The following is a 1,153,433-nucleotide window of genomic DNA, read 5'->3' on the forward strand; positions in this document are numbered from 1 at the left end:
CCTACAGTTTTAAATACTAAAGACTTTGAAGCAGCTTGTTAAACCCATAGACCATGGATTTAGATGGCTTTGATGCACACCCCATTCCTACTACTGACTGGAAAGGAACCATTAGGCCACCATCTTTTTCAGTTTTCTTATTTGGTAAATTGGGAGAGGGAAGTAGTATGTGGACTCTTCATTGACAGAGTTGTGAGAATTTTATCATACAAATCTTCCTTGACTCAATGGAATAGGGGTTATGCTCCTATAAACCCATCAAAAGCAGAAAATATCTTAAGCGGAAAATGCATTGAATATACCTTATCTACCAAACATCAGAGTTTACCCTAGCCTACCTTAAACATGCCCAGAACACTTATATTAGCCTATAGTTAGTCAAAATCATCTAACAGAAAGCCTATTTCATAAGAACGTGCTACTAACTCATGTAATTTCTTGAATAATATACTGGAAGTAAAAAAGAAAATGGATGTATGGGTACAGAAAGATTATGAGTGCATTGGTGATTCACCTTCCTGATGGCATGGCTGACTGGGAGCTCTGGCTTGCTCCCACTGTCTGGCATCACAAGAAAGTATTGTTGGACACATTCCTAGTCTGAGAAATATATAAAAATTCAAATTTCAAAGTATAGTTTCTATCAAATGAGTATAGCTTTCGCACCATCATAAAGTCAAAAGATCCTAAGCTGAACCACCATAAACTGGGACTGTCTGTACTCCAGGTGTCAAGCTCATAGTAAGCAATAAAGGTCAACTATTATAATTATTATATAATTAGTATATAAAACTAATTTCTCTTCTCTCAGTCACTTGATCCTTATCATAAAATGCAAGTGGATATTTTGGACTGATGTCAGTGAGATGGCAGGATAGGAACTGTCAGACCTTGTTCCAACTGATTTACCAACAATATATAGTCCAGAAAGCCTTTATGAGAAATCCAGAGACCAGTGAAGATGACTGAGTACCCCAGGAAAGGGTAAAGCCAAGAATAGTCACATTGAAATGGGTAAGAAAAACTATTGCATTTCACCCACGATAGCCATTCTCCAAAGCCAGCATGGCTTGGGGTGACTGGAAGAAAACACTGAATTCAATGCTTCTTTGGAGGGTAAGAGAAGAGTGGAACGTATGGCCAGTGTTCCAGCCATTCAAGGGGCTGCCCGAGGGACTGGCTTCTGTCTCCCTTGACTAGGAGTGCTGATGGGGAGTTAGCTTACTTTTGAAGCCTGGGCACTGGTGAGAAGAAAGTAGAGCTTATTGCAGGACCAAAACACCCAGGGATCCACAACAGACAATGGAGAGAATGTGACATTACAAGACCCTAAAAAACAAACCGGAAAATGTGTATAGTTGGGAAATTGCATGAACAAGCAGAAGAGAAGACACAATGTCAGAAAATGCTGAGGAGGGCCCTAGAATCGATAGCCAAGTTGACTGGTGAAGGTTTTCTATACAAAGCCAGTTCATAAAGACTAGAAAAGTTGATGTTTTTTTGTTTCCAAAACCCAAATTCCAGAAAAAAACAACCAGGCATTTGAAGACACAGGGAAACATGGCTCAACTAAAATAAATAAATAAAATAAGTAAATCAATCTCCAGAAACTGACCCCAAGGAAACAGACATATATGAATTAATCAACAAATAATTCAAAATAATTGTATTTTGGAAGCGCAATGAACTTCTGTCAGAAACAAAAACACAGAAAATAACATGTTGGTGAGGATGTGGAGAAATCAGAGCCCTTGTATACTGTTGGTTGGAATGTAAAAAGGTGCAGCGGGTATGGAAAACAACATGGAGGTTCCTGAAAAAACTAGCAACAGAATTCTCATGTGATCCAGGAATCCCACTTCTAGGTATGCAGGCAAAATAATTAGAAACTAGGTCTTAAATAGATATCTGCACACTTATATTCATTATAGCATATTCTCAATAGCCAAGAGGTGGATATCCATGAGAGACAGAAAAATGTGTCATATATACACAATGAAACATTATTCTCCCTTAAAAATGTGAAGATTGGTCTTCTCAGGTGGCTCAGTAGTAAAGAATCTGCCCACTGATGCAGGGGACACGGGTTCATTCCTGATTCTGGAAGATCCCACATGCTGTGGAGCAACTAAGCCCATGTGCCACAACTACTGAGCCCAGGCTCTAGAGCCCGGGAGCCGCAACTACTGATGCCCATGCACTTTAGAGCCTGTGCTCCACAACAAGAGAAGCCAACGCAATGAGAAGTCTGCACACCACAACTAGAGAATAACCCCCACCCTCCAAAACTAGAGAAAGCCCACGTGTAGCAATGAAGATCCAGCAGTCAAACAAAAATAAGTACTTTTTTTTTTTTAAGTGAAAATCCCATTCTACGCCACAATATTGATGAACCTTGTAGATACTATGCTAAGATAAATAAGCCAGTCACAAGAGGACAATTACTGCATGATTCTACTTACATGTGATATCCAAATTAGTTAAATTCTTAAAAAATAGAATCACAGTTGCCAGGAGCTAAGGGTATGGGGAAAAACGGAGTTGTCTTTCATTAAAATCAAGACAATGTGCCCCAAATGGAGTTGTTAATCATAAGCCCCATGTTACCAAACCAAGACTTAACTGAATTGCTGTTTCAGTTCTCCCAAAAAAGGAATCTTAAACCAGTCACTCATGAATCACCTAATTAGTACTTGTTAGATAATGTGCCTAATAGACCCCTGCTACTGTCTAAAGGAAAGTGACCTTGGAATAATTAGCCCACTTTTTTTTTCCTGGTCTAGTATAACTTCCTTGATCCCACTCTTTTCTGCCTAAAAAGTCTTCCATTCTCAGAGCTCCTTCCTATCTGCTAGACTGAAGGCTGCCTGATTTGCAAATCATTGAATGAAACCAGTAAGATCTTTAAATTTTACTCTATTGAACTTCACTTTTTAATACTTTCGATGGGTGGTTTCAGTTTTACAAAATGAAAATTTTCTACAGATCTGTTGCACAACGTGCTTAGAGTTAACACTGCTGTACCTGTACTATACACTTAAAAATGACTAATATTTTAAATTTAGTTATGTGTCTTAATAAAAAATTTTCATATTAGAGTGAGCTCTAAAACATTTATACTTCATCTATTCCCTTTTATTCCTATGCCAGTAGAGTGTCACAATTTCTCTTATTGTCTCTTCTCCTTGAACTTACCACTACTTCTATTTCCTTTGTCATTTGAATTTTTCATTCACTGCCAAATGTTTGAGAATAATGGATTTCAAATTTCTTTAAGAAATATTTATAAGAAAAGTACACAACTCTGAAGATTCAATCAACAGATGCTGGTCTAAACCACAACTGTTTCTTCATGCTACACTAACCCAGAGTGATACTTAGCTCTGAGTAATCTATTGTTTGGAAGGAAAAAGAATTTTCTTTCTTCTTTTCTAGTTTCTTTTCTATAATAAAAGATTAATAGGAGAAAAACAAACAGAAATTTAAAAACACATATACCTGCTGTATACATGGGAAAGTGGCTTCCCTGATGGCTCAGCAGTAAAGAATCCGCCAGCAGTGCAGGAGACCAAGAGATGCAGGTTCAATCCCTGGGTCAAGAAGATCCCCTGGAGAAGGAAATGGCAACCCACTCCAGTATTCTTGCCTGAAAAATCCCATGGACTTACAGTACAAATCATTGTAAAGAGTCACACATGACTGAGTACACACATGGGAAAGATCCAAAAAACCTGAGTAACTTCCTGAAATGGCCCAAGCCACCACCTTAAATATCACTTTCAGCTAAAGGCAAAACATGGTGGGGGTGGGGGAACCAGTTATACGAGGTTATCAGGCAAAGTACATTAACCAGAGTATGTTTGTTTTGCAGATTCAAGTCACCACCTTCTGCATCAATAAGGGTGTCTAGAGGTTCTTTTCTTTTTTTGTCATTCTCCTCTTACTGGTACAGACAGGGAGAAAGACACTCTTGCAAATGGAGATTCGCTTTATAAATTTATCTTGCAAGAGGTTAATATCTACTCAGATGTCAGAGCTTCTCTTGTGTCTACTTCTCAAAAATAAGCAGCTCAAAATAATCCTCATGCCAAAGAGGCATATTTTGGGGTGGCATACTCTGCCAATAACCTCAGATTTGCAGATGACACTGCCCTTATGGCAGAAAGTGAAGAACTAAAGAGCCTCTTGATGAACGTGAAAGAGGAGAGTGAAGAAGTTAGCCTAAAGCTCAACATTCAGAAAACTAAGATCATGGCATCTGGTCCCATCACTTCATGGCAAATAGATGGGGAAATAATGGAAACAGTGACAGACTTTATTTCTTTGGACTTCAAAATCACTGCAGATGGTGACTCCAGCCATAAAATTAAAAGATGCTTACTCCTTGGAAGAAAAATTATGACCAACCTAGACAGCATATTAAAAAGCAGAGATATTACTTTGCCAACAAAGGTCCATCTAGTCAAAGCTACGGTTTTTCCAGTGCTCATGTATGGATGTGAAAGTTGGACTATAAAGAAAGCTGAATATCAAAGAATTGATGTTTTTGAACTGTGGCGTTGGAGAAAACTCTTGAGAGTCCCTTGAACTACAAGGAGATCCACCCAGTCCATCCTAAAGGCAATCAGTCCTGAATATTCATTGGAAGGACTGATGCCGAAGCTGAAACTCCAATACTTTGGCCACCTGATGTGAAGAACTGACTCATTTGAAAAGATCCTGATGCAGGCAAAGATTGAAAGCAGGAGGAGAAGGGGATGACAATGAATGAGATGGTTGGATGGCATCACCGACTAAATGGACATGAGTTTGGGTAGACTGTGGGAGTTGGTGATGGACAGGGAGGCCTGGTGTGCTGCAGTCCATGGGGTCACAAAGAGATGGACATGATCGGGCGACTAAAGTGACTGATACTCTGCTACCTTTCAGTATAAACCAATTCTAAAACTAGGGAGGGTATACTAAAATGTACCTCCACAGTTAGTAAATGTAGGGGAAAAAAGTAAAGAAAACCACTAGACTATTAAGGTATGACCTAAATAAAATTCCTTATGATTATGTAGTGGAGGTGATGGATAGATTCATGGAATTAGGTCTGGTAGACAGAGTGCCTGAAGAACTATGGACGGAGGTTTGTTAACACTGTATAGGAGGCAATTATCAAAACCATCTCCAAGAAAAGGAAATGCAAGAAGGCAAAGTAATTGTCTGAGGAGGCCTTACAAATGGCTGAGAAAAGAAAAGTAAAAGGCAAAGGAGAAAGGGAAGATACACCCATGTGAATGCAGAGTTACAGAGAACAGCAAGGAGAGGTAAGAAAGCCTTCTTAAGTGAACACCGCAAAGAAATAGAGAAAAACAAAAGAATGGAAAAAACTAGCAATCTCTTCAAGAAAACTGGGAGATACCAAGGGAATATAGCAATCTCTTCAAGAAAACTGGGAGATACCAAGGGAATATTTCATTCAAAGATGGGCACAATAAAGGACAGAAATGGAAAGGACCTAACAAAAGCAGAAGGGATTAAGAAGAGGTGGCAAGAATACACAGAAGAACTATAGAATAAAGGTCTTAATGACCCAGATAACCATGATGATGTGGTCACTTACTTAGAGCCAGACATCCTGGAATGTTAAGTTAAGTGGGCCTTAGGATGCATTACTACGAACAAAACTAGTGGGGTGTTGAAATTTCAGCTGAGCTATTTAAAATACTAAAAGATGATGCTGTTAAAGTGCTGCACTCAATATGCCAGCAAATTTGGAAAACTCAGCAGTGGCCACAGGACTGGAAAATGTCAGTTTTCATTCCAATGCCAAAGAATGTTTAAACTACCATACAATTGTGCTCATTGCACATGCTAGCAAGGTAACGCTCAAAATCCTTCAAGCTATGCTCCAACAGTATCTGAATTGAGAACTTCAAGACGTACAACCTGGGTTTAGAAAAGGCAGGCAAACCAGAGATCAAATTGCCAATATCTACTGGATCATAGAAAAAAATAAGGGAATGTAAAAAACAAAAAAACAAAACTACTCCTGATTCATTGACTATGCTAAAGCCTTTGACTGTATGGATCACAGCAAACTGTGGAAAATTCTTCAAGAGACAGGAATATCAGATCACCTTACCCATCTCCTAAGAAACCTGTATGCAGGATAAGAAGGAACAGTTAGAACCAGACATGGAACAATGGACTGGTTCCAAATTGGGAAAGGAGTATGTCAAGGCTGTATACTGTTACCTGGCTTATTTAATTTCCACACAGAGTATATTATGTGAAATGTTGGGCTGGAAAAAGCACAAGCTGAAATCAAGATTGCCAGGAGAAATACCAATAACCTCAGATATGCAGATGATACCACCCTAATGGCAGAAAGTGAAGAGGAACTAAAGAGCCTCTTGATGAAGATGAAAGAGGAGAGTGAAAAGGCTGGCTTAAAATGCAACATTCAAAAAACTAAGATCTTGGCATCTGGTCCCATCACTTCATGGGAAATAGATGGGGACAGTGACAGATTTTATTTTCTTGGGCTCCCAAATCACTGTGGATGGTGACTGCAGCCATGAAATTAAAAGATGCTTGCTCCTTGGAAGAAAAGCTATGACCAACCTAGACAGCATATTAAAAAGCAGAGACATTACTTTGCTGGCAAAGGTCCATATAGTCAAAGCTATGTTTTTTTCCATTTGTCATGTATGGATGCGAGAGTTGGACCTTATGGTCCAACCAACTCTTTCTTTATAGAAAGCTGAGCACCAAAGAATTGATGCTTTTGAACTGTGGTGTTGGAGAAGACTCTTGAGAGTCCCTTGTACTGCAAAGAGATCAAACCAGTCCATCCTAAAGGCAATCAGTCCTGATATTCATGGGAAGGACTGATGCTGAAGCTGAAACTCCAATAGTTTGGCCACCTGATGCAAAGAGTCAACTTATGGGAAAAGACCCTAATGCTGGGAAAAACTGAGGTCAAGAGGAGAAGGGGGTGACAGAGGATGAGATGGTTAGATAGCACCACAGACTCAATGGACGTGAGTTTGAACAAACTATGGGAAATAGCGAAGGACAGGGAATGCTGTCCTACTGCGGGTCATGGGGTTGCAAAGAGTCAGACCTGACTTAGCGACTGATCAACAACATAGTAAAGGCAAAGCTGTATCACACAAAACAAAAACCAAACCAAACCATGAACTGAATGTCCACACCATAACATGATTTTCTCATCTGGATGGTTTACCTTTTTGCCAATTGTCTTGTTGAAACCTGTCTTATAGATTTTCCTTATCCTCTGTGAAAAGTGGCTAAAATAACAAAGAATGTAAATCTGACCTTTTTTTTGTAAAGTGGAATTTCCCATTTCCATTTATAAGTTATTGCTTTGCTGGGATTATCAGTGTATTTAGCATATCACTTTACAATGACTTGTTAAAGAAAGAGCAGGCACAGGTCAATATCTGAGGTCGCTTTGCAATTGATTTCATTTTTTATGTTTTTATTCTTGAGTTTCCTCTCCACACCAAACACTATATTAGAAGCATAAGATTAAAACAAGACAAAACAAAAAAAAATATAGTCCACAGCTTTATCTTAAAGTTCCTTGTCAGGGATTATCTTTAAAACTCCACTTGAATAAATGTAGGCACAAAGGGACTTGATCCACTTTGGTAACCAATGTTCCTCTAGTAGCCAGTGGTGAAGCCAGGTCTCTGAGACAAGGGGCACCATGGTGTTCTCTCTGCCAGGCTCTGTTCTCCGTGGTGGTCTCCTTCATCTTCTGTAATCCATCTTCCACAAGTTCTTCAGCCCAGCTCTCACAGCTCTTGTCTTCACAGCTTCACCATTAGAGAGGGGCCGAGCAGAGCCCACATCCCAGAGAAGGCCCTGACTCCCTGGCACATAGCCCGCCCCTGTCACTGTGTCTAGGAAGATGCTCACTTGTGACTGGCAGCCTCCACCAGGTTCCTTTGTTGCAGTGAGAGCACAAATGACTAAGCTGTGTGTCTGCTCTGAACGTTATTAAGTATTTTGTGAGATCAAATATAAATTTGGAAGAGAATCGCCTCCCCCTGGCCTAGGTTAGTTGAGTAAGACAAAAAGGTATGGATGGATTCAAATAATATCCTGTGAGGCTATTTCTCACAATTATTATTCACCCACCTATTATTACCTTTCAAAGATAAAGTTTAAAGCAGCCCTGTTTGGAGTAAATAACTGCTTTTCCATCTGGACATAATCATCTGTATATTCTTGATTTAAAATTACTACTGGCATCCCGCAGTTTTCCCAAATCCACGGCTACATTTTGCTTGTGATGTTTTATGTCTGGGCATCTCTTTGGGTCAATTCTGTTAACTGACTTCTCCACAGGAAGAAAACCATGTCCCACCCTGGCATGTGGGAGGGTTTTATCTCATGTTATAGAATGTTTTATATGGTATTCATTTAAATTTTCCTTCATGTGATGGACTGCGGATCTCTCTCTTCTTGTATAATGCCAGTTTGGTGCTAAAGGGAAATGTGAAGCTTTACAAGTATCTTTTCTTTTTTTTAATATAAATTTATTTATTTTAATTGGAGGCTAATAACTTTACAATATTGTTATAGGCATCTTTTCAAAAGAAATATTATCCATGAACTCTAAAGCAATAAAAAAAAATTCCATGGAAGATGTAGTAGAATGAGGAAAAAATCTAGATGGTGGGAAGAAAAAAACCCTAGAAATACCATTTTGGTTTGCTTGACCAAAGGGGGATAATCTGAAAGGGTAAGCAGCAGTGTGCTGAGGCATTTGGATGACGATACCACACATGGAAAGAGTGACTCTCCACATGGCAGGTGTCTGAACAGATCATAAAGGGCTGAGTTGGAGGTGAGAGATTGACTTTTGCATCATAGGAACATCCTCAAGGAGCTTGTGCTGAGGAAACGAGGGCATATAGGCTGAATCTGCAAATGCCTCACAGTTTTCATGTCTCGCTCTCTAAGTATAATCTCCTGTGGCTAGTGAATCCCCATTTTCTCCCTGGAAATCACAAGTGGTTTTAGCAGTGAGGTTCTGGTATTTTATTCTTGATTTGTTACAAATGGTTGTTAAAAGATGAATCATTTGTGAGTGCAGTGAGGAGAATAAAACTCAAGACTTCAGTGCCTGGTTTACTGATCACTGCACACCAAGCACAGCAGCCCCCGATGGCAGCAAGTGTCTGTGGGTCTTTACAGGGAAGCAGAGAAAACCCATTGCCTTCTCGGTCTAGTAGATGTGATGCTATCCAGCTGCCAACTACCAGGCTGCTGGTGCCTGGCTAGGGTGGAAACTGCTTGTTCCTAAGAAGCAGTTGATGAATAATAAGTCATAAGAACATCCCTGCAAATAACCTATCAATAAGTATGACCAGCAGATAAGGCCTCCTGTTGCTTTACTTACAATGAAATTTAATACTCTGTTTCTGGGGAATAAAATTGAACCAGGGCCCATCAGTTCTGGCAACTAATGCTTTTACTTGTGTCATCAAGCCTTTTTTTTTTCCTGAAAAGGGTGTAGAACTTTAGTGGAGTATCCCAAGCACCCCTGTGTTGTTAGATGATGGTTAACATTTTTCAACAATAAAGCATTTGTACATTAAGGTATGTACTTAAAAAAAAAAAGATATAATGCTATCGCACACTTAATGGACTACAGTATAGTATAAGCATAACTTTTATATGCACTAGGAAATAAAAAGAAGTTAATTTGTGCAACTCACTTTGTGATGTTTGCATTACTGCAGTGATCTGGAAGCAAACCTGTGATATCTCCAAGGTATGCCTATACTCTTGGATTAGTCAGTAGTGATGACCACTCTTCCTTTTCTTATATTGCCAATGTGTGGCTGCTGCTGCTGCTTTTTTAAAATCAGCTTCTCCAAGTAAACAAATCTTGGCTCTCTTTCTCTAGATGTGCTTGTCTCTTCAGATTAGGGGGTAGCAAGATGGCCTGTGACCTTAGTTCTTTGATGGGTCCAAGAAAAGGCATTCCAGTCTGTCCAGCTTCTTCTGATTATAAGTACAGGGATGATGACTTTCAAGCTCTTCATGTGTTTGTGCTAAAACTAGAAATGCAAACATTTTTATGTATAGATTAGGCTATTTGCATCCACAAAGTCAGATATATAAAATATAATGTATTCTAGTTTATTCACAAAATTAAAATTCAAAGTTAAAATATTTTTAGGAAGAACATTTTATATCCAAAGAGAACATACATGGCAGAGCTGAGATAAAACTAAGCTTGCACTAAATTTATGCTAGTATAATTGCATCTGAGTGAATTTGGTTCCCAGCAAACATTTATATACCCCAGACTGTGTGTGAAATGATGCTGGGCTCCACCAGTACAGGAAGCACAAGGATAAAACTATCAAACTCAGGGAGCTGACATTCAGCCGGAGATAGACCAGTGAATAAAGAATGTGACATGTTATAAAAAAAAAATGAGCATGGTGTTATGGGAAGAATGAGGTAATCCTCAACATCAAAGTACAATTTTAGAATTAGTTTTCATATAGTCATTTAGATTTCTGTCTTCCGCACTCCAAAATGCACTGAGTAATGGGGCTTGCCCCCTAGAGACCACGAGACTTTGCAGGGTGCCAGGAACATATGTTAAAAGGAGTTCTGCACACAAATTGCATTAGCATCAGTGTTAATCCCCATTTCCCTAATCGGCTTATGGAAAGACATCTCCAATATTGACATTTCTCTACTTTATCTTCTTTTCTAAAAACCATATGATCTGGTTTTGACAGGAATACACATATTTAATTCTCAAGAAAACTATATATATTTGAGGTTTCAGAGTGTTAAATGATTTTTTAAAAAGCAGTATTTTTGCATTCTTGAAGAACAAAATGTGATACACAGTCTCAGAAAACAGAGAGACTTCTACAAAGAATAAGAGAATCACCTGACTGCCATCGGGACAGGCATTGCCTAGCAACCGTCTGTGATTTGCATTGATTAAGTCAGCAGGTTCCATGGTCCCAAGGAAAAAGACCTCTGTATTATTCTTTAAAATACTTTTAATTTGCGGTCAAAGTTTATACTCAATTATCTCCTTTTGCTTTTATACTGTCCTCCAGATCTAAGCGTGGGATGGTACGTGTGTCTTTGCATTTTGACAACACATATAGTCCACTTGTTTATAAAAAATGCTACAACTCTGAGATAGCTCTCAGGCCACTTAATAAAACTGTCATTTTCACCTATTATTATTTTTATTTTCCTTTTCTCACACCCTCACCTCACAGACAACATGTGCCTCATTTACAAACCACACCAGAAATACTGATTTTTCTTGGTAACTTAACAGCAGTGCCTCTCGATTTTTATACTCTCTATAAGGCTAAGGAAGACTAGAGCTTTAAAGACCATACTGAAGTGCTTTCCTAATGGAAACTGGAGTCACAACATCTTAGTTTTCATCTTTCAGGGACCATCCTTTGTTTTGTTGTGTTTTGTTTTTGCTAGATCATAGATATGGACCAGAGATATGCACCCAAGTGGATGACTGACAAGAGTTCTTTTCAGAGACTAGCCGTGGGGTTCCGGACTCAGTGTTCATGCCAAAGCCTAGTGAGCAGTGTTCCTTTCCTGCCCTCCTTTCTTATGGCCCTCTCATGAAAGCTGTGGAGAATTTGAGAGGACCAAAACTTATACTTCTCAGCACACTGTATTTCCCTCTGTACGTTCACAATCTGAAGTGGCCTTTAAAATGTCTATGTACCTCTGGCTTTTCCCTTTCTAAACACTCCAACATGAAACCTGAATGGCTCCCAAGGTGAGCCCTTGGCTTTGCCTTACAAGCGCTGGCCAGCCAGCCAGTGTAGTTAAAACAGGGCCTGATGATGGCCTCTGTGAGAGGCTATGTTCAAGGCTGTCAGCTCTGAGTTCAGTCTCTCCATCCATTAGCACACCAGACACAGTTAAAGAACAGAAAACAAATCTTAACCTGTCAAGTTTCAGAGACGTATCTCTCTCTTCCTTTATTAAAGGGACTGGCTTAGTAACTCTGAAAATAAAAACCCTGTAGTTCTAGTGCTTTATGCCTTGTCACATCACCATGTATAAAATGCATTAACCATATGATCTGTTCTTCCACTAAGGAATGAGGGCCAGTTTCCAGGCAGGGTGGCAGAAACCCTTCATTTTCCCTGGTGGAGTTCAGAATGGACCAAACTCTGCAGTGAACTCACTCCTTTTCCATGGAGATCAGAGTTGCCAATATCTGCATCTACATATGCTCTCTCGATCTTCCAGGACATACCTGAAGTTGATTTGAAGGAAGCTTAGGAATCAACATTAGCTTAAAGCCTTAGAATGTGTGGTCTCTACCTGAGCAATTTTGTTATGAAACAGTTTTTGGAAGAGAGAACACATGAAAAAAACCAGAAGCTGAATCTATCAAATGTTCACTGGGTTGTTCAAATATTTTCCTGTGAGAATAAACTAATGAATTCACGGATCATTGGTATATAAACTGCTCAAAAATCCCTTTGGTCTTCTGGAGGCTACAAAAATGAGACCACAATGATCCACTTATTTTTTTCATTTAGCATCCACTGATTATCCAAAACATAATACCCAATGCCCTAGATATCAGAAATACAAATACTATAAACACCTTCTTTTATATATATAAAAAGGATATGCATGCCTATGTATATGCATAAGAAATGCATAGTCAATCAAAAACTGGCATATATTTGTCACATCAAGTTGTAGATGTCAGCTTTCTATGCAAATTAATTCCCCAGGATGATTTAATTTCAAGTGCTTTTATTCATAAAATTATGTGTTTGGCTTTTCCCCACCCCATTCCACATTCTTAAGCTTATGTTATTTAAATCTGAAGAAGAAAAATAAGTAAAGACACCACGTTCAGTAAGAAACACACATCAGGGAAACTTAAGGGCTTGATATATTACCACAAGTGAGCTATAAAATGGAGCGTTTAAGCAATTCCACACCTATCAAGCTCTGAAACATGCAACAAAAAGAGGCTATGGTGTTTTCTTGGTTTAATTTTTTTTTTCTAATTTTATTTTATTTTTATTTTTATGTATTGCTTTTATTTTTTTATTTTTTTAATTTTTAATTAATTTTATTTTATTTTTAAACTTTACATAATTGTATTAGTTTTGCCAAATATCAAAATGAATCCGCCACAGATATACATGTGTTATATTAAAGGATTTCTTTCACTCTCCACCTGATTTTGCATCAACAGACCCAACCAAAAATGCAAGAGAAACCTCTTTGTTCCAAAGCATATCCTCCATGGCCACTGTTTCTACTGTGACTGTTGGAACTTGTTAGTGAGGTAGGAGATGGACGAGCCCCAGGCTAAGCAGCTGGAGTTTGTCTCCTATGGATAGATATTCCAAGATAAAGATAATGGCAGGACCTAGGAGGAGCTGAGTCCAGTTTGGATAAAAGATAAAGAGACCATGTATTTCTTATCCTTGAGGTCAGAGAGACCTCCCTGACTACATATGCACAGAAAGGCTCCTTGGGGATCAAAAAGGGAGGGACACCACCCTGTAATAGGTGGTGTCAACCTCCCTATAGGCCTCTGCGCTGGACTCCATCTTGGCATGTTGGAAAGGGACCTTGCACAGGTCAGGTGTGGAAAAAGAAGTGAGATCATTGGCCAAAGGTAAAGAAAGACCTGGAAGAACTGCCCTAAATAAGTGCTTTGAATTCCTTCTCTGGTGTGCACCTCCTCATAGGGAGGACACCTACACTCTTTCTCTCCCGGTATGTGTCGCTCTGTCTTAAAAAAAAACAAACTGTTTCTCTGTGTGCTCTCCCACTTTTTGTGTTGTGTCTTTAATAATAAACTCTGTACTTGTTTTGACAGTTTTTGCTTCTTTGAGAAATTCACTTTACAATGGGAGCAAGAGCCAGGGCCACTTTGCTTCTAGCCTCTAGCCCCTGGTGGACTGGTGGCTAGGATTCCTGGTTTTCACCCAGGCTACTCAGGCTTATTTCCTGGGCAGGGAACCAAGATCCCACTTGAAGCCACCACTCCCTGCTGTCTACTTGTGATAGCTAGGATTGTTGATTGGGGCCCTACTGTTTAAGGCAGATTGGCAAAGAGAGATGTAAAGGGTGGAACAGTCAGTGAGAAGGATGCTGTTCTCCTGTAGGTGGTTTGAATTCAGAAATAATTGAGAGCTTCAGAAAGGAGGGATGAGCCTCAGAGAACATTAAAGAGAACTGACCAGTCTATCAATGAGATAAGAGGCATAAAAAATCATGTTTTTAAAAATGGCACCATACTTATGTTTCCAGTCAAGATATATTATTAAGGACTAGATTTACCCTTTCACATAAAACAAACGTAGGGAAAAAATGGCCAAAATATATGAAGAATGAGTTCTCAATGGATCATTCAATCAAAGACAGTGATTGCTGAGATTTGGAAAACAAACTGGTCAACCTAATTATCAAAGATTTATGGGATAAATATGATTAAAAAGTGGCAACACATATCAAACATTGGGAGGTGGGACAGGTTATGTGCCAGAAAAGTAAGGAAGCATTCAGAGACATTAAGACAGTAAAAACAGATGCAGGGTAATGTTTTAGTTTGCGGTTTTATGTTACTTTGATTTTTTGCTTGTTTTATTTATTTTTTTTCTAGACATATGCTCTGGTCTTCCCAGGTGATGCAGTGGTAAAGAATCTGCCTGCCAATGCATGAGACATAAGAGACATGAGTTCAATCCCTGGAGTAGGTAATGGCAACCCTCTACAATATTTTTGCCTGGAAAATTCCATGTGCAGAGGAGCCTGGTAGGCTATAGTCCATGGAGCTGCAAAGAGTCAGACATGACTGAACACAAAACACAACACAAGACACACGTTCCAAGTTTAAAGGTGAGATGGCGAGGCCCCAAACACTGCAATCTGTGGCCAAAGTTCCATAAATCAGGACCAAGATAAATGAATTAAAAATCATATTGACTGGTGGCAGCTGTACTTTAAAGGGGATAGTTCTCCTCCAAGGGATCAAATCAAACGAGTTCCACAACAGACCAATTTTCCCTACAGAGTTGTTGAGATGTATTTCATTTTTATCTTATACTAGATCTTTAAAACCTAAACAGTTTTGAAGGAGTAGCAATTTTCTACCAAGTTGAGGTAGTGAATAACTCAGCTTGAATCCTCACGTCTTCAATTTTTACATAATAGGTGTAAAAAGCAGATTTCTAAGAAATAATTATCATTTTTCTGTGTTTGGAACATTCTCTTATTATTAGTGACCTAAGTAAAAATAAATTCACAAGCTATTAACATTATTTCAATATTCACAAAATAAAAAAGAAAACTCCTTTAGTTTTAGCATAAACACACACACACACATCTTCCCACTAAATGTTCTCTCGTTTTTATGACATTCATTTGCTCATACATAGCTGTGATTTCTGCCAAGCTTCTAGTGAAACAAGACATATTTATGACTAAGACTTTCACAGTTTCAAAAAATTTCAACTAGATAGTTGAGAAACTTAATATCTTCCTCCTCTAAATTCACTATAATTCATGGATATATCAATGTTGAGCAAATGTGAATTTCTTGTTGTTGCCAAATTTACAATCAGTACTTTATAGTTAGTGGATTAAGAACATCTTTAATTCTCTCTTGAGTTTGATAGAAGAGTAACTTGATTTCTTTGACCTGCTTTTGTAACTTTCCCTTTATGGTATTAGCTCATGGGGTTTTATATTATTTCTCCCAATGGAAAATATAAGACTTCCATAAATGAGGCCTTGATATTTAAAATGTTTATTGCTTATTAGGTATACAATTTGCAAATATTTTCTCCCATTCTGCAGGTTGATTTTTCATTTCATTGACTGTTCCTTTTGCTGTGCAGAAGCTTTTGAGTTTAACAGAGTCTCACTTGTTTATTTTTGCTCCTGCTGTCTGCTTTTGGTGTCATATTCAAAAATTCATTGCTAAGACCAATGTCAAAGAGCTTTTCCCATACATTTTCTTCTAGGAGTTTTATGATTTTGAGTCTTAAAGTCTTTTATCCACTTTCAGTTGATTTTTGTGTATCGTGTATGCATGTGTGCTAAGTTGCTTCAGTTGTGCCCAACACTTTGCGACCCCATAGACTGTAGCCTACCAGCCTCCTCTGTCCATGGGATTCTCTAGGCAAGAGTACTGGAGCAGGTTGCCATGTCCTCCTCCAGAGGATCTTTTCAACCCAGGGATGGATCCCGCGTCTCCTGTGTTTCTGGCATTAGCAGGTGGATTCTTTACCATTAGCACCACCTGGGAAGCCTCGATGGTGTATGGTAAGGGTACAGTTTCATTCTTTCTCATTTTGGGCTGTCTGATGAGACCTTACAAATAGCTGAGAAAAGAAGAGAAGCAAAAGGCAAAGGAGAAAAGGAAAGATATATCCATCTGAATGCAGAGTTACAAAGAATAGCAAGGAGAGGTAAGAAAGTTTTCCTCAGTGATCAACGCAAACAAATAGAGGAGAACAATAGAATGGGAAAGACTACAGATCTCTTCAAGAAAATTAGAGATACCAAGGGAATATCTCATGAAAAGATGGGCACAATAAAGAACAGATATGGTATGGACCTAACAGAAGCAGAAAATATTAAGAAGAGGTGGCAAGAATGCAAAAAAGACCTTAATGACCCAGATAACCACACTGGTGTGATCATTCATCTAGAGCCAGACATCTTGGAGTGTGAAGTCAAGTGGGCCTGAGGGAAGCATCACTATGAACAAAGCTAGTGGAGTTGATGAAATTCCAGCTGAGCTATTTCAAATGCTAAAAGATGCTGCTGCTAAAGTGCGGCACTCAATATGCCAGCAAATTTGGAAAACTCAGCATTGGCCACAGGACTGGAAAAGGTCAGTTTTCCAGTTTTCCAATTCCAAAGAAAGATAATGCCAAAGAAGGTCCAAACTACCACACAATTGTACTCATCTCACATGCTAGCAAAGGAATGCTGAAAATTCTTCAAGCTAGGCTTCAACAGTACATGAACCGACAACTTCCAGATGTTCAAGTTGGATTTTGGAAAGGCAGAGGAACCAGAGATCAAATTGCCAACGTCTGTTGGATCATAGAAAAAGCAAGAGAATTCCAGAAAAACTTCTACTTCTGCTTCATTGACTATGCTAAAACCTTTGACTGTGTGGATCACAACAAACTGTGGAAAATTCTTAGAGATGGGAATACCAGACCACCTGACCTGCCTCCTGAGAAATCTGTATGCAGGTCAAGAAGCAACAGTTAGAACCCAACATGGAACTATGGACTGGTTCCAAATTGGGAAAGGACCAAGTCAAGCCTGCATATCATCACCCTGGTTATTTAACTTATGTGCAGAGCATATCATGCTAAATGCTTGACTGGATGAAGCACAAGTTGGAATCAAGATTGCCAGGAGAAATATCAATAACCTCAGATATGTAGATGACACCACCCTTATGGAAGAAAGCAAAGAGGAACTGAAGAGCCTCTTGATGAAATTTAAAGAGGAGACTGAAAAGCTGGTTTAAAAGTCAACATTCAGAAAATGAAGATCCTGGCATCCAGTCCCATCACTGCATGGCAAATAGATGGGGAAACAATGAAAACAGTGACAGACTTTATTTTCTAGGACTCCAAGATCTCTGCAGATGTTGACTGCAGCCGTGAAATTAAAAGACACTTACTCCTTGGAAGAAAAGCTATGACAAACTTAGCATATTAAAAAGCAGAGACATTATTTTGCCAACAAAGGTCCATCTAGTCAAAGCTATGGTTTTTCCAGGAGTCATGTATGGATGTGAGAGTTGGACCATAAAGAAAGCTGAGTGCTGAAGAATTGATGCTGTTGAACTGTGGTGTTGGAGAAGACTCTTGAGGAGTCCCTTGGGCTGAAAGGAGATCAAACCAGTCAATCCTAAAGGAAATCAGTCCCGAATATTCATTGGAAGGACTGATGCTGAAGCTGAAACTCCAATACTTTGGCCACCTGATGCAAAGAACTGATTCATTGGAAAAGACCCTGATGCTGGGAAAAGTTCAAGGCAGGAGAAGAAGGGGACAACAGAGGATGAAATGGTTGGATGGAATCACTGACTTCATGGACATGAGTTTGAGCAAGTTCCAGGAGTTGGTCATGGACAGGAAAGCCTGGCGTGCTGCAGTCCATGGGGTCACAAATAGTCGGACATGACTAAGTGACTGAACTGAACTGAAACCATCTTCCATACAACATTTATTAGAGAGACTATCCTTTCCCCATTGTGTGTTCTTTCTTAAAATTGAGATATAACTGACATAATACATCATATTTATTTTAGGTGTACATCAGAATGATTCAATATTTGTACATATTGTGAAATGACCACTACAATAAGTCTACTTAGCATCTGTCACTATACATAGCTACAAAATTATTTTTCTTGCAATGAGAACTTTAAAAATTTATTCTCTTAGCAACTTTCAAGCATATTATACAGTATTATTAACTACAGTCACTGTGCTATAATTACTTCTCCAGGGTTTATTTATTATAACTGGGTAAAATGGGTGAAGGCAGAAACAGATAAAGGTGGTCAAATGTATAAACTTCAGTTATAAACTTCCCATTGTATATTCTTGGTGCATACGACAAAGCAAATACTATAATAATCTCACTTATATATGGAATCTGAAAAAAAAGTCAAACTCATAGAAAGAGAGGGTAGAAAAGTGAGTTGCCGAAAAGTGAGTTGCTAGAGGCTAGAGGGTGACAGAAATGGAGAGATGTCAGTCAAAGGGTATGAACTTTCAGTTGGGAGATAAATGAGTTCTGGGCATCTAACCTACAGCATGGGCTTCCCTTGTAGCTCAGTCAGTAAAGAATCTGCCTGCAGTGCAGGAGACCCAGTTTCAATCCCTGGGTTGGGGAGATCCCCTGGAGAAGGAGATGGCCACCCACTCCAGTATCCTTGCCTGGAAAATCTCATGGACAGAGGAGCCTGGTGGACTGCAGTCCATGAGGTCGCAAAAAGTCGGGCACGACTAAGTGACTAACACTAACCTACAGCATAGTGACTATAGTTAATAACACTATACTGCATATTTGAAATTCTCTAAAAGAGTGGATCTTAAATATTTTCACCACACACAAAAAGTGATAACTATGTGAGGTGATAGATGTGTTAATTACCTTTACTTTGGTAATCATTTCACATGTATATATCTATCAAATTGCAACACTGTATACCTTAGATATATACCATTTTAATTTGTCAATTATATCACAATAAAACTGGAATAAAATAAAACAAAACACAGGTTCATTGCTTCCTAACATTCCCATTTGGCAATGAGATCCAGGATTGCACGGTCATTAGATATGCAATGTATTTGAATATAAAATTTTTCTTGAACATGCGTTGTCAATATACATAGATAATTTGGTTTTATTTTTGAACATGTGACAAACAGGATACTAATTCTTAGATGGTTTAGCTTATAGGTAATTCCAGAAGAGACTCTGGCAACACCCATACACTCCTATAACAGTTTCTATTAAGAAACACAAACATATCACTCCTATAAGCCCAAGCTTCAATCACTCCTTTGGACCCAGAAGGAAGGATGGTAGTAAAATCAATACTACTGTACTTCCACACAGCTTTTCTACCAGGCCTATAAACTCATCTGACAGCACTAAGATCCGCCAGTATGTCCTACTTCCTGATATTTATCATGTATTTAACAATTATTTTTATTATAAAATTAATGATCAGTGTAGAAAATTTGGAGCACCTGAAATTGGAAAGAAGTAAATAAAATAACTACAGTTCTATATTCTAAAGATAACTTTTATCATTTTGGTGTGTTTTCTAGAAATATTTTTTATCTTTTTGTTTTCATTATAATATCATGAGCTCTTTTCACATCCTTAAACATTCTGTAAAAGGAATTTTAATGGTTGAATTTTTTTTTTTACTGTATGCAGGTAATACAGAGTTTATTTAACCACATCACTATAGTGAATCTATTTTAAACATTTTTTAATATAGTAATGTGGTACATGTGCTGGAATATAATTGTCTAACTCACAGTAGATATATGCTTTATCCATTTTCTTTTTAAAATCACCTAGCCTCCTTGCCTTGACTCACTATTCTATCACACTATCTTGAAAACAGTACTTAGTCATGGGGTGTTTTCATGACCTAAGCAGGTCAATCCAAGACGTTTTCTGGTTTGATAGAGAGATGCTAGGAGGATAGGGAAGAAATGCTCTTTTATCTCTGGAGTTCCTAAAGCAGACAAGGTGGAAATCTGCAGCTGCTGGGGTCTGTATTTTCCTCTCTGAGAGGAAATCTATTTGAAGAGTGGTCAAGTAAAACGAGCAGAGAGAAACCATAGATGAAGTGCAGGAATGTCCTGGCATATACTGGTTCTTGCTCTCTGAAATTGGGTCCTGGGGATTTCAACTCCTCCTTCAATTTTGTGACCTTCCTTACTAGTCTTCATAGCTTTAGAAGCAGCTGGTAGGAATGTTAATTGTTACAGACACTATGGAATACAGTATGGAGATTCCTCAGAAAGCTAAAAATAGACTTTCCATTTGAATCAAAAATCTGGGCATACACCTGAAAAACTGAAATCACTACTAGAAGAGATAGCTGCACTCCCATGTTTACTGCAGCATTACTCACAATATTCCAGATGTGATAATAACCTAAATGACCACTAACTGTCCACTGATGGATAAATGAATAAAGAAAACAATACATTTATATATTACATGCAATATTATGCAGCCAAGAAAATGAAGGAAACCCTGGCATTTGTGCTGACATGTATGGGCCTGGAGAGCATTATGCTAAATAAAATAAGTCAGAACAAAAAAAAAAAACAAATACTTTATGATCTCGCTTATATGTAGGAATCTAAAATAGCTGAACTCTTAGAAACAGAGTAAAATATAGTTGCCAGGGGGCTGATGGATATAGGAAATGAGAATATGTTGGTCAAAGGTACAAACAACAGTTGTAAGATGAATAAGTTCTGGAGGCCTAATGTACAGTAAGGTTACTACATTATACACTTAAAATGCTGAGCAAATGCATCGTAAACATTCTTACCACAAAATTGTGGTAATTATGTGAGGTGATGGAGGTATTAAACAACCTTATTGTGGTAATCATTTCACAATATATACGTTTATCAAAGCATCACATTGTACATCTTATACTTACACAATGTTGTATGTCATTGTATCTCAATAAAGATGGTTTAAAAAAATTCTAAAAAAGAAGATGCATGACCTCTGATGTTTTTCCTTGATATGTTCTGCTGGAAAAAAACAAGTGTCAGTAAATTTGTTGGCAAGTTCATTTTGAATCACATCTCTTGATATCAGAAATGAATTTAAAAAAATAAAAAATAAAAATAATAAAAAAAAGAAATGAATAGCTTGTATACTGTTACGAATCTAAAACTTATCTAGTGAAAAAATTAACAAGACTGTGCTCAGGGTTTAAAAAAGACAATTTTCTGGGAAATTTTCCCTGGCTGAAAATGTCTTTACTGATTTCACAGACCTGGTTATTTCTTTTTTCTTTACTTTATTTACTCCTATATTGCATACCTCACTATTACATTTTATTTAATAGTCATTCTGTGAGTAGTAGGCCTCAGTCTTGAATTTCATTCATCTGTAACATCTTTCTTTATATTTAATTTTACTAAAGTTCATTGAATTTCTAAATGGATCTCCTTTGTAATATTTCTATCTTTATCTAGTTACATATAGTCATTTTCCATAATGGCAGCATGAAGTATCATTTACATACAATATTCAATAATTTTGAGATGCTAAACATTTCATCAACCTCCATAAACAGTGTATGACTTTTAAAAGTTAAAAAGAGGATGTCATCAGTAAAATACAAACATTGACCTCTATCAACCAAGTTTCCTGGGCAAGAATCCAAAAAGTCTAGGGACATTATATCTGATAGTGAAAGTGAAAGGTGCTCAGTTGTGTCCAACTCGTTGCAACCCCATGAAGTATATAGTTCATGGAATTCTCCAGGCCAGAATACTTGAGTGGGTAGACTTTCCCTTCTCCAGGGGATCTTTCCAACCCAGGGATCGAATCCAGGTTTCCTGCATTGCAGGAGGATTCTTTATCAGCTGAGCCACAAAGGAAGCCCAAGAATAATGGAGTGGGTAGCCAATCCTTTCTCCAGAGGATCTTCCCAACCCAGGAATCGAACCATGGTCTCCTGCACTGCAGGCGGACTCTTTACCAACTGAGCTATCAGTAACACTAGCCTAATCAAAGATACCTGCCTAAGAAAAGGAAATTCTATTTAGTGTCTGGTTAACAGCTAGTCCATTAATGATATTACTTCTGTTTGTGAGAACAAAGAAGAATTTGGCAGGAGAGGAGGTAAGTTAGAGAGGCACACTGGGGCTCTGGAGGGGTCACCTTTCAACAAGGCTGTCACTCCATCTTCCCTCTTATCTGTCTACACTCAAGAGAAAGATAGGAAAGTAGTGAAGAATCTGATACAGAACAGTCACTATAAAGCTGCTGATGGATAAAGGAGTCTGTGAAATATTCAGCACCAAAAACACAAGCTGAGAGAGAGAATGGGCTATTACTTCCTTATACTTCTACTCAGAGATTTTCAGACAAGAAACTATTTAAGGCAAGTTGACTATAAAATATTTTACCAGATGAAGAAAAAAATACATACATATTATCATCTTGTTTTTATACAGTTTTCAAAGATGGAGGCATAGCTCCCCAAATGTAGCCCTCAACAAACAGGGACTCAACTACATGTGTTGTTCGAGAGAGTTCCTAATGTTCTGAGCTCTGTGAGCTTGCTTTATTCAGAGCTCATGTCATTCATCTCTGTTACTGCCTTTTCTTGCATTTGAACAGGAGATTAAAACTGAACACTGCAGGCACAGTGAGTAACCAAGCAAAAAAACAACTTGAGTTACTTCAGTTCTGTCATTTTAAGCCACTAGTTGGAATTTTCATGAGTATTTCATTATTTTAAACAGTGAAAAAATAGTGCGAACTGCAAAGTATAATGGTTTTCTTCTGTTAAGTAAATGTTTTGGCCTGCACAGGAACTGTTTTGATGAACTTGAATCTTTATTATTCAAATTTAGGCTCCTAAAATGGCTTGTTCTTTAGATTTGAAACAACAAAAAATCAATTCCCTAAATGAACTGATTTCATGTTTCTGGATATGATCTGATATATAAAAATTTCAATAATAAACATGTCATTCTCTGTTTTTCTGTTACATATTTTTTTTTGGTTTTATAATTATTACTGACAATGTTTTCTGTTTTGATTACTGGGGTGTTAAAAATATCTTTTCCATGTATGTATGGAAAAACCAATACAATGCTGTAAAGTAAAATACATTAGACATGCCACCATCTCATCCATATCATAGCTGCTTTACTCCCTTTTACCTTTGTGGATTTTTGCACATTTCTTCCACTTTCACTCCTACCAGTTAATGTCTGCCATCTTGTCTAAATACTGATGAAATCCAATGCTTTATATTATATTGACACTGACTGACACCAGTTGTCTATGATGCCTTTTTCTTTCTTTTAAGTCACAGAATTTATGTTTTAAGTCTTGTGGTTACACGTGATAAATACAAACACTCTGACATGTTACAAACAAGTGAATTAAACAATTCCTGGGTGTGCTCATTCATTTAAACAAGTATTTACCCAACTGTACTTTCAATATTCCTCATCTGCCACTCTATCACACACGCCACCCCAAGACGCACTGATTATGTGCTATCTCCTCTGCTTATCACCTAGATGACAGCATAGCTTGTTTCTTGTTTTACTCAGATTCTCAAGTGACAGTTTATCATAAAGACTTTGTCTTCACCACCTATAAAAATAACTCCCATCTCTTTTATTCTTTTACCCTTTTACTCCCTTTTCTCTATGGAAGTTTCTACTATTTGTTCACTCATTTATTATAATCTCCTAATATTCTGTGAGCTGCAAAGCATGAACATTGCCTGTTGTATTACCACCATATTTGGTAACATTGCCTAAAAGAGTGCCTGGCATTAGGAAGTACTCAATAGTTCTTGAACAAGAAATGCTCTGATCTCCAAGAGGTTCTAGAAAGGAAGAAAACATGTAAAACACATTGTATGAAACCCACCTTCTCTCCATTTTTGAGTTTGATGAGTGAGAAACTGGAACAAATGTTTTTAATTAGGAATTACAAAGATAGACAGAGTATAGGCCTCTGTATATGTCTGCCAGGGCTACTGTAATTAAGTACCATAAACGGAGTAGCTTAAACAACTGAGCTGTATTGTCTCATAGTTCTAGAGACTACAAGTCCAAGATCAAGGTATCAGCAGGGTTAGTTCCTTCTAGGGGCTGTGTGTGTGTGTCAGTCATTCAGTTGTGTCCAACTCTGCAACCCCATGGACTGCAGCCCGCCAGGCTCCTTTGTGCATGGGATTCTCCAGGCAAGAATACTGGTGCGGGTTGCCATTCCCTTCTCCAGGGGATCCTTCTGAGTCAGAGTTTGAATGTGGGTCTCCCTGCACAGCAGGCAGATTCTTTACCATCTGAGTCACCAGGGAAGGGGATCATCTATTCTCAGCCTCTCCTCTAGCTTCAGGTAGTATGGGGGCAATCTGGCAATTATAGCTTATAAAAAAGCATCACCCTGATCTCTGCCTTCATCCTCACATGGCATTCTTACTGTATAGGTGTATGTCTCCAAAACCCCCTTTTTATAAGGATGCCAGTCATATTGGATTACAGCCCATCTTAATGTCTCCATCTTCACTAATCATATCTACAAAGGCCCTATTTCCAAATAAAATCCCTGAGGATTAGGACTTCAGCATATGAATTTTGGGGGAACACAATTCAATGTGTAATAGCCTCCTTGACAAATCAAAGAGAGATGGGAAGTCTACAGGGTCTCCTGGAGGACCATGGAGATACAGCACAAGATTAGAAAAGGGGGGCGGCATATTCTAGGCGGAAGGGATGATGGCCTACAACCTTCCATTTACCCTCCTAAGGGTCCTATGATTTCAAACAAATAGCAGACCACCCAAAAGCTCAAGTGATACCTCAAGAGAATACTAGTTTAGAGAGAAACTGCTGGCAGATCCATAAATGTCTTAAAGCTAGTTTAAGGGAACGCTGCACCGGCTTTGGGGCTCAGCCAATTTTGTGAATTTCTGCTGATGGCAGGGTGAGCAGAGACAAATCCAAAGGCTGGACTGCATGAGTTATATCACTTTAGATTCCAGCATGGGACGAATATAGAGCAAGATGGAGAAAAATGCTGTCTTCTCACTGGTGACACTGGTGTCTGTGTAAACGAGTAGGATTTAACATCAATTCCAAAAGGAAAAAAAAAAAGAAGAATCCAAGTACAGAATTTTTCTGAGTCAAAGCTGAAATGACTGAGAAAAAACACCAAAGTAACTAGGCTTATCTGGAACTGAGAAGATCGTAATAGCAATAATAATACTAATAGTAGTAATAAAAATAACAGTGTCATTGTTACTGCATCAGAGAGAACCAGATCCTGATATAGAATATGCTGTGACAGAAATTAATTTGTGGAAAGAAATAAAAGCTATGTTTGGTTACATAAGGTCTAAATTTATGGTCTATTAAGTCTGCACCCAGCAAGTTTTCTTTAACCAAGGAGACTCTAAATGATAGAATATTGGATGGATAACTTGCTATTGATGTACTATTATGAATAACTGGACAGCTGTGCAGATTTTACTGGAAAGATAAATATTATGGCTAAAATTCTTAATTTTTTGTGTGTGTGTCAATATGATCAACATTCCTTACTAATCTCTATGTGTGCTCAGTTGCTCAGTCGTGTCCAACTCTTTGTGACCCCATGGACTGTAGACTGTAAAGCTCCTCTGTCCATGGGACTCTCTACGCAAGAAGACTGGAGTGGGTAGCCATTCCTTTCTCCAGGGGACCTTCCCAATCCAGGGATCGAACCCATGCCTCTTATGTCTCCTGCATTGGCAGGCAGGTTCTTTATCACTGTGCCACCTGGGAAGCCCTGCTAATCTTTATTAAATATCAAATATAAATGGGTTACCTGGAGTAACATAAGAATAGGACTTTTTTTTTCCTGTAGCTTAAATTTCCTCTACAATACATCCTTCTAATGGCTACTTATGACTACTTGGTCACTCTTTAAAGCAGATAAAGTTGCTCTAGGAGACGTGACCACAGCCACCCCCATTTCCCACCTGCTGGTCCTTGGCCTTGGCCACCATGAGCTGACTCAGGACAGTGTCAACTCGGCCTTCCTCTCCCTTGATGCCCTTTCAGGTTATGTATGGCCATTGTACCTCTTCCCCACTTAGTACTCACTTTTCCCCTTTACTGAAGTGAAAAGTAGGTTTTATTCTAGAAAGACTATGAAGGCCCTGGTTTTATAAGTTTAATGGCTCTTACAGTAACTCTTCATTCAAAGGAAAAAAAAAAAGGCTTCCTAAATATGTTTTGTACTATATGTATACATATATATAAACACACACATATATCTATAATATACACATACGTATGTCTGTATATATATGTGTGTGTATATATATATATATATATTTAGGACTATCATTCTCTTATTCTCTTTCATTCTCACTCCTTGCATCCGTTCCCTTCTGTAACGATACCGTCTTTTCCTTCGGGAAGCCTAATCTGCCACCTGTGAGGATAAGGCACACGAGGGCTGCAGCAATCTCTCCTGTGGCTCCATGTCGCCTTCCCTGAGTCAATGTACCGCAGATCAGGGTCCTGAATCGTGAGCAAGTTGTGCCTCCTCTGACTGCCGAGTTGGATGCACAATCTCAGGGCCACCTGAGTAAGAACCCTCTCTGTGATTTGGTCCCTCCCTGACGGCCCCTTCCTTCTAAGCCCTGGGTTCCAGTCATTTGGCTTCTTGGCTTTTCCTAGGCTGTCATGACTACAGTGAAGAATGTTTCCTCTCTTTCCTTATTCTCACTACCTTCTTATAGGGATCTGTGGGAATCAACACACTACATCATCCCACAAAGATGTAAGACCCTCTCTTTTTAGGGTCTTTCATATCTCCAGTGTTCTTGCCTGGAGAATCCCAGGGACAGGGGAGCCTGGTGGGCTGCCGTCTCCGGGGTCACACAGAGTTGGACACGACTGAAGCGACTTGGCAGCAGCATATGTTCTGACATTTCAAAATGAAGATTGGAACTTATGACAGTAGTTAGGATCGCTCTAAAGGAGCATATTGTCTGTGCTTACTGGAATGATGGGCTTACTGAGGAGGTTTTATACCAATTGGTAAGGGACAGAAGATGACTATTTTGATTTTATTTTTTGTTCTTACTAAATAGAGTGAGAATTAACTTGCAAAATATTCACCTTAAGAAGAGGGTAGTCTATTGGCAATATTTCAATGTATACGTGAATAAGCAAGTAAAGGTGATTTATAAAGAAAAATGTGTACTATTCTAATCAACAGTTATTGTTATCATTCACACTGCCCTGTCACATAATTCTCTACTTAGGTATCTTCATACACCCAGACAAAATTTGGATAACATATATAATATGTACATACATATTATACATCTCTTTAATATTTGCATATATTACCCACATATAGTAAATCTATCATATGTATCTACTATATACTTACTCTATATCATGCTTACATACTTAATATATCATATTTATGTATTTTGTAATATACACCTTACATATATCATCTTATGTACCATGTAAAAAAGTATACATATATTATAGTTCAAATATCTTAATTATTTTCATACATGATGTGATTCTTTTTTTAACAGACAATTTTTGCCCTAGGAAATGAAAGCCAAATGAAAACATTTGGAATCTTGAAAAGACCTGTGTTAGACTCTTAAATGTTAATGACGCTATGAATTTCTAAGCTGTGTGCAAACTAAACACATTATTAGAAGTGCTAATATTCAAATGTTGTGAAAATCATGGGTGGGAGCACAAGAGAGGCCTGCGGTGTGCAGCGGAGCCCTCCTGGGGACACAGATGAAATGAGGACGTCAGAGCGGATGGTGACGTGTGTGGGAAGTTCTCCCTGGGGCAGGATACAGATTTCTCCTCTCACTTGTCTGATGCTGCAAACAGGGCTCATTTCACCCTAACTGGAGCTTTCCTCATTATTATTTCTCACTTGGCAGACACATGCAGTTTTCTGCGGCGCTCGCCAGTCTAGACAGGTGTGATGTGCTGGGATGTTGAAAGGTGAAGGGGCAGAGCCCCTGAGGCTCCCTCATGAGTGTTGCAGGCAGGTGTCTTTAACTTGGTGGCTGGTTGGACCTGCCAACTGAGAGGGGTGTGTGAGAGGTAACGTCAGCTGTCCAGCAAGAGGCTTGATGCTGGCCTCATCTTGGCCTTTATCAAGTGCAATGTTTTTTTTTGTTTGTTTTTTTTTAAAGTGTGGTGGCAGGAATTCCAGAGGGAAAGATGGAGCTGTGGCAAGTTGTTAGGATCTAAGATGACGCTACAGGACAAGCCTGGAGAAGCTCGTGCTGGGACCGGCCTCAAGAGTCTCTGGCCACAGCTTGTGGAGGTGCTGTGCTAGCTGCTATCTGTGCCTTTGCACATTCTCAGTTGTGCTTGTCAACTTGTCATCCTGGGCTGCAATTACCTATTTGCTAGTTTATTCTCTAATCTGCATCACCTGCAGTGCAAATCCACTTCCCACTGCACATCGTCCAGCGGCCTCTTGGTGACTCCAGCTCCCGGGGCATCACTTTCAACACTGGGAAAGTGGCTTTTCCTCATTGCCTTGCCCTTCCCCTCTTCCTTTTCATTTCGATGGCCTTGTCCATACAAATATGATCTACTTAAGGTAAAAACTGCATTCCACAGCACACCTTCTGGCCCCTTCAGTATCAAAAGTGAATTATCTTTGCCTTAATCTTCCCCCATTGGTAAGGGCTAGGAGGACTAGTACAGGGAAGCCAGGCAGGACAATAAACCCAATTCTGCCACATTCCACATTTTCCTAAATGGATTACTAAATGCATATTGCTAATCACATCATTTTGTTTATGGAAAAGAGAGAGAAAGAAAATCAAACTGCTGTTATCTACTACTAATTACAGATGAGAGAGGATTAAATTGGAAAGAATCTCACTGCAGGAAAATGGCAAAGGAGAAAAATAAAGACGCCTAGTATTGTTCATTTTCAACAGAGAGAACACACAAAGGAAACAGTTTAAGCCTTTCTTCAAAGGAATTTTAGAGGTAATTTGAAGGATTTTTACAATGCAATTTATTTTTTTTTTTTTTTGGTTTGTTTTTTTCTGTAAGAATCGAAAGTACATTTTGAGACAAAAATACTCATGGAATGGCAAAACTTCCCCACCATGGACAGGAGAGAAAAGGGTCTTCATAATTTCATAGCAGTGGTTTCTTTACTGTGAAATCCCTGATTTTTGTCCCATTGTGGCTACCTTCTGCCTAGGATCCTCTATTCCCTTCTATTATCATAAGCTTTACACCCAAGCCATCTAAACAGGCATACTTCCCAGTGAAACTTTATCGGTCAGGCTAAATGAATCTTAGCCTACAATGTAGAATACATGTTCTCATGCCTCAGAAATGCACTGTTCATTTTCAGGTATGTCAAGGAATAAATTACTTTCCTGCTTGATGCAACGTAACAGTTTCGTGCCTCACTGTGATCTTTATGCTGATTGAACTTGTCTGCTAAGAGAGGTTTTGAAAGCTAACAGCCTTAGACCTTCCAATGCAGTGAATTCATATTATCCATCCTGGCACCCCACTCCAGTACTCTTGCCTGGAAAATCCCATGGATGGAGGAGCCTGGTGGGCTGCAGTCCATGGGGTTGCTAAGGGTCGGACATGACTGAACGACTTCACTTTCACTTTTCACTTTCCTGCATTGGAGAAGGAAATGGCACCCCACACCAGTGTTCCTGCCTGGAGAATCCCAGGGATGGGGAAGCCTGGTGGGCTGCCGTCTATGGGGTCGCACAGAGTCGGACATGACAGAAGCGACTTAGCAGCAGTAGCATCTCACAAACACGGTGTGACCTGCAAAACTGACCTTGGGCCAGTTGCCAAATTTTCAGTAGCATTTCAATTTCTGTAAGTATCCATTATTAAGGAATAAAATGAGTCCTCTTAATTTAAACTATTTTAAAATGGGATAGTATAAATTTTTTTTTACAATTTTTTAAATTATTCTGGTACACATACCTAATGCTTGACTTGACTTGTGTCCTATAATGTGCAATGCAGCTAGACTAAGACTTCAGTGATCCCATAATAAATAGGGAAATATAATTATGAATATTTATAGAAATGGAAGTGTCATTTCTTTAGAGAAGTTATGGTGATCAACACTAAGGATTTTACATGGAACAACTGACTGGTTCAAAATTGAGAAAGGAGTACTTCAAGGCTGTATATTGCCACCCTGTTTATTCAAATTTATATGCAGAGCAAGAACATCATGAAAAATGCTGGGCTAGATGAGTTACAAGCTGGAATCAAGATTGCTGGGAGAAATATCAACAGCCTCATATATGCAGATGGTACCACTCTAAAAGGAGAAAATGAAGAAGAACTAAGGGCTTCTTGATAAGGGTGAAAGAGGAGAATGAAAAAGGCAGCTTAAAACGCAACATTAAAAAACTAAGATCATGGCATCCAGTCCCATCACTTCATGCCAAACAGAAGGGGAAAAGGTGGAAGCACTCACATATTTCCTCTTCTTGGGCTCTAAAATCACCGTGGATGGTGACTGCAGCCAGGAAATTAGAAGATGATTGTTTTTTGGAAAGAAAGCTATGACAAAACTAGGCAGTGTATTAAAAAGCAGACATCACTATGCTGACAAAGGTCCATATAGTCAAGGTTATGGTCTTTCCAGTAGTCATGTATGAATGTGAGAATTGGAATATTAAGAAAGCTGAGCGCTGAAGAATTGATGCTTTTGAACTGTGGTGTTGGAGGAGACTCTTGAGAGTGCCTTGGACAGCAAGGAGATCCAACCAGTCAATCCTAAAGGAAATCAGTCCTGAATATTCATTGGAAGGACTGATGCTGAAGCTGAAGCGCCAATACTCTGGCTACTTGATGAGAATGAAAGGTTGTTGCTGAATGAAAAAAGACGGCCGGGATTCTTGGCCTCCAGAGGAGAAGAGTTTAATCCGGGGCCAGAGATGAGGCCTGATCACTCAGAGCTTTGTGCAATAAAGTTTTATTAAAGTATAAAGGAGATAGAGAAAGCTTCTGACATAGGCATCAGAAGGGGGCAGAAAGAGTACTCTCTTGCTAGTCTTCAGCTGGATGTTATATAGTCACTACTAAGTCACTTCATTTGTGTTCGACTCTGTGCGACCCCATAGACGGCAGCCCACAAGGCTCCCCCATCCCTGGGATTCTCCAGGCAAGAACACTGGAATGGGTTGCCATTTCCTTCTCCAATGCATGAAAGTGAAAAGTGAAAGTGAAGTCGCTCAGTCGTGTCCGACTCTTAGCGACCCCATGGACTGCACCCTACCAGGCTCTTCTATCCACGGGATTTTCCAGGCAAGAGTACTGGAGTGGGGTGCCATTGCCTTCTCCGATTATATAGTCACTAGCAGTCTGTTAATGAAAGAAAGGAATGTCTTAAAACTGAGAATGGCACCAGGCCCTCACCCATAAGATGCATTTTGGGATAATCTTGGCACCAAATGGTTCATCCTGGGCCATAAAATGATTAACTTGAATCTTGTAGAAGGACAGATTACCATACAAATAGTTTCATTTACATAGATTAGGGGAACAATATCTGAGTATAACATACTGGTTTGTCAAGTAGGTTCTGAGCTATTAGATGAACCGACTTGAAGACAGAATTTGGGGTAAATGCATAGTACATTAGCATAGCTTAAGACAAACATTTCCATAAGAAAAATGCATTGGTTATCTCAAGGTTTGAGAATAGTTAACTTCAGGTGAAACCAGGGGTCATTATGGCAACACAGTATTTTAAGAGAAACCTCCCTTTACATTTGTATAGAGAAGGAAAAAAATATCGCTAGTTTGTTTCCTCCTGCCGCTTAAGAGAGAGATAAAAATGTCTGACACTTCCAGGTTATTTCCTCTGTTTGGAGACCCCTGGCCTTCCTGCCTGTTACCCTCTCAAGAACAACTGATTTATTGGAAAAGACCTTGATGCTGGGAAAGATTGAAGGCAGAAGAAGAAGAGCATGACAGAGAATGAGATGGCTGGACAGCATCACCGATTCAAATGGACATGAACTTGGGCAAACTCTGGGAGATGATGGCAGAGACGGAGGCCTATTCTGCAGTCCATGGGGTCACAAAGAGTTGGACATGACCTGGCCACTGAACAATAATAACATCAAATGGTGAGCTGAATTTTGTAGGAAAACAAGCAGAACAAGCTGAACACTAATGTGATGTTATTTTGTCTGTTAATACAGATCAGCCTGTTCCTAGTGAAACCCAGAGGTTAACTGAAAAAAAGCAGTTGCAGGAAAAAAAAGTTCATTATAATGTAAATGGTATGATTTCAGCTCAGAGGTGAAGCATAGGTAACAGAAATCTTTAGATCATTTTCATACCTTATTTTAGATATTCATCTCTACTTTTCCCAAAATAAAAATGGTACTGTATCTACAGTGTTGTAACTTTTGCACATAAATCTAATGGCAAAATAGCCACTAGGATTTAATTTTTTTGAGTTGGAGATCCATTGGGTCATTTATTTCAAATTAATTATTGAGCATTTACCACCCTCCACACGTGACAGGGGTTACAACTGTGATGGGATATTTACATCCTGAGCCCTGAAGGAGATCACCACTCAACAGTTTTGAGATCACACAATTTCTCCCTCTTCCAAGGCCGACAGTCATCCCAGTCTCCTTGGACTCACAGCTGCCTCCATACTAGACCTGTGATCTGTGGCTGTGGTGGAGAATCTTCTCTTTGAGAAGAGATCTTCCCGGGGGTAAATGGGCCAGGGCTGCCAACATCTCTACTCCAGAAACAAGTGACACTGCAGATCTACCTGGCAACCGGAAATCCAAACAGCACAGTTTGGGCTTCATTTTCTCCTGAAGTTGTTTTACACGTCTGGAGGAGGTCCTAATATCCTCTTCTTCAGTCACTCAGTCATGTCCGGGTCTTTGCCACCTCATGGACTGCAGCATGCCAGGCTTCCCTGTCCATCACCAACTCCCAGAGTTTGCTCAAATTCATGTTCATTGAGTCAGTGATGCCATCCAACCATCTCATCCTCTGTCATCCCCTTCTTCTCCTGACTTCAACCTTTCCCAGCATCAGGGTCTTTTCTAATGAGTCAGTTATTCGCATCAGGTGGCCAAAGTATTGGAGTTTCAGCTTCAACATCAGTCCTTCCGATGAATATTCAGGATTGATTTACTTTAGGATGGACTGGTTGGATCTCCTTGCACTCCAAGGGACTCTCAAGAGTCTTCTCCAACACCACACTTCAAAAGCATCAATTCTTCGGTGCTCAGCTTTCTTTATAGTCCAACTCTCACATCCATACATGACTACTGGAAAAACCATAGCTTTGACTAGACAGACATTTGTTGGCCAAGTAATGTCTCTGCTTTTTAATATGCTGTCTAGGTTGGTCATAACTTTTCTTCCAAGGAGTAAGCGTCTTTTAATTTCATGGCTGTTAGATCCTTACCCCCACTTTGATTTAGGGAATATTCATGAATTGTCAAGTTCTGACTGATTCTACACTTTTTGGCTTCCCATTCTTTTCCCTCATTAAGTCAAATCTTTTCTCATGCTTATAACCAGAAATAGAGATTCCCAAGTGAGCTCTATAAGAGGTCTGCTGAGCTACTTGGGGAGAGCAGAGAGCTGGGCATTTTGAACTATCCAGGTAGTGGGTGGTAACTACAGACACAAGCCCTAGTGCTGGCTGACAGCTGAGCACATGTGAGAGGCTGGAAGGGAGGTGGCGCATCAAGGGCATTGATGTCTCTACCTGAAAAGAGTCTGATCTTAACATCAATAGCTGGCACCAGGGACGGGGATTCACAAAACTCTGTCACCAAGGAAAGTCCTATTGGGTTGAACAAGATGGAGTTGAGAGAGAGCTCCCAGGAGGGAGCTGTGCTTACCTGAGTCCATATGGAATCAGTTCTCATTTATTTCCACAGACATTCAAAGTGGCACTCATATGAGGATAGATTGCTTTCCTGTACCTGTGTAGGAAAAAAAAAAGGAAGAAATTATCTTACGGAATCCACTTGTATGTTAGAAAATGTATAGATGAGAACTATGTCGTATTTTATAGAGGTATACAAAATCCATGTCTAACCACTGCCTAGTTTGAAAACTCCCCTTTAGTTAAGTTGTTCTGAATTGATTCTCACTCCTTTTCTAACTTTAAAAATGTAGATAATGTTTGAGCACCGCATGACTCAAAGCAATATAACATTGACCAAGTAGCATTTGGAAAATTTATTTAAAAAGTATCCTGTGTTACTAAATGATCCACAGCCCCAACACACACATGCCTACAAAATGCTTTAATTCATTTGTTTCCAACCTGGGATCTCACATTTCCTGCATAGTCCATTTTGATAGTTTTTAAAACAGTAAGAATTCTGAAGAATCTTGAAGACAGTAGAGTTGGAAATATTTTAAAAGTTTTTCAGACATATTAAATGCTGTTCGATTCATCCATAAGAAAATTTCATTTGCCAAGTCAAAATCATTCGAACATATGTGCTCTTATATAGCTCATCCTAAATAATTTGGATTCTCTAAGAGAATCTTCAGATAAAGTCTACTTCTAGAAAGGCACAGTTTATACATTTTAGGTTTTTCTGTTAAGTATCTATAAATTATCAAGAAAAAGCACATTAGCAAGTCCAGTGGTATTCACACTAATTCAGAGCTTTGTGTTAGAACTCTTATGTATTTTTAAGCTGCTGAAATAATATCTGCTCATGTTTGTTTTTTCTATGATTAAAAAAATTATCATTGTTATTTATGTTTATCTACACTGAGTAACGTGCTAATTGTTTTTAAGACTAAAGTTTCCCAGGAATCATGTCCCAGACATACCAAGGGTCGGGGTGTTTTAGTCAGCTGCAGCTGCTGTAACAACTTAGCCAAGGCCAGTTGGGTTAAACAATAGTTTATTTTTCATAGTTCTAGATGCTGTGAAGTCCAGGGGATCAAGTTCTTGGCCAAGTTGGTGTTTGGTGAAAACCTACTTTCTAGCTTTTAAACAAATGCCTTCTCTAACTGTGTGCTCACATGGCCTTTCCCTGGCATGTAGAATAACTTTGAATCTCTCTTGCCCTTTTCTTATAAGGGCACTATTTCCATGATGAGGATCCCACTCTCATGATGTAATCTAACCCTAATTATCTTTCAAAGACCCCCATCTTTGTGAACTTGTGCAGACACAAACATTCAACCCATAACAGGGTAAGGACAAGGAACTGCAATTTTTAACAGATTTCCTAAGTGAATATTAACACATTATTGACCAGAAACATATCAATACATCTTTTCTTCCATGAATATTATTGACCAGAGTTTTAAAATATTCACTTACTTAACAAATCTCAGGCTATCGGTGCTAGTCTCTGCAAAAATCCCCTAGTCCATAATGTGTTAAACAAGTACTTTTTACTTATTTTAATTTAAAATTTATGGCAATTGTATGTGGTGCATTCTACAACTGGAATTTTTAAAAAAGAGTACTGAAAATTCAGCAAGACAAGAATTTGCCAAGGTCTGACAAAGTCATGATTGATTTCAAATATGTGATTTTCCCTACTTGTTTCAAGCCCTTTGTGTGCTTGTTAGTTTTCATCCTTCTAGAATCTTTTGCACATCAGTCTAAGTCAAATAACAGTAACTTGACTGTATTAAGGCTGAGAAATATATTGGCTACCTGAAAAGAACAGTTGTGTTCTTGGAAAAATAGACGTGGTTGGTCATTCTAAGTATAAGTCAAAAGTACAACACTAAGAAGTCACTGGAAAGAGCATAAAGAGAGCCATCTGAACAATCTATTCTTCATCATGATACTTTGTCAGCTAGGCATTGACTCTTGATAGGAATACCACAGTTCCTTTGTTTACAAAGGCTAAAGTAACCTGAACCTGAATTTGTTGCGATTCATAGGGTCGCAAAGAGTCGGACACAACTGAGCGACTGAACTAAACTGAACTTAGTGGACTCATTTATAATATGAAGTATGAATCATATTTACTTCTCTAAGTCAGAGGGTCACGATATGGCCTTTTGTCATTGAATTCTCCCTTTCCTCAAATGCCAGGGCACTGTTAACCACATCAGTGATGCTCCTTGAAAACATCATACCATGGTTCACCTAGTGATGCCAGCTCCTGATCTGGGAACATCAAGCTTCCCACTCGAGCTACTGAGCTGAAAAATCCTCAAATTGAGGCTCATTCTTCCCCCAAGATCTTACACACCATCACAGGAGAGAGAATTCTCATTTCTAGCTTCTCTAAAGCTTATGTTATCAATGATATGCTCAGATGCTGCAGGTTAAAATCTTTAGGATCTGGCTGCTAAGTAATAAGTAGCATATCAGACACAAATTGACTCAGCCCTGATGAAAATTCTCAGTGAAAATGTATGTCTGCTGTGAAGTGGTCCCACAAGATATCATGGAATTGTACAGCACAAATATCATGTTATTAGTTTGGCAATAGCAAATATGCTCTAGTATTGAATTAAAATATTTCCTAAATGTTTAATATAGCTCAGAATAACCATGAAGTAATAATTTAGCATAAAGAGGCAGCAGAGGACAGTCCTCAAGAGAAAAATAGAGTTAAAATTTTGAAGTTTGAATGTTTAAAATACTATTTTTGACATATACAGACCACCCAACAGCAGCAAAATATATATTTTTATCAAGTACACATGAGACATTCTCTAGTACACACAATATGTTTGGCCACAAAACTAACATCTTAAAAGGTTGAAATCATACAAAACATCTTTTCTGATCACAGTTAAGTTAAACAAGAAACTAGTAACAGAAGGAAAATTGCAAAATTCACTCATAAGTGGAAATTAAACAACACACTCTTAAAAATCAATTAGACAAAAAGAAATAACATGAGAGGCAGGAAAGTATTTGAATACACAAAAACTTATGGAATACAGTGAAAGCAGTGCTAAAAGTGAAATTTCTAGCTGTGAAAAGAAGAAAGGTCTCAAATCCATAATTAAACTTACATTTTAAATAACTAGAAAAAGTAGAGCAAAATAAACCCAAAAGTAGCAACAGAAAAGAAACAATAAATATTAGCAGGATGATAAATAGAATGAATTAAAAAAAAAAACAGAGGAAATCAATGAAAGTAAAAACTAATTCTTTGAAAAAATCAACAAAATTAATAAAATTTTAGCTACGAAAAAGGGAGAGAAGACACAAATTACTAAAATAAAAATTGAGACTGCAGATACATTGATTTTACAGAATAAAGTGCAAGTGAAAGTCACTCAGTCCTGTCCGACTCTTTGCGACCCCATGGACTATACAGTCCATGGAATTCTCTAGGCCAGAACACTGGAGTGGGTAGCTGTACCCTTCTCCGGGAGATCTTCCCAACCCAGGGATCGAAGTCAGGTCTGCTGCATTGCAGGCAGATTCTTCACTAGCTGAGCCAAAAGGGAAACCCTTACAGGATAAAAATAATTATAAAACAATACTATAAGACTTTTTTACACAGATTGATAATTTAGATTAAATGGACAAATTCTGAGGAACACACTTAACCATGGTTGAAGTATAAAGAATAGAAAAACCTGAAGAGACCAATAGCTAGTAACAAAGGATGAATCAGTAATGAAAACCTTACAATAAATAAAAGTCATGGAACAGAAGGCTTCAATATGAGTTCTATCAAATATTTAAAGAATCAACACCAATTCTTTTCAAACTCTCCTAAAAACTGGAGAAGAGGGAATACTTCCTAACTCATTCTATTAAGATAACATTACCCTGATAATAAAGCCAATCAAAGATATGATAAGAAAATAAAGCAACAGGATTTCCCTGGTGGTACGGTGGACAAGAATATGCCTGCCAGTGCAAGGGACATAGGTTTGATCCCTGGTCCAAGAAGATTCCACACACCACAGAACAACTGAAACCTGTGAACCACAACTACTGAGCCCATATGCCACAACTACCGGAGCCTGTGTACCTAGAGCCTGTGCTCTTCAACAAGGGAAGCCACCACAATGAGAAAACCATGTACCACGATGAAGGGTAGCTCCCTGCTCATCACAACTAGAGAAAGCCCACGCACAACAACAAAGACAACCAAATAAATAAATTAATTAATAAAAAAAATAAACTACAGACCTATATCCCTTTAAGAATAATGATGCAAAAATAGTTAATCAAGTACTATCAAAAAGATTATAAGCATGAACAATTAGTATTTGTTCTGAGAATGCAAGGATGGCTCACCATACAAAATTCAATCAATGTAATACAGGTTAAAAAAAAATCACATGGTAATCTCAATAGTTTGAGGGAAAAAAACAATTGATGCAATTCAACACCATTTCATGACTAAAAAAGAAAAATCACTCAAACAAGCAATAGAAGAAAAACTTCTTAAGTATGATAAAGGTTATATATGAAACAAAAAAATGATAGATAACATTATACTTAATGGTGAGACACTGAAAAACTTTCACTTAAGATTAGGAACAAGACAAATATGGCAACTTTTGCCACTGGTATTCAATACAGAGTTGGAAGTTCTATCAACAATAGTAGGGCAAGAAATGATAAAAGGCATGTAAGTTGTGAAGAAAGAACCAAAATTATAGCTTTTCAAGTGACATAATCTTACATGTAGAAAATCTTAAATATGTCATAAAAAGGCATGAAAGCTAATAAATAAGTTCAGTAAAGTTTTAAAATACAAAATCAAGAAACAAAAATGAGTAGTGTTTCTATATACTAACAACAAATAATTTGAAAAAAATTAGAAAAATAATTCCATTTACAGTAGCATCAAAAATAATGAAATACTTGGGAATAAACAATCTAGTAAACTGAAGACTTATTTGCTGAAAACTATAGAATATTTCTGAAAGAAACTGAGGAAGACACAAATGTATAGAAAGACACTCTGTGGTTAAGATTGGAAGACTAAATATTGTTAAGATGATGATATGACCCAAAGAGATCTACAGATTTAACATAATTATCAAAATACTAATGATTTTTGGTAGAAACAGGAAAACTCATACTAAAATTCATATGAAATCTTAAGAGAAGAGACTGTAGCTAAAATAATGTTGGGAAAGAACAAACTTGGATAACTCAATAATTCCTAATTTCAAAACTTACAAAAAGTCTATATATTCAAAATAGCATGGTACTGCCATAAAGACAGATATATGTATTAATGGAATATAAAAGAAATTTGAGAAATAAATCCTCTCACATATCATTAAATGATTTTTGATAAGGCTGTTAAGACCATTAAGTAGGGAAAAGACAGTCTTTTAACCAAATGATGCTGGGAAAATGGGATATTCACATGCAAAAAAAAAAAAAAAAACCAAGAAAACGAAGTGGGACTCATATGACATGCATAAATCAACTCAAAATGGATCAAAGTAGTAAATATAAGAATGAAAGTCATAAAACTCCTAGGAGAAAACAAGAGGAAATCTTTATGACATTCAGTTCAGTTCAGTTCAGTTCAGTTGCTCAGTTGTGTCTGACTCTTTGTGACCCCATGAATCGCAGGACGCCAGGCCTCCCTGTCTATCACCAACTCCCGGACTTCACTCAGACTCAAGTCCATCGCGTCAGTGATGCCATCCAGCTATCTCATCCTCTGGCATCCCCTTCTCCTCCTGCCCCCAATCCCTCCCAGCATCAGAGTCTTTTCCAATGAGTCAACTCTTCGCATGAGGTGGCCAAAGTACTGGAGTTTCAGCTTTAGCATCATTCCCTCCAAAGAAATCCCAGGGCTGATCTCCTTCAGAATGGACTGGTTAGATATCCTTGCAGTCCAAGGGACTCTCAAGAGTCTTCTCCAACACCACAGTTCAAAAGCATCAATTCTTCGGCGCTTAGCCTTCTTCACAGTCCACCTGGGTTTGGTAAAGATTAACTTGAATATGACACTCAAAGCAAGCTAAAAATAAAAGTAAATTGGACTAAGTCATGGTTAACAACTATTGTGAAGCAAAGGATAGTATCAAGAGAGTGAAAAGATAACTCACAGAATGGGATAAAATGTTTGCAAATCATATATACCTGATAAGAAACTAATATCCAGAAGATATAAAGAATACCTACAACTCGCCAACAGCAACAAAAAAGGACCAACGAACAACTGGACAAAGGATTTCTACAGTCATTTCTCCAAAGAATATATACAAAGGTTTATTAAGCACATGAAAAGATGTTAAACATCAATAGTCATTAAGGAAATGCAAATCAAAACTACAATGAAATACCACCTCACACCCATTGTGATGCCTATTATCAAAAAATGAAAATTGCAAGTAGTGGTAAGGTTGTAGAGAAACTGGAACTCTTAGTGTTGATGGTAGAAATGTAAAATGATGCAACCACTATAGAAAACAGTTTGGAAGTTCCCCAAGATAATTTAATTTTTAAAGTTTTTATTTATCTAAGAGAAAATAATTTGTTAAAAATAGTAATAGCAACAATATATATGATGTGATTATATATGCATATATACATCACTAAATATATGTATATATAGTTATATATGCTTATGTGTAAGTAAAATTGATTGACTGCAATTATACAAGTGACTGGAGGGAACAGGAATCATCCAAAGGAATAGAAATCAAATAAAGTTTATTCTCAGACCACAAAGGAGTAAAACTAGAAACCAAACAGAAAGAAAACAAGAAAATTTCCAAACACTTGGAGGTTAACCAACACATTTTTAAATAGCACATGGGTCGAACAAGAAATCTCAATAGAAATCAAAGATATTTTGAACTAAAAGAAAAAACAACTTATCAAAATATGTGGGATGCCAGGAAGGAAATTTATAGCATTGACTTCATATGTTAGAAAGAAGATAGATAACAAGTCAATCATTATATTTCCATTTTAAGACACTAGGAAAAGAATAGCAAATTAAACCCAAAGTAAGAAGAAAAAAGATAATAAAACCCAGAGCAGAAATCAATGGTAATTAAAGAAGAAATCAAGAGAATAAAAAATTCACTAAACCAAAATCTGATCATTTAAAGGATTGATAAAATTGATAGTTACTCTGCCAAGAGAGGATACAAATTACTGTAGCAAAGATCAAAGAAAGGACATTACCACAGAACTTATGGCTCTTAAAAGAGCAATGAAAGAATGCAATGAACCACACTATGCTCATGAATTTGATAACATAGATGAACTGCACCAATCCACTGAAAGACATGCGTGTGATGCTAAGTCATTTTGTGTTCTATTCTTTGCAACCCCATGGATTGTAGCCCACTAGGCTCCTCTGTCCATGGGATTCTCCAGGCAAGAATACTGGAGTGGGCTGCCATACCCTCCTCCAGGGGATCCTCCTGACCCAGGGATCGAACCCATGTCTCTTCAGTCTCCTGCACTGGCAGGCAGATTCATTACCACTAATGCCACCTGGGAAACCCCTACAATCTGCCAAAACCTACATAAGATGAAACCAACAGTTTGAATAGGCCCACATCAAATTTAAAATTGAATCAATAGTTAATAATATGAACCACTGTTCTTTATCTCCAGGAAGAGATTCCAAAGCACTATTTTTAAATGTCTGTGATACAAACACCACAGTGAAGATGAGTGTTTATGTGAGGCCAGTCAGGAACCCAGGGATTCTTCTTTAGCTTTAACAGGATTTGAGTTTGATAACTGTGTACCAACATTCCAGGCTTGATTCTCTTATGGAACTAGACAGAAAATAATAGAGGTTAAATGGCAAAACAAACAACCAAAAAACGTTTTGAATGTCAAATAGTTAGAGCGTCACACACAAGTTGAAAGCAACACTTATTATAGTCTCACCATATAAAAGAAGTTGGTAGCTCTTGAGCATCAATTATAAGAGAGTACAATTACTTTTATTTATTGAGAGAGATTTTATCCTATTAACATTGGAAATTAACGGAGTGAACACTCAATTTATGTACTGTTCTCTATTAGCAAAACTCCTGGCTCATCAACTCTTGTATGAGGATGGAAGCTGGGATAGAATTCTTAACGTATGGTAAATTTTAGAACCTCAAATGGAAAGAGAATTAGCCTGCAGAGTTATATGCCACCAATTTCAACACAGGGGAGACATTTTCAAGATGGATACTTGATTGGTAACAGTATGATTCTACAAGTTAATATCTCAAGCAAGCAGGATTAATAATCCCAATGGCAACAACTGTCTGTTTTGTATACTGGGCAAGCATTACAGTTTAAACAAATGCCATTTGAATGTTTTGGATCTCCTGTTTGTTTTGGAGGTCTTTCTCTCTCTCTCTCTCTTTTTTTTTTTTTGGCTGCAATGAGCAACATGCAGGATCTTAGTTCTCTGACCAGGACCCACACTCCCTGCAGTGGAAATAAGGAGTCTTAAGTCTTAATCAATGGACTGCCAGGTAAGTCCTTGAATCTCCTATTTGTTTTGGAAGGACATGATTGTGACTTTAGAAATGATCATCCCATTTTCTGTTACTGATCACAGCAATTATGTCTCCCAGTTCAAAAAGATATGGCATCAGGGCCTCTCAAAGCCTTGTGAAACAGAGTAATGCCAAATAATGAGGCATAAAAAAAATTTAAGAAGCTTGTCCTCCTCAACAAGGAGATGAAACCAGTCAATCCTAAAGGAAATCAACCCTGAATATTCATTGCAAAGACTGATGCTGAAGCTGAAGCTTTAATAGTTTGGCCACCTGATGCAAAGAGCTGACTCATTGGAAAAGCCCCTGATGCTTGGAAAGATGGAAGGCAAAAGGAGCAGGGGACAGCAGAGGATGAGATGGTTAGATAGCACCACTGACTCAATGGTCATGATTTTCAACAAACTCTGGGAGATAATGAATGACAGGGAAGCCTGGCATGCTGCAGTCCACAGGGTTGCAAAGAGTTGGACATGACTGAGTGACTGAACAACAACAATCCTCCTCTACCCATCTCTTTGCCTGATTTGAATACTTCTTTTACTAGCCTGCCTTAATTATTCAACTGATAATAATTTGAATTTAAAGGACTAAATTTTCTTGATGGCCATATGAAAATGAATATTTAGTACATAGAGGGGATAATATAGAAACTGCCATACAATAGGAGTCCAATAAATATTTGCTGAATGGAGTGTTGAAATGGTAATACTCTTAAGCTTACTAGTTTGGATTACGTGTTGACCTCAAAATTCTAAAAAAATATCCTGTGAGGATAGGACCCAAAGAAGAGGGATGTCATAAAGCAGGGCAGGATGTGGACGAGAAAGTAAAGCATCTACCAGAATTAAGTTTCGAAAAGGGAGGAAACTTGGCTGACTGTCTCACAGATAACTAGTGCCAAGAACACTACATGGCAACCAACAAAGCATTTAGTATTTTTAGTGTAAGAGAGTAAAGGCCAAATTCACTCAGAAAACATTGCTTGAAATCGAAGTTATCTTGCTTTGTGTTGTTAACAAGTATTTTCTTTTCAGATCTAGAATTGTTGACCAACTAGTGCTTTACACATGCTCCACTCTGTCTTGAAAAGAGCTTATTGACAATCCCTAGAAAGAAAACAGCCAATCAGTTTCCAGATTATTCTTTGATGCTTCTAGAAAAGTCAGAATGATATCCTACAAAGAGTTCAGTATTCAGTTTCTTTAATATCCACTAGAGAAAAAAAAAAAAGAAAATGTCCAAGTTGAAAAGTAAAATTCAAAATACATAGGCAATTCCTGACAGAATCAATACAAAAGAAGTTCAATCAGCATATAAAGTTACATTACCTATTAATTATAAAGCATGACAAAATAATATAATGATTAGATTATTTTGCCTATAAAATTAGCAAATATTTTATTGCTCCTGTGGTAGATGATGAATGAGAAAGATGATGAAATGTCTCATTTGCTGATCATTGATACAAACTCTCTGAAAGGCAATTCAACAATATGTCATCAAAAGACTTAAAAAATGTATGTTCCCTTTGAAAAAAATAATATATGTACCCTTTGATTAAGAAATTTAAAATCTGGCTATTTAGTCTTAGAGGATAATAATTAACATGCACAAACTTTAGCTATAAGTTTGTTCATCATAATAACATTAAATTAAAATAATAATAAATTAAATATTAAAAATAGCAGGCTATGTAAGAGTACATAGGAATAGATTTTCTTAATGCAAAAATCTAGCTTGTATTACAGAAAAAATATCAAGAAGCATCAAATACAATGCAAATAGTGTGTGTGTGCAGTGTTAGTGATGGGCAATATGGAAAATTATTACAGAGATTTAAAATTGGAGAGTAGTCCAAAGGCTTGGCAGGAAATTATTTCCTTTCTGTTAAGAAAAATAATAGATATGGCATCAACAACATAGAAAGACAACCCACAGAATGAGAGAAAATATCTGCAAATGATATGACCAATAAAAGATTAATATCCAAAAGATACAAAGAGCTCACACAATTCAATACTGAAAAAAAAAAAAAAAAACAATCAAAAAATGAGCAGAAGACCTAAACAAACATTTATCCAAAGACATAAAGATGGCCAAGAGGCACATGGAAAAATGCTCAACATCAGTAATTATTACAGAAATGCAAATCAAAACCACAATCAGATACACCTCACACAAGTCAGAATGTCTACCATAAAAAGTCTACAAATAATAAATGCTGGAGATGATGTGCAGAAAAGGGTATACCGCTGTTGATAGGAATGTAAATTGGTACAGCCACTGTGGTGAACAGTAGGAGGTTCCCAAAAAAACTAAAAACTAGATGAGCCATCATATGATCCTGCCATCCCACCCCAGGCATATATCCAGAAAAGATGAAAATTCTAATTTGAAAAGATAGATGCAATCCAATGTTTGTAGCAGCACTATTTATAATAGCCAAGACATGGAAATAAGCCAAGTGCCCACCAACAGATCATTGGCTTAAGAAGATATAATGTGTATATGTGTGTGTGTGTCTGTGTGTACACACACAATGGAACAGTACTCAGACATAAAAAAAAATGAAATAATGCTATGTGCAGCAACATGGATGGACCTAGAGAAGTAAGACAGAGAAAGACAAATGTCGTATGATGTCACTTATATGTGTAATCTAAAAAAATGATATAACTGAATTTATATACAAAGCAGAAACAGACTCACAGACACAAAAAATAAATTAATAGTTAAAAAAGGGGAAAGGTGGGGGAGGAATAAGTCAGGAGTATGTGGTTAATAGATGCAAACTACTGTACATAGCATAGATAAGCAACAAGGACCTTATTATAGCACAGGGAACTATTTTTAATAGCTTGTAATAACCTATCACTTCACTTCAATAACCTATAATGGAATATAATCAGAAAAAAAAACTGAAGAATTACTATGGTGTACACCTAAAACTATCACAATATCATAAATTAAACTATACTTTAATTAAAAAAGAAAAAAGAACTGGTCAAATATTTCTGTTTTCTCCTAAGGCCTGAGGAGCTCATTCCTGGAATAGTCAGTCTGCTGGCTGTGTTGTGGAGTGCTTCAGGTATTAGCTCAATTAATCCTAACAATTATGAATGTATATCTGCTATCATCTGTATTTTACAGCTAAGGAAACAAAGACATCAAAGTTCACACAGCTAAGAAGGGACAGAACTGTCCCTTTTGAGGAAGCTGAACACAGAGTAGAGGACATACATGTATATATAAGTTCTGGGAATGGTGATTCCTGAGTGTAGGGTAGGTGGGGGAGACTGGCTCATGAATTCAGATGGTGTTTTGGTACTGAGACGTAGACTCTGTGTGTCAACCTTAACAATGCAGAGAGGCAGAGAGTTTATAATAGATTGTCATTTGGGTTAGTAACCAGTGTTATCTTTCTACTGGTTATGTATTATTTTCTGAAAAGTAAAATTTTAAATGTACCCCTGTGCTCAAGTCATGTCTGACTGACTCTTTGTGTCCCCATGGAATGTAGCCTGCCAGGCTCCTTTGTCCATTGGATTCTCCAGGCAAGAATACTCCAGGGGATCTTCCTGACCCAGGGATGGAACCTACATCTCTTGAGTCTCCTGCATTGGCAGGTGGATTCTTTACCACTGGCACCACCTGGGAAGCCCCAAATGACCCTCTCAGAGTGCCTTACTGGGATTAGTGCTACCTTGTGGGAGAGCAGGGCAAGGAACAACATACTTAAACCAACGCAATTTATGGGAAAATACAAATATTCCTAGGAGGCCCCTATGTGCCAGATTATATGCATACTTTATTTCATTTAATCCTCAAAAATAAAAACAAAAAAGAGAAAGTTAAAAAGAAAACCTTATGAAATAAGGATAATTAGCATCACTGGACACTTAAAAGGTTCATTTTATCCCATAAATATTATGACATTTTTCCAATGCTAAAGTGCTAACAGATGGTGGAGTTAGAATTGCTCTCTGAAAAACAAACATCAGAATGAACGACAGAACCAAAATTTCCACCAACTGATGAATGGATAAACAATATGTGGTATATCCACATAATGGAATATTATTTGACAATTAAAAGGAATGAAGTACTGACTTATGCTAAAATATGAATGAACCTTTAAAATATTATACTAAGTGAAAGAAGCCAGTGCATTCAATCAAATGTCCAGAACAGACAAATCTGTAGATACAGAAAGTAGACTCATGGCTGTCAGGGGCTATGAGAAGTGGAGAATGTGGAGGGGCTGCTAATGACCACAGTTTCTCATTGAGGTGGTAAAGATGTTCTGGAATCAGATAATTTTGATGACTGCAGAACCTTGCAGATATATATTGAATATACAAAAAAAAATGCTCAATTGTCTACTTTAAAATGATGAATTTTGATACCTTATGAATTGTATCTCAATAATAAAAATGACAATGAGGTTGTGTTGGGTTGCTGATTCGAAATTTTATATTTTCCAAATTTTCTCTAATGTGGTTAACTATCTTTCAAAATGAAAAAGAAAAAAAAATAATCAGACATAGGTCTAAAAAGAATCAGCAGCATTAATAACAGTCATATCATAAATTACCAGATTTGTTTCCAACAAACTAAAGAAGGGATCATTATTAGACAGGAAATAAGTTTGTGAGCAGCTGTTCTCATTATTATGGCAACCTGCAGCTGTTTTCATTATTACAGCAACCCGCAGGTCCTGACCTTCCTGAGATGCAGCACCCAATAAAACTTCCCAAATCCATCCTGAGAAAATGTCTTCAGTCCCTCAAATGCCCTCGTAATAGAATCACAGTTGATAGGCCTGCTCTCCCTGAAGACACGTGCCTCAACTTCTGATTAAGCTGAGGGCAATGAGAAGAGTAAGTTGGGATATGCTTTTGACTTAGTGAGTTGAGCAACAGTGGGGCTGCAGACCCTTGAATATCATATGGCCCAGCACTGACTAGCACGGGGAACTTGGACAACTTACCTGACTTCTCTGAACTTCTATTTGCTCACCTGTTGCCTGGGGCTCAGTTGTCACAAGGACTCAGGAATACATTAGCATGCAAAGTGCTTAGCACTGTGCCAGGCCCCAAACCAGTGCTTAATGAATATGACTGGTTCCATTATGGACCTTTTTTTAAGTACGGTTGACTTACCTACTTTGTATATAGGAGTGTGTATCTGTTAAGCTCAAATTGATCCCTCCCATCTTTTTCCCTTTGGTAACCATAAGTTTGTTTTCTATGTCTGTGAGTTTGTTTCTCTTTTATAAACAAACTCATCTGTATCATTTTTGATTCTACATATAAATCATATCATATGATATTTGTCTTTCTTAGTATGACTTACTTTACTTACTATGATAATCTCTAGGTCCATCCATGCTGCTGCAAATGTCATTATTTCATTTTTTGTGGCTGAGTAATATTCCACTGTGTAATATACATCCCACATCTTCTTTATCCATTCCTCTGTCAATGGACATTTAGGTTGCTTCCATGTCTTGGTTATTGTAAAGAGTGCTTCAGTGAACACCAGGGTGCATATACCCTTTTGAGCCATGTTTTCCCGCTGAATATATGCCTAGGAGTGGGATTGCTGGATCACGTGGTAGCTCTATTTTTAACTTTTTTAAGGAACCTCCAAACTGTTTTCCACAGTGGTGGCACCGATTTACATTCTTATCAATGTAGGAGGGCTCCCTTTTCTCCACACCCTTTCCAGTATTTACTATTTGTAGACTTCTTGATGATGGCCATTAAGGTCTTTTATCATTTCTTCCATTCCTTTGACAATCGTGTATTGATTACCAACTCTGTGCAGGGCACTGGGAATACAGTAGAAAACAGAACATAAGAACCACAGCACTTCTTAGTAGGGATACACACAAAAACAAGATTTTAAAATAATATAGGTAGTATGAAAGTAAAAGTGAAAGTCGCTCAGTCGTGTCTGACTCTTTGCAACCCCATAGACTATACAGTCCATGGAATTCTCCAGGCCAGAATACTGGAGTGGGTAGCCTTTCCCTTCTCCAGGGGATCTTCTTAACCCAGGGATTGAACCCAGGTCTCCCTCATTGCAGGTGGATTCTTTACCAACTGAGCTGTCAGGGAAGCCCTAATGGGTAGTAATTAGCACTAAAAAGAAAAAAAAAAAAAGCAGAGAGGGAGCCATGACATGTTAGTGTGGAGTTGACTTTGTAGTTAGGGTGGCCAGGGAAGGTCTCATGAGATGGGGCTTTGGAATAGAGACGGGATGAAAGGGATCAAGAAGCCAGGCAGGCATTGGGCAGAAGAGCATTTCAGGTAAAGCAAAAGCCAAGGTCCTGAGTTTAGGAGCTTGCCTGGAACGTCTGAGGAAAAATGAGGAAGCTGCCTTGTTGACGTCAGACTGAAGGGGGTAGGGAAGAGGTGGGGGGTCTTTTCAGGGACAAGAACTCAGGAGTTCAGACCAGAAATGAGCTTAGACCAGGTTGGTGACAGTGGAGATGCTGATGAGTGGTCAGGTGCTGGGTGCCTGGTGAAGGCAGAGCTGAAAGGGCATCCTGATGGAACAGACTGAGAGAGAGATGGTTAAAAGCCAAGGCTCTATGCTCATCTGAATCCACTACAGGCTTGGAAATAATGACCCACTCATGGCAGGCACTTCAAAAATATTGAACACTCTCAGAGTTGGAAGATTCCTTAAAGCCCTCTAGTTAAGCTGTGTTGTTAGCCCTTGATTTTTCTCATTATCAACCACTACTAGCTGGCTTTAGCCTAATTATACTCCATCAAATGTGAGAAGAAAGCACTGCTTCTCAAAGCAATCGATTCTACCCTTAAACAGTTCTTAGCATGTGTGTAACCTCTCTGAGGCGTTACAAATAAATAAATACAAATAGGACTATATGTAGGTCCATTTCACCTTTCCAGCTTTAAAAGTTTTTTTTTTTTTTGGTTTCTGTGCTGCATAGAATCGGACACAACTGAAGCCACTTAGCACACATGCATGCTGCCATGGAATAAAAGCCTGCTTCACATTAAATACTGTCACGTGTACACGAAAATAACAAACCTTTTAAGATTTCATCCAAAGCACTGACATAAATGAAGAGGAAAGTACTGAACACAGCGGTGGCCTGTGGAAATGCCTCCAGGGTGTTTTTCTGCTTCAGCTGGGCCAAATCGTTTTTTAGCAATGTTTTAGCCACAATAAACCAGCCAGTTATAGAGTCACCTACATATATGATAATTTAGCTATAGTTTTCCTATCTTTTTTCCCCTAGGAGGAGAAAATATTCTAATACTTTCTTGAAATCCAAATATAGTATATATTCTGCATTTTATTGGCTACTTAGTCTTTCAAAAACTTTTGACTTTTCATAATTTATTCTTAGTAAACCAATGCAAGATACTTGTGATTAGGGTTCACTTTTAAAAGCCCAGTAATTTAAAATCCTATTATTTATCCACAATAATGCCTGTCTGTCTACTGGCATTACTCTAACAAGTCTATAGAAATTTTTAATTTCTTCTCTTTCCCAAAATGAAAACTGGAAATGTATGTATACATATCCAGTCTTTCAGCAAATTTCCACATCTTTCTAATACTCCAGAGAACTTTAAAACTTTTTTCATAATGTCATTACATATTACTCTATGAAGCAACATTTTTTATAGACAAATTTGATTTTTGGAGTAATTCTCACACTTAGTTCTTAGGGGCATTTTTAATCTGATAGGTTGGTGGCAGAACACTGGGAGAGGAAACGCAGGCTGACCACCCAGGCTTTACCATCAGTGGCTCAGTGGTAAAGGATCTGCCTGCCAAAGCAGGAGATTCAGGTTTGATCCCTGATCGGGAAGATCCCACATGCTGTGCAGCAACTAAGTCCCGTGCACCGCAACTACGGAGCCAGAGCTCTTCTAGAGCCCGAGAGCCGCAACTCCCGAAGTCCATGTGCTCTACAGCCTGTGCTCCACAAGAGAAGCCACTGCAATGAGAAGCCTGCGTACTGCAACAAAGAGGAGCCCTGGCTCACCACACCTAGAGAAAAGCTTGCCCGACAACGAAGAACCAGCACAGCCCCAAATAATAAAACAACGAAAAAGAAAAAGGAAACTGTATCTGGAAAGAACCAGCGAGTCCTCTAAAAACATAATCCTCCTTCAGTTCAGTTCAGTTCAGTCACTCAGTTGTGTCCGAATCTGCAACCCCATGAATCGCAGCACACCAGGCCTCCCTGTCCATCACTAACTCCCGGAGTTCACTCAAACTCACGTCCATCAAGTCGGTGATGCCATCCAGCCATCTCATCCTCTGTCGTCCCCTTCTCCTCCTGCCCCCAATCCCTCCCAGCATCAGAGTCTTTTCCAATGAGTCAACTCTTCGCATGAGGTGGCCAAAGTACTGGAGTTTCAGCTTTAGCATCATTCCTTCCAAAGAAATCCCAGGGCTGATCTCCTTCAGAATGGATTGGTTGGATCTCCTTGCAGTCCAAGGGACTCTCAAGAGTCTTCTCCAACACCACAGCTCAAAAGCATCAATTCTTTGGCGCTCAGCCTTCTTCACAGTCCAACTCTCCTGAACCGGGAACTATTCTCCTTGAAACACTTTACCAACTCATGGTCTGGAATTTTTCTTTAATTCATATGTTTGTTCATCAATTTTTGTTTAAAAAAATCATTCTACATGGTGGGCAAAAATAAAACCTCAAGTAACCTGAGATGAGGTATTTATTTTTTTAATTCTGTGATATATTATCATAACTTCAGCCATCTCTTTTCTTATTCTACTTACTGCAAATATAATTCAGAAGTGATTTATTCTTAGCCTTCAGATTTCTTTCTCAAGCCTCTATTTCCTATAGATTTAAATTGACGTGATGCTCTTCTTATGGTTTCACTCCTTTTTATTTGCTCTATTATACTTTCTACATATAATCTTGAGGCTATGAATCTTCTTTATATACAACAATAATGTTTCTTTAAAAAAAATCAACAGATACAACTTCCTAAGTGATGTAGTAAGAAGCATTTGGGAAATGCTTTCTTTCCTCTTAAAATTCATTTATAATGCATTTGGCAGCTAGAATTGCTTTAAAACAGATGAAGCTTTCCTTCTATAATTTTAGGACAGGCATGGAAATGCATATAATCTTTAGAGAGCCAACATTTTGAGATGAAACACCCACTGAGTACAGTAAGCACATACAAACCTTTGAAAGTTGTGAACTTTCTAGGATGCGAAGATGAATGAAAAATAAAAGAGCTACTACCTAGACATCACTGGATCATTTTTGAAAGAGGGTAGATAGAATTGAATCCAGCAAGGAACCAGAACCTGTGCCATCAATGTCAGGCCTGTGTAACATTGCAGCTTGCATTCTGTCTCCTATTGCCAATAATCCTTCCAGCTCTACCATCTCCCACCCCTCTCCCTCCTCCACTCAGTAACTCTTCTTTTCTGTTTACTTGATATCAACCCCTGTATGTCAGCTGTTGTACTGTACTACTCTACTTTTCAAGGTACTATACTGTAAGATTAAAAATGTCTTATCTTTTGTTTTCATTTTTTATGTATTATATTTGTGTGATAGAATGCTCAAACTACCCCGCAATTGCACTCATCTCACATGCTAGTAAAGTAATGCTCAAAATTCTCCAAGCCAGGCTTCAACAGTACATGAACCATGAACTTCCAGATGTTCAAGCTGGATTTAGAAAAGACAGAGGAACCAGATATCAAATTGCCAACATCTGTTGGATCATCAAAAAAGCAAGAGAGTTACAGAAAAACATCTACTTCTGCTTTATTGACTATGCCAAAGCCTTTGTGTGGAACATAACAAACCCTGGAAAATTCTTAAAGAGATGGGAATACCAGACCACCTGACCTGCCTCTTGAGAAATCTGTGTGCAGGTCAAGAAGCAACAGTTAGACCTGGACATGAAACAACAGACTGCTTCCAAATAGGAAAAGGAGTACATCAAGGCTGTATATTGTCACCCTGTTTATTTAACTTATATGCAGAGTACATTAAGAGAAACCCTGAGCTGGAAGAAGCACAAGCTGGAATCAAGATTGCTGGGAGAAATATCAATAACCTCAGATATGCAGATGACACCACCCTTATGGCAGAAAGTGAAGAGGAACTCAAAAGCTTCTTGATGAAAGTGAGAGTGGAGAGTGAAAAAGTTGGCTTTAAAGCTCAACATTCAGAAAACGAAGATCATGGCATCTGGTCCCATCATTTCATGGCAAATAGATGTGGAAACAGTGGAAACAGTGAGACTATTTTCGGGGGCTCCAAAATCACTGCAGATGGTGACTGTAGGCATGGAATTAAAAGAGGCTTGCTCCTTGAAAGAAAAGTTATGACCATTCTAGACAGCATATTAAAAAGCAGAGACATTCCTTTGCCAACAAAGTTCCGTCTAGTCAAGGCTATGGTTTTTCGAGTAGTCATGTATGGACGTGAGAGTTGGACTATAAAGAAAGCTGAGTGCCGAAGAACTGATGCTTTTCAAGTGTGGTGTTGGAGAAGACTCTTGAGCGTCCCTTGAACTTCAAGGAGATCTAACCAGTCCATCCTAAAGGAAATCAGTCCTGAATATTCATTGGAAGGACTGATGCTGAAGCTGAAGCTCCAATACTTGGGCCACCTGGTGGGAAGAACTGACTCATTGGAAAAGACCCTGATGCTGGGTAAGATTTGAAGGCAGGAGGAGAAGGGGACAACAGAGGATAAGAAGTTTGGATGGCATCACCGACTCAATGGACATGAGTTTGAGTAAACTCTGGGAGTTGGCGATGGACAGGGAGGCCTGGCATGTTGCAGTCCATGGGGTCACCAAGAGTCGGACACGACTGAGTGATTGAACTGAACTGAACTGTGTGAGAAGTATTATAAACCTATTAAGTACTGTACTTTATAGATGATTGGTTTAGCTGGGTACATAGGCTAACTTTGTTGGACTTAACGAAAAAATTGGACTTACAAATGCACTTGTGGAACAGGAACTCATTTGTATGTAGGGGACTACTGTAATAATGACTGAAGAAGTCCTTTATCATACCAGGTTCTACTATGAAGAAAAAGATGGGAGAGCTCAACATTGCCTCAAAAGGTAGGATACCCAGGATACAGTGTCTTTTATACCTGTAGACATCTTTCTTCTGATACAATATTCCTTTTTGGAAGCCAACCACATCACATCAACCAACCCTAGGGCCACACAGTTCCTCTAGGCAGCCTCACTAGTCACACAGCCTCTAGCTATGTCCATACCCTGGATCTCCCAGCACTAGTTTTCCTGTTCCCCTTCCATTTTGGGGGCATTACTTTTGGAGTCTAATTTCTGGCTTAAATTAAGATCCTTGATTTTCTATCCTTTCACTCAGGAACTCTCCCCTATGTCGTCAACCACTTAAGTCCATACTTTCTTCTTTGGAAGGCAAAGGGGTGACAAAGGGAAAATGAGAAAGACTGTGCTTTGATTTTGCCTGATTTCATGATTCTCATGCTGCCCTCATCACAGATGGCTCGAAATATAGGTGTGGGGCTCTCTCGTCATCATTACAAGCCCTCAGTTAAGTCAAAGACCTGTTTTCCCTTTCTAGGAAATAGAATCTGAAGTTTTTGATGGGAGCATCCATAGCAAGGATTTTAGATGTGAACCACAAGAAAGCTAAAGGCATGAAGATGCATTACTGTTGTTTGGAGGTTTTTAGATAAAACGAAAGCTGCTCTGATGAGTCCTTCTCAGAGGTTGTTGGTGGGCCCCAGAGCCCAGGCAACATAAGGTGACTTGAAATTAGGGGCTTGACAGTGGGTGCTGTAGGGGCTTGACAGTGGGTGCTGATGAATCAATTTCAACAGGGTTCCTGTGCAATGTCCTGGCCATTTGCTGTACTATGATTCACTCCAACTAGACAGTTTGTTTAAGGGCCTATCTCTTCCTCCAAAGCTCCTCTTATTTCTCATGGATTTTCTTCCATTACTTCTTGTATCCCTCAATTCCTAGGAACTCCTAAAACCTGAAGCAGGAAGCCTCACCATTTCCCAGTCCTAATCCCTCAAATAGATCATTTTATTAACTATGGGTCATTATGAAAACGAAAATACACTCTTGGCATTTATCAAGTGTCTCAATGAATTTAATGAAGTTCTTCTTTAATTTAAGAAGATACAAATTGTCTTTTCAGAAAGAGTCAGAGATTGTTTTGCTTCATGCAATGTGGCACTCTGGTGCTGCTAGGGACAGACTGTATAACATTTTCCATGAGAATAACAACCTGTTTTCTTTTTTAGACAACTGGTTCTCAACCTGTCTGCTCATAGGAATCACCTGGGAATCTTAGAAAACACTGATGTCTGAGTCTCTTCTCCAGACTGATATAATTGATCTGGAATAAGGCCAGGGTTTTGGCTTTTAAAAGCTTGAGTATGCAGTCAAGATACACACCATTGGTCTACTCCATTTTTATCTGACTCCTTTGAATCATGGAAAAACCCTCTGTCTCATAACCTATTTAGCCTGTATTGTAAGACAAATTTTACCCTATGATACAGCTGTTATTGCTTTGATTTGATAATTCCAAACAGCAATTTTTCAATGCCTTTTTGATTTCTTACAACAGATATTCAGAGAAATGCTTGAGGGCATCAGATTTGCCTTAAGAAAAAAAAAAAAAAGGCTTCAGCATTTTTTCACCTCCATGGAACAGAAGGAAGTCCAAAGATAGATATGTCTATTACCTTGTGGTGATGATTTCACAGTATAACCTGTCTCCAAACTAAAATAGTATATATTAAATATCTGCAGCTTTGTATACCAATTATACTCAAAGCTGTTTTTAAAAAATGTATCTCAGCCTATGCACCAAGAGAGTTCTCCAGAATGATTTACTTTATGCCTATTAGCAAGAAAAAATGGCTGTAGGATGGACATTTTATATACATAATTACAATGCTACTATTTATGAAACACCTATTTAAAATTTTTTCAAATGTTCAAAGAAGCTAAGTGGGAAATACTTTTAATATTTTAATGTCAATCTCTCCACCAAGTCTTGATTCTAAACTTCACAGGTGATCTTCTGATAGTCTCTCACAGATATTAAGGAAGAGAATGCCTTACATTTTTCCTTGAAGTCATACATCATAAAAATGTCTTAGATCATATTCAAGACTAATATATAATATCACTCCTCTAATATTTGGTCCCCAGTTTGGAAATATCTGTATCTCCTAGAACCTTAGAACTACTGAGTTAGAAACTTGGCATGTGGCACCCAGCCAATTATGTTTTAATAAACCCATGATTTACATACATACTAAAGTTGAAATCTCACTGATACACGCGCTAAAGTTTGAAAATCACTGATATATTTGCACTCCTACTCCAGAGAACTTTTCAACTTGATTCGGCCAAAGAAAACTTTGGGAATTAGTTTCTGGCTGTCCCAAACCAGGATCCTACAGACTTATTAAACAAACAAACACATAAACAAGAAACACCCTAAAGGAGCCAAGATCACAAGACCATTGTATGGTAAATATTTTTGACTTCCTTTATACTGTTTACTTCTTACTCACTTTACAAATAAATAACCAAGACCTCACCCTTGTTTTTGTTTTAGTATCTGCATGGAATTCTTTTTAAAAGCCAAAAGCAAGAAGGAAGACAGTCCTGACAGCCTGGTCTCTTCTGGGAGCACATATTTGTTCTCTGTCAACATCATGCTTCATTTCATATTCCAGATTCATTATCCTTCCTTGCCCATTAAGAAAAACATCAAGGGACGCTTAATGCTTAAATCTGGTGAGTAATTGTCCTTCTTCCTGATGTTCATATTCCTGTTTTCTTCTATTTCATGCAATTCCCATCACCCTGATTTCTCTTTGTGATTTTTAAAAAAATATTTTACCTCCTATTATTGGTCACAAGAATAATCTTTCATCTTTCCAGGATTCGCTCTTATATATGATCCTCCGCATGCATACACAGATTCATTAAGTATCCATATTAGATTATGGAGCTTTTTATAAAACTCAAAGACTAACGTTTCATTAAGGATGGGGTGAGAGGAGAATAAAATCCCGTGGAAGCAAAAGATGAGACGGGGAAGCTCTGAGGCAAAAAAAAAAAAGAAAACACATACAAAGAAAGGAAAATGAAAGTAAAAGGCTGTATCACCAAGCTGGCCACCGCTTCAAAAGAAAATGTAGTTGTTTTCTTGATCTCATGGACCATCCTCTAAGAGGCTACATGAAGAATATGTGTGACGAAAAAAATGAGTAGAAATTACCTAAAAAAATCTTGTTTACTGTATCACACTGGTTCAAGTTTAACATAATATTATTTTTCCAAGCCTCCAAGTATGTTACTGAGCTCCTCCTGGTAACCACTAGAAAAGTGAGATTTGCTCATCCATGATGCAAGACAGTATATAAACCAAGAAGGGGTAGGAAGCACAATAGCTTTTCTGGGTTGTAGCCTTGGGGTGTTTTAGCTGTGGTGGCTCCTGCTCTGAGACCATGGAGAAGCCTAGTATCACCCTGAAAGGCTGACACAGCTGGCAGTGTTAGGAGATGTATCCATGAAAGTGATAGATGAGGCTATCCAGTAAGAAGGTGGGAAAAATCTTTAAGTAGTGGTTGTGGGGTCATATAGGTCCAGGAGAATCTGGCAAAGTACAAAAACTGGTTGCCCAATTGTACTCCTCTAATCTACTGGCACTCTGAGAGTGAAGGTGAAAAGCCAATCCTTATCAGCTATAATTTCCTGAAAATGTAAATACTTTTATGACTGCTGCTCCGCCTGGCTTTGAAGCTGCAATAGATATTCATCATCTTCTATCCTTACTCCAGATTTCCATCATCAACTGCCAGTTCTCAGTCTCATCTGGGTTGCTTGCCTGGTAGTGTTAGGGGAAGCACACTGAGTGAAACCACCCACTCTGGCCAGGCACCATAGTAACCATTTGTATGAGTTCTTTTATGACAGGAGGTCCTGGTAAGGAACACAGAACTAATAAGCCACCACCAACCAGAAGAGTTCAGGAAAGGCCAAAATGAGACACCACATGTCTGACCACCTCCAGAATCCTTCTCTCTGGCATCCATCTTGGCTGAACAAGGCGTGCACCACCAGGAAGGACTCTGAGTCAGAATGACTGGCTAAAGACAACCTGGAAACTAATCCCATCACCATAAAACCCAAGACTGAGCCATGTGGCAGAGCAGTTCTCCTGGGTTCCCTTACCCTATTGCTCTCTGCCTGGACAGCTCTTCCCATTAAAATCTCTTGCTTTGTCAGCACGTGTCTCCTCAGACAATTCATTTCCAAGTGTTAGACAAGAGCCCACTTTCAGGCCCTGAAAGGGGTCCCCTTTCCTGCAACAGTAGGGTGAACCAGAGCTTCATTTCCAAGTGGTATGTGCCATTATTGGCTTTTCACTTATTGAGCTGGTGTTGCTAAAATTGCCCCTTTATACAAATTTATTGGGATGGATCAAGAGATGCCCCTGGATTCAATGTATACTTGCCTGTGCCCCTATAATGCAGTACTATCTTTGCTCCTTACAGTAATCAAGGTATATTCCATCACCCAGTTAAGGAATCCCTAGTTTGCTTTCCCTCTGATATCTGGAGATCTGAAGTGAAAGGTGGTAATTGCACCTTCCAATTCAGTGGAATTCTTCATGTGTCCCCATCAGTTTATTCTCCTCTGGGAACTATGCATTCTTACCTGGCAGACCTCAAGACTGCAGAGTAGGTCCATGAGAGTGATGATGAAATGGACCAATACTACATTCTGTATATTAAGCTATTAGGGACAAAGCACCATACATAGTTTGTTGTTTCAGTGTACATATTGCACGTAGGGATGTTGCTGCTATCCATGCATCTGGTAACTCATAACTGTTCTGAGTGGGGAGTATTTTGAGATAGAGTTCTTCAGCAAGTCCAGTGTGAGGTACAACTTGCAGTAACACTTGGGTCACATGACTTAGACCTGATGATACTAGAGGTATTCAGTGTGGTTAATGATACTTCTGAAATCTATGGCCAGTTCAAGAGATGAGTTGCAGAACAGACCCCTGGAGCTCTGACAATAAGCCATATTCTACACCACAAAGAACTGTTCATCTTTAAAAAAAAAAAAAATCAGCTCCTGGTATGCTACCAGACCTATGTAAAGACTGAGCACTTTGATAGCAAGTGGCTAAGAGATCAGAGCTGCTCATCATAAACTGGGTGTTACAAATCCATTGAGTTATAAATTGAAGCAGAGTAAGAAAATGAGGCAGCTTAGGAACTGGATCCAGAATAAATCACGTGAGAAACTGTGATGGACAGAAACTTTATATCCACTCAAAAACTCACATGTTGAAGACCTAATTCAAAATGTAGTGGTAGTTTGAAATGGGGCCTTTGGGAGATAATTAAGGTAAGATTATGGGGCTCCCATGACCTGATTAGTGCCCTTTTAAGAAGAAACACCAGAGACCTTGCTCTTTCAGTGTCTGAACATAAAATATATCATGTGAGCACACAGGGAGATAGTGGCCACCTATAAGCCAAGAGAAGGCTTAAATTGAAAGCTACCTTGCTAGTACCCTGACCTTGGAATTTCCAGCCTCCAGGACCATGAGAAATAAATATCTGCTGTTTAAGCCACTCAGTCTGTGATACCGTTATGGCAACCCAAGATGACTAATACACCGAAACAAAATACAAAAGCTTACATGTACAAAAACATAAAATGGTAGAAGCAGAAGTGATCTTTGTGAATTTATCATTTCATTTTATAGGAAACTTGCAGATTTACCCAAGATCACTAAGAGAAAGAGAGAATTCCTAATTTCCTATACCCAACTAATGACTGAATGGGACTCAACCAAGGTCATATTTTAGTTTTCTTTCCATTAAAGTGCAATTTAAAGACAGACTGTGTGTATGTGTGTGAGGAAATCAGCACACAAAACTGGAGGATGAGGTAGCACATGCACATGAAAACGTGTCTATATGTGGAACAATTATTATGGAAAACTGGAAACTGGCAAACTTATAAAACCAAAGGTGCAACAAAGATGGTAGGATGAGGTGGGTGCAAAAAGGCATCAGGTCAGGACCTACACTCTTGAGTGGAATGTATAAGAAAGAGAAGGTCCACAGGGGAGGACCCCGGCCCTGGGGAGTAAGCATGTCGAACCATAGTCTGGGCATCCCAATCCTGGGATCCTGCATGGAGGAGTCTACTACCTCTGCCTGCTGGGAAATCTGCTGAGACAGACTGAAGGCCTGAAGAAGCCTAGACTCAACTTACAAGGAGTGCACGTGTGCTGGCTTGCTTACAATCAGAGTGTATAGAGCCTTGCATTGGCCACTGTGCCTCACTGCACTTCCCAATGCAAGGGAGTGACTATCCCAGGCTTGCTCACGGTACTCCATAGTCTGATGTGAGATCAGGGCAAAGATTTGTTCTAGCTATGGAGAAACAGATCAGGGCACTTCAGATGTGACCTGAGGCCATTGTAAGCATGTGCACTGGGCAGGACCACAAGAACACGCAGTGGCTAAGCACTGAATCTCAGGCAGACACGCCATGGGCAAGAGTATACAGCTTTCACAGCAATATGCTCTGGCTCTGCCCACTCTACATTGCAGCTTAGCACTAGCATTGGGGCAGAAAGGTCCTGGGAAAAGTCTGCTACACAACAAGCCCAGATTTCAGACAGCAGGATTTCCATCTCAGTTCCTGCAGGCACAATGCCTTAACTACCAGCCTACTCCATTTTCCCAGCCTTGCGCTATATGTGGACTGAAGAGATCAGAGAATAGGATATGACCCTGGGCTGCTTCTGAGAGGAACTGCAAATGCCTGTACAGGTGGCACATACTTCCTCTCTGAGTGCTTAAGCCTCACTATCTTCAGCAATCAACTCTGCTGGGGCAGGACACACACTCAAGGGCAATGGAGCCTGATAAAACCTAGTCCTGGGGTTTCTACTCCAACAACTGGGCAACACACTCTGTTCCTGACAGGGTGGTGATGGTCACTGAGCAAAGAGGAAGTCCTGCCTAACATCCAGCACAGGCTCTGGATACTACACATCAACCATACCCCTTATAAAAGGGATAACTGCCAGCACATTCTGAGGAAAGACATGGCTGGCATCCATATGAAAACTGCCCTTGCACCAAAAATACTGGACATGCAGTCTGCACAGGGATGCCTCTACATAAAAACACCCCTTCAAGACCATGGTAGATAATTGTTTCTCCTAAAGTCATAGAGACAGAGCAAGTTAAGTAAAATGAAAATGAACTACTCCCATTTAAAAGAACAAGAGAAGGAACAGATAATGAAACAGACCTCACCAGCCTAGACAATGGGTTCAAAAAGGAAGTAAAAAAATGTTAAAAGTATTAGGAAAGATTATCAATAGAAATGTAGATCACTGTAACAAGGAACTCAAAATGATAAAGATGAACCAATCAAAAATAGACAATTTAACTGTCAAGATAAAAACCAATCTAGAAGCAATGAACATCAGACTAAATGACACAGAAGAATGAATAAGTGATCTGGAAGATAGAGTAACAGAAATCACCCAATCAGAAAAGCATACAGACAGACAAATTTAAAAATATGAAAGCAACATATGAAACCTATGAGATAATATAAAACATGTCAACCTATGCACTATAGGGGTTCCAGAAGGAGAAGAGACAGAGAGGGGACTGAAAATGTATTTGTGGCTGAAGAAATTGTGGCTGAAAACTTTCTAAACTAAAGAAGAAAATGAATCCAGGAACAGGAAGCAGAGAGGGTCCCAAACAAAGTGAAGTGAAAGAGACCCACACCAGGACATATAATTAAAATGACAAAAGTGAAAGAGATAATTCTAAAGGCAGCAAGAAAAGGAAAACCAAGAATCAGTTACAAGGGAAACTCCACTAAGGTTATCAAATGATTTCTCTGTAGAATCCTTGCAATCTAGAAGGGAGTGGTAAGATATATTCAAAGTGTTGAAAAGGAAAACTTTGCAACCTAGGATATTCCACTCAGCCAGTTTATAATTTAGAATAGAAGAGAGATAAATAATTTCTTAGACAAGCAAAAATTAAAAGAATTCATCAATATTAAACCTACTCTAAAAGAAATATTGAAGAATCTTCTAGAAAAGAAGCAAGAGTCTAGAGAAAATGGAAAAAATCACAATAAGAAAGGTAAATATATAAAAGCACTGAAGATCACTTTAATAAGTCACTACATAGATTAATGTAATTCTAGACATCCTGGAATGTGAAGTCAAGTGGGCCTTAGGAAGCAGCACTTTGAACAAAGCTAGTGGAGGTGATGGAATTCTAGTGGAGCTATTTCAAATCCTGAAAGATGATGCTGTGAAAGTGCTGCACGCAATATACCAGCAAATTTGGAAACCTCAGCAGTGGCCACAGGACTGGAAAAGGTCACTTTTTATCCCAATCCCAAAGAAAGGCAATGCCAAAGAATGTTCAAACTACCGTACAATTGCATTCATCTCACATGCTAGTAAAGTGATGCTTAAAATTCTCCAAGTCAGGCTTCAGCAATACGTGAACCGTGAACTTCCAGATGTTCCAGCTGGTTTTAGAAAAGGTGGAGGAACCAGAGATCAAATTGCCAATTCTGCTGGATCACCAAAAAGCAAGAGAGTTCCAAAAAAAAACATCTATCTTTGCTTTATTGACTATGCCAAAGCCTTTGACTGTGTGGATTACAATAAACTGTGGAAAATTCTGAAAGAGATGGGAATACGAGACCACCTGACCTGCCTCTTGAGAAATGTGTATGCAGGTCAGGAAGCAACAGTTAGAACTGGACATGGAACAATAGACTGGTTCCAAATAGGAAAAGGAGTACATCAAGGCTGTATATTGTCACCCTGCTTATTTAACTTATATGCAGAGTGCATCATGAGAAATGCTGGGCTGGAAGAAGCACAAGCTGGAATCAAGGTTGCTGGGAGAAATATCAATAACCTCAGATATGCAGATGACACCACTCTTATGGCAGAAAGTGAAGAAGAATTAAACAGCCTCTTGGTGAAAGTGAAAGAGGAGAGTGAAAAAGTTGTCTTAAAGCTCAACATTCAGAAAACTAAGATCATGGGATCCGGTCCCATCACTTCATGAAAAATGGATGGGGAAACAGTGTCAGGCTTTTATTTTTGGGGGGCTCCAAAATCACTGTAGATGGTGACTGTAGCCCAGAAATTAAAAGATGCTTACTCCTAAGAAGGAAAGTTATAACCAACCTAGATAGCGTATTAAAAAGCAGCGACATCACTTTGTCAACAAAGGTCCACCTAGTCAAGGCTATGGTTTTACCTGTGGTCATGTATGGATGTGAGAGTTGGACTGTAAAGAAAGCTGAGCGCTGAAGAATTGATGCTTTTGAACTGTGGTTTTGGAGAAGACTCTTGAGAGTTCCTTGGAGTGCAAGGAGATCCAACCAGTCCATCCTAAAGGAGATCAGTCCTGGGTGTTCATTGGAAGGACTGATGTTGAAGCTGAAACTCCAATACTTGGGCCACCTGATGTGAAGAACTGACTCATTGGAAAAGACCCTGATGCTGGGAAAGATTGAGGGAAGAAGAAGGGGATGACAGAGGATAAGATGGTTGGATGGCATCACCGACTCAATGGACATGGGTTTGGGTGGACTCTGGGTGTTGGTAATGGACAGGGAGGCCTGGCGTGCTGCGGTTCATGGGGTCGCAAAGAGTTGGACATGACTGAGCGACTGAACTGAACTGAACATAGATTAAAAAACTTAAGACATTGTAAAAGCAATTTTGACTACAATTAACAGCAAAAGGATAAGTGTGAAGACGTAAAATAGGATATAAAAACTACAAAATGTGGGGGAGGGGAGTATTCAAATGTAGATCTTTTAGAATGTGTTTAAACTTGCATGACTATCAGTTTAAAGCAAGTAGATATTGTCATGGGTCAACATACTTGAACTCCATGATAATGACAAATCTAAACATACAACACATTCACAAAAAACAAAAAAGAAAGGAACTCATGCACACAACAAAAGAAAATCAAATTACGAAAAACAAAAAGAAATGTACAAGAACTACAAAACCAACTGGAAAACAAAGTTTACATGGCAGTAAGTACATGCCTATCCATAATTCCTTTAACTGTCAATGGACTAAATGCTCTGACCAAAGATACAGTGTGGCAGACTGGATTAAAAAATAAAAAGAACCTACAAGATACTGCCTACAAGACACTCACTTCAGGGCAAAAAATATACTCAGACTGAACATGAGGAGATAGAAAGATATTTCATACAAATGGAAATTACAAAAGAAAGTGGGGATAGCAATACTTATATTAGACAAAACAGACTTTAAAACAAAAACAAAGTCATAAAAAAAGACAAAAAAGTGCATTATATAATGATAAGGGGATCAATACAGTAAGAGGATATTATGCTCATTAGCATATATACATCCAATATAGAAGTACCTAAATACATAAAATAAATACTAACAGACATAAAGAAAGAACTTGACAATAATACAATAATAGAAGATTAACACCTCACTTATATCAGAGGGCAAATCATCCAGACAATGCATAAGGCACAGAGGTTCTAAATGACACAATAAGCCAGATGGATTTAATTGATACCTATAGTACACTACCTCCAAAAAATTAAATAAACAACAAACAAACAAACAAAAAAACAGAGCATACGTTCTTTTCAAGCATGCATGTAATGCTCTCCAGAACAGGCCATTCACTGGGTCACAAAACAAACCTTAGCAAGTTTAAGAGGACAGAAATGATTTCAACCATCTTTTTCTGACCACAACAGAATGAAACTAGAAATCAACCACAGAAAGAAAAACAGGAAAAGAACCAACACATGGAGAATAAACAACACGGTACTAAAAGAACAAAACAAAATGACAAGTCAATGATGAAATCAAAGAATAAACCATAGATTAGCATGAGATGCATGAAAATGAAAGCACAACCTGACAAAATCTATGGGATGCAGCAAAATCAGTCCTAAGAGGAAAGGTTATAGTGATACACGCCTTTCTCAAGAGACAAGAAAAATCTCAAACAAACAACTTAACATACCACTTAAGAGTATTAGAAAAAGAATAAACAAAACCCAAAATCAACAGAAGGAGGGAAAGAAAGATCAGACAGGAAGTAGAGATAGAAAAAAGAAAAGATCAATAAAACCAAGAGCTGGTTCTTGGGAAAAAAAAAAAAATTAAAAACCTCTAGTCACGGTCACAGATAAGAGGGAGGACCCAAAAAAACAAAGTAAGAAATGAAAGGCAAAATACTGACACCACAAAAATACAAAAGAATCATGAGAAACTATAAACAGTTACATATTAACAAACTGTATAACCTAGAAGAAACAGTCAAGTTCCTAGAAACATACAGGCTTCCAAAACCGAGTCAAGAGGTAGCAGATAATTTAAAAAGACCAGTTACTATAAGTGACACAAAGTCTGTAATATAAAACTCCCTGCAAACCAAAGTATAGCACCAGATGGCTTCACTGGGGAATTCTACCAAACATACAAAGAAGGACTTTGTGACCATCTCAAACTATTCCAAAAATTGGAGGAGTGAACACTCCAAAAATCACTCTATGAAACCACTATCACCCTGACACCAAAAGCAGACAAGGATACTGTAGAAAAAGCAAATTACAGGCCAAAATCCTTGATATATGTACTTTCCAGGTGGCACTAGTGGTAAAGAATCTGCTTGCTAGTGCAGGAGACATGAGAGATGCAGGTTTGATCCCTGGGTCAGGAAGATCTCCTGCAGGAGGGTATGGCAACTCATTCCAGTACTCTTACATGGAGAATCCCATAGACAGAGGAGCCTGGTGGGCTACAGTCCATAGGATTAAAAAGTCAGATGCTACTGAAGCAACTGAGCATGCATACATGCACATCCTTTGATGTATATACATCCAAGTTCAGTTCAATTCAGTCATTCATTCATGTCCGACTCTTTGCGGCCCCATGAACCGCAGCACGCCAGGCCTCCCTGTCCATCATCAACTCCCAGAGTTTACTCAAACTCATGTCCATTGAGTCGGTGATGCCATCCAACTATCTCATCCTCTGTTGTCCACTTCAGCATCAGTACTTCCAATGAATATTCAGGACTGATCTCCTTTAGGATGGACTGGTTGGATCTCCTTGCACTCCAAGGGATGCTCAAGAGTCTTCTCCAACACCACAGTTCAAAAGCATCAATTCTTCGGCACTCAGCTTTCTTTATAGTCCAACTCTCACATCCATACATGACTACTGGAAAAACCATAGCCTTGACTAGATGGACCTTTGTTGGCAAAGTAATGTCTCTGCTTTTGAATATGCTATCTAGGTTGGTCATAACTTTCCTTCCAAGGAGTAAGCATCTTTTAATTTCATGGATTCAGTCATCATCTGCAGTGATTTTGGAGCCCAAGAAATTAAAGTCTGTCACTGTTTTCATTGTTTCCCCATCTATTTGCCATGAAGTAATGGGACCGTTGGAACCAGTGTGTTCTTCCATGTCCAGTTCTAACTGTTGCTTCCTGGCCTACATCCAAAAACCTTGGTAAATGAAAGTGAACAATACATGAAAAGGATTGTACACCATGATCAAGTTGGATTCATTTCAGGGTCACAAGAATGGCTCAACACAAGCAAAATCAATGTGATATACCAACCACAGTAACAAAGGAAAAAACAAAACCACATGATCATTTCAACATATTCAGAAAAACATTTGAAAATATTCAATGTCCATTAATGATAAAAAACTCTCACCACAGTGGGTATAGAGGGAACATATCTCAACACAGTAAAAACAATTTACAACAAACCCACAGTCCACATAACACTTGATGGTGAAAAGCTGAAAGACTTCTCCCTAAATTCAGAAGGAAAACAAGGATGCACACTCACCACACAATTTCTATTTGGTATAGGAGTTGAAGTCCTAGCTGTATCAACAAAATAGGAAAAAGTAAATTGTAAGCAAATTGGAAGGGAACAAGAAAAAAATTTCACTATTTGCAGATGACAAGGTATATAGAGAACCCTAAAGTCTCCATACAAAGCCTATTAGAATAAATCAATTCTGCAGGGTAGCAGGATACAAGATTAATATACAGAAATCTGTTGTATTTCTTTACACTAATAATAAAATACTGGAGAAAGCAAAAAAAAATCCCATTTAAAATTGCATCAAGAAATAAAATACTTAAAGAATAAACTTAACCAATGAAGTTAGAGACCTATATGTTGAAAATGATCAATATAAAACATTGATAAAGGAAACTGAAGATAAATCAAAGAACTTGAAAGATATATCATGCTTTTTGATTGGAAGAATTAATATTGTTAAAATTCTCATACAACCCAAGCAATCTATGGATTCAATGCAACCCCTATCAAAATACCCATGACATTTTTCACAGAAGTAGTAGAACAATCTTAAAATTTACATGGAACCACAAAAAGACCCAGAATTGCCAAAATAAGCCTAAGGAAAGGAACAAAAAGCTGGAGACATACTTTCCCAAACCTAAGACTACACTGCAAAACTACAGTAATCAAAACAGCATGATACTGGCACAAAAATAGACCTATAGTTCAATGGAACTTAATAGACAGCCCAGAAATAAATCCACACAGCTATGGTCAATTAATCTATGACAAAGGAGGCAAGAATATACAAGGGAGAAAAGACAGTCTCTTCAAGAAGTGTTGAGAAAGACAGACAGCTACACATAAATCAATGAAATTAGAACACTCCCTGACATGATGCACAAAAATAAGCTCAAAATGACATAAAGACTTAAATATAAGACATGACATCATAAAACCCCTAGAAGAGAACATAAGCAAAGTATTCTTTGATATAAATTATAGCAATATTTTCTTAGATCATTCTCCCAAGGCAAGAGAAGCAAGAGCAAAAAATAACCAAATGGAACCAAATCAAACTTAAAAGCTTTTGCACAGCAAAGGAAACCATCAAAAATAAAACAAAAACACAACCTATAGAACAGGAGAAAATAGTTGCAAATGATGAGACTGATGGAAGTTTAATATCCAAAAACATATAATGGCTCATAAAACTCAATTAAAAACAAACTCAATCAAAAAATGGGCAGAAGATCTAAAAATACACTTATCCAATGAAGACAAACAGATGGACACAAGCATATGAAAAGATATTCAATATCACCGATTATTAGAGAAATGCAAATTGAAACCACAGTAAGATATCTCCTCACATAGTTCAGAAGGTCTATCATAAAAAGTTTACAAATTATAAATTCTGGAAAGGGTGTGCAGGAAAGAGAACCCTCCAACACTGTGGGTGGGAACGTCAATTGGTGCAGTCACTATGGAGAACAGGATGGAGGCGCCTTAAAAAACTAAAAAGAGACCTACCATATGATCGTACAATCCCACTCTTAAGCTTATACTGGAAAAAAACAAAAACGCCAAGATAGATGCATCCTAATTTTCATAGTAGCACTATTTATAGTAGTCAAGACATGGAAACCAGTCAAGTACTGATCAACAGAAGACTGGATTAATAAGATACGGTATATGTATATTTTTGTTGTTTTTCAGTCAAGAAGTTGTGCCTACTCTTTGTGACCCCATGGACCACAGCAAGCCAGGCTTTCATAATGGAATATTACTCTGCCAAGCAGAACGAAATATCAGCATTTGCAGTAACATGGATGGACTGAGAAAATATCATACTCTGTTAAGTCAAAGATGAATACTATATGATATCACTTATATGTGCAATCTAAACAAATAATACAAATGAATCTATATACCAAACAGAAACAGACTCACAGACATAGAAAATAAACTTAGGTATCCCAAAGGGAAAGCTCTGGAAGGGACAAATGAGGATGGTATTAACAGATACAAACCACTATATATAATAGATATGCAACAAGGATGTACTGTATAACACAGGAAATTAGTAGCTTGTAATAACCTAAAATGGAATATATAATCTGAGAAAATATACTGCCAAATCTCTTCACTGTATATACATGAAACACATGTAAATCAACTATAATTCAATGTTAAAAAAGAAAAAAAAAACAAAGATGGATAATGTGAATCACAATCTGGAACACTCCACAAACCCAGCTATTGAGGTAAGGGCAGTATTCATAAGTCAATTTTAAATACCATCTAGTGCCTCAGGATTGGTTCTAACAATGTTGTTAACTGTACAATTTATGTAAAAATAAATGTTGTTTAATTCATACATACATCAAAGGTCCTTTCTGCATTTAATATTAATGGGAAGTAAACATAAAAATTGGAGAAGACAATGGCACCCCATTCCAGTACTCTTGCCTGAAAAATCCCATGGGCAGAGGAGCCTGGTAGGCTGCAGTCCATGGGGTCACTAAGAGTCGGACACTACTGAGCGACTTCCCTTTCACTTTTCACTTTCATGCATTGGAGAAGGAAATGGCAACCCACTCCAGTGTTCTTGCTTGGAAAATCCCAGGGACGGGGAGCCTGGTGGGCTGCTGTCTATGGGGTCACAGAGAGTTGGACACAACTGAAGTGACTTAGCAGCAGCAAACATAAAAATGAGAAGGAAAAAAAGAAAAAGAAAACTTATTTATTTATTTATAGTTCTATTCATTTTTTTAAGGTTTTGCTTTATATCATTTTTAAAATTTTTAATTGGAGGATAATTACCTTACAATATTGTGTTTGCTCCTGCCGTACATCAACATGAATCAGCCATAGGTGTATATATATTTCCCCTCCCCTCTTGAACCTCCCTCCTACTTCCCACCCCTCTAGGTTGTCACAGAGCACTGGATTTGAGCTGCCTGTGTCATACAGCAAATTCCCACTGGCTCTCTATTTTAACATATGGTAATATATATGTTTCCACTCTACTTTCTCAGATTGTCCCACTCTCTCCTTCCCTCACTGTGTCCACAAGTCTGTGTCAGTTTTCCTGCCCTGCAAAGAGGTTCATCTGGAGAAGGCAATGGCACCGCACTCCAGGACTCTTGCCTGGAAAATCCCATGGACGGAGGAGCCTGGTAGGCTGCAGTCCATGAGGTTGCTAAGAGTCGGACACGACTGAGCGACTTACTTTTCACTTTCATGCATTGGAGAAGGAAATGGCCACCCACTCCAGTGTTCTTGCCTGGAGAATCCCAGGGACAGAGGAGCCTGGTAGGAGGCCATCTATGGGGTCGCACAGAGTTGGACACAACAGAAGTGACTTAGCAGCAGCAGCAGCAAAGAGGTTCATCAGTACCATCTTTCTAGATTCCATATATATTACTATATGATATTTGTTAGAAAACTGATTTATATATGTTAATTGCAGCGCTGTTTACAAAAACTAAGACATGGAAGTAACCTAAAAGTCCATCAATAAATGAATGGATAAAGAAGATGTGGTACATATATATCATGGAATATTACTCAGTCATTAAAAAGAATGAAATAATACCATTCGCAGCAACATAGATGGAACATAGTATTGCAATTACCATACTATGCAAAGTCAGTCAGACACACAGAGAAATACATGATATTGCTAATTTTCAGGATCTAAAAAAGTGATACAAATGAACTCACTTACAAAACAGAAACAGACTTAAAAGACTTACAGAATAAACTTAGAGTTACCTGGGGGGAAGGATGGGGAGGAGGGATAGAATGGGAGTTTGAGATGGACATGTAGTACACACTGCTATATTTAAAACAGATAACCAACAAGGGCCTACTGTATAGCACAGGGAACTCTGCTCAATATTCTGTAATAACCTAAATGGGAAAATAACTTGAAAAATAGATATATGTATATGTATAACTGAATCACTCTGCTGCACACTGAAAGTAGCACAGCACTATTAATCAACTACTTGTTGTTGTTCAGTAAATAAGTCACGTCTGACTCTATGACCCCGTGGACTGCAGCACGCCAGGCTTCCCTGTCTTTTACTATCTCGTGGTGGTTGGTCAAATTCATGCCCACTGAGTTGGTGATGTTACCTAACCATCTTATCCTCTGCCACCCCCTGCTCCTTTTGCCTTCAGTATGTCCCAGTATCAGTCTTTTCCAATGAGTCGGCTCTTCATATCAGCTGGCCAAAGTATTGGAGCTTAAGCATCAGTCCTTCCAATGAATGTTCAGGACTGATTTTCTTTAGGACTGACTGGTTTGATCTTCTTGTTTGTCCAAGGGGCTCTTGAGAGTCTTCTCCAACACAATTCAAAACAATCAACTCTTCAGTGCTCAGCCTTCTTTATGGTCCAACTCACACATCTGTACGTGACTACTGGAAAAACCATAGCTTTGACTATATGGACCTCTGTTGGCAAAGTGATGTCTCTGATTTTGAATATGCTATCTAGGTTTGCCATGGGCTTCTCAGATGTTGCAGTGGTAAAGAATCCGCCTACCAATGCAGGAGATGCAGGTTTGATCCATGGGTCAGGAAGATGCCCTGGAGTAGGAAATGGCAAACCACTCTAGTATCCTTGTCCAGAAAATTACACAGGCAGAGGAGCCTAGCAGGGTACAATGTATGGAGTCACAAAGAGTCGGACATGATTGAGCACACACACACTTAAAGGTCTGTCGTATCTTTCAAAAAGAAAGTGTCTTTTAATTTCACGACTGCAGTCACCATTCACAGCAATTTTGGAGCCCAAGAAAATAAAACCTCTCACTGTTTCCACTTTTTCCCCTTCTATTTGGCATGAAGTTATGTGACAGGATGCCATGATCCTAGTTGTTTGAATGTTGAGTTTTAAGCCAGCTTTTTCACTCTCCTCTTTCATCCGCATCAAAAGGTTCTTGAGTTCCTCTTCACTTTCTGCCATTAAAGTGGTATCATCTGCATATCTGAGATTGTTGATATTTCTCCCAGCAATGTTGATTCCAGCTTATGACTCATCAAGGATGGCATTTTGCATGATGTACTCTGCATAGAAGTTAAATAAGCAGGGTGACAGTATATAGCCTTGTCATACTCCTTCCCGAATTTTGAACCAGTCCACTATTCCTTGTCTGGTTCTAACTGTTGCTTCTTGATCTGCATACAGGTTTCACAGGAGGCAGATAAGGTGGTCTGGTATTTCTACCTCCTGAAGAATTTTCCAGTTTGTTGTGATCCATACAGTCAAAGGCTTTAGTGTAGTCAACAACCCCTTCGTGGACTATAGGCTTGTCAAGGTGAAGGGGCTTATGTAACTCAATGAAGCTATCAGTCATGCCATGCAGGGCCACCCAATACAGATGGGTCATAGAGAGTTCTGACAAAACATGGCCCACTGCAAGAGGGAATGGCACACCACTCCAGTATTCTTGCCATGAGAACCCCATGAACAGTATTAATCAACTATATTCAAATATAAAATAAAAATTAAAAAATAAAGATTATATAGATCTTACTCTATCAGTTCTTCATAAACATTACCCAACTTAAATTCATAACAAGCTTATAGAGTTCCATTATCCTCTTTTTATAGACTAAACTTTGTGACCTTGAAAAAAAATTGTATGTCTTGGCGTTCTTGTATAAAGTTGCTAACTGCTTTATAGTTATAGAATAAAATGTCGTTATTCTTAAGAAATTTAGGCAGGAAGTCAACAATGGAGATTTTGTTTTCATGAGCCATATCAGATCAGATCAGATCAGTCGCTCAGTCGTGTCCGACTCTTTGCGACCCCATGAATCACAGTACGCCAGGCCTCCCTGTCCAACACCAACTCCCGGAGTTCACTCAGACTCACGTCCATCGAGTCAGTGATGCCATCCAGCCATCTCATCCTCTGTCGTCCCCGTCTCCTCCTGCCCCTAATCCCTCCCAGCATCAGAGTCTTTTCCAATGAGTCAACTCTTTGCATGAGGTGGCCAAAGTACTGGAGTTTCAGCTTCAGCATCATTCCTTCAAAGAAATCCCAGGGCTGATCTCCTTCAGAATGACTGGTTGGATCTCCTTGCAGTCCAAGGGACTCTCAAGAGTCTTCTCCAACACTACAGTTCAAAAGCATCAATTCCTCAGTGCTCAGCCTTCTTCACAGTCCAACTCTCACATCCATACATGACCACAGGAAAAACCATAGCCTTGACTAGATGGACCTTTGTTGGCAAAGTAATGTCTCTGCTTTTGAATATGCTATCTAGGTTGGTCATAACTTTCCTTCCAAGGAGTAAGCATCTTTTAATTTCATGGCTGCAGTCACCATCTGCAGTGATTTTGGAGCCCATAAAAATAAAGTCTGACACTGTTTCCACTGTTTCCCCATCTATTCCCCATGAAGTGATGGCATATAGAGCGTTACAATTCAAAAGTTAAATGAAATTATCACAAATCCACAAAATCATAAAAGTTTAGCCTTTCATAAGATTCATGAATAAAGGAAAACCCATGCCACTCCTGTGGTGAAATAAATTAACTCTTCTGCCTTCATATAACAATACTGACAGAAAACTCACTTTTTTTGCAACTGGAATACTACCAAACCTGTTGTTAATATTCCAAAAAGAATATTTATGCTGCAGAGAAAATAAGTCTGTCGATATTGCAAATGGCTCATATTTGCAGCAATAAGATCAAAGTGTTTTTTTATCTGAGTGGAATGTGTTGATATCACCAGTGAGATTTATTTCAGGGGGAAAAGCTAGAACCTATTTTCCCCCACTGTTTTCATTCTGAGGGAAAATCAACTTACAGAGACAATCACAACAATGTTGGGCAAGTTTTATGTCTGAGAGATTCACTGGGGGAGAAAATCATCCTTCTGGCTGTCGACAGATAGTGTTAAGCAGTGGACCATGATACAGAACAATAACCTTCCACGGTGCACTAAGTGTGCTGCGAAGAACTGTCACGCACTGACAATTCCCAGTGAGCCCCCAAGATGTCAATGGGATACTTATTGAGCAGCGGATTTCCTACATGGGTGTGTCTGTGTCAAAGAGTGTTGAACTGCCAACACTCTCTGCATGAGATTGTATCTGGCCTCCGTCTTATGTGATACTTGTCACAGGGAAACACGACTGGCACACTGACTGGCCTTGCAGAAGAGACACTTTCAGTGATTTCTGTCATGGCAGTCTGGATTGTTTGGGGTGGTAAATGAAAGTTTTATGTTCTCAGTTGGGCCCCTCAATGGATGCTGTTATGTTCCTAATCCTCTACCCTTGGTATTCACCCCAGAGTGCAAAAGGCTGCTTACTGCAAACACTTGCTCCTGGGTGCATGAGGACTCTGTCTAGAGCTGGCCCAGCCTTCATAGTGGGCAGACCAAAATGCCCAGCAGTGTTGGTACCCTCCAGGAAGCAGCTTGCAGGAGTGATGGGCAAGCCAGAGGTCTAAGCTCCGACTGTTTGCAACACTGAGTATCTTAACAATATAGCATTCATGGCTTCCTCTCTTGTCTCATTTCACTATCGCTTAAAGAGTTTCCAAGGAACACTTTTCAAATAAAAAATGTGTCTCAGGTTCTGCTTTGAGGAAACCTCATGAAAATAGTCTTGCACTGGGAAATTTTTAAAGCCTGCTAGATGGGAAGATACTTCTAGGACATTAGGCCAGAGTAAATCATAATGGTTAGATACTATCACCAAATCAATGGACATGAATCTGAGCAAACTCTGGAAGACAGTGAAAGACTTGGAAGCCTGGTGTGCTACAGTTCATGGAGTCACAAAGAACTGGACACAACTTAGTGACTGAAGAACAAAATCATAATAATTTTTTTGAGTAAATGTGAATTTTGTCACTTAAGAATAAAAGATCTCACATGATGTATTGCAGATTAAAAGATATTTGAAAGGAAGACGTTCCATCTGCTTTGGCCTACTGGCAGTGTGAACTTCACATCATATTAGATGTAATATATATTTCTATAGTTGAACCTAGGTATTTTAAGTGTCATTTGTAGGAGCAATTTCCCCCCCATTTTCTCGGCCTTTGCCTCTGCATTCCCTGAGTCATGTCTTCACCTGATTCATCAATATAGACTCAGATAAGCAAGATATTTACAAATCAACATTTCTTAAATCTTGAGATAACTTTTGGGTTTCCCTTGACAAGTTGGGAGTAGCATACTCAAGAAAAAAGAATAAATGAGCTAAGAGGAAAGGAATGAATACAGATATGTGTTACAGAGGGCAGCATACCCAATGTTTGAATTCCTCAGGCCTTGCTGTCATTTCTCTTCCACTCCACTCAATATCATTGCCATTGGTGAGTCTCAAGTCTTGTGAATTTAGATTGGTGCTTATTTCACAATGATGCCTTTATAACCCTGAGAAAAATGTCTTCAGTACTTCTTGGTGGCCAGGCAGTTCCAGGTAAAATTGTGAAACAAGAAGTACGTGCTGGAGTTCATGACCTCTCTTCGACAATTCATTATCCTTTCATTCAACTACAGTCTGTCCTACTTTACCCTTACTTAGACCCAGTGTCAGGAGGTAGCCTGACTTCAATTATTAATAAATCAGTTGCATAAGCTCTCCTGAGAGTATCTGAATTCTCCTTAATCATTTAATAGAAAGTTTTATATCTCATTCATGATATTTTGGACATAAGGAAGTGACTAATGGATATAGGAATGGGGAATCTTAGAAAGGATGAACTCATAATTGCTGCTTTACCAATCATTCCTATAATTTCCCACAGCAATTTCTCCATAGAATTTATCTTTTTCATAAACCTTAAGTAAAGCCATTCAACCTGCAATTTTAGTTCAAACAATTGCTATTATCTGACTACATGAACCACTGGGAATGCAGGGATAACAATTTCTTTAATTTTTTCCATCTGTTTCTTCATTGTCTTTTAAAACTCATTTTTATTTGAGGGTCCAAATGTTGCTTTTCTGAACAGTAAAAAGCATCACAAGTGTAAAGGCATCCTTGCCCCTTGGGGAGAAGACAGAATGGGACCAGTAGGTTTTCAGAGAAAGCATGTGGGAAAACCTGGTAACACATGCCTACCTCACACCATTCTACTGAAAATAGAGAAAGCTGCATTGACTCTGTTTCTACCTTATGAGGCCTGATGCTAACTTAATTTCAACTCAATTGAAAATAAAAATTTAGAGGCTGAAGTAGAAGGTAGAAATAAGAAAGATTTTTTTTTTTTAAATTCTGTAGCTTGTATGGTTGTTACTTGAAATTCTTTCTTACATATGAGATTATGAGAACACACTATTTTTCAAATAATGCTAATCATGGGAGTATTATTTACTGCACCTAGCTGCTGTCTTAATAAAAGCTCTTAAAAATGAGAAATAGTGTCAGTGTGTCCAGGATTTATTCCTGTTGGAAAAAAATAGATGTAAATCATATTTTTTAAAAGAGTGTTCCTTTCTGTTTCTGTGAAAAATGCCATTGGGATTTTGACAAGGATTGCATTGACTCTAGTTCATTTTTCAAAGTATGGTCATTTTAACAACATTAATTCTTCTAATCCAAGAACATAGACTAGCTTTCCATTTGTTTGTGCTTTTCATTTTTTTTATCAGTGTCTTATAGTTTATAGCATACAGATCTTAAACAACAACTAGGTTAAATTTATTCCTAAATATTTTATTATATTTGATGTTCTTATAAATGGAATTGCTTCCTTAATTTCCCTTTCAGATAGTTTGTTGTTAGAGTATAGAAATACAACTGATTTTTGTTTTCAATCTTTTAAAAACATTTCTGGCCATTCCATGGGCTTCCCTGGTGGCTCAAATGGTAAAGAATCTGCCTGCAATACAGGAGACCTGGGTTCTACTCCTTGGTTATGAATATCCACTGGAGAAGGAAATGGTTACCCACTCCAGTATTCTTATCTGGAAAATTCCATGGGCAGAGGAGCCTGGTGGGTTACAGTCCATGGGGTTGCAAAGAGTCAGACACAACTAAGCGAATAATCCTTTCTCCTTTCACGTATGGGGAGTATGGCATCTTAGTTCCCTGACCAGGGATCTAACCTGCGCCCCCTGCATTGGAAGTGTGGAGTCTTAACCACTGCACCACCAGGGAAATCCCTGCAACTGCTTTTTGTATGTATGTTGATTTGGTACCCTTTAAGTTTACTCAATTTCTTATCAGTTCTAATAATATTTTTGGTGGAGTCTTTAGGGTTTGTTGTATGTAATAGATTATATCATCTGCCAGAGACAATTTTACTTCATTTTTTATTTGGCTGACATTTATTTTATTTGCTTGACTAATTGCTCTGGCTAGGACTTCTGGTACTATGTTGAACATAAGTGAGAATGGGCATTCTTGTCTTGTTCCTGACCTTAGAGAAAAAGCTTTTATTTTTTTATTCTTGAGAATGTTGTTATCTGAGAACTTGTTACACGTGGCCTTTATTTTGTTTAGGTACATTCCTTCTAGACCTAACTTGTTGAATGTTTTTAATCATGAAAGAATGTTGTGTTTTGCCAAATCCCTTTTTTGCATCTATTGTGGTGATACAATTTTATCCTGTATTCTGTTACTGTAGTGTATCACATTTATTGATTTTCATTTGTTGAAACAACCTTATATCTTAGTGATAAATCCCACTTGATCATGGTGTATGAACCTCTTAACATATTGTTGAATTACATTTGCCAGTGTATTCTGTTGAGGATTTTGACATCTATGTTTGTCAGGGATTTTGGTCTATAATTTTCTTTTCTTGTAGTGTCTTTGTCTGGTTTTGGTATCAAGGAAATGCTGGCCTTTTAAAATGAGGTTTGAAGAGTTCTTTTTTTTCAGATTCTTGGACAAGTTTTAGAAGACTGTTCCTAATTCTTCAAATGTTTGGCATAATTCACCTGTGAAATGAATTTTGAATTTCACATTTTGAATTAGTAATCAGAAATCTTCCAACAAAGCGATCTCCTTATTAGTTATCAGACTACTCCAATTATCTCTTTCTTCAAGATTCACTGTTAGTAGGTTGTATGTTTCCAGGAATTTCTTCTAGGTTATGTAATTTGTTAGTGTAAAATTGTCCATAGTGCTCTTATGATTCTTTGTACTTTACAGGTACAAAGAATCTCCTATGACTGTGACTTAAAAAGGCTCAGTCAAGGTTCTCAGTAAAGGTTCATCAATTTTATTTACCCTTTTCAAAAAACAGCCATTAGTTGCATTGATCTTTTCTATTATCTTTCTATTCTTTGTTTCTGCTCTAATTTTTTTAATTTCTTTCTTTCTAATAAATTATAGCATTTTTTTTTTCTTCTAGTTCTTTGGGTTGTAGATTTAGGTTATTTGAAATCTTTATTTTTTCTTCATATAGGCATTTATCACTATAAACTTCCCTCAAGAACTGCTTTTGCAACATCCCTTAAGTTTTGGTATGCTGTTATTTTCATTTTTGTTTTTCCTCAAGGTATTTTTTTTAATTTCCCTTTTAATTTCTTCTTTGATCCACTGGTCATTCAGGTGTATATTATTTAATTTCCACATATCTGCAGAATTTTCCAGTTTTCCTCCTATTATTGACATCTAGTTTAGTATACTGTGGTTGGAAAAGATAAGTGGTATTATTTTCAAGCTTCTTAAATTTGTGAAGACACCACCTTATGGCAGAAAGTGAAGAGGAACTCAAAAGCCTCTTGATGAAAGTGAAAGTAGAGAGTGAAAAAGTTGGCTTAAAGCTCAACATTCAGAAAACGAATATCATGGCATCTGGTCCCATCACTTCATGGGAAATAGATGGGGAAACAGTGGGAACAGTGTCAGACTTTATTTTTATGGGCTCCAAAATCACTACAGATGGTGACTGCAGCCATGAAATTAAAAGACGCTTACTCCTTGGAAGGAAAGTTATGACCAACCTAGATAGCATATTGAAAAGCAGAGACATTACTTTGCCAACAAAGGTCCATCTAGTCAAGGCTATGGTTTTTCCAGTGGTCATGTATGGATGTGAGAGTTGGACCGTGAAGAAGGCTGAGTATCGAAGAATTGATGCTTTTGAACTGTGGTGTTGGAGAAGACTCTTGGGAGTCCCTTGGACTGCAAGGAGATCCAACCAGTCCATTCTGAAGGAGATCGGCCCTGGGATTTCTTTGGAAGGAATGATGCTAAAGCTGAAACTCCAGTACTTTGGCCACCTCATGGGAAGAGTTTACTCATTGGAAAGGACTCTGATGCTGGGAGGGATTGGGGGCAGGAGGAGACGGGGACGACAGAGGATGAGATGGCTGGATGGCATCACTGACTCGATAGACGTGGGTCTGGGTGAACTCCGGGAATTGGTGATGGACAGGGAGGCCTGGCGTGCTGTGATTCATGGGGTCACAAAGAGTCGGACACGACTGAGCGACTGAACTGAACTGAACTGAAAGTATGTTGTATCCTGGAGAATATTCTATGTGTGTTTAATAAGACTGGGTATTCTGTTGCTATTGAGTGGAATGTTCTCTAATATTTGGCTCCTGGAGGCTGTTTATATTTCCCTCCACAACAAATCTTCAGTTTTAAAGAAAACCTGTTGTGTGTTAATAACCATTTCTCCATAATGCGATCAAAGTAATTTTCAGACCCCTGTGAAAAAAAGGTGAAAAGACAACCCCTCAGAATGGGAGAAAATAATAGCAAATGAAACAACTGATAAAGGATTAGTCTCTAAAATATACAAGCAGCTCATACAGCTTAATACCAGAAAAATGAACAACCCAATCAAAGAGTGGGTATAAGACCTAAACAGACATTTCTCCAAAGAAGACACACATACGGCTAATAAACACGTGAAAAGATGCTTGACATTGCTCATTATGAGAGAAATGCAAAGCAAAACTACAATGAGATATCACTTCACACCAGTCAGAATGGCCATCATCAAAAAATTTACAAACAGTAAATGCTCAAGAAGGTGTGGAGAAAAGGGAATACTCTTGCACTGTTGGTGGAAATGTAAATTGATACAGCCACTGTGGAGAACATTATGGAGATTCCTTAAAACACTAGGCATAAAACTCCCAAATGCCCCAATAATCTCACTATTGGTCGTATACCCTGAGGAAACCGTAATTGAAACAGCAGCAGTATTTACAATAGATAGTACCTGGAAGCAATCTAGATGTTCATTGATAGATGAATGGATAAAGAAGTTGTGGAATATTACTCAGCCATAAAAAGGAAGGCATTTAAGTCAGTTCTGATAAGGTGGATGAACCTAGAGCCTATTATACAGAGGGAAGTAAGTAAAAAAGAGAAAAACAAATATCGTATGTTAACACATATATATGGAATCTAGAAAGATGGTGCTGATGAACCTATTTGTAGGGCAGCAGTGGAGATGCAGACATAGAGAACCAACTTGTGGACACAGTGGGGGAGGAGCAGGAGGGATGGATTGGAAGAGTAATACTGAAACATATACATTACAATATGTAAAACAGACAGCCAGTGGGAATTTGGTGTATGACACAGGGAACCCAAAGCCAGTGCTCTGTGACAACCTAAAGGGATGGGATGGGGTGGGAGGTGGGAGGGAGGTTTAAGAGGAAGGGGACATGCATATACCTATGGCTGATTCATGTTGATATATGGCTGAAACCAACGCTATATTGTAAAGCAATTATCCTTCAATTAAAAAAATAATAAAAAAATAAAGCTAAAAACCAAAAAACCCTGCAATGGTAACTTCAGCAAGTGCCCTAGTAACACATAGACTCTGATTTAGTGGTTCCAGGGGGAGGCTAAGATTCTGGGTTTCTAAGAAGCTCCTAGGTCATGCTGGACCATGTCCCATACTTTGAGCAGCAACCATCTAGCCATGCTGAAGGGACACCTGTTTTGCCCGAAGCCCTAGTAGGACTCAGCTACCTTCACTTTTATTCCACTTAATTTTCTGTTTTAGCTTGGCATGAGCATGGCATGAGCAAGAGCGATCCACTTGGGGATAAAATTGTGAAGCATAACTGTAGTTTTAGATATTCTGAGGCAGACTCAAGTATAATCCTTTTTTGCGAACTTTGCACAAAATTTGGGCTTTCTTCCTGCAGTCTGAATTGCCACATTTAGTTTTCTGCATTTAGCTTACTTTGGATTAGTCAACACCAACACACTCTGCCTCCTTCCTTTCGTGTTCCCTCCCAGACCTGCAGAAACTCAAATATGTGCATGCAGCACTGCACCTATACATTCTTTTGAAAATCCCACAGAGTACACTCACAAGGAGAAGCAAGTTGTGACATGTGTTTGAGGCCTGTTATCTCCTATCTCTCACTATTGTCTAATTTCTCTGGACATCCAAACGGGATGCCCAGGTTTTTCTGATCGCTGTAGTCCTAAAGATATTCCACTGGAGAAGTTGGTTAATTGCTTCTACAAACGATCCTTCACTCTGACCCGAGTCTTTCTCCAGCTCACTGCAGTTGGCAGTAATTTGCAATGGTGACCATGGCAGTGTTTTGATCAGCTGTGGCAAAGAGGACAAAAAAAAAAGAGAGAGAGAGAGAGAGATAATAGCTTTCTGCTATAGAAACAGCTCTACAATTTTCCCCACCCACACAAGAAGAGAAGCCATTTCCTTAAAATCGAGCTCATTTGCCTTATAAAGCTTTCTCATTAGACGCTAAGCTGGTAGCTAACAGATTCTGTGCCTCTAATATGGTGTGTTTCCTTAAGGGACTGGCAGTACATGCGATTTTAGGAAGAGATGAGGAAGGAGAAGAGAAGAGAGGGATGTTGTTTACAAAGGCGCCTAACTACAAAGGCCATAATTAAGCAATGCTATCTGACGGGCCTCCTCTGTGCAATGTGCAAGGGGTGCCGTGAGCAACGGTGCTTTGAGGTGACATAATCAGCAGGACATACACTGCCCATAGCACTCAATTGTTATTAGAAAATGGCATTCTTAATAAACTTGTGTTTAAATGCCAGAGCCTTTTCATTTCCTGGTCATTATTAGTGTGTGCCTGACAATTACTGACAGTTAGTCAGAACACTGTTTGTGTTCTTTGCTCCCTGGGCATTTCCTAGTTATGAATAATAATCCCATTAATCATGCACTTGAAATAAGCAAATTCTCCCGCAGAACATCATAATCAGTTGTATCAAAGAGCCTTCCAGTAAGCCCCATGTGGCTCAGTTTCAGCTTCCCTGTTTGCAGCTCTCTCTGGGTCCTTTCAGGAAGTCAGGACTCGAGGGCTGTCTCCTAGTGTAGAAAGGCATCCATCATAGACACCTTTGCAGATGAAACCACATCCTCTGAAACTACTGGTTCTCAGTCACTTATTTAGGTTTAATGACAGCCTCATGACTCATCAGATTTACCCTGCAGATGACCACCAGGGTTTGCTGTAGGCTAACGGTGACGATTTGCTCCTTTTTCCAAAGCCTGTAAAGGACAGGTCCTTTCTTGGCAGCTACTAAGGATTCCTGGCATTTACATTGCATCCCAGCTATCACTTGGCCCTCCCTGTTTTATTTAGATGTCCTGATCTTGTCTATAAGCATCCCACAGTCGTAAAATTATCCTCGGTCTGCTGACAAAGTGAAAGCTGTCATTAAATTTACTCCGAGGAGCCTCCCAAGCTTCAAATTTCAGTAAACAATTCTTTTCTCTAACCTCCCTCCTTTCCATTCTTCCCTCCCTAAATTTGTGTTCACAGTTTTGAGTGTCTGACTCCCTCAATCTGTAGCATGTCTTGCTCCCAGCCATTTCTATGTGGTGCTGAAAATAACATTACCTTTCTGGTGATGTCACTGGAGTGGCAGGTCCAGAAAATACCACTTCAATTTTTTGTACTAATACATTTCTTCTCCTCAGTATTTATTACCCAGTGCTATTGGCAGTTTTATTCCCTCTTTCATAAATAAGAAAACAGAAAAAGCGAATTGATTTAAAAATCAGAGTCAGAAGCACCAGCAGCAGCAAGTGACACAGAGGTGGTTTGCACTCACAATGAAGTGTAAGGGAAGGGAAGAAGACAAAGCATTCTCAAAGTGATCATTCTATTAAATACAACATTTACCATGACCCTGCAGGTACCCTGCCAGGCTCTGTAATTTTTTTGTGTGGGGTGAGAAGGGAATGGGAACGTATGAAGATGAAAAAGATACTGTTTTGTTAGGGAATTCACCCTTTATTTGCTCAAATAGAAGCTGAAATTAAACACAGAAGTGACTCAAGTCACACAAAGCCTCCAGTTGCATGTTTACCAGATTTACTCTTAACATTTGCACATGCTGGGTGTCCAAATGGTACCTGACTGTATAGAAGTGACTGATGAATATTTAATAAGGACTCACAAAGAACTTATTACACTTCTGAAATTAATACAAAAGCTGGGGATGCAGAAATTTAACGTGGTGATGAGGTGTGGGAGCCAGGGATATGCACCCCTTAGATCTCCTTTCAACAAAGAACTTGCTATTCAGGTACAAGGGACACACTTGACTGACAGCATCCAGTGGCAAATTAAGGTGTTAGGGAACAGGAATAGTGCCCTCATATACCATGTTGTACATAATATATAGAGATGATTTCCTCTCTTTCTGTTCTCCATCACGTAAGAACACAGTGAGGAAGAGGGCCCTCAACACACAACAGATCTGCCAGAACCTTGATCTTAGACTTCAACAGTCTCCAGAGTTGTGAGAAATTAATATCCGTTGTTTAAGCCACTCAGTCTGCGTTATATTTTTTCATAGCAGCCTGAACTGACTATGACATCTTTCCAGCTGATGCCATGCTCTTCCTGAGCAGCCCCCAGTCAAGGGCTGTACAGAGTGGGATTACTAAAGCCTGGTCATTCCCTCCCATTACAAGGGTCTTCTAACAAGTCCAGCTCGCCACTGGGTTGGCTGAGATGCTGTCAGATCTCTATGGTGGACTAAGACTCTCTCTATGCAATCCTGCTCCCTCTCTTTTAAATAGATCTCTTCAGCATTATTCCACAATTGTCTTCTTGTGCTCACAGATGTCTCTCTCCATGTCTGCTTCCCAAAGGGCCCCAATGATCCACTGTATCTGCCTAAATCTGTAACTAATTTAAAGAAAAACATAAAGGACTTAAAAATCAAAGCCAGGGATTCTATTAATAAAATGTCTACAAAATTATCTACCCCTAAATAAATTATCTTCCCTAGGAAAAGAAGGCGTGTTTCTCTGGGCAAATCACCAAGGCCACATAATGTATTTTGGAGGAGTCTCAATTGGCAACTGTGTAACAACAGGGAGGTTTGGTAGAGACTGTTCCAAGGGCAGGGAGTGCATTGTCACTGGAGTCACTATTACAAAAGTTATAAAATGTAAAAGTTTGTTGTTTTCATCATCAGCATATGCCAGGATTTTTTTTTTTTTTAACAATATAAGTGATAAAATAGTTTTCCCTGTCATGGTGGAAGGCATCCATGCCTCCCACCACCCACCATGGTATATCACTGTGAACTCTTTAAAAAGTGAAATAGTCTTTCTTTTAATTACCTTCAACTTTGAAATCTCGAATTCTCCCTCTTTCAGTCTCTTATTGTAAAACAGGCAAATGCCATGCTCTTCCTGAGCAGCCCCCAGTCAAGGGCTGTACAGAGTGGGATTACTAAAGCCTGATCATTCCCTCCCATTACAAGGGTCTTCTAACAAGTCCAGCTCGCCACTGGGTTGGCTGAGATGCTGTTCAGTTCAGTTCAGTCCAGTCGCTCAGTCATGTCTGACTCTTTGCGACCCTATGGACTGCAGCACGCCAGGCTTCCCTGTCCATCACCAACTCACTGAGCCTGCTCAAACTCATGTCCATCGAATTGGTGATGCCATCCAACCATCTCATCCTCTGTTGTTCCCTTTTCCTCTTGTTTTCAATCTTGCCCAGCATCAGGGTCTTTTCACATGAGTCACTTGTTCGTATTAGGTGGCCAAAGTACTGGAGTTTCAGCTTCAACATCAGTCCTTCCAACGAACAACATTCAGGACTGATTTCCTTTAGGATTGATTGCTTTGGTCTCCTTGCAGTCCAAGGATTCTCAAGAGTCTTCTCCAACACCACACTTTAAAGCATCAATTCTTTGGAGCTCAATTTTCTTTATAGTCTAACTCTTACACCCATACATGACTACTGGAAAAACCATAGCTTTGACTAGACAGGCTTTTGTTGGCAAAGTGATGTCTCTGCTTTTTAATATTCTATCTAGGTTGGTCATAACTTTCCTTCCAAGGAGTAAGCATCTTTTAATTTCATGGCTGCAGTCACCATCTGCAGTGATTTTGGAACCCCCAAAAATAAAGTCTGACACTGTTTCCCCATCTATTTCCCATGAAGTGATGGGACCAGATGCCATGATCTTCGTTTTCTGAATGTTGAGCTTTAAGCCAACTTTTTCACTCTCCTCTTTCACTTTCATCAAGAGGGTCTTTAGTTCTTCACTTTCTGCCATAAGGGTGGTGTCATCTGCATATCTGAGGTTTTTTATATTTCTCTCGGCAATCTTGATTCCAGCTTGTGCTTCTTCCAGCCCAGGGTTTCTCATGATGTTCTCTGCATATAAGTTAAATAAGCAGGGTGACAATATACAGCCTTGACGTACTCCTTTTCCTATGTGGAACCAGTCTGTTGTTCCATGTCCAGTTCTAACTGTTGCTTCCTGACCTGTATACAGATTTCTCAAGAGGCAGGTCAGGTGGTCTGGTATTCCCATCTCTTTCAGAATTTTCCACAGTTTATCTTGTCTTAAGGAATGCGAATTACAGGTAACTATAAAAGTAGCAGTGAATAAACCAATGTTTGTTATTCCTTTGTTATGAGCCTAGCCCATGCCATGATTCTGGAACATTGATAGGAAATGGAAGACATGGTTCCTGACCTCATGAAACACAAAGCAACTAGGAAAAATGAAACTAAGGAAGACAGGGCTGTGACTTGGCACACAAGCTAGAGTTTTCTTAGAAAACATATTAGCAAGAAAACTGTAAGACACTGATGAAAGAAACTGAAGAGTACACAAGCAGAAAGATATACCATGTTCTTGAATTGGAAGAATCAATATTGTCAAAACGACTATACTACCCAAGGCAATCTACAGATTTAATGCAATCCCTATCAAATTACTAATGCCATTTTTCACAGAACTAGAACAAAACAATTTTAAAATGTGTATGGAGACACAAAAGACCCCAAGTAGCCAAAGCAATCTTGAAAATAAAACTCAAGCTGGAGGAATCAGGTCCCCTGATTTCAGACTATACTACAAAGCTACAATCATCAAAACAGTATGGTACTGGCACAAAGACAGAAATAAAGATCAGTGGAACACAACAGAAAGTCCAGAGATAAACTCATGCACCTATGGTCAACTAATCTACAACAAAGGAGGCAAGACTATATGATGGAAAAGACACATTTTCTTCAAAAAATGATGCTGGAAAAACTGGACAGTTAAATGCAAAAAAATAAAATTAGAACATTCTCTAACATCATACTCACATAAAACTCAAAATGGACTAAATACCTAAGTGTAAGGCTGGATGCTAAAAAACTCTTACAGGAAAGGATAAGCAGAGCACTTTGATATAAATCATAGCAATATCTCAATCTTTCCTAGAGAAATGTAAATAAAAACAAAAATAATCAAATGGGACCCATTTAAACTCAAAAGCTTTTGCACAGCAAAGGAAACCATAAATAAGACAAAAAGACAACCTATAGAATGGGAGAAAGTATTTGCAAATGATGGGACCTACAAGGCATTAATCTCCAAAATTTACAAGCTGCTTACACAACTCACGGAGAAGGCAATGGCAACTCACACATGTGTTCTTGCCTGGAGAATCCCAGGGACGGTGGAGCCTAGTGGGCTGCTGTCTATGGGGTCGTACAGAGTCACATGACTGAAGCGACTTAGCAGCAGCAGCACACAACTCAATAACAACCACCATCCAATCAAAAAATGGGGTGAGGGATCTAAATAAACACTTCTCCAAAGAAAACACACAGATGGCCAACATGCACATGAAAAGGTGCTCAACATGGCTAATTATTCAGTTCAGTTCAGTCGCTCAGTCGTGTCCGACTCTTTGCGACCCCATGAATCGCAGCACGCCAGGCCTCCCTCTCCATCACCAGCTCCTGGAGTTCACCCAAACTCACGCCCATTGAGTCGGTGATGCCATCCAGCCATCTCATCCTCTGTCGTCCCCTTCTCCTCCTGCGATAAATGTAATTGAAAACTATAGTGAGATATCACCTCACAGCAGTCAGAATGGCAATCAACCAAAAGTCTACAAACAATAAATGCTGGAGAGGGTGTGGAGAAAAGGGAACCCTCCTCTACTATTGGTGGGAATGTAAGTTGGTACAGCCACTATGGAGAACACTATGGAGGTTCCTTAAAAAACTACACATAGAGCTACCATATGATCCAGCAATCCCACTCCTGGGCATATATCTGGAGGAAAACATGGTTCAAAAGGATAGATGTACTCCAATATTCATTGCAGCACTATTTATAATAGCCAAGACAAGGGAGCAACCTAAATATCAAACAGATGGATGGATAAAGAATATGTGCATACAACAGATGGATATATGTTATGTGTATGTATATATATTTATATATCTATATATCTATACACACACACACACACACACAATGCAATACTCCTCAGCCATTAAAAAGAATGAAATAATGCCATTTGTAGCAACATGGATGGACCTGGAGATGATCATACTAAGTGAAATAAGTCAGACAGAGAAAGATAAACACCATATGATATCACTCATATGCAGACTCTAAAGAAGGATTGCTACAAATGAACTTATTTATAATATAGAAATAGACTCAGACTTAGAGAATGAACTTATGGTTAACCAGGGAGAAGGGTGGGGGTGGGTGGATTCAGAGTTTGGGATGGACATACACACACTGCTATATTTAAAATAGATAACCAACAAGGTCCTACTGTATAGCACAGAGAACTCTGCTTATTATTCTGTAATAACCTAAATGGGAAAAGAATTTGAAGAATAATATATATATGTATAACTCAATCACTCAGCTGTACACCTGAAACTAACACAACATTGTTAATCAACTATACTGCAATACAAAAAAAAAATTAAAAACAAGCAAGAGATCAAAATGCAAATATACTTCCAGCCACATTCTCTTACAACTACTGCGATTAAATGCGACATAAATGGTCTTCCACAGCGGGTAAAAAAACAACCATTTACAGCTGAGGACTCCCATGTCACAAACACCACATACCCATTAATATATGATACAATCTGGTGAGGTGGTAGAATGTTGAAATTAAGCCCACAGTATTCAGAGCTCCACCCCCCATCTTATTAGCTCTGTGATATTCATAAAGTTAATAAAGCTCTCTGTGCCTGTGTAAAATGGGGGTAGAATTGTCCTTATTAGGTTCTTGTAAGCATCACATAAGTAAATACAAACAAAGAACTTGGCTTGGCACCTAATTATGACAATATCAATGTTTGTCCTCCTTATTACTGAGTATCTCATTCTCCTGAAGTTGTAAAAGCACTAATGTAGGATTTGTGTTAAACAACTAAAACAAAACAAAAAAATCACTCCTTGGTAGGAGTTATACACACAGCACACATACACAGGCATGCACACACTAGGTTCACACATTGGCATTGGTCTCCTGACTTCAGGGAGCATCTTTATGTTACTCTGAATTCTCAGTCAGGTGTTTTACATGTGTCTGTTTCATTAGGATTGGTTTCTGGAGATCTACCTTTTTCTTTTTTTTTAATTAAATTTTAGTTGCACTGGCTCTTCATTGTTTCACACCAGCTTTATAGCTGCAGGGAGCCGGGGCTACTCTCTAGCTGCGTGTGCAGGGCTTCTCATTGTGGCGGTTTCTCTTGTTGTGGAGCATGGGCTCTAGGGCATGTGGATGCAGTAGTTGTGGCACATGGGCTTAGTTGCTCTATGGCATGTGGGATCCTCCCAGACCAGGGATCAAATCTGTGCCACCTGCATTGGCAGGTGGACTCTTTCATCCACTGTACCACCAGGGAAGTCCTAACTTTTACTTTTATTTGTAATGTATTTCCCTGTTTCTTTGCCTTCACTGTGCTGAGTTCTGCACATTAGACAAGAGTCACCTCTCCCAGTCTTCACAGATGGGTCTTGTGCAGGAGAAGACACTCAATCCTCTCAGCCAGAGATGTGGGCTATTTCTCAAACCTTTGTGCTACTCCAAAGCAGTGTCTTCTTAGCAGCCGCTGGCCTCTCGAGTCTGAGAGGTCCCATTAGTGCTCTAGGACAGGCAAAACTGAAATTGGTCCCTTGAACAGCAGCAGCGAACGCTAGGGTTCTGGTAGTGCAGTCCAACTCCTTTGATCCTCAGGGGAAAAGCCTGGATCTGGAGTTTGTCACTGTTTGCTCTGCCCTGCACTGGGCAAGGAGTGTGTGCCCCCAAGGTCCTTCTAACTGCTGCTTTGCTCCCAGTGGCCTCCAGAGCCTGGCATCTGTCAGGCCTTCTTGTTCTCAGGGACAGGCAAGCTAGAAGTCAGTTTCTGGGGTAGCAGAAAGAAATGTTTGGGTGCTAAATGTGCAGGCAGAGTCCTTTCAGGGAGAACTTGGTAGCTGGGCTGTATTGGCTGCTCTCTGTGCTTAGTCAGGGGAGGAGCTGTGGGAGGAGCCTGCCTGGTCTTTTGAAACTATTTCTTTGTTCTCCCAGGGAGTAGCCTATGCCAGTGCTGTCATCACCTAGAGACAGATGAGTTGGGAGCTGGATCCTTGGGTACAGATCCCTGAGGGAAAGCACTGGGGTCAGGGGGAGGGGCGTGCAGCAAATATATAATCAGACATAAGATATATTACTGATGAGAGGTAGATTCCCCAGGAAGCAAATGAGGCTTCAGTATCATCAGGGCCTCTCAACTGCACCGACTCTTGGGAATGCTGGGCATTTTGGGAAAGTTGTAGAATGTTCTAGATGGGGAGAGGAAGCCAGCTTTCCAACAGGAAACCAGTCTATTGAAGCATTGCTGGCAAATTTCCTATTTTTTCTCAGAGACAGAAATCTGAATTTCCAAGAAAACCAACATGTGCTGTTATTTTTTTTCTCATTATAAATAATGATTCAACATCCTGCCTAATTTTGTATTCACAGTCCTGTATCATTATCCTTATAGAAGCACCCCCAAATTGCATTATCTTCAGATTCCACAAAATCTAGACCCAAACTTGCAACTGACCTCTTGGCTTTTGCATTAATTTGTATCATTTGTTCTAAAACTCCTTCTCCATCCTGCCCATCCCATTTAATTTTTATTAGTCTTCCCAATTCTAATTTATGGAAGAAAGGTAAATATTCCCCAACAATTTATCTTTCATCAATCAGTGAAAGTTTATATAAATTAGGACTACAGATTTGATTTGGAACATCGGTGAAAGAGCTACTGTTTTATGTTTAAAACCATATTATATTCAAACTGGTATTTAAGTGAACATATATATTCATTACAAGTAAAATCTATATCTCCAAAGCCATATCATGTGTGGATCAATGATAGCCTTTCATGCTTGTTTCATTCTTTCTTGGTAGGGACTAGCACATGGCCACAGAGTATTTCTCTACTCTTTTTGATTGCATAGCTATTGACCCTGATTGATTTCTTATGGTGGTCAGCTTACAGTGCTTCCCATTCTAGGCACTGAGGCAGGAGCATGGAAAATTCAGCTGCTACAAAACAAGACTGTTTTCTTTTATCATCATCATCGTACACTAAAAACTAGCATGTATAACATATATAATGCATTTACGGAATAATGAAGTGATCAATGCCAATTGCTAGCCAACACTGTGATTAAAGAAAGAAGCTCTGCTTCACGCTGTGCAAATTTTGGTGGTTCCAGGATTTCAAGGGAAAAAATGGCAGCATGGGAGAACCCAGCTTTCTCCACCTCCCCTCCTGTATCAATGGCTAAACAGCTAAGCACCAACCAAAACAACTCTCAGAGACTTCTAGAGTCCACTTAGGAAGTCTGAGCAACAAAGTAGAACCAAAAAACAGACGAATTACACAAGAAGGAAAAGAGGACAATTTCACCTTGCCTGTATCATCCCATACCCCAAGCCGGCACTGTTCAGAGTCAGGAAGGAACTTCGCAGCCAGAAAAAGTTCCTCCGGCCAGGACAGGAAGAACAGGGTGACTGCCCAGCTTCTCAGGACACTGTGAACGTCCTTTGGCTTCATTCAACCCAGGCTGGCAAAGGTGAGACGGTGCTGAGCCTGTGAAAAACAAGCAGGGAAAGTAGAGGCCAGCCACCATTAGCTGACATGCAGTGGGCGTAATCCTGACTTGCAGATACATGTTCTTCAGACAAACTCAGATATCACCACTTATTATTATTTTTTAAGAAAAGTAGATCATTTTAAAAATAAAGTTTTTATTGAATTTGTTACAATACTACATCTATTTTATGTGTTTTTTGTTGTTGTTGTTTGACTGCGAAGCATGTGCGATCTTAGCTCCCCGACCAGGGATCAAACTCACACCCCCACCTTGGAAGGTGAAATCTTAACCCTGGACCTCCAGGGATGTCTCAGATTTCACCACTTATGAAGCTGAAGGCCAGCACAACCACCAGAGATGCCGAAAATCTCTCCAGTTCGTGTTCCACAGGCTTCCACGTTTGTGGATGCCAGGTGCCCAAGTCCCTCCTGGCTCCTTTCCCACACCACCCCCTCCAAGTGGAGACTAGAAACTGCTGGCAGAAATCCAGAGTCTCTGCGGCCATGTCAGTGTAAGATGTTAACTGCCTGAATTCCTCCCCACATCCATTGGAGCTCGGGAGCCACACTGGCAGCCAGATCTGGCTTCAGCAGCTATGATAGTGAAGGCAGCAGCCTTGGGGTCCTTGACTGAACCCTACCATTGGGCCTGCCCCCAGTGCTAACACTGTCAGCCATGCATTTGCACACGACTGGCCTGACACTAGTCACCAGCTTCCACTTCTGGGTGTATGCCTGGAGGGAGAGTGTACAAGCATATGAGAACACATTGACAACGAGGGCTCTGGCAGCTACTTTTCAGTTCAGATCAGCCCCTGTCTTCTTTCATTGACTGGCAGCAATATGCCCACCTGTAGCTAGCCCCTCCAGTGGTACACTTGCATGCCACTGAGCCAAACTTCTACCATGGAACTGTACTGCCACGCACACAGCAAAAGATCAGTTGCTCAGTTGTGTCTGACCCTTTGCAACCCCGTGGACTATAGCCCACCAGGCTGTTATGTCCATGGGATTTCCCAGGCAAGAACACTGGAGTGGGTTGCCATTTCCTTCTCCAGAGGATCTTCCCAACCCAGGTATTGAGCCTGGGTCTCCTGCATCACAGGTAGATTCTTTATCATCTGAGCTACCAGAGAAGCCCCAGGGTGATGGTGTGCATTTGTAGGAGAGCACAGCAACAGCCAGTGAGCTGATAGTGGACCCAGGCCCTTGCTACCTGTCCTGGCCCCCAAACCATCACTATTAATGTGTCTGCAACTGGCCCCTGTCACAACGTTAAGTACCTACAGATGACCTCCACAGCTGTGTGTATGAAAACCACTGACTCAAGTCACCACTGCTCTTTGCCCTGGTCCCTAACTACCAGACCTGGAGGCACATATTAAGACCCTAATGGCACTTGTAGCAACAGCAATCCACCCACAGTGCTCACCTAGATCCATGTAGTTGTTGATGATGTGGACTGAGCTGCAGAGACTTCATGCCCTCTTCAGACCACTGTCACCACACACCTCTGCACTTGGTGCCCTGCATCACTAGACCTCAGGTGACAGCATGAGCCAGGGTGCTCTCACCCACAGGTGAAAGTCTTCTCTTACTGAATTCAATCTATAAAGTCTAGAGGAAGTGACTGCTGCTTCAAATGTGCAGACATCTGTACAGACTACAGAGATTACAAAGAATCAGGGAAATGTGTTAAAAATGTGTTCCAAAAGAATACAGTAAACCTCCAGTAATTGGTCCCAAAGAAATGGAGATTTGGGAATAATCCAGCAGAGATTTCAAGGTAATCATTCTACAGATGCCCAGAGAGAGACAAGAGAATATGGATAAACAATTTAATGATATCAGAAAATCATACAATAAAAAATAAGACATTCCACAAGAGATAGAAAACATAAGAAGAATGAAATAGGAAATTTGGAGCTTAATACAATGACTGAACTGAAAAGGTCAAAGCTTCAACTGTAGAACTGGACAAGCAAAACATAGTATTAGTGAGAAATAAGACAGAAATTAAAATTACCCAATCAGAGGTACAAAAAGGAAAAACAATGAGAGGGAATGATGAAAGCCTACACAGCTTATGCTGCTGCTGCAGCTGCTGCTAAGTTGCTTCAGTCATGTCCTACTCTGTGTGACCCCATAGATGGCAGCCCACCAGGCTCCCCCGTCCCTGGGATTCTCCAGGCAAGAATACTGGAGTGGGTTGCCATTTCCTTCTCCAATGCATGAAAGTGAAAAGTGAAAGTGAAGTTGCTCAGTCGTGTCTGACTCTTCACGACCCCATGGACTGCAGCCCATCAGGCTCCTCCGCCCATGGGATTTTCCAGGCAAGACTACTGGAGTGGGGTGCCATCGCCTTCTCTGACACAACTTATGAGATACCATCAAAAGAAACTGCAAGGACTATTGCAGTCCCAAAAGGAGAAGGAGGAGAAAAGGGAGTAGAAAGTTTCCTTTAAAAAAGTAACAGCTAGGAAATTCCCAAACCCACAGAGAGATGTGAACAACCAACTTCATGAACCTGTGACCTCAAATTTTTGATCTGAAATGATCTTTTCCAAGACACAATAATAAAACTATTGAAAGACAAAGAGTTTAAAAAGTAGCCAGAGGGGAAAAAAATCTCATAGAAGGGAACCCCAAATAGGCCATCAAAGGATTTCCCTAACAGAGACCTTGAAGGCAAAAAGAAATGGGATGATATATTCAAACTTCTGAAAGAAAAAAAAATGCCAACCAACAATACTTTATTCAGCAAAGTTGTCCTTCAGGACTTAAGTCCAAATAAAGACTCTTCCAAATAAACAGAAGCTGAGAATTCCTCAACACTAAATCTGCCTTATAAGAAATGCTAAAGTAGTTTGAGTTGCAGCAAAAGGATGCTATTTAGTAACATGAAAACATATGAAAATGTACCATACACTGGTAAAATTAAGAAGATACTCAGATAATGAATACCATAATACTGTAATATGGTGAAGTATTAATTAATTGTAGTATAAAGGTCATTTACAATTTATCCTTTACCTATAGCTACAATAATGTTATCAGAGCTGTAGCATAAAATAATGTAAACAGTGACAGTAAAATTTAAAAGGGGCAGCAAAAGGATAAGAGTTTTGTCTGCATTTGAAGTCAAATTGTTATCAGCATAAAACAGATTATTCTATATAAGTTTTATGTAAGCCTCATAGGAACTATTGACAAATAGCAAAAAGCTAAAATAGATCCCCAAAATGTACAGAGAAGGGAATCAAAGCATACCACTACAGAATAATCATCAATTTACAAAGGAAGGCAACAGGAAAGGAAGAAAAGAAAACCAGAACTATAAAAACATTCAGGAAACAATAAGATGCATTAGCATGACTTATTAACCAATACTCTAAATTTTAATTGACTGAATTTTCCAATCAAAAGGCACAGAGTGGCTGGATGGACAAACAAACAATTTAAGACTCATCTCTATGTTGCCTTCATTATACTCACTTCAGCTTTAAGGACACACAGAGGCTCAAACTGAAGGGATGGCAAAAGGTATTCCATCAAAACAGACACCACAACAGAGCAGAGGTAGCTCTACTTATATCATTCTATCGTGATGGGGGGGGTCAATTCAATAAGAAGATACAATAATCACAAAAAATGTGTACCAACGCTGAAAACAGCTAAATACATTAAGCAAGTAGTAACAGATTCATGGGGTTGCAAAGAGACAGACACACCTGAGCAGCAGTGTGTGCATGTGTGCTTGCACACGCGCGCGCATGTGCGCACACACACAGACACACACACACAGACACACACACACACCATATCCAAAGGGAGAAATAGACAACAATCTACCTTTTATATTTATAGGAGAGACAGTGATAGTGATAAAGATTGAGAAAGAGGAGAAGGAGACTAGAAGTTCAAACAATGTGGGCAATTCAGTCTACCATTCCAATAAACACACATCCTAGAGGAATAAGGTGAGAAGCATGAATATGCTAATACACTGGCTGGTCCTAGTTCAGACCTTCCTTTCATAAAGTTTTGAGTGTGATTTTAGTATTTAAAGATGTATAGTTTTCAGGGCTTCCCTGGTGGTCCAGAGGTAAGAATCTGCCCACCAATGCAGGGTACACGTGTTCGATCCCTGATCCAGGAAGAACCCACATACTGCAGAGCAACCAAGCCCGTGCACCACAATTACTGAGCCCGCTCTCTAGAGCTCACGAGCCACAACTACTGAGCCCACACACTGCAACTACTGAAGCCCATGTGCCCTAGGGCCCGTGCTCTACAACAACACAAGGCACCACAATGAGAAACCCACACAGCAATAAAGAGTAACCCCCACTCACTGAAACTAGGGAAAGCCTGTGGGTAGCAACACAGACCCAGAACAACCAAACACAAATAAATATTTTAAAAGATGTGTATTTTCATACAGTATACCATCTAAAAGCCAGTCAGCACTTCATTTGGTGCTCAAGAAACAGAAACCTACTGCCATGCTTAGAAACAAATCATGGGTTGGATTTTTTAGGTAGTTTTTAGCCCCTAATGTGTCGCCTTCCTAAAGAATGAATGTTCAAGTGTCATTTTGACTTAATATAATGACTTTTGTTCCTCACTCTTATACACAGAGAATATCACCTGCTACTTCACTAAACAAAGGATATCACAGCCATAACATCACCAGCCACTGCACCTGCCCCAATGTCGCACTCTGAAGGGCATTCAGGACAGAGGAAAATTGGATACTGGCTTTAGACAGTTAGAATGCACATCAAAGTAATAATTTTAATGAGTCTAGACTCATGCCTTTTCTCACACATACAAAAGTACCACAGTAATTAACTTGAAATGTTTATTTGTGATTAGCAGTAATCTTTGAATGTTCAACTACATGATGCATTTATCCCCAACAAAAACTCCTCTATATCCTGGGTCCTCCCTTATCTCTTTGGAGCAGTTTCTCAGAGCTGTCTGAGAGGCTGAATCCCAGGCTACAGTCCTCAGTAAGATCATCAAATAGAACATAACTCTCAACTTTTAGGCTGTGCTTTTTTTTTTTTTCTTTTTCAGTCAACACTATCCAAATTATTTGTTTCTCAACATAAGATATGAATTCATGATTATGTCCATCAGCATCTCAAGTAGAAAGAAATATAGGGAATCTGAGTATTAAGCAACCATTAAAAGTGCTAGAGAAGTGACAGCCAGTAAAGTAAGAATGTCAGAAGTAACAGTCAGAGAAGTAAAAATAGCATGTGATGAGAAGGTAGGGGACATAAGTTGGTTCATGTATATGAATATATGATAAGCAAGCAGAAAAATTGCTTACAACATAATGCCTTGATTTCTACACTTGGTCACAGTATAGGTGTTTATAACATCTTTCACTACTCAACTTTTATGATGCTCACAGCTGATCATGGTTGTTTACCTTTATTCCTAAAAGATGTGAGTCCCTAAAGATCCTGTCTACATTAGATTGCTATGTATTACCAATTTTGAACACCTTAAATGGAAGTACAAAGAAGTTCTTCAGAGAATTGCTTGAATTCCATGCTCAACACATAGCTATCTTGAACCCACTGTGAAGTAGCAACTTTACTTTCTCCTAATAATCAGGGTCAATTAGCACAGGAAATAGAGTAATATTTTGCCTGTTAATTACCTGGTATGCTGAATCCTGAATGGGTCATTTGGCAATTTCAGTTTTCACATTACCAGGAGAATCGTGGCTCTGGGGGAACTAATACTCTAAGCCAGCAGAACTCTCAATTATGTAAGGGATTAACTGTAATCAAACTACTGCCTTGTAGGTCATTCCCCTCTCCCTCACAATGGCACCATGTTGAGAGCTCAGCATTTGTCTTTGCATTGGTAAACTGGTTATTCAGCAATGGAAGTGGAGAACCAATCGTAAAACTAAGAAACAGTGATATACCTAAGGAAAAGGAAAATCAGGGCAAGCCCTTTTTCTCATACTCAGGTATTCTCAAAAGTAGATTATTGTTCATATCATTCATATACAGATCTATCCCCATTGGATTTTTTTAAAAGCTTAATAAGTGTGTGCATTTTCTTTCCTATTCTATACTTTACTGGTGCCCATGGAATTTGAAGACAAAAATCCTCTTTAAGGTTGTATCGCCAGATTATTCTATACCATCTCAAGTGTCCAGATCACATACTTTCTTCATAAAGAAAACTTAAAACTTGCCTTAAGGTTAAAAAAAATAGAAACTTGTTTCAAAATATTTGCAATTTAATGGGTACAATATTATTATTGCCACAATAACTTAATAATAGTAAGCAATTCCAAGGCACTTAAATCACCATCAACTCTTTACATGTAATGACTCATTTAATCCTTGTAACACCTTCAGAACGTGGGGCATAAGTTACACCCATTTTACAGATGTGAAAACTAAGGCAAGATGTTTAAGGTACTTGTCAAAAGTCACAAAGCTGTAATCTGGAGAAGTGGGGGTTCAGAAGCAAGCATTTTGGTGTCCAAGTACATTGTTCTATCCTCTTAGTTATGTGTCTCATACTCAGCCCACATTGGCACTTTACGGTAACCCCATTTTGTATTATCTTCATCATTAACCCCAGAGAAGGCAATGGCACCCCACTCCAGTACACTTTCCTGGAAAACCCCATGGATGGAGGAGCCTGGTAGGCTGCAGTCCATGGGGTCGTGAAGAGTCGGACATGACTGAGCGACTTCACTTTGACTTTTCACTTCCATGCATTGGAGAAGGAAATGGCAACCCACTCCAGTGTTCTTGCTTGGAGAATCCCAGGGACAGGGGAGCCTGGTGGGCTGCCGTCTGTGGGGTCACCCAGAGTCAGACACAACTGAAGCTACTTAGCAGCAGCAGCATCATTAACCCACCTTGTAGTTTGCTATTGGATTTCTCTAGGAGAAAAAAATATCAGCACATAGTCTAAAAACTCATGTTTAAAAGATGCTGAAATAAATCATATTTTCTATCTTTATCCTAATTTAAATCTTAACAAAAATTTTGAATTTAGGCATTGATAAGCTTAGTGTTTTGATTATTATTAGAGTATTAAAAAAATATTTTTTGACTCATATCTGAGCCTGTGTATCTAATCAGGTTTGAGAAAACTGGTGAAGATGGAATAAAAGCTTTGCAACCATACCCATCACATGAGCATAGCCTGGTTAATATGTCACTTGATACCAAGTGTTAGGTCAACCTGATATATTAAATTGGAGGGAAAATTAGTAGAAGCCAAACAATGTTTGCCAAATACAAGGGGTAGCTACTGGCCTCCTGACTGCTACTCTGGAGTTACTTAGTCTTTCAATGGAATACACAGGACATTGAGCCAGGGAAAACAGACATGAGAAATACATCCCCATTTTTATCAGTATTTTCCACCCCTGCCTACAGATACTTACAACATAAAGACAACACTAACAATATTAAGTGAGACCATTAGTCAAAAATTGCTTATAGTATCCTTCATCCATAGATAGTCTGAAGGAAACAGTACTGGGAATGTAGTTGGATCCATATTTTAAGGGCAAAATCTAAACGATACTTTAATATAGGCATGGAACTGAAGTCTCCTGGGGTGACTTTGTTTTAATCCATAACCACAGACCAAGCCCTTCTCTTCTTCTGTTAGTCAAGCAAGGAGTTGTACCTCTCTGGTGAACACAGCTGCACTAGCTCTTTAAGTATCCATGCAATTAGCACAAAGAACTATAATGGAACTAAATGGCCACAGCCAAGAAGCCACCTACACACACTTAATATTCAAAGGAAGAACACTGGCATTTAATCATGGGGATAGTCACACTTAACAATGACATTTTAAAAGTTATTACTAAGAAATAAGGAAATGTGACCAACGTATAGAAGGAAAAAGTATCATCACTGCAGTCAGAAAACATTCACAAGGACAGACAATACAAGCTGGAAAGCTGGTATGCAAGCCATCCTCATCATGAGAAATGAAATGTTCACGTGGGATACTTACTTGATCTGGGTTGTTCCCTTTATCTACAGAAAACACAACTACTTCTTCTCTCGTTTGCCTATTTCTTTCTTCATCTTTGTTTTCTGCTCTATGGTCTAGGAGCAGAAACTTAATTTCCCACTTTCCTTGCACCTACTCTGGATTGAATCATGTCTTCTAAAAAGATATATTCAAATCCTAACTTCCACTACCTGAGAGCTTGATCCTTTTTGGGGAATAAGATCTTCCCAATTGTAATCCAGGGAAGAAGAGTTTATACTCGGTGAGCTGTTATTGTTTAGTTGTGCATTCATATCTGACTTTGTGATCCTATGGACTGTAGCCCACCAGGCTCCTTCATCCATGGGATTTCCCAGGCAAGAATACTAGAGTGGGTTGCCATCTCCTTTTCCAGGGGATCTTCCTGATCAAGGGATCAAACACATGTCTCCTGCTTAGCAGATGGATTCTTTACCACTAAGCCAACAGGGATACTGGATGAGGGTGGGCCTTAAATCCTTATTTCCTTATCCTGGTGGCCTTTTAAGAGTCAGAGACACAGGGAGGAGGAAGACCATCTGCTGATAGAGGCTGAGATTATAGTCATGCACCCACAAGCCAAGGAACACCAAGGATTGCCAACTAATGCCAGAAGGTAGGAAAAGTCAAGAGAGGATTCTTTCCTAGAGCATAGCTGTGCCAATGTCTTGGTTTTGGAATTCTAGGCCCCACAACTATGAGAATACAAATTTCTATTGCTTTAAGTCATCCAACTTGTGGTATTTCATTACAGCAACTCTAAGAAAACTAACACAGCATCTCTTAAATTATTCTCCTTCCTTTCTTTGTTCACCAAACCTAGTGGTGGTTTAGTCACTAAGTCGTGTCCAACTCTTGTGACCCATGGACTGTAGCCCGCCAGGTTCCTCTGTCTATGGCATTTTCCAGGCAAGTGTAATGGAGTGGACTGTCATTTCCTTCTCCAGGGAATATTCCTGACCCAGGAATTGAACCCAGGTCTTCTGCATTGCAGGCAGATTCTTTACCGGCTGAGCTATGAGGGAAGCCCAAATCTTGGTAAATTACCACAAAAACAAACTTAGACACTGAGTTCATCCATCTCAGTGTGGCTATGACCCAGGAATTCCTCACTCACTAGAATTTCTGCTGACAAACCTCTAAATTTATCTCACCTCCATAACATATTTCCTCTACTACTGCCTTCATATCACTCATTGATGAATAAAGTCACAGAAGTGAACTGGCTCCAAATCAAAGCAAGGCCACAAACATAATCAGGCCCTCATTACTACTCTTTATATTTTTTAAAACATATTTACCATTTTCTAATTATTGATATTGTGTTCCTTTCATAAGTTATATCAGATTTCTAACTTCAATTCGCAAGCATTCAATTCTATCTCTACCAAACGCTGCTAATTGCCTATGATAAACATGTTTCTAAAACTATTTTTCTCCTGCAGTCTCCCTCATTTTCTTATCACACTAAACATATTTTATTACTGTATATTTTGTCTGGAAATGCATATGGTCTCCTTTATTTTTTCCCATTCCAAAGAAAAAAGACTTTCTCTTTTGTAAAGGTTTCTTTTTCCTTTTCAATGAGAATGGACATCGTTATTATTTCAGTCACTCATCATAATAATTAATTTTAGAACAGTTTTTTCATCCCAGAAAGAAATCTTGCAGCAATCATACACTATTACCCTTTCCACCCATCATATAGTAATCTCCTATCCCTATGGGTTTGTCTATTCTGGACAGTTCATATAAATGGGATTATTCAATGTGTGGTTCCTGCGACTGACTTGTGAATTATTCAAAATGTGGTTCCTGATAATGTTCTTCATAAATGGTACCATGTTAGATACATAGAAGGGGAAAATACATTTTCATTCATTATTCATACTAATGAAATAAAAGATCAATAAAAGATCAGACCTAAAAATAACTACAACATTAAAAAAAAGCAAAAACAAAATCGGAAAAACCAATCTCTGACAGCTTTGTGACTTTAAGATATCTTACTTACATAGGATACAAAAAGCATAAAATGTAACTGCCTCAAAATTGCAAACTTCTGCTCATTCATGAAAAGTGTTGAGAAAATTAATAGACAAAGCTGCAACCTAGAGGAAATTATTCCCTAACCACTCTCTTGACAAAGGACTAGTATCCTGAAGAGAAATATGCTTATCATTTATATTACTCAATAATATAAACATAACAAACATCTGTGTATTTTACAGTTAAACAATTAGACAAATGAAAAACCAAAATTGGAGAAAAATTTGAAGAGACTTCAGAAAAGGACATATAGGAATGACCAGAAAGCCATGTGAAAATACTCAATATCATTAGTCACTGCTGCTGCTGCTGCTGCTAAGTCACTTCAGTAGTGTCCAATGCTGAATTCCCTGGGATTCTCCAGGCAAGAACACTGGAGTGGGTTGCCATTTCCTTCTCCAATACATGAACGTGAAAAGTGAAAGGGAAGTTGCTCAGTCATGTCTGACCCTCAGCAACCCCACGGACTGCAGCCTTCTAGGCTCCTCCGTCCATGGGACTTTCCAGGCAAGAGTACTGGAGTGGGGTGCCACTGCCTTCTCTGCATTACTACTTCTACTACTACTACTACTAAGTCACTTCGGTCGTGTCCGACTCTGTGCGACCCCATAGACGGCAGCCCACCAGGCCCTGCCAATCCCTGGGATTCTCCAGGCAAGAACACTGGAGTGGGTTGCCATTTCCTTCTCCAATGCATGAAAGTGAAAAGTGAATGGGAAGTCATTCAGTCGTGTCCGACTCTTAGCAACCCCATGGACTGCAGCCCACCAGGCTCCTCCATCCATGGGATTTGCCAGGCAAGAGTACTGGAGTGGGGTGCCATTGCCTTCTCTCCGCATGTGTTACCATTACAGTCTCCCAGAAGATCAAGCATTGGTGTGGGTATGGAGCAACTGGAACTTTCATACTTTGCTAGAGACAATCACTTTTCAGTAACAATTTGGTAGTTTCTCATAACATTAAAAATACACTATTATATAACCCAGCCATTCCACTCCTAGTTATTCAAAAATGAAAGCATGTTTCTACATAAAGTCTTTAACATAAATATTCTTAGCATCCCTATTCTTAATATCCCAAATCTGGAAACAACCCATATGTCAATCAACAGATATATACACTATGATATATCCACATAATGAAAAATTACACAACAATAAAAAGGAATGAACTACTGATACACACAGCAACAAAGATTTCTAAAACAGGTTTACTGAAGGAAGGTAGGCATATGTGCACATGCACACACATACACTCCTCAAACAAAAGTGCAGACTATCTAGTTTCTCTTATGCCTTTAGAAAGGGCAAAAATAATCTACAGGTAAAGAAATCAGAGTAGGTATTAACTGAGTCAGGAGATAGGAAGGGTTGAGTATGGAAGATAGGTAAACTTTCTAGCGGAGAAGGCGATGGCACCCCACTCCAGTACTTTTGCCTGGAGAATCCCATGGACGGAGGAGCCTAGTGGGCTGCAGTCCATGGGGTCACTAAGAGTTAGACACGACTGAGTGACTTCACTTTCACTTTTCACTTTTGTGCATTGGAGAAGGAAATGGCAACCCACTCCAGTGTTCTTGCCTGGAGAATCCCAGGGACGGAGGAGCCTGGTGGGCTGCTGTCTATGGGGTCACACAGAGTCGGACATGACTGATATGACTTAGCAGCAGCAGCAGCAAACTTTCTAGGGGAATGGAAAAGTTCTATATTTTGATTAAAGTGCTGGTCAAAATGGTATATAAGTTTTTTGAAATTTCTTAAATTGTACCCTTAAAACAGGTGCATATACTGTATGTGAACTTTAGTAAGTTTTGTATAATAGTTGGAAGAAAATATCCGTTTAGGCACAATATTATTCATTTCAACATCCCTTTCGAAAGCAAAGAAAGTGGGAAAATAGAGATGAGTTGGATTACTTTGCTAGGGCTGCTGTAACAAAGTGTCAAGAATGCAGTCACTTAAATAATAGAAATATCTTGCCTCGTGGTTCTGGAAGCTGTAAGTCTGAGATCAAGGTACCAGCAGGGCTATGCTCCCTCTAACCCCGCCCTGGCTTCTAGCACTTCTCAGCTTGTGGCAGGTTAACTCCAATCTTCCCACGACGCACCCTCTCTGTGCATGCATGTCTGTGTTCACATGGTTTTCCTTTGATAAAGACACCCAGGCTTCCCAGGTGGCTCAGTGGTAAAGAATCCGCCTGCCAATGCAGGAGACGTGGATTTGATCCCTGGCTTTGGAAGATCCTCTGGAGGAGGAAATGGCAACCCACTCCAGTATTCTTGTCTGGGAAATCCCCTGGACAGAGGAGCCTGGTGGGCTACAGTCTAAATGGTCGCAAAGAGTCAGACACGGCTGAGCATGCTCACTACATTAAATTAGGGACCCATCCTACTTTAATAACAGTCCTCCTTCCAAATAAGGTCACAGTCTGAGGAACTGAGAGTTAGGACTTAAAGGGGACACACTACAACCCAAAATGCGTTTAAAATGATGCTATATCTATAAATCAGAGCAGTGTTGCTCTTTTATAAACCATATTCAGCTTTCATAAATCATATTCTGAATTATAACTCAGAATATTATCAAATACTAAGTTCTGTAATTAAAAGAATAAACCCAGGTTAATATTTACACACATATCTATATATAGGCATAAATATTCATGCATATGATGTATGTAAGATTGTTTCTAGAAGTATAATTCTGTGAATAAACAGGTACCACAACACTATTATTTTGTTATTTTTGTGCTGGCACAATCATAAATTTCTTGAATGGTAAACTAACTGTACCATAGGGATGGATTCAGTTTTCTAAGTCCTTTTCTTCATTCACCATGACTTCACACGGAACAATAGATAACTGCTTCAGAGGACAGCTGGAAGTTCTTTTATCATACAGAGATAGTCTGTATCAATAGGCTTACTGCATGAAAGAAGTTTATCCAAATGTCTCTAGGTGTGAGGAGCACGAAAGAAACATTTGATTTCAGACAGAGCACATCAACTGATAATTTGTTCACTCAGTCTAAAACTTCAGATCCTATAAATGAGGTATCAAATTTCCTTAAAAAATCAATTTAAATTAGCTGTCTTTTATTCATAATATTATTTCCACACAGACCAAAGAGTAGCCAAGTTTGACAGGAAAGTAGCAACTGAGACAGAAAACATCAAATAGTAAGGCTCTCTGGGCATAACTGCCATGATTTGATCCTAAAAGTACTTGAGACATCTTACATTCATATTCTGAGATATGGAGAGAAACTAATAAAAAGAAACTAAGATAATCAAACCAATACTGTAAACCAATCATCAACCAATTAAAAATCAATATTAAAGTAAAACAAAAAAAAAGAAAAAAAAAGGTAAATTTATATGTGATATAGAGAAGATATTTTTTCATGTTTTGAGAGCTCTGGGTTTATTCATAGTGGAGAATAGGCAGTAAGCTGCTTGAGTTCCCCCACCCTCTGCTAACAAAACTGAGAACAGGCCAGGATAAGATTTCTGCCAGTTCAAGATTTAGATAGCCGCCTTCTGAACTGGGAGAATGTAGATAGCATGGACACCATATTCCACAACGAGTGAGCATACAGCCCCAGCCCCTATACCAGTACCACTAAGTATCACTATTCAATCACCCCAATAGCAAAGACTTGACAATTCATATCAAAATTGTAACTATATTTCTCTGTAACAATATAACTGTATAGTCTTGAGTTTGACTGGACCTAGACCAAGAGAGTAACTGGGAGCCCCTAGCTGTTACTGTATCAAAGACAAGATTTTCTTGCAGAACTTACTGGGTTATCAGTTTAATTTCATTATCAGTTATGCACCCATAAGAGAGCCCTGTGGATATGCATGTTGTCTTAAGCAAAGTCAGATATCTAATCATTTTACTGAGAGTATTCGCCAACTCTTTCCACCAGGCCAAATCTCAGGTACGGAAAATTGATTAGCTCATTAGACGTCTCATCATAAAATGCACTTACTTTCCCCATCTGTGAAAGGAATCTCTCCTGTGTACTTAATTTTTACCTTTTCCCCATTTGCGCTCCCATTCTGTTCTCCTCTGTAGCTTGCCCCCTCTAATACATGTGACCTATTACAAAACACATGGACTCTGTTAAACCATATATATGCACGTATGTATTTTTTAAGTATTAGTTTGTGTGTGTACCCATGAACAACTATCTTTTTAATTTTGAACATGAGGAATTTCAGGTTTCTGTGTAGACATCTGGGTGGAGGTAAAACTAAAGAACTGGATACATGAGTTTCAAAATCAGAAAAGAGATATTAGCTACAGGTAACACTGAGGATTCATCAACTTTTAAGTGATAGGTGGACATCAGGGGCAAGTGCAGGATGAGAAAAGATACATATGCATGAAACAGTGCAGTGAGTTTAAGATAGTGCTACACAGGCTCTGTGGCGAGGTACACATACATAGTAAAATATGAAATTGATGAATTCTGCATACTTAAGACCAAAGCAGATATTACAATCTAAGATGATGGCTTATATTAGGTTTAAATCATTTATTTTCTAAGATTTCAACTGCATATTCGAAGGACATAGCATCAACAAATTTGACATGCTACAGCCTAATCAAGCAAATAATTGCTTACAAAATCTATTTTGGAGAACTATTTTTCTGATGGAGAAGCTGTAAATGGATGATCAAGTGCCGGGAGCCAGCACGGGAGTTCCCACCCATGACAAAGGTCATGCGGAGAGGATCTGACATGCAAAGGCAAATCAGAACTCAAGAGGCCCCCTGGACCTGCCCAGCATCTACCCCAAAACCAAAATCTGTCTGTTTTACTATTTCACAACTTTCACCAACTCTTCTGACATTAACGGGGGCTATCCCCGACCACCTTTCTCTGTAAAAAAGTCAACTTAAAACTCTAGTTAAAAAGTCTCCTGGGCATAATAGGAGTGTTTCAATTCAAACCCCTCTGATGACTTTCTAGCTTGCCTGACAGGTTTGTTCAGATTCACAGCCTCCCAACCACGAAGCTTAAGATATTCTAACAATGCAGAGCTTCTCAGAGAGTTAAAATTGTTAGAATAGAACTAGTAGAGGATTTCTTTGTTGAGCTAATGCTTGCTGCCAAGTTTCCATATCCCTTACCTACTGTGTCCCTGGGAGTGTATTGATTAATATAGTTGGTGTATAGAAGTGTAAGTAGTAGCTTTAATGTTTGTAACCTTGGACCCTTGAGTTAATTCTTTTCTTGTTATAGCCCACCACACTTTTGCCCTATAGGAATGCAACTTTATCTAATGCTTTCAGAGGGTGGTGCCTGACTTTAGAATAATCACCTTTAGAGAAAAATAAGTTTTATGAAGAAAGGGTCATAAAATGTTAACAGGCCTCCTGGCCAGAAGATGATGTAAATCACCTAAAGCTTTTGCATATGATAAGTTTGCAGAAAGTAAGCCTGGCTTCGATAAGGATCAAGGGCTGCTGACCTTGCATGACTCTACCGCCCCCCCCTCCCCATTATCCTCTATGCACAACTTAAGGTATAAAAACTACTTTGGAAAATAAAGTGCGGGCCTTGCTCACCAAAGCTTGGTCTCCCCATGTCGTTCTTTCTCTTTCCTTTTCCTTTTCAGGCTGATTCCCTGGAGTGCAGGGGCCTTCTGTGTTCACTTTCCTGCCTGGGCTTCTAAGACCCACTCGAGAAGGTGCCTAAGGTGGGGCACTTTCAGCTATTCGAGAGGGCGCCTGCGGCCTACGTGAACAGAGCAAGTCCCGTGCTGGGCTTTATTGGCTTTCTGAGTAAACCAAGGAATATCAGCCTCTTTTCTCTCCTCTATTTTCTTAACTGCAAAATTCTTTCCTTATCTCTTTCTCTATTTCTCTCGGTCACCAACGCCATCCTCCCGAGGGAATCCCTGGATCCAACTGGGGCTGGACCCTGGTAATCAAGTGATTTTCCTAAGATTTGCGATAAATATCAATTAAGTTAGCCCTCTGTCTTGCTTATTCTTGGGTGATCAAAACCATCCCCAAGAAGAAGAAATGCAAAAAGGAAAAATGGCTGTCTGAGGAGGCCTTACAAACAGCTGAGAAAAGACAAGAAGTGAAAGGCAAAGGAGAAAAGGAAAGATATATTCATCTGAATGCTGAGTTCCAGAGAATATCAAGGAAGGTTTTCTTATCTCTCCTAAGTGATCAATGCAAAGAAATAGAGGCAAACAATAGAATGGGAAAGACTAGAGATCTCTTCAAGAAAATTAGAGAGACCAAGGGAACATATCACAAAAAGATGTCAACAATAAAGGACAGAAATGGTATGGACCTAACAGAAGCAGAAGATATTAAGAAGAGGTGGCAAGAATATACAGAAGAACTACACAAAAAATATCTTTATGACCCAGATAATCACGATGGTGTGACCACTCACCTAGAGCCAGACATCGTGAAATGCAAAGTCAAGTGGGCCTTAGGAAGCAGCACTACGAACAAAGCTAGTGGAGGTGATGGAATTTCAGGTGAGCTATTTCAAATCCTAAAAGATGCTGCTGCTAAAGTGTTGCACTCAATATGCCAACAAATTTGGAAAACTCAGTGGCCACAGGACTGGAAAAGGTCAGTTTTCATTCCAATCCCAAAGAAAGGCAATGCCAAAGAATGTTCAAACTACCACACAATTGCACTCATCTCACACGCTAGTAAAGTAATGCTCAAAATTCTCCAAGCCAGGCTTCAACTGTACATGAACCAAGAACTTCCAGATGTTCAAGCTGGTTTTAGAAAAGGCAGAGGAACCAGAGATCAAATTGCCAACATCAATAATCATCATTGAAAAAGCAAGAGAACTTCAAAAATATCTACTTCTGCTTCACTGACTATGCTAAAGCCTTTGACTGTGTGGATCACAACAAACTGTGGAAAATTCTTAAAGAGAGGGGAATACCAGACCACCTCACCTGCCTCCTGAGAAATCTGTATGCAGGTCAAGAAGCAACAGTTAGAACCAGACATGCAACAACAGACTGGTTCCAAACTGGCAAAGGAGTACGTCAAGGCCGTATATTGTCACCTTGCTTATTTAACTTATATGCAGAGTACATCATGCAAAATGCCAGGCTGGATGAAACACAAACTGAAATCAAGTTTGCAGGGAGAAATATCAATAACCTTAGATATGCAGATGACACCACCCTTATGGCAGAGAGTGAAGAGGAATTAAAAAGCCTCTTGATGAAAGTGAAAGAGGAGAGTGAAAAAGTTGACTTAAAACTCAACATTCAATAAACTAAGATCATGGCATCTGGTCCCATCACTTCATGGCAAATGGTTGGGGAAACAATGGAAACAGTGATAGACGTTATTTCTTGGGCTCCAAGATCACTGCAGATGGTGATTGCATCCATGAAATTAAGAGATGCTTGCTCCTTGCTAGAAACGCTATGACAAAATTACCATATTAAAAAGTAGAGATGTTACTTTGCCAACTTAGGTCCATCTAGTCAAAGCTATGGTTTTTCCAGTAGTCATGTATGGATGTGAGAGTTCGACCATAAAGAAGGCTGAGCACCGAAGAATTGATGCTTGTGAACTGTGGTGTTGGAGAAGACTCTTGAGAGTTCCTTGGACAGCAAGGAGATCAAACCAGTCAATCATTAAGGAAATCAGCCCTGAATATTCATTGGAAGGACTGATGCTGAAGCTCCAATGCTTTGGCCACCTGATGTGAAGAACTAACTCACTGGAAAAGACCCTGATGCTGAGAAAGATCGAAGGTAGCAGGAAAAGTGGACAACAGAGGATGAGATGGTTGGATGGCCTCACTGACTTGATAGACATGAGTCTGAGCAAGCTCCAGGTATTGGTGATGGACAGGGAAGCCTGGCATGCTGCAGTCCATGTGGTTGCAAAGAATAAGACAGGACTTTGTGACTGAACTGAACTCTGTCCTGCTTGTGTCTTTCCCAGGACTTGTAACGTGATCTAACTCCCTTAGTTGATTATATCATTGCTTTAAGAGTTTGCAAGACTACCATTCATTCTCTTTAATGTTAGCTTAGATACCAAATTTCATAGAAAACCACTTAATATATCAAAACAAAAGTGACCCACTCTTACTGCCAAATGATAAGGGTAGGGCTGAATACCATAGGGTTATGCCACTGCCACACTGACTTATTTCCTTCACTAATACACAGTCCTATCTGTAAAGGAAGACTCTAATTCTATACCATGCATTCCTAGTATGGGAATGAGTGATGTTCCCTGTCTGTTATAGGCTCTTTGGCTAAGAGAACAGCACACACGCACACTTACACCACAATAAAACAAGACAAAAACAAACAAACAAAAACAGTGATATCAAATCCACATGGCAAATGGGCATTAAGAGCTTGTTAGCAATTTCCATGCAATGAGTGGGGTTCACTTAATGCTTTTCATTAACACACTAGCTGCTGAGGTTCCCAAAACCCTGTGGAGAACATTCCATAAAGATGACACCCTGAAAAGTGTGACTTCAAGTAGATGGAATTAACACTGGTGTCATATATTGGTTATGTTTCCTGCTTTTCATCATAATATTAAACATAAAGCCAATATTAAACAGGTGAGTGGCTTAAAGTTGTACAGAGATTACTCGTTTCATTGACCTTTGCTTTACTGCACTTCACAGACACTGTTTTCTACATACTGAAGGTTTGTTACAACCCTGCATTATCAGACTGATGGTTAGCATTGGTTAACAATAAAGTACTTGGTGCACTGGGATGACCCAGAGGCATGGTACGTGGAGGGAGGTGGGAGGGGGGGTTCAGGATGGGGAGCACGTGTACACCCGTGGTGGATTCATGTTGATGTACGGCAAAACCAATACTATATTGTAAAGTAATTAACTTCCAATTAAAATAAATAAAAACAAAAATAAAAATTCAGGTATGTACATTTTTAAGACATGGCTCTTTTGCAACTGAATAGACTACTGTGTAGGGTAAACATAACTTTTATATACACTGGGAAACCACTTCCCCCGACTCCCCCAAAAAAGGGGTGTTAGTTGCTTTACTGTTGTGGTCAAACCTGCAATATCACCAAGGCCTGCCTGTACCAAGGGCCTAGAGAAACAAAACAACTTTAGCAAGTTCCTGGCAACATAGTTAAGTAGGGATTGGGATTTCAATTGGATCCTCAAGGCAGTTTCTATTTTCAGGTTGGCAAGTTTGGAGAACAGGTGTTACGTATATCATTGCGGACAGGAGTGAGACTCCCTCATCATGCCTGGCCTCACTGCACTGTGACAGAGTATATGGAGGCCTGAGAAGGACACTGACCAGAGAGAGGGCAGACCCCTGGAGTTCTCAGTTCAGTCAAGGTCCTGACACTGAAAACTGTGCCCAGAAGAACACCCAGAACTCAACAGTTTTTATGGATAGGTTACACTTGTTTCAGCAAAACTGAATGACAGAAGTGAGGAAATTATCAATGATTCATACTGTTACCATTAGATTTTATCCCCAAGAAGAATCAGGTTTTTAGCTAAGTGAGCAATTAGAATAACTTTCAATTTATCAAAGATTTTTCTGACCAAACTTAGCTTCTTTGCTTGTTTTATGTAAAGTTGCTTTAATATTTTTGAGAACACTTTTTTTCAGGAGTTAGCATGTGCTGTGGAGAGAATATGTATCCCCACAAAATCTACCATGTGAAGACAACACGAAAAAAATGGTTGTTTATGAACCAGGAAGAGGACATTACCAGATACCCAATTTGTCAGTGACCTAATTGTGGACTTCCCAGTCTTCAGAACTGTGAGAAATAATTGTTGCTTAAGCCATGTAGTCCATGGTAGTTTTGTTTCAGAAGTCCAAATGGACAAAACAGTGTATTATTTTAGCATGTTATTCCAGAGTCAGAGAGATCTTCATTAAAATCTTGGTTCTATCATATTCCAGCAGTGTAGCTTTGGGCCTCATCTTCCTTTATCTAAAAGGAGATAAATGGTATCTCCCTATATGCTTCTCCTGACAATTAAAAGGTGGCTATGATTGGGTGTTATTTTAACTCTAATTGATATATTCACCTCTCCCACCTCTCTTTGAACTGTGTCATATATAGAATCACTCAGATTATTTTACTTCTTTTGAGGTAAAACAGAAGTAAAATTTCACTAGTACCTAGCCATTGAGGTACCAGTGAAATTAATGAATTTTTCATACAATGTATATGTTTTCTATCATAAATATCTGTATCACAATTCTTCCAGCCACCCAGACATAGCTGACTTTTAATGAATCAGATTAATATAGTCAATGTAAAGTTTTTAAATATATCTGCTGAGTATGGAGGATGATCAGTGACACAGGAGATAAGAGATAAGGACAGACGAGTGATGTTACATTTTTGCCCAGCGATCTTACTATGCACAGAGGGAGACAAGGATGGTTGAGGTAAATAGGGGCACAGAGTAAGACAGTCCTTTGGAGAAGGACAATCAGAAAATTTTTCATTGAGAAGGTAAAGTTTGAGTTGACTCTAGAATTGCAACTCATTAGCAGGACAAGGATGAAAGACATTTCCGGCACTGGTAATTGGATTTGCAAAATCATGGTGGTATATGATGGCATGGTGGTTTGAAAGAACGAAGAGTAGCCTGATACTTAGCAAAAGGGACATGAAGATGGATGGGGGAGTTGAAACAAGAGAAATAGGGCTAAATGACATTCTATCTTGAGAACACCCTAAAGGCATTTGCTTTTATCAGTCATCGTCTGTGTGAACAATAATTATCCACAGCCTCAGGCTGAGTATTCAATGACAAAATCTGAACATACATGACAGAGAAGAAAAACATACTGAGCACCCATTATGTGTCAATCTCAAGACTAAGGACTAACACATGGTCATATTTAACTGACATAAAATGTATGAAGAGTTCCATCCCCTTTCACACTGCCACAGATCAACTCACATGCAAAGATTCTGGGTTAAACAATACAAGGAGACTTGACTGTTATCCTCTGCTGATGATATCACAGCTGTTTTAAAAATATCAATTTTGGTGGCTTAAAGACTTAAACACAAGACAAGCACCACAAAACTCCTAGAAGAGAACATAGGCACAACATTCTGTGACATAAATTATACCAATGTTTTCTTAAGTCTCCCAAGGCAATAGAAATAAAAACAAATGAATGGGACCTAATCAAACTTAAAAGCTTTTGCTCAGCAAAGGAAATCATAAACAAAATGAAAATACAACAGAATGGAAGAAAGTATTAGTAAGTGACGCAATAGGCAAGGGCTTCATCTACAAAGTACATGAACAACTCAGAAACAAAAAACCAAACAACCCAATTGAAAAATGGACAAAAGACCTTAACAGACATTTTTCCAAAGAAAACATACAGACAGCCAGTAGGCACATGAAAAGATGCTTGACATCACTAATTACCAGAGAAGTGCAAATCAAAAGTACAATGAGGTACCACTTCAGTCAGAATGGCCACCATATGGATGTGGAGGAAGGGAACCCTCCCACACTGTTGGTGGGAATCTAAGTTGGTAAAGCCACCATGGAAAACAGTATGGAGGTTCCTCAGGAAACTAGAAATAGAATTATCATGTGATCTAGCAACCATATACCTGGGCACATACCTGGACAAAACTATAATTCAACAAGATTGAACATGAACCCCTATGTTCACAGCAGCACTGTTCACAATAGCCAAAACATGGAAATGATCTAAATGTCCACTGATGGATGAATGGATAAAGAAGATGTGGTATAATGGAATACTACTTGGTCATAAAAAAGAAGGAAATAATGCCATTTGCCACAACATGAATGACACTAGAGATTATCATACTAAGTGAAGTCAGAAATAGACAAATGCCATATGATATCATTTATATGTGGAATATAAAATATGGCACAAATGAACCTATCTAAAAAACAGAAATAGACTCACACATAGAGGATAGACTTGTGGTTGCCAAGGCGGCGGGGGGATGGACTGGGAGTTTGGGTTGGCAGATGCAAACTATCATATTTAGAATGGATAAACAACATGGTCCTAATGTATTGCACAGGGAACTATATTAAATATCCTGTGAGAAACCATAATGGAGGAAAATATTAAAAATGTATATATGTGTATAACTGAGTCACTTTGTTGTACAGCAGAGATTAGCACAACATTGTAAATCAATTATACTTCAATTTAAAAAATAAAGAATTTGTTGTAGTAGAGCCAGCACCACGTAAAGATATTTAAGTTTATGCCCTGCTCTGTTTGGCATCCAATAAGTCAACCTCCCCTGACATATTTCCACTGTAAAACATGAAGGGATGGACCAAGTGATGTCTGCCATCATTTCCTGAAAAAAAAAAAAACAAAACTTTTTAGCTAGATTAAGAAAGAAGACTCAAATTAATGAAATTAAAAATTAAAAATGTCCCAACCAAAAAAACCCAGGACCAGATTGGTTACATTGGCAAAACTTGCTTAACATTTAAATAGGTATTAATGACTACAGTTAATAAAACTGTATTGTATACTTGAAATTTGCTACAAAAGTAGGTCTTAAGTGTTCTAACTAAACCAAAAAAAGAAAAATAATAAGAAAAATAATAACTGTGTGAGTCTATGCATGTGTTAATTAACTTGATTGTGGTAAGTTTCACAACGTACATACATACAAAATTATTCTGTTGTACACCTTAAATATATACAATTTATATGATTTTCCAATTATACTTCAATAAAGCTGGAAAAAGAATTAATGCTTATCCTTCTCAAACTTTCCCAAAAACTGAAGAGGGAACATTTCCAAACTCATTTTATGAAGCCAGAATTACCCTGACACCAAAACCAGACAAATAAACAGTAAGAAAATAATGATAAGCCAATATCCCTGATGAATACTTATGCAAAATTTATCAACAAAATGCCAGCAAACTGAATTCAACAGCACATTAAAAGGATTACACACCGTAACCAAGGGGGATTTATCCCTGGCATGAAAATATGATTCAACATATCAAAATCAGTAAATGTGATACACCACATTAACAAAATGAAGGATGAAATTCACATGAAAATCTCAATAGATACAGAAAAAGCGTATAATAAAATTCAACATTTTTATGATAAAAAATAACAAATTAGGTACAGAAAGATACTACCTCAATATAACAAAGGCCTTAAGTGTAAAGCCCACAGCCAACATTATTCTCAGTGGTGAAAAACTGAAAGCTTTTCCTCTAAGATGTGAAACAAGGCAAGGATGCCCACTCCAGTCATTTCTATTCAACACAGTGATTCAAGTCCTAGCCAGAGAAACTAGGTAAGGAGAGAAATAAATGGCATTCAAATTACAAAGAAGTAAGATTATTCCTGTTTGCAGATGATATGATAAAGAAAACCCCAAAGACCATACAAAAGATGTTAGAACTGAAAAATGTATTCAGAAAAGTTTCAGAATATAAAAATCAAAACACAAAAGCCAATTTTGTTTCAACACACTAATAAACTATCTGAAAAGGTAGATAGAAAAACAGTCTTATTTATAAAAATATCACAATACTTCATAATAAAATTAAGGAAGTGAAGGGCTTATACACTTAAAACAGAAAACACTGATGAAAGAAATTTAAAATGACAAAAATGAATACATCCTGTGTTCATGGATTTAAAGACTTAATATTGTTAAAATATCTGTACTACCCAATGTGATTTAGAGATTTAATGCAACTCCTAGCAATATCCTTAATGGCATTTTCTCCCAGAAAATGAGGGGAAAAAAAATCATATGGAACCACAAAAGATCTCGAATAGCCAAAACAATTCTTGAAAAATATGACTCAACCTGAAGGGATTACATTACTGATTTCTATATATGTTATAATGCTCTAGGCTTCCCAGGTGGTGCGAGTGGTAAAGAACCCACCTGCCAGTGCAGGAGACAGAAGAGATACAGGTTCGATCCCTGGGTCGGGAAGGACATGGCAACCCACTCCAGTATTTTTGCCTGGAAAATCTCATGCAGAGAGGACCCTGTGGGCTACTGTCCATAGCGTCGCACAGAGTCAGACACCATGGAAGCAACTTAGCCTGCATGCAATCATAACAGTACACTACTGGCATAAGTCATACCAATGAATGGAACAGTATAGACAGCCCAGAAATAAATCCACGCATATATGCTCAACAGATCTTTTGACATCTGTGTCAAAAATACACAGCAGGGAAAGACTAGTCTCTTTAACTAACGGTGATGGTAAAAGTGGTTATCTGCATGCAAATGAGGAAAATTGAGACCTTCATTTACACCATATGCAAAAATCAACTCAAAATGGATTAAAGATTTAAATATAATATGTGAAGCTATGAAACTCTTAAAGGAAAACATAGGGGAAAAGATTCATGACATCAATCTAATGATATCATAAATCTAACACTAGAAGCACAGTGAGCAAAAGCAGAAATAGACAAGACTACATCAAACTAAAAGCTTTTGTAAAACAAATGAAACAATCAAGAGAATGAATCAAGAAAATGAAAAGCCAACTTAAGGGATGGGAAAAATTTTTTTTTGTAAACCGTGTATCTGATAAAGGGTTAATTTCCAAAACATATGAAGAACTCCTTTAACTCAGTAGCCAAAAAAAAAAAAAAAAAACAAACAAAAAAACAACCATTAATCTACTTTTATAATGGAGCAAGAACCTGAATAGACATTTCTCCATAGAAACATACAAATGGGCAACATGTATATGAAAAGATGCTTGACCTCACTAATCAGGAAAATGCAAATCAAAACCACAGTGGATATCACGCCACACCTCTTAGTATGGATGTTATCAAAAGAACAAAACACAATTGTTGGTGAAGTTATGATCAATTGGAACACTTTTACACTGATAATGAGAATGCAAAATGGTGCAGTGAGTTTTGAAAACAATATGGAGGTTCCTCAGAAAGTTCAAATTTGAAAAATCATATTAACTAGTCATCCTACTTTTGGGTATTTATCCATAGTAAATTGAAATCAGGGTCTTAAAGAGGCATTAGCACACCCATATTTAGCCTATTTACAATAGCCAATATGTAATAATAACCTAAATGTCCATAGAGAGATTAATGAATAAAGCAAGTGTGGTATATACATATAATAGACTACCATTTAGCCTTTAAAAAGGAGGAAATTCTGTAATATGTGACAACATGGATGAACCCAGAAGGTAATTATGCTAAGTAAAATAAGCCAGTCACAGAAGGACAAATACTACATGATTTCACTTATATGAGATATGGAAAATAGCCAAACCCAAAACAGTAAACCATAGAATTGTGGTTTCCAGGGGTTGAGTAGAGGGGTAAATGGAGTGTTGATAATCAATAGTTATAAAATATCAGTTTTGCAAGATGGATAATTTGTAGAGATCTGCTGAACAATATTGTACCTATGGATGATGATACTATATTTCACACTTACATTTTTAAGTGTTCTTGAATTCTTATGTTAAATGTTAAGTCTTCTAACCACAATAAAACTAGCAATAAAAAGAAACCATCTTGTGGCACCTTAATCTTGGATGGCTAGCCTTCAAAATTCTGTGAAAATGAATTTGTTGGTTAAGCCACCCGGTCTGGTCCTTTGTTAGGGCAGCCTGAATAGACTAATACACCAGGGGAATCATTGCCATGTTGTTCCTCCTGTCCCAAGGTTCCTAGTCAGCTCATCGCCTTTCTGCCTTTCAGAGTGTTCTTTCACTATTTTACTGTGTCAGGTTTAGGACTTTTCATTTTAAGAGTGAAGACCTAGAACGGGATCACCTCCTTCTTGGCTGAAAGCGGAAGTCATCAGGCAGAATTACAGGATGATTGTAAACTGTTTCCAATTTGTAAGGGAGCCAATGAAATAGGCCTATGTCAGCTATGTGTCAGGACTAGCTGTTTCTCTTGTGACTCTCCTGTTCATAATGCTATATGCTCAGCATGAATGGGAATAAAATATATATCAGATTCAGTCCCTACATCACTGTCCTCTCTTACTTTATTCTCCAAGGATACCCACCTACAGACCCCGACCAGTTCAAACACCTAGACTTGATTCTTTGCTAGTTCCATGAGGATTTAAGCAGCTTTATGGCACATCACGGAGAAGGCAATGGCACCCCACTCCAGTACTCTTGCCTGGAAAATCCTATGCACAGAGGAGCCTGGTGGGCTGCAGTCCATGGGGTCACTAGAGTCGAACATGACTGAGCGACTTCACTTTCACTTTTCACTTTCATGCACTGGAGAAGGAAATGGCAACCCACTCCAGTGTTCTTGCCTGGAGAATCCCAGGGACGGGGAAGCCTGGTGGGCTGCCGTCTCTGGGGTCACACAGAGTCAGACACGACTGAAGCGACTTAGCATGGCACATCAATACTCACCTGTGCCTTTGTTATAAACCTCCATAGTGGATGCACTGCAAGCCTTACATTCGCCCCCTTCGAAGTTTAATTTCAGCCTATAGATATCAGTATCTGCAAGGAGTAATATAAAATATATATATATATACACACACACACACACACACACTTTTTTTTAAGTTAAGTATCTCCTTCATCCACAAGACACTTTAAATCTATAAAGAATTGACCACGATGGGATGGAAGTTGCTTCCTGTGGATTTTTAAGAAGGAAGATGGATCTTTTTGTCAGACCTGGATACTGTATTCTCTAAACTGGGAGGTTCCAGCACCTTGATGCTTTCCTGGTCTCCCATTAAATTGTTCTTTAATATTGACTGAAAGGAGTAGGCAGTAACACTAAGAGCTGCCCTGGTGCCTCAAGGACCCCAGACATGTTACCATCTTCTGTTGGGTTGCAGGATGGGATAACAAAGGAAGATTTGGCTTTCTTTCTCTTAGCTCAACGGTATCTGAGAAAATGGACTTCTGGCTTCTCCTGCTTCCCAAGGTGGCCCTCGGTTAGTTATGTAATTTCAAGTCTAATATGCCTTATTCCCCTCATTACTTTGCTATTTTTAAATGCTCAGCTTCAAGAATATACTGGCAATTAACTGTGGCGCTTCATAGACATTATTCTTAACCTCTGACCCCACAATTCATGTAATCTCTGCCCTTCCCAAAGATAATTCAGAGTGGCTAAAAGTTTCATGACTTGGAATTTTTAACATCTTTTTTTTTTTTTTTTTGTGAACCAGAGGAGGGTAGTTACATTGGATGAACAGGTGAAAAGGTTTGGTGCTTAAAAGTCCTTTAACAAAACACTTTTTAGATTCACAATGAGTTCTTATCTATAAATAGTTATAATTAAGAGCATACATGTTAGTTTCTTAAATCTGTTCTAGGAAGTCTAAACCCCTCCTCTGCAAACAGAATGAAAAGCTATAAAGGCACAAGTAAATTACCCCAAAGTGACTTTTCACTTTCATGCATTGGAGAAGGAAATGGCAACCCACTCCAGTGTTCTTGCCTGGAGAATCCCAGGGACGCGGGAGCCTGGTGGGCTACCGTCTATGGGGTCGCACAGAGTCAGACACGACTGAAGCAACTTAGCAGCATTAAATTACCCCAAGTCATCTATACTTAATAATATCTAAATACCAGTGAATACTGCAATGAAAAACATGAAATATTTTCTATTTGCAAAACAATATTTACAGTTTCAAACTGTATTTGGAGATGAAAACGAATTCTCCCAGCTACATACAAAGAACCCGTTAATTAAAGACGACCGTTTAATTATTAGCAGTTTGCATAGTTAACCAAGGTTCATAATGTTCCAGGCTCCCCAGAAACCGCATTTTCTCACCTAAGTTGTGTGTTCCAGTCATCCTCAAAAGCCAAACTAGAAAGGACTCAGGATACCATAAAACTCAGACCTCATTGGGAGATAAGGAAACTGATGCTCTAAGTGGCTTGTCCGCAGTTATAAAACCAGTTGATCCTAGACTCAAACGCCCATTTCTTAACTTCTGGACTGTCAGTTTCAAAGCTTGGGCGTTCCCTGGGTAAAATTTGAAACTGGTCCAGATACAGGGAGGGCAAGGAGAAACCAAAGACAGAAAAAGACCACTCCAGATAGGTAGGTGGCAGGTTTAAAAAACAAAAAAGAAGGGAACTTACATGTAAAGTTTCTCTCCTGCAGCTGCAAGATGATCTCCTCATCCGCCCGCCATCTCAAGAGGCTTTAACTAGGGGCCTTCGTGTATCTGCGCAGGTGGTTTCAATAACACATTAGGCTCTGAGGCTGTGTCCCTGAGGTAGCTCCTGGGAGTGGGGGTGGGGTGTAAAGAGGCTCTGATTGACCACATCCAGCCTCCATCAGGGACCCGCCGTCAACACTGACCAACAAGACATGGATGATTTTCACCTTTTAGTGGTGTATCAGAACATCTGTGGGGCATGCTAAACCACAGGCAGCCAGGTTCCCCCCCTAGGAGTTGCTGATTCAGATTATCAGAGGTGGGACCGGAGACTATGCATTTCAAATAAGATCCCAGACAGCTGCTGATGCTGATGGTCCCAGGGGCCATTCTGAGACCACAGCTCTACAGTGGTCTCCTTTTCTATTTACAAAGTATTTTAATTTCGAAGGACTTTTAAAAACTTCTTATTTTGGAGAATTCTAAAAAGACACCAAAACGGACACAAAATGTATAAGGAATTCTCACAAATTTATTGTGTATGGATAATCATCTGATAACGGGCCATCTAAAGGAGTTCTTGGGGGCTTCCCGGGTGGCACTAGTGGTAAAGAACTCCCCTGCCAATGCAGGAGACACAAGAGACATGGTTTCGATCCCTGGGTGGGGAAGATCCCTAGAGAAGGGCATGGCAACCCACTCCAGTATTCTTACCCGGAGAATTCCGTGGACAGAGGAGCCTGGTGGGCTACAGTCCATAGGGTTGCAAAGAGTCAGACATGACTAAAGCAACTGAGCATGCAAAAGATTTTTTTTTTTTTTTTTAGCAAAGGACTTCTTAACACACCACTTTATTTTTTTCTGCACTTTCTCCTGGGGACAGACATTCTCATAATTACCAAAATGTAACAAAATTGTTTTGTATTATTATTCTCCAGACAAGAATACAGGAGTGGGTTGCCATGCCCTCCTCTAGGGGATCTTCCCAACCCAGGGATTGAACCCAGGTCTCCCTCATTGCAGGGGAATTCTTTACCATCTGAGTCACCAGGAAAGCACCAAAATCAGACTGATGAATCTGCAGCCAAAGACCAGGAGCTGACTGTGGCTCAGATCATGAACTCCTTATCAACAAATTCAGACAAATTGAAGAAAGTAGGGAAACCCAACCAGGCCATTCAGGTATGACCTAAATCAAATCCCTTGCAATTATACAGTGGAAGTGACAAATAGATTCAAGGGATTAGATCTGATAGAGTGCCTGAAGAACTATGGACAGAGGTTTGTAATGCTGTACAGGGGGCTGTGATCAAATCCTTCCCCAAGAAGAAGAAATGCAAAAAGGCAAAATAGTTGTCTGAGGAGGCCTTACAGATAGCTGCAAAAAGACAAGAAGTGAAAGGCAAAGGAGAAAAGGAAAGATACATTCGTCTGAATGCCAAGTTCCAAAGAATAGAAAGGAGAGATAAGAAAGCCATCCTTTGTGATCAATGCAAAGAAATAGAGGAAAACAACAGAATGGGAAAGACTAGAGATCTCTTCAAGAAAATTAGAGGTACTAAGGGAACATTTCACAAAAAGATGGGCACAATAAAGGACAGAAATGGTATGGACCTAATAGAAGCAGAAGATATTAAGAAGAGGTGGCAAGAATACACAGAGGAACTATACGAAAAAGAACTTAATGATCCAGATAACCACAATGGTGTGATCACTCACCTAGAGCCACACATCCTGGAATGCAAAGACAAGTGGGCCTTAGGAAGCATCAATACCAGCAAAGCTAGTGGAGGTGATGGAATTCCAGCTGAGCTATTTCAAATCCTGAAAGATGGTGCTGCTAAAGTGCTGCACTCAATATGCCAGCAAATTTGGAAAACTCAGCAGTGGCCACAGGACTGGAAAAGGTCAGTTTTCATTCCAATCCCAAAGAAAGGCAATGCCAAAGAATGCTTAAACTACCGCACAATTGCACTCATTACACATGCTAGTGAAGTAATGCTCAAAATTCTCCAAGCCAGGCTTCAGCAGTACATGAACCATGAACTTCCAGATGTTCAAGCTGGCTTTAGAAAAGGCAGAGGAACCAGAGATCAAATTGCTAACATCCTCTTCGGTTCAGTTCAGTTCAGTCGCTCAGTCGTGTCCGACTCTTTGTGACCCCATGAATTGCAGCACGCCAGGCCTCCCTGTCCATCACCAACTCCTGGAGTTCACTCAGACTCAGGTCCATCGAGTCAGTGATGCCATCCAGCCATCTCATCCTCTGTCGTCCCCTTCTCCTCCTGCCCCCAATCCCTCCCAGCATCAGAGTCTTTTCCAATGAGTCAACTCTTCGCATGAGGTGGCCAAAGTACTGGAGTTTCAGCTTCAGCATCATTCCCTCCAAAGAAATCCCAGGGCTGATCTTCAGAATGCACTGGTTGGATCTCCTTGCAGTCCAAGGGACTCTCAAGAGTCTTCTCCAACACCACAGTTCAAAAGCATCAATTCTTCAGCGCTCAGCCTTCTTCACAGTCCAACTCTCATATCCATACATGACCACAGGAAAAACCATAGCCTTGACTAGACGGACCTTTGTTGGCAAAGTAATGTCTCTGCTTTTGAATATGCTATCTAGGTTGGTCATAACTTTCCTTCCAAGGAGTAACTGTCTTTTAATTTCATGGCTGCAGTCACCATCTGCAGTGATTTTGGAGCCCAGGAAAATAAAGTCTGACACTGTTTCCACTGTTTCCCCATCTATTTCCCATGAAGTGATGGGACCAGATGCCATGATCTTCGTTTTCTGAATGTTGAGCTTTAAGCCAACTTTTTCACTCTCCACTTTCACTTTCATCAAGAGGCTTTTCAGTTCCTCTTCACTTTCTGCCATAAGGGTGGTGTCATCTGCATATCTGAGGTTATTGATATTTCTCCCCACAATCTTAATTCCAGCTTGTGTTTCTTCCAGTCCAGCATTTCTCACGATGTACTCTGCATATAAGTTAAATAAACAGGGTGACAATATACAGCCTTGACGTACTCCTTTTCCTATTTGGAACCAGTCTGTTCTTCCATGTAAAGCTCTAACTGTTGCTTCCTGACCTGCATACAGATTTCTCAAGAGGCAGGTAAGGTGGTCTGGTATTCCCATCTCTTTCAGAATTTTCTACAGTTTATTGTGATCCACACAGTCAAAGGCTTTGGCATAGTCAATAAAGCAGAAGTAGATGTTTTTCTGGAACTCTCTTGCTTTTTCCATGATCCAGAGGATGTTGAAAATTTGATCTCTGGTTCCTTTGCCTTTTCTAAAACCAGCTTGAACATCAGGAAGTTCATGGTTCACATATTGCCAAAGCCTGGCTTGGAGAACTTTGAGCATTACTTTACTAGCGTGTGAGATGAGTGCAATTGTGCGGTAGTTTGAGCATTCTTTGGCATTGCCTTTCTTTGGGATTGGAATGAAAACTGACCTTTTCCAGTCCTGTGGCCACTGCTGAGTTTTCCAAATTTGCTGGCATATTGAGTGCAGCACTTTCACAGCGTCATCTTTCAGGATTTGAAATAGCTCAACTGGAATTCCATCACCTCCACTAGCTTTGTTCGTAGTGATGCTTTCTAAGGCCCACTTGACTTCTCATTCCAGGATGTCTGGCTCTAGGTGAGTGATCACACCATCGTGATTATCTGGGTCATGAAGATCTTTTTCTACAGTTCTTCTGTGTATTCTTGCCACCTCTTCTTAATATCTTCTGCTTCTGTTAGGTCCATACCATTTTTGTCCTTTATTGAGCCCATCTTTGCATGAAATGTTCCCTTGGTATCTCTAATTTTCTTGAAGAGATCGCTAGTCTTTCCCATTCTGTTATTTTCCTCTATTTCTTTGCATTGATCACTGAAGAAGGCTTTCTTATCTCTTCTTGCTATTCTTTGGAACTCTGCATTCAGATGCTTATATCTTTCCTTTTCTCCTTTGCTTTTTGCTTCTCTTCTTTTCACAGCTATTTGTAAGGCCTCCCCAGACAGCCATTTTGCTTTTTTGCATTTCTTTTCCATGGGGATGGTCTTGATCCCTGTCTCCTGTACAATGTCACGAACCTCATTCCATAGTTCATCAGGCACTCTGTCTATCAGATCTAGGCCCTTAAATCTATTTCTCACTTCCACTGTATAATCATAAGGGATTTGATTTAGGTCATACCTGAATCGTCTACTGGTTTTTCCTACTTTCTTCAATTTAAGTCTGAATGTGTTAATAAGGAGTTCATGATCTGAGCCACAGTCAGCTCCTGGTCTTGTTTTTGTTGACTGTATAGAGCTTCTCCATCTTTGGCTGCAAAGAATATAATCTGATTTTGGTGTTGACCATCTGGTGATGTCCATGTGTAGAGTCTTCTCTTGTGTTGTTGGAAGAGGGTGTTTGCTATGACCAGTGCATTTTCTTGGCAAAACTCTATTAGTCTTTGCCCTGCTTCATTCCGTATTCCAAGGCCAAATTTGCCTGTTACTCCAGGTGTTTCTTGACTTCCTACTTTTGTATTCCAGTTCCCTATAATGAAAAGGACATCTTTTTTGGGTGTTAGTAGATGATTAAGGATTAACATCCTTGTTAAGGATTAACATCCGCTTAATCATCTAAAAAGAAAGAGAATTCCAGAAATAATCTATTTCTGCTTCACTGACTATGCCAAAGCCTGTGTAGATCATAAAAAAATGTGGAAAATTCTTCAAGAGATGGGAATACCAGACCACCTTACCTGCCTCCTGAGAAATCTGTATGCAGGTCAAGACGCAACAGTTAGAACCAGAGATGCAACAATTGACTGGTTCCAAATTGGGAAAGGAATATGTCAAGGCTGTATATTGTCACCCTGTGTATATTGTCATATAAAAAAAGGAACTTTTTATATGAATGCTTATTTATTATATTAGTAACATGTGTCTTGTGATAATTGTCTGTATGTTAACTTATATGTACCCTGTATATTTAACTTATATGCAGAGTACATCATGGGGAATGCTGGACTGGATGAAGCACAAGCTGGAATCAAGATTGCCAGGAGAAATATCAATAACCTCAGATATGCAGATGACACCACCCTTATGGCAGAAAGTAAAGAGGAACTAAAGAGCCTCTTGATGAAAGTGAAAAAGGAGAGTGACAAAGCTGGCTTGAAACTCAACATTCAGAAAACTAAGATCATGGCGTGTGGTCCCATCACTTCATGGCAAATAGATGATGAAACAATGGAAACAGTGAGAGACTTATTTTCTTGGTCTCTAAAATCACTGCAGATGGTGACTCTAGCCATGAAATTAAGACACTTGGTCCTTGGAAGAAAAGCTATGACCAACCTAGACTAAGAAGCAGAGACATTACCTTGCCAACAAATGTCTATCTAGTCAAAGCTATGGTCTTTCCAGTAGTCATGTATGGATGTGAGAGCTGGACCACAAAGAGTGCTGAGTGTCAGACTGTGGTGTTGAGAAGACTCTTGAGAGTCCCTTGGACAACAAGGAGATCCAACCAGTGAATTCTAAATGAAATCAGTCCTGAATATTCATTGGAGGACTGATGCTGAAGCTGGAACTCCAATACTTTGAACAAAAATGTGAACTACTGACTCATTGGAAAAGACCCCAGTGCTGGGAAAGACTGAAGGCAGGAGGAGAAGGGGACAACAGAGAATGAGATGGTTGGATGGCATCATCGACTCGATGGAGATGAGTTTCAGCAAGTTCCAGGAGTTGGTGATGAACAGGGAAGCCTGGTGTGCTGCAGTCCATCGGGTTGGAAAGAGCTGGACACGACTGAGCGACTGAACGGAAATGAGGGAACTTTTTATATGAATGTTTATTTATAGGATTAGTAACAGGTGTCTTGAGATAATTCTCTGTATGTTAAGATGTATATACATTATGTGTTATTATACATATGCATTTATGACTCATTGCTCAGAAAAAATTATAAAAACATCTTATGTGTATTATACAACATGCCCCTGATCATGGCTTATGAATTCTTACCCTAAACTGCTAACCTTTGCAATGTTCTAACACTTATCACCTTTGAGATATAACTGATTTAGGCAGTGTCGTCATATGTATCTCTGACTATATGTGATAGACATGGTGCTCTGGACATTTAGTGATTAGCACAGAACAAAGAGAAAATGTAGAAAAAGCTGTCTGAGATAAAGCTTGGAGTTATACTTTCTTAACACTGATTTGTGATTTTTAAAAACGTGATTCTTGTTTCTTCAAGTTTACTACATTGCAATAGTAAAGAATAGTTTTAGAGAATTTGTGAAATGACAACTATTTTTATCTAAGATCTATGAAAATATTGAATTTATGATACATTTTATTGAGATATAATTTACATATAACATTGTGTAAGTTTGAGGTGTATGTGTTGATTTGCTACATTTATATATTGCAATCTGACTACTACAGTTGTGTTAGCTGACAGCTTTATCATGTCACATAATTATAATTTTTTGTTGTTGTTGAGAACAATTAAGATCTATTCTCTTAGCTCCTTTGAAGTTTATAATACTGTATTGTTGACTATAGTCACTATGCTGCACGTTCAATCTCCAGGACTTATGCATCTAGTACTTGCAAGCTTGTGCCCTTATACATCTCCCCAATTTTCTCCCTCCCTCCAGCACTTGGTAACTATTATTCTACTTTCTGTTTTTTTAAGTTGAGTTTTTTTAGATTATTATTTTATAATAAACCAGTAATTCAGTAAGTAAAATGTTTCTCTGAGTTCTTTGAGCTGTTTTAGCAAGTTAATTGAACTTAAGGAGGGGGTCATAGGAACCTCTGATTTATAGCCAGGTAGTCAGAAGTACAGATGACAACCTGGACTTCCGATTGGCATTCTCAGTTGGAGGGTTGCTGAGTCCTCCAGTTTTTAGTTGATCTGTCAGAAGTACAGGTAACAAACTTGAGCTTGTGTGTGTGTCTGGAAGGTGGTCTTGTAGGACTGAGTCCTTTACGTATGGAATCTCTTTCTTTTGCTCGGTAAGTAGTGTCAGAATTGAGTTGAATTCTTGGACACCCTGCTAGATAATGAGAATTGCTTGTTGGTGTGGGGAAGCATACACACACACACACACACACACACACACACACACTGAAATTGGGTCTGGGTAGCTTATTTAGCTGGAGAAGGCAATGGCACCCCACTCCAGTACTCTTGCCTGGAAAATCCCATGGACAGAAGAGCCTGGTAGGCTGCAGTCCATGGGGTCGCTAAGATTCGGACACAACTGAAATGACTTAGCAGCAGCAGCAGCTTATTTAGCTCAATACACAATAGAAATTTCACTTTCATGTACTGGAGAAGGAAATGGCAACCCACTCCAGTGTTCTTGCCTGGAGAATCCCAGGGACGGGGGAGCCTGATAGGCTGCCGTCTATGGGATCGCACAGAGTCGGACACAACTGAAATGACTTAGCAGCAGCAGCAGCTTATTTAGCTCAATACACAATAGAAATGTTTACACCTGTGCATCAAATAACATGGACAGGAATGTTCCTGGCAGTTTTGTACATAAAGACCAAAACTTGGGAGCAACACAAAAGTCCTATTACAAGTGAAAGGAAAATGATATATTCATATAATGTGATATATATATGAGTCATATAATGGGATACAACTCACAAAGAAACAAATAAACTACTGATAGATGCAAAACTGTGGATGAATCTCAGAGACAAAATATTATGTGAAAGAAAGCCAAACAGAAAAGTGGACAAACTATATGATTCTATTTATATGAGGTATAAAAGAGCCACAATTCTTCCATAAGGACAGCATTTGAACTCATAGTGGCCTAGAACAAGTAATGCTGAAATGTAGATTTAGTATCATCTCTTTTTATTGTGAAATGTCACTCAGTCATAGAACTCATTCAGAGAAAGCAATGGCACCCCACTCCGGTACTCTTGCCTGGAAAATCCCATGGACAGAGGAGCCTGGTAGACTGCAGTCTGTGGGGTCTCGAAGAGTCGGACACGGCTGAAGCGACTTAGCAGCAGCAGCAGCATAGAACTCATTATCTTTTTTCTTAAACTCAGAGGTAACAACTTGAAAACAATTTATAGCCTATATTCATCTATGTAGGCTTCCCTGGTGGCTCAGATGGTAAAGAATCTGCCTGTAGTGCACACGGCCCGGGTTCGATCCCTGGGTAAGGAAGATCCCTTGGAGTAGGGAATGCTACCCACTCCAGTGTTCTTGCCTGGAGAAGCCCACAGACAGAGGAACCTGGAGGGCTACAGTCCATGAGGTTGCCGAGAGTCAGACACGACTTCATACATATGTGTAGTTAACACAATTTATACAACTCCTTGTAAGCTACTGTTTAAGTAACTGCAAAGATGTAACTATTCTTGGAAGATCGTAGTATAACTCTAAGAGAGAGCTTTGCTTAATGAAAGATTTTTTTTTTAATTTACAAAAATGTCTAATAAATATCTAATTTCATAATTTTTAAAAATATATGCCTTATGTTTAGACACATGATTGTTCAAAGAATGATAAATAATATGCAGACCTGGAAGAAAGGTACAGCCCTGATTTCAAAACCATACTCTGGATGGGACTATTTTCTACCCAAGCTGGACTGTTCTACAAAGGCACACAAGGCTGGAAGGTGCTCTGGACAGTGAAAAAAATTCAGGCCACAAAGACATCTGCTGAGATGTTACATTTTGCTTTTGCTGAAGTTTTGCATCATCCTCTGTTGTCCCAGATACAAAATCAAATGCAATTAAATCCCAGGAATGAAGCTGAAGTCACAGGTTTTGTTTGTCTTTGGAAATCTCAGAATTCTCTTTCAGTACTGCATTTCTGATCTCTGGAATGGAGCAAACCTTCATACTCTGGAGACAATTTTTACACCAGAGGACACGCTTAAAGATCATTTTTCTTTTGGGGAGTGACTGTTTCTTAAACGGTAACCTTGACATATTATTAAATGTGTCACCTCTCCCAATTAAAATATCCTTTTATAAGCCAGGTGCTGCCCTCAGCATTGCAATGGCTGAAATAAAGTGGAATATGGAAGAGGATTTTTCACATCAGTGAAAGTGGTAGAGCCAGAAAATGAATTGAATTCCTTTTAGATGAATCTTTTATGGATCAGCAGATTTATTCAGAGTTACTTAAAAAGCAGTTAACATTCCATTAGCAACAAACTGTGATGTGTGTCAGAAATAAGACACTCTTCAGTCATTTATTTTAGCATAAGAAGTCACTTCAGGAAAAAAAAAAGTGCAATTATTGAATCTCTAAAAGGCAAATAAATACTGAGGCAAAACTAGGTCATTTTTCTTATAGAATTATGAATATTATGCTTGATTCTTTGCTTCATTTAATCAAAGCATTTGTTCTATTTTTGTAAGTTTGTGATCGGGAAAGATAAAATGATTTTTTTCTTAAAGAACAGTGAAGTAGACATATTTTCACACAGTTCATAGCAATGGTTGCAACTACTGCTTGAAGGGGTGAGAGCTGCTATTTGGGGTTTCCCAAGCCTGGGTTGTAGGACAGGGGCATTTCCAAACAGGAAAAGATTCCTGGCCTCAAGTGCTGGGGAACTGTGGAGAGGCCAGCATTTAGAGGCTTATTCACGCCTCCTTGACAGCACAGGGTCTAAGCTCAAGCCTCTACACTTTAGAATCTCTTTTGGTATTAACCAGATGGAAGCAGATAGTTGAAAAATCCTAAAGGGGTATATGAATCATGCTGAAAGTTGGCTTCTCATAGAAAGCACCGAATCCCTTTTGAAATAAATGGATGACAACGATGCTGGAGAAAACAAAGTATTCATGTTATGTTTTTCTTTGAGTTATTTACATGAATATGAAGTTAGATCTCTTCTGGGAAGATAGTGTAAATGTATTTACCCCTTTTCCTCCAAGTAAGTGCAACTAAAACATATCCATATGTATATATGTATAAATATGTATACTACTCTGAAAAATGGAGAGAAGGCAGATGGGCTAAGAATAACCTTGGAACTCAAAGCACAACATGGCTGTGAATTCCCAAAGAAAGTTTGTTCTCTTTAGAGAAAGGACTCAGAAAAGTTCAGCTAAGTAGACAGAAAACGTAATAGCTTCTCTACTCCAGCCAAATACTACGGAAAAAATCTGTCGCCTCAAACTCACCCTCACCAGTAAAGTCCTGTTGACTAAAACAGATGTACAACTTGAGAGTTGCGAGTTAAGTTTTATCTGGGGCAAAATGAGGACTGCAGCCCAGAAGGCAGCACCCAGATAGCTCTGAGAGACTGCTCCAAAGAGGTAGTGGGGGAAGGTCGATATATATAGGCTTTGGTGAAGGGGGAGTTCAGTGCAAACAAAGGTTTACTTTACAAGAGGTTTTCTCCTAATCACAAGGATCTGATGTTACCGTGAAGGAAGGGATTTAGTGCTTTCCTAGATATGAGGAGATGCAGGAATTGGGATCATAAAATCTATTCCTAAAATTATGCAACTATCTACAGACCTGTCCCATCAGATTCCCTGGAACACAGAGTGCCTCATTCCACCCTGAACTCCCTCAGGTGTTATTGAAGGTCAACAGCTATAGCAGCATGGGGTTCAATCTTCACAGAAGCAGACAGCAAATGCCCGTGTTGTTAGGTTGTTGGCAATGCTCTTGGAAAGCACCAATTTGTAGTTAACAGCCCAAATGGGAGCCTAGACATTCAGACTCACATTTGTCAGGCTGCAAGAAAGTGCCACAAACCCCCACTGGACTGGTATCAGAGAAGGCTGAGTAGGGGGCAGGACTTTCATGCTCATCTCTGCTTGGTGGTAATCAGGCTCTGCCTTCAACACTGTCAGGGGAGGCCAATGGAAAGTCTGGACATCTAACCACACACTGCAGCAACAAGGGTAGTAGAGAGATAGGACCTTCACCACCTCTGGCTCATCAGGACACCAGCAGCACAATGGAAGGGTTAGTGAACTGAAAGAGCAATTCTAATTCTAATCTGCATAACAGAGAAATGGAGAATTAAAAAAAAAATGAAGAGAGCCTTAGGGATCTATGAGATTATAACAAAAATCTAATATTCATGTCATCAGTGACTCAGAAAGAGAAGTGAAAAAGGATACATCTGAAAAAGTACCTGAAGAAATAATGGAGGAAAACTTACAAAATTTGGCAAAAGACATACATCAACAGTTTTTAAAAGCTGATAAAATTCTCAATAGGATAAATCCAAAGAAATGCATAACAACACACTTGAGACTCGAACTTCTAAAAAGTGAACACAGAGTAAAAAATCATGAAAGCAGCCCAGAGAAACGACAAATAAAATATCAACAAATTTCTTATTACAAAGTATGGAGGCAAAAAGGAAGTGACACTTTTTTTTTTTAGTGCTGAGAGAAAAGAAATGTCAACCTAGAATCCTATGTCCAGTGGAAATATTGTTCAGAAAGGAAGCACAGATATTCTTAGACAAAGGAAAATTATTGGAATTTGTCCCCTAGAGACCAATTCTAAAGATGAGAGACATTTCTCTAAACAGAAAGAATACTATAAAAACAGGAATATTGGAACATAAGAAAGGAAGAAAGAATACAGTGAACAAACATATGGGTAAATGCCACAGACTTTCCTTCTTGTTTTGGTGTCTTCTAAATTATGATTGATGTTGGAAGAAAAAAAAATTATAACACTCTTTGATGTGGTTTTAAACACATATAGAGGAAATTTTTAAAAAAACTATATAATAAACAAGTGAGGGTAAAGGGAAGTATGGATGCTACACTACATTTAAACTGATAAAATGATACCAGTAGACTAACAATTTTTGAGTATATAGTAAGAAAGCTACCATAAAAATGTTATGTGAAGAGGTACTCTTAAAAACCCTTTAGATGAATCAGAATGGCACCTTAAAAATGTACAAGTAACTCATAGCAAGATGAGATTATAAACAGAGGAACATAAAATGAATTGAACAAAGATGAATTGAAAAAAAATAAAATTGAAAAATAGGAAGATTAGCATTTCTCTTTTGAGAAACATGTATCATTACAGACCGTGTAGGCATCAGAAGGTTCAGTTCAGTTCAGTCGCTCAGTTGTGTCCGATTCTGCAACCCCATGAATTGCAGCACACCAGGCCTCCCTGTCCATCACCAACTCCCAGAGTTCACTCAAACTCACGTCCATTGAGTCAGTGATGCCATCTAGCCATCTCATCCTCTGTTGTCCCCTCTTCCTCCTGCTCCCAATTCTTCCCAGTATCAGAGTCTTCCAATGAGTCAAGTCTTCACATGAGGTGGCCAAAGTATTGGAGTTTCAGCTTCAGCATCAGTCCTTCCAAAGAACACCCAAGACTGATCTCCTTTAGAATGGACTGGTTGGATCTCCTTGCAGTCCAAGGGACTTTCAAGAGTCTTCTCCAACACCACAGTTCAAAAGCATCAATTCTTCGGCGCTCAGCCTTCTTCATAGTCCAAATTGCACATCCATACATGACCACTGGAAAAAGCATAGCCTTGACTAGATGGACCTTTGTTGGCAAAGTAATGTCTCTGCTTTTGAATATGCTATCTAGGTTGGTCATAACTTTCCTTCCAAGGAGTAAGCGTCTTTTAATTGCAAGGGAATAAAACAAAGATATCTACATATATACGTTTGTCAACTCAATTGGCAAGGATGTGCAGAAACTGCAACCTTTGTGAATTCTGTTGCAATTGTAAAATGGTACAGACACTGAGGAAAATAGTGTAGCGGTTTCTCAAAAAATTAAAAATAGGATTACCATATGTGTCAGCTATTCCACTTCCAGGTATGCACCCATTAACTGAAATCAAGGCCTCAAACACATCTCTGTACACCCATTTTCTTTTTTTTTTTTTTAATTGAAGTATAGCTGATTTACCATGTTGTATTACTTTCTTGTATATAGCAAAGTGATTCATTTACACGTGAATTTTTTCCATTGAGGTTTATTACAAGATGTTGAATATGGTTTTTTTGCGTTACACAGTAGTACCTTGTTGTTAATCTATTTTTATATATAGTAGTGTGTATTTGTTAATCCCAAACTCCTAATTTATCCTTACCTCACCCCTTTTCTCTTGGGTAACCATAGGTATATTCTCTGTGTATGAGTCTGTTTCTCTTTCATAGGTATGTTCATTTGTGTCGTATTTTAGATTCCACATATGTGATGTCATATGATATTTGTCTCTCTCTGTCAGACTTATTTCACTTAGTATGATAATATCTAGGTCCATCTGTGTTGCTGCAAATGGCATCATTCATTCTTTTTATGCTTGAGTAGCATTCCAACCAGTCCATTCTGAAGGAGATCAGCCCTGGGATTTGTTTGGAAGGAATGATGCTAAAGCTGAAACTCCAGTACTTTGGCCACCTCATGCGAAGAGTTGAGTCATTGGAAAAGACTTTGAGGCTGGGAGGGATTGGGGGCAGGAGGAGAAGGGGACGACAGAGGATGAGATGGCTGGATGGCATCACCGACTCGATGGACGTGAGTCTGAGTGAACTCCGGGAGTTGGTGATGGACAGGGAGGCCTGGCCTGCTGCGATTCATGCGGTCGCAAAGAGTCGGACATGACTGAGCGACTGAACTGAACTGAGCATTCCATTGTATACACCACATATTCTTTATCCATTCCTCTGTTGATGGACAAAGTAAGGTTGCTTTGAATTATAGTTTTATCTGGATATATGCCCAGGAGTGGGATTGCTGGATTATATGGCAACTCTATTTTTAACTTTTTAAGGATCCTCCACACTGTTTCCCATATTGGCTATGTGTTGATTATGTATGTGTGCTGATATATGTCTGACTCTTTGCAACCCCATGGACTGTAGCCAACTAGGCTCCTCTGTCCATAGGATTTCCGTGGTGAGAATACTGGAGTGGGTTGCCATTTCCTTATCCAGGTGATCTTCCTGACCCAGGGATTGAACCCACGTCTCCTGCATCTCAGGCAGTTTCTTTACCAGCTGAGCCACCCAGGAAGCCCAATTTACACTTATATTGGCTGCCAATTTACATTCCCACCAACAGTGTAGGAGGGTTCCTTTTTCTCCACACCCTCTCCAACATTTGTTATTTGTAGACATTTTAACGATGGCCATTCTGACTGTGTATACCCATTTTCACAGCAGCATTATTCACAACAGTCAAAAGGTGGAAGCAACCCAAGTGTTCATTAGTGAGTAAAGGGATAAATGAGATGCGGCATATGTATACACACATACACACACAGTGGAATATTATTCAGCTATAAAAAGAAGGAAATTCTGTCATATGCTACAATAAGGATGAACATTGAGGATACTAGGCTAAGTGAACTAAGCTAGCCATAAAAGGACAAATATTGTATGACTCCGCTTATCTGAGGTCTCTAAAGTAGTCAGATTCATAGAGATAGAAAGTATAATGGTGGTTGCCAGGGGCTGAAGGGAGGGGAGAATAGGGAGTTATTGTTTAAGGGGTATGTACTGGGAATCTGATTGAACTTTTTGGCCAATTCAATAGTTTCAGTTTGAAAAGATGAAAAGTGTTCTAGGCTAGATGTAGTTAATAGTTGAACATTGTCAATGTAGTTAATGCCACTAAACTGTAAACTTAATGGTTAAAATAGTAAACCCTGTGTATTTTACCAAACAAAAATGTTAAAATGAAAGAAACGTACTTGACTCTGATAAACAAATAAGTTATGGTTCAGTTGGTAAAGAATCTGCCTGCAATGCAGGAGACCCAGGTTCGATCCCCGGGTTGGGAAGAGCCCCTGGAGGAGGGAATGGCTGCCCACTCCAGTGTTCTTGCCTGGAGAATTCCATGGACAGAGGAGCCTGGCGGGCTATAGTCCATGGGATTGCAAAGAGTCGGATACAATGGAACAACTAACACACTTTCACATAGATTTATTTAATCTCTATATCTGGTTATATACCTCATCTCCCTTATCCCACCTTAGTCTGACCTTGGTAAATTGTGGAGGCCATCAACCTTGTATATCCCTTATTCCATATGTCACTGTTCTTGTGCTTTCTCTTTTAATAGATCCAGAAGGAAATCCATCTGGATTTTACCCTCAGAGTAAAGAATTAGCACCTGAAGTTTAAGTATAAAGGAGAAATCTATCATGATTTAGGTATGCTGCTAAGTCGCTTCAGTCGTGTCCAACCCTGTGCAACCCTGTAGATGGCAGCCCACCAGGCTCCCCCGTCCCTTGGATTCTCCAGGCAAGAACACTGGAGTGGGTTGCCATTTCCTTCTCCAATGCAGGAAAGTGAAAAGTGAAAGTGAAGTCGCTCAGTCGTGTCCGACTCCTAGCGACCCCATGGACTGAGGCCTACCAGGCTCCTCCGTCTATGGGGCTCTCCAGGCAAGAGAGTACTGGAGTGGGGTGCCATTGCCTTCTCCCATCAGGATTTAGGTATAACCCAAAGATAATCCTTATAGATGGATTTCCCCAGTGGTATGAACAAGCCAGTGAATGGTATTAGTAAGCAAGATACATCATAGCAGCTCCAGTTTGTTTCTTTTTGCACATTTATTATATTTTTCTACCTGAAGTTGGGCCTTACTGATGTTTTGTCTGCTGTAGACATTGTTATACTTGGCTCCCAAATTTACTTAACTGAAAGATCAAGATCAAAAGAGCTTCTCCCGTCCCAATGCCAAATTCCTAGGGAAAGAATCTGATGGCTTTTCCCAGGTGAGTTCCATGCTCTTTTTGCAATAGATTGTGGGGTGATATGGGAGGATGAATATGGATACTGAGGACTTAAATCTAGAGACCAGTGATATTTGTCTTTTGAAAGAGATGAAGCTATTGGTAAGAGAGAACCAAAGGCATGAGTGAAGCAGATAACTTTGGATGAGCCCCTTCTTGGGGGCGTCTCACAAATACCACTGACTGGACAGCATATGCCTGTAGTGGGGATGCCCTCACTTCTCTGTGATACATATGTCAACAGTTACTACATAAGTATTAGAGGATGGGAGTGATTCATCAGTTCCTATAGTACCTCTCCTGTATTCTTCCAGCACTCACTGGCTAGTACAACAGCCCTGACCCACTGCAAATTTCTGCCTAAGGGCTTTCTTTCATACACATGTGAATTAATGCCCTTAGTAAAGTTCCTATGGAGCAGCCCTTGTGTGTGCATACTCAGTTGCTCAGTCGTGTCTGACTCTTTGCAACCCCATGGACTGCAGCCCACCAGGTTCATCTATCCATGGGATTTCCCAGGTAAGAATACTGGAGTGGGTTGCCATTTTCTTCTCTAGGAGATCTTCCCAACCCAGGGATTGAATCAACTGTCCTGTGTTTCTTGAGTTGGCAGGTGGATTTTTTTTTTTTTTTTTAACCACTGAGCCACCTGGGAAGCCCACAGAGTAGCCCTTAGCAATGACAAATGAGAACTGGGGAGAAAACCATGGACCAAACTACCCTCTGAGAAACAAGGAGGATAACTCTGAGGCATATTCTTCTGGACTGCAGAAGTCCAGGCATATCCTGGACTGCAGAGAACCCCATTTGAACACAGAACAAACCTGCTAGTATTTCATCTTTTATTTTATGTTTTTGGCTTCCTCTACTTTCATATTTGGTCTCACTCACTTTCTCACTCCTCTAATGGTGCTAACTCCCAAACAGACTGCCTGTCCTAAAATACCATATAATTTTTTTTTCCTTGTGGGAATGCAACATAAGACAGAAGCAGAGGACACAAATTGTCAAACGCCTGTCTTCAGGGCTGGCATGATGGCAGGGAACAGGAGAGCTCAGTAGTTGGCAAAGGTTGGCAAAAGTAAGAGAGAGAGAGACAAGGAACCATGAGAAAGCTTCAGGTCTGATGTAGACCTGGCTGAGTCAGGGTGTAGAGTGTGAATATGGCTGGAACACTGAGGAAGATCTGATTTATGCAGAGAAAAGAAAAAGCAGCATTGGAAAAGACGGTACAATGTCCTCAGCCAGATCATGGAGGAAGGCCAGTAACAGACAAACTGATTCAGACTCACCCGCTTGGAATCCAAGCAGATGAAAACACAAAGGGAGCAGGACCCTGCTGGCTGCCTGGAGACTTGGGGTTCATGTGGTCAGTGACCTGGGGTGTATTAGGGAAACTTCTCAGCTGCGATCCAGAAGAGTGAATTAACAATTCATTAATATAGTCTTGTGTGTATGCGTGCTCAGTAGCTTTAGTCATGTCTGACCCTTTGCGACCCCATGTACTGTAGCCTGCGAGGCTCCCCTGTCTGTGGGGTTCTCCAGGCGAGAACACTGTTGTGGGTTTGCCAAGCCCCCCTCCAGGGGATCTTCCTGAACTAGGGATTGAACCCATGGTTCCTGCAACTCCTGCATTGCAGGCATATTCTTTACCCACTGAGCCACCTGGGAAGCCCCTAATATAATCTTAGTTCACTTGAATAATTAATTGTTAACCTGTCAATATAGAGAATGCTGCCTGACAAATGAAACCACTGGCTAATGTTTCACTTTAGTAAAGTATTTCTTGTAAGAAGAAAGAATTATTTCCTTGCAGATATAATTTTAAAAAGATAAGGCCTTCAATTTAAAACTGGGTAAAACACAGTGTGTTAAAGCTTAACAACAGAGAGTACTTCAGAATTTTACTCAGGAACATGTTAATTAATAAGTAAAGATATAAAGATCCAACAATCTGATATGTATTCACTGAGAATATGCTAAATCTGACAGAGAAAAATATAAAAATTACTTATCTAATCCTAAAATGTAGAGACCAAAGCTCTTTTCAATTGATAGCTGATGAGAAAGAACCAGTTCCAATATCCTTCATTAGTTGATTGAATTGCAAAGTTTTACATAACTCTTTATAAAGCTAAGTATTTCCTGAAAAAAAGAAAAAAAAAAACATAAAACTTTAGTAACTGATTATAATCTATATAATTAAGTCTCTAGAAATTCCACAGCTATTTCTACTTGAAAGTGATTGGATTTCCTTTATTAATTCTATTTCCAACAGTCTAATAAAATGTGTAGTTAAAAATAACCCAGAGACACTGGGAAAAAGGTACTCTATGTTCTTTTTTGATGTATATGCTTTGGCTCTAAAAATTTCACAATCATGGATAGAAAATACAAATAAGAATCAAAGAGACTTCCCCTGGAGAAGGGAATGGGTACCCACTCTAGTATTATTGCCTGGAAATTCTATGGACCGAGGAGCCTGTGTGGTTACAGTCCACAGGGTTGCAAAGAGTTGGAAACAGCCACTAAACAAAAAGACAAGATAGACATTTTAATATACAGAAGACAATATAGAAAGGTGGAGTAATTAATGGAGTTGATGGTCTATATTCCAAATCAGGCAGTTTCCCTCTTTGGGATAAGAAGGGCTAGAGATATTTCATGTGAAATGGAGAAAAGGAGTTGGCTTCACTGCTTAAATCCAGGGACTATGATTTCTAAAGCTAAAGCTAAGTTGCTTCAGTCGTGTCCGACTCTGTGCGACCCCAGAGACCGCAGCCCACCAGGCTCCCCCGTCCCTGGGATTCTCCAGGCAAGAACACTGGAGTGGGTTGCCATTTCCTTCTCCAATGCAGGAAAGTGAAAAGTGAAAGTGAAGTTGCTCAGTCGCGTCCGACTCTTAGTGACCCCATGGACTGTAGCTTACCAGGCTCCTCCATCCATGGGATTTGCCAGGTAAGAGTACTGGAGTGGGGTGCCGTCACCTTCTCCGTGATTTCTAAAGGTAGGGTGAAAAAATACTGGAAACTGCTGCCTGAGGCTGCAATTTATACAGAGCAGCAGCTGGCCGTGTAACCAGAGCTGCCTGAGGCTCACTAATCAGTTTGGTATTTCTTTCATATCCCACCAGGGAGGAGGCCCAAGCCTTCATTATGAGAGCTACTTGTCAACTGAGAGCCCTAGGACATTCCTGGAAGTAGCCTCATAAGGTCTTGTCAGGGAGGAAAGAGCTGAGAGAGTGAAAGAAAGAGAAAACAATGCAAAGTAAGTAAAAAATTATATATTCCCTTTAGATAAGTCTGTGATCTACCATTCTAAAATGCATGAAAAGGGACTTCCCTGGTGGTCCAGTGATTTAGAATCTGCACTTCCAATGTAGGGAGCACAGGTTTGATCCCTGGTCAGGGAACTAAGATCCCACATGCCATGAGGCATGGCCTAAAACTTTTTAAAAAATAAAAATTCATGAAGAGACCTAATGCTGAGAAAGACAACTAACAAGATAAACATCAGAACAGGAATTACATACTCATGATGTTAATTTTATTGACTATGTTGACAAATGCTATATAGTATGCATGGCTAGGATACTCAGAGATAAAGTCTTATTAAAGAATGAACAAGAAAACATTAAATCAGAAGTTACATACATTTAAAAGGTGAATAAAAGAAAAACTGAAGTATGGGAAATACAAAATATCATCAAAATAAACAATAAAATCAAAAAACAGGATAAACTCTAAATTGAACATCATTGAAAAGCCTATTACTGACTTGGAAAATAGCACTGAACATTTCATCTACCACACAGTAAAGAGATAAAAAAAGGTAAAATCAATGCACAAGATGTAAATATCCCCACAAGATCTACTGAGATTCCTTATGCTCATGCTTTAGGCCCTACGCTCTTGGGATCTCTTTCCAAAATAGAGAATGCAGGCAAGGAAGAGAAGGAATATTTGATATTAGTTGAGAATTTTCTAACATTGAAGAGAGATATAAGTATTCAAAATGATAGCACACTTTGAATACCAAGCAGAATAACAAGAATGAAATAATATAATAGACCCATTGCTAGATATATAATAAAGAAATTTTCAGGAAATAAAGAATGAAAGGAAAAAAAAAACTTAGAAGCTAAGTGTCAGTTTATCTTTTAGGTAAAGTTGACATACAACAGATTTCTCATCAACAAGAAAGGCCCATAAAAGATGGGGTAATAGCTTCAAAGTGCCGAGGGGAAAATAATTTTGAACTTAGAATTCTATGCCCAGAGAAAGCGTAATTCCAAAGTAAGGGCAAAACGTAGATATTTCTAGAAATAAAAAGACTAAAAGAAGTTGCCAAAAACTAAACAAACTAACCCTTACAGAGGGGGTTCCCTGGTGGCTCAGAGCGTAAAGTGTCTGCTTGCAATGCAGGAGACCTGGGTTCAATCCCTGGGTCGGGAAGATCCCCTGGAGAAGGAAATGGCAATCCACTCCAGTATGCTTGCCTGGAAAATCCCATGGACAGAGGAGCCTGGTAGGCTACAGTCCATGGGGTCCCAAAGAGTTGGACATGAATGAACAACTTCACTTTAACCCTTATAGTCCTTGATTTTGATCAGAAGAAAGACCCTAAGTGAACGATTTTTTTTTTTCCTCCTTGCTTGTATCTTTCAATGATGTGTTTTGTTTACAAGATGGTTGGATAGGACTCAAAAGTTCCCTAGATTCCTCACAATGCCTACTTAAGCCTTTCCTTCCCAGGGTAAATACCCTATATTGCCCAGTCTGTTCTCCAGGAACTATTCTTTGCTGTATGATTGGTTGGGTCAGTGGGGATAAGATCCATGGATTGTATACCCCAAAGTCAGAAGTAAGATCTAGACATTTTTCTCTTTAACCAAATTCTCAGTTTATATCACTGCCTCTTCTCTTTGCTTGCTACTCTTGAAATGTTTGTTTTTAGAGTCATATCCATGGCACTCTTCTCTTACTGAACATTTTGTCTTAACGTGTGAACATTAGAAACACCTAAGCACACTTAAAATGTAGAATCTTGCATTTAGCCTCAAATAATGACCCAGAAAATGAAGGAGAGTGAACCCTGCAACTGCATTTTTAGCAATCAACTGAGACAATTAACTAAGAACCACTGCTTTTATAAGCATAATCATGCTTTGCTTTTTACTTATACCAATAAGTCACAAAATTTATATCAGAATCAAACTCATGTTAAAAGTTCCATACAAATATATTTACCTGCTAACTGGCCATTTCAAAATAAATGTCCTTTATTTACCTAAACTAGTTCATTCAGATTTGAACCCATCTTCCTATCACTTGACTCCATGTAGTCCCTGAGCTGCAAATGTGCTCCCACTCACATTTGTTCACACATTTTCTATCAATCCCCAACCCACTAATCCTGAGTTCCAACCAGTTCTTACTCCTGGACATGTTATGTACTGTCACATTTTTTATACTTTGGCACCCGTCCCTCCTCCTAGTCTGAGAGGTCACACTCCTCTTCTATATCTGGAGATTCCAACTCTATTAATACCATGGTCAAATGCAGTGTCTTCTGTGAAGTCTTTCCTTACTTCCCAGCCAGGTCCCCACCTCTGTTTCTATACCAAGGTCTCAATCACAGCATTTTCCATGTGGTCTGGAAACTACCTGCTTACACCTGTCTTCCTCACCAGTCAGGGAGAACATGCAGAAAGTTCTGATCAGCTCTCATTTGTTTTTATATCTCAGAATTCAGTACAGGACCTGCTGCTGCTAAGTCACTTCAGTCATGTCTGACTCTGTGTGACCCCATAAACAGCAGCCCACTAGGCTCCTCTGTCCCTGGGATTCTCCAGGCAAGAACACTGGAGTGGGTTGCCATTTCCTTCTCCAATGCATGAAAGTGAAAAGGGAAAGTGAAGTCGTCCAGTCGTGTCCGACTCTGCGACCCCATGGACTGCAGCCCACCAGGCTCCTCCATCCCTGGGATTTTCCAGGCAAGAGTACTGGAATGGGGTGTCATCACCTTCTCCAGAGTTCAGGACCTAGCTTGGAGCAATTATTCAGCATGTGTTTCTTAAGTAGGGCATAAACACACAAGGGAATTGGTAGATACTTGGGCTTCCCTGGTGGCTCAGAGGGTAAGGAGTCTGCCTGCAATGCAGGAGACCTGGGTTCAACTGGGAAGATCCCCTGGAGAAGGAAACAGCAACCCACTCCAGTACTCTTGCCTGAAAAATCTCATGGATGGAGGAGCCTGCTAGGCTACAGTCCATGGGGTCACAAAGAGTTAGACATGACTGAGTGACTGAGCGACTTGGACAATGTTCACAGAAGCCAGATATTTCAAATCTGCATATGTATATTTTAAAACGTACACTGTCAACTTCATATGGAACTTTCAGAATCTCAGAAAGCTCTTACATTCTATTCCTCAGGAAATTCACGTACTAATGAGCAAATTGTGATCAAGAGGCTCCAAGTAAAACCTTTTAATTTTTTTTAAGATTTATTTCTAAATATGAAGCTACAAATATCAACAGCATGTTCTGTGTCCTCTGGAGATAAGAAAGAATTGTGTGGACATTGTTAGCTCTATATCTGGTTACTCCCCCTAAACCTCATGTAACTGTTCTAGTCTCTGAATTGATTTGGTGCCCTTTCATTTTTTTAAAATTGAAGTATAGTTGATTTATAATACTGTGATGGTTTTAGGTGTACAGCATAGTGATTCAATTATTTTTTTCTGATTATATTCCATCATAGGTAATTATAAGTATTGAATATAGTTCCCTGAGCTATAAGGAAGGTCCTTGTTGCTTATCTATTTTATGTAAAGTAGTTTGTTTTCTTTAATTCCATACTCCTCATTTTTCCACCCTCCCTCTCCCCTTTGGTGAGCATAAGTTTGTGTTCTATGTCTATGAGTCTGTTTCTGCTTTGTATGTACTATTTTTTTAGATTCCACATATAAGTGATATCATATAGTATGTCTTTCTCTGACTTACTTCACAAAGTAAAATATTATCTAGGAATATCTGTGTTGCTGCAAATAGCAATATTTAATTCATTCTTATGGCTGGGTAATATTTCATTGTGTGTGTATATTTATATACATATGTGTATGTGTGTATATATATATATATAGTTGCTGTTGTTCAGTCTTTGCAACCCCACGGACTGCAGCATTCCAGGCCTCCCTGTCCCTCACCATCTCCCAGAGTTTGCCCAAGTTCATGTCCATTGCATCGGTGATGCCATCCAGTCATCTCATCCTCTGATGTCCACTTCTCCTTTTGTTGATGGTTTGTCTTTTCCTTTTGTTGATGGTTTCCTTTGCTGCATCAAAGCTTTTAAATTTGAATACTTCTCATTTGTTTATTTTTGCTTTTACTGCATTTGCCTTGGGAGAGTGATCTAAGAAAATACTGCTATAATTTATTTCAGAGAAAATTTTGCTTCTGTTTGACCTATGTTCTTCTCTAGGAGTTCTATGGTGTCAAGTCTTACATTTGGGGTTCCCAGGTGGCTCTGTGGTAAAGAATCTGCCTACCAATGCAGGATATGCAGGAGACATGGGTTTGATTCCTGGGTTGGGAAGATCCCCAGGAGAAGAAAATGGCACTCCACTCCAGTATTCCTGCCTGGAAAATTCCATGGACAGAGGAGCCTGGCAGGCTATAGTACATGGGAATTGCAAAAGGTTAGACACCACTGAGAATGCACACATGTCTTGTATGTAGGACTGTAAACCATTTTGAGTTTTTGTATATGGTGTGAGAAAGTGTTCTAATTTCAATGATTTACAAGTAGCTGTCCAGCTTTTCCAACATCACTTGCTGAAGAGACTGTCTTTTCTCCATTGTATATTCTTGTCTCCATTGTCACAGGTTAACTGACCATAGGTGTGTGGGTTTGTTTCTGGGCTCTCTGGCATATTCCATTGACCTATATATTTGTGCCAATACCATGCTGTTTTGATTACTTTTGCTTTGTAGTCTTACCTGAAGTCTGGAAGGGTTTTACCTCTAGCTTTTTGTTCTTTTTCTTCAGGTTTGCTTTGGCAACACTGTCTTTTTTCATTCCATCTAAGTTTTAGGATTACTTTTTCTACTACTTCTGTGAAAAATATCATGGGTATTTTGATGGGGATTGCATTATATTGTAGTTTGCTTTGGGTAGTATGACCATTTTAACAATATTAATTTTTCCAGTCCCAGAGCATGGGATATCTTACCATTTCTTTGAATTATCTTCAAGTTCTTTTATCAATGTTTTACAGTTTTTAGCATATAGGTCTTTAAACTTGTTGGTTATGTTTATTCTTAGATATTTTATTTTGATGTAATTTTAAACAGGATTTTTTTTTTCAATTTCTTTTTGTGGTACTTCATTATTACTTTAAAGAAATTCAACAGATCTCTGTATATCAATCTTGTATTCTACTGTAGAAATACAAAAAACCATAAGGGAATACTATGAACAATTATATGCCAACAAATTTGACAACCTAGAAGAAACAGACAAGTTTCTAGAAACATACCACCCACCAAAATTAAATCAAGAAGAAACAGATTTTAAAAAAGAAGAAATAGATAATTTAAATAGATTGATCACTAGATGTGAAGTAGAATCTGTAATTTAAAAACTCCCTACAAACAAAAGTCCAGGACCAGATGGTCTCACAGGCAAAATTCTATCAAACATACAAAGAAGAACTTATACTGATCCTTCTCAAAATCTTCCAAAACAACTGAAGAGGAGGGGGCACTCCTAAAGACATTCCACAAAGCTGCCATCACCCTGATACCAAAATCAGACAAAGACACGACCAAAAAAGGCAATTACAGTCCAACATCTTTCATTAATATATAGATGTGAAAATTCCCCACAAAATATTAGCAAACCGAATGTAACAAGACCAAAAAAATCATACACCACAACCAAGTGGGATTCGTCCCAAATTCACAAGGATGGGTCATAATATGCAAATCAATCAATCACCACATCAACCAAAGAAAAGACAAAAACCACCTGATCAAAAAACTAAGAGGAAAGGACACTCCTAAAGACATTCTATAAAGCCACCATCAACTAAGGTCCTACTGTATAGCACAGAGAACTATTAATATATTCAATATCATGTGATAAACCATAATGGAGAAGAATATATAAAAGAAAGAATATATATATATATATATATATATATATATATATAACTGAATCACTTTGCTATACATCAGAAATTAACACAACATTGTAAATCAAGTATACTTCATTAAAAAAATATTGACTACGAAATGAAGAAAAAACAACTAGAGAAGTAGATGGCAAATCTTGTATCCTGCTACCTTCTTGAATTCATTTATTAGTAGTAATAGTTTTTGTGTGGAGATTTTAGGATTCTCTATAATCATGCCATTTGCAAACAGTGACAACTTGACCTCTTCTCTTTCGATTTGAATACCTATTTTTTCGTTTCTTTTGCATGGCAAGGACTTCCAACACTATGTTGAATAGAAGTGAGAGTGGGTGATGCCCTTTGAATTTTAAAAGCCACTGGTATTTACAACTGATGGACTAAGAAATGATCTAAAGTATACAAAGCAACAGTTTCCTCTCCATAAATCCCCTAACACCTTTGGATTCTTAGAATTTCATTCACTATTCCATTTTGTCTACTTGAGTTGCTTCTGTCACATTTTCATTTGGACAAATAATAGTCAGCACTAACATTTCTAGCTACAGATACCTTTTTTGAAGAAGGTAACATCCAGGATTAAATCTGAAGCATCTAATGTAGCATCACCATTTTAAGCATTTTTGAAATATTCACAACATGAAATAATAACATGTCCTCCAGGTTCTTATTCACATGCCCTTCTCTGCATTTAAGTATGTAAATAATCCAACAGTACAGCAGAGGTAAGGACAGACAAATAATCTATGACTCTATACTCAAAGAGACATCTTCCAAGGGCTAGAGAACAAGAAGGACTTTTAGAAATTTGTAGAATTTTAGTTTTTGTCCTTTCCAGGATGGCAAATCTGGGTATGTGAGCCTCCACTCTCCTCTACTTCAATAACTGCAGACAAGATTAACTGATCTCATAGATGTGTCTCGAGAATTCTACTTAACACCATCCAAAGAAATTATGATCAAGCCACTGACAGTGGTTCCTAGAGGTCATTCCTGGCCCAGTACAGAGATTGCCAAAATTTTTATTTACAGTATCAGAGAGTAAATATTTTATTGGAGAATAATTGCTTTACAGAATTTTGTTGTCTTCTGTCACACCTCAACATGCAGACAGTAAATATTTCAAACTTTGCAGCATATGGCTTCTTTCCCCTTAACTTCACTGTTGTATTACAAAAGCAGTTACAGACAATTTATAAAAAAACGAGGGACTTTACTAGTTGTCCAATGGCTAAGACTCCAAGTTCCCAATGCAGGGGGCCCAGGCTCAATCCCTGGTCAGGAACTAGATCTCACATGCCACAACTAAAGATCTTGCATGCTACAAAGAAGATCCCATGTGTGCAATTCAGACCTAGGGCAGCCAAGAAAAAAAAAAAAAGGATGTGGCTCCCCCCAAATTTTATTTATAGACAATGAAATTTAAATTTGATGTAATCTTCTTGTGTTATTCAATATTCCTCTATTGATTTTTTTCAGCCAATCAAAATTGTAAAAAGAATTATTTGCATAAAACAGGTGGCAGACTAGATTTAGCTATACTACCATTCTGAAGGAGATCAGCCCTGGGATTTGTTTGGAAGGAATGATGCTAAAGCTGAAACTCCAGTACTTTGGCCACCTCATGCGAAGAGTTGATTCATTGGAAAAGACTCTGATGCTGGGAGGGATTGGGGGCAGGAGGAGAAGGGGACGCCAGAGGATGAGATGGCTGGATGGCATCACTGACTCGATGGACGTGAGTCTCAGTGAATTCCAGGAGTTGGTGATGGACAGGGAGGCCTGGCGTGCTGCAATTCATGGGGTCACAAAGAGTGGGACACGACTGAGCGACTGATCTGATCTGATGCCAACTTTTATTCCTAGTACAATTATTTTATTTTGCACAAAAGGAAATAGGACACACAAAGGTGACTTGTTTAAAATCACATGAATCACGTGTGGTAGAGGCAGTCATTTTGTCTCAAGTTGTCTTAAAGATAGTCCATGCAAGCATGTGTGTGTGCTAACTTGCTTCAGTCGTGTCCGACTCCTTGTGACCCTATGAACTGTAGCCTGCCAGACTCCTCTGTCCATGGGATGCTCCAAGCAAGAATACTGGAATGGGCTGCCATGCCCTCCTCCAGGCAATCTTCCTAACTCAGGGATGGAAACCATGTCTCTTATGTCTCCTGCATTGGCAGGCAGGTGTTTTTTTTTTTTTTTACCACTAGAACCACCTGGGAAGCCCAACAATGGTCCATATTGGCTCTTCAGTATTCTATTTCCCCTCAGTGATACGAATCAAACAACATATTCTCCTTTAAGAACATAACATTTTTCTGGATCATTTTGAAATATATCTTTACTACTTTAAGACTCAATATAGGATCATATGGAGTATATATGCTTATGTGCATGGATTTATAAGTTGAAATCATTTTTCAGTTTTACTACCAATGTACTCCTGTACTTTAAACTAATTCCAATATTTGCAACCAGTTCATTTTATAACACATATATAACTTAGAAATTAAGTATAAAATATTCAGAGAATAGATTTCAGTTCAGTTCAGTCACTCAGTCGTGTCTGACTCTGCAACCCTATAGACTGCAGCATGCCAGGCTTCCCTGTCCATCACCAACTCCCAGAGCTTGCTAAAACTCATGTATATCGAGTTGGTGAGGCGATCCAACCATCTCATCTTCTGTTGTCTTCTTCTCCTTCTGCCTTCAATCTTGCCCAGCATCAGGGTCTTTTCAAATGAGTCCATTCTTCGCATCAGGTGGCCAAAGTATTGCAGTTTCAGCTTCAGCATCAGTCCTTCCAATGAATATTCAGGACTGATTTCTTTTAGGATTGACTGGTTTTATCTCCTTGCAGTCCAAGGGACTCTCAAGAGTCTCCTCGAACATCACAGTTCAAAAGTGTCAATTCTTCGGTGCTCAGCTTTCTATATATTCCAACTCTCACATCCATACATGACAACTGGAAAAACCATAGCTTTTTAGAAACTGGAGCCTATTATACAGAGTGAAGTAAGCCAGAAGGAAAAACATAAATACAGTATACTAACGCATATATATGGAATTTAGAAAGATGGTAACAATAACCCGGTGTACGAGACAGCAAAAGAGACACTGATGTATAGAACAGTCTTATGGACTCTGTGGGAGAGGGAGAGGGTGGGAAGATTTGGGAGAATGGCAATGAAACATGTAAAATATCATGTAGGAAACGAGTTGCCAGTCCAGGTTCGATGCACGATGCTGGATGCTTGGGGCTGGTGCACTGGGACGGCCCAGAGGGATGGTATGGGGAGGGAGGAGGGAGGAGGGTTCGGGATGGGGAACACATGTATACCTGTGGCGGATTCATTTTGATATTTGGCAAAACTAATACAATTATGTAAAGTTTAAAAATAAAATTAGAAAAAAAAAAAAAGAATCCACCAAAGAGGCCATGGGAAAAAAAAAAAAAAAGAAAAACCATAGCTTTGACTAGACGGACCTTTGTTGGCAAAGTAATGGCTCTGCTTTTTAATATGCTGTCTAGGTTGGTCATAGCTTTTCTTCCAAGGAGCAAGCATCTTTTAATTTCATGGCTGCAGTCACAATCTGCAGTGATTTTGGAGCCCCCAAAATAAAATCTGTCACTATTTCCATTGTTTCCCCATCTATTTGCATGAAGTGATGGGACCAGATGCCATGATCTTAGTTTTCTGAATGTTGAGTTTTAAGTCAACTTTTTCAATGTCCTCTTTCACTTTCATCAAGAGGCTCTTTAGTTCTTCTTCTCTTTCTGCCATAAGGGTGGTGTCATCTGCATATCTGAGGTTATTGATATTTCTCCCAGCAATCTTGATTCCAGCTTGTGCTTCGTCCAGCCTAGCATTTCTCATGATGTACTCTGCATATAAGTTAAATAAGCAGGGTGACAATATACAGCCTTGACATATTCCTTTCTCAATTAAAACCAGTCTGTTGTTCCATGTCCAGTTGTAACTGTTGCTTCTTGACCTGCATACAGTTTTCTCAAGGGGCAGGTCAGGTGGTCTGGTATTCCCATCTCTTTAAGAATTTTCCACAGTTTGTTGTGATCCACACAGTCAAAGGCTTTGGTATATTCAATTAAGCAGATGTTTTTCCGGAACTCTCTTGCTTTTTTGATGATCCAGCGGATGTTGGCAATTTGATCTCTGGTTCCTCTGGCTTTTCTAAATTCAGCTTGAACATCTGGGAGTTCACAGTTCACTACTGTTGCAGCCTGGCTTGGAGAATTTTAAATATTACTTTACTAGTGTGTGAGATGAGTGCAATCATGTGATAGTTTGAACATTCTTTGTTCAACAGAATAGAACATTTAGAATAGATTTAGTCAGTTTTAAAATAAAATGCTCTATTATATTGATACTTGAAATAGTAGTTCTCAGAAATATCTGAAAAATGAAATAACCATCATTAAAATATATTTAACTCTACTTAAGACCAAGAATGGCAACCCACTCCAGTGTTCTTGCCTGGAGAATCCCAGGGACGGGGGAGCCTGGTGGGCTGCCATCTATGGGGTCGCACAGAGTCAGACACGACTGAAGCGATTTAGCAGCAGTAGCAAGACCAAGAAATATTTTGGGAAAAACAATTTTTTTTATTTATTGTTTAACATCAAACGAGCCCCCTTGATCGTAGAGGAAACCCCTGTTCTTGTGAGTTGAGCATTTTCATAGAGAAAATTACGCCGACGAGCTGGCTTTTTGTCAAACATCTCGTTATGAGCATCAACTTTGGCTTTTACTTTCAACGGCAGTATGGAAATTTGAGGTAACCCATTGATCTCATACAACCAGTACATATCTTCTGTCTAGAAACAAGGAGAGGAAGAGACTTTATACACAATATCCAGGGACTCAGAAAAATGTGAGAAAATACTTACCAAATTAACAACTTCTCTCTTCTCCATGTAAGGTATGGGAAGGGCACAAAACTGAAACTGCATTTGTGCATTAAGGGCACAAATCTGATAAATAAATGATTAGTGTGGAAAATAAATTCAGGAATGCATTTGGCTTTATGAATTAAAAAACATTCAATAAAAAGTCACACTTAGAGGTCTGCCCTGTGGGTGAAGCCATCTATTTGGTTTGCATGAGACTATCACCTAGCATGAACTATATGTAATGGAAATAATACCTTGCAGGATTTATCTAAGGGAATTCCAATATGGCTATAGAACCAACTGGTATGATGTCAAGCTTCTGTTTTTAAGATTATGAAAGTACATCATTAATATAACTACCTGTAATTATTGAGCATGGTGCAAACTCATTAATGAAAATCAAAATTTAAATCCAAGTCAGTACAGCTTACATAGGAATTTACTTAAAAACCCTTCATTTCTTCTGCATTTTTGTGCAGAATGACAATACTGAATTAGGTTGTCTAGCATTTTCTGCACATGTATGTTCATACTTAAATCACATTGCTCTTACAGAGTTTCCTGATGCTACCTGTGTTTATCCAGGACTTCTGCCTCACATAAGAATTGTATCATGTATGTTCAGAAAACTCACTCAAGAGAAGTTCAGGTCAAGAAAATACTGTAGTCATTATCAGGATTTAATATGTAATGTGATATCTGTCAATGAATGTTAAATTCAGGAATTTCTTGCACATCTGGAATGGTCATGTTTTACTTGAAACTGGCCCTTCTATCCCAGGAGGACCAACCCCATGTCCAAGGAGCCGTGGCTGCGCGGGCGCAGGAGGGCCTAGAGGAGCTATCCCACGTTGAAGGTCAGGAAGGGTGGTGGTAAGGAGATACCCCTCATCCAAGGTAAGGAGCAGCAGCTGTGCTTTGCTGGAGCAGCCACGAAGAGATATCCCACGTCCAAGGTAAGAGAAACCCAAGTAAGATGGTTGGTGTTGCAAGAGGGCATCAGAGAGCAGACACACTGAAACCATACTCACAGAAAACTAGTCAATCTAATCACACTAAGACCACAGCCTTGTCTAACTCAATGAAACTAAGCCATGCCCGTGGGGCAACCCAGGACAGGCGGGTCACGGTGGAGAGATCTGACAGAATGTGGTCCACTGGAGAAGGGAATGGCAAATCACTTCAGTATTCTTGCCTTGAGAACCCCATGAACAGTATGAAAAGGCAAAATGATAGGATACTGAAAGAGGAACTCCCCAGATTGGTAGGTGCCCAATACGCTACTGGAGATCAGTGGAGAAATAACTCCAGAAAGAATAAAGGGATGGAGTCAAAGCAAAAAGAATACCCATCTGTGGATGTGACTGGTGATAGAAGCAAAGTCCAATGCTGTAAAGAGCAATATTGCATAGGAACCTGGAATGTAAGGTCCATGAATCAAGGCAAACCAGAAGTGGTCAAACAAGAGATGGCAAAAGTGAATGTCAACATTCTAGGAATCAGCAAACTAAAATGGACTGGAATGGGTGAATTTAACTCAGATGACCATTATATCTACTACTGGGGACAGGAATCCCTCAGAAGAAATGGAGTAGCCATCATGGTCAACAAAAGAGTATGAAATGCAGTACTTGGATGCAACCTCAAAAATGACAGAATGATCTCTGTTCGTTTCCAAGGCAAACCATTCAATATCACAGTAATCCAAGTCTATGCACCAACCAGTAACTCTGAAGAAGCTGAAGTTGAATGGTTCTATGAAGACCTACAAGGCCTTTTAGAACTAACACCCAAAAAAGATGTCCTTTTCATTATAGGGGACTGGAATGCAAAAGTACGAAGTCAAGAAACACCTGGAGTAACAGGCAAATTTGGCCTTGGAATACAGAATGAAGCAGGGCAAAGACTAATAGAGTTTTGCCAAGAAAATGCACTGGTCATAACAAACACCCTCTTCCAACAACACAAGAGAAGACTCTATACATGGACATCACCAGATGGTCAACACTGAAATCAGATTGATTATAGTCTTTGCAGCCAACGATGGAGAAGCTCTATACAGTCAGCAAAAACAAGACCAGGAGCTGACTGTGACTCAGATCATGAACTCCTTATCGCCAAATTCAGACTTAAATTGAAGAAAGTAGGGAAAACCACTAGACCATTCAGGTATGACCTAAATCAAATCCCTTATGATTATACAGTGGAAGTGAGAAATAGATTTAAGGGCCTAGATCTGATAGATAGAGTGCCTGATGAACTATGGACTGAGGTTCGTGACATTATACAGGAGACAGGGATCAAGACCATCCCCATGGAAAAGAAATGCAAAAAAGCAAAATGGCTGTCTGGGGAGGCCTTACAAATAGCTGTGAAAAGAAGAGAAGCAAAAAGCAAAGGATAAAAGCAAAGATATAAGCATCTGAATGCAGAGTTCCAAAGAATAGCAAGGAGAGATAAGAAAGCTTTCTTCAGCGATCAATGCAAAGAAATAGAGGAAAGCAACAGAATGGGAAAGACTAGAGATCTCTTCAAGAAAATTAGAGATACCAAGGGAACATTTCATGCAAAGATAGGCTCGATAAAGGACAAAAATGGTATGGACCTAACAGAAGCAGAAGATATTAAAAGAGATGGCAAGAATACACAGAAGAACTGTACAAAAAAGATCTTCATGACCCAGATAATCACGATGGTGTGATCACTCACCTAGAGCCAGACATCCTAGAATGTGAAGTCAAGTGGGCCTTAGAAAGCATCACTACGAACATAGCTAGTGGAGGTGATGGAATTCCAGTTGAGCTATTTCAAATCCTGAAAGATGATGCTGTGAAAGTGCTGCACTCAATATGCCAGGAAATTTGGAAAACTCAGCAGTGGCCACAGGACTGGAAAAGGTCAGTTTTCATTCCAATCCCAAAGAAAGGCAATGCCAAAGAATGCTCAAACTACTGCACAATTGCACTCATCTCACACGCTAGTAAAGTAATGCTCAAAATTCTGCAAGCCAGGCTTCAGCAATATGTGAACGGTGAACTTCCAGATGTTAAAGCTGGTTTTAGAAAAGGCAGAGGAACCAGAGATCAAATTGCCAACATCCGTTTGATCATGGAAAAAGCAAGAGAGTTCCAGAAAAACTTCTATTTCTGCTTTATTGACTATGCCAAAGCCTTTGACTGTGTGGATCACAATAAACTGTGGAAAATTCTGAAAGAGATGGGAATACCAGACCACCTGATCTGCCTCTTGAGAAATTTGTATGCAGGTCAGGAAGCAACAGTTAGAACTGGACATGGAACAACAGACTGGTTCCAAATAGGAAAAGGAGTACGTCAAGGCTGTATATTATCACCCTGCTTAATTAACTTATATGCAGAGTACATCATGAGAAATGCTGGACTGGAAGAAGCACAAGCTGGAATCAAGATTGCCGGGAGAAATATCAATAACCTGAGATATGCAGATGACACCACCCTTATGGCAGAAAGTGAAGAGGAACTCAAAAGCCTCTTGATGAAAGTGAAAGTGGAGACTGAAAAAGTTGGCTTAAAGCTCAACATTCAGAAAACGAAGATCATGGCATCTGGTCCCATCACTTCATGGGAAATAGATGGGGAAACAGTGGAAACAGTGTCAGACTTTATTTTGGCGGCTCCAAAATCACTACAGATGGTGATTGCAGCCATGAAATTAAAAGTCGCTTACTCCTTGGAAGGAAAGTTATGACCAACCTAGATAGCATATTCAAAAGCAGAGACATTCCTTTGCCAACAAAGGTCCGTCTAGTCAAGGCTATGGTTTTTCCTGTGGTCATGTATGGATGTGAGAGTTGGACTGTGAAGAAGGCTGAGCGCCGAAGAATTGACGTTTTAAAGTGTGGTGTTGGAGAAGACTCTTGAGAGTCCCTTGGACTGCAAGGAGATCCAACCAGTCCATTCTGAAGGAGATCAGCCCTGGGATTTGTTTGGAAGGAATGATGCTCAAGCTGAAACTCCAATACTTTGGCCACCTCATGCGAAGAGTTGACTCATTGGAAAAGACTCTGATGCTGGGAGGGATTGGGGGCAGGAGGAGAAGGGGACGACAGAGGATGAGATGGCTGGATGGCATCATTGACTCGATGGACGTGAGTCTCAGTGAACTCTGGGAGTTGGTGATGGACAGGGAGGCCTGGCGTGCTGCGATTCATGGGGTCGCAAAGAGTTGGACACGACTGAGCGGCTGAACTGTACTGAACTGGCCCTTCTATCCAGTTCATAGTAATTAAGTATTCAGAATCAATGAGTCTGGCTTTGTTGTTGAGCAGACAAACCAAGAACCATACTACAACTGGGTTAAATAACATTTTACTTCATATAAGGATGTTCAATTTGAAAAACACAGCTACATTTTGGTGATTGTGCATAAGTGGTTGTAAATGTTTATAAGTGACTCACTTATGGGTACAAATGTATGAGCTACATGAAGGAACCTGCATCCATGCCCGAGCTTAGTGGGTACACAGTAGTGAGCTATGTGAAGGGATGTACTCTCCCATTCAGAACCTAGTGATACACATGGTAACTACATGTAAGTATCTGTTCTTTTGCCCAACATATCTACAAGACCATCTGAAAATAATAACCGATAAATACACTTTTAAATCCTAAATGTTACTGTATACATTTCAATTAAGATTCAAGTAATTTTGCAGTAAGTGATACACAGAAATCTCTTGCATTCCTATACACTGACATCCAAAGATCAGAAAGATAAATTAAGGAAAAAATCCCATCTACCATCACATCAAAAAAAAATAAACTACCTAGGAATAAACCTATCTAAGGAGGCAAAAGACCTATACTCAGAAAACTATATGATACTGATGAAAGAAATCAAAGATGATACAAACAGATGGAGAGATATACCATGTTCTTGGATTGGAAGACTCGATATTGTGAAAATGATTATACTGTCCAAAGCAATCTACAGATTCAATGCAATCCCTATCAAACTACCAAGGGCATTTTTCACAGAATTAGAACAAAAATTTTTATAATTTGTATAGACACACAGAAGACTCCAAATAGCAAAAGTAATCCTGAGAAAGAAAAATGGAACTGGAGGAATCATGCTCTCTGAATTCAGACTCTACAACAAAGCTACAGTCATCAAAACAGTATAGCAGTAGCACAAAAACCAGAAATATAGATCAATGGAACAGAATAGGAAGTCCAGAAATAAATCCACACACCTGTGGTCAAGTAATCTATGACAAAGGAGGCAAGAGTATACATTGGAGAAAAGACAGTCTCTTCAATAAGTGGTGCTGGGAAAACTGGATAGCTTGATGTAAAAGAAAAGAAATAGAACATTTTAACATGATACACAAAAATACACTCAAAATGAATTACAGACCTAGATGTAAGGTCAGATACTATAAACCTCTTAGAGCAAAACACAGGCAGAACACTTTTACATTAATCAAAACAAGATCTTTTTTGATCTACCTCCTAGAATAATGAAAATAAAACCAAAAATAAACAAATGGGGCCTAATCAAATCTACAAGCTTTTGCTCAGCAAAGGAAACTATAAACAAAATGAAAAGACAACCCATAGAATGGGAGAAAATATTTGCAAACAAAACAATCTACAAGGGATTAATCTCCAAAATATAAAAACAGCTCATGCAGCTCATTATCAAAAACCAAACAACCCAATCAAAAATTATGCAGAAGATCTAAACAGTCATTTCTCCAAAGAAGAAAAAAACACATGAAAAGATGCTCAACATCGCTAATAATTAGAGAAAGGCAAATCAAAGCTACAGTGAGGTATCACATTACACTGATCAGAATGCTAAGTCTTCAGTTGTGTCTGACACTTGGTGGCCCCATGGACTATAGCCTGCCAGGTTCCTCTGTCCACTGAATTTCCCAGGCAGGAACACTGGAGTGGGTTGCCATCTCCTCCTCCAGGGGATCTTTCTGAGACCAGGGATTGAACCCTGGTCTCTTACATCTCCTGCATTGGCAGGCAGGTTCTTTACCATGAGCACGACCTGGGAAGCCTATAACTGGTCAGGATGGCCATTGTCAAAATATCTGAAAACATAAATACTGGAGAGGGTGTGGAGGCAAGGGAACCCTTCTATACTGCTGGTGGAAATGTAAACTGGTACATCCACTGTGGAGAACAGTGTGGAGGTTTCTTAAAAAACTAAAAGAAGAGCTACCATGTGATCCAGCAATCTCATTCCTGGGCATATGCACTAAGAACACCAAAATTTGAAAAGATACATGCATTCCAATGTTCATTGCAGCACTATTTACAATAGCCAGAACATGGAAGCAACCTAAATGTCCATCAACAGATGAATAGATAAAGAAGACATGGTACACATATACAATGGTAGATTAGCATTAAAGGGAATGAAATAATGCCTCCTGCAGCAACCTGGATGCAGCTATAAGACTATCATACTTAGTGAATTGAGTCAGAAAGAGAAAGACAAATATATGATATCGCTTATATGTGGAAATCTTCTCGGAGAAGGCAATGGCACCCCACTCCAGTACTCTTGCCTGGAAAATCCCATGGATGGAGGAGCCTGGAAGGCTGCAGTCCATGGGGTCGCTGAGGGTCGGACACAACTGAGCGACTTCACTTTCACTTCACTTTCACTTATATGTGGAAATGTAAAAAATGGTACAACTGAACTTTAGAAAACAGAAATAGAGTGACAAATGTACAGAATGAATTTATGGTTAATGGGTAAGGCAGGAAGGAGGGATAAATTGGGAGACTGGGATTGACATATACACACTACTATATATAAAATAGATAAGGTATTCCTCTACCTAGGTTTCCCCAAGGGTCATAGTTGGTAAAGAATCTGCCTGTCAATGCAGGTGACCCAGATTTGATCCCAGGGTTGGGAAGATCCCCTGGAGAAGGAAACGGCAACACACTCGAGTATTCTTACCTGGATAATTCCATGGACTGAGGAGCCTGGAGGGCTACAGTCCCTGGGGTCACAAAGAGTTGGACACAACTGAGCACAAGGACAGTGAAAATGATATGAAAGTAAATGAATACCTTCATGTCACTAATATGTCAAAGAATCACTGTGCTCTTACATAAGAATGCCAAATTGACTATTATACGCAATTATGTTTAAATGAATTTTAAAAAACAAGTATTTTTTAAACAGATGAAATTTCCACATTTAAGTAATGGTTATCTAGTTTGAAACGGAATCAACCAAAGCCAATGACCTCATGGAATAAATTCTCAAAGCTATGTTTTAAAGGGTACATTCTCATGAATGGAAACAATGTTAGCAGATGTGCTCTGTACCCACCTACATCCCTCAGAGGTTTCCATTTCATTGCTGCACAACTTTCAATTGCCAGTATCTTCACCTCTTTGAAGTTTTTTAGAAACTTCAGAAGGCTTCTCTGCTGTCAGGGAGTTAACAATCCTTGGGAACAGTCCTCAATCAATGATTGAACAGTGGCAGGTGGTGTATAAACATTCCAAACTTCCTGGCCCCCTCAAGTGTGAATATTCTAAGGTATGGGTTCCACATGATTTCCCAGAGAACGCCCACGGTGTTAAATCACAGGGGCCCTCTCTGCTAATTGCCTTGGTAAATGCACCCTTTATTGATTTCTATTCCTTCTGTGTCTCATATCCTGGCTTCTCTACATCTGTTTCCTGTGATCACATGGTAAATATGCTACATGTACTTGAATCCTTATTTTAGGATCTACTTATGAGAAAATACAAACCAAGATACATGTATATAATACCATTTCCCACAATTTCATGACAATGGCCAATTCCCTTAAAACTAATATATGTAATTTATGCCTATGCCTAGGCCTCTCTACATATAAATATTTCTTTTGTACAATCCTTATATATTTTATCTTGGGTAATTCTAGAGTTCTCACAAGTTTGTATAAACTAAGATTCATCATGTCCACCACGGAAGCTGAATGGACTGTCCACTCTGAGTTACAGTGCTTTTTGTAACACTCTGATTAAGTTAACTTAAGTCTCTCAAAGCTAGTGCTATATGCTCTGTATAATAGTGGAGAAAAGACACTTTTTACTCACTCTAAATATGGTTTAGTTGAAAGGGAACTTATGAAGCTTGCTAACATGGTTGTTGAAGTTTGTAAAGGGTAATATTTAACTAAACTGTTCTTAAAAACACTTTTAATTTCCAATTAAACACAATGAAAATTATATGTTTCATATGTTACAAGTATTAATTGACTTAATGTTTCAAACAGTTTTAAAAAGATGATAATAATGTAAACAATAATTTTCATTTAGACAGTGAATTAACTTCTAAAATTCTTCACATTTATTATGTGAGACATCATGTTGTTATCATTAAGAGCAGGGTTTTGGAGTCAGACATTATTTGAACCATGATTTCAAAATCATTGATTTGATATATGTAATAAAATTTATGAACACCAAGGGCATTATACTGGGCATAAAAAGCCAGTCTCAAAAGCTTGCACATGATTCTATTTATATAATATTTTAGAAATCACAAAATCATAGGAATGGAGAAAAGATTACTAGTTGCCATGGGTAGACAGGGAATTACAGTGTTGGACTTGACTAGAAAGAGTTAGTAAGACATACTTCCTCTGCTGTGAAGGAAGAGTTTTCCACCTCACTTGTGATTATAGGTATATACATCTATGCTGCCACTAAGTCGCTTCAGTCATGTCCGACTCTGTGCGACCCCATAGACGGCAGCCCACCAGGCTCCCCCATCCCTGGGATTCTCCAGGCAAGAACACTGGAGTGGGTTGCCATTTCCTTCTTCAATGCAGGAAAGTGCAAAGTGAAAGTGAAGTCGCTCAGTCATGTCCAACTCTTTGCGACCCCATGGACTGCAGCCCACCAGGCTCCTTGGTCCATGGGATTTTTCAGGCAAGAGGACTGTAGTGGGGTGCTATTGCCTTCTCCGTATACATCTACAAATGGATTCAAATTGCCTAGAACCAGACATATACAAACATACACACAGACACACAAATGGATGTGAAAAGCACAAAACATGGAATAGGGTCTCTTCTAGTTAACACTATCTTGTTAATATATTTGTTTTGATATTTTACTACAGCTGTATAAGATGTTACCACTGGGAGAGCTGGGAGAAGGATTCATAGGACTACTATTTTTATGTCTTTACATATTTATTTAAATGAAAAAATATGAGATGTATGAGTCAAGTGAAAATTTGAACACTAAATGGATACTTAGGGGCTTCCCTGATAGCTCAGTTGGTAAAGAATCCACCTGCAATGCAAGAGACCCTGGTTCGATTCCTGGGTTGGGCAGATCTGCTGGAAAAGGGATAGGCTACCCACTCCAGTATTCTTGGGCTTCCCTTGTGGCTCAGCTGGTAAAGAATCCGCTTGCAATGTGGGAGACCCTGGTTTGATCCCTGGGTTGGGAGATCCCCTGGAGAAGGGAAAGGCTACCCACTCCAGTATTCTAGCCTGGAGAATTCCATAGATTGCATAGTCCATGGGGTCGCAAAGAGCCAGACATGACTGAGTGACTTTTACTTTCAAATGGATATTTAGTATGCACTGGTATTAAGGAATTATTATTAATTTTTAGATATGATAATGGTATCATGGTTAAGATTTTTATCTTTTAGAGATCAACAGAGAATATTTGTAGGTAATAGGAAGTCTTGGATTTTCTTCAAAATAATATGGGAAGTGAGGAAGGGGGTGGAAACATACTTGAAACAGGACTGGCCTTGGGTTGATAAGAGTTCATGTAGGATGATGAGTGCACAGAGAGTAAGTATTCTCTCCATTTTGGGGCATATTTTAAATTCTCCATAATAGAAATAGGATCAACAGTGATTTCTTAAATCAAAATAGTGATGTCTCAATTTTCCCCATATACACTTTATCAAACTATACTACTTCACACTAATCAAAATGTTATATTCTCAGTTGATCCCATATAAACTTATTCTTTCACAGAAACCCTTCAGTTCTGCTGCTAGTGATTTAATTGTCAAGTCTTCACAGGGAAATCAGAAACAGAATTTTGTTGGTAAAACTTCCTAAATATTAATAGTTAATTTTAGAAATATCCACCATATGTTATAAACTGAATATAATTTTATTCACAAATCTCTCTTTAAAATATCATTTTAAGAAGTAAGCACATTAACATAATAATTGTAATCAAATATTAACTCAGGAAATAGTTATGTGCAGCAAGGCTCCAGATGCTTTATATTTTTATTACCTGGATTGTAAGGGGTCTCAAAAAGATGAAAAATAAATGCTCTTCTCAAGCAATATTCAAAATTTTTCTCTATTCATTAAAACAGTAACAACACATTTTTCTGCGGTGGGGCTGCCTAATTAGTGTCTGACTCAGAAGTCTAGTAGTCACTTTGGCATCAGTAGTTGTGTCTCGAAATATGACTACAATTCCCTTGTGCCTGGGCTACTGAAAAAAGACAGTGGGAATAGACATCTTTTCCAAAATAACTTGAAGGTTACCTTTAGCCAAACGTTCATAGTAGGACAGATGTGGGAAATTTTATGGAGAAATTCTACTTACTGAATAAATTTTCAGAGTTGTATTTACCTTACATTTTAACAAAATGATCACTTTAACATTATTTTATATTAATGGCCCATTTCACACTATTTTGTTTCAATTCAAAATAAATTTTATTTTCTGTTTAATTTTCTTCATTTTAGACCTTAACATTTTCCTAACACCTTATCATTTATCCTTTGAAATCAAAGGTTTCAAAATCCCTATTGGAAATCACCTAAAGTCTTTGAATAAAGGGGTGTGGTGTTCAGTTGTGTCCTACTCTTTGCAACTCAATGGACTGTAGCCTGCCAGGCTTCTTTGTCCAGGGAATTTTCCAGGCAAGAATACTGGAGCAGGTTGCCATTTCCTATGCTGGAGATCTTCCCAACCCAGGGATGTAACCTGCAACTTTTGCATCTCCTGCACTGCAGGCAGATTCTTTATCTCTGAGCTACTTGGGAAACCCAAAGCCTTTGGATAGTCTATTATAGGAAATCATATGTCTATACAAATAACTTTTCAGTCATTATTTATCTCTTCCACAATTCCTCAGTGTGGAAAAGAAGCAATTTCCTATTTCCATTGATGATAACAACATTTGGGTTATATTTCACATTTAAAATTTCTTTTTTGACCAAAAGGAAATTAAAACAAGCAAAACAGTTGAAATATGTTGACTTTTGCAAGATAATGTTGCTGTTCTTTACCATTGATCATTGAGTGAAAGTTTTTTTCCCGAAGTCATTCAATGAATTTTGTGACATCAAATATCCTCGACTATTACCTTTCTAGAACTCACCTGTATTGCTAATGTTGCTTTGTATTTCCTGCTGTACATTGTGGGTATAAAACCCACAGTGATGAGAGTTCCTTTAGGAAGAAGTTCTCCAATCTGAGGTTTTACAAAAAATTCAGGATCACTGCCAGGTAGGAAGAATGCCATGTATGACTCAGGATTTCTGGAACAAAAATATATTATCAATGTTTAAAACTTTATCATTACCTTGTTCTCTGTATGAAAACTGGGGATAGGGCTTGGCTTATATCCCATTGCATAGGACTACAATTAAACATTAATGGTGCTTTACAGCCATGAGTCTGATACTTTTTACTTTATGGAATGCTTACAGAATAACAGTGATTGGGCATTTAAAAAATTACTGGAGTGTCATTCTCTCCAGGGTGACAAAAATGGAATCTTAAAGATTTTTAAAATCATATCTTATTTCTATAGTGTACAAAGAATACAATGCCATTACTATAAAAACTGGAAGAATCCAAGGTCCCAAATGAAAATTCAATTATTTGTAAATAGTTCAGTCGCTCAGTCATGTCCGACTCTTTGCGACCCCATGAATTGCAGCATGTCAGGCCTCCCTGTCCATCATCAACTCCTGGAGTTTACTCAAACTCTTGTCCATCGAGTCGGTGATGCCATCCAGCCATCTCATCCTCCGTCGTCCCCTTCTCCGCCTGCCCCCAATCCCTCCCAGCATCAGAGTCTTTTCCAATGAGTCAACTCTTTGCATGAGGTGGCTAAAGTATTGGAGTTTCAGCTTTAGTATCAGTCCTTCCAATGAACACCCAGGACTGATGTCCTTTAGAATATACTGGTTGGATCTCCTTGCAGTCCAAGGGACTCTCAAGAGTCTTCTCCAACACCACAGTTCAAAAGCATCAGTTCTTCGGCGCTCAGCTTTCTTCCCAGTCCAACTCACATCCATACATGACCACTGGAAAAACCATGGCCTTGACTAGACACACCTTTGTTGACAAAGTAATGTCTCTGCTTTTGAATATGCTATCTAGGTTGGTCATAACTTTCCTTCCAAGGAGTAAGCGTCCTTTAATTTCATGGCTGCAATCACCATCTGCAGTGATTTTGGAGCCCCAAAAATAAAGTCTGACACTGTTTCCACTGTTTCCCCTGTTTCCCCATCTATTTCCCATGAAGTGATGGGACCAGATGCCATGATCTTCGTTTTCTGAATGTTGAGCTTTAAGCCAACTTTTTCACTCTCCACTTTCACTTTCATCAAGAGGCTTTTGAGTTCCTCTTCACTTTCTGCCATAAGGGTGGTGTCATCTGCATATCTGAGGTTATTGATATTTCTCCCGGCAATCTTGATTCCAGCTTGTGCTTCTTCTAGCCCAGCGTTTCTCATGATGTACTCTGCATATAAGTTAAATAAGCAGGGTGACAATATACAGCCTTGACCTACTCCTTTTCCTATTTGGAACCAGTCTGTTGTTCCATGTCCAGTTCTAACTGTTGCTTCCTGACCTGCATATAGGTTTCTCGAGAGGCAGGTCAGATGGTCTGGTATTCCCATCTCTTGAAGAATTTTCCACAGTTTATTGTGATCCACACAGTCAAAGGCTTTGGCATAGTCAATAAAGCAGAAATAGATGTTTCTCTGGAACTCTCTTGCTTTTTCAATGATCCAGCAGATGTTGGCAATTTGATCTCTAATAACTCAATATCTAAAATGCCTGACCAAAACAGTTATCATAAAGTCTTGTTTTTACTATTATTCTAATGTGATATTTGCTTACTTCTTTTCAGTTTTATACTTGCTAAGTGAGATGTAAGTAATTTATAGGTTCATTAAAAATTCTTGGGCCTGGAGATGAGCTGCTACGATCTGAAATGAACTGAGTGACATTTAAGATTCAAGTTACCATCTTGAAGTCAATGTAGATTACATTTGAGATGAAGACTGTGAAAGAAGTTGAGGAACTTCTTGGTAGAGGAAAGCAGGAGGGAGACCGAGTACATGGGAGGCTGTGAGAAATTGAAAATCCAATTGACAGTGGAGATGCAGGCAGAAGGTAAAGAACAATTTCTTAGAATTAAGATCCAACAGTGAAACATCAAAGAGGACATGGGAGATTCAGGTTGGGACTCAGGGATCCTTTCAGTAAATGTGTATTGAGTTTCACAGCAGGTGGTATGAGAGAGTGGATTATGGACAGAGATGACCTAGATTGAAATCCTAGCTGTATGTGGGAGCATGACTTCAGGCAATTTAGTTTTTTGGAACCTCTGTTTTCATTCCATTAATCTGATAATCCCCATTAAGATTATTATCTTTCCTGGCATATGGAAAGTACCTGATAAGGACTAATAATATTAACATATTGATCAATATGATTGTTACTGTTTTAAACCATTTTATTACCAATGCTAGGCAATGATGCATGATCCAACAAATAAACGTATAAAACAGACTATGCTGAGGGGTGATGTCAGCAAGATGGCAGAATAGAAAGCCCCAGATCAGTTCCATGGAGACAATGATTCAAAAAGACGCAGACCAAATTCCACTGTGAGAAATTCTGAAACCAGTTAAGAGCGTCTGCCCTCCAGATAAGTGTAAAGTCAGCTACTCTGAAGCTATTAGGAAAATTCGTGGCAGGCTCTCACCACAGTCTCTCCCTCCTGAGCACAGTAGCACAAGATTAGGAGGAGATTCTCAGGTCCCACTTCTCCCAGGTAAGGAAAAGAGAAGAGTAGACTAGACACCCAACATTTGGACATTGGGGGTATGGAGCTGCTGGGGGACTGACTTCTGTCTTGCCTATCTTGAAGTACTGATGAGACCTCACACACACTAGATGCATGGTAGTTTCTGAGAACACAAAAGTACTGGGCAGGGTACTGATGCTGCAGAAGTCCTATGGTAGGGCAGATAGAAGCTGATATAACCCAGAAGGCTCTCCCTAAGTGCAGAAAAAGGAGAGTGGAACACGTACTCAAATTTCTAGCTTTTAGTAGGCTGCTTAAGGTTCTGCTTTTTGTCTTGCTTGTCTCATGGAACTGAAAGAACCTGACAAACTACATGACTAGAGGCTGCCGAAAAAAAAAAAAAATCTGGGTAATGTGCTGCTGCTTCAGAGTGCTCATAGTACAGAAGACAGACACCAGAGGGAGGAAGAGATTACAAACTACTGAAAAAAGAAACTGGCAAGCCCCTCTAATTAGTAATCTTCACACACAAGTTCAGAAAGACATGTGAAAGTGAAAGTCACTCAGTCGGGGCCAACTCTGCAAGTCCATGGACTACACAATCCATTGAATTCTTCAGGCCAGAATACTAGAATGGGTAACCGTTCCCTTCTCCAGGGGATCTTCCCAACCCAGGGATTGAACCCAGGTCTCCCACACTGACAGCAGATTGTTTACTAGCTGAGCCACAGGGGAAGCCCAAGAATACTGGAGTGGGTGTCCTATCCCTGTTTTAGCAGATCTTCCTGACCCAAGAATCGAACCAGGGTCTCCTACATTGCAGGTGGATTCTTTACCAACTGAGCAAAGAAAGACATATTCAACAGAAAAGATTTGAAAGGCTCCCAAAGTCTCTAGTTGCACTGATTGGTGAAGATCTTTCCCTGCATTAAGCCAGTTTGTAAAGAATGGGAGAGGCAGCTATTTTTCCAAATGTGTTGATACCAACACAGTGTTAAAAAGGAAATGAAGAAACAAACAAAAAATATGCTGTTAAAGAAAGAAAATAGATCTCCAGAAATGTACCATAAAGAAGTGGAAGTATAGAAATTACTTTGCAAATTATTCAAAATAATTGTCATGAAGACGTTCAACAACATCAGGAAAACAATGCATGAACAAATAGAGAATTTCAACAAAAAGACAGAAAATATTCAAAAGACCAAACAAATTTTGGAGCTGAAGAATGCAGAAACTGAACTGAAAAATTTACTAAGGGTTGAGGTCAATTTGATCCAGCAGAAATAATGAGAGAACTGAAAGAAAAGTCATGTGAAGAGAGGCAAAAAGAAAAGTAAATGAAGTAGAGTGAAGAAAATCTAAGGGACTTACACAACAATATCAAGAGGACTAATATACACATTATGAGTCTCAGAAGGAACAGAGAGAAATAGAAGCAGAAAGCTTATTTTTAGAAATAATGGACACAAACTTCCCAAATCTGGAGAAGAAAATGAACAACAGATTAATGAAGTACAAAAGGCTCTAAATAGGATGAAATCAAAGAACTCCACAATGAGACACATAATTAAAATGTCAACAGTTACAGACAAAAATAGAATTGGAAAACAGCAAGAGAAAACGAACTTATTACGTACAAGGGAATTCTTGTAAGACTTCCAACAGATTTCTCAGCAGAAACCATGCAAGCCTGAATTGAGAGGAATGATATATTCAAAGTGGTGAAAAACAAACTGCCAACCAAAAACACTATATCTAGCAAAAAAAAAAAAAAGTCCTTCAAAAAGGAAATAGATACTTTCCCTGACAAATAAAAGCTGAGGGAGTTAAGTGCCACTAGATCTGCTTTACAAGACATGCTAAAAGGAGTCCTTTAAGTTGAAATGAAGAGAGTAAATAGCAACACAAAAGCATTTGAAAGTATAAAGTTCACTGGCAAAAATAAATATAAATAAAATACACAAAACTAAATATTGTAACAGTGGAACATAAATCACTTAGTTGTGCCATAAAAGTTAAAAAACAGTTTATAAAAAAATATTAAAAGAAACACAATAAAAAAACATGTAACTTGTACATCACTAAAGAAGTGTAGAGATTTTGTATGCAACTGAAGTTGTTATCAGCTTAAAATGGATTGTTAAACTTATAAGATGTTTTATGTAAGTCCCATGGTAACCACAAAGATAACACCTACAGAAGATACCTGAAAGAAAATGAGAAAAGAACCAAAGCATATTACTATAAAAAAAAAAAAAGACAATACAACATAGAGGAAGATAGCAAGATAAGAAAAGATGCACAAAAGAGCTGTAAGACATACTGAAAAAAACAAAATGGTAAGTTCCTCTGTATCACTAACTACTTTAAATATTAATAAATTAAACTCTCTTCAAAAGAGACAGTGGCTGATAGGATAAAAATACAAGATCCAAGTATGTGCCATCTGCAAGAGACTAAATTTGGGTTTAAAGATACACATAGGCTGAAAGTTAAAGGGAAAAAAGAATATTCCATGAAAATGGTAAACAAAAGAGCATGCCTAGCCTTACTTCTATGAGGCAAAGTAGACTTAATAAAAAACTGTCAAGAAGACAAAAAAGGATTTTATATCAAATCAGCTTGCCAGAACAAAAAAACAATTATACAGTTATAGCTATATATGCTCAACAATAGAGTATCTAAATATATAGACCAAAGATTGACAGAACTTAAGGGAGGAATAGACAGCAATAGAATAATAATAGGAGATTTCAATACCCCATTTTCAATAATGGAATATTGAATGGAACGAAAACTTAGACAGAAGACCAGTAAGAGAAAAGAGAGCAAGGAGCAACACTACAGACAAATAATTCTAACAAATATATATAGAACATTTCACTCAATAGCAACAGCATTCATATTCCTCTCAGGTACACGTGGAATATTCTCAAGGACAGACTTCATGTTAGGTCACAAATCAAGTCTGAACACATTTAAGAAGACTGAAGTTTTACCAGTTGTCTTTTTCCTCCATAGTGGAATGAAACTAGATATCAATAGCAGATGGAAAACTGGAAAATACACAAATACATGAAAGTTAAACAATTAAATTTTCATTAAAAAAACAAATCTTGAACCAATGAACCAAGAAGATGTTATAAAATATCTTGAGACAAAATGAAAACACAACATTGCTTATGGAATGCAGCAAAAGTACTACTAAGATGGAAATTTAGACTGATAAACGCCTACATAAAGAAGAAAGAAGTCAAACAATCTAATTCTATTTCTCAAGAAACAAGAAAATGAAGAAAAACCCAACCCAAAGTTAGCAGAAAGAAAGAAATAAAGAGTACAGCAGAAATTAAAGAGACAAAAGAAAAAAAAATAGAAAAAAATCAACTGAGTCAGAGTTATTTGAAAATAACAAAATCAATAAAATTAGCTAGATTAAGAAAAAACATAAGACTTAAATGTATAAAATCATATATGAACAAGGACACATTACAATTGATGCCCCAGAAATAAAAATGACCAGAAGAGACTGCTATAAACAATTATACATAAAATTCATATAACCGAGAAGAAACGGATAAATCCCCAGAAAAAAAGGATTTACCAAGACAAAATCATGAATGAACAGAAAATCTGAACATGTGAATATTAAGAACATTGAATCAGTAATCAAAATCCTCCCAACAAAGAAACGCCCAGGAACAGATGGTGAATTCTACCAAATATGTAAAGAAGAATTAATGTCAATCCATCTCAAACTCTTCCAAAATATTAAAGACAAGGGAATTCTTCCAAATACTTCCAAATTTAATTTATCCTGATGTCAAAGCCCGAAAAAGACACTACAAGAAAAGAATTCACATGCCCTTCGTGCCTCTGAATCCTTTCTGCCACAAGCCTCAGGTGTCCGGTGGTGTGTGGTCCATGGCAGACCACTCTTGACAGACACAGAAGGCTGGGTTCGTCTGCAGTTCCAAGCAGGTCAGACCTGGGTGCCTGACACCCCCAGGAAGATGACCTCCCTCTTCATGTTACCTGCCTGCACTTTTGCACCCCCAGACCTGGAAGACAACCTGTTATGCCCTGAATGCGCTAAGAGGAATAAGAAGATTATGAAAAGATTAATCACAATGGGGAGGAGGAAGAACCTGGTTTGGATACGTCAACATCATTGTTTTCAAATGGACCACGTTTTAAAAAAGAATAAGTGATTATCAGAAGGGAAGGAATGGGAGGTGGAGAAATGGGTGAAGAGGGTAATTTTATGGTAATCATGGTAACTAGATTTTTGTAGTATCAAATATCGAATTACTATGTTGTATATCTGTAATGGTTGTGTGCATGGGTGTGCTCAATTACTCAGTCGTTCAGTTGTGCTCAATTTTTTGGGAACTCACGGACTTCAGTCTGCCAGGCTTTGCTGTCCATGGAATTTTCCAGGCAAGAATACTGGTGGAGGACTTGCCATTTCCTTCTCCAGGGGAAACTTCCTGACCCAGGGATCAAACCTGCATCTCCTGCATTGGCAGGAGGATTCTTTACCACTGTGCCATCTGGGAAGCCCTGTACATTTGTAACATAATGTTTTATATGGTTTTACCTCAACTTTTAAAAAGTTAGAATTCACCACTGGAGTCACCTGGTCTTGGACTTTTGCTTGATGAGAAGTTTTTGATTATTGATTCAATCTCCTTACTAGTAATCAGGGGAAAAAGGATAAATGGTGGAGAGCCCACAGTTAAAGTGATTCACATCCCAATGACTGCTATACTCTGTTCTCACCATCCTCAGTGTGGCCTGATGCCTTAAGTACAGATGGGAATATCTGTATTCTGTACTTAAGGTTTACCTGAAAGTGACTGTTACTAGCTATGTATTGATAGAATGTAATTTGGTTTTGTTTTAGTTAATACATTTTTTTAGCAGTTTTTGACTTAATGCTGGATACTCCTTTGTCTGGATGTACCGTAATATATCCATTCATATTTTGAAGGCCACCTTGGTTACTTCCAAGTTTTGGCAATTATGAATAAACCTGCTATAAGCAAAAAAAAAAAAAAAAAAAAAAGAAAAGAAAACTCTGGCAAATATCCCTGATGAATATAGATGCAAAAATCCTCAACAAATGCTATCAAATGGAATTCAATGGCGTGTTAATAGGATTATACACCATGTATAAATAGGATTTAACTATAGGATATGAAGAAAGTTCCACATAAGAAAATTAATTAATATTATAAACCACTTTAACAGAATGAAGGATAAAAAACACATGATCATCTCAAGATATGCAAGGAAAAAACTGACAAAATTTAACACCACTTTATTATAAAAACACTCAACAATCTAGGAACAAAAGAAAATTACTTCAACATAAAAAAGGCCACATATGAAAAGTCCACAGCTAATATATTCAGCATTGAAAGACTAAAAGCTTTTCCTCTAAGATCATTATCTTTGATTTTATTTGCACAATGATTCCAGAAAAAAACTTTACATAATAAGTGAATTCAGGAAAGTTGCATGATATAAAATCAACATACAAAAATGAGTTGCGTTACTACACACTAATAATGAACTATTTGAAAAAGAGATTAAGAAAACAATCTTATTTAAAAAACTGGAAATAGAACTGCCTTATGATCCAGCAACCCCACTGCTGGGCATACACACTGAGGAAACCAGAAGGGAAAGAGACACGTGTACCCCAATGTTCATCGCAGCACTGTTTATAATAGCCAAGACGTGGAAGCAACCTAGATGTCCATCAGCAGATGAATGGATAAGAAAGCTGTGGTACATATACACAATGGAGTATTACTCAGCCATTAAAAAGAATACATTTGAATCAGTTCTAATGAGGTGGATGAAACTGGAGCCTATTATACAGAGTGAAGTAAGCCAGAAGGAAAAACATAAATACAGTATACTAACGCATATATATGGAATTTAGAAAGATGGTAACAATAACCCGGTGTACGAGACAGCAAAAGAGACACTGATGTATAGAACAGTCTTATGGACTCTGTGGGAGAGGGAGAGGGTGGGAAGATGTGGGAGAATGGCAATGAAACATGTAAAGTATCATGTAGGAAACGAGTTGCCAGTCCAGGTTCAATGCATGATGCTGGATGCTTGGGGCTGGTGCACTGGGACGGCCCAGAGGGATGGTATGGGGAGGGAGGAGGGAGGAGGGTTCGGGATGGGGAACACATGTATACCTGTGGCGGATTCATTTTGATATTTGGCAAAACTAATACAATTATGTAAAGTTTAAAAATAAAATAAAATTGGAAGAAAAAAAAAAAAAAAACATGTTTATAAAATCAAAAAAAAAAAAAAAAAAAATAGCATGAAGACCTTTCGAATATGACAGCAAAAGCAGTGGAATCAAGAGCAAAAATAAGCAACAGGACTATATCACACTAAAAACTTTCTGCACAGCAAAGGAAAAGAAATCAACCAAATGAAAAGGTGACCTTTGGACAGGGAGAAAATATTTGCAAATCATGTATCTAATGGGGGATATTATCTAAAATATATAAGGAACTCACAGAACTCAATAGCAAGAAACCCCACAAATAATCCTAGTAAAAATGGGCAGAGAACCTCAAGAGATATTTTTCCCAAAGAAGACATACAAATGGCCAACAAGCAGTGCTCAATATCACTATTCATCAGGGAAATGAACATCAAAATCACAATGGGACATAACCTCATATCTGTTAGGATTGTTACTATTCCAGAGTCAAAAAATAAGTGTTAGCATGAATGTGGAATAAAGAAAACCACTTAACACTGCTGGTGGGATTTAAAATTTGGTATAGACATTATGGAAAATTTGATGAAGTTTCCTCAAAAAACTAAAATTGAATTACCATATGATCCAGCAATCCTAGTTATAGGCACATATCTAAAGGAAATGAAATTAGTATCTCAAAGATGTATCTGCACCCCCATGTTATTATAGCATGAGTCACTATAGCCAAGATATGGAAATAGCCCAAGTGTCCGCCTACAGATGAATAAAGAAAATGTGGTATATGTACAAAATGGAGTAATATTTAGCCATAAAAAAGATGGAACTCTTGCCATTTGAGACAAAACAGATGAAGCCTGAGGAGATCACACTAAGTAAAATAAGCCAGATACAGAAAAATAAATTTTGCACGATGTCACTTAAATACAGAATCTAAAAAGGTTGAACTCACAGAAGCAGAGAGTAGAACAATGGTTTTCAGGGGCTAGGGGTTAGAGGAAATAGGGAATATTGGTTAAAGGGTACAAATTTTCAGTTATATTAATAAGATAGATTCTAGAGATCAAATGTATAGCATGAAGCCTATAGTTGCTAATAATAAATTGTACAGTTGAAATCTGTTAAGATAGATCTTTAGCGTTCTTACCACACACACCAAAAGATAATTATGTGATGTGCTGAAGACTGATTGATTGATTGGAAGAATCATTTCACAGTATATATTGTATTTAATCCTCACATTGTTTCTGATCAGAAAATTTCACATCACGTTGATGACAGATAATTATAGAAATTATTCCTTTCTGTATGTGGAATTTCTTACGTTATACTATCCAGTAGGGCACCTATTCTGCTTACACGTGCCAAAGTTAACGCTGGGTTTAACCTTCTAAAAGAACAGAGATTTGTGGGGACTTCCTGGTGGTCCAATAGTTAAGACTCTGTGCTTCCAATGCAGGAAGCAAGGGTTTGATCCCTGGTTGGGGAACTAAGATCCCACATGCCATGCAGTGTCACAAAGTAAATACATAATAAATAAAGTAATAGAAAATTTTAATCAGCTTTCCCAGGGCTATTGATATTGAAAATATAGCTCAGGGGTCTGACATATTCTTTAGCCTACTACCATTCAGAATGGCATGAATCTGAGGTTTACAGGACTCCAAGCTGGGACAGGTAGGTGACCAAAGATTTTCTGTTGAGTTGGGATTGGAGAAGGGGAGACAGGAGCTGGGGTATCTTATCTAAATGGACACTGTGCCCACTACATACTACCCATTCTTTGATGTGATTGTGTAAAGATGTGTGTGTGTGTGTCTTTGGTAAATTGGAGACAGTGATATCTAAGTAGTTGTATGAAAATTAAATAATGTTACTCTGCTAAATATTTAGTAGGAAGGAAGCAAATATTTACTATTGTGTATTTACTGTTGTGTTTACTGTGTTGTTCTTTGGCAAGGCAAACAAAGGAATAAGAAAATTATGATGATCATGAATAATCACCAAAGTGGGCTCATTACTGTCCCAGACTAAATACAGCGTTTTACTAGAAACACTTTATTTTTAGTTTTTAAGATAACAATATCATTAAGAATAATAGATAAGCTGTTCTGATACTTTGAACTCTATCATGTGTCTATCCTAACTCTTCAGAGGATGCAAAGTATTTAAAATGCAAATTTTAGGTATGAATCATCATACTTAAATTATCCCCCAGACAAACTCTGGTCCTTTAAATAAGGAAAACACAAAGTGACATGTACTCCTTAAAATAGTCTTCCTTGAGCCTTTTTCTCTTTCCTCCTCTCCTGTGGGCCTTACATTTTAGAGATCATTTAATTTAGAAGATAGAATAGCCTCAATCTCATTGTTTGTCACGCTTTTTGTTCTTCTCTTTTCCCTTCTCCCCATGCCCAGCAAATAAGAAAAATGTGTATTCACCAGGGCACAGAGTCATTTCTCTTCAGAACTTAGTTTACACTTGATGAGAGAGAAAAAGGAGATGTTGAGCATTGAGTTGGTTTGTGGGGAAGCTGGTCAAGTACTAAAATATCATTAGGTCAGTCTATCTCACATCACTCCCCCAAGTTTCAAGGGTCATCTGGATGACCTGAGATTTCTAATACCTACTTAGGTATAGCCCCCCAGGGATGGAACATAGAGTGGATATATTCAGGAGTATAGTACAGCATTGGGACAACTAAAATGAATTTAAAGACAGAACGGGCATGGGCTAGTTTTCAATTGTCCCCCTAAATGCTGGGAAAGATTGAAGGCAGGAGGAGAAGGGGACGACAAAGGATGAGATGGTTGGATGGCATCACTGACTTGATGGTCATGAGTTTGAGCAAGCTCCAGGAGCTGGTGATGGACAAGGAAGCCTGGTGTGCTGCAGTCCATGGGGTCACAAAGAGTTGGATATGACTGAACTGACTGACTGGTAGTCCCTTTCACATATCCAAATCAACACAGTGATTCTCCTGTAGCCAATAGAAAGTAGCTAAATAAAGCTGCATAAATTCTAGTTCTATATCAGAAAATGCTCTGTACTTCTTTTGGACTACACACTGTGGGAAACCAGTCACTGTATATAAAATTTAACTACTTGAGACACACATTACAGAGACACTGCATGTAGGCACCATTAGCCAATAACAGCTGCACTATTAGATAATAACTAGCATTAACTTCTAGTTTTGTTAACCATTTTGATGAGCTAGCTCAATCAAACCTTAAGATGGCTTTGGATATTGCCAACATGTGACTGCAGCCTCCTAAGGGAACCTTAATTATTAAGCTATAACAGAAATGTAACCCAAATCTGTAGAATTTTCTGTTAAATGTCAAAAAAAGAAAACCTCCCGTGTTCATAGTATAAGGTGTTCATTATTATATCCTCAAAACCAAAATTGAACAAAATCAAAAGCTATACATTAAAAAATATTATTTTGACATTTTTAGGTTTCTTAGTAACTTTAAGTCATTTACTCAATATAAGACGGTTGTCAGACCTCAGGACATAAGAATCAAAATTTATTTCATATTGTGAGTGCACTTGACAAATACAATTACTTATGATAAATGCATTTATCTACCAGGAAAATATACTGAAACCTAAAGAAGTAGGTATATTTCACATTTTTGTTGAGACTCTCTTACAACTTAATGCTTGCAGAAATATATCAGGATGAAAGATACTGGATACTTCTAATTTTAAAGAAAGTATCTAAGAGAACATTTGTAATGTTAATTAAAAATGAATGCAGATAACTGTAATGAAGCAGAATGGTTGTTTCTCTTTTGCTTCCTCTACACAAATACACTGCCATACTTGCCTTTCTTTTTCTTATAGAAAAATACAAGGGCATTAGGGAACAAATATTATTGTGTTAGGGAGTGAAACATATGTAATATGTTTTATGGTCATATTCATAAAAAAATTATGTCAAAGACCTTTAGAAATCAAGATACCCTGTAAAGACACAAAAATAAACTGAAAAGTAGTCTGAAGAAATTGACTTTGCAATTATCTTATATTTTTCCAAAGGTCAGGTCAAGGTATAAGGAAATGATCTAAATCTATTGCAAATGGATGGAGAAGAATTAACTAAATGTAGGGGAACCAAGAAAGTAAGAACTAAGCTCATATTTTTTTAAAGGCTAAGTGAGACATAGATATAATCCTGACCTTTTATCATGGAAAAATATCAGGCTGAGCACATGTGTAAAATATTAACATTATTATGGTTATAGTATACACAACCTAAGATGACATTACCCAAGAGAGTGGAAGAATGAATCATACTGGTTTCTGAATTAAAGTGGATATTCAATAGGATATAACATGTTCCTGTTCATCCTTCCTTCTGATGGTAAACAAGGGCCTTGGCCTATGTCTCCAACTATCTCAATGAAGGCAGAGCTTCCAATTAGATTTAGAGACAAAGTACATTCATGAAAATGATTTACCTTTCAATTTAGATAGTAATAATCATGATGAAATTCTTCTAGAAAACTCACACATTTCATTTTATATCTTTATTGAGTGTTTTCCTATATGAGTATCATCCAAAATTTTCTGATTTTTAAATTATAATATCTTATAACTAATGACTAAGTTATATAATTTATCTGTCCAGAGCAATCACATGAGGCAATGAAGGATGGAATTTATGTTATCTTGAATTCAAATGCTATAGTTCCTACATTTTCATTAAATTAAATGCAGGATAATATAAAAAATCAACAAGGACAGAATATAATGGTTCAGATACCAAGAACTCTATGGATTATATATTTTCCACAAACAAGAAAGAAGAAACAAAATTTTACTTATTAAAGGCCCCCCAAAAGATGTTCTTTTCATCATAGGGGACTGGAACGCAAAAGTAAGAAGTCAAGAGATAGCTGGAGTAACAGGCAAGTTTGGCCTTGGGGTACAAAATGAAGGATAGAAAAGGCTAACAGAGTTTTGCCAAGAGAACACACTGGTCATAGCAAACAGCCTCTTCCAATAACACGACAAGACTCTACACATGGACATCACCAGATGGTCCATACCAAAATATGATTATATTCTTTGCAGCTGATGATAGAGAAATTCTATATAGTCAGCAAAAACAAGACTGGGAACTGACTGTGGCTCAGATCATGAATTCCTTATTACCAAAATCAGACTTAAGTTGAAGAAAGTAGGAAGAACCACTAGACCATTCAGGTATGACTTAAATCAGATCTGATATGATATATAGTGGAAGTGACAAATAGAGTCAAGGGATTAGATCTGACAGACAAAATGCCTGAAGAACTATGGACAGAGTTTAATAACATTGTATAGGAAGTGGTGACCAAAACCTTGCCCAAGAAAAAGAAATGCAACAAGGAAAAATGGTTGTCTGAGGAGGCCTTACAAATGGCTGGGAAAAGAAGAGAAGCAAAACACAAAGGAGAAAAGGAAAGATATACCCATCTGAATGCAGAGTTTTAAAGAATAGCAGGGAGAGATAAGAAAGCCTTCTTAAGTGAACAATGCAAAGAAATAGAGGAAAACAACAGAATGGGAAAGACTAGAGATCTCAAGTAGCAAGGACCTAACAGAAGCAGAAGAGATTAAGAAGAGGTGGCAAGAATACACAAAAGAACTGTACAAAAAAGTCTTAATGACCCAGATAACCATGATGGTGTGATCAACTCACCTAGAATCAGATATCCAGGAGTGTGAAGTCAACTGAGCCTTAGGAAGTATTACTATACATACAGCTAGTGGAGGTGATGGAATTCCAGCTGAGCTATTTCAAAGATGACGCTGTTAAAGTGTTGCAATCAATATGCCAGCACTGGAAAAGGTCAGTTTTCATTCCAATCCAAAGAAGGGCAATGCCAAAGAATGTTCAAACTACTACACAATTGAACTCATTTCACATGCTAGCAAGGTAATGTTCAAAATCCTTCAAGCTAGGCTTTAACAGTATGTGAACTGAGAAGTTCCAGATGTACAAGCTGGATTTAGAAAAGGCAGAGGAACCAGAGATCAAATTACCAACATCCACTGGATCATAGAAAAAGCAAGGGAATTCCAGAAAAACATCTACTTCTGCTTCATTGACTACACCAAAGCCTTTGACTGTGTGGATCACAACAAACTTGGAAAATTCTGAAAGAGATGGGAATACCAGACCATCTTACTTGTCTCTTGAGAAACTTGTATTCAGATCAACAGTTAGAACCAGACATGGAAAAATGGACTGGTTCAAAATTAGGAAAGGAGTATATCAAGTTGTATACTGTTACCCTGCTTATTTAACTTATATGCAGAGTAAATCATGCAAATTGCCAGGATGGATGAAGCGCAAGCTAGAATCAAGACTGCCGGGAGAAACATCAATAACCTCAGACATGCAGAAGACAACACCCTGATGGCAGAAAGAGAAGAGAAACTAAAGAGCCTCTTGATGAAGGGGAAAGAGAAGAGTGAAAAAGCTGGCTTAAAACTCAATATTCTAAAAAACAAAGATCATGGCATCTGGTCCCATCACTTCAAGGCAAATAGATGGGGAAAAAATGAAAACACTGATAGACTGTTTTTTCTAGGGCTCTGAAATCACTGCAGATGGTGACTGCAGCAATAAAATTAAAAGAAGCTTGCTCCTTGGAAGAAAAGCTATGACAAACCTGCTGCTGCTGCTGCTGCTAAGTCGCTTCAGTCGTGTCTGACTCGGTGCGACCCTATAGACGGCAGCCCACCAGGCTCTGCCGTCCCTGGGATTCTCCAGGCAAGAACACTGGAGGGGGTTGCCATTTCCTTCTCCAGTGCATGAAAGTGAAAAGTGAAAGTGAAGTCGCTCAGTCGTGTCTGACTCTTTGCGACCCCATGGACTGCAGCCTACCAGGCTCCTCTGTCCATGGGATTTTCCAAGCAAGAGTACTGGAGTGGGGTGCCATCGCCTTCTCTGATGACAAACCTAGACTGTCTTTAAAAAGCAGAGACATTACTTTGCCTACAAAGGTCTGTATAGTCAAAGCTATGGTTTTTCTAGTAGTCATGTGTGGATATGAGAGTTGGATCAGAAAGAACTCTGAGTGTTAAAGAGCTGATGCTTTTGAACTGTGGTGCTGGAGAAGATTCTTGAGAGTCCCTTGGACAGCAAGGAGATTAAACCCATCAGTCCTAAAGGAAATCAATCGTGAATGTTCATTGGAAGGACTGATGCTGAAGGTGAAGCTCCAACACTTTGGCCACCTGATATGAAGAGCTGACTCCATTGGAAAAGACCCCGATGCTGGGAAAGATTGAAGGCAGGAGGAGAAGGGGACCACAGAGGATGAGATGGTTGGATGGCATCATTGACTCAAGGGGCGTGAATGTGAGCAAACTCCAGGAGATAGTGAAGGACAGGGAGGTCTGAGGTGCCTCCGTCCATTGAAGTCACAAAGAGATGGACACATCTGAGCAACTGAACAACAGTAACAACAACAAACAAGAAAGAAGAAAGATAATTTCACTCACTAAAGGCTCATACAGGTTATGAAATCTGTTCACTTTCTCATATTTTTGGTAGCATCTACGTTGCATCCCTTTAGTTAATTTTCACCTATTTGGGAAATGTGTTTCAGATTATGTCAAACAGATTTGTACTAGCAAAGACCATGGACAAAGCCCAAATGTGTAGGCAAATACACATACAAAACTGAATAAAGGAATTCTGACTTTAAACTTAAAACTTTATCAGAGTCACAGGTACCAAAGACAAATGCCAAGCAAATATCAAAACAAAAAAAAAAAAAAAAAAAAAAAAAAAAACACGGATGAATTAATATTGATTTCCTGCTCAAGAGCAGCTTTCTCAAAGTAAACAGGTATTATATTAAAATTTCCTGCCTGCCAATAAACAGATATTAATTTTTGCACTTCTGATTGCACAGGGAATATTTTAAAATTGACCAACTCAGAAAATTTTATAACCAATTATTTAAGGATGATTAATAAGTTATTAAAAGAGCAGAGCTCCAATGATACCCATAACTGTGTTTATTTGGAGCTGATCAACTCATTAAAATTTTTTGTTACAATGAACAACTTACTATGAAAAGATGTCAAATATATTGATATGAGAGTTATATGTAGTACATAAGGGTACAAATAACTTTAAATAACTCTGAATGAATTTTTAAAAATGCTTTTAAAGAGTTTTAAAAGGTAACCCAAAAGAAACAGGATATAACCTATGTGCCATTAAATTCCAGAAACCTAAGAAATACACCAAGCTTCTGTTTCATCTCCAAGTGTACTTCAAAGCAAATTTACATTCAATGATAACCAAAGTGCCTGGGGGTTTTCATTCTTTCAGGGCATTTTATCAAGCATCCCTTATATATCTGGGACTGACCACGGTAGTCTGAGTCCCTGTCTTCATTGAACTCAGACTAATAATGACAGTAGATATTACATGACAAAACTCATCATAATTAAACTTCTCAAGACAAAAATTAAGTAAAACATCCTGGAAGAAACTAGGAAGAAATAAAATGTTACCTATAGGGGAGCAACAGTTCAAACGACAGCACATTTCTCCTTGGAAACCAAGCAAGCCATAAGGAAGTGGTATATTTTTTCAAGAGATGAAGGAAAAGAACTCTGAATCATGAATTCTATATCAGGTAAAAGTATTCTTCCATAATAAAGGAATAACCTTAGATTATTGGAGAAGGAAATGGCAACCCACTCCAATGTTCTTGCCTGGACAATCCCAGGGATGGGGGCGCCTGGTGGGCTGCTGTCTATGGGGTCGCACAGAGTCAGACACGACTGAAGCAACTTAGCAGCAGTACCAGTAGCAGCAATCACTAGCAACTTAGCAGCAGCAGCAGAGCTAATCTTTAAAAAGAGCTCAAGGAAAAAAAGAAAGAAGAAATTAGAACAAGAAGAGGCTGAGACTTCAGGAGGAAAGAAAAAGGAATAGATAAAAAATAGGGCTAGGTATGGGCTTCCCTAATGGCTCAGACACTAAAGAATCTGCCTGCAGTGCAGGAGACCTGGGTTTGATCCCTGGGTTGGGAATATCCCTTGGAGGAGAGCATGCAAACCACTCCAATATTCTTGTCTGGAGAATCCCCATGGACAGAGGAGCCTATGCTATGCTATGCTATGCTAAGTCACTTCAGTCGTGTCCGACTCTGTGCGGCCCCATAGACGGCAGCCCACCAGGCTCCCCGGTCCCTGGGATTCTCCAAGCAAGAACACTGGAGTGGGTTGCCATTTCCTTCTCCAGTGCATGAACCTGGGGGACTACAATTCCATGGGGTTGAAAGAGTCGGACACAACTGAGTTACTAAGCACAGCACAGCACATAATGGACTATCCTTCTTTTGATGAGTTTTTATAATATCTTACAACTGAAGCAAAGATTATAACATCATCATTCATGGTACTCAATTTATGTCATGACTTTACATTTAAAAATTGAGAGGAATAAAGGAACCTATGGAAATGAAGTTTCTACCCTTATTGTAGCAAAATGTCTATAGCAGTAGACTGTGATATGTTGCATATGAATATTATAATAAAGTAATTATTAAACACAAACTATACAGTGATATGTATTTAAAAATACTATAGATAAATTGGAGAAGGCAATGGCACCCCATTCCAGTACTCTTGCCTGGAAAATCCCATGGACGGAGGAGCCTGGTAGGCTGCAGTCCGTGGGGTTGCTAGGAGTCAGACATGACTGAGCGACTTCACTTTCACTTTTCACTTTCATGCATTGGAGAAGGAAATGGCAACCCACTCCAGTGTTCTTGCCTAGAGAATCCCAGGGATGGGGGAGCCTGGTGGGCTGCCGTCTCTGGGGTCGCACAGAGCCGGACACAACTGAAGCGACTTAGCAGCAGCAGCAGCAGCATAGATAAATAATAATGGATTTTAAAATCAGTTCAGTTTACTAATACAAAGGCAAGAAAAGGAAAACAGATGAAAGAAACAAAATGAACAAACAAAATGAACAATGAAATTATAGAAATAAACCTAATATATCAATCATTATTTTAGATGTTAGTGATGTAAATGTACACCAATGGAAGTCAAGTTAATTTAAAAGGATGATCAAATTACATGCTGTCTGTAAAAAATACACTTCACCTTTAGTGTTATAGGTAGACTGAAAATAAAAGTATGAAAAGCATTATACCATGAAAATATTCATTTTTTTAAAAAGCAAGAGTAAAGCAGGAGTGCCTATATAAATATCAGATTAAGTAGACTTCAAAGCTAATATATGTACCAGACAAAAAGAGATGTTATATAATAACAAAGAGTAAATATGACAAAATGACATAAGAATCCTACTTTTTCATATACTAAATATCAGAACTTCATAAGTATATGTAGCAAAAACATAATTTAAAAGAGAAATAAATAAATGCACAATTATGTCCTGGGATTTGAATACTCCTCTCATCAATTTAGAGAACAATGGGACAGAAAATCAGCGAGGAAACAAAGGAATTAAAAAATATGATCAACCAACAGGCTCTAACAGATATATGTAGAACACTTCAGCCAACAAAAGAATAATATCCATTCTTTTCAATAAATATAAAATGAATTTATGGAGTATGCTCTGTGACCAGAATAGAATCAGACTAGAAGTCAATAATGGAAAGACAACAGAAATCCTCTAAAACAGCTGTAAATAAAACAGTACTCTATCAAATAACCCAGATGTCAAATGAGAACTCTCAAAGGAAATAAAAATATACATTTAGAACCAAATGAATATGAACATACAACCGATCAAAGTTTGTGAAATGCAGCTAAAGCAGTACCCACAGGGAAATTTATCACAAAAAATATTTACAATAAGAATAAAGAAAAGATCTCCAATTAGTAATCTAAACTCCCACTTCAAGAAACTAGAAAATAAAGATCAAAACAGGAGTGAAATCAGCAAGATGACTGAATAAGATGTTCCTCACCCACATCCTCCACAACAAGAATAATTTCACATCCATCCATGGACAAAAGTACCTAGGTAGGAGATTGTGAAACTCTGGTGCAGTCTAAGAATGAGGGGAGCCATTTTGATAATGCAGGCCCACAACCAGGTGGCTGACTTGCTAACTGTGGCTATGGCAAACAGCTCCATACCCTGAAGGACTTAGTCACAGCTCAATTTGCCTTTGGTTATGTCATCAGTGCCAAATGCTCAAGGACCTGGGAGGAGTCACACATCCCTGTGTAGGGTGACAGGCATATGGAACTCAATTCTGGCTATAGACCCTAAAGTAGCCTGTGAACCAATTCCAGCCCTTCTTGGCCATGGTCCTGGAACTGTCCCTGGAGAGCACTGGTTTAGACAATTACCAGTGGACAGACAGAGAGTCTTTGTAGAAGTCCAAGAGTCCAGGGGAGAGGTCCCAGCACACCACTGGAACAAAACAAACAAACAAAAATTCAAACTGGACACATTGCATAGCATTAGCAAAACAATTTCACTTTAGGAGTGTGAGCCTTCCCCCAGAGTGCCACAGCTCAGTGCCCAGAGAGAACTTCTCAGCTTGTGATTTCTCCCATGGAGGAAAGTGAGACTCTGTAAATGAGTACCTTGCTGGAGAGTGGCTGGAAGAGCAAAGAATAGGGCTCTTAGAGGTCACTAAATGGACATGGCACCTACTAACTATATCACATACTCTATCAAGAAGGCCCACCCATGAGACAATGGAAACTTCTTTACTGCACTTCCCCCAGCTTGTCTATAAGTATCCCCAACACTCTGGGTGCCTTACTCCCACACACCCTCATCCTGTGGCTGGTCTGAGTTCCCAAGAGCAGCAATACTGAGCCTTTGCAGATGGCTACTGAACATCTGTAGAAATCAGGCCCAACTCTGAGGGGTTGTAAGAAACCACAAAGTTGAACATTTAGTATTGCTTTAGGAAAAGCAAAAGGGAGGCTTGTCAGCATTAGAACTGGCTTGACAAGATCAAGAGAAGGCATACAAGCTTTAGTATTCTGCCATGAGACACAGGTAGAGGTGTGGAACAGGAATACACAGAGAAAAGATCTCAGAAATCCTTGGAATCTCAAGTAGGACGGAAAGAAGATATTTATCTCCTGAAGACAGTCAGTAGAAACTGGAGGAGGTGACTACTACTTCAAATGAGAAGATAGCAACACAATAAGTAAGGAGATTGGATCAGTAATCTACTGCTGCTGCTGCTGCTAAGTCACTTCAGTTGTGTCCGACTCTGTGCGACCCCATAGATGGCAGCCCACCAGGCTTCCCCATCCCTGGGATTCTCCAGGCAAGAACACTGGAGTGGGTTGCCATTTCCTTCTCCAGTGCATGAAAGTGAAAAGTGAAAGTGAAGTCGTTCAGTCATGTCTGACTCCTAGCAACCCCATGGACTGCAGCCTACCAGGCTCCTCCATCCATGGGATTTTCTAGTAATCTACTAGCTCCTAACAAAAAAAGCCCAGGACAAGATGGTTTCATCAGGAACTGTACCAAGTATTTTTAAAAGAATGAATGCTAATCTTAAACTTTTCAAAAAAATTGGAGAGGAGAGGACACTTCTAAGCTCATTTTATGAGGTCAGCAATACCCACATGCCAAAGGCAGATGAAGACATTTCAAGAAAAGAAACATGCAAGCCAATATACCTGATGAATGTGTGTGTGTGTGTGCATGCTAAGTTGCTTCAGTCGTGTCCAACTCTTTGTGACCCTATGGACTGTAGCCCATCAGGCTCCTCTGTCCATGGGATTCTCCAGGCAAGAATACTGGAGAGGGCTGCCATTTCCTCCTCCAGGGACCTAATGAATATAGGTATGAAAATTCTCAATAAAATACTAGGAAGCTCAATTCAGTAGTACATTAGATGTCTCATACACCAAAATGAAGTGGGATTTATCCCTGGGATGTAAAGATAGTTCAACATACACAAATCAGTAAATGTGATACACCACATTAACAGAGTGAAAGATAAAAATCATATGATACTTTCAACAGCTACAGAAAAACCATTTGACAAAATTTAAAATCCTTTCATGATAAAAACTCAATAAAACTGACTTAGAAGGAATGTGACTCAACATAATAAAGGCCATATATGACAAGCCCACAACTAACATTATACTTAATGTTGAAAGGCTGAAAACTTTTCCTCTAAGATAGGAACAAGACAAGGGTGACCATTAGTACTGAAAGTCTGAGCCAGAGTAATTAAGCAAGAAAAATAAATAAAAGATATCCAAATCAGAAAGGAAGAAGTAAAACTGTTTGCTAATGACATAATTCCAGGTAGCTCTAACAGTAGAGAAACTGCCTGCAACACAGGAGACCTGGGTTTGACCCCTGGGTTGGGAAGATCCCCTGGAGAAGGAAATGGCAACCCACTCCAGTATTCTTGCCTGGAGATTCCCATGGACAGAGGAGCCTGATGGGCTACATACAGTCCATGGGGTAACAAAGAATTGGACATGACTGAGCGACTAACACTATACATAGAAAATCTGGAAGACTCCACCAAAAAACTGTTAGAATAACTGAATTAAATAAAATTGAAGGACACAAAATCCACGTACAAAAATCAGTTGGCTTTCTATACAATAAGAAAACAGTGAACTATCTGAAAAAAGAAATAAAACAATTTCATTATAATAGCATCAAAAAAGTATAAAAAGTGGGTTTCCATGATCAAATATGATTTATCCCAGATATGCAGGGTTGGTTCAACATTTGAAAATCAATTAATGAAATTCATCATGTCAATAGACTTAAAAAGAAAAAAAAAAGTACATGATTATATCTATAGATACAGAAAAAGCATTTGATAAAATCTAACACACATTAATGATAAAAATTATCAGTTAATTAGGAATAGAGGTGTACTTCCTCAACTTGCTAAAATCTGTCTACAAAAATCCTACTGTCAACCTCATATTTAATGGTAAGAAACTTCTAACTTGGCCACTAAGATCACATAAAAGCAAACATGTCTCCTCCCGTCACTTCTTTTCAATCTCATATGCAAATCCTTGTTTATGCAGTAAAACCAGAAAAGGAAATAAAAGATATTTAGGTTGGGAAGAAAGACATAAATTTGTCTTTATTTGCAGTTGATAGATCATCTATGTAGAAATCACCAAAGACTCTACAATAAAATCCCTTAAACTGATAGGCAATTATAGCAAGGTTGAAGGATGTAAGATTAATGTACAAAATACAATTGCTTTCTCTACATTAACAATGAACAAGTGAAATTTGGAATGGAATACCAAGATCATTTATATTAGCATCTCTCAAAATGAAATACTTAGGTATAAATTTGCTAATATGTACATGATGTATATGAGAAAAACTACAAAACTCTGATGAATGAAAGTAAGTAACAACTAAATAAATGGGGAAATATGTTATATTCATGAATAATAAGATTCATGAATATATTCAATAAGAATATTGTCAAGATGGCAGTCCTTCTCAATTTGACTTGTAGATTCTATGCAATCCCAAACAAAATCCCAGGAAGTTAACTTATGAATATCAACAAATGGATTATATAGGGATGCAAAAGACTCAGAATAGCCAGCTCAGTATTGAAAAACAAGAACCAAGGTGGAGTACTCATACTACCTGACTTGAAGACTTACAATAAAGCTACCATAATTAACATAATATGGTATTTATTAAAGAATAGACACACAGATCAATAGATCAAAATAGAGAGCCCAGAAAGAAACTCTTATAAATTTAGTCAACTGATCTTTGATGAAGGATCAAAGGCAATACAATGGAACAAAGATAGTATTTTCAAGAAACGGTGCTGGAATAACGACATCCACATGCAAAAAATATAATAATCGAGACACATACTTTAAAAATCTCACAAATATTAACTTAAAATGGACCATAAACCCAAATGTAAAACAAACAAAAAAAACCCTATAAAACTCCAAGAAGATAACGTAAGAGAAAACTTACATGACCTGGGTATGGTGGTGTCTTATTGGATACAATAGCAGACACAGTCTCCATGAAATAAATAATAAGCTAGACTTCATTAAAAGAAGAACAATATCAAGAGAATTAGAAGACAAGCACAGACTGGGGGAACATACTTGCAAAAGATATAACTCATAAAGAATTATTATACAAAATATACAAAGAACTGTAAAAACTCAGAAGAAGAAAACAAATAACCCAATTAAGAATGGGCAAAATATCTTATTGGACACCTTAGCAAAGAAGATATACATATGGCAACTAAGCATTTGAAAAGATGCATCACACCATATGTCATCAGGGAAATGCAAACTAAAACTACCTACAGTGAGGTACCACTATACTTTCATTAGAATGGCTGAAATCAAGAACACTAGTACTACTGAATGCCAGGAAGAATGTGGAGCAACAGTAACTCTCACTTATTACTGGTGGGGATGCAAAATGGTACAGCGACTTTGGAAAGCAGTTTGGTCATTTCTGATAAAACCAAATACACTCTTTGTGACCCCTATACAGTCCACGGAATTCTCCAGGCCAGAATAATAAAGTGGGTAGCCTTTCCCTTCTCCAGGGGATCTTCCCAAACCCAGGGATCGAACCCAGGTCTCTCACATTGAAGGCAGATTCCTTAACAACTGAGCTATCAGGGAAGCCCACCCTTACCATAGGATCCAGCAATCATGCTCCTTGGTATTTACTTGAAAGAACTGAAAAGTCACATCTACGATAAAATCTTCACTCAGATGTTTATACCCGCTTTATTAATAATTGCCAAAACTCAGGAGCAATCAAGATGTCCTTCAGTAGATGAATGGATAAATGTACTGATATATCCAGATAGTGGAATATTATTCAGTGCTAAAAAGAAATGAGCTATTCAAAGCATTGAAAGACATGGATGAAACTCAAATGCATATTGCTAAGTAAAAGAAGTCAATTTGAAAAGGCTATGTACTATATACTAGTCTGAGACTCGCTGACTGCAAGTCCCTTGGAGTCTCAGTCCAGGGACTAGGAGATCAAACCAGTCAATCCTAAAGGCAATCAGTCCTGAAAATTCATTGGAAGGACTGATGCTGAAGCTGAAACTCCAATACTTCAACAGAGGAAAAGATGGTTGGATGGCATCACCGACTCAATAGACATGAGATTAAGTGCCGGGAGCCACCACGGGAGATCCCACCCATGACAAGATCATGTGGAAGAGCCATGACAAGCAAGGCAGATCATTGCTCAAGGGACCACCTGAATCTGCTCGAGCATGTACCCCAAAACAAGAATCTGTCTGTCTTACTACTTTGTGCCTTTCACCAACTCTTCTGACATTAACAGGGGGCTATGCCCAACCACCTTTCTCTGGAAAAAGTCCACTTAGGGCTTTAGTTAATAAGTCTCCTGGGCATGAAAGGAATATTTCTATTTTAACCCCTCTGTTGGCATTCTAGCTTGCCTGACAGGTTTATCCATACTCTTGCAATTAACACACATGATTGTTCACAACTCCCCAACCTTGAAAGGCACAGGAAGCCAAAACATTCTAAAAGTCCTAATGAGCATAGAGCCCTTTAAGAGATGCAAAATTATCAGAATAGATAGTACTGGTAAAGGGCTTCATTACTGGGCCAATGCTTGCTGCCAAGTGCCCATATCCCTTATCCACTGTGCACCTGGGAGTGCATTGGTTAACATAGTTGGAATGTAAGAAAAACAAGTAGCAGCCTTGGAATTAACCACATCAGACCTTTGAGCTAATTGGTTCTTTCTTTGTTGTAACTCACTGCACCTTTGCTCCATGAGAATGTAACTCTGTTTAGTACTTTCTGAGGCTGGGAGAAATAAAGAAGAAACACTTAAAGGGAAAACAAGTTTTATGGCTGATCAGCCTTTATAAAAAAAGGGTCATAAAATGTCCACAGGCCTCCAAGGCCAGAAGATAATGTACACAACATTGTTTATGGGAAAGGTATGCAGAAAAAATCCTGGTTTTGATAAAGACAAAATAGACGTAACGTTTGGGCTGACTGTATGACTTTGCATCTTTCATTTTCCTCTACGTACAAGTCAAGGTATAAAAGTTCCTTTTGAAAATAAAGTTATGGGCCTTGCTCACCGAAGCTTGGTCTCCCCATGTCATTCTTTTTTCCTTTTCCCTCCTTTTCACTCTGTTCTTCTTTCAGGATGACTCCTTGGAACACAGGAGCTTTATTGGCTTTCTGTGTTAATCAAGGAAGATAAAGCCCTGTTCTCTGCTTTGCTATCCTTTCGCCTAGGCCGTCATCCTGAGGGTACCCCTGGATCCTGCTGGGGCTGGACCCTGGCAATTAAGCAAGCTCTGGGAGTTGGTGATGGACAGGGAAGCTTGGTGTGCTGTGGTCCATGGGGTTGCAAAGAGTCGGACACGACCCAGTGACTGAACTGAACTGAACTGGCATACTATATGATTCCAACAACACAACATTTTGTAAAAGACTATGTAAAAAAGCTACTGAGACAATAGAAAGATCCGTGGTTTCCAAGAGTGGGGTAAGAGAGATAAATAGGGAGAGCAAAGAGGATTTTTAGGGCAGTGAAAATTCTCTGCATGATACTATAATGACATACATATATATCATCATGTGTGTGCTCCATCACTCAGTCGTGTCTGACTCATTGCAACCCCATGAATTGTACCCGTCAGGCTCCTATGCCCATGAAATTATCCAGGAAAGAATACTAGAATGGGGTGCCATGCCCTCCACCAGGGGATCTTCCTGACCCAGGGATTGAACCTGAGTCTCCTGCATTGGCAGGTGGATTCCTTACCACTGTGCCATCAGAGAAGCCCATATATCATCATACTTTTGACCAAACTCATAGGATGTACAACACCAAAAGTGAGTCTTATTGGAAACTATAAACTTTGGATGGTTATGATGTGTCAATGTAGGTCTAACTTTATTAAAAAATGTACCATTTATGTGAGTGATGTTGATAATGGGGAAGGTTACACATGTGTGGGAGCAGGGGGTGACAGAAATCTCTGTGCCTTCCTCTCACTTTTCTTGGAAACCTAAAACTGCATAAAAACCATTTAAAAAATCCAGTACATAGTGAATGATTCTATTTATATAAAATATCCAGAAAAGGCAAGGTTACAGAGACAGAAAGCATATCAGTGGTTGCCAGAGATGAGGGGTGGGAATAGGGGTTGACCGAAAAGGGGTTTGAGGGAAATTTGGGGGGAGATGGAAGTACTAGTGGTAAAGAATCCATCTGCCAATGCAGCAGACATAAGAGATATGGGTTCAGTCCTTGGGTCAGGAAGATCCTCTGGAGGAGGGCATAGAAACCCACTCCAGTATTCTTGCCTGGAGAATGCCATGGACAGAGGAGACTGGTGGGCTACAATCCATAGGGTCACAAACAGTTGGACAGTACTGAAGCAACGAAGTACTAAGTTGCTTCAGTACTGTCCAACTCTTTGATCATGAACTCCTTATTGGCAGATTCAGACCTAAACTGAAGAAAGTAGGGGAAACCACTAGACCATTCAGGTATGACCTAAATCAAATCCCTTACGATTATACAGTGGATGTGAGAAATAGATTCAAGGGATTAGATCTGACAGACAGAGTGCCTGATGAACTATGGACAGAGGTTCGTGACATTTACAGGAGACAGGGAGCAAGACCGTCCCCAAGAAAAAGAAATGCAAAAAAAGCAAAATGGCTGTCCGAGGAGACCTTACAAATAGCCGTGAAAAGAAGAGAAGCAAAAAGCAAGGCAGAAAAGGAAAGATATATCTGTGTGAATGCAGAGTTTCAAAGAATAGCAGAGAGAGATAAGAAATCCTTCTTCAGTGATCAATGCATAGAAATAGAGGGAAACAACAGAATGGGAAAGACTAGAGATCTCTTCAAGAAAATTAGAGATACCAAGGGAATATTTCATGCAAAGATGGGCTCAATAAAGGACAGAAATGGTACCTAACAGAAAGAGAAAATATTAAGAAGAGGTGGCAAGAATACACAGAAGAACTGTACAAAAAAGATCTTCACAACCCAGATAATCATGATGGTGTGATCACTGACCTAGAGCCAGACATCCTGGAATGTGAAGTCAAGAGGGCCTTAGAAAGCATCACCGTGAACAAAGCTAGTGGAGGTGATGGAATTCCAGTTGAGCTATTTCAAATCCTGAAAGATGATGCTGTGAAAGTGCTACACTCAATCTGCCAGGAAATTTGGAAAACTCAGCAGTGGCCACAGGACTGGAAAAGGTCAGTTTTCATTCCAATCTCAAAGAAAGGCAATGCCAAAGAATGCTCAAACTACCACACAATTGCACTCATCTCACACGCTAGTAAAGTCATGCTCAAAATTCTCCAAGCCAGACTTCAGCAATATGTGAACCGTGAACTTCCAGTTGTTCAAGCTGGTTTTAGAAAAGGCAGAGGAACCAGAGACCAAATTGTCAACATCTTCTGGATCATCAAAAAAGCAAGAGAGTTCCAGAGAAACATCTATTTCTGCTTTATTGACTATGCCAAAGCCTTTGACTGTGTGGATCACAATAAACTGTGGAAAATTCTTCAAGAGATGGGAATACGAGACCACCTGACCTGCCTCTGGAGAAATGTGTATGCAGGTCAGGAAGCAACAGTTAGAAGTGGACATGGAACAACAGACTGGTTCCAAATACGAAAAGGAGTACATCAAGGCTGTATGTTGTCACCCTGCTTATTTAACTTATATGCAGAGTACATCATGAGAAATGTGAGAAATGCTGGGCTGGAAGAAGCACAAGCTGGAATCAAGATTGCCTGGAGAAATATCAATAACCTCAGATATGCAGATGACACCACCCTTATGGCAGAAAGTAAAGAGGAACTAAAAAGCCTCTTGATGAAAGTGAAAGAGGAGAGCGAACAAGTTGGCTTAAAGCTCAACATTCAGAAAATGAAGATCATGGCATCTGGTCCCATCACTTCATGGGAAATAGATGGGGAAACAGAGGAAATAATGTCAGAATTTATTTTGGGGGGCTCCAAAATCACTGCAGATGTTGATTGCAGCCATGAAATTAAAAGACGCTTACTCCTTGGAAGGAAAGTTATGACCAACCTACATATCATATTAAAAAGCAGAGATATTACTTTGTCAACAAAGGTCCATCTAGTCAAGGCTATGGTTTTTCCAGTGGGCATGTAAGAATATGAGAGTTGGACTGTGAAGATAGCTGAGCACCAAAGAATTGATGCTTTTGAACTGTGGTGTTTGAGAAGACTCTTGAGAGTCCCTTGGACTGCAAGGATATCCAACCAGTCCATCCTAAAGGAGAGCAGTCCTGGGTGTTCATTGGAAGGACTGATGCTGAGGCTGAAACTTTGGCCTCCTCATGTGAAGAGCTGACTCATTGGAAAAGACCCTGATGCTGGGAGGGATTGTGGGCAGGAGGAGAAGGGGACGACAGAGAATGAGATGGCTGGATGGCATCACCGACTCGATGGACATGAGTTTGGGTGAACTCTGGGAGTTGGTGATGGACAGGGAGGCCTGGCATGCTGTGATTTATGGGGTTGCAAAGAGTTGGACACGACTGAGCGACTTAACTGAACTGATGGTTTTTCCAGTAGTCCTGTAAGGATGTGAGAGTTGGACTATAAAGAAAGCTCAGTGCCAAAGAATTGATACTTTTGAACCTTGGTGTTGGAGAACACTCTTGAGAATCCCTTGGACTGCAAGGAGATCCAACCAGTCAATCCTAAAGGAAATCAGTCCTGAATATTCATTGGAAGGACTGATGTTGAAGCTGAAACTCCAATACTTTGGCGACGTGATGCAAAGAACTGACTCATTTGAAAAGACCCTGATGCTGGGAAAGACTGAAGACGGGAGAAGAAGGGGACAACAGAGGATGAGCTGGTTGGGTGGCATCACGGATTTAATAAACATGAGTTTGAGTAAACTCTGGGAGTTGGTAATGGACAAGGAGGCCTGGCGTGGTGCAGTCCATGGGGTCGTAAAGAGTCGGACATGACTGAGTGACTGAAGTGAAAACTGAAGGATGAGTTCGAAACCTAGAATGTGGCTATGATTGCAAATTCTGCACATTTAAAAAAAATATTGAAATGTACACTGACAATGGGTGAATTTTATGGTAAGTATGTTATACCTCAAAAAAAGCTGTAAAAACATTTTTTACATCTGAGAAAGGTAAAAGTATTACTGTCATGCTGCTTATGTTATCACAAGTATAACAAAGATAGCTGTGACTAAGCAGAATAATACAGAAAATGGAATCTCAATGTAGGTTACCTAATCACCTCTACCTAGTTAAATCACTTAATAGCCCCAAACCATTAAAATTTACTGAGAAACCTCCCATCTATCTTTGAAAAAATACATTAAAACACCTTTTGAAAAACAAATAGAAATATTCTAAATTTCAATATCTATTTACTTGTTCTTATTGTTCTTTGGTATTCATTTTGTGGATTCTATTTTCCAAGTTTTAAATAACAAATATGAAATATATAAAGCTTTGATTCCTAGAGGCAATACTTCTCTGACTTAACCAGAAAAAGATGATATAATAGAATTTTCCATCTTAAATTCTGTTTCCCAGTTCAGCATAAATTACATTCACAAAACCAGTTACACACATATGCTTGATGTATTACCTTGACTGACTTGTCAGCCTGAAGTCAACAGTAGCTTCCTTAAATAAACCAATCCCTTCAATATCAAAGACCTCATCCACATCAGGTTCAGTAGCAATCAGCATCATGGGAAACGTCCAGATCCCATCTGTCATGCACTCTACTTTCAGTGTAACTTGAGACCTTGAATAGAAAAAGAGATTTATAAAGGATATTGCAGGAAAACAAGCAAAGGGGATATAGTATAGCAGGTTAACATCTAAGGTGAAAATGTAAGTAAACTGTGGTTTCAGTAAAAAAAAAAAAAAAAAAAAAAAACTGAAACTTTTAATTCTTTTAAAAAATGTAGATGGAAAAGATGTGGATGGGCTGTTTACATCTAAGGAATAATTCTGTAGGTCAGAGTCCCTATTATTACCCTCCCTTTGAGGTAATTATTTCACAGGGTATCTCATTTACTGTCTAGTTACTTACTAAGAATTAGTAACATTTGTAGAATTCACTCTACAAATTTTCTGTACCCACCATAGAATATCATATTACTTAAGAATCTGAGGAGAGGTTGGCAAATGGACCCAAGTGTTACACTAAAAGGTATTCCATAAGGGGATTTTCTGTTCAAACTAAAACATCATGAAAAAGTTCTTTGAACTCTTGCTTCACATAGAAAAATTATATTTTCTGTGAAAACTTACAATGCCCCCAAAGCTGACTTAAACTGAAGCTTTAAAAAATTAAATTACAACTGATAAATATCATGAATACTTTACAATAACATGTAATTGAATGGCAATTGAATTGATGAAGACAGTAAATATAGCCTTCTAAGCAGTTGGCTCTGAAGAAGAGTGGAGACATAGTAGCTGACGGTGAAGAATAGTTACTCATGTGTTTGCTTGCTTCGGGTGGAAATAACTCAAACACATAGCTCTATAGTTGTAAGCCATATCATATGTCAGAATGGACCAAGAAATCACAGTCTTCTTACATAAATCTTTTAGAACAGTTCTGGGAACTCTTAGCCTCTTTAAATTGGACTGTGAAATTATTCAACAATTTGGGGAACAGTTAGATAATATATTATCAAATTTGAAAGGTGCAGACACTAAACCAGTTAATTCACTATTAGTAATTTCCCTCAGATATACTTCAAAGATTTCAAGAAGCAATGTGTATAAGGATGTTCAATGCTGCATTCCTTATACTATAAAAAAAAAAAAAAAAAAAAACTGGTACCAAAAATTTAAAAATATCCCTTCAATACAGTGCTAGTAACATTAAAATGGAGTAGCCCTCATAAACAACAAAAGAGTCCAAAATGCAGTACTTGGGTGCAATCTCATAAACGACAGGATGATCTTGGTTTGTTTCCAAGGCAAGTCATTCAGCACCACAGTAATTCAAGTCTATGCCCCTACCACTAATGCCAAAGAAGCTAAAGCTGATCAGTTCTAGGAAGACCTAGAAGCCCTCCTAGAACTAACACCAACAAAAGATGTTCTATTCATCATTGGGGACTGAAATACAGAAGTAGCAAGTCAAGAGATACCTGGAGTAACAGGCAAATTTGGCCTTGGAGAAGAGATACCTGGAGTAACAGGCAAATTTGGCCTTGGAGTTCAAAATGAAGCAGTTCAAAATGAATTCTGCCAAGAGAATCCACTGGTCAGAGCAAATACCTTTTTTCAGCAACACAAGAGACAGCTTTACACATAGACATCACCAAATGGTCAATACTGAAATCAAACTGATTATATTCTTTATAGCCAAAGATGGAGAAGCTGTATATAGTCAGCAAAACGAAAACCTGGAGCTGACTGTGGCACAGATAATCAGCTTCTCATAGCAAAATTCAGGCTTAAACTAATGAAAGCAGGGAAAACCACTAGGCCAGCCAGGTAAAACTTAAATCAAATCCCCTATGAATATGCAGTAGAGTGACAAATAGATTCAAGGCATTAGATTTATTAACAGTGTGCCTGAAGAACTATGCATGGAGGTCCGTAATACTATATAGGAGGAAGCAAAACCATCACAAAGAAAAAGAAAAGAGCAAGAAGGCAAAGTGGTTATCTGAGGAGGCTGAAGAAAGAAGAGAAGTAAAAAGCAAGGGAGAAAGGGAAAGGTTACAGCCAGCTAAATGCAGAGTTCCAAAGCACAGCAAGGAGAGATAAGAAGGACTTCTTTGATTAACAGTGCATAAAAATAGAGGAAAACAGAAGGGGAAAGACTAGAGATCTCTTCAGGAAAATTGGAAATATCAAGGGAACATTTCATCCAAAGATGTGCACAGTAACAGACAAAAACAGTAGAGACCTAGTAGAAGTGGAAGAGATCAAGAATAAATGGAAAGAAAACATGGAAGAACTGCACGAAAAAGATCTCAATGAACTAGATAACTGCAAAGGTGTGGTAAGTCAGCCAGAGCCAGACATTCTGGAGTGTGAAGTCAAGTGGGTCTTAGGAAGCACTGCTGTCAGTAAAGCTAGTGGATGCAATGCAATTTCAGTAGAGCTATTCAAAACTCTAAAAAGTGATGCTGTCAAAGTGGTGCATTCAGTATGTGAGCAATTCTGAAAGACTCAGTAGTGGCCGCAGGACTGGAAAAGGTCAATCCTCATCCCAGTTCCCAAGAAGGGTAGTACTAAAGAATGCTCAAACCGTTGGACAATTGTACTCATCTCCCATGCTAGTAAGGTCATACTTAAAATCTTGCATGCTAGGCTTCAGCATTATGTGAACAAAGAACTTCCAGACATCCAAGCAGGGTTTAGAAAAGGTACAGGAACCAAAGATCAAATTGCCAACATTCACTGGATCATAGAGAAAGCAAGGGAATTCCAGAAAACCATCTACCTCTGTTTCATCAACTACGCTAAAGCCTTTGACTGTGTGGATCATTAACAAATTGGAAAGCACTTAAAGAGATGAGAATACCAGACCATCTTACCTGTCTCCTGAGAAACCTGTATGGAGGTCAAGAAGCAACAATTAGAACCCTGTATGGAATAATTGATTGGTTCAGGATTGATAAAGGAGTACGAGAGGGCTGTCTGTTGTCATCCTGTTTATTTAACTTATACACTGAGCACATTATGAGAAATGCTAGGCTGGAAACAAGATAGGTAGGAGAAACATGAATAACCTCAGATATGCGAGTGATACCACTCTAATGGCAGAAGTGAAGAGGAACTAAAGAAACTCTTGATGAGGTGAATGAGAAGAGTGAAAAAGCTGATTTAAAACTAAATATTAAACAAACAAACAAACAAACAAAGATCGTGGCATCCGGCCCCATTCAGTTCAGTTCAGTCGCTCAGTTGTGTCCGACTCTTTGAGACCCCATGAACTGCAGCACGCCAGGCCTCCCTTTCCATCACCAACTCCCGGAGTCCACCCACACCTATGTCCATTGACTCGGTGATGCCATCCAACCATCTCATCCTTTGTCATCCCCTTCTCCTCCCGCCCTCAATCTTTCCCAGCATCAGAGTCTTTTCCAATGAAAAAACTAAAGAAAAAAAAAGGTCAAGGTCTTAAGGAATAATATTTTTGTTTTTACTATATTTTATTTTTTGTAAAAACACATTTAAGGCTCTGACCATTACTCTTATTATGTCAGCAGTATTCTATGAAAGGATAAACATGAAAAATTACCTTGTTTTTACTGTTGTGCAACAGTGTTAATATTTTCTTTAACAAACCCATGAAAATTTTGTTGTACTTTTTACCATGTCAATCAGGAAGAGAAGATTTAAATTTGATACTTACTTAAATTATGTAGGAACAGTGTGATTTGGGTATAATTATTTTCTTGTTCTTTTTTCAAAATTTAAAGCTATTGGTTTTATTTATTTATTTATTTATTTTAATCATTTAATGGTATGTCTTGCAGTGAACCATCCCAAATACATATGGAAGAAGAAATGACAAAAACAAATGAGTATGTGTGCATAAAATAGAATTATTAAACTACATCAGAACACCACAAGACACTCACAAAAATTTATAAATCATGAATATAAGTTGTCCTAAATCAGCTTCTCAAATATTCACCAAGAAGCTCTAAACTCACCAAATGTGGAACAAATATAAATTCACATTGGTTCTGTTCATACTCACTAATGATAACATTTTCCCCTTCTGGTTTTTGCTGGTAATTTCCCTGTCACTGAATCAACATAATACTAAGCTAAATGTGAAAAAATACTAACATATAAATGTTGAGTCACTAAGTTGTACCCGACTCTTTGTGATTCCATGGACTACAGTCCACCAGCTCCTCTGTCCATGGAATTCTCCAGGCAAGAATACTAGAGTAGGTTGCCATTTCTTTCTCCAGGGGATCTTCCTGGTCCAGGGATCTAACTTGTGTCTCCTGCTTTGCAGGCAGATTCTTTACCACTGAGCCACCAAGGAATCCCATAGAAAAGTAAGAAAATTAAAAAAAAAAGCCCATAGAAAATTATGAAAATAATGTTTAATATGTACTTTCTTTTTACAATCTGATTTTATTACTGCTTCCTGAAGGGGACCCTGCTATCTTTTAGTTATTAGACTACATTCTCAAAGCCACTTTAAATACACACATGGGTACATTGAATGCATAGTTAAATTATAGAAATGGTTAAAAGCACAAGTAATATTGTCAATTGTTTTTTCATGGCCAGGCTGTATTTTGCACTTATTTGCAGTTCTAATCAGTGTCTCTGTATCAAGACATAAAATCCTGTCTCAGATGTGACCTATCATACAGTATGAGTAGATGCTAAGTATCAGTTGCCTAAAAACTAAATACAAAGACACTGGACGAGGTTTTCCAAAGGACAGGTATTCAAAGCTTACTATTCGCACAGACTCCAGTATGACCCTCTTATACTTTACCTTTAGTACAATGCTATGGTTTTGAATGGTAAAATGGTAATGACAGCAATCGCAAAGGAGGGCACTCAGCAGTTTCGTCATTTGAACTGGTTCTGAGAAGTAGTATGGAGAAATTCCATGTTGCCAATGTATAGCACCAAGTCTGCAATTAAAAATTGTTTTTCAAAGTAGACAGCCCTGTTTTGCTAATAGCATATCCTAATGACCTTGGGGAGGTCACAATTCCTGAAGGATATCTCAGATTTCTAATAATTTGGACTATTCTTTTTCATTAGAATACTTTTCACATCTGGATAGCTAGAAATAATCTATTTACCTCAATAGCATCAAAGAAGTAATGCAACTGACAAATAGAAAGATGGAAAGAAAAAGACCACATTATTTAGTTTAAAAGAGTAATAATATTGTTTAAAGAAATTAGGGTTTGTAAAAGCAGGTTTACCTCACTGGTTTGTTTGGTGTAAATATCAGACTGAAGACCAATGTTATCTGCTCATTATTGGCATTATAAGATTTTTTGATCAAACATAGAGCCACGCAGGATTCCAAACTAGCCTCTTCATCTTCAGATTCAAATTCAATGCCATATTCAAATTCACGTTTCATAGGTTTGTCTAAGAAAATCAAGATTTAAATGCATTTTAATTCAACTAAATACATATAGATTCAAAATCAATTATACGTCAGCACTAATCATGCATAGGTATTTAGAGTGAAGGAGAGGGTATATGTTATTTAGCTTTGTGTTTGTAATACCTAGTGCGTTACCAGGTATATAATAGTATTCAGTATGCTTTTAAAAGTTAAATAAATGAATGGATATAGAAAAAAAATTCACCCACTATCCTTAATCCCACCATTCTTAAATTTCAGACTAATAAAATAAGAAATAGACAAATGGAAACTAAAAATTAACATTTACTATAACATTTACTATTAACATTTACTATAAACACAATATGATATGCTGTATATATTAAAAGCTTATAAACATAATTTATAAAGAAAGTCACATTTAATAATTACTCAGTAAATCCCAAGTCACATTTAATAAGTACTCAGTAAACCTTATTAATGTAAAATAACAGACTGATCCATAATCTTATAAGATCTTTTTTCTTTTTTTATGTACAAAAATAAATCTCAGACCTTCTGAATTACTAGCTTTCATCCTGTTGACCAAATTGGCAATTGTTCCTATTGATAACCATTCTTTGTTGTAGCAAAATCAATATGTCTACATTTAATATATTGATTTGTTCTGGGGATGGGATATGGAAATGTTCCATTGGAAGCCATACTCCATACTGAGAAGCAGCATTTAAGAGTTTTAGAGTTTTTAATGGGAGATGAAATTTCCACTGCATTCAAATAACATATTTTTCAAAGCAAATACTATTGAGATCTGCATCTGTTTCTGCTTAATTATTGAAGTCTTTATGGGAATGGCTGTGTCAGAATCAAGATAGGAAATGAGAAGCTAAATTTAGTTTCAGAAGCATTGAAATCCCTGTAGGGAATCTGTTACTATAGATACCATAATTCTAATCCTAAGAAGATCCACTGGTACAAAACACAGACCTGATTATCTGCAAGGGGAGGACAGGGGTCACGCAAGTAGGAACCATATTAGTACTTTTTACACTTTACATATTTCCCTTGTTTTAACTAAAATATAGTGATATGAACACATAAGGAAGAAAAATAGAGTCAGGTGGTACAAAATCCTAACAAACTGACATTCTGCATTGTGTCTTCAAGCTAACAAAGTAGAGTCTCTGCATTTTATTTGAAAAGTCGTATTATCAAGTTAAAAGCATACTTTTTGCAATGTTCCCAACTTGGAGAGAATCTGTATAGTACTTTTATGTGTACTGGGTTGATCAGAGCTAAGTCAGTGAGACCAGTGTAAATTAGTTATCATCTGATTGTTGTATAAAATTAATTAAAAATAATTGATTAAAATTAAGCAGAAGAGGCTATGAGAGCTCAGGTCCTGGGAACTTGACTGCTAAGGTCCTGAGGAGGAGACCATAAATACTAAAGTTAAAAAGAAAGTTGATAAGGGCATCCTGCATGTAGACAAAGAAAATACCTCTTAGGCATCAGAGCAGCATGAGGGAATTTTCCACCGTGCGAATTACCTCAGCCTCTTTGGGAAAGAACTCAAGTATGACAAATATAGCTCGTGACTTTGAAAGAACAAATGCATACTTCTAAAAAACATTTAAATACATGTCAGTCAGTCAGTCAGTTCAGTTGCTCAGTCATGTCCTACTCCTTGCGACCCCATGAATCACAGCACGCCAGGCCTCCCTGTCCATCAACAACTCCCGGAGTTCACTCAGACTCACGTCCATTGAGTCAGTGATGTCACCCAGCCATCTCATTCTCTGTCGACCCCTTCTCCTCCTGCCCCCAATCCCTCCCAGCATCAGAGTCTTTTCCAATGAGTCAACTCTTCGCATGAGGTGGCCAAAGTAGGAGTTTCAGCTTCAGCATCATTCCTTCCAAAGAAATCCCAGGGCTGATCTCCTTCAGAATGGACTGGTTGGATCTCCCTGCAGTCCAAGCGACTCTCAAGAGTCTTCTCCAACACCACAGTTCAAAAGCATCAATTCTTCGGCACTCAGCCTTCTTCACAGTCCAACTCTCACATCCATACATGACCACAGGATAAACAATAGCCTTGACTAGACGGACCTTTGTTGGCAAAGTAATGTCTCTGCTTTTCAATATACTATCTACGTTGGTCATAACTTTCCTTCCAAGGAGTAAGCATCTTTTAATTTCATGCTTGCAGTCACCATCTGCAGTGATTTTGGAGCCCAGAAAAATAAAGTCTGCCACTGTTTCCACTGTTTCCCCATCTATTTCCCATGAAATGATGGGACTGGATGCCATGATCTTCATTTTCTGAATGTTGAGCTTTAAGCCAACTTTTTCACTCTCCACTTTTACTTTCACTGCTACTGCTAAGTCGCTTCAGTTGTGTCCGACTCTGTGTGACCCCATAGACGGCAGCCCACCAGGCTCCCCCGCCCCTGGGATTCTCCAGGTAAGAACACTGCAGTGGGTTGCCATTTCCTCACTTTCACTAAAAGAGGCTTTTTAGTTCCTCTTCACTTTCTGCCATAATGGTGGTGTCATCTGCATATCTGAGGTTATTGATATTTCTCCCGGCAATCTTGATTCCAGCTTGTGTTTCTTCCAGTCCAGCATTTCTCATGATATACTCTGCATATTAGTTAAATAAGCAGGGTGATAATATACAGCCTTGATGTACTCCTTTTCCTATTTGGAACCAGTCTGTTTTTCCATGTCCAGTTCTAACTGTTGCTTCCTGACCTGCATACAGATTTCTCAAGAGGCAGGTCAGGTGGTCTGGTATTCCCATCTCTTTCAGAAGAATTTTCCACAGTTTATTGTGATCCACACAGTCAAAGGCTTTGGCATAGTCAATAAAGCAGAAGTAGATGTTTTTCTGGAACTCTCTTGCTTTTTCGATGATCCAGCAGATGTTGGCAATTTGATCTCTGGTTCCTCTGCCTTTTCTAAAACCAGCTTGAACATCTTATCATTTATATTTATATTTCTTTTTTCATTTGGTCAGTAATAACTGAACACATTCCTTGAAATTAGAAATAAGGTTCTTGTCCCCATGGAACTTATAACTGGGAGGAAAGAATTGTCAATAAACTACCAGTGATACCGCAACGTTTTCAGTGATGACTATGACAACAGCTGCTATGGAGAAGCAGAAGAGGCTATGAGAGCTCAGGTCCTGGGAACTTGACTGCCAAGGTCCTGAGGAGGAGACCAATACACCAAAGTTAAAAAGAAAGTTGATAAGGGCCTCCTGCATATAGACAAAGAAAATGCCTCTTAGGCATCAGAGCAGCATGAGGGAATTTTCCACAGTGGGAATTACCTCAGCCTCTTTGGGAAATAACTTAAGCAGGTGGAGCAAAAGGGAGTGGGATGAAATTTCCAAGAGATGAAATGGGCATAATGGGCAAGACCATGCAGGGTATGGTGACGATTTGGGACTTCTTAAGAAGAGCAAGAACCTATGGAATGTTTTAAATATGGAAATGATGTGCTTGTTTAATGGTAAAGTGAGCAAAAGGGGGTTAGTAGAGAAGGTAATGATGTCTGCAGTAGTTCAGGCCAGGTGGTGACTTGCACAAGGGTGAGAGGAAGATGGAGATTAAGCTCAAGCAATGCCCTGTGAAGAATGAAGTGGGGACCATGGGAGCAGTCCTGACTGGTAACCAAAATCATGAGCTTATCATTTCAGTAATGTATTCATACCCTTAACATACATACAAAATATTTAATCAAACATATTTCAGAGAATTATAGAGTATGATATATCTATATTTATCTATCTACTTATCATCTACCGTCTTACATGCCACACACCTGTGGCGGATTAATTTTGATATTTGGCAAAACTAATACAATTATGTAAAGTTTAAAAATAAAATAAAATTAAAAAAAACAATAATGGTAATAATCACTTGGGTATGGCAAGTGCTCATTACATTGAATAAGAAGGGTATGCTTCCATCCTTGTGTAATTATGCAACCTAATGCCTGTATCATCATGCCAATAAATCATGCAATGGGCACTATCATGGTCAAGGGTGCCAGATATGTGGGTGAATTTTCTCAGGACAATGATTGATTTTTATTCAATGTGTAAGAATATTAGTAATTTTTAAAAACCCTTGACAAAACATGATAAATGGTCAAAAAGTATTGAATTGTAACCGATTTATTTGGAAAATATATTGTGAAACTGTGTGTTTTATACCATTTTAATCTGTAAGAAATACACTTCATAGCAAACCCAACCAAAATGTCTCAATGAGAAGTGAACATCAAAGTATAATGAACACTGTTATTCATGTTCTTTCATAAATTTCTATAGTTGTCTCTTCATTAATAATAGGCATCTACATTTGCTTGACAGGATGTAATAATCATAGAAGGAAGGAATGGAGTACTGAACACAAATTTGAAAGAGGATAATGACAACAAGGTATTCAAAGAAAATAGAGGATATTGGATAAACCACCTAAAGCTATTTTCTTTGAACAGATAATGAAGAATGTGCCATCTGCACACTTTTATTATTTTTACAAAATTGTGTATCTTTTTGAAGGGTTATTTAATTTACATGTTCTACTTCACTTTCATAAGGTCATTTAATAGACCAAACATTTTGATTAACTTAAAATAACTGCATACTCTTTTGCTACAACTGCAAGTAGAGTAAACTACAGAACGAAAATTAAAGGGAGAAAGTGGCAACATAGCTAATGCTCGTCTTACACATTTCATTTGAAACAAGAATCCAGAGATAAAAGATAAAGGAACTTCTTGTAACATAAACATTTTATCCAGCCATTTAGCAATGTAGCACCAAATTTCAGAATCTATTTAAGATTAGGTACCATATTTTTGTACTTTCTGATACAATATTATTTCATGTATTAATGAGAAAACCCACCAAATGGCATTGAAAGAATCATGTTTCCATCTCGAACTGTCATTTGTCAGTGACCGAAGATGGGTCCTCTAATACATCACTGTCACAAAATGCCCAGCCAGAGCTTTAAATGATAATACTGGTAATATCTAACACTTATGACACACTGAGAACCAGGCACTTTAAAGAATTCTATGCATTTACACTTAATCTTAAAAAAAATCCTATGAAATAGATACTATCTCCATACTACAGTTGAAGAAACAGAGTTTATAGAGAAGTAAAATAATTTTGTCAAGGCCGTATAGAAATTAAATAGAAGAACCCAAGTTGTCTGAGTACAGATGTCACAGCTGAGGATACCAGGCCTGGCAAGTGGCACAACTGCTGAGAAGATGCCATCAGCAGCAGCTTCTGGAAGTATGCAGGCCATTATCTGTGCAAGGGAGTGTTCTGGCCCTCAGGGTAGAGGCCTGGGTTACTCAAACATTGAGATTCCGGTCAGAGGAAGAGGAGCCATCAATAGAGATGGAAAAGGGATAACCAGCGAGATGTAAGCTCAGAGCACAAATTTGACCACTGGATTAGGCATACTGGATAGGGCTGACAATCTTGTCAATGGTACTCTTATTAGAGTAGTTAGGACAGAAGACTTAATGGAGTGAGTTGAGCAGAGAAAGCAAGATGAAAAGAAGCAGAGGGAAGGATCAAGTCTAGAGGCCAATGTGGGGTCATGGGAGGGCCAATGACAGGCTTCTCTAGAGCTGGTTGTGATTACAGACCAAATCCAACATGAGCATTGTCACGTATACAACATGCAACAAGATGACTGGCCTTTGCGTAAAATGAGACCAGTGTGACAAACAAATCAGCAAATCAGGCACGAAAAAGACAGTAGATTAATCAAAGAAAGACAGCCTCAAGCTATAGTACACCTGGGATATAAAAGGAAGTGGCATGAATTTGTTATGCAGTTAAATGGCAAAACTACTCTCACAGAAAAAGTCCCACAGAGAGAAAATCACTGAACTAATCTCCAGAGAGGCATAGAGAAGGCAGAGACCAGAGTTACTTAGGAAGAATAAATACAATCATAGGGGAAATACTGCCCACAGGGTATAATTTGTAGTCTTATAGAAGTCACATTTCAAAATACTGTCTAAAAATAAAAGCAGTATAATATCCCAGTAGGGCAACACCAATTGATTTAAGTAGTACAGGTGCATAAATCTAACATGTTGGATAGACAATTTCTTGAATTCCTTTACAACAGTCTGTGCCTTGTTAATTTTGGCATCTCTGGGACTCAGCATAATACCTGGCAACAAAGATGTTCCCAAGATTGTTGTTGAATAAAAAAGATATGAAAGTGATCAATCCTCATTAACTCAATGGTGTTTTTGAGGAGTCAGGGTAGAAAGAGAATAGAGAGGTCCTAGTGTTTTCATTTAAATGAGGTTTGATGGTTTTATTGGACCCTCGGAAAGAAGATGGTGAAAAGTAAGAGAAAATAATGGGAAGGCAGTGGTGGGGATCCTTATTTCCTATTGATCATGTTTACATAGAGAGGCTTTTTCATTTGCTAGAAGGGAAAGGTATAGGAGGGAAAAATATCTCAGCATCAGTCTCCTTCATCATGTTCTGCCCTCTGAGAGAAAACAACATATCTGATCAGTGAATCTGGGTGAAGAAGTGAAGCCTGAGCAGATGAGCAGACCCTTCTCTTTCTTTTCTGATATCGTCAATCAGCATGCACACTTTCTCTTCCTTCTTTGTGTGTTGATCGTTTATTCCTCGTACACTGGCTAGTTTAGGGTAAATGCACTCAATTGTGGTGGAAGGTATTGACAAGCCCAAATGAATCCATAGTACCAAGTCATTTTCCAGTTCACCTTTATAATAAAGGTAGCTTTTGATCTCCATCTGCCTTATTTCTACATCTACTTTTCAGATGACTAGAAATTTGGATGAAGGAACACAGGTTGTTAATTAATGATCACACCTAAAATCCCATCACAGCTTAAGCCACAGAGTAAAATGCTTTAATTTCCACCATAAGGGATTTAAGAGACTATAGGAAGTACAAAATGGCATGAACAACATGACTTTTGGATTCTATTTAATGTGTTGAGTAAACTATAATCAAATGACACACATAGGTGAAAACAGCTGGTTTGCCTTTATATAAAGACTAAAATTGTATTCAGGCTTGTGACCAGCCCCATCCCTTCATAAAGAAATAGGTGAGAAGGGAACAGCAAGCAGGGGGACTTTCAGAGACTGCATGCAATTTGGTTACATCTTTGCAATTGGGCAGTAAAAGGAATCCAGCAATTACCAGATGCTTTTAAGGAACTCAGACCAGAGAGAGGTCAACTGATTTATCAAATATTCAGAGAAAAGACATTAAGACATTAATATTTTTAATGTTTAAAAACATTAAAATTGAGTGTCTGTGCTTAGTTGCTCAGTCGTGTCTGATTCTTTGCGACCCCAGGCACTGTAGCCCACCAGGCTCCTTTATCCATGGGATTCTCCAGGCAAGAATACTGGAGTAGGTTGCCATTTCCTCCAGGGGATCTTCCCAACCCAGGGATTGAACCCAGGTCTCCCACATTGCAGGAAAACTCTTTACCGTCTGAGCCATCAGGGAAGTCACTGAAGAAACCTACTTCTGTATAGCAAGACATGCTTCAGAACAGAAACAGATGTTTACAAATTAAAATGTCTTTTGCAAAAAAAAAAAAAAAGATGATCTCCTTGAGTTTGGTGGTATTGAGCAGAGAAAAAGCTACTAGAGAATGATGGGAAGAGATAAGACTGCAAACCTTCCAAATAGTTATTTTCAACAGTAAGCATTATTTTTCATCATGAAAAGTAATGAAGTAGTAAAATATGAGCCATATAAAAAGGTGTATATTCAAGAGCTATTTAAAAGAGAGACTCTTTTTCCTTATATGCCTTTCGAATCTCTCAGAATGATGTTGGCAGCCTCCTTATAGACCATTCTTATCTAGGAGAGAGTGGATTTTTTTTTTTCAGGTAATAAGATCTAATCAACTTCTATTATCAGAAATATGTGTGTATATATATATATATATATATATATATATATATATTTAACTTGCAACCTGACAAGGGTACGATTTAAACAATTTAAGTAGCAAGAACATATTAAAATGAGTCCTGAATGTAAGCATTTCTTTACCTTCCTTACTTCATGTCATAGAAGCATCAACATTTTGCCTTCAACAGGATAGATTTCAAATAAAAATCAAGCTTGAAGACTAAACTATTAAAATTCATTGAAGCATAACAGGATGTCACACAAAACAATGTTTTCACTTCAGAAACTGAACATTCACTGGGGAACACTTGTTATAGGTTGCCTGCATATTAAAATTGTTTTATATTTTAGTAAGAAAGTACTCACATTTATTTATCACTGGAAATTGGAAACTGTATTACACATTTGGATTCTGTGGTTAATCTACACTAATATTCTTATCCCTGATATGCATAAACAATCAGAATTTTTTTTTTTATATTGGTTACTGGTTGAAGAAAAAAAAAGCCAATAGAATTTCATTTACTTAACAATTACTTTTTCTACATTTGTCCAATGCTACTACATGATTCACTAAAGCAAAATCTGTACCCAACTCATAATAATTTTTGGAGATAAATGGAAATGGTTCGCATCAGTCTGATTTCATTATTAATACATAATTCTTTGAAATAGAGAGTAACTGTACAGGTGTTCCAGTGGAAAATTCCCCTGTTCTCATACAAATTTATTTTACTTTTTATAAATTTAAGCAGGCTGTGATTATGTTAGCATTTTTCAATTAAAAAATGAAAATTCAACCAAGGAGAAAAAAGTAGTAAATTAATATAATTAAAAATTAAATATCTCATTGTGCAACCTAGTGACAGTATTACTATCTCTTACTCTCATATACTTCGTACTATCCATAACTTTCCAGTAAACCAAAAAGAAGTTAATCTGAACTAATTTTTTTGAATCTTTTGAACTACACTGGGTACATATAACATAGATACTCATTTCATAATTCCATCTCCAGCTTTTAAAATAGTGCCTGAAAAATTTTATAATGAGAGTGTGTGGGGAAGATGATTCTGATATTTTTACAATCCGTTTAAGAAATAGTTATTATTTCTAGAGACTCTTCTACATTTACTCTTAGAATGCCTATTTGCAAATAACAGAACCCCCATTTGAATAATCTTTTTTGGAAGACACCAAGTGTTTCATGAAGTAAAGGAAGAGTTAAGCATGACAGAGCCATGTGTATATCGATGAGCAGACAGAGAAAGGAGACCTACAAAGAGAAGACAAAGCAGGCCTGCAGAGAAAAGTAGAGAAATAAATACTCCCTAGCACTACATATTACAGCTTCAGCAAATGAAGATAAACAAACTTCCTGCATTTGACTACAGAAGATTTGGGGGAGCCCAACCTCCTAACGGCGGAGGTTGGAGCCCAACTTGCCCACTTTGGCCAGGAGGACAGCATATGACTGAACTATGATAAGAATCTTGTGGCAAGACTGGGAGGTAGTTTCCATAAAAAGGGAGTGGAAGTTGGCAGGCCGGGCAGAGCAGACTGTCTCATAGATGCTGACCATGCTGGGAAAGTAGATGGTAAATGTAGACAAGTGGCACGTGATCCCACCCAGGTTAATAACAAGTTAATGTCCTAGAGAAATGACTGGAATGACAGTAGGGGACAAATGGTGAATGTAATTCTGGATTATTTTACATAGATTAAATAACATTTTAGTAGATAAAAAATGAGGAAAACAATAGAATGGAAAAGACTAGAGATCTCTTCAAGAAAATTAGAGATACCAAGGGAACATTTCATGCAAAGATGGGCTCAATAAAGGACAGAAATGGTATGGACCTAACAAAAGCAGAAGATATTAAGAAGAGGTGGCAAGAATACACAGAAGAACTGTAGAAAAAGGAGCTTCACAACCCAGATAATCACGATGGTGTGATCAGGCACCTAGAGCCAGACATCCTGGAATGTGAAGTCAAGTGGGCCTTAGGAAGCATCACTATGAACAAAGCTAGTGGAGGTGATGGAATTCCAGTTGAGCTGTTTCAAATCCTGAAAGATGATGCTGTGAAAGTGCTGCACTCAATATGCCAGCAAATTTGGAAAACTCAGCAGTGGCCACAGGACTGGAAAAGGTCAGTTTTCATCCCAATCCCAAAGAAAGGCAATACCAAAGAATGTTCAAACTACCACACAATCACACTCTTCTCACATGCTAATAAAGTAATGCTCAAAATTCTGCAAGCCAGGCTTCAGCAATACGTGAACCATGAACTTCCAGATGTTCAAGCTGGGTTTAGAAAAGGCAGAGGAACCAGAGATCAAATTGCCAACATCTGCTGGATTATGGAAAAACCAAGAGAGTTCCAGAAAAACATCTATTTCTGCTTTATTGACTATGCCAAAGCCTTTGACTGTGTGGATCACAATAAACTGTGGAAAACTCTGAAAGAGATGGGAATACCAGACTATCTGACCTGCCTCTTGAGAAACCTATATGCAGGTCAGGAAGCAACAGTTAGAACTGGACATGGAACAACAGACTGGTTCCAAATAGGAAAAGCAGTATGTCAAGGCTGTATATTATCACCCTGTTTATTTAACTTCTATGCAGAGTACATCATGAGAAACGCTGGGCTGGAAGAAGCACAAGCTGGAATCAAGATTGCTAGAGAATATCAATAACCTCAGATATGCTGATGACACCACCCTTATGGGAGAAAGTGAAGAGGAACTAAAAAGCCTCTTGATGAAAGTGAAAGAGGAGAGTGAAAAAGTTGGCTTAAAGCTCAACATTCAGAAAACGAAGATCATGGCATCTGGTCCCATCACCTCATGGGAAACAGATGGGGAAACAGTGGAAACAGTGTCAGACTTTATTTTTGGGGCTCCAAAATCACTGCAGATGGTGACTGCAGCCATGAAATTAAAAGATGCTTACTCCTTGGAAGGAAAGTTATGACCAACCTAGACAGCATATTCAAAAGCAGAGATATTACTTTGCCAACAAAGGTCCATCTAGTCAAGGCTATTGTTCATCCTGTGGTCATGTATGGATGTGAGAGTTGGACTGTGAAGAACCCTGAGTGCCAAAGAATTGATACTTTTGAACTGTGGTGTTGGAGAAGACTCTTGAGAGTCCCTTGGACTGCAAGGAGATCCAACCAGTCCATTCTGAAGGAGATCAGCCCTGGGATTTCTTTGGAGGGAATGATGCTGAAGCTGAAACTCCAGTACTTTGGCCACCTGATGTGAAGAGTTGACTCATTGGAAAAGACTCTGATGCTGGGAGGGATTGGGGGCAGGAGGAGAAGGGGACGACAGAGGATGAGATGGCTGGATGGCATCACTGACTCGATGGACGTGAGTCTGGGTGAACTCTGGGAGTTGGTGATGGACAGAGAGGCCTGGCATGCTGTGATTCATGGGGTCGCAAAGAGTCAGACATGACTGAGTGACTGAACTGAACTGAACTGAACACCATCTGAGTGGGACTAAGTTGAGCTGAGGGACTGCTATTCATATTCATCAGAAATATCTTTAATCATTTAAAATGCGAATTTATTACTTAATAATATAGAAATCGTTACTATAAAAAGTAAAGATTATTTTACTATCTACTGTATATCCTCTCTATACTCTTGTATACTCTCCCTTCTGTTATACCTCATTTACATTCTCTCATCACTGAAATAATTAGACACAGAGATGATAGTAGTGAGATCAAAGTAAAAAACTATAGACCAAAATAAGAAAACTAGAGAAGATATTTTGATTCTGCAAGACATTTCATACTTAATTTTGTGGTTTCTTTCCTTTACAAATAATACATAAAGATTTCTCCCATTGATACTAATAAAACAATTGTTAAGGGAATTTCCCTTTCAATGGGAATAGGAGCTTTCTACTTTATTTCATGCGGAAGATGGCTGAAAACTAAAGTTTGTATCATTGAGAGTTGATTTTGCCAGACCATTAACTTTTTGAAATGTCTTGTTTAAGATGCCAAATGTCAGAGGGATTATTATACAAAATATATTTGGGTATTGAATCTAATTTATGTACATTTTTCTATCTCTTTAAATAAATATTTTATTCAAGGTCATTCTTTCAAATTTAAAGCTACAAGCCATGGCTTTAATCACATTCCATAATCAGAAAAAGAGAATAAAGAAATTAAAGTTGGCAGAAATGAAAATTACAGTTACTACAATTTTTCTTTCCTCACTGATGACATAACCTGAATCTATTCTTATAAATCCATTAATGACCATAACTACTGTCATTTGCAGAAAACTACTATGTAAAGAGGACAAAAATAACACTCGTTGGGCACTAACTGTAAATGAGAAACAAATGGGCATCAGTTTTCATGTAACTGAGTAATCAGCAACCTGAAATTTAGGAAATTGAGTTTTTATTTATTATAATTTTTTATCCCCATGACTGTGTTCTCTTACCTTCTATATCTTCATAATATGCATATGATTTTCTTTTTGGAATCACTGTAAAGTCTGACAGCTCTAAGATAGGATTTTCTCCCAAAAAATCTCCATCCAGTAAGACTTCCACCTCCTCTTCTAGCCTCTTCCTGGCCTGACATGTTATGACAACTACAGGAGAGAAATATTTTCAGTTAATTTGACTAATGGGTTATTCGATTGTTACTGAGATAGAAAAAAATGAATTATGCTATGAAAAATAGAAGTCCCTTTGGCAGACTTTGGCATGTCATTGCATCTGGTATTAACACACATACACTCATTCAGTATCTATATACACTGACATTTTGGAAGCAACATGAATATTAAATAATATGTAAAAACAGCATGACAAGAGATAAATCTAGAAGATACACAGCAAAGTATAGAAGATTACATTAAGGTGCAGAAATGTGATTCAGGGACTAGATTTTTCAGCTATTTGTGAGCTTATTATGGTAAACACCAAGCTTTACTTAAATAAAAATACTACAGCAAATACTTTCAAATAATTTTTTAAAAAGTCCTATAATATTTATTTTACAATACTTTTGGAATATGTCTTATTATCTCCTAAACTAAAAATATTAATTTAATTAATATTTAACTAAAAATAATATTACATGCACCTTGAAATGTACTTAAATTATTTAAGTAAAATATTTTAATTTCCATGTGTGAATTGCTCTTAAATTTATAAAATACACTATTTAGCAGTTAAAAATAAAACTGTAATTATTTATTTAAATAATATTAAGCAGTATTATATATTAATTTACAGCATTCAACATTAAATTAATGTAACTTTATATATTTCTTTCTATATATTAAACTCCAACATTTTCTTATATAAATTTTAGACGTGTTAGTGATCTTGTGAGTAACCAAAATATTATATCTATATATAGCTAATAATTTTATAAAGGAATGTTACTATCCTGGCACTATCTCTATAATATTATGAGGCCATGTATACTAGAGTCCATATTTCTCTAAAATATATCAAGTGTTATATTTTATCAGTTCAGATGCACACAGGACATAAACTGAATATGAGATAAAAAAGTGAATTGTAATATTAAAAAAACTTTTGAAATATATTACTCTATGCTTTTATGGCATCACTAATAACATATTTTAAAATAATTTTATTAGAATATAGAATATAGAATATAGTGCTTTACAGCAGGAGCTCCTGCTGTACGGAAAAAAAAGATAATAATAATATGTTCATCAGAACTGCAAAACTGGATAATGTCAGCAGATTTATATGTTTTTGCAATATGTACCACATCTACAGTAAATAAATAATTAAAATAAATTTTAATTCTTAAATTTACAGGTTGATACTGAACATTTTGGACTTAGAATTAATTATGTGAAATGTACAATGGGGTACAAAGTTAGATGTAAATTAAGTGGGTTGAAATGGCTGAAGAAAATGTACAAGCTTTTCTGGTTATAATTAGCTTCAGTCTTAGAGCATTAAATCGGAAATTAGTGTGATCAAAGTTACAATTAGTATCATGTCACTGGTCTTGTCCTATAAGTCCTTAGGAAATTAGTGCCCTAGCAAGACCAGCATTGCTAAATCACAATGGATTCACATTCCATTGTCTTTACACTGTGATAGGGAGTGCAGCCCTTTTCCAATTATCTACCTCAATGGACAGGAGCAGATTAGAATGCACAAAGGGAAAAGGTGGCTCACAGTGCAACAAAAGTACCCTGGGCTTGAGAACAACCTGGGTTATAGATACACATAGAAAAAAAGAAAACGAAACAACAAACATTGATGGTGATGCAGTTGAGCAGGGAAAGCAATGGGTTATTTCCGATGTGTTCTTAGGAATGAAGAATGGACTGTACAGAGAGTAAATAATATTTATTTATAAAATCTTACCCATTTGTTTCTCAAGGGCATTTGTAGAGAAAAAGAATTACTAGAATAGGTTTTAGACTTTTGATAAAATGATTTAATAACTACTACACAATCTGCTCAGAACACAGATGTTCACTTGGTTGTGCTAATATAACACAGGCTATTTACAGAACTCACATTTACTTTAAAAAAAATATTAATTACTAAGAGAAGTGACTTGATAGAAAATGTCTATATTTTGGAAGCATATTTAACCTTTATTGAAGACAATGGTACAAGAAATTTATGTTTTTATTTTCTCATAGGCTTTATTTTAGACTTCTAAAAATCTGCTTTAAATCTTTAATCTGGGGGGAAAAAAAAAAAACAGTATCTGGAGTAGACACGAGCAATACTGCTGTTAGAATTCCAACAGAGTAATGTCTAGGCTGTATTACATCACTTTGATTGGAACACTATTATAAATTTTAAACTGCTCAGCTCTATGGAAAGTATACAAACAACTATGTCCTAGATGGAAATAAAAAAAATATTTTGACATGTTTGTGAAGCATTCTGAAGATAATTTAGTGTATGTGAAATATTTATGTGTTGATAGTTTTTTTTAACACAAGAATAAAAATACTTCAAGTAAAACAAACGACATTTATTGTCAAAGGAATTGTTAGGTATGTGGATTTTCACTCCACTTAAAATTAAACTCCATAAGGAAATATACAATCTTGTTCTTCCTTTATAACCAGTGTATCTGGGGAAATGCTGTTATTCACAAGCAAAACTTGCTATTTTCTCTTCTAAGTGCGGTGACATAATTTATTCCAGTAAAGACAAGCCCTTTTTCACTAGCAAACACTGGTATTGGAGGGAGAAGGAAAATCCAAAATTTCAAGACTTCTTATAGCTTATTTATGTTGTTCAAGGTGGAGATTGAAAACAGATATCCCTTTGCTGTGCAATTCAGTGATTCTTACTTATGAAGAACTATGCCTAGAGCCTGGTAAGAGGCTGGGATACTAAATTTCACCCTATGGTTATCTAAGAGGAATTGTGCTGGTTATCTAAGAGGAATTCTTACACTGACCCTGGGAAGAAAATGGGAACATCAAAGTATGCAGAAGTAGTGAAGAGTGTTAAGGAAAGAGAACATACAGAAACTTGAGATAAGTCTGGAGTATGTGGAGGAAAAAAGGGGTCATTGAGAAAAAGGCATTTTAAGAGTAGAGATTTGATGTTGCATGTGTGGTGGCAAAGCAAACCTCCCTGAAACCTCCATAGTACATTCTGACTAGTTTTTGGAGAACAGAATCAAAGATTTCTGTTAGGAAAACTAACAGAGGAATCATCATCCCCATGAGTTACACAGAAGCCAGAATATGGTGATTAAATGTAATCCAAGAAGCCAAGTACCTAGGAACCTTACAAATCTAGTGCAGGGCTCAGAGCGCATCAAAGACTGTTAAATAAAGGGGTCTGAAGTTGATGTTATTTCAATCTTAGCTGATTGGTAGGTTTCATCAACAGCAAGAACAATAGGAAATGGTATAGTTTTGTGAAAAGATCATTGAACTTACTGTTAAGAGACCAGATTCAGTCCTAGTGTTCCCACCAACAGAGCTGAGTGACTTTAAACCTACTTTCTCTGAACCTGGATTTTCTTGCTTGTACAAAGAAGAGATGTGATTAGAGGGTCTCTAAGATCCCTTAAAATCCTAGTGTTCTCTGACTGTAAGATATACTTACTCTGTGGGCTTTCAGGAGGTGATGTCTGTGGGACTCCAATAATAGGGTATATCCAGCGTATTTCTAGGATTTCTTCACTGTCTAGTCCCAAACCCCTGATTAGAAATTAAATTATTAAGAGTGAATAAAAGCATAAACACTTTCAGTATTAGTATAAAATAACACATTTTTAGTGACCTAATGATACTTTAAACAAAGCTTATAAATTTAAACTTTGGTGGAGAGAAACTAAGTATGAAATAAAAAACATTTTCTGCAGATGCTGATTTTTACAAACATTTCAAACCAAACCCTGGGAAATCATCACTAAGAAAACTGTGGTACAATCATTGCCAGAGCCAAGTTACAACTGAAGACCTCTTTTCCCTACATTCAAAGGTTGGTACAGCAGCTGGCCCTCCACATCTATGGTTTCTGAATCCACAGATTCAACCAACCATGAACTGAAAGTATTATATAAAAAAAAAAAAAGAAAGAAATTCTGGAAAGTTTAAAAAAAACCCAAAACTTCTATTTACATAGCATTTACATTGTATTAGGCATTATAATAACACAGAGGTGATTTAAGGGCTTCCCAAGTGGTGTTAGTGGTAAAGAATCCGCCTGCCCATTTAGGAGATGCAGGAGACACGAGTTCGATCCCTGGGTATGGAAAATCTCCTGGAGGAGGAAATGGCAACCCACTCCAGTATCCTGGCCTGAAAATCCCATGGACAGAGTAGCCTGGCAGGCTACAGCCCATAGGGTCACAAAAGAGACACGACTGAGCACAACACAGCAGCAGAGTTGTATACCTGTGGTGGATTCATTTTGATATTTGGCAAAACTAATACAATTAGGTAAAGGTTAAAAATAAAATAAAATTAAAAAAAAATAGAGTATATGGAAGGATGTGTATGGGTTATATGCAAATTCTATGCCGTTTTATGTAATGGACTTGAGCAGCAATGGATTTTGGTATCCATGGGGGTCTTGGAATCCATCCCCCAAAGATACTGAGGGACGACTGTATTGGTATTAATATTTACTGATGTGACTAAACTGTGATTAATAAGAGGTAATACAGTTTCCATCGGTTATACTCTAAACTGGATAGGAAAAGCACAAAAGAAAAAATGCCGATAAGTATGGGACTTCAGAAAGTAATGGGGAAGGTACTTTTGGAGGCTACCAGTTAAAAAAAAAGGGGGCATTTGTAAAATTATTCAAAGTCCATCAGACACCACCAGGAGGACAGCAATACTAGGAAATGGTTTTGATTGTTGTTGAAAATAGATTTTTCTTATTAAAGATGGAGCATAAGACACAACAGGCAGGACCAGCTTCACCAGCATAGGACTTGTTCAACAGCACAACTCCACACTTGGAATCGCTCATGTTTGTTTAATGTCTTGAAATTCTTAATACTTTTTGAACAACGGCCTCCTCACTTTCATTTTACCCAGATCACGTCTGCAGTCTTGACTGCAGGAGTGGTGAAATCCTGGCAGAATGGACATTAATGAGCCTACAGGAAAGAAGGTTTTGAATGTGAAGAAGAAATATGTACACATAAGACAAAGTAAGAATTTCCTTTGAATTAAGGCTTCTAGACCATTATTTAATTAAATTATAAAAGAAGAGAAAACATTTAAATTTTGCATCAGTACTGGAGTCTGCTTACATTTCAGCTAAGCAGAGAGGGGGCAAGTAACATGCACTCTGGCAATGACACAGCACACCCTAGTCGTGGCAGTATTTCATCAGGATGTCATATGCCTGGCACGGTGCCATCACTTGGTGTACATCAGCATAAATCCTATACTTTGCCCAGACAGGCTGATCCAGGTTGTTCTGTAGATATAGACTCAAAAAGGAGGCTTTGTATTTGACTGTATCTGACTGTGATTAATTGATACGATACTTAAGATTGACTTGTTCCTCACTCAGAACTTCAAATCAGCAATGATACATACAATCCCCCTATAACAAATATATTTTCCTCCTCTAACCATATACATATCAATACTTCAGAGAACATAACCTCATGAACTTTACATTGCATAACATATAAAAGAAACTGGATCAATCAATGCCAGTCAAAATGAAATCATATTCCTTCAATGTCCTATTTAAATGTTACCTTTTCACCTCTGGGTGCAATTCCATAAAATTGTCAATAAACCATCTTTTTCCACTGGCCTTCCTCATTTGAATAAGGACCATAGTTTTTTGTAATTTCATAACCTGGGGCATAAATAACACCTGGATATCCAGAGTCCCTTTAGGAGGCAATGCAATTCCTGTTAAAAAAAAAAAAAAGTTCTAATGTGGTAAACATTTTAGAAAATAATTTTAACAATGAAAGTAACCTCTCCTTACTGATTATCTAAAATTTTCAAAATCACTCCTGAACAAAAAAATATGATAAATTATAAGTATACTTTACTGGCTTCACTAAATTTCCTCAAATGTCATCAATTTTTTAAAAAACACATTTTATCCTGAGGCAAGAAGCTTCTCCTGAAGAGGACAGAAGAACTGAAGAACTGTTGATAGTTTTAGCTTAAGTTTCCCAGAGTGACAAAAAACCATAAAACCTATGAGCCTTTATAAGTCTTACTGTATTTTACATAAGATACAGTACAGCAATTCTGACCTTTAAGTTTTTTGTGTATTTTTTTTATAGACCATAAGAGTTCCACATTTCTGCCTGGAGCCCCAAAATGGCTACCACTAAGCTGTTTATTTCTCTAACTGATCCATGAAGGAAGCTAAAGCTTATTCATGAAAGAAAGGGGCATCCACCTCAGGTTGTAAAAATCAGAAGACAGAAAAACTGACATTTTCTTACATTATAATGAATTAAAAAAATTTAGCCTTTGCTTTGCATAAGTACTACCTGCAAAAAAAATTGTTAGACATGGAGTTTGCTAAGCCCCAACTAGAGAGATGCTGATTTGTTCAGTCTGAGCTGAGGTCTCAAAGCTGCATATTTAAGTAGCAGCTCAAGAGATCTAGAAACAGATGGTCATGAAACTTAGAAAAAACCCCTTTACCAATGGACAAGTATTGAGCGGTTAGAAGACTAGTGAGCTTCTGGCCATTTATAACACTGAAGGTTTCCAAGTGATTGGTGTCTTCTTTTATTGTGAAGAGTAACACTCTTTACAAGAAAATGAAGGATTACTGACTATATATTTTTTAATTCTTTGTTATTAGATTGAAGATATTCAAGGCCATTTTGCGAATACTGTACTCAACTGTAAAGAATATCAAAAAAGAAAATAGAAAATGCCCCCTCTACAAAATATTTCAACTCAAAATTCTTATAAATTAAAATTTTTTATTTTTATTCCTTCAGGAAATAAAAATTTTCTAAGGTGTATAATCACACTTAACAATAACCAATAATCAATATGATTACCAATTAGTATTTATTCACTGTTGACTGTATGTCAGGCTCTGTGCTAAGTATTTTTCACATGACATCTCATTTCATTCTCCAAAATCACCACAAATAAGTATATTATGTTTCTCATTTAAGATGGAGATATTGAGACAATTTGGTTAAACAACTTGCCCAAAGTTCCAATGAAAGACCATGGTGTTTACTAAGATACATGAAAATTTTCTATCTTCAACTTTGTCTTTATAAGTTCTATATTTTCAATGAATCATTGCATTCAAATAAATAAAAACAGCAAGAGCCAGAATAGGCTAAGATAAAAAGCTGGAATATGATAAAAACAGCAGGGCTGAGTCAAATAAACCATACATGAATCTCCAAGGAAAAGTTTCAAAATGATCATTCACTCTTACAAAAGTATATTACCCATTAGAAATAAACCAGAAATAAATAAAAATAAACTCAGACATTCAGATAGTGTAAGGAGTCAAGACAAAGATACAAAGGATACTTGGTTGCTAACATCATGCTTTCTTATAATATTTGAAATTAAAGATAATCCTATAATAAGCCCATTTAATTAAAAATCTAGTAGGCTATTTGTGGCTACAACTTTCCACCAGTCTACAAGTAGAACATCAGTCTACAAGAAGAACTAATACCAGTCTATAAGTAAAACCAATACCAGTCTACAAGTAGAATCACAGTTTCTTATTGAATTAACCATACATTTCTTTATTATTACATGTTTGAATAGTAAGAATTACTATCATGTTAATAAACTTCCAAGAAATGACTGAAACTCAGCATTGATAAGAACTTTGGGAATTTATCTGATTCATTCCGTGTCTCATAAATAATTTTTATTTCCTTTGGTTTTCCCATTGCAATACTTTGAGCAGAGACAGGAAAGCCATCCACATTTCTATCTTATAAAGAATCTGACTCATGTTTCCTTCTAAGATCTATATGTTTTCATCCTTATAGTTAAATATTCAATCCATTTGTAATTTATCCATGTATAAGGGATGAAGAATGCATTCAAGGTTGTTGATTTTCTGTATGAGACTAGTTATCCAAATATTGCATACTATTGCTTATACATGGAATCCAGAAAAATGATATGGATGAACTTACTTGCAAAGCAGAAATAAAAACACAAATGTAGAGGACAAACTTATGAATATCAAGGAGAACAGGGTTGGGGTAAATTGGGAAATTGGGAGTGACTTATATACAATAATATGTATAAGATAGATAACTAAGGAGAACTGACTGTATAGCACAGGGAATTCTATTCAGTGTTCTCTGGTGACCTAAATAGAAAAGAAATCTAAAAAAGAGGGGGTATATGTATATGTAAAGTTGATTCACTTTGCTGTACACCCAAAACTAAGACAACATTGTAAAGCCACTATATTCCAATAAAAACTAAAACAAAAAGTTCAGTGATTGGAAATGCCACCTTCATGGCCTTTTCGTATATATTTAGGTCTTTTTCTGCAGTCCCTAGATTTCTCATCATGTGTAAGTACCATGTTGTTTTAACTATAGATGCTTTATTTTCTGCTAGGACTAACTGTCTCCTCCTTCAGCTCATTAAAACAATTTTTTTTTTTTTCAAATTTCAAAGGAATAGTTAACTCCAAGAAGGGGATGGCCTGGCAAGCAGTACTTTTAATGGGATCATCTTACATTTACACTTTAGGGATAATAGCATTTTTGTCCATTCATGATGGATTCAAGATCAACGATAGGGCCTTTATTTTTTCATTTGAGCATTATATTAGGTGCTTCTAGGTTCTTGGAACAGGTTTTCAGCCAGTCTTAGTTTTTGGTGTTGCTAGAGGCTCATTTCAATATCTACATATGTGTTTAGCAGGAAGCTGGGAGAAACCACATCAGTTGTTTCTATCATCTGACTGGGAAATCTAATTGTATGATGATTACTACATTCAGTAGATTACACAATCTAATAAAATGTATTTTGCACTCAAAACATTTTATAAGCTGATCTTTTGGTGTTTTACTTTATTTCCATACAGTAACTATACAAACTAACTACAGATGATTTACCTTTTTCTATTACAGTTACCATTTTAGGGGTTCAAAACCCTAATAATCATTTTGGGGAAAATATGCATATTTTATTACATATAAGTGATTTTATGTACTTTATGAGAGAGGTATACATTATTTACAGAATTTTTGAAACCCTGATAAAATATTATGCTTAGCATCTGAGAAATATTGAAAAGAATGGCATTCATTGTATTATCACTATTACTGTTTTGCTTTTGAAATCTGCTATGGCCTACTTGCAATTAGCTTTCAAATTTTATTCAGTGTATTTTAATTCCGCTATTTTGACTGCTCTTTAGATTAAAGGTAATAGAAATATTTATGCACTGATCTCTAATTTGAAATATAGGAGCTGTATAATGCTTTAATGGCTATGAGGTTTCCTGCCTTCTTAGAAGAAAATCTTCTCAAGAGTGTAAAGTGAACATAATCCTCATTTTAGTAATGAAAGTATTTCATCTTGGGAGATTAATTTTTAATCACTTTAGTGGTATTACACTATTACTCTCTACAACATAATTTCTAACATTTAGCATGGAATTAGAAATAGCCCATGTCAGGAAATCAGAGACACTTAAACATGTTGTTGTTTAGTTGCTAAAGTCGTGTCTGACCCCATGGACTGTAGCCCGCCAGGCTCCTCTGTCCAGGGGATTTCCCAGGCAAGAATACTGAGTGGGTTGACATTTCCTTCTCCACAGGATCTTCGTGACCCAGGGATTGAACCTGGGTCTCCTACACTGGCAGGTGGGTTCCTGACCCCTGAGCTACCAAAGAAGTCTGTATTTAAACATACTAGCATCCTAAATGATAACTATTGCTTTTGTTATAGTGGTTTATTTAATTTATTTATTTATACTTTTGTCAAATGTCTATTTTTTTAAACTGAAGTACAGTTGATTTACAATATCATGTTAATTTCAAGTATACAGCAAAGCGATTCAGTTATACGTATAAATGTATATCTATCTATCTATCTATCTATCTATGGGGCTTCCCAGGTAGAGCTAGTGGTAAAGAACCTGCCTGCCAATGCAAGTGATGTAAGAGATGCAGGTTCCATCCCCAGGTTGTAAAGATCCCCTGGAAGAGGGCATGGCAATCCACTCCGGTATTCTTGCCTAGAGAATCCTATGGACAGAGGAGCCTGGCGGGCTATAGTCACAGAGTCACAAAGAGTCAGATATGACTGAGGTGACTTAGCACACACATATATATTTATTTTTTTTTTCAATTCTGTTCCATTAGTTTATTATAAGATATTGAATAGAGCTCCCTGTGCTATACAGAAGGATCTTGTTTATTTTATATATGGCAGTGTATGTTTGTTAAGTCTATAGTCCTAATTTATCCCTTCTGGAGAAGGGAATGGCAAACCACTGCAGTATTCTTGCCTTGAGAACACCATGAACAGTATGAAAAGACAAAAAGATAGGATGGACAGGGAGGTCTGGCGTGCTACAGTCCCTGGGGTTGCAGAGAGTCGGACATGACTGAGCAACTTAACTAAACTTAATTTATCACTTCCCCATCTTCCACTTTCATCTTCCACATCAAGGAAGATGTCACCTTGCTTATTTAACTTGTTTGCAGAGTATATCATGTGAAATGCCAAGCTGGATGAAGCATAAGCTGGAATCAAGATTGCCCAGAGAAATATCAATAACCTCAGATATGCAGATGACACCATCCTTATTGCAGAAAGTGAAGAGTAACTGAAGAGCTTCTTGATGAAAGTGAAAGAGAAGAGTGAAAAAGCTGGCTTAAAACTCAACATTCAAAAAACTAAGATCATGGCATCTGGTCCCATCACTTCATTGCAAATAGATGGAGAAACAATGGAAACAGTGACAGACTTTATCTTCTTGGGCTCCAAAATCACTGCAGATGGTGACTGTAGCCATGAAATTAAAAGATTCTTGTCCCTTGGAAGAAAAGCTATAACCAACCTAGATAGCATATTAAAAAGCAGAGACATTTGGCGACAAAGATCCATCTAGTCAAGGCTATGGTTTTTCCAGTAGTCATGTATAGATGTGAGAGCTGGATCATAAAGAAGGCTGAGTGTTGAAGAAAATTGATGCTTTTGAACTGTGGTGTTGGAGAAGACTCTTGAGACTCCCTTGGACTGCAAGGAGATCTAAGCAGTCAATCCTAAAGGAAATCAATCCTGAATATTCATTGGAAGGACTGATGCTGAAGCTCCAATACTTTGGCCACCTGATGCAAAGGGTCAACTCATTAGAAAAGACCCTGATACTGGGTAAGACTGAAGGCAGGAGGAGAAGGGGATGACAGAGGATGAGATGGTGAGATAGTATCACTGACTCAATGGACATAAGTTTGAGCAAGCTCTGGGAGATGGTGAAGGACAGGGAACCCTGGCACACTGCAGTCCATGGGGTTGCAAAGAGATGGACACAACTTAGGGACTGAAGAACAACAAGAACATCATCTTCCACTTTGGAAACCGTAAGTCTGTGTTCTATGTCTGTGAGTTTGTTTTTGTTTTGTAAATAAGTTCATCTGTACTATGTTTTTTTAGATTCCACATGTAAGTGATATCATATGATACTTATCTTTGCCTAATTTACTTTACTCAGTATGAGAATCTCTAGGTCCATTCATGTTGCTACTATTAGTGATGTATTTTAAAGAAGAATGTAATTTTTCATTTTTAAAATATCAAGTCATCAAGAACATGGCTTTTCATTAACTACTTTCACACATGAAATCTGTGTACTTTTTACTTGAATATATTTTCAATAACTGACTTATTAATAATCTTAAAATTATCACTAAAAAACAGAAGAGAATGATAAATGTGGAGAAGAGTTCTTTCATTGATTCTTCAACTAGTATAGGCTGAGTTATGTCCTCCTCCTCAACTCATATCTTGAATGCCCAATTGCCAGTATCTCAAATGTAATTGTATTCAAAGATGAGGCCTTTAAAAAGATGGTTAAGTTAAAATAAGACTGTTAAGGTAGGCTCTAATGAAATCTGACTGGTGTCCTTTAAAAAAAAGAGAATTTTGACAAACAGACGCACAACATGGATGCTCAACACACACAGGAAAGACCACGTAAGGACACCATGAGAAGGCAACCATCTACAAGCCAAGTAGAGATACCATGTGTGTGCTTAGTCACTCGGTCATGTCTGACTCTTTGCGACCTCATGGACTGTAGCCATACCTTAGAAGGAATAAAATATCCTGGGTCCCTTGATTTTGAACTCCCAGCCTCCAGAAATGTGAAAAAATGATTTTATTTTGTTTAATCCTCCCAGAATGGGATTTTGTTGTTACAGCCCTAGCAAACTAATACCTGAAATTATATTTCCTTCTATGTTATCTCAGAGGCTGAGGCATAGGATGCCACTGAACTTGCTTAGAGAATTTCTAATTCCAGGGTCACAAAGAGTCAGACATGACTGAGAACGCATGCATGCATATTCTCCCACAAACTTCCCTCGCATTCAGGCTACCATATAGTATCGAGCAGGGTCCAGTGGCATGTGAACTATGCTGATAGGCACAATCCCACAAGCATTGTTACAGAGAAGAAAAAGGAAAGAGCTGGAGAGCTCTGCATAGTTGACCAGATGTGGGAGTCAGTGAACAAGTAGAAGCTTAGCCGTAAGAACAGAAAGAGTTTTTCTAATGTAATGGTGAGAGAGGCAAGGCACATAGATAAAAATAACCAGGTTCGATGCACGATACTGGATGCTTGGGGCTAGTGCACTGGGACGACCCAGAGGGATGGTATGGGGAGGGAGGAGGGAGGAGGGTTCAGGATGGGGAACACATGTATACCTGTGGTGGATTTAAAAATAAAATAAAATAAAATAAAAAAAAAATAACATCAGGCTGGCCAATGTAATGGAAAAAACAGACAATTAGATTCTGATTTGACTCTATATTCTTTTTGAAATAGAAAGAATATCAGATGAAAGAAGGAAAGGAAATGTTGAATGTCAGTAGTAGTCACCAGGTTTCAATTCACTGTAGGAAATTTTACTAAAGGAAAAGAATATCTCATCAAAAGTTCATCATTCACTCACAATTTACTGATTTCTCTGTCTCTATCTATCCATCTCTATATCATCAAATTCTATAAATCCTAAGAAGAACTTAGTTCTCTCTCTGTTAGAATATTTATCTTTATTTCTGAAGCAAGAAAATTACATAAAATGACAGAAAGGAATGGTATTGTGTACCTCGGGCTCCATTTTACAAGACCAGACCTTACAAAGTATTTTAATAAGTTCAGTTTTCATTTCTTTCATAGAAATATTTTACTGGTAGAAGGTCTAAATGTCAGGTTATAGAGATTTTTTTTTCTGAAGGGCAGGTATCTTTGCATAATAAAATCTATAGCTTTGTGTTTTACAATCAAATCAGTAGCTTAATTAACTAGCTTACAGATCCACCTGCTTTATGCTAAAAATCACAACGACAATTCTCTGTGATTGGAACCTGAGTTCATCTGTGTGGAAATTGGTCATGTGACATAATAGGAAGGAAAATTTTACAAAAAAATGTAAAATTATTCTCAGCTGCTAACATAATTTAATAAAAATTCATGACAGTTATCCAGAGACCTGGTCATGCTTTATGTCAGGCAGTAGCACACATTAAATGCTGTTAAACACTGAGTTCTTAAAGACATTTTCCAACTCACAAACAGCAACATTAATTTCAAATACACATTATTTCTGCAAATAACATTTTTAGTATTGACTGCCAAACTGAGAGAGTTGACTTAGGCAGGTTGATAAGGAGTCCAAGCCTAAGGCCCCTTTAAGGAGGAGGTAAACATTCTTTCTTTTAAACATTTTTTTTGCCTTAGACAAGTAGGCCTCGTTGGCAGCAGTATCTCTTGTTCAACAACATGCATTTTTTTTTTTTTAGCTTTGGGTGTATATTATGGGAGAAGGTCTGGGTAAGAACTTCCACAGCCTTGAGCTCTGGGTTAACCTGTTCTCTCTGGCTAGTCTTGTGCTGATGTCATCCCAGGATGTATGTTATGGGAAAGGGTCTGGGCAAAATTCTCACAGCCTTGAGGTATTTTTGTATCTATTCTCAGCAGCTAGTTGAGAAGTATATAAGGCCCCACTTAAACTAGTGAGGTGGGTACTCTCCTGCCCCCTTCTGATGTTTATGTCAGAGCTTTTTCTGTCACTTTCACTTTAAATAAAATCTGCACAAAGCTCTTGAGTAACTGAGACTGTCTTTGGTCCCAGAGTTTAATCTCCTTTGGAGACCACGAATCTAGTGGCACTGCTTACTGTTAGCTATCATCTTGGGGATTTGTCCGGGATTCCAAGACAAGGTGTAAGTTTTCATCTATCAAAACTACATGATATATGTTAACTAAAATCAACATGAGGCATAGCAATTGTCTCTTGTAAGGAAACAAACATACATGTATTTGTTTCTAAATGCTTACTTAGCTCTGATTATTAGCAATCACATAAACATAAATGATCCATATTTTATCTTTTAAAAAGTAGATATTATAGGTATCAAGCACAGTATATATATATATATATATCATTATCTTTCTGATTATTCTCTCATATTATGATATAATCCTTATTCATTACAAAAATATTTGAGATAATTATAAACATGAGGTTGTAAGAAAGGAAAGTATCCTTTACTCAGTTATTACCATGGTAACATTTTGTAAAACTGTAAAACAACACAAAATCTAAAATATTAACATTGAAACAGTTAAGATACAGAAGTTTCATTACCACAAGTATCCTTCCGGTTGGCCTTTTGTACACACCCCCACCTCATCTCCTACTCTAACCCTGAATCATTATAGCACTATTCTCCATTTTTAAAGTTTTGTGACATTGGGAATATTTTATAAATGAAATCACATAGTATATACATTTAGAGGTTGGCTTTTTCACCCAGAATAATTTCCTGGATATTCAATCAAGTTGTTGCATTTATCAATGCTTCGTCCATTCTGGTGCTGAATACTACTTGGTGGTCTCAGGTGGCACAAGTGGTAAAGAACTCACTCATCCATGCAGGAGACATAAGAGACACGGGTTCGATCTCTGAGTTGGGAAGATCCCTGGAGGAGGGCATAGCAAACCACTCCAGTATTCTTGTCTGGAGAAACCCATGGACAGAGGAGCCTGGCGGGCCAGAATCCATAGGGTCACAAAGGGTCAGACATGACAGCAACTGAGCACATAGATAAACCACCACTTGTTTAACTATTTACCTGTAGAAGGGCATCTAAGTTATTTTCAGATTTGGGGTACTACAAAGAGATCTGCTATAAACATTCATGCCCATATTTTCGTGTGACATAAATTTAGACTTTTCTGGGATAAATACTCATGAGTGTAACTGTTGGATGGTAGGGTAGTTGCATGTTTACTTTGATAAGAAACACCCAAACAATGTTCCAGAGTGGGTTACCCTTTCACATTCCCCTCAGCAATGTATGAGTGATCCAGTCTCTTGATATCCTTCCTAGCATTTGATGCTGCCCTTATTTTTTATTTTAGCCATTCTGATAAGTCTGTAGTGAAATCTCTTTGTGTTTTGATTTGGCATTTCTCTAAAGACTAATGATGTTGAACACCTTTTCATGTGCTTGCAACCATTAATATATTTTCTCTGGTGTAATGCTTATTCATATTCTCTGCTCATTTTCTAAAAATTGTGTTTTTATTAGTGACTTTTCAGTATGCTTTATACATTCTAGATATTAACCTTTTGTCACATATGAAGTTTGCAAACATTTTCTCCCAGTTTATAGCTTTCCACTTTATCATCTTCTCATGGTCTTTTATGAGCAAGATATATTAGTTTGATGTTCAACTTATTAATTTTTCCTCTTATGCAATTTGTTATTGGTTAAAAGTAAGAGCTATTTACTTAGCACTGTGTAAATTTTTGCCAAAAGTGTGAGCATTTTGATAGAAATTGCATGGAACCTATAAATCACATAGGATAGAACTGACATCTTTACCATACTGAGTCTTCCAATTCCTGAACAGAGCGTATCTCTCCGTTTATTTAAATGTCATTTGATTTTGTCATTTCAAGCATACAAATCCTATATGTGCTTTGTTAGATTTACTTCTAAGTAGTGTTCTTGCCTGGAGAATCCCAGGGATGGGGGAGCCTGGTGGGCTGCCATCTATGGGGTCACACAGAGTCGGACACGACTGAAGTGACTTAGCAGCAGCAGCAGCAGCAGTTTACTTATTTGGAGAGATTATAAATAATATTAGATTTAAATTTCAGTTTCCATATATTCAGTGATTGATTTTTTGTGTTTTTCTTATTTATCATGACCTTGCTGAATTTACTTAATACTTCTAACAAGCTTTTTCTTAAAAAAAGATTCCTAGGGATTTTCTGGTAATAACGTGATATGAAAATAAGGACAGTTCAATTTCTTTCTTTCATTCTTTTTGTCTTTCATTTTCTTTGCTTGTCTTATTGCACTGGCTTGGACTTCCAACAGCACAATAAATAAGTGCTGCGAGTAACATCTTTGTGTTGCTGCTTGTTCTAGAGAGAAACTATTCAGTGTTTCACAACTGAAGGTGACATTAGCTGTAGTTTTACCATGTAAGCTCTTTGTCAGGTAGAGGAAGTTCCCTTTTAATCCTAGGTTGTAAAGAGTTTTATAAGACATTGATAATATTTTTACTCTAAAGCTTTTTCTGTATTGGTAGACTGGAGATTTCTTTTTTCCTTTAGTCTTTTTAGCAGGGAAATTTCAAATGCTGAACCATCCTTTCAGTTCAGTTCAGTTCAGTTCAGTCGCTCAGTCGTGTCTGACTCTTTGCAACCCCATAAAAGGCAGCACATCAGGCCTCTCTGTCCATCACCAACTTCTGGAGTTTACCCAAACTCATGTCCATTGAGTCAGAGATGGCATCCAACCATCTCATCCTCTGTCATCCCCTTCTCCTCATGCCCTCAATTTTTCCCAGCATCAGGGTCTTTTCAAAAGAGTCAGCTCTTCCCATCAGGTGGCCAAAGTATTGGAGTTTAAGCCTCAACATCAGTCCTTCCAATGAACACCCAGGACTGGTCTCCTTTAGGATGGACTGGTTGGATTTCCTTGCAGTCCAAGGGACTTGCAAGAGTCTTCTCCAACACCACAGTTCAAAAGCATCAATTCTTCTGTGCTCAGCTTTCTTTATAGTCCAACTCTCACATCCATACATGACTACTGGAAAAACCAGAGCCTTGACTAGATGGACCTTTGTTGACAAAGTAATGTCTCTGCTTTTTAATATGCTGTCTAGGTTGGTCATAACTTTCCTTCCAAGAAGTAAGCATCTTTTAATTTCATGGCACAATAGACATCTGCAGTGATTTTGGAGCCCAGAAAAATAAAGTCAGCCACTGTTTCCACTGTTTCCCCATCTATTTGCCATGAAGTGATAGGACTGGATGCCATGATCTTAGTTTTCTGAATGTTGAGTTTTAAGCCAACTTTTTCACTCTCCTCTTTCACTTTCACTTTCATCAAGAAGCTCTTTGTCTTTATGTTTGGAATAAATGACATCTGCCCATGGATATATTTTTGTTATATAATGATGGGTTCAATTTATTAATATTTTGTAGAAGATCTTTGTGTTTAATTTCATGAATACTATTAGTCTGTAGCTTTATTTAACTGTGACGTGTTTCTGGTTTTTGTATCAGAGTAATGCTGTCCTCATAGAGTAAGTTGGAAAGTGTTTTTTTCCTCTTCTCTATCTTAGAAGAATTTGAGGAAGATTGGTGTTAATTCCTCGTTAAATGTTTGGTAGAATTTGCCAGTGAGGTCACTGGCCTAAAGATTTCACCTTGGAAGCCTCTCAATTATTAATTAAATTTCTTTAATAGAGTACTACTCATACTATCTATTTCATTTTTGGTGTGTGTCCGTGCTAAATCACTTCAGTCGTGTCCGACTCTTGTGACCCTATGGGCTGTAGCCCTCCAGGCTCTTCTCTCCATGGGATTCTCTAGGCAAGAATACTGGAGTGGGTTATCATTTCCTTCTCCAGGTGATCTTCCTGACCCAGGGATTGAACCTGCGTCTCTTATGTCTCCTGCATTGGCAGGTGGGCTCTTTACTACTAGCACCAGCTTGGAAACCGCATTTCATCTTTGGTAGGTTTGGTAGTTTGGAATTTACTAGAAATGGATCAATTTCTCCTAAGTTGATGAATTTATGTGTTTATAGTTTACAATGCTGCCTTATTTTTCTAATACCTTAAGTTATCAGTAGTGATGTTGCCATGGGTTACTTGAACATATTTTAGATTGTAATTAATTTATAGTGTTTTTGAGTCTATCACTTCATATAATTTTCTTAGGTATTTAAAATGACAATTCAATATACATATGCAACTTCTTAGTTTCCACAGGTATCAATGTTTAATTCGAATGAAATGTATATAACTAATATTTAAAATGTACCCAGGATTTGTTTTATTCAGGTATGGTGAAACACACAAGCTTCCAACGTGGTGTAATGGTAAAGAATCCACCTGCTAATGCAGGAGATGCAGGTTTGATCCCTGTGTTGAGAAGATCCCCTGGAGGAGGAAATGGCAATCCACTCTAGTATTCTTGCCTGGGAAATCCCCTGGACAGAGGACCCTGGTGGGCTACAGTCCATGGGGTTGCAAAGAGTTGGACATGACGGCGACTGAACAGCAGCAGCGGCGTGATGGGACATGCAGACACTGAAATGACTGTCATGAAGGAAGAAGTTTTAAAGTCACCTATCCCTAGGAACAGGAAGCATGGCATGCCATGCAGGGCCACATGGGGAATCATCAGAATAAGTCATGGGTGAGGGAATGACCAAGAGTCTTTATTGTGTTTATCATAGGGAGTAAACAGCAAGGAAGATAAACAGGCCAAGCAGGTTTAGGATAGAGGATATTTTCCTTACAATAGACCACAGATTCTAGAAGATGATGTGGCCAAGTTTTAGGATTTGGAAAGGAGTCACAGTTGTGTTTAAAAAAAAAAAAGGTGGGGGATATACACTGCCATTGGAGATATGAATGTTGAGAATGAGGGATGACCTGGAAGAACAGGTGTTCACAGGGTAACGGATATTAAGAAGGATAAATATATACTTATATACTTCCTAATGAAGGAAAGATAGTTGGTGGTGGTAAGATCTCATACTCATACTATGGGGATGAGACTTCAGAGGTAGAAAAGAATGGATAACTTAGTAAATATGCATTACATGTAAGGATTTCATAATGGCTTGAAAATAATCCACTAACTATTCGACATCCTCTAAATACCTAGACTGAAGTATATAAACATATACTTTACTATATACATGCTTATTATTCTCAAAATTCAGCTCTCACAAATAAACTAATGCCCAGTGCTGAGTTTGTTAACGTACTCAGGAATTAAGCATTTGTCTGGAAGACAAATGTCTTAGCATCTGTATTTTCCTCCTATCAGTTTCTTCCTGATAAGAAGTTGTGATAAAGATCCCAGAAACATTTATATTTGATAATAAGATAAATGCCGAAGATGGCATCCTTTGTTGTTATTGAGGGGTTAGGGATTTTAGAACATGCCACTTGCTACAGGAAAGGCAATCCATTAGAGCTATAAGAATTCAGGAAGAATACAAGTGGCAAAAGGTAATGAATAGCTGTGCCTGGTCAAAATGGGGAAATCCTAGAAGGGATGTTTTCGTAAAATGTATTCATCATATCCCTTTTATGAGATAACTGAAAAAACAGAAATCTAATCCTTTTGTAAAATTAAATTTTGACTTGCCCACAGAGCTGGTGACAGTAGAGATTTGATTGTGTACTTCTTTCCTACTTATGGAGACCATCACAACTTACATCTATTTGATTTTACTTTTAGACTTAAAGATAAATAGGGGTGTCAGCTAAAAGAAGAAGAAGAATAAATGATAACAATTTCAATTCATGTGTAATTGGATTTTTGACATATCAAGATAGAGCCCTGATTACATTTGACAGATGCATATTGATTTTCATTTTAAACTCTTCTTAACCAAGGTTATTTCTGGAATTTTTTGCTTTAAATTAAACAAAGGTTTGGAGTGATAGAAGATTTTAATTAACTTCACTGACAATGTAACGCCTACCCTGCAACTGGAGTCTGATATTATCTTTCATATATTTTATATTTCATATAAAACAAACAAACATAATATGTGATTTCATATTTATGGAGCATAAAGCAGGAATTTTATTCTTTATAATGGCTTCCCCATTGGCTCTAGTGATAAAGAATCCACCTGCCAATGCAAGAGACTCAAGAGATGTGGGTTCAATCCCTGGGTTGGGAAGATCCCCTGGAGAAGGGCATGGCAACCCACTCCAGTACTCTTGTCTGGAAAATCCCATGGACAGAGGAGCCTGGTGGGCTATAGCCCATGGGGTTGCAAAGAGTTGGGCATGTCTGAGCACACATAAACAGGTCATATGACTTAAGACATGTTTTCACATATCAGAGTCTAAGAATTAAAAATGCAAAGTCTAAAAAACTGCATAGTTTCTCAAAAGTGACTCAAGTGTGCTGAAGTTGTCACCACTGTGACGTCTCTTCACACTTTATAGTTTCCATCTCTTGAGGCTCTTGCATAGAAGCTAACATATCTATGTTTTTCCATACCCATGGATTTTGTGCCAGTGACCTTTAATAGTCTTAGCTTGATTTCTTCTTTATCTCATGCATGTGAATAAATGTCCAATTTTAAGCATGTTTTATTATGTTTCCCCTAAGACAGGCACTTGATACTTGATTCCAACATCATAAAAACATTATAAGATTACTAAAATGTGAAAGAGTATATTTCATTTACAAAACAAAATTTCACTAACTTATATACTGTTGTCTTTCAAAAGTAGTAGAAAAGTATATAATTGACCTTTCATTTTACTTTTGAGCACTTTTATTCTAAAATTTTATTTTTATGCCTTTTCTTGTTTAGTTGCTAAGTCGTGTCCTACTCTTTCAACCCCTTGGACTGTAGACTACCAGGCTCTCTGTCTATGGGATTCTTCAGGCAAAAATATTGGAGTGGGTTGTCATTTCCTTCTCCAGGGTATCTTTCCAACTCAGGGATCGAACCTGGGTCTCCTGCATTGCAGGCCGATTCTTTACCAACTGAGCTATGAGGGAAGCCCTTATGCCTTTTCTAGCATATAAGATAAAAAGGGTTCCTTTTTTTTAAGAGAAAGTTTTAAACTTAGCATCGAAATTAGCATAATTGTTCCAAAAGCAAACTTATATAGATCATTTTTTATTAATGTCACCAACACAGAGTGATAGAATCTTTGAGTTCTAATTTAATGGTTCTCATCTATAATCTCCTAGTGAATGTAGCAACATTATGTGAGAAGTCTATGGGAGATGGCCTCTCAGCAATCATTTGAACCCATCATCTGATGCCAGTGAAGTGCCAGTGAAGTTGCTCAGTCATGTCTGACTCTTTGTGATACCATGGACTGTAGCCTACCAGGCTCCTTCATCCATGGAATTTTTCAGGCAAGAGTACTGGAGTGGGTTGCCATTTCCTTCTCCAGGGCATCTTCCCAACTTGGGGATTAAACCCAGATCTCCCACATTGCAGGCAGACGCTTTACCATCTGAGCTACCAGGGAAGCCCATCATCTGATAAGGAGTCCCTATTTGATGAGGAGTTTCCATTTCTTATGGTACTCAGTTCCTTTGTGAAACAAAATTAGATCGTTTTTCCTTGTTTGAGCCCCTAGTTCCACTGCTTAGAACTATCAGTCTCTGGATGAAGCTCTGCTCTAGAGTTGTCTAATTATTTATCAGATACTTGTTACCTATTTCCTGAGCTATGACAAAAGATCCTTCATCAAGAAATATTCATATAAAGAAGTAATCTATATTCTAACATCTTACTAGACAGCATGTTTAATACACCCAAATTATCCAGGTATAATTTAATTATTGCATAATATTTCACAGCAATTACCTATATTCTTATACTTGAGAAAAGCACTTTATTATTATGGCTGAAAATTATTTTGCATTTGTAGATATCTTGCTACAAAAGATGTTATCAAGAATGAAGTAGGCCAAACCCAAAAGTGTGCTTCCAAGCCACACAGCATGTTATTCAATTTATGCTGATGCTTTGAACCCCATGTGAGACATTCTAATTTCCTCAATATTGTGTCTTGAAGACCACAGTCAAACATTGTAGAATACTGAGATTAATTATACAGTTGGCATTCTAGCATGCTGGCTTTCTCTTCCTGTTTATCATAATACACAAATTTGTTAAATATTCTATGGTTTTACATAAGACACAGATGATATGGACTTGACTAATACTCTATCAGTAATTTATTATAGCCATCAATGCAGGTTAATTTGTGCATTCACTTTATCCCTTCAGTAAGGACTTTTCCAGTTACTCTATTCAAAATTGGACCTCCAACACTATTACTGTCCTTATTGCCTTCTTCTGCCTATTTTCTCCCCCAGTCCTATTTTATCACTATCTGTCTCTCTCCATGAGCATGTAAATTCCAGGAACACAGAGATTTTTGTCAGTTTGGCTCCCTGCAATAGCCACAGAACTTAGAACAGGATCTTAGCATATGGTAGTTCTTAATAAATATTAGTTACTAAGTGGCCTGAGCAAGGAACCATTCTGGTTGCTGGGGTTACTGTAGGAAATGAGACAGAAAATATCCTGCACATCAGGGTACTTCACTTCTAGTGGAGAAAAAGAAGAGTAATAAATAGGTAACTGTTACATAATGCATTTCAAGTTAATTATTTAGGGAGAGAGAATTAGCAGAGAGTGCTTTCAGAGAAAATGTCTCCAAAGAAGTGACATTTAATGGAGGCTTCAAGGATTTACAGAAAGTTAAATAAGAATTTGGGTGAGAGTGTTCCAAGCAGAAGGGTAAGAAATGTAAAAGCTTAAATAGGAATTGGTTCAGAACGTTGATGTAGTCATTAGCTCATTGAAGGGTGGGGGAGAGTAGAGATGGTGAGATCAGAAGGAAAAGCATGGATTGCCTAATGGTGGGGGGTGGGGGGGCGGTTTCTGACCTCACTTCCTAATGGGGAACTGGAAAACATGGGAAGGATTAAATAGCATAGTGATACAATCTAATTTATATTTTATAAGAAATCATTCTGACTTCTCTTTGGAGGTCAGAAAATAGGTATAAGACTGAAATACAGGAAGCAGTTGCAATAGTCCAGGTAGTGTAGTCTAGGGTGAAAGTGGTGGAGGTGGTAAAACATGATCGGAAATGGGATATATTTTTATGGCTTTGCTATCAGTATTTACTCATGGGCTGGAAATTTGCAATGAGAAAATAAAAGGAATAAAGTATGATACCTAGCTAGTGAAGCACAAGCTGGAATCAAGATCGCTGGGGGAAGTATTAGTAACCTCAGATACATAGAAGACACCATCCTTATGGCACAGAGTGAAGAATTAAAGAGCCTCTTGATGCAAGTGAAAGAGGAGAGTGACAAAGTTAGCTTAAAACTCAACATTCAGAAAACTAAGATCATGGTAGTTGGCCCCATCACTTCATGGAAAATAGATGGGGAAACAGTGAGAGACTTTATTTTTTTTGGGGTTCCAAAATCACTGCAGATGGTGACTGCAGCCATGAAATTAAAAGACACTTGCTCCTTGGAAGAAAAACTATAACAAACCTAGACAGCATATTAAAAAGCAGAGACATTACTTTGCTCACAAAGGTCCATCCAGTCAAAGCTATGGTTTTTCCAGTGGTCATGTATGGATGTGAGAGTTGGACTATAAAGAAAGCTGAGCACCAAAGAATTGATGTTTTGAACTGTGGTGTTGGAGAAGACTCTCGAGAGTCCCTTGGAATGCAAGTAGATCCAATCAGTCAATCCTAAAGGAAATCAGTCCTGAATATTCATTGGAAGGACTGATGTTGAAGCTGAAGCTCTAACACTTTGGTCACCTGATGCGAAGAACTGACTCACTGGAAAAGACTCTGATGCTAGGAATGATTGAAGGCAGGAGGAGAAGGGGACAAGAGAGGATGAGATGGTTGGATGCCATCACCAACTCGATAGGCATGAGTTTGAGCAAGCTCCAGGAGTTGGTGATGGACAGGGAAGCCTGGCATGCTGCAGTCCATGGGGTCACAGAGTCGGACACGACTGAGTGACTGAACTGAACTGATGATACCTAGATTTTTGGAAAGATAAACCGGATAAATGATGGTGCCATTGACTAAACCAAAAAAAAAAAAAAAAATATTGGGGGAATAAATTAACATAGGTGATGAGACAAGTATTCAAGAATAATATTTCATAAGAGATACTTAAAAGATATCCATATGAAGATGAAAACAGGCAGCTGAAACTCAGAAGGAAGTTTAGAGATATAGATTAAGAGGTCATGTATAGATGGTATACACAAGCCTGAAAAAAAAAAATGTCCAGGAAGATACTATAACTGGGGAAGAGACTGGACAAAGCCCTAAATGAAGCCAACATCTAGAATTCTAGGAGGAGACAAGAGACAAAAAAGAAGATTCAGAAAGACTGAGCAATGACATGGAAGGAAAACTAAAGCCAAGTGAATGCAATATTTCAAGGAGAAAAAAGTCAACTATGCCAAATGCTACTGAGAGATAAACTGACATAGCACTGACCTACAGATAAAGAAACATGTGAGTTGTGATTTCTGAGATAAAAGCAATTTCAGTCAAATTGTCAAGATTAAATCCTCACTGAAATGAATTTGAGAACTGGAGGAAAAAACAAGTTGAGATATTCTGTACAGGAAGGGAAACCATCAACAAAAAGAAATGGCAACCTAAGGAATAGGAGAAAATATTTGAAAATCATATATCTGATAAGGGATTAATATTCAAAATACATAAAGAATCCATACACTCAATGGAAAAAAAAATCCCCAAAACAATCTGCTCACAAAATGGACAGAATATCTGAATAGGTATTTTTGCAAAGAATACATACAGAAGCCAAGTACATAGAAAGATGTTCAACATCATTAATCATCAAGGAAATGCAAATCAAAAACACAATGAAATATAACCTCACGCCTGTTAGAATGGTTATTACAAAAATGACAAGAGATAAGAAGTGCTAGTGAGAATGCAGACAAAAGGGAACCCTGCAAAATGCCCTAAGTGCCCATTGATGAGTGGATAAAGAAAATGTGGGATATGTAGAGTAGCCTTAATAAGGACTGAATTCTTGCCATTTGAAACAATATGGAGTAATCTCAAGTGCATTACACTAGGTAAAATAAGTTAGACAGAGGAAGATAATATCATATGATCTCATGCTGCTGCAGCTAAGTTGCTTTAGTCGTGTCCGACTCTGTGTGACCCCATAGATGGCAGCCCACCAGGCTCCTCTGTCCCTGGGATTCTCCAGGCAAGAACACTGGAGTGGGTTGCCATTTCCTTCTCCAATGCATGAAAGAAAAAAGTAAAAGTGAAGTCGCTCAGTTGTGTCCAACTCTTAGAGACCCCATGGACTGCAGCCTACCAGGCTCCTCCATCCATGGGATTTTCCAGGCAGGAGTACTGGAGTGGGGTGCCATTGCCTTCTCTGGATACATCCATTAAAATGAGCCTACCGGGCTCCTCTGTCCCTGGGATTCTCCAGGCAAGACACTGGAGTGGGTTGCCATTTCCTTCTCCAATGCACGCATGCACGCTAAGTCACTTCAGTAGTGTCCAACTCTGTGCGACCCTATGGACAGCAGCCCACCAGGCTCCGCTGTCCACAGGATTCTCTAGGCAAGAATACTGGGGTGGGTTGCCATTTCCTTCTCCATATGACTTTGTATGTGAGGTCAAAAACAAAAACAAGCTCATAGATACAGAGAAGACTGGTGGTTGTTGGAGACACATGGGGGAGCAAATTGAGGATGGTGGTCAAAAGGCACAAACTTCCAGCTAAATATTAATAATAAATAAGTTATGGGGATGTAATGTACATCATGTTGACTATAGTTAAAAATAACTTACAGTATATTTCAAAGTTTTTAAGCCTTTGGCAACCTGATGCAAAGAGCCAACTCATTGGAAAACACCCCAATGCTGGGAAAGATTGAAGGCAGGAGGAGAAGGGGACAACGGAGGATGAGATGGTTGGATGGCATCACCGACTCAACTGACATGAGTTTGAGCAAGCTCTGGGAGCTAGTGAAGGACAGGGAAGCATGGCGTGCTGCAGTTCATGGAGTTGCAAAGGGTCGAACACAACTGAGCGTCTGAACAACAACAAACAGAGTATATCTTAGAGGCTCTCATCACAAGAAAAATATTTATTTGTAACATTATACTGTGTGATGATAGATGTTAACTAGACTTATTGTGGTGATTTTTTTGCAATGTGGGCTGCAGTCCATGGGGTCGCTAGGAGTCGGACGCGACTGAGCGACTTCACTTTCACTTTTCACTTTCATGCATTGGAGAAGGAAATGGCAACCCACTCCAGTGTTCTTGCCTGGAGAATCCCAGGGACGGGGGAGCCTGGTGGGCTGCCGTCTATGGGGTCGCACAGAGTTGGACATGACTGAAGCGACTCAACAGCAGTATGTTGTTACACCTGAAACTTATATAATGTTATATGTCAGTTATACCTCAACTTAAACAAGGAAGTACAGGCAATGAGTATAAATAGCTCTTCCTAGGAATTCTTCTTCAAATATGAAAAGAACAATGGGTTGGTAGCCACAGAGGTCAACAGATCAAAGATCACTTTTCCTGATACTTCGCTCCTTTTCATTATAATTATATAATCATGGTCATACTTTATATTTCCTGTATTAACGTAGGGAAAATATATCTCCCACCTCCACTGATATTAAATATAAGTTAATTTGAACAATGGGGTGTGGGTGAAGGTGAAATATGCAAATACATTACATTTAGATCTTGTGTTCCTTGAGTCTCCTTCAGTTACTGACTCAGCCTTTCCTTGTCTTTTATGGCCTTGACATTTTGAAGAGTATTGATAAGCTATTTTATAAAATACTCCTCAGCTTGAGTTTATCTGATATTTTCTAGTGATAAGACTAAGGAAATATATTTTGGGGAATAATATCAGAGAAATTATTTTTCCCTCTCAGTGTCCAATTATCATGGGATACATGATATTGATATATTTTATTACTGGCCATATTAATCTTTATTAATCAGTTAAAGTGATATCCTCCAGGTTTTCCAATGTAGAGTTAGTATCTCCCTTTTGTATTTAATAAATACTTTGTGGAATTACTTTGAGAAGGTACAAATACTCCCTTTCTCTTTGAATTTTCACCTTCTGTTCATCCATCAGTGGACCTAGCTTATACCATTTATGTATTCAGTAATTCTTCAGACCAGACCCCAAAACATTCACTTGATTATATTTGCTTGAATCTAAATATGAGCTTTGTCTTCTGTTCATTTGATTTCTATGCCTATGTTTAGCCACTATAAATTAATTTAGTTTTTAGGTATATCTTAAAATCTGTCAGTTTGTATATAATTTTGTTCCTCCTTCTAAATGATTTTGGAAATTCTAGTTCTTTTATCTTTTCATATACATTTTATAATGAGCTCGTCAATACCTACAAAAAAGTCTGATGAGGAATAGACTGGAAATATACTGGATCTATATATCAAATTGGAGATCAGTGACATTTTAACAATATCTGGTCTTCAATCAGTGAACATGCCTATTTATTTAGCTTTATTAGATTTCTTTTGTCAATTTTTCCCACTATTCAGTATACAGTTCTTATACATAATTTTTTATATCTTTACCTAATACTTGCAGGGCTTTTTGTTATTATAAATGACATTTTTAATGTCAAATTCCAATTGTCCATTGTTAGTATATAAAAATATAACTGGCTTTTGTATATTGACTTGAAGAAGCCATAATTCTACATTTTAAATAAGTATTTTCCTGGATATGAAATTATAGATCGACAGTATTTTTTTTCTTTAATCACTAAAGATGTCATACCATTATCATCTAGATTGCATGGTTTAAGAACAGAAGTCCTTATTCTACTTTACATAATATGTCTTTTTTTAAAAAAGAAATTCTGGGGTTTCTATCATAGCTCAGTGGTAAAGGATTTGCCATTCAATGCAGGAGACATGGGTATGATTCCTCCCTGGTCTGGGAAGATGTCACACGCCATGAAGCAACTAAGCCCGTGAACCACAACTACTGAGTCTGTGCTCTAGGGCCCGGGAACCACAACTACTGAGCCCATGTACTGCAACTATTGAAGCCCACATGCTTAGAGCCCATGCTCTACAACAAGAAAAGCCTCTCCAATGAGAAGCCGGCACATGGCAACTAGAGTAGCCTCCGCTCACCGCAACTAGAGAAAAGCCTGTGCAGCAACGAAGATCCAGCACAGCCAAAAATAAATAAATAAAGAAATTTATAAAAAAGAAAATCTGGCTACCTTCAAGGTTTTCTTTTTGTTGTTTGTTTTTTAGCAGTTTAAATATCATTTGCCAAGGTTGGAAAAAATGTTATTCTCTTTTCAAGTATTTCTTCATTTGTGGTATTCTTACAATCTCTCTGCTTTCTTGAATTGCAATTATAAGCATGTTAGGCTGTCAGTTATTGTTCTACAACTTTTCATGTTTCTTTTTTCCTGTCTTGTTAATATTTTCCCTTTGTCTCTAAGTTACTGTAATTTCTGTTAACCTAACTTGAAAATCATAGATTCTCTCTTTTGATGTGTCAAATCTGCTGATGAATCCATCAAGGCATTGTTTATGTATTTTCATTCTTCTGTATTTTCATTTCTAGCATTTTTGTTATTTTTTAAAATAACTTCCATTCTGCTGCTGAAATTAATTCAATCTGTCATCCTGTCCATCTTTTCCATTCAAAGCTTAAAGCCATAGTAATTTGAATGTCTTCTTAGGTAGTTTGAACATCCGTATGATGTCACAGTTTGGGTCTAATAATTGATTTGTTTCTTGAGATGTGTTATTTTCCCCTTGTCATTTGACAAGGGGATATACATCTGTCTCATATATTTTTTAACTGAGAGTGATACACTTTTGTTCATGTGGGGATAGCTTGCCAAAGAGTTTTTCTTAATGTCTGCTCCACCCTCAGCTTTTGGTCTTCCCTTTGCACTGTACCTCACATAGGGTCTTCCTCCTGCAACTGTTCAGTGTTATTGTGTTACAGTTGCTTGTTAACCTTGCAGTAGATGTGGTGAGGTCAGTGTTCTCTGTGGTTCTAATTAAACTTGATTGTCATGCATTCACCATATCCTCTGTTTTGAGGGATGTGATTTTCTTACTTTTATTGTTCTTCTGCTAGCTGTTGCCCTATGTCTTACATAAATCCCTGCTCTCCCCCAAGAGTAGAAGTTTTTTCTTTTTCTGTTTTCCCCTCTGACCTTACTCTAGCTGAAATGGGTTTTTACCTATGCTCTAAGGACTTACCTATGCTCCAAGAACAATATTTGTTGTTCTTCACCATGAAGGGTAAGGCTTTTGTTCCATAGCAATATAAGAAAGAGGGTCCAGGAATATTTTCATGCCTCCTCTAAGTCTGTTCCACAAAGGATAATTTTTCAAAGTTTCTCCAGTTTTGTCTGGAGTGCCAGTGGAATTTTAGGGGGTTAAGCTACTAAGAGGATGTCACTGTCAATTTATCTTAAGCCCTTGGGATAAAAATTATGACCTTTCAGTTTTCCCATCTTTTCATTGTTTTTGACTGTGAACAGTGCTTTTTTTCCAAAGCTAAACATTTAAACATCACCGAGCAGAACATGGAAATGCCAAATGACAGATTTTTAAAATTAGAAAACTTAAAAGGTCGAGAAGTTTCTTGCCTAAGGTTATATTAATTAGTGGCAGAGTTGAGTTCATTGTAACCGTACCAGCTAAACACTATTTCTATGAACCATTTACTGGGTCATTAAAATATTTTAGTACAAAGAAACTTTCTCTGAAACATATTTCTCTTAATGGTATTTATGATAATGGAATTTTGTTTATACAGTGATACTTAAAGAAGTGCTCATTTTTAATCCATTTTGGTCTATTTCTCTTCTGTAGATCTTTATTTTCTAAAGTCACATTAGTAAAAATCTGTTTTAAATGTAGCAGTTTTATTTCTAGGTGAAATGGACTTTAACTGGAAAGAAATTATTTATATATTCTTTTAAGATACTAGTGCTTTATACTTCACTAAATATCCAGGGAGTGATAATTGAGAGAACATGGTTGTTATCTTTACAACTATTATATTCTAAAATACAAATTCTTTGAGTATGTAACTTCTATTGATCATAGCAAGGACTTCCAAATTAGAATAACATCAATATTAATAATGAAAGTAGTAGCAACAATAATAAGAGCAAAATTATTATCCTATAAATCTGTATATCCCTCTACATGTATAAAATGCTTTGAGACAGAGTTTTGGCTTTACATTTATTGTCTAGATTAATGCTGAATTAGAATACTATCTTGTCAAATCATCACTGGTATATAATTCACATTGCTTAAAGATAAACTTTCTCATTTTGAGGATTATGCATAATGCTTTATATAAACCTATAATAATTTAAAAACAAGGAAAACCATATATTTTTATTCTGGAGAAGGATTTTGGCTTTCATTCACTGGCAATAATATAATTGAGTTGGAACTACAAAATTCTCTTGAGAATTTTGTTAAACCATTTTGTGAAAATAAGCATTTAAAGTAAATGATGTGTCAGTATTTAAAGACTATAGACAGGTAATATAAGAAGAAAAAATAAAGTACTTATCCATAAGCACATAAAAAACTATAAGAATTACTGTTTAAAGATGGTTTAATAAAGTCAATGATAGAATTTTGTTCTTACTTCCCAAATACACTGATGATGGGCTATTTTTAAGCAACATCTAAATTTCTGGTTTCTTCTATATCATATCGAGAATAGAGAAAGTGACTAGTCATATTAGATATAAATACACACCATAAATATCACAAATTTTAAAAAAAGTACTGGCTAGTTATAACCAAAGTAATGAAACAACATACAGATTGACCATAAAGAAATCTTGAAGTATGTATTTATGAATATGTTATCTTATTAACATATGCATCAATTAACTAAAATACTATATAATATTAAATATATTAAGGAGTTAATATCTAAAATATGCATCAATATATTATAATCATGGTAATATTTCTTCATATAAATTAACTTATACATAACTATTGATTTAAATAATTAGTATATAATATACAATTTATATATTAATGTTGTTCCCATTCATTGGGAAAGCACTGGATTATTTTGTAAGTGATCACAACAGCTATCTAGCTAAAGGAAAAACAAATAGGAAAACCTGTACACTAAATATAAAGATAAGTTCTAGATGAATTACATATTTAAATATATTTTTTAAAACTCTACAAGAGGTTAGAAAAAAAAATTAGTAGTCTATTTTCACAATGTTTGAAGGAGAAAATCTTTCTAACCAAGACAGGTGACTCAGAGAATAGAAAAGAAAGGGCTATTCAATGATAAAATTGCAAAAAAAAGAAAAAATCCTATGGGAAAATTCTATAATCAAACACAATAAACAAATAATAGATTGAAAGAAGTTATCTCCCAGGGATGTATCAAAAATGTTTTCTAAATTGAATAGCAGGCAACACTTCCAAATCCATTCTATGAAGCCACCAGTACCCTAATACCAAAACCAGATATAGATAAAGAAAAAAAAATTATAGGCCAATATCTTTCAAGAATAGAGATGTAAAAATACTCAATAAAACATTAGCAAAATCAATTCAACAATACATATAAAAGGATCATACACCATGATCTAGTTGGATTCATTCAGGTTTGCAAGGATGGTCTGACATATACAAATCAATCAATGTTACACATTATATCAGCAAAAGAAACAACAAAACTACATGATTATCTCAACAGGTGAAGAAAAACTGTTTGACAATGTTCATACTTTTATATTATTAAAATGCCCATACTACCCAAAGCAATCTATAGATTTAATGTAATCCCTATCAAAACACCCATGACATTGTTCACAGAACTAGTAGAACAAATCCTGAAATTCGTATGGAACAACAAAAGATCCAGAATTGCCAAAACAATCCTGAGGAAAAGGCACAAAGTTGGCAGCATAGTCCTTCAGACTATACTACAAAGCTACAGTAGTCAACACAATGTGGTTTCAACACGAAACAGACATGTAGATCAGTGTAATAGAGCAGAGAGCCCCAAAGAATTCCAATCCACACATCTGTGATCAATTAATCCACAACAAAGGAGACAAGAAAACACAACGGAGGAAAGACAGTCTCTTCAACAGGTGGTGTTGGGAAAGCTACACATAAATCAATGAAATTAGAATACTTCCTTACATTATATGGGCTTCCCAAGTGGCTCAATGGTAAAGAATCTGTCTGCTATTGCAGGAGACACAAGAGATGCAGGTTCAATCCCTGGGTTGAGAAGATCCACTGGAGGAGGTCATAGTGACCCACTTTAGTATTCCTGCCTGGAAAACTCCATTGTCAGAGGAGCCTGGTAGTCCATAGGGTCACAAAGAGTCGGACATGACTGAGCAACTGTGAATGAGCACACACAGTTGCATCACACACACAAATAAACCTCAAATGGTTTAAAAACTTAAATATAAGACTTGGCATCATAAAATTCCTAGAAGAGAACATAGGCAAAACATTCTGACATAAATTACAGCAATATTTTCTTAAGTCAGTCTCCCAAGGCAAAAGAAATAAAAGCAAAATAAACTAATGAGACATAATCGAACTTAAAAGCACTTGTACTTTTGGGTCGCAGCCATTCTGACTGGTGTGAAATGGTACCTCATAGTGGTTTTGATTTGCATTTCTCTGATAATGAGTGATGTTGAGCATCTTTTCATGTGTTTGTTAGCCATCTGTATGTCTTCTTTGGAGAAATGTCTATTTAGTTCTTTGGCCCATTTTTTGATTGGGTCATTTATTTTTCTGGAGTTGAGCTGTAGGAGTTGCTTGTATATTTTTGAGATTAGTTGTTTGTCAGTTGCTTCATTTGCTATTATTTTCTCCCATTCTGAAGGCTTTCTTTTCACCTTGCTAATAGTTTCCTTTGATGTGCAGAAGCTTTTAAGGTTAATTAGGTCCCATTTGTTTATTTTTGCTTTTATTTCCAATATTCTGGGAGGTGGGTCATAGAGGATCCTGCTGTGATGTATGTCAGAGAGTGTTTTGCCTATGTTCTCCTCTAGGAGTTTTATAGTTTCTGGTCTTACGTTTAGATCTTTAATCCATTTTGAGTTTATTTTTGTGTATAGTGTTAGAAAGTGTTCTAGTTTCATTCTTTTACAAGTGGTTGACCAGATTTCCCAGCACCACTTGTTAAAGAGATTGTCTTTAATCCATTGTATATTCTTGCCTCCTTTGTCAAAGATAAGTTGTCCATATGTGCGTGGATTTATCTCTGGGCTTTCTATTTTGTTCCATTGATCTATATTTCTGTCTTTGTGCCAGTACCATACTGTCTTGATAACTGTGGCTTTGTAGTAGAGCCTGAAGTCAGGTAGGTTGATTCCTTCAGTTCCATTCTTCTTTCTCAAGATCGCTTTGGCTATTCGAGGTTTTTTGTATTTCCATACAAATTGTGAAATTATTTGTTCTAGCTCTGTGAAGAATACTGTTGGTAGCTTGATAGGGATTGCATTGAATCTATAAATTGCTTTGGGTAGTACACTCATTTTCACTATATTGATTCTTCCAATCCATGAACATGGTATATTTCTCCATCTATTAGTGTCCTCTTTGATTTCTTTCACCAGTGTTTTATAGTTTTCTATATATAGGTCTTTAGTTTCTTTAGGTAGATATATTCCTAAGTATTTTATTCTTTCCATTGCAATGGTGAATGGAATTGTTTCCTTAATTTCTCTTTCTGTTTTCTCATTATTAGTGTATAGGAATGCAAGGGATTTCTGTGTGTTGATTTTATATCCTGCAACTTTACTATAGTCATTGAGTCTACAAATAATAAATGCTGGAGAGGGTGTGGAGAAAAGGGAACCCTCTTACACTGTTGGTGGGAATGCAAACTAGTACAGCCACTATGGAGAACAGTATGGAGATTCCTTAAAAAACTGGAAATAGAACTGCCTTATGATCCAGCAATCCCACTGCTGGGCATACACACTGAGAAAACCAGAAGGGAAAGAGACACGTGTACCCCAGTGTTCATCGCAGCACTGTTTAGAATAGCCAGGACATGGAAGCAACCTAGATGTCCATCAGCAGATGAATGGATAAGAAAGCTGTGGTACATATACACAATGGAGTATTACTCAGCCATTAAAAAGAATACATTTGAATCAGTTCTAATGAGGTGGATGAAACTGGAGCCTATTATACAGAGTGAAGTAAGCCAGAAGGAAAAATACCAATACAGTATACTAACGCATATATATGGAATTTAGAAAGATGGTAACAATAACCCTGTATACAAGACAGCAAAAGAGACGCTGATGTATAAAACAGTCTTATGGACTCTGTGGGAGAGGGAGAGGGTGGGAAAATTTGGGAGAATGACATTGAAACATGTAAAATATCATGTAAGAAAAGAGCTGCCAGTCCAGGTTCGATGCATGATACTGGATGCTTGGGGCTAGTGCACTGGGACGACCCAGAGGGATGGTATGGGGAGGGAGGAGGAAGGAGGGTTCAGAATAGGGAACACATGTATACCTGTGGCAGATTCATTTTGATATTTGGTAAAACTAATACAATTATGTAAAGTTTAAAAATAAAATAAAATTTAAAAAAATAAAATAAAATAAAAAAAGCACTTGTACTGCAAGGGAAACTATTAACAAAATGAAAAGACAACCTATGAAATGGGAGAAAAGATATGAAAATGATGTGACTGACAAGGGATTAATCCCTAAAATATACAAACAGCTCAATACTGAAGAAATAAACAACCCAACCAAAAATGAGGCAGAAGATCTAAATAGACGTTTCTCCAAAGAAGACATGCAGATGGCCAACAAGCACATGAAAAGATGTTCAGATCACTAATTATTAGAGAAATACAAATCAAAACCACAATGAGATATCACTTCACACTGGTCAGAATAGCCATCATCAAAAAGCCTACAAATAATAAATGCTGAAGAGAATGTGAAGAAAAGAGAACTCTCCTACACTGCTGGTGGGAATGTAAACTGGTATGGCCACTATAGAAAACAGTATAGAATTTCCTTAGAACAAACTAAAAATAGAGTTTCCATATGATCTAGTAATCCCACTGTTGGGCATATATCCAGAAAAGATAGAAACTCTAATTTGAAAAGATACATGCACCCCAGTGTTCATAGAACACTATTTACAATAACCAGGACATGGAAACAACCCAAGTGTCCAACAACAGATGATTGGCTTAAGAAGATGTGACATATACACACACGCATGCATACACACACACACACACACAATGGAATGCTGCTCAGCCATAAAAAGAAATATTGTCATTTGCAGCAATATAGATAAACATAGAGAATATTATACTTAGTGAAGTCAGACAGAAAAAAAATATTAAGGACATCACATGTGGAATCTAAAAATAATACAAATGAATCTATATATAGAACAGAAATAAATGCATAGACATAGAAAACAAATTTTGGGTTACCAAGGAAGAAAGGGAGGAGAGGAGGTATAAATTAGAAGTAAGTGATTAATGGATACAAACTATTATACATAAAATAGATAAGCAACAAGGATTTATTTGTACATACAAATACATATTTGTATTTATAGTACATAGGGAACTATATTCAATATCTTATGATAAACTATCACTTTGCTGGTACAACTGAAACAATATTGTAAATCAACTGTACTTCAATTAAAAAAAGGTTTTCAACTGATGACATGAAAAAGTTTTGCAAATTAATGGCAGATGTAAAACAACCTAATATCATTTAAAATGGGCAAAAGTTATGAAAATACAATTTACATGAAGCCAAATGTAAACACTAATGTTAGGTCTGAAAGTTCTGCTTCCTGGAACCCAATGGGTTTCTTACAATGGTCAACTGAATGGCATCATGTTGACAACAGAGATAATAATTTTCAAAGAAAGGGGATGCTACCTAACATTTATCTGTCTACCTACACATCTATATTTAAATAAAGCTAAATTAGAATTTTTTAAGTTACATGAAAATGACTAAAAATATATTTGATTAGTTTCAGTTAGATATAGACAATTATGTGGAAAAAGAAAGGCCTGATGTTTTAAAGAAAAATATAAATAGAGCAACATGGTTAAATGTATCTTCTCTATGTGCTTTTCTGCTAGCAATCTTTAACCAAAAGTAGGATTCCCTAACATTGAGATTGCTCTGCAGACAACAATCTAAATTGAGGCTCTAAATCTTTTCTTTTAAATCGAAGATAAAATTTAATTAGCCCTTACAGAAATTATTTACATTGTGTAAAATGTTTTGAATAGTGTGCTAATCCTTTTATCACTGCATCATGGAATATCATGAGTAATAAAGTAATGTGATAGTCACTATATGAGCACTTTTAATTATATTCATCTTTCTCATTAAAATGATTCAAGGTTTTTTATTCTTGAGCAGAGAAAAGTGTTACTTTCAGTAAAGCCTTTTTGTTATCTAGGAAGCAATAAGATAAAATATAATAGTGAGCTTTTATACTTAAAATAAGGAAGAAATTATTAAGTATAAATAATCATAAAGGTATTTCATATTATGTGACAACAAACTGTATATTTTCTATTGCGCTTGTCAAAAAGAATGAGATACATTGCCAATACTATCACTATTTTTAAAAGGTGATCAAAATTAGTTTTAAGCATGATTTGCCCATTAGAACACTTGTAAAAATATTTTAAAAATAAAATTTAAATGTTTTTGAAGGCACAAAGCTGATGAACTAGTGAAAATACATAAAATGACACTGATACAAAGATTTAATATCACAGAAATGTCATTTCGTTCTACATATATAAAGTTGCAATTTAAATTATAACTTAAAAATAATCCCAGTAAATATTTTCTCAGGTTTTCTCTAGAGGTAGTCAAGTTTATTATAAGGTTCATACAGATAAATAAACAGGGAATAATGGCCAATAAAATCTCAGAAAGGAAGAGCAATATGACAGAGCTATCTTCAATACATACTAAAGCACATTATAAAGCCTCTCTAATTGAAACAGTGTAATTTGGGCTCTAAAAGACAGATCAGTGGAATAGTAGAGATAATTCAGAAAGAACTGAAGTACATATGGCAGTTTAGTATATGATAATGTTGGCATGTGAAATCAGTAGGGATAAGATGGGCTTTTAAATAAATCTTGAAAAAATATAGTAGACAGCCATTTGGATAAATTAGACGAAGAGAAACACCATATTCTTGGATTCAAAAACTCAATAACTTAGTATTTCTAAGATGCCAGTTGCTCACAAATTAACATATAGTTTCAATACATTTAAATTAAAGTCCTCACAAGGGAACATGTGTATATCTGTGCTCCTGTGTGTGTTTGGTAATTACTAGCTGATTCTGAAATTATTATGAAAGTCCAAAGCATCTAGAATAACTAAGACAAATTTGAAGAAGAGGAAAAATTAGAAGGGTTTATGTTACTACATATTAAGACTTGCCATATGGTAGTTGAGATACATGATATTGGTACAAAAACGTATGAACAGACAACTAGAAAGGAACAGAATCCAGAAAAAAACTCATACGCGTTCTGTCAATGGATTTAAGAAAAAAGTGTAACTGCAATTTAAGTAAGGAAAGGATGACTTTTTCTATAAGTGGTGATAGGACAATTATGTATACATAATGAATACAAATTGCTTTCAAATTGTAGTGCTGGAAAAGACTCTTGAGAATCCCTTGGACTGTAAAGAGATCAAACCAGTCAATCCTAAAGGAAATCAACACTGAATACTCATTGAAAGGACTGATGCTGAAGCTGAAGCTCTAATACTTTGGCCACCTGGTGTGAAGAGCTGACTCAATGAAAAAGACACCGATGCTGGGAAAGATTGAGGACAGGAAGAGAAGCGGGTAACAGAGGATGAGATGGCTGGACAGCGTCACTGATTAATGGACATGAATTTGAGCAAACTCCAGGAGATAGTGAAGGACAGAGGAGCCTGGAGTGCTGCAGTTCATGGGGTCACAAAGAGTCAGGACACGACTCAGCGACTGAATAATAACAAAAAAATGAATAAAATGAACCTTGATTCTGACATCTTATCATATTTAAAATTATTGAGATAAGTATCAGGAAAAGTGAACAATAATGCTTCTACTAAAAAGAAGATATATCTTTATGACTTTATGCCCCAAGCTATCAAGATTACTGCCAATATACAGTACCTAGATATCAACTTTTTGGGAGAATTGCCTTCAGCAGAAGAGAGTCACCTGACCCAGTTAAACTCCTTTCCAGGATTAGACTACATTTCATGATGAATTGATGGGGTTGGGGTGGGAGGGATGGGTGTGAGGAAATGAGATGTAAAATCCTGGCCTCCTCATCTCCAACTGGGGAGACTCTGAAGAGCTATCCTTGTTTCAATGCTTGCCAAGGTGTGAGCTGACACTTTTGTCCTCACCTCACTCTGTTCAGCTTTGTTTCATCCTCTCTCTCCCAGTGCTGCAGATCCTCATATATTGCCCACTAGTACACTTCCTGCACACCAACCTCCTTCTCAGAGACTGCTTTCCAGGAAGACTTTTTTTTTTTGCAAGACTGGCATTTATGAAACTTCTGAGTGAAACTTGGACAGATATTTAAAGTTTTCATTTAATTTTTACTGACATTTTATAGCCATCTTCTGTTTAAAACAGAATTGCATAATTGGGTAAGAGTCCAAGCCCTACATTCAAACCCAAGTTCCAGCACATACTGTGAGTGTGATCTTGGATATAACTTATCAGCATAAGTTACACATCTCAGTATATTCATCTCTAACACAGTGCTAGTAATGGTATCTATCTCCTAGGGTTGTTGTGAAGACTAAATGAATTGATATTTATATAAAGTGTTTAGTTCCTGGAAAAGAGTACATTGTACAGCTCATGACAAGTGACACTGCTTTCTACTAAAATACTATTAGGTAAATTTTTATATAGGTGATACTAGGAAATGCCAAAATTTGTGAAAGTGGTATATGAATAATAGAAATTTGCTGAGTTTTTAAATTAAAATGTTGAATGAACAGAATATATAAAGGATTAGGGATAGCAAAAGGAGGAACAAGAGTGAGTTATTTTTTAATATAGTTAGATATAAATATAAAAGTGAAAGTGAAAGTGAAGTCGCTCAGTCATGTCTGACTCTTTGCGACCCCGTGGACTGTAGCCCACCAGGCTCCTCCATCCTTGGGATTCTCCAGGCAAGAATACTGGAGTGGGTTGCCATTTCCTTCTCCAGGGGATCTTCCCAACCCAGGGATCGAACCCAGGTCTCCTGCATTGCAGGCAGACGCTTTAACCTCTGAGCCACCAGGGAAGCCCAAAATATTGAAGTGGGTTGCCATTTCCTCCTCCAGGGGATCTTCCCAATCCAGGGATCGAACCCAGGTCTCCTGCATTGCAAGTGGATTCTTTACCACTGAGCCACTGGGAAGCCTGATATACTCTATAAAGTTGGATACTCTTAAAACATAAATATGAATATAAAAACAGATACCTACTATTCTGTAATATATCCTCTTCTAGAAAAGGTATTGATCAAGGCAACAAGACTTTCATCAATGAGTAGTTGATGAAACTTAAAATCATTTCTCTCCTAACTGTTTAACCTAAAAAGCTGTTTTCAGAAGAAAAATAACTGCTATTTATTGCTTTATTCATTTTTTAGAAATATATTTCCTGGCATGTACTGGCAGTGTGCTAGATCCTATTTCATCTAAAACTGAGAAAATCAGGAATTCATCTTGGCATTTACCTATTTTCACCTATGCAATAATACTAATAACCAATACTTGTACATAATTTTAATGTCTAGATATTTCATCACATGCACAACTGCATTTGTTCAAAAATTATCTTATCAGGAAAAAAATATCTTATTAGGTAAAATTGATTTCTACTTTTTCTGATTTCCAAAACAGGGTCTGGAGAGAACAGAAACCAGCTCAAGCTAACACAGCTTTTCCACATCACAGTAAAAAAAAATAAAAATAAAAATAATCAAGGGGGAGAAAACAAACAAACAAACAAACAAACAGAACACAGATTCTCGCACTGCAAGTCTAATGTCCTATTCCTGCAGTGTGGCTCCCTTCCTAAAGCCCTAGGTCTAACTTTACACATATATAGATTTGTAAAGTAGTACCTACTCCCTAGTGCTATACTATGATATATAATAATGCTAATCTATGCCCCCCTCCCTTTTTCTTAACTAACACAGTCAGAGGATCCATGAAAATGTTCCAGCTAAGATTTTTTTTTTTTCCCTCAAGAGTTTAATCTTGATTTTCCTTAAGTGACATTTGAATACTTACTAGTAAAAGAGAAAAAAAAAAATACTGCAACTCTTATACATGTCTCAGCGTTATAGAAGGATGTCTTCTGAGATCACAATTCACCTATACTCTTGTTTCATTCTTGGTTACTTGACCTAAGTAGATGTGTAGACAAGAATGAGTTTCAAAGTGAAAACCTGGCAGGTTAAGATTCTCCACTGACAGGAAGACCTTTTTTTCTCCTCCTGTCTACTTCCTGTTACCAGTTTTGACAGAAAGATAACAAAAGAACAGTGAAACTACTAAAAACAAAATGAAGTATTTAGCTATTAGTATCTATAGCTTCCCTTGTGGCTCAGCTGGTAAAGAATCCACCTGTAATGTAGGAAACCTGGGTTTGATCCCTGGGTTGGGAAGATCCCCTGGAGAAGGGAAAGGCTACCCACTCCAGTATTCTAGCCTAGAGAATTCCATGGACCGTATAGTCCATGGTGTTGCAAAGAGCTGGACATGACTGAGTGACTTTCCCGTTCCCTTTCCCTTTCATCTATAGCTTAGTATAGAACTCAGTCTAAGGAAGAAAAATTCTAGAAAAAAAAATGTTTTCTTTGAGGAATGAAATGGATGTGAACATCTTTATCTAATGCAAAAAAACAGTTTCAATGGCTAGGGTTGTTGCCTTGGTTTCTATCTATCGATCTATCTATCCATCCATCCATCCATCTATCCATCTATCAATCCATTCACCCACCCATTCAATTTTACTAAGGGATTTCATAAATGCAAAGGAACTTAAAATTTTAGAAAGAACTAAAATGATTTAATATGAGGAGTATTTGCAAAAATTATTTTTATCCATGTCCTTCTGTCATTATACAGACCAAAATGTTGGTAAAATCAGGTTGTGACTGGGATGATGCATAGACAAGCTTACCATGGACTGAAGCAGCAACATTCACAACTGAGGAATATATATTAGTCTTACCAGCTGTTACTTGGTTTCCCTTTAATGTCTAGCATTTAACTGAACTGAACTGAATGTACTGTCACATTACATGGCAGACTGGACAATGCAAGTTCAGAACCTCGCCACTCAGTCAGTTCATCTGAAGCATGCAGATGTAGAAAGACTTATTTTTAAGGCTACAAATGCTTTATATGGTATATGAGGCAATTTTTGCAATACAGTCAAAGAATTCCAAAGTCTTTAAAAAGCCAATAGCACTGTAAGAAACAGAGATCCCATTTCTGTTGTACTCTTAGTTTTTATGTTCTCCAACTCATCAGGGACATCCTTAACACTAATATTATATCATACAAGAATATCAGAACAAACAGAAAGTTTCTTGAAAATAAACAATCCTCTTTGGAAATTTTATTATATAGAGAAGCAGGGAATATATTTTGAAATTTCAACCCATTGCACAGACAGGGTGTCCACTGTTAGATGAAAAATCCAGCAGAAGACTGCATTAAATTTAAAAACCATTTGAAGATAGCATTAACAATATAAATTATATATAATTCCTAGTGGATTATTTAGGTTTTAATTTGAAAATATCTTAAAAATAACTTGCTGCAGAATAATGACCCAGGAATAAAAAAAAAAAAAAGAAGCATTAAAAAAAATAAGCAAAGTCATTTCCATATAAAATAGTTCAAAATTAGGAAAAAGATGGAAATTTTATAAACTAATTCAATAAGATTGCTGACTCTGGTAAGAGAAACAATAATTTCCATAATCTCCATATTCAACTCTATGTTTACAGTGAATGATTCCCTGACATTTTATTAATTTTTTTACCTTTTGACCACCTTTACACAATATTTGTATTATTTAAATAAAAGTACTGCCAATGGAAACTTGGTTTTTTTCAAGCAAAAATAGACTTCATTAATATTTATAAATACTATACTCAAAAATATTAAGGAAATGATTGGTCCTGGATAAGAAGATTAAATATTATAAAGATGCAGTTCCCCTCAAATTTGTCTATAGGTTTAATGTAATTTAAATCCAGGTGTTTATTGGGACTTTTCAGAACTCGTTTATAAGTTGTTCTAATTTTTTTTCTAGAAGGATAAAGAGATGATAAAAGGAAAGGAATGATTGAATTGACCATGAGAAAATTGAAATAAAATAAGAAAACATAAACCTGTAGGGTTTAAACTGTATGGCATTGGGCAAAGACCTGAAATACAGATCTGTGTAGCAGAGTATACATGATCTGAATATAGAATATCACATTGCAAAAATAAATAACAACAAAATAATAACTATCATTTAATTAAAAGATAGAAATCTTGCCTCTTAAGGGGGGATCAAATTAGACTGTAATTTCATAGTATAAAAACCAAAATCTGGATAAATTAAAGGAGAAAATGAAAAAGATGCCTACCTACCTGTAACTCCTTCCACATTATAAACAAAGGAGAAGAAAAAAGAAAATAGAGGTAAATTTTCAACCTATTTACAATGTACAAAGGCTTTGAAAGTGTAAAATCAATTGAAATGTAAAAGGAAGAAAATGTCTCATATTAATGAGTTGGTAAAATTGAAATATAAGCAGACATATAAATAGTTACTACAAAAACAAAGTTGTTATTTGGCATTAAGGTGGTTTCTAATTTTTTTTGTTGTTATAAATAACTCAATATCAAACATCTCTGTGAGTAAATAATCCATCTTCTGGTTATTTCTTGAAAATATCTCATCAGAAATGGAATTACTGTGTCAAAAAAGTGCTAATTTCTAAGCTTCTTTATATACATTACACAAAGTGATTTTCAGCAACTGAGAGAGTTAATTGTCAGGTAGGCTGATAAGAAGTCTGGGTCTGATAAGAAGTCCTCCTCCTCTAAGGAGGAGTGGCGGGGGGAAGAGGGGGAGGAGGAGGAGAAAAGGACAAACTTTTTTCTTTTTAACATCCCTTCATCTTAATCACGTAAATTTTTTCTCTTTTTCTTTAAGGCCAGAGCTAATGATTACACAACAAAACAACCCATCTTGCTCAAGGATATGTTTTGCCTTAAACTCTGTACCAATGATTATATAACAACAACATATCCTGTTCAAGGACATGTTTCTTGTCATCTTAAACTGTATGTTGTGAGAGTGGGTCTGATAAGACCTTTACAACCTTGAGACATTCTTTTGATTTACTGTAATAACCAACTGAAAAAGTATATAGCTCCCTTGCTGAGACTAGAGAGGGGGGCACTCTCCGACCCCCTTCTGATGTCTATGTTAGAAGCTTTCTCTGTCTTTTTTCACCGTAATAAAACTTCTATCACACAAGAACTCTGAGTGATCAAGCCTGTCCCTGATCCTGAAGCTAAACTCTCTTCTTCAGAGATCATGAATCCGACATCAATCACTGTAAGCTATAACAATTATGTAATGATTTAGTGATCCATGCTCAGTTGCATCCAACTCTTTGTGACCCGATGGACTGTAGCCTGCCAGGCTCCTCTGCCCATGGGATTTCCCAGGCAAGAAAAACTGGAGTGGGTTGCCATTTCCTGCTCCAGGAAATGGCTCTCCTCAAGCCAAGGATCAAAAACGCATCTCTTGTGTCTCTATACTTCCCTAATCAGTATTTGTGGAGAAGGAAATGGTAACCCATTCCAGCATTCTTGCCAGGGGAAATCTCATGGATAGAGGAACCTGGCAGGCTATAGTCCATGGGGTTGCAAAGAGTCAGACATGACTGAGTAACTAAACACACACACACACACACACACACACACACACACACACAATCCGTATTTGTTCCTATTTCATTGAAACAGAAAAATTTTTTTATAAAAGAAAGGAAAAAGAAAACTTAGATAGCTACAATTTAATTAACATCTATTTGACTATTAGTGACCCCGAACTTATTTTTAGTCATTGTTTGGCCATCTGTACTTTCTCTTTTGTGAACTGCAGTTCATACTTCTTTCAATATATTGCAAAGAAACAGAAAACAAAGATGCTGATATCAGACATACAGTAGTCTGGCTTTGTTAGCAAATAACTGTTTTGATGTGTAAGTTAATTTTTCTGAACTGCAATCTCCTTGATTCAATAAGAATAACACCTAAAACATGGAGTTGTTGTATCAAATGAAATAAATTAATAAGATTCAGAATGCTGATATAAATGACTAGAGTAAAAATAAGGTCATGAACCTACTTATATTTAAATGTCAGTAGTAGTTACTGATTGTAGCCATTATTTTTAAATTAATTAAGATAATCTGTATTTTATCATATTTACAATAATTATGAAGATTATTTTTTTTCAATTAAAAATATTTTAAGCAAAGTCATAGCTTGTGAGCTTTAGATTTTTAAGCAACTTCATTATTTCTTATGCCTTATAATTTTTTCCTATTCATCAATATTCAAATGGGATGACTAATATATACGCACTCTATAATACATTTTCACAGAATTGTCAGCTTTGCAAAGACGGAATTATTTTTCATAAGTGTAAGCAAATTTAGCACACTAGGTGATTTTAATTTTCCAAAATCTTTGACTTACACACTTATGTATTAAGTGATGTGACATTCAATATTCAAAATCTCAGAGATAACATTTTTTTACAAGTTGTATTCATGCATTATGGAATGAAAAAGTGAAGATGTGATGACTATACATAAAGGTTATATTATCTGTATTTTTCTGTCAATGTACTAAAACAACTTGTGAAAATTTTTAACTTGTATATTTCATTTTCATTAAATATGTATTAAGACAATAAGACATATAGTTATCATCTCTGAAATGTGACAGCATATAGAATGACAGAATATAAAGGCAGAAATCCCATACCTTTTGTGTGAGTCACACCACTAATCTTGAAGGCAGAAGTCTCCTCCATGAAGCTGTCCCAGATTTGAGCCATGACAAGACGCTTGGGCTTTTCCTCACCTAATCAAAATATAAAGAGATGACAGACTTCAATGTCACATTCAAGAGGACAAAAACCAGTGGAGACTGAAATAGAATCAAAATTTCCTTTTAATGGGAAATTTTCAGATCATTTTTCAAGGTATGTTTAAGATTAGATTTAAATGACATTTCTGAAGCAGATATTCATCACTATTAATGGTTTTCTCTATAGTATTCAAAAATCAACTTATAAACCCAACTCATAAATTCTTAGAATTTTCATTTAAACTATTCAAATTAAAAGATACTAAAGAGATCATGTTTGAGTCCACCATCTAAAAATAGATTATAGTAGTTAATAATTACACATGCATAAATACACACTTTTGCAATGTTAATAATTTAAACTAACCACTACAAAAATCAATTAATTATTCAAAATGTGCTTATGGGTTATATAATAAGTACTTGCTTTTAGTGCTACCATGTATAAAAAGTACAAGTCTTTGTCGGCACTTACATTTATAATCATAAACATATTGAACTAGATGTCAGCTGGTAAGAAGGGGATTTTTGTAACATACAGTAAAATTGTATACATATTTACCATTTTGCCCATCAATACTACTTGTAGAAATACATCTTAAATATACAAAGATGTTATTTGTATAGCAAAATGCATGGGGCATATTTGTATAGCAAATTATTTGAAATAATGAAAATATTTATGTACTAGAGACTAGTTGTATATAATCAATAATGTAGAAAAAAAAAAAAACTGAGTACTAAAAGTCATAAAAATCTATGGGAAAGATGTCCATTAACCATTTTATTAGGATTTCAGACATGGGCAAAGTTAGCAAGGTGTAAAAGAAATCATACAGTATTCTACCTTTGTGTAAGAGGATGAAACAGAACCATGTGTGTATATATGCATTTATCCAAATATCTCATTTTTACAGACATAAACACAGTATGGATAAATCAGAATCAAATGATGATGGCCATCTATACAGTTGATTCAGAAATTGGTAGATGGTTGAATTACAGGAATGGTATTTCTTTAGGTAGAACATTTTATATAGATGACTTTTGAATAATATATGTTTCACAAATTCAAAAATAAATTTAGAAAGTTTGAAAAAGCAAACCTAAATTGAATTAAAATTAGAATTTAAGAAATCCTAATTAGAAATTAAGAAACTCATCTTTACATAAATTTACAACAAAACTATACAGAGTAAAAAATTAAATACTGTGGCCATTTCTTTGGCATATAGTTGCTTGTAGTAAATCTCTTATGATCTTTGTCATATAAGTTAGCTATTTTTATTCTTTTTGTCAGTCATGTTTCTATATGGCCCTTCAATAATTCAGGCCAAATTATGATGCCAAGTCACCAAGGAATATGAGTACAAGAAGATATGCGTATGGCAGCTAGAAAAAAAAAGAGTCCACAGAAGAAAGGGTGAGGGAGTTAGGACAGAGAGATTCCATCATTAAGAAAAGGAAAGGAAGAATCTTTTCATAAAGTAATGAAGAAAGTGGAAGAGAGGAAGATATTAGAGGTCAGCATCTTCCTTGGTCTCCAGTCTCTTCAGGTTGAAGGAAGAAGGGGGAGAACTTTTAAGTCTAAACATTCTCCCAGGACATGGTGAGTTTACATTAAAGACTTTTAAATTAATTTTTAAAAAGAGAATACATTTTTAATTATCAAGCTTACTATTTTTTCTTGTCATATAGGAGAAAAAAAATTTAGAACAATGAAATAAAATTAAGAAATTAATTTTATTATAATGCTAAAATTTTGATCCAATATGTTTTTATAACACTCATAGTGATACAACTGCCCTCAAAATTCCATACCCTGGAAAGTTCCATTAATCAGCCTTGTGTATTCCCACACCAGGAATTGTAAGCCTGACAACTGGTACAAAGTTCACAAACACATATTTTCTTGGTGCCTACCTTAATTTATGGTTCCCAATCCAAGCCAAATATAATATCTTTTTTTATTTGAATTTTGTCAGCTGTATCTTCTTTTCCCTCCAGATATTTATTTCAACCCACTGTGCCACTCTTCAAATCTCTTACTATATCTCTTTTCCTCAGCAGATAAAAATCGTGTCCGAATCTTCGCGACCCCATGGACTGCAGCCTACCAGGCTCCTCCGCCCATGGGATTTTCCAGGCAAGAGTACTGGAGTGGGGTGCCATTGCCTTCTCCCAAATATAAAGCTAATTGCTCTTAATCCCAAAGTGCCTCTACCACCTACATTTTTATCTACATTCACATTTGTTTTAACATACCATCATCTGTTCAAAGGTAGAAACATACTTCCTGTTCAAGGCTCTTCCTTCTACCTCAACCCTGATCCCAGTTATCTCTGAGCTTTGGCCCATCAGTTAAACCCTACCAGCTTTACATCTTTTTAACTTTTGCTCAACCCTGGCTTCTTGCTTCTGCTTATACATATGCTTAAGTCTCTTCCGTATTAAAATGCTGACTTCCTTGAGCCTGCAATCAAGTTTTATTAAACAGCATGTCTCTTCTCATTATAGTTGAAGTATCAATAAGGGCATTTTACATGAAATGACATTATGTTCTTAATTTTTCTTAATTACTTCATACCAAGAGCAGGAAGAGATGATCAGGAAAGATGAGAATTCTAACAGGTAAATGACAGTGTTCAGCTTCAGCATGAATTGAAAAAAAAAAAAATAGTAAACATACAATGAAGATAAGATACAATTTTCCCACAATCAGATTGACAGAAGTTAAGGAGAATGCTGATACTCAGGGCTTCCAAGGCTCAAGAAAATATACTGTAATATACTCATGATGACAGCATGAATTCCAACAGTGTAACCATTCTGTAGAGTAAACTGGTTATTTATATCATAAGCCCTAACATTTGTGTTCCTATTAGCCGTGAAATTGAACTTTATAAAAATGGATCATTGTAGTAGTAGTAGCTTTAGCAGACATGGCAATAATAGTTGAAAAGTTAAAATTATTAAAGTCCATTATTAGATTTAAAATGTGTTTCATAAAACACACAGTATAATAGTTAATCTTTATTTCAGACTCATATTATTTGGTCATTTAACAAAGTGATCAAGCACTTCACAAAACTGAATTAAAAAAATACATCTTCAAAATGATATAAAAAGAGGAACAAGCTTGGTTGGAGCCAAAATTTAATCTGATTATGCTATTTATATGGAAAAAAGGCAAAGGAAACAAAATTATAACACTAGAATTTTTATAAAGTTTTGAAGAAGCATTGATATATTTGAGTAATATCATAAAAATCATAAAAATTTACTATTAATAATTTACATATTTGGGTTTCCAGATAAAATTAGGAGAATTTGACTTGGTATACAGATTCCTAATTTCTGATTCTTGCTCCATCATTTTAGAGCTGTGATTTTGGCCATGATATTGCATTTCTTACACCTTATGTTTTCTTTTTAAAAAATGATGCTGTTGAGCTAATGTATCTCTACAACGCGTCTACTATCTCTAAAATGCTTAGATTCAATGATAGAATAAGTGTGATAGAATAATAATTACAAAATAACATATGAAAGGTAAAAGGAAAACAACTTACCAGTTAGTAAGATATCGATGAAAACATCTTCTTTGGTGGGATTTTGGAAAGGTATAGGAATACATGTCTGAAGATGAAGGTATGCAGTTACTTTTTGTATTTCGTGAGGCTGGGGGAACAGTCCTATTCCAGAGATGAGGAATATCCATTCACTAAACTGTTTAAAGATAGACATACATAACATATATGTCGTAATTACCTATTTTTTATTTGTAACACTTAATAAATAAAGAACACATAAAAATTTTGGCAGAAAAAAAGTATTTTGTTAATATTTAACAAGCATCATTTTATCTTTCCTTACTTTTCCAAATTCCTTTTGATTTTGCTGAAAAATCAATGTTTTTATACTGAAAAAAAGGCCAAAGACCAGTATTCAAGTATTAAACATATTTCAATACATATAGGTTATTGATAACAATATATAAAAGAAATCTTAATGAAAACCATGCATTTCTGTTCAAGGTTTTTAAAAAAATCAATTTGTCTAACAAAATGTGTACTAAACATTGTATGAAGCTTCCAAAACATTAGAATTTCAAATGAATTTTAGATAGTTATCACATTAAAGAAAAGAAGGTGAGGCATAGACTGAAGTCTCATTAAAAAGAAGTGAGAACAACTTGTGTGCGTGCTTGTGTTCTCAGTTGGTCAGTCGTGTCCAACTCTTTGTAAGCCTGCCAGACTTGTCTGTTCATAGCACTTTCCAGGCAAGAATACTGGAGTGGGTTGCCATTTCTTCCTCCAGGGGATCTTCTTGACCCAGGGACTGAACCTGCATCTCCTGCACTGGCAGCTGGATTCTTTATGACTGCGATTGTCATATTACTTATTCCCATTATCTAGTACAGCCTATGTTTTCTTATCACATGAAATGAAAGAATGGCTCAAAAGTATGCGAAGGAGACTGAAAGTGGCCACTGTTTTCATTGGCATTTCATAAACCTCTGTTTGAAAATGTTACCCTTGTATTCATTTAGAATAAAAGTCCTTTAAGACTCTGTTTTGCACTAAACACTTTACTAATGTTACTGACGAGTGAAGAGGTCATTAAATAAAAACTGACTAACAAGAAGAACTAAAGAGCCTCTTGATGAAAGTGAAAGAGGAGAATGAAAAAGTTGGCTTAACGCTCAACATTCAGAAAACTAAGATCATGGCATCCGGTCCCATCACTTCATGGCAAATAGATGGGGAAACAGTGGCTGATTTTATTTTTGGGGCTCCAAAATCACTGCAGATGGTGATTGCAGCCATGAAATTAAAAGACGTTTACTCCCTGGAAGGAAAGTTATGACCAACCTAGACAGCATATTAAAAAGCAGAGACATTATTTTGCTAACAAAGGTCCATCTAGTCAAGGCTATGGTTTTTCCAGTGGTCATGTATGGATCTGAGAGTTGGACTGTGAAGAAAGCTGAGCACTGAAGAATTGATGCTTTTGAACCATGGTGTTGGAGAAGACTCTTCAGAGTCTTGTGGACTGCAAGGAGATCCAACCAGTCCATCCTGAAGGAGATCAGTCCTGGGTGTTCATTGGAAGGACTGATGCTGAAGCTGAAACTCCAGTACTTTGGCTACCTGATGCAAAGAGCTGATTCATTGGAAAAGACCCTGATACTGGGAAAGATTGAGGGCAGGAGGAGAAGGGGATGACAGAGGATGAGATGGTTGGAAGGCATCACCAACTCCATGGACATGGGTTTGGGTGGATTCCGGGAGTTGGTGATGGACAGGGAGGCCTGGCGTGCTGTGGTTCATGGGGTCACAAAGAGTCAGACATGACTGAACGACTGAACTGAAACTGACTAACAATGTCCTAGTTTATCACCTCTAAAACCACAGAGATGTTTTCAAGCTTAAGTTCCAATAAAAAGAGGGAAACTTACTTTATGATTCTTTCCAAGTAGGATGGGTGGTGACAGCAAATCCATAAAATGCTGTCTTAGTTCAGTTCAGTTCAGTTCAGTCGCTCAGTCGTGTCCGACTCTTCGCGACCCCATGAATCGCAGCACGCCAGGCCTCCCTGTCCATCACCAACTCCCGGAGTTCACTCAGACTCACATCCATCGAGTCAGTGATGCCATCCTGCTATCTCATCCTCTGTTGTCCCCTTCTCCTCCTGCCCCCAATCCCTCCCAGCATTAGAGTCTTTTCCAATGAGTCAACTCTTCACATGAGGTGGCCAAAGTACTGGAGTTTCAGCTTCAGCATCAGTCCTTCCAAAGAAATCCCAGGGCTGATATCCTTCAGAATGGACTGGTTGGATCTCCTTGCAGTCCAAGGGACTCTCAAGAATCTTCTCCAACACCACAGTTCAAAAGCATCAATTCTTCGGCACTCAGCCTTCTTCACAGTCCAACTCTCACATCCATACATGACCACAGGAAAAACCATAGCCTTGACTAGACGGACCTTTGTTGGCAAAGTAATATCTCTGCTTTTGAATATGCTATCTGGTTGGTCATAACTTTCCTTCCAAGGAGTAAGCGTCTTTTAATTTCATGGCTGCAGTCACCATCTGCAGTGATTTTGGAGCCCAGAAAAATAGTCTGACACTGTTTCCACTGTTTCCCCATCTATTTCCCATGAAGTGATGGGGCCGGATGCCATGATCTTTGTTTTCTGAATGTTGAGCTTTAAGCCAACTTTTTCACTCTCCACGTTCACTTTCATCAAGCGGTCTTAGTAGTGAGGATTAAAAGCAAGTTTTATCTGCATATGTCTTCAAATGCCTGTATTACTTTTATTTAGAAATTCTATGAGCATAGGTTCACTGTATTTTCACTTATGATGCCTGAGCTTGATCATACACAATTGATTGACTAGAATCAAGTATCAGGGTTCAGTTACATTAACAACTGTTTTATGTAAATTATTTCTTGGCTGTTTTATAAAACAAATCATGGATGACAGAAATTGGCTTACTTTAAACAATTGGAAATGCACTAAACTACAAAAACAGAAGATCATGTTTTCATGTTTCACCAAGTAGTCTGGAATACTGAGCTTTTAAGTTAAACCACGCCCCACCATTCTTGGACATTAATCACTAACAATCACCCTGCTAAGTCGCTTCAGTGGTATCCGACTCTGTGTGACCCCATAGATGGCAGCCCACCAGGCTCCCCCATTCCTGGGATTCTCCAGGCAAGAACTCTGGAGTGGGTTGCCATTTCCTTCTCCAATGCATGAAAGTGAAAAGTGAAAGTGAAGTCGCTCAGTCGTGTCCGACTCGTAGTGACCCCATGACTGCAGCCCACCAGGCTCCTCCATCCATGGGATTTTCCAGGCAAAAGTACTGGAGTGGGGTGTCATTGCCTTCTCCGAAAAATGAAACAAGTGTAATTAAAAGACAGTAGATCTGGCTCACACACTGAGTAGAGCTCAAGGGCATCTGAGCTTGCTAAGAATCAAGAGAGTTTTCCATAGACACAGGCTGCAAGGACCAGACTCATGCTGGGTAATAAAATCACTTTGATTTGATCTTTTTTTCCTTCATTTCCACTATTCTGACCTTTAGATGCAGGAAGTCACACAATCAAATATAAATAAGTAATGGAAACTATTTGAAAATAAAAATGAAATGACTGAAAACCAAGAGAAAAATCTCAGAACATAATGTTTGATATCAAAGAGAAGGCCTGTTTATCATATTTGCTGCTTACTATTGTTCCTCTTATCTTGTCATGCAGTAACACAATCTCTTTGGAACACTCTGGAAGCATATTTTGAGTTTATGATATTAACAGTTGTGATGCCCTAACCAAATTAATCTCAGGATTCAAAATCCACACCAACAACTTTAGCCTAAAGTTAGATTTTTTTTTTTAATAATGCAGAGTTCTTCACATGGATCCAAACTGGAAACAAATGAAATAAATTATAATCCATGGCCATTTCCTTAAGTTCAGCAAAGAACCATTTTCAGAAATAGTTACAAGCACTAACAGAATAGATTTTTGATTAATCAGCTATTTAGTTGTGTGTGTTAGTTCAAATATATTCATCAGTGAAATCAAGAGAGGAACAAAAATCTATGTGAGTTTTTCCTTAGTGGTTAATGTAATTGCAAACTCACAGACTTAGAAAAGTAACCCTAAAATTTTATTTTTAAAACATTTTATTTTTATGTCTACATATTCATCATATATACTGCATTTTCACAAAGTTTGTTAAATCAATACTTTAGGATGAAACAGTTTTGCCTGAAAAAATTGTCAGTGAGTGTTAGTTGTTCAGTCGTGTCTGACTCTTCACAACCCCACAGACTGTAGTCTGCCAGGCTCCTCTGTCCATGGAATTCTCCAGACAAGAATACTGGTGTGGGTTGCCATTTCCTCCTCCAGGGGATCTTCCTGACCCAAGGATTGAACCTGGGCCTCCTGTATTGCAGGCAGATTCTTTAACGTCTGAGCCAACAGGGAAGCCCCAAAATGTCAACTAGACGAATTAAGAGGAAGCCCTCAATGATTCAGAGATGGAAAAGGACAAAAAAAAAAAAAAAAAAAATTAAAGGCAAAAAACTAAAAAGAAAAGGCAGGAAAAATCACAAGGGTTAGGGTAATACATTGAAAAGGTTGACATGGTCTGGACTCTAGGTAAAAGGTTGACATTGATTTAAGTCTCAGTTCAGTTCAGTCACTCAGTCGTGTCAGACTCTTGTGACCCCATTGACTGCAGCATGCCAGGCCTCCCTGTACATCAAGTTTGGGTTTACTCCAACTCATGTCCATTGAGTCAGTGATGCCATCCAACCATGTCATCCTCTGTCGTCCCTTTCTCCTTCCACCTTCAATCTCTCCCAGCATCAGGGTCTTTTCAAATGAGTCAGTTAGATTTAAGTCTAACCAGAGATGAAACCTTGGAAATTTGCTACAGCTTGGAAGGATAGGCTGAGAATAACTGAAAGCAAGGCCCAGTGTTAAAGTGATTGACAAAAAGGTTTGAGTTGATTACTTGTTTGAGTTCTTTTCTGTCTGATAAAGAATTGTGACTTTGACCTCTAGGCTAGGATTTTCTAAAGCTATCAAGATGAAGAACTCATCATTGCCCTGCTGATGTGCCAGACTACCTTGAGTAGATATAAGTTCCACCAGAAATGCAAGCAACTAAATTATCTCCAAGAATGAAGATGAAAGGGCTGATGCTGCTATGAAGCCATGAGCTAAAAGATAAGCCATGTTAAAATTATTTTTGTGAAATAAAATCTCTCTACTATACCTTCTATTCTGTATAAGAAGGATTACTGTTTATTTTCTTTAATATTTTTGATTCAATGGGACTTCCCTGGCAGTCCAGTGGTTAAGACTCCATGCTCCCAATGCAGAGGGCATGGGTTTGATCCCTGGTTGGGTAACTAAGATCCTGTATGGTGCCCAGGAAACAGAAAACATATATATGAAAAAAAAAAAATATATATATATATATATATATATATATATATTTTGAGAGTCAAGCATAATCCATTGTATTGCTTCAGGTCATGTAGTAGTCAGTAATCATATAAACAATTTAATAGCCTCAAAAACTTTTTTCTAAATTACACATTTTGGGGGGAAAAGAAGGCACTTGGGCTTCCCTTACAGATCAGCTGGTAAAGAATCCACCTGTAATGCGGGAGACCTGGGTTTCCCTGGGTTGGGAAGATCCCCTGGTGAAGGGAAAGGCTACCCACTCCAGTATTCTGGTCACAAAGAGTCGGACACGACTGAGTGACTTTCCCTTTCACTTTCTTTTGAGTTACATACTAGCCTTTCACTGACATGGAGACCTCTGCATTATATCTGATTTCACTCCCTCCCAGATTACAGGATTTTCTAAGTTCCTTGGATATAAAGCAAACCCTTCCACTTACTTTACTCCCCTATCAACACTTGAAGAAGTAAAAAATAATAATAAACGTATAAATACTGTAAAATTCTCACTGGCAGTAACAGTTATGACTTGGCAGTGTGCCTGTAGCTATAAAAATAGTTATGAAGATGGGCTGAGGCAAGATGTCCTAGGTTCAACCACCGACTGAGCCATAAAATGGGGTTGACCATACTTTTACCATAAGGACTCTGGTGACAATGAATTGAAATAATTCTTAGAATGGTATGTAGCAAGTTTAGAAATGGTTAAAAAATAAACTACTGTTTTTAAAAATTATTATTATTCAGATGAAAATAGAATGGGAAAAAACACACTACTTGCAAGATTTAGATTTCATACAATTTTATATTTAAGTTCATGAAAACTTGAGTAATAAAATCCAAGTCAGAAAATTAACATAAATGCTAGCAATTTGGCATTTACATTTGTACCTACATTTTAAATCTGGGTTTATATTCTCTTTCATTCAAGTGATCTAAGAATTTAAAGATGCCGTCTTAAATGCCTGTGCATACATAATGTATACTATATTTTCAAAAGTTCATTTAAATAATAATTTACAATAAAGTTATTTTGCTTGCAAAGATGTCAAATGGATAAATTAGATTTACATATTTATTAACTTTAAAATTTAATTAACCTGTCCTGGTCTAAGAATACGCTATCATACCTGAGCACAGTGAAAGATGACAGAAGTCTGATGACTAGCTCTTCCAAGAGCAGAAGGACGAAAGTGAATAGGTACGTCTCTGGTTGAGTTAGGAGGTATGATCAGCTGTGTGAATTAAGAAACAAGAAAGGGAAACAAAAATCAATACTTTTGCTTGAATCGGCATCTTTGTGTGCTAGATATATGCCAGGTAGATGCTTGTGTGGTTAACATGTTGCCTTGTACACATTAACCATTTTCAGCATGGTTGCTTGGCAAATATTGGTGAAACAGCCCAAGATACTAAACAGTGTTCAGTAATGCATATACCACGTTCTTCCTCAAGACAATGACTACATTGATCTGTAAAAGGAAATCAGGATTAAGCTTTTAAGCTGAGTTGGAATCCCCAATAACGGAAATGTGCATTTTATTTAAGAACCCATTGCTTATTGTCCATTTCAAGAACCATGTCAAACTATTGGGAATCTAACTTGTAGCCTTGGTGAGGTCAAAAGAAATGAACTCAGTCTAAATGCAGAGGTAAGATATTCTTCTTTAGTGCACAATGAAGTATCCTCTTTGTCCTCTCACATAGATCCTCAAGGTGTGACCTACTGGAATAACTTGAGTCTGAATTGTATTAGTATATGAGTTACTGCTTCAGAGACTGTAAAAGAAGCTAAAAATTCTATCATAATAGAATGAGGACTTGAAGATCTTAAGTAATCAAAAAACTACACTGTGAATAATGTAACATTTACTATCAACACTTATAGAATGACTGAATGAATGTTATATGTTTGAAAAGTAAGTAAATTATTTTTTCACTAATATAGTTTGCCAGATAACTTTTGAAAAAGGACACCTGCAGTTTATCAATGTCTTTCAATCATCATAGGATATAGCATTTACTGTTTAATAAACTCTGAGAATAACCATGAACAAACATACAAACTTACTTTTAGAACAGAGTTAATTTGTTGCAGTTGTTCAGTTGTTAAGTCGTGTCGGATTCTTTGCGACTCCATGAACTGCAGCATGCCAGACTTCCCTGTCCTTCACTTCTCCCAGAGTTTGCTCAAATTCATGCACACTGAGTTGGTGCTGCTATCTAACCATCTCATTCTCTGCCACCCTCTTCTCCTTTTGCCCTCAATCTATCCCAGCATCAGGGTCTTTTCCAATGAGTCGGCTCTTCACATCAAGTGGCCAAAGTATTGCAGCTTCAGATTCAGCATCAGTCCTTCCAATGAATATTCAGGGTTGATTTCCTTTAGGATGGACTGGTTTGATCTCCTTACTATCCAGTGGACTCTCAAGAGTCTTCTCCAGCATCATAATTCAAAAGCATCAATTCTTTGGCGCTCAGCCTTCTTTATGGGCCAACTCTCACATCCACACATGACTACTGGAAAAACCACAGCTTTGACTAGACAGACCTTTGTCAGAAAAGTTATGTCTTTGTGTTTTAATACACTATTAAGGGCTACCCTGGTAGCTCAGTTGGTAAAGAATCTGCCTGCAATGCAGGAAACCCTGGTTCGATTCCTAGGTTGGGATGATTCCCTGGAGAAGGGATAGGCTACTCATTTCAGTATTCTTGGTCTTCCCTGTGGCTCAGCTGGTAAAGAATCTGCCTGCAACATGGGAGACCGGGGTTCGATTCCTGGGTTGGGAAGATCCCCTGAAGAAGGGAACAGCTACCCACTCCAGTATTCTGGCCTGGGGAATTCCATGGGGTTGCAAAGAGTCGGACATGACTGAGTGACTTTCACTTTCACTTTTCTGATTTGTCATAGTTCTCCTTCCAAGGAGCAAGCATCTTTTAATTTCATGGCTGCATGAATTAACAGAGCTAATTACTTCCTTATTATATATATGTGTGGTTTATCTGCAGCAAATTTTTTTTTTTAATTTCAGGCTGGATCTTCCTCTGATATTTCAAATGTGTTGATGCTATCAGTTAATGCACATTTAAGGAGTTTAATTTCAGAATCGAATTGAGTAAAAAAAATTAGAAAAGTTGCATTTTACATGTTCTTTCAATTTAGCAAATGTGACAAAAGAATTTCTCTCCCTCCTCCCTATATATACATAAAAGAAATCATCAATTTCATTGTAAAAGTATATAATACTACATTAATTGAGATTTTAAACTCTAGTTCTACCACTTACTAATCATGTAGTTTAAATACTTTGACCTCTCTGGCCTCAAATTCCACTTGTATATGTCAGAGGCAAGTGGTAAAAATTGAGGTTGTGTATACAACAAACCAATAACTCAATTCCTTTATTTCCACAGAAAATTTATTGAAAAATTCATCTCCCCTGGTTTCAAGGAAAAGATAAACACTGTTGGATGGAATTTAACTGCAGCAAACCTACTTGTTTAGTGTAATGGGATACATATATACATAATATGCTAAATATAGCAGCTTTCTGACACTTAAAAACATTTCATTACAAGCAAAAACATTTTATTACAAGTGTCATTAGGAGAACCAATTCCAATCTTTGAGTTTACACTAGATCCTAGCTCAAGAGGGAAAGATATTCTTCCAACAGTTAGGTAAAATGAAATTTGGATCAGATACTAGATGATGGAGACTACAGTGCTCTTAAGAAATATAATCTGAAGTATTTACTGTTAAAATAGTATCTACAATTTACTTTTAAATTGAATAGGAAGAAATGTAAGAGAGAAAAGAGAGGGAAAAGATTAAACAAATTATTAATATAAGAACCAAGATAGAAGGTTTAAGTCTGTGCACTGTATTATTCTACTTCTGCATCTTTTTGATATTTTTCATAATATATAGATGGAAGAAAGTAAGTTTTTAATATAATTATTTTACTTGATAATCTATGTTTACTTATTGAAGCATTTATGGATAATCATCAATATTTAAAAATCCTCACCTATGTAAACATGAATCTTATACAACAATAACAGGAATAAAATCATACATATATATCTATATATGTATATAAAGTTATATATACATTAAAAACTACATAGATATATAATATACTTTCTATTTATTATCATTACCATTAATGTGTGCTCCTATTGATTCTATAACATATAATACTTTAATTATCTATAGATTTATTTTTGAGTTATTGCCTAATATTAAGATTAATTGCATATTCAGTGCTCAATAATATTTGATAAATGTATGAAAGAATGAATGGACTAAAAAGCCATAGCTGGACATGTTAAAGTTGAGACGATCTTTTTCATTATGCGATGTAAGGGGGTATCTGTAATATAACACATTTGTTTTCCCTTGAAACACAGTTTACACTCTCTGTAAAAGTAGTTATACAAAGAATATGAATACAACACTGTCTAATGAGTGTTTTCAGTTCTATGTAAACTATAGCCTGACCATCATATTCTGCTTAATTTATGGACAATATGGTGTTAAGCAATACAAACACACACATACATTTTAAAATAATTTCCCTAAGATTACACCATATACACCAATTTCAGCAATGTAATACTTAGCAATATCTGATTTGACACACCATGGCAATTAAGAACTAATTTCATATTATGGTATTAACTGGTAACCAGTGAGTAACAAGAGACAAGTATTAAAGTATAAACAGAGAAATCACAATTGTAGATTTGTTAAATAATTGTCAAACAGCAAACAATAAAATCCTTTATCTAAATACCATATCTACTTAATAGGGTTTCTTAATTTACTGTATGGTCCCCTGAAGAAAGTAATCTATTGCAACTATCATTTTGAAATTTACTTGAAAGCATGGTTTTGTCTTTCACTATATATATTTGGTATGGTATGTTTTGGAATGGAGAGGGCAATGGCTCCCCACTCCAGTACTCTTGCCTGGAGAATCCCATGGACGGGGGAGCCTGCTGGGCTACGGTCTATGGGGTCGCTCAGAGTCGGACACGACTGAGCGACTTCACTTTCACTTTTCAATTTCATGCATTGGAGAAGGAAATGGCAACCCACTCCAGTATTTTTGCCTGGAGAATCCCAGGGACGGGGGAGCCTGGTGGGCTGCCGTCTAAGGAGTCGCACAGAGTCGGACACGACTGAAGCGACTTAGCAGCAGCAGCATGCTTTGGAAATACAGACAGGGATGCTGATTCTTCAGCTCTTGTTTTGTTATCTGGGGGAAGATAGAGGGATGGAGACCCAGTGAATGGCTCCAGTCTCTTATCAGGAACCAAGGATGAGAAAATGAGGCAGAGAAAGGAGAGGGAAGCAAAGCTGTCAGCACTGTCTGTGGGGAGGGAGCGGTGGGTAGGAACTAAGGAAAAGCTAAAAAGAACTGCTCCCCCTGGGATTTATATAGACTAATCATATTAGTCAAAATCATATCAGTAAAATGCATAATTTTGGTGGGGACACTAATAGCTGGGGAGACTGTGCATGAGTGCCATGAGTGGAGGCAGGATGTGTATGGGAAATTGCGGTACCTTCTATCTAATTTTGCTGTGGACCTAACCTTCTCTAGTGCTCCAAAATCACTGCAGATGGTGACTGCAGCCATGAAATTAAAAGACGTTTAGTCCTTGGAAGAAAGGTTATGACCAACCTAGATGGCATATTGAAAAGCAGAGACATTACTTTGCCAACAAAGGTCCATCTAGTCAAGGCTATGGTTCTTCCAGTGGTCATGTATGGATGTGAGAGTTGGACTGTGAAGAAGGCTGAGCACCGAAGAATTGATGCTTTTGAACTGTGGTGTTGGAGAAGACTCTTGAGAGTCTCTTGGACTGCAAGGAGATCCAACCAGTCCGTTCTGAAGGAGATCAGCCCTGGGTGTTCTTTGGAAGGCATGATGCTAAAGCTTAAACTCCAGTACTTTGGCCACCTCATGTGAAGAGTTGACTCACTGGACAAAACTCTGATGCTGGGAGGGATTGGGGGCAGGAGGAGAAGGGGACGACAGAGGATGAGATGGCTGGATGGAATCACCGACTTGATGGACGTGAGTTTGAGTGAACTCTGGGAGATGGTGATGGACAGGGAGGACTGGCGTGCTGCGATTCATGGGGTCGCAAAGAGTCGGACACGACTGAGCGACTGAAGTGAACTGAACTGAACTGAACCTTCTCTAAAAAATTAAGTTTCTTTAAAAAAAAGAAAGAAAAAAGAGAAAAAAAAAAGAGCACTCTAATTAAAATCAAGGGAAAAGAAAGTCATATTACTTAGGTAACTATAGAAAAAGCTGGTTACCAAAATGGTCAGAAATAAAGCACAACCAATTTATTTAGAGATCAGTGAAAATGAGCATGAATCTAGCCTATACATTATAATTTCAAAAATTTATATGAACATGATACTGATTTCATTGATAAATTAAAATTGGTGATATATATACATATATATATATATCACCAATGTTATATTTAAAAAAATAGCATCTGCAATTCAATTGCTAATGCCCCATGGTGTGCCAAAATCAGAACTGCAAAATGTTCTAGTAGTGGTAGGTTACTCAGCTTTCTGAATATACTTACTGGTATTCTCTTAATCTCCAGGACAAAATTTTCAGTATTACTGTTTGTTGCATGCAACTCTAAGGTTTCATGTGTAGGATTATCTAAAGAAATCTTCTCAGTGACAACCCTGGAAGGAAAAACAAAGCTAGTGAACTTGTTCATAAAATGTTCAATAATAATTTCGCACACTCGATGACTATTATGGGTTGAAGTGTATCCATCTAAAAGATCAAATTCTAACACCCAAATTCTGAGATGTGATTTATGCTCCAAAGCTCTCCAAAGGATCAGACAGTGTCTGGGATTTTACCTGTAATCACTGCCTTGCTTAGCTTCTTCCCTTTGCTTATTCCGTTTCCCCCATTCTCTTACTAATATTTCTTACTGGGAACATACCTCCTTAATAAGTCACTTGCTCTGAACTGAGCTGAACTACCCTTATGTATCAGCACTTGCTTATTCTGTTTCCCCCATTCTCTTACTAATATTTCTTACTGGGAACATACCTCCTTAATAAGTCACTTGCTCTGAACTGAACTGAACTACCCTTATGTATCAGCACTAAACTTGACGTCAGACATGTAATAGGAACTCAGTCCCCTAAATATAAATGGTCATATTTCATGGTATTAACCAAATGATCAAGTATTCTCAGTTGCCCATTGTTTACCCTCTTGCTTTGCCTTGAGCAAACTCGAGTCAGCCTTCTATCTTTTCGATAGGCCACTGAACTCTGCTTGTCCCCAAGCCTGAGCAAGTACCAAAAAAGTGGAATCTGTCTCCCTTCTGAGATTCTTCTGGGAATTAACTGACCACAGAAAAACCCTTTTTCCTATCAGTCCCTACCGGTCATTTCCCCTTCCTGTCTAGCTTTCCCTCCAAAGATTCTGGTTATCTTTGCTTGCTCCTCCTTTAGCCTGTTAAAGAAAAAAGCTTGTTCTGTTTGATACTGAGTAGCTTGTAGATTTCTGAGAGGAAAGTATTCTCTGAATTGCAATAGTCCCCTGACAACTATTTTAACAGTTCCTTTTCCTCCCTTGCAATAATCACTTTGAACAAAAGCGTCTCCTTCCTAATACGTCTCCTTCCTGATATGTTTTTCTTTTCACACAAGTTTTCCACAGGATAGTTTAAGTAGCAAACTTCCCTAGAGAAGAAAAACAATTACTAAAACAAAATATATGTTTGTCCTATTTAAAAAGAGTAACTGCAGTATAACAATATCTATTAAAAAGAACTTACTTTCCAAGGTCACAATATATTTCTTTCATTATGGTTGCTTCTGGAATGTCGGTAGTTATTTTCAGTAAATACCAAAACTCTAGACCCAAATCAGGCTGAAAAATAATGCTGGTGGAAAGAAAAATTAAAAAAAAATCTTGTCAGCAGATCTAGTTTGTATGCAAAATAAATTTGGCAGAGAAAATAAATCCCAAATAGGTGGTTCCAAATATAACATTTGACAATCATTCTGTGACATATTCTACTCTTGTTTTAGATTTTTTTTTTTTCATTTTTGGTGAGAAAATCACTTCTTATTCAAGATAAAGTATTATCATGAATATCTGTCTAATAAATGCCTGTTGAATCAATGTAAAATGCTTAAGCATAGGTGATTCGATTATCTTACAGTAGCTAGAACAAGTAGAGTCCTGTGTTTGAACTGTGATTAAATCAGATGTAGTTGATTTTCACATGAAGACTATCAAGTGACATGCAGCTCTGGAGAGCTGCCTTTATCATCAGCATGTGCTCTCCTCTGGGGAGACAAAGAGCATGTGACAGTCTAAAAATAAAACTGGGCCGGTATTCCAGCTCTATCATCTTTTATCTGTACAGCCTTGAACAAGTCACCTAACTTGTCGAACTTCAATTTCACCATTTATAAAATGGGAACACTCATTCCTACCTCTTATGGTTACTCTGGGAATTTTAGGTGTGTATGTATGTAAAATATATGCTCTAGCAATGATAACAGAGAGAGCAGGCAGTAAGTATCAGACCAAAGTATGACTTTTAAATGACGGTTTAGCTGACCAACTCCAAGATTCAGTCTGTGCTCACAATACCTCTACAGTCACACTGGGGAGAGGAGACAGGCCCACATTTCTAATGATAATCTAGCAAAATAGTGTCTTCTATATACATTATGACCTTAATTTACATGCTTTACATTATAAAAATGTTTATCCTTTACAATTTTGCAAATACGTTTATTTCTTCATCATTCATTAAAATAAGAATTATTCTAACTCTGAAAGAGTATATAAATTAGCAAAAAGCTAGTAATGGAATGCATTGTACACACCAATAATAAGTTAAGTACAATCTTTAAAACTGTAACAATTGGATGTTACTGTTGAAACAAAGAAATTTTACCATAAGGTGAGTTAATTATGAGTATAGAGGCTATGTGTTTCTGTGTGTGTGAAAACAGTGCAAAGAAAGTTTCTCATAATTATGCCATAAGAACACTTGCCATTGCACTGCTAATATGTGTATGTTTGTGATTTGCATTTAATTGGGAATATATAAATGAATTTTTATTAAGAATACTGAAAGTTTAACCCCTAGTCCTTATGGAATCATGTTCATTTGGCTCAATTTTTATACCCAGAAAAATATGGTTAACAAAAAGTGAGGTGAAAGAGAGTATATAGGGGGCAATTTAGGCATTATTAAACTTGATATTCCAATAAATAATATCTTTGCACTAAAGAAAACAATGGTCACTCTAAATTAGTATATTTTAGCAATGAATGATATTAAACAAAATTAAAACTATGAGCAAGTGTAATCTGAATGATTATACTATGCAAAGAAATAATTTGAAAGGTTAATTTCAAGGGATAAACAATAAGTATAATTACACATTCAAACCATACCTTTCTTCTATAAAGCCTGTACGTGCTGGAGAATAATATATGATACAGCTGATAGAATCTAGTGGAAATAGGTCAAGTTCATCGACTCCACTAAAGGCAGCACTTGAGAAGAGCACATCGAAGTGAATAATTTTCTCTTCTGGATTAAAGAGAGGTACTTCAATATAAAAACTCTCCTAGAATTACAAAAGAAATATGTAATTAGCTCTAACCTTCAGCATAGAGTCTTTGTCCTATGGAAAACCAAGAAATTTTTATACATTAGGCCATTGTTTTATATTTTTCTCTTTAGTCCACTAATGAATGTACCTCACCCTTTTAATCTCTTATGTATTTTCTTTGCTTAGCCTTGGTAAATTATAAAATTATTGTTTTCAAAAACAAATAGTCTAAGAGATCCACCTAGCTAAATACTCAGGAAACTTCAAAATTATATACAATTAAAGTATATTTTTCATCAGTACAATTATTATTATGAAGTCTGTATGTCAATGTTTCCTCTAGCTGTGGTATCAGGCTTTAGCATCTTAAGAATCATCTGTAGACATTACTGAAATATGGATTACTGGCCCCCTTCCTCAAAGATCCTGATTCAGTAGATCTGGGATGGGGCTAAAAAAATCAAATTATGCTGATGACATGACTACCTTCCCATTTAGAGGCCTTCCTTCTGTCTAGTTTTTCTGGTTCTGGCTCCCAAGTGTGCCTGGAAGGCACACTTTACATTCCAAGACATTTCCTGATTCTCATTCTGATCCATTTTGGCTAATGACATATCTTTGTCTAAAAATTTTATTTAAGCGTAGTTGATTTACAATGCTGTGTTAATTTTTGCTATATGGCAAAGTGAGTCAGTTATACATATATTCTTCTTCATATTCTTTTCCATATAGTTTAGTTTAACACAAGATATTGAATATAGTTCCCTGTGCTATACAGTAGGACTTCGTTGTTCATCCATCCTATATATAATAATAGTTTGTACCTGTTAACCCCAGTTGCCATGTCTCCCCTCCCCCGGACTTGGCAACCACAAGTCTGCTCTCTATGTAATGACGTTTATCTTATCCCATTACAGCTGTGATCTCCACTACAGTAAAAGCCATTAATTGAAGCAAATGTGTCAAAGGTGATTAAACAGGCAGGGCATAACTCAATGTTAACAAAAAGCCAATTGTCTATAATGATTTAACCTAATTAAATGGAGAATGTTGGACATTTTAGCCATAATTTAAAGCTCGATAATGGGTGTTCTTTGGCACATGGAGCTATTTTGAAATTTATCAAATCACATTATAGGACATGGTGGGGACAGGTGGTGATGGGGAGAGAGTTATTCACACAACGTATCTTCAAGATAGCCATTACTGCTTTGTCCATGGAACAGCATTTTCTTGATTACCTCTGTATAAATAAATGAGTGGATAAATATTATATTTTCGGGGAGCAGAAATAGCATTTAGTGTGGTAAACATAATCTGTCGAGGAAAGATGGAAATCAAGGATATATATATATATAAGTTTATAATTACTAGATGAAAGTAGATATCATTTACTACAAATCAGACTTAATCATAAATGCAATGGAAAATGGTCATTTACAATAGTTTCTGGAGATATTAGAATCATGGATTCCTAAAATAAATGGCCATTAAACTCCTACAGTAAAATATCCATGCTCATAATTATAAACAAGGAAGAAATAAAGTATAACATGCAAAAAACTCAACAATGACATTATGTCACAAATTATACTATTTCCTAGGCAACCTGACATACTTGTAAGACTGTTACAAAACACAGCCTCCTAGAAAGTTCTGAGGGTCAAGCAAATCAACAACTAACCCAAAGTAATATGTCATGATAACAAATCCCAACCACCATATAATAGCCTAGACACTCTGCCAAGGTCTTTAGACAGAAAATTGAAATAAGGCATTTTGGACTAGATATTTATCCTGGTCTATTACTCAGATATTTTTCAGAGAAAGTGTCACTGTAAGACAATGATACAGCTTCTTCAAAGAAGTAAAAATGCTAAGATCTAACTCCATTTTATATTACTATTGGCTCATATACACATGCCACTGGGAAAAAAAAAGTTTCACAAAACAGTCCCTACTCTTACCACTTGTGACTTCTATGATATATTCTTTCCTATCCTACTTTATCCTATCCTATCCTAGTCATCTTTTCTAAAAAATAAAAAAATAATAATAATGCTTATTTTAACCGAGTCACATTTCAAGACCTGTACACTGAAAAACTCTAGTCTAAAGAGGGAAAAATAGTACTGGGATGTGTGATTGCTTTATGTCTTATCACATGTAAACTATTAACACAAAATAAAGCAAAATCAGTTTAAATCTACTGTTGTCTCTCTGAATTGCAAGCCATAGAACAGAAACTTTGTGTTAGAAATCTGTTATGACATTCTACACAGTTGGCCAAACTTCTTAGGAAATGCGAAATGAAAGTTGCTTAGTTGTGTCCAACTCTTTGTGATCCTATCAGTCCATGGAATTCTCCAGGTCAGAATAATGGAATGGGTAGCCTTTCCCTTCTCCAGGCGATCTTTCCAACTCAGCAATAGAACCTGGGTCTCCAGCACTGTAGGCAGATTCTTTACCAGCTGAGCCACAATGGAAGCCCAAGAGTGGGTAGCCTATCCATTCTCCAGGGAATCTTCCCGACCCAGGAATTGAACTGGAGTCTCCTGCATTGCAGGCAGATTCTTTACCAACTGAGCTATGGATGGCAGTTAAGTGGCACCTCTATCACAGTTCCTCCTTGACACATTCATGGCAAGTATCATCACTTGACCATTTCACTCTTATCCAGTAGGTCTGGATACCCCTCAAAATCCTTCACAGAGGAGCCTTGCAGAAAGCAATCACCAATTGCTTAGAGCCACCAGCACTGAGTAGCACTGCAATCTCTGGAGAACCCCACAACCAAACTCTTTGTTGTCTTGAAAACAGCAACAAACTCAATAGAAAAAGATAGCTCATTATAGTAAAAAAAAAAAAAAAAAAAGAAGATGACGGAAGTTTCCAATTAATTGTTTTGTACTCCAAGTATGGTAAAATAGGTCAAATTTAACAATACTATAAAAAACTTTCTAATTTTCATTATGGTATGAATATTATTTTCTTCAAAGTTTAAACAGATAAAGAGCCACAAATGATACATTTCATACATGGTATCATATAAGTAATTTCTAATAAATATCCATCTGCCAAAATACTGTCAACATTAATCTGGAAGGTGAAAGAGGAGAGTGAAAAGGCTGGTTTAAAATTCAACATTCAAAAAACTAAGACCATGGCATGTGGTCCCATCACTTCATGGCAAATAGAGGAGGAAAAAGTGGAAACAGTGGCAGATTTTATTTTCTTGGGCTTCAAAATCACTGTGGATGGTGACTGCAGCCATGAAATTCAAAGACACTTGCTCCTTAGAAGAAAAGCTATGATACACCTAGACAGCATATTCAAAAGCAGAGACATCACTTTGCTGACAAAAGTCCATCTTGTCAAAGCTATGGTTTTTCCAGTAGTCATATATGGATGCGAGAGTTGGACCATAAAGAAGGTTGAGCAATGAAGCCTTGAAGCTTTCAAATTGTGGTGCTGGAGAAGACTCTTGAGAGTCCCTTGAACATCAAGGAGATCAAACCAGTCAATCCTAAAGGGAAACAAACCTGAATATTCATTGGAAATACTGATGCTGAAGATGAAGCTCTAATACTTTGGCCACCTGGTGTGAAGAGTCAACTCACTGGAAAAGACCCTGATGCTGGAAAAGATTGAGGGCAGGAGGAGAAAGGTGACAGGAGATGAGATGGTTGGGTGGCATCACTGACTCAGTGGACATGGGTTTGAGCAGACTCTGGGAGATGGTGAAGGACAGGGAAGTCTGCCGTGCTGCAGTTGGGTCGCAAAGAGTCAGACCCGACTTAGTGACTGAACAACAACAAATTTCCCAACAACATTTCTTAAGATGGTTCTAATCACAAATCATCTCTTTACCATTTCTGTCCAAGATCCAGCCTAATAATCTCTTTCCTGTTCCTGGAGTGCCTGAGCTCCTCCTTGGTAGGTCCCTTTCCACCAAGCTCATTCTGCCCCAAGGGCTTATATATTTGTTAATCTCTCTACCTGGTTGCACTGCTTCAGTCTTTGTGCCATCCTCAATGAAACCCTGGGCTATTTTTGTTTGGAGAATTATCACTGTCTAAATTCATCTTATCCATCTAAATTCATCTTGTTCATTTATTGTCATGGTAATGGGTTCACCTGATGAACTAAACTTAGTGGAGTATAATCTGAAAACAGTTTCTCTCTCCCATTACTGCTCTCCAAACCAGGCGAGAGTTCCCTTTCCAGATCATTGTTGTTATCTTAGGATGGTCCCCAATGCTGGAGAGTTTCATTGTTAGATAGGCAAAGAAGTACAAAATCAATCAACACTTACATCCCATATCCAATGAATATTTTTCCTGATTTCTCTACCTGGCACCTCGTCCCTACTCCTGGGGCTTTCTGGTGATTTTTCAGACTGCTTGTGAAGAAAAAGGTACACATGATGTGTTCTTTTCAACTGCCTGCTCTGACTTCCTCTCCTCCTGTAATCACTGTGCTAATATGACGCCATCAGGTCGCAGCATATAGATGGGATGAGAGGTCAAAGAACAAATTAACTGATGCTGGCTGCACTTCTCCAGTTGACTTTCTAGGTCCCTTTCTTTCACACTTTCTAACATTACCACCATGTAGACTCTTTTGGGTTCTTCTCACTCTAGCAGAATATACCTTGAATCTTTTAAAACAGCCCAAGCCCAATCTCCTTCCACAGAGGAAAATCCATTTAGACACACAAGGTCTTAGCACGTATCAGTGGAAATGTAGCTGCTTTCACTCTAGCCATTTCCCCTTTATATATGGTCCAATCTGTGGACAGGAACTCACCAAAATCCAATGGGCATTAAACTGTCAGTTTCCACTCCTTAAAGAAAACACTCCCACTCCCTTTGTGTTCTGGTCATGGCATACAAAGTCTAGAATGTGGGCTATAGGCTAAATATTTCTCATCTACTTAGACATGGCAGAAATATCATTTCTCCAGCAAAATTTTGTGCTGGAGAGTATAAAGTGTAAAGTATTAAGTGCTGTGTTTCATAGTATAAAGATATCATTGGGAGTGGCTGTCCAACCAGAGGTTGCATTTCCTAGGTTCTCTTGTACCCAGGCATAGCTGTAAGACCAGTTCACTCCAATAGTATGTGCGTGGAGGTGATATGTGTGACTTTGATGCCACTAGTGGAAATTCCCACCTATATACGGAAATCTTTGAGTCTCTAAAGGATGATCAACTTGCCACACGGGGGGAACCTGACTCTGACTCTTGGGATCTCAACATGGAGGATGCTAGACACTGACCAGGAGCAAAGGCACCAGACTGTCAAAATTATTAAAAACTTTGCGAGTGTTAAACCACTGAAATTATGGAATTTGTTACATCAGCTAGAGATGCCCTCATATACATACATTTAGTGAGTAATAAATGGCATAGCAAAATCTTTTACAGCATGGATAAGTAGCTATAATCTTCAGGTTTGTATTTCACTTGAAAATCTAAGACAACAGAAAAACTTCACATAGAATATCCCATTTCAATTCTATTTTGTTTCCTATCTAACTCCACTAACATGTTAGTGCCATGTAAACAGGGACTTTGTTTGTACTGTTCATCACGTTTCCTAGGATGATAGAAAAAAGAGATCAGATTTGTGTTTACCAGAGTCAGAAGGTAGCGGGAAGGGAAATTGGATGGAGGTGGTCAAAAGATACACACTTCCAGTTACAAGACAAATAAGCGCTAGGGTTGTAATGTACTACCTGACAAAGATAATTAACACTGCTGTATGTTATATATAAAAACCGTTAAAGAGAGTACATCTTAAGAGTTCTTAGCACAAGGGAAAAAAATCTTTCTTTTTCTTTTATAGCTATATAAGATGATGGATGTTCACTAAATTTTCACGATTCGTGTAAGTCAAACCAATATGTATTAATACTACACCTTAAATGTATCAGTGCTGTGTGTCAATTATATCTCAGTAAAACTGGAAGAAAAAAGATTCAAAGAGAAAGAAATCCTAAATACTTTATACAAAAGAGAATGGACTACTAAGAACCAATTTTTGTTTATTGAAAATATAACCTGATTTTTGGAACTTGCTATAAGAAGTAACCAAATTTATGTGCCTTAAAGCTGTAAATATTTCTTACAAAAACCCTATTTAAAGAAATTCTAACCATTCACTCATCTCTAGGGAAGGTGTTAAGATTGGGTTGAATGTAACAAAAGATGAAATGCAGATGGAAAATCAGAGGCAGCTGAGTGTCTTGAAAACTGCATTGCCACAACTAATGATCTAAGGATTAAGTAAAGTATTTCTCAAAAGTTTAGCAAAAACAGCAAATGCAGTCAAAAATGTTAGGAAACTCTATAGGCATGGACAGTCATTTTAGTATACTTTGAAAGTATTCAGAAAGCACGTTCTTCAAGAAGTTCACAAAGGTTTGTTTGATGGGATTATTTAGAAGAATTCATATGGTCTCTGCTGACTAAATCTTCATGTTCAAAAGTTACACAGCTAGCAAGTTTTTACCTTAAGGGCTTTCCTGGTGGCTCAGAGGTAAAGAATCTGCCTGTAAATGTAGGAGATGTGGGTTCAATCCCTGAGTAGGGAAGATCCCCTGGTGAAGGAAATGGCAACCCACTCTAGTATTCTTGCCTGGTAAATCCCATGGACAGAGGAGTCTGGCAGGCTACAGTCCATGGGATTACAATAGAGTCGGACATGACTTAGTGACTAAACAACAACAATAAATTACCATTATTAGAAAGGAGAGAAAACTTAGTAACTTGGCCACTGTCATTGATAGCCTATTTGGGTAGAGTTACTCGAAAGTGACTCCCCTCCTTCACCAACTTCAGCTGAAAGTGAACATTTAATGAGGACAGCACATCTGCCTATAGGGGCAAAGAGAATACTCTAGCACATCAAATACTTTTCCCCAAAGCTTTTGCAAGTGATACTTGAGTGAGTTTCAATAGTCTAACTATTTGTTTTCTATGCCTCCATGGAGTTTTACCCAGAGATCAGGTGAACAAATAACTGATTTATAGACCAAGTATTCTAGGTATTTTCTTATTTTCTATGTTGGAGCAAAAGTTGGAGATCCTAAATAATCATTTTTTAAAGAAATTAATCTGCATATTTAAAATAACCATTATTTATCAAAAGCTTAAATACTTGATTTAAATAAATCTTTTCTACAAGCATGTAAGTTGCATCTTAATGGATCTAAAATAAAATTGACATTATTTGAATAATTTATCCCAATATGCTCATTTAATATGACTATTTTTTAGGAATAGCAATTTAGGTGTACAACAAAAGCTCCAACTGTTTACAAAAAGGAAGAATCTACGAGCAGTTAATGGGCTCTTACCAGTGCAACACATTTCATGTCAACAATCTCTAAGGGTGGTCCAGGAGCACTATGGATCTCCAGATGATACCAGATTTGAAAATTGTTAATAGCATTATCTGAAAAAAAGAAAAAAAACATGGCACATTTTAATGTGTGCATTTTAGAACACCATATTTTACATAAATTTTGAGACACATAAATAGATACCATTTTCAAATTCTTTATGATGGACTCACTTGTCAAGAGCTGAGGGGAAGGTGAAAAGTCAATTTCAACACAGTTTGTGAGCAGTAAGAGAAGCCCCAGGCTGCATGGCCATGAGAATGGGCTGTGAAAGCGTCCTGCCTCATGTGTGCACCCGTAAACTCACTAAGTTCTTCACAAAAATAAGAATGTTTTACTTTTAAGGATTAATATTTCAAAAGAAATAACTAACCCTTTGCCCTCTAATCCCCAAAGCATTCACATAATATACATAGACATATCTAAATATGGTATTATAATAGACAAAGGTACATTTCTAGTACCATACAAATCTAGCTTAAGGGAAAAAAATGAGGAAGAGTTCATGAAATGTCTCGTTTCTTGGGAGTGTTAAACAGGATCCTAGCAATTTAGCTCAAAGAATGCTGAAATGGGGTATGGATGGTTTTTAAAAAAATAACAAAAGAGAGGAGGAGGAAGAGAAGGGGGGAAAAGTATGGGGGGGGGAAGGAAAAGGAAAAAGAAGAACTAGAAGAAAGAAATAACAGGCCCAAGGTGGAGTCACTTGCCTCCGAGAGAGTAAACTAAGACTTAATTGCAGTTTCAACCTCTCCCAGGAATGGACTTTTTACAATTTTCTGGTCAACACTAGTGAGCCAGCCAGGCTCATCTGTCCACGGGGATTCTCCAGGCAAGAATACTGGAGTGGGTTGCATGCCCTCTTCCAGGGCATCTTCCCAGCCCAGGGATCAAACCCAGGTCTCCCACATTGCAGGCAGATTCTTTACCATCTGACCTACCAGGGAAGCACACTAGCAAGGCAATCTTGCCTGAAACAATCCTTTCATTTCTTCTGCTAATAACTCCCCTGGTCCATCCCCTCCCCCTCCACATTTCTATAAAACTTGAGATCAGCTTTGTATTTGCTACATGGGATGCCGTCTGATTAATTAATAAATGAATAAAACCAATCATATCCTCAAATTTACTCTGGTGAATTTTGTTTTTTTTTCTGCTGGATCATTGAAAAAGCAAGAGAGTTCCAGAAAAACATCTATTTCTGCTTTATTGACTATGCCAAAGCCTTTGACTGTGTGGATCACAATAAACCTTTGAAAATACCAGACCACCTGACCTGCCTCTTGAGAAACCTATATGCAGGTCAGGAAGCAACAGTTAGAACTGAACATGGAACAACAGATTGGTTCCAAATACAAAAAGGGATATGTCAAGGCTATATATTGTCACCCTGCTTATTTAACTTATATGCAGAGTTCATCATGAGAAACACTGGGCTGGATGAAGCACAAGCTGGAATCAAGATTGCCAGGAGAAATATCAATAACCTCAGATATGCAAATGATACCACCCTTATGGCAGAAAGTGAAGAGGAACTAAAAAGCCTCTTGATGAAAGTGAAAGTGGAGAGTGAAAAAGTTGGCTTAAAGCTCAACATTCAGAAACGAAGATCATGGCATCCGGTCCCATCACTTCATGGGAAACAGATGGGTAAACAGTGTCAGACTTTATTTTTTGGGCTCCAAAATCACTGCAGATGGTGATTGCAGCCATGAAATTAAAAGTCGCTTACTCCTTGGAAGGAAAGTTATGACCAACCTAGATAGCATATTGAAAAGCAGAGACATTACTTTGCCAACAAAGGTTCGTCTAGTCAAGGCTATAGTTTTTCCAGTGGTCATGTAGGGATGTGAGAGTTGGACTATAAAGAAAGCTGAGCACCAAAGAATTGATGCTTTTGAACTGTGGTGTTGGAGAAGACTCTTGAGAGTCCCTTGGACTGCAAGGAGATCCAACCAGTCCATTCTGAAGGAGATCAGCCCTGGAATTTCTTTGGAAGGAATGATGCTAAAGCTGAAACTACAGTACTTTGGCCACCTGATGTGAAGAATTGACTCTTTGGAAAAGACTCTGATGCTGGGAGGGATTGGCGGCAGGAGGAGAAGGGGACAGCAGAGGATAGATGGCTGGATGGCATCATTGACTCGATGGACATGAGTTTGAGTGAACTCCGGGAGTTGGTGACGGACAGGGAGGCCTGGCATGCTGCGATTCATGGGGTCACAAAGAGTCGGACACGACTGAACGACTGAACTGAACTGAACTGGTGACAGAGTAATGCTTACATCTGGGTTCCCTAAATATATTAATACAGGTCTTTCTGCTGCCAGTGATGTCCAAAGTCTCACCTCCAAATCCTGAAACCAAAAACCCTGGTCTGCCACAAGAGCTCTGTGTAGCAGGGTTGGTACTGGCATCAAACCCAGGCTCTTTCTATTAGTTCTCAACTGTTCAGCTTCTCACTTTGATATTCTTTATGCTTCAATGCTGAGCTAGATTACAGTTTAAGATAACCTCCAGTTTCAATTAACTGTTTGCATATCATATCCATATTGTCAAGTTGTAAATATTCCAAGAACTGCATGTTTGATTAACTTAGGTAAATCACTAAGCCTCTTTGGGTCTCAATTTCCTCATCTATGTAATAAGGGGCCAAGATTTGTGCAGTTCTCAGTCTCTTTCTTCTGAAAAACTGTTTCATTTTGCATTGCATTGCAATGCATTGCACTATATTATATTGAATGTATTGAACTGTATTGCATGGCTCAAATAATTGGCTCAGTAAATCCAAAATCTGCATGTTAGGCCAGCAGACTGTTGACACAGGAAGAGTTGGAGTTCAAGTCCAAAGTTAGAATTCCTTTTTTTACTCTGTGGAAGTCAGTCTTTGTGCTATGAAGACCTTCAACTGGTTAGGTAAGACCCACCCACATTATGGAGGGAAATCTTTTTTAAAAGTATAAAGATGTAAATACAATTCTCATCCAAAATCACCATTATAGAAACATCCAGAATACCGTTTAACCTAATATCTGGGCACCATGACCCAGCCAAGTTGACACGTAAAATTAACTATCATGGGGATGAGAACACCTACTTTTTGTAATTACTTTGACTATCATATAAGGTAGTATTGTGATGAAGCTACTTTAACTTCTATAGAGCTAAAAACATACGATGCATATGAATTTGTTAGTGACAATGAGATTAGGGATAATTTATTAATGAACTGAACAAGAAAAATAATAATTATTAAACATTGTTTACAGGCTTTAAACATATTAAAACTTTTCTAATTATAAAATTAATAACATTCACTATAGCAATTTAATAAATTACTGAAAAGCTTTAGAAAATAAAAATTATTCATAATCCCATGACCAAGAGTATTTATTTTTTGTATAAAATTTAAAGTTTAATATATCAATAAAGACATATATAGGCATATATACACATTATATATAATTGATAAATCCATACATATGTGTGCCTTTGTATATACACATTTGATAGCATTCAGAGAATACTATTAAATTTAATACTAGTCATTAGGGAAATGAAAATTAAAACCACAATGAGATATCACACCTGTTAGAATGACCATAATCAAAGAGACAAGAGATAACAAATGCTTTTGTGGATGTGGAGAAAAGGGAATACTTTTGCACTGCTTGTGGGATTGTAAATTGGTATAGCCACTATGCAAAATAGTACAGAGGATCCTCATAAGATTAAAAACAGAATTGCCATATGATCCAGCAATCTCACTTCTGGGAATATATCCAAAGAAAATGAAAATATGAACTCAAAAATGTATCTGTACCTTCATGTTCATAGCGATATTATTTATAATAGCCAATGCACGGAAACAACCTAAGTATCATTGATGAATGAATGGATAAAGAAGTTGTAATATACATGTTCAGTGGAATCTTACTCAGCCATAAAGAACAAGGAAACCCTACCATTTGTGACAGCATGCGCACTATGAAGGCATTGTGATAAGTGAAATAAGTCAGGTAAAGAAAAAAAAATACTCATGATTTAAGTTATATGTGTAGTCTAAAATAAACAACCAAAACAATAACAAAAAACCCAAACTCATAGAAAAAGAAATCAAACTTGTGGTTATCAGAGGCAGAAGACGGGAATAGGGAGAAATGAAGGATGGTGGTCAAAGGACATAAACTTGTAGTTATAAAATAATTAAGTACTAAGGAGGTAATGTACAGCATGATGACTACAGTTAACACTGCTGTATGATATACAGAAAAGCTAAGAGAGTAAATTCTAAAAGTTTTCTTCAAAAGGAGAAAATTGTTTTTCCTTTTATCTTTCTTTTCTTTTTATTGTATCTATATAAGAAGATGGATGTTAGCTGAACATACTGATGGTAATCATTTCACAATACGTGTAAATCAAACCATCAAGCTATATGGCCTTAAACTTATACAGTGATATATGACAATTATTTTTCAACAAAAATGGGAAAAAATTATATGCAGATAATATCTATTCAAAAACACTTTAAATCAAATTTAAAAATTAAGTTTTAATTAACATAATAAATCATATGGGAAACATTCTTATATTAAAATATCTGTGCATATTATTGATTATTTTATTTTAAAAATCTAAGCTGTGTGATGACAGGTTGCAAAACAGATTAAGAACCAGGAAAAATATATGTACAGTTATCCCCAATTCTTCAGACAGGCCTTTCCATATTCCTACTGAAACAGAATTAACCTTTCCATCCCTTGTAATAACGTTGCTCTTTTTCTTACTGATTGGTCAGCAGCACATTTCTTTTCAATTAGAGAAGTTTTCAGTTACGCAAAATGAGTAAGTTCTGGAGATATAATGTACAACAAGGTAATTATAGTTAACAGGGTAGAGTATATACTCTAAATTTGCTAGAAGGTAGATTGTGTGTGTGTGTGTGTATACAGGCTTATTAATTGTGACACATGTACTACTTTGGTGGGGAATGTTAATGATGGTGCAGACAATCCATGTGTGAGGGCAGGATGTATATGAGAAAACTCTGAAACTTCCTCTCAGTTTTACTGTGAACCTAAAATTTACCTAAATATTAGATATTTTTAAAATATGCCACTCAGATTTGATAGGTCATTATACTGAATATCAGATCAGATCAGATCAGATCAGTCGCTCAGTCGTGTCTGACTCTTTGCCACCCCATGAATCGTAGCACGCCAGGCCTCCCTGTCCATCACCAACTCCTGGAGTTCACTCAGACTCACGTCCATCGAGTCAGTGATGCCATCCAGCCGTCTCATCCTTTGTCGTCCCCTTCTCCTCTTGCTCCCAATCCCTCCCAGCATCAGAGTCTTTTCCAATGAGTCAGATCACTTTAAATTGTATGCATATTTTGACAGTATTCAGTTAGAAGGTAGATTGTGTCTTTACTTTCTGCAAAAAAGTGGTAACTATGTGAGATGATAAATATGTTAATTAGGTTGATTCTGGTGATTATTTCACAATGTATATGTAAATCAAATCAATTTGTCCACTTTAAATATGTACAATTTTTAATAGCCAGCTGCACTTCAGTAAAGCTGGGACAAAGAAGAAATGAAAATAATTAGATAAGAATTTTTTAGGCTTCCAAATAGGGGAATATGAAAAATAATGGTAACATCCAGTTTTAACAAGGGTCAGGTTCAAAGAGACAATCTTATACATTATAATGGAAATTTGAATTGATAAAAATTGGAAGAGTGCTTTAACATGTTTAAAATGTTTAAGAATTGTTTTTCCTTTGATCCAATGATTTCATTTTAAGATATTTTTTGGAATAAAATAATTGATAATATGCACAAATACTTTAATATGAGAATGTTTCTTATATAATTTATGTTGAATAATTGAAACTTAATTTAAAAAATTTTAAATAGCCCACACAGTCACAAGTAAATGTAATTTCCTAACATGACTCCCCCAGGAACCCCCACAATAGACTTTGATAAACTATCCCTTGGGCACCTCTTAGATAGGACCCCCAAGATACAAACAAGATACAAGAAAACCTTGGTATATTTTTGGAATCAATTCTCACTTCCTATCTGCTCTCTTCTTGCTTGGAGAATTCCTTGGACAGAGGAGCCTGGTGTGCTGCAGACCATGGGATCACAAAGAGTCAGACACAACTGAGTAATTAACACTATTACTCTCTCAAGAGAAGCATCTAATGCTAGTCTCTGAAATGTTTTCCATCTTTAGGGGTATTTCTCTATCCCCATCACCACCCTAAAAAACACTGTTCTCTTCACTTCAAACCCAGTTAGCTGTTGTGGTGGCCTAGCTGTTCTCTTTCTAAACTGTTTTGAATAAGTGCCTGGATATCCCCATGTATTCTGTGATGGTTAATTTTATATATCAACTGGGCTGGACTATGGTGTCCAGTTGTTTGATTACACACCAGTCTAAATGTTGGTAGGAAGATACATGAACACTTTAATCAGTAGACTTTGAGTAAAGCACAATACTCTGTTTTTGTGAATGTGCCAACTCCAATCAGTTGGAGGCTGTAAGAGCAAAGACTGAAGTGACCTGAAAGAGAAGCAATTCTTAGCCAAGCCTGAAACATGGAAACCCTCTCAGAGCTTGTAGTCTGCCTAGTCTTTCCTGGGCAATTTGGACTCAAGACTGCAACAGCAACTTTTACTAATTTTCCACCCTGCTTCCCTGGTGGCTCAGTGGTAAAGAATTTGCTTACAGTGTAAGAGATGTAAGAGACATGGGTTCAATCCCTGGGTCGGGAAGATCCCCTGGAGGAGGGCATGGCCACCCATTCCAGTATTCTTGCCAGGAAAATCCCATGGACAGAGGAACCTGGCGGGCTACAGTCCATAGGGTCACAAAGAGTCGGACATGACTGAAGCAACTTAGCACGCAAGGACGTGCTTGCCCTATAGATTTTGGACTTGCCAGTCTCCCTGGTTATATTAGCCAATTCCTTAAAATGTCTCTCTCTATAAAGATATAGATTATTATATTATATTTAACTATACTATATTGGATTGCATGCTGTATTATATTATATTAGTGTCTCTTTCTTTGAAGAATCCTGATTAAACACAAACTCATTTAATAAAGATTTCTATTTTGGTATGCCTGTGGTTGAACTTTGCCCATGTCGACCCACTTTTCTCTATTTCTCTCTTCCGTCCCTGCTACTCACCCATAAGAGAACTCATTCACCCACTCTCTCAGAAACCTGCCCTGTCTATTCCAACTCTCCATAAACCCATTTTCTTTCAAATTTTTACTGAAAAGATATGATGTTGAACAACATTCAAAGGAAGCTTTATAATATGGGAAGGGGAAACAATAGCATTTACTTTCTTTTGCCTATGAGGCAGACTGCTATCATTTCCTATATTTAAAAAAGAACTGCCTTATGATCCAGCAATCCCACTGCTGGGCATACACACTGAGGAAACCAGAAGGGAAAGAGACACGTGTACCCCAATGTTCATCACAGCACTGTTTATAATAGCCAGGACATGGAAGCAACCTAAATGTCCATCAGCAGATGAATGGATAAGAAAGCTGTGGTACATATACACAATGGAGTATTACTCAGCCATTAAAAAGAATACATTTGAATCAGTCCTAATGAGGTGGATGAAACTGGAGCCTATTATACAGAGTGAAGTAAACCAGAAGGAAAAACACCAATACAGTATACTAACGCATATATATGGAATTTAGAAAGATGGTAACAATAACCCTGTGTACGAGACAGCAAAAGAGACACTGATGTATAGAACAGTCTTATGGACTCTGTGGGAGAGGGAGGGGGTGGGAAGATTTGGGAGAATGGCATTGAAACATGTAAAATATCATGTATGAAATGAGATGCCAGTCCAGGTTTGATGCAGGATACCGGATGCTTGGGGCTGGTGCACTGGGATGACCCAGAGGGATGGTATGGGGAGGGAGGAGGGAGGAGGGTTCAGGATGGGGAACACATGTATACCTGTGGCAGATTCATTTTGATATTTGGCAAAACTAATACAATTATGTAAAGTTTAAAAATAAAATTAAATTAAAAAAAATAAAAAAGGAACACATTACATTGTTAAAATAATATATTCATTAACATTTTATCAGAATTTGACTGAAATTTTGTGTTCAGTAACAGAAATATGTGTAAAGTTCTTCACTTATGAAAGAGTAGGCAGCCTTCAAGCTGAAGTATTATAATCTACTCATTTTAATGGTAGTACAAACTACCATTTGTACTACAAATCCAGAAATTAATAACATGTAGTTAATCCTGAAATAATACAATTCTTACAGATACATGAAATACACATTTGTATATGTATTTTGAGTGTAAAGTAGCTACTGACTTACAAATGAATGATGAGGGTTTATGAATGTTGATCATGAAACTCTCCATAATAATAAATTTACCTGCTTTTTCATCATCAAACTTGTCAGATAGTTCTGATAATGATTTCTTATAGAAGGGTATTTGATCCGTATCTTGATCTTCATCTGAGTCATCCTGAGAATCACCATTATGTTTGCTTTTAACAGAAAATGAAATTGTACCTACAACACACAGATGCAAGATGTCAGATTAACGAGGGTTTAGTTTTCAAAACTAACAATTAGAACTTAATAGAAATTTCAAGGAAATATTTTAAATATCCATTAAAATGGTAATTTTTAAACAGCTTTCTCATAATAATTAAGAAAATGTAGTAAATAATAGAACTGCATCAGCCTTCAGAAAACATATTGGTCTTGAGTGAGTGTTCTTACATATTTTCTAAAGTAATTTGTAACACTCATTTATTACCTCATTAAAATGTTTATTTTGCTTAATACAATATCCTAAGCATGCACTTTCCTTTAAGCCTTTCATATGCAAAGTACAAAATTTTGTTCAAAAAACAATAGTGTCAAAAATTTGCACTCTTTACCTGAAATTTTTCTTATAATAAAATTGACTTATAAAAGACTGAAATTAACTTTTAAACTGAACCTAATATATAAGGAAGTAATTCACAAATTGACCCTGATATCTCAACACCAGCTTGCTATATTCATATTTTTTATTCATCTTTAAAGGATTATTCAAATATTATTTTCCCTTCAATGTCCCACACTTCCATCTCCCTCCTCATTCCTTGCTGATTATCTTATTTCTATTTCACTAAGAAAATGGACACTTTCTGGAAAGAATTTCTTCACAATCCCACCACCACACTGACAAACGCTTCCACGATGGAGACCTTATCCTCTGGCTTTCCTCTTGTAAGAATGACTGATACATTCCTATCTGGACAGCTCCTGGATGCATGCACTGGATTCCATCTACTCTGGTCTACCCCAGGATCTGGCTGCTGTAATTATCCCTACTCTCATCTGCATCTTCAATTCTCCCTCTTTGAAACTTTCTGTAATAACATCCAATTTCCAAAAAGCCTTCTCTCCATCTAATGTGTATGTGTGTGTAAATGTATGTACTTTTTAATACTTATTTTCATACACACTCCCTGGAGAGGGCATGGCAACCCACTTCAGTATTCTTGCCTGGAGAATCCTATGGACAGAGGAGCCTGGCAGGCTACAGTACATGGAGTCTCAAAGAGTTGGACATGACTGAAGTGACTTAGCACACATGCATGTGTACATACACACACACACATATACATACAAACACTAATATCATGTTAGGCTCAGCACCAGAATCTGGATGAAATGCACTATATAAATCACAAAAATGATTCAAGGCATAAAATAAATACATTTTTTTAAGAAAAAATCAAAGCAATATCTTGGCACTCCTCTAAGCAAGTTTAGTAAGTGTCTTCTTTCAAATTGGCAAAGAATAAAATATTGTCTTGGTATTTAAATCGTTAGAAAGAATTAAAGATAAAGCAAGTAGGAGATAAAGCTATAATTCAATATTTAAAGCTAAAATAACATGTATCAAAATTAGAGATAATCCATAGGAATATAGATTCAAAAATTGTATGTCCCACAAAACAAGTCCAATAATTAATAAAAAATGCTTTACTCTTTCAGATTGGTAATTTTAAAAACTTTTGATAATATTAATTATTGATAAGTGTTGAGTAACAACCCCTGTCTCAGATACTGTTGGTAAGAGTAAAAATTGGTACTACATATTTTGGAGGGTAATTTTGCAACAGTTACCAAACTGTTCTACATTCCCTTTGATATATGTTTAGTTTTTATCCTGTAAATAGCTTATATCTTAAATATTCTCCCCATTGAAAAACTAGCAGAGATATTTACAAAGATGCTGTTGCAATATTATCTGGAATTACAAAAAATGAGGAACTCAATTTCCATCTATGCCTGACTAGTTACATGAATTAAGATAAACATTTATTTGGATTATTGTTCATCTAATTAAAAGAAAAAAATCTATGAAATCTGAATTGAAAACACATCCATGATACTCTGAGTGAAAGCAGCCATTTACAGAGCTTTATGTCTCATATGACCTGCTATGTGGTGGGTCTGTGTGTATTTGTGTTTAAAAGATATATATGGATATGAATTGGTACTTGGACAGGTATTTATTTTCTCACAGTTCTGGAGGCTACATGTTCGAAATCCAGGTGCCGACAGGGTTGGTTCCTTCTGGAGATTCTGAGGAGGATCTGTTCCATGTCCCTCTCCTAGTTTCTGCTGTTTACCAGTAATTCTTGGCATTCCTTGGTTTGTAGATGTATCATTCCAGTCTGCCTTCATCTTTGCATGGTGTTCTCTCCTGTACCTACTTGTGTCTATTTTCCTCTTCTTATAAGGACAACAGTCATATTGGGTCAGGGCTCACCCTAATTCAGCATGATTTCATTTTAATTTGAATATATCTGCAAAGACCCTATTCTAAATAGGATCACTTTAACAGGTATTGAGAGAGTCATTTCCTAGGCAGGTTGATAAGAAGTCTAGGGGTCCCCAAGGAGAGAGGGGTCTGGAATTCTCAAGAAGAAAGAAAGGACAAACTTTTTCCCTCTACATTCCTTAGGATTATATAACAATAATGCATCCTGCCTGAAGACAGTCTCTGGATTAAACCTTCTGGCTAATCCTGTTATCTTAAAATGTAAATTATGGGAGTAGGTCTGGTGAGGTCTTTACAACCTCCAGACATTCTTTTGATTCATCTGAGAGTATATAACTCCACTGCTAACACTAGCAAGGGGGTACTCTTTCTGCCCCCTTCTGATGCCTATGTCAGAAGCTTTCTCTATCTCCTTTATACTTTACTAAAACTTTATTACACAAAAGCTCTGAGCAATCAAGCCTCATCTCTGGCCCTGGATTGAATTCTTCTCCTCCGGAGGCCAAGAATCCCGGTGTCTTTTCCTGGCTTAGCAACAACCTTTCAGTATCTGTGGTTAAAACACTAGGTCCTTGGGCAAGCAGTTCTGACAGTACAGACAGAACATAGCATGGGGACATACCTCCGAATATAGACAAGCATGTCTTCTTTTAGGAGTGTTCCCAGATCATGGCTAAGAGTAGTTGGAGCTGAATCACAGGGTCATTTCAGGATCTGCAGTTGAGCCAAAGTTGGAGGGCCTGCCACAAGGGCACAGACAGGCATGTCTCCCAGATGGTCCCCAGGTAGGTAGAAGTGGTGGCTAAGAGGGACTGAAGCTGTGTCATGGACCACTTCGGTGTCCACACATGGGACTGAATTCTGTGGGCCTGTTATACAGGGCATGGGCAAGTATGACTTCTGCTAAATTCCTTGGCAGATAATGCTAATGGCAGGACAAAAGTCAAATGGGACTGTAACAATCCACAGGGGTGTTTTCTGGTCTGTAGCCATGATCACAGGTGGCAAGACTGTCATCTGAACATAAACCTGCCTTTTCAAAATGGTCCTCCTTGGTTTTGGACTCCACCAGGGTTTTGTGGTCTCCTACCTGGATCCCACAATGGCACTTTTGTCCTTGGAAGGCTTTCAAATGATTCTGCTGAAGAGGGATACAATTGGTGGATCTTCTACTCTGCCATCTTGCTGATATCATTCCTATCTTATTATTTTCAATTTCCTTGTTTTGAAATATCACAAAGGCACGTAAGTTACAAGTTAAACTTCATGTTGTATTATAAACATGGCTTTCTTATTTTACATAGGAGCTTGGTATATGCTCACAAACAGATTGTGGAAAGACAGGATATATAGTGGAAAGAACATCAGGCTTTTGATAGAATGTGGATTCAAACTCTTGACTCTACTACTGCAAATTTAGCCTTGAACGTGTCACTTACCTCATTTGTAAAATGGTGCTAGCTGTTTTGGGAATTAAATGACTACATAGTTTATGCTTATGTAGGACTTACTATATGCCAGGCATTTTTCCAGGGATTTACAAAAGCTGACAACTTTTCCCAAAATATACCTATGAAATAACTCCTATTATTATTCCTATTTTAAAGAAGTGAAACTGTGACACAAGAAAGTTCAGTAGCTTGCTCAAGGTCTGCTGCTGCTGCTAAGTCACTTCAGTCATGTCCGACTCTGTGCAACCCCATAGACGGCAGCCCACCAGGCTCCTCTATCCCTGGGGCTCTCCAGGCAAGAATACTGGAGTGGGTTGTCATTTCCTTCTCCAATGCATGAAAGTGAAAAGTGAAAGTGAAGTCGCACAGCCGTGCCTGACTCTAAGCGACCCCATGGACTGCAGCCTACCAGGCTCCTCTGTCCATGGGATTTTCCAGGCAAGAGTACTGGAGTGGGGTGCCATTGCCTTCTCCTGCTCAAGGTCAATCAGCATTTAATAACACAGCTGGAATTTGAACATGAGCATTGTGATTTAAAGTCCACACTTTTTAAAAATTATTAGATTTTATTTTTTAAAGAGTTTAATGTTTACAAAAAATGAGTGTAAAGTACAGAGAGTTCCCATATATCTCCCGTAGTTTCCCCTATTATAAATATCCTGCATTAGGTGGTACATTACTTATAAGTGATGAGCTGATAATAATATATCATTATTAACTAAAGTCCATAGCTGACATTCCGGTTCACTCTTTGTGTTGTACATCCTATGACTTTCACAAATGTATAATTTCATCTATCTGAAAGTGAAAGTGAAAGTCGCTCAGTCGTGTCCAATTCTTTGCGATCCCATGGACTATACAGTCCATGGAATTCGCCAGGCCAGAATAATGGAATGCATAGCCTTTTCCTTCTCCAGGAGATCTTCCCAAGCCAGGGACTGAACCTAGTTCTCCCACATTGTAGGCCAATTCTTTACCAGATGAACCACAAGGGAAGCCCTTCATCTATCTACCATTATAGTATCAGAAAATAGTTTCATCAGTTCAGTTCAGTTCAGTCGCTCAGTCGTGTCCGACTCTTTGCGACCCCATGAATCACAGCACGCCAGGCCTCCTTGTCCATCACCAACTCCTGGAGTTCACCCAGACTCACGTCCATCGAGTCAGTGATGCCATCCAGCCATCTCATCCTCTGTCGTCCCTTTCTCCTCCTGCCTCCAATCCCTCCCAGCATCAGAGTCTTTTCCAATGAGTCAACTCTTCACATGAGGTGGCCAAAGTACTGGAGTTTCAGCTTTAGCATCATTCCTTCCAAAGAAATCCCAGGGCTGATCTCCTTCAGAATGGACCAGTTGGATCTCCTTGCAGTCCAAGAGACTCTCAAGAGTCTTCTCCAACACCACAGTTTAAAAGCATCAATTCTTCAGCGCTCAGCCTTCTTCACAGTCCAACTCTCACATCCATACATGACCACTGGAAAAACCATAGCCTTGACTAGACGAACCTTTGTTGGCAAAGTAATGTCTCTGCTTTTCAATATGCTATCTAGGTTGGTCATAACTTTCCTTCCAAGGAGTAAGCATCTTTTAATTTCATACCCCCCGCCTCAAATACCCTGTATCCCACTCATTCATCCTTCCCCTGCAAACTCTCCTTCCCAGAACTGGCAACCACTGGTCTTTTCAGAATGTTGTATAGATGGCCTTTTCAGATTGGCTTCTTTCACTAAGCAACATACATTTAAGCTTTGTCCAGTCTTTTTGTCATTTGTTTTTATTACTGAAAAATATCCAATTGTATGGATATACCACTATGTATCTATTCACTTGCTGTAGGACATCAGGGCTGCCTCCACCTTTTGGTGATCATGAATAAAGTTGTTATAAACATCCATGTGTAAATTTTAAGTATGAACTCATTTGGGTAAATACAAAATGAGCTGATGATTGCTGGATCATGTTATGAATATGTTTTGTTTTGTAATGAATTGTTAAATTGTCTTCTAAAGCACCTGTACCACTGTACCATTTTGTATTCTCACCAATAATGAATGAGAATTACAACTGTTCTACATCTTTACCAGCGTTTGGTATTGTCAGGGCTTCTGGATTTAGCCATCCTAATAGGTATGTAGTGTTATCTCATTGTTGTTTTAATTTGAAGTTCCCTAAAATGACATATGATAATGGAAACCTTTCCATATGCTTATTTACTATCAGAATATTTTCTTTGGTGAGGTGTCTCTCCAGATTTTTTGACAGTTTTTAAAATTGGGTTATTTTACTGCTCTTATTAGTATTTTAAACTGTATTTTGGAAACCATTAATTTATTAGATATCAAAAAAAATGTACAACAAACAAAAAGGCACTATACATTAATAAAAGATTCAGTAAACTAAAAAACCAGTAAGCAAACAAAAATGAGCTTATATATACAGAGTACAGATTGGTGGTTGCCAGAGGCAAAGGGTGGGGGTGGGTTTAGTGAAAAGGGTAAAGGGAGTCAAAAGGTACAAATTTCTTGTTATAAAATAAGTCATGGGAATGTAATGTACAGCATGATGGCTACAGCTAATAATACTGAATTGCATATTAGAAAGTTGCTAGGAGAGTAAATCTTAAAAGTTCTCAATACAAGAAAAAAATTCTAAGTGTGCACTGATTGATGTTTAGATTTAACATGATCATTTTGCAATAGTAACAATTATTAAATAAAAAAGATTCAATATAGCAATATTAGATTAAACCCTATAGACCTATACACACCTAAAAAGAGAGGCCCAAAATATATGAAGAAAAAAATTGATAAAACCAGAAGGAGAAATAGATAATCCTACAATAATAGCTGGAGACCTCAATATCCCACATTCATTAATGGATAGAACAACTAGACAGAAGACATAGAAGAAATAGAGGATGTGAACAATACTATAAAACAACTAGACCTAACTGACTTACATAGAACTTCCCACAAAACAGCAGAGGAGACACATTATTCTCCGGTGTCCCCTTCTCCTCTTGCCCCCAATCCCTCCCAGCATCAGAGTCTTTTCCAGTGAGTCAACTCTTTGCATGAGGTGGCCAAAGTACTGGAGTTTCAGGTTTAGCATCATTCCTTCCAAAGAAATCCCAGGGCTGATCTCCTTCAGAATGGACTGGTTGGATCTCCTTGCAGTCCAAGGGACTCTCAAGAGTCTTCTCCAACACCACAGTTCAAAAGCATCAATTCTTCAGTGCTCAGCCTTCTTCACAGTCCAACTCTCACATCCATACATGATCACAGGAAAAACCATAGCATGGACTGGACGACCCTCTGTTGGCAAAGTAATGTCTCTGCTTTTCAATATGCTGTCTAGGTTGGTCATAACATTCCTTCCAAGGAGTAAGCGTCTTTTAATTTCATGGCTGCAGTCACCATCTGCAGTGATTTTGGAGCCCAGGAAAATAAAGTCTGACACTGTTTCCACTGTTTCCCCATCTATTTCCCATGAAGTGATGGGACCAGATGCCATGATCTTCGTTTTCTGAATGTTGAGCTTTAAGCCAACTTTTTCACTCTCCTCTTTCACTTTCATCAAGAGGCTTTTTAGTTCCTCTTCACTTTCTCCCATAAGGGTGGTGTCATCTGCATATCTGAGGTTATTAATATTTCTCCCAGCAATGTTGATTCCAGCTTGTGCTTCTTCCAGTCCAGCATTTCTCATGATGTACTCTGCATATAAGTTAAATAAACAGGGTGACAATATACAGCCTTGAAGTACTCCTTACCTATTTGGAACCAGTTTGTTGTTCCATGTCCAGTCCTAACTGTTGCTTCCTGACCTGCATACAAATTTCAAAAGAGGCAGATCAGGTGGTCTGGTATTCCCATCTCTTTCAGAATTTTCCACAGTTTATTGTGATCCACACAGTCAAAGGCTCTGGCATAGTCAATAAAGCAGAAATAGATGCTTTCTGGAACTCTCTTGCTTTTTCCATGATCCAGTGGATGTTGGTAATGTGATCTCTGGTTCCTCTGCCTTTTCTAAAACCAGCTTGAACATCGGGAAGTTCACGGTTTGCATATTGCTGAAGCCTGGCTTGGAGAATTTTGAGCATTACTTTACTAGCGTGTGAGACGAGTGCAATTGTGCAGTAGTTTGAGCATTCTTTGGCATTGCCTTTCTTTGGGACTGGATTGAAAACTGACCTTTTCCAGTCCTGTGGCCACTGCTGAGTTTTCCCAGTTTGCTGGCATATTGAGTGCAACACTTTCACAGCATCATCTTTCAGGATTTGGAATAGCTCAACTGGAATTCCATCACCTCCACTAGCTTTGTTCGTAGTGGTGCTTTCTAAGGCCCACTTGACTTCACATTCCAGGATGTCTGGCTCTAGGTCAGTGACCACACCATCGTGGTTATCTGGGTCATGAAGATCTTTTTTGTACAGTTCTTCTGTGTATTCTTGCCATCTCTTCTTAATATCTTCTGCTTCTGTTAGGTCCATACCATTTTTGTCCTTTATCGAGCCCATCTTTGCATGAAATGTTCCTTTGGTATCTTTGATTTTCTTGAAGAGATCTCTAGTCTTTCCCATTCTGTTGTTTTCCTCTATTTCTTTGCATTGATCGCTGAAGAAGGCTTTCTTTTCTCTCCTTGCTATTCTTTGGAACTCTGCATTCAGATGCTTATATCTTTCCTTTTCTCCTTTGCTTTTTGCTTCTCTTCTTTTCACAGCTATTTGTAAGGCCTCCCCAGACAGCCATTTTGCTTTTTTGCATTTCTTTTCCATGGGGATGGTCTTGATCCCTGTCTCCTGTACAATGTCACGTACCTCATTCCATAGCTCATCAGGCACTCTATCTATCAGATCTAGGCCCTTAAATCTATTTCTCACTTCCACTGTATAATCATAAGGGATTTGAATTAGGTCATACCTGAATGGTCTAATGGTTTTCCCTACTTTCTTCAATTTAAGTCTGAATTTGGCAATAAGGAGTTCATGGTCTGAGCCACAGTCAGCTCCTGGTCTTGTTTTTGCTGACTGTATAGAGCTTCTCCATCTTTGGCTGCAAAGAATATAATCAGTCTGATTTCGGTGTTGACCGTCCACTGGAGAATGGAATGGCAAACCACTTCAGTATTCTGCCTTGAAAACCGCATGAACAGTATGAAAAGGCAAAATGATAGAATACTGAAAGAGAAACTCCCCAGGTCAGTAGGTGCCCTATATGCTACTGGAGATCAGTGGAGAAATAACTCCAGAAAGAATGAAGGGATGGAGCCAAAGCAAAAAGAATACCCAGCTGTGGATGTGACTTGTGATAGAAGCAAGGTCCAATGCTGTAAAGAGCAATATTGCATAGGAACCTGGAATGTCAGGTCCATGAATCAAGGCAAATTGGAAGTGGTCAAACAAGAGAGGGCAAGAGTGAATGTCAACATTCTAGGAATCAGCGAACTGAAATGAACTGGAATGGGTGAATTTAACTCAGATGACCATTATATCTACTACTGCAGGCAGGAATCCCTCAGAAGAAATGGAGTGGCCATCATGGTCAACAAAAGAGTCTGAAATGCAGTACTTGGATGCAATCTCAAAAACGACAGAATGATCTCTGTTCGTTTCCAAGGCAAACCATTCAATATCACAGTAATCTAAGTCTATGCCCCAACGAGTAATGCTGAAAAAGCTGAAGTTGAATGGTTCTATGAAGACCTACAAGACCTTTTAGAACTAATACCCAAAAAAGATGTCCTTTTCATTATAGGGGACTGGAATGCAAAAGTAGGAAGTCAAGAAACAACTGGAGTAACAGGCAAATTTGGCTTTGGAATATGGAATGAAGCAGGGCAAAGACTAATAGAGTTTTGCCAAGAAAATGCACTGGTCATAACAAACACTCTCTTCCAACAACACAAGAGAAGACTCTATACATGGACATCACCAGATGGTCAACTGTACACTATATGAACTATAAAAAGAAGAGCAAATTAAACCCAAGACTAGCAGTAAGAAAAAAAATTAGAATGGAGGGAAATAATATACAGAACTGTCGGGAGCCGTGTTAGGCATTACTGACAAAATGGAGGCATGGCCCCCAACCCCCTCACCTTGTCCCACAGGCACAGACCTGGGATGAAGGAGTTAGGCCTTGTGATTCTTTTTTTTTTTTTTTTTACTTTTTTTTTTAATTTAATTTTTAAACTTTACAATATTGTATTAATTTTGCCCAACATCGAAATGAATCCGCCACAGGTATACCCATGCTCCCCATCCTGAACCCTCCTCCCTCCTCCCTCCCCATATACTCCCTCTGGGCCGTTCCAGTGCACCAGCCCCAAGCATCCAGCATCGTGCATCGAACCTGGACTGGTGACTCGTCTCATACAAGATATTATACATGTTTCAATGCCATTCTCCCAAATCTCCCCACCCTCTCCCTCTCGCACAGAGTCCACAAGACTGATCTATATATCAGTATCTCTTTTGCTGTCTCATACACAGGGTTATTGTTACCATCTTTCTAAATTCCATATATATGCGTTAGTATACTGTATTGGTGTTTTTCCTTCTGGTTTACTTCACTCTGTATAATAGGCTCCAGTTTTATCCACCTCATTAGGACTGATTCAAATGTATTCTTTTTAATGGCTGAGTAATACTCCATTGTGTATATGTACTACAGCTTTCTTATCCATTCATCTGCTGATGGACATTTAGGTTGCTTCCATGTCCTGGCTATTATAAACAGTGCTGCGATGAACATTGGGGTACACGTGTCTCTTTCCCTTCTGGTTTCCTCAGTGTGTATGCCCAGCAGTGGGATTGCTGGATCATAAGGCAGTTCTATTTCCAGTTTTTTAAGGAATCTCCACACTGTTCTCCACAGTGGCTGTACTAGTTTGCATTCCCACCAACAGTGTAAGAGGGTTCCCTTTTCTCCACACCCTCTCCAGCATTTATTGCTTGTAGACTTTTGGATCGCAGCCATTCTGACTGGCATGAAATGGTACCTCATAGTGGTTTTGATTTGCTAACTTGTTCTTTCCTTTCTTCAGTTGAGTTGGCTGGAAAGAATGTTAAGGTGCTTATTGTTCTTGAGAGAACATGAGAAAGCACAAAGCCTTCTGCAGTTGTGCCCAGAAGATAATCTATAAAGTTCCCACTGACATTTGTTCAAGGATCTTTACAAAGAATGTCCCAGGATGAGCACGTAGGCTGCAGCTTGAGGCCATGTGAAGGACTGTTATCTGAGACCTGTTTGTGAGGGAAATATGTATGGCAAAAGAAGTTTGCTGAGTTTAGGGTTTAGGAATAATTAAGAATATCTAGAAGCCTTTTTAGGAGGTAGTTAAATTAAGATGCTAGGGGCAAACAGATTTAGAAAGATAAATAAACTGAGGAATGTGGCATGAGTTACAATGTAATCACAAGTTAAGTATAGGACACATAAGAGAAAGTAGATAATAGATAGTAAAGCTGATTCTGAGAAAATCGCTGAAGCAGGAACTCTGTTTGAAGGACAACAATGATTTCTGGAGACAGTAAATCTGGGTGGGGGAAACCGAAAATGTCAAACCTCTGACCTAATGCTTTTGTCAAAGTATAAAAGAGAACCTGAAGCTTGAAATAAACATGTAGTTCCGTACTATGAGTCAGAGGCTACATCATCGTCTGCTGACACCGCTCACCCCTTCAGGCTGAGTCCCTGGCTGCTGGAGCTGGACTCTGGCACAGAACAGAAAAATAAAGGAAACAAACAAAAAAAACACCCAAAAAGTCTGTTCTTTGAAAAAATCAACAGAAGTCGTAGATCATTAGCTAGATGGACTCGGAAAAAAAGAGAAGACTCAAATGAATAAAATTGGTAATAAATTAGGATATTACTATTATTTTTACCAAAATAAAAAGCATTATATATGCATATATATGAGAATATTATAAACAATTATGTGCCAAAAATTGGATAAACTTAAATGAAATGGACAATTTCCTAAAACACTCCCTGACATATGAATAATAGAAAACTTGAATAGACACAAAATTAGGAAGAAAATTAAATCAGTAATCAAAATCTCCCTGCAGAGAAAGCCCAGCACAAGATGGCTTCACTGTTTAATTCTACCAAACATTTAAAGAATTAACATTTCCAAAATACTGAGGAGGAGGGAAAAATTTCTAACTCATTCTAGGAGGCCAGCATTGCCATGATACAAAAACTAGACAAAGACAGTACAAGAAAACTAAAATCTAATATCCCAATAAACATTGATTCAAAAAATTTCAATAAAATAATACAATTATGTAAAGTTTAAAAATAAAATAAAATTGGAAGAATTAAAAAAAAAAAATTTCAATAAAATACTAGAAAATCAGCAGCATATCAAAATAATTATATACCAGAATCAAATGAGATTCATTTCAGGAATGAATGAATAAAGGGTAAATTTATGTACACCAGCAATGAACAATTAGAAAAAGAAAACTAATTCAGTTAGATAAAACCATTATTTGGATAAACTTACATATGTTAATATGTGTACTAAATAATAAAGGAACCTAATCACTACTTCAAATACTATGAAATAATTTCAAGAATTAAAAGTACACTTCCTCTATTCTTTCTCATTTCAGTTACTTATATACTTGACACATTTTTCTTCCTCCAACATACCCATTTAAACATTATTGTATTTTTATTACCCTATAGCAGATAGAAATTTGACAACTGTTTGAAAAACAGTTCAAAAGTCCTATATGAGTGTAAAACCATATGTTATATACCAAAATGAGAAATTACATATTCATCTAAAAACACAGAAATGGATGAAGAGAACTGTAAGAGAAATTAAAGGTCTATTTAGTAGCTTATGTTTTAATTGAAATAACATTTTAAAAATGTATATTGGAATTATACCACTGATTTAAAAAGTGAACAACTTTTTCATTGGCAATATAAGTTTTACTTCTTAACAATCACATTTTTAAATGGCATTTTATTTTCAGTTATTAATTAACCATGGTAGAAGAGATATGTGGTCAACTTCTTATAAACTTTTATTATGAAGAATAACTGTAGACTCAGCAACATGACTGGTAGTAATGAACCTTCAAACAAAATGCAGTAAATAATTATGAGAAGAATATGTATTTCAAACGATGATGATATTTTGCCACAATATGTATGTACATGTGATTAATTTGTTCCCTGTATTCCTCTTTTCTGGCCAAAGCCAACTAATTCAAAATGGAACAAAAATAAAACCTTGATTATAAGTGCTTGAGTTTATCAGAGTGATAGGAAAATTATTAGATTACTTTGCTAAAACTATAGGTGTAACAGAAATAATAGTAGTGAACAAAAGCAACTCTCTAAAATACAACATCATTCATTTAACACAGATTTTCAGTATGAATGAGTGTTACAAAAATTCTAATAGGAATCATAATTATAGCTATTATGTTTTTTAATAGCACAAACTTGTATTTTGAGAAATGGATTATTTTTCCTTTGTAAACAGTCTAAATGTTTGAATAGTAAATAAAACAAATCCCCTAACATATAAGTCATTTTTAAAAATTAGGAATTATTTTTCTCTAATTTCATACTCTCTTGTAAAATGTAAATATCAAACTCAAATTTATAGACTGAGTAATATAATTTCACATTAATTTCTTTTGAAAATAATGAAAAAATATTTACTGAATGATTATTCTGCATTAGGCAAATGCAAAATGCTTCACATTCATTACCTATTTAACCACTTTCATAAATATGAGTTAATTACTCACTGAATTTATTTTAAAGCTGAGCAACTGAGGGTATAGAGAAGATTGGGTAACTTACTCCAGGTCATACAGTTAGTAAGTGACAAAGGCACATATATTTACCTGACATAGAATATGGGAAATGGCACATTAAACCATGTGTAAATATCACAGAATAAATGGGCATTTGATCAGAAAAACAGAAAAATCACTCACATACCTCGAAAATACTTATTTTGACCTAACATGATAACTCTCAGATACTGCTCACTGATTACCTAAAATATATCATCCCTTACAAAACCTGCAAAAGGAAGATTCCATGGCAACAGTTAACTTGGCAAGGTTTTTGACTCTTTGCATTTGGTTCCCTCACATCCTTCCTGCTCCTTTCAATGGACCTTCACCACTCCCTCTCGCTAATGAGGAGAACTGCTTTGGAAAAATCACTGTATAGCTAGAATTTTATCCACTTGAGAATTTCTTGGAGGCACATTAACTGTCAAGAAGTTTTTTCTATAAGTATTTGTTCTATGCACATTATATTACACATGATCAAATTAATCTGAATTGCTGTTTCTCAAATATCACTGTTATTTAGTTGCTATGTTGTATCCAACTCATGCAACCTCATGGACTGTAGCCCACCAGGCTCCTCTGTCCATGGGATTTCCCAGGCAAGAATACTGGAGTGGGTCTCTAACATCATACTACCCTTTAAATTTTGAATAATGAGACTAAAGATGAAAGTCTAAGGAATTCTCGCCCTCTTCCTCCTTCTCTGTCATATTTTCCTTTCTTTGTTTTATCCTTATTTCTGATTGACTTTCTTTTGTTTTATTTCTCCTTAGGGAACCAAGAGGCAAGGTGGAAAAACAAAATCATGTGGCTGATAAAGAACAGAGATAAAGAAACTGAGGGCTGCAGCCGCACTGCATAAGAACTTGTCTCCCACTCTTTCTAAACTCTTAATTTAAACCTATGACAGTTAAGCTCCTGGTGGTAGTCTTACAGGCTTCACTTCTTTGTGCATGGAATTAAACTGTTTGCTCTTTCTATAATACATTCTGACACGAATACATTAAGAAACTAAAGAAAACAGGAAAGGATTATAAAGGATTATCAAAATCTACAGGATTCAGATTTCTGTTGTAGAGAATGGTGGATTATATTTTAACTTTAGCAAGAACCTATGATTTCATTACTGAAGCAAGCAGTGATAGTCTAGATTGCAATTAAAACCACATGGTTCTTCCTGAATGTAAAAGAAAAAAAAACTGATAAATTATATTTCATTAAAATTAAAAACTTCTATAATCACTTCATACAATATATGTATATCAAATAGTCACATTTTGCATCATAAAAACATACAAATTTAATTTGTCAATTAAACCGCAATAAAGCTGGGTAAAATAAAAACTTTTGCTATTCTATAGATACTGTTAATCAAATTAAGAGGAAAACTACACATTGGGAGATAATTTGTAAAGCATGTATATAATAAAGGGAATATATCTAGAATATACTTTTAAAAAGTCTAAAGATTCAACAATAAGAAAACAGACAGTTCAATGGGGGCATGAACAAAAGACTTGAAAAAGCATTTCAATGAAGAAGGTATATGGATAACAAGGTGGCTCAGATGGTAAAGAATTTGCCTGCAGTGCGGGAGATCTGGGTTGAATCCCTGGGTCAGGAAGAAAACCTGGAGAAGGGAATGGCAATCCAGTCCAGTATTCTTGCCTGGAAAATGCCACAGACAGAGGAGCCTGGCAGGCTACAGTCCATGGTGTCACAAAGAGTTGGACATGACTGAGTGACTAACACTTTTGCTTTTGTTTTCACTTTTCACATGGAAGACAAAACAAGCATAAGAAGATATGCTCAAAATTATTTATTATTCATTATGGAAATACAGATTAAAACCACACTGATTACACACAAGTTAAAATGGAAAATATTGAAATCACTATACCTATTTTAGTATGTAGACAAAGTGGAACATTTATACACTGCTGGTGGGAATGGAAAAAGAAACAATCTTTTTGAAAAACTGTCTAGCAGTTTCTTTGAATGTTATAAATTCAATAACTGTGTTATCCAGTCATTCTATACATAAGTGATTTACCCAAGAGGAATGAAAGTATATGCCCATAGAAAGACATATACATGAATTCTCATATTAGCTTTTCATGTAATTAGCACAACTTCAGTTCAGTTCAGTTCAGTCACTCAGTCGTGTCTTTGCAACCCCATGAATCGCAGCACACCAGGCCTCCCTATCCATCACCAACACCCAGAGTTCACTCAGACTCACGTCCATCGAGTCAGTGATGCCATCCAGCCATCTCATCCTCTATCGTCCCCTTCTCCTCCTGCTCCCAATCCCTCCCAGCGTCAGAGTCTTTTGCAATGAGTCAACTCTTTGCATGAGGTGGCCAAAGTACTGGAGTTTCAGCTTTAGCATCATTCCTTCCAAAGAAATCCCAGGGCTGATCTCCTTCAGAATGGACTGATTGGATCTCCTTGCAGTCCAAGGGACTCTCAAGAGTCTTCTCTAACACCACAGTTCAAAAGCATCAATTTTTCGGCGCTCAGCCTTCTTCACAGTCCAACATGCCAAAACCCAAATGTCCATCCATAGGTAAACAGATGAACAAACTATGATATATCCATTCTAGGGACTATAACTCAGCAATAAAAGGAATAAACTACTGAAACATACACTGTACGGATGGATCTCAAAATAATTATGATGCACAAAAAAAAACATCAAAAAAGGGTGCATAATGTGTGATTTTATACACACACACACACACAAACAGTGCTGTAAGATGCATATAAAGTGATAGAAAACAGATAAATGGTTGTCCAGGGCAAGGGTGGCATTGGGCAGAAGGAGAGCAGAGGCAAAAAGATTAAAAATGGATACAAGGAAACTTTAAGGGGTGAAATATATTCATTTTTGAATTGAATCAATGGATTCATGGGTATATATATATATATATGTTGCTGTGCTGTGCTTAGTCACTCAGTTGTGTCCAACTCTTTGTGACCCCACGGACTGTAGCCCACCAGCCTCCTCTGTCCACGGGGATTCTTCAGGCAAGAATACTGGAATGGGTTGCCATGACCTCCTCCAGGGGATCTTCCCAACCCAGGGATCAAACCCAGGTCTCCCACATTGCAGGCAGATTCTTTACCATTTGAGCCACCAGAGCAGCCCATACACATACGTTAAGTCTTCTCAAATTGTACTTTGAATATGTACAACTTATTGTATATCAATTATTCTACAACAAAGATGTTAAAAATACACTGTGTGTTTCAGATATTATACACACCACTTCTAAGCAGGATATTGACAGAAACTGAGAACTGTCACCCCAAATTGGAAGTATTGTATAAGCAGGATGTGTTAAATTCACAGCCCCAATGAGTATCTTTCTAGCACTAGGCAATGTCATGTGCAAGGTAATTAATACAGGATAATTAATGAAGGCATCCTATTTAAATAGCAAGAAGACTTTTATATATCTGTCTGTCTATCTAACTAAAATCTCTATGTACATCTCCTCTTGTTCCATAAAGTCATGTATATTTCTCTGATATCAAATATAAATGTTTGCTCATTTGTTTAGATTCACTGCATTATGATCAATGCAAAGAAATAGAGGAAAACAACAGAATGGGAAAGACTAGGGATCTCTTCAAGAAAATCAGAGATACCAAAGGAACATTTCATGCAAAGGTGGGCTCGATAAAGGACAGAAATGGTATGGACCTAACAGAAGCAGAAGATATTAAGAAGAGATGGCAAGAATACACAGAAGAACTGTCCAAAAAATCTTCACAACCCAGATAATCACGATGGTGTGGTCAGGCACCTAGAGCCAGACATCCTGGAAGGTGAAGTCAAGTGGGCCTTAGAAAGCATCACTACGAACAAAGCTAGTGGAGGTGATGGAATTCCAGTTGAGCTATTCCAAATCTTGAAAGATGATGCTGTAAAAGTGCTGCACTCAATATGCCAGCAAATTTGGAAAACTCAGCAGTGGCCACAGGAATGGAAAAGGTCAGTTTTCATTCCAATCCCAAAGAAAGGCAATGCCAAAGAATGCTCAAACTACCACACAATTGTACTCATCTCACATGCTAGTAAAGTAATGCTCAAAATTCTCCAAGCCAGGCTTCAGCAATATGTGAACCGTGAACTTCCGGGTGTTCAAGCTGGTTTTAGAAAAGGCAGAGGAACCAGAGATCACATTGTCAACATCTGCTGGATCATGGAAAAAGCAAGAGAGTTCCAGAAAAGCATCTATTTCTGCTTTATTTACTATGCCAAAGCCTTTGACTGTGTGGATCACAATAAACTGTGGAAAATTCTGAAAGAGATGGGAATACCAGACCACCTGACCTGCCTCTTGAGAAATTTGTATGCAGGTCAGGAAGCAACAGTTAGAACTGGACATGGAACAACAGACTGGTTCCAAAGAGGAAAAGGGAGTTCGTCAAGGCTGTATATTGTCACCCTGCTTATTTAACTTATATGCAGAGTACATCATGAGAAACGCTGGACTGGAAGAAGCACAAGCTGGAATCAAGATTGCCGGGAGAAATATCAATAACCTCAGATATGCAGATGACACCACCCTTATGGCAGGAAGTGAAGAGGAACTAAAGAGCCTCCTGATGAAAGTAAAAGTGGAGAGTGAAAAAGTTGGCTTAAAGCTCAACATTCAGAAAACAAAGATCATGGCATCCGGCCCCATCACTTCATGGGAAATAGATGGGGAAACAGTGGAAACAGTGTCAGACTTTATTTTCCTGGGCTCCAAAATCACTGCAGATGGTGACTGCAGCCATGAAATTAAAAGTCGCTTACTCCTTGGAAGGAAAGTTATGACCAACCTAGATAGCATATTCAAAAGCAGAGACATTACTTTGCCAACAAAGGTTTGTCCAGTCAAGGCTATGGTTTTTCCTGTGGTCATGTATGGATGTGAGTTGGACTGTGAAGAAAGCTGAGTGCTGAAGAATTGATGCTTTTGAACTGTGGTGTTGGAGAAGACTCTTGAAAGTCCCTTGGACTGCAAGGAGATCCAACCAGTCCATTCTGAAGGACATCAGCCCTGGGATTTCTTTGGAAGGAATTCTGCTAAAGCTGAAACTCCAGTACTTTGGCCACCTCATGCGCAGAGTTGACTCATTGGAAAAGACTCTGATGCTGGGAGGGATTGGGGGCAGGAGGAGAAGGGGACGATAGAGGATGAGATGGCTGGATGGCATCACTGACTCGATGGATGTGAGTCTGAGTGAACTCCGGGAGTTGGTGATGGACAGGGAGGCCTGGTGTGCTGCGATTCATGGTGTCACAAAGAGTCGGATACGACTGAGCGACTGATCTGATCTGATCTGCATTGTGAAGGTGGCTTCTTAAGCCTCCATGAAAAGTCCTCATTTATTTTTTATTTTATTTTCACTTTATTTCTATGATCAATTCCTGTATGAGTTAAAAATGAATTATGGCATTAAAAAACATCCTTAGGCCCCATCCACAGGGCAAAATGAGAGCAGTCACATTTTATAAAACTGCAGAATGTCAATAGGCAAGTGTTCAACATGATTTGCAAAACTTTTTGAAGTAGTTTCATATTAAGAAAAAAAATATTTAAATACAGATAGCCAAGAGGCACATGAAAAAAAATGTTCAACATCACTAATTATTAGAGAAATATAAATCAAAACTACAGTGAGGTACCACCTCACACCAATTAGAGTGGCCACCATTAAAAAGTCTACAAATAATAAATGCTGGAGAGGGTGTGGAGAAAAGGGAACCCTCTTACTCCGTTGGTGGGAACAAAAGTTGGTACAGTCACTATGAAAAACAGTATGCAGGTGCCTCAAATAACTAAAAATAGAGTTGTCATATGATCCAGCCATCCCACTCCTGGGCATATATACAGATAAAACTATAATTCAATAAGATACATGCACCCCAATATTTGTTGCAGCACTATTCACAATAGCCAAAACATGAAAACAACCTAAAAGTCCACTGACAGATGAATGGATAAAAAAAGTCATAGTGTATATATATATATATATATATATATATATATATATATATATATATACACACACACACACAATGGAATACTACTCAGTCATAAAAAGAACAGAACAATGCCATTTGCAGCAACATGGACAGAACTAGAGACTATCATATTAAGTGCAGTAAGTCAGAAAGAGAAAGACTAATACCATATCATATCACTTATATGCGGAATCCAAAGTATGGCAAAATGAACCTATCTATGAAACAGAAACAAACTCATATACATAGAGAACAGACTCATGGTTGCCGGTGGGGAGGGGGGTGGGGGAAGAATAGAATGGGAGTTTGTGTTTAGCAGATATAAGCTCTTATATATGGAATGGATAAACAAGGTTTTATTGCATAGCACAGGGAACTACAGTCAATATTCTGTGATAAACCATAATGGAAAATATTATTAAAAAATAATATGTGTGTGTGTGTGTGTATCAAGTATACTTCAATAAAAGAGAGAGCAAAAATTAAAAGACAAAAAATGGTTTTAAAGTTTCGGAATTTCTGAAACTTTAACCCTCTTAATTTCAACAGGTTATGTTTAATTTCTTATATACTAGAAAGCCTCTTTGAAGGATGCTTTGAATTTGAAAAATTTCATATAAATGTATGAATAAATTTTTTACAATAAACTCCCCTCTCTGAGACTCTTCAGTAAAAATTTTACATGAGAAAAGCCCATGACTTGCTAAATCATATTTTCATTTTACTGTAAATAACTCCTTACAAAATACACAAATTCTTTTGACTAGTAAAGCAGGACACACACACACATAACATATACACACAAGGAGAAAGGATAAGAGGAGAAAGTTTTATCTTCTTAATAACAATGATATATATGTGTATATGTATATGCATATATATTATATATAGGTGTATTTTATATATATCAGTAGTTCAGAATTGAAATATGAACTTTTTAACCAGAACATCATAGGGTAGATTCAGTAGCCACTAGAGCCTTCTTCCAAGAGCAACCTGAACTTATATTCAAGAAAGCATCTACAGCCTGCCTTGCATTCCCAGGGAGAACTATGTCTCTGATACCTGATCATTGATTATGAGTGAATGTTGTACCAATTAAATGTGGGTTCCAAGGCAAACACTGGAATCTCAGGAGTATCTTAGTTTGACAGAATAGATGCAGTTTCTGAATGTATGCTTTTCTCCAAGTTTGTAAATCTTCCTTGTACTCATATTTTACTGCACTTCTCTTATTGTACTACTAAGCAATTTAAAAAATATTTTAGAAATAATTTTTGAACTGTGTTACTTCTTCCCTTTGATACTAACCCGATACCTGCTGCTACATGTCAGGTGTTGGTCTGCAGGCCAGTGTTAGCCTGGCACTCAGAGGACAGAACATCCTGCGCAAAGGCAGAAAATGCAAGATTTGCCTCCTTCTTTGATCTATTAACATGTATGAATTTATCTCGAGCCAATTATATGAGTAGACCTTGAGACTAGAGTTAATGCTGATTTTGACTTTGGGGTTGGAGCAGGAAGACATACCTAGTGTTCACAAGCCTCACCCAGGTTAATCCCACTCAGGCAGGTAGAGCTTTTATCAACTATCAGAGCAGAGGCTGTCTGGGAAAGCAGAGAGAGGGAAAACTAAGAGGAGAGCCCAGAGGACCATGAGAGGATCCAAACAAACTCAATTCATTCTCTCTGCACTGCCTCAAGGCCCTGTTTTTGCAAAGCATTTCCTTCACCTAAAACAGCATGAAAATGCTTTATGGCATTTACAGCAGCCAGCATTTATTTTGAAATACCAGTGGCATCTAACTGGTTTTTATGCTCCTATTAACTGTATACAGTCTACAACACTGGTGGGAATAAGCCAGCAAGATCCAAATTCTATTTCAGCCAAGCTTTTGATAGAACCACCTCTGGCATTTTCAATGAGATCAACTAGGAGAGAGTGGAAACAAAAGAAGCCCTAAATCCTCCCATATATCCATATCATGTTAGAGAATTTTCAAAAATGGAGTTAGCATATTAAGTAAGGGTGCTAAATATTAGTTTAAGACCTACCAGATGAGCACTTTTCATATATCTCCATTTTATGCCCATAACTACCCTGAAAGTTTAAGTATTATCTATATTTTACACGTAAAAAAAATCTGATAATCAGAGACGCTAAGTATACCGCCAAGGCTGCCCAACCAGAGAACGATGTAATTGGAGATTGAAGTCACATGCACCTTTTGAACATGTTCCTTTGCAACCCAGTAACAGTAAGATAAGAGATAGCAAAGTAAAAGATGTGCAATTATGCCATTGCAATGTGGCAGTTAGCAAGAATACACTACCCAGACTTTAAATAAAAAATGCAAATTTAAATAGCACTGCTCTTGCTCGGAATCACATTCTGAATATACACATGACAAGCAGGCTTCTCATCACACATAATATTAGAAATCAAATTTTGAACTGAATTTGTATTTCAAACTGGTAATACATCTCTCTCTAGATAGTGTATTATATCAGAGAGTAGTGGGGCGCCAGCTATAAAAACTAATCCTATCTTGTTTAAACATAGGCCTAACATAAGAACTTTGTTATGCACACATTAAACACTTTGTTTTGACATTAAGCAGAAGTTCACTGAACAGAAATTTTTAAAAGTCTTTAGCAAAGCTGACTAAAACCTCTTTGCAATCGTTTGGAGGAGGCTTTCTTGTGCCAATGTCATAATAGATCTCATTCCAGCATAAGAACTTTCAAATTGCGAATTTGCAGAAATAAATCTTAGTTATAATTCACAGATGTGTTGAACCGAATAAATACAATCACTTTTCAGCAAGTGAAAAAGCACCTTCAGCTGCCATTGAAAAAAATACAGGGTGATTGTGGGTTACCTCAAAATTACCATCATTACCTACTTTCTGGAGCTATCAGCCTGTCAAGGGTCACGGAAATAAGAGAGACTAAGACTACTTTATCTCAAATGCTCAGGGTAGAGACTAAATTTACTAACATGACTGGAAACCATCTTAAAATGTGGATTCTCAGCATTTATTTTTCTACTGTGGAATAAAAAATGAATACTATTGAACTGTGTCCATGTAGTATGCTAAACAATTAAATACTTGACACTGTAAGTGAATGGTTTATGAAACGTCTTTAATATATATTTTTAATTGAGATAAAATCTACACATAACATTAAATTAGTTTTAGGTGTAAAAATCTTCTTGTTCAATGTTTAGAGATCATTTTAGGCCACCATGCCATGATTCACATACCTAATTATTTCAGCCTAATATTTGTTCATAAATTTAAATGACTCATAGTTCAATAAATAACCCTGGTGAACTTCTACAACTCTGTAGACAAAGACAAGATATTCAATATCCAAATTTTTCCCTCATCTCACCCTTTTCTTTTTTAGTCACAAACAAATGGTTTTCCCTGGTGGCTCAGTGGGTAAAGAATCCGACTGCAAGGCAGGAGACACAGGTTCTATTCTTGGGTTGGGAAGATCCCTTAGAGAAGGAAATGGCAACCCACACTAGTATTCTTGTCTGGGAAATCCCAGGGACAGAGGAGCCTGGCGGGCTACAGTGCATGGGGTCACAAGAGTCAGACATGCCTTAGCGACTAAACTACCACCACCAAATGTCATTAACAATTGTAATGATTTCTAAAGACTTCTTCCCTGGAGATGAAAGCATGTTGCTCACAAGTAGGCATTCATAAGTGATCACTGTGAAGTCTTATACTTACATTAAATAAATCAACTGCACAAGTTAACAAGATAAAAGCTGCTTAAAGATAAACAGGGATCACCATTTCTATAATATGTTGGAAGAGATGTTCAGAGAATACCCTCTCAAATGAAATTTTTAAGTTAAATACACATACAAGCTAAGAACAAAATTTAAAATTTTAAAGCAGCAATCCACTGCACTGAGTCATCACTGAAGATGCTACCTGTTCTGGAATATGGACTACTCTGTGGAAGCCTGGAGTCTTGTCTTTTGGGGTGATAACTGGGAATGTGAAAACCAAATTGCCAAAGAGCTCATGCTTGCATGGTTTGGGGCCCAGATTTCACAAGCCCCAAATTAATTATTTAGCTTTATAACTCTTCATTTCTCTTCACAGAAATGGTACCCTAGAGGCATCCCTACAAATTTAGATAGTGACCTCTCTGTTATTAATATCTGCTTTCTAAAGTTATATTATGACCCTGATATTCACAAGCTGGAGTCCACTGAGCTGACTAGTGTGACATCCTCATAATAAACTCAGAAAAGTTATGCCAGAGACATATGTGCTATATGTAGATTATTAAAGAGAAAATGGAGTGAACTCTTAGAAAAAATGGTAAGTATCAAACTGTATAACCTTAATCCTAACAAGTTCATTTTCTTAGTGCTATATTAGGAGCACATACATTGTGAACATGCATGTTTATAGCCATCTTTAAATCTTATTTGTGAATCATATTATGCTATTACAATGAAAATAAATATAAGGATTACTGCTACTAAAGTATATGCTAATCACTAAGGCCTAATCATCTCCATCTAAATATTGATCTTGTACAAAAAAATCAAGTTTCTACCTGAGGCAAGTGGAAATTTAGTTGCATATTTCAGTATTACAAATGAGCCACAGTCTATTACTACATTTCTATGTTTTGTTACATACTAACACTGTAATAATGGAGAGTAATATTAGCTTTTTACATTCTAATGACCAGAGAGGTCATTTTGTGGTTGTTAAGGAGAGAATTAAGCCATTATATCTTAACGTGTTAAGTTACTAACACATTTCTGCCTTTATACATGGTGGTTTTGTTTGCTTGATTTTGTGCTTCTGTTTCCCTTTAAGGGTCTATGTTTTCATATCTAGGGTTGGCTGATTCAATATTTTTCCATTTTCCAGAAATTTATTGACACAAAAAGATAACCTTCAAATCAAGATAGAAATGGGCTTTCCCTCCCTAACTAGGAAATCCATCCTGCTGATGGCTTCTCTCTCACAGTTAATGATATCACCTTCCTTAGAGTTGCTTACTATCACCAAGTACACTTGACTCTCTTTTCTCCCTTGTCTCTTCATATTCATTCGTCATCAAATGCAACTGTGGTAAATGCTGTGCTGCATCAACCATAGTCATGTTCAGGAATGAAGGACTTATTTCTGTTGCTACTAGGAATGATCCTGGTAAATGACCATCTGGTCAAGCCCTCTTCAGACATTGACTTAAGTGGAAAAAGCAAGCCTCCTCCAAGGTCAAACCTCCTTCCACATGTAGTCCACTTTTCAATGACTAAACAACACAGCATAAATCAAGGCAAATTGCAAGTGGTCAAACAGGAGATAACAAGAGTGAACATCGACATTCTAGGAATCAGTGAACTAAGATGGACTGGAATGGATGAATTTAACTTGGATGACCATTATATCTACTACTATGGGCAGGAATCCCTTAGAAGAAATGGAGTAGCCATCATAGTCAACAAAAGAGTACGAAATGCAGTACTTGGATGCAATCGCAAAAACAACAGAATGATCTCTGTTTGTTTCCAAGGCAAACCATTCAATATCATGGTAATCCAAGTCTATGCCCTGACCAGTAATGCTGAAGAAGCTGAAGTTGAACAGTTCTATGAAGACCTACAAGACCTTCTAGAACTAACACCCCAAAAAGATGTCTTTTTCATTACAGGGGACTGGAATGCAAAAGTAAGAAGTCAAGAAACACCTGGAGTAACAGGCAAATTTGACCTTGGAGTACAGAATGAAGCAGGATAAAGGCTAATAGAGTTCTGCCAAGAGAATGCACTAGTCATAGCAAACACCCTGTTCCAATAACACAAGAGAAGACTCTACACATGGATATCACCAGATGGTCAACATTGAAATCAGATTGATTATATTCTTTGCAGCCAAAGATGGAGAAGCTCTATACAGTCAGCAAAAACAAGTCTGGGAACTAACTGTGGCTCAGATCATGAACTCCTTATTGCCAAATTCAGACTGAAATTGAAGAAAGTGGAGAAAACCCCTAGACCATTCAGGTATGACCTAAATCAAATTCCTTATGATTATTATACAGTGGAAGTGAGGAATACATTTAAGGGACTAGATCTGATACACAGAGTGCCTGATGAACTATGGACAAGGTTCATGATATTGTCCATGATTCATGACAGGAATCAAGACCATCCCCAAGAAAAAGAAATGCAAAAAAGCAAGGCGGCTGTCTGAGGAGGCCTTACAAATAGCTGTGAAAGAAGGGAAGTGAAAAGCAAAGGAGAAAAGGAAAGATATACCCATTTGAAGGCAGAGTTCCAAAGAATAGCAAGGAGAGATAAGAAAGCCTTCCTCAGTGATCAATGCAAAGAAATAGAGGAAAACAATAGAATGCAAAAGACTAGAGATCTCCTCAAGACAATTAGAGATACCAAGGGAACATTTCATGCAAAGATGGGCTTGATAAAGGACAGAAATGGTATGGACCTTAAAGAAGCAGAAGATATTAAGAAGAGATGGCAAGAATACATAGAAGAACTGTACAAAAAAGATCTTCACGACTCAGATGATCACGATGGTGTGACCACTCACCTAGAGCCAGACATTCTGGAAAGTGATGTTAAGTGGGGCTTAGGAAGCATCACTACGAACAAAGCTAGTGGAGGTGATGGAATTCCAGTTGAGCTATTCCAAATCCTGAAAGATGATGCTGTGAAAGTGCTGCACGCAATATGCTAGAAAATTTGGAAAACTCAGCAGTGGCCACAGAACGGGAAAAGGTCAGTTTTCATTCCAATCCCAAAGAAAGACAATGCCAAAGAATGCTCAAACTACCACACAATTGCACTTATCTCACACGCTAGTAAAGTAATGCTCAAAATTCTCCAAGCCAGGCTTCAGCAATATATGAATCGTGAGCTTCCAGGTGTTCAAGCTGGTTTTAGAAAAGGCAGAGGAACCAGAGATCAAACTGCCAATATCTGCTGGATCATCAAAAAAGCAAGAGAGTTCCAGAAAAACATTTCTCCTTTATTGACTATGCCAAAGCCTTTAAAGTGAAGTGAAGTGAAGTTGCTCAGTCATGTCCGACTCTTTGCGACCCCATGGATTGTAGCCCACCAGGCTCCTTGGTCCATGAGATTTTCCAGGCATGAATACTGGAGTGGGTTGCCATTTCCTTCTCCAGGGGATCTTCCTGACCCAGGATCGAACCTGGGTCTCCCGCATTGTAGGCAGACGCTTTACCGTCTGAGCTACCAGGGTAGCCCAAAGCCTTTGACTGTGTGGATCACAATAAACTGTGGAAAATTCTTCAAGAGATGGGAATACCAGACCACCTGACCTGCCTCTTGAGAAACCTGTATGTAGGTCAGGAAGCAACAGTTAGAACTGGACATGGAACGACACACTGGTTCCAAATAGGAAAAGGAGTACGTCAAGGCTGTATATTATCACCCTGCTTATTTAACTTTATGCAGGGTACATCATGAGAAACGCTGGGCTGAAAGAACCACAAGCTGGAATCAAGATTGCTGGGAGAAATATCAATAACCTCAGATATGCAGATGACACCACCCTCATGGCAGAAAGTGAAGAGGAACTAAAGAGCCTCTTGATGAAAGTGAAAGAGGAGAGTGGAAAAGTTGGCTTAAAGTTAAACATTCAGAAAACTAAGATCATGGCATCTAGTCCCATAGATAGATGGGGAAACAGTGGAAACATTGTCTGACTTTATTTTTCTGGGCTCCAAAATCACTGCAGATGGTGATTGTAGCCATGAAATTAAAAGACACTTATTCCTTGGAAGGAAAGTTATGACCAACCTAGACAGCATATTCAAAAGCAGAGACATTACTTTGTCAACAAAGGTCTATCTAGTCAAGGCTATGGTTTTTCCAGTGGTCATGTATGGATGTGAGAGTTGGACTATAAAGAAAGTTGAGCACCGAAGAGTCGATGCTTTGGAACTGTGGTGTTGGAAAAGACTCTTGAGAGTCCCTTGGACTGCAAGGAGATCCAACCAGTCCATCCTAAGGGAGACCAGTCCTGAGTGTTCATTGGAAGGACTGATGTTGAAAATGAAACTCCAATATTTTGGCCACCTGATGTGAAGAGCTGACTCATTGGAAAAGGCCCTGATGCTGGGAAAGACTGAGGGCAAGAGGAGAAGGGGACAACAGAGGATGAAATGGTTGGATGGCATCACCGACTCAATGGACACGGGTTTGGGTGGACTCCGGGTGTTGATGATGGACAGGGAGGCCTGGCGAGCTGCGGATCATGGGGTCGCAAATAGGCAAACATGAGTGAGCGACTAAACTGAACTGAACTGAAACAACACAGCAGCGTAAAGGCCCAGTCCCCTTGTCCAAACTTGGGACGATTCCAAAGGACCATCCCAGCTTCAGAGACCCCAGTGAGTTTACTAAACGCCTTTACTTGGTCTGTCCGGAAACCCAACTTTTTCCTCTGCTCAGTATTATACTTTCTTACCTTTCCGTTTACTAGTGTTTACTAGCCAACACAGTCCCTAATACATGTCGTATACGCTAATCTCCCATCCTAGACTCTGATTCCCTTGAAACATAAGCTGCTATAGCATCATTTTCCACTGTCACTTTTCCTGAAATTTTCCTTCTGTTTTTTAACTGACTATCATTGGACTTGTTTGGTCTGTCTTCAATCTTCATTTAAATGGTCAATATTATGTTTTTGTTCCATGGCGATAGAGGCATTCAAATTAAAACCTCCACCTGGGTACATATGAAACATGATTGTAGCTCACTTCAGGCTGCTGTGATAATTCCAAATCCATCTATTTTTCAAAATTCTTACCTATCAGTCAATATGCCATGACACCCAGTATAGTATATACCACATATAACTCAGTGCCCCATGAAAATCCCCTCGGCAGACAGCTTCCATACACACCAATGGTTTCCTATGACTTTTTTCCAGTAGGGATTCACTGTCATGTAATCTTCCCTAAGAACAAACATTAATGATTGATGGAGAGGAGTTAGAGGATGTTTACCTCAATTTGCTTACCCCTCAGCCTGACAATTCTCTCAGAAAGTTACCAATAAGTTTCCCCAGGTCTCAGCAGTAATTTGATATATATCTTACCTTTTACTGACTTTTTCCCTTTAGCATCTTACTTCTCCATTCAGCCAGTGTGCTTTCTGTGATCACCTCTCAAATAAACTACTTGCAATTAAACTCTTCTCTCAGGGTCTGCTTTCAGTATAAGAGGCACAAACTAATATTGAGAACTGATCAACCAGAATATTGCTAAAGTCCACTAAATGATCTCTCAGATCTATCCACCCTGTCTTGTGCTCTCTATCTGTTTTGTATATTATCTCTAGACTTTTCTTTCTAAAACTCAGTTGTCTCACGCCCCTCAGAAATCTTCAATGGCTGCAACTGCAGTAAGATGTAAAACAAAAATTCCATACAACAAAGTCTGCCAATATTTTTAACTATATGTCACTCTGCTTTGGCTGCCACAGATACATACCCCTGCTATTCATTACTTACAGAAAATATCTTTTCTGTGTTTTCAATAAGGTTGTTTCCTCTGCTCTGCTCACCATATTGGCTGATAAGTCCCAGCTCAAAGGTCCGGCTTTAAGGTCCAGATCAAAACCATTATCCCTTAAGAAACCCTCTCAGACTCCCACTGTTTTAGGGTTAATGTTTTCCATTTTCAGTGTCATGTTTAAACTTGTGGTATATCAAAGTGTACCTTGTACTAGATGATTTATGGATATGTATTTCTACCACCAGATACGAAATCCCAGGAGGCACGAGCCACACAATATTTATCTTTGTATCCAGTAGTAATATCTGAAACAATTAACAAACCTATTTTCCAGCCAGGATCAATCAGAAAGGACGCTGGATCCAAATTCTGAGGCTTGTGCTAACCCTTTATATCTTGCTGAATTATTGGGGAGGCTGGGGGCCAAAGGGATAGGCTGTGGAGGCTAGAGTTCAAAAGTTGCATTACAGTGGAGTTCAAACAATTAAGGATTGCCAACATATGAGGAAAAGCATCTGTGAAAATATTTTAACAGAGTGTAACTGGTTGAAGGTCAGCTTTGTTTATAACTACTATACTCATCAAGACTTTCCAAATTATAGGCCTTTTGTAAATAACTATTTATATAATTAAGTATAGAACTAAAAACATGCACAAAGTTTTCAAGACCAGTGATACACACAAACACACACAGACACTGACATACTTCTTTAACCAGTACAAATAGGAACATTCTCATATATGTATGAAAATTTTAGTCCAGTTTTATTTATATTACAACAGATTAACAACTGTTCAGAAGCAATTACATCTCCACTACTTAAAATGTTGTAGAAGCCTTCCAACAGTAATATCAATAAAAATGGAGTTTGCCTTCCTTACAGTCTTAGCCTGTCCAAATCATAATGGTAACATTAATTCAAATCTAAGGGACCACCCTGGGAAGCACAATCATGAAAATGTCTTGCAAATATTTTTCAAAATTATGAAGCCTGCAAGGGCTCTTGTGTAGCCAGCAATATTTACTAATTCATCTCACCTAACAATATGCCCTGAGTTGCCTTTAATGTTTCCAAATTTCTTCTAAAGTCCTTCAAACCAGCATGCTGAGTCCTCATCTGATGAGTGAAAATGTTTTGAAATTTGAAAATATGTTTTGAAATTTTTAGCATTTCTAAAATGCTGCTAAAATCAACAAAAATGACTATATAAAGACATATTAAATCTGATTATTTAATTTTTCTTAGCTCCATTTCTATAACTTTGAGTCTGATTCATGGATCACTGGCTCTATTTTGCTTAATGGAGTCATAAACACTCCTAATTCAACAACATTCTACTATTTAAAGTTCCTCTTACATTTCTTCTCACACATAGCAGACCTTACTGCCTTTTACAGGACAGAAAACTCAAATTGCTTACCTATATCAAAAATAATAATGGCAATTCTGAATGACTTGTTATCCTTTATGAAACATTAATCTAAATTCTAAAACTAAGGAAAAACTATCATTAGGACTGTCATTTGATGATGAGAATAAAAACTGAAATTTATATTTCTTAAAATCAATTAAAATCTTCTGAATTATCATAAAAATGGCAAAAAATGCTACTTTATTGAAATGCTGAAATAGGCTCACTGTAGCTCAAAAATCTACCTATTACATGGAGAATAATAACGGGCTTTGCAAAGTCAAGTGCCTGAAAAGTGATGGGAAGATTTCATAAGATGCTAACAGCTATGACTATGGTGACACGTGGGGTCAAGCCAATTAGAAGTAGAGAGTGAGGGTGGGGTGAGTTGGCTCTTCACTCACAGAATATTCTATGACAGCAGTAGTAACTGGATCACAGTGGTTGCCATTCTGAAATTTCCCTTCTGCTTGTTAATAGCACTGGCATTCAGCCTACTCTCTATGTGCTTTCTACACTTTTAAACTGTATCCATTTACCAACATTTTAACAATTTCCTCAACAGGATCAAACCACCACGGGACACTGAATTGTCTTCCAAATACAACAATTATTTCTTTGATGAATTACAGTTCCTCAGTTATTCCCTGTTACTCTTCTTTACCTCCAACCCCTCTTCCATCAAAAGGTTTGTAGGAATATCCCTCACTCCTATTCCCAAGCAAGCAACTCTTTTCAGGGACCATCAGGCAATTTGTATAAATGGATGCTTTATTAGAAAAAAAAGGAAGAAAACTTCACATGTACCAAAGCCTTTAACCTATTTTTCATGTATCAATTAAGTATATTATATGTGCGTGTTTTTAAAATACCTAGTCTTATAAAGAAATATTCTCATAGGACGCTGTCTGGCTCATAAATTGGTATAACTATTTGCAAGTATTTATTCCAATTTTGGGGCTTCTCTGGTGGCTCAGATGGTAAAGAATCTGCCTGCAATGAAGGAGACACGGGTTCGATCCCTGGGTTGAGAAGATCCCCTGGAGAAGGGAATAGCTACCCACTCCAGCATTCTTTGGAGAAGGCAATGGCACCCCACTCCAGTACTCTTGCTTGGAAAATCCCATGGATGAAGGAGCCTGGTAGGCTGCAGTCCATGGGGTCGCTAAGAGTCGGATACGACTGAGCGACTTCACTTTCACTTTTCACTTTCATGCATTGGAGAAGGAAATGGCAACCCACTCCAGTGTTCTTGCCTGGAGAATCCCAGGGACGGAGGAGCCTGGTGGGCTGCCATCTATGGGGTCGCACAGAGTCGGACATGACTGAAGTGACTTAGCAGCAGCAGCAGCCAGCATTCTTGCCTGGAGAATTCCATGGACAGAGAAGCCTGGCGGGCTACAGTCCATGGGGTTGCAAAGAGTCAGACACAAGTGAGTAACTAACACACACCCTAATTTTAAATGTTAATGCCTTAACTAAATATTTCTACTTCCAGGAATTTGCCCTACAAATTCAAATAAATGGACAAGAAAGTATAGCACTATAGATGAAATGTATGCCCCAAAGCACTGATTATTTAGAAAGCTAATGACTTAAATAGAAAACTAAATTTCCCTCTGGATCACTTATTAGAAACAAGAAATGTAAATTACTTTTTAATTTCTTCTCATCATGCATGTTTTCCAGTATGGTAGTTAATAATATTTTATTAACAATTTTCTTACCTTTGAATATACCCCGCTTCCAAGGGCACACATGTAGAATATATGGAACCGTGTTATCAGGGTCTACGGTGATGTCTGGGTTTCCCCATACTATCGGAAGATCTAAAGATACCTAGAAAAGAGAATCCAAAAACAGGAATCACATGATGTCAACATTTCCATGAAATTAGTATAACAAGCTGAAGCATAGAAAAAGCTGAAATTTAACTTAAATATTTTCATTGAAACTGTACACTTTTAAGTGAAAAGCAACCCATAAAATATAGACATATAGTAGAAGAAAAATTGGAGACTTAAGGAAAAATATAACACAATAAAAATGTTTATTTTCTTTTGCTACTGGTAGCAAGATCACTGATGTTTATACAATCAGAGTAGCTTTTATAGGCCATGCAGAAGTTTCTTTATGCAATTTGATATACAAAAGATAAACCACTTCAATGAATTTCTACATCAATATTAATACAGTATGTAAATATTAATATAATCAATGTTATATAGTATATAAATATTAATATAATCAATATTAATATAGCATATAATATTTAAGCAGCATCTGACTATAACTGTTGTTGGCTAGATTCAACTTTCACCTTAGTGAGTACTTTCATCTTGCCCCCCTCCACCATTCTGTACAGGCAAATACTAATCTACTTTGTCCCTCTATAGATTTGCCTAACCTGAACAATTCATAAAAAGAAATTATACAGTATACGGTCTTTTGTGACTAGCTCTTTTTCACTTAGCATAATGTTTTCAAGTTTCACCTATGTTGTGGCGTTTATCAGCACATCATTTCCTTTTTACTGATGAATGGCATTAAATCATATAAAAAACACATTTTGTGTCTCCATTCATAAGTTGATGAAAATGTGGGGTGTTTCTGTTCTTGTCTATTATGAATAATGCAGGTATGAAACCATGTAGAAGTGTTTGAGTACACATAGATTTTAATTTCTTATGGACATATATCTTAGAGTAGAACTGCTGGGACATAGGATGCCCAATCTTTTAAATTACTGCTTTCCAAAAGTCTTCTCCAAAATGGCTGCACCATTTTTCTTTCCCACCAACAGTGCACGATGGTTCCTATTTTCTCTACAGCTTCTCTCAAAGGTTTTTGTATATCATTTTTATAATAGTCATCCTAGTGAGTGTGAAGTGGTATCTCATTGTGATTAAGGAGGATGTCAAGGTTGTATATTGTCACCCTGCTTATTTAACTTATATGCAGGGTACATCATGAGAAATGCTGGGCTGGAGGAAGCACAAGCTGGAATCAAGATTGCCGGGAGAAATATCAATAACCTCAGATATGCAGATGACATCACCCTTATGACATAAAGTGAAGAAGAACTAAAGAGCCTCCTGATGAAAGTGAAAGAGGAGAGTGAAAACGTTGGCTTAAAGCTCAACATTCAGAAAACTAAGATCATGGCATCTGGTCCCATCACTTCATGGGAAATAGATGGGGAAACAGTGGAAACAGTGGCTGACTATTTTTCTGGGCTCCAAAATCACTGCAGATGGTGATTGCAGCCATGAAATTAAAAGATGCTTACTACTTGGAAGGAAAGTTATGACCAACCTAGACAGCATATTGAAAAGCACAGACGTTACTTTGTCATCAAAGGTCTGTCTAGTCAAGGCTATGGTTTTTCCAGTAGTCATGTATGGGTGTGAGAGTTGGATTATAAAGAAAACTGAGTGCGGAAGAATTGATGCTTTTGAACTGTGTTGTTGGAGAAGACTCTTGAGAGTTCCTTGGACTGCAAGGAGATCCAACCAGTCCATCCTAAAGGACTGGATGGACTGAATATTCATTGGAAGGACTGATGTTCAAGCTGAAACTCCAGCACTTTGGCTACCTGATGCGAAGAACTGACTCATTGGAAAAGACCCTGATGCCTGGAAAGATTGAAGGCGGGAGGAGAAGGGGACAGCAGAAGATGAGATGGTTGGATGGCATCACTGACTCAATGGACATAAGTTTGAGTAAACTCCAGGAGTTGGTGATGGACAGGGAGGCCTGGCGTGCTGCAGTCCACAGGGTAGCAATGAGTCAGACATGACTGAGCCACTGAACTGAAGGATTGATGATGTTCAATATCTTTTCCTGTGTTTATTGTTCATTTGCATGTACTTTTGGGAGAACTGTTAAGACTCGTTACACATTTAAAAAACTGTGTTACTTGTTTCATTATTAAATTGTAAAAGATGTTTATATATTCTAGAAACAAGGCCCTTATCAGATATTGGTCATGTGGATATTTTCTCTCATTCTGTGGACTGTTTTTTCACTTTCTTCAAGATATCACTTGAAGCACAATGGCAACTCTGCATTGAGCAAGTCTGTAAGTGCCATTTTTTCAATAGTATTTTCTCACTTTGTCACACTTTGATAATTTTTGGAATATTTCATACATTTTCATTGTTTTTATAATTATTATGGTTATCAATGATCTTCGATGTTACTATTCTAATTGTCTTGGCATTTTTTAGCAATAAAGTATTTTTTAATGAAGGTATGTACGTCCTTTTAAAACAATTCTATTGCATACTTAAGCTGCAGTGCAGCATAAAGTATAACTTTTATATGCAGTGGGAAAGAAAAATCTGTATGACTTACTTCATTGTTATTTTGCTTTATTGTGGTGGTGGTCTGGAACCCAAACCAAATATCTCCAAGGTATGCATATAGTTTGTCACAAGTTTTTTACATGCCTGAAATAATAAATCTTTTACCCTTTGTCAAGGAGCACTGCAAACGTGTTGCGGGCACACCTTCAGCACTTAGGTGGTTTACAGCTCTACCTTAGCCTTAACTTCTAGCTCACACAGCATCTCTCCATCAGCCAGAGATGAAAAAACTGGCACCCTCTCAGGCCTTCCCTGGGCAATCACACCACTCTGTATATGCATGTGGCCTGCATGTTATCCAGGGACATGTCAGAATTGTGAAATTCGCTGCACATATCTTAATCCCCACATCTTCAAGTTTTTAGTTAAACTCTATTTGGTCACAACTGGTTTTGTCGCCTCAGGCAACTGCAATGCCAAACTATTTGAATATTTTTGGCAAGTGTCCTAAGGATAAGTCCTTTTCATCAGAGCAAGATATGTCACAAGTCAAAAGATGACAATCCCTCACTCGTGGGGAGGGGTGTTGCTAGAGACCTACGAGAAAGGTCAAATTGTGACAATGTACTGGGGTGGGAATTGTGAGCAGAGTCATACTCAGTCTGCCTCTTCCTTTGTTTGCAAGGTTGCAGTTTTCATAGCCACTGTGGTTGCAAGACTGCAGAGCAGCGGAGAGGGGGACAGAAATAGGTCAAGTCAAAGTGCGACAAATTACTCCACTGTTACCAGGATTCAGTTTTTCTTGAGTAAATACTCCTCAGATTGTTGGAAATCTTTGTTTAATTTCAAGATTTAAAATTTCATTTTGACAGTTTTTGTCAGTGTTTTTATTGCTTTTAAGGAGGAACAGATTTATGAAACTCCACTACTCTGGAAGTCCCAGGTCTCCTGTTTTCCTTATTGCACAACTATCTCCTACTACCTGGTCACTTTGATAAAATGCCATAGCATTTTACCTATATTGCTTATTATATTCCATCATTTTTATATTATTTTTCCTATTAGGGAAGTCTCAACATTCTATTGCAAACTATTCTTGTAGCAATGAGATTAATATAGTAAAAAGGCTTTTAAAAATTCAAAACATCATAAAAAAGAATAGCAGTAATGAAAAATAGAAAAAGGAAAAGATATTAAAAGAATATACTGAGTTTGAGTTGTTAGCAGACTGTCAAAGTGGAGGTATAAAGTAAGCAGTCAAAAATGAGAGGCTGAAGCTAATACATCTAGAGTAAAAGTATAAATTTGCCACTTGTACCTAAATGATAGTCTGAAACCAAGAAACTGCCAAGTGTGATGTGGTACAGATATGAGGGTGCTTTAGAAGGTAGAACTTTAAAAAGAAATGAGAAGGTTAGAGGAATAAAAGGACCAGATAAGTAACAACCAAGAAATGGCATGGAAATGAGGAATATAGAAAGATATAAAATAAAGGGTGAAGAGTGTTAAGACAGTGTGCTGCATGCTTGCTAAGTTGCTTCAGTCGTGTCTGACTCTGTGACCCCATGGACTTCAGCCGGCCAGGCTCATCTGTCCAGGGGATACTCGAGGCAAGAATACTGGAGTGAGTTGCCACACTCTCCTCCAGGGATCTTCTTGACCCAGGGATTGAACCCCCACCTCTGATGTCTCCTGCATTGGCAGGCGGGTCCTTTACTACTAGCACCACCTGGGAAGTTAAGAAGGCAGATAGTGCCAAACATTAAAGGAGTTTTAGGGCAGATAATTTGGGAAAATAATTGATTTTTCTTGAACAAAACTTACAGATGATCTTTGCGGCTGCAGTTTCAACAGAGTAGAGGAGCTACAAATGGACCACCATGAAGTAAGAAGTCATCATGTAAATAATGCTTTTTCAAGAAGTTTAGCAATCACAAAAAAACATAGAAGGCAATAGCTGAAGGGGTATTGTTAGAGGCAAGTTTTATCTTGTAATGAAAAACCTTTGAGAATACTTACAGATTAAGAAAAATAGTCCAACAATGAGGAAGGTATTGAAGGAGTGGGGGGAGAGTGTGAACCAACCCTGAGTGCACAGAGAATCAGAAGCATGTCACTGGTTTCAAAGCAAGTGCAAGATGAAACCTGACACTATAGGTCAAAGTTTCCAGTCTAGCCTTTCTCCTTTGTAGCACCTCAGTTGTTTCTCAATAGAATTTCCACTGAAATACCAGCAATGATTCCAATATAATAAATGAATAGAAATGGCAAATTGATAATGCTCATTAGTACATGCTGATTAAAAATAATGGTGATTTTCAAATAAAGAAAGGTGATACTTTATTCTAATATCTCTAAGAATATGTGTTTTAGGTTTTAAATATGTTTTTGTTCTTTTATAATTCTTGGTGTTATTTAAATGTAGAAATATAAAAGAACTAGAATACATGTTCAGTATTATTAGTACTTGAATGAAATTATATTTAAACAATTTAATATGTAACATCTTTAATTACAGAAAAAGGCCTCAGGGAAAATTTACATTCTAAAGGTAAAAGTAACTAGATTCTTCAGTTTTATTTGTCTATTGAAACAACAGAAATATAGACTTTAATTATTATTTCTTATGAGAATAATTTTGTTATATAAAAACCTACTTCTACATTTAATTAGAAAAATACATTAACTTTTCATAGTTAACATAGCATACTTATTATTTTTAAAAGCCTACAGTAAAAAAAACAATGCATTAATTCTGAAGGATGAAATTTTAAAAACCTACCAACATCACCTCTGCCATAACAACAACCAATGTTAAGATATTAAAAGATATTTTCTTTAACCTGCTTTCATCAAACTCTTAAAACAAAATTCCTTGCTCATCAGTGAATTCTGGAAAGGGAAAGGGAGTGGTGGAAAAATGACTTCTTTCCTTATTTATAGCAAATCTAAATAGTCATGATTTTCTTATTCTTTTCTTTTATTTCCTTTTTTCTTTCCCTCTTTCTTTCCAATTGAAATGCTACCCATTGTGTTTGTATCTGTTTATTAAACAAATCTTCTTGGAAAAACTATTATGTGCTTGATACTATGATTTACGGCCTCCCCAGGTAGCTCAGCAGTAAAGAATCTACCTGCAATGCAGGAGAGAAAGGAGACATGGGTTCAGTCTCTGGGTGGGGAAGATCCCCTGGAAGAGGGCCAGGCAACTCACTCCAATATTCTTGTGGAGAAAATTGCATGGAGAGAGAGCCTGGCAGGCTACAGTCCATGGGGTCAAAAAGAATCAGACATGAATGACTAAGCACCTATGCACTATGATTTATGCTAGGTAAGTGTGGATAGGAGGGCATATGCTCCTTTCCTCATAGTAAATAATCTGGTGGAGAACAATAAATAGGTAATAGCAATAAGATATAATGTACATGATTGTGGAAAAGGTAAAAAAAAAAATGTTGCAGAAGCACATGAAAGGCATCTATAATCCAGGTTTATGGGTATCTAGAAAGATTCTCAGAAAAGTGGCATCTAATAAGTACTTGCCCTAAAGAATGAAATGGAGTTAAGCACAGAGAAGCGGAAGACAGGGAGTTGGATAAAGATTTCTAGATAGTAGCAAAAGGAAATACTGTATACAGTGGCCTAAGTGTGGCTGGAGGCAAGAGTGGTAAGAGACGAAGCTGAGCAAACATACTTTTGAAGCACATGGGCCACTTCAAGGAGCATGGACTAGATCTGATGGCAAGAGATGACAGTGAAGAGTTTTAGCACGGGAGTAAGAAAATAAAATTTTCATTCATAATATTCACTCCATTTGTAATCCAGTAAGGAAAGAAGAAGAAAATCAAAGCACATAATTTTCAAGATTACCAAAAGTAGCAGAGAACAAACCCAGCGAATTTTTAAACCTCTGAAGCACCCTCTAAAACTAGATACAGGCATCTATGATGGATAGATATTTGAAGCTTCTCTGAGGATCCTACTGAACACATAATTTGTAGATAAATATGGGAGTAGGGAGTAGAAAAAATTATTTTCAGATTTGCTTAAACATATCAAGTGAGGAAGGTCAAGAATAAAACCTCATAATAAATAAGATATAAATAATTATGTATTTCTTCATATTCTCACTATTATTCATACTGGTAAGTGACAGGATACACTTTTGAAATTTCATGCCTGCAGATATCACATTACCATTTCAAAAGCTGTTTAAAAGTTTTTTTGAAAAGATATTTCATTATCATGCCACAATATCTTCAAGTAAAAATACACATGACTCAAATAAGTAAATTTTAATATGTTTTATGATTATATACTAACACTTAAGATATAAAACTTGTTTGGTGCTAATTCAACTTTATAAGAAATGGCAGTTTAAAACCTGTTGGACTAATAAGAAGAATTCTAACCATCTCCTTGTATCACACTGCTTTACCTAGTTAAGTAAAATTATGTTTTTAAATTTCATACAATTCAATGTACTATTTCTGAAAACACTTTCATATTTAAAAAAACAAACTTACCTTAAATGTTAGGATGCTTGGTGTATAATTTGGCACCATTATGGGTTTATTTGTCATTTCCCCCACTTGACAGTCTATAATGATGTGTTCCAAGGCCAGGGGTCTTTTTCCAATTCCTTTTATGTCAAAGATATGCTCCATACCATCTACTTCATTTTGTAGAATCAGCTTGCCCTGTGACAAATCAGTCAAATTTCAGCTCTATAGGAGTGACAGTTAGAAGTCAACAATTTCTTCTGTCTTAGGAATTTTGAATCTGATTAATGAAATGAGCTTTCAAGAAGGTGTTAGTCACTGACTTATCCAGTTTACATATAAATACTTCTACTGAATGAATGAAGACGGATTTCCTGTGAAAAGCTCTTTATTTCTTTTCACTTTCACTAAGTGACAGAGTTTAATAGGCATTCTCATGCTGTTTACATACTTGTCAAAGAAATAAGACTTAAGACAATTTTTTCTGACATATAAACTTCCTTACTGAATAAAAACAAAGCAATGATTTTACTTTGTTAAACATTTTACATAAAATTAACCTAGATATAAATATTGAAGCCTATGACAATGTGACTTTCAGAATATTTATACCTCAAATTAAAACATTTATTAAAGTTTCAAGCAGAAGGAATATCAATGATCAAATTCATGGAAAATATAACTTTTCTGCAAGAAAATCTATCATAAATTGTAGAGGTTAACATCACATTGGTTTATCGACATATTATTGCTAGGGGGGAAAAGATCAATGAGTTCATACCATAATCTCACATTCAAAAATAGGTTTGAATGTGAGAGGATAATCCACAGTTTCACCTGGTCCGACATATAAAATAGGAGGTCCATGAAACCATTCTCCTTCTACAGTAACGTGAAATTTCCATTCATTCTTTGTTTCATTATTCTAAACCATGAAAATAAAGATAGAAACATATCAGTGTCAAAAAAATTCCTTAAAAATTACCTTTGTCTACGTTATCATCACTCACTTATAGCCAAGTAATAGCTAGTCTCATGGACTTCAAGGAGATCAAACCAGTCAACCTAAAGGAAATCAACTCTGAATATTCATTGAAAGACTGATGGCTGAAGCTGAAGCTCCAATACTTTGGCCACCTGATGAGAAGAGCCAACTCATTAGAAAAGGGCCTGATGCTGGAAAAGATTGAAGGCAGGAGGAGAAGGCGACAACAGAGGATGAGATGGTTGGATAGCATCACCGACTCAATAGACATGAATTTGAGCAAGCTCCAGGAGATGGTGAAGGACAGGGAAGCCTGGTGTGCTGCAGTCTATGGTGTCACAAAGAGTCGGACAGGACTGAGCGACTGAACAGCAACAACAATAGCCAATCACTGGTCTTAGTGCGTATGAGCCCATCTTAATCATATTTTAAGGTCACAGCTGAATTTGGGCAGAGTGATCTGAGAGACCATGAGTCTGCTTAGTCTGATGATAGGTTAAGGATATTGGAGTTAACTTTTTAAGCAAAGAGATGCAGCAGAAATAGGTGAGTAATATGATAACATTTATATTCAGGAATAAAACTGTGACATCAAATTGGAGTAACAAATAGCCACACACAATGCAATTAGGAATCAGTACTAGTTTAGATGAAAGGTTTGAAGAAAACTTTGAGACAGTGGCAGTGGGAATAAAGAAAGTACCAAGAAAAGAAAAAAGAAAGTTTGTACTTACAATTGGAATATTCTGGGTAAGGGCTTCAAATGCTGGTGTTTCAAAATCAAATCTGGCCTCTGGACGTTCTTCATTTACCACACCTTCAATGCAATACAGACGCACATCGTACTTTGATGTCAACAAAATTTTGCAAGGGTAGCGTCCAGGACTGAGAGGAACAAATCGCAAAGGGACTGGAACAGATCCATCTGCAGCTATCAAAATAATTTAAAAATGGTTTAATCATTTTGATGGTATAAATCCTAAAATTGATTTTAGGATAAAGGAATATTTTATTGTATTGTATTTAATTGAATTATATAATCCAGATGAGACTAGGGTCTAACAAGGTAGCACACTACTCCTCAATCTCCTGGGCATTACAAGCAAGTTTATTTATTTATTTATTTTTATCAATGAGAGAATATATCCTGCATGGGTCAGAGGAAAGTCTGCTCCATAAAGCTACTGAGGGACCCAGGTACACTGCTCCTCCTTTGTGTACAGGTCAGGGGAAGAGGAGCTGAATTGGCTCAAGGGCTTTTTAGTGTTCAGCCCAAAGTTAACACACATTATAGTTAAAAGGTCAGAACCAAACACATGATTCTGCTTCAGTCAACAGGGGCTGAGACTTGAGAGATATATGGGCTATTTGGTAAGCATTATTATCTGCTACATTTCTATGACACAGGAGTGCTCTATCCCACAGCAATCAAAATCAGTTACAACTTGACCAGCAAATAGAAATAATTTTTAAAAACCAAGAGAAGCCAAAAGAGGCATAACCAATGAATACTTCTCACATTACCTTGTTATAATATGTACCAGAATAGCTAATATAATTTCTTATGGTGGGCAGGCTATCAATGCTGGTTCTTTCCTTCCAAGCAACACTATTTCTCTGAAAGTCACCATTTTCTTATTCTCCATGAAGTGAGAAAATAGTTATAAAAATCTCTCAACCCTAAAGTAGGATGCACTATAAGAATATAATACAAGTTTCACTGCTAAAGTCAAATTATTTAAGTTATAGATAAGAAACAAGTGATAAAAGATACTTAGAAGCCTAATTCTGTGAAGGAAATTCTCTGAAATCAAGAAAACAAATCAAGCTTATTAACCAACGGACTGGACACGTATTATATTAATTGGCTATAATGTTAATTCACTCACATTTAACACTTCAAATGTTAAAAATGGCAAACTTGTTTTCAAATACACTGAAGTCTATATGCCAAGAAAACCAGTCATTGCTATAAGAATATTAGTTGCTTTAAATCATTTAAAAACATATTCAGGATGTGTATGCATGTGTTACACATATTATAAAAAATATTTATCATATTGGAGTAGGAAATGGCAACCCACTCCAGTATTCTTGCCTGGAAAACCCCTGGACAGAGGAGCCTGGTAGGCTACAGTTCATGGGGTCACAAAGAGTCGAACACAACTGAGTAACTGAGCATGAGCATTCATCACATATTATATAGAACACATTGTGTGTTGTATATTGTATATTATTTGTTATATATAGCAACATACAATATACACCTGGTGGCTCAGACAGTCAAGAATCTGCCTGCAATGCAGGAGACCCAGGTTCAATCCCTGGGTTGGGAAGATCCCCAGGAGAAAGGAATGGCTACCCACTCCAATATTCTTGCCTAGAGAGTTCCATGGACAGAGTAGACTGGTGGTATATATTATGTTATGTATAAATGTCATATTTTTATGTTGTATATTAAGAAACACTGATAGTGGATTACTCTTGAAATATATATTATATCTAAGCAAAGTTCAAGAGACTCAGCAGGTCTAAGGAGGATACAAAGGCTGTCAGAATATTGTTATTTTTATTCTGTCCTATTCAAGTACAAATATAGTGTTAGAATACATTTTTTTTTCTTGTCAAAAAGGACTCCAGGCACATCTTATCATCTGTTGTTCATTGATTACTTTCATTCTGAGAGAAGTATTTGAATTGTGGCAACATCATTAGAACAAACTAAAGATAATTATTTGATTACAATTTGTTGTTTTATTGTCAGAAAGGAAGAAACCATACTTTTCTCTTGCATGAACAGATCGAAATGAAAATATTTAGCTCAGGTAATTTAAATAAAATTAAACTGCTTAGAATATGAAATTTAATCAGCAGGAATTATTATTTTCATCAAAGATAAAGAATAACTAGCCATTTCACGGTAAACAACAATTGAAATGCACAAGTTCAAGTATAAAGCTGCTATCAAAAGCTTTATGCTATACACTATTTCCTTTTCCCTAAAAATATGCATTTTCTATTGATACTGAGTCTGAAAGTGAAAGTCAAGGACATCCTTAAGTGCACATTTCCCAACTCATGAAATGTTCATAAGCAAAGACCCTAAGGAATATGCCATGCAACCCCCTCTCCATTACAAGTCCAAAAAGAAATTCATAATAGAATTTATGGAAATGATGGTTTTGATGTTGAAGATATATTGATAAAATAATATTTCTTTTCCTTAAACATCTGAAATAACTTAATTCATACTAGAAAAAGAATAGAAATATTGTCATATATTATCAAAAAGAAGCTACTTGTGGATTAAGGTATTCATCAAGCAGTATCCACATCTCCTTAGATGTGAAATAGCAGAGATAGAGACTTGTTATATTTAGAAATTTGGAAATTTTACTGGCTACACTGTGCCATCTCAACATCATTCTCTTTTAGGGACATGTTTTCTCAAAGTCCTTTCCAATTCTTCTCTGTAGCAGATGTCATCCATGTCCTGCCATGTCTCCTTGGCATTTAAATTGTTGCTGCAGGCCAATGGCTTTATGGAAAACAGATCTTTCTCCCTGAGGGCTTTCGCTAGTCATAGGGAGGTGCTTAATCCTTGAATCCATCAGGCCAGAAGTGGCTGTTGCAGTTGTGGTCCTCAACAAATGATGTATCAAACTGGTGGCAAAATAACCCAGCTTCTTTATCCTTTGGTTGGAATAACTGTGAAGTGAATTCTACACAAACTCATAGACAGCCCGAGGACAACCAAACCCAAATTGCTCTCAGTGGCAACTGCTCATGAACACTCCCTGAACTGGCTCCTTCTCTTTGCTGTCTCTCACTCTCTCATACTCCTACCTATGGTTCTTGAGATCACTTCTCAAACTACTGCTCTCAAGACCTGGTCTTGGTGTCTGCTATTAGGGATCTCCAACCTAACACGTACCCTTAGACCAAGGAAAGAGAGCTTGCTATCCATGGCCTCATGCTTTCTAGGGCCTTACACTGAATATCCTCTGGCACTGTCTCTCTGGATGTGCATGGAGTACATGGGCCCACTGGGACAGGCCCACGTGCAGCCCAGACCCATCCATGTTCTGGGTTTAGGGCATGTCACAATTTACAGTTCAAAGTGCTTTGATCCCATTTCCAGTGCCTGCACAGGACTCCTCCCTATGTTGATCCTCCTGTTGGAAGACTCCTAGAATTAAAGAATAACTAAGAGGTGGCCACTAAGGGGAAGATATTGACCAAGATTGATTATGTGGGTTAAAATACCCACAAATTTGTACACAAAGCCTCTTATGATACATGTTAGAGTTGAAGAAAGAGAATGGGGTTGGCACATGCCCAGGGCCCAGCTATCCTGTGTTGTCATGTCTAGCTCAAAACTCTAAGGAGACCAAGAATTCTAAAATCAAACTCTGTCTTCTAGTTTGGTAAAAAGCTTAATTTCTCAAGGTGGAATAATAGATTATATTCTACTTAAAACTTTGTTAGCCTGATTTAACAATTTAAAAATTTTGATATCTGGTACATGGGATTCCATTTGAACTTTTGACTTGGGCATACAAATGTCAGGGACAATCTAGACCTGTCCTTTCCATCCTTAGTCTACTAAATGTAGCTCACTTGTGGCCTTTTCTTTACAGGTGATTCCAGTAACTATGGGAGTTGCCAGGGTTCTGTAATTAAAGATAACCAAATATATCTAAATTTATCAGATTATAGTTTCTAAAGAAAATACAGGAACATAAAGAGTGAATCTCTCTAATGAAAAAATATCTAATTTTATATAACTTGAGCTACTGAGGAAGTCTGTAATCTACAGTTTTTAAAATAACCCATAAAAATGGGCATCTAGCACATATGATCTAGCAATCCCACTCATGGACATGTATCTGGAGAAAACTCTAATTTGAAAAGATACATGCACCCCAGTGTTCACAGTCATGCTACTTACAATAGCCAAGATAGGGAAGCAACCTAAGTGCCCATCAACAGTTGAATAGATAAAGAAGATGTGGTGTGTATACACACACACACACACACACACACACACACACACACCCAATGGAATACTACTCAGCCATAAAAAAAGAATGAAATAATGTCATTTGCAGCAATGGATGGATCTAGAGATTATCATACCAAGTGAAGTAAGTCAGACAGAGAAAGACAAATATCATACAATACTACTTATATATATATATATATATATATTTTTTTTTTTTTTTGAAGTCAAGTTCTTAATCTAATTTAAACTAAGGAGTGAGATTTGATTAGTAGCTTCCAAACATTTCATTTCTTGGCTTGGGGCTGGGTGGGGTGGAGGGGAGTGTGTCTGAATATTACCTAAAACAGAATCTTAATACATAAGACAAATTAACCTAGAGTCAATCTGGTTGAAATAAGATGCTAGAAGCTCCCATTCACTTCTGCAACCTCCAAATAGACAAAACAAAGCACTTTAGAAGAATGTTAAGGCTCTAAAAAATACAATTTGATTAGCTGATCTCTTGGGTTTCTTTCTGCTTTAACATTCCATGATTATTTAAAAGTACATCAGAAAAGTGGAAGGGACTAAAAGTATAATAAATTGGTCATTATTTTCCATAGCTAATTATATAGGTATATAATCAGCAAACAATAGTCAGAAATTCTTAATTCAGAAAATGAGGTATCAAGAGACTGAATAAATTTATGATACAAATTCATTTGTAAGATGAACTTATAATAAACAGATATCTATTTTTGGCAAATTAATATATGAGCAATTATGCATGCTTAGTCACTCAGTCGTGTTGGATTCTTTGCAACCCTGTGGACTGTAGGCAGCCAGGTTCCTCTGTTCATGGGGATTCTCCAGGCAAGAATATTGGAGTGGGTTGCCATGCCTTTCTCCAGGGGATCTTCTCAACTCAGGGATCGAACCCAGGCCTCCCACATTGCACGAGGATTCTTGGGCAAAAAACTCAAAATGATAAAGACTCACACTCAGTTCAGTTCAGTTCAGTCACTTAGTGATATCCGATGCTTTGCGACCCCATGGACTGCAGCATGCCAGGCTTCCCTGTCCATCACCAACTCCTGAAGATTACTCAAACTCAGGTCTATTGAGTCAGTGATGCCATCCAATCCTCTCATCCTCTGTCGTCCCCTTCTCCTCTCTCCTTCAATCTTGCCCAGCAACATGGTCTTTTCTAATGAATCAGCTCTTCACATCAGGTGGCCAAAGTATTGGAGTTTCAGCTTTAGCATCAGTCCTTCCAAAGAACACCCAGGACTGATCTCCTTTAGGATGGACTGGTTGGATCTCCTTGCAGTCCAAGGGACTTTCAAGAGTCTTCTCCAACACCACAGTTCAAAAGTGTCAATTCTTTGGCACTCAGGTTTCTTTGCAGTCCAACTCTCACATCCATACCTGACTACTGGAAACACCATAGCCTTGACTAGACAGACCTTGGTTGACAAAGTAATGTCTCTGCTTTTTAATATGCTGTCTATATTGGTCATAATTTTTCTTCCAAGGAGTAAGTGTCTTTTTATTTCATGGCTGCAATCACCATCTGCAGTGATTTTGGAGCCCAAGAAAATAAAATCTGTCACTGTTTCCATTTTTTCCCCACCTATTTGCTGTGAATTGATGGGACCAGATGCCATGATCTTAGTTTTCTGAATGTTGACCTTTAAGCCAACTTTTTCACTCTCCTCTTTCACTCTCATCAAGAGGCTCTTTAGTTCCTCTTCACTTTCTGCCATAAGGGTGGTGTCATCTGCATATCTGAGGTTATTGATATTTCTCCCGGCAATCTTGATTGCAGCTTGTGTTTCATCCAGCCCAGCGTTTCTCATGATGTACTCTGCATATAAGTTAAATAAGCAGGGTGACAATATACAGCCTTGACGTACTCCTTTTCCTATTTGGAACCAGTCTGTTGTTCTATGTCCAGTTCTAACTGTTGCTTCCTGATCTGCACACAGATTTCTCAGGAAGCAGGTCAGGTGGTCTGGTATTCCCATCTCTTTCAGAATTCTTCACAGTTTATTGTATCCACACAGTCAAAGGCTTTGGCATAGTCAATAAAGCAGAAATAGATGTTTTTCTGGAACTCTCTTGCTTTTTTGATGATCCAGTGGATGTTGGCAATTTGATCTCTGGGTCCTCTGCCTTTTCTAAATCCAGCTTGAACATCTGGAAGTTCATGGTTCACGTATTGTTGAAGCTTAGCTTGGAGAATTTTGAGCATTACTTTGCTAGCGTGTGAGATGAGTGCAATTGTGTGGTAGTTTGAGCATTCTTTGGCACTGCCTTTCTTTGGGACTGGGATGAAAACTGACCTTTTCCAGTCCTGTGGCCACTGCTGAGTTTTCCAAATTTGCTGGCATATTGTGTGCGGCACTTTCACAGCATCATCTTTCAGGATTTGAAATAGCTCAACTGGAATTCCATCACCTCCACTAGCTTTGTTCGTAGTGATGCTTCCTAAGCCCTGCTTAACTTCACATTCCACGATATCTGGCTCTAGGTGAGTGATCATACCATTGTCATTATCTGGGTCGTGAAGATCTTTTTAGTACAGTTCTTCTGTGTATTCTTGCCACCTCTTCTTAAGATCTTCTGCTTCTTTTAGGTCTATACCATTTCTGTCCTTTATTGAGCCCATCTTTGCATGAAAATTTCCCTTGGTATCTCTAATTTTCTTGAAGAGATATCTAGTCTTTCCCATTCTATTGTTTTCCTCTATTTCTTTGCACTGATTGCTGAGGAAGGCTTTCTTATCTCTCCTTGCTATTTTTTGGAACTCTGCATTCAAATGGGTATATTTTTCCTTTTGGCTTCCCTTCTTTCCACAGCTATTTTTAAAGCCTCCTCGGACAGACATTTTGCTTTTTTGCCTTTCTTTTCTTGGGGATGGTCTTGATCCCTGTCTCCTGTACAATGTACAGTGTCTCCATCAGGCACTCTGTTCATCAGGTACTCTATCAGATCTAGGCCCTTAAATCTATTTCTCACTTCCACTGTATAATCATAAGGGATTTGATTTAGGTCATACCTGAATGGTCTAGGGCTTTTCTCCACTTTCTTTAATTTAAGTCTGAATTTGTCAATAAGGAGTTCATGATCTGAGCCACAGTCAGCTCCCGGTCTTATTTTTGCTGACTGAGTAGAGCTTCTCCATCTTTGGCTGCAAAGAATATAATCAATCTGATTTCAGTGTTGACCATCTGGTGATGTCCATGTGTAGAGTCTTCTCTTGTGTTGTTGGAAGAGAGTGTTTGTTATGACCAGTGCGTTCTCTTGGCAAAACTCTATTAGCCTTTGTCCTGCTTCATTTTGTACTCCAAGGCCAAATTTGCCTGTTACTCCAGGTGTTTCTTGACTTCCTACTTTTGCATTCCAGTCCCCTATAATGAAAAGGACATTTTTTGGGGGTATTAGTTCTAGAAGGTCTTGTAGGTCTTCATAGAACCATTCAACTTCAGCTTCTTCAGCATTACTGGTCGGGGCATAGACTTGGATTACCGTGATAGTGAATGGTTTGCCTTGGAAATGAACAAGCAATGGTGAATGGTGGGTCTTAGAAAATGATACAGATCCACACTAATTACTGACAAATTCAATGTTTGAAATGTAAAGTTAAAAAATAAAATTAAATTAAAAAAAAAGAAAAGAAAGTGAAAGTGAAGTCGCTCAGTTGTGTAAAAAAAATGAAATATTAGTTAAAATGGATTTTATCACTTCAAAAGAGGCTAGCTGAATTACTTTTGCTTTTTTATCACAAGGGAGATCTAAAATAATATAATATTTAAGTGTGAAAAAAAAGAGATAGGAAGAAAGCAGGAAAGGGAAAAAGGGAAAAAAGAAAGGGAGGTGGATAGGAAGTTGGAATTGAGGAAGGAAAATTTGGGGGGATGCTAAGAGAATGACATGTGATCTTCCTTCCTAGCCAACTCCAAATGGCTGAGAGAATCGCATTTGTCTTCCCTTGAAGTTTCTAATTATCTGTTAGCAGAAAAGACTGGTATGGAGTTCTCTGTCAGATTTTACTGAAGGGCAATATGTACACATTTCCCCAGGTGCCCTAAAGCACAGGGAAAAGACCAGAGAGGGATATCAAACTGCTATAATAAGTAAATGTCAGGAACTGTCATTATATCCAGCACAGTCAAGCTATTAATAGGTTTAATAGGTAGAGGAATATGTAATCTTATTGTGTTGGTCAAGTTGAGAAGAGTCTTACTAATGTCTGTTGGCTTGATTTATCAATTATTGACAGATGTACAATAAAATCTTCTACTCTAAATGTGGATTTGTTCATTTTTTCTTCCATATTTGCTAAATTTTGCTTTGTAAAATTTCAGATTAGTGATTAGGTGGAAATAACTTCAATTTTTTTTTTCTACATGGGAGTATTCCCTTTTAAATTAATTATTTGTCTTAAAGTCAAGTTATTCCTTTTTTATTTTTATTTTTTGGCAGCACCATGTGGCTTGTGGGCTCTTAGTTCCCTACCAAGGATGGAATCTGGATCTCCAGAGGGAAAGCCCTGAGTCCTAACCACTGGACCACCACAGAATTCTCTAATGTCTACCTATTTTATATTTCTGCCAGCTACTTTTTGATCAGTGAATACCTGGCATAAATTTTTAGATATTTTATAAGGCAATTTTGTAAACAGCATAAAGCTGTATTTTGTTTTCCACTGTGAAAATATCAACTTTTACATTTATCATGATTAATGACATATTTATTTTAATATCTTATTTTCTGATTATTTTATTAATCACCACTCTTTGATTCCAAGTTTTTCTTCTGAATTCAATTTCCTTTATTCATAAGTAGATCCTCCTTTGTTCTTTTAGCAACTATCTGTGAGTTTTAAATTATCCCGATTTTACTGTTGAATTGAAAATATTTTTCATTCTTATTCTTGAGTGATAGTTTACTGGGATTTAAAATCCTAGGCTGACAGTTAATTTGCTTCAGTACTACAATACCATTGTCTTCTGGCTTCTCTTGTTTCTGTTGGTAATTCTGCCTTCCGTATAAAGTTTGTTCCTTTGAAAATAATATGTCTTTTTCTCTTCACTTCAGAATTTCTCTTGTCTTTGCCATTCTACTGTTTCACAACAACCTATTTAAGTGTGAATTTAGATGTCACTCTTTTATCTTCTAGCATTTAAAAAACAACTGTGTTTTTTCTTCTTTCATTTGTTTTCATAAATAGGAGAGGGTTATCTTTCCTAAGTAGTCACTCTTACAGGGTCTCACTCCCCTTTCATTTTATAGCAATCTCTTAGATCTAAATGTGGAGGTAACTCAATCCATACCCTTGGGTCAATTTTCTGTATTGAACGAGCATCAGTGTGTTAGATGTAGGGGGGAATATTTTCTTATATCCACTGGCAATTTTCAAATTACTTAGGAGAAAATTTACATCTTAGAAAAGTTTACAAATGTTCCTATTATTGAATAAACTCTAATCCCACCAAGAACATGCACCAAAAATCACTTGGACTGTCCCATCTCTGTCACCATCACCATATCTACATGCTAAAGTCTATACACACTTACAATAGAATGATGTTCTACATTTTCCTCTACAGTTACAGTCATTTTAAGTTCAGAGGGTTTGTTTTCTTAAGACAGGTGCAAACAAAGAAGTATTAATAGAGGATCACCCTGGAAAGCATTTCACATGTATTCATTCATTAGAAAGATATTTTAAAACACCTACTATATACCAGGAGGAATGCAATTAGGAGGCAGCTTCCTAGTTTTCTGGTAGGTTGCAGACAATAAACTTCTGAGGAAAAGGGAGGTCATGGGACTAAAATGTTTCCTCTTTATACCTAATTTATGTTTTAATTGAGCATGAGCCTATGGAAGGTATTAAATGTGTTTTTCAATCAGGCCACATCAGCTCAGTAATTACTGGGAATTCCTCATATGATTTATGCAAATTGATGGCTCTTATCTTTCCTTTCCATTGATATTGAATTTCTGAATTTCTATATGTCTTTACAGATCATTTAATGGAAAATTAGGAGAGAGCCTATCATGGAATTGTAGCTTGCCAGTAACTCTTTTTCATATAACTTTTTTCAGAAGACAAAATTTCCAAAAGAAAAGAACTAAAATAAGATTTCACCTTCTAATTAACCCCTCCATGGGGAAAGAAGCAAGGGATTGCAGATAGCAAATTAACTGTGTGTTTTGCATTTTCAACTCTGAATACCCTAAACTTTCTTTAATTGTCTTGTACTAAAATAAAATGTTTTGAACAGAGTTGAGTTTTAAATTCTCATAGATTGATTTACTAAGTGTATAAATTAGTCTCAATGAACTTTTAGCAAGCCAATACAAAGTACATTGTCTAGGACTTAGATCAGGGGAAAAGTTTTTAATAAAGCATTTTATTAAATGCTTTCCTAAGTGGACTGCTGCACAGCATATAGCATATGTCCACTATTGAACAGCTAATAGGAAGAATATGACATGGCTTAGTGTTCACATTTTTCATTACTTGCAGGCTTTATGTCCTCCACAACTATAAAACAGTTAAAGGCAAAACTGTAAGACATTTATCAAACTGAAAATATCTTACATTAAAACTATAAGAATAAAAAAGTACACACAGTTGTGGATATTATAATTATTTTGAGCTGGTTATGCAAATTATTTAACTTGGACTATACTTTCTTGGATAATATAGGATACAATCACATCTCATTGCTGCATGGTGCATAGTAGAAAGAAAGAAGCTAGAGCTGGCAAAAATTAAAGTATTAGGACAGAACACATACTGATAACTGAACAAGCTATAAAGCCTGACTATCGAGGACAAATATGGGAAGGCAGCCAGATAAGAAAGGCATTTCAGTCAAATAATAGTTATGACTGGGATTTTTCAAAAGTGGGAAGTTAAATTATAATCAGGTAAGTGGTCCAGTGAACTTTCAGATGTTCAAGCTGGTTTTAGTAAAGGCAGAGGAACCAGAGATCAAATTGCCAACATTCGCTGGATCATCGAAAAAGCAAGAGTTCCAGAAAAACATCTATTTCTGCTTTGTTCACTATGCCAAAGCCTTTGACTGTGTGGATCACAATAAACTGTGGAAAATTGTGAAAGAGATGGGAATGCCAGACCACCTGACCTGCCTCCTGAGAAACCTGTATGCAGGTCAGGAAGCAACAGTTAGAACTGGACATAGAACAACAGACTGGTTCCAAATAGGAAAAGGAGTACGTCAAGGCTGTATATTGTCACCCTGCTTATTGAACTTATATGCAGAGTACATCATGAGAAATGCTGGGCTGGAGGAAGCACAATCTGGAATCAAGATTGCCGGGAGAAATATCAATAACCTCAGATATGCAGATGACACCACCCTTATGGCAGAAAGTGAAGAGGAACTAAAGAGACTCTTGATGAAAGTGAAAGAGGAGAGTAAAAACGTTGGCTTAAAGCTCAACATTCAGAAAACTAAGATCATGGCATCTTGTCCCATCACTTTATGGCAAATAGATGGGGAAACAGTGGAAACAGTGGCTGACTTTATTTTTCTGGGCTCCCAAATCACTGCAGATGGTGACTGCAGCCATGAAATTAAAAGATGCTTACTCCTTGGAAGGAAAGTTATGACCAACCTAGACAGCATATTTAAAGGCAGAGACATTACTTTGTCAACAAAGGTCTGTCAAGTCAAGGCTATGGTTTTTCCAGTAGTCATGTATGGATGTGAGAGTTGGACTATAAAGAAAGCTGAGCACTGAAGAATTGATGCTTTTGAACTGTGGTGTTGGAGAAGACTCTTGAGAGTCCCTTGGACTGCAAGGAGATCCAACTAGTCCATTCTGAAGGAGATCAGCCCTGGGGTTTCTTTGGAAGGAATGATGCTAAAGCTGAAGCTCCAGTACTTTGGCCACCTCATGCGAAGAGTTGACTCATTGGAAAAGACCCTCATGCTGGGAGTAACTGGGGGCAGGAGGAGAAGGGGACAACAGAGGATGAGATGGCTGGATGGCATCACCGACTTGATGGACGAGTTTGAGTGAACTCCGGGAGTTGGTGATGGACAGGGAGGCCTGGCGTGCTGCGATTCATGGGGTCGCAGAGTCGTACACGACTGAGCGACTGAACTGAACTGAACTGAAGATTAACTGCAAGGGGAAAAGAACATTAGGAAAGGCAAACAAAGGAGTAAATGTAGAAAAAACATAATAGGTTTAAAAAATTAAAAATTAAAAGTATAAAAAAGAGAAAATAAAAAATGGAAGAAGAAGGAAAATGGGGGGGGGGGAGGTGTGGGAAGGAAAACTCCACAGAATTGCAGAAGCCCAAAGTAGAGGCAGAGGTTCATAACCACAATAAAAAGTGTGACTGAATATACACATATACATATACACCCATAAGCAAAATCAAAACCGTCCAACGAAAAATAAAGTACAATAGACTGACTTGGTGAACAAAGGATACCAAAAATTATATCTGCCAGAACAAAATTAACTAAAGCACAAACTGGAAAACAAAACTACAGTAAGGTGCCAATTGGGGAATAAAGCAATGAAAATAAAGCTAACAAATATGTTGACAGGAAAGGAAAGAAAGAAAAGAAATAAAGAATAGATACACAGAGTTAAGCAGTGGTAGATAAAGAAGATTTATATACATTAAAGATTAACTGCAAGGGGAAAAGAACAATGGGAAAAGCAAACAAAGGAATAAATATAGAATAAATAATAATAGGTTTAAAAATTAAACTTAAAAAAAGAGAGAGAGGAAAACTCCACAGACCTGCAAAAGCCCAACGTAGAGGCAGAGGTTTGTAACAGCAATAAAAAATGTGACTGAGGAAAAAAAAAAGTTCAAAAGCTTAATTAGATTTCATAGTGCCAATAAAATCAACAACTGCAACAGAGGTGGAGGGGGGAGGAAAAGAAAAATCCAAAAAAATCTGCAGAGCGTGTCAAAACATAAGAATAATAAATGTTTTCCTTGAGTCACTGCTCTCAGAGTCCTTTCCCTTGCTTGCAGTCACAGTCCAACTCACCTCCCTAGCATGCCCTCTAGCACTGTGCTGATCTCTGGACTTGCTGTAGAGGAAGCTCAGATTCTAATCTGGTCCTACTCCTGTGTGTTCTTACCTCCAATGTCCACAGCTATCTGGACTAGTGTTTTTTCTTTTGTGGGAGTTCTCAATGATCTTTTATATATTCCATAGACACAGAGTCTACCTAGTTGATTGTGTGGATTGAATCTGCAGCTGGTACATCTGGTGGGAAGGTTTTGGGTCTTCTTCATAATCTACACTGCTCCTGGATTTCAACTGTGATTTTATTTCCACCGCTGTATGTGGGTTGTCCACTGGGGTTTGCTCCTGAAGCTGCCCTGGAGAACTTGGGTTTGCCCCTGTGAGGGCCAGGTGTGGAGGTGGTGCAGCTGCTTGGGCCACAGGGGTTCTGGCAGCACCAGGTACTCAAGGGAGTTGGTGGCTTGGGCAGCAGGAAATATAGTGCTCTAGAAGGATTGGTCAACCAGTATTGACCAATACACTCCAGTATTCTTGCCTAGAGAACCCCCCTCCAGGGGGTCGCAAAGAGTAGGACTCAACTGAAGCGACCCTTCATGCACAGATGGAAGACTTTTTTGCCTGTGGCAGCTCTACCCCAGTGAGGCTGAGCGTGCAGGTGGCACAGCTGTTTGGCTTGCAGGGACCCTGGTGGCGCCAAGTGTGCAGGGACATGGACTGCCTCTGCCGCAGAAGTTACGGCCCTATCAGTCTTTTTTTCAGTTTCTTATAGCTTGTGATCAGAAGGCCTCTTTGGCCAGTCTTTCTCTGTAGTTCTGCCCGTTTGGGCATTTAGAATGTCCCTTGCCTGGGGTCCTTCTCTGTTGTTCAGTGTGTCAGGCACATAGAGGGGCCCCCTGGCTGGGGTCCTACTCTGTAGATCAGTGCATCAGGCATTTAAAGGAGCACCCTGGATAGGGTCTTGCTCTGTAGTTCAGTGCATGAGGGATTTGATGGGTCAGCCTCTCTATTGTTCAGCTGCGGATGCTGGCCCTGTGGGGAGAGAGAGGCTAAGGTGATGGCTCCACTGCCTATGCGTGACTCAGCAGTATCACCTTGCTTCCATGGCTGCCAGCTTTCCTCCATTGTTCCCATCACGATCTCCCCCCTCACATCCCCTCCATCCGTCTCTCCACAGTCAACAGAAGCCCTCGCCCTGGGATAGCTCCACACTCCCCAAACTCCAGCTCCCAGCTGCTGCACCTTCCAGGGGGCCCTCATCCCTATCCAGGGTATGTATGGCTTCAGCAAGGACTGTCTGATTCTCATTTCATTTAGGCTGCCACATATCAGCTGTTTCACTCTCAGCCTTAAATGTTTCTCCTCTGACTCAGACAATTGTCCCAATGTGGGGATTGGACCCCTGCTTCAGTTCTCCTACCCGATGAGGGGAGATCCAGTCCTACTAACACTTCTGCTTTTCCCCCAGGTTCCTTCATCCTACCGAGTTTTGTGGTTATATATATTCTTTTCCTCTGGTCAGGTACTCCTGTCCTCTCTCAGCTGGTGTTCTGCATGCACTTCTGTCTGAAGGTGTATTCCTGATGTATCCGTGGAGAGAGATGTACTCCACATCCACCTACTCCTCCGCCATCTTGTTCTTCCCTGAAATCTATTTTTTATTCTATCTGAAATATATTTGTGGTTATTTGATATAATGCAAGGATATAGGGTTTATTTTTCAAAGTATACTTAATAAATTTCAAGAAGGATGTTAGGTCCATTTTTATTGCAATAATTTTATAGTTTTTCTCATATTGAAGGATAATTTACGCATTACAATAATGCACTTAATTTTTGTAAAAATGGGTAGAACTACATAGTATAGTGTTAGTTATTACTAGTAAATGTTTACTATATGTTTACAATCACTTTATAAGATCACTGTCATGGAAGTATTTAGTGGATGCTTGTGAACTGCTGCTGCTGCTAAGTCGCTTCAGTCGTGTCTGACTCCTCGTGACCCCATAGACAGTAGCCCACCAGGCTCCCCGTCCCTGGGATTCTCTAGGCAAGAACACTGGAATGGGTTGCCATTGCCTTCTCCAATGCATGAAGGTGAAAAGTGAAAGTTAAGTCGCTCAGTTGTGTCTGACTCTTTGCAACCCCATGGTCTGCAACCCACCAGGTTCCTCCATCCATGGGATTTTCCAGGCAAGAGTACTGGAGTGGGGTGCCATTGCCTTCTCCGTGCTTGTCAACTACTTGACTGCTAATGGGTAAATATTACAAAATTAGGAAAACTGGAATTAGATGGGGGAAGGAGAAAAGTAAAACAGTATTCCTACAATATGCACTTCCAACATGTCTGCCATGTACCCCTTGGGAAAGAAGAAGAAATTGGGTCAATACAAAGTGCTAGAAACTGAAGTGATCACCTTTAGGAATGAGGGTTGTGTTCTTTTTAAGTCAATCAGCAAAACCAGTTGAGAGCACTTTGAGTGCCCTTGCACATAGTTTTTACGGGTGGCACAAAACATATAGGACCTTCATCATTGCGGAGGCGACTTAGATAAGTGCTCCTGGATCCACTGGTGTCTTCCTGCTTGTTGTCATTGTTTAGTTTCTAAGTCATGTCTGACTCTTTTGCACCCTCGTGGACTTAGCCCACCAGGCTCCTCCATCCATTGGATTTCCCAGGCAAGAATACTGGGGTGGGTTGTCAGTTCCTTCTCCAGGAGATCTTCCTGACCCAGCAATCGAACTTGCATCTCCTTCACTGGCAAGTAAATTCTTTACCACTGAGCCACCAGGGAAGCCCCTTCCTTATGTCTATTTATGATCCATTTTTATTCTTTGTGTTCATAAATTTCAATATCCACAGAACCACAAGTGGATGAGATTTTAAGTCAATATCTACAACCAAGGAAAAGTCCAGGTTTGTAGCCTGAGGTTTTCACAATTCGGCGGGGCGGGGGGAGTTCTTCAAGAGAAATAATGCAAAATTACAAAGACGAAAGTAGGTACAGGGTCTGGGAGGGTGGAAAAAAAGACTCATAAAGTTTATGCTCTTTTAGTGTCAGAGTAAGTCTGACCATCTAACATCACTAAATGTTTCAGTAATATTTTATGGTCAGATTTAATAATTTGTATGCCTAGAGGTGAAGTGCTTTAAGGGTGATGAGCTTAGAATATTATATTACTAATAGCCAATATTTATTAGGTATATCATAAAACATATAAATTCTTAATATATGTTATTTCATTAAATTTGAACCAAAGAGAGAAGAGAGACATGTGATTATATCTTCATTTGTGAAGTGATGGTAACACCTGCATGTTAAGTGGGAGTAAAGAAAAGGAAGTAACAGAAACTTTAGGACTACAAGATGAATTTAATATATGGGCTCAGAAGAAAGAAGCTTCAAGTAGTGTGCCCAGATTTCTAATATAAGAAACACATCAACTCCCACCATCTGACACGAAAAATATTATATAATGAGGAACAAATAAATGGAGAATAATAATGCACTCATTTTGAATTTGGGGGATATACCTCTAGATTTTTCTATCTATCTACTTGGACATATATTTGCATATATATCTAGGTATGCATGTCTAGTCTGCCTCTGAATATATAAGTTGAACAATACTATAAAGCAATTATTCTTCAATTTAAAATAAATTAAAAATGGAAAAATATATTTATAAGTTGAAAACAGAAGGAAAAGGGTAGGAATAGATAAATATTGATGACATTAATGGTAATTATAACCATGGGTGTATATAAAATCCCCTATGGGAGGGGTAAAAAGTAGTAATAGCCCCATTAGGGCAAGAAGAGTCTTGAAGAGTCCCATATTGATGAGGTAAACAGAATAATCTACAGAGACTAAGAAGAAATCTTGTCAAGGGGATGGAGAAGAAATGCAAGAAACAAGGATAAAACCTTGATTTCAAGTGTCTAGAATTCTAAGAACAGATGCTTAATCATCCAGGTTAAAACACTATAGATATCTTGTAAGATATAGACTGAGAATGGTCCGTTGAAAGCAACCAGCTGTTTTGCTCCAGTGGTAGCATAAGCCAGATTTGAGAAGCTGAGAATGTTACACACAAAAAGAAATTGCAAATGCATATCCCTCTACTGGGAAGTATGTTTACCAAGGGAAAGGCATGCATTTCTTTAGGTTTTGAAGTTTGAGAACACTTGAGAGACAAAAGTGAAGGAACTACTACTCTCAGAGAAGACAGAGCTATGATAAATGATGGAGAAGAAAGAGCCCAACAGGTTCTGTGATAATAGATACTTGTAGCAAGGCTGATAGAATAGATTCCTATTATTCAGAGGCTGGGGTGAAAACAATAAGAGGGTTAAGGAAGAGTAAGTAGCTCCTATTCCTCCACGAGAGAGGAGATGCAGCCATTTGTCCAGGGGAGGCTGGAGATGGGGAAAAGACTGGAGTGAAGAGGGTATTTATAAAGACTAATAACAGTGTGCAAAGATTGCTGTGAGAAATGCAAGAGTATAGAGATTAGCAAATAAAAGAATTAATGCCTAAAAAGGGTCTGAGACATAAATATATACCAGTAGGATTAAATGAGAAAATGTATACAAACCAACCCTCACAATGCTTTATATATTGTCAGTGCTCACTAAACATTTAGATCTACCCCAGTCCACTATCATAAAGGGGTCACAGGATCTCTGAGATCCGTGAAATGCGACAAGTGATGTTTCTTTTCAAGGGGAAATTACTGTCATATATGCATATCTATTACATCTATAGAGATTGATGTACCTACTATATGCACACGCACTTTCCTTACAGCTTCATTTCCTTCTGATGAAAGTATTATAATGTTACACGGTAGAGTGGGAAAACATAATTCTTCTCTAAATGATGGGGCTGAAATAATATGGATTTAGGTAGATTATTTTAAATAATTTTGGTGATAGCTGTGTAATCAGAACTGTGGAATTTTCATTACAAATTTCAAAAAGGTAAAGACTGATAGGCAACATTAATATGAGAGGGCAGAAGGCATACATTTTTAATACATCAAAAGTAAAACTTCAAGAGATTACTTTCACCCCTTTCCTGAAATTCGCAGGAACACTAGGCTATTTCCATTCTTCACATAAACACTTCTCATTACTTTCTTTCTCTAATCCACCCATAAAAAACTTTGTTTTTGAATTTATTTATTCCTAGGAATTCTCTGGTTTGTTCTCTTCAAATTCAAATGAAGAAAAGTGAAAAAAAAAACAAACAAACAGAATTATCTGGTTTGTTCTATTCAAAAAAATAAGTTTTCTAAACCCTTAAATCTAATATTCTTTGTTTCAAATTCCAATAGAAGCTTATTTATTAACATAAAAATACTTACATTCTTTTCCTTTTCATTAATCAAGTCCACTGCTTCAAAATAGAATGTACATTGTTAAGGGTATATATGTTACTTGACCTGCCGCTATCCTGAGCTAGAATACTGTGTTTTTGTAAACATGCATTACTTAAATGTGTGCTGAAGGAAATGAAAACAGAAACTAGGGTTGAGAGCTTTGTCTAAAAACTTAACCACATAGACAAATAAGTTATACATGAACCATCACTCAGAGAAGGCAGTGGCGCCCCACTCCAGTGCTCTTGCCTGCAGAATCCCATGGACGGAGGAGCCTGGAGGGCTGCAGTCCATGGGGTTGCTGGGAGTCTGGCACGACAGAGCGACTTCCCTTTCACTTTTCACTTTCATGCATTGGAGAAGGAAATGGCAACCCACTCCAGTGTTCTTGCCTGGAGAATCCCAGGGATGGGGGAGCCTGGTGGGCTGCCGTCTTTGGGGTCGCACAGAGTCGGACGCGACTGAAGTGACTTAGCAGCAGCAGCAGAACCATCACTGGTTAATTACACTGTAAAAGTTTTATGCACAATTATTTAAAATTGTTTGTCGTGTCTTTTGAGAAAATATGTGATTTGATTCAACATCTTGAGATATAATTTGGCCCCCCAAAATTGATTTTAAATGATTTCTGTGAAATTATTTGAATAATGACATCTTTGCTTCATTGTATTTTCCGACTCACTGGTCAAAAATAAACATTGAAAATAAACAGCAGAAATGTTCTTAAAAAAAAAAATTGTTTGCCGTTCTATTTTTTATTAATTTTCACAATAATCTTCTTACTAAAATGGACAGTTAACAGTTTATATGAAAGATAAATATTAGTCTTAGAAAAATATGTGAGTGAAAGACTTTTAAATATAAATCAGTCATACTTATTTATAATTAGACAGCATCTTAATATGCCAAAGTATTCGTAAGACTATCCGGTGAGTTTCATGCAAGTCTATACTATGTATCCTCGTTATCTGTTTTCTCAAAATGAATTCCTTTTTAAAATTTTAATTATCTTCTATAATCAATTGTATTAATTCTGGTTATATTTGTGAGCATACTCTATGTAAGCACTTCTCTATCAATACTTATCCCATTGTATTACAAGGGCTGCTCATCTGTTAGTTCTTCAAAGGGATGAAAATGGCAATTTTCATTATTTTGCCCAAAGGAATTCATGCTCAATAGTGTTGTTAAATAAATAGCTGAATAAATGAATGGCCTGGACAGACAATACTAGCCAAGTTTATAATGCACACAGCTTTATCCAGTTATCTCAAAAGGGAATAAAATGTTTATGAAAATAAATTCTGTACTTAAAAACGTAATAGCACAGAGTTGGACACAACTGAGCGACTTCACTTTCACTTTTCACTTTCATGCATTGGAGAAGGAAATGGCAACCCACTCCAGTGTTCTTGCCTGGAGAATCCCAGGGACGGGGAGCCTGGTGGGCTGCCGGCTACGGGGTCGCACAGAGTCGGACACGACTGAAGCGACTTAGCAGCAGCAGCAGCAGCAGCACATAGAAAAGCTGAATGTGTTAAAGATTAAGAAAAAAGACAACAACTTAACATGAAAGGTCTCAAACTGAGAGCTGGCCAGTCAAGCTCACATTTCTTTATCTAGCTCAGAATCTTATCTTTGCTTTTGAAATTTAAGTATGTAAACAGGGCATCTCTTCTTCAGCTTGTCATAGGTCTCATCATCCCTACTGCCGCAGACCAGACCCGATTCATAAATACTTGTTACCTGCCTGACCACTTGGCATTTGAAACTGGGATCTCAGATCTCCTAGGAAGGCAAAGTGAACACATTACTCTGTTCCTTGTCATTTGTAATCATCCTTTCAGCTTTAGAAAAAATTTTAGAATTAAAACAAAGCCATAGGAAAATAACAAATAAAAAGCCCAAGAAATTATATTTCTATTATTATCCACCAACTTGGAAAAAAAGTGGCAGAAAAATGCAAAAGAATTTTGAATACTTTAGGCCAACAAAATTCAATCAAGAAGAATTAGATCATTTGAACAGACCAATCACTAAAAGTGAAAAAGAATTTGTAATTAAAAAACTCCCTACAAACCAAAGTCCATGACCAAATGGCTTCACAGGCAAATTCTATTAAACACACAAAGAAAAACTTACACTGATCCTTCTCAAACGCTTCCAAAAAACTGAAGAGGAGGGAACACTCCCAAAAGCATTCTATGAAGCCATCATCACCCTGATACTAAAACCAGTCAAAGACACAATCAAAAAAGAAAATCATAGGTCAATATTTTTCATGGATATAGATGTGAAAACTCTCAACAAAATATTAGCAAACCAAATCCAACAACACATTAAAAAGTATCATACTCCATGACCAAATGGTATGCATCACAAGTACATAAGAATGGTTCAACATACACAAATTACAATGTAATATACCACATCAAAAAAGAAAGAAGAAGAAGAAGAAAAAAAAACACTTGATCATCTCAACTGGAAAAAAAAATTGACAAAATTAAATACCCACTCATGATAAAAAAAACTCTTACCAAAGTGGGTATAGAGAGAACATATATCATTATAATAAAGTCTATTTATAATAAACCCACAACCAATATAATACTCAATGATAAAAAGATGAAAGTGCTCCTACTATAATCTGAAACAAGACAAGCCTGCCCACTCTGACCACTTCTCTTCAAAACAGTATTGCAAGTCCTAGCCACAGCAATCAGAAAAGAAAAAAAGAAATAAAACGTGTCCAAATTGGAGGGGAAATGTAAAAATCGTCATTACATACAGATGATATGATACTAAATATAAAAAACCTGAAGACTCCACACCATTAACTACTAAAACTGATAAACAAATTCAGCAAGGTAGCAGGATACAAAGATTAACATACAAAAATAGGTTGCTTTTCTTTACCTCAACAATGAATTTCCAGAAATGGAATGTTAAAAAAAAAAAAAAGCAATATCTTTTAAAATCACACCACCAAAAATAAAATATTTGGGAATAAACCAGATCAAGCAGGTGAAAGATTTATATGTTGAGAACTATAAAACATTAATAAAGGAAATTGAAAATGAATCAAAAAAATGGGAAAATAACCCACACTCTTGGGTTGGAAGAATTAAATACTCTTTAAATGGCCATACTACCCAAAACAATAAACATATTTAATGTGATCCCTGTCAACTTACTCATGACCCTTTCCACAAAACTAGAACACATCATCTTAAAATTCACATGGAACTACAAAAGACCCAGAATTGCCAAAGGAATCTTGAAGAAAAAGAACAAAGCAGGAGGCATAACCCTTTCAGACTTCAGACAATACTACAAAGGTAGCATGATATGGGCACAAAAACAGACATGGGGTCAATGGAAGAGAATAGAGAGCCCAGAAATAAACCCACACACTTACATTCAATTAATTTCTGACAAAGTAGGCAGGAGTATACAATAGGAAAAGACAGTCTGTTCAGCAGGTAGTGTTGGGAAAGCTGGATAGCTGCATGTAGATCAATGAGGTTAGAACACACCCTTTCTGTATACACAAAAATAAAGTCAAAATGGTTTAAAGATTTAAGTAGAAGAAATGACACAATCAAATTCCTAGAAGAGAACAGGCAAAATATTCTCTGACATAAACTGCTCCAGTTTGCCTACATTAGTCTCCCAAGACAACAGAAATAAAAAGAAAATTAAACACATGGGACCTAATCAAACTTACGAACTTTTGCACAGCAAAGAAACTATAAACAAAATGAAAAGACAAAAGAATGAAAGAAAGAATTTATAAATGATGTGACAGGCAAGGGCTTAATCTCCAAAATATATAAACAGCTCAAACAACTCAGTAACAAAAAGAAACTACCAACCAACGCATATATATGGAATTTAGAAAGATGGTAACAATAACCCTGTATACGAGACAGCAAAAGAGACACTGATGTATAGAACAGTCTTATGGACTCTGTGGGAGAGGGAGAGGGTGGGATGATTTGGGAGAGTGACATTGAAACATGTAGAATATCATGTAAGAAACGAGTTGCCAGTCCAGGTTCGATGCATGATACTGGATGCTTGGGGCTGGTGCACTGGGACGACTCAGAGGGATGGTACGGGGAGGGAGGAGGGAGGAGGGTTCAGGATGGGGAACACGTGTATACCTGTGGTGGATTCATGTTGATATATGGCAAAACCAATATAATATTGTAAAGTTAAAAAATAAAATTAAAAAAAAAATGGGCAAGAGACCTTAACAGACATTTCTCCAAAGAAGACATACAGTCAATAGGCACATGAAAAGATGCTCAACATCACTAATTATTAGAGAAATGCAAATCAAAACTTCGATGAGGTACCACCTCAAACTAGTCAGAATGGCCATCATCAAAACATCTACAAACAGTAAATGCTGGATAGAGTGTGGAGAAAAGGGAACTCTCCTACACTACTGGTAGGAATGTAAGTTGGTATAGCCACTATGAAAAAAAGTGTGCAGGTTCTTCAAAAAAACTAAAATTAGAATTACCATATGATCCAGTGATCCTACTACTGGGCATATATCCAGACAAAATTATAATTCAAAAAGATACATGCCCTGCTATGTTCATAGCAGCATTGCTCACAATAGCCAAGACATGGGAACATCCTAAATGTCCATTGACAGAGGAACGTGATAAAGAAGATTTTATATATATATATATATATATAAATACTACTCAGCCATAAAAAATAATGGCATAATGCCATTTGCAGCAACATGGGTGCAACCAAAATTATTATTCTAAGTGAAGTCAGAAAGAGAAAGATGAATATCAAACCACATCACATATATGTGTTAGTCACTCAGTCATATCCGACTCTTTGCAACCCAATGGACTGTAGCCTGCCAGGCTCCTCAGTCCACAGAATTCTCCAGGCAAGAATACTGGAGGGGGTTGCCATTCCCCTCTCCAGGGGATTTTCCTAACCCAGTGATCAAAACCAGGTCTCATGCATTGCAGGCGAATTCCTTACCATCTGAGCCACCAGGGAAGCCCATATCACGTATATGTGGAATATAAAATATGATACAAATGAACCTATCTATGAAACAGAAACAGAATCAGGGAATCAGGGACACTGAGAACAGACTGGCGGTTGCCAAGGTTGGGGGGAAGGAGTGAGAGATTGGGGTTGGCAGATGTAACCCCCATTCTTTTATATATAGAATGGACAAACAACAGGATCCTACTATATAGCACAGGGAACTATATTCAGTATCCTACAATAAATCATAATGGAAAATAATGTATATATATGTATAATTTATTCTCTTTGCTATATTGCTGTAACACAACATTGTAAATCAAAAATACATCAATTAAAATTTTAAAAAATTTAAAAAATGAATACTTTACATTATTATGTCACTTTGTTTACATCTTATCACTTGCATTTAATAATATAAATGTTTGTATTTTGTTAAATCTCAGTCCTGTGTGAGTGCTAAGTCACTTCATTCATGTCTGACTCTTTGCAACCCTGTGGACTATAGCCCGCCAGGCTCCTCTGTTCATGAAATTCTCCAGGCGGGTTGCTATGTCCTCCCTCCCAGGGGATCTTCCTGACCCAGGGATCAAACTCGAACCCAAGGCTCTTAAGTTTACTGCATTGGCAGGCAAATTCTTTACCACTAGTGCCACCTGGGAAGCCCCAGGCATAGTTCTGCTTGATTACAAATACACAGAATAAAGGAGACAAAAAGTAGGTGCTTAACTAAAAAAGGACCTTATCTAGATGAAAGATAAATTACTCATAAATGGCATTTTTCTCGTCTGAAATGTTCTTGCTACCAATATCCTCCTTCCCCTCCTTTAGAGCCAATCTAAGCCTCAACTCCAGTTGAGGTGCAATTCTGTACCAGTGCAATTTCTGTACCCAAGTTCACTGTGACAGCAAGAAATTACCTTCCTCAAAAAGAACTTATGGTCTTAATCAGACAACCACTCTTTAACAAAGACAGGCTGGCAAATTTCGGTAAATTTCAGTACCAGTATTTGGCACCTGAATTCAGTACATAATTTAAATTACTGTGATGTAGCATATCAGTTATTTACAATATAAAGTATCATTTAACAATTTGTATTTATATAGCTGCACCTTCTCTTCAATTACATTATGAAAAACCCATTAAGATAATCTCTTCTTTGTATTTTAAAATTGCACAATACCCAAGCCAGTGCTAGATATTGCAGTCTACACATTAACATTACTGGTTACCTGTTTTTTCTGCAGATTCATTTCCTTGATATTGAGGCAATTCAACTTGAGTTTCTGGAACCTGAGGAATGAAGACTGTCTTGGGGATATCAAAATGTTCTGGAAGGCTCAGTTCTGCTTTGTATAAAATGGACTTTGGCTTCTTCAACTTTGAAACATTAAAGAGCATACACATCTGCAAATAAACAGTAAAATTAGACTGTAATTTTCCTATTGCCTCCAAAATGAAAAAACAGTGTTAGACTTAGACTTCAAATATGGGGAATAGAAATCCCTCAAGAGATTGGCTTTGTTCATTTCTTTAGACATACTATTGTTTAATTGGTATGAGACAACAGTAACATGTTTCATAGACTCAATAGAGTCACCCATTATTGAGAGATACTCAATGTCCCCTGCTCTAATCTTTTCACTGTTGAGGATTTCACTGTCTCAGGAAGAGATCATTCCATTAGTGAACACTCCACTAGAGAAAGTACTTCCCTCTGTGAGTTGAACCTTGTGTTATTTAACATCTACCTGTCAGCTCTAGTTCTTATTAGCAGTACAATTAGTCCCCTCTCTTTTGCTAATGACAATTTGGAGAAAAAAAATATACTTATATAAAACTAGGTCCTACCCCTCCACAAACCTCCCAGTATTCCTTTCAAATAGGTTTGATATCTTTAGTCCATTCAAATATTACTTATATAATGTGGGTTAGAACTTGCCCCCACGAATATGCTCTTCTAGATACAATTTCCTTCAATACTGTCCTTACTGAAATGGGACCACAAAGAAAAACCCAGCTCACTGAGTATGAACCAAGCAATATTTATTTTTATCTGGTCCCTCTACTGCTAAACACATAGTACAGTCTAATGGTTAGACCAACTCTTCTTGAAGCCAGACTGCCTGCATTTATAACCCGATTCTAAGCTTGGCCAGGTTATTAATCAAAGCCATAAAGTCTGTATTTGCAAAACAGGCAATAATATTACATATTGCCTATCCCTGGTATATTTAAAGTATAAACAAATGCCAGGTCCTTGGAACATATTTTAAGTACTCAGTAAATATTGCCTGTCATTATCATTGCCATTGTTGTCCTTGCCATCATCATGATTGTGATCATGCTACCATTACTCCACAAAAATTGGTTTTAGTTCCTCTGGCAGTTATCTCATTCACTGGGTTTGTTATTTATAAAATTCACAAATACTTTTTTCTCACAAAGCCACATTTTCTACCTGCTTTATTTTGACAATTAAAATAATGTATATGCAGAAAGGTAAATTAATTCATTTATAATTTTATTGTTTTGATTTGGCTTATTTTTCGAGTTATTATGAACAAATTTTCTATTCATATCAGTAACTAGTTCTTTACCCCAAAGTGTACCATCTGCCTTCTATATCTGCAAGTCATTCAAAATAATATGTACAGATACAGATTCTCTTCTTGATCAGACTCTAGTTGGGCTCCTCCAAGCCCTCTTCTCAATTAGGCCTCAACTTTAGCCTATAGAAAATGCACATTTTTGAGCACAAATGATTTTGTCCACCCCTCTCCCTCATACACACACACAGAGACTAGAACAAGTGCTGCCATGCTGCCAGGATAATTTACTGTTTGTTCCAGCCAAAATCTGATATAGGCACATAGGCTCCCCCCTCACCTCAAAACAGTTACTTTAAAAAGCCGGCAATTATAAATCCCTTCTTTACAGATGTAAATCTACCACCCAGAACTGTCTTCTCCAGGACCTCAGAACCCTCTCTTTGAAATACAAAAATTCAAGGAGCTAATGCACCCAGCCAGGTGGGTACTTGGTTCTAACTTGAATCACTACGTATCTCTGGTCATAAAGATTCCAGAAGTTTGTTTTTCTTTATAAGCATCAATTAACAAGTCCGGATCACTGTGACCAATTCCCTCCTGCTTCTTGTAAGCTTCTGTGTATCCCTGACACTTCTCAGGCTCCAGCACACTCTCTCTCCTCAGTTCAGTTCATGCTCGGTCCTCTCTGATGCAACAGTTACTGAATAAATTCATCCTTGCTTTACCTAGTATCTGCCTTTGTTTCTCTTTGATAGTATCGACAGGTACTTACTTTGTGATTTGAAGATTTGAAGTGCACTTACATTTGACAAATACAAAAACCTTTTCTTTACCCTACTTAATCCTCACCAAGGGGATCTTTCAGATTTCCTTTTTTAAAACGTCAAATTTCAAAATTTCAATGAATTTCTTTGCCATTTATCCCAGAGTACAAAGCATGAGTTTTAAAACATAAAATTGAGGAAAGTAATAGAAAACATTAGGTAACTCCCTTGCAAGCTCTGAATCTTTCTAGTACCACTGAGTATATCATTAGAGTTGGTTTATTAATGGCCAGGAGGATATGAATCCAATATGAGTTCTACGTGTAAAGTGCCAGATATTCAAGTTCCTGACAAAAGATCCCGTCTCCTGCAGTATATAAAGTAGATACATCATAATGCTATTACCTTATAAATATTTCAACGATTCAAATTGCATATGGCTGTATAACAAAAAATTAGACGTGTCATTTTCTTTGGCAGAAAAGTAATTACCTTTATTCAATTAGATTTAGTTCTAAACAGATTTATTTCAAGGATAATTTTAGATTTTATTTATTATATAGTTATTTTATGTTATAACAGAGGATTGTAGACTTTCATTTATTCCATTATACATTTTCATGGCAGTAAACTAAGAAATGAACATATGATCTGGAGGCTATACAGGGCAACAAAACAAGCCACGGACTGGGAGGTAAAAACCCAGGCCTATTTCTAATCTGTCACAAACCAGTGGAGTCACCTTGGGCTACTATCTGACTATTTTGGAGTCTTGGTTTACAGGTCTGTAAGAGCTTTACTATGTACTATGTGTCTCTGAGTGTTCAGCTTTATTTATTTTCCAGCTTTAAAATTTGTCTCTGCCCCGATCTAGGCTGTAATCTCTGTCCTGTCAGTTAGGGCAACTTAGATCTTTTTATGCCTCAGTCATTTCCTGTTTTTTGTATTACAAGTGTAATCCTATCTTTGCTCCATTTCTCCATGGATTCAATGAAATAATTTGAAAAGTGCACATAAAAGCATTTGGGGAAAAATGTGTCAAATACTACATAAGGAGAGGGTACTTTCAAAATCAATCTTGTTTATCGTTCTACTGCAAAAAGCATTAGCATTATCACATTTCAAGAGTACAGTGATAATTACGCTTGAAAAGAGAACTATGACTATCTGTATAATGGCAGAGAAAGATGTGTCTGTATGTTCTGATGTGATGTAGCTGATTTTCTTAAACTTGCACATTCAACCCTTCTCTAGTTATTTTCTGCATTTAGACAGTTTTTGCTAAGAGAAAAGTGAAGGGAGTTTAGGGTTTGGAGAGTGGCTGGTGGAAGTAAGGGATTCTATTAAAAATTTAAGTCAGTAAAGCAGAACCTCAGGGTAGCTTTCCAGCAGACCTGAAGAGGGACATAGTCTCTCAGGTCCAGGGAAAAGCTACAAAGGACGGACATGCACAGGCCACAAGGAGCAGGCCTTCCTTGGGCACATGAAGAACAGCAGGGAGGCCTGTGCACAGGGAGGGATGGGAGTGAATGGGCTCCAGTGCAGACACTGAGGTCAGGGAAGAGGATGGTTCAGTGGAGATGCTGGGACTGACCAGGATGACCAGGAGGGTCATGAAAACTATTGTAAGGATGGTGGTTTTCATTCTGACACAAGTTGGAAAAGCCAGGGGAGAAAAGGAGCAAAGTGCAGGGGTTTATATTTCAGAAGACTTGCTTTGGTGGCTCTGTGGAGATTTGACTGTTCCTTATTTTAATTATAAGATAGAGGTCAAGCTATGATAATAAGAATCTACAGTAATAGTAACAACAACAACAAAGATATATATCTAGAAAGCACTATATACCAGGCACTATGCTAAGCATTTTACATAATTATCTCAGTTTTTATTAATGACCATTACTTCCTTATTACAAATATAAGAAATCAAAGCTAGAATTTTGTTTCCCAGAATCAAAACTGGGAATTTTAAGTTACCAGCTCACAGTCACACAGCTGGACAGTGCTAGAGTCTGGTATCTGACCCCAGAATTGATCCTCTCTGGATGAATGACAGAATGACCTAGGCAAATTTTAGAACATGTTCCCACTCACCCCCTTCTCTAGAACAATTCAATGTTCTAGAATGGGGTCTGGGCACTGGCATTAATTCTCCAGGGCCCGCTAATGTATAGCGAGAACTGAAAATTCCTGTGAAATAACCACCAGAGTGTAATGCCTAAAATTACCTAGTATAACAGTTTGTTTCAGATTTATTATTTAATGAGGTAAAAAAGAAAAAAGCTACAGAGCTGTCTTTGTGGGGAAAAGCAGCTTTCATCATTTTTATATGTAGAAACATTGTCATGATTGAGTGTAACATCTCTGTACATGACCCAGAGGGATAGTACGGGGAGGGAGGTGGGAGGAGGGTTTGGGATGGGGAACATGTGTATACCTGTGGTGGATTCATGTTGATGTATGGCAAAACCAATACAATATTGTAAAGTAATTAGCCTCCAATTAAAATAAATAAATTTATATTAAAAAAAGAAAACAAATAAACAAAAAAAGATAGACTAATTTCAGCACGTCCTCTTTCTTCCATTCCTACCTCGATCTCGGTCAGTCCCAGGAGGGCAATGGCCACTCGGATGCTACTGCTCTCCAGAGTGCCTGTGATCAACCTTCTCTCATACTCTATCTTTGACATCTGGTGCTGTGCTGCAAAAGTCAAGGCCTTTTCCTTGGCTTCATTAGTCAGTGGCAATTTAAGGTCCACATCCAAGATTTGGTGGAGCTTACATTTCAAATACAGAACTGGATCATCTTTAGTAAGCACTAGGGGAAGCAAAAACAATCATGATTGCAATGATCATGTATGCCCTTGATATTGTTATCCAGGGTGGACTTGGGAGGTCTGAAATATAACACTGCAGTTGTGGCCTTTATTAACAAGAGTAAAAATAAACAGGTAACACATTTCTGGACTGCAAGGAGATCAAACAAGTCAACACTAAAGGAAATCAGTCCTGAATATTCATTGGAAGGACTGATGCTAAAGCTGAAACTCCAATAGTTTGGCCACCTGATGCGAAGAACTGACTCATTTGAAAAGACCCTGATGCTGGGAAAGATTGAAGGCAGGAAGAGAAGGGGACGACAGGGGATGAGATGGTTGGATGGCATCACCAACTCAATGGACATGAGTTTGGGTGAAATCCGGGAGTTGGTGATGGACAGGGAGGCCTGGCGTGCTGCAGTCCATGGGGTTGCAGAGTCAGACATACTGAGTGACTAAACAACAACAGCAACACATTTCGAGTAGTTCTAAATCAGTAATTTAAGAGTAAGTTTTCAGGAATTAAAGATAATTTTCTCTCCAAAGAGCTCTAGTCATTGACCATTGTTCTCCTATCAGTGATTAGAAGTAAGAGGAGCAGAAAAAAATGTAAAGAAAAACATCTCTCAAGGACTGGCAAGAACTGCAATTTTCTTTCAGTAACAACTTTACACTTTAAACTAGAACACTGCGTAAAAGTACAGGTTATATCATTAATATCATCTAGGGCTTCCCAGGTGGCTCAGTGGTAAAGAACCCACCTGTCAATGCAGGAGACACAGGTTTGATCCTTGGAGGGCTCTAACTCTTCGCGATCCCAGAGATGGCAGCCTACCAGGATCCCCTGTCCATGTGATTTCCCATGCAAAAATACTGCAGCGAGTTGCCATGTCCTACTCCAGGAAATCTTCCCAACCCAGGGATCGAACCCTCATCCTTTGCATCTCCTGCATTGGCAGGTAGATTCTTTACATTATAATCCATGAGGTCTCTAGAGTCAAACACGACTTAGCAACTAAAACAATAACAAACAAATTATAATATATAGAATTTGGCACTGTAGCTATTTCTAAAATACTTGGAAAATGGAAAACTTTGCTGAGTAACTATTTGAATGCCAAATTTCAATATTTATCTGAAGACTAAAATAAAGATTTAAAAAGAAGTACCCTTGACATTTTCTTAAGTGTTAAAATGGTGCTCTATTCCATGGATGCTGACATATTCAAGTTAAAAGGGAGCTTTTGAAACTGTAATTATATATTGGAAAAATGTGCTGTGAGAGTGCTTAGGTGACTCTATGAAGAACAATACTATCCTTCAACATTAGAAATTATATAAAATGCATGAATACTTTACCTTCTTCTGGAGAACAGCTATACTCAAGTGGAGATGAAGAATCCACTGGAAAGAATCTGGAAGGCAAAGGGATAATGCCTCTTCCTTCCAAAATATATATTAATTCTCCAATCTATAACACAACCACACAATAATATTAAATTTTAAAAGCTCATGAAAAAATTAGGATAAATCTTTAAAAACATGCATGGTGTATTACTAAGCAACATACATCCTAAATGGGTGGAGAACATAAGGATTAAATACAGCTCTGCCATAGTATGAGAGAAATATTGCATGCAACCAGAACACAGAGATGGATTAAGAAGGTCCCAAGGTGTCATTGACAGCAGTTGATCCTAACAGTTATAAATATTCTTGGAAGACTGCTAGCTTAAAACAATTAAACAATTCAAGCAAATGAGAATGAAAGTAAAGAATGTGGTGATGATTACATGAGGTAACAACAATTTTTGTCATTTCACTTGTTATCTAAGATATTAAATTTTTTGGTATATTTTTATTATGTGATCAATATACTTGTATATCATTTATGTATATGTTGTTTGCTCAAACACATCTTTAGAATAATCTCTAACCCTTTGCTGGCACTTAGCAAGCACTTAAGAGATCCACTTAAATGGAATGAGAGCAGGCTTGCCAAATTTCATTTGCATGTAAATAACCTAAAAGTGAAAGTGAAGTCGCTCAGTCGTGTCTGACTCTTTGCAACCCCATGGACTGTAGCCTACCAGGCTCCTCTGTCCATGGGATTTTCCAGGCAATAGTACTGGAGTGGATTGCCATTTCCTTCTCCAGGGGATCTTCCCAACCCAGGGATTGAACCTGGGTCTCCCGCATTGTAGACAGGTGCTTTACTGTCTAAGCCACCAGGGAAGTCCTCAAGATCTTAGTAAATGTGGAAGATCTAGTAATTTTTACTAAGTAGACGTGTACTTTTCAAACATAAACCCAAGCTAGCAATCTGAATTTTTTTTGTATGTGTGTTACTACATACAGCTGAGTGATCAATACTAATGATATAAAGTTTTGAAATCCCACAAAGCCACAGGGTACAGTAAAAAAATTTTTTTTTCAGTAACTGGAGTGCAAACGCATCAATCCACCAAAGAAAACAAAATATTAATATTTTACTTTTAATTTTTTTCTGTTTATTTTTATCTAAAAATCAGTTATTTTACCTAAAATGTAGTTAATAGAAGAAATTTTCACGTTGAGTTATGGGGAAGTCATTTGGGCTTATATACGATTTGGCTCAAGCTTTATGCTAACTAGAATAGCCTGTCTTACAGCCTGTGAAACATGAATTTTATATCTGCTTTAATAATTAAAGAAAGAATAAAAATCAAAATGGAGTAATTGTGGTTCAGGCATTCAAAATGCAGGTGGGTGGCTATTGTGGATATAGTTTCAGACAGTCCTGCATCACTGAGAACTTGAATCTTCTGAACCTTTTCAAACTCAAGAACACTACCACTGCTGCTGCTGCTCCTAAGTCGCTTCAGTCATTTCTGACTCTGTGCGACCCCATAGACGGCGGTCCACCAGGCTTCCCCGTCCCTGGGATTCTCCAGACAAGAACACTGGAGTGGGTTGCCATTTCCTTCTCCAATGCAGGAAAGCCATTCTCAATACAGCTGCAATCTTATGGCTTAAAGGTCTTCTCTTATAGAGTTCGTAAGTGTGCAAACACTTGGGGCCCCAAACCAACCCTTGCTTAGCAAGATCCTTACTTCTTGCCAGATTCAATACTAATTCTTGACAAACAACTTATGTACCTTTTTGATTTTTGTCTATTTTAGCCTCCTACATTTTATAGTCTGGGGGAACACCACCCAAGTGCCTCTTGAATCTATGTTCCAGGCTATAGTCCTCAGTTCAGTTCAGTTCAGTCGCTCAGTTGTATCCAACTCTTTGCGACCAGTTAGACTCAAGCAAAATTTTTTTCTCTTCCTATTATAGACTGTTTATTGATGATTTGTGTCAACATAGTCTTCATAAGAAGTTAGACTTGGTGACTATAGAGTTATAATAATTGTATGTTTTTTTCAATGTGTACCTGAATGAAACCAGATCTATATAGCTTGTCTACTCCTGAAAATGAATACCAACTCATGAGATTTAATACAAAAGGAGTAAACTGCTATTTTCCAAAATACAGAATATTTTTCTAAAATATAAATGATAAACATCTTCCTAGCCATTTATTAGTCCCTTGAAATATCAATAACTATGACTCCATTCAACTTCACTTAACTCTACGTCTTAGACAATATATCACTTTTCAAAAAATTATTTCATCTAACTTGTCACTTTCAAAGTTCTTTTTTTTTTAAAAAAAGAAACAATGTAATTGAAAATGATGCCTGTTCCAGCAAATTATTCATAAAATTCACTTACAGTATCATTTAATTATTTCCCTCCATTTTTCTAGAAATAAAATCAGACCAGCAAATAATACAAATACAATAAAGAACTGTTTAAAGTAGAGAAGCCCTTTACATTCCAAGTCTAGAGGTAGTGACAAGGGAAATGAAATTATCTAACACACAATAGGCACTTGTCAATGTAAGCTATCTTAATAGTCACCTGTTAAATTTCCTTTCTGCTCTTATTACATATTTTCTAGTCTGCATATTTACTTGAATTTGCATTTTCCAGAAAGATGCCAATGCCCATTGTCAATTGTAAGAAACCCTCACAAAAAATATTTTGTTCTTTCTGTATCTAGTTAAACGGAGGTCTCAAACAATGCAGTTCATGCAATTTTACAAGACCAGCTGTTAATGACCCAGAAGGAAAGAACACAACACTAAATTGTCAGGAAAGTTTTAATTCCAGCTCTGCCACTAATTAGCTGGGTAACCCTGGCCAAGTCATGGATGCCCTCCAGATACAACCAACCTCAACCTTAAAAAAAATAAAAAAAGAAAAGAAAAAACACATTTCTAGACAGAAAATCAAATCCCTATGTTGTTTCATAGGTCTTAACTTCTACTTACGCTCTCATACTGGACCCAGATGTTACTATTTTTCTAATCTGTGTATTTGCATTGGCTGTACAATACTATATTATTTTGATAACAGGCAAGTGAGACCTAAGCTAAAATTTTAAAATGTTAAATTCCATACACTAGAGAGAGATTATCAATCATTGACTGTGACTATTTATTTGACTTTGTAATAATTATAACATGAAACTGACCAGTAAGAATAATTGCCATTCTTTTAAAGTACTATTTTTCATAGAATGACTGAGCTAAGAGACTCAGTGAAGGTGAGAAGAAGGCATATAACAAGATTAAATGCTTGCACTAAAAAGTTGAGTTTTTTAAACATAATTTTAACACAACATTAATTACATGCCTGAGAGATTATTCCATAGACATTTTGAGAAGGTAACATATATTTAAATGGCATAACATATGAATTGATTGTTTAATAAAAACACATGATATATTGTAGGAAAACATCTCTCAAATAAACATTAGGCTGGGCCTAGAGCCAGAAGCTACTGTGGCAATGAGCTTAACAATCTCTCTTTGTCTTTATCACCATATTTTTCAGAAGTTTCTATTCACATTTTTTTCCCACCAATTTGCTCTGCAAGTAAATTAAAATTTGCTTTCTCTGCAGGTGTGAACATCACTGAAATTGCCAGTAAGATTGATCTTCATATACAGTGCTCTTATCCCATTATTTTCCCCAGATTCAACATCATCTCCTCTTCTTTCACCATTGGTTCTCACATTCTTCTGTTTGACTGCTATTAATAATAAGGGAAAGCAGAGGGCTGTAGAGGATGGATGTGTATGGAGTAGTGTAATAGACTGCAAGTCTTCCAGCCAGTCTCTTGGTCTCCCAGTTTGCCTTTAACTCTTAGTCTACTTTCTGTTTTGCCTCCAGAGATGCTTTCCAAAGTAAAATAAAATCAGATCATGCCTATGCTCAATATGGCTTTTATTGGACTCCTGCTTTCAATAATAAAAAATAAATTGAGTTCAGTTCAGTTGCTCAGTCATGTCCCGACTCTTTGCGACCCCATGGACTGCAGCACACCAGACTTCATTTCCCTGTCCATCACCAACTCCTAGTGCTCAAACTCATGTCCATCGAGTTGGTGATGCCATTCAACCATCTCATCTTCTGTTGTCCACGTCTCTTCCTGCCTTCAATCTTTCCCAGCATCAGGGTCTTTTCTAACGAGTCAGCTCTTCACATCAGGTGGCCAAAGTATCGGAGCTTCAGCATCAGTCCTTCCAATGAATATTCAGGACTAATTTCATTGAGGATGGACTGGTTAGATCTCCTTGCAGTCCAAGGGACTCTCAAGAGTCTTCTCCAACACCCCAGTTCAAAAGCATCAATTCTTCGGCACTCAGCTTTCTTATTCCAGTTAAAATTCAGGGCCCTCTTCATTTTTAGTCTGACTTATACATTCAAAGCATTTTCTGTCATTTCCAACATTCTATTCTCAGAACTGACAATTCAAGTATTCATGAAGTTTCATGCTTAGTTCAACCTCACGTTCTTAGAATCTTCTCCTGAGCATACTTCTCTGCCCAAACTCTGTTTACTAGCAAATTTCTACTCATCCTTCTTATCCAAACTCCTTTATCAATCAATTAACCCAGACTCTGCTATGCATTCTTCCCACTATTCCAGAAATGGTCACAATCTGTGTTACAGAAACGAGTGGACATGTCTAGGACACCATGCATACAAGGAAAGAGTATGTCTTGCAAGGGGCATCTTACTGAGGGCAAGGTCATCCCAGCATAAGGTTGCATCCATTTAAGGAAGAAACGCATTTTTTCTAATTCTCATGACTGTGCCATATGTTTAGCAAGCATTTTTCGTACACCAGGAGGGAGCACCTACTTCAAACTAACACTAAGTGTCTGTGTGAGCTGGGCCAGATTTATGCAAGTTGTCTTCTCCACTCAAATGTGATTCCCTTGGGTTCAGTATTCCTACCCTTTCTGTGTGTTTACTCTCTCCATGCCTAGAAAACTGGTTTTATATAGTTGGTGAATTAAACTCTGTTGGGAGGAGTGAACTGAATAATAAAATGAGATTAATTAGAATACGGCTTGAAGGTGTCAAATTTTTAAACTTACAATAAGCCATACTCCATATTCTATAGTTTTCTTCAAGAAGGAGAGGGTTTGAAACTTGTAACTAGCAGATAAATAAATTCTGGAAATCTAAGGCACAGCAGAGTAATTATAGTCAACAATAGTATATCATGAACTTCCAAGTTGCTAAGATAATAGATCTTAATTGTTCTCAACAAAAAAAGAAACAATATGTGTGATAAATGCATTAGCTAACATGACTGTAACAGGGCTTCCCTGGTGGTTCAGATGGTAAAAAGTCTGCTTGCAATGCAGGAGACCCAGGGTTCAACCCCTGGGTCAGGAAGATCCCCTGGAGAAGGAAATGGCAACCCCCTCCAGTACTCTTTCCTGGAGAATTCCATGGACAGAGGAGCCTGGGAGGCTACAGTCCATGAAGTCACAAAGAATCGGACACAACTGATCCTTCACCAGAACATGACAGCAGTAATCATATTGCCACATATAAGTATATCAAACCAACACAGTATACATCTCAAAATTATACAGTGTTATCTATCAATTATATCTCAATTAAAAAAAAAAAAGGATGAGAGGGTCCATAAAATTAACATGGATTTGGGAAAACAGGAATTACTGTTTCCTCATATTCTACATGTCACTTGAAGTGCAGTCCCCTGGAGCTAACATTTTGGTACCCGAGGCATGTGGAATCTTTACGGAATAAATGGTTGTATCATTGATAAGGAACCTAGAGGAGATCCCCCTAAATAAACAACTACCATTGGGCACAAAATTCTCATTTTCAGATTTTCTTCTATTTTTTTCTAAAAAGGCTGCAGTGCTTAATGTATGCTGATGGTTACACAGTAACAGGGGAAGTAGGGTAGGTGAGGTCAGAGGAAGTCTTGTAGTGTGGAGGGGCTCAAGCTCTGTCCATCTTTGTGAACATTTACCACTTTGGGGGGCTCCCCTGGTAGCTCAGTTGGTAAAGAATCTGCCTGCAATGCAGGAGACCCAGTTCAATTCCTGGGTTGGGAAGATGCCCTGGCAAAGGGATAGGCTACCCATTCCAGTATTCTTGTGCTTCCCTGGTGGCTCAGCTGGTAAAGAATCCACCAGGAATGAGGGAGACCTGGGTTCAATCCCTGGGTTGGAAAGATCTTCTGGAGAAGGGAAAGGCTATCCATTCCAGTATTCTGGCCTGGAGAATTCCATGGAATGTATAGTCCATAGTGTCGCAAAGAGTCAAACACGACTGAGTGACTTTCACTTTCACCACTTTGTTGGAGACTTCAAAGTTCACCTAACCTGCCCCTATATGGCCAGCAGAAATCCTGTAGTTCATAAATGTTTCAAAGTGTTTATGGGCCAGTTGGGATTTCACTTTCTCTCTGTTTCCCAGGGAACAAGTCAGGGGGTTGGCCTGTGGGGAGGAGTGTAGTTACCAAAAGAAAAAACAAAAATGCAGTTGTAACAAATCAAATGAAAAATCAAAGGGCAAATGAACTGTAGCTTGCTGTTTAAAATCATAGAAAATAGAATAAACCATTAGCAAATTATACTATAAAAATAACTTTCATAAAACTGAAGTTAGTTTGCCTAAATGTAAAATTACATAAAGATTTTAGCATAATATAATGTTTTTATCTTGCTAGCAAAGGAAAAATAAGCAAAATCAATATTGTTATCAGTATTAAGTCTGTACATTAATTATGAATGAAAAAGTTGTACACTGATTGGAATAATTACATATACATAATAGAGACTGCCAGCTTAATTTCTGCATTAGCAGAGACAGAGAGGCTGAGGCAAAATGAAACAAGGGACAGTGCAAAAATCATGTGAGAGGTTCCACTTATTTATGCAAATCTAAGGGAGATGGCCAGAGTGACGTGCAATACATTTAACAACTGGTATGGCACAGCCTGAGACTAAGCTGCTATAAACCACACATCAACAAGAAGGCCTTGTGGGGTCTTCTACCTGGCAGCAGGCACCCTTGCCCTCTCAACTTCTGATCTGATGTGGCAGGGCTGATGCTCTCTTTGGTGTGGGGGCCCTGGTGCAGGACAGGACCAATCTGCATTGCGTAAGCTGTTCAGGGATGTTGACTGCTACTTCCTCAAGTCAGCAAGGCAAGGATTTTGGTTTCGATTGTTTTGACCAAATTTTGTAGACAGAAAAAGGACAGTGAAGGATTAGAAGATAAATACCCAGAGGGAGGAGGATTCTGGCTTGGTTCAACAAAAAAGGCTCATGTGTTGGTGGAAAAGGGCTGGTCAGGTCACAGAAAGTAGCTACAAATGGAATGGACTTTTAACCCAGGCACTGTGTCAAGGATCCCTGGCTGATTCCCCTGCCTCTCTCATAAGGATGATCCCAGCAATGCTGGGTGGTTTCCAGCTGTGGAACCCAGTTCCACTGCTGGAACCCAGCAGCTGTTCACACAGGCACCACTGTGAAGACAGAGTGCCATGGCTGTAGCAACACATGGCTTTATTCTGTGCAGTGTTTGTGTGCTCTGTGTGGGGGTCTGTCTACCTCTCCTCCCAGAAAGTGCACTTTCTCAGGGACTGGGTCATGATTCTGCTCCAGTTTCCTCATTCAGTCTGTCCCTTTCCACACATGAGAGAAATCTCTTTGGATTTCTAGCACTTAAGAGCATGAATTTTTAGGCTTCTGTAGGTTTTCTCCTAATTGAGGAATTTCTATGAACACTGATGGAAGTTTTGCAAAACTGTTTTTCTGTTCAAACAACTATTACACAAGTCATTTCACTTTATTTGAAAGTTTGAAAGGAACAGCCAAAATGAAACAAATGGCTGACCCTCGGTAGCAGCTTTAGTAGAAACATTTCTGTTTTACACACGGAAAGCTATCACACTGGGGCCTAATTACATCATAGTTTTCAACAGGTAGTTCTTAATGGAAAGGAAGTTATCACACATTTAATAAGAAAAGGAACTAACTAAGTGGACTTGGGTGATTGATTATCTATTTAAGTGTGTAATTACATTTTTAAATATAATTAGCAATAAAATTGAACATGTAAATTAATAGATGTATTTCTCCACTCAAGCAATTGTAATTCAATGCAATACTTTAGATTAGGAGCATTATTTCTCAACTGATAGCAATATACGTTCATTATTATTGTTTTTCTTAATATTCTTTCTGATAAGAACAAAATATATGTAATCAAAGGACTGTTTTAAACAGATGTCAAGTTCAGTATAATTATATTTTGATTAATTTAGATAAAATTTATGGAAGTAAATATTAATATTCAAATAGTACAATTCAAAGAATAGTGGGAGCTCCCCAGCAGTCCAGAGAACCAGGCCCAGGTCCAATTCCTGATCAGGGAACTAAGATCCCGCAAGCTGATCAGTATGGTCAAAATGCTAAAAACTGATAGCAAAAAACAAAGCAAAACAAAATCAAACTCTTACCAGGCTACTGAGAATTAAACCTAGTATTTTTCTAGGGCTATATTATAAAGTGATATTGAAAAGGGATTGTGAAATATTTTATTAAACTACTGGCCACACCAGAGTTATTATTTTTTAATAAATTTTTATATAGATGAATTCAGTTAAATCAAACTTTAAAGGAAATGAAAAACAAAATTTACCATTAATATTAAATAGCATTTTTTCTTCCTAAATGGTAATTTTCACTGTAAAATTAAAATATTCTTGACATATTTAAGAGGTTATGCTATTTTTCAGGTATAAATGATACTACAAGCAACAGGTCAGTATAACACCTCTTTCCAGTTACCATTATTTCATTGCCTATGAATTCAATATAGTGCATATGTGTGTGTGTGTGTGTGTGTGTGTGTTAGTCGCTCAGTTGTGTCTGACTCTTTGCGAACCCATGGACTGTAGCCTGCCAGACTCTTCTTGTCCATGGAATTCTCCAGGCAAGAACTGGAGTGGGTTGCCATTCCCATCTCCGGGGGATCGTCGGAATCCAGGTCTCCCGCATTGCAGACAGATTCTTTACCATCCACATTTGGGGCTATCTCCTGGGGGTTATCAATTCCGTTGTCAGATCAACACATGGTAGTGTCTTTCCAGAAGGGGATAATGCCATAAAACGTTTCCTCTGAAGCCTGTCTTCTTTCTTTCTCTCTGTCTCTCTTTCCTTTCTCCCACCCTTCTCTCCCTCTCTCTGTTTCTCTCCTTCCCTGGCTTTAGAGAAGCAAGATGCATGGTTCCTAGAACCATGAAATTAACTCTGCCAAAAATTTGAGAGAGTTTAGAAACAGCTCCTTCCTCAATTGAGCTTTCAAGGAGAACACAGCACTGGCTGATGCCTTGATTGAAGACTTGACAGACCTAAAACAGAGGACCCATCTAGGTTACATCTGGATCTCTGACCCATGGAAAATGTGATATAACAAACACAGATTTTTTTTAAGCCTAGCAGTGTTTGGTCACTTGTTATGCAACTATACATAGCTGATAGAGAAGGCCCAGCAGGTTAGGTGTGCCTCCACTCTCTTCCCATGGGACTTCCTTACCAGCCCTTACAAAATTTACAGACAACTAGAACAAAGCTAGTGGAGGTGATAGAATTCCAGTGGAGCTATTCCAAATCCTGAAAGATGATGCTGTGAAAGTGCTGCACTCAATATGCCAGCACATTTGGAAAACTCAGCAGTGGCCACAGGACTGGAAAAGGTCAGTTTTCATTCCAATCCCAAAGAAAGGCAATGCCAAAGAATGCTCAAACTACCGCACAATTGCACTCATCTCACATGCTAGTAAAGTAATGCTCAAAATTCTCCAAGCCAGGCTTCAGCAATATGTGAACCGTGAACTTCCTGATGTTCAAGCTGGTTTTAGAAAAGGCAGGGGAACCAGAGATCAAATTGCCAACATCCACTGGATCATTGAAAAAGCAAGAGAGTTCCAGAAAAACATCTATTTCTGCTTTATTGACTATGCCAAAGCCTTGGACTGTGTGGATCACAATAAACTGTGGACAATTCTTCAAGAGATGGGAATACCAGACCACCTGACCTGCCTCTTGAGAAATCTGTATGCAGGTCAGGAAGCAACAGTTAGAACTGGACATGGAACAACAGACTGGTTCCAAATAGGAAAAGGAGTACGTCAAGGCTGTATATTGTCACCCTGTTTATTTAACTTATATGCAGAGTACATCATGAGAAACGCTGGACTGGAAGAAACACAAGCTAGAATCAAGATTGTTGGGAGAAATATCAGTAACCTCAGATATGCAGATGACACCACCCTTATGGCAGAAAGTGAAGAGGAACTCAAAAGCCTCTTGATGAAAGTGAAAGTGGAGAGTGAAAAAATTGGCTTAAAGCTCAACATTCAGAAAACGAAGATCATGGCATCCGGTCCCACCACTTCATGGGAAATAGACGGGGAAACAGTGGAAACAGTATCAGACTTTATTTTGGGGGGCTCCAAAATCACTGCAGATGGTGACTGCAGCCATGAAATTAAAATACGCTTACTCCTTGGAAGGAAAGTTATGATCAACCTAGATAGCATATTCAAAAGCAGAGACATTACTTTGCCAACAAAGGTTCATCTAGTCAAGGCTATGGTTTTTCCTGTGGTCATGTATGGATGTGAGAGTTGGACTATGAAGAAGGCTGAGCACTGAAGAATTGATGCTTTTGAACTGTGGTGTTGGAGAAGACTCTTGAGAGTCCCTTAGACTGCAAGGAGATCCAACCAGTCCATTCTGAAGGAGATCAGCCCTGGGATTTCTTTGGAAGGAATGATGCTAAAGCTGAAACTCCAGTACTTTGGCCACCTCATGTGAAGAGTTGACTCATTGGAAAAGACTCTGATGCTGGGAGGGATTGGGGGCAGGAGGAGAAGGGGACGACAGAGGATGAGATGGCTGGATGGCATCACTGACTCGATGGACATGAGTCTGAGTGAACTCTGGGAATCGGTGATGGACAGGGAGGCCTGGCGTGCTGCGATTCATGGGGTCGCAAAGAATCGGACACGACTGAGCGACTGATCTGATCTGTTCTGAGTGTAACTCTTGGCTTATTCTTGAGGATAAGCTCTTTGTTTAGCAACCAGAAGGTTAACATTGTTATCTACATTCATAGAATCTTCAGCTGTCCTCAAGTTGCCTGTACTGGTTATCCTATTAAAGTGCCAGCCCTTAATGAAAGCGCCCACCCCATTTCCATTCTCACCTTTCTGTTACTGAGGATGATGACACAGTAGCGTGTGTGCATGCCAAACGGGAGGAAGAAGAGCTCCAGGCTTGAAGTCCCTTTCGCTGCCAGGTGAAGAGTATGTGCAGAGCAAAAGAACTCTTTGATGAAATTGGACTCAGTTGCTGCCAAAACACGAAATAGGGCTTGTTTACATATTTTGCAAGTGCTGTTCAAATAAAGCAGCTGTTTCAATTAGTGATTAGAGTTTGGGGATGAATTTTAAAAATGTTCAAAGCATTAGCACACAAAATTAGATGACACATGTGTTAATGTAAGTATGGGGGACCCCAGTTCAAGCTTAACATAAAAAAAAATGTGTAATTATGACCTTCTATTAAAGATTCCTTAAAAAACAAAGGGAACTTGACTAGTGTTTAAAATCAGCCTGGATATACACAGAAACATAAACAGCAAAGAGGACATTCCAGAATCTTCAACTTTTTTTGTGGACTATGTAATGATTCAAATTATAGGATGTAACAAACAAACTGGAAATGAAGGCCTGTATGTGTATATATTTATATCTATTTGTTGTTTTTAAGACATATCCACAAAGCCGTCAATATTGCTTTGAATGTGGAGACATAGTGGCCCAGTCTTAGTGACTTGATCCTAATGGAGAGTATACTAGATTGCAGCAAAATCAAGCCATGTGACTTCTGACACTAGGTCAGAAAATGTAATACAACTTCTTCATAATCATCTGTCTTTCCTGGTTCACTTGCTTTCAGAACCAAGCTGTCATTCTGTGAAGAAACTTTAGGCCACACAGAGAGGCCACATCAGAACAGTGTCCAGAACAAACAGTCCCACTCTCAATCTGACTGCAACTGCCTGAGAGACCCCCGAGCAAGAGTCACGTAGATGAGGCCGGTGACCCCTGAAGTGTGAGAGATAATAATACAAGGCATTCTTGTTGTTTAATATCAGTACATTTGGGGTGGTTTGTTCTGTAGTTAGCACCACAACAGCCCCATATCCATTTTTCTATCCATTATTCTATCCACAGTTTCTAAATTTATAGTTAGTCATTTCATAAAACACAGTAAATCTGTCATCTCCTTAACATTTTAAACATGGTGATATCTGTCACTCCAATAGGTTTAAACAGTTCAGAATAAGCCAAAAGAAACATAAAGGTCATTTATTGAAATACATTTAATGTACAAGTGAGGAAACTAAGACTCGGCAGTAAAAAGCAAGATGTGAACAGTTTTCCAAAGGATCATGAGCAGAAAAGGCTAAGGACCAACACCTCGGGCTCCCATGTGGCCAGCAAGCCTCAGGGCTTGCTGTTCTGTCTATAGTTGTGACCACTACTTATCAGATATTTCATTTATATTATGCTCAGTATATAAAACTAAGACATGAAAACAAATATTTGTAATTGTAGCACTCACAGGTTTTTAAGGCATTTGGGTCCTGGGGACTGCCCTCAGCAACACCACACCCACTGCTATTCACAGCAGCACTGTCATAAGGAAATCAGAAAACAACATCAATGACACTCAAAAATAATACTCTATATCTTAATTCAATCTTAAAATTCCTTAAAAATCATGGCCACCTACAATGTAATAGGTGAAAACCACAAACGTATTTCATGGATCATTTTTATGTTTATAAAGTTTTAGAAATTTTAAAAATAAGAAAAATGTGAAAAGGAAACTATCATCCATATTTTCACCACTGCTTTTAAAAAATTAATTAATTAATTTTAATTGGAGGCTAATTACTTTATAATACTATAGCTCACCACTTTTTATTTTTAAATGGTAAAAACAATTTCGTTTTGCTTACAAATACTGTAGAGAAGTAGACATATAATAATAATAAAAACTCAAATCCTGACATTTCAAAGTAGGTGGTCTCAACTAAGGACTACATAGGTAGTCTCTTCAAAAATGGTTCTAGAACTTGAAAAAATTATCTTCTCTAAGCTAATTGCACATTTGCTTCTTTCTCATACAGGTAGAAGGAGACTTGGACAGCTGTTTAATCTCGTGTTGTATTTCTGCAAATTAATTAGCAAATCACAGTCTGAAGCAAGTGCCTCCCTTGAAAGTTTCCATGTCTTCCATAACCCATCAATTTCCTCCAATTTGCTCCTCTTAGTATCCACGATTATTTTGCTATCAATTAGTGTCTGGGCTCTAAGATATTGTTTGCTTGATTTTTTTCCGAGAATATAAAAATCTCATATTTTCTCACCTTGCCAGGTGATCTGTATGAATTTTAAGCTGTAAAAATATACTATTTCTAAGGAATGTTCTTCCAACCATATTCATTCCTTTTCACTCTCCTCTTTCACTTTCATCAAGAGGCTCTTTAGTTCTTCACTTTCTGCCATAAGGGTGGTGTCATCTGCATATCTGAGGTTATTGATATTTCTCCCAGCAATCTTGATTCCAGCTTGTGCTTCCTCCAGCCCAGCATTTCTCATGATGTACTCTGCATATAAGTTCAATAAGCAGGGTGACAATATACAGCCTTGACGTACTCCTTTTCCTATTTGGAACCAGTCTGTTGTTCTGTGTCCAGTTCTAACTGTTGCTCCCTGACCTGCATAGAGGTTTCTCGAGAGGCAGGTCAGGTGGTCTGGTATTCCCATCTCTTGAAGAATTTTCCACAGTTTATTGTGATCTACAGAGTCAAAGGCTTTGGCATAGTCAATACAGCAGAAATAGATGTTTTTCTGGAACCATCTTGCTTTTTCTATGATCCAGAGGATGTTGGCAATTTGATCTCTGGATCCTCTGCCTTTTCTAAAACCAGCTTGAACATCTGGAATTTCGTGGTTCACATATTGCTAAAGCCTGGCTTGGAGAATTTTAAGCATTACTTTACAGAAGTGTGAGATGAGTGCAATTGTGCAATAGTTTGAGCATTCTTTGGCATTGCCTTTCTTTGGGATTGGAATGAAAACTGACCTTTTCCAGTCCTGTGGCCACTGCTGAGTTTTCCAAATGTGCTGGCATATTGAGTGCAGCACTTTCACAGCATCATCTTTCAGGATTTGAAATAGCTCCAGTGGAATTCTATCACCTCCACTAGCTTTGTTCGTAGTGATGCTTCCTAAGGCCCACTCGATTTCACATTCCAGGATGTCTGGCTCTAAGTGAGTGATCACACCATCGTGATCCTCTGGGTCATGAAGATCTTTTTTGTACAGTTCTTCTGTGTATTCTTGCCACTTCTTCTTAATATCTTCTGTTTCTGTTAGGTCCATACCGATTCTGTCCTTTATTGAGCCCATCTTTGCATGAAATGTTCCCTTGGTATCTCTAATTTTCTTGAAAAGATCGCTAGTCTTTCCCATTCTACTGTTTCCCTCTATTTCTTTGCACTGATCACTGAGGAAGGCTTTCTTATCTCTCCTTGCTGTTCTTTGGAACTCTGCCTTCAAATGGGTATATCTTTCCTTTTCTCCTTTGCTTTTCACTTTCCTTCATTTCACAGCTATTTGTAAGGCCTCCTCAGACAGCCATTTTGCTTTTTTGCATTTCTTTTTCTTGGGGATGGTCTTGATTCCTTTTTCCTGTACAATGTCACGAACATTTAATAGTTTTATATAATTTGAGCACTTGATAGACACCTGAAGGCTGATAGACATAGTAGATAGATATTTTAGCATTTATAATAGAGACTATACAAAGAGTGGAAAGAACTATAAAAAAAAATGCTTATTTCTCAATGCACCACTGCAACACCATCTCTTTGCTAATGGAGTTCTGGGTAGAATATCTGATTAAAATCCTTAGATAATCTCCAAACCTCATTTTGTTCAATACTTGCAATCACTAGCCCTTCAGTCATGGGTGTGTGTGTGTGTGTGTGTGTGTGTGTGTGTGTTTTCCCATAGTGAATAGAAAAGCAGAGCAATTTGGGCTTCATCTCCTTTTTCTTTTCTTTACCTATTTTGTTGGAGAACAGCTAATGATAGTGCCTTTTGAACAAATCAAAGAGCTGCCTTATCCACAAAAAAGAGTCTCAAAACCAGAAAAATTGAGTTACCTGTGTTATTTATGAAAAAAATAGATAAAATATTTTACAGACCTAAGAATTTGATGGACTTGCTCGTAAAGCTGATAATTATCATGATTAATTCAGAGACATAAGAAAATAATTTAATAAAATAATATGGCTAAGGAAAATTCTATTTTACCTGATCAACGACAGTGTGGATGACAATAAACTGTGGAAAATTCTGAAAAAGATGGGAATACCAGACCACCTGACCTGCCTCTTGAGAAATTTGTATGTGGGTCAGGAAGCAACACTTAAAACTGGACATAGAACAACAGACTGGTTCCAAACAGAAAAAGTAGTATGTCAAGGCTGTATATTGCCACTGTGCTTATTAAATGCAGAGTATATCATGAGAAACACTGGGCTGGAGGAAGCACAATCTGGAATCAAGATTGCCAGGAGAAATATCAATAACCTCAGATATGCAGATGACACCACCCTTATGGCAGAAAGTGAAGAAGAACTAAAGAACCTCTTGATGAAAGTGAAAGAGGAGAGTGAAAAAGTTGGCTTAAAGCTCAACATTCAGAAAACTAAGATCATGGCATCCAGTCCCATCACTTCATGGCTAATAGATGGGGAAACAGTGGAAACAGTGGCTGACTTTATTTTGGGGGCTCCAAAATCACTGAAGGTGGCGATTGCAGCCATGAAATTAAAAGACGCTTACTCCTTGGAAGGAAAGTTATGACCAATCTAGACAGCATATTAAAAAGCAGAGACATTACTTTGCCAACAACGGTCCATCTAGTCAAGGCAATGGTTTTTCCAGTAGTCATGTATGGATGTAAGAGTTGGACTATAAAGAAAGCTGAGCACCTAAGAATTGATGCTTTTGAACTGTGTTGTTGGAGAAGACTCTTGAGAGTTCCTTGGACTGCAAGGAGATCCAACCAGTCCATGCTAAAGGAAATCAGTCCTGGGTGTTCACTGGAAGGACTGATGCTGAAGCTGAAACTCCAATACTTTGGCCACCTGATGCGAAGAGCTGACTCATTAGAAAAGACCCTGATGCTGGGAAAGATTGAGGGCAGGAGGAGAAGGGGATGACTGAGGATGAGATGGTTGGACGGCATCACCAACTCAATGGACATGAGTCTGGGTGAACTCCAGGAGTTGGTGATCGACAGGGAGGCCTGGCATGCTGCAATTCATGGGGTCGCAAAGAGTCGGACATGACTGAGCGACTGAACTGAAGTGAATGTTCTTGACCCTAGAAGTGTGGTGATAAACTCATTTTGATTTTAGAATGAGTATCTTTCACACTTCAAAACAGAGGAGAAACAACTCAGTTACATTTTTGTTAATCCCTATATCTTAATCCACACTATAATTTTCCTAGATGCTCATCAATTATGTAGTTATGGAAGAGGAAGCCTTAGTCTTAAGGAAAAAAAAGCATCAAAAGAAGCTAAAATTATACAAAACACTGTAGATAAAGTAATGGAATATTTCTGCTAATTTAGTAATGGGTCAAAATCAGGTGTGGAACCTATTAATACTTATGAGGTAGAAAGGGTTGGCACACTATTTTCCTCCGCAATAGTGGTGTTAGCTCTTTTCAAGCTCAAATAATCAAAATGATATTGAACTGCTTCTAGTTAGTGAAAGTCACTCAGTAGTGTCTGACTCCTTGGGACCCCATGGACTATACAGTCCGTGGAATTCTCTAGGCCAGAATACTGGAGTGGGTAGCCTTTCTCTTCTCCAGGGCATCTTCCCAATCCAGGGATCTAACCCAGGTATCCTACATTGCAGGGGGATTCTTTGCCACCTGAGCTACAAGGGAGTCAAAGCATGAATAAATCAGCTCCAATAATGACTTCCTTCTCAAGTTTCTCCAGCAGGGAAGGAAGATCTTTGTTATAATCTTTCATACTTCTGGGCTGGCATTCAGGGCTATATCCAAATCAAGCAGCAAATTCTCTGGTTCAAGTCTAGTTTTTATGAATCACATGAAGGAATATAAGAGAATCAATTTTTAGGTTAATTGCATCCTCCATGTGTCCAGGAGTTGATCAAAATCAGGTCCCATGGCCATCTGGGGGGCAGTTAAAATAGAATGTTTGATGTTTTTTGTACAACTTGGGCTCCTGAACAGCTGAGAAGTCTCTAAAATGAGGGGTGCTAACCTGTCGTACAAAGAGAGTGATCTGTGAATTAAAATGGGGAAAAAAATTCCACCATTATGTCCACTGACTCTTAATAGCAATTGAAATCAAATCATGTAGTATTAGCTGTACACAAGTATCTTTATATCACATTTCACTTCTTGCACATATACTTAGCTATTATTTATTTTCACTGCTACTTTCAAAGCGTGGTAGTTATCTCTCCCAGTAGATGTTACTATGCATTGTGTTAATGAAGTACATATTTTAATACACTACAAGTTTTAAATATTTTGATACAGTACTCTACTAGACTATTTCTTTCCTCTGTGCTATGGACTGAACTGTGTCACCCTTAAATTCTATGTTGAAGTCTTAACTCTAAAAATGATTGTGTTTGGAGATAGGGCATGTGGGCCTGCTCAGTCACCTCAGGAGTGTTCAACTCTTTGCCACCCTATGGACTGTAGCCCACCAGGCTCCTCTTTCCATGGGATTCTCCAGGCAAGAAGAGTAGAGTGGGTTGCCATGCCCTTCTCCAGGGGACATTCCTGACCCAGGGATCAAACCCCTGTTTCCTGTATCTTCTGCATTTCAGGTGGATTCTTAACCACTGAGCCACCAGGGAAGCCCCAGATAGGGCATATTGTAAGGTAAATTAAGGTTAAATGAGGCCATAAGGATGAGGCTCTAATAAGAAAGAATTAGCATCCTTATTAGAAGAGAGACCAATGAGCTCACCCTCTCTCCCTCCATGTGTGCATGAAGAAGAGGTCATGTGAGCACCCAGTGAGATGGCTGCTGCCTATAAGCCAAAAGAAGAGGCCTCAGAGTGAAACTTAACTTGCTGGCACCTTGGACTTTCCAGTCTCCAGGACTGTGAGAAATAACTTTCTGTTGTTTAAACCACCCATTCTGTGGTATTTTGTTATGGTAGCCCAAGGAGATTAAGACATTCTATAATCCTTGTTATTTATGTGCTTGTAAAAACACTATTTTTTGAAATAGAATAGGCTTCATTAGACTGCCAAAGAGCATTAAAACATTAAAACCAGGTATGAAACCCTAATCTAAAGCAAGAGGATCATGGCAGGTTGTTACTCTTAGTATATACATCTGGCTTTTGAGTCACTCTACTTTCCTTATAGACTTGGCCAAGTCTGTTACTAATTATTCAGTATAGTAGAATGAAATATTTTAAAATCATGGTTCTCCACAACCCAGCTTTTTTTGGGGGGTGGGGTTTGGGCAAGAATCAGGACTCAGAAAGATATCTCTACCAGGACCTACTTTCATTTGGGTGGCTAATCTGGGCCTAACTCTCCTAGGAATAAGGATGAATGATGAAATCCCTAAGTTCACAGAGTATGTGGTCTGCCATGCAAAGCAACTCTATAAGAATAAGTACAAAGTAGAATGGTAAACACTTCAACACCTCTTCAACTTGAACTCACACTTTCCTATGCTGACCCTGTAGTCCATATTTATAACCATATGCCTTGTAATTCTGGGCTCCCCTGGTGGTTTCCCCTCACCTGTCTGTCCCCTACTCCCCCAAAGCTTCTGCTATTCCCTCTTCCCATGATCCTTCTACACTTGTAGGAGAGTTCTCCCCTTGTTCTAGATTCTGGCCATCATATCGTACTATTATTTCAGATCCCAATCTGTACTTGATAAAGGAGAACATGGTCTATGCATGGAAAAAAAGTTACTAGGACCTCATTTTTCTTCAACAGTGTCTTCTCTTCCACATAAATCACAAAAATATCTACATAGTGATATTCCTTGCCAATCAGCTTATAGAACACATGCACACGTGTGTGTGTGTGTGTGTATTCTTTTCTCAGTATAACACATACTACTGAATGCATTCTGCCCTATACAACTGTCTCCATTTGGGTAGATTTATGTTTTCCTTCTTCTCTGCTTGATGGCTGGCAACTTTAGGGCCAGATTTGTGACTTATTTATCCCAATACTTCTCCAGTACTAAGAAAAATGCTTGCGGTGCCACTTAGTAAAAATCTATTGAGTGATAAATAATTCAACGCTGCTGTAAAAAATAGCAAGTCATATCACTGAAGGAAATTATTTACAAAGTGCTCCTTTCTGAGCACTGCTGATCTATCACTCAATTTTAAAGTGTGACTAAAATCAGTCTCCTGTCCTGATCCTTTTTGATAATCCTTGAGATTTAATTAGAATAAAAACTTCTTAACTGCTCTTACTTGTGCTCATAGATCATATTCCCATAAAGCAAAATATGTGATGAATATGGTTTCCTCATGCATGTGGTTTCAAATGTGTTGTTTTATATGTATCTATTGCATAAGAAGAGCAGTTTACAGAAACATTTTTAAAAAATTTTTAATAGGAAATCATTTTTTTAATGCCACCTGAAAGATAATTTCAGTACTTTATGTCTCATTTTAGAAGAGATTATTTCTCATGTGGGGAGACATTAACTGAAGCGACTCTGAAGAGGAGCATCCATTAGAATGTGCTAGGTCATGCTACAGTTAACAACCCCACATCTCAGTGGATTAACACAATAGTTTACTTCTTGCTCACAAAACATGTCCATTCTAGGTGGAGAAGATACACTCAGAGTTCCTTTGTGAAGGAGGCCTCCATTCCTAAATGTGCCTCTCTAATAATTGTAGCAGGGAATGGGGACAGGAAAAATTACTCACTGGGTCTTAAAGCTACCACTTGAAAAAACAGTCAGTACTTCTCATATGCCATTGGCCAATTATGTATTCATGCAGAATTTTAACATTAGTGGGGAAGTGTAGTATGTGCACTAAAAGAGGAAAAACAAGGATATTTGTAAGGAGCTCTAAGAAAAAAAATCTAGTTAGCTTATGGAGATTTTTAAATACTTTGTTCTCTTAACGTATGTAACATATATCACATAAGAGAACAATAAAAGTGTTTTTGAAAATAAAAATAAATAAATAAATAAATAAAAATCTCCATAAGCTAATTGGATGATGAGACCTAGAAACCAGGCCACAGAGCAAGCCATCAGGACCTCAGAAGGAGCTACAGCAATGCTTCTGATAAATCTGTTCTGAATTGTCAGAAAAGCAGCCTCTTTGGTGAACTTGAGACGATTTGATCACAACTCAGTGTATGAATTAGGATCTCAGTTGTCCATATCAGCGCCGAAATGACACACCAAAGACCAGCCCTTTTCCTTGAGAAACTGTGTGACTTTAGCCTTCGTAAGTCTGGCCCTTTCTTTTGGTCTGGGAGACAGTCTTTACAGAGATGCACAGGAGTAAATGTGCAGTCCTTTAAACTAGCAGCTCGAATTTCTTCTTTGAGAGTTAATCTGCCGAAGCCTGACTATGCTCTCCCTGACCCAGTGCTCAATGTCACTGCATCTTTATGTTTCTTTTCTCACAGGAAGATTTGAAAGATGAATTAAGACAGTAGAGTGTTATAAAAACAAATGGAAGAGCCTATATGGGAAACAATGATCAATAAAGTTTGAGACTGTGGTAGACACACTTCTTAAGTGATACTTCAGGCTGAGCTGGGAATTGTTTTGGATGAGTATTTCCAAAGTTTCCTTCCTTTTCAAAATTAAATTATAAATGCTTCCATACTTGTTCAATTTTGCTTTTGATTTGAGAAGCATAACATAAAAAAAGATATCTTTACCTGTAGCTTGAGAATCTATGGCTTCAATAATTCTGGAATGTTAGGTCTAAATAAAACCATTTCAGAACATTGTATGAAAAAATCATGGTAAAATTTGGATACAGAATTTCCAAACTGTGTTCCAAATTATGAAGGTGGACTCACTTTTTCTCTTCATTAAAAGGATCTAACTTTGACTTACTTCTGCTCACAGATAGCTATAGCATTTCTTTGAGAATTGGCTATAGTTTAATTAGAATACTATAGATACTTCAAAAAATGAAGAACATGGCATCTGGTCCCATCACTTCATGGGAAATAGATGGGGAAACAGTGGAAACAGTGTCAGACTTTATTTTCCTGGGCTCCAAAATCACTGCAGATGGTGACGGCAGCCATGAAATTAAAAGACGCTTGCTCCTTGGAAGAAAAGTTATGATCAACCTAGACAGCATATTAAAAAGCAGAGACGTTACTTTGCCCACAAAGGTCTGTCTAGGCAAAGCTATGGTTTTTCCAGTAGTCATGTATGGATGTGACAGTTGGACCATAAAGAAAGCTGAGTGTCAAAGAATTGATGCTTTTGAACTGTGGCGTTGGAGAAGACTCTTGAGATTCCTTTGGACTGCAAGGAGATCCCACCAGTCCATCTTAAAGGAAATCAGTCCTGAGTATTCATTGGAAGGACTGATGCTGAAGCTGAAGCTTCAGTACTTTGGCCACCTGATGCCAAGAACTGACTCATTTGAAAAGACCCTGATGCTGGGAAAGATTGAGGGCAGGAGGAGAAGGGGATGACAGAGGATAAGATGGTTGGATGGCATCATCGACTCTACAGACGTGAGTTTGAGCAAGCAGAGCTGGTGATGGATAGGGAAGGCTGGCGGGCTGCAGTCCGTGGGGTTGTAAAGAGTTGGACATGACTGAGTGACTGAAATGAACTGAACTGAAATTATTCACAATTAATGTGAGGAAATTGCTTCAAAGCCATTCAGGCAAAATCTGTGACCACAAAGCAACTTCTTGATCAAGAAACAAGGGATTGAAAAAAAATTTCAGGAGGAGAACTATTTACTGACGTTTTTTAAGCATTTAAAAGTAGCATTTCATACTACAAAGAAATTAACATAAATGCCTATAATACTCTATACCTATGATATTTATAATGCTGCCTTGGAGATCAATGCATTAATTCATATTTTATTGTTCACTAAAGCAAAATGTCCCCTGAAGAAGGAAATGAAAACCCATTCCAATGTTCTTGCCTGGGAAATCGGGTCACAAAGAGTTGTATACAACTGAGCAACTAAAAAAACAACAAAGCAAAGGGAGAAAGGAAGACTTTGAATGCCTTAGTTAAGTATGAAATTAGCATCCAACAAAACAAATTCAAACAAAAATGTTTTCTCCTAATCAATTTTTCTCACAGAAAATAAACCAATGGAAAAAAATCAAATATCATAATAAATGCAATGCTTATGATCTTCTAAAACAATTGGCTGTAATACAATTCATTTTGAAAAACAAACTATTCATTTTCATCTTAGTGAGATCTGCACAGTCCTTTAATGGTTCTGATGACTTTAACACTGGAATTCCTATGATATCAACATTGCCAAATCCTTGCCACTGGGAATGTTTTTGCATCTAAAAGGATGACACTGATGCTGCCAAGCACTACACAGAATCAATGGTATAAAATAAACTAACACCATAGTAAAGGTCAACATATACATGCACTTCTGTAATCAGATCAGATCAGTCACTCAGTCGTGTCTGACTCTTTGCGACCCCATGAATCGCAGCACGCCAGGCTTCCCTGTCCATCACCAACTCCCGGAGTTCACTGAGACTCACGTCCATTGAGTCAGTGATGCCATCCAGACATCTCATCCTCTGTCGTCCCCTTCTCCTCCTGCCCCCAATCCCTCCCAGCATCAGAGTCTTTTCCAATGAGTCAACTCTTCGCATGAGGTGGCCAAAGTACTGGAGTTTCAGCTTGAGCGTCATTCCTTCCAAAGAAATCCCAGGGCTGATCTCCTTCAGAATGGACTGGTTGGATCTCCTTGCGGTCCAAGGGACTCTCAAGAGTCTTCTCCAACACCACAGTTCAAAAGCATCAATTCTTCGGCGCTCAGCCTTCTTCACAGTCCAACTCTCACATCCATACATGACCACTGGAAAAACCATAGCCTTGACTAGACAGACCTTTGTTGGCAAAGTAATGTCTCTGCTTTTTAATATGCTGTCTAGGTTGGTCATAACTTTCCTTCCAAGGAGTAAGCGTCTTTTAATTTCATGGCTGAAGTCACCATCTGTAGTGATTTTGGAGCCCAGAAAAATAAAGTCTGACACTGTTTCCCCTGTTTATCCATCTATTTCCCATGAAGTGGTGGGACTGGATGCCATGATCTTCGTTTTCTGAATGTTGAGCTTTAAGCCAACTTTTTCACTCTCCACTTTCACTCTCATCCATGCAAAGATGAGCTCGATAAAGGACAGAAATGGTATGGACCTAACAGAAGCAGAAGATATTAAGAAGAGATGGCAAGAATACACAGAAGAACTGTACAAAAAAGATCTTCACGACCCAGATAATCATGATGGTGTGATCACTGCCCTAGAGCCAGACATCCTGGAATGTGAAGTCAAGTGGGCCTTGGAAAGCATCTCTACGAACAAAGCTAGTGGAGGTGATGGAATTCCAGTTGAGCTATTTAAAATCCTGAAAGATGATGCTGTGAAAGTGCTGCACTCAATATGCCAGCAAATTTGGAAAACTCAGCAGTGGCCACAGGACTGGAAAAGGTCAGTTTTCATTCCAATCCCAAAGAAAGGCAATGCCAAAGAATGCTCAAACTACCACACTTCTATAATAGAAACCTGCATTTTTTTTTTCTTCCTGCCTGGCTTTCTTCAACCTTTATAACATTGTTTTATTCTACTTCACTTTAAATAGTTATTCTATAGTTTAAAGACGATGAGACATATAAGGCAATCTAACTTTAAAAAATGGCTGCTTCTCTACTGAGAAGTCAAAGTTCCTTTCTAAACTAAATACAGACTTTATAACATGAATCAAATAAGCTTAAATACAGTCAATCTTCATGATCCACCAATCCAAAATTTGCAAATTCATCTTCTCACTAAAACTGATTTGGAACCCCAAAGTTAATACTCTTGGTAGTTTTCCAACTGTTCGTGGGCATGTGCAGAGTGATGGAAAATTCCAGTAGCTGATCACACAAGTTCCCAGCTGAGGTCAGACAAGGTGACCTTTTTTGTTTCTGCTCTCCAGCTTAGACAAGCAGAGGGTGGAGACAGTGGGGGGCAGTACAGAAGTACAGAAGTGCAAGCTGCTCTAGCTCTGAGGTACGAGGACAGGGTTTAAAACCCTCTCTGGCACCTGTCAGTGGGAATGCCTCAGGCAAATCATTTAACACTTCTGAACTTTATTTTCTCCTTGTAAAATACAGAAAGCAGAATCTACCAGGTTGGGTTGTTTTTAGGATTTATAATTACAATACATATGGTTATATAGATTTCTTCTCAGAGGAATGGTGGAATCCTCACTAACTGTTTGTGGCAACTTTATATACCATAAGTACCATGAACAATGGGAATCCATTGTATTTAATAAAGTGCATATGTATTCAATTTTCATGTCCATAAACCTAGTAATACATAAAGAGAATAACGGTGTGAATAATATAAATAATATATATAATATAAATATTTCAAATAAATGAAAACTACTGCATAATTATGTAACAAATTTACTTGAATGCTAATTTCTCAAATTTTTTCCTGAGATAATCAAGAGCATATACAGAAATTTACCGGTGGTTCAAGACGTCAACAGATTCTTCATATTCAGTTAATTGGGATGGCAAAGAGATAAACGTTAAGGATTCCACCAGAATGACACTAAAATACATGAAAAAAGGATTATTTTTAATTCTACTGTAACAAAATTCAGATGACCACAAAACATTCTTCCTTTAAATCATTTCCATTTACCATAAAATATAATTAGAATCAGAATAAATTACAGTTCAAACAGTCCATGTGCTCTCATTCAGTAATTCAAAACATGTTAGAAATAAAAGATGTTGAATGGAAACAGGTTAAAAAAATGATATTTTTATATGTAAAGTCAACACTGAATTCTCATAACAAGGAAACTTAGAGCAAAAATGACCAACCAAATTATATTCCGAAAAGAAAGAAGAAATTATACATTGACCTTAATACACTGTCAGAGTTATACACACTTAATAATATCTAATCTGGACTTACCAGGTGGCTCAGTGGTCAAGAATCTGCCTGCCAATGCAGGAGATGTGGGTTTGATCCCAGGGTCAGAAAGATGCCCTGAAGTAGGGAATGGCAACCCACTCCAGTATTCTTGCCTGGGAAATCCCTTGGGCAGAGAAGCCTGGTGGGCTACAGTCCATGGTCACAAAAGAGTTGAACACAACTTAGCCACTAAAGAAAAACAAAAATCTTATGTCTAGAAAAGAGAAATATTTCTCTCAGGAGTGGACATGAAATTTGGGTACCTAGTAAAATCAATGCATTGATAATTATGCTATCATCCAGAATCAAACAGAAATTCAGTCCTTCCTATATAAAAAAGGTCATTCCTTCAAGAAACAGTTATGGAGACCCCATTACATGTTAGGTGTAGGACTAAGTACTGGAAAGTACAAACATGAATATGCTATCTTCCAAGCCTTAGATTAAATAGATGGGGAAACAATGGAAACAGTGAGAGACTTTATTTGGGGGGGGGCTCCAAAATCACTGCAGATGGTGACTGCAGCCATGAAATTAAAAGACTTTTGCTCCTTGGAAGAAAAGCTATGACCAACCTAGACAGCATATTAGAAAGCAGAGACATTACTTTACCAATAAAGGTCGGTTTAGTCCAGGCTATGGTTTTTCCAGTAATCATGTATGCATGTGAGAGTTGGACTATGAAGAAAGCTAAGTGTAGAAGAATTGATGCTTTTGAACTGTGGTTTTGAAGAGAGTCCCTTGGACTGCAAGGAGATCAAACCAGTCAATCCTAAAGGAAATCAGTCCTGAATATTCATTGGAACAGCTGATGCTGAAGCTGAAACTCCAATACTTTGGCCACCTGATGTGAAGAACTGACTCAACTGAAAAGACCCTGATGCTGGGAAAGACTGAAGGCAGGAGAAGAAGGGGATGACAGAGGATGAGATGGTTGGATGGCATCACGAATGTAATGGACATGAGTTTGAGTAGGCTCTGGGAGCTGGTGATGGACAGGGATACCTGGCGTGCTGCAGTCCATGGGGTCACAAAGAGTCAGACACGACTGAGTGACTGAACTGACTCTAGCCTTAGGTTGCCCACAATATAATGGAGAATAGTGTGGAAATGATACCCTAGTGGCAGGGTAAAGATTTCATGAAGAGTCATGTCAGGAATGCCTAATTCCTCTTGCAGAGTTGAACTGAATCTGTAAAATATTGTTAAGAACAGATTTATCTAAACTTAATTTGTTAACAGAAATCTTTTTTATTATGTAACAGTTATTAAGATCTCATCGGAGAAGGCAATGGCACCCCACTCCAGTACTCTTGCCTGGAAAATCCCATGGACAGAAGAACCTGGAAGGCTGCAGTCCATGGGGTCACTGAGGGTCGGACACGACTGAGCGACTTCACTTTCACTTTTCACTTTCATGCATTGGAGAAGGCAATGGCACCCCACTCCAGTACTCTTGCCTGGAAAATCCCATGGATGGAGGAGCCTGGTAGGCTGAGTCCATGGGGTCGCTGAGGGTCGGACACGACTGAGTGATTTCACTTTCACTTTTCACTTTCCTGCATTGGAGAAGGAAATGGCAAGCCACTCCAGTGTTCTTGCCTGGAGAATCCCAGGGATGGGGAGCCTGGTGGGCTGCCGTCTAAGGGGTCACACAGAGTCGGACACGACTGAAGTGACTTAGCATTAAGATCTCACAATACTAGCTTAATAGTGGAAAACAGATCAGTAATAAAATCAATCAAATATTTTAGTCTAAAAATACACACACATTCATGAACATGCATACACAAACTAAAATGCAATACATTTATATATCTTAATGTTTGAATGCTGGTATCAGTTTTTGTCTTTTTGGTTTAACTTGTTATTTCTGATGCCTTCATAAAGGGTTGTAAAGGATTTTATAAATATTAAATACTGAAAAGTTTTAAATAAGACAAAATTAACCGTAAAAAAGTGTAAACTATGAATGATGAAAGTTATGTATCAAACTGGAAGAATTGCTTATATAAATTTACAGTTAAGCAAATGTAGGAATAAATCCTCTCCAGAGAGCAATTTATATTTAAAGTAATGCACTAAATTCTCATTTAAATTTCATAAAATTATGAGGCAGAAAACATTTATAACATTTCTTTATATTTCTATAAATCCATGGTGAATCATTGGGCAATTTATTTTGGTAATAATGTGTTCTGACTAAAAAATAATCACAGGCATAATAGTATTTGACACACAAATAAAAAGACTAAACCAACATAATAAATATTAGATTTTTCACATACTATACATGTACCATTTTGAGATAAACTAGCATTCTGTATGCTTCTGTTTAAAAAGTCCCTGCTTAATTACAATGAACATACTTTGCTCAAAATAGATATATTAACTTTAAAAATGAAATATATACTGCCATTAACACAGAAAAAGATCCTGTTTGACTAGTGCAGTTTCTAAATCAGCAGTCCTAACATTTCAATGTGCATTATTATCATCTGGAGTGCTTGTTCAAAATGCAGATTCCCAAGCTTCTGTTTGTATGAATTCTGAGTTAGTAAGTCTGGCATGGGCTCCACTGAACTCTCCAGATGTTTTTTAAGTAGCCGGTCTATGGGTTAAACTCTGATCACTCTTCAATTATACCAGCACTGCTTTAACATTAATGTACAAATAAATATTCTGGAGATGCTGTTCAATGTAGATTCTGATTCAACTGCATTAGAGTGGGCCTGAGATTCTGGTTTTCTAATAAGCTCCCAGGTGATGGTGATTTTGCTGACTCAGAGATCACATTGTAAGAAGCACAAGTCTGATCTAAAACAAAAAACATATTTTAAATAATAAAACCAAGCCACTAGGAAAACAAAAGCAGGGAATGGTTTAGAATAACCATTTTCACACCTATATAAAATCACTAAAAACACTGGAAAAATTTGTCCAAATTAACTTTCTCAGAATTGCAGCTAACTAAAGAAAAGCTTGCAGCAATCTGAATGGTGTTTACACAAGAAAAGTTTCCAGGGACTTCCCTGGTACTCCAGTGCTTAAGAATCCACCTGCTAATGCAAAGGACACAGGTTCAATCCCTGGTCCTCAAAGATCCCACATGCCAGGGAACAACTAAGCCTGAGAGCCACAACTACTGAGCCTACATGCTTCAACTACTGAAGCCTGTGTGCCTAGAGCCTGTGCTCCTCAACAAGAGAAGCCACCACAATGAGCAGCCTGTGCACTGCAACTAGAGAGTAGCCTCCACTTGCTGCAAGTAGAGAGCACACACATGCAGTAATGAAGACAAAGCAAAAAAAAAAAAAAAGCTTCCAAACCTTGGTAAGAACAGTAGAGTTTGCAGCCTTGTAATTTTTATGTTGTAACTCCCCTCCTCCTCTCCATAGCTCTGCAGTAGCCTTGAAAACGAACTGCCTTGCAACCAAGGTAACTTAAAAAATGCTCAGGCTTGCTGCCACAGGAAGGAATACTGAGGTTGGAGCTCTTCAAAAAGAGGTCCCATCCCTCATCATTGTTACTGTGCAACCTGTCTCAAAGCTCCCTAGAAGAACTCAGTATGCACTGTGTTGCTTTAATCTAAGCAACTGACTCAAAGTAAAACAACTATTCCCAGGATGTTTGTTGAAAACAATCAGTAACAGTTATGCCTGAGGCTGCCACAGCAACTGGATCAAAAGCCTGAGAAAACATAAAAGGAAGATCTGGAGACAACACGCCCATAGGAGAAATTGCAACAGCTCAGTAGAGTCCTAAAATATGTCAAGGACCTTCAGTCCCACTTACAGATATACCTGTTGTTCAGTTACCAAGTCATGGCAAACTCTTCGTGACTCCATGGACTACAACACGTCAGGCTTCCCTGTCCTTCACTGTCTTTGGGAGTTTGCTCAAAATCATATCCACTGAGTTGGTGATGCCATCTCACCTTCTGTTACCCCCTTGTCCTCTTGCCCTCAATCTTTCCTAGCATCATGGTCTTTTCCAATGAGTCAGCTCTTCTCATCAGGTGGCCAAAGTTCTGGAGCTTCAGCTTCAGCATCAGTCCTTCCAATGAATATTTAGGGTTGATTTCATTTAGGATGCACTGGTTTGATTTCCTTGCTGTCCAAGCGACTGTCAAGAGTCTTCTCTGGCACCACAATTCAAAAGCATCAATCCTTTGGCACTCAGCCTTCTTTATGGTCCAACTCTCACATCTGTACATGACTACTGGAAAAACTGTAGCTTTGACTATTCAGACCTTTGTCGGCAAAGTGATGTCTCTGCTTTTTACTATGTTGTCTAGTTTTGTCATAGTGTTCCTTCTAAGGAGCAAGCATCTTTTAATTTTGTGGCTGCAATCACTCTCTACAGTGATTTTGGAGCACAAGAAAATAAAAGCTGTCACTGTTTTCAATCTTCCCCCATCTATTTGCCATGAAGTTCTGAGAGTGGATGCCATGATCTTAGTTTTTTTAATGTTGAGTTTTAAGCCAGCTTTTGGACTTTCCATTTTCATACTCATCAAGAAGCTCTTTAGTTCCTCTTCACTTTTTGCCCTCAGAGAGGTATCATCTGCATATCTGAAGTTGTTGATGTTACTCCCAGCAATCTTGACTGCAGCTGATTCATCTAGCCTGGCATATAAGTGAAATGAACAAGGTGATAGTATACAGCCTTGACGTACTCCTTTCCCAATTTGGAATCAGTCTGGTGTTCCATGTCCAGTTCTAACTATTGCTTCTTGACCTGCATACAGATTTCTCAGGAGGCAGGTAAGGTGGTCTGGTATTCCCATCTCTTTAAGAATTCTCCACAGTTTGTTATTTTGCCATTCTCTTCTCTAGTGACAGAGACAAATACGTCTCACCAAGTAAAGAATATCAGTACAGAGAAATTATACAAAAGAACTAATTATAAATTCTGGACTTAGAAAGTACAATACCTGAAGTAAAAAAGCAGTTCAGTTTAGTTCAGTTCAGTCGCTCAGTCATGTCCGACTCTTTGTGATCCCATGAATCACAGCACACCAGGCCTTTGTGTCCATCACCAACTCCCATTCACTCAGACTCATGTCCATTGAGTTGGTGATGCCATCCAGCCATCTCATCCTCTGTCGTCCCCTTTTCCTCTCCAATCCCTCTCAGCATCAGTCTTTTCCAATGAGTCAACTCTTCGCATGACGTGGCCAAAGTACTGGAGTTTCAGCTTTAGCATCAGTCCTTCCAAAGAAATCCCAGGGCTGATCTCCTTTAGAATGGACTGGTTGGATCGCATGCAGTCCAAGGGACTCTCAAGACTCTTCTCCAACACCACAGTTCAAAAACACCAATTCTTCAGCGCTCCGCTTTCTTCACAGTCCAACTCTCACATCCATACATGACCACAGGAAAAACCATAGCCTTGACTAGACGGACCTTTGTTGGCAAAGTAATGTCTCTGCTTTTGAATATGCTATCTAGGTTGGTCATAACTTTCCTTCCAAGGAGTAAGTGTCTTTTAATTTCATGGCTGCAGTCACCATCTGCAGTGATTTTGGAGCCCCCAAAAATAAAGTCTGACACTGTTTCCACTGTTTCCCCATCTATTTCCCACGAAGTTATGGGACCAGATGCCATGATCTTTGTTTTCTGAATGTTGAGCTTTAAGCCAACTTTTTCGCTCCCCTCTTTCACCTTCATCAGGAGGCTCTTTAGTTCCTCTTCACTTTCTGCCATAAGGGTGGTATAATCTGCATATCTGAGGTTATTGGTATTTCTTCTGGCAATCTTGATTCCAGCTTGTGCTTCCTCCAGCCCAGCATTTCTCATGATGTACTCTGCATAGAAGTTAAATAAGCAGGGTGACAATATACAGCCTTGACGTACTCCTTTTCCTATTTGGAACCAGTCTGTTGTTCTGTGTCCAGTTCTAACTGTCGCTTCCTGACCTGCATACAAATTTCTCAAGAGGCAGGTCAGGTGGTCTGGTATTCCCATCTCTTGAAGAATTTTCCACAGTTTATTGGGATCCACAGAGTCAAAGGCTTTGGCATAGTCAATAAAGCAGAAATAGATGTTTTTCTGGAACTCTCTTGCTTTTTCCATGATCCAGTGGATGTTGGCAATTTGATCTCTGGTTCCTCTGCCTTTTCTAAACCCAGCTTGAACATCAGGAAGTTCACGGTTCATGTAGTGCTGAAGCCTGGCTTGGAGAATTTTGAGCATTACTTTACTAGCGTGTGAGATGAGTGCAATTGTGCGGTAGTTTGAGCATTCTTTGGCATTGCCTTTCTTTGGGATTGGGATGAAAACTGACCTTTTCAAGTCCTGTGGCCACTGCTGAGTTTTCCAAATTTGCTGGCATATTGAGTGCAGCGCTTTCACAGCATCATCTTTCAGGATTTGAAATAGCTCAACTGGAATTCCATCACCTCCACTAGCTTTTTTCTAATGATGCTTTCTAAGGCCCACTTGACTTCACATTCCAGGATGTCTGGTTCTAGGTGAGTTATCATACCATCATGATTATCTTGGTCGTGAAGATCTGTTTTGTACAGTTCTTCTGTGTATTCTTGTCACCTCTTATTAATATCTTCTGCTTCTGTTAGGTCCATACCATTTCTGTCCTTTATTGAGCCCATCTTTGCATGAAATGTTCCCTTGGTATCTCTAATTTTCTTGAAGAGATAGAGGGAAAAGCAGTAGAGGGACTCAACTGCAGGTTTAAGGTGACAAAAACCAGTTCACTTAAAGATAGGTCAAATAAAATGATTACTTTCAAACAATGGAAAGAAAAAAGAATGAAGAAAAATTAACATTAATTAAAAATTTAGCCTCAGAGAACCATGGGAGACCATCAGACAGCCAAATGTAAGCCTATTCAGAATCCCAAAAGACAAGAGAAAAAAAAAAAAAAAGAGGCAGACAGACAATGTGAAGAAATAAATGATGAAAACTTTCAAAATTTGATAAAAATATTAATTTACACATCTAAGAAGTAAAAAATATTCTGTGCAGGATAAATTCAAGGTGATCCATAACTAGACAATAAGAGTCAAATCATTGAGAGGCCAAGACACAGTAAGAAGCAGAAGAGAACTGACTTAACACCTGTGTTGCTCCTCAATGGGGAGGGAGGTGGGAAGGGGGTTCAGGATGGGGAACACGTGTACACCCGTGCTGGATTCATGTTGATATATGGCAAAACCAATACAATATTGTAAAGTAATTAGCCTCTAATTAAAATATATTTAAAATAAAAGAAAAAAAAAGATTAAGAATTAAATTCCCATTTAAAACCTAAAGAACAAAATGCAATGGGAAGATGTATACAGCATGCTGAATGATTATCAATAAGGTATACTATATACAGGAAAACTATCCTTCAGAAATTAAGAAATTAAAATATTACCAAATAAAAAAATGAAAGAATTCATTGCTAACAGACCTATCCTATAAAAAAATACTACCAGAATTCCCTTAGGCTAAAGTAAAAGGACACTAGAAATGAACTGTAAACCACATGATGAAATAAAAAGCATACATAAAGTTAACTACACAGGCAACTCTATAAAACAAATTATAAATGTACTTTATTTTCAATGTACCCTTTTTGTTATCCTTTCTGATTTAAAATAAAACAGTACCAGACAATAAATATAAAACTGTTTTATGGGCTTATAACTTACAAATATATAATGAGTATAACAATAATAGCATTAACAAGAGGCTAGGAAAAGGAGATACACTGAAGCAAAATTTCTAAGTTTACAGTAAAATTAAGTTGGTGTCTAATATGAACTAGACTGTTTAAATTAACATGCTAATTATAATCTTCAGGATGACTATGGAGAAAAATTTTAGAAAACATATAGTAAAAGAAATGAAATTTTTAAAGGCACACTAAACTGTACTGTATCAGAGATTATATTAAGTGTAATGGGATTAACTCTCTAATCAAAAGGCAGAGATGGACAAAATGGAAAAAAAAATAGACTAGAAAAAAGACAAACATTGGTTCAAAGTCACAACCAGATTGGGAACAAAAGAAGAATAATAAAATACCACGTAAATAGTAACAAAAAGAGAACTGGAGTGGCTATACTAATAACAGACAAAATAGAACTTAGATCAAACACTGCTCTTAGCATGACAGCATGAGAGCTCCATGGATCAATTTCCAGTAAAATGAGTTCAAATATAAAACCCAACTATTTAAACTCTCTGGAAATGATCTTAAAGGGATATAGCCAATTAAAAAAAAAAAAAAAGCTATTCAATAGTAATTACTAAATTCAGTAAGCAAAGATGTAGGACTTCCCTACATGGTAAGGAAGTCCAGTGGTCCACTGGTAAAGAATCTACCTGCTAATGCAGGGGACACAAGTTCAATCCCTTGTCCAGGAAGATTCCACATGCCGCTGGGCAACTAAGCCCCTGCATCACAACTACTGAAGCTGACATGCTCTACAGCCCATGCTCTGCAACAAGAGAAACCACTGCAACAAGAAGCCCACACACCATAAGAGAGTAGCCCCCACTCACTGCAACTAGAGAAGGTCCACACAACGAAGCAACGAAGACCCAGCACAGCCAAAAATAATAAATCAATCAATAAAAAAGAGATGTAGTCTGAGGCATTTGAACCAAGACTATTCACTCTTTCCTTCTTCCCCACCCAATTAAGAAAGAAACTCTACTCCAGACTAGTACAGCTAGGGACAGAGGACACATTAGTTTCCTAGCTCCCAGGTGGAGAACCATCTTTCTGAGAGATGTATGACATCAACATTTCTCATCCTGCCCCAAGTACATGTTGCTGAGGCTATGTTCAGGCAAATGCAGCTGAGAGGAGCCGAGGGGCTTCCTTCTTCCACCCAGTACCCAATCATGGACCACAAGCTCTGCATGAGTGTGAAATCACCATTGCCCCAGCTTACAAAGTGGTGGTTCTATGCTGGGAGAAGCAAACCAGGAAGACCTGAAACTACTTCCCCCCACCCTACCTAGCATTCAGGTCCTAATATGGGGGTGTTACTTCAAGAAAAGTTTACCATTGTCCCCCTTTCTACCAACACAGTCATGGCTCAGAAATTTTACCTAGAGGGAGAAGCTGACCTTAATACATATAGCTCTTAATCTCTTCACAAAGGACCTGACTTCATTTTCGAAAACAAGTGAAGATAAACCCAAGGGTGCTCTTAAAACTAGTGCAGTTGTGGTGAAAGGCAATTAGGAGGAACCCTGCTAGTTTGTTGGAGAAAACTGGGGAAAGAGACAACTGAGAGGAGCCCTTGTGGAGACGGAATAAATCTCAAACATTGACCTAAGGGACTATTATTTCAAAGGAGCTGGCTTTGATTGAATTAGTCTGAGGAGCAATTTATACCTTCCACAGAATTCAAATCAGGGAAATGTAATAGCTAAGTGTGGACACAGAAAGACACGGTCAAAGAAAGCTATGCCAAAACCATCATTATCCAAGAGTGACTATGGGCATAGTCAAGACTGTATCCCCTAGAAGCAATATTAGAAGGTTCACACTATGTATGTGAGGCATTTTTTTAGGGGGAGGTGGAGTAAACATCTCTAAAATAAGCCAGCCATGTAGTAAAAAATTAAACAAGCAAACAACATTAAAAATCATGTGGGAGATGAGACCAGAATTTTCAAAAATGTCCAGTTTCCAACATAACAATTATGAAACAAGCAAAGAAACAATAAAATAGGTATGCAAGAAAAGCTGCTGGATAGAGTGATCAGCTCTCATATTTAACAGAAAACCAACTCAAAATAGCCATTGTAAATGTCTTAAAAAACTAAGGAAACTATGACTAAAGAAGTAAAGGAAAGCATGATGATGAAATTAATAAAAAAGAACCAAATGAAAATTCTGGATTTGTAAACTACAATAACAGATTGTAAAAAATCACTAGAGGGGCTCAGGAGATTTGAATTGGTAGGAAAAAGAAGAATTAATAAACTTCAAGACTGACAGAGATTATGTAGTCTGAAGAACAGAGAGAAAAATGAATAAAGAAAGATAAACAATCACATACATATATGGTACACAATTAAATGCACCAACACATGTTTAATGAAATAAGCCAAAAGAGAGGAAAAAAGAAAAGAAAAAACATCGGAAAAATAAGGTGAGTGAACATAGCTGGAAGTGTCACACTCTCCGATCTCAAATAATATCAAGCTATAGCAATTAAAACAGTATGATATTTGCACAAAAACAGACACTTAGATCAATGGAACAGAATTGAGAGCTGAGAACTAAATCCACACATATATGATGAATTAATTTACAACAAAGGAGCCAAAAATATACAAGAGGGTAAGGACAGTTTCTTCAGTAAGTGGTGCTGGGAAAACAAATCAGCCACATGTAAAAGAATGAAACTAGACCACTATTTTATACCATACACAAAAATTACTCAAAAACAGATTAAAGATCAGAACATAAGACCTAAAACTATAAAACTCCTAGAAGAAAACACATGCTTATGTAAACTCCTTGATATAGGTCTTAGTGATATTTTGAGTCTTGACACCAGAAGTAAAAGCAACAAAAGCAAAAATAAAGAAGTGGGACTACATCAAAATATAAAGCTTCTGCACAGCAAAGGAAACCATCAACGAAATATAAAAGCAATCTTCTGAATGGGAGAAAATATTTGCAAATCAATTATCTGGTAAGGAGCTAATATCCAAAATATAACAATCACACAACTCTGTAGCAAAGAAACAAGCAATCTGATTAAAAACTGGGGAGAAGACCTGAATACACACTTTCCAAAGAAGACATACAGATGGCCAAAGGCACATGAAGAGATGCTTAACATAATTAATCATGCATGCCTGTGTGCTAAGTCACTTCCATCATGTCCAACTCTTTGTGATCCTATGGACTGTAGCCCACCAGGCTACTCTGTCCAACAGGATTTTCCAGGCAAGAATACTAGACTAGATAGCCATTTCCTCCTCCAGGGGATCTTCCCAAACCTGTATCTCCTACACTGGCAGGTGGATTCTTTACTGCTGAGCCACCAGGGAAGACCTAACAACGTGGTATTATGCTCTATCTAAAACATTTGTTAAGAATGTAATTCTCATGTTAAGAATTCTTAACATAGAAAAGAAAAAAGGAATACAAGGAAACTTTTGGAAGTGATGAGTATGCTTATTGCTTTAATTGCTGTGGTAGCATCACGGTACATGCATACATCCAAACTCATCAAATTATATACTTTAAATGTACATTTTTTTCCATATCAATTATACCACAAATGTTTTTAAATAAAGAAAAATAATAGAAAATATCAAAGAAACTAGGAGAAGGGTCTTTGAAAATATCAAGAAAATTAACAAATATTTACCTACACTGATTAAGAATAAAGGAGAGAAAAATCAAATTAACTGAACTAAGGGATGGAAGAAGGGCCATCACAACTGCTTTTGCAGAAAAAAAAGAAAAAACAAGGATTATAAGGGAATACTATGTAAAATTCCATGCCAACGACTTAGATAATTTAGAAGAAATATACAAATTCCTAGAGTGGCACAAACGACCAAACCGATTCAAAAAGAAACAGAAAATCTGATTAAGCCATAACAAGTAAAGAGACGGAATTAGTAATAAACTGAAGTTCCCACAAAGCAAAGCTCAGAGACAGATGGCTTCAGTTGTGAATTCTAGCAAACGTTAAAAGAATTAATACCAATCCTTCACAAATTCTCCCCAAAAATACAATGGAAAGGACCACTTCCCAAATCTTTCTCTAAAGCTATTACTGGTGATATAAAAAACAGATAAATACATCACAAGAAAAGAAAGTAAATCCTGTGGTTATAAATGCAAATTCTTCAACCAAATACTAGTAAACCAAACTTTACAACATGTAAAAAAAGCATTATACAGCACGGAGAAGGCAATGGCACCCCACTCCTGTACTCTTGCCTGGAAAATCCCATGGATGGAGGAGCCTGGTAGGCTGCAGTCCATGGGGTCACTAAGAGTCGGACACGACTGAGCAACTTCACTTTCACTTTTTACTTTCATGCATCGGAAAAGGAAATGGCAACCCGCTCCAGTGTTCTTGCCTGGAGAATCCCAGGGACGGGGGAGCCTGGTGGGCTGCCATCTATGGGGTCACACAGAGTCTGACACGACTGAAGTGACTTAGCAGTAGCAGTAGCAGCATGAAATACTTCTATTCTGCCAAAGAGGAATTTCAGATCTGGTACACAGAGGTGTGAGAGCTAATTTTATCTCTGTTAAATCTACACCAGATAGGGGATTAAGAAATGTAAACTACCATGTATAAGTAAGCTATATGTTTTACAGCACAGATAATAGAGCCAATATTTTATAATAACTATGAATGGAGCATTACCTTTAAAAATTGTGAATCACTATATTGCATTTCTGAATATATAATATTGTATATCAAGCATATCTCAATAAAAAAATAAACGTTTAAATTTAGACTAGGTCACCTTTCTTGTTAAAAGTGTTGTTAAATTTTGATAAAGTAGGATCAAATCTGGTCACTGTGCTGCATACAATTTTTTGGAAAATTTTCTGAAATTTTAAATTTTATTTGAAAATACATTTAATATGAGATTATTCATAATAAAGTTCTGATCATTTTTGTAAGTAATATGAAAAACTTGGTCACTTGTTTTATTGTTTATAACATTAAAATAGTCTATGTGAATTATTTGGCATTAAATTTCCTCTCATTCTCTTTTATTGCATTTTATCTTTGAAAATAATGTATGTTTACCATAAAATATTGATTTTACAGATTTTATGAGTGGCCTTAAATTTTCATGATTATATGCCTATTACCTAAGTTTGAGGGCCACATTCACATAAGAGATGAAGGAGTCAAAAGTCTCCAACAAATAATCTTGTCCTCTACCAAACCATGTATTCCTCACAAGAAGTAACAGTTTTAATTACATCTGAAATAAATCATAAAATTGGCTTCCCTGATGGCTCAGTGGTAAACATTCTGCCTGCAGTGTAGGAGCCACAGGTTTGATTCCTGGGACAGGAAAATTCCCTGGAGGAGGGCATGGCTACCCACTCTAGTAGTTCTGCCTAGAGAATCACATGGACAGAGGAGCCTGGCAGGCTACAGTCCATAGGGTCCCAAAGAGTAGGACATGACTGAAGTGACTTAGCACGCATGCATGCATGCAAACCATAAAATAACAATGATATACTGTTATTTTTGGACAAACACACAATTATAATATTCTACCAATGCCAGGAACTTTGAGATTTTCTTTCAATTTTACCACCAGAATAAGAGTTAACATATTTGATCTTGATTTTCTCTGAAGAACTGCAGTCAGTCATTTGGTTCATTTAAGGGTATATTTTAATACTGGATTAATGCCATACATTCTGATATTTTTTTGTTCCTTACATTCTGATATAACATTTTAATAAAATTACAGTAAATAAAATTCTCCCTCACTGAATATGGGAACCATAAATTCACCAATAACTGTTTTAACAAAAGAATTTTTGTTTTGTCAACAATAAATGATATTGTTAATAAGAAATTGCCAAAAGCCTAGACATATAGTAATTTAAAAACTGAAAATTATCAAATACTAATATAATAAGCATACATACAATTTCCAAGCAACACAAGTATTGTTGTAAGAATTTGACTTTTAAAGTTGGTAGAAACAGAGTTCATAATTCAAGCAGTATGTAAGGTATGGAGGAGGGCATGACAACCCACTCCAGTATTCTTGCCTGGAGAATCCCCATGGACAGAGAAACCTGGCAGGCTATAGTCCATGGGGTCCCAAAGAGTCGGACATGACTGAGCGACTAAGTGCAGCACAAGGTATCATTAAGGGCTTTCCAGATAGCTCAGTGATAAAGAATCCACCTGCCAATGCATGGAAAACTGATTTAATCCCTGGGACAGGAAGATTCCCTGGTGAAGGAAATGGCAACCCACTCCAGTATTCTTGCCTGGGAAATCCCATGGTCAGGGGAGCCTGGCTGGCTACAGTCTATAGGGTCGCAGAAGAGTGGGACACAAGTTAGCAGCTAAACAACAACAGTAAGGTACAATTATCCATCTTCTCCCTCAACATGTAAATATATAGAAAGATATTTTCTATTTGGGACCTTGAATAAAACTTAAGCATTTTATTGTCTTTTTGTTCCAAATGTATTTTGTTGTTATTGTTGTTGTTAAATCTAAAGATGTTCAAATGAACATTTGCTGTGCAGTTTTAATTAATCATGATGCTTTAGGTGAAGATAAATTTTCTTCTTGAATCAACATTTCACTTTTGGAAATTAACAGATAGGAAGAAATTATAAGTTTAAAAGTCTATTACTTATAAATTTTAAGAAACTGAAAGAACTATACATTTCAATAAGGATAAAACTTATTGGAAAAATAAATAAAATTGACACAATCAGCATTAGCTTTGTAGAGATGAAACAGCATTTCAAGGAAAACTGATTTACCTTCATTATTTGTTCTATTTTATCTGCTGATGCTTATACATTTATAGTAATATAAATATGCAAAATTTCTCCTCAAAACAGTTCACATTTAAGAAAACTACATAACTTCTCTTAAGACTGGATATGGCTAATTGCAATGAATTTACACCAAAACAATAACTTACTTGAAGTCCCCAGAAGCTTGGAAGGGATTTTTAACTTTCACAGTAACTTCTTTCCATTTATAACATGGGGATTTGCATTTTATAGTTGCCTAAGGTAAAAAAGAAATAAAACACACTATATGATAATAACAAAAAAGAATATCCTCAACTATAAAATATAGGCTTAAAGTATCTAAAAACCTCTCCATTTAAACATTTCAGAGATATTAATTTATATAAACATTATACTGCCAAAATCTGAGTGGGAAAAAATAAAAATAGATTTTACCTCATCACTGATCCATAGTACTATGCTAACAACTGAATGATTTGTCACAATACTGTCTCCTAAATTTACTTCCTTAAAATTACTTTTGTTCATGACTGAACATGATTTTACATTTGCAAATTAATCCATCATACACACACACACACACACACACACACACACACACTGAATACACATGACATAAAGAAGAGGCAGGTGTGTGTGTATATGGGCACACTGGTGTGTGAGTGCAAGAATATCTGTGATACCTGTGTTGGAACATGTGTGACTGTGGCATGCCTGTGTTTCTAATGTAATGGCTGTACTGATATATTTTTACTGTAATAAAAGCACAAATATAAAACTTAAACTCAAATTACTCAAGACTTCCATGAAAGAAAAGATTTTAGGAATTCCACACTTCTAGACTAATCAGGATCTTACCTTATTTCTCCATTATTATCCAATTATTTCCTGATGTCTAAGACCATGAGTGGCCAAATGGAGAAGTAAACAGAGATCACATAAGGCCCAAGTGTCCGCTTTTCTGCCCCAGAGCCATGATAATGAGAGGCTAACACCATCCATCCACGTCTCTTAAAAACCCGTGGCAAAGCAATGTTTTTTTCAGAAAATTTGTGTGAGAGGGTTGGGAAATGTAAGAATTCAGGAGGAAATCAGAAGATTACAATAGTATCTCAGTGACAATCAAACACGTGCTTTCTGTTCCACGTGTCCTTATTGAATAAGCCATTCTGTCCAGGTGAGCGTCTTAATGCTCTCCTCACACAAAGTGGCCTTCTAGAGTCATTCTCTTTAACTCCCACTCAAGCTACTGCACGCCTATGATTTTTCATAATCCATATGAAAATCCGGCAACATAAATTTACTTCTTTGCCATACAGCCAAGGTAGAAAATAATACGTAGACAAACTAATGGCTACACAAAGTCAATCACAACAATATCACACCTATTTTACAGAGATTTAAAAATCCTTCTCCCCCATCCTTTGAGGTAGTAACACTTCAGAACTCTGACTGGAACATCATCACCTCTCACTAAATGCCAGTCTTAGCATTACCTTTGTAATGGATTTGCTCCAGAGCACCCTAAAGATAAATTTATAAATCTTCCTATCAGAAACAGAAACATTTTCTTTGCTAGGTAAATCACCAAATCTTAATTCAAACAAAAAACAGACATAGACCCAGGGAGTGCTTTAACTTAAATCACAAGTCTCCATGGCAGAAGGCCATATAAATTGCTATATACATAGTGAATGACTCCTTGATATAAAGCACAAATATAATCCTAAAAAGACAACCTTAAAACAGTACTCAATGCAAGTCTTTTCAAAATGCAGATGGCCAACAGGCACATGAGAAGATGCTAATCATAAGAGAAACGCATATCAAAACCACAATGAGATACTAGCATCTGTCAGAATGGCCATTATCAAAAAGAATACAAATAACAAATGCTGGCGAGGATGTGGAGTAAAGGAGCCCTTTTACGGTTAGTGGGAAGGTAAATCACCACAGTCACTGTGGAAAGCAGTATGGAGGTTTCTCAAAAGACCAAAAATAGAACTACCATATGATCCAGCTATTCCACTCTGGGTATATATCCAAAGAAAATAAAGATACTAATTTGAATAAATACATGCACCCCAACATTCATAGCAGCATTATTTACAATTGCCAAGATATGGAAGCAACCTAAGTGTCCATCAACAGATGAATGGATAATGAAGATGTGGGGTATATGTCTGTGTGTGTGTATATGTGTGTGTGTATATAATACATATATATTATATTTATTTATTTATATGTGCGTCAGTGTACGTGTGCTCAGTTGCCTAGTCGTGTCCAAGTCTTTGCGACTCCATGGACTGTAGCACACCAGGTTCCTCTGTCCATGGGATTTTCCAAGCAAAAATACTGGAGTGACTGGCCACTTCCTTCTCCAGAGAATTTTCCCTGGCTGGCCACTTCCTTCTCCAGAGAATTTTCCCAACTCAGAGATCGAACCCATGTCTCTTGTGTCTCCTGCATTGGCAGGTAGATTCTTTATTACTAGCACCACCTGTGAAGCCATATATATACATATACACACACACACACACACACACACACACACACATATATATATATATATATATTTTGCCATTTGCAGCAACATGGATGTACTTGGGCTTTGCAGGTGGTGCTAGTGGTAATGAACCCAATTGCCAGTGCAGAAGATACAAAAGATGCAGGTTTGATCCTTGGGTAGGGAAGATCCCCTGGAGGAGGGCATGGCAACCGCTTCAATATTCTTGTCTAGAGAATCCCATGGAAAGAGGACCTGGCAGGCTACGGTCCATATGGTTTTAAAGAGTTGGACACAACTGAAGCAACTTAGCAGCGGCAGGATGTATTATACTAAAGCTTTATGGGCATTATGCTAAGTGAAATAAGTCAGAAAGAGACAAATACGGCATGATATCACTTATATGTGAGATCTAAAAAATGCAACAAATTAGTGAATATAATAAAAAAAGGAAACAGCCTCACAGATACAGAGAACAAATTAAGGGTTACCAGTGATGAGAGTGGGGAGGGGCAATGTAGGGGTGGGAGGTACAAACTCTTGGGTGTAAGATAGGTCCAGGGATGCATTGCACAAAAAAGGGAATATAATCAACATTTTGTAATAACTGTAAATTGAAAGTAATGTTTAAACATTACATACAAAATTAATAAACAAAACCAAAATTTTAAAAGTACAAGTCCTTTCAACTTCTATTATAAAATTGAGATTTATTTCCAAAGAAAGAGTATCAAAGCAAAAATATCAGAGATACAGAAACCAAAAACTGCAAATGTTAAGTAAGTACACATCTGTGTCTGCATATGCACATGATCTCAAAGAACAAGAGCCGCCAGGAGATAAAACTTGGAAGAACAGCTGTACTTGGAACACTCCATGGCTTGAGAAGAGAAGCAAAAAATATATCATAAATGAGGTAAAATTTACTTACGATGGCTTTAAAATTGAGGACTTCACCCTTGAGAGCAAAAGTCATCGTAGTACCTCCTATTCCATTCTTAGGTCTTGAAATTAATAGCAGTGAAGCTTCAGCAGGGTGGAGGAAGCGACTGGTAAATTTCAGAGTGATAGTAATTTGGTTTCTATTTAACAAAAGATAAGAAAAAACTACTGTAATAAAAAAAGACAACAAGCATCTATTCAGTGAAGATCATATACCAAGTACACATACCCTGCAAAATACTTACTTCTACAATAAAATTAAAGATTGTTGAAGATTTTAGAAAGCCTATAATCTAGTTATTGCTGTCAGTCAAAACATATTGATCCAGTCTGTAAAACCTAAAGTTAACTTTCAAATGCATATATTATCTATCGAGTATTTGATTTTCTAAGAGTTAGCCATTGGAAATCATGTATGCATGCATTTTTTATGTGAATTTTATAGGACATTCTGGGCTACTGGTTAGGCACATTCTTAGTTACATCAATGACTTTTGATTACATGGAGGAAAAATTGAGAAAGACAAATTCAAAAAAAAAATACTTCAAACTGTGGTTGAAAATAAAATTCAAATCTCAAAATAACAGCATAATGTATACCTGTGGTGGGTTCATTTTGATATTTCGCAAAACTAATACAATTTTGTAAAGTTTAAAAATAAAATAAAGTTAAAAACAAAAACAAAAACAAAATAACAGCATATAAGTACCATGACTTTTATTTGAAAGACAAAATTAAAGGAAAGAATAAAGAAAACATGTATCTCCTTTAATCTTCAACTTTCTAGTTTCAGATCAGATCAGATCAGATCAGTCATTCAGTCGTGTCTGACTCTTTGCGACCCTATGAATCACAGCACGCCAGGCCTCCCTGTCCATCACCAACTCCCGGAGTTCACTGAGACTCACGTCCATCGAGTCAGTGATGCCATCCAGCCATCTCATCCTCTGTCGTCCCCTTCTCCTCCTGCCCCCAATCCCTCCCAGCATCAGAGTCTTTTCCAATGAGTCAACTCTTCGCATGAGGTGGCCAAAGTACTGGAGTTTCAGCTTTAGCATCATTCCTTCCAAAGAAATCCCAGGGCTGATCTCCTTCACAATGGACTGGTTGGATCTCCTTGCAGTCCGAGGGACTCTCAAGAGTCTTCTCCAACACCACAGTTCAAAAGCATCAATTCTTTGGCGCTCAGCCTTCTTCACAGTCCAACTCTCACATCCATACATGACCACAGGAAAAACCATAGCCTTGACTAGATGGACCTTTGTTGGCAAAGTAATGTCTCTGCTTTTGAATATGCTATCTAGGTTGGTCATAACTTTCCTTCCAAGAAGTAAGCGTCTTTTAATTTCATGGCTACAGTCACCATCTGCAGTGATTTTGGAGCCCCCAAAAATAAAGTCTGACACTGTTTCCACTGTTTCCCCATCTATTTCCCATGAAGTGATGGAACCGGATGCCATGATCTTCATTTTCTGAATGTTGAGCTTTAAGCCAACTTTTTCACTCTCCACTTTGACTTTCATCAAGAGGCTTTTTAGTTCCTCTTCACTTTCTGTCATAAGGGTGGTGTCATCTGCATATCTGAGATTATTGATATTTCTCCATGCAGTCTTGATTCCAGCTTGTGTTTCTTCCAGTCCAGCGTTTCTCATGATGTACTGTGCATATAAGTTAAATAAGCAGGGTGACAATATACAGCCTTGACGAACTCCTTTTCCTATTTGGAACCAGTCTGTTGTTCCATGTCCAGTTCTAACTGTTGCTTCCTGACCTGCATACAGGTTTCTCAAGAGGCAGGTCAGGTGGTCTGGTATTCCCATCTCTTGAAGAATTGTCCACAGTTTATTGTGATCCACACAGTCAAAGGCTTTGGCATAGTCAATAAAGCAGAAATAGATGTTTTTCTGGAACTCTCTTGCTTTTTCCATGATCCAGCGGATGTTGGCAATTTGATCTCTGGTTCCTCTGCCTTTTCTAAAACCAGCTTAAACCACAGTAAAACAGTTAAAGAATCTATGGATTTGGAAACTTTATTTCCCAGTTTTTAGGGAATGACTAAGCCATGGCACCCTGGCAATCTTGCATAACCGCACAGGCCACACATATGCAAAGTTTAACTGCAGTGGCTATAAGTGTTGCCAGAAAGTTCTGTGATCCTCCCATAACATGAGAGCATGGAGTTTCAGGAAAAACTGCAACAAGAACATTTCTCATTTGCCTCTCTATCTTCGCTGAGAGGCTGTCAGCAGACAGTTTCCCATTGACTCTGCGTAGCCCCCTCCAGCATAGAGTTACAGGCTAGAAAACTGCTTAACTGCAGCATGAAACAAACTGACTGTCAGCAACTGGTGTCCTCCCATGCATGGTGCAGTCTTCTGGTCCCTTTTGTTTTGGCATCACTCAGCATAAGGGGCATGGAGATCTGCCTCTCTGGTAACTTTTGCTTTCCCTGTTTATGTAAGTAATGAGATCTCCGAATGAAAAATGGGCTCAATGTTTCTTTCCTGGCTGAATCTTTCTGCCTTACCTTTCCACAGCTGTAGGTGGTAAACCTTGGAGACTTTTATCTTTGCTTTTCCTCTGACTTTTAGCATAGTTAGCACTATACATCATATCACAGTTATTCTTTGCACAAGCTATCACCTGTCATTTTCCCTTAGGATACACACAGTTGGCAACAGAAATGGCAATAGCTTCTCTCAGCATTAAACTATGGCTTAACTTCCCCAGAATCTTTGAAGAATCTCTTTTGAATAGGCGAGCTTAGGGTGCAGCATAGAGTAAAGTGAATGGAGGACTTTTAAAATCAATTGAAATATTCTCAAAATTGATTTTTAGGGAAAATTACAACTCAGAACTAGCAGGAATGGGAGAATTTTATTCAGATATAATATCACTAATCTCAACTACTGCAAAAGGACATTTTCATGACTATTATAAAAAACTCATGTACTTAAATTTAACTGAAAAGAGAATATTTGACCTTGACATCTTTTTCTGGGTGTTTTTCAAACTCTGTGTTAGGATGCCTGTGATTTAGGATTTTTGTAGATATTCACAAATTCATTACTAGATAAAGCCATACGTTCAAATAAAATTTATAATGTTTCAGACTTTGTTTTAGGTTTGGGGGGATAATTAGAAAAAAAAAAACAAAAAAACACACTATTCCTGAACTCCTGGATCTTTCATTTTATATGACATGGCAGACATTAATTATGTCATAATAAAATAAATGTGAAAACAAAGTATGTATGTGCTATGAAGTGATATAAGGGCGTGTAATAGAGAGTGTGATACAGTCTGAAGGGTCAGAGGAAGTGATATGTTAGGTAGGATATGGAGGATGAGAGTGAGTTAGGTAGGATTTGCATGGGATGAAAGAAGGCATCCAAGCACTCTAGTATGAGGACTTCTGACGATTTTAAATAATCTATCAAAGGCCAATGGTGTTGAAGCTTAGAGAGCAAAGGTGTTAGTGACACAAGATGTGGTTAAGAGCCAGCCATGAAAGGCCATGTGGGCTATGTTGAGATATTTGGTCTATATCACAATGGTGATGGGAAGCTACTAGAATATTTTAAGCCAAAGAGTTGGAGAAGGCAATGGCACCCCACTCCAGTACTCTTGCCTGGAAAATCCCATGGACAGAGGAGCCTGGTAGGCTACAGTCCATGGGGTTGCGAAGAGTCGGACATGACTGAATGACTTCACTTTCACTTTTCACTTCCATGTGTTGGAGAAAGAAAAGGCAACTCACTCCAGTATTCTTGCCTGGAGAATCCCAGGGATGGGGGAGCCTGGCGGGCTGCCATCTATGGGGTTGCACAGAGCCGGACATGACTGAAGTGACTTAGCAGCAGCAGCAGCAGCAAGCCAAAGAGTAACATGACCAAATTTACATTAAAAACATTATTGCTAGTCTCATATAAAGGATGGACTGCAGAGAATCCTTTTAGGAATAGATTGTAGCAGGCCAGGTTAAAGGTGATCATTTCAGTTCAGTTGCTCAGTTGTGTCTGATTCTTTGCAACCCCATGAACTGCAGCACACCAGGCCTCCCTGTCCATCACCAACTCCTGGAGTTTACGCAAACTCATGTCCATTGAATTGGTGATGCCATCCAACCATCTCATCCTCTGTCATGCCCTTCTCCTCCTGCCCTCAATTGTTCCCAGCATCAGCATTTTTTCAAATGAGTCAGCTCTTCGCATCAGGTGACCAAAGTACTGGAGTTTCAGCTTGAACATTGGTCCTTCCAATGAACACCCAGGAATGATCTCCTTTAGGATAGACTGGTGGGATCTCCTTGCAGTCCAAGGGACTCTCAAGAGTATTCTCCAAAACCATAGTTCAAAAGCATCAATTCTTCGGCACTCAGCTTTCTTTATAGTCCAACTCTCACATCCATACATGACTACTGGGAAAACCATAGCCTTGACTCGATGGATCTTTGCTGGCAAAGTAATGTCTCTGCTTTTTAATATGCTGTCTAGGTTGGTCATACCTTTCCTTCCAAGGAGTAAGCATCTTTTAATTTCATGGCCACAATAACCATCTGCAGTGATTTTGGAGCCCCCCAAAATAAAGTTTCCACTGTTTCCCCATCTATTTCCCATGAAGTGATGGGACCGATGCCATGATTTTAGTTTTCTGAATGTGGAGCTTTAAGCCAACTTTTTCACTCTCCTCTTTCACTTTCATCAAGAAGCTCTTTAGTTCTTCTTTGCTTTCTGCCATAAGAGTGGTGTCATCTGCATATCTGAAGCTATTGATATTTCTCCCAGCAATCCCACTTATTCTTCTTCCAGCCCAGCGTTTCTCATTATATACTCTGCATAAAAGTTAAATAAGCACAGTGACAATATACAACAGTGACATAATCCTTTTCCTATTCGGGACCAGTCTGTTGTTCCATGTCCAGTTCTAACTGTTGCTTCCTAACCTGCATAGAGGTTTCTCAAGAGGCAGGTCAGGTGGTCTGGTATTCCCATCTCTTTCAGAAGTTTCCACAGTTTATTGTGATCCACATAGTCAAAGGCTTTGGCATAGTCAATAAAGCAGAAATAGATGCTCTTTCTGGAACTCTCTTGCTTTTTTGATGATCCAGCAGATGTTGGCAATTTGGTCTCTGGTTCCTCTGCCTTTTCTAAACCCAGCTTGAACATCAGGAAGTTCACGGTTCATGTACTGCTGAAGCCTGGATTGGAGAATTTTGAGCATTACTTTACTAGCATGTGAGATGAGTGCAATTGTGCAGTAGTTTGTGCATTCTTTGGCATTGCCTTTCTTAGGGATTGGCATGAAAACTGACCTTTTCAAGTCCTGTGGCCACTGCTGAGTTTTCCAAATTTGCTCACATATTGAGTGCAGCACTTTCACAGCATCATCTTTTAGGATTTGAAATAGCTCAACTGGAATTCCATCACCTCCACTAGCTTTGTTCGTAGTGATGCTTCCTAAGGCCCACTTGACTTCACATTCCAGGATGTCTGGCTCTAGGTGAGTGATCACACCATCGTGATTATCTGGGTCATGAAGATCTGTTTTGTACAGTTCTTCTGTGTATTCTTGTCACCTCTTATTAATATCTTCTGCTTCTGTTAGGTCCGTACCATTTCTGTCCTTTATTGAGCCCATCTTTGCATGAAATGTTCCCTTGGTATCTCTAATTTTCTTGAAGAGACCTCTAGTCTTTCCCATTCTATTGTTTTCCTCTCTTTGCATTGATGACTGAGGAAGGCTTTCTTATCTCTCCTTGTTATTCTTTGGAACTCTGCATTCAAATGGGTATATCTTTCCTTTTCTCCCTTGCTTTTTGCTTCTATTCCTTTCATAGCTATTTGTAAGGCCTCCTCAGACAGCCATTTTGCTTTTTTACATTTCTTTATCTTGGGGATGGTCTTGATCCCTGTCTCCTCTAAAATGTCATGAACCTCTGTCCATAGTTCATCAGGCACTCTATCTATCAGATCCAGTCCCTTAAATCTATTTCTCACTTCCACTGTATAATCATAAAGGATTTGATTTAGGTCATACCTGAATGGTCTAGTGGTTTTCCCTACTTTCTTCAATTTAAGTCTGAATTTGGCAATAAGGAGTTCATGATCTGAGCCATAGTCAGCTCCGGATCTTGTTTTTGCTTACTGTATAGACCTTCTCCATCTTTGACTGCAAAGAATACAATCAATCTGACTTCAGTGTTGGCCATCTGGTGATGTCCATGTATAGAGTCTTCTCTTGTGTTGTTGGAAGAGGGTGTTTGCTGTGACCAGTGTGTTCATTCTCTTGGCAAAACTCTATTAGCCTTTGCCCTGCTGCATTCTGTACTCCAAGGCCAAATTTGCCTGTTATTCCAGGTGTTTCTTGACTTCCTACTTTTGCATTCCAGTCCCCTCTAATGAAAAGGACATCTTTTTTGGGTGTTAGTTCTAAAAGGCCTGGTAGGTCGTCATAGAACCATTCAACTGTTCAACTTTTTAAAGGTACATTAGATTAGCTTGAAAGAGGTAGATAAAGGAAAGGATGCCAAATTTAAGATATACTGTGTAAAATCAGTAAGCCTAGGTAATGGATTGGCTCTCTGTGGAAGATGATGAAAAAAGGAGTTCAAGAATGACCATAACCTATGGGACTTCCATGGTGGTCCAGTGGATAAGAATCTGCATTGCAATGCAGGGAATGCAGGCTCAATTCCTGGTCAGGGAACTAAGATTGTACATGTCATGGAGCAACTCTGTCTGCATGCTGCAACTACTAAGCCCATGTGCCCTAGAGCCTGTGTTCCCTAATAAAAGAGGCCACGACAATGAGAAGCCTGTGCACCACAACTTAGAGAGTAGCTCCTGCTCGCTGCAAGAGAAAGCTGTAGAGAAAGCTCAGGCACCACAACAAAGACCCAGCACAGTCAAAAATAAATAAATAAAAAGAATGATCATAATCTAAATAACATGCACTTAGTAAATAAATTTATGGAACTATACTTAACTTTTATGAAACATTTACAAATATAGTATCCTTTTTGTGAAGCCCATGGCTGGTTGTAGAACCATCAAGATTTTGAGCTTGTCTTGAGTATAGATATTCCTTTTATAAAGTTTGTAGACATATTTAAGCATGTAAATGACCAGGGCCTTCCTAAGTGTGTTAGAAAGTTCAGAATCAAGTTGGTTGTTGATTTCAGGTATATGTCTTATGTCTCCAGACATGTGTATCATAATTATGGACTTTATCTTAATTGTCTTACCATTTATTTTATTTTTCTTCCAATTGCCTCCCCCTCATTTAAAAAAAAAAGTCTCCTTGATATTACATGTACCTCATCAACTACTTCAACTTGGCTTTTGGAAGAGATGGGGAATAAATATATGACACATCAATGTCAGTGCCCAGATGGCTCAATGAGAATAATGAGGAAAAAAGAAACAGAATGGTTTTCTAAAAGTATACTTTCACTTTTATGACAGTCAGTGTATGATTATAGCTAAATAAAGTCATCAAGTTAGATGCAGAAATGTTTGCTTATATGCTGGTATAGCCATTTAATCTTTTCTATATAAATTATATCTCAGGGAATTTAAATCCACAACTGGCAGAAAAAACTATTATTAATCATGATTTAGACAGATTCTAAATAGGATGTGGTACAACATAGATAATTATGTAATATATGATAATGATAAACCTACAGATTTTTTAAATAAAATATTTTCTGTACCCTCTGTGTAAAAACCGAAGCTTTGAAATTAGTCTAGCTAAAAAGTTATTTTAAAAAACACCTAAAAATGGCATTGAAACCTACAAACTGAAATGCACCTGCAGAAGTGAATATCTGGTTTTCATATACATTGTGAATGAAGCATTACATTTTCTGTTTCATTTTCCCCCATTTTCCTCTCATTTTATACACACATGATAAATAAAACAACTATCAAATTACATCTTTATTATGCATTTGCTTGTGTGACACTCTGCCAGATTATAAACTTTTGTGAGTAGTTTTGATATATTTTCATCTATGAATCATAGTACTTCAAATTTAGAGGAGGGATGCAAATACTTACTGTCTGCTTCCTACAAGTCCCAGTTACAGTACTAGGTGTTGCCCCTATATAACTACATTTATTACTGAACACTATAGGCAAATATTCTGATCTCCATTTTCCAAATAAGAAAAATCAAGCTTGATATAAAATCTGTATGTGTCACTATTTAAGCCCAGTATTTAATTGTTAAATGACATGATAAAAGGGTTCTAGGCCACACTGACATCTGAAACTCAGATTCACTCTCTTTCTCTAAGATAAACCTCATTAAGATTAAAATAAAGATTTTTTTTAAGCTACTAGTTGAAGGAAACCATTGATGAGAATCAGCATAGAGGCTAATAAAAGAAACAAAGCTGCCTATAGACTCATAGAGAAGCCATTTCCAGAAATACCTATGTAAATGGAGGGCAAAATGAGTTTCAGACAACCTTACTCTTCCAAAGGTCAGTGTATGATATCAGGCAACCGGACATAAAAGCAAAATTGCTTTTACCCTAAAATGAAGTTGGCCAATTGACAAACGTGTCCATATACAGAATCACAATTTACTTTTCTATTGCCATATTATTACATATAAATGAATAAACAAGTATCACAAGTCATTATAATAAATCCTTCAACATGAAACACGAGACCAAGATAAAAAAACATACCAAATGATCTCAACGAAAATAAAAATAATATAGGTAATAGATGAGAACATAAAAGTCAGAATGTAAAAGTCAGAGACATTTATGAAGATATTGTAACTCCAATTTAACAATGGGATGCTATGAAATAGATACCCAATGAAAAACAAAGTGTTCTTACATATATATATATATATATATATATATATATATATATGGAATTATCTATCTACCTACCTATTTGCCTATCTCCTAAAGGAAACAGTTAGAAATGAAGGCATGTTGATCAAGAGAGAAAAAACAGTGAGCTGAAAAATGAGTGATGAGATAGGATACATAGAGAATCCAGTCAACAGCATCCAAGAACCAAAGGCTGGAAAATGAGAACAGAGAAAATGGAGAAGAGAAAATGATGAAAAGTAATTTAAGTGAATTTTCCAAAGCTTATTAAAAAAAAAACAACCTCATAATTAAAGGACTCACTGTGCTCCCAGTCAGTGAATAAAAGATCCTTTTTGATTCATTCTGGAACAATATCAGAACACAATGGAAGATCCTAAAAATGTCCAGGGGTGTGGGAAAGCAGAATTATAGTAGAAATTACAGTATCACAAAAACTGAATACTATGAGGCAAGTGGAACAATTATCTCAACCTATAAGGAAAAACTCTTTCATCTTAGAAAAATACATGATGCAAAATTTAAATCAAGTGTAAGGATAGTCAAAAAACATGCTTAAAAATCAAAAATTTGGCAAATTTACCTCTCCTATACTTTTTATTAGATGGTTTCATAAAGGAAGTTTTTTTTAGTAAAGAAGTGAGTACACTAAGAAAGAGAAATATAATTAGTTTCTATCCAAAGAGAAATATAGAGTGTCCAATACTGACAGCTTTTCAGTAGGTCTGGAAAGCAATCAGTCCAAATAAGAACAAAAGGTAACATGCTCTAGAATGTGATACACTTGAAGGAAAGGTTTTACATATTTCTTTAGAATTTATTAATTTTTCTCAACTTAAAAGGGAGTCAACAGATACTTTGTATCTACTAATGGTATACAAGGGAAATATTTACAAAACACATTTTTAGTCTTGGAACAGTAATGAATAACAGATAAAAATAGTGATGTTTAGTGGGAGGGTGATACATCTAGAGGGGTAAGTAAGCAACATCATCAAATATTTTGTCAATATTATGCCATATGTCAAGACACTATTTCTGAGATTGATAAAACAAAAATATTGGCAGGATATACAGATTATTTATATTTACGGAGGTAACCATTGGAAGAATTAAAATTAGACACAGCTGAAAGAGTTAAAAGTAGGCACTCAAGAAGTGCATCTCTAGAGATGGGAATATCAGGCGAGAAGGACTTCTTTGCATGTTAAACTTCCCTGCATAGTTGAATTGTTAAAGCAGGTGCAAGTTAAATTTTGATTTAAAAAGATAAAGAAATTGACAACAAGAATATATGTACCTGTCAAATATGGTCAAAATATTGATGCAATTATATGTTATGGATCTGTAGGATTTCTTACAAACAGTTAAAGCTATATTTTCTTTGAATACCAAGGGCTTTGTATGAATATGATATACACAAACACACACACATGGTATGTACAGGTGTCAGTTAAAAAGAGTCTTAACTCTGGGTTTAGATTGGCTGGTTTTGAGCTCTATTTCACAATTTCAGAACAGGGAAAATTGGGTAAGTAATTTAATGTCTTTATGCCCAATGTCTTCTTTTGTAAAAGGAGGACACTAATATGGTTGCCAGGATGATTAGATATGAAAAGGTACTAAAAGTGTATATTTTATAGGTTTTGTACATAGCAAATATTTAACAGATATTAAGTACTTTAACATTTGCATTTATAATGCATTTATTTTGTAAATATTTAATTATGCATATACTATAATATTCATATAAAAATACTAGAAAGAAATCAACTAATAAATATGTTTATCAGATGGAATTCTAGGTAATTTTTGTGTTTTTTTAAATACTTTTCTGTAACAAATTTTCAGCAATGGAGACATACAGACTTCATATTTATATTCATATTTATATGAAAACTATAAATGCTAATTAAACTAACAAGACATATGGTCTTGGGAATTCCATAGCAGTTCAGTGGTGATTTCACTGTTTTGACCTAAGTTTGATCCCTCGTCAGGGAATGAGGATACTGTAAGCTGTATAGCAAAGCCAAAAAAAATGGTCTTAACCTAAAACATCATAGGTCTACTGTGGTTGTTTGAAAGAATTTTCACATACTGAGAGCTTTGAAACATTGGAACAGGCTATTAGGTTTATGAAAGAACAAAGGGTGGGGTAGGGTGGGGACCTTAATTCTTTTCACTTATTATTCACTTATTTGAAGAAGGGAGTGATAACCCACTCCATTATTCTTGCCTGGAGAATCCCATGGACAGAGGAGCCTGGCGGGCTACAGTCAATGGGGTTGCAAGAGTCGGACACGACTTAGCGACCAAACCACCACCACTGCTCACTTATTAGCATCTTATTTGCAGGGCAGAGAATAGATCTCAATCATCAAAGTATTGAGGGAAGACAAATGGTACTTTGATAATGTCCAAAAGAACTACTATTACTAACATTGTGTTTTATAACAGATATATAAGAAGTATAATTTGGAAGATGAGTGGGATGTTTTTACAAGCAGCTTTATTCTGGGATTTGATTTATAATATAGATACAGGTAAGTGGAGAAATGTTTTTCTCATATTTAATTCAAATTGGATGTAGTCCCAATGATGAATAGTCATATTTTATAAATTATATACTCCTTTAGCATGGAGCAGCAACTTAAGAAAACTAACAGGGGCTGATGACATCAGCCAAGGGCAGTATAGCAACTGGATTTCTTTGCATTTTAATACAGTTAAAACTGGCTCCCCGTTCCAATTATTTCTGTGTTTAACACACTAGAATAAAGACTATAATGTGAAAAATATTTCAAGTTAATATATAGTTCAAAAACCAAAAAGATAACCAAAAGGATAATTAGTAGTTATAATCTGTTGCTTTGCACAAGGAAAAAAATAATTGAATATAAAGGCAATGACTAAAATTCAGGACTGGTTAAAGTCCATTAGTGGTTATTATATTTGTCAACCCCTGTGATACTGATACAGCTATTCTCACATCATCCTAGTATTATATTAATATAATAAGAGTATCTGCCATCATTAACACTTATCGGCATATGAATTAGGATTTGTTGATCCAAGAGGAGTCATATATTATGCTCATTTAATTTCTTAAGACTATTCTCTGAGTTTTATTTGTTCCTTATTTTGGGGAATGGACTAGTAGTAGAAACATTAAACAAGTATCATGTGAATAGAATCAAGTAAAAATGAGACTTTTCAGACTTTCACCACAATGTGGGAGAGTGTATGCATGTCTGCATACAACAAACATTGATATACAATGATTATAAAGGGATAGAAAAAAATGACAACACTGGGGGTATCTTTGAGGTAAAATTACTAGCTTTTACTTTTATTTTTCTTCATATTTTCATAGTTTCTAAATTTTTTACAATGAGCAGATAGTGCTTCTATAATTAGAAACAACTAAATATATATTTAGCACACACTGGTTCCAATTTCCTATAGGAAACAGAATTGTAGTACATAAAGAACTTTAAAGAGTTATTTTCTATGGACCATATGCATACAAAATAAACTAAAATAAACACATACATATAAAGCAGCTCCTTTATATTGTTAGAATTGTTTTCATAAAATTGTTGAGAAATCTCACTAACATATAAATAATTTGTCTATATCAGCAATGGTGATCTTTTCATTACATACACATAGCTATTAAAAATAAATCCAGACCATTCTTTTGTAATTATAATGCACATTAAATCTCTAGTGTTGATGTATTCAATGAAGCAAAATTAAAAGAAAAAAACAACACACTTACTTTGCAGAAATTGTCACAGTGTTCCCTGCTTGGGAGAGGGAAAAGTCACTGGCATCTCTTCCGACAATTGTAGCACTGTAAACTAAGCTTTTCACGCTTGGATTTTTCAGTTGAATCTATGTTGAAGAAGAGAGTATAAATGAGATCATGAATTTTAAAGATATAGAACTTAATATTTCTTATTTTTATCAAAGAGAATCATATATTTTTATCATGAAAATACTTACCCTAGTGTAGTAGCTGGAAGAAAGCAGTTTGTATTTAAAGACTCTGTGTGTGTGTGTGTGTGTGTGTTTGTGCGTGTCTGTGTCTTCTTTTCTTCAGAAGGAGGCAAAGAGAAGACGCTATCAGACAAGGAAATGACAGATGTAAAAACACCTGATCATCAAAGATTTGAAATCCAAAGTTAGCAACTTGGATTTTAATCTCATTGCAAAGGGAAACCTTTAAAGAATTTTAAACAGATTCCAATTTACAAAAGGTTACTCTGGCTGCTCAGTGTGGAAAGTGTTGTAAGGAGTAGAATCAGAAATCCAGGCTGAAAACAATGGTGGCCTCATCTAGAAGTGGTAGTAGAGTTAGGGGTTGGCTTCCCCTTCCTTCCTGATGTCAAGATACAGAGAATATTTGAGAATGAGCTACTTCATTTTTAGAGAGCATTTCATGAGAAATGTGAGTATATAAGTATTTATGCAGAATACAATGGGGATTTTAAAATATACACATTAGAAAGACACAAAGTTATAGAAAGTATAGACCCAGAGGAAAGAAAATATCTGAGAGAGGTGGATGTTTGGCCAAATTAGAGTACAGAAAGGGCAATGGCACTTAGGCAGGAACTATAGTAAGGAACTATAGTCATAGTTCAGGAACATAGTCAGAGATAGAATATGGCAGACATCTGTTCAAAGATTAAATTAACTACTTTTATATTTCAATAAGAACTTTTGTAACCAGCAGGACAAACATGTTGAGTTTCTACCCTCAGTTTACCCCTAAATTTGGGGCTTTCATGTTGATAACCTGCTTACAGATCTCAGTAACAATGGAGGCAAGACTACTCTAGTGTCCTATTTTTGTATGTATGTATGTGTGCATTTAAAGTATTAACTAACAGATCTAGTGATTTTAAGTCACAGGGAGCTAATTTCCATTTTCTGGAAGGAAATGTTGAAAATAATAGTAGATTCACTATGAACTATTATTGGTTTATAGTCCTGGAACTTACATAATCATCCTTGAGATCTTAAGGTAGCTACTCATTCTTGTTATGTCACTCTGCTTATTTAACTTCTATGCAGAGTACATCATGAGAAACACTGGGCTGGAGGAAGCACAAGCTGGAATCAAGATTGCTGGGAGAAATATCAATAACCTCAGATATGCAGATGACACCACCCTTATGGCAGAAAGTGAAGAACTACAGAGCCTCTTGATGAAAGTGAAAGAGGAGAGTGAAAAGTTGGCTTAAGACTCAACATTCAGAAAACTAAGATCATGGCATCTGGTCCCATCACTTCATGGCAAATAGATGGGGAAACAGTGGAAACAGTGGCTGACTTTATTATTTTGGGGCTCGAAAATCACTGCAGATGGTGACTGAAACCATGAAATTAAAAGACACTAGCTCCTTGGAAGAAAAGTTATGACCAACCTAGACAACATATTAAAAAGCAGAGACATTACTTTGTCAACAAAGGTCCATCTAGTCAAAGCTTTAGTTTTTCCAGTAGTCATGTATGGATGTATAGAAAGTATAGACCCAGAGGAAAGAAAATATCTGAGAGAGGTGGATGTTTGGCCAAATTAGAGTACAGAAAGGGCAATGGCACTTAGGCAGGAACTATAGTTGGACTATAAAGATGCTTTTGAACTGTGGTGTTGGAGAAGACTCTTGAGAGTCCCTTGTACTGCACGAGATCTAACCAGTCCATCCTAAAGGGAAACAGTTCTGAATATTTTGGAAGGACTGATGCTGAAGCTGAAACTCCAATATTTTCGCCACCTGATGGGAAGAACTGACTCATTTGAAAGGACCCTGATGCTGGGAAAGATTGATGGCGGGAGGAGAAGGGGACGACAGAGGATGAGATGGTTGGATGGCATCACCGGCTCAATGGACATGAGTTTGAGTAAGCTCTGGGAGTTTGTGATGGACAGGGAGGCCTGGTGTGCTGCAGTCCATGGGGTCACAAAGAGTCGGACATGGCTGAGCGACTGAACTGAACTGATACAACAAATATATAATATAATCACATATATATATATATATACCACATATATGACATACACACATATATATACATACAAACATGTATATATAAATACATTTATATAAAAATAAGTAAGTAAATAAATGATGCAAAAATATTGGGCCCATCTGTGGTCAGATTATTCCACCCAACTCAAGAATTTCATGTAGGGGTCATGTTAATGGTAGGGAGAAGAAAAAGCTGATCAAGGAAAGAAACCAAGCTTGGACTCTCAATTCTCCTTTTGCAATGATAGCTATTATTTAACTATTGTGTTTCTGTGTAAATTTTGTTTCAGAAAGGGAAAAAAAATAGTTCAATTACTTTTAAAAGTATCTCAGAAAATCACTGAACTTGACATTTTTTCACCGATCGTTGTATTGTTTCATGGTCCCAGTATTCTGTTTCTATTTGTGATATATAGCTACAAAATATACTTTTTCAATTATAGTAGCCATTTCTTGAGAATTTTCTTTATACTGGGAGGTCAAAAATGTTGACAACAATGACATTTCACTACTTAGGCACTGCCATTTATAGTGTTGATGCATATGGGCGAACTACGCCATAGATTCTCAGCAATTTCCAGATGAGTGATTTTCTTGAATGAAATTTAGAATCAAAGCTTGTTGTAATTGATGTTCTATTTTGCATTTTTATTCAATTTTTATTGTTTCCTTCAAAAGATGTTCCTTACATTTCTGAAAAATAAAAGCTCTATGTACAATCTCATCTATAAGCTTAAAGTGAGAATATTATTCCCAATAAGGAGTTAAATATGAAAAGAAATTGTTTCCATTTTAATGATTTAATCTGATTTTTAACATCACAAATAGAATCTATGTTGACAAATCAGGTTTTTCAACATAATCAAATGACATAAAGAAATTCAAACGTGTACAGAATTAGAAAACCATTGATAATACTCAAATGAATTAAATCACTGTTTAAATCTAATTCAGACCCCTCCTATCTTCTGCAGGCTTAAGCAAAGCATTTATAACTTTTTAGAAATTAAAGTCCACCCCACTGTAATTACAGCTCTAGGCCAGTTAGTACACAAGGCCCTTAAATATCATCACACTTAGTGAATTACTGTAGTGAATACTGTTGAAAAAGTTCTCTGAAGAGTTTCTTATTTCTTTTTCCAACAAAAACAGGAATAAATTTTTTAAAAAATAAGATCATATATCAATGTTTGCTAATAGAAAATCAGGAGGAATGGCTTTCCTTTTCCTAAATTGAGCTCTTTACACTGAGACAAGTATCTGAGTTTTTTCTGCTTTTTAACTGAATCCTTATTAACCATCACTCATACAGTCAGAGAGTACATTGTTATTTTCTCAAAAAGGATACATCTACAAATCACCAGGACATAACTTTTGAAGACCACATATGGACATGTTTTGCATTGAAAGTATAAAATGAACACACCCCACCCCCACCTCCAAACTGGGAAGATCTCCTAGGGGACGAAATGGAAATCTATTCCAGTATTCTTGCCAGAAAAATCCTATGGAGAGAGGAGCCTGGAGGGCTACAGTCCATGGGGTTGCAAGAGTCACACATGACTGAGTGACTAAACAACAACAACAAAAACTTAATGTGAAGAGGAATACATAAAACAGCCTGAGGAAAAGGAATAGAAATGATCTGACCAAAGAGATAAATTAACTTTTGTACACAGTAAGATTCTAACAGCCTATACTGTGCAGAGAAAGAAAAAAGGAGATTTCATGAAATGTTCAACCATGAAACTAATAGAAGGAAGTGTCTTGGACAAATATAAGAAATAAAACTATATGTTAGAAAATATTTCACAAGTATTCATATGAAACATATTGTTTGAAAACCACAGTTAGGTTGATGATCACTGGCAATATGTTTCTCAATCAAAGAAAACACTCGCAAAACATGGACATGTTTATATAGATTCGTTATGGTCACAGGACTTAAAATTTCATTTTCAATTTTTCCTACATATTAAAAAAAAATCACTGTTATGCAATTAGTAGCTCCAGCATATATACAATCTTTTAGTCTGAACTGAACTGAACTGGCATTAATGGTGACCCTGATCAGGAATGCTTTCATTATTACTTCCCTTTCCATATCCTTATTTTGAACACAATCCATCTGGATACGTGCATGCTGTTCTCAGTTGCTCAGCTGTTTCCGACTCTTTGTGACCCCATGGACTGTAGTCTGCCAGGCTCGTCTGTCCATGGGATTTTCCAAGCAAGAATACTGGTCTGGGTTGCCATTTCCTCCTGCAGGGGATCTTCAAGATCCAGACAGACCTGTGTCTCTTATGTCTCCTGCATTGGTAGGCGGATTCATTACTACTGTGCCACCTAGGAAACCCATCCTTACTTGAACAAAATCCGTCTGGATGTGTAAGGTTCCCTAAAGGAATGCCACGCATACTCTGATACATTTCTACTTATATCATCAAGTTCTCTTGTACATGAAATGGATCTCGACTTTCCTAAAAGATTTGCCCTTCAAAGTGCTTAACTTTCATTTTCTATCTCCCCATTCCATTCTTCAGATGAATAAAAGAACCATTAGTTCATTGCAAGTAGTGATTACTATTAAGGAAAAAACCTCCCTTTCACTCTGCTATACCTTTGGTTTAGAAGGAAAAACATTTGTTAAGGCTTATTTTATCATACTGATACATTTGTTCATTTTGGGTTGGGAGAGAAATATCTAAAACCCACATAAGTGTTTAATTCCACATATATTTTGATCTCAAAGATACCCTTACCTCTCTAAACACTGTGTCATGTAGAGTACAATGAAAGGGCACCACTTTCTTGGGGAGATATGTAGGAAGTCTTTCATACATGTAGACACAAAACATGAGCATCAGGATTGGATTGGGATCACAGATGTCAGTAGCCTAGTTCCAAAGAAGAGAATTATAAATTACAGGATATACAAATAAAATATATTAAAAGAGCTAAAACCCAGTACATCAACCATTGAATTACTTAAAACATCTTAAAATGCTATTGATTGACAATGACACTGAAATGTTGCTATGAGCAAACAAAATATTGCTGTGAATCAGAATAGCTTGACCTATGCGTTAGAGGTTGAATTAGATATATCATAAATATAAGAATGACCTCACAGCCTCAAAGACTCCATAAAAGCTAGTCAGAATAATACTAGAGGTCAGAAGAATATTATGCACGAGAAATATGGACAAATGTGATTACAATATCATCCATGACTTAAAGTGTATAATGCAGTAAAAGATAATAGAAGTAGACAAACTACTGAAGTAAAAGACGGCAAGAGGTTTTTTTTGACAAAAGCCCAAAGGAAGAGGTAACACATGAGATGGCCTTGAAGAATACTTGAAGGGTTTTAAATAGGTTGGTGTCTGGAGTGAGGAAAAGGTATATCCTATCAGAAAAGTAAAGAAATCTCAGGCAAGGATATAGGGAGTATAGTATTGATTTGGGAAAGAAAAAGCACAATGTGAATCACACACAAGATCAGAAGGGACAAGTGGTAGAAGAAGACAAAGGAGTGCAACAGTCACATAGAGGAGGGTGTGGATACCAGGAAGAGGGACTTGATTTCGGAACAAGAAATAACACAAGAGCAACAATTCATGCAGATCAGGTGGGTCGGGGGGAGGTGGCTGGAGAAGTTCTTATCCTAGAACAAATCACAGTATGGCAGAAAATGTAATTACACTGATAAACGAGATAAATTAGAGATGGTTGTTGGCCAATATCTGAGATAAAATCTAGAATTATAGAGGAATAACAGCAGGGATGATCAACATAGCCAGAATGGGCACTGAGCCCAAAATGTCAAGTCAGGAGCAGAGGAGGAAGGATTATTTCTATCAGTATATGTTGTGCCTATGATCTCCTAGAAAAAGGCAGAGGTAGTGGGGAAGAATTATTCATAGCAATAAAGTACTGGGATTGGTCTGAGGCAAAGACTCAAAGACATAAAACACCACTGACACACAAGCATCTCTGTCATTGTCAGTCAACAGGGACCTCTCTGCACTTTCATAAACTGGAGATCTACTGTGATTTAATGGTGCACATTCAAGTTAGCAACTGAAAATGATCTGGGCCTGGCCTGGAAATGCAAATAGTGCCAGAACTCAGGATACCAATGGTTATCTGGAACTAAAGCACTTGACTCTGAAATCTGGCAGCAGTTATAAGAAACTACTGAGACCCCATTGATCATCTGCTAGTACACATTCCCAAATACAGTCTTTCCTTCCTCTGGAAGAACAGAAAGGTTTATTCTTTCTTGTTTTGTCAATAAGCAGTAAGGCTAACCAATAAAGGTAACTGGGAAGGGGATTATTAGGGGAAAAAAGTAGAAGAAGTTGCTAGTCTTGGCAGAGTAGAAAGCTGCTAGTGAGTATGATGTGAGAAAAACTGAGACATATATCAGGACCCCAAAGTTTCTCATCAGTATTGTGACATCTCACATGTCTTCACTGAAGACATATATTCACTCACATATATTAGTCACTTCACTCACATATATTAGTCAACATATACAGGATCATCATTCAACATAAGAACAAACTAAAAAATGGAATACAGAGTTTAATTTCCACAAAGTGAAGGATATATCCCTGCATGATGGGCCAGCCTCTGGGTGTGATCCAAAGAGAGCTCTCTATGGTGATGGGAAATGTATTCATTGGAGAAGGCAATGGCAACCCACTCCAGTACTCTTGCCTGGAAAATCCCATGGATGGAGGAGCCTGGTGGGCTGCAGTCCATGGGGTCGCTAAGAGTCGGACACGACTGAGCCACTTCTCTTTCACTTTTCACTTTCATGGATTGGAGGAGGAAATGGCAACCCACTCCAGTGTTCTTGCCTGGAGAATCCCAGGGACGGGGGAGCCTGGTGGGCTGCCGTCTATGGGGTCGCACAGAGTCGGACACGACTGAAGTGACTTAGCAGCAGTAGCAGTGGCAGGATACTCTGGGCCCCAAGTCTGAGGTCCGTAAAACTCTTTTGAATACTATTTTAGTGACTACAGCATAAAATATACAGGTAGCAATATAAAACTATTCCAAAAGTACATCTTTGAAAAATATGTAATAGGGCAGTATTTTGGAAATGAAAAAAAAAATGTTTATCTTAACTGAAAAAATTTGATAATTAGAGTATTAGAGTGAAAAACTAGAGAAAAGATCACTCAGCTTTATGATAAAGTTCAATGAAAATAATCTAAAGAAATCACATTTTAGTCAATTCTAGGCTTAAAAAGCCAAATGTCAAAATAAGTTATGTTTATTTAAAACAAGATTTTCATGTGAAATATATTTCAAAGATATAATCATTACTGTCTCTACACAGTTCTAACCTAGAAGAACTTTACTTACATTTATCCATTTTTCTCCTGATAATATTTTCCTACTGAACTAACAAAAGACAGGGAATTTTTGTAATGCCATAATAGAGGAAAATGGTGTAGTAAAAATCTAGTAAACTAAACTCACATCCTGCTACCACAAAGTACCATGATCTTTACGAAATCAACTGGCTTCCCTAGGTCTCAGTGTCTGCATCAGTAACAAGAAGAGATGACATGGTCCTGGAGCTTCATGGTGGATTCAATTTGCTCTGATGTCAAGATATTCCAGCTTCCAAACTAGATACCAATCAAAACTAGTAGTACCCAAAGACATACCATAATCTGACACAGAACACTACTGACTGCCTTCCCAACAGCATTTTTCTCCCTTCTTTATCAAGAATTCAAATTTTTGTGGCTCTTCCATTACTTTTATCAAACACTCGTTTAACTACAAGCATGAGATGCAATTATGGTCAATGATATGCAATGGGATGTATGCTGTGGGACCACTGGGAAAGTTTACCTAAAGGAAAATGAGAAGCACAAGAAGTGGTACTGTTCAACCAGACCCAAGAATAGCTGCATAATGGTGTTATGTAAGAATTTCAGTAGGAACTTTATAGTTATTAGTGCACATGCTTAAAACAAAGCCAACAGGCTAAGAAGAACTGAGCAAAAATGAATCTTTGATAATTTTGTTGATGAAATGAATAAATATTCCTATAATATTTTACTGTCTGATTCATCTTACATAAAATATAGAATTTATTTTTAAAATACTTTTATTCATGAATTGTTATTAAGACTGAAAGCATCCAAGTTGACATAAAGAAACAAAATTTTTCAGAGAAGTTAGATATCTATTCACCCTTAGCTTCCATCATTACTCAGTGAATTATATGTAGCAGAATCTAAGTATTAGCTATACCTATCTATCTATCTATATATAAATATCTCCATGTCTCTACATGAGGGAATAAAAATACATTCTATGCTGAGTTCAAATAAATTGCACAATAGCTTTGCTCTAAAAGGGAGGATATGTAATAATAGTTACATTCCAGATGCTAGGATTCCACATGATATAACACTGGCACAGAACTTATTGAACTGACTCAACAGTTGCAAAGAACGACATAATAAATAGAAAACTCAAACATTAATAAATAAGTCCAGTGGTAAGTTTCACAGTATTCAAATGTGAACCAGTGCTAATCATTAGTATTAATTCACTATGGTTAAGTTAATTTAAATGTGATTTTTTTTGAACTTTGACATTTGATGCAGTGGGTAAATTCAGGCTGATAAAAAGTTAGGGAATTGGAGCTGACTGGTAAAATCTTGGTAATTATCAGCTAAGTTAATTGCTAATTTCTCCATTCATCAAATCTTAGACATCTTCTCTACATTTTTATGTAGTAGATACTCAAATCTTAGGATCTATTTTTTGCTACACAATAAAATAAACATTTTGAGTCAATTTATCTGAGAGGGTAAAAAAGCAAAGGAGAGAATCACAATGCAAGATGAATTATATTTTCTAAACAAGGATATTTTAAGTTTCCTATAAACCCTTATCAAATTCTCAAAGGTCACCTTAAACACCAAATGCCCCATGCAACTCTTGCTGGTTCCCTTTTCAGAATGATTTCTTTCCCCTTTGATTCCCACAGTACACAGTTTCTATGTCTTCCTGGCATGCACTGGCCGCTTTGTACTGGATCTTTTCATATACAAGTCACTATTAGTCATTAACATATTTGAAGGCATGAGTGTGGTTTTACCACATCTGTATCACTTGCAGGTCTATCCAGCATATTTTATGGAGGAGATTCAATCAGTCAAACTGACAGGAACTGTAATATTTTTATTTTTTCACAATAAAGCATTTAGAGTTTATCCTTAAAAGTCTTATAAAAGAACTCTCTGACCAAAATGCCTGATTACAGTATCTCCTTATAGCTCTATCAATATAACAGATAAATTTCAGACCTGATACAAAGGGATTTTAACATGTAAATGACTTTAATACAAGGAAAAAGCAAGCCATTATGAAGCATCATTTCTTTGGCAGGTGCAAGGAAGCACTTTGTACCAAGCTACGTGTGGACACTGGTATCATCAATCTCTCTGAGTCACAGAATGGAAAACTCAGAGTTTGTTGTAATGGTCCTTTTGTGTCCTTTTGTGGCTGGTCACCAGGTCTGGAAAACCTCACAATGTCTCCTCTATCAGTTTATTATTTAAGCCGCCATTAAAATGAACTGAGTAGAGAAAATATTTTGCTACTTGACCAAGTTAAATGGCATTTTTTGGTTCTGTGTTCCCTGTCTCCAGTCCCTTTCCTTTCAGTTCATCCTCACCATTGTTGTAAGAGTAATCACATTTATTCCCATGACACCAACACAGTAAACTCCTAAATTGTTATCCTGACATCCAAGATCCCAATATATGCCTATATCTATTTTTTCAATCCCAAACTTCAACTAAGTCAGGCTATTCACATAATTTCCTTAATGTATGCCATTTGTCTACATTTTATAGTCTGCTTATGCCTCTGAATGAACACCTTTCTCTCTTACCACTACCAACTCAAATCCATTCAAGACCCAAAATAAGTCTTGCTTTCTTCACAGTCTTTGGTGGATTAATCTGGATCACACTGATCTCTTCTTTTATCTGAATTCTTATTCTATTATTTTCCTACATTGTCAATTAAATTAGTGGAATGTCATTTATTATTGAACTTGCATATATCTTGTCAATTCAATGAGTTTGTATATTCTTAGAAGTCACAAATCATTTATTATACTGCTTCATTACTCTGAAGTAACAAAGGGCTCAGAAAATGATAAGCAGATAATGTTTTTTATTGTCGCCATAGAGAACAATGAGAAAGGCCAGATGGAATTGTAACTTAGAGGTCTAAACATAATAAAAAGCTACATTGACACTGTGACTTCTACATTAATATTTATTTTAAGACTAAGGTGAAAATTTTTCTTTTTGCTACTAAATAGGAAAACAATATAACATCTATATTCATATTCAAATAATCTGTTCTTTAATTCTTGGGGCTCAGATAATATTAAGAAAGCACTGCTGTGACTTGAAAACTAGAACTACTTACTTATTATGCAGTCAGATATACATAATTATACCCATTAAAAAGTATCCAGTAGATTTCTATGAAGTCATAGTTCAATTTTCACATTTTAGCAATATTCCATGAAAAGACTGTTTCAATTTAGAGTTAAAATATATGAACAAAGGAATATTATAAAGGAGTCAATTAACATTTTTCCAAAGAAGATGTAAAATGGCCAACAGATATGTAAAAGCCTGTTTAACATCACTAACCACCAGGGAAATGTAAATCAAAGTCACAAGGAGACATCACCTCACACCTGTTAGATCGGCTATTATTGAAAAGACAAGAGATGTCAAAGGTTGGTAAGGGTGTGGAGAAAACGGATCACGTGCACACTGTTGGTGGGAATGGGAACTGGTGCAGCCACTATGGAAAACAGTATGTTGGTTCCCCCCCAAAAATTAAAAATAGAACTACTATGTGGTCTGGCAATCCCACTTTTGGGTATATATCCAAAGGAAATAAAATCAGTTACATCACAGCTATCTCTTATTCTACATACAACTGCACTATTATTCACAAAAGCCAAAAAATAGGATCAACGTAAGTATCTCTCGACGGATGAATGGATAAATAAAGTGTGGTATATTCTTACAATGGAATAGTATTTAACAATAAAAAAGAAGGAAATCCTGCCACTTGTGACAATATGAATGAACCTGGAGGACATTATGATACCTGAAGCAAGCCAGACACACAAAGATAAATATTTGTATGATTTCAACTATGAGTGAAGTGAGTGAAGTCGCTCAGTCGTGTCTGACTCTTTGCAACCCCATGGACTGTAGTCTATCAGGCTCCTCCGTCCATGGGATTTTCCAGGCATAGTACTGGAGTGGGTTGCCATTTCCTTCTCCAGGGTATCTTCCTGACCCAGGGATCGAACCCGGATCTCCCTCATTGTAGACAGACGCTTTACCATCTAAGGCACCAGGGAAGTCCTTAGATTTCAACTATATGTGGAATTAAAAAGGCATGCTCAAAGAACCAGAGAATTAAATGGTAGTAGCCAGGGGATGGAGATAGGGGAAATGGGGAGATGCTAGTCAAAGGGTACAAATCATTATTTATAGGATGACTGACTTCTGGGGAGGTAGTGTAAAGTATGGTCATTATAGTTAGTGATATATTGGACTGTGTACTTGAAATTTGCTAAGAGAGTAGATCTTAAGCATTCTCATCACAAAAAACAGGTAACTATGCCTGGTGGGCTACAGTCTATAGGGTTGCAAAGAGTTGGACACGACTGAAGCAATTTAGCACACAACATGTGTGAGATGGTTGATACTGATGTGTTAATTCACTTGATCATGATAATCATTTCACATGGTAAACATATATTAAATTATCACCCTGTACATCCTAAAAAATAGCATTGTACAAGCTAAGTATACACAGGTTTTATTTACCAATCATACCTTAAAAAATTGGAAAAAATAAGGAATTAATAAAATATTTATAGAATATGTGATTTTAAGGCACCCACCTGTATATCCATGTCAAAGCCAATTTCATGAAGAACATTCACAACAATCAGGCAATTGTGGAGATACTGTTCAGAACTTTTTGGTTGTGTGTACATGTTTATGAAATGAGACTCAATCTGAAAAAGATAACAATCAAAATTTTTATTAATAGAATAAAAATAACTGCTTTTTAATTGTTCTCTGTAGTTCAGTAAACAATCATTTCAATACTAACATTAATCAATAGGTTATTATAATCAAAATAAAAGAATAAATAAAAAGGGAATGCTAGCCATTCAGATGTAGGTTCAGTTCAGTTCAGTTCAGTCGCTCAGTCGTGTCCCACTCTTTGTGACCCCATGGACTGCAGCACGCCAGGCTTCCCTGTCCATCACCAACTCCCAGAGTTTACTCAAACTCATGTCCATTGAGTCAGTGATGCCATCCAACCATCTCATCCTCTGTCGTCCCCTTCTCCTCCCATCTTCAATCTTTCCCAGCATCAGGGTCTTTTCAAATGAGTCAGTTCTTCCCATCAGGTGGCCAAAGTATTGTATGATATAAAATTAAAACATTTAACAGAATCAGTTTGCAGAAAATGTTTCAAATTTTAATTTCTAAGTTATTTAAATAAAAGAAGACCACTCTGCATAAAAAAGACTTACCAAAAATGGACAATAGGCTCCCAATACTGTTGCAAAAACAAGGCCGTCTAAAAGGTCTTTGTCAAAATTTACTATCCATCTCTCAGGGGGAATAACACCTGTTCCAAAAAAGAGAGAGAGTAAATATAATAACAGTTTTACTTTTTTAAAAATACCTCTTATGGAAATTTGAGCAAGAGTCAAAGAAAGATTTGCCTTTGCTTAGAAAAGAAAAAGCATTATATTTCGGAAAAAGAAAAAAAAAAAACAAAACTAACCTCAGAAGCTTAGTAATATGAAATGTGTCTATAAGGTATTACAGGCAACTGCAGACTGTCCTTTATTTCCACTGGAATCACTTTGAATAATGTACTACCATGAAATAATGGAAGAAAAATCTGACATTTCAAAATTACGTACTGTGCAGTTCAAATGTTTGATCATCAACTTGGGTAAGGTGGCTCAGAAGGCATGAGGTTTCCAGTAACTCTAAAGTTTTAGTGCCAGTTTCACTATTTGTTGCAGAAATTCCTTCACATGTAGGGTAAGTATGTGAAAGGGTTTGGGAATTTATGGCTTAAAGAAACTAGAAATAATCTATAAAAGATAATACAAGATGGAAGAATAATAAAAGGAATTTTCAGTTACAGAGATGACTACTACGCTGACACAAGGGGAAAAAAAGTGAAAGTAAAATCTGGATATTTAGTAAGAAAAAACAAGCAACAACAAACAAACCTGTCCTATATTAGGGAAGAATGAAAGGTGATTTAAACATCAGAAATTACTGACATGATGAATGTGACATTTCCTTTTCCAAAATGTTTCCAAAAGGGCCTAGTAGAACCATCTCTTAATGGTTTGAGATGATTTATTAACTGAAAACAAGAGGAAAAATTGGTGATCTTCATAAATCCCCTCGAATCCCTTGATTCTCATTTTCTGTGAAGGATAAACCATGATGGGATATGTTCATGACATGTATATAACTTCACAAAGTTGGACTCTTTTACATCTGGAAGACTTAGTTTTCTCGGGAAGGAACCACAGATGTCCTGCATACTTCGCAGAAACAGTGCCCAGTACTTTTTCATCTGAGATTATACAACAATGAACATTTCTTTAGGATTTCTACAGCATATTATTGCAAAATCAGTCTAGCAAACAAAGGTCACTAGGAATTTTCAACTAACATACAGCAAACAATATTTTGCACTATATTTTTCAAATGATTTTTTTTTCCTGACAGAAAGCTATAAATAGTTGTATGTCTGATATAAGATGTGACACAACCAAAGTAATTATTTGTAAATGTACTTTTCTAGTTGGCTGAGTAATTATAACCTAAATGTACTTCTCAATTTCTATCTGCCACTCACAGCTTTTAACAAAAACAAAGGGTCTCATTTTTGTAGCCAAAATTCATTTTTTCTACAAATTAGAAACAACAATTCTAACTTTAATCTGAAAAACACAATTTATTAGCTTATAGTGAAACAGTCAGTTGGCAATGGGTATATAGACTGTGTCCTCTAAACATCCCATCCTTATCAGAGAAGGGATAGACATTTCCTTGAGAGAGTTTAACATCTTATCATGAAAGATTACACTCACAAGAGGAAAACAACTAATTAAAAATTTCCTAACTAGAAGTTAATGAACAGAACCTAAGCATTATATTGTTACATCCAATTCCACCAACTACAATTGAGCACCACTGGATTTGTGATGACCATCCCCCTTTGCTTATTTCTAACTTCTTTTTTCAACAGTGAAAAACCCATCTCTCACTATTTAAAAGAAATTCACTTATTTGTTCAGCCACAGTAAACAAAAAACTACTTTCAGAATTGCAAATCTGTCCCCTGTAAGAAACCACAGGTACATGCATAGGTATAGATCTACTGGTCTTTTAGTTCTACACTATGCAATCATGGTATGGTAAGTCAGCTCCTTTCTCCTCCATTACATTCAGTGAGGCTGCCAAACATCTGTAAGGCAGTTAGATTCATTTCGCACAGTCTGCATTCCATCCTGAATTACTAATTTATCTGTTCATTGATTAAAAATATATATATATATATATATGTATACACACACACACACATTCACTCTTTGTGGATTTTGACAGAGTCTTAGGATTTTGAAAGATACATTATCATGTACTCAACACCACATTTCCATACAGAAAAGTTTTATCACTCCCAGAATTCATATGGGCATTTTAGAGCCAACTTATCGATAATCTACCAAAAAAAAAAGTGTGGCAGGATTTTCACTGGGGTTACATTGAATCTATAGATCATTTTGACCTCTCAACAATATGATATTCACTAATTATAAGATCAGTTGCATATAATAATTATCAGACCAGCCACTTGAGGTTGAGATAATATATACAATACTTGGGAGAACCTCCATATAAGTGTATCATTAAACTAGAAAGAAAGTAAAGGCTCTTTACTATGGAGAAGATTGATTAAAAATAAAAGAAGGCCTAAGAAAACAATATCAACTGTAAGAAAAAGTAATTATAGCAGTTACATACAAGGGAAAAGACACAAATAATAATATTATGTTAATATATTTAAAAATTTTAGATGATATTAATTTAATTAAATGAGTTATAAAATCTCAATGGAAGATAGAAAATAATAATCTTATTACAATTACAGAACTGATTAAGTTCTTTAATCATTTCTTTTATAATTAATAGGCCTAGATGGTTTTACCAGTAAATTCTGCAAAATTTAGGAACTAAGCAATTTCACCAATATAGAAACTCTTAAATAAGTGGGACTTCTTAAGTAATCACTGAGGTTTGCATAAAATTTTAACAAAAAAAATCCTAAAATGTACAGAAAATATTTATAAATTATCACTCATGTAAACTGAAGCAAAAATTAAAATATTAGTAAGCTAATTCTAGAACGGTATTAAAAAAGTTTAGCTATCATGGCAAAATTGAATTTGTGCCAGGACTGCAAGTGTAGTTTACAGTTAACAATCAATTTAACATCATATTAAAATACACAAATATATATCTATCTACATATCTAAATAGTTCTGTAGTATTCATCATAAAAATTCTATAAACCTAAGGAGAGAATGTAAATTCCAGAACACAATGAACATAATCTGAAAAATAATCCTACAGTAAATATCACAGTTAATGAAGAAATGTGGAATATACTATAAGATTAAATATGAAAAAGATCAGGTATAATGTAATATTATCTATACTCAATAGAAGGCTAGAAAAAGTCACTTCATGTCTCAGTTTCAACCAATATCTTACACTTCAAAAGAAGTACAAAAAATACAAAATATGCCAAATTTACTAAGGAAATGTTGTAGAACAGGTTTCACACTCTTGAATATCTCACTCACTTTAAGAATATTAAAAAACAAAAAAAATTAAAGCCAAAGAAAGCAATTCACTTATAGGGGAGGAGTTGCAAGCTGATCTTAATTTTTCCAAAGCTATTTTGCTGGCATAACACAATGGAGCTAGAGTTCAGAGAAACACAGTGATTCCCAAGTTTGATTCTCAGTCAAGATGCAATCCATACATAAAGAAAATGAAAATGTTTACAAAAAGAACTCAGAGATCAGAGTCCCTGAAATGATAATTAGAAAAAACACAATAATTATGAAATCCAACCATCTAACAGCTGAGTCAAAAATAATTAATAATGGAGAACCCAGTTTAAAATGACACACAGTCTAACACTGACAGAATGGATATGAGTGTTATAAGCACTAACTATGTAGGCGTAAGTCTAACAAAATGGTGATACTAAGGCAGGAAGGTGAGAGGAAACAAGAGTAATAATTACCTCTCTTGTCAGAGCAATGACTATTAATGTTATGTAAAATCAAAACAGGTAGCAACCAAACAAAACCGAGAAACCTCAGAACTTATTCATAAATTTCTTCTTTTAAAGTGAAGATATATATTGGGAAATATTATTTCTTGTGGTGGACAAGTATTTTATATGGTACTTCTGTATTATTTAATCTTATTTCCTGTTTCTGTATTTGTACACATGAGAGTTTTTAACCTTCACTGTGCAATAGAACCACTTTGAGAGTTTTGCAAAGCTACATATGTGCAGGCAACAATCCAAAAATTCCATGTCAACTGGCCAGAGGTGGGGACATCAGGTTTTTTTAAAGTTTATTTTATTTTCAGTTCCCTAGGTGATTCCAATGGGTATCCAGATTTGAAAATCCACTACTGTGGATGAAAAAGAGAACAAGATATCTCTCTGAATAGCTGAAAAGAATTAGCAAGAACTGCACAGATCTAAGTTACTGAAGAATTAATATTTTGAAGAAACAGCACTACCCAATGCTACTTAACTTGAGCCTTGGAGTCAAACCACTTAGATTCAAATCCCAACCACAACTTCTTCTAGGAAAACATGCTAATCTCTCTGCTTTGTTTTTTAATAATGGTAATAAGAGTGACCTGATCAAGGTGTTTGCTTTGAAGTTTAAATGAACAAATGTAGGCCTTTAATTGGCATACCACAAATGTTGGCTATTATTATTAATCATGGTTTTGTCAAATATCCAATTAGAACTGTGGCTCACTACATTGAAGAGAAGATGATAGCTGAATTTTTCATTTTGTCCTATTTTAAACATGTTTTCCTTCCACAAGGCTGAAAATCCCGTACTAGCTATTTTATAGTCTTGAGTCCCCCTTCCTTCAAAGAGATGAATAATAATTGTGAAACTTTTTAGAGCATTTTGAAAAAAGCTAAACATTAGAAGAATTTATATCAGATACCTAATGTCTGGGACTGTCTGAAGTCCCCTATAATGTTACAGCCAAAATTATGAAATACAGAAAAAAGATGAAGAACTTCCCCTAAATGAATTATCTACACGATAACTCTGAGCATTACAGAAAAGGATGGATTGCTGTCTGCCTCATTCCTTAACTTCCTGTTACAGTGATATCACAAGCATTGATTCTTCTTGGACCATCAGATATGGTAACTGACAGTTTGTCCTGATCATGGGGCTAGGAACAGAAGATGACTGAATGGGAAATCACGGAAGTAGAATTACTGGTAAAAAATGGTAAATTGATGTATATCTATTTACAAACTTGTTCTGCATTTTAAAAATGCTAAATTATATGTGTATATATTATATACGTATATACACACAAATATATATATATAAATAAATCTATCTATCTATCTATCTATATATATATACTGCTTACAATTCTATTTCTTAAACTATTTTTTTAGTTCAGTGAGCAACCAAGAGCTCCAACCACAAAGACAATAGGGTTTTAATTAATCAACTTGTGAAGAAATTGGGAATGACAAAAAATTCTCACCTGCCACCTAAGAGACTAGATTTATTTTCAAGGCCCAGACAGTTGACTTTTTTTTACTAGAATACAACTTACATGTTAGAAGGGATTTGGGCTTTTTTGTTCTCTGTTGCATCTTTAATCCTCATAACAGTCCTAGGCATATCAACTTATGCTTATTAAATATGTGCTGAACAAATAATATATTTAGATGCTTCCATTCTTGTTACAGGTTTTAAAAATGATTATACCAAACTTGGATAAACTTCTTTCAAGTTATTTTATAATCTTTAATTTTATACTTAATACTTTTTAATACATTTGGAATTCATTTATGTTATACAGCATATAGTACAAAGTTAACTTTACCTTAATTACAAAACATCAGCCAACTGATCCAGCACTACTTACCAAATGAATTAATATATTTATTACAGATTTTGGAATGTCACATCTATATTAAATTCTATTATATACTCTCATTGTTCTGAGTCCCCTATTATGTTATACAATTATGAATATTCCTGTTTCTTTAAAAATATTTTAATATTAATATTAATCCCCGAATATTTATTTTTGTCACGTTTTGTCAAATGTTTTCCTTAATTTTTTCCTCTGTATTATTCTTTCCAAATTTTATTATTACAATACCAATACTGGAAAGCTGGCAAGCAAATAAACACTCTAATTTTAGTAGAACATAGTTGTGGGGCTAGGGGTAAGAGGATCATATCACATATTTCAGTAAAATAAAAAGTTACAGAAAAAAGATTACAAATTGAAAATACTGACTTCACAACACCATTAATCACTAAGAAATGCAATTCACACCCCAAATAAAATACTACATCACACACACCTAATGACTCTAGTCCAAAAGACAGTTACAAGTGTTGGTGAGGATGTGTACAAATTAGAGCCTTCACATACTGATAGTGGGAAAGTAAAATGGTACCAGTACTTTCGAAATTTCTCAAATGGCAAACTTTCAGTTATCATATCATCCAGAGATTCCACTCCTGTCATGAGTGAGTGAAGTTGCTCAGTCGTGTCTGACTCTTTGAGACCTCGTGGACTGTAGCCCACCAGGCTCCTCCATCCATGGCATTCTCCAGGCAAGAGTACTGGAGTGGGGTGCCATTTCCTTCTCCAGGGGATCTTCCTGACTCAGGGATTGAACCCAGGTCTTCCACATTGCAGGCAGACGCTTTAACCTCTGAGCCACCAGGGAAGCCCAATGCCATACTCAAGTAAAATAAAAATGTATGTCCATAAAAATCTTTCCATGAATGTTCATGGCAGCATTATTAATAACAGCCCCCAAAATGGAAATAATCAAACTAGTCATCAAATGAAAACTGGATAAAGAAAATGTGGTATAGGCATACAATGGAATATTATCTGTAAATGTCTAAACCAGGAATAAGTAAAAAAAAAGAAAAATCAGCTTCAAAGATATTTGTCATATGATTCCATTTACAGGGAATATCCAGAATAGGTAAATCCATAGAGATAAGAGGTAGCCTGGTAGTTTCCTGGTGCTGGGGGAGTGAGAAGTGACTGCTAATAGGAACATTCCATATGCACTGGGGGATGATGAAGATATTCTATAATTAGATTGTGACAACAATTGTACATATCTATCAACATACTGAAAACTATTGAATCATACACTGTAAATGGATAAATTTTATGGTATTAGAATTATATCTCAATAAATTATTAAAAATACACTTAACATATGATTCAGAAACTCCAATTCTGATATTTACTTCAGAGAAATGGAAACATATGTCTATAAAATACTAGTATATGAATGTCCATAGAGGCTTTATTCATAATAGCCAAAAATGGAAATAATTCATATGTCTGTCATTCAGCTAAGGAATAAAGAAGTTATTATACATATATATATATATATTAGAGAACACTCACTGAAGTCAACAAATTCAAGACTAACAACTCTCCTTTCTCCAAAAAGAAAAAAAGTTCTATCTCTATGTTGTCATTTATCAATCCTTTTACATATTTAAGGGACTTGACACTAATTTCATGGTTCTTGACATTTAAGACCTTAGTCAATACTATACTGACTCAATACTGAGTCAAGTCAGTAGTCAGTTACAGGATTACAGTTTCTACTGCCACAATAAAGAGTTAAGCTGTAAATTATTAGCAGATACATTTTAATATTGATTATTTAAACTAAGTAAATGTTAGGGAGGGCTTCCCTGGTGGCTCAGATGGTAAAGAATCTGCCTGCAATGCAGGAGACCCAGGTTTAATTCCTGGGTCAGGAAGATCCCCTGGAGAAGGGAATGGTTACCCACTCCAATATTCTTGGGGCTTCCCTGGTGGATGCTTGTTAACAACTTACAGCTTGTTACTGCTCTTAAAAATATATGCTCTTGCTATTTACAACTGTAAAATGGTTCTGAGATCAATTCCAACATGAATGTGTATGTATGTTGGGGAGGAGGGTTCCCACACCACCAAGCAATGCTCAGGAGTCCAGTTGGGTGTTCTATAATTCAACTCAATTCCTTCACTATCTACTCAGAGATAGATAAAATGCTCAGACTCACAGGGCTGCCCTTCACTTTAGATGCCAGTCACATGTCCAGGTTGCTACCTGTACTTCTATTCAACTAGCTAAAAATCAGAGGTTCCCATGACCCTTTCCCCCTTCGGATTCAATTTATTAGCCAGAGTAATCACAGATATCAGGGAAACATTTACTCATGTTTATCAGTTTATTACAAAAGGATATGATAAGGAATATGTATGAACATCCAGATGGAAGAGATGCACAGGGCAAGGTATGTGGGAAGAGGGGTAGAGTTTCCATGCCCTCTCCAAGTGGACCAGTTTCTCCATATCTCAGTGTATGTATTCATCAACCCAGAAACTCTCTGATCCCTGTCCTTTTTAATTTTATGGTGGCTTCATTACACAGGCATGCTTAATTTAATCCTGAGCCTCTGGTGATCAATTCAATCTCCAGGTCCTCTCCCCTCCCAGAAGACAGGGGGTGGGACTGAAGGTTCCAGCCCTCCAATCACAAGGTTGATTCCCCAAGCAACCAGCACCACCCTTAGGAGAGCTAGCGGGCATTCCAGAAGTTACTTCACTAACATAACAAAAGATACCCTTCTGTGTCCCTCCACTTAGGAAATTCCAAGCATTTTAGAAGCTCTGTGCTAGAAACCAGAAGGAAGACCAAACATAATTCTTACTATAATTCACAATATCACAAAATATTAGTAGCAGTTTTTGCTATAATTTATAATTTCTTACAACTCCTAATGCTTCATTTCAAATGAAGTCATGTTTCAAGCATAATTCTTAATCTATTTCATTTGGTGATTTTGATGAAAAACAGCCCCTGAAATGTAAGACCTTGGCCAGTATCAGCTGGGCTTTGACACTGGTAGGAGTAGAGCTGACACTCACAGCTGGGTCACGTTATCCTCTTATTGGACACAAACAATCTAACAGAACACCACCGACATACAAGGTCACTCTGCTTCTGTGATGAAGGGAGACAAAACAAGAGCATTTCATAATCCTGCCTAAGCCCAGAACAAAAACAAGCTCATGGTGTAAACCATGAAACATCAATATCCCCCTCTCCTGGTTAATGTGAGCGAACACTGCTTCTTTACCAATTAAAGAATTACCCTCACTATAGTCTTCTTCCATTGGATGAGATTTACTATAACTCATTTATAAGATTTTCACTGTCCCTGAAAACATACAGTCAAAACAAATTCCTGTTTCCTTTGTTGGGGAGGTAGAAATTTCTGTCTATTCTTATAGATTATTCTGGCTCAGTTAAGAATTAATTTGACATGATAGATTAAGAGCAGAAAATCAAACAAAAGTTAAATTACATATATACATGGGAAAGACCCCCCAAAAAACTCACCAAAATGGCTGAAGCCCTCATCTTAAATAGCATCCTCAGCTAAAGACAAAAGAGGATGGCGAGAGAGTCAGTTATGGGAGGTGACATGGAAAACCACAGTAAACAAGGGTAAGGTTTTAACGCAGAGCTATGGTTTTCCAAGTAGTCATGAATGGATATGAGAGTTGGACCATAAAGAAGGCTGAGCACCAAAGAATTGATGCTTTTGAACTGTGGTGTTGGAGAAGACTCTTGAGACTCCCTTGGACTGCAAGGAGATCCAACCAGTCCATCCTAAAGGAAATCAATCCTGAATATTCATTGGAAGGACTGATGCTGAAGCTGAAGCTCTAATACTTTGACCACCTGATGTGAAGAGCCGACTCACTGGAAAAGATTCTGATGCTGGGAAAAACTGAAGGCAGGAAGACAAGGGGGCGAGACAGGATGAGATGGTTGGATGGCATCATCAATTCCATGGAGGTGAGGTTGAGCAAATTCAGGGAAACAGTGAAGGACAGGGAAACCTGGCATGCTGCAGTCCATGGGGCTGCAAAGAGTCGGACACGACTAAGTGACTGAACAACAAGTCTTTTCCACAATAAGTTTCCAGAGATTTGGTCACCTTCCTCCTCCTGGTACAGAAATGGAGACAATCTTACAAATGCAGAGTTCCCTTATAAAGGTAAATGTTTCTCACAAATGGATAACTCTTTTAAAATAATATTCCAAAGAGACACATTTTGGCTTTCCAGGTGGTGCAGTAGTAAAGAATATACCTGCAAATGCAGGAGATACAGGCCATGCAGGTTCAATCCCTGGGTCAGGAAGATCCCCTTAGGAACAAAATGGCAACCCACTCCAGTATTCTTGCCTGGAAAATTCCATGGACAGAGGAGCATGACGGCCAACAGTCCATGGAGTAGCAGAGGCAGACACGACTGAGCAACTGAGCACATATGCATCCCTTGAACCTTTCCCAGTTTACCTAGCTAATGCACAAATCCTGCAATGTCTTTCATAATATCCTTTACTGTGAGACAGCTCGTGATTCTCCATAATGTGTGATCTCCCTGCTTGCAATGAGCATTAACAGGAATTTGTTCAACTAGTGGTCTCTGACTGAAAGGCAACCACCCTGAGTAGGTATGAATATGAAAAAGAGAGGAAGAATGGGGTCTAGGTATTGGGCAATTTTTATAACCTCCATTTCCCTAGACACATGGTTATTGTCTTAGTTTGTACTGATTTATTGAATCACACTGTTAATCCATTGGAAATGGTTTAACTATTTGTTCTCACATTTGCTTAACTGCTTGACATTTCTCTGAATTTAGTGCTGAGCTTTACACTAAAATCATGACTTATAAATACTGACTGTCACATTCCCAAAATAAAACATTCAAGATAAAACATTAAAATGTCATATGATACCATTTCTATTGTCTGTGTGCATTTTAGCAACATTGATGAAAAATCAGTTAGTTCAGTCACTCAATCATGTCTGACTCTGTGACCCCATGAACTGCAGCATACCAGGCCTCCCTGTCCATCACCAACTCCCAAAGTCCACCCAAACCCATGTCCATGGAGTCGGTGATGTCATCCAAACATCTCATTCTCTGTCATCCCCTTCTCCTCCTGCCCTTAATCTTTCCCAGCATCAGCGTCTTTTCAAATGAGTCAGTTCTTCGCATCAGGTGGCCAAAGTACTGGAGTTTCAGCTTCAATATCAGTCCTTCCAATGAACACCCAGGACTGATCTCCTTTAGGATGGATTGGTTGGATCTCCTTTGCAGTCCAAGGGACTCTCAAGAGTCTTCTTCAACACCACAGTTCAAAAGCATCAATTCTTTGGCGCTCAGATTTCCTCACAGTCCAACTCTCACATCCATACATGACCACTGGAAAAACCATAGCCTTGACTAGATGGACCTTTGTTGGCAAAGTAATGTCTCTGCTTTTGAATATGCTATCTAGGTTGGTCATAACTTTCCTTCCAAGCAGTAAGTGTCTTTTAATTTCATGGCTGCAATCACCATCTGCAGTGATTTTGGAGCCCAGAAAAATAAAGTCAGCCACTGTTTCTACTGTTTCCCCATCTATTTGCCATAAAGTGATGGGACTGGATGGCATGATCTTCATTTTCTGAATGTTGAGCTTTAAGCCAACTTTTTCACTCTCCTCTTTCACTTTCATCAAGAGGCTCTTTAGTTCTTCTTCACTTTGTGCCATAAGGGTGGTGTCAGCTGCATATCTGAGGTTATTGATATTTCTCATGGCAATTTTGATTCCAGCACGTGCTTCCTCCAGCCCAGCGTTTCTCATGATGAACTCTGCATATAACTTAAATAAGCAGGGTGACAATATACAGCCTTGACGTACTCCTTTTCCTATTTGGAACCAGTCTGTTGCTCCATGTCCAGTTCTAACTGTTGCTTCCTGACCTGCATACAGGTTTCTCAAGAGGCAGGTCAGGTGGTCTGGTATTCCCATCTCTTGAAGAATTTTCCATAGTTTATTGTGATTCACACAGTCAAAGGCTTTGGCATAGTCAATAAACTAGAAATAGATGTTTTTCTGGAAGTCTCTTGCTTTTTCAATGATTCAGCGGATGTTGGCAATTTGATCTCTGGTTCCTCTGCCTTTTCTAAAACCAGCTTGAACATCTGGAATTTCATGGTTCATGTATTGCTGAAGCCTGGATTGGAGAATTTTGAGCATTACTTTATTAACATGTGAGATGAGTGCAATTGTGCAGTAGTTTGAGCATTGTTTGGCATTGCCTTTCTTTGGTATTGGAATGAAATCTGACCTTTTCCAGTCCTGTGGCCACTGCTTAATTTTCTAAATGGCTGACATATTGAGTACAGCAATTTCACAGCATCGTCTTCAGGATTTGAAATAGCTCAACTGGAATTCCATCACCTCCATTAGCTTTGTTCGTAGTGATGCTTTCTAAGACCCACTTGACTTCACATTCCAGGATGTCTGGCTCTAGGTAAGTGATCACACAATCGTGATGATAAATATTTAATGCTAAATATTAAAGGGCTAATTTGAAATGTCTGGGAAAAATGTAAACTTCTTCATAAAGATTAACTGTTTTCTGGTTTAATGAAGCTGAACATTCGGCACATTTGAAACAATCAATACGTACAAATTTAAGACCTCAAGACCACATTAGTTTTAAGAATAGGGAGCATTATGATAAGACCCATACAATCTCTCAAATATGTACTGAATATTGTTTACTTTGGGCTTCCCAGGTGGTGCTAGTGGTAAAGAACCCACCTGCCAATGCAGGAAACATAAGAGATGTGGGTTTAACCCCAGGTCGGGAAGATCTCCTGGAGTAGGAAATGGCAACTCACTCCAGTTTTCTTGTCTGGAAAATCCCATGGGCAGAGGAGCCTTGCGGGCTATAGTCCAAAGGGTCGCACAGAGTTGGACACAACTGAAGCAACTTAGCATACACGCATGCATTGTTTACTTAAACTAGCACAAAATAAAGAAATTAGGGGCACCTTTAGATGGTACATAAAATACAATTATTGCCAAACATACTTATAACTCTGTTCCACTAAAGTAAATAGAATAAAAAATTATATTTTTCATTCACAAGAACTACAATTGTTACTTCATCAAAAAATGTTGAAATAAGCATGGCTTAAGTAATAAGACATCATTCTGTAGAACAAAGCTCCTTTGAACAGACAATTCAAAATGCTCCAATTTGTGGATTTTGTTGAAAGTGTAGCAAAATGAAAGTACTTAGTCCTGTTAGAAATTACACTTTATGCTACAAAATGGTCCATTGCTGCTCTCAAAATCACCAGGTGATTACAGGATGATAAAATTCCCATTAGCAATCAAATGTAGCAGTTCAAGCAAAGGGTCCAAAGGGATGACATAGGGGATACTTGATCATAGGCCTGATCTACTGAAGAAGATACTATCATTAAGGTGTAAAATACAGTTCATCCGTGAAAGAACCTCAACTAAAGTGTTAATGATAAAAGGGCTTAAGTACATATAATACAAAGCATTACTGGGAACAGAAGGCAGAAGGATGAGTGTATAAAAGCAAATTCACTATCTCCTGGCAAGCACTAAAAAGGTCACTGATATACATGAGACAGGTGTCCACTTATCACTTGAAAAACGCTTTTTGACTTTTACAACACTTAGAACAAATCCTCATGTGTTAGGGATTTTCAAACACAGAATGGGCATGTCTTTTTTATTTCTTTTTTAAAATAGTGGCTCCCAGAAACCATCTGTAATTAGAGAATGAACGTTTTGAAACTCCAACGGACTGCCTGGTAGCATGTGCTCTTGGACAAGTTAATAGCAAGTCCAGGGTTAAGATATCTCAGTGTGCTCTCAGTGCTGAATTCAGGTGCCCTGGCCAAAAGCATGTGGCTATGGTACACTTCAATCCATGGACTTGCTGCTGCCAGACCAGATGCCTATTTTATCATAGGAGTCACCAGCTCAGCCATCTTGCATGACTCTCCAAGACTAGAGGAATGAAATCCTAAAGCACTACTCTGATATTCATAGCTTATCAGGTGGCTGGGGTTCTAGGTCATCTGATTCCAACTTTACTACTCACTACTCTCCAACATGCCTTCCTGTAGCAAGAGGAAGATTCCCTATTCGTCTTATCCCTCTCCATTCCATCATAGCAAAGAAATTCTAATGAGAGAGTGCAGCAAAGGAAATCATCAACAAAATGAAAAGACTGAATGGGAGACCTACTGGATGGGAGAAAATAATTGCAAATCATATATCTGATAAGGGGCTTATATCAAAAATATATATATTAAAAAAAAATCCATACAAATCTTTGGCAAAAAACAAACAAACAAACAATTCCATTGAAAAATGGGCAGAAGACCTAAATAGATATTTTTCCAAAGAAGGCATACAGATGACCAACAGGTACATGTGCTCAACATCACTAAAGTGAAAGTGAAAGTGAAGTCGTTCAGTCATGTCCGACTCTGTGCGACCCCACAGATGGCAGCCCACCAGGCTCCTCCGTCCATGGGATTTTCCAGGCAAGAGTACTGGAGTGGGGTGCCATTGCCTTCTCCAGAACAGATATGCTAGACTATCTCATTCTCAATCCAGAGAAGCAAAACTAGATTCTTAGCTATTATTTATAAAAATTTCAAATTGCTTATAAGACCTAAGAACAAAATTTAAAAAAACAAATACAAGAAAACATGTCAGTAACTTTGAATTTCAGGAGAATTTCTAAAGAAAGGGAGAGGTCACCCATTAGTCATGAATGTATAGTAATATAAACATTTTGTAAGGCAGAATTTTCTGTGAATAGTGATAAAGCAAATAATACTGTGGGATGTATATATATATGTATATATACACAAAATATATTTGTAGTTTAGTCTTCGTTATAAAGAATGCTACAAGTTGATAAGAAAAATTCAAACAAAATAATAGAAAAATGGGCAAAGTACATGAATAAGTATATCACAGAAGAGGAAATCCAACTGGCTAACAAGCAAATGACAAGATGAAACTATTTTTTACCCTTCAAAGTAGAAAAACAAAGTAGTAAAACCATCATGAGAACACCCAGTCCTGGCAACATCACTAACCATCAGTGAAATGCAAATCAAAATTACAATGAGATATGGCCTCACACCTGTTAGAAGGGCTACTATCAAAAAGACAGGAAATAATAAGTGTTGGTGAGGATGTAGAGAAAAGGGAATCATGGTGCACTGTTAGTAGGAATGTACACTGACACAACCACTATGTAAAACAATATACAGGGTCCTCAAAAAAGCTAAAAATAGAACCATCATACAGTCCAGCAAGTTCTCTTCTGGGTATTTATCTAAAAAAATGAAAATACTCCTTTGAAAAGATATATGCACTCCGCTGTTCACTGCAGCATTATGTATCATATCTAAAACATGGAAAAACCTAGATGTCCATTAATGGATAAATGAATAAAGAAATTGTGGCATACACACACACACACATACACATAAAATGGAATGTTATTCAGCCGTTAAAAAAAAAGAAAGCTTTCCATTTGTCACAACACAGATGGGCCTTGAGGATATTATGATAAATTAAATAAGTCAGACAGAGTAAGACAAATACCATATGATCTCCCTTATATGTAGAATCTAAAACAACAAAAACGATAACAAAAAACAAACTCATGGACACAGAAAACAGACATGATTACAAGAGAGGGATACGGAAGTAAAATAAATGGCTGGTTTTTGTTTTGTTTAAATAAACTGATTTTTTTTTTTTTTAATACTAATGACAGAAATGTAGCAGACCTGTCCTGAGGTGAAGATACTGAAAGAAAGACCACAGCAGATATCTAATAAGCATACAACCTGTCATGTCAGTTCCAATGCTAAACTCTCAAGAGTTTCTGAGAAATCCATAATCAACTAAAATACTCTTTATTTGTTGTCTCATCAGGTTGACCAAGGACACACTGTCCTTAAGTTTGACTCTACAAGCTGCCAACTGATCAGTTTACCCAAAAAGTGTGTAAGCAAGGCCCACTATCTATTCTCTGCAAGGTTTCTCCTTTTCAGTTTAAATATTTCACTCCACATTCTTCCTGAATGCATGATTTCTGAGAAGCTGGATATAATTCTTATCTTTGTCTGTCTACAGGTTAGGTGTTTTTCCTTTGGCTTTTTTTCAAGATGTTTTCTTTAATTTTTCTACAATTTGAATATAATATGCCTAGGTATAAATGTTTTGGGACATTTACCCTGAGCTTCCCGGATCTGTGGTGTGATGTCTGACATTAATATGGGGAAGTTTTCAGTCATTATTTTGTGGTGACTCAGAAAGTAAAGAATCTACCTATAATGCAGGAGACCTGGATTTGTTCCCTGGGTTGGAAAGATTCCCTGGAGAAGGGAATGGCAACCCACTCTAGTATTCTTGCCTGGAGAATTCCATGGACAGAGGATCCCTGCAAGCTACAGGCCACAGGGTCACAAAGAGTCAGAGATGGACATGACTGAGACACTTTCACTTTTTTTTCTTTCAGTCATTATTTCAGTTCAGTTCAGTCGCTCAGTCATGTCCGACTCTGCAACCCCACAGACTGCAGCACGCCAGGCTTCCCTGTCCATCACCAACTCCTGGAGCCTTCTCAAACTCATATCCAGCGCGTTGGTGATGCCATCCAATCATCTCATCCTCTGTAGTCCCCTTCCCCTCCTGCCTTCAATCTTTCCCAGCATCAGGGTCTTTTCCAATGAGTCATTATTTACTTCCAAGGAATTTTTGTATATAGAAGGGATTTATTTTTCAAATATAATTGGTAAATAAATACCGTTCTATGAACAATTTAAAAGCAACGATTGCTTGTTGTGTTACTATGGCCTAACTGCTTCATCCCTTAGAGTGCATCAGAATCACATGGCAGGTTTTTTAAAATACAGATTGCTAGGCCCCACCCTCAGAGTTTCTTAATCATAAGGTGTGAGGTGCAGCCTTATCCATCTACCCTCCACAATACCACTGCACCAAGTTGCAACCATGGTCAGAATTTATCAATGGAGTGGGGATGAGTGGAGCATCAATGTTGAAAATTTTAAATCTGGGATACCGAGTATGACTCTTTTCTCAGTCCAAATTAACCTAAGTGGAGTCCTTCACAGAGCTCCTTCTCATGGACCTCCACAGTTATTAACCAGGCCAAGCTGTACTCAGATGGCAACCCACTCCAGCCTTCTTGCCTCGAAAATCCCGTGGATGGAGGAGCCTAGTAGGCTACGGTTTACAGGGTCACAAAGAATCGGACATGACTGAGCGACTTCACTTCTTCACTTCACACAATTAACACAGAAAGTGTTCCCTTCTAACTCAACCATTCAATCTGATCTCCACATTGGTTCTAGAAGGTACACACTAGTAGCTTAATATATACTCAGTTGTCTGGAATAGGATAGAGAAATATATAAAACCTGAGTGTGTCCCTTTATGCTCTCATTCTTTCATTCATTTATTTAATTTCTCAAGCAGTATTTGATATCTTTTGTTTTCCATGCAATTTTCGGAGAAAGCAGCAGTGAACAACAAAACAGAAGAGGCTGTTTCTGTTAAGAGGCTAACATTCACCAGGAGGAGGCAGGGTATAAATATTACTGGGGATCAACACCATTGAGAAGAATGAAGCAAGAAAGAAAAGGACTGAAGGAGGTACTAATTTAGAGAGGGTACTGGGAAAGCTTCTCAGATAATATGATATTTGAGCAGGATCTTGAGTGAAGTGGGCAAAGGAATCGTGAAGATATGCAAGAAAATAAAGCTCCAAGCAGAGGGAACAGGAAGTACAAGGGCTTTGCAAAGGGATGAGACTCAGTGTTTTAAAAAGCAGAAACTAGGCCAGTGCCCATAATGCTTTATTCTAAAAAATGCAGCAAACTCCTTGAAAACAACTTGTGTATACCATTCTGTTGGTAAAAATAGAACCATAATAATTTTATAACAAAAGAACATATTCATTTCTAATACATGTACATATTTTATAACACTATGGTTAAAGTGTTACTCCTCAGTATTCAAACTATTTACACCTTGTTTTTTTTTACATTTTTGAACAGGTCAAATACATGTTTATAAGATGTGAATCTTATTAAATTGCAGTTTCAAGGGAAATTGCTTGATATTATCAGCATGTCAATTGGAAGGTAATAAAATATTAATGTTTACTGTTCTCTAATACTAATGTATCAATATATCTTTTTCTATCTTGATGTCATTATGTTTACAAAGTAATGCCTTTAAGTTGGGAGCAACTGTAATTCAAAGTCTCATTTTAAATCACACTTTTAATCTTTTCTAGCTAAAGTTTAGATTAAACTCTGAGGATTCTGTATAAAAACATAAAACAAAACCCATTCTGAATATGAATGGTTTGTATATACTTGGAAGAAGGGAGCTGAATGAAAGTCAAAGAAACAACCAAAGTGCACATGTCGTTTTCTCAAGACAAGCAATGCTTATGATGAAGAAAAGAATGCACAGCTATACTAGCCAATTGGAAATATTTCAAAGAATGTAAGGCTCTCAGGGTAGAAATGTATAAAGTCTTATTACTCAAGAGTAGAACCAGGGAGTGTCCACCTGAACACTGAAATAGGTCTATCTATGATCACGTACTTGCCTTGGTCTTGGTATATGGACCTAATATGACCTATGCTATGCTATGCTAAGTCACTTCAGTCGTGTCCAACTCTGTGTGACCCCATAGACGTCAGCCCACCAGGCTACCCTGTCCCTGGGATTCTCCAGGCAAGAACACTGGAGTGGGTTGCCACTTCCTTTTCCAATGCATGAAAGTGAAAAGTGAAAGTGAAGTCGCTCAGTCGTGTCTGACTCTTCGTGACCCCATGCACTGCAGCCTACCAGGCTCCTCCGTCCATGGGATTTTCCAGGCAAGAGTACTGGAGTGGGGTGCCATTGCCTTCTCCGTAATATGACCTACCTCCTCAAAATTCATACTTAGTGATTTCCAACATGACCATCACAATGAAATAGATGTAAGACACTGTCTAGTCAAGTTTCACTTGATCTCAACTAATAACGTACAAAGTTTCAGTAGTGTCAACTAAATTTAATACTTTATAGAGTTGAAAATATCATCAGTGTTATTAAGGCAATCTTTCATTTCTAGAGCATTTCTACATAATTTTTATCATTTATTCTTCAAAATAAATTAAAGATGCATCTTTTATTATTTCCATTTTAAATGTGTTGGGCCCCAGGGCAGGCTGTTCCAAAATGTGCCTCGATGCATACTGATTATTCTGAATTCAAATTACTTAAGAAACAGCCAATGAAAGAGGGACACTTTGATCCCCCCACCGCTTGTCTCCCTGCAAGCAGAAGGTAAATCCTTCATGTGTAAGATGCTCTCCCTGCCTCTACCCACACTGTGTTCAGATTCCTCACTAATTAAGGACCCAAAGCCTAAGTTTCTTTGTCCTGTCAATTCCTCACAAATTTATTGCTTCTTTGTCTAAAAAGTATAAAAGGTTTGTGCTTTGACCACTTTTTAAGTCCCATTTCTATGAGACCTTCGTACATGATTAAATTTTGTTATTCTCCTGTTAAATCTGTCTTGTGTTAATTTTATTATTAGTCCAGCCACAGGAATTCAAGACAAGTAGAGAGGAACTTCCCCTTCCCTGACACATGTAAGGAAACTGGTCTTGAAAATGTTATAGGACATCCTACTTGTAGAACAGAATACATGCTGCACTCGGGCCTAGAATCCATGGATTCTGTGTTCAGTTCTATGGCTCCTTCCATATTCTCAGACTACAATCTGTGATCATTAAAGCAAAAAAAGAAAAATCTCACCTTTTTGACAGTTTTTCCAAATAACATGTCGGGCATTCTCATAATTTGTGTTCATCCAGCTAAGCAGAATCCTTTCAGGATCAGAATATATGTTGCTGGATGCAAAATAAGCATTGACTTTTGGTGAATTTTGCATATATACAGGGGGCAGATTATTGATGCTATATGGTACAATTCGGGATAGTACCAGAACCTGAAATTTGGATAAAAGAGAAAGAGATAATTTTTACTACTGGAATGGCAAAATAAAAATTAGTATTTAGAGAGTAAATACTACCAAGCAGAGAGTAAACAGACACCACCAAGCAATTCTCTGCCATCAACTGGATGTCCTACAGTTCAACTCAAGTCTGACACCATCTATGCAAAGGGTACATCAGAGCCCACAGGTTAAGAGAGCTGTCTCATAAGACTGTCCTCCATTTCAGATGTCCATCACAAGCCCAGGTCACCTGTGCTTCTGACTAATGAGCTATCTGCTGGAGGTTCCAACAACCCCTTCTTTGGGTTCAATTAATTTGTGATTACAGCTCAAAGAACTCAGAACTAGTTTATTACAAAGGATATTAAGTGACAGGAATTAACAGTCAGATGAGGAGATACATAAATAAATCCTTGGAAACAAACTCTTAATGCCTAGTAATTTGTACCACATTAAAAACCATCTCAAATCCTATAGATATATGTACAGCATATCCAGGACATGGAACGCATAACTTGATGTGTCATTTGAGCCAGTCGTTTAAAATGGAAATGGATATACAGAAAAACATCAGTGCTATGAAAATATTATTTTTAATCTCACTGTTATTGGAATAATGCATGAGAGTGACCTTCCCTGCAAAACTAGTACATCTCAACATTGGAAAGAAGGCTGTTGAATTCACAGAGGTCACAATAAAAATATTTAATTCAGTAGTGCTATTTTGACAGTGTTCATAACTTTTTTTCTATTTCCTTTTACACTGTATTCATGACAGAGGCATATTTTTAATCCCACATTTCCCTATGAATAAGAGTTCATTTGCAACACTTTTTCTTCTTGTGACCAATGACTCATTCTCGAGGAATCTTACAAATTAATCTTTAAATAACAAAGGATCACTCTACATAAAGCATGGACTTTCTCTGGCAAAGAGAAGAAAATGTCATCATATACTTCTTGCACATACAGTCGACCCTCCATATCCACTGGTTCCCCATTGTGAGTTCCACATCCTTAAATTCAACCAACCACAGATAGAAAATATTCAAAATTATTAATACAAAAAGCAAAAAATTCAATTTGTCCCATGCTGACAACTATTTATATAACATTTAAACTGTATTCACAACAATTTACAGAGCATTTATATTGCATTAAGTATGATAAGTAATCTAGAAATAATTTTAAGTATATGGGAGATTTAAAGTATATAGGAGAATGTGCCTGGGTTTTATGCAAATACCATGCCACTGTATAAAAAAGACTTGAGCATGCTCACATTTTGTTTTGTGGGGGATCCTAAAATCAATCACGCTTCAATATCCAGGGGTGACTATATACTTATTACAGATGTGGAGAGTTATTCATATATTCCCTATACATGGCTATATCCAAATAAACTGCAATATCTGTTACCGCATGTGAGAATAATTGTGTTTCCACATTGCATTCCAGTGACATTATGGACCACTCCTGCAAATCTATTTAATAAAAGAATTTCACCAATTTTGCTTTCATGCCAGTAATATTTTATTGAAGCTCATTTAAAATACTCTTCAGCAATATGATCCCTTTTACCATTTTTGTTTGTTTTCTACAGAGGTATATAATTCTGAATAATGTTTCGGTATAATTGGTATCTTGCCTCCTTTACTAACAAATATTCCTATTTTATTATAGGGAGATTTTAAATTGGTTTGGGGAAAATGTGTTTAATTAACCAGAAAAATCATTGCTCTTAGTTTAAAAATATCAATATATTTGACATAACTGTGTACTATTAAAAAAAAAAACAAAAACCTTTCTGACAGATAATACACTGGGAACAAATGAATAAACAGTATGCTATGCTATGCTAAGTCACCTCAGTCGTGTCCGACTCTGTGCAACCCCATAGACTGCAGCCCACCAGGCTCCCCCATCCCTGGGATTCTCCAGGCAAGAACACTGGAGTGGGTTGCCATTTCCTTCTCCAGTGCATGAAAGTGAAAGTGAAGTCGCTCAGTCGTGTCCGACTCTTAGCGACCCCATGGACTGCAGCCTACCAGGCTCCTCCATCCATGGGATTTTCCAGGCAAGAGTACTGGAGTGGGGTGCCATTGCCTTCTCCTGAATAAACAGTATAATTAAACTTATTATTCAGTTATTCATCTGATCACCTTTTTATTTTCCAGTTTCTTTTGTAGAAATATGACATTCAATTCTTATAGCACATACAGATTCATCCTTTATAGTACATAAAAGCCCTCTTAATGTAATATAGGTTTATATTTAGAAGAGCATTCTGAGTTTAAGTGTTTCTCTTATTGTTTTCACCTCTCGTATGCTTCAGTGACCCATTTTTTAGCTATCAACACATTTTTGTGAATTGGGAATATAATGCAAGGAAATAGCAACAACTAAACATGCAAATTCAACAAGCAAAAATAACCAAATGACATAAAATCAAATTGGTTAAGACAAGCTATATTCTGTTATCTAAACTATTAGCAAAGAAGAAATGACAAAGGCATTCTTGAAGTGCACGTATGACCTATAGGAAAGAGACAATTAAAAACTAAAGGGATTTGTGTGAAAACCACAGTCTTCTATTTCTAACTTGTGAAACATCTCAACAACACTGCTTGCTTTTTTTAAAGTGAAACTGTCAATCCACTACTGATTTAATAGAGTGCTGAGAGCTACATGCTTCAGACACAATCTATGGAGAAACACTGCTCTGCAGATGATCTACAGGGCAATCATCCATGCCTATGAGTCTATCACTGAATCAGTGAAGAATCTAAACTACATGCTGCCATTCAAATCAGTTTCCAGACAAAAGGATCAACCCATCTGGTAATTATACATAGCACCATGATACAGCAGGACCAAAATTAATTTATCATGCTCTCTTGCTTGTCCCTCTGTCTGCCCTGAACGAAATCCTGTTAACATCCCTTGTCTTGTCTTTCAGTGACTGGGAACAAATTCCACTCAGTCACCCAAGCCAGAAGCTCACTGTGGTCTTTGACTCCTCTGTCTCCTTCACTTCCATAAGTTATTGTCATTCACCAATTCTTGATTTCTATGCCTGATATTTATGAAAGCTGCTCTTTTCTCATCTTTCCTACTACCACCAGTATTCTCAGTACCATCACTAGTCACAATAGTCAAAACATGGAAACATATATGTCCATCAACAGATGAATAGATAAAGAAGACATGGAATATTATATGGAACACAGTGGAATATTACTCAGCCATGAAAAAGAACAAAATAATGCTATTTGCAGCAACATGGATGGACCTAGAGAGTATAATGCTAAATGAAGTCAGGCAGAGAAAGATGAATATTAGATAATATTGTTTATATGTGGAATCTAAGAAACAAATAATATAAATAAACATATTCAGAACAGAAATAGAGCCACAGACATAGAAAACACGCTTATGGTTACCAAGGGGGAAAGGGGAGGGAGGGGAAGGATAAATTAGGATAGGATTAACATATACACACAACTATACATAAGGTAGATAACCAACAAGGACCTACCGTATAGCACAGGAAACTATACTCAATATTTTATACTAACCTATAAGGGAAAAGAATCTGAAAAAGAAATTATATGTGTGTGTGTGTGTGTATGTATGCATGTATGTGTGTGTGTGTGTATGTATGTCTGTGTGTGTGTATATATGTGTGTGTATATATATATAGATCTCACTTTGCTGTACACCTGAAACTAACACAACATTGTCAATCAACTGTACTTCAATAATTAAAAAAAAAATTCCCAGTTTCCATAGTGTACCAGAGTGATTTCTATAGAATGCAAAACTGATTATATCAATCTTGTGTTTAAAATCCTTCAAGATTTCTGTACTGACCTTGTGCTAAAATCCATGAAGTTCAGATGCCTTAGTTTGACTTATGAAGTCAACCACGATCTATTTTCTGACCGTGCTCATAGTCTACTCCTCTTAGTCCCAGCCATACTGTGTTTATTCCTCAGAATATACAATGCTCTATCAAACCCCAGGCATTTCCACTTTGAATTTCCGTTAACTTGAAAAATGTTATTGCCCCATCCTCCAATAAAACTCATCTATTACCTCTGTCACACAAATTGTATAATCTTTCTCTCTAACCTATGCCTCACCTTGCCTGCCAAATCCTCCTCATTGTTCAGGGCTCAGTTTAAATTCATCTTTTTCCTAGAAACCTTCTCCAAGGCACAGGCAAGTTAGGTTCCTTTTTATGTGTACTCATCCTTAGTTCTTTGGGTTTACCTTGTCATAACATTTGTCATAGTTTCTTGTAATTGTATTTATTTAATTGCTCACACACTCCAGGACACAAAATCCTTGAAAAGACAGGCTATATCAAGTTTACTTTTATACCCCCAGGGTCTAGTATAGTACCTGGATCATAATAGCTGTTGAATAAATTCATTCAACAAATATTTGCTGAGCCTCTACTATGTAGCAGGCACACTATTAAGTTTTGAGTTCACAAGTGATATGTGGTATCTAAATTCATAGACTTTTAGTTGGGGAAGATGGGTTAAATGAACTAGACATATACATGAATGCATGCGGGAGTGAATAAATGAATGGGTGAGTGAAAGAAGCCTACAACCAAGAGTAGGACTAGTTTGTCCATAAACTATATGCAGCTTTTCTGTTTTGGACTTGCTCCTTTTTATCAGTAGACAAAATTATATATGATACAGCGTGGAGTTAAGAAAGTAAAGAAGATAGCTTTTTTTTTTCCCCCTCCAAATCTATCTTTGGGTGAGAGTCACTAATACCCCCATCATTCTTGTGGGAATTACTAAAAAAAAATACAGGATTTCTCCTCTTGACATCCAGCAAGATAGACAGGGCAGGTTGCTGGGGGAAGAAAAGGTAGAGATGGGGGAATAACTGGGAATCAAAGAGCACAACGAACTCTGTAGAGGGTAGGCCTAGGGGGCTGGCTGCAGTGGAGGAGTTCAGAGTGCCAGAGGGCAACAAGAGGGGCCTGGGCTCTTGGGCCTGGGCTATTGCTCCCCAGTAGAGAACAATAAGGAAGACAGCAGAAAACTACATCAGATAATCTTGGAAGAAAGTATGTATGCATGTTAGCCTTTCCTTGTTTCTAAACTGGGGATTACTGGTCATGTATGGATATGAAAGTTGGACTGTGACCAACTGCACCCTTGAAGTTAGGTGCAGCAATATGACCAAATTTTGCCCAGTGGAACATGAAATGGAAATGATGCCCTTTGCAGATGATATCCTTAAAAGGTATTTACTTGTCTTCTACTCTTTTATCTGCTCTTCCCTGTTCTGAGAAATGGATCCAGAAATAAAAGTCCAGTACTGAGGATGGAAGAGTCATCTACTATTTCTAAACCACTTCTCCACAATTTCATGAGAAAGAAAAATAATTATTCTATCTTATTTGGGCCACTGTGATTTTTACAGCAGGATTACCTATACCTTAACTAATACACTATTCCTATAAATCAACCAAAAAAATCCCAAAACAGTTACCTTGTATATCTGAAGGAATACATCAGTCCATGATCGTTTACTCCAGACTTCAAAATCTGTCATATCTATAACAACAGAATGCTTTCCCTTAGGTATGTGGGAAAACTTGGCTGAGATAGTAGTGGAAGACTATAAGAAATAATATATTAAAATATTAATTCCAATGCAAGGGAAATGTAAATCCAAAGTTTTAATTACTTAGCATATATATATATATATTTTTTCTTTTTATAAAACATTTACATGTCCTTTATACCCATTCATCCAGATTTCCAACTCTCCATGTGCCAGTAACAGAAACTATCAACATAGACAGCTTTCTGGAACTCACAGCCTCTATTTGAGGTCATAGAGTTACTCATTTATTGTACCTGATAGGTCACTCTGTGGCAACAGTGGCAGTTCAGTGAGTCCAGTCACTCAATATTGTCTGATTGTTTGCAATCCCATGGACTGCAGCATGCCAGGCTTCCCTGTCCATCACCAACTCCTGAAGCTTGCTCAAACTCATGTCCATCAAGTCGGTGATGCCATATAGATGCAAAATTATTCTGAATTCTGAACCCCCCAAAGAGCCATACCCTTAGGATGAAGCCACTGGAACTCAGCAGAGTGCTGAAGAACAGGCCTCTGGATCTTGTGCTAACATAATGTGGTGACTATAGTAACAGTGTTACAACTAACAGAGAGTTTCCTCAAAGCCTACAGACTTCTCAAGACAATTACTCTTCTCAATAGGTCTCCATAAAATGAATTGCATAATATGAAAAAAAAATGACTATCTTGCTTAATTTCTCCCTATTCTCCACTAAAACTTAAGAAGGGAAGTGGCAATTTTCAGGTAATTGGAAAAAAAACCAATATTTTCTTTGAAAGTTATATATTCTAAACATGTATTTTCAGAAAAAAATTACATAAGTACAGACCATTCTTCATTTCTAAGTCCCTTAAAAGAAGCAATCACCTGTATATTTAAGAAAGCCATGTAATCTATTTTGCATGGGAACTCCACAGAGATTTTTAGACAAATAAAAAATGGCTGTCTGGGGAGGCCTTACAAATAGCTATGAAAAGAAGAGAAGCAAAAAGCAAAGGAGAAAAGGAAAGATATAAGCATCTGAATGCAGAGTTCCAAAGAATAGCAAGGAGAGATAAGAAAGCCTGCCTCAGCAATCAATGCAAAGAAATAGAGGAAAACAACAGAATAGGAAAGACTACAGATCTCTTCAAGAAAATTAGAGATACCAAGGGAATATTTCATGCAAAGATGGGCTTGATAAAGGACAGAAACGGAAGGGACCTAACAGAGGCAAAAGATATTAAGAAGAGATGGCAAGAATACACAGAAGAACTGTACAAAAAAGATCTTCCCTACACAGATAATCACGATGGTGTGATCACTGACCTAGAGCCAGACATCCTGGAATGTGAAGTCAAGTGGGCCTTAGAAAGCATCACTACAAACAAAGCTAGTGGAGGTGATGGAATTCCAGTTGAGCTATTTCAAATCCTGAAAGATGATGCTGTGAAAGTGCTGCACTCAATATGCCAGCAAATTTGGAAAACTCAGCAGTGGCCACAGGACTGGAAAAGGTCAGTTTTCATTCCAATCCCAAAGAAAGGCAATGCCAAAGAATGCTCAAACTAACACACAGTTGTACTCATCTCACATGCTAGTAATGCTCAAAATTCTCCAAGCCAGGCTTCAGCAATATGTGAACCGTGAACTTCCTGATGTTCAAGCTGGTTTTAGAAAAGGCAGAGGAACCAGAGATCAAATTGCCAACATCCACTGGATCATGGAAAAAGCAAGAGAGTTCCAGAAAAACATCTATTTCTGCTTTATTGACTATGCCAAAGCCTTTGACTGTGTGGATCACCTTTGACTGTGTGGATCAAAATAAACTGTGGAAAATTCTGAAAGAGATGGGAATACCAGACCACCTGACCTGCCTCTTGAGAAACCTGTATGCAGGTCAGGAAGCAACAGTTAGAACTGGACATGGAACAACAGACTGGTTCCAAATAGGAAAAGGAGTACGTCAAGGCTGTATATTGTCACCCTGCTTATTTAACTTATATGCACAGTACATCATGAGAAACGCTGGACTGGAAGAAACACAAGCTGGAATCAAGATTGCCGGGAGAAATATCAATAACCTCAGATATGCAGATGACACCACCCTTATGGCAGAAAGTGAAGAGGAACTCAAAAGCCTCTTGATGAAAGTGAAAGAGGAGAGTGAAAAAGTTGGCTTAAAGCTCAACATTCAAAAAACGAAGATCATGGCATCCGGTCCCATCACTTCATGGGAAATAGATGGGGAAACAGTGGAAACAGAGTCAGAGTTTATTTTTGGGGGCTCCAAAATCACTGCAGATGGTGACTGCAGCCATGAAATTAAAAGACGCTCACTCCTTGGAAGGAAAGTTATGACCAACCTAGATAGCATATTCAAAAGCAGAGACATTACTTTGCCAACAAAGGTCCATCTAGTCAAGGCTATGGTTTTTCCAGTGGTCATGTATGGATGTGAGAGTTGGACTGTGAAGAAGGCTGAGCGCCAAAGAATTGATGCTTTTGAACTGTGGTGTTGGAGAAGACTCTTAAGAGTCCCTTGGACTGCAAGGAGATCCAACCAGTCCACTCTGAAGATCAGCCCTGGGTGTTCTTTGGAAGGAATGATGCTGAAGCTGAAACTCCAGTACTTTGGCCACCTCGTGTGAAGAGCTGACTCTTTGGAAAAGACTCTGATGCTGGGAGGGATTGGGGGCAGGAGGAGAAGGGGACGACAGAGGATGAGATGGCTGGATGGCATCACTGACTCGATCGACGTGACCCTGAGTGAACTCTGGGAGTTGGTGATGGACAGGGAGGCCTGGCGTGCTGCAATTCATGGGGTCACAAAGAGTCGGACACGACTGAGCGACTGAACTGAACTGATATATATATATATGTCTATGTGTGTGTTTATACACACACACATACTGTCTGGAGAGGCGTAATCCTTAGGATATTTCATAAATAAAAAAATCAAAGATTCTAAGCCAAAATCCATTAAATTCAGTAATTTCTCAGAAATTAAATTCTCTTACTCTAATTTCAATCCACTTCTTGTAATCTTCCGGTTCAAGCAGAAATTCTGGCAGTACATGAGAAATACAAGCTCCTTGAGCACTAAAATAAAAAAAATAAAAAACAAATTATTATAGAATACTCACAATCCATCTATCACTTGCATATGAACTTTAATGAAATTATTTCATTGTTATATAGTTTATACATGTACTGAATTTTAATTTTAAAATTTAAAACTTATTTAATTTTAAAACTTCCCTTATCAATGAAATGTGCATATAATGTCTCCGTCAGGGAATTAATAATGAGAAATAACTTACTAAGTGTCTATAACCATACACATACACATTTACATGCTAATGGGACATAGAGAGTTATATGACTTGGACCCTATTGTCAAGACCATTTTATTGTTGTTATAATATTATAAAACTGAAAAATACATGCAAAAAGTTTGAACACAATAAAATATTAATTAGATAGATCATTAGTTACCCTATGTTAATTGAATGCCTATCACCACATATGCCTGAATATATTAGAATAACATAAACCATCACCTATTTTTCCAGAGTATATCCAAAAATTGCAGACTCTTTGATTATATAAACTTGTAGTATCTTAAATGGGAAATATCTACTTATATTATTTTATACATTTAAAAGAATATATATGTACATACTTTATAATATTTTGTAGTATTTTTTTCACTATCACATTTCTTGAAATACTTTTATCAAAAATCTTCATATGCATGTACACTATTACAAGAACCTCTTTATAGACCTTTAATATAATTTTAGCAGGAGTGTTTCTCAGTGGGATTTTGGGTGTCACTAACTCATTTAGTGAGCAGAGAACACTGCTTACTATAAGCATTTAACAGAGAATTTACCATTAGCATTTTACAGAGAATGCCAGATCTAGTATTTAACTCTATAAACACCCTCAGCAGCTTGCAGTCCTGTAACTAGTGACAAGTGGGAAAAAGAAAAAGCAGAAAGATTATGCTGAAAGCTCAAACCTTGAAGATAACACAGATGAATGAAAAGAGGTAGGGCCTGTTTGTGGGAGGTGAGGCAGAGAGCATGGTTCCAGAGTTGTCAAGTTTGCTGTGGCCCAGGGCCAGAAACAGCTATTGGAAGAAATCATGCTACAAACATAAAGCTCCTTTGTTTGGAAAATAAATGTCATTTCTTCTCTTCTCATTTCCCATCTGCATTTACATTATTTCTATGAATCTTCATTACACTGGAATTACTATAGGTTTAAATAAAATCTAATTTTAATGGTATACCACTACTTAGAAGTAGCCACACTAAAGCCTATGTAAGAACTCAGTGAGATGATGCCCCAATAAGTTGAAATCCTAGAGGTAAAACAAAGACAACAACTCAAGAGAATTATGAAGAAACTGTAATACTTCCTTGCATGCAAAGCCAAGACAGGATCTGAGGAAAAAAATAGTCACTTCTATCACATGCAACTGAGAGCCTAAGGAAAACTATCAGGGAACCACTAAACTGAGAGTTGCTTGAAGAGGGAGACTACAGGGTATTCATTTGAATATTCCCCAGTGCTCACCAGAGAGTAGGCCCTCAGTAACAAATTGAGGCTGAAGAATGCATTTTTGCATTGTTAAAGGCAAGGCAACAAGCCCCAAATGGAGCTGCCTATACTAAACCTCATGCCACCAAATCAAGACTGAGTTAATTTTGGCTCCCCCAGAAATGGAATTGTAAACCAGTCAATCAGGAATCGCCTGATCAGCACTACTTAGGTCACTTGCCTGACAGACCTGCTTCCCCTAAAGGAAAGTAAACTTGGAATAACTAATCTTTTTTTTTTTTTTTTTGCTGTAAGGGCAGAAAATTTTTTCTTTCTTCCCTTCTAAATTTGTCAGCTTGTCTAACAATCAAATTGACATAGAACAGATTAACAGGGAACAAAACAAATTTAACTACATAACTGTGAAGTGAAGTGAAAGTCGCTCAGTCGTGTCTGACTCTGCGGCATCTCTTGCCCTGTATACCTCTTCAGAGCTCCTTTCTCTGTGCTACACTGAATGCTGACTAGCCGATGAATTGCTGAAAGCCAGTATGATCTTCCCAGGTGGCACTAGTGGTAAAGAACATGCCTGCCAATGCAGGAGACACAGCTTTCATCCCTGGGTTGGGATGACTATACAGTCCATGGAATTCTCCACGCCAGAATACTGGAGTGGGTAGCCTTTCCCTTCTCCAGGGGATCTTTCCAACCCAGGGAGTGAACCCACGTCTCCAGCATTACAGGCAGATTCTTTACCAGGTGAGCCACAAGGGAAACCCTTATGGGAGCCCCACAAAGACATGAAGACTCAAAGGTAGTCAGGCAGTTGAGGCTTACATACTAACCTGAGTTAAGGAGAAGGAGGTAGGGATCTGGGGCTTCAAGGAGGAGGAAAAAAATTCACAGGAAGATAGGAAGTATAAATGTTGGTAAACAAACCTGTGCCATGCTATGCAAATCAGGCTTTCTGATGTAAAAAGTGGTTGCTAGTAATAGCTCCCTTCCTGGTACAGGCCCCCCACCTAAATTCTTTTAGGCAGTTAAGGGAGAGGTAGAAAGCTTTTCATGAGTCTGCTGGTTCTCAACTCCCATCTGTTCAAAACAATTCCCATACCAAAGTGGGACATCTGGGGATGACTTATTATGTTCCTTCTCATTGCCTCAGTTCAAGTTGTGTTCTTGCCCACTTCTGCCTATAAACATCTCTTGCCCTGGATACCTCTTCAGAGCTCCTTTATCTGTGCTAGACTGAATGCTGACTAACTGATGAATTGCTGAAAGCCAGTAAAATCTTCCCAGGTGGCAATAATGGTAAAGAACACACCTGCCAATGCAGGAGACACAGCTTTGATCCCTGGGTTGGGATGATCCCCTGGAGGAGGGCATGGCAACCCACTCCAATATTCTTGCCTGGAGAAGTCCATGGACAAAGGATCCCCGTAGGCTACGGTTCATAGGGTCACAAAGAGTCAGACAAGATTGACGTGACTTAGCATAGCAGTAAGGACTTTAAAAGGTACTCAGCTGAATTGTGTTGTTGCTTTATTTTTTAAACATAGAAATATTTATTTAGTAAAGTATGATCCATACATTGTTCTTCTTTTTAAATTTTAATTTATTTTTAATTGGAGGATACTTACTATACAATATTGTGATGGTTTTCGCCATACATCAACAGGAATCAGCCATAGGTGTACACATGCCCCCTCTCTCTTAAACCTCCCTGCCACCTCCCTCCCCATCCCACCCCTCTAGGTTGTGACAGGGCACTGATTTTGGGTTCTCTGTGCCATACAGCAAATTCCTACTGGCTACTTTGTTCTTTAATGGCACTTTATAGAGGCTGTTATGAAGTGAAGGGTAATAGAATAAGCCATGCTAAAATATGCCTCTTTTGCACAGTGATTATTTGGAAAACCTGCAGACAGGAGAAAATCTGAAAACAGAGAAAAGTTCTCCATTTGTAAGGGAAATCTACATTTATAAACAAAATTTACATTAGAAAGAGGGACTGTACCAGAAAGAGAGCTATTACCAGGGATAACTTTCACACCCATGAGACCCATATGCACGGCAGAGTAAGCTTTCTTTATCAAACATTGCCTCCTCTCATCTTCCAGTAAATCCCACCCACCCCCAGCCCTCTGCCTTACCCTTTGAAGCCCTAGACCCTTAAACACCTTAGGTCAGGACTGCATACAAATTTCAATATTCTGGCTGCCTTCTGAGTCATAACTTTGTGAGGCTACCATACAACTTACATACATAATTAAACCTGGGTTTTTTTCCTCATGTTAATCTGTCTTTCTTCATGGCAAATAGATGGGGAAACAGTGTCAGACTTTATTTTTATGGGCTCCAAAATCACTACAGATGGCGACTGCAGCCATGAAATTAAAAGACGCTTACTGCTTGGAAGGAAAGTTATGACCAACCTAGATAGCATATTCAAAAGCAGAGACATTACTTTGCCAAAAAGGTCTGTCTAGTCAAGGCTATGGTTTTTCCAGTGGTCATGTGTGGATGTGAGAGTTGGACTATAAAGAAAGCTGACACCTAAGAATTGATGCTTTTGAACTGTGGTGTTGAAGAAGACTCTTGAGAGTCCCTTGGACTGCAAGGAGATCCAACCAGTCCATCCTAAAGGAATCAGTCCTGGGTGTTCATTGGAAGGACTGATGTTGAAGCTGAAACTCCAATAGTTTGGCCACCTGACGCGAAGAGCTGACTCACTGGAAAAGACCCTGATGCTGGGAAAGATTGAGGGCAGGAGGAGAAGGGGACGACAGAGAATGAGATGGTTGGATGGCATCACTGACTCAATGGACATGGGTTTGGGTGGACTTTGGGAGTTGGTGATGGACATGGAGGCCTGGCGTGCTGTGGTTCATGTGGTCGCAAAGAGTCAGACACGACTGAGTGACTGAACTGAACTGAATCTGTCTTTTGTTCTTGAAGTTCAGCCAAAAACTTAGAGGGATAAAGGGATAATTAGTTTTCCTCTTCTGTATGAGTCTCGTTTCATTCTTTTCATTTTTAATATATCTCAAGGCCTAATTTCATCAATTGATAAGACAATATTTATAATTATCTTTTGCCAATAGATTTTATGTGTGGTTGGTAGTTTTATAGGATTGACTCTCCATTGATCTGATTACATTTTACATTTGATTACATTTATGCAAAGTTTTCTATGTGAATCTTCTGGGTTTACACTGAGTAGAACAAAACAAAATTAATTGAAATGACTTATTAAAATTTAAACTTAATCTGCAAAATTTTACTTTCTCATTTACCACATAAAACATACAATTTTACTTGTACAAAAGTTCTCACTCGCTGACATCAAATTTACATGGGGAAGCTAATAACATTTATGATTATTCTGAACTTTAATACATTTATTTCCATAATGAAACATATACACATATCTTGGATTAATGGCCGAATTTTATTACCTATACTGTCATTCTCTAAATGTTGAAGAATTTTATCACAGCCAACATATACTGATAGGCATGTATTTGCTGATAAAAGAGCAATAAATTTGAATACCTTGGCTTTAATGCCAAAATTATTCTTCCATACCTGCATCCTCATACCATAAAATGTCAAAACAGAAACTACTCATGTTAATGTTAACCCTACTGGGAGCTGTGCCAATAACAATGCTCCAAGAATAACATGATGATCACAAGTGCATAGAGTTTAATGATGCTATCAGAAAACTTTGATTTTTATAATGCACAAGCAATAAGGAGTTATTTAAATATCTAGACTTCTGTTTTGGTTCACATTTAACATTCCATTAGATTTTAAAAGCAAAACTAAACTTCTAAAATAATGGCATTATGATTTTTGCCTTATTGAATTAGAGCATTTTTACTGAATGAATCATCAAGGACCAAGTGTAGGAAGTGGTAAAATTAAAAGACAAGTCATGTGTTTTCTGTTTTAAACTCATAAAAATTTAAATAAAGTTCCCATTTTACCTAATAAAGACACACTTGAACAACCTTACAGACTGGAAGAAAATATTTGCAAATGATGTGACAAACAAAAACTTAATTTTCAAAATATACAAATGACTCCTACAACTCAATAACAACAATAACACTTAAAAAAAAAAATCTCAATTGAAAAATGGGCAGAAGACCTAAATAGACAGTTCTTCAAAGAAGACATACAGATGGCCAACAATCACCTGAAAAGATTCTAATCATCACTAATTGAGAATTAGAGAAATGTAAATCAAAACTACAATGAGATATCACCTACCAGTCAGAATGGAAATCATTAAAAAGTCTATAAATAATAAATGCTGGAGAGGGAGTGGGGAATAGGGAACCCTCCTACATTCATGATGGGAATGTAAATTGGTAATCCCATTATAGAAAATAGCTCTTTAAAAAAGTAAAACTAAAGTTGCCATATGATCCAGCAATCCTAGTCCTGGGCCTATTCCTGAAAGTGAAAGTCACTCAGCCATATGAGACTCTTTGTGACCCCATGAACTGTAGTCCATGGAATTCTCAAGGCCAGAATACTGGAGTGGGTAGCCTTTCCCTTCCCGAGGGGATCTTCCCAAGCCAGGGATCGAACCCAGGTCTCCCACATTGCAGGTGGATTCTTTACCAGTTGAGCCACAAGAGAAGCCCAAGAATATTGGAGTGGGTAGCCTATCCTTTCCCCAGGGGATCTTCATGACCCAGGAATTGAATCCAGGTCTTTTGCATTGTAGGCAGATTCTTTACCAACTGTGCTATGAGGGAAGCCTATACCTAGACAAAACTAAATTTAAGAAAGTACATGGGCCCCAATGTTCATTGTAGCACTACTTACAATAGCAAAAACATGGAAACACCCTAAATGTTCAATAAAAGATGAATAAACAAAACATGGAATATGTATGTGTGTATATATATATATATATATATGTACATATTTACACAATGGAATATTAGTCAGGCATAAAAAGAATGAAAGTGAAAGTCGCTCAGTCATGCCTGACTCTTTGTGACCCCATGGACTTAGTCCATGGAATTCTAGGCCAGAATACTGGAGGGGGTAGCCTTTCCCTTCTCCAGGAGATCTTCCCAACCCAGGGATCGAACCCAGGTCTCTCACATTGCAGGCAGATTCTTTACCAGCTGAGCCACAAGGGAAGCCCAAGAATACTGGAGTAGGTAGCCTATCCCTTCTCCAGCAGATCGTCTTGACCCAGGAATCGAACCGGGGTCTCCTGCATCACAGGTGGATTCTCTACCAACTGAGCTATGAGGGAAGCCCTAAAAAGAATGAAATAATGCCCTTTGCAGCATACATGCATGGAAATAGAGATTATCGTCCTATTATCAATACTAGTGAAGTAAGTGAGAAAGAGAAAGACAAATACAATGAACATATTTATGAAACAGAAACAGACTCATAGACATAGAGAATAAACTTGTATTCTCCAAAGCAGGGATAGGGAGGGAAGTATTGGGAGTTTGAGATTAGTAGATAAAAACTATTATATATACAATGGATAAGCAACAATTTTCTACTATATATCAGAGGGAACTATATTCAATATCCTGTGATAAACCATAATGGAAAAGAATATGGAATATACATATATATGCATATATATCTATATCTATATCTATATCTATATCTATATATATATGAGTCACTTTGCTGTATAGGAGAAATTAATACAGCACTGTAAATCAACTATACTTCAATAACATTTTTTAAAATTTAACAAAAGACAGACATCTTTGACAAATACTTGTTTTCTGGAATTCTTTTTTTAAAGATTTTTTAATAGTCTCCCAGTAACTGTTTATTAGAATGTGAATATATTCTAGATCAATAACTTTAAAAAAAATTAAGTTACAGAGCATGCATAAAATACAAAGTAGTGATTTACGAGGAGATAGTAGTATCTTCATAACCAATATACCAAAATAATAAGACGGCTACAGAGGAAAACTAAATCAACAGCAATGCCTTTCGTGCGCCCCTCAAGTCATGAGCACCGCAAAAGACAGAAGATTAACTATGAAACATAGCAATCTAGGCAAGACCACACACATGTATATTTTGGGGATATTCCACCATCCTGAATAATATCAATTTAGTTGACACAACTTTCAGACACTTCAGAGTTAAGTGCTTAATATTATCCACAAAAAAATAAAACTAAATATTAGTGTGCACATTTCAGAATGAGAAATGAGCTGCTCCACTGATTTCAATAATGTAGTGGAAGAAAACTTTCAGGTTTGTACAATGCCTAAATGCATTCTGTTTAAACTCAAGGTACTATTTCATCTTACGTACTAAAAGAATACATGCCCTTAAGTGGTACCACTTGAGCAGAAATTAACCTCTCTTGTATTCTTTAGACATACTGAAACCAGATATTTAACTGGACTATATTCCATAATATACTACAAAACTCAAAAATCAGCATTGTTAAAATAATTGTCCATGCCTGCTGGTGGTTATGGCGGTAAAACTAAGTTGCATTTACTGGAAGGTTTTAAGACAAAATTAACACTTTGCCTTCGGATACTAAGAGCATTATTGCCTGAGCAATAAAATGCCACGTTATATACTGCTGGGAAATTAGATAAGTTAAATGACTTGGGCTGCCTGATTACTGTAACAGAGGCACCTCAGGCGGAATTCCACCATTCTCTCCAGTTCCCAGCTACTACTGAAATCATCACAGTCTTTTGTGTTGATTAAGATAATTCTTCTCCAGAAAAAAGTGTTTGCCCCTCTATAATCAACTTTGATGTTTACAAAAATTAAAAAACAAAATTTACTAAACTACATAACCCTATTAAGGCATTTTAGAAATTGACTTCCAGAATTATGGAAAATTTATAGGCTCTCAAAATTCTGCTTTGTTTATAGGGCAATTCTTAGATTTATGGAAATATACTCTGCACTGAGAGGAGAGTATGTTAATTATAAGCTGCTCTGTGACGAAATGATAGCTTATTTCTACAGTTTTCTTAATTTGATTTAATCAAGACCAATAGGTCTGAACTTCAAGGGATCAAGTTCTTTTATGTCCTATAGTGACAGCTTCCATGATGAAAAGTAAACAATAATTGAGGAATCCAAACATTCAGCTTATTAAACTAAGGCTAGTGAAGCCATAGCATGAAAAAAAGCTGCAGTCATTTGGAACAAATGGATGTTTTTATAAAGCTAAAATCAAAAGGCTTAAGACATGGAAAAATTCATAAGTATGAGGAAGTAATAAACACAAAAATGACCACAAGAATTACAAATATATTTAAGTCTTAGACCTGACAATTGGATTACACACAGCCTTCTAGGGGAGAAGAGAAGTGCCTTATGTGTTCCGACAGCACTGAACCTTTGGCTTGTTTTCAGTGGTTGGTGGAACATGAATAGGAACCACGTTGTTGCTTGGAGACATGTCATTTTCACGTCTGTCTGACATTTGCTTCTGAGAAACAATGCGGTATATCTCTGTCTAGATTGTCTGAAAACCAGCTTCCACATTTGTAGGGTCTAGAGCAGATGTCTCGATGAATGACAAATCGTTTTCTTCTGCAAAAGCTCTTGATTCATCTGCAGGAACTGCTCTGAGATGGTGCAAATCACTCTTATTGCCCACAGGCATGATAACAACATTACTATCAGCATGATCTCTCAGTTCTTTTAGCCATCGCTCTACATTTTCGTATGTGAGATGTTTAGCAATGTCATAAACCAATAAGGCACGTACAGCTCCACAATAGTATGCTGATGTTCTACTGTGGTATGGTTCTTGCCCTGGCAAGTCCTGTATCTGTACCTTTATTGTTTTCCCATCAACCTGGATGCTTCTTGTTGCAAACTCTACTCCAATGGTGCTCTTGCTTTCAAGACTAAGCTCATTTTGAGCAAATCGAGACAGGAGATTACTCTTTCCAACACCAGAATCTCCAATAAGGACAACTTTGAAGAGGTAGTTGTAGTCGTCGTCGTGGGTGCCCGCTGTGCAGCGTAGAAGCGAAGGGGTGGCAGCAGCAGTGGTACCGGTAGGACCAGGGGGCATCGCTGCAGGGGTAACCCGAGCACCAAGTTTCAGCTGCCAGACCCAGTAAAGAACCCCTCAAAGATTTTTTTTTTTTTTTGGATGTGCACCATTTTTTTTGATGTGCACTTGTGCACCAAGTCCTTACTGAATTTGTTACAATATTGCTTCTGCTTTATGTCTTTTGGTTCTTAGGTCCCCAACCAGGGATTGAGCCCGTACACCCTTGCACTGGAAAGCAAAGTCTTAACCACTGGACTGCCAGGGAAGTCCCTTCTGGCATTCTTATTTCAACAAAACATTTATTTCTAATAGATGAAGAGATTCTTAAAATACTCTATTTCCTGAAATATCACAAGAGCCATTTTATGGTATGTCATGAATGGTTACCATACTGCAGTAATTTAAGAAAACATTTTGGCATATCAAAGCCATAGATCATAGCTAAGCTAAGCTAAGTCGATTCAGTCGTGTCCGACTCTGTGCAACCCCATAGATGGCAGCCCACCAGGCTCCCACGTCCCTGGGATTCTCCAGGCAAGAACAATGGAGTGGGTTGCCATTTCCTTCTCCAATTCATGAAAGTTAAAAGTGAAAGTGAAGTCGCTCAGTCGTGGCTGACTCTTAGCGACCCCATGGATGGCAGCCTACCAGGCTCCTCCTCCCATGGGATTCTCTAGACAAGAGTACTGGAGTGGTGTATGGATCTATTAGCCATAGATCATAATTTATTTAAATTAATAATAAAAATCTACTATGGGTCATCTAATATACATTTTATTATTTCTAATACTTTAAAAAAATATTTATTTGGCTCTACCAGGTCTTAGTTCTGACATGTGAACTCTTAGTTGCCATATGTAGGATCTAGCTTCATGACCAGGAATCGAACCCTGGCCCCCTGCATTGGGAGCATGGAGTCTTAGCATTGAACCACCAGGGAAGTCTCTATTTATAATACTTTTTAATCAACCAAAGAAATTTAGTAATTATCATCATCCATTTTATAGATACTGAAATTGGATCTTAAACACGTTAAGTATTAATAACTTGTGAAAAGCCACAAAAGTACAAAAAATATTACAATTTAAGCCTTCATCTGTCTGATTCAAAAGTCTATGCTTTTAATGTACTTCAGTGTACTGTTCCAGAATCACTTCTTTATGCTGTTGCTCAGAAATACTGATATAAATTTTTAAAGAGAAAAGAAGTGAAATCACAAATGAAATTAAATTTACTTATAAAGGGTAAAGGGTTAGTTTTTCTAAGTACATTTTTTTAGTATATGAACAATTTATTTTAAAAATCAATGAGTCCAACAGACTGGGAATGGTTCTGAAAACAATGGTATCTCATTGCAAATGAGGTTTATGAAGAGTTTTTAACAACATGGGAAAAGGTTTAAGTTTAAAACAAGCAGGATTACAATATTTTTGGAAGGTAGGGTGGAGCGTGGGGGCTTCCTTGGTGGCTCAGTGGTAACAAATCCACCTGCCTATGCAGGAGACACAGGTTTGATCCCTGGTCTGGGAATATTCCACATACCTAGGAACAACTAAGCCCATGTGTCACAACTATTGAGTCTATACTCCAGAGCTTGGGAACCACAACTACCCAGCCCATGCACTGCAACCACTGAAGCCCATAAGCTCTAGAGCTCATGCTCTGCAACAACAGAAGCCACTTCAATGAGAAGTCCACACACTGCAACTAGAGAGAAGCCCTCTGCAGAAAAGCCCATGTGGCAATGAAGACCCAATACAGCCAAAAATAAAATAAATAAATAAAAATTTAAAAAATACATTTGGAAGGAAATTTCAACTAAGAAATAAATCCCATAAACTTGACTTGAAGGAAATACAGTAAAATGTTAACCAAAGTTAAAAAATAGTCAATTAAATTAGAAAGTAACAGTTATAGTAGTTTTATTTTATGTGATATCCTACTTTACAGTTTCAATGTAGGATACCTGATGTCTATATTCTGCTTTTATATTTTTATATTATAGAAATTACAAATAAAAAAGTTTATTTTTTCAATGAAAATCACATTATAAAAATGATTACTGAATATAAACAAATGAAAGTATATCAAAGGATATTAGGCACTGTATTAGTCAACTCAGGCTATCATAAGAGAATACCACAGGCTGGGTCTCTTGCACAATAGAAATTCATTTTTTCACGATTCTAGAGGCACGAATTCCAAGAATAAGCAAGGTGCCAACCAATTCTGTTTCTGGTGAGACCCTTCTTCCTTAGGAGACAGCTTCGGGTCCCACCTTTATGACACCATTAACCATAATTACATTAAAAAGGCCCTATCTCCAAACAGTCACATTGGGGGTTAGGGTTTCAACAAGTGTGAATTTTGGGGAGACATGATTAATTCCATAACAGACACAAAAGACCTTAAGCATATTATTTCAAATATAACATATAAATTTATTATAAAATATAACACTCACTTACATGATATTTTAAAAAAAAATAGAAGACATACTATATTATTGTGGTCTGAAGTATGTGCTTCCAAAAGTCATATGTTAAAACCCTAACCCTCAGTGTTTCAGAATGTTGACTGCATTGGGAGTTAAGGTCTTTAATGAGGTAATTAAGGTAAAAGGAAGCCCTCAGACTGGGCCCTAATACAATCCGACTGGTGTCCTTATAAGAATATGGAGTTTAGACACACAGAGAGACACCAGGGACTTGTGCACACAGAGAAAAGACCATGTGGATACAGAGAGCAGGAGTCTGTCTGCAAGCCAAGCCAGAGGCCTCAGAAGAGAATCAATTTGCAGACACCTTGATCTTGTACTTCAAGGTTCCAACACTGTGAGAAAACAAATTTCTATTGTTAAAGGCTTCTAGTCTGTGGTATTTTGTTATGGCTTCTCTAGCAGACTAACAGATATTATGGAATAAGAGCCTTAAAAGTTATTTTTAAGACATTATGGTTTAACATTATACACAGTGTTCAAAGTACAGCAGTCATAGTATTATATACCCTACCTTTCTCCAACTTGACCCTTTCTTACTGGTTATACTTCTTTTAGAATGCAAACTCATTACCTTTTATCCTTTTAGTCCTAATTTTTATATTTCACAAAAGTTTCCATATCGTTTTATGACTGTCCTGAGATCCAATTTCAAGGTTTTATTTCTTTCACTACATAAGTTCAAAAAGCAAATCTCTGTGAGAGACAATATTAATAAATAAATATTTAAGGAACTTTGGATCTATTCCATGTTATCAATGACCCTGGGTGTTAGAGATGCCAGATGAATCAGAGATGCTTCCTGTCCTCAGCATGCTTACATATTAATGGGATACACAGATTCATGAGTAAGTCTGTGGTGTTCAAAGTAATTTGTATAGTCACACACAAATGTGCTGTTTTCCTTAACTGACAGCATCTTTCTCATTCTCTCACCCAGACTGGTTGTAGAGGAACAGGGTGGAATGCAGTCTTGGATCTTCACATATCTTAGTCTCTTCTACCCTGAACGGTCTCTTTACAGCAACTCTGTTCTTTGGGATAAACAGTCAAAATTTCAGACCTTCCCATCCCCTCAACAAGATGGCATCATGGAAGAGCAAATAAAGCTTCAATTTCAGGTTGCCTCACTTTTGTGAGTTTCTTCTAAAGCTATGTATATAATTTTTGTAATTTGAATTTGATATTATTTTATAAAGGAAGGATCTCCACATTGTGTAAGGCCTCTAAGAATGTGGGTCAGCCCTGAAGTGGGCTTCCATGAGGTAGGGGAGAGGGACTCTTGTACCTGCATGCATGTGGCATTACTTTTCTGGATCCTCAGTCTTTTTGGCAATGACTTCTCCCTCTCCACCTGGCCATCTGCTGCTGAGGCCTGAGGTGGGGATCTTGAACCTCTCCTCTTAGTCCCACCCAGAACCAAAAGGGTGTCTCATAACTGCCCCAGTCACTTCCCAGTTGTCACATGTTTTTCATTAATACTGTGGCTGCAGAAACAGCCATCTCCTGCTCTTCCGCCTGTTCAGTGGAGTCCCTCTGATTCAGTCAGCCTCCATAACAGATTGCCTGGGTTTTAACTCAGTCACCTTTAGTGACTTTGAAATTCCTATATCCCTTTCAAGCGACAAGAAACTTAAGCCAGTTTTGGTTACTGACATGATAGCGAGAGCCTAAGACACAAAGAAAAAATATTTTGTCCGGTACCATCTAATTTTTTAGACTATAGTATTGCTAGGGACTCAAAAATTCTTATCTGGAAATTAAAAAAAAAAAAAAAAAACTGAACACCAAATCTTTCATTTGCATTCCTATTGTAAGTTTCCTTTTCTTACCCTCCACCCCCATCTCTGCCAAAGAAGGTGAATGAACATCTCTGGCCAACTATGGAGTAGATTCCATACACAAAGTAGCAACATAGAAAAACACAATATTATATTTCAAAATATATTATTTATTTCATAAAGCCCATAAATAGTTACAAGTAACAAATGGTAACTTAGTGGTAGTTAGTAATTTAGTGGTTACAGGAGCATAGAAGTTGGAGTAGTAACACTGCCTATGGATGGGGAGAGTTCCAGTGGACCAAGATACTGCAATATAGGCAGAGGAAGTGTTATAAATTCACCAACATTCCCCTGATACTTTTAATGAAAGCCACCTGTCATTTAATCTTTGCAGAGGAACATAGACATTATGCTGACAAGTATTTTTCTGGTATTTTCTATCAGTCATTTATGGAACCTTTCATATGCTTACCTTTTTGAATATTAAAACACTTTAATATGCAGACTAAAAGTTCACAGTATCCAGAATTTGAGATTATACTAACAGTAGTCTGAGGAATACATTTATTGATTTCATCCTTTTTTTTAGTTCAACGGATTTCTATAGTTGCCTTACATGAAGATTCTCAAGATGAAGTCATAGATCAGAAGTATCAGTATCATTTGGAAGCGTGTTATAAATGCAAATTAGCATCATAAACTCTGTGAGAAAGAGTCAGTAACCTGCTTAACACACTATGTCAATGATTTGGATGCATGATAAAGTTTGAGAATGACTGCCTTAGATTATAAATTCAATAGGTCATAAAACGCTTATTTTCTATGACTTCTCTAAGGTATATATTACAGGGTTTCATATAAATATATATATATATATATAATAGAAACAGGAAATATTTTACAAAAGGACAAATAATATCAAAGTCTGTTTATCTATCTACCCACCCATCTACTTACTTATCTATCCATCCAAGCCATAATTACATTTTTAAATTAGTATACCCATTCTCTTACCTGAGAAAGTCAAGAAGTAAAGAATGTTGCCAATGAAGCTGAATCACCCTTTCAGGGTAATCCACAGGTAAAGACTGACTTGAATTAATTCCAGGTGGCATTTTTCCACACAGGTGGATCAGCACATCATAAATGGTCTTATTATATTTGGAAAAGTCACTCTGTCTGGAAAATTTTCTGGCCGATAGGGCTGATGAGTACACTTGTATTTTATACACATCCCTATGGGAAAATAATATTAAAATTAAAAACATCTTAAAATGTTATAAAAAACCATTCTCAATGACCAAATACAGTTCTATTTAAAATCAAATGAGAAATTATACAATTCACTTCATTTACCTATTTTTTGAGAGTAAAAATTAGATTTTCTTAATAACCCCAGAACTTTCTAGTAACTTGCTTTAAGCACACATCATTATATAATGGTGATGCTGTCAAGTCTGAAAGATTGGATTGTGACTAGAAAATGCTAAGGGCTTTGGAAAAACAGAATAAAGGTTAAATTCTAGACCCACTATCTACAATTGTGTGAGTAAATTCCACTCTAGTACTCTTGCCTGGAAAATCCCATGGACGGAGGAGCCTGGTAGGCTTATATTATTTGATCAAGTGATCCCACCTCTGAGAACCTTCCTATATAACATCTAGAAATGTTTGCTACCATCTATAAACAGACACATTCAATCTTGGCATTGTTTTTAAGAAAATACCGAACAAAATAACAGAAGTAAATGCCCAACAATTAGTGAGAACAGGCAAGTAAATAATGACACATGAATGCAATAACATACAACAAATTAGCGATCAATATTATAGTAAAATATTAGAAACCGAAAATTAAAATCATAAGCTCTATCAAAAACAATAAAAATGAGAATGCTTAATAGCAAAAATTCTGGGATGCAGTCAATGTGGAATAGAAACAAATTTATAGACCTGAAAATAATTAAGCATACCATTCAAGTTTAAAGGAAAAGTAAATCACAAAGAAAACCAATCAGCATTATTTAGAAAATGCAGAGAAAAATAAATCAATCTAATAGCTTATTCATTATGAGACATAAAAGTAAAATATCTAAATCAAGAAAATATAAAATTAAAGTTATAGAGATCTTAAACATACAAACCATACTACTACTAGTTACAAGTATTATATAATGAATTGTAAATGCTCAATGATTTCTCTGAAAATTAAAAACGTAATAATTAGAATACACTAAAACCAGATACACTTTTCAGAAGGAAAAAACAACAAAACAGAAAACTGAAAACTAGGGAATAATTTCTCTAAAAACTTCCCTGGAGTCAGATGATTTATGATTGAGTCTATAAATCAGTAATTCAATCTATGATGCTGAAAATATTTATTAAAAAACTGAAAAAGATATCTTTTAGGAAAATTAAACAGTTAGAATAACCAAGCTCATGCCTGTGTATAGATGCAAAACTTCTAATACAGCCCGTCTAGTTATATAGATTAGTACTTGCCCCTATGGTGCTAGCCAGTTACCCCAGTGATGAAAAAGGAGGTAGGAAAACTCTAAGAACCATTACACCAGTATTAACAATGGAGGTGCCTAAATTCCTGTCAAAATTAACACTATAATTAAGTGACTTGATATGACCAATGCAGTTAACTGTTTTAAACATTCTGAGTAATAAAACAACACGTGAAAGAGGTAAAGATACTGTCAAACAGGAGATAGTATCAAAGAAATTGTGTCTTCCCTCTTCACTAACACTATTTACTATCCATCACCCTGATGATACTCTTGATAGACAGCTGAATTTCATTTATACAGAATTAAAATAATCCTGTTTTATACAGTTTCTAAATTTTTCAAGTTTAAAAGGATATCTTGCCCATATCATCCATTCTCATTTCACAGATGAGGAAACTGAGGTTCAGAGACTTTCAGTGCTTGCCCCAAATCATTGGATGTTTAGAAGAAATTAAAACGCACATGCATACTCAAAAATTTCTATTTGCATCCTTTTGCTTTTCTAATCATCTTCTCATAATTTATCAGTTTAGAATAAATTAACATTGAGTTTCACTTCAAACAATCTCAATAAATAGACATTTATATGATACAAGGCAAACATAGAGAAATGTTAGAGAAACATATAGCTGTTACCTTCTTACAGTCTCTGGAATATTAAGAGAATGGGGTCCTTCAGGCCAACCAAAGAGACTGAACCAGGTCTGAGCTGCATTTACAGTCTTCAGAAAGAAGTCATATGTTCTTGTTCCTTCTTTAGGAGAAAAGAATTCCTTGTCTTTTGCCTCATTTTTCAAAGATCTGTTGCCTTTCTTTGGCATTTCACATTTTCCTGATTTCAATCCTTCAGGTATTATTTCCATTCCTAAAATTCACATTTGTTTATATAAAAAGGATTACTTGACAATAAGGTAAAATAATCTGTCAGCTAGACCTATCTGTATGTAGACAAATGGAGCTTATTCTACAAATAATTCTATGTTCTCAATTTACTATAGCTTAAAATTAAACATTATTTTCAAATGGCCAACAGAAATACTTTAAGAAGATATGTTCAATAAAGAAAACTATTAAATTTTCTCCATGTCATAACAGTGTATTAAATATTCCCCAAAATGGAACCTTTCATTTTATATTACATATATAAAACATTTAGACAATTCTTCAGTTTTACTTATTAGACAGAATTAAACCTTAGCTGAATAACTTATAAAAACAAAAAATTGGTTTCAGATTCAAAATGACTTTCTGTCCAATGAAGCACTTCGATAAAACAAAACATGCTCTAGCTAAAGAAATTTTCAAGAATATAAAATGATTTTATCATGTTTTGTTTTTCAAAAATATCTGCCAATGTAATCGTACAAGCACACACTCATTTCAAAACCTTTCAATATTTAATTTGGCTTGGTCCATTCAATTAAGGGAAAATTTTCAATATTATCCACACCCAGAGAAAGGAATATTTGAAAAGTTAACTGCAAATAACAATATCAAGTTCACATATTTATCTGTGTACAACGTGTTCTTCCCCGGTGGCTCAGTGGTAAAGAACCTATCTGCAATGCAGGAGCCACAGGAGCTGCAGACTCAATCCTTGGGCCGGGAAGATCCCCTGGAGGAGGGCATAGCAACCTACTCCAGTATTCTTGCCTGGAAAATCCCATGGACAGAGGGGCCTAGTGGGCTACAGTCATAGGGTCATAAAGAGTCAGACACGACTGAAGCGACTTAGCATGCACATATATTTCTAAGATAAGCAACATTGCTGCTGCTGCTGCTGCTGCTAAGTTGCTTCAGTCGTGTCCAACTCTTAGCGACCCCATGGACTGCAGCCTACTAGGCTCCTCCATCCATGGGATTTTCCAGGCCGAGTACTGGAGTGGGGTGCCATTGCTTTCTCCTAAGCAACATTGGACCAAGCTAATTAGGCAACAACCCCCCTAGTTGAGCAGTTTGCGAATTATGTACAAAGGGTACCTGTACAGACAGTCTCAGCAAATTCACAGGGGCTCTACCAGATATTCAACATTTTAGTTAAATACCACTATAACATCTGCTTCATATCATATAAACTACCACCCTAGGTTTTTCTACCAAACAATCTAATAAATGGAACTGCTTGGTATAGCTTTTGGCTTAAGAGAAAAATCTTAAGATATTAAGCATATCATTAGCCAAAACCAGAGAATTTCTACTCTAAATCATTGGAAAGAGCACCCAAAGCAGAGAGTGAAAGTGTTAGTCGCTCAGTCACGTCTGACTCTTTGCTATCCCATGAACTGTAGCCTGCCAGGCTCCTCTGTCCATGGAATTCTCCTGGCAAGAATACTGGAGTGAGTAGCCATTTCTTCCTCCAGAGGATCTTACCAACTCAGGCATCGAACCCAGGTTTCCTGCATTGCAGGAAGATTCTTTACTGTCTGGGCCACCAGGGAAGCCCTTCAAAGCAGATGACCCTCTCAAAACTAGTGACAAATTCAGCTTTCTTCATGGATTTCTTATTACTTGAAAAAACTCTAAGTTTTGCATCAAATAATATTAAACAGATAATGTTTTGGATTGGGCTGGAGAGGTACATTATGTATTTGCCACATACCAACAAACAATCTTCTCTTTGCAGGCTCAGCATCACTAAATTTACTAGGAGCAGTAGAGGGCAAGCCAGTTTTTCTACTGGCAAGCAGACTCTTGCTTTCAGCCTTCACAGAACTGGTATCCTTTTCTACAAATGACACATTGGATTAGAGTAGGTCAAACAAGCATTTGTGAATTCACTCTCAAATTACTGAACCTGAATTTCATAATTATATATATATATAAGCATTATAGTAAATATGTATATATATATACATACACACATACATACAGTACAAAAAAAATCTAAGTTCCTATTACTCATGAATAAGATGTAAAATAAGAAGAAAATAAAGAGTGATACGAACTGAACTGAATGAACTTTATTAATAAGGCAATTATTATGATATATCCATTATTGGAGAATGAACAATGTTCAACTTTAGCATAAACAAGTATATATAGTCTTTTAAATGTTTCTACACCCAAATTTTTAGAATTATTATATATAGTGCTCAAAATCATATATAAAAAGCCTGTCACTAAGGAAAGTAATTTTTTCTAGTTAATTTTCTGAAATGAAAGCATTGCTTGGTTATGATTCCATTTTGTACAGCTTTTGATCTCTATTCCAGTTAGAGCTGCTGTGCATACAGTATACTTGGCCACCATGGTAATTCAAACAACCACAAGCAATGCTGAACAAGAAAAGGAAGCAGATATAACCTACCACCAGATATCTACCTACCTACATATCTACTTATCTATCTACATATGCACGTACATTTATATGTGTATGTATATTATATAAGAATACAATATATACTATATAACAATAAAATATTTAGTACAACACATATATTCAGAATGTTATTCCATCAGAGAAGCATGGCCTGTGCAATTCAAAAGATCTAACATGAAAGCTTGGCACCACAGCTCCGGAGCTAGTAAACCATGGGTACATTATACAAGTTCTCTGAAACATCTGTTTTTTATCCATAAAATGAAATCAAGGGCTCTGAACTCATGTGCTTGTTTTGAGGATTACTTTATAGCCAACAACACATATAAATAATCTGGTATATACTGAGTCTCTTCCACCCTTTCAGTACAAAGCCATTCAGAATTTGCCAGAGAACCTTTGCCCAATAGGTATGCACATATCCACAATGCTAAGCCACTGCAGACTCCATAGAAGGACGCCTTAGGAAATTCAATGACAGAATGATTCATTTTGACAGAATGATACTGCATTAGACAGTACCTTTTCAAGTCAACATCAAATGACAAAAGGTTCCTAGTGGGGTACAAACCCACATCTGGACACTTCAACTAAACTCAGTGATTCATATGATACATTTTTATTTGGCATATTAAGTATAACAACTTAATAATTTTTATTACATATAAGTCATACTTCTTTACTTTTGGGTATACTTAGTATGTTTTAAGATTTCACCTTTACTGAATGTATCATTCTCTAGAGCACAGTAGCTACATATGGAGCTCTGAGTTCTCATAAATTTGGTTAGAATTCCCTGAGCAATGTGCTCATCCTCCCTATGACTCATTTTTTTTAATTAAGAAAATAAATTTATTGGATATGAACATTATCAAATTTTGGTCATCTATGACTCAGTTTCTTAATCTGCAAAGTGAGATTAATAAGAGTACTGAACCATGGTTGTTGGGAAGACTAAATGAAATAACAAATACAAGGCACTCAGCACAGAATGTCATATGCCTAGAAGGCACTAAATATATGTTATAAATTACTACATGCATATTTCTGAAGATATTTTAAACTATTTAAGAATCATGATATCTTTCTATAGTAATGCTTACCCAAATGCATATATTATTTAAAAAAATTATCATACAAAGACTCCATTTTTTTCCTTCTAAAGAAATAGCAGTATTGTGCACAGTAATTCCTCATTATTTGGGGAGGGGCATTATGAAAAATACAAAAAAGTGGTAAAGTAATAATAAGTTATAATATCAATAATAATAAAATGACAATAATAATAATACATTCCAGTTATTTATAGTCTAGGAATCTTCACAAAAGCCTTTTTTTTTCAATAAACACACCACTAGTATGCTGCTCCCCCATAAAGCACAGTTTGTTTAATAACAGATGTTTAAGGATCTGGGTACTAAAGATAAAAGCAAATGGTAAAATGGTGAGGTGAGAACACAAAATAGAATTTCTACCCAGGTTCTGCAACTTTTCATCCTCTGCTCTTTCTATTACATTGTCTTATTTGATATCTCACATACCATCCATCTAGTATATTAGAAGAATATAACATCAAAATTTGTCAGAAAAATCTTAAAAATTCTGAAAATGTGTGCAAAATTTGTAATACATATGTGCTGAGAAGGAACAATCAGAGCAGTAAGGAGAGACCCCAGGGTATGTGGAAGCCTCGAGAGAGTTTGCACTCATCTCACACGCTAGTAAAGTAATGTTCAAAATTCTCCAAGCCAGGCTTCAGCAATATGTGAACCGTGAACCTCCAGATGTTCAAGCTGGTTTTAGAAAAGGCAAAGGAACCAGAGATCAAATTGCCAACATCCGCTGGATCATGGAAAAAGCAAGAGAGTTCCAGAAAAACATCTATTTCTGCTTTATTGACTATGCCAAAGCCTTTGACTCTGTGGATCCCAATAAACTGTGGAAAATTCTTCAAGAGATGGGAATACCAGACCACCTGACCTGCCTCTTGAGAAATTTGTATGCAGGTCAGGAAGCAACAGTTAGAACTGGACATGGAACAACAGATTGGTTCCAAATAGGAAAAGGAGTACGTCAAGGCTGTATATTGTCACCCTGCTTATTGAACTTCTATGCAGAGTACATCATGAGAAATGCTGGGCTGGAGAAAGCACAAACTGGAATCAAGATTGCCAGGAGAAATATCAATAACCTCAGATATGCAGATGACACCACCCTTATGGCAGAAAGTGAAGAGGAACTAAAAAGCCTCTTGATGAAAATGAAAGAGGAGAGTGAAAAAGTTGGCTTAAAGCTCAACATTCAGAAAACGAAGATCATGGCATCTGGTCCCATCACTTCATGGGAAATAGATGGGGAAACAGTGTCAGACTTTATTTTTCTGGGCTCCAAAATACCTGCAGATGGTGACTGCAGCCATGAAATTAAAAGACGCTTACTCCTTGGAAGAAAAGTTATGACCAACCTAGATAGCATATTCAAAAGCAGAGAGACATTACTTTGCCAACACAGGTCCATGTAGTCAAGGATATGGTTTTTCCAGTGGTCATGTATGGATGTGAGAGCTGGACTGTGAAGAAAGCTGAGAGCCAAAGAATTGACAATTTTGAACTGTGGTGTTGGAGAAGACTCTTGAGAGTCCCTTGGACTGCAAAGAGATCCAACCAGTCCATTCTGAAGGAGATCAGCCCTGGGATTTCTTTGGAAGGAATGATGCTAAAGCTGAAACTCCAGTACTTTGGCCACCTCATGGGAAGAGCTGACTCATGCTGGGAGGGATTGGGGGCAGCAGGAGAAGGGGACAACAGAGGATGAGATGGCTGGATGGCATCACTGACTCGATGGACGTGATTTTGAGTGAACTCTGGGAGTTGGTGATGGACAGGGAGGCCTGGCGTGCTGCGATTCATGGGGTCACAAAGAGTCGGACACGACTGAGCTACTGAACTGAACTGAGAATTTAATGAGGGGAGTAGGGTGGGTCAACAGTATAAACTGCTCTTCAGTACTGCAGTGACAACAGTTTAATGGATCTAACTTCCTACTTTCCTCTGCTATTTGTCTTCCTCTCTGTGGAAAATAGAGTGGTTTATTGGATTGGTAAATAGGCAAGCAAAACCTGAATTCACTCTTTTTCCTCTTTGGGAACAAGCATGTTCAATGAAGGGATACAGTCTTCTCTTTCCTCCCTATTGTCATCCTGCACACTCACCCAAAGTAGCTAAGAGAGGGAAGCAGAAGTTGAAGGGCAAGAATGAGCAAAGTTAGTTGATTAAATAAGGTCCTTGGACAATGAGATTAAGATAAAGGAACAGCCTAAGGCAGGAAAGAGTCTTCTTTCCTTGGCTTTGTGATGGGAGAGATGGTGGGTAAGGCATGTATGGAATTTGAAAAGTCAGTGTGTTCCTGCCAGATGTTCTCCAGTTCTTCTGAAAAGTCTCAGTCCCCTAAGAATGAGGCAGAACAGATTGAATAGGTTTCACAGGAGTGGTAAACATTTGAAGCAAGTGGAGAAGATGAGAAAACTTGAAAACAGAAGGAGCTGCAATTCAGCGCTGAAACTTAAGTCTTTAATAATCTATACACACAAAAATTTTCGCACTATCCATTGTTCTCAATTTAACAGTTGAAAATGCTGGAGAGGGTGTGTAGAAAGAGACCTTCTACACTGTCAGTAGGAGTGTAAATTGGTACAATCACTATGGAAAACAGTGTGGAGATTCCTCAAAAATCTAAAATAGGATTACCATGTGATCTAGCAATCCCACTTCTGGGCAGATACCCAGATGAAACTAATTCAAAACGATACATACACCCCTATGTTCATAGCAGCATTACTCACAATAGCCAAGACATGGAAACAACCTAAATGTCCATCAACAGATGAGTGGATAAAGGAGATATGGCATACATATAAAATACACACACACACACACACACACACACACACACACACACACAATGGAATACTACTCAGCCATCAAAAATGAAATATCATTTCCAGCAACATGGATGGACCTAGAGATTATCATACTAAGTGAAGTAAGTGAGACAGAGAAAGACAAATACCATATGATATCACTTATATGTGGAACCTAAAATATGGCACAAATGAATGTATCTGTAAAAAAGAAACAGATTCACAGACATGGAGAACAGACTTGTATTTGTCAGAGAGGAAGCAGGGAGGGAGAGGGTCACGCTGGGAGTTTGAGGTTGTAAATGCAAACTGTTACATTCAGAATGGAGAAACAACAGGGGCCTAATGTACAGCACATGGCTCTGATAAACCTCAGTCATGAGTGTCTGAGTGGAAAAGAATATAAAAAATATATATATGTGTGTGATTTACTTTGCTATACAGCAGATATCAGCACAACACTGTAAATCAAACAACAGTGTAAATCAACTATACTTCAATAAAAAAGAAATAATAGTCATTCTATTATGAAATTGGAATGAAAAATCCAATTTATAACAACTTACCATTTTTTACAATAATTTTTTGCTCATCAAGATGAATTGCCATATATGAATAAATAGTAAGCATGCAGTTTTCTGCTGTTGCACTAACTGGAAGTGAAAACCTAAAAGTGAAAATATTGCATTTCAGTAAGTTAAAATCTTCAGATGCAGTAAACACAATGAAAAAAAAAAATTTAACTATCCTGGATGTCTATAATAATTAAGACACGAATTAGTCATCATTTTTCTTTCCTCTATCAACACTCTGGTTTTCTTAACTACCTATTGTATCTAGCTTAATGGTGTAAGAATATTTACTTTTAAAGCTTTTAGCAGAGATGGCAAATTTCACTGTCAAGTGTGCACTAAAACACAGCTTGTAATTACACAGGTTCACAGACAGATTCAGGAAATTTTAGAGTTGCAGGAGCCTCAGAGTTAATCCACTCACCTTCTTTCATAGAATCTGTGACAAATGGTATCTAGCTTCAGAGGACCAGCATGACATTCATGACTCAGAAACAACTCATTTCATATCTAGAGAACTGTAACCTCACAAATTGTATTTCAGGGCAACACAAAATCATATCTACAACCTACAATCTCCATTACATTCCTTCAAATTTTAAATACAGTTCACTATATCTTCTCTAAGCCCTCTTTTCCATATTAAAAACATTTAGAACGTTCAAGGGTTCTTTCAACTCCAAGGCCTTTAAATATTTCACATACCACTCTTTAGACACTCTTTTGTTTTGTGTTTATCCTTTAAATGTGTCTGAGAATTGAAAGTAATATTGTAAAAGCTGTTCAACCAGTACAAAGTAATATTACCTTCCACAATCTGCATACTCTATTTTATGAAAGCATTGTGAAATTATCATTTTCACCAGTCACAAAACACTCTTAGATGATACTGGGCCTAGCTTAGGTGACAACTCTATCCTTGTGCAATTGATTTTTTAATATAAATACTATATTTTATATCTATATCATTGTAATATCACCTTATTGGTTTCAGTTCTGCATTATAGCATACAAAGATAATTTTATTCTTGAATCGGCTATCAAACTAGCTCTTCTATCTAGCTTATTATGGTCACTGGCCAAGGTGAAATGATAAAATATCATTTTATAATCTAAGTTAAATATAGAATGCAAGTAAAATATAGAATAGGATGAGACTAATAAAAATCTGTAGCTGAAATATAATGAGTTGTCAAGGGACATTAAAATAAACATGTTATATGTAATTGAATTGATTTTCGCCTCAGCTCTGCATATGCATTGTTTTTACCTTTACTAATTAGTGTGTATTAAAATATTATGCAAAATATACAGATTCAACATTGTCTTATTTAACCAACCCTAGTCATTCCCTTGCCTCATCCTAAACACATGCATTAGATTGTCCTCTTCAGGATTAGGTTGTATTTTTATATGTAACTTTTTCCACATGATTTCCCTCTTAAAATGAAACTTTAAATTCCTTGATAGCATGAATCATTAGTTCTACATACTATGCATTTATGCGAAGTATAGCGACCAATCAAAACTCCATTAACTGACCAACTATGTTTAAGGATATTTTTCAGATTAAATAATATAGTTTATCAACAGACACCATCATCATTGCTATCTTAGAACCAAAAATGTTAATTTTGCTTTAACAGTGATTATAAAAGGAGAAAAAAAAAAGGAAAGAAAAAAAGACAACTCTAGCAAATCCTGTGGGTGCTCTGTCCTTAAGTTCTTACCCCCCAGGAAGTAGTTCTTTGTGCTGGACTCCCATCCTCTGGGTGGGCATGGTGGGGTAACGGTTACCTTCTTCAGACAATTACAACTGGGCTACTGGAGCTACTGAAAGTTCTTAGGAGCTTATGGTCCTCAGAGTAATCCTGCAGCCCAAGCCTGTATGGTGTGGGAGTTTGACAGTCCGACAATCTTGCTTCAAATAGCACAAAAACTGTACAATGGTAACCTCATCTGCAAAGAACTCCAGGGATCAAAGTGAGGTTGGGACTTAATTTTCATATTTATTTGGGATGACTGATTCCTGGTGCTGCTTCCCTTACCTCCTTACTTTTTTTTTTTTTTTTCTGGGACTTCTTCCCTAATAAATAACGTATCCATGAGGTCTCATCTAAAGGTTAGCTTGTGGACAACACTACCCATGACAATTAACCAAATGAACAAACAAAAGAAGCACTATCACTTGAAATATTTATGAAATGGTACAAAACTAAGGAAAATATATTTTGAAATAAAATTTCACTATGAGAATGAAATGGGAATAAATATCAATTGTTTTTCCCTTATAAAACTAGTTTTTCAGAGATAATAAGATATGACTTCAGATGCTCCTTAAAGAATAACCAACATATGCAAAATTCATTTGACCACATTCTTCTTGGAGCATGCAATACAGAAACTGGACAAGTTATACAGTATGGGAATATGAACAATTTTTGCTGCTGCTGCTGCTAAGTTGCTTCAGTCGTGTCCGACTCTGTGTGACCCCATAGACGGAAGCCCACCAGGCTCCCCGTCCCTGGGAATCTCTAGGCAAGAACACTGGAGTGGGCCGCCATTTCCTTCTCCAGTGCGTGAAAGGGAAAAGTGAAAGTGAAGTCGCTCAGTCGCGTCCGACTCTTAGCGACCCCATGGACTGCAGCCCACCAGGCTCCGCCATCCATGGGATTTTCCAGGCAAGAGTACTGGAGTGGGGGTGCCATTGCCTTGTCCAAGAACACTTTATACATTGATATTATTAAAAATTCATTTAAACAGAAAAATGACTTTCAGTTGGTAACACTAACACATTATATTAAAAATATTTCTGAGAAAATTGGGTACTTCATGGCATTTTATCAAAGAATAATGGTGTTATTTATGGATTCTCTATGCCAATCCACACAGACAGGAACTATGTGTGGTAAAGGATTTACTCTAAAAATACTCAATATTACAGTAACAGTGAAATGAAAAGGCACTCTGACATTATGGATTTCAATTCTATTCTGGGATTTAAGTAGAAAATTTCAGGCATGAGTGAAATAGGACAGTTCCACTGGACCGAAATTGGGATGGACATCAGTGGTAACAACAGAGTTGACACGATGCAGATGTTGATGGACATTGTGGAAATGTGGCAGCTACTGTGCTGAGCATCTAACATGCATTATTTAATTTACCTAAATCCTCCCAACAGTCCTAGAGGATATGTATTATTAATTTTCTCAGCCTTTGGTTAAAATAGCAAAGTCCAGAAAAAGTCAATAATTGTTCAGAGAGGGTCCAAGGTCAAATTCAATCTGCCTGAAACAAAGCTCTGAAATTAGCCACTGCGTAGGAATGGTTAGCTTCCAGATCTGTCTTGCACAGATGCTCAAAGCTGGGAAGTCTGCATAAAATCACATAGGTGATGATGAACATAAACATAAATGTTTTCCAATAGTTTTTATCAATTATGTCATTAAAAACCACACACTAAAATACTTCTAGCTATTCTAATAATGTTAAATTACATAAGTCCTTATTAAAAACTGGTTTAAATAAGAGCCTTTTTTAAAAGCTATAAATATTTTCCTGGGTTCTCAGTAAGAAATATTTGAATTCAGATGCGCTTCTAAGTAAACCATAACCAGCATTTACAAAACTGATGTAAACCAAATTCTCCTGTTGGACACATGCAAATTCTAGAGGTAGAAATTCTGTAGCTGTATACAGAAACAAAAGGTACTTCTGTACCCTAAGGCACAATGCAAAATATGTTAAGAAAAACTTGAGTCACTCTTTTAAACAGAATTTTTATGGACAAACTACTGATATTTTACTGTGATAAATCAAACAGTAAATACCATAATGTATGGAAAGTCATGTGCGGAGTGCACATTTTTTTTCTCTGTTATTTCAGGTTCATCTGATAATTCTCATTAATGATTTATTTCCTCTGTTTCCAATTATGTACTTTAAATTCTTCTAAACTTACAGAAGAACTTACACGTGTATATACCCTGTACCTAGTTCATCAATTACCGTTTTGCTACATTTATCTCTCTCTTTCGTTTTTATTTGCAATTAATTTTCTTAAAAAGTATGTGTATACAAATTTACCTTTAAATATTGGCATATAACCCCTAAGAGCAAGAGCATTCTTTCATATAATCACAATTCTGTCATTATTACCATTACATTTCACATTAGTACAAGAATATTATCTACTTTATAGTCCTTATTCAAGAGTCCCAATAATGCCAGGGTCCAAATTGGGATCAGTCATTGAAATTTGTCTCTTTTATTCCAAGACAATCCCTGAGCCTTGTTTGATCCTTCCTTCATGGCAGTGACATTTTAAAGAGTCAAGCTGTCTGAATTGCTCTGACTTTCCTCTCCTGAGTGGAAAAGATTTAAACATTTGTAGCAAGAAATCCTTATGTGTTGTGGCATGCTTCAGTTTAATTGCATCAGGAAGCACAGAAGGTTAGTGTTCCTCATTATTTGTGATGCTGAATATGGTCATTTAATATGGTGTTGCCCATCAGATGTAGTCATCTTTTATAGCAGTATTTCTAAAAATATAATTTATATATAATTATATATAAATATAATTTACATATAATAAAATCCATAGTTTTAAGATGTGTAATGCAGTAGTTTTTAATATATTTAGAGAGTTGTATAATATCACCACTACTTAATTTTAAAATATTTTCATCATCCATGAATAAAACCCATATTCATTAGCATTCATTCCCCATTTGCCCCTTCTCTTAGATCCTAGAAGTCACTAATCTACTTTCTGTCTCCACGGATTTGCTCATCCTGAATATTAAATAATTAATTAGAATAATTACTTGTAATTAAAAGTAGTAATTGGTGGATGAGATGTTGAGACCATGTGGACATCTCATCCTCATCAACCTTTCATCCAAAGTATATATACTGTGTCTGGGTTGTGTAAAGCGTTCTGGACAGGCTCCTCCAAGGAGATAGGTCAGTGGCTCGAAAGGTTGACAACCACTGAGCCAAGTCTCAAAACTGCACCGTGCATGAGAGTTTGTGAAGAATTAGTCTTGATTTTTTCAATGTTCAGTAGAATTCTGCAATGAAACCATTTGGGACTGGACTTTTCTTTGTGGGAAGATTTTTAAATAACTATTCAACTTTTGATAAGAATTATAAAATATTCTGATTTTCTATTTCTTCTACAGTATGGATAGACTTTGTTTTTCTAGGAAATGGTCAGTTTCATCTAAACCATCTAATTTGTTAGAATATAGATTAAGTATTCCTTTCTTTCTACTTTATTTGAATTTAAGTTGCTCCTCTTTTTCTAGTTTCTTCGAGTCGTGCAAGGTGGAAGGTTAGACTATTATATGAAATCTTTCATAGTATTTAATATAGGTATTTAAAACTATAAATTTCCAAATATTGCTTTAGCTGTATCCCATAAATTTTGATGTATGTTTTCATTTTCTCTTATCTCAGAATATTTCTTAACTTTCCTTTTGATTTCTTCTTTGACTCTAGTTTATTTAGGAGTATGTAGCTTAATTCCCTCACATTTGTAAAATTCCCACATCTCCTTCTGTTGTGTTTTTAATTTTATTTCATTGTGATGGAGTTCATATTTTGTATGATTTCAATCATGTTCAAAAATATTGAGACCATGGACTTCCCTGGTTGTCTAGTGGTTAAGAATTTGCCTACCAGTGCAGAGGACATGGGTTCGATCTCTGGTCCAGGAAGATCACACACGTTGCAGGACAATTAAGCCAGTGTACCATAACCACTGAGCCCACATTCTAGAAACTTCGAGCTGCAACTACTGAGCCCCTGAGCCGGAATTACTGAAGGCCAAACATCTTAGAGCCTATGCTCTGCAACAGAAGGAGCCACCACGAGAAGAAGCCCTGTGCACCACAACTAGAGAGCAGCCCCCGCTTGCCGCAACCAGAGAAAGCCCATGCAAAAGCAACAAAGACCCAGTGCAGGCAAACTAAATAAAACAAAATAAAATTTAAAAAAAATCTTGAGACTTGTTTTATAGTCTAGCATTTAATCTGTCCTAGAGAATGTTATATATGCACTTGAAATAAAGTGTGTTTTCTGTTGCTGTTAAGTGGTAATGCTCTAAAGATGTCTATTAAGACCACTTGTTGATGGTGCTTTTCAAGTCCTTAATATCCTCATAGATTTTTTGTCTAGATGTTTTCTCCATTATCAACATTGGGGTCTTGAAATTTCTAAATTATTTATTTCTCCTTTAAAATCTATTTGTTTTGTAGACTTCAAGGATCACTTGTTAGGTATTTATATGTTTATAATTTTTATATGGTCCTGATGGATTGAGAATTTATAATTACCATTATAAAATACTCATCTTTTTCTTTAGCAATTGTTTTCAGTCTATTTTAAAAAATATTAGTATAACCATTCCAATTCTCTAGTAGTTGTGAATTGCAGGGTATCACTTTTTCCATTCTTTTAATTTCAACCTTATCATATCTTTGAATCTATATAGTTGCAGTTTTTTTTTTTTCTAAATTAAGCCTGACAATTTCTGTCTTTTGATTAGATTGCTTAATACATTCACATGTAGAGTTATTATCAATATTTTGGGGTTTATATCTCCTATTTTATTTTCTGTATGATTTATACATGTTTTCTTTTGTGTCTTCTTTATTGCCTTATTCTACATTAAGTGGATTCTTTCTAGTATACCATGTTAATTCCTCAAAGATATTTAACTGCATTTTAAGTTATTTTCTTATTGATTGCTTTCAGGATTATAATATGCATCTTAACTTAGCATCTACTCCAGATTTAAACTAATTCAATTCCACTATATTATGAAATGTTGCTGCAATATAGCTCCATTCCTTTTTTTTATTGTCACATAGAATTACATCTTTATCTGTTAAAAACCCAACAATCTAGTGCTATAATTGTTGTTTTACATAATCTTATGTCTTCTAAAGATGTTGAGAAGAAAGGAAAATTGATTTATATAGTTTTTTATATTAGATTTCATTAACATTAGATTTCTTATTCTCATCTTTTCTTCTTGTGGACTCAATTTACTATACAGTGTCATATCCTTTTTCCAATATAGCTTTATTTCTACTGCCCTGCTTTGTAATGCTACTTACAAAGTATCTCTATATTCTTATTTGTTCAACTATACCACATTATATTGTTTTGTACAAGTGTTTTTAAGAATCAATTAAGAGAATAAATATATTGCAGTGTAGTCATAAAGTTCCAGAGTTGTGATTTATATATTTTTTTGGAATATCAACTGACTCAAGTTTCAGGATCATAAAGGAATTCTCATTTACTTTCATTTCAATTTTCCTATGATGCTGTTTTGGACTTATCTTTATTTTCTGTTACTACAAAAAGGATGCCTCCGGATACTATAAGTTTAAGAACAAGACATTCCTATAGTGTCACTGGATTCATTTGATTTTTACTACATCTATAAGTATCATAAAAATGTCTCTAAACATTACACTGACTGAAATGAAACTGCCACTATTCATAATTTTTCACCTATGATACTGGCATCTTTATAAAATCAGCCTAATACATCAGTCTCCTTTAATCTAATCTATATATACAGTGCATGTGTCCATGTATACACACAGGCATACACACATACCACATACTATATACCTTTCCTTATACTCAAACAACCATTATTGTCTTAGTCCCATTTGATTATTTTCTACACTACTGGATTCTAAGAAGGAAGTCACTGCAAGATAAAACACGTAAAACCAACAACAACAACAAAAGTAAGACGCAGATTATATTTTTACAAATTACAATTTTTATATTGAATTGCATGGTGACCACGTAAATTCATTAAATAAGGTGTGGGAAGTATGATCATTCATCTATCCGGTTGTTAGCTGGTGGATAATTAAAACTCTAATTACACATCTGTAAATCTGTCCCAATCAATAGCGAAGATAAGAGACTCTTATGCTTGTCATCCCAAATCATTCTAGAAATGAAACACTGAAGTTCCATGTTAAATCTCTGTGATAAATTTCCTAGTAATTATAGTACTTTATCACTTTCCAACAGCATATGAAGTACTGTGATGGTCTGTCAACCATATGTCAAACACCATGAGAAATATTATGATATAATTTATATACTTCTCGTCTTAACTAAGGATCTGCTCCTATACACACACTATTTATAGGCAGATCTTACACTCTAAAAACAGCCCTACTGAACATATTTTTAACTCACAAAGAGATGAGCAGAGCAAGAAGGGACAGGGTGTGGGTTTTGGAAGCACATATTTTCAGTCTTGGTTGTCTGTCCAAATCTTTGTCTACAAGGCAGCTGCTGCTACTGCTGCTGCTAAGTCGCTTCAGTCATGTCCGACTCTGTGTGACCCCATAGACGGCAGCCCACCAGGCTCCCCTGTCCCTGGGATTCTCCAGGCAAGAACACTGGAGTGGGTTGCCATTTCCTTCTCCAATGCATGAAAGTGAAAAGTGAAAGTGAAGTCGCTCAGTCGTGGCTGAGACTCCTAGCGACTCCATGGACTGCAGCCTACCAGGCTTCTCCATCCATGGGATTTTTCAGGCAAGAGTACTGGAGTGGGGTGCCATTGCCTTCTCTGTAGGTTTGACCTAAATGTGCATAAATCCACAGAGCTATGTTTCACATATAAGTGTATTCCATTGATTTGTATCACATTAGAATGAGATAAGGGCAGAGAATTCTTCTTTAGACACATAAGAGCTCTATAAATATTCATCAAGTCTAGAAATATATGTTCATTCAGCAAAATTTTAAATATATATCAATTCTTTTTTACAAGAGTCATCTCATTTTTAGTCTGTCCAATAATCTGAAAATAATCTCATAATTGATATAAACCATTTTGGAAATCTTAAATCTCTCTTTAGGGCCTAGTTTTACAATTCAAGATCATTAACTTTGGTTAATATATATATTATGTTTAATTTTTAATCCAGGGTTCTTATGGGAAAATACTATAGTTGTTAATACAATTTAAAATGGGGTTTCCAGGAAAGAATTATGGCAAAAAGCAAAATCTGTCATCACTGAAATGTTTGAAAAAATTAAACACATATATTTACATATGGACATATTTCAGTTACACATATATACTATTAATGTATAAACCATGTCTACATTCACAAAAGTATGTAAATTTATTACATTCTAAGAATACACAGGAAAAATTTTAAACTTTAACCAGAAAGAAATACAGATTACTTTAACCCAGTAATGTAATCCCTCAAAAACAGAACTGCTAAAAAGGTGGCTGCTCTATAATGTGATTATTGCAATAATACCTAATAAAACTGAGTTGAGATTATTTCTAAGTTGGGTCAACCATTAGATATTTTGCTACTTACATGCTTATATAATTAATGGTTAATTCTAAAACACTTAGAGCTGAAGCTCCGGCTATTAGATATGTTATGTAGGTCAACAGTCGCAACCTGATGGAACCAAACACCCTCCATGATGACATGAACTCATATAAAACTATAAGCTCATTTGCATTAAGAAATTTCTAAACTACTATAGTGCATTTTGTTTAGAAGAGAGCCATGACCTGGCTAAAAAATAGAGTAGGTAATTTTTCAGGATATTTTCACTGTAGCTCTTAGAAGATTTTGGGATATATAAGAACATATATATATAGATATATATGTACACACACATATATACACACACACATATGCACATATTGTATACACACATATACAGTTTTTTTAATGAACCTAACAGAAAAGATATCAGTGCAAAGATACCACTGATCAGGGATCAGTACAAAGAAATACAGGAAAACAATAGAACGGGAAAGACTAGAGATCTCTTCAAGAATATTAGAGATACCAAGGGAACATTTCATGCAAAGATGGGCTCAATAAAGGACAGAAATGGTATGGACTTAACAGAAGCAGAAGATATTAAGAAGAGGTGGCAAGAATACACAGAAGAACTGTACAAAAAAGATCTTCACGACCCAGATAATCATGATGGTGTGATCACTCAGTTAGAGCCAGACATCCTGGAATGTGAAGTCAAGTGGGCCTTAGGAAGAATCACTAAGAACAAAGCTAGTGGAGCTACTGGAATTCCAGTTGAGCTATATCAAATGCTGAAAGATGATGCTCTGAAAGTGCTGCACTCAATATACCAGCAAATTTGGAAAACCCAGCAGTGGTCACAGGACTGGAAAACATCAGTTTTCATTCCAATCCCAAAGAAAGGCAATGCCAAAGAATGCTCAAAGTACTGCACAATTGCACTCATCTCACACACTTGTAAAGTCTGTTGTTCCATGTCCAGTTCTAACTGTTGCTTCCTGACCTACATACAGATTTCTCAAGAGGCAGGTCAGGTGGTCTGGTATTCCCATCTCTTGAAGAATTTTCCACAGTTTATTGTGATCCACACAGTCAAAGGCTTTGGCATTGTCAATAAAGCAGAAATAGATATTTTTTATAAATAGGGTAAATCCAATTACTGTCTTAATAGAAGAAATGCAATCACTCTCAACGGGCTTCCCTGATAGCTCAGCTGGTAAAGAATACACCTGCAATGCAGGAGACCCCAGTTCAATTCCTGGGTCCAGAAGATCTGTTGGAGAAGGTACAGGTTACCCACTCCAGTATTATTGGGCTTCCCTGGTGACTTAGATGGTAAAGAATCTGCCCACAATTCAAGAGAGCTGGGTTTGATCCCTGGGTTGGGAAGATACCCTGGAGAAGGGAATGGCTACCCACTCCAGTATTCTGGCCTGGAAAATTCCATGGATTGTATAGTCCATGGGGTTGTAAAGAGTCAGACACAACTGAGCAACTTTCACTCACTCACACAATCACCCTCTTATCTCTGAAGCAGGCACTGAGATCATTCTGTAAATGTAAACTACTGATTTTAAATGAAATGCCAAGTCTTTACTTAGTTACACACTACCAACAGGGACTGTTCTGAGTGCCTTATAAGTATTTTTTCATTAAATTTTCATATCACCATCTGGTCAAATATCATATCCTCAGAGATGCCTTATCTGTCTAATACATGAAGGTATCCTTTACTTTCTATCTCATTAAACTCATATGATTTCCTTATTAAACTGTGATACTATTTATCAATTTTTGTCTTCTCCATTACAATAGAAGCTCCATGAATTCTGGAGCATTGTTCTGACCCCACAACCAGAAGAAAGACAGGTGTACTTTTGTCACTTTGTAAATACTGAATGAATGAATGGAAAAAAAACCTACTTGAGAAACAAGAAGCCTTTTCATGAACAAAGGGAATAAAATAAATATATAGGAAGCTCAAGTTTTCGGTGGTACAGAATGACTGACTGACCTCATCACTGTTCAAAAGTATGGCTACTGCATTCTTTCACTGGTTACTGTGCAATGGCTCCTCATTTCATTCAGGGTAAAGGTCCAAATCCTTACCATTCACCTCAAAGGCCCTACAGGATCCAATACTGCTGTGTTACTTCTCCAGTCCTTTCTCCTAAACTCCTCACCCCTTGCTCATTCTACTCAGGTTGCCTCCTTGTAAGCACCCACCTCAAAGTTCTTGCACCAGCCATTCCCTTGATCTGAAAGGATATTCCCAGGTATCTTTCTAACCCCACTCAGTCCTTCTAATCTCTCCTTAGATCCTATCCTCTTAGGGGAAGCTCTCCTTATCATCTTATTTATCACACTGAGACTTACTCATTCCCTCTCTGGCCTTCCCTGTGAACTTACCCTGCACTTATTCTTTTTCCTATGCCCTCCATCAATTATCACACACTTACCCTTTATCACAGACTTACTCTTTAGCAGGATTACTGTTTACTGTCTCTTTTCCCCCTGCCAAACTCTAAGCTCCACAAGACAGGGATCATGCTGTGATTTCTGACATAACCCCTATTGCTTAAATGGTGCCTGGTAGGTATCTGGTACATGGTACACATTCAATAAATATTTAAATTAAGGAGTGAATGACTAAATCTTTACTCACAATGTCAGACTGCTAATTGCTAATACTGTTAAAGATATCTGGGTGACTGAATTTCACAATGATTGTTCAAGACCACCCTTGACATTGGGTTGTACAAACTGAACACCTGGACTTTTTTATTTTCCAGTTCCAAATTAAATGTTTATAACTTATCCAAAGTAGGTGTTATTATACACTTATTATGATTTCTAAAAGTGTATCTTCCCCTTAGTTATTTTATATTGATGAATTCATTTTAAAGAGATTTAGAGGCCACCTGCAGACATTTTAGAAGTTCACTAACCTTACAATACAACAAACACCCCCCATTCAAGGAGGATTATTTCTCAGAATGCTTTCCACAACTCTTATCTACGTAAGGAAATTTCTGTTTTTCAATTCAGGGGATATGTGCTGATTAATCTCCTAATTCTAGAGAGTATAGCTTATTTAAGACTTTTAGCTCAAAATGTACTTAATATAATTATAAACTAAACTCCTCAGTACCTAAAGGCAATACAGAAACTAAATTGTTAAGTTCAGGAAGAAAAACAGAAAACATAATCTAAATACTCAATAAGCCATTTTACTTACATAATTAATAGAATTATATATATTTCTTCATTCTCTCTCACAAACATATACACACACAGCCCTACATTGCTACTTCATATGTCAAAAGTAAAAATAAGGAAAGTCAGAAAGTAAAAAACATTTATGAGCACATGATAAAGATATTAACCTAAAATAGACATTAATTCAAATAGCGACAAGGAAAGGAACTGTATTTTACTAGTGGGTTCCTTGACTCCCTCAAAAACCACTCTTTATAACATATAAGTAACTAAAGTAACTAAACATGGACACAAAAATCCAACATAAAACTATAAACTTCTAAATAACACATATTTGTTCAATAATAAGCACATGCTTTTTTTGTAGGAAAAGAAAATATTTCAATTTTTATAAGGAATGTGTTTTTCATTTTGAAATTTTATTTTTGTGAAATGTACAGTTTCAAAAGAACATACTTTAGCTATTGTTTTGATACTGGGTTTCAATTTCACATACTGATTTGAAGTCTTTTGCAAACACTATTAATTTAAAATATCTAAAATAGTTACATGAAATCTTGTCAGTACCCATATATAATAAATTTATTTTTATGTAAATATCTTCTGTAGGGTTGTTTACTGATGGTAGTTGTAAAACAGGCCTCTTCAGTGAAACTATAAACTTTCACTTTATTCATGCTATAACTATGGAGACAATTTATGGACTTTTGCCTCATCAATAAATTAACACATCAATAGAAATAAATGAATGATATCATAAATTTCATTGAGCAAACTTGAATTACTATCATTACTAATCATCAAACATGGAATATTCATTAACATATTCTATTCAATGGATATTTCTTTATCAATTCCCTAATTCAGGAGCATATAGACTTTTTAAGACCTGTAACTCAAAATGCACTTTTAATTATTAACTAAATTTCTTGGTACTTAAGGGCAAAATAGAAACTAAAATGCGATTTACTTAAAAACAACATAATTATATATAGGTACTTATAAGACAGGTGTGTGCATGTGCCTGTGTTTGTGTGTGTGTGTGTGTGTGTGTGTGTGTGTGTTTATGAGAGAGCGAGAGAATGATGCAAAGGAATAGAATAAGAGGAAAATGCAAAGTTTCAATTTCTTATTCTTTGTAAAGTTTATATATGACATACAACAGTGCTACTCTCAAAAAAGAATACCTACCATAAAAACTTCTATACAATTCTATACAGTCAAAGTGGTATTAAAACAAAGTGACTGAGTACATGATCATTGGTAACAGAAATCTGCTTCAAATTCCTGGCTCTTCCGCCTCACATATGAGTGAGCTTTAGCAAGTTATATCACACTATAGGCCTTATATCTCTTTTGTAAAAAAGAGATGCAGATCTAAAAACATCCACATCTCAGGGCTGTTGTGTGGATTCCATGACATCTAGCCTATGACCTGGGATATGACCTGCATTAATTGATGGCTGCTGAAAGATGGATTAAATAAAGGACAGAAATGGAAGGGACCTAACAGAGGCAAAAGATATTAAGAAGAGATGGCAAGAATACACAGAAGAACTGTACAAAAAAGATCTTCCCTACACAGATAATCACGATGGTGTGATCACTCACCTAGAGCCAGACATCTTGGAATGTGAAGTCAAGTGGGCCTTAGAAAGCATCACTACGAACAAAGCTAGTGGAGGTGATGGAATTCCAGTTGAGCTATTTCAAATCCTGAAAGATGATACTGTGAAAGTGTTGCACTCAATATATCAGCAAATTGGGAAAACTCAGCAGTGGCCACAGGACTGAAAAAGGTCAGTTTTCATTCCAATCCCAAAGAAAGGCAATACCAAAGAATGCTCAAACTACCACACAATTGCACTCATGTCACACGCTAGTAAAGTAATGCTCAAAATTCTCCAAGCCAGGCTTCAGCAATACGTGAACTGTGAACTTCCTGATGTTCAAGCTGGTTTTAGAAAAGGCAGAGGAACCAGAGATCAAATTGCCAACATCAGCTGGATCATGAAAAAAGCAAGAGAGTTCCAGAAAAACATCTATTTCTACTTTAATGACTATTCCAAAGCCTTTGACTGTGTGGATCACAATAAACTGTGGAAAATTCTTCAAGAGATGGGAATACCAGACCATCTGACCTGTCTCTTGAGAAATCTGTATGTAGGTCAGGAAGCAACAGTTAGAACTGGACATGGAACAACAGATTGGTTCCAAATAGGAAAAGGAGCACGTCAAGGCTGTATATTGTCACCCTGTTTATTTAACTTATATGTAGGGTACATCATGAGAAACGCTGGACTGGAAGAAGCACAAGCTGGAATCAAGATTGCCAGGAGAAATATCAATAACCTCAGATATGCAGATGACACCACCCTTACGGCAGAAAGTGAAGAGGATCTAAAAAGCCTCTTGATGAAAGTGAAAGAGGAGAGTGAAAAAGTTGGTTTAAAGCTCAACATTCATAAAACTAAGATCATGGCCATCCAGTCCCATCACTTCATGGCAAATCGAGGGGGAAACAGTAGCTGAGTATTTTGGGAGGCTGCAAAATCACTACAGATGGTGACTACAGCTATGAAATTAAAAGATGCTTACTCCTTGGAAGGAAAGTTATGACCAACCTAGACAGCATATTAAAAAGCAGAGACATTACTTTGTCAACAAAGGTCCATCTAGTCAAAGCTATGGGTTTTCCAGTGGTCATGTATGGATGTGAGAGTTGGACTATAAAGAAAGCTGAGCACCGAAGAATTGATGCTTTTGAACTGTGGTGTTGGAGAAGACTTTTGACAGTCCCTTGGACTGCAAGGAGATCCAAGCAGTCCATCATTGGACACCAATGATACCAAACCAGTCAATCCTAAAGGAAATCAGTCCTGAATGTTCATTGGTAGGACTGATATTGAAGCTGAAATTCCAATACTTTGGCCCCTGATGTGAAGAGCTGACTCATTTGAAAAGACCATGATGCTGGGAAAGATTGAAGGCAGGAGAAGGGTTCAACAGAGGATAAGATGGTTGGATGGCATCACCGACTCAATGGACATGAGTTTGGGTAAACTCCAAGAGTTGGTGATGGACAGGGAGGCCTGGCAGGCTGCAGTCCATGGGATCACAAAGAGTCGGACACAACTGAGCAACTGAACTGAACTGAATGATGAAAAGCAATAAAAGAACCAAAAGAATCAAATCTATTTCAAACAGTCAGAAGTGAAAGGGAGGCTCTTGAGGAAGTTCTTACTGGAAGACATAATTTATCTGAATAGAATCAAAAATACATAGTGAGAGAAAGGCAAAGACAGCTTTAGAGAGTTAAGAAGAGAATGAAGAGCTGATCATATGCACTATGGGAAACCAGATAAGAAGTTAACAGGGCATTAATAAAAGGATTTGCCAGTATTAAGGTTCCAGGGAATGTTTCTTTGTATATGGAAAATGCTTTTATAGCCCATGTATGATTTTCAAAATTTCTAAATTAGTTTTAAAAGCTCTACCTTATCTCAAACCCGCTGAAGGTTGAAATGGAGTTTAAGGTAAGGGAAGAAGGGTGGGGAAATCTAGTGGAGAGTAAATGAGTCTCAAGGCTAAAAGGAAACATACAACACAAAAAGACAAGAAAATCATCATCTTCAAATATATGACTCTCCTCTTTCTAGTGGCTGTTTTCAGGTCTCCTAACATCTTGTTTGCTGACTAGACATCAACACAGTGTAACAGCGAAACCTATGCATACCTCTCTTAGAGGCAGTTGTACCACTGTCCAAGACGCCATCTAGTTCACACAGCATTTATTGAAACTCTTTCCTTCCTCACCCTGTGAATGTGGTCTGAGCCTTCATTACCTTTAAGGCATTCATGGAGAAGTTATTCATGATTTTTATTAGTGAGTTCAAAGGTACACATTACTTAATGCTTTTGGCAAAGTGCAAATTTGTGGACTAGAGCAAAGTAAAGTTAAACTTCTATGAACAAGGTCAGCAACATACAAAAAGACAGAAGTATCCCAGGATGGAGGCATAGAGTTCAGTTCTTGATAGAAGTCTAAAGCAATGCCATTAAAAGAAGCTGTTGTTGTTGTTGTTTTTTAAATGTCAAGAAAATATGGATTGCTAGCATTAAAAGAGAAAAATAGTCTGAGAGGTATAATTTAGGTAATTTTATCCATCAACATATGTGAGAAAGGGACGTAGAAGCTGGAGCTCAGAACTCCATGAGCCAGGTCCTGGATCCGGCCACGCTTTTCCTTGGATGTAACATTTCAGTACATCTGTATCTCACCCTTCTAATTCTTAATGCAGGAATCAATCCTTTGACTATGAATATACTATATAATGACGTCACTAAAAGTTAATAAATTATCACATGGAGTACATACTCATTTTTAGTATACAATTCACTCTACACCATGAACTTTTTTTTTTTTTTTTAACACACGTCATTGCTCTATACATTCACCACTTGCTATCTGGCAAGTCAAATCATCTCAAGGTATAATGTAAAAGTGAAATTTCTGGTCCTACATCTTAAGAAATCTAGAAACATGGCTTAACCAGGTGTATTTTAATTTCCTGAACCTGTCAAAGAAACATGTAACAAAATCATATTGTCTGGAAACTTGTTACGCTGATGTTTCTCATTTTCATTAAATACTAACCTAGCATTTCCTTTGTGCCAATTCCTGTACAATAACACAATAATAATTAACTCAATGAGTTTCTCATTATTAGAGAACAGACAGGTTCTGCTATGATCCCCATTTTACAGATGAGAGAACCAAGAGGCTAGGAAGATTACCTAACTTCACCAAAGTTAACAGAGCCAGGACTCAAATGCAGGCAGCCGAGCCCCAGAGTATATGCTGGAAGCCACTATCATGCTGTTTCTCATGAAAGCAACATTGCATTTGGAACTTAAAAAAAAAAGGTTATGTCCAAAGTCATTATTTTAGATGTCTTTTTTAACATTTTATAATAGCATAGAATATAAACCTATTATTCTTCACTGTCAGATACAAAGGAATCTACATTTAAATATCTTACCAGTTATTTTTGCTATCGCAGAAAAGAACCTTGGTGAAAAATGACACAGGTTTAGATGACTTGAAGCTGAGACGGCAGGTGAGAGCAGCATTAATTCCAATGGAAGAGCCCACAATGACTCTGTCTTTTGGAAAATTCACAGAAAGAAGTTGAATCTCATTACCATCAAGAAGCTTTGCTGGGGATAAGTGGACACTTAAAGTTGAATCCCTGTTTAAAATTTAAAAAAAAAATTAGCTGAAATTATGTGCAAGTAATTGGGTTTAAATGTGCTTTCTTCTGTTTTTTGAATCATTAGAAAAATTAAAACAAATATTTACAATAACATGCCCAACTCCTAAATATGTTTTTATATCATCTCTCATTTTCTGATCACAATATAAGTAAAATTGATAATATGGTAATCTGCATGAGATGATGAAAAACTCATTTTGTCCTCTCAGGATTAAAAAACAGGGTTTAAATACCTGATCAAGTACAATGTGTTTTTAGTCACAGCCATGATAAAAACAGTATTGTCTTAAATATGTCCTAACAAAAATTTACTAAAAATCATCCCTTTAAAAGCTAAAGCTTTATTGTATGTAGACTAAGTATTACTAACAAATACATATACACATACCTATTTTTAATCTGCATACAGTTAAGCACTGTACATATGACATGAATATTTTTCAATCATTACTATTAAAATATTCTATTAATACTTGATGTTCACATACTTCATTATATACTATATACTATACATTTCATTATATACTATATGTACTATATACTATCCTAAGACTATATACTAATCCCAATTATACTATACTAATATGTACTATACTATATATACTAATATACTATATAGTATACTATACACTATATTTCATTATTTACTATAATTCAGCCAGTTTAAAAGTGTTTGTGATTTTTAATAGAATAGTATATAGTACCCACTTCTTTTTTTAAGGTTTATTTATTTATTTATTTATAGCTATGTTTGGTCTTGGTTGCTGTGTGGGCTTTCTCTAGGTGTGAGGAGTGGGAGCCACTCTCTAGTTGAGGTGTGTGGGCTTCTCATTGTGGTGGTTTCTCTTGTTGCAGAGCATGTGCTCTGGGTGCACAGGCTTCAACAACTGCAGCCCGTGGGTTCTAGTGCACTGGCTCAGTAGTTTGTGGCACATGGGCTTAACTGCTCTGCGGCATGTGGGATCTTCCAGCACCAGGGATCAAACCAGCATCCTGTATATTACAAGGTGAATTCTTTACCACTGGACCGCCAGGGAAGCCCTATTCAGTTCAGTTCAGTTGCTCAGTCATGTCCAACTCTTTGCGACCCCATGAACTGCAGCACGCCAGGCCTCCTGTCCATCACCAACTCCCAGAGTTCACCCAAACCCATGTCCATCGAGTTGGTGATGCCATACAACCATCTCATCCTTTGTCTCCTCTTCTCCTCCTGCCCTCAATCTTTCCCAGCATCAGGGTCTTTTCAAATGAATCAGCTCTTCATATCAGGTGGCCTAATGGAGTTTCAGCTTCAACATCAGTTGTTCCAATGAACACCCAGTGCTGATATCCTTTAGGATGGACTGGTTGGATCTCCTTGCAGTCCAAGGGACTTGCAAGAGTCTTCTCCAACACCACAGTTCAAAAGCATCAATTCTTCGGTGCTCAGCTTTCTTTATAGTCCAACTCTCACATCCATACATGACCACTGGAAAAACCATAGCCTTGACTAGACGGACCTTTGTTGACAAAGTAATGTATGTTTTTTAATATGCTGTCTAGGCTGGTTATAACTTTCCTTCCAAGGAGTAACCGTCTTTTAATTTCATGGCTACAATCACCATCTGTATATTGCAAGGCGAATTCTTAACCACTGGACCACCAGGGAAGCCCTATTATTCACTTCTAATTTTAATTCATACTTGATAACTTTTAGCTGTCAATAAATATTTCACTGTATTACTTTGCTTTATTATATATGCAGGTTTGTATAGCAAATAAGACATGCTATCAAATGTGAATCCTATTTCCCTAGTATTTTAATTAGAATGATTATTCTGCTAATTAACTAGAAAAAGTAAAACAAGCTCTCAACTTGAACTAGTTTAAACTCATATGGTTCACTGGATAAAACATGAAAAAGCAGTTTATAAATCAGGTTTGAGTCCAATTCTGTTGCTAATTAACTAAATGTCTTTGGATAAGTCATTAACACTATTAGTTCTATTGCATATATATTAATAAAAGGATACAGTCCCTTTTACATGTTCATTTCATTATATCATGTTAAGACTCTGATTTTAACTTGAAGTAGTTTTAAAATTGATACCATTATACATTAATTCAAAAGCTGAAAGAGTAAAGATTAATTCATATATGAGACAATGTTTGTTGACAAAAAAAGTAATTTCTAGGACAATATAATTCAAGTCATTTTTATTTCCTATTCAAGCAACAGAGTTTACTATCTACTTATAAGATTGGATCTTGAAAAAACTGTGAATCTCAAGAGTTGCCAAGTTAATGTTGAAGAACTACACTCTCTCACAGAATGGCATTTAGAGCAATTCCCTGAGGCACAAGTAAGCACTCATCATATCTTGTAAGCCAAATGTTAGAAGCCAATGGCCATTCTATGCTTTTCAACTTTGATGATTTTCATTGATTTCTGTCACACTCGGAACTTGTTTTCTCTGGATCTCAGAATGATTAACTGCAAAATAAAGTACTGAACTAGAGAAGCTCTGAGGTGGGTCTAAGATTTGGTAGTTTACGAAAATAATGGTACACAAATCCCCACAATTTATATATTTTTAACATGTCAACTGACCACTCTTTACATCTATTACTTTATATCTATAAAGAGGCATATATTTTTAAATATAAATTTGTTTCATTGTCCTTTTTTGCCATTTTATATACAGGATATCAATATATGCAGCCTTCTTTGACTTTCTTTTAATTAATCTCAGTATTTTGTTTTCTAAGATTCCTAATACAGTTGTGTTATTAAAATTCCTCCACATCACAGATATAGAATATTTATTCAAGTGCATATATATCACAAATTAATTATACCCTCACATGTCACTGGACATTTGTGTAGTTCCCAGATTTCACTATTCTGAATAATACAACTATGAATAATTTCAAACATACCTTGTAGTATAGTTGATTTGCAATGTTATATTATTTTCAGATGTACAGCATACTGATTCAATACTTATGTTATTATAAAATATTAGTTACATGCCCTGTGTTGTAAAATATATCTTTGTAGCTTATTTATTTTATACATAGTGGTTTGTACCTTTTAATCCACTTCCCTTATCTTGACCCTTCCCCATCACTATTTTTTCCTCTGTATCTATAAATCTGTTTCTCTTTTGTTATATTCATTTGTTTTATTTTTTAGATTCTACATATAAGTGAAAAGATACAGTATCTGTCTTTGTCTGACTTACTTCACTAAGCATAATACCTTCCAGGCCCATCCATGTTTGCTGTGAATGGTAAAATTTAATTCTTTTTTATGGCCAAATAATATCCCATTGAATATGTAAAATATATACACATCTTCTTTATCCATTAGTCTATTGATGGGCACTCAGGTTGCTCCCATACCTTGGCTATTATAAATAATGTTGCTATGAACACTGGGGTTCATGTATCTTTTTGAATTAGCATTTTTGTTTTCTTTGGATATATACCCAGATGTGGAATTACTGGATCATATGATAGCTCTATTTTTAATTTTTTGAGGACCCAACATGCTGTGTGCCATAGTGGCTGCAGCAATGTCCACTCCCACCAACAGTGAACTGGAGTTCCCTTTTCTCCATATCCTTGGCAACATTTATTATTCATTGCCTTTTTGACAACAGCCATTCTGATAAGTATGAGGTGATACCTCATTGAGGTTTTGATTTGCATTTCCCTGATGCATTTTTCTTGTATATACTGTGAAGTAGAAATGTTGGGCTGTGAAATATGCAGATACTACACCTTACATAGTATTATCTACTATGTTCTTACTCCCTGATACTCTAACTGGTAGCCTGACTTCCTAACGATTGCCTACCTAGGACAAGCAAAATGATATCTTGCTGTAGTCACTAATTCTTACTTTCAAGTTTACAAAGAGGTCAATTACTGTATATTTTTTCATGTGTTTTATATTTTATCTGTGAAATATCTATTGAAACTTTTTGTCAACATTTCTGTTATTTGGTATTTTTTCTGATTAATTCTTACCAGCTATTTATTTTACTGTTAGCATAATTTTAAGTCATGTTTAAGAAATCTTTCTCTAGCTACAGACATTAAAATTGTTTTCTTTTTTACATTTTGCCTTTTAATCGATGTGTAATGAATTTTCATGTATTAAGTAGACAGGAATCCAGTTTGAACTATTTTATACAGTTAATTATCTCAGCACCATTTATTGAATAGTAATCTTTTTTCTCCAAAGATCTATACTGCCTTTGTCACATGTTCAGTATCTGTCCATGTGTGGGCCATTTTCAAGTCTACTGGGTTCCTTTGCTCATTTAATCTATCACTGCACCACTGTGACATTGATTCACTCTTGGTATTTGGGCAGGCAAGCCTTTCTCACCTTCTTCTTCAGGGGTGGTGTGGCTATTCTTGACCCTTGATTTTTCCATATAAGACTTAGAATTTTACTTGTCAATCTTGATGAAAATTTTTATTTGAATTTTTATTGCAGTTGCATGAAAAATCTAAGTTGATTTGTGGAGAACTGTGCTTTTTAAAATCCTGAATATCACAATTCATGAATATGGTGTAAATCTTCATTTATTTATGAGTTCTTCGATTTAAGATTTATAATTTTATCCATATAGTCACATACAATTCTTCCTATTACCTTCAATTGCTAATGTTTTTAAGGATAGTAGTTTTACAGTTGCATGTTCTAAATGTTGTGTGCTGAAATACTATTGAACCTTAAATATTGGACTTACATTTGTTTAACTTGATAAATGATCTTCATAGCTTTAAATATGTGTATAAATTCTTTTCATTTCCTATATGGAAAATCTCCTAATCAACAGATAATGCTGGTTCTGAAGCTTATTTTCCTATCCTCACATATTTTATTTTTCTTAACTCCGGCATGGACTAGGTTCTCTAGTAAAACATGTTCGAAAGACAGTGATAATAGGCATCCTTGCCTTTTCTATTTTATTTAAAGGCAATTTATTTATATTCCAATATCCATAATAATGTCTCCTCTAGGTTTATGACAGAAAACTTTGCCAACTTAAATAACTTCTCTTTTATTACTGTTTAAGAGTTTTATAAATTATTTTTGAATTCTGTGAAATTCTTTTTTTCCCTGCATCTATGGAAATGATCATAATCACTATTTTAATGTATGTAAATCAATATTTTAACTTGGTGGTTCTGAACTAGGAATGGTTTTGCTTCCAAGGAGAAATGTAGCAATGTGTGGAGACATTTTATTATTTTTTTTTTCTTTCACAACTGTGGGGTTGGGGGGGAGGCTGCTTAATATCCTACAAAGTATAGGAGAGACTTTAATAAAAAAAAGGAATTATTATCATCAAAATATCAAGAGTTCTGAAGTTGAGAAACCCCACTTTATTTTAATCTTTTTGTCCTTACATTTCATAAATACTTTTTAAAATAGGAAGCTGGAATTTTTTCTTATTCCCTCTATGAGCCTCTGTCTTTTAACTGGTCAATTTATTTACATTCCATTGCATTAATCAATTATTTTGAGTTTTTGCCATCATTTTTGTTCAGTTTCCCCTTCATTTAAAAAGTGTGCTTCTCTTGTAAAGTTAACTGAAGTTTTGTCTGTTTCTATGTTTAGGTTTAATGGATGCCCTTAAAATTTAACCTTACATGCTTTATTTTAAAATTTCTAAAAGTTATATTAGGTTCATTTTCCAATCTATATTATACAATCCCATGTTAATTACTAATTTTTATAATGCCATCTTTTATTTTTTTAACAAATTATTTATACTTTATATCTGATACATCCAATATCTGAATTACTTAAGAGTCTAAATCTTAAGACTGCTTGTGCTGACTCTAAGTTATGATGTCTTCCCTCCTGGTGAGTTTTGTAATGCTTGACACTGCTCCTGTCTAGCTGTTAGCAATCTGTGAAAACTGAAATATAGGCCAAAATCGAGGATGGTTTCATTTTGAGTAGAAATTCCGGTTCACTTTGTGAACAGGAGTATCAATATCATTTGGAAACTTATTAGAAATACAAATTACTATATCCCATTCCAGGCTTACTGAATCATAAATTCTAGATATAGGATTTAATAACCTCTGCTTTTGAAAAATCCATCAGAAAATTCTGAGATATATATATATATAAAACATGGTATTTACAACATGGTATTTAACTCATTCAAAGCCAGAAGTATACCATCTCTTTGACTTTTCTCTCTCACCTGATTAAATTTGATTCACCCATGATTGTCTCCCTTTTGCATACTCAAATTCCATTAGCTAGGAAAACTAGCTAATATATATATGAAAGATATATATATTATATATATATATAATGAAAGATAGAAGGACTTACTGACATGGAATCATTTTAGCCTCTTCCAGTGTCCCTGGATTAATCCAGGAATCTGAGATTAAGTTTTCCTATCTTGAAATTGTCTTAAGATTTAAAAACAAGCCTACCCTTGGTATGTTAATCCAGTTCACCGCTCCTACTCTGGTTTCAGCTTATAAGTATGTATTGTTTTGGTTTGCTCTCAGTCCTTTAGAAGCCTCCCACACTTCTCAGTACTCCAACAGTTTTATACACGCACACACACACACACACACATGCTCTGTTTCGTAATGTGAGGGCTCATAATGTATCTAGTCCAATAGAGTACTGGGGCTTGAGCTGCTTATCAATTTTTTAAAAATGCAAACAGATGATATTTCTCTATAGCATGTGCACTATGATAGGTAGAATTCTGTGATGGCCACCAAGAGTCCTGTTCCTTGGTGTATAAACTGCGTAATTCCCATTCCTTGGGTGGCAGAACCTATAAACATGATGAGACACTTACTTTGATGATTGCTGCTGCTGCTAAGTCGCTTCAGTTGTGTCCGACTCTGTGGGACCCCACAGATGGAAGCCCACCAGGCTCCCCCATCCCTGGGATTCTCCAGGCGAGAACACTGGAGTGGGTTGCCATTTCCTTCTCCAATGCATGAAAGTGAAAAGTGAAAGTGAAGTCGCTCAGTCGTGTCCGACTCTTAGCGACCCCATGGACTGCAGCCTACCAGGCTCTGCCGTCCATGGGATTTTCCAGGCAAGAGAACTAGAGTGAGGTGCCATCACCTTCTCCAACTTTGATGATTAAGTTATGCTATATGACAATAGTAAAGGGAAGTTCCATATGTAATGAAGATCCCTAGCTAATGGAATTTGAGTATGCAAAAGGGAGACAATCATGGGTGAATCAAATTTAATCAGGTGAGAGAGAAAAGTCCAAGAGATGGTGTACTTCTGGCTTTGAATGGGTTAAATACCATGTTGTAAGAAGGGAACCACATGTCTAGGGCTTGCTGCTGCTGCTGCTAAGTCGCTTCAGTCGTGTCTGACTCTGTGTGACCCCATGGACAGCAGCCCACTAGGCTCCCCTGTCCCTGGGATTCTCCAGACAAGAACACTGGAATGGGTTGCCATTTCCTTCTCCAATGCATGCAAGTGAAAAGTGAAAGTGAAGTCGCGTCTGACTCTTAGCGACCCCATGGACTGCAGCCTAACAGGCTCCTCCATCCATGGGACTTTCCAGGCAAGAGTACTGGAGTGGGGTGCCATCGCCTTCTCTGGTCTAGGACTTGAGGGTGGCCCATAAGAGCTGAGAGTTGCCCAAGCAAACAGCCAGCAAAAAAAAATGACACCTGAGTCCTACAACTACAGGGATTAATTCTGCCAACTTGGAGGAGGACTGAGTCACAGATGATGTGCTGCTGTAGTCCACACCTGATTTCTGCCTACTGAGATCTTAAGCAGTGAACACTAAACTAACCTGGACTACTGACCACCGATGAAACTTGAGAACAAATTCATGTTTTAAAAGGCACTAGATCTGTGGTAATTGGTCATGGAGTAAAAGAAAAGTAATACACTGAAGTTTTAAGCTTGCTTCTTAAATCACAAAATCAGACATAGCAAAAATTTTTATAAGAAAATTTAAAAACAGATAACTAAATGAGCTCTTGGGGGGTATTTTTAATTTAAACGTACAGTTAAATATTTTAAAAGTTCACTCCATCTATAGAACAGTCAGACATTGCTCATGACTCGTATAACGCAGACAGAAACAAAGAAGTACTTGAAGAAGATGTGGTAAATTCACATTAGGTGTTTACCTGAAATAGTTCTGAGGTAAAATGTTGACATCCATCACAGCTGGTACATCCAAAGGAACAGGAGTAAAAAATACGAAAGGAGGAACAAATAATAACTTGGGTGATTTTATCTCTCCAACCAGATGTAACATTCGATAGCAAACTGGATTATCATTTAAATAAATAGGGATATCAGCTGTGTATTCTCTAGGCTGTTCTAATGAAAGAAAAACATTTTTAAAGTATTTTAGATTAGTGCACACACAGCAAAAAAAATTATATAATTTAAACCTTACTAAATATTAAGATGTACTATTAAGTTACAGTTTAGTGGAGCAGAATAGATTACCTGGAAACTGAATTTATCCTGCTAAGGAACTTAAGACATGTAATGAGGTGTCATGCAAATAAAACTCTTTTAAAGAACACTCTGTGTAGTAATAGAGCATGTTCCCTTAAAGCAGATTTTCATTATTATGGGAAAATACATATACTGTGGGGACACAGTACAACAAGACTTCTATTTTTTAACTGCTTTCTGTGCCTTAACAGGAGCTACCCATCTCTTTAATATAGGCAGTATGAAGATGAGGTCAGATAACTGCCCTAAGGATCTTAGGGGACTACTGAGAAAAGGATATACTGAGAGGAATCAAACATGCTTTCTCTCAGATTTTTAGGTTTATGAAAGCCTGTTAGGATTGACTGGTTAATCTCACCTCATAGGAAAAGACAGGAAATTACCACGTGGCAACTCATAGGAGGAAAGGCAGTTTGTGCTGGAGGAAAGGGCTCAGCACAGAGGCAGCAGGCTGGTCTCAGACAACAGGTGCCAATGTCTTTTAAGATTCAAATCTCCAAACATAAATCTCATAGACAGAAAAATATGATCTTGTGAGTCTGAACTCAATGTTGTATTTTAGAATTCAAAAACTTACTGAATTCTGAGTTTTGAATGGGCTGCTTTGAGATTATTTCTGGGTTTCAGAAAATTTAAAGGTTTCTGCGGTAATGAAGAATGAGGCTCCTTATATAATCTAAGACCACTGTGGCTTCAATAATGTATGTTTTTAAGCCCAGGTATGCCTTCTCTCTCACCTAAGAGGTAATTTATTTAAAAGTGTTATAGGCATGCTTGATTTTTTAAGAGTTAGGATTGTATCCTATGGAGGGAAACAACGGGTTTGACTGCATGGGCTCAGTCCCACACTGAAAGAAAAAAGTCAAATGGAAATTTTTCTTATTTCCATCTAAATAATCCAGACCACTTCATCTGGATATAAATGTTCATTTGGGACATAAAGGAAAAACTCTGAATAGAAATACAGATGGTAGCTTTGGCTGGACTAGTTTTTATGCTATTTCTTTTAGTACCAGACACATTAGAAACTAAGAAGAAATTCACAGAAATATACAATGAGACCTAATAAGTTTTACAAAGTAAACTTTAGATTGCAGGGAATATTTGATGCTTTCTATCATATTTTCAGAGTTCTAAACAGAGGGAATACAAAATAAAAAGATTTTTAAAGTCTACTAATCACAGTATCTGATGTCTTCTCTCTCACCTATAAATCTACACTGAATATACAAGGCCAGGATAAAAGGTATGCTGGATGTAGATTTACTGCAACACTGTCTTACAGAATATTACTGAGAGCGAACACACAGCTTAATGAATTCTTAAGACTTTAAAAGTAGTAACAGGTTCTTATACTGCCTTTTCTACTATTGACATAGCTAGTCACCGGTATTAGATTGCCAGTAGTGTAAAATATGGTAGTGTCCGAGAGATCCCGATGCAAGTGATTTACTGCGGGAGTGCTCTCAGAGGAACCTGTGGGTAAAGGAGGGAAGCAGAATAGGGAAGGGCAAGAAGCTATGAGAAGGTGTCGTTTTAGAATACAGACTCAACCTGATCTCATGGGGTCAGATGGGGTGCGGGGGTGGGGAGTGGGTTGGGTTAGCTGATAGACTAGTGTTGGTTAGACTTAATTTCCTAGGTATCTGTGCATGAGGCATCTTCCTGTTCAGTTCAGTTGCTCAGTCGTGTCCGACTCTTTGCGACCCCATGAACCGCAGTAAACCAGGCCTCCCTGTCCATCACCAACTCCCGGAGTCCACCCAAACCCATATCCATTGTGTCAGTGATGCCAACTAACCATCTCATCCTCTATCATCCCCTTCTCCTCCTGCCCTCAATCTTTCCCAGCATCAGGGTCTTTTCAAATGAGTCAGCTCTCCACATCAGGTGGCCAAAGTATTGGAGTTTCAGCTTCAACATGAGTCCCTCCAATGAACACCCAGGACTGATCTCTTTTAGGATGGACTGGTTCAATATGTTTGCAGTCCAAGGGACTCTCAAGAGTCTTCTCCAACACCACAGTTTAAAAGCATCAATTCTTCTGCTCTCAGCTTTCTTATAGTCCAACTCTCACATGACTACTAGAAAAACCATAGCCTTGACTAGACAGATCTTTGTTGACACAATAACATCTCTGCTTTTTAATATGCTGTCTAGGTTGGTCATAACTTTCCTTCCAAGGAGTAAGCGTCTTTTAATTTCATGGCTGCAATCACCATCTGCAGTGATTTTGGAGCCCAGAAAAATAAAGTCAGCCACTGTTTCCACTGTTTCCCCATCGATTTGCCATGAAGTGATGGGACCAGATGCCATGATCTTAGTTTTCTGAATGTTGAGCTTTAAGCAGGGATGCTATATTGGAGCAAAGTTTTTGCATACTATCGACAAAAACTTGGTATTTATCTCAATTATATTTTAAAAACTAAGACGTTAGTTGTATTTTTTCAGGAAAATCACCATGAAAATACCTCAAAATTTGTGAAAGAAACAAGAGAAGTAAAATGTTAAACTAAAAGACATACAGAAAGCAAATAACAAAAAGATGTAAATCTTTTCTTCACTTCATTAGTAATTAATCAGTAAAAGTAACGTAATTCAATACAGCAACAAAAAGGCTGAGATAAGTAAAATTTAGATTAAAAAAAAATCCAGGGCCTCCCTGACAACTATTGAGCCTATGCTCTAGAGCCCAGGAACCACAACTACTGAGCCCTCACACCTCAGCTACTGAAACCACCTCAATGAGAAGCCCATGTAACTGCAACTGGAGAGTATCTCTCACTCCACAACTACAGAAAGCTCACAGAGCAACAAAGACCCAGCATAGCCAAAAATAAATAAATTATAAAAATAAAAACAATCCAAATTCATGTCATCTACAGGAGATACTTTTAGATTCAAAAAACAACTCACTCGAAAGTAAAAGGACAGAGAAATAATATACATGCAAGTAGTAACTAAAAGAGAACTGCAGTGACTATAACAATAACAGAAAATAAATATTAAGAAAAGAATTGCTACTATAGATAAATAAGGGTGCTATATGTACTAATAACAGGTTAAGCTATCAAGAAGAAATGTGAAGTAGTGAAGTAAAGTGAAAGTTGCTCAGTTGTGTCCAACTCTTTGTGACTCCACAGACTATACAGTTCATGGAATTCTCCAGGCCAGAATACTGGAGTGGGTAGCCTTTGCCTTCTCCAGGGGATCTTCCCAACTCAGGGATCGAACCCAGGTCTCCCACATTGCCAGCAGATTCTTTACCAGCCGAGCCACAAGGGAAGCCCAAGAATACTGGAGTGGGTAGCCCATCCCTTCTCCAGAGGATCCTCCCAATCTAGGAATTGAACCGGGGTCTCCTGCATTACAGGCGGATTATTTATCAACTGAGCTATCAGGGAAACCCATCAAGAATATAAAACAATTATAAACATACACATACTTAACAGAGCCACAAAGTACTTGAGAAAAATCTGATAGAATTGAAAGGAGAAATAAATAATGAAATAAAAACCCTTTAAAACTTCAACAACCACTCACAAATGTGGGAAAGTCAAGTAGGTAGATCACTAAAGAAATAAAAAGACTTACACAACATTATAAATGAAGCAGACCTAACACACATCTATGGAACATTTCCTCTAACAAAAGCAAAATACATAAACTTCTCAAGTGTATGTGGAACATTCTCTTGGGTAGATCATATTTTAGGGTATAAGGTGATCTGGTAAAGAATCCGCCTGCAATGCAGGAGACCCCTGTTTGATTCCTGGGTTGGGAAGATCCTGTGGAGAAGGGAACAGCTACCCACTCCAGTATTCTGGCCTGGAGAATTATAGTCCATGGAGTCACAAAGACTCAGACATGACTGAGTGACTTTCACTCCATTAAAAAAAGACTAAAACCATATAAACTATGTTCTGCAACAACAATGTAATAAAAATAGAACTCAATATTAAAGTGAAATATGGGAAATTCTCAAATACATGAAAATTAAACAGCACACTCCACAAAAAACTAATTGTTAAGGAATGGTAAGGTAAGTTAAAAAAAAAATACCTTGAGATTAAAAGGAAAACAAAACATGCCAAAATTTATGTGATACACCTAAATCAGTGCTCAGAGTGAAATTTATAACTATAAATGTCTATATATAAAAAGATGTTTCAAATCAATACCTAACACCTTGCACCCTAAGAGATAAGAAAAAAAATTACAGCCAAACAAAGCAGAATAGAGAAAATAATAAATATTAGAACAGAAATTAATTGAATTTAAGCACAGGAAAAAAATTAGGCAATCAAAAGTTGGTCTTTGAAAATAACAAATTTTAAAAATCATTAGCATGAATGACCAAGAAAAAAGAAAGAAAAGATTCAAAAATCATGAATAAAAAAGGGAAAATGCTCACTTCACAGAAATGTAATAAATGAATTATGAGAGAACACAATGTACAACTATATACAAACAAATTAGATAACCTAGAACAAATGGATAAATTTCTAGAAAGATATAAACTACTTCAATTGATGAAAGAAGAAATATAAAATATGAACTACATATTATAATATGTAATTATGAGAATTATAATTATAAGAAGAAATATAAAATATGAACTAAATATGAACTTAAAATATGAATATACTTAAAGGAATGAAAGTAGGAATCAAAACATTTCCCACATGGAACAGCCAAAGCTGAAACAACTTCATTGGTGGAATTTACCAAACATTTCATGAATAATTAATATCAATCTTCACAAAAACAGAAATGAAGGGAATAAAATACTTCACAAGCCATTCTCTAAGACCAAAAGAAATAAAGAATCATGTTTATGGTTAGTTGATTTTCAACAAGGTACCAAGATAATTCAGGGGGGAAAGATATTTTTGTTTTTTATACAGTGATGCATATAAAACAACACCTTGATTGCTGGAAAAGCATATTATTCTTGAAGGGAAAAACTCAATTATATGCCTTTTTCTAGAAACTAGAAAAAATAATCTGTAGTTCATTAGAAAATCAAATGTGTAAAGCTTCCAAATTGTTTTCAAATAGATATTTAATGGAAGAAAACTGTTATACCAATTATTAAAAAGTACAGTTATATTTTTGCAATTAAAAAAAAACCAGGAAAGTAGAAATATAGATAAACAAACATTCTGGCCAGTTTTCCCCAAAGCAAGCAATCCATGTAAGTCAGAGGTTGTGATGTCTTTTCTGATAAACCCTTAGAGATCAGACACCATCACATCCATAAAATCCCACAAGTCATATATTAACCTTATTTGATGTAGGAGGGGAGTATATAACAGCATGAACACCAGGAGGAAAGGATCAAAGGGAGTCATTTATAATGATAGTTACTACAAAATTTTAGTAAGAAATTTCTTAAAACTGTTTTAAGTACATATAATAATATAAAGTTTCATATACATAGTAAAATAAAATATGTGAATGATAAACTGATATAGAAATAACAACAAATACAGGAAAAAGGTACCTACTTGGACAGAAATTTACAGCAACATTACACTCTTCATTTGGTTGCAGAGTTCCACTGAGTGTGCTAAATTTGAATATACCATCTTTGAAAAGCTTGCCAGTATTTCTAATATCCAAATTCCACACTACATCTTTTCTTGAAGTATTATGTAAGACCAGATTCTGTTCACACATAAAAAATAAAAGAAGAAATTTATAAAAATTACAATATGCAATCTAAAATTTAGTTTGTATTGCCATAGCAACTTGATGGTCCTATGAACAAAGTAAGCAATTAAAAGTGGTAATCACAGATAAAATGTTTTAAAGGTGAATATTAGACAAACAGGTACATGAATATGTCCATAGCCTGTTAACAACTATGAAAGTACTCAAAGGAGCTATGCTAGCTAGAAAGGATGCAGAGTAACAAGAACCTTCATTCATGAAGGTAGAATGCAAATTGGTACAGTCATGTTGGAAGACAGTTTGACAGCTTCTTATAATGCTAAACATACACTTCCCAAATGACCCAGTAAACCTAGTTTTAATTATTTTCCTAAGTAAATTGAAAATTTATGTTTATACAAAAATCTGTATGTGAATGTTTACAATAGCTTTGCTCATAATCACGAACCACTGGAAGTCAAAACAAACATGGTTTCTATCAACAAATGAATGCATAAAAAAACTGCAGTACAGCGATAAAATAGGATAAAATTCAGTGATAAAATAAGTAAAATATTAATTCAAGTAAAAACATAAGTGAATATTACATATTTACTTAATTTTAAGTGAAAGATGCTAAGTCCAAATGTCTACATATTGTATAATTAAATTACCTGTCAGTCTGGAAATGCAAAATTTTGTGGATGGAAAATAAAATCAATTGCTGCCAAATGTTGGTGGAAGGAGAAGTAGTTAATTGCCAAGGGGTTATAGAGAGATTTTTCAGTGTAATAAAACTGTTCTATATGGCACTGAAGTGGTAAACCCTTCTATACAATTTCCAAAAACCCAAATAATTATATACTGCAAGGAGTAGACTTAAAAATATGAAAATTAAAAGGAATCAACCAAGATGTCAGGGATCCCAGGATGGATTGTAGACTGTGACAAATTATATCGCAAAAGAATGAAATAACCTCACTGAAGGTACTGGGTAAAGAATGGCCTACATAATTCTGGAAAACTGTGTTTTGACTGGAAACTACATAAAGCTAAAGACAAAAAGATACTCTTTATAAACACTGTACTCTAGTTGGAAAATATGCTAATAATTCTAACAGAGTACAGGTTGCTGCTGCTACTGCTGCTGCTAAGTTGCTTCAGTTGTGTCCGAGTCTGTGCAACCCCATAGACAGCAGCACATCAGGCTCCCCCGTCCCTGGGATTCTCCAGGCAAGAACCCTGGAGTGGGTTGCCAGTTCCTTCTCCAATGCATGAAAGTGAAAAGTGAAAGTGACGTCGCTCAGTAGTGTCCGACTCTTAGCGACCCCATGGACTGCAGCCCAACAGGCTCCTCTGTCCATGGGATTTTCCAGGCAAGAGTACTGGAGTGGGGTGAGAGTGCAGGTTAAAAATCCTGAAACTTCTTTACTAAGTACACCAGCGTTAAAAAAAAAAAAAGTAAATACATTATAAATAAGAGATTCAGACTTCTCATTGTCATAGAAGAGTTAAAAATGAACAAGGGAGAAAGATGGAATGAACCTTGTGGCGCAGGATTAGAGTAAGAGCTATAAGTTAAAACTCATGTTTAGATAGGTAGACAGGAAAAGGTAGATATAAATAGATGATAGGCAGGTAGATAGAAAAATTACCAATATATGTGTATTCATGGATTTTTACACATACAAATATTTCCTGGCACTATCTCCCAAAAGGACCTAGAACATGTGACACCACAGTAGCAGCTAGCACATCTTGTATATAGACCTTGTTTTCTAAATACCATTCTCCCATAAAAGATACTGAGGTTTCTTGGAGAAAATGTTGACTCGAGAGCTAGAACAACTAAAATAAAAGTGGCCCTTGACCATTTTGTAGTCATAGAAAGTAAGAGAAATGTTTAAAAATCATAAGAACAAGAGCACGTCAAAGGGTCAATCTAAAAGATGTTCTAATAGCCAAAGTTGGAACAATTTTAGCAGCATAAACAAAAATGAACATTGGATTAAAACTGAGAGTAGGAAGTAAATATATGTGGGTTCATACTGACAAATAAATAAATAAAGGGAGGGAGGAAGGGAATAACCTTTCTTACAGAAAAATTCCAAATAATATACGTAAATGTCCCCTCCAGAAGATGGAGCTTGACCCCCTACACCTTGAGTGTGGGATGAAATTGATGACTCACTTCCACAGTATAGTGTGCAAAGGGGAAAAATGGCTTCTCCAGCTTTACAGTAGAGAAACACGGTGTGTTTATTGATAACATGTACTCCTTTCACATGATGTGACAACATGAACATTTCACCTATGTGACATTTTCTTCCCCAAAGTCCATAGAAAATAAGAACGGAGACCAGTCAGGTGAAAAATATAAGACAAACCAAAATTAAGGAACATTCTGGAAAAAAAAAAAAAAAAAACTACCAGACCAGTATTCTTTAAAATTAACAAGGTCATAAAGTATCAGCAAGTTTGAGAAACTATCATGTAATAGAAGAGACTAAATGCCATATGGTATGCTGGATAGGACCCTGGGCAGTAAAAGTGAAATCTGAATGCAGTCTGTTGTTTAGCTAATAATATTTTCAGCTCAGTTCAGTTCACTTCAGTCACTCAGTCGTGTCTGACTCTTTGTGACCCCATGAATCGCAGCATGTCAGGCCTCCCTGTCCATCACCAACTCCCGGAGTTCACTCAAACTCACGTCCATCAAGTCGGTGATGCCATCCAGCCAGCTCATCCTCTGTCGTCCCCTTCTCCTCCTGCCCCCAATCCCTCCCAGCATCAGAGTCTTTTCTAATGAATCAACTCTTCGCATGAGGTGGCCAAAGTACTGGAGTTTCAGCTTTAGCATCATTCCTTCCAAAGAAACCCCAGGGCTGATCTCCTTTAGAATGGACTGGTTGGATCTCCTTGCAGTCCAAGGGACTCTCAAGAGTCTTCTCCAACACCACAGTTCAAAAGCATCAATTCTTCGGCACTCAGCTTTCTTCACAGTCCAACTCTCACATCCATACATGACTACTGGAAAAACCATAGCCTTGACTAGATGGACCTTTGTTGGCAAAGTAATGTCTCTGTTTTTAAATATGCTATCTAGGTTGGTCATAACTTTTCTCCCAAGGAGTAAGAGTCTTTTAATTTCCTGGCTGCAGTCACCATCTGCAGTGATTTTGGAGCCCAGAAAAATAAAGTCTGCCACTGTTTCCACTGTTTCCCCATCTATTTCCCATGAAGTGGTGGGACCGGATGCCATGATCTTCATTTTCTGAATGTTGAGCTTATTAATGCTAATTTGTTAGTGTTAAAAAATGTTTCCTGGTTGTATAAGGTGTTAACACTAGGGAAAGTTGTGTAACGTGTATGCCAAATCTCTCTGCACTGTCTTTGTGAAATTCCTGTGAATCTGGGAGCTATGTACATGACTTGTATGCAGACTCATCTTTCCAGTGCTAATCATTATGAAAATAAAACCTTCAACCAGGTTTTTAAAAACCCTGCTCTTCAAAATTTGAAGAGTATAGAATGATCTATGTAATCATCACCACAATAAAATAGCATACTTTGTTTCTTTCAAAGCATGATTGATTTAAAATAATCAGGATTTTAAAAATGAGTCAATTTTATTCTGAAATGTCTGTATGTACTGAGACATCTATTTAGTCCTAATATTTGTGTACTCTGTAAGGAAGTTCCTTTGCACCTTGTAAAGAAGACATCTTTTTTTCCTTTTCTTAACACAGAAGGTGGGCATGGTATCATGCTAGTTATGTGAATGCCTCATTTTTCTCATTCTGAATTTGAGGAAATGGTATCTCCAAAATACAATTCACTTCTTTCTATATCCTATCCTAATAATAGAACTGATGCACTCATCAAGGGAGAAACATTGGTTAATTAATTTAGTATAAGTGGTGGTTTAGTCGCTAAGTCATGTCCAACTCTCATGACCCCATGGACTGCAGGCCTCCAGGCTCCTCTGTCCGTGGGATATACCAGGCAAGAACATCGGAGTAGGTTGCCATTTCCTTCTCCAAGTATATGTAGTATTGTGTTATTTTTCTTTATAAATTCATCATAATGATACATGTACATAGTTTATACAAATAGGGAAAATATACTTATCAAAAAGTTGGCCCACTCAACTCTTACTCATCAACACTCCTGTTTCCCAGAAGCAACCAATTTTAACCAATTCTTATTTCAATTTTCTCTAAAATAGTTATAGTTAATTCTGTGTGATGCTAACATAGCTTACTTTAGGTTTTTAATTGCTTCCACAACAAATTACCACAAACAGTGGTTTAAAACAACACAAATGTGTCACATTAGAGTCTTATTGATTAGAAGGTCAATGCAAATATCACTGGACTAAAATCAAGAAGACTAAAATCACAAGACTAAAATCAGAGGAACTGTGATACTTTCCAGAGGCTCTAGAGAAGAATCTGTTTTCCTGCCATTCTCAGTTCAGACATCTTTGGCTGGTGGCCTCCTTGCACCAGCAACATCACATCTCTCTGACCGCTCTTCTGTCATCACGACTTCTGACCACAGTCAAGAAAAGTTCTCTGTTTATAACTTCTCATGTGATAAAACTGGGGCCACATGCATAATCTCAGATAATCCCTCGTGCTCAGGATCATTAATCTTAATTACCTTATACATCGGCAAAGTGTCTTTTACAATATAAAGGATTCTATTCACAAATGCAAGAAAAGTGATATAGAAGACAAAAAAGGAGCACCACAAATACAAATTTCTACAATGTATGCCTGAGCTTCTTTCTTATGCATATCTTTATATTTTCAGATGGATTCATAATTAGAAGAAAGGCAGAAATATCTAATAAGAAAAAAAGAGCAGATTATCATAGAAGTGACTGTAATATATCTGGACTTTTTCAATTTATATTATTGCCTCTCAATTAATTTCCTCACCTGTATGAAACATATTTCATGTGAATTTTAACCATAGCTTCTATTTGTATAAGACAGATAACCATTCATTTTATATTTTAGTTTTACATTAAAATATAAATATATAAATGGCTTTATATGTGTTTATGTACTTTGATTATTACTTATGAGAAATAGGCTCTCTCTCTCTCTCTCTCTATATATATATATATGTATATACACACACACACACACACACATATTCTTACAACACAGGCTTCAGAATAATCACATCTTAATAAGCTAAAAACCATAATCAGAAAAAAAAATTGTAAACTGTATCAATTATACATACCTGAGTTTTTGTGACCCTGTTATTAGGATCCAGACTATGTAATGGGATTTCAAAGATAAAATGAGTGCTGGATAATGTCACTGGTGCTTGCAACACTGCAAAAGGAAAGTAAAAGTAAAGTGAAAGTGTTAGTTGCTCAGTCGTGTCTGACTCTTTGCGACCTCAAGGACTGGATCCTGCCAGGATCCTCTGTCCATGGAATTCTCCAGGGAAGAATAATGGGGTAGGTAGCCATTCCCTTCTCCAGGGGATCTTCCCGACTCAGGGATCAAACCCACACCTCCTGCATCGGCAGGCATATTCTTTACCATCTGAGTCACCAGGGAACATACTGTTAAAATATTAATGACATAAGCTCACAGATAATTCTTACTTTACCTTAAATTTTCTACCTATTGCTATATTTCCAGCCAGGAAACAAAATTATTTTTAAAAACATTTCAGGAATAACTTGGATTATCATAAGTTCCAATTTTGTAATGGTAGTTAATTACAAGTAAATATAAAATGTACCCTTGAGACAATAAAAGAACATAAAATATACTAAATATTTATCTCAGGACAAAAAGTAGACAAAATTAAAATGATCTCCACAGTAAAGTTTGACCAATGCAGAAGTAGAGAAGTGAAGAGAAATACAGAAATAAAAATTATTGTAATAAAGGGAAAATATATATATGGCATATCATGAAACATACATGAAACAAAAAGCTCCAGGGAGAAAATGGTTATTCTATGGAAGATCAGGAATACAATTATCTATAAAAATACACTAGATAAGGAATTATTATCTGCTGGAAACTCTTATATTTTTAAATAGATTGTTAGAGTAATTTTAGTTCACAGAATTGTGCAGAAAATACAGAGATATCCTTTATATCCCCCTCCCCACTGCCACACACACACAGCCTCTTCCATTATCAACATCCTCTACCACAGTGGTACATTCATTATACAGGAACCTGCAATGATACATTATTATAACGTAATGTTCACTGTTTACATTAGGGGTCATTCATAGTGTTGTACATTTTATAGGTTTGAACAAATGTATAATGACATCCAGCATTACTGTTTCATATAGAGGAGATTCACTGCCCCCTAAATCCTCTGTGGTCTACCTATTTGTCTCTTTCTACTACAATCCTTGGAAGCCACTGATCTTTTTATTGCCTCCATGGTTTTGCATTTTCCAAAATGTCATATAGTTGGAATGATACAGCATATAGTCTTATGAGATTAGATTATTTCACTCAGTGCTATACATTTAAGGTTCATCCATGTCTTTTCATGACCTGATAGCTCATTTCTTTTTAGCACTAAATAATATTCCATTGTCTGCAAAAATTCTAACAACTTTTTGGCCAACTCAATACTGCAGTTTACCCATTCAGCTACTGAAGAACACCTTGGTTGCTTCCAAGTTTTGGAAATGATTAACATAGTTGCCATAAAAACTTACACGCACATTTTTGTGTAAATATGAGTTTTCAACTCATTTGGGTAAATACAAAGGACAGCAATCTGCCACATTGTATGGTAAGAATATGTTTAGCATTGGGGAAAAAACCACCAAATGACCAACTGTTTTCCAAAGTAGTAGTACCATCTTTCAATTCCATCAGCAATGCAATCTCACTAGCAACTGCATTCACACCAGTTCTATTGTCCACATCCTCATCAGCATTTAGCATTGTCAATGCTCTGGATTTCAGCCATTCTAATAGATGCATAGTGCTTCGTACTGTTGTTTTAATTTTAATTTCCTTGATAACATATGATGTGGAGCATTTTTTCACATTCTTATCTACCTTTGGTGTATTGCCATTGGTAAGTTGTATGCTCATATCATTGGCTCAGGTTTCAAATGGTTTGTTTTTCTTACTGTTGAATTTAAAGAGTTCTTTATTTTGGAGAATAGTTCTTTATTAGATATGTCTTTTGTAAATATTTTCTTCCAGTCAGTGGCTTTTCATTTTGGTATCTTGATAGCATATTTTGCAGAGCAGAAATCTTTATTATTATGAGGTCTAGCTTATTAATTCTCTCTTTCACAGATCATATCTTTTTTCTTGTAACTAAAAGGTCACTGCCAAACCCAAGGTCATTTTAGGGATGTTTCCTATGTTATCTTCTATGAGTTTTATAGTTTTGCCTTTTACATTTAGGTCTGTAATCATTTTGAGTTAATTTTTGTGAAGTATATAAAATCTGTATCTAGATTCATTTTTTAAAATTTTATTTTATTTTTAAACTTTACAATATTGTATTAGTTTTGCCAAATATAGATTCATTTTTTTAACTTATGGATGTCTACTGTTTCAGTTACATTCTTTAAAAAAGATGATTTATTCTGAGTTGTATTGCCTCTGTTTCTTTGTCAAAGATGAGCTTACTATATTTATGTGGGGCTGTTTCTGGGCTCTCTTTCCTGTTCCATTGATCTATTTGTCTAGCTTTGTCAATAAACTCTCTTGATTATTGCACCATTGAAGTAAGTCTTGAAGTCAGGTAGTGTCTGTCTTCTTTGTTCTGTTCCTTCAATACCACACTGGTCATTGTGGGTCTTTTCTTTTTTCATATAAACTTTGAATCAATATGTCTGTCAATATCCACAAAATAACTTGCTGAGATTTTGACTGGGAATGCATTGAATCTCTAGATCAAGTTGGGAAGGACAGCCAACATGACAATATTGAGTCTTCCCATGCATTAACACAGAATGATTGCTCCATTTAATTCTTTGATATCTTTCACCAGAGTTTTACAGTTCTCATATAGAACTGTAACTATATTGTTTGATTTATACCTAAGTACTTCATTTTTGTTGGGTGCTAATATAAATGGTATTTTGTATTTAACTTTAAATTTCATTTTTCACTACTTGTTTTCCCAGGTGGCTCAGTGGTAAAGAATCCGCCTGCCAAAAAGGAGACCCAAGAGACGTCAGTTTGATTCCTGGGTCAGGAAGGTCCCTTGGAGGAGGAAATGACAACCTACTTGAGTACTCTTGCCTGAAAAATCAAATGAACAGAGAACTCTGGTGGGCTACAGTCCATGGGGTTGCAAAGAGTTGGGCATGACTGAGTGGGCATGCATACAGAAAAGCAACTGACTTTTGTTTAGTAACCTGTATCCTGAAACCTTACTATAATAGCTTACTAGTTCCATGAGGCTTTTTTTTTTTTAATTGACTCAGATTTTCTACAGACAATCATGTCATCTGTGAACTAAAAGGCAGTTTAATTCTTCCTTCCCAATCTGTATACTTTTCAACTCCTTTTTCTGTCTTATTACATTACCTAGAGGGGATAGCCTAGCCTGGTTTCTGACCTTAACGAGAAAGCTTCAAGCTACACTTAAAATGGATAACCAACAAGGACCTACTGTATAGTACAGGGAACTCTGTTCAATATTCTGTAACAACCTAATTGGGAAAACAATTTGAAAAAGAATAGATACATGTCTATGTATAACTGAATCACTTTGCTTCACATATGCAACTAAGACACCATTGTTAATTAACTATACTTCAATATTAAAAAAAAAGAATGTTATTTGTGAGGTTTTTATGTAGATATCTTTTATCAACTGGAGAAACTTCCTTTCCATCACTCATTTACTGTTTTTTTTTTTTTAATGAGTAATGGATTTTGTAAAATGCTTTTTTTCTTGCATCTATTGATATGAACATATGGTATTTTTATCTTAAGGTTATTAATGTGATGTGTGCATGCATGCTTAGTCACTTCAGTTGTATTCAGTTCTTTGTGACTCCATGGACTGTAGCCCGCCAGGCTCCTCTGTCCATGGAATTTTCCAGGCAGGAAAATTGAAGTGGGTTGAAATGCTCTCCTCTAGGGGATATCCCTGACACAAAGACCAAACCTGCGTGTCTTGTGTCTCCAGCACTGCAGGTGGATTCTTTACCACTGAGGAATGGGGGAAACCCATTAATGTCATGGATTACATTGAGTTTTTTTTCTAATAACTTAGTTGTATGTTTTTTTTTTTATAAAGAAAACCATTCAGTTCAGTCACTCAGTAGTGTCCAACTCTTTGTGACCCCATGAACCACAGCAAACCAGGCCTCCCTATCCATCATGAAACCCTGGAGTTCACCCAAACCCATGTCCATTGAGTCAGTGATGCCATCCAATCACCTCATCCTCTGTCATCCCCTTCTCCTCCTGCCCTCAATCTTTCCCAGCATCAGGGTCTTTTCCAATAAGTCAGTTCTTCACATCAGGTGGACAAAGTATTGGAGTTTCAGCTTTAGCATCAGTCCTTCCAATGAATACTCAGGACTGATTTCCCTTAGGATGGACTGGTTGGATCTCCTTGCAGTCCAAGGGAGTCTCAAGAGTCTTCTCTAACACCACAGTTCAAAAGCATCAATTCTTCGGCACTCAGCTTTGTTTATAGTCCAACTCTCACATCCATACATGACCACTGGAAAAACCATAGCCTTGACTAGATGGACCTTTGTTGGCAAAGTAATGTCTCTCCTTTTCAGTATGCCGTCTAGGTTGGTCATAACTTTCCTTCCAAGGAGTAAGCATCTTTTAATTTCATGGTTGCAGTCAGCATCTGCAGTGATTTTGGAGCCCAGAAAACTAAAGTCAGCCACTGTTTCCCCATCAATCTGCCATGAAGTGATGGGACCAGATGCCATGATTTTAGTTTTCTGTATGTTGTGCTTTAAGCCAACTTTTTCACTCTCCTCGTAAACCTTCATCAAGAGGCTCTTTAGTTCTTCTTCACTTTCTGCCATAAGGGTGGTATCATCTGCATATCTGAGGTTATTGATATTTCTCCGGCAATCCTGATTCCAGCTTGTGCTTTTTCCAGCCCAGTGTTTCTCATGATGTACTCTGCATAGAAGTTAAATAAGCAGGGTGACAATATACAGCCTTGACGTACTCCTTTTCCTATTTGGAACCAGTCTGTTGTTCCATGTCCAGTTCTAACTGTTGCTTCCTGACCTGCATACAAATTTCTCAAGAGGCAGGTCAGGTGGTCTGGTATTCCTATCCCTTTCAGAATTTTCCACAGTTTATTGTGATCCACACAGTCAAAGGCTTTGGCATAGTCAATAAAGCAGAAATAGATGTTTTTCTGGAACTCTCTTGCATTTTTGATGATCCAGCGGATGTTGGCAATTTGATCTCTGGTTCCTCTGCCTTTTCTAAAACCAGCTTGAACATCTGGAAGTTCATGGTTCACATATTGCTGAAGCCTGGCTTGGAGAATTTTGAGCATTACTTTACTAGCGTGTGAGATGAGTGCAATTGTGTGGTAGTTTGAGCATTCTTTGCCATTGCCTTTCTTTGGGATTGGAATGAAAATGAAACTTTTCCAGTCCTATGGCCACTGCCGAGTTTTCCAAATTTGCTGGCATATTGAGTGCAGCACTTTCACAGCATCATCTTTCAGGATTTGAAATAGCTCAACTGGAATTCCATCACCTCCACTAGCTTTGTTCGTAGTGATGCTTTCTAAGGCCCACTTGACTTCACATTCCAGGATGTCTGGCTCTAGGTGAGTGATCACACCATTGTGATTATCTGGGTCATGAAGATCTTTTTTGAACAGTTCTTCTGTGTATTCTTGCCAACGCTTCTTAATATCTTCTGCTTCTGTTAGGTCCATTCCATTTCTGTCCTTTATCGAGCCCATCTTTGCATGAAATGTTCCCTTGGTATCTCTAATTTTCTTGAAGACATCTCTAGTCTTTCCCATTCTGTTGTTTTCCTCTATTTCTTTGCATTGATCACTGAGGAAGGCTTTCTTATCTCTTCTTGCTATTCTTTGGAACTCTGCATTCAAATGGGTATATCTTTCCTTTTGTCCCTTGCTTTTTGCTTCTCTTCTTTTCACAGCTATTTGTAAGGCCTCCTCAGACAGCCATTTTCCTTTTTTGCATTTCTTTTCCATGGGGATGGTCTTGATCCCTGTCTCCCGTACAATGTCACGAACCTCCATCCATAGTTCATCAGGTACTCTGTCTATCAGATCTAGTCCATTAAATCTATTTCTCACTTCCACTGTATAATCATAAGGGATTTGACTTAGGTCATACCTGAATGGTCTAGTGGTTTTCCTTACTTTCCAAATTTGCTGGCATATTGAGTGCAGCACTTTCACAGCATCGTCTTTCAGGATTTGAAATAGCTCAACTGGAATTTCATCACCTCCACTAGCTTTGTTCACAGTGATGCTTCCTAAGGCCCATTTGACTTTACATTCCAGGATGTCTGGCTCTATCTGAATGATCACGCCATTGTAGTTATCTTTGTTGTGAAGATCTTTTTTGTACAGTTCTTCTGTATATTCTTGCTACCTCTTAATATCTTCTGCTTCTGTTAGGTCCCTACCATTTCTGTCCTTTATTGAGCCCATCTTTGCATGAAATGTTCCCTTGGTATCCTTCATTTTCTTGAAGAGATCTCTAGTCTTTCCTATTCCATTGTTTTCCTCTATTTCTTTGCATTGATCTCTGAGGAAGGCTTTCTTATCTTTCCTTGCTATTCTTTTGAAGTCTGCATTCAAATGGGTGTGTCCTTCCTTTTCTCCTTTGCTTTTCCCTTCCCTTCTTTTCACAGCTATTTGTAAGGCCTCCTCAGACAGCCATTTTGCTTTTTTGCATTTCTTTTTCTTGGGGATGGTCTTGATTCCTGTCTCCAGTATAATGTCACGAACCTCCATCCATAGTTCTTCAGGCACTCTGTCTATCAGATCTAGTCCCTTAAATCTATTTCTCACTTACACTGTATAGTCATAAGGGATTTGACTTCATAGGATTTGACTTCATAGAACTGTTCTTTACCACTGATCAACTGGGGAAATCCATTAATGTCATGGATTACAGTGAGTTTTTTTCTAATAACTTAGTTGTACGTTCTTTATCAAGAAAACTGTAAGAACAGAAAAAATCACCCCTCAAAATTACCTATACTATATCTACTCAGTAACCATTACTGTTCATGTTTTGTCTACATATATTTTTCCCTATATATATTTTGACATAACCGAAAAGTAGGGCCACACAACCATAGGTTTTGTAATCTGCACTTTTTCTTATTTAACAAGCTATCATGAATTTTCATAGAGGTATAACATTCCTTAACATAGTCAAAGAATAACCTAATTAGCCAATCCCCTATTACTGGACATTTAGTCTACTCCCAGTATTTCACAATCATTGGTAATGCTCTGATGAATATCTTTATATATTCCTTTGTTTCCTCTCTTAGAATAAATTCCTAGGGAATATTCTTAATAGAGAAAACCAATATGTGGGGGCTGTATCTATAATATTTATAATTTCCTTGGTTTCCTTAAGTTACAGTTTGCTAATTTAAAATATACCTTCTACTTGACTAGTGCTTTCCATGGTGCTTTCCACTTTGCCAAGTACATAAAGAAGCTATCAATTGTCCTTTTTTACTGATAAGAAAACTGGTTATTTGAGTTTTGAATGTGAACCACAGTTGCATAGGTGAGATACCCGTATACCTCTACATCACCCCTCCCCACTGGTAATCACTAGCTCATTCTCTATATATGTGGGTCTGTTTCTATTTTTTTAATATATATTTATTTATTTTTATATTCCATATGCAAGTGATATCAGAGCATTTGTCTTATCTGCAAGGACCTTTTAATAACAAAATAATTTTAATCCCTCTCTACCACTGCTTGTGTCATTATTGTCATTAATTTCACTTATATATAAGTATACATAAGCATATAAATACACTTCTGCTATTATACTGTATAAACTTAAATGTTAGGTTAAGAATATGAAAACTAAAAACTCTTATTTTACCTTTATTTTCCTTCCAGTGCTCTTTTCTTTATAGATCCAAGTTTTTCAGCTATATCATATTTCTTCCCACTAAAGAACTTTTTAACACCTGTGGCTGATTCATGTCAATGTGTGGCAAAAACCACAATATTGCAAAGTAATTAGCCTCTAATTAAAATAAATTTATTAATTTAAAAAAATTTCTTTCAAGACTGGTCTTTTGGCAACAGATCCCCTCAAGTTTTTTTTGTTTGTAAAAGGCTTTAATTCTCCTTTACTTTTGAATGATAATTTCTCAAGGTACAGAATTCTAGGTTGGTATTTTTCTGTCTCTCAACACTTTATATAATCTCTCCATTCTCTTTTTGTTGGCATAGTTTCTCAGGAGAAGTCACATGTTACTTTTATCTTTGCTCCTTAGTATATTAAGGTGTCTTTTCCTCTGAATTACTTTAACTTTTATAAAATTAATTTTTATGGAGTATAGTTACTTTACAGTGTTATGTTAGCTTCTGCTATTCAGCAAAGTAAATGAGTTATATACATATATCCCCTCTTTTTTAGATTCCCTTCCCATCTAGGCTACAACAGAGAACTGAGTAGAGTTCCCTGTACTACACAGCAGGTTCTCTAGTTGTCTATTTTAGTCTGTATATGCCAATTACAGTCTCCCAATTCATCTTAGCCCCTTTTCCCACCTTAGTAACTGTAAGTTTGTTTTCTACATCTGTGACTCTATTTATTTCTGCTTTGCAAGTAAGGTCATGTGTACCATTTTTCTAGATTCTACATATAGATTAAATTATACAATGTGTCTTTCTTTTTCTGACTCACTTCACTCTGTATGAAGATCTCTAGGTCCATCCATGTCACTACAAATGGCATTCTTTTGCTCCTTTTATGGCTGAGTAATATTCCATTGTGTGTGTATATATATACACACATCTTTTATAGCACATCTTTTATATCCATTCCCCTGATGATGAACATTTAGGTTGCTTCCATGTCCTGGCTATTGTAAACAGTGCTGCAAGGAACATTGAGGTGCATGCATCCTGAGGATGTTCTCAATCTTTGATTTTTTTGCAGTTTGAAAGTAATATTCCTAAATGTTGTTTTTTTGCCATTCATCCTGTGTGGTGTTCTCTGAGCTTTTTGGATTATGGCTTGGTGTCTGACATTAATTTGGAGGAAATTCTCAGTCATTATGTTTCAAATATTTCTTGTCACTTTTTCTTCTCCCTCTGATATTTCAAGTATGCACATATTAATATTTTGTAGTTGTCCCACAGTATTCAGTCTGTTCTTTTTTCTCTTTTTTTTCAGTCTTTTTTTTTTTTTTAATATTTGCTTTCCTTTGGAGATATCTATTGAGATATCCTCAAGCTCAGAGATTCTTTCCCCAGCCACATCCAGTCCACTAATAATCCTACTCATGAGATTCTTCATTTTTGTTCCACTGTTTTTGCTCCACAGCATTCCTTCTGGATCTTTCTTAGAATTTTAATCTCTTTGCTTATATTGCCCATCTGTTCCTGCATGGTGTCTACTTTATCCATTAGAGTTCTAAGCATATTAATCAGTTATTTTACATTCTCAATATGATAATTCCAATATCTATGCCATAACTGCATCTGGTTTTCAACTCTTGTTCTGTCTCTGAAAACTGTGTTTTTCACATTTTAGTATGTCTTATACATTTTTCCTTGATTCTTAGATATGATGTACTGGGTAAAAGGAACTGCTCTGAACAGACCTTTAGTAATAAAGTAGTAGGTTGTGGGGGGCAGAAACATTCTATAATCCTATGATTAGATCTCAGTCTTTTGGTGAGTCCATGTCTCTAGAATATGAACTTTACATGTCTTTCTCAATCTGCACACCACCACTACCAATTTGGGACTAAATGGTTAGAGTGGGCTGAGTTGAGTATTAATATTTCTTTTCTCACACAGAGAAGGTTAGAGGAGACTGGAGTTGGATATTTCCCTTCCCTGAGATCAGGGAGTTTCTGATAAAACCCCAGCAAGATCTGGTCAACGAGTTTCTGCAGAGGGCATACCTTGTTAAGCAGAACAGAATGCTTTGGAATATTTCAAAATTCCTTTTCCTCACCCTTGCCAGAAACATGAGGGTATTTTTCTCTCATAATCACTTAAGAGAATCAAGTCAAGCTCCTAGAGGTAAAATTCACAGAAGTATGAAAGGGGCCCCATGGAGTATGACTGGGGCCCCATAGAGACTGTTGCTCTCAGACTTGCCCATGCTGAACTTCCAGAAATTCCTCAGTTACAGTACAGGCTTCCTTATCCAGGCATTGATTCCCAAAGGAACTTCTACGTTGGAGTTTCTGTTCCATTCAGTAAGTTGTGATTCTCTGTATTTGCCCATGAGTCTCTCCATTTTCAGAGGCATGAGTTTGCCCTGTGACCTCACTTTTCTTGTAGATCTAAGAAGATCTGTTGATTTTTCAGTTTGCTTAGCTTTTTAACTTGCTGTAAGGATGGAGCAGTGACTTCTAAGCTTCTTACACACTGAACCAGAAACCAGAGCTGAAAAATCTATACTTTTTGAAACTTACCTTGAGGATGCTTATAATCCTTAATGCAAACTAAAGAATCTTACATGTTTATGGCAATATAACTCCCTGGAAAGAAACCAATTTCTGATGCAAAAGCTCATATATCTTACAAGCAATTTTTTTTTTTTTTTTACCAGTAGAATTAATAGATACCTTGGCAGGAAGTTAGGATATGTAGAATAAGAGAAAGGCACAGATAATTTCCATCACTGTGTTACCCCTAACTCTTGTCATGAGTAATCTTAGGAAAAGACAATGTTACGGCCCATATACAAGAAATGGCTAAGATATTCTGCCTATTTTCAAATTGACAATTGGGGATTAACAGTGAAAGTAATAGACTGGTTGTATCTTTTAAAACAAATCACTCTTTTGCCATATTATGACACAATTTAGTGATCTCTATTTCACTTATCAATTAGAAAAACTGATATAAGATAATTTTATCTATTTTATCAATTAGATAAAGAATTGATGCTTTTGAACTGTGGTGTCAGAGAAGGCTCTTGAGAGTCCCTTGGAATGCAAGCATATCAAGCCAGTCCATCCTAAAGGAAACCAGTCCTGAATATTCTTTGGAAGGACTGATGCTGAAGCTGAAACTTCAATACTTTGGCTACCTGATGCAAAGAGCTAACTCATTAGAAAAGGCCCTGATGCTGGGAAAGATTGAAGGCAGGAATTGAAGGGGACTACAGAGGACGAGATGGTTGGATGGCATCACTGACTTAACTAACATGAGTTTGAGCAAGCTCCAGGAGATGGTGAAGGACAGGGAGGCCTGGCATGCTGCAGTCCATGGGGTTGCAACATGTTGGACACGATTGAGTGACTGAACAACAAATTTTGCTTATACAAAGCTACATTCTACCCAATACAGATTATTACAGAAACATTTTCTGGAGAAACGTCCTCAAGATTAAGGTCTCACATACTAATATTTTGGTTCCCCCCCTAAATTAAAACATTCACTGGCATCCAGTTTGTCACGAAAAGATATAACAGTTGGTGCTGAAGCCAACACTGTGAGACTCCCTAAGAAACATAAGAGAACAGGCAAGACTCAATCGACATTTAAGGAACTCCTCAACATGAGGGAGACAGATATGAAGGAAAAATATTTCAGCAAAAATTGAGACAATGTACTCAACTGAAGAAAAGCTCAAATAATTTATACTATAACTACAGACATAAAGTGTTGCTTTCATTTTAAAAAACTCCATAAGTAAAGAAACAATAAGAAAAAATGTTTGAAAATCCTGTTAGTTTACAATCACCAAGATAATTTTTTAAGAGATAAAATAGTTAGTTCAGAAAAAAAATTCTGGGAAATAAAATAAAAAGATGAGGAAAAGGACACTAAGGGAGAATATATAAAATAATTAAAATATACAATACAATCAAAGATGTACAAAATCTAACCAATAGGAGTCAGAAAAAGAAATATGGAAAATAATGGCAAAGTGCTTTTTGAGGAAGCAATTTAGGAAAACATTATAAAACTCAAGAACATTAACTTCCAGAGTGAAAAAACCCACAAGAACTTAGGACAATGGTAAAGTTTCTATCAGATGATCAGATTTCAACTTAACATAGGCAGTAAGATCTCTACTATGCTATAAATAAACTAATAAAAGCTAAATATGGAACAAAAGAAGAGTGAGACACCAAATTACTAATAATGGTGTATTATAAATAGTCACATTCCAGATGATGTTTTCTGTGTTTCTACATTTTCCAATTTTCCTTAATGATGATACATTAATTTCTAATTATAAAATAAGTGAATTATATTTTCTTTTTCATTAAAGTAATTTGCCTAATCTAAAAAGATATCTTAAAACAAGGCATAAATTTTTAATGTCATGGAACTTTTCTACCAGTTGTGCAATTACTGATTCTGTATTTTAAATGGGAGTGAAATAAATCCCTATAGTGTATATGCTACTTTAATGAGGCTTCTCTAACTCGGTGCCAAGTACAATTATTAACTGATCACTATTTTATTATTAAAGACAACTAATGTCAGAACAATAAAAACAAAATACAGTATAATATAAACTAGACTTAAATTTTCAAGAAAAATACTTAAGCACATAATACAATGCAAGCCTAAGCCAGTCAAAAGTATAGTCTGCAGAGGGCATCAGTTTTATATTTGAATACTTGAAGAAAATGAATAAATAAATATTCAATAAATAATTCAAAATTTTAAAATAATTATCCTTCTTTACTTGTACTTAGTTCTTTGGTAACTCATCCCTTTTGAGGGAAAACATTTCCTTAAAAAAATTTTTCATCATTTTATTTTATAACAAATGTATTTTATTTTAACAATTTCTATTTTGAAATAATCATTTAAATTGCCCACACAAAAAACAAAGTACTAACCTGACCTCTGTCTTTAATTACATTAAGCAAAGGTAAATCATGTGACAGTATATCCATGCTATTTATCAAAATTCAGTCTCACAGACTCACAAACATACACAAGAACCATATAATAAATTTACTTTCTAGCATTTCTATTTTTAAAAAATGAATATCATGCTGTAATTTTTTAAATTTCTAGCTATATAAGAATAAATAGTTGATACGCATATCAGTTGAATGTTTCATATTACATACCAGTAGCTTGAATATGACATGGTCGAATAACTGGTGGTCTATTTGGAATCACATGAGAGTCTGACAAACGACATTGAGAGTCAAGTTCTGAAGCTGCAAAGACATTAACTCGAACTTGAATTCTAAAGTTGTACGTTGCTACCTGTTAGACAAAATATACATTATAACTGGCTATTTTTGGTATAAAAATTGTGATATTTTAGAATTTAAAAACAGGGTACATTATTATGTTGTTTCAGGTGCAGTACATAGTGATTTGATATTTGCATATATTATGAGATGATCACCATAAGTCTAGTAATCAACTGTCACCATACAAAGTTATTACAATGTCATTGACCATTTTCCTTATGTAGAATATTACATTATTGTGGTTTATTTATAATTGGAGGTGTGTATCTCTTTATTTCCTTCACCTATTTCATTTTATACTATTTTTTATTGTACATATTTAAAGTTTACAACTTGATAATTTGATATACATAGTGAAATAACACAATCAGGCTATTCATATATCCATCACGTCATGTAGTTACTGTGTGTATGTATGTGTGTATGTATGTATGAGAGAGAGAGAAAGAACACTTAGGATCCACACTCTAAGCAAATTTCAAGTATAAAGTACAATACTGCTACCAGAACTAACATATTATCCAGCAATATCACTTTTGAGTATTTAGCCAAAGGAACTGCAATCAGGATTTCAAGAGTATTACCTGCACTCCTATCTTCACTGCAACATTATTCACAATAGTCACGATGTGGAAATAGCCCACATATTCATGAAAGGATGAATGGATAAAAAAGTAAAGGTGATACACACATACAATGGAATGTTTCTCAACTTTAAAAGCAGCAGGAAATTCTGCCATTCGCAACAACATGGATGGGGCTGAAGGACATTATACTAAATGAAACAAACCATACACAGAAACACAAATAATGTATGATGTCATTTACACGTGGAATCTAAAACAGTCAAACTCAGAAGCAGAGAGTACAGGGTGGTTGCCAAGGGTTGGGAGAAGGAAGATATGGGGAGATGTTGGTCAAAGGGTACAAAGTTTCAGTTATGCCAGATGAATAAGTTCAGGAGATCTAATGAGATATTATGGATTTTGCAAAACAGCAGTTTCAAAAAAGACAGTTTCAAAAAAAGTTGCCTTGTAACATTGAAAGCACATTTTTTTTTCAACATAAGACTTGGCTTATTTTTAATGAGTCCAAATAGAATTCTTAAAAATAAAAAAATAAGTGACATTAGAAATAATTCCTATTAATTCAAAATGGACCAAAGACCTAAATATAAAGCCTAAAACTATAAACTCTGCGGAAGAAAATGTAGGAGAAAAATATTTCTTAAGTGCAATATCAAAATAATCATCTATAAAAAATAATTAAAGTGTACTTAATCAAATTTTAAACAGTTCTGTTAATAATAATGTTAAAAAACAAAATTACTAGTCAAAAAACATTATTCCTGAAAAAATTCAATTTGCATCCTAAATATATAAATAACGCACAAAGATTAAGAAAAAACTTAATGAAAAACTATGTAAAAGATTTGAAAAGAGAGTTAAGAAAAGAAAATGTACATATGACATGTTACCGTATAAAAATATGTTTAACATCATCAGATACGAGAAAAATGCAATTTAAAATCACAGAAGATTAACACTTTACACCTATCAAAATGCTTAAATAAAAATGATAACTACCAAGTGCTGATAAAGATGCAGGCACCTAATACATTTATGAATTGCTGACAGGAATGTAAAATTTTCTCATCATTTGTGGAATGTTTTCCAGATTCTTAGAAAATTAAATACATACTTAACATAAGGCTCAGAGATGCCCAACCCTAAATGCTTACCAAACAAAAACAAAAATTTTTCCCTACAAAAGACTGCATGGAAATGTTTTAGTAGCCTTATTTATAATTGTGAAAGCCTGAAACCAAGGCAAATCCCTTCCAAATACTGAATAGGTAACATATTTTGGTAAACGCATATAATAAAATACATTTCAACAATAAACTGGAATGAACTACTGTTAAACAGAAAAATATGGATGGATTTCAAATGTATTATTCTAAGTGAGAGAAGCCAGAATGATAAGGCAACATACTTTATAATTTCATTCATACAAGTGAAAAGACAAAATTACACAAACAAAATGAGATCAGTGTTTGCCCGAACCTGAAAGTGGAGGAGAGGGTGACTACAAATAAACACAAGAAAAATTTAGGAAATTTTGGAAAGGTGATTTTCCATGAAATATCCAGAAGAGATAAATCCATAGAGATTGGACGCAGATTGGTGACTGTGAGTGGCTGGTGGGAAGAGAGATGGGGAAAGGGGAAAGGGTTTTAATTTGGAGTGATAGAAATGCTTTGAAATGAGATAAAGGGCGTGGTTATACCATATTGTAAAGGCACTCCATTAATTCCAAATGGTTAATTCTATGTTACAGAAATTGCCACTCAACAAATTATTATTTTTAAAAATATATGAAGGACAAATCAACCAGTGGTTTTCAGGAATTCCCCAGATAGTCATAATCTGATAATCTCAAGAACCTAGAGAAGTAAAAAAATAAGTTTTTAATATAAGAACTAAATATTAATAATATAAAGGGTATACTTACAGCTTGCCATGCATATTACCCAACTAGGCAAGCTCTTGGGCTTTCATTTTGTTTTTATTTAACACTAGCTGGCTGCTATGGTCTGAAAATGTCTCCCCCAAATTCATATGTTGAAATCCTAAGCCCCAAAAATGATAAAATGAGGAGGTGGTGCTTTGGGATGTGCTTAAGCCATGAGGCCTCATGACTGAGGATTGGAGTCGTGTAACTGGAATTGGTGCCTTATAAAAGACACTCCAGAGAGATTCTTAGCCTCTTCCACCCTGTGAGGGCACATCAAGAAGTTTGCAACTCAGAAGAGAGCCCTCACCCTAATAGGCTGGTGCCATAATCTTAAGAAATCCAGCCTCCCGAACTGTAAGAAATAAATTTTTGTCACTTATAAATCACGCACTCTGTGGTACTGCATTACAGCAGTCTGAACAGACTAAGACACTGACCACCTCATTACCAATACCATCTCACATCAGTCTTTTGTAAATAATCTGTTCTTATAACATAATTATAAAAGCATAAAAATACTGTAAAATATAGTATTTTCATGGATGTTTCATTTATTTTGAGCAAGCAACTCATCTGTAGTGATACCAGCACACAGATGTCAAGGGTTAAACTGAATAAAGATAGAGTTCACGTACAAATACTACCCTTCCATATTCCAGCTCTTAAAACTTCGTTTGATCTTATTTCTCCTGGAATTTCTCATTATTAATTATCAACAACCAGTTATATTTTGTCTCATTTATATTTTACCGCTTCTGGGTTTTTTTTCCTTCATTTTTTGCTTATCGTATTAACAGATATCAATACTTATGCTCACACATATTTTAATAGTATTTATATTACTTTTAGGTACTATCATGGGGAAGGAAATGGTAACTCACTCCACTGTTCTTGTCTGGAGAATTCCATGGACAGAGGAGTCTGGTGGGCTACAGTCCATGGGGTAGCAGAGTCAGACACAGCTGAGCAACTAACACTAGGTACTATCTTATTCTTTTTTTTTTTTTATTAACATAATATGAACTCATTTTAAAGTCAAGTAATATCTAAAAGTATGTTTCCAAAACCATCATCGTCATCTGATTATGGTTGATGGACATGGGTTCCCAATAGAAGAGCTGAGGGGAATAAAGAAAATCAATGGAAACATGAAGACAAGGAACTGAGAGGCCAGGGTTCTGGATGGACCTCCATATGGACACTGAAATCACTCAGAAAATGAGAAGAGTAGGGAGCAGAATGTGCAATGCACCTAGCTGGTAGCAATGTCCAGAGAGTGGTAAACTCACATAATGCAAAGTTCAAAGAGGCAGCCATTTGTAACAAAGACCATCTAGAAAAATCAACCCAGGGAGCAAGGCTTCCAGAAAGCTTCACCTCTAGAGCTACATCCTGATCCACAGAAAAGGCTATATAAGAAGTAAAGCCCTAGAGATAGCCATGGTCATAGCAGGAAGAAATAGTGAAGGGAAAGGAATCCCCCAAAACATCAAGGGCTTATGTAAATGTAGATATCCTAGAGGGCAGAGGGGAAGAGAAAAAAAACAGGCGGGAAAGAGCACAGAGCTAGCAGGAATGGCAGTGTATACTCAGAGGGTTCCATTTTCGGGGATGATCAAAGCAAAGAGTGATCACGATGGATTAAATCCCAACAGTTGCTGGATAGTGAGTCTTAACTGTCACTGGATCTGTGTTGTGTCCCAAAATCAGGGATGGTAAGAGTGGAAGACTGCATTGATGGGAGAGGTTTAACACAGAACATGACTGTAGGCTTCATTCAAGATGTTTGATACGATCACTGATGACGATGTTCTTAGTGATTATCAAGATAATTCAATGTACTGATCTTAGCCCTTAACTTTCTCTTTTATTTTAAGCATGAGGCCTTTCTCCCTTCCTGTAACATGTTTTCTAAAATACTGTGTGATGAATTTACAGAGCTAAGAACCAATCCCCACCTTCTTTAATTGTCAACTGTGTGTACGCGGAAGTCATACTGGTCTTGCCCTCTCTTAACTCAAATCTTTACAAAGAATTTACCCCCCAAAATGTGTTTTTACCCAAGTAGCCCTGTAATTACAAGATTGAGAGGTCCATGATTTTTTCACTCATGTAAGTTTTATCACGTCAACAGAACTAGGAGTCTACAACACTTTTTACACTAAAACTCAGTGATACATGAAGAGAACCAAGAAGATGAGTCCTAATCTTTGTGAGCCCACTAAGGTAACTAATGAAGAGGGAAAACTGAAAGTTTTGTGATGTGTGCCATTCTATATACTTTCCTCATGGGAAATAGATGGGGAAACAGTGGAAACAGTGCCAGACTTTATTTTTCTGGGCTCCAAAATCCCTGCAGATGGTGACTGCAGCCATGAAATTAAAAGACGCTTACTCCTTGGAAGGAAAGTTATGACCAACCTAGATAGCATATTCAAAAGCAGAGACATTACTTTGCCAACAAAGGTCCGTGTAGTCAAGGCTATGGTTTTTCCAGTGGTCATGTATGGATGTGAGAGTTGGACTGTGAAGAAGGCTGAGCACCAAAGAACTGATACTTTTGAACTGTGGTGTTGGAGAAGACTCTTGAGAGTCCCTTGGACTGCAAGGAGATCCAACCAGTCCATTCTAAAGGAGATCAGCCCTGGGATTTCTTTGGAAGGAATGATGCTAAAGCTGAAACTCCAGTACTTTGGCCACCTCATGCGAAGTGTTAACTCATTGGAAAAGACTCTGATGCTGGGAGGGATTGGGGGCAGGAGGAGAAGGGGACGAGAGAGGATGAGATGGCTGCATGGTATCACTGACTCGATGGACGTGAGTTTGAGTGAACTCTGGGAGTTGGTGTTGGACAGGGAGGCCTGGCGTGCTGCGATTCATGGGGTCTCAGAGAGTCGGACATGACTGAGCGACTGAACTGACCTGAACTGAGAAGCTGTCATTCAAATAGACATACTTCCAAGAGAAGAATGATATTCTGATATAGAAAAGATTTCAGTTCTTGTTCAGTACTGGTAGAAAAAATTTTTATGAATAGAAAAGGGGCAGGTGTCATTCGAAAGTCTTCTCTTTTAATACTTGAAGGATTTTTCTTACCTTCCTGTAAAAATGGCTGTAAATCCAGAGTAACTAGTACAAAATGTTTACCCAAAGGTTGCATACCCTTGAAAGGCAGAAAAAGGATGGTGGATTAAAAAAAAAAAGTTGGTAGAAATAGTGAACAATGTTCGCTCATTTTCAAGAGCTTTAGGGAAAATATAAAGCAGGAAAATATAGAGCAGGAACAGGAAGGATAAAAAAGAAGGAAAGATCTATTCTAACACAGTCAAATACAACTTTCTGTGATTATGGAAATGTTCTATACTATCCAACAGTCACATATGGATACTGAGAACTTGAAATGTGGCTATGTTAACTGAGAAAATAATTAATCTTAATTAACTTCAGCTTCATGTAAATATATATGACTAGTGATTACCATGTAAGCAAGCACAACTCTGTACAATGGCCCAGAAGACATATAAGTGGCCCATAGGAAAGGAAGGGCTTGAGTGACTTAGTGTAAACAAACAAGTCCGGTCAAGGATGCCAAATAAAATAGAAACTGTCCATCAGCAGTTCTGATTGTATCCAAACCTGGTGCAATGTAGGAAAGGAAGGGTTACAACTAGAAATAAATCAAGTCCTTTACTGCTGATTTCACATTTTCCTGCTGCATAGATCAACCAAGAAAGCACCACTGGCTATTTATATCTACACACACACACACACATGAAGACAGATAACTTATAAGTAGCTATAAATATAGTGAAGGACATCTGAAATACTGGAAACCACATAATCAATCTGCCTCACTGGCACAAATTTAGTGAGTAAAATCTCACAGGGTGTGCTGTCTCTGCAGCATTTTTATGTTCTTCTTATTGGACTGAATTACACTGTGATGCACTAGGTAAATCTCCTTTAAACTACCTAGTAAACATAGAACAATTAAAAATGTTAAGCAATGTGTGGCACTCCAGAAAACTATAAATATGTATAATTTAATTTCATACTGAATTTAGGAATCCTTGAAGAGTCATGGTCCAAACATTAAGAAATAGATGTCTGAGTTTTTAATTGTTGAAAGCGTTAAATAGTAAATTGGGCTAAAAAAATGACAAATTGAATATTTTATTGTTGCTCTACAGTCACCAAGTCGTGTCTGACTCTTTTGTGACCCCCATGGATTGTAGTCCACCAGGCTCCTCTGTTCATGGGATTTCCCAGGCAAGAATACTGGAGTGGGCTGCCATTTCCTTCTCCAGGGGATCTTGTTGACCCACGTCTCCTGCATTGGCAAGCAGATTCTTTACCAATGAGCCACTTGACAAGCATATGCATCTTCCCAAAATCATGTAACAGATTTAAATCCGATTATGTATTTTTTCTAATCTTTAGTAACCATTAAGCTACATGCTTTTGTGGATGAAGGATGTCATTAAAAGCATAGTACATATACTCACTGTATAAAAATATAAAATCACAACACTGACTTATTAAGAAAGATGTAACTCGATCTCAGTATACTTAAAAACCTATAAATTATTGTCAAACTTACATTTCTTTTCTTTACTGAACAATGTGTGTATGTGTGTGTGTATGTCTGCATACATTGGTACACATGAAAGATACAGATGCAGGAACTGGGTAAGAGAATGATATAATTGAATGCTTTAAAATAATAACTTGTCACAAAAGGATTATTTTCTTTTAATTTTGAACTTTTGTTTTTATCAAAATTATAAGGGTACATACTTGCAAAAATAAAACAAAAATAATCATACAAAGCTTATTTTGAAAATCAGAAGTCCCTTCTCTCCACCATTGTATACTCACACCACACACACACACACACACAGATGTAATCATTTTCAACTCTTAGAGTTATTTCTTTTGGATTTACCTCAACACAGCTAAATAACCTACATAGAGTGTCATAAAACAATAAATAAAGCTTCAGTAAATTTACATCTAATTAAATAATACAAAGGATATTCTCTAATCACATGGAATTATATTAAAAATCAATAGCACAATGAAGTTTGGTAAATGCGCAAATATGTAGAAATTTAATAACATCCTAAATAACCACAGGTTTAAGAAGAAATTATATGAGAAAATGCAAACCTGATGAATGGAAAACACAAAATACCAAATCTTTTAAGATACAAGTAAAGCAATGCTTAGAGAGAAATCTAAAGCCTATAAAACCTATATAAAAATTTAAAATCTCAAATCAATACCCTGACTTTCTACCTTGAAAAACAAGAATAAGACTGTCATACTGAGTAAAGCAAGTCAGAGAAAAACAAATATCATATGATATTGCTTATATGTAGAATCTAAAAAAGGCAACAGATAAACTTATGTATAAAAACAGAAATAGAGTTATAAACATAGAAAATATACTTGTGGTTACCAGAGGGTAAGGGATTAATTGGAAGATTGGAATTAACACACACATTACTATACATAAAATACATAACTAACAGATCGCTAGCAAGCACAGGGAACTCTACTCAATACTCTGTAATAGCCTATATGGGAAAAGAATCTGAAAAAGAGAGGATACATGTATATGTATAACAGATTCACTTTGCTGTATAATTAATAACATTGTAAATCAACTACACTACAATAAAAATTAAAAAAAAAAAAAACGAGAAAAAAGAAAAGTAAACTAAACTCAAAGCAGAAGGAAGTAAATAATAAAAGCTAAAGTGAAAATAAAATAAACAATAAAAAAGTATAGAAAAGTGACCAAAAGCTGAATCTTAAAAATATAGACAAAATTGACAAACCTTTACATAGGCTAAGACAAAAGGTGAGATAATTTATTAAAATCAGAAATGAAATAGGGGAAATTACTATTTGCCTTACTTAAATAAAAATACCAAGAGAACACTATGAATAATTGCATGCTGCCAAATTAGGTGACTTAGGCAAAATTTCTGGAAGAAATAGAAAATTTGATCACCTTCATCCTTGAAATGGGGTGAAGATGGTCAAAAGGTACAAACTTTCAGTTACAAGATAAATGAGTCCTGGGGATACAGCATATAGCACATGACTATAGTTAATGATACTGTATTGTATACTTGAAAGTGGCTAAGAGAGAACATCTTAAAAGTTCTCATCACTAAAGATCTAAATGTAAGACCAGAAACTATAAAACTCCTAGAGGAAAACAGAGGCAAAACACTCTCTGACATAAATCACAGCAGGATCTTCTATGACCCACCTCCCAGAGTAAAGGAAATAAAAGCAAAAATAAACAAATGGGACCTAATTAAACTTAAAAGCTTTTGCACAACAAAGGAAACCATAAGCAAGGTGAAAAGGCAGCCTTCAGAATGGGAGGAAATAATAGCAAACAAAGCAACTGACTAAGAATTAATCTCAAAAATGTACTAGCAATTCCTGCAGCTCAATTCCAGAAAAATAAGTGACCCAATCAAAAACTGGGCCAAAGAACTACACAGACAGTTCTCCAAAGAAGACATACAGATGGCTAACAAACACATGAAAAGATGCTCAACATCACTCATTACCAGAGAAATGCAAATCAAAACCACAATGAGGTACCATCTCACACTGGTCAGAATGGCTGCTATCAAAAAGTCTACAAACAATAAATGTTGGAGAGGATGTGGAGAAAAGGGAACCCTCCTTACACTGTTGGTGGGAATGCAAACTAGTACAGCCACTATGGAGAACAGTGTGGAGATTCCTTAAAAAACTGGAAATAGAACTGCCATACGACCCAGCAATCCCACTGCTGGGCATACACACTGAGGAAACCAGAAGTGAAACAGACACGTGTACCCCAATGTTCATCGCAGCACTGTTTATAATAGCCAGGACATGGAAGCAACCTAGATGTCCATCGGCAGACAAATGGATAAGAAAGCTGTGGTTCATATATACACAATGGAATATTACTCAGCTTTTAAAAAGAATGCATTTGAATCAGTTCTAATGAAGTGCACGAAACTGAAGCCTATTATACAGAGTGAAGTAAGTCAGAAAGAAAAACATCAATACAGTATATTAACACATATATATGGAATTTAGAAAGATGGTAATGATGATCCTATATGTGAGACAGCAAAAGAGACACAGATGTAAAGAACAGACTTTTGGACTCTGTGGGAGAAGGCAAGGGTGGGATGATTTGAGAGAATAGCACTGAAACATGTATATTACCATATGTGAAACAGATCACCAGTCCAGGTTCAATGCATGAGACAGGGCACTCAGGGCCAGTGCACTAGGACGACCCTGAGGGATGGGATGAGGAGGGAGGTAGGAGGGGGATTCAGGATGGGGGTCATATGTACATCCATGGCAGATTCATGTCAATGTATGGCAAAAACCACTACAATATTGTAAAGTAATTAGTCTCCAATTAAAATAAATAAATTAATGTTTTAAAAAGTTCTCATCACAAGGCAAGAAATTATAACTTTCTTTATAATTATAAAATTATAACTTGTGGTGATGGATGTTAGCTAAACTTATTGTGGTAATCATTCCATGATACATACATATATCAAAATACCATGTCATACCCTGAAAACTAATGCATGTTTTATGTTAATTATATCTCAATAAATAAACATGGAAACTCACTCAGAAGAAGAAAAGAGAAAACTATTAAAATAAAGATGAAGCTGGGGGCAGGGGAAAGTAGGGAAGAACTACTGGCCTTAGTTTATCAAGGGAAGTCAGAGTATTTTCAGCAGAACAGAAAGTTCTCAAAAGATAAAATATAAATACTAAAGGAACATCCGTTCATACCAGAATGAGTGATAGTAAATTAAACCAACATTCAATGGACCCCATCCTAAGCAGGGCATTAGACAGAGGAAAATCATGTAAAACCTATCTAAAATCTAAGAAGCAATACCGACAAAGAAAGAATTGAAAAATGAGAAAGAAGAGGAACTCTCTTTTTGTTGTGGATGCTATAAATTTTTACTAAGAGAAATATATGCAAAAGTTAAAAACAAAACATTACCTATGATTTGATCTGACACAGAAATGATATTCATATTTATGGCCTGGGATGGCAAATACACTGTATTGACTAATAAAATAACATGTTCAATGACATAGATTTGGTTTTCTGAGTTGTCTTGTTCAGATTTGTATCTTTTTAATTCACAATAGTATTTCCCAATATTCTACAAAATCCTGACAATTTGTCATTACTTTTCTTTCTTTCCACTGTATTATAGGTTTTATAAATTTCTACAAATACTCTTGTATATTCAATTAAAGGCTTAAGCATCGGATAATTATCCGCCAACAACCAGAAGAAACAAAGTGAAGTTGCTCAGTTGTGTCCGACTCTTTGCGACCCCATGGACTGTAGGCAACCAGACTCCTCAGTCCATGGAAATTTTCCAGGCAAGAGTACTGGAGTGGGTTGCCATTTCCTTCTCCAGGGGATCTTCCCGACCCAGGGATCAAACCCGGGTCTCCTAATTGCAGGCAGACACTTTACTGTCTGAGCCACCAGGGTAGCTGAACAAACAAATTATGGCTACAAATTTCTCCCTATGAATATGCAAAATGGAACAGAAAAGAGATTATATAAAAATGATCACTGACATTTTGATGAAGGCAACTTTATGAAATTGAAGATTCTGAATGCTAATGACTAGGAGGAAAGTAATAAGTCTCAAAAAAGTATATGAAATTTTTTTGTCTATAGGCAGAAATATATAGTATTCTTCATCATATTTGGATTCCTAACACGGTATCATGACAGGCCAGGAGGCTGAGAATATAACATTTACATCTAAGCTCTATACCTCACCAACACCTAGTCTTGACAAGTCCCTTAGACTCACTGTGCATCAGCTTCTACAACTGGAAAAAGGAGAAAAATCTAAGGTCTCAATGCTTGTCTTATTGGATTCAAATGGAAATTGATATCAGATAGGAGGGTACTTTGGAGAAGGCAATGGCAACCCACTCCAGTACTCTTGCCTGGAAAATCCCATGAGCAGAGGAGCCTATAGGCTGCAGTCCACGGGGTTGCGAAGAGTCGGCCACGACTGAGCTACTTTACTTTCACTTTTCACTTTCCTGCATTGGAGAAGGAAATGGTAACCCACTCCAGTGTTCTTGCCTGGAGAATCCCAGGGATGGGGGGAGCCTGGTGGGCTGCGATTTATGGGGTCACCCAGAGTCAGACACGACTGAAGTGATTTAGCAGTAGAAGCAGGAGGGTACTTTATAAATTCTAAGTACTATGTAATTATCAATTAAAGGACCATTATAATTAAAAAAAAATAAAACCTTAATATAGCTAATAGATTGAATTATTTAGTAAACATATGACAAAACAGTTTTTCCAGGAGTCAGGCATGGATGTGAGAGTTGGACCATAAAGAAAGCTGAGAGCCAAAAGAATTGATGCTTTTGAACTGTGGTGTTAGAGAAGACTCAAGAGTCCCTTGGACTGCAAGGAGATCCAACCAGTCCATCCTAAAGGAAAACAATCCTGAACATTCACTGGAAGGACTGCTGAAGCTGAGGCTCCAATATTTTGGCCACCTGATGTGAAGAACTGACTCATTGGAAAAGACCCTGATGCTAGGAAAGATTGAAGGCAGGAGGAGAAGGGGACAACAGAGATGAGATGGTTGGATGGCATCACCAACTCAATGGACATGAGTTTGAGTAAGCTCCAGGAGTTGGTAATGGACAGGGAAGCCTGACACACTGCAGTCCATGGGGTTGCAAAGAGTCAGACATGACTGAGCTACTGAACAGAACTGAACTGATGACAGATAAAGCCCAATATCAGATGACTTCAATGATGAAATACATCACTAAAGAAGAATACAATCCTTCAGCCTTTGACTGTGGATCACAATAAAATGTGGAAAATTCTGAAGGAGATGGGAATAACAGACCACCTGACCTGCCTCTTGAGAAACCTGTAGGCAGGTCAGGAAGCAACAGTTAGAACTGGACATGGAACAACAGACTGGTTCCAAATAGGAAAAGGAGTATGTCAAGGCTGTATATTGTCACCCTGCTTATTTAGCTTATATGCACAGTACATCATGAGAAACACTGGGCTGGAAGAAGCACAAGCTGGAATCAAGATTGCCAGGAGAAAAATAAATAACCTCAGATACGCAGATGATACCACCCTTATGGCAGAAAATGAAGAAGAACTAAAGAGCCTCTTGATGAAAGTGAAAGAACAGAGTGAAAAAGTTGGCTTAAAGCTCAACATTCAGAAAACTAAGATCATGGCATCCGGTTACATCACTTCATGGCAAGAAACAGTGGAAACAGTGGCTGACTTTTATTTTTGGGGCTCCAAAATCACTGCAGATGGTGATTGCAGCCATGAAATTAAAAGACGCTTACTCCTTGGAAGGAAAGTTATGACCAACCTAGATAGCATATTAAAAAGCAGAGGCATTACTTTGTCAACAAAGGTTCGTCTAGTAAAGGCTATGGTTTTTCCAGTGTTCATGTATGGATGTGAGAGTTGGACTATAAATAAAGCTGAGCACCAAAGAATTGATGCTTTTGAACTGTGGTGTTGGAGAAGACTCTTGAGAGTCCCCTGGACTGCAAGGAGATCCAACCAGTCCATCCTAAAGGAGATCAGTCCTGGGTGTTCATTGGAAGGACTGATGTTGAAGCTGAAACTCCAATACTTTGGCCACCTGATGCAAAGAGTTGACTCATTGGAAAAGACCCTGATGCTGGAAAATATTGAGGGCAGGAGAAGGGGACGACAGAGGTGAGATGGTTGGATGGCATCACTGACTCAATGGACACGGGTTTGGGTAGACTCTGGCAGTTGGTGATAGACAGGGAGGCCTAGCATGCTGCGGTTCATGGGGTCGCAAAGAGTCGGACACAACTGAGCGACTGAACTGAACTGAACAATCCTTCATAACTGTTTCAAAAATAGAACAGAAGAAAACTTTCTCAACTCATTCTAAGAAGTCACTATTACCCTGATATTAAAACCAGACAAAGACAACTGAAGGAAAGAAAACTATAGACCGATATTCCTTATGAATAGGGATGCAAAATTTGTCAAGATAATACTAGGAAGCTATCCAGGAATATATAAAAAGGATTATACTCCATAACATACAAAAATCAATCAATATAATGTTACCATTATTAATAGTAGCAAGCAGGTCAAATTGTTAGCCAATAAATCATTACTACTGTATGGTGTCTTATGCAAGAAGAATCAAAGAATATTAAATGTAATTTAAAAATTCACCTTTCATCTATGGGGCTGGCAGAATACTATATACACTGATGATGTATATACTACACTACATATACACTGTATATATATACTATACACCAATTATATATATAATTGATGCATCCTAGTTGCACAATGAAAGAAGAAAGTAAGCAATATTTTCTGTTACTAGTGGTTAATACTATTGGTATAACCTTTTTAAAGAGCAATTTGACAACATATATCAACAGTCTAAAATATGTACATAGTGTTTGATCCAGTTATTTTACTTCTAGGAAAATATAATGAAAGCATATAGTATGAAAACAGTTAACTACAAGGAGATTTCTTATAGACTCATTTATAAAGTCAAAAAATGGAAAAATCTTAAGTATAATAATTAGTTTGCAAAAAAATCTTAGTTTAATAATGCTAACATAGTATAGCCATAAAATATCATCCTTAAAAATTAAATTGCACTTAGAATATTTGATAATACAAAAAGCAACTCATAACATTTAAATTAATACATTCACTAAAAACAGTGCAGGTTAAAAATGTTCATTAAGTATTATTTCATTATAATTACAGAGATAGAAGAAACAAAGATACTCCAAACTACAAGCAGCAGTTATTGTTATTTATCAGGATTTATTTATTGTTTATGTTTTCTTTCTGCCTTCTAAAATTCCCATTTAATTTTAACAAAAGACTTAAATAATCAGAACATTATTGATATCCAAGATTGAAATATAAGTTGATGCTGAAAAAATTTGCAAACCGTTAGGAAATGTGAGAGTTGAGCAGGCTTTGAAAGATATTAAAATACTGCAAAAATTAAGAAGATAAACATCCTCTGAATCTCTTCAAATAACTTGTTAATTATGCTTCTGTCTAAAATAAGAAAGTCACAGATTGTGTTATTCAACAAATAATTGTAACACTTTGACAATATTCCATGCACTTCAAAATCCTCTGCTGAAAAGATAAAAGGAAAATCTAAATAACATTAGTATTCTGATATTATCTGACAGCCTAAATTAGGCCAAAGGAAATTATTCCTAAAATGACTTTCAAAAAAAGCAAAGATGTTCTCTTTCTTCTGGTTAACCTTGCTAAACAGTATCTATCTAAATGTCATTGGTCCATGGATGTATTAAATAGATGAATATTATATAGTAAACCCATGGAAATAAAACATAGTATCGTATACACCATAATGCTGTATAATGCAACAATGTATGTAAAATTAAAAATTTTCATCTTCTTTAATATCAGAAAAGTAGCCTATACTAGTCAAAACTAGAACAGGACTGCTGGCTGACACCGGAGTGTTCCACAGCGTAACCCGAGGGTCTGACCATGTCCTCTGTCTTTGTGATAGGAGTTCCTCTGGCTTTTCCAGGGCTGGATGCTGCCTCACACCTAGTCTTGGGAGAGTAGGTGTTGTCAAGACCATCTAGACAGTATATTTAACTGAATCCAGTTAAGTCCTCTACAGAAACTTCTAAGATTTTGGCAGGCAGGAATGGAGAGCTACTCATCTCATGGCTACCCAGAACCAACCTTGTGATGAAACATGAAGAAGGGACAGGCTAATTAATTCTTCCTCTTAAGAATGTCAGTGACACCTTGACAAGCTACAATGGAAGCTGGGAACACAGAGCAGTGATGTGGCATCATGTTCCAGAATAAAACACATACCCGGAACTAGAAGGAGGAAGAAAGCAAGTGATGACCGCACCTGAGTACCTACTCCATGTGAGCTGCTGCTGCTTTTCTCCCCTGCATTAGCACCTTAAATCGGAAAAGGCAATGGCAACCCACTCCAGTACTCTTGCCTGGAAAATCCCATGGACGGAGGAGCCTGGTAGGCTGCAGTCCATGGGGTCGCTAAGAGTCGGACACAACTGAGTGACTTCACTTTCATTTTTCACTTTCATGCATTGGAGAAGGAAATGGCAACCCACTCCAGTATTCTTGCCTGGAGAATCCCAGGAATGGGGGAGACTGGTGGGCTGCCGTCTATGGGGTCACATAGAGTTGGACATGACTGAAGCGACTTAGCAGCAGCAGCAGCGGCGGCAGCACCTTAAGTCCCATTGACAGAGTCAATTCCTAGGCAGGTTGATAAGGAGTCTGGAGGTCCCCAAGGAGAGAGGGATCTGGAATTCTCAAGGATGAGGAAAGGACAAACTTTTTTCCCTCTACATTCCTTAGGATTATATAATAATGTATCCTGCTTGAGGACAGTTTCTGGAAAAAACCTTCTGGCTAATTCTGTTAGCTTAAAATGTAAATTATGGGAGTGGGTCTAGTAAGTACAACCTCCAGACATTCTTTTGATTCACTGTTAATAACTAATTAAAAATATGTAACTCCATTGCTAACATTAGTGAGGGGACACTCTTTCTGCCCTCTTCTGATGTCTATGTAAGAAGCTTTCTTTATCTCTTTTATACTTTAATAAAACTTTATTACACAAAAGCTCTGAGTGATCAAGCCTTGTCTCTGGCCCCAGATTGAATTCTTTTCCTCTGAAGGCCAAGAATCCTGGAGTCTTTCATGGTTCAGCAACAACCTTTCACCATCATCAGGATACTCTTCTTCAGTATCAGGTACCTGATGCTTCCTGCCTGGGGTGAGTTCTGCTGTCAAATCAGGTGGCTTTCCTGCCAGTCCAGTGACTTGGAGTCAGAAACATATGGATTCACTTTTTAATATAAGAGATCCAGCCCTGATCCTTTGGAGTGGGAGCACTGACTCTAAGACTGAGTTCAGTTCAGTTCAGTCGCTCAGTTGTGTCTGACTCTTTGTGACCCCATGAATCGCAGAACGCCAGGCCTCCCTGCCCATCACCATCTCCTGGAGTTCACTCAAACTCATGTCCATCGAGTCAGTGATGCCATCCAGCCATCTCATCCTCTGTCACCCTCTTCTCCTCCTGCCCCCAATCCCTCCCAGCATCAGAGTCTTTTTCAATGAGTCAACTCTTCACATGAAGTGGCTCTAGGGAGTATCAAATAGTGAGAACTTACACAAAGGAAACCACCTGAATACAACACTTGGCATCACCCAACCACCAGAGGCACCCTGTGCAGGACACCTCATCTAAACAACAAACAAAACAAAAATAGAAACCCAATCATCAGCAGACAGGATTATCACCTCACTCAGCCTTGCTCATCAGAGGAAAAACAAACAAACTCAGCACAAATCTTATCCTATAGGAAGCTTACACAAACCACTGGACTAACCTTAGGAGGGCAGAAACCAAAAGGAAGAAGGAATTCAACCCTGAAGCCTGGGAAAAGGAGACTTCAAATACAAGTTAAAAAAAAATAAAGAAAAGGCAGAGAAATACTACATAAATGAAGGAACAAACTAGAAATACGTAAGTCCAAATAACTGAAGAGGAAATAGGCAAACTACCAGAAAAATAATTCAGAAAAATTATAGTAAAGATGATCAAAACCCTTGAAAACAAAATGGAGAAAATGTAAGAATCAATTAACAAAGACCTAGAAGAATTAAAGAATAAACAAACAGAGACAACACAATTACTGAAATTAAAAATACTCTAGAAGGAATCAATAGCATAATACCTGAAACAGAAGAATGAATCAGTGAGCTGGAAGATAAAATGGTAGAAATAACTTCTGAAGGGCAGAATAAAGTAAAAACAATAAAAACCACTGAGGATAATCGTACAAACCTCTAGGACAATATCAAATGCACCAACATTCAAATTATAGGGGTCCCAGAAGAAGAAGAGAAAAATAAAGGGTATGACAAAATTTTTGAAGAGATTATAGTTGAAAATTTCCCTAACATGGAAAAGGAAATAGTCAATCAAGTCCAAGAGCCACAGAGTCCCATACAGGATAAACCCAAGGAGAAACATGCCAAGATACATACTAATCAAACTAATGAAGACTAAACACAAAGAAAGAATATTGAAAGCAGCAAAGGAAAAGCAACAAGTAACATACAAGGGAAACCCCACACGTTTAACAGCTGATCTTTCAGCAGAAACTGCAGGCCAGAAGGGAATGGCAGGATATATTTAAAGAACTGAAAAGGAAAAATCTACAAGCAAGATTACTGTACCCGTCAAAGTTCTCATTCAAAATTGATAGAGAAATAAAAAGCTTTTCAGACAAGCAAAAGTTAAAAGAATTCAATACCATCAAACTAGCTTTACAACAAATGTTAAAGGGTTTTATGACAGACTATATTTTTGGGATCCAAAGTCACTGCAGATGGTGACTGCCGTCATGAAATGAAAAGATTCTTGCTCCTTGGAAGAAAAGTTATGACCAACCTAGACAGCATATTAAAAAGCAAAGACATTACTTTGCCAACAAAGGTCCATCTAGTCAAAGCTACGGTTTTTCCAGTAGTCATGTATGGATGTGAGAGTTGGACTATAAAGAAAGCTGAGTGCCAAAGAATTGATGCTTTTGAACTGGGGTGTTGGAGAGACTCTTGAGAGTCCCTTGGACTGCAAGAAGATCCAACCAGTCCTAAAGGAAGTCAGTACTGAATATTCATTGGAAGGACTGATGCTGAAGCTGAAACTCCAATTCTTTCGCCACCTGATGTGAAGAACTGACTCATTTGAAAAAACCCTGATACTGGGAAAGAGTGAAGGTGGGAGAAGGGGATGACAGAGGATGAAATGATTAAATGGCATTGCTGTCTCAATGGACATGAGTTTGAGTAAACTCCGGGAGTTGGTGATGGTCAGGGAAGCCTGGCGTGCTGCACCCCATGGGGTCACAAAATCAGGCACTACTGAGCGACTGAACTGAACTGATGGTCAAGAAATAGAAGAGAAGGAAAAGATCCACATAATTAACCAAAAACAATTAAGAAAATGGCAATGGGAACATATATATCAATACTTACTTTGAATGTAATCAGATTAAATGCTTCAACCTAAAGACACAGACTGGCTGAATGGATATAAAAATAAGACCCATATACATGCTGTCTACAAGAAACCCACTTCAGACCTAAAGACACATATAGACTGAAAGTGAGAGGATGGAAAAATATATTCCATGTAAATGGGAAGCAAAAGAAAGCTGGAGGAGCAATCCTCATATCAGACAAAATAGACCTTAAAATAAAGAAGATTACAAGAGATAAGGAAGGACACTACATAATAGTCAAGGGATCAATCCAAGAGGAAGACATAACAATTGTAAATATCTATGTAACCAACATAGGAGCACCTCAATACATAAGACAAACACTAAAAGACATAAAAGGAGAAATTGACAGTAACACAATAATAGCAGGAGACTTTAACACCCCACTCACACCAATGGACAGATCAACAAAACAAAAAATTAATAAGGAAACACAAGTCTTAAATGATACATTAGATGAGATGGATCTCCTTGAAATCTTCAGGACCTTCCATCCAAATGCAGAAGAATACACCTTCTCAAGTGCACATGGAACATTCTCCAGTATAGACCACATCTTGGGTCACAAAACAAACCTCAGTAAATTTAAGAAAACTGAAATCATATCAAGCATCTTCTCTGACCAAAATGCTATGAGACTAGATATCAATTACAAGAAAAAACACAAACACAGGAAGATTAACAATGCATTTCTAAATAACAGGTTACTGAAGAAATCAAAAGGGAAATCAAAAAGTTTCTAGAAACAAATGATAATGAAAACATGACAATTCAAAACCTATGGGATGCAGCAAAAGCAGTTCTAAGAGGGAATTTTATAGCAATACAATCCTACTTTAAGAAACAAGAAAATCATTGAATAGACAACCTAACTTTACACCTAAAGCAACTGGAAAAAGAACAAAAACACCCCAGAATTAGTAGAAGGAAAGAAATCATAATGATCGGAGCAGAAATAAATGAAAAAGAAATGAAAAAAACAATAGTAAAGATTAATAAAACTAAAAGCTAGTTCTTTGAGAAGATTAATTGACAAACCTTTAGCCAGACTCATCAAGAAAAAAAAAAAAGAGAGAGAAGAATCAAATCAACAAAATTAGAATGGAAAAGGAGAGGTTACAACAGACAATGCAGAAATACAAAGGATTATAAGAGACTATTATGAATAACTATATGGCAATAAAATGGACAACCTGGAAGAAACAGACAGATTCTTAGAAAAGTTCAATCTTCTAAGATTGAACCAGGAAGAAATAGAAATTATGAACAACCCAATTACAAGCACTGAAATTGAAGCTGTGATCAAAAATCTCCCAGAAAACAAATGCTCAGGACCAGATGGCTTCATGGGATAATTTTATTAAATATTTAGAGAAGAGGAAGGGTGGGCTGCCATCTATGGGGTCACACAGAGTCGGACATGACTGAAGCGACTTAGCAGCAGCAGCAGCAATACCTATCCTTCTAAAACTCTTCCAAAAAATTGCAGAGGAAGGAACACTTCCAAACTCATTCTATGCAGCCACCATCACCCTGATACCAAAACCAGACAAATACAACACAAGAAAACTACAGGTCAATATCACTGATGAACATAGATGCAAAAATCCTCAACAAAATTTTAGCAATCAGAATTCAGGAACACATCAAAAAGCTCATATACCATGATCAAGCTGGGTTTATTCCAGGGATGCAAGGATTCTTCAATATATGCAAATCAATCAATGTGATATACCATATTAACAAACTGAAAGATAAAAACCATATGATAATCTCAATAGATGCAGAAAAAGCCTTTGACAAAATTTGGCACCCATTTACGATTAAAACTCTTCAAAGAATGGGCATAGAAGGAACCTATCTCAACATAGTAAAGGCCATATATGATAAGCCTACAGCAAAGATTACTCTCAATGGTGAAAAACTAAAAGCATTCTCCCTTAGATCAGAAAGAAGACAAGGGTGTCCACTTTCACCCCTGCTATTCAACATAGTTCTGGAAGTCCTAGCTATAGCAATCAGAAAAGAAAAATAAAAAGAATCCAGATCAGAAGAGAAGAAGCAAAGCTCTCACTGTTTGCAGATGACATGATACTGTACACAGAAAACCTTAAAGATAGTATCAGAAAATTACTTGAGCTAATCAGTGAAATTAGCAAAGTTTCAGGATACAAAATCAATACACAGAAATCACTTGCATTTCTATATACTAACAATGAAAAATCAGAAAGAGAAATTAAGGAATCAATCCCATTCACCATTGCAACAAAAATAAATAAATATCTAGGAATAAACTTACCTAAGGAGGCAAAAGAACTGTACACAGAAATGTATAAGACACTGATGAAAGAAATCAAAGATGACATAAACAGATGGAGAGATATTCCATGTTCCTGGATAGGAAGAATCAATATTGTGAAAATGACTATACTACCAAATGCAATCTACAGATTCAATGTGACCCCTATAAAATTACCAATGGCATTTTTCACAGAACTAGAGCAAAAAAATTTCACAATTCATATGGAAACACAAAAGACCCCAAATAGCCAAAGCAGTCTTTAGAAAGAAGAATGGAGCTGGTGGAATCAACCTTCCTGACTTCAGATTATACTACAAAGCTAAAGTCATCAAGACGTTATGGTACTGGCACAAAAACAGAAAAACAGACCAATGGAACAAGATAGAAAGGCCAGAAATAAACCCATGCTCCTATGGGTACTTCATTTTTGACAAAGGATGCAAGAATATACAATGAAGCAAAGAAAGCCTCTTCAATAAATGGTGATGAGAAAACTGGACAGCTACATGTAAAAGAATGAAATTAGAACACTTCCTAACATCTTACACAAAGATAAACTCAAAATGGATTAAAGACCTAAATGTAAGAACAGAAACTATAAAACTCTTAGAGGAAAACATAGGCAGAACACTCGACATAAATTAAAGCAAGATCCTCTATGACCCACCTCCTAGAGTAATGGAAATAAAAACAAAAGTAAACAAGTGGGACCTGATTAAACTTAAAAGCTTTTGCACAGCAAAGGAAACTAGAAGCAAGGTGAAAAGACAACCCTCAGAATGGGAGAAAATAACAGCAAATAAAACAACTGATAAAGCATTAATTTCCAAAATATAAAAGCAGCTCACACAACTCAATCCAAAAAAATAAACAACCCAATTAAAAAGTGGGAAAAAGACCTAAACAGACATTTCTCCAAAGAAGACATACAGCTGGCTAACAAACATATGAAATGATGCTCAACACTGCTCATTATGAGAGAAATACAAATCAAAACTACAATGAGATATCACCTCACATCAGTCGGAATGGCCATCATCAAAAAGTCTACAAACAATAAATACTGGAGAGGATGTGGAGAAAAGGGAATGCTCTTGCACTGTTGGTGGGAAGGTAAATTGATACAGCTACTATGGAAGACTGTATGTAGATTCCTTAAAAAACTAGGAATAAAACTACCATATGACCCAGCAATTTCACTCCTAGAAATATACCCTGAGGAAACCAAAATTGAAAGAGACACATGTATCCCATTGTTTAGTGCAGCACTATTTACAATAGCTAGAACATGGAAGCAACCCAGATGTCCATCAAAAAATGAATGGAGAAAGAAGTTGTGGTACATATACACAATGGAATATTACTCAACCATAAAAAGGAATGCATTTGAGTCAGTTCTGATGAGGTGGATGAACCTAGAACCTATTATACAGAGTGAAGTGAGTCAGAAGGAGAAAGATAAATATCGTATTCTAATATATATATACAGAATCTAGAAAAATGGTACTGAAGAATTTATTTACAGGGCAGCAATGGAGAAACAGACATATAGAATAGACTTATGGACATGGGGCAAGGGGAAGAGAGGGTGAGATGTGTGGAAAGAGTAACATGGAAACTTACATTACCATATGTAAAACAGATAGCCAATGGGAATTTGCTGTATGGCTCAGGAAACTCAAACAGGGGCTCTGTATCCATCTAGAGGGGTGGGATGGGGCGGGAGACAGGAGGGAGGTTCAAAAGGGAGGGGTGGCTGATACAAGTTGAGGTTTGACAGAAAACAAAATTCTGTAAAGCAATTATCCATTAATAAGAAAATATATTGATAAAAAATAGAACAGATCATAGTGAACTCTGTAGACAGTATAATTCCATGTGACCCATATGTGCACCCACAGCATATATCCCAATTAACATATTGCAACTAAGAAAGCAAAATTAATCTTTAGCATTTTCTCAAATCTTAATGTATCGTTAAAGTTTCTTAACTTTTTCCTCCTGAAAGCTAAATAACAGCTATTATTGCTTCAAAAATAAGATTTTAATTTCAGTAAACTCTATAGTTTAGTAACACTACTTAGAAATGTGTCATTAAATATATACTTTGTTAGCATTCACTATATCTTCTTATTGTGTTATTAATTCCTTTCACTTATTCTATCTATACCAGTTGGGTACAAGGCATCATACCAGTTATGCTGGGACATAAAAAAATGTTTTGACATAAGAGTCTTGTACTGTAATTGCCATATAAGCAGTTTGATTCTTGTTTGGAAGGATATGGCAACATGCCTTTCCATATAATGGTAGCAAGAAGTTCTCTCTTTGGCACTTCTATTGCCTTCAAAGAAAAAGCATATCACAGATTGTCCCTGAAATGTTTCCAGTGGTATCCTTTCCTCATGGGCACATTCTAGGAAAGGTTTTTTTTTTTTTTTTCCTTTGATTTTCTTCCTTTGTTATTTTTGTTGACGTTTTTAAATCACCAAACATCAAGGAATGCTACCCAATAACCAGTGTCATAGCAACCCCTCTTAAATCTTCACTGCATGTCTTTGGTGTTTTCAGGTGATGGTTCCAACAGCCTCAGGCACACCCTACTCAAAGATAACCACAAAGCACATGCTTGCTCGAATATCAGTGATTTGGGGGTTAGCTTCAACTTTGCTCTCCTTCACAACATGTCATATCTTAAATTTTCCAGAAAGCATAATTGAGACCAAAAACCCATAGAGAATCCTTGGGTGTGTCCTCTGTACCTCCTGAGATACACTGCAAGCACGAAGTCAGACCCCACTAGCAACCATTTTACTGAATAACAGGATATACGCAGGCATGCTCACAAGTAGAAAATGATCCACTACAAAAAGAGCTTAGCCACTTTTGATAGCTTCTTAGTTAGGGTTATTTTAACTCCACTGGTCTCCAGTAATATGAGTAATAGAATGTTGAACTTACTTCTTTGGGAGAAAATGCTATGCCACACTCCACAGATGTCTCTTTCTCTAACTCCAGGAAAAATATGTTAGGAAACGCAGGGTCTGTGAATTTCCCTGTAAGACCAGAAAAAAAGACACTTTTAAAAAATGCCAGATAAATATCTATGGTATTACTGCTAAATGTGGAGATGAAACTTTGAGAAACCTCAGCAAAACATTCATAACAATTAAAAAGTAGTTGCTGAATCATCTGTGTAGGGCTGCATAAGGCTGTTTCATTAAGCTATCTCAACAGTTAGAACCTCATATGGACCAACTGACTGGTTCAAAATTGAGAAAGGAGTACAAGGCTGTTTATTGCCATTCTGTTTATTTAATAGATCACATATATGCAGAACACATCATGCAAAATGCCAGGCTGGATGAGTTACAAGCTGGAATCAAGATTTCTGGGAGAAAAATCAACAACCTCAGATATGCAGATGATACCACTTTAATGGCAGAAAACAAAGAGGAACAAAAGACTCTTTTGATAAGGGTGAAAGAGGAGAGTGAAAACAATGACTTAAAACTCAATATTAAAAAAAAAAACAAAACAACTAAGATCATAGCATCTGGTTCCATCACTTTACAGCAAATAGAAGGGGAAAAGGTAGAAGCAGTGACAGATTTCCTCTTCTTAGGCTCTAAAATCACTGCATATGGTGATTGCAGCCATGAAATTAGATGACTGCTTCTTGGCAGGAAAACTACGGCAAACCTAGACAGTGTATTAAAAAGCAAAGACATCACTTTGCCAACAAAGGTCCATATAGTCAAGGCTATGGTCTTTCCAGTAGTCATGTACAGATGTGAGAGCTGAACCATAAAGAAGGCTGAGTGCCAAAGAATTGATGCTTCCGAACTGTGGTGCTGAAGAAGACTCTTGAGAGTCCCTTGGAGTGCAAGGAGATCAACCAGTCAATCTTAAAGGAAATCAACCCTGAATACTCATTGGAAGGACTGATGCTGAAGCTGAAGCTCCAATACTTTAGCCACCTGATGAGAACAGCTGACTCATTGGAAAAGACCCTGATGCTGGGAAAGATTGAGGGCAGGAGGAGAAGGGGATGACAGAGGATGAGATGGTTGGATGGCATCACTGATTCAATGGACATAAACTTGGGCAAACTCTGGGAGATGGTGATGGCCAGGGAAGCCTGGTATGCTGCAGTCCATGGAGTCACAAAGAGTGGGACATATATTCAATCAGCAAAAAGAGATGGTAAACCTATTTTATTGGTTTTTTATTTGACTTTTTTCTTGTTTCTTGAGGTATGCCTGTATTGCTATGAACTTTCCCCTTAGGACTGCTTTTAAAGTGTCCCACAGGTTTTGGGTTGTTGTGTTTTCATTTTCATTAGTTTCTATGCAAATTTTGATTTCTTTTTTGATTTCTTCTGTGATTTGTTGGTTATTCAGCACTGTGTTGTTCAGCCTCCATATGCTGGAATTTTTAATAGTTTTTCTCCTGTAATTGAGATCTAATCTTACTGCATTGTGGTCAGAAAAGATGCTTGGAATGATTTCTATTTTTTTGAATTTACCAAGGCTAGATTTATGGCCCAGGATGTGATCTATCCTGGAGAAGGTTCCATGTGCGCTTGAGAAAAAGGTAAAATTCATTGTTTTGGGATGAAATGTCCTATAGATATCAATTAGGTCTAACTCGTCTATTGTATCGTTTAACGTTTGTGGTTTTTTGTTAATTTTCTGTTTAGTTGATCTATCCATAGGTGTGAGTGGAGTATTAAAGTCTCCCACTATTATTGTGTAATTGTTAATTTCTCCTTTCATACTTGTTAGCATTTGTCTTACATATTGCGGCACTCCTGTGTGTTGGGATTAAAGATCTCAACGTAAGACCAGAAACTATAAAACTCCTAGAGGAGAACATAGGCAAAACACTCTCTGACACACATCACAGCAGGATCCTCTATGACCCACCTCCCAGAATATTGGAAATAAAAGCAAAAATAAACAAATGGGACCTAATTAAACTTAAAAGCTTCTGCACAACTAAGGAAACTATTAGCAAGGTGAAAAGGCAGCCTTCAGAATGGGAGAAAATAATAGCAAATGAAGCAACTGACAAACAACTAATCTCAAAAATATACAAGCAACTCCTATAGCTCAACTCCATAAAAATAAATGACCCAATCAAAAAATGGGCCAAAGAACTAATAGACATTTCTCCAAAGAAGACATACAGATGGCTAACAAATACATGAAAAGATGCTCAACATCACTCATTATCAGAGAAATGCAAATCAAAACCACTATGAGGTACCATTTCACACCAGTCAGAATGGCTGCGATCCAAAAGTCTACAAGCAATAAATGCTGGAGAGGGTGTGGAGAAAAGGGAACTCTCTTACACTGTTGGTGGGAATGCAAACTAGTACAGCCACTATGGAGAACAGTGTGGAGATTCCTTAAAAAACTGGAAATAGAACTGCCTTATGATCCAGCAATCCCACTGCTGGGCATACACACTGAGGAAACCAGAAGGGAAAGAGACACGTGTACCCCAATGTTCATCGCAGCACTGTTTATAATAGCCAGGACATGGAAGCAACCTAGATGCCCATCAGCAGATGAATGGATAAGCAAGCTGGGGTACATATACACAATGGAGTATTACTCAGCCATTAAAAAGAATACATTTGAATCAGTTCTAATGAGATGGATGAAACTGGAACCTATTATACAGAGTGAAGTAAGCCAGAAAGAAAAACACCAATACAGTATACCAACGCATATATATGGAATTTAAAGATGGTAACAATAACCCTGTATACGAGACAGCAAAAGAGGCACTGATGTATAGATCAGTCTTATGGACTCTGTGGGAGAGGGAGAGGATGGGGAGATTTGGGAGAATGGCACTGAAACATGTATAATATCATGTATGAAACGAGTCGCCAGTCCAGGTTCGATGCACGATACTGGATGCTTGGGGCTGGTGCACTGGGACAACCCAGAGGGATGGTATGGGGAGGGAGGAGGGAGGAGGGTTCAGGATGGGGAACACAGGTATACCTGTGGTGGATTCATTTTGATATTTGGCAAAACTAATACAATATTGTAAAGTTTAAAAATAAAATAAAAAAAAAACTATTTAAAAAATTTCCAAAACTTAAGAAGGTTATCACAGTCTTATTTAGATGAGTATAAAAAGGTGTAAAGGTCAAGGTCAAATAACTGACTGAATCTCAGGTCTGAGAGAATTGAGACTCCCTCTCCAGCAAAAATGGAGAGAGGAAGAGCCAGACCTCCTCTGATGCCTTACAGAATTCACAAAGAAGATAAACACAATTTTGTACAAGGAAACATTTCAATGTAATGGCATAACTTGAAAAATAAAGGCATTGGGTGAAAATACAGACAATTGTCAAAAAGCAACACAAACTTCAGGGTAAAAAATTATAATCATTTAAATAAACCTCTAAAATAAGTTCTTAAAGACTGAATGTTAGCTACAATGGAACATCTATCTTCATCTAAACAATTCTAAAATCCCTTTTTCTCCCTGAAGATTTCAGATTAATCCAAGGAACGATAATTTCAATTATTCCTGTCTGGAAATAAACTTAAATAATTCATTCCACCCTTATCCATCCAGGTAAAATCTCACTCAACTTGATGTATGATATAAAAACCATTAGACAAATGAACCAAAAAAATCTATTAAGTGTTAATTAACACAAACATATTTGTGGTGTGGGGAAAAAAATACATATTATACAGCAAAAAATATCCACCTAGAATGACTATATATGTCAAATATATAAAATATAATAAAACAGATATTCTTAAATTATCTGTAGTATATATAAACATATAGACTGTGAAATGCAATAATCCAACATAGCATCAATAAATACTTCCTGAGGGCCTACAATGTGCAGAGAGTTACATCAGACATCTCTAGCAGAAAGCAAAATTTGGAACTGTAGTCGTTGAGCTCATGATCTCACAGTAAAGAAGACAAACAGGTACAAGGCTCTTTTTAATACAAGCTGCAATTTTTGTCACAGAAGGACGTTTATGTATTAACATACTCATATTAATAAAATGTATTTTCTGGACATTTTAAGTATAAACTTTATTGCAAATTATTAATAATTATCAAGATCAACTTATGTACATCCTAAGACTGTGTCAGCAGTCTGCTGTAAGACCCAATGCTACTGGAAATAGAAAACCAACAGAGCTTTTAAGATGGAATAAGATCTTTATTTGAAGGAGATCACTCTCTGGTATAGGTGTGAGGGAAAAAGGCTTGGAGGCTGGGAAAGCACTTTAAAAGAAGATGCAGTGGCCTAAAAGGGAAGTTTGAGCTAGGGCTAAGGCAGAACTGTGGAAAGAAACGCACCTTGCTGAGTAGCTCTACAGAATAAACAGGAAGAGTCTGTGAACCATTAACAAGGTGCATGAAACCATATGAAGCAATCAGAGCAAAAATGTTAAGGCAAATAAAGTTTCAACATCCAAATTTTTCAAAAATGAATATAAAATTCATATAGATTTCCTAGTGTCTACTGTTATCATTCCTGAGCTATTTCACAGTCTCTGCAAAAACAGCATGCTCACCTAGACCTATTCCATTTCCCACGTTATTCAATTCAGTCGCTTGGTCGTGTCTGACTCTGAGACCCCATGGACTGCAGCACGCCAGGCTTCCCTGTCCATCACTAAATCCCAGAGCTTGCTCAAACTCATGCCCATTGAATCGGTGACAACATACAACCATCTAATCCTCTGTCGTCCCCTTCTCCTCCTGCTGTTAAGTCACTTCAGTCATGTCTGACTCTGTGTGACCCCACAGACGGCAGCCACCAGGCTCCCCCATCCCTTGGATTCTCCAGGCAAGAACAATGGAGTGGGTTGCCATTTCCTTCTCCAATACATGAAAGTGAAAAGTGAAAGTGAAGTCGCTCAGTCATGTCCAACTCTTAGCGACCCCATGGACTGCAGCCCACCAGGCTCCTTCATCCATGGGATTTTCCAGGCAAAGTACTGGAGTGGGGTGCCATTGCCTTCTCCACTCTCCTCCTGTCTTCAATCTTTTCCAGCATCAGGGTCTTTTCCAATGAGTCAGTTCTTCGCATCAGGTGGCCAAACTATTGGAGCTTCAGCTTCAGCATCAGTCCTTCCAATGAATATTCAGGACTGATCTCCTTTAGGATTGACTAGTTTGATCTCCCTGCAGTCCAATGGACTCTCAAGAGTCTTCTCAACACCACAGTTTGACAGCATCAATTCTTTGGCACTCAGCTTTCTTTATAGTCCAACTCTCACATCCATGCATGACTAATAGAAAAACCATAGCCTTGACTATATGGACAAGCATTGACTATATGGACATTACTTTGCCTTTGTTGGCAAAGTAATGTCTCTTGCTTTTTAATGCTCCCGCAATATATCAACTATGAATTGTTCATCCAGACATCTGTCTCTTACAGTCAAAAACTGGGAATGATCCAAAATTTCTTCCTCTTCCCTAATACACACGTCCACTTGATAACCACATTGGAGAATTTCTAAGTATCTTTGGAAATCTCCTCCTTTCCTTCCCAACATCAAAATCTGAGCTCAGGCTCTTATCATTTCTCACCTGTATGGCCACCACACCTAACTGATCTCCCTGTCTCTGGTTTTGCCCTTTCTACACCCACGTTTTCCCCCAAGCTATTTTCAACTTCAGTCCAAAAGGAAAATTAGTGAAGGGCAAGCCAACTCACACCATTGCCTAGGTATCAATCCTTTAACCAAACTGTCTAACCTCTAGAATGGATTCCCTGGTGGCTCAGTGGTAAAGAATCTGCCTGCCAATGCAGGATATGTGGGTTTGATCCCTGGGTCAGGAAGATCCTCTGGAGAAGTAAAGAGCAACCCATTCTAGTATTCTTGCCTGGGAAATCCCATGGACAGAGGAGCCTGGCCAGCTATAGTCCATGGGTCACAAAAGAGTTGGAAACAACTTCGGGACTAAACAACAACAACAACCCCTAGAATAAATGTCCAGAAAAGAATGTTAGTTACCTGGGTCTCACTTGCCCCTCTAGTCCTATACTCCTATACTCTAGATATTCCCAACTACTTGCCATATTGACTCATATCTACGCCTTTCAGTTCACTTCAGTTCAGTCGCTCAGTCGTGTCTGACTCTTTGCGACTCCATGAATCGCAGCACACCAGGCCTCCCTGTCCATCACCAACTCCCGGAGTTCACTCAGACTCACGTCCATAGAGTCAGTGATGCCATCCAGCCATCTCATCCTCTGTCGTCCCCTTCTCCTCCTGCCCCCAATCCCTCCCAGCATCAGAGTCTTTTCCAATGAGTCAACTCTTCGCATGAGGTGGCCAAAGTACTGGAGTTTCAGCTTTAGCATCAATCCTCCCAAAGAACACCCAGGACTGATCTCCTTCAGAATGGACTGGTTGGATCTCCTTGCAGTCCAAGGGACTCTCAAGAGTCTTCTCCAACACCACAGTTCAAAAGCATCAATTCTTCGGTGCTCAGCTTTTCTGCCCCCTTCTCTGTATTGCTCCTCATTCTTCAAAATCCAGATGAGGCATCAATTTCTCCAAGAAATTTTTCCTAGTGCTGATTCTCAGCTAGTTCCCCTTAACATATGTTACTTAGCACCATGTACTGACTTGTCTTGAAGCATCCACCATACTATATGGTAATAACCCAATACTTCATTTCTCTTTCTCCTAGTGTTATATAGGTGGTATTCATTTGTCACTTAGATCCAACAGCCATCTTTCTCTGCTCTCCTCTGTCCTAACCTCTACAGAATGATTTACTGAGGCTCCTTGCTCTTCTGCCTCTGATTTGGTTCAACCACAGGGAGATGCCAGCAAGGTATCAGAGGATAGGAGGTATTTATGCCCTCACATTTTCCCTACCTCACCTACAATTCTAGCAAGGATTTTTTTTTTTTTTAATAATTAACAGCTTTTATCAGATGGCCTCTCTTTTACAGTTTCACCACTCATAGGGCTCCGATATCTTGCCTCATCTTGCTCCTTGAGGTAGAGGTAGAAGCAGCTTCTATCCTTGTCAGTTCCTTTAAACCTGGTTCCCAGGTCCATACATAATTCCTTCATTAAATAATCTTCAGTTAAATGCTTGAAGTGAGTCATTTATTTATTACTAAGACCTTGACTGATAAACTTACTGTTCACTTTCGGAGAAAAAGTAAAATGTCTTGTCTTTATAGACTCATAAGCTAGTATCTGACCTATAATTGGTATTCAATAAATATGTGCTGAATAAAAAATGACTAAAGCAATGGTTGGCAAACAGTTTTCTGTAAGGGTTTAGACAGTAAATATTTTAAGTTTTGCAAGCCATATGGTTTCTGTCACAACTATTCAACTCTGCCATTATAAAAGTATCCATAAACAATACACAAACAAATGAGTATGCCTGTGTTCTAATAAAAGTATATTTATAAAAAGAGGGGCCAGGCCAGATTTAGCCCGTAGATCTTAGTTTGACAACACCTGAGGTAAACAATTGAAATATATTTATAAGTGTATTTTTTCAAACAATTTTAACATAAAGATACCTAATATATAGTTAAACACACAGAGAGAGCTCTCTAAAATATTTACCTAAAATTCTTAAGCAATTAAAACTAGCAATTAATAATTTTATTTTCATTTATAGTATATACTTATATATAACATACTTAACCTATTATATATATTAGTAAGCAGAGTTAATTGCCATGTATTACCAGTCTTCTGATATTAATACAGGTATATTTATAAAAATAGAACCAAGATTTGTTACAGGATATAAGAAAAACATGCACTTTTAAAAATATTGAGAACAACTGCTGGGGTCACACAGAGTTGGACACAACTGAAGTGACTTAGCAGCAGCAGCAGCAGCCCTTCACAGTACTCAACGTTATTTCTTTGAGCAACTTAAAATTCTTTAACTTTTATAGTAATATCATCATGGTATAAAATATGTACCTGATTTGCCTTTAAAATCCAGTGAAAAACCATCAGCATCTTTCAGATTAAACTGTACTCTGGCACGTGTTATACCTTTGTTTTTTACAAAAAATGGCATAATCTGAGTAGAACCAACGTAGGTGCCAATGAAGTTAAATTTATTCTAAAAAACAAACAAAAAAAGAAATAATAAATAGAAGGCAGAGTAACAGTTAATAAAGACAATGTAAACTAAAAATTATACTGTAAGACACGAGATCTTAAAAGCCCTTATCACTAGAAAAAAAAAAAGATTATGCTTGGTGACAGATGATAACTAGACTTACCATGGTGAACACTTCACAATATATACAAATACTGAATCATATTGTACACCTGAAACTAACATAATGTTATATGTCAATTATATCTCAATAAAAAATTACGCTCTTATGTTTTTCAAGGACATTATTAACGGTGGCACACTCTACAAACTGGGCTTCCCAGGAGGCTCAGTGGTAAAGAAACTACCTACCAATGCAGGAGACACAGGTTTGATTCCTGGGTTGGGAAGATCTCCTGGAGCAGGAAATGGCAACCCATTCCAGTATTCTAGCCTGGGAAATTCCAAGGACAGAGGAGCCCAGCAGACTACAGTCTATGGGGTCGCAAAAGAATCCTACATGATTTAGCAATTAAATGAGAACTCTATATAAATTCATTATATTTTTCTTCTTCCTCTCTCCTGCATGTAATCAGTTATCAAGTCCCATTCATTCTGCCTCTTTCACCTCTTATCTTTATTGCAATTATATAAAGTTAGCAACTGGTCACTTTTCATTTCATTTCTAGATTTTGACTTTCTCTAATTCTCCATTCCACAACTAAGTCACAAGTAAACTAATTGAAAATCTGACCACATGACTTCTTGTCTTAAAATGTGATGATTCTCCTCCACCTACAGGACAATGTCAAGTTCATTAGGAGGGCTCATAAAGCTCACCACGACCTTCCCCCTCCTCCTGTTCCAGCCTCACCGAGCTCTACTCTCACCCCTACCACTCTATATTTCAGCAAGCTGTATACCTGTCATTTCCAACCTACTGACGCTTCTACCCTCTGTGTCTTTATTGAGGTATCTCTTCTGTCAGGAAGACCCTTCTCTAACTTGCACTTGCTTGATAAAATACTATGCATCCTTCAAACACCAGCTGGATAAGCCAGTTAATTACAGTCTGCTCAAGACTACTTCTGTTCCTTATGTTTACTTACATTATGACATCACAAATCCATTGATTTGTATATTTATCTGTGTCTCCTAGTGAATCTTATGTCTCATTCATTTTTGTCTTGTATCTATCTGACATCTAGCTTAAATATATAGGAATGCTAATTGAATGTATCTTAACTTTAACTTATATGACAGGCATGCGCCTATACCAAAAAACTCTGTAGGATTCCTCTTCTGGTGGAGTAACTATAGATACCCTATAGTTCCTAGTAAAAGAATCATATACAGCATTAAAAGAGAAAGAGACAACAGTATCCTGATGTTGAGAAAAACATGGCATTAAAGTCAACTGTCCACTATTTGCTTCAGTTGTTGGTGCTAGTGGTAAAGAACCTGTCTGCCAATGCGGGAGATGTAAGAGATGCAGTTTCAATCCCTGAGTCAGGAAGATCCTCTGGAGGAAGGCACGGCAGCCTACTCCAGTGTTTTTGCCTGGGAAATCCCATGGACAGAGGAGCCTGGCAGGTTACAGTCCATAGGGTCACAAAGAGTAGGACATGACTGAAACAACTTAGCACAAAAAATATCAACTCAGTTCTACAAGTGAAATTTGTAAAATCCAAAACAGGTAGCAAAAGTTTGATGCCTCATATATGCAACAAACCATTCCTCTTATCCCACTCTGGTCTTTCCCATAGGCTCATTTGGATAAGATTTCCTAATTGTTATTAAGACACACATTCTCTGTCTATCTCCAGTTGCTCAGTCGTGTCTGACTCTTTGCGACCCCATTGACTATAGCCCGCCAAGCTCCTCCATCTATGGGATTCTCCAGGCAAGAATACTGAAGTGGGTTGCCATTTCCTTCTCCTCATAATTATTAGATATATTGCTAACAATGTCTGAAAACACTAGAATACTATTTTAAAATGGTAACTAGGCAGCAATGTTTAAAAATTCAAAATAATTAGGGAATATTGATAAATATACATTAATGTAAAGTCCTATGAATTACTCAGTTGTAATATAACATGCAAAGCCTGCCACAAAGAAATATAGTACTAAAAGTCTCCATATTTGTCTAATGTTGTACAAAGGAGGACACCATAGCAATGGGAAAAAAAGCAATCTGGATACTCCAGAAATCACCATTATCATAGCCAAGCTAGCTTAGTATCTGTTGGTCTGTCTGGACTTACCATGCATTCAACGCTGAATAAAAGAAAGTTTAGAAAATCGTAACTTAAAGCCTAAAACTGTGGTGATGTTGTTCAAGTGCAGACTGGTGGTAAGGCCCTACCTGAGACAACCAGCAGTTCAGAACCTGAATTGTACCGGTCATGGGGGAGAGAAAAACAAAAGGGCAAATAAGCACACTGCACACTGCAAATAATATGACTATGGCTACAATGGACATGTTCCCAGAATTTAAGATGTCTGTAACATAAATGTCACAAAGGAGGGACATATGGGCTTTTTAAAGGATAAGGGAAAGTTTCTTTGGATAGATAAGAACAGATCTGAAGGCCTTGCCTGAAAGAAAAATAGCATGCATGTGCACTCTACCAATTGTAGAACAAAATTTTATCAGGGTACAGAACAATAGTTCAAAAATTAATTTGATTATAGTTCAGAAAATACAGAACTTTCTGGTGGCACAGTGAATAAGAATCTACCTGTCAATGCAGGAGACAGGGGTTCAATCTGATCCCTGGTCTGGGAAGATTCCACTGTCACAGGGCAACTAAGCCCATGTGTCACAACCACTGAGTCTCCGAGGCACAGCTGTTGAGTCCATGAGCTTTAACTACTGAAGCCTGAATGCCCTAGAGCCCATGCTTCACAACAAGAGAAGCCCAAGCGCCATAACTAGAGCAGCCCCCCATTTGCAGCAACTAGAGAAAGCCTGCACAAAGCAACAAAGACCCAGAGCAACCAAAAATTTTAAAATAAATAAATATTTAAAAATGCAAATAAAGACCACAGTGAGGTACCATTTTACACTCAATAGACTGGCAAATATTAAGTCTTACAAAGAAATTATGGAGCAATGGAACATGGAACAATGGAAACTTGAGCAAAAACATGGAAATTATCTTGTGAAGTCAAATATATATAATCTCAGCAACTCTACCTCTAGGGAAACTCTTACATAAGTACATTAAAGATATGTACATGAATGTTCATAGCTATGGTGGTGGTGGTGATTTAGTCACTAAGTTGTGTCCAATTCTTGTGACCCCATGGACTGTAGCATGCCAGGCTCCTCGCCCCATGGAATTTTCTAGGCAAGAATACTGGAGTGGGTTAGCATTTCCTTCTCCAGGGGGTTTTCCCAACCCAGGAATCGAACCTGGGTCTCCTGCATTGCAGACACATTCTTTATCGACTGAGCTGTGAGGAAAGTTCATAGCTATAGTATTGGTAATATAAAAAAAAAAAAACAGATACACTAACTGAATGCACAATGAAATGAGTCTACAAATTACAGTATGTCTACATAATGGATTATTAAGCAGCAGGGATAATGAATAACATACAGCTACACATAATCAAGATGAAGTTTAAAAACATAACATTCAATTAAAAGTAACGCACCAAAGATAATATATCTTTGTTATAAAGCTGAGAAACCAATAAACTAAACTAAATAATAAACAGTTAAGGAATTCATACATATGTGGCAACCCAATTAGAAAAAATAAAGAGATAATAATGACAAAATTCAGGAAAGTAGTTATCTCTTAAGAGGGGTAGGATCAAGATGAAGTCTACAGATAATTTAATGGTTGTGGTACTGTTCTGATACTTAAAATCAGTGGTGAATTCTTAAACCTTCATTTAATCTGTTCAATACTCTGCTTCATTACTTACATTTATATTACATATATTAATTTCTATATCACATTACTATATAATAAAAATTTTTTAACCTACATGGGCTGACTAGGGACACATTAATAAAAATCACTACACTCATACACTGATTCTACAAAAAGGTAACATACTTACCGGATGGATTTCAATATCAGCAACCTCAACAGATCCACCAATCCTAAGGTCTATGTCTTTTGCACAGCGAATAGCAACCTATTTAGGAGAAACATAAAATTCTGCAGAAACCATACTAAAATATACTCATATACTTCTCAGGTAAAATATTACCTGACATTTATATAACATTTTAGGATTTAAATAATCATAACATACTATAAATGTCATAAGATTTATTCTGGCAGTTGTCATCATTTCTTGTGATATGGAATTGAAATTAAGAGAAGTGAATTTTCAACTCTTAAAAACTTCCACCACAAATGGGACTAAGTGACAGCTTGTGAATTTGATTGAAGAGTTCTACCCATTTGCCTTGATATTACTGCCTCAAACTCCATGTAAGCCTTTTGTATTGACCTAATTTCAACAGGATATTCAAAATTAAAACAAGAAACTAAGTACAACATGCTTCTTTCCATAGAAAAATACTAACATCCGAAACAACCATAATTCTAATGAGAGCAGCTAAAAATTGCTGAGTATACAGGCCAAGCACACTGCTAAATACATTATCTTTTTTTAAATCTTCAGTATTTTCTTAATACCCTAATTTCCAAGTGAGGAAAACTGAGGCTTGAGGTCACAAAAGTTGAAAGTAGCAGTGGCTAACCGTGGACCAAGAACTGCCTGAACAATCTCTTTCAAGAAAATTAAGATAGTGAAATAAGAATTTAGGTGTATAACTCCTAAAAAACAAAGCCTGAAGATTACATGAACACATAATTGTCTAATCAAAATCTCAGAAGCATGAAAATATCATTCCTTGAAAGCCCTACCTACATGAGATTGGTAGCAGTCAACTTCAAAATTTAAATCTAAATGTATACTATAATTAAGAAAGAGTCATGGATGTTTTTCACTCTTTCAACAGAATCAGTAACATTGTTTATACACAAACCATAAAATACCATTGTTTCAGAGTGCCATCTAGACAGTCTTATTAACTGAACTGCTTACTTCATAATACTTCATGATTTCTATATTTTATTTATAGAATATATAGTACATAAACAAAATACGTGACTAAAATCATAAGCAGCATAAGCCAATGCTTCAGAAGTAATTACAAATCAGTATGTGCTTCACTGATGAATGCTGCATGTAAGTCTCAACCCCCATGGCTCCCTTTTACTAACCTCTACATTCGCGGGTCATGAAAAATTCCGGGCTACCATAACACATTCACTACCCTCACTCATTGCTCGTTTGACCTTTCTGTCTCCCAAGACTTCATCTAACCGATCTAACTCCTCACAAATTCATAGCCCCAGAAATCATACACTCATCTATGCCTCTATTTCTCACAACCGTCTATCATCCCTGTTTTCTTGCCCATTTTCAGAGACATGAATTCTAGGATGTCACATGTCACAGGGACATCTAAGTCTGTGATATGTGATTTCTTTCCAGATCAGCCCCAATTTACCTGTCTCTATTTCTTTTTTTATTTAACTTCTTACAAAGTTTATCATTTTAACTTCTCATCAATATATTCAGCCCACTTACACTCATTCTTGGTCTTTATATGGGTAACAGAAATAATCTCTATCATCTCTAAGATTAATCCTTAGCCTTCAGACCAATATGCATAAGCAATGGCCTCTTTATTGGACATATTAGACATCTCTACATAGGGATGCAAAAGGTGCTTCAAACTCATGATTTCCCTCTAAAATCTGCTACTCATCCTCTAATCTCTTTCTCATTGAATGTAGTTCATCTGTTTAACTCTTGACTTACTTATTTTACTTATATGTGACCCCTTCCAATCATCAAACCCTAAATGTTCATCTCTTAAATTTGACAGAATTTGTCTAGAATCCTGTCTCCTAACAAAGAACACAATCTTCTCCTTCCTGGACATCACTACCAGACTAATAACTGCACTAGTCCCAGTTTAACGCTACTCTAAACCCAAGTGATATCTGAAAAATGCAAATCTCATTGTGAAACTCTCCATGCTTAAAGACTCATAGTTCTTAAAACAAAATTTTGAGTTCCTAAGTTGTTGATAAGGACCTGTATGACCTAAAATTTATACAGGTCTCTAAATATTTATATCTTTCTTCACTATCATTCAATCTATAAAGCCATGTTAAACTAAGTTTTTTCATATCTGCCTCGTAGCTCACTCTTTCCTATATCTGATCATGGTTCCTCAAGTACTTTTTCTTCTTCTCCTCCTTCACCCCACTACTATCCCTTTCCTCTGGGTGACTTTTAACTTTGGTGCCTTTTAGATGCATCTTCCCCTCGGAAACTGCCTCTGACCGTGTTAAGCCTGGATGGCAAACCTCTCCTGTATACTCCCTTAGCCTACTGCATTTCTCCATCATTATACTTAGCATACTATCTTTTAATTTTGAGTTGTTTGCATCCTCCATCAGATTGTACACTCTCAGAGAACAAGGACTCTAGTTATCTTGTTCAATTTTACATTCCTAGCATGTACAGAAGAGCCTAACACATAATGTATGCCCAATAAATACCCAGGGAATAGATGAATAAATGAATCTCATTATATTATAATGCTAAAAAGATAAACTTTGTAAAAGCAGTATAGTTCTTTGAAATACAGTGCCAGTTAATCTCTCAGTAAAACCTATATTTTAGTGGCTATATTTTTTACTTTTTCCATAAACATATAAACATATAAAAAATTCTGTCCAAATATCAGACCATATATCATAATATGTAATTTATAAACATATTTCAGTGTATAATTCTTTATAAAGGTAGGATATAATTATTAGGTTATTTATTTCAGGGCCAAGCAAATTGATATTTATTATATTAAGCTACATGTTATTTAAGAACTAACAGTTATGAGAAATTGAAGGATAAAATGGGGGATACATCTTAAGCTATTCATTTTGATCTGATGATAGCATACATGCTATTTTTTTAATGTGGGTTAATGTACACAGTTGATCATCAAATTGAAGAGTATTCCATGAGTTTATTTAATAAATAAAATTTATTACAGACTCATCTTACATGTTTTTTTTTTTCCTGTTTAATGAACTCTTAGAGAAATCCTTAAAATCAAGGTAGTATCTTTTTATTCACATAATTCCATGAACATAAAATACTAAGAAATTCATATATAATTTATCTCTAATTCCTATAGTTATTAAAGCTATTTAGAATTAACACCCAAAATTGATTATTTTTTCCTTAGTTATTTTTTAATACCATGGAGAAAACAATCCTTTGCTTTGTGACTAGTGAGGGCTTGTCACAAGTTAGAGATGTCAAATATTCCAAGTTCATGTGAAAAAGGCCTGGAATTGATGAAAGGTATCCATTTCAACTTAGTACAAACTTCCATTAGCAACTTTCATCAAAAATATTTTCTACAAATCCTCTTGTCAAGTTCTGCTAACCATTTTCACAACAGATGGTATAGATAAGGTTGCTTATTTTTTAGATCTTTACAAACTGCACTTCTTTATTTTTTTTTTATATTTATTTTTTTTTCTTTTCTTTTTTTTTTCTTTTCTTTTATTTTTAAACTTTACATAATTGTATTAGTTTTGCCAAATATCAAAATGAATCCATCACAGGTATACATGTGTTCCCCATCCTGAACCCTCCTCCCTTCTCCCTCCCCATACCATCCCTCTGGGTCGTCCCAGTGCACTAGCCCCAAGCATCCAGTATCGTGCATCGAACCTGGACTGGCAACTCGTTTCTTACATGATATTTTACATGTTTCAATGCCATTCTCCCAAATCTTCCCACCCTCTCCCTCTCCCACAGAGTCCATAAGACTGTTCTATACATCAGTTTCTCTTTTGCTGTCTCGTACACCGGGTTATTGTTACCATCTTTAAATTCCATATATATGCGTTAGTATACTGTATTTATGTTTTTCCTTCTGGCTTACTTCAATGGAATAAAATAGAAAGCCCAGAGATAAATCCACTCACATATGGACACCTTATCTTTGACAAAGGAGGAAAGAATATACAATGGATTAAAGACAATCTCTTTAACAAGTGGTGCTGGGAAATCTGGTCAACCACTTGTAAAAGAATGAAACTAGACCACTTTCTAACACCATACACAAAAATAAACTCAAAATGGATTAAAGATCTAAACGTAAGACCAGAAACTATAAAACTCCTAGAGGAGAACATAGGCAAAACACTCTCCGACATACATCACAGCAGGATCCTCTATGACCCACCTCCCAGAATATTGGAAATAAAAGCAAAAATAAACAAATGGGACCTAATTAACCTTAAAAGCTTCTGCACATCAAAGGAAACTATTAGCAAGGTGAAAAGACAGCCTTCAGAATGGGAGAAAATAATAGCAAATGAAGCAAACGACAAACAACTAATCTCAAAAATATACAAGCAACTCCTACAGCTCAACTCCAGAAAAATAAACGACCCAATCAAAAAATGGGCCAAAGATCTTTACAAACTGCACTTCTTTAGAGCTAACTCATTTAGAAATTTAGAATAGAAAAACAAAGGAAATGCTTTAAACTACTCTTTAGTATCATAATATTAAAACCCATCCCCATTAGAAGAAACCATTAAAACAAGCTTTCTAAGAATGAACAAGTACACAACATTTTATAGCATTATACCTACTATTATAAATATCATAACCAAACAAATCCATAGAGACATATATAAGAAGTGAGAACACATATGCATAAACATACCTTTGTTCTTATGTCAAATTTTTCTTTAACGGTAGGAGTACAGGAGATATTGAGAACAGTTAGTCCCCCCAGTGGAATGATTCCTTGTGATGGAACAATGTGAATCATAGACAAAAGACTCTGGTCACAAACCTGTAATCAAAAATTTGTAGAAATGTGACATTATCCTTTAAAGTTATCATTCCAAAATTTTCATAGTTTGCTTCTACACCACTACACAGAGAGATGACCTATAGGTACAGGGCTTGAGATGATTTGAATAGATTTTCAACTTCAAAACAAACATTTTGAAGTTCAACAAGGATTTGCACCCCTAATCCACAAATAGAACTTTCAGCAGTGACATCTTCCAATTCAAATAGGACAATGAAGTCGTTTTGAGACTTTGAAAAACTTACAAAAGAATGAGATATATCTGTTGGAGAGATGCCAAAATTCTAGATACTATTTTGATAGCTTGCCTTTGCCCTGATCCTAAAAAAATGAAAGCAAAGTTAGTGGGAAGGCAAGTTGATGAGGTAACCTCCTCTTCTTTATTATTTACTTCATAGCCCAGTGTCTAAGATATCATTTCAACCTTCAAAAAAGTAACTTACCAAAAGAGTTAAGGTATGGTTTGTCAGAAGCCAAATTAGGTTTATCTATCATGGCAAGAATACACAGAAGAACTGTACAAAAAAGATCTTCATGACCCAGATAATCACGATGGTGTGATCACTCACCTAGAGCCAGACATTCTGGAATGTGAAGTCAAGTGGGCCTTAGAAAGCATCACTACGAACAAAGCTAGTGGAGGTGATAGAATTCCAGTTGAGTTATTCCAAATCCTGAAAGATGCTTCTGTGAAAATGCTGCACTCAATATGCCAGCAAATTTGGAAAACTCACAGGACTGAAAAAGGTCAGTTTTCATTCCAATCCCAAAGAAAGGCAATACCAAAGAATGCTCAAACTACGGCACAATTGCACTCATCTCACACACTAGTAAAGTAATGCTCAAAATTCTCCAAACCAGGCTTCAGCAATATGTGAACTGTGAACTTCCTGATGTTCAAGCTGGTTTTAGAAAAGGCAGAGGAACCAGAGATCAAATTGCCAGCATCAGCTGAATCATGGAAAAAGCAAGAGAGTTCCAGAAAAACATCTATCTCTGCTTTCTTGACTATGCCAAAGCCTTTGACTGTGTGGACCACAATAAACTGTGGAAAATTCTTCAAGAGATGGGAATACCAGACCACCTGACCTGCCTCTTGAGAAACCTATATGCAGGTCAGGAAGCAACAGTTAGAACTGGACATGGAACAACAGACTGGTTCCAAATAGGAAAAGGAGTACGTCAAGGCTGTATATTGTCACCCTGTTTATTTAACTTACATGCAGAGTACATCATGAGAAACGCTGGACTGGAAGAAACACAAGCTGGAATCAAGATTGCTAGGAGAAATATCAATAACCTCAGATATGCAGATGACACCACCCTTATGGCAGAAAGTGAAGAGGAACTAAAAAGCCTCTTGATGAAGGTTTACGAGGAGAATGAAAAAGTTGGCTTAAGGCTCAACATTCACCAAATGAAGATCATGGCATCCAGTCCTATCACTTTATGGGAAATAGATGGGGAAACAGTGGAACCAGTGTCAGGCTTTATTTTTCTGGGCTCCAAAATCCCTGCAGATGGTGACTGCAGCCATGAAATTAAAAGACGCTTACTCCTTGGAAGGAAAGTTATGACCAACCTAGATAGCATATTCAAAAGCAGAGACATTACTTTGCCAACAAAGGTTCGTCTAGTCAAGGCTATGGTTTTTCCTGTGGTCATGTATGGATGTGAGAGTTGGACTGTGAAGAAGGCTGAGCACTGAAGAATTGATGTTTTTGAACTGTGGTGTTGGAGAAGACTCTTGAGAGTCCCTTGGACTGCAAGGAGATCCAACCAGTCCATTCTGAAGGAGATCAGCCCTGGGATTTCTTTGGAAGGAATGATGCTCAAGCTGAAACTCCAGTACTTTGGCCACCTCATGCGAAGAGAGTTGACTCATTGGAAAAGACTCTGATGCTGGGAGGGATTGGGGGCAAGAGGAAAAGGGGATGACAGAGGATGAGATGGCTGGATGGCATCACTGACTCTATGGACGTGAGTCTGAGTGAACTCGGGGAGTTGGTGACGGACAGGGAGGCCTGGCATGCTGCGATTCATGGGGTCGCAAAGAGTCGGACATGACTGAGTGACTGATCTGATCTGATCATTCCCTAAGTCAGAATAATTTGAAGGGAAATTGGTTAAGATTTTTAGGATGACGGAACACCCCCTAAGATCTAAGAACTAATTTTGAACAACAGAGTAGAAAAGGGTATTCTCCTTTGCTTGTTTGGGTAGAAGACATGTAAATATAAAGCTTGAAAGAAAGCTCTCAAATACTAACCTCTACTGTCACTATTAGGAGATTTTAATGTTGGTTTAAACAACCACCACCACCCAGGGATTGATCCTGGGTCTCCTGCATTGCAGTCAGATTCTTAACTATCTGAGCCACCAGGGAAGCCCAATTTAAATATCACACACCACACAAATTAAATCAGGAGTAATAACTATAAACAGTGTACCTTTAGAATGGTCTTCATCTAGGTCCCACTTGCTACTGTAACAGTCTTAATGACAGAGTGAAAATGAGGGCAAAAAGGAAAAGCATATACTGAATATAACAAAAAATGTACGTTTTTTTTCAATTTTTTTCTACATCATCTTTTTTTTCCAATAAAACAAAATAACAGAAAGAAAGAAAAAGAGGGGTAAGAGAAGAAAAAAAGGAGAGACTAAGGAAGACAGAGACAGAAAGAGGCAAATTTTATGGGAAATTAAAAGGACAAAGTATTATAATAGATGAAATGTATTCAGATAAATCTCATATGAAAAATCAAAATATTAACATTAGCCAATGTATAAAGGCTAAAGTATTAATGGCACAGAACTCATAGCAAACACATATTTCAAGTTATAATATGATCTGATTCAAGTAAGATTCCAAGATTCTACATTACCTTGAAATAAGCATGGTTTTGTCCTACATTGTGAAGAATGGCTTTCCTCCAAGTTGTTAGCCCTTGAGGGCTATTGCTAAAGAGTATCCGTGGCTCTAAAAATGTTACCTTGGAGTGTCCAAGCTAATAATAAGAAGAGACAGAACGTGAAATTGAAATAATTGTAAACATGTTTTTTTTTTTTTTAATCTCCCATCAGATAACTCAAGCTTTTTCAGCTTCACAGAAATTTCTAAAATATGAAGTATTATCAGATTTTATGGTGTGTTTAAGAGAAAAGAATTGAATATTTATAATGTAATCCTAAACTGAAGAAGGCAGGGAAAGCAAAAAAACTCTGAGGAGGAGGTAAATCCATGACTGAGAATCGTGTAGAACAGTCACTGTAGGGGATATTAGAGATCACCTACCCCACTATGTACAATGTGGGAAATAATGTGTGTGTCAAAATATTATCCAGGCAAGTTTCTACTAGAAGTCTTCTCAAAGAGCTTAACATACTGATAATGCATACTTTGCTTATCTGAGAGTGGGGAAGCGACTTAGCAGCAGCAGCATATATACACAGCTGTTTGGCTTCCCAGGTAGCTCAAACAGTAAAGAATCTGCCTGCAATGCAGGAGACCTGGGTTCGATCCCTGGGTTGGGAAGATCCCCTGGAGAAGGACATGGCAACCCACTCCATTATTCTTGCCTGGAGAATTCCACAGATAGTGGAGCCTTGTGGGCTACAGTCCATGGAGACGCACAGAGTCAGACACGACTGAGCAACTAACACTTTCACTTTCATATACACATATGCATACCAACCAATTTAGAGCCCTCAAAATAAAAATCATTACATGTGCAAGACATTTCAGTTTCAGCGTGTCTCCTTCACTGACATGAAGAATAAATTCTCCCCTTTCTGGAGAATCAAAACCCGGCTGCCATGTTACTTCACATTCCAATGAGCAGTATGGTTCAACAGTGCCTACAGAGAATTTAGAGAGAATAAGAAAGTTATACCACATCTTTATTATATTTATTTTTTAATATCTAAAATTAGAACTGGCATATAAATATAATGACATTTAAAACCTATTTGAATTAAACAAACTACAGGGAACACCTTATACTCTAACTTTAATAGACATATCACAATATTTGATAAAAAAATATGCTAATATTTAGAAAAAATTAAAATTTATCAATGAAGTGACACTCTAGGATTAGAAATTACTTTATATCTAGATGGTATAAACTTATTTGTGATCCCTGTTCAAACATCCCCTCCACATTTCTCAACACTCTGAAATACACCATTCATCCAGTTTTTTTGAGGAAGGAATTATCATTAACAAGAGGCTTCTTTTTGCTTGTTCATTTCAATGTTCACATACCGAGATACGTAACTTCTGATGTAGTTTTTACTAACACATTTCTGTAATTCAAATAGATTTAGAACCCAGGAGGGATCAGGCACATTTGCTGTGAATTGCTTTACGTGTTTAAATTATCATCTCCTTTGGACTAAGAAAATAATACTTGATGGAAAGAATGACTTAGAAGCTATTCCCTCAGAAAGGCAGGATCATCTAATATTCAAAGGCACAGGACACTGAACAGAGAGATGAGTGACAATCACAGCAAACTTTGCCTTGAGTCAGGCTGACTCACATATGATGGTAGTTTCCTCAATTCTGGTCTTTGCATGACACAGCAAATATTTGTTTCCCAAACATTTGCTATCCCATCTCCATGTGAATTTGTTTTCTCTCCTTTGAAGCCCCAAGCCACTATCTCAAACATCCACTTTTGCCTTTAGTTGAAGATGATATTTAAGCTGAGGATTTTGGCCACTCTGTCAAGTTATTGGGTTTTCCTGGGTCTCTCTCATCAATATATGTTATGAAACTTTTGCTTTTCTCCTGTTAATCTGTCAATTTAATTCTTAATTGCACTCACATGCTAGTAATGCTTAAAAGTCTCCAAGCCAGGCTTCAACAGTACGTGAACTGTGAACTTCCAGATGTTCAAGCTAGCTTTAGAAAAGGCAGAGGAACCAGAGATCAAATTGGCAACATTTGCTGGATCATTGAAAAAACAAGAGATTTCCAGAAAAACACCTATTTCTGCTTTATTGACTATGCCAAAGCCTTTGACTGTGTGGATCACAATAAACTGTGGAAAATTCTAAAAGAGATGGGAATACCAGACCACCTGACCTGCCTCTTGAGAAATCTGTATGCAGGTCAGGAAGCAACAGTTAGAACTGAACATGGAACAACAGACTGGTTCCAAGTCGGGAAAGTACATCAAGGCTATATATTGTCACCCTGCTTATTTAACTTATATGCAGAGTACATCATGAGAAATGCTGGGCTGGAGGAAGCACAAGCTGGAATCAAGATTGCCAGGAGAAATGTCAATAACCTCAGATATGCAGAAGACACCACCCTTATGGCAGAAAGCAAAGAACTACAGAGCCTCTTGTTGAAAGTGAAAGAACAGAGTGAAAAAGTTGGCTTAAAGCTCAACATTCAGAAAACAAAGATCATGGCATCCGGTCCCATCACTTCATGGGAAATAGATGGGGAAACAGTGGAAACAGTTTCAGACTTTATTTTTTTGGGCTCCAAAGTCACTGCAGATGGTGCTGCAGCCGTGAAATTAAAAGACGCTTACTCCTTGGAAGGAAAGTTATGACCAACCTAGACAGCATATTAAAAAGGAGAGACATTACCAACAAAGGTCTGTCTCATCAAGGCTATAGTTTTTCCAGTAGTCACGTATGGATGTGAGAGTTGTACTATAAAGAAAGCTGAGCGCCGAAGAATTGATGCTTTTGAACTGTGGTGTTAGAGAAGACTCCTGAAGAGTCCCTTGGACTGCAGGGAGATCTAACCAGTCCATCCTAAAGGAGATCAGTCCTGGGTGTTCATTGGAAGGACTGATGTTGAAGCTGAAACTCCAATACTTTGGCCACCTGATACGAAGAGCTGACTCACTGGAAAAGACCCTGATCCTGGGAAAGTTTGAAGGCATGAGGAGAAGGGGATGACAGAGGATGAGATGGTTGGATGTCACTACGAACTCAATGGAGATGAGTTTGAGTAGACTCCAGGAGCTGGTGATCGTCAGGGAGGCCATGGGGTCACCAAGAGTCGGACATGACTTAAGGGTAGGAGAAAATGTCTTCTTCCCCAACACAATATAACAAAAGTGAAAGTGAAGTCGCTCAGTTGTGTCCTGCTCTTTGCAACTCCATGGACTGTAGCCCACCAGGCTCCTCTGTCCATGAGATTCTCCAGGCAAGAATACTGGAGTGGGTTGCCATTTCCTTCTCCAGTGGATCTTCCCAACCCAGGGATCAAACCCAGGTCTCCTGCATTGCAGGCAGACGCTTTAACTCCTGGGCCACCATGGTTCAGATGGTAATATAACAAAAGGGACATAGAAAACGGGACTCAATAAAATGATCTATACAAAGAGGCAAAAATAAAATTGAGTAATTATTTTATGAAAATTCTGAGCATTAAACAGAAAATGATATAAGAGAAATCTATGTGTATAAATCATGCATACTTTCCTCAATAATATATGAAATACACTGAAGTATTGTAGCATTTGTGTTCTAAAAAAAAACTAAAAGTACTTAAAGGCTAATGATATCATTCACAGAAACACTGTTATTTTTGTTCATTGCATGCTCAGTCATGGCCTACTCATACTGTATTTGGAATTAAATGTCTTTGTTTTTCCTTTGATTAAAAAAAAAGATAAGACATGCTATGAGCAATCCAAAGAAAAGCAATTATTTTTTTCTGTAAAACACAGCACTAAAAACCATGAGAAGTTTGTGTATGTGTGTGTTCAGTCGTGTCTGATTCTCTGTGACCCCATAGACTACAGCCCACCAGGCTCCAGGCAAGAATCCTGGAATGGGCTGCCATTTCCTCCTCTAGGGAATCTTCCTGTCTCAATGATCAAACTTGTATCTCTTGCATTGGCAGGTGGAATTCTTACCCCTGAGCCACCAGGGAAACCTCTAAGTTAAAAACTTGTTAATTCTATAATAGTGTCTCTTGCATCCTGTGCATTGGCAAGCAGATTCTTTTACCACTGCATTGTAATTCCACTTTTGACTAATGAATCTTTGTCACAGCATTTTCATGGTAGCCATAAGGGGGAAGCCCAACCACTCAACCGTGGCTAGGATGGAGAAATACAAGGAAAAGTGCTTATGTGCAGTGCTTTTCAGATACCTTTAGTGCCGTATCACATGCTTGATCAAAACCTATATCTGGAATGCAGATAATAAAACTACATCTGACACCTGCTGAAAAAAACTGGAGAAGGTTTATAAAGAAACTCTGAAATCTACACAAATAATTCCTTTTTCTTCTCTGATCATTTACTCAGCTTTTCTCTATATTGGGGCTGCTGCTGCTGCTGCTGCTAAGTTGCTTCAGTCGTGTCCAACTCTGTGCGACCCCATAGATGGCAGCCCACCAGGCTCCCCCGTCCCTGGGATTCTCCAGGCAAGAACACTGGAGTGGGTTGCCATTTCCTTCTCCAATGCATGAAAGCGAAAAATGAAAGTGAAGTCACTCAGTCGTGTCCGACTCTTCGCGACCCCATGGACTGCAGCCTAACAGGCTCCTCCGTCCATGGGATTTTCTAGGCAAGAGTACTGGAGTGGGGTGCCATCGCCTTCTCCGTAGATTGGGGCAGGACCCAATACTTCCAGCATTAGTAACAACAACAACAAAAAGAGCTTGGTCAAATGAATCTGCTGAATATTCAGAGGAAGTATATCTCAAATCCTTAATAAATTATAATCTGGGATTGTGCTAAATCTATCCAGATTAATAAAAAGATTAAATATGGTTATATCAATGATCTCCAGTCATAATAAAAGAACAGTCCTCCTCCTCCACTTGTTGTTACCATCTCTGAATATATCTGCCCTAAAATTAAGTGAAGTATTAAAGTGTTCAGTCACTTAGTGTCTGACTCTTTGTGATCCCAAGGGGTGTAGCCTGCCAGGCTCCTCTGTCCATGGAATTATACAGGCAAGAATACTGGAGTGGGTTGCCATTTCTTTCTCCAGGGGATCTTCCCAACCCAGGGATTGAGCCTGGGTCTCCTGCATTACCAGCAGATTCTTTACCATCTGAGCCACCAGGAAAGCCCCTTAAATTAATACTCAAGCTTGTTTATAACACTCCCCATTAACAACACTGGTGCACACTCAGTCATGTCTGAATCTTTGCGACTCTATGGACTGTAGCCTGCTAGGCTCCTCTGTCCATGGGATTTTTCAGGCAAGAATACTGGAGTAGGATGCATTTTCCTCCTCCAGGGGATCTTCCCAAACCAGGGATCAAATCCACATCTCATGCATCTCCTGTATTGTAGGCAAATTCTTTAGCACTGTGCCAGTAGAGTTATACAAAAGTCATGATTTGGAAATGATTTTCCCAGGAAAATCATCTAAGACAAGAATTCTAAATGCCAGGACTCCTTTGTGATCTGAAGTATAGTCTACTTAGATCTCAAATGAAGACTATTCCTAAATTAGATATAAAGAGGGAGGGAGGGGGAGGAAAGGACACAGGGAAGCTAAGAGGGCAGGAATGTCCCATTGTCACAAGATCATATGTGATGTACTTATACATTCTTAGCACCTTTATGCAGTATACACTTAAGATATAACTAAGGCTTGAACACACGAATAAATGAATGTCTAAATCAAACAAACAGAATAAACTTACCTTTAGCTGGACGAATGGAAAATGCCATCCCCTTTCCTGTATTTATCGGTTGCCATTCAAATTTGACAAAGTAATTCTGATGATTATACATCCTAACCGTCCCCCTAAAACATGTTTTCACCAAGAAGCCTCGTGGTCTCAGTATCAGCTCATTAGAAGATAGCTGAAGTCTTACTGGCAGGACAACTGCCATCACTAGGATGTGTCCACCAGGCATATTGTTCACTGTGAAGGTGAAAGACCTGTAACACAGCAAAAGCATCCAGATTGAATGGATAACAGCTCTTAACTGAATGACAGACTTCAGGTACATGTAAAAATGCATATATTATGGATTGATATCCACAATTCTTAGTAAAAAAAATAAATCAACATAATTATGAAAGGTAATTACACTGAAATATGAATCCACAAATTGCTGCACATATAGTTCCTACCTTTTAGAACCAAATATGACATATACAAAAATAATTGGGGCAAATACACAAAAGGACATTTTTGATTCTAGCAAATAGAAATTTGAAAATAAATCCTACTTCCAAAATTTTCCAATGGTGGGAGATTCAAATATCACTGAAATATAAGTATTAGTTGTAGGTGGAATCACATATGAAAATTGGCTGGTTTTCTTAAGTTCTTCCAAACTGACATCTAATTGGATCAGAATGTGAATTGGTAGCATATTAATAATATGTAGTAGATGAGTATTTGTTGAGTTCACACAAACATCACCAAAGTTAAGGACAGAGGGCCCTGAAAAAACAAAAAGTTACTAAGTTTAATTGCTGAAAAATGTATTCATTGACTTATTTTTGCAAGTATTCACACTATATTTTGATCGATTAATTCATTTAAAATAGCACTTAAAATACTATAATATCAGAAATTACTAAGAGAGTGTTTTATAAAGATGTTCATAACTTGATGGTTAGAGGTTATTGGCCAAAATTCAAATAGATTCTGATATGGAAAATTACATGACAAAATTACTATCACTAATTATAACTCATCTCAGTACACAAATTTGCATACTCCAACACCCTCTCCACTCTCATGAATGCATCTATGTTCACTTATCCAGAATTTACAGAAACTGGCAACTTTCCCATGACTCATTATTTAAATTTTGTTTTTCTCTTTAAATGCCCAAAGTTTTTATATAACTCCAAAAAGTATTCTTGTACCTTTTCATAGTTTCTCCCTACCACCATCCTCTGTATTCCCCCTTTCCAGACAACCACTCATTTGCTTTATGTCACGATAGATCAGGTTGCATTTTCCAGACTTTAATATGAGTGGAATAATATAGAAAGTGTGTTTTTTCCTCTGATTTCTTTCATTCAGCAAGTTCTCTGGAGATCCATTTAAGATGTTTCATGTGTCAATAGTCTATTCTTTTTACTAAGTAGCAGTCCATTACGGAGAAGACAATGGCACCCCACTCCAGTCCTCTTGCCTGGAAAATCCCATGGATGGAGGAGTCTGATAGGCTGTAGTCCATGGGGTCGCTGAGGATCGGACATGACTGAGCGACTTCACTTTCACTTTTCACTGTCATGCATTGGAGAAGGAAATGGCAACCCAGTCCTGTGCTCTTGCCTGGAGAATCCCAGGGACGGCGGAGCCTGGTGGGCTGCCGTCTCTGGGGTCGCACAGAGTCGGACACGACTGAAGCGACTTAGCAGCAACAGCACCAGTCCATTATAGGTGAATGTTTACACATCACCTGTTACCACTTGGACTCTTCCCAGGTATGGCCTATTAAAATTAAGGATGCTAAAATATTTGCAAACAAGTATTTTATTTAAAATATACCTTCATTTCCTTTAGATATTTAGGAGTATAATGAATGGATAATATGGTAGATGTGTGCTTAAATGTATAAGAAACTGCCAAACTTCAAAATGGTTGTATTGAGTTGGCCAAAAAGTTTGTTCTGACTTTTCTATAATATCTTAGGGAAAAACCCAAAAGAACTTTTTGGCCAACCCAATTTAATTTCACATTCCCACTAGCAGTATACAAGAGTCTCAGTTTCCCCAAATCTTCAACAACAATTGAACTGGTAAGTTTTTTAGCCATTCTAATAGATTTATATAGCAGTATCTCATTTTGGTTTTATTTTGTGTTTCCCTAACAATGAATGTTAAAAAACAAAGATCATGGCATCCAGTGCTAACTATCACTTCATGACAAATATAGAAGGGGAAAAAGTGGAAGCAGTGACAAATTTTCTCTTCCTGAGCTCCAAAATCACTGTGAATGGTGACTTCAGCCACAAAAATAGAAGATGCTTGCTTCTTGGAAGGAAGGCCATGTGAAGCCTAAACAGTGTATTAAAATGTAAACACATCACTTTGCCAACAAAGGTCCATACAGTCAAAGCCATAGTTTTCCAGTAGTCATATATGGATGTGAGAGTTGGACCATAAAGAAGGCTGAATGCTGAAGAACTGATGCTTTCGAATTGTGGTACTGGAGAAGATGCTTGAGAGTCCCTTGGACTGCAAGGAGATCAAGCCAATCAATCATAAGGGAAATTAACCCTGAATACTCATTGGAAGGACTACTGCTAAAGCTGAAGCTCCAATACTTTGGCCACTGATGTGAACAGCTGACTCATTGGAAAAGACCCTGATGCTGGGAAAGATTGAAGGCAAAAGGAGAAGAGGGCAGCAGAGGATGAGATGGTTGGATGGCATCACTGATTCAATGGACATGAACTTGGATGAATTACAGGAGATGGTAAGGGACATGGAGGTCTGACATGCTGTAGTTCATGGGGTCGCAAAGAGCTGGACATGATTTAGTGACTGAACAACAACAGCAATGAACAATGGTACATCTCTTTCCATGTGCATATTTGTTGTTATATCTTTTATAAGGAAGGAAGCATATGACTTAATGATCTATCTATTTTGATTTACTTTTGGCATATCACGTTAGGTATGACCACAAATTCAAGTGTTTTTTTTTTTTTTTTGTCGTTGTTTTTTTTGGCTTGTGACTCCTCTGTCCCAGCACTATTTATTGCAAAGACTAGGTTTTCTGCACCATACTGCATTTGCACCTTTGTCAAAAGGCAGCTGTCCAATATACACAGATCTATTTCTGAACCATATGTATCAGTCATTGGTCTATATTTATGCCAATAACATACGGTTTTGCTTACTAATATATCTTGAAATCAAGCAGTGTATTATCTTCAACACATTTTCCTTTTCCAAAATTTTTTTAACTATTCTAACTACTTTGTATTCCTATGTTAATTTTAAAATGAGCCTGTCAATTTCTACAAAAGATCCTGATGGGATTTTGGTTGGAATTGTGGTGAATCTGTATATTCTTTGGATCATTTTTGCATATCCTTTATGTCTCTGCATAACTTTTTGAATAAAAGGAATACAGTTTCAGTGTCATTGTCTGATAATTTTAACATAAGTATCAGTATTAATGATTTAACTGGTTAATAATTCTATTTATTATGGCTTATATTTCCCTGATTATTTTTATGTGTTGTAATATTTACTTGGATGTCAGATATAGTAAATTTTACCTCATTAGGTAATAGACAATTTTTCATATTCTTATAATTTTCTCAAGCTCTACTCTGCAAGGAAGTTACCTTAAAACAGACTGGTGCTTCCAGATCCTTCTTTTATGAATGTTACCTGGGTCCAGAGTATTGCTTTAACTAGTAATAATTATCCTCCAGTACTCAGGCAAGAACTTCCTTAGTACTCTTCCTCAACATTCCATGAATCATGAGGTTTAAGTACTGGTTGAGGCAAATAATACAGAGGTATGCTAGAAATATTAAGACAGAGATCCAAGAACAAGAAAGACAAAGTGTGGCTAATAAGATTCAATTTATACTTAGGATTGCCAGAGCAATCCTGAATAGGATGAGCTAATTTGGAAGACTTACACTTAATGATTTCAAAACTTATCAGAAAGCTACTTACTGACAGTGTAGAACTGCCACTAGAATAGACATACAGATCAATGGAACAGAATAAAGACTCCAGAACAAGCCTTGACATATTTGGTCATTTGATTTTTGAAAAAGGTGCCAAGGCAATTCAATAAGAAATGATAGTATTTTCAACAAATGGTGCTGGGACAACTGAATATCCACATATAACAATATGAATTTAGACTCTTAACTCTTACCATAAACAAAAATTTTAAAAAACATTAAAAGGAATTGTAGTCCTAAACATAAGATCTAAAAATACAAAATGTTTAGGAGAAAATATTTGCGAATTGGGCTAGCTAAAGATTGTTGGGCATGATATTAAAAGCATGATCAATGAAATGAAAAAAAATAAGCTAATTCAATTTTGTTTAATAATTGCTGTGCTTTAAATAACATTATTAAGAAAATAAAAAAAAAGCCACAGATTTAGGGAAAATATTTGGAAATCATATCTGAAAAAAGATGTGTATTCAAAATACATAAACAATTATTAAACTCTATACTGAGGAGGCAAACATCCAAATTAAAAATTGGGGAAAGACGTTTCTCCAAATAAGATATACAATTTAAATAGTTGTATCTCTAAGTAAATACATCAATATATATTCAACACTTTGTCAAAAAGAAAATGCAAATCAAAAGCACAATGAGAGAACATTTTGCACCCACTAGCATGGCTGTAATCAAAAAGACAGAAAATAACAATTGTTGGTGAAAACCTGGAGAAACTGCAACCCTCATATACATATCAACAACCTCTGGTATGGCGATGATACCACTCTAATGGCAGAAAGTAAAGAGGAACTAAAGAGCCTCTTGATGAGGGTGAAAGAAGAGAGTGAAAAAGCTGGCTTGAAACTCAACATTCAAAAAACTAAGATCATGGATGACATCCAATCCCATTACTTCATGGAAAATAGATGGGGAAACAATGGAAACAGTGACAGACTTTATTTTCTTGGGCTCCAAAACACTGCATCCATTAAATTAAAAGACACTTGCTCCTTGAAAGAAAAGTTATGACAAACCTAGACAGTGTATTAAAAATCAGAGATTTCACTTTGCTGAAATGTAGTCAAAGCTATGGTGCATCCAGTAGTCATGTACGGATGTGAGTCAGACCATAAAGAAGGCTGAGAGGCGAAGAATTGATGCTTTTGTATTGTGGTTATGGAGAACACTCTTGAGAGTCCCTTGCATTTCAAGGAGATTAAACCAGTCAATCCTAAAGGAAATCAACCCTGCACATTCATTAGAAAGATGGTTATTGAAGCTCCAATACTTTGGCTACCTGATAGGAACAACTGACTCATTGGAAAAGACCCCGATGCTGGTAAAGACTGAAGCAGGAGGAGAAGGGGACAGGTGAGGATGAGATGGTTAGATAGCATCACCAACTCAATGCACATGAATTTGAGCAAACTGTGAGATAGTGGACAACAGAAGAGTCTGGTATGTTGTAGTCCAGGGGGTCGCAAAGAGTATGACACAACTTAGTGACTGAACAACTGTTGGAGGGATTGCAACCTAGTGCAGTCACTACAGAAAAGTTTTGGCAATTTCATTAAAAGTTACACACAAAGTTACCATCAGTTCAGTTCAGTCTCTCAGTCGTGTCTGACTTTTTGCAACCCCATGGACTGCAGCACTCCAGACTTCCCTGTCCATCACCCACTGCCGGAGTTTACTCAAACTCATGTCCATCAGTCGGTGATGCCATCCAACCATCTCATCCTCTGTTGTCCCCTTCTCCTCCTGCCTTCAATCTTGCCCAGCATCAGGATCTTTTCCAATGAGTCAGTTGTTCACACCAGCTGGCCAAAGTACTGGAGTTTCAGCCTCAATATCAGTCCTTCCAATGAATATTCAGGACTGATTTCCTTTAGGAGTGACTGGTTTGATCTCCTTGCAGTCCAAGGGACTCTCAAGAATCTTCTCCAACACCACAGTTCAAAAGCATCAATTCTTCGGCACTCAGCGTTCTTTACAGTCCAACTCTCACATTCCATAAATGACTACTGGAAAAACCATAACTTTGACTAGATGGACTTTAGTTAGCAAAGTAATATCTCTGCTTTTTAATATGTGGTCTAGGTTGATCATAGCTTTTCTTTCAAGTAGCAAGCATCTTTTAATTTCATGGCTATAGTCACCATCTGCAGTGATTTTGGAGCCCCCCAAAATAAAGCCTCTCACTGTTTCCCCATCTCTTTGCCATGAAGTAATGAGACTGGACGCCATGATCTTAGTTCTCTGAATGTTGAGCTTTAAGCCAACTTTTTCACTCTCCTCTTTCACTTTCATCAAGAGGCTCTTTAGTTGTTCTTCACTTTCTGCCATAAGGGTGGTGTCTATCTGAAATTATTGATATTTCTCCCAGCAATCTTGATTCCAGCTTGTGCTTCATCCAGCCCAGCGTTTTGCATGATGTACTCTGCATATAAGTTAAATAAGCAGGGTGACACTATACAGCCTTGACGTACTCCTTTCCCAATTTGGAACCAGTTACCATACCAGTCAGCAATTCTACTCATAGGAATCTAACCAAAAGAAATAAAAACATATGTTCACTCAAAGAATTATATGTGACTATTTAAAGCAGCATTATTCACAATAGCCTCAAACTGGAAACAGCTCAGTGTCCCTCAACTGTAAATGGGTGAACAAAATGTGTGTGTGCTTAGTTGCTCAGTCATATCCATCTCTTTGGACTGTAGGCTCCTCTGTCCATGGGGATTGTCCAGGCAAGAATACTGGAGTGGGTTGCCATGCCCTACTCCAAGGAGTATTCCCAACCCAGGGATCAAGCCTAGGTCTTCCACATTGCAGGCAGATTCTTTACCAGCTGAGCCACCAGGAAAGCCCAAGAATACTGGAGAGGATAGCCTATCCCTTCTCCAGTGTATCTTCCTGACCCAGGAATCAAACCAGGGTCTCCTGCATTGTGGGCAGATTCTTTACCAGCTGAGCCACCAGGGAAGCCCATTCCTAATAAAATGAGATACTATTTATGCATAACAACAAACAAAATATTTATACCTAACATTACAGGGATGGATCTTACGAACATTATGCTAAGTAAAAGAAGTAATGTAAGAGAGACCACATATTATGTGATTCCTTTTACATGAAATGTTCAGAATGGGCAAATCTATAGTGACAGAAAGCTAATTAATGGTTGCCTGGGGTTAGGGGTGGGAACTGGAAGTAACAGCATAACAGTGATAGAGGGTGATGGCATCATTGTAAAAACTGAATTGTGATGATGGCTGAATAAACCTGTAAATTCACTGAAATTCACTGATTTGCATGCTTTGACCTGGTGAATTTTATGAAATATGAATTATACTTCAATAAATCTATTTTTTAAAAAGACTTCAGTAAGTTTTTATAGATTCTTACCAACAATTACTTGATAAATTTGCTTTGGTGTCAAAGTTAAGCTGCAATCATGTTTTTCATGGGGTGTGGATGGGTCTGATTTAAGTCCTTTAAGAACCTGTGAGAAATCACATTATTCCAAAATTAACTATTCAATACTAGCAAAAGATATTTTAAGAATTATCATGGTATAATCAAATGTGAAATATTGCACATGCCTTTCTTCTCAGAGACTTTGTCTCCTTGACTGCTATATTTCTGGTTCTCAGCAATTGGTTGTGTTTGATCCAACACTGTGTTGAAGGTAACTCCTCTTCCCTTTCCACTTCTGAGACAGTGGGTGATTTTAGACCAGATGCAGGATGTAATCCTATGTCTATGTCATTATATGAGTATATGTGCTTCCTAGGGAAATCATAATAATAACTAATTGAGGCTAAGTCTTTTAGAAAAGATATACATCAGTAAATTCAAATATTCCCCATATTAGATGCTGTTACTGACCCACTGAGATCCACTGAAGCAGGCAAAAGTACTTTCCACATAAAATTGCCCTCTGTTAAGAGGACCCCATTCTCAAATACCACCCCAATAAAGTTATACCCACCCTACCATACCCAATGACAGTTCACAGGCAATGACTGATATGGAGCACAAAAGTTCCTTTGACTCAAGGCAGGAACAACAAGGCCCAAGAAACTGCAGGCATCAGTCTGAGAGTAAACTTTATTTGAAACACATTAGTTCTGAGCTCCCTCTCCTGCCCTATCCTGCTTCCTCACATTGTACACGTTTCTCCCAAAAGAACATCCTCCAAAAATCACATGTGCTGGAACTCCTGTCTCATAATATGCTTCTAGGGAAGTCCATCTAAGACATTCCCAAATCAAAAGTAAAAAAGGAAATAAATGCAGTTTAAGTAGTTCAATGTTTTGTTATTTTCATACATAAAAACATCCTTTAAATCATGAAAAAGAACCTAAAGAAAAAAATTCTGGCTTTACAGGTACCATGATCTGTTTGTTTCATATTGTTTGAGAAAGTGAACTTTACCTGTGTGCTTCTTTCTGTAGGCGCACATTTCTTAAAAATTTAATGTATTCCACATAATAGTTATCATGAGATTTCTTTACTATTTTTTCAAATTTAGTATATGCAAAATCAGGATCCACATAGTTATATCTTGGAATCTTTGTGAAAATCGTCCTAGAATATGAAGAAGTCATGTTAATATTTATGTATTACATAAATATACATGTGCATTTATTCAATCAGTATTTTTATTGAGTGCCTCCTATTACCAGGAGTTGGGCACAGACTTTGTCCTGTCCTGATATTGTCCTCATATCCTATTATATACAGAGACATTATTACATGTAGGATTAAAATTATGTCTAATTTTCTTCATAAACTAATGACAGAAAATCTCTAAGGTCATTGGGATGTAATACCACCTATTCTTGGGGTATTAGTCAAGGAGGTAATAATTTGGGCAGTTCCAGGTTACTACATCTGCTGGATCATTGAAAAAGAAAGAGAGTTCTAGAAAAACATCTATTTCTGCTTTACTGACTATGCCAAAGCCTTTGACTGTGTGGATCACAATAAACTGTGGAAAATTCTGAAAGAGATGGGAATACAAGACCATCTGACCTGTCTCTTGAGAAACCTGTATGCAGGTCAGGAAGCAACAGTTAGAACTGGACATGGAACAGCAGACTGGTTCCAAATAGGAAAAGGAGTACATCAAGTCTGCATATTGTCACCCTGCATATTTAACTGATATGCAGAGTACATTGTGAGAAATGCTGGGCTGGAGGAAGCACAAGCTGGAATCAAGATTGCCGGGAGAAATATCAGTAACCTCAGATGTGCAGCTGACACCACCCTTATGGCAGAAAGTGAAGAACTAAAGAGCCTCTTGATGAAAGTGAAAGAGGGGAGTGAAAAGGTTGGCTTAAAGCTCAACATTCAGAAAACTAAGATCATGGCATCTAGTCCCATCACTTCATGGCAAATAGATGGGGAAACGGTGGAAACGGTGACAGACTTTATTTTGGGGGGCTCCAAAATCACTGCAGATGGTGATTGTAGCCATGAAATTAAAAGATGCTTACTCCTTGGAAGAAAAGTTATGACCAACCTAGACAGCATATTAAAAAGCAGAGACATTAGTTTGCCAACAAAAGTCCATCTAGTCAAAGCTATGGTTTTTCCAATAGTCGTGTATGCATGTGAAAGTTGGACCATAAAGAAAGCTGAGTGCAAAAGAATTGATGCTTTTGAACTGTTGTGTTGGAAAAGACTCTTGAGAGTCCCTTGGAGTGCAAGGAGATCCAACCTGTCCATCCTAAAGGAGACCAGTGCTGCGATTCATGGGGTCGCAAAGAGTCAGACACAACTGAGCGACTGAACTGAACTGAGGTTACAGACGGAATTAGATCTGAATCTTATTAGTGTTTCCTAATAGTTAATTACTTTTAGACCACTGTATTCAAAACCAGAAAAAAATTATATAGAAAGAATAAGGAATCCTTTTTTAAAATTATGCTGCTTTCTTAATATTTCAGAGTTTATAAAGTAACCATCAACAACAAACCTATACAAAGAAAAAATCCAAAAAAGAACTACAAACTACTCAATATCTAATATTCACTCAACTATGTTCATGCTTTTACTTTGGCTTACCACATATTTTCCATAAAAATAAGAAGTACAATTATTCATATCATTTGGCCGTAGGCTACCTCAGTCTTCAGCAAATATTATTAATTATTGAGATTATCACTCTCAATAATTAAATCATAAGTATAAACTTAGTAGTCTTACACAGTCAAATGAAATTTAATCTAATATTTCTTCCTGTTTTCAATAATTCCTCAGTGGTTACAGTAAGACTTTTTTAACTGAGTTAAACTCTTTAAGAGAGTGAAGCAATAAGAGAGAAACAAGTGCTTTGCTACTCAAGGACTGTTGTTGTTCAGTCACTAAGTCCTGTCTGACTCTTTGCAGCATGCCAAGCTTCCCTGCCCTTCACTATCTCCTGGAAAGTGAAAGTGAAAGTTGCTCAGTGGTGTCCGACTCTGTGACCCGGACTATACAGTCCATGGAATTCTCCAAGCCAGAATACTGGAGTGGGTAGCCGTTCCCTTCTCCAGGGGATCTTTCCCACCCAGGGATCGAACCCAGGTCTCCTGAATCGTAGGCACATTCTTTACCGTCTGAGTCACCAGGGAAGCCCAATAATACTGGAGTTGGTAGCCTATCCCTTCTCCAGTGGATCTGCCCAACCCAGGGATTAAACCCAGGTCTCCCACTTCGCAGGTGGATTATTTACCAGCTGAGCTGCCAGGGAAGCCCACTATCTCCTGAAGTTTGCTCAAATTCGTGCTTACTGAACTGGTGATGACATCCAACCATCTCATTCTCTGCTGCCCGCTTCTCCTTCTGCCCTCAATTTTTCCCAGCATCAGGGTTTTTTCAAATGAGTTGGCTCTTCAAATCAGGTGGCCGAAGTATTGGAGCTTCAGCTTCAGCATCAGTCCTCCCAATGAATACTCAGGGTTGATTTCCTTTAGGATTGACTGGTTTGATCTCCTTGCAGTCAAGGGACTCTCAAAAGTCTTCTCCAACACTACAATTCCAAAGCATCAATTCTTTGGTGCTCAGCTTTCTTTACCATCCAGCTCTCACATTCATACATGACTACTGGAAAAACCACAGCTTTGACTATATGGACCTTTGTTGGCAAAGTGATATCTCTGATTTTTAATATACTGTCTAGGTTTGTCATAGCTTTCCTTCCAAGGAGCAGATATCTTTTAATTTCATGGCTGCAGTCATCGTCTTTAGTGATGCTGGAGCCCAAGAAAATAAAATTTGTCTCTGTTTTCACATTTTCCCCATCTATTTGCCATGAAGTGATGGAATTGGATGCCATGATCTTTGTGTTTTGAATGTTGAGTTTCAAGCCAGCTTTTTTACTCTCCTGCTTCACCCTCATCAAGAGGCTCTTTAGTTCCTCTTTGTTTTCTGCCATTAGAGTGGTACCATCTTCATATCTGAGGTTGTTGATATTTCTCCAAGGATAGTTGTTGATATATTTAAATTTCCCTTCAAGCTCTGGGATCTTGAACTACCTTTGTATGCGTTAGTTGCTCAGTCATGTCCAACTCTTTGCAACCCCACAGACTGTAGACTTCCAGGCTCCTCTGTACATGGAATTCTCCAGGCAAGAATACTGGAGTGGGTTGCCATGCCCTGCTCCAGGGGGTCTTCCTAACCCAGGGACTGAAACCAGGTCTCCTGCATTGCAGGTAGATTCTTTACCTTTAGAATCTAGAAATAATTCCTATATCTGAAGTTCCTCTGTCTGTAGCAAGAAGAAAAGGCAGGACTTAGAAGTAAGTAGTAGAGTTGGTGCCTGAAGTGACAAAAGGTGGTGACTAACATATCTAAATGCTTACGAGATCCTTAAAGAATAAACTTTAAGAAATACCTCTGAATCTTTGAGTAGGTGATATTTTAAAGTGTGCAAAGTACAGGCAAAAAAATTACTATGTAAATAAGACATTTCCCCTCATTCATTAAAGAAATATTTACTGAGTGCCTATTATAACACACTATTCTAAACACAAGATATATACTGCATTAAATAAAACTAGACAAAATTCTTACCTTATTTTCTTCTCAAAAGTTGAGAAGGTAAAATGCATTAAAAAATAAAATAGCAATTATAATTACCAAGTTAATACACTGTAAAATGTCATTACTTGAATTTTCACTACTAATTGCTAGCCCGAAAATAACCAAATTCTGTATTTCTGTTAGAATGGAAAAGAGTAAATTGAGAGAAAAAGTATAATTATGGCCATGGGATAAATATAAAATGCTTAGGTTAGCCTTCCTCAAAAAAAAAAAAAAAAAAATCCTGGTAGTTTAGATCATCTGATTAATACTGCCTTACCAATAAAGTATTAATGTTAAATTAACACACTATATATGTATATAGATGTATTTATATAAGCATTGGAAATAATTGAAAATAATACATTTAAAAATTATTTCCACAGCTATCTTTGCATGTTTTCCTTTTCTTATACTGTATAATTATTTAAAGTGGAGTCTGCATAATCTTCATGCTTGTGTGTTTTACAGTACTTGTCAACTACAAAAAGAGAGAAAAAGACAGATATGGATGGAATTTGTAAAATAAAATCATAAAATAGACTATATATTAATAAACACTTAGAATTTTCCAATAGTGGATAATAAAACAATCATGGCATAAAAAATCAAATTGTATTTTAAGAAAATAACTGTAAAAGTAAGTGAGCTTAAAGATTCACCAAAGGTAAAGAGACAAGTAAAGAATTTTATGGGACATGATCAAGTTTAGACAGTTGTTCAGTAACATACAAGCATGCAGAAAAGAAATCCAGTTCATCCTCAAATACATAAAAACCATTCCTGAGCTAATGGCTAAAATAAAGATGTTAGGATGACTGAATTTATTCTCACTAAGCTTTGACTTATAATTCTTATAACCGGGGAGATTTTAGTTCATTTTGGGAAAAGTTGTTGGAAATGTGACTTTGAGGAGATTGAACAAAGGTGATGCTGAGGATGAAGACAATAATGACAATGAAGATGAGAATGACTGATTATCACAGTTTAAAGTGTTTTATCTTAGATAAATTCAAGCTCTCAGCCATAATTAATGAACATGACTATTCTGAGGACTTTATACATTTCCAAATATGATTATTTCTATTATTTTTCTCTACTTGTCAACAGCTTATTTTAAGAATCATTGGGTAAACCATTCACATTAGAGATGAAAGGTTAGATGAAGGAAACAGAGTAGCATTCCACAACAACTTCTTCAATGTAAAAAAAAAAAATTGAAAATAAAATTTTACTACTATTATTATTACCATCATTAATTTATTACATAGGATCTGATAAGGTCTCTGCATGTCATGCTGGTTATTGTGTCTTACAAAATTTCAGGTTTTTAAATAGCACATTACCTGAAATTTTCATGGTCTTCTCCAGACCGGATACTTGCAGCTCGGTCATTGGGAAAGGCTATCAGTGCATCCTTTAATAACTCTTTATTTATCTTATGATTGTGAATGCGTGTCATGGTTGACTGAAGCATCGCAACACGTGCATGGTCCTTGTACTGCACCAAGTCTTTCACCACAAACTGTCCCGTAGGATTACTGACCAAAGGGGATATACCTGTTAGAGAATTGAATATTAAGTTTAAACATGTTTTTTTTTTTTGAACTTCCATGAATTAACAATTACACTAGAGTGCTGCTTCCAACTTAAAACTAAATCCCTAAGCAAATTCAGAAAATACAAATAATTAATAAATGGATCTACATAAAACAATTTAGTAAAATAATGCATGCATAAGTGATAAAAATGCATGCAAAAATACTAAAACCTGATAACTTGAAGGACTGGGTTGTCCCACATGAAACTGAAATTTTTATAAAGAGAACTGAATATCAGCAATTTCATATGGTTCAATGTATAAGAGATAACTGAGAATTAGTTGAAACAGTAGCAATCAGAAAATCTATGGAATGGTCAAAATGGTTTATATTATAGATACAAAAAAGTAAAAGAATAAAATATTAAAATATTTAATAAATTTTATATACCACCAAATCAGTGCTAGTCAAAGTGAGATCTTCAAAATGGCAGCATCAGCATCTACTGGAAACACGCTGGAAATTCAAATATTTGGGCTCCAACAAAGATCTGCTTACATCAATGATGGGATGTAAGACAGTGACATATTTTTACAGGCCCAGATACATGCAAAAGTTTAGAAGCATTAGATTAGATCACATTTGATATACACAGCTAAACATTAATGTGTTAAGATAATCCTAGAGTAACCAAAAGTAAACTAATAGTTGATAAGCGCCCCTAATAGCATACCAGGATTAACTTTCATCACAACTTTCTTGGTAGAAGGCTTGCAGACACTATTAAAATATAAATATATATGATGGAAAGGCTTCAGTGATGAAGACTGCAAATTTTCATCTGCCACTGAGCCAATAATCTCTATAAATTGCTTCACTTTAAAGACTCCAACTTGATGTGGAATGAATGAACATGTCACATTCTGCAAACAGAAGAAAAGTGATCAATTGCTATAGGCTGAATATTTAAGGCTTCCCTTGTGACTCAGCAGGTAAAGAACCTGCCTTCAATGCAGGAGACTTGGGTTCGATCCCTGGGTAATATTTGCGAACCCCTAAAACTCATGTTTTGGGTTGTTGTTCTGTTTCTATTCTTGCCATGTCATGCAACATACATGATCTTAGTTCCACAACCAGGGACTGAACTCATGTCCCTGAAGTGGAAGTAAGGAGTCTTAACCACTGAATCACCAGGGAAGTTCTGAAACTTTTGTTAAATTCTAATGCTCTATAAAACAGAATTAGGCGATTGAAGCCTGAATGGGATTAGTGTCCTTATAAAAGAGGGTGCACAGAGCTCCTTAATCCTTCCACCATGTGAGGATATCAGAAGAAGTCTGTGCCCAGAAAGAGGGCCCACACCTGACCATGTGAGCACTCCGATCTAGGATTTCCAGCCTCCAGAACAATTAGAAATAAATTTCAGTTGCTTATAAACTGTATAGTCTACGGTATATTCTTATAGCAGCTGAAATGTATAAAGAAAACAGAAAAATGTTAGGATAAAATAAAAAGCAAATAGAAAATGTTGCTTACAAAATTTTAAGGCAAGCTAGTTTATTGATGGTGAAATGAAAGTCTTTAGAAACATCATATACAGCTCTGACAAATCTTTAAGATACACATTATTAGAAAACTATCTAAAAAAAAAATTAAGATTAATGGTACTGAAATACTTCCAGAATGGCAGAATAAAGGCCTCTAAAAAGTTACTCCTTCACAAACAGAAAGAGAACACTGGGAAAATTGTCAAAATTAACTTCTCAGCTATTTGAAAATTACCTAAAATATCACACAACGAACATTTCAAAAGTTGAATGAATCAGGCTACAAAGTTTAGCCTCATTCGCCACATTCACTTGACCTCTTGCCAACCAACTACCACTTCTCCAGGCATCTTGAAAACTTTTGCAGGGAAAACACTTCCACAACCAGCAGGAGGCAGAAAATGCTTTCCAAGAGTTCGTCAAATTTCATAGCATGGATTTTTATGCTACAGGAATAAACAAACTTATTTCTCGTTGGCAAAATGTGTTAATCACAATGGTTTCTATTTTGATTAATAAAGATGTATTTCAGCCTAGTTATAATGATTTAAAATTCATGGTCTGAAATCACAGTTACTTTTGTACCAACCTAAACCTAGATACAGAGAAGGCAATGGCACCCCACTCCAGTACTCTTGCCTGGAAAATCCCATGGCGGAGGAGCCTCGGTAGGCTGCAGTCCATGGGGTCGTGAAAGAGTCAGACACGACAGAGCGACTTGACTTTCACTTTTCACTTCCATGCATTGAGAAGGAAATGGCAACCCACTCCAGTGTTCTTGCCTGGAGAATCCCAGGGATGGGGGAGCCTGGTGGGCTGCCATCTATGGGGTTACACAGAGTCGGACACGACTGAAGCGACTTAGCAGCAGCAGAAGCAAACCGGGACACCATATTCAAAAGCAGAGACATTACTTTGCCAACAAAGGTCCGTCTAGTCAAGGCTATGGTTTTTCCAGTAGTCATGTATGGATGTGAGAGTTGGACTGTGAAGAAAGCTGAGCGCCGATAAATTGATGCTTTTGAACTGTGGTGTTGGAGAAGACTCTTGAGAGTCCCTTGGACTGCAAGGAGTCCATTCTAAAGGAGATCAGTCCTGGGTGTTCTTTGGAAGGACTGATGCTAAAGCTGAAACTCCAGTACTTTGGCCACCTCATGTGAAGAGTTGACTCATTGGAAAAGACTCTGATGCTGGGAGGGATTGGGGGCAGGAGGAGAAGGGGAATACAGAGGATGAGATGGCTGGATGGCGTCACTGACTAGATGGACGTGAGTCTGAGTGAACTCCGGGAGTTGGTGATGGACAGGGAGGCCTGGCGTGCTGCGATTCATGGGGTTGCAAAGAGTCAGACACGACTGAGTGAATGAACTGAACTGAATAAACAGAAACTGTCCCGAGGAAACACAACTGTTAGAGTTATTAAACAAAGACAATAAGTCAACTATTATAAATATGTTCAAAAAACTGAAGAAAAACATGTCTAAAAACTTAAAGGCAGTATGAGAACATCTCATAAACTAGAGCATATCAATATAGAAATTGTTTAAAAGAACAAATAAAGACAAGAGAATGCAGAAAACTCACAAATATGTGGAAATTAAATAATACATTTCTAAGTAACCAATAGGTCAAATAAGAAATTTCAAGAGAAATTAGAGAAAACTTTGAGATAAAGAAAAACTAAAACTCAACATACCAAAACTTATGGGATGCAGCAAAAGAAGTGATTAGAAGTAGATTTATAGCTGCTGCTGCGTCACTTCAGTCATGTCCGACTCTGTGTGACCCCATAGACGGTAGCCCACCAGGCTCCCCCGTCCCTGGGATTCTCCAGGCAAGAACACTGGAGTGGGTTGCCATTTCCTTCTCCAATGCATGAAAGTGAAAAGTGAAAGTAAAGTCGCTCAGTCATGTCTGACTCTTAGCGACCCCATGGACTGCAGCTTACCAGGCTCCTCTGTCCCTGGGATTCTCCAGGCAAGAGTACTGGAGTGGGGTGCCGTTGCCTTCTCCAAGATTTATAGCAGTAAGCATAAATATTAAAAAAAATATAAAGGCCTTTCATCAATAACCTAACCTCCATTTTAGGAAATAGAAAAAAGAAGAGCAAAAGGAAGTAAACAAAGCAAACAAAAGGAAAGGAATAACCATGAAATAGAGACTAGAAAGCAATGGAGAAAAATCAACAAACCTGAAACTATGTCTTTGTAATGATTAACGATATTGAAAAAAATTTGAGCTAGACTCACCAAGCCACAATCAACAACAGCAAAAACTCAACTTCTTAAAATCAGGAATAAAAGAAAGGATATCACTACCACTCTACATCAATAAAAAGGAATATGACAGAATAATAAAACAATAAATAATCACGTGCCAACCAATTAGATAACCTAGATGACATGGACAAATCCTAAGACACAAACTTCTGAACATGGTTCTAGAAGAAACAGAAAATCTGAATAGCCATAGGATAACTAGAGATTGAAACAGAAATCTGAAAACTTCTGACAAAGAGAAGTCCAGAATCAGATGGATTTGATGGTGACTTTTACTGGACATTTAAAGAAGAATGAACACCAGTTCTTCACAAAGTATTTCAAAAATTAAAGATAACATTTTCTAACTCCTTCCATGATACCAGTTTCACTCTAATGTAAAAAGGCATTCAAGAAAACTACAGACTAATGTCTTTTATGAATATATGTGCAAAATTCTACCAAATACTATCAAATTGAATTCAGTAACACACACAAGGAGAAGGTGATGGCACCCCACTCCAGTACTCTTGCCTGGAAAATCCCATGGGCAGAGGAGCCTGGTAGGCTACAGTCCATGGGGTCACAAAGTCAGACACGACTGAGCCACTTCACTTTCACTTTTCACTTTCATGCATTGGAGAAGGAAATGGCAACCCACTCCAGTGTTCTTGCCTGGAGAATCCCAGGGACGGGGGAGCCTGGTGGGCTGCCGTCTATGGGGTCGCACAGAGTCAGACACGACTGAAGTGACTTAGCAGCAGCAGCAGCAGCAATGGACACAAAGGATCAATCACTATGTCCAACTATGCACAACTCCTTTGCCATGAAACATCACATATTTGGTCTTGAGAACAATTTTTTGGATAAGACTTCCAAAGCACATGTAACAAAAGTGAAAAATAGACAAGACTACATCAAACTAAAAAGCTTTTGCACAGCAAAAGAAACAGTCCATATAGTGAAGAGACATCCTACAGAATGGGAAAAAATACTTGTGAACCATATATGTGATAAAGGGTTAATATGGAGAATATATAAGGAACACTTACAAATCAAAAGCAAACTAATAACCCGGTTAAAAAACAGGCAGAATGATACAGGATGCTTGGGGCTGGTGCACTGGGATGACCCAGAGGGATGGTATGGGGATGGAGGTGGGAGGGGGTTCAGGATGGGGAACATGTGTACATCTGTGGCAGACTCATGTTGATGTATGGCAAAACCAATACAATATTATAAAGTAATTAGCCTACAATTAAAATAAATAAATTTATATTAAAAATAAATTTAAAAAAAAGAAAAAGGAAAAAATGGAACCTAGAAAAGAATTTCGTAATATATTACTAGCAAAAATGTGAAAAGATGTATGTTTAGAGCTCTGGTTATATCAAAATGCTGAAAGCCACACAAATATCAAAAGAGATTAAATGAATAAGATATGGAACACTTTATAATGAAAAAAAACAAATGGGCAGAGCACTTGAATACACATGTCTCCAAAGAAGACATATGAATGGCAAAAGGTATAAGAGAAGGTGCTCAACATCACCAATCATCAGGGAAATGCAAACCAAAACCTCAATGAGCTATTACATCCCACCTGTATCAAAAAAAATCAGATAACAAACATTGCTGAGGTTATGAAGAAAAAGGAGCCTTTTTTGGTGTTTGTTGTTGGTGGGGATGTAAACTGATACAGCAATTAGACAGCAATTAGGGAAAATAGTATGAGGACATCTCAAAAAGATTAGAAATAGAACTACCATATGACCCAGGAATCCCCCTTCTAAGCATATATCCAAAGGAAATGATATCCATATCTCCAAGAAATATCTGCTTTCCCATGTTCATTGCAACATTATTTGCAATAGCCAAGAATCAAAAATAACCTCAATGTTCATCAATGAATGAATAAAGAAGATATGGTACACATACAGTGGAATGTCATTCAGCCTTAAAAAAGAAGGAAATACTGCCATTGCTGACAACATGGATGAACTCGAAGGACATTATTCTGAATGAAACAAGCCAGACACAGAAAGACAAATATTACATGAATTTTACATGTGAAATATATGTGAGTTTAAAATAGTCAAACTGTTGGAAGGACAGAGTAGAATGGTGGCTGCCTGGGGCCGGGGGTGGAGGGGGGTGGAAATAAGGAGATGTTCGTCAAAAGAGTACAAAGTTTCAGTTGCTCAAGATGAGTAAATTCTGGAGATCTAATGTACAGCCTGATGACTATAGTGAACAATACTATATTGTTGACTACTATATTGATGACTATAGGGAACAATACCATACCTGCAGTTTACGAAGAGGGTAAATCTTATATGTTCTCACCATAAAATCAAGATTTAAAATTTGAGGTGATGAATATGTTAATTAGATTAACTGTGCTGATCATTTCAAAATGTACACATTTATCAAAACAATTGTGCACGCTGCATGTATGCATGCTAAGTCACTCCAGTTGTCTCTGCAACTCTATGGACTGCAGCCCACCAGGCTTCTCTGTCCATGGGGTTTCTGCAGGCAAGAATACTGGAGTGGGTTGCCATGCCCTCTTCCAGGGGAGCTTCCCAACCCATGTGCACCTTATTCCTATTTGTCAATTGTACCTCAATAAAGCTGAGGACAAATAACATTGAGCATAAAACTGGGAATGTGTGGGATAATTATAAACTGTATATTTACTGCTACATTCCTCAGAGCACCTTGATCTGTATTCAAAGTTTTAAAGTTCCCCCTTTGTTTTATTACACTTTGTTTCTATAGTAAAAACTACATACATAAGAAAACTTATCCATATAAAAACTTTCATATGAATGTTTATAGCAGCATTCTTCACCACAGCCAAAAGGTAGAAACAATTCAAATGGCCATCAACTGATGAATGGATAAACAAAAGGTAGTATAGCCATACCATGGGATATGACTTGGCCATAAAAAGCAATGGGTTACTGATATTTCAACATTGATGAATCTTGAAGATATTATGCTAAATGAAAGAAACCAGAAACAAGTCTACATACTATATGACTATATTTATATGACATGTCAAGAACAGGAAAAATTTACAGGGATAGATGAGATTAGTGGTTATCAGGGGCTGAGGAATGGGGAGCAGGGGGAGTGACCACTAAAGGACACTGTTTCTCTTTGGGGTGATGCTAACATTGTGAAATTAGACAGTGCTAATAGTCACGCAATTCTGTGAATACACTAATTACCACTGAATTGTATACTTTAAGTGAGTAAATTTTATGGTATGTGAATGATGCTTCAATACAGTTGGTATTAAAGGAAAATAATAATTTTACCATACTTCCAAATACTTGGAGGCTAGTTGACCAGCCTGTGGAAGTCATAGTTCTCCAGTGTCCCCTACATTTCTTACATTCATTTTTTATTAATTTGAAACTTATAACTGCTCAAGAAATCTACAAATGTAGAGGGCTAACCCAGGGATCAAACCCAGATCTCCCAAATTGCAGGCAGATGCTTCAACCTCTGAGCCACCAGGGAAGCCCCAAAAATTGTGTTAGGAAATTAACTATCAGCTATGAGAGTCCCTTGGACTGCAAGGAGATCCAACCAGTCCATTCTGAAGGAGATCAGCCCTGGGATTTCTTTGGAAGGAATGATGCTAAAGCTGAAACTCCAATACTTTGGCCACCTCATGTGAAGAGTTGACTCACTGGAAAAGACTCTGACGCTGGGAGGGATTGGGGGCAGGAGGAGAAGGGGACGACAGAGGATGAGATGGCTGAATGGCATCACTGACTCGATGGACGTGAGTCTGAGTGAACTCCGGGAGTTGGTGATGGACAGGGAGGCCTGGCATGCTGTGATTCATGGGGTCGCAAAAAGTCGAACACGACTGAGCGACTGAACTGAACTGATGGGATTTTTTGAGTTTGAAAATTTTATATAGCATAGGGAGTTCCCAGGAGTCCCACTCAATGTGAAATTTCCAAATTGGTTTCAGAGATATATATAAGTATATATTCCTTTCTATGCCCAGAAGATTATATGCTGACCAAAATTTAAGTGGCAAATATACTTCAGGTCTGTCTTGCATTACAGAAATTAAAAACCTATGTGAACAGAAAAAAAATTGATGTAATATGAAAGGAAAGACCCTTTACTACACCCTCTTTAAATGTTCCTTTCTCAACAGTGATTCATTATCTCTTCACCCACATATTTATCAACTCTCATCCATGTATCTTCTCTAAACACTCAGATATGCCCTCTACACTCAAACTGAATTAACATTTTCATATGGCGTCCACTTAAATTGTTGGCCATCCTACATATTTTCTCAACATAACCACTAGGGACAGCCCATCCCTAATCAACTGTAACTAATTTTATTCCTACCATAAATTAAAAGTCTTCCCAGGTGGCTGCACTTTGCTGGAGTGGTTGTGAGGAGATACCCCACGCACAAGGGCAAAGGAGAAGCCCCAGCAAGACAGTAGGAGGGGCGAATTTGCATTTGGAATCAAACCCTATTCCTGCCAGAGACGCTCAGAGAGCTCAAACAAACCTTGTGTGCACTAGGACCCGGGGACTCCACAGAGACTGAGACAGAACTGTGTTTGAGCATCTCCTGTAGAAGTATGGGTCAGCAGTGGACTGCCGCAGGGGCAGGAGCTCTGGGTGCAGCAGACGTGGGTATGGCATAAGCCCTCTTCAAGGAGGTTGCCATTAACCCCATCATAGAGCTACCAGAACTTACACAGGACTGGGAAATAAACTGGGAGGGCACAAAGAGAACCTTATGTGCACCAGGACCCAGGGAAAGGAGCAGTGACCCCACAAGAGACTGACCTAGACTTGCCTGTGAGTGTCCAGGAGTCTCCAGTGCAGGCGTGGGTTGGCAGTAGCCTGCTGCAGGGTAGGGAGCACTGAGTGTAGCAGTGCGTGCATGGGACCTTTTGAAGGAGGTCGCCATTATCTTCATTACCTCCCACCATAGTTTGGCCCCAGGTAAATAGCAGGGAGGAAACACAGCTCCACCCATCAACAGAAAATTGGATTAAAGATGTACTGAGCATGGCCCTGCCCATCAGAACAAGACCCAGTTTCCACCTCAGTCTCTCTCATCAGGAAGCTTCCATAAGCCTCTTATCCTTCTCCATCAGAGGGCAGATAGACTGAAAACCACAATCACAGAAAACTAACCAAACTGATCACATGGACCACAGCCTTGTCTAATTCAATGAAACTATGAGCCATGCCATGTAGGGCCACCCAAGATGGACGGGTCATGGTAGAGAGTTCTGACAAAACATGGTCCACTGGAGAAGGGAATGGCAAACCACTTCAGTATTCTTCCCTTGAGAACCCCATGAGCAGTATGAAAAGGCAAAAAGATAGGACACTGATAGATGAACTTCCGAGGTTCCTAGGTGCCCAATATGCTACTGGAGATCAGTGGAGAAATAACTCCAGAAAGAATGAAGCTGCTGCTGATGCTAAATCACTTCAGTTGTGTCCGACTCTGTGCAACCCCATAGACAGCACCCCACCAGGCTCCGCTGTCCATGGGATTTTCCAGGCAAGAGTACTGGAGTGGGGTGTCATTACCTTCTCTGAGAAAGAATGAAGAGACCAAGCCAAAGCAAAAACAACACCAGTTGTGGATGTGACTGGTGATGGAAGCAAGGTCCGATGCTGTAAAGAGCAATATTGCATAGGAACCTGGAATGTCAGGTCCATGAATCAAGGCAAATTGGAAGTGGTCAAACAGGAAATGACAAGAGTGAACATCGACATTTTAGGAATCAGCCAAATAAAATGGACTGGAATGGGTGAATTTAACTCAGATGACCATTATATCTACTACTGTGGGTAAGAATCCCTTAGAAGAATTGGAGTAGCCATCATAGTCAACAAAAGAGTACTAAATGCAGTACTTGGGTACAATCCCCAAAATGACATAATGATCTCTGTTTATCTCTAAGGCAAACCATTCAATATCAAGGTAATCCAAGTCTATACCCCAACCACTAATGCTGAAAAAGCTGAAGTTGAACGGTTCTATGAAGACCAACAAGACCTTCTAGAACTAACACCCAAAAAAGATGTCCTTTTCATTGTAGGGGACTGGAATGCAAAAGTAGGAAGTCAAGAAATACCTGGAGTAACAGGCAAATTTGGCCTTGGAGTACAGAATGAAGCAGGGCAAAGGCTAATAGAGTTTTGCCAAGAGAACGCACTGGTCATAGCAAACACCCTCTTCCAGCAACACAGGAGAAGACTCCACACATGGACATCACCAGATAGTCAACACCAAAATCAGATTGATTATATTCTTTGCAGCCAAAGATGGAGAAGCTCTATACAGTCAGCAAAAACAAGACCAGGAGCTGACTGTGGCTCAGATCATGAACTCCTTATTGCCAAATTCAGATTTAAATCGAAGAAACTAGGGAAAACCACTAGACCATTCAGGTATGACCTAAATCAAATCCCTTACGATTATACAGTAGAAATCAGAAATAGATTTAAAGGGACTAGATCTGATACAGTGCCTGATGAACTATGGAGAGAGATTTGTGACATTGTACAGGAGACAGGGATCAAAACCATCTCAAGGAAAAGAAATGCAAAAAGAAAAATGGCTGTCTGAGGAGGCCTTTCAAAAAGCTGTGAAAAGATGAGAAGCCAAAAGCAAAGGAGAAAAGACAAGATATACCCATTTGAATGCAGAGTTCCAAAGAATAGCAAGGAGAGATAAGAAAGCCTTCTTCAGTGATCAATGCAAAGAAATAGAGGAAAACAATACAATGGGGAAGACTAGAGATGTCTTCAAGAAAATTAGAGATACCAAGGGAACATTTCATGCAAAGATGGGCTCGATAAAGGACAGAAATGGTATGGACCTAACAGAACCACAAGATATTAAGAAGAGGTGGCAAGAATACAGAGAGAAACTATCCAAAAAAGATCTTCACGACCCAGATAATCACAATGGTGTGATCACTCACCTAGAGTCAAACATTCTGGAATGTGAAGTCAAGTGGGCCTTAGGAAGCATCACTATGAACAAAGCTAGTGGAGATGATGGAATTCCAGGTGAGCTATTTCAAATCCTGCAAGATGATGCTGTGAAAGTGCTGCACTCAATATGCCAGCAAATTTGGAAAACTCAGCAGTGGCCACAGGACTGGAAAAGGTCAGTTTTCATTCCAATTCCAAAGGAAGGCAATGCCAAGGAATGCTCAAACTACCACACAACTGCAGTCATCTCAAACGCTAGTAAAGTAATACTCAAAATTCTCCAAGCCAGGCTTCAGCAATATGCGAACTGTGAACTTCCAGATGTTCAAGCTGGTTTTAGAAAAAGCAGAGGAACCAGAGATCAAATTTCCAACATCGGTTGGAGCATCAAAAAAGCAAGACAGTTCCAGAAAATCATCTATTTCTGCTTTATTGTCTATGCCAAAGCCCTGGACTGTGTGGATCACCACAAACTGTGGAAAATTCTTCAAGAGATAGGAATACCAGACCACCTGACCTGCCTCTTGAGAAATATGTATGCAGGTCAGGAAGCAACTGTTAGAATTGGACATGGAACAACAGACTGGTTCCAAATAGGAAAAGGAGTACGTCAAGGCTATATACTGTCACCCTCCTTATTTAACTTATATGCAGAGTACATCATGAGAAATGTTTGGCTAGATGAAGCACAAGCTGGAATCAAGATTGGCGGGAGAAATATCAATAACCTCAGATATGCAGATGACACCACCCTTATGGCAGAAAGTGAAGAAGAACTAAAGAGCCTCTTGATGAAAGTGAAAGAGGAGAGTGAAAAAGTTGGCTTAAAGCTCAACATTCAGAAAACTATGATCATGGCATCTGGTCCCATCACCTCATGGCAAATAGATGGGGAAACAGTGGAAACAGTGGCAGACTTCATTTTGGGGGGCTCCAAAATCACTGCATATGGTAACTGCAGCCATGAAATTAAAAGACGCTTACTCCTTGGAAGAAAAGTGATGACCAACCTAGACAGCATATTAAAAAGCAGAGGCATTACTTTGCCAACAAAGGTCCGTCTAGTCAAGGCTATGGTTTTTCTAGTAGTCATGTATAGATGTGAGAGCTGGACTATACAGCATGCTGAGTGTGGAAGAATTGATGCTTTTGAACTGTTGTGTTGGAGAAGACTCTTGAGAGTCCCTTGGACTGCAAGGAGATCCAACCAGTCCATCCTAAAGGAAATCAATCCTGAATATTCATTAGAAGGGCTGATGTTGAAGCTGAAACTCCAATTCTTTGGCCACCTGATGCAAAGAGCTAACTCATTTGCAAAGACCCTGATGCTGGGAAAGATTGAGTGCAGGAGGAGAAGGGGATGGCAGAGGATGAGATAGTTGGATGGCATCACCGACTTGATGGACATGAGTTTGAGTAAACTCAGGGTGTTGGTAATGGACAGGGAAGCCTGGCATCCTGCAGTCTTTGGGGTCACAAAGAGTCAGACATGACTGAGCGACTGAACGGAACTGAACAGGTGGCACTAGTGGTAAAGAACACGACTGCCAATGCAGGAGACATAAGAGATACAGGTTCAACACCTGGGTTGGGAATATTCCGTGGATAATGGCAACCCACTCTAGCATTCTTGCCTGGAAAATTCCATGGACAGAGGATCCTGGTGGGCTACAGTCCATTGGGTCGCAAAGAGTCGGACATGACTGAAGCGACTTACACACACACATATACACACAAACTTAAAAATAGCCTATTACTATCATTTCCCTCTATATATTTCATGCTGTAATATTTTTCTTGTTTCCTTGGTACTTGGCCCATTCCTAAGATAATCCTAATCAAAATTGAAGTTGGATGCTGTGATAAGTTCTGAAACATCTTATTTCAACTAGCAAAAGTAAAGTATCAAAAGGATGTAGGACATATGCTCCCACATTATATATTCACCAGAGCCTTTATTTTCTTTGGGCTATTATTTTCAATTTTTTTCTAAAACACTGCTATTTTAAAATCTTTCACTCATTTTGTTCCTCTCACTAGGCTTTCTCAACTTCCATCTCCACTCTCTCTTCCTTGTGTAAAGCACTTCTGTAGGAAATTGATAATCGGTCTTTCAGCTTCAAACTCTTTAACACTCGGAGCTGGCTGCTAAGAAAAATTGATTCCTGTGATTCCTGTGATCCTTGCCAGCTTCTCTGATCAGAGAAAATCAGCTACGTTTTGAAAGATATGCAGGTTACTGGAGAAAATGAATTACGCTGGTAAGGTCAAGAGACAGACTGAAGGAAGTCTCTGTGCTGTGCTGTGCTTAGTCTAAGTAGCCATTAAAAAGAAAAATTTTTTTTTTTAAAGAAAATGTTTTGCATAAGGTGGTTAGCATGTGTTATTCTCTGAAGACTAATTAGCTCTATTGAAAATGGGGGGAGGGAGTGTCATTCTAATGAAGCAGGAAGAGTTATACATATGAGAGCAAAAGTGAGGTCGCTCAGTCGTGTCCAACTCTTTGGGACCCAGTGGACTGTAACCCACCAGGCTCCTCCCTCCACGGTATTCTCCAGGCAAGAATACTGGAGCGGGTTGCTGTTTACTTCTCCAGGGGATCTTCCCAACCCAGGGATCGAATCCAGGTCTCCCGCGTTGCGGGCAGACACTTTAACCGCTGAGCTACCAGGGAAGCTCATACATATGAACTACATGCATTTAAACATGTATGCAATAGCTCTTGATTGCAACTGGGAGAAAGCTTCCATCAATAATTTTATGAACCATATCACTATGCATCGGAGTAAAGATGATAAAGTAAGAACCTGAGGTGAAACAAACCACTCCTGTCTAATGGTGTTTAGAGCAAGACTCAGCAAACTTTTTCTGTTAATTACCAGACAGTAACTATTTAGGCTTTATGAACCATACAACTCACAACCATTTAACCTGCCCTTGTAGCATGAAAGCAGCTATAGACAATAGGTAACAAATAAGAGTGGCTACATTCCAATAACAGTTTACTTAAAACAAAACAAACAAAAAACAAGTGGCAGAGGGTCTGGGACAGAACTGTCTGAGTAGTGAGAAAAAGCAAACCCGACATCCACAAGCTGTCCTTAGTGCTCACAGGTATGTCTTGGCATTCAACTTCTGTGCTCTGCATCGATAGCTCTACAAGGCCTCCGCCAATTAAGCATTTTGTTTTCCATTTGAAAATTCAACTCAACCTTCATGGTCTGGCTCATACGTTGCCATCTTGGCAGACCTTTCTATCTGGCTGGAGGTTCTATATCACCTTGTTACAGATCTGTTTTAAGACATTTGGCATTCTTCTTGAACTCTACGCCAGCCTCGACTCCCCCACCCCTCACTGTGCCCCCGATGCACGGTGCCCATGAACGGTAGTTGCAGGGCACTTTCCACACCAGCCTCTTAAGAGCTGGCCTGGGAGGATGCATCTCTCAGCAAGTCCTCAGACTCTAGTGCCTGCTTTCCCCCTACCGCCTCGCCTCACAGGAGTGCATAGACCTGGGCCTCTTGGTGGCAAAACTGCCGCCACCACCTCTCTCCTGGCACTGGGGCCGGAAACCAGGCTGCAGCCTCTGCACATGGCACTGGACTTCCATTTCCCCTACACGTGTGCACTCAAGCTTGGCCAACCATCCTCAGCTCTTGGGATGGGGAAGAGGGCCTGGTTCCCATCACTGTTTCACCATTTGCTGCTATTAGCAGCCGCTGGCTCAGAGGCTTCCTGCCTCTGGTCCCTGGGTTCCAGTGCCCTAGACATGGGCTCCAGGACCATGCCTGGATCCACCCTTGTGAGAGAGGGTCAAAGCTCCGTGCTGGATATTTAAGTTTAGGGGTCAACATCCTGGGCACATAAATAAATACTCTCTCAGAAAAAAAAAAAAAAAATCCATAGAAGCAGAACTGTTTTGCACTTCTTTGCTTTCTCTACAGGTTTTTTTTTTTTTTGGCACATGAAAGGCAGGTAAGAAATAATTACGAATATTGTACAAGTACCGATACAAACCAATACAGGCTTCCCTGGTGGCTCAGACGGTAAAGTGTCTTCCTGCAATGTGGGAGACCCAGGTTCAATTCCTGGGTCAGGAAGATCCCCTGCAGAAGGAAATGGCAACCCACTCCAGCACTCTTGCTTGGAAAATCCCATGGACAGAGGAGCCTGGTAGGCTGCAGTCCATGGGGTCGCAGAGAGTCGGACACAACTGAGCGACTTCACTTTGACTTTCACCAATACAAAAGTATTCATAACCAGGCCACAAAAGAGATTAAATTTCTAAACACTGGTACAACAAATGTAGGTTTTAATCCTATGCATGGCTTTTTAGTCAACTTTAAAATATTTAAAGCATGTGAAACATAGAATGATAATCTTACCTGTATACATCCTTCATCAATCTTGCCCTTTTGAGGATCAATTTTAAAATGTGCAGTTTTTTTAAAGTGGTACATCAGAGGAAGGGATTTGGATCGATTTTGCATAACACAATGAATCTCTGAATGTCCACCCATGAAACAAGGTGCAAAATTAAGAATCCTTCCAGGATCAAACTGTAGTAAGACTGGAAGTCCTGAGCCTGTCAGGGCTAATTCTATTTTCTGAAATGAGCCACCTATAAAAGCAATAATAGTTTGTTAATATTAAAAGTGTTTTGGGAACCCAGAATATATTTGCTCAGTCCAAAGAGTGTCATCTGAAAGACTTGATGAGACATGGGTATCTAATTCAATCTTTCATTCAACAAAGTTACTGAATGCCTTCTCTGTGTCAGTATTTTTCTAGACCTTGGGAGTACAGTAGTGAATAAAACAGGTGATGTCCTTGCTCTTATGGATTTTACATTCTAGTGAGCTGACACTGACAATAAAATAAATAGGTAAAGTAAGGTGAGACAGAGTACAATGTCTTGGGGATGCTCATTTATATTGGGAACTCCAAAAAGAATTGATAGGGAGATGTGAGCAAAGATATAAAGGACCCTGGAAGAAAATCATGGGAAAAAAATTTTTTAAGTCTATTCTAAATACAGCAAACAGCAAATACAAAGACTCTAATGTAGGAATGACTTGGCATGCTCAAAAAAAAAAGGGGGGGGGGAACCCTTAGGAATGAAGTATGGCTGCAGAAGAGTAGTAGAAGAATGGTAAGAAAAGATCCGACATAAGATATACTTTTGACTGTAGAGATAACAAAATTTGCTGACTGACTGCAGTAGAATTGGAGATTGAACACAATAAATGATGATGCTAAGGTTTTTGGCATAAGCAACTGAAGTGATGGAATGAAATGGAATGAAGTGACGTAAGAAATGAAGTCATTTTTTGAGGCAGGAAAGACTTCAGGAGGGACAGGCTATGGGGAACCAATAGTTCTTTTTGGACATGTTAATTTTGAGACATCTGGTAGAAATCCAAGTGGAAATGTCTTATTAGGTCACTTATTGTATTTGTCAGCTTAGAGTGAAGATGAAGAAGGAAGGACTGGGGTTGTCAGGAGAGAAGAGAAGCTGGGTGAATACTAATCTCAGATCAGGAGAAAGTGAATGAGTGGAGGAATGTAGTAGTAATGGCAAATACCAGGACTCAGTTGGGATTAATGGTTTTGTGTTTTTCACTGGCCCATTTAGCTTCTGAGGTGCAGCCCTGGAGTAGGCTGAGAGTTGAATTGAATCAGATTAGAGGTTTTCCACTCAGCCACAGTGGGAGTTGAGCCAAGAGGTTTACATATACTTGGGGGAAAGTGAATAAAATTATGAACAATGGAATATAAGCTGAGCAACAATGTAAATATGAAGTTTTGGAGATAGAGTACTAGAAAAGAAGGTAGTCACTATGAAATGAGGGCTTTGATTGAGTGAAAGAATAGTTTTGCAGAGAAAGTATTACAACTAGAATGCCAAAAATAGGGTTTATATTTCTTCACTCATACTCTTACTAGCCAATCCAAGATTCTAAGGCAAACCTAGCATCTCTATCTCTAGCCTTTGAAAACTAGATTAACTTGAAAGCCTAGAATAAATGTTCTGTCTATGGTCAGCAGACAGAGCTCAGTATCATCAACTATAGCATAAATAGTAACAAAGCAATCAATTTATGCCCTAGGAACACTGTTCAACTCTGCTCAATGACATCACTCATACCAACACACAAATCTTCTAGACTCTTATCTTGCCATGGTCATCTTTCTGGATTTCATCACTCATCTGCCTATATTTTTATTTTCTCTTTGATCTTTCTTGCTAAACTGAACTTCAATTCCATTTTACTCACTGCAACTCATCCAACATTACCTGAAATGTACAGAGTTCACTGCATTTTTACATGTGACCTACAAAGCACATGCACTTATGAATATCCTATAACAAGATACTGCATCCTTTTATTGATACTAGAACTCTAGGCCTTATTCTTTGACTGTTACTTTATGTAGATTCTAAGAGAGCTAAAGGCTTGCTAAAAATGAAATAGATCGTTTGTTCCTATATTAATCTCTAAGAGAAAATCTAGGCTTACGAAGAAAAGAAACAAGGTTGTTTTTTGTTTTTATTTTATTTCTTTAACTCTACATCACCATGTTTATCTACTGTTATCTGAAAATAATTAAGTCATTTAACTTTTAAATTGGAAAATTATTATATAAATGATTCTGAGGATGACTTTTCTCAATGTTTCACAGAAGACATGTTAAGGTCTCTCGAATGTTTGCATTTTCATTCTAATCAATAATTATACATTTCATTAAATTGCCTCTATATATATTGCTGTCCAAACTTTTAAAGAATTTAAACAGCTATATATTTGATGATAATGTTCATTTCACACTTACTTTTGATGATTTGATTATCATCTCTCAAAAACCCATCTTTACTTGCTACAGACTCAAATCTCAAAAAAACAGCATAGTCTTGCCTATGTGAAGGATCATTCTTTTGAACATCAATGATTAGCCTGTGAAAAAATTACAATCAATTATTTCTAAAGCAAAGATGACACATTTTATTAATCTCTCAAAAGGGAATATCAACCCAATACCTAAATCTACACAGATGGAATTCAGCAATAAAAAGATAAGTGTGATCCATTTTCCAAAATTACCTCACAAGATACTGAGACTTGCAAAAGAAGCTCATACTCATATATGTGAAGTCAAAAACACTGAGTTCATGATGATATTTGCAAGATAAGTGGGATTCAAATATACTAAATTGTCAAACTCTTGCCACTTTTTGTGTAAAGGATTTTCTTTCCAGGCAAACTTCATTGCTAACTAAGGTCTCTGTTCAAGTCTCTATAGTGGTCCTTCCTACAACCCGGGTGTAATTGCAAATCTCTGGTACATATCTGTGTCCTCCCATGAACTAAGCATATATTTCTAGCCACATTCTTGTTAGAGGAGAAAAGGCAATTTGGAGAACAGGATTTGGTAACAGCCAAATATTGGCAGAGGAGAAAAGCAAAGGAAAGATGAGAAGAAAGGAAGTAGGACCAGAGACACAGATGGGTTATGTCACAGGCTTGTGCCCTGACACAAGCCTTACCTGCTGCTTCTGCTGCTGCTAAGTTGCTTCAGTCGTGTTCGACTCTCTGCGACCCCATAGACAGCAGCCCACCAGGCTACCCCATCCCTGGGATTCTCCAGGCAAGACCACTGGAGTGGGTTCCCATTTCCTTCTCCAATGCATGAAAGTGAAAAGTGAAAGTGAAGTCGCTCAGTCGTGTCCGACTCCTCGCAACCCCATGGACTGCAGCCCAACAGGCTCCTCCATCCATGGGATTTTCCAGGCAAGAGTACTGGAGTGGGTTGCCATTGCCTTCTCCATTGCCTTACCTAGAGCTCAGCTTTTTAGCACTGGATACTCATATATATACACAGAAGGTTGATGTGAAATATTACATAGGAATTCAAATAGCATATTGAGAACACCTTTAAGACTACAAATCATATTTATTTCTCAGTTCATGCTAGACTTTCAAATAAAATGAACATATTGCCATGAAAAGAACATTTAGAATTTCAAAGATTGTGTATTAAACAGAATCTTACAGATTCACCAAAGAAATTTCCTGCATGAAGGGATGATTAATAAGGCAATTATAGATTGTACAAATAGAACAACTACTTGATTTATTACTCTCCTTAAATTAAACCACAACTCAGTCTTCATCAGACAATTGGTATCACCAAGTGACCCGGTTGTCACAGAGAGAAATACATTAAACATTGCCTTCTTACAAAGGTCAACATACTGACAACTGGATCAGTTATTGTCATACACTACAATCTCTCAAGTGTACCTGCAATTGCTACTGTATATTTAAAACAGCATTGTCAATTATATTTTTCAAACTAAATAACCAAACCAAGCACAGGGAAAACTACACATTGGCAAAAGTCCTAAACATTTGTATGAATTTTTGCAACCAAGTATGGTTGATCCCAGCAGCTACGAAAGGCTTAATATTTCTGATATTCAGTCTAAGTATTTGGCCCTGGCAGGAGCACTGCATCCTCTCTGAAGGCATCTACAACAAACTCCATGCTCCTAGCCACTGCGTGACTATTTCTGGAAGGACAGTAAGGTCTTGGTAGAACAGACTGGTCTGTGGGCACAATTCAAAGCAACCCCAAACTTTCACCATCTCATTTCCACAAGGTCTGGAGAGATTTTTAATTTAAACTAAAGTGTTTACTTTGGCCACCTCATGAGAAGAGTTGACTCAGTGGAAAAGACCCTGATGCTGGGAGGGATTGGGGGCAGGAGGAGGAGGGGACGACAGAGAATGAGATGGCTGGATGGTATCACTGACTCGATGGACATGAGTTTGGGTGAACTCTGGGAGTTGGTGATGGACAGGGAGGCCTGGTGTGCTGCAATTCATGGGGTCGCAAAGAGTCAGATACGACTGAGCGACTGAACTGAATTGAACTGAGCTGAAGGTGTTTACAAACATTTTTAAATATTGGAAATAATGTTAACCATGTTAGAAATATTTAGAACCATAGTAAGAAAAATCCAATTTGTGCCTTCTGCCAAGTTTTACTATTAAAATCAATCTGATGAATGTACCATTAATATACTTTCCATTGATCAATAACACCATAATGAAATTAATTTTTGCTTACTTTGGGCTGAAACAAAATGAAATTAAACTCTTTTGATAAGGTAGTAACCTCCCTTCATTAGGAACACAGGAGATAATTGTGGTAATATCTATGCTCTTTATTTTCCTTAAGTAGGTGAGATTATTTAAAGCAACATCTGTTCTTTGTTTAATATTTGTACCCTGTAATATAAAATCAGAAATAAAAGAATATTAAGGCAAATATACAAAAAGTATTTTAAAATGTGGTCATAAAATAATTATTGAAATTCCAGAGGCTAGATATAGAGAATATGTATGTCTTTAAAGAAACATGTGTAAATTTGATCAAGGCACCTCATAAAACTTAAAGAACTATTGAAAAATTGATGAGAACATAAACCCCCACAATTAGCCACTAAGATATATTAATACCCGTCTATTACTATCAAGGTCAGGTTGATTTACTAAACTTTTTGAGGTCACCCTTGGAAACACATGAAATGAAATCATATCTTCACGTTAAAACATTTTTAGATTAATTAAGCAGCTTGTTGGTTATTAGTAAGTTCAAAACAATCTGTTTCAAAACATAATACCTGATCTTCCTCCGTTCCATTATTTACTTACCAATTCTTCTCCAACGGAATCATCTTGCATTATGGCTACCCAGTTTATAGGTTCTGGGCTATTATTGTACAGAAGTGCACGTTCAATCTTTGACGTTCCAAAGAAAACAGAACCAAAGCTAATGCATTCCAACTTTTTATCATTATTTATGTTTAATAATTCAATAATCTGCTCAACCACATGAGCTCTGATATTCAAGAATACGTCTGGACGATCTTGCAAACTCACTCTACAAGATAATGAATTATACATATATATTTTAATTAGAATTCTATACACTTTTTCTCCTAAATGTTTATATAAACAGAAATTTTATAAAATCACATTATAATTAAAATTCAAAGACCTAAAGGAAGTTCCTTTCACGTATGTGACAGAGACTGTCATGTCCTTCTGTCTGTCTGAACTTGCACAGTAGAATGGCATATGTGCAACCTAATTTATTGTCTCCGGGAAACAACAAAGATGGAAAATAACTGCATGAATTGACCTAAAAAAATTTATTGATATTTCTATATCACCAATTATTCTTTAAATACTAGAGTTATATAGAAGGATTTATATGGCCACCTCTAGTTCTAGAATTCTGAGATTCTTTTCTAATCATCCCATTTCCACAAGTCCACTCACCAACTTCATCTTCATCCTAATAACCCAATTCTCTATGAAGCAAAGTATCTTGGCAAAACTCCACTTATTTGCTGAAATGAATATCTCCCCTCATAAAACTTCATTTTTCAGACTAATCTGAATTTACTGTTGAAACTTCCTTTACCTTACATTTATCCCTCTCTGGCATAAACGCAATCCTTTTGAATCTTGCCCCATCAGATAGCACAAATCAATGACCAAAACACAGCCATCACCAAAGTCTTTAAATTACACTCTATCTCTGTTACACTGGGCATGGTTCATACCATGTCTTTACACATCTCCCCTCACTTAGCTTTCTTGACACCATACTTTCATGCTTTTCCTTCAACTTATTTAGACTCTACCTTCTTATTCTCATAAGACTTGAGTATTTTGTAAATTCCATGAATAATGCTGTTTCTCTCCTACTCTTTTATACTCTACTCTCTTTCTCAAAGTTATTTTTAACACTTCATGCTTCATCTACAATTTATGAACTAACAACTCTCAAAGCAATATACCTAGACCAAAAATTTTTATGGGACTCAATATAAGTAAATCTAATAGGCTCCAAAGGATTCTGCAAAGCAAATCAATTCCAACGTTACAACTGGAGTCAAGATCTTCTACCACAGACCTGAACCTCCTCTTACTTTGTCTTTCTATAACCAGTTACTAAATCTAGTCAAACATACCTCCATAACATACCTCCATTCTGCACACTTCTCTCCATATTCCCAAACTGTATCTTAGCTGAGGCCTTCATTATTTCTCTTCTGCCTTACTATTATAGTTTCTAGTCAGGCTATCCACTCCACATCTGTACTCCTTGATTTTGTACACTGCTATTAATGTGAGCTTTCTAAAATGAAAACTAATTAGGACACCCCATCCTAAAACTTTCCTGAGATTCCACAGCCTTTACAATAAAATCTAAGTTTGTATCAGGGCTCACGACTGTTTCTCAAACATTTTTTTTGAGCTGTAGCTTTCAGTGAGAAATGTATTGTACACTGCAATGCAAAATACATACACACACAGACACACATACACATGAAACAAGTTTTACAAAATGCCATTTGAATTTAGTATGTGAGATGCATTCTGATGTTTTCTATATCATTGTTTTAATACTAGTGGTGACTCACTATACTGACTGCATATCCTGCTAATGAACTGAGAAGTATAGCCAAAAAAAAAAAAAAAAGCTTTCCTATAAGGTACTTAACTGGACCCTGTACCATTCTGTTTTTCTGGTTTCATCACTCCTCACCTCCATCTCTTTGCCTCAGATCTCAAGATGTGTAACACTGTCTATTAACCTCTAGAAAGTCATCTTCTACCTGCTCTGCCTGAAATCATTCCTCTAACCTTCTCCCATCACCAATATCCACCTCTCCTACACACAAACACACACACACGCACACACACACTCAGCCCAAATCACACCACTGCTCTTTGCTGGCCAATTTCTACTCAACAACAGGTGTTTCATTCAACTACTACCTCCTTAGTGGAGCTCTTTCTTGATCCATTCCCTCACCCCCACAAAATTCAAACTAGGAGCTCCTACTAGGTGTACCCATATGCCATTCTCCAGTTCTTCCCATTTTTTAAGGCTCTAGTACTTGGCAAACAGCAGATACTCAATGAATGAATGCTGACTCAAAGTCAAAGAAGCTAACATACATTCAAAGACAACAGGCATATATGAAAAGAGAAACAGGAAACTATCAAGCACTACACTAGAATTAAGAACCATAGTATATACTCACTTTGCCAATTCGTTTACAACTATGGGCTGGTCTGCACAGAAATCCACTTTAATAACCACTGATGACTTGGGCTGCACAACACCACTGGTTGGAAAAATGACAATGGATAGTTGGCCCTGGTATTCTGTTTTAAAGATACCTAAGGAGAATGAGAGCAGATGGTTTACATTTGGATCCTTATGATGTTAACATTCACTCACTTAGTAGGGGACAGACACACATTACAGAGTATATGGTCTACTGTGGACCAAGAATCACAGCTTTGATTGTAAGTTCAGTCTCCAGGGTCATCCAATAAATTTCAGTCTACTGTTAAGACTCAACCCTCACCAATAGCTAAAATATACTGTCTGCTTACTTTGCTCAGACACTCATGCTAAGAGCTATGCATATGTTATTCTACTTAGTCCTCAAAATGAAATCAGTGATACAGGCTCAAGCATTACCTCCATTTTATAAATAAGGAAATAGATACTTAGATAGGTCAAGTCACTTGTCCAAAAATACACAATTATGACAGATTAGATGATCAACTCCAATTCTTCAATCTTCTCTGCATGCTTAATGTCACACTCCCATGGATTAAGTATGTTTTCCTACCCCTTGACTGGGCCTGATCATGTGATTCACTTTGGCCAATAGCATGGAGCTAGAAGTGACAAGACAGCTCCAACCCCAGATGTTCTCCTGCTCTCTTACCATTCAAAGTGTTTCTTTTGAGAAACTGCTGTCCCTTTGGCCTATGCCCCATAAGGAGCAAGTGTGGAGCAGAGAGAGCCACCCAACTGACTCCCAGACCTGCAGTTAGTAACAGATCAGCCTGGCTGCCTCAACCTGAAGCAGAGTCACCCAGTTTAGTCAAGTTCCTGCTAATGTGCACAAAAGCATTAGTCCAACTCTTTGCAACCCCATGGCCTGTAGACTGCCAGGGTCCTCTGTCCATGGAGTTCTCCAGGAAAGAATATTGCTTTTTTAAGCTACAGAATTATGGCATGGCTCCTTCCACATCAATAGTTGACTACTACAGCTAATAACTAATAGAGCTGGGATTTTCACCTGGATGTTTCTGACCACAGGGCTTATACTTATAGCCACCACTACCACTCATTATGTAGTTAATGTAGTTCACAGAGGAAAAGGGTGAAAGGAATGAATTTCTAGAATAAAAAAGCATATGAGAAGGAGGGCACAAATATTTCTTATTCTGAAAGCAGAAATGGTCCACAGTTTATGGTAATGTCGGGTGCCTATATTAGAGCATGCAGTCTATATCAGAAACCATCTCCTTTTCATCTCTGTAGTCCTGGCACACCACATAGTGCCTAACACCAAGCACTGCTCAAAATGTCCAACAAATGGGAAGCAGCCAGTCATGAGTTTCTTTGATATCACTATACAATATTAACACAAATGAGCATTCTGCCCACATAAACAACTTTGAAGATCTCTAACTTAGCAGTTTTACATCACATTTGATGACATTTTCCAAAATTATTCATTTAACTTAGGATAATGAAAATATTAGCATAATAAAAGTACTGAAAATATAAAAAAATAATAAAACTTTAAGTCCAGAAATGACCTGATGAAAAAAGGTAAACAAACTCACAGTAACAAAATGTGTTAATCCAATAATTTTTAGATACATGGTAAGGACATAAATATTTACTTCTTCTATCATAATATAAGGCAAAAATCTGTAAAATTATATCCATTACAAATAAACAAGTATCATTGACTCAGTTCTCCAAGGAAATAAAACTATATAAGTTCAGTTAAGGCTGAGTCTAAAGTCAATGGTCCAAAAGCTTATCCAGGAACAACCCCTAACAAAAGAACATTGTTGAATCTTTTAAATATATTAAAATAGTGAGTACACAAACACAACTGCATCTTATTTAACTTTAATGCCATCAGTAATAATGAAATATTTGACTGTTTTATTTTTTAATGTTAACAACAGGAGCAAGGACATCATCCTAGGAGAAGGATGTCATTGAAGCAAAGATGTTACAGACAGAATTTTTGTCATCAAATTTTCATTTTTTTAAAGATATGAAATTGGCCAATGTGTGGAGAATGAACTACAAGCAGATAAGAAGAGACTTCAGAGAAATAATTTAGGTTGATATTATAAGGCAAAAAAAGATGATGACCTGTTGTAAAAAGAAAAAAAAAGTGACAATGGGACAAAGAAAAATAGGATTACTGACATAAGGATGTGGATAGACATGATTTAATAATTGACTCAGTAAGGGGGTAGAGGGTGAAAAGGAGGTAGATGTCAAGGATTTTGCCAAATTTTTGACTTGGCCATCTACATGGTGGTGACATTCAATGAAAAACAGAAACAGAGAACTTTGGGGGAGAAGTTGAGTAGTTTAATTTTAGACATGTTAAGTCTGAAAAACCTGAAATAAATGCAGTCTTGTATAGACATCAGTTAAGTAAAAGGAATGGAAGTGATTGCCCAGGGAGAGCAGAGTGACTGAGAAAACATGAGGGTTCATGACAAATGCTAAGGAACACTCACTTCTAACGTACTGAGAAAAGGAACAGCGCTCCACAAGAGAATTAAGGAAGATGGAGAAAAAGAATAATCCTAACATCAACTGTATTTATTGAACATTTAATGTATGTCAGAGAGTGTGTTAAGCATTTTATTAATCATCACCACAATTATACAAGGAAGGTATTACGTTTATCCCTAACGTATAAGTGAGGCAATGAATATTCAGGAAGTATAAATTATTTGCCCAGGGCTTCCCAGCCAGTTAATACTGTAACCAAGATTTGGACTCTGGAAGACCTCACTCTGGGTCAAATCAATTAAATGAATGCTCACTGAATGCTTAGTATATGCCCAACACTGTGTCACACATGAAAAGTATGTTGAAATCTCATGGCATGGATTTCCAAGAAAACAAACAAACAAAAAGTACACTGAGAATAAGTAGTGGGTGCTTCTCTGGGTAAGAGAGGATTCTTAGGACCACTTCTGGGTCTGATTCAATTCAGCAAATTTCCTGCTTTAGAGATGATGCTAGGCTTTTCTAGATAGTGATGTAGAGAGATGATGCTGATGATCAGGGGAAGAGAGGCAGCAGGCATTAAGAGCAAGAGAAAGGTCATATATTTGTGGTAAAATAAACCAAGGTAGCCGGTGAAATCCAGAAATGGTGTGTAAAGATCACTCTATGGACTTTTAAAACTATTCCACATAATAACATGGTAGTAGAAAAACTACCCAAAGATTCAAGAGGGGAAGAGGGAAATGACTGCAATTCAAAAAATGCTAAGATTTTTTTTCTATCTTCAATGATTAAAAACTAAGAAACAATAAAAACATAAACGAGGAAACGGAGTTTACCAAAGCACAAAACACTAATATTAGAAACATCTTAAAGACTAAACTATGTTTTTTCAAAGTGAAAAGATAAGCACTACTTGGTAAGTTAGGCAAACATTCTTACAAGAGGCAATACAACAAAATGTATTTGACAACATGCAGCTAAATCCATGGATAGTTACTCCATAGTAGATTATTAAAGAGAATGCAATGGCACCCCACTCCAGTACTCTTGCCTGGAAAATCCCATGGATGGAGGAGCATGGTGGGCTGCAGTCCATGGGGTCGTGAAGGGTCGGACATGACTGAGCGACTTCACTTTCACTTTTCACTTTCATGCATTGGAAAAGGAAATGGCAACCCACTCCAGTGTTCTTACCTGGAGAATCCCAGGGGCAGGGGAGCCTGGTGGGCTGCCATCTATGGGGCTGCACAGAGTCGGACATGACTAAAGCAACGCAGCAGCAGCAATAGATTATTAACATAAAACATCATGAAGTTGTTACATAGATAAACTCTAGTATCTATCTCAGTGAGAGTACCACAGAGAGAAAACACAGCTATATAAGTCATGAACTTGCCGAATGTGGCTTTTTGATGTTCTCTTAAGTATATATAAGGGCTTCGCTGGTGGTTCGAATGGTAAAGAATCTGCCTGCAATGTGGGACACCCAGGTTCAATCCCTGGGTCAGGAAGATCCTCTGGAGAAGGGAATGACAACCCACTCCAGTATTTTTACCTGAAGAATTCCATGGACAGAGGAGCCTGGCTGGCTACAGTCCAAGGGGTTGCAAAGAGCAGGACATGACTGAGCAACTAACACTTTCACTGAGTATTTGTAAACACTTAATCTTTGACTCTAAAACTATAAAATATTTGTCACATAAAATCCTTTTGGAAAGTTTTATTAAAATCATCTTTGGTTGCTGAATCTATTTTCTGCTTAAGTGTTTTTCTTCATGAAAATACATAATTCTCATGAATATTTATATATTGTGCTTATGGGTAATGAGGACTTTATGACACTTTATGGGCACTTGCTACTGTGAATATAAAACATACTATCAATTTTGATAAGGGTAGAAAAAAATATTCATCTCCAAAAATGAGGGACAAAGGCAGCAGAAAGAAAATGTGTTTCACTGATAACAATGTGTTTCAGTTTGTAAGGTAATGGCAATTAACACTTCATAATACTCAATTATAATTTACCAAGAATAGTATTAACTACAATACCATGCACACATACTAAAAGTTAATGTGAATTACTCTTCCTAAAATGTATGGACTCAGGTCCATATATGTACTTTTATTAAGTAAAGTAATATTAAATAGTCAATTAAAATTCAAACATATATTTTTTACTTATAGTTTTTATATGTAATAAATGTACAATTTGGTAAGATTTTAGAATAAAATCTAGAAGTTAGAATCAATTTAGAATCAATTTAAAATAAAGAGAGGATATGATCAAAGCATTAAAGAATTTGTAATGGACAACAGTTATGAAAAATTTTGGAAAGTAAAATAATACAAATAAAATTCTATCAATTACATATCACTGCTCCACAATCAGATCTAAAGGACTATTTAGACCAGAGTAACTCACCATAAGAGAGTTCATCCTTAACACTGGAGTCAGGCACAAATGAGCCTAATATTTCACAATCTCACAGAATTCAGAAATTCAATCATTTAAAAAACAAAGTATGGAAAGTGAAATAAGTAACACTCAGTGAGGAACAATTATCAGTTTTATCTGTTTATATCCCAGGAAGAAATCAGTAAAGTATCAGAGTTCCTTTGTCTTAATAATTTCCATTGTTCATTCAAGCAGCCCCAGAGAATGCCCTCACTAAGTATAAGACAGGTTTAGATATAAGACCTGTTTCATGTACCCAACAAGCAATCTCAAGAGAGAAATGTACTGCCTGTCTGGAGCTTGTCCTCATCTCAGCTTGAGAAAAATGTTAGTCTTATCTCAGATGCTGACCATTCAATCAAGAGAATGAAAGGATAAGTGATTGTATGCCTACTATATATCAATGACGAGTGTGTGGTCATGCAGACACAAGCACATGTGTGCACGCACGCACACACACACACACCCCTATGCCTTTACGCAAACTGTTAGGTCACAGTAAGAATCTCTAGAAATAACCTCATGGAGAAGAGAGAAGCACTTTTTCTTTCAACAAAATGTTAGTAAGAGCCTGCTAGGGATCAGTATGTGAATTCAAAGTTGAATATGATAGAGAAAAAGAACAAATCTTTCCTGAGTACCTGTGATAAGTCAAGTGCCATATTACAGCCTTTGGTACATACATAATTAACCACAGTATATTTTATTAGTCAGTTTATAAATGAGGAATCTTAAGTTCAATGTTCTTAAAGATACTCATCCCAGATCACACAGCTTGGAAGGCACTGGGCCCTGATTCTATTTCTGGAAAGCTCTAAGGACTGTGTCACTTCTATGATACCACTCTATGTCTATACTCAAGGAGGTCATCAGTCATCTGAGTCAAGTTATATTGATAAGAATCATAAGGATGTAGATTCATCTTTCCTGATATTGCCTATCAGTTTCTAAAATAGTAATCCTACTTAAGGACCTTCAGTTTTGAGCTTTTCCAAATGACAGACCTAATTTTTGAGGAGCAGGGTAAATCATAGAATACATTAATTGCACAAGAAAGATTGAAGGCAGGAGGAGAAGGGGACAACAAAGCATGAGATGGTTGGATGGCATCACCAACTCAATGGACACGGGTTTGAGCAAACTCCAGGAGATAGTGGACAGAGAAGCCTGGCGTGCTGCAGTCCATGGGGTCACAAAGAGTTGGACATCACTGAGTGAGAGAACAACAACAATATATTTCAAAAATTATCAATTTTCTTCCAAAAGTGTAAGTTAATTTATAGAATAGAAAGTATTTACCTGGCACACTGCCATGGTTAATGATATTAATCTCTTTACAATACACTTTACTACTGGCAACCAATGTCCCAAAATTAACTTCTGGCTCAATTTCCAATTGACATGATGGAATCAACCTAGAAGAAGAGAAAAGAGGACCATATGATGAATTTTAACAAATATAATCTCATGGTTAAATCCACAGGGACTTTTATCTTAACTCCTTAAAAGAGACTTCAGTTTCCTTACAGGTCTGCTGGTGGGACATTTGTCAGTAAACAAAATTGTGAAATGAAGATACAAAAAAAGATAATGAGAGACATTTTAAATTTAAAAATCAGATTTTGTGCATAAATACATGGAATACTCTCCAAAGTACTCACCTTGAAAGGTTACCCATGTATCTCAATTTTTTTTTGCAGCTCAAAACATACTTGGAACTCTGTCTTGAAATCTCCACCTAAACCATACATTATTTTGCCCACCCCCCTCAGAAGGGGAGGGGGCATACATACACCATATGTTCTTTTGCCCCCTCTTTCAAAAGGGTACCAGTTATCTTAACAAAGTAAGTCGTTTGGATGATGCCATATCTGATGAAATAAAAGAAGGTGGGATACTATAAAATATAACTTGGAGACTAAGAAAAGGTGTAACAACAAAAGGATACAATTGATTTTTTATGTGCATATCTGTAGCACATGTTTTCATAAGCATTTAAAAAATCCATTCTAATCCTATATACATGTCTCATAAGGATATATATACACATATATGTTTTTAATCTGGATACTAGTTTAGTTTATAAGGCATCATTAAAAATATTATGCTGTTCAATATTAACAAATTTTCTGAAATATAGGTAAATACTATGGCTCCTATGTTACAGATGAAAAACGAAAGACTTAAAAAGCCTAAATTATTTATCCAAGGAATTATCTAGATATAACATTGAGGAACTTAACCTTGAATCCATTTTGTTAGATTTCATGTACATTACCTTAGAAACCTAACAATGATGACAACAACATCAATAATAAATGTAGTAATAACAGATCTTTACTGAATCTTTAGGTTATATGCCAGACACATGAATTAATTCACTCCACTTAGGATACAACCTCCAAGATATTAATATATACATGCATGCATACAATCATATATACATACAAACATACCAAAATTCACAAATAAAAATACATGAAGAAAACATTCACAAATACTGTGTTACTCATTGATGGTCTGGGCCTTCTTTCTGGGATCTGTGTTTATACATGTTTTTGTATTATTGGATAGGTACAAACACTCCAGAAATCAGCTAGGACTGTCCTGTTTATGCTGCATATTCTAAGAAACACCCATGTTCTTCTCATAAAGAGACTGTAATTTTGTGACAGAAAAAGATCAATGACCTTGTACATCTCTTTACAATATACTTATATGTATATACATAATTGTGTTAATAAAGAGTTTATAAGATCTAAAAGAATAATAATGCAAACAATATAAAATGAAAAGCTAAACATTTTTTCAAGCTTTTTCTCTAGCTAGGTGTGAAAAAGAATCTTAATAATTTCTTGAAAATCTTTCACACATACACATACATATAAATGTACATACATGCATACACATATCCATGGTTTAAGGAGTAAGGGTGTGCTAATATGGTAATATTTAATAGTTTCTCTGGCTTTCCTACTGGTTTGTCTTCCTCTTGTATAAAAAAAATTCTCTGGCCCATATGAACCGCAACATGTCAAGACATTTGACCTCTAAGGATGAAAAGAATCAAGCCACCTATCAGGAGAAGTGCCTCTTGACTCCAAATGCTCTCTACAAAATGAGTTACCAGTTGAACCCTATCTAAGGGTCACCCTTGAAGGAAATTCTGGAGAAGGGAATGAATGACCAACACACTAATATCAAGTACCAGTTATCTCCAAACTTGGAAATGCTCTCAAAGCTAAATAAATACCTTCCAATGGTGCAAAGGAATAGCTCATTCCTTGCCTAAAATGTGTCAACTGTTTGATTCCTATGCAAAATGGGATGCTGTGCTAAAGCAGAATTTCTCAACATGGAGAACCCAAATAATTGGACATCTAAATTTAGTTCATGAAAGTGAAAAAAAAAAAAAAAAACAAGGGAAACTATTAAAAGGTTTATATCTAATACTAATATTAATATTTCAATATCAATTCTGCTAGTGATGGGCAAATAGAAACAAAGAAAATACCTATAGAATCATATTTTGCTGTAAAAAGAAGAATTGTGCATGTATATATATATTAAAAATACCTAAAAATTCTATAATAGCTTTAACAGGTAATTTTATAATGAACAGAACTATACTTTTTTCAATGTAAAATGAAAAGCACAATGTCTTGGTCAAATAAATTAATTGTATTAAAGTTAATCTCCAAATCAGTTATTTAATTCTATATTATATTCATTATACTAATCCATATTCTTTAGCCAATCTCAGAAGAGCACCATTTTTATTTTCTTGAAGCCAAACGTCTGCATTATTTAAAATTCTGTGAAGCAAATACAGCAATAATTTAAAATTATATTAAAATGTGACTGCTAAGTCACTTCAGTCGTGTCCGACTCTGTGCGACCCCATAGATGGCAGCCCACCAGGCTCCCCGTCCCTGGGATTCTCCAGGCAAGAACACTGGAGTGGGTTGCCATTTCCTTCTCCAATGCATGAAAGTGAAAAGTGAAAGTGAAGTCGCTTGGTCGTGTCCAACTCTTTGCGACCCCATGGACTGCAGCCCACCAGGCTCCTCCGTCCATGGGATTTCCCAGGCAAGAGTACTACTTCACTGGAAAGCTGGGGAAGATAGTCAGACAGATTTTGTTGGAGTGAGAATGAAAAGTATGATTGTGGAGACAGTAAAAATAGCATTTTAAAAATAAATCTTTCATCAAAAGGTACAGAAAATATGGCAGAAATAAAATAGGATGTGAATTCAAGGGAAATAAAAGAATACAAGCAATTGTTGAATATTTCTAAGTGATTTTAATAAAAAACAGAAAACTAGTCTTTCATATGTTTTGAAGACTACAATTTGCTAAAAAATTTGTTCTTGAAGTTCAGTTTAAGGATACTATAGATACAAAAAGCCCTACTAGAGAAAATAGAAAATACTACTATGACTCTTATTTTCATCTGAAAGATGCTCAAAATGTTAGCCTCAATTATGAACAATACATACCCAATTAGAGGGACCTCTATTGTTTTATTTCCTATTGAAATAAGAAGTTGATCACACATGTCTTCATTCTTATCAGGATGATACTCCACCATAGCTGTTGTCTGAAGGCCAGAAGCAAGTGATTTATCCAGATTGGTCAAAATCAGTTTGAACTTCAGTGGAAGAAAAAATAATAATAATTACACATCTTAACTCCTAATAAGAAAATAATATGAGCAACTGTAGTAAGGAGTGCACATTATTTCAAGAGATATATAAGATACAGGCAATATTTCTGCCCTAATGATTCTATATGCTTCAGATACACTTTTAATGGTAAATGAACTGAAACTGAAAATGCAGTCAGTCGAGAAATATGTAAGTGTTCAAGGGCTCCTTTAGAAGTATGAGGTACTAAAAAACAGGAAAAAAAAAAAAGGGAAGAGAGCTGTGCCGAGTCACTCAGTCATCTCTGACTCTTTGCAACCCCACACACTGTAGCCTGCCAGGCTCCTCTGTTCATGGGGATTCTCAAGGCAAGAATACTGGAGTGGTTTGCCATGCCCCCCTCCAGGGTATCTTTGCAACCCAGGGATCGAACCCAGGTCTCCCACATTGCAGGCAGATTCTTTACCGTCTGAGCCACTCAATATACACCTTTAGAAGTATGAGGTTCTAGGAAAAGGGAATACTAATCTAATAAAAGTATCATTCAATCTAAATACATATATAACATACATGTACAAGCACACATGCATTCATAAATACATATAGTATTTTATATACTTTTTGCATGAGGACTTGGACTTCAGAACGTGGAGGAAATACAAAAAGGAATAGACCAAGGAAAAAGAACTTTTGTTACTTTTGTTCTTGAAAAACATTTGCTAGACTCCAGGAAGACCTGAAGAGGGAAAGAGAAGAACTTCTATGTATTAAGTACTTCTGGTAGGTCAAGCATTCGACAACTATTAGCTCACTTAATATACTTCTACAGCCCTGTAAGGCTGATATTAAGGCTCCCAGTGTACAGATGAGAAACTAGGGCCTGTAGGTTCAAGAGTGTCCGTGAGGACTTAAAACATACATCTATCTGACTCTAAAACTTAAGCTCTTTCCCCACAACTAGAAACTCCTGAATATATAATCTCTTAAAAGAAGCATATTATATATCCTTTGAAAATTACATAATGTTTAAGCCAGGGACTAATCAGGTGTCATATGCGTGGTGCAGACCAAAGTATCATGAAAATCCAAGAGAAAACATGATAACTGTGGGCTAGGAATGAGCACATTCAATGCAGGTTTAGAGGATGGATGTATAGGGTAGAGAAGAAGCAAGAAAGATGCTCCCTATGGAGGCAGGAATATCTTAGGCACATGCAGAGAAAAGAATAAGCAAAATAATCTTTCAGCAGGGAGCTAATAAGCTAGTCTAGCTGGGCAAAGAGCTTCAATGAGTAACAATGGAGGTCAAGTTGAAATTAACTATTCAGGGCTTTTAATGCCAGACTGAGTACAAGCAGTGCTTTCCAGCAATGAGGGTAATAAGAGTACTGGAAAGATGTGTTGATACAATTGGTTTGAAAGTGTCATCCTTCCAGCAAACAATAACTCTGAGACCTCATAACTACCACAGCCCAACTTTCAACCCTCATCAATTACTTAAAAAAACAAGGGATAAGTATAGGCCTTTGGGTGCCGAAAGTCCACATAGCAGGTTTGATCATTTTCCTTTATAAAAGAAGGACAAGGAGTGCTTCAGCAGCACATACCCAAACTACAAGTTTCTAAGCACTCTGGGTGGTCTGCAAAGGTGTCAAAGGCACCAAATCTACTCTTAGGAACTTATCATGTGACCACTGAGGTGAAAGTAACACTTAGCAGACACAAGTAACTCTAATGAATGTCTGTATATGCAATTAGTATCCAGTAGTCGTGTCCGACTCTTTGCAACACCATGAATCGCAGCACGCCAGGCCTCCCTGTCTATCACCAACTCCCGGAGTTCACTCAGACTCACTTCCATCGAGTGGGTGATGCCATCCAGCCATCTCATCCTCTGTCGTCCCCTTCTCCTCCTGCCCCCAATCCCTCCCAGTGTCAGAGTCTTTTCCAATGAGTCAACTCTTCGCATGAGGTGGCCAAAGTACTGGAGTTTCAGCTTGAGCATCATTCCTTCCAAAGAAATCCCAGGGCTGGTCTCCTTCAGAATGGACTGGTTGGATCTCCTTGCAGTCCAAGGGACTCTCAAGAGTCTTCTCCAACACCACAGTTCAAAAGCATCAATTCTTTGGTGCTCAGCTCTCTTCACAGTCCAACTCTCACATCCATATATGACCACTGGAAAAACCAATAGCCTTGACTAGACGGACCTTTGTTGGCAAAATAATGTCTCTGTTTTTCAATATGCTATCTAGGTTGGTCACAACTGAACTGAACTGAACTGAGGGGAGAAAGAGACATGACTGAAGCGACTTAGCGTGCATGCATGCATTGGAGAAGGAAATGGCAACCCACTCCAGTGTTCTTGCCTGGAGAATCCCAGGGACGGGGGAGCCTGGTGGGCTGCCATCTATGGGGTCACACAGAGTTAGACACGACTGAAGCGACATAGCAGCAGCAGCAGCAGTGGGGAGAAAGAATTTGGAGATAAGAGAAGATTTGTTTGAGAAAAATGAAAACTCACTTTTGACTCTCAGAGATGGACAGGATTTGGAAGGCGGTGATTCTTACAGGAGGGAAGAATAAAAACATGGGTCAAAAGAAAAGGAAGTCTGAGCTAACATGGGTAAGAGGACAATGACAAGAAAGACTGGCCTGACAGAACCAGAGGCCACAAGAGTCAGCAGAACACTGAAGATAGGACTGGGTCTTAGTTTTCTAACAGCAACCCACAGTAGGTGGCATACATCACCGCATACCGCAAATAGTAGGTAATGTGGGACCTCAGAAAACAAACTGGAAAACAAGCACTGATGCATGTTAAGAGAATTGTTTCCTAAGTAACTACAATAGTGATGACGGCAATGCTCTTTACATAGCACCCTGTTTTTTGTTTCCTCCAAGACAGCTAATATATTTTTTACTAATCTATTCCTTCCTTAATTCCCTTTACACCTAGGAAGGTCCAGGAATACACATCATGATCTAGCAACAAATATAAGTTCACACTGATATCGAGCTCATGGCTTTCGCCTCTAACTAGTAAACCTGTCTGGCCATTCTCTTGCTAATGTCAAGACCTGTGTTCTAAATAAAAATCACACTAAAATAAATTATTTTTCTTCTGACTGCACAAAAACCGCTCATACAAGTGTCTCCTGCTGCTGCTGCTAAGTCACTTCAATCGTGTCCGACTCTGGTGACCCCCATAGACATCCATGAAATAGTGTTTGCCCACATCTGGGATTTACTGCCAACTTGACTTTTAAAAGAAAATATATTCAGATGAACATTCAATTGTTTAATAAATATGTAGTGAATTAATGAAATAATAAATGATTTCTCTAATTTTACAGTGTTTGTAGCAATCAGGTACTTCCTGATTTAAAGGGTTAGGCTCTGCATGATTTTATTACAAAATAAACACATTACTACTGTCAAAACATGTAAATACAAAAATCCATAAAGAATGATTCCATTTATATGAAACTCAAGAACTGACTATTAATCTGGTTCATTACAAGTCAGTATAGTGGTCACCTACCTCCATGGGGTGATTACTCCAGGTACTACAGAGAAACTTCTGTAGTGTTGGAAATATTCTATGATTTGATCTAAGTGGTAGCTACATGGAGATGCTATGCTATGCTAAGTCGCTTCAGTGGTGTCCGACTCTGTGCGACCCCATACACGGCAGCCCACCAGGCTCCGCCGTCCCTGGGATTCTCCAGGCAAGAATACTGGAGTGGGTTGCCATTTCCTTCTCCAATGCATGAAAGTGAAAAGTGAAAGTGAAGTTGCTCAGTCGTGTCCGACTCTTAGCAACCCCATGGACTGCAGCCTACCAGGCTCCTCTGTCCATGGATTTTCCAGGCAAGATTACTGGAGTGGGGTGTCATTGCCTTCTCCGACATGGAGATAAATGGAGATAAATGCATATAAAAATTCATCAAGCTTTACTTTCAGTTTCTGTGCACTTTAGGGTAGGTAAATAGTACATCAGTTTTTTAAGTGTAAAAAGTAGAGCATAAGACTGGCCTGACTGAACCATAGGCCACACGGGTCAACAAAACACTGAAGACAGGACTGTGTATTCATTTTCTAACAGCAACCCACAGTAGTTAGAAACATATGTAATTTTAAGTGAACCTTTCCATATCTGCATATAGAAGTCCAGCTGCATTCAGTATCATTATTAGGACTATTTCAGGAGAAAATGCAGTTATGCATCACTTACATATCAAAAATTATCTTCACCTGTCCTATATCAAGTCTCCCTGAGAACATGTGATCATAATAAATTAATATCCATTTATTCACACAGATAGTCTAAAATAACAGTGACAGAGATGAAGTTCTGTCAATTTTTAAATCAAAAGAAAGGTGAAAAGATAGGGATAGCCTCTTAGAACATTAATTTTGCTGATTATTCAACTTGTACTAACTCCCTCATTAGTTTTGTTTTGTTTTGTTTTTGGTCGCTGCCATCTCACCAGGGATCAAACCTGTGACCCCTGCAGTAGAAGCATGGAGTCTTAACTACTGGACCACCAGGGAAGTCCCCTCCCTCATTAATTTCTAAGTTTTTTGAGGGCAGAACTATCTCCATTTTACATGCTACTTTCTATTTTGTAGCAGTTGCTAAACAAAAGTTTGTTACAGTATGAAATAATAAACCTTCCTGCTATCCTACAGTAGCTGGAGTAATCAGGCACTTTATGACCCAAAGGGGAGTTAATAGAGAATAAGTTGTCATAATTCTACAACATTATAAAGCATAGATTCTTGGCTGTTAAAGAGGAGAGACGCATAAAATCCTCTTCCCTGTTTTCCCCAAACTCCAAATGAAGGAACTGGGAGATTCCAGATCGACTTTTCTCCCCTGTCTCCCAGCCCCAAACAAAAAGGGGGGGGGGGGTGGCGTGGGGAGAAACAAACAAACAAAAAGGCCAGCCCACCAAATCACCGCTTCACAGGAAGCTCAATCCTGCCCGCACCCTCCCCAGGCCCTCCTGAGGCCCTGCTCTGAACTCCCCTGGGTGTGTTACCTGTGGCTTGACAGGCTCCTGAAAATGGATTTTCTGGCTGCTTCGGCCGAGATTTTGTACGGTAAGTGGGAGGCGGTAGACCCTCCCTGCCACCGCGTTCCGAAATTTCATTTCCGACGGGGTCACCCGCAGCTTCATGTCCTTCTTTGTGGTGTCCAAGTCCTGGGCCACGAGGGAGCTCCTCTCGGTCTCCATGGCCGTGCTCTATGTAGCCCGCAAACCGTCGCGGACTTGACCACCGACTAGCGTGGACGCCGTCGCTAGGCAACCGCCCGACGCCACGCGATCTCCTCCAGCCCAGCCGGCTTTGGCGCCGCCCAAGCTGCGCGAGTTGGCAACCTCACAGAGGCTGCAAGCTTCTGGTGAAAGTACCCAGTATCCCAGGTGTCATCAGAATAACTGTAAAACGTGCTTTGGTCACCCAAATCCCAGCCTGGCAGGATTTTAAGAGGCCACTGGCGGGGCGGGCATTTTCCTAGACCTCTCAAGATTAAACTTAAAGAGCAGTGAAAGTATGTGCCCAAGTACGAAACAGGATGTAACAGTAACGGAGGAAGGCAATGGAAACACAGCCAGATCCCCCTGACTCCGGCTCAGTTGCCTTAGGCTAATGTTTCTAAAAATCTACTAGCAATCCTCTGGGTTTTTGTTAAAATTCATAATCTGTTTTCAGTAGATCTGGGTCAGGGCCTAACACAGTTCCAGGTGATTCCAATGGTGCAGGTTCAAGGACCACACACTGAAGAGAGGCTATAAAAATTTTAAGTCGTCTAGGTTTAAGTTTCTTCATTTGTGAAAGAAGGCGCTGCTCAGAAGATTCAGATCAAACATCTTCATGGCTATTTATCTGAGCACCTTTCCAACAGGTCTAAATTCACACTGTCCAATCCATAATCTCTCCTCATCTTTCATCTGCTGTGGTAGTCCTTGGTTTCAAAACATTAGGTGAGTGCCATTTCCCTGACTTAATTGCCTCTGATAACTTCACAACAGTTTCTTCCACAGACCTTTATTAATTTGCAGCCAAGCAGTGCAGAAATGGCTTCCCCCTCCACCCCTTATTTTAAAAACCATATAGAATTTCCCACTCACATAAAAATTTATTTATAATTAGATGCTTTCATTTCCTCACTGCCATGGCACATGACTATCACTCTGAATGGACTAGCCTTTCCATCTCCTGGTCAAACAGTTACTCATCCTTCAGGACCTAAATATCTTTGTAGAAAACTTTCCCACAATTGTTTTACAAGATTCTCACAGTTCTAAGATGATCAGTAAGTTATTACTTCACTATAAAGACAATTTTTAAAATTTCTTGGAATTGTCAATAGTTGAAAATAGTGGAAGTAGTGGTGGTGGACATTGTGATTTACAGATTCTTATGAACTGAATAAAAGCCCCTGCATAATTTTTCAGATTTTTCTATATTATGACTTCACAAGTGGGAGATGTGAGTCACACCTGGATTTTTGTGCTAATCACTACTATGGTATCACAGTACAAATCCGGTGTGTATCTTGTAGCCCCTATGCAGGACACCTCTACAGCACAGAGAAGACAACAGCAGCCCAGGGAACTTGACTGAATCAAGACCACAGTCCATACAGAGCCCTGTCATCAACTTCTGCCAAAACTGGAAATTCCAAAGAGGTCTCAAAATTGCCTACTGCCCATTCTCAAGCAGACTGTCTCAAGTCTAGACTTCTGTATGGATCCTAAAGATACAGTGATTCAAATCAAATGCTGAACAATGTTTCCCTGTTCTGTTCAAACTCTCATCAACAATGTCACATAGCTCTCTCCAACTTCCCCACGCCTACAGCTCAATCTGTTGCCCTTAGTAACTATAATTAAACCTTCTTGAGTTTTTACCTTTTTTTTTTAACCTACCCTAAATGTAAACTTTAGATAAAGTACTCTTAACACGTGCATCATGTGTTTCAAAGTATCTTATCCAAATTCTATTATCAAATAATGGACATATGAAGGCATAGTTGGGTGAATTGTAGGCTGTTTTTAGTCAAAATTTTAAACTATTCATGATTATGTAGTTACTTTAAGGTTGGACAAATAACAAGAGATTTTTACATAACAGTGATAAAAAATATAAACAGTACCTTTTCTCTCTGTGTGTGTGTGTATAATTTTCTAATATGGAGGCTTCATGGAGAATAATTTTCATTATATATCATGGGTGAAATGTGTGTGTGTTCATCTTTGCCAGATTTCCAAGGCAGCATGGTTGGCAGGACTTTTATATAAAAATCAAAGTAGGCACTCTGACTGGAACACTTTATATATTATAAATAAGGTTTAATTTTATTCCTCATTATACTAATGATGAACTAACTAAAATGAGGACTTGAAGATTAAGTGGACATGCTAAATGTTCCCTGCAGACTTGCCATTCTTCTACTCTGAATTAGTTTAAGAGAAAAAAATGTAACTCCTATCAATTAACCATAAATTTTGCCATGTGAAACAGATATCAGAAGTCCTACTTCATACTTAACTAGTGGAAACTCTAATGGTGAATGTGTGTGTTAGTGTGTGTTAGTCTCTCAGTCGTGTCCATCTCTTTGTGACCTCATGGACTGTAGCCCACCAGACTCCTCTGTCCATGGGATTCTCCAGGCAAGAATAGTGAAGTGGGTAGTCATGCCTTCCTCCAGGGGATTTTCCTGACCCAGCGATCAAACTAGGGTCTCCTGCATTGCAGATGGATTCTTTACCATCTGAGCCACCAGGGAAGCCCCTAATGGTGGGTAGAATCTCTGAACACCAAGGAAGGGATAACAAGAGGAAGTAAGTGAAATGATCCCTAGTAAAATTTTTGGATGTTTGTGTCTATACATCTTCAAGGGACTGAAAAAAGTTGATGATAAAGGGAAAAAGGGGAAACACCGGATATTATTTTGATAATTTAAAATCTTCAAAAGTTCCATATCATTTTTTGAAAAGAGTTTGAATGAAATCCAGGAAAATATATTACAGTGGTTAGAATATTGACTAAGAAACAGGAGTTATTGTGAGAGGGCAAAAAGAACTCTCTTAAGTACAAGAGTATTAAAAGTGTGGTAACCATCATGTTTATAAAATAATTTAAAAGTCGATAATATACAATGAGATTCACTGCTGCTGCTGCTGCTAAGTCGCTTCAGTCGTGTCCGACTCTGTGCGACCCCATAGACAGCAGCCCACCAGGCTCCCCGTCCCTGAGATTCTCCAGGCAAGTACATTGGAGTGGGTTACCATTTCAAGTTACATATAAAAAATTCTTCACGATAATGAAAAGCCATGCCACTAAGAATAGATTGACTAGACTAATGTCTGAATAGAGTAGAATAGCATTAATTACTTGGCAGAAACATAAACAGAAAAATTACCATTTTCACAAAGCATATAGTGAATGACATAAAGCAACTAACCAACCCAGGTCAAAGGATACAAGTTTCTCTATCACTAAAAGCAAGTGTGTCTTACTATACCCAGATGTCATTGCAGAGATTGCTAATTGTGCCTCAGTAGTCATTTATATACATTTTCCATTTACATAAATTTTCCATTTACTGTGGAAAATTCTTAAAGAGATGGGAATGCCAGACCACCTTACCTGTCTCCTGAGAAACTTGTATGCAGGTCAAGAAGCAATAGTTATAACTAGACATGAAACAATGGACTGGTTCCAAATTGGGAAAAGAATATGACAAAGCTGTATATTGTCTCCCTGATTATTTAACTTATATGCAGAATACATCATGCAAAATGCCAGGCTGGATGAATCACAAGCTGCAATCAATATAGCTGGGAGAAATATCAACAACCTCAGATATGCAGATGATACCACTCTAATGACAGAAAGTGAAGAGGAACTAAAGAGCCTCTTAATGAGGGTGAAAGAGGAAAGTGAAAAAGCGGGCTTAAAACTCAACATTTAAAAATTAAGATCATGGCATCTGGTCCCATAACTTCATAGCAAATAGATGGGGAATATGTGGAAACAGTGACAGTATTTCCTCAGGTTCCAAAATCACTGCAGATGGTGACCACAGCCTGAAATTAAAAGACACTTGCTACTTGGAAAGAAAGTTACATATCTGAGGTTGTTGATATTTCTCCCAGCTGTATTGATTCCAGCTTGTGATTCATCCAGCCTGGCATTCTGCATGATGTATTCTGCATAAACCTAGACAGTGTATTAAAAACCAGAGACATCACTTTGCTGACAAATGTCTGTGAAATCAAAGATCTGTATGGTTTTTCCAGTAGTCATGTACGGATGTGAGTTGGACCATAAGGAAGGCTGAGCACTGAAGAATTGATGCTTTAAAACTGTGGTGCTGGAGAAGGCTCTTGAGAGTCCCAAAGCAGTCAAACCTTACAGAATCAACCCTGAATATTCATTGGAAGGACTAATGCTGAAGCTCCAATACTTTGGCCACCTGATGCAAAGAGCTGACTTATGGGAAAAGACTCTGATGCTGGGAAAGATTGAAGGCAGGAGGAGAAAACAGATAGCAGAGGATGAGATGGTTAGATAGCATCACCGACTCAATGGACATGAATTTGAGCAAACTCCAGAAGATAGTGAAGGACAGGGAAGCCTGATGACTGAACAAGTAGTGTGCTTCCTTCCTTATAGAAGATATAATGACAAATACACACACTGAAAGATATACAACACCGTTCATTGTTGTTGTTGTTGTTGTTCAGTCGCTAAGTTGTATCCGACTCGTTGCAACCCCATGGACTGTAGCACACCATGCCTCCCTGTCCCTCACCATCTCCCCAAGTTCGCCCAAGTTCATGTCCATTGAATCAGTGATGCTATCCAACTGTCTTATCCTCTGTTGCCCTCTTCTCCTTTTGCCTTCAATCTTTCCTAGCATCAGGGTCTTTTCCAATGAGTCAGCTGTTCACATCAGGTGTTCAAAGTATTGGATCTTCAGCTTCAGCATCAGTGCTGATGCTGAAATGTACCCTGGTATAAAAGTGATATATTGATCCAGAAAAACTCAACATCATTTAATGAATAATTACCAATAATAATTACAAAATACAGTCCCTCAAAAGTTTTATTTAGTGCTGCATTAGCTGCACTTAGCAATTGGACATAAATTCTCTCGATAGCACTTTCCCTTATTTTTTCCCTGGGAATTTCTTGTTGAGATTCAATACTTCTGTAAAAGACATTATCAGTTTCATACACTGACTTACCTATTTTTTCTCTTCCATTTGTATTCATAATTGCATTTCTCTGTTATTGTTTAATATATCGAGGAAACTGCTTGAAATTTTTATTAAAAATAAATATTTTAATTATCTTTCATTCTTTTTCACAATTCCAACATACCCTGCGTTTTTGCCCTTTCCCTTTGTCCTACATATTCAATTCCACTTTCCTCATTTCTTCCTTTAAGTTTATGCTTTGGCTGAAGTAAAAATTGCCATTTCTTTCTGTCCTTTTATTTGAGTTCAGTATTTGATTGGTGAACCACATAGCACCACGGCTTTAGACAGGGCTAGTCTCATAGTATAGGCTTTGAATAAAATTTTATTGGGCAATAAGAAACTGATGTTTATTGAACTATAAAATGCAACCACCATCCAATCAGGACCTGATAAATGTGACTAGTTGAAGACTGAAATCAATGTGAAAAAAAGTCTCCAAGTGGTGATTATGAAAGGTATTGTTCATCAAAAGATTTAAGATACCTTCATTCCTCAACTCATTTATATCTCTATATATACTTTATTTCCTGTTTGACCCCAGTGAACCCCAAAACCCCTTTGGTATTACTTATTTCAAATACAATTTAAAAATCTGTTTCCAAAGGGCTTGTGAGACTGGTGAAATGAATGAGACAATTTAAAAATCCATTCTGTAACCAAACGGGAGGAAAAACCTGTAAAACAGGGAATGAAAAAAATCTTTTCAATTACTGGTTCAACAAGAAATATGTGTCAATGTATATATCATTTGATACATTCATTTTCAGTAAGCTTTCCTTATCTATAAATCAGAGAGCTTATTCTTAGGTAGGTTGAAAAGGAGTCTGGGGCTCTTGAGGAGGTGAAAGGAGGAACTTTTTTGTTTTTTCTACATTCCTTCATATTAGTTAAGACATTTTGTCTTAAACTCTGAGTTGGTAAGACAACAATCTTTAAGACAAATTTTCTTTAAGCTCAAAGCTAATGATTATAGGACAAAACAACTCATCGTGCTCAAAGGTATGTTTTTCTTTAAGCTCTGTCAGTTCACTTCAGTTGCTCAGTCGTGTCTGACTGTTTGCGACCCCATGAATTGCAGCATGCCAGGCCTCCCTGTCCATCACCAACTCCAGGAGTTCACCCAAACTCATGTGCATCGAGTCAGTGATGCCATCCAGCCATCTCATCCTCTGTCGTCCCCTTCTCCTCTGGCCCCCAATCCCTCCCAGCATCAGGGTCTTTTCCAATGAGTAAACTCTTTGCATGAGGTGACCAAAGTATTAGAGCCTCAGCCTCAGCATCAGTCTTTCCAAAGAACACCCAGGACTGATCTCCTTTAGAATGGACTGGTTGGATCTCCTTGCAGTCCAAGGGACTCTCAAGAGTCTTCTCCAACACCACAGTTCAAAAGCATCAATTCTTTGGCACTCAGCCTTCTTCACATTCCAACTCTCACATCCATACATGACCACTGGAAAAACCATAGCCTTGACAAGACGGACCTTTCTGGCAAAGTAATGTCTCTGCTTTTGAATATGCTATCTAGGTTGGTCATAACTTTCCTTCCAAGGAGTAAGCGTCTTTTAATTTCATGGCTGCAGTCACCATCTGCAGTGATTTTGGAGCCCCAAAAATAAAGTCTGAGACTGTTTTACCACTGTTCCCCTATCTATTTCCCATGAAGTGATGGGACCAGATGCCATGATCTTCATTTTCTGAATGTTGAGCTTTAAGCCAACTTTTTCACTCTCCTCTTTCACTTTCATCAAGAGGCTTTTGAGTTCCTATTCACTTTCTGCCATAAGGGTGGTGTCATCTGCATATCTGAGGTTATTGATATTTCTCCCGGCAATCTTGATGCCAGCTTGTGTTTCTTCCAGTCCAGCATTTCTCATGATGTACTCTGCATAGAAGTTAAATAAGCAGGTTGACAATATACAGCCTTGATGTATTCCTTTTCCTATTTGGAACCAGTCTGTTGTTCCATGTCCAGTTCTAACTGTTGCTTCCTGACCTGCATACAAATTTCTCAAGAGGCAGATCAGGTGGTCTGGTATTCCCATCTCTTAAAGAATTTTCCACAGTTTATTGTGATCCACAGAGTCAAAGGCTTTGGCATAGTCAATAAAGCAGAAATAGGTGTTTTTCTGGAACTCTCTTGCTTTTTCCATGATGCAGCAGACGTTGGCAATTTGATCTCTGGTCCTCCGCCTTTCCTAAAACCAGCTTGAACATCTGGAAGTTCACGCTTCACGTATTGGTGAAGCCTGGCTTGGAGAATTCTGAGCATTACTAGCGTGTGAGATGAGTGCAATTGTACAGTAGTTTGCACATGCTTTGGCATTGCCTTTCTTTGGGATTGGAATGAAAACTGACCTTTTCCAGTCCTGTGGCCACTGCTGAGTTTTCCAAATTTGCTGGCATATTGAGTGCAGCACTTTCACAGCATCATCTTTCAGGATTTGGAATAGCTCAACTGGAATTCCATCACCTCCACTAGCTTTGTTCGTAGTGATGCTTTCTAAGGCCCACTTGACTTCACATTCCAGGATGTCTGGCTCTAGGTGAGTGATCACACCATCGTGATTATCTGGGTCGTGAAGATCTTTTTGTAGAGTTCTTCTGTGTATTCTTGCCATCTGTTCTTAATACCTTCTGCTTCTGTTAGGTCCATACCATTTCTGTCCTTTATCAAGCCCATCTTTGCATGAAATGTTCCTTTGGTATCTCTGATTTTCTTGAAGAGATCCCTAGTCTTTCCCATTCTGTTGTTTTCCTCTATTTCTTTGCACTGATCGCTGAAGAAGGCTTTCTTATCTCTTCTGGCTATTCTTTGGAACTCTGCATTCAGATGCTTATATCTTTCCTTTTCTCCTTTGCTTTTCGCTTCTCTTCTTTTCACAGCTATTTGTAAGGCCTCCTCAGACAGCCATTTTGCTTTTTTGCATTTCTTTTCCATGGGGATGGTCTTGATCCCTGTCTCCCGTACAATGTCACGAACCTCCATCCATAGTTCATCAGGTACTCTGTCTATCAGATCTAGGCCCTTAAATCTATTTCTCACTTCCACTGTATAATCATAAGGGATTTGACTTAGGTCATACCTGAATGGTCTAGTGGTTTTCCCTACTTTCTTGAATTTAAGTCTGAATTTGGCAATAATGAGTTCATGATCTGAGCCACAGTCAGCTCCTGGTCTTCTTTTTTCTGACTGTATAGAGCTTCTCCATCTTTGGCTGCAAAGAATATAATCAATATTATATTGATTATATTATAATTATATATATTATATATATATATAGATTGTATAATATATATTGATTATAATATATATATATATATATATGTATATCATATATTTTGGCTGCACCGGAATAATCAATTTTGGTGTTGACCATCTGGTGATGTCCATGTGTAGAGTCTTCTCTTGTGTTGTTGGAAGAGGGTGTTTGCTATGACCAGTGCATTCTCTTGGCAAAACTCTATTAGCCTTTGCCCTGCTTCATTCTGTATTACAAGGCCAAATTTGCCTGTTACTCCAGGTGTTTCTTGACTTCCTACTTTTGCATTCCAGCCCCCTATAATGAAAAGGACATATTTTGGGGGTGTTAGTTGTAAAAGTTCTTGTAGGTCTTCATAGAACCATTCAGCTTCTTCAGCATTACTAGTTGGGGCATAGGCTTGGATCATCTTGATATTGAATGGGTTGCCTTGGAAATGAACAGAGATTGTTCTGTCGTTTTTGAGATTGCATCCAAGTACTGCATTTCAGACTCTTTTTTTGACCATTATGGTTATTCCATTTCTTCTAAGGGATTCCTGCCCACAGTAGTAGATATAATGGTCATCTGAGTTGCGCAGGCACAGGAGGGCCTAGAGGAGCTATCCCACATTGAAGGTCAGGAAGGGCGGCGGTGAGGAGATACCCTCGTCCAAGGTATGGACCAATGGCTGTGCTTTGCTGGAGCAGCTGTGAAGAGATACCCCATGCCCAAGGTAAGAGAAACCCAAGTAAGACAGTAGGTGTTGCAAGAGGGCATCAGAGGGCTAACACACTGAAACCATACTCACAGAAAACTAGTCAATCTAATCACACTAGGACCACAGCCTTGCCTAACTCAATGAAACTAAGCCATGCCCGTGGGGCAACCAAAGACGGGCGGGTCACGGTGGAGAGTTTTGACAGAATGTGGTCCACTGGAGAAGGGAATGGCAAACCACTTCAGTATTCTTGCCTTGAGAACCCCATGAACAGTATGAAAAGGCAAAATGATAGGATACTGAAAGAGAAACTCCCCAGGTCAGTAGGTGCCCAATATGCTACTGGAGATCAATGGAGCAATTACTCCAGAAAGAATGAAGGGATGGAGCCAAAGCAAAAACAATACCCAGCTGTGGATGTGACTGGTGATAGAAGCAAGGTCTGATGCTGTAAAGAGCAATATTGCATAGGAACCTGGAATGTCAGGTCCATGAATCAAGGCAAATTGGAAGTGGTCAAACAAGAGATGGCAAGAGTGAAAGTCGACATTCTAGGAATCAGCGAACTGAAATGGACTGGAATGGGTGAATTTAACTCAGATGACCATTATATCTACTACTGCGGGCAGGAATCCCTCAGAAGAAATGGAGTGGCCATCATGGTCAACAAAAGAGTCCGAAATGCAGTACTTGGATGCAATCTCAAAACTGACAGAATGATCTCTGTTCATTTCCAAGGCAAACCATTCAATATCACAGTAATCCAAGTCTATGCCCCAACCAGTAATGCTGAAGAAGCTGAAGTTGAACGGTTATATGAAGACCTACAAGACCTTTTAGAACTAACATCCAAAAAAGATGTCCTTTTCATTATAGAGGACTGGAATGCAAAAGTAGGAAGTCAAGAAACACCTGGAGTAACAGGCAAATTTGGCCTTGGAATACGGAATGAAGCAGGGCAAAGACTAATAGAGTTTTTCCAAGAAAATGCACTGGTCATAACAAACACCCTCTTCCAACAACACAAGAGAAGACTCTATACATGGACATCACCAGATGGTCAACACCGAAATCAGATTGATTATATTCTTTGCAGCCAAAGATGGAGAAGCTCTATACAGTCAGCAAAAACAAGACCAAGAGCTGACTGTGGCTCAGACCATGAACTCCTAATTGCCAAATTCAGACTTAAATTGAAGAAACTAGGGAAAACCACTAGACCATTCAGGTATGACCTAAATCAAATCCCTTATGATTATACAGTGGAAGTGAGAAATAGATTTAAGGGCCTAGATCTGATAGAGTGCCTGATGAACTATGGAATGAGGTTCGTGACATTGTACAGGAGACAGGGATCAAGACCATTCCCATAGAAAAGAAATGCAAAAAAGCAAAATGGCTGTCTGGGGAGGCCTTACAAATAGCTGTGAAAAGAAGAGAAGCGAAAAGCAAAGGAGAAAAGGAAAGATATAAGCATCTGAATGCAGAGTTCCAAAGAATAGCCAGAAGAGATAAGAAAGCCTTCTTCAGCGATCAGTGCAAAGAAATAGAGGAAAACAACAGAATGGGAAAGACTAGGGATCTCTTCAAGAAAATCAGAGATACCAAAGGAACATTTCATGCAAAGATGGGCTTGATAAAGGACAGAAATGGTATGGACCTAACAGAAGCAGAAGGTATTAAGAACAGATGGCAAGAATACACAGAAGAACTCTACAAAAAAGATCTTCACGACCCAGATAATCACGATGGTGTGATCACTCACCTAGAGCCAGACATCCTGGAATGTGAAGTCAAGTGGGCCTTAGAAAGCATCACTACGAACAAAGCTAGTGGAGGTGATGGAATTCCAGTTGAGCTATTCCAAATCCTGAAAGATGATGCTGTGAAAGTGCTGCACTCAATATGCCAGCAAATTTGGAAAACTCAGCAGTGGCCACAGGACTGGAAAAGGTCAGTTTTCATTCCAATCCCAAAGAAAGGCAATGCCAAAGCATGTGCAAACTACTGTACAATTGCACTCATCTCACACGCTAGTAATGCTCAGAATTCTCCAAGCCAGGCTTCACCAATACGTGAAGCGTGAACTTCCAGATGTTCAAGCTGGTTTTAGGAAAGGCGGAGGACCAGAGATCAAATTGCCAACGTCTGCTGCATCATGGAAAAAGCAAGAGAGTTCCAGAAAAACACCTATTTCTGCTTTATTGACTATGCCAAAGCCTTTGACTCTGTGGATCACAATAAACTGTGGAAAATTCTTTAAGAGATGGGAATACCAGACCACCTGATCTGCCTCTTGAGAAATTTGTATGCAGGTCAGGAAGCAACAGTTAGAACTGGACATGGAACAACAGACTGGTTCCAAATAGGAAAAGGAGTTCGTCAAGGCTGTATGTTGTCACCCTGTTTATTTAACTTATATGCAGAGTACATCATGAGAAACACTGGACTGGGAGAAACACAAGTTGGAATCAAGATTGCCGGGAGAAATATCAATAACCTCAGATATGCAGACGACACCACCCTTATGGCAGAAAGTGAAGAGGAACTCAAAAGCCTCTTGATGAAAGTGAAAGAGGAGCGTGAAAAAGTTGGCTTAAAGCTCAACATTCAGAAAACAAAGATCATGGCAACCGGTCCCACCACTTCATGGGAAATAGATGGGGAAACAGTGGAAATAGTGTCAGACTTTATTTTTGGGGCTCCAAAATCACTGCAGATGGTGACTGCAGCCATGAAATTAAAAGACGCTTACTCCTTGAAAGGAAAGTTATGACCAACCTAGATAGCATATTCAAAAGCAGAGACATTACTTTGCCAACAAAGGTTCGTCTAGTCAAGGCTATGGTTTTTCCAGTGGTCATGTATGGATGTGAGAGTTGGACTGTGAAGAAGGCTGAGCGCTGAAGAATTGATGCTTTTGAACTGTGGTGTTGGAGAAGACTCTTGAGAGTCCCTTGGACTGCAAGGAGATCCAACCAGTCCATTCTGAAGGAGATCAGCCCTGGGATTTCTTTGGAGGGAATGATGTTAAAGCTGAAACTGCAGTACTTTGGCCACCTCATGCGAAGAGTTGACTCATTGGAAAAGACTCTGACACTGGGAGGGATTGGGGGCAGGAGGAGAAGGGGACGACAGAGGATGAGATGGCTGGATGGCATCACTGACTCGATGCATGTGAGTCTGAGTGAACTCCGGGAGTTGGTGATGGACAGGGAGGCCTGGTGTGCTGCGATTCATGGGGTCGCAAAGAGTCGGACACGACCGAGCGACTGATTTGATCTCATCTGAGTTATATTCACCCATTCCAGTCCATGTTATTTCTCTGCTTCCTAAAATGTTGACGTTCACTCTTGCCATCTCCTGTGTGACGATTTCCAATTTGCCTTGATTTATGGACCTAACATTCCAGGTTCCTATGCAATATTGCTCCTTACAGCATCGGACCTTGCTTCTACCTCCAGTCACATCCACAACCGGGTATTGTTTTTGCTTTGGCTCCATCCCTTCAGTCTTTCTGGAGTTATTTCTCCACTGATTTCCTGTAGCATACTGGGAACCTACCAACCTGGGTAGTTCTTCTTTCAGTATCCTATCATTTTGCCTTTTCATACTGTTCATGGGATTCTCAAGGCAAGAATACTGAAGTGCTTTGCCATTCCCTTCTCCTGTGGTCCACATTCTATCAGAGCTCTCCACCATGACCCGTCCATCTTGGGTGGCCCCACATGGCATGGCTTAGTATCATTGAGTCCAAGGAGCATCCAACCCCATGTCCAAGGACTGGTGGCTGCAAGCATGAGGAGCTACTCTACATTCAAGGTCATGAGGGGCGACCTCGTCCAAAGTAAGGTGCAGTGGCTGCGCTTTGCTGGAGCAGCTGTGAAGAGATACCCCACGCCCAAGATAAGAGAAACCCAAGTAAGAAGGTAGGTGTTGTGAGAGGGCATCAGAGGGCAGACAGGCTGAAACCATAATCACAGAAAACTAGCCAATCTGATCACTGGGACCATGGCCTTAAGCTCTGTACTAATGATTATATAATAACAATGTATCTTGCTCCAGGACATGTTTTTCCTTCTTAACAGGAAGAACTAATCTTCTCATCTAGTTAGAACTAATCTTATAACTAATCTTCTTATCTTGTTTGTTGTGGGAGTGAGTGTGGTAAGACCTTTCTGTTGTTAGTAACCAGCTGGAAAAGTATGTAAGGCCTTCATAAGACTAACCAGTGGGGCACTCTCTGCCCCCTTCTGTTGTCTGTCAGAAGCTTTCTCTGTCCCTTTTTATACTTTATTTTTATACAGAGTTTTATAAAACTCTGCTATACAAAAGCTCTGAGTGATCAAGCCTCGTCTTTGGTCCTGAAACTAAATTCTCTTCTTCAGAGATCACAAATCTGACACCGTTCACCATAAGCTATCATCAATTTATAAATAGCTGGTTTTTCATAATAAAGAGTGAGTCTTTAAACAGACACTTTTGAGACTAAAGTATACCAGGAATTCCACAATTACAACTTTGGGACAGGCATGGGATGATGGGGATGAGAAAAGGAAGTTTTGTTCCTGTTAAATAGTCAGAAAAAATATAACTTGTAGTGTATCCAATTCCATCATATGGATAAATGTTGGATAAACTATCTTTTTGAACCTTTTAAGCATATAGCAGAAACTCTCCTCTGCCCCCCTCCACGAAGGAGTTTTTCTAAATTTTCTTACTTTGTGTCTTCTTCCCCATCTCCCCAACCATCCCACTCTCCCTTCTCCTTATTCTTCTTTGTTTTCAAGCTTAACCTTCAATAATCTCTCTTGCAACCAAATTTGCATGCAATTTTTACAAATTACAGACATTTCTTTTATATTAATACAATAAAAAAGAAATTAGGATACCAAGACTTTCTTGATGTAATATGAAGGGATGCTATGGTACATGTTAAGTAGAATAATTTAAAAATTTCTGATAAGAAAGAAAAAAGTTGCTGGGAAAAGAGAAAATGTTTCTGAGTTCAGAAGCTTTAAAATCTAGTTCTCACTCTATCTCCAGTGCTCAACAGAAATATATGTGTATCACATCTTCAAGTAACTTACAGATAGTATTTTCTATGTGTGCCACAATATGAAAACAGATTAAAGAGCCTCTTTTCAGGGAATTTCTGAATCAGTGAAATAGTCCTTTTTCAAGATGAGATGTTAATTTATGTACTTAGTGATGGGAATTAGATGGATCTGCCTCTTCCTAAAATGGAATTTTTTACCTATAATCAGTCCTTTACCTAAAATATTGTGCTCATTCTTGGGAATTGTGTGTGTGTGTGTATGCTCTTAGCTAAGTGTCTGATTAAAGATATTTGAATAGTGCATTTTAAAGCATGGTTCATGGAAGGGCCTCAGTCAATGAACATTTTGTTTTTGGTCCATGATGAGTACAGAAATTGAAAGGGAGAGTTTAGACACATTAATAGCAATTTGATATTGTCAGACCTTATGTTCTCTCTTTTATGATGAAGGAAATCTTCTGACAGTTATTTCACTGCATTTGCCATAGGACATTATGTTCTGAACTGCTGATATTCCACACATGGTTTCATTTAAAACTGAATAAGCCAGATTTTTTGAAATGAGTTTTTGATCGGTGTGACTAAACTGGTCAACTCATTAATGGGCCAAGCCATATCCCGTGGAAGAGTGTGATGTCCTTAAACATTTATAATCATAATACAGAGGAAGAGGTAAGTTCTGACAGCAAAGAGGAAAGTTTACACCTTTCTGTTCAAAGAACAGATAGACCTCGACTCCCATATGGGTAAGGCTGACTAGAGAATGCCATGTGTGAAAACTGAGCTAGCACCCTATGTGAAAGCCTGATGGAATCACTATACACAAATATTGTTTTTTCATAAAAAGTGGCTCCATTTTTATGCTCAGAATTCCTTGGGAATAAAATTAATAAAGTGCAAGAACAACATGTAGGGGGAAAAAAAAAGAACAGGTCAGATTCCTGGGGCCCTAAAAGTGGCTTCTTATAGGAAGAAAATAGGAAAGCAATCTTCTCTAATAATAAGCCTAGTTATTATAAGTCTAGTTTAAAAACACAGCCTGGATCCCCTTTGTGCTGTTAGGAATTCATTTATTTGGAACTAAATTTCAGTTTTCACAGACCCATAAGGGGTTCATTTTAACTTGTATCCATTCTGATTGATTGGTAACCTTTCTGTACCAGAAGTTAATATTTTAAATATCACCTATGGCAGTGTTCCTCCTTAAGGTCTTCAGAGTAGGTACAGGACACAGCAGCTCTTCTGTCTTGAAGAGTATCCTCAAGCATGACAAAAAGAATGGAAGCAAGACCTTAGAAAAAGAAACTTAAGATATTGTCTGGGAGTACAGGAGGCAGTATACTTGTCAATTCTGAAAAATAGCTGGACCAGATATTTTTATGGGAAATTGTCTTAGCTTAAGTTTTCACTCCACATGCAACAAATAGTTGTGTTCTGGGAATTGGGTTCGTGTGTGTGTGTGTGTGTGTGTGTGTGTGTGTCTGTATGCATGTACATGCACTAAAATAACTTAGGTATAAATTTTCATTGATTTCATTGGTTCCATTATTCTTTAAAAACAGTATGTATGTCATGTCATATGTCTTTGGCTTATGATTCTCTTGAGATTCCCAGATCTCCCTCCCTTCACCTCCTCTGTCCCATTATGGAATTTTTCAGCCATAGACATAAACTTAAAGGTCTACAGAAGTGGGATCTTCTCAGACCGTAAATTCACATCTAGGGAATAAGTAGGATGATTATACACAATCATCCTACTTAGTAAGTTTGATTTCAGTGGACTGAAAGAGTTATTCCACTTAAATGTCCATTGTACTGGGAGGGAATAGACAAGAGTTCACTACATTCTTTTAATTCTTATTTAATGAGATGATGCAGATGGATGCAATCAGTTCAGGAAATTAGTGTTCTTGAGAAGTCACTTATAAATATATTCCAGATGCAATCTACATAAATGGGAAAGAAATAATATCTCTTTCTAAAGCTAGCACCCTATGAAAGCCAGCTCTTTCAATTGGAATTTGACCCCAATTTGTAGGTAATGGAATGGACCTCAACCAGGAGGTTCAAATAACTGACTGTATGCCTTAATAATTGCTATCATTTATTTAATGATATTTTAAATTTTATTCAAGAAATACTTATATGGTACTGGGTATCAGACATTTATTTAAAGGCTTTAGGAAAAATAATTATTTTATTCTCCCATAAAACCCCATGGAAGTACTGTTATTTTCCCTACATCACAGTAGAAGAAACTGAGGCACAAAATGGTTAAACACATTGCTCCAGGTCACAATGCTAGTAAGTAGCAAAGCCAGGATTTGTAGCTGGATAGTATGGCTCTAGAGTTTGTTCTCCATAATCATTACATTATGCTGCTTGCTATAGGGTAACCACTATGCCGGAGTAGAAAAGGAGCATTCTATTAAAATCTCATAAATCATGCTAAGCTAGCCACTTAGCCTATGAATAAAACCAGTTGGAGAGATCAATATATTCTTATACATTATAAAGAGATACACTACAATATGCATGTATTATATGTTTAAGTGAAGTGAAGTGTAAGTTACTCAGTCGTGTCCAACTCTTTGACCCCATGGACTATACAGTCCATGGAATTCTCAAGGCCAGAATGCTGGAGTGGGTAGCCCTTCCCTTCTCTAGGGGACCTTCCCAACCCAGGGATCAAACCCAGGTCTCCCACATTGCAGGTGGATTCTTTACCAGCTGAGCCACCAGGAAAGTATATTATTAATACATATGTCAACATATGGTCTTAATACATACTCTTATGCATTAAAATACATATTATACTATTCAATGATTTAACACAATGGCTCAGCAGGTGAAGAATCTGCCTGCAGTGCAGGAGATATAGGAAATGTGGGTTCGATCTCTGGGTTGGGAAGATTCCCTAGAGTAGGGAATGGCAACCCATTCCAGTATTCTTGCCTGGAGAATCCCATGGACAGAGGAGCCTGGTGGGCTAGGGTCCATGAGGTCACAAAGAGTTGGACATGACTGAGTGCACTCACACACAATATGATTGTAATAGCCTTTGTTCCTACTTAGATATTTTAAGGTCTTAATATATTATAGCTCAGGCCCACCAAACTATGGTCAGAAATAGTGCTCAAATCTCATTGACCTTTTTCTACATTTTCCTGTCTTGAATTACCTGTTACATATGTCATGTCTTATTGTGTCAGATAGAGGTCATAAAATGTAATACAAGCAATTTTTGACCAGTGTTTATGATGTACAATAGGCTTATTTGATGCTGGCTAAGACAATATATTGTAATAAAGGTATGCATATACCATATACTTACTAAATGATTTTTTAACATGAGTAACCTAAGCCATTTATTTTATATACCCAAATCCGGTTAAGAATTCATCTTCCCTTTTCTCACCACTTTTGAATAAAATATTTGTCTGCCCTTACAATGACCCAACCACGTGAAAGGCATGAAACCTTTTGGAATTTAACCCCACTCAGTACCTGAGCAAAAGTAGCCAATATTGTTATTTGCTTACCTGATAGTTATTAATTGATAACAAACTTCTTCATTGCTAAATTTTTGCTGAAAGAAAGTAAAAAAAAAAAAATTAGATGAAGCAGTGCTTGGATAAAATTCCCTAGTAAATAAATGGTGATTGGTCATAGACTATGCAACTATGACAAACATATTCTTTAGATCATCAATTTTCCAGTCTACCTTGTATCTAGGCTTCATTAATGAGACCACTTTGTGTTAATACCATTTAAGAAAAAGTCTGGAAGACGAATAGAGGCCTCTGAGAAAGTTTTGCTTATGATAGGGCCAAATTTGAGTGGTGCCACCCTTCCTCATCCTTCCTGCCTTAAGATGAGGTACAGTGATTGAAGATGGAATAGTCATCTTTCAGCCATGAATCAACAAGTATAAAGAAAAAAAGATGAATACACTAAGTATGTAGAACAGGAAGAAATTGCATGAATAGAAATAGCAGATGAACTACCTCCAAAGTTCATGCTTTGTGAGAAAACTCACACTTGTTTAAGTCCCTGTTGGTAGGGATTTCTGTTACTTGTATCAGAAAACATATCCAATCAATATTACCAAGGAGATCCCAGGCCCTTAATATACTGAATTTAATTACCCAACTAATAAAATGGTAACCAACCAGCTATGTCCTTAGTTTATTCACTAACTTCATCCCATTCTACACACATCCCAAGATCACCACTATGCATAATAGAGTGTGACAGTATCTCATTAACAATGTGTCATTCATTAATTAAAACATATATATATTTAATGTTATTGAACACTTTCTATGTGCTTGATATTCTGCTCAACAATTGTGAAAAAAAAAATGTTCAAAAGCAGGCTAGGAACATTCTCATCCTAACAAAATTTTATAGTCTAGTGTGGGAGAAAGATTCTAATTACATGTTATCATAAAATAAATATATTTGATATAAGTCTAATGAAGAAGAGATATATGTTGCTACAAGACTATAAATTGAGATTTAACTAGTCAAAGAAATCACAAAGGCTGCCCTGAAGAGATAATTAATGTTTTCCTGAAAGCTAAAGAATGAATAAGTAAGTTCATAAGAGATACTGGCCTATAAATTTCTTTATTACGGTACCTTTCTCTAATTTTTGGTATCAGATTAATGCTGACCATGTACAATGAATTGAGAAGTATTCCCTCCTCTTTAATTTGTAGAAAGAGATTTTACATAATTGGTATTATTGATATTGATTTTATTTCTTCTTTAAATGTTTGAGAATTCACCAGGAAAGTAAAGTTAGCCTGCAGTTTTCACTGTAGAAAACTTTACAAATTCCATTAATTTACTAGATATAGGGTTATTCAGGCAATGTTTTTCTTATGTGAACTTTTGGTAGTTTCTGTCTTTCAGCAACATACATACTCATATAAGCTATTGAGTTTATTAACATAAAGTTATTTATCATAACTCCTTATCAATTTAATATCCAAAAAGATTGTAGTGGTGCCACCTCTCTCATTCTTGACATTGTAAATTTGTGTCTTTTCTACTTTTGTGTTCAGCCTGAATAAAAATTTATTATTTTTATTGAGCATCTTAAATAACCAGCTTTTAGTTTCACTGATTTTCTTTGTTTTGTTTTAAACATCATTGATTTCTGTTATGACATTATTTCCTTTCTTCTGCTTATTTTATGATAATTAGCCTTTCTTTATCTAGTTTCTTAAAAAGGAAACTGAAGACATTGCTTTGAGACATTTTCTAATATAGGAATTTAATATTTTATATAATTTTCTCACTAAACATGGCTTTAACTGCATCACACAAGTATAATACATTCTTCTTTTTTAATTTCCATAAAGGTCAAAATACTTTCTAATTTCTCTTTTGATACATGGATTATGTATATTAGTTTTCAAATATTTTGAGATTTTTCATACTTTTGTTTTTTATTTCTAATTTAATTTAATTGTGATCAGAGAACATACTTTGTATGAACAGAATTCTTTAAATTGAATAAAACTTCTTTTATGATCCATGCTATGACCCATTTTGGTAAACATATCATGTGCACATGAAAAAAAATGAGCAGTTGCTGTTGTTGGGTAGAGAGTTCTATAAATGTCAATTAGTACAAATTGGCTGATAGCATTCCTCAGGGCTTCTTTATTCCTACCAACTTTCTAACTACTTAGCCAATCAATTATTGACTAAGAGGTATTAAAATGTTCATCTATAATTGTTGATTTGGAGAAAGATGGGGAGGGAAGTGAATACTGTCATTTCTCCCAAATCCACATTTCCTTCTACCCCACTGTGCCATGGTGTAAAAATCACATGGTTTGGAAGGGATTGAACATATCCAAAGCTCTAGGAGCAAGCAGTGATGAGTGAAAGTCTGTCAGGATTATCCCACTTTCTTGCCAAAGCAACTGATTCAGGTATCCCAAGGAAAGTCAATTAATCTGTGATATTCTCCTAGTTGACAAGATTGGTTCAGCACTCTATTTGATTCATTATGTTTCAATCAGTGGTTTGCTGAAGGCCTCTTAAAGTAAAATGTCTATGCTATTTTTGAAAGGATTACTGGAAGGGGTCATTGCTCTTCCCTTTTGGATGGTGTGGTGGGTGGATGTGATGACTGCTCTAGCTATTTTGCCACCAAAAAGAAAGGCATTCTAAAAATGCATTTGGCGTCATGAAGCTGGGACTGAAATAAGTTACATATATTTATTGTAATCTATGATCTACTGAATCAAATAAAAATTAGGTCTATGTTATAGCTCAACTTTTAGTTACTTTAGTCAATAATGTCATTGGTTTAATTTTGCTTGCATTGAATTTTCTGATACTTAGAATTGAATGTGTTCTGGTTTAAAAGGGTAATGCTAGCATCACTCAGATTTAACAAACTATAATTTTAAAACCTGGATAACATACTTTGAAAAATGTTAACATTGTAGAAAAATTATTTAACAAAAATTTTGGTAAAATAAAGCAGGCCAACAAAATATTATCTATGAACTTGTCTAAACCTAGGGATTTACAAGACTTAGATCTATTGACCCTGACCCCTATTCAGGCATAAGATTGCATATTTATTTCCAGGGGAGTATAAAATAGAGACTTTTCAATTGAGAGATATCAGACACTGTTGAGGGCAAAGTACTGTACTAAAGACTGTTATAATCTCTCAGCCCTCTTACTTCATTTGGATATAGTATCAGCAAGTTTATAAAAGGTGGAACGAATCTGACTACTCCAAAGGAAAATACTGCCATTGTGCATTACCTTTGCATACAGCATATCCCTAAGAAAATAATCTTACTAGCTTGTGGTTCTGGAAAGCCCACAATTTACAAAATTCATCTATGTGTACAGAAATTGCATTTTAATGTCTCACTCTTAAATATGAGCAAGTGGTTAAGACTCTCCTATCATAATTTTAAAAATGCTGACATTACAAACACCAAAGACATAAGGCATAAACAACTTAAAGGAAAGAGAGGCCATGATGCTGCTGCTAAGTAGCTTCAGTCGTGTCTGACTCTGTGCGACCCCATAGACGGCAGCCCACCAGGCTCCCCCATCCCTGGGATTCTCCAGGCAAGAACACTGGAGTGGGTTGCCATTTCCTTCTCCAGTGCATGAAAGTGAAAAGTGAAAGTAAAGTCGCTCAGTCGTGTCTGACTCTTAGTGACCCCATGGACTGCAGCCCACCAGGCTCCATCCATGGGATTTTCCAGGCAAGAGTACTGGAGTGGGGTGCCATTGCCTTCTCCCAGAGAGGCCATACTGGATGATAAAATCTTAAGAACAGAGAAAAGAATGTTAATATCTTTAGAAAGATAACAGAAAATATTATAGCCATGAATTAAGAACAGGATGTTATAAATAGAATTAATGGAAGTTGAAAATATGAATTAAGAACAGGATGTTATAAATAGAATTAATGGAAGTTGAAAATATGAACATATATATGAGAAATTCAATAGAAAATCTGGAAGACAAAATTGAAAAAATTAATCTTTTATAAAAGATGTCAATAAACTTTGCATTAAATGATCACATATTACATATTTTAGGCCTGTGAGGTATATTGTCTCTGTTGCAACTCAACTATGCAGTTATAACAGAATGGATGTGGCTGGTGGTTTAGTCGCCAAGTTGTGTCCAACTCTTTGTGAACCTATGGACTGTAGCCCACCAGGCTCCTCGGTCCATGGGATTTCCCAGGCAAGAATACTGGAGTGGGTTGCTATTTCCTTCTTCAGGGGATCTTCCCGACCCAGGAACTGAACCCAGGTCTACCTATATTGCAGGCAAATTCTTTACTGACTGAGCTGCGAGGGAATCCCATGGATGTGGTTGGGTTCCCGTAAAACTTTATGTAGAAAAATGGGAAGCTATATTATGGGTCACAGTTTGCTAATCTTTAATTAATTAGTCTTAATCTAGAACATACTTTTAGAAGCCTAAGGGATGGAAAAAAAGGAAGAAAAAAAAAAAACACAGAAAAAAGATTAGAAGACATCCCTATAGCTCAGTTGGTAAAGAAGCCACCTGCAATGCAGGAGACCCTGGTTTGATTCCTGAGTCAGGAAGATCCCCGGGAGAAGGGATAGGCTACCCACTCCAGAATTCTGGCCTGGTGAATTCCATGGACTGTATAGGTCATCGGGTCACAGAGTCAGACACGACTGAGTGACTTTCACTTTCACTTTTAATATGTCCAATAGCCACATAATAGGTATTCCAAAAAAAGGAAAAGCAAAATAAAAAAATAAAAAGTCCATAATCAAAAGCATATTCAACACAGTTTTCTGGAATTTAAGGATATGATTTTCCTGACTGAAAGGTCTCATTATTTCTCACTACTATGGATCCAAACACATCTATGACAAGGTAAAATTGTGGAATTTTCAAAGAAAAGGAGTAAGGAGAACATTCCAAGAGTTTCCAAAGGTGTGGAGGAAGGGGTGGTACACTTGCAAAGAACAAGAAATCAAAATGGCTTTGGTCTTCTTCAGCAGAATACTGGCTACTAGAAAATGCTGCAGCAATAGCTTCAAGATATAAGGGATATTATATCTGAAATTAAACTACTAATTGAATGCATGGGTAAATTGATAGTATTTTCTGACAATTGAGGCCTTAAAACTTTACCTCACAGGCCATTTTCCCAGGAAACTAAGAAATCATGTTGTATTCAAATGAGGCTAAGGGGGGAAAAAAAAAAAAAAAAAAACAGTGTTCAGGAAACAGAGCATCCAACTTAAGAGAGTGGTGATGGAACACCTCAGGGAGATGATAGCTATGCAACAGGCCTAGTAAGCAACCAATGAAGATTGAAGGCCAGAAGGCAACAGATGTCTCCAAGAAGACTGAATAAATGGAGTGTTTGATGAATTTGAATGTGTTGAGAAATTATTTAAACAACTGAAGTAGGTGAGGGGGGATACATTATTAGTGAAGAACAAACAGAAGCAAAATAAAAACATTAAAAGTTCAATTACTTGTAAAAATGTAAAGCTTTGCATGAAAATCAAAATGTTACTTGGCTTAAGTGTGATTGTTATTTATTGAGATATAATAATAATAAAAGCAGAATACTGATCCAAATAAAATTATAATATAACTGTATCAGGAAGATGGTATGTGTACATGCTGGTGGGCTGGTTGGTAAGAGATTACCTTCTAAAATAAAAATAACGGCAACACAAAAATGCTGGTGAAAATGTAGAGCAATGAATCATTGCGTCATTTGAATCAAATGAATCATTCAAATGAATCATCTGAATGATAGATTTCTGCTGGGAATGCAAAGTAGTACAGCTACTCTGGAGAGCAGTTTGGCATTTTCTTACTAACTCAACATGTGACTACCATGCATGCATGCATGCTAAGTCACTTCAGTCGTGTCTGAATATGACCAACCAATTGTACTCATAGGCATTCATTCTAGAGAAATGCAAACTATGCTCACACAATAACTGAGTACTCATACTAGCATTATTCATAATAATTAAAAACTAAAACCAGTCTATATGCCTTCAACAGGCAAATAAACTCTGATATATCCTTATAGTGGGATGCTACTCAGCAGTGGGGGAAAAAAAAAAAAAACTATTGATATACACAACAAACTTGGGAAAAATCTTCAGAAGGCTGCAGTGAGTGAAATAAGTCCATCCCAAAAGGTTACATAGCATATGATTCCTTTTTATAATATGTTTTAAAGTGATGTTTTACAAGCAGGAATCAAGATTGCCAGGAGAAATATCAACAACCTCAGATACACAGATGATACTACTCTAATGGCAGAAAGCAAAGAGGAACTAAAGAACCTCTTGATAAGGGTGAAAGAGGAGAGTGAAAAAGATGGCTCGAAACTCAACATTCAAAAACCTAAGATCATGGCATCCAGTCCCATCACTTCATGGCAAATAGAAGGGGAAAAAGAGGAAGCAGTGACAGATTTTCTCTTCTTGGGCTCCAAAATCACCGCAGATGGTGACTGCAGCCATGAAATTAGAAGACAATTGTTTCTTGGAAGGAAAGCTATGACAAACCTAGACAGCATACTAAAAAGCAAAGACATCACTTTGCTGACAAAGGTACATATAGGCCAAACCATGGTCTTTCTAGTAGTGGATGTGAGAGCTGGGCCATAAGGAAGTCTGAGTGCCAAAGAATTGATGCTTTCGAATCGTGTTGCTGGAGGAGTCTTGAGAGTCCCTTGAACAGCAAGATCAAACCAGTTAATCCTAAAGTAGATCAACTCTGAATACTCATTGGAAGGACTGATGCTGAAGCTGAAGCTACAATACTTTGGCCACCTGATACAAAGAGCCAACTCACTGGAAAAGACCCTAATGCTGGGAAAGATTGAAGACAAAAGGAGAAGAGGGAGACAGAGGATGAGATGGTTGGATAGCATAACCGACTCGATGGACATGAGTTTGAGTAAGCTCCAGGAGTTGGTGATGGACAGGGAAGCCTGGTGTGCTTGGGGTGCCTGTGTCCATGGGGTCACAAAGAGGTGGACATGACTTAGCGACTGAACAACAACAAAGTGATAACATTTTAGAAATGGAGGGCATATTAGTGGTTAGACATGAGGCAAAGCAGAAGAGAGCTGAAGGTGGTTCTAAAAAAGCAAGAGGAGGGATCCTTGTGATGTTGGAATGGTTCAATATCTTGACTGTAGTGGTAGTATGTGAACCTAAACAGGTAATAGAATTATATAGAACTGAATACACACACACACGAATATGGATAAAACTGGCAATCTGAATAATATCAATGCATTATATCAGTGTCAAAATCCTGGTTATAGTTTTGCAAAATGTTACCACTGATGAAAACTAGGACAATATTACAGGAGACACCTCTGTATTATTTCTCACAATTGCATGTGACTCTACAATTATCTTAATCTAAAATTTAAATTTTAAAGAAAATTTAAATAAAACAATTTTAAATAAATGCAAATAAGTAAGTTTTATGGAATTCCCTAACCCACATCAAAATGTTACCATTGGGCTATCTGGATATAGTATATATGAAATCTAAAAACAAAATAAACTCAATGTGTTTGTTCACAATACTTTGTATGGCAAGTGTCACACTTTTACTCAAAATTCTAAATCATTTGATTTTTGTTGTGCATTTAAAGGCAGATTTACTTCTTGTATAGGAGTGTAATTCAGCCAGACAGTGAGAAGAACATATAAAATCCTGCAGAGACAGCACACCCTGTGAGAATTTGGTCACTAAATTTGTGCCAGTGAGGCAGATTGATTACCTGGTTTCTAGTCATTTCAGATGTCCTTCACTATATTTATAGATAGCTGTAAGTTGTCTGTTGTTTTCTTGTGGAAATGTAAATAGCCAGTAGGTGCTCTCTCCATTGACCTGAATAGCAGAAAAATGTGAAATCAGCAATAAAGGACTTGATTTATTTCTTGTTGTAACCTTTCCTTTCCTATGCTGCATCAGGTTTGGGTACAATCAAAATGAGCAGTGGACAACTGCAGTTGTATTTGGTATCTTGCCTGGACTGGCTTGTTTAAGTCACTCAAGCCCCTCCTTTCCTTGTGGGCCACTCACATGTCTTCTGGGCCAGTGTATAGAGTTATGTTTCCTTATATGGTAGCCACCAGTCATATGTGATGATTTAAATGAACACTTAAATTAATTACAACTGAGTGAAATAAAAATGTAGTTCCTCCATTGCAACAGTCATATTTTAAGAGCTGTGTAACTACTAATAAGTGTTCTGATATTTTGTTTCTATAGCTGTTAGGAGAACAAACTATTTCCAAAAAATTATATGACAAGAGAAGGAATTGTCCAGTTCATGTTAAATAAAAACAAAAATGAAAACTCAAGTGTTTTGCCCAGTAGGCAATACATTTGACTGGAGCTGAAAGTATTCCCTTTATATTATTTAACTCTTCATTTTATTAGGAAAAAAAAAAAAAAAACTTTTCAGGCTGTTAGCATGGGATTTATGAGTATAGCACAACACTAGGTATATGTATCTCTGAAACCATAATAGCTTGTTATGAACTTTAAGGCTTAGGTGTGTCAGCTTGTTCTTCTTCTTTTTCCCACTTTTTAAATATGTGTCATTCTTTCTCATTTTCCTCCTCCTACTTTTAGACTCTGACCGAGAAACCATGAAGGAAGAGTTATAGAGTTGAGTTTTTTAAACTTAATTTTAACATATCTGTGTTAGGTTTAAATAAAATTAACACATGCATAAGAAAATTAAGTCAGTCACTAGAACAGTTGGTCTAGTAAATGATAATAACTTTCCAAAGTTGAGATTTGGGGATGAAATTCCTCTCTAGTCCTCACACAGACAAATAGAAAGAGAAAGAATAATCACCTTCATGCTTCCCCCAGCGTCAAGGCAGACTAATAGCTCTTTGTTCTTCTGACTGCCTAATTCCTCAATTATTAATTGTCCTCTAAGGAGCCTAGAGTGAGGGAGGAAATTTCCAGCTAGAATTTTGGGATTGAGACCAATTCATATTTTAAATATCTATTAGTCTATTAGAAATGAATCCTTAAATTTTGTAAAAGCATATTCAATATTGTTTTTTAAATATGTATCATTCATTGGGTTATGTTTGCTCTTTGATGTTTGTAAGATTTTCTTGTAAACTATATATGTCATTGATTTTTAGGATTTTGCATTTTTAAATATTTTAATGTATTTTTAAAATTACTAATTCATTACTTCAACTATAGAGTAACAGAATTAATTTTCAATGATTTAAACTCTAACGTAATACTAATTTTATTTGTTTTAAATATGTCTTACTAAAAAATCGTAGTGCACCATTAAAAAAAAAAAATTAGAAAAATTTTCATCTACCCATAATTGTACCCTCAGGTACAGAAACCACAGATCAAATTGCCATCATTCATTGGATTATAGAGAAAACAAGGGAATTCCAGAAAAACATCTACCTTTGTTTCACTGACTGCTAAAGCCTTTGACTGTGTAGATCATAATAAAATGTGGAAAGCTCTTAAAGAGATGGGAATCCCAGACCATCTTACCTCTCTCCTGAAAAAGCTGTATGTGGGAGAAGAAGTAACAATTAGAACCCTCGGAGAAGGCAATGGCACCCCACTCCAGTATTCTTGCCTGGAAAATCCCATGGATGGAGGAGCTTGGTAGGCTGCGGTCCATGGGGTCGCTAAGAGTCGGAAACGACTGAGTGACTTCACTTTCACTTTTCACTTTCATGCATTGGAGAAGGAAATGGCAACCCACTCCAGTGTTCTTGCCTGGAGAATCCCAGGGACGGGGGAGCCTGGTGGGCTGCCGTCTATGGGGTCACACAGAGTCGGACATGACTGAAATGACCTAGCATAGCATAGCATGGAACAACTGATTGGTTCAGGATTGAGAAAGGAATATGACGGGGCTGTCTGTTGTCACCCTGTGTATTTAACTTATATGCTGAGCACATTGTGAGAAATTCTGGGCTAGATGAGTTACAAGCTGGAATCAAGATAGGAGGGAGAAACATCAACAACCTCAGATATGCAGATGATACCACTCCTATGGCAGAAAGTGAAGAGGAACTAAAGAGCCTCTTGATGAGGGTGAAGGAAGAAAGTGAAAAAGCTGGCTTAAAACTAAATATTAAAAAAAAAAAAAAAAAAAAAAAACTAAGATCATGGCATCTGGCCCCTTTACTTTATGGCAAATAGAAGGGGAAAAGATGGAAGTAGTGACAGAGTTCCTCTTCTTGGGCTCTAAAATCACTGCGGATGGTGCCAGCAGCCATGAAATCAGAAGACATTTACTTCTTGGTAGGAAATCTATGACAAACCTAGACAGTGTGTTGAAAAGCAGAGACATTACTCTTGTGACAAAGCTCTGTATAGTCAAGGCTATGGTCTTCCCAGTGGTCATGTACAGTTGTGAAAGCTGGACCATTAAGAAGGCAAAGCACCAAAAACTTGATGTCTTTGAACTGTGGTGCTGGAGAATATTCCTGAGAGTCCCTTGGATTGCAAGGAGATCACACCAGTCAATCTCGAAGGAAGATCACACCAGTCAATACTCACTGGAAGGACCGATGATGAGGCTGAAGCTCCAGTATTTTGGTCACCCAATGCAAACAACCAACTCAATGGAAAAGTCCCTGATGCTGGGAAAGATTGAGGGCAGAAGGAAAAGAGGGCATCAGAAGATGAGATGGCTGGATGGCATCACTGATGCAATGGACATGAACTTGGGCAAACTTCGGGAGATGGTGAGGGACAGAGAGGCCTGGAGTGCTGCAGTCCATGGGGTCGCAAAGAGTTGGACACAAATGGGTGACTGAACAACAACAATCCTATCCTCTGCTATAATCATTTGAATTTCTTCATATTACCTAATCTTTGTCTACAGATCACTCAAAATAGTAGTTAATAGCCTATTTATTTATTTGTATGTTTATTTACCTAATACTAATTTTTCAAAATTTTCTCTATAATCACTTTAAATATTTCAGTTGATGCACAAAGTCCATCAGTTTGCTATGCTAGTAAAATATAAATATTCTGTATCTCATGATTTTTAGAAATATGTTTTATTTTTATTAATATAATTATGTTAGCTTCCAAGATGGCCCCCAATGATCCTCATTTCCTAATATTCATACCTTTATGTAATCCCCTCCAATTACAATGCTGTAATTTCCAAGCTAGATCATAATAGTCATTGCATCTTCTTCCTTGTGCTCTTGGATCACACATTGTGGGAAAAGCTGGCAGGTATATACTGAGGACACACGGCAGCCCTGTAGAAAACCCCATGAGGAGAGAAACTGAAGTCTTTTTCCAGGAGCCGGCACCTTCTTCCCAGCCATGTGAATGAATCACCTTGGAATCTGGTCTTTCAGTTCAGGTCAAGCCTTCACATGACTGAAGCTCTGCAATCTGAGTCCTGATAGAGACCACACAGTGGACCCAAACCCATAAGTGATGCTCTAGGCTGCTCCCAAATCTCTGATCCAGAGTAATTATGATTGATAGAATTGTCTGTTTTGGTATAATTTTTTATGCAGCAGTATCTAACTAATACAAACATTTTAATTACAGATAATCTGAAATGCAGCTTCTGTTAATGGATAAAAATGGTTTCTATATAAATATTACTGTCATTTATAAAATAAATTTGTTACTTCATATAAGTGAAAGTGAACAAGTGAAGTTGCTCAGCCATGTCTGACTCTTTGTGACCCCATGGACTGTAGCCCACCAAGATCCTCCATTCATGGAATTTTCTAGGCAAGAGTACTGGAGTGGGTTGCCATTTCCTTCTCCAGGGGATCTTCCCAATCCAGGGATTGAACCTGGGTCTCCCGCATTGCAGGCAGATGCTTTACCCTCTGGGCTACCAGGGAATCTATGTCAAAAAATATAAGGGAAAAATCGCACAAAAATCACAGGCACTATATATCATACCTAAGTGTAATCACTCTCAACATTCTGAATTTTTTCCAAACATACACTAATATATACATTTTTATAAAAATATGTATATACTCTAATACTGTTTTATTTTTTTCCTTTATCTATATAGTGGTTATCGTTGGACTACGCATACATAACTAACTAATTGCTTTGATGGCTCTATAGTACTCAATTTTATAGATACACCCTAATACATTTTACCAATTCTTTCTTTGGACATTTAAGTTGTTTCCATCTATTTAGTGTTATAATATTACTACAATCTATTGCTTTTTATTGACATTTGTTTTCATACTTATCCATATGTTTTTCTTATGATTAATTCCTTAGAGGAAACCCATATGCATACACATTTATAATGGTGAAAAGTATTGAAATCTATTCTTACAGAGGCTGTGAGGGTGGGTATCTAGTAATATTTGTTCCTTAAATTTTTTCTGATATCCCAGCATTTATTAAATGACACTCAGTATTTACAGTGATTTAAAATGATTCCTTTATGATATACTAAATTATGTTATATACTTAGATCTATTTATAGAATATGAATTATATGCTTTTGATCTATCATTCCATTTAAATCCTGGCATTTTATTTTTTTTGTCTTGAATTACAGCAATTATAGACTTTTCTTTGCTCCTTGGTACAAAAATTCTTACCTCAAAGACATTCGTTATACAGATTTATTGACTCTTCTCACCCATTTACTTGTCTGGATGAAACATAAACAATAGAATATTTTTTTTCTTATTTCAAGAAAAAAAAAGGCTCTTTAAGATATTGAATTGGGATAACCTTATGTATGTGTAAGTTTGGGAAAACATACATTTAAAATAGTGAGTTTTCCATTCAAGAAAGCATGTTCATCCATTAAATTTATCTTTATGGCTCAGAGGGTAAAGAATCCACCCGCAATGCAGGAGACCTAGGAGACACAGGTTCAATTCCTATGTTGGAAAGATTCCCGTGGAGGAGAAAATGGCAACCCACGCCAGTATTCTTGCCTGAAAAATCCCATGGACAGAGGAGACTGGCAGGCTACAGTCCAAAGGGTCACAAAGAGCTGGACACAACTGAGCGATTAAGCATGCACATTATATCCATAAGTGTTATGAAAATATTTTTCCATTATTCTTCTTAATTAGTTGTTCCTAGTCCAAAGACAGCTTGATTTATTTGTATTTCATCTTGCAACTGGTTCTCTTACTGAATTTAAGTGATTAGTTCTAGCATATTTTCAGTTATTCTTCAAGATTTTCTAAGTAAACAGTTTGCTGATCTCATATAATGGAAACTTATGTTTCTTCTTCTCATTCTGCCTCTTCTGTTTCTTCTTCCTCTTTTTTCCCTTCTTCTTCTTTATGGTTAGAATATTTAGAATTATGTCAAATTTTTGTGTTAATGTTAGGCATCCTGACCTTGTTCCCTCCTGGAAGGGAATACTTAATAGTGTTTCAGAATTATTATGCCAGTTTAAGAAACATGGCAAACTCAAAGGGAGTAATTTTCACAGCGGGTTAATTCACTACAGTCTGGATCCCTATCTCCTCATCTCTCATTCTACCCTCTACTCTACTCTTCTCAAACTCTCTTGCAAAAGTCATCAAGGGCAAATCCACGGGATCATTTTCAGTCTGCTTTGCTAATGAATATACTGCGGTATTTGATACCACTGATCTCTTCTATGATTTTTAAATACCCTCCTACCTGGGCTTCCTCAAGACCCCTTTTTCCTAATTAATTCTATTTCTCTACTAGCCTCAGGGCTCTTCCTCCAAATGTCCTATAGAGGACAGATCTCTATTCTCTTCATGAGAGATCCTCTCTCAGAGTTTTTCAGTCCAGGGACAAATTCCTGGAATTGATCCTATAAGGTGATACCTTCCATCTCTGAAAATGTTCAGGAGCACTACAGGTAAAGTCTGTAGCCTGTGGTCCCTTCTATCATACACACCCCCAAGCCTGGCCTGTTGGCTCTTGCCCATCAGTTCAGTTTGTCACTCAGTCATGTCTGACTCTCTGTGACCCCATGGACTGCAGCATGCCAGGCTTCCCTGTCCATAACCAACTCCCAGAGCTTGTTCAAATTCATGTCCATTGAGTTGGTGATGCCATCCAACCATCTCATCCTGTTGTCCCCTTCACCTCCTGCCTTCAATCTTTCCCAGCTTCAGGGTCTTTTCCAATGAGTCTATTCTTCGCATCAGGTGGCCAAAGTAATGGAGCTTCAGCATCAGTCCTTCCAATGAATATTCAGGACTGATCTCCTTTAGGATGGACTGGTTGGATCTCCTTGCAGTCCAAGGACCTCTCAAGAGTCTTCTCCAACACCACAGTTCAAAAGCATCAATTCTTCAGTGCTCAGCTTTCTTTATGGTCCAACTCTCACATCCATACATGACCACTGGAAAAACCATAGCCTTGACTAGATGGATCTTTGTTGGCAAAGTAATGTCTCTGCTTTTTAATATGCTGTCTAGGTTGGTCATAGCTTTTCTTCCCAGTTTTTGTGATGAATGCTTTAGAAAAAGTCCAAGGCTGGGTCAGTTTCAAGTAGATGCAGCCAATTGTTTTCACTCCAAGTTTCAGGATCTCAGTTTTTGTCAATCAGTGCCCAAACTTTCACATGAGAAACTTTGTAAGCCTCTGACTTTAATGGTCAGTGTGATTCAGCAGCCCACACAGTGAAATTGTGCACTTGATTTTCAGCAGTATCAGCCCTGTGATCACAGAAGTAAAAGCTTCTTCTAAGACTAACAAGGAAACTCTGATCATTTTCTCTTTGTGAGCACTCAGTGAACTCAAAAGAATCTATCTCATATCATTGCCCCTTCAGTTGTCATTACTGCCATTATAATCAAATACAGCAGCCACCTGGGCCATGAAAGCACAAATTTCATTTGGCATTTCATCACAATCAAACACAAATGAAAGCTGGACAAACTGTGAAGTCAACACTTGCTGTTTTACTAGTATCCTGTTTCCCACTGGCAAGGAGCTGAGCATTGTACCCAAGGCCAAAGGCATGATCAAACTAAACTATCTTTGAGGATCTGCCTCCTGGGATCACTGTGTGTGTTAGTCACTCAGTCGTGTCCGACTCTTTGTAACCCTATGGACTGTAGCCCTCCAGGCTCCTCTGTGCGTGGAATTATACAGGCAAAAATCAGTCAGTTCAGTCGCTCAGTCGTGTCTGACTCTTTGGGACCCCATGGACTGCAGCACGCCAGGCTTCCCTGTCCATCACCAACTCCTGCTTACTCAAACTTACTCAAACTCATGTCCATTTACTCCGTGATGCCATCCAACCATCTCATCCTCTGTCGTCCCCTTCTCCTCTCATCTTCAATCTTTCCCAGCATCAGGGTCTTTTCAAATGAGTCAGTTCTTCACATCGGGTGGCCAAACTATCAGAGTTTCAGCTTCAGCATCAGTCCTTCCAATGAATATTCAGGACTGATCTCCTTTAGGATTGACTTGTTGTACCTCCTTGCAGTGCAAGGGAACCTCAAGAGTCTTCTCCAACACCACAGTTGAAAAGCATCAAATCTTTGGCACTCAGGCAAGAATACTGGACTGTGTTGCCATTTCCTTCTTCAGGGATCTTCCTGACCCAGGGATCAAACCTGGGTCTCCCACATTGCAGGCAGACTCTTTACCATCTGAGCCACAAGGGAAACCCTACCAAGTACCAAATGTGTATCAATCTAGATTCAATCCAGAGAAGAAAACAAGAGACTAATTTGAACAGGGAAAGATTAATATAAAGAATCATTTACTATAGTGGGATTGGCATGTTGATACATTGGCAAGAAGGAAAGATAACTAAAGAATATTGAAATAGTATGTACAAGGAACAGCCACAATGCTAAGACTAAGATACAGCACACCAGGAAGTTGCCACTCCTTGTAGGGCTGGGAATCAGAGGGTGCAGGCATGGGTCACTGAATGGCAGAGAATTTGCTGTGGTAGGACACTAGCAGAAACTTGTTGGAAATCTTCCCTCTTGAGGAGAAAAGTAGTTCAGAGTTAAGTGTCTCATGAGAAACACTTGGTACAAAACTGCTTGAAGGAGGGTGCTGGGGAAGTTATTGGTGGCTGCTGCTGCTGCTCACCTCCTACTGCAAGAGCTGGGTGCTGGAGAAAGTGTTTGTGCTATAGGAGCCTGATGACAGAGAACACCTTGTCAGTTGTAGGAGCCAGAGGATTCAGCACGCTAGAACCCAGAAGCAAAACGTTCCTCGGCAGTGTATCTCTAGCGCCCTCTGTTGACAAAGATTCTGTATCAGCAAACGAAAAATACTTAAAGAGCCCACATTCATTTTCCAAACATGGTGCGTTTGGAATAATAAATTGATAATCAGTACCAGAACATATAACATGGAAAGGATTAGATTTAATCCCAGAAAGCTAGTGAAGCTCCTGGAATTTCAATTCTCATCTCCAATACGTAGATGATAATATCTAATAGGTTTGTTATGAGGATTAGATACATTGTGCATAAATAAAATACAATTTTTAATATATTGCTTAGTTTTAGTAATAGTCAACATTATTATTATTAGCATTGAGTTTATAACATATGCATAAAATTTTCCATCTTATATTTTTAACTGAAAACCATGTTATTATTTAAAAATTTTCCTAAATGTAATGTTTCATTTAGTTGTTTTAAAATTAATTTTAAAAAATAATAAATTTCACAGATTACATAATATACTGCATTAACTAATTTTGATAAAAAGATAGCTAAGATAATATTACTGATTACAAAGAAAATTTTGCAGGTGCTTTTCACAGTATCATTTTCCAGTTTTTCTTTTTTTTAAATATCAAAACCAGAACATGCTATCCCAGAATTCAATTTCTGCTCCATCTAGTACACTCATAATGATTAAATATTCTTCATTTTAAACTAACATTTGCAACTTGATCTATTCTCTGATATAGTTTTGATACTTGGCTTTGAAATATTTGAAATAAAATATTTATTAGCAAATTTTGTATTAGATTATTTAGTGTGTTGTCTTTTGGATGCATCAAGTTGGCTAGGCTAATGTCCCCATTTATCTAAACATTAATCTAGGTATTGTTATAAAGGTAGTTTGTAGATGTGATTTAAGTCCATAATCAGATGATTTGGAAATAAGGTAGATTATCAAAGATAATTGGGATGAGACTCATTGAATCATCTGAACGCAGAGCTGGTGCTTCCTTGAAGAAGAATAGATTCTGCCTGCATACAACAGCTTCAGTTCAGGCTCCAGAGTTTCAGTCTTCCTTTCCTAACATCAGCCCTTTAGATCTCAAACTTGCCAAGCCAACTCCCACAACTGTGTAAGCAAATTCCTTGCAATAAATCTCTTAACATTAATTCCTATTTGTCCTGCCTCTCTGATCTGACCATGACTGATACATTCCAGAAAAGACGGAATATGTTACTTCTTTAAATATATCTACATTCTCAAAAGGAAAATCAGCTATGAGCTGCTGCTAAATAGGGAAGTTGACACAGGTGGTAAGGACAGTAAGCAAAACTGAATCTAACTAAACAGTATCAACCATAAAACACATTTTTGAAACATATTATAAACATGTCCAAACTCATCAAACTACATACACTAAAATATGTGCCATTTTCTATACATCAATTATACTTCAATAAAGTGGTTTTAAAAAACGGAACTTAATTCTGTCTTCTTTGAAGTAATCTAAGTGCCATAGTAAAATATTGGTAAAAGAGAGGAATAATCTTAGTACTCTGATACAACCACTGTTAACAGCTCTCCTTTCATGCATTCTGTGTGTGTGAGCTATAATCAAACAGCATATAATTTTGTTTTTAAAAGCATGCTTGGACTTCAAATTCTGGACTTACTTCTCTCTGTTCTTCCTATAGCTAAGATCCCTATGCATAATACATAAAACAAACACAGAAAGACCTTCCAAAATGTTGGGGAAACTGAGGCAAATTTGTTAGAGTCCTTGGGACTTGAAGAACAGTACAGAAGTGAGCTCCTGGGTTTTCATTTTCATTTTGCCTCCTGTATGCCCCAGATAGCATACTGGAGAAGTTCACAGCCCAGGAAAGCTGACAGGTACAGAGAAAAAGTTAAATACTGCTTGTGCTTACAGTTATATAACACTCTTCAAATGATAAAATTTTACAGATGAAGACTTGATTAGTGGTTGCCAGAGGATAGTGATGTAGGCAAGAATATGACTATAATGGGGTGGTAAAAAGGAATTTCTTTGTCATGATGGGTTTTTCTGTACCGTGAATAGTAGTTACATGAATCTACACATTTTAAAAAATGCATAGAACTGAAAATATACATACACATACGCATATGCACACCACAAATCTATTCATGAAAAAACTAGTGAAATCTGAACAAACCTGTAATGTTATTAATTGCATGGGAAGCTGGAGGGAGGAAGGGTACACAGACCTCTGTAGTGTTCTTGCAACTTCTTATGTGTCTATGATTATTTCCAAATAAAAATTTAAAAAATGAAAGTGTATTGCTTGTTCATGTATTCAGGCCATAGCAATTGTCACTTGAACATCACTGTATGTTCAAAAGTAAACACTACCATATATCTTAAGATACTCAAACAAATGCCTAAATCACAGAGATATTACAAATAACCTAAGGGTATATATGGAAATGCAATGAAGAAACATTAAGTCTGAAAAGTCAAGTATAAAGTATATGTACTTAGTCTTAGGAAATGAGATGTTGTGCTAGCTGTATATCTGAATAATTTTGGAACTTATTAGCAACTCAATCTGTTAGATTCTAAAACAGAATTTTGTCATACATGAACACAGAATAAAATTAATTTGTGATTATTGTGAATGATAAATTATCCAAGATTTAGTCACTTATACCATATATTGTTCAGTGATTAGTTTGTTGTGTGCATGTGTATGAGTGCCTAAGTATGGGGTCTCTGTGTGTTTGGAGAGAGAGAAAGAGAGAATTTTATTGGAGCTTTATTAATGTTCATAATTTAATTCTGTTGCTAAGCAGAGTAAATGCAATTCAAGCTAAGTGTCTATTGATGAGTGACTGAATAAAGAAAATGTGATATATGATGGAATATTATTCAGCCATAAAAAGAAAGAAATCCTGCCATTGTGACAACATGAATGAACCTGGAAGACATTATGGTAAGTGAAATAAGCCAGTTCAGTTCAGTGTTCTATGTAGAATCTAAAGAAGTTAAACTCATAGAGCCAGAGACGAGAATGGTGGCTGCCGGTGGAGTGGGAAAAATGGGGAGATGTTGGTCAAGGGTACAAACTTTCAGTGATAAGATGAATGAGTTCTGGGGTTCTATGATGACTATACCTAACTGTATATTTGAACTGTATACTTGTAATTTGCTAAGAGAATAAATCTTAAGTGTTCTTACTAAATTCACACACAGACACAAATGGTAACTATGTGAGGTGATGGATGTGTCAAATAGCCTGATTGTGGTAGTACTTCACAATACAGGACGTGTATTTTAAAATATCATGTTGTATAGGTTAAATATATACAGTTTTTAATTGTCAATTATATCTCAATAAAGCTAAGGAAAAAAACTGCAATTTAAACCTCAAATTGCAGGTGCTGGAGAACTTGGCAGGTTACCTAACGTAATAGATGAATGAGAGAATCAAGATTCAAATCTTGATAGACTGGAATAATGGACTGAAATTAACAAGGCAAAATTCAATTTTAAAAACTACAAAAAAAAAAATACTGGCAAGATAATTTTTTGTCTTATGTATTAGAGTACAGGTTTAGTGATGGTCTGACCAGGTTTGAATCCTAGTCCACCACTATCTGACCATGAGTCCTTAACAATGACAGGAACTACTGGAACAGGCTTTTAAAAACTATGCTTTCAATTGTGTATTTATAGGCTACTAATAGCACATTTATTGACCACTCATTATTGGTCAGGCATACGGTGTCACATTATGTACTCAGATGAGAATAGCTCTTATGCTCATTTTAATTATGAGGAAGCTATACTTTGGAGACACAACACCACTAAAACAGAAGAAGCTAAAAGTCAAGTGCCAGACCCGTGAGGACTGAAAGCCCAGAAAAATGATCTTCCTACGTGTATCTTGTACCAGAGGAGAAAATAATTTTCCCTCTACCCTTCTAGGTTTTTGGCTGAGACCACCTTGCAATAAAAGACGAATTAAAAGAAGAAAAACAAACCACTTGAATAACATGTACATCTGCTTTTCGTAGGAGAGACCCAGGAAAACTGAGTAACTCCACAAAGCGGCTGAAATCCTCACCTTAAATATCATCTTTAACTAAGAGGCTGTTGGAGAGTAGTGGTTTGGGGATTCAAAGAGGAGAAAGGCAATTCACATGGAGATGGAAAAGCAAATATCTGGTAAACAAATCTTTGCTGGGCCATGAAGAGACCACGGGACACAGAGTGGACCCTGAGCTCTAGGCCCTGTTGACTTTCCCCACCACACTTAACTCATGTTCTTTGCAGATACTCTGATGATAGCTCTTTTCTGGGAACAGGCCCACTATATAAATTCTTTTAGGCAAGTAGGGGGATGGTCAAAGGTTCTTCCTGCATCTTTTGGGCCTTGATTTCTTTTCAGCTCAAAATAATCTATAAGCCAAAGAGACATATTTGGGGATAGCAAACTTTACTTCCCTACAGTAACAAGAGCACAGCTTATCAGAGAGGGCTTGATGAAAACGGGAGGCATGGACAAGATCTGGAAGGTGGAGGGAAAAGGTTGGGCAAGTTTTTAAACAGTCCTAAAAGTGGAATAGGTGGAAGCAACTCTGAAATGGATTTGGTGGAAATAAAGATAAGGAAGGGGCTAGGAAATGAGGAATACAATTAATTAGGAATTATCAAGTCATTTATTTGTCAAAATTAGTTAGTAAGCACTAAGGAACCATTTCAAGTTCTTGAGCAAGAGACGGAAAGATTTATGGTATATTTCCAGAAAAGTAGTCTGGTAGCTGAAGTTCTAGAGAAATAGGACAAAGGATAGGATAGCAGAGGCACTGGGAGAAGCTGTTATAATGAACTATCTTGGTTACCATGGTAATGGCAAGGCAAGGATATATACTAGATTCAGGATAGAGTGACCCGTATGTTGCCTTTTCTCACCAAACTCTGTTCTGTTGCCATAGATGAACATCCTGAACAAAAGAAACATTATTTCCTTTTTATTTAACATATAACTATTATTCACTTTAGGAGTTTGAACAATGGATCTTTATTTTTCATGTTACAAATTGCAGCATTCATTTTCTTCTAAAAAGCATAGAAACCAGAAATATTCTGTGTATCTGCACACTTGAGATGAAGCCTAATTGTTTCAAGTGTTTGTTTTGGGAAATAGAACCAAAGCTCTTATACTAGACCATTTCTCTACCTAACAACATTCAATAGCACCATTTTGCTTCTGAAAATTAAAATTCAGTTTTCTAGTTCCTCTAAATCATACCCATTCCCAATCCTTTTACATAACATCTCGCCTGTGTTCAAACCATGATTTCAACAATATTATGAATAGAACTTTGTCTTTTCACTCCCAGATCATAAGAGCCTGGGGGGTAAAAATAATGGCATAAAAAGCACAGCAAAGAGTTTGTTTTCTCCTTTCCCCTTGTGACTGAGAACTGTGGATCTCTAACTGATTTAAAATTCCTTCCAATTACACATGGTGGATGGAGTCTTATCCTTGTTCTTCAAGCTATCACATAGCATATGCCATTTCCCTCTGGCATGCATTGATGACTGATTACACTTCTGTTCTGCCATTATCTCCTCTCCTAATCTGGCTGTGATGTGAACCTGCTATCTCATGCCATGATCAAAGCCTTGATGTCCCTTTAAACAGAAATGCTCCATTTTCTTTTCATTGTATTAATAGATGCAAATTTTGCTATTAATACTGCCTTAAAAGGGATCTGATATATTTCATCTCCACTTTGACTAAACTGTTATACTGACCACCAAGCAGGCTTTTAGGAGTTTAACCATGGTAGGTTTTATTTTTCATCCCTTCTTTCTTGCCCCTTCATTGGATTCCCACAGGGGCTAGAATGCTATGATTGTCGGGAAGGAAAAAACTTTCCTCTCCCCTTCTATGTTCTTCTGGCTGGTCCAAGAATCAAGTTGACACAACAAGAAGTAACAAGAGAAAGTCAAGTTTAATCTTGCAGTATGGGAATTCCACATACACAAGAAGTTCAGAGACAGAAAGCTAAAATAAGGTACACACCACTCTGAGCTAAGAAAAGGGATAGGGGCCTGGGTGGGGCTTCCAAGGACAGGAGGGTCATTCACAGGGTGATAAGCAGACCAGATGTTTGGTAATTAGACATCTGTCCGGCCATATAGATGAGGTCACTTAGATGAAATTAATCTCATGTAAAAACTCTTTTCTGGAAGATATTATCAATTTAAATTCTAGGTAGTTAAGGGAGGGATAGTAGTTTCTCATGAACCCACAAGGTCTCAATTGCCTTTAGCTCAAAATGTGTCTACATTAATTGCTCAGTCATGTCTGTCTCTTTGCGACCCCAGGGACTGTAGCCTGCCAGGCTCCTCTGTCCATGGGATTCTCCAGACAAGAATACTAGAGTGGGTTGCCATTTCCTTCTCCAGGGGATCTTCCTGACCCAGGGATCTAACCTGAGTCTCCTGCATTGGAGGCAGATTCTTTACAGTCTTAGCCACCAGGGAAGCCCTTAGCTCAAAATAGCCCCCATGCAAAAGTAGCACATTTGGGGGAGGCTTATTATGAGCCCCCACATGACCCATCTCGAGTTTTTCCCAAAATGCCAAGCTCTTCCAATGCTGAGATACTGTTCTTTGAATCACATTTGTGTGGATAGACTTTTACTCCCCTTGGAAAGCTTGTTCTCAGAGCTTCTTATTTCTCTTTTAAATAGCTCCAGTGTTTCAGAAGCCAAACACCTAGGGTGTATATAGCTTGGAAAATTCTCAAGCTAAGAAACCCTGCTACATAAAAAAACAAAATGTCTCCTGTAGAGACAAAAAAAACAAAATGTTCTCCTGTCACTGAGAACACTGACAACTAGCTACTTTTTTGTTGTTGCTGTTTAGTAACTCAGTGGTGTCTAACTCTTACAACCTCACGGACTGTAGCCTGCCAGGCTCCTAAAAAAACTCTCCTCAATGCTTTTCCAAGCTATTTCCTCCTGCTCTTTTGCTCTGGTAAGACAGCAGGAAATAGCTGAGAGAAGCACTAAGTTTTTTTCTTTCTCTTTTTGAGGAAGTTTATACTGATACGTATCTTTTATTTAAAGCATCTTCCTTAGTCCCTTAACAGTTTATAGCCCATACCAGAATAAGGATATTAAATGCCATTTTCACACTATTTTTTTCCTATATGAAAGAGTCATATAATAACTTGTTATTCTTCATAGTTGGGCTTACTTATGATGTAATATTTGGAACACCATATCTTGCATATGCTCTTTGAACCCATCATGCTTCCATTATTGGTCTTTTAAAATCTGAAGGATATGCCACCCCAAATATGTCTCTTTGGCATAGGATTATCTTGAGCTGATTGTTTTGAGAAATAGCAGATAAAGGCGGAATTCTGAAAACCAAGTAGGAGCTACCCTTTTGTAAGGGATATTTACATTTACAAGGCAAATCTCCATTTGTAAGGGTGACTCCTGCTCTATACCAGGAAGAGGGTAAGTTTATCTCTAGAAAGTCTTCCCAGTGGAAAAAGTACCAACTTAGATCTGCACAACAGCCTTACCCTAGTTTACTGTGCATGGCTTGGTAACCTCCCATAACTGGTCTCCCTGTCTCCTTCCATTTTCCTTTGTCTTTAGCTGGAAATGGTATTTAAGGCAGTGAATTGGGCTGTTCAGGAAGTTACCCAACTTTTCTGAGTATCTCCCATGTATACAGGAGGTAGACATTTTATTAAAATTCTGTTTGTCTTTCTCCTGTTAATACGTCTTGGGGTGGGGGTGGTGCTCAGCCAAGAACCTAGAAGTATAAAGGAAAAATTATTCCTCCTAAACTTTTATGCTTATTAAAAAAAAAACTCAAAACAGTTTGAAGACTTAAATATAAGCATGACAGCATAAGACTCCTAGAAAACATAGACAAAACATCCTTAAACATAAATCACAGCAATATTTTCTTAGGTGAGTTTTGTAATGCAAAAGAAATAAAAGCAAAAATAAACAAACATGTTTTAATCAAATGTATAAGCTTTTGCAAGGCAAGTGTTAGTCATTCAGTCACGCCCGACTCTTTGTGACCCCATGGACTGTAGCCCACCAGGCTCCTCTGTCCCTGAGATTTTCCAGGCAAGGATACTGGAGTGGGTTGCCATTTCCTTCTCCAGGGGATCTTCCCAACCCAGGGATCAAACCTGGGTCTCCTGCACTGCAGGCAGATTCTTTACTGACTGAGCTACAAGGGAAGCCCAAAGGAAACCATAAACAAAACAAAAAGACAACTTACAGACTGGGAGAAAATATTTGCAAATAATGCTACCAAGAAGGGGTTAATTTCTAAAATATACAAACAACTCATACAACTCAATACTAAAAAACAAAACAACAATCAAAAAAAGGACAGAAGACCTCAACAGACATTTCTCCAGAAAAACCATACAGATGGTCAATAGGCACAAGAAATATGCTCAACATTAAATATTAGAGAAATGCAAATAAAAACTATAATGAGGTATCATTTCACACCCATCAGAATGGCCATCATCAAAAAGTCTGCAAATAATAAATGCTGGAGAGGATGTGTAAAGAAAGGGATTCTCTACACTCTTGATGGGAATGTAAACTGGAGCAGAGACTATGGAAAAGAAATATGACCCAGCACTCCCACCCCTGGACATATATCTGGAAAATACAAAAACTCTAATTAAAAAACATATATGCACCTCAATTTTCACAGCAGCACTACTTTCAATAGCCAAGACATGGAAGCAACCTAAGTGTCAACAGATGAAGAGATAAAGAAGATGTGAAATATATATGTGTACACACACAATAAAACATCACTTGGTCATAAAGAAAATGAAATAATGTCATTTGCAGCAACATGGATAGACCTAAAGATTATCATACTGAGTGAAATAAGACAAATATATGATATCACTTATATGTGGAATCTAAAAAATAAGACAAATGAATTTATTTACAAAACAGGAACAGACTCACACTGCTGTATATAAAATAGATAACCAACAAGGACCTGCTATACAGCACAGAGAACTATATTCAATATTTTGCAATAATCTATAACAGAAAAGAAACTGAAAAAATATATTTTAGGTTGGTGCAAAAGTGTGGTTTTTACATTGCTGAAATTCGCCATTTGATATTGGAATACATTCTTAAATAAATGTGGCTACATTATACATCATTTTAAAGTACATCTCTTGCTTTACGTCTTTTGCTACTGACTTATTATTTACTGTTTATTTTACATGTATTTTAGACCATGGAAAAGCTGTTAGACAAAAAGCAAATTTGAGCGATTTTCTTATTTGAGTTCAAAATGCGTTGTAAAACAGCGGAGACCACTCACAATATCAACAACACATTTGGCCCAGGAACTGCTAATGAACGTACAGTGCAGTGGTGGTTCAAGAAGTTTTGCAAAGGAGACGAGGGCCTTGAAGATGAGCATAGTGGCTGGCCATCAGAAGGTGACAACAACCAATGGAGAGCAATCATTGAAGCTGATCTTACAACTACACAAGAAGTTGCCCAAGAACTCAATGTCAACTATTCTATGGTTGTTTGGCATTTGAAGCAAATTGGAAAGGTGAAAAAACTCGATAAGTGGGTGCCTCATGAGCTGACTGGAAATTTTTAAAAAATGGCATTTTGAAGAGTCATCTTTTCTTATTCTATGCAACAGTGAACCATTTCTCAATTGGATTGTGATGTGCGACAAAAAGTGGATTATATATGACAACTGGTGATGACCAGCTCAGTGGCTGGACCAAGAAGAAACCCCAAAGCACTTTCCAAAGCCAAATTTGCACCAAAAAAGACCATGATCACTGCTTGGTGGTCTGCTGCCCGTGTTATCCACTACAGCTTTCTGAAGCCCAGCAAAACCATCATATCTGAGAAGTATGCTCAGCAAATCGATGAGATCCACTAAAAACTGCAACATCTGCAGCCAGTATTAGTCAACAGAAAGGAGCCAATTCCTTTCCCAGAGCGTACATCACATAACCAGTGCTTCAAATGTTGAACAAAGTGGGCTGTGAAGTTTTGCCTCATCTGCCAAAGTCAAATACCTGACCTCTCGCCAACCAATTTCCCCTTCTTCAAGCATCTCAACAACTTTTTGCAGGGAAAACATTTCTGCAACCAGCAGGAGGCAGAAAATGTTTTCCAAGAATTCATGGAATCCCAAATCACAGATTTTTTACACTACAGGAATTAACTTCTCTTTGGCAAAAATGTGCTCATTGTAATGGTTTCCATTTTGATTAACAAAGATGTGTCTGAGCCTAATTATAATGATTTAAAATTCATGGTCTGAAACAACAATTACTTTTGCACCAACCTAACTGAATCACTTTGAAGTACAGGAAAGTAACACAATATTGTAAATCAACAATACTTCAGTTTGTTTTTTTTTTTTAAGATTGTGTTATAGGAAATAAAAATTTTCTACTTCTCTCAGATTAAAAATAAAAATAGATATGATATAACTGAAAGAAATATTTGGCTCTATTTATAAGTATTCAATATAAAACTAAATGTATTTTTCATTTAATTACTTTTATTAAGGATATTGAACTATCTTATTTTAATGTCTTTAATTTTATTTAATAGCAATATTTTAATTTAGTTTGACCTTTACCTATAGTGTGAACATTTTCAGCATTCCAATCGAAGAGAAATCAATACAAAAACCCTTCAATAAGTGTTTCAGAATTCCATCAGACTACTTAAATTTCGTTACTTAAATTCTTGGATTTTACTCAAAGATGAATGTCAATTTGAAGAAACTCGGAGGACTTATTCATGCCCTCACTTTCAGAATAAAAGTATTCTCTATTTGCATTATTTTTTTTCTCCTCTTAAACTCTGCGTTTAAAATACCATGCTACACCATCTCAATCACTAAGCATTCAAATAATACTGTAGTAGCTGAGTGATAGGGCTTCCTGGGTAGCTCAGATGGTCATGAAGTTCCTCTGGAGAAGGGAAATGCTACTCACTCCAGTATTCTTGGGCTTCCCTTGTGACTTAGATGGTAAAGAAACTGCCTGCAATGCAGGAGACATGGGTTTGATCCCTGGGTTGGGAAGATCCCTTGGAGGAGGGTATTGCAACCCACTCCTGTATTCTTGCCTGGAGAATCCCCATTGACAGAGGAGCCTGGCACAGAGGAGCCTGGCAGGCTACAGTCCATGGGGTCACAAAGAGTTGGACATGACTGAGTGACCAAGCACAGCACAGCTGAGTGATATGTGACATAATCACTGGGGTTGACTTATGTAGAGGAAAAATAGTACAGTAGATGATCATCTCACCTGTTAAATTTTTCTGATTTGGAAATCAAGATAAAAATTGGTTTATTAGTATGGAAGACATGGAGCTATACCTTCTAGTGCTCCTTCAAGGTAGGACATGCTGCCCATGTGGACTGTCTTCAGGTGAGTGCCTCCATTTGTCAAGAGTGGGTGTCTCAGCCACTTGGCCGTAGGTTACACCCCACCACGAGTCAGAGTTTAGAAGCTCAGACAGTTCAGATCAGTGCCAAATATTCTGCATGGCAATCCAGAGCTCCCTGTCATATTGGTCAAGGCCTTATGAGGTCTGTGTAGCTGTATTACTTCATCTGATCCAATCTCCTTCTTCTCCATTCCTTACACAGAAATTGATCTCTAATAAACCTCTTACACCCCAGACTCTCTCTGCTTATACTAAACTCAGTTAGTGACAATTAGGGATTAAATGTTATACTTTTGGGGTCCTTACTGATGGTTACAGGGCCTCTCAGGTGGCATTGTGGTAAAGAATTTGCCTGCCAATGCAAGAGATGTAAGGGACGCAGGTTCAATCCCTGGGCTAGGAAGATCCCTGGAGTAGGAAATGACAATCCACTCCAGTATTCTTGCCTGGGAATTTCCATGGACAGAGGAGCCTGCAGTCCTTGAGGTCACAAGAGTCATACATGACTGAGCATGCACACACGCATGTACCCACTGATGGTTACAAAGCAGTCTTTTCTGGGAGTTTAAATTTATCTTCAATGACAATGTCAGACTCCAACCAATCATCTATCTACCCATTCATCTATCTTTGAGACACGTTTGCAAATATATTTATCTTGTGCTGGTCTTTGATTTTAAGGAGCTTTTGGTCAGATGGAAGAAATAAGATATTTAGTGCAAGTTGAATAAGAAAGAAGAAAGGACATCAGTACAGATATCTGTAAATAAATAAACCAAGTTGAAGCAAATAAACAAAATTGATTATGGAAGAAGAAGGTATAGAATTACAGTGGTTGTAGTTGACCTCAGAGTTTATTGTAAGGGTTGTATTCTCCAGTATCCAAGTTCAGGAAATGTTACATCCCTGACGTTAAAAAACATATCCCTTGTAGCTGTGGGAATCAGTATCAAACTGCAAGTACATAGTTGTTTGGAGATATCGGAACCTGACCTTTCCCAATACCTTGCTAGACATAGCACTGCTTTTGTGTTGCTACTAGATATGTCTACAGAAAGAAACCTCAATGGAAAGAAGCTGAATTCACCTGTTTCCTACTAAAAAGCAAAAGGTAGTTCAGGAATACATTAATACTTCTGATGACATTAGTCTTCATTCTATTCTAAATGATCTTTATCTTCTGTCTTCTGGGATCCTACTGTGCTTTATTTTAGACTATTTATTCAAACTGAAGAGCAGTAGTTCCCTGTTTTTCAAATCCTTTAAGCACTTTTAACTTCAAACCATTTACTAGACCCTCTAAATTAGGATGGGATTCCCTAACAGCTTAGTTGGTAAAGAATACACCTGCAATGCAGGAGACCCCGGTTCAATTCCTAGGTTGGGAAGATCTGCTGGAGAGGGGATAGGGTACTCACTCCAGTATTCTTGGGCTTCCCTTGTGGCTCAGCTGGTAAAGACTCTGCCTGCAATCCGGGAAACCTAGGTTCAATGCCTGGATTGGGAAGATCCCCTAGAGAAGGGAATTTCCACCCTAGTATTCTGGCCTAGAGAATTCCATGGACTGTATCGTCAATGGGGTCACAAAGAGTCAGACTCAACTGAGTGACTTTCACTATATTAGAATGCTTTCGTTTTACTGCGTTGTTTGAAAAAACATGGACCAAAAGTTACTCTAAATTCATCAGCACTTAAAATTTTCATTTTGTTAACTATTAGAGCAGGCATTGACATTTTGTAACCTTGTGTTTAAATACATGTATTGGACAAACTATTTTTCTGTTTGTTGTGACTGTCTTAGGATGTAGATATCCTCAACTGGTACCTATATTTCTGTTGCCTCTCATTTGTCTGCAGCCTAGACATAGGGCTCCATACTCATTGATGATGGAAACCTATTGGTAATTTTGCCATTTCAAGACTTACTGATATTGAGTAGAGATGTTTTGTGTGGATTTCACTGACATCTTATTAGATATATACAAAACAATACAAAGCAAATTACTCTGTCTAGTTTCCTAACATTAGACTTACATACAATGGGTATATTCTGAAAGAGATCATGCAACTTTAAGCATTAAATATGCTAAGAATGTCTTATGCTTGTGTCTTATGTCAATGTCTTGGTATATCATAGTTTGTGCTTAATTTACTTTTTCCCTTTCCTTTTGAGCTACTAATCCTTTGCAACCATACTCATGAAAGTGGCCAATTTTCTGGTTTCTCAAGTCCAGGTGCTTATCTCATCATGGTGCATTTTTTCCCTTGCTTAGGTATTCACTTTTAACCTTCAAGCTATTAATTTATAGTCAACTAAAAATCCATCTTTAGCATTGTTCTAACTAATGAGAACACACATTTTATGATGAGATTTCAGATATTTGTGAAGATGATTGAGGAAATACATCTTAACAAGGGATTCTATCAGAGGGAATTCCATCTTAACTCCTTGCTGATGGCTTCCTGATAAGGCCAGCTCTGACATTAATCTGTGTTACTACCTGTTTCTAAAAATCCCTACATTAGAATACATCGATTCCAGGTATTTCAAAACCTAACTATCCCTTCTTTTGTGCTCATTGAAGACATTCTGAAACTTTCTAAGAGATAAGATGAAAATAACCTATAAAAAGTATCTAGTCTATGTTTTAGCTAGTTCAAGGCTGTCTTCTAAAATAAGTGCATTACATATTTCTAAAAAATAGCTTAATGAAAATGAGCTTGCTGTGTTTATGTGGATACATGCCATAAGAGTAGAAGTTTCAGCTTTTGGTTATCAGCAGGGTATGGATGTTGATTCACATAATATGTTTAAAGGCTGTTGCCTCTGCTCAGAATTCTTTGGAAATAACCATTAAAGATATAAACAGGAGAACAGCTAATGGTTCCTATGGTTTACAAATAACTTTTCAACTCAGCTTTATTGGGTATTCTAAGGTTGATTGCATTATCAGAGCAATCTACCATATACAGAAGTTCTACTCTTTGGGAGCTAAGGCAATGCTATTTACTGTTTGAAGTAATCTGTGTTTCTTTCTGAATATTTATGTTTTGCCCTTGTATATTTTTTGTAATCATATTTATTTATATATATTAAGCCAAAAACATTATAGAGTATACATATACATACACACATGTACAGTATTTGGCTCAAACTTAAGTATGTTTAAGAAATGATAAATTTTAAAATTATTTTTGCCACAATTCATTCCTGGAAACAACATTTTAAACTGTGTTAACACTAGATTACAAAATTTTTCCATAGATATAGTCCCTTGGAAAGAAAATACATACTGATAGGTGTTAATCATAGGTAATTAGTTTGAAATAGTGAAAGTAGGCCCTAACAGAGATTTTTCCAATTTCTCAAATGTTTTGAAGAAACTGTAGTCTTTTCTTACTTACCAGATTATTGGGTATCCAATGCCTGGTGGCTCAGCTGGTAAAAAATGTGCTTACAATGCGGGAGACCTGGGTTTGATCCCTGGGTTGGGAAGATCCCCTGGAGAAGGGAAAGGCTACCCACTCCAGTATTCTGGCCTGGAGCATTCCATGGACTGGAGAGTCCATGGGGTCGCAAAGAGTGGGACACGAGTGAGAGACTTTCACTGTCACTTTGGGGCTTCCCAGGTGGCTCAGTGGTAAAGAACCCGCCTGCCAATGTAGGAGATTTAGGAGACCTGGGCTTGATCCCTGGGTCAGGAAGATCCCCTGGAGGAGGAAATGGCAACCCACTCCAGTATTCTTGCCTGGACAATCCCATAGACAGAGGAGCCTGGCGTGCTACAATCCATAGGGTCGCAAAGAGTCAGACGTGACTGAAGCGACTTAGCACGCACAACATGTGAGATGATAGATGTGACAATAATTTATGTAAATGTATGGTTTTGATAAGTGGACATATATTTCTATACATGGCGAATATTTATGGGAAATCATAGATGGCCTAAAGACATGTTCTAAGATCTTATTCTGCTGTAATGAAGTCAGTGGAAGATATTCACTTGCAGGGACTTGGGCACACTTCTTGTTGCTGCTGTTGTTTATTAGCACTCAATACTCTACAGATAGTTAATTACAAGATCTAGATTGAGTTTAAATGAATGATTTTCATTAATTAGAGAGCAGCTGCATTTTCATTCTAGTGTTAAAAAAATATAGTTTTATAATTTTTACCTGAAGTGTACTGGTTATGTTTATGTCTGATGGATGGCTTAGCATATTTAAATCATTAAGGGCTTTGTAAACCAGAAGTATGCAAAGAGAAAGAACAGGTTAACCAAAAAAGGCAAATAATTTGAGCTATTTTGCAATTATAAATACTAAATGTTATATATTCCCTAAGTAATTCACAAGTACATATAGATTTGTACTATTTGAAGGGCATTTATTTATTTATTTTTTTTTTTTGAAGTGTTAGTAGTTCAGTTGTGTCTGACTCTTTGTGATCCCAAGGACTGTAGCCCGCCAGGCTACTCTGCCCATGGAATTCTCCAGGCAAGAATACTAGTGGGTTGCCATTCCCTTCTCAAGGGGATCTTCCCAACACAGGAATTCCCAGGTCTTCCACATTGCAGACAGATTCTTTACCATCTGGGTCACCAGGGAAGCCCTTTATCATATATACCCTCTTTTATCATATATACACTCTTGTAAACCTAATTCTTCCCCTGTGGCACAGCTGGTTAAGAATCTGTCTCCAATGTGGGAGACCTGGGTTAGATCCCTGGGTTGGGAAGATCCCCTGGAGAAGGGAAAGGCTACCCACTCCAGTATTCTGGCCTAGAGAATTCCATGGACTGTATAATCCATGGGGTCACAAAGAGTTGGACATGACTGAGCAACTTTCACTTTCACTCTTACAAACCACAGCTGAATCAAATACTTTTGATTTACTTACAATGAAGGTAAAGTAACCAGTCTTGTTCATGATATCACTATAGAAACTCCAAAAAATATAAACTGGAAAAAAAAAATAAACTGGCATTTCTTTTCTGGGTATACACTCTTTGTAAACAATTTGGAAGTTACAGAAAATTATAGAGGTAAAGTTACCATAACACTATCTTTCTAAGATACCCATGGTTAATATTTTAGTATTTTGGATATCTCTGTCTATCTGTACACACTTAACCTATCTATACAGTACCTATGGGCACACACAGCTATTCAACTTATAAATACACACGTGTGTGCAAACCATCTCATTCCTCAAATTTTTACAGAAAGCCACTTTCACCTCCCTTCCCTAGCTCCTGAAAGACATATGCCATCTCCTCATGAGGTGAGCATTTTTTCTCCCAAACTTCAGATACCTTATGTCATGAAGTTGTTATAGCTTCCCCTTTAAACCCCATTGCCACTTTCAGACTATCACACCTCTACTGTTATCTGAAGTCTCTTATTACATTTTCTCTTAAGCCATCTGACGCTACTGGCCTCTACCAATTTCATTCATGGATTCAACCAACTCAGTCTCTTCACTCCATTCATCGAAGGACTAACTGCACATTTGTTCTTTGTGTCTTTATGCTGATTTCTTCCGTGCTCTGGATGACTGCAACTTTCAGAACTCTAAACACATTTCCTCAGTTTTTTAACTGTCAATGTCTCTTATTTATGTTCTACTTCACCACCAACTCCATGGCGATATCATAGACCACATCTCTCCCTAGAACTGCTCTACTTCTGACATCATACATTGATACTTGACACCTGTAACTCCAACTCTCGTCCTCTCACTCTCACTGAGCAATTCCTATTTTGCCAGCTCTCTTACCTATGAGTCCCTTGCTTCTAACTCTATTCTTGTCAAATTAGATGCAACTATCACTTTATTATCTCTCTTGATGGACCTGAAACTCCTTGGTTCAGTTTTTATTCACAACTGTCTGGTAAAACTCCACCCATGGATCTTTGAAAATCCAGACTGTCTCCCAGCTGCTGAGAATGTAGATTGTCTAGGCCTTAATGTTCAGTGTTGATTAGAAGGTCTCTGTATTCTTTCCAGTTTTCTCTGATTGTCTATACTTGTTTCTTCAAATTTCACTCTTATGTAATTTTTTTCACCCTTCTGCTTTAATCTCAGGATGCCTTTTTCTCTAAATTTTAGAACAAATAAAGATCACTGAAGGAAATGGCAACCCACTCCAGTGTTCTTGCCTGGAAAATCCCATGGACAGAGGAGCCTGGTAGGCTATAGTCCATGGGGTGGCAAAGAGTCAGACATGACTGAGCGACTTCACTTTCACTTTTCACTTTCATGCATTGGAGAAGGAAATGGCAACCCACTCCAGTGTTCTTGCCTGGAGAATCCCAGGGACGGGGGAGCCTGGTGGGCTGCCGTCTCTGGGGTCACACAGAGTCGGACATGACTGAAATGACTTAGCAGCAGCAGCAGCAGGCAGGAATACTCTGAATTTCTAACTACCAAATACTAATAGAAACTCATGATCTGTCCTTTGGCTCCTGTCACAAAGCAGGGAGCTGAACTGTCTGTTGCCTTAAGCCAACCCTTCCCCTATTAGAATGAATCACTTTACCCAAAGGCCTCATTTCAGTAATCCTTGCTTACTCTTAACCTTCAACTTCTGCCTCTGTCTAGGCTTCTTTGGGAGAGTGTCCAGATATGGCAGCAGGAAGGAGAGAAGTGCCTTTAAATTCTTTCAGTAGACAGACTCATTCCCAGACAGGAAAGGGGGCCGATTCAGACCATACATGCCCAATTTACTCTTTCCAAATTTATCAATCAAACCAACCACTCTATTTCCCAGGAAGAAAGAGGAAACTAGCAGAGGAAAGAGGCAGTTAGAGTATATGCTTTAGTAATTGGACTTATAAGCAGCATTTGATACTGTGACTATTCTTGCTTCAAAAGCTCTCTGGGCTTCCACATATCTTACTGCCTTGGGTCTCCTCTCATCCCTCTGACTATTCTTTCTGAGCATCCCTCATGGGATGCACGTCCTCTACCTGTCCTGTTAAATTCTTTGTGTCAATGTGTATTGTCTCCTAGCTCCTTTTCTCTTCTCCCTTCCGTGATTTCAGCTATAATTTCTGGGCTATATCTACAACCTAGATCTCAGTCCAGAGATTCAGGAATCTATGAATGTCTTTCCTTGAATTCCCATAGGCATTTCAAGAACATTGTGCAAACTGAACTTCCCATTCCAAAATCATCTTCTCCTTTCAAACACTCCAACTCTGTGTTTCTATGTACTATCCATCCTGGTATTCAGTCCAGAAACCTGAGTGCCATCCTAAACAGTGTCTTCTCGCTCACACTCCACTTCCAGTCCACAATTCCCATCCTTTTTGTCTCCTAAATCTCTATCAAATGCATTCATTTCTCTCCCTCTCCACTGCAACTCCCCATATTCAGGCAGCCATGATATCTTTCCAGGATTACTGTTAAGTCTCCAAACTGGTTTTTTTGCCATCTACAATGTTCCCCACATTTCCCACACCATCCTTCACACTCTGGACACAGTGGCATTTCTAAAATGAAATCCAGTCTTGTCATTACCAGGCCTAAAATCTGTCTGCAGAACCCCACTACTAATATGATGAAGTCTACAAGGCTCCAGTGTCATGGCCCCAGCCAATGGCTTCATTCTCATTTCTGGTTCTCTTTCCCTCTGTGCTGAGGCCACATTATACTTCACTGAATTCTTCTAGCAGCTATATTTTTGCTGATGGTCTTTCTTATAACTGAGGTATTTTCCCCAACCATAATCTATATATATATACAGAAGATTCATGCCTTTACATGTAGGGATTTTATGTTTCCCTGCTGTAGCTCTGTAATACCAGGGAAACATAGCTCTGCAGTTCTTCTGTCATGGCCCTTGACCACACTGTGACTTAACCATTATCCATATCCATTCTAAATAATGAGAACAAAAACCATATCTCCCCCTTTCATCCTTGTATCCATAGTACTTAGCACATTGTCCAGCATGTAAAAGGTATTCAATCAATACTATAGAATGGATAGTCTGAATTATAGACTACTAGGAAGACATATTAGCAATGCAGTTTCATAAGGGAGTGGATTTTATGTGGAATAGTGTGTTATGAGTGATAAGAAATTGATTTTGAAGTAATTTATTCATAATCCTGCTAGCAGGTTGGGACCTTTATCTATATCTATATATCTATACATATCACAATTTTATAAACATTGTCAAAATTAAAAGGATTTTCTGACTAATCCTAATGTTGTATTCTAATATATTAGAAGGAAGATTTCAGATAACAGTGAAAGAGCACTGTTACAGAATCTGGATGGAAATTCTATTTTCTGTGCTAACCTTATCAATTTGCCATGTAATTTCATCTTTATCTCTTAGAGCCTCAAATTTCTCATTTGTTATTAAAACAAAATGTGTGCATTGGTAGGAAGGGTAACAGGATATTTGTAATGTTTGTTTTATATATTTGAAGGCTTTTGTGAGGAATCATAGACTGTAAAATGTTGGAAAGTGTTATTACTATAATTTTATTATTGCTGTTATAACTATTATTAATATTATTGTTTTTTATTGTTTCATTTTAAATAAAATTCCCCCACAAAAACCAGTGAGGAATTACTATACAATAAATAACATTCTTATATGAATAAAATCTTTGTTTTCCTTTGATTAATGGGGAAAAATTCTCCAAATAATGCATCTGTTTGGAGAAATACTTCTGAAGATGAACATCATGAGTCTTAAATATTTTAGAAGAACTTTAGAAATATATGTAATAATAATCACTAATATATTAATATATTTAGTGTTTTCCTGGCATGAGGTGCTCTGCTATATGTCTTACATTCATTGGTTCACTTAGCCATCCCAACAATTTTAAATTAGATAACCTTATTGATCCCATTTTACAGACTAAGAAACTGCATCCTAGAGAGATTGGGAAGCTTATGTTTATAGTGACTATGATTTAGCTGGATAGGTGACTGCTTGTCTTATGAAGAGATATGTGTGTGTGTGTGTGTGTATGCATGTACATTGTGATTAAACCATATTTTGGCTAGAAAATGTTAACTGAGAAATATTCTGTTTCAATTATTTTATTTGGACATAAAGGAGGTGCTAGTGGGAAAGAACCCGCTGCCAATGAAGGACACGTAAGAGACTCGGGTTTGATCCCTGGGTTGGGAAGATCCCCAGGAGGAGGGCATGGCAACCCACTCCAGTATTCTTGCCTGGAGAATCCCATGGACAGAGGAGCCTGGAGGGCTACAGTCCATAGGGTCGCAAAGAGTTGGACATGACTGAAGTGACTTAGCACTCATGCACAAAGCTATTTTGAAACTGAAATAATCTCTGTGTCTTTAGAAACTCTCCAGAGAGGGTATCAGTGAAATCTGAGATATCTTTGAGACAATATAAAGAATTCCTTCTTCCTGCTTTGGAGTCCACAGATGCTCGACTCTGTGTGTTGGTTTCTACCATATGATAGGAAACTGAAAGCTGCCCCCAAAGCTGAAAGTCAAGAATATGAACACAGAGCTTCCCTGATGATCCAGTGTGGTTAAGAATCTGCCTGCAAAAGCAGGGGACATAGGTTCGATTCCTGCTCCAGGAAGAGTCCACATGCTGCTTGGCAACTAAGCCCGTGTGCTGCCACCTGAAATCCATGCGTCTAGAGCCTGTGCCCCACAACAAGAAAAGCCAGTGCAGTGAGAAGCCCGAGCACCTCAACTAGAGGACTGACCCAGTTCACTGCAACCAGAGAAAGCCCACACGCAGCAACAAAGACCCAGAGCAGCCAAAATAAATAAATCTTTAAAAAAGAACACAGACATTATATGTACAATGAACAATTTGATAGGCAAAAAAGAAAAAAAAAAAAAAGAAACTGAAGCTGCTTTTTCCTCTATCATGTCTGCAGCCAAAGTCTTATTTGGGTTAATTAGGAATGTTAGGAAGTTTCAAGATATTTTGAAAGTAGTTGAATATACAAGAACATTTTGAAGGAGATGTTTGTATATACTACTTTGATGATAAGAAAAAAATGGTTTGTTAAAATTAACCTGTTTACTAGATATTTCTGTTAGATCTTTGAAAAGAGACACATTCTTTTTAACAGACAGTTAATTGAATTAGAATTTCTTCTTAGAGAAAATAAAATAAATATAATGGGGTTTATTTCTCACATTCAAGTGGTAACAACTCAGAATATTTTACAATATTCAAGAAACCTTATTTTGTGTCATATAATAAAATATAGTGCATCATTTGGAATCATATTTTACATATATTAAATATTTTTTAATTTGTATTATTCTACTTCATATTTATTCTGTGTTAAACTATAAATTATGAAGGAGTTGTTAAGAAAAGCAAAAATTTGTAAACATAAATTGTTTAATACTCATGTACTTTTCATTTATTCTGAACATCTTGTGACAGGCAAGCAATGAAAAACTGAGTATCAGTTTTCTCATTTGTAAAAGAGAAAGTTGAATTAGAGCAAGTAAAGTCCATTTAAACCTACAAATTTTAGAAGCTATACATTTCTATATAAATAAAATACCAATCTTAAATCTATCATATGGTCAAAGTAGATACATAGTAGTATCAATGAACAGGGACCAGTCACTTTGGGGGACATTATCTCCTTTTTGACACTTGGTGGTTCAGAGGTTAAAGCGTCTGCCTGCAATGCAGGAGACCTAAGTTCGATCCCTGGGTTGGGAAGATCCCCTGGAGAAGGAAATGGCAACCCACTCCAGTATTCTTGCCTGGAGAATCCCATGGACGGAGGAGCCTGGTGGGCTACAGTCCACGGGGTCGAAAAGAGTCAGACATGACTGAACGACTTCACTTTCACTTTCGCTTTAGCTCAGCTGTATGCAGGCCAGGAAGCAACAGTTAGAACTGGACATGGAACAACAGATTGGTTCCAAATAGGGAAAGGAGTACGTCAAGGCTGTATATTGTCATCCTGCTTATTTAACTTATATGCAGAGTACATCATGAGAAACACTAGGCTAGAAGAAGCACAAGCTGGAATCAAGATTGCTGGGAGAAATACCAATAACCTCAGATATGCAGATGACACCACCCTTATGGAGGAAAGTGAAGAAGAACTAAAGAGCCTCTTGATGAAATTGAAAAAGAAGAGTGAAAAAGTTGATTTAAAGCTCAACATTCAGAAAACTAAGATAATGGCAACTGGTCCCATCACTTCATGGGAAATAGATGGGGGAACAGTGGCTGACTTTATTTTTCTGGGCTCCAAAATCACTGCAGATGGTGATTGTAGCCATGAAATTAAAAGACGCTTACTCCTTGGAAGGAAAGTTATGCCCAACCTAGACAGCATATTAAAAAGCAGAGACATTATTTTGTCAACAAAGGTCCATCTAGTCAAGGCTATGGTTTTTCCAGTGGTCATGTATGGATGTGAGAGTTGGACTATAAAGAAAGCTGAGTGCAGAAGAATTGATGCTTTTTAACAGTGGTGTTGGAGAAGACTCTTGAGAGTCCCTTGGACTGCAAGGAGATCCAACAAGTCCATCCTAAATGAGATCATTCCTGGGTGTTCATTGGAAGGACTGATGTTGAAGCTGAAATTCCAATACTTTGGCCACCTGATGCGAAGAGCTGACTCATTTGAAAAGACCCTGATGCTGGGAAAGATTGAGAGCAGGAGGTGAAGGGGATGACAGAGGATGAGATAGTTGGATGGCATCACCGACTCAATGGACATGGGTTTGGGTGGACTCCGGTAGTTGGTGATGGACTGGGAGGCCTGGCGTGCTGCAGTTCATGGGGTCACAGAATTGGACACAACTGAGCAACTGAACTGAACTAAACTGAGATAATTAATTAATGTATTTTTTATTAACTAGCATGTCAAAAAGAGTTACAGTTCATTGGTTACATCAAGCCATGTACATACATTGCTAAGTTAAATAGCAATTTAGGTTCCGTTGGTAGTTATATCATGGCTGATGTGATGGGTTGTCAGAGATTCTGTACTGTAATTTTAACCACCAAGGTAATCTGCTGACACGTTAGAGGTAAATTTTGATTACTATAAATAGAAGGGCTGTATTTAGAATTTCTGCATCTATATTCAACAGTAAGTTTAATAAACCAGTTCCATATGTTTCTTACATATTATTCTTTTCCATTTTTTAATAATAAGACAAATCTAGTTCTATAGATTTAATTAGCAAATATTTTAAGCTTCTGTGAAGTGGGAAATTTAATCAGTAAGTACCTTGAAAATTTGAAGACTTGATCATAAAATCATCTTAATCTGTGAATTTTTTTTCCAAGAATTAATTCCAACTTCAATTTTCTGTTCGATTTATTGAAATTTTTACCTATTTGAAGTAGCTTTTAACATACTTTCATTTTGGGGGAAATCATTCATTGGGCATTCAGAATTCATTATCCAACAGTTGTAACCTATAGTCTCATTTAAAAAAAAATCACTTTTACATTGTTTTTTCTTCACCTAACACAGCAGATGAGAGGGAAGAATTAGAAATATTTTATTATTATTATGTATCTGCACTACCTGTGAAGTGGTACAGTGTTATTTGAAAGTTGACCTGGATTAATTAAAAATGTATATTGTAAATTCAAGGCAAACAGTAAAAAAAGTTAAAGAAAAAAAGAAGTTTAGCTGATATATTAAGAAAGGAGGGAAAAAAGTGAACCATATAAAGTACTCAATTAGAATAATAAGACATCACCTCACAGCTGCTAAAATGAGTATTATCAAAAAGATAAGAGACATTAAGTGTTGGTAAAGATGTGGAGAAAAAGGAACTCTTAGGCACTGTTGGTGGGAATGTGAAGTAGTACAGTCATTATGAAAAACAGTATGTTGGTTTCTCAAAAAACTAAAAATTGAACTACCATATGATCAAGCAATCTCACTTACTGGTAGTTATCCAAGGGAAATGAAATCACTATTTTGAAAAGATATCTGCACCCCATGTTCTTTGTAGCACTATTTACAATAGCCAAGACACAGAAACAACCTAGTGTCCATCAACAGACAAATGGATAGAGGATGTGCTACATACAAGAATACTATTCAGTCATAAAAAAGGATATCATGACATTTGTGGCAACATGGATGAATCTTGAAAACATTATACTAAACAAAATAAGCCAGATACAGAAGGACAAATAAATACCACATGAGGAACTTATAGGAGGAATCTAAAAGAGTCAAACTCATAGAAGCAGAGAGTATGGTGGTTGCTAGAGCCTGGGAGAAAGGGGAAAATGGGGAGGTATTAGTCAAAGAGTGCCGGGAGCCACCATGGGAGATCCCACCCATGACAAGGTCATGTGGAAGAGCCATGACAAGCAAGGCTGATCATGGCTCGAGGGACCCCCTGAATCTGCTTGAGCATGTACCCCAAAACCAAAATCTGTCTGTCTTACTAATTTGTGCCTTTCACCAACTCTTCTGACATTAACAGGGGGCTAGCCCCGACCACCTTTCTCTGGAAAAAGTCAACTTAGGGCTTTAGTTAATAAGTCTCCTGGGCATGAAAGGAATATTTCTATTTTAACCCCTCTGTTAGATTCTAGCTTGCTTGACAGGTTTATCCATACTCTTGCAATTAACACACATGATTGATCACAACTCCCCAGCCTTGAAAGGCACAGGAAGCCAAAACATTCTAAAAGTCCTAATGAGCATAGAGTCCTTTAAGGGATGAAAAATTATTAGAATAGATCATACAGGTAAAGGGCTTCATTATTGGGCCAATGCTTGCTGCCAAGTGCCCATATCCCTTATCCACTGTGCACCTGGGAGTGCATTGGTTAACATAGCTGGAATGTAGGAAAAACAAGTAGCAGCCTTGGAATTCACCACATCAGACCTTTGAGCTAATTGGTTCTTTCTTTGTTGTGACCCACTGCACCTTTACTCCCTTAGAATGTAACTTTATTTAGTATTTTCTGAGGCTGGGAGAAATAGAGAAAAAACACTTCAAGGGAAAATAAGTTTTCTGGTTGAGCAGCCTTTATCAAAAAAAGGTCATAAAATGTCCACAGGCCTCCAAAGCCAGAAGATAATGTACACAACATTGTTTATGGGAAAGGTATGCAGAAAAAATCCTGGTTTTGATAAAGACAAAACAGATGTAATGTTTGGGCTGACTGTATGACTTTGCATCTTTCATTTCCCTCTATGTACAAGTCAAGGTATAAAAGTTCCTTTTGAAAATAAAGTTATGGGCCTCGCTCACCGAAGCTTGGTCTCCCCATATCGTTCTTTTTTTCCTTTTCCTTCTTTTTCTCTCTCTGTTCTTCTTTCAGGATGACTCCTTGGAACACAGGAGCTTTATGGCTTTCTGTGTTAATCAAGGAAGATCAAGCCCTGCTCTCTGCTTTGCTATCCTTTCGCCTAGGCCGTCATCCTGAGGGTACCCCTGGATGCTGCTGGGGCTGGACCCCAGCAAAAGAGTACAAAATTTGCTACACAAGAGGAATAAGTTCTACCAAACTTATTCTGTGTACAACATAGTGCCTGTAGTTAACTATATTTGTACTGCATACTTAAAATTTTGCTAGAGGGTAGAACTTATGTTTTCTTATCACACACAAAAATAATTACAAATAAAGAGGATGGGAGAAAACTCTTAGGGATGTTGGATATGTTTGTGGCATAGACTGCACTGACAATTTCATGGATAAAGTTGTATACCTTAAATATATCCAAGTTTTTGCATAAGTAATTTTAAGAAGCTATGGAATACTGTGATTTTCACACAAATCATTTTAGCTTCTAATTATCCCTTTCCTAGTGGTCATGCATGCCCTTTAGGACTGCCTTTGCAGTTCTCCTTGACTAATAGTTTAGATAATAGGATATAGCTTGTCTCACCCAATTTGACTTTGTGTTATTTGGCTGTTTTTGCTTATTAAATTTGCTTGTTCAATTGCAGCTATTGTCTTGCATTGTATTCTAAAATTCACACACACACACACACAAAAACCAACACACACACACACTGATAACTGAAAAATTGTTCACTGAAGCAAAAGAGAGATGAAAAAAGGATAATAGAAACACTCTAATTCGGAATATAAATGTAAATAGACCTACAACATGAATAGAAAGGAAAATCTGCACATGATTAAAGAAGAGCATCTGTACATACAATGATTTTACAGAAGGAGTTAGAAAAGAAAAATATGACAGGGAATATAGCAATAAATATCCGAAAGGCAGGTTTAAGTAGATTGTTGACTGATTGTTCCCAAGTATTGTCTGTTACAAAGTTTTGTCAAATAGTGGCACAGTTCCATCATAAAGTTAGATACTTTCAAACAAAGGAAAGGGATTCCTCTGGTAAATCAATGAAATTTCCTCAGAACCTGTATTAAATTATGCCTTATAGAATTCAATTGAAGCGTTCTGTTGCTGAATATAGGGAGATGAGACAAAAACTACAGAGGCATAATGAGGTTTATAAAAATGCAGCAAAAATAAAATAAAGATGATAACATATGGACCTCATATTGCAATATCAATTCCAAAATATGATTCTGGAGAAGATGAAATTGGTTAAAGCATTTTCTTAAATGTCTCTGTAAGATGTCTCACAATATTATTAACATACAATGTAGAAGAACAACTATTCACATATGCTACCAGTCATTTCACTGGATGAAACCAGTGGAAATATACTGACACCTGTTTGTATGTGTGTGGTACACATACGTGAGAGAATTATTTGAGGACATTTTGTTTTATTTCTTATTGAAAGTCCATGATATAGGAGGAGGAATTTTTGTCATTAAGTTAAAAATGAACTCACAATACAGAAAAGAGACTTTGGGATACGTATGCTAGAGCACGAGCCATGAGCATAGAAAGGAAAAGGGTGTTTATGTGAATAAGGAAGGCTGCAATTGAAACCTTATTCACAGGGAAAAGATGGCAACCAGTTTTATTCTCTCTATTCAGTGTTAATGAAATAGTGAAGTTGTGAATAGAGTTACATATTTTCATCTGCTCTGTGAAAACATAGGTTATAAACTCTAAATACTTAATGGGCATAACTTATTGATCAGTACGTCATTCAGTCACAACTGAGCTTACAAATTTTGCTATCTAACCTACATACTACTTGCTAAGTCAATAAACATATTTTAAAATGTGCCTGACTTAGAAGAACAGATGAATCTTTCTTTGCACAAAGATCAGTTCAGTCACTCAGTCGTGTCTGATTCTTTGCGACCCCAGGCTTTCCTGTCCATCACCAACTCCCAGAGCCTACTCAAACTCATGTCCATCAATTTGGTGATGCCATCCAATCATCTCATCCTCTGTCATCCCCTTCTCCTCCCATCTGCAATCTTTCCCAGCATCAGGGTCTTTTCCAATGAGTCAGTTCTTCGCATCAGGTGGCCAAAGTATTGAAGCTTCAGCATCAGTCCTTGCAATGAATATTCAGGACTGATTTCCTTTAGGATTGACTGGTTTGATCTCCTTGCAGCCCAAGGGACTCTCAAGAGTGTTCTCTAACACCACAGTTCAAAAGCATCCACAAAAATACCATTAGGTCAAACTATGCACAACAGACCCTTGAGCAACACTGTCCCTCTGCACAATGGAAAATCTGCACATGACTTTACCATCGGCCCTTTATACCCCTGGTTCCACATGTCCAGATTCAACCAACAGTGAATCCTGTAGTACCACAGTATGTATTCATTGGAAAAAAATCCACATATAAATGGAACCATCAGTTCAAACTTGTGTTATTCAAGCTTCAACTGTAAATATAGGACTATGTCCTTTCTGAGAGGACTGGGCTGCATTTAAAAATTTTATACAAAGGTTTTGTACAGATTAATAAAGTTCTGGTAACAGAATCTGAATAAACATTGAATAACACAAAAATTATTCTTATCTTTGCCACTCTATCTCTATTTTATCTATCCTGATTTATTTTACCTATTCTGATCTATTTTACCTTCTGTTATTGAGCTTATCACAGCTCAGTATCTAATGGAATCTGGATAGTAGATTTCCATGAGATACTTATATAGAACGCCTCACTTCATGTTTCATTTGAATATCTAGAACTATCTTCCAGAACCACCATTCTTATTAACCCATAATTGTGAGACAATGTTTTTCCATACTTAGCAGAAATAGAGCATGGAAAAGCAAACATAGAATATGTAGAATGATCTACAATCTCAATGCATCCACCACTGAGGTGAATAAATATGCTTTTTTTTTTGGAGACTCTAACAATATCACTCCTCTCACTGATATGAAGCCATTATTATTGTTAACACTACTTTTGTAATAATGCTTTTTCCTACTATCTAAAATTATATTGAATCTTTTTTTTACCAAAATCAACAATCTTTGTGGTTGATGAATACATATTAAGTGACCTGTCCTGTGCTGTGCTAAGTCGCTTCAGTTGTGTCTGATTCTTTGCAAAACTATGGACTGTAGCCTGCCAGGCTCCTCTGTCCATAGGAATCTCCAGGCAAGATTACTGGAGTGGGTTGCCACACCCTCCTCTAGGGGATCTTCCCGACCTAGGGATCGAACCCACATCTCTAAGGTCTGCTGCATTGGCAGGAAGGTTCTTTACCACTAGCGCCAACTGGGAAGCTCTATTAAGTGACCTATGGTGATACTATTTGGAAATCACACAAAATGCACAACTGAAAAGTGGAGTGTGCTTGACTCAAGGCATAGCTTCCAGTGTCTTATTCACTCCACTCTCAAGTCACAAATGATCACAAGAGATGGGGCATGGGGCATTTCGACTCAGGAATGCCTTCAAGTCTGTGATCCTTTCAGTTTTTATTCTTTATAGTCAAGCATCACCCTTGGAGTAAAAAATAATTATCCATTACTCAATAAACAATCTTGACAATGAGGTATGGGTGGTTGGCCCACTCCACAATCCTCAACTGAGTTCTCAATAACTTAGATCTGGCATACTCCTCTAAGTTCCTGGAGTTAATGGTATAAAGAGATGCCAACTAAAGGTCAAGCCCTCAGGTACTCCCAAATCTAAAAGAAAGGTCACAAACTGGCTATTAGTCATTTCCTTCTGGTCAGAATAAGACTATTCAAGATAAAATCAAGTCAACTATTTAAATAGTCTAAGTAAAAGTAGAGGTTTTTATTGACAATTCAAATATTAAAATCATCATATTTTTTCTTTGGGTAGGGGAGGAAAACTTCCCCCTTCTTTCCTTCTAGGATTTTTGGCTGGCCTAATAATTAAATCAACATAAGACAGATTAAAAGGAGAGAAACAAAATAAATTTTGTATGTAAAGCCCCCAAAATATAAAACTCCCTGACAGGCACTTGAGGCATATATACCATCCTGAGCTAAGGAGAAGTGGGTAATGATCTGGAACTTCAAAAGGGAGGAATGCAATTTACAGAAAGATCAGAAGATAAGATGCAGATAAGTCTTTGTAAAGTAAAAAGTTACTTCTGGTTATAGATTTTTTCCTTGTATTGGCTCCTTTTCTGAATTCTTTTTAGGCAGTTAAGGTAGAGGTTTAAAAGGTTTTCTTAAGTCTATTGGGCCTTGATAGTCTTCAGCTCGAAATAATCTACATGCCAAAGTAGCATATTCTAGGGCAGCCTGCCCTGAACCCCATCAGTTACCCATTCACAAAAAAGATATAAATTATCTGAACATAAATAAATCTATAACAAGAGATTAAATCATCATTCAAATAATTTCCAACAAAGAATATCCCAGGACAAAGTAGATGAACTAACATCAATGCTTCTCAAATTCTCCCCCAAAATAGTGGAGTGATTACTTTTAACTCATTTTAAAAGATCAGCACTACTCTGGTACAAAAATCAGACAAAGATATTATTAGAAACAAACAACTACAAACCAGTGTCCCCTAAGTATATAATACAAAAATCCTCAACATAATACTAGTAAACTGAATCTAACAGCATATTGAAAGGATTATACACCATGATCAAGTAGAATTTATCCCTGGACTACAAGGGTGGGTTTAATAAGAAAATGAATTTAATATACCTTATTAATAAAAATGAAAGAGAAAAAAGTAATTTCAATTGCTGCAGAAGAAACATTTGACAAAGTCCAATACCCTTTATTGATAATTCAATAAAATAGGAATAGAATGCAACGTTCTCAATCAGTAAAAGGCATCTCTGAAGAATCCACAGCTAACAATATATTAAATGGAGAAAGATGGAAAGTTCCATCCCCCCCGCCCCCCCCCCATATCACAATGAAAATAAGGATGCTCATCTTGTTATTTCTATTCAACAGTGCACTGGAAATTTCAGGCAGGTAAATGAGGCAATCAAAAGGGAGTCATTAGCAAAATGGAAAGAAGTAAGTGAAACTATTTCTATACACAAATGACTTGATGTAGCCCACCAGGCTCCTCTGTTCATGGAATTCCTCAGGCAAGAATATTGGAGTGGGTAGTCATTCCCTTCTCCAGGAGATCTTCCCAAGCAAGCCAGGGATCGAACCCAGGTCTTCATTGCAGGCAGATTCTTTACCATCTGAGTCACCAGGGAAGCCCATGATATCATATAGAGGAATCCTAAAGAGTTTACCAAAAGATTGTCAAAGATGATAGATGAATTCAACATAGTTGCAGTATGTAAGATCAACATAAAAAATAAATTTTATTTCTATAATAATTAACAATCTAAAATGAAACAGAAGAAAATTATTCTATTTATAAGAAAATCACAAAATACTTGAGAAATAAATTTTAAATGAATGTGCAAGACTGGTACACCCAGTCTTGGTGTACAGATTGTACACTTTGGTTGTACTGGTACAACCAAACAGTGTTGAAAAAAATGAAAGAACTAAAAGAACTAAATGAACAGAAAGACATCTCATATTCATTGATTAATATTGTTAAAATCATTCAGTTCAGTTCAGTTCAGTCGCTCAGTCGTGTCTGACTCTTTGTGACCCCATGAATAGCAGCACACCAGGCCTCCCTGTCCATCACCAACTCCTGGAGTTCACCCAAACTCATGTCCATTGAGTCAGTGATGCCATCCAGCCATCTCAGCCTCTGTCGTCCCCTTTTCCCCCTGCCCCCAATTCCTCCCAGCATCAGAGTCTTTTCCAATGAGTCAACTCTTCGCATGAGGTGGCCAAAGTATTGGAGTTTCAGCTTCAGCATCAGTCCTTCCAAAGAACACCCAGGATTGATCTCCTTTAGAATGGACTGGTTGGATCTCCTTGCAGTCCACGGGACTCTCAAGAGTCTTCTCCAACACCACAGTTCAAAAGCATCAATTCTTTGGTGCTCAGCTTTCTTCACAGTCCAACTCTCATATCCATACATGACCACTGGAAAAACCATAGCCTTGACTAGATGGACCTTTGTTGGAAAAGTAATATTTCTGCTTTTGAATATGCTATCTAGGTTGGTCATAACTTTCCTTCCAAGGAGTAAGCGTCTTTTAATTTCATGGCTGCAGTCACCGTCTGCAGTGATTTTGGAGCCCAGAAAAATAAAGTCTGACACTGTTTCCACTGTTTCCCCATCTATTTGGCATGAAGTGATGGGACCAGATGCCATGATCTTAGTTTTCTGAATGTTGAGCTTTAAGCCAACTTTTTCACTCTCCTCTTTCACTTTCATCAAGATGCTTTTCAGTTCCTCTTCGATTTCTGCCGTAAGGGTGATGTCATCTGCATATCTGAGGTAATTGATATTTCTCCCAGCAATCTTGATTCCAGCTTGTGCTTCTTCCAGTCCAGCGTTTCTCATGATGCACTCTGCATATAAGTTAAATAAACAGGGTGACAATATACAGCCTTGACGAACTCCTTTTCCTATTTGGAACCAATCTGTTGTTCCATGTCCAGTTCTAACTGTTGCTTCCTGACCTGCATACAGGTTTCTCAAGAGGCAGGTCAGGTGGTGTGGTATTCCCATCTCTTGAAGAATTTTCCACGGTTTATTGTGATCCACACAGTCAAAGGCTTTGGCATAATCAATAAAGCAGAAATAGATGTTTTTCTGGAACTCTCTTGCTTTTTCCATGATCCAGCGGATGTTGGCAATTTGATCTCTGGTTCCTCTGCCTTTTCTAAAACCAGCTTGAACATCTGGAAGTTCATGGTTCACATATTGCTAAAACCTGGCAAAATGGTAGTACACTCCAAAACTGATCTGTAGATTCTATATAATCTGTGCCAAAAATCCAACTGCCTCTTTATCAGAAATGGATAAGCTGATCTTAAAATTTATGTGGAATTACCATGGACCCCAAATAGCTAAAATAATCTTGAAAAGAAAATGATATTAGGTGACATATATTTCTCAATTTCAAAACTATATATTATTGGCATAGAGTAAACATATAGATCAATGGAATAGAATTCAGTTCAGTTCAGTTCAGTCGCTCAGTCATGTCCGACTCTTTGTGACCCCATGAATCGCAGCATGCCAGACCTCCCTGTCCATCACCGACTCCTGGAGTTCACTCAAACTCATGTCCATCGAGTCAGTGATGCCATCCAGCCATCTCACCCTCTGTTGTCCCCTTTTCCTCCTGCCCTCAATCCCTCCCAGCATCAGTCTTTTCCAATGAGTCAACTCTTCACATGAGGTGGCCAAAGTACTGGAGTTTCAGCTTTAGCATCAGTCCTTCCAAAGAACACCCAGGGCTAATCTCCTTTAGGAGTCCACAAATAAAGCCATACATCTATGGCTGGTTGATCTTCCACAAGAGTGACAAGACAATTCAATGGGGAAAGAATAGTCTTTTTAACCAATGTTGTTGAGATAGACAACTGATATTCACATGGAAAAGAATGAAGCTGGACTCTTCCTTCATTACACATATAAAAATTAACTCAAAATAGATAAAAATCTAAGGTAATAGCTAAAATTATAAAATTCTTAGAAAAAAAAGTTAACATTTAAGCCAATGGATTTGACAATGGATTCTTAGATATGACACTAAAAGCTCAAGCTACTTGGAGAAAGAAATGGCAACCCACTCCAGTATTCTTGCCTGGAAACGTCCATGGACAGAGGAGCCTAGGGGGCTGCAGTCCATGGAGTTACATGACTGAGCATATGTGCATGAGGGTGGAGGGAAAAGGGTTGGTAGCAATAAGCTGGTGGAACTAAAAAAAAAAAAAAAAAAAGCATAAGCTGCTTAAATAAAACTACATAAAAATGGATCTACTGATTTAATCAAAAGAACACATTTTTGTGCATTAAGGGATACTATCAAGAGAGTGAAAAAACAACCCATGGTATGAGAGAAAATATTTGCAAATCATATATTTGATAATGATCTAGCATCCAGGATATATTAAAGAAAAACACTCCCAATTCAACAAAATCCAGTCACAGAAAGACAAATATTGCTATATTGCTTGGTTCCACTTCTGTGAGGTATGTAAAATTGTTAAGAGGGAAATGGGGAGCTGTTTTTCAATGTGTATAAAATTTCAGTTAAGTTAAATTTGTTCTAGAAATCCTCTCTATGGCACAGTGCTATAGTCAACAGTACGGTATTGTGCACTTAACATTTTGTTAGAAGGGTCGATTTCATGTTAAATATTCTTATGATAAAAAACAATTCAAAGAGACACAAGGAAACTTTTGGAGGTGATATGTATGTCTATTACCTTGATTATGGTGGTGGTTTCACAAGTGTATGCATATATCCAAACTCATAAAATTGTATATATTAAATATGTGCAGTTTTTTGTATATTAGTTATACCTCAAATTTTAAAATGACAAAAATATCAATTAAATCTTATTTATTTTTTAAAAAGACAGAGTTACAGATGTAGAAAACAATCTTATGGTTACCAGGGGATAAGACAAGTGAGTGAGTGAGTGAAGTCGCTCAGTCATGTCTGACTCTTTGCGACCCCATGGACTGTAGCCTATCAGGCTCCTCTGTCTATGGGATTTTCCAGGCAAGAATACTGGAGTGGGTTGCCATTTAAGACAAGGAGAGGGATAAATTGGGAGACTGGGATTGACATATACACAGTACTATATATAAAATAGATATCTAATAAGGACCTATTGTATAGCACATAAAACTCTTCTCAATACTCTGCAATGACCTATATGGGAAAAGAATCTAAAAAAAGAGTGGGTATATGTATGTATAACTGACTCACGTTGCTATATGACGTGAATGTTACATTAGCAGAAACTAACATTGTAAATCAACTATACTCCAATAAAATATTTTTGATTTTAAAAGACAAAAATGCTAATTAAACATGAACAATGGACTTGAAGAGATATTTCTCCAAAGAAGATGAACAAATTGCCCCCCAAAACACACAAAAAATGCTCAATAGTACTTGTCATTGAGGGGAAAGCACAATGAGATCCCACTCCACATCCATTTGAGTGGCTACAATAATTAAAAACACAAAAGGAAAATAACGGGTGCTGGTGAGAATGCAGATAAACTGCAAAACTAATACGTTGCTGATGGGAATGTAAAATGGTTATGTGCTTGGCAAATTTTGGAATTTCCTCAAAAAATTTAACTGGAGAATTTCCATATGACTCAGAAACTCCACTCCTAGGTATATACCCAAGAGAATTGAGAACAGAAGATCAAACAAAAACATTCATAGCAGCATTATGTATAACAGTCAAAAAGTAAAAACAACTCAACTGGTAAATGAATAAACAAATGTGGTATATTCCCACAGTGGAATATTATTCAATCATAACAAGGAAAGAAGTACAGATACATGTTATAGCATGGGTCAACTTTGCAAATAGTGTGCTAAGTAAAAGAATCCAGAACACCAAATGATACATAAATTACATTTCTGTTTATATGAAATGTCCCTAAGGGGTAAATTCACAGATGTAGAATACAGATTACTGGTCACAAGTAGCTGAGGGGAGGGGAAGAATAGTGAGTGACCATTTATTGAGTATGAAAGTGAAAATGTGAATCACTCAGTTGTATCTGACTCTGTGATCCCATGGACTGCAGCCCTCCAGGTTCCTCTGTCCATGGAATTCTCCAGGCAAGAATACTGGAGCAGGTTGCCATTTCCTTCTCCAGGAGTCTTCCTGACCCAGGGATCAAACCCAGGTCTCCTGCATTGCAGACAGATTCTTTACTGTCTGAGCTGGTTGTCTTTTCAGGCTGATGAAAATATTCTTGAATTGGATGGTGATGATGGTTACACAATATTTTGAATGTACCCAAAGCCACTGGACTGTGTATTTAAAATAGTTAAAATACTGTAGGTGAGGTGAATTTTAGCTCAGTTAAATGATCAAAAATGTCAAAGAATAATATATCTTCTGGGTGTCTCTCCTTTCAAAAAAAATACTATGAGGATAATAAACATTAAATAAGTCAATCTTATTTGGCAAAGTATGGCAACAGCATAGTATCTTTGATGAGGGGGTACTGGGATAAAATTTGACATGTATATACAGACAGACAAATTTGGAAGGTGGCACTGTCATGGTCAAATTATGGCTTATCATTGTCAAGAATATCTACAAATGGCAGGAAATAGAGAATAAAGTTACAAACAAGTTTAGCTGTAAAAAAAAAGTTGATGGTTAAAATGTGGATTAATATATAAAAGGGCTAACAGATATAAAATTAATATAATTATTATCTTTACTGAAGCCATTGATGCATTCTTATGCACTTAAAATGTGACTGCCCACACAAAGATTCATTCACCACAGATTCTGCAGAAAAATAGGTGAAAGTAATAAGAGACAAATATGCAGTTTCCCATCTGGAGACCAAGATCAAATAACTCTCTGGCTTCTTCTCTAGAATCAGAACAAATCTCAGTCAACCTCTCTCTTTCCTCTCTCTTTTCTCTTCTCCATTGTCACTTTATTTTGACATAGGCCATGTAGTACATATTAGGGAAAATGTGTTCATAAACAGAACTATTGCAGTTACATTTTATAATAACAGTTTTGATATACATGCCATTAAAATACATTTAACTATGTACTAATTAAAGAGCCCAGGTGTGTTGGATAGATGACAGTGTAGATACCATGGACTGCATTACAAAATAAAATATTAGATGGTTCAGAATTTTTATTCACTGGACATTTTAAAATGTTAAGGAATGATATTAAAATTGGTTCTTTCTGAATGTTTCTCCATGGCCAAAAACCAAATATAGTCCCTATGTCATAAAGTGAAAAGTCCCAAATCGGGTCTGTGGCCAACACCAGCTGTACCTCTTGCTCATTTTAGAGTAAAATTACTGAAGGAGATTTACAGCACACAAATAGAGGAAGTTTTTAATAAATTTGTCAGTATATTCAGTGGACTCCAGGTTAAAAAATTAAACCTAGGATATATCTACATGTAAAGGAAATGGTTTCTGTTATTGAACTATGCCTCTAGAACTTAGGAGGTACTGATGTGAGGATTAGTGCAGGGCCAGAACCTAAAGTAATTTAACAATTTAACTTAAAATGTACACCACGGACTTCAGGCATAGAATTATTTGAGAATGCTTATTAAGATGCAATACTAAGGCTTTACCCAAGATGGCCTAAATTAGAAATTCAGGGTTTATCATTTGATAACCTCCTTTTGGGGGCTTTCCTGGTGGCTCCCTGATAGCTCAGACAGTAAAGACTCTGCAATGTGGGAGACCTGGGTTCAATTCTTTGGTTGGGAAGATCCTTCTGAAAGGCTACCCACTTCAGTACTCTTGCTTGGAAAATTTCATTGACAGAGGAGCCTGGTGGGCTACAGTCCATGGAATCTAAGAGTCAGACATGACTGAGTGACTAGACAGCAACAACAATCTCCTTTTTAACAAACTTACCATTGTGATAGACCTACAGTTAGTTTAAGCAGACCATTGAAACTCCAGTACTTTGGCCACCTCATGAGAAGAGTTGACTCATTGAAAAAGACTCTGATGCTGGGAGGGATTGGGGGCAAGAGGAGAAGGGGACGACAGAGGATGAGATGGCTGGATGGCATCACTGACTCGATGGACGTGAGTCTCAGTGAACTCCGGGAGTTGGTGATGGACAGGGAGGCCTGGCGTGCTGCAATTCATGGGGTCGCAAAGAGTCGGACACGACTGAGTGACTGATCTGATCTGATCTGACCTGACCGTTGTGATAGACCTACGGTTAGTTTAAGCAGACCATTTACTTGTAAACAAAGAAAACCAATTCTCAAAATACCAGCACTGAAAAGTCACAGAAGATGAATGAGCTGGTGACTGTGATAAAACTAGAGTTCGAGCTGGCAGCAGAACTGAAAACCAACCAAAATGTCTTAGGCCTGAGCTTCTGTGGACTTGCCCCAAAACACAAGGTACCAGTCAATTACTGTTTGGAGAAATTTCCATTCTTAACAAATATGGTTGTTGGAAGCCACATTAAAAATAACAATAAGAAGAAAAAATACCAGAGATCTAGTCTGTGTTTGAAAATTCATAACCTGGTGATTTAACTGTGGCAAAAGAAAAAAATGCATATGTTCTATTTAATAAAGAGACCCCTTCTCATGTGAATAAGGGGCCTTTGGAATGCTTGCCAGTCCTTGCTCACATCCTAATCCTTCTGTTCCCAGTAGCTCATTTTTGTGTATATGCATAAAGCCTTTTAACACTATAATTAACATTTTTCACTGATTAACATTTTCTCACACCTTAGTAACAGAGTCTTCTTCAATAGATCATGGCTATGATAATGTCTTCTTGGGACCCTTTGCTTCAGTTACTACACTGGATTGCTAATGAAAATTTTGTCACCCTGTAATCTTGTAGTGGTTCCGAAAGCAACAATGGACCATTTTATAACATTAAGTGGAATTTCTAACAAGACTAAGTACTTTCATTTGACTATAGTCTTAGCAAAATCTGGCATTTGGGGCATTCTGAACTGTGTTTTCAAAGAACTACTGTTCCAAAAGAACAGAAAGTATTACTATTTACCTTATGCTACTTCAATATTTTTAATGAAATAATATTAGGTTAGTGCAAAAGTAACTGTAGTTTTGCATTGTTGAAATTTGCCATTTGATATTGGAGTACATTCATAAATAAATGTGGTTATATTATACATCACTTTAATGTACATTTCTCACTTTGTTTTTCTGCTAATGACATTACTTGCTGTTTAGTTTATATTTATTTTACATTAGGGAAATGATGTTAGACAAAAAGCAAATTCAAATGATTTTCTTACTCCACTTCAAAATGGGTTGTAAAGAAGCAGAGACAACTCACAACAGCAACAACTGATAATGAACGTACAGTGCAGTGGTGGTTCAAGAAGTTTTGCAAAGGAGACGAGACCCTTGAAGATGAGAAGCAGAGTGCCCCGCCATCGGAAGTTGACAACGACCAACTGAGAGGATCACTGAAGTGGATCCCTTACAACTACATGAGAAGTTGCCAAAGAACTCAGTGTCTATCATTCTATGGTCATCGGACACTTGAAACAAATTGAATAGGTGAAAAAGCTCAATAAGCGGGTGCCTCATGAGCTGACCAAAAATCAAAAGAAAAATTGTCATTTTGAAGAGTCATCTTCTCTTCTATGCAACAACAATGAACTCTTTCTTGATCAGATTGTGATGTGCAACAAAAAATGGGTTTTATACGACAACCAGCATTGACCAACTCAGTGGTTGGACCAAGAAGAAGCTCCAAAGAACTTCCCAAAGCCGAAATTGCACCAAAAAGCAATCATGGTCACTGTTTAGTAGTCCACTGTCCATCTGATCCTCTACAGATTTCTGAATTTCAGCAAAACCATTACGTCTGAGAAGTAGGCTCAGCAGATCGATGGGATGCACCAAAAACTGCAACACCTGCAGCCAGCAGTGGTCAACAGAAAGGGCCCAACTTTTCTCCACAATACCACATGTCACACAACCAATGCTTCACAAGTTGAATGAATTGGGCTATGAAGTTTTGTCTCATCCACTAATATTCACCTGACCTCTCACCAACTGACTACTACTTCTTCAAGCATCTGACAACTTTCTGCAGGGAAAACACTTCCACAACTAGCAGGGGCAGAAAATTCTTTCCAAGAGTTCACTGAATCCTAAAGCACAGATTTTTACACTATAGGAATAAACAAACTTACTTCTCATTGACAAAAAGCATTGGTTGCAATGGTTCCTATTTTGATTAATAAAGATGTGTTTGAGCCTAGTTATAATGATTTAAAATTCAGTCTGAAACAGAAATTATATTTGCACCAAGCTAATAGCCGTAGTTCTTATGAATGAACAATACTGCTGCTTTGCTATTTTCTTTAGAGGAGCAGAGTGCAGGTATATTTGGTAATAACTCATTGGAAAGACCCTGATGCTAGGAAAGATTGAGGGCAGGAGGAGAAGGGGGTGGCAGAGTATGAGATGGTTGGATGGCATCATCGACTCGATGGACAAGAGTTTGAGCAAACTCCAGGAGATAGTGAAGGACAGGGAAGTGTGCAGCAGTGCACAGGGTCACAAAGACTCAGACACGACTTAGCTACTGAACAACAAAAAACAATGTTTAATTTTATGTACCATCTGAAGATGCCCCCACACTTTCTGAATGAAATATGTGTTCATTTTTAAACAGTTTGCTCAAGCAAAGAATATTCAATGTTTGTGACACTAGTCTTTCAGTTATTTTATATATTCTTAAAATTAAGGTGGTGCTGAAGTCTTAAATCTGTATGCATCGTGTTCTTTCAATGTGTCTAATTTCAATTTCATTGAACCAAAAAGTAATCTTTACTTACAAAGAAGTTTGTAATTCTTCCAGACATTATAAATTATTTTTTTAAATTTCAGCATTCAATATTTATCATTGATGTTGCAAGATTTGAAGGCACATAGACAATAGAAATAGGGTAATCTGACATTGTTACACTATGTTTATATTTTTATTTCAGTAGTGTGACCATTAGTCAATAGCTGGATGGTGTGATTAGTAGAAAGCTCAGCACTAAATTCAGAGAAGTGCCAAGGAGACAAAATGAATGTGAGAACAAAAGGGCCAACTACCTCCAGTGGACTAGTAGCATGGTTCAATAAGCCTTGATTAACAAGGCAATAACCATGGGTCCTGGAAAATGGAGGATGTAAAAGGAGACCAACTATCAGACCCCATTATCTAATATTCACACTGCCTATAATCACCAAATAGAATGAATCAAGGACTCTATCTGAACTATGACTGTATCTGTCTGAATCATTGGGATATATAAATAATAACAAGGAACTGCATCGATAAATACTAAAATGTTTTAAATAAATGAGATGGCAAGATATTTTGGGAAATTTCTGTATCTTCCTGTTAATTTTTCTGTAAACCTTGAACTGTCTGGAAAAGAAAATTAAATAGATGAGAGCTCTGTTACTATTAAAAACCATTATGAGCATTATTTATTAAGATTAAATGAGCCACACTAAATTTTGCCAATAATTATACTTGTAGCTTAACTCTTTATCCATGGACAGTGTGGGGGATAGGAATAATAATATAATGATAACATGGCCAGGCATTGAAATGGGATGCTCTCTGACTCAGTTTTGTTTAAGGGCTCAAAAGTCAAGAACCAAACAATTGTACCATATAATTCAAAGGTATACAAAGGTAGTAGCTGAAGAGGGGAGGAGACTGTTTCCTTTAGAGAGTTATTTGTGTGCTGTTGTTTGTGCCCATCTCTCATGAAGGCAAGTGATAGAAGGGGCTGTAATAAACTATTTAGGGAACTTTACATATGACATTCCCCAGAATATGGGGGTCATAAATCCCGATATTAGAAACAACGGCTAGAAGGTCTGAAAGTGAAAGTCGTTCAGTCATCTCTGACTCTTTGTGATCCCATGGACTATAGAGTCCATGGAATTCTCCAGGCCAGAATACTAGAGTGGGTTGCCATGCCCTTCTCCAGGGGATCTTCCCAACCCAGGGATTGAACCCAGGTCTCCCACATTGCAGGTGGATTCTTTACCAGCTGAGCCATAAGGGAAGCCCAAGAATACCGGAGTGGGTAGTCTATCCCTTCTCCAGTGGATCTTCCTGGCCCAGGAATCGAACCAGGGTCTCCTGCATTGCAGGCAGATTTTTTACCAACTGAGCTATCAGGGTCTGAAAGGATATACTAAACAGAGAGAAAAAGGGTTACTTGGAGAGCCAACAACATTTCACTAATGATAAGGCCAGGATGCCCGAGTATTCTTTAGATATGGGAAATGCAGAAGGAATCTAGTGTGATACTGTTTGGATCCCTCCCAAGAGAATTGCCTGAAAAAAGTGTTAGGGGAGGAAGAAATGTCCTTCTACCTTTTCTAGGTTATTTTGGTCATTTGTGTTAGTTGCTCAGTCATGTCCAACTCTTTGCAAACATGGACTGTAGCCTGCCAGGCTCCTCTGTCTATAGAATTCTCCCAGCAAGAATACTAGAGTGGGTTACCATGCCCTTCTCTAGGGGATTTTCCTGACCCAGGGATCAAACTTCAGTTTCCCAAATTGCAGGCAGATTCTTTACCATCTGAGCCACCAGGGAAGTCCACTAGCTATTTTGGCTAGTCTAAGAATTAAATTGACATGAGACAGATTAACAGGAAAAAATAAAATTTAATCACACATATATAGGGACCCCATCAGAAAAATGAGACACAACACAAGTTAGGCAACTGAGGCTTTATGTGCCATCTGATGGAAGGAGAAGTAGGGGTCCCTTCAAAAGGGAGGCAGGCAATTCACATGGTGATGGAAAAATAAATATTTGCTAAACAAATGTTTGCAAAAAGTAGGGAAAACTACTAGGCAATTCAGGTATGACCTCCTTATGATTACACAGTGGAAGTGACAAATAGATTCAAGGGATTAGATCTGATAGAGTGCCTGAAGAACTACGGATAGGGTTTATGACATTGTATAGGAGGCAGTGATCAAGATCATCCCCAAGAAAAAGAAATGCAAAAAGGCAAAATGGTTGTCTGAGGAGGCCTTACAAATACCTGAGATGAGAAGTGAAAGGCAAAGGAGAAAAGGAAAAGATATACCCATTTGAACTCAGAGTTCTAAAGAACAGCAAGGAGAAATAAGAAAGGCTTCCTCAGTGATCAATGCAAAAAATAGAGGGAAACAACAGAATGGGAAAGAATAGAGCTCTCTTCAAGGAAATTAGAGATACCAAGGGAACATTTCATGCAAAGATGGGCAAAATAAAGGACAGAAACAGTATGGACCTAATAGAAGCAGAAGATAATAAGAAGAGGTGGGAAGCATACACAGAGGAACTATACAAAAAAGATCTTAATGACCTGGATAACTGTGATGGTGTGATCACTCACTTAGAGCCAGACATCCTGGAGTGTGAAATCAAGTGGGCCTTAGAGAGCATTAGTATGAACAAAGCTAGTGGAAGCGGTGGAATTCCAGTTGAGCTATTTCAAATCCTAAAAGACAATACTACTAAAGTGTTGCTCTCAATATGCGACCAAATTTGAAAAACTCAGCAATGGCCACAGGACTGGAGAAGTCAGTTTTCATTCCAATACCAAAGGAAAGCAATGCCAAAGAATGTTCAAACTACTTCAAAATTGCATTCATTTCATATGCTAGCAAGGTAATGCTCAAAATCCTTCAAGCTAGGCTTCAATAGTATGTGAAACAGAACTTCCAGATGCACAAGCTGGATTTAGAAAAGGCAAAAGAACCAGAGCTCAAATTGCCAACATCAGTTGGATTACAGAAAAAGCAAGAAAATTCCAGAAAAACATCTACTTTTGCTTCACTGACAATGCTAAAGCATTGTCCATTTGACAATGGAGAAAAGAGAATCTCTTCAATCAGCAGTGCTGGAAAAACTGGATAGGTATGTGTAAAAAGAATGAAATTATAACATTCTCTAATACCATACACAAAAATAAACTCAAAATGGATTAAAGACCTAAATGTAAGGCTGGAAATTATACAATTATTAGAGGAAAAGAGGCAGAACATTCTTTGACATAAATTACAGCAGTATCTTTTTGGATCCACCTTCTAGAATAATGAAAATTAAAAAAATTTAATTGGACCTAATTAAACATAAAAGTTTTTATACAGCAAAGGAAACCATAAACAACATCAAAAGACAGCCCACAGAATGGGAGAACATATTTGCAAATGAAATGACCAACAAGGGATTAATCTCAAAAATATAGAAATAGTTCATGTAGCTCCATATCAAGAAAGAAAACAACCCAATCAAAAAATGAGCAGATCTAAATAGACATTTCTCTCAAGAAGTATACACATGGCCAAAAAGCATATAAAAACATGTTCAATATCACTGATTATTCAGTTCAGTTCAGTTGCTCAGTCGCGTCTGACTCTTTGCGACCCCATGAATCGCAGCACGCCAGGCCTCCCTGTCCATCACCAACTCCTGGAGTTCACTCAAACTCATGTCCATCGAGTCAGTGATGCCATCCAGCCATCTCATCCTCTGTCGTCCCCTTCTCCTCCTGCCCCCAATCCCTCCCAGCATCAGAGTCTTTTCCAATGAGTCAACTCTTTGCATGAGGTGGCCAAAGTATTGGAGTTTCAGCTTCAGCATCAGTCCTTCCAATGAACACCCAGGACTGATTTCCTTTAGGACTGGTTGAATATCCTTGCAGTCCAAGGGACTCTCAAGAGTCTTCTCCAACATGCAAATCAAAACTACAGTGACGTATCATATCACACTGGTCAGAATGGCCATCAACAAAATGTCTACAAACAATAAATTCTGGAGAGAGTACAGAGAAAATGGAACCCTCTTACACTGTTGGTACGAATATAAATTGGTACAGCTGCTATGGAGAATAGTATGGAGGTTATTTTAAAAACTAAAAATAGAGCTACCATATGATCTAGCAATCTGATTTCTAGTTAGACATATATCTGGAGAAAACCATAATTTGAAAAGATACGTGTACCTTAATGTTCATTGCAACACTATTTACAGGGCTTCCCCGATAGCTCAGTTGGTAAAGAATCCGTCTGCAATGCAGGAGACCTCGGTTTAATTTCTGGGTTGGGAAGATCTGCTGGAGAAGGGATAGGCTACCCACTTCAGTATTCTTGGGCTTCGCTTGTGGGCCACTGCATCCCTTAGTTTCATCACCCACTTCTTGTCTCCTCTATTCCTATGCATGATGCAAATGGTACTTCTTTCCTGAACAAACATTATGCTTACTTCTGGCCTTATACCACATTTCCATTCTGAAAGAATGTATCTTCTGCCTTGCCCCAAACACAATATATTCAAAATTTTAGCATTCTCCATTGCCCATCTCAAATGCCACTTCCTCCTCTGGGCTTCTGCTTGAATACTTTGTCATTTTTTACTTAGTAATACAATAGTCTGTCTACTTGTCATTGCTCTTTTTCTTAATTACAGATTTCTTTAAAGCAAGGGATGGTGTCTGAGTCACTCTGATATCTGACTGGCTTTTATGAGGTCTTGGAGACTCTGCTAAGTCACTTCAGTCGTGTCTGACTCTGTGTGACCCCATAGACAGCAGCCCACCAGGCTCCCCCATCTCTAGGATTCCCCAGGCAAGAACACCAGAGTGGATTGCCATTTCCTTCTCCAGTACATGAAAGTGAAAAGTGAAAGTGAAGTCGCTCAGTTGTGTCTGACTCTTAGCAACCCCATGGACTGCAGCCCACCAGGCTCCTCCATCCATGGGATTTTCCAGGCAAGAGTACTGGAGTGGGGTGCCATTGCCTTCTCCCTTGGAGACTCTGAGGTCAGTGTTATTTTAGAATACTCTAATTCATGTTTTAACTCTTCTAATTTACTCTGTAACACTTAAGCTTAGATCTTGTGATTAATCTCAATATACTATTTGCTGTGTCTACATTTCAGTCATGGTCAATTAGTGACATTTTAAAAGTAATACAGGGATCGCTATATTATGTTTAGCTCTTGAAATATATTTTAATTCATTTGTATATCCTTTTATATTTTTCATTTTTGAAACTAAGATGTTGATATCTATAACCCAAATCCAATCCTGATGTTCATGTTTTTGTCTCCATATATAAAAGTTTGCCCACATATTTCTCCAAGAAGGGGAAGGGTTTTAGATTTTTAAGTAGGGTTTTAGATTTTTTCATAAGCCCAAGTTCACTACAAGTACTTATATGTTGCTACTTCTAGGTGAAAAGTTTAGAAGAGTGAAAGAAACTTTGATGAGTTTTAAACATATGGAAACATCTGTTTAAGAGAAGAAAGCAAACATCTGATTTTTTGCTAGCAAATATTAAGATGTGTTTTCTTATCCTGAGTATTTTCATTTTAATTAGAATAAAACATGTAAACTTTACCAGAAATTTTTTTCAGCAGCATTTCCTAGGATAATTCTTTAAATTCAATCCCATTTAAAGACTTCATGTCCTTAGGGTAACTGGCCTAAAGCTGCAATTACATTGCAGAGAGCTTTGACTTCAAGATAATTCTTCAGAAGAGTTCAAAGTATCCTGTTCAAGTTTATGGGTGACCAGAGAAGACTGTTAAGTATTATTACAGTTAACTTATATATTATAACTTCTCTATTGCTATCTATACATTTGTATTTCTTAATATTTAATTTTTATCATTTGAAAAGTAATATTAATGCTAATGTTTAAATATCAACTGTGATATTAAGATAAAATTAAAGCATATTTAAATGGAAACATGCTTTCTTTTCCCATTTATCTTTTTACTAGAAATAATGTTTAGACTTTAAGACTATAGATGAAATTAGATATGGCTTTTATTTTTCACAAATATAGGGTGAGCTTCTTTGAAGGAAAAATTTAAAATTTAAAATAAATAGACAGACATTTCTCCAAAGAAGACATACACATAGAGATATGCAGATCAAAACTACAATGAGGTTTTATCTCGTAACAGTTAGAATGGCTATCATCAAAAAATCTGCTGCTGCTGCTGCTGCTAAGGTGCTTCAGTCGTGTCCAACTCTGTGCAACCCCATAGACAGCAGCCCACCAGGCTCCCCTGTCCCTGGGATTCTCCAGGCAAGAACAATGGAGTGGATTGCCAGTTCCTTCTCCAAGGCATGAAAGTGAAAAGTGAAAGTGAAGCCACTCAGTCGTGTCTGACTCTTATCGACCCCATGGACTGCAGCCCAACAGGCTCCTCTGTCCATGGGATTTTCCAGGCAAGAGTACTGGAGTGGGGTGCCATTGCCTTCTCCGGATTTCACTTATACATGGAACTAAAATATGACACAAATCAACATATCTACAAAACAGACTCACAGATAGAGAGAACAGACTGCTGATGCCAAGGAGTCGGGGTGGAGGGGTAAGGGAAGAAAGGACTGTGAGTTTGGGATTAGCAGAGGCCAACTATTATATATAGGATGGATAAACAACAAGGTTCTACTGTATAGAACAAGGAACTACATTTAATATCTTGTGACAACCCATAATGGAAAAGAATATGTATTATATATAAATATAAAACTGAGTCACTTTGATATACAGAAGACAGTAATACAACATTGTAAACAAACGACAATAAATTTTTTAAAAAATTAAATAAAAATAAATGTGAAATAAAACATCAATTTATTTCAACTTCTATTAAAAATAACTTAATTGTGGAGAAGGCAATGGCAACCCACTCCTGTATTCTTGCCTGGAGAATCCCATGGACAGAGGAGCCTGGTAGGATACAGTCCATGGGATCGCAAAGAGTCGGACACAACTGAGCGACTTCACTTTCACTTTCTTTCACCATGATCATAGTATACTGAGAATTTTCTCCTTCCTACTGGTGCACTGACAAAACTTTAACTTGTGATTCTCTACCATTTGCTATGTGACTGAAAATACCTGGACAACTGCACAGATGCAGTTATACATATTGAAAACCCAAGACTCTCTCTCGCTACCTACATTATCTATCCATCTTCTATGTAATAGAAATACATAATATATGTATTTATCTATCATCCAAATGTAATACTAAGGAACCATATTCTACCTCCCAGGAGGAGTCCAGAGTTTACAGAAATTTAGATACTGTAGATGTTTGCTTACTTATTTCAGAGTCTTTCCCCATTTATCACTTACAGGAAAGGTTTTGGTTTTTAACCACCAAGGTAAGCTCATTTATCAATTTATATGTCCAATAGCCTTATAACCCTCATACTCCCTTAGCCCCATTTTGTCTTACATCCACATATAACTTAAAATTAACTCTCATCAAAGAAATGGGTTTTTTTACCCTATTCTCAAATAAGAGGTACCATTAAAATTCTACTGAAAGTACCAAAATCTCATCTCTTGGAAATATAGTACCAAAACTAGTTGATTCTTTGCCAAATTAGACTTTGTCGTTTGTTTAATCACTAAGTCATGTCCAACCCTTTGCGACCCCATGAACTGTAGCCCACCAGGCTTCTCTGTCCATGGGATTCCCCAGGCAAGAATACTGGAGTGGGTTGCCATTTTTTTATCCAGGGGATCTTCCTGATACAGGAATCCAACCTTGTGTCTCCTGCATTGGCAGGCAGGTTTTTTGACATTGAGCCACCAGGAAAGCCCACAAATCAGTCTTTACTCACCAGGTTATCTGGAAATCATTTTGAGAATGTGATGAAGATGTCCAGTGGTGATGATCAGGTATAAATTTCACTGTCAAAATTATCTTACACATGGAATGGTATATTGCTAACAGGGATTCCATGGTGAGGAATGGGACTGCCAGGGAATTGGAATACTCTTAAGTCAAAGGAAGGGCAAGTGATTCTTGGCTGTTGCACTGGGAGAAGGTGCAGGCTACAGAGGAGGATACAGAGAAGAGCTGGTAAGGAGGTTAAGGCTCCAATTTGGACATGAGGGCACACTACAGTAGACCCAGGGGAAGGGTGCTATAATGCACATGTAGGGGAATAAAAATAATCTTCCGTCTACCCTGCTAGGTTCTTGGCTGAGAATCCCTTGTAATAAAAAGACAGATTAATAGGGAGAAAACAAATTTAATTACATATATATGTAGTTATAGGAGAAGGCAATGGCACCCCACTCCAGTAACTCTTGCCTGGAAAACCCCATGGACGGAGGAGCCTGGTGGGTGGCAGTCCATGGGGTCGCTAAGAGTTGGACACGACTGAGTGACTTCACTTTCACTTTTCACTTTCATGCGTTGGAGAAGGAAATGGCAACCTACTCCAGTGTTCTTGCCTGGAGAATCCCGGGGACAGGGAAGCCTGGTGGGCTGCTGTCTATAGGGTCGCACAGAGTCGGACACGACTGAAGTGACTTAGCAGTAGCAGTAGTTATAGGAACCCCACAAATACATGAGACTCAAAGGAGTGATCAAATCAGGAAACTTTGGTAACTTTTATACAAACAATAAATTTGTAAAGAATTGACAAGGCAGAAGGGTTTGGGCTAGAAGTAGTAAATGGTGAAAGAGTAACAAGATTTCTTTACATCATCTCCTTGGCTCTCAATTCCTTTTTTCCTTCTTATAAAAATGCCTTCTACCTTCCTGGTACAGGGAGAGTACCTTTCACAGTAGAGACTTATCTCCTACTTTCAGGGGGACAAAGGAGGGTCACAGTGTCCCTCCTACATAGTTTCTCAAGTACTTTTAATTCAAAATAATCAATATTCCAAAGTGGCATATTCTGGGGTGATATATTCTGAACCCCTATACACAAAAGATGGAAATGCTATCTCCTGGGCAAAGTCAGCTCTCAAGGAACCCCAGGGTTAATGATAGCAATATTCTAGGTAAATGATACCCTTTAGACGACCTCCAAATTGTATTTCATTATCATTTTCACCTTTCTTCTTTATATGTGCTTTTAGTACTTTGGATTCCAGGTCCTTTTTATCCCAAGAGGCATTAGGAAGTAGTGAGAACAGAAATGAATCAAGAGACAAAGGGTGGATCTCCATAGTTTTTTTTTTTTTTTCCATTCAAATCACCCTTATCTTCACTAATTTCACATTTATCAAAACATAAGCATTTCTCAGACTATGCAAACTTACACTGAAAATAATCTATTTAAATATCCCTTAAACAGAGTAGTCTCTGGCTCTCCCAGTCCAGGGCAACATTTGCCAACCCAGTGGTTTCTCACCTAGAGAAAGTTTCATTGTTATCTCTTAAAATCCCTTAAAGACAATATGTGTAAGACTCACTTTGTGAATTATGTTAACTGGCACAGGGACAAGACTAGAAAAAACTTCCATTCCTACCCCAGTAAAGATTTCTCTTTCTACCATGACCCCGAAGTAACTGCAAGGTCCACTCCTGCCTTTTGAGTCTCAACTCTGAGACACACCATCTGGAGGTCTGATCACTGATTACCGCTCTATCAGTCCATCTCGCTATATATCCAATTTTAACTTAAAATGAACTCTCATAGAATGAATTCCGTCTTCCCCAAATCCTAAATTTCCTTGCCCCAGAGCATTTATACTTGACAGCCTCACATGGAATACCTCAAACTCCTGCTAACTCCTTTTGCTTGTCTGTTAGATATTATGAGACATTCCACCATTATTATTATTGGACTGTCAATCCTAGAAGTAAAAATTATAAGAGGAAGTTTTAGATCTTATTTATGCTACAATTTCCAGTACTAACATGGTGATTTCCAAAGAGCAAACATTCAATAAAAGTTAAGAAATAAAAACAAACAGTGAGAACGGGATCTAACTTATTGAACTTTATTTCTTATAATTTTATAAGCACGTTAGCAAATTCAAGCATTTTTAATTTAATAAAAGATATGAGGGCCATGGATTGAAATTCTTTTACATGTTCTCTGTTTCTTAAACTCAACTATTTTAATACTGATTTCCTTCACATTTCCAGTAAATGCCTACAGTAATGCCATGTTATATTGTTCCAGATGACGGATGGTTTTACAATCTGTTTTATAAAATTCTTACTATTAAGTCTCATTGTAAGATTAAGTCCGTAACCAACATTATTCACAAACTTGAAGATTATGAAGGCAACTAAATATATATTAAAAGAAACAATATTTGAATAATACACAGAAAAAATTCTTGAGTTACATATACAAAATGGTGACACATAGGCATGCATACTATCTTATTTTCAGTCCCACCTCAGACCTAAATTTTATGAACACTAACTGCCTCTTTGGACAATGCATGAAGAAACTATCCCTGACTCCCCTAGTTGGGGAAGAAGCTGCTAGTCTGAATACAAGAACCGGTAGTGGCAGAGACAATTGGCTGAAACTCTGGCCTGAGCTTTCTCTTTTTCATCTTCCAAAGCCTCTTCATACTGAGATGGGAAAGAACTTGGGTCAGTCCCATTAATCTTGGCCAGAAACTCCAGGATCTTCATCTTGGTGGTTTCAGCATAAGCTCTGGGGCCCCACAGGAACTCAGATTGCCAACGATCAGTGTTGACCACGTGCTGGAACTCTAGGTATCCTTCCCTCACAAAATCATTGAGGAGCTGCTTGAGCTCTCCAAAGAATAAGTACTTCCTTCCAGAACACATCCTGGTAACATTCAGAACCTCCAAGACTTCTTCTTCGGTGGCACAGTTGCCCTTCATGAAGATCACAGCCAGGATAAGTATCAAGATGCCGGTCTTGGGCACGCCTGCTTCACCGTGCATCATGCCATCATAGGTGAGGCCCAATTGAATTAAAAGGACATAGCAGTGGTTGGTGGGATCCACTTCCTTCAGATCAAGGCCAAAGAGAATTTGTATGCACTCAGAGGCTCTCTGGAGGATATCAGGGAAATGGACTTCACACTTGTAGATGAAAACCTTCATCATATCAGCTTTTGTTACTGGCTGTTTCATTTGATACTTGAGCAACAAGAAATCCACCAACAAAGCCACTTCTTCATTTAGAGGATCTCTGGGCATACTCACAGGGTATGACATAGCCTGTGAGGTGCTTAGACTATAATCTACATTTTGGCTAGGGGAAAACTCATCTGATTTGATCAATAAGGTGGTGGTGGTGGTGGTGGTGGTGGTGGCGGCAACAGATGAGTAGAAATTCTGACAACTCTCAGAAGTACTGGGAAAATCACCAGGTATTAGAGATTGGGAGGGTATATTGGTCTTCTTTGGTGTCCTGGAGACCTGTGCAACCTCCCAACCACGGGACTTACTGAAGGTCTTACGGCATTGACCGTACTTCTGATGCCGAGGCATGATGACTTTTGTGGATGGCAGTAGGTAGACAGGAGGATGGGCAATGAGATTCACCACCTAAGATAAACAGGGCGTATATGAGTGGCCTCAGATGCTAAACTATGGTGGCTTTTCACTTCCCGAGACACGGGGCTGGAAGTGGGGAGGGGAGCTGCCTGCCTAATTCCCTGGGCCTCTCAGGACTGACAACAGGGCAAGGGCTCTAAGAAGCCCCCTGGCCTTGGGTTGATTAGCCCAACAATCCTCACATCTGTTCCTCAAACTGAATTCTGGTTGGTTACGTGCCCGATTTATTTACTGCTTGAGGCCTCCAATCAAGGCTTCATCTCTGTGAGACTCCAAAATGGAAGTGAGGAGAACTTCATGATAGGACATGGAGAGCTGACAAGAGGAGTAGACGCTGTGCACACCCTTTGTCTTGGGGTCAGAGGGATTCCCTAAAAACTCACTTGGGGGTCCTCATTAGAATTCCTGCGTGGCCTGAGATGCCTTCCTGTGGCGATATGACACTGCTTGCCCTAGACTAAGGCTTCTACTCCCTCAGACTACAACGGCCAAACAAATCAGCAGCACTTCTGGCCGCCCCTGTCCGGGGACTCCCAGGGCTGATCGCCCGGCTGAGGTTCAGTTAGTTACTGCTATTCTGTGGGGGGTGGATCCCCTCAACACTCACTCAGAAGCCTTTGCTTTTGGACCCCGAGCCCCGCACACAAAAGCGGCCACCTCAATCAGACTGCTAAACAGGAAGTGTGTGGTAGCTCTGCCTGAACTTGCCTGTGCTTCCTGTGGTTGGGATGGAGCTCTCATCAGCTGGGTGCCCTCCTTTCTGGGACAGGGGGGTCCCCTAAGTCCTTACTTAGAGGCTTACCTGATACCGGATGGCACCCGTGGCTCCTCCGGCTGCTGAGTGGAGTCCGCACCTCAGATCGAAGCGCTCTCAGCCTGGCTCTCGGGAGGCGGAAGTCAAGGGGCGTGACTTCCGGTGACCCCTGCCCTGATGTCACCCAGGGCAACCAGCAGTGGCGGACATTGCCCGGCTCTGTTTCCGAGCAGAGGTAGCTGCGGGTCTTGTATGCAGTCCTCACATTGGGTTCCGCCAAGCCCCGGATGCCTCCCTCTGTTGAGCTGACATCTTGACCCTCATACCAAGGTAGTCCTACCCAAGAACCCTTTAGAGTAACTGAGGGCATGTCTCAGCCAGACAGCCTTGCCTGGAGCTGTTAGTATGAAAAGCAGCCAGCAGCCCGTTTGCCTGTGATCCCGCTTCATTCTCTGTTGTTCTTCTCCTGTGTTCCCATTCATGGGGTTCTTTTTTGGTTTGTTTTTCATGACTTAAGGCCTCCTGGGAAATGCCAGCAAAATCTTGATGAGTTCTCTTACCACAATCCTGCACTGCTTGGAATGAGTCATGTTCCATCCTCAATGGGAAATGGGGAAGTTGGAGCATGAGGCAGTCAGGGACCAGGTCAGGGGTTGGGCTGTCAGAGACAAATCACAATCTTCCTTCTCTTCACCAGGCTGACTCAGCCTCCCATACACATTCTGTTCTACAAAGTTTACTTTCTTAGAAAGGGACTGAAATGAATGATTTGGAAAGTACCTGATTCTTTGAGGTTATTGGACATTGCATATCAGAAATCATATGCAGATGATAAATATTCTCTTTCTTTTTGCATTTTTCTTACTTCTCATTTATTTTGCTATTGCTCTGCTTATGTTTTCCAGTGCACTCTGGAACAATGGAGTGGACTTGGGTCAAATACTCTTTTGGGGGGTTCTCCTTATATATCTTGTTTTTGTATCAAAGAGAACCTGTTTGCTATAATATGTGGAGTAATTTCAATTTTTTTGTGATTAAAAAAACTTTACATAACATGCCAATTAGTTTTTCTCTGATTATATGGGGGTGTGTGTTTGGGTGTGTGTGTGTTAGTCGCTCAGTTGTGTCCAACTCTTTACAACCTCATAGACTGTGGCCCACCAGGCTCTTCTGTGCATGGGATTCTCCAGGCAAGAATACTGCAATGGGTTGCCATTTCCTTCTCCAGAGGATCTTCCCCACCCAGGGATCGAACCCAAGTCTCCCACATTGTAGGCAGACGCTTTACCGTCTGAGCCACCAGGGAAGCCCCGATTATATGGTATCATTTCAGTTCAGTCGTTCAGTCGTGTCCAACTCTTTGTGACCCCATGAATCGCAGCACGCCAGGCCTCCCTGTCCATCACCAATTCCCAGAGTTTACCCAAACTCATGTCCATCGAGTCAGTGATGCCATTCAGCCATCTCATCCTCTGTCACCTCCTTCTCCTCCTGTCCCCAATCCCTCCCAGCATCAGAGTCTTTGCCAATGAGTCAACTCTTCGCATGAGGTGGCTAAAGTACTGGAGTTTCAGCTTCAGCATCAGTCCTTCCAGTGAACACCCAGGACTGACCCTCTTTAGGATGGACTAGTTGAATCTCCTTGCAGTCCAAGGGACTCTTAAGAGTCTTCTCCAACACCACAGTTCAAAAGCATCAATTCTTTGGTACTCAGCTTTCTTCACAGTCCAGCTCTCACATCCATACAAGACCACTGGAAAAACCATAGCCTTGACTAGACGGACCTTTGTTGGCAAAGTAATATCTCTGCTTTTGAATATGCTATCTAGGTTGGTCATAACTTTCCTTCCAAGGAGTAAGCGTCTTTTAATTTCATGGCTGCAATCACCATCTGCAGGAGCCCAAGAAAATAAAGTCTGACACTGTTTCCATTGTTTCTCCATCTATTTCCCATGAAGTGATGGAACAGATGCCATGATCTTCGTTTTCTGAATGTTGAGCTTTAAGCCAACTTTTTCACTCTCCTCTTTCACTTTCATCAAGAGGCTCTTTAGTTTCTCTTCACTTTCTGCCATAAGGGTGGTGTCATCTGCATATCTGAGGTTACTGATATTTCTCCCAGCAATCTTGATTCCAGCTTGTGCTTCTTCCAGCGCAGCGTTTCTCATGATGTACTCTGCACATAAGTTAAATAAGCAGGGTGACAATATACAGCTTTGACATACTCCCTGTCCTATTTGGAGCCAGTCTGTTGTTCCATGTCCAGTTCTAACTGTTGCTTCCTGACCTGCATACAAATTTCTCAAGAGGCAGGTCAGGTGGTCTGGTATTCCCATGTCTTTCAGAATTTTCCACAGTTTATTGTGATCCAAAGAGTCAAAGGCTTTGATGATTATATGGTATAGTTGGCCTCTAAATCTAATCTGACCTAGGTGTCTAGGCCTAGAGTTTCAGTTTCTGTTGATTACAATTATCTCTTTCTGACTGTTCTCCTTTGCAATTTATATTTTGCTGAAAAACAGAATCTCATCTGAATATTCAAAATTAAAGGTACGATACTGACAGCTCAACAGGTAAGGAATCTACCTGCAATGCAGGAGACACAAGATATGCAGGTTCAATTCCTGGGTTGGGAAGATCCCTTGGAGGAGGAAATGGCAACCCACTCCAGTATTCTTACCTGGAGAATCCCATGAACAGCCTAGTGGGCTACAGTCCATGGGGTTGCAAAGAGCTGGACACAACTTAGCACACACCCACATTTATAATAAATGATTTCTCATGGAAATTCTTATACTATAGTACACAAATGAGTACAAGGAACCCTGTTCACTGAACATTCAGCATAACAGTCATCAATAGTTGGAAGTAGAAGCCTGATCAGATTAGTAATTTTTTGGCCAATATGTTTGTTCTTTAGCAAGATCACTCTCGAGGTGATGATTCATATGTCCATTAGGAAAATACCCAATGTCTGTGTGCTCCTGTTTGGTCATCTTCACACTCTGATAATAACGATAATTTTTCCATTCTTCATTATGGGCTGTAGAATGAAAATTCTTTTATCCTCTCAGTTTTTACTTTATTAATTTTTCTATAGATGGAACTCTTTCCTTATATGCCATTAATTTATCCTGAGATATTGTTATAACATATTTCTAGTGTTCTCTTGTAATATCTAAATTTCTGCATTGATACTTTACATAATATTATATAACTATTATCACTCATTTCTATTTTTTCTTTTGTAATTGATAATACTTGTAAAATTATCTGCCATATAGATCTTATGTAACAGAAGAGACAGCATAAAAAAACAACATATTCTATCAGCTAGAGAGTGAGCAACAGTCATCAAGGGCATTAGTAAATCTGGTGGAGAAAGAATGAAAAGTTTAGAGAAATACATTGGTCAGTAACAGAAAGAATTGAGGTGATATGAGCAATGGAGCCAGACATCCTGGGACGTGAAGTCAAGTGGGCCTTAGGAAGCATCACTATGAATAAAGCTAGTGGAGGTGATGGAATTCCAGTTGAGCTATTTTAAATCCTGAAAGATGATGCTGTGAAAGTGCTGCACTCAATATGCCAGCAAATTTGGAAAACTCAGCAGTGGTCACAGAAATGGAAAAGGTCAGTTTTCATTCCAATCCCAAAGAAAGGCAATGCCAAAGAATGCTCAAACTACTGCACAATTGCACTCATCTCACATGCTAGGAAAGTAATGCTCAAAATTCTCCAAGCCAGGCTTCAGCAATGCATGAATGCTGAACTTCCAGAAGTTCAAGCTGAATTTAGAAAAGGCAGAGGAACCAGAGATCAAATTGCAACATCTGCGGGATCATCCAAAAAACAAAAGAATTTCAGAAAAACATCTATTTCTATTTTATTGACTATGCCAAAGCCTTTGACTGTGTGGATCACAATAAACTGTGGAAAATTCTGAAAGACATGGGAATACCAGACCACCTGACCTGCCTCTTAAGAAACTTATATGCAGATCAGGAAGCAACAGTTAGAACTGGACATGGAACAACAGACTGGTTCCAAATTGGGAAAGGAGTACATCAAGGCTATATATTGTCACCCTCCTTATTTAACTTATATGCAGAGTACATCATGAGAAATGCTGGGCTGGAGGAAGCACAAGCTGGAATCAACGTTGCTGGAGGAAATATGAATAACCTCAGATATGCAGATGATAACATCCTTGTGGCAGAAAGTGAAGAACTAAAGAGCCTCTTGATGAAAGTGAAAGAGGAGAGTGATAAAGTTGGCTTAAAGCTCAACATTCAGAAAACTAAGATCATGGTATCAGGTCCCATCACTTCATGGCAGATAGATGGGGAAACAGTGGCTGACTTTATCTTTCTGGGCTCCAAAATCACTGCATATGGTGTTTGCAGCCACGAAATTAAAAGACGCTTACTCCTTGGAAGGAAAGTTATGACCAACCTAGATAGCATATTAAAAAGCAGAGATATTACTTTGCCAACAAAGGTCCATCTAGTCAAGGCTATGGTTTTTCCAGCAGTCATGTATGGATGTGAGAGTTGGACGATAAAGAAGGCTGTGTGCCGAAGAATTGATGCTTTTGAACTGTGGTGTTGGAGACGACTCTTGAGAGTCCCTTGGACTGCAAGGAGATTCAACCAGTCCATCCTAAAGGATATCAGTCCTTGGTGTTCATTGGATGGACTGATGCTGAAGCTGAAACTCCAATACTTTGGCTACCTGATGCAAAGAGCTGACTCATTTGAAAAGACCCTGATGCTGGGGAAGATTGAGGGCAGGAGGAGAAGGGGATGACAGAAGATGAGATGGTTGCATGGCATCACTGACTCAATGGACATGGGTTTGGGTACTCCGGGAGTTGGTGATGGACAGGGAGGCCTGGCGTGCTGCGATTCATGGGGTTGCAAAGTCATGGGACATTACTGAGCAACTGAACTGAACTGAGCAAGGGAGTAGAGGAATTGGCAAATCTTCTTCCCCAAGTTCTCCATATAGTTTTCCTTCTTGGGCATTCATTTTTAATAGGTGGAAACTGGGACTGAGGCTGTACTGAAAGAATGCTGTCTGAGCAAATGATGTGTTCCACTACAGCATCTTCCATAGTGATTTGAATTGTTCTGTATCACTAATAATTATAACCTGCATGGTATTGTTCCAGAGAAGAATCATCAGAGAAAACCATGTTGATTATGGACTCACTGAGAATCAAGAGGACATTATATGACTTAGATGCACTGCCATGCCAGGGTGTCTGAATGTGATGGGAACAGTGGGCAGGCAGATTTAGTGAATCAAGTAAAAGGGCCCCTTCAGAAGATAAATTATCACCATACTCTGCAGGAAGCAGACATCTTACAGTGTGAATTCAAATGGGCCTTTGGAAACAGTACTGCAAGCAAAGCTAGTGGAGGTGATGGAATTCCAATGGAGCTATTTCAAATATTAAAAGATGATGCAGTTAAAGTGCTGCACTAAATATGCTGCCCAATTTGGAAAAGTCAGCAGTGGCCACAGGACTAGACAAGGTCAGTTTTCATTCCAATCCCAAAGAAGGAAATGCCAAAGAATGCTCAAACTACTGCATAATTGTACTCATTTCACATGCTAACAAGGTAATGCTCAAAATCCTTCAAGCTAAGCTTCAGCAGTATGTGAATCAAGAACTTGTAGATATACAAGCTGGATTTAGAAAAGACAGAGGAACCAGGGATCAAATTGCCAACATCCAACAGATATAGAAAAGGCAATAAAATTCCAGAAAAAAAATCTACTTCTGCTTCATTGACTATGCTAAAGCCTTTGACTATGTGGATCACAACAAACTGCAGAACATTCATAAAGAGATCAGAATATCAGACCACCATACCTGCCTCCTGAGAAACCTGTATGTGGGTCAAGAAGCAACAATTAGAACCAGACATGGAACAACAGACTAGTTCAAAATTGGAAAGGGAGTATGTCAAGGCTGTTTACTGTCACCCTGCTTATTTAACTTCTATGCAGAGTATATCATGCGAAATACCAGGCTGGATGAAGCACAAGCCAGAATCAAGCTGGGAGAAATATCAACAACCTCATATAACACCACCCTAATGGCAGAAAGCAAAGAGGAACTAAAGGGCCTCTTGCTGAAGGTAAAAGAGGAGAGTGGAAAAGCTGGCTTAAAACTTAACATTCAGAAAACTGAGATCATGGCATCCAGTCCCATCGCTTCATGGCAAACAGATGGAGAAACAATGGAAACAGTGACAGACTTTATTTTCTTGGGCTCCAAAGGCACTGTGACTGCAGGTGACAGCAGCCATGAAATTAAAAGATGCTTTCTCCTTGGAAGAAAATCTATGACAATCCTAGACAGCATATTAAAAACACAGATATCACTCTGCTGACAAAGGTCCATATTGTCAAATATATGGTTTTTCCAGTAGTCATGTATAGATGTGAGAGTTGGACCATAAAGAAGGCTGAGCACTGAAGAATCAATGCTTTCGAACTGTGGTGCTGGAGAAGACTCTTGAGAGTCCCTTGGGCTGCAAGGAGATCAAACCAGTCAATCCTAAAAGAAATCAACCCAAATATTCATTGAAAGGACTGATGCTGAAGCTGAAGCTCCACTACTTTGATCTCCTGATATCAAAGAGCTGACTCATTGGAAAAGACCCCAATGCTGGGAAAGATTGAGGGCAGGAGGAGAAGCGGGTGACAGAGGATGAGATGGTTTGACGGCATCATTGACTCAATGGACATGTGTTTGAGCAAACTCCAGGAGATAGTGAAGGACAAGGATGCCTGGTGTGATACAGTTCATGGGATCGCAAGGAATCAGACCAGACTGTGGGACTGAACAACAGTAACTGCAAGAAGACCAAAAAATAGGTCCACACAGCACTAAACTGAGGAAGAACTTGAAGAGAATCAGTACAATGTTGGTCAGCATGTCAGTCACGGATATTTACTAGCACAGAGCAAGTCATGCAACCATCCCTATCTGCTTCACATACTTCATTCCAGCTGCACTCATCCTTTATAGTCAAGAAACAACAACTACTTACTCAAAAGTTATATGAACCTGGGACTTCCCTGGTGGTCCAGTGGTTAAGAATCTAACTTCCGGTGCAAGGGACACAGGTTTGATCCTGGTCTGGGAAGATTTACCATCCCGCGAGACAACTAAGCCAGCACTCTGCAACTACTGAGCATGCACTCTAGAGCTGGCCTGCCATAATAAAAAGCCCGCATGCAGCAACTAAGACCCAACCAAGCCAAATAAATACATAAATTTTGTTTTAAAAGTTACATGAACCTATTACTGCTTGTCATAAGGTAACCACTTTAGATTAGAAACATGAAATATTGGAATGAAGAAAGAGAAAAATGAAGAGTTAATTTCTGGGAAAATATTGTAAACTCATCATGCTTTAGTTTTGTTATGTGACAAATTACTGCAAACATAACAGTAAAAAAAAACAATGCAAATTTATTATCTCTTAGTATCAGTAGTCCAAGCATAGCTCAACTGCCCTCTCTGCTTCAGGTTGTTTCCTCGTTGAAATTATGATGTTTACAGAGCTGTGTTCTAATAGGAAGGCTTGACTGGAGAAAAATCAACTGCCAAACTCATTCAGTTTGGTGTCACAGTTCATTTCTTTTTACCTGTACAACTAAGAGCTTTTTTTTTTTTTTTCCTAATTCTATAAATCAGTTTTTATGGTTTCTAAAGGTAACCTGCATTTCCAGGTCATGTGACCCTTTTCACAGCTTTATTTTTGACATAGCATATTTCTTCTTCAATGCCAGCAAGAGAGTGTAAGCAAGTCTTTCAGCAAAATGGAGTCAGGTTGTCTGTAATCAAATGAATAACATTCCAGCTTCTTGGACATCAAATATAATCATGGGTGTGATATATCTATTAGTGCCATATTCTATCAGTTAGAAGCAAGTCACAGGCCTTGCCCACACTCAAGAGAAGTAATATACAGAGGTATGAACACTAAAAAGTCAGGATCGTTGTGACTCCTTTACACTCTGTCTACCGCAACTTATGCTCTGAACTCAAACATCCAAATCTCTTCCTCATGCCAAATACATTCACCCTTTCCCAAGATCCCCCCAAATCTGAATCCACTATAACAGTAATTAAAAATCTAAATCTTATCATCAAAATAAGATGCATGTGCAGATGAGACTCTTAGAAAGTACATAGTTAAGTGTACCAAATGGGGCAAATACTTCTCTCTTTGTGGATCCCTGAAACAAAAGGAACAAATTATGTGGCCCTAAGACACCCTATATATAATACTGGAAAAGGCATAGGACAATGGCTATAAGCATTTCTGTTCAAAAATAGGAAAAATGGCAAGTGTTAAACATTCCCTATCTCATAATATTGTGAAATCTTATGTGACAAATAGGAATTACTTGAATAGATTTTAAAGGCATTGTAGGGGAGCAAAATTTTCTACCCTAAAATGTTTCTTTTGGGCATGAGAATTAATCTAGGTAGATTATTTTTAAGAGGCAGAAGAGTCAGGAAGTGTTCCTTTTTGTCTCTCCCTTAGCTGCCTAAAATTCAGCTAAAGGACTTGCTCCCAGAATACAGCTATCACTAGAGTATCTGTAAAGATTATGGGCTAGATGTGATGGGTTAAACCCAGCAGACCCTAGCGATCAGAGTCAACTCTGTGTCCAAATGCCTCTTCGTGGACCAGCAAATATTTGCTTAACAAATATTTGCTATTGCATATCCATATGAATTGCCTTCTTCCTTTTTAGAGACTAACTGCTATCTCTAACATCCTTTTTTTCTTTAGCTGAAGATGGAATTTGAGGTATGTGTTTCAGCCATATTGGGGAGCTACTTAGTTCTCTTGTGTCTATTTTGGAACGTGTATTAAATGTTCCTCTTTTTAATCTGTCTTACACCAGTTTCATTTTTAGACCAGCCAGAGAACCTAGAAAGGTAGAAGAAAGTTTCTCCCTCTCTGACAGCCTTCATATAATTTTTCAAAGGCCACTCTAGGGGTTCTTGTTTCTCTTTTGGAGTTACCTTTCCTTTATTATGAAAGATAGCATGTGTTTACAACTGAGTATGCAAAACAATAACTTTGCAAACTGCAATCAAATGCAACAAGACAAGGGCCCAAAACATCTACTTTATTTCTGTCAGTTAACAGGTCCTCTGTAGTTTATTTAGGATTCAAGAGTAAATGCCAGGTCCCATTTTGCACCTCAGGCTTTAGTCTCACAACTGTGAGACAATATCTGAGGGATCTGTTCTCTGTTGAACACTTAAACACATATGATTTGTCCACCCCAAAGCTAAATTCAAACTTCATTCTCACTAAAGAACAAGGAGCTTACTGAATCCACAAAACATCATGGCTTGGGACATTTCTAGGTGACTGTTCTCCCTTGAACTATTGCCTTATGTTAGAGAGAAAAAAATTTTCCCTCTACTTTTGAAGGTTTTTCAGTCTGGTCTAAGAATTATATAGACATGAGACAGATTAATAAAAGAAAATCAACATTCAATAATATGTATACATGGGATAGACACAGGACAATAGAATAACTTCCTAAAACGATTGAAACTCTCACATTAAGTGCCATCTTCAGCTTCTTGAGAATATTCAGGGCAGTGGTTTGGAACTTCAAAGTAAAGGAATGCAATTCACATGGAGATGGAAAACATATATTTGATAAATGTTTGATGGACCATGCAGAGACAATGCAACCCAGAGTCAACTTTGATCTCTAAGCCCTGTTGAGTTTCTCCCTTTACATCTAGCCCATAGTTTTTGCAGATACTTCCGGCAATAGCTCTATTCCAGAAACAGGCCCTTTATCTAAATTCTTTAGCCAGCAAAGAGGGAGATAAAAAGAAATATTTTGTGAGTTTTTTGTGTCTTAAAAATAATCAGCCTGAATTTATCCGGCTGACAAGAACCCTATAAAGCAGCCCTGCTGATGATCTTTCAGGAGAGCATGCACTCTGGAGCAAGAGCTCACACCTCTCCATTCTTTGATCACAATATAAGGCTTTCCTTTGCTTCTCAATCAGATGCAGATTTCTTCTATTGGAATGAGTAACTCTGGGCAGGAGGACCCTTACTGGGGCCTGACTCAAAAGCGTTGCTAACAAATTTTGGCAACCAAGATGTGATGGACCACGGCCTTTTTGCCTGCACCTATTTACTAGGCTCTGGGCTCACTTGGCTCCAGTGGGAGGACGATGGAGGCTTTGGGAGGTTCACATGAGGATGACTGATTCTGATCTTTGCCTACACTCTGATGGGGTAGGATGTCAGCAACCTTTGGTTGAATTCAGAGCAACTGTACCCAGCAACTCCATACCCGGGTGTGGGGTGCATATATTGTAGTCCCCAGGTTAATGTGGACTGTGACCCATTTGAAGAAGTCATACCATGGTATCATTGGGGATCAGAAACTAAAACTCATACATATCTGCCTGGCTGGCCTTCCTGAGGTACTGGACACCCAGGGATGGTGGAGACCTGTGGACAAGAAGCTACAGCAGTCTTGCCCACTGTCTGCCAGTAACTCTGTCCTCTTGAGCCCAGTAGAAGGCAGTAGGGACCACACTTAGGCTTTTTGCCCTGCTTGCCAACCCCCAAGGGTCAAAAGTAGCACTCTGTATAGTCACACTCAGTTTGGTAAAGCCAAGTGGCCAATTTCATGAGCCAAGGGGTGAGACTGAGAAAAGGCCCAAGTAATAAAAAATATTTGACTAAAGGGAATGAGGATGCTTAATCTGAGTTTAGGAAAAGGCACCAGGGATGCCCAAATGTGAATGGTCCCAAGGTAGATATGCAACCAGGAACTTGACTTCTTCTAGTCAGTGCTAGTTTCTCTGAACTGGGCTAGAGAGCCCAGAGAGCTGCTGGCAAGAGTAGGAAACACCCAACACCTGAATCTCCTCCCCGCCTCTGCTTCTAAGGTGAACCTTGAGTGATTCTTTACTGACTGAGGTTCTCTAGGCTGTCCTGCTGGGTATCAGCACAGAATACCAGCTACTCCAATGATCTGGTGAGTACCCCATGGGAATCTCTCATGCTTTTAGATCCCAACTGGGGGGAATTTTGAAAACTCTTCCTTTTTAGCTGAAAGGAGAGAGAAGACATTCACTTTCAATAGCTGTGCAACTCGGCAAGGGCCAAGTTGGTCAGGAACTAAGGTGGCTAAGCTGCTCTAGCCTGGAGGTACCCCTGTCCAAACTCCTGTGGGATATTCTGACTAAGGAGGGACTATCTCAAGCACAGCCCATCACAGATTTAAGTGGAACCCCCAGTTATTAATACATCATAGTCTAACATTTGGATGCCTCCTATTTTGGTCTTTTGAGGAATCCACTAACAGTTTGACACTAATTCCATATTTCCTGAACATGAAATCTTATTTGGGTCAAATCTTGTGTTATTTACATGCCAACAAATCATTCCGAACTACCGCACAATTGCACTCATCTCACATGCTAGTAAAGTAATGCTTAAAATTCTCCAAGCCAGGCTTTAGCAATATGTGAACTGTGAGCTTCCAGATGTTCAACCTTGTTTTAGAAAAGGCAGAGGAGCCAGAGATCAAATTGCCAACATCCACTGGATCATCCAAAAAGCAAGAGAGTTCCAGAAAAAAAAAACATCTATTTCTGCTTTATTGACTATGCCAAAGCCTTTGACTGTGTGGATCACAATAAACTTTCAGAATTTTTCTGAAAGAGATGGGCATACCAGACCACCTGACCTGCCTCTTGAGAAACTTGTATGCAGGTCAGGAAGCAACAGTTAGAACTGGACATGGAACAACAGACTGGTTCCAAATCAGGAAAGGAGTACGTCAAGGCTATATATTGTCACCCTGTTTATTTAACTTATATGCAGAGTACATCATGAGAAATGCTGGGCTGGAGGAAGCACAAGCTGGAATCAAGATTTCTGGGAGAAATATCAATAACCTCAGATATGCAGATGATAACACCCTTATGGCAGAAAGTGAAGAAGAACTAAAGAACCTCTTGATGAAAGTGAAAGAGGAGAGTGAAAAAGTTGGCTTAAAGCTCAACATTCAGAAAATGAAGATCATGGCATCTGGTCCCATCACTTCATGGGAAATAGATGGGGAAACAGTGGAAACAGTGTCAGACTTTATTTTTCTGGGCTCCAAAATCACTGCAGATGGTGATTGCAGCCATGAAATTAAAAGACGCTTACTCCTTGGAAGGAAAGTTATGACCAACCTAGACAGCATATTAAAAAGCAGAGACATTACTTCACCAACAAAGGTCTGTCTAGTCAAGGCTATGGTTTTTCCAGTGGTCATGTATGGATGTGAGAGTTGGACCATAAAGAAGGCTGAGTGCTGACGAATTGATACTTTTGAACTGTGGTGTTGGAGAAGACTCTTGAGAGTCCCTTGGACTGCAAGGAGATCCAACCCATTCATCCTAAAGGAGATCAGTCCTGGGTATTCATTGGAAAGACTGATGTTGAAGCTGAAACTCCAATACTTTGGCCACCTGATGTGAAAAGCTGACTCATTTGAAAAGATCCTGATGCTGGGGAAGATTGAGGGCAGGAGGAGAAGGAGACAACAGAGGATGAGATGGCTGGATGGCATCACCAACTTGATGGACATGGGTTTGGGTGGACTCCTGGAGTTGGTGATGGACAGGGAGGCCTGGCTTGCTGTGGTTCATGGGGTCACAAAGAGTTGGACATGACTGAGCGACTGAACTGAACCGAAGTCATTCCAACTGTCCCCTCGGTAGTTAGAAACAAATCCAAAACAGAACATCTAAGGTATAGGGAACCAAATGTCCATCATAAGGATAGCTTGCTAAGGTGTATCTCATAGAATTGGAAGTTTTTTGGGTATCACTCTCTGACTCAAAAACACTTTATCTTACTATGAATGGACTGTAGCCTATCAGGCTCCTCCATCCATGGGATTTTCCAGGCAAGAGTACTGGAATGGATTGCCATTGCCTTCTCCAGGGGATCTTCCCACCCAGGAATTGAACCGGCATCTCCTGCATTGCAGGCAGATGCTTACCGTCTGAGCCACCAGGGAAGCCCCCCTATGAAATACAAGCTGACCCCAATACTAGCTGGGATATAGGGAAAGCTGGCCTGTAATGGGTCTTTTAATTAGAACACCATTTTACAATTGAATCTGCTATGCCACAGAAAAAAAGAAACGAGATGAATTTCCCAATGTCCAGGTTTTTATGACCTTTTATCAGAATGAAGGCCTTTGAAAGGGATGTTCAGCTAGTCCACTAAAGTAATATCAGTCTTTGACCCTCCCCCTGAGGACCATTTTATCTCTTCCCTAACCCTCCTTCTACTGCTCCCTCCCTATTCCGTTCCCTCATAAATCCCAATTCAGGTCACAGGCCTGAGGGGCCCCCATCATACTAGCCCCATTCCCCAGAACCCAATCCAGCAAGTACACAGAGACTAATTACAAGCCAGGGCCTAACAACCTGCCAGGAAAAGTGCTCCCTTTGAGGCAGCTCTCCAGTAGAGGAGGACTCATCCAGGTATACATTCCATTTACCACTTTTTTTTTTTTTAAAGAGATGAAATATAGTTGATGTTTCATGTTTCACAGCAAAGTGATTAAGTTATGCAAAGATATTCTTTTTCAGACTCTTTTTCATCATGGGTTATTATAAGATAATTAATGCAGTTCTGTGTGGTATACAGCAGGTCCTTATTTATTTTAATCTTTTATATATAGCAAGAATTCCCAGGTGGCACTAGTGGTAGAGAAGACACCTGCCAATGCAGAAGATGCAAGTTCAATCCCTGGGTCAGGAAGATCCCCTGGAGAAGGGAGTGGCTACCCACTCCAGTATTCTTGGCTAGGCAATCCCATGGACAAGAGGAGCCTGGCAGGCGACAGTCCATGGCATCACAAAAGAGTTGGAGTTCCCTGGTAGCTCAGATGGTAAAGCATCTGCCTACAATACAGGAGACCCAGGTTCAATCCCTGGGTCTGGAAGATCCCCTGGAGAAGGAAATGGCAACCCGCTCCAGTACTCTTGCCTGGAAAATCCCATGGATGGAGGATCCTGGTAGGTCCCAGTTCATGGGGTCGCAAAGAGTTGGACACGACTGAGCAACTACCCTTTATATATAGCAGTGTTTATCTGTTAAACACATATTCCCAATTATCCCCTTTCCTCATCCCCTTTGGTAACCACGAAAGTGAAAGTGTTAGTCACTCAGTCGTGTCCAACTCTATACAACCCCATTAACTGTAGCCCACCAGGCTCCTGTGTCCATGGAATTCTCTAGACAAGAATACTAGAGTGGGTTGCCATTCCCTTCTCCAGGGGATCTTCCAGACCCAGGGATTGAACCTGGGTCTCCTGCATTGCAGGTGAACTCTTTACCATTTGAGCCACCAATGAAGTTTGTTTTTTATGTCTGTGTGTCTATTTCTGTTTTGTTAATAAGTTCACTTGTATAATTTCTTTAGATTCTAATATAAGTGATATCATATGATATTTTATTTCTTGGAAACCTCACTTAGCCTGGTTGAGGTTGCCTACTGGGTATTCAATAACTGAGACATAAAGGATAAAAAGTTAGAGGATAAAAAGGCCTGGAGGTAAGCCCACCTACTGGCTGTTGCCCTCCAATGTCAACTGGTCAGCATGGGAATCTGGACTAACAACCCACAGAGACTCTTGACTTTGGTGAGTAACCCCGGAATCCCACTGAAAGATAGCAAAAGCCAAGGAAACTAGGACCAATCAGTGCACCATATGTCACCAAGGGACTGGAAGACAGACCGCCCTCACTGCCCCTGAGGGGAGACAGAAATGGCAGATCTTGGCCACTACCCTCAAAGGTAGATGAATCTAAATAGATGAAGAATGATGGGGCCAGGAGGCTCCTAAGCTGACACTCCAACTGATCCTTGAGGAGTCCCAGCTGACAGTGGACATGGGGAGAAAGTCTGTCAAATTCTTAGTTGAGATCCATGCCACTCACTCAGTTCTAAACACCACATCAGGCATACTAGGTCACAAGAGTTGTAAAATTATGGAGGTATTAGGGAAGGCCCAAGAATAGGCATTCATAGAGCCATTAGAATGTAAATTTGATGAACACATACTTCCCCATTCCTTCCTGTATGTCTCTGAATGCCCTATACCTCTACTAGGAAGACAGATATTACATAAACTGGGGACTACTATCCACCTAATAGAAGACAAACTGGAGATTGTTGTCCCCTTAGACAAAGGGTACAAGATGATAAGTTGACTTACCTGGAGTAAATCGCAAGGTCTAGGCCCAGAGACCAGGGGATAAACTGTAGCAGCCAGTTCTGTGATAGTCTATCTAAAATCGCAACATACATGGCCCAATTAAAAACCAGTATCTTCTCTGTCAAGAAGTCTTATTGGGCACTGCCCCTGTTATACAGGTCTAATTGACCAGGGCCTTATTAGAGTGTGTCAATCAGCCTGTAATACCCCATTCTTCCCATAAAGAAATCCAAAGGAGAACGTAAGATGGTATAGGACCTCAGAGCAGTCAGTAAAGTCACTGAGAATATGCATCCAGTCATCCCCAATCCCTGCACCCTGCTGGCCACTCTTTTACCCACCAGGACCTGGTATTTTGTATTAGATTTAAAAGATGCCTTCTTCTGTATTCCATTAGCCTCAAAACTCACAAGACATGTTTGCTTTTAAGTGGTAGGATTCAAATAGGCAATGAAAATAATACTGCACAGCCCTGCTCCAGGGGCTCAGAAATCCCCCACCATCTTTGGGGAAAATTGAGCTAAACACATAAAAGACTTACATCTAGAGAAAAGAACCCTCCTCCAGTATGTCAATGGCACCCCACTCCAGTACTCTTGCCTGGAAAATCCCATGGATGGAGGAGCCTGTAGGCTGCAGTCCATGGGGTCGCTAAGAGTTGGACACGACTGAGCGACTTCACTTTGACTTTTCACTTTCATGCATTGGAGAAGGAAATGGCAACCCACTCCAGTGTTCTTGCCTAGAGAATCCCAGGGACAGGGGAGCCTGATGGGCTGCCGTCTCTGGGGTCGCACAGAGTCGGACACGACTGAAGTGACTTAGCAGCCAGTATGTCAACAACATTATGACCACCAGCCCTACTTAGGAGTCCTTTGACAAAAATACTGTAACCACCCTGAATCACCTAGCTGATAAAGAATATAAGGTATTCAAGATAAAGACTCAAATATCACAAACTAGGGTGAAGTACCTAGACTTCATTCTCATAGAAAGTCAGAGAAGCCCACCCCAGGAAAGGAAAGAGCCATTTGTAGCCTCACTTCTAAAATTACAAGACAGCTTAGGGATTTCCTGAAGATGGCTGGGTTTTGGTACATCTGGTATGGTCTAATAGCTAGGACTCTATGTGAAAAGTTGAAAGGAAAGAATGATGATCCTTTTGAGTGGAAGTTATAATATGAAGGGGCCTTTCAAGAACTGAAAAAGTATTTACTTCAGGCCCTGCCCCAGCCCTCCAAGATTTAGCTAGAGCCTTTGACCTTCACATTCTTGAGAGAAGAGGAATCACCCTTGGGGCATTAGCTCAAAATCCAGGACCCTTTACTTGGTGGTTGCTTTTTTCTTTAAATAATTAGATCGAACCACTAAAGGATGGCCTCCTTGCCTACCAGCAGCTACTACAACCCTCTTGAAGCTGAAAAGTTAATGTTCAATCAGCCAATTACTATATGGATTCCACATCAGGTTCAGGCTTTAGTAAGTTATTAGGGAACAGAACGGCTATCCCCTAGAAGGTTGATTCGAGTTCAGACTCTGCTTTTAGACAAATAAGTGGCTACCACAGAAACCTGTTACATGCTGAATCCTTCTACTGTGCTATCCATGGAAACGGGGCCCCTGGAGCATGGCTGTATAGAAACCAGGCTGCTGCTGCTGCTAAGTTGCTTCAGTTGTGTCTGACTCTGTGCGACCCCATAGATGGCAGCCCACCAGGCTCCCCGTCCCTGGGATTCTCCAGGCAAGAATACTGGAGTGGGTTGCCATTTCCTTCTCCAATGCATGAAAGTGAAAAGTGAAAGTGAGGTCGCTCAGTCGTGTCCGACTCTTAGTGACCCCATGGACTGCAGCCTACAGGCTCCTCCATCCATGGGATTTTCCAGGCAAGAGTACTGGAGTGGGGGGCCATTGCCTTCTCCGATAGAAACCCTAGACGTGATCTATTCCAGTCACCCAGTCCTAGGAAGTGAGCCTCTCCTGAATGCTGAAGAGGAATGATTCACAGAAGGGAGTAGTTTTATGAGAGAGTCCTCATCCGAGTCTTAGAGCTCAGGACAAGGAAGATCTTAAATGTTTACGCAGATTTACAGTATGCACATGCCTATGGGCACATGGGGCTATTTGGAAGGAAAGAAGTTTGCTTACTGCAGAGAATAAACAGGTGAAACATGGCTTAAGCATACTGAAGCTCTGAGAAGTAGTACAGCTTTCAAAAAAATATGGCAGTGATTCATTGTGCTAACTGCTAAGTCACTTCAGTCGTGTCCGACTCTGTGCGACCCCATAGATGGCAGCCCACCAGGCTCTCCCATCCCTGGGATTCTCCAGGCAAGAACACTGGAGTGGGTTGCCATTTCCTTCTCCAATGCATGAAAGTGAAAAGTCAAAGTGAAGTCGCTCAGTCGTATCCGACTCTTAGTGACCCCATGGACTGCAGCCTACCAGGCTCCTCCATCCATGGGATTTTCCAGGCAAGAGTACTGGAGTGGGGTGCCATTGCCTTCTCTGAGTGATTCATTGTAGAGCTCACCAAAAGGGGGCTGCAGAGGTAGTAAAGGGAAACAAGGCGGGTGCAGTTGCCACAAGGGTGGCTCTGGAACTACTAACTTGACAATAACCCCTCATACTTTGAAGGCCAGATCCATCCAATTATTCCCCAAACTACACATAGAGAGAATTAGATAAAGTCTGAAAATGGAGCTTCATTAGAGATATAGGAAGTCATGGATGGCTCGTTACAAAACATGGCCAAGACCTCTTTCACCAGCTGGAGCTTGTGAAGCCATCACGGAGGCCCATCAAGGAACTCACTATGGGAGAGAAGCCCTATATAATTCGTTAGTTGAAATCATGGTAACTCTTCACATGATAAGTATTCTCAGTTGGAGAATTGAGACATTCCTCATCTGCACAAGAAACAAATCCAACACCATACTCCCCGGAGCCCCCAGATAAAGCCCACTGAAACCGAAGAGACATATCCTGGTTGGAAGGTTGATTTCACAGTCAGGCAGAGAGTATCAGGCAATTTCAGCTGTCTCTTGGTGCTAGTATGAGTAGATACGTTTTCTGGGTGGAAGGAAGCATTCCCTGCTAGAACTGAAATGGTGGCTCTAAGTGGCTAAGATATTACCACAAGAAATAATCCCCACGTTTGGACTCCCAGTATCCCTACAAAGCAATAATGGTTCAGTATTTGTGTCTCAAGTGACAAAGGGGATAATGAGTGCCCTTGGCATAAAATAGACTTTGCACTCAGCCTTGCTCATATGGTGCCTCATGGAGAGTCCTTGCAGCTGGCATTTTAGGCCACAGTTCCAGCTGCAGAAAGTCTGAACCTGATGCCTCGATTCAAGATGGTGGCAGAGGGCCATGTGCAGAGACGCTGCACCTACACTGCAATCTGGAGCATGGGGAACACATTTGCCCACCACATGAGAACTCTGCCCCTCCCAGCAAGAAATCCGACCCCTCCCTGCTGATCTCTATAGACCAGCCCTGCCCATGGCCTGGACTGTCAGCTTTGCTTCTGAACCAATTTTTTTTTCCCTTGTTGGCTCAAGTGACACCAGGCTGAAGGACCCTTTGTGGGGGCCCAACTTGAAAGGGTCAGTAACATCTCTGAATAATCAATCAGAAGTTTCTTAGAAAGTTAACTTGCACTTATGTTGAACAGGCTCCTGCTATGTACTTTAAATGAGAAATGAAAACTTACACTTGTGCATCTACACATGCTAAGTTGCTTCAGTTAGGCCTGACTCTTTGTGACTCTATGGACTTCAGCCTGCCAGGCCCTTCTATCTATGGATTCTCCAGGCAGGAATACTGGAGTGTGTAGCTGTTCCCTTCTCCAGGGGATCTTTCCAGCTCAGATCGAATCTGCATCTCATGTCTTCTGCATTGGCAGGCGGGTACTTTACCACTAGTGACACCCACACTCAAGTGCACACAAAAATGCATCTGAATGTTTGTAGAAGCTTTATGTGTAATAGCCAAAAACTTGAAACAAACTAAATGTCCTTCAGTGAGGAATAAAAGACAGTTATCCACACCATGGGATACTACATCACAATAATAGAGAGACAAGTGTACGTATTACAACTGGGATCAATCTCACGAAATAATACTGAGTGGAAAAAAAAAAGCAAGTGTTAAAAGTCAGCCTTATCTACTGTATAATTTCATTTGTATAAACTTCTCCAAAGGACAAAATTATATAGGCATATGTGTTTATGGGTTTGCCTCTTTCTCTCAATCCTGTTATTTTAATGCATTTGAAATGTTGTTTTGTTATTTTAAGGTACTTGCATTGTCCAAAAATCTAGATGTTACTTATGACTCATGAAATTTCTGATTCTGGTGAAGATGTAGTAGCTGAGAACAGATTTATCCACGTAACTGAAACAATTCAAAAATCAGATAAATTATGATAATACTATTCAATATGTTGAACATTAGACCATAAAAACAAGTGATCACTGAAAGACAGAAACAAATGGTGTGAGCCTGTAAGTTCTCCAACTTACTGCATGGACCTAGGTGGAGCATGGAGACTCTGTGAGTTGACGGGATGAAGCTGAGGATCTGGGGAAGACTGAGCAGTTAGAGTTCCTAAGAGAGAGTACTGGACAAAAGAGAATTGCACAAAGAACTGTGGAGCCCATGCAGGACTGGGAGTACTTCCTGTCAGAGAGATAAACCATATAATTAATTGGGTATCAGCCAGAGTACTCAAAAGTGTTTTGTCTAAGTGAAAGTGAAGTGAAAGTGAGAGCTGCTCAGTTGTGTCCAACTCTTTGTGACCCCATGGACTATACACGTCCATGGAATTCTCCAGGCCAGAATACTGAAGTGGGAAACCTTTTCCTTCTCCAGGGGTTCTTCCCAACCCAGGGATCGAACCCAGGTCTCCCCCTTTGCAGGCAGATTCTTTACCAACTGAGCTACAAGGGAAGCCCTTGTAAGCTACAAGGGAAGCTTTGTCTGAGTAGTGTGGTGAAATAAGCTATAGTTCATGCTGCTCTGGTCCCAACTAATAAAGCTTAAAAGCAAGAACTGAAAAGATTATTTTGTTTCTAAGTTAACTTAATAGCATTACAGAACAGAGCTTGAGAATACTGATTTACTGAAGTGAAAAGATGTATTTTTGCTCTGCACAGGTGTGAAGAAAGTAAAATCACAATTTCACAATGTCTGACATCCAATCTAATATTACCAAGCATGGAAAGAAATATAAATATATAACCAATAACTAGGAGAAATTTCATCAGTCAAAATTGACCTGGAAATGATATAGATGACAGAAAGAGTAGATAAGGACATCACAAAATTTATTATAACTGTATTTTAAGAAAGAAGAAGACAGATTAAACTCGTTAGTAACACAGAAGATATAAAAAGATTCAAAATGCAACTGAAGAGATGAAAAATATAATATCTGCAATAAAAATATACATTGGTTAGGAATAATGAAGGAGTAAAACTTCAGTGAACCCATGCATTAAAAAATATCTGAACACATTTTTATAGTACATCTATTATGGGAGGAAAAAAACTATGATCAGCTTTACAATTCTACATATCAGATGTTTCTTGTATTCACCTTTGAGGAAGTGGAAGAACTTTTAAGTTTTAAAGGAAGATAATTATAATTTATCAGTTCTGTTAGCCTGTGCGTGTGCTCAAGTCATTCAGTCATGTCTGACTCTTTCAGACCCCATGGACTGTAGCTCGCTAGACTCCTCTGTCCATGGAATTTTTCAGGAAAGAATACTGGAGTGGGTCGCCATTCCCTTCGCCAGTGGATTTTCCTGACCAAGGGATTGAACCCATGTCTCTTGCATCTCCTGCATTGGCAGGCGGATTCTTTATCACTGCGCCACTTGGGATTCCCCAGTACTATTAGAATTTCTTGCAAAAAGAATATATGCACAATTACCTTAAAATATTTAAATAAGCCTAATAAAAGAATGAATAGCTATGTTTTAGCCAGAAAAAGTGACTGCTAAATGATATAACAGACACAACCTGAAATATGAATAGCATAATATAACAAAAGCTCATGTCTCCACGTGGACTGGTAGACATTCTGTGCTAACACGTGATACTGGAGTCCAGGTTGTTTGCTGCCTCTAGGTCCACAAATAAACACACGACTTCCATGTTTACAGATGAATGCAAAAACAACAGATTATACATGGTAAACTGGATAGCAAATGCTTTGGCCTCAAAATGATAAATATTGCTTCTGTTCATAGATCAATGGCAAGGGCTAGTCATGATCTTTCTAACTATAAGTGCTCTTGGTCATACAGTTTCCCCTGAGCCTAGGAAGGTGAGGAAAACAAGAAATGGATGAACACTCTTTATCCCCTATGACCTGTTACATAGTAGGTCCTCAACAGACTGCAACTAGTAGAATTTATTATAACCACTTTCTTTATTTCCTGGCAGAGTTTCTGAAGGGGACAAATTTCCTTGTAATTCCTCAATTTTTTGAGGTCCTACTATGTGACAGTTGTTTCCAATCACAGGCTTACATCAAATTTTCAGAAGGATCCTGCAAAATATCAGATGGAAGATTTTGTCTTCTTCACTCAGTAGTACCTTCCTGCACTGACCTAAACCATAACTTTAAAAAATCTTAATAGGATGTGAATTTTCTTCTTGTTGTGGCTGCTGCTGCTGCTAAGTTGCTTCAGTGGTGGCCGACTCTGTGCGACCCCTTAGACGGCAGCCCACCAGGCTCCCCAGTCTCTGGGATTCTCCAGGCAAGAACACTGGAGTGGGTTGCCATTTCCTTCTCCAATGCATGAAAGTGAAAAGTGAAAGTGAAGTCGATCTGTCGTGTCCGACTCCTAGCGACGCCATGGACTGCAGCCGACCAGGCTCCTCCGTCCACGGGATTTGCCGTTGGTGCCTGATCAAATTCTGAAAACTTGAACTGGTGTCCTGAGGCACAAAGAAAAACCAGGATTTTTTATTTCTGCTAACCAAAGACAGTGTCTCTGTCAATAAACAAATTTTTACCTCCTGGAAGGACCTGAGGACTTTAAGGAAGTTAACCCTTATGCTTGCTTTGCAATGATTTCCATGGTCTTTGATCTCTTCCAGGAAGGGGAAATTACCACTCTATCCACCACCACCACCCCTCCACTGCCCCCATGACTCTTGAGTTCTATGGCTGGTGACACAAAGCAGATTAACAGGAGGAAAAGAAACAAGTTTAATTCATGTGCATGGAGACCTAAGTAGTGGCCAGGCAGCTTTTATACTTTTATACTTTTCAGACACAAAACAATACACATATGAGGAACTGTCAGGACCAAGAATTCTAGGCTTTGGGTGCTTCATTAGTGAAGAAACTTACAAGAACTGGGGCTTTGGGTTGTAAATTAAAGAAGTAACAAGGGTTGTTTACACAGGCCTCTGCCTAGAATTCCCTATCTCTGGCAATGAGGATGCTCTTTTACCTTTAAATAAAAGATAAAAGGAGTGTATCTTTCACATGAGAGATTTATTTCCTGCTTTCAGAGAGGAGGGTCAAAATGTCCCTCAAGGTTTGGTGATTTCTTAAGTAATTTTAATTCAAAATAATCAATACACCATTGAGGTGTATTTGGGGGCAGCCTACTCTGTCCCAGAACAATCTGTTTTCAACTATCACATATGAGGGAAGTTTTTCTTATGGACCACATGGGTAAGCTCATATGTGTGTGTGTGTGTGCAGTGGCCAGTGTCAAAAACAAATAGAAAAATAAAATTCTATTCTATCTTGCAAATATCAAGGGGATTTCAAAACCTCCTCTGCAACTTCAAGGTTTTATGCACCAAATTGATAAATTCTATGACAAATTAGACTATATCCACCAGCTCTTTAGGAAAACATTTTGAGAATGTGGAGGAGATGCCCAGTGGGTGGTCAAGCCTAAATTTCAATGTTAAAGCTACCTTTTATGTGATACAGGATGTTACTGTCATAGAGGTACAGGTGAGGGAGGGGACCACCAGGGAGCTGGAATGCTCCAAGTCAGGGGAAAGCAGGTGAATTTTGCCGTTTGTTCCACTGGGAGCAGGTGCAACTTTCAAGAGAAGGACTGAAGAGCTGGCCAACAGGGCAGGTTTCAGTTTGGACAAGAAGGTGTGATGGAGAAGACCCAGGGGAAGGACACTGTATTGCAGAGAGAACAGGAGGTGATAAAAATGCCATTCTCTAGGCAGGTTCAGCTCTCAAGAAGCCCTGGGGCTGAAGTAGAAGACCCTAGAATAATAAAACCCACAATCTCCCAATTCTGTTTCTTGTTTTGACCTTTATTCTTTAAACCTGTTTTAAGACATTGGCTGCTACATTCTTTCTATAATATATCCTGAGAGGCATTAAGGAGTAGTGAGAAGAAAGGTAAGAGGCAGAAGGTCTGCCTCAGGCCAGAAAGAGTAGAACCTAGTGGATTCCAGATGAGTTCAGAGAAGAGGTCTAGCGGCAGCTCTGTCACAGACTAGACATGTGAAATCAGAAAAAAATCACAAGCTCTTTGAGCCTGAGGCTCTTCTTTTATATAAATTCGGTTTTACAAGTCCTGTCTTCTAGGACTGTTAGAATGTGCATGTAGTATATAAAGCACATGGCAGGCACAGTGCCTTGCATTTCTTAAAGCTTTAATGAATAAAAGTTACTATGGGGATGTCCCTGATTGTTCAATGGCTAAGACTCCACACCCCCAACGCAGGGGCCTGGGTTCCATCCCTGGTCAGGGAACTAGATCCCTCATGCCACAACTAAGAGTTCACAAGCCATCACTAAAGATCCCACATGCTGCAGTGAAGATTGAAAATCCCGCATGTCACAACCAGAACCTGGCACAGCCAAATAAATAAAAAAATTTTAAGAGTTACTGCTATGATTATGTCAATTCCAAATTCTATCTCAAGGGATTATCATCTATATTTTCAAAAACTCTTTAGTGATGATAATATATATATGTGTGTATATAAAGACTTAGTTTGTGCATGTGTTCAAATGTACTGGATAAGAGTGCAGATCATTTTCCATTCCTGTTCCAGGTGAGAATCTCTCTCTTCTTAACTATGATTCAAAAGTAACAGCTAACAGAAGTTGACCACTTTAGAAATCTGGATTTCAAGTTGGAGACATATCATCCGAGGGTCTACTCACTGCTCATGATGCCCTCAGCCTCATCTGGCCCATCACGCAGTTTAGTGTGAAATTAACTCCTGAAGGACCTAAAGTTTCCTCAAGATCCAAACTGCCACGCCTAACTGCATCAACACTTTGGCAGTCTAATAGGACTGTCCACCTGGACCTACTCACTCCTTCATTTTACTTGTCCTTTAAGTATTAGAAGACCCTGCCATCATCCTTAACGGATTACCGCTCATATATCAAAACACTGTGGGCAGGTCCTGAGTCATTAATCCTAAAATTCTCACTACTAGGGCCGTTCTGTCCAAAAAGCAGGTATTCAGTAAAGCTTTGGGAAATGAATGACCCAGTGAGCTTAAGGTATAATTTCTTAATATTTGTTTTTTTTACCTTCTTGAAAGAGCCAAGCAAACTCATATACATGTCATTTAATTTTAGAGAACAAGAACTAAAAGGAATAAGAAAGCCAAGATTTCAATATCTTTTAGATTTTCTTCTCTATTTTTCTCTATTCATCTCAACTATCTTAGACTTCTTTCACATTTACAAGGAAAAGCCTATAGCAATGCCATGTTATCTTACTCCAGATGACAAAATAAGATGGACGGTTTCACAGTCTGTTTTACAAAACAATAAATCTCTTATTTGTTAACGTCATTATAGCATGAAATGTGTGACCAATGTAATTTATAAACTTGAAGATGCTGATTGTAATATATATTTAAGAGACAATATTTGAATAATATATACATCAAAAAAAGAATAAATTCTGAAGTAACACATATAATATAGGAAGACACAGGCTTATATAGTTTTCCTTTCACTCTCACCTCAGACTTAAATTCTATTAAACACTAAGTTCCTCTTCTAAAAATGCATGAAGAAACTACCCCTGGACTTCCTTAGCTCTGGAAGAAGCTCCTAGCCTTGGCACTGAACTTGCAGTGGCCAAGGAAGGACAGATAGCTCTGCCTGACGTTCTGGCTTGTTCTTTTTGTTGACATTCAAAATCATTTGTGCTTCCATAATAGACTCTTTCATTTTATATTTCAGCTATAGAAATGGTACTAAAGAAGACACTTTCTTAATTACAGGGTACCTCTACAAGAATGGGCTTTCCTGGTGGCTCAGGCAGTAAAGAATGTGCCTGTACTGCAGGAGACACGGGTTTGATCCCTGGGTCAGATAGATACCCTGGAAAAGGGAATGGCAACCCACTCCAGTATTCTTGTCTGGGAAATCCCATGGATAGAGGAGCCTGATGGGCTGTAATCCATGGGGTGGCAAAGAGTTGGACACAACTGAGCGACCAACAGTTTCACTTTCACTTTGTACAAGAAAGCTTATAAAGTGCTTGTTTTCTCTTCCTGGCTCTGTTGGTGCCTTAATCACTTATTGTACATGATACAGCTGCAGGAGCAGTGATGGTGAATGTGACCCTCCAAGATCCCTGCCTAGTGCTAATTGTCCTTAAAACAGGCAAGTCTGAGGAATACTCTTGAAAAGAAGTAAGAGGGAGGAGTAGGACTCTTCTCCAGCTGTGAAGGAGCACCAGACCTCCCAGATGCTACCTCTCACCTCAGATGTATGTAGCCACAGCAGCCTACAGCCTTTCCAGACTACCAGCAGGGGCAGATCTTTGCTCCTCATGACTCAAGTTCTGGAGCATGTGGTCTACTCAGATCTCTGTTAGGACTTCTGACTGCTGATAAGCTGTGGATAGTATTACCTTCCCTGTATGGGCTGAGATTTTTGTCCAACTCTTACACAGCATGAGTCAGGGTCCCAAGCACAGTAGAGAAGTTGAAGCACAAGGCAGGAGCCCTAAGATCAAGGATGGGCTGTCAGAGAAAAAAACATGTTGATCTATTCCTTCTTTTTATCCTGTAGATTTACTATCCTAAAGACCTTCTTGCTTAAAGATGTATTTGTTGTTGTTATTTAGTCATCAAGTCATGTCCAACTCTTTTGTGACCCCATGGACTATATCCTGCCAAGCTCCTCTGTCCATGGGATTTCCCAGGCAAGAATACTGGAGTGGGTTGCCATTTCCTTCTCCAAGGGACCTTCCCAACCCAGGTATCAAAGCCCTGTCTCCACATTGGCAGGCAGATTCTTTACTACTGAGCCACCTGGGAAACCCAAAGATGTATTTGCTACATAGAAAAGGCAGATACACAGGATTTTGTGAGCCTGTACATTTTTTTAATGTAAAATGTATTTTATTTTTATTGGAGTATAATTGCTTTACAATGTTGTGTTAGTTTCTGCTGTACAACAACATGTATCAACGATATGTATGTACGATTGAGGGCAGGAGGAGAAGAGGGTAACAGAGGATGAGATGGTTGGATGCCATCGCTGACTCAATGGACATGAGTGTGAGCAAACTCTGGGAGATAGTAAAGTACAGGGAAGCCAGGCATGCTCTGGTCCATAGGGTTGCAGAGTCAGACACAACTTGGTGACTATACAACAACTATACCTATACACATATATATGTGTAAACCCTCCCTTTTGAGCCTCCTGCCAACCCTACTCATCTTGGTCATCACAGAGCACCGAGCTGAGCTCCCTGTGCTATACAGCAGCTTCCCACTAGCTCTCTATTTTATACATGGTAGTGTATATATATATCAATCCTCATCTCCCAGTTTGTCTCACTCTCCCCTTCTCCACCTGTGTCCACATGTCTGTTTTCTACACTGGCATCTCTATTCCTGCCCTGCAAGTTGCTTCATCTATACCATTTTTCTAGATTCCATATATATGCATTAATATAAAGCGTCTGTCTACAATGCGGGAGACCCAGGTTCAATCCCTGGGTCGGGAAGATCCCCTGGAGAAGGAAATGGCAACCCACTCCAGTACTATTGCCTGGAAAATCCCATAGACAGAGGAGCCTGGTAGGCTACAGTCCATGGGGTCGCAAAAAGTTGGACATGACTGAGCGACTTCACTTTCACTATGGGCTTCCCTGGTGGCTCAGATGGTAAAGAATCCACCTGCAATGCGGGAGACCTGGTTTTGATCCCTGGGTGGGAAAATACCCTAGAGAAGGCCATGGCAATCCAGTCCAGTATTCATGCTTAGAAGATCCTATGGACAGAGAAGCCTGGTGGGCTACAGTTCATGGGGTTGCAAAGACTCGGACACGACTGAAGCGACTTTGCATGCATTTTACAACATTGCATTGTCTAGTGTAGTGACTTTTAAAATTACCATTACTGGTAGTCCAGGGGCTAAGACTTCGTGCTCCCAAGCAGGGGACTTGGTTCAATCCATGGTCGGGAAACTAGATCCTGCATTGTTCAACTAAGAGTTCACATGACACAACTAAATATCCTGCAAGCGGCAAACTAAAGAACCCACATGCCACAACAATGAAGATCCCACGTCACAACCAAGAACCAGTGCAGCCAAAACAAATAAATAAAAATGTTTAAAATGACCATTATCCATAAGAATATGTATATAATAAAAACACCTAGCCTTATTATATATGATTCTTTCTGATATTCTCTGTCCTATTCTAGTCACTATATTCAAGACCATTCTTTTATATTCTATTAAAATAATAATAATAAAAGATCAGTTCTCACCCATTAAAGAGACTTCAGGTGGTTATTGCATCCTCTGGAGTCACTCATACTGCCTCCAGCAGTTCAAATTTTATACTTTCCTGATATGCTGCTATTGATACTTGATGGCAGCTGTGTTGCCACCTCATATTCCTGCAGTGAAAAATAGAAATTCACTGTACTAAGATACAACTGCAATAGCTGAAGAGGAACTTTAAAATGTATGCTCCAAACTATCTTATCATCTGTCTTGTACTGTAGACTTCAGTCTCACCGCAACTTCATGGCATGCCCCTCCTCTCCACTGTGAAAAGTACTCATACTTGACTTCAATCCATCAAATCAAGTATCTCTGTATGAGACTTAATGAACCCTGAAATATTTTTGCTCTGTGAACAGCATTAAGAAAAGAAAATTGCAATACATAGAGTGGGAGATAATATTTGCAAATCACATATCTGAAAAAGGGCTTGTTCCCTAAATAAAAAAAAGAACTCTCTAAATCCAGTGGTAATAAACAGAGTCTAATTTAAAAATTGGCATAAGACCTAAATACATGCTTTACCAAAGAGGACATGTGGATACCAGATAAGCAGATGAAAAACCTGAAAACACATTACATATCCTTTAAGGAAATGTAAACTTAAACTACTGAGATAACATTACGTATCTATGCAAATGGCTTTAAAAATACTAAAACTACCCTCTCCCCCTCTCCGGGTGAGGATGTGGAGGAACTGGTAGAAATGTGAAATAGTCCACGTTCTCTGGAAAATCTTTCAGAAGTTTTTAATACAGTAAACTTATGTTTGAATAGGTATATTCAAACTGTATATTTTCATAGAGAAATAAAAATTTATACTCACACAAAAAATCTGCATCTTAATTTTTATAGCCGCTTAATTTGTAATAGCTAAATACTAGAAGCAAATCAAATTCCCTTTTATTAGGAATGGATAAGGCTGTGATACATATCACGGGATACTATGTCACAATAAGAAAGAAGAGACAAGTGTACATGTTACAAATGGGATCAATATGGAGCTTATAATGATGAGTGAAAAAAAGTGCCAATCTTAAAGGTATCTTACCTTCTCTAAAATAAGAAACCTTATATTTTCTAATTTCCTTTACAATTCTCAAAAGGACAAAATTACATAGGTATGTGTGTTTGCAGGTTTACTCAGTCTTTGAATCTTAATTTTATTTTAATGCATATGAAAGTTTGGTTTGCTCTTTTAAGACATTAGCATGCTGTAATTATTTAGATATTACTTATGACTTATACAACTTGTGGTGAAGATGGAGTAACTGTGACTAGATTTATCAACGTGTCTTAAACAATGGAAAAATAGATAAAATATATGAGAACAATAGTCAATATATTGGACATCATTCCATAAAAGACAGTGATCACTGAGAGGAAAACAAAGGATGTGACCCTATAATTTCCCAAGCTTACTGCCTGGACCAGGTGGAACCTGAGTTCTCTATGAGTTGATGAGATGAAGCTAAGTGTCTGGGAAGGACTACTCAGGTACAGTTCCTAAGAGAGACTACCAGAGAGGACAGTGCTGCACAGAGAAAGAACTGTGGTGTCCACACCGGGCAGGGAATACTTCCTATCAGAGTGATACACAATAGGATTCATGGGGCATCAGCAAGAGTACTGAAAATTGTTTTATCTCAGTAGTGTGGTGAGTTAAGCCATAGCTAATTTTGCTCTGGTCCCAACTAACAAAACTTGAAAGCAAGAACAGAAAGGAGACTTCCCTGGTGGTATAGAAGATAAGACTCAACCTGCCAATGCAGAGGACACAGGTTCAATCCTTGGTCTGGGAAGATTCCACGTGCCACAGAGCAACTAAGCTTGTGGGACACAATGACTGAGGCCACATGCTGCAACTCCTGAAGCCCTGAGCCTAGAACCTATGCTCTGCAACAAGAGAAGCCACCACATGAAAGCTGTACCCCATAACAAAGAATAGTCCCCGCTTGCTGCAATAGAGAAAGCCTGTGTAACTAAAATAAACAAAAAGAAAAAGAAAAGATTATTTTGTTTCTAAGTAGCTTCATAGCATTACAAAACAAATCTTGAGTATACTGATGTATTGAAATTTAAAGTAAATGTATATTTCACTGAATAGTTAAAACCATCTTCAAAAATAAGGACAATGCTGGGATATCATGCTGCCCTATTTTAAACTATACTACAAAGCTACAGTAATCTAAATAGAATAGCATGTCAAAAAAACAAGATACATAGTTCACTACAACAAAATAGAGCCCAGCAATAAACCCACACTTTTAGACCCAATTAATCTATGACAAAGGAAGAAAGAGTATACAATGGAGAAAAGACAGCATCTTCAATGAATGCTGTTGGAAAAAATGAACAGCTACATGCAAAAGGATGAAACTCGATCACTTTCTCATACCATATACAAAACCAAAAAATGGACCAAAAACTTAAACACAAGACCTGAAACCATAAAACTCCTAGAAGGAAACAGTATATTCTTTAACATCAGTCTTAACAATATTTTTAGGACCTGTCTCTTAAGTCAAGGAGGAAAAAAAAGAAAAATAAACAAAAACAAAAAACCCAAATGGGACTCAGTTCAGTCGCTCAGCCATGTCTGATTCTTTGCGACCCCATGGACTACGGCACTCCAGGCTTTCCTGTCCATCACCAACTCCCGGAGTTTACTCAAACTCATGTCCATCCATTTGGTGATGCCATCCAACCATCTCATCCTCTGACATCTCCTCCTCCTGCCTTCATTCTTTCCCAGTATCAGGGTCTTTTCAAATGAGTCAGCTCTTCGCATCAGGGGCCAAAGTACTGGAGTTTGATCTTTAGCATCATTCCTTCCAAAGAAATCCCAGGGCTGATCTCCTTCAGAATGGACTGGCTGGATCTCCTTGCAGTCCAAGGGACTCTCAAGAATCTTCTCCAACACCACATTTCAAAAGCATCTATTTTTCAGTGCTCAGCTTTCTTTATAGTACAACTCTCACATCCATATATGATTACTGGAAAAACCATAGCTTTGACTAGATGGACCTCTGTTGGCAAATTAATGTCTCTGCTTTTTAATATGCTGTCTAGGTCGGCCATAGCTTTTCTTTCAAGGAGTAAGCATCTTTTAATTTCATGGCTGAAGTCACCATCTGCAGTGATTTTGGAGCTCAAAAAAATAGTCCCTCAGTTTCCATTATTTCTCCATCTATTTGCCAGGAAGTGATGGGACCAGATGCCATGATCTTAATTTTCTGAATGTTGAGTTTTAAGCCATCTTTTTCACTCTCCTCTTTCACTTTCATCAAGAGGCTCTTTAGTTCTTCTTCGCTTTCTGCCATAAGGGTGGTGTCATCTGCATATCTGAGGTTATTCATATTTCTTCCAGCAATCATGATTCCAGCTTGTGCTTCATCCAACTTGGCATTTTACATGATGTACTCTGCATATAAGTTAAGTAAGCAGAGTGAGAATATACAGCTTTGACATACTCCTTTCCTGATTTGGAACCAGTCTGTTGTTCCATGTCCAGTTCTAACTGTTGCTTCCTGATCTGCATATGGATTTCTCAGGAGGCAGGTCAGGTAGTCTGGTATTCCCATCTCTTTCAGAATTTTCCATAGTTTGCTGTAATCAACACAGTCAAAGGCTTTGGCATAGTCAATAAAGCAGAAGTAGATGTTTTTCTGGAACTCTCTTGCTTTTTTGATGATCCAGTGGATGTTGGCAATTTGATCTCTGGTTCCTCTGCCTTTTCTAAATCCAGCTTGAACATCTGGAAGTTCATGGTTCATGCACTGTTGAAGCAGGGCTTGGAGAATTTTGAGCATTACTTTGTTAGTGTGTGAGAAGAGTGTAATTCTGTGGTAGTTTGAACATTCTTTGGCATTGCCTTTCTTTGGGATTGGAATGAAAACTGACCTTTTCCAGTCCTGTGGCCACTGCCAAGTTTTCCAAATTTGCTGGCATATTGAGTGAAGTACTTTCACAACATCATCTTTTAGAATTTGAAATAGCTCACCTGCAATTCCATCACCTCCACTAGCTCTGTTCGTAGTGATGCTTCCTAAGGCCCACTTGACTTAGCATTCCAGGATTTCCTGCTCTATGTGAGTGATCACACCATCCTGGTTATCTGGGTCATGAAGATCTTTTTTGTATTCTTGCTACCTCTTCTCAATATCTTCTGCTTCTGTTAGGTCCATACCATTTCTGTCCTTTATTGTGTCCATCTTTACATGAAATGTTCCCTTGGTATCTCTAATTTTCTTGAAGAGATCTCTAGTCTTCCCCATTCTATTCTTTTCCTCTATTAAACTAAAAAGCATCTGCAGAGAGAAGGAAACCATCAACAAAATGAAAAGGAAACCTACTAAACGGTAGAAGATATTTGCAAATAATATGTCTGATATGGAGTTACTATCCAAGATTGAGAAAAAACTCACACAACTCAACATCCAAGTAAAAGATGTGCAGTGGACCCAAATAGACATTTTTCCAAAGAAGACATGCAGATTGCTAATAGGTACATGAAAAAATGCTCAATATTGCTGTTCATCAGAGAAATGCAACTAAAAACCACAATAAGAAACCACCTCCCATCTGTCAGAATGGCTATCATCAAAAAGACAATAAACAACAAATCTTGCTGAGTATGTGAAAAAAAGGAAAACTTCAGACATTTGTTGGAATTGTAAATTGGTACAACCACTATGGGAAAAAGCATGAAGATTTCCCCCAAAATTGAAAATAGAACTATTGTATCATTCAACAATTTCACTTCTGGTTATCTACCCGAAGAAAACACAACCAGTAATTCTAAAAGATACAGTCACATCAATGTTTACTGCAGCATTATCTACAATAGCCAAGATATGGGAGCAACCTAAGTGCTCGTTAATTGACAAATAGATAAAAATGAAGTGGCATACACAAGAGAATATTATTCAATCATTAAAAAATGAAATCTTGCCATTTAGGACAACATGGATGGATCTAAAGAGTATTATGCTAAATGAAATTGTGAGACAGAGAAAGATAAATATAGGATTCCATTTATACATGTAACCTAAAAAAACAAAATAAAAAGAGTCATAAATACAGAGAACAAAAGGGTAGTTGCCAAAATGGAGGTGGTGGGGTGTTAGGCAAAATAAATGAAGAGGATTAAGAGATACAAACTCCCAGTTATAAAATAAGTAAGCCCTGGTGATGTATTATATAGCATAAGGAATTTGGTCCACACTATTACAGTAACTTTTTATGGGACGAGAGTTACTAGACTTACTGCGGTGATCATTTTACAATGCATGTAAAGGTTGAATCAGTATATAGTTAACCTGAAACGAATATTACATCATACATCAATAGAAAATAAATTTTAAAAAGCTTTCTTACAGGAAAGTGTAAATTAGGTAAAATTGCAATTTCACAACATCTGGCATTAAGTCAAATATTACCAGGACTGGGGAGAAGGAAGAATATAATATTAAGAGAAAATTAATCCATCAAAACTGACCTGGATTCCGCTCGGGGCAGAGCAGAGATGGCGTCTGCCCACGGGGTCAAGGAGGCCGCGCAGGGTGGGGAGCCGGGTCAGCCGGAGCTGCCGCCGCCCCAGCCACATCCTCCGCCTCCCAGCCGATGCAGGAAAAGGCGGCGGCGCCCACTATGGACGATGGGTTTCTGAATCTGGACTCACCCACCTATGTCCTGTACAGGGACAGGGCAGAATGGGCTGATATAGATCCAGTGCCGTAGAATGATGGCCCTAATCCAGTGGTCCAGATCATTTATAGTGAGAAATTTCAGGGCATCTATGATTATTTCCGGGCTGTCCTGCAGCACGACGAGAGAAGGGAATGGACTTTTAAATTAACCAGAGATGCTACTGAGTTAAATTCAGCCAATTACACAGTGTGGTATTTCTGGAGAGTTCTCTTAAAGTCACTCCAGAAGGAACTACATGAGGAAATGAACTACATCTTGGCAGTAATTGAGAAGCAGCCCCAAAACTGTCAAGTTTGGAATTGTAGGTGAGTGCTGGTGGAATGGCTGAGAGACCCATCACAGGAGCTTGAATTTATTGCTGATATTCTTACTCAGGATGCAAAGAATTACCACGCCTGGCAACACCAGACAGTGGGTTATTCAGGAATTTAAACTTTTGGATAATGAGCTGCCGTATGTAGACCAACTTCTCAAAGAGCACATGAGAAATAACTCTGTCTGCAACCAAAGATATTTTGTAATTTTTAACACTGTGGGCTACAATGATCATACTATATTGGAGAGAGAAGTCCAGTACACTTTGGAAATGATCAACCTAGTCCCACATAATGAAAGTGTGTGGAATTATTTGAAAAGGATTTTGCAGGATCGTGGTCTTTCCAAATACCCCAATCTGTTAAATCAACTACTTGACTTACAACCAAGTCACAGCTCCCCCTACCTAATTGCATTTCTCGTGGATATCTAAGAAGACATGCTAGAAAACCAATGTGACAACAAGGAGGACATTCTTAATAAAGCATTAGAGTTATGTGAAATCCTAGCTAAAGAAAAGGACATTGTAAGAAAGGAATACTGGAAATGCATTGGAAGATCCCTTCAAAGCAAACACAGCACAGAAAGTGACCCACCTACAAATGTATACCAATAACACCGGATCTTCACGAACTTGATAGGATGCTTTTATTTTTTGAGACTCTAATGAAGGAGTTAAAAACTAGAGCGATCATTTCTTTTGCCTGTGGTGTAAAACACACAGCACACAGGTCTGCTTTTTAACATGAACTAAGTATGTGCTCCTTGGGTGCTGCTGCTATTCAGACTAGTTACAAGTAACTTCATTTTTTTTTTTTTTTTAGCACAGAATTTGGGGGAGGAAGAGGAAGCAAAAAGTCCCATAAAGGAACTTTTGTAGTCTTATCAACATTTACTCTAACCGCTTAGCATCAACTCCTCCCTAAATGATTTGCATGTCAGGATGTGCAGTGTTAATATTTGCAGGTATGTAAAGGATATAAGCAATCTCAAAAACGACAGAATGATCTCTGTTCGTTTCCAAGGCAAACCATTCAATATCACGGTAATCCAAGCCTATGCCCCAACCAGTAATGCTGAAGAGGCTGAGGTTGAATGGTTCTATGAAGACCTACAAGACCTTTTAGAACTAACACCCCAAAACGATGTCCTTTTCATTATAGGGGACTGGAATGCAAAAGTAGGAAGTCAAGAAACACCTGGAGTAACAGGCAAATTCGGCCTTGGAGTATGGAATGAAGCAGGGCAAAGGCTAACAGAGTTTTGCCAAGAGAACACACTGATCACAGCAAACACCCTCTTCCAACAACACAAGAGAAGACTCTACACATGGACATCACCAGATGGTCAACACCAAAACTGATTATTTCGGTGCAGCCAAAATATATATTATAACCAATATATAATAAATATATATAATACAATCAATATAATTATATTATAATCAATATAATATTGATGATATTCTTTGTAGCCAAAGATGGAGAAGCTCTATAAAGTCAACAAAAACAAGACCGGGAGCTGACTGTGGCTCAGATCATGAACACCTTATTGCCAAATTCAGACTTAAATTGAAGAAAGTAAGAAAAATCACTAGACCATTCAGATATGACCTAAATAAAATCCCTTAAGATTATACAGTTGAAGTGAGAAATAGATTTAAGGGACTAGATCTGATAGGCAGAGTGCCTGATTAACTATGGACAGAGGCTCGTGACATTGTACAGGAGACAGGAATCAAGACAATCCCCATGGAAAAGAAATGCAAAAAAGCAAAATGGCTGTCTGGGGAGGCCTTACAAATAGCTGTGAAAAGAAGAGAAGTGAAAAGCAAAGGAGAAAAGGAAAGATATAAGCATCTGAATGCAGAGTTCCAAAGAATAGCAAGAAGAGAAAAGAAAGCCTTCGTCAGTGATCAATGCAAAGAAATAGAGGAAAACAACAGAATGGGAAAGACTAGAGATCTCTTCAAGAAAATTAGAGATACCAAGGGAACATTTCATGCAAAGATGGGCTCAATAAAGGACAGAAATGGTATGGACCTAACAGAAGCAGAAGATATTAAGAAGAGGTGGCAAGAATACACAGAAGAACTTTACAAAAAAGAGCTTCATGACCCAGATAATGGTGTGATCACTCACCTACAGCCAGACATCCTGGAATGTGAAGTGAAGTGGGCCTTAGAAAGCATCACTACGAACAAAGCTAGTGGAGGTGATGGAATTCCAGTTGAGCTATTTCAAATCCTGAAGATGATGCTGTCAAAGTGCTGCACTCAATATGCCAGCAAATTGGGAAAACTCAGCAGTGGCCACAGGACTGGAAAAGGTCAGTTTTCATTCCAATCCCAAAGAAAGGCAATGCCAAAGAATGTTCAAACTACCACACAATTGCACTCATCTCACACACTAGTAAAGTAATGCTCAAAATTCTCCAAGCCAGGCTTCAGCAGTACGTGAACCATGAACTTCCAGATATTCAAGCTGGTTTTAGAAAAGGCAGAGGAACCAGAGATCAAATTGCCAACATCTGCTGGATCATGGAAAAAGCAAGAGAGTTCCAAAAAACATCTATTTCTGCTTTATTGACTATACCAAAGCCTTTGACTGTGTGGACCACAATAAACTGTGGAAAATTTTGAAAGAGATAGGAATACCAGACCACCTGATATGCCTCTTGAGAAACCTATATGCAGGTCAGGAATCAACAGTTAGAACTGGACATGGAACAACAGACTGGTTCCAAATAGGAAAAGGAGTACGTCAAGGCTGTATATTGTCACCCTGCTTATTTAACTTATATGCAGAGTACATCATGAGAAATGCTGGGCTGGAAGAAGCACAAGCTGGAATCAAAATTGTGGGAAGAAATATCAATAATCTCAGATATGCAGATGACACCACCCTTATGGCAGAAAGTGAAGAGGAACTAAAAAGCCTCATGATGAAAGTGAAAGAGGAGAGTGAAAAAGTTGGCTTAAAGCTCAACATTCAGAAAACTAAGATCATGGCATCTGGTCCCATCACTTCATGGCAGATAGTTGGGGAAACAATGGAAATGGTGTCATACTTTATTTTTGGGGGCTCCAAAATCACTGCAGATGGTGATTTCAGCCATGAAATTAAAAGACACTTACTCTTTAGAAGGAAAGTTATGACCAACCTAGATAGCATATTGAAAAGCAGAGACATAACTTTGCCAACAAAGGTCCATCTAGTCAAGGCTATGGTTTTTCCAGTGGTCTTGTATGGATGTGAGAGCTGGACTGTGAAGAAAGCTGAGCGCCAAAGAATTGATGCTTTTGAACTGTGGTGTTGGAGAAGACTCCTGAGAGTCCCTTGGACTGCAAGGAGATCCAACCAGTCCATCCTAAAGGAGATCAGTCCTGGGTGTTGATTGGAGGGACTGATGCTGAAGCTGAAACTCCAATACTTTGGCCACCTCATGCGAAGAGTTGACTCATTGGAAAAGACTCTGATGCTGGGAGGGATTGGGGGCAGGAGGAGAAGGGGACGACAGAGGATGAGATGGCTGGATGGCATCACCGACTCAATGGACATGAGTTTGCATGAACTCTGGGAGTTGGTGATGGACAGGGAGGGGTGGTGTGCTGTGATTCATGGGGTCACAAAGAGTTGGACATGACTGAGTGACTGAACTGAACTGAACTGAAAGGATATAAGTAACTTACCTTCCGGTTCAGAAAGCAGGGAATGCAGTTGTTACATTAGAGCTGCTCTGACACACTTGCCATCTTGCTCTCACTGTAACCAACTAATGCCAAAAGAATGGTTTTGTAATAAAATTATAGATGTATTCTAAAGCAAACAGAAAAACTGACCTGGAAATGATATGGGTGATAGAATGAGTAGAGAAGAACAACAGAGCAGTCATTATAACTGTATTTCATTTGTTCTGTTGAATTTTGCCCTGTTTGTTCCACTGGAAACAGGTATAGCTTACAGGGGAGCTGAAAAACTGGCCAGCAGGTCAGTTTTCAGTTTGGACAACAAAGTGCACTGGAGAAGACTCAGGGGATAGACACTATTGCAGAGAGAACAGGAGCTGATAAAATGCTAGCCTCTGGGCAGAGTGGGCTCTCAAGGAACCCCCTGAGGGGCTGAGATAGAAGACCTTAGGTAGATGAAGCGCACATACAATCCTCAAATTGTGTTTCTTGTTTCAATCTTTATTCTTTAAATTTGCTCTAAGTTCCTGGCTACTACATTCTTCTTTCTTTATCCTGAGAGGCACTAAGGGGTAGTGAAAAGAGAGGTAAGAGGCAGGTCTGCCTCAGGCTGGGGAGAGTAGAGTCGAGTCGGCTCTGGATGAATTCAGATAAGAGGTCTAGTGGCAGCTCTGTCACAGACTAGACATATGAAATCAGAAAAAATCACAGGCTCTTTAAGCCTGAGAATCTTCATATGTGAATTTGGTTTTATAAGACTTTTGTAATGTGTATGAAGTATACAAAACACACGGCACAGTGCCTGGCATATCATAGGGCTTTGATGAATGAGAGTTATTGCTGTGACTAAGTTGTCTCAAATCCTAACCCCCCACCTGTCTTTGTGCATGTGTGTGTATGAGTGTGCATTGTCTAGGTATAGGCTTTCTCAGAAAACATAAAGTGCTATGGGATATAGTATGTCAAATCAGACCAAATCAGACAATGGGACTGTCTTCCCAGCTAGATATAACTAAAATTTCCTAGAATTGTGTCAAGGATGAACCTCTTCCATCTCTCCCAGTCACCATTTGTAGGGCTTCATAATATATTAGTCCTTCCTTCTCTGTGTGTTACTTACAGTAGATGACTGAAACCATATATATATTTCTTCCCATTCATGCCCATAATAGAGTTCAACTCACAAACCAGGCACAAACCCGCCAGCATCACTAATATTATACTTTGGGCTACTAAATAAAATAAGGGTTATTTGAACACGAGCACTGTGAAACTTCAGTAGTCAATGTGATAACAGAGTCTAGGAGTCTACTAAGTGACTAAAAGGAGTAATATGCTGCACAAAGGGAATCCTGTCCCAGGAGGGATGGAACAGGACAGAAAGAGATTTAATCACAATACTCAGAACTGCAAGCAATTTAAATTTTGTGCATCATGTATTTCTGAAATTTTTCATTTATATTTTAATATTTAGGACCACAGTTGACTGTGGGTAAGTGAAATATTAAAAAGCACAACCAGAGGCCTTCCCTGGTGATCCAGTGGCTAAGACTCCGTGATCCCAGGGCATACAGAAGATCTGGGTCCGATCCCTGGTCAGGAAATTAAATTGTGCATGCTGCAGTTAAGAGTTCACATGTTGCAATTAAAGATCCCATATGCCACAATCAAAAGATCCCACATACCACAACTAAGATCTGGCACAAATAAATAAAATTTAAAAAACAACCAGGATAAGGGGCACGACAATATTTCACCCTCAAAATTCCACTTTGGTATACTGGTTATTTTGAATTGAAGGTACTTGAGAAATAGTTGGCTCTCCTTTGTCCCCCTGAAAGCAGGAGATAAATCTCCAATACGAAATGTACTCTCCCTGTATCAGGAGGGTAGAAGACACCTGTATCAGTAGAGACAGAGAACTGAGAGCCAAAAAGACTGTCTAAACAAACATTGTTACTACTTGGCCATTTACTACACTTAGTCCAAAGCCTTTGTCATGTCAATGCTTCACAAATTTGTCTAAAAGCTTCCTGCTCGAGTTACTTCTTTGAGTCTCATTTTTTGTGGTGCTCCCATATATACAAAATTAATCTGTTTTCCTCCTATTAATCTCTCCTTTTATTACAAGGAAGTTTCAGCCAAGAACTTAAAAGGGGACAGGGAAAATTATTTTTTTCTCCTCTATACCTCCCATGCAACCCTTCCCCCACTTTAACATTAATTTCAACCTGACCAAAACTTTAGCTCTCAAATCCCTTGGCAAATTACACTGAAGACAGCTTGATTAAATTGTCCTTTGAATGGAGTGAGTGCTGGCTCTCCTAGGTGATGGCCAACTGTTAGCCCTGTGGCTTCTGTGTCTAATCTCAAGGGAGTATCTATTTCTCAGAAACTCCTTAGAGGTCACATATACAAAAGAAACAAACAAACAAAAAAAAGTTTGTGCATGAGTTCAGATGCACTGGGACAAGAACGATGGTCACATTCTGTTCCTGCTCCAAGTGAGAACTTCTCTCTGGTTTACCTGAGATCAAAAAGTAACAGCTAAAAGCACTTTATCTCTTGACATTGTCGTTTTAACACTTGAAACACATCATCTTGAGGGTTTTGTTCCTGCTCATGATGCCATCAGCCTCATCTGACCCACCATTCAGTTTCATGTAAAATTAATTACCACAGAAGGACTTAAAAGTTTTTTCCCCCGTCCTTCAATATTATTTTTTATATATTTTTTAGAATTATACTCTATTATTTTTAAACTTTTTAGGAAAATTGTATTTCAATTGAAAAAAAATTCTATACAATTTTAAAGGTTACTTTCCATTTTCAGTTATTACAAAGTATTGGCTGTATTCCCTATGTTGTACAATGCATCTTTGATCCTATCTTACAGCCAACACTTTGTGTCGCCTAATTCTCCACCCCTAATTGCTCCCCCCCCCACACACACACACAGGTAACTGGGCTTCCCCAGTGGCTCAGCAATAAAAAAAATCCATCTTCCACACAGGAGAAGTAGGTTCAATCCTTGGGTCAGGAAGATTCCCTGGAGAAAGAAACTGCAACCCACTCCAGTATTCTTGCCTGGGAAATTCCATGGACAGAGTTAGCCTGGCGGGCTACTTTTCATAGGGTTGCAAAAGGGTCAGACACAAATTAGCAACTAGATAAGAACATTTCATACACATTCTTGAAAGAACGAGGCAAATTCATTGTACTTATCATTTAATTTTATAAAATAAGCATTGAAAAGACAAGAGAACTAAGATTTCAGTCACATTTTTTTCTTTGGAGTGCATCTAAAAGTCGGTTTCTTTCACATTTGCAAGGAAATGTCTATAGCAGTGGGCTTCCCTGGTGGCTCAGCAGATAAAGAATCTTCCTGAAATGCAGGAGATGCAGACTTGTGCTTGATCTCTGGTCTGGAAGATCCCCTGGAGGAGGGCACAGCAACCCATTCCAGTAATCTTATCTGGAGAATCCCATGGACAAAGGAGCCTAGTGGGCTACAGCCCATAGGGTCGCAAACAGTCAGACACAAATGAAGTGACTTAGCACATACACATGCACGCCTACAGCAGTATCATGTTATCTTGTTTCAGATGACAAAACAAAATGGATGGATTCACAATTTCTAAAACAACAGAGCTCTTACAATTATATATTATAACATGAAATGCAACATCAATAATCACTCATAAAGTTTTGAAAGCAATTAAACCTATATTAAAATAATCATTTAAATAATGTATATATGAAAAAGAATAAATTTTCATGTTACACATACAAAATAGGAACACACGGTCATATATACTGTTCTACTTTCAGCCCCACCTCAAATCTAAATTCTATGAACACTAACTGCCTCTTTGAACAATGCATGAAGAAACTATCCCTAGTTGAGGAAGAAGCTGCTAGTCTCAACACTAGAACTTGGAGTGGCGGAGACCCTTGGCTGAAATTCTGGCCTGAGCTTTCTCTTTTTCATCTTGCAAAGCCTCCTCATACTGAGATGGGAAAGAACTTGGGTCAGTCCCATGAACCTTGGCGATGAACTTCAAGACCTTCATCTTGGTGGTTTCGGCATGAGCTCTGGGGCCCCACAGGAACTCAGACTGCGCAGGATCAGCGCTGGCCACCTGTCGGAACTCTAGGTATCCTTCCCTCACGAAATCTTCGGTGATGAGCTGCTTGGGCTCCCCAAAGATGAAGTGCTTCTTCCCAGGATATAGCCCGGTCACATTCAGAACTTCCCAAACTTCTTCTTCGGTGGCACAGTTGCCCTTCATGAAGATCACACCCAGGATAAGTATCAGGATGCCGACCTTGGGCACGCCTGCTTCACCGTGCATCATACCATCATAGGTGAGACCTGATGTAATGAAAATGCCATAGCAGTGGTTGGTGGGATCCACTTCCTTCAGATCAAGGCCAAAGAGCATCTCTATGCGCTCAGAGGCTCTCAGGAGGATCTCAGGGAAGTGGACTTCACAATCGTTATTGACAACCTGGAGCATATCTGCTTTTGTTACTGGCTCTTTCATTCGATACTTGAGCAGCAGGAAATTCACCAACACAGCTATTTTACTATCTAGGGCATCCATAGGCACATTCATGAAATCTGGCACAGCCTCTGAAGTGCCTGACACAGCCTCTGAGGAGCCTTGCACAGCCTCTGAGGTGCCTGGCACAGCCTCTGAGGTGCCTGGACTATTCTCCTCACCTTGATTCATGGAGACCTCATTTGATTTGCTGGATGCAGAGGCTGTGATGCCAATGGAAGATGCAGAGAAACTCTGAGGACCCTCAGGAGTACTGGGTTTATCACCACCAGGAGCCTCCTTCGAATTTCCAGGCATTTGAGGATGGGGGAGGAGATGGGTCTCCTCCAGAGCCCTGGAGAGCTGTGCAACCTCCAGGTTCTGGGACTGAGTGGAGGCTTGACGGGATTGATGCTGTGCACGTCGTGAACTCTGAAAACGCTTAGACAGTTTGATTCTTACGGGCGGCATTTGGCAGCAGTGGGCAATGGGAAATCACCACCTAAGGGAAAGAAGGCAGATATGAGTGGCCTCAGCTGGTATACTCAACTGTGCTGGCTCAGATAAAAGTTGCCTTCAGTGGATTTTGCTAACAGTGCTTTAGGGTCTCACAGGTCTCCTGGTGCTGTGTCCCTCATGAAGGAGGAATCTTAATGTTCCTCAGGGACCAGGCAGTCAACCCAGGCTAAAAATTCTCAGGGATCACATAGGCAGGTGTATTATGTCTCTGTAGCACCATTACCCTTCTGAAAAGGGTGGTTCCATTGGTTCTCACTCAGTTTCATTACCTTGGTCTGTGCCAGGATCTCTTCTCCCATGCTTAAATATGAGGCTATTCTCCTAAGACCAACTAATGTCACATCCCCTAAAATGACTGAGGAGGATGTGCTGAGGTACCTTCTCCAGAATCTCTGTGATTTCCCAGGGATGACAACAAAGTTAAAATTGTAGATGCTATCTCTGTTGGTGTTGTGGTCCCCCTAGTTTCACTTGGTATGTTACTTTGAATCTACATAAGTCTGGGGATCTCTACTTGCTGCCATAACACTGCCACTCAGAACAAAGCCCTGACCTACTGAGATCTAATTGGGGTAATTAGAGGACACAGCCCCTTGACATCTTTTCCCATAGACTCTCAGCACTGACAACAGTGCAGGGCTGAACTCTTTGTTATCCCTCTTCTACTGGGATCAGTGTTCCCTCAGTATTCAGTGTCTTTGTCTTGACTACTGGCAGGGCCTCAGACTTGATCACTCTGCAAACTGGTGCCAATCTGTCTGCATACAAGAGTTCCCTATCTTTCAGAGTCAGCTCAGGAAGAACTGAGGAAGTACACTTTCTAACTACCTCTACTAGGTCTTCCTTAGGCCAATAATAAGAACTAGACAATGTGGAGCTCCCTCTTTTCTTGGGTGGATTGACTCCTCAGACCTTATTCTTCATCCTTACTGTGACAGACCCTGGCCTCCTTCCTTTGCTGACTTCATATGATATAGGACATAGACCAAGGACATCAGCTGTCTGTAACATCCAAGAAGGAAGAAAGCAGGGAAGTTGTCCTGAGATCTTTGACCAGGTTCCCTAAGCTGATAAAGTTCTGGGGCTCTTTGACAACCCTATGTTCTGGGCTGGATTCCATTGTGTCTTTCTCTATGTCTCCACACAGACTATTGTACTGCCTCCTGATTTGTGCCACCTCCTTCAGACCATGACTGCCACCTCCCTAGAAGTGAGCTGATGAGACTTCCGGCTAGCCTTGTCTAGGACATCCCAGGGAATGAGTACAAAGTCACAACAGGTATATGAGAGTGTCCCATCTATGTTCGAGTAGATAGTCAGCTCTTTGCTTAAAAAAATGCCTTTACTTTGAATTTTGACAGTGTATGAGAATCCTTCCCTCTGATGACCAGAAGTTGTTCCTCACACTAGAGAGTCATGCCCCTGCAACCTCTGAGGAAGTATTAAGAGGATCTGACATGCAGAGTTCCCAAACATGAGACGAATACAGCTTTGTTGAGATCGTAAGTTTCTAGAGTTGATATCCCCATAAGCCTCAATTAGGATACTTTCCTTGACTTATAACAAGTAGTGGGATCCCACATTATGTTCACAAACCAATCTTCATAACCCTGAATTCACTAAGCAGTAAATGTGGCGATGTTTCAGTCTGATAGCTTTGCATGGGGCCTTGCAAAGCTGACAGCAGATCTAAAATGACTTTGGCTCCTATCTTCTGGGACGGGAAATTCTCTCAGTCCTTTCTCGGGGGCTTTACTTTGGCAACTAGTAAAGGCACCCCACTCCAGTACTCTTGCCTGGAAAATCCCATGGACGGAGGAGCCTGGAAAGCTGTAGTCCACGGGGTCGCTGAGGGTTGGACACGACTGAGCGACTTCACTTTCACTTTTCACTTTTACGCATTGGAGAAGGAAATGGCAACCCACTCCAGTGTTCTTGCCTGGAGAATCCCAGGGACGGGGAAGCCTGATGGGCTGCCATCTATGGGGTCGCACAGAGTCGGACATGACTGAAGTGACTTAGCTTAGCAGCAGAGCTTTAGTCATCACCTTTTGATACCAAAGGCCATCCCTGCCCACCCCCTCAAAAAGCGAGATCTATTCACTGAGACAACTGAGAAATAAAGGATGGGGAATCCTACACAATCACCATAGCAGGCTTACCAGTGTTGACAGTATGGTTAAGATAATCTGGACCCCTCTGTTCTGGGGCTGGCAGCCCTCTCAAACCTCATTTAGGGACCTTACCTTGGTCTTAACAGGCCTTGGGACTCATCTTTTGCTCACTTCATGTGCTAAGCCCTGTATATCCCAACACTCTCCTCACTGAAAGCCCAAGAAGGAAGAGGAGCAGCATATCATCCTGTCTGCTTCCCTGGACTGATGGTTAAGAGTGTATCCTTGTTGCCACCCTTCTTCTACCCCATCCTAGGGTAACTTAGGCTCTCGGTCCTAAATCTGTGTCTTAAGTTTCTGGAACTCCTTCTACTCTGTCCTTTGTAATCCCAAGGACCCCACTCAGATAAACATAAATCACTTCCCTGAGCCCTCAGAAGACTAAAGTAGAATGTAGGAATTCCGACCACTCTTTCCTCAGGCTTACAAGGGCTAAATGCAGAGGCAGAGTGAAGTTCATGGAGATCACACCTGCACTGGAATGGTGTGCCCTGTATAAGACTTATACAGGGCACACTGTATAAGACTCCTCTTCTGATCTGATGCCCATTCTTTCATGACTTCCAAAGAGGAAGCAAGGGAATATTTCCTCTGGATATCCCTGTCCACAACTTCCTAGGGTGACAATATCTGTGGACACTGTGGGATCACATGTATCTGGAAGTGAATGTTTCCTCACTGATAACTCTGGGCTCTTACTGTGTATACTTTAAGCACTTGGGAATCCTCCTTCTGATAACCAACTTAGCTTTTTTAGACCAAGGCTCACAAATTCCTAAAACTAAAAATGATGAAATTATCTGATACATGGTCAACCTTTCTACTTCAACCTTTCTAGAGATCTCACATGCTTAGCCACAGGGGAATAGACGAGCTTGATGTTAGTGGGCTGTTCTGGAATTGTTGCTGCTGTTCAGTCACTCAGTTGTGTCCAACTCTTTGTGACCCCCATGAACTACAGCATGCCAAGCTACCCTCTCCTTCACTATTTCCCACAGTTTGCTCAAACTCATGTCCCTTGAGTCAGTGATGCCATCCAACCATCTCATCCTCTGCATACCCCTTCTCCCCCCGCCCTCAATCTTTCCCAGTGTCAGGGTCTTTCCCAAGGAGATGGCTCTTCACATTAGGTGGTCAAAGTATTGCACTTCAGCTTCAGCATCAGTCCTTCCAACAGGGTTGATTTCCTTTAGGACTGGCTGGTTTGATCTCCTTGGGCAGTCCAAAGGACTCTCAAGAGTTTTCCCCAGCACCACAGTTCTAAAGCATCAATTCTTCAGCACTCAGCCTTCTTTATGGTACAACTCTCATATCTCTACATGACTACTGGGAAAACCATAGCTTTGATTATATGTGTGCTTCAAAATCACTGTGGACAGTGACTGCAGCCATGAAATTAAAAGATGCTTGCTCCTTGGAAGGAAAGCTGTAACAAACCTAGATAGCATATTAAAAAGCAGAGACATCAGTTTGCTGACAAAGGTCCATATAGTCAAGAGTTATGCCTTTTCCAGTATTCATGTACAGACGTGAAAAATGGACCACAAAGAAGGCTGAGAGCTGAAGAATTGATGCTTTTGAAGTGCAGTGCTGGAGATGACTCTTGAGAGTCCCTTGGACTGCAAGGTGATCAAGCCAGTCAATCCTAAAAAAAAGTCAACCCTGAATATTCATTGGAAGGACTGATGCTGAAGCTGAAGTGCAATACTTTGACCACCTGATGCAAAGAGCAGACTCCTTGGAAAAGACCCTGATGCTAGGAAAGATTGATGGCAGGGAGACAATGGGGCTAGAGGGGACAAAATGGTTGGACAGCATCACTGACTCAAGGGACATGAGTTTGAGCAAAGTGTAGGAGATAGTAAGAGGACCAGGAAGTCTAGCGTGCTGCAGTCCATGGTGTCACACAGAGTCAGACACAACTTAGAGACTGAACAGCAACAATAAATTCAGAATAAATCTTTACCTTCCTGAGACTCAGAGAAGCAAAGGAAGGATGGCCTCTGCCTGTTTCACTCCCTGGATCTCTCAGGGCTGTGGAGCCCCCTCTGCCATTACTTGGTTAGTCCCACAATCCTCCCATGCATTCCTCAGACTGAATCCAGGTAGGTAATGTGTCCAGTGCCATGTGCTGCCTAAGGTCCCCAAGTTCAAATAAGGCCCCATCTGTGTGAGACCCCAGAAATGCAAGTGAGAAAAACCTCATGACAGGACATGGAGAGCTGACAAGAAGGGTAGATGCTGTGCACATCCTCCCTCCTGGGGTCAGAGGATTCCTAAGAATTTATTTGGGGTCCTCATCGGGATTCCTGCAGGACATATTAGCTGCACAATGAGAGGTTTAATGGTATTGACCGGTGTTATGGATGAAGATTATGAAGGGGAAATGCATGTTATGGTAAATGTTGTGAAAATGGGAAATGTATACTTACAAAAGGGGAACATTTTGCACAATTATTACTTTTGCCATATGTTAAACCAATGAAGGCATCTGATAAAGTTCTGCAGGGAGGCTTTGGCAGTACCAACCTTACTGCTGCACTATCCACCTTATTAAAGGAACATCAGAAACCCATGCTTACTTTACGCATACGGGGAAAGAATTTCACAGGCATGTTAGATACTGGAGCTAACATTTCAATCATTAGAGCTGCAGAATGGCCCCTCGATTGGGGTAAAATTACGGTTCCTTCTAGACTATTAGGAGTGGGTGAAACTGATGCCAAACAAACTTTTGTCAATGCATCCTATTTACAAGTGTATGGCCCTGATCAAATTGTAGCTTATCTTAAACCATATATTACTTATATCCCTATCAATTTATGGGGACGAGATTTTCTTGAACAAACGAAAGCCACAATTTCTTTAAATGAACCTTTTTAATGGGGGCCATTGAGTTAACACCGCTGCCCCTTGATTGGGAATCTGATACCCCAGTATGGACACCTCAATGGCCCCTAACTAAAGAAAAATTGGCAACTCTTATGCAATTAGTTAATGAACAATTACAAAAAGCTCGTATAGAACCTTCATTTTCCCCATGGAATTCCCTGTTTTTGTATTAAAAAAGAAATCAGGAAAATGGCAAATGTTGATAGATTCAAGAAATGTTAACAATACCATGTTACCTATGGGGCCCTTACAACCCGGATTGCCCTCCCCTTCTATGGTACCAAAAGGATGGTCTATAGTTATTATTGACTTACAAGACTGTTTTTTTACTATACCTTTGCACCCTAAAGATAGAAAACATTTTGCCTTTGCAGTTCCTTCTATAAATCACATGGCTCCTGTTAAAAGATTTCAATGGAAGGTGCTACCTCAGGGAATGATGAACTCCCCTACCATTTGCCAATATCTCATATCTGTTTTATTATAATCCATTAGAGATAAACATCCTACTGTGTTTATAATTCATTACATGGATGATATACTTCTATGAAATCTGAACACTGTTTACAACAGTTATATTATGAAGTTACTACTACTCTTCAAAATCATGGCCTGCTTGTAGCACCAGATAAAATTCATTGGAAAGCACCCTTTAATTATCTAGGACATGTTCTGGAAGAATCTAAAATCAAACCTCAAAAAACTCAAACTTCTGTGCAATCTCTACGCACACTGAATGATTTTCAAAAATTGCTAGGAGATATTAATTGGCTACGGCCATCTGTTGGCATCCCCACCTATGCCTTACAAAATCTATTTAAAATTTTAGAGGGATCCCCTGACCCTAATAGCCCTAGGCAGCTAACAAAAGAGGCCAAAGAAGAACTGGCCTTAATGGAGAAACACATTCAATAATCTTTTTCAACTCGGCTAGATTATGATCATCCAGTTTCTTTATATATATTCCCCACTGAACATTCGCCCACTGCAATTATAGCTCAACATAGCCCAATAGAATGGGTATATTTACACACTAAACAGTCTAAAAAAATTGCATCATATATTGAGAAAATAGGGCACTTAATTGTGTCAGGAAGAAGCCATGTACAAACTTTGACTGGATTTGATCCATATGCAATACACGTTCCCTTGACAAAAAAGGAATTGCAAATTGCCTTACAATATAACTTGACCATGCAAATGGCATTAAGTGATTTTCAAAATGTTATCTCATTTCATTTGCTGAAAGGAAAATTATGGGACTTTCTACAATGTACTAAATTCATTGTAACTAATATCATTGCATCCCAGCCTATTACCAATGCACCCACCTATTTCATTGATGGCAACAAGAAAGGCATAGCAGGGATTGTTGGCCTTGATATCAAAGAGAAATTACCCACTACCTATTCTTCAATACAAAGAGTTGAATTGTATGCTTAATATGCTCTTTTGTCACTTCAACCATTATCCTTCAACATATATACTGATTCCAATTATCTTGCTTCCCTTTTTCCTGATTTTGTTACCGCCTTTTTATACAACCTAGATGAAGAATTGTATACTCTCTTTTCACAAACCCAAGCTTTAATTTGCTCACGTACCGAACTCTTCTTTATTGCACATATACATGCTCATTCAGGTTTACCTGGCCCTCTGGTCACAAAAAATGATGCTATTGACAAGCTCATAGCTCCCATTTTTACATCTACCAATGACGAACATGCTAATCTTCATACCGATGCTAACAGATTGCACTCTAAATACCATATTCCTCTCAATGAAGCACGGCATATTATTAAAACCTATGATGTCTGCACCCCTCTGCACTTACGCACTACGATTTCAGGAATTAATCCGTGGGGGCAACAACCTAATTCCCTTTGTCAATCTGATTTCACTCACTGCTCCTTAGGAAAATTTCTTTTGTCTCAGTTGATACATTTTTAGGCTTTATCTGGGCAGTACCTATCTCTTCAGAATGGAACCTAACACACATTACAGGAATACCCTATAATCCTCAAGATCAAACCATTATTGAAAGAGCCCACTGCACCCTAAAAACTCATTTATTAAAACAGAAAGGAGAAATATAGAAGAAGAGATATACTTCTTATCCCATGAACCCTTAATTACTATTATCTTTAACTCTTTATTCCCTGAATTTTTTAAACTTAAAAATAATTCTGACACTCGTGCAGATAGACATTTTACAGAAGACAAAAACAGTAAATTAGAAATCAATACACCAATATGGTATAAGCAATTTAATCAGTGGCTGCCAAGAATCTTACGACTCCTAGCCAAGGGTTATGGTCTTGTCGTTGCAGATGGAGAGGAAATCTGGGTTCCCCTTCACTACGTCCGTTACCGAGAGGGACCCCAAGACGGGACTCCCTCGGGAAGTGACGAAGTTGACGCGAAGGGTCTCATCAATGACCCTGGAGGAGCCAATGAGGAAACGCCATCATCTGAATCCTTACCCGACATGGGCTCAAGTGAAAAACATGACTCATCAGGCTGAGCAGACACTGAAGAACAAGAGGAATATCATAACTGCTCCTGGTTTAATACATCAAGCATTGGAGGCTTTCATAAATCTAAGATAAGTTTCTGGACTGATAAGGACATATTGCAGAATTGGTATAACGGGGGCTTATCACCCCCATGACCCAGGATTGTGGTCCCCATTGTGGGGCCAGAGCAATGGCACATTTGGAAAAATTCCAGCAGCTTTAGGGCACTTCACTAATGTTTATGGGACTATGGGTGTGCTTCATCCTTCTGATTATACCTTCCTATATAATAGTACTGGCTATATTCAATCACGTGTTCACCTTCCATACTTGTTTATTGTAGGGCATTTTGATATTGACTTATCAGCCAGGATTGTCAATTGTACTGCATGTGCATTGTATACCTGCCTAATCACACCATTTCCTATCACAATGCTACCATTGCGCTAGTTAAACAACGATCTGAGTTATGGCTTCCCATAAACTTAACTGAGCCTTGGACTGATTCTGTATTTCTTTCTGTATTGTTGAAAACTAGGCTTAGGCGATCTAAGCGCATCATTGAGTGGATTATTGCAGGCATCTTAAGCCTTATCTCCATTGTGACTATAGAACTTTGTCTGGTATGGCTTTACATAATTCTATACAAAATCATGATTTTATCACTGCTTGGCACAAGGACTCTCATGATCTGTGGACTCGACAAGCTCAAATAGATCAGCAATTACAAACACGAATTAATGAGTTACAAACTGTGGTTATCTATTTAAGAGATCAAATGCAACAACTGACTTTCCAAACACACGTACATTGTCATTGGAATTTTACTTCTTTTTGTCTGACTAACATGCCCTATAATACCACTGAATATCCTTGAGATAAAGTTAAGGCACATTTGCAGGATCTCACAGATAACTCAAGTTTAGACATCAATTTGTTGAAACAAGTTGCTAATTTTCAAGTTAGGGTACCTAGGGAATTGTATAGCACTCAATTCTATGATATTTTAACCAAAACCCTATCATCTCTAGACCCTAGAGCTTGGCTTTCAGGAAGCAATATTTTTATATATGTATTAATCACCCTGCTCTTTTTGTCATTGCTTATAGGATACAGAAGTCTCTACTCAAGACTCCATGCCTCCCACAATGGAGTCCAACTAGCAGCCAACGTGCTTAATTTAAAAACAAAAGGAGGATATGTTGGGAAGGCTAGTACAAAATATCCGTAAAAGGAGAAAGTCCTTGGGAAAATGGCAAAGGGCCAGAAGTACCCGGCTTTGTGCTGCAGACAGAAAAACATCTCCTGCCTTTGGTTATGCTCGGCGCCAAGATTTAATAATAAATAGGGATGTTACTTGAGAAAACGGGTTGTGGGATAAGCCCATGAGTCACTTAGAGCGTGCTGTCCTTGAAATGTTTTTACTGATTATGTGTTAACCCCGTATGCGCTCTGCTGGCCATATACTTTAAGCTCTTTGTTCCTGCTTCTATAAAAAAGCTTGACTGCAGAAATAAACTTGTCAGTCCTTGCAAGAGACTGTCTGAGTGTCATTCTTTCAGGTTCGTCGTTTCCAAGTCCCGGGGAGAAAATCCCCAATAGTGCAGTGGCCTGAGACGCCTTCCTGTGGTGCCATGACATCGTCTACCCCAGACTAACGCTTCCACTCCCTCAGACTCCAAGGGCTGAGCAAAGCAGCAGCACTTTTTCCCCTACTAGTGAGGGATGGGGGTAGAGTGGTATTGGCGGGTGGGGTGTTGGGGGTCATGGTGGGCATGTGAGGGTGGGGTGGTACGAATGAGGTGTGCGGGTGGGGTGTTGGGGGTGGGGGGGAGGTGTCGGGGTGGGGTAGGGCGGGTGGGGTGTCGTGGTGGGGGTGGGGTGTCGAGGTGGGGGTAGGGTGGGTGCGGTGTTGGGGTGGGGGTAGGGCAGGTGGGGTGTGGGATGTCGTGGTGGGGGTAGGGCGGGTGGGGTGTCGGGGTGGGGGTAGGGCAGGTGGGGTGTGGGATGTTGGGGTGGGGGTAGGGCGGATGGGGTGTGGGGGTGGGGTGTTGGGGTGGGGGTAGGGCGGGTGGGGTGTAGGGTGTGGTGGGGTGTCAAGGTGGGGGTAGGGTGGGTGGGGCATCGGGGGTGGGGGTGGGGTGTCAGGGTAGGGGTAGGGTGGGTGGGGTGTGGGGGTGGAGAATGGGTGTCGGGATGGGGGTAGGGCGGGTGGGGTGTCGGGTGCGGGTGGGGTGTCGGGGTGGGGGTGGGGCGAGTGGGGTGTCAGGGTGGGGTAGGGCAGATGGGGTGTCGGGGTTGGGGATGGGGTGTTGAGGTGGAGGTAGGGAGGGTGGAGTGTCGGGTGTGGCGGGGTGTCGGGGTGGGGGTATGGTGGGGTGGGGTGTTGGGTGTGGCTGGGTGGGGGTATGGTGGGTGGGGCATCAGGGGTGGGGGTGGGGTGTCGAGGTGGGGGTAGGGCGGGTGGGGTTTGGGGGTTGGGGTTGGGTGTCGGGATAGGAGTAGGGCGGGTGGGGTGTAGGATGTCGGGGTGGGGGTAGGGCGAGTGGGGTGTCGGGGTGGGGGTAGGGCTGGTAGGGTGTAGGGTGTGGCAGGGTGTCGGAGTGGGGGTAGGGCAGGTGGGGTGTGGGTGTGGGGGTGGGGTGTCAGGGTAGGGGTAGGCCGGGTGGGGTGTGGAGATGGGGTGTCAGGGTAGGGGTAGGGTGGGTGAGGTGTGGGGGTGGGTGTTGGGTGTTGGGATGGGGGTAGGGTGGGTGGGGTGTCGGGGTGGGGGTAGGGCAGGTGGGGTGTGGGATGTCGGGGTGGGGGTAGGGCGAGTGGGGAGTCGGGGTGGGGGTAGGGCAGATGGGGTCTCGGGGTTGGGGATGGGGTGTTGAGGTGGAGGTAGGGCGGGTGGGGTGTCGCGTGTGTCGGGGTGTCGGGGTGGGGGTAGGGCGGGGTGGGGTGTTGGGTGTGGTGGGGTGGGGGTAGGGCGGGTGGGGTGGGGGTAGGGCGGGTGGGGCATCGGGGGTGGGGGTGGGGTGTCGGGTGGAGGTAGGGTGGGTAGGGTTTTCAGGGGTGGTGGTGGGGTGTTGAAGTGGGGGTGGCATATGGGGGTGGGGTGTCTGGTGGAGGTAGGGCGGGTGGGGTGTCAGGGTGGAGATAGGGCGGCTGGGGCGTCAGGGGTGGGGGTGGGGTTCGAGGTGGGGGTAGGGCAGGTGGGGTGTTGGGGGTGGCGGGGTTTCGGTGGGGGTAGTGCGGGTGGGGCATCGGGGGTTCGGGTGGGGGTAGGGCGGGTGGGGTGTGGGGGTGGGGTGTCAGGTGGAGGTAGGGCAGGTGGGGTGTCGGGGTGGGGGTAGGGCGGCTGGGGCGTCAGGTGTGGGGGTGGGGTTCGGCAGGTGGGGTGTCGGGATGTCAGGGTGGGGGTGCGGGTAGTGCGGGTGGGGCGTCTGGGGTGGAGGTGGGGGTAGGGCGGGTGGGGTGTGGGGGTGGGGTGTCAGATGGAGGTAGGGCGGGTGGCGCGTCGCGGGTGGGGGTAGGGCGGGTGGGGCGTCGCGGGTGGGGGTAGGGCGGGTGGGGCGTCGCGGGTGGGGGTGGGGTTCGAGGTGGGCGTAGGGTGGATGGGGTTTCGGGGGTGGGGGTGGGGTTCGACGTGGGGGTAGGACGGGTGGCGGGTCGGGGGTGGCGGGGTGTTGGGTGTGGCGGGGTGTCGGGGTGGGGGTGGGGTGGTGGGGTAGGGCAGGTGGGGCCTCGGGGGTGGGGGTGGGGGTATGGCGGGTGGTGTGTGGGGGTGGGCTGCCGGGTTGAGGTAGGGCGCATAGGGTTTCGGGGGTGGGGGTGGGGTTCGAGGTGGGCGTAGAGTGGATGGGGTTTCGGGGGTGGGGGTGGGGTTCGACGTGGGGGTAGGACGGGTGGCGGGTCGGGGGTGGCGGGGTGTTGGGTGTGGCGGGGTGTCGGGGTGGGGGTGGGGTGGTGGGGTAGGGCAGGTGGGGCCTCGGGGGTGGGGGTGGGGGTATGGCGGGTGGTGTGTGGGGGTGGGCTGCCGGGTTGAGGTAGGGCGCGTAGGGTTTCGGGGGTGGGGGTGGGGTTCGAGGTGGGCGTAGAGTGGATGGGGTTTTGGGGGTGGGGGTGGGGTTCGACGTGGGGGTAGGACGGGTGGTGGGTCGGGGGTGGCGGGGTGTTGGGTGTGGCGGGGTGTCGGGGTGGGGGTGGGGTGGTGGGGTAGGGCAGGTGGGGCCTCGGGTGGGGGTGGGGGTATGGCGGGTGGTGTGTGGGGGTGGGCTGCCGGGTTGAGGTAGGGCGCATAGGGTTTCGGGGGTGGGGGTGGGGTTCGAGGTGGGGGTAGGGCAGGTGGGGTGTCGGGGGTGGCAGGGTGTCAGGGTGGGGGTAGGGCGGGTGAAGTGGTTAGAGGCTCCCTGGGCCGATTGCCCTGACGAGAATCATTGAGTCACTGCTATTCTGTGGGGCCGGGTCACCTCTAAACTTACTAAGGGGAGTTTGCTTTTGGACCTGTACGTCGGGGACTCTGAGCCCCGCACCTAAAAGACACCACCTCAGACGGCCAAACAGAAAGCGCGTGATAGGTCAGCCAGGAACCTGCCTGCACAGGAACCTTACCAGGGTTCTGTTGGTGTTCTCATTAGGTGGGCGCCCTCCGTTCTGGGACGGGGGGGGGGTCCCCTTGGTACTCATTTAGAGGCTTACCTGACAGTTAATGGCACCTGTGCTTCCACTGCGGGACTTCGCGCTTCCGATCCAAGCTCTCACAGCCTTGTGGTTCCAACGGAAAACCAGGGGGCATGACATCCGGTGACCTCAGCCTATAGCTTCCGGGGTCACCCAGCAAGCTGGGTGGGCGTTGTGCGCATGCGCTCAGTTTCAGAGTACGTGGCTGCTGGTGTTGCTCCAAGTTTTTACAAAAGCTTTTGCCAGGCTGTGGGAACTTTGAAATCTTTTAATATTGAGTAGTCAAAAATGTCTATCATCATTTTATTCTGAAAGTGAACGTCACTCAGTGGTGTCGGACTGTTTGTGACCCCATGGAATATTCAGTCCCTGAAATTCTCCAGACCAGAATACTGGAGTAGGTAGATTTTTCCTTCTCCAGGGGATCTTCCCAACCCAGGGATCGAACCCAGGTCTCCCACATTGCAGGCGGATTCTTTACCAGCTGAGCCACAAGGGAAGCCCAAGAATATTAGAGTGGGTGAAGTTAAGTGAAGTCGCTCAGTTGTGTCCGACTCTTTGCGACCCCATGGACTGTAGCCTACCAGGCTCCGCTGTCCATGGGATTTTTCAGGCAATAGTACTGGAGTGGATTGCCATTTCCTTCTCCAGGGGATCTTTCCGACCCAGGGATCGAACCTGGGTCTCCCGGATTATAGACAGACGCTTAACTGAGCCACCAGCCTACTCTTTAACGAAGATTCTATATAGGAAAGTAATGTGAAACACAGCTACCAAAGAGATAAGCATCAGAAAACAAAAACAATGCTAATATAATTAAACATCAATAGAGCACGTAGGAGGTAAATTTACTAATGAAAAACTGTTAAAGCAATAAAATGGTTTTAAACAAAATTTCTAGGTATAAGACAAATATATAAAAATGCACCTTTTTCTGTAGCAAAAAACAGTATTAAGGTGAATTCAAATAAAAATAACTTTTAAACTATAATGATAAATACCTCATTCCTAAAAATAAGTATAAGAACTCCATAGAAAAATGATACAGATATTTCTTGAAATTGCTTACATCCTAACTAAATGGAGAAATATTATATGCATTTCTATGGAAGATTCAATATTATAAGCATGTTATTTAGTGTTAGTCACTCAGTTGTGTCCAACTCTTTGTGACCCCATGGACTGTAGAATTGTCTAGGCAAGAATACTAGAGTAGGTAGCCATTCCCTTCTCCAGGGGATTTTCCCAACCCAGGGATCAAACCCAGGTCTCCTGCGTTGCAGGCAGGTTCTTTACCATCTGAGCCACCAGATAAGCATAAACATATTCATCTTCCCCAAATTTAATCTACTAGTAACTATAATGTCTCTTTCTCAATGAAGCCACATAATTTGTGTGTGAACGTTTATGTATGTGTGTATGTGTGCAAACCTTGACAAAGTAATTCTAAAATTTAAATTGACTTGCAAAAGTCTATGAATAGCCAATATACTCTTGAAAAAAAAGATATGATATTAAGAATTGTGAAAACATCACAGTAATGAGAGTTTGTGGTATAGATATAGGCATGTTCCAAAACAGACTCATTGTACATAACCTGGTTTATTGAAAGTTAGCTACTATTGAGAAGCGGGGGGAAAGAATAGTGTTTAATAAAAAATTACAACACAATAGTTTGATATCCACATTAAACACAAAATGTGACGTTTAGAAATAAAACTGTCCCTCACACAACACAGATTTCATTTGCAAATGGATTAACACAAATTCCAATTCCAAGTGGATTAGAAACTTAACTTTTTAATATTTTAGAGTTTATGGAATAAGCGCTGCTGCTGCTAAGTCGCTTCAGTCATGTCCGACTCTGTACAACCCCATAGATGGCAGCCCACCAGGCTCCCCGTCCCTGGGATTCTCCAGGCAAGAATACTGGAGTGGGTTGCCATTTCCTTCTCCAATGCATGAAAGTGAAAAGTCAAAGTGAGTGCAGGCATAGGCAAATAGACCAAAGTAACCAAATAGAGTGTCTCCAAACAGACCACTTGTATATGTTGCTTGATTTAAAAAAAAAAAAAAAAAAAGCCTTTGCAGAGAAGTGGGGAAAAAGCACTATTTTTATGAAGAAATGACAGCAGAACAGTTGGTTCTAGAAGAATTCAGATCACCTTTCTAGTCCCAGCTCTGTTATATTCTAGCCCTGTCAACATGGGCATATTACCAAACTCTATGAGCCTCAGGCTGTTCATCTGTTAAATGGGTTTGATAAGCCCTGTATTCTAGGACTGCTGGAATATAGGTAATATATATAAAGCATATATCATAGTGCCTGGCATATCTGAGATGATTAACAGTTTGTGAATGCATTTCTCAGAGCGCATGAAGTGCTATAGGACATGGAATAGTAAATCAACCAAAATGCTGATTTGCAAGTAAAACGTCAACTTCCCCCATTTGAAGACATAATGTAGTAGGGAAGAACAAATCTGACTCCATATTAGATGTGTTCCTTTTACTTTACTTCACTTCACTTTTTACTTTAACCTTACTGTAACCTTTGTGCTCTGGTGCCTGTGCTTAGTCATGCTGGCTCTGCACCTTCTTTAAAAGAATATTGCCTATAGCTTGAAATATACAGGATAACCTGATGATGACCTGACAAGAAAACATTTGTGCTGTTGGAGTTTACAGGAAGATTGTGTGATCTGACAGACCATGACTTCTGGATTTTTAAGGCATGAGCCACCACCCATTTCCTTGCAAGGCCCTGCAATAAGCCTTTCTCTGCTCCAGACTCTAGCCTTTTGGTGTTGTTTGGCCTCACTGTGTGTTGGGCACATGGACTTTCATTCAGTAAAATATTATTTGAGTGGTGAAGAGTCTTCTCCATTTGGATACAATTCACAGCTCCTAATATTTGTGTGAAGGGCCATCGTCTTCTACTCCTCCCAGCTGCCATTCCATCCAAACCACACCTATTTTCATTCATTCCACCACAAGCAGAAATCTAGCCATTTGTAGACTTACAAAAGATAACAATTCAAATGTCCTTTTTAATGGAGTAGGCTCTAGTTCTCAGCCCAAAGACAAAGACTGCAGACCCAGCGTCTTTTTCACATCATACCTCAATCAAGTCACAGACTTTTTCCCACAGAAACTCTCTGTATCAGATCAGATCAGTCACTCAGTCGTGTCCGACTCTTTGCAACCCCATGAATCGCAGCACGCCAGGCCACCCTGTCCATCACCAACTCCCGGAGTTCACTGAGACCCACATCCATCTAGTCAGTGATGCCATCCAGCCATCTCATCCTCTGTCGTCCCTTTCTCCTCTTGCCCCCAATCCCTCCCAGCATCAGAGTCTTTTCCAATGAGTCAACTCTTCGCATGAGGTGGCCAAAGTACTGGAGTTTCAGCTTTAGCATCATTCCTTTCAAGAAATCGCAGGGCTGATCTTCAGAATGGACTGGTTGGATCTCCTTGCAGTCCAAGGGACTCTCAAGAGTCTTCTCCAACACCACAGTTCAAAAGCATCAATTCTTCAGTGCTCGGCCTTCTTCACAGTCCAACTCTCACATCCATACATGACCACAGGAAAAACCATAGCCTTGACTAGACGAACCTTTGTTGGCAAACTAATGTCTCTGCTTTTGAATATGCTATCTAGGTTGACCATAACTTTCCTTCCAAGCAGTAAGCGTCTTTTAATTTCATGGCTGCAGTCACCATCTGCAGTGATTTTGGAGCCCCCAAAAATAAAGTCTAACACTGTTTCCACTGTTTCCCCATCTATTTCCCATGAAGTGATGGGACTGGATGCCATGATCTTTGTTGTCTGAATGTTGAGCTTTAAGCCAACTTTTTCACTCTCCACTTTCACTTTCATCATGAGGCTTTTCAGTTCCTCTTCACTTTCTGCCATAAGGGTGGTGTCATCTGCATATCTGAGGTTATTGATGTTTCTCCCGGCAATCTTGATGCCAGCTTGTGTTTCTTCCAGTCCAGCGTTTCTCATGATGTACTCTGCATAGATGTTAAATGAACAGGGTGACAATATACAGCCTTGACGAACTCCTTTTCCTATTTGAAACCAGTCTGTTGTTCCATGTCCAGTTCTAACTGCTGCTTCCTGACCTGCATACAAATGTCTCAAGAGGCAGATCAGGTGGTCTGGTATTCCCATCTCTTTCAGAATTTTCCATAGTTTATTGTGATCCACAGAGTCAAAGGCTTTGGTATAGTCAATAAAGCAGAAATAGATGTTTTTCTGGAACTCTCTTGCTTTTTCCATGATCCAGCAGATGTTGGCAATTTGATCTCTGGTTCCTCTGCCTTTTCTAAAACCAGCTTGAACATCAGGAAGTTCATGGTTCACATATTGCTGAAGCTTGGCTTGGAGAATTTTGAGCATTACTTTACTAGCGTGTGAGATGAATGCAATTGTGTGGTAGTTTGAACATTCTTTGGCATTGCCTTTCTTTGGGATTGGAATGAAAACTGACCTTTTCCAGTCCTGTGGCCACTGCTGAGTTTTCCAAATTTGCTGGCATTTTGAGTGCAGCACTTTCACAGCATCATCCTTCAGGATTTAGAATAGCTCAACTGGAATTCCATCACCTCCACTAGCTTTGTTCGTAGTGATGCTTTCTAAGGCCCACTTGACTTCACATTCCAGGATGTCTGGCTCTAGGTGAGTGATCACACCATCATGATTATCTGGGTTGTGAAGATCTCTTTTGTACAGTTCTTCTGTGTATTCTTGCCATCTCTTCTTAATATCTTCTGCTTCTGTTAGGTCCATACCATTTCTGTCCTTTATCAAGCCCATCTTTGCATGAAATGTTCCTTTGGTATCTCTGATTTTCTTGAAGAGATCCCTAGTCTTTCCCATTCTGTTGTTTTTCTCTATTTCTTTGCATTGATCGCTGAAGAAGGCTTTCTTATCTCTTCTTGCTATTCTTTGGAACCCTTCATTCAGATGTTTATATCTTTCCTTTTCTCCTTTGCTTTTCACTTCTCTTCTTTTCACAGCTATTTGTAAGGCCTCCCCAGACAGCCATTTTGCTTTTTTGCACTTCTTTTCCATGGGGATGGTCTTGATCATGTCTCCTGTACAATGTCACGAACCTCCATCCATAGTTCATCAGGTACTCTATCTATCAGATCTAGGCCCTTAAATCTATTTCTCACTTCCACTGTATAACCATAAGGGATTTGATTTAAGTCATACCTGAATGGTCTAGTGGTTTTCCTTACTTTCTTCAATTTAAGTCTGAATTTGGCAATAAGGAGTTCATGGTCTGAGCCACAGTCAGCTCCTGGTCTTCTTTTTGCTGACTGTATAGAGCTTCTCCATCTTTGGCTGCCAAGAATATAATCAATCTGATTTCGGTGTTGACCATCTGGTGATGTCCACGTGTAGAGTCTTCTCTTGTGTTGTTGGAAGAGGGTGTTTGTTATGACCAGTGCATTTTCTTGGCAAAACCTTATTAGTCTTTGCCCTGCTTCATTCTGTATTCCAAGGCCAAATTTGCCTGTTACTCCAGGTGTTTCTTGACTTCCTACTTTTGCATTCCAGTCCCCTATAATGAAAAAGACATCTTTTTTGGGTGTTAGTTCTAAAAGGTCTTGTAGGTCTTCATAGAACCGTTCAACTTCAGCTCCTTCAGTGTTACTGGTTGGGGCATAGACTTGGATTACTGTGATATTGAATGGTTGGCCTTGGAAACGAACCGAGATCATTCTGTCGTTTTTGAGATTGCATCCAAGTACTGCATTTCAGACTCTTTTGTTGACCATGATGGCCACTCCATTTCTTCTGAGGGATTCCTGCCCGCAGTAGTAGATATAATGGTCATCTGAGTTAAACTGAAACCATACTGAAACCATACTCACAGAAAACTAGTCTAATCTGAAAACTGAAATCTGAAAACTAGTCTAATCTGAAAACTAGTCAATCTAATCACACTAGGACCACAGCCTTGTCTACCTCAATGAAACTAAGCCATGCCCATGGGGCAACCCAAGATGGGAGGGTCATGGTGGAGAGATCTGACAGAATGTGGTCCACTGGAGAAGGGAATGGCAAACCACTTCAGTATTCTTGCCTTGAGAACCCCATGAACAGTATGAAAAGGCAAAATGATAGGATACTGAAAGAGGAACTCCCCAGGTTGGTAGGTGCCCAATATGCTACTGGAGATCAGTGGAGAAATAACTCCAGCAAGAATGAAGGGATGGAGCCAAAGCAAAAACAATACCCAGCTGTGGATGTGACTGGTGATAAAAGCAAAGTCCGATGCTGTAACGAGCAATATTGCATAGGAACCTGGAATGTCAGGTCCATGAATCGAGGCAAATTGGAAGTGGTCAAACAAGAGATGGCAAGAGTGAATGTCGCCATTCTAGGAATCAGCGAACTGAAATGGACTGGAATGGGTGAATTTAACTCAGATGACCATTATATCTACTACTGCAGGCAGGAATCCCTCAGAAGAAATGGAGTGGCCATCATGGTCAACTCTCTGTATACAATATACATAGAACACCTAGCTTTTGTACTAGATTCAACTGCACTGGGACAAAGTACAGGACACCCTTCTGTTACTGTCACAGGTAGAAGTTCTCTCTGGCTTACCTAAAATATCAAAAGAACTGTTATGAACAGTTTTTCATTTCAGGCTTAGTTTCTCAACTCTAAGATACATATGAGTGTCTGGCTTCTGCTCACAACACTGACAGCCTCATCTAGCCCACTATCCAACTTAACTTTAAAAATACCTCCCACTGAAGAAACAGTCAGGTCCAAAACCTCAAACCTTCTTCCTTTCTGAGATTTATGTTTGACTGTTCTCATCTACAGCTCATCCTGCTTAACTCCTTCCTTTTGTTTGTTCTATTTGATTTGTGCAGTGTTTCACCATCTTCATCATGTGAAAGCTGTTCCTAGACTCTAAAGTTCCATGGGCAAGGGTTGGACCATCTTTATTTTAGCATTCCTTGTACTAATAAGGAGGCTTCTAAAGAACAGATGCCTAATAATGTCTAAAGGATGAAAGGGCTTATGGCCTAAAGGTTAATTAACTATGGTTTTATTTCTCCTATATTCTTGAATAAGCTAAGCACATCTGTGTCTTTACTTCTACTAAAAGAAATACTAAAATACAAAAAAACCCAATAATTAACTATTTTATTTCCCTTCTATTTTGTGATCCTAATTATTTCACTATGTGATTTTTTTTTTTATTATTTCCAAGAAAATACCAAGACTCTTAAGCCTGATAAACAGCAACAAACCTGTGATCCATGCCATTCATAAACTTAGATTCTGATGCTAAATAAACTTTCTGTAAAAAAAGACAACATTTAAAAAAAAAAAAACAAAGAAAGAAAAAAGGTAAATGACAAAGTTCTCCACACAGAACAGGAATGCAGAGACACCTACAGCCCCACTTTGGCCCTCCATTACTAAGAAGATTCATTCTTCATCCACAACATGAAGAATCTGCCTCAGACTTCACCAGAGGCAGGAAAAGCTACTGACATAGCCCTGGAATTTGAACTGACCATGGCAGTAGTGCCAGTCCTGGCTGCAACTCTTGCTCAAGCTCTTTCTTTCTCATCTCTCCTAGCCTCTTCATACCAGGACTGGAAGGCACTGGGACAGCAATGTTGACCTTGGCCAAAACTTCCAGGATTTTTATCTTGCAGGTTTCAACCAGGCTCTTGGACCCCAAAGATCACAGCATAAAGGATCACTGCTGGTCATCTGCCCCTACTCCAGGTATTTTCCCTGCATCAAATCTCTGGTGGGGAGTTTCTTGGGCTCCCCTCAAATTAAATGCCTCCTCCCAACATATTCCCCTACACTATTCAGGAATCCTAAGATCTCCTCCTCAGTGGCATAACTGCCATTCATGGAGACCAAACCCAGGAGAGGCATCAAGAGTCCAGTCTTTGCATTTCCCTGCCACTAGTCAAACTCCCTTTGTGGGTTATGTCCAACTTGCTGACAAAGGCATAGGAATGACTTCTGGGGTTGGTTTTTCTACATTCATGCCAAAAATCAGCTTGAAGTGCTCGTGAAGATTTCAGGGAAGTAGTGCTTGTGCTTTTTGTTGACAATCTTTAACACATCTGCTTTTGTAGTGGGTCTCTTATTTTATACTTGTGCAGCAGGAACTGTACTGTCAACTGTACTATGCTTCCTCATTAGAAGGTCTCTGGGTCAGCTCTTAAATGAGAGGTGCTTATCCTTTTCTCATCTTGGCTCCTGGCACCTTCATCTGATCTCATGCTGAAGCACTTGCAGAAACAATGGTAGTGGGTGTGGCTCTCTGAAGTTCCTAAGAATGCCAGCCGCAGGGGGGCCCTGGAGAATATCCCCCCAAATAGGAGGGGAGGTGTCTGACTTTGGGATTTGTGGTGTTTCTCACCAAACTTCTTACTCCTCTGCTCCCAAGGTATGGTGACACTGGCCAGGGACATGAGGCAGAAGTGTGGGCAGGAGAACAGGTAATACCAGTCCACCAGGAAGAAGACAGAGGGTGTGCTCATCTTCAACAGGGAGATACTTCCTTAGTTGTAATAAAGACAATCTTTGCAGGTTTCCTTGAGGGTGCTATTCTAGGTACCCACAGGGCTGTTCTTCCTCCTGCCCCTAAGGCCTCTGGTATAGTGGACTGAATTGTGTGTCCCCAAAAGATGTGTTCAAGTCTTATTCTCCACTAGCTGTGAATGTGACCATAACTGGAAACAGGATCCTTGCAAATGTGATCAAATTAAGGTGGGGTCATCCTGGAATAGGGTGAGCCTTAAATGCAGTGACTGGTATCTTTGTAACAGAAAAGAGAAAAAGATTTGGATATAGAGACACAGAAGAGACACTAGAGACATAGAAGAGACACAGAGGGGAAGAGGTCATCTGACGTCAGAGGCAGGCAAAGATTGCTGGCAAACCACCAGAAGCCAGGAGAAAAGCATAGAGTAAGTTCTGCCTTAGAGCTTCCAGAAGGAACCAACACTGCTAACAACTTGATTTCAAACCTCTGGCCTCCAGAACTGTGATTGGATAAATTTATGGCTATTGTAGCCACCAAAGTTGTGGTACTTGTTACGGAAGTCCTAGAAGCTAATATACCTAGGGCGGAAGTCACAGGGAGTTTTGGGATGAGGCCTTTTATCCCTGCCTGAGGTATACTGGACTGACAGAAGAGGCTGGCATTCAGGCTCCCTGTTCCCTGGAGTGAGTCTTAGGACACACTCAAGATCATCATTTTAACTATTAACTAGGCTTTGGTCCCTTCCCTTGCTGTGAAGTTGCCACTTCAAACCAAGGCACTCGCTTCCCTGGAACACCAGGAAAAAAAAAAGAAAGTGAAGGGGTGTGTCAGCCACAACCCCTACAATGGGATATCTAGTATTGACTAATCTGTTGGTCTGTCTTAGTCCTGGCATGCCTGGTTCCCAATTATTGAAGAAGTGTCCTCACCTTGGCTCCTTGTAGGGCCTGCAGCTGCTCCCTTTAGTAACCAACGGCTACACCATCATCCCCTTAGACCTGATGTAAAGAAGTGACAGTCTGGCCCAGGGTATTCAAGGGCTGACCACAGAAATTATAAAGACACAACAATCCTAATATGCAGGCCCTCAAAGAAGAGTTTCAAAGACATAAAACAAAAACTCGGAACCAAACAGACTTGCAGACAAATTTACACGATAGTCAGGGTTTTAAACACCTTTCTCTAAGGAATCAACAGCAACCACAGAAAGGAACTCATCAAGGATTTAGAAGATATAAATACAGTATCCCCTTCATGGATCATAACCTTGTTGTGGCAAAGAGGCTCGCATAACTTAATGAAGCTATGAGCCATGAGGTGTAGAACCACCCAAGACAGATGGGTGATAGTGAAGAGTTTTGACAAAACATGGTCCACTGGAGAGGGAATGGCAAACCACTCCAGTATTCTTGACACAGGAACCCCATGAACAGTATGAAAGGCAGAAAAGTATGACGCTGGAAGATGAGCCCTCCCAGGTCGGCAGGTGTCCAATATGCTAATGTGGAAGAGTTGATGGCAATTACTAATGGCTCCAGAAAGAATGAAGCTGATGGGCCAAAGCTGAAACAACACTCAGTTGTGGATGTGGCTAGTTGTGAAAGTAAGGTCCCAAGCTGTAAAGAACATTATTGCTTAAGAACCTGGAATGTTAGGTCCATGAATCAAGGTAAACTGGACATGGTTAAGCAGGAGATGGTGAGAATGAACATCAACATCTTGGGCATTAGTGAACTAAAATGGATGGGAATGAGTGAATTTAATTCACATGACCAGTGTATCTACTACTGTGGGAAAGAAATCCTTTAGAGGAAATGGAGTAGCCCTCAGAGTCAACAAGAGTGTCTGAAATGCAGTACTTGGGTGCAATCTCAAAAACAAAGACTGATCTAGATTCGTTCCAGGGCAAACCATTCAAGATCACAGTAATTCAAGTCTATGCCCCAACCACTGATGCTGAGGAAGCTGAAGTTGACCAGTTCTATGAAGATCTACAAGACCTTCTAGAACTAACACCAAAAAAGATGTCCTTTTCATCATAGGGGATTGGAATGCAAATGTAGGAAGTCCAGAGATACCTGGAATAACTGGTAAGTTTGGCCTTGGAGCACAGAATGAAGCAGGGCAAAAGCTAACAGAGTTTTGTCAAGACAACAAATTGGTCAAAACAAACACCCTTTTCCAACAACACAAGAGACAACTCTACACATGGACATCACCAGATGGTCAATATCGCAATCAGATTGATTATATTCTTTGCAGCCAAAGATGGAGAAGCTCTATAAGGTCAGCAATAACAAGACCTGGAGCTGACTGTAGCTCAGATCATGAACTCCTTGTTGCAAAAATCAGGGTTAAATTGAAGAAAGTATGGGAAACCACTAGGCTATTCAGGTATGACCTAAATCAAATCCCTTATGATTATACAGTGAAGGTAATTAATAGATTCAAGGGATTAGATCTGTAGACAGAGTGCCAGTAGGACTATGGATGGAGGTTCGTAACACTGCACAGGAGACAGTGACCGAAAAGATCCCAAAGAAAAAGAAATGCAAGAAGGCAAAGTGGTTATCTGAGGAGGCTTTACAAATAGCTGAGGAAAGAAAAGAAGTGAAAGGCAAAGGAGAAAGGGAAAGATATACCTGACTGAATGCAGAGTTCCAAAGAATAGCAAGGAGAGATAAGAAAGCCTTCTTAAATGAATAATGCAAAGAAATAGAGGAAAAGAATAGAATGCGAAAGACTAGAGATCTCTTCAAGAAAACTGGAGATACCAAGGTAACATTTCATGCAGGCATGGTACAATAAAGGACAGAAATGGTATGGACCTAACAGAAACAGAAGATATTAAGAAGAAGTGAGGTGGCAAGAATACACAGAATTATACAAGCAAAGTCTTAATGACCTGGGTAACCACGATGGTGTGATCACTCACCTAGAGCCAGACATCCTGGAGTGTGAAGTCAAGTGGGCCTTAGGAAGCATTACTATAAAGAAAGCTGGTGGACAGGATGGAATTCCAGCTGAGCTATTTCAAATCCTAAAAGATGATGCTGTTAAAGTGCTACACTCAATATGCCAGCAAATTTGGAAACTCAGCAGTAGCCACAGGACTGGCAAAGGTCACATATCATTCCAATCCCAAAGAAGGGCTATGCCAAAGAATGTTCAAACTACCATACACCTATTTCACATGCTAGTAGTTATGTTCTAAATCCTTCAAGTTATGCTTCAGCAGTATGTGAATTGAGAACTTCCATATGTACAAGCTGGGTTTAGAAAAGGCAGAGGAACCAGAGATCAAATTGCCAACATTCGCTGGATCATAGAGGAAAGCAAGGGAATTACAGAAAAATATCTACTTCTGCTTCATTGACTGCGCTAAAGCCTTTGACTGTGTGGATCAGAACACACAGAATTAAGAAAGAATTAAGAAAATTCTTAAAGAGATGGGAATACCAGACTACCTTACCTGTCTCCCAAGAAACCTGTATGTGGGTCAAGAAGCAACAATTAGATGCGGACATGGAACAACTGACTGGGTCAAAATTGGGAAAGGAGTTACAAGGCTGTGTATTGTCACCCTGCTTTTTAAACTTATATGCAGAGTACATCACGTGAAATGCCAGGCTTGATGATTCACAAGCTGGAATCAAGATTGACAAGAAAAATATCAATAACCTCAGATACGCAGATGATACCACTGTAATGGTTTTGGGTTCCAAAATCACTGCAGATGGTGACTGCAGCCATGAAATTAAAAGACACTTGCTCCTTGGAAGAAAAGCTATAACAAACCTAGACAGTATATTAAAAAGCAGAGACATCACTTTACCGACAAAGGTCTGTATAATCAAAGCTGTGGTTTTTCCAGTAGCCATGTACAGATGTGAGAGTTGGACCCTCGAGAAGGCTGAATGCCAAAGAATTGATGCTTTCGTACTCTAGTGCTAGAGAAGACTCTTGTGAGTCCCTTGTATAGCAGGGAGATCAAACCAGTCAGTCCTAAAGGAATTCAACCCTGAATATTCATTGGAAAGACTGATGCTGAAGCTGAAGCTCCAACTCTTTGGCCACCTATTGCAAGGAGTCACCTCAGTGGAAAAGACCCTGATGCTTAGAAAGATTGGAGGCAAAAGGAGAAGGGGTGAGGGGAGCACAGAAGATGAGAGGATTAGATAGCATCTCAGACTCAATGGACATGAATGAGTTTGCGCAAACTCTGGGAGATTGTGGAGGACAGAGGAGCCTGGCATGCTGCAGTCCATGGGGTTGCAAACAGTCAGACATGACTTAGTGACTGAACAATAACAACAAATATAGTATAAAGGATATAGAACTAAATAGCATTATAATCTAACGGGATCCAATTAATCTTTATAGAACATGATCCAACACAACAGAACACACCTTGCTTTCAAACACATAGAATATTTACAAGCTAAACCATACCCTGTGTAAAAAAAAAAAAAAAAGAAAGAAACATTAAAAAGGTAAAAGAATGAAATCACACAGAGTGTGTTCTCTGAATGTAATGGAATGAAACTATTATATAAATCAATAACAAACTCATCAGGAAAATCTTCAAATTATTGGAAATTAAACAACATACCCATAAAGAATATATGGGTCAAACAGGATTTCTTAAGGTTAATTTTTTAAGTATGTTCAAATGAATCAATGAAAACTAAAATGTAATGTATCAGAACCTATGGGATTCAGGTAAGGCAGTGATTAGAAGAATTTATAGCACTAATTGCTTATACTAGCATATTAGTTTGACTTTACTGCTTTAACAGATATCCACAAATTTAGAAGTTAAAAACAACACAAGTGTATTATTTTATGGTTCTGTAGTTCTAAAGTCTGACATATGTCTTATGAGGCAAAAATCTATGTGTTGACAGGACCACATTACTTTATGAAAGTTTTAGGGTCAATCTACCAATAAGCTACTACAATGCTCATTGTGGATTCACCAAAGTGCATAGCTGAAAAGTATGTGAAACAGAACCAACAGAATTGAAAACAAAAATAGATAAATCTATAATTATGTTTGGAGTTGTTAAAGGTTAGCTAAGCTACTCCATGGTATTATTGCCTCAGCATCCATTTTGTTCAGCCAAGCAGCCTGCAGAGACCTTAAACTGATTCTAGCCCCTCAGACAAGTGCATGTTCTAGACAGCATCCCACAGAGCCACAAGCAAATTAAGTTTGTGATATGACTTCTGCAATAGATTTTGTCATCAACAGTCTCCTCTGCCTCCCAGGGCCACCAGCTTCTATACGCCATAGATGAGACTCCACATAACTTTTACTCTTTTGTTTTGAATTGACTAATCCAGCCTTAGCCTGAAAAACCCAAAGCACTCTACCCCCAGTCCCTAATAAAGGTATGTGCCCCAGGTTCTGACTCTGTCTGCACTCTGCCTTGATCTCCCCATGTGGTCTCTGAAGCTTGGATGTTCTCTCCCCAGGATCTGTGAGTAATAAACTTCTCTGTTTAAATTTCTCTTGTGATCTGCTGTTGCACCACTGCTCACTATTTAGCACCCTTAACTTATGCTCCTTTTAATTAATTTAACAAAGACATACCAGGAGTGTTGAACACTATTGTCTCTCAACAAATGATAGAACAACTAGATACAAAATCAGCAAGGATATAGAAGAGCCATCAACTAATATTAATAGAATCTAACTAACATTTATAGAACATTATACACAAAAAAAAGAGAATGAATATTCTTTTCAGGACCTCATACGACATCAACCAAGATAGATCCTATTCTAGTTAATAAAGAAAAAAAAAAAGAAAACAAACCTTAACAAATTGAAAATAACTATAGTCATATACATTATACTCTCTAATGATCATGGAGTCAATACTGAAATCAATAAAAAGGATAACAGAAAAACTCTAAATATTTGGAAACTAAAAACACACTTTTAAATCATTCATGAGTCAGAGAAGAAGTCTCAAAAGAAATTTAAAAATATGCTGAACCAAATAAAAATGAAAATGTAACACTTCAATATTTGTGGGGCACAGTTAAAGCAATGCAGAGACTAAAATATAGTACAAGATAGTAAATTAAATAGACAGTAAAGTCTCAAATCAGTAATTTTACCACAAGAACCTAGATAAAGAAGACCAAAATAAACCCAAAGCAAAAAAAAAAGAAAAGAAAAGAAAATGATGAAGAGCAGAACTTAATTAAATTATAAACAAAAAACAAAAAATGCAGATAATTAATGAAACTAAAACCCGCTGTTCTTTTTGTTTTTTTTTTTGTTTGTTTGTTTGTTTTTTTGGAAGTACCAATAAAGTTGACACATCTCTAGTAAGAATGACAAAGAAAAACAGAGAACAGACAGAATTTACCAAAGTCTGAAATGAATAGTAGAATATCATACAGACAGAAAATAATGATGATGATAATTATTACTACTGACAAAATTCTGCACTTATTTATAATAGCACTCTTAAGATATAAAAAATTCTCTCAACTGGATAATGAGCATGTAAAAAATACTTAAATGTAACATTATATTTAATGGTGAAAAGCTGAATGACTTTTCTGTAAGATCAGGAATAAGGCAAGAGAGTCTCGTGTGGGAGGGATGGGGCGACCCCCCCCCCCACTACCACCCCGCTGTTCTGAGCCCGGGTTGGGGGTAGTAGGGTGGGGACTGAAAAATAAAAAAATAAAAAAAAAGGAATAAGGCAAGAATGTTCACTCTCACCAGCACTAGGATGTCTAGCCAGCACAATAAGGTAATAAAAGAAATAAAAGTCATAAGGATCATATATGAATAGATAAAACTGTCTCTCTTAGAAGTCATGACTGTGTATGTTAAAAAAACCAAGAAACCTACAAAACAACTCCTAGATCTAGCAAGTGACCACAGCAAGGTTGCAGACTTTGAGATCAATATGCAAAAATCATTTGTATTTCTATATAGTAGTAATGAACACATGGAAACTATAAATGCAATATCACTGACACTCAGAAAAAAAAAAAAAGAAAAGCTATGCAATACCTAAGTATAAATCTAACAAAATATGCACAAGCATTGTATGCAGAAAAGTACTAAGCACTAATAAATAAAAAAATATCTAAATAAGTGGAGTGATATAAAATATGTTCATGGATTAAAAGACCTAATATAGTAATAATCTCAATTTTTGTTAAATTGACAAACTAGTTTAAGGTAATTCCTATAACTATTTCAGCAAGATTTTTTCCATGTATAGTGAATTTGAACTAGAAGAGCTAAAACAATGTTTAAAAAGAGTAAAATGGGAGGAATCTCTTTTATCAGATTTCAAGACATTAATTAGCTGTGGTAATAAAGACTCTGTGACATTGGTAGCTGGATGGACATATAGATAAAGAGATCAGAAAAGAGACCATAGAAATATACCCATATAAGTAGGGAAATTGATTTTCAATAAAGTTGCAAAAGCAATTAAATGCAGGAAGGATAGGTTTTTTAAAAGCTGGTGCTGGAGCAATTGAATATCCACTAGGAAAAAAAATGCATTTTGACCTAAACCTCAGACCTTATACAAAAATAAATTCAATGTTGTGTGTGAAATTTTCTCAGTTGTGTTGACTCTTTGCAAGCCCATGGACTGTAGCCCTCTAGGCTCCTCTGTTCATAGGATTACCCAGACAAAAGTACTGGAGTAGATTGCCATTCCCTTCTCCAGGGAATCTTCACCACCCAGGGATCTATCATGGGTCTTCTGCATTGCAGGCAGATTCTGGACTATCTGAGCCAACAGGGAATATAAAATGTAAAGCTATAAAACTTCTAGAAGAAAAAATAGGGGCAAGCTTTGGGGGTCTACCAAAGAATTTAGACATTATACCAAAAACACAATCCATAAAAGATTGATAAATTAGACTTCATCAAATAAAAAAATATATATCCATAAAAAATCTTCTCAAGAGAATGAAAATAGAAACCAAAGGAAATATTTGCCAAACCAAATATGTACAAAGGATTCATATAGAGAATATCTAAAGACATCTAAAACCATTTTTAAAAGGAAACAATTAGAAAATGGGCAAAAGGCATTATCAAGTAATATATATACATATACTGGCCTCTGCCCCCAGTTCCTGGCACAGAGTTCCTAAAACGGATATAATTTTCTAAGTGGTAAGTATATTAGGAACATTTCTTGTTATATTTGTCTTTGACTCCATCCCTGACACAGGACTGCTAAAACTCTTGTAAATTTCAAAGTAATAAGAAGAGTACTGGGAACATCCTTTGTTCTACTGGGGTGAGTCTAGGTGGGCTCCTGGATGGTGGCTGGTCACCAGAAAGACCAAACCATGATTAGAAGCTTGGAAGTTTCAGTCCCACCCCTTATCCTCCAGAGAGGGGAGGAGGGCTGTAAATAGAGTTAATAATCCTTATTCCATGAGTAAGAATTCATAAATTCCCAATAGTACAGGGTTCAGGGAGCTTCTAGACTGGAGAGCACATCCACACTGGTCCCAACTCCATGGGAACAGAAGCACCTACACTCAGGACCCTTCCAGACCTTGCCCTATGTATCTTTTCATCTGGCTATTTGTCTGCACCATTTATATCCTTTAATACACCAGTAAGTGTAAATAAGTGGTTCCTTGAATTCTGTGAGCCCTTTTAGCAAATTAATCAAATGCAAGGAAGGGATCTTGGGAACCTCTGAACTACAGCCAGTCAGTCAGAAGCACAAGTGACAGCCTGGGCTTGCCAATGGCATCTGAAGTTGAGGGGCAGGCACTCTTGTGGGACTGAGACTTTAATCTGTGTGATATGATGCTCTATCCAGGTAGTGTCCTAGTTAAATTGTAGGACACCCAGCTGATGTCACAGAGAATTGTTTTTTGAGGGGGGTTAAAAAAAAAACCCTTCAAACATTTGGTGATCAAAGATGTCAGAACTGTAAATGTTCTATGTGATTAGTAAAGGACACAGTAAAGAAACACACAGTAGGGACGAACTGGGGTTTTCCTTACACAAGAATATGAAACATTTTGAGAAAAATATATACAGATAGTAAATAAGCACATTAAAAGAAGTTCAACTCCACTAGGTTTCAGGTAAATGTGAATTAAGGATGATGATGAGATGTCACTACATACTTATTAGAACAGCTATCAATAAAAAGAGAAGTAACAGTATCAAATGTTGGCAATAAGGCAGAGAAACTGGATCATTCAACACTGCTGCTGGGAATTGATGGAAGACACTTTCACATATTGAGGTATGGGGAACTTGTTCTAGTTTATACATGATTTTAACTTAAGCTAATTAGAATAGCCTGTTTTGAAGAATGCGTTTAAAAATCAAAATGGAGCAACTGTGGTTCAGGCACCCAAAATGGAGCTGAGTGGCCATTTGGAATGTGCTTTCAGACACATTCCTGCATCACTAAAAACTTGAATTTTCTGGATTGTATTAGACTCAAAGACACCACCAGCTAGTCTCAAAATACTGCCTGTTTGCAGCTGCTAGCTTCAACTTTATGGTCTCAAGTCTTCCTCATGTAACTCTACAACCATTTTACTCTACAACCATTCCATACCCCAAACAATTCTTGCTTAACAAGCACTCTTACTGCTTGGCAGCTCCAACTATAACTCATGAGAAACTGTAATTTTGTGGGTTTTGCCTTTATAAACTCCCCCATTTTGTAGTCCACTGGAACACAATTTAAGTGCTTCTTGAATCCGTGTCTCCTGGGCTATTCAGGCTTCAGTTTGGCCCAGATAAAACTCTTTTTAATTCCATGATCAATTGGTTCATTGATTATTTCTGTCAACAGGTACAGTGACTTTGAAAAATAATTGGAAAGTTTAAAGAAAATAACTAAACATACACTTACTATGTGACCCAGAAATAGCACAATTGGATATTTATCCTAGAAAGTGAAATCTTATGTTAACAAAGAAACCTGCACACAAATGTTCACAGCAACTTTGTTTGTAATAACTGAAAACTGGAAACAACCAAAATGTCCTGTAGCAGGTAAATGTTCTAAAATAAAAGTGTGTGTGTGTGTGTGTGTGTGTGTGTGTGTGTGTATTAATTCATGTAATTCCCACCACATTCAAAATACAGAACCGGTCCACTGGTAAAAAAAAAAACAAAGCTGCCTCGTATTATCCCTTTATAGTCACACAATCCTTCCTACTTTACTAAAAATTTCCCTGGTATCCCACAGCTACTCATTTATAATGTGTTGGAGTAGAGATTCAGATTGGCACTGTTATTAGCCTGTTTGCCATACAATAGACATATAGCAACTATATAAATACACACACGTACAGATATACACACAAAGAGATCAGAAAAACCTTGGCACTAATTAATTTAACAAATTGTTGATTTGACTATCTGTAGGAGGTCCTAAGGCTTTCCCTGGTGTCTCAGTGGTAAGGAATCTGACTGCTAATGCAGGAGATGCGGGTTCGATCCTTAGGTCAGGAAGATCCCCTGAAGAAGGAAATGGTAACCTACTCCAGTATTCTTGCCTGGAAAATCTCATGGACAGAGGGAAGCTTGGTGGGCTACAGTCCTTGGAGGTCACAAAGAGTTGGACATGACTGAGTAAATAAACAACAAGGGAGTCCTAAAGGTCCATGGCCCCTGAGAAGTAATTTATGGAAACAAAACTTACATTCTTTGCAGAGCTGTTTTTTGAGAATAGATCACTTACATGAACCAAACAGGCTGACTCCCACCAAGTGTGTCATGGATGTAGAGGGAAAGGTATCCACAGCTGAGAATGAAGCCATGAGCTGGGGACATGCAACCGGGACTTGTAACAAAAGGAATCCATGAACATAACAAATGTTAGCCATGTAGAGTTATATGATAAATGTCATCCAAGTGGAAAATGTCTATATGAGCTTTTAAATTATACAGGGAATGGATTGCATTTTGCATTCATAATTGCAAAATAAATCATAAGCTATCTGCATCTTTTGGTTAACCTAATTGATTTTTCTTTGCATACTTCCAGTTTCCAAAGACTCGGATGACTTAAATATTCTAAGTAATCCATCATATAATAAACATGACCAGTCAACTCAGGTACTTCATAAAAACATTTTTCTTTCTTAATGATCATTGGGATGGATCTGAGGACAGCATAATCATTGAAAACTACTCATTTAAACTCAGTCTCAGTGTTTTAATAATCTTCAGGATATTGAGTGCTTGTCAACATTACTTATTACAGAATTAGCCAAGAAATTGAAAACTTGTTATTCCTGACCTTTGCTGTCATAACATCTGCATGCAACTGCATCACACAGTGTCTATTTGGTTTTTGGTTTTGCTTTTTATGTCTGCCATCTATTTTTTTTTTTGTTTTTTGTTTTTAGTCAACAAAATTTATTTGCTCTTGCTTTACCTTTACTTCAGATTTCTTAAGGAAGCTACAATGTATGAGTACTTTATGAGATAATATGATTTGGTTAGAAAAATGTAACTAATAGGATGGTCACAGAAACAGAGACTTATTACAACAGATAAAATCAGTAATTTTTCTGGGACCTTCTTTTTAAACAACCAATTCTAAGTCTCTTCCATGGCTTTAGTGACTTCTAACAGTTTTTCTTACATCCTGAAACCAAGCAGGACACTGCACAGCTCTTTTGGGTAATGAAACCTTTCTGTGTTTCTCCATTTGTTGTTTGTAGATATAGGCTTTAGTCTCCTAGACCTTCCCAGAGTTTCAAAGAGCAGATTCAAGTAGTTACTAATTAGGGGAAGTGAGGGAATGCAGACACAAAGGAAAAGCAATCCAGAAACAATAATTCAGAGATAAAACAGAATCCTAGTGCCTTCTCAAGGGATATACATAACAGATGGATGTGTATCTTTGGGTTCTGCAGGAACTAAGGCCCCCACCCAGGTGGAGAATGTTAACTACATGATGAGACCCTAGAACCAGAAGACTGATGATTGAGATTTCTGGACTATCACCCTGTTACCTCACCATCAACCAGTCAGAAAAAAGTGATATACCCTGTAGCAGCCACCCTGTAACTGAGCAGGACCCTATGGGGTCTTCCCTAAACAGACAGACTCTACCCACATTCTCTGCTGTAGCTCCTCACTGAAGTACCCAGATAGTATTTTATGCATATTTCCTGAGTTTTTCAGATACTAAAAATCACCACCTATTTAACTACTTGATGATCATATGGACAAAGCTCCCCAGACCTTCTGGAGCCTAAGGACTGATAACGTTAACCCCTGTGACACCATCCTGTGAACTCACTATCAATTAATCAGAGAATTGTGCATGAGTTGATCACATACCTGGGGATGCCCCTCTCTCACACTGCATTTAAAAGCACTTTGCTGAAACCCTTGGGGGAGTTTTGGGCTTGGCGGGGGCATGAGTCACCCATTCTGCTTGCATGGCCCTGCAGTAAACGTTTCTCTGCTCCAAACTCTTGACGTTTCAGTTTGTTTGGCTTCAACATGCATTGGGCACACAAAAACTTATGTTTGGTGACAACTCCAAATACTGCCTTTAAAAACTCTTCCCTGAAAACCTTCAGGGAGTTTGGGCCTTTTGAGAACAAGCTGCCCATTCTACTTGCTTGGCCCCATGCAATAAACCTTTTGTTAGGTGAACCACTGACCAAAAGTGCCCATCCTGGCCAGACGTGATAATAATCACTTGCATGAATTATCTTACAACAGGAGGTCCTAGTAGGGAATGCAGAACAAACCAGCTACCACCAACCAGAAGAATTCAGGAAAGAACAAAAACAGAGAGGTGACACCAGTCCATGTGTCCTACCAACCTCCCAGAATCCTTATGTCTGGAATCCATCTTGGCTGAGTGATACATATGCCACCAGGAAGGACCCTGCGTCAGAATATTTGGTCAGAGACAACCCAGAAACTAATCCCATTACCATAAAACCCGAGACTGTGAGCCACATGGCAGAGTAGTTCTCCTGGGTTTTGTTACCCTCCTCCCCTCCTCCCAGAAGCCTCTTCCCAATAAAGTCTCTTGCTTTGTTAGCATGTGTCTCCTCGAACAATTCATTTTCAAGTGTTAGACAAGAGCCTACTTCTGGGCCCTGGAAGGGATCTGTCTTCCTGCAACACTTTCTTTGCTCAAACCTCAGATGTTTATGTCTTTTTGGCCTTACCGTGTGTCAGGCACAGGGACCTGGATGCAAAAACAATCCTTGATTCACCATTGTCCTCCAATAGCCTCAAATCAGTCCACTGAACTTTACAGTAATTGGTCTATTGACTAATTTACATTAAGACCTAAGATACATTAGCCAGACTGAAACACTTTGAAACTGCAACCCAAATTCAAACTCTAACCCATGGTCTTTTAATTGAAAACACACATCTTGTCTCAGGACTTAATGCATCTCAGGTTCTTGATGTCTCAAAGAATTCAATGTATAAAGAATTCAGTTAAAGACAACGTGATAGGTAAGAAGTGGATTTATTTAGAGAGAAACATACTCCACAGAGTGTGGTCGTCTCAGAAAGCAAGAGGCCACAGGGTTGAGGGTTATCAGTTTTTATAGGGGTGAACAATTTCATAGGCTAATGAGTGAGGGAAGGGGTAGGGATTTCTAGGAATTGGGCCATTGCCCACTTTTTGATCTTTTATGGTCATCCATGAAAGTGTAGTGTCACCTGTGGGTATGCCGATGTAAAACAATGAGGATATAATGAAACTTAAGGTCCATTAGATGTCAATTCTTCCACCATCTTGGATCTAAGTTGTGCCCAACTCTTTGCGACCCCATGGACTGCAGCCCACCAGTCTCTTCTGTCCATGAGATTTTCCAGGCAAGGATACTAGAGTGGGTCACCATTCCCTTCTCCAGGGGATGTTCCCAATCCAGGGATTGAACCCTGGTCTCCTGCACTGCAGGCAACTGAGCTGCAAGGGAAGCCCATCTTGGATCTAATTGGTTCTAACCAGTTTTTGTCATGTCCTATGGCTATGTTATTCTTTTAACAGTTGTGCCCTGGCCCCTTCCCTCCTGTTTCAAATTCACTGAGATTTTAGTGATTTCATTGCCCTCTTCCAATTAACTGATGGTTGCTTCCCCTCCATTCTCTTGTCCTTAATTTGGAGCCAGACTTTATTCCAGTCCTCATAATCCTTGGACGATAACTAATAAGTTCTTTGCTGAATGAAGCATATGCTGAATCATTTTCTCCCTATCCTTCTGAATTCTTGGCTAAGACTCCCTGTAATAAAAAATGGATTAACAAGAGGAAAAAGTTTATTAATGTGTATACCTCTTGTATACCTAGAAGATATCAGGAAAACTGAGTTGCTACCTCAAATTGCCCAAGGTACCACCTTAAATCCCATTTTCAGCTAAAGACAAAGGAAAAATGTTGTTGGGGGTTGGGGATAGGCAATTCATGAAAAGGTAAAAGAAGAAAATGTGTGGTCAACAAAAGATGCCCAGCCCTGTAGGTAAGTCTCTCAGGTGAAAAAGTTATCTCTGATAAGAACTGTCTTTCCAGCAAGGCCTCCTTTTTAATTACATTTTTTTATAAATGTAGATTCCCATTACAGAGTAAATTCTACTCTGTTTTCAAGGCTTTTCCTGTGTTTGCAGTTTCTCAAAGCAATCAGCTCAAAGCAATTCTTACTTCAAAGAGGTGTATTTTGCAGTGGCATATTCTGGTACCCTTCAGAAACTTAATTCAACTTTCAAATATTTCCAGTTTTGTTGCTGCCATGATAAAAATTTCAAATTCTGTTTACATTACTCGTTTAGAACAGTCCTTTGATTCCTATCATTCTTCTTTTTCCTCACAAGAGCATAATCTATTTTTTCAGTTGTGGATTAGTCCAGCCACTGAGTGACAAATTTTCTAACTGAGCAGAGAGTCAATTTATTTATTGGAGTAGTTTACTGAATGACTGTGCAACTGGATGCCTTGTGATAGATGTATAATCAATGGACTAAGAAACTTCTTTTTGGGTTTGGAAGATTCCCTGGAGGAGGAAATGGCAACCCACTCCAGTATTCTTGCCTGGAGAATCCCATGGACAGAGGAGCCTGGCGGGCTACAGTCCATAGAGTTTCAAAGAGTCAGACAAGACTAAGCATGCACTACACTACACTACACCAGTGAATGTGTATGTGTGTGCAGATGTATGCATCTGTCCACATTTGTGTGCACATGCACATATGATTGTTGTATGTGGGAAAGAAAAGAGAAAGTCAGTATACATATTGCAGAAACAGTGATGTAAACTTGTTTTATCAATTAATTTAAAAACTAAATTTATCTCACCAACTTCCTACCATTACTTTAACTCAGTCCTCACAAAACTAAGATAAATATCTTATCTCTAATACAAGTGAAGGAGGAAACAGACAGAACCTAGGCTTAAGGCATATGACTCACGGGTTAACTTTGATTGTATCTTTCTTTTCCTTTGTTCAGACTGCTGCTGCTGCTGCTAAGTTGCTTCAGTCGTGTCCGACTCTGTGCGACCCCATAGACGGCAGCCCACCAGGCTCCCCCATCCCTGGGATTCTCCAGGCAAGAACACTGGAGTGGGTTGCCGTTTCCCTCTCCAATGCATGAAAGTAAAAAGTGAAAGTGAAGTCACTCAGCCGTGTCCGACTCTTTGCAACCCCATGGACTGCAGCCTACCAGGCTCCTCTGTCCACGGGATTTTCCAGGCAAGAGTACTGGAGTGGAATGCCACTGCCTTCTCCTTGTTCAGACTAGTTTCAGGGAATTTGGGGAGGTGGGTTTGGGCATGTACACTTAGGGTATATAAGGTTTTCAGAAAAACTGGTCAGGGTCCTTGGCTAAGAGGAGATTCTGCCTTGGGCCCGCTGGTGTAATAAACTGCACTCCGCTATCCGCATTGTCCTTCTGAGTGACTTTGTTTCCCAGAATGCGTGGCTACAACACAAGGAGTTATCAGGGATATTAAACCTATACATTTGTTACATATAACTACAGTGTTATTTCTTTAATATTCCTATATATGCTACTTCCTCCTTACAGAGTGCATTATCTATTTAACATTCTTCAAAATTTTGTGCAAAATTCACTACAGTGAAAAAAGTTTTTAAAACCCTTTATCAAACCAGTCATTCTATTCTCTGCATCCTAAGCACATACATCAAATTTCCATGAGTATTAATTTGTATCTGTATACTGTGACAGGGAGTATTCTAAAGATGGACCCCCAAGATTTCAGCCCCCTGGTTGTTCAATCAAACAGTAATTTATGTTCTCCTAGGGAAAGATTTTTACAGAAGTAATTGAAGTCACAAGTCAGTTTATCTTAAGATATGGAAACTATCTATGTGGGCCTAACTCAATCAGGTGAGAAGCCAAACAGTAGAGTTTCTCTGGATGTGTGGCAGTCAGAGACAGAGGTGCTCCTGCTAACCTGAAGGAAGAAGGTATAAAATGCCATCTGGTAAGATGGCTTGTGAGTAGGAGGCCTTTAACAACAGACAGCCACCCCTGCCTGACTGCCAACAAGAAAATAGGCCTAAGTTCCACAAACAAAATGTTATGTAGTTAGAATAGGAAACAGGAGTCCAGAATGGCAGTGGCTAAAAGACAAGGAAGGGAAAAGTCCATGAAAATAGAACAAAGAAAGGTCTGAGGACCAGAGTGAGGGCCTCAGGTGGGACAAACAGCACTCCTGGATGGCCCAATTTATGTAGGGCAGGCCCGGGGGAGGAAAAAACATATAAAAAGAGGAGCCAAAGGGCCAAGGGGTCTCTCTCTCTCCCACATGCACACACTCTCTCTCTCTCTTCTCTTTGTATCTTTTGGGTCGGCATGCCCTCACACCTCAAGGATGTATTTTCCTTTATTTTCTAAATAAAAATGATCTGTCCAAGAACTAAAACATGGACTATCCAAGAGCTGTGACGCACCAAGGGCTTTAATGTCCCTCGCTTCAAATCTTTGTTGTGATGAGACAGAACCAAGGAGATTACACTCCCCTGACAAAAAGAAAACAAATTCTAACAACAACCATTGTGTTTAGAAAAGGACCTACCCAAGCCTCAGATAAGCACTGTGCTGCTGCTGCTAAGTCACTTCAGTCGTGTCCGACTCTGTGTGACCCCATAGACAGCAGCCCACCAGGCTCCCCCGTCCCTGGGATTCTCCAGCCAAGAACACTGGAGTGGGTTGCCATTTTCTTCTCCAATGCATGAAAGTGAAAAGTGAAAGTGAAGTCTCTCAGTCCTGTCCGACTCTTCGAGACTCCATGGACTGCAGCCCACCAGGCTCCTCCATCCATGGGAGTTTCCAGGCAAGAATACTGGAGTGGGGTGCACTGTAGTTTTGGTTAATTCCTTGACTTCAGTTTGTGAGACCTGAGTAGAAAACCCACTCATGCTATATTGGACTTCGGACGTACATAACTGTGAGACAGTAAGTGGATATTGTTTTAAGCCATTGAGCTTATCCTTATTTGGTATGGCAGCAATAGAAAATAAATATGTGTGACTATTTTCTGTGTTGTTCTCCTTACAAATAAAGCTTAAAATTCCTTGACATCACAAATTAGTACTATTGCTTACAGTATATTAATGCTAAACATAATATCCAAATATTCTACTACCTAAGCATCTGTTTTTAACCAATAATTATCTAGATCAAATAAAATATTTTATTTATGGTGTCATCACCAATGCTGTCACTGAATCAAAAAAAAAAAACAAAAAAAACAATTTTTTTTTGTTCTAACAACTTCAGAAAGAAAAAAAGACCACTCTAGCAAATGTTATCAATATTCAGCCCAGATCACCTGTGAAATGCTCCTATCCTCCAGCTTCCACAATCTTAGTTCTATGAAATAAAATTAATATTTTATGGCAAGACAAGAAAAATTTAAACACAAAAAAATTTCACTGCCCTCTGGCCTCTCTCTCCCCTCTACTGTGCATTGTGTTCTGCATTATGCATTGACCAAACCTCCCTCATCAGCAAAAATACCTGCTCAACCATAAAAAACAACATTCTCCTAGCATCAACAAGACAACTCCTCAAAAGAAAGCATTCCTTCTGAATCTTGAAAGGGGCCAGGATGATACATGATCCAGTACTCCCTAGATTGCGTAAAAACTGTCAATAGTAAGTAATTTAATGTGCAGCTCCTGTCTCAAAAACTAATATTAAGAATGCTTTGACTTTTAACCAATGGAACAGTTCTTGGGGCTTTCTGAGAGGCTGTTCTTGGGTTGTAATCCTCATTTTGGCTTGAATAAAATTTTCATTTCTTTCTCAGGTTGACTAGTTAATTTTTGTCAACAGTCCTAAGCTGATGCCTGTAAACTTCTTCAGAGAACCTCCCTTGTTCTCCTGTAGCTGTTCAAAGCCTGAAGTGCCTGGGAGTTTTTGTGCCCTTCAGTCAAAGCCGATGCTCATGTAGTATGGGAGTTTAAAAGTCCAGCTCCCTTGCCTCAGATAGTCTAAAAACTCAATTGTGCAATTTCAGTTCCTGAGAATCCACAGTATAATGGTGAGGCTTGAACTTTGAAATGTCACTGTTATTTAAGGTGACTGATTCTCTGTTTGTTTCCCCTACTCCACTGTTTGTTGTTTTTTCCCTTGGGACAGTCGTGTCTGACTCTGTGACCCCATGGACTGCAGCCTGCTAGGCTTCTCTGTCCATGGGATTCTCGAGGCAAGAATACTGGAGCGGGTTGCTATTTCCTCCTCCAGGGGATCTTCCTGATCCAGGAATTGAACCCACAGCTCTTATATCTACTGTACTGGCAGGCAGGTTCTTTACCCTAGTGCCACCTGGGAAGCCCCCTTAATTAAACCACATACCCAGAATCTGCCAACACTTAGGAACAATCCATAAGCAGCTACCCAAGACAACTACCAAATGAACGAATGGACGAAGCACTGCTGAATGGATGTAAAATGGTAAAGGATTAAAGGAAAAAAATGGAAATAAAAAATCAGTTTAAGATAGCATTTGATTTCAAATGTTCCTCAAAGTAGTAACAACTGATGCTGACTGAAAACTCAGCCTCTGTGAGCTAGTGCCAAATCAAATTTCAGAGACTGAATTTTGGGTGAAGCAGAAAACAATAGTTTTATTGCTTTGCCAGGCGAAGGAGGACACAACAGGCTCAGCCCTGAAAAAAATGTGTCCCAATTGAGGGGGATTTGGTGAGGACTTTTATAGCAATGGTACAAGGATATGGTTGCTGATAAGGATCAGGGTGTGAGAAGGACCTGCACTCCTTTAATCTGGCCTCAGGGGGTCTCCTCCCTTGTCCCTGCATCACTTCCCTTCCCTGATTAGCTGTTATTCAAATCTGCCTTTTGGAACTCTGGGAAGGTCACAGGGGCTGGAGTCTGTTCCCTACAAACAAGGAATGGAGAACACAGAAAGGTTTCTGCGCCCAGGAGCCCCACACGGTCCTGCTTGGTTTCATAACCAACACAGACAAAACTGACTTGACACATTCTTCCACGAAGCACATGATACAGAAATCTAACAAGTTATATTGCATGGTCACATGGGCACTTTATACATTGGTAAGTCAGTCAGTTCAGTCGCTCAGTCGTGTCCAACTCTTTGCGACCCCATGAATCGCAGCACGCCAGGCCTCCCTGTCCATCACCAACTCCCAGAGTTCACTCAGACTCACGTCCATCGAGTCAATGATGCCATCCAGCCATCTCATCCTCTGTCATCCCCTTCTCCTCCTGCCCCCAACCCCTCCCAGCATCAGAGTCTTTTCCAATGAGTCAACTCTTCCCATGAGGTGGCCAAAGTACTGGAGTTTCAGCTTGAGCATCATTCCTTCCAAAGAAATCCCAGGGCTGATCTCCTTCAGAATGGACTGGTTGCATCTCCTTGTAGTCCAAGGGACTCTCAAGAGTCTTCTCCAACACCACAGTTCAAAAGCATAAATTCTTTGGTGCTCAGCTTTCTTCACAGTCCAACTCTCACATCCATACATGACCACTGGAAAAACCATAGCCTTGACTAGACGGACCTTTGTTGGCAAAGTAATGTCTCTGCTTTTCAATATGCTATCCAGGTTGGACATAACTTTTCTTCCAAGGAGCAAGCATCTTTTAATTTCATGGCTGCAGTCACCATCATTGGTAAGATTATTATTTAAAAAATGTTATAAAAGAAAAGGGACATGCAGGTGGTAATACTAATACTCTTTGCCTTAATACTATATTTTAATTTTAAATGTGTTTTAGTTTATATTAAAACTAAAGACAAGGGAGAAAAAGAAAGATATACCCATCTGAATGCAGAGTTCCAAAGAATATCAAGGAGAGAAAAGAAAGACTTCCTCAGTGATCAATGCAAAGAAATAGAAGAAAACAATAGAATGGAAAGACTAGATATCTTTTCAAGAAAATCAGAGATAATAAGGGAATGTTTCATGAAAATACGGGCACAATAAAGGACATAAACAGTATGGATATAATAAGCAGAAGATATTAAGAGGAGGTGGCAAGAATACACAGAACTGGACTGTCAGAAAGCATTTAACAGGAGGCTTCCTGTGTGCTGTTTTGGATCTGTCAGGAATCCTCTGTTCCTTATTCATTCATGAATATTCAAGCCTCTCCTGGGGCTGAGGGATCCAGGCATTTCCTTTCTTAGTTTTTCTATATGGTGATAAGTACCCTCTTCCTTCTTGTGGACCATATGGTAAAAGTGATTATTTACAACTCTCTCTCTCTTTAATATGGCTTGCCTATGCTTTGTAAGTCTGGAATTTTAATCTTTATCTTTGCTGAGAGTAACTACAGTATATATGCCCACACCATGTTGATTAAAACACCTTTGCTCCATCAGAGCTCTGGTCCCCTTGTCTTTCTTTCTCTTTCTCTCTCTCTCTCTCAGGCTATTTCTTTGGAGCACAGAGGCCCTCTGAGTTCACTTTCCTGCCCAGGCTTCTAAGACCCTCTCGAGAAGGCACTCTGTGCCTTCACCCCATTGAGAGGGCACCTGAGGCCTCCGTGAACAGAGCAAGCTCCGTGCAGGGGCTTTATTGGCTTTCTGCGTAAACCAAGGAATATCAGCCTCTTACTCTTTCCTTTACTTTCTTATTGGTTGACTCCAGACCACCAGGTTCCAGTCCATTAAAGGACCTCAACAAGTGGTGCCCGAACACGAGCCTGGTACACTTGGCAGATCGGACGTAGTGACCTCGAGGGCCTATTGAGGTTGGTAAGTACTAAGACATGGGTCAAACGGCTGGAAAGCCCCATCACTTTTCTACTTTACTTCAGCATTTATTTAAAGTTCAGGGATTTTCAGTTTTGCCTCAGCAAATAGAGGCTTGCCTTCAGACAGTGGTTGAATGCAACCCTTGGTTCCCTGAAGAAGGTAGTTTTGATTTAGAAATTTGGCACTGGGCCACAGAGAATGTTGAACGTGCCGCCAGACAGGGAAAAAATATCCTGATAGATTTTTGGCCCCTGTGGGCTCGTATTGAAGCCATGATTTTGCAATTACAAGATAATTCTAGCCCTCCTAATACTCAGCAACAGGCAGAACACTTATTACATGAATATTAATTAGATGATGATACCTTATGAAAGGCCCAATTAGAACAACATAAAATATTTCAGAATTTTCCTACAAGCCCTGCCCTGGTTGCTCCAAGCACTCCTCCCCTGCCAGCAGACACAAATCCCAACATCTCTCCCATGCTAGAACCTAATGATTCTGGCAACTACTCCCCTAAGACACCTTTTGATATTAAAACCAACAACACCTTTCTGAATAACAATAATTTACCTACTCAATCTCCTTCACCACAGAGGCTCTCTGAATTGCTGGCTTTGCAATCACAGGTCTCTGAAGCTGATGGTTTCTCTGCCTTTCCAATTTTAAGAAATCCTGATGCTCAAGGGCACATAATGCTTCAATATGAGGGTATTAACTTCTATTACATGCAACAAATTAAAAAAGCTATAACTATGTACGGGCCACATTCACCTTTTACTAAAGTACTTCTAAATTCTATAACATCCTCTACTGGAAATTTTATTCCCCATGATTGGCGAACTTTAATAAAAGCTCTCCTTAAACCAGGAGAATATCTTCAATGGATGATGTGGTTTCATGATATAGCCAGAGAACATGCTAACAGAAATGCTCGAGCTGGCGCTCCCCAAAATCAAATTACTTTTGAAATGCTAACTGGCACAGGACAATTTGACACTATAGAAGCTCAAATACAGTGCCCTCCCTTGTTACATGAACAATTAAAAACAGTGGCCCTTGAAGCTTGGGATCGAATTACTCCTCAAGGGGAGCCTACAGGTAGCTACACTAAAATATTCCAGGGGCCCAATGAAACGTATGCTGATTTTTTAGGTAGATTACAGACTGCTATTTCCCATACTGTAATTGGAGAAGAAGCCAAAAGGCAACTAGAGACATTACTTGCTTATGAAAATGCAAATCAGGAATGTCAAAAAGCCATAGCTCCAATTCGTGAGACAGGGACTATTATTGATTATTTGAAGGCTTATGGCAATCTAGGATTAGAAACTCAAAAGATGCAAATGCTAGCTGAAACAATGGTTGCTGCCTTAAGAAAGGGAAATGAAGGATGCTTTACATGTGGAAATAAGAACCATTTAAAAAGGGACTGCCCTAAGAAAGCTAAAAAAAAAAAAAAAAGGAAAAAATAAAAAAAAAAAACCTCCAAAAATCTGCCCTTGCTGCTGTAGAGGAATACATTGGGCCAAAGATTGTAAGTCTAAATTTGACATTGAAGGAAAACCTATTCCAGGAAACTCCAAGCAGGGGACCCCCCCAGGTCCCCTTCAACAAAAACCTGGGGCAAATTCCATCTTTTACCTGAAACACTCAACATCTGGCAGTGCTGCCATCAATATACCAGCTTTGTTTTTAGATAATATGAAGTTAATGAGCTCTATTTAAATTCAAATTCACGTGAACTAAAAAATATTTAATATTAAATGTTTATTTAAATATAAATATAATTTAAATAAAATTGTTTGCTAATCTAATTAAGACATGTCTTAAGTCATCAACATTATATAATACTTTTATTATGCCTAGGTTTAAGGTAAACTAAATTTGTCAACAAAAAAGTAACTCTTTATATAAGCTAAGTCACTTCAGTCGTGTCCAACTCTGTGCGACCCCATAGATGGCAGCCCACCAGGCTACCCCGTCCCTGGGATTCTCCAGGCAAGAACACTGGAGTGGGTTGCCATTTCCTTCTCCAATGCATGAAAGTGAAAAGTGAAAGGGAAGTCTCTCAGTCGTGTCCAACTCTTAGCGACCCCATGGACTGCAGCCTACTAGGCTCTTCCGTCCATGGGATTTTCCAGGCAAGAGTACTGGAGTGGGGTGCCACTGCCTTAGATAGAGTTTATCTAAAAGTTTTTATCTCATTAGAGTTATAAATCTATAAATGAGATAAAAACTTTTAAATAAACTCTATCTAAAATAATCTCTTATGTTTGAGATAACTTAAATTTCTAGAGTTTACTAAACTAAATAATAAAAGTTTATTAAATAGCTAGGTCATTTCCAAATAAAATAAGATTTTAAAACATTAATTACTAACATTAATTTCCTCTTACAAAAAGTTTTTCTTACAGAAAAACTAAAGAGATTTTAAACTATTAATAAATATATAATGTATAATATATTGATATATATAAATATATACATAATGACTATATATTATAATATAATATAATAAATATATTCACCAATCTATAAAATGCTAATATACAAGACACTTCATAGTTGCTAACAAAGATAATATACATGCTTTTAATAAAAGATATAAAATATGGCAAACTCAGATATACATTCCACATTTTTCCTAAGGGCCACTGCTCATTTAACAAACAATACAATTATTAAAATAACTTAAAAGAATGACGAGCCTATTTGGACAGAGCAGTGGCCCCTCACAAAAAAGAAATTACAGGTGGCTAAGAAACTTATAGATACACAACTAGAATTAAAGCATATTGAAGAATCTTGTTCTCCTTGGAACTCTCCTATTTTTGTTATAAAAAAGAAATCTAACAAATGGTGTCTCCTAACAGACCTTAGAAAAGTTAATGCATCTATGAAACCTATGGGTGTATTACAACCTGGAATCCCATCACCTACCACTATTCCTCAAAATTGGCATATCTGGAATATTTTGGAGTAATTTCATTTCATTATCCTTTTGGTAAGCTGTGGAATTTCTTCAAAAATACTGAATTTATTATTTCTCGCATTATCAGCTCACAGCCTAGACCACAGGCCGAGGTTTTTTATATAGATGGGACTGAAAATGCCAAAGCTTCATTCTGGTCTCTTAAGAAATATAAAGACTTTTATACTAAATTTCATTCTGCTCAACAAAATGAATTACATGCTCTTATTTAAGTTATTTGCCTATATCCTTACCCCATTAATATATTCTCTGACTCTATATATTCTGTTTTTGTGTTAAAAAATATAGAAATCTCCACCATAAACTCCAATCAACCTGTTATTCAACAACTCTTTTTCGAACTACAATCTGTTGTTAGAAACCTCAATTCTCCCATTTATATTACACATATTCAAACAAGTTCTTGTCTTCCGGGCCCCATGACTTATGATAATGAACAAGCTGATAAACTGGTTTCCTTTGCTACTCCAGAGGAACAGCATGCTCTGTTGCATAACAATGCTGGCTCCCTACACCAGCTATGGAAAATCCCATACTGCCAGGCTAAAGAAATTATTAGTAATTACTCTACTTGTAGACCCCTACATCTTCGACCCATTGCACAAGGTATTAATCCTCGCAGTTTGCAACCTAATGAACTATGGCAAATGGATGTAACTCATTTCCCTGAACTCTCTCTATCTTCTTTCTTGCATGTCTGTATCGATACTAATTCTTCTTTTATTTGGGCCACACCTCTTCATGGTGAGGCTACACAACATGTTATAACTCACTTATTAGCTTGTTTTGTTGTAATGGGAACTCCTAGTTCTATAAAAACAGACAATGGCCCTGCCTATATTTCTAGATACTTTAAACAATTTTTACAATCTTTTTCTATTAAACATATTACAGGTATTCCTTATAATCCACAGGCACAAGGCATAGTCGAACGAGCACATCACACGCTAAAGTTGCAAATAAAAAAATTTTAAAAGGGGGAATACACAGGAACACTACTGTCTTCATTATCTAAAGCAGACTTTACTAGATTCCAACATATTTTCTAAACCTATAACTATTGTTAATACAGCTTTTTTTGTTTTAAATTTTTTAAACTTACCACAGGGAGATATCTTTTTTTTTTTTCACAGGGAGATATCTTAATGAGAGCAAAAAGGCATTTTGAGGAATTGAAGGACACTTCTCCTCTGCCCATTTGGTACCAAGACGGGTTAACGAAACAATGGAAATTTGGGAAACTAATCTTACAGGCAAAGGGGTATGCTTGTATTTCCCCAGATGGATCCAACGAACTCACATGGCTTCCTCTTCAGAAGATTCGACTCAAGGGGGCCCCCAGCCTTCAAAATGGAGACGGGACAACAAGGACCCTGTTGTTGTCCCATCTCCATTCTTCCAAGGAGGAAGAAATTCCAATATGGGCCATGGCGGCTCTAAAGATCTCCAGGAAGCACCACCCTTGGCGGCATCACCCCTATGATCTCCCCACTTGGGGACAAATAAAAACCCTTACTAATCGAGCTGAAAATTTGGTCTCAACAGGGATTGCCTCGGAGTCCTGAATACATTCTCCTGGCAATGCTCAGTCTTTTGGCCTGTACCTCCCCACGCTCGAGCTCAGACTAATACTCAACCCCCCTCTATTACAGGTGGTTGAATGGACAGAGAGAGGACCAATTGTTTCAACTAATGACTCTATACATATGCCTTCTCCCTAGTACATTAAAGGGCCCTCATACCCTGGGAAGGAGGGAAAACTAATTAACATTTCTTTAGGATATGAAGTCCTTCCCTTGTGCAGGGGCCCAGGGAAACTACCCATAAACGTCAGCCAACAAACTTGGGTTTTCGTCCTGCCTCCAAAAGAAGACCTTCAGACTTCTTGGGTTATTTATAAATAACCCAAATAACTGCTTGGGTTATTTACTGTGAACCGTGTTTACACTACTGAAACTTTAGGCAAAGAACAAAAAACATTATGTAAAAGGTTACTAATTAAACATTACCATGACAAAAGAATTCTTGGCTGGCTTGACAGTGGAATGGCACCCCGCCCTCCTCCTCAAATCGTCCTCGGTAAACAGAGTGGGCCTAAACAATGGGACGTTTTGGCTGTGAGCACCGAAAAACTTGGAACTTGGACTGGACATTTTACAGGGACCAGTCATGGTCATAGTAACTATTTCTATAATCAGTCATATTTTATACAGGCCTATGTCCCACTTCCTTTTGTTATAGCCATAGGAAATTTACAATAAGACTTTACATACTTTAACTTGTATTAATTTTAAACTATATACTTGTCTTAATTTCTCTATTTCTTTAAGAAATGATTCCCTTTTGATTCTTCAATCTCGATGTAATTTGTAGTTACCAGTAAATCTCCAACGACCCTGGGAAGAAGGTCCCATGGTTGGACTTGCTTCCAGATTACCTCAATTTTGCGTTACTCTTGATTCATTTTAATCATAGTGCCTACAACTGGATACAAATCAAATTTCATTTTACAAATATAATAAAATAGAGGAAATTGTCAGCAAGCATTTAACAGGAGGCTTCCTGTGTGCTGTTTTGGATCTGTCAGGAATCCTCTGTTCCTTATTAATTCCTGAATATTCAGAAATTAAGAGGAGAGGCAAGCCTCTCCCAGGGCTGAGGGATCCAGGCATTTACTTCATTAGTTTTTCTATATGGTGATAAGTACCCTCTTCCTTCTTGTGGACCATATGGTAAAAGTGATTATTTACAACTCTCTCTCTCTCTTTAATATGGCTTGCCTATGCTTTGTAAGTCTGGAATTTTAATCTTTATCTTTGCTGAGAATACAGTATATATGCCCACACCATGTTGATTAAAACACCTTTGCTGCATCAGAGCTCTGGTCCCCATGTCTTTCTTTCTCTTTCTCTCTCTCTCAGGCTATTTCTTTGGAGCACAGAGGCCCTCTGAGTTCACTTTCCTGCCCAGGCTTCTAAGATCCCCTCAAAAAGGTGCTCTGTGCCTGCACCTCATCTAGAGGGCGTCTGAGGCCTCCGTGAACAGAGCAACCCCATGCCAAGGGCTTTATTGGCTTTCTGCATAAACCAAGGAATATCAGCCTCTTACTCTTTCCTTTACATTCTTATCAGTCAGCTCAGGACCACCAGGTTCCAGTCCATTAAAGGACCTCAACGCTGGACAAAAAAAGATGTTCAGTTCAGTCACTCAGTCATGTCTGACTCTTTGCAACCCCATGGACTGCAGCATGCCAAGATTCCCTGTCCATCACCAACTCCCAGAACTTACTCAAACTCATGTCCATTGAGTCGGTGATGCCATCCAACCATCTTGTCCTCTGTCATCCCCTTCTCCTCCCACCTTCAAACTTTCCCAGCATCAGCGTCTTTTCCACTGAGTCAGCTCTTCACATCAGGTGGCCAAAGTATTGGAGTTTCAGCTTCAGCATCATTCCTTCAAATGAATATTCAGGACTGATTTCCTTTAGGATAGACTGGTTTGATCTCCTTGTAGTCCAAGGAACCCTCAAGAGTCTTTTCCAACATCACAGTTCAAAAGCATCAATTCTTCAGCGCACAGCTTTGGTGTGATCACTCACCTAGAGCCAGACATCCTGGAATGCCAAGTCAAGGGGGCCTTTGAAGCATCATAACAAACAAAGCTAGTGGAGGTGATGGAAATCTAGGTGACTATTTCAAATCCTAAAAGATGATGCTGTGAAAGTGCTACACTCAATATGCCAGCAAATTTGGGAAACTCAGCAGTGGCCACAGGACTGGGAAAGGTCAGTTTTCATTCCAACTGCAAAGAAAGTCAATACCAAAGAATGTTCAAAATTACCACACAATTGCACTCATCTCACATGCTAGTAAAGTAATGCTCAAAATTCGCCAAGCGAGGCTTCAACAGTCTGTGAACCAAAAACTTCCAGATGTTCAAGCTGGATTTAGAAAAGGCAGAGGAACCAAAGATCAAATTGCCAACATCATAGAAAAAGCAAGAGAGTTCCAGAAAAAATCTATTTCTGCTTTATTCACTACGCTAAAGCCTTTGACTGTGTGAATCATAACAGACTAGAAAATTCTTAAAGAGATGGGAATACCAGACCACATTACCTGCCTCCTGAGAAATCTGTATGAAGGTCAAGAAGCAACAGTTAGAACTGGACATGGAACAATGGACTGGTTCCAAATTGGGAAAGGAGTACATAAAGGCTGTATACTGTCACCCTTCTTATTTAACTTATATGCAGAGTACATCATGTGAAATGCCAGGCTAGAGTAGATGAAGCACAAGCTGGAATCAAGACTGCTGGGAGAAATATCAAGAACCTCAGATATGCAGATGACACCTTCCTTACGGCAGAAAGCGAAGAAGAATTAAAGAGCCTCTTGATGAAAGTGAAAGAATAGAGTGGAAAAAACTGGCTTAAAACTCAACACTCAAAAAACGAAGATCATGGCATCCAGTCCCATCACTTCATGGCAAACAGATGAGGAAACAATGGAAACAGTGACAGACTTTATTTTCTTGGGCTCCAAAATCACTGCAGATGGTGACTGCAGCCATGAAATTTTTAGACGATTGCCCCTTGGAAGAAAAGCTATCACAAACCTAGACAGCATATTAAAAAACAGAGATATTACTTTGCCAACAAAGGTCCATCTAGTCAAAACTCTGGTTTTTCCAATAGTCATTTATGGATGTGAGAGTTGAACCATAAAGAAGGCTGAGCACCAAAAAATTGATGCTTTTGAACTGTCATGTTGGAGAAGACTCTTGAGTGTCCCTTGGACTGCAAGGAGATCCAACCAGTCTATCCTGAAGGAAATCAGTCCTGAACATTCATTGGAAGGACTGATGCTGAAGCTGAAACTCCAATACTTTGGCCACCTGATGCGAATAACTGACTCATTGGAAAAGACCCTGATGCTGGGAAAGATTGAAGGCCGGAGGAGAAGGGGACAATAGAGGATGAGATGGTTGGATGGCATCACCATCTCAGTGGACATAAGTTTGAGCAAGCCCTGGGAGTTGATGATGGACAGTGAAGCCTGGCATGCTGCAGTCCATGGGGTTGCAAAGAGTCAGACACGACTAAGTGACTGAACTGACTGAAAGAAAACTAAATTTATATTTTATTTATATTTACGTATTATACCATAATAATGCCATCATTAAGTTATAATAAATAGTATTAAATTAAAAACACTCTAAATTTAAGCAAAATTTTTAAATAAAAATATTTTCTGGTATGTTGGACAATTTATGGTACCTCACCAGGAACAAATAGTACTATTTATGGATTCACTATGCCATGTAGAAGAAAAAACAATTAGTAGGAAGAAATTTATTTAAAATTACTCAGTATTAGAGTGACAGTAAAACGAAAATGTACATGACACCATGAATTTTAATGCCATTGTGGGATTTAAATAACACACTTCTAGCATGAATGATTTAGAATGTTTCCCCTGGGAATAAATCAGGATAGACAATCCTGGTGACAATGAGGGGGCAAGCTGGTGTGGATGTAGTTAAAAGTGGTGATAATGGGCTTGTACTATTTGTGCCAGATATTGAGTACCTACTGTACATTATCTCATTTCTACCAATCCTTTTAACAGTCTTAGAGGGCAGATGTTAATATCTTCCATGGACTTTGTTTATGATAATATGGCTTTGAAAAGGTCATTAACTGTTTAAAATTCCACAATTAGAAAAATAGTGGGGCCAGGTTTGAGCTGAACCTGCCTGAAACAAAGGTATGTTCTTAGTCACTGCACGGGAATGGTTAGTTTTCAGACCTGTGGCTGCACAGATGTTTAAACTTAGGAAGTCTGAATAAAACCTTACAGACAATGATGAATGTAAACATTTATAACCCTTTTTTGACTAATTTATTTTCTCAATTTTATCATTAACTAACATGCATTTTAGTTATTTGTTGATGTTTGGTCACTCAGTCATGTCTGACTCTTTGCGACGTCATGGACTGCAGCATGCCAGGCTTCCCTGTCCATCACCAGCTCCCAGAGCTTGCTCAAACTCATGTCCATGGAGTTAGTGATGCCATCCAACCATCTCATCCTCTGTCGTCCCCTTCTCCTCCTGCCCTCAATCTTCGCCGGCATGAGGATCTTTTCTAATGAGTCAGCTCTTTGAATCAGCTGGCCAAAGTATTGGAGCTTCAGCTTCAGCATCAGTCCTTCCAATGAATATTTAGGACTGATTTCCTTTAGGATGGACTGGTTGGATCTCCTTGCAGTCCAAGGGACTCTCAAGAGTCTTCTCCAACACCACAGTTCAAAAGTATCAATTCTTTGGTGCTCAGCCTGCTTTATGGTCCAACTCTCACATCCGTACATGACTACTGGAAAAATCAGAGCTTTGACTAGATGGACTTTTGTCGGCAAAGTAATGTCTCTGCTTTTTAATACACTGTCTAGGTTTGTCTTAGCTTTTCTTCCAAGGGGCAATCGCCTTTTAATTTCATGGGTGCAATCTCCATCTGCAGTGATTTTGGAGCCCAAGCAAATAATTTATAGCTATTCTAATACATGTGCGATTCTATATGTTCATAGTAAAAAGTAGTTTAAATAGCAGCCTTTTTGGAAGCTATAAATATTCCTTTGGTTCCCAGGAAGAAACACATTTTATTTAAATGTTCCCCAGAGGAAAGGAAAACTAATACTTTCAAACCTTACTTGACCAAGTACTTCTATGGAGCACATGATAAATTCATACAAAGACAGAGAGTCTGAAGTTTTATATAGAAAAAAGGTACTCTTGAATCCTAAAAAATGTTATACATAATATATGACAATAGAAAAGATACTCTGGCTAATTTTTGTCTAATGCTGATTCACATATGATTCTCACATAAACTTGGTATTTCAGTCTAATAAATCAAATGACAAATATCAAAATACGTGGAAAGACATTTTTGTAATGTACTATATAGCTTTTATTGTTTTCATGTTCAGACCCATCCAATCTTATCAATGATTTCTTCTCCCTATCCCACCCCAACTTTGTACTTTAAAATATTCCATATTTGTGTAAGAGTTGAAGACTAGAACAGGAAACACATACACATCCTCCATTAGCTCACCAATTAACATGTTGGCATATCTGCTTTTTCCTTTCCTCTCTTTTGTCTTCTTTCATTTACAATTTATTTTATTAAGGTATTTGCCTGTGTGCATGTGCACGTGCTCACATACATATAGGCATATACATCCCTAATTATTCAGCATGCATCTTGTAAGAAAAAAAAAAAGTCTTCTATATGATAGCAATTACAACATTTCAACCAACACATTTAACAATTACATAACATTATCTAAATTGCAGTTCATGTTCAAAAGTCCCAGTAATGTCAATGTTTCAGCTTGGACCATCCATTGAATTTAGGCTCCTTTAATCTAGGACAGTCCCCTAGCCTTGTTTGGTCCTTCATAACAATGACATTTTTAAAGAACTGACACAAGTTGTCTGAAATCTCTGGTTGTCTCTTTATGATTCAGTTCAGTTCAGTCCAGTCGCTCAGTCGTGTCCGACTCTTTGCGACCCCATGAATCGCAGCATGCCAGGCCTCCCTGTCCATCACCAACTCCCAGAGTTCACTCAGACTCACGTCCATTGAGTCAATGATGCCATCCAGCCATCTCATCCTCTGCCGTCCCCTTCTCCTCCTGCCCCCAATCCCTCCCAGCATCAGGGTCTTTTCCAATGAGTCAGCTCTTCACACGAGGTGGCCAAAGTACTGGAGTTTCAGCTTTAGCATCATTCCTTCCAAAGAAATCCCAGGGCTGATCTCCTTCAGAATGGACTGGTTGGATCTTCTTGCAGTCCAAGGACTTTCAAGAGTCTTCTCCAACACCACAGTTCAAAAGCATCAATTCTTTGGCGCTCAGCTTTCTTCACAGTCCAACTCTCACATCCATACATGACCACTGGAAAAACCATAGCCTTGACTAGACGAACCTTTGTAAATTTTTTTGCAAGAAAAGTGAATATGTACTATGGTATAGTTCTAGTGTGTACCAGCAGCACAGCAGATCAGAGTGCCAAATTATCTGTGATGCTAAATTTGGTCACCTGTTATGGTGGTGTCCACCAGATGTCTCCATGTTAAAGCTAGCTTTCTCCCTTGGTAGTTAATAACTAACCTGTAGATTAGACTTTGAGATTGTGTGAATACCCATTTCCTTATCAACCTTTCCCTTAATGGTCTGCATATGAAGTATACACTCTATGTTTGGGTTGCATAAAGCCCTTTGGAAGGGCTCCTCCAAACAGTTAGTTCAGTGTTCTCAGGACTAAAAACTATTGAACCATATCCTCAAAATGAAAAGTGCAGTGCAAGACAGTAGCATCAGAAGATGGAAAAGAACCCAGGTGCTTTTTATAGCAGTATGAGGAGTGGGTGTATAAATTTGCTCCACATCCTATAAATACAAATTTATAGAACCAGTATATCTGATTTTAAGTAACACAGCCAGAAATTGCCTTTTTCTACATATTTCAGGTCATGTACATAATCCTCTGGTTGAGAACTACTGGAAATCAATTTCTCCAAGCGGCTTCCCAGGTGGTGCTAGTGGTTAAGAACCTGCTTGCCAATGCAGGAGACATAAGAGATGCAGGTTCGATCCCTGGGTTGGGAAGATTCCCTGGAGGAGGGCATGGCAACCCATTCCAGTACTCTTGCCTAGAGAATCCCATGGACAGAGGAACCTGGTGGGCTAGTCCATAGGGTTGCAAAGAGTTGGACACATCTGAAGTGACTTAGTACATACACACACAAGGGATTAAGAACAGCAGTCTTTCAGAGCCACATGAAACTGAGAATTATGAACACAACTCATCTTTATTCAGTACAAATCAATTACTCTTATGTTAATATTTTTAATATGATGTATCCTTTTTGTATAACTTCATTTCTAAATAATTGTATTAATCTCTTGTTGGTTCTCATTTTATAGGAGTCAAGTTAGTTTATCCAACAAAATCATGAGGCTACTTCTGCTAAAGATTCTATGATAAAAATCATGTTTATAAATCAGTACACAATAGACGTCATTGATTTATAGTTGGAATGACAGTTCAAATATCATGATAGTAAAATATACACTTACAATGACTACGCTTTCACAGCATAGATGCTTTCAACCTCCTATTAAATACAGAAAACTAGGATTATGAGACACTGACTTTGTAATTCCCATGCCTTAGAGCAGCAGTTCCCAACCTTTTTAACACCAGGAACCAATTTCATGGAGGATGATTTTTCCATGGACCAGGGGTAGGGGGGATGGTTTCGGGATGATTCATGTAAATTACATGTATTGTGCACTTTATTCCTAATCTAATGTCACTGCTGATCCGACAGGAGGTACTGGTCTGCAGCCTGGAGGTTAGTGACCCCTGCCTTAGAATGTTTTGTTGTTTTTTTATATAAATAATCAAGGAAGCAATTAAAGAATGATAATTCAGATCTGTTTCAGATCAGAACACTTTCATTAGAACAGTTTCTGAATGACATTTAAGAGCTATATAAATTAGTAAATATTTTAAAATGCTATTATGGAAATGATTACTTCAATTTTATTTGTAAAGACTTCAGTTATTATATTGTTCCAATGTCTGTATAATTTTTAAACAAAATATATAAAGATATTAAAATTTTCTTTCAATGAGTTTATCAGTTTAATACCAAATAAGTAGTTTCTGATTGTTATAATATTTAAGCACATCTCAAACTCTTCATGATGGTATAACAATTCTTTTTAGTCAATAATAAAGTATCAGAGGTTTTGAAATATGTATTTCTTTTTATTGAACTAAAGCATACTCAAAAGTTTCCTGACAATAGTGTAACTCTCATTCACCTGTATTTTAATATCCTCATGATGTTATTTGGGGCTTATATTTCCTCATATTAAAAAATGATACTTCTGGACTCTACAATTATGAAATATCCCTGAAGCTGTAGTGGCACTATTACATCAGTGCTAAGGTTGCTTGCATCAAATGAATGTTTAAATATTGGGTTGAAGCACACGAAATTGCCAATTACATAAATGGCAGTTTAATTTGATTCAACTAATACATTTGTTTTCCCATTATAATGCACACACACACAGACTTGCATGCATACATAAATATCACATCCCTCTCCCCAGGCCCAGGCACACATTACTGTCTTAATTCTTTCCATTTCTCCTCATTAACAAATTATAGGAAAGAAGGCCCTATCTTTTCTGTAAAAACAAAGCAAACAAACAAAAACATCTTTTACAGGCTAAAAAAAAAAAACAAATCACACAAAAAAATTAAGTTCAAAGTAGAGAATAAACAATACAATGCAAATAATGATTTTAAGCATCATGATTTCAAAGCTGAATGATATAATGAGTATATGTAACACATTAGAGAAGGTATGTAAAGTCTCATCATTCATCATCTCAGTCATTAACTGCGAAATAACAACACTCAAATTTTACATCTGTAAGTTTTTCTCCATCATTAATGAAAAAAACCTACCTTTATCCTTGTCTTTCCATATTATGTTCAGTAAAGTTCAGTCGCTCAGTCGTGTCTGACTCTTTGCAACCCCTGGACTGCAGAATGCCAGGCCTCCCAGTTCATCACCAACTCCCAGACCTCAAACTCATTGCCATCAAGTCAGTGATGCCATCCAATCATCTCATCCTCGGTCATCCCCTTCTCCTCTCGCCTTCAATCTTTCCCAGCATCAGGGTCTTTTCAAATGAGTCAGTTACTCGCATCAGGTGGCCAAAGTACTGGAGTTTCAGCTTCAGCATCAGTCCTTCCAATGAATATTCAGGACTGATTTCCCTCAGGATGGACTGGTTGGATCTCCTTGCAGTCCAAGGGACTCTCAAGAGTCTTCTCCAACACCATAGTTCAAAAGCATCAATTCTTTGACACTCAGCTTTCTTTATGGTCCAACTCTCACATCCATACATGACTACTAGAAAAGCTTTGACTAGATGGACATTTGTTGGCAAAGTAATGTCTCTGCTTTTTAATATGCTGTCTAGGTTGGTCATAGCTTTTCTTCCAAAGAGCAAGCGTCTTTTAATTTCATGGCTGCAGTCACCATCTGCAGTGATTTTGGACCCCAAGAAAATAAAGTCTCTCACTTGTTTCCATTATTTCTCCATCTATTTGCCATGAAGTGATGGGAACGAGATGCCATGATCTTAGTTTTCTGAATGTTGAGTTTTAGGCCAACTTTTTCACTCTCCTCTTTCACTTTCATCAAGAGACTCTTTAGTTTTTCTTTGCTTTCTGCCATAAGGGTGGTGTCATCTGCATATCTGAGGTTACTGATATTTCTCCCAGCAATCTTGATTCCAGCTTGTGCTTCATCCAGCCTGGCATTTCACATGATGTAACCTGCATATAAGTTAAAGAAGCAAGGTGACAATGTATAGCCTTGACGTACTCCTTTCCTGATTTGGAACCAGTCTGTTGTTCCATGTCCAGTTCTAACTGTTGCTTCCTGACCTGCATATAGATTTCTCAGGAAGCAGGTCGGCTGGTCTGGTATTCCCATCTCTTTCAGAATTTTCCACAGTTTATTGTGATCCACACAGTCAAAGGCTTTGGCATAGTCAATAAAGCAGAAATAGATGTTTTTCTGGAACTCTCTTGCTTTTTCCATGATCCAGCAGATGTTGGCAATTTGATCTCTGGTTCCTCTGCCTTTTCTAAATCCAGCTTGAACATCTGAAAGTTCATGGTTCATGTACTATTGAAGCCTTGCTTGGAGAATTTTGAGCATTACTTTACTAGCGTGTGAGATGAGTGCAATTATGTGGCAGTTTGAACATTCTTTGGCACTGCCTTTCTTGGGGACTGGAATGAAAACTGACGTTTTCCAGTCCTGGTGCCACTGCCCAGTTTTCCAAATTTGCTGGCATATTGAGTGAAGCACTTTCACAGCATCATCTTTCAGGATTTGAAATAGCTCAACTGGAATTCCATCCCCTCCACTAGCTTTGTTCATTGTGACTTTGCATTCCAGGATGGTGAGTGATCACACCATCGTGGTTATCTAGGACGTGAAGATGTTTTTTGTACAGTTCTTCTGTGTATTCTTGCCACCTCTTCTTAATATCTTCTGCTTCTGTTAGGTCCATACCATTTCTGTCATTTATTGTGCCCATCTTTGCATGAAATGTTCCCTTGGTATCTCTAATTTTCTTTAAGTGATCTGTAGTCTTTCCCATTCTATTGTTTTCCTATATTTCTTTGCACTGATCACTGAGGAAGGCTTTCTTAACTCTCCTTGGTATTCTTTGGAACTCTGCATTCAAATGGGCATATCTTTCGTTTTCTCCTTTGCCTTTAGCTTCTCTTCTTTTCTCAGCTATTTGAAAGGCCTCCTCAGACTACCATTTTGCATTTTGTTTTCTTGTGGATCTTGAACACTGCCTTCTGTACTACGTCACAAACCTCTGTCCATAGTTCTCCAGGCACTCTGTCTATCAGATCTAATCCATTCAATCTTTTTGTCACTTCCACTGTATAATCATAAGGGATTTCATTTAGATCATATCTGAATGGTCTAGTGGTTTTCCCTACTTTCTTCAATTTCAGTCTGAATTTGGCAATAAGGAGTTCATGATCTGAGCCACAGTCAGCTCCTGGACTTGTTTTTGATGACTGTATAGAGCTTCTCCATCTTTGGTTACAGAGAATAGAATCAATCTGATTTTGGTATTGATCATCTGTGATGTCCATGTGTAGAGTCTTCTCTTGTGTTGTTGCAAGAGGGTATTTGCTATGTTTGAAATTTTGAAGCTTTATAGTAAATATTTGTGTTAAAGTGTTTTGCAGTTACAGTATTTTATTGCTTTCTAATAGCATAGAAAGTCGGAGAAGGCAATGGCACCCCACTCCAGTACTCTTGCCTGGAAAATCCCATGGACAGAGGAGCCTGATGGGTTGCAGTCCATGGGGTCGCTAAGAGTCAGATACGACTGAGCGACTTCACTTTCACTTTTCACTTTCATGCATTGGAGAAGGAAATGGCAACCCACTCCAGTGTTCTTGCCCGGAGAATCCCAGGGATGGGGGAGCCTGGTGGGCTGCTGTCTATGGGGTCGCACAGAGTCGGACACGACTGAAGCAACTTAGCAGCAGCAGCAGCAGGAGCAGCATAGAAAAGTACTTGATATCCTACCAAAAATATGTGTGTAAGATTGTGATATTCTTTGTATCTTTCTGCTCTTAACTAATGCTCTATTCTCATATATATTAATGTGACAAAAAGGAGACATTCCCCATCCCTAAACATATTTATGTTTGTGTTCAAAAAGAAATTCAACTGAACATGGCTTTAGTTCATAGAAATATCGTCAGAGTGAGAGGAAGGGGCAAGGCTCCAGGATGTGGTTTTGAGAAACAAATCTCTAGTCTCAAAATGATTTTGTGTCTAAACTTTCTCTGCAGTGCGAGTCAACCAAAATTATAGGGCCAAAATTCGGCAGTGGCAATGAATGGTTACCAGAACGTTCACTGCTAACACTGCTTCATTGATAGACAAATCATTTTATAGGGCTAAATAAAATATAAATAGGAAAAGGAAAAGAATATATGCTGGGTCAATCCTTTGAAAATGCTTTATATTATGAAATTTACTACCACCAGCATCACCATCCAAAACAAATGCTTATTACTATCTGTTTAGTACATAGGTAAAAAACATAAAATTAGTAGAATGATTTTGATTGACTGTTCATGCTTTAAAGAAAGTTATTACAGAAAACAAATTTTGTTCAGAAACCTTTTTTTTTTTTTTTTTTGGCTGTCCTGGGTCTGCTGTGCGTAGGCTTTCTCTAGTTGCAGTGAGCAAGAGCTACTGTTTTTTGCACTGCATGGGATTCTCATTGTGGTGGCTTATGTTATTGTGGAGCAAGGTCTCAGTAGTTGTGGCACACAGGCTTAGTTGCCCCTCAGCATGTGGAATCTTCCTGGACGAGGGATGGAACCCATGTCCCCTGCATTGGCAGGTGGATTCTTATCCACTGCTCCACCAGGGAAGTTCCAGAAAGCTTTCTAAAGCAGATTGCACTATTCACATTTATGTAAAATATTTTTCAATTTAATAACTAGGGCTTCCCTGATAGCTCAGCTGGTAAAGAATCTTCCTGCAATGCAGGAGACCCCAGTTCAATCCCTGGGTTGAGAAGATCCCTGGAGAAGGGAAAGGCTACCCACTCCAGTATTCTGGCCTGGAGAATTCCATGGACTGTACAGTCCATGGGGTCACAAAGAGTCGGACACAACTGAGCAACTTTCACTTCACAGCAAATACTCAATGCAAAATTACTTTCACACAAAAGTGTTAATTAATCCTTATTTAAATGTACGTGTGTGTGTCACTCAGTCATGTCCATCTCTTTGCGACCCCATGGACTGTAGCCCATTAGTATCCTCTGTTCATGGGGATTTTCCAGGCAAGAGTACTGGAGGGGGTTGCTAGGTCCTCCTCCAGGGAATCTTCCCAACCCAGGGATAGAATCCAGGTCTCTGCATTGCATGTGAATTATTTACCAACTGAGCCACCAGGGAAGCCAAAGAATACTGGAGTGGGTAGCCTATCCCTTCTCCAGCGGATCTTCCCAACCCAGAAATTGAACCAGGGTCTCCTGTATTGCAGGTGGATTCTTTACCAGCTGAGGTACCAGGGAAGTCTGCTTATTTAAATATGTAATGCTTACTATAGATAGAATATTTAAGTTGGGATAATTAATGGGATGAGTAAATTTTATTTCTGCTGCAATAATGTATATTTATAATGACATCCATCCACGGTGTTGTAAAACGTAAGAATGTCTCAATCACAAGTCATGTTATTAATGAGGAATGAAGTTCCATAGTTTTAATTTCTTTCATTTATTTTCAATAATAAAAGCAGGCTCGAATATTCCTGATGAGAACGTGACTTTCACTTTATCTTTCAATATACCTACTTTGGTGGAGGGTAGCGGGGAAAGAGTATAGTTATTCTTCTAGGCACTGCAATAGCTCAGAATATATGTTATTAATATTTACAGGCCATAAAGTCACCATTATTTATGAAAAATACTACTTCTAGCTAACACATTAACTAACATAGTGCCCCAACATAGACTTTTTGGTTTACCCTAAAATTTCCTAAATCCATGGAAGTATGTTGCATATGTGAAAGTCTTCCATTGATTTGTATCACAGCAGAATAAGGGTACTGAATTATTTTTTTAGATCACGTAAGAGATCCATAGATATTCATCAAGTGTAGAAATATATACCCATTTAGCAATAACTTAAATTTATATGCTATTTTTCACATGAATCAGGTAAGTTTCTGGTTACTTGATAATCTAATAAAATAAACTGCAATTTTATAAAACATTTGAGAAACCTGGATATCTTAGAGCTTATTTTAAGTATTTAGAAACATTACCTTTGATTAATATCTACCACTACTTTTTTTTCAAGAGAGTGTTCCTGGAGAAAAATACTATATACATTATGTATTATATAATAGTATTATAAACACTATTATATATAGTGTAAGGTTCAAAATAGGGTTTCTAGGACAGAAATGTGACAAAAAGGAGAAATTGCCAATCTTTTGATCCCTGGGTCAGGAAGATCCCCTAGGAGGACATGACAATGCATTCCAGTATTCCTGCCTAGAGAATCCCACAGACAGAGGAGCCTGGCAAGCTACAGTCAACAGGGTTGGAAACAGTCAGACACAACTGAAGTGACTTAGTATGCACACATGCACACAAACATATTTAAGTTTGGCCAAAACCCCATACGCATGTGTATGTATTTTATGTAAGTTTATGTGTATACTTTAAATTTACAAACTTTTTTCTTTGTCTCTAAATAATTATCATTACAAAGAGATATAAAGGCAAAATTTAAACTTTAAGTATTCAGAAAGCTATACAGAGTACTTCAACACAGTACTAAATAGTATTGCCTTCATGCCCAAAGAATAGAAATGTGATATATGGTAGATTGCTCTGGTAACACGATCAGCCTTATGATACCTAATAAAGCTGTCTGAAAATTATTTGTAAATTATATGATCCAATAGCTTTTCTTCTGTTTGCATCCTTACATCTTTAATGGTTAATTCCAAAGAATTCTGAGCAGAGGTAAAAGCCATTAAATTTATTATGTGAATCTATCAGTATCCTGCTGGTAACCAAAAGCTAAAACTCCCACTGTGATGACATAAACTCACGAACACAGTAAGCTCATTTTCATTATACCATTCCTTCATATATTTAAATGCATTTTATTTTAAAGCAGCTATGATGTAGCTAAAACACAGACTAGGTAATATTTATTGTGTGTGTGTGTGTGTGTGTGTGTGTGTGTTCAGTCATATCCAACTCTTTGTGACCCCATGGACGGTAGCCTGCCAGCCCTCCCTGTACACGGAATTTCCCAGGCAAGAATACCGGAGTGGGTTGCCGTTTCCTACTCCAGTGGATCTTCCCTACCCAGAGACCAAACCCACGTCTCTTGCATCTCCTACATTGGCAGGTGGATTCTTTACCACTATGACACCTGGGAAGACCAATATTTATAGACTATCCCCATTATATCTGTTGGATTTTAGGACTTTTTTAAATGAACATAACAAAAGAAATCATAGTTACACTTAAAATACCTGGAATCAAGCTATTCTATTGAAGAAGCTTTTAGAAACAAATAGTGGCACAGGCTAAGGTCAGCACTGGCCTTACAAGTTATTGTGTGTGCTTAATCACTCGGTTGTGTCTGACTCTTTGTGACTCCATGAACTGTAGCCCACCAGGCTCCTCTGTCCATGGAGTTCTCCAGGCAAGAATACTGGAGTGGGTTGCTATGCCCTCTTCCAGGGGATCTTCCCAACCCAGGGATTGAACCCAGGTCTCCCACATTGCAGATGGATTCTTTACCATCTGAGCCACCAGGGAAGCCCACGACTTATTAAAGGAGGTCACTGATCCTGTGTCATAATAGAGCTTCCACAGATAGAAACATTTATTCAAAATATATTTCCCATTCAGTCAAATGCCTCTGAAACGTGTGTTCTCATTGACTAGAGTGACGCTAAAGAAGATTTTTTATTATAAATTTGTAGCTTTGAGGTTAAATATTGATGTCTAACCAAGGAAAGTGTTATTAAAGATCAATTAAGTTGTAACAAATGACTCTAGCAGCTTGGGAAGCCAGGAGACAGTCTGGCATCAGTTTCAGAGAGATTATGATTGTAGATGGCATGATTACTCAGGGATTCCTGACCACATAGGAGTGACTTAGAAGGGACATTAAAAAAGAAATATCATGTGCCAAGTAAAGAATAAGGCAAGCTTATCTCATTTAATTTTTTCAAGATAGATAATCTTTCCTAGACTATTCCCATTGGTTTTAAGTCCAATGATAGGAAAATAGACAAATTATGTTTGTATTGCACTGTTTTGTTGCTTTCCAATAAGAGGTCAGTGAAATGGATCCAAAATATCTCAGCTCAATATCAATTATAGACTTGCAGTGGCAAAATTATTAGCAGATTTCTAACATCTTTGAAAACAGTTTCTGATCCCTGGGCTGCACAAACCTGAGCGGCAGTGGAATCACAGCAAACAGTTTTGCTTCTGTATTGCCTTATGTACAAAGAGTCTGACAATTTGCCTAACACATGTTTTTAAATATGATCTTATACATGTGAATGTATACTTTCATAGTTATTAATAATCAAGTGAAATTTTTACTTTAAAGAGTTGCTGAATTTAGAGTAACTTGGGTTTTCCTGGTGGCTCAGCTGGTAAAGAATCCACCTGCACTGTGGGAGACCTGGGTTCCATCCCTGGGTTGGGAAGATCCCCTGGAGAAGGGAACAGCTACCCACTCCAGTATTCTGACCTGGAAAATTCCATGGACTATACAGTCCATGTCGCAAGGAGTTGGACACAACTGAGTGACTTTCACTTGGTCATTATGTTTTTGCAAAAAAACCCAGTAAAATGCAAGCAGTGTCATGTATGAAAGTGAAAGTGAAGTCGCTCAGTCATGTCTAACTCTTTGTGACCACATGGACTGTAGCCTACCAGGCTTCTCCATCCATGGGATTTTCCAGGCAAGAGTACTGGAGTGAGTTGCCATTTCCTTCTCCAGGGGATCTTCCCGACCCAGGGATCAAACCCCGGTCTCTTGTATTACAGGCAGACACTTGACCCTCTGAGCCACCAGGGAAGCCCAATGGTTTGAGGTTAAAAGTGTCTGCAGTACTTGAAAAGCATGAAACCAGTGCTCTTTAGCTGGAATGTAGTCTAGGATAGAACACACTAGGAACCCATTAGTTTATGCAAGGCTGAGATAAGGATCATTTAAAGTGCATGGAAGACAACTATACCTTCAAGCTCAAAACTGTAATTCTGAACTAACTTTTGCATTTCAGCAGGGGAAAAATGAATTTAATTCCTGTAATTGATGCCTTTTTTTTTTTTTTTTTTTGGATAAACTTTCCTGATGATTGCAAGAAAGCACTAAGTCTAGTACTAAGACTGAAAAAGGTTGGATGTGAGTGTTTACAAACATCCAAGTGATCAATGGCTACAAAATACAGTTGAAGACTGACTCTCACAGTTACAGGGAATAGGTTATTAAAACCATCGAGCTAAGATTTACTGCTGAACTTGGAAATTGGAAAATAATCCCTTAAATAAACACTGAGGTTAACAATTACCAAGAGAATAACAGAGCTATCAAAAAGAATATCAAATCAAATCAATTTGTACACCTGTTTCAGTAAATTGAATGATAAGTTTTGAAGGTTTGCTAACCACTGCAAAGGTTTTAATTAGGAGTTTAGTTAGATTTATGGTATGCTATTAACAGAAAATAAAAGAAATACTCCATTAATCACAACAAACCAACAAGAAAAAAATCCTGCCATTTTTGAAACCATGTACTACTGATTAGAAACAGAACATGATGCATTATCAAGACTTGAAGGTCTTTTTTTATGATTAAGTTTTTGAGATGTTTAGAGCCAGCTGCAGAGATTGGTCTATGAATGCCTAGGCACGTGCATATATGATGCTTTTAGTTCTTTCCCTTCAAAGGATTTTAGATGTTCTACATTGCCATTAATCCTATTATTTATTCTATAAAACACACATACACACACACACTCTTTTTTTCCCATCCATTCCATTTCTATTCATTTCACTTTTTAGATCTGTACCTCTTTATGGCCTCAATCTGATAGAGTTGTATTCTCTCCCTTCATAGTCACTTTGTTCATCAATATCATATTACTTTCATCTGGTTGGAAGTTCCTTAAAGGCAGAGACCAGCACACAGTACATAAAAGTTACTTGGAAGTTTTGAATGCAACATGGAATTGGATGGAAGGATGCATGGAAGAATGGATGGCAGATGAAGAGATCACGACACCCTTTTTTAAGGAAAATTTTAAACACCAGAAAAAACTGCATTGTAGTTATCAGCAAGGACACCCTCAAAGTGTACAATTCTGTGCTAATTGTCACAGGAGGCTGCATGAGTAGGATGTAACTTCAGGCTAGGCAGCTGAAATAGACTTTGTAGGAGGTGGAATATAGAAGCAGTCAGTTGACAACATTCCACATAGTTGGACAACATATTCTACCTTGAAGAGGCACTAGGAGGTACAGCTCATGACTTACAGACTAACCTCTTTTTAATTGTGGCCAAAGTATTAGAGCTTCAGCTTCTGCATCAGACCTCCTAACTAGTTTGATCTCCTTGCAATCCAAGGGACTGTCAAGAGTCTTCTCCAACATCACAGTTGAAAAGCACTAATTCTTTGGTGCTCAGCCTTCTTTATGGTCCAGCTCTCACATCTGTACATGATTACTGGAAAAACCATACTTTGACTATATGGATCTTTGTTGGCAAAGTAATGTCTCTGCTTTATAATATGCTGTCTAGGTTTGTCATAGCATTCTTTCCAAGGAGCAAGTTTCTTTTAATTTCATGGCTGCAGTTACCATCCAGAGTGATTCTGGAGCCCAAGAAAATAAAATCTGTCATTGTTTCCACTTTTTCTCCATCTATTTGCCATAAAATAGATGGGACCAAATGCTATGATCTTGGTTTTCTGAATGTTGATTTGAAGCCATCCTTTTCACTCTCCTCTTTTACCCTCATCAAGAGGCTCTTTAGTTCCTCTTAGCTTTCTGCCATTAGAGTAGTATCATCTGCATATCTGAAGTTGTTGATATTTCTCCCGGCAATCTTGTTTCCAGCTTGTGATTTATCCAGCCTGGCATTTTGCATGATGTACTCTGCATATAAGTTAAATAAGCAGGGTGACAATATACAGCCTTGTAGGACTCCTTTCCCAATTTTGAACCAGTCCACTGTTCGATGTCCAGTTTTAACTGTTGCTTCTTGTCCTGCATACAGGTTTCTTAGGAGACAGGTATTTCTTAAGGTTAAATATAACCTTATCTTAGGAGACAGGTAAGGTGGTCTGGTATTCCCATCTTTTAAAGAATTTTCCACAGTTTGTTGTGACCCACACAGTCAAAGGCTTTAGTATAGTTAATGAAGCAGATTTGTCTTTTTTTTTTAATTCCCTTGCTTTACCTACATTATAGTTACCCTGCTGTTGCAAACCTGCCATTCCAAGTAGATTAACTCTCGGTCAAATTCATTTTCTGCTGGTCTCCTCTATGTGATGCAGGCTCCTCCTCTTTCAAAAACTGTAAGTCAAAGGCTTTAGTATAGTTAATGAAGCAGATCTGTCTTTTTTTTTAATTCCCTTGCTTTACCTACATTATAGTTACCCTGCTGTTGCAAACCTGCCATTCCAAGTAGATTAACTCTCGGTCAAATTCATTTTCTGCTGGTCTCCTCTATGTGATGCAGGCTCCTCCTCTTTCAAAAACTGTAAAATATCTAGAAGAGGAATGCTTAACACATTATTGACCAGACAACTTTTGCAGAAACTAATGCCTGTGGCCAGTGATTTATATGTAAGTGTATACTGAAACATTTCCAGTCAGTAACATTTGGGTAACAAAAGATGTATGAATATGTCTCTGGTCAATAATGTGTTAAAATAATTTAATAAGTACTAGAATCCAACCCAATATGCCCAGATGCACCCATCACAAGTATCATAGTATGCATTGACAGTTTTTAAATAATATAATTACCATTTGAATGGCAAAGACTTAACATATTAATGAGACCAGCATAAGAAGGTTTATTATGCATCCAAAAGTTTTATGATTCTATAACAAGGTTGACAAAATGTGTCTGCCATATAAAAAAACACTAAATATAACTAACAGCTTTCCATTCTCAGATTTAACATCATAGTTACATATTTTAAAATACATTTCTCATCAATATAATATTCTACACTTTTATGATAAAGACTTTTAAGTACTTTAACTCTAAAGCCAGAATGGAATACTTAATTATCATATCAATAAATGAAGTCTAAATTACATTTTATTATTTAAGCTCCCTATTAAGTAACATATTAAAGTATATGTGCAAAATTCTATTTACATTTTTTTTTAATTTTGGTGACAGGATCACTTTATCTTTTTAAGTTTTTTTACTGTGGTAAAAGTCACATAATATAAAACATACTATTTTAACCATATTTAACTGTACAGTTCAGTTACACTAAGCACATTTACATTGTTGTGCAACTCCTCTCATCATTATCTATCTCCTGAATTTTTCACGTTCTTAAATTGAAACCTTCTCCCCATTAAACACTAACTCCCCATCCCCCCTAACCACCTTGAAACTCCCCAGCCCCTGGCATCTATCATTGTACTTTCTAACTCCATGAATTTGACTATTCTAGGTACCTCATATCGGAGAAGGCGATGGCACCCCACTCCAGTACTCTTGCCTGGGAAATCCCATGGATGGAGGAGCCTGGTAGACTGCAGTCCATGGGTTTGCAAAGAGTCAGACAAGACTGAGCAACTTCACTTTCACTTTTCACTTTCATGCATTGGAGAAGGAAATGGCAACCCACTCCAGTGTTCTTACCTGGAGAATCCCAGGGATGGGGGAGCCTGGTGGGCTGCTGTCTATGGGGTCGCACAGAGTCAGACATGACTGAAGTGACTTAGCAGCAGCAGATACCTCATATAGTTGGAATCAAACAATATTTGCAGCTAATGTATATTGTAATGCATTTTTAAGGTTAACTTAATATATGTCCTACAAATAGACTATACCTTCCTTCCCCCAGCCCTGTGCTATATATAGCTTAATATCAAAAATACAAACAACCCAAACAAAAAAATGGGCAGAAGACCTAAATAGACTTTTCTCCTAAGAGAACACAGCCAAGAGTCATATGAAAAGAAGCTCAACATCTCTATTAGAGAAATGCATATCAAACCTACAATGAGGTATCACCTCACACTGTCAGAATGGCCACCATTAAAAAAATCTACAAACAATAAATGCTGGAGAGGGTGTGAGAAAAGGAAACTCTCTTATACTGTTGGTGGGGATGTAAATTGATACAATTACTATAGGGAACAGTATAGAGGTTTCTTACATGTGTTCTAAACAGAAAAAAAAAATTATATAATGTATTACGTTAACTTCAGAACTCCAAAATAAATATGACTGAGTCAAATTATTTTTAAGAAAAATCCAAGAATTCTGTTAAATCTCACTCGTTATTAGGAAAAGCAGTAATTGATATTAGTTTAGAGTGGGTAACCAAACCAGGCACAATGCAAGAGTTTGTGTGCCAATATATGCATAGAGAGAGGAGACATTAGAGTGACAGCTTTGCTGTGAATGACACTGAAGCTACTGCACACCAGCCATCTGCAAATGTGCAGGGCCACTGCTCCTTGGGGTATAACTTGGAATATAAGCATTAGAAATATAACTACTATGTCTTTGCAATCACGATCATGTTTTATATGGAAAAGGAGTGATAGTCAGTGTCAACTACAAATGGCACTTGTCATTTACCTCTACAAGAATTAAAACCTGTGCTGCTGCAGCTGCTGAATTTCAACACCCCCTGAAAGGAGTTCAGGGAGAAGAGCAGAAATGAGGCATTCTGTGCTTGGGGAAAAACTGGCAAGACAGGTCTTCAGACAGATACTTTCAGGAGCTGATTTTATGAGCCCAATTCTTGTATCACCCTGTATCTAGAAAAGCACTGACATCCTTCACGGTGATGACTGTTCCTCATGACTAGCAAAAGCTTCTCAAGACTAGTAGAAATCTTCAGGAAAAATATGTGCTCAATTGCATGTACTCCCCCTTCAGCAATTGAGCACATATTTTTCCTGAAGATTTCTACTAGTCTTGAGAAGCTTTTGCTAGTCATGAGGAACATGTACTCCCCCTTCAGCAGGAATTGCTTCCCTGGTGGCTCAGAGGTTAAAGCATCTGCCTGCAATTCGGGAGACCTGAGTTCGATCCCTGGGTCAGGAAGATCCCCTGGAGAAGGAAATGCCAACCACTCCAGTATTCTTGCCTGGAGAATCCCATGGACAGAGGACCCTGGTGGGCTACAGTCCATGGGGTCGCAAAGAGTCGGACATGACTGAGTGACTTCACTTTCACTTTCCCCCTTCAGCAAAATCTCATATATACTGACCTTACCCCCTGCCTCATTCGAGCAGTTTCTCAAAGCTATCTGAAGAGCTGTCTCCTGGGTTGCAGTCCTCATTTTGCCCCAAATGAAACTTAACTCACAACTCTTATATTGTGCAATCAAAATAGTTAGCTTTTAACGCTAATAAGTCCTACAAGGTAAAAGGGATGCAGATAAATAGATAATAGCATAGGATCCTGAAGAATCCTGACTATACCAGACATTAACCCTTCAGTTGCTAGGCCTTGAGTAGGTATGAAGTCTAGACGGAGTGGGTATGCAGCCCAGGTATCAGGTATGGGCACTGAGGACAGTGGTTAGTTACCACCTAACGAAGAAGTATGTCAAGATTTTATCCGGTGGCAAATATGTATTAATTTTGTGTCAGTTCAAAAGCATCCCTGAGTCTAGTTCACTTTAATCTACCAAACATTGCCTATATAATTCTTACTATGTCTTTCTAATTGGTCCCTCATTTAGAACATAATCCATTAAAACCCCAAAGTCTTACTATGTAAGTAACAGATTTTCACAACTTAAAACAATTTTATACATTTCTTAGTAAACTGATCATGTAACAGCAGTAAAAACATTGGTTGATAAAGTTGGTTCTCATGGTGGTAGAGGTTACCAACACTGGAGATAACTATACATGTAAGCCAAATTTAACTATTAAATAGATAGAAAATGATAGACACAGGTCTTTTATTGTTGGATTGGAAGGCTACAGAAAAGCAATGGGGAAAAGTTAGAATAACTCATGTGATACTAGGTTAGAATTGGAGATAGTAGAAAGAATTCATGTTTTAGCTTAAAATAGACATGTACAGATATAAATAGAAGTATTTATAAAGGTGTGTGTGTGTGTAGGGGTTAGTATATATATATATATACACATATATTTCCTTGCTCTGTCAGCTGAGAGTGCCCAGAAGCACTGACACCCCAGTTGCAATAAGCCGACTTGGCACCCATTCTCTAATAAAGAAAAACATTCGCCTATAAAAGGAACCAGAATTCCCTGAAGAAATGGCTAACTCTAAGGTTGGGAAAAGAAATATACCTGATGACTGTGGACCATCTTGTAGTGATAGATATTATGGAAATTCTCAAAAATGAGCACAGATAAGGATGTGTCAAAGCAACAAAGGAGTTAAAAGAAAGAGCTGTCAATAAAGCTGGAACAATTTGAGCAACAAAATACAAAAGGTAGTATAAGATCATAATCCAATGTTTAAAATAAATATCCAAGAGTCTATAGTGATATAAATAAATAAAAGATCAGATAAATAAAAATAAGTAAACTGAAGAAAATAGACAAATCTCCTTTGCAGAACAATTTCAAATAATTTATGTGGATAGTCAGGCCCTTCAAAGAGGCAGCACATAAATCCTGTTCCTTAAGTGCAGGCAGAGTATTGAGAGTGTTAATAGTCTGAGTAGGGAGGCCAGAGGTCCCCAAGCAGCAGGAAGAAATAAAATTGCAAGTGACAGACTTTTTTTTTTCTTTTCTCTTCTAATCCTGTGTTGTCATGGTGACACCTGGTTCTGCCCAAACTTAACTTTATCTCAAACCTTTAGCTAACCAATGCATTTTTCTCATGGAAATGTCTTCCTTAAGCTATGCTAATGAACTCTGTATTTGCTTGGAAATCTGCCTTTCTTTGATTCTTGTCAATTGTTTTATGGCAGTGATGACTCACCTCGTGCCAATGCTATCTCAAAATGCATGTTGTGGGTGAGGGGCCTGGTGTAACTCTCTCAGTTTTGAGGTGCTTCCTTTCTCTAATTAGCAGCATGCAAATAGGTATATAATTCCTTGCTAAAAACTAACAAGGGGGCACTCTTTCTGTCTACGTCAGAAACTTTCTCTATCTCTTTTACACATTAATAAAACTTTATTACACAAAAAGCTCTGAGAGATCAAGCCTCGTCACTGGCCCTGGACTGAATTCCTCTCCTCCGCAGGCCACAGATCCCAGCGTCATTCATAGGACATTCACAGGTAGCAGCAACCTTTCAGTATAATAACCTCATTCCAAAGAGTACAGTTGGAGAAGGCAATGGCACCCCACTCCAGTACTCTTGCCTGGAAAATCACATGGATGGAGGAGCCTGGTAGACTGCAGTCCATAGGGTCGCTAAGAGTTGGACACGACTGAGCAGCTTCCCTTTCAGTTTTCACTTTCATGCATTGGAGAAGGAAATGGCAACCCACTCCAGTGTTCTTGCCTGGAGAATCCCAGGGACGGGGGAGCCTGGTGGGCTGCCGTCTATGGGGTCGCACAGAGTCAGACACGACTGAAGTGACTTAGCAGCAGCAGAGTACAGTTCAGAAAGAGATGAGAGATTAACTTCAGTGGAGAAACCTGATAATAACTCAGGTTAAGTGATATTAAGACCTACTGATAGCAAGTTCCCTTGATAGGACAGGATGATAATGGTATTTTATCTCAGTGGTCTTCTACCCCAAAATCTATAAATCAAGTCCAGTAATGAGAAACACAGTAGACAAAACCAAATTGAGGAACACCGTACAAAATACCTGACAAGTACTCCTCAATACTCTCAAAGTCATCTCAAATCTAAAATAAGTCAAGACTGAGAAACTGTCATAATAAAGTGGAGTCAAAAGAGACATGACTAAAATATAATCTGGGATCCTAGTGAGGATCTTCAAGGAGTAAAACAACACTAGGGAAAATCTGAGGAAATCTGGAAGAAGTATAAAATTTAGTCAGCAATAATATATCCATATAGGTTCATTAGTTGTGACAAATGTGCCACAATAATGTCAGATGCATCACTGAATCAATGGACATGAGTTTGAGCAAGCTCCGGGAGATAGTGAAGGACAGGGAAGCCTGGAGTGCTGCAGTCCATGGGGTCGTAAAGAGTCAGACATGACTGAGTGACTGAACAACAATAAAAATAGGGGAAACTGGATGTGAGTGGTATGGAAACTCTCCTTAACACTGTATTTCCAAAACTTTCCCATACATCTAAAGCTGTTATAAAATTTTATTAAGATAAAGTTAGAAAGACGCAAAATATTGGACTAGATAATAACACTTGATCTCAGATCTAGCTTCTTTCATCTAAGAGCTGGTTGAAAGAATAAAAGGTAAATAGCCTAATAATGTTTCTATTCTCTCTTTAATTTGCAGACTATATATTATACAATGTGGAGTTATTTGAAGGGCAACGTTAATAATGCTTTTGTACTTATATATAAACACAGAATCATGAGTAGGAGAAACAAAATCTACTCTAATGACATAAACATATGTATTGAGCCTAAAGATTCCCACGGCAGCATCATTTCTAGTACTAATGTCATTTCCTGCTAAAATGTTTATTCGGATATCTCCTGATGGCATTGCTCCTTATTTGGTCTTTATAGGTCCCCATGCTTCACTAACTTTATTGAGAACCTGAATCATCCAGTGATATTTTTAAAATACAGATACTGTTGATTCCTTAGATCTAGAGTAGGACCTGAAATTCCATCTTGCAAACATGCTTAAAGTCTGTCCTCAAACTAGCAGCCTCAGCAGACAAATTTACAGGTCCCACCAAAGACTTGCTACACCAGGAACTCAGGACATGGGACTCAGAATCTGTTTTAACAAGCCCTGGCAATCCACTCCAGTATTCTTGCCTAGACAATTCCATGGACAGAGGAGCCTGGTGGGCAATAGTCCATGGGGTCTCAAACACTGAGCGACTACACTTTCACTTTCTTTCTTTCCAGGTAAGTCATATGCATGATAAAGTTTGAGAACCAGTGTTCTAGAGCAAGGATTCTCAACTTTGTAATCATTTGGGAAGCATTTAAAACTTCAGTGCTTTCGGTCACCCTTCAGATAATTAGTATCAGCATTTTGGGGTCACAAGAAGACATGTGTAGTTTTAAAATTCCCCAGGTGATTCCAATGCCCAGCCAAAGTTGAGACCCCCTTCTCTAGAATGGGAAAACAGTTATTATCTGAAAAAAATCAGTCCATATATATGTTTTATGTTATCTAGTCCAATAATTTAGAATTCTATCATTTAAATTTTATTTTCCAATAACCTGCTTTAGTTCTCTTAAAAAACAGCTTAATTTTTTCTTTTGGTCTAAATTTATTCACTTTAAACCTGAGTACTAAAATGTAGGGATTATATAATCTGCTTTCAATAGAATGAATATATCTTACAAGTTTGTGGGATGAAGAAAATAACTCGTATTAAACCTTCAGGTTCTCTCCTCCCCTCTGCTGATTAATGAACAATCAATGAACCCTTGACTGTGTTGGTACTGGGTGGCCCACCCAGTATTTTAACAGAGATCATGTGCTTGTGCTCAGTCATGTCCGACTCTTTGCAACCCCACGGACTGTATAGCCCACCAGGCTCCTCTTACTGGAGTGGGTGCCATTTCTGACTCTAGGGGATCTTCCTGACCCAGGGATCAAACCTGTGTCTCTTTCATCTTCTGCATTGCAGGTGGATTCTTTACTGCTGAGCTTACCTGGGAAGCTCCACCATTTTTAACACAGAGGCACTCTGAAGTCAGGTTACTTTCATGGTACCAGAACCAAGCAGTTGAAATCAACTCTTGACTTTTCAGAAGTAAACACCCTAGGTTTGGGGTCAATTATCAGAAAAGATTAGGCTTCTTTGGCATTTTTAGAATTCTGGTAAAAATAATCACCCAGAGATATTACTTGAGTCCCTTGAGAGGTCTAGGCAAAGTGCCAGCCAGGCAGTAAACTTATCATAACATAGGAGGAGGCAGAAAGACTTCATTCTGATTACTATAAGCTCCTTCAGGATGTAATCTTTCCCTTCCTTGTCTACTGTGGAAACTACAGTGCGAAATTGGAGATTTCAACATTCTGGCATCTCTTAAGCCGTGTGATCTCAGTGCATTCCCAAATCAGACACATTTTTCAATGTAAAAATAAACATTAAATGTAAAACACAATGTAAATTATTTGGAGGGTATCCAAGGCACTCCTCACTTCCCATGAATTGCATTTCTGCCTCTGCCCCTTCTTCCCTTCCTACCCAAACTCTGTCTCTATGATAGTATCTCTTATAACCCAGGGTAGACGCAATAAAACTATTCATAGTACAAGGGCCATATCTCTATAGTAGCCACTGACATCATTTTGGAAAGCGGAAATATTCAATTCTATTACTAATGACAGTATTAGAACTTTGACTCAGTTATTATAACTAGCCAGGGACTGTTAATAGCACTTGGAATGAAATTCTCATTAAATTGCACAACAACCAACTGCTCAAATATATCTTCAGAATGCCTTATCTGCCCGCCACATAGAGCTATCCCTTACTCCTTCAACTCATTTAGTTTTCTTTTTAGATTGTGATATATTATTCATTTATTTGCTGTTTTCTGTGTTATCAGCACTGGAACAGAAGCTCTATGAGGGCAGGGGCTTCTTTATCTTGTTTATTACCCTGATTTCAGTGCCAACAAAAACAGCCACATCTATAGCAGTCAAGAATTAAAAATAGAAGATGAAAGAAGAGTATGAAACTAGACCAAGATAAACTGAAACTGAATAGGGAGTTACAAGGCTGCACAGACTCTACATTGTTCACTTTGAGCCACAGAAATTCAAACCAACAAAAATAAATTTAAAAATAAGATGCAAAAGAGACACTGAAGTATAGAACAGTCTTATGGACTCTGTGGGAGAGGGAGAGGGTGGGAAGATTTGGGAGAATGGCATTGAAACATGTAAAATATCATGTATGAAACGAGTTGCCAGTCCAGGTTCGATGCACGATACTGGATGCTTGGGGCTAGTGCACTGGGACGACCCAGAGGGATGGTATGGGGAGGGAGGAGGGAGGAGGGTTCAGGATGGGGAACACATGTATACCTGTGGTGGATTCATTCTGATATTTGGCAAAACTAATACAATTATGTAAAGTTTAAAAATAAAATAAAATTAGAAAAAAAAAGATAAAAAAAATAAAAATAAGAAAAAAATAAAAATAAGATGAATAAAGTGTATATTTAAAAGATGGATAGCTAATTCAAATAGGCTCAATCAACAGCTTGAGAATACAGTAAACATTTTTGTCAAGAACATGAAGATCTACCCCTAGGCATAAAGATCCAAGACTCAGTAACATCTTATGAGGCAACAAAAATCAGATTTTTCATAAGCAACTGGTTGAACCTTCAGACACTCAAATTCTTAAGTACCCTCCCTCCCCCCCCAAAAAAAAACCCATAAAGATACTCATCAGCACTAAAAGATGACCCTGTGGGAATACTCAGAGATAAAAGCATGCATGGCTTACAAAAGCAGAAGACTTTCTGAAAGCTTAATGACAAAGAGAGAAAGATGCAAGTGGCCATGTGAAAGACTGACTTCATGGAACAGGAAATCTCTGAATCCAAGATGCTCAGGAAAGAGATGGAAGCTCAGCTTGAGGATACTTTTGCCAAGGCTTCACAGAAGCACAGGTGTCATGAAAAGCAGACAGAACTTTTGAACCAAATAGAAAGTGAGGTTGAGGTCTCCATAACAAACAAAGACGGTTAAGTTCCAGGTTCCACTTTGGAATACCAGCAACAGACTTCTACAATAAAATATGAACTTGAGAAGAAAGTCTTGTCTTATGAAAAGGGATGCATTGGACATGAAACATCCCATGTTTTAGAAGCCACAAAAACGAAATGCAAAAAACAAGATGTGTGATTCAGAGAGCTATCAGCGTATCCTATAGGAAAAAACAAACAAACAAACTACAGTTAAAAGAGAAATAATGAAAGTCAGAAAAAGAATTTTATTTCTGCCTCCTCCAATGAAATGGAGGAGGCAGAAGGCACGGTAAAAGGTGTATTTTTGAAAAAGAAAGTGCAATGAGGTACAAAGAAAATAAGAAATTAGTGAAAATTCAAGGCTTTGACCCATTTTGAATAACTTAACAGAGCTTCTCTGGTGGCTCAGTGGTAAAGAATCCACCTGCCAATGCAGGAGATGCAGGTTTGACACCTGGGTTGGGAAGATCCCCTGGGGAAGAAAATGGCAACAGACTCCAGTACTCTTGTCTGGAAAATCCCATGGACAGAGAAGCCTTCAGTCCATGAGGTAGCAAAGAGTCAGTCATGACTGAGCACACATATGCATGGATAACCTAACAGCTCAAAATACACAATATTAAGTTGAGGTTAAGGATTTGGTAGCTAAGGGTAGGCTGCCTGCTGGGAAGCTTAGATTGCAGAAACCATGAATTGGATCAACAATGAGAAAAATGTCCAGGAGTATTTTGAAACTGTTATTTCTAAAATGACCAAAGAGTTTGAAACTGAAAAGGTCTCATTTGGGATCAAGAATGTTGAATCAACTTTGGAAAAGTCATCATAGTGAGAAGCTGAGCATACCTGCAGGGCTTTCGGTCTGCTTTGGAGGTGAGCAACCAGACCAGGCAACTTGTTCAAAACTGACCGACAAAAGTCAAAATACAAACTTCTTTTTTGGAAGTAAGCTAAAGGAGTCTAAAGCAATGAAGGGAGAATGGAAATTCTGAAAACAGTAATGGATACTCAGAATTCTAGGGTTTTGTGATTCTATTTGTAAGTATTTCAACTCTGCACCTCCTGCACATGATCTGAAACTTAGAACCAGCTGAGCTAGTAAGAAACACCAACTGCAAACCCAGAACTGTCCCCATCAACTTTCACGCCCATAAGCCCAGAACAGTAAGATGTGTCTCAGCTGCAGCAAAGACCAGCCGCTGTGCCATTGTCACCACACAGACCCTCTTATTGGCTGAAGCAAAGCCAAAAGTTCATTGATTTAGCATAAAGTTTTGTTTCCAGTCTTACTCGATGTAGCCATTGTACCCCACTTATAGTTGGACTAATTTAACAAACCTATGACCTGGAGGTGTGCTCATTCACATGCCATGTATCCTGCAAAGACAGTGTTCCCAAGGTCTGTACAACCTCTAGGCAGTCCCAGAGGCTTCTTGAAGTGGATAGGCAGAAAGGCCTAGGAACATCCTACAAAATTTAGGGTGCAAAATACACCAGTGTGGAGAAAGGATGACAGGTTTGAAAGACGTGTTAGTTGCTCAGTCGTGTCCAATTCTTTGCAACCCCATGGATGGTAGCTTCCCAGGCTCCTCTTTCCATGGAATTATCCAAGCAAGAATACTGGAGTGGGTAGCCATTTCCTAATCCAGGGGATCTTCTCAATCCAGGGATTGAACCCAGGTCTCCTGCACTGCAGGCAGATTCTTTACCGTCTGAGCCACCAGGGATGGCTGTATATACCTGTATACTCTTTTTGTGATTTGCCTGAAGGAAAATCTACCCAGCCTGGAGTTATTGTGAGTCAATCTTGTATCTTAGAGATGAGGATTTTTTGATGAGCTTTATCCTAGCTTTAGCTATTATATGTGATCTGAGCTGAGATATCCCTTGCAAATTCAGGGTGACAGCTTCTCACTTAGATATAACTTGAAGACTAGTTCTTTACTAATTACTACAGAAAATGAGAAAGAAATGAGGAAACTGAGTAGGTTTCTAGACGGACTCTAATCTATCCAATATAAAACCAGAGTGAATAATCAAGTTCTACGTATTCCACTAGAAGTTTACAATAGGATATTGCCTCTTATTAAAGCAGTTCTGACACCTGTTATGGAAGATCATCTAAGACTGCAGCTGGTTTAAAGGAAGATGTGTACATAATAGAGATTACTTGTGATATGATCATTCAAGCTACAGTTGGTAAGAAAGTATATAATACTGAACTTACTCTTCCCCAAAAGGGAATTATAGCTCTTTTCTGTTACTGGAATAGCTGTGTTGCTGGGACCATGCGCTGCTGTATCCTCTTCCTTTGAGGCAGTGAATGGAAGGGAGATTTCACATCAAGCTTCCAGAAATAAAGGGCTGCCTGCTCGTCCTAAGTTCAACTCATAGGGAGAGTTCTTTGACCTATCTTGTTTGTAGCAGTGAAATGCCTGATCTTTTGCTATGAAATCCATAGAACCAAACCTTCTCACAGACAGTTCAATGAAACTGTGGCTCCAGGAAGTATGTGGTGCATGACAATGTTCAAAGAAAAGTTCTGTGTTGGCTACCCTTCTGTGTTCTCTCTGTTGACCATCCATAAAGATGAGCAATCTCTAAGCCTGGTAAATTCCAAAGGCCCTCAGTTAGTTACAGCCCCTCACTGTAGTCTTTTGATGCTATTTGTTCTGTGGAGCTCTAAGATGAGAAATAACAGCTTTGTTTCAGTCAGATAGGGTTGCACATAAGACTCACATCAAAGGTCATGCATGCAGGAGCTAATATATCCCTCAAATAACTTGCCTGAGAAGGATAAAACCACTAAACTTTTAACAGACTGTCAAACCTCCTCCAATGTGATTGTCCATGCTTATTCTAAGAACAAGTCCTCTGGAGAAGTTCTGAGGGCGTCAGACACTTGCAAAGTTTCCAGAGTGAGAGATTACAATGTGGGTGAGCGATGCCTAGAGGCCCAAAATGAGCTCCAAAACCATATCAACCTAACCAGTTTCAACTATGTGACTCACATGGGGCCTGGGTAAGGAATGCAAGTCCTCATGGCTCTCATTGCAAATGTTTTGTTTCCCTCACTGGAGGAAAGGCTAGTTCTTGCTCCAGCCAATCTTTCTCAGTAGGCTCAGTCCAGAAAAAGGTGTATAATTCAAGACTCTCATTGAATGGATCAGAGACAAAGAGCCAGCTTCCACTAGAAGATGTGGAGCAACTGTCCTGTGAAATCTGAAGCTGCTTGTTCTACGGCTCCTCATGGTCAGGTCAGTGCCAAAGTTGAGACTGAACCTTTACTGTTGTTTAAGGAAATGTAGAACTAATTAGTAAATATGAACAGGAAGAAAATATTTATTATTATAATCAATTTTAGGTCACATCATTCCATAGTGGAAGATAAGAGCCACTCTTCTGCACAGATATGAAGCAACACTGTCATGTTTGCCCTTGAAAGGCCGCCTTGCTGTATATCTTCTATTCAGAACAAACTGAGTGGCCTATTAGGGCTTGTGTTCAACTCTGCCTCTAGATGACTGCATGTCTCATTTGGAATGAGACATGTGGACACTCTGTATGCCTCAGACAATAGACTTTTTTCCTATTTTCTGAAGCTGTTTTCCTGAAGTCTTGGAATAAGAAGGTGTTTATTGTTCTCATCCACACTAGAATTTTGAAGACAGAACAAAATACAGATTAGTTTGTGGTCTTTTCATTCACTTAGCTATTGCATATTAAGCTCTAGAAGTCTTTCTAACAACTCTTTCGTTATGGGTAGAGGACCACCAACAGTAGGCTTCACAGTCATCCCTACCTCCTAACCCACTATTCTGGGTCCCTTGCATGTGTCTGTCCATCCTTAATCACCATCAGTAAGTTTCACTAGTACTTGGTATTGGAAAGTCTGGCTGTATTCTGTTTCTCAGTCACTCCCATAGCTTCTGATTTTTTTCATAAAAATTAGCCAATGAGTATCCCAGGGTTCCTAGAAGACTCCTGGGGCTAGGAGGCGGCCAGAGGCCAAGAGAGCCATAGAGCAGATGATGGGACGTTTCACTGCCCACACAGCTGTGAGTGAAGATGCCATGATTGGTAACCCAACAATGATCATGTAAAATTATCCAACATACTCGTCTATACTGCCCCACAGCCCTCCTTCAGCAGTGATATTTTCTCTACATACATTAATATCATCCCTCCATGTATTATATGTTTAGTAATCAGTGTTTTGTTTTGTTTTTTTTTTTACTATATCTCATTAAAAGCTGGTAATTTATTGTGGCCAGGAGACACAGCTTTTTATCTTTGGCCTCAGGAGGATCCTTGAACAAGTATGAGGACAGTGGGGTCTAACTTTCTTAAATGTGGTTTTCTTAGGATTTTCCCTTCTCTCCAAATGGTTGACACATTTCTGGCAACACTGTAGAGAATGAGCACTTTAATACCTTGACTGGGCACTGACTGATGTGGGCACCAGCAATTCTGTGCCAGAGAGTGCTCCACATCTGGCACCTGCCTGTCCCATCCTGCTCTACTTGATCTTCAGTCAGTTTGGAATGTGTTTAGGATTACAGTGTTTATTTTTTAAATGTTAATTGTGTTTCTTCAATCATTATATCATGAAATAAGTTTTAAACAACTTAATCACGTATATTTTGTTGTATAGTTACTAGGTTGTGCCCAACTCTTTTGCAACCCCATGGAATGTAGCCCTCTAGGCTCCTCTGTCTATGGGATTTCCCAGGCAAGAATACTAGAGCGGGCTGCCATTTCCTACTCTAGGGGATCTTCCTGACCCAGGGACTGAACCCACATCTCCTGCATTGTCAGGGCTGGTTCTTTACCACTGAGCCACCAGGGAAGCCCATATAGGTAGACAGATAGATAGATAGAGCCCATCCGGGCTGGATAAGTTACAAGCTGGAATCAAAATAGGCAGGAGAAACATCAACAACCTCAGATATGCAGATGAGACCACTCTTATGGCAAAAAGCGAAGAGGAACTAAAGAGCCTCTTGATGAGGGTGAAGGAGGAAAGTGAAAGAGCCGGCTTAAAATTAAATATTAAAAAAACTAAGATCATGGCATCCGGCCCCATTACTTCATGGCAAATAGAGGATGAAAAGGTGAAAGTAGTGACAGTTTCTCTTCTTGGGCTCTAAAATCACTGCAGATGGTGACTGCAGTCATGAAATCAGAAGATCCAATGCTTGGTTATTTTTCTCACCATTTCTCCTACTTTCCTCCCTCTTTGTTCACTCCACTGATGCCACACTGGCCTCCTTGTAACATTCTCTTTGATAATCTCACAACTGTTCCCTCTTTCTAGAAGATTCTATCAACAGATACCTAACTCCCTCCTTTTTTTCATATACCTCATTCTCATCTTCTTAAAGGATTACTCCTTACCACTCTACATCATATTGCCAACTATACTCACTCCCTGACACTCCCCATTACCTTACCCTGCTCCTTTTTTTTTTTTTCCACCTGGCCTCTATCACTTACCACATACAAGAAAATTGATCTTTTATTATGCATACTGTTTATTGTCTGTATCCCCCTTAGTAAAGACTCTAAGCTCTACAGGGCACAGATTTTTGTTTTGATTTCTGATGTAATCTGAGTGCTAATAACACAGTCTGGCACACAGTAGAGAATATTTGCTAAATGAATGAATCACTCAAATATTCACAACTTCTGTAACCAAGTTCACTGTCAGATCAAGAGCTCATCTCTCTATGGTCTTTATCAGATAACTATTCTTTAAGATAAATCTGCAAATTTTAGTACCAGAATTGAGCACTTAAATTCAGTATATAATTTAGGTTAATGTGATGTCATGTGTTGCTTTTTTATAATGTAAAGTATCATTCAATAACTGGCATTCAGGTAGTAGAACCTCTCCTCAATTATATTACAAACCCCTTGTTTAAAAGATAATCTATTTTCTTTGAAGTTTACCTCCTTGATATTTAGTCAATGTGGCTTGAATTTCCAAAATATGAGGGATGTAGATTTTCTGGAGATATTGATATATCCTAGAAGGCTCACCTCTATCATGTATAAAATAAACTTAGGCTTCCTCAACTTTGAGATATTCAAAAGAATTTTTGTTGTTCAGTCACTAAGTCATGTCTGACTCTTTGCAACCCCATGGACTACAGCACACTAGGCCTCCCTGTCCTTCACCATCTCCTGAAATTTGCTCAAACTTATGTCCACTGAGTCAGTGATGCCATCCAACCATCTCATCCTCTGTCACCCTCTTCTCCTCCTGCCCTCATCTTCCCAGCACCAGGCTCTTTTCCAATGAGTCGGCTCATTGAAAATAAAGAGATAAAGGACCACAAATAAATAGATTAAAATCAGAATGGAATTATCTTAATTATCTTCTACTTCCCCACAAAAAGCATTATATATTCAGGCTTCATATTTAGGGAAGAGATCCACCAAGAGACTGAATTGATTCATTTCTTAAGCCAACATTTTATTTAATTACTGGAAAGTAACACAAACACATTTCACAGAACTAATGGAGTCCCTCTTACCAAGAGGTGTGTAATGTTCCCTGCTCTAATGTTTTCAGTGTGGAGGAATCCAACGACTTGGAAGGAAACTGTTTTACTGATGAATGGCGTTGATAAAGTGCTTTCTTTCCTGAGTTTAAACTTGTGCTCCTTAACACCTACCCAACAGATATATTCTTATTAGCAGTATAGAGTAAGACTCCTCTTTAACTAATGGCAATTTTATAAATATATAAAAGCAACTAATTTCCACCCTTTCACAGCTCTCCAAAATTCTTCATATCTAGATCAGACATTTTTACTTCCATTCACCATTACTCACATAATGCCCCATGCATAATACTTCTTTAGATATAATCTATTTCAACAAAGTTCTATCTAAAATGGGACACTGTAGATAAATTCAGCTCAAAGAATGTGAGTCAACTAGGTTAAAAAAGTCATTTTTTATTCAGGCATATGTTCAATTCAGTTAAAAAATGACAGAGCAGATATCATGCACAAAACATTGTGAGAGAGACAAAATGTACATAAAAAAACTTCTTTAGATTTCTAGGAATTCATAACCTGGTGGGAAGTACAGGTAAGTGTAAAAGTAAATCAATATAAAACATAATTTGATCAATGCAATAACAAAGTAATTAATACAGTAAGTATACTTCTCTCATAGCTCAGTTGATAAAGAATCTGCCTGGAATACAGGAGACTCTGGGTTGATTCCTAGGTCGAGAAGATCTGCTGGAGAAGGGATAGGCTACCCACTCCAGTATTCTTGGGCTTCCCTTATGACTCAGCTAGTAAAGAATCCACCTGCAATGTGGGAGACCTGGGTTCAATCCCTGGGTTGGGAAGATCCCCTGGAGAAGAGAAAGGCTACCCACTCCAGTGTTCTGGCCTGGAGAATTGCATGGACTGTATAGTCCATGGAGTTGCAAAGAGTTCGACATGACTGAGCGACTTTCACTTCACTTCACTTCAGTTCAGTTCATACTGGGTTCCAGGGAGAGGGTCAAAGAGAGAGGGAGAAAATTCACAGTGTAAGTACATTCATCATAGAAAGTTGGTCCTTGTACAAAATCATCTCCTTCAACCATTTTCTAGTTCAATAAAATCTCTTGAAAAGAGATAAGAACGAAGAAAATGAATTTAAAAGGAGAGTGAGAGAGCACTCTTAAGATAGGCTTAAAGTTTTAAACGGCCACTTATTGAACATTTTTACTGCAAAAGTTCACTAAAAGTTGAACATAAACCTTCCCAAATGCACTGTTCTATGACAGAAGTAGTCTTTTAGATATGAGCTGAAGAGAGCCATTGGCTTCTCAGTAGCACAGAATGGATGAATCAATTAAGTGGGCCTCAGAACCCGAGGCCTTGATGTTTTGGGACATTCTTAAAAAGCCATCATTAATGGCTGAGAAGCTTTTTTTTCTCCCCTGTATTTATTCTAGAATTCTCACAAATGCAAAAATGTCAAGGGTTTTGTTGTAACTTATCTAAATTAAAGCTAACATTAAATTAGCAGGATTTTTAGAATTACTATTTATTTTATCAGTAAACAAAGATTTATTGACTATCTTTGGCACAGTACACATTTTTCTCAGTATTGATAATATGAGAGTTGACTAAACACATTATCTTCTCACCAATTCCCTTGCTGCAGATAAAGAGTAAATATATAAATATACTACTCTAAGATGGTAAATGCTAACTTATAGAGAAAACTGAGAGAAGTTTAGGGTTTGGAGGGTGGCTGGTAGAAGTAGGGTTGTTTTTAAAAAAATGTACGTTGGTACTGAAATTGAAACTGGGATTTAAAAACTCCCAACAAACAAATGTCAGGACCAGATGGTGTCACAGGCAAATTCTATCAGACCCATAGAGAAGACTTAACACCTATTCTTCTGAAACTATTCCAAAAAATTACAGAGGAAAGAACATTCCTGAATTTATTCTATGAGGCCACCATCACCATGATATCAAAACTAGACAAAGATACCACACAAAAAAAGAAAAAAACAGAAAATTACAGGCTAGTATCACTGATGAACATAGACACAAAATTCCTCAACAAAATACTAGCAAGCCAAATCCAGTAATACTTCAAAAGGATCATACACCATGATCAAGTGGGATTTATCCCAGGGATGCAAGGATTATTCAATTGCCACAAGTCAATCAATGTGATATATCACATTAACAAACTGAAGAATAAAAACCATGTGATAATCTCAGCAGGTGCAGAAAAAGCTTTTGACAAAATCCAACTCCTATTTATGATAACAACTCTTCAAACTCTCTAGAAAGTGGGCATAGAGGGCATCTACCTCAAGAAAATAAAATCTGTATATGGCAAACCTGCAGCCAACATCGTACTCAACAGTGAAAAACTGAAAGCATTTCCCCTAAGATCAGGAATAAGACAAAGATGTCCACTCTTACCACTTTTATTCAATATAGTTTTGGAAGTCCTAGCTATAGCAATCAGAGAAGAAAAAGAAATAAAAGGAACCCAAATTATAAAAGAAGAACTAAAATGGTCACTGTTCACAGACAACATGATACTATACATAGAAAATCTCTAAAAATGCTACCAGAAAAGTGCTAGAGTTCATCAACGAATTCAGTAAAGTTGCAAGATACAAAATTAATACACAGAACTCTCTTGCATTTCTAGACACTAACAATGAAAGATCAGAAAGAAAGATTAAAGAAACAATCCCACTTATCATTGTATCAAAAAGAATAAAATACCTAGGAATAAACCCACCTAAGGCGGCAAAAGACCTGTACTCCAAAAACTGCAAGACACTGATGAAACAAAGTGAAGACAATACAAACAGATGGAAAGATAGACAACATTCTTGGATTAGAAGAATCAGTATTGTTAAAATGATCACACTGCCCAAGGAAATCTACAGACTCAATGCAATTCCTACTAAATTACCAATGGCATTTTTCACAGAACTGGAACAAAAAATTTTTAAATTTGTATGGAGACACAAAAGAGCAAAAGCAACACTGAGAAAGAAAAACAGAGCTAGAGGAATCAGGTTCCCTGACTTCAGACTATACTACAAAGCTACAGTCATCAAAACAGCATGGTGCTGGCACAAAACCAGAAATATAGATCAATGGAACAGGCTAGAAAGTCCAGCAATAAACCCACACACTATCATCAGTTAATCTATGATAAATATAGGCAGAACACTAAGACATAAATTGCAGCAATATCTTTTTGGGTCCACCTCCTACAGTAATGAAAATAAAAGCAAAAATAAACAAATAGGACCTAGTTAAACTTAAAAGCTTTTGCACACCAAAGGAAACCATAAGCAAAATGAAAAGACAACCCACAGGATGGGAGAAAATATTTGCAAATGATGTGACAGACAAGGGATTAATCTTCAAAATATACTAACAGCTCATGTAGCTCAATTCCAAAAACAAACCATCCAATCAAAAAATGGACTGAAGAGGATGTCCCTGGTGGTCCAGGGGTTAAAAATCTGCCTGACAATGCAGGGGACACAGGTTCAATCCTTGGTCCAGGAAGGTTCCACATGCTTCGGGGCAACTAAGCCCATGTACCATAACTACTGAGCCCATGTACCACAATTACTGAAGCTCATATACCCTAGAGTCCATGCTCTGCAACAAGAGAAAGCATAGCAATGAGAAGCCCACACACAACTAGAGTAGTCCCTGCTCACTGCAACTAAAGAAAGCCCATGTGCAGTGATGAAGACCCAGCACAGCCAAAGATAAATAAATTAATTAACTTTAAAAAAATGAGAGATCTAAATAGACATTTCTCCCAAAAAGACATACAGATGACCAAGAGGCACATGAAAAGATGCCCAACATCAATAGTTATTAAAGAAATGCAAATCAAAATTCCATGAGGTATCACCTCACATCTGTCAGAGTGGTTATCATCAAAAAGTCTACAAACAACAAATGCTAGAGAGGATATGGAGAAAAGGGAACCCTCTTACACTGTTGGTGGGAATGTAAATTGGTAAAACCACTATGGAGAACAGTATGGAAGTTCCTTGAAAAACTAAAAAATAGGACTACCATCATTCAGAAATTCCACTCCTAGGCAGGCATATATCCAGAGAAAACCATAATTCAAAAAAATACACAGACCCCAGTGTTCATTGAAGCACTATTTAAAATAGCTGAGACATGGAAGCAACCTAAAGGTCCACTGACAGAGGAATGGATAAAGAAGATGTGCCATGTATACACAATGGAGTATTACTCAAACACAAAGAAGAATTAAATAATGTCATCTGCAGCAACATAGATGGACTAGGAGATTATCATACTAAGTCAGAAAGACATAAACCATATGATATCACTTATATGCAGAATCTAAAAAGATGATACAAATGAACTTATTTAGAAAACAGAGACAGACTCACAGAATTTGAAAATAAACTTATGGTTACCAAAGGGGAAAAGTGGGGATAAATTAGGAGATTGGAATTGACAAATACACACTACTATACATAAAATAGATAACTAACAAAGACCTATGGTATAGCACAGGGAACTCTACTCAATACTCTGTAATAACCTATGCAGGAAAAAAATCTGAAATAGAATGGATACTTGTACAACTGAAACTAACACAACATTGTAAATCAATTATACTCCAATAAGTCAGTAAAGCAGAACCTCAGGGTAGCATTCCAGCAGACCTGAAGTAACTGAGGGACACAGCCTCTCATATCCAGGGAAAAGGAGCAAAGGACAGACACACACAGACCACAGGGAGCAGGCCTTCCTTGGGCACATGAAGAACAGCAGGGAGGCCTGTGCACAGGGAGGGATGGGAGTAAATGGGCTCCAATGGAGATGCTAAGGTCAGGGAAGGGGATGAGATTGACCAGGAGGGTCATAAAGACTATCTAAGGATGCTGGTTTTCATTCTGACACAAGTTGGAAAATTCAGAGAAGAAAAGAAGCAAAGTGCAGAGGTTTACATTTCAGAAGAATTACTTAGGTGGCTCTGTGGAGATTCAACTGTACCTTATTTCAGTTATGAGACAGAGATCAAGCTATAATAATAGAGTCTACAATAATAGTAATAACAACAAAGTCATACATCTAAAGAGTACTTAATATATGCCAGGTACTATGCTAAACATTTTACATAATTATCTCACTTAGTTTTCATTAATGATCATTAATTCCTTATTATAAATATAAAAATCAAGGTTGGAAGAGTTTTAAGTTATCAGCTCATAGTCACACAGCTGAACAGTGTTAGAGTCTGGATTCTCAGCCTGGTAATCTGACCCCAGAATTGATCCTCTCTGGACGAACAGAATATCCTAGGCAAATTTTAGAACATGTCCCTGCTCACCCCTTTCCAGAGATTATACTGAATTTTTCTGGTGGGTAATTGAACTGGTATTAGTTCTCTAGGGCACCCTAATACACAGCCAGAATTGAGAACTATTGTGAAATAAGAACCATACTCTATCATACTATAATGTCTAATTCCCAGCTGGCTCAGAAGGTAAAGAATCTGCCTGCAAGGCAGGAGACCTGGGTTCGATCCCTAGGTTGGGAAGATGCCCTGGAGAAGGGCATGGCAACCCACTCCAGTATTCTTGCCTGGAGAATCCCCTGGACAGAGGAGACGGATGGGCTACAGTCCATGAGATCACAAACATCAAACACGACTGAGCGACCTAGTAAAACAATTTGTTTCAACCATATTAATTAGTGAAGTTAAAAACAAAAGAGCTTTCTGGAGAAAAAAGCTTTCAGTGTAAACTCAAAATTTTATATAAAAAATATTGGTATTGATGACATGGTAACAGCTGTGTATACATTTTTGATGAGTGAGTAATTTAAGTGTATCATTCATTCTTCAGCCCATCAGGACCTGGGTCAACCTCAGAAGGGCAATGACCACTTGGATACTGTCACTCTCCACAGTACCTATCATTAACCTTTGCTCATACTTCATATCTGACATCTGTTGCTGTGCTGCAAAAGCCAAAACCTTTCCCTTGGCTTTATTAGTCAGCAGCAGTTTGAGCTCCACATCCAAGATTTGAAGGAATTCACATCCCAAATACAGCAACAGGTCTTCCTTATTAAATGCTGCTGCTGCTGCTGCTACTACTAAGTTGCTTCAGTAGTGTCCAACTCTGTGCAACCGCATAGATGGCAGCCCACCAGGCTCCGCCGTTCCTGGGATTCTCCAGGCAAGAACACTGGAGTGGGTTGCCATGTCCTTCTCCAATGCATGAAAGTGAAAAGTGAAAGTGAAGTCCCTTCAGTCGTGTCCGACTCTTTACAACCCCATGGACTGCAGCCTACCAGGCTCCTCCGTCCGTAGGATTTTCCAGGCAAAAGGACTGGAGTGGGATGCCATTGCCTTCTCCATATTAAACACTGGGGGAAGCAAAAACATTGGTGACTGCAGTGAACATTTATATCCTCATTATTATTATCCAGGATGGACTTGGGAGATATAAAATATAAAAGTACAGTCATCAACTTCACTAACAGGGATAAATGGATAACCCTTTTCCAGTAGTTCTAATTTAGTGATTCAAGAAGAATTAGGGAAGAGGCATTTTATTGACAATATCAAATATGCATTCTAATCAAATGGTTCTCTCAGAGAAACATCAATGTACTCAAAATTTAGTGACTATTATGCTTTTATTAGGCATTTAGAAGGCAGGGAGAGTAGAAATAAATGTATAGAAATATAACAAGTTGTAGATGCTAATAATTGTCAAATAAAAATAAATCTGGGCTTCCCTGCTGGTTCAGATAGTAAAGCGTCTGCCTACAATGCAGGAGACCTGGGTTCGATCCCTGGGTCAGGAAGATCCTCTGGAGAAGCAAATGGCAACCCGCTCCAGTACTCTTGCCTGGAAAATCCCATGGATAGAGGAGAGTGGTAAGCTACAGTCCTTCCATGGGGTTGCAGAGTTGGACACAACTGAGCAACTTTACTTTCACTTTCTTTTCTTTCTTTACTCAAAAACAGTTTTGCAATAGGGAGAATGCTCCAATTTAGGATCTGAACATGACTCAAAATCAAATTTAAAAATGCTTTTCTCTTAACGAGAGGAGGGTAAGCAGGGCTAGCTGGAACTTTTGAAGGGAGAATGGGGGAATAAGTGGGAGTTACCAGGGCTGTCTTTTTCAATGTGCTCAGTTAGTTCTCACGATGAGATGTTAAGGGGAAATGTTTTGCATTTTAATGATTAATTAAATTTGAGGGCAAGCCAAAGTTCAGGGGCTTTTAGGGTAGAGAAAACTTTGACTAAATGTTAATTAAGGTAAGGTAGAGGGTATGAAATGGGCAATATTATACATCTGGTCACAACTTTACCATTTAATACTTCTTTATTGGTTAATAATTAAGCAAATAAAACACAGAATAGAATTCAAATCTTGGAATACATAAATTTTGAGAATATAGTGGTTTCCTAATCATTTGAGAAATGGAAAAGTTTTGCTGATTAAATAATTTATATACTAAATTTTGATGTCAATCTTAAGAACAAAAATTAAAGTTTTACAAGAGCACTGTAATTAATATTTTTTAAAACTGGTGAAATGTTGTTCTATTACATACATGCTGGTATAATAAAGTCAAAAGGATGCTTTCCAAAAAAACCAATCACATACTGGAAACGTTTGCTATGAAGCTGGTTTGGTGACTATATGAAGACTACTCCCTTCCCTCAGCATTATAAATGAAATATAATATATATGCACTCTAACTTATTCTGCTACAGTGATGTAGTTAAGTAGACTAAAACATTTATTGGAAGGAAGGTAGAAAGCAAGGGGATCATACTTGTTCCTTGCACAATATATATGAATTCTGCAATATATAACACAACTAGATGATCTTTTTTTAAAGATCAGAAAAATTATGGTAAGTCATAAAACTATGTTTTCATATTAAAGGCAGAACTAAGTAGTTGCTGAGAATGACTCAGCCTATGACAGTAACATCCATACATTATGTATACACCCTAAATAGGTGGGGAAAAGGTAAGACATAAATATAGCCATAGTGTGGAGGAAACTCTGCATGCAACCAGAACATGGGAATGGATTTAAAAGGTCCCAGGATGGCACCAACAATAACTGAATCTTTACCGATACATATAATCTTTGAAAGAATGCAAGCTTAAAACTAATGAACAATCAAGAAAGCAAATAAAACACACACACACATACACCTACACAACCCCTTTCCCTCATTCGGTAACCTTTGGTTGGAGGGTACTGACATCATTCCAGGGTATGTCTGATTTCCCAGGAAACTAGACTTTAAACTCCTGGTTCCCTAAATGGACATGCGGAGATATGAAAAATCCACACAAAAATCTGTGGATGAACAAAAGAAAGAACAAAAACTTAAGAAAAAGGCAAGAAGTCAGAGAGCTAAATGAGAGTGAAATAAAACTGGGGACAATGTAAGGGCAGTAACATGATGTAGAGAAGATTTAATGGCAGTGGACAGGCTCAAATTCAATTCTGGCATTGCCATTTACCAGCTACTTAATCTCAGGCAATGTACTTCATTTCTGAGTTCTAGATTTGTCCTTTGTAAATTGGAATAAAAAATACCTTCATTTGCAGTAACCTAGAGATTAAATGAGCTTTAAGGAGTTTTTAGATTCCACATACCCAATTCTAATGTGTGGAGCAGGTGTTCTCCCCAACATCACCAAGCAAGTACTGGGGCACCAGTTGGGTATCCTAAAATTTAACTCAATTCTGACACTATCTTCTGGGAGACAGTGTCAGATTCCACATGCTAAGGATCCTCCAAGATTCCCCCCAACACACACATACTGCAGATGCTAGTCAAAAGCCCAAGTTGTCAGCTATGCTTCTGTCACCTGGGACTATAGATCAAAGGTTCCACCAACTCCCTCCTAGGGTTGGATTAATTTGCGAGAGTGACTCACAGAACTCTGAGAAACATTTTACTTGCTAGATTACCAGTTTAGTATAAAAAGATACAACTCAGGAACAGCCAATGAAAGAGATGTCTAGAGGGCAGAGTATGGGAAAATTGCTTGGATCTTCCAAGCTCTCTCCAGGAACTTCCCTTGCCTCAAATCACCACGTGTTCACCAACCCAGAAGCTCATCAACCTCTGTCCTTTGGAGGTTTTGTGGAGGCTTCATTACACTGGCATGACTAATTAAGTTACTAACCACTGGCAACAAATTCAACCTCCAGCCTCTCTCCCCACTCAGGAGTTAGGACTGAAAGTTTCATCCCTCTATTCATGACTGATTCTCCTGGGAACCAGCCCTCAACGTTAGGTGCTTTTCAAAAGTCACCTCATTAACATTAACCTGGCTGTGGTGAAGGGGTGTACTATTGATACAACTCACAGGAGGCCATCCCCAAATATGCCAATTTGGTATATTGATTATTTTGAATTAAAGTTACTCAAGAAACACCCCGGAGAAGGCAAATGGCACCCCACTCCAGTACTCTTGCCTGGAAAATCCCATGGATGGAGGAGCGTGGTAAGCTTCAGTCCATGGGGTCGCTAAGAGTCGGACACGACTGAGCAACTTCACTTTCACTTTCCACTTTCATGCATTGGAGAAGGAAATGGCAACCCACTCCAGTGTTCTTGCCTGGAGAATCCCACGGATGGAGAAGCCTGGTAGGCTGCAGTCCATGGGGTCGCACAGAGTTGGATACGACTGACGCGACTTAGCAGCAGCACAAGAAACACCCAGTGTAAGAAGGGCGCTCTGACCCTCCTTAGTCCCACCCACTGAAAGCAGGAAATATAGACAGTGCCCCATAAAAGGACATGACTGAGCACAAGTGCACACGTAGACACACACACGAAAGATACTTTCTCTGCACCTAGAGGTAAAAGGCATCCTCATCCAGAGATAGGGAATTAAAGGCCCTTGAAGACTATACAAACACTTTTTTCATTAATTTGCTAAGGAAAGCCCAAATCCCTTTGCTAGTTCTTCACACACATACAAAAAAAAAAAAAAACTGCTTCTTTGTTTAAAAGGTATAAAAGCCACTTGCTTTAGTCACTATTTTAGCTCATATTTCTATGAGCTCCTGTACATACAGAATTAAACTTTGTTTTTCCTGTTACTCTGTCTTATGTCAATTTAATTTTTAGATCAGCCAAAGAACCCAGAAGGGGAAAAGGGAAAAAGTTTTCCTTCCCTATATTACAAATAACAAGATATCCACTTCACCTTTATGACTCTGAAGCATTTTGCGAAATTGAGGATGAAACTAAATATTTTAACAAAAGATGTCCCCTTCTGTCTTATCTTTTAGGAAATTACAAGGGTTTGGGGACCTCTTAACCAGGAACTGTCGATGAGAAATAGATTTTGATCATCTGAATGACCAAATGTATATTGCAGACAGAGACAGTCAAAAGACAAAACATACAATCACTATGTATGAACTTTATTTAGATGCTAATTGAAACAGTTACTTAAAAATAAATGGCAACAATAACACAAACACAATTATGAGACAATTATGAAAATATGAACAATGCCTGGATGCTTGAGAATACTAAGGAATAACAAATATTTTTTAGTAGTAATGGCATAATGGCTGCATCAAAACTAGTGTTTTAGAAACAGCACTATTTAAGGATAAAATGGTGTGATGACTAGGATTTGCTTCAAAATAATCATAAAGAATGCTTGGCCATACACTGGAATCTGGGTAAAGGCTATGAGAGGTTTGTTGCTATTTTATCTCTGCAACAATTATATATATAAATCCTTACATCTTAAGAAGTGGAATGATAGAAAGGATGTGGTGAGGACCACCTGAAGTAACACATATTAGAAACCTAACCCTTTTCCAGGCAGGCACTAGGTACTTAAGGGATCCATTTAAATAGAATGGAACCATTTATTGAGAGCAGTGCTTCATAAACTTTCATGAGCATACACATCACCAGGGGATCTTGTGCAATACAGATTCTGACACAAAAGCTCTAGAGGGACCAACACTAGAAAGGATCAATGAGAACAAAGGCTAGAAAAATTTAGGTTTGGGCCTACAGTGGAGAATCTTGTGACAGGCATACAAATAACTACTAGAGAACCAACAGAGTATCAAATCCAGCTCTGAAGAGGGCTTGAAACTCACCTGAAGTGCATCATAGTCTTCCATGGATATCTTTATGCAATCTATTTTTAAATACCCCAAAATAGTGTATCTTAGATAAGAAGTGAAACAGTGGAAATTGAAAATCAGGTAGGAAGACAATGTAGAGATAAATAATTTCTAAGTTCACATTCCTAGCTTCCTTAAGCTCTTCCCAAATTGGTATCTGTTTATAATTCATTTAGTGGTCTACATCCATAGGATAATTTCATTAAGTTCAGTTACTTCAAGAAATTTATAGTATGGTTTATAAAATCTGTATATAGAGTATTTCCTAAGCAGCCATGTATTTTGCATGGAACAAAAAAACATTTTTTTAAAGTATAAATACAGCTGAGTAATCAATGCTAATGATGGAAGACTTTCAACAGTAATTACAATAGAGGACAAAATCATCAGCTCAAAAAAGCAGAGGCTTGAGAAAACAAGAAACTGTTCTATTAGTTTTATTTGAATTGTCATAGCATCCTTATTTTACTTTAAAATTCAGTTTTTTCAAAAGATAGTATTATTAAGCAATTAGACTCAGTGATTAAAATATTATCATAATTTTCAGTGGTTTTGTGTATGGCTGAATAAAACCTGAGCTGAAATTTCTCAACCTCGTGCAAATGAGTATCAGACCATGACTGTCTATATAAAGGCAGCAAATTGGTATTTCCAAAATTTCTCTAACACAACTGTTTCCCAGTCATTTATTAGTCAATTTTTATTAAGATATCAATAAATTAGTCTGCATTCAATTCCATTTCTTACACAGATGGTGTGTTACCATTTCTCTAAAAATTATTTTATCTAACTTGTTCATTTTGAATATGCTCTCTTATTTTATAAAAACAACACAAATAAAAATAACTCTTGTTCTGCTTATGTCACAGAAGAGAAGTTATTCAGGTGACAATAACCTGTAGCCTGATATAATTATTTTTTTCCACCTTTGTGAAAGATAATGCAGATGTAATAAAAGTATTATGTCATAAGATTAGTAAGTTCTGAAGATATAATTACAATATGGTGACTATAGTTAAAAATACTGTGTTATATTAAAAACTGGTCAGAAGACCTAAATAACATTTCTCTTAGGAAGACATACAGATGCCCATAAAAAAGAATAAAATAATGCCATTTAAAGTAACATAGACAGACCTAGGGCTTCCAAGGTGGTGCCAATGCAGGAGACATAAGAGATGCGAGTTCAGTCTCTCATTCAGGAAGATCCCCTGGAGGAGGGCATGGCAACCCGCTCCAGAATTCTTGCCTGGAGAACCCAATGGACAGAGGATCCTGGCTAGCTACAGTCCATAGGGTTGCAAAGAGTCAGACATGACTGAAACGACTTAACACAGCAGCTAGTCCTAGAGATTATCATACTAGGTAAAATAAGTCATACAGAGGAAGACAAACACATGATATCATTTACATATGGAATCTAAAAATATATATACAAATTTATTTATTTACAAAACATAAACAGATTCACACAGAAAACAAACTTATGGTTACCAATGGGGGGAGAGGAGGGGGAGGTATAAATTAGGAGTTTGGGATCAACAGATATGCATTGCTGCATATAAAATAGATAAACAATAAGGATTTACTGTATAGCACAAAGAACTACATTCAATAGTTTGTAATAACTTAAAATAGAAAATAATCTGAAGCTGTACATCTGAAACTAACACAATATTGTAAATCAACTATAGTTCAATATCTTAAAAGTTTTCAACACACACACACAATTATAACTATGTGAGGTGACAGATGTGTAAACTAATCTTACTGTAATAATCATTTTGAAATATTTAAATGTATCAAATCACCACACCATACACCTAAATGAACTCAATGTTATATGTCAATTATATCTCAATAATGCTGAGGAAAAAAGTTTCTTAAATTCTAAGTCTAGAGGTCATGGCCAGAGCAATGAAATTCTCTAAAATATAACAGACACTTGTCATGTGAGCTATTTTTAGAGTCACCTGTGAAAGTTCCTTCCTGCTCTTAATTTCATATTCTTACTGTACATGGTTATTTTAATTATATTATCCTGGGAAAAACTAAGAAACACTCAGGAAATATTTTGTTCATTCTATGTATCTAGGTAATTCTCAGATAGCACAGCTGCATGTAATTTTGCAAGACGACCAACTATTAATGACCCAGAAAGGAAGGACACAAAACAGAATGGGCAGGAAAGGTCTAATCCCAGGTCTATAACTAATTATCTGGGTAACCTTGGACATGTCATGGATGTCCTCTAGATACAAATAACTTCAATCCTATAAAAAGATACTGTCCTAGACAGATACCCATATTGTCTTACAGATCTGAAATTCTACTTATTCTTTTACCTTGAGCCTAGATCATGCCAGGTTTTGTAATTTGTTTGAATTATGTAGGCAAATTATATGAGTTTGAAGGCTAGATAGGCAAATGAGAGTGCTAAACTGAAATTATAAAATGGTAAACTGCATACCCTAGAAAGAAGCCATTACTCATTCAAGATGACTATTTGACTTTAAAAAATTATACAATAACATGACCAGGGCAGAATAATTGCTGCTATTTTGAAAAGAATAATTTAAATAGAATAATTAATAATAACTCAGAGGAATGTGTCAGAAAACTCAGTGAGGGTAAAAAAATTTCTAAGAGTGCAGTGAGAAATTCAGCCATTTGAACATAACACAATCTTAACTGCATGTCTCAGAGATCATTCCACAGACATTTTGTGAAGGTAATATATACTTAAATGGAAAAACATACAGATGGATTTCTTAATAAAAATGTAGTGTGCTATATGACATTATCTCAACAAATACCAGGAAACTGTGCTTAGACTCCAGAAGTCACTGTGGAGATAAAATTAGTACTTCTGCTCCTCACTATTGCCACATTTCTTGGGGAAAAAAATTTTTTTTTCTACTTTTAAAATGCCAACAATTTGCTCTGCAAGTAAATTAAAATTTTCTTTCCTTTAAGTGTGAATATCAACCAAATCATCATTAGAATTCATCTTTATATCCAGATTCATCTTTACAGTTGTTCCTGTTTCTCTGTCCTTCCTATTCCTATAGTCACTTCTTTTTCACTATTGCTTCTCACATCCTTGTTTCTGCTGCTAGTAATCAAATTATGGCCCTTGCCAGAATCACAGAAGGAAAACCAAAGGGCAACAGAGATAGATTGCCAGAGCTTCTTAGCCAGTATGCCTGATTGTGATTTCTGTCTCCAAACTTTTAATGTACTTTCACCACTGGCTCCAGAGACCCTTTCTAAAACACAGATGAAATCAGAATTTCCCTGTGATCAATATCTTTCACTGAGTTCCTACTTTCAGTAAAACAAAACTTGTTATTTGCCTTATAATTTACTGTTCTCCTCAATTTCATTTTGTCTTATCTATGCAACCAATTTATTGACACTGCTTACAGATGGCTCTCAGAATTATCCACTCAAGTGTCCATGAGATTTCAGGCTTAGATGCTCTTTTTTTTTTTCCCCCCCATGAAATGCCTTTTTTTAAATTTTTTAATTTTATTTTTTTAAATTTTATTTTATTTTTAAACTTTACAATATTGTATTAGTTTTGCCAAGTATCAAAATGAATCTGCCACAGGTATATATGTGTTCCCCATCCTGAACCCTCCTCTCTCCTCCCTCCCCATACCATCCCTCTGGGTTGTCCCAGTGCACCAGCCCCAAGCATCCAATATCGTGCATCGAACCTGGACTGGCAACTCGTTTCATACATGATATTATACATGTTTCAATGCCATTCTCCCAAATGTTCCCACCCTCTCCCTCTCCAACAGAGTCCATAAGACTGTTCTATACATCAATGTCTCTTTTGCTGTCTCGTACACAGGGTTATTGTTACCATCTTTCTAAATTCCATATATATATGCGTTAGTATACTGTATTGGTGTTTTTCTTTCTGGCTTACTTCACTCTGTATAATAGGCTCCAGTTTCATCCACCTCGTTAGAGCTGATTCAAATGTATTATTTTTAATGGCTGAGTAATACTCCATTGTGTATATGTACCATGGCTTTCTTATCCATCCATCTGCTGATGGACATCTAGGTTGTTTCCATGTCCTGGCTATTATAAACAGTGCTGTGATGAACATTGGGGTACACGTGTCTCTTTCCCTTCTGGTTTCCTCAGTGTGTATGCCCAGCAGTGGGATTGCTGGATCATAGCAGTCCTAAGGGGAAAGTTCATAGCAATACAGGCATACATCAAGAAACAAGAAAAAAGTCAAATAAATAACCTAACTCTACACCTAAAGCAACTAGAAAAGGAAGAAATGAAGAACCCCAGGGTTAGTAGAAGGAAAGAAATCTTAAAAATTAGAGCAGAAATAAATGCAAAAGAAACAAAAGAGACCATAGCAAAAATCAACAAAGCCAAAAGCTGGTTCTTTGAAAGGATAAATAAAATTGACAAACCATTAGCCAGACTCATCAAGAAACAAAGGGAGAAAAATCAAATCAACAAAATTAGAAATGAAATGGAGAGATCACAACAGACAACACAGAAATACAAAGGATCATAAGAGACTACTATCAGCAATTATATGCCAATAAAATGGATAACGTGGAAGAAATGGACAAATTCTTAGAAAAGTACAACTTTCCAAAACTCGACCAGGAAGAAATAGAAAATCTTAACAGACCCATCACAAGCACGGAAATTGAAACTGTAATCAAAAATCTTCCAGCAAACAAAAGCCCAGGTCCAGACGGCTTCACAGCTGAATTCTACCAAAAATTTAGAGAAGAGCTAACACCTATCCTGCTCAAACTCTTCCAGAAAATTGCAGAGGAAGGTAAACTTCCAAACTCATTCTATGAGGCCACCATCACCCTAATACCAAAACCTGACAAAGATCCCACAAAAAAAGAAAACTACAGGCCAATATCACTGATGAACATAGATGCAAAAATCCTTAACAAAATTCTAGCAATCAGAATCCAATAACACATTAAAAAGATCATACACCATCACCAAGTGGGCTTTATCCCAGGGATACAAGGATTCTTCAATATCCACAAATCAATCAATGTAATACACCACATTAACAAATTGAAAAATAAAAACCATATGATTATCTCAATAGATGCAGAGAAAGCCTTTGACAAAATTCAACATCCATTTATGATAAAAACTCTCCAGAAAGCAGGAATAGAAGGAACATACCTCAACATAATAAAAGCTATATATGACAAACCCACAGCAAACATTATCCTCAATGGTGAAAACTTGAAAGCATTTCCTCTAAAGTCAGGAACAAGACAGGGTGCCCACTTTCACCCTTAGCTGCTCTTTTTACAGTCTTCTTCCAAGCACATCTGTCCCTTACCATCACATTATTTTATTGGCAAATTTCTATTCATCTTCCTTGATCAAATTCCTTTATTCATCAATTATCCCTATTTCTACCATTATATATAAATGAATTTTTATCTCTATTCCAGAAACTGTCAGTCTGGCTGACTGTATTACAGAGATTAGTAACCATGTTCTGGGATACCATGTACACTAGCAAAGATCATACCTTACAAGGGGCATCTTGTGGACGGCAAAGTTGTCCCAGCACAAGGCTCCATCCACTGAAACAAGAGAGGCATTTTTCTTATTCTTGTGAATGTGGTACATGCTCAGCAAGCTTTTCTCATCCATGTGGAAGGGGCATCTACCCCATGGGGAATCACTAGACAAGCTTGCTTTCTTCACTTGATTGTGAGAACCTTCAGTGTAGGGTTCATGCTCTTTCTCTTTCACTTATTTCCCAATTTAATTTATTAAATTGTGTTGGGAGTAGTGAACACAATAATAAATTAAACTTACTGAGAATTCAATTTGAAATGGGGAAATTAAAAAATTGCAACAGTCTTTCCCCATATTCTATAGTTTCCTTCAAGAGTACATGGGTCTATAAAACTAGTATTTTGGGAAAATATGAGCTACTGTTCTTTCATCAAGTATAAGGTATTCAAGGTATAGCCATTATGGAAAGCAGGAGAAGGAAATGGCAACCTACTCCAGTGTTCTTGCCTGGAGAATCCCATGGACAGGGGAGCCTGCTGGGCTGCTGTCCATAGGGTCTCACAGAGTTGGACACAACAGAAGCAACTTAGCAGCAGAAGCAGCATTATGAAAAGCAGTTTGGAGGTTTCTCAAAAAAAACTGAAAACAGAACTTCCACTGATTCTACAATCCCACTTCTAGGTGGGATATATCTAAAAGAACTGAAACCAAGATCTCAGAGGTATCTATACTCTGATGTTTACTGGAATATTCATGATAGCCAAGAAGTGAAAACAAGCCTAATGTCCACTGATGGATAAATGGATAATTAACATGGTGTATATTCACACAATGGAATATTGTTCCTTAAATAAGAACAAAAGCATAAAAGTAAATATTAAACCTTAAAAAGTAAGGAAATGCTGGGATATAAGACAACATGGATAAACCTTGAGGACATTATGATAAGTGAAAGAAGCCAGTCACAAAAAGACAAATCTTATATAGTTCCACTAATATGAAGTATTTAAAAGAGTCAAATTCACAGAAGCAAAGAACATAATGGAATTGTTCCTGATCAACATATGTAGACAGAAAAGATTTGGAAGAGAAATCTATGGGGGAAAGAGGAATCTAGTTTTACCTCAAACAGGCCCAAAGATTGGTGGGAAAGAGCTGGTTAGGCCACAGCAAACGGCTCAAACAGGAACCCTCTCTTAACCTAGACGAAGCCCAAGAATCCCTTGCCTCTCCTGCAAGGGATTATTATTAGAGATAATAACTGATGCCCATACTTGAAGATAGATACCTTTCCCATAGAGATAAGCCCAGCACGGCTGGCTGATTTCCTACTTTGGAACTCAGGACTACACAGATGTTCACACCGGCACCACAAGTGAGGACAGAGTACCAGGGTTTTGTCAATACATGGCTTTGTGCTGTGCAGTGTTTTTATGCTTTGTGTTGGGGGCATGTGTCAATCCCTCCTCCCAGAGAATACAGTTTCTCAGGGACTGGGTCATGGTTCTGCTCCAGGTCCCTTCATTCAATCTGTCCCTGGGATTAAAGCATGAGCGGAATTTTCTTTGAATTTCTAGCATTTGAGAGCATGGATTTTCAGGGCTTTTGTATGTTTTCCCCTAATTTTAGAGTTTCTATGAATCTCAGTCAGAGTTTTGTAGAACCATTTCTATTTTCAAAGAGCTTTTAAATAAATTATTTGATTATTACTTGAAGGTTCAAAGAGCTAAAATGAACCCAATGACCTTTCCTTGTTAAGTAGAAATGTTTCTGTTGTACATATGTAAAACCATCAAATAGAAGCCTAATTACTTTACAGGTTTCAATATGTAGTTCTTATGAGCAAAGAAGTTACTGCACATTTAATTAGAATAAGAACTGACTAAGCAGGCTTAGACATTGATTTGATTATATATTTAAGTGCATTATTGCTTTTTAAAATATGCTTACCAATATAATTCAGTACATAAATTAGTACATATATTTCCTACATCAGTTCAGTTCAGTTCAGTTCAGTCACTCAGTCGTGTCCGACTCTTTGTGACCCCATGAATCACAGCACGCCAGGCCTCCCTGTCCATCACCAACTCCCGGAGTTCACTCAGACTCACATCCATCAAGTCAGTGATGCCATCCGGCCATCTCATCCTCTGTTGTCCCCTTCTCTTCCTGCCCCCAATCCCTCCCAGCATCAGCGTCTTTTCCAATGAGTCAACTCTTCGCATGAGGTGGCCAAAGTACTGGAGTTTCAGCTTCAGCATCAGTCCTCCCAGGGCTGATCTCCTTCAGAATGGACCGGTTGGATCTCCTTGCAGTCCAAGGGACTCTCAAGAGTCTTCTCGAGCACCACAGCTCAAAAGCATCAATTCTTCGGCACACAGCCTTCTTCACAGTCCAACTCTCACATCCATACATGACCACAGGAAAAACCATAGCCTTGACTAGACGGACCTTTGTTGGCAAAGTAATGTCTCTGCTTTTGAATATGCTATCTAGGTTGGTCATAACTTCCCTTCCAAGGAGTAAGCGTCTTTTAATTTCATGGCTGCAGTCACCATCTGCAGTGATTTTGGAGCCCAAAAAAATAAAGTCAGACACTGTTTCCACTGTTTCCCCATCTATTTCCCATGAAGTGATGGGACCGGATGCCATGATCTTAGTTTTCTGAATGTTGAGCTTTAAGCCAACTTTTTCACTCTCCACTTTCACTTTCATCAAGAGGCTTTTTAGTTCCTCTTCACTTTCTGCCATAAGGGTGGATATTTCCTACATAAGTATTTATAATTCAATATAATCCATTAGATTGACAGCAGTATTTCTTGACATTAATATAATTTTATAATTCTCACTTTTTCCTAATTTTTCTACCAAAACAAAGTATATGTGATCAAGATATATTTAAATACATTTAGATGTCAAAATAAGTGTAATTGTATTTTGACTGATGCAAAATTAGGGAGTAAAATATTAATATTCCAATGTCTAGTTCAAAGAATAAAACTGACTTCATTACTATGCTACTATAAATTAACATCAGTATTTTTCTAAGGCTATATTATGAATTAACACAAGAGGATTCAGAACCATCTGATTAAACCACTGATCACACTGCAGTTTGGATAAAGATCAGTTGTCTCACGCATGACCTGCAACCAAGACTGGAAAAACACATAATTTAAGAAACTGTCTCCAACCTGGATGGAAGGACCTTTCTACCAGGTACTCTTAACTAGCTCATGCCCAGTGAAATTGAAGGGATATTGACTCTTGGATTAACTCCCACTTCCAAAGTCCCCTAAGCTGGACTGGTCTATAAAGAGGCCTGCCGACCTCAAACTCACCTTAAAACAATGCTCAAACAGAGGAAACTACTACACTAGGACAAGACGATGACACCAGAAGTAGACAGCTTGCCCAAGATGCTGATCTGACTCATATGATCATTTATAATGTTTTCTTGATTCCTTGGACCTATGCCTATCAAGCAAATATTTTCTATCATAGACACAACTCTATGCTAGTTTAAAACTCAATCCAATTGTTGGGTTGTGGCCAATTACCTGTGTCTAGTAGTTTTGGGTTACCTTGGTGGATTTCTGTTCTCCAGGGCTTTGATTGGATACCCCGTAGGCAATTTATTTTAGATGAGAGTTCAGTCTTATTCCATCTATTCAGATTTTAATAAATGGGATCCTCTCACCTGGCCAATTAATAATAGCTGCTCTTATGCTAGCCATAAATTTTCTCTTAGGGTCATTCAAACTCAGTCAGAGTGACAAGCTAAGTTTCAATAAAAAATACTAAATTCTCATCCATTAAAAGGAAAACTCCCACAATTATGGGATGGATCTATATGGCTGGACTTCCCTTGTGGCTCAGTTGTTAAAGAATCCATCTGCAATGCATCTGGGTTTGATCTCTGGGTTGGGAAGATCCCCTGGAGAAGGGAAAGGCTACCCATTCCAGTATTCTGGCCTGGAGAATTCCATGCACTGTATAGTCCATGGGGTCGCAAAGAGTTGGACACGACTGAGCAACTTTCACTTTCACACTGCAGTTTATTTTTTTCACAAAGTTCTATACAGGAAAATTCAGTTAAGTCAAATGTTACTAAGGACAAGATAAACAAGATTTACTAATACTGCTGCTGTTGCTAAGTGGCTTCAGTCGTGTCCGACTCCGTGTGACCCTATGGATAGCAGCCCACCAGGCTCTTCCATCCACTGGATTCTCTAGGCAATAAGACTGGAGTGGGTTGCCATTTCCTAATACTATACAATATATGTGCAACTGTATGTGTAAAATTAAACTTTATTTTACATATTTAATATTCTATATTATTTTTCAGGTTTAAATGATCCTCTATATATTAGGTAAATTTGGCTGATGCTTTGACTGAAAATGTGTGAGACTGTAAGCAGATGACTCTTAATCCAAGAAGGAAACTGTAAGATAATAAAGGGTATTGCTAAATCTCTATTAATCTGTTACATACCTATAAATAACATGGATAAAATCAAAGCTCAGGCATGCTGCCACTCTGCTCCCACAGGACTTTGCATGTAGTCAGTCATTTAGAATTTACACACAACTAGTATAACTCTTCCGGAGAAGGCGATGGCACCCCACTCCAGTACTCTTGCCTGGAAAATCCCATGGACAGAGGAGCCTGGTAGGCTGCAGTCCATAGGGTCACTAAGAGTCGGACATGACTAAGCAACTTCACTTTCACTTTTCACTTTCATGCATTGGAGAAGGAAATGGCAACCCACTCCAGTGTTCTTGCCTGGAGAATCCCAGGGACAGGGGAGGTGATGGGCTGCTGTCTATGGGGTCACACAGAGTTGGACACGACTGAAGCGACTTAGCAGCAGCAGCAGTATAACTCTTTGCTTATCTGCCTTCCTTATTAGTCTATTGGCAACCTGATGACAGAGATTGTTACTATAATTCTAGAGCCTCAAAGAGTGCCTGATATATAGTAGACACTCAAAGAATATTTGTTTTCAGATAAACTAGGATTCATAATGAGGCCATCATGACAGTGAAGTGATGCAAAAGTGCTTGGAAAAACTGTTTACAAAAAGGATAGGATTTGGTTCTCATAAGAATGGTTAAACCACTATATGCTATCTTTGTTTTTGTTGTTGTTGTTGTTTACTTGTGTCTTATTCTTTTTTTTTAATTTTATTTTATTTTTAAACTTTACATAATTGTATTAGTTTTGCCAATTATCAAAATGAATCCACCACAGGTATACTATATGCTATCTTTGAATTTTTAGCTCCTCAGGCCAAAAAAAAAAAAAATCATTAATACACTATATATGACTTCAAAGCAATAAGAATAATCATATAAACCACAAATGAAAATTAGCTTCATGATTTATAGCCAAGTTTTCAACTCATACAACTGAATAACAAAAAACCCAAACAATCCAACTGAAAAATGGGCAGAAGATCTAAATAGACAATTCTCCAAAGAGGACATATAAATGCCCAACAGGTTCATGTAAAGATGCTCATCATCACTAATTATTAGAGAAATGCAAATCAAAACTACAATAAGGTACCACCTCACACTAGTCAGAATGTCCATCATTAAAATGTCTACAAATGATAAATGCTGGAGAGGGTGTAGAGAAAATGGAACCCTCCTACACTGTTGGTGGGAATATGAATTGGTGCAGCCACTATGGAAAACAGTATGGATGTTTCTTAGAAAACTAAAAACAGAGTTTCCATATGATCCAGGAATCCCACTCCTGGGTGTGGATGTATGTGTATGTATGTATGTGTGTGTGTATAAAATTCAAAAGGATGCTCACACCCCTATGTTTACAGCAGCACTATTCACAATCGTCAAGACATAGAAACAACCTAAATGTCCATTGACAGATGAATGGATAAAAAAAGATATGGTACATATATACAATGGAATACTACTTAGCCATAAAAAATGGAATGCCATTTGCAGCAATATGGATGGACCTAGAGATTATCACACTAAATGGAGTAAGTCAGAAAGAGAAAGATATACCATATGATATCACTTATTGTAGAATCTAAAATAGGACACAAATCAACTTTTCTCTGAAACAGAAGGTCTTACAGACACAATAGAATAGACCAAGGGTGGTGGGGGGTGGGAAGAACTGGGAGTTTGGGATTAGCAGAGGAAAACTATTATATATACAATGGATAAATTATAAGATCCTACTGTATAGCACAAGGGACTATATTCAATATTCTGTGGTAAGCCATAATAAAAGCCACATAAAAAATGTGTGTATATATACATAACTGAATCACTTTGCCATATAGCAGAAATTAACACATTGTAAATCAATTATACTTAGATAAAATAAATTAGAAAAATTGAAAAGTTAGAACAACAGAAAAAGATCAATGAAACTAAGAGGTGATTATTGGAAAAGATATAAATTTCACTTTTTTTTTTGACTTTCAGAAAAAACAGACCAACTCCTAGAAATGCACAGTCTCCCAAGACTGAACCAGAAAGAAACAGAAAATATAAACAGACCTATTACCAGTAATGAAAAGTAATCAGTAATTTAAAAAAACCCAACAAAAAAAGTGCAGGCCCAGATGGCTTCACAGGTGAATTCTACCCAACTCTTAGAGAAGAATTAACACCCATTCTTCTCAAACTGTGCTATGGATGCTTTAATTTATTCTTTTTTTTTTTTTGCTTTAATTTATTCTTGCATTTTGCATTTAATGTAAATGGCCTAAGTATTAACCTTCAAATACCTTGAACTACAAAGAAAGCTAATGAAGTGGCAACTTGCTTCTGTTACTAAGAGATGGAATATTGTGTTTCCCAGACCCTCATTTGGTAAATATAGGCAGAGATAGAATAGTCCTCAAGAGTATCTGCCCAATTGCTTGATCATTGTGTGGGGAGCAGAATTTATCCCAAAGTATGCCTCTTTGGTGCAAGGATTATTTTAAGTTGATTATTTTTTTAAAAAAAGCAGAAATGGGACAGGCTCTGAAAACCAAACAGAAGTTACTCTTTAGTAAGAGACATTCATAAAGGAAATCTCCTTCCCCAGTAGCCATGCAGCAGAGTTTCCCTTGCCTCTCTCATTGTCCAGATACACGCACAAGAAGTGGGATTAGTGAAGCAGAAAGGAGGAATGGCCATTAAGGCAATCAACAGAGTCCTCTCTAGAATTACAGCATATCAATGGGTACTGCTAGTTACAGTTCAAATAGAGTGTGAAAGCTGGTGACATCATTATGAAATCACAGCTTATTAAATCCACCATGAAGCTCATGATCATCCTTCTCTTCTAGTTATCGATGATTAATCTGAAGCCTAGGAAATCCAATTCAATACCATCCAATTCAAGGTCATGGTACTGTGTAGTAATAGAACTTACATCTAGTTTATCAGATTTTTTACTCCAGGATCTTTTCTATTATGAGGTTCCCCCCTCCCCCATCATGTGATGTTGTAATTCTGTCTTTCATGAGGCCAATAGCAAAACACTATCTTTAGGAGAAAAAAAATAAAGATCTAAACAACTACATTCTTTCTGGATAAAGAGAGACTGGGAATTTTATGTTCTGAAAGATATTTCACATGTGAATAATGTTTAGGAGAAACTTGATCTAACATTTTTTAAATGTGGGAGTGACAAAAATGTCAATTTTTTTGCTTTTGTCACTGAAAAAAGAAAATTTATGAACGTTCTTTCACTTAAAGAGTTTAACAAGGTTACTCACTTTATTGTCTTAATTATCAAGTATATTTTCTCTTTGAGATAAACTTTTTTCATTTACCAAATAACTGCATATATTCATATATTTTTAAAGATTGGTTTTTGAAATAATTTTTATATTGTTATCTATTTTAAGTCATGTATACTAAGACAGGTTTCAAAAGAATTTTATTAGCCCCAGGCTTGAGCCCAGAGTGTTTTGCTACTAGTTTTCCCATTTCCCCAATAAACACATTTCCTATCATCCCAAACAGCATTCTTTAGATCAGACCTATAGGCTGGTCCATCACAAAGGGCTAAGCAGTGACATAGATTTTAATTTTGAAATTAACATTCTTAGGCTACAAAAGTGTAGCCTAAAGAATCAAATTCTTTTATTCTGTTCATCTCTGAAATCTTTTACCTATCTATGTCTAACAGTGTCTCTATGCCTAACAGTGTCTCTAATGAAAACTATGGAATCACAAAATACTAATGAGAAACTGTGGGGTCCTGGTATATTTCTTAGTTTTCCTTAAACTATAATCATAAGCAGCTTTCTACTCTGCTGAAGCAGGTGAGCTACCTTATTCATTATTTTTTACCAACAATACCTTCTCCAGGCACTTAAAAATGCCTTGGTAAACCTTACTGCTTATTGACCACTGCCCCCTCCAAAAAATAAATAAAAGGAAAGAATAAGCCCTTCTCTTCTTTACAAGGAGAGGAGCTTATAAGGATGTGTGAAATACTGGATTATCAGAGGAAATAGTGTTATTCTCCAATAACTACTACCAAACATCATCATCAAGTGCATTCCTTCCACAGGACCCTTTAGGTCTCCTCTAACATTTTACTATTTGCATTCCCAGGCCAGACCCAGATCATTTTCAGTTGCTAATTTGAATGTCTGTTTTTGTTCAGTTACTAAGTCATGTCTGACTCTTTGTGACTCCATGAACGGCAGCATGCCTGGCTTCCTTGTCCTTCACTATCTCCTGGAGTTTGCTCAAATTCATGTCCATTGAGTCAGTGATGCTATCCAACCATCTTATCCTCTGTTGCCCGCTTCTTCTGCCTTCAATCTTTCTCAGCATCAGGTCTTTTCCAATGAGTGAGCTCTTTGCATCAGGTGGCCAAAGTATTGGAGATTTCCTTTACAATTGACTGGTGTGATCTCCTTGCAGTCCAAGGGACTCTTAAGAGTCTTCTCCAACACCACAGTTCAAAAGCATCAATTCTTGGCACTCAGCCTTCTTTATGGTCCAACTCTCACATCCATACATGACTACTGGAAAAACCATAGCTTTGACTATATGTGTGCTTTTAATTTATAGAAAATCTTCATTTCGTGGAAGTGCAGAGAGATGATGGTTCATTCAGTGTCTATATGTGTCTTAATCCTTACTTCACAGCAACCTCAATAAATCTTTTTTTTTTTTTTTTGCTATGAATAAGCCTCCCCCAGTCCCTCTACCCTTTTCCAGGAGATTTTAGTCACTACATAGACTGACAGAAAGAACCTTTCCTTTTCCTGACCCTCATTATATTTTTGGCTCCAACTTACATGTGGCTATATTTATGTGTGGTCCTACTGTTTGTTATTCCTATACACTTTTGGATTTTTTTCTCAAATTTATTCCTACTCAAATTTGTTTTTAACATAATTATCATGTCTACCTTGTTACAGTGTGTCTTTTCTGGGAAAGTACTTTCTTTCCCCAATGGCTTCCGTTTGATCTGCCTGAACTGTTACTCATGTTGTTATTCTTGTTCACACATCAGGTCCTTTCCTCTGCCATCCAGCCCTCCATAATAAGGTCCTGCTACACTTTTGTGTACACTTTTTCCATGAAATTAAAAGATGCTTACTCCTTGGAAGGAAAGTTATGACCAATCTAAACAGCATATTAAAAAGCAAAGACATTACCTTGCCAACAAAGGTCTGTCTAGTCAAGGCTATGGTTTTTCCAGTGGTCATATTTGGATGTGAGAGTTGGACTATAAAGAAAGCTGAGCGCCGAAGAATTGGAGTTTTTGAACTGTGGTGTTAGAGAAGACTCTTAAGAGTCCCTCGGACTGCAAGGAGATCCAACCAGTCCATCCTAAAGGCGATCAGTCCTGGGTGTTCATTGGAGAGACTGATGCTGAAGCTAAAACTCCAATACTTTGGCCACCTGATGCGAAGAACTGACTCAATGGAAAAGACCCTGATGCTGGGAAAGATTGAGGGCAGGAGGAGAAGGGGACGACAGAGGATAAGATGGTTGGATGGCATCACCAACTCGATGGACATGGGTTTGGGTGAACTCCAGGAGTTGGTGATGGACAGGGAGGCCTGGCGTGCTGCGGTTCATGGGGTCACAAAGAGTCAGACACGACTGAGCGACTGAACTGCTGACATTTTGTTTTTTCACCCATGACTTGTCCCCTCTTATCTTATGCATGATTCAAATTATATTCTTTTTCTTTCCTAAACAAACATCATGCTTACCTATTTCCCTGTCTTAAAGTGCTTTATACAGCTTACACAATCTTTACATTTTTATGTATTATATTATATATTCTATGTATTATATTATATAACAGCCTTTCCTTTCTGTTAGAATTCACAATTTTCCTTGCTCCAAACTTAACCTATTCAATATCCAAGCATTCTTCAAGGCACATCTCAAACACAGCCTCCTCAGATGGGCTTTTCCTTGAAAATCTCTTGCCATCCTTTCTTCACTGCACAACAGTTTATCTACTTGCCATTTGTATTTTATTGCATTATATGATTCTATAAGGCAAGGATAGTGTCTTTGTCACTTTAGCTGTTTCTGGAGTCTATAATAGTATTCTTCTGCCTTCTGACTAGCTATTATAGAATCCTTGAGGCTGTCAGATCAGTGTTCTCCTTAGAATACAAATAATTTATCTTTTAGCGATTCTAATATTTCAATACATAGTGCAACATCTTCTGATTTACTTCAATTTGCAGTTTGCTGTTTCTATAGGCCAGCACTATTGACCATAACTGACTGAAAAATAGTGCAGTATTTGGTATACTATTTTTTAAATATAAATTTATTTTAATTGGAGGCTAATTACTTTACAGTATTGTATTGGTTTTGCCATACATCAACATGAATCCACCACGGGTATACACGTGTTCCCCATCCTGAACCCCCCTCCCACTTCCCTCCCCATCCCATCCCTCTGGGTCATCTCAGTGCACCAGCCCCGAGCATCCAGTATCATGCATCAAACCTGGACTGGCGATTCGTTTCATATATGATATTATACAAGTTTCAGTGCCATGTTTTAACTCATTTTTATACATTTAACTAATTTGTATACCCTCTAAATTTATATTTTTCTTTTATAAAAGTGGGGCACTGACATTTGTGACCTGAATCCAATCCCAATGCTCATGCTTTCTGCCTACATGTGTGAACTGTTACTAATATTGGGTTGGCCAAAAAGTTTGTTTGGATTTTTTGTAAGATGTTAAGGAAAACCCGAATGAACTTTTTGGCCTACCCAATACATCTGCCAAAGAAGGTGACATTTTTTAACTGTACTCTACACAACAGTGTGATGGGACAGGCATGGGTACCTTTGGGAACAAAATACATGTTACTTAAGCATGTAAGTTGTGTTTTAGATATTTCCTTCATATGCCCAAAGTAACAACAATTATTAATACAGAACAGTTTTATTCAAGTTGAATGACTTAGCAAATATGCTTCTTCTACACACAGGATTTATAAGAGTAAAAGAAACATTTACACTTAAATTCAATAACCACTAACAATGAATCATGGTCCATTGTTATTCATAAAATTAAAAGAGTCTGGTGACATAGGAAATGACAGTTTAGTACTTTTGAAGGTCCAATCCCTCTGGGCTTGTTGAGATCTATTTCATGTTTGAAAGGACTGACACTTAAAGGGGAATCTAGTAATATGAGTGTGTTCAGCTTTTCTTTAGACATTCACACACTAGAAGAAATTGTTTTTCAAATGAGGATTTTAAAAAGGGATGTATCCTGACCAGGGCCACCTAATTTCTAAAGGTTTTTGTATATGTTGGAACTACTAAAAGGGTAGTATACATTTGTCAACTTGCAGAAGAAATTGAAAATGAAATTTCTGAGTCTGGTGTACTGGTAACATTTCTAAATAACTATGTCAATGCTTCCAAGTGTCATCCATGATGGGACAATATCTTGTACATTGAACTCATTTTTTCCCAAATTTGTTCCATATTGGGACTTAAGAAATATTTTCTAGCACACGGTTTTAAATTGCTTATATTTATCTAACACTTTCCCACTACTAGTTTTTATAATATCTTCAACCATATTTTTTTCCTCAGCATATTATGGGAAAATATAATCTTATTTTGTATTATAAATATTTTACCATTTTGATCTGATTCATGTTCATTACTTCAGGCTGTTCTGTGTATTCTTATTCATATTTTTATTAGGATAACATAATTTTATTCTCATGTTGAAGACTTGTTCATACTGGCCTTTGGAAGTATGTTCTGGTGAACATTAAGTTGTAACTGTCATGTCCTTGAGAAAAATAAAAAATGTGTACACTGCAAGAGGGTGTGAGCAATGCCTGAAAAGGATTCAGTTATAAATTGGAAAAAAAAAAAAAATTCTTGTCTCAAAAAGTAAAGGGCTCAGATTAGAGAAGAAAAGCATCTCCCTCCCCATTTTCTGCTAAGAAATATTAAAATGTGTTCTCTTGTACTTGATTTTAGTTTTCTGTTTTTGTCAGAAGAAGACATATAAAGCTTATAAGAAAATTTCTTTAGCACTATTTACTAATACCCTAACTGCAATCACATTTCAAGGTCTGAGGATGCTAATAGCCTTAGAGCTGTAATTACATTGCAGTGACTTTTGACTTCAAGATAAGTTTCATAAGCACAAGAGTTTATGCTAGTTAATGTTTAAACACAAATTTTAATTATGATATAAAAACCAAATGAAAGTGTATTTGACTAGATTAATAATTTATTTAGCCTTTTACTAGAAATAATGTTTAGACCTAAAGAATATAGATATATTATAGAGACAATAATCTTTATGAAGACATAAATGTAAGGTAAGATTCTTTAAAGGAAGAAAATTAGAAATGAATGAAAATGGCAAACATGAATTATTTTGTTACTACATTTGTTATTAAATTTCACTTAAGAAAATCACTAATTTGAAATTGCAGAGATTCTTTGGCACAATTTACCCTTGTGAACCAATACCATGAGGTGGTAGTGTCTAAGCTGCAGAATGTCATTCTTACCAACACTTTCAAACTCCTTACACGGATTAAAAAGAAATATCAAGAAATTGCTATTATAATTGACAGAACAGTTTGAAATCAGATGAGCACAACATCTTTGTGTCACAGACACAATGAGACAGAGTGGCTTCCCTAAGGTTTAGGAGTGGTTATGGACTATCAAACAGTAGTAGTGAACTGCTGTTGGGTCTAGTATGGTTATCATAACTTCCTGAAAATAGAAATAGCAGCCTAAATAATGCTGCAAATAAATGTCTGAGGTTTAAAATACCTGCTCTCTTAATGAACACCAGAGAAAAATAACTAGCTAATTAATTGAAAGGAAAAAAAAAAAAAAACCTGCTGGGGTAGCCTTGTTCTCTTTTAAACTGATGTGTACAAGTAAGTGAGCAGACAAAAATGCCCAAATACTCAAGAAAAAGAAGGTAGGAATTTTAGTAACACATTTTTTTTCAGAAGTTGCCAGAGTTCCTGTGAAACTGTCAAAGTAGTTAATTTCCTTTTTCTACACATGCTGATCCCATTGTCTATGTTTCACAATCGGCATATAATCAGTGTTTTTTGAGTGAAGGAATCTATCAATCAATTAAAGTACTAAAGCTCAAATTCCCTAATTCAAAATGTAGAGACTCACCTCTGCCTCCACTGAAGAAACACGAAGTACTACAGATGAGGCAGGAGGGAAAGGGACAGGACACAAACGCTGGATAAGTGAGGAAGGGACACAGCTATTGGGATGCAATAAAAACCTGGAACCAGCTGAAATGAAGGTGGCTTTGAGAGGAGTCCAGTCATTGACTTTTATCTCATCATACCTTCATTACAATACTAAAAGATCACTCCTCCTTATGCCATGACAATTCCAAGATGAACCATAAAAGCCAAAAAAAGTGGGCAGTGACCCAATTCCTGGGAAATCCTTGCCCTTCCCTGAAATAGCAAGAATATTCCTTCCACTCATTAGCATATAAAATTATTCAGCCCATAAAAACCAGTGACCCCATGCCCCAGGGCCCCTTTCATTTTCTGAGATGACCCCCGTGCCCTGGGGTTGCTCTCACCTTCTAAGGTCTGTATTCTGCCTATGAAATGTGTATCCCTCTATTTTATCAAGTAAACTCTTTTTTGCCTTTCTTTGGCTCCCTCTTAAATTATTTCCTGTGCAAAGCCACTTGGCAGTCTGTCCTAAGGACTCCTGCAGGTCCCAGGATGTGACATTTCCCTCTCCTGCAACAAAGCTGCTCATCTAACTTGAAAATTCCTATGTGAAACTACCACCCTGAATGTCATAATGAACATCTCATTCTCAGGCCCTAAGCTCTTCATTTTAGAGGTGAGAGTGTGTACAACAGGACAATGTATTATGCTTTTTACATTGCACTACACACATCCTTATTATCCCAATTTAAGAACATGCGCCATCTTCATGGGTTCAGCATCCAATCTGCAAACAGTTATACCTTGAGCCAACTTCCTACTCCAGGACAGAACACCCACTCTCTAGTGTGCCAAGGGCTCAGAAACCACGGAAAGAAGTCTGAGTTGAAGACACCATCTGGACTGATTCAGAAGACACATCATCCACACTCACCCTCACATCTGTTGAGTTACTGAGGTACTTAGCATCCATGTATCCCTCTAATTTCCAAGTGGAAAAACAAGACATAATTGAAGCTGCACACCCACATTCACTACCTGTGGGACTCCTGGCCTGTCTTCCCTGTTGCTTATCAATATCAATTATTACATAGACCCAGCGTCAAGGAAGAAGGGCCACTGTTCACAGAGAAAGAAATACTCATCTCTAGCAAGCAATAAGACAACACCCAGCAACAACAGAAACATCCATGGGTGGATGAATGAAGAGACTATGTCACCAGTAATGCCCACTGGGTCCCTGGAAAAATAAGATAGAATCTAGGTGATAAGATAAAGTTTAACTTCTTTTGTAGTTAGTCTAGTTTCACTTGCCTACAGGAAGCCCTGTGCAGAGGCCTTGATCCTAATCTATCACATTAGAGCTCCTAGTCCAGAACCTCTGTGCCTAATACCCCAATTGGCATGCTTTGTGCAGAAGTACCTCACAGGACACCTCAATTCAAGACGGCAATGGCGTACCATGTGCAGAGATGCAGCACCCAGCACTTCAGTTTGAAATGTCCTGAGGAAAATAGCTATGCCTGACCCTCAAGGACTCGGCCTTTCCTCCGCAGGTGAGAACCCTATAGAGCAGCCCTTATCGGGAGAGCATTCACTTTGGAGCAAGAGCTCACATCTCCATTCTTTAATCAAAGAATAAAGCTTTCTTTTGCTTCTGAACCAAACTTGGTCTCCTTCTGTTGGAACAAGTGACACAGGGCAGGAGGATTCTTATTGGAACCTAACTTGAAAGGTTAACAAATTTTGGTGACCCAGGTATGATGGACTATGGCCTTTTTGCCTACAGCTATCCACTAGGCTCTGGGCTCACCCCAGTTCCAGAAGGAGGATGGCAGAGGCTTTGGGAGGTTTGAGTGAGGATGACTGACTGTGATCTCTAACTACACTCTGGTGGGGTAAAATGGTGGCAGAATTCAGAGCAACTCTGCTCAACAACTCAATAGTCAGGTGTGGTGTGCACACAGCATAGCTCCCAGAGTAATCTGGACTGTAACCCCTTGAGGGAATCATACCGTGTCATTACTGGGGATCAGAGATGGAAACTCATGTGTATCTGCCCAGCCCACTGCCCCTGACTGGCCTTCCCACAGTGCCAGACAACCAGGAAAAGTGAGGATCTGTGGACGAAAGGGAATTGTGGCCATTTTGCCCACTGTCTCACCGGTAGTATTGCCCTCTTAATCCAAGTACAAAACGCAGTGGCAACCAAACCAAGGCTTTTTGCTCTCCTTGCCAACCTCCAGCGGTCAACAGTAGCATTCTCCATAGTCACTTTTGGTTTGGTAAAGGAAAGTGGCTAGCCCCGTGAGCCAAGAGGTGAGACCAGGACAAGGACCAGGTAATAAGGACCACATGACAAAATGGAATGAAAATGCTCCATCTGAGTTTAGGAAAAAGGCACTGGGGACACCAGAGTGTGAAAGGTTCCCAAGGAAGGTGACCAGTGACTTGACCTCTTCTGGTCAGTGCTGGTTTCTCTGAAGTGGGCTGGGGAGCCCTGTGAGCTGCTGCCAAAACCAGGAACCCCGTTACTGGGAAGCCCAGTAAGCTGCTGGCAAGAACAGGAAACATCCACTGTCCAACCTCTCCTCCCCCTGCCATTAGCTTGTGAGACAAGGTGATTCTTTATTGACCCCTAAGGTTCCATAGGCTATCCTCAAAATATCTGCACAAAATACCAGCTGCTCCAGTGATCTGGTGAGTGTCCCATGGGAATCCTTCATGCTTTTAGTGGTCCTTCTCACTGAGTGAGAAGTCTGAAAATTCGTTCTCTTCGGCCAAAAGGAGGAAAAAGAAGAGCCCTGTCTCAGACAGCTGTGCCACTCCCTAAAAGACCAAGGTGGTCTGAAACGAACGTGGCTAAGCTACTCTGGCCTGGAAGCAGTCATGTCTATCCTCCTGTGGGACATTCTGACTGAGGAAGAACAGACTATTTCAAGCACAGGCCACCATGAATTCAAAGAGGACCCCCAACTCTATCACACTTCATGTCTATTTCAGTCTCCTGAGGAATCCATTAATAGTTTGCTTGCTGGTTCCAAATTTCCTGAATTCGAAATCTTATTTGGGTCAAATCGCGTGGCATTTGTGTGCCAACAAAGCACTCCAGCTGCCCCCTTGGTAACTGGTAACGAATTCAAAACAGAACATCTAAGGTATGGGGAACCAAGCGTCCATCATACCTAAGCACATCCAATTAGGGTGCATCCTACAGAACTGGAAGTTTTTCATGTATCAAAATGTTTAATTTTCCTATGTAATACAGCCTGCCTACAATGCTTGCTAGGAGATGTGAGAAGTTGGCCTGTCACTGGGTCTTCTAATTACCAGCCAGGGCCCAACAACCCACAAGAAAAAGGACTTCTTTTGAGGCAGTTCCCTGATGGAGAAGGACTCATCCAGGTATATATATCCATTTACCACTTCTGATCTGTATAACCACACAAGTCATAGTAAGAGTGGAGGTAAGATCCAGAAGGGTTTCTGAATTTAATTAGGGGAATCTTTCGGATCCATGACCCCACCTGGCCTCCTCAATGTGCTCCTAACAGGAAAGAAAAGGCCATGGTCTTTTTAAAAGTCCCAGAGGAAGAGACAAAGGGAATAGAAACAATGTAGTTTGTGTCATTTTCAGACCTTAGAATTAAGTGCCCCCAGATAATGAGCTCAACTGGGACCACCAATGAAAAAGAGGGTGGAAGAAAGATGGACTCATTTTTTTTTTTTTAAGATGGACTCATTTTAAAAACATGATCCTAAAGGGAATCTAGGCAACAGGAAAGAAATCTGTCAACTGGAATAGATAAAAGAAATCAGCAACTAACAGAAAACCCTTTGGCATTCCTAGAGCCTTAGGGAATGCCTCCACATCTACATAACAGCTGACTCGGAGTCTTTGGAAGGGGACACAATCCTGAGGTCATATTTCATTTCTCAAAGTGTCCCTGACATCAGGCATAAACTTCAGAAACTGGAAATAGAACCAGATACCTCTACCTCTTGCCCGGTTAAGGTTGCCCACAGAGTGTTTAATAACTGAGACACAGAGGAGGAAAAGTCAGCATAAAATGGCCTGGGCACAAGCCCATCTACTGGCTGTTGCCCTCCAATGTCAACTGGTCAGCCAGGGAATCTGGGCAAACCACACATGGAGACTCTCTCCTACATAAAACTCCTTTCCCAAAAAACAGCGAATGATAAGTAACCTTATATGCTGCACCCAGCAGTAGAGATTTTAGGATGTTAGCTGCCAAGGGAGGGGTCTGTGCACTGACCAATATGCCATGTTGCTTTTACTTCAATGTGAGTGGCCCGACTGAAGAAAGTGTGCAGGAGCCAATGGTAACAGCAACTTGGCAAACAGAAGGCAGCTAGCCTCACCTGAAGGGTCAAAGAGGCCCTCCCCAGCCTTGCTGGTTTCTGCCTTTTTCCTGGGCCCCTTAATAACCATCCTTCTCTTGCTGACATTTGCGCGTGTATCTTAAGCTGTCGAGTGTCCTTTGTCTCCAAAAGGTTAGAAGCTATAAAACTTCCAAGGGTGGTCGCTCAGAGACGCAAACAGGGCTAAGACCTAAGGAAAATCAAACATAACTAAAGGAAGCTGGGGAGAAGCTCTGCTCCTCTCCCCGGGCTATGAATCAGTAGAAAGCAGTTAAAGAAGGCAAACCACCGCCCCTCAGCGCCCCTTGACAATAAGGAGCCCACCAAAGGCCAGAGGAGATATGTGTCACCAGCAAAGCTTATTAACAATTCCTGGGAAACACAATCTAGACAATACAATGGGGTCTAACCTTTTTTTTTTCCCGTCTGTGTTTTGTCTTCTTTCTCTTGCTCATAGAGTGCCATGTGAAGAGCCCATGCAGCCCGCACTTGGCTCTTCAGACCAGAGTTCTCTAGTGCAAGGTGGCTGCATCTGACCCCTCAGTTCTGGGGTTGTGAGCAGAAACGCTGTGCTCCCCGCTAGGACCTGGAGCATGAGCAACACCGCTATCCTGCAAGAACTCCACCTCGCGAGAACTCCTCCTCAAGAGATTTTTCCACCTCGCGAGATCTCCAGCACTAGAGAACTCCGCCATGTGAGAACTCTGACCCTTCCTCGCTGATCCCATTAAAGCAGCCCCGCCTATGGCCTGGCCTGTCAGGGAGAGCATGCTCAAGAGCAGAGGCTCACACCTCTCCACCTTTTAATTAAAGAATACAGCTTTCCATTGCTTCTGAACTGAATGTCCCCTCCTTCTATTGGCTTGAAGGACATTAGACAGGAGAACCCTTGTAGGGGCCCAACTCTAAAGGGTCAGTAATGTATATGATATATACATACAGTAGAATAATATTCAGCCTTAAAAACAGAAGAAAATCCTGGCAAAGGCAACAATATGGATGAGCATTATGGATATCATGCTGCTGTTGCTGCTGCTGCTAAGTTGCTTCAGTCGTGTCCGACTCTCTGCGACCCCATAGACGGCAGCCCACCAGGCTCCCCGTCCCTGGGATTCTCCAGGCAAGAACACTGGAGTGGGTTGCCATTGCCTTCTCCAATGCATGAAAGTGAAAAGTGAAAGTGAAGTTGCTCAGTCGTGTTCGACTCTTAGCGACCCCATGGACTGCAGCCCACCAGGCTCCTCCGTCCATGGGATTTTCCAGGCAAGAGTACTGGAGTGAGGGGACATTGCCTTCTCTGGGATATTATACTAAATGAAATACACCAGTTACAGAAATGTTGCATGAATCCATTTGCATGAAGCATCTAAAATAGTCAAATTCACAGAATTAAAGAGTGGAATGATGGTTGCCAGGGGCTGGGGAGAAGAGTAAATGAGGAGTTACTAATCAACAAAGTTTCAGTTAAGCAAGATAAGATCTAGGACCTACTGTACAACATGATACCTATAGTAAAAAAATAATGTACATGCACACACACAAACAGCCCCCAGCTCTGGATGGAATACTGACACTTGCCTCCCGATATGGAGAGGGTATTCTAAGGTGAGGTGGCTGGCATTCTGTCTCTATTCCTTTTGTCCAGTGGACTCTTCGCACTGAGATGTCCCTACTGCTCAGCTGGCAATGGTGATCAGAGATCTCTCAAACTTATTCACGTAATTTGTCCTGGACCCTCCCTTCTTGCCTGCCATCCCCAGATTCCCCATCTTCTCTACTTCCAGTGCTTTCTCTACATAATGCTGAACTCTGGATTCAGAATCCTGACAGCTATCTTACCCTGGGGTCCCTGGACTTGCTTTGCATGTGATTTCTCTCATAGACTCTGAATAATGCTGTCCTTTTGGATCCTCACTAATTAAGATTTTCCTGTCTGGCCCTCTTCCTTGACACCTGGTCAGTCTGATCGAATCCTTGTTTCTCAAATGAAGGAGAAATATCACGTTGACATAACAGAATTTTAAAGCATACCAAGAAATATTCTGTTATTCAGCAAATCACTGTATAAATTCAGCTTAGTATAAGAGAGGTTGTAATATAATTTTCTGCTATAGTTAGAAAAAAAGGCAATATAAAATAATAGTGAGACATTATTTTCTCACTCTTAAGTTTGACTACAATTTAAAGGATGGGTAAAATACATTAATTAGTGAGACTAAGAACTAGAAGAAAAATTTTGGAAATAAATTTGGGCAATATTTATAAAAATATACAATCTTAACCCAATTTGCATTTTGCAATATATTTCCTTTGAGGAAGCATGCACATGTACCCTGTAATGCATTTCCAAAATGTTGATTTCAGTTCTATAAACCATATTAAATGGGAAACAACTTAGTTTCTAATTACTAGAATGGCTAATTCATTATGACACACACTTGCTTTGGGTAGTTACATAAGTGAGGCTATGTATATGTGTTGTCATGGAAAGATCCTGCATTCATTTTATTAAGTGGCAAAGGCAAATAGAAAACAACACATTATTTTTATCCATTAAATTAAAAACATATTTATAGTAATTTCTATATTGGAAATCCTAGAGTCATCTTTTAAATAATACATACTAGACTCTGACTTGTGGTTAACTCTCAGTGAGGGCATAAATTTTAGAGAAACAGTGTAAAGCAGAGAACTTTGATTTATGTATATTGTTAAAATTCTTTTGCCACAAAAATATATGCACCAGTAGTTTTCTTATTAAGATATTAAAAATAAATGAAATAAAGTAGCCAATAAGATAGAATGTGTTAATAACGTAGAGTGATTGCTGCATGATATAACATACACAACCTGAATTTTGAATGGCTTAACACAGAGATATTTATTTTTTGTGAACATGAAATCTAATGTAGGTTGTCCTGGCCACAAGGACCCAGGCCGTTCAGCCTTCTAGTTCCACCATCACAACACAAACTCTCTGGGGTTGTTGCTAAATGAAAGAGAAAGCACAGAGGTGGCATATTGACTCATATTCTTTCACTTGAAAGAGGCAGACTGCTTTTTCTGATACGTCAGCAGCAAGGGACACATGATGGGGACAAAAACAACATATACCATTAAATTATACTTTATTCTTATGTTCATCTTCCTAAGCCTGCATAAAGTATTCTGGTGACAGAGTCCTTCTTTTTATCATCTGGGAGACATCAGGGAATAATGAGAAGAGAAATGAATTATATAAAGGACAGGGAGAGAAGGCTTACCTCTGGCTGGGAGGAGTGGAATAGTGTGGGCTCTAGACCAGTTCAGATCACGGGTTTAGTCCTGGCACAGTCACAAACCATTCTATTAATTCAGGCACATCCCAAGCTCTATGAACCACAGTTTCTTCATCTGTGCAGTGGGGTCTAATAAACACTATGTCAAAAGTCTATTGGAATGCATGTAATGTATATAAAATGCCTGGCACAGTGCTTGGTATATCTTAAATCTCTATGAATGGGCATTATTACTCTGATTGTTTTGATCACAAATGTAATCACCCTTATCTATTTTTTTAATTAAAAATTAATCAAGGATGTATCAGAGGACACAAATTGCTATAGGATATGAAATATAAAATCAGGTAAAAATTTACTTGGCAAGTAAAAAATCAAATACAAATTTTCCCTCAAATAGTCTATTACATAATTTAGGTGTGGAGGTGTCACCCCAACTGGATGAAACTCAAAGATCCAAGAATTTGTGGGACTCCCCTGGCAGTCCAGTGGTTAAGACTCCATGCTTCCAGTGTAGAGGGCACGAGTTTGATCCCTGGTCAGGGAACTAAGGTCCCACATGCCACATGGCGTGGCTAGAAAAAAAAAAAATCCTAGAACTTGTGTCAAGGACTAACTCCTTTCCTGCATGACATGCAAACCACCACTGTTTTCATTCATTTTACTCTTACCAAAAACTGAGCCCCTGATTAGATTTGCCAGCATACATTCAAGATAACCTAATTAAAATGCTCTATGAATATAGTGGACTCTGGACCTCTAAGTCCTACATATACAGTGCCACCCCAATGTCTTTTGCATATATCATCTCAGTCAGTCAGTCAGTTCAGTCGCTCATTCGTGTCCGACTCTTTGCGACCCCATAAATCGAAGCACGCCAGGCCTCCCTGTCCATCACCAACTCCCGGAATTCACTCGGACTCATGTCCATCGAGTCAGTGATGCCATCCAGCCATCTCATCCTCTGTCATCCCCTTCTCCTCCTGCCCCCAATCCCTCCCAGCATCAGAGTCTTTTCCAATGAGTCAACTCTTCACATGAGGTGGCCAAAGTACTGGAGTTTCAGCTGTAGCATCATTCCTTCCAAAGAAATCCCAGGGCTGATCTCCTTCAGAATGGACTGGTTGGATTTCCTTGCAGTCCAAGGGACTCTCAAGAGTCTTCTCCAACACCACAGTTCAAAAGTATCAATTCTTTGGTGCTCAGCTTTCTTCACAGTCCAACTCTCACATCCATACATGACCACTGGAAAAACCATAGCCTGCCATTTTCCTTCTCCAGGGGATCTTCCCGACCCAGGGATCAAACCTGGGTCTCCTGCATTCCAGGCAGACACTTTAACCTCTGAGCCACCAGGGACTCCTAGACATCTCAAGGGAGTATCAAATTTATTTTTCAAAGACTCCTTGGAGATACTGTGCATAAAACACTTAGGTTGTAATGTGTTCAACTGTGCACAGGACACCTTCCATTCCTGCCTTTATTTATGATCTCAAAGTAACTGCCAGAAATTCCCAATCCAAGCTTTTATCTATCAATGCTGAGTTACACCATCTGAGAATATGGCTCCTGCTCACCTCTCCCATAATTGTATGTTCTCCATCACCCACCTGAACTACACATTACCTTAATAGCAAACAAACACTTCAATTAAAAAATGAGCAGAGGATCTGAATAGGCCTGAACACATACACATGCCAACATGCATAAAAAGATGTTGAATATCACTAATTATCAGGGAAATACAAATCAAAATTGCAATCAGTTATCACCTCATACCTGTTAAAATGGCTAACATCAGAAAGACAAGGCATACAGACTTCCTTGGCAGTCCAGTGGCTAAGACTCCATGCCCCCAATGCAGAGGGCCTGGGTTCAGTTCTTGGTCAGAGAGCTGGATCCTACATGCTGCAACTAAAGATCCTGCATATCGCAGCTAAGACCCAGCACAGCCAAAAATACACACACACACACACACACACACACATATATATATATATATATATATATATATATACACATACATATATTAAAAAAAAAAAAAACAAGGCATAACAAATGTTGGCAAAGATGTGGAGAAAAAGGAATGAAAGTGAACATGTTAGTCACTCAGTTGTGTCTCACTTTTTGTGACCTCATGGACTATAGCCGCCAGGCTCCTCTGTCCATGGAATTCTCGAGGGAAAAATACTGGAGTGGGTTGCCATAACCTTCTCCAGGGGATTTTCCTGACCCAGGGATCAAACCTTGGTCTCTTGTGTGCAGGCAGATTCTTTACTGTCTGAACCACCAGGGAAGCCAAATACTTGTGTACTACTGATGGAAATACATTTTGGTACAGACACTATGGAAAACAGTATGAAGATTCTTGAGAAAGAGATGGGAATACCAGACCACCTGACCTGCCTCCTGAGAAATCTGTATGCAGGTCAAGAAGCAACAGTGAGAACTGGACATGGAACAACAGACTGGCTCCAAATCGGGAAAGGAGTACACCGAGGCTATATATTGTCACCCTGCTTATTTAACTTACATGCAGAGTACATCATGCAAAATGCTGGGCTGGAAGAAGCACAAGCTGGAAACAAAATTTCCAGGAGAAATATCAAGAACCTCAGATATGCAGATGACATCACCCTTCTCACAGAAAGTGAAGAAGAACTAAAGAGCCTCTTGATGAAAGTGAATGAGGAGAGTGAAAAAGTTAGCTTAAAACTCCACATTCAGAAAACTAAGATCATGGCATCTGGTCCCATCACTTCATGGCAAATAGATGGGGCAACAATGGAACAGTGACTTTATTTTTTTCGGCTCCAAAATCACTGCAGATGGTGACTGCAGCCATGAAATTAAAAGATGCTTCCTCCTTGGAAGAAAACTTATGACCAACCTAGACAGCATATTTAAAAGCAGAGACATTACTTTGCTGACAAACATCCTTGTAGTCAAAGCTATGGTTTTTCCAGTAGTCATGTATGGATGTGGGAGTTGGACTATAAAGAAAGCTGAGTGCCAAAGAACTGATGCTTTTGAACTGTGGTGTTGGGGAAGACTCTTGAGAGTCCCTTGGACTGGAAGGAGATCCAACCAGTCCATCGTAAAGGAAATCAGTCCTGAATATTCATTGGAAAGACTGATGCTGAAGCTGAAACTCTAATACTTTGGCCACCTTATGTGAAGAACTGAATCTTTGGAAAAGACACTGATGCTGAGAAAGACTGAAGGCAGGAGGAGAAGGGGACAAGAGAGGATAAGACATTTGGATGGCATCACCGACTTGATGGACATGACTTTGAGTAAGCTTTGGGAGTTGGCAATGGACAGGAAAGCCTGGCACGCTGCAGTCCATGGGGTCGCAGAGTCAGACATGACTGAGTGATTGAACTGAACTGAACTGAACCATGTTATCCAGCAATTCAGCTTCTGGGTACATACGTAAAGACATGGAATCACTATCTTGAACCGATGTCTGCATTTCCTCATTCATAGCATCATTATTCACAACAGCCAAATGTGGAAATGACCTAAGTGTCTGTCTACAGATGAATGTATAAATAAGTTGTGGTGTGTGTGTGTGTGTGTGTGTGTAGATATACATATGAGCAAATACTTACATCTGCACTATTCTGGATTTTTGTGACTCTGATACTCTTTCTGTGGACATATGTCTCCAATTTTATAAAAGAAGTTGAAAGAACCTGCATTAAGTGTTATTTTAGGATTATATTTGTGCTTTTTCATGAAGAAGTCATTCATTCACTATATACATAGCAATTTATATTTCCTTTTGTCATGGAGCCTTGTGACTTAAGTTAAAGCAGTCCCTGAGTCTGTGTTCTTGTTTGGATTATGGGTTGGAGGTTTATGCAGAAAAGAGGACAGCTATCTTCTTTGACAGGAACATTCATCAATTCATCTTGAGTCTCCTGTGGAGCAAATCCATTATAAAGATGATGCTAACGCTGGCATTTAATAAGAGGTGATGATGTTCTAAACAGAGTTCTAAGTATTTATAGCTCAAAGAGGGGTAGATTTTTAAATTCTAAGAAAATTATTGTGACATTATCATGATTTAATTTTGTAGACATTATCTTGCCTAAATATTATTTTCTGCCACAGACGTGTGTGATTTAAAAAAAGGAAATTCATTATGTTGCTGAATTCTCATATGGATTTATAAAGAATTTTAGGTGGGCAGAGGCAAGAATGGGAAACAGAGAGGATGACATCAGGAGGGTTGAGTAGTGGCCAAGTGTGTAAGGAAAGGGTCAAAATGCTCATGTGAGCAGACTATCTGATTAGATAATGACAGCCAGAACCAGAAATGGGTATTTGATTGTTATTGAGGTATGTGTTGTGATCTTCTGATTTCCTCCTGAAAAATGAACACATATTTCTCAACTTTCTCAAAGAAATTCTCTGAAACATGACATTGCTTTGAAATGTGCCTAAGAGACAGCACTGATCTTAGCCTGTCATCAACATGATTCTAGGCAGAAAAGCTGAGACCTGAAGATGATGTGGTCTGTTTACTTCCTCATGTACTCACTCATGGTCTTAAGTCACCAGGAGGCAAACTGGATAATAATGGAGAAATAAATAAGGAAAGGATATGACCAGTCTGAAAATACAGAATTTCTGAAAGGTTCCACTCCCAAAGGTTCCATTCCCAAATGGAAGTCATTTGGGAATCGAAGTTTTAGTTTTATATATATGCTTTTATTACAGTGCAAATATACCAACATAGCCACAGCATTATAAACAGTCATGTCACACTCATGAAAGTGAAAGTCTCTCAGTTGTGTCTGACTCTTTGCAACTCCATGGACTGTAGCCCACCAGGCTCCTCTGTCTATGGGGATTCTCCAGGCAACAATACTGGAGTGGGTTGCCATGCCCTTCTCTGGGGATCTTACTGACCCAGGAATCAAACTGGGGTCTCCTTCATTGCAGGTGGATTCTTTACCAGCTGAGCTACCAGGAAAGCCCAACCTAGACTTTAGTAGCATGCTATTTGCAGGAAAACAGGAATTACAATGGAGAAGGCAATGGCACCCCACTCTAGAATTCATGCCTGGAAAATCCCATGGACGGAGGAGCCTGGTAGGCTGCAGTCCATGGGGTCAAAAAGAGTCAGACACAACTGAGAGACTTCACTTTCACTTTTCCCTTTCATGCATTGGAGAAGGAAATGACAACCCACTCCAGTGTTCTTGCCTGGAGAATCCCAGGGACAGGGGAGCCTGGTGGGCTGCCACGTATGGGGTCACACAGAATCGGACATGACTGAAGTGACTTAGCAGCAGCAGCATGAATTAAATAATTTAATATCAGTGTAATATTTACAATGATATTTTTTAAGTTTAAAGTTTCTAATTTAAGATACTCCTTTTTATTATTATCAATTCAGATATTTTGATTTATTTCTTTGTTATTTGGGAAGTTATAAAACACAAAAACACCACAATGGAAAGAAATCACTGTGAATGTCAAAACTCCTTCCAAACTGAGGAGGGCTTAAGTAAGTTGTCTTGGTATAAATTCACTGTGATTAGCATTCTTACCTTCTAAGAGAAATATATAATTTTCTTTATCTCTTGAACATGAATTGTTTTGAAAAGAAATTATATGTATTTACAGCTCTATAACTTATAAGCATCAACAGATAAAAATGAATAAATAATCATGGCAAATCAATTTTCCTTGAAGTGTTTTTTGATCTGTACAAAGCAAAGATTACTTCAAATTTATTAATCTTGTTTTTTGGCTTACTGAGATCCAGTATTCTGTCAATATATTAAATTTTATAACTAATAGACTTTTTAATAATTTTACTTCATCTGTTAAATATTAATACTGAAAAATTGATTTAAACAGAAAATGAATTTTTGTCAAGGTATCATGATTAATTAGTACAGAACATTAGTACAGCAATGTACATGTACCTATGTTGAGATTAACAACAACAACAAAAAATAGATTTGAGATAAAAAACAATAAAATGCTTGAATATTATTTATGGACACTATGGAAAAAAGTTCTCTGTTCTTAATGACTTGTCAAAATTCCTACAATTTTACATATTAAGGGAAAAGATGGATTGTAAGTGAAAATATCAAATGTTTATGCTTTGAATTCTGCTTCATATGAACTCAGCTTCAGAACCTCAGGTCAATACCTGTGTTGATATCTGGATGTTACACATATATCTAAACTTGGTATTTGATATTTTCTAGTTCTTTAAATCACTGAAGTTCTAGACTTTGATAGTGCCTGTTAACAAACTCATTGTTTACAAAACAAAAACTCTTTTGTTGAAATGGTTCTTGGTGAATTTATGGTTCCCCATGCGAGAGAGAGCTGTAATTTTATTAAAGGTTACATTAGAGTGTAAGGACCAGGAAAACGTCATGATATGTGACACTGATTCAGTATTAAAATTTTCTCTTGAGTTTGGGGGAGAATAAATACATGTATATGTATGGCTGAGTCCCTTTGCTTTTCACCTGAAACTATCACAACATTGTAACTTGGCTATACTCCAATACAAAATAAGTTTTTTTAAAAATTAAAAATTTTTTTCCATTAAATGAACCAAATGTCTGGCTACAGCCCTCTAAAAAAAACAAAACAAAACAGGCTCAAAATTCTTACTTCTTCATTCTAAGGTAACATTGAAGGAAGTCTCAAAGTTCCAGAAGTTAGAAGATTATTATACTCAATAATTATATATTTCTAAAAAAATAGCAATAGCTTATTGGGTCTTTACAGTTTACTTTTTGTGAGGGGTTAGTGGTTTGGCAGAGAACAAGATTAATTAGGATTCTTCAACTCTGTTCTCCCTTGAATGAATATGATCCATAAATGTTGACAATGAGAATGTAAATTAAAAACTTTAAATAAATGCAAACATTTGAAAAATCAGTATTTTATGATGTGCGTGTATTACTTTGTACCTTAAAAAGTACAAAATACATAAGAAAAGAATTTGAATGCCAACTAGTTACTATATAGATTACATTTGTATAACCAATATAGTAACCCATTTTTTAAAAAAATTCTTTTTAAGTGTTGCATTAAAATAGGATAGAAATTTATTACTAATAATCTCACATTAAATTATGTGAAATTAAGATTAAAATGTCCACATATATTCCCTGTAATTGTGTGCAGCACAAGGACCAGGTTTGATCACTTTCAGTTCAGTTCAGTTCAGTCGTTCAGTCTTTTTTTGAAGGATGATTTTGTTGGATATTTAATTCTTCATTGACTTTCTTTCTTCTATCACCATTTTGAATATGCTATACCACTGCCTTCTGACATCCATGATTTCTGATGATTCAGTTCAGTTCAGTTGCTCAGTCGTGTCCAATTCTTTGCGACCCCATGAATTGCAGCACACCAGGCCTCCCTGTCCATCACCAACTCCCGGAGTTCACTCAAACTCATGTCCATTGAGTCGATGCCATCCAGCCATCTCATCCTCTGTTGTCCCCTTTTCCTCCTACCCCCAATCCCTCCCAGCATCAGAGTCTTTTCCAATGAGTCAACTCTTTGCATGAGGTGGCGAAAGTTTCAGCTTTAGCATCACTCCTTCCAAAGAACACCCAGGACTGATCTCCTTTAGAACGGACTGGTTGGATCTCCTTGCAGTCCATGGGACTCTCAAGAGTCTTCTCCAATATCACAGTTCAAAAGCATCAATTCTTCGGCGCTCAGCTTTCTTCACAGTCCAACTCTCACATCCATACATGACTACTGGAAAAACTATAGCCTTGACTAGACAGACCTTTGTTGGCAAAGTAATGTCTCTGATTTATCAAATTTCAAATATTACTGTCATAAATGAGGGAACCCGGGCCAGATTTAACAGAGCCAGAATGAACTCACTGGTTTGCTGACTCGCAAGCCTCTCTATGCAAATGTGTCCAGATTGACTGTTCTCAAATTCTTTTCCAGGAAGTCAATGTTCCCTGAGTCGTTGGAATGCTCTCTTGCTAACAGAAGCCAATAGCTGTCTTCCATGGCTGTGGAGACAAAGTCTTAATGTTATTTTATCTTTTCCTCCCATACATATTTTTCTAAAAATGTGATTTTTTCTGGAAATTGTATGGTCACAAGTTTAGCATTTTCCTCCTACCTTGCACAAGCTGTAGCATTCTTTCATATGTTCTTCTTCCTTGGCTGTTACTTTTTGGGAGAGTTCCTTAATGTGGTTGTACTCCTCAGGTTCCTAGTTATTTTAGCCTGTGAACTCATGTGAGGCAGATAAGGGGAATCAGCCATGCTGTCTGGTCTGGTGTACTGCAGAAGGGCTGAAGGCCCAGCTTGGTCTGTGTCAGTCCCAGGGAATTTAAGTATTAAAATCAAAACCAAATGGAGACCAACCTTGAAAATCCTCTGAGCAGACAAAACCAGTTTAGTCATGTCAATACAAACAAAGCTTGAAAGTGAAAGGCACTCAATCCTGTCCAACTCTTTGTATTCCATGGACTAGTCCATGGAATTGTCCAGGCCAGAATACTGGATTGGGTAGCCTTTCTCTTCTCCAGGGGGTCTTCCCAACCCAGGGATCAGACCCAGCTCTCCTGCATTGCAGGTGGATTCTTTACCAGCTGAGTTATCAGGGAAGCCCAAGAATACTGGAGTGAGTAGCCTATACCTTCTCCAGCAGATCTAGTCAACCCAGGAATCGAACTGAGGTCTCCTGCATTGCAGGCAGATTCTTTACCAACTGAGCTATCAGGGAAGCCCAGCTGTTCTCTTCTCCAGGGGATCTTCCCAACCCAGGGATTGAACCCAGGTCTCCCACATTGCAGGCAGATTCTTTACCAGCTGAGGGATGAAGGAAACTTAATTTGGCTAATTTTGCAGGACTTGACCTGGGTTATTTCTCATTTATGCCTTTTGGAAATTGTAAGTAAAACTTAAAGTCTTTTCCAAGGTTGATATGCAGTAACCATTAACTAACTCCTATCATTTAAGAAAATGCTAATATTATAACCAATCACCTTGAAGAATAAACAGTCACAGCTTCCTCACTATGTGCTTTTGTGCTTAGTCACTCAGCCATGTCTGACTCTTTGTGACCCCATGGACTGCAGCCTGCCAGGCTCCTCTGTCCATGGGGATTCTTCAAGCAAGAATACTGGAGTGGGTGGCCATGTCCTCCTCCCTCTTCACTATATAAACTGTTTTATATTGTTAGATAGTTAGAATAGGAAAAAGGAGTCCAAAATGGTGGTGGCTAAAAGACAAAGAAGGGAAAAGCCCATGAAAATAGAACAAAGGAAGCTCTGAGGACAAACAGTCCTCCTGGCTAGCCCAATTTACATAGGGCAAGGTCAGGGGGGAGGAGATAAATGTGTAAAAGGAGGAAGCCTAGAAGGATTGAGGCCTCTCTTCGTTTTCTTGGGTTGGCCTGCCCTCACTCCTCAAGGGTGTACTATCCTTTGTTTTTCCTAATAAAACAGAGCTATAACACTGATTCATCTGTCGCTTCAAATTTTTGCTGTGGCAAGAGAGAAGTGAGGAAATTACAAACTCCCCCAACAATATCAACACACTCCTGAGCCTCATTCCATGTTTTGGTTGGAGTGCTCCTGGTTCACAAACTGTCTTTTTGGTGTGTGCAGCAGTAAACTTTTACCAGTTTTGAGTTTGATTATTCATTGGTTTTAACTTCTCTGTTATTTCTGAACTTTTGACTAAAGAAAGGAAAGAGGTCACATACCAGGGAGCAAAGCCCCAGATGTGACATGAACTGCTTCTGGTCAGCCTATTTTGCTGCCCACTTACCAGGAAACTCCTTTGTCCAGAGCTTTTCTTCAAATCCTTGGGAATTAGGTACAGGGTGAGGACCTAAAGTCACAATCCATCAGCCCTGCAGACCTGGAAGGAGTGGAGGAGGAGTGATTGAGGATTCATCTGCTCCTTTCTGTATCATCTGAACACCCCAATTTGTAGATGCAGGCATCCAAAGAGCTAGCCTGTTGATGCTTTTTTTCTGTAATGGAGGGAGGCTGGTGGTCATGTTACAGCAGGCATGTAGCTAGATATGAGCAGAGAAAGTGGGGCACAGGCCCGGTGGCAGGAAACCATACACGTTGTAAACAGAGGGAGGTCCATGGGTAGACAAAGAAAAGCAGGAGCCTCCAGACTGACAGGAAATCACAAATTTGGGGGTGATAAGTGTCTTGGAGGCAGACAAAGAAAGGTGGGGAAAGGCATGAATCTCCTGCAACTGAATGTAACTTTTGCTCATTATGTCCTCATCACAACAAAATTAGCCTTGCAGATAAGAAGTACCCATACTGCACCAATGCCATGATCAAAGCTAAATAAGGATAAAAATCCCTCCTCCCCCGGGAAGCTGGGATGAAACTCAGGGAATGGGATCCCCAAACTTCTCCTTCCTCCATGAATGTTCTGCCCCTTCATTTGTATGCCCCACATAACCAGCCTGCCAAAGAAATCGAGGGCAGCTACTCACCTGTGTGCCGCTCTCCCTCTGAGAACATATTCCTGCGTAAATAAATCCTCACTTGACTTTCTTGACCTCCCTGTCTTATTTCTGAATTCTTTCTGTGAAAGAACCGTATATTCACCAGTAACAGTCATGCCTAGACAACTCAGGAGAGACAGAGAACAGAACTTCACATGATTCTTCAGCCTCTCCTCTCATGGCCTCCTCCTGTCCACATTCAGCTTCTCACCTGAACCTCCATCCCCAAACAGTCCCCCAAAACCTGCCCTCTCTCTGAGTTTACTGTGATGGTTAAGTTCCTAAAATACATGTTTTCCCCCTTTACAGTTTTTCTAGGATTCATACTAAGAAAGTCAAGCAGAACAATCTGCTTACAAAATATCACTATTCCACAAAACTTATATTTATTAATATTTGCTAAAAGTCCTTGGCATTGCATAAAATTACATACTTGGTTAAACTTAGTATCTATATTTCATGGACTTCCAGAGGAACCATGGATTTTACATGTTCAGCCAACTGAGCATGTTTGAAAGCCTTATGTCTGCTTGGTGCAACTTACAGTAAACCTAAGAGTTTCTTCTCTATCCTACACATAATACTCAGCATTAAGTCTGTTTGTTGTTTAAATCAAGTAACTGACATTGAGTTCTAGTAAATATTGAATCTATTAGTTAACATAAGGTAAAAACAAAATTAATAAAGCTGGGGAAAAGGCACTTGAGAAAATAAGTCTGCAAACCAAACTTTTATGACTTCATAATCATCTATCTGCCCTGTTTTGCTGGGTAAATTCTCCACTAGTAGTGTGAAAAGGAAAGATACCCACCTGGAGCAGCATTTGTCTAATGGTTGTCAACTACACATTGGCACTTACCATCTCCATCTACAAGGATTAAATCCTGTGCTGATGCAGCTGCTGATTTTCAACATCCTCTTAAAAGAGATCAGGGTGGAGAACAGAAATGAGGCACTGTGCACTCATGGTAAAACTGACAAGACAGGTCTTCAGATAGATATTTTCAAGAGAAGATTTTATGAGCCCAATTCTTGTATATCCGCATATCTAGACAAGCACTAAAATCCTTCATGGTGACAACTGTTCATCGTGAATAGAAAAAGCTTCATGAAACTAGTAGAAACCTTTTGGGAAAATACGTGCTTAATTGTATGTACTTCCCCTTCACCAAAATCTCATACATACTGACCTTCCCCACTGTCTCTTTGGAGGAGTTTCTCAGAGCTCTCTGAGGTGCTGTCTCTTGGGCTGCAGTCCTCATTTTGCCCCAAACAAAACTCAACTCGCAACTCTCAGGTTGTGCATTTTTTTAAAGTCAACATGGTATAAAATTGAACATTGTGCTTCATCAAAAATGCTTTAACCAGCTGAGTCTTAAAAAAAAATAGCATTATCTTTGAATGACTCTTACTGGACCTAACTGAAGGGGGTTTTCTGTCCAACAAATAGCAGGATTTGTTTTTACCCCAAAACACATACAAATGTATGGATAATTCAAGTCCTCTATAAACTGCTAGTTTTCAATCCTTAATTACATAATCACTAAGTAACCCCCTTTCTAGCTGAAAACCTCCAAACCATCTCCACCATCAGCACAAGTACTTTATTAATTTCAGTTCAGTTGAGTTCAGTTCAGTCACTCAGTCGTGTCCGACTCTTTATGACCCCATGAACCATAGCACGCCAGATCTCCCTGTCCATCACCAACATACTGGTAAGTATTATAATTTTGTTGTAACTCATATCTCTGAGAGTCTTGGTTTACATTTAATGAAGCTTTAGTTTTAAAACCTTGCTTCTCAATGTGTGGTGGTCCATGGACCATAAGCATTGATTTCACCTCAGTTCAGTTCAGTCGCTCAGTCCTGTCTGACTCTTAGCAATCCCATGAATTGCAGCACGCAAGGCCTCCCTGTCCATCACCAACTCCTGGAGTTCACTCAGACTCACATCCATTGAGTCAGTGATGCCATCCAGCCATCTCATCCTCTGTCGTCCCTTTCTCCTCCTGCCCCCAATCCCTCCCAGCATCAGAGTCTTTTCCAATGAGTCAACTCTTCGCATGAGGTGGCCAAAGTACTGGATATGCTAATATGCTACCCAGACCCCCCCCCACCCCAATTCTGTTGAATTAGAACATGCCAGGGGCTTCTTATGCACAATATAGTTTAGAACTGGGCAGGTCTAGGACAGGATTCATCAGGAGTGAATCCATGGACGCATAACATCAAGAGCATCTGGAGAACTTCTTTTACATGCAGGGTCCTGGGACCCATATCAGATTTATCTGACTAGAATCTCGGCAGGTAAAACTTTGGTAATTTAATTTTTAAATATGTACCCTAGGCGATTATTCAGTTCAGTTCAGTTCAGTTTAGCGACCCCATGGACTGTAGCACGCCAGGCCTCCCTGTCCATCACCAACTCCCAGAGTTTATTCAAACTCATGTCCATTGAGTCAGTGATGCCATCCAACCATCTTATCCTCTGTGGTCCCCTTCTCCTCCTGCCTTCAATCTTTCCCAGCATCAGGGTCTTTTCCAATGAGTGAGCTCTTTGCATCAGTTGGCTAAAGTATTGGAGTTTCAGCTTCAGTATCAGTTTATCCAGTGAATATTCAGGATTGATTTCCTTTAGCATGGACTGGTTTGATCTCCGTGCAGTCCAAGGGACTCTCAAGAGTCTTCTCCAACACCACAGTTCAAAAGCATCAATTCTTCAGCACTCAGCTTTCTTTAAAATAAGTTCAACTCACATCCATACGTGACCACTGGAAAAACCATAGCCTTGACTAGATGGACTTTTGTTGGCAAAGTAACATCTCTGCTTTTTGATATGCTTTTCTAGGTTGGTCATAACTTTCCTTCCAAGGAGTAAACATCTTTTAATTTCATGGCTGCAGTCACCATCTGCAGTGATTTTGGAGTCCCCCAAAATAAAGTCTGCCACTGTTTCCACTATTGCTCCATCTATTTGCCATGAAGTGATGGGACCAGATGCCATGATCTTTGTTTTCTGAATGTTGAGCTTTAAGCCAACTTGTTCACTCTCCTCTTTCAGTTTCATCAAGAGGCTCTTTAGTTCTTCTTCACTTTCTGCCATAAGCGTGGTGTCATCTGCATATCTGAGGTTACTGATATTTCTCCCAGCAATCTTGATTCCAGGTTCTGCTTCATCCAGGCAAGCATTTCTCATGATGTACTCTACATATAAGTTAAATAAGGAGGGTGACAATATACAGCCTTGACGTACTCCTGTCCCGATTTGGAACCAGTCTGTTGTTCCATGTCCAGTTATAACTGTTGCTTCTTGACCTGCATACAGATTTCTCAGGAGGCAGGTCAGGTGGTCTGGTATTCCTATCACTTTAAGAATTTTCCACATGTGTTGTGATCCACACAGTCAAAGGCTTTGGCATAGTAAATAAAGCAGAAATAGATGTTTTTCTGGAAATCTCTTGCTTTTTTCGATGATCCAACGGATGTTGGCAATTTGATCTCTGGTTCCTCTGCCTTTTCTAAAACCAGCTTTAACATCTGAAAGTTCACGGTTCACGTATTGTTGAAGTCTGGCTTGGAGAATTTTGAGCATTACTTTGCTAGCGTGTGAGATGAGTGCAATTGTGTGGTAGTTTGAGCATTCTTTGGCATTGCCTTTCTTTGGGATTGGAATGAAAACTGACCTTTTCCAGTCCTGTGGCCACTGCTGAGTTTTCCACATTTGCTGGCACATTGAGTGCAGCACTTTCACAGCATCATCTTTTAGGATTTGAAATAGCTCAACTGGAATTCCATTACCTCCCCTAGCTTGGTTTGTAGTGATGCTTCCTAAGGCCCATTTGACTTCACATTCTAGGATGTCTGGCTTTAGGTGAGTGATCACACCATTGTGATTATCTGGGTCATGAAGATCTATTTCTATAGTTCTTCTGTATTCTTGCCACCTCTTCTTAATATCTTTTGCTTATGTTAGGTCCATACCATTTCTGTTCTTTATTGAGCCCATCTTTGCATGAAATGTTCCCTTGGTATCTCTAATTTTCTTGAAGAGATCTCTAGTCTTTCCCATTTTATTTTTTCCCCCTATTTCTTTGCACTGATCATTGAGGAAGGCTCTCCTTGCTATTATTTGGAACTCTGCATTCAAATGTTCAGATTGTAAAAGTGAGTTACAAACTGCCTGATATTAAAAAAAGAGCAGGTTTTTTTTTTTTTAATCAGGCAGTTTGTATCTCAGTTTTACAATTAATTTATCCATCTATTTTAAGGAAAATGTATTTATTATAGTTAAGCAGGGATTCAGCAAACAGAATCAACAGGAATGCTATTTTATCTCAAAGTAGTACATGTACAGTACATAAAAGATGAAATATTTATATTTATTACATTGGCTTAATCTTTTGACCTGTGTGTCAAAATGTCTTACCCTTGTGGCTATGTAATAGCCATAATAGATTATCACCAAAATAAATTGCCCCAACGATTCACCTTATATTCACAGAAATACAGAAAAGCATTGTAGATTCTTTTTTCTTTTGCCTCATAATTGCATGAAATTTAAATGAGAATTCAGTGCCTGGTTTTAAATTTAAATTACTCTCCAGAGAGGAACACTTGCTTGTATATTTGCCTAACTGTAACTTTACAGGAATATAGGTACATCTGAAAGTCTGTCATGTGTCTTGCATAATTCATAGATCGTCTTTTAGTATTATTAATTTTATATATTGAACATTTTCTGTGACATGCTTATTGGTACATCTTACAAGTCAAATAGTAAAGCATTAGACATATTAAGTTATAACAAAAGAAAATAATCTGATGTTGGTTTTCAAGTGTCAGGATATATAAAAATATTGCAGTTGTACTAAGGTGGCTAAGAAGTGCAAAAAAAAAAATTTAATCTTATTACTGACTTGGGTTTTGATTTATGCAATTTTTGTACATTCTGAAGTCATCATATTACTTATTCTAAATGTTTACTAGCATAGTTATTAAAGAAGAAAAGTCAGTATAAACTGTGATATGAGTAATTCAATATTTAAATGTTTTGGCATAAAGATGATCAAAGAGAAGATGTGTAGCACAGCATCATGTGTATCATATGTTATTGCTTCTCCCTCCGTTTCTTTTTCTGGAATATTGGTTTGAGAAATAGTGAAATGACTATGAAAACTCAGCTGGAGAAAGAAACTTTGGGCACTTACCCTTAGATCTTTCTTCCACCAGGAGTGGACAAGGTGAGGCGTGATCATCGGAAGCACAGTGATGGCTTTTGGCATCCTAAGCACAAGGACAGCTTGCTTTTTGTAATCCTATGTCAGATAGATTATAGGTTTTCCCCAAACCACCTGTTTGGGCTAATTCATTTTTTTCTCAACTTTCTCTGGCTATGACTATTTTATGATATTTATTCTTTTAAAAAAGATAATGGCCCCATTTTACACCAACCGAATCAGACTTTCCAGGAGAGAGGCCTGGGAATCCATGTTTTCTTGTCTTCTGACATTAAATTTTGAGTGGTAGAATGGGAAGACTTATACTTAAACTGAAATTTATTCTGACTGTAATTACTTTTCATGAATGGTAGGAAAAAAAGAAGAATGTTTCTGTGGTTGTGTGGATTTCTATGAAGGAGAATTCTAAATGATTCTTGTTTCATCTATTTCAGGGTCATTTTGGTGGAGTCCTCAATGTTTGTATCTTAACTATAACAATTAACTAAACCTGGCCAATTAGTTAACCACATGAACTACTGGTAAATATTTGTATTTCATGAATTCTTAATTATCAGAGGGAAATCATTATAATTTGCACTGAATGAATTTACTAAAAATTTGCATATTGGTTTTAATTTATTCAAAATTATTGTATTATTCATATTTTTATTCAAATATATCTCTTTTTGTGTTACAAGGTTCATGTGAATGGTAATTGAATAAATATGCACTTGACAACATTAATATTTAAATTTCTTCCATCAGTGTTTATAAAGAGTCTTTGAATTCAGGATATAGAAGCAGATTTTTTAATAAGCTGCAGAAAACTATTGATAGTAAAGAGATAAAAGGTAGTGTTATAACAGTTAAGAGATATCAGGACAAAAGAAAATAATGCAGATTTCTATGAATAAAATGGATTCATATATTGACCTTTACTGCTGTACTGACAGTTTACATCACATTTTTGTTTATTTCTGTCTGTGTGATCCTTTTAGGAGTAAAAAAGCTCATCAGGTAATAATTGGGGAAGTTTTGGTAAAATGGGTTGTTAAAGTCATCTAAAATCATTACAAACCTTGCACCAATCTTGCTAAGATTAAAATAAATGTATTTTAATTTCCAAAAGTGAATTGTACTCAAGCTGGTATTTTTTGCTAAGTCACTTCAGTCGTGTCCAACTCTGTGTGACCCCATAGATGGTAGCCTACCAGGCTCCTCCGTCCCTGGGATTCTCCAGGCAAGAACACTGGAGTGGGTTGCCATTTCCTTCTCCAATGCATGAAAGTGAAAAGTCAAAGTGAAGTCGCTCAGTCATGTCCGACTCTTAGCGATCCCATGGACTGCAGCCTACCAGGCTCCTCCGTCCATGGGATTTTCCAGGCAAGAGTATTGGAGTGGGGTGCCATTAAACTATAAAAAGTGTATGTTATGTTTGCTTTCCCTATTGGTTGTTCTATGAGAAAAGTTGTTAAAGAAGATGCCATTTGGCGTCACTGCACTTGTTTTATTAACAAGTTGTTGGGCATTCAAATCCTTGCTTTCTCACTCACCTTTAGTAATTAGTATGACATGAATTGATGAGTTAAGCTTTAATACTATGCCACACTGTCAGGGAGGAGGAAATTTCCCCCTCTACTTCCTCCTGAGTCCTTGTGATTGGATTAACTAATAATAAAATTAACACAAGAGAGATTGCATGTGTGCTAAATTACTTCAGTTGTGTCCCACGTGGCATAAGAGAGGTTAACAGGAGAAAAAAAGAAACAAATTTTAATTTTGCACATGGAGGTATCATAGAAACAGGACCTAAGAAGTGGCCAAAGTAGGCAACTTGTATACTTTTTAGAAAAAGCAACAATAAATTTGTGAAGAATTTAGGGGACAAAGAAACCCACAGGACAAAGAAAACTAAAGGCTTTGGGTGCTTAATTAGAGAAGAATCTAAGCAGGGTCTGGGCTTGGGATAGTCAATTACAGAAGTAAAAAGGCTTGTGGATACTGGCTTCCCTGCCCAAATTCCCTGTCTCTGGTGATAAGGGTGTCCTTCTGCCTTCAGATGCAGGGAGAACACCTTTCACATGAGAGATTCATCTCCACTTTCACAGACAAAGAGTAGGGTCAAAGTGTCCCTCATGCATTGACTGTTTCTTAAGTAACTTTATTTTTAAGTAACTTTAATTAAAAATGATTAACACAACACCCAGGTGACATGGGAGAAGGCAATGGCACCCCACTCCAGTATTCTTGCCTGGAAAATCCCATGGATGGAGGAGCCTGGTAGGCTGCAGTCCATGGGGTCGCTAAGAGTCGGACACGACTGAGCGACTTCCCTTTCACTTTTCACTTTCATGCATTGGAGAAGGAAATGGCAACCCACTCCAGTGTTCTTGCCTGGAGAATCCCAGGGACAGGGGAGCCTGGTGGGCTGCCATCTATGGGCTCGCACAGAGTCAGACACGACTGAAGCGACTTAGCAGCAGCAGCAGGTGACATGGGGGGAAGCCTGCCTTAAGCCCCAATAATACCACACTATACCTTACCATCGGAGAAGGCAATGGCACCCCACTCCAGTACTCTTGCCTGGAAAATCCCATGGATGGAGGAGCCTGGTGGGCTGCAGTCCATGGGGTCGCTAAGAGTCGGACACGACTGAGCGACTTCCCTTTCACTTTTCACTTTCATGCATTGGAGAAGGAAATGGCAACCCACTCCAGTGTTCTTGCCTGGAGAATCCCAGGGACAGGGGAGCCTGGTGGGCTGCTGTCTATGGGCTCGCACAGAGTCGGACACGACTGAAGCGACTTAGCAGCAGCAGCATACCTTACCATACCACACCTGGAGATTTTAGGCGTCTTATGTTAACTTATTTATAGACATCAAATATTATTGCCAAACACTAGTTCTTCCAGAAATCTAACTTTTTAGCTCCTTGCATCTTCTTGATTAAACAGTTACTGTCACGTACTAATAGATTTCACCTGAGTTGTCTCAAAAGCCCTTCTTTACTTTTCATTTTGAATAATCTATGATATCACTTATTTAACTTGAGTCAAACTTCAAAGCAATTCTATAGACATCTTTGAGCACAAGTAACAAAAACATTTTGACTTAGTTTAATGAATAGGAAAATTGACTTTACTTTCAAAATTTGAAATGCAATATAAGAATTCTGCCTCACAGATTTTAACATTTTTTTTCTTTATATCATGTTCTGGAATGTGTTTAACTAGATCCAAAGTCAAAAGTTATTGAAACCATAGACATTAAATTTACAGGTAGAGGTATGTTTCTTTCTATGACATATGTGCCAAGTCAAAACAAAAATGGAATTCACAAGTATAAAAACAAAATGCAGTTTTGGCAGGAAAAGAAAATTTGGAAGTATTTATCTCAAATAATTACCAACTCAGTTTAAAGGACAGCTTAAGAAGAGTGTCACCTCTTGTGTCTCTCAAGATTTATTGGTTATTCTTTCTCATACAGTCTCTTCCATCTACAGTAATACTGCTGAATGCCTCAGTTCTTCTCTCAACCCTCCTTGTGATAAAAGAAACATAAAGTTGCTGAAACACTGAATGAGGGAGTCATGACCTAACCAAAGTGAGGAAGAACATGATCCAACATAGAGGAGTCAGTATTCTGCAAACTAACCCTCAAAGAATGACTCAGAGCCATTAGTTTAAAGGATTGAGGTTTTACTTCATATATCACTGTGAAGACTGTCTCCCAGATCAAAGGCAGGGGTGGGACTTACAAAGGCAAAAGCCACAAGATTTCTCAAGGAAAAGGCACTGGCCCATTTATACAAGTCCTCGATTTGATAGAAGCAAGGTCCACTGCTGTAAAGAGCAATATTGCATAGGAACCTGGAATGTTAGGTCCATGAATCAAGGCAAATTGGAAGTGGTCAAACAAGAGATGGCAAGAGTCAATGTAGACATTCTAGGAATCAGTGAACTGAAATGGACTGGAATGGGTGAATTTAACTCAGATGATCATTCTATCTACTACTGCGGGCAGGAATCCCTCAGAAGAAATGGAGTAGACATCATGGTCAACAAAAGAGTCTGAAATGCAGTACTTGGATGCAATCTCAAAAACGACAGAATGATCTCTGTTCGTTTCCAAGGCAAACCATTCAATATCACAGTAATCCAAGTCTATGCCCCAACCAGTAACGCTGAAGAAGCTGAAGTTGAACGGTTCTATGAAGACCTACAAGATCTTTTAGAACACCCAAAAAAGATGTCCTTTTCATTATAGGGGACTGGAATGCAAAAGTAGGAAGTCAAGAAACACCTGGAGTAACAGGCAAATTTGGCTTGGAATACAGAATGAAGCAGGGCAAAGATTAATAGAATTTTGCCAAGAAAATGCACTGGTCATAACAAACACCCTCTTCCAACAACACAAGAGAAGACTCTATACATGGACATCAACAGATGGTCAACACCGAAATCAGATTGATTATATTCTTTGCAGCCAAAGATGGAGAAACTCTATACAGTCAACAAAAACAAGACCAGGAGCTGACTGTGGCTCAGATCATGAACTCATTACCAAATTCAGACTTAAATTGAAGAAAGTAGGGAAAACCACTAGACCATTCAGGTATGACCTAAATCAAATCCAGCATGATTATACAGTGGAAGTCAGAAATAGATTTAAGGGCCTAGACCTGATAGATAGAGTGCCTGATGAGCTATGGAATGAGGTTTGTGACATTGTACAGGAGACAGGGATCAAGACCATCCCCATAGAAAAGAAATGCAAAAAAGCAAAATGGCTGTCTGGGGAGGCCTTACAAATAGCTGTGAAAAGAAGAGAAGCGAAAAGCAAAGGAGAAAAGGAAAGATATAAACATCTGAATGAAGGGTTCCAAAGAATAGCAAGAAGAGATAAGAAAGCCTTCTTCAGTGATCAATTCAAAGAACTAGAGGAAAACAACAGAATGGGAAAGACTAGAGATCTCTTCAAGAAACTTAGAGATACCAAGGGAACATTTCATGCAAAGATGGGCTCGATAAAGGACAGAAATGGTATGGACCTAACAGAAGCAGAAAATATTAAGAAGAGGTGGCAAGAATACACAGAAAAACTGTACAAAAAAGATCTTCACGACCCAGATAATCACAATGATGTGATCACTCATCTAGAGCCAGACATCCTGGAATGTGAAGTCAAGTGGGCCTTAGAAAGCATCACTACGAACAAAGCTAGTGGAGGTGATGGAATTCCAGTTGAGCTCTTTCAAATCCTGCAAGATGATGCTGTGAAAGTGCTTCACTCAATCTGCCGGCAAATTTGGAACACTCAGCAGTGGCCACAGGACTGGAAAAGGTCAGTTTTCATTCCAATCACAAAGAAAGACAATGCCAAAGAATGCTCAAACTACCGCACAATAGCACTCATCTCACACACACTAGTAAAGTGATGCTCAAAATTCTCCAAGCCAAGCTTCAGCAATACATGAACCGTGAACTTCCTGATGTTCAAGCTGGTTTAAGAAAAGGCAGAGGAACCAGAGATCAAATTGCCAACATCTGCTGGATCATGGAAAAAGCAAGAGAGTTCCAGAAAAATATCTATTTTTGCTTTATTGACTATGCCAAAGCCTTTGACTGTGTGGATCACAATAAACTGTGGAAAATTCTGAAAGATATGCGAATACCAGACCACCTGACCTGCCTCTTGAGAAACCTGTATGCAGGTCAGGAAGGAATAGTTAGAACTGGACATGGAACAACAGACTGGTTCCAAATAGGAAAAGGAGTATGTCAAGGCTGTATATTATCACCCTGCTTATTTAACTTATATGCAGAGTACATCATGAGAAACGCTGGACTGGAAGAAACACAAGCTGGAATCAAGATTGCTGGGAGAAATATAAATAACCTCACATATGCAGATGACACCACCCTTATGGCAGAAAGTGAAGAGGAACTAAGAAGCCTCTTGATGAAAGTGAAAGTGGAGAGTGAAAAAGTCGGCTTAAAGCTCAACATTCAGAAAACAAAGATCATGGCATCCAGTCCTATCACTTCATGGGAAATAGATGGGGAAACAGTGGAAACAGTGTCAGACTTTATTTTTGGGGGCTCCAAAATCACTGCAGAGGTGACTTCAGCCATGAAATTAAAAGATGCTTACTCCTTGGAAGGAAAGTTATGTCCAATCTAGATAGCATATTCAAAAGCAGAGACATTACTTTGCCAACAAAGGTCCGTCTAGTCAAGGCTATGGTTTTTCCTGTGGTCATGTATGGATGTGAGAGTTGGACTGTGAAGAAGGTTGAGCACTGAAGAATTGATGCTTTTGAACTGTGGTGTTGGAGAAGACTATTGAGAGTCTCTTGGACTGCAAGGAGATCCATCCAGTCTATTCTGAAGGAGATCAGCCCTGGGATTTCTTTGGAGGGAATGATCCTGAAGCTGAAACTCCAGTACTTTGGCCACCACATGCAAAGAGTTGACTCATTGGAAAAGACTCTGATGCTGGGAGGGATTGGGGGCAGGAGGAGAAGGGGAAGACAGAGGATGAGATGGCTGGATGGTATCACTGACTCGATGGACGTGAGTCTGAGTGAACTCCAGGAGTTGGTGATGGACAGGGAAGCCTGGCGTGCTTTGATTCATGGGGTCACAAAGAGTTGGACACGACAGAGCGACTGAACTGAACTGAACTTGATTTGCAATGTGGGAACTGGCATAGACTGCTTCAGCCATAACCCATATGATGAATTAAGTAGAGTAGTCACAAGTTCACTGAAAAGCCTGATTTTCTGAAATGCTAAATAGTTTCTTATATTTTCTGGGGTCCTGACAGCAGGACCCCAGGCTTTATGGCTTCCAGGCTCTGGGTCATGTTACCAAAAACATCTTTGCATTTGCTAAAGGCTCAGTGAAAATTTCCAGAACTCCAACCATAATACCCACCTTCTGGACAGCAGAAAAACAGGAAGGGCAGTGAAAAAGTGCCTTCTCTTTATACAATACAACACTTCTATTTGTAGCCCATGGTCTAAATCTTAATCAGATGACCAGATCTATGCTCACATGACTAAATAAAACCAAAGGTAAAATGGTTAGTGGGGTAACAGGAAAAGAACTTTTATCCCTAACAACACAGTTATCTACTATTTCATCAACCTGGTTATGTAGGCATACTGAGATCTTTTGATATGTAAATATTTCTTAATAAAATTAACACTTAGTAATGTTACAAATTAACAGTAATGTTCACTCTTGCCATCTGCTGTTTGACCACTTCCAATCTGCCTTGATTCATGGACCTAACATTCCAGGTTCCTATGCAATATTGCTCTTTATAGGATCAGACTTCACTTCCATCACCAGTCACATCCAGTACTGGGCGTTGTTTTTGTTTTGGCTCCATCTCTTCAGTATTTCTGGAGTTATTTCTCCACTGATCTCCAGTAGCATATAGGGCACCTATTGACGTGAGGAGTTCATTTTTCAGTGTCCTATCTTTTTGCCTTTTCATACTGTTCATGGGGTTCTCAAGGCAAGAATACTGAAGTGGTTTGCCATTCCCTTCTCCAGTGGACCACATTTTGTCAGAACTCTCCACCATGACCCGTCCGTCTTAGGTGGCCCTACAAGGCATGGCTCATAGTTTCATTGAGTTAGACAAGGGTGTGATCCATGTGATCAGGTTGGTTAGTTTTCCGTGATTGTGGTTTTCAGTCTGTGTGCCCTCTGATGGAGAAGGATAAGAGGTTTATGGAAGCTTCCTGATGGGAGTGACTGACTGGGGGTGGGTGGAAACTGGGTCTTGTTCTGATGGGCAGGGCCATGCTCAGTAAATCTTTAATCCAATTTTATCTGTTCCCTTCCTGTTATTTGACCTGAGGCCAAACTATCCTGGAGGTATGAACATAATGGTCACAGCAAACACCCTTTTCCAACAATACAAGAGAAGACTCTACACATGGACATCACCAGATGGTCAATACTAAAATCAGAACAATTATATTCTTTGCAATCAAAGATGGAGAAGCTCTATACAGTCAGCAAAAAGAAGACCAGGAACTGACTGTGGCTCAGATCATGAACTCCTTATTGCCAAATTCAGACTTAAATTGAAGAAAGTAGGGAAAACCACTAGACCATTCAGGTATGACCTAAATCAAATCCAGCATGATTATACAGTGGAAGTGACAAATAAATTCAAGGGATTAGATCTGACAGAGTGCCTGAAGAACTATGGACATAGGTTCATGACATTGTACAGGAGGCAGTGAACAAGACCATTCTCAAGAGAAAGAAATGCAAAAAGGCAAAATGGTTGTCTGAGGAAGCCAAATAGCTGTGAAAAGAAGAGAAGCGAAAAGCAAAGGAGAAAAGGAAAGATATACCCACTTGAATGCAGAGTTCCAAAGAATAGCAAGTAGAGATAAGAAAGTCTTCCTCAGTGATCAATGTAAAGAAATAAAGGAAAATAATAGAATGGGAAACACGATAGATCTTTTCAAGAGAATTAGAGATATCAAGGGAACATTTCATGCAAAGATGGGCACAATAAAGGACAGAAATGGTAGGGATCTAACAGAAGCAGAAGATATTGAGAAGAGGTGGCAAGAAAACACAGAAGAACTGTACAAAAAGATCTTCATGATCCAGATAACCACGATGGTGTGATCACTCACATAGAGCCAAACATCCTGGAATGTGATGTCAAGTGGGACTTAGGAAGCATCACTATGAACCAAGCTAGTGGAGGTGATGGAATTCCAGTTGAGCTATTTCAAATCCTAAAAGATGATGCTCTGAAAGTGCTTCACTCAATATGCCAACAAATCTGGAAAACTCAGCAGTGGCCACAGGACTGGAAAAAGTCAGTTTTCATTCCAATCCCAAAGAAAGGAAATGCCAAAGAATGTTCAAACTACCGCACAATTGCACTCATCTCACACGCTAGCAAAGTAATGCTCAAAATTCTCCAAGCTAGGCTTCAACAGTATGTGAACTGTGAACTTCCAGATGTTCAAGATGGATTTAGAAAAGGGAGAGGAACCAGAGATCAAATTGCCAACATCCATTTGATCATCAAAAAGCAGGAGAGTTCCAGAAAAACATCTATTTCTGCTTTATTGACTATGCCAAAGCCTTTGACTTCTTGGATCATAACATGTGGAAAATCCGTAAAGTGGTGGGAATACCAGACCACCTGACCTGCCTCCTGAGAAATCTGTATACAGGTCAAGAAGCAACAGTTAGAACTGGACATGGAACAATGGACTGGTTCCAAATTGGGAAAGGAGTACATTAAGGCTGTATATTGTCACCTTGCTTATTTAACTTATATGCAGACTATATCATGAGAAATGCTTGCCTGGATGAAGCAGAAGCTGGAATCAAGATTGCCGGGAAAAAATATCAATAACCTCAGACATGTAGTGGAGAAAGCAATGGCACCCCACTACAGTACTCTTTCCTGGAAAATCCCATGGATGGAGGAGCCTGGTAGGGTGCACTCCATGGGGTCGCTAAGAGTCGGACACGACTGAGCAACTTCACTTTCAGTTTTTCACTTTCATGCATTGGAGAAGGAAATGGCAACCCACTCCAGTGTTCTTGCCTGGAGAATCCCAGGGGCAGGAGAGCCTGGTGGGCTGAAGTCTATGGGGTCACACAGGGTCAGACATGACTGAAGTGACTTAGCAGTAGCAGCAGCAGACATGTAGATGACACCACCCTTATGGCAGAAAGTGAAGAACTAAAGAGCCTCTTGATGAAAGTGAAAGAGGAGAGTGAAAAAGTTGGCTTAAAACTCAACATTCAGAAAACTAAGATTATGGCATCCGGTCCCATCACTTCACAGCAAATAGGTGGGGAAATAGTGAAAACAGTAATAGGCTTTATTTTTCTGGGCTCCAAAATCACTGCAGATGATGACTGAAGCCATGAAACTAAAAGAAGCTTCCTCCTTAGAAGGAAAGTTTTAACCAATCTAAACAGCTAATTAAAAAGCAAAGACATTACTTTGCCAACAAAGGTCCATCTAATGAAAGCTATGGTTTTTCCAGTAGTCATGTATGGTTGTAACAGTTGGACTATAAAGAAAGCTGAACACCAAAGAATTGTGCTTTTGAACTGTGGTGTTGGAGAAGACTCTTGAGATTCCCATTGACAGCAGCGAGATCCAACCAGTCCATCCTGAAGGAAATCAGTCCTGAATATTCATTGGAAGGACTGATGCTGAAGCTGAAACACCAATACTTTGACCACCTAATGTGAAGAACTGACTCATTTGAAACGACCCTGATACTGGGAAAGTTTGAAGATGGGAGGAGAAGGGGACGACAGAGGATGAGATGCCATCACCGACTCAATGGACATGAATCTGAGTAAACTCATGGAGTTGGTTATGGACAGGGAGGCTTGGCGTGCTGCAATCCATGGGGTCACAGAGAGTCAGAAATGTCTGAGCGACTAAACTGAACTGAATGTTACAAGATCACATTTTTTTCAGAGCTCTCATTATTATGTTTTTGAAGAGAATTCCAGGCACAACTAAAATATAAGAATGCATATTTAAAATAACATTTTGAATGGAAGTTCTACATGGTAACTCTATGGTTAACCTTCTTATGTAATCAAAAATGTAATAGCATGACACTGTCTCAATAAAAAACCCCAGGTCTGGTCTCTAGATTCAACCAGCAAGGTAACACTAGGAAATAAGAAAAGCTTTAAAAAAAATGCCCATAAACTGACTGGATTGCTTTTACTGCTTTTAAAAAATATTCATGTTCTTCTCTTTTTATGTACATGGTAATAGTTCACTTCCTAACTGATACTTAGGTGTGAACATATAATTTATTTGGCCAAAAACATATGAGAAGTGCTATACAGTATTTTGCAAGTTTAAGTGCCACTGGGTAATTTTTTCAGATTCCTTTCCTCAGCTGTAGTGATTTTTGAAGTAAATGCAGAAATTGAGTCACCCTCAGCATCAGTCTCTGACTGTACCTTCTCCATGTATAACAGACATGTCATAGGAGCAAGAAATCAACTACTATGCAAATCCACTGATTTTGGAGGTTGGTTGTTACTGCACCATAATGTATCTCAAAAGAATATATTTTCTCTTCTCAAATGAGCCTTATGGTATTAAAAGTATCTTTCAGGTGTTGCTAAACATATAAGCCCTTATTTTAAAGTCTCTTTCTATAACCTGTTCTTTGTAAGCAATGGATACACAGAAAAAAATTAAATGGCATGGGTGGCAGACTTTATATTCATCACACATTTCACTTTGTGAGAATATGAAGCAGTAGCATAAGCAAGAACAGTTAACAAATTCTTATTTTAATTAATCCCAAAAGAACTGGCTGGCAAAGATCAGTATAAAAGACTGGTTTTAGCCACAGTTTTAAAATTGATCAATGGATCAACTGTGCTCAGAAATGAATCCTTTGAAAATTACTTCTTCCACTGATAGGATTTGTTGTTCTTACCAGCAATATTGAGTTATGTACTCAATCACAGATATATACTAGATGGCACTCCAGGCATTCTTTGTAGTCCCGGAAAATACAGTGATTAACAGGTCAGATCTGTTCCTCAAATAGCCCACCATCAAGTAGAAAAAAAAAAATTACACTAAAGTTTGCAGTTGTACAAAGCAGCATGCACTTGGTATCGTATATAAAAACACTGCTCTATGAGTTGATAGAAGACTACCACTATTTAGATCTGATAGAGTAGCTGTCCCCAACATTTTTGGCACCAGTGACCAGTTTCATGGAAGACAATTTTTCCACAGACATGGAGGTGGGGCTGTGGGGGCTGGTTTCAGGATAATTCAGGCACATTACACTTACTGTGCACTTTATTTCTATTACTGTTCCACCAGTTCCAGCTCAGATCATTAGGCATTAGATCCCAGAGGTTGGGGACCCTTGTGATAAGAGAATTTCATGGAAGAAGAGAGGACATTTAAGGAGAATTATGAGGTACTAAGCCTTTTTCTCACATATATACTGTACTGCTCTGTGGCTTTTATTTATCTCATACAGACGGGGCTCTGAGACATGAATAAGCTCTTGATAGTCTGAGTGTAGAGAAGGGAAAGAAGTACCCTATAAGGAAAGAAAGCATGGAAAGAGGGGATGGCAGAAGCACTGGGGGCAGCCAAAGGGAAGCATGAGCCTTATGAATGTGCATACAGACCACAGGGTCAATATAGAGGACTGTTAATGAAGGTTGAAAAGGTATTAAAGTATTCATCATTCTGCACTGTAATTACTTTTTGCAGGCCTACATTTTATGGCAGACTGTGTGGTACACAAACTTAGGGGCTTCAGGATTTAGGCTTATATCCCAGAGTAATTTGATCCAGAATACATATCCAGGTGAAAGAAGTTTCCTCATGGAAATATGTTTGTGGGTTCTGATCCTCACTAAAAGCTCACCAAAAGCTGGATTCTGCAGAGTCACAATTTAAAAATATTTCATTCTACTGCACTGAGTTAGTAATGTGAATGAGGCAAGTCTCTGAATTAACCAGAGAAAATCACAAACAAGTGTATATATTCAATGGTAAACTGCCTTGATCTTGTTGCTCTAGATCAGAGTTATTTTTTTTTTTTTAAGCCATCAGCCTCTTTGGCAATTTGATGAAGCTTCTGCTTCTTTATAGAATAGGATGTTTAAAATACAAAAAATAAGATGCAAGAACTGTGGAAGAAACTAATATTTGAATACATTTTTCAAAAAGTAAAAAAACTATGTTAAATGTAGACTTCATTAACACAATGAATAATAACATCTAATGGTGGGTCTAATGACTGTCATACTTTCAAAGTAGTGATAAATATAAAATATTTATATAATATATATTAATATATAAGTATTTTATATATAAAATATTTATATATTAAAATATAAAATACAGAAATATAGATCAATAGAACAAAATAGAAAGCCCAGAGATAAATCCACACACCTACGAACATCTTATCTTCAACAAAGGAGGCAAGAATATACAATGGAGAAAAGACAATCTTTTTAACAAGTGGTGCTGGGAAAACTGGTCAACCACTTGTAAAAGAATGAAACTAACACCATACATAAAAATAAAATCAAAATGGATTAAAGATCTAAATGTAAGACCAGAAACTATAAAACTCCTACAGGAGAACATAGGCAAAACACTCTCCGACATAAATCACAGCAGGATCTTCTATGACCCACCTCCCAGAGTATTGGAAATAAAAGCAAAAATAAACAAATGGGACCTAATTAAACTTAAAAGCTTTTGCACAACAAAAGAAACTATAAGCAAGGTGAAAAGACAGCCTTCAGAATGGGAGAAAATAATAGCAAATGAAGCAACTGACAAAGAATTAATCTTAAAAATATACAAGCAACTCCTGCAGCTCAATTCCAGAAAAATAAACGACCCAATCAAAACATGGGCCAAAGAACTAAGCAGACATTTCTCCAAAGAAGACATACAGATGGCTAACAAACACATGAAAAGATGCTCAACATCACTCATTATCAGAGAAATGCACATCAAAACCCCAATGAGGTACCATCTCACACCAGTCAGAATGGTTGCTATCCAAAAGTCTACAAACAATAAATGCTGGAGAGGGTGTAGAGAAAAGGGAACCCTCTTACACTGTTGGTGGGAATGCAAACTAGTACAGCCACTATGGATAACAGTGTGGAGATTCCTTAAAAAAATGGAAATAGAACTGCCATATGACCCAGCAATCTCACTGCTGGGCATACACACCAAGGAAACCAGAATTGAAAGAGACACGTGTACCCCAATGTTCATCACAGCACTGTTTATAATAGCCAGGACATGGAAGCAACCTAGATGTCCACTGGCAGACGAATGGATAAGAAAGCTGTGGTACATATACACAATGGAGTATTGCTGCTACTGCTAAGTCACTTCAGTCGTGTCCGACTCTGTGAGACCCCATAGACGGCAGCCCACCAGGCTCCCCGTCCCTGGGATTCTCCAGACAAGAACACTGGAGTGGGTTGCCACTTCCTTCTCCAGTGCATGAAAGGAAAAGTGAGAGTGAAGTCGCTCAGTCATGTCCGACTCTAGCGACCCCATGGACTGCAGCCCACCAGGCTCCTCCATCCATGGGATTTTCCAGGCAAGAATACTGGAGTGGGGTGCCATTGCCTTCTCCAAATGGAATATTACTGAGCCATTAAAAAAATACATTTGAATCAGTTCTAATGAGGTGGATGAAACTGGAGCCTATTATACAGAGTGAAGTAAGCCAGAAAGAAAAACACCAATACAGTATACTAATGCATATATCGGAGAAGGTGATGGCACCCCACTCCAGTACTCTTGCCTAGAAAATCACATTGGAGAAGGAAATGGCAACCCACTCCAGTGTTCTTGCCTGGAGAATCCCAGGGACGGGGGAGCCTGTTGGGCTGCCATCTATGGGGTCACACAGAGTCGGACACAACTGAAGTGACTTAGCAGCAACAGCAGAAGCAGTGCATATATATGGATTTAGAAAAATGGTAATGATAACCCTATATGCGAGACAGCAAAAGAGACACAGATGTATAGAACAGTCTTTTGGACTCTGTGGGAGAGGGCGAGGGTGGGATGATTTGGGTGAATGGCATTGAAACATGTATATTATCATATGTGAAACGAATCACCAGTCCAGGTTTGATGCATGATATGGGGTGATCGGGGCTGGTGCACTGGGATGACCCAGAGGAATGGGATGGAGAGGGAGGTGGGAGGGGGGTTCAGGATGGGGAACACATGTACACCCATGGCAGATTCATGTCAATGTATGGCAAAATCACTACAATATTGTAAAGTAATTAGCCTCCAATTAAAATAAATAAATTCATATTAAAATTAATTTAAAAATTAAATTTAAATTTAATTATTTAAAAAATATTTTAAAATTAAAATATTTCTATATTAAATATATAAAATTATATATATAAATATATAAAATTATAAAATATTTATCACAATATTTCTATAACAGAAATGTGATGTAAACATTTGTAATTCTTTGGTGGCCAAGTGATAGGGACAACTAGTAATAATGCGGTTTGGGAATGTTATAATGCAATTAAAAGCCAATAAAAAATAAAGTTGGAATTTCACATATCCACTCTCTTCTTAGACCCCAGGTTAGGGCTTCTTGCTTAAGATACTCCTCAATTTCCTAGAGGTAAAGAAGTAAAAAATGCAGCAGACATCTCATTTTTATTGCCCTCTAGAGGGCCACTTGTCTCTTTCTTGAACTCCTCAACACATAAAAGTGGGATGAATCTAAAACTTGATCTTGTATCACTTTACGAAGGTGTTTTCATTTTCATCTTCTGAGTACATATGACACATGTTTTATAAACAAAACAGATTCATTACTGACATTCTAGACTCAGGAACATTAATCAGGTAAAAGAGAATTTGCCCAAGACAAACTATTTTATTAATTATTTTTTCTGACATCTCTAAAGTAACGCTAAAGATAATAATTAGCTTTATAAACATGTAAAAACAAATTCTTAGGTTCTCAAATATTTTCTAACCTGTTTTTGCTATGAAGAGTACACTTAATTCTGTTTCCTGGGTTTGAGAGGCTCCTTTGGAGATGAAGCAATTTGTTGACTTATTCAAAAAAGGACTTTCATTAGCTGCTTGCCAAAAAAAAAAAAAATAGGTAAGAAAAGTAATGGCGATAAAGCTTAAGTTAGTCTGTTTTTCTAATCACCAGGATAAAAAGATGGAAGGAATGGATATCGCAAGTGTTGAACATATGGAGGTTTGGAGATTTCATTAGTTTCCTGTAGCCACTTAGCAAATTATCTGCAGCAGGGATTGTTGGCCTGGACCCTTACAGGTAGCCTCTCCATGTAGCCCAGGCTATTTCACAGGATGGCAATTTGGTTCTAAAGTCAAGTAAGCTAAAAAGATAAAAGATTAGGCAGAAGTTCTATAATGAAAATGTTTGTAATAAAATTTCCTGATCTCGTATCAGAAATCACAGTGCTTCACTTCTGCTGCAGTCTAGCATACTATTTTTTGCTAAAGCTGGCCCAGCATATCACCACATTCAATGGAGTATTAAAGAAATTGTGGCTATATTTTCAAACCACTACAAAGATGTGTATGTGTATGTTGAGACATAGAACAGCCTTTACTTCCAATTCAAATTTCCCATTACATTTTGTACTATGAATTATTATAGTCCATAACAATTTTTGAAGATTCATAGGTGACTCCTTTGCTATGTATTTAACTGGCTAATTTTAAACCACAGTCAAGTTCTTCTTGTAATGAAATTCCTTAATAGAGGGTACCCATTATGAATTTTTTAAAAAGGCTGAGCTGTGGGTCACCCATACTTTCATTAACAAATGTACGTATCATCTTTTAATCTTGTGTGCTAATGTTCTGAGCAATTTTATTGATCCCCAGATGTTCATCACTAATTGAACAGCTGCTTTATTTAAATAGCACTTACAAAATGATATTTGGACAAGCTCTGCTTCATGTTTTAGCAGAAGTGAAGTCTGATTTCATGAGAGAGTTCATCCACTCTATACATATTCTTTACCTGGAAGTGCAAGAGATTTCAAGCCAGAAGCTCCACTTTCTTCCCTTTGACATCCACAGGTGCCCCTGTGGTGAGAGCAATGAAGAGGTGAGAACAGAATTGTGGTTAGTACTTTCAGCATGGGCTGCCACCTTAATGGAGTAACCAGTACAGGTAACTTGAGGCAGCAGGAAGTCTTGGGAAGTGTGGGATGATACCTTGAGACCAACAGTATCCTCAAGGAGAAGTTGCTCCAGAAGCCTGCAGGCGAAAGCCATAATTCAGATAGTATGTCTTCATTTCCATTTCCAGGATTCTCAAGAGACGAGAAGTCAGTAGACTTGATTGTCTCTCCTTGGTTCAGTTATAGTATTTAAGACAGCTAGCAATGGAGTTGAGGGTGATACAGAGATACCAATGATTAAAAAGCTCAATCTCCTCCATACCTCATTGCAACCTCTATTTCTGACTGATCATGCCTCCTTTTACATTATGTTTTTTTGAGATTTATTGAGATATTATTGGTACCATATGTAAGTTAAAGGTGTATAATGTGATAATTAGTTAAGAACATCAAAACAGTTATTGCAACAATATTTCATATGTTCCAAAAACAAGAAGGATTAACTGGTTCGAGAGACAGAAGACATAAAAAGACCCAAAATGAACCTGGAGAGGTAAAAACTAGAATGTCTGAAATAAAAATATACACTGGATTGTAATAATGAAATAATAAACATCAGTGAACTCATGTATGTGAAAAAAAATCACAAAGCATTTTTATAGTATATCTATGTATAAAAAATAATTAGCTTTAAAATAATATATTTCCTGGAGAAGGGGATGGATACTCCAGTATTCTTGCCTGGTGAAGTCCAGGGATAATAGAAGTTAAATGAGTTTACCTTTGACGAAGAAGTAGAATTTTTTAGTTATAAAGAGGGACAATTGTGATTTCTTACTATTGTTAGAATTCCCTGCAACAAAATATGCACAGTTACTGCAGTAATTAAAATATTTGATTAAACCTAATTCCAGAAACAGAGGATGAGATGGCTGGATGGCATCACCGACTCAATGGACGTGAGTTTGAGTGAACTCAGGGAGATGGTGATGGACAGGGAGGCCTGGCGTGCTGCGATCCATGGGGTCGCAAAGAATCAGAGATGACAGAGCGACTGAACTGAACTGAACTGAAAGCCAGAAAGAGTAGCTGTGCTTTAGCCACAAAAAGTGACTGATAAATTATATAACAGACCGCACTTGAAGCTTAATATGAAAGCTTAATATGATAAAAATTTGTTTCTCCCTATGAATTGGTAGACATTCTATGCTAACAGGCAACAAAAAGGTTCAGGCTGTTCCCTTCTTGTAGGTCTTTGAATCAATACATGATTTCCACGTTTACTGATAAATGCAAGAAAAAACATGCAAGTGGTAAACTGAAGAGCAAATGCTTTGGCCTGGAAATGACAAATACTGCTTCTGCTCACAGACCAATGGCAAGCGTTAGTCAAATGCCCTTTCTAACTACAAGTGCACTTGGGAACACAGTCTCTCCATGAGCCCAGAAAGGAGAGGAAGATAACGTGGATGGCCACTTGTGGTTTTCCCCATAATCTGTTAAAAAGTTAGTGCTCAATATACCATGACTAGTAGAATTTTTTCCACAGTTTGCTGTGATCCACACAGTCAGAGGCTTTGGCATAGTCAATAATGCAGAAGTAGATGTTTTTCTAAAACTCTCTTGCTTTTACGATGATCCAGTGAACAAAGCTAGGGGAGGAATGGAAGTCCAGTTGAGCTATTTCAAATCTTGAAAGATGATGCTGTGAAAGTGCTGCACTCAATATGCCAGCAAATTTGGAAAACTCAGCACTGGCCACAGGACTGGTAAAGGTCGGTTTTCATTCCAATCCCAAAGAAAGGCAATGCCAAAGAATGTTCAAACCACCACACAATTGTACTCATCTCACATGCTAGCAAAGTAATGCTCAAAATTCTCCAAGCCAGGCTTAAACAGTAGATGAACCAGGAACTTCCAGATGTTCAAGCAGGATTTAGAAAAGGCAGAGGAACCAGAGATCAAATTGTCAACATCCAAAACCAGAGATACTACTTTGCCAACAAAAATCCATCTAGTCAAAGCTATGGTTTTCTCAGTAGTCATGTATGGATGTGAGACTTGGACTATCAAGAAGGACTATAAAGCTGAGTGCTGAAGAATTGATGCTTTTGAACTGTGGTGTTGGAGACGAATCTTGAGGGTCTCTTGGACCACAAGGAGATCCAACCAGTCCATCCTAAAGGAAATCAGTCCTGAACATTCATTGGAAGGACTGATGCTGAAGCTGAAACACCAATACTTTGGCCATCTGATGCAAAGAATTGACTCACTAGAAAAGACCCTGATGCTGGGAAAGACTGAAGGTAGGAGGAGAAGGGGATGACAGAGGATGAGATGGCTGGATAGCATCACTGACTCAATGGACATGAGTTTGAGTAAGCTCCAGGAGTTGGTGATGGACAGGGAAGCCTGGCGTGCTGCAGTCCATGAGTTGGACACAACTGAGCAAGTGAACTGAGTAGAATTTTTATGACAAACCATCCTCTCTATTTCCTGTTAGTGTGTGAGAAGGTCAGATTTCCCTGAAATTCTTTAACTTTTCTGAGGTCCTACAATGTGATACTTACTCCCAAATATAGGCTTACATCCAATTTTCTAAAGGATCCTATAAAATAGCAACAAGAAGAATTTGCCTTCTTCACTCAGTAGTACTTTCCTGCACTGACCTAAACCTCAACTGGAAAAATCTTAATGGGATGAGAATTTTATTCTTTCTGTTGGTTTCTAGTCAAAAACCTATGAATTTTGTCACCTTCAAGATGTAGGAGCACAGCTAAACACTTTTATACAAAGAAAGGAAGGAAAAGGCACAAGGATAAAATGAGGATTTTCTTTTGGTCATATAGACAAGAGGCAGTAGAATTGTATTGAAATATTTTTATTTCTGCTAACCAAAGACAGAGTGTTTGTCAATAAACCATTTTTCATCTCCTGGACGGACTCCAGGGAATTTAAGAAATTAATCCTCTCTAGATGTTTGCTGTGCTATGATTTCCAAGGTCTTTTACCTCTCTTCGGCTGTCACTTATGAGGGAAGTTTTGGTTATTAACCACATAGGTATGCTCATAAATGTATATGTTCAGTGGGCATGCTAAAAAAACTCATTACAATTATATTACAAATCTTTAGGTACTTTCAAAATCCCCCCTCCAACTTCAGGGTTATTTCCCCCAAATTAGCAGATTATTTGACAGATAAGACTATACTCACCAGCTGTTTGGGAAATATTTTGAGAACCTGGAGGAAATGCCCACTGGGTGACCAGATCTAAATTTCAGTGCCAAAGTTACCTTTTGTACGGAACATGATGTTGGTATCACAGGGGTACAGGTGAGGGAGGGGACCACCAGGGAGCTGGAATGCTCCAAGTCAGGGGGAGGCAGGTGAATTTTGCCCTGTTTGTTCTGCTGGGAGCAGGTGCAGCTTTCAGAGGAGGACTGAAGAGCTGGCCAACAGGTCAGGTTCAAGTTTGAACAACAGTGTACACTGGAGAAGACTCAGGGGAAGGACACTGTATTGCAGAGAGAGAAGGAGATGATAAAAATGCCAGCCCCTAGGCAGGCTCAGCTCTCAAGACATTGGTAAAAGAAGCTCACAGATAATCCCCAAGCTGTGTGTCTTACTTCAACCTTATTTCTTTAAATCCACTGTAAGTTCCTGGCTCCAAGGAGTAGTGAGAAGAGAAATACCTTAAGGGACAGAAGGTCTGATTCAGGCTAGGAGAATTAAAGAGTGAATTCTAGACGAATTCACAGAAGATATGATATGTCCCCAAAACAGCAGTGGGTGTCTGGAACCACCGAGAGTACTTAATCCTACATTTACTGGGTTTATTCCTTCCGACATATACATACCTATGTGTGTGTGCTCCGTCACTTAGTCATGTCTGACTCTTTGTGATCCCATGGACTGTAGACCACCAGGCTCCTCTGTCCATAGGATTTTCCAAGCAAGAATACTGGAGTGATTTGTCATTTACTTCTCCAGGGGATCTTTCTAACCCAGGGATCGAACACATGTCTCTTGAGTCTCCTGCATTGGCAAGAGGATGGTTTACCACTGCTCCACTTGGGAAGCCTACATACATATACATAAGACATAGTTCAATTTATAAATTATGTATACTAAAACAATATCCAATGTGGCAGCACCACTACACTTTTGTTTTGGGCCATTATTAGTTACTTGAACACAATCATTATGAAACCATGACAGCTGATCTGATAATTGACAAGGCTACTAAGGGAATGAGGCAGGATATACTCAGTTCAGTTCAGTCACTCAGTCGTGTCCGACTCTTTGCGACCCCATGAACTGCAGCACGCCAGGCCTCCCTGTCCATCACCAACTCCCGGAGTCCACCCAGACTCATCTCCATCAAGTCAGTGATGCCAGCCAACCATCTCATCCTCTGTTGTCCCCTTCTCCTCCTACCCTCAATCTTTCCCAGCATCAGGGTCTTTTCAAATGAGTCAGCTCTTCGCATCAGGTAGCCAAAGTACTGGAGTTTCAACCTCAACATCAGTCCTTCCAAAGAACACCCAGGACTGATCTCCTTTAGGATGGACTGGTTGGATCTCCTTGCAGTCCAAGGGACTCTCAAGAGTCTTCTCCAACACCACAGTTCAAAAGCATCAATTCTTTGGCACTCAGCTTTCTTTATAGTCCAACTCTCACATCCATATGTGACCACTGGAAAAACTATAGCCTTGACTAATGGCAAAGTAATGTCTCTGCTTTTTAATATGCTGTCTAGGTTGGTCATAACTTTCCTTCCAAGGAGTAAGTGTCTTTTAATTTCATGGCTGCAATAACCATCTGTACTGATTTTGGAGCCCAGAAAAATAAAGTCTGACACTGTTTCCCCATCTATCTGCCATGAAGTGATGGGACCAGATGCCATGATCTTAGTTTTCTGAATGTTGAGTTTTAAGCCAACTTTTTCACTCTCCTCTTTCATTTTCATCAAGAGGCTCTTTAGTTCTTCTTCACTTTCAGCCATAAGGGTGGTGTCATCTGCATATCTGAGGTTATTGATATTGCTCCAGGCAATCTTGATTCCAGCTTGTGCTTCCTCCAGCCCAGCGTTTCTCATGATGTACTCTGCATATAAGTTAAATAAGCAGGGTGACAATATACAGCCCTGACGTACTCCTTTTCCTATTTGGAACCAGTCTGTTGTTCCACGTCCAGTTCTAACTGCTGCTTCCTGACCTGCATACAGGTTTCTCAACAGGCAGGCCAGGTAGTCTGGTATTCCCATCTCTTTCAGAATTTTCCACAGTTTATTGTGATCCACACAGCCAAAGGCTTTGGCATAGTCAATAAAGCAGAAATAGATGTTTTTCTGGAACTCTCTTTTTCGATGATCTAGCAGATGTTGGAAATTTGATTTCTGGTTCCTCTGCCTTTTCTAAAACCAGCTTGAACATCAGGAAGTTCATGGTTAACGTATTGCTGAAGCCTGGCTTGGAGAATTTTAAGCATTACTTTCCTAGCATGTGAGATGAGTGCAATTGTGCAGTAGTTTGAGCATTCTTTGGCATTGCCTTTCTTTGGGATTGGAATGAAAACTGACCTTTTCCAGTCCTGTGGCCACTGCTGAGTTTTCCAAATTTGCTGGCATATTGAGTGCAGCACTTCTACAGCATCATCTTTCAGGATTTGAAATAGCTCAACTGGAATTCCATCACCTCCACTAGCTTTGTTCATAGTGATGCTTCCTAAGGCCCACTTGACTTCACATTCCAGGATGTCTGGCTCTAGGTGAGTGATCACACCATCATGATTATCTGGGTTGTGAAGATCATTTTTATACAGTTCTTCTGTGTATTCTTGCCACCTCTTCTTAATATCTTCTGCTTCTGTTAGGTCCATACCATTTCTGTCCTGTATTGAGCCCATCTTTGCATGAAATGTTTCCTTGGTATCTCTAATTTTCTTGAAGAGGTCTCTAGTCTTTCCCATTCTATTGTTTTCCTCTGTTTCTTTTCATTGATTGCTGAGGAAGGCTTTCTTATCTCTCCTTGCTATTCTTTGGAACTCTGCATTCAAATGGGCATATCTTTCCTTTTCTCCTTTGCTTTTCATTTCTCTTCTTTTCACAGCTATTTGTAAGGCCTCCTCAGACAGCCATTTGCTTTTTTGCATTTCTTTCTCTTGGGGATGGTCTTGATTCCTGTCTCCTGTACAATGTCATGAACCTCCATCCATAGTTCATCAGGCACTCTGTCTATCAGATCAGGATATACTGGTGTTGACTAAAAAATTTAGTCACAACATGAAAGTAGAAAGTTATTTTACTTAACGGAAAATGTTAGGACTTCAAGCCCAGGAGACAGCATCTCAGGTAGCCTTGAGATACTGCTCCGAGGAGGCAGAGGAAGGAGTCAGGATATACAGAAGTTTGCAAGAAAGGGGGCAGGCAGTCTGAACACTAAAAGTTATTGGTAATTAGGGAAAACCAAATATCTCAAGGAATTTAGCACTCTTCTATGTATAGGAAGATACAAGAGTCCCAGAATTATTCATGGTTTTTACATCCTTGTTTTTTGAGGTGGTAGGATATATTCCATTTCACACTGGACAAAAGGGTTATTCATATCCCAGGCAGGATGAAGCAGGATAGCATAAGATTACATCACAGTACTCAGAAAGGAGTGCAATTTAAAACTAATGAACTGGGACTTCCCTGGTCGTTCAGTGGCTAAGACTCTGAGTTCCCAATGCAGAGGGCCTGGGTTTGACCCCTGGTCAGGCAACTAGATCCCACATGCTGTAACTAAGAGCTTGCATGCCACAACTAAAGTGTGCAGTAAAAGGAAAAGATCCTGAGTACCGCAACTAAGACCCAGCACAGCCACATAAATAAATAAATATTAAAAAAACACACACAAAAAACATATGTTTGCTTTAAAAAAAATAAAACTAATGACTTACTTCTAAATGACCTAATATTGAATAGACAGTCCCTGAAATCTACTGTTTCCTTTGTCTGCCTCAAAGTGTACAGTTAGGTCAATGTCCCACTGAACTTCACACTGGTGTGAAACCATCTGATGTAGTTAGTCCATTTGGGTGTAACATTTTAAAAACAAGTAGTCAATCATGTTTATCAGTTTATGTTATCCCAAGCATTTCTTATATGTTCATGATATGTAATAGTTGATCAATAAATATTTAATATCCAGGGAAAAAAGCTAATGAATTACTTACTTTAAGCATTTCTACTTAATCTTTTTTTTTTTTTTTTGACCATGGTTGACCACAAATAACTGAAACCATAAATAGGGAGAGATTACTGTCTGTCACCTCAAAAATGCCACTCTGCACATAGGTTACTTTAAATTGAAGGTACCTGAAAAACAGTTGATGAAAGAAGGACTCTGACCCTCATTTGTTCCCCTGAAAGCAGGAGCTAAATCTTCCTAAGAAAGGCATGCTTCCTGTACCAAGAGGGTAGAAGACATTTTACCATGAGACACAAAATTTTAGGGCCAAGAAGGATGTATAAACAAACCCTGTTTCTTCTTCAAGACTTACTACCCCTAGTCCAAATCCCATTGTTACGTCAATTCAACCAGAAACACAAATTTATAGTTTCTTTGTCTGAAAGATACAAAAGCTTTCTGCTCTTGTCATTTCTTTGAGTCTCATATATTTGTGATGCTCCAACACAAACACTGAATTTGTTTTTCTGATGTTTATCTTTTTCTTACAAGGGGAACTCAGGGAAGTTCCGACCAAGAGGGAAAACTACTTTTTCTCTCCTGCTCCTTCCATGCCACTTTGTTACACATTTTCATTCATTTCACCCCTACCGAAACTTTAATTCTTATTTATTTTCCAAATCACACTGAACACAGCTTAATTGAAATTCCCTTTAAATGAAGTGGGCACTGGCCCTCCCAGGTGATGGCCAATTGTTAATCCAGTGACTTCTGGGTATCCCATCATCCAGTTTCATGTAAAATTAACTCCTACTAAAGGACCTGAAGTTTCCCAACATCCCAAGTTGCCACATCTAATTGCAGTAACACTTTGACAATCTCATAGGATTGCCCACCTCTACCCACTGACTCCTTCATTTTACTAGTTGTTTAGAAAATAAGATTCCACCACTGTCCTTAAAAGATTACTGTTTTTATATGTTAAACTCCATGGGCAGGTCCTGAGTACTTCACATTCCCAGTATTAAAGCTATGCTTTACAAAGAGTAGGTAGTCACTGAAGGTTGGGGGAATAAATGATTCAGTGAGTGTGAGGTCCAATTTATTAACATTTATTTCTTACACACTGTTGAAAGAACTAGAAAATTCATGTACATTTCATTTACTTTTACGAAACAAGAACTAAAAGGGATAAGAATGCCTTAATATCTTTAGACTTTGTTCTCTTTCCTTATTGATCCAAACTATCTTAATACTGATCCATCCCATGTCTAAGAAAGTGTGTATAGCAATGCCATATTCTTATTACAGGTGACAAAGTAAGACGGTTTCACAATTTGTTCTATGAAACAACAAAACTTTTTAAACCTCCTTATAACATTAAATGTATGACCAGTATCATTCAAAAACTTGAAGATTTTGAAGGAAATTAAATCTATATTGAAAGAAACAGCAGGGACTTTCCTGGTATCCTGGTGGTTAAGACTCCATGCTTCCATCACAAGGGCGTGGGTTCGATTCATAGTAAGAGAAAGAAGATCCCACATGCTATGCAGTGTGGCCAAAGAAATAATAAAAATTCATTTAAAAAATAAACAAAAGAAACAATATTTGAATAGTACATACATCAAAAAATAGATAACTAATGAGACCAAAATAAATAAATAAATAATAAATTAAAAAATTAAACATACAAAATAAGAAGACATAGGCATAAATATGGTCTTCCTTTCAGCCCCACCTCAGAGATAAATTGTACAAACACTAACTGCCTTTTTCAACAGTGCATGAAGAAACTATCCCTGACTCATCTAGCTGTCGGAGAAGCTGCTAGCCTTGGCACTAGAACTTGTAGTGGCAACTTATGACTCAGGCTCTCTCTTCTTCATCTTGCAGAGCATCCTCATACTGAGATGTGAAAGAACTTGGGTCAGTCCCATTAACTTTGGCCAGAAACTCCAGGACCTTCATCTTGGTGGTTTCAGCATGAGCTCTGGGAGTCAACAGGAACTCAAATCCTGCAGGATCCGTGTTGGCCACCTGCCAGTATTCCAGATATTTTTCCTTCACAACATCTTCAGTGATGAGCTTCCTGGGCTCCCCAAAGATGAAATGATTCATCCCAGAATATATTCCAGTCACATTAAGAACTTCCCAGGCTTTGTCTTCGGTGGCACGGTTGCCCTTCATGAAGATCACATTCAGGATAAGTATCAGGATGTCGGTCTTGGGCAGGCTCCCTTCACTGTGCTTTATCCCATCATAGGTGAGGCCCAATTTGATGAGGCGGCGATAGCAGTGATTGGTACGATCCACTTCCATCAGATCAAGGCCAAAGAGCATCTCCATGCATTCAGAGGCTCTCAGGAAGATCTCAAGGAAGTGGACTTCACACTTGTTGATGATAATCTTCAACGTATCTGTCTTTGTTATTGGCTCTTTCATTTGATACTTAAGCAGCAGGAAATTCACCAGCAAATTCACTTCCTCATCTAGAGCATATATAGGCACACTCCTGGGGTCTAGCACAGCCAGTAAAGTGCCTGGACTACTCTCTTCTTCCCGGATCATGTAGCCCTCTTCTGATTTGATGGATGAGGTGGCTGTAATGGCAGTGGAAGATGCACAGAAACTCTGACAACCTTCAGGAGTACTGGGAATACCAGCACCGGGACACTCCTTCAAATGGCCAGGCATTAGAAGATGGGAGGGGAGATGGGTCTCCTCCAGTGCCTTGGAGACCTGTGCAACCTCCAGGGACTGAGACTTGATGCAGGTCCAAAGGCATTGATCATGGGAGCATCGTGGACTCTCTGGATACTGAGGCATGATGACTCTTGCTGGTAACAGACAAGAGTATTGCCAAGAAGGAGAACAAAGGGGAATCACCACCTAAGTGAAAGAAAGCAGATGTGAATGGCCTCATCTGGTAAGCTCCACTGTGCTGGCTCAGATAAAAGCTGCCTCCAGTGGACTTCTAACAACAGTGCTAAATGGCTTCATGGGTCTCTTGACCTGGTGGCGAATAAGTCTCCAAACACATGAAGGAGGAAGTGTAAATATTCCTCAGGGTGCAGTCAGCCAACCCAAGTGGATAATTCTCAGGGACCATAATAGGAAACTGTGAATGGGCTCTGTAGAGCCACTTCAAGAGTGTGGTTCTGTTAGTCCTTCCTCAGGTTATCACTTTGCCATTGGACAAGGATTTGGTCACCTCCTCCATACTAACATAAGGCTGTCCCTTTAAGACCAAAATCACATCCCCTAAGACAATTGAGAGGCAAGTGTGGTGTTACCTCCTTGAGAAACCCAACCTGGGTTTTCCCAGAGTAGACAGCAGAGCTAGATTCTGTGCACATTATCAGTATGATTTCAGTGTCCTCTGCATTCTCACCCATTTGCCTTGCTTTAAATCCAGGCAATTCCTGGAATGTCTTTTTATGCTAGTATGGGAATCTTCCTCAGAACAAAACCTCTACCCACTGAGATCTGGAGAAGAGCATTAGGGCACCTGAAAGCCCTGTCTGTAGACTCTCAGCAGTGACAATGGAGCAGGGTTGCACTTTTTGTGATCCTGACTCTACTGAGGTCCACTTTCCTTCAGTTATCATTAAGGGTCCTTGTCTTGACTATTGGTGGGGCTTTAGGTCTGACCATTCTGCAAACTGATGTCAATCCCTCTGGATACAAGAATGCCTTATGATTCTGAGTTACTCCAGGATAAACTGCGGAAAGACACTCCATCAACCTCCAAAAGGGCTTCCCTCTGCTGATAGCAAAAGCTAGAGGGAAAAAAGTGGTGGCCTCTGCCTATATAACTCCCTGAGCTTCTTAGGGCTGATAACAGGGGAAGGACTCTTTGAAGTCCCCTCCATCTTGGGTTGATTAGTCCCACAATTCTCACATCTGCTTCTCAAATTGGATTCTGGTTGGTAATGTGCCTGCTCTGTCTACTGCTTGAGGCCCCCCTCCAATCAAGGCTTCATCTTGGTGAAACCCTAAAATGGAAGTGAGGAGAACCTCATGACAGGACATGGAGAGCTGACAAGAGGAGCAGACACTGTGCACATCGTCTTTCCTGGGGTCAGAGGATTCCCTAAGAAATCACTTGGGGTCCTCGTCGGCATTCCTACATAGTCTGAGATGCCTTCCTGTGGTGACATGACACCACCTGCCCCAGACTAAGGCTTCCACTCCCTCAGACTACATCGGCCAAGCAAATCAGCAGCACTTCCAGCCACCCCCTGCTGGGGGCCTCCCAGGGCCAATAGTCCTGCAAAGGCTCAGTGATTCATTGCTATTCTGGGGAGTGGGGGGTGGGGTGGAGGGGCTTGGCATGTGGGTCCCCACAAGACTCACTCAGGGAACTGCTTTTAGACCTGTAGGTCAGGGTCCCTGAGCCCCATGCACAAAGGCCGCCACCTCAATCAGACTGCCAAACAGGAAGCGTGTGGTAGCTCAGCCTGAACCTGCTTGGGTCTCCCGGGGTTGGGGTGGAGCTCTCATTAGGTGGGTGCACTCCTTTCTGGGGTAGGGGATCCCCTCAGTCCTCATTTAGAGGCCCACCTGACACCTGACAGCACCTGGGGTTCCTCCGGTTGCTGACTGGAGTCCGCACCTCAGATTCAAGCTCTCATAGCCTCGCTCTCTGCAGGCGCAAGTCAGGGGCCGTGACTTCCTGTGACCCCTGCCCTGAGGTCACCAGGGCCACCAGCAGGGGCGGGCACTGCACACCCTGCACTCAGTTTCGGAGCAGAGGTGACTGTAGGTCTTGTATGCAGTCCTCACATTGGGTGCTGCCAAGCCCCTGATGCCTCCTTCTGTTGAGCTGATGTCTTGACCCTCATTGCCAAGGTTGTCTTGCCCCTGAGAACCCTGAAGAGTAACCGAGGGCATGTCTCAGCCAGACAGCCTTGACCGGGGCTTTTAGGGTGAAAAGCAGCCACTAGCCCGTCTGCATGTGATCCCCCTTTATTCTCTGTTGTTGTTCTCCTGTGCTCTCACTCATGGAGTTCTCTTTTTTGGCTCGTTTTTCATCACATAAGGCCTCCTGGGAAACGTCTGATTCCAGCAAAGCCTTGATGAGTTCACTTACTGCAGTCCTTGCAGTGCTTGGAAGGAGTCATGTTCCAGCCTCAATGGAAAAAGGGGAAGTTGGAGCACAAGGCAGGCAGGGGCCAGGTTGGGGGTGGGCTGTCAGAGAAAAGTGATGGCCATCTATTTCTGCTTTCACCAGTAAGACAGCCTCTTTGATACTTTATCCACTAAAAAGTGTGCTTTGTACATGGAGGGACTGAGATTAATGATTTTGAAAGCCCCTGTTTTGTGAGGTTGTTCACATCCCTATATACAGAAATCATATGCAGATGATAAATATTCTCTCTTTATTTGCATTTTTATACTTCTGCTTTATTTTTCTATTCTTATTGTTGTAGCTTTGTTTTCTAGTCCACTTTAAAACAATGGCTTAAATATTTTCTTGAATCTCCTCATCTACTTTGTTTTTGTATCAAGGAGAGCCTGCTTGTTAGAATGTGAGGAGTAATTTCAAATATTTTTGTGTGATTTGGAAAAGTTTACATAACATGCTGATTAGTTTTCCCTGATTATATGGTGCAAGTAGCCTCTAGATCTGATGCAAACTATGTGGCTTTGGCTTGGTATTTCAGATTGTGATTGCGGATTTCAATTTTATATTTATAATGGGCCTACTCTGCACTTTGTTTTGCTGAAAAATAGCCTTTCTCTTGGGTGTTCAAAGTTAAAGGCATGATCTTTATAATAAGTCATTTCACATATAAATTCTCTGCCATTTAGTATAGTACACAAAACAGTACTATGAACCCTATTTCCCTGACACTCATAATAACCATCATCAATAGTTATATGTATAAGTCTGATTAGATAAACATTTTTTTGGCCAATATGTTTGTTTTTTGGCAAAAGCACACCCCAAATGGTATTATATTTCTATTTGGAGTTGTTGTTCAGTTGCTAAGTTGTGTTGAACTCTTCATAACCTCATGGACTGCATCATACCAGGCTTCCCTGTTCTTCACTATGTCCCAGAGTTTAAGCCATCTAACCATCTTATCCTCTGTTACCCTCTTCTCCTTTTGCCTACCATGTTTCCCAGCATCAGGGTATTTTCCAGCAAGTTGGCTCTTTGCATCAGGCAGCCAAAATATTGGAGCTTCAACTTCAGCATGGGTCCTTCCAATGAATATTCAGGGTTGATTTCCTTTAGGACTGACTTGTTTTATTCCCTCGTGGTCCAAGGGATGCTCAAGAGTCTTCTCTAGCACCACAATTTGAAGGCATCGATTCTTCAGTGTTCAGCCTTCTTTATGGTCCAATTCTCACATCTGTACATGACTATGGGGAAAATAATATCTTTCATTATACTGGCCTTTTGTTAGCAAAGTGATGTCTTTGCCTTTTAATATGCTATCTAGGTTTGTCATAGCTTTCCTTCCAAGGAGCAAGCATCTTTTAATTTCATGGCTGGAGTCACAATCTTCAGTGATTTTGGAAGGCAAGAAAATAAAAACTGTCACTGTTTCCATGTTTTCCCCATCTATTTGCCACGAAATGATGGGGCTGGATGCCATGATCTTAGTTTTCTGAACGTTGAGTTTCAAGCCAGCTTTTTTAGTCTCCTCTTTCACGCTCATCAAGAGGCTTTATAGTTCCTCTTCACTTTCTGTGATTAGAGTGGTATCATCTGCATATCTGAGGTTTTTGATATTTCTCCCATCAGTCTTGATTCCAGCTTGTGATTCATCCAGCAAGCATTTCACATGATGTACCCTGCATATAAGTTAAATAAACAGGGTGACAACATACAGCCTTGATATATTTCTTTCCCAATTTTGAACCAGTCCGTTGTTCCATGTAAGGTTCTAACTGTTGCTTCTTGACTCACACACAGGTTTCTCAGGAGACAAGTAAGATGGTCTGGTATTCTCATCTCTTTAAGAATTTTCCACAGTTTGTTTTGATCTACACAGTCAAAGGCTTTAGCGTAGTCAATTAAGCAAAAGTAGATGTTCTCCTGGAATTCCCTTGCTTTCTCTATGATCCAATGGATGTTGGCAATTTGATCTCTAGTTCCTCTGCCTTTCCTAAACCCAGCTTGTACATCTGGAAGTTCTCGGTTCATGTACTGCCTGAAGCTTAGCCTGAAGGATTTTGAACATAACCTTACTAGCATGTGAAATGAGCACAACTGTGTGGTAGTTTGAACATTCTTTGACATTGCCCTTCTTTGGGATTGGAATGAAAACTGACCTTTTCCAGTTCTGTGGCCACTGCTGAGTTTTCCAAATTTTCTGATATATTGAGTGCAGCATTTTAACACCATCATTTTAGGATTTGAAATAGCTCAACTGGAATTCCATCACCTCCAGTAGCTTTGTTTGTAGTAATGCTTCCTAAGGTCCACTTGACTTCACACTCTAGGATGTCTAGCTCTAGGTGAGTAATCACACCACTGTGGTTATCCTGGTCATTATGACCTTTTTAATATAGTTCTTCTGTGTGTTCTTGCCACCTCTTCTTAATCTCTTTTGCCTCTATTAGGTCCTTATTATTTCTGTCCTTTATTGTGCCCATCCTTGCATGAAATGTTCTTTTGATATCTCCAACTTTCTTGAACAGATCTCTATCTAGTCTTTTCCGTTTAATTATTTTCCTCTACATCTTTGCATTTTTCATTGAAGAAGGCCTTTTTATCTCTCCTTGCTATTCTTTGGAACTCTGCATTCAGTTGGGTATATTTTTTGCTTTCTCCCTTGCTTTTTGCTTCTCATCTTTCCTCAGCTATTTGTAAAGCCTCCTCAGACAATCACTTTGCCTTCTTTCATTTCTTTTTCTTTGGGATGGTTTTGATTACTGCCTCCCATACAATGTTATGAACCTCTGTTCATAGTTCTTCAGGCACTCTGTCTTCTAAATCTAACCTTTGAATCTATTTGTCACCTCTATGGCCTAGTGGTTTTCCCTAATTTCTTCAATTTAAGCCTGAATTTTGCAATAAGCAGCTGATGATCTGAGCCATAGTCAGCTCCTGGTCTTGTTTTTGCTGACTGTATAGAGCTTCTCCATCTTTGGCTGCAAAGAATATAATCAATCTGATTTCAGTATTGGCCAGTTGGTGATGTCCATGTATAGAGCTGTCTCTTGTGTTGTTGGAAGAGGGGTTTGCTATGACCAATGAGTTCTCTTGGAAAACTCTGTTAGCCTTTTCCCTGCTTCATTTTGTACTCCAAGGTCAAACTTGCCTGTTACTCCACGTATCTCTGGATTTCCTACATTTGCATTCCAATCTCCTCTAATGAAAAAGGATGTCATTTTTGGTTTTAGTTCTAGAAGTTCTTATAGGTTTTCATATAATTGGTCAACTGCAGCTTCTTCAGCATCAGTGGTTGGGGCATAGCCTTGGATTAGTGTGATATTCAATAGTTTGCCTTGGAAACAAATCGAGATCATTCTGTTGTTTTTGAGATTGCACCCAAGTACTGCATTTCAGATTCTTGCTGACTATGAAGACTACTACATTTCTTCTAAGAGACTCTTGCCCATAGTAGTAGATATAATGGTTATCTGAATTAAGTTTGCCCATTTCCCTCCATTTTAGTTCATTGATTGCTAAGATGTTGATGTTCACTCTTGCCATCTCCTGTTTGACCACCTTCAATTTACCTCGATTTATAGACCTAACATTCCAGGTTCCTATGCAGTATTGTTCTTTATAGCATCGGACTTTACTTTCAATACCAGACACATCCACAACTAAGTGTCATTTCCAATTTGGCCCAGCCACTTCATTCTTTCTGGAACTATTAGTAATTGCCCTCCACTCTTTCCCAGTAGCATAGTGGACACCTTCTGACCTGGGGGGCGCTCATCTTCTGGTGTCATATCTTTCTGCCTTTTCATACTGCTCGTGTTCATGGGGTTCTTCATACAGGAATACTAGAGTGGTCTGCCATTCCCTCTAGGAGTTATATAATGTTTGTGTCTTCTTTTTTATGATCTTCACACTCTGATAATTATGACCATTCTCCATTCTCCACTACCAGCTACAGAATGGTAATTTTCTCATTCTATCAATATCATATCTTTAAATCATTAAGATAAGTTTTCTATAGGCCAAAACCTTTCCTTGTGGCCACTTTTTGCTGAGGTATTGTTATAAAATACTTTTAGCTTTCTCTTAAAATACTTTAATTATCTGCACCTATATTTTATACACTATTTTAAACTATTATCACTTATTTCTGTTTCCTTTGTGATTAAGAACACTTATAAAACTATTGGTCATATAGATCTTATATAACAGAAGGAACAAACAAAATCTTTGTATGTTCTATCAAGAAGTGATCTGGCAGCAATGGTCACTGAGTGCATCAAGTCTGGAGGAGAAAGAATGAGAAGTCTGGGGATATCTATCAGGTCAGTAATAGAAGTACATGAGATGATATGAGCTGGATAGAAGAAATGCCAGCTCTTCTTCCCCATGTTCCACATGCAGTTTTTTTTTTTTTTTTTTTCTTTTGGGACCTTCACTTTCAAAATGTGACAACTGGGACTTGGTGTTGTATTGGGATAATGCTATCTAAGCCAATGATCTGTTCATTTCACCTTGCACTACATCATCACTCATGCTGACTTGCATTGCTCTGCACCTCCTGAAATTATATTCTCTGGACTATATTGTTCCAGAGAAAAGCCACCAGGGAATAGCTTGTTGATTACAGACACACTGAGAACCAAGAGGTCATTATTGACCTAGATGCAGTACCATGCCAGAGTGTCCAGATATGATGAGAATAGAATCCCATTTATTCTTCCAGCGGTCCTTAATCAACTCAGATGTGGGCTTTGTGGTGATGATCCTGCAGTGCTCAACTGAAATGCCAAACATTAGTTATGCTTGGAAAGAACTTAAAGAGCAACTGAGTGAGGATATTTATTTCAAAGTGAAGGGAATGGTCTTTCTCTAAGGAAAGCAGTGTGTTTGCCTTGATATCCCTACTGCATCAGTAAAAGTAGTACAAGGAAAATGGCATGATTCACTGAAAAGCGCTGGCAGCTTTCTGTGGCCACTGAGCAACCAGAGCTAGAAGGACCACGGGAAAGATATTGAAACTTCTGGGGACAGTGGGAAGGTAGTTGAGGCTTCAGGGGACAGCGTGAGGGCAACCGAAGTGTCAGGGGACAGTGAGAAAGAACTAGAAGCTTCAGAGGATAGTGAACAGGAGGTGGCAACAAAAGTAACAGATTCCAAACAAAGGTCAGAAGTGGAGTTTTAATACAGCATTCGGACAGGAATTTGAAGTAGAGGGTTTATGTGGCAAAAACAGAACTATGGTGAGCAGCATGGAACTGAACATTATTTTTCATGCAAAGTTAAAAACACATTGTATTTCCTTCCTGACCACTTGCCCAGACCCATCTCTTCAAGAGAGAAAAGCTTCACCTAAATTATTTCTTCTGATTGATGATTGTCATTTATAAATTTATTGCTACTTCTGTCTTGGGTATTCCTTTGGAAAAGATGTATGGATTCGTTACACATTCTAATGCATTGTCTATAGATTATAAGATAAAGTCAAGCAGGTATCTGCTAATATTTTTTAAAGTTGATCTGTCTTTATACTTAGAAATATCTCTTAATAGTAGGCTTCCCTGGTGGCTCAAATGGTAAAGAATCTGCCTGCAATACAGGAGACTCATCTTCAATCCCCAGGTTGGGAAGATCCCCTGGAGAAGACAATGGCAACTCACTCCAGTATTTTTTCCTGGAGAATTACATGGACAGAGGTCCATGGGGTCACAAAGAGTCAGACATGATTGAGCATGCACACACATGTCTCCTAACTCTTTTTTTAAAATTGTCCCTCTTTGTGTACCCTGCTATCTCACCTTTTACAATGTCTACACACAAAAAATCTGAGCAACTCAAGCAATGGCATGGTGTCTTCCAAACAGCAGACACTGAATGTTTTGGAGATAAATGAACCAATGAACTTGGTATCTAATTATTAAGATTTAATTTCTCCAATATTCTTTATAACTAAATACAAATAAATATCCTTGGTTTTACAAAATGACATTAAAAAGCATTAGGAAGGTAAGAATTGATCAGTATTTAATTTATTTATATAAATTTCTTGGGGGAAATGACTTTACTACTGAGTTCTTTCAGATTTCCTAAGAAACATGGATTGCAGTACCAGGTTATCCTGTTCTGGACTGCAAATATTGTTTTATAGAATCACAAAACTCCTATTCAATCATGATAGAAAACATAAACATGTAACCAAAATCATACATAAATATAGATTCTAAAGGGCTATTTAAACCTTGTGTAAAAAGAACAGTACTGGAAAAATAAATGAAAGAAGAAAGTAAGGTTATAAGGGAAGTAGGGATGGAGAGATGAGAAAAGGAAGAAAAAGAGGAAGTGTGGAAAAGAAAGGAAGGAGGGAGGGAGGAAAAACTCCAAGTTACCACATAAATCAGGAATACAAAGATGATGTAAAAATTTCCCTCCAGCCCTCACTGGACCTCAACTGCTTAGAACATTGACTTTAGTATTTAAAAACCAAATGAAACATCTGTGTCAGGAGAAGCTGTTGAACTTGGCCTTGTAATGTACACTTGCTATGGCAGTAGGGCCATCCCTGGCTGCAATTTTGGCTTGGGATATCCATTCCTCATTGCTTAGAGCCTCTTCATAGCAGGAAGGGAGGGCAATGGGAACTATAACATGGGCCCTCTTGAAAAATCCCAAGACTTTAATTGTGTTGATTTCAGCATGGGTTGTTGGAATCCACATGTATTCATAGCATGTAGATCGCTGTTGAGAATCTTCTAAAACATTAGATATTTTCTTCTATCATGTCTCTGTTGATTAGATTCATGGGCTCTTAGTAGAAAAAGTGATTCCTCTCAGCATATACACTCATTTCATTAATCTCTTCCCAGATTTCCTCCTCAGTGGCCCAGCTGTCCTTCCTGAAGATCATGACGGGGATAGTAAATGAGTGGTCAGCCTTGGGCATGTCCTTGTCACTACTCAGTTTCCCAGCAAAGGTGAGGTCCATTGTGCTGATAAGAGTATGGAAGGGCTCCATGGAGTCAACTTTCTTCAAATCACTGAAAACACCCAGCTCCATCTACTCAAAAGCTACCCTGATTTCGGGAAGTGGTCCTGTTGTTCACATTCATTAGCATGTGTGTCTTTGTGCTCTTTCATTTTATAAAGATCAACAAGGACTTCCCTGGTGATCCAGTGGCTAAGACTCCACACTCCCAATGCAGAGGGCTCAGGTTCGATCTGTTGGAGATACGTCTCCAGGACTTGGAAATGGCGAACCTGAAAGAACAACACTTGGACAGTCTCTGCAAGGACTGACAAGTTTATATCTGCAGCCAAGCCTTTTTATAGGAGCAAGGAACAAAGAGCTTAGAGCATACAGCCAGCAGAACACGTACAAGGCTAGGATATAATCAGTAAAAGATACTTCAAGGAACAGCACATTCTTAATGACCCATGTATTTATCCATGACCCATTTTCTCAAGCAACGTCTTTAATGTTTAATTGTTAAATGTAGGCGCCGAGCATAGCCAAAGGCAGGAAATGTTCTTCAGCAATCAGTACTCAAATGCCTGGGTACTTTTGGCCCTTCACCATTTTCCCACGGACTTTCTCCTTCAAGGCTATTTAGCGCTGTGCCTCCCAACATGATCCCTGGTCAGGGAACTAGATCCCATATGCAGCAACTAAGAGTTTCCATGCTGCAACTAAAGATCCTTCATGCCACAACAAAGACCTGGTGTAGCCAAATAAATAAAATGATCAACAGAAATGACACCCAGAAAGTAACCTTGTTATATACAGAATCTGCACACAAGTACTTACTGTCAGGAAGGGCTTATGAGGTGCTTGAATTTTCCCTTCCTTTTTAACTTTGTTAGCTCATTTATTGCTTTCTGCTTATGATGCAACTGCAGCAGTAGTGATGGTATATGGGGATATTCAGAGAGCTCTGGAGAATCCCAAGTGCCCCCTGCACTGGAAGCATGGAGCCTTAACCACTGGACTACCAGGAAAGTCCCCCTCGATTCTATTTCTAGTCCATTCTTTATAATTAACTAAAATAATAATAGGCCAGTTCTTACCCACCAAAGAGGCTTCATGTGGTTATTATACACCCTGTAATCATACTGCCCCAAGCAAGTCAAGCTTTTATGCTTTATTGAAATGACCCTATTGATGGTTGATGGCAGCTGTGGTTTCAGGAGCCACCTCGGATTCCTGCAGTGAAGCATCAGAAATCCATTGAACCAAGTCACACTTGGAATAACTAAGGGGTGGATTTTAAAATGTTCCCTCTAATCTATCTAGTCATCTTCCTCCTACTGTAGATTATAGACTCACCACAATTGCATAGCATGTCCACTGTCTCCAACATGAAAAGTTCTCACACTTGACTTCAATCCATAAAATAAAACGTATGCTAGACTTAGTCAAGTTTAAAACATTTTTTGTTCTGTGAATAGCACTGCTAAGAAAAAGAAATTACAATATGAAGACTGGGAAAAATATTTGCAAATCTGATATCTGGAAAAAAAGGCTTCTTCCCTAAATAAGAAGAACTCTCTAAACTCAACAGTAATAGAGCTCAGTTAGAAAACTGGCATAAAATTTGAACACATGCTTACCAAAGAGGACTATTGATGCCAAATAAGGAGATGAGACTACTTTAAACATCATTACACTTTAAGAAAATGTAAATTTAATGCTATGAGATGCCACTACATATTGATTAGAATAGCTAAAAAAAAAAAGTACTAAAAATACCAAGTCCTGAGTGAGGATGTGGAGCTATCAGATCTCTGATACATTGCTTTGGGAATGCAAAATGAGCCAGGTTCTCTGGGAAACCATTTAGATGGTTCTAATAAAACTAACTTATTACTTAACTTTGAAAAGGCCCCTTCAGTATATTTTCATAGAGAAATGAAAACTTCTACACACACACACAAAAACAGCATCTGAATGTTTATAGAAAATTTCCAATGGCCAAAAAGTAGAAGCAAATAAACATCCCACAATGAGGAACTGATAAGACTGTGATTCATATTGTACCACAATAAAAAAGAAGGGGACAAGTATACATGTTACAATGGGACTCAATCTCAAGAAATAATGCTGAATCAAAGGAGCCAAACTTAAAGTCTACTCTATAATTTCATTCACATAAAATTCTCAACAGGCTAAAATTATATCGGTATATGTGTTTGTGTGTTTGCCACAGTCTTTCATATTCTAATTTTAATTTTTAACGTGTTTTGGAATGCTGGTTTATTCTTTTATGATATCTGTGTGCTGCAATAATTTAGATTTTACTTATGACTTCTAAAACTTCTACCATGCTAAAGATGGAGTAAGTAGGACAGGATTTACCCACTCATCTGAAAATGACTAAAAAAGTAGGTAAAATATAAGACAACATTATTCAGTATATTGGACATCAGCCCATGAAAAACAGGGATCACTGAGAAATGGGAAAGAATGGTTCTGAGTCTACAATTGCCCCAGCTTGCTTCCTAGCACTCGAGTGGAGCCTGTGGTGTCTCTAAGTTGATAAGATAAAGCTGGGAGTCAGGAGAGGCCAATGCAGCTAGAGTTCCTAAGAGAGAGTACCAGGGAGGAGAGAGCTGCACACAGAGAGAACTGTGGTGCCCACACAGGGCAGGGAGCACTTCTTGTCAGAGTGATAAACCATTATCATTCATAGGGCATCAGGGAGAGAACTCAGAAGTAAAGTGAGGTAAGCCATGGTTCATGCTGTTCTAGTCCCAATGGATGCAGCTTGAAACCAAAAACTGATAAGATTTTGTTTCTAAGTACCTTAATATTCATTACAAAACAGGGCTTGAGAATACTGATATATTGGGGAAAAAAAACAAACTGTGCATTGGTTCTGGACAAGTCTGATCAAGGCAAAAATCACAATATCACGATGTCTGGCGTCCAATCACATATCACCAGGTACACAAAGAAGTAGGGATATATAATCAATAATTAGGAAAAAAATTAAGCAAACAAAACTGACCTGGATGCAGTCAAGGACAATGAAACAGTTATTATAAATATACACCATATATCATAAAATTAAATGGGTTGGAGACATAGAAGATATGAGAAGATTCAAAATGAGCATGACGGGACTTCCCTAGTGGCTCAGTGGTAAAGAATCTGCCTGCCAAAGCAGAAGACACAGGTTCAATCCCTGATCCAGGAAGATCCCACATGCTGAGGAACAACTAAGCCCGTGTGCCACAACTACTGAGCCTGAGCTCTAGAGCCCAGGAGCTGTGACCAGTCAAGCCTGCACGCTCTACAGCCTGTTGCTCCACAACATGAGAAGCCACTGCAATGAGAAGCCCGTGCACCACATCGAAGAGTAGCCCCTACTCACTGCAGTTAGGGAAAGCCTGCACACAGCAACAAAGACCCAGCACAGCCAAGACTAAAGTATTTAAATAATTAAAAACAGAATGAATGTGAAGGGACTTCCCTGGTGATGCAGTGGCTAAAACTGTGCTCCCGATGCAGGGGGCCCAGGTTGGATCCCTGGTCAGGGAACTAGCCTCCACATCCACAGTTAAAAAGTTCCCACATGCCATGACCCAGATCTGGTGAAGCCAAATAAATAAATAAATATTTTTTTAAAAAACTGAAGAGGTAAAACTACTTGAGGTAAAAGTACACATTGGTTTGGATATTGAAAAGAAAAAGAATCAGTGAACCCATGTATGTGAAAAATAGCACCACATATTTTTAGGGTGTATCTACATATGAAAAAATGATTACCTACAATCTGCTTTAAATGAATATATTTCAGATGTTAAATGCATTCACCTTTGAGGAAGGAGCAGAATTTTTGAATAACAAATGGGGACAATTGTTAGAATTTCTTGCAACAAGAATATATGTACAGTTGCCTTAGTAATGAAAATTTTTAATAAGCCTAACACTAGGAGGAGTAGCTGTGTTTTAGCCAGGAAAAAAAAAAAATGACTGCTAAATGATAAAATAGACAAAATTTGAAATATAAGAGCTTACAATAAAAGTTTACAATATAATAAAAGTGTATTCCTCCACGTAGGTTGGTAGACATTCTGCACTAAGAGTGAAGTGCACTAATTGGGTGGGTGTGAATGAGCAGGTTACCACTGTGGGTAATTGGGGCTTATGGCCACTGTGGATCTCTGCAATAAAATTCACCTCAGAGTTATTCCAACCAAAGGGCAAGGCAGATGTGCTAATTTTTCACCAATTTCCATCCATCACTGGTTGAGGACTGGGCCTGCAGGTTTTAACTGCTACTTCTGGCCTGAGGCATTTGAGGGCTGTGCACCCTCCTGTGATCAGAGAAAGCCCTCAAGAAGAAAGGAGCAGTTTTTCGTGAAGCTACTGACCCACAGGGAAGATTTAAACGTGAAGGGACATGGCAAGGCATGGATGCTATCTGCTACAGAGCAGTACTGGAAAGAACTTTGAGAAAACACGTCCCTAAAAGAGAATGATGGTATGGTGGCACAACGTGGCCCAGGGAAATTTCCAAGCTTCTAAGGATGATAATAATTTCTACCTTTGCTATTTTACATCTAAGGGGATGTGGATATTGACTGATGAATCTCTTAACCCAGAAGTGGCTTCTGATTCATAATATATAACACACCTACTTATGTTAATTATATGAATCAATGAAATTATTTTGAATTTTTAAAAAAGAAACATTATTTTATCAATACATCTTCAAAAACAGAACCATCTTTTCCATAAATTCCACTATTATGGCAGATTTCTTTCTGGACTCTTAAGGCAGGCGACTGTCACTGTAGGTCTTTGCTCATGAAGATTTCATGAGTTCAAAAATATACACTTAAGAATGTCCATGGATTTCACTTTCACACTCCATATCATTAGGAAATGAATATTTTAGGGAAAAGGAAACAATGCTTTTGAAAGTTTCTACCTGAACTTGCACATTTTAATTTTTGTGTACTGTGAAGAAGTTAGTGACTCTTTGACTTTGATAACATTAATAATTATTGTTGAGTTGCTTAAATTTCCTACTTGAAACATTTCATTTTATGTAAATTTCCTATCCTAAAGTTTTTTTTTTTTTAATTCAATCTGTTCATGCACGAGAAAAATCAGGCATTTTTTTTCCTGTATTTCTGCTAATAAAACAACACATTTTGACCAAACAGTTCTTTCTCCTAGTTTCCTCTAATGAGATTGCCACAACCCAGGTACTTCTCTGACAATGAAAATAATCAATGAACAAAGATGATAAAATGTGCTTGGAGTCCTTTTTTGCCAAGAGAAAATTATATTCTAAAATTATATTTGTATTTGAGTAGGATGGAATAAAACTAGCAATATTCTGACAGTCTTTGAGAGTAACTGTGTTTGCCTAACAGGCCATCTGAGAGTCTTGGGTCTCTGATTAGACACTGTATGGATTTCAACTGTGATCCACTGCCAATATGTTTTAATATATAATATAAAATTATAATATGTATATAAAGTAGCACATAACATATAATATGTGCTATGTAATGTATAATTAATGTGATAATGCAATTAATCTGTAATAAAATATAGTATGTACATAAAACATAACCACATTCAAACTCTCAGTTTGTTTTTCAATGGATTTAAAGCAGTTAATATTCTTGCAGGAGTGACTGATTTTATTGACACACAAATTTCAGTGCATTTGAAAACAAAGTTGCCATTTTTTAAATTTGACATTTATATGTTTTTGACAGTAGTGAATTAAAATCATATTCATTTAGATTCATTAACATGATACCTGTCTGATTGATAAGCTTTTTCTTGTTTTCTGGAGAATTTCCTTACATGGAATTAGACCTTAGGACACTTTTTCTCATTTGTTATTTATTGATTACTTATATATATATTGGCAATAAATGGAAAGAAAACCGTAATACAAAAATTTGTATTATGCTTTTACACTGTATCCTACCCTTTGGGTTGAGGAGGTTCTTATAACTGTGCTCTGATTTCATTAAGATTAGAAAAATGGAAACCTTCAGACAAAAGTGACATTGCTTGAAAAGAAAAGACCAGCACAGATAAGTGAAACAAAGGATAGCCAGCCTGATCAGCTCCAGAACCTTGAAGAAACAGGGAAACTCTCCATGGACAAATAGCAGGGCAACAAGAAAGTCTTCAATAGAGCAAGATAATTTTTATAGTTATGTTGTCCAGCTGTTACACCATCTACCCATTTTAGCAATGTGCCCTGCTTCCCCTGGCTACTCCCATGTTCTTTAAGGGAAAGGGATCCTTATTCAGTAATCTGAGACATGAAGGTCGTCATTTGTAGATTTAGACTTGAAGAAAACTGGTAAATGCATAAAGCACTTTTTACAACAAAACTTATCTGTTTCATTCTCTATTATACAAGACAACAAATTTCAACTCAGTAGCTTAGCTGGGCTTAACAAATATGTGTGTTTCAGGAGTGCTTCAGGATGGTGAATAACAGTTACTTAAGTGGAGGAGGATTATTGGCTTCTTGCCATAAATTATTTGACAGTTTCCTTGCTTGATATGGAATTAGATTATACAAGATACAAAAAAAAAAAAAAAAAACTATCAAGGAGGAAGCAACTTCATTTGAGTATCTCTGGATACATACTGAATATAAATTATGCATTAGTTAAGATCTATTTGTAGGAAAGAATACATACACTCATGTCGGCAGACATTGGATATCCTGTGAATGGTCTAGAAATGAGATTTGAAAACAGAGTTTCTCCTTAAAAAAAATAATAGCACACTTTAATAAAAATAGATCATTGAATTGTTCTTGTCTCCTGTTCTTAGGTAGATTAAACTAGTATTTTAAATTATTTATGTGCTATTTTCAAAAATATAGTTTCCATAGATATGAGGGAAAATAAGAGTCTGGAGTGGAGGAAAAGTAAAATCTCCTAAGGTATTGTGGTTAGTAAGATATGATAGTGGTAGGCTGGGAGAGCAATGCCAAAGTCACTGGGAAATTGTAGAAAGGGTTTATCTTATAGGTACGGGAGGATCTTTTGGGACCATAGTCTAATTTGAAAATGGTATAACAAAGGCCAGATCAGGGAGAAAAAATTTCTGAATGTAGTGCTAAAATGCTGAAAATCAACTATTCATTCATTTATTCATCCATTCAACAAATGTTGGTGAGTCCTTATACATGCCAGAGTCTGTGTTTGGCATAAGACATGCCAAAATGAACCATGGGGACAAATGGTGGGAGTCAGAAGTTTTGTCTGAGAAAATAGAAGTTGCCAAGATTTTGCTGCACAGATAAGAGGTTTAAAACTTTAGACATATTGAACTTTGAGCACTCTCAAGAAACTCAACTATATAATTATGATAGGTTAACCCAGGGGCAATAAAGGTAGAAAATGATTCTTGATATCATAAGAAGAAATATTATCTGCAGGGAAAGATGGAACTAAGGATTTAAGATGGCAAACTGAGAGATGTGCATACTGAAATTAAGAAAAATATGAAGAAACTCAAAAGTGTGATTATGAAAAGAAAAGATCATATTTGTCAAGGAAGGAAATTTTATTTGGAGTTTTCAAAAACCCCTTTTAGCATACCTACTTAATAAAATTTTCTATTTTTCCTCTTTGACAGAAAAATGTTTTATCTTATGTGACTACAATCAACTGTATGCTTATTTTTAAACACAGGTCAATATCACTGCATGGTGAATTTCATAACACTGTATGTTTTTTCTTTAAAATGAAACACACACACTGAAACAAGATTTGTATATGGCAGTCAAGTTCAGTATCACCTTCTAGTTGGATGAAACTGCATACAAGCAAATACACTCACAAATTTTGGTTAAAGGTAAAATGTTTAATTACAAGTATGTGTAAAAAACAGCATACTTAAAATAACATTCTTCAGTACACATAACATTTTGCTCTATGAAAGCAGGTAAAAATTATTTTCAAATTAACATATCATTAATCTTGACCTTATATAAGGACAAAGTAATTTATTTCAAAGACTTTAAACCTAATATGTAAAACCTAATAAAGTTACAATACTAGTAATGTAAATCTTCTCATTTTAAATTTGGGTCAAGTTTATAATATAAAAAGACAGCAAAGACATTATTAGCTTCGTTAAAGCTAACAGGCCCCTTCATTGGTCACCAGCCTTGTTGTGGTGAAGTGGCTTGTGTAACTCAATGAAGCCATAAGCCATGGCATGCAAGGCCACCCAAGACAGACGGGTCACAGTGGAGAGTTCTGACAAAACGTGGTCCACTGGAGAAGGGAATGGCAACCACTATAGTATTCCTACTGTAAGAACCTCATAAACAGTATGAAAAAGCAAAAAGATATGACATTGGAAGATAAGCCCCCAGGTTGGAAGGTGTTCAATATGCTACTGGGGAAAAGCAGACGGCAATTACTAATAGTTCTAGAAAGAACGAGGAGGCTGGGCCAAAGCAGAAACAGTGCCCAGCTGTGGATGTTTCTGGTGGTGAAAGTAAAGCCCAATTCTATAAAGAAAAATATTTCACAGGAATTTGGAATGTTAGGTCCATGAATCAAGGTAAACTGGATGTGGTCAGGCAGGAGATGGCAAGAGTGAACATGAACATCTTAAGAATCAGTGAACTAAAATGGATGGGAATGGGCAAATTTAATTCAGATGACTGTTATATTTATTACTGTGGGCAAGAATCCCTTAGAAGAAACAGAGTAGCCCACATAGTAAACAAGAGAGTCCGAAATTCAGTTCTTGGGTGCAATCACTAGAACAACAAAATGAGTAAGGTAAACCATTCAATATTACAGTAATCCAAGTATATGCCCCACTACTGATGCCAAAGAAGCTGAAGTTGACCAGTTCTATGAAGATCTACAAGAATTTCTAGAACACCAAAAAAAGACAGCCTTTTTGGTGTCATTTCTTTGAAGGTGATTCAAAGAAATGGAAAGATATCCTATGCTCTTGGATTGGAAAAATTAATATAGTTAAAAAGGCCATACTACCCAAAGTAATCCACAGTTTTAACACAATCCCTATAAAATTACCTGTGGTGTTTTTCACAGAATTAGAATAAAAAATCCTAAAATTTATGTGGAACCACAAAATACCCAGAATTAACAAAACAATCTTGAGGAAAAAGAATAAAGCTGGAGGCATAATCATCCCAGATGAAAAGATGAAAACTCTAATTCAAAAAGATACAAGTACCTCAATGTACACAGCAGCACTATTTACAATAGTCATGACATAGAAGCAATCTATGTTTCCATCAGCAGATATGATGTGGTATATATATATACATACATACATACATACAATGGACTAGTAGTCAGCCATAAAAAGAAAATGAAATAGTGCTATTTTCAGCAACATGGATGGACACAGAGATTATCATACTAGGTGAAGGAAGTGATACAGAGAAAGACAAAATATGATATTGAGAGGGTAACAGGCAGGAAGGCCAGGGGTCTCCAAATGGAGGAATAGGCTGCAAGTGTCAGATATTTTTATCTCTCTTACGCAGCAGGAGGAAATAGGCTGCAAGTGTCAGACATTTTTATCTCTCTTAAGAGGCAGGAGGAAACAAATTAGCAATATTTTTTTTTCTTCTCTATACAAATTTAAAAGGTTTCTCTTAAAATACTGTGTTGCCATAAAGACACCTGGTTTCACCTGAAGTTAACTATTTTCAAACCTTGAGTTAACCAATGCATTTTTCTTATGGAAATGTTTGTTTTAAGCTATATTAATGTACTATGCATTTACCCCAGACTCTGTCTTCAAGTTGGTTCCGCCTAATGGCTCAGAATCTACTTGACAAACCAGTATTTATACTCAGATATTGTTCCCCTAATCTATATAAGTGAAACTATTTGTATGGTAATCTTCCCTTCTACAAGATTCAAGTCAATTGTTTTATGGCCCGGGATGAATCATCTAGTGTCAAAATAATCCCAAAATGCATCTTATGGGTGAGGGGCCTGGTGCCATTCTGAGTTTTAAGACATTCCTTTCTTTCATTAACAGACTGCTAGTGACTATATAACATCCAGCTGAAGACTAGCAGCAGGGTACTCTTTCTGCCCCCTTCTGATGCCTATGTCAGAAGCTTTCTCTATCTCCTTTATACTTTAATAAAACGTTATTACACAAAAGGTCTGAGCGATCAAGCCTCGTCTCTGGCCCCGGATGGTATTCTTCTCCTCCGGAGGCCAAGAATCCTGGCGTCTTTGTGTTCAGCAACAACCTTTCAATATCATTTATGAAAGTGAAAGTTGCTCAGTTGTGTCTAACTCTTTGTGACCCCATGGACTATACAGCCCATGGAATTTTCCAGGCCAGAATATTGGAGTGGGTAGTCTTGCCCTTCTCCAGGGGATCTTTCCAACCCAGGGATCAAACCCAGGTCTCCTGCATTGCAGGTAGATTCTTTACCAGCTGAGTCAAAAGGAAAGCCCAAGAATACTGGAGTGGGTAGACTATTCCTTCTCCAGCAGATCTTCCCTACCCAGGAATCAAACTGGGATCTCCTGAATTGCATGTGGATTCTTTACCAATTGAGCTATCAGGGAAGCTACAGTATCATTTATGTGGCATCTAAAAAATAAAATAAATGTACTTATTTACAATCAGAAACAGACTCAAAGATACAGAAAACAAACTTATGGTTACCAAAGGGAATAAGGAGAGAGGAATAAATTAGGAGTATGGACTTAATAGATAAACACCAGTATATGTGAAATAGATAAACAATATTTACTGTATAGCACAGGTAACTATATAACTATACATAATATTTTATAATAATCTATAATAGAAAAGAATCTAAAAAACTGTATATATAAAACTGAATTACTGTGCTGTATACCTGAAATTAACACAATATTGTAAATCAACTATACTTCAATAAATTTTTTTTTCTAAAAAGCAAAACTCAATGTTCATTAAGGGACTCCAAGGAAACTTTTGTCTCTTCTACTAGGTTTTCTGCCTCAGAAGATTATTCACTTAGTAAATAGCAAAATGTATTTTTTAATTTCAATTAAATGTTATCCAATATTTTAATTAAAAATAAAATAAAATGAAGGAATATTTTAAAAGCAAAAAATAACCTATATTTCAATTTTATTTTTATTTCTTTAATTTATTTATTTTAATTGGAGGCTAATTACTTTACAATATTGTATTGGTTTTGCAATACATCAACATGAATCTGCCACGGGTGTACATGTGTTCCCAATCCTGAACCCCCCCCCCCACCTCCCTCCCCATACCAACCCTCTGGGTCATCCCAGTGCACCAGCCCAAAGCATTCTATATCCTGCATCGAACCTGGACTGGCGATTCGTTTCTTATATGATATTATACATGTTTCAATGCCATTCTCCCAAATCATCCCACTCTCGCCCTCTCCCACAGAGTCCAAAAGACTGTTCTATACATCTGTGTCTTTTTTGCTGTCTCGCATACAGGGTTATCGTTACTATCTTTCTAAATTCTATATATATGCATTAGTATACTATATTGGTGTTTTTCTTTCTGGCTTACTTCACTCTGTATAATAAGCTTAAGTTTCATCCACCTCATTAGAACTGATTCAAATGTATTCTTTTTAATGGCTGAGTAATACCCCATTTTGTATATGTACCACAGCTTTCTTATCCATTCATCTGCTGATGGACATCTAGGTTGCTTCCATGTCCTGGCTATTCTAAACAGTGCTGTGATGAACATTGGGGTACACGTGTCTCTTTCAATTCTGGTTTCCTCGGTGTGTATGCCCAGCAGTGGGATTGCTGGGTCATAAGGAAGTTCTATTTCCAGTTTTTTAAGGAATCTCCACACTGTTCTCCATAGTGGCTTTACTAGTTTGCATTCCCACCAACAGTGTAAGAGGGTTCCCTTTTTTCCACACCCATTCCAGCATTTATTTATTTCAATTTTAATTTTAATCATCATGAGAGTTGGGCAATTTAACTACTTGTAATGAGCAATATGTCTTTTAAAATTGGCATGATTATTTTTAGACAAAACATAATGAACCTCAGTATTTTATTGTATATAAGGCAGAAAGGTCTGCTACTAGAAGAAACATAACAAGGCCTTGTAAACTGTGGAACTTTATTGAATTAGGAATGGTTTGGTCCACTGGAGAAGGGAATGGCAAACCACTTCAGTATTCTTGCCTTGAGAACCCCATGAACAGTATGAAAAGGCAAAAAATAGGACACTGAAAGATGAACTCCCCAGGTCGGTAGGTGCCAAGTATGCTACTGGAGATCAGTGGAGAAATAACTCCAGAAAGAATGAAGGGATACAGCCAAAGCAAAAACAACACCCAGTTGTGGATGTGGCTGGTGATAGAAGCAAAGTCCTGATGCTGTAAAGAGCAATACTGCACAGGAACCTGGAATGTTAGGTCCATGCATCAAGGCAAACTGGAAGTTGTCAAATGGGAGATGGCAAGAGTGAACATCAACATTTTAGGAATCAGCAAACTAAAATGGACTGGAATGGGTGAATTTAACTCAGATGACCATTGTATCTACTACTGTGGGCAAGAATCCCTTAGAAGAAATGGAATACCCATCATGGTCAACAACAGAGTCTGAAATGCAGTACTTGGATGCAATCTCAAAAATGACAGAATCATCTCTGTTCATTTCCAAGGCAAACCATTCAATATCACAGTAATCCAAATCTATGTCCTGACCAGAAGTTGAATGGTTCTAAGTCAAAAATGACAGAATCATCTCTGTTCATTTCCAAGGCAAACCATTCAATACCACAGTAATCCAAGTCTATGTCCTGACCAGAAGTTGAATGGTTCTATGAAGACTTACAAGACCTTCTAGAACTAACACCCCCCAAAAATGTCCTTTTCATTAGGGGACTCGAATGCAAAAGTAGGAAGTCAAGAAACACCTGGAGTAACAGGCAAATTTGGACTTGGAGTACAGAATGATGCATGGCAAATGCTAATAGAGTTCTGTCAAGAGAATACACTGGTCATAGCAAACACCCTCTTCCAACAAGAAAAGAGAAGACACTACACATGGACACCACTAGATGGTTGACACTGAAATCAGATTGATTATATTCTTTGCAGCAAAAGATGGAGAAGCTCTGTAAGTCAGCAAAACAAGACCATGAGCTGACTGTGGCTCAGATCATGACTCCTTATTGCCAAATTCAGACTTAAATTGAAGAAACCTAAATCAAATCCCTTAAGATTATACAGTGGAAGGGAGAAATAGATTCAGGGGATTATATCTGATGGACAGAGTGCCTGAAGAACTATGGACAGAGGTTCATGACACTGTACAGGAGACAGGTAACAAGACCATCCCCAACAAAGAAATGCAAAAAAGCAAGATGACTGTCTGAGGAGGCCTTAAAATAGCTGTGAAAAGAAGAGACGTGAAAAGCAAAGGAGAAAAGGAAAGATATACCCATTAGAATGCAGAGTTCCAAAGAATAGCAAGGAGAGATAGAAAGCCTTCCTCAGTGATCAGTACAAAGAAATAGAGGAAAACAATGGAATGGGAAAGACTAGAGATCTCTTTAAGAAAATTAGAGATACCAAGGGAACATTTCATGCAAAGATGGGCTCAATAAAGGACAGAAATGGTATGGACCTAACAGAAGCAGAAGATATTAAGAAGTGGCAAGAATACACAGAAGAACTGTACAAAAAAGATCTTCATGACCCAGATAATCATGATGCTGTGATCACCCACCTACAGCCAGACATCCTGGAATGTGAAGTCAAGTGGGCCTTAGGCAGCATCACTATGAACCAAGCTAGTGGAGGTGATGGAATTCCAGTTGAGCTATTTCAAATCCTAAAAGATGACGCTGTGAAAGTGATGAACTCAATATGCCAGCAAATTTGGAAAACTCAGCAGTGGCCACGGGACTGGAAAAGGTCGGTTTTCATTCCAATCCCAAAGAAAGGCAATGCCAAAGAATGCTCAAACTACCGCACAATTGCACTCATCCCACACACTAGCAAAATAATGCTCAAAATTCTCCAAGCCAGGCTTCAACAGTACATGAACTATGAATGTCTAGATGTTCAAGCTTGATTCACAAAAGGCAGAAGAACTAGAGCTCAAATCGCCAACACTGGTTGGGTCTTCGAAAAAGCAAGAGAGTTCCAGAAAAACATCTATTTCTGCTTTATTGACTATGCCAAAGCCTCTGACTGTGTGGATCACCACAAAGTTTGGAAAATTCTTAAAATCATGGGAATAACACACCACTTGATCTGGCTCTTGAGAAATCTGTATGCAGGTCAAGAAGCACCAGGCTCCTCTGTCCATGAGATTTTCCAGGCAAGAGTAATAGAGTGCATTGCCATTTCCTTCTCCATAAAGAAAGCTGAGTGCCAAAGAATTGATGCTTTTGAACTGTGGTGTTGGAGAAGACTCTTGAGAGTCCCTTGGACTGCAAGGAAATCTAACCAGTCAATCCTAAAGAAAATCAGTCCTGTATATTCACTGGAAGGACTGATGCTGAAGCTGAAACTCCAATACTTTGGCCACCTGATGTAAAGAACTGACTCATTTGAAAAGACCCTGATGGAAAGATTGAAGGCAGCAGGAGAAGGGGATGACAGAGGATGAGATGGTTGGATGGCATCACCAACTCAATAGACATGAGTTTGAGTAAACTTTGGTAGTTGGTGATGGACAGGGGGCCTGGCGTTCTGCAGTCCATGGGGTCGCAAAGAGTCGGACAGGACTGAGCGATTGAACTGAACTGATGATAACCTTGAAGGAAGGTCCTGGGCTAGGGGCTGCTGAAATGAATAGAGGAATTAGTGAAGTGGATTTGATATGCTTTTTCTTTGTATAGCCTTGTTTGTATTGGTCTTACCGGTGATTGTGAGGCTATACATTTCAAGACATATTTACAGTGAGCCAATAAGTACCCTTTTAACATAACTGTATGGAGAAAGAATAGGGAACTAAAAGTGAATCAGGGTGCAAAGCAAAGCAAGGGTGGATTAGGGTAAATGCTGGTGGTTACATAAGAGGTTTTGCAGGCCTCATTATTTTGAAAAATATTTGTAAAACATGTTTATGATAGCTGTGCTCTGAGTTTTCCCTTAGAATTGAATTAATGTTGCCATTATGCTCTGGAAAAATAGAGCTAGTCAAGGAAGAGCTAATTCCATTTTTATTGATATTACTACTAGATGACTTGTACATGTTTTTAAACACAGTAAGTGTAATTGTTTTCAAACAGCTGTTAACTAATCTGAAATAATATAAGGAAAATTACACTATTAATTTTTTCAAACATATGCGAAAATGTCCCTATTCATCCTGGTGAAAGATGTACATCAGTGTGTGTGTGTGTGTGTGCATGCACGCGTGCACGTGCATGCATGGTCTTTTTAAAAAGTGTTCATTTTCAGTTCTGCCTTAAGTACAAAACAGTTATTTACTGATGACCTATAATTAGAAAATCTTTGATAAGTATAGTAGCTATCACAATGTTGGCATTCAACCAGTTATGCTCTAAGCGTTAAGATATCATAACATATCATAACATTATTATAATGTAACCCTTGCCCCTCTAACTACTATGTCCTCTCCCATAAAGCCTCCTGGGTCTCTCCAATGATTTAGTGACATGCAGTAAGTACATCAGGGAGTTTCAGGACTTTGGTCAGGCATCCTTTCAGATTCATAAGAACTCTAATCTATGTTCATTAATCATTTCATATATTAGCAGTGGATATAAAGATAAATATGATATGCCTCCTGCCTTCCAGGAATTCATATCTGGTGTTGGAAATAGACATATATAAATCTCAATACAAAGTACACTCTGATATATCAAAATGTCAGCATGATACTGGAGAGCTTGGTGGAAAGAGATTAATCACAACAGTTGTGGCAGGATGGGTGGGGAGGGGGGTTCCTGAGAGGGCTTCTTAGGAGTTACTGGATTTTATCAGGGCCTTGACTTATCAGCCAGTATGGGTGGGGCAGGGAATTTTAGCAGATGAAACAACTGTATTGTAGAATAAGACAATTTCTGTTGCAATTACAGAGAAGAAAATTTCTGTAAATAATGAATAGAAGGGTGTGTCTGGAGTGTGTGTGTGTGTGTGTGTGTGTGTGGTAGTGAATGCTGAGTAACATACAGGTAGAATACAGGCAGCATTTGTAGGGCAGGTTTGTTTTATTTTTTGTACTTTTTAATTGCACCAGAAACCACTGAAGATTTTGGAGGAGGCAAAATACATGAGTCAATAGTTTTATAAAGAGAAATCTAGAGGTAACATATGAAACAAATGGACTGGAGAGATAAGGAAGTTAGATCTGCAGAATCATTTAAGGGCCTTTGGCAATGATTTAGATCAGGTAACAGTTTTTTTTTTTTTTTCTGTAAAGGTCCTGATAGTAATATTTTATGCTTGTGAGTCAAATGGTCTCTATTGCAACTACTGAACTCTGCTGTTACAGGGTGAAAGCAGCCCCTGATAGTACCTAAATGAATGTGAGTGGCTGTGTTCCAAATAGGAAAAGGCGTATGTCAAGGCTGTATATTGTCACCCTGCTTATTTAACTTATATGCAGAGTACATCATGAGAAACGCTGGGCTGGAAGAAGCACAAGCTAGAATCAAGATTGCCTGGAGAAATATCAATAACCTCAGATATGCAGATGACACCACCCTTATGGCAGAAAGTGAAGAAGAACTAAAGAGTCTCTTGATGAAAGTCAAAGAGGAGAGTGAAAAAGTTGGCTTAAAGCTCAACATTCAGAAAACTAAGATCATGGCATCTGGTCCCATCACTTCGTGGCAGATAGATGGGGAAACAGTGGAAACAGTATCAGACTTTATTTTTCTGGGCTCCAAAATCACTGCAGATGGTGACTGCAGCCATGAAATTAAAAGACGCTTACTCCTTGGAAGGAAGGTTATGACCAACCTAGATAGCATATTAAAAAGCAGAGGCATTACTTTGCCAAGAAAGGTCCATCTAGTCAAGGCTATGGTTTTTCCAGTGGTCATGTATGGATGTGAGAGTTGGACTATAAAGAAAGCTGAGTGCCGAAGAATTGATGCTTTTGAACTGTGGTGTTGGAGAAGACTCTTGAGAGTCCCTTGGACTGCAGGGACATTCAGCCAGTCTATCCTAAAAGATATTAGTCTTGGGTGTTCATTGGAAGGACTGATGTTGAAGCTGAAACTCCAATACTTTGGCCAACTGATGCAAAGAGCTGACTCATTGGAAAAGACCCTGATGCTGGGAAAGATTGAGGGCAGGAGGAGAAGGGGACAACAGAGGATGTGATGGCTGGATGGCATCACCGACTTGATGGACATGGGTTTGAGTGGACTCTGTGATTTAGTGATGGACAGGGAGGCCTGGTGTGTTGCGATTGTGATGGAGTCACAGAGTTGGACACTACTAAGCGACTGAACTGAACTGAACTGAAACCTGGGGTTCCTCACTGGGGACCATGTTAGAGACCCCTGGTGGCTCAGTGTAAAGAATGTGCCTACTAATACAGGAGACACAGGTTGGATCCCTGAGTTGGGAAGATTCCCTGGAAAAGGAAACAGCAACCCATCCAGTATTTTTGTCTGAGAATTTCATGGACAGAGGAGCCTAGCGGGCCACAGTCCATGGGGTTGCAAAGAGTTGGACATGATTTATTGACCAAATGACAACAACAACAAAGAATATCCCTATGCCGAACTGTCATATTGTAGGGTGAGGAAGCTGGCTTTGTATTCACTATAACCCATGACTCATTATTTGAGAAACACTCTTAAGATATCATCTCCCAGATAGCTCTGACATAAACCAAGTGTTTCCATGATAAAACAATGCCTTCAAGCAGAAAGATGCAGGGAGACATGAACATGTATGGGAACCATTATGCAGGATATATGGTCTCAGAACAGTACAGTCATTCTGTGGTATATGCAAGGGGTTTGTTCCAGGAGCCCCACAGATATCAAAATCCTGGATGCTCAAGTGCTTTACATAAAGTGACAGAGTACTTGCATCTAACCTACACACTTCTTCCCATACACTTTAAATCACATCTAGATTACTGATAATACCGAGTACAATGTAAACAATATGTAAATGGTAAACACAATATAATTGCTATATACGTAGTTGTGGCCCATGGCAAAAAGTTTTTCTGTCTGGAACTTTCTGGATTAAAAAAGAAAAAACATTTTTTGGGTCCACAGTCTGTTGAATTTGCAGATGCAGAAGCCACAGGTATAGAACGCATGGATACAGAGGGCCAACTGCACATCGTTTGATGGATATAATACCATATGGGTGAGTAGGGAAATGTTTTTTAAGAAAAGGATGGAGTTGAAATGCATGCCTTCAGTGAGCTCCAATCAAAATCCATGTGTCTGCGGGAGCAATATTTATTTTAAAGCCCACTTATCACGGAATAAAAGTAAAGAATGATCATTCAAAATGAGAGTTTAATGGTAGACTGAACTAGATTAGTGAGAAAACAGAAGATACTTTCAAGAAAAATAAAAAGGTAGAATGGTTTTGTCACAGACTGGGTTCCATGAGAGGCAATCCTGAAGATGGAATTTAGCATGAAGGATGTTTATTAGGACACCCTAAGGAAGGTGACACAATTTAAAGAGGAGAACAAAATCAGAGGGATTACAAACCTAGTTAAATGTTGAAATCAAAGCTATCTTTTTTGAAAACACATTTCAGAAAAAAATAAGTTGATCTAGACAAGAAAATATGGAAACTAATTTTATAAACATAGCATTATATCAATGAGAAAAAGAAGCAAAAGCAAGCAAGCAAATACACTATGTGTGGAATCTGTTGTTCTTAAAGTCATGATAGAAACAATGTTAATGATACGCTTTAAGATATGATGAAAGTTAAAATTCTTTCCTGAATAACCACATATATAATTCTCTGGTCTGGATAAAAGTTATAATTTTACTGTCCCTTATTACTGGATTGATATATAACAAACTATACAAATAAAGTAACTGTGGCAAGTTTGGTTGAAGTAGTGAAATATGCAAGTACATATCTTCTTTTCTTCAGAAAGAAGTTTGTTTTGCACAAGACTGAAATTTAGATAAAGATAATTTGTCCTAAGTAGTTACCTTATACTTCAGTGACAGGAATTCTTAAATCTATTTTTATTGCAATAATATAATATGATTCATCAATGTAATTTAGAGATGGCTATAAAACCTGCATGTTCATAAGACAGAGAAAACTCTTCTAATGCAGTAGTATGAAAATTAACTTGTACCAGTTAAAGGTTGTATAATGTGGTATAACTTGAACATCATTATTCTAATAATTTTTTCCAGGTACTCTTTAATAACCTATATAAAAGTACTATGTCAGAGATGTGTCTAATATAATGGTTCTAAACTTCTTATGAGACTGTAACTCCAATCAGCTCAGGGCCCTCCAGCTTCTGAATGTCAGGGTCATCATATATCCTTAAAAATAACATTCTAATAACAACAAGCAGATAAATGTAATGGGTTTAAATTTATAGAACTACCCCCAGGACCACTCTTCTGTGCTGTAAGTTACCTACTTCCAGACCATGACATATATACCATAGCAGTTTCGAACCTATTCTTTGACACAGAAACCTTTGGAAGTCTAAAAAAATATATTCAGAATATTGTTTGTATATAAATAAAGGTATATAAGATAGGAAACACACAGAGAAAACAAAATCAAAACAAAACCCCCAAAATAGAGCTACCACATGATCCAGAAATTTCACAAGAAAACCACACTTTGAAGATACAGGCACCTCAGTGTTCATTGCAACACTATTTACAATAGCCAGGACATGGAAGCAACCTAAATGTCCATCAACAGAAGAATTAATAAAGAAGACATGGTACATATATACAGTGGCATATTACTCAGCTACAAAAAAGAATGAAATAATTCTATTTGCAGCAACATGGATGGATCTAGACATTATCATACTGACTTAAGTAAGTCAGAAAGAGAAAGACAAAATCATATGATATCACTTATTATGGAATCTAAAAAGATGATACAAATGAACTTATTTATGAAACAGAAAAAGAGCATAGATTTAGAAAATAAACTTTTGGTTACCAAAAGGGAAAGGAGGAAGGGGATAAATTAGGAGGTTGGGATTCACATATACATACTACTATATAAAAAAGAATCAACAAGGACCACTATATAGCACAGGGAAATCTACTCAGTACTCTATAGTAACCTACATGGAAAAAGAATCTGAAAAAGAATATATATATATATATATATATATATATATATATATAGTTGTTTAGTTGCTAAGTTGTGTCTGACTCTTTGTGGCCCCATGGACTATATAGCCCACCAGGCTTCTCTGTCCGTGGGATTTTCCAGGCAGGAATAACGAGTGGGTTCCCATTTCCTTCTTCAGGGGATCTTCTTGACCCAGGCATCGAACTGTCATCTCTTCCCTCTCCTACATTGGCAGATGGGTTCTTTACCACTATCACCACCTGAAAGGCCCATGGGATTCTCCAGGCAAGAATACTGGTGTGGATTGCCATTTCCTTCTCATGTGTGTGTGTGTGTGTAAAACACTTAATCACTTTGCTGTACACCTAAAACTAACACATTGTAAATCAATTTGTAGTCCAATATAAAATTTGATTTTTTAAAAAAAGATAGTAAAGAAAACCAATAATTTTAAAATATTGCTGTCAAAATAAAAATTAAATGCTTCAGTGATATAGGAATATATATGTTCCTTAATGTACTGAGCAACAAGAGATAGTGGATGGTTTCATAATTTTCATAACCTTGAGATGTGTGACATGGACTGTTACCTGATTTAAAAATACCTGGGATGCTTACTGGTGACCTGGTCATAGGTACTTCCTACTCATTAGGTTGGTTGCCCATAATCATACTTGAAGGAACTAATACATTTAGTGAGACATCCATAAAAACATAAATGTCATTTTTTCCCATCCAATTCTTCCGTCCTCCCCATCCCCTGAATTTTACACATGGGAACCTCTGGCAGACCATGGATACTAGGTGAGAAATCCATGGAAGGCCCCACTCTATTGCCTTCTGCCAGGGCCACATGTGCAGTGAGTTTGGTGTTGGCAAGTCAGTCCAGTCGTTCTTCTGCATAGTCTACTTTGATGAAACCCTTTCCCTGAGGGTATTTCTTTGATGTGAGGCCAGATGATGAAGGAATGTAAATTCAAGAACAAGAAACTTAGAACTCAATCCATAGGCATTTTCCAGCCTTTGATACTTTTCTGATAGCATGCTAGTATGATCTAAGCAGTGGTTTAGCCTTACAACTCTGTTAGTGTTAAACAAGATGGCTTGAAGCTGAGTCGGGTGAGGGGGTTAAATAAAGCATGAGAACAAAGTGTGGGTTGAGTTGAGATATCACTGTCAGAGTCCTGTCTTATAAAGGAGGGGTATGAATTACCAGGTAGCATGATGAACTACTAAGACTTGATGAATGTGGAATTTGGATAAAGAACCAAAGCTCTCACTGATAATGTTTTCTGGAAAGTAATAAGAAAATTGTTGCAATACAAACAGAAGCAGAGAAATAAGAAGTTAAAATATGTTGGGGGAGGACACGTTATGTCTTTGATTTTAAGTGTTCACAATTTGCTATCATGGCTAGGGAAATGTCCAACAGGTACCTGTAAGTCTTGAAGTTCTGGGTGGGAGGATGGGAGTTGTACAGAACAAGATGATATTTGGATTTGTGAATGTGGTAAGATGTCTGAAGGACAATGTGTAGAGTGAGAGAAGAGCAGAGAGGTTAAAACAAAGCTTTGCAGGAGTGCTACACTGAGAAATAACAGAGAGGTACGGAAAGATCAGGAAACACAGGAGACAAAGTAACAGTATAGTTTCACATATGGTAAGCAGTTATGACTAAGTTCTAAGGTCTAATGCATAATGTGGTGACTATAATTAATAGTATTTATTGTACACATGAAAGTTACTAGAGAGTAAATCTTAAAAGTTCTCACTATGAAAATAAATAATGGAAACTATGTGAAGTGATAGATGTATTAACTAACCTTATTGTGGTAATCATTTTGCAGTATACACATATATCAAACCATCATGTTGTACATCTTATATTGAAAGTGAAAATGTTAGTTGCTCAGTCTTGTCTGACTCTGTAGCCCACCAGGCTCCTCTGTCTATGAGATTCTCCAAGCAAGAATACTGGAGTGGGTTGCATTCCCTTCTCCAGGGGATCTTGCCAATCCAGGGATAGAACCTGGGTTTCCTGCATTACAGGCAGATTCTTTACTGTCTGAGCCACCAGGGACATGGTGTTATATGTCTATTATATCTCAATAAAGCTGGGGAAAAAAGAAAAAGAATTTGCCAAATTGTCTTCCTGAGTGACTATACCATTTTGCATTCCCACCAATACTGAATGAGAGTTCCTGTCGCTCTACAAACTTGCCAGTATTTTAGTGTTGTCAGTGTCCTGATTTTTGGCCATTCTAGTAGGTGCGTAGTGATATCTCATTATTGTTTTAATATGCATTTTCCAGATGACATTTGATGTAGAGTATCTTTCTGTATGCTTATTTGCCATCTGCATTTCTGTTTCAGTGGGGTGTCTATTATGGTCTTTGGTCCATTTTTCAAGTTAGTTGTTTTCCTATTGTAAATTTTCTTTTTCTTTTTTCCTATTGTAAAGTTTTAATAATTCTTTTTATATTTTTGGTAATAGTCCTTTATCTGACGTGACTTTTGCAAATGTATTTTCCCAGTCAGTGGCTTGTCTTACTCTGTTGACATTGTCTTTCACAGAGGAGAAGTTTTTAATTTTAATGAAGTCCAGTTTATCATACATTTGGTATTAATCTATAAAATTCACTGCCATACCTTAAGGTCATTTAGGGTTTTAATCGATCTTATATTTTACATTTATAGTTTGTGTCTTACATTTCGGTTTGTGATCTATTTTGAGTTCATTTTTGTGAAGGGTGTTAGGTCTGTGTCTAGATTCTTATGTGTGTGTGTGCGTGTGTGTGTGTGTGTGTGTGTGTAGTGGTTCCCAGACCATTTTTTGAAAAGACTGTCTTTGCTCCCCTGCATTACCTTTATTCCTTTGTCAGAAATCAGTTGACAATACTTACATGAGTCTATTTCTGGGTTCTGTATTCTGTTCCAACAAACTATTTTTCTTTCATCAATATCATACTGTCTTCATTACTGTAGTTTTATAGCTAAGTCTTGAGATTATAGAGTGCCAGTCTTTGAACTTTGTTCTTCTGCTTCTATATTGTGTTGGCTATTCTGAATTTTTTCCTCTTCATATAAATTTTAGAATACATTTGTCAATATTCAAAAAATAAAGCTTGTCTGTAATTATACTGAATTTGTAGATTATTTTGGAAAGAAAAGACTGTAAGAATTTAATATGCTGATCTTGGCTTATGGCCTAAAATAATTTCCAAACATTGAACAACCAGAATGATTTTATATGGCATGAGTTACAGGGGCAAACCTTTAGATGTTGCAGAACATAACAGGAACATAGTTCAATACAGTTATCAAGGTGCTTTAACTCTATTTACTCCACATCAGCAAACTAAGTACTCAGAACTTATAATTAAAGTGGTTTTTACCATATTAGTAAATTTAATCTCTACCCTGAACATTCACCCAATTCTTAATATATTAGTCTGAAATTCAATCCTTTTATTCATGACCTTGATAGTAATAAATAGTCAGCTAAGCTTGTAGTTCCAGAAAATAAGCAACAATGATCAATTTTAACACCATCAACAAATACCTTGTACTTCTGCTCAATAGCAGGTAGTCCTTTTTTACTTGCTGAAAAGTGATTTTATTCATTTGGTTCTTACAAGTGTAAATTATAGCTAAGACATACTTCTAAAAATTTGCAATTCAGAAGTTAGCACACTGGAAAGAAATCTATTATGAAAATGGCATATGAAAGTCTCATCCAAACAACTGCAAATAAGCGTTTATTCAGCTTTGGTAAAGGCTCAACATCAGAAAACTTCTGTTTAATGTCTAAGTAAAATGTTTAATGTGAGCACAATAAAGTTGTTCTTATGGTAGGCCTATATTAAAGCAAGACAGAAATAGTTTTTATAGTCAACATTCTTACACTCTCTGAAATTCTATACTTTCCAGAAACACATTTATTACCAGTTGCCATCTTTAAAATGACAAATTCAGTTCAAAATTTGATTTTTAATATTATGTGTGATAAGAAGCATTGCTTGCCCTGAACATTTTTAAAAAGTGATGTCAAACAAAAGTATTACCATTTAATTTTGCATTTTCATTTAACTTTGGTAAGGATATTTATTCTATCTACCACCTTATAATGGCGAAACGGCACATCTCTAATTTTGCAATTTCCTATTTAACTGTTATTGCAAAAAGAACTTATTCAGAAGTCAAATAATTCAGTTTTCAATGCTTTCTTAAAATATCCCTTTGAAAACATTTCAAGGTAGAGCCAAGGTTACATATTTCAATAGATTTTTAAGGCTTATCCTTTTTTCTAAGACAATATTCCATAACCAAAATAGTTGACCTGAGAAGGGCTTTTTTTTTTTTTTAAACTTGAAGCATATATAACAGGCTTACTCCACTTTTACAAAATATATTTTAAATATTGTTTTCTAAAATATCAATAAATTATTTTATTTTAATGAGAGATTTCTCTCTTGAATAAATACCACACTAATTTTTATATCTTGAGCAAGCCATCCTTTGATTTTCATCATTTAGCTTGATATACAGCTATTTCAAGCTTTCCAACAATATTGTAACAAAGAATCACTTTACATAAAATCTTAGCTTGTTTTATGTACTATAAGAATATATAATATTGTCTCAAAAATGGAGGTTTTTAAAAATCAAAAGCCATCATCAAAATATGATTGTTTTTTGTAATTCCATGTTATGTAAAGAGCAGACTCTAAATCTCCTACCTACCACTTCCTGTCACTGGGACCTGGGCCAGGTTATTCAATCTCTCTAAACCTCAATTTTCTGATCTAGGGAATGATAAACTAAATACAACCAACATCATCAGCTGTTGTATCATCAATGGAAGATAAAGCTATGAAACCTCTAGTACAGACAATGCAGAAAGCACTAAATAAATGCTAGGTCTCCTCAATATTTTATACCACTGAATAAACATGACTTCAACTCTCAATTATGTCATTCTCTGGTTGCTGTGATCTTGGGTTACTAATTAATCTCATTAAATATCAGGGTTCTTATCTGTCAAATAAGATACTATTTGACCTTTCAGGGTGAGTATGGACAATAAAAGAGAATAAATGAAATGCACCAACTGTTCAGTTCAGTTCAGTCGCTCAGTCGTGTCCAACTCTTTGTGACCCCATGAATTGCAGCACGCCAGGCCTCCCTGTCCATCACCAACTCCCAGAGTTCACCCAAACTCACGTCCATCGAGTCAGTGATGCCATCCAGCCATCTCATCCTCTGTCGTCCCCTTCTCCTCCTGCCCCCAATCCCTCCCACCATCAGAGTCTTTTCCAATGAGTCAACTCTTCACAGGAGGTGCCAAAGAACTGGAGTTTCAGCTTTAGCATAATTCCCTCCAAAGAAATCCCAGGGCTGATCTCCTTTAGAATGGACTGGTTGGATCTCCTTGTAGTCCAAGGGACTCTCAAGAGTCTTCTCCAACACCACAGTTCAAAAGCATCAATTCTTCAGCGCTCAGCCTTCTTCACAGTCCAACTGTCGCATCCATACATGACCACTGGAAAAACCATAGCCTTGACTAGACAGACAATGGTTGGCAAAGTAATATTTCTGCTTTTCAATATGCTATCTAGGTTGGTCATAACTTTTCTTCCAAGGAGTAAGCGTCTTTTAATTTCATGGCTGCAGTCACCATCTGCAGTGATTTTGGAGCCAAAAAATAAATAAAATCTGACACTGTTTCCACTGTTTCCCCATCTATTTCCCATGAAGTGATGGGACCAGATGCCATGATCTTTGTTTTCTGAATATTGAGCTTAAGCCAACTTTTTCACTCTCCTCTTTCACTCTCATCAAGAGGCTCTTTAGTTCCTCTTCACTTTCTGCCATAAGGGTGGTGTCATCTGCATATCTGAGGTTATTGATATTTCTCTCGGCAATCTTGATTCCAGCTTGTGTTTCTTCCAGTCCAGCGTTTCTCATGATGTACTCTGCATATAAGTTAAATAAGCAGGGTGACAATATACAGCCCTGACGTACTCCTTTTCCTATTTGGAACCAGTCTGTTGTTCCATGTCCAGTTCTAACTGTTGCTTCCTGACCTGCATATAGGTTTCTCAAGAGGCAGGTCAGGTGGTCTCGTATTCCCATCTCTTTCAGAATTTTCCACAGTTTATTGTGATCCACACAGTCAAAGGCTTTGGCATAGTCAATAAAGCAGAAGTAGATGTTTTTCTGGAACTCTCTTGCTTTTTTGATGATCCAGCAAATGTTGGCAATTTGATCTCTGGTTCCTCTGCCTTTTCTAAAACCAGCTTGAACATCTGGAATTTACAGTTCATGCATTGCTGAAGCCTTGCTTGGAGAATTTTGAGCATTAGTTTACTAGGGTTTGAGATGAGTGCAATTGTGCAGTAGTTTGAGCATTCTTTGGCATTGCCTTTCTTTGCGATTGGAATGAAAACTGACCTTTTCCAGTCCTGTGGCCACTGCTGAGTTTTCCAAATTTGCTGGCATATTGAGTGCAGCACTTTCACAGCATCATCTTTCAGGATTTGAAATAGCTCAACTGGAATTCCATCACCTCCACTAGCTTTGTTCGTAGCGATGCTTTCTAAGGCCCCCTTAACTTCACATTCCAGGATGTCTGGCTCTAGGTAAGTTATCACACCATCATAATCATCTGGGTCGTGAAGATCTTTTTTGTACAGTTCTTCTGTGTATTCTTGCCACCTCTTCTTAACATCTTCTGCTTCTGTCAGGTCCATACCATTTCTGTCCTTTATCGAGCCCATCGTTGCATGAAATGTTCCCTTGGTATCTCTAATTTTCATGAAGAGATCTCTAGTCTTTCCCATTCTGTTGTTTTCCTCTATTTCTTTGCACTGATAGCCGAGGAAGGCTTTTATATCTCTTCTTGCTCTTCTTTGCATCTCTGCATTCAGATGCTTATATCTTTCCTTTTCTCCCTTGCTTTTCGCTTCTCTTCTTTTCACAGCTATTTGTAAGGCCTCCCCAGAGAAGGGAACGGCAAACCACTTCAGTATTCTTGCCTTGAGAACCCCATGAACAGTATGAAAAGGCAAAATGATAGGATACTGAAATAGGAACTCCGCAGGTCTGTAGGTGCCCAATATGCTACTGGAGATCAGTGGAGAAATAACTCCAGAAAGAATGAAGGGATGGAGCCAAAGCAAAAACAATACCCAGTTGTGGATGTGGCTGGTGATAGAAGCAAGGGCTGATGCTGTAAAGAGCAATATTGCATAGGAACCTGGAATGTTAGGTCCATGCATCAAGGCAACCTGGAAGTGGTCAAACAGGAGATGGCAAAGAGTGAATGTTGACATTTTAGGAATCAGCAAACTAAAATGGACTGGAATGTGTGAACTTAACTCAGATGACCATTATATCTACTACTGCAGGCAGGAATCCCTCAGAAGAAATGGAGTAGCCATCATGGTCAACAAAAGAGTCCAAAATGCAGTACTTGGATGCAATCTCAAAAATGACAGAATGATCTCTGTTTATTTCCAAGGCAAACCATTCAATATCACAGTAATCAAGTCTATTCCCCAACCAGTAATGCTGAAGAAGCCGAAGTTGAATGGTTCTATGAAGACCTACAAGACCTTTTAGAACTAACACCCAGAAAGATGTCCTTTTCATTATAGGGGACTGGGATGCAAAAGTAGGAAGTCAAGAAACACCTGGAGTAACAGGCAAATTTGGCTTTCGAATTCAGAATGAAGCAGGGCAAAGGCTAACAGAATTTTGCCAAGAGAATTCACTGGTCATAGCAAACACCCTCTTCCAACAACACAAGAGAAGATTGTACACATGAACATCACCAGATGGTCAACACCAAAATCAGATTGATTATATTCTTTGCAGCCAAAGATGGAGAAGCTCTATACAGTCAGCAAAAACAAGACCAGGAGCTGACTGTGGCTCAGATCATGAGCTCCATATTGCCAAATTCAGACTTAAATTGAAGAAAGTAGGGCAAAACCACTAGACCATTCAGGTATGACCTAAATCAAATCCAGCATGATTATACAGTGGAAGTCAGAAATAGATTTAAGGGACTAGATCTGATAGATAGATTGCCTGATGAACTATGGACGGAGGTTTGTGACATTGTACAGGAGACAGGGATCAAGACCATCCTCATGGAAAAGAAATGCAAAAAAGCAAAATGGCTGTCTGGGGAGGCCTTTTCCAACTATTAGGGCTCAATTAATGTTCATCACTCTTATTTAAGATGCTAACTCCCATCTCCACCCCATCTATGGCCCTCACACTTGATAAAATAGTCTCTTTCAACATGAAAAAAAAATCATGCAGGGGGTATCCTTTGTATGCTAACACTGTGTTAACTGAATATTTTTAAATAAAGTAAGCCATAGAGAAAACCTGTTTGGAAGCTGGCTTAGAAGATGCATGATACAAAAGTAAATCTTCAATTACTTGTACCTCTGAAAAAACTCTGTGTACTAGTTGAAGCTCATGAGAAATCTGCTTATGATGATCAGTTTCACTTTTGCATGTGTTATAATAACTATTAGAATAACACATGGGTCCTTTATTAGGAATAACTACTAACATTACATCTGTATCTTATCTACTAAATCCCACAAACATTTGATATAGGTAAAATTATTTCTGCTGTTTTATAGAGGAGGAAACTGAGGCACAAAAGAGCTTAAGTGAGTTGTTGACATTCATATAACTCATCAGTGTCAGAAATGATACTTGAACCATGGTGGTTTGTCTCCACTGTCTTTGCTCTGCATCTGTGTGCCATATTGTCTCTCTTCAATGGTGAAAGAAATCTAGTGACTGCAGACCACAGAAATTGATAAGGTATTATCTAATGTAAACTTTTGCTTCTCTACCTTCCCTTTCTCCTTACTACTATTTTCTTAGTCTGGCAAACAAATAATGCTAAAATTTATATGCAACCACAAAAGGTATCGAATTGCCAAAGCAATCTCAAGCAAAAAGAATAAAGCTGGAGGCATAATCCTCTCAGACTTCAGACAATACTACAAAGATACAGTAATCAAAAGAGCATGGTACTGCTACAAAAGTAGACACTGGAGCAGAATAGAAAGCCTAGAAATAAACCCATACACCTATAGTCAATTAGTCTACAACAACAGAGGCAAGAATATACAATGGAGAAAAGGCAGTCTCTTCAGCAAGTGGTGCTGGGAAAGTTGGACAGTCTCATATAAACCAATGAAGTTAGAACACTCCCTCACACTATATACAGTAATAAACTCAAAATGGTTTAAAATCTGATTCTAGGACATGATGTCATAAAATTCCTAGAAGAGCACACAGGCCAAATGTTCTCTGACATAAATCATAGCAACGTTTTCTTAGGTCAGTTTCCCCAGGAAATAGAAATAAAACCAAAAATAAACAAACGGGACCTAATTAAACTTATAAGCTATTGTACAGCAAAGGAAATCATCAACAAAATGAAAAGACAACGTAAACACTGGAAGAAAATATTTGCAAATGATGCAACCAACAAGGGGTTAATTTCCAAAATATATTAACAGCTCATACAACTCAATATCAAAAAAACAAAATAACCCAATCAAAACATGGCAGAAGACCTACAAAGACATTTCTCTAAACAAGATATACAGTTGGCCATCAAGCACATGAAAAGATGCTCAACATTGCTAAGTATTACAGAAATACAAATCAAAACCACAATGAGGTATCATCTCACACTAGTTAGAATAACCATCACCAGCACCTCTACAAACAATACATGCTGGAGAGGTTGCAGAGAAAAGGAAATCCCTGCACACTGCTGGAAGAAATGTAAATTGGTACAGCCAGTGTGGAAAACGGTATGGAAGTTTCTTAAAAAACTAAAAATAGAGATACCATATGATGCAGCAATCCTACTCCTGGGTACGTACCCAGAAAATAAAACAAAACCTCTAATTTGAAAAGATACACATATCCCCAATGTTCACAGCAGCATTGTTTATGATAGCTAAGACATGAAAACAACCCAAGTGCCTATCAACAGATAATTGGTTTAGAAAGAGTATACATACATACACACACATGAACAATAGAATATTATTCAGCCATAAATATGAAATATTATTTGCAGTAATATGACTAGACTTATATTACATGAAGGAAGTCAGAGAAAGACAAATACTTTATGAAAGCGATTATATGTATAATCTAAAAAAATAATACAAATGAATCTCTATGCAAAACAGAAACTGACTCACAGACATAGAACAAATCTTGTTACCAAAGGAGAAGGGAGGGAAGAAAAATTGGAAATATGGGATTAACAGATACAAACTACAAAAAATAGATAAGCATCAAGAATTTACTGTATAGCACAGGGAACTATATTTAATATCTTGTAATAACATATGAGAGAAAAAAAATCTGAAAAAAAAAATTATACATTGAGACCATTTACAGTTAAATGAAAATGTGGTATAATAAACTTTTCTCATATATAGCATTTACTTAAGAATCTCAGATATAGGGGTTTATTATAAACTGCTTTATTAATATGTCCTCCTTTTTTCAGAAACTCTTTCAAATTCAAAGCACTCTTCAAAATACTTTCCTAATATGCGAGAAATTAAACATAGCCTATTGGAATTAGTAGCAGTGAAAAATTCTTCAACAATTTTGAAACTTTAAAACTACTTGGAAGTTTAGTAAGGCACCACCACAGTGCAGTGTGGCCCCAAACAGATGAGCACAATGACATCTGATACTCATGAAATGTACCTGACTAAAACATATTTGACAAGTTAGTCTTGCTAGTAGAATGATTGGTGTATTCGTCAGGATCCTTTAGAGAAACAAAATAGGATATATATAGATATAGAATACAGAAAGAAATTTATTATGAGGGACTGGATCATGCATTTATGAAGGTTGTGAAGTTCCACAATTTGTTATCTGGAAAATACAGACTCAGAAAACCTGGTGATGTAATTCCTGTCCAAACATGAAGACCTGAGAACCAGAGGAGCCAATGGTGTATGCCCCAGTTCCAGGAATGCCAGAGAACAATGAACACCAATTTCTGAGGGCAGGAAAGATGGGCATTTCAGCTCAAGCAGAGAGCAAAATCACCCTTCCTCTAAATTTTAATTCCATTAAGGCCTTCAGCAGATTGGATGATGCCCACATACAAAGGCAAAAGCCATCTCCTTCACTCAGGTTACCAATTCAAATGCTAATCTCTTCTAGAAACACAGACACAACTATCTGGGCATCTTGTAGTCCATTCAAGTTGACATGTAAAATTAACCAGCACAAGCAGAATGCTTTTAGAAAATAATACCACAAAACCATTGCCATGGGATTGAAAAAGTACACAGAAAAGAAATAAATATAAAAGCATTTCACAGGTATCACAAGTAGCTGATCTACTTATTTTTCTGGATTTTGTGGTGCTTGCAGTATTTATCAGCTTTCAAAATTTATAACTGTTGTGGTTTCTTTTCCCATTTTCAATACAGTCCGTTTAATACCTAATCTTTTAGTTTCAATTCTATATTCTCTTCTCCTAAAATGGCTGTGCAAATCATACAAGTTGCAAGCCCCCAAAACCTGACTGCACCTGATCACTAGTGTGAGAACAGTTTTACTTACATTTATTACAATGTCTACTGCATACTTAAGCTCATGAACAGAACTGCCAATCTTCCAGATACACACTTTGCTTTTCATCTCATAGCCATTTCATTGCCACTGCTGGGACAAGGATGTGCTAGGCTGAAAGCAAAGAGAGACGGTGTAGTCAAGTCTGTGATTTAAGTAAGTGACTTGTGAGCAATGTAAATATACCATAGTAAATGTTGTAAAAATGCTGATATTGATTTCACTTTTTTTTCAGTCCATTTTGTAATATGTTTACAGTAGCACTGAATGACAGTTTTCACATTTTAAGCTGTACATAGTTTTTTTTTTATAACCAACAAGGAGAATCTATCATGCTTGCATCACTACAGTGACAAACATTCATGCATTGGAGAAGGAAATGGCAACCCACTCCAGTGTTCTTGCCTGGAGGTAGAATATAGGGGGTAGAATATTAGCTTTGAATCAGGAATATTTTGTTCAAAATTGGGTTCTACCTCATTTTGCTCTGAGAAAGTTGTTTAGTTCCTGAGCTTTTTACTCTCTATAAAATGTGAATTAAAAATAGCTATCTGGAAGAATGGTTCAGAATGTTAAAATATATTTTATAAACAATTTCAATTCTTTATTCCCCACTGTCTTCAATTTAAGTCTGAATTTTGCAATAAGGAGTTCATGATCTGATCCACAGTCAGCTCCCGTTCTTGTTTTTGCTGACTGTATAGAGCTTCTCCATCTTTGGCTACAAAGAATATAATCAGTCTGATTTCGGTATTGACCATCTGGTGATGTCCATGTGTAGAGTCTTCTCGTGTTGTTGGAAGAGGGTGTTTGCTATGACCAGTGTGTTCTCTTGGCAAAACTCTGTTAGCCTTTGCCCTGCTTCACTTTGTACTCCAAGGCCAAATTTGCCTCCTACTCCAGGTATCTCTTGACTTCCTACTTTTGCATTCCAATCCCCTATAATGAAAAGGACATCTTTTATGGGTGCTAGTTCTAGAAGGTCTTGTAGGTCTTCATAGAACCGTTCAGCTTCTTCTTCATTACTGGTTGGGGAATAGACTTGGATTACTGTGATACTGAATGGTTTGCCTTGGAAACAAATAGAGATCATTCTGTCATTTTTGAGATTGTACCCAGGTACTGCATTTCAAATTCGTTTGTTGATGGTGACTGCAGCCATGAAATTAAAAGATGCTTGCTCGAGGGAAAACAAGATGGTGGAGGAATAGGTGAATGTGGAATACATCTCTCCCCACAGATACATCAGGATTACAGCTTCAGACACAGAAGTGCATGCAGAACACCAGCTGAGAGTGGACAGGAGTACCTGACCAGCAGAAAAGAATACACAGACCCACACTTAAGTGACTACTGGTGCTGCTGCTGCTAAGTCGCTTCAGTCGTGTCTGACTCTGTGCGACCCCATAGACGGCAGCCCACCAGGCTCCCCCATCCCTGGGATTCTCCAGGCAAGAACACTGGAGTGGGTTGCCATTTCCTTCTCCAACGCATGAAAGTGAAAAGTGAAAGTGAATTCGCTCAGTCATGTCTGACTCTTAGCAACCCCATGGACTGCAGCCTACCAGGCTCCTCCATCCATGGGATTTTCCAGGCAAGAGTACTGGAGTGGGGTGCCATTGCCTTCTCCAAGACAAACACTAACAGACATAAAAAGAGAAATTGACAGAAACAATAATAGTAGGAGACTTTAACACCCCACTTACACCAATAGACAGATTATCAAAACAGAAAATTAATAAGGAGACACAAGTCTTAAGTGATACATTAGATGAGATGGATCTCATTGATATTTTCAGGACATTCCATCCAAATGCAGAGGAATACACCTTCTTCTCAAGGGCACATGGAACATTCTCCAGGATAGAAAATCCAGGGTCACAAATCAAACCTCAGTAAATTTAAGAAAATTGAAATTGTATCAAGCACTTTTTCCGACCACAACACTATGAGACTAGATATCAATTATAAGAAAAATACTGTAAGAAACACAAACACATGAAGATTGAACAACACATTTCTAAATAACCATGTTACTGAAGGAATCAAAAGGGAAATCAAAAAATTTCTAGAAACAAATGACAATGAAAACACAACTCAAAACTGATGGGATGCAGCAAGAGCAGTTCTAAGAGGGAAGTTTACAGCAATACAACCCTACCTCAAGAAACAAGAAAAATATCGAATAGACAACCTAACCTTTCACCTAAAACAACTGGAAAAAGAACAAAACCCCCCCAAAATTAGAAGGAAAGAAATCATAAAGATCTGAGCAGAAATAAATGAAAAAGAAATGAAAGAAACAATAGTAATGGTTAATAAAACTAAAATCTGGTTCTTTATTTTTATTAATATAAAAATAAAAATAAAAAATTGCAAAAAAGCTGGTTCTTTAAGAAGATAAACAAAATTGGCAAACCTTTAGCCAGACTTATCAAGGAAAAAACAGAGAAGAATCAAATCAAAAAAATTAGAAATAAAAAAGGAGAGGTTACAACAGACAATGCAGAAATACAAAGGATTATAAGAGAGTATTACGAACAACTCTATGGCAATAAATTGATAACCTGGAAGAAATGGACAGATTCTTAGAAAAGTTTAATCTTCCAAGACTGAAACAGGAAGAAATAGAAATTATGAACAACCCAATTATAAGCACTGAAGTTGAAGCTGTGATCAAAAATCTCCCCAAAAACAAAAGCTCAGGACCAGATGGCATCACAGGAGAATTCTATCAAACATTTAGAGAAGAGTTAATACCTATGCTTCTAAATAATCTTTCATAAAACTTTCAGAGGAAGGAATATTTCCAAACTCATTCTACGAGGCCACCATTACCCTGATAACAAAACCAGACAAAGATAACACACAAAAAGAAAACTATAGGCCAATATCACTGATGAACACAGATGTAAAAATTCTCAACAAAATTTTAGCAAACGAAATTCAGCAACACATCAAAAACCTCATACACCACGATCAAGTTGGGTTTATTCCAACTTGAATGCAAAGATTCTTCAATATATGCAAATCCATCAATGTGATACACCATAGTAACAAATTGAAAGATAAAAACCATATGATAATCTCAATAGATACAGAAAAAGCCTTCAACAAAATTCAGCACCCATTTATGTTTAACACTCTTCAAAAATGGGCATAGAAGGAACCTACCTCAACATAGTAAAGGCCATAAATGATAAGCCTACAGCAAACTTTATTCTCAATGGTGAGAAACTGAAAGCATACCCCCTAAGATCAGGAACAAGACAAGGATGTCCACTTTCACCACTACTTTCAACATAGTTCTGGAAGTCCTAGCTAAAGAAATCAGAGAAGAAAAATAAAGGAATCCAGATCAGAAAAGAAGAAGTAAAGCTCTCACTGTTTGTAGATGACATGATACGGTCCATCGAAAACCCTAAAGATACTATCAGAAAATTACTAGAGCTAATCAGTGAATTTAGCAAAGTTGCAAGATACAAAATCAATACACAAAAATCACTTGCATTCCTATATACTAACAATGAAAAATCAGAAAGTAAAATTAAGGAATCAATCCCATTAATCATTTTAACAAAAAGAATTAAATATCTAAGAATAAACTTACCTAAGGAGACAAAAGAACTGTACACAGAAAATTATAAGACACTGATGAAAGAAATCAAAGATGACTTAAACAGATGGAGAGATAGTCCATGTTCCTGGGTAGGAAGAATTAATATTTTGAAAATGACTATACTACCAAATGCAATCTACAGATTCAATGTGATCCCTATCAAATTACCAGTGACATTTTTCACAGAACTAGAACAAAAAATTTCACAATTCATATGGAAACACAAAAGAGCCCAAATAGCCAAAGCAATCTTGAGAAAGAAGAATGGAGCTGGAGGAATCAGCCTTCCTGACTTCAGATTATACTACAAAGCTACAGTCATCAGGACAGTATGGTACTGGCACAAAAACAGAAATCTAGACCAATGGAACAAGATAGAAAGGCCATAAATAAACCCATGCACATATGGGTACCTTATTTTTGACAAAGGAGGCAAGAATATACAATGGGGCTGGGAAAATTGGACAGCTACATGTAAAAGAATGAAATTAGAATACTTCCTAACACCATACACAAAGATAAACTCAAAATGGATTAAAGACCTAAATGTAAGACCAGAAACTATAAAAGTCTTAGAGGAAAACATAGCAGAACACTCGATGACATAAATCAAAGCAAGATCCTCTATGACCCACCTCCTAGAGTAATGGAAATAAAAACAAAAGTAAACAAGTGGGACCTGATTAAACTTAAAAGCTTTTGCACAGCAAAGGAAATTATAAGCAAGGTGAAAAGACAACTCTTGGAATGGGAGAAAATAATGGCAAATGAAACAACTGACAAAGGATTAATTTTCAAAATATACAAGCAGCTCATACAACTCAATACCAGGACAACAAATAACCCAATCAAAAAGTGGGGAAAAGACCTAAACATACATTTCTCCAAAGAAGACATACAGAAGGCTAACAAACACATGAAAAGATGCTCAACATTGCCCATTATTAGAGAAATGCAAATCAAAACCATAATGAGATATCACCTCACATCATTTGGAATGGTCATCATCAAAAAGTCTACAAATAATAAATACTGGAGAGGGTGTGGAGAAAAGGGAACACTCTCGCACTGTTGGTGGGAATGTAAATTGATACAGCCACTATGGAAGACAGTATGGAGTTTCCTTAGAAAACTAGGAATAAAACCACCATATGACCCAGCAATCTCAGTCCTAGGCATATACCCTGAGGAAACCAGGGTTGAAAAAAACACATGTATCCCATTGTTCATTGCAGCACTATTTACAATAGCTAGAACATGGAAGCAACCTAGATGTCATTGACAGATAAATGGATAAAGAAATTGTTGTACGTATACACAATGGAATATTACTCAGCCATAAAAAGGAACAAATTTGAGTCAGTTCTGATGAGGTCGATGAACCTAGAACCTATTATACAGGGTGAAGTGAGTCAGAAAGAGAAAGATAAATACCATATTCTAATGCACATATACAGAATCTTTAAAAATGGTTCTGGAGAATTTACAGGGCAGCAATGGAGAAAAAGACATAGAGAATAGACTTATGGACATGAGGAGAGGTGAGGAGAGGGTGAGATGTATGGAAAGAGTAACATGGAAACTTACATTACCATATGTAAAACAGATAGCCAATGGGAATTTCCTGTATGGCTCAGGAAACTCAAACAGGGTCTCTGTATCAACCTAGAGGGGTGGGATAGGGAGGGATATGGGAGGGAGGCTCAAAAGAGAGGGGATAAATGTATACCCATGGCTGATTCATGTTGATGTTTAACAGGAAACAACAAAATTCTGTAAAGCACTTACCCTTCAATTAAAAAATAAATATTTTTAAAAAAGATGTTTGCCCTTGGAAGAAAAGCTATGACCAACCTAGACAGCATATTAAAAATCAGAGACATTATTTTGCCAACAAAGGTCCATCTAGTCAAAGCTATGGTATTTCCAGTAGTCATGTGTTGGACTATAAAGAAAGCTGAGTACCAAAGAATTGATGTTTTGAACTGTGATGGTGGAGAAGACTCTTGAGAGTCCCTTGGACTGCAAGGAGATCAAACCAGTCCATCCTAAAGGAGATCAGTCCTGAACATTCATTCGAAGGACTGATGTTGAAGCTGAAACTGCAATACTTTGGTCACCTCATGTGAAGAACTTACTCATTGGAGAAGACCCTGATGCTGGGAGAGATTGAAGGCAGGAGGAGAAGGGGACAACAGAGGATGAGGTGGTTGGGTGGCATCACCAACTCAATGGACATGAGTTTGAGCAAGCTCTGGGAGTTGGTGGTGGACAGGGAGGCCTAGTGTGCTGCAGTCCATGGGGTTGCAAAGAGTTGGAAGTGACTGAGCAACTGAACTGAACTGAATACTTGGTTCTGACCCCTGATAGGCACTGATGTAATACATTCTGGTTGTTATTATTATCAAAAATTCTTTCCATCATGGAAGATAATTATTGAGTCATATTATCACTCTATATCTGCAGAGCAGGGATGTCCCTACTATATAGGTGGAAGCAAAGGTTTACTTACTACAGGTTACCACATAATTCTTTTACCTCTGTCCTGGAAAATAGTTTTATGTTAAGTTACCAGTGAAGAAGATATTTTGACAAGATCATCTAACTAGAATAACTTCTACCATGATAAGCAATTAAAGTTGCTCTGCTGTTTTGATGCCTAGCTTCTATTTTTAGCATAGAAGTGACTTGTGAGTAATATAAATATAACTTTTATAACTGCTGTGATCTCTTTTCCCATTTTCAATATAGTCCTTTTAATATCTAATCTTTTAGTTTCAGTTTTATATTCTCTTCTCTTAAAAAGGCTGTGCAAATCATACAAGTTTCAAGCCCCAGAAAACCCAACTGTACCTGATCACAAGTCTGGTATTATCAAAATTTATGGTATGTAGTACTGTCTTATTCTTGGCAGGCCAGTGGTTAGTGCTCTTCACAATGGCTAAACATCAATTCACATGACTAAGACTCAACGAATTAGCTGTAGCTGAGTAACACAATATACACTGTACCTATAACAATATAGCCACCATATAAATTTGTTTATACAATATCTGCAGGTCAATCAAAACTTATACCATTGGCTCAAGTTTCATTCCTTCTTATAAAAGATTTTATCTTAGGCCCAGGTAGCCATATGTGGGGTAAATGATTATGTGGCTACAGCTGACTGAAATCAAGAGTAGACAGCTGACATCCTGAATACCTTTCTGGGGCATTTGGAGTAAGACTATTTTAGGCTGTGTCTGCAGATATCAGACCTGCCATAATGAATCAAGACTAGACGTCAGTATAGATGTTTAAAGCTCTATGCAGTTCAAAGTAATGGGATAGCAAATCCTAAGTATTTTCAGGAGCCTGGGGTAGGCTTGCAGAATAAAAACAAAGGTATGGTACACTGTGAATGAGAGAAAAGGAGGATGATAAGGAAGTGAGAACTAGAAAAAGAGCCAGAGAATGAAAGAGTAAGTGTGAGAGTGTATGCCTGATGATTTGTTAATTTCTTAACACTCAGCTACACATCCAAATACTGGTCCTTGTAAGAAATAAATTTACTATTTATTTTAACTACCTTGAATTAGTGTTTCTTATAACCATGTGATTTCTAATTAGAATTCTAACAATTATATATTTCACATCTGTACAGGATCTGAATCCAGCTAAGCAAGATATCTTCAGAAATATATTTTAAAAATTGCTACTGTAATATGGAAGCTTTAGTTCATCTATCTATAGTAGTTTCCTAGTGTTTCTGTAACAAATCATCACAAATTTTGTTACTTAAAACAACAGAAATTTATTATCTTACAATTCAGGAGGTCAGAAGTCAGAACAGGTATCATGGCCCTAAGATTAAAGTGTCAGCAAGGCCACATTCCCTCTGGAGAATCCATCCTTTGCCTCCTCCAGTTTCAAGAGACTGTCCGCATTCATTGGTATGGGCAATATCATTTCAGTCTCCACTTTTACTTTCATCATCACATCTCTTTCTCTACTTCTGACTCTTTTGCTTCTTTAGTATAAGAAAACCTTGTGATCACACTGGGCCCAATCAGATAAATTCAGGATAATCTTCCCATCTCAGAATCTTTTATTTAGAAATACCTGAAAACTCCCTTTGCCATGTAAAGGAACATATTCAGAGGTTTGGGGGATTAAGTCAAAAGCATTTTGGGGGGAATAGTATTCCATGTGTCACGCCATACATAATATAGTATTTTAATAGTTTTATAATCCATTTTTACACTCATGTTTATATGCTTAAAAGTATTAAAGTTTTCAGAGTTTATGGTAAGGTAAGAGTCATAAATCTCAACTTTATACTGTTTATAAACTTTACATAACTGTTGGAAGGTATACAAAAAGATAGGTGCTCTACCTTTAAGTATACATTAATAATGAAATATTTGGTTAATTTTTCAAATGAAAAACTATTGACTAGATGCAACTAACATTGTGATCTTAATGATTACTTATATATCTTGAAGATACTTTTAAAATATGATGTTTGATATTCTTAAAAAATTAATATTTGATTTCCAGCTAAGTGTTTATAATTTTGATTCCAAAGTATTTCACTTCTCTGTGATATGTTGAAATACACAACATGAATATTGAAATTAGACCAAGAAGACATGGTCATCTGTAATTCACCTCAATTTACTTAGTCACCATCCAGGCCTCTTTTGATTTTTATGAATACACTAATTTAGTATCCCCGCTTTTTATGTAGATGTCCACTGATAATTTCAACTAATGACTGCATTTTATTTAGTGATTTTCCAAATTTTATTTCTATCCACACTTATATCATGAGTTTTATAACTTCAGAATATATGTTTGAATATCATGCCTTTTTAACAGTATACTGTGCTATGAAAACGTTGAAAGAAGAAAAATATTCTCCATCTTCCTGCTAAAGATCCCAGACAAAGACAAATGCATGTGTGCATGCTCAGTTTTGTGATCCCTTGGACTGTGGCTCACCAAGCCCCTCTGTTCATGGAATTCTCCAGGCAAGAATACTGGAGTGGGTTGCCATTTCCTCCTCCAGGGGATCTTCCTGACCCAGGGATTGAACCTGGGTCTCCTGTGTCTCCTGCACTGGCAGGCAGATTCTTTACCACTGAACCACCTGGGAAGCAAAGATCCCAGAGGTATTTGTTTAAAGAAATGAAGTTGTTGGCTGGGAAATTTTACACAATATATAAGAGAAGCTCTAATATTCCATTTATTTTGAATGGGATATTTTGTAAAAAAGAACATAAAATCAAAGAGTATTTAGGATATATATATATTTCCCCCCAACTTTGGTTTAAGAGTCCCATAGGTATTTTTCACAAAATAAAACCAGAATCATAGAAGATCATAGATGAGTGAAAAATTTATTAAATCTTACTGGAAATTAAAATAGACTGCATTTGATAGGGTTCTCCAGAGGAACAGAACAAACAGAATGTGTGTGTGTGTGTGTGTGTGTGTGTGTGTAATTTTTTTTTAAGAAATTGTCTAACTTGACCATGGAAGCAGAGAAGTCCAGACCCAGGAGAGCTGAAAGTATAAATTCCAATCTGAGTTCAAAACTGAATCCCAAGGCAAGAGAAGATTGATGTTACAGATTGAAAATACTCAGGCAGAGGGAGAGAATTCTTTCTTAGCCTTTTATTCTATTCAGGCCTTAAACTGACTGCATGAGGCTCACCCATTTTGGGGAGGGCAATCTTGCTTTGCTCAGCCTACTGATTTAAATGTTGATCCCATGGAGAAACCCCCTCACAGACACACAGAGAAATGTTTAATCTACTATGTGAGCACCCTGTGGCCCTGTTGACAGCTAAAATTCACCACCACATAGACTTTTAAAATATTCTGAAGACTGCAGAAAATTGAGTTGTTTGCACTTAAAATTGATTGATACTGCCTTCTAATACTTCACAGTCTAATATGGATCAAAACTGGGGAAGAAAAAGTAGAAATCCAAATATCTTTCTATAGCAAGATATGATAAATATCATGAAAACAGAGGAAAGTTAGGTAAATGCATAATGCAGAATCCCAGTTTAAATAATGATGGCCGGAGCAAGGCAGATGCTAGTGGATTTGAATTTGTTAAATCCAGCGTCCCACATGTGAGGGAAGAATCTGTCTTGGGAAATCAGAGGCATTAAAGGATCATAGAGAACTGATGAGAGAAGCCTGGCCTTGCTCTGAAAAAACAGAGTGGATAAGCACTTTGTTGCGGTACAACCCAACAAACAAAAAGGCATTGATGAACCAGAGTGAATCATTATTCCCTATGTAATACCTCAAATTTAATTCTACTGACAAGGACACAGTAATACACACTGTAGCAGATACTGTTACTGCCTGGACCATTTCTCCTCTGGCCACCTTGTACCTCACCTACAGTGGACTGTGCCTTTCACACTCCCAGGATGCCTCTCTGCTTGTCTGCCTTAAGGCTTCCTCCTGCCTGCTGATAAGTCCAATCAGAGTTTTAGTGCTCTCAAGGAAAAACATCAACCAAAGGGGGATGGGAGTCTCTAATGAAATGCTCCAGCCTCCTGTCCATTGGGGAAAGCCAATTCCACAGGGAATTTTATATAATTCCTCATAAGGTCACAGGGAGACTGAGCATAGTTGTTCATAGGAAAAACAAGCACCTTACTGGGTTTCCAGTCTGACATTCCCTGTTCTCTCCTGTACCCTTTCATGGATAATCTGTCAAATAAATACCCTATTCCCTCAAACTGATTCATGCTCTGTTGTTAGGAAGACCTAAGCCAAGACACACACTCAATTTAATGTGTATAACTCTACTGTAAACAAAAGTGTGTTATGCTCCTAATTGCTCTCTGAAGGTGCTTCCCTGGTGGGGCTAAAGTCTACCTGCAACGTGGGAGACCTGGGTTCACTCCCTGGCTTAGGAAGATCCCCTGGAGAAGGGCATGGCAACCCACTCCAGTATTCTTGCCTGGAGAATCCCCACGGACAAGAAGAGATTGCCAGGCTACAGTCCATGGGGTTGTAAAGAGTTGGACATGACCAAGCGACTAAGTACAGAACACAGTGCCCTCTGAAAGACGTGGGATGTGGTGGGGATTGAGAGACAAGTTTTAGAGTTGTTGTCAACTCCATTTTACTGACAAAAAAAAGACTTTAGATAATCTGAGTAATTCTCCCAAAGTCACACAGTTAATAATTGGCAAAGTCTTCTTTGATGTGCTAAACAGAAACTTGGCAACACAAAAAAAGAATGAATCATTTCCCAAATGAGTTCTGCGTGCTTTAATTTTATGTATAATTTCAATTTAATGTGTCAGATCTTGCTAGCTTAAAACATTTCAGTTAAACCTCATTAATTTGGACTCCATTAATGTATGCTTTGTGATAACTTGTAAATGTAGGAGTGAAATTTATTTTCTCTGTAAAAATGTTATGTAATCTGAGATACAAATTTTTAATAATGCCAAATCATTTCCTCAATCCCCATCTTGCCATCATCATTTAATGTTTTATGATATCCAAAAACAAAGAACATTAGGTACACTGAATTTTGGGATATTTTATTGCTCTCATAATGCTCTCCAGGACCATGAGATCAACCTCTGTCCCATTTCAAGTTATATTCAGAGAAGGAAACCTTTGTATATTTTTTCCAGTTTTTAGTTTTTATTTAATGTGTACTTATACAGCACTAACTATATGCTGAACACTATTCTAAATGTTCCTATGAATAATAAATCATTTAATTTTTACAATAACCCTTTGAGGTAATACTGTTATCCTCAATTTAATGCTTCCCAGGTGGCACAGTGGTAAAGAATCTGCCTGCCAATGCTGGTGATACAGGAAACGTGGGTTCGATATCTGGGTCAGGAAGATCCCCTGGAGGAGGAAATGGCAACCCACTCTAGTATTCTTGACTGGAGAATCCCATGGACAGAGGAGGCTGGTGAACTACAGTCTACGGGGTAGCAAAGAACTGGACAAGACTGAGCATACACACATGCACAAACTGGGTACAGGGATAATAGGCGATTTGATCAGTGTCACACAGCTAGTAAATGGCTAAGTCTGGATTCAAACACAAGAAACTTGGCTCTGAAGTCAGAAGTCAGTGTTCTTATCTACTAACAGTGCCTTGAAAAATCTTAAAATCCTACCTTAGTCACTACAACAACCTACATTCCATAGCTGGCAGTCCTTTGTAAAGAAAGACTGAAGAGGAGGGTTTTAAATTACACATTTCCAGGATGTTCATTAGTCCTAATTTCACACAAATGATTCAGTTATTAAGGTCCCAGTTGCTTCTAGACACCTTCATGTGCCTTTAAAGACCTTTCCAGTCCACCTCACAGCCCTTTGTTGAGGAAACACTATGACCAAGAAAGGCTTTTACAACAACAAAGAAAATGGATACTACAAGGTTTTGAGTGTTCCTCATCTGAAACATGAATGACAAAGAAGGGAAAGCCAGCAGATTCCACAGTCATTTGCCCATGCAAATCATGTGTAAATATCAGGCTGATTCATAGATTAGTCAAATTCTCCACCAGTATAAGAATTTGGTACACCCAGCCAGAGAGAGAGGAATTTTGTAATTATTTCTAGAGCTGAGCTAGGTTAACTGTCATATTGTAATAGGAGTTATTTTCCAGACTAACTCCCCTTGCCCCAAAATGCCTTTGTGGATTTTATAATATGTGTTGGGGAGAAAAAATTTTCCCTTCTTTTCTTCTAGGTTCATTGGCTGGTCTAATAAGTAAATTGACATAAGAAAGACTAACAAGAGAAAAAAAATTTAATTATGAACCTGTGGGAACCCCACAAAGACATAAGACCCACCCCCAGGCAGTCAGGTAATTGAGGCTTATATACCATCCTGAGCTAAGGAGAAGGGGACAGGACTTTAGAATTTCAAAGGAGTTTAATTCACAAGAACCTGAGAAGAGCATATTTTTTGGTACACAAATGTTTGCCCTGCCATGCAGGTAAGTATGTCTAAAAATAAAAGTTATCTCTGGTAATAGTTCTCTTTCTGGTACAGTCCACCCATCTAAATACTTTCAGGCAGTTAAGGGAGAGGTAAAAACCTTTTCCTGAACCTGCAGGGTCTCAAGTGCCATCAGTTGAAAAGAATCTCCATGTCAAAGTGACACATGTGGGGGTGGCATATTCAGTTTCCCTTCACAGGTCAGTGTTCTTATTTCCAAAAGTTCTTACCATAGGCTTAGATTTTCTAAAATAAATTATCCAGCTATTTCATTGTTTTATCAACAGCTTTTCTACATATTTTTTTTTGAGAGAAGTGGTTTGTAATTTCATTTTTTTTAACTTGGAATAGAATTGCTTTACAATGTTCTGTTAGTATCTATTGTACAATGAAGTGAGTCAGCTCTCTTGGACTTCCTCCCCTCCCAACCCCCCTTCTCACTTCCCACCCCTCTTGGCCATCACAGAGCACTAAGCTGAGCTTCCTGCGCTTTACAGTAAGTTCCTACTAGCTATCTATTTTATACATAGTGGTATATTATATATATTCGCTTAAGAAAAAAAAATGCTTTCCTCCTTAAATATTCTTGCTCTCTGATTGTTTTCATAAGTCTCAATGATATTTCTCCACACTGAAGAAATTTGATTGTATAAATTAAGGCCACTAGAATACCATTTACCCTCCTTGAACATTACTTTCCTTAATAAATGATTCTCTAGAGTTCTGAAACAAGATTAACACACTGAACAGAACACCTAGTTCACAAGGGAGTCAGATTATTTACTCATTAGGATTTATTTAGAAGATACTACAAAGACTAAAATCCTCAAGATGGAATAGAATTATATGATGGTACAATAACACTCATTTTATTGATTTGACTTTGATTTGATTTTCTAACCCTGTGTTTTGTGATTGTCTCATTTTCTTATTAAGGTTATAACATCATAATGTTAGAAGCCGTGACAAGAATAATAAAGCTCAGCTTCCTCATTTTACATCTAATGAAACAAAAGCCCTTGCTTCCAACCCAGTGCTCTATTCAATAAACATCTCTCATTAATCATGACATGTTTATCTTCAAACATAAACTCCTTGGTGAGAGGAAGTGTGTGTTTCAAAAGTATATGCATAAATAAAATATTCACAAATGTTAATTAATTATGGTGTTGATGGAATAAACATCAGTAGTTTTATATTTGACTGATTAAAAAACACTGACTGTTGATCTTAGTTTAAATACCAGATTCCAAGGAAATTTTTCAGACGTGTTTATGTTTTAATTTGATATTGATTTTATAAGTGCATCCCTCTTTTGGGTAGCACTGACACTTTTATTATACTTTTGGCTGCAGAATTTATTTGGACATGTGTATGCAGAGCAGAAGTGGAGGAGTTTTATAAGCAACCACACATTTGTTTGTTCTGAGAGGTAGCATAAAGGCAACATAAAATAAAACAAATTGGAAACAGAAAAAGTTCTGCAAAAGAAAGAAAATGTGTTTTTGGTGAAAACCAAAACAACAGTAACTTACTTGCACAGGGAAAGACTACAGTATTCAAAAGGCAGAGAATTCTGACAATAATCAGATGTTCACAGTGTCTATCAAAGCACAGGGAAATGGTGCCCCGACCCTGGGCTGCCCCCAGCAAGTGGATATAGAAACCCAACTGACCTGGCTAAACATGTGTGTATTAATCTACCAGAATCTGATGTCATCAAATGCCTGTTATCAAGCCACTGTCTTCTGGTGGACTTGAGCCTGTGTTGATCAAGCAACCTTCAGATAATTTGCCTTCTAAAGAAAGAGAATGTGCTATTCTTATCATTCAGTGCAAATCTCTGTTTCACTGGACGGTATTTTTTTTTTTTTTTTTTCCTACTAATACACTGTTGCGGAAGACAAATTTTCTTTTTACGTTTCCAGGTCCCGTGCCTGGTCAAACATTAAAATAACATAAAAAAGATTAATAAGAAAAAACAAATTTAATTTCATACATATGGGAGTCCCATAAAAAACAGGAGACCCAAAAGGCAGCCAGGGGATTGAAGCTTATATAACATCCAGAGCTAAGGAAAGGAGTGAGGCCTGGGGATACAAAGGAAAAGAAGGCCTGGCATTTACAAGGAGGGCAAACGAAAACTAAGGTTGTCCTGTTACACAGATAAGTTTTTTATGTAAAAAGGTATTTTTAAAAATAGCTCTCTTCCTGGCAGAGTCCCCCTTTCCAATGAAAAGTTAGGCAGTACATGAGGGGGATAAAAAGGATTTTTCCTTAACCTCAAAATAATTCTCATGCCAAAGTGGAATAAATTTCTGTTCCCCTATCAGACTCTTGTGAGTTGACATAGAAAATTTAGTCTTTGTGATTATAAATATTTCTGTAGTGATTCTAAATATTTATACACTGTAACACCAAGGGGCATAGGTCATACATATTGTAGTTAATTCACCAAGACAAATAAATTTCATGAGGCATTTTGGGAACTGGCCATCTACCTTTCTTCATGTGCAAAGAAAGCTTTTCAACTATTTTACTTTCAGGTTTCCAGAATAGATACTTATTCTATTTTTAGTATACTTTTGTTTTTCAGATCCATATTACTAATTCATAAGTGCATCACCAATATATTTATCACTATAGTTTTAAACCTATAATTCTGTAAAATCATCCAAATTAATGTTTAACACCATGCTACCTAAAGACGAAAACTCTGGACTGTTGAACTTTGCTGAACTTCCAAGTATCCTCAAGGTTCTGGTTACCTGAGATGTTTTCCTTGGTAGGTAGTCACAGGACCTAAAAATGGATATATTAATAATAACTTTTTGGAAGTATCACAACTAGTTTCCTAACTTCCTTTGAAGGAAAGAGAATCAATGTATTTATAACAGTGAATGTATTTTGTCAAGACTCACATTTATAATAAAATCTGATGACTAATTAAGAGCTTGTGTAAAACTTTACTTATAAAATTAAATTATGTTCCCAAATTATGGGAATTTGTGTATTCTACACCCTGCAATTGTAATATTTTGACTTATAAGAAATATATATTTGGTCATTCAAGATGACCAAAATATATTTTTCATATATATTTGGTCTTTATCCACAGTTCCTCACTCATAGCTCTCAAAATCCTTGGAATTTCCTGAGCAATAACAGCAATGGAGTATATTTTGTTATAATATTTGGCCTCCTGTCCTTAATCCCTGAAATCCCTTCAGTGTCATAAAAGTGAAATGGGTATCTTGTTATTCATAACAAGTCCCTTTCTATAATAACTGGGTTTATGTTAACAAAATGACTCCTGGAAAGCATTTAAGGATAGAAGCTGGTTGCCAGGGGAACCAATCATGAATAGAGGGGTGAAGCCTTCAGTCCCACTCCCTGATTTCTGTGGAGGGGAGAGGGGCTAGATGTTGAATCAATTTCCGGTAGCCAATGACTTAATCATTCATGCCTATATAATAAAGCCTTCACAAAAACCCAAAAGGACTGAACCCAAAAGGCATCCAGTTAATGAACACATAGAGATTTGAGAATAGTGGCACTTAGAGCATGGAAGCTTCATTCCCTTTCCCTTACCTTGCTGTACTCATCTCTTTCATCTGGCTCTTTCTGAGTTATAGCCTTTCATGCTGCTGCTGCTGCTGTCGCTCCAGTCGTGTCCGACTCCGTGCGACCCCATAGAGGGCAGCCCACCAGGCTCCCCCATCCCTGGGATTCTCCAGGCAAGAACACTGGAGTGGGTTGCCATTTCCTTCTCCAATGCATGAAAGTGAAAAGTGAAAGTGAAGTCGCTCAGTCGTGTCCGACTCTTAGCGACCTCATGGACTGCAGCCCACCAGGTTCCTCCGTCCATGGGATTTTCCAGGCAAGAGTACTGGAGTGGGTTGCCATTGCCTTCTCCGTAGCCTTTCATAATAAACCATAATAAACAGTGATTCAGTAAGTACAATGTTTTTCTGAGTTCTGTCAGCCACTCTGACAAACTAATCAAACCCAAGGAGGAGGTTGTAGGAATCTCTGTTTTATAGCCAGTCAGTGAGAAGTATGGGTAACAACTTGGATTTGCAAGTGGTGTCTGAAGTGTGTGTGTGTGTGTGTGTGTGTGAGTGTGCACGCGCACAAACTCAGTGGCAGAAAGTGGGGCAGTCTGATGGGATTAAGCCCTTTACCTGTGGAATCTGATGCTATCTCTGCGTAAATAGTGTCAGAACTGAGCTTTTTGGTTGTGTGAGGGCAATACAACCCCCTATACATTGGAATTGAGTGCAGATTCAAACAGCAGTACAACAGAAAAATCTTACCTTGTTATTAATATCTATAAACATGCATTAAAATGTATTGTGCATATGCCTAGGTTATAATTAAATCAACTCTATAGCACCACTTTCTAACAAGTTTCTGCAATGGTGAAAATGTTCAAAACATAGTATCAGTAAGGATGCTACAAGAAAACTATTAGACCTTATTAATGAATTCAGTACCATTGCAGGATGCAAAATTAATATACATAAATCTATTGTATTTCTATTATAAGAATGAAGTATTATAAGTAGAAATTAAAAAACAATCCCACTTACCATCACATAAAAAATAACAACATAATTAGGAACAAACCCACATAAGGAGGCAAAAGAACTATACTCCAAAAAGTTTAAGACACTGATGAAAGAAACTGAAGATGACACAAACACATGGAAAGTATTATGATATTTTTGAATTGGAGGAATCAATATTGTTAAAATGACCATACTACCCAAGGCAATCTACAGATTCAATGCAATCCCTATCAAAATACCAATGTCATTTTTCATAAAACTGAAAAAAATTTTAAATGTATATGGAAACATAAAAGCCCCCAAATAATCAAAACAATCTTGAAAAAGAGGGAAAGAGATGGAGGAATCAGGCTCCCTGTCATCAGACTATACTACAAATCTACAGTCATCAAAATAGTATGATACTGACACAAAAAACAGACACATAGATCAGTGCACCAGAATAGAAAGCCCAGATATAAACTCATGCACTTAAGGTCAAATAATCTACAGCAAAGAAGCCAAGAATATACAATGAATGTTAGACAGTCTGTTCAGTAAGTGCTGTTGGAAAGCTACATGTAAAAGAATGAAATTAGAACATTCCTTAATACCATACACAAAAATAAACTCAAAATGGATTAAAGACCTAAATATAAGACCAAATATTATAAAACTCCTAAAGGAAAACATAGGCAGAACACTCTTTCATACAAATCACAGCAATAATTTTCGCATCTATTTCCTAAAGTAAAGGAAATAAAATAAAAAATTAACAGTTCAGTTCAGTAGCTCAGTCATGTCCAACTCTGCGACCCCATGAACCACAGCAGGTCAGGCCTCCCTGTCCATCACCAACTCCTGGAGGCCACCCAAACCCATGTCCATTGAGTCGGTGATGCCATCCAACCATCTCATCCTCTGTCGTCCCCTTCTCCTCCTGCCCTCAATCTTTCCCAGCATCAGGGTCTTTTTCAATGAGTCAGCTCTCCGCATCAGGTGGCCAAAGTACTGGAGTTTCAGCTTCAACATCAGTCCTTCCAATGAACACCCAGGACTGATTTCCTTTAGAATGGACTGGTTGGATCTCCTTGCAGTCCAAGGGACTCTCAAGAGTCTTCTCTAACACCACAGTTCAAAAGCATCAATTCTTCGGCGCTCAGCTTTCTTCACAGTCCAACTCTCACATCCATACATGACCACTGGAAAAACCATAGTATTGACTAGACGGACCTTTGTTGGCAAAGTAATGTCTCTGCTTTTCAATATGCTGTCTAGGTTGGTCATAACTTTCCTTCCAAGGAGTAAGCATCTTTTAATTTCATGGCTGCAGTCACCATCTGCAGTGATTTTGGAGCCCAGAAAAATAAATTCAGTCACTATTTCCACTGTTTCCCCATCTATTTGCCATGAAGTGATGGGACTGGATGCCATGATCTTAGTTTTCTGAATGTTGAGCTTTAAGCCAACTTTTTCACTCTCCTCTTTTACTTTCATCAAGAGGTCCTTTAGTAGTTCTTCACTTTCTGCCATAAGGGTGGTGTTTTATGCATATCTGAGGTTATTGATATTTCTCCCAGCAATCTTGATTCCAGCTTGTGCTTCCTCCAGCCCAGTGTTTCTCATGATGTACTCTGCATATAAACTAAATAAGCAGGGTGACAATATACAGCCTTGACATACTCCTTTTCCTATTTGGAACCAGTCTGTTGTTCCATGACCAGTTCTAACTGTTGCTTCCTGACCTGCATACAGGTTTCTCAAGAGGCAGGTCAGGTGGTCTGGTATTCCCATGTCTTTCAGAATTTCCCACAGTTTATTGTGATCCACACAGTCAAAGGCTTTGGCATAGTCAACAAAGCAGAAATAGATGTTTTTCTGGAACTCTCTTGCTTTTTGATGATCCAACCTATGTTGGCAATTTGATCTCTGGTTCCTTTGCCTTTTCTAAAACCAGCTTGGACATCTGGAAGTTCACAGTTCACGTATTGCTGAAGCCTGGTTTGGAGAATTTTGAGCATTACTTTACTAGCATGTGAGATGAGTACAATTAAATGGGACCTAATTAAACTTAAAAAGTTTTTGCACAGCACATTAATAAAACGAAAGGCAAACCTACAGAGTGGGAGGAAATATTTGCAAATGATATGACAGATAAGGGATATAAAATACATAAATGGCTCATACAATGCAACATCAAAAAACCAAACAATGTGCTTAAAAAATGGGCAGAAGAACTGAACTGGCATTTTTCCAAAGAGGAAATGTGGATTGCCACAGGCACATGAAAAGATAACTCAATATCGCTAATCATAGGGAAATGCAAATCAAAACCACAGTGAAGTATCACCTCACATCTATCAGAATGGCTACAGTTAAAATACATGAAGAACAAACATTGGTGAGGATGTAGAGAAAAGGGAACTCTCCTACACTGTTGGTAGGAATGCATAGCAGGCAGATTCTTGACCATTTGAGCCACCAGGGAAGTCCAAAATGACAGTTGGAATGACATGGAATTCTCCAGGCAAGAATATTGGAGTGGGTTGCCATTCCTTTCTCCAGGGGATCTTCCCGACCTGAGGATTGAACCAGGGTCTCCTACACTGCAGGCGGGCTCTTTACCATCTGAGTCACTGAAGTGAAGTGAAGTCGCTCAGTCGTGTCTGACTCTTTGCGACCCGTGGACTGTTGCCTACCAGGCTCCTCAGTCCATGGAATTTTCCAGGCAAGAACACTGGAGCGGGTTGCCATTTCCTTCTCCAGGGGATCTTCCTGACCCAGGGTTCGAACCTGGCTCTCCTGCATTGCAGGCAGACGCTTTACCATCTGAGCCACCAGGGCAGCCCACTGCTAAGTTGCTTCAGTCGTGTCCGACTCTGTGCGACCCCATAGACGACAGCCCACCAGGCTCCTCCATCCACAGGATTTTCCAGGCAAGAGTACTGGAGTGGGGTGCCATTGCCTCCTCCGGGGCAGCCCACTAGGGAAGCCCAAATTGGTGCAGCCACTGTGGAAAACATTATGGAGGTGCCTAAAAAAAAAAAAAAAAACCTAAAATTAGAAATAATCTGTGACCCAGCATTTCCATTCTTGGGCATATAACCAGAAAAAAAAAAAAAAAACCAAGAACACCAATTTAAAAACATACATCTACCCCAATTTTCATAGCAGCATTATTTACAATTGCCAAGATATGGAAGCAATCTAAGTGTCCACTGACAGGTGGACGGATAAAGAAGTGGTATATATACACAACTGAGTAAAAAATAAAATTAAAAAAAATGAATGAAAATTTGCCATCTATAGCAACATGAATGGACTGGGAGGGGATGGTGCTAAGTGAAATAAGTCAGACAGAGAAAGATAAATACTGTATGTCACTTATATGTAGTATCCAAAAAATACAATGAACTAGTGAATATAACAAAAAAAACGAGTAGACTCACAGATGTAGAGAACAAACTAGCGGTTACCAGTGGGGAGGGGAGGGAAGTAAATATTGTGGTGGAGAAGTGAGAGGCACAAACTACTGGCTATAAGATAGGCTCAAGGATGTATTTTACAACATGGGGCATATAACCAATATTTTGTAGTAACTGTAAATGAAAGGTAACCTTCAAAATTGTATAAAAAAGTATAAAGTAACAACAAAAATACAGCATACTAAAATGGTTTCCCTAGCCACATATCACTGTTGAGCACCTGAAATATGGCTAAGGGAACAAAAAAACCTAAATTTTAAATTTTACTTATTTTTATTAATTTAAATTCATATTGTTATATGTGGCTCGGGGCTCCAGTATTAGACAGCACAAAGAGACTAGAATTCTGTGTTATAAATGTACTGAATAAAATAATTTTAAGAAAAAAAATGTGAGCAAATTAGAATATGCATTTGTAAAGAAATGAGTAAAATCCTTACAGATATCAAACTACATGTTTCATCAATTAAAACTGTCTTAGTTTTGGTACTCCTTTATTAAGAAAAGACAGCTTTCATTACTTCTTATATTAAATACTTTTCAATCATTTCTTAATCATTATGTGGATCTCTGTCAACTAAAATTATATTTTAAGACTTAAATTCTATTTCCTAATCTATTCATGGTGTAAAGAATTTTGTTAAGAATCTAGGAAATGTTGTTGATGATTATCAACTATATTAAGTGAAAGAGCTTCCCATTACCCATCATAATAAAGAACAATATATATTTAATATGTATATATATATTATAATCTCAATTAAAAAAAAATCTTGCACATGTTAAGTGTAAATGTATGCATTTTTATACAGTAAATTCTAGCCACTTTTTGCAAATGTTTTGATCCTGCAGGCTTCTAAATAAAAATGTTATCAAAATAAACAGGGAAAGTAAGGAGACATAGTAGGAAACTAGAAAATATATGTGTTTATTTCCCGTTCTGTTTTATTTTTTTTCCAGTAAGGCAAAGCAGATATTAGAGGAGAGAAAAAAAAAATAGGCTACATTTGAAAGGTTGGACTGAATTGGTGTATACTAGATTGAGAGAACTGAGTTGCATTATATTGAAGCTTTCCAGGATATCATTGATTACTTAACTCTGGAATCGATATATCAGCTGCTATATGTGCCTATGACAAAAGTGTAAACCACTAGATGCAAAGCCGAGATAGTACTGTAGTGGCTTCACTCAACCTTGAAATTCATTTTTCCTGTTCTTTCAGGAGTGCCCAGGAGGAGGGCGGGAGATTGTCAGTAAGAAAACCACATTATCTGGCCCCAGAGGAAAATTTTGTGATAAATAAAATCCAGTTTCTGAAGGTTTATATAAACAATCCATAGCTAAAATTGTTATCCTATAAACCAATTTATGATGCATTTTATGACAGGCTTGAAAAGATTGAGAAGGGAAAGTAAAACAGGCTAATTGGTACCATTCACTGGACAGTATTTAGGGCCTCAATAATCCTTCCTAAGTAAGAAACAGAATTCAAATTATACTTTTTTCCCCACTGTTATTGGCATACATCACTGTAGAAGTTTAAGGCCTGATAGCTATGGTGTGTTATGTTGTGAAATGATTACTACAATAGGTAAAGCTAACATTCATCTTCTCACACAGATACAATAAAAAGAAAAGAAAGACGAGAAAAAAAGGGAAAATAATTTTCTTTATGTTGAAAACTGTCTCTCTTAACAACCTTCCAATATATTGTATAGCAGTGTTAGCTATAGTGATCATATTGTACACTGCATCCCCAGTACTTATTTATCTTATAGCTGGAAGTCTGTACCTTTTGATCATCTTTCTCCAATTCCCTTTTCTCCCACCCTCTGCCTCTGATAACCACAAGTCTGGTCTCTTTTTCTATGAGTTTGTTTGTTCGTTTTTTTAGATTCCATATATGAGATCATACAATATTTGTCTTTCTCTGACTTATTTCACATAGCAAAATGCCTTCAAGGTCCATCCATGTCATCATAAATGGTACAATTTTCTCAATAGTAAATAAAAAATAAATCTAGAATTATAAATTGCAGTAAGTGTTCTGAAACACTATACAAAGATGCAATGGAAGAGGATCTATCAGGGAGAAAATGGTTATATTTGGGGGCTAAGAAAAATGCCAATTTGAGAAAGCGACAATAAACTGAGGTCAGAAAGATGAAAAAGAGTAAATCTGGGGAAGAGTGAAACATATGAGAAACTTTGAGAATGAAAAAAAAATTGATAACAAGTGCTATTCAGAGATATTATCTAAACATTTTGTATTACAGAGCATTAGACTTGTTTTAAATAATGGAAATCAGTAGTTTTAAGAATTTGTCACCATTTTTTGATTATTAAACTATCATGCTAATTATATAAAGTATTCTTTACAAAATCTTTCAAGACTCAGGCTTTTTTTATTGTAATGAAATGATTGCATTATTTGCTCAATTTTGAGTTAGCACTTACATCGAAATCTTCTCTTCTAATTATATCCTTGCCATTAGATTAATAGGATGTTTTTCTAGCTACTCATTCAAAAAATTTTAGACTTTTATAGTGTTAAGTGACCACTTATTTAAATTGATTTACAGCAGAGAGTTTAATCTGGTAGAAACTTTAAAATTCTATCAGATTAGCTAGAAAAAAAGAAAACAGTCTTCCAGACTGGAACCAAGCTTTTCTTTGTAGAGAATTCTTTAATTTAATTTTTTTCCCCCAGAGAGTTTTTCTTTAGCTAAAATTTTCTTAAAATGATTTTTTTTTTCTAGTATCAGGAAACCAAAGCAAAGTCTACTGTTTGATGTAGAGTGGAGGAGGTGGCATTTGGCTTTGCACAGCATTTTGTTAACCAGTTTTCTTCAAGTGGCAGTTTCTTTTGTTCCAAGGTGGCAGATTTGTAGCAGAGTGGCATCTAGAAATCATTGTAATTGCAGCAGTATTTCATGCAATTGCTGAAGAGTATTCCCTGCTCAAGGATTTCAAAACACTTTTCTAATGGTAAATTACCTTCACAGTATTCTTTTCTTGTAAACTGCAAAAAACTGAAGCGCACAGCGAGCAATAGTTTATCAAGGTCTAGTGCAGATTTTCTTAGGCAATGTATTTGTGGATATTTTGTAAATCCTGAACACTTTGCTGGATGCAGTGAAGGGAAATAAAAGATAAGTTTCTTGAAGTCAGTTGTTCAGCTTAATGAGAGAGATACAAGAACCAAAGAAAATTATGCACGTATAGAAAACATTTATAGAGACAATTATAGATGTTCCCATTAAAGTGCTTAAGTTTCTAGACTGCTGTAAAGGCTGGATAAAGAGGTTTCATTGTATAATTAGGATCATTGACCTTGAGAAGGTTTTTAACGAGTGAGGCAGATTACTTGACACTGCAAAGTGGGGACAACATTCTAGGCAGATTAAATGGCATATTTAGTGATATAGAGGCCAAAGAGAGGACAATTTACGTGGGGGTTGGCTTGCAATACTGCCAAAGACAGTAAAATCTGGATGGTCCCAAATCAAGTAGGCCCTTATAGGGAAGAGTTTCTGGCAACAGGAATACCTGGAGTAATTTTAAGTGAAAAGATAAGAATGACACCGAAGTCAAGTCCTTACTACACTATATGTCAAAAATTGGACAACAGAAAGGGACGGAGGAATAAAGAGGGAGAGGTATCAGCAAGAATTCTCTAGAGACACTTGATGCGCTGGGTAGCAATGGGAATGGAGAATCAATTATTTAGAGAAGATTTTAGAGTCAATTCACTAATACCAAATTCTAACTGGAGATGAAATACAGATTTAGGTACTGGTGTATTAATTAGAAGCTATTTCTAAGAAACAGATGGAAACAGAAACATAAAAGGTTACTGTAACGGTTCAGCTGATTATATTTTAATACAATATGTAGAGAATTTCCAGAAATTTTACTATGATACAATTCTCTGCCTCTGTTCAGCTCACCAAGTCCCTCTCTTTTCTCTCATCATATACTCATGGATCATTTGACTGACATGAAGAGAATTGAAGTAAAAATCCTTAGAATTCCAACAAAAAAACAAGAATTGCCATGACAAACTATTTTTATACTTGACATTACTACAGTTTGATCTTATGTACAAATTATTCAGACATGTATTAACTCAAACATAATTCTCATACATACCCTATCAGGGAACATTGGGCATATTAGCAATAGCCTTGGGTAGTAGATGTGAGCAGAAAGAACTACAGGTTATGGATTCTTCTTTAAAAATTGCCTCAGTAATAAGATTATTCTATGTTTAACAGCTCTAGCAATAAGTATTATAACCAACAGTAACAATGCATGCTATTATCAATGAATGATAATAATTCCTGTCCTTTTTTCATAAAATATATGCAGTTGAGAACTAGTGCTTTAGATAAAGTTCTCTAAGTTTTACTTTCCTGTATCAGGCTACAGTATTGGAGAGCACATCCTTAGAACTGATGATTCTTACCAACAACTTAAAAAAGATAAAACAATCCCTGAATGTGTGTGTGTGTGATTATTTTTTGAGGAGTCACAGTTTATTGGCTCTATTTTCTCTACCAATGCCCACATGCAAAAAAATCAAAGTGATTTTTCTACTGTTCCAACTTGAACTTGTAACTACCTTTCTTGAGGGCTATACAAATTTCTGGGTAACACTTCGTAGTGGGAACAGTGGTTCTTTGAGGGTTTAGTACTAGTGTCCATAAAGTAAGCATAATTCCTTTCAATCATCTGGAGGGATAACAACAAAAATTAACATTCTGTAAAGATCTGTACAGCTTAATATCCTTAAAGGTACTGTGTTCAAATCAGGAAACTGTGGTACACACAGGCTTTCTGACCATGACTTCTATGCCTTGAGTTCTACGCTGTTGTTTTTATTAGAGGGAGATAAAAACAGTGTAAAAACCATATCTGCTTCATTTATTTGTTTGACAAATGTTTACAGGGTACCAAAATGGGTATTTTAGGGATAGTATGAATTTATCTGAACATACACTAGAATTTTTAAAGAAACAAATGTTTAGTAAGGGAAAGAAAATGTCATGGAACTATAAGTGATATAATATTGGGCTATTTTTTAAAAGCAATGTATTTCAAAAATTAACTTCTCTTTGGATCCTGTGCTGTAATTTTTAATTAGAAATGACTTTTCCAGTGACCTCTAAAGTCATTGTTAAACTTAGTGTTAATAGGGTTTCACATAGCTTTGCTTAATTTTATAATAACAGACATAATAATTTTAGTGAAAAAGTGATTAAGTTCTTTTTTAGGAAAAATATCCCCTCTCAGTTTAATTAGTTGAAGTGAATATTAAGAAAGCAGAAATTTTCAAAAGAAGGTTATCCTTTTAAAAACAAGATTATTATGGAATATGGCTTATTACTTATGGTGTGCTCCTTGACTGGAATTTTCATAGCAGAATGAACAAAGGGAAATCAGTTATACCTTTAATTTGTTTCTTTAACTTGCTTTTGAAACAGTCATTATTCTATAAGCCTTTACCTGTTTCTTCAAAATTATTCCTACTATTCCCATGTTAGCAAGAGGTGCACCATCCACTGAAATTCACCGACCCGGGCTTATCTTATTCAGATGGTCCACACTGATGCTGCCATGGTTACTGTTTATTAGTGACATCTATTCTGATTGGTAGTAGCCACTGACCAGTCATTACGTATTTTGAATTGGACCCTTGTCCTGACCATCAATCAAATCACCACCTGTGGAAGGCATTTGCTTCTCTCCAGCTTTGCTGTCATCATCACTTGAATTCAACTCATCTCATCATTAAGATCCAGCAATCTGTAGTAACTTCTTAGTGATCCTCCCAAATCAATCTTGGCTCCTTCCAACTCATCTTCCATGTAGCATTTATTATACTCCATCAAAATAATCCATTTGATGATGAGGGTCTCCTCCATAAAACATTGAATTGGCTTTGCAATGTTCTTGAGAAAAACATCAAACTCTTTAATATATTCTAAAAGCTCCTGCCCATCTCAGCAATATAAAAGCTTGTGGTCAATCCCCTTAGTCTCCAAACAAGTCTTAGTCTCCAAACAAGTAGTCTCTAGCCACAAGCACATTTTTTTGAGCTTCTCCTAGAAACAAATGTTTTTCTCTCTGCTCTACTTTTCCCTGCTCCTTACTACTCTTTTGTCTACTGTTTATCCTTTAGAGGATGCTCAAAGAGGCCATTCCTAACTCTCCAGCTTATTCAGTGTCCCCTGTTGTATGCGCTCATACTAGCCTGAACTTTTTCTTTGTAATTTATCACTGCTCTAGTTAAATAATTCTGATTACAATTAAGTTAATCATTATGTTACTGTTTTCCTTACTAGTATGTAAGTGTTACTAACGCTGGGTCATGTCTGTGCCTATCACAATACCCTGCACAGAGTAGACATTCAATAAACACCCACTGAACAAGCGAATGAATGAAATATATTTTAAATAACAATTATAATTTCTTATTGGAGAAGGCAATGGCACCCCACTCCAGTACTCTTGCCTGGAAAATCCCACGGACAGAGAAGCCTGGTAGGCTGCAGTCCATGGGGTCGCTAAGAGTCGGACACGACTGAGTGACTTCACTTTCACTTTTCACTTTCATGCATTGGAGAAGGAAATGGCAACCCACTCCAGTGTTCTTGCCTGGAGAATCCCAGGGACAGGGGAGCCTGGTGGGCTGCCGTCTATGGGGTCGCACAGAGTCGGACACGACTGAAGTGACTTAGCAGCAGCAGCATAATTTCTTATATATCCACACCATGGTTATGCAACATTTATCAAGTATCAAAGAGTTATTACATGTAATTAGCAAAGTGATAAAATGGCAGAAGATAAATGTGAAATACCAAAAGTGGTTTTGCCACTGATAAAAATTCCAATCTGTTCTTCTAACAACATAGAATTCTTTGTTAAAAGTGTTAAACAATGTGGGAATAGGACAAAGATCCCTGGCTTGGGAAAACAGGAACCTGGGTTTTAATCTGGCTGTGGTACAAACAACATGTGAGATCATGAATTCACAGTTACTTCTATTAAAATGAACTAAAAAAAATTTTATCTTAGCACAGCATCTCTTAAACTATGTCCCCTGGAATTGTAGCTGGGTAATTTAATCCAATATGTTTTAGAGTCTACTACTTCTCAAATATTTCTTGTCTTATAAGAAAATAATAACATAAAAATTATATTAATTTTAATTGCTATAAATATTTTACAAATATTTAAAAATATATCAGGTATTAAAATTTCTACTGAAAAGGTTTATAACTTGCAAAGTTTGATACATGTCTGTTCATATTTTACAACAGCATCCCAATATTTTCAGATTGCTTGAAATTTTTTTTAATTTTTCTAAATTTCAACATCTTTTGAATTCCCTTATTTTAAAAAATTTAAAATATTGCACTTCTATGCTGCAATATTAAATACATATGATACAGTCCTTTCATAAAAGATTGTGAAAATTGGAGGCAATTTCTTTAAACAAGCAGAACTTTTTTCATATAGAACATTAAGTCATTATGCCAGTTAATCTATTCTTTAAGTACAAGTGAGAGAAAAATGCTTTATAAAGGAGTTTTTATGATAAGGAGAGGGAAACCTCTGCCCCTCTTGAGTTCTTGTAGCTGGGCTGATAATAAAATTGATATAAAACAGATTATAATAGGAGAAAAATAAAGATTTTAATTCAAACTCATGGAGTTCTCACAGAAATAGGACCTACTACTACTGCTGCTGCTAAGTCACTTCAGTCGTGTCCGACTCTGTGTGACCCCATAGATGGCAGCCCAACAGGCTTCCCCGTCCCTGGGATTCTCCAGGCAAGAACACTGGAGTGGGTTGCCATTTCCTTCTCCAATGCATGAAAGTGAAAAGTGAAAGTGAAGTCACTCAGTCGTGTCCGACTCTTAGCGACCCCATGGACTGCAGCCCACCAGGCTCCTCTGTCCGTGGGATTTTCCAGGCAAGAGTACTGGAGTGGGGTGCCATCGCCTTCTCCGGAAATAGGACCTAAGAAGTGGCCAAAGTAGACAGCTTCTATACTTATCACACACTGAAACAATAAATTTATGAGGAATTGACAGGACAAAGAACTTAGGCTTTTGGGTGCTTAATTAGGGGGAATCTAAACAGAGTGTGGGCTTGGGGTAGTCAATTAAAGAAGTAACAGGGTTTGTGTATACAGGTTTCTGAGCCCGAATTTCCTGTCTCTGATGATAAGGGTGTCCTTCTGCCTCCAGAGGCAGGGAGAGCACAGAAGCAACTTATCTTCTGCTTTCAGGGAGACAAAGAAGAATCAGAATGCTTCTCTTGCACTGGCTGTTTCGTAAGTAATTTTAATTCAAAACAATCAGTATGCCATTGCTCTGCGTATTTTGCAGCAGCTTATCCTGAGCCCTAACATTCTCTATCATTGAACCTAAAAGAGTCCACATGAAGATGAAATACATTTTCTGAAGTCACCATGTACAGTCAATATTATTTTACTTGTATTTAGGAAAAAAAAAAAAAACCTGGTCAAACAGTGATGAAATTAAATTTACAATAAAAGCTCACCTATCGAAATGAAGGAATAAAATCCCACACATCAACATGAGTCAAGATACTAGTGAAATATTCAAACATATTATTCATAGAAATTCAAAGACTGCACTTGCTGTAGCTCCTGTGTGAGAGCCATTTCTCTTAAATAGAATAGGGGCAAGATGCCTTAGACAACAAGATAAACTATTTTTGTATATAGAATTTTCCTTATAAATTTTATTTTGCATATTGTTTGCTCTAGATACTTCTGCATTTCTGGAATGATAAAGTTAACACAGGGCTTCCCAGGTGGCTCGCTGGTAAAGAAGTTTAAGGTGATCTTAGGCTGCATATTCCTGTCGACACTTAGGTTCAGGTGAGACTGAAACTAGACCCTCAGGCGGCCACTCAAAGAGTAAGGATGTTGAATGTTGGATAAATGTTCCACTCTTCTCTTCCTCTCACCAGTGAGAAGCTGGGAGTTGGGAATTATTTCCCAATCACATACTGCTATCCTGCAGCGAGGCACTATGCAGAGTAAATGCCACTTTTCCTACTGGACTCAATATGGTTCTTCTTGTCTATGTGTCACCTGAAGTGCAGGAACCTCTTAACTGGTTTCTGGATTTTTCTCCTAAAAGTGTTTTGTACTGCTGTTCCCATGGGAGAGAGCTTCCTATCCCACCATATCGCCAACATCACTGTAACTAGAAGCTTAAACTTTTAACTATAATGAAAATGTTCTTTCTAGTGAGTCTCTTTCTTATTTAGAAACCCTAGAGAATTAGATTCCAGGGATTCCCAAGAGATTGTTGTGTTGGCAGCTGTGTGAAGGGTTTTGAAGGGATAACAGACCTATTGCCTAGAATGATCAATTGGTGATGTTTGCCATGGATGTACCAAGGAAGAGCTGTGACATAAATGTCCCACAGCTACTATCTCCATTTCCTACTCTGAAGATTCAGCCAACCATAGAATGCTATAACACCTCTGTAACACGGGGACATGCTCCTATTAAACAGGTTGCACCTCACAGAGAAAATAGTAGGTTTAAAGTGGTTTTATTTTGTGTTCAAGACTTAAAAATGATGATTAAGACCTAAGTCAATTTTTTATTCCAGTATTTTGCTCCTCTTTGGACCAGGATTTTATAATATGCTGGTATGTCAATCCATGAGTAAATCAAAATAAGCACTATCCTTTAAAAATAAGACTAGAATAAAAGAGAATAGAAAATATCAGAGAACATCACATGTGGTAAGGGTAGGAATTATTTAGTGATACTTTTCTGGTGAAAACATTCTGAAAATCATTGGCATTTTCACTTCTGTGAAGAAACTGTAGCATTTTCTTGAATTGACATTGATCTTCTCTAATAAATAACTGAGTATTAGACCAAAACAAATGCCTAGGCCTTCATTTTCTCTCTTAAATCCTAGGCAAAGTTTCTAGAGCAATGTATGGTTGATGGTGTTTGTTATTCTTGCACATTCCTTTGCTTTAGTAGTTGATTTGCTTGACCATTGGAAAGTTCCTTGGGAGGCCAAATCCCATACCACTTTTATAAAATATGACATGTTAATGTGGAAATTAGTCATTGTCTAGTGTTTTGTCTTTTATATTTTTATTTTTTCTTCTTTATAATTACAAGCATTGAGTGCTTTACTGTAGTTCTTTGAGTGTCCATTTACCTTATGAATCCATGATTCTAATATCACCTGCAATTATTGCAGAAAGCAATCTCCCATTGTTGCATTATAAACTTGTGTATATTCTTAATTCCATCTTTTCTCACCAGATGTTATTCACGGCCCTAAATTTTGTCCCTCATCTCCTAAAATGCATTATTTTCTCACTTATTTATTTACAGAGGTAATCAAGTATATTTTCTGGGAGTTGGGCCCTCTGAAACACCCTCTGGACCAAGCTGTAATGGTAATTTTGATGATGTGCTTTGTGAATAACTCTTCTGTCACCATCTTATTATCAGAGTTGTCTTGTCACCTCTGTAACATTATTTGATAGATGTCAAAATATCTTTGTTTTAAATTATATCCATTTTAGTTTTTTATATCAAAAAAAAACACTCTTCTTTATTTCTTAGATTAAGATGTTATTTATGTACAACTGGTCTTTCTTAAAATTAAAATGGTTTCTGCCTAATAATAGCCTTATGGAATACTGAATTAAATAATTCCTAAATTTTTCTTCATGCCCCCTCTTCTTTTTACATTTCACTTTCTGAGAACAAAAATTAGAACCAAATGGTATTATATGAGAAGGCTCAAACTATTCAGTTTCCTTAATGAAAATTAATTTCCACTTAAATTCTCCAGTAATCACATAGCACCCATAGACAGAACAAGAAACATTTTTTTTTAAATGCTAGCAGGTGTTCTTTTAGTATTTAATTTATTTGTGAAAAATTTATTTGTGAAAAGACACACATACATATGCCTATGTGTATATGTGTGCATATACATGAGTAATTCAATTACTTCAATGAAACAATCAACTTTATGATATATGTTTCAAAATTAATTCTAAATTCTTTATTGGCATTTCAAAGTCCACAAGTGACTTAGGTACGATTTGTACACTGAATTTAATTTTATTCCATGAAAACAACCTTTGCTAGTTTATAAACTCTTTCAGCGTAATAATAATTCCTATCTATTCTCATAGCACTGATCTGTCATACCATCAGAATCAAGTAATTACCACCTAAATGTATGAATAAATGACTTAAGTCACAAAGTTTTAAAGGATAAAACTATCCTGTAATTTGAAGCAAAAAAAAAAAGGATATATCTTATTCTGATGGGCCCTCTTTGATAAATTGCTACTAGAAACATAGCCTTGTCTCATCTCCCATATTAGCTAACTAGAGCTGCCATAACAAATTACCACAAACTGGGTAGCTCAAAACAACTGAAATTTATTGTCTCCCAATGTCAAGTCCTCTTGGTGATGGAATTTGGAATGATGGAATGGTCTATATTTTGACTATATCAGTGTCAGTTTCCTGTTTGTGATATAGTACTACAGTTTTACAACATACTACCATTGGGGAAGACTGGGTGAAGGGTACATAGGATCTTTCTGTATTATTTCTTACAACTGCATGTGAATCAACAACTATCTCATAATTAAAAATTTAACTAAAGGAAACTATTTTCTCCCGGTTCTGGAGGCCAACAGTCTCAAATCAAGGCGTCAGCAGGGTCACACTCCCTCAGAAGGCTCCATGGCGAGCTTGCTGCTTTCCAGCTTCTGTTGGCTGCAGGCATTTCTTGGCTTGCATCTCCATCACTTCAGTCTATCTCATGGTCACCTTGCCTCAACCCTTTCTCTCTGTTTTCACTTCTGTTTCAAATATCCCTCTGCCATTCTCTTATAAGGACTCTTATCATAGTATTAAAGGCCAAAAGGGATAATTCAAGATCTCCTTAAGACTTTAAATTGCATCTGTATATATCCTTTTTCTAAACAAGGTAACAGACACAGGTTCCAGAAATTGGACATATAAATATCATTTGGAGGTGGTGGGAGGATCTTTCAATTGCATTTACCCAGTGTGATTTTATAAACTTCGTGAGAAAGCACCAAATCTTGATTTTGCTATATCAGCATACATTAAGGTACATAGCCTTACCTAATACTTGACTGTCTACTCTGTTATCTTCACTGTGGCAAGTATTTTACATACATATACACACAGAAAATCTCCACACACTCATGAGAGGTAGGACGGCATCATCCCATTTTATAGATGATGGAACTAAGGCTTGCAGATCTTGATTTACTTGTCCAAATTTGCATAAATAAATAGTGGTGGAGCTAGCATACAAGCACAGTTAAGATTTGAGTGAGTCACAAACTCTCTCCACTGGAGCTGAATACATGTTGATTATAAATGGAGCCCTCTAGAAATGTATGTCACCTGATAAGATTCACATAAAAATACATGCATTCAACAATTTGAATCTGATTTAATTACATTTCCTATGTTAGTTTAGACAATATATTAAAATCCCTTAAGTTTAACAAGTGTTAATACCAAGTTCACTGTTTTTCTTAAATAAGAAATGATGAAGTAATATCTTCACCATAAAATAAATGTTAAAAGATACACACTGTGTCACAGTGCGTTTACCAGCAGTGCCTTAACCCATATAATTCTAATAATTTTGCACACTTTATATCAAAATTATTATGAAAACTAAGTGTAATGGCCAGATTATATATATGTGTCTCCTTCATTTTTGTTTTCAGCCTAATAAAAGTTTAGAGTTAAGATATTTACTGAGACTCACTACTGAAATACCACAACCAATCATAATACCAGAACTTAAGTTGTGACCTTGAAGAATAGTTTCTTTTCATGCCAGGGAAAAAATAAATAAATAAAGCAATAGAGAAGTCAGCTAAGAGAGGTGAGCCAGCAGTCCAAATCACATTAATCCAATCAGGAATTGAGAGGCTTTGAAGTTTATACTGTTAATCTCAGAGGGGATTATTTCATGGTTTCCATGGAAAGTCTGAAGTCTCTTCCAGGACTCATCCTCAATGATTGACCCTGAAATCCATTTCCATTGCCCTCCCCTACTCTGCAGACTTATAAGTTAGCTGAAAGTCCCACTAAACTTCAGCCTTCCAGTTGCTACTTTCAGGATCAGTAAAAAATGAAAAGGAAAAATGGCTTAAATGCTGCTTTATTTTCTTTAATCATGTTTCTTGAAGAAATACATAAAGGATTCTCCTTTATTAGTCAATGAGACAATCAGTCTTTAAGCAAGTTACTTCTTACTTTCATATTTTTTATTGTGGTAATAACAAAATAAGATCTACCGTCTTCACAATTATTGTTAACTATAGGCACAATGTACTACAGCAGATGTCTAGAACTTTTACTCATCTTGTAGAACCAAAAACTGTATACACTCTGAACAGCAACTGGCAATTTTCCCTTTCCCTCAGCCCCTCGCAACCACCATTCTACTCTAGGCTTCTATGAATTTGACTTTTAGATAACTCATATAAGTGGAGTCATGCAGTATTTGTCCTTCTGTCCCTGGCTTATTTCGTGTAGCATACTGATTCAGTAGTTCCACTTCTGGGTATACAGCCACAAAATCTGGGGCACCAGAGGCAAGTATAAGCTCTTTTTAGGGAGAAACTGGTGACTTGGACCAGGCTAGTCAGAAAGGGCAGTGGAGGTATCTGCAGGACTGCCCATTGTCTGGGGAGTGTCACTGTGAGCCAGTTGATGTGTACTAAATTAGAAGCCAAACCCTCAGGTAGCAGCTTTGGTAGGGATGGAGTAGGATAATTAAATAGTTTAGAAAACCCACTATGGGACTAAAGATAGAAAGGGAATTTTAAGGGAGGTTTGGAGACTGTTATAAGCTAATGACCACCCAAGAAAAGAATCCAGTAACTTAGCAGCAATTCATACTACCTTGAACGAAGATCAGGTGCATCCAAGTGCCAGACACACTCAAGCCATAAACCCTGATAGTTGAAATGCAGACAATAGATATGGGGTCTGACTCTTGTTATGGGAAGTCAGGGAGTCCTTGAAGAGTAGCATCTCTGAATGTAGCCAAGACATAAATACAGGTGAAAGGGGAAAAAACAAGGCAGAATGAGATATTATACCAAAATCTAAGACAAATTACTATGTTTAAGTATATGTTACCACCCTTTGCTAATATACATATGATTTAAATAATGACATGAGGGTCCCAGTTAAATCATATAGTGTCAAAGAAGGGACTAATGATGTAAGTCTTGATGTTTGCCCAAGGATGAGGAAGAAGGTGGTCTTCTCCCCTTCCCATTTTTCTTTTGATTATAAAGTCCTCTTTCTATACAATGGAGGAAAGACAGTCTCTTCATTAAATGGTGCTGGGAAAACTGGTGGACCACACATTAAAAAATGAAAGTAGAACCTTTTTTAACACCATACACAAAATTAAACTCAAAATGGATTGAAGACCTAAATGTAAGACTTGATACAAAACCCTTAGATGCAATCATAGGCAAAACACTCTTGGACATAAGTTGCAGCAACATATTTATCAAGCCATCTCTTCATTTCAGTTCAGTTCAGTCGCTCAGTCATGTCCAACTCTTTGCAACCCCATGAATCACAGCACACCAGGCCTCCCTGTCCATCACCAACTCCCAGAGTTCACTCAAACTCATGTCCATCGAGTCAGTGATGCCATCCAGCCATCTCATCCTCTATCATCCCCTTCTCCTCCTGCCCCCAATCCCTCCCAGCATCAGAGTCTTTTCCAATGAGTCAACTCTTCACATGAGGTGGCCAAAGTATTGGAGCTTCAGCTTTAGCATCAGTCCTTCCAAAGAACACCCAGGACTGATCTCCTTTAGAATGGACTGGTTGGATCTCCTTGCAGTCCAAGGGACTCTCAAGAGTCTTCTCCAACACCACAGTTCAAAAGCATCAATTCTTCGGCACTCAGCTTTCTTCACAGTCCAGCTCACAGCCATGCATGACCACTGGAAAAACCATAGTCTTGACTAGACAGACCTTTGTTGGCAAAGTAATGTCTCTGCTTTTGAATCTAGGTTGGTCATAACTTTCCTTCCAAGGAGTAAGCATCTTTTAATTTCATGGCTGCATTCACCATCTGCAGTGATTTTGGAGCCCCAAAAAATAAAGTCTGCCACTGTTTCCACTGTTTCCCCATCTATTTCCCATCTCTTAGAGTAATGGAAATAAAAACAAAAATGAACAAATGGGACCTAATTATATTCAAAATATTTTGCACAGCAAGTAAAACCATAGACAAAACAAAAAGACAATCCACAGAATGGAAGAAAATATTTGCCAACAATGCAACAAGCAAGGGCTTAATATTTAAAACACATAAACAACTCACACAACTAAACAACAAAAAAATAACTCAGTAAAAAAAATGAGCAGAATATCTAAATAGACATTTATACAAAGAAGGCATACATATGGCCAGCAAGCATATGAAAAGATGCTCAACATCGTTAATTATTAGAGAAATGCAAATCAAAATTACAATGAGATATCACCTTATACCACTCAGAATGATCATCATCAAAAAATTTGCAAACAATAAATGTTGGAGAGGGTGTAGAGAAAAGGGGACCCTTCTACATGGATGGTAGGAATGTAAACTGGTATAGCCACTACAGAGAATAGTATGGAGGTTCCCTTAAAAAAAAACAAACAGAAAACTAAAAACAGAGCTACCATATAATCCAACAACCCCACTCCTGGGCATATAGCCAGATAAAAATATTATTCAAAAGGGTACATGCATCCCAATGTTCATTGTAGCACTGACTACAATGGCCAAAACATGGAAACAACCTAAATGTTCTTTGACAGAGGAACAGATAAAGAAGATGTGGTACATATTAATGGAATGGAATATTAATAACACAATGGAATATTACTCAGCCATTAAAAAGAATGAAATAATGCCATTTGCAGCAACATGGCTAAACCTGTAAATTATCATACTAAGTGAAGTAAGACAGAAAAGAGAAATATTGTATGATATTGCTTATATGCAGAATTTTTAAAAAAATGATATAAAAATAAAGTCCTACCAGTCTCTGGGGCAGAGCTGTGTTCTTCTATCTCTCACAAGCGCCCTATGCTAATAAACTGACTCTTTGCCTGCCACTTTGCCTTATGCTGAATTCTTTATGTGATGAGACAAAAATAACCTGAGTTCATTAAGTCCTGACACCAGGTAAGCAGTTTCAATTTAAACACAGCCCCTTACTAAGTTAGGGATCCTGGGTTCAAGTTCCAGTCTGAGAAGCAGGTCCCAGCCCATAAGTTTGAGTTCCAATCTGAGTTGGGGCTTGATTGAGTCCCACCTGAGAAATGTGGTTTCAATTTAAGGTATGCAAATAGGCCTCTTTCTGGGAAAGACTAGGGGATGGGCAAGACTGTCTGTTTCCTCTGCAGAGCCCTATGGGGATAGCTGATTAAGAATTGTTTCTTTGTTTGCCAAAGTCCTATGGGACTGGTGAATGCAAGCCCCACTGGCTAACAGATCCAAGTGACCTAGGGGTCCATCCCGTGGCAGCAGGTGCAAAAGCTGGGGTGACAGATGTGCGCATGCTCCCCCCAGGAAGAAATTGGAGACTTGGGGTAGGATTAAGGGAGAAGGCAGAGGTGAAATTTGCTGGCTTTCCTGGTTTCTTAGGAGAATCAAAGTTAGCCCCTAGATGCGTATTACATTAGAAGCCTAAGTCTCAGGCAGTAGCTTTTAAGGTATATAAGTATGCCAAAGGGAGACTGGGAGGCAGGCTTTTTTTGCCTGTTTCTTTTACTCCAAGCCTTGGTGGCTCAGATGGTAAAGAATCTGCCTGCAATGTAGGAGACTTGGGTTTGATCCCTGGGTCAAGAAGATCCCCTGGAGAAGGGAATGGCTACCCACTCCAGCATTCCTGCCTGGAGAATTCCATGGACAGAGGAGCCTGGAGGGCTACAGTTCATAGGGTCCCAAAGAGCTGGAAATAACTGAGCAACTAATGCTTACATTACTTTGTCTATTATACTATTTTTGTCTGGTAGGTTTTCTTTCTTTAAGCACATTTAATATATCACCATCCTCTCTGGTGGTCTACAAGGTTTCTGCTGAAAATTCAGCTCAGTCTTACGGGAGTTCCTTATATATGATGAGCTCCTTTTTTCTTGCTGCTTTCACAATTCAAACTTTGACTTTAGAAAATCTGATTATAATGTGTCACGGTGTGGATTTCTTTAGAGCCATATAATTTTTTTTTTTTTTTTGAGAGTCTTGGATCTGAATGTCCATTTACTTAGCCAGATTTGAGAAGTTTTCAGCCATTACTTCTTTGAGTAACCTTTCTGGTCCTTTCTCTCCCTCTCCTCTTTCTGGGACTCCATATGTATATATTGGTCTGCTTTATTAGATCTCATAAGTCCTTTAAGTGTTCCTCACTGTTTCATTCTGTTTTGCTTTTGTTTCTCTGAATTATTTCCAAGGATCTGTCTTTGGTTTGATTGATAGCTTTTTTCTTCTTGATCTAGTCTGCTGTTCAACCCTTTTTAGTATACGCTTTTTAGTTCATAGTATTGTATTCCACTCCATGATTTCTGTTTAGTACCTTTTAATACTTTCCATATCTTTGTTGAAGTTTTTACAGTGTTCATGCATTGTTCTCTTGACCCACATGGGCACTTTTATGACAGTTACTTTGAATTTTCTGTCAGGTCAATCATTGGATTGGTTTCTGGAGATTTATCTTGATCCTTTGTTTGAAACATTTTTGCCTGTTTCTTCAATTTAGATATGGACAGAGAAACAGAGAAAAATACCTACCTATACTGTTTTTTTCATATTAACTAAGCTTCAAGGACAAATGGAATGCAATTATATTCTTATTTACTTTTTTTTTGGCTAAGACTGATACTAAAATTAACATATTCCTTAAGTGTATACTAACTGATAACCCTGTAATATTTGAGGTGTTAGAGACAGGCCAGCACAAGATAAAAATAGCTGCTGCAGATAAACCAATCATGTACATAATGACATTGCTATAAATATAAAATTTAGTTTTCTCTTTATTTCATGATAATTATCAAAGTGTCTTGAGTATCAAGTGCTGTATGTTTACAAAGATTAAATTATACTGCTAAATTGTAATTTTAGTTTTTGAAAGGTTATCTGACAAAACATATTAGTGAAAAATAATTGACTTACTCTTCAAACATATATGGGGCTTCCCTGAGAGCTCAGTTGGTAAAGAATCTGTCTGCAATGCAGGAGACCCCGGTTAGATTTCTGGGTAGGGAAGATCCACTGGAGAAGGGATAGGCTACCCACTCTAGTATTCTTGGGCTTCTCTTGTGGCTCAGCTGGTAAAGAATCCTCCTGCAAGGTGGGAGACCTGGGTTTGATCCCTGGGTTGGGAAGATTCCCTGGAGAAGGGAAAGGCTACCCACTCCAGTATTCTGGCCTGGAGAATTCCATGGACTGTATAGTCCATGGGGTTGCAGAGAGTTGGACACCACTGAGTGACTTTCAGTTTCACTTTTCAAACATGTATGACTCATTCTGTAAATGTTGATATTAAATATTATATTATGCCCATTGTGGCATTTTGATTACAGAAGATACTCTTGCTCTCATTATGTTGAGATGGAGTTGCTGGCTTCTCTCAGAATTTCTGAAGTGGTAATTTAAATTAACACCATACAGTCTCAATTTATTCCAGCTGATCACAGTTGTACCCTGAATGTGTATATGATTGGAGAATAAGAGAAACTTCATTGCACACTAAAAAAGAAAGTCGCATCTATGTGTAGAATTTTTTTACTTCATCAAGCCTATAACTTAGATTCCCAGTACTCTGATATATACCATGGGATGAATGATGTACTCATCCCTTGGTATCCACAAAAGATTGGTTCCAGGAGCCCCAAAGATACAAAAATCTGCAGCTACTCAAGTCCCTTATATAATATGCTGTAGCATTTGCATATAGCTTATGCTCTTCTTTCTGAATACTTTAAATCATCTCTAGATAATTTAGAATACCTAATAAAATGTAAATGATGTGTAAATAGCTGTGAATACAATGTACATGCTATGTAAACAACTGCAAATTCAAGGTTTGCTTTATTGGGACTTTCTGGATTTTTTTTCCCTTAATACTTTCAATCTACTGGTGGTTGAATCCAAGGACATAGACCACATGGAAAGGAAAGGCCAACTGTGCACTATGGGCTTCAAAAGAAAAGGTACATTTCTCCTGGGGCTTCTGAATCAGCTTAAAAAGTTAATTCTGACTTCCTTTTATATATTCAGTAAAACCAGATGGTCAGTGTGCCTCAAACACCACTAAACACTTTACCAAGGGCTGCATACCAATATCTTGAGCAGGCATGCTGAGAATGAAGAATATGTGGAAGGCAAGACATTAATCACATGAACATCAACCTTGCCTACACCTAGTACACAGAGATGCTGACTCAAACAAAAGTATTGATTTTTGTTTCTCTTTTGCTTCTTTCCATGTATGTACAGTTGCTCATACTACTTCATTTCACTATAGAGGTGCCTGTTCAGTTTCATCCTACTGTACTCAGGAAGGTTATTCATCAGGCTCCAATCAACTTCTACTTCGCTAAGATAAGATAGTATATTCTTAAACCAAGTCAAATTAACTAACTTTTAAAATAAATAAATATCTCAATCACTAGATTGCTTGAATCAAGCAGAATCTATACTCAGGTTTAAAAGATAGGTACTATAATGTAAATGCCACATTGCTGGCATTTACTTTAATTTTCTGGCTTGGGTTTTAGTATTCAACTTTCTATGAAAACAAATACAAAAAATGTAGACAGTGTGATTTTGCACATAATGTGTAATTTTCACCCCATTCCATCTGCAGAATATGATTGAATAATAATTTTTAAAAACAACAATAGCTAATCAGTGTTTGAGCATCTCTAAAGCTGCTACATATCAGTCTAAGAATTTTCTCAATTCATCCTCATTACAATCCTATAGTGGAAGTATTGTTTTCAACCACATTTTATGGATCAGGAAACTGAGACACAGAGAAATTAAGATCAGGCAGTAAGAGGCTGCATCAAGATCTGAACCCAGGATATCTGAATTAAGCTTGTCTTCATGACTACTTTTCACAGGTACCTGCTGCTGCTGCTAAGTCGCTTCAGTCGTGTTCGACTCTGTACGACCCCATAGACGGCAGCCCACCAGGCTCCCTCGTCCCTGGGATTCTCCAGGCAAGAACACTGGAGTGGGTTGCCATTGCCTTCTCTGTCACAGGTACCTACAGTGTACCAAATGATTATTTTGGTAAAATGAAAATTTAGATAGTACTTTAAAAGTATCATTATTAATTTAAAAAAAAATCTTGGGAAAGTCAATGGAGGAATATTAAAGAACACCAAAGAACTCTAATAACTCTATCAGAGAAGCAATGGAATCAAATATCATACAGGAGTCCTAAAATCAGTGCTCAGCTTGTGAGTGACTGAAATGTTACCTTTTCCAAAAATATGCAATTTTCTTTTAGAAGAATTGTTTTGAGACTAATAGACAACTGACTGACACAGGGCCTCTACCAAAAATTTTGGAAATATTCTTACAGTCTTAAAAATAAATAAACAAAATAACAATCCTCACCCAGAAGGGAAAATATAGAAGAGATTCTTTTTTTTCTTTTACATAAATAGATAAAGTAGCAGAGTGATTATAGGTTTTGAATATTAACAGCATTAGAAAATGCTAGTCTAGAAGCTCAAATTCTTTGCCAAACACAAAAGAAATCAAACAAGTAAATAATCAACTCAAATTTTTTGTGGACCAGTTAAGAACTGGTATTTGATTTTATTCTGAGAATCTTCTTCCAAGTTGTAATAAATCTCCAACGATTCATCTAAAGCTGGACTTGAATCAATAACTCATCCTTTCAGCTGCTGGCTCCAGACTCCTTCAACCTTTTCAATGTATTGCTCTAACCTTTGCAATATTTCCTGCCCTTTTCATCCTTGAATCATCTGGTCTTCTTCTATTTAATTCATTTGGTTGGCATCTTTTTCAAACAAAAAGCAGTTCACTGAAAAGCATTAATTGAATAAAAGTGTAAGTGCAGACATATAATGGAGCTTTTTAAAATAAAATTTCAAGGTTTATTTTTCTAGATCTAAGAGTCTGAAATAACTTTTAGCCATTATGAAAAAAAACAAACAAACTTAGATTGTATATCTCTTTTCACTGATTAAATGTATTGAACTGACACGACTGAAAAGCTGACTAATCTAAAATCAACAAATGGCAGTGCTTATAAGATAAGCTTTATTTCAGATCATTCCTCTTGCCTGAACCAGGGGATTCAGTATGGTTTCAGGGGAAACCAGTATGGATTACTATTGGCTTCCTTTGTTTCTAACTTGGATTCATAGCAAGATTTCTGCACCACAAAGTCTTTAGGCTAGAGTCGTTTTGTGCAGATTTTGAATTGAAAATAATCTGATTAAGGTAACACAAGTGCAAATATCATGAATTCCTATTATGATACCAGAGTCTCTAAATGGGACTACATTACTGCATAACAATAAAAGGAACAGTAATTAAGAGCAAATGTGGAAATGTGGGACTCTCTCAAACTTCCCTTGTGGCTCAGCTGGTAAAGAATTTGCCTGCAATGTGGGAGACCTGGGTTCAATCCCTGGGTTGGGAAGAACCCCTGGAGAAGGGAAAGGGTACCCACTCCAGTATTGCATGGACTATACAGTCTACAGGGTTGCAGAGAGTCAGACACAACACAGTGAAGAGTCGGACACAACTCAATGACTTTCACTTTGGGGCTCATATTCCAATATTTTCTTTCTTGGCCTTCAGTTGTTCCATTTTTAATTTTCAAAGAGTTGGCATTATTTATTTGATTCTTACTTGATTGTTTGACTCTCTTCACCTAAAGGTCAGAATAGCAAAAATGAAGGAAGAAGGTACACAATCAAGTGTTTTGGTAACTCAGCTTGAGTCTATGGTCCTCATAGCCTGTGTCTATGCAAAGCTCTGTTGATTTCCAGTATGTTTTGACATCCTGGAGCTCTGCTCAGTGTGCAAGCCAGATTTGATTTTTCTTCCTCTACTTGTATTATCTTTTAGAAACAATGGAATTGAAGCTTTAAAGATTTTACTGCCTCTCCTTTAGAAGACTGCAATTAAAATAGGCTTAAAAAAAGTTTTTTTAAATGTACATGCTCACTGGGTTACTTTTTAATTTTCTTCTCTACACCCAAGTGGATAATTTAAGCAATGGCTAGTGTATCAGATATTAGTGTTTTACAGTTTACTGTGTTCAACAGCAGAATGTGTCTTAGCAGAGAAGCACAGAAATACTTCATTATACTAGGACACTTGGGGAAACAAGAAAACATGACTTTCTTCTTATTGTAGTTTGTCTCATTGTGATGGTTTCAAGTTATGTGGTTTCTGTTATTCGGGATCTATTCTGTTAAATAGCCAAACAATAAGCAACTGTTTGTTAACTAATTAAACCTAAGTCTTTACATAATTAAGCAGATACTCAGTGTGCTTCTAAAAATATCTTAACATATTTGTGATTTAAGCCCTTTTACAAATAGACACCGCAGAAACAGACTGTTGGTACTGTAATAAAGTAGAAATATGTCAAATATCTCAATGACTGATTCCTTTTGCCAGGGCTCAACAAACTTTATCTGTAAAGGGGCAGATAGTAAATATTTTTGACTTTGCAGCTCATACGGTCTCTGTTGCAAGCACTCTGCTGTTTTGGTCCAAAAGCAGACATAGACAATATTTAAAAAGATGAGCATGGTTACATTCCAATAAAACTTTATTGATAAAAACAAGCAGTGGGCTGGATTTGACTCATGGGCACTTGTGTGACAGCTCCTTCCTCATTCTCTTGATGGTAGACATCTCACTCATACATGATACTTTATAAATGTATGCTTAGTGTTATATATATAAATGTGATGGTAAACAAATATGATTTACTACCTTAAATGTTTTAGATGCACTGGGGGTGACTTTTAATAAAGAGAACAAACACTCAATGAAGCATTACAAGGATGTGAAATTAATGAAAATGCAGTTTGATCAATATGTTAACATCAAAAATAAATTAAGAAATAGTTTGGCTTTTTAATTTCCCACAATTATTTTGAACTACTTTCTACTCCATAGTGAGAAAAAACAGTAAACTTGCTGATCAAAACAATACTGATGTTTTTCCAGTTGAAAAGTTTATTTTAAGTAAACTTACTGTCTCTAGGGTAAATGTTCAGACTCTCAGAGTTTTTCCTCCCTTTGTCTTAATTTAGTGGTGTGGGTAGGAATGAACAGTGAGATGCTGGAGTGTTTTTCTGGTGATGGGAGAATATGTCTAGATTCACAGTTGAATCCTCTTAGTATTCTCTTGGCCCTTGGTGGTCTTCTCTCTTTAATTTCAAGGCTAGTGAAAGGCTTGAGCAATTCTCTCACAGACAAGTTCTGAGGGCTGCCCCGGCTTTATCTCAGCATGAGAAATTCCATGAGGTTGATTATAAGGCCCATTGGAGTAACAGAATAGGCATGACCTGGCCCAGTAGCTTTCAAACAGATGGGCTCTATGATCCACTCTGTTGATCTCCTCACAGTATCTCTAGTCTATACCATTAATTTTTATCTTTTAAGATTTATTTACTCCATTAATTTAGCTTTATTTTCTGGCTGCACTGGGTCTTCATTGCTGCATGCGGGCTTTCTCTAGTTATGGCGAGCAGGGGCTACTCTGTAGTTGTGGTGCACTAGGCTTTCTCACTGCAGTGGCTTCTCTTGTTGCAGAGCATGGGCTCTAGGTGCGCCGGTTTCAGTAGTTGTGGCCCAGGGGTTCAGCTGTCCTGCGGCATGTGGGATCCTCTTAGAGCAGGGATTGAACCCACGTGCCCCGCATTGACTGGTGGATTCCTAACCACTGTACCTCCAGGAAGCCCCTATCAGCTATTTTATACGACCTCAATATGGCAATAAGGAATTCAAGGATTAATTGCACATAGTTGCCACAAGAGACTCTTTGGTTCTATTTCTTATTCCTTCTTCCTGACATTCCACTTTTGACACTTTTACTCTGATGTCGGTACCATGTGTCCACAGGGTGCTCACTGTGAGGTGCTCCCCACCCAGATTTGCAAACTCAATGTGGCATGAAATTGCCTCAGAAGTCTGTTTTTTTGCAATGATTATCTTGTTTATCTAATCTACTCATTCTCCTTCTACCTCTGAAATTCAATAAAAGGAATGGGAGCAAAGAAAGACTCCGATCTCTGATATCTTCTCTCTCTTTCTCTTCTACATAAAGAAGATCCTTCTTACCGTTTTTTGGTAATGATATCCCCCATTCTCTAATAATTTACTGTTTCTGTCTTTTATTTTTTCTTCAGGCACCATCTACATATCTTGTGTTCAAATTCTTTGGTGACCAAATCCCATAATGCGTCCTGCATTGTCAAAGTGTTATAGGGAAACATGACTGACAGGAAGAATAAAAATGCTGAAAACATATGCCAAATGTACTCATTACAAAAGGTATTAAATGAGCAACTTTTCATTTAAATGTTTGGAAATGTTTTAATGTTATTTCAAGATAAGATTATGCTTTCTTTTGCTGTCTCTCAACAGATGATATGAATGTGTGTTTAGACGGTACAGAAATCAAAGAATCTCTGCTAGTGGCAGGTTGATAGTAAGATTCATGATACATCAGCAAGAGGAAGATTTGTGGATGTGAGTGATCTCACAGCATTTCAGATACTTCATCTATCATGCCCTACTGCCCCATCCCCAACACCATTATTTTTCCAAGAAAGGAGAATTCTTTGAGTTGCAAACTCATTACCAAACTTTTAGATTCCTTATTTCTCTAAAATCTTTTTTCTTTCTGACATCTTGGCTAATTCCACTTTTATCAGCTGTCCCAGAAATATTTTCCTATGAGAGTTAAGGAATCTTTTTCACTTTATTTCTATTTTGCTAAATCTAAGTACTAGATATCCATAATACTGTATTCATGGTCCAGTCATTTAGTAGAGAAGCTCCATCCTATTTGCCATATAAATGCCTAAGGCAAAAACTCCACCTTCAAAGATCTCATAATACAGTGGGGAAGACAGACATTAACTATAATAACTGTGAAAGAATTAATGCAATAAAGGTGGGTATAAGCTGCCACATAGTTCAAAGAAGGGATGCAACCATTCCAGGCTTAGCAGATGCATAGAAGATCTGGCTAGAGATGTCATGCACCTGAAGACAGGATGACTAAAGTCTGGCAGATAAAAAATGTGGAGAAAAGCACTAAAGGCAAAAGAAGAGCATGAGTAGGTATATGGGAAAGATGCATAGGCCATTTGGGGAAGAAAGAGAGAGATTTACCATTCAATGTGGGAAGAGGTTGTCTCTTCAACAAATGGTGCTGGGGGAAAAAATTGCTATCTACATGCAATAGAATTAAGAATTTGGGACTCTACCTCACAGTATATATGGAAAATTACTCAAAATAAACCAATAACCTAAGTATCAGAGCTAGCTAACAATACAAGAAATATAAAAAGAAACCCTAGTGACTATAGATTTGGTAATGGATTAATAGAAAAGACTTTAAAACAGGAGCAAAATAAGAAACAGATAAATCGGATCTTAACATTTTTTTTTAAAGTGTGCTACAAGATAGATTATCAAGAAGGTGAAAAAGCAGCCTAAAGAATGGAAGAAAATATTTGCAAATCAAGATAGACAAATGGGCCAGCAAGCACAGGGAAAGATGATTGATGTGAATTGTCATTCAGTTCAGTTCAGTCGCTCAGTCGTGTCCGACTCTTTGTGACCCCATGAATTGCAGCACGCCAGGCCTCCCTGTCCATCACCAACTCCCGGAATTCACTCACACTCATGTACATAGAGTCAGTGATGTCATCCAGCCATCTCATCCTCTGTCGTCCCCTTCTCCTCCTGCCCCCAATCCCTCCCACCATCAGAGTCTTTTCCAATGAGTCAACTCTTCGCATGAGGTGGCCAAAGTACTGGAGTTTTAGCTTCAGCATCATTCCTTCCAAAGAAATCCCAGGGCTGATCTCCTCAGAATGGACTGGTTGGATCTCCTTGCAGTCCAAGGGACTCTCAAGAGTCTTCTCCAACACCACAGTTCAAAAGCATCAATTCTTTGGCACTTAGCCTTCTTCACAGTCCAACTCTCACATCCATACATGACCACAGGAAAAACCATAGCCTTGACTAGACGAACCTTTGTTGGCAAAGTAATGTCTCTGCTTTTGAATATGCTATGTAGGTTGGTCATAACTTTCCTTCCAAGGAGTAAATGTCTTTTAATTTCATGGCTACAGTCACCATCTGCAGTGATTTTGGAGCTCAAAAAAATAGTCTGACACTGTTTCCACTGTTTCCCCATCTATTTCCCATGAAGTGGTGGGACCAGATGCCATGATCTTTGTTTTCTGAATGTTGAGCTTTAAGCAAACTTTTTCACTCTCCACTTTCACTTTCATCAAGAGGCTTTTTAGTTCCTCTTCACTTTTTGCCATAAGGGTGGTGTCATCTGCATATCTGAGGTTATTGATATTTCTCCTGGCAATCTTGATTCCAGCTTGTGTTTCTTCCAGTCCAGCATTTCTCATGATGTACTCTGCATATAAGTTAAATAAGCAGGGTGACAATATACAGCCTTGATGTACTCCTTTTCCTATTTGGAACGAGTCTGTTGTTCCATGTCCAGTTCTAACTGTTGCTTCCTGACCTGCATACAGATTTCTCAAGAGGCAGATCAGGTGGTCTGGTATTCCCATTTCTTTCAGAATTTTCCACAGTTTACTGTGATCCACACAGTCAAAGGCTTTGGCATAGTCAATAAAGCAGAAATAGATGTTTTTCTGGAACTCTGTTGATTTTTTGATAATCCATCAGATGTTGGCAATTTGATCTCTGGTTCCTCTGCCTTTTCTAAAACCAGCTTGAACATCAGGAAGTTCACGGTTCACGTATTGCTGAAGCCTGGCTTGGAGAATTTTGAGCATTACTTTACTAGCGTGTGAGATGAGTGCAATTGTGTGGTAGTTTGAGCATTCTTTGGCATTACCTTTCTTTGGGATTGGAATGAAAACTGACCTTTTCCAGTCCTGTGGCCACTGCTGAGTTTTCCAACTTTGCTGGCATATTAGGGAAATGCAAATCAAAACCACATTGATATGCCATTTTGTGAAATTAAAAAAAAAAGAAAAAGAAAATAAGAAGTATTGGTGAGGATGGGGAGAGACTGGAATCCTTGTCAATAGATGGTGGCAAAGTACAATGGAGCAGCCACTCTGGAAAACAGTTTAACTGTCCTTATAAAGCTAAAGGCAGAACCCCATATGAACCAAGTATTCCAACCTCTAGGTTTAAATACAAAATAACTGCAAAAGGATACACAAATAAATACTTGATACAAATGTTCATTGTAGCACAATCACAACAGTCAAAAGGTGGAAACAGTCCAAATGCTCATCAATAGATAAATATATAAACTGTGACATTACTTTGCAATCATAAAAGGAAAAGAAGACTGATGAACTCAACAATGTAAACGTATCTTGGAAATATTAAATGAAAGAAGGCAGACATAAAAGATTAGCTATTGTATGATTCCATTTATATGAATTGTCAAGAAGAGGTAAATCCACAGTACAGAAAGCATCCTGGTGGTTGTCAGAAGCTAGAGGAAAGGATCTTAGGGAGTAACTACTTGATGGGTACAAGATTTCATTTTGTAGAAATGATAGTTTTGGAGTTGGATAGAGGTGGTGGTTGTACTACATTGTGAATGTGCTAAATATCAACCAGATATGCACCTTAAAAATCATTAATTTTATGTTACACCGATTTTACCACAATTAACAAAAATCTCCATGTTAAAAATTTTCCTGGCTTTTCTTTTGGAACAGAAAGTGGAGACATTGGTTACACACTGGTCTATCCATTAAAGCAGGCTTACAACTATGTCCTAAAGAGAATTTTTACCCCTTTCATAAGAACTTCCTGAGTGGGGTGGGTTGCCTTTCACTTACACATTAATCCTTGTGATGCTCCTCAATTTCCACATGAAGGTCATCAAACTTTAACTCAATTATTAGTTATGGTATATATTGTTTACTTGTAACTGAACTGCTATAATTTAGGTGATATACAATAGATACTATTTAAACTGTTAATTATGACAGGCACTCTGCAGAACCCTTCATTTTTATCCCAGGACATTTTTGGTTTCCAGGTTGGGATTTATCTGGGCCATCTTCCAACTGCCAACAACCACAACTCTTTCACTAGGAGCTTTCTCTGGATGTCAAAGCCTGCTCAGCTTACCCAGGGCAGGAACCCTCTGAAACAGGCAGTATCTGTTTTTAAAGATATGAAAGCTGAAGCATACTGAGGCTTAGCAATTTGATCAAGATCACAGAGCTACTGAGTGATATTGCTGGCATAAAAACCCAAGACTGCAAAGCTGGGTCTCTGAATCACTTTGCACATGACCTCTCAGTAAACAGAACAGTATCTCACTAACTGCTCGCCTAGGTACACAAAAAACCTAAAGCATCTTCTGAAGAATACTAGTAAATGATGAGAAGAAAGCTTTGCAACCTGTCTATTCCTCTAGGTGCTCTAAAATCTACTTGATAATTAAATCAACTGAGCCAGAAGCCCTGTACCTAAAATCTACTATGTCCTCTTCCAACCACAGTAAGGCTACGATTATTGTGTTGTGATGTCATCTACTAACAATGTCACATGAAACAGAAATATTCTAAAGAATTCATCTTGATGTTTAGATAAGGACATCATCAAAGGCTTTCCAGTCTTTTTAATAAAAATATAGGGAGAAATGGCTTTCGGATGTTAGCATCAGGAAGAACAGTTGACTCTTTCAAGCAATTAATTGGTTTTTTATTGCATAGAGCATGACTGTGCCACTTTTCATGTTTCTTTCATACACCAGCTGTTAGAAAGACATTGTGCCCTATCCAGAGCAAGTGATATAACCATACTATATCACAGCCCTGACTGCAGGAGATGTCTCTAACCTTGTTTCCTAAAAGAATTACTTGTAATTCATGTTTTCTTGTGTTTTATATCTTTGTGATACCTTTAAAAGGTTTTGTAAAAGATGAGGCATAAATAAATCGATATGGGAGCCAACCAACACCATAGGTTTATTATTTGAAAACTTCTGATTGCTGACTGCAGAAGTATCCTATCCATGGCATGTTAAACCAAAAGGAGTGGACTACAGCTCTCAACTTCTTTTGGATTCATTTTTCTGTCTCACTCAGTGTAGGAACAAAAGACTCCAGACAAGGACATGTAAAAACTAAAGCAAAAGAAACACAGCAAGCCCTTGAACGAACCTTCAGTTTGGCATTATGGAAGGCAACATACAGAAAAGATTATGTTTCGGGGTTCCATACATGTCTTAATGCCTGCTGCTAAGTCGCTTCAGTCGTGTCTGACTCTATGCAACCCCATAGACGGCAGCCCACTAGGCTCCTCTGTCCCTGGGATTCTCCAGGCAAGAACACTGGAGTGAGTTGCCATTTCCTTCTCCAATGCATGAAAGTGAAAAGTGAAAGTGAAGTCGCTCAGTCGTGTCCGACTCTGTGCGACCCCATGGACTGCAGCCTACCAGGCTCCTCCGTCCGTGGGATTTTCCAGGCAAGAGTACTGGAGTGGGTTGCCGTTTCCTTCTCCAATGTCTTAATGCCTACCAACTACTAAACGTGAATGGGAGAGGGTGGCTGGATGGAGACTCCAGAATGCACCAAGGCACAACCAAATACTTATGTCCCTTATTATCTATTTGGAGGATATCACTTTCAAGCTAGAAGTAGCACTGAAGCATGACAGAAGCTTGCAAAGCGTCTTGTTCTTGGATGGCCATGAAGTGTAATCATTTATGTGCATAAACCTCATTTCATCATAAGCTACTCAAATATGTTCTTAGTGGGGAGTATGTGTGTGAGTGTGTGCATGCAGTGTGTGCATACATGAAGCTATAAGGGTGTGCATACTTAACAGGCCCCAAAACAGACTGGGTAGACAGCACAGAACTTTGTTTATAATAGCCATATAATAATTATTGATAATATAGCTAACCATGAGTGCTCAAAATACATTATTTACTTATGATAATCACTGATGTGATTACCATAAATAATCTCAGCAATTATCAAATGCCAGGAAGTTACACATTGAGTCATCTGTGTAACTGGTGGGCATTAGGCTATGCTGTCAAACCTGTTTTCTTACATTTTAATTGCCAGTCTGATTTTAACAGATGTAATGCACAGGTTGCCAATGTCAATCAGAGTACAAGCTATTACTCTTAAGCTGACTAATACTGCCATCACAACTACATCACTTTATGTTTCTCTGTAATTGCCTTCCTGGGTTTTTAATTGTATCCGCATTTATGAAGTCAGCACGATACAGAAAAATACTACAATTTTTTCTGTAAAAATGAGTGACAGTTATTTGTCATATTTGGTACTTAATTACGGCATGTCAATCACGCTGATTCACAGTGACATAGGCCCTTAGGGTCCAAAGAAATAATCTGGCACTGGAAAAGTCATGATTTGAACATCAATTAAAAGTATAACAAAGCATTCACTATTAATTCTGTGCAACTTCAGAATTCCAATAACATTGCTAACTAAAGTTCTGTCATTGTATCTGTTGAAGTATTTTTGAAATTTGCATGATGCACCAGATAAAAAAGTGAAAAATGAACTTCCTTAAATTTAAAAGCTTTTGTCCCTCTAAAGACATTATTAAGAAAATGGAAAAAAAAAAAACACAAAATGCAATAAAGTTCTTATAAATCAGGTATTGGCTAAAGTTTTCATATCTAAAACATGTTTGTGTGTTTGTATGTATATAATGTATGTGTGTGTCTGTGTGTGTGAACTCAGTTGCTTAGTCATGTCCGACTCTTTGGGAGCCCATGAACCAAGCCCGCCAAGTTCCTCTGTTCATGGAATTTTCCAGGCAAGAATACTGGAGTGAGTTGTCATTTCCTTCTCCATTTCCTTCCTTCCTGACCCAGGGATCGAACCTGAGTCTCCTGCATTGGCAGGCAGATTCTGTGCCACTGTGCCACCTGGGAAGCCCCTATATATAGTCTTATAATATGTATATAATCTTACAACTCAACAACAAAAAGACAAACAACCCAACTAAAAAATGTGCTAAGAGTTTACATACTTAAAAGTTAAACAGAGCACTTCTATATGGCCCATAAATTCCACTTTTAGGTATATACACAAAATAATTAAAAATACTCAGATAATACGTACCATTGTTCATTATACCATCATTCATAACAGGCAAAGGTAGAAAATCCCTAAGTGCTCATCCACAGATAAAAGTAAACAAATGTGATATACACACACAATGAAATATTATTCAGCTCTAATAATAAAAAATGAAGTTCTGATACATGCTATAACATGGACAAATATTGAAAATATTATGCTAAATGATATAAGCCAAGGTATAAATTATTGGGTTGGCCAAAAAGTTTGGTTGGGCTTTTCATAAGATGTTACAGAAAAACTCAAAGGAACTTTTGGCCAGCCCAATATTATATGATGCCAGTTATATGAAATACTTGAAAAAGAAAAAAAAGCATACAATGAGAATGTATATTAGAGGTTACCAGGAGCTGAATGGAAGGGGGAATCAGAATTATTGATTAGTGGTTACATAATTTATGTTTGAGGTGAAAACAGTGATAGGTATGCAACACTAATTAATTAATCCAATTAATGCCACTGAATTTTACATTAAAAAGTGAATAAACAGCAAATGTTATGTTATATATACTTTGTGACAGTAAAAATAAAATGTATAAAATAGTACTCACATTTCAGTTGAACAGTTCACAACCCCTTTCCAACCAAGACGACTTTATCTTGATTTTTCCTGGTGTTCTGAAAGAGGCTGGCTTTCAAAGAAAGCTGTTTACTGAGTAATACTTATTCACCTGTTCTGACTCAGATTTGAAATCATTCAATATAGTTTCCGTTAAGAGTAAGGGAGTTATGTTCCTCACTGAGTTTCTGTAATTCCAGCTAACACACTTCAACTTTTCATTTACCTGCATGGCCTTTTTATGGGGAAACAGGTAAGGGATAGCTACTTGAGCTTTTAAAACAATGGTCCTATTTCTTCCTTCAAGTATCCCCAGGGCTCCTGGTTTCTAAGGATCCAGGGTCGGAAGCCATTGGTAGAGGTACAAGGAGCACTTGACTAGGCATCAAAAAAATGTTCAAATTCAACTCTGTGAGAAACAACATGGGTCTAACACACCTATTAAATATAATATTGATTTTGACTTACAATCTAAGATACAAGCACATTCTGTATTAAACAAAGTGATTTATAAATGCTAAAATAAATATGTCAAGGTGCACCAGGCAAAAGGAAACAATAAGGAATACAAATTTAATTATCAAATTATCAAATAAAGTGAGCTTCCCTGGCGGCTCAGTGGTAAAGAATCTGCCTGCCAATGTTGGAGATCCAGGTTCAATCCCTGGGTTGGGAAGATTCCCCTGGAGAAGGGAATGGCAACACACTCCAGTACTCTTGCCTGGAGAACTCCATGGACAGAGCAACCTGGCAGGCTACAGTCCATGGGGTCAGAAAAGACTAGGACATGACTTAGCGACTAAACCACCAACCATATCAAGTAAAGTATAATATGAACCAAAAGCATTTTTCATGGGAAAGAAGGGCACTTTGAAATGCTAAAGTCCCAATCAAATTATATATGTAATAGTTATGAATAATCAGGCACTAGAAACACAACAACCACAGGAGATACAAGGAGAAAATGAAAGATAAAAACACACTAATATTATGATACTTTAATACTTCAATAAGGCTCTAGTAGTGCTGTGCTCAGTCGCTTCAGTCATGTCTGACTCTTCACGACCCTATGGCGGGTAGCCCACCAGGCTCTGTCCATGGAATTCTCCAGGCAAGAATACTGGAATGCGTTGCCATGCCCTCCTCCAGGAGATCTGGACAGAGGAGCCTGGCGGACTACAGTTCATGGGGTCCCAAAGAGTGGGACATGACTGAAGGCTCTAGTAGATGAAACACCAAATCAATAAAGTAGATCATATGGGTACACAGCAAAATTAATACTTTATAAGAAAATAAAACTCCAGCCACATGGTATATTCATTTATAGCATTTGATGGTTTTTAAAACTATTCTGATGTCATTACATTGGTCATACTTTCATATTTTTTTTTCATACTTTCATATTAAGCTTCAAAATAAATGAATTGCATTCTACTAAATTGAATGTTGTAAATACGGTTGTCTTGGTATATAGGCTTTAGTACCTGGATGAGGGCCATAGAGATATTACATAAATGAGCCAAAGACGGCTTATGCACCTTGGTTCTATGTTGTTTACTTCTTTATAGCAGGTGAAGATCATTTGCTCAAAAGCCTATCAGCACCAAACTTAATTTTTATACATTATTATTTTAAAAATAGCACAGATAAAGCAGATTGTCACCAGTTTTTTCCTGTTTTGCATATCTCCACAAAACTGCACCCAACATCTTCTCTATCTGGACAAGAGAAGATCTGTAGCTCTGAAAGACCCCTCTGCTGCCCTTCAGAGTTCTCTGACTGCAAGACTCCCCACCTTGCTGCTGGGCAATCAACACCACCTACACACATAAACCTGATTTCCCATCTACCCCATGCCCTTTTCTCCTTTTGGGGAAGCCCTTACACTTAGCCTCTGGGAGGTCCTCTGCAGGAAGGAACATCCCCTGGAATGCAACCTATCAAAGTGCTGCCTGAATACAGCTCCTTATATACTACTGCCACCAAGTGATCAGATCCTTTTCCTTGATCCGCCTTGAAATCCCTCCAACTCACTACCCTCGTGTAAAAAGGGTAGTTACAAAATATAGATTGCTCTTGACCTGGTGTAATGTAATGAGTTCTAAAAGATCATGGCTTAGGCCAGTGCTACCCAAACTGTATTTCCTATACCTGTGGCAGAGGCTATTATGTACTATCCAGATAACTCCTCAAAATTGAAACCCAGCTCATGGAAGTACTGCCCCTTGAGAGAGAGCTTGCAGCTATTAGAGCTTTTAGAGAATTGCCTTGGATTGAAGACAGCAGCCTTGTGCAAGGTTAGGACATCTTTTCTGCAGGCAGACTGTATGCAATGACTGGTTGATGCAAGGATATAAAATCTTGATTTCAATACATCCATTTAGGACTACTTTGAAGAGTCTTTCTGGGTTCAGAGCTTCTTCACATGAGGTCAGCTAAGATTTTTTTGTGTGTGATTGAATCACACCCCACCCTATGCTTAATCCTGTTTCATTCTCTTCCCATACGGTACTGCTTCTGAAAGCACTTATTAATACACTTTCTGGAAACTAATCTCCTTTTCAGTGTATGCTCCCTGACACTGAAGAGTGTTAATTAAGATAATTCTGAGTGATATACAAATATTTTCAATTTTTATTTTATTAGTTATCCATTTTAACTGTTATATTTTATTTATAACAGTATTATTTATTGGGTAGGAGCCCAGGTCCTGAAGCCTGACTGCCTGCATTTAAATGCAGCTTCACTACTAAATATCTGATTTCTTTAGACAGACTGCTTAAACTTATGAGCCTCAATTTAATTATATTTAAAATAAAAATGATAACACCTAACACAGTTCTATAAGGATGAAATCAATATTTTTAAGGTCCTTAGAAGAATATCTAACATACAAGCTCAGTATAAATGTTTTTTTTTAATTAAAAAAAAAGTTAACCAGTAATATATGTATAAAATTATCAGGTAAAATGGGGTAACATTTTCTAACTCAGATATTTATTTAACGGACATGAATAATATTCAATTAAGGAACACTGTAGCTGGGATACATTTCAAGGGCATTGTTTATATTAGAAATGTGATTCCTAGAATCACAATTGGTATTAAATGTGAAAGCTAAGTTTTTTTTAATTGTTCATTCATTTAGTTATCAGGCCTCTTCTGATGAGCACTGTGTGTGGAATACTGTAGGTATGTCAATAATAAGATCATGTCCAGTGTCTCCTCAGTTAGTGCTACAAATGTGCTGCAAAAAAGCCTTTTAAAAATATACAACTCTGTGATTTAGAATGGCAAGACTTTAACCCACATATGTGGGTAAGCCGGGGTTTATATGATGGAGGTTTGGCTTTTTGTGTCATATCTAAGAATTCACACAAAGAAAAAAACTCTACGGTCACCAGTCCTGTGAGCAAGTTAATTTAATCTTATAGAATGGATTAGTTTCATATTTTTGTAGTTATCTCATACAAGGGAAATAAAGATGACTTTTTATTTTTAAAACATGCATTCTCAAGATTTCCCTCCTTTGACTGGGCACAAGCACTCATGATTTTTGTTCCTATGTATTCTTCCAGAATTATGGTATCTAAAATGATGTCCCTTTCTATAGCAACTGAGCAGGTACTGGGACCCCTATCTCCTTGTTAGAAGTAGACACAGACATCATTGAGTTATATTTATCTTTTCACTGCATGTAAATGACATGCTGATATTTACCACAAATTCTATCACAAGGAAAACTGATATGAGGAAAAGGCCAAATGGTGAGACATTCGTTTTGTACCAAGCACTAAATTAATGGGTACATTAGCAAACTTATTTACATATAATTTAGAGTCATTAATAATTATATATATATATATACATATGCTTTCTCTATATGTATATATATATAATTTACATATATAACTTTACATACATAATATATAGTATATATTTGAATGTATTATAGCATATGTGTGTGCTTAGTTGCTCAGTTGTGTCTGACTCTTTTGTGTCCAGAGCCTGCCAGGCTCCTCTGTCTATGGGACTTTTCAGGCAAGAATACTGGAATGGGTTACCATTTCCTTCTCCAGAGAATCTTCCTGACCCAGGGATCGAACCTGTGTCTCTTGCATCTCCTACATTGGTAGGCAGATTCTTTGCCACTGTGCCACCTGGGAAGACCACCACGGAAGCCCAGTATCATATATATTGGGTCTCAAATGACACCTTACAGTCATATCACATTTCCTGAGCTTTCTCCCTCAGATCATTTCACACCTTCTCCTCTCTCCTCATACAGCTAAAACATCTTCCCACATCTCCAGTCTCAAGAGTTGAGAGTTCAAAGTTAACTGAGAATATAGAGGTAATCAAATGAGAACATCTAAAAACCCTCACCCAACTCAATTACCCAGACACATGCACCTGTGACTATATGGTGTTATCTTTTTCCTTTTATGATGGAGGAACTGTCAGAACTTCTGTTTAGGTCATTCTCTCGACCTGTCCACTAGATACCATCCTTACTGGCTCCAGTGATTCTCCTTTAACACTAGCCTTATAAATTTCTTCTCTTTTAAATCATTCTTATTTGCATATAAAATGCTATAACTTCTCCTATATTAAAAAAAACCTCTTATATTGACATTGTCTTCTTCAAGATACCTCCCCATTTCCTAATCTCTCATTTATTGCAAAGTTCCTCAAAAGAGTTGAGGAGACTACAAGAGTTGAGAACTCCGATTTTTCATCTCTCATTTCCTATTGAGCCTGGATCCTGTTGGGATTTATTGTTACATTTCACCAAACCAACTACTGTTAAGCTAACTATGATTTCCATGTCAGTAGATTCAATTATTAAATCATATTTCTCATCTTACTTCACAGATGTTCATCTCTTCTACACTGGAGCTATATTAGTGGAATGAAGGGGAAAAATAACCTATGATGTTCTAGATTGATGCAGAAAACTTATTTGACTAAATTGAACACTCTTTCTTGATTAAAAAATAAAAAGAAAATGTCCACAAGCAAGGAATAGAAGGGAATTTCCTCAAAATGATAAAGTACATTTCTGAAAAGTGTACAGCTAACCCCACAGAGGCTGAGACAGAACCGTGTTTGAGTGTCTCCTGTGGAGGTACAGGTCAGCAGTGGACTGCTGCAGGGGCAGGGGCTCTGGGTGCGGTAGACCTGGGTATGGCATAAGCCCTCTTGGAGGAGGTCCCAATTAAACCCACCATAGAACGAACCACCAGAACTTACAAAGGACTGGGAAACAGACTCTTGGAGGGCACAAACAAAACCTTGTGCACATCAGGACCCAGAAGAAAGGAGCAGTGACCCCACAAGAGCCTGACCCAGACTTGCCTGTGAGTGTCCAGGAGTCTCCAGCAGAGGTGTGGTTGGGTGGTGGCCTGCTGCAAGGTTGGGGGCACTGTGTACAGCAGTGCGTGCATGGGACCTTTTGAAGGAGGTTGCCATTATCTTCAATACCTCCACCATAGTTTAGCCTCAGGTCAAATAATAGGGAGGGAACACAGCCCCGCCCTTCAACAGAAAATTGGATTAAAGATTTACTGAGCATGGCCCTGCCCATCAGAACAAGACCCAGTTTCCCCCTCAGTCAGTCTCTCCCATCAGGAAGCTTCCATAAGTCTCTTATCCATCTCCATCAGAGGGAAGATAGAATGAAAACCACAATCACAGAAAACTAACCAATCTGATCACATGGACCACAGCCTTGTCTAACTCAATGAAACTATGAGCCATGCTGTGTAGGGCCACCCAAGACAGATGGGACATGGTGGAATGTTCTGACAAATCGTGGTCCACTGGAGAACGGAATGGCAAACCATTTCAGTATTCTTGCCTTGAGAACCCCATGAACAGTATGAACATCATACTTAATGAACAATCATTAATGGTGGAAGCTTCTCCTCTAGGATCAAGAACAAGATGAGGACGTTCACCTTACCACTTCTATTCAATATTACACTGGAAGTCCTAGACAGAGCAATTAGGAAAGAAAAAGTAATTAGAGGCATCCAAGTTGGAAAGGAAGCAGGAAAACTATTTCTATTCACAGATGATATGGCCATATGCATAGAAAATCCTGAAGAATGTACATTAAAAAAAAAACAAAAAACCTGTTAGAGCTAATACGTGAATTCAGTGAAGTTGTAGGATATAAGATCAGTCTGTAGAAGCTCAGTTGCATTTCTATATAAAAGGAAGGTAACAAAATTCTTTTGACAACAGCATCCCCCAATATACAGTACTTAGAAATAAATTTAGTCAAGGAAGTGTAAGACTTATGAGCAGAAAACTATAAAATATAGCTGAAAGAAATTAAAGACCTAGGCAAATTGAAGGACATCCCCTGTTCACAGACTGAAAACTTAACATTATTAAGACAGCAATAGTTCCTAAAGTTATCTTCATATTCTTTGCATTTTCTATAAAATCTCAATTATTTTTTCTCAGAAATGGAAAACTTGATCCTAAAATTCATATGGAATTCATAAGGGATCCTAAATATCCAAAACTATCTGGAAAAGAAAAAATTTGGAGGACTCACATTCCTGGACTTTAAAACTTACTACAAAGCTACAATAAGAAAAACAGCTTCATACTGTCATAAGAATAGACTTATTGACCAACAGAATAGAATAGTCCAGAAATAAATCTATATATAAGTTGATTTTTGACAATACTGCCAAGATCATTTGGTGAGGGAAAGAATACTTTTCAACAAATAGTACTGAAACAACTGGATAGCCACATGAAAAGGAATGAAGTTGGAACTACAGCTCACACTATGTACAAAAATTAATTTAAAATGGAACAAAAACCTAAATGCACTAACTCAAGTTGCAAATGTCTTATCAGAAAATATACGGGTAAATCTTTAAGACCTTAGATTTAGCAATAGATTTTTAAAAGATATCCAGCCTTCCTTTTCTCACATAAAATTGATAAGCTTTAATTCATGATTTAGTTTTATTCCACAAAATATTTACTGTAGTAAAAAATACAAAAGTTATCATCTTAACCATTTTTAAGTTCTTTAATGTTAAATATATTCACATTGTTATGAAACATATCCCCAGAACTTTTTCACCTGGCAAATCTGAACTCTATACCCAATTAAAAACAATTCCTCTTTTCACTCTCCCTCTGACCCCTGATAACGACCATTTGGAGATTTTTGCCTCTATTTTTGTTATTCATTCTTAACTGATTGAATTAATTGCACTGCAATCAGAAAACTACAATAAGTTCTATCTCTTTAAATTTTTTGAGACTTGCTATATGGAGACATGCATGACAAATTTTTGTTAATACTGCATATGTGCTTATAAAGCATGAATTCAGAAATTGTTGTGTACAGTGTTCCATACAGATATATTAGATTATATTTCTTGTTACCATTATTTATATCTTCTATATCCTTAGTAATTTTCAACTTGCTGGTTGTAAATACATGCTATTGAGAGGGTTTTGTTAATACATTCCAACCTCACTGTATATGTATCTATGTCTCCTGATGGTTTTGTTAAACTTTTCTTTATAAAAAAAGAAAAATAAATTAAATTAACCATTAATAAATTAGAATTGTATCTTCCTCATCAATTTAACCTTTAAAAATTGTAAAATCAGATCAGATTAGTCGCTCAGTCATGTCCGACTCTTTGCGACCCCATGAATCACAGCACGCCAGGCCTCCCTGTCCATCACCAACTCCCGGAGTTCACTCAGACTCACGTCCATTGAGTCAGTGATGCCATCCAGCCATCTCATCCTCTGTCGTCCCCTTCTCCTCCTGCCCCGAATCCCTCCCAGCATCAGAGTCTTTTCCAATGAGTCAACTCTTCACATGAGGTGGCCAAAGTACTGGAGTTTTAGCTTCAGCATCATTCCTTCCAAAGAAATCCCAGGGCTGATCTCCTTCAGAATGGACTGGTTGGATCTCCTTGCAGTCCAAGGGACTCTCAAGAGTCTTCTCCAACACCACAGTTCAAAAGCATGAATTCTTCGGCGCTCAGCCTTCACAGTCCAACTCTCACATCCATACATGACCACAGGAAAAACCATAGCCTTGACTACACGAACCTTTGTTGGCAAAGTAATGTCTCTGCTTTTGAATATGCTATCTAGGTTGGTCATAACTTTCCTTCCAAGGAGTAAGCGTCTTTTAATTTCATGACTGCAGTCACCATCTGCAGTGATTTTGGAGCCCAGAAAAATAAAGTCTGACACTGTTTCCACTGTTTCCCCATCTATTTCCCATGAAGTGGTGGGACCGGATGCCTTGATCTTCGTTTTCTGAATGTTGAGCTTTAAGCCAACTTTTTCACTCTCCACTTTCACTTTCATCAAGAGGCTTTTGAGTTCCTCTTCACTTTCTGCCATACGGGTGGTGTCATCTGCATATCTGAGGTTATTGATATTTTCAGTAATCATTTTACCTTAAAGACTACTTTGTCTTCCATGCAAACTTCACAAACTCCTTTTGATTCACATTTGCAGAAAATTTTTTAACCTATACATTTACTTTCAACTTTTCTGTATCTCTATATTTTAGAGTTGTCTCTTGTAAACAGTGTATTGTTGTTCAGTTGGTCAGTTGTGTCTGACTCTATGATCTCATGGACTACATCATGCCAAGGTTCCCTGTTCTTCACTGTCTCCTGGAGTTTGCTCAAACTTGTCCATTGAGTTGACAATGCCATCCAACCATCTCATCCTCTGTTGCCCCCTAGGTTATGTTTTTTAAATCCTATCTGATAATCTTCATTTTGGTTTTTCATTTCTTTTTAAAAAAAAATATTTTTAAATTGAAGGATAATTGCTTTACAGAATTTTTTTTTGTTTTCTGTCAAACATCAACATGAATCAGCCATAGGTATACACATACCCATTCCCTCTCATTTATTTTCATTTAATCTCTTCATTTCAATTTCCACAGTTTGCATGCAGCATGTAGACTACGTTCCTATCCAATAGTATTCCCTCAATTCCCTGAAGTCTCCTTCTCAAGCATGGAATTAGAAAGCCAGGCATACAGTAGTATTGTAGGTGAATGAAGTGTTCATTACCCAAAATGTAGGTGAGGCTCCCTTACTTCTTGTTGCTGTCTTCTCCATCTAAGGATTCTTTCTTTTTTTCTTCCAGTTTTATTGAGATATTCAAGTGAAAGCTTAAATTCATATTTAAAGTAAAAGTTATAGCTCAGTTGGTAAAGAAACCGCTTGCAATGCAGGAGACCCCAGTTCAATTCCTGGGTCGGAAGATCTCCTGGAGAAGGGATAGGCTACCCACTCCAGTATTCTTGGGCTTCCCTTGTGGCTCAGCTGGTAAAGAATCTGCCTGCAGTGTGGGAGACCTGGGTTCAATCCCTGGGTTGGAAAGATCCCCTGGAGAAGGGAACGGCTACCTACTCCAGTATTCTGGCCTAGAGAATTCCATGGATACAGTCCATGGGGTCACAAAGAGTTGGACACCACAGAGCGACTTTCACTTTCACTAGAAGATGAAACACTTTTCAGGCACTTCATTTACTCCTGTAATGTTCATTGTGGCTCTAGTTTTCTGGAGATAATAACTATGCTCAATAGTAAATTTATTTTAGTGTGACTTTCAAGCCAGGTAGAATGTAAACATCACTTATTATGAGAATTTTGCCTGTGTGGTGATCTGGATCATCCATTAGCACATTACATTAATATCCATACACACACATAATTTTAGGAAGTTTATTTGCTATTTTACCAGCCCAATGTGGAAGACTGGGGTTTGATCCCTGGGTTGGGAAGATCCCCTGGAGAAGGGAAAGGCTACCCTCTCCAGTATTCCAGCCTGGAGAATTCCATGGACTCTATAGTCCATGGGGTTGCAAAGAGTCACACATGACTGAAAAACTTTCACTTCACTTAAGTAGTTTTTTGAATCTGTCTGCTTAAGAGTACAATATGAATGTATTCATAATGAAGAAGATGAAGTAAAGAAAGATCTCATAAGCATTCTGAAGTTTCCAAATAGTATCCCAATTTTTTTTCTCCAAACTCTACCAGTATCAGGTTGATCTCATATAGACAGTGCTCTCATGAATTCATTCATCCACTTATTGTTCAGGGCATATTATGTGCCATGCTCTGAACCGAAAGAAGACTTTAAAATGGCTACAAAGAGACACTTTCTCTTGAAGAAAAACATATTTTACTTTGAAAAAAAATCATAACACATCTCAGATTAGTGTAATTCTTTCAACTCTTTAGTTTATAATGTCTTTGATTGACAATTTTCAATGTCTTTCAAATAACATTTCAGAATCTCCATGTTGTCCTTTTGCTTTTTTTAAGTCACTGTTAGAACCCATGATGTCTTTCCCCCTAATATTACACCAAAATTACCCCATCTTCATTTTCCTGTTCAGAATGTTGTCAAGAAAAATAGAAAATACACAGATGTTATAGAATGTTTATTATTAGGGAAGCATTAAATGAATTTTATAAAATCTCAAAGTTATTTTCAATTTTTAAGATGCTATTTCTTACAAGTTCTGAACATTGAACTGCAATTTCACAGCTTAGCAAGAATAGTGAGTCTAACCCTTTGAGAATATAATAAAACTAATGGAGTCTTATGGTAAATTTAGAGGAAACTATGTTTCTCCTTTGAGATGTGGCAAATAGTTACAGGCACAAACATCACTGGATTTTTACTTAAATGAGCTTATTTGCCTTGACATCATCATATCCTGCTTTCTAATTCAAATATTACAAGCAAGCATAGTATAAACAATAGATAACCTTCTTATCTATTCTTTGTCTCCTTAGATGATATAAATGTCAAAGTATGTTTTTAGTGAAAAGTTGTTCCTGTAAGTTTAAATGATATTTTCTAAGCTTGATTATTTAGAGAAACATGGTTTACTTGAATCAACTCTTGCTGTTTTGTGTTCCAAAAAGATTTTAAGAAGAACCCATCTATTACTGTAGTATAATGAAAAAAGAAGAGGTGGATTTTTGCACAAACTATATACTCAACCAGATGTACTTGTGACCTTTGAAATATGAAGTCAACTTCATATTTCTTTTATAACTCTGCAAGGGAATTTATAGACTTTATTAATGTAAGGTCTCTCATTTTGTTATGAATGATGAAGAATCATAAGTAAAATGCTGATTAAAATGGAAAAAAAGGTTTCAGTTAAACAGGTCTTACAGATCTACATCAAGATTTTAATGCATGTGTAATTTAATGACAGACATAATATTTTATCTGTTTATTTTTTATAAAAAATGTTCCCTTTTTATTAACTGTATCAGTTCAGTTCAGTTCAGTTTAGTCGCTCAGTCGTGTCCAACTCTTTGAGACCCCATGAATCGCAGCACACCAGGCCTCCCTGTCCATCACCAACTCCTGGAGTTCACTCAGACTCAGGTCCATCGAGTCAGTGATGCCATCCAGCCATCTCATCCTCTGTTGTTCCCTTCTCTTCCTGCCCCCAATCCCTCCCAGCATCAGAGTCTTTTCCAATGAGTCAACTCTTCACATGAGGTGGCCAAAGTACTGGAGTTTCAGCTTTAGCATCAGTCCTTCCAATGAACACCCAGGACTGATCTTCTTTAGAATGGACTGGTTGGACCTCCTTGCAGTCCAAGGGACTGTCAAGAGTCTTCTCCAACATCACAGTTCAAAAGCATCAATTCTTCGGCACTCAGCTTTCTTCACAGTCCAACTCTCACATCCATACATGACCACTGGAAAAACCATAGTCTTGACTAGACGGACCTTTGTTGGCAAGGTAATATCTCTGCTTTTCAATATGCTATCTGTATAGTATCTCACAAAACAATGATTTATGAAATATGTAAAGCTTACAAGGACAGATTTCAAGATAAAAAGCCTTACATAGATAGCCTTATGTAGATATATAGATATCCTAGTTAACTTGAGAGTTTTTATTAATACCTCTAAAAAATATAGAATTACTATATCTTATAAGATTTGTGATCTTATGCCAATGTTTTAATCGTACTATCTCAATTTCCTATTTATTAAGTGGGAATAATTATAGCACTTAACTCGTATGAGGTTTTCTGATGATTAAATGAGATGATACAAGCCAAATACCTAGAACTGAGGCCAGCATATATTAAAGACTTAATAGTTGCTATTAATGACTATGTGGTATATTTAGTAATGATAAACTTGATAAATTCACATTTAGTAAGGAATACAGTTAACATCTTAAGTTGGGTATATTGAAGAAGGGGAAAATTCCTCTTTCTTTTTGTGACTTGATTAATGGTTTAGTAAAGAGTATCACCTTTGGTGAAATGTCTCTGAATCCTATATATCTTATTAGAAAGAATAAGAAAAGAATACAGTCAATAATACTTTAGATGTCATTCTCTTTAATTTCCCATTATTAGCATAGTTAAAAAACTACCTTCTGCAACCTCTAAACACCTGTCACAAATATGTTGTTTTTCAAAGTATGCCCCAATGATCATTAGATTCTGAATCTCTTAAGGTCTAATTAAAGCTGTGCCCTAAAAATGGCAGCTTCCTGGACACCAGCCAGATTGAATGAATCAGAATCTCAGGAGGTGGGACTAACCAGGCTTTCTTTTTAGCAAGCTCCATAGGTGATTTTTATACATAGTAAAGTTTAAGAAATCTTAATCTAGTTATGACATAAGAAACTGCTATCAATAACATAAGAACCTGCTATCAATCATTCTGCTTTCTGGCTTTCACAAGAATGAGGATTTTCCCCTTTTATTAGGTTGGTGCAAAAGTAATTGCTGTTTTACACTGTTGAACTTTGCCATTTGATATTGGAATATATTCTTAAATAAATGGTATATTTATTTAATTTATGCACATTTATGCACATGCAATTTAATGCACATTTCTCACTTTGTTGTTTTTTTTTTTTTTTTGCTAATGACTTACTACTTGCTGTTTATTTTATATTTATTTTAGACTATAGAAATTATATTAGACAAAAAGCAAATTAGAGTGACTTACCTATACAAGTTCAAAATGGGTCGTAAAGCAGTGGAGACAACTTGTAACATCAACAACACATTGGGCCCAGGAACTGCTAATGAATGTACAGTGCAGTGGTGGTTCAAAAAGTTTTGCAAAGGAGACTAGAGCCTTGGACACGAGGAACATAGTGGCTGGCCATAGGAAGGTGACAATGATCAATTGAGAGCAATCATTGAAGCTGATCTCTTACATGAGAAGTTGCAGAAGAACTAAACGTTGATTATTCTATGGTTGTTTGGCGTTTGAAGCAAATCAGAAAGGTGAAAAAGCTCAGTAAGTGGGTGCCTTATGAGCTGACCACAAATAAAAAACGCATTGAAGTGTTGTCTTCTCCTACTCTATGCCACCACAATGAACCATTTCTCAATTGGATTGTGATGTGTGATGAAAAGTGGATTTCACAAGACAATGGTGATAACCAGCTCAGTGATTGGACTGAGAAGAAGCTCCAAAGCACTTCCCAAAGCCAAACTTGCATCCAAAAAAAGGCTATGGTCATTGTTTGGTGGTCTGCTGCTTGTCTGACCCACTGCAGCTTTCTGAATCCCAGTGAAACCACTACAACTGAGAAGGAGGCTCAGCAAATCAGTGAGAATAACCAAAAACTGCAATGCTTGCAGCTGGTCAACAGAATGGGCCCAATTCTTTTCTATGACAATGCTCAACTGCACATCGCAAAAGCAATGTTTCAAAAGTTGAACGAACTGGGCTACAAAGTTTTGCCTCATCCACCTGAGCTCTTATCAACCAACTACCTCGACAACTTTTTGCAGGCAAAAACTTTCTACAACCAGCAGGAGGCAGAAAATGCTTTCCAAGAACTGGATGAATTTTGAAGCACCAATTTTTATGCTACAGGAATAAACAAACTTAATTCTCATTGGCAAAAATGTGTTGATTATAATGGTTCCTATTTTGATTAATAAAGATGTGTTTGAGCCTAGTTATAATGACTTAAAATTCATGGTCCAAAACTGCAATTATGTTTGTACCAACCTAATACAAATAATTTTTTATTTTCATCTTGGATCAGTCAAGGAAATGAACAGTGATTACTGGCAGCAATTCTGAGGCTTCAAATGCAGACCAAAACCTGTTAAAGAGTAGCAAGACATACATCAGAAAGGTTTTTGTTTCTTTAGATAATGCATTTGAATGTAATTTCTCTTTCAGTAAGGTAAGATACACTCATGAATTTTATGTTTCCTTATCTGAGAAAACCCAGCTGTCTGTTAAGACATCTACCAGAGAAATAAGGATTGACGGTTTTTTAATAGGGTTGATGGATATCTTTTGAGATAAAATGGTAACAGAACACTTGCAATTTATTATACTGTAGTAAAAATATTATTATGATAAGGACATGAGATCTACCTTCTTAACAATTTTTTAAACATTTTTAAAATTTATTTTTTTAATTGAAGGATAATTGCTTTACAAAATTTTGTTGTTTTATGTCAAACTACAAGAAACATATTATTGTTGACTATAGCTGCATTATTGTATGCAAAATTTCCAGAGCTTATTCATATTCCTTAACTGAAATTTTATGCCCACTGGTTAATAACTTCCCATTTCCCCCTTCCTCCAGCCCCTGGTGATGACTATTTCATACTTCGACTCTACGAATCTATTCAAATACTTTATGTAAGTGGAACTGTGTAGTATCTGTCTTTCTGTGACAGCCTTATTTTACTTAGCACAAGGTCCTCAAGGTTCATTCATGTCGATGCAGATAGCATAATGTCATACTTTGTTAAGACAGGATAGTATTCCATTGTTGTATATAGCACATTTTCTGTATCCAATCATCCATCAATAGACATTTAAGTTGTTTCTACATCTTGACTACTGTGAACAGTGCTGCAATGAACACAGGCATGCTTTTAATATTATCTCTTCAAGATCCTGATTTCTATTCTTTTGGATAAATACCCAGATTAATCTAAAAGTGATTTTGATAAACTGATAATCTCTAAAGGGAACAGATTATTTACTAATGCTGCTAAATTTGTATTCTACAAATATTTACCACATTAAAATTATTCTTAATGTTTTACAGATTATTAAACCCAATAATAAAAAAAATAAACCCAATAATATAGATACTCTGGTATTACTTAGTGTCAACTTTATAAAATTATACAAAACACTGGTAGTCATTCAGATAATGAGTGAAAATGGTAAATTTATAATTGTGATGAACTGGATATAGAGATATTAAAATAAGATTATCAAAGTTAAATTATTTTAACTAACATTGATCTGATTGGTTTCTTTTACACATTATGAATATGCAATATAAAATTCATGATTTTGTGGTGAAGAATTTATTTCATGATGTCTTAAATGATGACAGTTATATATTATACTGAGTATAGTATATTCCACTGCTAGCTTAAAGTGATGAAAAAGTTCAATTGTGAGTATCATTAACAATAAATAATAGTCAGAGACATGCAAGGGGATTCCTTTTAAATTGGGATATTAGTGTCTAATAAGGCAATAAATAAATGTTCAGTATCCAGAGAATAACCTCAAACAGGTCTGGGAAAGTACAGGACTTCAGGTGCTGGCATTCACTAAGTCATGGAAATTCTAATGAAATACTGCCATGACTAGGGGATATTGTGTCATTTTGTAATGTGACTCAGAGAAAGTTTCTTTGTATACTTAGTCCTCTCCTGTTCTATTCCAGTTGTAGTCTGCTGTCACTTCGTATTCAAAATGTCTCACCGTGGCAATGGGGGTGGTGGTGTGACTATGAGTCAGAGGCAGGTATGATTTACTCCAGCACCAGGGACGTAGCTTCTTGTCTATCCTGCCTCTCCCCAAACTGCAGCCATAAGTTGAATCTGTAATCATTCCTCTTCTCCATGAGTAGGGTTTTTACACCTATTTGATTTTTGCATGTCATGACTGTTTGCCAGTTCCTTAAAGTCAACAGTGCCCATTGCCCTTCTCCTCACAGAGGCAGGCTGTTGCTCTGTACAGGAGCTTCAGGAAAAGAGAGTTGGTAGAGTTTCTTGCCCCTCCGACATGGCTGTTGCTTTTCTCCTGGGCCTGCCCTGCAATGGATATTTCTCAGGGCTCTTTCCAATCTTTTTTGCAAGCACCTGGTGGGATTTGCTGAGAAAGGACATGCAAGGAGACACTGATTCTTCCAATTTCTGATGCTCTCAGGGGTTTCACACTGTCTCACCAGGCCACACTTGGTCTTCACCAATTGTCCTCGTGGCTGAACTCTTCTTATAGGTACCTGGATCATGTCTGCTCTGGGTGAGTGCATGTGTTCACCTCTTATATCTCCCTAATGCCATGTTCTTTCCTAGGACTTGGGACCAGTGACCTCAGCTTTCTGGTAGTTCAAGAAATGTCATGTAACTTGAAGTTGTTCTGGCTCTTTTATACTATAAGGGCAGAAGTAGCGATCTTTTCAATGGTTTAAAAGCCAACATGGATGGAAGCCAAAACTATTGCTTATATATATAGTTTTAATTTTAACAAATGGAGTAAAAAAAAAATCCACATTTCTAACAGCACTTTTGACAATAATGTAGTTTTTTTTTTTTTTTTTTTTACTTATAGTACTCTTTTTTCTGGGCTAAAAATTATAGAGCATATAGAAATATTTTATAACTATCAGATTATTTTTCTTACAGAGGGAAAAAACACATTTTTGTTTCCTCTGTATCACTTAGAAGGTAATCTATAGTTGCCTTAGAGAAGAAGTTTTAAATGTATAATACCAAATCACCTGATTAAAGTGATGTAATAAAGCCTAGCTATTGGTCTGTTAGAATTTTAACAGTAATGTTGCTTGTGTTTCCTGAAGATACTGATTTCTTTTCCCCAAATTAAAAATGAAAAGCAGAAAATCTCCATCTAAAACAAGAACATGAAAGTATAAATTTCTTGAATATAATTTTACACAAAAGTTGCAGGGCATGGTCCAGAAAGTCAGGTGATGTAAACATATTACCAGCATTCATTTGGCTTGGTAATTATTATTAAATTATTATTGAGGCTATGCTGGAATATACAGCAAAAACAAACAGTAATGTCAGTGTTGTGAAATAGATTGTGTACTAGATATTGCATTATTTCATCAAAGAGTTGAAAGATATATTAGTAATGTTTATCTACAAATATCCTTAAGGAACACGGCTTCCCAGGAGGCTCAGTGGTAAATAATCTGCCTGCCAATGCAAGAGATGCAAGAAACATGGATTCGATCCCTGGGTCAGGGAAGATCCCCTGGAGTAGGAAATGACAACTACAATGAACAGAGGAGCCTGGCGGGCTGCAGTCCATAGGGTTGCAAAGAGTTGGACATGATTCAGTGACTGAGCATGTGCATGCATGCATGCAGACACACACACACACACACACATACATGCACACCCTTAAGAAGTACACTGATGAAACTGTATAGATATGTATTATAGACATTCTGTAGGGTCCAGTCCCCAGTATCTACTTAGTAGATCATTGGAGATTGGCTGTGTGCTTTTCTTTTGCAACTGGATCATTTGTCGATATTTTACTTTTATTCAAAGATTTATTTCTCTGTATCTATCACCTATATTATCTGCATACATAGGGTCTAAGGTCTCTTTTGCTTTTATTTTGTTTTGTTTTGTGAGCCACCTTTTTGCTTTGTGCATTCTTATCTTCCCCTGCCCACTGGGAGAGATTGATGGAAAAGGACTCCACTCTACTTCATAGGGGAAATACAATGAAATGTGAATCCACTGTGATTGACTGCTGCTTCCATTATCAGGGCACTAATTTTCTAAGGACTTATAGGACGAGATCAGCATCTTGATACTAACAGTAATTTTCATCATACTAATTTTCAAGTTAATACTTGAAGCCAGTGAACCTAATTATAATCAGAAATATTCTGATTCTTTATATATGAATTCTTCATATTCTTCAGCCATTCCAACCCTCTCATATTACATCTAACTATATCTTTATTGTTTATTTCACATATATATTCTAGGTCTAGAATGTTAGATATCAATTTGAAAATTTTAGGATAAATAAAATTTATTTTAGATATTATTACATTAAAAATGTGCAACAAATACACATAAATTTACAAGTTTACAGTTTAGGTGGATATGTGTATTATTTATGCCATGAAACATAGTACTGATATAATAAATTTAAAATTTAAAATATCTTATTTGTATTTGATTCCCCTTTTCACACAGAATGAATCTGTGTGAAGTGAAGCTGTGTATCCAGCTTAATAAAAGTATAATATGTGACATATCTGTGAGGAACATCTATCTGTTTGGACGCACTTTCCTGGTGGCTCAGATGGTAAAAAATCTGCCTGCAGTACAGGAGACGTGGGTTCAATCCCTGGGTCAGGACGATCCCCTGAAGGAGGAAATGGCAACCCACTCCAATATTCTTGCCTGGAGAACCCCATGGACAGAAGAGCTTGGCGTCGCAAAGAGTCAGACATGACTGAGCGATTAACACTTTCACTTTTATGGCTTCAGAATACTTGAAAGCTAAGGTACAAGGAAAATATTAATACCATGTCTTTGTGTGATTACTGTCTGTACAGGTAAATTATGCTTTATTTCTCATAAGATCACTAACAATTTCCCCTCCATCTATATAGAAGTATACAAATATGCATGCTATTAAAATGTAATTTACATTTAAGCTTAGTTTTTAGATAATTACAATTATACTGTTTCTTCACAATTAAAAATATAATAGTCTGTTAGTTTTATAAATGGAAGAGCAATTTAAAAATAAAAATTTTAAATATTTTACTAAATTGGTTTAAATAAACAATAAGGCACGTTTGAATAAGTTGTTTGAGTAATGATTATTTGAATAAGAAAAATCTTTAAAGCAAAAACTTACAGCATATTTGTTATCATGTCACAAAAGGAATACAAAATTATTATAAAAATTGGGATTATTATTGCCAAAATGACCAATTCATATGTTCACAATTACCAGTTGAATTAGTCATATAATTGTATTTTTGGAGCAGATTTCCTATGTGCTAATCTGGTCTTCTTTAGTCCATATCCTTCACATATGGGGAACAATAGCATCTTTTTGTATATTATTTAGTACTCATCACCATTATCTTGTATATTCTTTACCAGTTACCAGTTATCCCCTTTTTAGCAGGCAGCATATCAATGTGTCTCATATGCATGTAAGGCTTCCCTGGTGGCTCAGTGGGTAAAGAGTCTGCCTGCAATGTGGCAGACCTGGATTCGATCCCTGGATCGGGAAGCTCCCCTGGAGAAGGAAATGGTAACCCACTCCAGTATCCTTGCCTGGAGATTCCCATGGTCAGAGGAGCCTGGTGGGCAACAGTCCATAGGGTCGCAAAGAGTTGGACACAACTGAGCAACTTCACTTTACTATATGTATATGTATTCATACTTTTATAAGTTATTTATTTATGTATAAATGTGACAGGTAATGACAAGATAATACATACCAAGAAAGATTTACATTTCATGACATAGCTTATTTTCTGATATCTAAAGTTTGATTATATAAACTAAGAGTCAAAGTAACTGGAAATACTTCTCTCTAGGAATGAGGTGGAGAATACTGTAGAAGTCATGTGAAGTGAAGTCATGTCAGACTCTTTGTGACCCCACTGTAGCCCACCAGGCTCTTCCATCCATGGGATTCTCCAGGCAAGAATACTGGAGTGGGTTCTTTGAACAATTTTATCTCAGAACTGACAGATTGTGTAGTGTTTTTAAAAGGAGTTCAGGTAACAGTAAAGAAGATGTCTACAGTAAGAGAAGCACAATCATGAATCTTTTTTAAACCATTAAGTAAGTAAGTGTTGGAGAAGGCAATGGCACCCCACTCCAGTACTCTTGCCTGGAAAATCACATGGGCAGAGGACCCTGGTAGGCTGCAGTCCATGGGGTCGCTAAGAGTCGGACACGACTGAGCGACTTCACTTTCACTTTTCACTTTCACGCATTGGAGAAGGAAATGGCAACCCACTCCAGTGTTCTTGCCTGGAGAATGCCAGGGACCGGGGAGCCTGGTGGGCTGCCGTCTATGAGGTCGCACAGAGTCGGACACGACTGAAGCGACTTAGCAGCAGCAGCAGCAGCAAGTAAGAGTCGCTCAGTCGTGCCTGACTCTTTGCGACCCCCATGGACTGCAACCCACCAGGCTCCTCTGTCCATGAAATTTTCCAGGCAAGGATACTGGAGTGGGTTGCCATTTCCTTCTCCAGGGGACCTTCCCAACTCAGGGATCGAACCCGGGTTTCCTGCACAGCAGGCTTATTCTTTACCGGCTGAGCTACAAGGGAATAGAAACACATTTTGCTGGAGTTGTAGAGTGCTGATTGTTTTTTACTTCTTTTAAATAGTGCATCATTTGAGTAATGTTTCATGAGTACTCAGTTTTTATATTTGCTCTTTTCACTTAGTGGTTACACTCCCAAATGACAGTAATTAAAATTATTAATAGGTTTATAAGACATAGATTGTGATTTTGTCAACAGTGAAAAGAGGTAAATCTGTAATAACTATAATTTCTACTTTCAGCCTACTTTAATTTCTTCCTTTCTCTTTGTGATTTCCTTTAGATTTTAAGAAATATGATTGAGGCCCTGTGTTGCAGCCTTACTTGTAGAAATACAAGCTTGGATAAAATACCTTTTTTTTTTAAAGAAATAGAAAAATGGACATAAATTAGATATAATGCCCAAACATCTTTTATAATCAAGTAAAAGGCATACATTACATTTAAATTATAGCATTTTACTCATAAAATTGGCATCTAATTTTGACTCTAAATAATTGAAAATACTTTACCTAATTTCCCCCAATATGAGATTTTTTCACTTGAAATAAAAATATACCACCAACCAAAATGCAAGATATAACATTTTGAACAAGCCATTGATTGTTCTTTTAAGTTTTGTACTTTTGAATATATATCAAGATGTTGATAGGGGCACTTTATCTTCTCAGGTAAGCATTTTGGTTATCAAATGTTTGACTCTGATACTAGTGAAGTGGGTTTTGTTTATGGTGTTCATTATTGTTAGATGTATCTGACGCCTGCTAGGAAGCCAAGCTTTATACCACAATGTTTGTATTTAGTGTAATACCAGCAAAAAAGATAAACAAGTCAAAAGTGCTAAGATACCAGCAAGGCAGTATCTTTTTCCCTCTTGCATCTAAAGAGATGATTCTTCTGAGATCCGTATGCTGCTAAGCAAGTGGTATTTGCTTTTAAGCTACAGATAGTTGCTACTAATAATTAGTGAAAGGTCTGCTTGAAACAAGTTCAGCTTTAGGATTCAGGTTTTATGGCCAAACTTGTCTAAAAGTTAATTTAGTAAGGACTGAAACTGCATGTGGTGTTGGAATAAACTCTTGAGAGTCTCTTGGACTGCAAGGAGACCCAACCAGTCCATCCTAAAGGAGATCAGTCCTAGGTGTTCATTGGAACGACTGATTTTGAAGCTGAAACTCCAATACTTTGACCACCTGATGCGAAGAGCTGACTCATTTGAAAAGACCCTTATGCTGGGAAAGATTGAGGGCAGGAGGAGAAGGGGACAACAGAGGATTAGATGGTTGGATGGCATCACTGACTCAATGGTCATGAGTTTGGGTGAACTCCGGGAGTTGGTGATGGACAGGGAGACCTGGCATGCTGCAGTCCACGGGGTTGCAAAGAGTCGCTGAGAGACTGAACAGAACTGAACTGAAACTGCATGTAAGTATAGAAGGATAAAACCATCTTGATTTGAATTTCAGACAGTGAACTTGGTCTCCATTAACTGCTCTGATATCTAGTCTTAAGACTTCTCAAAAAGTTAATATAATGACCTCACATAATTCCAGTGATGAAAACTTTATTTTTTAACTGACTTCCAGGTGAACTAAACTGGAATGAGCCTAATTCATATCAAAAGGTAAATTCCTATAGCAGTATTTCATTAAATTCAAGGGGGAAAAAAAACCCCTATGTTTATATATTATTTAAAAAGCAAGTTGACCACAAAATTGAACATACAATTCCTTGCAAGAACAAAAATACCTTCTCTAATTTGCTTCACTTACATCTATTTTATTTTACTTTGATCTTAGTTTTATTAACTTTGATCTAAGTATTTCAATAATAAAAGAATATAAATCACACATAACTGAAGGAGTTACGAGAGGGTAGTTTTAATATTTTATAATAATGTCTATTCCTATCACTTCAATAAAATTGTCATTTTTAACAATTAAAGAAGTTGTTGAAGTTGCTCTCCCCACAAGTCAATCCAGTCCAACACAGATTAATTTTATACCATAAACAGTTGGTCATATGATCTTTCATACTTGAGAGGTAGAACATTTTTCAAACAAAAAACAAAGAAGACAGGGTACAAGTTGGTTAGGAATATACTTCAGCTATTTTAACAGTGACCAAAACAGAGTACCAAAAAAGACAGGCTTTTTTCTCTTCTATGTAAAATACTTTGGCCACCTGACATGAAGAGCCAACTCACTGGAAAAGACCCTGATGCTGGGAAAGAGTGAAGGCACAAGGAGAATGGGGCAGCCAAGGATGAGATGTTTAGATAGCATCACCCACTCAATGGACATGAATCAGAAGAACTCTAGAAGAGAGTGAAGGACAGAGAAGCCTGGTGTGCTGTAGTCCATGGGGTCTCAGGGAGTCAGACACAATTTAGCGATTGAACATGTAAAAGCCTGGACTTATGCATGGTTTAGGGAGTGTAGTGCCTCTGTCCCTTGAGATTATCAGGGATTCAAGATCCTTTTTTCTTGCTGCTCCACATTCCACTAAGTTGTCCTCATCTCCATAATCTATTGCACAGCCACATCTGCAGTGAAGACCAAGCTGTTTCCCTTTAAAAGTCATGACCTGAAGAAGCATACATTATTTCTACCCACATCCCATTGGTCAGAACTCAGTCATATGGATACACCTAGCTGCAACTGAGGCTGAGATATGTCTTGTGGCATGTTCAGACAGAAATGAGGGGCCTTCTATATTTAAAAAGGGAAAGGAATGTGTTTTTGAAAAAATATTTTTATAGATGAATACTCAGGCTAACCTAGTGGATACAATCTTGAAACTTCCATGATTACCCACTTCAAGATCAAAGTATTAAATGCTGTGTGCTTTTTAGCTGTTAGTGCTATGAAAGCTAAAATGCTTTCTACCTTGGTGGTCCATTTTACTGGGTGCCAGTGAATGGACATGGAACAACAGACTGGTTCAAAATAGGAAAAGGAGTATGTCAAGGCTGTATACTGTCACCCTGCTTATTTAACTTATATGCAGAGTACATCATGAGAAACGCTGGAATGGAAGAAGCACAAGCTGGAATCAACATTGCTGGGAGAAATATCAATAACTTCAGATATGCAGATGACACCACCCTTATGTCAGAAAGTGAAGAGGAACTCTTCTTATGTCAGAAAGGAGAAGGGGACGACAGAGGATGAGATGGCTGGATGGCATCACTGACTGAATGGACGTGAGTTTGAGTGAACTCCGGGAGTTGGTGATGGACAGGGAGGCCTGGCATGCTGCGATTCATGGGGTCGAGAAGAGCCCGACATGATCGAGCGACTGAACTGAACTGAAATTAGATTCAGTACATTCTCTTATTATAGTGTTTGATAGAATATTACTGGCCGGAAAACATGGGCAAAAGAAAAAATGTAGTGTTCAATTCCCAATGTGTACTTAGTTTTTTGTTTTCATTTCTAAAGTAAAAATAAGAATCTCTACTAACTTTTCAGTTGGCTCTTTTGGTTTTAAAGGATGAGCTACAGGCTGTGTGTTTTTCTGTACTGACATGGCACTTATTAAATACTTTTGTACCATGAAAAATAAAAAAATAAAAAAGGAAAGGAACTAAACATTGGGGACACATTTAGCAGTCTCTGTCATACTTTATTTATTATGGATCTATAAACTCTATCTACATAACTATCTAAAAGTACTTCAGTTCAGTTCAGTTTGGTCACTCAGTAATGTCTGACCCCATGAATCGCAGCACACCAGGCCTCCCTGTCCATCACCAACTCCGAGAGTTCACTCAGATTCACGTCCATAGAGTCGGTGATGTCATCCAGCCTTCTCATTCTCTGTCGTCCCCTTCTCCTCCTGCCCCCAATCCCTCCCAGCATCAGAGTCTTTTCCAATGAGTCAACTCTTCGCATGAGGTGGCCAAAGTACTGGAGTTTCAGCTTTAGCATCAGTCCTTCCAATGAACACCCAGGACTGATCTCCTTTAAGATGGACTGGTTGGATCTCCTTGCAATCCAAGGGACTCTCAAGAGTCTTTTCCAACACCACAGTTCAAAAGCATCAATTCTTCGGTGCTCAGCTTTCTTCACAGTCCAACTCTCACATCCATACATGACCACAGGAAAAACCATAGCCTTGATTAGACATACCTTTGTTGGCAGAGTAATGTCTTTGCTTTTGAATATGCTGTCTAGGTTGGTCATAACTTTCCTTCCAAGGAGTAAGTGTCTTTTAATTTCATGGCTGCAGTCACCATCTACAGTGATTTTGGAGCCCCCCAAAATAAAGTCTGAGACTGTTTCCACTGTTTCCCCATCTATTTCCCATGAAGTGATGGGACCAGATGCCATGATCTTAGTTTTCTGAATGCTGAGCTTTAAGCCAACTTTTTCACTCTCCACTTTCACTTTCATCAAGAGGCTTTTGAGTTCCTCTTCTCTTTCTGCCATAAGGGTGGTGTCATCTGCATATCTGAGGTTATTGATATTTCTCCCGGAAATCTTGATTCCAGCTTGTGCTTCTTTCAGCCCAGCATTCCTCATCATGTACACTGCATATAAATTAAATAAGCAGGGTGACAATATACAGCCTTGACGTACTCCTGTTCCTATTTGGAACCAGTCTGTTGTTCCATGTCCAGTTCTAACTGCTGCTTCCTGACCTGCATATAGGTTTCTCAAGAGGCAGATCAGGTGGTCTGGTATGCCCATCTCTTTCAGAATTTCCCACAGTTTATTGTGATCCACACAGTCAAAGGCTTTGGCATAGTCAAGAAAGCAGAAATAGATGTTTTTTTCTGGAACTCTCTTGCTTTTTCCATGATCCAGGTGATGTTGGCAATTTGATCTTTGGTTCCTCTGACTGTTCCAAAAACAGCTTGAACATCTGGAAGTTCACGATTCACTTATTGCTGAAGCCTGGCTTGGAGAATTTTGAGCATTACTTTACTAGTGTGTGAGATGAGTGCAATTGTGCAGTAGTTTGAGCATTCTTTGGCATTGCCTTTCTTTGGGATTGGAATGAAAACTGACCTTTTCCAGTCCTCTGGCCACTGCTGAATTTCCCAAATTTGCTGGCATATTGAGTGTAGCACTTTCACAGCATCATGTTTCAGGATTTGAAATAGCTCAACTGGAATTCCATCACCTCCACTAGCTTTGTTCGTAGTGATGCTTTCTAAGGCCCTCTTGACTTCACATTCCAGGATGTCTGGCTCTAGGTGAGTGATCACACCATCATGACTATCTGGGTCATGAAGATCTTTTTTGTAGAGTTCTTCTGTGTATTCTTGCCACCTCTTCTTAATATTTTCTGCTTCTGTTAGGTCCATACCATTTCTGTCCTTTATCAAGCCCATCTTTGCATGAAATGTTCCCTTGGTATCTCTAGTTCTCTTGAAGAGTTCTCTAGTCTTTCCCATTCTGTTGTTATCCTCTATTTCTTTGCATTGATTGCTGAAGAAGGCTTTCTTATCTCTCCTTGCTATTCTTTGGAACTCTGTATTCAGATGCTTATATCTTTCCTTTTCTCCTTTGCTTTTCGCTTCTCTTCTTTTCATAGTTATTTGTAAGGCCTCCCCAGAGAGCCATTTTGCTTTTTTGCATTTCTTTTCCATGAGGATGGTCTTGATCCCTGTCTCCTGTACAATGTCACGAACTTTATTCCATAGTTCATCAGGCACTCTATCTACCAGATCCAGGCCCTTAAATCTATTTCTCACTTCCACTGTATAATCATAAGGGATTTGATTTAGGTCATACCTGAATGGTCTAGTGGTTTTCCCTACTTTCTTCAATTTAAGTCTGAATTTGGCAATAAGGAGTCATGATCTTAGCCACAGTCAGCTCCTGGTCTTGTTTTTGCTGACTGTATAGAGCTTCTCCATCTTTGGCTGCAAAGAATATAATCAATCTGATTCCGATGTTGACCATCTGGTGATGTCCATGTGTAGAGTCTTCTCTTATGTTGTTGGAAGAGGGTGTTTGCTATGACCAGTGCATTCTCTTGGCAAAACTCTATTAGCCATTGCTCTGCTTCATTCCGTATTCCAAGGCCAAATTTGCCTGTTTCCCCAGGTGTTTCTTGACTTCCTACTTTTGCATTCCAGTCCCCTATAATGAGAAGGACATCTTTTTGGGGTGTTAGTTCTAAAAGGTCTTGTAGGTCTTCATAGAACCATTCAACTTCAGCTTCTTCACTTTTTAAGAAGCTATTATACATGAAGTATTTTTCTGTATCTGGTGACAGGACAGTGAGGGAAGCTTTTGCCTTTACACTCATCTCATTCCTACCATCAAACTGGTGTCCCCACTCTTTAGGACAGAGCCCAAGTCAGTTTCTGGTCTTATGTCAAATTCCCAACTGAAACAAGAAATCCTCTCTAAGCTCCAGTGTGCTGGAATAGGAATAGGGGGACTAGTAATCTCATTTTCCTCATGACTGAGGCATTTCCCAGGACACAGAACTTACAGTGAGTGCTGCTTCTTGCAAACTATACTCTTCACAATACACATGGTAGAGTTTAGAAACTATTAAATTTTGCAAAGGAAAGAAATGAAAAAAAGATCAAAGTAATTCTTCTCCCATCTTTATTGAAACAGATGAAAGTAATTATTTTTTCTTAAAAGTGAAGGAATTATAGAATGAATATCTCCTGTTATATGCACCCAACTGATTCTTAGAAATTATAACTGATTCTTAGAAATTATACAATTTGATATTTCACACAAATTATATTCTATGTATTTACCAACTAGACCTTAGTGATACATATTTTGCAAAGAAGACAGTATTATCAGCTTTTACAATTAAATTTTAATAAGGATACTTTAATAGCATTTTTTTCATCAGTTTGTGTAAATATTAATTTTATAAGTACAAACTGGGTCAGATTAATCAAACAGGACTTATATTTATAAATAAAATTGGAATATATACACATGGAACGTACATATTATTCTATTGCCAATTTTTCTCAATTACTCTTTAAGGAATTATTTCTTCAAATTAAAATTGGACAGATGGAAACCAATCCATCCTATCATGGAAATATTATAACCTGGATCCAAAGCTTGCTTTACTAAAATAACTAGAGAAATTTTAAAAATATGATATTTAATACATGGAGCCCTGTAAACCTTCCTTTCTTCAACTAATAGCAAAAACTGATTAATTCAAAAATCAGGGAAACAGATATTAGAGTGGTTTGCCTGAGAGTTCAAACATGTAACCCTTAACTGCCAATTTTATGGGCTAAGACAAATTTCAGTGTTTCGTGATTAAAATGGAATCAAATTTTACTAAGCAGACAGAGGACATGTATAGTACTCCAGGAATGACCAGTCTCATTCAAATGTAAAAAGATTGTTTTCTGTTTCCTGCTACACTTAAGTGAAGTTTAATGGTTGGTTAACTTTCATTGCAGAATCTTAACCGGGATTAAGTGTTCAAGGCTTGATTCTATTGGAAACCTATCCTGATAAAGAAAAATGGTTCTATATATACAGGAAGATAGAATGAATGTTTGTATGTAGGAACCATTGTAACTCACTACTACCTTGTACACTTTCAGAATTATTAAGTTCCTTTTCTCTTGCTGCTCCACCATCCACTAAGTTGTCCTCATCTCCATGATCTATTGTAGAGTCTTCTTCTTGTAAACTAAAGAAATATTAAATCTGATAACAGGAATTGATTAAAAGTTACTACCTAAACTATTTGACAGTTGCTAAGAGACTTTATTTTTCTGGGCTCCAAAATCACTGCAGATGGTGACTGCAGCCATGAAATTAAAAGACGCTTACTCCTTGGAAGGAAAGTTATGACCAAATAGCATATTGAAAAGCAGAGACATTACTTTGCCAACAAAGGTCTGTCTAGTCAAGGCTATGGTTTTTCCAGTGGTCATGTATGGATGTGAGAGTTGGACTGTGAAGAAAGCTGAGCGCCGAAGAATTGATGCTTTTGAACTGTGGTGTTAGAGAAGACTCTTGAGAGTCCCTTGGACTGCAAGGAGATCCAACCAGTCCATTCTGAGGACATCAGCCCTGGGATTTCTTTGGAAGGAATGATGCTACAGCTGAAACTCCAGTACTTTGGCCACCTCATGTGAAGAGTTGACTCATTGGAAAAGACTCTGATGGTGGGAGGGATTGGGGGCAGGAGGAGAAGGGGACGACAGAGGATGAGATGGCTAGATGGCATCACTGACTCGATGGACGTGAGTCTGAGTGAACTCTGGGAGTTGGTGATCGACAGGGAGGCCTGGCGTGCTGCGACTCATGAGGTCTCAAAGAGTTGCACGTGACTGAGTGACCGAACTGAACTGAAGACAGTAATATTCTTGCCTGGAGAATCCCAGGGACATATGGGACTGGTGGGCTGCCATCTTTTGGGTCGCACAGAGTCGGACATGACTGAAGCGACTCAGCACCAGCAGCAGCAGCAAGAGAGTAGTAGATTCTGAAAGTTCTCATCAAAAGGAAAAAAAAAATGTAACTGTATAAGATGATGGATGTTAACTAAACTTACTGTGGTAATAATTTTGCAATCTATTTAACTCAAATCATTATGCTGTGTACCTTAAACTTATACAGTGTGTGAGTTCTAATTTGCTTCAGTTGTGTCTGACTCTTTTGTGATCCCATGAACTGTAGCCCACCAGACTCCTCTGTCCGTGGGATCTTTCCAGGTGAGAATGTTGGAGTGAGTTGCCATTCCCTCCTCCAGGAGACCTTCTTGACCCAGGGATAGAACCCACATCTCTGTCTCCTGCACTGGCAGGCAGGTCGTTTATCACTAGTGCCACCTGGGAAGCCCCAAACTTACACCGTATGGTATGTCAATTATATTTTGCTGGGGCTCAGCACAGGCTACCCCCAAATGTACTGCAACATCATATTTATTATTTTGAATTAAAATTACTAAAGAAATGGTCTTTGTAAGAGGGATACTCTGGCACTACTCTCTGGCTCCCAGAAAGTAGGAAACAAAACCTCTCACGTGAAAGATACTCTCCCTGCATCTGGAGGCAGAAGGGCATCCTTAGAACCATAGACACAGAATTCGGACAGAGAAGCCTGTATACACAAATTGTTTTACTTCTTTGACTACCCCAAACCCAAATTCTGTTTAGATTCTTCACTACTTAAGCATCCAAAGCCTAAGTTCTTTGTGCTGTCAGAAATTTCTTTGTCTAAAATGGATAAAGCTGCCTGCTTTGGCCACTTCTTAGGTCCAGTTTTTATGAAATCTCCATGCACATGAATTAAAATTTGTTTCTTTCTCTCCTGTTCATCTGAGTTGTGTCAATTTTATGATTAGCCCAACCACAAGAACTCAAGAGGGGAAATGGGGAAATTTTCCTCTCCTCAGCAATCTCAATAAAACAATTTTTTTTTTTTTGTTACTACCAAAATGAAAAGAAAAAAAAAGCACTTTCTTCTAGATGAACAGAATCTGTAAGGAAACTTCCAATATCATTTTTGGAAATTTGAAAGGCAAACAGAAAAATGTGTGCATGTGTGCCAAATTGCTTCAGTCATGTCTGACTCTATGAGACTCTATGAACTGTAGTCCACCTGGCTCCTATGTCCATGGAATCATTCAGGCAAGGTTCCCATTTCCTTCTCCAGGGGATCTTCCCAAGCAGGGATTGAACCCACATCTCTCATGACTCTTACATTGGGAGGTGGGTTCTTTACCACTAGCACCACCTGAGAAGTCCAAACAGAAGCATAATCTTTCTCATGTAGTTCTTAAAAACACATGTTTTGATGGTCCTAATTTTTCTGTTTTATTGCTTTTTATAATGAAAAATAATACTAAATGCTAAAAATAGCTATATAGAAAGAGTACAGGCTTATCTTCACCCATCATTTTCTCCAAAATATTTTCTTCTCTGCTTGGTACTACCAAATTCAACAAGCTCATTATTTTAAGGCTAAAGACACTTAAATTTGTGAATGTTTTGTTCTCCTGAAGCAAGTCTTGCCATAGGGAAGGAGGTTTGATCAGTTCTAACCTGAATTTAATGTTTTTCTCAGTCTTTATGGTACATGAATATTTGATAAATCAGCTGATTTCTGCCTTGTCTGGGTTCCTTAAAGGCACTTGGCAATAATGTGATTCTTTTCCCTATCCTTATCCTAAGGGTGTGATCAACTTCCTTGCACTCTCTGTAAGTCTTCCTGCACCCTTCCCTAATGATAGCTTGAACAATGTTGGATTCATGATCTCCAAAGAAGAAGAAGACCAGGAACCAGGCTTGATCACTCAAGAGCTTTTGTGTGGCAGAGTTTTATTAAAGTATAAAAAGGAACAGAGAAAACTTCTGACATAGACATCAGAAGGGGGATGGAGAGTGCCTCCCTTGCTAGTCTTAGCAAGGGATCTATATACTTTTCAATTGGTTATTAACAATAAATCAAAAGAATGTCTTAAGGTTGTAAAGATCTTACCAGACCCACTCCCACAATATACATTTTAAGATAACAGGATTAGAACTAACAATAGAAACATCTTACCAGACCCAATTCCATGATATACATTTTTAAATTTATTTATTTTTTATTGAAGGATAATTGCTTTACAGAATTTTGCTGTTTTCTGTCAAACCTCAACATGAATCAGCCATTGGTATACATATATCCCTTCCCTTTTGAACCTCCCTCTCATCTCCCTCGCCATCCCACCCCTCGAGGTTGATACAGAGCCCCTGTTTGAGTTTCCTGAGCCATACAGCAAATGCCTGTTGGCTATCTATTTTATATATGGTAATGTAAGTTTCCATGTTACTCTTTCCATACATTTCACCGTCTCTTCCCCTCTCCCTATGTCCATAAGTCCATTCTCTATGCCTCTTTCTCCACTGTTGCCCTGTAAATAAATTCTTCAATATCACTTTTTTAGATTCCATTTTAAGATGACATTTTAGGCTTCCCTGGTGGCTCAGAGGGTAAAGCGTCTGCCTGCAATGCAGGAGACCTGGGTTTGATCCCTGGGTCGGGAAGATCCCCTGGAGAAGGAAATGGCAACCCACTCCAGTATTCTTGCCTGGAGAATCCCATGGACAGAGGAGCCTGGTAGGCTACAGTCCATGGGGTCGCAAAGAGTCAGACAGGGCTGAGCAACTTCACTTTACTCACTTTTTTTTTTAATTGGAATATTGTTATTTTTATTTGATTTTCTCAACAGAATGCAGAACAAAGTAAAGATCTTGTTTTGGGGAAATATATACATTTTTCCTTTTTTTTTCCTGCTTGAAATTCACAACAATGTACAGAGAATATAAACATACAACATATTTAATAAATTTGTATTTTATATGCATTTTGATGTAAATATTCAAATTCAAACAATGGTTTGAATAAATACAATTCATATATGAACGGCATAATTTTGGTCACCAGGAAACTTGTGTAACCTACTTGCTAGTGGATTCCTTTATATTTTCTTTTCAAAAGTGCTGAGTTGTCAGTGTTGATTAAATTGTAAAAAGAGATTAGCATGGAACTCATAATATGACAGGATTAATCAGAAGGTTCTCAAGAAGGAGAAACATGTCCTCAAGCAGGATACATTGTTGTTATATGGGCTTCCCTGGTGGCTCAGAGGTTAAACCATCTGCCTGGAATGAGGGAGACCCAGGTTCGATCCCTGGGTAGGGAAGATCCCCTGGAGAAGGAAATGGCAATCCACTCTAGTACTCTTGCCTGGAGAATTCCATGGAGGGAGGAGCCTGGTAGGCTACAGTCCATGGGGTAGCAAAGAGTCGGACACAACTGAGTGACTTCACTTTCATAGAGTTTAAGGAAAATGTATCTTTCAGCAAGATGAGTTATTTTGTTGTGCAATCATCAGCTCTGGGTTTAAAGAAAAAAAAACTTTTGTCCTTTTCTCCTCCTTGAGAACTTCAGACCCCTATCTTCTCTTCCAGAGCCCCAGACCCCTCTTAGCAACCTCCCTAGAAATTGACATTTTTACTAATCAACTCCAGCGCCACTCCCACTGGTTTACCTTTTTTTTTCTAACTAAACTATAGTTGACTCACAATGTTATATTAGTTTTAGGTGTGTAATATAGTAATTTGATATTTTTATAGCTTACACTGAATACAAAGTTATTATAAAATACTGACAATATTTCTTGTGCTGTGAACTGCATTCTTGTAAATAATTTATTTTATAACTGGTAGTTTATATCCCTTAATAATTCCCTTACTTATTTTCCCCTGCTCTCACTGCTCTCCTCTCTAGTAACCACTAGTTTGATCTGGATCTATGAGTGCATCTGTTTTACCATATTTATTTCTTTTTTAGATTTCATGTGTAAGTGAAAACATACCGTATTTATCTTTCACTGTCTGCCTTATTTAACTAATACCCTCGAGGTCCATTCATGTCAGGGAAATGCCCATCAACATACCAATCACATTTTTCACAGAACTAGAACAAATAATTTTAAAATTTTATGGAAACATGAAAGATCCCAAATGCCCAAAACAATCCTGAGAAAGAAGAAGAGTTGAGGAATCATATGCCCTGACTTCAGAGTATACTACAAAGCTACAGCAATCAAAATGGTATGGTACTGGTACAAAAACTGATACACAGATCAATGGAACAGAATCGAGAGCCCAGATATAAACCCATGCACTTATGGTCAATTAATCTACAACAAAGGAAGCAAGAATATACAATGGAGAAAATACAGTCTCTTCAACAAGTGGTGCTGGGTAAACTAGACAGTTACATGTAAAAGAATGAAATTAGTATATTCCCTAACACTGTATACAAAATTTAGTTTAAAATGAATTAAAGACCTAAGTGTAAAACCAAATTCTATAAAATCCCTAGAAGAAAACATAGGTAGAACACTCTTTGACATAAAGCACAGCAATAACTTTTTACATCCATCTCCTAAAGTAAAGGAAATGAAAACAAAAATAAACAAAGGGACCTAATTAAAATTAAAAGCTTTTGTACAGCAAAGGAAGCCATCAACAAAATGAAAAGACAACCTATAGAATGGGAGAAAATATTTGCAGATGATCTTACCGATAAGGGGTTAATATCTAAAATATATAAACAGCTCATATAACTCAATACCAAAAAATCAAACCTGATTTTAAAATAAGCAGAAAAACTGAATAGACATTTTTCCAAAGAGTAAATGTGGATGGCCAACAGCACATGAAAACACTCTCAACATTACTAATCATCAGGGAAATGCAAATCAAAACCACAGTGAGGACCTCAAACCCGTCAGAATGGCTATAATCAAAAAACAAAAATAACAAACATTGGATGTGGAGAAAAGGGAACTCTCCTACAGTGTCAGTAGGAATTTAAGTTGGTACAGTAGACTTTGGAAAACAGCATGGAGGCTCCTCAAACTAAAAATAGAATTATCATAGACCAGCAATTCCACTCTCAGGTATATATCTAAAAAAAAAAAAAAATCCAAAACACTAATTAGAAAAGATACATGCACTCCAATGGTCATAGTAGCATTATTTACTATAGCTAAGATAGAGAAGCAATCTAAGTGTCCATTAACAGATGGATGGAACAAAAAAGATATGGAATACACACACACACACACACACACACACACACACACACAATGGAATACCACTTGACCACAAAATAGAATGAAATTTTGCCATCTGCAACAACACGGATGGACCTGGAGGGTAATAAGCATAAGCTAAGTGAAATAAGTAAGAAAGAGAAAGACTGTATGTTTTTTTCTGAGATGTGGAATCTAAATAAAGCTATTTTTTTTAAATGAAGGGACAAGTTTGGTCACAACTCTGAAAATATTATTCTTTAGTATATGCAGAGGCAAACCAGCTATATCCCCCCTTGAGTATAACTTTACTCAGCACATTAAACAGTGTCCAAAGGGTAATGCTGTCTATGTAATTCTGCACTTTTATGTTTCTTAAATGCCTTATGGCAGAAATTTGAATGTTTCACCCTGTGACTTGGACTGTGATTAGATGTAAACTAAATCACACCCTTACCTCATCTGAGTATAAAACCAACTGAGAAGTAGATGTAGAAATAAGGCAGATAAAAAGTAAAACGTCGGCTAATTATTGATAAAGATGAACTGGACAGTGGTTTGGAACTTTGGACACAACTGGCTTATTAAAACTTTCCATCAAAATCGAAAGTATTCACACCAAACTGGTCAGTTTACTTCCCACAGGAAGTCTACAACCTGAACAAGAAAGAGGAGGAGGAGAAAAAAATAGATTCCTAGATTCAAGTTACTGGGAAAGAAAGAGAAGGCTCTGATCATCTGCTCATGTTTTATTCCTTCATCCAAATTCACCGAACTGATACATTTTTTTTTCCTCCCATGGGGAATCATGAGGGAGGAGGTAGAAATCCGGGATGTTTTTCTTCCTATATTTTTCGCACTCTTGAGTGAACAGTCTCCTGTTTACTGAAACATAGTAAGTAGGAGTCAAGGACCCTCACCACTCCCTTTCCATCAACCTTCCTTTATCTTCATCATCCTTGTTCTATCTGTCCAGTAAAACTATCAAGCCTCATAAAATGAAAATGCCAGGATCCTCCCCCTCAATCCCTACTCCTTGCACAGGTGTGTTTGCACCAACCTGGATTGATCATTTTAATACTGGTATCATTCAACAACAACTGAGTGTGCATCTTGGCAGCCAGATACTATGCTCAGTCTCAGACACTAACATGAACAAAACACAGACTCTGCTGTCAAGAGGTTTGATGAACATTTTTCCAATATGCTTTATTTATGGATCCATTCTATTTAAATCAGTTGGCATTTCCTTGTCAGGATACTATTCTTGGTGGACATTTAGACTTTGTTTCGCATTGTCACTTCTTTAAGATTACAAATCATTCTCTGCAGGCAAAATTTCCCCCATACTTGTAGTTCTTCTTCCTGAGTAACTCTTGGTCCAGGTGTTTTTTGTGCCTCTCTGGGGATTAGTTCAGTCACTTTTCTCTGTGGGATGGTCTCTGTGGGAGTGGTTTTACTGTTTAACTGTACATCAGATTCATGACTCTTTTAATTTCCCAGATGTTCTATAGCTTGAGGACACTGTTCTTTGACTACTTGTTGTCTTTTTGTGTGTCTGATTTGCTGATTTATGCATCATGCTGGTCTCTTTTCTCCCAAGGTCAGTCATCTGGCTGTGCTTTGTTTGCAAGCTGAATGTAAACTCTCATGTTGGGTTTGGTCTATAATCATAAACAGCTCCTGAGAAATATGTCATTGGTCCTCCCATGATCCCACGCTGGCCTCCAGATCTTGATCCTCTGCTCTACTCCCCCTCACGTTGTTTCCTCTCATCAACTCACTTTGATAAAGCTCCCATCCTCTTCATTTAGTAGGACTGCCTGTGACAAGACTGGCAAGCTTGTCCATTAATGCCTTTAATCCAATGGTCAGATTTGTGTTCTGAGCTCACTCAACCCATCAGCAGTATGTTTGACCAGTTGAAGTTCTTTCTGCTCTTGGCTTTCATGACTAGCCTTACTAATTTATTATCATCCTGGCTGTCCCTTCTCTGTTCTATTCCTCTTCCTCTGATCTCTGACCTGGAGGGCCACCACACTCCATTGCACAGGTTACAGATTACATCTTGCATATGTGATGCTTCTGTTGATGGCATCTTCTCAGTAGTTGTGCTATATAACAGGCCCAGTATCCTAGGCTGGGACATCAGAAGTCAGAGCCTTGGGTTCTTCCATTTGGTCTCTGTAGGGCCTTGAGAAAATTTCTTTGCTCTACACTCATTTTCATCAATTGGAATGTGGACATGATGATAGTATCTGTTACAAAGATTATTTTTGAGAATTCAAGGTACAAATGCATGTGGAATCCTTAGAAAGTCCTGGTTCCCAGTGAGCATTCCATAAGTGTTACACATTACCATTATTATCATTTAAGCTCTAGTTTGGTATTCTGTGACTGTGATGTACTTAGACTGCCAATCTTCCTTTCTTGGTGAGTTTTCTAAGAATCATACAAAAAAATACTCTACAAAAATAAAGTACCTGGGCCTTCTCTGGTGGTCGAGTGGTTAAGAATCCTCCTGCCAGTGCAGGGGACATGGGTTCAATTCATGTTCCGGGAAGATCCCACTTGTGATGAGACAGCTAAGCCCACATACCCTAGAGCCCATGTACCACTAGAAGATAAACTAAGGCAATGAGAAGCCCGGGCACCACAACTAAAGAGTAGCCAATGCACGGCAATAAACAGCCCATGCTCTGCAACAAAGACCCAGAGAAGCCAAAAAAAAAAAAAGAGGGGGGCGGAATATAGTTCAAAATATGAAGCATAAGTCTTGGATGGAGCCTGAAATTGGATGCTAATTGCCTAAAACTCAGATAAAATATGCATGTTTCAGAGGCCCCAAAATTTTTGCTCTCTAGCAACATTTTTTCGAAGAAAACATGTAAGAGCTTTCGATGCATAGCAACTTTTCTTTCTCAATTTTTATTTTGTTGCTTACTGTTCTTGTAGCCATAGCAGAAGAAAATGTAGTTGTTTTAAGTTAATCAAAATGTCTGGTCTTTTAGCTGACCTTATGAGAGTGAGACCTTATGGGGGTTCCCTGGTGGCTCAGACAGTAAAGCGTCTGCCTACAATGTGGGAGACCCGGGTGCGATCCCTGGGTCAGGAAGATCCCCTGGAGCAGAAAATGGCAACCCACTCCAGTACTCTTGCCTGGAAAATCCCATGGATGGAGGAGCCTGGTAGGATACAGTTCCTGGGGTCGCAAAGAGTCGAACACAACTGAGCGACTTCACTTTCACCTTCTTCCACTTTATGAGAGTGAAGTAAAAACATGTAAATAAAATAAATACCTCTTGAAAAAGATATACAATTATGTAAAGATAATAAGAGTATGCTGCTGCTAAGTCACTTCAGTCGTGTCTGACTCTGTGTGACCCCATAGACAGCAGCCCACCAGGCTCCCCTGTCCCTGGGATTCTCCAGGCAAGAACACTGGAGTGGGTTGCCATTTCCTTCTCCAATGCATGAAAGTGAAAAGTGAAAGTGAAGTCGCTCAGTCATGTCCGACCCTCAGCGACCCCATGGACTGCAGCCTTCCAGGCTCCTCCGTCCATGGGATTTTCCAGGCAAGAGTACTGGAGTGGGGTGCCATTGCCTTCTCCGAAGAGTATGCAGGCAGCAGTATTTAATTATATAGTCAAAGAAAATAGCTTCTTCTGGTTTACCCATCATCCTCTATTTTCTTTGATTACTTTGTAATCTTTATCCTATTTCAGATGAATCTTCAGTGATTCCATTTACTTCTTATATGCCTATTAAGTTCTATTAAACAAATGCATATGCTTGACATTACAGCACAGAAAACTACAGAAATTCAGAGAAATGACATGTATAACAATTTCCATTATATTTTGATATATATTTCTCCATCATTGAAATGTTTTTGTTGTTTGCCAGAAAAAAAATATTTCCTACAGATAAATGTTTTCTGATTTTGTAAATTAATTTTTATAATTCAATGGAGTTTTAAATTATTATATTTAATCAAGTATTCTGGTTTCTAAAATCACTAATTTTCTGCCATATTGAGTAAAACTCAATAATTTCCTGATTCACCCAAATAACAGGCACTCTTGGCTAATATAGCTCTTGCTGCATGATATGTTAGCACTATGATATACACACTGGGTTGAATAGTAATTATGTAGGGACAATATCTGGATGGGAGACTTTCCCCTTTTTTTGCAACATAATGAGCTTGCTGGCATACCCAAATGATTATTGCCATTGTTGTTTTATGACACTATTTTGTTAGACAGATAGATAACTCTACAATTCTCTGAAATATGTTTGATTAAATATTTTATACATATATATGTATATACATATACAAACATATGGGCTTCCCTGGTAGCTAAATGGTAAAGAATCTGCCCACAGTTGGGAGACGCAGGTTCAATCCCTGGGTCGGGAAGATTCCCTGGAGAAGGGAATGGCAACCCACTCCAATACTCTTGCCTGGAGAATCCCATGGACAGAGAAGGCCAGTGGGCTACAGTTCATGGGGTCGCAAAGAGTAAGACACAACTGAGTGACTAATGTGTGTGTTATGGGTGTGAATTCAGTACCAAAGTGATAAGTTAATGATGATTTTGGTTACCAGTCATGACTACTCACATAGCTCTCACTTCATATATATCAGCACATTACTTGATCTTAACATGTTCCTCTCACCCTTGTGCAAGCCACTACCTGGCCTGAAATACTGTGGAAACTACATTAACTTCTCTCCTTGAATCTACTTTGCTCAGTTTACCATTAAAAGAACATATTACTTCATGCTTAAAACATTCAGTGGCCCCCACTATTCTTAGAGGTTTCAAATCTTCACCATACTTTGCATGGTCTTGCCAACTTTGCCTGCTTTCTCTCTTGATAAGTTTTCCTGTTCCCTCTGCTCCACCCACAGTAAGTTCTTCCTCAAATGGGTCAAGCTGGGTTCCACCACAGAAAATTCCTACATACTTCTCTGATGCCCAGAAGGTGACTTATTTTTGTTCCATCTCTACATCCAGCTAACTCTGATTCAGCCTCCAGGTGTGGTGTATTGGTCTTCTGATGGGGCATCTTTAGTACTCAAGGTCCCAGGACCTATGCTCTCATAGCTTCCTTTACTTGTTCAAGGTAGCATTTACCACAGTTATCGTTTTATTTATTTCCACAGTAAATTATTCTAAAACAAGTTGTGTCTTTGGCAGTTTACTGTCACTTCTTTTCCACTGATCATAAGCTCCACGAAGACAAAAATCATACTTCTCACAGCAATGAAGGTCCTCAACTACTATTTACTGAATGAATAAAGGAATGAAAATATAAATCATAAGAAATATGTTTGTAAGGTATGTTTACATATCGGCTGTAGAAACAAAATTATCTACCCCATATTCATGAATTTAGCCACAATGAGAAACTGTGGTGGAAGCTTAGTCAGTGGTTCATGAAGCTCTTCAGAGAATGGGAAACATTCTGACAACAGGAGGTGCTTTGAGGACAGAAGCTTGTGCTAACTATTAAATATTGTAAGACAGAAAAACAAAGAAGTTATTAAGTATTTACACCCCTGTTCAAACACAGCTGAGGTTAAATATATATATACTGAGTACAGATTTCATGAAGTGTCTTCTTAAGGATTTGCTAAAGATGGGCAGACATTTTCTCCAACATTAAAAGGTTTGTTAACAGTAGTACTAAAGTCTGTTGACTTGTAACTCTTAATTTTTAAAATACTTATTTTAGAAATCTGCATTTATTCTCTTAAATTTTTCAGCTATGCTTATCATAAAAGATTGATTTTATCTTATAACCAGATGATAACTCACTGACAGCTGTTAATGACCCAACCCACCTAAAAGGACTATATAGATTCTGCCAAATTAGAAATGTAGTGAACAGCATATTTCTTAATTAAGAATATTACTGTTCAAACAAAATACTGAGATTCTAATAGATCAACTTCAAAACCTAATATAAAAAATTGATTTATCATAATTGTTGTCAATGGTGATGCTGTTCCTCTTCCTTAGCGGGTTATATACAATATATTTGAGTTATGGACAAGGATGATGTTTGTATCATGAACATACACTCAGTCACTTATTACTTGCCTAATCCTCTGCTCATAGATGACAATCACATCTCTACTTCTACCAGTGGATATTCTTATAATCAGAATTATTACAGCCATAGACACAGATCCTCACAGGAAGTTCAGTACTTCTGAACCTAAAATTAGCTTCTCATTTCTTAGCTTCATTTTGACACTGCCCATAAAAGCTTCAACAACTAAACAGAAATACAAACAGATATCAGATATGTAGAATATGTCTTTCTCTGGAATTAGATTAGTATATCCAATAGAAATATTAAGCTAAAGGGAAACAGAAAGATCCAGAAGTAAGAGAGAGAAAGAAAATGAAGGAGTGCTTGATTTTGTTTGTGTGTGTGTGTGTTTAGGTTTTCTCAATTCCAAAATATTTTTCTATGGAGACTAAAAGGGAAAGTTAATCTAAAAACAGGATTTTGTACAACCCATTTTTTGAGAAACAGAAAGATAAAGGATCTTAAAGTTTTTTCATGTATAAAAATGTATACACATTCTTTGAGAAGCAGAGATGTAAAATTTATGTGTTACTAATCATAGCACAGTACTTTCTTAAGACATTTTGTATTTTTCTCATGTTTTATTATGAGTTATCTGTTTTTCGTAAACATTTGAAAAGATTTTGGGCTCCAAGTACAGTGATCACATGCACAAATCATACAGCTCACAATTTTTCAATGAAGGTACATAACCTCTTTGTCTCAAGCTGTTGACACTTTGTTTAGGCTGCATTTGTATCAAGAAATTCTCCAGAAACAAATTTTTAAATATTCACGGAAAGGAAACTCTGATAAAGTAACAAAGTACCCTTCAGACTTTGTGTGTCTGATGAAAATCTAATGGTATTTTGCTGATTTCAAAACTCTAAATCATATTTTCAGTGCAGGGATACAAAAAGCTAAGATACAGAAAGTAAATGCTTACAAAGGCTTTTGTTTTGGCACTTAAGACTTTTTTCCCCATTGATATGCTGTAATTATTAAATATTTTAACTTACTAGATATTTCTAATCTAAGTTCATTGTTATCACGGAGGAATCAAAGTGAAAAAACCTAAACCATAAATGCTGAATAAAACTGAAAAAGCTGTCCCTAAAATCTGAAAACAAAACAGAAGAGAGAAATTATAGAAAGTAGCGTAGTTTATCATATAAATAAAACAATTGATCTATATCAGCGTGTTTTAACTTTAGCATCACTGATATTTGGGACAGAGAATTCTTTGTTCACTAGCTTATGTATTGTAGGATGTTTAGCAGCAGCCCTGGCTTCTACCCACTACATACAAGTAGCACCCCCTTCCCTATTTATAACATCCAAAAAAGTCTCCACTCTTTGCCAAATATCCCCTGGGGCAAGGTAAAAAATCACCTCCACCTCCTTTCAGAACTACCCACCTAGCTAAAAGCCTGTTAATTTGTGCACATGCAGCTGTATCTGTAGGATAGGTTTTGAGAAGTAGGATTTCTGGATCAAATGGCAATTTTGATAAATATTGCCAGATTTTCTTCCATGGGGATGTAACCACTTTGCACTGTTACTAGCAATGTAGGAAGGACAGTGCCTGGTACTTCAAAATGTCACAGAAAGGTGAATGGTCAAACTTTGATTTTTCTTTTTGCCAATCTGATAAGTGAGGGGAAATGTCTCAGTGTTGTTTTGATTTGTATTTTCGAGCTTGTTTTGGCAGAACAATTTTTTATTATTCTGTTCTCAAGGGGACCACTTTAATAGCATGTGTTACTTTCTGAAAGCCATGCTTTTTAAACTTGGTCACTGTTCAGACAATTTAAGGAAAAGAAAAAAATTATTTTGGTCTCCCTCTGTGGCTTCAATTAGTTGTACTAGCCAATTACTAAAATATGCTCAAACAAATATATTTAAAAGCATATCTTTAGCTTCCAGCTTTTATGCAGCTATAAAAATGATCAGTTTATGAATTCAATAAAAAAAAAAGCCAAACCAAAACACTCAAATTAAGAATGCTAATTTAATATAGCCACTGATATACTGTGAACACTTAATCACCACTGACAACATGAATATGGGACTGTTCATTAAGGAAGGTGCTTGTGTATTTTCCCTTGTCTTTCCTATAGAGCGCCATAGGATATGGCAAGCTGCCCTCCATTGCTGAGATATTCCATCACTTTAGATCTCATGAAAAAAGAGGATCCATGGACACATCTGGTCTTCTTTTGGCACAAAATTATCATTTATGTCCAAGTCCTTTCTTCTCAGAACTCTCCTCTCCCAATTGCAGAAAATTTTCTTTTTTTTTTTTTTTTTGCAAGGAATACGACTTTATTTGTGGAGCTGACTGACTGAGAAGATGGCAGGCTAGCACCTCAAAATAACCATCTTCTGCAGAAAAATTTCTGATACCACTGTCCCATAGGCCCAGGTATCTGTGACCTGTCCTGGCCTGTTCAATGGAGGGAACTCATTCTCATCTATGTGTGTGTGTGTTTTCTCTCTAATTGAAATATCACTGATGTACAATATAAAATTAGTTTCAAGTGTACAAAATAATTCAATATTTTTTATATATCACACATTACAGTTAGTATAAAATATTGACTATATTCTCTGTGTTGTACATTACATCCTTATAACTCACCTATTTTATAACTAGAAATTTGTACTTCCTAATCCCATTCACCTATTTTGTCTCTATCCCTACCCCTCTCTCCTCTGGTAATCCCTAGTTTGTTCTCTTTATGTGTGAGTCTATTTCTATTTGGTTGTATTTGTTCATTTGTTTCATCTTTTAGATTCTCTGTATCAGTGAAAACGTGCAGTATTTGTCTTTCTTTGTCTGACTTATCTCACTAAGCATAATAACCCCAGGGTATTTTATTTTGTGATGTAGTATTTTTTTTTTTTAATTTTCTGAAAAGTAAGTGATATGATGGGTGGTCAAAACTTTCCTATTCCCTAGAACATCCAAATGATCTATTTCGTTTTTCAATTATGACTATATTTTGACAATGAAGTATCTATTACTGTGATCATGAATGTACTTAAAATGGCCTTGAATATATATGCTTAATTACTAAATGATAACAGAATAAAATTAAGAAAGAAGCAATAAAATCAAGCTTCAAGAAGAACATAAGTTATATGAAAATGAAAGCAAAAATAAACAAATGAGATAATTAAACTTAAAATCTTTTATAGCAAAGGAAACCATAAACAAAATGGAAAGACAACATATAGATATTTGTAAACTATGTGATTGAAAGGGATTAATCTCTAAAATACACAAACAACTCATGCAGTTTCAATATGAAAAAAAAAAAGATAAAAAAATGGGCTAGATACTACTCCAAAGACATACAGATGGCCAAAAGGCATATGAAAAGATACTCAATATCATTAATTGTTAGAGAAATGTAAATCAAAACCACAATGAGGTATCACCTCGCACCAGTCAAAATATGTGTATTATACATGTGTGTTAGTCGCTCAGTCGTGTCCAATTCTTTTGTGATCCCGTGGACTGTAGCCCATCAGGTAGCCCTCTGTCCATGGAATTCTCCAGGCAAGAGTACTGGGATGGGTTGCCATTCCCTTCTCCAGGGGATCTTCCCAATCCAGGGACTGAATGTGGGTCTCCTGCATTGCAGGCAGATTCTTTTACCATCTGAGCCACCAGGGAAGCTGACCATCATTAAAAGGTCTATAAATAGTAAATGCTGAAAAGGGTGTGGAGAAAGGGGATCCCTCCTACAGTGCTGGTGGAAATGTAAACTGGTGCAGCCACTATGGAAAACAGTACGGCGGTGGTGGTTTAGTTGCTAAAGTGAAGTCGCTCAGTCGTGTCCAACTCTTTGCGACTCTATGGACTGTAGCCCACCAGGCTTCTCCATCCATGGGGTTTTCCAGGCAAGAATACTGGGGTGGGTTGCCATTTCCTTCTTCAGGGGATCTTCCCCACCCAGGGATCAAACCCAGGTCTCCCACATTGCAGGCAGACACTTTACCCTCTGAGTTGTGTCTAACTCTTGCGACCCCATGGACTATAGCTTGCCAGACTCACTTGTCCATGGGATTTCCCAGGCAAGAATACTGGAGTGGGTTGCCATTCCCTTCTCCAGGGATTTTTCCAGACCCAGGGACTGAACCCAGGTCTACTGTATTGCAGGAGGATTCTTTACCAACAGAGCCACCAGGGAAGCCTATGGAAAAGAGTATAGAGGTTCATTAAAAAACGAAAAATACAGTTACTATATGAGCAAGCAATCCCACTCCTGGATATATTTCCAGAAAACAAGAAATGACAATTCTAATTCAAAAAGAGATATGTACCCCAATGTTCACAGCAGCACTATTTATGATAGCCAAGACATAGAAGCAACCTAAGTATCCATTCACAGATGAATGGATAAAGAAGATGTGGTATGTATTGTTGAGACCAGCTAGACAAGCAGGGTTTCCGAAAGTGCGATGAGGTGAGAGAATGAGAAACGAGACACAAGAATTCAGAGAGAAGCGAGGATCAGGGGACCTACACGGCTCCAAGGTGAAGGTGCCGAAACTGAATCCAAGCAGCTTTATTATACTTTCAGCCGGGAGGGAAGGAATATGCAGGGAGTTAAACTCGAACTCATGTGGCCTTCAGGGCCAAAGAACAAAATGATCATTAACCATTGAGTAATTAGGAAACAGTAATCAATATCAAATCAGTAACTAAGACTAATATTCTTATCTATAGATTTCCCACCAGATATGTAAAACTTGACTCTGAGACACCGGTTGAGAAACAGTCTGGGGTCGGTTTTCTGACCCCAGGATCATATCTTGTTTTCAAGATTATGAACTGTTCCCTCTGGACTTGTTCCAAGAGTCTCATGCCTTATAGCATCCAGTTTACCAATAATTATAAATTTCTTTTGCGGCCCTTGCTGGGGCCTGCTTTTCTTTTCTTTTTCCTGTCTCCTATGTGTATATACAGTGGAATACTCCTCAGCCATTACAAAGAATGAAATAATGCCATTTGCAGCAACATGGATGGACCTGGAGATGATCATACTAAGTAAATCAGACAAATATCATATGCCATCACTTAAATGTTGTATCTAAAAAAGTTATACAAATGAACTTATTTACAAAACAAAGGAGATCTAACCAGCCAATCCTAAAGGAAATCAACCCTGAATAATCACTGGAAGGACTGATGTTGAAGCTCCAATACTTTGGCCACCTTATGTGAAGAGCTGGTTCACAAGAAAAGATCCTGATGCTGGGAAAAATTGAAGGGAAAAGAAGAAGAGGGTGACAGAGAATGAGATGGTCAAATGGCACCACTGACTCAATGGATATGAGTTTGAGCAAACTCCAGGAGATAGTGAAGGACACAGAAGCCTGGCATGCTGCAGTTCATGGGGTTGCAGAGTCAGACATGATTTAGTGACTGAACAACATTAACAACAAAACAGAAACAGACTCACAAGTATAGAAAACCAACTTAAGTTACCAAAGGGGACAAAGGCAGGGGAGGGACAAATCCGGAATTGGGGATTAACAGATATAAATATGCATTACTATATATGTGTGTGTGTGTGTGTGTGTATACACACAAAATAGATAACCAACAAGGACCTAATGTATAGCATAGAGAACTATACTCAATATCTTGTAATAATTTACAATGGAAAAGAATGTTTTATATATAACAATCACTTTGCAGTACTTCTGAAACATTCTAAATCAACTATACTTCCATAAGAAAGAAAGAAAAGAAAAGAAAGGGTAAGACAACAAGACATGATAATAAACCTATTACAGTACAAACTGGCTCTAATTCTGCCCCTGATATTCCCACTGACTTTGGTGTGCCAGGGAACATCTGCCAGGCTTTATCTTTTTCCTCTGAAAGAATAAGGGGATTATCTGCAGAATTTGTAACATGTCATTCTGTTCTAACACTCTGTGACTCATACTTTCAGAAAATAGGTAATTCAAACACACACACACACACAGAACTTAAGTTATAAATATCAACACTGCCCCCATTTTATCTTTGATTTTCATAGTATTCTGTTTTTAACCTCAGTATTTGTTCACTTTTTTTATTGTGTTAATTCAGTGATATGAAAAATAGCAGCAATTACCAAAAGAGGAGGAGATAATATTAGTAAATATGGGCAGAGCCAATGCCCATATTTATACTCAGTCAAATTTTTATGGATTTATAGCTTCTTGGTAAGTATTTGGAAACCAAGTTAGGACAATCTGTGTGCATGAGATTCAAAACTTTCTATGAGGGTTGTGTGACCCTCATAGAGGTTTGATGTATTTTAAGAAATCTACTGTATGCATATATTAACATATTAATTGACTTGTTATTCCTTGTTGCAAATGTATTTGATTTCCTTCACTGGATGATACATACATAAATAACATTAGTAAATATAAAAGCAATAGTGCAAATTTTTGAAAAAATCAGAATAAATGATTATAATAAAACCTGAGCATAATGCATTAAATTCAACTTGTCTTGAATGGCAAGGTAGAAAATACTATGCATTACATATTTTCGTGGTTTGGCAAAGGGAAATGCACCATTGTGCCAGAACAATGTATTTCTTTGACAAATTATAGGTAGCCTTTTAGTTTGAATATTTTAAGATACATTGTGAAAATAAAAGTGAAAGCGTTAGTCACTCAGTTGTGTCTGACTCTTTGAGAGCCCATGGACTGTAGCCCACCAGGCTCCTCTGTTCATGGAACCTCCAGGCAAGAATACTGGAGTGGGTTGCCATTCGCTTCTCCAGACAATCTTCCTGACCCAAGGATCGAGCCCAGGTCTCCTGCATTGCAGGCAGATTCTTTACCATCTGAGCCATCAGAGAAGCTCAAGTACTGCCAAGTACTACATACTAATTGTCCATGATCTAAAATTATGTTTTAAAATAAAAGATGGAGGAATATTATTTCCATGACCTTTGGTCATTTTATATTGATTTTAAACAAAAACTGAAGACCTAATACTATAACTTAAGTCAATGAAAACATTTTGATTAGATGCAGAGCTCATATAGCATGAATCAGTCTGATAATCATTCAAGAACAGGAATCAGAAAACTTTTTCTATAAAGAATCAAATAGAAATATTTTAGACTTTGTGGATACTTAGAGAAGTAAGTGTAAAAATAGAGGGAAGTGGATAAACAGCTCTGATATATTTATGCAATTGAATACCATTCGCCAAAACAAAGCTTAGGGATATGTGGATCAACATTGATGAATCTCAAACATTTCATGTCGTGTGAAAAAAATGGAGAAGAACACAGTTCCATTCATATGAAGCTGTAAAACAGGCAAACCTAACTTATAATTGAAATGTGCCTATGGATGGAGGCACAGATGGCCTGGGAAGGGTCATGAAGAAACTTATTTAAATGGATGCAAAATCTACCTCATTTTTTAAAAGTAAAAGAAAAATGAAGAAAGTAAAGGGTAGCTAAGAAAAACATCTATTTGCCAAAGCCATTCAAATTATAGCAGGAATGTCAATAACCTGGGATTGAGGTTAAATCTGTAATTTGATTCACAGATACAGAGATGGTACTCATTCACATATTTCAGAAATGAACTTTCACATTTAGTTACAATTTGATGTATTTTTTTTTTATCATTAGAACAGATATAAGAAAGAAAAGAAAGCTAACATATGTAGAGAACTCATGATATGCTAAACACTGTGTGTTACATATGCCACTTAATCTCATATATATCTCTGACATAAATATGAGTAAACCAAGACTTCAAGCAATGGTGTAACTTTTCTAAGGATGCATCCAGTAGGTTACAAAACTATACAATCCATCTTTGTCTAATCTCCAATTCTAGTTCCTCCCAACCTTAATAACGACTGGCAGTTTACCGACAGAAGACACAGAAAAGTTACAAGGTTGATAACAAAACATCACTATAAAAGGGATTCTCTTTTAAGTGTGGCTTAAAATATGTGATGGGAAAGCTTGGCAAACCTTAAATACCTGGCTAGTCTAAGCCAGAACTTGAAGCACTTACTTGACACAAAATCCAATCTGCCACAATGGTTAGAGTTCCTGGGGTAATTTTCCAAGACAGATCAGTAAGGAAAGAACTGCTTGCATCTGAGGCCAAACAGGTGGTTTGCAGCTTCCCCTCATGCTGGTTAGGCTTTGATATCACAGATTACTGTTCATATTTGGGGATCTGTGTCTTGGTAGTATGTGTATGAAAGTCCACAGAGGAAAGTGAACTTAGGAAAAGAACACTGTCCCCAAAAAGATGTTGCAAAAGCCACCAGCTCAATAGCTGGTAACAAAGAAATTCTTCTTCATCCTTCTCCATAACTGTCAAATTTAACTAAACAATGTTTTGCCCTCCTGTATAGTGGGCTCCACTCTCAGTTCCCTTAACACACTGAAGTGATATTAACCAAAAGGTATTATGCCAGTATGTGTCTGTGGTCATTTAGTTAAAAAAATAGAAATCTTTCTTATGTAATATCATGAGGCTTTGTAAGTATTCACAGAAAACATGTATTTTCTATGTGAAGAGATAAAGAGTTAAAATAATTATCTCACATTTAGCCATTTTAAAGAAATCCTCAAGTTATCCTTCCTATTATCCTAAGACTTGGGTTTATTTTCCATTTTTTTCCTCGTATTTTTTATAAAGTAGTTTCTGCTGGTGACATCTATGGTACCCATTAGATAGAAGCTACCAGTTCTCAGTCAACAAGTGGAGCTTAGATAAGATGCCCTGCAAAATTATTACCCTGACTGGAACATAGTAATTTAAACTGTAGCATAAAAATTATTTCTGAATTCAAGTTTACAGTCACCTGCATTTTTTAAAGAATTAAACCCACGATGGCTTTACCAAAAGCTCAAGGTTTACATTTTCATTGTGGATACTGATCTTACATGCTACGGTTTTGTTTTCCTAACAAGCATATTTCACACATCTCTTATTTTGTGTCTCAAGTTCCACTGATAATAAGAGTACATGGTAGGATCTGGAAGTTTCCCATAAGGTTGGCCACCACTGAACTTCAAGTGGATGCTGTCATTGACACTCAAAGGCTCAGCTTCTTTAAGTAATCTATCACTGGCTCTAGGCTAACAAGTCAGAGAATATAATATATCAAGAAAACATATGTGGCTCAGTTTTGCTAATGCAATTTATGCTCAATCGTGAAACAATATTTAAGATAGAAAATCCTATTATGTCTTTCTTTGCTGCTTAAGCCAGAGCAGCATGGCTTCTATGCTCGAACTTAATGTATAAATATACATTTAGTATATTTGTTAAAATACAATGTCTGCAAAGTAAAGACCAAAGAAAGTTGGAGGCAAAAATAACTAACTAGATATTGATTCTTTAGGAAATTTTTTCTATTGGTTTTCAATGGGCAATCCAATGCATTTTATTTTTTAATATATGTGGATTTTTTTTTCAGTAAGCCTTAAAAGTACTACCTTATGAAATGCTTTAAGTGGAGATGATTAGATGATACATTGATTCTATTTTCTATCTTATTTTACTGTTTCATCATCAGATCAGATTAGATCAGATCAGTCGCTCAGTCGTGTCCGACTCTTTGCGACCCCATGAATCACAGCACACCAGGCCTCCCTGTCCATCACCAACTCCCGGAGTTCACTCAGACTCATGTCCATCGAGTCAGTGATGCCATCCAGCCATCTCATCCTCTGTCGTCCCCTTCTCCTCCTACCCCCAATCCCTCCCAGCATCAGAGTCTTTTCCAATGAGTCAAATCTTTGCATGAGGTGGCCAAAGTACTGGAGTTTCAGCTTTAGCATCATTCCTTTCAAAGAAATCCCGGGGCTGATGTCCTCAGAATGGACTGGTTGGATCTCCTTGCAGTCCAAGGGACTCTCAAGAGTCTTCTCCAACACCACAGTTCAAAAGCATCAATTCTTCGGCGCTTAGCCTTCTTCACAGTCCAACTCTCACATCCATACATGACCACAGGAAAAACCATAGCCTTGGCTGGATGAACCTTTGTTGGCAAAGTAATGTCTCTGCTTTTGAATATGCTATGTAGGTTGGTCATAACTTTCCTTCCAAGGAGTAAGCGTCTTTTAATTTCATGGCTGCAGTCACCATCTGTAGTGATTTTTGGAGCCCAGAAAAATAAAGTCTGACACTGTTTCCACTGTTTCCCCATCTATTTCCCATGAAGTGGTGGGACTGGATGCCATGATCTTCGTTTTCTGTTTCATCATAACTGTCCTTATTGTACTTGTAATATCATATGCTACATGACAACAGCATTTCAGCCTGTCTCACATGTGCATGCACAGTGTATTTTAAGTACACTTTGATTGACTATAAATGCTCCTTGTAATTTTATATTTGAAATGCTGACTAGGAACTATATTAATTATTTTGGCTTTCTTCAACACATGCTAGAGAAATGGTATTTTGTTTGAATAAGGCAGATTCTTCCCTAATGAAGTTTAACTATATCCACTCAACACAGACTGCTAAACTTTAGTGGGTGGAGAAATAAGAGATTCATGTCCCCACGTCATAGTGAATACTTCCCACACTACTGCCAGACAAGGTGGGAGATGTATGAATTTGGGAGGGCAAGATCTAATTTATTGATCTTCTTCATTTTACAACTGCTAGAAGAACAGTTTTGGTATCACTTGCCTGTCTGTGCTTTGTGGTGGCTAAGGATGGTCTATCTACCACAGAAATGAGCTTTACAAAGGCACTAGGCATGTATGAATGCATTCTAGGGACTTAGGTCAAAATAATAAGCAGTAAAATATTTGATCACTTATTGATATCATAATTGGAATTCTCATCTTTGATAGCACAGGCTCTTGGTTAGCTATTTTGAATGTTATGGTATCATTAAACCATTACTTCCAATTAACTAAAAATATGGCAAATTATTCATTTTTTAAATCTAAATATATTATTATCTTAATTTTCAGTTGGTTTTTATCAATAATCATTGTGATTCTCAAAACAAAAGCTAAAAACACTTTTCTCACTTTGAAATATTAACAAAGAACAGCTGAAACAGGTCACAAGAAATATTTTTTTCCATTATATCCAATGCTTAAACCATTTGTTACTCCAATTAAAAAAAAATAATTCAATCAAAAAAATATCATTTTAGCTAGGATGCTTTTCTCTTTATATTTAAGCTAATACAATTAGTCTCTTTCACTTCTAATCCACTTTACAGAGTATCATAAAACTCCCTTATAGGTACATTGTTATGTCACTTCCCTTACCGAAATCACTCAAAGTTTCCCTGTTATTTATGCAGAGTGATGTTCCACTTACAAATACTGTCTGTAGCACCCAGGCTACTCTGATTCAGTCTGTGCAAAGAATCACTATTTCCAGAGCTCTCTCACACATCACTACCTTTCAGCTGCCTCCATTTCTTTGGATGCTTAAAATGCCCTTCATACCTCCCTTCCATCTACTTAAATTCTATTTTTATAAGTTAGATGTATGTTTCCTTCCTTTTCTGATTTTTAAATACCTGAGTAGGTTGATCCTCAAGAATGGTCTTTTCATTTTAATTTCATAATTTCATTTGTGAATTGATTAATCATTATTTCCCAAATCCTAATATGAGTCATTTACTCTACTAAGTGTTAGGTCTTGTGCTCTAGGGACTCATATTCTTGTCAATGAGAAGAAATAAATATGCTAACAGGTAATACTTGCTGTAGCAAAGATCATATGGACACAGAGAACTAGAACAGGAGTTGGCGCAGTAGTTCTTTACTGAACAAATGTGTGTGCATGCTCAGTCACTCAGTCATGCCCGACTCTCTGCAACCTCACGGACTGTAGCCCGCCAGGCTCTCCTGTCCATGGAATTTTTCAGTGAACAATACTGGAGTGGGTTGCCATTTCCTCCTCCAGGGGATCTTCCCAACCCAGGAATTGAACTCACATCCTCTGTGGCTCCTGCATTGGCAGGTGGATTCTTTACCACTGCATCACCTGGGAAGCCCTGACTGAATAAATGAATGAAGAATATGGTCCAAGTCAGCTGCCTTCACACCAGGCCCCAAAAGTGAACTAATCATAGACTCTAGGGGCCCATATAGTCATCTTGTTATAATTTTTTTCATATATTTCAATTCTTTCTGCTTTAGAGATTCAGTGTCTAAATTGACTAAAGTGTTTAACAAGCTACTTTATAAAGTTGTAAATTCAAAGTTTGAATCTGTGAGAAGACTATAAGTGGGTAAGATTTCTCTGCATCTCAAAAATCTTTGTTGCAAAATGCACGTGATCAACTTTCAAAATGTGTGTTTTTAGAGAACAACAAAAATGAGGCAATTTCACTGGTGGGATGAAATTTGCTGGTAGAACATTTGATAACTGTGTGAAACCCTAAAATTCTCCCAAAAGGTATAATCAAGTCTAAATCATTGTGATTACCTGAGGAAAAAAAATAAAGAGACCATGGTGGAAGACTGTCATCTCTCAGGTTAAAAAAATCATTCATCTACTTGAGAACTTTTCAAACTGATTAATCTCTGTCTTTAACAAAGAACAGGATATAAATATTATTTTAGGTTACAGTAGCAACTATGTTAATATTTTTTTCAAAAAAAATACTTTGGATCAATTTATACCACATGTGGCAAACAGAACCTCAAATCATAAGATTTTTCTCAAAAATAATCGGCAATATTTAGAACATGCAAATACATGCCTATGTATAATGCATAACTTTTTTGTGTATGGTAATCTGTCTCAACTTGTTTGGGTTAAGAAATAAGAAAAGTAATTACATTATAGGTCATGTGGCAGGACATAAGCCATGGGAGGTAACTCCCTTGTGCTGATAATAATTAAAAAAATGGCAGAAAGTAAGATAGAACAGTAACAACTATTACCCATATTGCTTAAGTTAACTGTCTCTCTGACAGGTTTAAATGCAAAATGGTTACTGCCCTCTGCAGTAAGTTCTAACCTATAAGGAATTAACTTAATTATGCAGACCTACTCACAAGTATTTGGAAAAATAACCATAACAATAAGGAAGAAAAATCTAGATATTTTGAAGCATGAAGCTTCAACACTGCTGCTTAGAGACATATCAATAATGGATCCATTCTGAAATGTGCATTATAAGAGGGTCACTGAGAACTTCTAAGAGATGTCAAAGGCAGAATAAGGGAGATCCAAAATCAGCTCACCCAGGTTCTGCAGAAGAAAAAAAATTTTGAAAATTGTCCTCTGTGAACTGGACATTTAAATCCAAGAAATGTTACCACTTATCCAATAATGGGTCAGTTTGCTTTTAGTCATTATTTTCAGTTCAGTTCAGTTCAGTCGCTCAGTCATGTCTGACTCTTTGTGACCCCATGGACTGCAGTATGCCAGGCTTCCCTGTCCATCACCAACTCCTGGAGCCTACTCAAACTCATGTCCATTAAGTCGGTGATGCCACCCAACCATCTCATCCTCTGTCGTCCCCTTCTCCTCCTGCCTTCGATCTTTCCCAGCATCAGGGTCTTTTCCAATGGGTTGGTTCTTCACATTTACCATACATTAATGTAGTCAATCGATGTGTTAGCTACATATCATACAAAAAATGAAATTTTAAGTGTGATAATTAAGACAAGAAGTAAATGAATACATATAATATGGAAATTTTGTTCCCCTATGGAGGTCAGGGAAAGTCTACTGGGAAGAGAGATTTGAAAGCTGCAGAGAAGGTGAAGGAAGGGGAGGAGAAGACTTCAGACAGAAGAAACCACATGAGCAAAGAAAGGTCCTTGGGTGGGGAGGAAGCAGGGTGTGGACATGGGACTACCAAAGGCCAGTGTGGCTGAGAGAAAGAAGTTAAGGAAATGTTGAGGGCAGCAAGTTGCTGGAGAGGCCAGTCAGAACTTGATGGTATAAAGAGTGCTCTCAGGAATCAATACACATTGAAGAAAGAAAAAAAAAAAAAATGCGGGATTGGGTAGAGGGAGAAAGTGTGCTATGATGCAGACTCAATCCAGACTCGTTCAAGCTCTTAACTCTTCTAATTTATCCCAGTTTGGAATAAGAAGGCCTCATTTTTTTTTTTTTTATCTCTGCCTTGGCTAGACACTAGTAGGCAGCCCCCTCAAGGAAGGAGGGCTGTCTTTGGACAAAGTAGCTCTACTCAGATTAGGGTACTTCCTGGACAGGCATGTCAGCTTGGTGCTACATGTCTCACCAGCTGGGGAGTAAGTCCTTCATTCATAAAAGGTGATCTGGGCAGAACACCAGTGTCCCTGTACCTACTGATTTCTACTCATCCCCCAGGTCTCAAGCTAAATGTTTATTCCTGGAAGCATACTGGAGAGCAAGTTCTGATAAGACCACACCACCATTCTCTTCAGTAATGATACATGTTGTTGTCCTTAGATATGCAATGTCTGCTATTACCATGCCCCTGGGTTCAATGAGGGCAGGAACCTGTGTCACGCTGTTCAACCACCACTGTATCACCAACAAACAACACAGTGTGAAGCATGTAAAAGATGCTTAATAAGTACCCCTCGAAAGAATGAAAATCCCCAAGCACTTCAGTTTCCACAATAAGTAACAAGTTAGTTGGTGATCTCCAATTACCCTCAGTAACTTGGAGAAGGAAATGGCAGCCCACTCCAGCATCCTTGCCTGGAGAATCCCATGGACAGAGGAGCCTGGGGGCTACAGTCCATGGGTCACAAAGAGTCGGACGTGACTGAGCGACTAAACCACCACCACCCTCAGTAATTATTGAATAGAAATCTGCCTTGAGGTACTCGTCGGTAAAAAGAGAGCCTTGGTATATTTCTTGGGTTTTGGGGAATACTGACATATATAATTAATGCCTTTTTGTAATCAGGGATTTTGTAAAACTTTAAGAAGTATTTTTAAAAGAGCAGTCATAAGTTCACTTTATATATTGGCAACCTTTATCCTTATTTAATGAATAAAGCTATCACATCTACATATATATATAGAGAGAGATATGTATCTATCTATCTATAGAGAGAGAGAGAGGGAGAAAGAGAGAATTTTTTCAAAGTATATTATCCATCATAAACAGGATTTTTTAGTGGATTCAGAATGGATTAATCAGCTCCAAAGAAACACAGGTATGGGTATGAATGAGAGCTTGGCTTCTCCACTAACTGATGAAATGTTCTGCATAACTTTCCCAGTTTGTTCAGGTTGAAAATATTCCCTTTGCAATCAGGAGTGCAAAAATGAATTTCTACTTATTTGGCAGGCAGTAGATTGTACTATCCTACTTGTTTACTCTGAGAAAGCTGCCTCTTGGGTAGGAAATCGATTTTCCTTCATTCAGTTCTGTATGTTCATCTGGCCTACGTAACACTGGGGGTTTGCTCACAGCCTTTGCTACTAGGAGTGCATTTTAGATGTTCTACATCACAAGTTTCTAGTGTGGGTGAAAATGAACTAAACATATGCCAGATGTATTCCATCTAAAATATAATAAACTGATTTCATAGTTTTTATGGGCCTTTAATGAGCAAAATCTTCTTTATTCTTTCTTGGTTGTAGAAAACAGTCCATAGAGTTCAGGGCAATTGAGCTATCATATTGTATCTGTGTTAATTAACCATCCTGTAACAGTATCCTGAAAGTAAATTGATGAAAACAGAGCAACCAGATAATTTCTATTAAAATAACACAAGTTCCATCCTCTACTGCCTCACTTATGATTGCTTGTGACAAATTAAGTAATTCAATAATCAGTTTTAAGTTTTACAGTCAACACTAAAGTCTCAAAATTCTCAATGACACAAAGGCAAGCTTTCAATAAACATTTGAATGAAATGTTTGAGTTTTCTGCTAGAATGCTCATGATTGTGATTATTCCTAATTTGAAAAAAATTTATTAGTCTAATCTGTCTTTAAATGTGACTGGGAACTCTGCCTGGAGTTAGTTAATTGGAGACATAGAACACAGGCCCATATTTAGGTTCAGAAACAGGGTGAGGAGGAACAGAGGCATATCACGTTCTACTGAATATGAATATTGCTTTTTCTACTGAAAAAGCAATAAGACTAGCTTTCAATTTGGGAGGGGCAAAATAGATTCTTGCTGTTTTAGTTGCTAAATCATACCCAAATCTTTTGCGACCCCATGGACTGTAGCCTGCCAGGCTCCTCTGTCCGTTGGATTTCCCAGGCAAGAATACTGAAGTGGGTAGCCATTTCCATCTCCAGCAGATCTTCCTGTCCCAGGGATCAAACCCATATCTCTAGCATTGGTAGGCAGATTCTTTACCACTGAGACACCAGGGAAGCCCTTGATAGACTCTACTGTAGTAGTAATAATACTAATGTTAGTATTTTACAGATATGCTGAACATATTATTTTCTATGACTGAAGTGATCATTTTGAATCCACTTCTTGCTCAGAGTAATAAATTAGAAGACCAACTATTACTTTCTTTATTCTCTTACATTATTCATTTCTCTCAATTCAATTCCAAGTTGACTTTCGGATTATATTTCTGGAGATCAGCCCTGGGATTTCTTTGGAAGGAATGATGCTGAAGCTGAAACTCCAGTACTTTGGCCACCTCATGTGAAGAGTTGACTCATTGGAAAAGACTCTGATGCTGGGAGGGATTGGGGGCAGGAGGAGAAGGGGATGACAGAGGATGAGATGGCTGGATGGCATCACTGACTCGATGGACGTGAGTCTGAGTGAACTCTGGGAGTTGGTGATAGACAGGGAGGCCTGGCGTGCTGTGATTCATGGGGTCGCAAAGAGTCGGACATGACTGAGCGACTGATCTGATCTGATCTGAAGCCTTTAAGAGAACACAAAGGTAATTACAAATTAATTTTTTCAGCTTGGCATTTGGTTTAATTTCATATTCTCATTGAATATCTTGATGCTTTTTTAATGTCCTTGTGGTAGCTTGGTTATGGGAACCACTGGAAAATATATGACACAAGATTCAGTTTCTGATGTAATAAGGTTTGCTTCCTTATGTCCTGGTATTTTTTTAAGGGAATAAAATAAGCAAATTTGGCAAAATATTGTATGGAAAAAAAAACAAAAAGAAAGTAATAATTCTGTTTCATATTTAATGGCTGAGTTCATTTTTAATTAATATCCATAATAAATTGTTAAGTGTTTGTTTCAAATTAGAAGCAACTTTTATCTTTTATTTTGGGGTATTTATACAAGTGCTAATTTTAAAAATACTCTAAAGAAATAATGAAATAGACTGACTTAATTAATTTTCAATAAACATTTTGCTTGAGAAAGAATGCATTTATCAAGAATTCTATGATGTCAAATCATACATGTCAAAGGAATTCAAAATATGAAATAAAATTGATTCTTCTGCCCTGAACTCTGATGATCTTTTTATATTGAATGAATTACTTAGAATTACTAAGTAATCCAAAAGTGCCAGCAGAATATTTTACAAAGACTTTCATTTTGTATAACTTTGGCTCTGAGAATGTTATAATGCAAGCCTTATACATACTGATACTCAAAGAAGAAGTGAAGTCGCTCAGTCGTGTCCGACTCTTTGCAACCCCATGGACTGTAGCTTACCAGGCTCCTCCAGCCATGGGATTTTCCAGGCAAGAATACTGAAGTGGGTTGCCATTTCTTTCTCCAGGGGATCTTCCTGACCCAGGGATCGACCCGGGTCTCCTGAATTGTAGGCAGACGCTTTTACCATCTCAGCCAATAGGGAAGTCCCAACCAGTATACTGATACTGGGTGATTTTTAAAAATATTCAGTAGCACACGGGATTTTTTTCATTATTCAATATGTAGACTTGAGGTGGGGGGCATTTTTGTGCATTTTAATTACTGAGATTCTCTCATACAGTTGAATCCCTTGTTAGTCATGTCCACAGTTATGTTAAGGTTTGACTGGCTAACTCTCATGAACAGCAGTTTATGCTGGTTGTTGGCTGGCAAGCTCAGCTGGGACTATCAACAGAAATGCCTACATAGTCTCTCTAATATGTATCCATCCCCCAGATAGATGTATTTCCTACATAATAATTGGTTTCCCATAGAGTATGTATTCCAGGAGAACTAGTTGGAAGACACAGGGCGCTGTCTGACCTAGATAATGAAGTTAGGCAGCATCACTTCAGTCATGTTCTACTGTTTACAATTAAGAAAGGGAACACAGAGCTCACCTTTCAATGAGAAAAGTGTTAAGGATATAGAGCCATGCAACAATGGAGTATGCTTACTTGAGTGAAACTTGACCCAGGGTTTCCAAAGGTCCTGTGGATGAAAAAAATCTTACTGAGAGGTAGGAAAACTGGAGGGAGTAGATGGAAGAGCAGAATATCTTCAATTTAGAGGCAGGAAAATGAAATGAAAGATGAAGTTTAAGGTGAAGAGAGGTCATGTTAAAGGTAGAAAGTTACTGTGGGTAGAAACATGTCTTGATAAAAAAAAAAAGTAGGGAAGAGCAGGAGAACCTTTAGGCAAATAAGAGGGGAAAAAAAAAAAAAGCAGGGGATAAGGGCTTCCCTGGTGGCTCAGGTGGTAAACATTCTGCCTATAATGCAGGAGACCTGGGTTCAATCCCTGGGTTGGGAAGATCCCCTGGAGGAGGAAATGGCAACCCACTCCAGTATCCTTGCTTAGGAAATCCCATGAACAGAGATGCTGGGTGGGCTACAGTCCATGAGGTCACAAAAGAGTCAGACATGACTGAGCGACTAACACACAAGGAAGGGGAATCCAAATGAGTTCTGTTCTGTTACCTTGGACAGCAGTTGACTACCTTGTGATGTCACTCTACTTATTTGAATGACTGCTTCTCGCTGTTGTCTGCTTCTCCTTGTTGTCTGCTTCTAGAACTTCTGGTATAGACTCAGTCTGGTGTTTCTGGTTAGACTACTTCTCTAGTTTGAACAGCTGTTGTTTTCCTTTAATTGTGAAACATGAATGCAAGACTGAACAATCTACAACTTGACAGGAGTTTTAGCAGAGTAAACTGGTATAAACTCCCTTCCATCTGGGATCAAGGTTGGTTTTCCAATGGTGGCATTTTAAGAATACCGGATCACCTATTTGTAAGTCATGTAAAGGATAATCAGGAAATTCTAAAGGGAAAGCATCTTCGAGAAGATAAACAAAATTGATAAACCTTTAGTCAAACTCAAAAAAAGTGAGAGGACTTAAATCAATAATGTTAAAAATGAAAAAGGAGACGTTATAAGTGACACCTTACAACTGGGCTTCCCTGATAGCTCAGTCGGTTAAGAATCCACATGCAATGCAGGAGACCCTGGTTCGATTCCTGGGTCGGGAAGATCCCCTGGAGAAGGAAATGGCAACCCACTCCAGTATTCTGGTCTGGAGAATTCCATGGGGTCACAAAGAGTCAGATAAGACTGAGTGACTTTCACTTCACTATAAGTGACACCACAGAAATGCAACAGATCATAAGAGACTATTACAAGCAATGATATACCAATAAAATGGGCAACCTAGAAGAAATGGACAAATTCTTAGAAAGGAATAACCTTCCAAGACTGAACCATGAAAAAATAGACAACATGAACAGACCAATCACAAGCACTGATATTGAAATTGTGATTTAAAGACTTTTAAGAAGCAAAAGTCTAGGAGCAGATGGCTTCGCAGGCAAATTCTATCAAACATTTAGAGAAGAGTTAATACCTATCCTTTTCAAACTATTCCAAAAAACTGCAGAGGAAGAAACACTCCCAAACTGATTCTACAAGGCCACCATCATCCTGATACCAAAACCAGACAAAGATGTCACAAAAAGAGAAAAGTCCAGGGTGGTATCACTGATGAACACAGATGCAACAATCCACAATAAAGGGAAGGCAATCTTCATTTGCTGATATAGGACTGAGGATATTTTTTTAACCCTTGAGAGTATATAAAGGTATCAGATTGTGTCAGGTTAGAATCTTCTGCAAGCCAAGATGAATAAGGCATCCTCAAGGGACTTCCCAAGATAACTTTAAAAGGAGATAGTTTATACATAGATAGGGGTGAAATTCTGAGAGTCTTAAGAGCAACAGGAATCTCTCATGGCTACAGTGAGTTCAATTCTTCAAATAATTTAGCTAGCTTGGTCTTGAAGTACTGTTGGCTCTTTCTATGATGCCTGATTACTGAGAATGGTAACAGCGGTGGAGACTTTGACTAATGTGTGCTGCCTTTTCAATTTTCTATATAACTCTGACAATGAAATGTGATCTGTTACTAGATACAGTAGAGGGGAAGAATCATTCTACAAAAACTTTGGCTACCGATGCTGCTGAGGCATTGTGGCAGAGACAACCTCTAACCATTTAGAAAACATGCAGATTAGGGTGAGTATGCTTGGGTAGCCTTGTTCTTCTGTAAATGAAGGAAGGTCTGGTGGGAGATGATCTACTTCCCTTCCTTGCTCTACAAAAGACACACAGTCTTTCCAAGATTATGTTTTTGTCATATGAAGCAAGAGGAAACTACCTGGTTCAAATAAAAACTAAAGGGTCCAAACTATTGTGTGTTTAATATAATTGGCATTTTGTCCTTTCCATGCGAGGTCATATCATGTAAACTATACATAATGACTTGGGTAACAGACTTAAGAGCCATCGAGTGGGCATCATGGTGCTGCTATAGCCTATTTGAGTAGATATCGGTGATTATTTCCTTGGGAGTCATTCTAAAGAATTTGTTTCCTTCAAGGAAAAGTGAAGAATTCTACCAGGCAGGGCCTTGAAACAGAATGCAGGGTCATAGTCCCAAGACTTGGAAACCACTTGAATATCTTAGGTGGTATGGGAAGGCTGCTAGGTTAGCATATTTATCAGTCAATTTGTCTTGCTGGGCTGTGTTTGAGATTTTTTTATACTATGCCCTTCAGTTTTAACTATAGCAATATGCTGGGACAATAACAATGCTTCTAAGCATTCTATTATTTCGAGTCTATTTTGGACTGGGATACCAGCTGCTGTCATGAATCCTTTCTATTTCTATAACATGCCAACATCATGTACTACCCTAAAGGCATAGCAGCTGTCAGTGTAAATGTTAACCTTCTTTCTCTCTGCCTTTATGCAAGTCTGAGTGATATCAATTAATTCAGCCATCTGAGCTGATTTAACCGTTAGCATGGCTTCATATTCAAGAGATGTGCATTCATCAAGTTGGAAGGTCCCATACTCTTCCTGGAGGGAGGTACCATGGATCTAAATAATGAGATCAACTTGGGGGAAGGAGTTTTCTGACAAATCTAACCTAAAAAAAGATAGTTATTTGGCATTACTGAAGCAATCATGGGAGATTCTGTCAGTGCATAAAGCAAACAAGGTGGCAAGGTTAAGTTTCTGACAGGAAGGTGTGGCGATGTGAGAAAGGAAGAGTAGTAGGTCAAGATGTGGAATAGTACCATGTGTATTCATTAAGAAACTGGGTCTCTACAACATGAGGAACACTTATGTCAAGCGGATGGCCTAATATTAAATCAGAGGTAGCATGGACAATTTTGGCAGTTGTGGCCACAGCTCACAGGCACATGGTTGCCTCAGTTTCTGGGTCTAAGGCCAAGCTGTAATAATACCTCTTGGGTCTCTGGTATCCATTAGGCCTCTGGGATATTACTACACGAGCATGTCCCACTCATTCATGAACAAACAAAGGAAAAGGCAGTGAGCAGTTGGGAAGTCCAAGGGCAGGAGGTGAAAGCAGAGATTCCATAAGGTTCTCACAAGCATCTCGAGATTATTGGCTCTGGGGGTGACTCCCTAGTCACAGCATAGAGAGATGAAGCAATCGTAGGAAAATTAGGTATTTACACCTTACAATACCCCATAAGATCCCTAAAATCTCAGTTGTCCTTTTGTTTCAGGGAGAAAAAAAATGTTGGATGGTAGATTCTTGGTTTGTAGAGACAGTCTTTCCTGTGGCTGAGGTGTCTTGACCAAGATATCAGACATACAAGCATAACTGAATTTTGTCACAAGGCATCTTGTGCTCCATTCTTGCTAATGTCTTAAGAAGGTATTCAGTGTCCAAAAGGGACCTGTCATAATTGTCAGAGCATACAAGGAAGTCATTTATATACTTGATTACTGTGGAGTCTCCTGGGATTTTTCTTTAAGTCTTTCAAACTGGCATTTAGGGTATGCAAGAGTAGGTAGAGGCCTCAGTAAATTCCTGAGGCACAACAGTTCAGGTATATTGCTGGTTTTCTCAGTGAAAGCAAGGAAAGGTTAGAGTTCCCTGTGAAAGGGAATCCTCAAAAAAGCTGAACATATAAATGACTGTGAAATACTGGGTGCTGGAAGGTATAGCAAAGAGGATAGTGTTTGGATCAGGAAACAAGGAAAATCTACTGCTACTGCTGCTGCTGCTAAGTCACTTCAGTCGTGTCCAACTCTGTGTGACCCCATAGATGGCAGCCCACCAGGCTCCCCGTCTCTGGGATTCTCCAGGCAAGAACACTGGAGTGGGTTGCCATTTCCTTCTCCAATGCAGGAAAGTGAAAAGTGAAAGTGAAGTTGCTCAGTCATATCTGACTCATAGCGACCCCATGGACTGCAGCCTACCAGGCTCCTCCGTCCATGGGATTTTCCAGGCAGGAGTACTGGAGTGGGATGCCATTGCCTTCTCCAAGGAAAATCTAAATTTGACCATTTTACTGACAGATGTCAGACCTTGAACTAATTACCATCCCTCCCCATTAGTTTCCTTAATGGCCAAAAAGTGAAGAGGAACTAAAAAGCCTCTTGATGAAAGTGAAAGAGGAGAGTGAAAAAGTTGGCTTAAAGCTCAACATTCAGAAAATGAAGGTCATGGCATCTGGTCCCATCACTTCATGGGAAATAGATGGGGAAACAGTGGAAATAGTGTCAGACTTTATTTTTGGGGGCTCCAAAATTACTGCAGATGGTGATTGCAGCCATGAAATTAAAAGACGCTTACTCCTTGGAAGGAAAGTTATGACCAACCTAGATAGCATATTAAAAAGCAGAGACATTACTTTGCCAACAAAGGTCTGTCTAATCAAGGCTATGGCTTTTCCAGTGGTCATGTATGGATGTGAGAGTTGGACTATGAAGAAAGCTGAGTGCCTAAGAATTGATGCTTTTGAACTGTGGTGTTGGAGAAGGCTCCTGATAGTCCCTTGGACTGCAAGGAGATCCAACCAGTCCATTCTGAAGGAGATCAGCCCTGGGTGCTCTTTGGAGGGAATGATGATAAAGCTGAAACTCCAGTACTTTGGCTACCTCATGCGAAGAGTTGATTCACTGGAAAAGACTCTGATGCTGGGAGGGATTTGGGGGCAGGAGGAAAAGGGGACGACAGAGGATGAGCTGGCTGGATGGCATCACTGACTCGATGGACGTGAGTTTGAGTGAACTCGGGAGTTGGTGATGGACAGGGAGGCCTGGTGTGCTGCGATTCATGGGGTTGCAAAGAGTCGGACACGACTGAGCGACTGAACTGAACTGAATGGCCAAAACGGGAATACTGTATGGACCAAAAGTGAAGATAAAATTTCCTGTCTAACAAAGTCTGGAATGCTAGGTAAAGCCTCTCAAGTCCTTCTGGTTTTGGATGATATTGAGGAATCCTAGGGAGGTGTGTGAAAGAATCTGTTTCCAGTTTGAGAGGTTCAGCATCCTGTATGTGTCTGATATTGCTGAAACTTTAGCCCATAAGTAAAAAGCAATGCTACATAACAGTTGATTTAAATCTTTGGTCAAATAAGTGCTAGGCTGAAGGGGGAAAAGAAACTCAGGCAAGTTGGACAAAGCCCTTAGTGGACACAGGGATGAAGGGGAGAAGCTGAGGATCTGTAGGAAGGAGTCTTTTAGAAGCACAATAAAATCCGATATCATAACTCATTAGAAGATCCCTAACAGATTTATTTGGGTGGAAGAACTGAGAAGGATGTTGTTTCAAGCTTTAAAGGGTCCTACAAAAATTTTAAGAGACTGAGCTAAAAGAAATTATGAGGTACATTATTAGAACCATCACTGTTCAAATTTTGAACTCCAAGGAAGGGGGACAGGAAATGAAGTGCTGTTAAAAGTGGAATGTGTTGCTCCTATATCACTGAGAAACTTGGAGGGATGCCCTTCAACTTGAAGGGTTATTTTCTCTAGTGAGTTTAGTGGCAGTTGAGAGCAGTGGGCACTTACTTCCTCTGAGGGGAGGCAATCATGCTCTGATGAGAAAAAGACTCCAGCTTCCCCTTTCTCTTAAGGTCTAGATAATCCCAGACCTAACTTTTTTCCTCAAAATTTTGGCACGTATCTTGATCAAAGAGAACCTGTGACTTTGGAGCTTGACATAGATTAAATTTGTCAGGTTCTTCTGATTGCTTTAATTGCTAGGCCATAAGGTTGGATTGTGTATTTTCCATTTTCAGAAACACTATTTTTCATAATGCTAGGCTACTGTCTGGACCTCAGATGTGCATTTTGCCAGTTAATATTTTCCTGTAATGTGTCATAGAGCTCTGATCTGACACCATTTCTGAAGCTTGTGCTCAGAGGATATTTGGAAGTCATTTCTAGCTCTGAATACCTTTCCACATTGTGGCCAGTCTATGGTGACAGCCACAGTTTTCTGTCTCTGTTGGGGAATGCTCCCTAGTAATTTTTTCTTTTACTTCTCTCAGTTTCCAATGGAAATCGTGTAGTCTGAAACTCCTGATGGTTTTCAAAGGTGGTCCACTTGGCTTTTTAAACCAAAGGAAGGTATCTCCAGGCCCAATCAATAGGTATTTATGTTGATATAAAGGGGAATCCAGGAGAACAGGCTCATAGAACAATTCTAAATTGTTCAGTAAAGCTTCCCTTTCCTTTCAGAGGTCAGAAAAGCATTTGACGATGGCATGTAATTCAAAGTAAGACCAAGGTCCCTAGGTTTCATCTGCAAGAGATGGGGGCATTGTGAACTTTATGGTTTCAGGAAGTTGAGAGGCTAGGGTGTGACTGATGGAGGGTATCCTGGGAGAAAAAGGATTCAGAAGAGGACTAGGAGGGAAATATTTGGGTGTCAGGATTTAGGCAGCTTGTTGGATTGGAAAAATGTTTTCTGTAGAAATTGCTTAAGAGCCTCAGACTTTGAGGGAGGCTTGAATTATTTAGCCATTTTCCAGCTTCTTTGTACCAAGAGAAATAAGGAGAACACTTTGGGTCCAAGATTTTTGTATCCTTTACTCTGGGTCTCCTTTTAGGTGGATTAATTTGGGGATATCCCAGAAACCCCAGAGGAGCCACTGCAGCTCAAGGGTTTAGTAAACTTTGCCAGGGAGAAAGGAAGTGGATAGTATTAGAGTAGAGTGGCTAAGCACGTAGCCTGCAAGAGCTTGAGAAGGAGGAGGGAATTTAACCATTTAAGAATACTCTATGTTCTTGACTAATGATAGCTTTATAGTTCTGAAGAGAGAGGCCTGGGACTAGTTTCTGTTTGGCTGAGACTCTAAAACCAGTTCTAGAGTATATTTGATTCTTTTTTCAAAACTTATTTGGCTGCACCAGGTCTTAGTTGCAGCATGCAGGATCTTTAGCTGCAGTATGTGGGATCTAGTTCCCTGACCAGGGATCAAACCCGGGCCCCCTGCATTGGGAACACAGAGTCTTAGCCCCTGGACCACCAGCAAAGTCCCTATAGTTGATTCTTATCAAAATCTGTTCTCACCATGCTTGACTAGATATTTATCCAGAGTTCTGGAATCAGATTCACCACTGGATTCCCAAATAAACAGGCAAATTAGAGACAAAAGGCCTCGGTGCATGCTGAAGTATCGTTGTCATGTCTGAGGGTCTGATGGTGACTCCAATCCAGATTTAAGTTACCACACAAGAAATTATTAAAGAGAACCAGAGCTCTATACTAGTTACAAGTTGCCAACTTTTTTCCAAAACTATTGCAATAGAGGAAAAAGATGAATTCAGTATAGAAATGAGTTCAATTACAAATACAAATGGGAATTTGTAGACAGAGAACAAAACAACAGGGTCAGTGGGTGAAGAATTACTATGAGGAGACATCAAGGGTAGGGAGATTTTTCAAAGTTGACAACAGGATTCTTGCTGAAGGCAGGTCAAGGTGATGAAGGGTAGAGGATTCTCTCTAAACTAACTTAGCAGCATTGCTGCTAGGATTGGACTCAGTAAGGATCGATGTGGAAGCCCAACGTCAAATCCCAGCTGAGAAAAGGGCACAGAGGAATCTCTCTAAAGTTTAGTCAAAAACAGTCTTTGTCACCTCTCTCCAGTTACATTTCAACAGAGATACCCCTATTCACATCCCTAGTCTAAGCTTAGTGTTCTGTGCAATTTCAGATTCAGGCCATTTTGATCTGTAGTAGACTACAGAACACAGGAAATCTGCCAAGTTATCTTTTCAATACCAAAATCACTGAGAAAGCTATTAAGCATCCCTATTCCATTAGAGGTATCTCCAGCATTAGCTTCAGCAGATGTTGGCCGAATAGGTTATCCTACTGAGCACTATAATGTAAGGAACATCACAAGGAGGAACAGATAATTTCTGTAAATATCTATTATCACATACGGTGTCTGCAATTCAATCAGAGTGTAATCCTTTTGAATTAGGGTTGTTATTTTTAAAAACTTCTACCCTATTAACTCCCCCAACCATGCCCCCTCCCACCAAAACACACACAAACCCTCAGTAATTAAAAACAAAAGCTCTATTTCAGGTGTTTTGTTCATTTGTGCTTTTAGGTAACTTGTTTGAACAAAGGAGTCCATGGCTAAAAATATCAATCAATAAAATAGAAATTTTTCAAAACATCAGGTGAAGAAGGAGAATCTCCTGGACACCATGCCAACCCCAATTAAAAAGGACTGCTGGGGCTGTGTAAAAATAATCTTGGCATAGATGTGCACAGAACTTTACAAGTTTGAAAAGGTCACTAAGCCAAGGTAGTGCCAACAAAAAAAGAGAAAATGAGCTTTGGAACTAGGTCCGCTGGTTTTTCAACCAGGGGCTGTAATTCCCAACTTAAGGGGTTCTTAAAAATTCACAGGGACATGTTTAGTAGGGTATTACAGATATTTAAAGCCTTGGAGAAGAAGTACTACAACTTCCCATCCCTATGACACCATAGATTGGCCCTGGTGTCGGGCAGCTACCTCCTCACTCTCCATTGTTCACTGTCCTCCTCGCCTAAATATGCCAACTTTGAAGCTCATGACAACAGAATCTCCCTCCTCTTCCTTGATATTATCATTTTAAAGACACTGGAATAACTCCCTCTTAGCAACTAGTTTAAAGTCACTTTCCTGTACCACCCCTGCCATGGTTTTCCATGACTTCAACAGCCCCTGGAATGAAGTATCCCAGCACCACTGCCTCTTGGGCTGTTACACTCTCTCCATGCTTTACACTTTCTCTACACTTTCAATGCAAGATGAATCCTTAGTCCTCACCTCACTTAACTTTTGTCCATCATCTGCTGCAGTCCATCACCCCTTCTTTCTTGAACCACTGTGCTCACATCACCCTCAGAGCATCACTCTTTCTAGGATTTCCTCCTCTGTTACTGCCACTCTTTCTTGGATTTCATTAGATATCCCTCATCTTTTCCCTAATTTTAAACACTGGAATGCCCCAGGGCTTCACCTCAGAGTTTTGTTTTATCCACACTCTATCTTTAGGTGATTTCACCAGTCTAATGACTTTACTCTGGAGAATTCAAAATTCCTACTTCCAGTCTAGGCCTCTTTCCTGAACTTCAGGCTCATATAACCAGTTACCTACTTAACATCACTATTTCTATGCTAATATTCATCTTACTCAATAACATGTCCAAAAATAGATTCTTGAGTTTTTTCCCCAAAGTGACTTTTTAAATAAAGTCCTCCCATTTCAGTAAATGGTATTTTATTGTTGTATTATTTCAGGCCAAGAAACTTTAAGCAACTTGATGCTTCCCACCTGATTTGTTAGTAAATTTGTTGACATAATCTATAAAACAGAAGCAAAATTTAAGTATTTCACTACTACCACTACTGCCATCTTGGTCTTACCACCAACATCTTCAGCCTACTACTGCGAAACTGCGAAGTTTCTTCAATGATCTTTTTTCTACCCAGTCTATTCTTGGAGTAGCCAGAATGATTCTTTTAAAGTATAAGTTTCCACTATTTATTTGACCAGTTCACCTCATAGATTCCTTTCTCCTGGAAGTTCCTAAAACCCTAAATTTCTGCAGCATTTATTTAGTTGTTGATATATGCTATTTTACCAAATTTTAATTGGTTCTGTTTTTATAGGTATTTGTCTATATGGCTCATTTCCCCAAGTACATTCTCAAGCTACTTGAATACAGGAGCTTTTTGTTAACCCTTCTTTGTGTTAACACTTCTTTCTTTTCCCCACTAGATATGTAACAAACGTAGAGACTCAGTATCTTCAGTTGTTGTTATTCAGGCACTAAGTTGTATGGACTCATTGTGACTCCATGACGAGAGCAAGCCAGGCTTCCCTGTCCTTCACCATCTCCTGGAGCTTGCTCAAACTCATGTCCATTGAGTCAGTGATGCCATCCAACCATCTCATCCTCTGTCACATATTTCTTCTCCTGCTCTCAATCTTTCCCAGCATCACAGTCTTTTCCAATGAGCCAGCTCTTCGCATTAGATGGCCAAAGTACTGGAGCTTCAACAACAGTCCTTCCAATGAATATTCAGAGTTGATTTCCTTTAGGATTGACCAGTTTGATCTCCTTGCTGTTCAAGGCACTCAAGAGCCTTCTCCAGCACCACAATTCAAAAGCATCAATTTTTCTTTACAGTCCAACTATCACATCCATACACAACTAATGGAAAACGCTTTGATTATATGGACCTTCGTCAGCAAAGCGATGCCTTTATTTTAATATACCACGTAGATTTGTCACAACTTTTCTTCCAAGAATCAAGCATCTTTTAATTTCATGGCTGCAGTCACGGTCTGCAGTGATTTTGGAGCCCAAGAAAATAAAATCTGGCATTGTTTCCCCTTTCTCCCCATTTATTTGCCATGAAGTGATGGGGCCAGATGCCATGATCTTAGTGTTTTTAATGTTGAGTTTTAAGCTAGCTTTTTCACTCTCCTCTTTCACCTTCATCAAGAGGCTCTTTAGCTCCTCTTTGCTTTCTGCCATTAGAGTGGTATCATCTGCATATCTGAGCTTGTTGATATTTTTCCCAGCAATCTTGATTCTAGCTTGTGATTCATCCAGCCCAGTATTTTGCATGATATATTTTGTATTTAAATTAAATAAACAGGGTGACAGTATACAGCCTTGACATACTCCTTTCCAAATTTTGAATCAGTCCGTGGTTCCATGTCTGGTTCTAACTGTTGCTTTTGACCTGCATATAGTTTTCTCAGGAGGCAGGTAAGGTGGTCTGCCGGGGTCCAGCCCCGGCTGATCCAGGGTATTCAAAGCAGGGACGGCGTCGGCGAGGGTCAGGATACAATAGCTTCAATTAGATATTAATTAAAGATATAAAGAGTAAAAGAATAAGGATAGCTCAATAGGAAAATTCAGTGGAGAAAAGAGGCTGAGTAGCTTGGTTTACGCGGGAGACCAATAAAACTTCAAGACAAGAAGTTTGCACCACTTACATAGGCCACAGGCGTCCTTCCATTCTCCCGAAGGAGAGGAGACACTGAGGCCTCCCCAGTCGGATCTTAGAAGCCCAGGCATAATTAGTAAGTATGGTGGGTTCTGCGCTCCAGATGGAGACTCAACCAGAGTGAGAGAGAGAGAGACATGGGGAGACCAGTATTTCGAGGAACTGATCCCAATTCTTTATTTTCCAGAGTCTGTTTTTATACACTGAGATGTTATACAAAAGTCACGTGGGGACAGCAGTCCTGACTTTTATTAAAGTCAGGTGCTTCACACAAATGTATACAGAGGTCTTAGGGGTGTTACATCATCTTCTGGCCAGGGGGCTTGCTGACAATTTATGACCCTCTCCTTGTGACAGTGGTCAGTCAACCAGAACACTTTTTTCTCCAAGGGTGATTATTCTTAAAACAGACACCACCCAAATAAAGTTACATTCCTATAGGGTGAGGGTGTAGTGGGTTTTAGTTAAGGAAAGAATTTACTTAGCCTAAGGTCTAATGTGATTAATATCAAAGGTTAATACTTATTTATTCTATATATTCATTAATGTGTGTAAGGGCAGGGGATGTGGAGACTTAGCAACAAACATTGGCTCAACAAATGAAAAACCCTTCACCAATACAATTTCTAATCAGCCCATTATATTTATACTAATAGTTTTCTAACTTTTCTAAGGAACCTGTTTTTAGAAGGTTTAAAGCATCTCGTGCCTCTCACAGTTGGGAGGCTGTGAGTGATCACATGTGGCCAGACAAGCCTGTCAGGCAGGCCAGAGAACCTTCAGAGGAGTTTGTAGGTTAAAACACTCTTGTCACGCCCAGGAGTTTTTATTAACTGGAGCTCTAAATTAACTCCTTCTCCGAAAGAGGTGGTGGGGGACAGCCCCCCGTAAAGTCAGAGGTGTAGGTGAGAGCACAAAGTAGTAAAGTAGGCAGGCTCTGGTTATGGGGGTAGATGCTCGAGGATTTCCAGGGGGACTCCTGAGGCTCGATCCCGCCTTTGCGTATGTCGAGCCTCCTTCCTCATGACCTTTGCCACGGGCGGAGTACCTCACTCTGGCCCCCAACAGTGGTCCCATCGCTTTAAGAATTTTCCACTGTTTGTTGTGATCTACACAGTCAAAGGCTTTAGCATAGTCAATAAAGCAGATGTTTTCCTGGAATTCTCTTGTTTTTCTAAGATCCATCGTATGTTAGCAATTTGATATCTGTTTCCTCTTCCTTTTTTAAATCCGGCTTGTACAACTGGAAGTTCTCAGTGCACATACTGCTGAAGCCTAGCTTGAAGGATTTTGAGTGTTACCTTGCTAGTGTGTGGATTGAGTACAGTTGTGTGGTAGTTTGAACATTCTGTGGCATTGCCCTTCTTTGGGATTGGAAGCAAACTAACCTTTTCTAGTCCTGTAGCCACTGCTGAGTTTTTCAAATTTGGTGGCATATTGAGTACAGCACTTTAACAGCATTCTTTTAGGGTTTGAAGCAGTTCAGCTGGAATTCCATCACCTCCACTAGCTTTGTTCATAGTGATGCTTCCTAAGGCCCACTTGACTTCGGATGCCAGGATGTCTGACTCTAGGTGAGTGATCACACCACAGTGGTTATCTGGGTTGTTAAGATTTTTTTGGATACTTCTTCTGTATTCTTGCCATCTCTTCTTAATCTTTCTGCTTCTATTAGATCCTTGCCATTTCTGTCGTTTACTGTGCCCATCTTTGGATGAAATGTTCCCTTGGTATCTCAATTTCCTTGAAGAGATCTCCAATCTTTCTCATTTGATTATTTTCCTCTATCTCTTTGCATTGTTCACTTAAGAAGGTTTTCTTATCTCTCTTTGTTATTCCCTGGAACTCTGCATTTGGTTGGATATATCTTTCCCTTTCTCCTTTGCCTTTCACTTCTCTTCTTTTTACAGCTATTAGTAAGGCCTCCTCAGACAACCACTTTGCATTCTTGCACTTCTCTTTCTTGGCAATGGTTTTGTCACCACCTTTCTGTACAATATTATGAACCTCTGTCCACAGTTCTTCACTTTGTCTACTAGATCTAATCCCTTGAATCTATTTATTACCTCCACTGTATAATCACAAGGGATTTGATTTAGGTCATACCTGAGTGGCCTAAGTTGGCTTAAAGCTCAACATTCAGAAAACGAAGATCATGGCATCTGGTCCCACCACTTCATGGGAAATAGATGGGGAAACAGTGGAAACAGTGTCAGACTTTATTTTTCTGGGCTCCAAAATCACTACAGATGGTGACTGCAGCCATGAAATTAAAAGACGCTTACTCCTTGGAAGGAAAGTTATGACCAACCTAGATAGCATATTCAAAAGCAAAGACATTACTTTGCCAACAAAGGTTCGTCTAGTCAAGGCTATGGTTTTTCCTGTGGTCATGTATGGATGTGAGAGTTGGACTGTGAAGAAGGCTGAGCGCTGAAGAATTGATGCTTTTGAACTGTGGTGTTGGAGAAGACTCTTGAGAGTCCCTTGGACTGCAAGGAGATCCAACCAGTCCATTCTGAAGGAGATCAGGCCTGGGATTTCTTTGGAAGGAATGATGCTAAAGCTGAAACTCCAGTACTTTGGCCACCTGATGCAAAGAGTTGACTCATTGGAAAAGACTGATGCTGGGAGGGATTGGGGGCAGGAGGAGAAGGGGACGACAGAGGATGAGATGGCTGGATGGCATCACTGACTCGATGGACGTGAGTCTGAGTGAACACCAGGAACTGGTTATGGACAGGGAGGCCTGGCGTGCTGCGATTCATGGGGTTGCAAAGAGTCGGACACGACTGAGCGACTGATCTGATCTGATCTGATCTGAGTGGCCTAGTGGTTTTCCCTGCTGCTGCTGCTTAGTTGCCTGGTTGTGTCCAACTCTGTGCAGCCCATGGACTGTAGCCCACCAGTCTCCTCTATCCATGGGATTCTCCAGGCAAGAACACTGGAGTGGGTTGCCATTTCCTTCTCCAGGGGATATTCCCGACCCAGGAATCGAACCCAGGTCTCCTGCACTGCAGGCAGATTCTTTACCATTGAGCCACCAGGGTTTTCCCTATTTTCTTCAATTTAAGTCTGAATGTGCTGTCTGCCCAAATGCAGGATCTGTGGAGTCTGCTCTGCAGACACCACATTTGGGCAGAGTCTACAAATTTGAGAATGATAAGCTTTCCTCCTTCTCTTTGTATTTCCCACATCATCCATGTGTGCCATACATGAGCACACAGGTACACATACACACACACACACACACACAGAAGCACGGGGTTTGCCTCCAACCCTAGAAGCAGCCATCTGAGTCATCTGCAGGAAGCCAGCAGGAAGCATCTGATCCACCAACTGCAGTGAAAATATGGTTGAGTTACTTGGCCTCTCTGAGCCTCAGTTTCCTCTATATGGGGATGTCTTACATTCTTGCAATTCCAATATTGTGACCATAACTCTAGCATATCATTTCCCCCATAAAGGATGGTAACATGTAAGGAAAACAAAAATTAATCTCTGAAAAATCTCAATGATTCTATAAATACAGGACACATTTTGTGTAAATCTATTGAAATGAATTTTGCCACATTCATACCCAATCTTACAGTATATTATAACTCTAGTGAAGTTAAAGATGAACTTAGCTGATTGTAATGAAGCGGAAGTAATGATGATAGAAAAATACCTGCCGAGCGTCTCTGGAATTGTATTTCTCTCAAAAAGCTGTACATTTCCGGAACTTCAATTAAAATGACTCTCCAATTTTCTTTAATACTCTCCTTTTAATTGGATGATCATACTTTGCATAGGCCAGAGTATCCACTAAAGACATTTCAGAAGCCCCACGCCTTTTTCCCTTTCCTCATATAACCTGTAGGAGGCCCATAGACATCATGTATGAGAAACTGAAGCTATTGTTTCAACACTACATTATCTAATGCTACCAGCATGTTTGTTTTTCTTCTAAAAGTCAAATTAGACTAATTGCTTCGATTTTTATCCTCTCCCATCATCGCCAATAGCTGACATCTTTAATTTCTGATGTACTTTCAAAACAAAACATTGATTTATTATTGCATATGGAACAAACAAGACAGAACACTGTTTTGCTAGGGATGCTCAAGGATAGGACAGGCTCAGTGACTTGTTACTTCTCCCCCAGTTTGTGCAATTCAAATGTCTGTTTCTATTCAAGACACTCTGTTAGTACAATGTCAGTGCTGCTCATGAATCCTTGAGCCTACACAAACCCTCTCTGTCAGTACTAGGGAACAAGCGTTTTGAAAATGGGAAGTCAGTTTAAAAGCAAGTATTTAAAAGAATTTGTCTCACAAAGGAAATCTAGATCATTCTATCGTTAAGCAATTAGGTCTGAACATAATGGCAAAAGTATAATAACAGCTAAGATACTGTAGCTGTCTGTGTGATAGGGATCTGTGCAAAATCTGAATTAAGATTACAGGCTGGCTATGTATTTATAGCACATCTATTTTTCTGAATCTGGGCTTCTCCTGTTTCTTCTCTCAGGCTGTAAAAGGTAGGGGGTTTTTGAGGTGTTGCATTTTCGCTATCCTCTTCCCCTTACTGTGCTGCCTTGGTGGGATTCACAGGGTTCTATTTGAAGCCCCACGAACATTCTAAAGAGTCCTTTGTCCTCTCTTACTTTTGCCTTCCTCAAGGCCAATGCCACTCCAACTCAGGCTTGCTTTTCATTTGCCAGGGGCCCACTGAGCAACTTCACTTTCACTTTTCAATTTCAGGCATTGGAAAAGGAGATGACAACCCATTCCAGTGTTCTTGTCTGGAGAATCCCAGAGATGGGGGAGCCTGGTGGGCTGCTGTCTATGGGGTCGCACAGAGTCGGGCATGACTGAAGTGATTTAGCAGCAGCAGCAGCAGCAGCAGGATTCCAGTGGAGCCTGGAGAAGCTTGCATACATGCCTAATCACAGAGGAGATGAAATCAAGCAGGACCCTGAGGAGCCCTCCCTGGGACAAATCCTTTCCATGCCCCCTGTTTCTTGTTTGTTGGAAATAGGCTTCATTCAGCCTCCCTGAGCTTCCCTGAGTTCCAAACCTCAAACAGTTGCTAATCAAGGAAGGAAGAGGATGCAGAAAGAAGAGAGGAGTAATCAAGAAACAACAGTGCAGAGATTAAAGCAGGGTCCTGGTTCCTCATCAAGAAATTTACATAACAATGTCTTTGAGTTCTTCTGCAGGAACTAAGGCCTCTGGGGAACTGGGGCTTCTCCAGTGGCTCAGTGGCAAAGAATTCACCTGCAGTGCAGGAGAGTCTGGTTTGATCCCTGGGTGGGAAAAATCCCCTGGAGGAGGAAATGGCAACCCACTCCAGTATTCTTGCCTGGAGAATCCCATGGACAGAGGAGCCTGGCAGGCTACAGTCCATGGGGTTGCAGAGAGTCAGACACAACTGAAGCGATTGAGCTTGAGCGCAAGGCCTCTACCCAGGTAGAGGATGGGAATTTCAGGCTGAACACAAAATCCCTGGAGCACCACTCTGTTACCTCACCACCAACTAACCAGACTACCCTAAAGCCTTTCACTATGTGCAGTACAACAAACTGTGAAAAATTCTTAAAGAGATAGGAGTACCAGACCACATCACCTGTCTCCTGAGAAACCTGTATGCAGGTCAAAAAGCAACAGTTAGAAATGGACAGGGAACAACAGACTGGTTCCAAAATTGGGAAAGGAGTATGTCAAGGCTGTATATTTTCACCCTGCTTATTTAACTTATATGTAGAGTACATCATGTGAAATGTTGGGCTGGAGGAAGCTCAAGCTGGAATCAAGATTTCCAGGAGAAATATCAATAACCTCAGATATGCAGATGACACCACCCTTATGGCAGAAAGTGAAGAGGAACTAAAAAGCCTCTTGATGAAAGTGAAAGAGGAGAGTGAAAAAGCTGGCTTAAAACTCAAATTCAAAAAACTAAGATCATGGCATCTGGTCCCATCACTTCATGGCAAATAGATGGGGAAACAATGGAAACAGTGACAGATTTTATTTTCTTGGACTCCAAAATCACTGCGGACAGTGATTGTAGCCATGAAATAAAAAGATGTGTGCTCCTTGAAAGAAAAGCTATGACAAACCTAGACAGCATATTAAAAAGCAGAGACATTACTTTGCCAACAAAGGTCCATATAGTTAAAGGTATGGTTCTTCCAACAGTCATGTATGGATATGAGAGTTGGACCATAAAGAAGGCTGAGTGCTGAAGAACTGAGGCTTTTGAACTGTGATTCAGGAGAAGACTCTTGAGACTCCCTTGGACTGCAAAGAGTTCAAGCCAGTTAATCCTATAAAGAAAATCAGTCCTGAATATTCACTGGGAGGACAGATGCTGAAGCTGAATCTCCAAAACTCTGGCCACCTGATGTGAAAACCCAACTCACTGGAAAAGACTCTGATGCTGGGAAAGACTGAAGGCAAGAGAAGAGGACAACAGAGGATGAGATGGTTGGATGGCATCACTGACTCAATGGACTTGAGTTTGAGCAAACTTCGGGAGATGGTGAAGGACAGGGAAACCTGGTGTGCTGCAGTCCATGGGGTCGCAAAGAGTAGGACACGACTGAGTGACTGAACAATGTCCCCAAATGATTAAGTGCACCTAATTTCCCCCTTCTCCCTTTAGAAAACTTCAATGGTGGAACAGAAACTTTGGAGTTGGGTTTTGGACACAAGTCTAACATTTCCCCAGGTTGCTGACCTCCTAAATAAAGCAAACTTTCCTTTCCACATAACATTTGTCTCTTAAGCATTGGCTTTCCAGCAGTAAGTAGCCTAACCTCAGTTGGATAATGGAGAGAGTCAAGAAACACTGTGCTATCGCTACTAGTGACTTCTCCCCACGTGGTGATGACTGCTTTCACAAGCAGCAGATATTACTGCATTTCAAGGGCAGACAACCACCATATCTGGCCTGAGACTAAGTCTACCAATCCACCAGTCTCTCACTTACATCAAGAGAGTAATAACTGCAATTTCTTCTGTTTCCCTAGGAAATACAGTTCTCGACCCCAGGTTTCTGTCTGCCCTGCTCCCTCTTGGAAATCAGCCTGCTGCTGCTACTGCTAAGTCACTTCAGTCGTGTCCAACTCTGTGCAACCCCATAGACGGCAGCCCACCAGGCTCCCCCATTCCTGGGATCCTCCAGGCAAGAACACTGGAGTGGGTTGCCATTTCCTTCTCCAATGCATGAAAGTAAAAAGTGAAAGTGAAGTCACTCAGTCGTGTCCGACCCTCAGCGACCCCATGGACTGCAGCCTTCCAGGCTCCTCCATCCATGGGATCCTCCAGGCAATAGTACTGGAGTGGGGTGCCATTGCCTTCTCTGGGAAATCAGTCTAAATCACCCCTATTTCTAGTTAAAGCTTTCCTCCAAGTTCATTTAAGAGACTTGATTGAAATCTGATGTGACAGAAGTTTAATAAATGATGGCTATTACTTTTATTATTCATGCATATAGCCATTCATCAGTGATGGTTTTTCCCTCGGTTCCAGGCATACCCTTAATGTTCTGTTTGGATTTATATATATATATATATATGTGTGTGTGTGTGTGTGTGTGTGTGTGAGTGTGTGTATGTGTGTGTGTATATATATCTCTCTCTCTCAGAATGTATCAAGGAAGAACAAGCATTAGCTGCGTAGCTCACTGATGTCCATTGTTTTTTTAAAAAAAGACACAGGCCTCCAATGGAATCACTTGTGCTGCTAAGCCCCATGTCGGCAAATCACAACTTAATACCTAACATAATTGTAGTTTTAGTTATTATACAGAGGAATTTTAAGCCAATCAGTCTGGAATTTCCTGATCAACACTAGAAAGGTAATCTGCATGACAGAGTCTCATGCTTCCCCCAAACCTTGCCTGAAATAGTTCTTTCATTTTTACTTTTGTCTCATTCCCATTCTGCCTCTAAAAATCTTCATTTTATAGAGCTCCTTGAAGCACCTTTCTACTTGGTAGATGTTTCCTGATTCATATATTATTGAATAAAGCAAGTCAGATCTTCAAATTTACTCAGTTGAATTTCATTTTTTAATACTATAAACACTTTTTCCTCAAGATCCCAGACTTGGTTTCTGAGCCTCAACTTTAAGAAATATCGAAGAATGGGTCACATTTTTCTAAAAAGAGTTGCTGTTTAGAATCATCCCAAATTTTAAACTTCTGCTATAAATAACACAAAATTTCCTTATTAATGAAGGGGACGAAAATATATTACTCGTAATTTGATTATTAAAAAAAACACACAGCAGATACAGGAAATGATCTAAAAACTGAGTACAACTTGTGATTTTCTAAGAGATATTTACATTTATCTGGGAAATGTCCATTTGTAAGTGTGTCTCCCTCTCTGTACTGGGAAGAAATGGGTGACTCTAAAACTCTAGAAACTCTTACCAAGGAGAAGGCATGGCCTTAAATCTGCATAACAACCTTAGTCTTGTTTATTGTGATTTTCCTGGTAACCTCCCACAATTGGCATTCCACTCCTTCCCCCAATTTTCTTATGTGGAGCTAAAAATGGTATTTAAGCTGGTATCTTCAGCTATTTCAGAGTTAATCAGTTTGCTTGAGGATCTCCCATGTATATATGGGGTATATGAAGTGAAGTTGCTCAGTCGTGTCCGACTCTTTGCGACCCCATGGACACCAGGCTCCTCCATCCATGGGATTTTCTAGGCAAGAGTACTGGAGTGGGTTTTTACAGTCCAACAGAAAAATATTTCCTTCTCCAGGGATTCTTCCCGACCCAGGGATCGAACCCAGGTCTCCTGCATTGTAGACAGACGTTTTACTGTCTGAGCCACCAGGGAAGTCAAACTTCTGTTTTTCTTTTTTTAATCTTTTATTACATGGTGTGTCAGCCAAGAACCTAGACAAGTATAGGGAAAATTATTTTTCCTTATGTAAATTAACATGTTATTTTTTAAACTATTGATTTTTAAAAAGCCGTATTATTCATGAACCTATTATAGTGATGTGCCATAGAGTACATGGGTATCTGTTTATAGTTCTGGTATCTGTAATTTTTATGTCACTAATGCTTATATACTAGGTCTATGGAAATTTTTAGTTCCTAATTTTGTGTAGCTAACATTTTATTTACTTAAGCTTCTTGGATATTTTGCATATTTTTCTGTTGGACTGTAAAAAGCTTGGAAATCACAGATAATGAAATCAGTTCAGAGACAGGAAACTTCTTACACTCTGATTATGAAAACATCCTAGCAGAATACTAGGAATGATTGGGTTACCCCAAGCCACAAACTCAGTTCTTAATGGATAACTAGAAAACACATAATAAATATTATAGCATTTTCTGAATGGTTCCCTATTACAACTTTAATAGCAATAACTCATATTTTACATACCTTCTATTTATCTCTTGAGAATGCTCAAACTACCACACAATTGCACTCATCTCACACTCTAGTAAACTAATGCTCAAAATTCTCCAAGTCAGGCTTCAGCAATATGTGAACCGTGAACTTCCAGATGTTCAAGCTGGTTTTAGAAAAGGCAGAGAAACCAGAGATCAAATTGCCAACATCCTCTGGATCATGGAAAAAGCAAGAGAGTTCCAGAAAAACATCTATTTCTGCTTTATTGAATATGCCAAAGCCTTTGACTCTGTGGATCACAGTAAACTGGAAAATTCTGAAAGAGATGGGAATACCAGACTACCTTACCTGCCTCTTGAGAACTTTGTATGCAGGTCAGGAAGCAACAGTTAGAACTAGACATGGAAAACAGACTGGTTCCAAAAAGGAAAAGGAGTACGTCAAGGCTGCATGTTGTCACCCTGCTTATTTAACTTATATGCAGAGTACATCATGAGAAACGCTGGACTGGAAGAAGTACAAGCTGGAATCAAGATTGCCGGGAGAAATATCAATAACCTCAGATATGCAGATGACACCACCCTTATTATGGCAGAAAGTAAAGAGGAACTAAAGAGCCTCTTGATGAAAGTGAAAGAGGAGAGTGAAAAAGTTGGCTTAAAGCTAAACATTCAGAAAACTAAGATCATGGCATCTGGTCCCATCACTTCATGGGAAATAGATGGGGAAACAGTGGAAACAGTGTCAGACTTTATTTTTGGGGGCTCCAAAATCACTGTAGATGGTGACTGCAGCCATGAAATTAAAAGACGCTTACTCCTTGGAAGGAAAGCTATGACCAACCTAGACAGCATATTCAAAAGCAGAGACATTACTTTGCCAACAAAGGTCCGTCTAATCAAGGCTATGGTTTTTCCAGTGGTCATGTATGGATGTGAGAGTTGGACTGTGAAGAAAGCTGAGCACCAAAGAATTGATGCTTTTGAACTGTGGTGTTGGAGAAGACTCTTGAGAGTCCCTTGGACTGCAAGGAGATCCAACCAGTCCCTCCTAAAGGAGATCAGCCCTGGGATCTCTTTGGAAGGACTGATGCTGAAGCTGAAACTCCAATACTTTGGCCACCTCATGAGAAGAGTTGACTCACTGGAAAAGACCCTGATGCTGGGAGGGATTGGGGGCAGGAGGAGAAGGGGGCAACAGAGGATGAGATGGCTGGATGGCATCACCAACTCGATGGACATGAGTTTGCGTGAACTCTGGGAGTTGGTGATAGACAGGGAGGCCTAGTGTGCTGCAATTCATGGGGTCACAAAGAGTCGGACATGACTGAGCGACCAAACTGAACTATATTTTAGAAAGGTATATAAGATATTTTTATGGTCATTTGCCTTTTGTAGTTGTTGTTCAGTTGCCAAGTTGTGTCTGATTGTTTGCAACCCCATAAACTGCAGCACACCAGGCTTCCCTGTCCTTCATTATCTCCCTGAGTTTGCTCAAACTCATATCCACTGAGTCAGGGATGCCATTCAACCATCTCACACTTCGTTGTCCCCTTCTCTTATTGACCTCCTCAATCTTTCCAACAGCGTCTTTTCCAATGAGTCAGCTCTTCACATCAGGTAGCCAAAGAATTGGAGCTTTGGCTTCGGCACCAGCCCTTCCAATGAATATTCATGGTTGATTTCGTTTGGGATTGACTGGTTTGATCTCCTTGCTGTCCAAGGGACTCTCAAGAGGCTTCTCTAGCACCACAGTTCGAAAGCATCAATTCTTCAGTGTTCAGCCTTCTTTATGGTTCAACTCTCACATCTATGTGTGTGTGCTTAGCTGCTCAGTCGTGTTTGACTTTTTGTGACCTCATGGACTGTAGCCTGCCAGGCTCCTTTGTTCATGGGGATTCTACATGACTACTGGAAAAACCATAGCTTTGACTATATGGACTTTTGTTGGCAAAGTGATGTCTCTGATTTTTAGTACACTGTCTATTTGCCTCTAAATCACTGATTTAAAATACTGCACTAGATTGACCTTCTTGAGAATGGCATTCTATCTTATACATCTCTCATTTATTAGATCATGCATCATTGCCTAGCATTGGTAATGAAATGTTAAAACAGCAACAACAAAAATAATGACCATAGTAATACCGGTTAATACTTAATACTTTTCACATGTTAAGCACAGATGTGATGACTTTACATGGGTTATTAAATTTGTGTAACAGATGAGAAACTGAGGTACAGATTAAATAAATGATCTGAAGTCATGCATCTTGTTAGAACCAGGGTCCAAATCTAGGCCATAGATATCCAGTCCACTCTTTAAACCTCTGCCACAATGCTCAACATACACTTGCTCAATAGATAAAATAATCCCAACATAAATGTCCCCTGTCTCTTTTTCTATGTTTTACTGTTGTGCTCATTTTTGAAAACTGTAATTGACTTTCTACCCATCACTTTGAAATTTAAATTCCTTGGTGTACAACCTCCCACACAGTATGCTCCTCCCTTGTTTTAGTCCACCAAGAAGTTCCTCAACTTCTTTCACAGTCTTCATCCCCAAAAGAATGAACCTTGGCATGAAGATGGTTACTTGAGTCTTAAATGTCACTCAGTTCATTTCAGATCACTGGAACCCATCTTCAGGCCCCAAAATACTCAAGGAACTTGTAAAGTGCTTCCATCTCAGTCAGCAAATGGAAAGCTAAAAGGAAGTTCAGTATCACAATGGAACAGTAGTATAAACAAGAATCTTATGGAAACCAAGAAGAACCCTGAGGGGATTTCCTAGGCATAAACCCTTTCCGTATCCCAGGTTTCTTGTTTGTAGGAGAGACTTCAGTTAGCCTTCAAGACCTTCCCTGAGTACCAAAGGGCAAATTCAAGCAGTTGCTAATTAGAGAAGGGAAGGAATGCAGAAACAAAGAGAAGCAGTCGAGAAACTATAGTGTAGCCATTAAAGCAGGATGTTGGTTCTTCCTTAAGGAATATACTGATATATAACATTATATTTTTTTGTTCTTCTACCATCCCTTGGACTGCAAGGAGTTCCAACCAGTCCATCCTAAAGGAGATCAGTCTTGGGTGTTCATTGGAAGGACTGATGCTGAAGCTGAAACTCTAATACTTTGGCCACCTCATGCAAAGAGCTGACTCATTGGAAAAGACTCTGATGCTGGGAGGGATTGGGGGCAGGAGGAGAAGGGGATGACAGAGGATGAGATGGTTGGATGGCATCACCAACTCGATGGATATGAGTTTGAGTGAACTCTGGGAGTTGGTGATGGACAGGGAGGCCTGGCGTGCTGTGATTCATGGGGTCACAAAGAGTTGGACACGACTGAGTAACTGAACTGAACTGAAGAGAACTGAACAGAAATGAACAGAAACTAAGGCCTCTACCCTGGTGGAGGATGTAGCTTCAGGCTGAGCACAAGATTCCTGGAGCACCACCCTGTTATCTCACCACCAGTGAATCAGAAGAAAGTCACAAACCCTGTAGCCCCCATCCCAAATTTTGACCATGGAAGTTTCTCTCTCAGAACCATTGGGGAGTTGGGGGTTTCTGAGCACAAGCCACCCATTCTCTTTGCTTGACCCCGCCATAAACCTTTCTCTGCTCCAAATCTGAATGTTTCCAATTGTTTGGCCTCACACAGGAACTTGTGTTTGGCAATGCTATGACAGCTGTTCTGGTCAATCATTTTATATACGAATTTACAAATGACTGAATTTTCATTTAGGACATTGAGTTCTTCCCATTTTTATATGGCTAGTTTTTTCCTTGTATACTATAAATATGTGAAAAAATCTTTAGGATTCCATTTTATTACCTTGGGAAGAATAAAACTTTTCAGTAATTTATAAAATTCCTTCTGATTATTATTCTGTGAGTATTCCATATGAAACTGAACAGGATCCTGTAGAGCTACTGGGCATGGAAGTGTTTCTGTGTCTCCCATTTCTTCTTTGTAGGGAATAAGCATCAAGTCTCCATGACCTTCCCTGAGTTCCAAAGGGCAGGTTCAAACAGTTGTTAATCAGGAAAGGGAGTGTATGCCAGAGGAGTAACACAAGGGAGAAACAATAGTGCAGCCTTGGGGAAGGATCCTGGTTCCATCTCAAGGGATAGACATAACAATATCTTTGAGTTCTTCTGCAGAACCAAAACCCCCAACAAATGGAAGATATTAACTACTTGATGAAGTATTCTTCATTCCAGAAAGAAGGTCACAGTTTGACAACATTGCGCACCTCAGAAGCTCATCAGGAGATCACTTGATGTCAGATTAAAGAAATGTAAACCTTACACACTCTGATCCTTTATCCACAACCCCACCCTTGAACCATTTCTATAAAACTCACCAAATCCCCCTGGCTCAGGACACACAGTTTTGAAGGCATGAGCCTACTGTGTCCCCCTTTGCCTGGCAAGGCAATATAGCTATTCTTTTCAATTCACCTAAAACTCCATCTCTGAGATTCAAACCAGCATCTATGCATAGATGCCAAATTTTTGGCATCAGTCATGAGCATCAGGCTAATAGCTGCATGGCTGTGCTATTGCAACAGGATACAGTCTTCAGTCATCAAAGTCTCACAAACAGAAGAGGGTAATGATCAAATTTAATAGGTCAATATTTACACTTTTTTTCTAGACATGTTGAGCAATTCACCACAAACTTCCTACCTGGCAGCAATCTGAAGATTTGGTAAAGTCACAGGTTGGAGAACTTCTTCCATTTGACACTGAGGGGACTCTCATCAATGTGGGTTTTAAACCTTGAATGTAAAATAGGAAATATAAAGCAACATTATTAATACAGGAGCCTTCTATATAGGCAATAGCCAAGGATGCTTGATGTCACCAAAAGCATTAAATAAACTAGGTGAAAAGGTTTAATATTAAAACATTATCTTTCTATAATATGTGTTTTCAAGGACTTTATTATGTATAGGTGATTTGAGATAGAGATTTTGGAATCTTTTTTTAAACCACGGGGTATTATAACCAAAAAAAAAACAGAGTCTGAACAGTTGAGAAAAATTAAATATAATATTAAATCTTTTTGAATTTGTTAGGTAGTTAGAATAGGAAAAAGGAGTCCAGAATGGTGGTAGCTAAAAGACAAAGACGGGAAAAGCCCGTGAAAATAGAACAAAGGAAGGTCTGAGGACAAGAGTGAGAACCTCAGGTAAAACAAACAGCCCTCCTGGCTAGCCTAATTTACATAGGGCAGGCTCAGGGGGAGGAGAAAAAACATATAAAAAGAGGAGTCAAAATTGAGCTGGAGGCTTCTATTCTCTTCTAGTCTTTTGGGTCAGCCTGCCCTCATGCCTTGAGGATGTATTTTCCTCTGCTTGCCAAATAAAACAGCTGTAACATGGAGCTGTAACACTGGTCCATCTGTCACTTCAAATTTTTGCTGCAGCAAGACAGAACCAAGGAAATTACTCAATTCCCCAACATATATGGTGCTGTTTCTAGGATTTATCCTGGCTTAAACAATCTCGGCTCAGCCCCCACAAGGCAGAAGCCGAGCACAGCAGAAGCCCAGCTCAGTGAAAGATCCCACGGTGGAAGCTGAACATGAAGAAAACCCAGCGCAGGGAAAGTGACAAGAAGCCCATTATGCTGGAAACTGGAACAACAAAAACAACTCAGTGGAAAGTTCACGCAGCTCAGTCTCAGATTCCAGGAGGCCTCCGGTTAAGGTAGGAGGTCCTCTCTCCTATGGCTGGAAGGCCATATGGCTAACAAGATCTTAATTCCTTTAAATCTCTCATTCTTTGTTTCCTCAAATCCCCCCCGGTGAACAGGCGAGTGGCAGCGGGTGCAATTGAGGAACTCTGGAAATGCTACTCCTCAGTCTGTCCGGAAAGCTCCACTACCTTCGGTGCTCTAGTAGCTGTTGCCCAAGTGGGTGGGGGTTATTCTGTCCTTAATCTTCTTTGTGCCAAGGATGAGGCCAATGAAAACTGTGATCACAGGTCAGGTATTTGGCAGATTTTCCAGCAGGTTATGAAGGGGATTCTTTAGCACATTTTTCTCACTACTTTTTCCTCCCATCCCTCAGTTCCTCTCTCCCAGGACTTGAGCCTGGCCAAAACGCATGTTGCCTGGCTTCAAGACCTAATGAAGCTCAAGCTCTTGATGTCTCATTGCAAAAAATTCAGTGGGAGACACAGCGATAGGTAAGAGGTAGATTTGTTCAGTTTCAGAGAGAAGCACAGTCCACAGGGTGTGGGCCATCACAGGGGGCGAGTGTGGTGGCCATGGAATGTGGTGTGGTTAGTTTTCCTGAGCTGGGTGATTTCATATGCTAATGAGTGGGAGGATCATTCCAACAACTGGGGAACCACCCACTCCTTGGTCTTTTCATAGTGCCTTGGAACTGTTCAGGTGCCTCTGAGTGTGTCATTTAGCTTGCAGACTGAGGATCAAGGTTTAGTTGAATTTGACTTGTCTGTCATCCTGGACCCATTTGATTTTAATTGGTTTATGTTATGCCTTTGGGCTATGTCATTCTTTCAAAAGTTGTGCCCTGCCCCCTTCCCTCCTATCTCATGCTCTTTTCCTGAGCCCACAATGTTGCCTCTACAATCTTCTGGAGGGACAACCAGAAAATAGCTGGTCTTTGGGGGAGAAATGCTATATAATATCCAATCTATCTAGATATTCAAGCCTTCATCTTTCATGTTTCCTTCAATATGTGCATCAACCCCCTAGGGCCAGTGACAGGCACACAATACCTGCTAGAAGTCCATCTGTTGATGGCATCCCTTCAAGGGCAATTAAGTTTCCCAGGATAATGTTTGCCACTTTGGGAGTTAGCCCTGCAGGCCGTTTGGGCCCTAAACTTTACCACCTTTCTCCTAAAGTTACAAACATACCCCTGGATCAAATTTCCACTCCACTTTTATGGAACATCTGGTCTGTTGCCTCTTATCAATTTGTCCTTAAGCCACTTACTAACTCCTACAACCAGGACCCTGTCCCCTTGTAGGCAGCATTGCTCCACCCCGCTTATTATTAAAATACTCTTAATGCCCCTAACAGGGCCACATAACCCACTCCTTTGTCATTACTTCTGTTGTTACCTAAAGTGGGTCTATGACAATGAAATGTTTACCATTGGAAACACCCTGAACTGCTCTTATGGAAGACTAGGGGAGGAAATCAGTGACTTACATTCCCTCAGAGCAATAAGAGGATAAGGCTTATGCCTGTTTCACCAGGTTCCCAGTCTCAGGGCACAGGCTTGGGTTGCTTTACATCATGGTATATATTTCCATCTGCGGTGGACAAACCAGCAATGAGTTTAGATTACAACCCCTTAATCCTGCTTAGCAGTGGTCATGCTGGAGACCTTGGGGACACCCAACTCCAGTCCAGGGTCCCAGGAGGTCAACCTGCCTAGGGATCTGATCCTCAGGAGGTTGTCACACCTCAACCTGCTCAGGGATCTGCCAGTCCAGGGGTCCCAGGAGATCAACATGCCTCAACCTGCCCAGAGACCCAATTTTTGGGAGGCCAACCTGCCTCAACCTGCCCAGGGATTTGATCTCCAGGAGGCTGTCATGCCTCAGCCTGCCTGGGGATCTGCACCCTGACCCGGGACGCCTGGCTCTCAGGTTGCAACAGTACTGGGTAGGATAAGCTTCAGAGAGTCTCACCTCTAAGGAAGTACACCCATGGAAATAGAAGGAAGCCTATTAGTTGTGGGACTGTGCCCAGTCTCAACAGTAACCCAGGAGCCCAATGAGAACCCCACTGCCTTTCTGGAAAGTCTAAAAGAGGCCCTCCAAAAGTTTACCAATTTGGACTTAGACTCTTATGAGGGACAGGTGATTTTAAAGGACAAATTCCTGTCCCAATGTACATCAGACATTAGGATAAAGTTACAACAGCTACAGCAGCAGGGCCCTTCTGCCTCTTTAGATGAGATGGTCCAGACAGCCACCGATACCTTTTACAACACAGAATAGGAGAGGGAGGCCGAGGCCCAGGAAAGGGAGAAAAGGAGACAGGGCATGCCCAGATGCTGGCCACCCTCCAGGGAAGACCTACGGCAAACCCCAAGTCCTTGAATGAAAAGCAAATGCCTAATCTGTAGACAGAAAGGACATCGGGCCAAACAGTGTCCAAACCGTGACAAGTCTACTAAAACAGCTTGCTACAAATACCATCAGTTGGAACATTGGGCGGCACTTTGCCCTCAGAACCCAAGAGCCTCAAAGTCAAGTGCCAAGCCTTCCCTCATGATGGTTCAACAGGACTGAAGTGACCCACTCCAGCCAGCCTGCCTGTCATAGATAACCATCCTGGGGCTAGAGCCAAGGGTGCAACCGGATGTGGCAGGTAGGTCCAAAAATTTCTTGGTTGACACAGGGGCTATCTACTCTGTTCTGACCTCCTACCCCTGAGCCTTCTCCTCCCAAACCTGTACCATTTTGGGTGCTATAGGAAAAAACAATTACAATAAGATTCACTTGAGTATTTCTTTGTTGCTGGGATGGACAAATATTTTCCCACCAGTTTCTGGTGGTCCTTGAGTGTCCTACTCCCTTATTGGGAAGAGATCTTTCCCTGCCTTCGAAATCTTGCAGCTATTGTAGTCCTGATAGAAGATGCTTTAAAACTCTCTTTTGGGGGCAAACTGTTTTTACCAGACACCAAGTGAAACAACTCCTTAATGGGAGAGGCCACTTATGGATATCCGATCAAAGGATCCTCAGATATCAAGTAGTGCTGATGGAAAATCCAGGCTTGACTATATCCTCTTGTGAGCTTCTTAACCCAGCTACTCTCCTGCCTACACCCAAGGCCTCTCTCCCCTTTCACTCTTGCCTAGAAACCTTGGACCACTGGACAAAACCCAAGAGGGACTGGCATAAGATCCTCTGACCAATCCTGAGGAAATCTGGTACACTGATGGAAGCAGCTTTGTCTTGGATGGAAAAAGAGGAACCGGATATGCAGTAGTCTCCAATTCTGAGACCATAGAGGCTAAACCTTTGCCACCAGGTACTTAAGCCTAATAAGCTGAGCTCATAGCCCTGACTTGACCTTTAGAGCTGGGAAAAGAAAAAAGAGTAGTAATTTACACAGACTCCAAGTATGCCTTTCTGGTGCTACATGCACATGCTGCTATTTGAAAGAAAGAGGCCACTTGACCACCCGAGGGTCCCCAATCAAATATGATGATCAAATCCTTAGGCTCTTAGAGGCAGTCCATTTGCCCACTGAGGTTTCAGTCTCCCATTGTAAAGGACACCAAAAAGGAAGCACTTAAGTGGCATGAAGGAACCATGCAGCTGATCAGGCAGCTAAGAGAGCAGCATTACAGAACAATGACCTAATAGGGGTTGACATCCTAGTTCCAAAGACTAATTTGTCAGAAATTTCTTCATATACTAAAGGTGAGACTCTTAAAGCTAAGAGTGAGGGCTTTCAAGATCATATGGGGTGGTTCCAAATGGAGGGACTCCATTTTCTGCCTGGGAACCTCCAATGGAAGTTGGTTAACTCCTTACATGCAACCACTCATTTAGGGGAAAAGGCCCTCCAAAGATTACTAGAAAGGTCCTTCAGAGGAACAGGCCTCCAAACAACTATAAGACAGGTGGTCTCCTCTTGTTCCACTTGCCAATTAAACAACCCCCAAGGAGCTCGAAGACCCCAGCTGGCCCAGCCTGTCCAAAAGCATAGGACCTACCCAGGAGAGGACTGGCAGATAGACTTCACCCAGAAGCCAGTTTCTCAAGGATATAAATACCTATTAGTCATGATATATACATTCACAGGATGGATTAAAGGCTTTCCCACCTGGACTGAGAAGGCTGAGGAGGTGGTAAAAAAACTGCTCCATGACATCATTCCAAAATTTGATCTGCTCAGGTCATTACAAAGTAACAATGGTACATAATTTACTTCTAAGGTCACCCAAGGGGTCTCGAAAGCCTTCAGATCAGTAGCTCAGTCATGTCCAACTCTTTGCGACCCATGAATCGCAGCACGCCAGGCCTCCCTGTCCATCACCAGCTCCCGGAGTTCACTCAGACTCACGTCCATCGAGTCAGTGATGCCATCCAGCCATCTCATCCTCTGTCGTCCCCTTCTCCTCCTGCCCCCAGTCCCTCCCAGCATCAGAGTCTTTTCCAATGAGTCAACTCCGCATGAGGTGGCCAAAGTACTGGAGTTTCAGCTTTAGCATCATTCCTTCCAAAGAACACCCAGGGCTGATCTCCTTTAGAATGGACTGGTTGGATCTCCTTGCAGTCCAAGGGACTCTCAAGAGTCTTCTCCAACACCACAGTTCAAAAGCATCAATTCTTCAGTGCTCAGCCTTCTTCACAATCCAACTGTCACATCCATACATGACCACAGGAAAAACCATAGCCTTGACTAGACGAACCTTTGTTGGCAAAGTAATGTCTCTGCTTTTCAATGTGCTATTTAGGTTGGTCATAACTTTCCTTCCAAGGAGTAAGCGTCTTTTAATTTCATGGCTGCAGTCACCATCTGCAGTGATTTTGGAGCCCAGAAAAATAAAGTCTGACACTATTTCCACTGTTTCCCCATCTATTTCCCATGAAGTGGTGGGACCAGATGCCATGATCTTTGTTTTCTGAATGTTGAGCTTTAAGCAAACTTTTTCACCCTCCACTTTCACTTTCATCAAGAGGCTTTTGAGTTCCTCTTCACTTTCTGCCATAAGGGTGGTGTCATCTGCATATCTGAGGTTATGGATATTTCTCCTGGTAATCTTGATTCCAGTTTGTGTTTTGTCCAGTCCAGCGTTTCTCATGATGTTCTCTGCATATAAGTTAAATAAACAGGGTGACAATATATAGCCTTGATGAACTCCTTTTCCTATTTGGAACCAGTCTGTTGTTCCATGTCCAGTTTTAACTGTTGCTTCCTGACCTGCATGCAAATTTCTCAAGAGGCAGATCAGGTGGTCTGGTATTCCTATCTCTTTCAGAATTTTCCACAGTTTATTCTGATCCACACAGTCAAAGGCTTTGGCATAGTCAATAAAGCAGAAATAGATGTTTTTTCTGGAACTCTCTTGCTTTTTCCATGATCCAGCGGATGTTGGCAATTTGATCTCTGGTTCCTCTGCCTTTTCTACAACCAGCTTGAGCATCAGGAAGTTCACGGTTCACATATTGCTGAAGCCTGGCTTGGAGAATTTTGAGCATTACTTTACTAGCAAGTGAGATGAGTGCAATTGTGCGGTAGTTTGAGCATTCTTTGGCATTGCCTATCATTGAGCATTACTTATTATCTTCACTGTGCCTGGAGGCCTCAGTCTTCAGGAAAAGTAGAAAGAACCGACCAGTTCTTAAAATCAGCAATAAAAAAGATAACCCAGGAGACCTCCTGGGTCTTTACCAATGCTCTCCTCCGTACCTGTATTGCCCTTAAGGAACAGGTTGGTCTTAGACCTTATGAGATGATATATGGGGGACCTTTTGTTTATATCAATGACCTCTTTCTAGATCCAGAGGTTCAGACCCTCCAATCTTATACCATGACCATCGGGCAATTCCAACAAGATATATGCTTGTGAGGTGTCAACCAGGACCCAAAAGATTCTAAAGAGCTACCATTATATGCTCCATGGACTCAACTCCTAATAACTGAAAGATGGGTCCCCAAAGATTCAACTCCAGCCCACATGGAAGGGCCCCTACCCTGTAATAGTTTCTACCCCCACAGCAGTCAAGATACCAGGACATGACTCCTGGATTCACTACTCACTAGTCAAGCCATGGAAGAAAACAGAAGAGGATACTCAGTATACCTGTGAGCCCCTGAGAGATCTCAGATACTTATTCAGGACTACAAATGAGTGCCATTCTAATGAACACCCCCAAAATTAAGATTCTGGGAATAAGATTTCTCAGGACAGCACTAAAGAGCTAAGACAGCTTGGCAGGGGTTGTACTCCAAAATAGACAGGAGACAGATCTCCTGATCCCTGAACAAGGAGGGACTTGAGTCATCTTGAATGAGACGTGTTGTTTCTAGGTAAATACCTCCAGCTAAGTTAAAGTATTAAAAACATTCAGTTCCTATATGATCTCAAAGAATGAGCTGGAGAGTTCTCAGGGTGCCTACAATCTCTCTTTTGGGGATCCTACTCCTGGCAAGGGGGAATTTGGAGTTACCTAATGCCCCTGCTAATCCTTGTTATCACCATATTGATGCTGCTTATGATTGCTCCATGTATTATCAATTGTCTAACCTCTTTTGTCTCTGCCCAGGTCAACAAGTTACAACATGCAGTGCCAGTTCAACAAGGATATATAAAACTACAGCCAACCATGGAAAATATCACTCACCCTAAGATGGACAGCACTATAAGGACTATGGGCTTGAGACTACCAAGAGGGGGAGGCCCAATGCCCCTTGCTGTCCAGTTCAGCAGGAAGTAGCCAGAGAGATCTCAACACTCCTATTCCCAAAGAATTGGGCCTCCCATCTCTTGAGTGGGGAATGTCAGGTAGTTAGAACAGGAAAAAGGAGTCCAAAATGGCGGTGGCTAAAAGACAAAAAAAGGGAAAAGTCCACAAAAACAGAACAAAAGAAAATCCAAGGACAGGAGTGAGAACCTCAGGTGAAACAAACAGTCCTCCTGGCTAGCCCAATTTACACAGGGCAGACTCGGGGAGTGGGGAGACAAATGTATAAAAGGAGGAAGACAAGAGGAATTGAGGCCTTTCCTTCGGGGTCAGCCTGCCCTCATGCCTCAAGGGTATACTATTCTTTGCTTGCCAAACAAAACTCTGACTAGTAACTGAGCTATTCCACTGGTCTGCCGTTTCAAATCTTTGTTGCAGCGAGACAGAATCAAGGAAATTACACATTCCCCCAACAAATTGAAATAATAAATATAAAATGAACTATGAAGATAAAAGTTTGCTAAACTATCATTTTATTAATAGCAAAGGAAAATACAGTTTTGTAGATTCCACAGGTGGGCAAAATTTCTCCATAAAATTTCCTAAATATATTCTACTAAGAACTTTATGAAAAGATAAAAGTTATCTTTTTGAAAAGATACCTATTTCCTGTGTCTATTTTCAGTAGCACAGGCAAAAAAAACATGTTTCAAGATACAACTCTTAGTGCCAAAGTGATTACAAAACTGTTAAGACAGTAATTTAGGGAGAGCCAAGGCCAGAAAAATATATTATTACTGTTATAATGAACAGAGAAAAGAAAGATGTTGAATATAGCTTGAGAAAAAACTTCTGTTTTTCATCTTTTTAAGAGTTCTTACAACTCAGGTAATAAAAATATAAAACTTATGGATCCTTGTTGCAAATAGTCCTCTGCCTACACTGATATTTGATTTAAAGTGATCATGTTGTACTTGCTGGTTAAGAGGATATACCTGCCTTATAATGGGCTTAAATAATCTCTTTAAAGATACATTTGCAAGCTAAGATGATGCTTATTTTATCTAATATACAGTGGACATTTCTAAAATTAACTACTTAGGAGGCCTTATTAGCAAAGTATGTTCCTGGCTTCCCTGTACTGATATGACAATTAAATCATTGGCAGAGAACTGAAGGTTGCCTTTGAGACAATAAGTTGGCATATGATATTGACCAAAAACATGATATCTGCAGTTAGTCTAAAGTGGAACAATTTGATAAAAGCTTATGTGGGGAAAATTGAGATTGAAACATGTTTTCATGCAGGCTAAGTTGCTTCAGTTGTGTCCAAATCTTTGTGGCCCTTATGGACTGTAGCCTGCCAGGCTCCTCTGTCCATAGGATTTCCAGGCAAGAATACTGGAGTGAGTTGCCATGTACTTCTCCAGGGGATCTTCCTGACCCAGGGATTGAACCCAGGTCTCTTATGTCTCCTGCATGAGCAGGTGGGATTTTTATCACTAGCGCCACCTGGAAGCCCATTTAAGGAATCACTATTTTGTTGATTCTATTTTCTATGTAAAACTACAAATATGTGCAGAAATAGAATAATTAATCTCTGTACACTTATCATCCAGTATGAATACATATTCACTCATGGCCAATCCTACTTCAGATACCCACTCCCTTCCCTATCTTCTATATTATTTTGAAGAACACCCCAGACATCCTATCATCTGCAAATATTTCCTATTAATCTCTAGAAGTCAAAATTCAAAACCATGATAACCACTATCATATCTAAAAATTAACAATAATGACTTAATATTAACATGTAAAAAACCCATTTAGTGTTAAAACTTTCAATAGTTTTATAATTCTCACAGTTTTAAATCTTTACTTAAAACAAGTACAATAGATTCATCTTTTGTGTAGTTGCTAAGTTGTGTCTGACTCTTGGCAACCTCATGGACTGTAGCCCAGCAGGCTCCTCTGCCCATGAGATTTCCCAAGCAAGAATACTGGACTGAGTTGCCATTTCCTTCTTTAAGGAATCTTTTCAACCCAGGGATCAAACCTGCGTCTCTTCCATCTCCTGCATTGGCAGGCAGATTCTTTACCATTAAACCACCAGGGAAGCCCATAAGAGACTCAAAGCAAGTTGCAAAAATAGTACAATCCTGTGAGCTCTTACCCTGCTGTTGTTCTAAATGGATGACATGTTGTATAACTGTAGTGTAATACCAAATCAAGGAAATTTACATTGGTAAAATATCATTGACTTGACCACAGACTTTCCATGTTCATCATTTTTTACACACATTTGTGTATGAGTTTATCTGTGTGTTTCCAGTCAGTATGAACCCACATATGGATTAGTTTAATGACAACCTCAACAAAGAAACAGAACTGTAACAGAGCAGAACTCTATGGGGCCGTCCTTGGACAAACTCCACCCCTTCATGTCCTCTGCTTTAGCTCCTCTCTGGAGTACCTACATAATCTGATGTACATTTCCTGAGTTGTTTGACAGATGCTAAAACTCCCACCAAATGGAAGAAGTTAACTGCTTGATGACCATGAGGACCTAGCCCCCAGACTTACTGGAGTGTGAGGATTGATGTTAACCCCTGTGACACCACCCTGTTGTCTTACCATCAACCAGTCATAGAATTGTGCATGAGTTGACTGCATACTCGTGACTTCCCTCTTTCACTCTGCCTTTAAAAAGGCCTCCTTAAAACTCAATGGGGAGTTAAGGCTTTTTGAGTATTAGCTGTCCTGGATTCCTTGTACGGGCCTTAACAATAAACACTGCGCTTTCCTTCACCACAACCCTGTGTCAGTAGATTAGGTTTACTGCATGAGGATGAGCAGACCCAAGTTTGGATCAGTAACTGAACTATCGATGTTTCATCACCACAGAGTAATTCCCTTGTGCTATCTCTTTATAGCCCATTCCAACCCAGTAACTCCCTGTGTATCAATGGAAACCATTAATCTGTTCTTCATCTCTATGTTATTGTCTTTTTGAGAAGGTCATATAAATGGAATCATACACTATGTAAACTTTTGATATTGGCTTTTTACAGCTAAACATAATGCCCTTGAGAATCATTTGAGTTATTAGGTATATTCAAAGTAAGAATCATAAAAGTAGGGTTCAAATTTTGTCTGATATAAAGCCTATTCTTAACAACAATACCATGCTGTTTCACAAAACAAATAAGAATACACCTTTAAAAATTAAATCATTATCTAATTAATATTATTGCATATTATAATCCTTATTTTTTCTTCCAATTTTCTTGAGATTATCATTGACATACAGCACTGTATACATTCAAGGTGTACAGCATAATGACTTGACATACATATATCATGAAATGATTATCACAATAAGTTTAGTGAACATTCATGATCTCATACAGATATATAATAAAGTTAAAGAAAAATAAGTTTTTTCGTCACAGTAAGGGCTTCCCTGGGTGGCTCAAAGAGTCTGCCTGCAATGCAGGAGACGGGGTTTGATCCCTGGATTGGGAAGATTCCCTGAAGAAGGAAATGGCAACCCACTCCAGTATTCTTGCCTGGAAAATTCCATGGACAGAGGAGCCTGGTGGGCTACCGTTCATGGGGTTGTAAAGAGTTAGACATGACTGAGTGACTAACACTTTCACACTTTCACTTTCACTGAACAACTTTCACACATAACATTCAGCAGTGTTCATTATATGTATCATGTTGTTCATCCCTAGTATTTATTTATCTTTATAGCTGAAAGTGTTGCAGGGAGAAAGCCAATTCTGACTCCACGTTGGAAACTGTTTCTTTGACTTGCTTTTGGTCACCTTTATTATTACAATCATACTCAATGGCTTGCCTGGAGGACCCTGCCTTCTGCTTGACTGGAAACTAATGTACCTTTGTTCAGCTCAGGAGCCATAGTTTGTTCCCACCCCTCTGTGAACAAGAGAGATTAACATACCCCTTTCAAAGGCTGGCCATTCTCTTGGAGATGTTTTGTAAGACTGAAGACCCTTTCACTTGAATTCTCCACTGCCTCTGCCTCTCTATTCTGCCTTTTGACTTTAGCTCCTCATTGCTTCTTTCTCTCTGATCTATAAAAGAACCTGGCATCCTGACCCCAATAAGATGGTGATTTTGAGGCATTAGCCTGCCATCTTCTCAGTCTGCCGGCTCCCCAATTAAAGTCTCTTCCTTGCCTTAACACCTTGTCTCTTAGATTCATTGGCCTATCATGTGGCGAACAGAGTGAGCTTGGACTCGGGAACAGAAGTTTGTACCTTTTGACCAAATTCATTCAATTTTATTCATCTTGCCCTTTACAGATCTCTTGCTTTCAGACTTCCAACCCAAGTCTTTTCTCCACAGCATTTCGTCCGGCAATTTGTGAAACTTTTAGAGAAGTTTCAGATGCAGGAAATATGGGGATTAATAGTCCACTGAAGTGGTATGGAAATTACTTTAAACCAAAAATCTAAATAACCATCACTCACTAAAGAAGCATCATTTAAACTTTAGCAGAGTCTCCCCAAAATACAGCTGCTATTGCCATACCCCTCCGCCCACTCCCAGGCAGTTTCCTGAACAGGGCAAGACTGTCTTTTATCACTGGGAAATGGAAATTAAGCTGTGCATTAGCATCAAAAAGTCCAACACAGTTCCCATTGAAGCCCTACCCCAAACATTTGTGAAACTTGCATATGTACCTTTACCTCTGGTTGTTCATCAAAATTACTCATTACTGAGAAATCCCCTTGTGCACATGTAAATAAACCCTATGAACCTTGTCTTTTCTCCTGTTAGTCTCTCTACTCTGTTTATTCTCAGGCCCCCAACTATCTGTGCCAAACATGGTAGAGGAAAATATTTCCTTCCTGAAAATACATGACTGGGAGTGGTTATTTATAATGTGATTAAAGAATGTTGAATATCAGCATAAGAACTATAATTTGGAGGGGTTAATAAAAGTAGGGAGTAGCTGGCATTGTTCCTGTGTGTGTGTGTGTGTGTGTGTGTGTGTGTGTGTGATTCACAGTATGACTGGCTAGGCCTCAGAGAATTGGACTGCCTAGAGGACCTGAAGGTTGGCTGAAGCCTTGCCTGCTGCCATTTATGTGTCAGAAAATCCCAAGTGATGTATCTTTACCTTCTGTCCCATAGCCTCGTTTATAAGCAGACTGAAATAGAGCACAATAAAGGTCAAGTATATGAATTTACCACACTTTTAGATCACAGAATTTATTTATGTATCTTATATCTCTTTTCCTCTCCCATGGGCCTTTTCCTCCAAGACCAGGGCTAATGCCAATGGAAATTATATAATGACAGTGTTCCCAGGGCACTACATCAGGAACACCTAGAGAAGGAGTACCATTCTGCCCACTCCTCTCTGGCAACAGGTTGCCTGCCCATCACTTCCTGCCATTGTTTGTGTGGTGACCCAAGGACGAAAGAGCAGATAAAACCAAGGAGTGTCTTGGAATGCAGGAATGGAAAAACCAGACCCTTATCATCCTTCCCTCCCCCATGTTGTAGCTATTAATGGAACAGTATAAACTGTCTCCCCTCCTACCCCAGAGGGAGCACATGCCTCATCCAATCAGCAAATGACCTGCAAGATCTTGCAATGACCTGTAAGGGATAGCAAGACCCTATCCCACTCCTTGTACCCTGGGTATAAAAGTGGACTAAGGACCCCATTCAACGTTGATTCTCCCTTGAGCTGGCCCGCTGTTCTAACAACGTCTCCCACTCTAATAAACTTTATTTCCATCTCATTCTCTCATGTCTGGAAATTCTTTTCCAACCCACACCTGGACCATGAGATTTTTGGTAGCCTGTAGAGGGAACTTGGGGTCTCTTCCCCCACCCCCTCGCTTCTCCTTTTTCATAGGGACCCTCTGTAAAGAGATAAGTGCTGTGGAAGCAACTGAGGAACTCTAGCCAGGGTTACCCTCTGGTGTGTTCCAAAGGCTCCACTGTTCACTGAGCCCCAGTAGCTGCCGCCTGAATGGCTGAGGGTCTCTCCTTTGTCTTCTTTCCAACTGAGGACTAGTCCAACCAATATTGTGTGGGCATGGGTCAGGCACTTAAAAGCCATTAGGGCGCCTGCCGCATGAAGACTCCTATGTGAGGATAAGGGGGACACAGAATGGATCAGGCCACAAGGGCATCCGCCCCCAGTAAGACAACTTCCGTGCACCATGTCAGGCACATAGTGGTTAAAGCAAAACAGAGACCATTGTCCCATGGCCACCACCTCCCCAATAGGATTGTAAGGCAGATTCCTCAGCCTTCCTCCCTGTCACTTTCACTTCTTTCCCTTTGAGTCCAGACTGATTTACAGGCGTAGCCTCTGAGGCATGCCAAGAGTGCCTTCCACGTTTCAGGGAATCGCCAAATGGTGAGACGCCCGGTTGCTCCCAGGAATCTCTGTCTTTCTCTGCCTGCATCACATGGTGCCTTAGCTCTGTCTTTCTTTGCCCGGGTTACATGTGCCTTAGACACACAGTTCTCAGGGGTCAGCTCTCACTGTCGGATGTGACTATTGGGACAGTCGACCATTTTTGTGCCATTAGTCACACAGACAGATCACGGGGAAGGGATGCCTTTCTGTCAGCCAGTGACTCTCAGTACCCCCATTCTATGGCAGGTAGGCTAAGAGTGGGTTCTGGTACATCCCAGGAGCCTTTCTCAGACTCACCCCTTGGCTATATTCTCAGAAACTGGAAAATGTTGACCCTGCAAAAGGCCTGGCCCCAATACAAATGGGGGACCCAAAAAATGGCCTCTGAGTGGCACACTGTTGCTAAGTCACTTCAGTCGTGTCCGACTCTGTGCGACCCCATACATGGCAGCCCACCAGGCTCTCCTGTCCCTGGGATTCTCCAGGCAAGAACACTGGAGTGGGTTGCCATTTCCTTCTCCAATGCATGAAAGTGAAAAGTGAAAGTGAAGTCACTCAATCCTGCCCGACTCTTAGCGACCCCATGGACTGCAGCCTACCAGGCTCCTCCATCCATGGGATTTTCCAGGCAAAAGTAGGGAAAGGACTCAGAATTTCCTTATGTTCAGTCCTTCATGGCCCTCAGTTAGAATCGGGATTTCAGGGACTCAGGCCGCATATGTTTTTCTGTTGCCTCCCTATCTCCTGTACCCCTCTGTCTCTGTCCATCTGATTTCCTAGATGACCCTGACTCGACCTTTCATATCCACATGATCTCAAGGAAATGATTCTGAGGTTCCCTTTGGTCCAGGTCTTTCTCCTATATTCAAAAGCCTGAAGGATCAAAAACTCTGCTGAACATTCTAAAGAATTCCCTTCTAACTACTCCTGTTTTTCAGGATGGGGATGGACCAAGCTTCCCCCACTCCTACAAATTCCCTTAACCCTTGAGATTTTTCAGATGGGACAAAGACTTCACTTCCCCAGAGGGACAATGCTTGCTGGGACCAATCTGCCCTTGTTATCAGGGCCGAGTTGAGCACTATCTGGTCTAAATTTTGGGTATAAAACTACAATCACAGAAAAATACAATTTTTGACAATGAGGTCACAATATTCTTTAGATTCCAGAGAAAGCTTGAAGAAAATAATTATCTCTTTAAGAATTCTTGCCCTGAAGAAATAACTTCTCCTATACCTTTAGACCAGAGCTCTCTGGATCACTTATTTAGACCACCTCTAAGTTCTCAAATCAAAAGGAAAAAAAAAGGGGGTTCAAAGAGACATTTTAAATCTCAAGCGGAAAACTATGAGATCTCTGTCTGTTTGGATTTATGTATGTCTCAGTATGTATGGGTCTTTTCTTTTTTTATAATATTGCTGAAGTTGTAAATGAGTTCTAATTTAATTGGCCTAAAGAAAAGTAAGCTCTCACAAATCAGACAATTCTAAATACAAGAGAAATTAACCTAAATGAATTTAAGATTCACATGAACTGGGAAATAGTCAATATTAAATATCTAGTATTAATGTTTGTTTGCTAATCTAATATAGACATGTCTAAGAGTCGTTAACATTAAGCATAATATTTTCATTGTGCCAAGGTTTATTATAAGTTAAATACACCCAAAAAAGATGTCCTTTTCATTATAGGGGACTGGAATGCAAAAGTAGGAAGTCAAGAAACACCTGGAGTAACAGGCAAATTTGGCCTTGGAATACGGAATGAAGCAGGGCAAAGGCTAATAGAGTTTTGCCAATAAAATGCACTGGTCATAGCAAACACCCTCTTCCAACAACACAAGAGAAGACTCTATACATGGACATCACCAGATGGTCAACACCAAAATCAGATTGATGATATTCTTTGTAGCCAAAGATGGAGAAGCTCTATACAGTCAACAAAAACAAGACTAGGAGCTGACTGTGGCTCAGATCATGAACTCCTTATTGCCAAATTCAGGCATAAATTGAAGAGAGTAGGGAAAACCACTAGACCATTCAGGTATGACCTAAATCAAATTCCTTAAATTATACAGTGGAAGTGAGAAATAGATTTAAGGGCCTAGATCTGATAGATAGAGTGCCTGATGAACTATGGAATGAGGTTCATGACACTGTACAGGAGACAGGGATCAAGACCATCCCCATGGAAAAGAAATGCAAAAAGGCAAAATGGCTATCTGGGGAGGCCTTACAAATAGCAGTGAAAAGAAGAGAAGTGAAAAGCAAAGGAGAAAAGGAAAGATATAAGCATCTGAATGCAGAGTTCCAAAGAATAGCAAGAAGAGATAAGAAAGCCTTCCTCAGCGATCAATGCAAAGAAATAGAGGAAAAAACAGAATGGGAAAGACTAGAGATCTGTTCAAGAAAATTAGCGACACCAAAGGAACATTTCATGCAAAGATGGGCTCGATAAAGGACAGAAATGGTATGGACCTAACAGAAGCAGAAGATATTATGAAGAGGTGGCAAGAATACACAGAAGAACTGTACAAAAAAATCTTCATGACCCAGATAATCATGATGGTGTGATCACTGACCTAGAGCCAAACATTCTGGAATGTGAAGTCAAGTGGGCCTTAGAAAACATCACTATGAATGAAGCTAGTGGAGGTGATGGAATTCCAGTTGAGCTCTTTCAGATCCTGAAAGATGATGCTGTGAAAGTGCTACACTCAATATGCCAGCAAATTTGGAAACCTCAGCAGAGGCCACAGGATTGGAAAAGGTCAGTTTTCATTCCAACCCCAAAGAAAGGCAATGCCAAAGAATGCTCAAACTACCGCACAATTGCACTCATCTCACTTGCTAGTAAAGTAATGCTCAAAATTCTCCAAGCCAGGCTTCAGCAATACGTGAACTGTGAACTTCCTGATCTTCAAGCTGGTTTTATAAAAGGCAGAGGAACCAGAGATCAAATTGCCAACATCCGATGGATTATCAAAAAATCAACAGAGTTCCAGAAAAACATCTATTTCTGCTTTATTGACTATGCCAAAGCCTTTGACTGTGTGGATCACAATAAACTGTGGAAAATTCTGAAAGAGATGGGCATACCAGACCACCTGACCTGCCTCTTGAGAATCCTGTATGCAGGTCAGGAAGCAACAGTTAGAACTGTATATGGAACAACAGACTGGTTCCAAATAGGAAAAGGAGTTTGTCAAGGCTGTATATTGTCACCCTGTTTATTTAACTTATATGCAGAGTACATCATGAGAAATGCTGGACTGGAAGAAACATAAGCTGGAATCAAGATTTGCTGGGAGAAATACCAATAACCTCAGATATACAGATGACACCACCCTTATGGCAGAAAGTGAAGAGGAACTCAAAAGCCTCTTGATGAAAGTGAAAGTGGAGAGTGAAAAAGTTGGCTTAAAGCTCAACATTCAGAAAACGAAGATCACGGCATCTGGTCCAATCACTTCATGGCAGATAGATGGGGAAACAGTGGAAACAGTGTCAGACTTTATTTTGGGGGGCTCCAAAATCACTGCAGATGGTGCCTGCAGCCATGAAATGAAAACACGCTTACTCCTTGGAAGAAAAGTTATGACCAACCTAGATAGCATATTGAAAAGCAGAGACATTACTTTGCCAACAAAGGTCCATCTAGTCAAGGCTATGGTTTTTCCAGTGGTCATGTATGGATGCGAGAGTTGGACTGTGAAGAAGGCTGAGCACTGAAGAATTGATGCTTTTGAACTGTGGTGCTGGAGAAGACTCTTGAGAGTCCCTTGGACTGCAAGGAGATCCAACCAGTCCATTCTAAAGGAAATCAGCCCTGGGTGTTCTTTGGAAGGAATGATGCTAAAGCTGAAACTCCAGTACTTTGGCCACCTCATTCGAAGAGTTGACTCATTGGAAAATACCCTGATGCTGGGAGGGATTGGGGGCAGGAGGAGAAGGGGACAACAGAGGATAAGATGGCTGGATGGCATCACATGAGTCTGAGTGAACTCCGGGAGTTGGTGATAGACAGGGAGGCCTGGCGTGCTGCGATTCATGGGATCACAAAGAGTCGGACACGACTGAGCGACTGAACTGAACTGAAATATCTTGCTATATCTTTTACAAGTTTGTCAGTAAGGAAAGTACCTTGAGTGAAGAAACTTTAAAAAATTGTAAATGAGATATGAGCTTTTAGATAAAGTCTATTAAGAATAATTATACATTAGAAATGTCTAAAACAGTCTCTCTAATTTTGGTAATCTGAATTTCTAGGGTTGTGCTAAACTAAGTGACAGAAGTTTATTGAATAGCTAGGTCACTTCCAAATAAAATAAGATTCTGAAACATTCATTAATGAACACTAACTTCCTCTTACAGAGAAAGTAGAGATTTTGGACTATTAATGAATAATGTTTGATGCCATCCTGAGATGTTCTATAGAATTTTTTAAAAATTGTCACAGGTATTTATGCTCACCAATCTATAGAATGTTAATACAAAGGTCAGTTCTTGGTTGCTTAAGGAAAGTACGATGTGTGTTTTCACTAAAGAAGGTATGAGGAATGAAATTACATTTTTTGAAGGGAAAAGGAAGTAAGTCTGACTTACAGGTGGCTGTTTCAAGATGGGAGAACAAAGTAATGGGTACAGAAAGTGATAAGAAGGTTTTATGGAAAGTGGACCCCAAGGGAAGAGTTTTGTGCATAAATACAAGTTTTCTTGAGATGTCAAACTGCCTTCAATAATGGATTTTAAGTTTCTTTACATCTGAAGTGCTCTGTTTTATGTTTACCTTTGAAATCTTCTTTGTTACTGTGGCTAAGTTAATATATTGTTTCACAGTGATCTATGATTCTATCTGACTGAGTTTTATAAGCCCTTTTGATATTTATTGACAAAACTTCCTAAATAACTTGGTTTCTAGCTGACTTTGGGATGCTTCAGAGGGCCCCTGAGACATCCCAAAGAGCTATTAAACTACCTGAGTTCATTTGACATGTTAAGTTACATGGGAAGTATAGTTAGAGGAGTGAGGAATCTTCTCAGGTTATACTGTATGGTTGATGTTACTAATATAGATATCCTAGAAATTATGTGAAATTCATGAAAATCTGATATGTCCTGGTAAAATGTTGTCAGTTATAATTCTAGTTATCATGTTACAAGTCACAGCAATGACCAGGTTACTTTGTCAATTGTAGTTTAATCAGATTTTAAACATGCCTTCTATGGTTCCACTCTGATGCCTTTGCAAGAATACTACTACCTCAAGATTTATGGAGAAGACTTTTCTAAGATTAAGCAATAAACAAATTTTGTTTGTTTATTATCTGGTAAACTGGTAACAGACTGGAATTTAGTCTACTCTCTCTGTTAAGAGGGACCTCCCTGTTGGCTCAGATGATAAAGCATCTGCCTACAATGCGGGAGACCCGAGTTCGATCCCTGGGTCGGGAAGATCCCCTGGAGAAGGAATGGCAACCCACTCCAGTACTCTTGCCTGGAAAATCCCATGGATGGAGGATCCTGGTAGGCCCCAGTTCATGGGGTTGCAAAGAGTCGGACACAACTGAGCAACTTCACTTTCACTTTCTATGTTAAGAGAACAAAGTTTTCTTAGAATGAAGCTCTTGATAACAGATTATGAACTTCTTTGCCTTTAAGTGACTTATATTTGTTTTAAAAATCTTTCGCTACTTTGGTAAAGTAAATAAACATTATTTAAGATTATGGTACATGCAAAAGCTCATTCTGCTTCTACAAAAAATAACCCCTCACTGTTAGACTTTCGCTATTCTGATGTCCTAAAACATGGCAACAGTCTACTCCTAAATCAGGCAATTAAAAATGGGTGAACAATAGCTGTAAATTAAGGAGTCAGGGCTATGGGAAATCCAAGATAGCCACTTAGCTTTTCCGAGGTTCCTGACAAACCTCATTCTTATTTGATGGGTTAAAGCCTTCCCTGGTTACAGGGTTAATGCCCTCATAATGAATAAATCATGTTTCACTAAATATTAAGTTTTGTTAATTGTTAAACTAAGTTTCTAGTTTTGTTAATTAAAGTCTATAGTTTACTAAGACTCACTTCTGAGATAGTTCCTTGTTGTTATATTGCTAAAAGATTTAATTAAGTTATTAAAAATGACCCTAAGCTTATCTCAGTAACCAATCTTCAGATAAATGTACATTCCATGATGTACAACCAGGAGATTAACACCAGGCTACAGTCATTTAATAAATGAAGTTAGATGACTTAGGGTATACTGGGCTCTACCTAATGAAAGTTCTTGACTTCTAATTCTTACTTATGACCTTACTAATAATTGCTAGCCATAGCTATATTATTTTCTATGTCACTTGCTTCAGAAGATTGCTTCTTACATTACCAAATGTATGACTGAGCCTGTGATACAATGCTGATATGCAATTCCACATGAGATCAATGATTGATTGTAATAATGTAACTCTAGACATGGGAAGAAGCAACAAAAGGAAATATTTTCCTGGACCAAGAGGCTAGAAAGACAGGTATGGTCCAGAGACTTTTGCTACTTGGAAGGCCTGGTATAGTAATAACACATTGAGTAGCCTGTCAATGGAATCTTAGGTAGACCTGGGAATGAGCTTTCCCAGCACCAGAGGACACAATGGTCATGAAATGCCCCCAAAACATGGTCAAATATGTGGCCATGAAGGGACCCTGCTGAATAGAAGTTGGCACTTGCCAGCTGCCTATATCAGAGAAGGCAATGGCAAGCTACTCCTGTACTCTTGCCTAGAAACTCCCACAAATGGAGGAGCCTGGTAGGCTGCAGTCCACGGGGTCGCTCAGAGTTGGACACGACTGAGTGACTTCACTTTCACTTTTCACTTTCACACATTGGAGAAGGAAATGGCAACCCACTCTAGTGTTCTTGCCTGGAGAATCCCAGGGACAGGAGAGCCTGGTGGGCTGCCGTCTATGGGGTCACACAGAGTTGGACACGACTGAAGCGACTTAGCAGCAGCTGCTGCCTATACAAAAATTACATCATGAGCACTGCAAGCTGCTGACCTTCAAACACCACCTGAAAGGAGTTAAGGGTGGAAATCAGAAATAAGGCACTCTGTGCTCTGGGAAGGGAGAAGGAAATGGCAACCCACTCCAGTGTTCTTGCCTGGAGAATCCCAGGGACAGAGGAGTCTGGTGGGCTGCCGTCTATGGGGTCACACAGAGTTGGACACGACTGAAGCGACTTAGCAGCAGCAGCAGTGATCTGGGAAAAATCCAGAAGAACCAGCCTTCAGACAGTCAGATGTTTTCAGGTAAAGATTTTATGAGCCCAAATTCTTGCATCTTCTCATGCCTAGAGAAACAGTAATGTCACGAGCCAATGTCTGTTCCTGGTTCTCCTGGCTAGCCCTTGAGCAGCTTTTCTACTTCTATTAATCTTTGGGCCATGTACCTTTAATTTCTTGTTAAATTTGTTTCTTCTAGAATACAACAAATCTCCAATTGGTAGTATGAGAAGAATATTCCCTGACCAACACCTGTACAATGCTGAAACAAGTCACACCTTATCATTCCATGGACTCTTATCTCCCTCCATAAATGCACCCTGACAGAGAGCAGGCAAAGGGAACCCAGAGCCCCATGAAGCCCCTGTAAACCCTGAAGAATCCAGAGTGGTCATCGCCCCTTTTCCCCTGAGACTGGGTTCCCAAATGCCTGAGAAGGGAAATAGGCAGACAGTTAGACATGAGCAGGGTATCAAAAGGGGCCAAAGAATTGGCCCTAAAAATAAAAAGAGGGAAGAATGTGGTGACCCGAGGACGAAAGAGCAGATAAAACCAAGGAGTGTCTTGGAATGCAGGAATGGAAAAACCAGACCCTTATCATCCTTCCCTCCCCCATGTTGTAACCATTAATGGAACAGTATAACCTGTCTCCCCTCCTACCCCAGAGGGAGCACATGCCTCATCCAATCAGCAAATGACCTGCAAGACCCTATCCTACTCCTTGCACCCTGGGTATAAAAATGGACTAAGGACCCCATTCAACGTCGATTCTCCCTTGAGCTGGCCTGCTGTTCTAACAGCATCTCCTACTCTAATAAACCATATTTCCCTCTCATTCTGTCTCGTGTTCAGAAATTCTTTTTCAACCTGTGCCTGGACCACGACAGTCTGTCCAACTGATATCTCAGAGGGCTTGGAGAAGTGTTTATGAGTAATGGGGTTACTTTTAAAACCCAAAAGGTAAAGTGGTGGGACAGTTGCATCTCTCTGATAACTAGCTAAAAAGCATATAGGATGTTTATTTATTTTTTTTTCTTTTTATAAAGTAAACCCATAGTGTATTATATTAATGACATGATTGACTTTCTACTAACTATCCTGCTGTAAGTCATTCCTTCTAGTAATATGGGAAAATGAAATACTCCTCATTTATTTTGAACTCTATCTTATGCTTAGCATCACTCACTACCATAACTGGTACATCGTACTGGATAGACAAATAGACAAATACAGAGATGTAAAATATACTATCATGCTCTTATTACAAAATTATTTGCAACTTAATTAAAATATACACAATTAGGGCTTTAAAACCAGTCCATCCTAAAGGAAATCAGTCCTGAATATTCATTGGAAGGACAGATGCTGAAGCCAAAACTCCAATACTTTGGCCACCTGATGTGAAGAACTGACTCACTGGAAAAGACCCTGATGCTGGGAAAGATTGAAGGTGGGAGGAGAAGGGAACACAGAGGAAGAGATGGTTCGATGGCATCACCAATGCTATGGACATGAGTTTGAGTAGGCTCTGGGAGTTGGTGATGGACAGGGAAGCCTGGCGTGCTGCAGTCCATGGGGTCGCAAAGAATCAGATATGACTGAGCCACTGAACTGAACCAAACTGATAGGTTGTTATTTCCAATGAGCCCCTGCAGATAATTATTAATATTGTCATATATTAATCCCCAAAAGTATATTATTCAAATTTATCAGGAATCATTCTATGCAGTAACAGTAACATAGTTGATGTTAAGATACTAATCTATTAAAAATTTTGGCATCCACAAATCCATACACATAATGTTGTCACTTTTAAATTATCCACAATTAATTGAATAGAAATTTGCATCTAAGAATTTGTTCTATACATATTAGTATCATCACATGTAATCATTTAAGAAAAATTGACATTTTTTGGTAACTGCTAATACCAGACCACCTGACTTGCCTCTTGAGAAACCTATATGCAGGTCAGGAAGCAACAGTTAGAACTGGACATGGAACAACAGACTGGTTCCAAATAGGAAAAGGAGTATGTCAAGGCTGTATATTGTCACCCTGCTTATTTAACTTCTATGCAGAATACATCATGAGAAACGCTGGGCTGGAAGAAGCACAAGCTGGAATCAAGATTGCTGGGAGAAATATCAATAACCTCAGATATGCAGATGACACCACCCTTATGGCAGAAAGTGAAGAGGAACTTAAAAAGCCTCTTGATAAAAGTGAAAGAGGAGAGTGAAAAAGTTGGCTTAAAGCTCAACATTCAGAAAACTAAGATCATGGCATCTGGTCCCATCATTTAATGGGAAATAGATAGGGAAACAGTGGAAACAGTGTCAAACTTTATTTTTTGGGGCTCCAAATCACTGCAGATGGTGACTACAGCCATGAAATTAAACAACGCTTGCTCCTTGGAAGAAAAGTTATGACCAACCTAGATAGCATATTGAAAAGCAGAGACATTGCTTTGCCAACAAAAGTCCGTCTAGTCAAGGCTATGGTTTTTCCAGTGGTCATGTATGGATGTAAGTTGGACTGTGAAGAAAGCTGAGCACCACAAAACTGATGCTTTTGAACTGTGGTGTTAGAGAAGACTCCTGAGAGTCCCTTGGACTGCAAGGAGATCCAACCAGTCCATTCTAAAGGACATCAGCCCTGGGTGTTCTTTGGAAGGAATTATGCTAAAGCTGAAACTCCAGTACTTTGGCCACGTCATGCACAGAGTTGACTCATTGGAAATGACTCTGATTCTGGGAGGGATTGGGGACAGGAGGAGAAGGGGACGACAGAGGATGAGATGGCTGGATGGCATCACCGACTTGATGGACATGAGTTTGAGTGAACTCCGGGAGTTGGTGACGGACAGGGAGGCCTGGCATGCTGCGATTCATGGGGTCACAAAGAGTCAGACACGACTGAGAGATTGAACTGAACTGAATTATAAAACAGTTCCTAATGATATGACCTATTTGGAGTGCTTAGAATTACTTAAATTATAGGAATATATAAACCAATGGGTAAACATTCAACTGGGCTGTAGCTTCTAATGTAGTTATGTTAAGTCACTTCAGTTTTGTCTGAGCCTTTGAAACCCTATGGACTGTAGCCAGGCAGGCCCCCCATTCATGGGATTCTCCAGCCAAGAATAATTTGGGGCATTACAGCCATTACTGTTAACTAAAAATGATATGACCTGAGCAATAATATTATTCACATCAAAGACAACACAGTAGTCCCTCTGTACCACGATAACATAGCTATTAAAGAACTTCCAGAAACACTGTGTTTGTCAGATGTCACAGCTCACTAATTTGTACTAACTTTGAGTTGCGGATGCAGGTCTTTGTCTGTATCTCATTCATTTGTACCCACAAAATGCTAGGTGTGAGTGCTGGTCCCTTAATTTAACTCCTGCATTAAATCCTCACAACAATAAGAGGGAACTGGTATAACTTTTCACTTTTAGATGAAGAAACTAGTTTTAAAGAAAAAAATTACTCTTCATTATCACATAGTAAGTGCAGAATTTGAAACAGGTTCTTATCTATGTGATCAAGAACAGATGTTATTTCAGCTGCACTAAACAAGTGCAAATGAGTATTATTTTTCTTTGCTGTTTATAACGAATGAACCCAGAAGTGTCAAGGTCACTGTGACAAATGTCTAAACTCAGTCATTTTCTTCACTTTAAAACAGTTCACTGTTATTATTCTAAATTCAAAATATATTGATATCATGATCTTTTCTTGCAAAATATTTTTGCATAAATGATTTCAAATGCAATCATTGTACTTTAACTTACCTTAACTCTTTAGATTAATGCTTTATTAAATAAATTGCTACTTTTCACTAAAATGAAAGTGACAATAGGTACTACACTAAAAGCCATGAAAACAATACTGCCCAACATTTACATATTAAGTCAAAATTCTTTAATTTCATAAATATCAGGGTTGGTGAATAATTTTATTTTCACTCAATGGTGGATCACTTTCTGTTAAATTTCCACAGTTTCTACTGGACTTTTTAGTAAATGCTTTCCTTAAAGTTCACATGTTCTCAATTACAAAGAAATGATCACCACTTAAAAAAAGAAAGTTTTGCCTCCACTTCCCCCTAAACATATTCCTCCTTCCTACTATTCCCACCTCAAGTTAATAGCATCTTGTGTACCCTCCACTGTACAAGAAAATATCTTTATCCTAAAATCCACCTATGACTACATTTTATTGGCTCTATCTGCTACATATATCTTAGATTCCCATCCCTCAACTTCTCTTATCTGAGTCAACCATAATATCTAAATCCAGGCTTATACCATGCTTACTTTTTTCCTTTCAGTCCCATCATGTGTCATGTGGGATACTAGTTCCCCAACCAGGAATTGAACCCATGTCCCATGAAGCGGAAGCCTGGAGTCTTAATCACTGGACCGCCAGGGAAGTCCTCACAGCATGTTTACTGACTTAACACAAAAGCCTCCAAACTAATATACCAGATTGCAGTTTCTCCCCATTACCCATCTTCATCTAACATCTAGATTTAACTTATTGAAACATAGCTATGATCACATTAGTCCCCTGGTTAAAAACTTCCAACAGTATGTCTCCTCTCAATAGCATTTTCACACTTAACACGCTCCTCGAGTAGATTTTAAGCTTCTCTGAGTACATAATTATATTTCATTCATATTGGTATTTTTGAAAATGAAAATTGAGCTAGTGTTGTAAATTAGTATAAATTGAATTAAAAGAATAAATGAGTGGACAAATTAACAAAGACTGCAAATCAACTTGAACAGTGTTTTTCAATCTGTTAGTCATGATCTGTTAGTGGGTAAAAATAAATCTAGATGTTTCCAACTAGTACATTTTTTAATTAAGCAAATAGAATAGAAAAATACTGAGATTCACACTCAGTAATGAAAAGTATTGTTCTCTAAAATCTGGTTTTGTGTGTTTGTGTTTAATGGATTATGACATAAAATATATTATTAAATTCTTATTGTTGTTTAGTCACTAAGTCATGTTTGTCTTTGCAACACCATGGAATGTAGCCTGCCAGGCTCTTCTATCCAAGGGATTTGTCAGGCAAGAATACTGGAGTGGGTTGCCATGTCCTCCTCTGGGGATATTCCCAACCTGGGCTTGGAGACATTTTCCCCCCTGGGGTAGATAAGCAAGTCAGAATTGTTGCTGTTGTTGTTCAGTCACTAAGTCATGTCTGACTCTTTGTGACCCCATTGACTGCTGCAGGCCATGTTTCTCTGTTCTCCACTATCTCCCAGAGTGTGCTCAAACTCATGTCCACTTAGTGATACTATTTAACCATCTTATCCTCTGCCACCCCTTTCTCCTATTGCCTTCAACCTTTCCCAGCAGGGTCTTTCACAATGAATTGGCTCTTCACATAAGATGGCCAAAGTATTGGAATTTCAGCATCAGTCCTTCCGGTGAATATTCAAGGTTGACTGCTTTTAGGATTGACTGGTTTAATCTCCTTGCTATCCAAAGGACTCTCAAGAGACTTCTCCAGCACCACAATTCAAAAGCATCAATTCTTTGGTGCTCAGCCTTCTTTATGGTCCAACTTTCACATCAATACATGACTACTGGAAAAACCACATCATTGACTACATGGACTTTTGTTGGCAAAATAAGGTCTCTGCTTTTAAATACGCTGTCTAGGTTTGTCATAGCTTTCCTTCCAAGGAACTAAGTGTCTTTTAATTCCATGGCTGCAGTCACCATCTATAGTGATTTTGGAGTCCAAGAAAAGAAAATCTGTCACTGCTTCCACTTTTTCCCCTTCTATTTGCCATGAAGTAATGGGACCGGATGCCATGATCTTAGTCATAGAATAGAGAGCTCCAAATTCTTTCTCCAAGGAAGTAACTGACTTTAATCGAAACAGAGTTAGAAGAAATTCATGCCAATGGGCACTCTCAAAAAAAAGTTGTGGATGTTGTAATGAAAGGCAGAATTGATAGTCACTGGAAATATAGGCTAAACTGGAGGCTGGCTGGTCTTCTGGAGAGAAATTTGAAAAGAGACATTTGGGGAGAGCCTTCCTTTGGTCAGAAAATATCTCCAACACTGACCTCCAATACTATCCTTTCAATGGGGGAACAATTTGATTAGACTAGTTTGTGAAGCAATTTGGCCTTATAGGGAATTATTGAAAAATAATAAAGCAATCAGGCAGCAATTAGTGGTGTTTGACAGCTGGATGTGGTCAGGGAAAGAGACAGTCAAAGACAGCCCTACCAAAACCACTTTCATGCTACTGGTGACTGTGAGAATACCCAAGGCAGCAACCCCTGAGTAACAAAATCAAAAACTTCATATCAAAGCTTATGGGACAGACTTGCAGACTTTAGGAATACAGCCAGTCACTAAACAAGTAAACAATAATAAAATGTCCTTGTGCTGGGGACAAGGGACCATTATCCAGAGTTGCTATAATATAGTATCTGAAATGTTGAGTTTCCAATAAAATATTATGGGTCATGCAAATGTCAAGGAGGGGGAAATTTCCCCTCTGACTCTACTTGAGTTCTCTTAGCAGGTCTAATAATTAAACCGACACAAAATAGATTAACAGGAGAAAAAAAAAAAAAACAATTTTATTTGTGGGCATGGAGGTCTTACAGAAATGGAACCTAAGAAGGGACCAAAGCCAGGCAGCTTTGACAGAACCAAGAAATTCAGGTTTGGGCGCTTCATTAGTGGGGCTTCCTTGGTGGTTCAGATGGTAAAAAATCTGCCTGCAAGGTAGGAAACTGGGTTTAATCCCTGGGTCAGGAAGATACCCTGAGAAGGGAATGGTAAAGAATTTAAGCAAAGTTTGGGGTTGGACAGTAATCAGTAAAGAAGTAATGAGTTTGTTCATACAGGATTTTAAAGGAATTAAAATCACTATCTTGAACAGATACCTACACTCTCATTTACATTGCATCATTATTCACAATAGTGAAGATATGGAAATAACTTAAGTGTTAATTGATATATGAATGAAGAAAGAAAATATAGCATATATATAATAATAACATAATAATATAATGAAATTTTATTCAGCAATAAAACAAGATTTTACCATTTGTGACAACACAGGAAGTCCTTGAGTCATGCTAAGCAAAATACATTAGACAGAGACAGACAAATAGGGTATGCTCTCAGTTTTAATGAGGAATCTATAAAATTCAAACATTGTAATAGTAGTATAGTGGTTGTCAGAGGCTAGGGTTAATGGGGACATGTTGATCAAAGGGTACAAAGTTTCAGTTATAAGATGACTACATTGTAGGGATCTAATGTACAGGATGGCGACTATAGTAAACAATATTGAATTATACATCAATACTTGAAACCTATTAAAGGATCGATCTTAAATGTTCTCACTCCATCAAACAACAACAAAAAAGGTAATTATGTGTGGTAATCATTTTAATATATATATATATATATATCAAATCATCACATACACTTATAAACTATAACCTACACATGTTATATTTCTATTATATCTCAATAAATCTGGGGGAAAATAAAGCAACGATGAGGTATCACTATGCATCAGGTAGAATGGACAAAATTCAGAATGCTAACACCAAATGCTGGCCAAGACGTGGGGCATCAGGAACTCTCATTCACTGCTGCTGGGAATGAGAACTGACACAGCCACTTTGGAATACAGTTGGCAGTTTCTCACAATACTAAACATATTCTTGTCATGTGTGCATACATGCTAAGTCACTTCAGTTGGGTCCAACGCTATGCGAACCTATGGACTGAAGCTCGCCAGGCCCCTCTGTCAGTGGGATTCTTCAGGCAAGAATACTGGAGTGGGTTTCTATGCCCTCCTCCAGGGGATCTTCCTGACCCAGGGACTGAACCCACATCTCTTATGTCTCCTGCATTGGCATGTGGGTTCCTTACCACTATTGTCATCTGGGAAGCCCCTACTCTTACCATACGATCCACCAGTTGTGCTCCTTGATATTTACTCAAAGGAGGTGAAAACTTATGTCCACCCAAAACCTGCACATGTATGTTTAAAGTAGCTTTATTCATAATTGCCAGAGCTTGGAAGCAACCAAGTTGTCCTTCAGGAGGTGAATGGATAAATAAACTGTGGTACATCAAGAGAATGGATTATTAAATACTTAAAAGAAATCAGCTATCAAGCCCAAAAAAGACATAAAGGAAACTTAAATGCTTATTACTAAGTAAAACAGGCCAATCTGAAATAATTGGTTCTACTTCTATGGCATACTTAAAATTAGCAAAAATAAGAAGACAGTGAAAAGGTCAATGTTTACCAGGGGTTAGAAAGAGAGGGGGGAATGACTAGGTAGAGTACAGAGAATTTTTTGGGCAATGAAACTATCCTGTTTGATACTTCAATGGTGGATATATATCATTCAACATTTGCCCAAACCCATAGAATGTAGGATACCAAGAGTGAATGCTAAAGTAAACTGTGGACTTTGGGAGATAATGATGTATCAATGTTAATTCATTGATTGTAACAAAGGTACCGCCTTGATACAGAATGTTACTGTGGTGGGTGGGGGGCGTTGTGCATGTGTAGGGGGCAGGGAATATATGGGAAGTTTCTATATCTTCCATTGAATTTTGTTGTCAACTCTAAAAAGTCTATATGAGAAATAAAGAATAAAAATCCCCCATCCCTTAACATTTCATATTGGTTCCAGTCTCCTAAAATTCACATACAAGGTCATATCAATCTTGTTTTAGCTTACATTATTTACCACAGAGTAAAATGGTTTGAATGCATACTTGAACAATATGAATACACTTAAATATCCCTGTTGGATATTTGAATAGTTAATTGTATACTTTCATAATCTCATTCTTTTCTCATAAAAACATTAATCCTCATTATACAAGTGAGGAAATGATGACACAGATAGTAAGAGTAGCTCTCCTAAGGCCACAGAATTAGTGTTTGACACAGCCAAGATTTCACAATGCATCCCAATACTCATTATCTTACAGAACACTAGCAGGGTGATGTTGATGATAACTGACACACATTATACCTTTTATTTTTGGCAAAACTGAACATCCTGTTTATCTCCTCTGAGCTTTGCTCATGCCCTGTTTATGACAAAAATAAACATAATTCCACATCCCCAGCTTATGACTGGGTGACTTCTATGTCATATATTAAATTCTGTCTATATTCAATTACTTGTAGCTCTTGAAACATTTATAACTTCCACGCTTATGGCTTATTTTATTATGAGTTTATAATTTTTGTTTGTGATCTGATGTTTAATGGGACTCTAGCTGTGGGAAAACTGCATGACCTTGTTTGATGGTGTGTCCTGTTAGAAAGAATTTGCTTTTAACATCACTAACCTGAGTCAAATCTATGGTACTACTTTAGTTTGAGGACAAAACTAGTTATATTGTACATCCAAACAACAGCACAGTGTAAGGATTTGCATGCCAGTTATAAATCCTCAATTTCCTAATCACAGTTTGCTGGCATATAGATTGTACCTAGTCTACCCATTCACTGAGGGTATAGCCCTTCAAGGCCCTTGGCAGCTTTATATTAGAGCTTTAGCTTTGATTCCTCATTGTGTGGAGACTTGCTTCTGTACTGAAATGGCTGTTAAAATCTGGTTACTAAGATCAGCAAATAGCCCCCAAGATAGCCTTAGCATTTGTCCCAGTCTACAACTGTTTTTTTCTAACTTTCATTTGTGTGTTTATTTCTGACATATCCTATGAGATTATTTAAATCTCTTTTATTTAAAATGTTCATCTCTGCATTTGTTATACTTTTTTTAAACCAAGTGTTGCTAGATGCTTAGATAACAATTTTCCTTTTTTTTCTTTTTCCAGAGTATCTAAACTGCTATACTACTGGAAAAAATTAAATGTCTTTTAAACCTACTTCTGATGAAGCAGGTGTAAGGAAAAGAACTATCATATAATGAGTACTTGAATTACTCTATGACAGATATATTTCTTTATTTATTCACCCTGAAAAATAGATGTGATTTGCCCTGAGGGAAAGAGCTAGCCCAAAGACATAGAGCAGTTTTTTCATGATCAGATAGCTTGCAAGTGGCAGAGCAAGGGTTTTAACTGAGGCTTATAAGACTGTTAATTCACAGTTTATTAAAATATACAGGATATTTATCAACCTAAGGTCAAGTGTTAGAATGTCTGGTAGATCCAACTAGTGTTATTGCTTCACAAATACCATGCAAGTAACATGAATGTATATTTTCAAAGGTTGCTTCAGAGCTCTCCTTGCCTCCTTATTCTGACATCTATTTGTTCTAGTGAATTATTAAATCATAGAATCAACCTTAAAGAAAATATTATAGCTTTATTTAAATAACAGAAAACAAAAAATTTCAAAGTAATTGAAAAACAGAAACTTTATTATTCATATCATGCTGGTGGTTCAGCAGTAAAGAATCTGCCAGCCAATGCAGGAGATGCAGGTTCAATCCCTGGGTCCAGAAGATCCCCTGGAGAAGAAAATAGCAACCCACTCCAGTATTCTTGCCTGGGAAATCCCATGGACAGAGGAGCCTGGCGGGCTACAGTCCATAGGGTTGCACAGAGTCAGACATGACTTAGGACTAAACAACAGTGCGTTTAAGAGTTCACTTAATTAAGGGGCTATTTTGAAAAAATCAAACAAATTCTATTGCAGCTGTATCAACAAAGTGTCTTTTTTTTCTTTTTTTTAATTTTTAAATTATTATTATTATTATTTTACTTTACAATATTGTATTGGTTTTGCCATACATCAACATGCATCTGACACGGGTGTACACATGTTCCCCATCCTGAACCCCCCTCCCACTTCCCTCCTCATACCATCCCTCTGGGTCATCCCAGTGCACCAGCCCCGAGCATCCTGTATCCTGCATCGAACCTGGACTGGCAATTTGTTTCTTATATGATATTATACATGTTTTAATGCCATTCTCCCAAATCATCCCCCGCCTCCCTCTTCCACAGAGTCCAAAAGACTGTTCTATACATCTGTGTCTCTTTTGCTGTCTTACATACAGGGTTGTCGTTACCATCTTTCTAAATTCCATATATATGCGTTAGTATACTGTATTGGTGTTTTTCTTTCTGGCTTACTTCACTCTGTATAATAGGCTCCAGTTTCATCCACCTCATTAGAACTGATTCAAATGTATTCTTTTTAATGGCTGAGTCTTAAGAATTATCACTTCCAATTTCTTTCAACCAGGTGACAAGATTCAGGAAGGCAGAGTCTTTAAAGATTTTTTGCATGTCTTATGACTGCATAGTTCTGGGCCTACAGCAGGATCTGCACAATCTTTTTCAGAATTTTTGGTTATTGGTTATTGGTCTGACAGTGTTATTAAGCATACTTTTCCAAGTGTACTTGAACTACACTTGCCCTCATATTTATTATTCATAATCAAGTGCCTAAGTAACCATTCAGAGAAGAATAACTAACAGTAAAAGTGTGATTTTTTAAAACATGCATCATTAAGCTATACTAGGTTTTGATCAAGTGCAATTCTGGTCCCTATCAACTCAACAGCTAACCAGTGGCCTCATTTCATCCTCAGTTTCCTAATTTTTATTTCCTTAAACTGTCGTGGCTGAACATTACCCCAGTGGATTTACTCTATTCTTTCTCCTTTATTTGCTATCTTGCCATTCCAAAAAAAAATGAAGGCTAAAATTCATGAGCTATTAATTCACATACAAAGTGTTGACTACCTAATGCAAAATGAAGATGCTTTTAGCTTGATATTAGTAGTGCTAAGATACACATAAATTTTTGAGAATCATAGCTATTATTAACATTTGCAAAGCTTTAAAAATTTTAGTTATTTTTATATGTATATAGCTTTGAGACTACTTTCTCCTGCCTGTGACCAAGGACACCATCAGTAATAACGTCACCACCACATCAAAGTCTAGAAGTGATGATACAGGAAAAGGAAGAGATTTTCTTCATGCTTGGCTAATATATTTTGCTACCCCATGGCTCTCTGCCTCACTGATTCCTTGAGATGGCAAAATATGAAAATAAGAACCATCAGTAAACTGTCTTCATATCTCACAGGTTGATCAAAAATAGTTAACATAATACATTGAATATGATAGCTTCTTTAGGATTTATACACTTACTTAAAGGCAAATGCTATAAAAATCTATATAGATTCTAATGGTTGTTGTCATTAAAAATAACGTTTGGCTGAAAATGTTAAGTAATATGTTTGCCTCTAATGGGATTAGAGCTGAACAACAGTAATAACTTTCAAATTACTCATACAATTACAACAGAGTGAGTGGCAGGAAGCAATTTTCTATTTTCATTTAGATTTCTCCTCTGAGGGATTTAAAAAAAGGCTATAAATACTTCAGGAAAAAGTATGAATGCTACAGTTAACCACCCATGGGTTGGGCTGTCTTAACTTCTCATTGAGTGTGTACTGAGTCATGTTATATTTTCCCATAAACTTACTCTTAACAGAACTTTGAATAAAAATCACAGTACTGTATGACTTGCCTTTAAATCTGAGATAAAATGAGCACTTATATGACTGGATAAAACAAATTCTATAAGCTGGATTGGTAACCACATTTACGTCACTGAATTTAACTAATTTTTGTTGCCCTCCCCCCTCATTTTGAAGCAAAAATCTTTACACTGTGTGAAAAATGAAAATTTATATCAAGAAGTAGTATACAAATCCTATGGCTAATATTAGGTAAAACTGATATATGATTCTTTGAAAATACTGCTTTTTAAACTGCATATTTTTACTGTGTCCTAAGACTATTTCATTACTGTAATTTTAGTAAGGAATAGTTGTTATTTTTGTAAAGAAACTTACATACTATAAGAAATCTGAATTTGGGTCCATATTAAAATTTTTTCTACATTACTGTTTCAAGCAAGTGGAAAAACTGAAATAATTATATGGAGACTATACATATACATACATATACCTATCACTTATTCTGTAATTAACATTCACCATGGTTGTTTACCACATTCATTTATTCATCAATCCATCTTATTTTAAAATCATCCCTCATTCTAGGAAGGACTCTGTGTCAACTTAAAATCGAAAGGAAGCATGGGGAAATAGAGAAATGCCCGCTATTGATGATGTTCAAACTTAGGCTGACTTTAGCAGAGAGAGTGCAAAAAATATCCAAGTCTCAGGTGAATAGCTGGGTTATATAAATAATTCTTGTAATTTTGATGATCTTCAGGTAAACATATGAGGTCAAAGATTTAAGTAATTTAGTAATGAGGAAACCACTACAAAAATGAGACTCATTTAAGAGAGAAATTGAGGAGCTATGTCGGAAAAGGCAATGGCACCCCACTCCAGTACTCTCACCTGGAAAATCCCATGGATGGAGGAGCCTGGTAGGCTACAGTCCATAGGGTCACTAGGAGTCGGACACAACTGAGCGACTTCACTTTCACTTTTCAGTTTCATGCATTGGAGAAGGAAATGGCAACCCACTCCAGTGTTCTTGCCTGGAGAATCGCAGGGACGGGGAGCCTGGTGGGTTGCCGTCTATGGGGTCGCACAGAGCCGGACACGACTGAAGTGACTTAGCAGCAGCAGCAGCAGGAATAATAAAGGGATACATAAGATTGCTATATAACATACACCATTAGTCACTAACTTAAAGGGTTATAAACTCTAATTTTGGGGTTATCTTTCCTATCAATTATTTGAACACATATCAAAAGAAAATCTATAATTTAATATGTAACATAATCATGTCTGGGAACCTTAATCAATAGCAAACAGTGAGTCAAAGTTCACTCTGTAAAGAAACTTTAGGTGGACTTGTGACTCCTACGATATTCAAAGGACATTAATCACCCCACCCCCAAAACATATACACACAGCTTTTTTTCTTCTAATTTTGGATAATTCACATACACACACACACACACACACATACACACACACACACACACACCAGATAAAATGTATGTCAAGTATCTTGTAACGCTTTAAAGCATGAGTTGAAGTAAGAAGATATACTGTTTACAAACATAAAACCAATTTGTGGTAGGCAGAATTCTATCTAATATGGACTCTGAAATTGAAATTCCCCCTCATCCACTAGGAACACAAGCTCTCTATAATCCCTTGTACTTGAGTGTGTGTGAGTGTGTTAGTCAGTCAGTGTGTCCAACTCTTTGTGACCCCATGGACTTCAGCCCACCAGGGTCCCCTGTCCATGGACTTCTCCAGGCAAGAATACTAGAGTGGGTTGCCATTTCCTCCTCCTGACCCAGGGATCAAACCCGGGTCTCCTGCATTTCAAGAAGCTTCTTTACTGTCTGAGCCACCAGGGAAGCCCAAGTGTGTGTGCAGGACTTATAAATATGATGATATTTCTCTCCTTGATTAGGTTACTTGGTATAACAAAAGTGAAGCAATTTTGCAGATGTAATCAAGGCTCCTAATAAACTGTCTTTAAATTAATCAAAAGTGAGGTTATCCTGGTTGAGCATGACTTAATCAGAGAGCCATTTAAAAGAGGATCCAGGTCTTCTTTCAAGAGAGGAATTCAGAGAAAGAGAGATTCAAAATGAGATTCTTCTGCTGGTTTTAAATAAGAAAATATCATGTTGGGAGCAGACTGCGGAGATGCCCATACAGAAAAGACCTGAGGGTGATCTCTATTAGCTGAGCATGGTCCCCAGCTGAGAATCAGCAAGAAAATAGGGACTCTGGCCTCCAACCACATAGAACTGAATTTGCCAATAGCCTGAATAAGTTTGGAGATAGATTCCTCCCAAGTCACATTTCCAGATAACATTGCATCCCAGATAGCATCTTAATTTCAGTCTTGTGAAATCCTGAGCAGAGGACCCAGTTAAAATATATTTGCAGCCCTAACCTACATAAGCTGTGAAACAATATGTATTTTGAAAAAAAACAACACACAAATATGTATTCTGTGTTAAGCTGGTAAAATGATGGTGATCTGTTACACAGCAAGAGAGAACTAATACACAAGAGGTTTGAAGGCTATGCTTTCTGGATAAAGCCAATTACTATTATAACTCTATCAGGGTAGCAGTTCTCAACACATAACAAAATAAATACATTCCAACAAATGACAGCTTAGCATATCCCAAATACTCGCTCAAATTATGAATCAACTAGAGTTCCAGATTATTCTTTCTTCTCAAAGCTTTCAGTGAATCATACTCTCAAAATAACCCTGGGTTTAAACTTTTAATCACATAAATTTGTTCTCACGTATAGAAGAAAAATGCATTTCAACTTGTGCTTGATGTATTAAGGTAATTAGCTATCTCTTGAGGAAGACATGGCTTATTTTTTAATGACAATTGCTGTGAGTTGAGTCCTGTGGAAAACAGATACTGAGATGGTGTTAACTGTGCAGGAGGTTAGTAAGGAGTACCCTTAGAACTTGGCACGTGTAAGGAAAGGGAGGGAAGCAGGATTGGATAGAGGAAGAACTCAGGCTGCAACCTGGTCCCCAAGACAACTTTGACCAACCTCATGAGGATCTCTGCTGCTAGAATATGCCTATAGAGTATTTGGAGAAGGGCTGATATGGCCAGGAATTTACACCCTTATATTGACTTCATATTTGATGTAGATCAATCTGGAAAGGGGTGCAACCTTAGAGGAGGTCATTTGTTCTCTGCAATTGAGGCAACTCCTTAAGGGACTGATAGCCAAAGACATTCCTCCCACAGCATTTTCAGCAGCTGGAACACTAAATCATTCGTTGACTTGGTATCTGAGTGCACGCAGCAATGTACTTCACATCTATACTACTGAGACACAAGTTACTACTGGTTTCATGCCAGTAACTCTGAATGTATTCATCTTTTCCCATCAGAAAATTTTACATTAGGTTAGAAGCTGTATCCTCCATTTATCTTTACATGCTAATAGTGATTTCTGAAAGATGGATCAGAGGTTACTCCTCAAAATAACAAATTTTTAGTAGCCCTATTATATGTTATTTATCTTGAGACAATGAAAACCCCAGGTCCCAGATCAGTGATTCGTCATTTTTTAGGATCTGCCTTTTTAAATTGTCAGTGACCGGCATCAAGGATAAAAAAGATATAACCATGTAACTTATTATCATAGCATGCACTTCAGGAACTGAAATGACTTAGCAGCAGCAGCAGCAGCAGCAGCAGCAGGAACCAGAATGAGGGAAAAGTACATGAACTCATTCAGAGATTATAGTTATTGATGTTTTTGTATCAAATAATGCATATTATCTTTCTTTATACTAGCACATACTAACACTGTTTTAGTCATTATCAGTCAAAATAATCAATAAAGAAAAACTATTGATAAATTGGATTGATTTTCAGTGAAACTGATTTTGCAATATGCTTTAAATGCATAGTAACTTGGTGCATAGCAGCTTAAAAGTAGTTAATTCATAGAATTTCAGGTCAAGGTTTCTGCTTTAAAGAACAGGATCTCAAAATTACCTGGCAGTTTTTCCAAATAACTCTTCTTATATCTATCAATCAAAATGTACCAGAAATGACTTTATTATTGCTATAACTTTTGAAAATGGCCTCAGAAAATTTCAGCTACTGGTATTTTATGTAGCTCCCACCCTTTAAATAAGAAATGAGAAAATAAAATTATTGACCTGAAAACAACAGTGTACCCTCATCATTATGTTCCTTCTTCCTTAAAAAATTGGCTTGTAATAGCTGCTCTGATTTTCTTATTCCATATAATCACTTTAATACTCATTGATTTTATTCTTTAAACATATATTTTAATTACAATTTTTTAAAATACTAACAAGTAAAAAAATTAAAAAAAACAAACTGCTGCTGCTGCTCACTTGCTTAGTCGTGCCTGATTCTTCTGCAACCCCACGGACTGTAACCCACCAGGCTCCTGTGTCCATGGGATTCTCCAGGCAAGAATACTGGAGTAGGTAGCCATTTCCTTCTCCAAGGGATCTTCCAGACCAGGGATCGAACCAGTTTCCTGTCTCCTGCATTTGCAGGTGGATTCTTTACCACTGAGCCAGCTGTTAAGCCCAAAGCTTGTTTAATTTAGTTAATCCATTTTATAACACTCTGGTGGGGACTGACAATATTGGGCTGGCATTTCAGTCCCCTGACACATTCTGTTTATTATCACTGTTAGCAATATTATTGCTGGGCAAAACTTGACTCATCTGTGTTCCCAAGAGTACCCTCTCCCTCTTTTGTCCTCTCTTCATATTTCATCTGCTCATTTGATTCAGTGTTTCGTGGAAGATTTCATTTGTCTTTTCCAAAACAGAGAAACACATTCTACCCTAGCAAAAGTCTCATAAGCCTTTCAGGAACATTTTCCTTTATTTTCTTCTACCAGTGCTATACTGAATTCACACTGATATCTGACAACGATTTTCTGTAATGCCTCCCTCTCCTAAGTGTTGATATTTGATTTCTTAACAGTGAACTGTTTATTCTTTTGATATTAATCACTGTTCTAGAAAGAAAATGTAGCTACACATGCTGACTGTGATATGCAGAGAAATATCACATTTTTTGCTATCATCATTAAGGTAGCCATCGCAAGAAACTGTTTGTTTTCAAAGGATACTCAACACGAAAATCTCATTTATGCAATTTCTTTCTTTTCTACTGTCTTCTGCTGTCTTTCTCCTGCTTCATTAATCTCTATTTTGTTTTAGACAAAGAAAGTATCTTCAGACTCTCTATTGTACAGTGGATATTTCCAACACAGTTACCTCTAATACAGGCATGGAAAAGACCCTGAGGCTGGGAAAGATTGAGGGCAAGAGGAGAAGGGGGCGACAGAGGGTGAGATGGTTGCATGGCATCACTGACTCAATGGACACAAGTTTGAGCAAATTCCAGGAGATAGTGAAGGACAGGGAAGCCTGGCATGCTGCAGTCCATGGGGTCGCAAACAGTTGGACGTGACACAGTGACTGAACAATAACAACAATATCCATGGGATCACTAGGAGTCGGACACGACTGAGCGACTTTACTTTCACTTTTCATTTTCATGCACTGGAGAAGGAAATGGCAACCCACTCCAGTGTTCTTGCCTGGAGAATCCCAGGGACGGGGAGCCTGGTGGGCTGCCGTCTATGGGGTCGCACAGAGTCGGACACGACTGAAGTGACTTAGCAGCAGCAGCAGCAGACATAATAGATTTCCTAAAATACCATTTTTTCTATCTTTTGCCTAAAAATGCAGAGGAAACAAATGGTGCAGGCACAAAAAGAACACTGAGTAGTAAGTCAGGTGTCCTGCATTTTATTAGCTGCATGATTTTCAGCAGATTCTTAACTGCTCTGGTTCTAGTTCCTCATCTATAATACAGCATGCCTGTCACAAATTAAAGTTTAAATGAAAAAATCTATTGTGCCTTGTAAACTACAAGTTATTTTACAAACATAACCAATTATTATCACATCAAGTCCAAATCTACCATTTTTCAAAGACCTCTAAAACCCGACCTTATGCTATGCATCAAGATTATTTAGCATACCTCCTCCTTCACACTTGGTCTCTGTTGTCTACTCCTTTTCAAAATCACCCTCGTCATTTATTTTCATCTCTATACTTTTGCTCATGCCTTTCCCTGATATTTTCTCCAGTTTCCCCTCTGCCTATCCAAAGCCTACTGATTCCACTTCAGCAATGAAGCCTCCTTTGAGTACTCTAATTTTGAAGCTTTGCTGTATATCATTTTACTTTCTTTAACACTGCATTTACTATACACTCACTAATAATACATGTAGTAATATTTCGACTGTTCAAAACACTGTATGTAGCTTCACTTTTGGAACTAACATTCAGAATCAGTTTATGATACACATATTCATATAAACACACACACACACACACACACACTAAACTGAGTATGCTACAGTCCTAATTTATTTATGAAATTGTAAAGAGCCTTTATTATTTTAATATGCCTATAAAATATTGTGGAAACAATTCACTAAAATTCTAAAGAATTAACTTGGAGTTGGGAAGCATATTTAAAGACATAGCTCATGTAGTTCTTATCCTATAGGTATCCATATAATAGTTTGGGGAATACAATACAAAATAACATTAATTACAAAATCAATATGTGACAACCAACATTAGGAGAAGTGCAAACTGACATTAATAGTTGATATAGAAATGGAATAGGATTCCTAGAGGAGATAAAACATGAATTAGACGTTGAAGGATAAAAGACTGATGAAAGGGGACACATTTGAGACAGAAGCAACAGTATATGCATAAGCAGGGAAGTCTGGGATGATTCTGTCAAACTGTGAATAATTCTCTTCAGGTGTATGTGAGGAAGAATAGTAGGAGGCAATTCAGCTCAAATGCAGTCATATTATACAAAAGTTCAACTGGAATACTATAGTGTACATATTTGATTTTTTGGTGTTTTTGACTGCGGGGAGATATTAAAGGATGTTTGAACAAGAAAGCAATTAAAGCAATTGTACATCAGGGAATTTTAATATGTCTATGACATGAGGATATTATCAATGTAAGAAAAAGACACTGAATAAAGACAGGGCTTTCATCTCATAGGTCATTAGAGGCAATATAATGAGGTGTCAATCAGTCAACCTGTCTCTACATTTCTGAGCCAGATTAGTTGTAAAGTGCTGGTACCATTAATAAAGACTGGAAACAGAGAAGCAGATAGTGATTTTGTTTCTGTTCGTCTAGAGTTTGTTCACATAATTTTTGGTAAGCTATATCCAGGAGAATAGTCTTGGACTCAAAAAGCTGACAACTCAAGTTTTACACTGATATGTATATGCATATATATTTAAAGCTTGACTATTTATTGTATATTCCATGTGAAATTGATTTAAGAAAAGCAAAAACAAAAAACCCAGGGACTTCCCTGGTGGTCCAGTGGTTAGGAACCCACCTGTCAATTCAGGGGACACCTGTTCAATCCCTGGTCCAGGAAGACCCCACAGGCCATGGAGCAACTAAGCCCACGTGGCATAACCACTAAGTGTGCGTGCCCTGGAGCTTGTGCTCTGTCAAATGAGACGCCCGTGTACCACAGCTAGAGAGTAGCCCCTACTTGCCTCAACTAGGGAAAGCCTGTGTGCAGCAACAAAGAACCAGCACAGCCAAAAATAAATGAATTTAAGGAAAAAAAAAAATCTAGGCAACACTTTCCAAGGTGCATCCTGAATTTCTAATTCCAAACCTCAGATGCTGCAGCCCCGCTGGCATGGTCTTAGTGCCAAACAAAACAGGTAACATATTAACCTACTGTCTCATTAATATTTTAAAAAATTACCAAATATTAAAGCAAAATATCACTTCCTAATGGCCTCAGCTCATCTAATTTAATAATTTAGGATCCATTACATTCAGCACTCCCTCAGGTGGATTTGCTTGTGATGCACTTGGCAATAGAACGCAACTCAGACTGGATTAAACAACAAAATGGATTTTTAGCTCATATCACTGAAAACTCAAGAAGCAGCTTCAGCCATGGTTAGATTTAGAATAAAAACAAAGTCATTTGGATCAAGTCTCTTTTCATCTCTTGCTCTGTGTAAGCTCCATTTCAAGATTACACACGGTTGCCTAGCAGCTCCAGTTTCTTCCTTCATGGGGCATTTCACTACACTTGTTCCATCCTTTTAGCTTCAAGTAGAAGGCAATGGCACCCCACTCCAGTACTTTTGCCTGGAGAATCCCATGGACAGAGGAACCTGGTAGGCTGCAGTCCATGGGGTCGCTGGAGTTGGACACAACTGAGCAACTTCACTTTCACTTTTTACTTTCATGCATTGGAGAAGGAAATGGCAACCCACTCGTGTTCTTGCCTGGAGAATCCCAGGGACGGGGAAGCTTGGTGGGCTGCTGTCTATGGGGTCACACAGAGTCGGACACAACTGAAGTGACCTAGCAGCAGCAGCATGGGCTATACGGTGGTCTCTAGCTATCTGTAGCTGACCCCAGGATAAGTCAGAGGAAATACAGGCTTGTACATGGAAGTCAGATAAGGAGGTGTTTGAAACTACAGACTCAGGGTTGTTTTGTGTATGAAAGATATGCTCCTGGCTAGAGAGTTTTGCTGTCTCCAAGAAACGGCTAACTGCGTGTGTGTGGGGGGCGGGGTGGGGGGGTCACTCTCCAGCCAGCAAGATTTTGAAAATATCAAAACATCATAAAATACTGAAAATAAAATCATGATTAATGCGTAAAAAGAATGTTCCTTTTTTTCTGGCATTTCCTACAAAAATCCAGAGATTTACTGTATTTGCTTTTACTTTCGTCACATGTTGTTGTTGTTCAGTTGCTCAGTCATGTCCAACTCTTTGCGACCCCGTGGACTGCAGCACGCCAGGCTTCCCTGTCCTTCACCACGTCCCAGAGCTTGCTCAAACTCATGTCCATTGAGTTGGTGATGCCATCCAACCATCTCATCCTCTGTCGTCCCCTTCTCTTCCTGCCATCAATCTTTCTCAGCATCAGGGTCTTTTCTAATGAGTCAGTTCTTCACATCAGGTGGCCAAAGTATTGGAGCTTCAGCATCAGTCCTTCCAGTGAATATTCAGGGTTGATTTTATCACATGGCCACTGCTTAAAAATTTACTTGTTCAAGGGAATATAAGGTACTGTCAACCTAAACAAAGAGGTACAACTGAGACAAGCTCAAATTACCTGAACCTGTCTTTACTCGGGAACAGCTAAGAACTACAATTCTAGAAGGCACAATGTTCCAAGTTCCAAACCAGTCTGTGGAGAGTTTGGGGTGGGCTATATTTGGGGGGAAGGAACACACAAAGCAGGAAGTCCACACAAGAAGTTCAATAAGCTGTAAGTTCATTGGCTTAAGGATGGCAAGACATTCATGATGGAGGTTCACCTGTCAGGAGGTAAGTCTGCCTTCAGTAAATCATATATTTTCAAGAAGCTAGTCTGTCAGCTAAGGTCCATTCTTATGAGGGTGCATGTATGAGATCTCTGGTTTGGATTTTCCCATCTAATTTATTTTTTTATTTTTGGCTGTGCGAGGGCTTTCTCTAGTTGCTACTCTTTGTTGGAGCGTGCAGGCTTCTCATTGCAGTGGCTTCTCTTGTGGAGCATGGGCTCTACAGTGTGGGCTTAGTAGTTGTGGCTCCTGAGCTCAACTGCCCATCCCTGCATGTGGAATCTTCCTGAACAGGGATTGAATCCATGTTCCCTGCACTGGCAGGTGGATTCATCTCCCATATGTTTTAGATTGAAATCCTTTCACAAGGTCAAGCCACAGCAAAAAATTTTAAATAGGAACTGCAGAGTGATGTCAGCATCAATGGTGGTATTAAAAAAAAAAATATGAAAAAAAAATCCAGCTTATTGTCCCTCTCCCTGCTTTTAACAACTAAAACTAGATGTCCCTCCACAAACAAAAGTGCCTCTTGGGAGTTCTGAGATCCAGAATCATAGGGGAGTAGACTGTAGGGGAGTCTCATTCACCCATGCAGTTAGGTAATAGGCAGACAGACCTTGACACAGGTACTGGAACCAGCAGGAACCCTGAACCTGCTTGAGCCTCTCTTGGCTGTGGTCTGGCAAGATCTGGAGCTATGGACTACAAGAGAGCCTTGTAGAAGTCTTGGTTTCTTGAAGAGAGATTCTAGTACTTCGTTGCTGCAAAAAAAAAAAAAAAAGAGTTTGGACTCATTAGACAAGTTAAGAGTTATATTGACAACACAGCCTCTTCTCCCAAGGTGGCTCAGCATGACTGAAGTTGTCCTGCCTTGACTTCTCCTGGTGGTGGGGGTAGGGGGAGGCGGGGAGGGGGTGAGAGGGTGCCCAGTTTCCCCCACTATGTGGCACACTGCTGGAGAAACCCATTTCACTCCTGCAGCACCCAGGTATTGAAGTGGGACTTCCATGACTCAGGGAGGGTGAGTTGGAGAAAGAGGCAGGTAAGAATATATGAGAGCGTTAAATGGACTTCCTGATGACTGCATAATGCACTCCAGCAGGAAGCCTGCCCCTCAGTCTCTTCTTCAAGCCAGCCTGAGATGGAACTAGATGGAACATGAGACTAGAGATGGAACCAAGCCCTCCACAGGTGATTTAAAAGTTGCACACTTGGTTCAAAAAGTTCCTTTTTCTCTTTTTTCCCCTCTAGATCTTGTTTATCCTCTTTAGTGTCAAGAGTAATGATCCCTTTCTTAGGCCCACTCTACCTGCCTTGGTCAGACATCATGGCATGTCTAGACCGCTGTAGCTTGTCACTTTCCAATGCATTCACAGTTTTGTTTTGCTTTTTTATATTGGTCGTATTCACAAACCTATGCAGGAATTCTCATCATTTACAGTGTAGATTATCTTCCTCAGCTTGAAATCCAAAGCATTCAACAAAATTTCCCCCCATTTCGTCCACTGTCTTATCTCTACACAGTTCAGCCCTCATCTGCCTTAAAACCAGAGCTTAGGTACCTTAGCTGGTGCAGCTGCTGTTGCTTAAAGTACACGTCAGTCTCATACCTGCCCAGCAACATATGTTCCATCTTTCTAAACTCGGCTCAAATTCTTCTTTCAGCAGAAAGTTTTTTTAGATGTCAGATGTTTTCCATCTCAATTAACTTCTTTTCTTTCCGAGTTCTTTCTCTCTGTGCTTTATACCATGGTAGTTCTTGTCACACTATGCCTCATTATCACTTGGGGATCTGAATGTTTCCCTCACTTTATTTTGGAGCCCTTAGAAGATAAGAACTTAATCATCTTTTATCCACCGCATTAACCACTGCTGTTCCTTATGCTCAGCATCCACTGACTGTCTTTTTATTTGACATGAATTTAACATTTGCAACAAAAGCCCTAAGTGAGTAGGAGAGGCAGTACTAGAATCTGTCTCCCTGTTAGTAGTTCAGAGCTTTTTCTACCTACTATACATCTGGGACCAGTAAAAGCAGTTTTGAAGACATTATCATGGATTTAAATATGTTTATTAAAAGCACCCCTCATAATAAAGCTCAGGACAATGCTCTGCCTAGTTTGGTTCTTTGTCTGCCCTCGCTTTTCCTCGGTTGGGCTACAATCACAATATGCGATGAGTCCACAGCTCCACCTCAGGGTTTCAAGCAATTCTCTGAGAACGACTGCCTTTATCCAACTCCCAGCCATTCCCACACTCACATGTGCAAGGAAGGCAAATAGCCCCTCTTGTTGGGATTCTCTGATGCTTTTGTTGCTGTCAGGCCTCACCTATTCTGTCCTCTGCATAGCCTCTTCCAAGTGACACCTTGATATTAGACCTGGTTGTTGATTTTATTTCTCCTTCTGACATCACTCCTCAGTTTTCATGTTCCTTTATACTACACCATGGTTTACTCTCCACTCACCCATGCTTCTTTAGGAGGAGAGATGATGCCTTAAGAAGAGGGAGGCATCTTAATTCCTTATCACATGCAGGGATGATATGATTATTGGAGACCTAGTTAAGAATTACTGATGTATCAAACATGCTTATTAAGTCAAAGAGCATCAGTCAGACCTGTACTTAGCCCTGTACCCTAAAAGTATTTATTGGATTGCTTAAATGACTCTTCAATAGATAAACTGCTGAGAGAAAAGGATTAATAGTGGGTATTTAATTTAGTTTTCTATATGGAACATGTGACAGAAAGATGAAGAAGCCTTAACATCCTTGACTAAAAACAGAAACAAGATGGGAATTGAGACAGATAAAACCAGAGCAAAATTCTGCCTTAATCCAGTGGACTAGAAGATATCTCCTCGGGGGACATTCTCTCAGTATTTGACATCATTTTCATTTAAAAGGCCTTTTTGTACTGGATTTATATATGTGTCCAGGGAGAATAGAGTGTGAAAATAAATTGAAGACAAAGAATCGGTTATAAACCATGCAAAGACCCATAGCAAAGTAGAAAATCTCCTGGAGATAAAGTGTAGACATGGAAAAGCATAGCGCTATGCTCAACATGTAAATGATCATTCATTGCTACAAAGATTTCTGAGGATGATACAAAGTTGTGGCATCTGCATAACCTGTATGCAAGCATTCATTTACTCAAAAAAAATTTTTTTTTACAGTCATAACGTGCCCAGCATGACTCAAAGGGTATGGTGTCGGTGCCCAGAGACAACTGAAACAAAGGCCTGGCCCATGAACTTGCAGTCCATCCTGCACGTGGAAAGTGATTATCTCTGCTAATCTAAATGTATCCTCTCTGGACCCACACTTCTGTGATGTACACCAGTGCCCTCATCAATCCCAAAGAGGCTCTATCATCCTCTCCTTAGTCATTCAAATCATGAACTTCAGAATCTAAATTTGGGAAATTCTCTTTCTGTGCTATCTCCAGCCTTGCTTTTAACTTGGTGAGACCTTGTGAACCTACCTCTTGAGTGACTTTCCTGGCTCTCAAGGCACTGGCCTGGAGGGGCAGTTAATTCTGCTTGGTTTTGTCAGCAATGGTGGTCTTTGATTTTTGATTGGACACTAATGAACCCTTCCATGAATACACTAGGGAGTGATTATTACACAGACATAAGAGGATCAATTTTCAGTCACGTTACATTGAGGAGAACATAGGATATTAGGATAGGTTAATTGGCTGTGATGTCTATATTGTAAAAGTGGTTTGGGTACCTAGGATTTTCAAGGTATTCATGAAGAAGATGAATAAACAGTCATGCACTGTTGCTATATATTCAATATACTGAAAGGTTGTTGTTGAATCACATGAAGACACCGGGATTCTTGGCACCTGGAGGAGAAGAATTCAATCTGGGGCCAGAGACGAGGCTTGATTGCTCAGAGCTTTTGTGTAATAAAGTTTTATTAAAGTATAAAGGAGATAGAGAAAGCTTCTAACATAGGCATCAAAAGGGGGCAGAAAGAGTACCCCCTTGTTAGTGTTAGCAATGAAATTATATACTCTCCAATGAATCCAAAGAATGTCTGGAGGTTGTAAAGACCTCACCAGACCTACTCCCATAATTTAAATTTTAAGATAAAAGAATTAGCCAGAAGGTTTAATCCAGAGACTGTCCTCAGGCAGGATACATTATTGTTCTATAATCCTAAGGAATGCAGAGAAGGAAAAAGTTTGTCTTTTCTTCCTCCTTGAGAATTCCAGAGCCCTCTTCTCTCCTTGGGGACCCCTAGACTTCTTATCAACCTGCCTAGGAAATGATTCTCTCAATACTATATATAAATATTTCGTATGTTTTACTTCTTTGCTGTTTTCTAAAAGGTAACATGCAAGGGTCATTTGTGAGTCCCAGAAGAGTCCATTGAGATGACTGATGTGGGGATATTTGGCCAATGTCAGTGTAAGTAGCATCTAGCAGTAAGTGAGAGAAGTAAATCAATACCACAATCTTAAAAACTTCTTGAGAACTTCTCTGAGACTTGGAAGATGATTCTAGATTTGTCTCTCCATGGCAGGCACCTGAAGTACAAGCCATTCTACTTAATATTTATTGGCAAATGATCTCCCGAAGCCCTATTCATTATTAGGGAAGGGAAGTCACTGAGTTGTGTCCAACTTTTTGCGACCCCATGGACTATAGCCCACCAGGATCCTCCATCCATGGGATTTTCCAGGCAAGAGTACTGGAGTGGGTTGCCATTTCCTTCTTCAGGGGATGTTCCCCACCCAGGAATCGAACCTGGGTCTCCTGCATCATAGGCAGATGCTTTACCATCTGAGCCACCAGGGAAGTCATTCATTATCAGGACCATATAGCAAATGACTCTCAGTCTTTATTTGTTTTAGGATATTTGGGCTTCATAGTTTACCTAGTTTATAAATTTCATATTTATCTGAATATCTGAAATTGTCCTCAGTGTGGCCAGATAGCAAGAAATATCCTAATCCTCAGGTGTCAAGAAGACATAAAGAGTCGAGGTCATCGTGTTAAATGCTCTTTGCTCACCCATCATTTGTGGATTATTTTAATACTGTAAGGGACTTGAACTAGGTTAGGAATTTTCAACATTCCTTTGGCAGTTTTACTTTTTAAAATGTCCTATAGAAACATTCTTTATAAAGAAGAATGTGAATACATTTTTTATAAAGAAGAATTGTGAATATGACCAATATATGGAAAGTGACAAGCTATATAAGTCTTTCTTTATATAGCTATGGTCCTAGTTCCCATGATAACCTACAGAGCAACATGCAATCAGTAAAACCTTACAAGACTTTTCAAGCATGACCAGTCCTTTGTTTTATTTTAAGTATCCACTGGTGTTAGGAAATGATTCAGGGAGAGAAAATTGTTGCTTTGTATACTTCTCACTATTTGTCCAACCCTTGTAAATATCAATGGCTCTTAAAATCAAAGGACATCAAATCAATTCAGAGACTAGAGCAGCTACATGGGGAGTAGGGGGAGTGAACAGGAAAAGGTCTACCCTGGTCCACAAACTCCTTCCTGATCTTTAGAGGACAAGGAACACACTGTACTGTGTTGATGTTTGTAGCTTCATACTAAAAAAGGGAATCTGCAAAGGCAATAAAAGGTTTTACCTAGAGTTTCTTATTTGAGGGTCACTAATTTGTTCATTACTATGTGAATTTCCTGCAGAAAAGAAGATAATTTTCTGGGAATCTGAAAGTTCCACATGAACCTTACACTATCCTTTAAAAAAATACATATGCTAATTTAGAATTTGACTGTAAATTATATGAACTTTGGTCAGTTTAGTTCAGTTCAGTTCACCTGTTCAGTCATGTCCAACTCTTTGCGACCCCATGGATGGCAGCACACCAGGCCTCCCTGTCCATCACCAACTCCCGGAGTTTACTAAAACTCATGTCCGTTGAGTCCGTGATGCCATCCAACCATCTCATCCTCTTGTCTCCTTCTCCTCCTGCCTTCAATCTTTCCAAGCATCAGGGTCTTTTTAAATGAGTCAGTTCTTCACATCAGGTGGCCAAAGTATTGGAGTTTCAGCTTCAGCATCAGTCCTTCCAATGAATATTCAGGACTGACTGGTTGGATCTCCTTGCAGTCCAAGGGACTCTCAAGAGTCTTCTTCAACACCACAGTTCAAAAGCATCAATTCTTCGGCGCTCAGCTTTCTTTATAGTCCAACTCTC

General features: G+C 38.1%; 4 protein-coding genes, 1 non-coding gene and 3 pseudogenes across 9 annotated transcripts; 2 read left to right on the forward strand and 6 right to left on the reverse strand.

Moving 5' to 3' along the window:
* Window positions 1-148,896: 148,896 nt before the first annotated feature.
* On the reverse strand, window positions 148,897-634,771 carry CFAP47 (cilia and flagella associated protein 47). Of its 4 annotated transcripts, XM_061410458.1 has the most exons (64): window positions 634,489-634,771; window positions 629,297-629,448; window positions 626,097-626,212; window positions 619,806-619,944; window positions 617,398-617,626; window positions 616,811-616,971; window positions 614,513-614,634; window positions 612,064-612,299; window positions 597,589-597,778; window positions 596,661-596,874; window positions 591,682-591,834; window positions 590,847-591,033; window positions 590,650-590,746; window positions 583,805-584,021; window positions 583,269-583,510; window positions 578,352-578,482; window positions 577,510-577,632; window positions 574,472-574,603; window positions 569,749-569,826; window positions 565,545-565,689; window positions 557,524-557,618; window positions 533,391-533,532; window positions 520,372-520,466; window positions 514,968-515,127; window positions 509,118-509,313; window positions 500,733-500,942; window positions 483,119-483,219; window positions 477,914-478,039; window positions 475,951-476,179; window positions 473,810-474,031; window positions 458,934-459,015; window positions 455,838-455,966; window positions 450,113-450,305; window positions 430,500-430,597; window positions 429,855-429,971; window positions 422,626-422,760; window positions 417,604-417,719; window positions 404,951-405,101; window positions 401,681-401,769; window positions 386,571-386,657; window positions 374,344-374,414; window positions 372,920-373,065; window positions 361,634-361,745; window positions 360,047-360,273; window positions 355,370-355,544; window positions 330,430-330,626; window positions 329,492-329,635; window positions 328,735-328,908; window positions 321,629-321,740; window positions 289,211-289,351; window positions 280,718-280,815; window positions 273,195-273,370; window positions 271,552-271,659; window positions 270,328-270,436; window positions 264,837-264,941; window positions 258,290-258,446; window positions 254,613-254,711; window positions 214,864-215,023; window positions 212,742-212,836; window positions 209,099-209,251; window positions 196,499-196,670; window positions 191,194-191,355; window positions 160,596-160,755; window positions 148,897-149,132 (listed from the first exon to the last, which is right to left on the reverse strand). In XM_061410458.1, the coding sequence occupies exons 1-64, from the start codon at window positions 634,681-634,683 to the stop codon at window positions 148,920-148,922; spliced, it is 9,498 nt and encodes a 3,165-aa protein (XP_061266442.1). In that variant the 5' UTR covers window positions 634,684-634,771; the 3' UTR covers window positions 148,897-148,919. The 4 variants fall into 4 exon arrangements, with proteins under 4 accessions (XP_061266442.1, XP_061266443.1, XP_061266444.1 ...); XM_061410459.1 differs by lacking the exon at window positions 386,571-386,657; XM_061410460.1 differs by lacking the exon at window positions 629,297-629,448 and having other exon boundaries at window positions 634,489-634,552.
* Window positions 467,738-468,547, reverse strand: LOC133243498 (ras-related protein Rab-11A-like; annotated as a pseudogene).
* An 83,931-nt stretch (window positions 634,772-718,702) lies between the features above and the next one.
* Window positions 718,703-721,542, reverse strand: LOC133242864 (melanoma-associated antigen B16-like). The gene is made up of 2 exons (XM_061409092.1): window positions 721,026-721,542; window positions 718,703-720,214 (listed from the first exon to the last, which is right to left on the reverse strand). The coding sequence occupies exon 2, from the start codon at window positions 720,155-720,157 to the stop codon at window positions 719,171-719,173; it is 987 nt and encodes a 328-aa protein (XP_061265076.1). The 5' UTR covers window positions 720,158-720,214; window positions 721,026-721,542; the 3' UTR covers window positions 718,703-719,170.
* Window positions 721,543-754,598: 33,056 nt separating this feature from the next.
* On the forward strand, window positions 754,599-755,714 carry LOC133242865 (protein farnesyltransferase/geranylgeranyltransferase type-1 subunit alpha-like; annotated as a pseudogene).
* Window positions 755,715-761,997: 6,283 nt separating this feature from the next.
* On the reverse strand, window positions 761,998-776,213 carry LOC133243500 (melanoma-associated antigen B16-like). 2 transcript variants are annotated; one of them, XM_061410463.1, is made up of 3 exons: window positions 776,115-776,213; window positions 763,513-763,832; window positions 761,998-763,161 (listed from the first exon to the last, which is right to left on the reverse strand). In XM_061410463.1, the coding sequence occupies exons 2-3, from the start codon at window positions 763,799-763,801 to the stop codon at window positions 762,716-762,718; spliced, it is 735 nt and encodes a 244-aa protein (XP_061266447.1). In that variant the 5' UTR covers window positions 763,802-763,832; window positions 776,115-776,213; the 3' UTR covers window positions 761,998-762,715. The 2 variants fall into 2 exon arrangements, with proteins under 2 accessions (XP_061266447.1, XP_061266446.1); XM_061410462.1 differs by having other exon boundaries at window positions 761,998-763,832.
* Window positions 776,214-925,212: 148,999 nt separating this feature from the next.
* LOC133242866 (melanoma-associated antigen B16-like) lies at window positions 925,213-926,172 on the reverse strand. Its single transcript, XM_061409093.1, has one exon. It carries the CDS (start codon window positions 926,170-926,172, stop codon window positions 925,213-925,215), a length of 960 nt encoding a protein of 319 aa, XP_061265077.1.
* A 106,947-nt stretch (window positions 926,173-1,033,119) lies between these two features.
* Window positions 1,033,120-1,034,127, forward strand: LOC133242867 (histone-lysine N-methyltransferase SETMAR-like; annotated as a pseudogene).
* A 117,849-nt stretch (window positions 1,034,128-1,151,976) lies between these two features.
* TRNAH-AUG (transfer RNA histidin (anticodon AUG)) lies at window positions 1,151,977-1,152,048 on the reverse strand. The gene has a single exon. It is a non-coding gene; the product is annotated as a tRNA-His (tRNA).
* Between the last annotated feature and the right edge of the window lie 1,385 nt (window positions 1,152,049-1,153,433).

The sequence above is a fragment of the Bos javanicus genome, chromosome X, assembly GCF_032452875.1.
Source record: "Bos javanicus breed banteng chromosome X, ARS-OSU_banteng_1.0, whole genome shotgun sequence".
Lineage (NCBI taxonomy): Eukaryota > Metazoa > Chordata > Mammalia > Artiodactyla > Bovidae > Bos > Bos javanicus.

Bases quoted from the DNA above. Each gene is read 5' to 3' on its own strand.
- CFAP47 (XM_061410458.1), bottom strand. From the start codon at position 634,683: ATGGAGACCGAGAGGAGCTCCCTCGTGGCCCAGGACTTGGACACCACA. The intron at 373,066-374,343 runs GTGAGTGCTACA...GTGTTTTGGCAG, and splicing joins CCCAAATGCCTTAAAAACCT to CAACTGAGTCCAATTTCATC. The intron at 254,712-258,289 runs GTAAGTTGTTTT...TATTTTGATTAG, and splicing joins CATCGATATCTTACTAACTG to GTGAGGAAAAGCCCAAGCGT.
- LOC133242864 (XM_061409092.1), bottom strand. From the start codon at position 720,157: ATGCCTCGGCATCAGAAGTACGGTCAATGCCGTAAGACCTTCAGTAAG.
- LOC133243500 (XM_061410462.1), bottom strand. From the start codon at position 763,801: ATGCCGCCCGTAAGAATCAAACTGTCTAAGCGTTTTCAGAGTTCACGA.
- LOC133242866 (XM_061409093.1), bottom strand. From the start codon at position 926,172: ATGCCTCAGTATCCAGAGAGTCCACGATGCTCCCATGATCAATGCCTT.